General features: G+C 39.1%; 3 protein-coding genes across 3 annotated transcripts; 1 reads left to right on the top strand and 2 right to left on the bottom strand.

Annotated features, from left to right (window-relative positions):
- Positions 1-72,330: 72,330 nt before the first annotated feature.
- Positions 72,331-115,750, bottom strand: Tpi (triose phosphate isomerase). The gene is made up of 5 exons (XM_067150370.2): positions 115,500-115,750; positions 115,296-115,409; positions 103,400-103,494; positions 89,046-89,264; positions 72,331-72,966 (listed from the first exon to the last, which is right to left on the bottom strand). Exons 1-5 carry the CDS (start codon positions 115,606-115,608, stop codon positions 72,754-72,756), a joined length of 750 nt encoding a protein of 249 aa, XP_067006471.1. The 5' UTR covers positions 115,609-115,750; the 3' UTR covers positions 72,331-72,753.
- Positions 115,751-269,887: 154,137 nt separating this feature from the next.
- On the top strand, positions 269,888-271,630 carry LOC136875963 (ankyrin repeat and protein kinase domain-containing protein 1-like). Its single transcript, XM_067149577.2, has one exon. It carries the CDS (start codon positions 270,080-270,082, stop codon positions 271,532-271,534), a length of 1,455 nt encoding a protein of 484 aa, XP_067005678.2. The 5' UTR covers positions 269,888-270,079; the 3' UTR covers positions 271,535-271,630.
- Positions 271,631-312,922: 41,292 nt separating this feature from the next.
- Positions 312,923-981,795, bottom strand: pcm (pacman). The gene is made up of 34 exons (XM_067150369.2): positions 981,682-981,795; positions 981,345-981,476; positions 963,695-963,789; positions 932,592-932,805; positions 904,250-904,414; positions 876,442-876,609; positions 863,830-863,950; positions 848,981-849,144; positions 831,193-831,309; positions 829,930-830,135; positions 804,569-804,787; positions 773,680-773,827; positions 773,482-773,593; positions 768,791-768,969; positions 727,299-727,462; positions 720,752-720,886; positions 720,549-720,666; positions 693,710-693,868; positions 649,245-649,371; positions 648,998-649,155; positions 630,126-630,292; positions 602,530-602,725; positions 553,945-554,065; positions 539,688-539,888; positions 510,561-510,742; positions 498,413-498,559; positions 498,146-498,259; positions 453,525-453,641; positions 418,050-418,125; positions 403,339-403,457; positions 368,596-368,785; positions 362,976-363,094; positions 339,031-339,288; positions 312,923-318,553 (listed from the first exon to the last, which is right to left on the bottom strand). The coding sequence occupies exons 1-34, from the start codon at positions 981,754-981,756 to the stop codon at positions 318,437-318,439; spliced, it is 5,100 nt and encodes a 1,699-aa protein (XP_067006470.2). The 5' UTR covers positions 981,757-981,795; the 3' UTR covers positions 312,923-318,436.
- Positions 981,796-1,076,173: the final 94,378 nt, after the last annotated feature.

Here is a 1,076,173-nt window from a genome sequence, read left to right as displayed (position 1 = left end):
AAATGCAGTACATACACGAATTAGAACGATATGCATTTGAACGTAGTCAGTCAGAAGTAATTGAAAGCATGTTTGAAATTATTAGTTTTTTACAACGATACGGAATGATGACGTCATGGCCTCACATATCCCACTGATTAGTTGATGATTCACTGGTTATATGTCAAAATCTCCTATAGGTGCTATGTAAACAATCTGTTTTCACACTTTTTTATTTTTACAATTTGCTTTACGTCGCACCGACACAGATAGGTCTTAAGGGGACGATGGGATAGGAAAGGCCTAGGAATTGGAAGGAAGCGGCCGTGGCCTTAATTAACGTAAGCCTCAGCATTTGCCTGGTGTGAAAATGGGAAACCACGGGAAAAATCTTCAGGGCTGCCGACAGTGGGGTTCGAAACCATTATCTCCCGGATGCAAGCTCACAGCTGAGCGCCCCTAACCGCACGGCCAACTCGCCCGGTCACTATGTATTTGTTATCAGACTGTGAAAGCGCTGGCTTTCTAGCCCCAACTTGGCAGGTTCGATCCTGGCTCAGTCCAGTGGTATTTGAGGTCGCTCAAATTCGACAGCCTCGTATCGTCTGCTTTACGTCGCACCGACAGACGTGTGACGACGGAATAGGAAAGGGCTAGGAGTGGTAAGCGACCGTGGCCTTAATTAAGGAACATCCCCAGCATTTGCCTGGTGTGAAAATGGGAAACAACGGAAACCACTTTCAAGGCTTCCGTTAGTGGGGTTCGAACCCATTATCTCCCGAATGGAAGTCGACAGTACGTAACCCAAACCGTATAGCCAGTTGCTCGGTCAGTAAGTTTACTGTCAAGTTAAAGAACTCCTGAAGAATACAATTCCGGCACCTCGGCGTCTTCGAAAACCGTAAATGTGGTTTTTGGGACGTAAAACAAAATTTCTACGTATGTATTAATTGATTGAAGATTTAAAAAAAAGTATTTTCGGGTCTTTCAACTTCATCGTACCACCAGTGTGCCATTATCGAATCTGATAAGACAGGCGTGGTCATATCAGCGGAGAACAAAGCAAATCGTGCATCCCCTAGCTACGTAAGCCTACTATGCTATGTACCTCAGTAGTGTTGGCAACTCAGCGGATTTTCCGCTAAATTTGGCGGATTTTTAAATGGGGCAGCGGATAAATTCTCCATTTAGTGGACAGTGGATTTTTTGATGGATTTTTCAAACTTCTGTTAACTATTTTCAGCGCTAACCTTTCATCACCTGGAGAAAAACAAAAAACAGAAAAATGTATAAATTACTACGGTATAATAGTGTATTTAATCCCATTGTACTGAACTTATGCTGCATACTACCACTCGTTTACTACAGGGGCGTAACATTAGGGCCTGCAAGGGGCCCGCAGACTCCTTGCAATAATAATAATAATAATAATAATAATAATAATAATAATAATAATAATAATAATAATAATAATAATAATAATAATAAACCAAACCAAACTCCATGGCACTACAGCCGTTGAAGGGCCTTGGCCTACCAAGTGACCACTGCTCAGCCCGAAGGCCTGCAGATTACGAGGTGTCGTGTGGTCAGCACGACGATTCCCCTCGGCCGTTATTCTTGGCTTTCTAGACCGGGGCCGCTATCTCACCGTCATATAGCTCCTCAATGCTAATCACGTAGGCTGAGTGCACCTCGAACCAGCCCTCAGGTTCAGGTAAAAATCCTGACCTGGTCGGGAATCGAACCCGGGGCCTCCGGGTAAGAGGCAGGCACGCTAACCCTACATCACAGGGCCGGCAATAATAATAATAATAATAATAATCATAATAATAATAATAATAATAATAATAATAATATCATTCTGCTGGATTTTAATTTATCATTTGGTAAATTAGGTGAGTCAAGTAAATACTAGCACAGCGCTTCGCGTAATCGTGTGGGTGCGTGATGCCATGTATACATTTCCTAAGTAATAGCATTTGAGTGCATGACTCATTCACACGTGCGGAGAATGAGTTCATATTTTTGGAAGGGTTATCGGAGACGCACACGCGTCCTGTAAACCTGTCAGGGAATAGAGATTGGAAATTTTAATTTAATTTCCATGTGATGTTATCGATGAGTTGATGACAACATTTGGATGTTCCCACCAGGATGGCATCAACTTAAAGAACCTTTAAATATTTTCTTCGAAATCTTACAGTAATGAATAATCCATTTGCTTACATAAATTGACAATGTATTGCATTACTTCTTCCTGTTGTGATTTAATTTGCAAGTTGCTTTACGTCGCACCGACACAGATAGGTCTTACGGCGACGATGGGACAGGAAAGGGTTAGGAGTGGGAAGGAAGCGGCCGTGGCCTTAATTAAGATACAGCCCCAGCATTTGCCTGGTGTGAAATTGGGAAACCACGGAAAACCTTCTTCAGGGCTGCCGACAGTGGGGTTCGAACCCACTATCTCCCGAATACTGGATACTGGCCGCACTTAAGCGACTGCAGCTATCAAGCTCGGTGATTTAATTTACATTAGTTATTCATAGGTTTTCGGTCGCTTGGTAGGTCATGACCCTTCGGCGCTGTTGCGCAATGGAGTTTGGTTTTATTCATAGATTTTACATTTTATTTGACAGGGCCCGAGTTGTAATTTTGTCAGGCGGGCCCGTATAACACAATGAGAGCAACTCTGGCCCACAACTTTAGCCAGAATTGGTTGCAATCGTTACTGTGCTCTTGATGAGACGGGTAGTGTCGTGTTTGATATCGTGTTTCTTTTGACGTCAGGTTATGTTTGGTATGTCAATATGTCAAAAGAAAAGGTTAAATGTACAGTCAGATATTTCGTAAAAAGTGGTTAAAGAATTAAACTTTAAAAGACTAGTTGGTTAAGCTTCCCAGTAATCCCAAACACGGACGGTGCACCTATTGGTAGTGCAATATAAATGCGAAAGTGTTAGACATTATTTCTTTCCGCACTTATCAAAACCAATGAAAACAGTAATGAAAGTGAAAGTAACTTTCGAAACAGATTTGAGAATTTCCGGATGTGCTTTGCACTTTTTTTTTGCTAGGGGCTTTACGTCGCACCGACACAGATAGGTCTTATGGCGACGATGGGACAGGAAAGGCCTAGGAGTTGGAAGGAAGCGACCGTGGCCTTAATTAAGGTACAGCCCCAGCATTTGCCTGGTGTGAAAATGGGAAACCACGGAAAACCATTTTCAGGGCTGCCGATAGTGGGATTCGAACATACTATCTCCCGGATGCAAGCTCACAGCCGCGCGCCTCTACGCGCACGGCCAACTCGCCCGGTGCTTTGCACTTCGAACTGCCAGCATATATTTTGAAAAAAAAGTAGTACCATGTGGCTTCAAGTGCAACCACAGGACGTCAGACCTGCAGATCTGCTTCAGAGCGCATAATGCGGTGAGTGTTGAGTTAATCCCCTCTATTAACACAGTTGATATATGCTCTTTTATTTCAGTTCGAAATTTAGCGGAATTTAGCGGATTTTGAACTAAAAATTGGCGGAGAAAATATTTATGGGTTTTCAACAGTGTTCCTCAGCTCCATTTGTGCTTGTACCGGTTGTCACTGGACCGGTAGCGTGTCACCGCGGAGCCATGCTCCTCAGCTCCATCTGTTACTGGACCGGTTTGTCACTGGGCCGGCAGCGTGTCACCGCGCTCTGCATGCTATCCCATGCTCCTCAGCTCCATCTGTGGTTGGACCGGTTTGTCACTGGACCGGCAACGTGTCACTGCTCCAGTCGTGTCACTGGAGCAGTTGGAGCAGTGACACATTTTCTCTGGACCGTCACACCTCTGGTTCTGTTCGTGAAGTTGATTTGGGCTCGTTATTTCACCCAGATACAATACTGTATTATATTTGTACTAGTTCTACACGCGCACACAATTTCAATAAAGTGGTACACCAATGCAGTTGACAAAGACGTATCACCTAGACAACAGAGAGTGAGGAAATACGTATACAAGACTAGGAGATATAGGAAAAGCACAGGGACACAAGGTATACTAATCTTCACGCTAGAGTGGCCGTCTCAGCGACTTCTACAAAACATACACACCGGGCCAACATATAAGGGATAAGCAGGAGAGGGCAGTGGAACGACGGAGGGGTGGATATATTTGAGAGTGTAGGACTTTGGACAGATGAAAAGAAATATCTGAGCAACGTATATGGGGGATGTAGAGAGCGCAAAGTGTCAGTGAAATCGTAAAGGATGAAGAGGGGCGACAGTGTGTTGATATGAACACCAATGAAAATGTACACGCGATCGGTGGAGGGGGAGATGTGAATAAACGGTAGCTATGTGTCTTGGTTGAAGAGGAGGCGTTAGGGAGGGCGGGAGGCAAATGAGAATATGATGAAATATGTTAGTAGTGTCAATGTATTGTGGGAAAGTGGGGTTAGAGTTGTAAATTAGAGTGATCAAAGAACTGATTTAAGATACGTATGATTGTGGGAGAGGGCTTGTATACGAGACATGCAATTGACGAGGGGAGTGGATAATTGTATTGTATTAAGCTGGAGTACAGGCATCGGCGAGGAGAGTTGTACAATGGGCATTGAAAAAAGAGATGATTGATATCAGCATCTACAGATCCACAATGACATAGGGGATGTGGTTGTAAGCGAAATCGAAATTTATATAGAGGTGTAAGGGAATGATTAAAGCGAAGACGTATGATATTGATGTTATGACGACGAGTGTAGGTGGCGTGTTGATACCAGAAAGTAGTAGGTAGTATGGGTTGGAGACTATGATAGAATTTGCCCTTCGAGACTATGATAGAATTTGCCCTTCTGACATGCAGATGTTGTCCATGTGTTTTGCCATATTTGTCGTTGTTGTGATTTGAGGAGAGATATGAAATCTGTGGCTGGAATAGAAAATGTAGCTGGGGTTGTAGATAAGAGGGAAGCCTCTTTCGCTAAGCGATCGGCTCGTTCATTGCCTGGTATGTTCTTATGTGCAGGTATCCAAATGAGGGTTATTTGGACACCTAACTGGTGTAAATTGAAGAGGATGTGTTTGACATTATAAACATACCAGTTCAGCGTAAACTTGTTAGATTTTCGTGTTTGGAGCACGGAGAGAGAGTCAGTGAATATATTAGCAGATTGTATGGATGAATGTTTGATGTACAGTAATGTTTGTCGTATGGCAAGGAGTTCAGCCGAAAAAATAGAAAAGTGGGACGATAAGTGAAACAATTCAGCATACTGAGTCTGTTCGTAATAAAAAGCAGCGCCGACACCACAAGAATTTTTGGATCCATCAGTATAAAAATTGGGACAGGCATTAGTGGATAAAATGCGAACTTTTTTAGAATGTAGAGGAAAAAATGAAAGCCGGTAAGGGAGCATAGCAAAAGAAGATTCTTTAGAATGAATAATAGTAGGAGTATATTGAATCACGTCGTATGCCACAGAATAGTATGGTAGCACATGACTACGAATAATAGTAGATTTAAAAGGGGAGACAGACTCAAATGCCCAAATTAAGGCAGGGGCTCGGCAAGGATGTGTGATAGGTGTTGAGAATGATTGAGTAGTACGCGCACTTTTTCTTGAGCCCTAGTTCCCATTCGTTACTATGGAGATCCGGGCTCAAGATAAAGTGCGCGTATAGTAATTGTATTTTGGGTAGAAGGTTATTGGAGAGCACTAGAAGTCGTTTGAGGAGATACTTAGATGCTAGAAATCTGCGTCGAAGGAGAAGAGGAGGGTCACCAGTTTCAACTAATAAGGCATTAGTAGGTGTGGTAGACAACGCACCAAAACAAACTCGTAGTGCTTGATTTTGAATTGTGTTGAGGGATTGAAGGGCAGATGGTGATGCAAGATCAATTATATGTACACAGTAGTCGAAACGAGCACGGATGGTGGAGCAGTAGACTAATTTTGCGGAAACAGGATCAGCTCCCCAGGAACGACGTGTAATGGCTTTTAGGAGGTTAATATACGTGGCAGTACAGTTGCGTAGGTGTTGTATATGTTGGGAAAATTGTAATTTACGGTCAAGGATAATGCCAAGATATTTATGGTGCGAACGTATGGGAATTTCATAAGTATCGAACAGTAAAGGCTCGGAGTTGTAAACCCGCTTGGTAGTAAAGATTACTGCAGAGCATTTATCGGGTGATAAAGAGAACCCATGAGTGTGTAACCAGGACTGAACTTGAATGAGCAGTCGTGTTATGCATTTGCGAGCAACATCTACGTCTTTATGGGAAAAGTAGAGAACTATGTCGTCGGCATACATAAGAATTCGGGCAGATTGGAGGGCAAGTTGCTCGAGGCCGGATAAATATAAAGCAAACAGTATTCCACTGAAGATATCACCTTGAGGGACGCCGACAGTAGCTTGACGAGGGGATGGGGTAGTGAGAGGAGGTTTGAAGATTAGAGTGCGAGACGTTAACAGATGACGTAGAAGAGTTATGAAAGTGGTTGGGATGCCTTTCTGTGATAACACATCCCATAACATATTCAGGGGGACGGAATCAAAGGCACCTCGTATATCGAGGAAGACAGCAATAGTGTGTTCTTTTCGAGATTTAGCTAATAAGATGTCTATTATAAGCATATTGATCGCATCCTGAGCATTTCGACCTTTACAGTAAGCATACTGATACTTGGGAAGGAGGGAATAATATTCTAAGTACCAGAGAAACCTTTGGAGCATGAGTTTAAGAAATAGTTTGCGTATACAAGATGGCAAAAGTATTCCCCTAATATTGTGAGGGGAGGTCATTGGACGTCGAGGCTTTGGGACCGGGACTAGGAAAAAAGTGCTCCACTCGGGAGGAGGAGTCGTAGTATGTAACACAAAATTAAAGTACTGAACAAGCACGTGTAGGGCTTTGGTCGGCAACTGTTGTAACATAGCATAAGAGATATAATCAGGACCGGGAGTGGATGATTTGCAGGAGTTAAGAACGGACGTGAGCTCAGAGAGAGTGATGGGACGAGAAAGGACTGAACACTGACGAGTGGAAGCAGAGATAGCTGGAGTATAAGGTGGAAGTGCATGATCTGGAGTGAGGGGCCTTAGAAAGTCATTCAGAATAGTCGGCGGGATTTGAGGGCGTGGGACGTGAGTGGAAGCCCGGGTGAGAGTACGGATAGCATTCCATAAGTGAGATGCAGAAATATGGTTATGGAAAGATGATATAAAAGTTTTCCAGGCCTGTCGTCGTTTTTGATTGAATACACGTCGGATATGAGCAAGATGATGTTTGAGGCGAAAGTAGTGTGAAGGGGTTAGAGTTTTACGATAAATTTTGAAGAGTCTCTTGCGTTTAAGGATTAATTGGTGACATTCACTGTCCCACCACTTTAATTTAGAGGCACCAGTTGTCATGGAGTTTGATGGTGGTGTAAAAGGATGGTATAGGTCCAGATACTGTGTTATTATTTTGAGAAGTGAGTGATAGGATAATTCTGTTACAGGGAAGGTCTCCAATTGGGTTACCATGTAGGAGTTAAAGCACGAAGCATTGAACTGTTTCATGGAACGTAGCGGAGCGATATAATGGTCGTTAAGTGGGTTTTTAGTAATATACCCGTGGCCATAAGTAATGAGGATAGGAAAGTGATCACTTGTATGAGTGTCACTGAGGACCCGCCACGTGGTCATAGAGGCAATAGAGTTGCGGCAAAGTGATAGATCGACTGCACTAGGCAACGAACCAGGAGGAGTGAGCCTGGTAGGGGAACCATCGTTCAGAAGCAAGAGATTATGTTGAGTTACAGCATGTAAGAACTGTGTGCCTTTGGAGGTGTTGAGCGGGGCTCCCCACTGAGTATGATGAATATTGACATCTCCCAAAAACAGGTGGGTATCAGGTGGAAACTGATTAAAAAATTTGAACCATTGGGCAAAAGAGATGTAGTTATCAGGGGGATTATACAAGTTTATAACATATGTGTTCTGATATATAAGACCTAGGGAATAGGTATTTGGTATTATGTATTGTAGATGTAATGGAGTGTACGATAACGAAGTATGTATCATAAGTGCGACACCATCAAATCCTGGTCCGTCATGGCGTTCGATAGAATATCCTGGAAAATAAAAGTTAGTTGTGTGAGAAAACCAAGTTTCTTGCAAAGCGACTATATGAGGAGATGTTTCGTGCATGAGAATTTTGAATTCGTATTGTTTATTTTGTAGGCTCCTAGCATTCCATTGAAGGATGCGTAACCATTATTAAAGATAAGGTGTAAACTGTCGCGAAGTTGACTAATAACTGGTAAGATATTGGGGTGATCTCCAATTAGTTGAGTAAGCTGCACGAGAAGATTGAGAACACACTGTTGAACATGTTCTCGCTGTGGGAGTGTAGTACCTGTTTGGGGATGCTGTGCGGGTTGCAGAGGCATTGACGGGCTCGATGTTGAGGGAGTTGGTTGACTGGGTTGAATGGGGTATTGATAACTCAGAGATTGAGAGGGGCGAGAGGATGTAGTGGATTGCACTAGCTGTAGATACCCAGCTCTATCATATCCGGGAGAAGGCTTAGGTGGCAAATCATTAACAATAACTTGTGTGAATTTGCGTTTGCGAGGGGCGTCTGGTATTGGAGAAGGATGTTGAGAGGGTAGGGGAGGAAATTGGTGAATGTTATTATACTCAGAATAAGTAGGTGGAAATAGTCGAGCAGAAGCTTCTGAGAAGGAGATGTTATCAGTGCACATGAGTTTTTTGATTTCCACTTGCTTCTGATGAACAGCACAATCTGATGAACCCGTTTCGTGTTCCCGATTGCAATGTACACATAATTTGACACTAGCAAGGCAGTCTGAGGTAGGATGATTCAAACCACAGTTGCAACAGCGAAAGTTAGTGGACTGGCAATTGCGTATGGTGTGTCCATAACGCTGGCATTTGGAACAAATAATGGGGTAAAATATAAAGGGATTGACTTCTAACATTACATGATAGATTGAAACATATTTGGGCAACGTTTTGGAGCAAAAAATAATCTTTACGGAGCCGGTAGGTAGATATACTGCATGACCATCTTGGAGGGATTTACGGCGTAGGCGATGAACAGAATGAACTTTGACGTCACTCTTAAGTAAAGTAAGAATATCGGATTCAGTTAGGTCTTTCTCAACACCGCGTATAATGCCTACGCGGAAGATATTGGAGTGAGGAATAAAGGCATGCAAATTGTGTGTATCAAGGAACTTATTCTGCAAAAAGTCATTAGCATGATTAGGAGAGTGAAAGTTTACCTGAATCCTGTTACGGCCTTTATACTGGATGGATTTAACAGGAAAGTTCCTTTCATGGAGTAAACGCCCTATAGCCATAGGGTGTAGGTTGCCAATGTTATTACCTTGTTTGGATGAAACAAAAACAAGATATGGTCCTGGGTGGTTTAATGGGTATAAATTACATGCACTAGTATTAGGAGGTTGAGCAGGAAGGGGAGGGTTAGTATTGCATTGGGTCGAAGTTTGCAACGAAGGGGTAGGAGTACAACTATCATTCACGTTTGTATCCATTTTCACTTCTTCTTCCCGTTCAACATTACTATTTGACGCGGGATGAAAGTCCCGAGTACCTCCACTATCAGAACTCATGCCACCACTTCACAATCACACGCAAGCTAGCACTCGAACGCAGGAGTAAGTTCTAGAAACTTCAGACACCGAACACGATACCTCGAACACCACGAACCGTACAGTACGATGTCGCGGACGAGACTCACACACAACACGATCAAAACAAGCACGTTCTCACTGTTCTGTTCTGTACTGTTCGTGAAGTTGAGTTGGGCTCGTTATTTCACCCAGTCACAATACTGTATTATATTTGTACTAGTTCTACACGCGGACACAATTCCAATAAGGTAGAATTGCACATCCTAAGTGTCCACTGACTCATACAAATACATTTGGACACTTATATTCTACAAAGAAACTAATATGTATTGTCAAATTTCATTAAATTACACCAACGACATACGATAACAACAAACCAAAACAAACCCACACTTCCAACATTTCGAGCTACTCGATTCGCCTTCTTTGAACGATCGAGAGTAGCATTAAAATCTGAGGATTGGAGTCGGTCTTGCTTGGATGTCCCAAGACCGACGCCAATCTAGTCCTGGGAAAGGAGCGGTAGGAGCGGAGAAGTTGTTCGCGCAACATGAATCGGAATCACCGATTACCTCCGTTGCCTGCGCCTCTTCCGTTATAACCGGTATGCAAGGAAAGGAGCGGTAGGAGCGGAGTAGTTTGTTTTAGTATGACATATTTTAAGTAGAGTGTCAACGCGGCCAAGCCGTTGTACTTTTACATATGGTGCCGCTTTCAAGCAACAGATGTAGTAGTCTTTTCTTGAATGACGAAATTACCGAACAATAATTCATAATTTTTAGTATAGTAAAGAGAAGTATGTTATAAAAAGGCAACCTCATAATAAATACACCCAATTACTTCGGAGCCACAGCCATGCACCCAATAAACAAACAAATAAATAAATCATGAAAATAAACGTTTCAGTTAAGAAGAACCGAAGTTCAAGGCTACATACGTTACTTGGATAAATGTTCAGAGTTTCCATGTAAGAAAAGCAAATTGATTGCTCGTTCTGGCGATAGAGCATTTCTTATTGCTGTGATTATTTGTCCGGCAGCAGAAATCATTATCTCCGCTGGGACAGAAGTAGCTGGAATACAAAGGCAGCATCCAGCTATTCCATGAAGCGGATTAGATTGGTTCACCATTTGAGCCCACAACACGTCGCTTCTAGGCCAGCTTTGCATCCAAAAACGCTGCCTTCGTTTCTTCCTGCAGCAGGCTTTTCTTCCAAAAATGTAGAACTTTCTGCTGCTGCTTGTGGCCTGTCACGCCTCTGGATAGTAGTCCTTAGCTCGACTTCATCCTGAAAAATAGTCACATGCTTGTTTTCTTTGAACGGGATAGGCTATATAGACAGTGAACACATCGTGCTGATGTTCCATTAAAAATAGTAACACTAACCTGTTTACGTGCTTCTTTGTAGTATCTGGTATTCGAAATCCATCCTTTTTTGTACCTAGGATCAAGAAACGTTGCCGCTCTTGGCACAGAATGAGTTTTATACGCAAAAAGCCGCGTTGTTACGGCTTCCGGACTTGCTTCGAGGACCATCAGTCCCACAGTGGTAGCCGGTTTTTCTACTTCCATAGAAAGAGAGATAAATAATCTTGCACCAAAGGGATCGCGTGAGAACACGTGGTGTATAGTTCTCCGGATAACACGGTAGCCATCGTTTCGAATGGGTCTAGAATTACTACGCACTCCTTTAAGATCAACCATTCGTCAGCTGGAAATAGTCGAGGTCGTACATTATATTCAAATTTTACAAAAAGACAGGGTTTTCAATACATTACACGGTATTCGTAATTCTCACTTGTTAGTGCGTGCGGCGCATTCACAAGTTCCGACTGAGCCACTATGAGTTGGTTCTTTACCTCGAGGAGACGGCGCATCATGGCAAGCTGGCTGTTCCATCGGGTCGAACAGTACTGAATAAGCCGGAGTGGCTGCTTACCGGACTCTAACGGGTAATATTTTAATTTATGGCTTGCAACAGTACTTTGCCTAGAAGAAAAATTGAGCAACAAACGGTACTTGAAATGCGAGACAATATTTGAGCAAGTATCCAAAAGCATACGAAAAGGGAACGTGCTCTTTACCACATCACTTATGGCCAAATTAAGTTTGTGCGCTACACAGGGAACATGGCGGATATTTAACTTTCGTACCGCAGCTACCATATTTGCAGCGTTATCTGTAGTAATTGCTGGTACTTTACCAGACAGCTACTAAGAATTGATGATGTCTGACAAGCGGCTAGCGATATGCTCCGCGGTATAACTTCCTTCAAGAATTTCCGTTGCCAGACATGCGGACATCAGTGTATTTGACGCATTTAACATAAAATATGTTGTCACCGTTATGTACGAGTCTTGTCTATTGGATGTCGAACAGTCGGTTGTTAAAGCGACAAGTTTTGCTGCTGCCAGTTCAATGTTCAACTTACTGCGTACTTCGTCATGTATTTCGCCTATAATTTCCTTAGAAATAAATAAATATAACACCGGTATCGGTCACAGAAATAGCTAGCAATTATTTGTAATACATACAATAAAAGGTACAATGTGAGTTTATTTTCCACCTACCTCAGACAGAGTTCGGCGACATGGTAGTTCATATCTCGGATTTAAAACGTTAAAGAAACTTCCTGAAGACTTCATCCCGGACAACGTCAAGTGGTGGCATATATATAGAAACAAACATAGCCAAACTCGGATTCGAGCGCTCACGTTCTTTACTGCCTGGGGCGTACACCTCGCTACTTTGCTCAGTTGTTGGTTTCAAACATTGCTTTTGACTCCTCTTAAAATGATCAAATAAATTAGATGTGCCGCCACTCCCTTGAAAATCTACGAGCACATAATTTGCATTCGGCAGATTGCTTCTGATCGCCTTCTGCATCGAAAAAGTTCCAAACAACTGATCATTTTCGTGGCATTAGCTACGCAGTGAAGCTAACGGTGCCAGAAAGTTCACCCGTCACATATAGCAACTGACAGGAAGGAGTATTTTGTCCGAATGAGCAGAACACTTTCGCTCCGTTTCCTCCACCACCATACCTCCGCAATTCTCCGCAGTACTACCGGAGAATAACGGTTCAGCGCTTCACTTGCTACAACCGATTCAATCACTCGGATCGAGTGATTGACTACAGACTATGTGTTTGGTGTACCATTCGACAGTTCGCAATGCAGAATTAATCACCAATGTTTTAATTGCATGTAACATTCAATTGTAACCTTTTCCTGCCAATCCAGGTATGTACATTAACATCCCAATCCTTATTTGTGGTCCGGTCTAACTCGTTTGTAGTAAGCCGGCGTGACGGAGCACACAGACGTGAATATTTAGAAACTAGTGTCCCAGTGTTTTGTGTCCTGTCCAGATAAGATACCCCTATAATTCCCTGATTTAATCATTTCCCGCTGTAAAACAGCTCCATAAAAAAGGCATCCCTTCCATTTATTGTTCATCTATTTTATTTAGGTTGGCACCTCTAATAGACTATCAGGGAGTAAAGAATACATTACTCCCTGTAGTTTATTCATAACCCGCAAATCAGTGACTGGACGTAGCATTTTATTACGAAGTCCAACAACTAACCACGAGGAAATGAAATGGCGTATGGCTTTTAGTGCCGGAAGTGTCCGAGGACATGTTCGGCTCGCCAGGTGCTGGTCTTTTGTCTGACTTCCGTAGGCGACCTGCACGTCGTGATGTGGATGAAATAATGATGAAGATTACACATATACCCAGCCCCCGTGCCAGCGAAATTAACCGATGATGGTTAAAATTCTCGACCTTGCCAAGAATCGAACCCGGGACCCCTGCGACCAAAGGCCAGAACGCTAACCATTTAGCCATGGAGCCGGACAACCACGTGGAAGAAGAAGACTATAAACTACAGTAAGGACTAAGATTCTATACTACGCTCAACCATCGCCCTCTACTATGATTGCGCTAATAGCTTAACTCAGCGCACATTCTTCTTCCTCTTCTTCTTCTTCTTATTATTATTATTCAATCGCTCGGAGGACTGCCTCCTCTCATGACCATCTGCAATAATATCATACCTTAATACAAAAAATACAAAATGGCCGAAGCATCGGCATGTAATACATGAACATAACCTTTTGATTATCGTCTTGAATTGCTAAGCTGTCAATAATAACGAACAAAATGCTTTACTTTGGGTAATAGACAAATACCATCTAGAAGTATCCTATATTTAGATAAGCAATATGTGGATAATTCAAATATAAATATTTTTATGAACTAGGCCTAGTATCAAGATAACAATTAAGTAAAAGGTTCCACTTGATGGATACGTTTTTATTATTTAGCCTTAGGCTAAATTTATGTCATGAAAAACTTACAGAACATGTTTCGATTGCTTAGCAATCATCATCAGCTGTTTCGCATAAATTTTAGGTGAAAAAGCATAAAACATTTCATAATTAAAATTAAAATGTGTTAGTAAGGGACGTGGATATTATGTGGATAGTATGTAATAGGCCAAGTATGGTAAAGGAAATAGGTAATATAGGATCGCATTCTAAAATAACAGCCCTGAGGGAATATGTTATGCATTTCAATTCAGTCAATTAATTAATCAATCACCAATGATCCGAATTTAGGGCTGTCGTCCAAGTGGCAGATTACGTATCAATTGTCTACCTAGTCCTTTCTAAAGTGACTTCAAAGAAGTCGGAAAAATATCTAATTGGTGTTGATATAGTAAGGGGCACCCTTGGTAAATTATTACAATCCGTAATTCTTCTTCCTATAAATCAGCACTTGTTTCAGAAATACATTTCTTTGAATGACCTTTCTATTACCATACGTTTTAAAATATGACAGCCTACCTCGTTCAAGAAATTTGTTAGAAACATAACCTTGTCGCGAATTTCAATTATCTCATAACAGTGATTCTGATCATGAACCACCAAAATGCTACATCTGTTTCACTTCAGATAATCAATAGGAGAATTTATTTGAAGTTCTCTGGTAGCATATGCATTTTCGTATAAAGCACTTTGACACCCAAATCGTTGGGAACGTAAATACGTACTGTAACAGACAGTATATCAGTTGATACCTTGTCCTCTAATTTAACAAAGAAAATACGGTATAATATTCATTCACAGATAAAATAAATCTTTATCACTTTTTATAACCTCACTTTTAAAAACTTCAAAGGTGTAATTGAGAAATGTACCAGGATAGGCACTAACATAGAGTTTTGGCTTTATCCGGAAAAAATAGTTCATGAAGTACACGGAAAACATCCTCTCTACTGACATATTTAGCCTCGAATATTTTAATCCACCCTAATAAAATATTTGTAACTACGACATCATCACGATGCATTAAGTACACTTGATTTAAATGTGAGTGCATCTGCTGTAATATGGACAGTAGCGGCGAGTAACGGGAGGAGGGGGCGGTCGCACCCCCCACTTTTTAGAGAAAACATTACATTTTATTCCATATTAGCCGGCTGATACTAGGAGTAATAGGAATTATTAAAAATAATTTGTGCAAATTTTTAATTATTAACAAAATTATTATCGAAACTACGCACAAAATATCGTTCGTCGCGGCTAACCGAATTGTATAGCGCCACAGCAAGTAGTGGAGACCTAACAAATGCTATGAGGAAGGGTAACAGGTGTACATTTTTTTGCCAAGGTCGTGGAAACTGAAGTATGATTCACCTGCTTGCCGCGTGCATTCGTCAGTCTGGCAGTCTCTTTAAAATGATATTTTTAATTTTATAACAACGTCGTATTTCAATTTAATTGTAATACGTGTGTAATATTGTTTCTTTGGTGAAAGTTTTATTGTGTAGTATGAATCAAAATCTCAAAAAAACTAGTATTGCCGCACTTAAATGAGTAAACTATCAACCTTTACCTCTCAGTCGAAATTCGCACAAAGAGCATCAAAAACTTACCGTTTTGTAGATTTTTTGTTCAGTTTTGATGTGTATGACCCCTCCTCCGCCCGCTATATCCCTCAACCCAGCTACTTTCTGTTGTCTGTATATTCCCCCCCCACTTCTAATCCCCAATCGCCGCTACTGAATATGGATGACATCCAGGTACACAATACACTTTCGAAATGTATAATATATATATTTATAATTATAATACATGTTTATGATATATGTGCTTTCCTAATATATCAAAGTAGTTTTAAAACCAAATTTCAATAAATACATCACTACACTAACGTGTCCTGAACAAACCAAACCAACAGAAAGAATTAAACAGGTGCTTCGCACGTGCTCATGTTTACATTTCAACAAACCGATCTCGGCGCCATTTTAGCCAGTATCGATAGTGCATTAAGGTCTGATATATTGTAGTTGATCTTGGATATAACGTAGTTGGTCTTGCTCAAGGATCCTCTCTCAGTGCTAGTCCACACTCAGGACGAATAGAAATGCATATTGTGACGACTTCTTCTGGTTGATATATTCCTACACTACGCGGCGCATGTGTAGATAGAAGGTGATCAGCTGTCTCCAAACATGCGATTCTAAATGAGATCTGATGTGACTTAATTCGGAATTTATCGTTTGGTTTTTAATATTTGTTAATTATATAGGTTATCTTGAGTTTACTGGTAAGATATTCCTGTTTGCAGATGATATATTTATATTTTATGACAGTAGTTGTGAACAAACGATTATGGAGTATATGCAAAAAGATCTGGACATACTAACATCATGGCTAAACAACAATAACCTAGTTATAAGCACCTCAAAAACAAAATGCATGATATTTCATAAACCAACACAAATTATCAATACCTATAATGTAGTAAAAATTGGCAATGAGCCCATTGAAAGAGTAAAGCAGTTTTCATATTTAGGCCTGGCTTTAGAAAATAACTTAAGTTGGAATGAGCATATCTTAAATGTAAGGAAAAAAAATAGTGTAATTGTAGTACTAAAAAGATTGAAAGACTATGGAATAAACAACCAACACTTAAGAAACATATATACCTCCCTCATACATTCACACCTTATGTACATGAATATAATATGGGGAAATTGTACACAGGAAGCTATAAAGGGACTAGAAGTACTCCAAAAGAGAGCTTTAAAAATTATGTATGGATATGATTTTCTAAAACCATCTGTGGAAGGTTTTCAGGAAACAAACATATTACCAGTAGAATGCCAGATTAAATACTCTCAAGCTTTATTTATGTTCAGCTATAAAAGTAATATGATTTCTGTTAATACAGGACTACGATACAGCAAGGACATTCACACCCATAACACAAGATCAGCAAACCAGTTTTACAAAGATTCCACTAACACTACAAAATATGGTGTTAAAAGCATTTCTTATTCAGCAAGCACAGCCTTTAACAATCTACCTCCCAAATTAAAACAAATCAATAAGTTGTACAGATTTAAGAAAGAAGTACGCAGGTACTTCCTTGAACTGTATGTTGGAGAATAAATCGATAACCACTGTGTACCTATTTTCCACCTAAGTTTAGTTTATTTTTAATGTCTTCTTTTTTCCATGTAAAATAATGATATTATGATGTAAATCAATAATTGTAAATATTCCTTGTTATATATGTAGGCCTATGCCTTATCTGTTAAATGAAACTCAAAGCTGCCAAGCTGTGATTGTAAAGGGCAGTCCCTCCTTGAGCCACTAGCTCACTGGGACATTCTATAACAAACAAACAAACAAACAAACAAACAAACAAACAAACAAACAAACAAACAAACAAACAAACAAACAAACAAACAAACAAACAAACAAACAAACAAACAAACAAATAAACAAACAAACAAATAAATAAATAAATAAATAAATAAATGGTTTAGAACAATGTGTTAATTATTGTGATGTTTCAGGACTGTGTATCCTGTTTACATACCGATGACTGTGTTTATGTGCGATCTGTGTTTCGTTCAAATTAAGATATGATGTTCGTTGTTTTGAAAGTAATAAGTGAAAAATACGTAGGACATCATTTGCATTTAGTAATTATACAATGACATTACTTCTGAAATTGGTTCGTCGGTATCTTAACGAATATCTCAAACGTGCATGTGTCTATAGAGCTAAGTGATCTTACATTAATTGACCTCGATATCAAACGCAGTTGCAATTATCAATTATAACCTTATAAAAATCCATGTTCAACTGTTAGTGTACATGCTACGTAATATAAACATATTATAACTGCACCCACATGATTGTTACATACCGGTATGGCATACACATTTAATTCCTATATAACTACTTAAAATATATTAACATGCTTAGCTTAATGAATCTTTGATCTAAAAGATAAACGGTTTTTGTTCCTTATATTTAGCTGCTTCCTTTACTTAATTTAGATGATCAATTTCTGGGTTGTCTTCGAATTTCCTCCGTAGTCTTTTAAGTTCATTAGGTTAGTCACCAGCTTTCATCGTAGTCTTTGAATTCTCAATCGTAGCCTCTATTGTATGATTTTCTGATGACTGCTGTCATTCTTACTCGTTGGAATATTGACTTGGATGGAAACATCATTGTTCACATGAATTTCGTACTCGCCATCCAATGTATTCGCTGCGGTTGAAGAGCTTGTTTCTTCATAGATTTGTTCCGAGGAAATATTTTGTCGCTGTGTGATCTTTCGTGGAGCTATTTTTCTGGTTTGGAGGTAATGGGATAATTCGAAAACAGACTAGGCACACTCTCTGACTTCAGCATATTTTTCTTTTAGTTTTATCTCCATCTCTAAAATTCAGAATACAAACACGAGAATAATCGGATGGAATCCACTGACTACCCTTGGTTGATATAGCGTTAGGCCAATTTTCCCTAATTTCTTTAGTTGGGGGGATTTCATGAAACCTCACACCTGAAGAATTTGGATTCCTTGCTATGGTATACAGAGAGGAATACAACAATTCATCATTTTACAACCGGAGACGCACACATAAATACCCGACGCAACCGCACGGGAACATAACAACTTGGGTACGGAGATAAAGTGAGTGAGTTAGCTGGCGCCCCTAGCGGAAGCTTGTGTCACTAAGAGCTCACGCTGGACAGCATGTTAACTGCATAGCATATAGCAGGCAGTATATAGGATTCACCGCCGTCTCGATCATCCTATACTGCCTGCTCTATGCGAGCCTTTTGCGACTACGCTGCGACAAAATTTCTCCGCTAGATGGCAGGCATAGACGCACAATATTCTCAACTTAATCTAATGACGACAAAACACTACGCTGTATGGTCATATGTTCACTGAAGTTGGTAAATTACATCAGTAATATTAAATATCGGGAATATTATCTGTATGAAGTCGCAGTTGGCCTCTTCATGCACAATTGAAAGAATTTCCTCGACGACGGCATGGAGTGGTACCGTACTTTTTGTGTTCTTGCCAACGCAATATCAAATGTCGTAATAGAGGTCTTACGAACTTGGTTAGAATAAAATCACTAACAGTTTGCTGATGTTTTTTGACCTCACACTGTAACAAAACACATTCGGAAAGTTTTTTTGCAATTTGTTTTACGTCGCACCGACACAGATAGGTCTTATGGCGACGATGGGATAGGGAAGCCCTAGGAATGGGAAGGAAGTGGCCGTGGCCTTAATTAAGGTATAGCTCCAGTATTTGCCTGGTGTGAAAGTGGGAAACCATGGAAAACCATCTTTAGAGCTGCCGACAGTGGGGTTCGAACCCACTATCTCCCGTATGCAAGCTCACAGCTGCGCGCTCCTAACCGCACGGTCAACTCGCCCGGTATTCTGAAAGGGAAGACGCCGCAAGTCCTCGTATTACGCTCGTACGTTTGAAGGACTTCCACAATAGAGCACAGCAGCTTAAACGAACTCCTGCAGATGCTCCACCAGCAACAAAACAAGGTTTTGGGTATCAAACTCCTCCTCTGTCCTGAGCTTTAATCAGTTCCATTTAGCGGTGTCTAGGCAGTGAGATGCTGCTGACACAAATGTCACACTCCATCCCCTCTTCAACAACACGAACCTAGTACCCGTAAATTAGGATTTGATTTCCTGTTTCTAGTTTGATTGGAATATTATCGTCTGGATATCTGAGGTTGTCCAAAATGTCTAAACATGAAGACGTTTGTTTTGTGATTGTCCGTCACAATTCGTATCACAAGGAATCCACTATCCTCCACTGCTTTAAACACCTTCTGGAAAAATCCACAGCCTGTTTCCAGTCATTCGACCATGTTAGGATTGGAATGAATGAAGCCCCATCTAGCAGCGAGGATAGGAATTGTGCCGGCTGCCAAAGCCTGTCCCACTCCTCCGGGGCAATGATTAATGAATGGCAGATGAAATGAAAATATTTTCGACAGTGTTGCTGGAATGAAATATGACAGGAAAAACCGGAGTATTCGACGAAAAAACTGTCCCGCCTCTGCTTTGTCCAGCACAAATCTCACATGGAGTGACCGGGATTTGAACCACAGAACCCAGCGGTGTGATGCCGGCGCGCTGCGGAGACTCCATCACTTTCTGAGGTAATGTGAAAAGGAGGAGGATCCCTTTAGCCCCTTTGCTAGGAGCAGGATCCCTTTTGATAGGAGGAGAAAGCCCTTTTGCCCTTTTGCTAGGAGGAGGATCCCTTTAGCCCATTTGCTAGGAGCAGGATCCCTTTTGATAGGAGGAGAAAGCCCTTTTGCTCTTTTGCTAGGAGGTGGAAGCCCTTTTGCCTTATAATAAGACGTAAGCCCTGGGTTCCGTTCACTATCATGTGTGTAGCATGAATTTTTTTTTTTGGTTCTGAACACACAGTTTTAACTCATTGTCATTAGCACGGTAAACTTTTCGTTTTCTTAGAATCAGACATTTATCAGTTTCCCGTGTACCTTAGCAGGAATAATATACAATGTTGAGAAGCTTAGGTTGTAACTGCTTATAGTAAAGGACTATAACAAAACCATAAGTCTAGTAGATCATCCAGTGCAGTTGTTTATTGAAGAAGAATAACCACAGATATACACAACACGAATAGATTACATTACTGTAAGGTACATTGTGAAAGTCATTGATCATGAACAACAGAGGTTACACATCGTCACGAGTTTTAAAGTTAGAAGAGATAAACCATTTACCAATAGAGATTAATTTGCTATTCCTAACAAAGTAGAAGTGTTCTTGCAGATAACAATCGATGAGGGTGTTGCTGCTATCAAAAATGTACCAACTTCAGCTGAATCGTTAAATGTTCTTCCGTCGAGTCGCAAGTTTAAAAATTAGTCTGTCTGTTAGGTTATCAGCCCAGAGGCTGGTTGGATCCGCAAATTGCACCACCAAAGGTTATGCGGCTGTAAGGAAAACCCAAAAACCAATGGCAGCACCGTAATGAGGCGTACTAGGCAAGATGATGAGTGAGGTAGTTTGTCATTGCTTTCCTCACTGGGTCAGAAAGTACTATTGCAGCACGACTGACCCTATGAGCAGCACCTTTCATAACACTCAGATGCACTAGTCATGCTCTGAATGTCATTACTCAGCACTACCCATACCCCAGCAATTTCAATATTGTCACAGCCATGAATGTTGACTGGGACTTCGGTGGAAGCTACACTTTACTCTGGCCTGTGCCAAGAGATGGATGCAAAGTACTGTATCCATCAAGAAATGACAGCAGGCAGTTAAACATTAGAAGAAACGAAATTTGGATTAATAAAGGTCAGATAGGTAACCAGTTTGAAGTCAGAAGAGAACGACAATTTTTCAATAGAGTTAGATGTAAGAGTAAAATGTTATATACACATAAACAAACCCCATAACACTACAGCCCTTGAAGGGCCTTGGCCTACCAAGCGGCCGTCGCTCAGCCCGAAGGATTGCGGATTACGAGGTGTCGTATAGTCAGCACGACGAATCCTCTCGGCCGTTATTCTTAGCTTTCTAGACCGGGGCCGTTATCTCATCGTCAGATAGCCCGTCAATTCTAATCACGTACGCTAAGTAGACCTCGAACCAACCCACAAGTCCAGGTAAAAATCCTTAACCTAGCCAGGAATCGAACCCGGGGCCTCCGGGTAAGAGGCAGGCACACTACAGGTTATATATACGAGTATAGCCTATATAGTTTAAATGTTAAGCTCGAAAGAAACCAAGTGTTAACCAATGGACGTTGCGACATCATTGCGACTTTAAAGATAGAAGAGACTAACATTTTATCAGTAGAGCTTAAATGTACATTTTCTAAGAGTAATAAGAGACACACAGTTAATAACCCCTCGTAGTTCACTTAATAGTTTGTATTGTCGAGGGCTGATGTAATTTCAGGCCGGGTCATGGATTTTATTAGATACAAGGCTCCTCGGTTGTATCATTAGCATACTAACCTTAAGTTTACAAGGCGTTGGGTTCGATCCCCGGCGGGTCGTGATTTTAACTGCGTATGATTATGTTTTGTGGCTTGAGAACTAAGTGTTTCCGTCGTAATAAACTTCTCTTCATCTACATCAACAAGGGCTTAGATTTAATTTTCGGCTGGGTCATAAATTTAACTGTGCATGATTACGTTTTCTGGCTTGCGAACTATGTGTTTTCGCCGTGTTAATCCAAATATATTGAGAAAAAGGTTAAGGAGGAGAAGAAGAAAGAGAAATAACAGGTCCTGTACGCTACATTCCGTGTTTGACACAATTGTAATGCATGAGGTCTTAAGTTACAAGTTGTCAGCCTATGAGAGAGCCCTCTAGTTAAAGTCTAAACGAATAAAGTATAGCAGCTATCTTGCATAGTAGCCTTGTTCCGAATGTTAAGCTAATAAAAACTAATAGCTTATGAGTTACAAGTTGTAAACCCTGTAGTAGCTCTGCAGAGTTAGACTTATGCCAGACTCAGCTATAGACCCCTTTGTGCCAACAGATGCAGAGTTGTATTCAAAGAGTCGAAGTGTGTGCGGGTCAGATATTTCATTCATGTCAATTGTAACGGCATGCATCTCTGCGACAGCTGAGTTGCTTACATAGCGTAACCGGCTACACTGTCAGCAGATTCCTGAAGCCTCGTGGTTGTGAGTAGAAGATTGTTCTCGAGTCACTAAACCTTCGATTCCCTATTCAAAAATGTTAAACAACTATAATTAATGCCAGACTCAGCTTGAGGTCCTCTTGTCGCTTATACCACGCTCGGAAGTTAAAAGCCCTCGAGCACCCCTTTTTTAGTCGTTTCTTACAGCAGTATTCCATCACCCTCCTACATCACTCCACCGAGAGTTGCAAGTTAGGAGGGCATCCGGTTAGGAGGATAGAACCTCGAATTAGGGTAATTCCAGGCTGGATCATGGATTTTATTAGATACAAGGCAAAAAGCCCTAGCACAGCCTCCACCGGGTTAGTGCCATAAGAGCCCATGTATACGCATGCTTCTACTTACTTGTGTTAGGTCACTCACTTTTATCTATCCTATCCGACCTTCCTCGGTTAACTCTTGTTCTTTCCCGACCCTTACGCTATTAGGTTTACGAAGGCTAAGGAATCTTTAATTTTCACGCCTTTCGTAGCCTTTGTCTTTCTTTGGCTGATACCTTGCGCGGTCGCTCATCTCCCCTGGACCTAAGGTTGCTTTTCAGCCTTACGTCTCAATGAATGAAGCATGTTATGTATTAAGGCTTACACCATCGCCTAGGAGGTTAACGCGTGGTCAGCGCAACGTCAGGCCTGCAGGGGTATCGAACGTAAAGTGTAAGTAAGGATTTTATTCGGGAATTCTGATAATACGCGAAATGCTGCAGAGCTATATTCCGGCACCACATTAATTTTATGTATTACATTGGGTATTCAGTACAAGGATAGGTAAGGTCTTCCTGCGTGATTGTACCTAAGATGCAAACTTGTAGGGAAAAAATACTTTGTATTCTATGTGTTAGCAAATACATCGAAAGCTAGTCAACTTGCACGTGCAGTTATTTCTTCTATGTTATGCTAGGCTCTCCGTTTTTAGAACTTCGAAGATGCTCCCCAATATTACGCTGTCTGTAAATAAAGCATTTGTATTACACCTCACACCATATCCCTAGTCCTTCCACCAATCTCAGCATCAAAGTCCCTGGATCATGTCTTATCTCGTCTAGTTGGGTTGAGCGTAAGATCGAATCTCAAATTTGAGACTGTAACGCCCTTGTAAAGTTAAGCCTGGCGTCATATGCATGGGTTAACCTAGCACTCTTAACCATAATCAGGTAAGCAGCTAAGTCTTAAGAAGTTAACGATAGGCCATGTAAGGCGAGGTACTGGTATCCCCCGACCCAGAGTCTGTAGCTCTTGAATACTGTCATTAAGGCGGTAGAGGTGGGATCCCTCGCTGAGTCCAAGGGAAAAATCAACCCTGGCTGGTAAGCAGGTTAAGAAAGAAAGAAGAAAATTAGAGAATGCGTCTATAAGGCTCTGTATATGTCTAATTACCTCTGTGTCCTAGCACAGCTCTCTCCTGAGTTAGCCCATCCCTGTTAGTTACCCTTACGACTAGCAGTATACCATTAATAAAAATCTACCCCTCCACCCTACCTCATAAAACAATTCAGATCTAAGTAGAGTAACGTTATCTTGGTAGCAAGAGCTGTAGTTCCGTCATCGCGAACAAGCTATGACCTGTAGCTGAAGACTCCGCGTTCTCTCTCAAGTCAAGTGTCTCGCATCATAACATATTGTCAACATTTTTTAGTACTACACCAGGTAGGGGAAAATACAGCTTAGCTCGCAAAGTCATTCTTTTTCTGCTGAGATGAACATGTCTCCACATTTACTGTAGTCAGTACACATCGTACACATATTTCAATCAGGGTGAGGATATTTGAATTGCACTTAAGCTCTTTAGTTTTGAGTTTATGTCAACTCCACGTTCGAATCCTTAGGAGTAGCATTTACTCTGCTCCTCTAGGGCTGAAGTACTCCCTACAAGAGTTGGCCAAGCAGGTTGGATAGACGATAGCTTAGCACACAACATGCCTACACCCAGCTAAAAAAACCGAGTTCGCTAATGCAGGCACAACATCACAGGTTGCTCGGCTCCTACCTAAGGCAAGGGTGCCCATGGAGGAGCTTTACTCTGCTAGAACCTTACCACATCAGAATGAAGTGTCTTACAAGAGTTGGCCAAGGAGGTTAAACAGACGACACATCATAGCTAGACTCAGGTAAAAAACCTAAGTTCGCCATTGCAGACACAACAACAGCACAGGTTGCTCGGTGCCCCTGAAGGAGCTTTACTCTGATCAACCCCCGCCCCCTCGGAATAAAGTGACCTACAGGAGTTAGCCAAGGGAGGTTATACACAACAGCTTAGCATACATCATACCTAGGCTCAGCTAATGACCCCTAGTTCGCTAACACTTGCTCTTCCAAGTCAGGTATCCCTTTTAGTAGCCTCTTTCGACAGTATTCCATAAGATAACGACATCCTATTTTCTGAAGGTGTCCGAGGACGTAGCGCGTAGCTAGAGGTAGATTGCGCGTGGCGGCCATCTTGCGCGGTAGCCCTAGAGGTAGATTGCGCGTGGCGGCCATCTTGCGCGGTAGCCCTAGAGGTAGATTGCGCGCGGCGGCCATCTTGCGCATTAGCCCCTGGCCCAGAGTCCCCTTTTTATCACTGAAGGTGTCCGAGGACGTAGCGCGTAGCTAGAGGTAGATTGCGCGTGGCGGCCATCTTGCGCGGTAGCCCTAGAGGTAGATTGCGCGTGGCGGCCATCTTGCGCGGTAGCCCTAGAGGTAGATTGCGCGCGGCGGCCATCTTGCGCATTAGCCCCTGGCCCAGAGTCCCCTTTTTATCACTACTACGTGTTAGAGAAATGTTAGCATTGTCAGCTGAGTCAAATATAAGTTGAATACGCTTCGTACCTTTCAGTTTGATAGACTTTATACCTACAATTTGATTATCGTAGAAGATCCTACCAAGCGCAATAGGGTGAATATTTCCGGTGTTTTTCTCATCAGCCGATTCCACAAAGATTACATATGGTCCGCGATGTCCTGGATAGTAGTAAAGTGGTGGTGGTGGTGATTATTGTTTTACGAGGAAGTACAACTAGGCAACCATCCTCTACATAACACTAATCAGAGGGAAAAATGGAAGGGATCCGACACTTCGAAAAATGAAGATATCGGTCAAAGAAAGACAAGGGCCACGAAGGGCGTGAACATGAAAGACTCCCTAGCCCGGACAAACCGAATAGCGTCGGGGTCGGAAAAGAACAAGAGTTGACCAAGGGAGGTCGTATAGGATAGATGAAAGTGAGGAGCCTGGCAAAGTAAGTGGAAGCAATGCAGGAATCAGCTGAGGGCCCCGTGGTCGCCAACCCACGCTCCAAAGTTCAGAGCCCCTGAGGACCCTTTTAGTCGCCTCTTACGACAGGCAGGGGATACCGTGGATGTTATTCTACCGCCCCCACCCACAGGGGGAGTAGTAAAGTGGATTGGGTACAACGGTCTTGTCAGATGATATTTTGGATGAAGATTTTTAACCACCGAGAACTTATGTGTTGTCACTATTAATGGTTAACTGCACTGTTTCTTCATGGTCAATATCACTAGAAACGTCCATGTCCGGTGAACGGTTAGTACCGCTACCCCCACTATCGAAAAGAGCCATACATGAACCGTAAGGCTTGCACTATAGTCCATTGCACTTGTTGCACACGACACAATCTGGAAAGTAGAACCGCACTCTACCACTGTGCGAAGCAAACTGAAATCAACACAACATCACAATTACTCCGTACATCACAATGTTAAAATCCGCAAAGAGCAGAACAGAAACCTGACATCTAGCGGCCAAACCGTGAACTCGGTCGAGCCGTCTTTTCAGCGGCAAATTAGTAGCTATGTCCCGGCCTTGTATATCTCCTAGGCAACGTCCTGCCAAGACCCACTCCAATCAAGACCAACTACAATACTAAGACCACAATACAGAAAAAACATGGCTCCTGTACCAGGGCAAAGCTGACGTGGCGAGGAGTAACCTAATAATGGTCGTGAGAATATTGCAGTACGAAAATATTTATTGAAGGATTTTAACAAACAGCATTTGATACGTAAAAGAGAAATAGTAATTTTACGTGCTCTTTATCTATAGGATTTTTTTCTTGTTTAACGTCCACTATCACATCGAAAGGTTTCGGCGATGGATGGAAGGAAAGGGCTACGAGTGGGAAGGTAGCGGCCGCGGCCTTAATTAAGGTACACTCCTGGCATTTGCCTGATTTGAAAATGTGAAACCACTGAAAACCATCTTCAGGGCCGCGCGGTCAGGGTTGAGTAGCTGTGAGCTTGCATTTGGAAGATAGGAGGGGTTCGAATCCCATCGTCGTAGCCCTGAAGATGGTGTCCCGTGGCTTCGCATTTTCACACCAGGCGAATGCTGAGGATGTACCTTAAGACCACGACCGCTTCCTCCCACTCCTACCTCTTTCCTATCCTTCCGTCACCGAGAACTTTTGATGTGATAGTGTGACGTTGAATAACTGGCAACAGAAAAGAGCATTACAATAAACAACAAATTATCAACGCATAACAGATGTCACTTCGTTGAAAACACGAATACGGACTTAAGAAAAAATCGACACAGCACCAAACAAATAAGTAGTTTTCCGAACATTAACACTGTGATCCATTATCCTATTATGCATCATTCACCAAAATATTGAAGTTGACTAAAACTAACACTACACACATCCTATAACTCCTCTTTTGAAGTTTCTTGGCAATTTTTCATTTGAGATCGTATAATTGTTGATAAAATTACTGGCCAGAATTTTTACATAGTCCTTTATAATTTTTGACGAAGAAACATCACACTTCCACACATCACTTGAACAATTAATGTTACTTTCAAAGGTTAATACAAGGCTAAAACAAGGGCTCTATTTTTTCAGAAAGTTCCCCAAAATAAAGATTATGTCACTCATTTCAATACTACTCTCTCTGTAATTACCAAGGTGACTTATCAGAATTTCACATTTTCTCTATCTCTCAAAATTGAGGTTGCCTTGCCCGTAACATCCTAATATCAACTTTAATTTATCTGCTAGTAAAGCAATAATTTTAAAATACACTTGCACTTCTAGGTCACTCGTCACCGCAATCACGTTGAATAGATTCATTTTTGTCTTAAAAGGCTGAAAATATCTGTATCGTCTTCACACCAATGTTTAAATGCTACTTCGTCTCTCAGTGGCAGTTGCTGTTCATGCTTTTTAGGGCACCTTCTTCCTCGAGGTAAATAAATGTTATGCGAGAGACAGGTCTCAGTGGACAATTTAAGATATTTCCTAGGGAAGCGAATAGGTTCACTATTCTCAACGGGAAATATAATATCTTTGCGGACAATGAACTTAGAGTAAAATATTTGATGCACACGACAAGTTCATTTTTTACAGCAAAATTTTCCCTATCAATGCACCGAAACCATTTCTCTCGAAATGGAGAGGGCAGACATACGCGAAGAATTTCCGTAATTTGACCTGCAGAGAGGTACACAATACAGCACACTACATTCTAAGTAAACGCCAATAATTATAACACCACCTCTCAAACACAATGATAAACAAACACATAACCTGTACGGTACCACGTTGAAACACGAAATAAATAACCTACAGGTATTTTAAGCTTCCACGTAAAAGCGACTGGAGACAAAAATACTTCCGTATCAGTATTGAAAATCACGAAGTACGATCATATGCCCACTCGAAATACCTATTTCACAATTATTGCTTTAAACTCGTATCCACAATCACATTTAACCTACGCCTGGCCCGCACCCACGGCCATATTGTCATTAATCGAAACCTGCCTTGAGGTCTGAGGATTGTAGTTGGTCTTGCTCCAATCCTCAGATGTAATATAAAAACATGGCGGCCGAAGCAGCCGGATTGCTGGTATTGTTTAACACGAAAATATCACGTACATCTTATATAAAATAAGAGTTTTTTCAGTACATTGCTCAGAATTTAAAAAGGATGGTATTTCTGTAAGTGTCGTGTCACCAGTAACAAGAAATGCACTTTTTACTTTTCCTTAATTTCTGTCTGCCTGTATGTATGTATGTACACGCATCACCTGAAACGGCTGAAGAAAATTTAAAATCGGTAGGCAAGGTCTGAGAATAAATCGATACGATCTAGGCTATAAATAATTGTATTCACGCTGAGAAAAATGGTATTTTAGAGGAAGGCCTAAAATGTCATTCTCAAATATTTATGTTATTAGTGGTCCTATCTTAATGAAAATCGATATGCGATGTCGGGGAATAAGTCGCTATAATCTAGGCCATAAATAATTTTATTTGTGCTGAGTGAAATGGTAGTTTAGGGGAAGACCTAAAATTTAATTCTCGAATACCGTATTTATGTTATTAGTGGTTGTATCTATAAATACTACATAACTAAAGGTATATGGTACTAAATTTCTGATCATTTATGTCTCATACATTGTTACCGTACTGGCTATGATCACAGAGATATTCATGAATTTGGATTTTCGTTGTTAAGTCCATATAAGCGCAGAGCCACGAGAAAATTGGTAAACAGTATTTAATGAAAATCGGTATATGAAGTCTGAGAATAAAGAACTGCAGTCTACGCTATAAATAATTTTATAAGACGTCCTAATATCACAGAGCCGAAAGAAAACTAATTGTGAAGGACTACAATATAGAAAGCTCATAAAATGGATCAACAATAGCATTACGTTGACTATTGTTTGTTGTGATGTGCTTTGTGTCTTCTGTCGTCACTCATCTCCGACAGATAGGATTACTGCTGCTTTTCGTCACACCGACACAGAAAGGTCTTATGGCGACGATGGGATAGGAAAGGTCTAGGAGTGTGAAGGAAGCGGTCTTGGTTTTAATTAAGGTGAATCCCCAGCATTCGCCTGGTGTGAAAATCGGAAACCACGGAATACCATCTTCAGGGCCGCCGACAGTGGGGTTCGAATCCACTATTTCCCGGATACAAGCTCACAACTGCGCGCCCCTAACCACAAGGCCAACTCGCCCGGTCGTACCGAGTGTTGCAGCCAACCTGAATATTGGCGGGAGTTAGATGGGGAGTTAGATAACTTTAGCATGCCATTCCTCTGATTCATAAATTTTCTGATACTACTGGTACGTAACAAACTGTTTTATCATAACATTCGAGCTATTCGATTCCTACTCTGAGGCACTGATTGGAATGAGCAGTGTCCATATTTAACGGTATAATGGCAGAAGAGTGCGGTTTTCCTTTTGATCGACTATTTTATATGATAACATTGTATTTAATCGCTACATTCCTACTGACGTTTCTGTAATGACATATGTTGACTTCAGTTAGGAAAACCACAATGTCAGTCTTTCTGAGAATCCCCTATCGAAGCACGGGTATATCAGCTAGTATTATACACTGACTGACAGAGCAAATGCAACACCAAGAAGGAGTGGTTCGAAAGGGATGAAAGTTGGGGAAAAAACAGAGACGGCACGGACGAATAATTGATGTTTATTTCAAACCGATATGAAGGTTACACAATGCGCACGGCATCGACTCAGTAGGATGTAGGACCACCGCGAGCGGCGATGCACGCGGAAACACGTCGAGGTACAGAGTCAATAAGAGTGCGGATGGTGTCCTGAGGGATGGTTCTCCATTCTCTGTCAACCATTTGCCACAGTTGGTCGTCCGTACGAGGCTGGGGCAGAGTTTGCAAACGGCGTCCAATGAGATCCCACACGTGTTCGATTGGTGAGAGATCCGGAGAGTACGCTGGCCACGGAAGCATCTGTACACCTCGTAGAGCCTGTTGGGAGATGCGAGCAGTGTGTGGGCGGGCATTATCCTGCTGAAACAGAGCATTGGGCAGCCCCTGAAGGTACGGGAGTGCCACCGGCCGCAGCACATGCTGCACGTAGCGGTGGGCATTTAACGTGCCTTAAATACGCACTAGAGGTGACGTGGAATCATACGCAATAGCGCCCCAAACCATGATGCCGCGTTGTCTAGCGGTAGGGCGCTCCACAGTTACTGCCGGATTTGACCGTTCTCCACGCCGACGCCACACTCGTCTGCGGTGACTATCACTGACAGAACAGAAGCGTGACTCATCGGAGAACACGACGTTCCGCCATTCCCTCATCCAAGTCGCTCTAGCCCGGCACCATGCCAGGCGTGCACGTCTATGCTGTGGAGTCAATCGTAGTCTTCTGAGCGGACGCCGGGAGTGCAGGCCTCCTTCAACCAATCGACGGGAAATTGTTCTGGTCGATATTGGAACAGCCAGGGTGTCTTGCACATGCTGAAGAATGGCGGTTGACGTGGCGTGCGGGGCTGCCACCGCTTGGCGGCGGATGCGCCGATCCTCGCGTGCTGACGTCACTCGGGCTGCGCCTGGACCCCTCGCACGTGCCACATGTCCCTGCGCCAACCATCTTCGCCACAGGCGCTGCACCGTGGACACATCCCTATGGGTATCGGCTGCGATTTGACGAAGCGACCAACCTGCCCTTCTCAGCCCGATCACCATACCCCTCGTAAAGTCGTCTGTCTGCTGGAAATGCCTCCGTTGACGGCGGCCTGGCATTCTTAGCTATACACGTGTCCTGTGGCACACGACAACACGTTCTACAATGACTGTCGGCTGAGAAATCACGGTACGAAGTGGGCCATTCGCCAAAGCCGTGTCCCATTTATAGTTCGCTACGTGCGCAGCACAGCGGCGCATTTCACATCATGAGCATACCTCAGTGACGTCAGTCTACCCTGCAATTGGCATAAAGTTCTGACCACTCCTTCTTGGTGTTGCATTTGCTCTGTCAGTCAGTGTATAACGGCGGTAATTTAATATGATAAATGTAACATCGTAGGGAAAATTACTTTTACACGTATGAAAACGCTTCGCCAACAGGTACGCACCACGTATAATCAACTAGAATCACATACATTCTACTATAAAAGAGACCAACATGCTGATTATTTAGACATTTTGATTCGTCAAATAACGTTTTCTCTTAGATTTCACTTCGCTGGATAGATGAAAATACAAGATAAAACTGTTAAAATGATATTTCTAACATAATTTTAAATGTTTCAAAATAAATTAAGGTGCGAAATTCCTCGATTTATTCGCTCTCATGAGAACTGTGAAACACAAACATAACTTCTTGCCTTAGTTTTGAAGTGGTAGATAATTTCTTAAATTCACCACCCAATGAATGGGAAGTACACCCGAAATCATAATGTTATTCGTTTTACGTCCTACTAACTATATTTTTTACGGGTTTCGGAAACGTCGAAATGCCGAAATGTAGTCCTGCAATAGTTCCTTTACGTGCCAGTAAATCTACCGACATGAGGCTGACGTATTTGAGCACCATCAAATACCACCGGACTGAGTCAGGATCGAATCCAGCAACTTGGGATCAGAAGGCCAGCGTCTTAACCGTCAGAGTCACTCAGATCATTGCTAGTTTTTTGATAATTGCTTTACGTCGCACCGACACAGATAGGTCTTATGGCTACGATGGGATAGGAAAGGTCTAGGAGTGGGAAGGAAGCGGCTGTGGCTTTAATTAAGTTACAGCCCCAGCATTTGCCTGGTGTGAAAATGGGAAACCAAGGAAAGCCATGTTAAGGGCTGCTGACAGTGGGGTTCGAACCTACTATCTCCCGAATACTGGACACTGGCGCACTTACGCCACTGCAGCTTTCGAGCTCGGTGTCACTCAGATCAAGTACACCCGAAATGATTATGTTAACATGATGTTAATATAATGTTGACATATGGCATAACAGCACTTCACGCAATGATAGTAACCTTAGTAATGAAACGTTCAGACACTAAAGATATAGCCTAATAGGTTTTTAACCCATTAAATAACATGAGTGGAAAAACTCTATTGACTAAACATTGATATTTAACCACATGCACGAGCTTCAGTTCGGCACAGTCAGTTTAATAACTGATAGCCACAGCATGAATCGGAAGGTGTTGGCAGTGTAAAACCCAACGTTACAAACCCAGCTAATCCCTCTAAGTCACTATTTATTTTGTGTAACAGTATACAGATTGCTCCATCCGTCACACTTATAAGTTTTGTTATACTCCAAGATCCAGCCAAACATTTCCGCAGGCAAAGCACAGATTATTGTAAAATACACTTGCATCTAAATCACTAGACACTTTGAAGCACATAGACACTGACGGAATAACACAATATCAAGTACATTCTATCTAAGTTAATATTTTTCGAGGAACACGAATAGTTTGGAAGTAGAGGACTAGATTTCCTAACCTCAGACTTATTCTCAAAATGATGTATGCACGCTACGGTTTTGCCATGGACTTCAAAATAATTACGATGTATATTCCTAATCGATTTCTCTTCTAATGTTCTATTTCGTAGGAAACTTAAGAATAGTTGTATGAGAGGCATTGCCGTAGTTAGACTAAAAACTGGTCCACTTAATGCACTCATGTTTTAAGGAGTAAAAATACGATCCAAACAAGCACATTCTCACATTACTGCGTATAATTACAGATCCTATGTACCCACCGACTCATATAAATACACTCGCACACTTATATTCTACAAAGAAACTAACATTTATCGTCAAATTTAATAAAATTACACCGACTACATACGATAACAACAAACCAAAACAAACCCACATTTCCAACAATTTCGGCTACTCGATTCGCCATCTTTGAACAATCGAGAGTAGCATTAACTTAGAGCATTAATACTATAGAGTGCGCTTAGCGCCACCTCGTCCATGTTGCGACTTGAAGCCAACATCTCGATCAGCTGACTGGGGGGTAGTTCGATGCAGAGAACGAGAGGATATAAGGAAATTGTCAAACAGTGACATTCGAAAAGGCGGCGAAATCGGAATAGGATATGTACCCTGCTTAGCTGTTGTGGTTAAGCGTTAATTACAATAAAAACCGTGGACATGAATGCATAATTACGACGGAAATGTTTAAAACCAAAAGAGACCTACGATAGGATACACCCTCATTATGATCGTTTTTATTCAAGTATTACATCCCCGTGAGTAACACTAATTGTTTAATGTTAATTATTTATTATAATGTAAGAAGACAAGTAATTTTTTCCAATTACCGCATCATATTGGGATTAATAGCTGAAAGCTAACCTCTGAAAGTTGTCCGTAAGGAAGTGTAGCCTAATTTGAAATATTAATGCGACTGACATCTACAATGAACACTTCATAACTTCCAAAAACAACTTTAAAATACTGTATTTACCGTACTCGGTATACTTTTGACTGAAATAGGCTGACTTCAAACCAATGCCCAACAACACAAGATGCAAAGTGTGACACATAGCCTACAGGACCATTATGGAAAGAAAATAACACAAGTATCATACTTAAGTGAACCATACACCACCAACATATGGCAACAAAAATGAACTCTCCAGGGTAAACGATAAACAGGTACCATAACAAGAAATATTCACTTATCATAAGTTATAAAAATTCACAATACAGTAGGGTCAGCTGCATATCAATTTGGCACTGGTTGTAGTACCTATTTATGCTATGAAGCAGGGATCTGTTGTAATATGCTGCTTCAACAACAACAACAACAACAAAATAATACTAATACTAATAATAATAATAATAATAATAATAATAATAATAATAATAATAATAATAATAATAATAATAAAGGGATACATAAAATTCTACACAGGTAAAATTTCACTCCACTGCCACCTACTAAATTAAGCTTAGTTTAAAGCCCAACATAAACTAATGCACATGCCACATTTGAAGTACAGACGTGGCCAAATTATTAGAATAAAGTTCAATTTTAGTCTAATGGTGCCTAAAATGGCTGAATATGTCCATAAGTAGATAAGTGGTGGATTAATTCTGATAGGCATAACGGTACTTGATATATTTTGTACCTCTGGGATACTTTTGCTCGACAACAGTTGGCAAGAATGAAGAACAAATGAATGATGAAGTGCACATGTTGTTCAGCTGAGATTTCCCGCCTTGTGACTACTGCCGAGTGTTCATAGCTTTTGTGTTTCTGTTGTTTTGCACTGCAATTTAATCATTGTTTTTGTGTAATACAGTTCAACTAAAAGGTATTTTGAAGTATTCAAAGTGTGCTCTAACCCTGAGGAGTCAGTGGTGTTCCATTATTGTATGAGTGAAATATTTTGAGGTTATGGGGAAAAAGTGTGACCTTTCCCCAAGAAAAATTGGCATAGTAAGGACCTTACTTGATGAAAAGATTTACACACAACAAGCAATAGCCCAGAAATTAGGTATTTACAAACTTCAGTGAATAGAATTAAGAAACATGAAGATGGTGGACAAATATACGCTCAGGACCGAGCAGGCAAGTGTGGACGGAGCAAGATTTTGAGCCCCAGAAGCACGAGAAAACTTAAGAATCTTGTGATTAGTAATCGCAAACTTACAAGTACTGACCTGAGCAAGACAATGGAGCAGTGTGGGGTTAATATATACCCCAGTTCTGTACGAAGAGGGTTGTTCAACAGCGGCTTGAAAGCAAAGAGACCACGAAAGAAGGCTAAGATTACACCTTCTATGGCTTTCCGGCGACTTCAATGGGCCAAGATTCATCAAAACTTCTCGGCGGATGACTGGAAGAAGGTATGTAGTATTTCAAAGGTTTTATAATCATTTTGTGAGCTAAAACCTGCTAATATATTCGATCCACTTTTATGATTACATGGAATACAAAAGTACCTGCCATTGTTTGCTACATTTTACAACACTGTAATGGACCAGTTATTAGAGGAAGCTTTATTTCTTTCATCAGGTATGCTTCAGCGATGAAAGTATCTTTTCCATCGGAGAAGAGACCAGCCAATTTGTGAGACGAAGGGAGGGAGAGGCGTTCAAGGTCGACTGTATACAGCAAACCGTGAGACATCCTACGGCAATTATGGTGTGGAGTGTCATGTTATGGCATAGTTGCGGGGAAATGTACATTGTTGAAGGGACAATGAAACACGACCAGTACATAAAAGTGCTGAAAAACAAGCTGATACCGCAAATGGACCAATGATATGGGGGAGAAGACTGCATCTTTATGCAGGATGGTGCCCCATGCCACAGAGCAAAAAAAGTCATGGATTTTTTGAACAGAAGGGCATAGAGTTACTGGATTGGCCTGGAAATAGCCCAGATATTAACCACATTGAAAATCTATGGGCTATTGTCAAGAAAAAATTGAGAAAGACAAAAATAATAACACGGGATGAGGTCATTGCTAAGGTCCAAGAAATCTGGTTTAAGGACGCTGACATCAGAAATGCATGCCAAACACTGATTAATGGGATGCCAAGGCGAATCAAGGCCCTCATTCAGTCTGAAGGGTGGCATACAAAGTACTAAAACAACAATCTCCTTAATTTGTCAATGTAACAAAAATTTATGTCAATAAATTCTGAAAATTCAATTTTATTCTAATAATTTGGCCACGTCTGTAGGCCTATAAATAGGAGGTCACATCTGATGAAAAGAAAACATCCTGCAGCATTCAGTAATGTTGTTCCCAAAATACAGAAACAAGACATGCCAATATAAAAGTAATTTAAGAATGAATTTCTATAAAGATCAACCTGACTCATAGACAGAATGATTAGAGGGAATATGCCTAAAAGTAGAACACTAATACAAATCAGTGAAACTAGCATACCACACCGGTATCCTCTTACATTAGCAACTTGAGTCTATATTGAACCCATGACCTTTGTGCCCTAAGGACATTATGCATAAATCGACAATCATTTAAAAGTTGGATTCTTGATAGCATGGATTTGACACGTGACGAGGGGGTGATTACCTTCGGTCCCACGCTCTGGGGTACGTGACGTCAGCCACACGTGTCAACGGCGGAAGAATCTCAAGTCATTTTTGTGAACTATTTCAAAGCGCGTTTACATGGCGAGAACCAAGCCAAGTCAAAAAATATAGTGCCTATCAAAGGGGGTCAATCATCTCACAAATCGAACCCGTAAACATTTTAAATGTCCATGAACACTACCGCCAGAAATGTAGCAAGCATGTAGTCACTTTCAAAACTCTTGAAATTACAGTTTAGGTAAGTCAGAAAATTTATAGAAATTTTCTTGGCGGCAAAGGGAGATATCCGAAGAGAGGGGGTAACTGCTATAAATATGAAGGGACGCCATGACGAAGTCTCCTTCTCCGGCATTTGTGAAACAAAGCGGACGAAAAATCGTTGAGCTGCTCTGCGAAATCAAACAACGAAAGTAGACTGAGTTCAACTGCAGATTTCGGCCAGTGTGGCTAGGTCTTGTCTCCATGAGGAGATAGTTTTCTTGAGTGAAATAATTGTACCAGATAGGACGGTCAAAGAACTGAATAAATTCTTATGTGATTAAGTAATTCGTGTGCGGAAATAATTATAGTCCATCGTGTGCGCTCAGCAAACAAGTGAAGGGTATTTTCTTTTTTTTATGCTTTATTCCAGGAAACCTGAAGAAACATAATGGTTTGTAAAGCCATGAATGTAAAAATGGCAAAATAAAATGCCAGGGTCGCAGGTGAGCCCTATGACGAACACTGGCGTGAAGACATGAGGTAGGTGACTTTCCATCTTACTACCTCTTATATCTTGTCTCATGGTCTCTAAAAGTGTATTTGAATGGGGATATACGACGCAGTGGTCACCCCTACTAAGTTTTGTAAATGCGAGAGTACGACTAAAAGAGTCATTTGTTTTATTTCCCACTTGGATAAATTTTTGAAGTCTGGCGAGTGCCGTATAATGTTGCAAACGTTATTGAATAGGGTTTCGAAGTGATATCACGTCCAATGTAGATCGTCATCCGTGTGAGTGTACTGCCTATATTTTGTGATGCTAAATTAAGATGTTCATTCGACGTAAAATTTTTCTGTCTGCAATTTGACGTTAATAATAATAATCCATGGTTACTCATTTTCAATCGAGTGGAAGCGCGCTGTCGGGTGAGAACCTAGGGTGATGAATTTGGTCACGGAGAGAAACGTTTTTCTAGGCCCATTTTAAACTCTGTCTGACTGACAATAAAAAGATCTAGTAGAATGTTTCAGTCATTTTCTCGTAAAAATCAAGTTATTAAATACGATATCCTTTATGCGAAGTTATTCATGATTAATGCATTGTGCGATATTAGACGTCGAGATTTCTAGTGAGGATTTTATTCCAGTTCTTTGCCGATGATAATTGTGGAGCTGGGAAACAGAGGTTAGTTTGTTGATATGAGATTTGTGAATCAGGTTGGACCTGTCATTGAAGGCGGGACATGGAAGCCCGAGGAATGTTTTATATGAGTTGAGATGAGATGTGCGAATCAGGTTAGAGTCCTGTCATTGAAGCCGGGACACGATAGCCCGAGGTATATTTTATAATGTTGGAAATGGAAAGAAATACATAGAAATCCATAGCAGTGTTAATTCGCGACGCGTATAATTAGTGTGGGCATCTTGAAGCTTAATCTGTGCATTTTGTTGGTTAGAATATCGTATTTGTTTAATTTTGTCGGCAGAGTTTAAAGGGAGCATTTTGAGAAGTCAGTCAGGTAGAATGAACCGGGTGTTTCACATCACTGACAAGCGAACTTGGGGGTGAGAGGCCTCAGCTGATAGGGGGAAAACAGCGGGGATATAACGGGACAGGCGTGGAATTGAGATTGTACTGTATTCTCGGCCGGGGAAACGTTAAAATGCTGGATTTAGTTGAAATTCATAGCCGGTAATGATCTGAGTATTGTGAAATACTGTAAAATTTGTTTAATTGGGGACGTAATGAACATTTGAAATCACGAACTTTGAGTATAAGGAACAGAGTAACCAAATTCAGGGTTGTCCAAAATATAGAGCGATGGTCGTGATGACTGGTTTGTCTGTGAGGTGTGTGCAAAATTCATAAAAGGGTATGACGAGATATGACATCGTAATTATATGGCGAGTTGTTTGGTTGGTACGTAGATTCTTAGGATATCCAAGTGTTAATAACGGTTAGGACTAGATTAGATTTTAAAGTGTGAAATCATGAGACAAGATATATAACTGGACATGAATTATGTAACAATTATTTTCCAGCCAGATAAATATCACAAAATTGAATTCACATCACAGCTGCGTAGGAATTTGTGAAGAAACCAGAGTCCGCGGAGATAAAACTTGTTGTTCTTTAACATTTCGCTATATCATTTAAATTTATTTATTTATTAAATTCAGTGAAACCGCATTTTGAAATAACTTTAATCAAGCGAATAACTTGGAGATGCATTCTGGAAATTTTAGTTTGTTTTCTGGGGAATATTATAAATATAAAGTAACGATTAAAGGGACATATCCGAAGGAAATGGATTTTACTGCCACAAAGTTTGTGAGCATTGCTATTGTTGTAATTATTGAACTTTGATTGATTGAGCAGCGAATGTGCTGGGATAGTAAAGTGGAAACTTTGGTCATCAACCGGTGTAACTTAATTGTGTTTAGCCTTCAGCCTAGAAACTTGGATGGTCAGGGGGTCATCAACCTCAGTGACTTAGATTAGGGCCATATGCCATTGTAGCCTCATTTCCTTGCGGTCATCATCCACAATGACTTTAAAGTAACTTAGATGATTAGATGTCGGTCCATGACATAGACGCAGGTCACATCGATTCAATTAAGGGTCCATGCCGTAGAACCACTGTGTGGCACACACCGATTAGACGGCCTTAATTATACCCAGAGTCCAGAGTTCGTGTTACGAGGGCTGGACCATAACGAATCACTATGATGGTACATGTAGTCTCACATGGAAGCCGAATTTAAGGATTTCCAGACTTTCCTTTCTTAAATAATTAATAATTGTGACAATGGTTTCTAGTAAGAATGCCCATCAGGCAGTTACGTTAAAGTCTCACACCAGTGTTCTGACCATTATGTTAAAAATGATTGTGGTGTCCAGTGGACACAATTGACTTCTATGATACCGTTGACATATCAGATTGCTTCAGAATTTTCCTGAATAAATAGGAATCTTTTAAACAGACCTTTCATTCCAGTAGATAGATTAGAATTACTGAACCCTACCTTTACCTCAGCAAGTGACGAAGAACCCGATACGACCCAAGAGACAGATCTCATGAACTTTGCTGATAGGTAAGAAAGGTAGGTATCCCTCTATATGGACCTAAAGGGTTCAGTAAAAATATTCCAAGTCATAGGAAGCATAGAAATCCTCATATAGTCCTACACACTCTAACACGTTTATATAGCAAATGCAATAATTATATTATAAAGCAGCCTACCTTATACACTGGTTCCTGAATAGAACAGTCTTTGTGTGAAAGCTTCGTACCCTCACACTGTGAAGTTTTTCTGTTTCAAGCCGTGCTTTATGGTGTAACCTCACTTTAAAGTATTCCATCAAAACTGCTCGCTTCAGCTGATGAATGTGGTTGTCAAGGGGCGGAGAAGCAAATGTATGCTCCTGAAGTTCATCAAACACTTCTCTCTTAGCATGGTTCAGTACTGCCATTACAAGTATATTTAAAGGGTCCTTCATCCTTGTCATTTTGTGCTGGAATTGTCGCATCATCTTTTCACCTTCCCTGCAGAGGTATATCACATTTAATGATGGGATTGAAAGGCCACCTCTGTTTTTCCTCTTCAGGAGTGCTGAATGTGAAACTGCTGTTTGGAGAACCACCTTACAAACATCACATTTAACTGCTTTCTGTAATCTTTTCACAACAAAACCTGCTATATATTCCACTACATCCTCAACATACAGTGTCAGGTTGGCTGGGTGTGGAATGTAGTCATGATCATGACTAACAAAAAGTACACCAGTACTGTTGGCAGGCAGATGAATCGGATCACCAGTTATTTGACTGCGGTCTCTACAATTCATAATAACAGTAGGGTCAACTGCAGAGCAATAGGCACTGGTTATAGTACCTATCTGTATATGGTGCAAAAGTATTTTATATGCTGCTTCAAACTGCCTAGATGTGGGGTTGTTGTTATGACCACCATGACTCCTAATGGCACTAAAAAATACTTCGAGGTGATCCTGACTAAGTTTGTAGGTGAGCAGAAAATGCATCTTCAGCTGTGGCAGGTTCAAAATTGAGTCATACACTCCTAAGGCAGACTTTAGAAACACAATCAAACCTATGAAACCAGTTTTCCTAGAGCACTTCACTAGACAAACACCACCATCCATCTCTTGCAGTGATTGTATATATTCAATAGCCTCCTGAATGTAGGCCCTCGTACTGTGGATGTTCTCTGCGTTAAATGGTTTCTGCCATCCCTTTGAACAAAGATTACGGCTGTTCAAGATATCGAATATATTGTTCATGAGCCTAACAAATTTTACAGTCTCCTCACACCCTTGAAACTGAGGAAGATTTAAGTCTCTGTCACACTATGTCATTGCACTTGCAACACTTTCACTGAATGTTTGTGTGGCGAGCTTTACTTTCATGGGTTCCTTCTCACAGTGAATGTGCCTTTTGGAAAGTTTTGCTCCTAGATGAAGGCCCTCGATATTCTGAAGTTTCTCTAACTCTTCTAAGTACCCCCAATCTATGACATTATCACCCCTGGCAAAAGTTCTCTTAGCTCCTAAAGTATTCCTCACTAATTTTATAGCATGTCAAGCATCTAGAAGAATAAACACTTTAGAATCATTTGAGGGATTTTCAAACCAGTTCACCATATTATTTTCATCAAAAGAAGCTCCCAAACAACGGGCCATGGATAAATTAGAAGCAGCACCATCAAAAGTAAGTGACACTACAATTATATTTAGGTCATTTAAAAATTTAAGGCACTCAATCACTAGGTTTGCTCTCTCCGAGCCACTTAAACCGTTAATCAAAAAATAACCCACTGGAATTTTCCAGTGTCCATTTAGTGAGACCACCATAAACACTAAAGCCTCCTTGGCTTCTGGTAAATCCTGATCCTCGATTTCAGTTCCACAATTCACATAACCAAGTAATTGTTTTCCATCAAATTAAATGTGCTTCCGGATGCACATTTCATCCATCATCAGTGCACACACTAGGGGCTTTCCACTGATAGCCATCTCCTTCCCTTTTGAAATGAGAGCAGTTGCGGCCTCTGAACTGAATCCTGGCTTACCATCCACCGACTGATACCACTTCCGCAGTGTACCTTGGATGGGGCAAACCATGAGGAAATACATCCCTCAAGTAGCTGTATGCACGACTTGAATAGAAATTCGATGTAAGTGCAAAGCAGCGTAGTTCAGGAGGATACTCTGCTCTTGTATCACCATCCTTTGTTCGCATCAGAAGTTGGGCAGCAGCAGGAGAAAGACTTTTCTGGAACAATGGAAGTTTAAAGGTGCATTATGCTTTTTCACAAGTTAATTTATGGTATTACATTATTTTTGAAATATTTGTTTAACAGAGATTGTGATACAATAAAACAAATTACAGACTTCTAAAGGCTCCAAATTTTATGTATGTGTGTCTGTCTGTTAGGTCATCAACGTAGAGACTGTTTGGATCCTCAAATAGCACCACCAAAGGCTAGCGGATATAGGGAAACCGAAAAAAATATTTAAGCTGTTGTTTTCTTACCTCAAGCGTGCAAGCAGCATCTTCAGTTATCATCATTTTCTCCTTCAGATGGTTTACTAAGGCTTTCCCATTCTGCAACTGATTAATAGCTCGCCGATACTTCTGCCTTTCCAATTTCAGCTTCTTATGGGATTTATGAATAACTTCCCTGGCAACCTGCATGAAGGTCTGGGCTTTCCTTGGTGACTTTACCATTTCCTCAGTGTAATCACCAACATAAGATTTTCTGAACACCTTTGTTTTAGGAAGAGACTCATTCTCCTCTTCCTGAGGAACACTGAAAAAATATGAAAATTATAAGGGTCAACAACAAAAATGTATTACCTATGTGTAATATAGTAACCTAATATGCTGCAATAGATGTTGCAGTTGAAAAAAAATGTTGGTACTGCTTTTGGCTTCAGTTTAACTCCCACACCAAATGCTTCATTATCAAAACATTCCGGTGAAAAATGCTTAGAGCATAATCTTGAATGCTTTCCAGGCATGAAATTCTCTCTTCTTAATGCAACTACCCATTGCTTTTTCCTTGTCTCATCAGCAGGAAAACTGAAATCAATAAAAGTACAGTATTCAAAATTGCTGTAATCGGGAAACTGGAACTGTAACCAATACAATAAACGTACGTATTCTACAGACACCTGAGAACAACTGTAGGAAACCCTCACATCATCAACATATTTACGTAAATATTTTACTTACCCGTGAAAGGAAATGCCAGATCCTTTTTTGAAGGTCTCCTTGTATCCATACGCTACGCAATAGTGCACCATCGCTTCATTAACAGTAGCTAAAAATCACTTTTAAGTACGCTGATTACTATTCTCGCCTATAACACAATGTTCAAAACTCTCGCACTACCCACCAGTCAGCTGATTGAGATCCTTGCTTCAAGAATGTGACGTCATCAGCCATCTATTGGATATATGATCGAAGAGCATTAAGGCCTGAGGATTCACAGGAATTTGCGTGCTCAGTGATCTGTTCAGGTTCAGTCACGCAGTGACCGTTGTACGGTACACTACCTTAGTAGTGCGAGTCAGTGGTGCGCGGTAGTGGTAATCACTTGTGTTTTGCTTAAGTGTGGTGAAGGAGTGAGAAGTCATGGAGACCGATAGTGGCGGAACGTTGAAAGTGGCCGGGCATAATCTACGAGTGGAGCGTGAGATTGTCGTCCCCATGGATGAGGAATCCATAACTGATTCACATAGTAATACGACACAACAGCAAGGTTCTCAGTCATCTGAAACTACTGTACAGAGGCGTAGTACGGAAGTGGCAGACCGTTCTAATCCAGAACAACTTAACAATCAATCCGAGGTGTCCCCAGTAACTTCTCCCCCGGAATATTATAATCGCTTTCATCATGGAACCTTCTTTGTATTCGTTGAATCCATTAACGATCAAAACATAGGCAGTTTGCACTCTATGGCACTTGGTCGCCGATTCTATGAAACTAAGCTCAACGTCAAATCTATCCAACGTAAGGGACGCAATACACTACAAGTCACTTTCCATACGGCTTCTCAAGCCAATGCCTTTTTTAGTAACCCCATGCTTGAAACCCTAAAAATTAAAGCTTATATTCCATCTTCACAAGTGTTACGAGTAGGCATTATTCGTGGAGTTGAAAAAGGCCTATCGAATGATGAAATTTTACAGTATCTGGAATCTGAGGCACCGGTTAAAAGCGTGCAACGTCTTAATCGTCGTGCAATTCAAGATGGAGAAACCCAATACCTTCCTACAGGTTCTATAAAAATAGCTTTCAGGGCTCAAACGCTAGCCTTATATAAGGTGTATATGGCAGTTGAACCTTACATCTTTTCACGTATTCGCTGTCGTAAATGCCAGCGCTATGGACATAAAATTCGGCAATGTCAAGCCAAAAACGCACGTTGTGGGAAATGTTCGCAGCAACATGAAACCCAGGCTTGTACTGAGCAATTCACGCAATGCGCCTACTGTAAGAAAAATCATGTTACGGGTTCCTCAACTTGTCCTGAACACAAGTATCAAGTTAACATTAAAGGGTTAATGAGTACTGAATACCTGTCTTTTCCCGAGGTTAAAGCTCGAATTGCCCTTCCAATTTACCATTCCGAACAACAAGAACAGCAGTTCCCTCCACTACCATCGAATCCCTCATCTCCTCCGACACCAAACCCCCGTAAATGTAAGTTTACTCAAGTCATCATGCAATCTCCCCCTCCTACACCCGAGCCAGGCTTTGATCGACAAGGATACATGGCCATCCTGCGAAATGAGCCTTCGGTTCCAGTAAATTCATTCCCGTCAACGAGTGCCATGCAACAACCTCTGCACTTATCATACCCATCAAGTTCGTCACCATCTAATGGGCAGCAACCTTCCGCAGCCCCCCAAGACATAAGCTATCCTCCTACCAAGGAACGACTTCAACAAGTAATCCAGCAATTGCTGGTAATGTTAATTCAAAGTATGAGCCACGAGCCTCAGATTCACCATGTATTATATAAACTACGAGATTCTATCATGAACATTCTTGCATGATTACAATACTCCAATGGAATTGTCGAAGTTCCACCTCTAAACGGCATGAATTACAAATATTAATAAACGAAACGCAAGCTAATATTATTTGCTTACAAGAAACGTGGTTTCAACCACATTTCATTTTCAGATTAAGAGGTTATCAAGTATTCCGATACGATGGTAACCGTTTTGATGGAGTCGCCACATGTGTACAAACTTCATTACCATTTACACAATTCCCTTTGCACTATTTCATTCCACACACTAATGCAGTAGGGATAGTACACCATAATACTTGTTTTATAAATATCTATTGCCCCCCCCCACATTTACATTACTCAGAATCAATGGAAGCAATTTTTCCAACAATTTGCAACATTCCAACACCTTTTCATTCTCGGCGATTTCAATTGCCATCACACTGAATGGGGGTGTATCATAGATACAATAAAAGGCTCCAATTTACTTGCTACCTCAAATCATCAGAATCTGTTTATTTTAAGGGGACCCGGACCTTCCTATACCGCCAATGTTAAATGTAAGGAATATTTCCTTCTAAACTATTAACACCAGAATGATGAAACTTTTACAGCAGCACTTATTTAACATCATGTATCATAGGGATTTTAATTTATTTCTATTTTCTGGAAAGATACTAATTATTTTGTTACTGAAAATAATCGGCACATTTTGACATAGTTTCTTTGACATAAAATGCATAATCAATTAAGTAGAACAATAAGGCTATGATAAAAGGTGTATATTGTTATTGTTTATAATCCCTGAAAATTTGAGGTTTGTATCTCCAATAGTTTAGGAGAAAATGTTCCTTATGTGGCAAAAAAGTAAACTTGTGGGAAACGAGGTTCAAACTTTCAATTAGCTTTCTAGTGGAGTCCAGCACCATAAGAGGGGTTTTCACTGTCACTAGACATTTCATCATCTAGCCTTCTTTTAACAGCTTTCATTGTTTGTCTGGCTTGCCTCTCACACTCCTTTTATTTCCTTTCAGCATTCAGTTTCCTTTCATTGTCCATCGACATCATAGCACGGACCATGTACTTCCCGGGCGTCACTCCCAACTTCTGCAGTACATCACACTTTACAATGTTACCTTTGTTATATGTAGCAATGGCATCATATGCACCAAAATGAAGAATAAGTATTTCCACAAACACATTTTTGGAGATTCTGGTCCAAATGACATTATTCACACTTTCATTTTGATTTTGCGTACGTCCATGGAGACATTTTTCAAGAGTTCAGTTGTGGAAAGATCGCGGAAAATTGGCTTTATAGTCTTCATGACAGCTTCTGGTAGACTATGATGATGCGTGTATACACGTTCAGATCCCTGATATTTGTTGTACTTGCACCAGGAATTGGGTCTCTTTGGGCATAGTCCATGTAGTGGTTTCTCGTCAGTCGATAGGGTGTGGTAGAACAATGCCATTACAGCTTTCTTCATTGCCTCAACACAGTGGGTATTTTGCCTTATCGCCAGTCCATAGTCTCTCTTCAGTCTGTTGATTGTCTCATCTGTCAATCTTTTAGCTCCACCCAAAGGTTTTCCATCACTTAGTATCTGGCCCTTCATTGTGGTCTTCAGTCGACGCAATCTTGCTCCCATACGTTTCTGAACGTGCCCTATGCACTCCTGTTTAGTAATGGTGACATAATTTCCATAAGGTTTCAACGCAGATACAGCAGCAAATGACTTGGAATCACCATCACCCAGGAACTGTACGTATCTGACATTGTACCACTGGAGAGAGCGACTGAAAATATCTTTCACACCAGCAACTTCCATGCCTCCACTAGATCCACTGTAATTCTTTCGACACATGTCTTCATGCTCATCCTTTAGTCTTTTAGGACACCTACAGTGCTTAGATTTAATTACAACATCTATAACCTTTCCAGTATCAACACTTGTCGCCGTAATCACCCCATTTTGTGAAGCGTGACCGCGTTTCTGCCAAGTACCGTCTAGTGCGACAGTCAGGTCCCGAGGATTCTGAGCATCTGGGTTTTCTTTATTTAGTTCCACAGCCTCTTCCACTGCTTCTTTCATGGATTCTTGAGCAATATCTTCAACACAGGATCCAACAACAAAGTTATATTTTGAGAATTTCCTTGGTGGTGGTGGTAGATTCATTACACCGCAAAACATTGGACCTGCAGTTGAGCCCTTACCGATTGACCTCAGAGCATAAACACATCTAATATTTACATCATAGTACGTGCTTTTCTCACTACCAGTTTCATCTTGGCCTATTTGTACATGTTCTGAACTCCAAAATGAAACACTGTGATGACAGTCAGTACAATGGAGACAGATTTCTGCAGCAAGTCCTTTGTGACGCTTGACAGTCAGTGACATACTCATTTTGAAACATTCCTTACATAGTACTGAATTGTCTATCGCCTCTGAGAGCAATGAAATGTTTATTATTTCATTCACATTATCCTCACTGCACTGTTCCAATAAACTGGAATATTTTTCAGTTGATCCATATAACTTCTTGCTTGTGTTAGGCACCGGAGTCGATAACACTTCATGCATAACCTCACTATTTTCAGAATTATTACCTACGGTATGAGAAATTGTCAAAGTTCCACTAGTGTACCTCCCAGGAGGCTTCTTTTTATAAACTCTATTACTAAATCGAGGCATGTTTGATAAGTTCCAGTTACACAACAGAAAAGTAGCACAATACTTGCAATAACAACCAAATTACTCAATGTAAACAAGAATATCCAAGGAATAAAGCAATGCTATAAAACAATTGCCTATCAAGTCATGTAGCCAACACAAGAAACATGTCCTACATACATAATACAATCACTTTGGAAAGACAGAGGTATGAACAAGAATCTTTTCACTGAATACGTGTCCATGGAAATTATGTGTGGTGACACGCCCACTACAACACATTATTAAAAGATATTTTTTTAATACTTGGAATTGAGCTACTGGGAAGATTGATATGTAATTTTAAAGAGGAAAAGCTGTAGTATTTTTGTCCACAATAAACTGAAAATCGAAAATTTCATCATTTCTAGGGTCCGGGTCCCCTTAAACGATGGTTCCCCGACCCGTTTAACTCCGCCTGGATCTCCACCCAGTGCCGTTGATCTTACATTATGTCGTCCAACCATGGTCCCTGTCACCACCTGGTACACATTATCTGATACCTACACCAGTGACCACTTCCCCATGATCATAATATATGGTAATCGCCCAATAATTTCCCTGTTTAAGACACCTTCATGTATACGTAATGTCCGATCTTATAAACATTTCATTATTTCAAACTATCGATTATATCTCAATCATATCTTGCAGCAGGAACACGAGTCACCTATTACCTTTCCAACCTTACTCCCTTATTTAACCCAATATTTAAATATGTTTCATCCGTGTCGACCGCTTAACGTGACGACCCACCCACAGAAATACGAAATAAAATGGTGGGATAAATAATGTCACGATCTCATTCAACAGCGAAAACAATTATTTAAACAATACCGCCAATCAATGACTCAGCAGCATTATTTCCAATTGCGAAATCATATTGCAAAAACAAAGCTTGTCTTTAATGCAAAAAAACGAAAAGCTTGGCAGTCTATTATTTCTACATTAACTCCTCAATTATCAGCAGCGAAATTTTGGAACGTGATCCGCATGATAACGCGAACATTCCGATACCAAACGTATTATTCCTATCCGCGACAAGTTTTAGAAGACTTTTTATATACCCTCGCCCCAGTATCAGAAAACCCGCCATTTCTACCCACCTCACAGGACAATTCTCGTTCTTTTAATTCGTTATTAAAGCCAGTTACATATAACGAACTACAATCTGTATTATGTACCTTTAATAGCTCGTCCCCAGGACCTGATGCCATTACTTATCTCATGCTCAGGGCCCTACCCCCTCACGCCCAAATTTATTTACTACAACATTATAATAGTATTCTTGAGACATTACACGTACCAACAACATGGAACGATTTTTTCATAACTCCTATATTGAAACCAACAAAACGACCTACCGAACCTGAAAATTTTCGTGGCATAGTTTTGGGATCATGTATACGGAAAGTCGTCTGTAAAATCCTCATGAAACGAATGGCGTGGTTATTGGAATATCACACACTATTACCTAAGTATCAGTTCGCTTTTAGACGTGGTAATAGTACACAGGAACCTATCATTATTTTCCTACTCGACATCTTATTGGCAAAATGGCGGAAACAATCTACCGTGGCAGTCTTTTTGGATATTAAAGGTGCCTATGATGCTGTGTTATTGCACATTCTCTGGGAGAAATTATTTATTTCTGGATTTTCCATCAAATTCCTTTCTATTTTAAATCGCCGGTTAACAACTAAATCAACTCAACACACAATTGAAAGCCGCTATACATCAAAAGGATTACCACAGGGTTCGATACTAAGTGGAATTTTGTTTGCCCTTTATATGAAAGATCTCTTATCTATTGTGACTCCACACGCTCGAATTCTAGCTTACGCGGATGATTATGTTATTTATTGTTCTCACTCCAACATTGATCATTGTAGAACCACAATATCTCGCGTTTTAAGTTTAGTCTTTCGGTGCCTAACAACCCATGGACTTTCACTTTCAATCGCTAAATGTGCAGCGATGATCTTTACAAATAAACGAACCTTTGATAAAAGCCCTATTAACTTTGATACCTATAGCATCCCCTTTGTCCCACAACACTTATATTTTGGCATATATATCGACCAAAGACTTACATGGCAACCCCAAATACAGTATTTAATTCGGAAATCTGATCGTTATATTACTATCTTACGAACGGTAACGAAACATGCATGGGGTGCTGACCCCTTGTCAGCATTACAACTATATCGTGCAACCATTCGGTCCATACTTGATTATAGCGCCCATATTATTGATTTAACCGCTAAACACAGTTTACTAGCTTTGGATCGTCTTCAATTTTCAGCACTACGTATCAGTGTGGGTGCCCTCCGAACAACACCAACTAACGCTTTACTAGTAGAAACTACAGAAGAACCACTGTATATTCGCAGGATAAAAATTTCAAAAAATTCCTACTTAAACATATTAGCAGATCGAACTCCCTTATCGTACCTAAATTAAAATTATTATATGAATATTATCAACAGCATACTCCACCTCATCATCAGTAGCCCGCCATATATATGGCGTATGCTGAACTCCACCATCTTACTGAAACTATACTTCGCACACCACGCGTAAATTTGTATTCATATGACTATGATATTCAAACATTCCGTCCTTCAATCATCATTGCCCCTTCTGATTCATTAAAACAATCAATGTATTCACCTCATCCCAAATTATACGCTCTTAAGAAATTTAAAAGTTCAATAACCTCACCAGATTGTCACCTTTTTACTGATGGGTCAAAATCGACTACTGGAGTCGGAGCAGCATTTTATGATCCACAAACACAAACTATCTTTAAATATCCGTTGCCTAATAATTTAACTATATTTACAGCAGAATTATATGCCATATATCAAGCTCTCTTATATGTCCAACAGTTGCAATCCAAAAAAATAAATATATTCAGCGATTCTCAAAGTGTATTACAAGCTCTCCAATCAACGAGCTAGAATAACATAGAGGGGCTGTATACCTGACATCACCGCTCCCTGCTTGAAGCAAGTTGATACGGGGCAGCCATGTTAACGGTTGTCAAAACAAAGCGAATTGGCGCGAGAGCATATGTTGAGGTGACAGGGAGATCGTGCATGCCAATTTAATTCCCTAAGTTTTAAGAAGCGAAAAGTTAGATTCTCGCTTTCAAGAATGCCAGCCGTAAGCTCAGCGTATGGTTGTACTAATCGGAGTAATAAAACCAAGGATATATCGTACACTAAGTAAGTATTACTGAATTATAGCCGAGATTCCCTTTTGTAATTTCTGTTTGTAATTAAATCCATTTTATTGTTTACTTAGCGAAAGTACGGATAGCCACGGTAATTATTTGTCGAATTTTGTTTCAGATTTCGTTTAAAGAACAAGGAATTAACTGAACAATGCGTTGTGAGGGCGAAAAGAGATAAATGGTATCCCACTCAATTCAGTTGCTTATGCTCTGTACATTTCCAGCCCTATTAAATTTTCATTCACATTTACAAATAAAGGAAATGGAACGGCCACCACCAAGAAAACGTAACCACAAAAAATCACTTATTTCGTTCAAACGTACACCAAGTATGATAAATACAGCATTTTACTGCTATTTTTGAAGTGTATACAGCCTTTATTGTAGATGTCTGTTGCCTTGGGTTTTAAAACTATGCCACACTTCATAAGGACAACTTTCAAGCTAGTAATCCCAGTATGATATGGTAATGGGAGAAACATGATATCCCCCTATATAATAATAAATAATTACACTAAACGATTATTGTGGTAAAGTATTCATGGGCCGCCTCTGTGGTGCACTGGTTAGCGTGAGCAGCTGCCACCCCTGGAAGCCCGGGTTCGATTCCCAGCTCCGCCACGAAATTTCAAAAGGGGCACGAGGGCTGTAACGGGATTCTATCAGCCTGGGGAGGTCAACTGAGTAGAAGTGTGTTCGACTCCCACCTCAGCCATCCTCGAAGTGATTTTCCGTGGTTTCCCACTTCTCCTCCAGGCAAATGCCGGGATGGTACCTAACTTAAGGCGAAGGCCGCTTCCTTCTCCCCCCACAAGGCCCCTGTTCAGCATAGCAGGTGCAGCCCTCCCTCACAGTTGTATCCCCCCGACCCAATGTCTCACGCTCCAGAACACTGTCCTTGAGGTGGTAGAAGTGGGATCCGTCGCTGAGTCCGTGGGAAAACCAACCCGGGAGGGTAAACAGATTAAGAAAGGAACACAGTACTCATGAGGATGCAATAATTTTAAAAATATTAACAGAATGAGGTTGCAACCTATTATAGGTGCCTATGATTTTAAGGTTTCCTGTCATAAATATTTATGTCCATCGTATTTATTCTAATTTACGCTTAACCACAACAGCCAAGCAGGGTAACGCTCTTGTTCCGATTTCGAGGCCTATTCGTATGTCACTGTGCGATGATTTCGAACTACCCTACAATCAACTGATTGTGATGTTGGCCTCATGCCGCAATATGATGAAGTGGTGGTATTCGTTTTCATGCTTCAAGCTTTCGGCAACGGACTTTAATTCTCCCCCAGCGATTCTAAAATGCGCATTTTCTACACTTTTCGTCATTTAACGGCCATGCCCCCTTGCTTGTGTGACAACAGGAAACATGGCGGACGTTCGTTCTATTAGGTTCACCCAGGCAGCGCTTCCGCCTCTCTATGTTATTCTAGCTCGTTGTCTCCAATCCTTCGCCCATAGTCAAAATACATATGTCTGCGAAGTTAAACACCTTATTTTACAACTCGAAACATCCGGTTTTGTTATAACGTTAATATGGATTAAAGGGCATAACCGACACGCAGGCAACGATATGGCCGATATAGCAGCAAAAGAAGCCAGTGCAGATACCGCGAACTTATTACAAATCAAAATCCCGATTTCTGACTTCTTTCCATATATTAAAAATGAAGCTAAACACACATGGTGCACAAAATGGCGTTTATCAGCTAGTACGAAAGGCCATTATTACTATCAAATTCAACCGAATATTCCCACACTTCCGTGGTTTGCAAATCGTACGTATACACGACGTCACATTACTAACATCATCAGACTACGTTTTAATCATGCCTTAACCCCGGTATATTTATCTCGATTTCAAATTACGAACGATCCAATTTGTTCCTGTGGAGAACCTCAGGGCGATAGTGACCATTTGTTTTTTCATTGCCCCCAATATGCACGCCAACAGGCTATTTTAATGCAGAAATTAATTAATGTCCACGTACCTTTCCCTACACCACTTTCAGCTTTGTTGTATCAACCTTCGCCTAAGATCATTGCTATCTTAAACGAATACCTTGATAACACTCACATCAAATTGTAATTACGATCTAGATTTTCAGTTTTTTTTTTCGACATGTTGGTAAAGTGGCATTTCTATAGTATATGTTCCGGGTGAGTGGATCTTGCACCAAGAGTTTTACTACTCTCCCATCTTGTACAGTGCAACACGTTTCTATTGCTCAAGATTAATATGTTATCTGTGTATTCGACCAGTACAGATAGTTTAATACTTTTATGCCCCTACATATACACGATATCATAGTGCTTCTTTCAGTTTATCTATCTAAGTGTAATCGTGCTAAAACTGGTTATTAATGATGTAAACGTGTGCTGTTGTGATACAAGTGAAATATTTCATTGGGCTTGTGACTGGGAAAGAATATATTGGTTCCCAAATAAATATCCGCAAGACAAGACAAGGTCTGAGGATTGGAGTCGGTCTTGCTGAAGCATTCGCTATTCGGCAGGCCCTATTATATGTTAAACTTCATGCTATACCCAAAACCATCATATTTTCTGATTCACTGAGTGTTCTGAAATGCATACATTCAACTCAAAATCACAGTTCGTGGTATGTTCTCAATATTAAAAAACTATTATTTAACCTAGATCAAAACCATCAGGATATAACGTTGGTCTGGATTCCAGGACATTCTAATATTCATGGTAATCTTAAAGCTGATTTTCTTGCCAAAGACGCTGCTTTAGGAAATGGTTTCAACTGTAACATCGCTCTTCCCGCTACTGATATTCAACCTCTCATCAAACAGGCACTTTGTCGGGAATGGCAGGATGATTGGAAAGGATCTGCGATTTTCAAGGGTGGTTTTTATTTTAATGTTTACGGCCATGGTTTGCTAAAGGGAACTATACACGTCGGCATGTTACCACTATCATTCGCCTTCGTTTCAACCATGTACTAACACCAGCTTATAAATTTCAAGTACATTTAACTGACTCACCGCTATGTAATTGTGGTAACGCTATTGGGGATGTTAATCACATTATTCTTCAATGTAAAACATTTAACTCACAACAAAATATTCTCTTTCGTAGATTATTAGAACAAAAGGTTGCCTTTCCCACATGTGTCTCTTGCCTGGTATCGAATCCCACACCGGAAATTGTACTAGCCATCACGGACTACTTAAACCAATGTAATATTTGTCTTTGAATCCTCCCACACACTTGAAATTCCTCAATGTGACGTATCTAGCTCTACTTAATTTCAACATTCATTTTCTTGTTACTAATAATCAATTGTTCTAATCGTATAAATGTACTTTTCATATAATAATAAAACATAGAAACTAAGTGTTCAAGCGAGTGTACAATTGGTGACTGGGTAAATTGCGTGTGTGCAGCGCCCAACAACACAAAGAAATAAGAAGAAGAAGAAGAAGAAGGAGTCGGTCTTGGTTAAGGTCTGAGTTATTGTAGTTTTTCTTGGTCCTGCCGTTGCCTACGAGATACACAAGGCATCGGTCTCTACTGTATTTGGTCCTGCCCACCGCCGTCTCAATCCTATATACTGCCTGCTCTATGATATGCGGTTAACATGCTTCTCAGCGTGAGCTCTTAGTGTCACCAACCTCCGATAGGGGCGCCAGCTAACGCACCCAACTTATCTTCGTACCTACGTTATTGTGTTCCAGTGCGTTTGCATCGAGCATTTATGTTTGTGTCTCTGGTTGTAAAATGATTAATTGTTGTGTTCCTCTCTGTACATAAAGGCAGGAAATCCAAATTCTTCAGGTGTAAGGATTCTTGTTATCCCCACTAATAAACAACTTAGGGAAAAATGGCTTAACGCTATATCAAGGCAAAGATCAACCAAGAGTTATCAACGAATTTCATCCGATTATTCTAGTGTTTGTAGCCATAATTTTAGAGATGGAGATAAAAGATAAAACCAAAAAAAATATATTAAAGCCAGAGAGCGTGCCTAGTCGGTCTTCGAATTATCCCCATTATCTTCAAACCAGAAAAATAGTTCCACGAAAGACCAGACAGCGACAAGATATTTCTTCGGAAGAAATCTGTGATGAAACAAGCTCTTCAACCACAGGAAATACATTGGATGACGAGTACGAAATTAATTTGAACAACGATGTATCAATCCAAGTCGATATTCCAACGAGTAAGAATGACAGCAGTGATCAGAAAATCAGACATTAGATGCTCCGATCGAGAATTCTGAGACTGCTATAACAGCTGATGACTAACCATAATGAAGTTAAAAGACTACAGAGACAAGTCGAAGACAACCCAGAAATTGATCGACTGAATAAAGTAAGCAGCCATATATAAAGGATAAACGAACGTTTTTTAAAACCAAATCGATAATTTTCGCAAGACAAAATACGGGCAGTCAGAATAAATCACGCGGAAAATCCTGTGGCGTGGGGAATAGTATCCCAAACGGTTACGAATATGCTCCTGGTCTAGTGTCAGCTCCGTCACCAAGTACTCTGGACAAGTAGCCTAAATGGAAAATGTTGACAGTGTTTGTCGGGATTTCCCAATTAGTGAAGGAAAGACTTAGAGCTGAATGTAAAAACTATCAGACCAACAGAGAGGAGTGTAACAGTGATTGCAGATAAAAATGGCTTAATTAAGTACGGCTCCTCTACGACCGAACCAGTGACAAGTTCGTTTGCGTGGTCAATGATGAAGGTGTACGCGGCACAGATATTGTAAAATCTCCTGCTCTCACGAATAAACTGTTGTGTTTTCTTGTAATCCGACTTTCAAAGAAGTTCTCTAGTCCTGCTGCCTACTTCCTCGTTAAAGGCTTAGAACTCTTCGATCTATCCCTTTTATTTCAGAAATGATTACTGTAATGCCTTTCGGCAAAACAATCCAGATTTTTGCATTTCTGTTCACCAGCAGATAAAATACTTACAATGGTTGAATGATAATTTCATCGAGTACGTTAAAGTAATTCGGTTGGAATCAAAACGTGAAAAACTGAAGTGTCTGACTAATGAAACGGCAGATGCTGTCTCGTTAACTGTGAAATCTATAGTGGAATGTGTGCCTTATCTGTTACAAAATCAGTTATTTTATATTCTCACTAGATGATTTTCTGGAGACGCAATAGAAGCTCTATTTAGTTCAGTGAGATTGGGTGGTGGATTTAATGATATGACGAACGCACGCACTGCATTATGTGCTATAAAACGTATCCTGAAAACTGGTCATGAACAAAAGGTCAGCGAAATAGTGATAGAATCTTTCCGCGTCCACTGCTGGTAAATAACATTAAGAAAAGGACTGAAAAGGTACTCCGTTACTCGTGCCGAGAAAATTCTGAAATGTGTGTGTATCATGCAGCGTGGGATGATCCTGATATAACTACTGTAACTGGTAAGATTTTATAAATTTTACGTTTCTATATCTTAAGCCAAGCTCAAATGCGAAATGTTAGTTTCTGTGTGTGTGCATTATCATCTCAATTAGTAACATGTTAAGGATTAGTTTTCATTTTATATTGGTGTTACGGACCAACTCTCATTTAACCAACATGAGCTCCGGGTGCGGTAAGTGGTGCCATCTGCAATGTCGCTGTAAACGCAATTCTCGCGGCACAGAGCAGGACTAGACTTCTTTTTCTTCTTCTGCTTCTTGAAAGGTGTGGTTGGACTCACGTGTTATCGTCCAGTCACGGGCAGGACTAGACGTTAGCCCCTGACGGGACGTACTCGGGCTCCACCTGAATACCACGGCCGAACCCTTACGGAGCAGGCCGAAGATTTCCGAACGGCGCACTGGCTTTGAGTTGACAATGCAAAAGAACGAACTGTAGGAGATCTGCAGAACGAACGAACTGAACTATAGTAGTGTTTATGAGGTACTAGTGATGGGTCGAACTAGCTCTTTTGAGGGAGCTAGCTCATTCGCTCCCGCTCCTAACTGAGAGTCGTTCAAAAGAGTCGACTCTTGGGAGCGGAAAGGTAGGAGCGAGCCAGGAAGTCAGAGGGCGCTCTCCGCTCCAGGTTCGTTCGTCCATTCGTTCATCCGGTTTAGGGCAGACGGCTCTTTATGACTTCCGGTCGCTCTGTATGACTTCCGGGAACGAACGATATAGCGCAAATAGTTTATATTTTCCACAACAGATGGCAGCACAACGTCTAGTTCAGAAAGCTTCTCTTGAAATAAACAAATGCACTCCTGGCAACATTGGCAAATAATCTAACGATAAAGCTTTATATACAGTAACGAAGAAATGTTTAACAAATATTCAGTATTAATGGATAACATCTAATATTACTTTGCCCATGTTCCTTTCTTCTTAAAATGATGCATTTCAAGACTGAATGCACCGTGACGAGACGTATGTTCATGATATTGGCAATACTTACACGTTAATAAATAATTGTTTAAGAATGTAATGGGATGTAAGTTACTATAGTATACACTAAGCAACGAGCACAGAATAACATAGAGATGGCAATGCCTACCGCAATGCATTGGCTCGCTGAAGCCGAGTTTTGCGCGCATCGCCATGTTGGCATTACCAGCAGTGCTAGTTAATTCCTATCCGAGTCTGTCATTTTGAAAGATTTCTGTAACATTATTTAATTGGTTAACGTATCTAACGCAGTAGAAAAGTACCTTAGTCGTAATGATAAGCACGGGACAGTCCAGAACACTGTTTTAATCGCAGTACCGGTAGTTTAAAAGTCGGAAATATGAGCTCAAATAGCCTGTTATTATATCAGATTGTATTTAGCTCAAACGAATTGCTGATTTGCAAGGTGCAGCTCAAAATAATGGAACATTTTCATAAAGACTATTTTAGAGAAATAATAAGACAGGTTATGGACCATGAATATTTATATATATACCATATACAGTACAAATCCACTCAAAATTCCATACACAAAATGAAAATGTACACAGTATTTAGGCTTATAAATAAAATAACACACGGTCAATAATAAAGATATCTTGGAAGACCAGTAAGTATGAGGTAAATAGGCCTAATTATTGTAGAACTGTTGAGCCAAGTAAATTATATAAAAAATAGAGAAATATTTTTCATTAGTACACTTGATGAAATTAATTAATTCATCTAAAGGATTATTTTGTGATGTATACATACATACATACATACATACATACATACACTACATACATTATCATTATAGACTTATGCCTTTCAACACATCCCATTCCCTCAGCCTTACGACACACAATGAAGTACGATCAAAATCACGTTCAGTAAAGTGAGCTGAACATATGGTGCTGAAAGGTGCGGGGGACCAATTTTCCCTTCGTATAGCTCTTATCCATTTCTTCCGTCGTTCATTATCTTTAGGAAAACTGTAAATGATAAAGGGGCTTCTTAACCTATACTGCATATTCAAGGGGAAATCAATTCGGCACTGAATATTCGCAAAAACATATTGCTTACCTGTGAAAAGTTATTCCTGGTATTTTCTTTGAAGCTCTGTTTGCACATCCATGCGCTACACAAGTCGGCATTTTAAAATCATAACACAACTTCCTTTATTTACTTCACACGTGGCGCACTGTTCACTTACTTACACTATCTGGTCTCCAATGTTTTGGTACAAACAACATGGCGGCCGCTTGAGTCCGCTGACTTCAACTCGGACGACACATTGCCATCTGTATGTTATTCTGTGCTCGGTGACACTAAGCCATGAGTTTTTTATTCAGAAACGCCCAAAATAGCGTGATTTTACATCTTCTAGATTAATCATGACTCCCGTTTTTATTTGCAGGAGCGAGATGGTGCGAGATAGTTCACCTTTTACACAACAGATGGCAAAACAATGTACAGTTTGGTACGCTACTCTTGGAATAAAACAAATGTACATCGCTGCCAACATTCGCAATTAATCCATTGATAAAGTTTTATACACAGTAACGGAGAAACGTGTCACAAATATACAGTGTTGATTGATAACATCTAATATTACTTTGCCTAAGTTCCATTCTCCTTAAAATGATGTCTTTCAAGATTGAATGCACCGTACGGGACGTATGTTCGAGATATTGGCAATACTTCCGTTCGACCCCGGCAATCCAGATAAGCATAAGAAGAATTTCTATTCCTGTTCACGTAGTTTACATTTCACTCAAAAGATGTCATCAGAATATCCTCTTTCGACTGGAGCTGCAGAAAGTTTCTCACTTGACACTCCGCGTTGGGACAACAGATTCTTTCATTCATTAATGCAGCGTAGGAAACATAACTGATTAAATGCGATCTTTAACAAAAATAATGGAAACTACTATCAGCACAAATGTACATATAATCAAGTATACTACAGTACGCATAGTAGAGGTGAGTCGGTACTGGTGTACCGGTACGCGTCACCTATTCTCCGAATGGAGCAGTGACAACCTGCTCCAGGAGCCTCTTCTCTACCGGTCCACTGCTACTGTGACAGTCTTGCGCTGCGACTCGCAGTTGGCTGCTACCGGTCCACTAATACTGTGACAGTCTTGCGCTGCGACTCGCAGTTGGCTGCTACCGGTCCACTGCTACTGTGACAGTCTTGCGCTGCGACACGCAGTTTGCTGCTACCGGTCGACTGCTGTCTGCTACTGTGACCAAAGTGTGACGGTCTTGCGCTGCGACTCACAGCGTCCTGTACCGGTCCACTGCTGTGAAAGTGTTGCTACTGCTATCCGCAAACGGTCCAGCGACACAGCCGTCGTCGTCCCGTACCGTTAGGGAAGATGTGACAAGAACAGAACGGAGATATACCGGTACGGTGTTCATTATTTAATGTGAACGAAAGAAATCCACAGTAATCTACTTCAGCACTAAAACGTTTCTACAAATAATAATAATAATAATAATAATAATAATAATAATAATAATAATAATAATAATAATAATAATAATAATAATAATAATAATAATAATAATAATGTGATTACTATTAATGGCTCTTTTTCTTAACATAGTTAAAATATAGTCAAACGCCACTTCTGTATCTGTCCTCTCAGTTCATTAATAAATGCAGTGTATGTATGTTTAGTCCTCAGCCCGAAGGCTGGTTGGATCCTCAACAGCTCTGCCATCAGCTGTCATAGATGGCCTAGGCATCACTGAAGAGGCATACTAGGGAAATGAGGAGTGAGGTAGTTTCCCGTTGCTTTCCTCACCGGGCCAGAAGTTGCTCTTACATATCAGTCTGCCAAGCCCACTGAAATGCATGCACCAACTGACCCTATGAGCAATATTTTCACACCATTCAGAGCAGGGACTGGCTGCAGAAGGAATGGCATTACTAGCATCACTCATACCTCAGTCACTTTCATTTTGTCAAAGCCAAGGATAAAGCTGAGACAGATCAATGAAAGTAACAAGATTGCTCTAGCCCATACCAGAAGACATAGTGCACTGTAAACACTAGGTCCCGCCAGCAAAGGCATAATAAATGCAGTACATACACGAATTAGAACGATATGCATTTGAACGTAGTCAGTCAGAAGTAATTGAAAGCATGTTTGAAATTATTAGTTTTTTACAACGATACGGAATGATGACGTCATGGCCTCACATATCCCACTGATTAGTTGATGATTCACTGGTTATATGTCAAAATCTCCTATAGGTGCTATGTAAACAATCTGTTTTCACACTTTTTTATTTTTACAATTTGCTTTACGTCGCACCGACACAGATAGGTCTTAAGGGGACGATGGGACAGGAAAGGCCTAGGAATTGGAAGGAAGCGGCCGTGGCCTTAATTAACGTAAGCCTCAGCATTTGCCTGGTGTGAAAATGGGAAACCACGGGAAAAAATCTTCAGGGCTGCCGACAGTGGGGTTCGAAACCATTATCTCCCGGATGCAAGCTCACAGCTGAGCGCCCCTAACCGCACGGCCAACTCGCCCGGTCACTATGTATTTGTTATCAGACTGTGAAAGCGCTGGCTTTCTAGCCCCAACTTGGCAGGTTCGATCCTGGCTCAGTCCAGTGGTATTTGAGGTCGCTCAAATTCGACAGCCTCGTATCGTCTGCTTTACGTCGCACCGACAGGCTTGTGACGACGGAATAGGAAAGGGCTAGGAGTGGTAAGCGACCGTGGCCTTAATTAAGGAACATCCCCAGCATTTGCCTGGTGTGAAAATGGGAAACAACGGAAACCACTTTCAAGGCTTCCGTTAGTGGGGTTCGAACCCATTATCTCCCGAATGGAAGTCGACAGTACGTAACCCAAACCGTATAGCCAGTTGCTCGGTCAGTAAGTTTACTGTCAAGTTAAAGAACTCCTGAAGAATACAATTCCGGCACTTCGGCGTCTTCGAAAACCGTAAATGTGGTTTTTGGGACGTAAAACAAAATTTCTACGTATGTATTAATTGATTGAAGATTTAAAAAAAAGTATTTTCGGGTCTTTCAACTTCATCGTACCACCAGTGTGCCATTATCGAATCTGATAAGACAGGCGTGGTCATATCAGCGGAGAACAAAGCAAATCGTGCATCCCCTAGCTACGTAAGCCTACTATGCTATGTACCTCAGTAGTGTTGGCAACTCAGCGGATTTTCCGCTAAATTTGGCGGATTTTTAAATGGGGCAGCGGATAAATTCTCCATTTAGTGGACAGTGGATTTTTTGATGGATTTTTCAAACTTCTGTTAACTATTTTCAGCGCTAACCTTTCATCACCTGGAGAAAAACAAAAAACAGAAAAATGTATAAATTACTACGGTATAATAGTGTATTTAATCCCATTGTACTGAACTTATGCTGCATACTACCACTCGTTTACTACAGGGGCGTAACATTAGGGCCTGCAAGGGGCCCGCAGACTCCTTGCAATAATAATAATAATAATAATAATAATAATAATAATAATAATAATAATAATAAACCAAACCAAACTCCATGGCACTACAGCCGTTGAAGGGCCTTGGCCTACCAAGTGACCACTGCTCAGCCCGAAGGCCTGCAGATTACGAGGTGTCGTGTGGTCAGCACGACGATTCCCCTCGGCCGTTATTCTTGGCTTTCTAGACCGGGGCCGCTATCTCACCGTCATATAGCTCCTCAATGCTGATCACGTAGGCTGAGTGCACCTCGAACCAGCCCTCAGGTTCAGGTAAAAATCCTGACCTGGTCGGGAATCGAACCCGGGGCCTCCGGGTAAGAGGCAGGCACGCTAACCCTACATCACAGGGCCGGCAATAATAATAATAATAATAATAATAATATCATTCTGCTGGATTTTAATTTATCATTTGGTAAATTAGGTGAGTCAAGTAAATACTAGCACAGCGCTTCGCGTAATCGTGTGGGTGCGTGATGCCATGTATACATTTCCTAAGTAATAGCATTTGAGTGCATGACTCATTCACACGTGCGGAGAATGAGTTCATATTTTTGGAAGGGTTATCGGAGACGCACACGCGTCCTGTAAACCTGTCAGGGAATAGAGATTGGAAATTTTAATTTAATTTCCATGTGATGTTATCGATGAGTTGATGACAACATTTGGATGTTCCCACCAGGATGGCATCAACTTAAAGAACCTTTAAATATTTTCTTCGAAATCTTACAGTAATGAATAATCCATTTGCTTACATAAATTGACAATGTATTGCATTAATTCTTCCTGTTGTGATTTAATTTGCAAGTTGCTTTACGTCGCACCGACACAGATAGGTCTTACGGCGACGATGGGACAGGAAAGGGTTAGGAGTGGGAAGGAAGCGGCCGTGGCCTTAATTAAGATACAGCCCCAGCATTTGCCTGGTGTGAAATTGGGAAACCACGGAAAACCTTCTTCAGGGCTGCCGACAGTGGGGTTCGAACCCACTATCTCCCGAATACTGGATACTGGCCGCACTTAAGCGACTGCAGCTATCAAGCTCGGTGATTTAATTTACATTAGTTATTCATAGGTTTTCGGTCGCTTGGTAGGTATGACCCTTCGGCGCTGTTGCGCAATGGAGTTTGGTTTTATTCATAGATTTTACATTTTATTTGACAGGGCCCGAGTTGTAATTTTGTCAGGCGGGCCCGTATAACACAATGAGAGCAACTCTGGCCCACAACTTTAGCCAGAATTGGTTGCAATCGTTACTGTGCTCTTGATGAGACGGGTAGTGTCGTGTTTGATATCGTGTTTCTTTTGACGTCAGGTTATGTTTGGTATGTCAATATGTCAAAAGAAAAGGTTAAATGTACAGTCAGATATTTCGTAAAAAGTGGTTAAAGAATTAAACTTTAAAAGACTAGTTGGTTAAGCTTCCCAGTAATCCCAAACACGGACGGTGCACCTATTGGTAGTGCAATATAAATGCGAAAGTGTTAGACATTATTTCTTTCCGCACTTATCAAAACCAATGAAAACAGTAATGAAAGTGAAAGTAACTTTCGAAACAGATTTGAGAATTTCCGGATGTGCTTTGCACTTTTTTTTTTGCTAGGGGCTTTACGTCGCACCGACACAGATAGGTCTTATGGCGACGATGGGACAGGAAAGGCCTAGGAGTTGGAAGGAAGCGACCGTGGCCTTAATTAAGGTACAGCCCCAGCATTTGCCTGGTGTGAAAATGGGAAACCACGGAAAACCATTTTCAGGGCTGCCGATAGTGGGATTCGAACATACTATCTCCCGGATGCAAGCTCACAGCCGCGCGCCCCTACGCGCACGGCCAACTCGCCCGGTGCTTTGCACTTTGAACTGCCAGCATATATTTTGAAAAAAAAGTAGTACCATGTGGCTTCATGTGCAACCACAGGACGTCAGATCTGCAGATCTGCTTCAGAGCGTATAATGCGGTGAGTGTTGAGTTAATCCCCTCTATTAACACAGTTGATATATGCTCTTTTATTTCAGTTCGAAATTTAGCGGAATTTAGCGGATTTTGAACTAAAAATTGGCGGAGAAAATATTTATGGGTTTTCAACAGTGTTCCACAGCTCCATTTGTGCTTGTACCGGTTGTCACTGGACCGGTAGTGTGTCACCGCGGAGCCATGCTCCTCAGCTCCATCTGTTACTGGACCGGTTTGTCACTGGGCCGGCAGCGTGTCACCGCGCTCTGCATGCTATCCCATGCTCCTCAGCACCATCTGTGGTTGGACCGGTTTGTCACTGGACCGGCAACGTGTCACTGCTCCAGTCGTGTCACTGCAGTCGCTTAAGTGCGGCCAGTATCCAGTATTCGGGAGATAATGGGTTCGAACCCCACTAACGGAAGCCTTGAAAGTGGTTTCCGTTGTTTCCCATTTTCACACCAGGCAAATGCTGGGGATGTTCCTTAATTAAGGCCACGGTCGCTTACCACTCCTAGCCCTTTCCTATTCCGTCGTCACAAGTCTGTCGGTGCGACGTAAAGCAGACGATACGAGGCTGTCGAATTTGAGCGACCTCAAATACCACTGGACTGAGCCAGGATCGAACCTGCCAAGTTGGGGCTAGAAAGCCAGCGCTTTCACAGTCTGATAACAAATACATAGTGACCGGGCGAGTTGGCCGTGCGGTTAGGGGCGCTCAGCTGTGAGCTTGCATCCGGGAGATAATGGTTTCGAACCCCACTGTCGGCAGCCCTGAAGATTTTTTCCCGTGGTTTCCCATTTTCACACCAGGCAAATGCTGAGGCTTACGTTAATTAAGGCCACGGCCGCTTCCTTCCAATTCCTAGGCCTTTCCTGTCCCATCGTCCCCTTAAGACCTATCTGTGTCGGTGCGACGTAAAGCAAATTGTAAAAATAAAAAAGTGTGAAAACAGATTGTTTACATAGCACCTATAGGAGATTTTGACATATAACCAGTGAATCATCAACTAATCAGTGGGATATGTGAGGCCATGACGTCATCATTCCGTATCGTTGTAAAAAACTAATAATTTCAAACATGCTTTCAATTACTTCTGACTGACTACGTTCAAATGCATATCGTTCTAATTCGTGTATGTACTGCATTTATTAATGAACTGAGAGGACAGATACAGAAGTGGCGTTTGACTATATTTTAACTATGTTAAGAAAAAGAGCCATTAATAGTAATCACAATATTATTATTATTATTATTATTATTTGTAGAAACGTTTTAGTGCTGAAGTAGATTACTGTGGATTTCTTTCGTTCACATTAAATAATGAACACCGTACCGGTATATCTCCGTTCTGTTCTTGTCACATCCTCCCTAACGGTACGGGACGATGACGGCTGTGTCGCTGGACCGTTTGCGGATAGCAGTAGCAACACTGTCACAGCAGTGGACCGGTACAGGACGCTGTGAGTCGCAGCGCAAGACCGTCACAGTAGCAGACAGCAGTCGACCGGTAGCAGCAAACTGCGTGTCGCAGCGCAAGACTGTCACAGTAGCAGGGGACCGGTAGCAGCCAACTGCGAGTCGCAGCGCAAGACCGTCACAGTATTAGTGGACCGGTAGCAGCCAACTGCGAGTCGCAGCGCAAGACTGTCACAGTAGCAGTGGACCGGTAGAGAAGAGGCTCCTGGAGCAGGTTGTCACTGCTCCATTCGGAGAATAGGTGACGCGTACCGGTACACCAGTTCCGACTCACCTCTAAACAGAACAGAACAGAACATTGATCGTGTTGTGGACCAGTTTATGAGTTTATAGTTTAACTATGGCAAAGCCTCTCATACAACTATTCTTAAGTTTTCTACGGAATAAATCAATTAAAGGGAAATAGTTTAGATATATATATATATATCGTGATTATTTTGGAGTCGATGACAAAACTGTAGTGTGCATACATCATTTTCAGAATAAGTCTGAGCTTAGGGAAGACTTTTCTCTAATTCCAAGCTATTCATCTTCCTCGAAAAATATTAATTTAAATAGAATATAATTGATATTGTGACATTCCGTCAGTGTCTATGTACTTCAGAGTGTCAAGTGATTTAGATGCAAGCGTATTTTACAATAATCTGTGCTTGCCTGCGGAAAAGTTTGTCTGGATCTTTCAGTATAACAAAACTCATAATTATGACAGATGGAGCAATCTGTATACATTTTCACAGAAGAAAGTATGATTGTGAGCAACTGCAACGTGACCTCGAAAATGTTGTGAGATGGACAGCAGGCAATGGTATGTTGATAAACGGGTCTAAAAGTCAGGTTGTGAGTTTTACAAATAGGAAAAGTCCTCTCAGTTTTAATTACTGCGTTGATGGGGTGAAAGTTCCTTTTGGGGATCATTGTAAGTATCTAGGTGTTAATATAAGGAAAGATCTTCACTGGGGTAATCACATAAATGGGATTGTAAATAAAGCGTACCGATCTCTGCACATGGTTATGAGGGTGTTTAGGGGTTGTAGTAAGGATGTAAAGGAGAGTGCATATAAGTCTCTGGTAAGACCCCAACTTGAGTATGGTTCCAGTGTATGGGACCCTCACCAGGATTACCTGATTCAAGAACTGGAAAAAATCCAAAGAAAAGCAGCTCGATTTGTTCTGAGTGATTTCCGACAAAAGAGTAGCGTTACAAAAATGTTGCAATGTTTGGGTTGGGAAGAATTGAGAGAAAGAAGAGCTGCTCGACTAAGTGGTATGTTCCGAGCTGTCAGCGGAGAGATGGCGTGGAATGACATTAGTAGACGAATAAGTTTGAATGGAGTTTATAAAAGTAGGAAAGATCACAATATGAAGATAAAGTTGGAATTCAAGAGGACAAACTGGGGCAAATATTCATTTATAGGAAGGGGAGTTAGGGATTGGAATAACTTACCAAGGGAGATGTTCAATAAATTTCCAATTTCTTTTAAATCATTTCGGAAAAGGCTAGGAAAGCAACAGATAGGGAATCTGCCACCTGGGCGACTGCCCTAAATGCAGATCAGTATTGACTGATTGATTGATCTACCAGCACCTTCCGATTCATGCTTGTGGTTATCTGTACAAGCAGACTACACCGAACTGAAGCTCGTCCATTTGGTTAAATATCAATGTTAAGAGTCAATAGAGCTTTTGCACTCGTGTTCTTTAATGGGTAAAAACCTATTATATCTTTAGTGCCTGAACGTTTCATTACTAAGGTTATCATCATTGTGTGAAGTGCTCCTATGCTATATGTCAACATTATGTTAACATTACCAGGCCGTCATTGGGTTAACATAATCATTTCGGGTGTACTTGGGCCGAGTGGCTCAGACGCTGGTCTTCTGACCCCAAGTTGGCAGGTTCGATTCTGGCTCAGTCCGATGGTATTTGAAGGTGCCCAAATACGTCAGCCCCGTGTCTGTATATTTACTGGCACGTATAAGAACTCTTGCGGGACTAAATTCCAATACCTCAGCGTCTCCGGAACCATAAAAGTAGTTAGTGGGACGTAAAGCAAATAACATTATTATTATTATTATTATTATTATTATTATTATTATTATTATTATTATTATCATCATAATGCAGCCATCATTTTGAAACAAACAGAACCTGAATTCTACCGAAAAGAATATCTGCTGCCATTCCTGTCCCCAGGGACGTCGTTCCATACACCATTGCTGTCTAGCATGTTTATGCACATTAGTCAAAGGTAGGTGGAGAAGTGGACGACGCGCCGGTAACCCAGACTGTAATAAAAAGCGACGGACTGTCCCTCCTGATAGTGTACGATGTGTTACACTGTTCCAGTGTTGCGCCAGAGCCGAGGAGGACGCAGATCTGTCCTGCAATGCCATTCGATGTGGTGTCGATCTTCTCGGGGCGGAGGGGGGATCTGGGTGGTGCAAAGGACCCATCTCATCGTGTTCTACGTTCTGTGAACCATTCTGTATACACCCGTTGCACTGCCGACACACTCTGTCCCACACAAGCAGCAATTTCCTGGATGGATGCATCACGTTCTCTCATGCCAATAATGCGCCCTCTTTCAAACTCGCTCATTTGACGGTACGGTTTTCACATACGTCTGTGAGGCATCCTGCACGTCTGTACAAGACACACTGATCCATTACTTTCGATTTATAGTGACGATGAGAGCCACAGGCACATTTTACCAGTCGGTGCTGGTGCGCCAAGATACCGATGTAGACCTTGAACCTGAGGGCCAACATGGTTCCAGTGATAGTCATTTCTTCAAAACATTTTAATGCATATGTCCTGTGGATATGAACTTCCTATCTTTAGTCTTTCAAGGTGTTCTGGTTTTTATGAACATCAGTGTACGCCAGGGAGGAAGCACAATGGTGGAACTGCCATGTGGAAAAATAAGTATGAATCTACTAAACTTCTAGTGATAAAATCATTTTGTTATGTCAACGAGTCTTTTTTTATAGCCCATCAGAGGTTGAAAAAAAACCAACCCTTGTATTTCTGCTCATGGTACAGGCAAAGAAAGATGGACCCAATAATTCAGATCACAATGACTATCAGAAAATTCCTTGCTCCATATGTGCCCCTTTGATACAAAAGATCTATCAAGCTTCGAACAATTTCTATATCCAGCTCTCAGTTATCACAGAGATACAGGAAATGCTGGGGATAGAGAAGCTACAAAACAGAATAGGGACCAGTAGACTGTTGTGGTTTAGTTACATTGACATGCTCTTTGTAGCGTACTGCTACACTTCTACCTGACTGTCGTACATACTTTTTTTTCACTCTTGGCATGTCAACCTATACACTCCCAATTTACTATAAATACTGCTTGTATTCATGCTATTAGAATTGAACAGGATTTTTTTTATTATTATTTGTCCTAAAAGACACATTATTATGTTTTGTGAACAGTTTGGCCAGACTACAGTATATGACTGCCTATTGATAGAAGTGAAATTCACAAATTTCTTCTTTTCTTCCTTGTTTACGAGGAAAGTTTTAGGTTTATTTATGATCTTATTCTTGAACCTATTGACGTAATTCTTGGAGTAACCATTTATTTTGGCTATGCCGTATATGATATTAATCTCTTTATTGAATTCACTTTTCTCTGATGGTACGTTGATGGTTCTATTGATCATGCTATAGAATACTGCCTTTTTGTGCTGTCCCAGGTGGTTAGAAATGATGTTGATTATGAAATCTGTTTGTGTGGGTCTCCTCCTTTTCAATATTGTGAACTTGACGTATTTTTCTACATTATTCAATTTGTCTAACACACTATCCGGTTTAAATTCCAGTTCATTGATAATAAATGTGTCATCCACGTACCTTAACCAAAGATCTAATCCTTTTATACTATTTTAGTTGATTCTAGACAGTCCATATATATATATATAATATATGCATGCCAGGATAGCAGATGTAGGTGAGCCCATAGCCAAACCTCTTACTTGCTTATAGATATTATTGAATGTAAAAAAGTTATTTTCAAGTGTGAACGTTAATAAATTAATAAATTTGTTAATTTCCACTTTGCTTACAGGACTGTGTGTTGCTAAATTTTGTTTGACTATGTTAATTGTTTCATTGATCGGAATATTCAAATACATATCCTTGACATCGACACTATGGATACTATTGTCCTAGGATAATGTTATGTTTTTGGTTCTATTAAATAAATCTGTACCATTGCAAATACTCATGTTTGCATTAAACTCTTGTTTCTTTAAGAACGTATGTATGAATTTTGTTGTTTTGTATGTGGGGCTGTTCCTAAAATTGACTATCGGTCTAATTGTATTCCTTGTTTGTGTACCTTAGGCAATGCCCTTAATGTGGGCAATCCTGGGTTCATATTTACTAAATAATTTGCTTCTTTCAATTCCATCAAAAAGTTGGTATTTGTCAGTATTTGTTAAAAAATTTCTTTTGTATGGTATTAGTAAGATCCCTTTTTACTTGACTAAATTCATCCCGTTAAGAAGTCATTCGTTTTATTAATGTAATCATCTTTATTAACCAAAAATATGGTATTGCCCTTATCTGTAGTAGTTTTTTGTTCCATTATTTTGCAAATTTCCTTTCTGGCCTCGAACCTGGTTACTTCCTTTTCGCCTATTGGGATCTTTGCAAGTGCGATCTCAATTTCTGCTATCAATTTCCCTAATTCCCTATTATGCAAGGACTTATCATTGTGTGGCCAATTCTGTTTAGGACTTTTTTCTAGAATCTCACCGTTTCTATTACAATCAATATTAGTAAGGTTTATTACTGGCGGGTAAAATTCGTGTGTTGTATTCTGCATTTCTACTTTTGTGTTATGTTTGGCATGAATGAGATTCTGATATTTTTTATCCAAAGTTTCTTGTTTTTTCTTTAATTGTGTGAACAATGAGAATTCAATATTAAACTGCGCCTCCTCCCATTCCAAAGCCGAGATTGTTTTGGTGATTAAGTGCAGCTCAAAGTGAGCTATTCAGCTATTATTTTTTGTGGGGGGGGTGAGAACTTAATTTTGTCCCGAATCCAAAGGTAGTTAACTTTACGTTATGTTCTCGCCTCGTGTTGATGTTACAGTCTACCTCTCTTCTACACGGATTTCAAATTGTTAGGTGTGACATTCTCTTTAAGACATTTTTTTTAACAATAAGGTCTTTTGAAATACCACAGATTTTAACCTTCGTGTTCTTAAATTTATTATCAATTTTCTTGCCTAGCTGGCATAATCAATATCTATGAACTTGACCATGATGGCCACAAATGGTCCGTATTGACTTAATTATTACAGTTAATTGTCCAGGTTCTCCTTGTCAATACACTTCAGAATGTATTGTATATCTAAAGAATCATTTACTTACACACACACACACACACACACACACACACACACACACACACACACACACACACACACACACACACACACACACACACACACACACACACACACACACACACACACACACACACACACACACACACACACACACACACACACACACACACACACACACACACACACACACACACACACACACACACACACAAGTATATGTTTCGAGAAAATCAAATTCTCTTCTTCAGCTTGTGGATAAAATCATATTCATCAAAGACCTTATTTAAAATGAATGTGTGCTAAAAGTTAGCAGATAAAATGACAATACAACAATATTAAAAATTCAAACATGAAAATCTTTCATGTTCAAACATGAAAATCTTTCGTGTTATGTCCCAATTCTATAAAATGTCTGTATATGATGTACTAAAATACAGCTGGTTGACTGTTGAATCATTGTATTTAAATGTGGTATTGTTAATGGTCTCTCGTAGTCCCACCGCTTGGTGCTGAGACCGTCTGCTTATCCATTACAATATCTTAAAGGTAAGTAATTCTATTATTGGTAGATCAAGCCTGTCAGGTTAAACTGGACTTTTGAAAAAGTAAGAAGTATAATATATAATTCTCATTGTTCACATAACCTTTTAAGTGCTGAGTTACCAGTTGACTGTTTGGTACCTCAGTGCTGAGTTTTTCCTTCCTATGTAAAAAAAAAATGTGTAGAAGCCTCAATTTTTAACTTATCAGTGGGGTGATTAGCTTAAAATGTTTATAAATGTTGGTTCTATATAAATATTAATGCAAATGGAAAATCCTACCCTTATGTTCAGTATCAGTTTGAGAGAAAAAAAAAATTCACTTTCTTGCCCATGATTACATCACATTTATTCACAGTAAAGAGCCCAAAATAAAATAATTTCCTAAAAATCTGTAGGCAAATGCATGTAATGCCGTACAAGCACATAAGTTGATATTTTAAAATACTTTCTAAACCTGGAATGTGGTAAGAGTTCATGTTTTCCACCAGCTGTTTGTGATACCGATTTGTTCAACCAGCTGCACCAACTCCACTGGCACAAAAGTTTTAAAATAATCAATGATTTTGTGGTTGTCTGTCACAGTTACTTGAAAGGCTGGTGGAGAAATTCATCCGTCCACCACAAAAATAGTGATGAAATAGCTTTTGAATTCACTGTGTTTTTATTCTTTTGTTTAGGAGGGGGCTGTTTCTAGAATAATCAATGATTTTGTGATTGAACACTACTTGGCTCCCAGAGTCTGTCAGTTACTCAAAAGTCTGGTGGAGAAAAATCTGTCCGCCACGAAAATAGTGATGAAATAGCTTTTGAACTCGCTGAAAGATTTTTGGGTCCGAAATAACATTGCTGCAAGAGCAACTGTAGCTTATTGTTTCCCCACTTTTCCCACGTTTCTTTGCATCATAGATGAATTCCGCAGACGTCTACAAAAAGCTCTGTAAGTTACCTCCCGAAGCTATAAGCCGTGATCAATTAGTTCTACATAATGCCCAACAGATGGAAGAACATGCCAGAGATTGAATCTGCACTCTAGAGTGAACTGGGAAACTCAAAAAATTAAAGTTCTCGTGCTGCTTCTATAGACGGGCGTAGCACTGCAGGATTTGAACATGAATTCTCTTTGCTAAACATTGCCAAAGGGAAGAAGTACATCATAATCACAAGACTTCAAATTAAGATACTAGTCTAAATTTTAAATCCAATGTGTTGGATGCAAGATTCATAACCTAAAATGTAAAGAAATGACTACAATGATGCTCTTTCAAACAAAATCATATGTCAATGGGTTAACTAAACTGTTAATGGACGACGAATGCTTGAAAGAACATACACAGTCAATAACAGCTGGTCTTGGGAAAGAGACTATCTCAACAACACGAGTACATGTTTACTCTTACTACAAAGTTCATCCAGTAATAAAACATGCTTTATTCACAAATGGCCATTCAAATCATCATACAGGAAATAGTGACTAGCACAACAATAAAATGATCGCATAAAAATAAATGTGTGTTGTAAACATATTTGAAGGATAATTCTAATATGGTGGAGGATTTTACCATCATAAAATATAAGTAATTCAAAAATCCAATGAAGCAACAATACTGGATTAACATTAACTACTCGCCCCAGGGAAGTCGAAGGTTGTACTAACCCAGACGGGCAATACAGGCTCTTTTAGGATCGTTTCTCTTCTAGAACATGTTACCACACTTGACAACGGCTGTAGCTTTCATCACCACGAAAACCCGACTACCAGCAATTTCAGCACTGCCTCATTGATGATTAATTTTATTTCATTGAAACCACCATTTGCCTAGTTGACATTTGTTTAATTCCCAGCATTAGCATTTACAATCTGAACAAAGTCTGGTTTCAGAGAGGCACCTCCGACAAGGAATCCATCAATGTCGGCTGCCTTGGCTAGTTCTTTACAATTTTCAGCAGTCACAGATCCACCATAGATTATGCGAGTGCCTTTGGAAACAGAGGGACATACGTTGTCCCACAGCCACTGTCTCAGCTTCTTGTGAACTTCTTGAGCCTGGAATAACAGAAATACAGTTAATAACAGATGCCACAATATGGCAAGAGCATGGAAGTACAAAAGTTCATACAAACACGCTTAAGTGCACTCAAGCTTTTGCTTAACACTAGAAGGACCAACCCGTAATTTTGATGGATCACATCAGTTTATCTGCCTGTAACTTTCACAAATTAGACTATGATAATGAGGGGTGAAACATCAGAGACATTTGAAATTAAAACTGGACTACAGCAGGGAGATGGGCTCTCACCACTATTATTTAACTGTGCTCTAGAAATGGTAATGAGGGAACGGTTTAGGAAATGTCCCCCCAAAATAAAGATTGGCCAAAAAATCAAAACAAATTGCCTGGGTTTTGCTGACGATTTAGCATTACTAGCAGTGGACATAAAAGAAGCAAAAACCCAGATATCAGAACTTCAAAACATTGCAAATAAAATTCCTCAAAATATCATTTGAAGAAACAGAAATTATGCCCCAAAAACCAACACAGCTAAAAGAAGTCACCATAAATGGTAATAAAATCAAAATAGTAACTCAATTTAAATATCTTTGAGAAGTAATAACACATAACCTAAATGAAAAAATCTCAATCCAAACAAGAACAAATAGATTAGCTAAAGCACAAAAATTAACATGGGATATCTAAAAAAAAAAAAAATCTATCAATAAATGCAAAAATAAAACACTATAACACAGTTATAAAACCAGAAGCTACATATGCAGCAGAAATACTTTTTCACCTGAATAAACAATCAAAGACTGACAGACTTCAGAAAGTTGAAAGGAGGATTGGAAGAACCTGCATCAACAAAAAATACCAGAAAGATGGACAGTGGTGGTTAATACTTAACAAAGTCGTGTACAAAGAGCTAGAACCCATTACAGATACTATGCGTAAGAGGAGACTGGGATTCTTTGGACATATCACGAGGATGCAGGATTAGAGATTTCTGAAACAACTAGTACAACACAAACTTGTCTCAAAAAATACCACAACAGGATGTAAATGGATCAGAAGTAAGAGAGGATCTGAAGGAAATAGGCCTTACAAGAGAAGACACCACAAATAAAATTGAATACAAAACTCAAGAATACAAACCTCCGCTTTACCCTTACACAAAACAAACCAACACGCATATTTTCATTTGAGAAAAGGGCTCGAAGATCGGAGCATCTGAAGAAGTACTGGGAGGACCGCAAAGCCTGAACAATCCCTTCAACGAGACCTGAACGACGGACTGACTAAAGTGATCCTATGTGGTCATAAAAGAAGAAGAATGAGGTTATACGTCTTTTCACCAATATTAATATTGTGTAAACCTGAAAGTTGGAGATTTCCATACATACATATCATTAAAGACTTACGCCTTTCAGCGTTCAGTCTGCAAGCCTCTGTGAATTTACTAAACGTCGCCACAATCTATTTGCAACTAGTGCTGTGGCCTCATTTAGTTCTATACCTCTTATCTTTAAATCGTTAGAAACTGAGTCTAACCATCGTCGTTTTGGACTCTCTCTACGTCTCTTACTCTCCATAACAGTCCATTATTCTCCTAGGTAACCTATCCTCCTCCATTCGCCTCACGTGACCCCACCACCGAAGTCGGTTTATGGGTACAGCTTCATCCATCGAGTTCATTCCTAACTTAACCTTTATCTCCTCATTCCGAGTACCCTGCTGCCATTGTTCCCACCTGTTTGTACCAGCAATCATTCTCACTACTTTCATGTCTGTTACTTCTAACTTATAAGATATCCTGTGTCCACCCAGCTTTCGCTCCCATAAAGCAAAGTTGGTCCGAAAACAGACCGATGTAAAGATAGATCCATCTGGGAGTTGACTTCCTTCTTACAGAATACCGTTGATCGCAACTGCTTTACTACACCTTGATTCAATCTCATTTATAGGGGCCTTATGTTTTGGTGAAATAAAACTGTTGATTTCGGTGTTAAAACTGACACTATTTCGGTAGGTATTTTGTGAAATAAATTGTTATACTGATCAATGTCTTCTGCTAAATCTTCCTTGTAGTAGCGTATGGGGCAAATGTAACTAACATTGTGATAAGGGGTTTTAAAGTAAACTTTTGTAATGTATCATTGTTATTAAATCTTCGAAAAACCAAATATGCAAATTGTTATACAAATAAATCACTGATACTTCGAAATGAAGTTAGGTGATCTGCACTGTGATGTACATTTATACATAGCCTACATTTTTAGACAATGAATGACTTGTCTCCCAAGTACAGTAGAGTCTCGCTCATCCGACCTTCGCTTATCCGACATTCCGTGTTATCCGACACTGTTAGACTTAATTTCAACTTTTGGTGGAGACTAAATTCAGGCACACCCGCTGTGGAGGGTGCGACCATGGGGCAAGCACTGGCCTGAACGCTGGCGGCAGGACTGGGTTTTTCTCAAGGACAGGTGCAGTGAGTCTTCAGTCATTGTAGTATTGGTTCGGTGCGAATGTTATAATTTTCATATCCTCTGTGAGTATGGCGAGTAAATGGAAGAAAGTGACTGTTTCTATGGAACACAAACTTGTTACGGTGTAACGCAATTTACCCTACCCTGTGAACCTATTTTGAACTGGCAATATCGCCGTAGAAAATCTTAATCTTTCTATATGTCTAAGAGGATGGTTTCCCTCGTACTACTACGTGCTTTGGTGATACTCATCGAACTTATTTATAATTCTTATTGTGGACTGATGGCAACGTCTTTGGATTATCGCATTTCTGAATTGTACGGACTGTTTCATTTCTCTTCTAATAAGTGCTGCAATCTTCCGCCAGACACCCACAATGAGTTTCCCCTCCCCAAGCGCTCTTCTACCTATCAGAGCGCGGCTACTTCCTGATGGAGAAAACCTCGCCATTTTGACCCGAGTCAGTACGCTTTGGGAAGTCATGGCATGCGGATGTGTTAATTGGATTGTTAAGATGTTGGCGTCATGTTGGAGTATAGACCCCGGCTAAGGGTCTTGAGATGTGGGTTTTAAACCCTAATTACTTTGTTTCCTGCATCGTCCTATTATGATACTTTTCAACTAATTCTGACCGGGGAAACCAAACTCAACAGCAAGCATCTGTAAGTATGTGAGGAACTAGCTCAACATGCCTGAGCGTCAGCTTCACCCAAGTAAGTGGCTTCATCATTTGGCAAGTTATATCCTGTGAATATGAAACTGCAAGGAAATTCGTGTGATTTGTGTCTTGAAAATTAACTCTTTCAAGGTGGAATTTCGTGAAAATAATTATTTTGGAAATTACTAAGCGCACGAACGTGTGATTAATCCTAATAATATATCAAAGTTATTGGCATGTAAAGTCTACGAAAATAAGGAAATCCTTTTTAAATTAACTATCATTTTCACCCGTTATTGAACTTCATTGATCATGTAAATTCAAAATGTGTCGGGCACCGTGAGGTTCCGCAGAAGCATATAATTCTGGTTTCCTCGGTTTTAAAAAAAAAACCCTTGCTTCTATTTTCCTGGTATTTTAAACTTTTGTGTTTCCTGATTTTATTTTTGTTTCTTGCCTTTGTTGTGGCTTGTACCATGATTGGTTTGCGGGCATATGTTTTCGTTGCTATGGTAACGTTTTGGCTTTTGGGGGCAGGATGGTGATTGTTGCCTGTGGGTTTTGCGTGTTGATTGTGGATAAGTATTTTCGATTTATGTGGAAGATTTCTTTGCTCCTCACTTGATCTCTTACGGTTTTCTTCCTTTTCGCCCTGTTTACTGTGTGTGATTTCCGGTCGCTAATCTTATTTGACCCCTCGTAGTTTATTAATTGGGCTAGAGTTCTATGCTCCTGCGAAGCCTCCTCTTATTAAGAAAGTTCAATGAAACTCGTTAATTGAGTGGCTTTCCCTAGGTTTAATGCATTAGTTTTAATTTAATTTTAGTAAGTCTAACAAACGGGGCCCGTTTAAACCTTCTGTGAACAATTTAAGTTTTGATTCGAATCATTTTCTGTTATTATGGTAATGTTATCGAAGTGTACTGTTTCTGGTAATGGATTTAGTGTCTTTAATTAGTACAACCTTCTGTTTTTAAGTTAATGATTTCCATCAGTATTATTTTCTGAAAAGGACAACGTTTTTCCGTTTCATCTGTGTATTTTCTATTATTCACTAATTGTTTTTTGATCTACTTAAAATACTTTTATTCCCTCAGATAGGACGATGTTCTTTTGGTTTCATGTTAAGTTTTCATTCTTTAATTAAAAGTTTATTTCATTGAAACCAGTGTCTCCTTTATTATCTGTGTGGTTCAGCGCCGAAACAGGGAATTTTTATCCATTTCCTCTGGGAGTTTTATTTGGGCCTTCCGGGGTAAGTAACTGTTGGATGTAATTTTCCTATCCTTGTGACTGATTTCCTTGATTTGTTTAATAAACATTGTTTATTTAACACCGGTTTATAGGTAGTACCGGCCGGTGCATGTTTGCTAATCGCTAGTGTAGTGACTTACTGCGCTGGTCGCTTAGTAAAGTGGTAGCAGAAAGCTCTGGTTGTCTTTTTTTTCTTGAGGGCGCTGCTAACCATTGTCCTCCTTTCCCCTTTTTTTCCCCTGGGTAATTGTACTTGTGACGGCGTTGAATGGCTGGATTATGAGGGAGGACTATGTATGATAACTATATGCATAATTGTGAAAAGAAATGCATTCATCTTGTTTAAAGGTATTACCTTTTGTTTCATGTGATTATCTTCATGGAGTTCTGTGTTTTTCGCCTTCGTGGTGTTTTGGTGTTTCGGGTCATGTGTACAGTTGGTAGCTCTCCTCTACCAGCTGTTTGGTTCCGGTGTAGCTGCTTCCTCGTTTCCTGCTTCTCAGGTGACCTGTATCTTTTCCTCTCTTGTTTCTTCATAAATTGGTGAGTACGGCATTATTGATTTAATTTGGAATTTGGTGTATTATTGTAAACCTTGAAACTGTTGCTAGTATTTATATTTGGACACAAATCGATTGAGCTTGGGCTTTGAGCATGCTACGGTTTGCAGTGTGCTCTCCGTGATTCGTGTGACATATCTGTTTTGATATTTTAAAAACAACGTGTGTGTTCTCTATACTACTTCGGTGTGCATTAATTGTAATTTCTACTTGGTAAGCTCGTGTGATTTTATTCTCCGTGTGAAGTGCAGTTGGTTTTTGGTTTAAAGTATGATGTGATAGTTCGTGATCTGGGAACGCTTTATTATATTATTTGTCCTAGCATCGTGTTTGATTCCCAGATTTAGTGTGGTGATTATAATGTTGTTTCCTGGCCTGTGTATTTGTCAAGGTGTGTACCAACATTTTATATGAGAAACTACTGTTTCTAAGTGTGTTCTGCTGTACTAGTACTGTCGTGTGAACGGAAATTTTACTTAACCTAAATTTAGGCCTAAGCATCGTGTATTATTCATTTGTGCCACTAGTATTGTACCATCATATATCGGAAATTATCTTCTCCTAGCATCGTTATTACCTGATGCCACGTATTTTAATTGTTTCTGGAGTAGTGTGATTTCCCTGGCGGTAGTGTTTTCCGTACCCTTTGTGCATATTTATGTATAAAATCGACCTTGGGCTTGCTCGTACGGTTTTCATGCTGGCTCTGATTTTTCTAAATTAAGTGAAACCTAACCGGTGGTGAATTATTTATGCTGGTTTTGGATTTAATACGCTCTATTGTGTATCAGTAACCTTGGCCTGGCAACCTTATTTAACCATTATTGTTTTACGTTTTCATGCAGTGTCTTGTGGCCAGTTACGTCATTTACTGGTGTGATAGCTTGGCAAGCCTGTAATGCCTGTATTAACCTGTGTAGCATTTGTTTTGATTATTTATGGCCTGTTGATGTGATGGCTCTGCTTTTGTTGCGTGTTTGCTGATCTGTGCTAGCTGTGAGGTTGGGGTTTGCAAAATTGCATGAATGAAGTATTTCATTTTTACCCTGTCTCACGGTTGGTATGGATTGGCGAACTGCTGGGCAGAGGTTTGAGTCATTCATCCACCTCGTCCTTAATATTATGTGTTATTGGGAAAGCATTGGTTACGGTTGTATACGGTTAACTTGTGAACCTTTTACCTGCGATGTATGTGATAATGTGCTGTTGGAAACTACCTTTGGCCTAATTGATATCGTTCTTATGGTCGCCTTGCTTCTTTTGAAAATTTTATTGAAATTTACTGTTGAAAATTGTTTAACTAACCTTCTATTTGGTATGAGCTGCCATGTACTAGTGACTTTTGACTTATAATTATTTCTGAAAAGTTTAAAATTGGTAACCTTTCTGGGCTACTTGAGGTTAGGTCATATTTTCTTGTGGTGATATCTTGACTGAGTATTGAAAATATATCCCATGTATAATTTATTCTGGTGATCTGGGGACTGTCGTTGGTGATGTGTTCGTGTGCCTCCTGGGCGATTGCTGGCTTATGCTGATTGTGGGACTGGTGTTCGCCTATGGCGTGAATATGTACTATTCTTACCCTGTCTCGCTGTTGGTGTGGGCTGGTGAGTTGGTCGGGGGTCACTCGGGTTATTTCACCAAGGATTCTGTTTGTGTGGGATCACTGGGTAGGCATTCGTTATGGTTGAATTCTGTCTGGCAGTAATCATGTGTGGATGTCTTGAGGACCCTGTGTCTGGACCTATTCAGGTCTTTACTAGTTCATCGGTGCTGGTTATTGGTTGCAGGTAGTCTTCTATTTCTAACGGATACCGTGCTCTCCTATTAATTTAACCTGTTCCCTTGTTGTAGTGTGGTCACTTAGTGTGTGGCTTTCCTCAAGTTTCTGGCTCACACATTTTGGTCTTGCTTTAGTTAACTTATGATTTCTGAAAAAGGTTGTCCTGTTAACCCCCTTGGGGTTAGGTCTGGTTCATGAGTGGATATTCTTAGGTGACTAGTGGTATCCTGTATAGTTTGTGTGGTACTCTGTCGTGGTCATTGTCTTCATAGAATTACTATGTCGTGAAAATTTATAACCTATTTGTATTTAATTGCATTCCATTTTGAGTTGTGGATTCCATCGGCCTCCCTACCATTTCTACTGTGTTGGATTGCTGTTGAGCTAATGTGGTCTGTAGCCTGAGGATGGAAAAGCCTCTTAACCTAATAGGATTGGGTGCAGATCGATGTTGGGTGATGATTTTGGTACCAAGTATTAGTTGTTTGGGGTTTATATTTCGGGGTGGGCATGATAGTTTCGCAGCATGTCGTTGAGGGTTCTAAGTGTCCCTTTATCCCCATCGGGGTCTGGCGCATGCATGTTGGAACTAGTCATGGTTGTTTTACGGTCTCTGTGTTGTGTTGTTGGCTCATTATGACATGTCAGGTATGGACTGGTTCGTGGTCTTATTATTGTACCTTGTGTCTTCGTAGATTTGGAAATACCCTTCGGTGTGGGTCTATTGCTCTGATGGAATGATTTTAACTTGTGTTATGTAACTTGTTGGTTTTGTGTGTCCTGGTTTCTTCGCTTTTGGTCTCAGTGCATTACCTATTGATCTGACGTTATCTTGTGTTCTTTTGGTACTTCTTGTTAAAGCTCAGTTAATGTTCACCTGTCACTCTTTGACATTTTTCCTCTCTTCAGTGGATCTAATTTGTCTTTTGACAAGGTTGTTTGGTCATCTTGCCGTTCTATGGGATTATTAATCTGGTATGGGACGGATTATTAGTTCATAGGCGGTACCGAAGTCGCCCAACTGTTAGATTATGGGGTCTACGTGTTGAGTTCCTTTATTCTTCATTACCATTGAGCATTTGCTAACGTCCTGCCATCTTTTCTGCCATGTATATTTTATTTTACCTTGTTTCCTGGTTGTATGGAAGGGGTACCTGCTTAGCGGTAATGCGGCAGTATGAATCTGCGGATGTCATATATCATTAGTCCGGCTAGCTCCGAGGTCTTGTAAAAGACAACCGGTAGATTAGGTTGCGTAGGTCATTGCTCTAATTTCCTGATGGTCACTTGGTTTGAGGTGGATTTCATCGCCTTTTCTTACTTAATCAGGTGTCCTGCGTGAAAGCATGTTGTTGTGAATTCTATGAAGTTTGAGGTTTTGTGACTTCGGATTGGTTTTCCCTACTGAATTTCTTTCATCCATTTTCTATTCCGTTATTCCTATGGTGTTATCGAAGCAACCATTATGTATTTAATATTATCCATCCCAAAATTAATCTTGGCTTGGTATTGTTGTCGCTTGTTCGGTTGTTGATGACAAACATTTAGCGCACCTCACCATCTTATTGAATCAGAAGTCTCCTTCCGTACTGCCAACGTTATCTTGTCTCGAAGACTTTTCCTCTAACCCTAGGATATTTTCATTTTCCTAAACTTGCCGTAGGTGTGTGATATTCTTGAGTTGAAGTTCTGTTTCCTCTCAGTTCTCTTATTCAATCAGGTAATGTGTTGTGATTGGGAATGTTGAACCAGTAATGGGTGCAAATTTTACTTGATGTCTGTGATAATGTCTTGAGAAATTTTAAAATGCACTAATTGCTCACCGAGCGGTAGTATTGAGGTGGTTTTGTTCTAATAATTCGAAATTAAGTGTACCTTCGGAATGTCCGCTCCTGTAATGTGTTATGGTTAGGAATTTGTACCTCTGAAAATATCGGGGGTTATTTTATGTTCACTGTGATGTGGTTGGTCGTGACCTGGTTTGGTAAGTACATGCGATGTATGCCTTAAATGTGGGTGTTGCCTAGTTTAGTGTTCAGTGGTGGTACTGTTATTTAACTTGGCGTATTGAATTTTTGATATTGTGACGATGTTAACTGGTAACGGACTTCCGCCGTGTGGTGAATCGGAAATTGATTATTGCGCTGCTTATTGAAATTGGTGTCGAAATTTCTATTTTCTAAAACTTGGACGTGTGCACGTATTTTAAGTGTCGTTCATTCTGTATTGGGTGGTATTTGTCGAATTGCTCATGTTCGTGCGGTTTACTCATGTACTGCTCCGTCGGCAAACCTATGCTCTTATGTGGTATGCTCTGGCCCTGACTCAGTTGATTGTAGTTGAGATTTTAAATTTAATTGACAGTTGGATCTTAGTATCCGTCGGAACGTAGTCACCAATTTAGCCCATCTTTCCTCTGTTTTCCTTCTTTGCTCTTTTGCGGTTATGGTAAATTTTGATTATGTTAATGAAACAAGAGGCTGCATTTCTTGATAATCTAGAGAATATTTATTTCCTAACCTGTAATAAAGTACTTAATCTTAATATTCTTTAAACGGGTGAATTGTAATATGTAACAGGCTTTACTAGAAGCGCACTGCCTAAAGAGTGTAAATTCAGCTAAACCTAGCTGTTTTAAACGTTAGGTAAATGGAATCCTAGTTGAGGGAAGCGTGATCTCTTTACTAAACTCTTACCACCACAAACTTGAACTGAAGTGAGGATTGTGATATTAATATGACTCAAGGTCGGTGTGTTATTGTTATGCATACAAGAAGTCGTCATTTGTGGTCTCTATCTAATGTGGACTTGATTTGAAATTTAGCTTACTTCTTGACCACTAAACTGAACTGGAAGCTATATCAGTGAATACTCTAGGCTTCGGGGGGAGAGGGCTGTTACGGTGTAACGCAATTTACCCTACCCTGTGAACCTATTTTGAACTGGCAATATCGCCGTAGAAAATCTTAATCTTTCTATATGTCTAAGAGGATGGTTTCCCTCGTACTACTACGTGCTTTGGTGATACTCATCGAACTTATTTATAATTCTTATTGTGGACTGATGGCAACGTCTTTGGATTATCGCATTTCTGAATTGTACGGACTGTTTCATTTCTCTTCTAATAAGTGCTGCAATCTTCCGCCAGACACCCACAATGAGTTTCCCCTCCCCAAGCGCTCTTCTACCTATCAGAGCGCGGCTACTTCCTGATGGAGAAAACCTCGCCATTTTGACCCGAGTCAGTACGCTTTGGGAAGTCATGGCATGCGGATGTGTTAATTGGATTGTTAAGATGTTGGCGTCATGTTGGAGTATAGACCCCGGCTAAGGGTCTTGAGATGTGGGTTTTAAACCCTAATTACTTTGTTTCCTGCATCGTCCTATTATGATACTTTTCAACTAATTCTGACCGGGGAAACCAAACTCAACAGCAAGCATCTGTAAGTATGTGAGGAACTAGCTCAACATGCCTGAGCGTCAGCTTCACCCAAGTAAGTGGCTTCATCATTTGGCAAGTTATATCCTGTGAATATGAAACTGCAAGGAAATTCGTGCGATTTGTGTCTTGAAAATTAACTCTTTCAAGGTGGAATTTCGTGAAAATAATTATTTTGGAAATTACTAAGCGCACGAACGTGTGATTAATCCTAATAATATATCAAAGTTATTGGCATGTAAAGTCTACGAAAATAAGGAAATCCTTTTTAAATTAACTATCATTTTCACCCGTTATTGAACTTCATTGATCATGTAAATTCAAAATGTGTCGGGCACCGTGAGGTTCCGCAGAAGCATATAATTCTGGTTTCCTCGGTTTAAAAAAAAAAACCCTTGCTTCTATTTTCCTGGTATTTTAAACTTTTGTGTTTCCTGATTTTATTTTTGTTTCTTGCCTTTGTTGTGGCTTGTACCATGATTGGTTTGCGGGCGTATGTTTTCGTTGCTATGGTAACGTTTTGGCTTTTGGGGGCAGGATGGTGATTGTTGCCTGTGGGTTTTGCGTGTTGATTGTGGAGCCTGAGTTTACTTAAGTATTTTCGATTTATGTGGAAGATTTCTTTGCTCCTCACTTGATCTCTTACGGTTTTCTTCCTTTTCGCCCTGTTTACTGTGTGTGATTTCCGGTCGCTAATCTTATTTGACCCCTCGTAGTTTATTAATTGGGCTAGAGTTCTATGCTCCTGCGAAGCCTCCTCTTATTAAGAAAGTTCAATGAAACTCGTTAATTGAGTGGCTTTCCCTAGGTTTAATGCATTAGTTTTAATTTAATTTTAGTAAGTCTAACAAACGGGGCCCGTTTAAACCTTCTGTGAACAATTTAAGTTTTGATTCGAATCATTTTCTGTTATTATGGTAATGTTATCGAAGTGTACTGTTTCTGGTAATGGATTTAGTGTCTTTAATTAGTACAACCTTCTGTTTTTAAGTTAATGATTTCCATCAGTATTATTTTCTGAAAAGGACTACGTTTTTCCGTTTCATCTGTGTATTTTCTATTATTCACTAATTGTTTTTTGATCTACTTAAAATACTTTTATTCCCTCAGATAGGACGATGTTCTTTTGGTTTCATGTTAAGTTTTCATTCTTTAATTAAAAGTTTATTTCATTGAAACCAGTGTCTCCTTTATTATCTGTGTGGTTCAGCGCCGAAACAGGGAATTTTTATCCATTTCCTCTGGGAGTTTTATTTGGGCCTTCCGGGGTAAGTAACTGTTGGATGTAATTTTCCTATCCTTGTGACTGATTTCCTTGATTTGTTTAATAAACATTGTTTATTTAACACCGGTTTATAGGTAGTACCGGCCGGTGCATGTTTGCTAATCGCTAGTGTAGTGACTTACTGCGCTGGTGGCTTAAACTGAGTGCATTAAAGAGACTGGACAAAGGGGAAATTCTTCAAAATGTGGCTTCATATTATGGTGTTGGACGTGTTACAGTGGGAGACTGGAAAAAACAGAGGGAAGAAATTGAAAAGTTGTGCTCTACCAGAGCAGAGAAAAACAATGAAAAAATGTCAGTACGAAAAAGTAAGTGAAGCACTATTTCTTTGGTATCTCAACACCGGGAAAAGGGCCTGCCAATATCTGGCACCATTCTGCGGGAAAAGACTGTGTATTTCCAGAAGGATTTTAATGAAGGGGACCCTAATTTTCCTGCCAGTGCTGGGTGGCGTGATCGGTGGCAAAAACGGTACGGTATTAGGCAGCTTAATATCTGTGGAGAAAAGTTCCTTTTCGTAAGACATCTGGAAAGTTTTCGTTTAATACTGCATGTACTGTACAATTGAATTGATAATTCAATAAATAGAGCACCGTAAAATATGTCATTATTTTAGCCTTCCTGTTTGTTTTAGTTCATTTTCAAAGTTATTCCGTATTATCCGACATTTTCGGTGATCCGACGTACTCCAGGTCCCGTTTACGTCGGATAATCGAGACTCTACTGTACAAACTAAATATGGTTTCAACATTATGAGAATGCAGAGTTGTGCGACAGTCAGAAAGTGTCTTTGTGTAAGCAGAGAAGCTCCTCTCGCTGACCACATTAGACATCGGAAACCATAATGCTTGCGAACACTTGGATGCAAATTCACTGTGGTCTTTTATAAAACCTCCTAAACGTTTGGTAACACTGTCTTCTTTCACTTCCTCAATCAGATGTGCTTTCATTGCATTTTGCAAAGTCACATAGCCCTCAAGGATGTTCATGGATATGCTCTTTTCCCCTGATCGGGGATGAGTAGCTCTGATGGTTAAGGCGCTGGCTTTCTGACCCCAATTTGGCAGGTTCGATCCTGGCTCAGCCCGGTGGTATTTGATACGTCAGCCTCGTGTCACTAGTTTACTGGCACGTAAAAGAACTCCTGCGAGACAACATTCCGGTATCTCGGCGTCTTCGGAAAACGTAAAAGTGGTCAGTGGGACATAAAAACAATAACATTATTATTACTTAAACAGGCAATTTATTTACCATAGGCCTACCAAAACCGTCATATTTTACAGTCAAGACAGTATTATTTATCTTTCCTTTTATATTCATTCTCTTCCTGAACCCTGAATGTTGGCTTGAATGAATGCTTTTTTTGTGTCTATTACAAATTGCTCTCTATAATTTTTCAACACCTTTACGATCTGTAAAGTATCGCCGATTGTTATTTGCTGCTTAGAATTATGTTCATTTGCTTCATTCTGATTCTCTGCAGTGTATATCGCACGTTTCAACTTTACGAATATTACCGGTACACTACTGATGCATTAGAATCTTTCTTGCAGCATCAAATACATAGAACCCCTCACTGTTGTATTCCTCGGCCCTCGAAAAACCTGTTGCGACTTCAGTTTTTGGCATTTTTATACTTAAATGTTGGACTTTTGCCCATAAATGTTTGTAAGTAACGAACTTTCATTGCGCACTGCTGTATCTACGACCGGTATTTTGTCTTGTTACGACCACAATGCTATTTGCTGTAATTGATAACAGATATTGATTTTTATCGACTGCCTTAGAGATCGCGGAACTGAATACACATACTTTCAATACACAGTGCGTACCACTTTGTGTGCATTTGTGGAGAATATACAGCGCTATCAAGCAAATGAGAAGGAAACTACGATAGTAAAGTTCTCAGAAGCATTTAAACGTTTAGTGGAGAGCTCTTCCGGTGCCATTTCGCATTTTTTGCACCAAGTGGTGTATATTTCGTGATTATTTGCGCAATTCGCCCAATAAATCAAATTTCGCGATATTTCGCGAGTTCATTTTGTTAAAATACGGTATTTTTAGTATCTGGGAAGTCATATATAGACAAGAAAGAAGATATAAAAAAACTCGTGCGTATCGTTATTACCAAAAAATACAGCCCCTACTCATTTACAATATTACTATCCTGGGAGAACACACAACCTAAATACTTGAAATTATCGACCTGTTCTAGCTTTGTATCATCAATCTGACATTCAATTCTGTTGAATTTCTTACCTACTGGCATCAATTTAGTCTTCGAAAGGCTAATTTTCATACCATACTCATTGCACATATTTTCAAGTTCCAAGATATTAGACTGCAGACTTTCGGCACAATCTGCCATTAAGACCAAGTCGTCAGCATAGGCCAGACTGCTTAGTACATTTCCACCTAACTGAATCCCTCCCTGCCATTTTATACCTTTCAGCAGATGATCCATGTAAACTACGAACAGCAAAGGTGAAAGATTACAGCCTTGTCTAACCCCTGTAAGTACCCTGAACCAAGAACTCATTCTACCATCAATTCTCACCAAAGCCCAATTGTCAACATAAATGCCTCTGATTGATTTTAATAATCTACCTTTAATTCTATAGTCCCCCAGTATGGCAAACATCTTTTCCCTCGGTACCTAGATCTTTCTCTAGATCTATGAAACAAACACAACTGCCTATTCCTCTCGTAGCATTTTTCAATTACCTGGCACATACTGAAAATCTGATCCTTGACAGCCCCTCTGTGGTCTGAAACCACACTGGTTTTCATCCAACTTCCTCTCAACTACTGATCGCACCCTCCCTTCCAAGATGCCAGAGAATACTTTGCCTGGTACACTAATCAATGAGATACCTCAATAGTTGTTGCAATCCTTCCTGTTCCCTTGTTTATAGATAGGTGCAATTACTGCTTTTGTCCAATCTGAAAGTACCTTACCAACACTCCATGCTAATCTTACTACTCTATGAAGCCATTTCATTCCTGCCTCCCACTATACTTCACCATTTTAGGTCTAATTTCATCTATTCCTGCTTCTTTATGACAATGGAGTTTATTTACCATTCTTTCCACTTCCTCAAGCGTAACTTCACAAACATAATTTTCCTCCTCCCCAGGAGCTTGGCTGTTCGCCACACCACCAGGAAGATTTCCTTTAACGTTAAGAAGATTTTCAAAATATTCCCTCCACCTCTCCAGTGATTCCCTGAGATCTATTATGAGTTCACCTGAATTACTCAAAACACTGTTCATTTCCTTTTTCCCTCCCTTTCTAAGATTCTTTATTACTGTCCTGAAAGGTTTCCCTGCTGCTTGACCTAGCCTTTCCAGGTTATTACCAAAATCTTCCCACGTTTTCTTTTTGGATTCAACAACTATTTGTTTCGCTCTGTTTCTTTCATCTACGTACAATTCCCTGTCTGTATCAGCCCTTGTTTGGAGCCATTTCTGATAAGCCTTCTTTTTACTTTTACAAGCTGCTCTGACTTCATCATTCCACCTAGATGTTTGCTTTTTCCCATATTTACAAACAGTTGTTCCTAGGCATTCCCTTGCTGTTTCTGCTACAGCATCCCTGTATGCCACCCATTCTCTTTCTAATCCCGAACCTGCTTACTGTCTACTGTTTGAAACTTCTCACTAATAATATACTTGTACTTCTGTTTAATTTCCTCATCCTGGAGATTTTCCACCCTTATTCGTTTGCAGATAGATTTCACTTTCTCTACCCTAGGCCTAGAGATAGTTCACTACAGATGAGATAGTGGTCTGTATCATTGAAAAATCCCCAGAAAACTCGTACATTCCTAACAGATTTCCTGAATTCAAAGTCGGTTAACATATAGTCTATTATGGATCTGGTACCCCTAGCCTCCCATGTGTAGCGGTGAATAGCCTTGTGCTTGAAGAATGTATTTGTAACAGCTAAACCTATACTACCACAGAAGTCCAGCAAACGCTTCCCATTCCCCTTAGCTTCCATATCTTCCCCACATTTACCAATCACCCTTTCTTATCCTCCAGTTCTATTTACAACTCTCGCATTGAAATAGCCCATTAGCACTATTCTATCCTTGCGGGTTGACCCTGACCACGATGTCACTCAATGCTTCATAAAACTTGTCAACTTCATCCTCATCTGCACCCTCACATGGTGAATACACTGAGACAATTCTCGTTCTAATTCTTCCAACTGCCAAATCTCCCCACATCATTCACTCATTTACGTGCCTAACTGAAACTATGTTGCGCGATTTCCATGATTTCAAAAAAGGGGATTAACAAGGAATTCTTACTAATAGGACTGGAATTATTCGTCTTGATGGTACAGGTTTTATTGCGAGTTAATTATTATTCACCAATGTTTCCTAAGGAAACGTTTTGTATTTTAACACTGTTCTCATTTTTTGTTTCTGGCATGTGTAGAAAGACTCAACAATGAGCATAACATATGGCATTCTAGTCAACATACTATTGGAAATTATCTCTACAAAAATAAAATCTTCCTTGAAATATATAATCAAGGAGAGGATTCATAATGACCAGAGGGACTAAGATACAGTGGTGCATGAGAATCATATAGCTAATTATTGAAAACAACTGCCTCTGTGAGTACAGAACAGAATTATCATCATACCTGCTTAGGAGTTGCTGTTTTGCCAGTTCCAATAGCCCACACTGGTTCATATGCTATAACAACCCTGCTCCAGTCCTTGATTTTGTCAGCAAAGGCCTTAGTCTGTCGATAGACTACTTCTTCTGTTTGACCTGCTTCTCTTTCTTCCAGTTTCTCACCAATGCAGGCAATTACTGACAAACCTTCATCCAAGGCATGAGCTATTTTGTCAGCCACCAGCTGAAACATAAATGAAAAAGTTGGAGAAATCTGAAGATCAACACAGTAATTTCATACACATATTTATGTGTGGTGTAATAGGCAATATACCCACTAAAGGAGGATGCATTAAAACTACTGCGAAGTAAGAGTTGCTGAAACTAGCCTTCTGCCTGGTACTGCTCCATAATTTAACCCATTCAAGTACTATTTGCTGGAATAAATATGTGACCTAGATAACCATTTTTAAAATGCAATTCCAGCAGCTATATACAGTGAATCAAAACACTTGTATTTACAACTAAATAACAACAGGAAATGGGTACCCTGATATCAGGTTTACTTTGAGAAGTCCTTAGCTGTATGAGATACCATAAAACAGTTCACCAAATACATGGCACCTTGTATTTATGGCATTCAAAAGATGATTCCTTCTGCAACCCATGGGCAGTGCAGACTTTGCATTTACTTGATGGAACTTTTTAAAATGATGTTGGTGGTATTTTGGATGGAAAATATCCCCACTGCTTCCCCTAAATTCTTAGTGGTGTGGGCTTGGACGTCCTCTAGTTATGTAAAGGCCAGTCTCCACTGATTATCATTTAATAATAACATGTTAAATGTTAACTGGTGACACCATCAACATGTTAACTGTTAAATGCCAAATACTGTTTACCTTTTCATTGTGTCCACACTTGTAAACATGTTAAACTTGACTTTGCCAGGCTGAGTGACTCACGATTGAGGCGCTGCCCTTCTGATCCCAACTTGGCAGGTTCAACTCTGGCTCAGTCCAGTGGTATTTGAAGGTGCTCATATAAGCCTACGTCAGCCTCATGTCTGTAGATTTATTGGCACGAAAAAGAACTCTGGCGTGAAAAAATTCCAACACCTCAGCCGAAAACCGTAATAGTAGTTAGTGGGACGTAAACCAAATAACTTTATTATTAAACCTGACTTCCTTTGTTTATAGTTCATATCAGTTTGTGGTAATACACTCAGGTGGTATCTTGTATTTTCAAACAAAGACTCATATGAAGAGGATTTGGCCTTTGATGATGATGCTTATTGTTTAAAGGGGCCTAACATCTAAGGTCAGCCCGATTTGATCTTTGTTATTGCCACTGTTGCTTCTTACAAGATCTTGTGAAGGAAGGAAAGGAGCAGCTATTCCACCTCACCTGCGTCTTGGGATAACTCTGCGTTTCCGTACAGTATAAACTTCGTCCACTCCTGTCCCTGACTTTAGACTTTTCTGAACTTCTTGTCATTCTCGACTGTACTGGGAGTGGAGTGAGGCTAGATTTTTTTCAATGCACTCGCAGGAGCAATTATAGATAATTTCAAGTTCCTGGAAACTGTCTGCTTTCCTTGCTTCACTTCAGTATTCCTTCGACGAGACATCCCACAAAGAAGGCCTTTCTATTATATCATTAATTAAGTCCAGAGTGATCCCTTGCTCCACTCCATTACTGACTATAAATTTTAGTATAGTACAGAGAGAACGACACACGTGCGCATACTGTATTTGTAGCTTGTAATATAATCCTAATCCTACAATCTTCCAAGAGAAGCATGTCATTTACGCTATCTGGTGGCATGGAAACATCACGGAAGTTGCCGGAGCTGTGCCAACATCTCATGAACAACTAATTGACTTAAGTTTTCCACTTGGAGCGGAAAACACGCCAACATGTTAAAAGTGTTAACCTCAACATTCTGAGTTAACATGCAAACTCAATTGGAAGACGCAATGACAATGTACATGTCAATTCTAACATATTAAATTTAATATGTTGGTGTTAAATGTTAATCAGTGGAGACCGGCCTTAACCCAACATTGGTCGAACTTAGTAACGTCACGTCATCGGTCGAGGTGTTAGCGCGGCGCTTGCGCTAATGAAAGAGCAGTTTCTGCCTTTCTTATGTATATCAATCGGAAGTTATCTTGCGAGGAAGTTTCTATTTTTATTCTTTTGTCACATTGTGGAGCACTTTAATTTATTTTTATCACATTTGTCCTCAAAACCCAAAGTAACGTAAGTCATAATGCCTTATTATACAAATGAACGTCGAGTGCCGTAATGAAAATGAAAATTATTTTAAATTTAGAGAATCTATTTACAAATTATATCAAACGATGTAATATACAAAACAATGTACAATATGCTAATGAGAGAACAAAATTATTGCATTATGTACAGTTCATCCATATTCTGAATATTGTCTTTTGTATCTTGCAGCTTCATTCACTGCTGCCGACATCCCTGGCTTCCTTCTCACCATAGCACTGATGACACATGGTTATTGTATGCTCTCCACAAATTGAAGCCTGCCAAGAAATGCACCGAACCATGGAGAAACGATTCTTTCTTTTGGGGCAAAAGCCACATCTCACCCTCTCTTTGTTTGTAGCAGGCTGAGGAGTACACTTTGTTTCTGTGTTTCTGGATATTGGAGGTATTTCCTTATTCGAATCTTCAGTTAGTTCTGAACTCCTTTCTTTGAAAGTCTTGCCACCATATGATTTCTTGTGAGACCCAATGCCAGAGTTTTCAAAAATTTTCTTCGTTCCATTTTACTGTTAGTGTTGCAAAAGAGGATTACTTGAACATTGATGGCAACAACATCTAAAAGTGTAAAAAAAAATTCTGAGTGGCCAACGACAACATACTTTGGCAACAGTGTACTGTGATTTCATCTTATCAACATCTACACCTCCTTTACACCTCCTTTCGTGAGGTTGTACAATGTCGCCATTGTTGGCTTCTCTTTGTCGCCAGTAGTTGGATTAATTTCATCTGAGTTGTGCATACTTGAAACCAGAACAACGTTTCGGCTCTTTTTGGGAACATACGAAACAACTGTACAATCTTCTCAGAAGGCAAACAGGCTGCTATTTATAGGCCGTTGCTTCGTATTTACAAGTTCCGGTGGCAGTTCCACCTTATTCACTTTTAGAGTCCCAATTACTGTCAAGTTATATTGGTGTAGACGTTCGTATGTAAGCGGAATAGATGAAAACCAATTGTCCATTGCAACATTTCTTCCCGACCCTTTGATTGCTTCAACAAGTCTCTTGACAATGGCACTGGGTCTAGTATCCAACATGTAAGGCCCGGAAGGCTGCCCGGTCACATAAATCTCCATATTCGATGTATAAAACATCCTTGAATCTACCAGAGAAAATATATTTATGCCATATTTGGCGGACTTCCTTGGCATGAACTGTCTAAATGCGCATTTCGTCAATTGTAGCGTATTCAGAAATGCTGTAGCTGTTCACACATCTTGCTACAAAACCTTCAAACAAATTTCTGATCGGGGCTAGTCTATCAAGTGCTTTCCTTGTCAACCTTGTCCGTGCATCATCGAAACGAAGACCTCGCAACAGTAACAGAAATCTTCGGTAACTCATTGTAAGTCGAAAATATTCTGGAGCAGTCCCATCCTTATCCCATAAATCCTCCATAATCTGGTGTGACAATTTTTGCACGCCTGCTAAATACAAGAGACCTAGAACTGCCCTTATTTCATCAGGATTTGTATCTATAACATCACTTTTCCTGCTGTACTTACTTCGAATTTTATGAAGCCAATCGTTTGTGTACGCTGTAATTTCTTCAATCACTTTGTCAGGGAAAAATATTTTCCATGCATCAAGAACAGTGCTAGCGTTTTTTACAATTTCTCCTTTGACTCCCGGTGGATGAATAACTATATTTCTGCGTGGTCAGTTGGTCCTTACCGATATACTCCACTCGAGGTTCCGTTATTTCCTGCTCATCACCGGCAGATTGTTCACTTCCACTATCACGGTCACTGTTATTTGACTGTTCTGCGTCTGAATCAACTGAATCATCTAACTCTTGAGATGAGCCTATTTCAGTGTCATTATCAGATTCTTCCAACAGCCACTGGATTACCTGAGCATCTGAACGATCCATATTTCCTGATGAATCCTACATGTAACTTCACGTGCACTGAAATAGCAAACAATGAACTCAAAACATCTACTCGGAGTCTTCTAATTCAATAATCGCGACCCAACATTACTTAGAATTCAAACGAACACCATCGGTCGAGGTGTTAGCACAGCGCTCACGACTTCACAAATAAGCAGTCTAGGTCACTCTGATGACAACTTGGCAGCTGTTAACAGCACTATTGGATTGTTGACATATCACCGGTCAGTTAGATAGCAGCACAAGTCAGAATAAAAGAAAAACAAGCAGCGGCCAGATAAAATATTTTGTTAGCGCTGCGCTCACCCCTCAACCGATCTTGGGTTAAGAGAGCAACACAACACTTGCCAACAGCTGCTCAGCTACATTCATTCTGAAGGTTGTAAAACCTTCTGGCTTCCTACCAGCGTTGAGAAGGTGATGAATAACACTAGCATTCAATAGGGCCATATCCAACATATAAAAATACAGTTTCTTGTACCCTTTTACGTATTTCATCATCAACGGGAATGATGCCAGCTGCTGATCGTGAGAATCTACTTCACCCATTCCACAACTGTAAGTCAGTGACAAGATTGGGTTTTAGCTTCTTTCTGCCATCATGCCTTTTTACCTCAACAAAATCTGGCCTATCATGAAGTGTAGAAAGCATATGAACTGCCTTCTTGTCTGCCCATTTCACGGCTAAAACCCCATTACTGGACAAAAATGTAAGCTCGCCCCTTCTCAGTTTTGTGTCACCAAGTTCCGTAGGCATGAATTTCCTGTTTGGCCTTGCTGTTCTAACTGCACAAGTCTTGTTGTCCAGCACATGTCTAAACAGTGTGGGAGAAGTGTACCAGTTGTCCACATACAGAATTCTCCAATTAGCTAGATGTTCTCTGCACATTTCCATTACTACTTTCTCACTTCCAAGAAATTGGAACTTAGTTTCAGACACATCCCAGTATAAACCTTGAATCTCCAGCAGTAACCATTGTCTGATGAACAAACCTTGTAGATTTTTATGCCAAATCTGGCTCTCTTTGGTGGATTGTATTGTATGTAAGATAATCTACCTTTGAACTTCATCAAACTCTCATCAATACAAACTTTTTCACCGGGCATGTACACTCTCTGAAACCTCTCTAAAAGTTAATTCCATTACAGGTCTAACCTTCCTGAGTTTATCACCCTCTGTACTAGGAGAATCAGTGGAGAAGTGGAGGACTTTATTGATGGATTTGTATCTCTTGAATGGCATAGTTTCCACAAATATTGGGGTCTCTATTACCCTGCGTTTGGGTCAATTATCCTGTATGAAGGCTTCCTATTCTGAGATGTCAAAATACAAAAGGCAAGATGTGCCTTCATTTCATCAGCAGTAACAGGAAACCAGTGCTTCTCTTCATAAGATTTATTCAGTCCACCATCCTCGGCAGCAGATTCCAAAAATAAATTAGCATAAGCACTGGTTTCCCTGGTTACTTGCTCCCAAAACTGTTCAGTCAAGAATACATTCACTACTTCTAATTTACTATGAGCTTCTCGTGTCTCTGAATTACAGCATCAATTTCGCCAACAACACTGCAAATACTATTCCATGGAGAATTACGTGCTCCCATCGCTACTTATTTTCGTCCGAAATACAATCAGAAACAGCTGGTGATACATTGCCGGCAAGCCTGACATTCAGTGGCATTCTTGCCGGTAAAAGAGTATTTGTTCATTGTCACTGACAAAGTCATCACTGTCACACGAACTACTGTCATTTCCAACCCAATCTTCATCACTTACATTGAGTTCTATGTCACTTTCTTCTAAAAATTGGAGTATCTCTTCTTCCTTGTTTTGCTTTGAAACACATGCGTCAAAGTCACGGATGCTTAGATACGAGATGTTCAACTTGCTCGCATTATTTTAACAATGAATATTCCAAGGAAATTGTATATTTCTGTCATCTATGGAGAAGCTCTCGTACTAATACGAAGTTGATAAGCAAGACAGCGTTCATAAACGTGCAGTACCAGAACTGATCTCTCCGTCTTAGTACAAGAAGACAAAGCACAGCTCGGACGGAGAGATCTGTCTTTGTACGGGAATGGGTTAACGAGCTCCAACTACAAGGTGTATGAACGTCTTCATCTGACAAAGAAAAAGGTTTAACAAATAAATCAGGAATGTGCTTGAGCTCTGCAAAGTTGATAAACTGTGTGGAAAATTCCCCTTTTAAATGTCAAATGACTTGCCTGGGTTTTCAATTACAGTGGCATTCCACAGACTGTTCCTTTAAATTTAAAATGACAAGGCCACATAAAAGGTATTTAGTGTTTCCACTATGTAGAATGAATATGTGAATGAATGAGTCACCTCCCACTCCTGTTTGACAATATTGATAACTCTCCGTTCTCCATTTCATTTCAAGATTGGGGCCGATGACCTAGATGAAAAGCCCCTTTAAACAAAAAGCAAACAAGCATCATTTCAAGATTTGCCATAGTTGAAATACCACCATCAACCATATATGTTTCACCTTATTACAAGCGCTGAATAAATGCCTAGTAAACAAGCAGGAGATGCATAGAGTTAGACTGACCCGTGTAACTCTTGTGTGCCATCCACAGGGGGACTGGGATACGGGGGATCAGGGTCTCCATCCCATGCTCCAACCCCACCCACAGAGGGGTGATATTGAATAACTAACTTTAAAGGAAAACAGCTGAAATGAATAACGTCCATGAAAATTAACACAAATAAGTGGAATTTTGGGAAAGGAAAAAGGTATCAAACCATCAAATTAAAATTTTGCTGGTGAGCGAGCTTCTCACCTGTGAAAAATCACTTGAAATTGCTGAAGAACAAGGATTTCACAATTTAAAGCATCTGTAACTTGGCTTGAAAAGTTATGGTTAAATACACCTTACTTTGAAAAATGCAGTGAACTGGATTCAGTTCACTGTGTTGGGAGTGGAAAAAATAGCTGCCCAAAATTTGCAAGTGCTATGAAGAAAAAGACATTTTCAACTGTGATGGCACTGTGTCAATATATGTGAATTTGTAAAGCCTTGGGCTAAAGACAGTCTTCTTACTCTTCCAATATTTGTGCAAAATTCTTAGGAGATAATTTATTATTAGGTTCATCTATTCAATAGCCTTATTTTCTGTACTGAATAGGTGAACCTAATAATAAAAAGAGAGAGGTTTCTTAAAGAAATAATAAATCGTCCATCCTCCAATGACAGTAAACATTTGGATCCGGAATACAGTCAAGGTTACAATTTCAATAGAATATAAAAACATCAAAAAGTGGAAATTTATAATTTTTAATGCTTTTTTTTTTTCCACAGGGGGGGTGGGCGAGGAATGTTTAATCACGTTCTCAAGTAGAGATGAAAATGAATTTGTAGAGACTCCCTCAGAATGTGTATTACTATTCTTTTATTTTGCTGAATGGAACTTTCAAATTTTGTAATAAGGTCAACGTCTGACTCGGGAGGATGCCTCTTTCGCCGAATAGCAGGCCTCTGACAATTCACCAATCAATACGTTTTTTTGTACTTTGCTGAAAGAATTTTGCACAAATATCAATGTCAATACAGAACTGAAAATGAAGTTTATGAGTTGTAATTCTTACTCTTCCTGCAGTGAAGGACATGGCCGAGATGAGCAGCGATGTTATTCCATCTCCACATCAAACGCAGCACCCTACAGCGAGGACATTTCCCAGCCTTTTTAAGGAGATCATGGTTCTGGAGTCTCTTATTACATCTCTATTGCTTTCCTGTTCAAGAATGAAATAGTTATTTACGTAACTGCCACAGAAAGTGATCTTTTACGTTATGTTTCGAAACTAGTAACATAAACTTATCACTTTAGTGGCTGTTACGTACAATATTTTATTTCATACAATGGTGAATTTACTTATTTTAAATTAAATATTTAATTATAAAGCGTTTTGACACGTTGTCACCCAAATTATCCACGTTTGACTCATGCAGTGACTTGTTTTGTTTTGTTGTATGTAGTTAAGAAATATATAAGAGGTGTGTTCATAGAGTTCTGTGGTAATAAAACATCAAAATTAATTTTATTTTAAGCAGTGAACAGCCCACTAAGCTATCAGAGACAAACATGGTCACCTGGTCCTGGATTAATGAAGGTAATACAAAGTTTATGACATACTGTAATATATGTGATATTTATGTTGGAAATGGATTAACCTACACAGAGTCAACATGGTGATGGTGACATTACTTGAGTTGGGAATGCAGAGATGCTGTTTTTGCTCTAGATGGGTATGGAACCACAATGCTGCAATCAGGCAGAGAAACAATTCAACGAGATTAAGCTAGGTGTTCTCTGATTCATAACCTCTCGGGTTATCCTTGTTGGGAATGCAGAGATGCTGTTTTTGCTCTAGATGGGTATGGAACCACAATGCTGCAATCAGGCAGAGAAACAATTCAACGAGATTAAGCTAGGTGTTCTCTGATTCATAACCTCTCGGGTTATCCCTGTTTACATTACTGTGAAGTGGAGTTCAACCCATCAGAGACGATTTCTAATAGAACAGTACGGAAAATAATTACAGTACAGTAAAGTGTCATTTTCTGTACTCTTCTGAGTAAGGAACGAAGGCAATTATGTCATAGTTCTCCTCTTGTCCCCTTATCCAGCTTCTGTCTAGTCAGGCCATTTATGGCACTTCACCTTCCTCTCTCCTCCCACCAATCCTCTCCCATCATTTTGTCCCAGTCCAGGCTTGCTCTTCTTCTTGCACTCCTCTTTCTTGAATTGGTCTATCTTGTTCTAGGTCTCCCTCTTGCTCTCTTTCCCTTAAACTTCATCTCAGTCATTTGTTTTGGTTTTCTTTTCTTTTTCATCCTTGTTACATGCCCAAACCATCAATTCTCTCATTCAAGTTTTCTGTTCCAACTTCCATATCTAACATCTTTGTTTCTCACTCTTTCTTTCCTTGCCTTTCCTATCATACTTCTTAGGTATTTCATTTCGCTGGCTTGAATTCTACTCTCCTCCCTACTTGTCACTGTCCAGGTCTGAGCCATATATGTCAATATGGGTGCATAATACATTTTGTACATCTTCCTTGATACTTCCTTATTCCAGATAAGGTTTCTTACACTCTGGTAGAATGCATTACCTTGTTGCACCCTCCTGCTAATCTCCATGTCCAGCCTTGTATTCTGCATTAATTCACTCCTTCGACCACCAATTTTCACAATACTTTTCCCCCGCCTTTCTTCTCTTGATGCAAGAAGAAGAAACCTGGACTGGGACAAAATGATGGAAGAGGAATTACTTTGACATAGAAGTGAAAGGGGAGAGGCCAGAAGGGAGATCAAGGAATAGATGGACAGACACAGTGAAACTGGAGGTCAGCAAGAGGAATGCCACGTGGGAGGACATAGAGGAACAGAAACTATACCTAGACAGGAAGAAGTGGCGAGCGTTTGTACACCACACCCGGGAAACTGGAGCTGAAAAATGATGATGATCTATAATAATAAAAGGAAGTGTTTGTCTGTGTGCACTTGATGCCCAGCCAAATCTACGGCACGCAGAGATCTGAAATTTTGAACGCAGTAGATGGAAGGGGCTCCGAAAGCACCTCGAAGCCGGAATTTTTGTTTTTGCTTTTGTTGGTGAGTTATGAACGAAAAACCGTCAGAAAACGTGTGCTGAGATATGACAATCCAACGTGCTGTACAGGATTAAATGAATCGATTCACTGTCGCTACGCACCGCACATAAGTAGAGAACAAAAGTCAAGGAGCCATGGCGTAGGAAGCCATTTTCGGTCTCCGACACGAGGAGCCATATTCATTAAGTAATATCCGGAACTGTTTATCTGTGTGTGTGTGTGTGTGTGTGTGTGTGTGTGCGCGCGCGCGCGATGACCAGCCTAATCTACATCAAGCAGAGATCTGAAATTGTTAACAGGCACATATTCTTAGATGTATTTTTAGAGAGGTAAAGCATTATTTTAGTATATTTAATCGTTTCAATTATTTATTTCATTCATTTCATTCACTTAAAATTTTCACGCATGGCTGTGTCAAAGTGCAATTCTTGGTCCGAGAAGTGTAGTTGTAAACGCCATGAACATGCAGCTTTTATCTGTGTATGTGCGATGCCCAGCCAAATCTATGGCAGGCAGAGATCTGAAATTGTCAACAGAGGCTTATTCTAGGATGAGTCTTTATACAGGTAAAGACCTGCCTTTATTAATTATTTTATTTTTATCATTTCAATTATGGGACACGACTCTCAGTCAAGAAACTCATGCCGAATATTACTGAAGCCACCATCATGAAGTAGTATTCATTTCCGGGATTCAAATAATTCCTTCGGATATACAGTTTTAATTAAGATGTCTGCAGTTCCCTGTTCGTTAGAGTTTCGTTGCGTGCATCAACAAGGCACAAGAACAATCGCTTAAAGTTGTACGACTCGATCTTCGGAAACCGTGATTCTCCCATAGTCAACTGTATGAGGTTGTTCAAGAGTTGGAAAGGCAAACACTCCATACATTCTGGCTCCAAACGGAAGGGCACTTAATATACTTTATCCAGAAGCTGTATAAGGAAAAAGTAAGTTTGTTTTATATACAATATGGTCTTTTATATTGTAACAATATAATTAAAAATTTAAAATGCAATTCATACAATATATATATGTAAAAAGGATGTGTGTTAATAAATAATGTTTTTTATTCGGTTTTTAAAGAAATTATTCAAACACATCCAACGCTTGAATTAATAAACGCGAGGAAAGCCGTGGGTACATGCTAGTACAAAATATCATACAATGAATTATGATCCTTCACACAAACCTCTGTAATATGTCTAAACACATCCAGTAAATGACTGCACAATATGCAATGAACTGGGATAATGTCCTACATTCTGAGATTTCCATTTGTAGATGTCATAAATTACCACATTTGACAGGAAACAGGTGCCTTTAGTAAAGATTTTGGACTTTATTTTTAACACAATCTTCAATACAATTTTAAGTTTACTCTCTACATGTTTGTATATTGTCACACAAAAATAGAGTAGAAGAATGGCTAAAATTAATTTACACTGTAACTCTGGAAATCTAGAGAAAAAAAATTAAACTTCTTTCACAATACCGTGTTGTGTTTATCGTGCGTTCGGTGACGTCTTAGTGCCTTAGAGGGATACAAAGAATTAGTATTAAAAAATAAAAGTCTTAGAGAGTTACAGAGAATTAATGTTAAAAAAAATAAAGTCCAAATTTTTGCTACTGCAAAACAAATTTTATTATTCAGCAATTCACTAGGAACAGAAAACGTTACCAGCATTTTACATTTTTTTTTTTTAAACTCAGAATTAGGCAATTTACAGTTATTTGTGCCATAAGTAGGGTCACCAACATGCACGTTTTTAAAAATGACTGGAATACCATGAAAACTGGAGGTACCAAGCAGTTAGGGTCACACAGCTGCAATCTTGCATTCGGGAGATAGTGGGTTTGAATGCTACTGTTGGCGGCCCTGAAGATTGTTTTCCATGGTTTCCCACTCTCACATAAGGAAAATGCTGGGGCTGTACCTCAATGAAGACCATGGCCGCTTCCTTCCCACGCCTAGCCATTTCCTATCCCATCATTGCCGTAAGACCTATCTGTGTCGGTGCGACGTAAAGCAAATTGTAAGAAAAGGTGGTGTGTTATTGACTACTTTTGGTACAATTGTTAATACTGTTTAATGCAGTTTTGTTTGGCACTTCGTTACATTACATGTAACTTCTTTACATTTCGGAACTTTGACAGTTTAAACACGTGGTTAGGCGATATGCAAACCAGGTGGCCAACTCAGTACCAGAATTGAATTTCTTTGCATAATTCAGTCTTATAGGAAATAAAAGTAATTATTGCTACTGTTGCTAGCAAATAATTCCAGGAACCCTTTGTAACAATTACGTCCATACACATTAAGTACAACCATGGCATATTACTGGCTCATTGGCACATACTTATGGCTCCCAGCTATGCGATAGTTCGCAGGACACAACGTACCTTAGCAGCTCACAGCCATGGTGCTGAGCTTTAGTAGCTTTGAGCATGTATTTCAGATGTTTCGCCACAAGATGGCACTGACGTTATATACTACTGGAAAGAGGAAGAGTTGCTCTTTCTAGCAATGGAGATTGTGTTTGATTATCTTGACCAGTTCGCATTATAATCAACCTTGAAATCCTTCCCCATTGTGTTTGTCTCCATCGAAGGTGAATAGATGATCAGAGCAGTGAAATGAAATAGCGTATGGCCTTTAGTGCTGGGAGTGTCCGAGGACATGTTCGGCTCGCCAGGTGCAGGTCTTTTGATTTGACACCCGTAGGCGACTTGCGCGTTGTGATGGAGATGAAATGATGAAGACAACACACACACACCCAGCCCCGTGCCTGCAGGTTTCACCAATGATGGTTAAAATTCCCGACTCTGCCAGGAATCAAAACCGGGACCCCTGTGACCAAAGGCCAGCACGCTAACCATTTAGCCATAGAGCAGTAAACATGGCCCATAGAAGCCAGTTGTTAGCTAGCGGTAATGTTTTGGATATTCTGAACAGAAGTGATAATGAAAGTTCATCAGAAACTTCAAATTGTGAAGATTTATTTAGTATCAGTGGTGATAGTAACAGTCGGATCCGAGAAAAGTGACAGTGAATCAGAAAATTCTGAGTGATAGCGATGACTATAATGTTGCAGTGCTGGGTGCTAGTCATGCCAAAAAGATGAAAAATTAACAGAGGAAATGGGGGGAACAGAGCAGCAAACCACCAAAAAAACTTTTTCTGGGACTAGTGGTGTAGCTCCAATGTTACTTAGGCAACTCCCTCTGGAACCCACATCCCTTGATAATAGAAAGTATAAGTTTACGTGAGTACCCTAGGCGAGGTAGATCACAAGAGGGTGTTTCCCCAATAAGATGCAGGCTGTAAAGTGGGCCCATTTTGTTGGATTTGACCCAACCCCACAAAGAAGACCCCATCCAGACAATGCGTGGTGTGCAGAACCAACATCCACACTCGCAGTGTTGAAGCATATTGACAACTTGTTAAGAATTATTATCCAGTGCAATTAAACTTATATTATTGATTTAATATCTTTTCTAATATTGTCTGTTATTTCCCAATTTCTGAAGATTTTTAATTTTAAAATTTTTGTCACTCGTTTTACTGATGATTTTGAAACTGAACATGTTACTGTGGTTCAAATATTTAAATAGCTACATCTTGTCCTTATAACACTATCATACAAGCAACTGAACAAAAACTGTTTCACAATTCTACTGCTCTGGGATGGATCTTTTCCTCCATTCTGGAAAGTCACTCTGTACTAAACATATACTGATGAGCAACTGAACATTAGAACTGTTTAGACTGAAGTGGTATGGCAATATGAAAAGAATGGCTCCAGACAGGACTCAAAAACATACCTTGATCAGACTGTCCCAACCAAAAGACATCTAGAAAAACAAATACGGAGAAACTCTTGAGGATGACAACAGAAACTGGAACAGCCACTATGGGTGGACAGAAACAAATGGTAGAGGCTAATTTATAGCCATATGAAGATTGCAGGAGTGGATGTACAATAATGATGACTGTGCTATGCATTGTAGACAAGTAAACTATTTTCATGGCAAATTCTCAAATCTTACAGAAACCGTATGCTTCTTTCTTTCTATCTTTCTTTCTGCAGAATATAACACTATATATTCACTTGTATGTTTCACATATTTCCAGTCTTGATAACTGAACACCGTGGCAAGATAGAGTTCTAACATCAGAGAATTATTTTTTCAATAAATCTTTCAACTGACTGCCTACCGGAGTCCATTAAAATACAGGAAACAAACACATTTTGTTCATAGTAATGCATGTGACATTAGCTCACACAAGCCATACGGGGAGGAGAACCTTCAGTCAGTGATAGAATATTCTCAACACCAAATTATTATAGACAAACGTCTAAAATAGCTCTAGATCAACTCAAACAGTAAAAAGTGACCATAATTATTGTCTCCATGAGAAATCAAAGAAGTAAAGAAAATATTTTCTTATTAGAAAGCTTATACAGAGAATGTATTTTCAATGTAGTTCTTAGAAAATGACTGTTTCTTCTGAAAGTCAGTCCCTAATACATTAAAAGTAGCACTTACCTCATCATCTTCTCCAAATATATTTCTCCTTTCTGAATGACCTAAAATTACCCAGTTAAGGCCAATGTCTTTGATCATGGCTGGACTGATTTCACCTGAAATAAGAAAGCATTATGAAACATTTCTCATTTAAGACTTGCAACTACTAAGGGATGATTATCAATTTCTATTAATCCTAGAAACATTAATCCTCACTACCATCTTTACAACTATTACAAGTCTATCATGTAATGTTCTCTTCTTTACTCACCAACTACTCTACGTAAATACTTGTTCTATTCCAAGTCTGACACTACACGATATGTATGCTTAAGGAAATGTTTTAATGGTTTCTTATTTCTGAACTAAACACATACATTCAAACAGGACTCAAGATTCAGGTAGCAACAAAGCGAACTGACCAGAAACCTTTAATAAATGTGTTTCTGTGTCCAGTGTGAAGACTGCATGTTAAGTGTCATGTAGTGTGCAGTAGTGGTGGTGATGAGGGAGAGGGTGAAACCTAGTGTTGGTGCAAAGCCTACTCCTGTTGAATAACCAACACCAAGTGGTCTGCTCAAGTCATTATCAATCAATCAATCAATCAATCAATCAATCAATCAATCAATCAATCAATCAATCAATCAATCAATCAATCAATCAATCAATCAATCAATCAATCAATCAATCAATCAATCAATATTGATCTGCATTTAAGGCAGTCGCCCAGGTGGCAGATTCCCTATCTGTTGTTTCCTAGCCTTTTCCTAAATGATTTCAAAGAAATTGAAAATTTATTGAACGTCTCCCTTGGTAAGTTATTCCAATCCCTAACTCCCCTTCATATAAATGAATATTTGCCCCAGTTTGTCCTCTTGAATTCCAACTTTATCTTCATATTGTGATCTTTTCTACTTTTATAAACGCCACTCAAACTTATTCGTCTACTAATGTCATTCCACGCCATCTCTCTGCTGACCATTTAGTCGAGCAGCTTTTCTTCTTTCTCTCAATTCTTCCCAACCCAAACTTTGCAACATTTTTGTAACGTTACTCTTTTGTCGGAAATCACCCAGAATAAATCGAGCTGCTTTTCTTTGGATTTTTTCCAGTTCTTGAATCAGGTAATCCTGGTGAGGGTGTGACGTACCCACTTGGCCCACAGATGTTTGACAAAATTATAACATGGCGGGTCACTTTAATATTAAAATAAATAAATGATATGTCATTGTTTCTCCATAAACAGTATCCCAAGGACGCCAGTCTTCAAGCTTATGGCTTGAAAACGAAAGTTGATAATTAATAATAATAATAATAATACGTAATGAGACTCAAAAAACTCCCAGGGGTGAGGTGAACGGAACACAAATCATTAAGTACACTAACTTGGAATTTAAGGATCATTAATAATAATTTCATAAAATACCAATTAAAACAGCTATTTATTAAGATGAAAAACATGACGTAACGGCGTATTAACGAAATCTGAACTTACGGAAGCAAAAGAAAAATTGAATGACATTAATTCTAAAAATGAACTGTTGCGCGAAGACTTGCAGTAACTTATGCCGTAAGCTCACCATATGTAGACTCTGTTGTCTTGAAGCTGAAGATGGGTGGATCTCTCGTACAGGCTGCCTCATCTGTTGTTGGATTCCAGTCCTACTTCTACATTTCCTGTCTTTAACACTTCCTACTTTACTCTTTACATAAAGTCGTAACGAGTCCTACTTTTAAGTGCAAAACCACCATGGGTTATGTTCATGGAGAGAATACACTTGTATTCTTCCGTATTACGGAACAGTAGCGTAGCTAAATTCATAATAAAAGCTCTCCTCCCCTATACTAGTCAAAACCGGTCTCCCGTTGACTACCTCCAGTCATTGAGATAACAATTCCCAATGAGAGTAACTTTTGAGTAGTATATACTCAGATGCGAAGTGAACTAAGTTAAAATCTTCTCCGATGTGTAGACATAGAATCGTAGTAAGAGTGTCTTCCAAGAGTGAGAATCAGAATGTCCGAATACAAGTGACAATCTGCTCACGATTATGAATAAGAGTGTCCGAATCTCCCTTCCAGCTCTTGTCAGCGGGTATATATCGGTTCAAAAGTCTCCTTCCATCAACCATATCACATGGTCCAGTAAGATTCGAGGTTTTATCCCTTCTCCAATGTATTGCTGTGAATCCATCACGTTGCTTCATTACGTTCATTCACATAGGCTGAACTTTCCCGCTGAAATAACGCGTCAGGTCGCGCATTATGAAAAGTGGGCGTTTATAATGTATCAACTGTCTCTTCATGAGGTGGAGAGGGCAAGATCTCTCGTAACCTAGATGACGTACTTTTCCTGGAAATGTGCTGAATTTAGCCTGCTGACTCTGGTCACCTCACAGCGGCTATTGAAAAATTTACTGCAAGTTATAAATACGAATGATGTTGAAATACTTTACCCAATAATTTGTTCGTTCAGAATACGTTATAGCCGCGATACAAAGAAATGAAATGATGACTGAAATGGATGATAAAACCCTATATATATATATTAATTTAAACATGACCTATCAGTTATTAAATATATACCTCTTATCAATTAATTATATAGTTCAATAATTGAAAACATGCAGTGATGTCCCAAACATCACAAGGGTCCCATACACTGGAACCATACTCTAGTTGGGGTCTTACCAGAGACTTATACGCCCTCTCCTTTACATCCTTACTACAACCCCTAAACACCCTCATAACCATGTGCAGAGATCTGTACCCTTTATTTACAATCCCATTTATCTGATTACCCCAATGAAGATCTTTCCTTATATTAACACCTAGATACCTACAATGATCCCCAAAAGGAAATTTCACCCCATCAACGCAGTAATTAAAACTGAGAGGACTTTTCCTATTTGTGAAACTCACAACCTGACGCTTAACCCCGTTTATCAACATACCGTTGCCTGCTGTCCATCTAACAACATTTTCGAGGTCACGCTGCAGTTGCTCACAATCTTGTAACTTATTTATCACTCTATAGAGAATAACATCATCCGCAAAAAGCCTTACCTCCGATTCCACTCCTTTACTCATATCATTTATATATATAAGAAAACATAAAGGTCCGATAACACTGCCTTGAGGAATTCCCCTCTTAATTATTACAGGGTCAGATAAAGCTTCACCTACTCTAATTCTCCGAGATCTATTTTCTAGAAATATAGCAACCCATTCAGTCACTCTTTTGTCTAGTCCAATTGCACTCATTTTTGCCAGTAGTCTCCCATGATCCACCCTATCAAATGCTTTAGACAGGTCATTCGCGATACAGTCCATTTGACCTCCAGAATCCAAGATATCTGCTATATCTTGCTGAAATCCTACAAGTTGAGCTTCAGTGGAATAACCTTTCCTAAAACTGAATTGCCTTCTATCGAACCAGTTATTAATTTCACAAATATGTCTAATATAATCTGAAAGAATGCCTTCCCAAAGCTTACATACAATGCCTGTCAAACTTACTGGCCTGTAATATTCAGCTTTATGTCTATCACCCTTTCCTTTATACACAGGGGCTACAATAGCAACTCTCCATTCATCTGGTATAGCTCCTCCGACCAAACAATAATCAAATAAGAACTTCAGATATGGTACTATATCCCAACCCATTGTCTTTAGTATATCTCCAGAAATCTGATCAATTCCAGTCGCTTTTCTAATAACATCCCACTCTGATTAACAAATCACCATCAACAGTCATGTGGCCTCACTCTATATGAGCAGTGTGGAGAGCTTTGTAATTTAACCCAGGCTTTTGGCACGCAATCTTGTGATTAGGAATTGTATACAACTAACTCCCCAATCCTGCTGACCAACATTCTTGATGACAATTTCTTTTTTCACCAACGGAACTCAAAGCACCTAACCATAGTGTCAGGTCAAAGACTTGACACCTTTACGATCATGATCACCAGGTGGGCTATCTGACATATGGCCGAGATCAGGTTTCTGGATCTTCTGTATGTTACCATGCAAACTATTCTTGATACTACTGTATTCAATATGATGATTATGATGCTTTTGTTTAAAGGGACCTAACATCTAAGTCATCAGCCTCTGATGGCACAAGATAAAATTAAAGGATATCTTTACATTTAAAATTTACCCACTGACCAGGATTAAAATGATGATGAGGAAAATGATTATGAATTATAAATAATCAATGGATCTAAATTGCAATGCCTTATTTTTATTAAATGATTAAAACATAATTCAAATGTACCGGTAATAAAAATGAAACAAAATAAGGCATCATTCTTAAAAGTAAAATAATGTATACTAGATGAAACCCGTCAAAACATGACGGTGAATTGGGTAAATATTTAGTGAAGGATTTTCTCTGTATGATTACTTTTTGGCACTGTTGCAACTTTAAGGGCATTGAAAAATCACTCTTGATGTTGCATCATACAGGGTGGCGCACGAATAGTTGACATTTAATTTTAGAATAAAAAATTTATTTTTCATAGAACACTAATGAAATTTTAGACAAAGGCATCTTGGACCCTGGAAATACATTTCACTATATCACATGTTCAATGTGGCCTCCACTGCGGCAGACAACCTCTTCGAGACGAGTACGCGTATTTCTGATGACTACGGCACAGGTCTTCATGAATTTCACTGCAGAGCTGCACGATCCGAGCACGCATTTCCATGCGGCTTTGAGGTCTTGGAGCAAAAAGGTTTTCTTTCGAATATCCCCATTAAAAGGAATCACAAGGATTTACACATGGGCTTTATGGAGGCCAGAAGAATCCGCCATTATCGTTGTACTGTGGGTACACCAAATACTCCCCTCAAAAACTCAAGAATATCGTTAGCAGTGTGAGGTGTTGCAGCATCTTGCACCAACTACTGTATATGAAGAGGGATAGCGTGAATTTGAGGCATGAATCCATTCCACAGCATGTCCTATCGCTATGCAAAAAACTGTCTGTCTGAAGAAAACTGGTCCATTTAACCCATGTCTTGACAGACCTACACACAGACTAACTTTTCCCCCCATACGTGTTTTTTTCGTGAATAATGTCCGGTTTTTCTGTAGCCCCAAACCGGACATTTTGTTTATTAAGTAAGTGCCCCGTTGAGATGAAAATAAGCTTCATCAGAGAACCAAGTGTTAAAAGGTAATTCATCTTTGAGTCCATAAGGCGTACTGCAAACTTTCCTGTCTGAGTAGATCTGTTAGCTTGTGTAGTACAGTCATTTTGTACAGGTACCAATTGAAGGTCACCGTATAACATTCTTTGAACTGAATAGCGCGATATTCCACTTTATCTTGAAGCTCCCCGTGTTGACTTGTGTGGGCTACGCTGCATGGCGTCCCTCAGCGCAGCGATGTTTTCGGGAGACCGAACTGCTGGTGCACGTGGTCGCTTTTCTTCCTTCACACTGCCTTGTTCTTCAAAGTTTCTGTATAAGCGAAGTACGATGTTCCTTGCTGTGCCCACCTAGTCTGAAATACAGCTCGAAATTTCCTTTGAGTCGCCATAAAAGATAACTGTTTTGGCGCGCTGCTGAACGGAGAGTCGGCCGTGGGCGGCCATGGCAGAAAGCTCACTGGAATGCTGGCATTTGGAGAAAAAGCAGCAGTGTCACCTCTATAGTTATTTCCATGAAACAGGGAAGCTGTGAGCAAAATTTTAACAACATAGTACGTAAGTTGCATTTTATATTTGCTTTTCAAATGTGTCAACTATTCGTGCGCCACCCTGTATAACTTGCCATGGCTGAAACTGGCTGAGGTAAACAGAGACCTACATGTTCCAGTGTTTCCCCTTGAGCTTTATTGATCGTGATACAAAATGCCAAATGAATTAGAAAATGGCGCCTCTTGAAAGAAAATGGAAATGTTTTATCGGATGGTGTTAAATCAACTCGACGGATTATTTATTACATGTAATGGATTAGAGCTCTCCACCCAACTTTATCTCTACTTATTATTTCCAACTCAAACATTTTTGTACACATTTCTTACCATTAATCTGGTTGCGTTTAGGAGCCCTTGGGAAACATTCAGATGGCTCCAAGTTTTAGAATAAGAATATGTGGAGGCAAATTACTTAGTTGCAGGGAATTCAAAAATTCTACACAAAATTGAAGCAACAGGCTTTAATCTTCAGTCATTAATCCGCTGACACTAGCGTATGTTTTTGAACTACCAGGTATAAGCTCTATAACTTTTAAATACATTTCAGTACAGTGCTCAATTAAGAATGGCAACTTTTGAGAAATTGACAGCATCCTTCACAGCAACATCCTTCAGAGAAGCGAAACGTTTTGCCACACATTTTCCGTCACAATATAAAAAATTTGGGCAAGTAATTAACATTTGATCCCTCAACATCCACACAGGGGTAATTGCAACTATCAGTTTCTTGCAAAGAAAAAAAACCAGGTGATTCCATTTCTTGTGGTTCTGACCGCATGTTTTCATGTAAAGGGCACATTTTAAAGGAGGGCTATAGAGAATGGTATTTAATACAATTATGAATAATTGTGTGGTGAGAAGCATGTGGCATAACATCAACAGTTGACCCCTCGCAGCCCAATACTCACTACATTCAGCTGCGCACGGAAAGACTGTCCTTTGTATATTTCTCGCCGAGAACATGGGTATGTGCTCGGTCGGTCCAACAATGCTGCCAACCTCTTCATTTTGAAACAAACTAGTGCCAAGTAAAGTGACAGCAGCGCATTCTATATTGGACAGTGTGCAGAAGATGAATTAACATATATTTCAGGTCAGTAAGAAAGCAATTGGTCTGGATTGGTTAGGTCTGGCTAGAGACAAAGCGATTGGTCTGGATTGGTTAGGTCCGATTAGCGACAAAAGCATTGGACTGTGACCAAGCAAAGGGGATCTGGGGGTGTAAGCCCCCCAGGTTAGGGCCGCGAAAGAGTTATTAGGTCTCTAGCATTCTGTAAGGCGAAAGCAGCGCATACTGCATTAACGTAAGTATTATACTGTATTAAATTACTGCTGTCGTGTATTTCACATTGTTTCCTTTACATGGTGTTCTTTCTTTGTGCTTTTATTAAGCCGGGGTTGGTAACACAATATAATTATCAGCATTGATGGAAATGTCACATTCTGTTCACACTGACCAATAGGAATGCAAGTAGCTACTTCAAACATGGACAATGGCAGGTGCTGCTCTTTATTAGGTTATGAAAGTAAATGTATATTTCACATTGTTTCCTTTACATGGTGTTCTTTCTTTGTACTTTTATTCAGCCAGGGTTGGTAACGCAATATAATTATCAGCATTGATGGAAATGTCACATTCTGTTCATGCTGACCAATAGGAATGCAAGTAGCTACTTCAAACATGGACAATGGCAGGTGCTGCTCTTTATTAGGTTATGAAAGTAAATGTACTTCTGGAGGCGGGATGGTGGATTCCTGTACATCGCAATGAATACATCTCTTCTCTAAATGGAATTCCAAGTAAGATTTGCATTATTTTCACTTCCTTATAATGTTACAAACTTTGAGCTGCAGAGTGTCAACTTAAATCTTTGCTATTACCTGTTGGAGAGTAATGTGTTCATTAGGAATGTCAGGGACTCACCAACCTGCCCCTAGAAATATATTTACTTTTAACCTGTTATCATAAATCATGCAACATAAATTTCCCACGATTACAACTACTGCTGCCAATGGCTGAAATTCATGGAATATGTCATCACTCCCAGAATTCAACACAGATTAATTTCATTATCAGCTATTGAACGGTAAACTATAGATACAATGTCTTTGCTGTTAAACTAAATGGTCTGACCTGAAATAGTAGCCCCTGTGTATAAAGGAAAGAGTGATAAACATAAAGCTGAAAATTACAGGTCAGTCAGTTTGGAATGCATTGCATGCAAGCTTTTGGAAAGCATTATTTCTGATTATATTAGAAAAGTTTGCGAAATTAATAACAAGTGATAAAGACGTTGATTACCATAGGGAACCTGACAATTTATCTGAATGAGTAAATTTATAATACCAATATAGTTAGTCCATTATTGGACATTACAATATAAATTTTCCAGCTAACTCATTTCTGGTTGCCAGCGTTTCGCCTTAGTGTGCTAAGTTGGGCTCACCAATTCGTAAATAGTACACCTACCAAGAAGCATGGCTAGTGCAGAGCGTGGAGGCCACTGCGTAGGCTACTTGGAGGCACCGGCAGTGCCAATGCACTATGAAAGAATGTCTCATTTTCAAAAATTGATGCCTGCCTGGCCATCAGATGATAAAGATGTTGATTCCCATAGGGAGTCTGAAATATTTGCTCTGAATGAATAAATTTATAATACCAATATAGTTGGTCCACTATTGGACATTATAAATTTTCCAGCTAACTCATTCCTGGTTGCCTCCATTTCGCCTAAGCAGTGGCCTCCACGGATACACTAGCCATGCATCTAGGTAGGTATGCTATTTACCTGACGAACCCAACTTAGCACACTGGGGCGAAACGCTGGCAACCAGGAATGAGTTAGCTGGAAAATTTATAATGTCCAAACGGACCAACTACATTGGTATTATAAATTTACTCATTCGGAACAGATATTTTCTTTATATTCTTTATCATCTGATGGCCAGGCAGGCATCAATTTTTTAAAATGATACAAAGTCTCTCATAGTGCATTGGCACTGCTGGTGGCTCTAAGTAGCCTACACAGTGGCCTCCATGGTATGCACTAGCCATGCGTCTTGGTAGGTGTGCTATTTACCAACTGATGAGCCCAACTTAGCACACTAGGGCAAAATGCTGGCAACCAGGAATGAGTTAGCTGGAAAATTTATAATGTCCAATAATGGACCAACTATACTGGTATTATTAATAACTGGTTCGATAGAAGACAGTTCGGGTTTAGGAAAGGTTATCCCACTGAAGCTCAACTTGTAGGATTCCAGCAAGATATAGCAGATATCTAAGATTCAGGAGGTCAAATGGACTGTATCACGATTGATTTATTTAAGGAATTTGATAGGGTAGATCACAAGAGACGTGTTCAAATTATTAGACTAAAGAATATATTTTGAATAATCCTAAGTTCCATGGTATAAAAATAGGAGAGAAAAGTATAATACCTGATTATTTTTACTGGTTAATTCATTCTTGATTGATACTAAGACATTTCCCTTTCAGGCAACTCGCAGATCAATATATTTTATCACGGTTGGCAACAGTTGTCAGATTCCCTCCAAATTGTATGAGTGTAACCTTGCAGTGCATATGCTTTGACATTCCGTTTACGGTGTTATTTTGTGTTTGTCTGGTGAACTTAGGCTTGGTTTTCATTTTTCATACCTCTTGCTACCTTATCAAGACATTATAAAGCCTGTGAACTTGATTTTGTTTAATATAAGGATAACTCTTCAAGCGTGAAAAAGAAAGTGAGGTTATGGGAAGGAAAAAAGACATTTCACCTAGGAAAGCTGCAGTTGTGGCTGCACTTATCGCTGAAAACTGTTATACACAGCAGGAAATAGCTAACAAAATGAAAATATCACAGAAAACCGTCAGCAGAATTAAACTTTCAGTCCAGGAAAGTGGTAAATACGAGGCAAAGAGAGCAAACAAGTGTGGACGCAAGAGGAAAATTACTCCGAGAACAATGAGACGACTTGTGAATATGGCAACATTGAATCGTAAACTTATGTCTACTGACTTGTGCCATCAACTAGAAGGTTTTGGTGTTGAAGTGTCTCCTGTGACAGTGAGGAGGAGGTTGTTTGAAGCTGGTTTAAAAGGATGCCGACCAAGGAAAAAACAGAAAATCACACCAGCAATGAAATCCAAGAGACTGCAGTGGGCCAGACAACTTCAAGAGTGGACAAGTGAGGACTGGGCAAAGGTATGTACAATTCTACTACAGATTAATGGGGATTACATTACAAAATTAAGAGTTTGTGCTCCAAATTGTTATGCAAATTGTGATGTCATTCGAAAAATACAAATTTGAATTTTGGAATTGTTGAGGTTTTCTGTGCTAATATTATATTAGCATCATTTTTAATTTCGAATTCTGTTCATATCCTTCAGGTATGCTTCAGCGACGAATCTGTGTTCTCTGTGATGGAAGAAGGCAGCCAGTATGTTCGTAGGAGGCGAGGGGAAGCCTTCAAGTCCGAATGCGTGCAACAATTTGTGAAGCATCCCACATCAATTATGGTATGGAGTGTGATGTCTGTGAAAGGGCCTGGCAGATTGCATATTGTAGAAGGGACAATGAGGCAAGATCAATATAAACAAATCCTTGAAAAGGAACTCTTTCCCCAAATAAGTGAGTGGTTCCCAAATGAAGATAGCATTTTTATGCATGATGGGACACCTTGCCACAAAGCCAAAAGTGTCTCCAAGTTTTTGGAAGAAAAGCAGCTGAAAGTGTTACCCTGGCCAGGGAATAGCCCTGACATGAATCCTATTGAAAACTTGTGGGCTATTGTCAAGCAAAGGATACGAAAATTCACAATAACCACCAAACAAGATCTGATGAACAAACTACAGGAAATTTGGCACCACGACGAAGAAATTAAAAACTCATGTGAAAAGTTAATAATTACGATGCCAAACAGGATAAAGTTGTTAATTAAGAACAAGGGCATGCACACCAAGTATTAAATGTACAAATGTAACATGTATGTGGATGTAATATTGTAATAAATATACATATTTAACCAAAAATGTCTTTAGTCTAATAATTTGAACACGTCTGTAGACAAAAGAGTGACAATGGCTGGCTATATTTCTAGAAAATATAACTCTGAGGATTAGAGTCGTGCACTGCTTCTAGATGATTCTGAATGGCTAATATAACTTTAAAGCTTTTCATTCTTTGTTTAATAGTGTGTTTATTATAGGTATGTTATAGATGTCATACTTGGTGTTCGACACAGTGAAAAGCTTTAAAGTTACATTAACTGAGTCGACACGGGAAAATGGCTTTCTTCTTAACAAAAGATATTTTAAAAAATGAGAAACTCTGAATGGAAGTGTACCCTAAGTTTTGCAAATGCCTTTGTAATGGAGACAAGTTATTCTCCTCTATGTGCATATTTAACAACACAAATGCCATGAATGCATTTTTCATCAGTGGTTCTAGAATCGCTGGAAAAACATTTATATATCTATGCTTAATACAAAAGTGCTTCAGTTTGGGGTTTCATGTTATATCAGTAGTGCGGACAGAAATAGTTGCTGTTTTGCTGCCCAACGATTGAACAGTGCACCATGCATTTGAAATTCCTGTAAATTTAAATAAGTTTGGTGTCTGGATTAAAATTAAATTCCTAAGCAGCTAACGATATTAGATTAGCATCGCTCATTATATGGAATGAAGCCCTATGGCAAGTACCGTAGTCATTAATTAATGTGTATGAATAATCTTCTAAAAGATATCAATAAAGGAGGTTAAATTTACTCCATAAATATAGTTGTGTTTTGAATTTTAAGTCATTTACGACATTCCTTTTGTTGGGAAAATTATTGTTCCTAGGGGAGATTTCAAACAGTTTTGCCTGTTAACTCCGATATAAGTTGACACTCCGCAACCCAAAGTTTGTATCATTATAAGGAAGTGAAAATAATGCCAAAATTGATCTTTTGCTATAATAATGCCATTTATGCTGCAGGGTCCTTTATCATTTTCCTGTTCCATCTTAACAACTGTAGACTGCAGACCCCTCTTCCCCACCGTCACCATTAAAACCTCGTAAACCTCGTCCTGAACGAATATCTTGCACTTATGGGTTAGGAATTAACCTATTCAAATTTACTAGAACGGTTTGTAACCGATGCAAGAGAATTAACCCGAACTTTCCTACTCTTCATATCAAAAGTTTGGAGGTTCTTACCTGTAAATGCTCCCTTTGCAACCTTGTAACAGTTCTGGGCAGAAGCACAAACATTTTTCGGCAAACGGTCCCTGACGTACTCCAGGTATAATGCCGGCACTCCGACAACCACCTCTGTTCAACACAAAAGTTTCTGGCAATGAACTGGGCGTTAAATAGTGTTTACATAATAACCATAGGAATACGGTTCATCAAAGTCCTTACCAGTATCAGGATCCAGTGGCCCATTTTCTAGGAATTCGATAATACCATCTATGGTTGGTTTATCTCCATTCATCTTCCAGTTGCCGCCAACGAAGAATTTTCGGCTCATTTTCCAACACGAGCACGGAACCTTGACTGCAAAATATGAATAAATTTACTATTAAAGACCGGTAACAGCTGATTGATTCAACCACTTTTAAGCACTGTACTCGCGGTCAAAGAGGATGTGCTCCCGGCAGACGACCTTCACAAGGACAGATATCAAAGATAACTACACGAAAGATGTTCTTTATCACGTACACACCTGCGAATTGTGTAAATTGTTCGCTTACTCGCATCCAATCAACTACCGCTATCGCACACATTGCGCGAATTTTAATTTCAGTATGAAATGAAGAGAAAAAAGAATGGAATTTAATTCTAATGGAAACTGCATTGCGAATCCGATGCAAAGACATAGTGCTGCAAATGATATTAAGTAACACGTGCTGTGCTGCACGTTTATCTATATATTATATAAAATAACATGTCCTGACTGACTGATTCAGTAGGTATTACAAAGTAGGTGCTCACAAAGGAAGGGTATTTGGATATTCCGTGGCTAAGGGGGTAAACGGGGGTGAATTTTAAAAATGGGTGTATCTAAAGTCTTTTCAGAAAATCCTCTTACGGGGAGGAGGAAGGTGAAAAATGGGTTGAATACCTTTTATGAGGATTATTATTATTATTATTATTATTATTATTATTATTATTATTATTATTATTATTATTATTATTATTATTATTATTATTATTATTATTATACAATCTTCCTGCAACAGCTGCAGGTTGCTCAAAGACAAAGAGTACCTTCACAACAATAATGGAACAATAGATAACGTGATCGTATGGATGTTACATGTAGGCAGTCGAGTGAGGCATGCCAAAAATTTATATGAGGTCCGCAAGCATGGTTTTTGAAGATCATGATGGACTTCTTGAGTGTGGTAATGGCGATGTTATAGATAAAACCTCTATTTAGCCCAAAGGTATTGCAGAAGTTGACAAAAATGTAGGTATTGTTCCTCGAGCACCTAACATCAAACCGGTTACAGAAATGGATGAGAGCTTATATTTTCGCTTGTAGAAGTCCGCCGATTCTTCATAAATTCTTCTTTTTTTCAGCATCGACCTCTTCCGGCTGGTTTTCGTTGGTCTCAAATGTCAAAAACTGAAGATGTTACAGTCATGAAAATTGGTAGGTATTTGTAATCTCCTTTACAAATAAAGAAACATGTATATTTTGTTTTTGGAAAATATACATTTTTTTTCCTAGTAGCTTTACGTCGCACCGACACAGATAGGTCTTATGGCAACGAAGGGATAGGAATGGGCTAGGAGTTGGAAGGAAGCGGCCGTGGCCTTAATTAAGGTTCAGCCCCAGCATTCGCCTGGTGTGAAAATATATAATTTAATAGCACACAATTTGTGTATATAAAGCGATTACATGTCATTTAAACATAAGTCAATTATAGGCCTATTTCTCTTAGAGCATTCCACGACATGGTAACGAGAACAAGTCAAATTACACAGTTTACACACACAACTCTCGTCCGGTTCATGAAAGATCCTGGTTTTGCAGAGTTTGTAGTGGTATCCATGAATTGCCATTGAATTGATAAAATGTCGGAGGTCCTGGTTTGTATTGGTCCATGTTCTGTTCGTCATTGCTTCAGTCGTATAGAATTCGGGACAAATATCATTCCTTTTGGCCACTCTTTCGTCCAGGAGTTTCTTCCATTGGTCTGTATAAGGTAGAGCAAGCTTGAATCTCAAGTCTTCAATTAGGAAAGGCTCCTTTGCGAGTTCATAAACCAGTCTTGATCTAGTGAATCTAGACACACACAGGGTTGTCTTTAAGAATCGGGCTTTGACTTTTTCTAGAATGTGTAGGTCATTCTTTGTTAGCTTATCCCAAATGATTTCCAGCCCATATGTTAAAATAGGGATTATTTTTGCGTCAAACAGGGTAATGGCCGTCTTGAGAGATAGTCTGTTTAGATTCTTGATGTCAAATATCGCTTTCATAGCTGCCGCAGCACGTAGTCTAATATGAAGTCTAAAGGAGTTTGCTGTCGTCTGCATCGTCAAGCCCAGATATTTAAAACTGTTCACGTCGTTTAATGTTTCTGCTTTGTACGTCACTTTGTCACTTGAGGATGTTCGTCCACCCTTCCTGAAAATCATGTAGACAGTCTTTTCGATGTTTACCTGCAATTCATTTATATCTGCCCACTTCTCCAGTGCATCCAGTGCTTTTTGTAGCTCTTTAACATCGTGTGATCCAAGAACCATATCATCGGCATATAAATACGTGGTTACTTCGTTTGTCACCTCTTTTATCGCTTGGACCACATCATAGGTAGCTACATTAAACAATAAAGGACTAAGAGGGTCACCCTGTAGAACGCCATTTGTCTGCGTGGGAAACCATCTTCAGGGCTGCCGACAGTGGGATTCGAACCCACTATCTCCCGGATGCGAGCTCAAAGCTGCACGCCCCTAACCACACGGCCAACTCGCCCGGTGAAAAATACACTTAAGAGGGGGTAAACAGGAGAGACAAAGGGGATGACTTTTTAAAGTGAGTATATCCAAATAGCTTAGTATGATAATAGTGGAAACTCTTGCGAGAAACTGGCGACACCGCTTCTGCCTGCCATCTAGCGGTTCGAGGAGATAACTACACTTGCTACTGCTGTCAGCTGTGTATATTAGAAGTGTCTCATTTGTACTTCAAATTGTTTTGTGCTTGTTATGTATCACCGTTTTGTAAAAGGCAGGAAGAGGAGTTATTTGTGCTATGTATGGGTGTTTTAATTACAAAAGATAAAGTGATTGCAAGTCGTTTTACAGATTTCTTAATAACAAAATTATGTGAGTATAGGCCTACCTGTTAATGTTTACTTGCCTGTATTTTTTTCTATTTATGTGAACATACTTTCTTTAAAACTTTGTTATTATTAAATCCACGCATTTAATAGATTTTTAGATGTACCGGTACTCAGTCGGCTGTGAAGAGCAGAAAGGCAGATTTAGATGAAATTCTGAGGACCAAAAGAAAATGCAGACCATTATGTCATGGGCTGGGCATGTAGCAAGTTTCTTCATGCTGAGTGTAGCGATGTATTGTCATCTTATGATATTGATTACAGCATGGGAAATTTGCACATAGGTAGAAATGAAGAAATATGATAAAGATGATGTTTCCAAGTACTTGTGGGGGAAAGTTAGGTGCAATTTTTTTTTTACATCGCACCGACAATAGAATTGGAAAAGCCTAGGACTGGAAAGGAAGCGGCCGTAGCCTTCATTAATGTACAGCCCCAGCGTTTGCTTTGTGTGAAAATGGTAAACCACGTAAAACCATCTTCAGGGCTACCGACAGTGGAATTCGAACCCAACTTCTCCAGGATGCAAGCTCACAGCCGCGCGCCACTAACCGCACGGCCAACCCGCCCGGTTAAGATCTAAAATATCAGGAAAATTGAAGATAGTTTTTGTCAGCTTTTGTTAGAAAACACACACGAAATTAGAAGAAAATTAGCTGACAGGATTTTGTCAGTGAATTAATGTAGTGAAGACATATGTAACAGCTGTATAAAATTACTGACTAATAAGTTTTTCAAAGTCCTCATAAAGGCACATGTGAATAGAACCAATAATTCAACGCAGAAAATCTTGCCAGCAAAAATATCAAGTAGAAAAAAGATATTGCATGTGTGATTTGCTCTTTGAGACTGTAGGCCCTAGTCATAACATGACCACCGAATGCTTTAATCTGATAATAAATTTGTTTTATTCTTATCACTGGTTCTTTCAGATCAACGTCCACTGTTTTCCTTCCCTATATTATGTTACAAGAACGACGCAAACGTCTTAAAATCTGTATTTCGTTGGGTTAGAAGTCGAAATGTGTAGTGTTTTAATAGCACTTTTTGTTAGTGTTCTCTTCGAGCCGCTAGAATGCAGCACTAGGCGCTGTCGCCGCTGCTCTGCGTGTTAAGGGAGGAGAGTTTCCACTATTATCATATTAAGCTATTTGGTATATCTACAATATATCTCAAAAAACATATTACAGGCGTGAAAAGTGGTATTTGGGATCTCCTGTAAAAGTAAAGGAACGCGCATAATTTGTTCTGAAAATCCTCTTAAGGGAAGTGTCAAAGGGGGTGACATTTTGAAATGACAATATCTACAGTATATCTGAAAAACGCAATATATATTACAGTCATGAAAATTGGTATTTTTAATCTCTTTTAAGAATAAAGAAACACGTATCCTTTGTTTCCGGAAAAGATAAGGGAGGTAGAATGAATGAATTAGGAGTTGAATTCTTTTTATGAGGATACTTATATCTCAAAAACTGAAGATGTTACAGACATGAAAATGTGTATTTGAAATCCTCTTTAAAAATTAAGAAACAACTATTTCTTTGTTTTCGGAAAATTCACTTATGGGGGTTGTAAAAAGGGCTGAAAAAGGCATTGCATACTTTTTAAGAGGATACGTATATATCGAAAAATTAAGATCTTTCAGACATACAAATTTGTATTTGGAATCTTCTTTAGAAAAAGGAACACGTGTTCTTTTGTTTTCGGAAAATCCAATTAAGGGTAGGGGGTTAAATGAATTGAAGAAATGAGTTGAATTCTTTGTTTGAGGATATTTATATCTCGAAAACGAAGGATGTTACGGACAAAAAAAATGGTATTTGGAATCTCCTTTAAAAATAAAGACACGCGCATTTTGCGGCAGGGGTGGGCGGGGGAGGGGTGGAAAAAACATAAGGGGATCTAAAAGGAGTTGAATTCTCTTTATGAGGCACGAATAAGAAGTGGACTTCACACAATAGACCCCTAAGAGTGTTTTGACTGGGGGGGTGAAGAATGATGACAAAAGTATGCATTTATATGAAACCGCTTGAATTATGAAGTAAAAATGTCAAATGAGATCCTAGGTCTTATATAAAAGATCGTTTGAAACAAATTTTACCACTCGGAGGGTTAAATGGGGGTTAAGATCCGAAAACAAATGTATTCATTCCTTCCTTCGAAACGGTTTAATGTATGAAACAAAATTCCAAATAGCTATATATATTTTAAATCCTAGGTCTAAAATAGGAAACTTTTTTAACGTTCCATCCCTAAAGTGTTAAATGAGGTTAGCTCCGTAAACAAAATTAATCATCCCTCCAAAATCGTTTGACGTACAAAGTTGTAATTTTACGAGAAGGGTCTTCTTTTATGTCCTAGGTGTAAAATATCGTTTACTTAAAAACATGTCTCCCCTAAAAGGCTGGTTTCCATTGATTAACATTTAACAATAACATGCTAAATGTTAAAAGTGTTAAATGTTAACTGGTGACACCATCAGCATGTTAAACGTTAAATGTTGAATACTGTTTCATTTAACATTGTGTCCACACGTAATAAACGTGTTAAACCTGACTTCCTTTTTCTATATACAGGTAATTCATTATATCAATTTGTGGTAATGGGCCTACATTTAGGTGATGTCTAGTATTTTCAAACAAGGACAATGGACTCAGATGAAGAGGATTACCGGGTGAGTTGGCCGAGCAGTTACGTACATGCGGCTGTGAGCTTGCATCTGGGAGATAGTGGGTTCGAATCCCACTGTCGGCAGCCCTGAATGTTTTCTATGGTTTCCCATTTTCACACAGGCAAATGCTGGGACTGTATCTCAATTAAGGCCACGGTCGCTTCCTTCCAAATCTTAGGCCTTTCCTATCCCATCGTCGGTATAAGACCTATCTTTGTCGGTGCGACGTAAAGCCACTAGCAAAAGAAAAAAAGATGAAGAGCATTTGGCCTTTGTTATTGCCACTGATGCTTCTTGTTATGATTTAGAAATGCAGTTTTAATAGGCACAATTTCTCCCCCCATCCTGCTCATTTCTTCAAAAGCAAACCACTTTGAAGTATAAACTTCGTCCACTACCGTCCCCGACTTTTCTGAACTTCTTACAATTCTCGACTGTACCGTACTGGGTGCGGAGGGACACTAGTATTTTTTTCGATGCACTCGCGGGAACAATTTTAGATAAGTTCGAGTTCTTGGAAACTGTCGGCTTTCTTCGCTTTATTTCCGAATTCCTTTGACAAGACATCCCACAAACAAGGCCGTTCTATTATATCATTAAGTCCAGAGTAAACTCCTTGCTCCACTCCATTTCTGACTGTAAATTTTAGTACCGGTATAGTGCAGAGAGAACGACATACGTGCGCGTACTGTATTTGTAGCTTATAACAAACAGAATGAGTATTGCGGAGTGTTGTAACTATAATCCTACTTCACGAGGTACGTCGTTTGTGACGTTTAGGCTATCTGTTGGAATGGAAACAGCACGGAAGTTGCCGAAGCTGTGCCGACATCTCACGAACAGCGAATTGACTTCACATGTTTCCACCTGGAGCGGAAAACACGCCAACATGTTATAAGTGTTAACCTCAACATTCTGAGTTAACATGCAAAGTCAGTTGGAAGACACAATCCCAATATACATATCAATTGTAACATGTTAAATTTAACATGTTGGTGTTAAATGTTAATCAGTGGAGACCGGGCTTAAAGTAGACCTGCGGTACTGTATATTCCCCGTTTCACTGGGTTGTGAATAGTTATATTTATTCATGCATTCAAGTGTACCATAAACACAGTAACCTCCCCTGTGAACCGTATGACCTTGCCGCGGTGGGAGACTTGCGCGCCCCAATGAAGCAGAGAGCAGAACCGAAGGTGCAACCATATCGGAGGAGAATCTGTCGAGGGCCGTGACTAACAAATGTTTCCTCGAAAGTGGGGTAGCGGGCTTTCGGAAGTTGCATGGGCGGCACTCTGCATAATTGACTGATATGGCCTTGTAGTAATATTTAATGTGGCTTGGCTGTGTTGATATAGCTATACGGCTGAAAGCAATGGGAAACTAAAGCCGTAACTAACACCCTCGAGGACATGCAGCTCTCTCTGTATGCATGAACTAGCAAGATACCCGTGCTTCGCTACGGTTTTAAATTGAAAGTTATTTTACATTTTGGAGAGTCTACTATCGACTGGACCCGTAAAATACACCCTCAGTTCGTACTTCAAACGGGTTTGGAGAATGTTTGTTAATTTTCTATTCTAACAGATATTTTTAAACCCTATCTTCTTGAACATGGACGATGTAAAAACGATCAACCTGTGAAATTTAGATGTAGGTACGTCGAAGAGCGGGGGACGAAGGGGTAGTACGTGGTCCTGTGGGTGCACTTCTTGCTGATGGGAGTGCACTAGCAAAACACAGGAAATACCATTTATTCCTACCAAGTCCGATAGAGCAACGTCCAAGCCGTGACCTCTGGGCAACTGGTACATTCTTCAAGGTACACGGCTAAGTCATGTAAGGGCAGAAAGCGAGTTCCCGACGCTTAAATGGGGACCAATCAGCTAAGGGAGACAACCCTAACGGAAAACATCGGTCCTCCAGAATTGCTGGGGGTTGGAGCAGGCTAACAACCTCGCTCCGGAAAACAAACTGTTGCGAAGCCCCAGAATATGCCTCGGAATGGTGGATTTAATAGATGACGAGCTAAGCTAAAGGCAATGAATTACGCAATTGGCACATGGAATGTACGCACCCTTCTACGAGCCGGAGCATTGGAAGTATTGACGCAGAAACTAGAAGTCAACAAAGTTGACTTAGCAACCATCCAAAAACAAGATGGTCAGGAAGAGATGAGATCTGGGACACCAAAACCCACAGAACATTTAGTACTGGGAAGCCAAGGAATGCACAACAAGGAGGAGTAGGATTTATAGTACGAAAACAAGCCAAAGGTGATGTACTGTACTACAGTTTTTGGAAGTACATGAAAGATTAGCAACACCGCGTGTTAAAATGCGATTCTATAATTTAACAATCGTAAATGTACATGCACCAACGGAAGACAAGGAGCAGATAGTCAAGGATCAGTTTTATGCTGAACTGGAACGAGTGCTAAATTCAATCGCATCAAACGATGCTAAGATGATAATAGGATATCTAAATGCACAAATTGGGAAGGAGGAGATATATCAAGGAATAATAGGGATCCATAGTTTACACAACAATACTAATGATAATGGACAGAGATTGCTTGACCTTGGTATCAGCAGAACCATGAAAGTGATGTCAACTTGTTTCCCTCATAAAGCGGTACACAAGCAAAAATGGATATCGCCGGATGGAAACACCTGTAATCAAATAGACCACGTAGTGATGGAGAAAAGATGGGCATCCAATATCATGGGTGTCAGATAATTCAGAGGAACAAGTTGTGGCTCCGACCACTTTCTAGTTAAGGCAATCTTAAGGTGCCACATTATGAAAGCAAGGAAAGAAGGAGTAAGTAGGATAGAAAAGTACAATACTAAGGAACTGAAGAATAAGGAAGTATCAGAAAGATACGGAGAAAGAATGTCAGAAGTTCTTGTACAGAAATATAATAAGGACCAAACAGCAACGGTCGAAACCAAATGGACTGCTCTGAAGGTAAGCCTTAAGGCCGTGGCAAAGGACACACTAGACATTGTACCTAAAAGGAACACAAAGGAATGGTTAGATGAGGAATGCCAAAAAACCATAGAAGAAAGAGATAAGGCATATAAAGCATACCTAGAGAGACCATCAAGGGTGAAGTAACAAGAGGTTGAAAACCAGAATAAAGAAGAAGAGAAGAAAATTAAATGAGAAAATGGCTAGAATAGTGGAGGAATTTAAAGAAGATAATAGCTACACGGCTTACAGAGAAGTTAAGGAAGTGAAAGAAGGTTTCGAGGCATGTGTAAGGACAGAGATGGACAGCTTTGGGGAGTTAAAGAAGGGATCCAAGATAGATGGGAGGAATATTTCCAACACCTCCTGAAACCAGTGGAAATGGAAGGGAAAACACCAACTACTTCAAGGAATAACAATGAGATAAATGAATCGGAAGTCACAGCACCATCTATGCAAGAAGTGATAGAAGCCATACAGCAACTGATAAACAATAAAGCACCAGGTATCGATGGAATCCCTGCAGAGTTGTGGAAATACGGAGGAATCACACTACAAGAAGCTATGTATGATCTAATTGTGAGTATGTGGAATACAGAAGAAATGCCTGAAAACTGGAGTAAAGGCATCATATGCCCAATATACAAGAAAGGGGATAAGCTGGTATGTAGCAGTTATAGAGGGATCACACTGCTGTGTACAGTATATAAGCTGTTCACCTCCACCCTGAAGAAGAGACTAGAACCCCTGGTGGAAGAATTTCTAGGAGAATACCAGGCAGGGTTCCGGAAGGGAAGATCCACTATTGATCAGATATTTACTGTGAAACAAGTGTTGGAGAAGTGTTGGGAACGGGGCATAGATGTGGTACAGATGTTTATCGACTTTCAACAAGCATACGACTCTATTGACAGGTATAAATTAATGGAGATATTAAGAGAGTTCATGATACCAGAAAAGCTGGTGCGACTGGAGGAATTAACTTTGTGAGGAATACGATGGTGGGAGTGAAAATTCAGACTGAAGTAGGCACCTTCTTAGAAGTGAATCAGGGATTGAAGCAAGAAGAGATGATTTAGCACCAATTCTATTTACCTGGTACTAGAATCAGTGATTAGAAAGTTAAGGGTGGACACCAGTGGAACACTTCTATACAAAACAGCTCAACTAGTTGGGTATGCTGATGTCATTAATTTCATGGGAAGAACTCATAAATTTTCAATCACTACTGATCTGCATTTAGGGCAGTCGCCCAGGTGGCAGATTCCCTATCTGTTGTTTTCCTAGCCTTTCCTTAAATGATTGCAAAGAAATTGGAAATTTATTGAACATCTCCCTTGGTAAGTTATTCCAATCCCTCCCCTTCCTACAAACGAATATTTGCCCCAGGACAAAGGACAGTTAAAGAAGCATGTGAATACTTGAGTAGAGAAGGCAAAGAGATTGGACTTAAGAACACTGAACAAAAGACGAAGGTAATGGTGCAGGCTCGGAGATGGAAGTATACAAATGACCAACTTGTCCCTGAAGGATCCAAAGTGGAGGTGGTGGATGAGTTTAAATACCTTGGTGTACATCTAACCAACATGAATGAGGAAATGGTAGCAATACAGGCAAGAATTCAAACTGCCAATATAGCATACTTTGCAGTACTACCTCTTTTGAGAAGCAGAGGAGTAAACCAGAGGCTAAAAGTTATGCTATACAAAAACCTCATTCGCAGTATAGTGATGTATGGAAGTGATACGTGGACCCTCCCAAAGAAAGCCGTGGAGAAGATAGATTCCTTCGAAAGGAAAATCCTGAAGAGAATTTATGGACCCATATGCGTACAAGGGGAATGGAGAATTAGTTATAACAATGAACTATATTCCCTGTATTGGGAGGCACTCCTGTCGCATGCCATTCGAATCAAGAGACTTAAATGGGCAAGTCATCTAATTAGGATGGAAGAACACCGAATCCCAAAGAAGGTATTCTTAGGAGACTTTGGAGGAAGAAGGCCTGTGGCAAGGCCACGTAACAGATGGGAAGATGGTGTACATCAGGACGCAGCACACATCCTCAAGATCCGGAATTGGAGAGTTGCTGCGCGAGATCGACAAGTTTGGCGGAGAGCAACTGGGGAGTCTATGGCCCGAAAACGGGCCGTCGCGCCATAGGTAAGGTAAGGTAATGTAAGTCGAACAGTAATGAAGGCATAAATGTTTAAAAAATTTTACTTAATATCTAGGACATACAAGACCACCCTTCATATAAAATTTTAAGATCGTGTCTGGAACGGTTTCAGAACAAGGGATATTGTGGTTTTTGAGAGTCAACCGCCATCTAAATCCCTTAGGGGAGAAATATTTTGAAGTATATGATATTTTACATCTAGGATATAAAACGTATAACCTCCTCGTAAAATTACAAATTTGTACTTTAAACGGTTTTGGAGGGCAGGGGCGTATTCTCCTTGCATTCAAGGCATTCATTGCATGCGTTATGATAGGGCGAAAAACTGTCTGAAGTACGGTTTCAGGTTGTTTAAGCCAAGTATTGACAATTTAATCTCTCAGAAGTTCAAAATTTCCGCGCAGCTGCATTAGTTCCGTTGCTTGACTAACTACATGTGGTGTTGGTGTAATCTCACCATCTAATTCACTGTAGATGGAAAGAGAAAGAAAATGAAGAAGTTATGGACGTAACGCATTCAAACTTTAAACTGCATTCAATCAAATACAGTAAAGACAATACGCGACACTTTCGGATTTAGCCTTGTTAAAATGGGAGACAATTCACAAGTGGCGCTCCTATGGCGTAACCTGGAAATTCGCGTTAAATTCAGATATCAGTGGAAATGTATATACGGAAATGGATAAATAAATTACGTCTAGAAAGAAAGTGTTACTAAAATATTAACTTCAAAGTTGCGAAAGCAATTCTGGATAAATGAATGAAGGATTACTTAACATGTTATTATTTAAAGACTGAAATTAGACATATAATCAAGATGTAAAATGGGCTGCTGTGAAAGGGCTTGATCTTTCATTTATGCATTACCTTTTTAGCTTTATCATACCTGCCTGATCTTTCACGGCTAGATTTGTCTTTTTTCTCATTTAAAAGCATTGTATCATCACATTAGGACACTTGTCAATAAAAATATCGGCACATTCCTTACACATATGATTCAATGAATTTATGTTTAAGAGCTGGACAATTTTCCTTTTAACTTGAAGCCTACTAACAGAAAGAAAATCTATAAATTTAGCCGCAAAAACATTCAAAATTCCCCTATAAGCAATACTTGCCATTACATTACGGTAAAGCAAATTTGCATCATCATATTGTTTCAACAAAATATGTAAAAGCAAAGCAAAGTCATCTCCGTACAGGCCATGAAGGCCCTTGGAAGAGTGGAAGGTAAAGGCTTCCACCATTGTTAACCTCGACACGTGATTGGGTAGAGCGGTTAGCTCTACGCCCGGCCACCTTTGCCCCCAGGAATTAACCTGGTACTCATTTTTGGTGTAGGCTTAGTGAAGCTCAGGGCCATACGCACCTCCGGAAGTGGAAATCTCGTTTCTTAAATTTTACGACTTCCTGACGGGATTCAAACCCACGTCCTTCCGGCAGAACCGAGCACACCTTTACCGCCTCGACCAGGCAGCCCCTCAACAAAATATGTACATTTCTTAAATCATCCATATTTTGTTCAGTGCTTGACAACGCATTACTTGCAACACAAGCAGCCACACATATATGCATATGCTTTTTCCTGAATTAAATCAAAACCCACAGATCACACCTACAACAACACATTGGTATTGGAGGTTAACTGCTGCACTAATACAATAAAATAAGCTAATTATATTTTAAGCCAGTTAAAATATGGGTCACGCAGGTCAGAAGTACTATAAAAATCTTTTTGTAACTGGAACAATATATATATATATATATGCAAACATAATAACTACTTACATTTTCTCGTCACGAGGAAAATGGAAGAAAGACCGCGAATCCTTCTGCACTTCATAGTTATTGCAGCCAAACGCAGTGCATATCTTTCCACTTATATTGACAGGAGATACAAAGGAATGACACACGATACTATTTATACTTATGTCAGCTTAATGCAAACGCATAAATAACGCCAAAAACTTCACAAATACACGTGCTCTTAAGACAGAATCAGTAACTCCAGGTCACTCCAATAGACAGTGCTCTAATCACTGTCCCTCGATACCTCGCAGAGTGTCGCGTATTGTCTCTACTGTATTTGATTCGGTGGCAGAAATATTTCTGAAACCCTCCAAATGATGTCACTGCAATTGAAATTTGGTCACCATCCATGTGCTAACCTCTGCCATCTGTTAACAACTTGGAGAAAGTGTGCATGTCCAAGCTTAGAGCGAGCGGGAACCACTGAGTATCCCATAGCGAGAACCCAACGAGACGAAAGTGACCACAGTCAGTGGGGTTATTTATTTCCAGTGCTTGAGTAGTGGCTGACTGGGGGTTTCATTCAGTGTGTGTTTTGTAGATTAGTGAATTCATTGTGTGTTGTTTCTGTGCTATTCCTCGTGCTCTATGTTTTATGTATTAAGGAATGATGAGTCTAAAACGGCCTACCTCTGTGATGTAATGGTTAGTGGGATTAGCTGCCACCACCGAAGTCCCGGGTGGTTCAATTCCCGGCTCTGCCAAGAAATTTGAAAAGTGGTACGAGGATTGGAACGGGATCCACCCAGCTTCGGGCGGTCAACTGAGTTTGATTCCCATCTCAGCCATCCTTGAAGAAACTTTCCGTGTTTCCCACTTCTCCTAGAGGCAAATGCCGGGATGGAACCTAACTTACAGCCACGGCCGCTTCCTTCCCCCCACAAGGCCCCTGTTCAGCATACCAGGTGAGTCCGCCTGGACGAGGTACTACTCCTTCGCTGAGTCCGAGGGAAAAGCCAACCCTGGAGGGTAAACGGATTAAGAAAGAAATAAGGAAAGAAAGAGTCTTTGAAAAGACTTTTACAACCCGTTCGTTTGATTCAAATTTCACATTTAAATTTAAAGAAACAGAAAACAAGAATTCTATGTTCGCACGTTCAATCCAGAAACTTGCAGTAAAACTGCTTGGCTCTCAGATACGTTTATGTTGTTGAAAGATGTTCCTATAATGTGAGTTCTGATAGGACAGTGAATGCATTGGTGAGACTTGCGATTGAGTGTCTGGATAACTTTGACTGCCGCGAAAAATTGGTTGCGCGGACTTTCGTTGGAGCGGCGGTGCTTGCAGGTCAGCTGAATGGCGTGCAAGCTAAATTAATAGAAGTGGTTCCTGAGGCTGTTTCACCCACTGCTACGCTCACAAACTTAATTTAATCCTTTCTCAAGCTGTGCCATGTGCGGAAGTATGTCGTATGTTCTTCGCAATGATGAGTGGTTTTGCGACATTTTTAGTAGTTCTTCGAAGAGAACTAACCTGCTGGACAGTGTCCTCAAGAAAATATTTCCTAAGCTAGCTCCAACAAGGTGGAACTATTCCAGCCGATTAGTACCGACCATCGCGGAATATCGCGCTCCTCCCCAAGAGCTTTACGAAAGTATTTTGGAGGAACCTGAGAACTGGGATAACATTACAATCAATGAGGCAAGCGAGTTCCTTGTGAAGTTAACGGAATTTCAGTTCAATTTTCTTCTGAATATTTTTGACGAAATGTTTTCATTGACTGATGTCACATAGGCCTAACATCCTTCATTCTAAGACCCTGGACAACGCATTTTGCACCAGCGAAATGAATTCATTAGAAACGAACGCGTCAAAAATGCGAAACAGTGGATTTGCTAATATCTGGGACAGAACAGAAGAGACATTTGAACCACCAATGAAAATTCTCGCACAGTTAAAATATCGCTTCTGTTCATTATACGATTTGTCCTTCACTGAAATGCTTGAGTGTAAGAAATTTTAATTTTTTTCTGGCGATTTTCCTAAAGAGCAATTCAGTAAATTGATTGAAGTCAATGGGAAATATTTGATATAGTACGACTTAAATCCGAATTGAGGGCGATGTTCACTTCTGAACAGTTCAAAGATAAGACTGTGGCTCAAATCCAGAAATTCCTATTGACCAGGGGTCTCCACGGCGGTCTTATCGAGCTTTATAAGTCAGAGTCGTCTCTCTGCATTAGGAATGATGTCTATGAAAAAGGATCTTCTTGTTGAAATTAAATCACGTGAGCACTTCTGCAGTGATGTCACCGAGGAATTCTGCAAAGAGAATCGCAGGGTCAAGTAATTAGGGGGAGTAGAATTGGAATTTACTTACGGTACTACATTGTGCTACCGCATCGTTACTAGTTGCAGGCTTCGGTGGTGAATCCAGGATACGCCACTGTTGGAGGGATGAATAATTTTGTTTGCGGAGAAAACTCCATTAACATCTTAAGGGTGGGATGTTTCAAAACATTTCGTAATTCACACCTAGGATTTAAAATGTATACCGCTATTTGGAATTTTGACTTCGTAGTTAAACGGTTTCGGAGGAAGGAATGAATATATCTGTTTTCGGATCTTAACCACCATTTAAATATAAATTGTTTTCAAACTTTCTGTTATTTAACATGATTTGAAATGTTAACTTCGTAATTCAAACGGTTTCATAGAAATGAATACTTTCGTCATACTTCCTCATCTCTCAGTTTCCCTTAGGGGTGTATTGCTTGAAGACCACTTCTTATTTAAAATCAAAGACATAGAATTTAGTGTGTATAGAGGGCAGCACCGCTATCTGATAAAAATCGAAATGAAAGCTCCTTTATTACTTAGGTCTATATGCACAGTATTAAGCTTGTGGAAAGTGATTAGTAATTTGAGAGATGTAAATCTTTAAATATTATATACTCAACGTGTGCAAGAATTCGTAGGTACCATTAATGCAATGGCGTGCAGTGAACACTTTCGTTACCCCAGCTGCAAACATGTTTTAAAAATATAAGCAATCGTAGCCCCACTACACTCTCTAAATTCAACATTATTACCATTTTATAAGGCTGCATTTTTCGTGGAAAGGTCTACCTGACAAAGGTCTTTCAAAAATATTTTCAACCACACAATCGCACATACTTCCAAATTGATATTCACGGCAGTGATGACACCATCATAACTTAATTTAGAGCAGATTTTAAAGAATGTACTTACAGTTTCAGCCGATGACGCTTCGTGATAGTACAGTCATGGTTTTCACAAAAACTACTCTGGGACTAAATATTTGTTTGTAAATTAAAAATCCAAACCTAAACTGAATCAGCAAAATTTAACTGGTTTTTTTACCATCGCCGAAGTTCTATATTTTCACTAGTTTAATGAGTATACGTGCATCAGCGACATATTCGTCACAACGTATAAAACACGTTATATTCATGAAGAACTTCACGTATAATCAAAGAGGAACACTACAAATCTTCACTATATACCACTATACAAAAGTACTTCACTCCGAAAAACATACTCTACACGTGCCATCAATGAATTGCTCAAAAAAGCGTTATACACGCCGAAATCAAAAAATAAAATATATTCTTCTATATTGCAATTGATTTCATAAACTGGCTCTATTTTTTCTAGCAAGACGATGTGCAAGTGGCTATACTGTTAACATGTTGATATTTTTCTTGTAGTCCCTAGTGTGTGGCGCTGAACACTTCGAGTGTCAAGTATTAAAACTACCTAACATCTGTTACCTAAGTTAGCTGGCCTGTCGCCGTAAATGTTTGTCGAGGAAGGGTCTACAACCCAGCCCCACTCCCAGGACAAGGAAGTTGCAATTGCATGCGTCAACTAAGCGACATAAATTTCGCTGGGGTAGTCCTCTTTTGCGCCGGCAAGGAAATCCAGCTCGCTGGAGAAGCTGAACTGCGGTAGCGCGAGCGGATATTCGCAGTTTTTAAAACTTTGTAACGAGCGTTCCAAGGGATAATAAGAAAATGTACATACAAAGTTATTTACCCCAGCAGCGCTGGGATAGATGGGGTTCAGTGCACGCCACTGCGATTAATGGTATACAGTCTCAAAAAATGTTCCTCCAGTTGTGTGTAAGTTCAGAATTATTTCAGTTAAACCCCTGAGCTTTACAAATAAATTTCTCTGGCAATAAAGGAAAGGAGTCGGAAATTCGGTCGAGAACCTTGGCTGCTGTGGAGACTTAGTTTTAAAACTTCAACAACTTCTATATATCCCAAACGTTATACATGAAATATTACGAATTATACCATATTTGACACCTAAAACATCCAGCTGTTCCGTGTGGTGAACCGTATAATAGTATTTAAAAGGATAAACTCAAAGATTTCAAAATGATTTTATGTGTTCTTCAAAATTGTATGACACAACCAATGCTTGTTTCATAAAAAAAAATATACATTTTGATAGGAATTCATTTTAATTCTTATATACATTTAGAACTAAAATGGGTAACGCATATAGAAGTAAAAACCCATAAGACCTGTACCGCTAGTCATTTCTTAACCCTGGATGATCTTATAGTGTTTAAGACTTCGGTATTGGCCAAAGAAAGCACTAATCTTCATTTAAAAATGTGCAAACATTTTATTTAAAAATTATGTTTGGCCCGACTTGGGATTGAGTTCTATAGGTACCAGTATTAAATCGCTGGCCAGTTACGCGATTAAACAGCCTTTAAAACCATCCCTAAAATTTGTTTCAATAAGCTAGTTTTATGTTGTATATTGCTTACCCGACATCTTGGCGCATATTACTGATACTCAGGTCACAAGTAAATGCTGGTGGAAGCTGTATTTCCATAGCAACAGTCGACAGCATTGTAATTTAATGCTCAGTTTTAAAGTTAACAATAGGTTCATTTTTTAGGCGGAGGTGAAAAGTTTTTTACTTCTCGGCCGCATTTTTTTTATTCCCCCAATATCATTTGATAACAAGCTATCAGACAAGTGCTAAATGTCAGCAAGTACCGGTGTGTCCTTCCTCACCAACTTCGATGGCCGTTCACAGATCTCGTCACGCAACTTTCTTTTTACACTGTTTAAAAGAAATTCTCGATTGATCGTACGACGTTGTTGAATATGCCTTGGGGCCGATGACCTAGCTGTTAGTTCCCTTTAATCATCATCATAAACATCATCATCAATATCGAACATGCCTTGCCCGAATACCTCCGATTCTGGCCGCGTTGCGTTAACGAACATTTACGATGTCCTTGTGGCAGCCTCCGCATGGGGGTAGTTGAAATAATAATAATAATAATAATAATAATAATAATAATAATAATAATAATAATAATAATAATAATAATAATAATAATAATAATAATAATAATTCCTGTAACTCGCCTGCACCTCTTTTGAATGTACATGGATAACATGTTAATATTGCACTGATTAATTCTACGGAATCTCCAGGGATCCAGGTACAATTATGTACTCGTTGCTGCCGTAGCTGTCAGTCAACTCGGGTCACCAGTCAACTCATCGTTCAACGAACATTTCAAGGAAGGTATCCCACTTTCTTCCCAAACCCATTAGCAAGAACAAACTGGACTCTCTGGGTAAAACCAAACAGTGTATGGATTTGGTATAACCCAATCAGCTCAGCTCAGCCCATGGTACTCTGCCCCCAAAGATCATTTTGTGTGGGGTGTGGGTGGGGAGGCACAAAAGTCGGCGCCACTGATCAGTTACTGTATTAATCCTTCACTTTCTTCAGTGATTGCGGTATCAGCGTCACACTAACACATCGACGATATTCGGTGACGAAAGTATGTAAAAGAGCTAGGACTGGGAAGTTAGTGGCTGTGTAGGAAAGTAGCGATAAAAAGCAATGTCATCATATAAAATACTCGATCAAATGAAAAACCGAACATTTTCTCACGTTTAACGAACAATACTCCGCTGCAGATCTAAAAGTCCAAAGTTCCATTGCTGAAATGACCAGGCCGCAGACAGCGGCGACCACTCCTATGCCATTATTCCATTAAATGTGCGCACCGCTCATTCTAATCAATGCCTCAGAGTATGGATTGAATAGCTGGAATGCTATAATGGACCAGTGTGTTCCGTAACAGCAGACCGAGCTCGATAGCTGCAGTCGCTTAAGTGCGGCCAGTATCCAGTATTGGGGAGATAGTGGGTTCGAACCCCACTGTCGGCAGCTATGAAGATGGTTTTCCGTGGCTTCCCATTTTCACACCAGGCCACACTAAGGCCACGGACGCTTCCTTCCCATTTTTAAGCCTTTCCAGTCCTATCGTCGCCATAAGACATATCTGTGTCGGTGCGACGTAAAAAAATAGCAAAAAACCGTACCAGCAGTATCAGAAAATGTATGAACCAGAGAAATACCATGCTAAAGAAGAACGTTATCTAACTCTCCAGCTCTTTCCCGCCAATAGGCAGGCTGTTATACTCGGTACGCAGCAGTAATCCATCTATCTGAGGTACAGTAAGTGGCAGCAGAAGACACAAAACACATCACAACAAACAATGGTCAATGTATGCAGTTGATCAATTTTATGAGCTTTCTATATTGTAGGCCTTCACATTTAGCTTTCTTCCTACTCTGTGATATTAGAGCGTCTTATAAAATTATTTATAGCGTAGACTGTAGTTCCTTATTCCCCGACTTTATATACCGATTTTAATTAAAATCTGTTTACCCATTTTCTCGTGACGCGTCTCTGATGTGGACTTAGCAACAAAAATCAAAATTCATGAATATCTCTGTTATCATAGCCGGTAAGGTAAAAATGTATACATGAATGATCGGAAATTTAATTCTATAAATCCTTAGTTATGTAGTAGTTATCGATAGGACCATTAATAACATAAGTATTTGAGAATTAAATTTTAGGCCTTCCCCTAAATTACCATTTCACTCATCGTGAATAAATTTATTTATGGCCTAGGTTGTAGTGACTCTTTCCCCGACTTTACATACTGACTTTCATTCAATTATCTTTAGCCGATTTCTCGTGAGGCGCATACATACATACATACATACATACATACATACATACATACATACATACATACATACATACATACATACATACATACATACATACATACATACATACATACATGCATGCATGCATGCATACATACATACATACATACATACATACATACATACATACATACATACTGTACCCTTGAAAATTGGTTATTGGTCTGTATGGAAAGAATATTTTATTACTGGGGTGGAACAATGCATAAAATTATCATTTAGGAAGGAGAGTTCAACTCTGCACTGCTAGCCAGCCGCAGAACGGGGTTTTCCCCCGCCGTGCAAGCAAGTATGGTTTTTTGTGCCTTGTTGTTGACCTCAGCTGAGTAGCACGTGGACACGAATTTTACCAGACCAAAAGCGACCAATACTTTGAGATTTTGACGTCATGATATTTAACCAATTGGATCGCAATGTTAGCCCGATCGCTAAATCTCAGCCAATAAAATTCAACTGACAAACACACCTACGTCTTGAAGAAATAAATACCCATGTATCGGGGAAATTTGCGCTCTTTTGTCTTCGGCTTTCTACGTGAATAATTGCTTCGTACAAGTACTCGTCGTCGTGTTATAAGAGAACATGTATAATTGGAGACGACATATACGATATTAAAAATTATAAGCATTCATTTGATGAAGGATGATATTATTTCTGCTTCTGAGGAAATTTTGAGATACGGAAAATATTGGAAACGCCGCAGTTCAGATTTCCTTAATTTTACAAACCTGAGGAACTTTTCAAGTACGTAAAAACTGTGCCAACTTGGAGAATCAAGTGTGTGTTGGGAACTATTACTAAAACAAACTTTTTAGTTTCAGCTTTCACCAGAAGACGGAAGATCACTAGCAGTCCTGAGTTATTTCGGAAGAATGGAACTTCAACATTACGACGGAGTTTGTAGCTGTCCTAAGTCTTCGCCTGCTGCAGCCATGTGTAATTAAAATGTGAGGCATAATTCAGCCCAGGGGAGAATAATATCCGAGATGAAGTGCGGTTAAATATTCACTGATCATCAACCGAGTCCAGAAGCCAAGTCTACTACAGCTAAGATTTTAAATTATATTTTTCTCTATTTTCTGTTGTAATAATTATGTAGACGTAGTCCTTGCTTGAATATTTGAGATCATTTCTAATAGTCTTTGTAGTTAGGAATTTCACTCTTCTTTCACTGGTGTTGGTAGGTTTGATGTGTGTGAGAGTGTATTTGGGACCTGTATTTCATTCTATTTGAGTGAGTGCTTCGTGACATGTTCTCACTGTCCCATAATAAGTCGAGGAAAATGTTAAAAGTATTTGACCCACGCGATAACATTTATTAATTTATTAAATAATTTTGGAATAATTTTTGAATTATTTGGGACAGAATATCGACGTGTTCTGTGAATTTAGGATTTTTCCTTGATGTTTTTGTGGTTCATCATAGATTAGAGATAGGATAGAGTCATCTATGATTTCATTAAACCATAGCCTACGATGACGCGACCGCGCGCGTATAATAATAATAATAATAATAATAATAATAATAATAATAATAATAATAATAATAATAATAATAATAAACATTATTACGGTCTAATAGAATGTTTAAAGGTCATGAGTGTAAGTGTTACCGTGCTTATAAGTGATTAATGTGTGCTATATTGGAATATTGGTCGTGGCTTGAATGTTCACAAATTTTGCATTTACTGTTGTGTGGTATTTTTGAGACTTATAAATGGATCTTGAGATAGGATTTTATTTGTGTGTCCATTACATGAGTCATTTAAGGAAGAGAGTATGTCTTTGAACATAACTTCTTCTTATGCAGCACATATTGATCGATAATTTGAGAAAATAGGAGATTAAAAATAACGAAGGCGTGACTCATAGACCGTATTCGCGAATGCTTATTTATCTATAACTGTAGGCAATTCTATGGAATTTTTAATGATGATTTATCCTGGAACATCGTTGTGGAATCTATTTCGTTGAAAAAGTTATAATCCTCTTACAATCACATGCCAGATGATCGCAATGGTAGCCCTTATCTGATATCGTCATCGGGAAACTCTCATATTTCAAATAATTTTTAAAAATAAAAATCAAGAGATAGGTTTCGATAAATCTATTTAATAATACTACCGGGAACCTAAGCTTGAATGTGAGATGGATGAATGATTGATATTTTGTAAATGTGATTTTTCATGGTGATATTTCGTCATATGTGTACGCAGTGCGCGTAATGTTTTTCGATTTCTTGTTGTTTTGTGGCGAGCATATTTGGCTCAATTCTAAATCTTTAAGCGATTTTATGATAAAATAAGACAGATTAGGATCTTTGCTTCGAGAAAAAATACTTAAGCAAGGATCACGTCAATGAACTAAGCTCACGAAATGTAAAACGTTTAACCTTACACAGTGAGAATTTTAAGTCTTTATTGTGAGTTGTGCACAACACTAGGTCAAATAACTCGAGATTGAAAATATAAGGAGTTGGATATAGGACTTCAAAGTAATTTAATTAAATAATTTGAAGCATAAATAATTAATCAGAAGAATATTTAATTAATAGAAATGATTATTTATTTTTCATGAGAAGTGAACGTTTGATTCATTTAAGATTAAATAACAGAATATTGTCAATTTAAATAATGATACGAAAAATCAGTTTTTTGATATTTTGAGATAGGATTTTCTCAGATAATAATTAATTTTTAATACGATTTAATAAAACTCAGTTTCGTATCTTTCAGAATGCAATTTAATGAAGAATTGTCGGTGAATTCCAACAGGGAAGATTTAAATATTTTCTTCAAGATTTTGGAAATATTAATTGAATTTTGGAAAGTGCTAATTAATTTTAATAAATGTTAAAACCCATTTTTAGTGTTTCATTTGTCGTCAGTCCTTAGGTTGTCCCTGTCCTCAATAATTTAGCGTTGCCTGTAAGTGAACGTTCCGCCTCTGGGACTCTTGCTTACTGGCTGAGCTGCCCGGTAAAACGGGGGCAATACATATCTACATACATACATACATACATACATACATACATACATACATACATACATACATACATACATACATACATACATACATACATACATACATACATAACATAACATAACATAACATACATATATACATACATATATACATACATACTGTAACTGGAAAAGTTGTGGGGTTTGAGCATGGGAAGGATCTCAGGTAGTCTTCGGTGTTTTCTGGAGCAGCTACAGAGACGGATAGTATCGCAGGGCGAATAATAGATGGTAATTCTTTTTGTAATATTTATTAACAATATCCAAAGATATATCACCCTGTTATCGGAATGGAAAATTCAAATTTGTAGTTAATATTTGCCAAAAATTTGAAATAAAAGATTTATGTTGTGATCTTCTTGACGTCTGTCTGCTTGAGAATATCAAAATAATAATTATTCTTCCATAGAACATGAACAACCTACAGTCTTTCTAATCTAAATGTAAACACAAAATATCACTTTGCACCTGGGATCAGTTCATTATTTATGGTGCTGACCTACAGTCTTTCTAATTTTTAATAATAATACTGTTATTTGTTTTACGTCCCACCAACTACTCTTTTACGGTTTTCGGAGACGCCGAGGTGCAGGAATTTAGTCCCGCAGGAGTTCTTTTACGTACCAGTAAATCTACCGACACGAGGCTGACGTATTTGAGCACCTTCAAATACCACCTGACTGAGTCAGGATCGAACCTGCCAAGTTGGGGTCAGAAGGCCAGCGTCTTAACCGTCTGAGCCATTCAGCCCGGCTTTCTAATTTTTAAACCACAAAAATGAACACACACTTGTCATGGAAAGTTTGATAAATTAATAAATTCTTTGGTCTCTTGCTGAATGTCTCCCAGTTCGTTTGAATAAAAAATGAAATTAGTAAAGCACTTGAAAATCCTAAAGTTCATCTAGGTAATGCGAATTAAATTAATTAATAACTTTGAAAATAAATGTATAGCAAAGTATGAACTTCTTTTAAATGACGATAAAATTATGAATTGATATCCAGACAAAGCACTTGTAAGAGCACTGTACTGAATTAAGCTCTTTGGAAAAGTCAGTCAATTGTGATTACTCACTCAGAATACGAGAAGATCTGCTTACAAGTGTTGGAGTTGGTGACTTGGTGTCTGGAACATTCCGCGAAGTGCGGACGAAGGCTCGAACTCAGCACCGGCGATGTTCAATGAAGATACCACGTCCATCTCCCACGTCGACGTCCCTCGATGGGTACCATAACTGAAGAAACCACGTAAATCCCTCGTTGGAAGTGACGTTTGATGTAACAGGATCTCGTAGTACTTTTGCCAAGATTTCCGTTGTTCTTGGAGGTAATGTCGGAACACGGAAAGTTCAATTGGCACCATTGAATTCACAAATATCATGGATATTAATACTACACACCGTCGTAACGCACAGTTCTATTCTTACACTGAATTTTTATGATGTTGAATTAACATTCACAGTCCATGCTGCAGAAAACACAGTTCTTATATACACAGTTCATGGGTTTGAGATGTAACACAGTTCATAATCGTTACTAATTATGTCTGAAATACGATTGTAAAGTAGTGAACACAGTCCATAAGCACTTAAAAATGTGATTTGTAACAGTCTTTATCACAGTCTCTGAACAAATACTATTCACAAAATTAAGGTGATTTATGGTAGTATTGTATGTATGCATATGTGTGTTAATTTAGCACAATTCCATAGTTAAAAGAGATTAAATTTGGTTGAAGTGTGTTTATACGTTGTGACATTAATATAAAACTTACATAAATATGCCCCACTGTTGGGCGTCAATTGTAATAATATAACTAGTCATTGTACCACTGTTGGGTGACAATTGAAGAGTAGAGGGAAATAAAGATGAGGGCCCACTTTATATGAACAATGAGCTTGCAGTGAATTTGTATAGTTTAACCCCAACAGAATGTGTTACACTATTCCTAGAAGGGCAAAAAGATTCATGTCTGCGGATACACAGCCAACAAAAATAGGTGATGTAGGCAAGAAAGATGAGGGTGTCATTGTATGTGAGCTACAAGGATGAGGGTCCGCTTAGTTGACAGTGCTGAGTGCAGAGTGCTCTGCTTTCAATTCAATGTTGTGTTAACCGTTAAAGAGTGTCACCCCAGTGTTGGTTTATTGGTTGTTGTGCCTTGATTGGTCTATAACATGTTAATGAAATGTCGGATAATGAAGAGGATACAACCGTTGAAAATAGTTCAAAGAAAAGAAAATCCTTTGGTCACATGCAAGATGTAATGAAGAAGTTGAGGTTAAGTAGCCATGAAACAGGACCAGACTGTAAGTGCTTAAAACTAGAGTGTTTTAAAAACACAATTGCAAGTGAACGAAGTGATATTATTTCGAAGTTTAATTAGATTGAATCACATAAAAAACAGTCGATGTATCTTTGTGGATTAATACAGCGCTCTCCTGTTACTCGCCATCGGCCTACGCAACCGGAATCTGAGGTTAATTTTCACACATATTCATATTCTTATAAGGTAAGAATAGTAAGGAAGGAACAGGTTTGTGAAACCCCTGTATGTTACAAATAATTTGTATCACTTCATGGCTTTACAGCTAAAAGGCTGAAAAACTTACAAGAGAGTCTTTAAACAACAGGTTTACCACCAGTTGATATGCTTGGAAAGCACAGCTCCAGGCCTAACAAGCTTCCTGATGATGTTGTAAATTCTGTAATTGAACACATTCAGTCCTTTAAAAGCATAAATTCGCACTATGGTTTAGCTAAGTCTCAAAAACGCTATTTACCAGAGGAACTTAATGTGAGTAAAATGTATTCTCTGTACAAAAGCTTTCCCATACAATAAAATATCACTGGAAAAGTACAGAGAAATATTTAACAACAAATTAAATTTGACATTTGGCTATCCAAGGTGTGACACCTGTAGCACCTGTGACGAATTTACTGTGAAAATACAATCTGTTCATTCATAACTAAGCCTGCCTACTACTACTCTGAATGAAGCTTCAAAACTTAACTCTGAATTAAAGAACCTACTACAGCAAAAAGAATTACACTTAAAGAGAGCTTATTCATTTTAGAAATTGAAGAAAAATGCTAGGTTTACAGTACAGGAAAAAAGAAGACCAAACAAGCAATCGCCACGGACTTTCAGAAAAAGCCTGCCTCTTCCAAATATCACCACCAACGATGTTTACTATCGACGGCAACTATCATTCTACATGTTCAACATACACCAATTATCAGTTCTGAAGTTATTTTCTACACGTATCCTCAAATCTCCGGCAAAAAGTGAGGAGATTAGGTTTATTCCATGCTGTGGGATTTCATTTTTAATCATCTTGGCTCTGAAGTAAAGGAACTGTCAATTTTTTGTGACTCGTGTAGTGGTCAAAACAAGAACTAAATTTACTCTGTGTTTAGAATGCTACACTACATCGTACATAACACCAAACGACTAGATATATTAGAAATGGTTATTCCAATAAGAGGGCATTCGTATTTAGATTGCGATATAAACACGGGTTTAGTTAACCAGAAATCTGTGGTTGAACTTCCGTCTGAGTGGAACGAAGTTCTTCAAAACTCGAGAAACAAACCAAGACCATTTAAAGTCATTTCTTGTGACAGTCGAGAAATGTTCAGATCGTGGACCACCTTTCTTTCCCACTATATGTAAAACAATGTCCCTTTAAAACACGTCCATTGAGGAAACTGAAGATCGTCCGTTAACAACCTAGAATTACCTTACATCAGCAAACTTACGATGGCATGGATGATGAAGGTGTTGTCACCAAACCGAACAGGAAACTCTTTTCTCTACCACAAGGCTGCTTTCACCTTCCTGAACTAGCATATGATGGACATATACCTGTCCCAAAAGCAAAGTTTGATGACCTTCAGCACCTGAAATTTTTTTGTTCTATCAAAACCCAAAAATGCTATGCATCACTCCCTCATTTGTGAAGTGTACTGTGTATTTAAGAAGCCTATTATTAGTTTCAGGTAATGACGAATACCAATAAACAAGTGTTCCAAAAACTAGCATACGACAATATATTCATAGATTTCACTACAAAGCAAAGGACATTCATCCTTTTTGCCTAGATTTTTGTGACATGAATCAATTATGTCATTTTTATAATATCCTACTATATAAATGCAAAAAGTCTATCTACATAACAAATATGTGCCATATGTTATTCATCAGTGTAACATCAAAATAACTTTTTTTGTTTTAGATTTAGGTATTTTGTTTCAAAATTAAAACAGCTGTTTTCTCCAAACTTGGTTTTCTGGACCCCCATCATTATTCCCCTGGACTCTTCAACTGTAATATACTTAGATACCTTGCCTCACGCTTGGGCATGGATTGTAACATTAAAAAAGTATATTAAAAAAATATTAATTCTTGTACCATAACTGAATGCGATTATCATTTGGCGACTTCCAATGAAATAACATTTTTAAATACGTGGATAAATAATAATAATAATAATAATAATAATAATAATAATAATAATAATAATAATAATAATAATAATAATAATAATAATAATAATAATTTATATAGTAAGCTATTATAAAAATAACACTATACTTGATTCAAACATAAATCAGAAACCTTTGCCCTACATAGTGCAATGGTTGTAGCAGATAACGGTTTTACACTCCTCGATCTGAACACCCCGGCTTCACTTACAATGTCATTCCCCACAAATGAGGAAAATATCGTTCTGTGGAAAAAGGAACCTCTTCATGGACGGTATCCAAATGAGTTAAATCAGCCATATATCGACAAACAAGCATCACACGAGTGACTGACACATTCGGATATATATCCAGAAACAAATGGTTTCATTTTCGCCATACAAGATCAAGTCATTGCCACACGGAACTACAGAAAGCATATACTGCATGAACCCGTCTGTCTATTCAGATCTGTGCCGACGATGTAATACATCTCCAGAAACCATCCAACACATAACCTCAGGTTGTCAATTAATGGCAAACACAGGTTACAAGTACAGACATGACCAAATTGCAAAAATCATTCACCAGAAATTAGCCCGACAAAATAAACTAATCCATTATACAACAGCATATTGGTTGTACAAACCCCAATCAGTCTTGGAAAGTGAAAATTACAAAATTTACTGGGATAGAAGTATCATTACCGATAAAATTATTACCTGCAATAGACCAGATATAACTTTTGTAGATAAAAACAAGAAAATCTGCTTGATAATTGATATAGCATGCCCTAATACAACCTCCAATCAACACGTAGAGAGAAGATTTCGAAATACACAGATCTGGCCACAGAGATAAAAACCATGTGGAAACTCAAGAATGTTATCATAATTCCAGTAATGATTGGATGTAATGGTATTATACCAAATACACTACACAGGATCATTGAAGCTCTTAATCTCCACCCTCTCACTTACACAGAATTACAAAACGCAGCAATCCTGGCCACTTGTCATATAGTAAGGAAGTTTATTGGCATGAACCATCCACCATATACAGAGGACTAAGGAATATCGTCCACTAATAATTTTTGACCATTTATGTATAGTAAATATCTCATAAATATCTGTCAAGTTTATTTGTCAACAATGTAAGTATATACCGATATGTATGAAGCATATGTGCGTATGTACTAAATAGTACTTCTTCCATACACATTGTAACAAAGAAGGTCATAAACCCAATTATACAATTGCGAATTATATATAAAAGTAATAATAATAATCATAATCCGTGCCCGGTCAGCTTGCGTGGGGTCTAGCTCTGAACTGAGTAGGAATTAGGCATAACTGTATGTAAGACACTGGGGTGGGGGCCCTTATAAGGCGTAGGCAATTAAGCACCCGCGGATCAACTGAGGGAACAAGGAAAATGGTCAACGGCCTCGACGGCAGAAGAGGATTCATCCCGATTGCGCAGAGGGCGGAAGAACTGACTGGAATCCACTTCGCGTCTGACTTGCAGCAAGCGGCAAAGTGGTCAGCGTTTGTTTACCAGAGGTGCGGCTGGAAATGTATGTTCTGGAACTATCCACTCCAGTCCTATGAAACTGGACTACGGTCCAATACTTGGATAATCAAGTACCATGAGGCGTGGCAGGAAACAAATTTGTACCCCAGGTGGTAACCAATCCACTGCTGACATTAGCAACACAACCAGACTATCGGATTCTGGGGAGTCTGGCTGGACACGCAAACAGAGGGAGTCGGAGACCTCTGGCCAACTTCGCCCAAACAGCAAAACATTTTTCGGAACACTGAACATAAATTCTCTCTTGCGGTCAGGGAAGTTGTACGAACTAGAGCAAACCCTAAATGATCAAAATATAGAAACACTGGCACTCCAAGAAACGAGGCTGACTGACGAACACGCAATGGATTTCGGGAACTACAGACTCTTCAAAAGTAAAACAGACACACAGATTCTCAAAAACACACCCCATTTAGGAGTTGCTTTTGCAGTCAAGAAGAGCATACTTAACTCAGTAACAGGTGTGAAATGTGTAAACAATAGGCTAATGACAATCACCCTAAAGTGTGCAAACAAATCATACACACTGATGAATGCACATTTGCCAGTCAATGAAGACAACAAAACAGATCGCGAGAAGGTAGACATATCCTTGGAAATACTAGAAGAAACATCATCAAAAATTCCTCAAAACCACGTCAAAATTCTGTTAGGAGATTTCAACGCTAAGCTAGGCAAGGAAAGGAAATACAGGAAAACAGTTGGAAAATTCCCAGCACATAAATGGACGAACCAAAATGGACGGAGATTAGTCGAATTCTGTGGGGCATTTAACCTTAAATTCTTGTCGACTCACTTCAAGAAGAAACCTTCTAAACTAATGACATGGAGATCACCCAACTCCCTCTTGGGCGAGTTTCAAATTGACCACGTGGCAATTTCATACCCAAACCACAGAGAAATTATGAATGTCCAAGTAAGGAAGGGTGCAAACGTAGAATCAGACCACTATCTGACAAGAGTCAAACTACAGTTGATACCCCAAAGGTTCAGAAGAAGGAAGCAAATAATTCCGAAATTTGATACTAGTCGGATCCAGCCATCTCTCACCGAAGAATTAGATAAAAAGCAGTCCAACAATTGGCAGCAACTCAAGACCAAACTAATTGAAACAGCACAAACACTGATTCCTCTGCAGAAAAGAAAAAAAAACACCCTTGGTGGAACGCAGACTGTGAACAAGCCATCCAATCCCGGCAGAATGCATACAATAAGTGGAACAGCAAAAAGACCGATAAGAATCACAAAATGTTTTTGGCGGTCAGGAAAGAGGCAGCGAAATTAATCCGACAGACCAAAAGGAAATTCGAGAAAGATCAACTACTAGAAATTGAAAAGGACTTCGAAAAAAAAAACACACAAGAACTTCAAAACAAAGCTAACAGGGTATCAGCCACAAAACCTTTGCTTTAAGAAAGTAAATGGGCAATTTGCACTGAACCATCAAGAAAACTGCACCGAACTTGCAAGGTGTTTTGAAGAACTGTTTAACTGCCCAGAGCCAACACAAAGATTTCCACCGCAGGAACCTGACTTCACAAACCCAAATTCAGTACCACCGGATGAAGAAGAAATTACCAGACAGATAAAACGACTTAAAATTAATAAAGCTGCAGGTGAGGATGGGATCATAGCGGATATTCTCAAATCAGCAGGCCCAAATACTATAAAATAATTCACCGGTATCATCCAAGAGATTTGGGAAACAGAACAAATTCCAGAAGATTGGAAAAGTGCACTAATTCATCCTTTACATAAGAAAGGAGACAGAACAGACGTAAATAACTACAGAGGAATCTCATTGGTATCTGTTGCCTACAAAATTTTATCTCAGTGCCTTCTCGATAGAGCCCAACAGCAACTAGAACCAAAACTTGGAGAATATCAAGCAGGTTTCAGACCAGGCCGTTCATGTCCAGGGCAAATTTAGAACCTAAAGTTAATCCTAAGGCATCAGAGAATTTGTAGCAAAAATGTAGTTTGGACTTTTGTTGATTTCAAAAAGGCCTATGATTCAGTTGATCGTCAATCACTTTTTCAGATTTTAAAAGAACAGACCCTTTTCCGATCAAAACAGGAGTAAGACAGGGAGATGGGTTCTCTCCACTACTCTTCAACTGCGTCCTTGAAAAGGTAATACAGGAATGGCGCAAACAGAAGTCTGTCCTCAAGATTGACCAACCAATCACTCTTGGTAGGGGCAAATTAGCAGTAGACTGCCTGGCATTTGCGGACGATCTGGCAATCTTAACTCGTGACGTTTCAACAGCCATAAACCAGATCGAACTCCTGAAAGAAACAGCGGAAAAAGTCGGCCTACAAATATCGTTTGAAAAAAATGAATACATGACCTGCAGCAAAGAGCCCCTAAATTCATGGAGACAAAATATAGCAAAATAAATCGGGTCCAGCAATTCAAATATCTCGGTGAAATAATTCAGGAGAATGAAATAGAAACAAAAGCCAACGAAGTTAGATGCCAAAAAAAAAGAAACTGCATATAGACTCACCCGAAATATCTATAACAAAAAGTGTCTCTCCAAGCATGCAAAACTAAGACACTATAATACAGTAATAAAACCAGAATGCCTCAATGAATCAGAGACACTAATTTTGAACAGGAAAACTGATCTAGAAAATATTCAGAAAAAGGAACGCAAGATCATTAGAAAAATTTTAGGCCCAAAACTCGTAGATGAATAGTACCGCTTTAGAGGGAAACAGGAAATCAAACAATTTTCTAACATTTACAGCGACATCAGAAAACGCAGATTAAGATTCTTTGGACATATAAAAAGGATGAACCCAGATAGATTTACCAAGCAAATAGTCGAATTTTATGAAAACCGAAGTAAAGCCAAAACGGACACAATAAAATGGATTGGCGAAATTAAAACAGATCTCAAACTGGCAGGAATTACATCTGAAGACATCCAAAGCCGGGTTATCTTCAGAGCCAAAGTTCATAAGTGGCAAGTTGACCAAGACGAGTAACCAAGGAAGAAGACCGGAACAACATGGTCTCAAGAGAGAAAAGAAGCACACAGCAAACGAATGAAGGAAGTGTGGGCACAAAGAATGGCAAATGCCTGTCTCTAAGAACTTTGCGTAGTCCTAATGGGCTCATTCGCAAATAATAATAATAATAATAATAATAATAATAATAATAATAATAATAATAATAATAATAATAATAATAATGGTGCGCTTATACATTATTATTATTTGCCAGGAAATGCAGGTAAATGGCCGCGAGGGGTCACCACAGGATCGCTCAATTTATAATAATAATAATAATAATAATAATAATAATAATAATAATAATAATAATAATAATAATAATAATGAATGGTAGACAAAAGAGTTTACTCAGGTCGTGTTCACAGAGCTGAAAAACTGGTACTCTGCTCTGTGGTGTAGTGTATGTGTGATTACCTGCCACCCCCGGAGGCCCGGGCTCGATTCCCGGCTCTGCCACGAAATTTGAAAAGTGGTACGAGGGCTGGAACGGGGTCCACTCAGCCTCGGGAGGTTAACTGAGTAGAGGTGGGTTCGATCCCCACCTGAGCCATCCTCGAAGTGGTTTTCCGTGGTTTCCCACTTCTCCTCCAAGCAAATGCCGGGATGGTAGGCCTACCTAACTTAAGGCCACCGAATTTAGGCAACCGCAGTCTATTTTTACTTTACAACACTGGCACAACAAATACACTCGCACAATCTTCATACTGTTACGAATAAAACTCCATCTGTTTTATTACTCTAATTTCTTTCAGGATTGTCTAATAAATGCACACACACATATTTAAACACAAACAATTCTAACCAGTTATGAATCGCCACACTAACTACCAGTCTATTTACAAATCTATCTACCTTATGGCGCAGCAAGGGTCCAGCCCGTTCCTTTACGTGGGACACTATTCCTTGCTTTAACTTTCCAAAAGTCCAGTCACCTCCTACAGCCGCTGTGCGTGGCAAGCTGGATTTAAACACAGTGCCACTGGCTATAGAACACACGACGATTATTCGTTGTTCGGCTCCACGGATGTACTTCACACAGTCCCCTGCAGTGAGCAACCAAACAGCTCAACAGGATTCAACAGAAGTACAATACTCACAACAGTGAACATTAACACAGGTCCATTTACTTTCACACTCGCGACACTGGCTTCCCTCCCTGCCTCACGCAGAAATGCACGAACAGTCCACGCACTCACTCGTCTCTCCGACACCACAACAACAGCTCCTGGTTCAGACCTCGGTGGGACACTAGCGACAGCCATCATCTCTGTCGCCCTCAGCCCAGCCACAGGACTCCAACTCACTGAGTGTTACACCGACTCCACTTCGGAGCCCAACTGTCACTCCGAGTCCAACACTGACTGACTGTCCGCGGTTGGCACCTCTTTGTATAGCTCGCGAGATTTAGCCCAGAAATTTTGCGACGTCACTACGGGCAGAACATTCCCGTTGAATCTCCAACTAACTCACAGGTAAGCCGGCCGCCGAGAACAATACACGGAAAGGCCAGCTCCACCCTACAAGTCGGCTGCGAGATTCCAAGTCGTCGGAGTCACCAGCCCCTTCCGGGAAGTACAGAAAGGAGCTACCACGGGGCTGGTACGTAACAATACATATCGGACTGGCAGAACGATGCATTAACAACAGTTACAGTACAGTCCGCAAGAAAGGAGTACGGAGTGAGAGTCGCCACAAAACAAGTATTCGCCGAACAATACAGTATGAGTAACGCCACGCGTCCTCTGAACACAAATAAGCAATCCTTCCACCCTGTGAGTCCGAATAAGCAATCCACTCCGGACTAACACTTCCTACGTATTTATGTCCTCGCTATCCACCTTTCCTACTTCACTCAAAATAAAAACGTTTCCGTTCCATCACACCACGTTATCATCATCAGGTACTTGGATACACACAGGCTGCCAAGTTTTCCGTTCTGTAGGCATGATATCCACCTGACTATGTGTTCCTGGATATTCACGTCCATGGTTTATGTTCTGGGGTATCTGTGGAACGCAGAGGTGAAAGAAGGTGCCGGGGTGAATGGGTCTAACTACAAAATCAAAGTTAATTTAAAACTGTAATAAAGGTTTCTTTTTTTCCCTTTTAAACAAAACCAACAAGTAACAATGTCACAGGTACCAGTAGCAAAACAAGTCTAGTAAAGATAAGATTGGGGGTATAAACAGAACTTGGGCTTCAAGCCTTCACTTAACAATTCCTGAGCTACACACTTAGCTTTACAAAGATCACCATTTTATTTAAAGGCAGAACACCCCTCAATACATGGAGCACTTGCTTCCAATGTTCAACATCAAGTCTCCCAGAGGCACTTTTACAACACTAGAAAAGAGCTGACACGCTCTCAGTTTTTCAAGCCTATTCAAGGCAATATCAGACTTTACGATTACTTGCCCTCAAGGCACAACTTACAAAAATGAAACGGGGGTATCTTGTACCCAACCTACTGGGCCTTAGCAGAAAGAGAACAGGTTGAGTAAATGGCCCGAAACACCATATTGAACGGAGGCGTGTACTTGCACTCCTAAATACGCATTCTAAAACCTAAAAGCACTAGGCCAATGAAACAGGGGCTATTCCCAGACTATGGAGGTGACTCGCATAAGAATAATTTAAGATACTACGGAGGGGAAGAAAACCAGTTACAAAACGTAGTCACCTCAAATCAATATAAAGGGGAGCTCGAGAGGGTAAATCACTCTCTATCCCCGAATTACAGTTACAGATTTTATGAAATTTTTACATTAGCCGGCAGAACTTATATTTTAGAGAAGTAGGTTACATATTAAAGTTTGGGACCTATCCCTCGGGTTAAACTGCGGAGCGAGCAAGAAATAAAGATGTTAAACGGCCATTACCTTGCTGAAGGACTGCTGCCTGATGAAAGAGGCACCTCCCGCCTCCTGCTTCACATGCACACACTTAGTTAGATGTTGATCAAGTGGCCGACAGCCGTGAAAATCCGCAGTTTATAAACCCTCGGGGAAATTTGAGACCTTTCATGAATAATCAAGCCACACCCTCTTACTTTTATTGGCTAGCGTAAAGTTATACCGCAAATCGAAGACGAAGCCTGCGATAGGCCGAAAATTAATGGCAGAAATTAGGGATTGGCTGAATTCAAAACTGGCGGAAAGAAAAGATCAATATTGCCAACCCAAAAATGAATGAACATAATTTAGTAAAGAACAAACTTATGAATACAAAATTTCTTCAAATAAAGTTCCTTCACTTCGCAGCTGGGTGCATGATCATAGTTTTTGTAGTGACATCTGTTGCAGAAAATCCAAACTTCTTGATAAATGGTAAAGAAAACACGTAGAATTTCATACAGTACTGGAAACTTCAAAATCACAATTTATTTATTTATTTATTTATTTATTTATTTATTTATTTATTTATTTATTTATTTATTTATTTATTTATTTATTTTGCTATTTGCTTTACGTCGCACCGACAGATATGTCTTACGGCGACGATGGGATGGGAAAGGCCTAGGAATTGGAAGGAAGCGGCCGTGGCCTTAATTAAGGTACAGCCCCGGCATTTGCCTGGTATGAAAATGGGAAACCACGGAAAACCATCTTCAGGGATGCCGACAGTGGGGCTCGAACCCACTATCTCCCGATTACTGGATACTAGCCGCACTTAAGCGACTGCAGCTATCGAGCTCGGTAATCACAAAATTAAGGTGGTGACATCTTCTGAGTAAAAGTTTAAGTAGGTCTAGTTCCAAGTTCTGTGTTTCTCCTGAAGAGGAGTTCTATTTGGCACAAGATTTAAATGTGCTGCGTAGAGGTGTACCGCCCAGCACCGTTTTAACCAAGGCCTCCATGGCCAAATGGTTAGCATGCGGACCTTTAGTTCAAGGGATCCCGGGTTCGATTCCCGGTCGGGTTGGGGACTTTAACTTTCATTAATTACTTCCTGTAGCTCGGAGGCTTGGTATTTGTGGCGCTTTCAGCATTATATTTCATCTTAGATAGGGTCCCATCCTCACAGCCGCGCAGTTCGCTTTTACAGCGACAAATTGAAAGATCTGCACCAGGCCACACGCTATTATTATTATTATTATTATTATTATTATTATTATTATTATTATTATTATTATTATTATTTACGACAGGAAGCATGCTCAACAAATGGCAAATTAGTTAATATGGGAAGGACAGCTGATTCAGAAAGTGATGGAATCAACTAGAGGGGAAAATATCCTGGATGTGGTACTGGCAAAACCAGATGAGCTCTACAGAGAAAACGAAGTAATAGATGGTATTAGTGATCATGAAGCTGCTTTTGTCGTAGATAAAAATAAATGTGATAGAAAGTAAACTCTTAAAAATAGGACTATTAGGCAGTACCACATGGCTGATAAAGCAGGCATGAGGCAGTTTTTAAAAGTAACTATAATCGGTGGAAAACGGTAAATTAAAATGTTAACAGACTATGGGATGGTTTTAAAGCAATTGTTGAGGAATGCGAAAACAGGTTTGTACCTTTAAAGGTGGTAAGGAATGGTAACAACCCACCTTATATATTAGAGAAATAAAGAGACTAAGGCGAGGTGCAGATTGGAATGAAATAGAGTTAGAAATGCCTGTGGAAGTAAGGAGAAATTCAAGGAACTAACTAGGAAATTGAATCTAGCAAAGAAGGCGGCTAAGGATAACATGATTGCAAGCATAATTGGCAGTAATAAAAATTTTAGTGAAAAATGGAAGGATATATATATATATAGGTATTTTAAGGCAGAAACAGGTTCCATGAAGGACATTCCAGGAATAATTAATGAACAAGGGGAGTGTGTATGTGAGGATCTTCGAAAGTATTCAGTCAGCAGTATGTAAAGAGACTGTTGCTTACAAGGATAATGTCCAAATAGACATGTTTGCGGAATTAATAACTGGTTCGACAGAAGGCAGTTCGGTTTTAGGAAAGGTTATTACACTGAAGCTCAACTTGTAGGATTCCAGCAAGATATGGTAGATATCTTGGCTTCAGGAGGTCTACTGGACTGTATCGCGATTGACCTGTCTAAAGCATTTGATAGGGTAGATCATGAGAGACTACTGGAAAAAATGAGTGCAATTGGACTAGACAAAAGAGTGACTGAATTGGTTGCTATATTTCTAGAAAATAGATCTCAGAGAATTAGAGTAGGCGAAGCTTTACCTGACCCTGTAATAATTAAGAGGGGAATTCCTCAAGGCAGGATTATTGGACCTTTATGTTATCTTATATATATAAATGATATGAGGAAAGAGGTAAGGCTTTTTTTTGCAGATGATGTTATTCTGTATAGAGTAATAAATAAGTTACAAGATTGTGAGCAACTGCAACATGATCTCGATAATGTTGTGAGATGGACAGCAGGCAATGGTATGTTGATAAACGGGGTTAAAAGTCAGGTTGTAAGTTTCAAAATAGGGAAAGTCCTCTCAGTTTTAATTACTGTGTTGATGGGGTGAAAGTTCCTTTTGGGGATCATTGTAAGTACGTAGGTGTTAATATAAGAAAAGACCTTCATTCGGGTAATCACATAAATATGATTGTTAATAAAGGGTACAGATCTCTGTACATGGTTATGAGGGTGTTCAGGGGTTGTTGTAAGGATGTAAAGGAGAAGGCATATTAGTCTCTGGTAAGACCCCAACCAGAGTAAGGTTCCAGTGTATGGGACCCTCGCGAGGATTACCTGAATCAAGAACTGGAAAAAATACAAAGAAAATCAGCTCGAATTGTTCTGAGTGATTTCCGACAAAAGAGTAGCGTTATAAAAATGTTGAAAAGTTTGGTTGGGAAGAATTGGGAGAAAGAAGACGAGTTGCTCAACTAAGTGGTATGTACTGTCAGCGGACAGATGGCGTGGAACGACATTAGTAGACGAATAAGTTTGAATGGCATCTGTAAAAGTAGGAAAGATCACAATATGAAGATAAAGTTGGAATTCAAGAGGACAAATTTGGGGCAAATATTAATTTATAGGAAGGGAAGTGAGGGATTGCAATAACTCTCCAAGGGAGATGTTCAATAAATTTCCAGTTTCTTTGAAATTATTTAAGAAAGACTAGGAAAACAACAGATAGGGAATCTGTCACCTGGGGGACTACCACAATGCAGATCAGGATTGATTGATTGATTGATTGATTGATTGATTGATTGATTGATTGATTGATTGATTGATTGATTGATTGATTGATTGATTGATTGATTGATTGATTGATTGATTGATTGATTGATTGATTGATTGATTGAAGTTGTTTCGACGTTACACAAGTAAGGACAACTAGTTACATTGCCAAACCCAAGAACATGACACACGCTATGGTAAGTTTACGTTTATTTCCTTACACTGCCGCAGACAGAAACTAGACACATACCCATAACTAATCAGACGCACGAATCAGACTCTTAACCTAGAAAACGTAGCATATAATTAAATTGTAACTTGAAGCTAGACGGATATATTCCCAATATGTCTTTACTGGTAGAGTTTTCTCCTACCCCCGGTGTTAATGTATAGATATTTCAATTATGCTCCAGTGCAAGAAACAACCTGATATGAGAGGAAAGCTGAGGTAATTAATTTTATTAAAGTACATAGAGGATACACTTTAGTTAACTTACTAAATGGAATGTTTGAGAGGACTTACCAACTTGTAACGGCGTGGTGCCATTAAGCTTCGAGGACATATTTCCCCACATGGATGAAGCCAAAACTGTACCTATTGTGGACACTTTAAGGAGACCAAAACGCTGCGCCATATTAATAGATACCTATTTCCGTCGTAACGGCCGGTATCATCGAATTAGAAGCAAAATAGTGATAGTTTTTTTAAATGGAAAGGAACAACTTTAATTGCCTGGTTGCAATGAACGATCTCGAAGAGTTGATATCATTGCCATAGGAACCAGGGAACACGATCAGTGTCTTTGGTAGAGCTGAGGGCCAATGTAAACAACTACACGTGGCTAAGACGTATTCTGATTGGCTATAGGTTCTGTAAACAGTATTTCCTCTTTCGCATAACTTTGACGTACGGTACTTAAACCACAGCCGACTGGATCCCTCGCTGCGCTCCTCGTACCGGCCTTGACAATCACTTGTGAAAGCTTGTGAAGCCCATTATAGAGCTGTAATTGGAAAGTTTCTTCATAATGCCGCTAGAGTGCTGGCCACCTATGACACTGACAGGAAACTGTGTACCGGTACCGTATTGTTCGTATTCCCAGTTTCATTTGTATTGTTTTACTGTCGTAAGTGTTGGTAGCGAATTCGTAATGAGATGTTCGTTCGTTTGTTTGTTTGTTTGTTGGTTTGTTGGTTTGTTGGTTTGTTGGTTTGTTGGTTTGTTGGTTTGTTTATTATTTAGAGTTGATATTTGCACGCTAATTAGTTTTGTTGTTGTTGTTGTTGTTGTTGTGTAGTGCAGTGATTAGGTTTTTAAAATGTGATTACAAATCTTGGAATATTTGATATTGTGCGTCTTTTTGTACTTCGAATAGAAATTTCCTGCAAAAAGGAGTAGGCTAGATGTAATGCGTGGCTCAAAGCGATTTCTCGCCGTTACTTCGACCTATGCGCCAATTAGCTTTCTTAAATTGTGTAGTGTAGTTATTTGTTTTTATTTAACTGTGTTTGCAAATATTCGAAAATATCGTATGCTGTGTGCCTTTTTGTACTTCAAACAGAAAAAGAGCGAAGGGACACTACCATTTCACAAATTCCCTGTAGACCAGGACAAAATTAAGGAGTGGCTCAAAGCAATTTCTCGCGATAACTTTGTCCCTTAGAATAATGCTGCTCCTTCTGTTGTCTGTAGCCTTCATTTCAAAGAATACGATTATTCATTTGTAGGCAAGAGTAGGGGAGTACAAAAGACCGTTTCTACACATTCAGTGCTCCCTCACAATCCTACTTATAAGGTGATTAGTACCAAGAGCCCCAGAAGAAAAATTACTTTTTTTAAATCTACAACTGCACCCTCCTCGCCAAAGAAGCGAAAATGAGTTGAAGCTATTCATAATTTTCAAAATCCTGATGCAAACTGTTCAACAGTCAATACCTAACCTAGGAACAGGCAATTTTCAATCTAAAATTCATATAGGGTAAGCCAATTAAATTGAAATAACAAATAACGTAGTTCAACCTATTCAATGCAAGTAAATAAAAAATATAGTGTTACATTCCTATTTAATTATAAGCGGGAACGATACCGGTTTCGACCGCAACCTGGGTCATCATCAGCCGAATAAAATGCAAAAAACAATGCATATCTAAATAAGAAATTAAAGAATGAGTCTTTAACAAAAACAGTTGAAGAAGCAATATAAGATAATGGGGACAGGCACTGCGCGATTTTAAATCGTAAAATCTAGAAGAAGTAGAAGGTCAGTCACTTAAGGAGCAATTTTTTGAATAGTAGCACAATACAAGTTCGGCACTGTCTCAAAATGTTTACGAGAAGCGGAGAACAGTTAAGTGTGTAGTAGTTCCTAACTCTTTTACTTACTTGAAAACATATTAACCTGAATTTAAATTGAAAATTTTGAAAATTACTATTCATTAAATAAAATACACAATCGTTGGACCTTGTACTCACACTTGGTTCTTACCTGATTACTTACACATACATTATTTGATGGATGCCAGCTACAACTCAGTGCAGCAATAATAGAATGAGAATCTTGACTATCTCTAGGGCGTGGGGTAATAAGCTTACTTTTGACAACATACCAGATAAATTCTGGGAAAAGGAGATTGGCGTTGGGTTTCCCCATTAAATTAGAGGTTAAGTAATTCTGTCATTGAAATAATACGATAAATTCATTTGATAGAAGAAAATGTAGTCTTAAAATTGTATCGAAAAAATAGTAAGTCTTGCTGCGATAAAACAGATGAGAATATGAAATTATGACACTGCAACTGAAAGAAAATAGCCATAAATTTGAATTCTTCTTGACCGGACATTAAACAATTATACACGAAATTTATCCCTCACTGGTTCACTTGACAGTACCTTCAACACTTTGAGTGTAATTACGACGTATTCCTTTGATCTAGTGTTTACTGTAGATGTATCAAGCCTAATTTGGTGATGTATCCTTTTTTCACTGACGACTAAGTATCCATGTGATGACTTCTTGGAAAGTCTATCCTTCTATGACTTCGTGGTAAGCCTTCCCGTCCGTATCTTCAACTAAGTGACCGACCAACTAAGGCCTCACTCTCTCAATGACCTATGACTAATGACTCACTGAGTCCTCTCCTTCCCGTAGACTTCCGTTGACTTAATGACCGACTGAGGCCTCTCCATCTGGTTCACTCTCCGACCAACTGTGGCCTCTGCTTCCAATTGAATAATGACTGACGCTACAATATGCAGCCACCTTTTATAGACGTTGGTTGACACACCTACGCAATCTCCAGAAATAACTACGATCTACTCCCACCTCGCGACAAATGTTTCACACTATGGCGAAATCGCCCGCGGCACCCAGTAGGTATCTCAAAGAAAGTGAGCTCATCGCTAAATAAGCAAGATGACGTAGCGATGACTTGGCAGTAACACCAGCAGTATTGCACAATGTAGCAATGTCATATCCACATCTGATATACAGCAATTCTTACTGTACATGTTTTTAGTGTTAATCTACACATACGTATATATGCATACATTTAACTACAATCACGCAAGCGACAAGCATTGCAGAACTGAATTGAATAATAATTATAATACAATAATAGTAATCTCACAGATAAAATAATAATAGTGTTACCTGCGTAACAAATTACCCTCTAGGGAAATATTTTCGAATCTGGCCTCATGGCTGTGGAAAAACTGTGTCTTTAGAAGTGGTTCGCCGCTTCTTTATTTCTTCTTTTCAAACCTTATAACTGACTGTATGCACGTTCTTCGGTGCCTGACTGTATTCTCCTGCACTCTAGTGGCGTAGGTATGTACTACCTCGCGAGCTACGTTACCGCTCAGGCGCTTTGCCTCTGCGCACATGTGATCGTTGGTGCCGGGACTGCTGAATCTTGGGAAATCGCCATTGCTGTTTGGTGACATGGAAGAGATGGACGTGTGTGGTTTCTCTCTCCCTAAGGAGATAATTTCACCGAAAATGTTCGAGCCTGGCTAAGTTAAATATACGGGGCTTTGGGCCTGTAGATTTCTGCAAGTTTCTGGTTAATTTTTTTTCCTCGTCTGGAATTTACATGTTATGTTTTTTGAAGTAAGTAAGTAGTGTACGCTACTGAAGCCGTCCTCACAACTTTCATCTGGAAGAAACTGTAAGTGTTGTTACAATTAAACCTTTACTGATTTTTGGTGAAAGACCTGAAAATTTTCCTATGTGAAGAAAGTGCGCGCGGAACCATGTAACTGGCGTCATCTAAAAAACTAAGTCTTGCCTTGTGGAATTTTAGATTTTCGGCTTGTTAATTGGAAATTATGCCATGTGTGATTATGTCTGTTAAATTGGGACTTGCGTACCGTGTGAAAGTAATTTTTGGATTCTTCAAAAATGTAATTGGGTAACCTAGGGTTTATCGATGACCTTTTCTAGGCCTAAAAGTTTTGTGCTAAAAAGGTATTATTTAACCTGAATAATTTAACAAGCGAGTCGCTTCAGGGGTGTGGGTGTTACGTGTACATTGTGTCCCGGTTCCTTTCTTTCTTGTTTCTCGGGTTGATTTTATTTTAATTTAACTTAATTTTATTTAATTTACTGGTTTCTGGGTTATTTTCTGCGTCTGTTTTCTTGGTCCTTGTTGGTTTACGCCTATTGTTGTTTGCGGCCTGCGATTGGCCCGTTCCTTCCCTTGAACCATTGTTGGTCGTTGCCATGGGAATGCTAATGTTGTTGATGTTGGTTGTGATGATTGATGATTTGTATTTGATGTGCCGGTGATGTATTTTACCTTCTGGTCATTTTCTCTCCCGGTGTTTCGGTGCTTATTATTATTATTATTTTGATTTCTTGAAAAGTGCACGTAATACCTACCCATCCTTGCAGGGGGTCGTTTGGCACATCCTAAAAGGTGGTTTTCTGTTTAAAGGAGGTTAAAATGATGTTAAAAAAGAAAAACTTTGGTACTGTACTAAGAAAACCTTTGGTCGTAACAAAACTTGAGAGTTTGAGGAGTGGTTTCACAAATCTGCATTATCTTAAAAGGTCCTTTAAGAACTAAATTATCATTACCTTAATAAACGGTCGACCGTAGGGTTTTGCTTTGAGTTTAAGTATTTTCCAATTTTTAATTTTATTATTTTCCAGCGAGGATATTACTTTCTTGTTTACCTCTTTATTATTTTGATTAAATATCTTTGTTCCCCAAGGTGTTGGTGTTTTCCTTTTAAAAGGGGGTTTAATTTGGGATGACCAGGTGTATTTTATCCGCTCCTTTGGGGGCCCTGTTTAATTCTCTAATGGTAAGTGCCTTTGTTTTTCCTTCATTGGTCTTTGTCTAGCACGTTTCCACCTATCTGAACCGTGCCTTTCGTACACGGTCAGACACTTGGTGCTGTCACTTGGGGTAGATATGCTATTAATTGCTCTAAGTGTTACAGTTCGTGGTAGCAGCTCTGTGGTTAATTTGTTTGGGTGTTGTGGGATTAATGTAGGCTTGTTGTATCCTCACTTTTGTAATCTGGTCTGTTCCCCCCAACTGACCTACAGTTCGTTGCAGCAGAGCTTTAGTTAATTGATTTGTGTGCCTCTTACTTGGATCTACCTGTAGGTCTGTTGCATCCTCATTAAATTTATTTTGGCACTGGGTACTATATGCTTTATCTCCCTTTCATTAAGCTTTTCTATTTTGTTGGTGCCTACCACCTGAGTTTTTTTTGCATTGTCCCTTTAAAAAACCTGGTCATTGGGGAACTTTAATTTATTTGAGGTTTCAAAGAGTGTAAAAAACTGAAACTTGTAAAGTATCTTACTGTGAAAGGAACGCTTTTATTTGGATTAATTATTTTTGATTTATTGTTTCATGTACATCAACTATGGCGAGGGCTGTGCTGTTCCCTTTCCAACTCAGGAAGTCAGAGCTAGTTTATGAGCTTACTATCAGGGGTATCAATCCTGCTAACACTGTTGCCGAGTGCGCTGCTTTGCTGACATCGCATGTCCAGGTTCCTATTAATCTTGACTCTGTAAAGATGTGCTGCAACTTTGGTGAGTCCTTAAATTTAATTACTGACTCCCTTACTGAAATTGAGGTTGTCAGACAAGAATTTATTGAAACTTCCCCCACTAAGGGGCAGATTAACAGACTTAAGGCTAGGGTGTGGCATTATTTAGGCCGCATCCAAGATTTGATTACTATGTGTCCCCAACCTAGTCTTGTTTCTGAAAGCACTAAGCTGTTAACAATTGCTTCTAGCATTTCTGCTGAACTAGATATTATGCTAGCAAGTAAGGATATGGAGAATTTATCAGTTGTTGAGAGGGAAACCTCATTGCCTTCTAGTCATGCTGATGCCTCACTTAATAATCAACCTTCATGTTGTGCTGCCTCCCCAGTTCTTGAAAATTTGTTAGCCCGTTTAAATTGTGCTCCCTCTCACTCTTCACTGAAGGATCTTTTCAACGGAGTTAAAAATTTCTCCGTCAATTCTATTGAAGAAAGTACCAGGTTTCTGAGGTTCCTGGTAGAAATGACAGAGTCAGGTAGCGTGTATTCTGTCGATGACTTGGGAATTTTCCGAGCCCTATTCTCTCATTGTGAGGGAATTTTGAAACGTGAAATTTCTGAAGCAATTTCGAATAATTTAACCATTATGGAATTTCATGAACTGGTATTGTCAAAATTTATTCCTTCATTGGCATTGCAGAGTTTGATTCCTCAGTATTGCTTTCGGACTCAATTGCTCCATGAAAACCTTTTGAACTATGTACTAGACTTGCAGTTTTATTGCAAGGTATTTAGAATTTCGGTGCCAGAAGAGGAAATGGTGGCCCGTATTCTGAAGGGTATTTCCCCCGCCTATCGTTCATACCTCTCCCTCACAAAGAGTCCGACTAATTTTCTTGAATTGGAAGCTGCGTGTACATTTGCTGAAGATGTAAAGCACGGGGATGCTGCAAGACCTATCTGCCACCCTCCTCCTACTGTCACCCCTGTTTCGCCTCAAACTAGGGATAGTGGGTCTTCTAAAAAATGTTATAATTGCGGGTCACGTGATCACCTTAGGAACGCTTGCCCCTCAGTCAAGCGTGGCTCTGGTCCTTGTTGTTATTTGTGTGGCTCGAGGCAGCACCTTAAAAATAATTGCCCTACTTCGTTCCGAAAACGCAGTCAATGACTAAGGCCTAAAGGTAACTCTGGTGAATCGCTTGCGCTAGAATTTTTCGTGGATTCTGAAAAGGTTATTTGCCCGCGGGCATGCAATAAGATTTCTGCTTTGGTTGAGTCTAAAAGTACCTTCGCGAAGGTGGAACTGAATAATGAACCCATTGTTGCTCTTATGGACTCGGGTAGCGTCGTCACCTTAATTGATGCTAATTGGTATGATGAAAAGAGGTCCCCTTGTAAACTGCCTGAGTTGAAGAAGGTCAATGTTGCATGTGTCACGGCTAATAAGCATAATATGAAAATTTTGGGGTCCGTTGATGTGAAATTGCGTATTGGTAATTTTACTTGGAAGGTTCTTTGCTTGGTGACTCCGAAGCTAGCGTGTAGCATGATTTTAGGTACGGACTTCTTGTCAAGAACTGGTTTAATTTTGGACCTCCAGGCTAGGAAATTTCACTTTAAATTTTCTCCAAATTGTAAATTCGATATTATTGATGCTCCTTTGGGTACCTTCAGGGTTTCTTGTGTAGGTAGGGCGCTACCTAGGGAGAACAACGAAATAGATCAGTTGGATCTTAGTCATTTGGATTATCAGCAGGCTAATAGTGTGCGTGACTTGTGCCACCAATTTCCCGATGTCTTCACTAGCAAGTTAGGAGTTACTGATGTTCTTGAGTATCAGATTGAGCTATCTGATAACACACCTGTTAGATCTCCTCCTTACCGTCTTTCACCACCTAATATGTTAGAACTCAAAAAGATTATTGATCAGATGCTTGCCGATGGGGTCATCAGACCGTCCACTTCTCCCTATGCATCTCCTGTTTTCCTAGTACCTAAACCCTCTGGGGGCTATCGTGCTGTAATTGACTACAGGGCTTTGAACCGCAAGATCATCTTGCAATCTATCCCTTTACCGGATCTGCACACTTGTTTTGGGTGGTTCTCAGGAGCCAAGTTTTTCACTGTGTTAGATCTCAATCAGGCGTATTACCAAGTCCCGTTGTCTAAGTCGTCTATTCCACTGACTGCTTTCATTACTGATTGGAACCTTTACGAGTTTCTCAGACTTCCGTTCGGGATCTCTTGTGGGGCGGCCGTTCTTACAAGGCTGTTAGATTCGATACTTTCGGGGATTAAATTCAAGTTCGTTTTTCATTACCTGGACGACCTCGTAATTTTCTCAAATTCCTTTGATGAACATGTCGAACACGTTAGAGAAGTCCTGCATCGCTTGAGAAAAGCTGGACTAACTGTTAAGTTGTCTAAAGTAGCGTTTGCTAAGCCGAGTATGTCTTTCCTTGGACACGTGGTTTCCTCTGATGGTGTCTCCATCGACCATTCTAGGACCCAGGCTATTAGGGACTTTCAACCCCCTAAAGATGTCAAAGGCATCGCACGTTTCGTGGGCATGGTGAACTTCTTCAGGAAGTTCATTCCAAATTTTGCAGAGATAGCAGCTCCTCTAAATCATCTCAGACGTAAGGATGTCAAGTTCATCTGGGGCCCCTCCCAGCAAGAAGCCTTTGAGACCCTGAAGCTTGCCTTGTCAAATGCTCCTGTGTTGGCTATACCCGACTTTAGTAAACGCTTTATTGTACAAACCGATGCCTCTGGAAAAGCAGTTGCTGGTGTACTCTTACAGGAATATGAGGATGGTCGTAGACCGGTTGCCTATGTGTCTAGGATCCTCAATGATCTGGAGAGTAAGTACTCCATCTATGAATTAGAATGTTTGGCCGTGCTGTTTGCTCTTGAAAAATTCAGACCTTTCATTGAACATGTAAATTTTGATCTGGAAACAGATAATCAGGCTCTGTCGTGGGTCTTGAACCGTCCCAAAAGAACGGGCAGAATCACTAGATGGGCGCTTAGAATCTCAGCCTTCAGTTTTCAAGTAAAGCATATTAGGGGGTCGGAAAATGTCATCGCTGACAGCCTTAGTAGAATGTTTGACGGGAGTTTTGGTCTTGATGAAAAATCTAAGGCTGAAGAATATGATGAAACTAATGTTGCTAGTGTGGGTGCCATTCTTTCGGACCTACCTCTGTTGTACCATGAGTATGCAGATCATCAAAAGGCTGATCCTGATTTGAGAGAAATCATCAACAAAATTAGTGATGGTATTGTGGTTAAGCCTTATTCTCTGGTGAAGGGTGTTTTATGCTGCAAAGGTCGAAGGGACACTAATTTCAAAATTGTTGTGCCCAAGGTTTTAGTGCCAATCATCTTCAAGTACTATCACTCTTGTCCCATTGGTGGCCATTTAGGCACCTTTAAAACTAGGCAGAAAATTAGACAGTTTTTCGTTTGGAAAAGAATGGATGGTGATATCCGAAACATGATTAGGTCCTGTAAAATTTGTTCTATCAGCAAGCCTAGTTTGAACAACCGTGTAGGTCTATTATCTTCTTCACAAGCTTCTCGCCCTATGGAACGGTTATTCATCGATTTCGTTGGTCCGCTCCCTCGCTCTACCTTGGGAAACACTCATATCTTCGTTGCTATTGATGCGTTTTCTAGATTCTCTTGGATTTTCCCCACTAGATCTACTACTGCTCGTACCACTATAAGTTGCCTTAATTCTATTTTCGCATCCTTTGGCCCTCCCAAGTTTCTGGTTTCTGATAATGCCAGTGCTTTCACTGGTCACTTGTTTAAGAAGTACCTTTTTGAGCTAAGCATTTCTCATGTCACCACTACCCCATACTATCCTAACCCTTCTTACGCCGAGAGGATGAACAGGAACCTCAAATCCGCTTTAATTGCATATCATCACAATAACCAATCCAAGTGGGACTCTTGCCTGCACTGGTTGGCTCATGCCTTCAATTCTGCCACACATGAAACTCATGGTAAAACCCCCATGTCACTTATGTTCTGCTACACCCCGTACTCCCCTATATCCAATGTTCTGGGTATTGATGATCTTCTTCCAGACTTGTCTAAACCAAATGACGTTCTGAAAATCTGGGATGAAGCAAAGAAGAAGTTGTCTGTATCCTATGAGAAAGGTAGGGTTAAGTATAATAAGGGTAGAAAGTCACCTAGGTTGAAGGTTGGAGATCAAGTTTTTGTGAAGACCTATCCTATTAGCAAGGCTATTAACAAGTTTTCCGCCAAACTTGCTCCTCGGTATCATGGTCCCTGTACTATTTTACAGTTTTTATCTCCGGTGTCGGTACTGGTGAGTGACCCCATCGCCAAGAGGATTAGACGGGTTCATTTGTCCCAGTTAAAAACAGGTTAACGCATGTTTGGACTTGTGGATGAGAGCTACCTTTCAGTGAGCAAATTTATTGGTCTCCGTGGGTTATTATCTAATTATTCTGGTCTAGTGTGAAGTTAATCATGTAATATTTTTCTCCCTTTTCTCATGTACTGTATTTGTTTTGTGGAGTTTTGGTATTGCTTGTCGTACTTAACTTCTTTTCCTGTCAACCATGGTTGCTTAGTTGGGTGAGAATTTTTACCACGTGTTTAAGCTTTGGTGCCTTATCTGCTGCGTTCGCGCCTCCGGTGATTCTTGGCATGACCATGTAGTACTTTCTTGGGTGTACTTGTCTAAACATTGTATTTTGGAAAGGTAATTGTGGTTTGCGAGAAATGTCTGTACTTTCTCTTGGTCTATTGGCACCCAATTTTTTAATTGTTAATATCTAACTACTCTTTGGGTCTGGCTGCAGGTCTCTCCGTCTTATCATAATTCGATTATATCCTGATCATTTACGTTTGCAAAATTTTGATAATAAATTTATTTATTGGCTCTTGTACTGCTGTTGCCTTGTTTTGGAACTCATTTGGAAAATTCTGGGCAATTTCTGCTCTGTGCGTTGTTGTTAATCCGGTAGGAAAATTGTTAGTCTCCTAAACCCCTATTTATCTTGCCCTGTCTTTGTCTTTGGTCCTAGTTTTTGTTATCTGTTTCCTTGCGGGTAATATTTCGGTTATCTTTTCCTATTGTGGTTTGTTAGGTGTGCTTTGTTGAAACGAATTAGCTTTTGGTTTCCTTGTTGGTGTAAGTTGACTAGGATCTGGATATACCCGGTGTTATGGTCCTGTTGGTTATGTTTTGGATTGGATGTGGGTAATGGCAATGGCGGAACTCTGTCAATTGGAAATGGTGGTGGTTGGTTGTTTGTCTCTACGGCATGGACTTCACAGTCTTCACTGCCTTCTATCTCCAATTTCTGGTGACTCGATTCCCTAGGTTGCGAGTGCTCTGATGTCCTTCTCTGGGGCATTTCTGTTATCTGTTGTGAATTCCCGGTTTACTAAGTTATCCTTTCCTAATCATTTTGTACCGATGGTTTTCTGGTGAGAAAAAAAAAATGCCCCGGCTAACCTATTTTGGTAAATTTTTCTTTGGGTTTTCCTTCCTGGTTGTGGCAGTTAACTAGGTGGTTTCTTAAAGTATTTCTGCTTGCAAGTGGTATTAATTCTAACCTCTTCTGAAGTCTTTACTTCCCTGGTTTTAGTCTCTAAAGTGGTGTATTATTCTTGTAGTGTGTTATTTAAACGAGTTGTAGCTCCATGTCGTCCTGCCCAGTCCTTTTGTTATTGTGGTGTTTTGCATGTGTTGCACTAATGGATCCTGAACCTGAGGAGTGCGGTCTCCTTTCGTGCCTTGTAGGTTTTGGTTTCGGTCCTGTCTTTGTAATGTTGTAAACGGTACCGTGGTTTGGTTTTAGGTTTACCTTGGTGAGGTAGAATGACGGCTTCACGACATGTTGTTGAGGGTAGTTGTTTTTTTTTTTCCTCCCTTTTAGCTAACGCATGTCCGTTGTGGTCCATTTTTGTTGTATTGTTGTCGTGTAGTATTGGTTAATTATTTTGGCGCTTCGGTATGGGCGGTGTTGCCTTTAATTTACCCTGTGTCCCGGTAGATTGGGAAATAAACCCTGGCATGGAATTACTTCTCTCTGTAGGTGTGTCTTATCTGCTTGAATATAATGTGTGATTTCTGTACGACCTGGTCTATTTTTAATTTTAATTTTCTGCATACCCTAGTAATCTGACGTCATCATGCAATTATCCTATACTGTAAGGTTCTTCTCGAAATAACCTGCCAGCCTATTGGTCCTTTTTTCTTCTGGAGTGTTTGAAAACCTTGATTATCGTTTATCATCTTGTCGTCCTACGGTGCTACAGTTGAGTATGGGATCAGCTGGTGCTTCATAGGCGGCACTGAAATCTTCCCACTATCTGGTGATGTGTTGGTTTGGTGGTGTTTCTTATTTCTCTGTTATTTGAAGTGTTTTCTAGTTACCTGGTTCGTGACCTTCCTTTCATACCTTATTTCCCTTGTACTATTGTTGGCGAGGTACCTGTGACTCTGTGGCCACAGTGTGAGTCTCAGTTATCACTTTGTTTTAGTCTGGATTTGTCCGAGATTTCTTGTGGATTGCCGGTAGGGAATCTGGTCAGATCTGTGTTCCCATATTCAAAGGCGTTGGCTTGATTGAGGTGCTTTATTGAACCTTTTAATTGATTGGGTCGCCCATTGTTAAGGTATATGTTTGTATGTGTAGTAATATTGTGGGAAATATGATTTTAGATTGGGTAACACTCCTATTTCCTTTCGGCCAATTTCTGTCCCGTTTCATCATGGTGTTAAAGATTGTGTTTCATAACCTCTGCTACCCTCCTATTACTCTTTGCTTGGTGTTGTTTTGGCTCGTTGCTGATGACCAACTATACGCGTACCCTCCATCTGAATGATCTTGAAGTCTCCAACCGCAGCCTGTACATTCATCTTGTCTTGAGTAATTATTTACTGTGACCCATGAAATTTTGATTCTTACCTTGTATCCTGTTTCTGGAAGTTTCTTTTAGTGGTAATATTAAAAAGGGGTAAACTATTTCCAATCCTGTTTCTTGTTTATTTGGGGTTTTGCATGGAATGTATACGTGGTATTAAAATTGATTTATTGCTAAATATTTATTTCTTGTCCTTGGGCATGTGCTTAAAGGGGTTAACTCTGGTTAATTGACTCACTGATTGGTGGTTCTATTCCGTTTTAAATTTAACTTAAGGGAGGTTGTAAGCTTAATTAATTTGTAGTTCTGTGTTACGTTTTTCAACATCCTTTTCTTGGTCTGGGTCTTGGTTTCGTAATATTATGTATGGAAGGGAGTTTCTCTTAGCTTTTCCGTTATTGCAATTTCTCAGCACCCTTGAGTTGGTGCTTGTCTGTAAGTTTTTCTATGTAAAGTTGCCTCCTGGTTTCTGTTTGTCAATGGTGACGTTATTGTGTAACCATCCTGGTAGGATTGGTTGTATGCTTTGAAAGGTGTTTTGTGGAGATAACTATCTTGGTTTCACAGGTTATTGTTTTCCTTGTGTATTGAAAATTGTATCCTTGGCCATATATTTTAGTTGGCATGATACCTTAAATGTAATGTAATTTGGTTTTTGGGTATGGTTTGTTTAAAAGATTATCGTATTCTGTTGCTGTGCCATACCGTAATCTTAAGTCATGTTAATCTAGGTTAAGGTTAGGTTAAGTATTTTCCGGTTGTACCTTGTGATTGTGTTTTACACTCACCAATGTTGTTTTCTCTCTTCCCTTCCCTTTCTGGGCGTTTTTCCTTTTTGGGGTTGTCGTTACCATCCAAACCAAAGGGTGGAAAACAAATGAAGGCGTTTCTTATCTAACGCAAGTCCTATAATATTACAAATTTAACAAACATGTAGTAATTTAAGTCTAGGTATGTAATCTGGTGCAGTTAAGACCTAGAAGGTCTAATGTTCTGAAAGCAAATAGTTATGAACTTTACCTAAAGGTGTGTATGTACCACAAGGTAGCGTAACCTCCGATCAGATGACGCAAACGAACTTGCGGAAGATCATTGTTCGCATTAAAGTTTAGCAAGAAATCTAGAGAAGAAGTGTTCCCTGTGATCTGGACCATTAATAATTTTCCTGCGACTTGGGTGTTGCACAGTTTGGTGCATGGAACTTCATTATTATTGAAAGTGGATAGACATTTGGTGTCGTCTAAGTGAACTGTACTGTTCCTTTAATTTAAATCACATGTGTTTGGGTCCTTAGTGACTGTTGGACTCGTTCTGCTGGTGGTGCATAAACTGAAGCTGGCGATTGGTGGTCATTTTCACATTCGGACTATTCTACCAAAAACTTTGTTTGCTTCAAGACCACCGCCTTATGATGGTAAACTTGTGCTGGACATGTCAAGTTTCGGGGAGGGAGACTGTTACCTGCGTAACAAATTACCCTCTAGGGAAATATTTTCGAATCTGGCCTCATGGCTGTGGAAAAACTGTGTCTTTAGAAGTGGTTCGCCGCTTCTTTATTTCTTCTTTTCAAACCTTATAACTGACTGTATGCACGTTCTTCGGTGCCTGACTGTATTCTCCTGCACTCTAGTGGCGTAGGTATGTACTACCTCGCGAGCTACGTTACCGCTCAGGCGCTTTGCCTCTGCGCACATGTGATCGTTGGTGCCGGGACTGCTGAATCTTGGGAAATCGCCATTGCTGTTTGGTGACATGGAAGAGATGGACGTGTGTGGTTTCTCTCTCCCTAAGGAGATAATTTCACCGAAAATGTTCGAGCCTGGCTAAGTTAAATATACGGGGCTTTGGGCCTGTAGATTTCTGCAAGTTTCTGGTTAATTTTTTTTCCTCGTCTGGAATTTACATGTTATGTTTTTTGAAGTAAGTAAGTAGTGTACGCTACTGAAGCCGTCCTCACAACTTTCATCTGGAAGAAACTGTAAGTGTTGTTACAATTAAACCTTTACTGATTTTTGGTGAAAGACCTGAAAATTTTCCTATGTGAAGAAAGTGCGCGCGGAACCATGTAACTGGCGTCATCTAAAAAACTAAGTCTTGCCTTGTGGAATTTTAGATTTTCGGCTTGTTAATTGGAAATTATGCCATGTGTGATTATGTCTGTTAAATTGGGACTTGCGTACCGTGTGAAAGTAATTTTTGGATTCTTCAAAAATGTAATTGGGTAACCTAGGGTTTATCGATGACCTTTTCTAGGCCTAAAAGTTTTGTGCTAAAAAGGTATTATTTAACCTGAATAATTTAACAAGCGAGTCGCTTCAGGGGTGTGGGTGTTACGTGTACATTGTGTCCCGGTTCCTTTCTTTCTTGTTTCTCGGGTTGATTTTATTTTAATTTAACTTAATTTTATTTAATTTACTGGTTTCTGGGTTATTTTCTGCGTCTGTTTTCTTGGTCCTTGTTGGTTTACGCCTATTGTTGTTTGCGGCCTGCGATTGGCCCGTTCCTTCCCTTGAACCATTGTTGGTCGTTGCCATGGGAATGCTAATGTTGTTGATGTTGGTTGTGATGATTGATGATTTGTATTTGATGTGCCGGTGATGTATTTTACCTTCTGGTCATTTTCTCTCCCGGTGTTTCGGTGCTTATTATTATTATTATTTTGATTTCTTGAAAAGTGCACGTAATACCTACCCATCCTTGCAGGGGGTCGTTTGGCACATCCTAAAAGGTGGTTTTCTGTTTAAAGGAGGTTAAAATGATGTTAAAAAAGAAAAACTTTGGTACTGTACTAAGAAAACCTTTGGTCGTAACAAAACTTGAGAGTTTGAGGAGTGGTTTCACAAATCTGCATTATCTTAAAAGGTCCTTTAAGAACTAAATTATCATTACCTTAATAAACGGTCGACCGTAGGGTTTTGCTTTGAGTTTAAGTATTTTCCAATTTTTAATTTTATTATTTTCCAGCGAGGATATTACTTTCTTGTTTACCTCTTTATTATTTTGATTAAATATCTTTGTTCCCCAAGGTGTTGGTGTTTTCCTTTTAAAAGGGGGTTTAATTTGGGATGACCAGGTGTATTTTATCCGCTCCTTTGGGGGCCCTGTTTAATTCTCTAATGGTAAGTGCCTTTGTTTTTCCTTCATTGGTCTTTGTCTAGCACGTTTCCACCTATCTGAACCGTGCCTTTCGTACACGGTCAGACACTTGGTGCTGTCACTTGGGGTAGATATGCTATTAATTGCTCTAAGTGTTACAATAGTACGGGCATAATAATAATAATAACAACAATAACAACAACAACAATAATAATAATAATAATAATAATAATAATAATAATAATAAAGCTATCATCCTGTAACGGAAGTCTCAGAATTGTGTAGAAGTCGACTTCATATATACTAAATTATACTGTGACTTCGCGCCTGATAGTATATGCAGGCTGGCTCACTTAACTGTTCTCCGCTTCTCGTAAACATTTTGAGACAGTGCCGAACTTTCTAGATTTTACGATTTAAAATTGCGCAGTTCCTATCCCCATTATCGTATATTGCTTCTTCAACTGTTTTTGTTAAAGACTCATTCTTTAATTTCTTATTTACCTATGCATTGTTTTTGCATTTTGCAGACTGGGGTCGAAACCGGTACCGCTCCCGCTTATAATTAAATAGGAATGTAACACCACATTTCTTATTTACTTGTATTGAATAGGTTGAACTACGTTATTTGTTATTTCAATTTAATTGTGATACACTTCAATACGAAACATCATGAAATGTTTATCTTTAAATAGGGTAAGCCATACATCCACCCAGACTGATGCCTTAAATATTTAGGTAATGAGAAAAACTATAAACCGGTTGCGTGTAGAGGTAACTCGACTGAAGAACGCTTTACAAGAGAAGCAGGAAGAACTGACAAGGGTAAAAATAAAACTTAATGACATAAAAAACGATACGTTCTACAGGGCATTACTTGAAAATAAAGATGCTGAGGGCAATATTCATATCAAGTTCATTTTAGAACAGGGCCGATAACCTCAGATGTTAGGTCCCTTTAAACAACAACCATCATCATCATCATTTTAGAACAGCGTTTTGTATTCCATAAACGCAGGCCAAGTTGGAATAGTGATATCATTAGGGAATGTACATGTACCCTACGGGTTGTTCACATGTACGCACCAGAGGACTCTTAAAACTACCATCCAAGAGAACTCTTTGTAGGTATTCCGACGACAGTGATTGTGCCACAGGCGTCACTGAAGTGATTAAGGATAGACTGACCTTAAAGGCAAAAAATATGCATGAAGTTGAACGCTTTTCTTCCTTGGTTGTAGATGAGGCTGCAGTCAATTCTAACATAATTTATGATAGAAAACTTGACTGTGTTTTTTTAGGTACAAAGAAACAAACCATGAAAAGTAGAATGAAGACAGTAAACCCAGAGACCATACCTTCGCCAATCAAATGCTGTGTTTTGTGTTAAGAGACCTTTCTACATATGATCAAATACCATGTCCTTTCTTCTTCATTATAGCTCCCTATTACCACCCTTAAATGAGCACTTTCATCTTAGTTTTCCATTTGTATTTTCGGGTATTTATTACATCTAAACTTTCTTTTATTGAATAATCCTTTCGGAGGAGTCATATTTGCCGCATAACAACAACACAACACATTTTTATCCAAGATAACCTGAACTTCAACATTTAAACACATTTAAGTAGGAACCATTACTGTTATGACAGTGAAGGCCAACGTATGAACCGAAGTGTTACCTGTGTAATGAAGCGTTTACCAAGTATTTACTCAACGTTATTTTTTATGTAAAATTCTAGTGTTAAGTATGAATGAAATGTAGCCTAAAACTATATATTGAAATTAAAATTTAAACATATTTGACTCAAAATATTTCTGTTATCCATACATCGAATAAGTAAGTAGAAAAAAATTAGAATTTTAAATTTCGACAACGCCCCCATCCTGACAGCAGCACTTGAAGAATTTTAAAACTCTAATTGAACAATGACGTTAATCTCAATATTAACATCAGAGGACAAAAATATTGAACAATATTCTTGTGGTAATTTCTACTGTACCGGTATATCTAAACACTATGGATAATAAAAATGATTGATTACTATTATTCCTCACAGTTAAGAAATGTCAGCTGGACTACTCCATCTCTCCGCAGTTTCATTTCACGACATTATTTTAGCAAATATCAACGAACGTAGCCTTAGGATTAATCAATTTAACAGTATTAAGCTATGTAACATACTCCTCCATGCCTCTAAATTAAGATAAAACAGCAATAAAAGTCAATATCAGAACTTCAGCTGGACTTATCCATCTCTCCGCAGTTTCATTTCACGACATTATATTGGCAAATATGAATTAAAGTAGCCTTTAGGTTTAATCATTTTAATGGTATTAATAGTATGGCCCATGGTGTGGGTTACTGTAGCCACGTCCTAGTTCGTGAACCATGGGCAATGACTGAGTGGCCTAGTAAGTGGTCCTGAGAGTCGGGATACCAGTTGCTACGGAATGGGAGTGGCATCTCGGACATATTCTGAGTCATGGCTCTCCTTGTGCTCAGGCGGCTAGGACTATATAATTCATGGATGGTCCCTAACCTGTTAGAGGAGAAATCCTCACTTGGACTAAGTGTAAGTAGGGTAACATCCTGCTTCACGAATTTACAGAGCTCACAACATGTTAAGCAAGCCTCGGACCTATGGCAGTAACGAAGTCCCACTCCCATTTGACAGGCGAGGGACTCCTTGGAAACAACTTGGTGAACGAAATGGAATTCGACTGGGAGCTATCAATATTCATGGGGCTTATGGGAGAAATGAAGTTTTTTTTTTTTTTTTTTGCTATTTGCTTTACGTCGCACCGACACAGATATGTCTTACGGCGACGATGGGATAGGAAGGCCTAGGATTTTTAAGGAAGCGGCCGTGGCCTTAATTAAGGTACAGCCCCGGCATTTGCCTGGTGTGAAAATGGGAAACCACGGAAAACCATCTTCAGGGCTGCCGACAGTGGGGCTCGAAACCACTATTTCCCGATTGAGAAAGTAGAATTGGCTGAGTCAGCAAAGACGATGCATATGGATGTGCTAGAAATAAGTGATATTCGGGTAAGGGGAGATAAGGAGGAAGGGATGTTAAAAAGAGGTGTTAAAAAGGGAAGGGCACAGTATGGGATAGGGCTATTCATCAGGAATACTATTGCACCTAAAATAGTTTCTGTCAGGCACGTAAATGAGGTAATGATGTGGGTAGATTTGGCAGTTGGAAGAATTAGGATGAGAAATGTCTCAGTGTATTCACCATGTGAGGGTGAAGATGAGAATGAAGATGACAAGTGTTATGAAGCATTGAGTGACATCGTAGGGTGGGTGAAGAGAAAGGATAGGATAGGGCTAATGGGCGATTCCAATACGAGAGTTGTAAATAGAACTGGAGGATACGAAAGGGTGATTGGTAAATGTGGGGAAGGTATGGAAGCTAATGGGAATGGAAAGAGTTTGTTGGACTTCTGTGCTAGTATGGGTATAGCAGTTACGAATATATTCTTCAAGCATAAGGCGATTAACCGCTACACATGGGAGGGTAGGGGTAGTGGGTCCATAATAGTCTATATCTCAACCGACTTCGAATTCAGGAAATCTGTTAGGAATGTACAGGTTTTGGGGGATTTTTCGATGATACAGATCACTATATAATCTGTAGTGAACTAAGTATCTCTATCTGTCTGCAAACGAATAAGGGTAAAGATCTCCAGGACGAGGAAATTAGACAGAAGTACATGGATATGATTAGTGAGAAGTTCCGAGCAGTGGACAGAAAGCAGATTCAGGATATAGAAAGAGAATGGATGGCATACAGGGATGCTGTAGTGTAAACAGCAAAGGAATGGCTAGGAACAACTGTGTGTTAAGATGAGGAAAAGCGAACATCTTGGTAGAACGATGAAGAGAGAGCAGCTTGTAAAAGTAAAAAGAAGGCTTATCAGAAATGGCTCCAAACAAGGGCTGATACAGGCAAGGAATTGTACGTAGATGAAAGAAACAGAACGAAACAAATAGGTGTTGAAACCAAAAAGAAGTCGTGGGAAGATAAACCTTTATGGACAGTAATCTTAGGAAAGGAGGGGGAAAAAGGAAATGAACAGTGTTTTGAGTAATTCAGGTGAACTCAAAATAGATCCCAGGGAATCACTGGACAGGTTGATGGAACATTTTGAAAATCGTCTCAACATAAAAAGGAAAACTTCATGATGGTGTCGTGATCAACGGAGCTCATGGGGAGGAGGAAACATGATGTTGGTGATATTACGCTAGAAGAAATGGAAAGGATGGTAAATAAACTCCATTGTCATAAAGTTGTTGTTTTCTTGCTTTCATTCCCCTCCCTGAAGGGGAGGGGCGGGACACCCTGAAGGTTACGCCTTCACTCTGGCCATTCAGCCTACCAACCCTACCACCCATGCAACCGAACCCGGGACCTTCGACTCCTACCACACCCCACCCATTCCAGACGTAACCACACTCCTCCAGCTCCTACTACTCAACCTAATGTCAACCCAAAACAGGCCACTACCAACACCCACCCTGCAACGCCAAGACACTCCCAAGTAACCGCCCCCACCAAGCTACCGCCCCCACCAAGTCCAGAGCAAGAACAACGAAAAGTCCTCACTTCCTTACAAAACAGTCATCGCACATCCTCAACCAATCACCTACCAATATCATCCCAATACAGCCTATAACTGCAGAACGAAGTACAAACCAAATGAAGCACTGGAAACAACCGGAAGCCGAGGCGGATATTCACTAAAAGCTGCAATATCAAATGCTGTTTTTTTCTCAACTTCAAAGTATTAACAACATCTGATACGCGGGAATATAAATATATTCCAGTAAACAATTCAGTGACAGGGCCGATGTAACAAAGCAACATCGGGCGTGGTCTGAGTCTGGATGGGTGACCGCCCAGGCTCGACCCCTGCCACTGACATGTAAAAAATTTAGAAAGTTGGAGAAGGAGTAATGGTGTAAGGAGGAGGGTAATTTGAATTGAGGAATGAGGAGGTGTGTGCGGACAGTATTTAGGTATACGGGGTGCTTGCAAGGATTGAGAATTCAGAGGAGAGTACGAGGGTGTGCAGGAAAAAGGTGAAATGCAAAGATGTCTTTATTGAGAAGAGATACAATACCGTAATGCTACAATACAATATGTAAGAAATGGAGCTTTACACAAAGGTGTTAGGGTGAAGATGGAGGGCTAGGATGTAGTAAAATGAAGAGAAGTTGACGAGGGAAGTGAGAAGAAGGCGAAGAAGGTCGGGGAAAGGTAATGGGGGCATAAAGTAGTTGGGAGAGGGTGGGGCTGAAGTAAAGCTAAGATGTGGACGAGGGGATTGTGAAGGTGAAACAGGCCGGGGACGTCTGCGTGGTGAGGGAGGACGGTGCGACTGTTGTGGAGAAGAATGAGAAGGTTCAACCCCATGATAGCGGCCGTAAAGGTGAATTCCTTGGTAGATGTGTTGTCGGCGTGTGTCGGCAGTTGAAGTTTCACCAGAAATGTAGGACCGTCGGTATTATAGATGCGAGATACTCTCCTCACAGGGATTCCTGCCTGGCGAAGGTCACGTGTAATGACGTCAGGCGCTATGCTGGGCGCAGAGAACACAGCTGTAAGTAGACGGACGATCGGATGGCGGTGGTGACGGAGGTGGACGTCCCGCATTCTCAGGAGAATCAGCATAAGGTCCCTCGACAGATGGTAGTTGAGACGTTTGCTGGTGACTTGTCTGATCGGAGATGAGAGGGAGAGGAAGAGAGATCAGGAGGGGAGAAGGATGGGACGTAGTGGTAGTAGTAATAGGAGTGATGGGAGGGAGATGTGCATAAGTAGTTGTGGTAGTGGTAGTTGTAGTAGTAGGAACAGGTACGGTAAGCGAAATGGTGGGGGCAGAGATGGCGGTGGTGGTGATGGTATTAGTTGTTAAACAGGAAGACGAAGGAAGGGGAGGTGAGAAATATGGAGGAGGCGTTCTGACGGCAGGCGCAGCAGGTCCTTGAACTCTGATGTATGACCAGGACGAGCTGACTGCCGTAGTGAAAGGACATACGTGCCTCTCGCTGCGCTCTCTCTCTCCTTGCCAGGCGCTCTGTACTTTTCAAGTATCAGCCAGGCACTTGTACTTATTAGTACATTTTCGAAGGAGCATTGTCTGAGCTGTAGCACTTCTCAGTGCTCGCTCTTTCTTCTGTTTCAGGTTATCTTACAGGAGGACCAAGATGGAGAAGCCGACCCTACCAGTGAGACTGGTCGACTACGACTACCAGGGAGCCGTTGAGAAGCTGCTGGACGCGCTCGACACGGCGGATGTCCCCAGCTATGAACGCCCGGGACTGGTGGTGTTCAACCGGCCGGGGGAAAGCGACTACCAGGGGACGCTGCGCGTCTTCGACCACCTGAATGCGACTGCGGAGTTCATCGGAGAGCCACTCCTGCCGATCATCGGCATTATGGTTGCTTCCTGGGCGATCATCATCCGCCCTAACGACGCAGCCAGCTTCAGGGTCTACGAGGAGCGCTCGTCCCAGCAGTTCCAGGTTGCCCGGCTACCAGGACTCAGGGAGCACCTGGACGTCTCGGGGTACCAGGAGGCAGCCTCGCAGACGGAGCCAACGACCGAGGACGGCGGCGGCGCTCCCGAGCGCCGCGACGGCGAGACTCCAGTTGGAAAGCTGTACTTTACGAAGTACACGCAGACCAACAAGGCGACAACCAGGGCGAAGTGGTCGCAGACGCAGGCCTACCAGGAAGGGCCTGTTACCCGGGCGCAAACCAGGAACGCGCCCGTGTTGGTGGAGAGCAGCACAGCGGTGGAGAAGGACGCCCCCTGGCGTACTGATACCGCTGCCCAGGTCCAGCCTGCCTGCACGTCTGTCGAGTTGCAGACCTCGATGTGCGCCCCCCCAGGACAGGGAACGCAGTCGAGTGTTAGCACCGACCGACGCCACCGCCGCCGCCAGCCAGGAGAAAGAAGAAGATGGCGACGCAGAGGAGACGGCAACTACCCCGGGGTCACCAGGCCGGGAGGAGGGCCACCAGGGCGAGGCCTCTTCCCCCGCCGAGAAGCAAACCTCAGGAACGACCGACGCCGCCGCCAGCCAGGGGAATGAAGAAGATGGCGACGCAGCGGAGCCACCAACTACCCCGGAGTCACCAGGCCGGGAAGAGGGCCACCAGGACGAGGCCTCTTCCCCCGCCGAGAAGCAACCCCCGGGAAGAAGAAGAAGACGACGCCGCACCAGGAAGCAGAAGGCGACGCTGGCTCACCAGGAGAGGACCGCCAAGCCGCAACCCAGGACTGCTCCCAGGACAGCAGTCAACCGAGGAGCCAATCAGGAGAGGACCTCAGCAGGTAGCGGCAGTCAGGTGAGAGTGAAACGTCCCCCTCAGCAGCTCTTGCAGTGTTTCCGCTGTCTGAGGTGGGGCCACCGTCAGGTCAGCTGTGGGCTCGAGGTGAGGTGCAACCGCTGTGGTGGTGATCACTACTACACGGCCTGCGCAACACTTAGAGACGCGCCGGTGTGCGCCAACTGCTCGGGGGGCCACCCGGCCTCCCATCGCAGTTGCCCCGTCTACCGGGCCATGGCGCGGGCAGAGAGGAAGGAGGCCCGGCGCCATGACCCACCCCTTTCCAGGAGGCCCCCGCCTCGGCGGGCTTGGCCTCATTCTCCGGGATCGGAGACTGGGTACGAGGTACTCCAAGGAGGTGGAGTCGTGCGACAGGCCCTAGTGGTACTTGACGCATGGCTCCGCAGCCGGCAAGGACCGCGCTAGTCACAGCAGTGCCCAGAAGGACTGATCCCCTGAATAACTGGAACGGCGAGGAATTGGTTTATGTTTTGTGCATGTTACCTCTTCCTAACTAACATAACCTCTGGTCTTTTTCCAGCCCACATCCTTGCATGTGCTATCAAAAGATGTCAGGTTTTACATGTAGGCTCTTTCTTCTTTCTACCTATGTGGTTTTTCCCTGACCCTTCAATACCATACTTCAACACCATATACCTAATACAATCTCGCCTGGTAACGTGTCTGACATGGAAACAGGCAGATACTCCTTGTATCACTTCCCACTCTTCCCTGCTATCTCTTTCTTCTTCTTAGAAATAATAGCATGTCGGAGGCCATGTAGATTGAGTCGTTGGTCACGCGGGGGGAGCGGGCTTCGGGGGCCCCCCCGAAAAACAAAAAAAAAAAACAAAAAAACTCTGATGTATGATGGGGTAGATGACACTTGATGAAGTCTGCGATGAGTAACTACTCCGGTAGCTTGGACAGAAGTGCAGGAACTGGCAGAGTGAAAATGAAGAAGTACCTCTGATGCTGGAGCAGAGCCGTAATAAAGACGGGTAACACTAAAGACACCGAGCAGGCGAAGTTTATTAGAGATGTCCTCGACCGAGAGAGCTGGGTCAACATCACTGACTAGACAAGAATACATGGCTGGGGAAGGCCGGCCTCCAACTTGGCGCCAGCCGATATGTTTTATTGGGCTCGGCGAGGGACGGAAGTATAGGTGTGGCGTCACCCCGGCCGATCAAAAATAAAGGATAATGCCCACTTGTAGAGAGATGTGTTGTGTCATAAAGCAGCAGGAAAATGCTGCCTCTGTGGATCAGTGGTAGAGTGTCAGCCTCCGAATCCCAAGATAGCGGGTTCAAACCCGGCAGAGGTAGTCGGATTTTTGAAGGGCGGAAAAAAGTCCATTCGACACTCCATGTCGTTCGATGTCGGCATGTAAAAGATCTCTGGTGACATATTTGGTGTTTAGCCGACAAAAATTAATTGAATCTCAGCCATAGACGCCCAAGAGAGTTTCGGTTTACTCGGTCTGCCATCTAGTGGGCCTAGAGTAAAACGGAACGTCAAAATTGACGAGCAGACAGCCAGATGGCGTCAACTTGAAATGTCTACACATGGTAGCTGAGGCCATATTATTATTATTATTATTATTATTATTATTATTATTATTATTATTATTATTATTATTATTATTATAGCAAGAAAATATGAAATTAGACCTGAAATGGTGAAGTATGGTGGGAAGGCAGCGATGAAATGGCTTCATAGAGTAGTAAGATTAGCACTGAGTTTCGGTAAGGTACCTTCAGATTGGACAAAAGCAGTAATTGCACCTATCTATAAACAAGGGAACAGGAAGGATTGCAACAACTATCGAGGTATATCATTGATTGGTATACCAGGCAAAGTATTCACTGGCATCTTGGAAGAAAGGGTGCGATCAGTGGTTGAAAGGAAGTTGGATGAAAACCAGTGTGGTTTCAAACCACAGAGGGGCTGTCAGGGTCATAATTTCAGTATGCGGCAGGTAATTGAAAACTGCTACGAGAGGAATAGACAGTTGTGTTTATTTTTCGAAGATCTAGGGAAAGCATATGACAGGGTACCGAGAGAAAAGATCTTCGCCATACTGGAAGACTAAGGAATTAAGGGTAGATAATTTAAATCAATCAAAGGCATTCATTTTGACAATTGGGCTGCAGTGAGAATTGATGGTAGAATTATTTCTTGGGTTCAGAATACTTCCAGGGGCTAGAAAAGGCTGTAATCTTTCACCTTTGTTGTTCGTAGTTTACATGGATCATCTGCTGAAAGCTATAAAGTGGCAGGGAGGGATTCAGTTAGGTGGAAATGTAGTATGCAGTCTGGCCTATGCTGACGACTTGGTCTTAATGTAATTTGTGCCGAAAGCCTGCAGTATAATATCTTGGAACCTGAAAGTAGGCGCAATGAGTATGGTATGAAAAATAGCCTTTCGAAGACTAAATTGATGTCGGTAGGAAAGAAATTCTACAGAATCGAATGCCAGTTTGGTGATACAAAGCTGGAATTGGTAGATAATTTCAAGTATTTCAGATGTGTGTTCTCCCAGGATGGTAATATAGTAGTGAGATTGAATCAAGGTGCAGTAACGCTAATGCAGTGACCTCCAGTTGCGATCAACAGTATTCTGTAAGAAGGAAGTCAGCTCCTGGACGAAACTAACTTTACATCGGTCTGTTTCCAGACCAACTTTGCTTTACGGAAGCGAATGCTGGATTGACTCAGGATGTATTATTCATAAGTTAGAAGTACCGGTAACAGATATGAAAGTAGCGAGAATGATTGCTGATACAAACAATAGGGAGCAATGGCAGGAGGGTACGCGGAATAAGGGGATAAAGGCTAAGTTAGGAATGAACTCGATGGATGAAGCTGTACGCATAAACCGGCTTCGGTGGTGGGTCATGTGAGGCGAATGGGGGAAGATAGGGTTACCTAGGAGAATAATGGACTCTCTTATGGAGGGTAAAAGCAGTAGAAAGAGACCAAGACGACGATGGTTAGACTCATTTTCTTTTTTTCTCTTTTCTTTTTGCTGGTTGCTTTACGTTGCACCGACACAGATAGGTCTTATGGCGACGGTAGACTATTTTTTTTTTACAATTGGTTTTACGTCGCACTGACACACATAGGTCTTATGGCGACGATGGGACAGGGAAGGGCTAGGAGTGGGAAGGAAGCGTCCGTGGCCTTAATTAAGGCACAGTCCCAGCATTTGCCTGGTGTGAAAATGGGAAATCATCTTCAGGACTGCCGACAGTGGGGTTCGAACCCACTATCTCCCGAATACTGGATACTGGCCGCACTTAAGCGACTACAGCTATCGAGCTCGGTGACTAATTTTCTAACGATTTAAAGATATGAGGCATAAAACTAAACGAGGCCACAGCGCTAGTTGCAAATGGAGGATTGCGGGTATGTTTAGTAAATTTACAGAGGCTTGCCGACTGAACGCCGAAAGGCATAACGGTCTATGATGATGATGTATGTTTGTATGTAGTATTAACCTATATAACATTCCCCATCCATCAATTTTAAGACAAATCAGCAATACAAGTCAATATCTTTTCCATAATGGAGTATGCATTTTTTTCTACCGCTAAAGCTTATGCCACCAACTCCCTCTGTGGGTGGAGGCGGTAGAATAACACCCACGGTAACCCCTGCCTGTCGTAAGAGGTGACTAAATGGGGTCCCAGGGGCTCTCAACTTGGGAGCGCGGGTTGGCGGCCACGGGACCCTTAGCTGAGTCCTGGCACTGCTTCCACTTACTTGTGGCAGGCTTCTCACTTTCATCTATTCTATCCTACCTTCCTTGGTTAACTCGTGTTTTTTCCGACCCCGACGGTATTAAAGCACTCTAGTCCCAGGGTGACTTTCATTTTTACGACCTTCGTGGCCCTTGTTTTTCTTTGGCCGATACCTTCATTTTTCGAAGTGTCAGATCCCTTACATTTTTCTCTCTGGTTAGTGTATACAGAGGATGGTAGCCTAGTTGTGCTTCCTCTTAAAACAATAATCACCACCACCACCCCCACTACCGCCGCCAGCGCCACGAGTCGAGCTATGAAACTACTCAGATTACACCGCATGGACCATGGATCCGATTGTCAAGGTCGGTAATGATCAAGGTTGGGGGCTCTACTGTAGCTAGAGCCACGGTTACTAGACTAGACGGTAGGGGTCACGCGCAGGCTCGCTTTGGCTGGTGACGTCATCTGATCCCCACTGCCGGGCTTGCAGTGAGCACGACCCGTTGTAATTGTGGTTTCTATTAATGATTTGCTTGTTTTTATTTAACCACTTGCTAAATATTTTTCAGTTTTGTCAAATATAATTGCCAGTTGTTATGTGTAGGTAATTATATTGTAATTTATTTGAGTATTTCTCAGAACATTACAAGTAATATAATAACACTGTGCTTAACACGAACTATTCCAGTAGCTTTCTCACTAATAAATTATCTTTCGCCTCGCAATTAAAGTATTTACGGTTCTATCCATCCAGTGATTTTAGAACGATTTTATACGTAGTTTTATTTCTAAAACTAGTTACAAAAATTAAAGAAACACGACTAATCGCGCGAGATGCTTTTTACCGTTGTTTTGGTGGATCGTTGGTGTTAAGTAGTATTAAAACATCTAATATTATATTTATGTATAAGTTATTATTTATAAATGTGTATTGGTCGGTGGAATGTTGGTAAAAATTCCCTGAAGAAACGTCAATCTCTTCCACCATATTAGGGGTCACAATTTTTTTTAGGGGAAAGAAGTTTCCACAGGCTTAGGCCATATAGAAATGTGGTGCGGAGAAAATCCTCAGTCAGAAAATGCGATCAAATGTTCTATATTTAAAAACACCTAATGAACACTCCTAATTATTATTATGGTAGTGAAACTGTATATATATTTACATTATATAGGTTCCACACAAAATATTTACATCAGATTTTTACTTGGTTGTTTTACATTACTTCAAAATCAGTCTATCAAACAACTCTTAATTTTCTCACACTTCTTTTTTCATTAGGAGTTCGTTTACACCTCTTGCAAGAATTCGTGTGCCTATGCTTGTTTATCCTTATGAACGTTCTGGTTCTAACGAAACATAAAACAACGAAATCTTCAAGATCAGGATTTTTTTTTCCTTTAAAAACCTAAAATCTCCTGAACATTTCTTAATGTAGTTTTCATGGAAGGCACTAAATTCATTTTTCATTTTCTTCTTCTTAATCTGTTTACCCTCCAGGGTTCGTTTTTCCCTCGGACTCAGCGAGGGATCCCACCTCTACCGCCTAAAGGGCAGTGTCCTGGAACGTGAGACATTGGATCTGGGGATACAACTGGGGAGAATGACCAGTACCTCGCCCAGGCGGCCTCACCTGCTATGCTGAACAGGGGCCTTGTTGGGGGGGGGGGTGGGAAGATTGAAAGGGATAGACAAGGAAGAGGGAAGGAATTGGCCGTGGCCTTAAGTTAGGTACCATCCCGGCATTTGCCTGGAGGAGAAGCGGGAAACCACGGAAAACCACTTCCAGGATGACTCAGGTGGGAATAGAACACATATCTAGTCATTTGACGTACGGAGGCTGAGTGGACCCCGTTCCATCCCTCGTATCACTTTTCAAATTTCGTGGCAGAGTCGGGAATCGAACTCGGGCCTCCGGGGGTGGCAGCTAATCACACTAACCACTACACCACAGAGGCGGACTGATGTTTACTTTTGTTATCTAATTCCTTCCTCAAGATTGCATTATTAACATTTTCTGCTTCAATTGGCGCCTGCGATTGTAAAATTTGCCATATCTCCTTACGATGATTTCACTTTTGTGCCCTTATTTCACGATCTTTACAGAACTGACTCTCTAAATCGTTACTACTCAGTGACAAATTTAAATGTCAGGCCGTAAATCACGTCAAATTTTAAAGTTTCACTGTTCTTTGGAAAACGATGCAATTTAATGTCTAAGTCCTTCTGATGTCTATCGTGGTTGGAGCAACCAGCGGCAGCACAACACACCATGGCACAGCACAGCACAGAAAAATTAAACTCTTACACTGTTGAGAAGGTAAACACCATCACTAGACTAATGGTGTTCTGCTTCGTTTAGCGAACATGGGGAACGCGTGACGTCAGGAGGCGTGGCTTGCTACTGCGCACCCAACTGATGACCCCTACCGTCTAGTCTAGTAACCGTGGCTAGAGCGACGCATGAAGTTGGCCGTGCTTCGACTTGTGTAAAATATTCCAGAAAATTATTCTTAAGAATTATCAATTTCCAGTCCAAAACGTCAAGATTAACAACCGAGAGGCTGCGCGCGCAGATCAGACCTTCGGGCTGAGTAACGGTAGGCCAACGTCCACAGGGCTATAACGCCATGGAGTTTGTTTTATGAAACTTTTTTTTACTTTACGTCACACCGACGCGTGGCGACGATGAGACAGGAAAGGGCTAGGAGTGGGAAGGAAGATAATAATGTTATTTGCTTTACGTCCCACTATCTATCTTTTTACGGTTTTAGGAGATGCCGAGGTGCCGGAATGTAGTCGCACAGGAGTTCTTTTACGTGCCAGTAAATCTACCGACAGACACGAGACTGACTTATTTGAGCACCTTCAAATACCACCGGACTAAGCCAGGACTGTACCTGCCAAGTTGGGGACAGAAGGCCAGAGCCTCAACCGTCTGAGCCACTCAGCCCGGCTGTGAAGGAAGTGAACGTGGCTTTAATTAAGGTATAGCCCCAGCATTTTTCCGGTAAGAAGACGGGAAGCCACGGAAAACCATCTTCTGGGCCGTCGACATTGGGATTCGAATCCACTATCTCACGAATGCAAGCTGGCAGCTACGTGACCCAAACCGTATATCCACTTGCTCAGTAATCATTAATCGATAACTGTAAGTGCTGTGACGAAATATACGGTAGTTTAGTACAAGGATCATATAAGAGAAATAGATCCGTCACTCCTGTATAATAAAGTTGACTGAGAAAACAGGTCATGGAAGCTACAGTGGCCACTTTCTCTCTGCCAACATAAGGAAATAAATCCCACGATAGTACCTCGTAGTAAACACGATGATGATAGTTGTTACTTTGTTAAAATTTTAATTGTGATAATGATTGTATTTCGGTAGGAAAGTTGTATCTAAAGCTTCTCTCGTGTCTTTTACTTGAAAAGTAAATTGCAATTACCGTATTTGTATGTTGGCAATACTGTTATAACGCTAGCTTGTATCGTTGTTTCTCCGTTCGCATTTTAATGTAAATTTACATCTATTAAGTGATAAATGCAACATTGATTACTGAAAATGTTAATGCAATTCATATAAAACCCCAAAACGCCCATACTTGCCTAAATCACGATCTAACATAACCTCATTCTTTCGTTCGTTCGTTGAACCCTTCCCACGACTTTTATGTATGGGAATGGAAAACACGAGAAGGAAAGGATGAAAGTAAAACACAGCATAATGCACACAGTTTATATTTTGAATTTATTTATTCCAAACAGCAGGTAAGAAGCACAATTACACAGACGTTTACTCGCAACAGCTAGGTAGTTCAATGTGAAGTACGTTCATGATCATAATACTATTTCTTCACATTAAGAACGCGCATAATTATAATTTCACACCATACTCTCAAAAAAACTGGATCAAAAATCTCGTTCAATGCGAAAGAATCTCAACAAATTTTCGTCTAACAAGCACTATTACATACCGTACGACCAAGGTCCCTTCGCGCGCAACGATAACGGTGTTGTGTTTTGAATTTGCTGTACCACGCAACTGAATGTGTAATGCCAACCTCTGCCTTCTAAATTAACCCTCTAAAAGAGAATTTTAGTTTTCATTAGTTGGCGGAGATCGATTGGCCCATCTCAGAACTGCTTCGGACGCTCCCTATGAAGTGTCACCCCCCTGGTTTAGTAGACCAACAGCATAGAACATAACACGTTTTTAAATGGTCCGTCTTTCTCAAGCCATTCGATGGAAAGATAGGACGCGAGTGAATGGCAATAGCGCACGAGTAAGATGAAATAGCATGCAATGTGTACCGAATTTTAAATAAAAGATCATTAATAAAGCATGAGAACACGATATTTTGAAAGAGATACATTGTAGCCTAGACACTCCATGTAATAATATCACGAGCAGAGGCGGCCGATCCAAATGGGACTGGATCAGTGGCGAAGCTTGGGGGGAATCTAAGAGTCTCAGATTCCCCAGACGAAATACGAATAATAAATTATTGATATAAGGCACGAAAATTATGTCTAATAAACTTAATAGACTTCACGACTCTCCGATCTGCCGCGTACTCGCAGAGCACTGAGCCTAGCCGTTGAGTCTGGCTGAAGCCAGACTCTTACCTTTCTGCTAGCGGGCGGGGCTTGTACTGGTTGCTATGACAACGTATGACGTCATGCAGCGGTAAGTGCTCGCTTTGAAACTTAGCTGGGAGTCTAGTCTCCAAGTCTCGAGTTACGAGTTAATGTTTACGTTCTGATCTGTTGATCTGTGAAGTTTACAACTTATTATTAGTGGTCTGTGTTTTGTGAAGAGTTGCCAGTATTTTTTAAATCCGTGTATAATGGATGAAAGTAATGATCTTATTACATACTTGCTTCGAACTCCATTTTCTTCTTTGTCTTTCGAAGAAAAATGTGCCCTGAAAGACAAGCGGCCACAGCCATTATTGAAAATTGTACAAAAGGATGGAAACCAAATAAGAACTTTCCAGTCCCAATGGTATAAGGATTATACATGGCTTACAGCAAGTGTGACAGATTGTAAGTTTTATTGTTACATTTGCATATTATTTGGAGGTGATCGTGAATGGAATGAGGGTGGCATCAGTACCCTAAAAAATTTTCATAGAAGAGCACGTAAACACCAGATTTCAAAAAGACATATTCAGAACAGTGAGCGTTTTCTTCTTCTCGGCAGGAGTAGAATAGATCATGCGATATCAGAAGCGGCTCGTCTTGCAGCTCTAAAGCATAATGAGTTTGTAAATCATAATAGACCGGTTCTTGGCAGGTTAGTTCAAGTGGTGTGTTTTCTCGGAAAACAAGAACTTCCATTCCGTGGGCATGACGAGAGTAGTGACTCCGTAAATAAAGGTAACTACATCGAGACCTTGGAATTGCTAGCACAAGAAGAACAATTAATGAGAGAGCATCTGGGAGCAACTTCAGGATTTAAAGGAACTTCGAGTGACATTCAGAATGAAATTGACTGTGTAACTCAAGTGATGAATGAAGAGATTCAGAAAGAAATTTCTATTTGTGAATTTGTATCAGTTCAGGCGGATGAAACATTAGATATATCTTGTCAAAATCAGATGAACATTATATTTCGGTATTGTGTTGGTTATAACGCTCACGAGAGGTTTGTGGGGTTCTACGATGTCTCAAAAAGATAAAAGTGCCACTGGACTGTCAGCCGTAATATTGGATGTCTTACGAAAATGGGGCGTAGAAAAGAAGTTAATATGTCAGACTTACGACGGGGCATCCGTAATGGTGGGTTCTACAGGGGGTGTTCAAACTTTCGTAAAGCAAGTTTGCCCACATGCAATGTTTATACATTGCTATGCACATAAGCTTAATTTGGTACTCTTGTATGGAGCAAAAGCTATAAAGAAAGTGCGTCTCTTTACTTATGATTTGACTGCCTTCCATACATATTTCAGCAAGTCATCAAAGAGAACTTAAGTCCTAAGAGATAAAGGCTTTAAACTTCCCCCGGCATGTACGACACGTTGGAACTTCCACTCCAGAGCAACACTAACAATAGCATCCCATTTCAAGGACTTGAAAGAAGCTCTTACACACATTGTTGATAAAGATGAAGAATGGGATGGCGAATCTGTTAATGGTGCTATGGGACTGGTTAAGAGATTAGATGACCCTAATTTCCTCTTCCTGTTGTGCGTCTTCAACAAGATATTTTGCTACACGGATCATTTATTCAAGGTGCTGCAAGCAAAATGCACATCTAATGTAAATATCTGCAACCATGAGATAAAGCAAACCATAAATAACTTAAAAAATCTGAGAAATGAAGAAACAGTGAATGAATGCATAGACACCAGCAAAGCTCTCAATACCGCAATGGCAACAGAATCATTTGTAGCGCCAACCCTCACAGCATTAGCATATGAAATATTTGATACCACCGTGGTACAGATGGAAATACGGTTCTGTGACTTTGAAAACTTCCATTTTGCAGAATTATTGGATGAGAATCAATTTAAGGCTTACAACACAAGTTTTCCCTCAATGAAAATGAAACAACTCCTGAAGATGTACCTTTTTTTCAAAAGTGAACAACTGACAAATGAACTTGTGAATGTGTACTCTGATGAAGCTAAACATCTACCTCCACAAATACTGCTAAAATATATGTTGGATAATGGTCTGGACAAGGTTTACGAACAAACAAAACGTTTGGTTCGTTTAGTTCTCACATTTCCAGTGACAACATGTTCGAGTGAAAGAAGTATGATTGCGCTAAAACGCATAAAAACCTTCCTGAGGAATTCAATGACAAACAGTAGACTATGTAATTTAAGTACACTTGCGATAGAGAAATCTCTATTGCACGAACTGTCAAATAATCAGAGCTTCAGGGAACGTGTCATTGATGCATTTGCAGAGAGAAAGGAGCGCCGCATACACTTGCTGTATAAAAGAAGTTAAGGTAAGCTTGAACAATATTCTTAGACTCCCCAAGTAATATAGCTAGCTTCGCCACTGGACTGGATAGACTGGACTCGGATGCTTACGATACTCCACTTACCGACAAGAGAAGTGTCACACCCTTCATGCCCAAGCCTACCTTGAAACTTCGGCTAATGGTTGGGAATACGTCGAAGGCAGAGTTCGGGCGACCCCAGAGGGGCCACCGGAGCCATTACCCCAGCTGTCTAAAATACAGGGAGGGCTCTACGTAGGTTTGTTTAAAAGTAGGTCGTTGACCCTTGCTGTGCGGATTGCCTATCTCACAGGCGTTACATCTTGTTTTCAATTCAACCGTTGAACAACTTCCCTTACTCATATCGTATTTCTTCTGAACCATTTCCTTGACATTGTCGCTTTTCAGAAGTCCTTAATTTTCTCATCCGACATATTTCAGATATTTGCTTCTAAGTTTCTGAAGCCATCCATGTCGCCGCCATGACGCCTTCTACTCAGCTGTTTCTATTGGGTGCTCTGCACCTTTCACTTCATTGGTAAAGCTGCCTCTGTGGATCAGTGGTAGAGTGTCGGCCTCCAGGTCACAAGATAGCGGGTTCAAACCCGGCAGAGGTAGTCGGATTTTTGAAGGGCGAAAAGAAATCCATTCGACACACCATGTCGTACGATGTCGGCATATAAAAGATCTCTGGTGACACATTTGGTGTTTACCCGACAAAATTAATTAAATCTCAGCCATAGAGCCCAAGAAAGTGTCGGTTTACTCGGTCTGCCATCTAGTAGGCCTAGAGCAGGGCCTCTCAGGGTGTATGTGCCTGGTGCATGAACTGTGCACGGTGCAAAAGACGACTTCGCTTGGTTGACCAAAGTGCAGACCCCCCCTCCTCGATTTGGTGCAATAGCGCTGTCTCTCTCTTTCCCCACGCCTGTCTCGCTCGCTCCGCCTGTCTCTCTCTTCCTCACTTGCTCCGTAGCGCTCCAAATCCGAGCCGAGTTGAGCCGAGCTTAGCCGAGTAGCCCAGAGACGAAGCGTTTGTCCGAGCCGAGCCGAGCCGAACGGGACCGATGCACAGTGCACGGAGCTCTTGCGCCTCGATTTGCACGCGTGAGATTTTGGGCGTTTGAGACGCTGCTCTGGCCTAGAGTAAAACGGAACGTCGAAATTGACAAGCAGACAACCAGACGGCATCAAATTGAAATGTCTGCACACGGTAGCTGAGGCCATACGATTCAATCAATCAATACTGATCTGCATTTAGGGCAGTCGCCCAGGTGGCAGATTCCCTATCTGTTGCTTTCCTACCCTTTTCTGAAATGATTTCAAAGAAATTGGAAATTTATTGAACATCTCCCTTGGTAAGTTATTCCAATCCCTAACTCCCCTTCCTATAAATGAATATTTGCCCCAGTTTGTCCTCTTGAGTTCCAACGTTATCTTCATATTGTGATCTTTCCTACTTTTATAAATGCCATTCAAACTTATTCGTCTACTAATGTCATTCCAAGCCATCTCTCCGCTGACAGCTCGGAACATACCACTTAGTCGAGCAGCTCTTCTTCTTTCTCTCAATTCTTCCCAACCCAAACATTGCAACATTTTTGTAATGCTACTCTTTTGTTGGAAATCACTCAGAACAAATCGAGCTGCTTTTCTTTGGATTTTTTCCAGTTCTTGAATCAGGTAATCCTGGTGAGGGTCCCATACACTGGAACCATTCTCTAGTTGGGGTCTTACCAAAGACTTATATGCGCTCTCATTTACATCCTTACTACAACCCCTAAACACCCTCATAACCATGTGCAGAGATCGGTACCCTTTATTTACAATCCCATTTATGTGATTACCCCAATGAAGATCTTTCCTTATATTAACACCTAGATACTTACAATGATCCCCAAAAGGAACTTTCACCCCATCAACGCAGTAATTAAAACTGAGAGGACTTTTCCTATTTGTGAAACTCACAACCTGACTTTTAACCCCGTTTATCAACATACCTGCTGTCCATCTCACAACATTTTCAAGGTCACGTTGCAGTTGCTCACAATCTTGTAACTTATTTATCACTATATAGAGAATAACATCATCCGCAAAAAGCCTTTCCTCCGATTCCACTCCTTTACTCATATCCTTTATATATATAAGAAAACATAAAGGTTCGATAACACTGCCCTGAGGAACTCCCCTCTCAACTATTACAGGGTCAGACAAAACTTCACCTACTCTAACTCTCTGAGATCTATTTTCTAGAAATATAGCAACCCATTCAATCACTCTTTTGTCTAGTCCAATTGCACTCATTTTTGCCAGTAGTCTCCCATGATCCACCCTATCAAATGCTTTAGACATGTCAATCGCGATACAGTCCATTTGACCTCCAGAATCCAAGATATCTGCTATACCTTGCTGGAATCCTACAAGTTGAGCTTCAGTGGAATAATCTTTCCTAAAACCGAATTGCCTTCTATCGAACCAGTTATTAATTTCACAAACATGTCTAATATAATCAGAAAGAATGCCTTCCCAAAGCTTACATACAATGCATGTCAAACTTACTGGCCTGTAATTTTCAGCTTTATATCTATCACCCTTTCCTTTATACACAGGGGCTACTATAGCAACTCTCCATTCATCTGGTATAGCTCCTTCGACCAAACAATAATCAAATAAGTACTTCAGATATGGTACTATATCCCAACCCATTGTCTTTAGTATATCCCCAGAAATCTGATCAATTCCAGCCGCTTTTCTAGTTTTCAACTTTTGTACCTTATTGTAAATGTCATTGTTATCATATGTAAATTTTATTACTTCTTTGGCCTTAGTCTCCTCCTCTATCTCGACATTATCCTTGAAACCAACAATCTTTACATACTGCTGACTGAATACTTCTGCCTTTTGAAGATCTTCACATACACACTCCCTTTGTTCATTAATTATTCCTGGAATGTCCTTCTTGGAACCTGTTTCTGCCTTAAAATACCTATACATACCCTTCCATTTTTCACTAAAATTTGTATGACTGCCAATTATGCTTGCCGTCATGTTATCCTTAGCTGCCTTCTTTGCTAGATTCAATTTTCTAGTAAGTTCCTTCAATTTCTCCTTACTTCCACAGCCATTTCTAATTCTATTTCTTTCCAGTCTGCACCTCCTTCTTAGTCTCTTTATTTCTCTATTATAATAAGGTGGGTCTTTACCATTCCTTACCACCCTTAAAGGTACAAACCTGTTTTCGCATTCCTCAACAATTTCTTTAAACCCATCCCAGAGTCTGTTTACATTTTTATTTACCGTTTTCCACCGATCATAGTTACTTTTTAGAAACTGCCTCATGCCTGCTTTATCAGCCATATGATACTGCCTAACAGTCCTACTTTTAAGACCTTCCTTTCTATCACATTTATTTTTAACTACCACAAAAACAGCTTCATGATCACTAATACCATCTATTACTTCAGTTTCCCTATAGAGCTCATCTGGTTTTATCAGCACCACATCCAGGATATTTTTCCCTCTGGTTGGTTCCATCACTTTCTGAATTATGAATTCCTTGGTACTCTTATCACTGAAAGTTATATTTAATTACTATTTAAAATATCTCGCCCTTCTGGGATTCACACTGCAGTGCAGAGCATTCATACTCCAGTGCGTTACCATACATCACTGTCGGACGTTGTCATTGAGATCTTCTTCTTAATCGGTTTACCCTCCAGGATTGGTTTCTTCCCTCGGACTCAGCGCCTCTACCGCCTCAAGGGCAGTGCCCTGGAGCGTGAGACATTGGGTTGGGGGATACAACTGGCGAGAATGACCAGTACTTCGCCCAGGCGGCCTCACCTGCTATGCTGAACAGGGGCCCTTGTTGGGGGATGGGAAGATTGGAAGAGATAGACAAGGAAGAGGGAAGGAAGCGGCCATGGTCTTAAGTTAGGTACTATCCCAGCATTTGTCTTGAGGAGAATTGGGAAACCACGGAAAACCACTTCCAGGATGGCTGAGGTGGGAATGGAACACACCTCTACTCAGTTGACCTCCCGAGGCTGAGTGGACCCCGTTCCAGCCCTCGTACCACTTTTCAAATTTCGTGGCAGAGCCGGGAATCGAACCAGGCCCTCCGGGGGTGGCAGCTAATCACACTAACCACTACACCACAGAGGCGGCCTGTCATTAAAATACTGAGTATTAAAGTTCTAAAGAGAACCATGAATTTGATTTAGTAGGTGCAATGTAGTACAAATATATATACATAATTATTGTACTGGCTTAAATAAAAATGAGTTATTTACTATTCAGAAAAAAATCCGTCGTACTGCGATTCGGCCTTCTGCGTTCAGCATTCATAACGTAGTGCGTTACCCCGAGACCACACACCACTCTCGAACAGTACAACTGAGATACTGGGTAATGAATGTGAAAGAGAAAGGAGCTAAAAACTCCATTCGCGCTGGTAAGTGGAAGTAAAAGGGCGGGTTAGTTGTTGGGAACACGTCATAATAATAATGTTATTTGCTTTACGTCCCACTACTTTTACGGTTTTCGGAGACGCCGAGGTGCCGAAATTTTGTCCCGCAGGAGTCCTTTTTACGTGCCAGTAAATCTACCGACACGAGGCTGACGTATTTGAGCACCTTCAAATACCACCGGACTGAGCCAGGATTGAACCTGCCAAATTGGGGTCAGGAGGCCAGCGCCTCAACCGTCTGAGCCACTCAGCCCGGCACGAACACGTCAAAAGCAACTGTCGTCCGACCCCAGCTGTCTAATAAAGACCGTAATTTAAACGACGTTTCGGATACCAAGAATCTCACTTACGAAACTTCACCTAAATTACTGCAGTTATTAAATATAAATGGTTGCACGGCCAAGAATAATACAGGGAAGACTACGTCGGTTTATCAAAAACTAGCTTCGCTACGGAATTCTACATTGTCTACAGAATTATATGTTAGGTAGTGTACACGTTGTGAGTAGATTGTATTAAATTGCATAGCTCTTAACGTTACCCTAGAAACGCGGCGGGGAAATCACCAAACGTATTTTCTTATGTGAAGACTGGATTAGGGAATTTTCATTGAAGTGGTAGTCCGACTCGTTGGTTGAATGGTCAGCGTACTGGCCTTTGGTTCAGAGGGTCCCGGGTTCGATTCCCGGCCTGGTCGGGGATTTTAATCCTCATTGGTTAATTCCAATGGCTCGGGGGCTGGGTGTTTGTGCTGTCCCCAACATCCCTGCAACTCACACACCATACATAACACTATCCTCCACCACAATAACACGCAGTTACCTACACATGGCAGATTCCGCCCACCCTCATCGGAGGGTCTGCCTTACAAGGGCTACACTCGGCTAGAAATAGCCACACGAAATTAATTAAATTGAAATGGTAGGCCCTCTTGCCTTTTTACATCCCCAGAAAGACTGTCTTAGTGGTATGTCCAACTGAAATCAACATAGGTCATTACAATGACGCCAGTAGGAATGTCGCGATTAAAAGCAATGCTACCATATGAAATAATCAAATACAGAACGACACATTTTCTCACTTTTAACGAACAGTACAACGCTGCCGATCCATTCTCTTCTGTTTAATAGGAGTACCCGATGAGTCGGAAAAATCACAATTCACTACACTGGCTTGGAAGCAAATTTGTTCTCCAAGTCAAAGGAGAAACCCACTTTGAAATGTTATACGAGGGCTGGAACGGGATCCACTCAGCCTTGAGAGGTCAACTAAGTAGAGGGGGGTTCGATTTCCTCCTCTTGCATCCGGGAGATAGTAGGTTCGAATCCCACTATCGGCAGCCCTGAAGATGGTTTTCCGTGGTTTCGCATTTTCACACCAGGCAAATGCTGGGGCTGTACCTTAATTAAGGTCACGGCCGCTTCCTTCCAACTCCTAGGCCTTTCCCATCCCATCGTCGCCATAAGACCTATCTGTGTCGGTGCGACGTAAAGCCCCTAGAAAAAAAAAAAGATTTCCTCCTCAACCATCCTCGAAGTGGTTTTCCGTGGTTTCTCACTTCTCCTCCAGGCAAATGCCGGGATGATACCTAACTTAAGGTCACGGCCCTCTTCCATGTCTCTCCTTTCCAATCTTCCCATCCTCAAACAAGGCCCCTGTTCCGCATAGCAACTGAGGCCACCTGCAAGTTACTGGTCCTCCTGCCCAGTTGTATCCCCCGACCCAAAGTCTCACGCTCCAGGGCACTGCACTTGAGGCGGTAGAGGTGGGATCTTTCGCTGAGTTCGAGGAAAAAAACAACACTGGAGGGTAAACGGATTAAGAAAGAAAGACAGACTATTATTATTATACAGGGTTATTCACCTAACATGTTAGACAGAAATAACTTCTAAACCATTAAACATATCGGCATTCTGTTTTCATATTCGTAAATGGTACTCAGGGCCTTGTAAAATAACGTGCTACTTAGTCTACTGGGGGTGATTAATAACCGAGATATTGATACTAACTTTATACTCGTATTTGTATATGGAATGGCACAAATTCATACAACGGGCCTAAAAGATCAACTGCGTACAAGTTCAAATATTTTTTTTTCAATATCGGACAATTACTTTTGAGAAATAAATAAGAACAGCATGCGCGGTTTTGCTGCCGCATCAGACGGCGGGAAGTCGGGTAAGGACATATTGAGGCGCAAGCTGCTTCCTGGCCTTAATTCCAGCCGCAGAACGGATACCAGGCATGTACTGTAAACATAATGTGATGTACCGTAACATACCCTTGGTGTGCAACGTTACTGTATTACTGGCGAACATACAACGGGGAAGGGAGATTAAAGTTGTATTGTTTTGTTTTGACATATAATAGGTTGCGCTCAGTATAGCGTTTCTTTCTCACGGATGGGAATGGGAAGGATTTGGAAAGGAAGTCGAACGTGGCCTATCACAAAGGTACCTATCCGGTATTTGCCTGGTGTTGAACATGGGACACCATGGAAATCACTTTCAGGTTGGGCAGGGCAGGACTCGAACCTACGCTCTCCCGAATGCACGCTACTACAGTCGCGCTGGAGCTCTGTGGAGATTAATGCGTGTAAAATAAAACATAAGTCCACCCCCGTAGCGTAACGGTTAGTGTTATTAGCTGCCGTCCTCGGGGGCCCGGGTTCGATTCCCGGTACTGACAGAAATTTAAGAATGGCAGGAGGGCTGGTATGTGGTTGAAATGATACATAACTCACCTCCATTGGGGGTGTGCCTGAAAAGAGTTGCAACACCTCGGGATGAGCACACGAATTTACTTGGTCCGCCTCTGTGGTGTAGTGGTTAGTGAGGATGGTTGCCTAGTTGTACTTCCTCTTAAAACAATAATCACCACCATCACCACAACCTGTGGTGGTTAGCGTGATTAGCTGCCACCCCCGAGGTCCGGGTTCGATTCCCGGCTCTACCACGAAATTTGAAAAGTGGTACGAGGGCTGGAACCGGGTCCACTCAGCCTCGGGAGGTCGACTGAGTAGAGGTGGGTTCGATTCCCACCTCAGCCATCCTGGAAGTGGTTTTCCCACTTCTCCTCCAGGCAAATGCCGGGATGGTACCCAACTTAAGGCCACGGCCGCTTCCTTCCCTCTTCCTTGCCTGTCCCATCTAATCTCCCCATCCCTCCACAAGGCCCCTGTTCAGCATAGCAGGTGAGGCCGCCTGGGCGAGGTACTGGTCATTCTCCCCAGTTGTATCCCCGACCCAAAGTCTGAATCTCCAGGACACTGCCCTTGAGGCGGTAGAAGTGGGATCCCTCGCTGAGTCCGAGGGAAAAACCGACCCTGGAGGATAAACAGATTACGAACGAAATAAAACATAAATAATAATACAGTACTTATTTTATTCCTTTTAAACACATCAACCCTTTCTGTCCTGTCATGTGTTCGTCTGTCATACACACTTTGCAAACCCATCACATATGTACGAGGTGCTTACATGCCTGATATCCATTGTGGCTGAACTCACTCCCAGGAAACTGCTTGCGCCTCAATATGTCCTTGCCCGACTTCACGCCGTCATGCAAAACCGCGCATGCTGTTCTTATTTATATCTCAAAAAGTAATTGTCTGATTTTGAAAATACTTACATATTTGAACTTGTACGCAGATTAACTTTTAAATCAGCTGTATGAATTTGTGCCATTCCATTTAAAATTATGGAGTTAGTATCAATATCTCGATTGTTAATCACCCCATGAGACTAAGTAGCACGTTATTTTACAAGACCATGCGTACCATTTACGAATATGAAAACAGAATGGTGATATCTTTAATGGTTTAGAAGTTATTTCCGTGTAACATGTTAGGTGAATAACCCTGTATAATCACTTTCAACATTCGTAAGACTCGGGGGCGTAGCCAAGGGGGGCGGTACTGGGGGTTAGAACCCCCCGGCCCACCCATGGAATTTTTACAAAAGAAAATAAACGGAAACTGACAATAAGTGGAATTCGACGGAAAGTGTTGGTTCTTTTGAACATTCGCAGAGATATTGTAAAACCAACAGATCTCTTGAATCTATTTTCTAAGAAGCCGCAAAAGTTGGATTTCAGATTGTAATCTGAACATACCATTCACTATAAAACTGTTGACCTTTGAAAATATTGTTATCGTTCTGTATTTTAAAGTAAGATTGCATGCTGACTGCAATCTGAATATAAACATAATTCACTTGTATCAGTGCCCTTAAAAGACACTCACTCACAAACACCTTCATTATCTTCTATCATAATCTTGTAGTCCGGCCCCGCGGTGTGGGGGGCAATGCGTCCGCTTGTCACCCGGCGGCCCCGGGTTCGATTCTAGGCCGGGTCAGGGTTTTTTAATTGTAATGATTAATATCTCTGGCCTGGGTGTTTGTGGCGTCCTTAATCTTCCTTTCCTCACACACAACATTCCACACTACTGCCATTCCAAATACACGCAGGTTCATACAATATGGTGCCAGTAAGGGCAAAAGATCCACATGGGTCGACGCCTCCAACAAATAGCATTTCAAAAAATAAACAAATAAAATAAAAACATCATAATTTTGTAAATATAAACCTCTCCCATCGGTCGATCCTTGTGTGCCAGTAAATATAATGACAGGATCTCTCCTGTATGAATGGCTTTAAATGTCACTCGACTATGCTAGGACTGGTTCTTACATCTTTGAAAACAAAAAGTGAGGTCCGAACTAACTACGAATCTCATTTTGGCTTCATCAATTCGGTCAGAGACGGAAGTTCCACAATCAGAGGAAGTGGATCAGGAAAAGAACGAACCTACTGACGACATTTTTAAAACAATGAGGCTATTAGATAACACTATCGGAATAGCGATTCTACTTAGCAACTGGAGAAATGTTCCTATATTTTAACGAAGTTTGAGGAATTTCTTGGTAGTGGCAAAAGTTATTTATATTCCAAATCAGGAAAATAACCATCTCCTCTAATGATGTCCCTGTTAATAATAATAATAATAATAATAATAATAATAATACCGGGCGAGTTGGCCGTGCGCGTAGAGGCGCGCGGCTGTGAGCTTGCATCCGGGAGATAGTAGGTTCGAATCCCACTATCGGCAGCCCTGAAAATGGTTTTCCGTGGTTTCCCATTTTCACACCAGGCAAATGCTGGGGCTGTACCTTAATTAAGGCCACGGCCGCTTCCTTCCAACTCCTAGTCATTTCCTATCCCATCGTCGCCATAAGACCTGTCTGTGTCGGTGCGACGTAAAGCCCCTAGCAAATAATAATAATAATACTAATAATAATATGGCCTCAGCTATCGTGTTCAAGTATTTTAATTTGACCGAGTTGGCCGTGCAGTTAGGGTCTTACAGGTGTGAGCTTGCATTCGGGAGATGGTGGGTTCGAATCTCATCGTCGGCAGTCCTGAAAATGGTTTTCTGTGGTTTCCTATTTTCACACCATGCACGGCCTTTCTCATCCTTCCGTCGACAAAAACCTTCGATGTGCCAATGCGACGTTAAATCACTAACAAAAAATACAATCGTTCGTTCCGTTTTACTCTGTCAGATGGGAGAGTAACCCGGATCTCTTATGGGTGATCACCAAATGTGTCATCAGAGATCTTACATATGCCGACGTCGTACGACAGGGTGCGTCGACTGATGGCATTTTTTCCCACTCTTCAAAAATCCGGCTACCTCTGCCGAGTTTGAACCCGCAATCTTGGGACTTGGAGGCCAGCATTCTACCACTGTTCCTCATCTGTTATGTTAATTGAAAGAGAAGGTTTCGAGTAAGAAAAGACGAGGTCATCAAAGTAAGTCAAAAGAAGAGGCTCCCCATCCCGCAAGCTTTTATCGCCGAGTGTGGATGCGAACAAGAGTTGAATCGTAGGGATGGGCTGCGAACGGAGTCGCGAAGAGTCGAGACTGCTGCCTCTGGAACCGACACTCTCGACTCCAGTGTCGACTCCATTGATACACTAACGCCATCTAACAACTGTTTTCGGAACTGCTTAGAACTATAGTTCCACGATCCTCCCTTGGTATTTATTCACGGAGAGGACTATAACTTGTGATACGATGAATACAAGATGATTATTAGCCAGCAAACATTAAATATTGTTATGGGTTATTATCATCGTTATTGTTAATGTTGTAGGTCTATTTTGGCGACGATGATGATGATGGTGACGATAATAGCAGTGGTAATAATAATCTGAGAGTATACTTTTAAATAAATGCCAATGTTAACTTCAATGACGTAAAAGAGAAAAAAGGCGAGTGATTTCACAACAAATATATAACCAATTATTGTGCATCAGTCCGCCTCTGTGGTGTAGTGGTTAGTGTGATTAGCTGTCACCCCCGGGGGCCCGGGTTCGATTCCCGACTCTGCCACGAAATTTGAAAAGTTGTACGAGGGCTGGAACGGGGTCCACTCAGCCTCGGGAGGTCAACTGAGTAGAGGTTGGTTCGATTCCCACCTCAGCCATCCTGGAAGTGGTTTTCGGTGGTTTCCCACTCCTCCAGGTAAATGCCGGGATGGTCCCTGACGTAAGGCCACGGCCGCTTCCTTCCCTCTTCCTTCTCTATCCCTTCCAATCTTACCATCCCCCGCAAGGCCCCTGTTCAGCATAGCAAGTGAGGCCGCCCGGGCGAGGTTCTGGTCATCCTCCCCAGTTGAATCCTCCGACCCAGAGTCTGAAGCTCCAGGACACTGCCCTTGAGGCGGTAGAGGTGGGGTCCCTCGCTGAGTCCGAGGGGAAAACCGACCCTGGCGAGTGAACAGATAAAGAAGAAGAATTGTAACATAATATGAAAGAATATGACCAGTGTTGAAAAACAAAACGACAAGCGGGACTCGATCCTGCTCACCAGCGATTGCGGAGTTTGAACACTAACCACTCGACCACCACCGTTTCGTGCTCATGATCGCAACGCACCGGTACATATTCGACGCGAAAACTTCTCTGCGATTTTCTCGAGAACGCCTTAGTAGTACCAGTACACCTTACTACTTGCACATTATCTTGTCCTAATGGACTACTAAATGTGTACAAAGTTTGAAGATACTCCGTGATCTGAACGTCGTGGCCTCCCCTTGTAATAGTGTTGTACCCGTATTCAGTCTGTGCTTCTTAATTTGCGTGTATATTTCCCCCGCTTGTTGTGTTTTGTAGATAATGAAAAGTATATTAGATAATAATTATGGTATTAGTTTGATATTTAATCCCATTTTTACATGATATTCATGTTTTAGAATATTTAAGTAATTGAATCATTTTTTTACAGAAATTTATACCACAAATGCTACGAAAACCGCCTGTTGCATGGCAGTTCTTTGAAATTACTGATGATAAAAATCAGCCGCTTTTACGCGACGGGTGGTGGCGTATCAAATTTATAGGATCATATCAAGAGGCATCACAAGGATGAAATGAGCAGGTCGGCTTCTCCAGCAGAAAACAACATTGCTGTATTCAGCAAAACAGTTCTGTTGTGAGAAAAGGGCATTGAATTTACGTTGCCATACCAATAACGTACACTGACTGACAGAGCAAATGCAACACCAAGAAGGAGTGGTTCGAAAGGGATGAAAGTTAGGGAAAAAACAGAGACGGCACGGACGAATAATTGATGTTTATTTCAAACCGATATGCAGGTTACACAATGCGCACGGCATCGACTCAGTAGGATGTAGGACCACCGCGAGCGGCGATGCACGCAGAAACACGTCGAGGTACAGAGTCAATAAGAGTGCGGATGGTGTCCTGAGGGATGGTTCTCCATTCTCTGTCAACCATTTGCCACAGTTGGTCGTCCGTACGAGGCTGGGGCAGAGTTTGCAAACGGCGTCCAATGAGATCCCACACGTGTTCGATTGGTGAGAGATCCGGAGAGTACGCTGGCCACGGAAGCATCTGTACACCCCGTAGAGCCTGTTGGGAGATGCGAGCAGTGTGTGGGCGGGCATTATCCTGCTGAAACAGAGCATTGGGCAGCCCATGAAGGTACGGGAGTGCCACCGGCCGCAGCACATGCTGCACGTAGCGGTGGGCATTTAACTTGCCTTGAATACGCACTAGAGGTGACGTGGAATCATACGCAATAGCGCCCCAAACCATGATGCCGCGTTGTCTAGCGGTAGGGCGCTCCACAATTACTGCCGGATTTGACCTTTCTCCACGCCGACGCCACACTCGTCTGCGGTGACTATCACTGACAGAACAGAAGCGTGACTCATCGGAGAACACGACGTTCTGCCATTCCCTCATCCAAGTCGCTCTAGCCCGGCACCATGCCAGGCGTGCACGTCTATGCTGTGGAGTCAATGGTAGTCTTCTGAGCGGACGCCGGGAGTGCAGGCCTCCTTCAACCAATCGACGGGAAATTGTTCTGGTCGATATTGGAACAGCCAGGGTGTCTTGCACATGTTGAAGAATGGCGGTTGACGTGGCGTGCGGGGCTGCCACCGCTTGGCGGCGGATGCGCCGATCCTCGCGTGCTGACGTCACTCGGGCTGCGCCTGGACCCCTCGCACGTGCCACATGTCCCTGCGCCAACCATCTTCGCCACAGGCGCTGCACCGTGGACACATCCCTATGGGTATCGGCTGCGATTTGACGAAGCGACCAACCTGCCCTTCTCAGCCCGATCACCATACCCCTCGTAAAGTCGTCTGTCTGCTGGAAATGCCTCCGTTGACGGCGGCCTGGCATTCTTAGCTATACACATGTTCTGTGGCACACGACAACACGTTCTACAATGACTGTCGGCTGAGAAATCACGGTACGAAGTGGGCCATTCGCCAACGCCGTGTCCCATTTATCGTTCGCTACGTGCGCAGCACAGCGGCGCATTTCACATCATGAGCATACCTCAGTGACGTCAGTCTACCCTGCAATTGGCATAAAGTTCTGACCACTCCTTCTTGGTGTTGCATTTGCTCTGTCAGTCAGTGTATTTAAACGTACCGCCACAGTACATTCACTCGGTACAGCCGGGTGATGACGTCACAACTGCTCCGCTCCGTCCCCACCACTAGTCTGGTACTCTTTTTTTTTTTTTTTTTTTTTACGGGGGGGCCCCCGTAGTCCGCTCCCCCGCCGTGACCATCGACTCAATCTACATGGCCTCCGACATGCTATTGTTTCTAAGAAGAAAGAGGTAGCAGGGAAGAGTGGAAAGTGATACAAGGAGTATCTACCGGTTTCCAAGTAAACTCGCTACCACGGCATGCCTGTTTCCATGTTAGACACGTTACCAGGCGAGGTTGTGTTGGTTGGATAGTGTAAGCACAGTCTAATTACGCTCGAAAGACCACTGAAATGAATCAACAAAATTGGGGACCTGTTGTTAACAAGATAAAAGTCTATGCAAAAGAACTCTACTGCCGAGACCTCTCTCTAATACAAAGGATTTGGAATGTTCACACATACCTTCTGTCACAATGCTGGTATCTTGCTCAAGTACTACCACTGCCTGCAACTTTTGCTAGACAGATAATATGCGCTATTTCATGGTACATTTGGCATGGAAATATCTTCCGAGTCCCGATAACTACCCTGTATCTTCCGTCCACTGCTGGTGGACTTGGGTTGGTAAACATCTCTTCTTGAGTCGTGGAAGGAAAATAGAAATGAACCAAAGGAGCTTCTCATATGCTTGGTTGCAACACTGGTCAACTGTGACGGACTTGCGCAATCCACCTGATCTTCGGATTGTCCCACCAACCCTGAAGTATCACCGCATGTATTTGCAAGAAAGGTGCTATTTGACGGAAGCCAAGTTCGTACCAGAAGTACAATCAACACGTCGGATTTATGCTGATTTCTGTCGTCAAACACCTCCACCACTAATGCGTTTGTTTCAACACGTCCCTTCAAACACTGACTTTAAACAACTTTGGAAAAATATTAGTGCTCCTCATTTACCTGCTAAAGGGCAATCTACATGGTATGTGGTAGTCCATGACATTGTACCAACAAAGGAACGGCTACATCGCATACGCATGACTGACTCGGATTCCTGCTCATATTGTTCTCAAGGTGACTCAATACTACATAGACTGAGGACTTGTCTAAGGGTCCAACCGGTGTATATGCAAGCAACAGCTTTTCTGCAACAGATGAACTTCACAATCAATGGACCAGACCAGTTCATAAGACCTGATTACCTCATTACCCCCAGGACAAAACATAATTCTACACTCTGGATCATTGGACACATTATCCATTTTATAATGACTACTGTTGGACAGCTGGACAAGGAGCTTTACAGTGCTTACCTGAAGAGAAGAAGATGTAAGTTTGTTGCTCCCAGAGTTAACGAAGTATGTGGACAGTATCTCAGTGCTTTGTGAGAAGAAGTCTTTTGTTGTTGGTGTTTTTGTTTGTTTTTGTTACAGGAGTTGTGAAAGTACAATAGAAAATTTGCCAACATTACAGACCCTAAAGTATCAACTGGGTTAAACTAAAACACAGTGCAGTAAAACCCTTATCTAGTATACTCTGTGAAACTAGATTGTATCCTTTCGTCGGTGATTTTACCATTTGAATGTAATTGATAACAAGTATAGTAATTAACTGCCTTTGCTGGCAGGACCTAGTGTTTACAGTGCACTATGTCTTCTGGTATAGGATAGAGCAATTTTGTTACTTTCATTGATCTGTCTCTGTCTTATCCTTGGCTTTGACAATATGGAAGTGACTGAGATATGAAGGATGCTAGTAATGCCAATCCTTATGCAGCCAGTCCCTGCTATGAATGGTGTGAAAATATCGCTCAAAGGGTCGGTTGGTGTATGCATTTCGGTAGGCTTGGCAAACCGATATGTAATAGCAACTCTGGCTCGGTGAGGAAAGCAACGGGAAACTACCTCACTCCTCATTTCCCTAGTATGCCTCTTCAGTGATGCCTAGGCCATCTATGACAGCTGATGGCAGAGCTGTTGAGGATCCCACCCGAGTTGGCCGTGCGCGTAGAGGCGCGCGGCTGTGAGCTTGCATCCGGGAGATAGGGGGTTCGAATCCCACTGTTGGCAGCCCTGAAGATGGTTTTCCGTGGTTTCCCATTTTCACATCAGGCAAATGCTGTGGCTGTACCTTAATTAAGGCCACGGCCGCTTCCTTCCAACTCCTAGGCCATTCCTATCCCATCGTCGCCATAAGACCTATCTGTGTCGGTGCGACGTAAAGCCCCTAGCAAAAAAAAAAAAAAAGGATCCCACCAGCGGAATCGCTGACGGATTGAACATACATACATACATACATACATACAGTAATTAACATAGCTAAGATACTCCAGTCCGCAGTGAACTTACATTTAATTTGTAACAGCAAAAACAAGTGTAATTGGTCATATTTGATAAATAAATATGTTTTTATATTTTAAAAAATAAGGCTTCGGCCGTGAAGCCGTAGTACGCCCCGTCAGGGGCTAACAACGCGCTAGAAGGGGGCTAACGTCGAGTCTAATCATAGGCAAGGCAGACCCATGGTGTCACGCATATAGTGGTACTAATCACAGGTACTGTAAAACACAGCCGGAAGCACACACTGTCGCTACTAATCACAAACCTATTGTGTACCTAACATAGTGGTACTACGCGCAAGTAAAAGCGACCCATGGTGTTCCCTGCGTGATGGTACTAAGTAGTCTCATAGTTCTAATTCGATCATCCCTTGGTCGCCCCTTTCAGTCGCCTCTTACGACAGGTTTACCTACACATGGCAGATACCGCTCACCCTCATCGGAGGGTCTGCCTTAAAAGGGCCGCACTCGTCTAGAAATAGCCACATGAAATTGTATATCAAGTGATTTTTTTTGTAGATTTCATATTTTACGAACTAATTTTTTCAGCTTTACAGTAAATGAAATGGCGTATGACTTTTAGTGCCGGGAGTGTCCGAGGACAAGTTCGGCTCGCCAGATGAAGGTCTTTTGATTTGACTTCAGTCGGCGACCTGCGCGTCGTGATGAGGATGAAATAGTGATAAAGACGACACATATACCTAGCCCCCGTGCCAGCGAAATTAACCAATTATGGTTAAAATTCCCGATCCTGCCGGGAATCGAACTCGGGACCCCTGTGACCAAAGGCCAGCACGCTTACCATTTAGCCATGGAGCCGGACAACTTCACAGTAATTGTTATGTGAGTTAAATTTAGTTTTAGTTTCTTCCGTTTCGCGTGGAATTTTGTCCTTGTTACAGCCCACACTGTCTGGGAAGTAGTTGATTCTTTCAAATAAATAAATTAAATAAGTGACAGCTTGTGTATTTACGCTTCCAACGGTCATTGGGACTGTCACCAATCAGCCTAGCGAAACCGAAAACTGTGGATTCAACTCTAATCTCGGTCATTTAGGATATCTCTCCCCCTCCCCAATAGCGATAGTGGCTGAACTTGGTCTTAAATGTTATTCGGAGTGTCACTATTCATCTCAGCGACAACGAAAATTATGGATTCAACCTTAATATAGGCCATTTTCGATTATTTTTACATGTCACTCCCTCTCCACTTCACCCCTAGGAGTGCTAGGAGCGCTAGTGAGTTTTACTCCCATAGTACCTCTCTCCAGATAGTATTAAGACATATGTGTACCAATAATAATAATAATAATAATAATAATAATAATAATAATAATAATAATAATAATAATAATAATAATTGTTACGGAGTTATCCGTGGTAGTTAGAGGTGAAAGAAGGTGCGGGCGGGAATAGGTCTCAACTACAAAATTAAAGTTAATTTAAAACTTTAACAAAGGTTATATTTTCAAAACTTAACAATGATGACATAGAATTTGTAAACTTAACAAGTCAACAACAAGCCAAAATTAGATACAAAGAAATCACAAGGTTTAGGGGGTTATTACAAGATCTGGGCTTCGAGCTCCAAAAATAATTTCTGAGCTCTCAGATCACAATAACAAGGTACCAAAGGGCAGAACACCCTTAATTACATGGAGCATTAGCTCCCAATTTTACATCTCAAGCCTCTCTAAGGCACTTTTACCACAACACTATAAAGAGCTGTCCCGCTCTCGATTTTACAAGCCTATCAAAGGCTACAACAAAATTCATTTCTATCTGCCCTTAAGGCACACAAGGAAGCAGGGGTAATTAATACCCAACCTACGGGGCCTTCGCATGAAGAAAACAAACAGGTTAAGAAAAATGGCCCAAAATATACAAAATGAATGGAGGCGATAACTTGCACTCCTACACCAAGTTTTTGTCTAAAAACCTATGTGGCGCTAGGCCGATGATACAGGGGCGAATCCCAATCTATGGAGGTGACTAGTCGGCAAATAAGTTTAAGACTTTAAGAAGGAAGAGAAAAACGGTTACGAAAACATAGTCACCTCAAATTCAAAATGAAGGGGAGTTCGAGAGGGTGAAGCACTCTCTATCCCCGCTTTACAGATTTGTAATTTGTAGATAGACGGAATAGAATTTACATTTTAAAAGGGTAGGTTACATACTAAAGGTTTCGAACCCTCCCCGAGAGTTAAACTGCTGAGCTAGCAAGAAATGAAGATGTTAACAGGCCATTACCTTGTAGATGAACTGCTGCTTGGAGAAAGAGGCGCTTCCCGCCCCCTGCTACATATCCACACACTAAGAGAGATGTTACTGAAGTGGCCCGGAGACAAGAAAATCAGCAGTTTTTATACCCTCGTGGAGAATTCGAAACCTTTCAAGAATGAGTAGACACACCCCCTCAATTTTATTGGGTCGCTAAAAGTTACACGTCAACATCGAGAAGGAAAGATCAGAAATTAATTACAAAAATTAGTTATTGGTTAAATTCAAAACACGCGAAAAGAAGGATAACTGTTGCCAACCCCCAAACCACAGAACAAAATTTAGTAAAAACAAAACGTATGAATGCTAAATTTCTTCAAGAAAGTTCATTCCTTTACACCAGAGTGCGTTATCAAAGTTTTGATAGAGACATGTGTTAAAGAATGTCCAAACTTCTTGATACGGAGCAAATAAACACAAATCAAAATAGACACAGTTCAGAACACTTCAAAATTACCAAATTTACAGTAGTGACATCTTCCGAAAAACCGTTGAGTTAATTCAGTTTGTTAAAATTCAGGCTTTCTCCTGTAGAGGAGTTTCCACTGGCGCAATATTTGAATTAGCGGTGTTGAGGTGTACCACCCGGTACAGACCTCCCCCCCCCCCAAAAAAAAAACGTCCTTCCAAGGGGTGACACAGAAGAAAACAAAAAATTTGTTTTAAAAAAAAAGAGTCCAAGTTTTGACTGAGGAGTTGAAGAATTTAGAAGAGAAAAATTTAACTTTTCAATAGTCGAAGGTCTCAGAAGTTAGTTTGATATAAGTGGGATTAAATAAAATCCAGTTTTGGAATTTCTTTGTAGTAGTTCTTGATGAAAGGTCTCTATGGTTGTAGTAGTTGAATTCCAAAGGAAAACTTTAATACTTGGAAGAGGAAGAAAAAAATTTCTAAGTCCACCAGATGTTGATGTTGAATCCAAAAACGCCGTAATTGTGGATATGGACTGTCCATGTAGCTGAATAAGTACATTAGTTGTTGATTAAGTTTGACGGCCAGACCAGCCGCCGCTGCTAATGTCCAGAGGAGGCCGCTCGGACCCCTCAAGTACCCTGAATACACCTCTCCCGCTACTATGAGAGGGGTAGTGGTGGTGAAGCACGCCGCACACGCGACGATTGCTTACAGTCCGCAGGCAGGTAGCAGGTGGTGCGCCGCACATCAGCCTTGGCCGGATGGAAGACTCCGACTCGCCGTACACTGGTTGACCTCACTGGAGTAGAGCGGGCCCGTACTCCACCACAGTGGCGGTACGGCGCCGCAAGGCTGCGGGGGCACTGAAACATTAAGATCTCGGCGGCAGAATTTTGTTGGACCATAATGATTTTAGGGTACAGTCTTTGTGGTGAGGCTGAGGGGCGGGCGGCGTGGAAGTTTTATTTCATTTTAATTAGCCACTGGTGTGGTTTAACAGGGGACGGGAGCGTGGTAATGGCCGCATGCAAAGGACAGCAGAGTAACCTCAAGGAAGGTTTCACAATATTTATACAAGGCAGATTCAACCACATGTAAAAATATAAGAGGCAGAATATAACCTCCAGGATTCTTACAAAATTAAAAAGACCAAGTTAGCACGGAAATTACACAGGTTTCACCTGCGACAGGTGAACCCTAAATATCCTCTCGGTGGCTGGATTTTTTAGTAACAACGTCACCGGGATGAGGAAATCTAAAATGACGCACGGCCCATGAAATCTGGGGACAAGCTTGCCCGCGGGAACAAAATTATTGACCATAACCTAGTCGCCTACCTTCAAATGGCTGGGTCTCCGTCCACGATCATATCTTTCCCTAACCTTTTCATGAGACACTTTAAGGTTGGCCTTAGCCTTCTTCCAAAGATCTTTAATGATATCAGGATCTATTGTCTCGGGTAGAATATCACTCAAAGACCAAAGGTTAGAGAGCGGCGTGTTGGGAACAAACTTGAACATCAAAGAGGCTGGAGTAAACTTATGAGATTCATGAACCGCCGAATTCAAAGCAAAAGCTAACAAACGCAGGGACGTGTCCCACCTAGAGTGATCTTCATGATGATATGCAATCAGCGCCGACCTCAGATTACGATTGACCCGTTCAGCCAGAAATGGTTGAGGATAGTAAGCAGAAGTTGTTACATGAGAGATAGATAGATCAAAACAAAATTTACGGAAAAGATTCGAAGTGAAAGCTTTAGCGTTGTCGGACACGATATATTGACAAGGACCAAAAGAAGCAAAGATAGAATTTAAACAGGAAATGGTGGACTGAGCGGTAGCCAGCTTAGTCGGAAATAACCATGAGAATCTAGTGAAGCCATCTACACACACAAGGATGAACTTGTTGGCATTCCCCTTTGACTGGGGGAAGGGTCCGACGTAGTCGATATACAGACGCTCCATAGGGCGCAATACTTGATGAGAAGACAATAGGCCTACCTTGGTGGACATGGTGGGTTTACTAAGCAAGCAAGGTTTACAAACTGTAACTAGTTCACGAATTTCACCGTCCATAGCTTTCCAAATAAACATCTCCCGGATTTTTTCACGGGTTTTGAAGATACCTAAATGCCCCCCTAATGGGGTCTCATGATAGTACTTGAAGATCATGGGCACAAGAACAGCTGGAACCACCACCTTCATCTTATTATCATGCCTCGACGGGCAACATAAAACACCATTCCTCAGCACATAAGGGACAACATGTTCTCCAGAAGAAAGGGTTTCCATGATAGGGGCCAGCGTCGGATCTTCACGTTGATATTTCTCAAGATCCCTAAACAACATGGGAGCATCAGTTAAAATGGCATTAACCTCAGGTCGTATGGACTCGGGAGGTGAAGAACTATCAACCTGTTCGGAGGTCTCTACATCATTAGAAAACATACGGCTTAGTCCGTCAGCAACCACGTTTTCAGTTCCTCTAATATGCCTAACGTCAAACTGGAAGGCAGAAATTCGGATGGCCCACCGGGCTATACGACCAGTACGACGCGGCCTAGCTAGGACCCAGCTTAAGGCTTGGTTATCCGTTTCCAAGTCGAACTTGACATGTTCCAGATACAGGCGGAACTTTTCTAGAGCAAACAAGACAGCCAAACTCTCAAGTTCATAGATGGAATACTTGGCTTCTTGAGCCGATAGAATCCTAGATGCATAGGCAATGGGTCGCCTCCCTACTTCAGTCTCTTGAAGAAGGACTGCGGCCACAGCCGACGACGACGCATCGGTTTGTACGATGAATTTCTTCGAGAAATCAGGCATGGCGAGAACAGGGGCATTACACAGAGCTAATATGAGATCTTCAAAAGCGGCTTGTTGAGAAGGTCCCCACTCAAATTTGATGCCTTTCCTACGAAGTAAGTTCAAGGGCGCCGCTCTGTTAGCGAAGTTAGGAATAAATTTCCTGAAGAAATTCACCATGCCATTAAATCTGGCAATACCTTTGACGTCCTTAGGAGGTTTGAACTCACGGATGGCCTGTGTTCTAGAATGATCCACGGCGACGCCATCGGGCGATACAATATGCCCTAGAAATGACATGGAAGGCTTAGCGAAGGCGACCTTGGACAACTTTACAGTTAACCCAGCCTTACGAAGGCGATTGAGAACTCCTTTCAGATGATCTAGGTGTTCTTCGAAGGTCTCCGAAAATACGACGACATCATCAAGGTAATGATACAAGTACTCAAATTTGATGTCGGAGAAGACCCTGTCTAGCAGTCTCGTAAGCACAGCTGCTCCCGTGGGGAGCCCGAAAGGCACGCGGTTGTATTCATACAAATTCCAATCCGTGGCAAAAGCTGTCAGATGTTTGGATTCCTCTGCTAGCGGTATCTGATTATAAGCCTGATTAAGGTCTAAGATGGTGAAGAACTTAGCTTTACGAAACCATGGAAAACAAGAATGAAGGTCTGGAAGGGGAACAGATTGTAACACCACCTTCCGATTGAGAGCCCTATAATCAATCACAGGCCTGGAGCCCCCTTGGGGTTTCGGAACTAGAAAAATCGGCGAAGAGTATGCCGACTTAAAGGGCCGAATAATACCATCTTTGAACATCTGATCTATGATTTCTTTCAATGCCTTCATTTTAGATGGAGATAGCCTATAAGGTGGAAATCTCACAGGGATCGAATCTGTAACCTCAATCTTATATTCGATAAGCTCAGTAACGCCAAGAGTATCAGAGAAAACATCTGGAAACGACTGACACAGCTTACGAATACTATCAGCCTGTTCCTCAGGTAGATGTCTAAGATCTAACAACATCTCATCCTGGGTAGGCGAAATAGATGAACATGACACAGAACTACATTTTAGCAAAGGGATTTTGGAATTACTGTCAAATTTGAAAGTGCACGACTTGCTCTGAAGATCGAGCACTAGACCAGTATAGGACATGAAGTCTGCTCCCAATATAATGGGGCAAGACAAGTGCTTTGCCACCAATAGTTTAACCTTCCAAGTAAATTTAGAAATACGAATTGTGGCATTTAAGGAACCTAAAATTTCTAATGGAGAAGAATTAGCCGAAACATATTGAACCGAAGATGAGCAAAAATCAGGAAGTTTACAAATAGATTTTAATTTGGAATACCACTCAGCCGAAATAATTGAACAAACACTGCCTGAATCTAAAAGAGCAGTTATGGGCTCATTATTCAATTCAATTTTGAGAAAAGGAACAGGTGCGGGGGTATCCGCCGCAATCCTAAGACATTCTTTGGGACCTTCAAAAGATAAATTTGAAGACTGAGTTTTCCCTGAAATTTCGACATGTTTACTTGGGGCTGAGCCTCGGGAAGATGGGTTAGCCGCCTCAGCCGAAGCCACTAGTCACTTATTATTATTGGCATTGGTGGAAGTTGCACCAGAAGTTGAACAGGAGGGGGTGCTATTCGAATTTGGGCAATTCTTGGAGATATGGGAAAACGCGCCGCGTTTAAAACAGCCTTGAGATGACCCTGCTCCATTCCTTGTCCCACTAGACTTGATCAATGGACATTTATTGCGAAGATGGTCAGGCGACCCGCAAGCGTAACATTTACGGGGTGTGACGGGTCGGCGAGGTGGAGGCCGAAAACTACTAGAGGATGGAGGGGGTTCTTTAGCGACGCGCAAGGTATCGCCGTATCTAACTCCTTCGGCTGAGACAGCCATAGCCTCTAACTCGGCAAAAGTTTGCGGACGCGACGCGAAACATAAGTATGATCTGTAAGGTGGTGAAATTCCTTCCACAATAGCCTGTATAATTTGATCTTCAGGGAAATGTAGAGCAAATACCCTAGTGTAGAACTTAATGTCTTGGATGAAGTCTGCCAGGTTTTCATCAAGTCGCTGCACTCTATAATAGTACTTCTGAATTAGAGATGACCTAGCTCGGGCTGAAATAAAATTAGCTAACAGATGGGTGAGGAAGACTTCTATGGATGACTGTTCAGCAATTGCCCTAACTATCTTGTCTGAGAGAACACCAATTGCATAGGGATAAATGATCTGCAAAATTTGACACGGAGAAAGAGAAAAAACAAGGGCATGATCCTGAAACTCAACTAAAAACCTTAAGAATGAAATTGCGTCACTGGTAGAGTTAACAGAAAACTTAGAAATACCCCTGAGCAACATTGCTAATGGGTGAGGCAAACTGCTGAACCCTGGTGACATAGTAGGTAGAGGCCTAAGAGTCGAAGAAGCTAATTCAGAACGTGCATTATTCAAAGAGGTACGTCGTTCAGATTCGTTGTCTAATGGGGCAGAGGTTTGTTGAGCTCCTACAGATTTAGTACTTTCTTCCCCGGTGGGAGAACGCTCCTCGCTGACAACGTTTACCAGAGTGGGATTATCGGTTTTGGGAGGTACTGCCCTAGTTAACAGTAGGCCAACCTTACTGGATAAATCGGAAAGGTTTTCGAGGACGGCACTAGCCTCCTTCCCTTGAGTATCATTCAATTTAAGAGACAACAGATCACTCACCCTATTGGAAAAATGGTACAATCTAGCTTGTACACGTTTAAGTTGATTAGGTGATGGATCACCCCCTTCAAAAAAACTAACTCTTTTTCTATCTCTTTTTCTACCAAAGTCGGGATGGTAATAGGCAAATCAAGGGAATCTTTTAACTTATTGGTGTCTAACGCAACCGTGCCTCCAGATTGAACATTCCTAATCGTTAATTCATAGATCAATTCCTCCTTGCGCAAATAGCCTGGATGGAGGACGTCGCGAGAGCCGGACATGATGACAGAAAAATTTTAGAAAAATAAAAAAAATTCCAGCTACTGAGAAAATTGTTAAAGTTCGAAACGAAAACAATGTTTAGCCATCAAAAGGGGCTAAATTGAGACCCTTTCAACCACGCTCTGCTACCACTTGTTACGGAGTTATCCGTGGTAGTTAGAGGTGAAAGAAGGTGCGGGCGGGAATAGGTCTCAACTTACAAAATTAAAGTTAATTTAAAACTTTAACAAAGGTTATATTTTCTTTTCAAAATCAACAGATAACAACAACAGAGTAACAGGTACCAAGTAGCAGGAAAACAAGTTAAGAAATTACAATTGTTACAAGATTTGGGCTTCGAGCCCCAAGATTAATTTCTGAGCTCTCAGCTCACCACCACAATAGCTGAAGGGCAGAAAGCACTTGCTCCTAATTACAATGTTAAGACGAAAAGAGCAGACCCGCTCTCAATTTTACGAGCCTATCAAAGGCTACAACAAACTTCATTCCTAACTGCCCTTAAGGCACACATACAGTGAAACAGGGGTATCTTGTACCCAACCTACAGGGCCTTCACATGAAAAAAACAAACTCTGGGTTAATTAAATGGCCCAAAAAACCAAATTGACTGGAGGCGTAGCTTGCACTCCTACATAAAACTTCTTAAAACCTAGGTGGCACTCGGCCAGTGATACAGGGGCTAATCCCTATCTATGGAGGTGACTAGTTGGTAAATAAGTTTAAGACTTTAAGAAGGAAGAGAAAAACGGTTACGAAAACATAGTCACCTCAAATTCAAAATGAAGGGGAGTTCGAGAGGGTGAAGCACTCTCTATCCCCGCTTTACAGATTTGTAATTTACAGATAGACGGAAAAGAATTTACATTTTAAAAGGGTAGTTTACATACTAAAGGTTTCGAACCCTCCCCGAGAGTTAAACTGCTGAGCTAGCAAGAAATGAAGATGTTAACAGGCCATTACCTTGTAGATGAACTGCTGCTTGGAGAAAGAGGCGCTTCCCGCCCCCTACTACATAATCACACACTAAGAGAGATGTTACTGAAGTGGCCCGGAGACAAGAAAATCAGCAGTTTTTATACCCTCGTGGAAAATTCGAGACCTTTCAAGAATGAATAGGCACACTCCTTCAACTTTATTGGTAGACTAGGAATTACACATGGAAACCTGAGGAAGAAAGCTATGATTGGAGGAAAATTAATTATAGAAATTACTGATTGGTTAAATTCAAAACTGGCGGAAAGAGAAGGGTTATACTGCCAACCCAAAAAAATGAATGAAAGAAATTTAACAAAGAACAAACTTATGAATACCAAATTTCTTCAAAAAACAGTTCGTTCACTTCGCACTAGGGTGCATAATTATAGTTCTTAACTAGTGCCATCTAGAAGAGAATGTCCACACTTCTTGCTACAGAGCAAACAAATACAAATTGAACTAGACATAGTTCAGAACACTTCAAAGTTTACAGTAGAGACATCTTCCGAGAAACTTTTGATTTAATACAAATTTTAAAGTTCAGAGTTTCTCCTGTAGAGAGGTTTCAACTGGCGCAATATTTGAATTCGCGGCGTGGAGGTGTACCGCCCGGTAATAATAATAATAATAATAATAATAATAATAATAATAATAATAATAATAATAAAAAGTGCCGAAGCCAGAATACGAACGACTGCTTTCGTAATTGATAACTAACGAGCTTTCACCTACACTGACACGTTGCGAATGACTACCCATCAGGTTTCACTTGCCAGGCTTCATTTCGCATACTTATTTAACCATTATGATATTTTCTCGTTAGTTTCATGGTATTGTTTTATGTTATTCTGATATGCGGACAGTGGCGTTGTATACTGACAGTCGTATTTCATCAGGAACGTGTCGTTTGACAATAAGCGAATTGTATCACTTTCTGTGCGGTGCAAAATGTTAAAGTTTCTCATACGTCAGTCCTCTGCGGTGTAGTGATTAGTGTAATTAGCTGTCACCCCCGCAGACCGGGTTCGATTCCTGGCTTTGCCTTGAAATTTGAAAACTGGTACGAGGACTGGGACGGCGACTCGGGGTCAACTGAGTAAAGGGGGTTCGATTCCCACCTCAGGCATTCTTGGTTTCCCACTTCTCCTTCAGGTAAATGCCGGGATGGTACCTAACTCAAGGTTACGGCTGCTTCCGTCCCTCATCCCTGCATATCCCTTCCAATCTTCCCATCCCTCACAAGGCCCCTGTTCAACATAGCAGGTGAGGCCGCCTGAGCGAGGTACTGGTCCTCCTGCCGAGCGAATGTCTCACGCTCCAGGGCACTACTCTGAGGCGGTAGACGTAGGATCCCTCACTGAGTTCGGGGAAGAAACCAAACCTGGACGGTGAAATTACTAAATGAAAAATAAAAATCATGCGTCAATTTTTCATTGTTCAACAGTATGTACGTACTGGTATGTATATTTATAAAGTAAATCCTTGTGCTAACGTTACCGATTCTGATCGTGTGTATGTAATGACAATAAGAGATAGCAAAAGGGAAGTATAATGATAAAAGAAAGCCGACATCCTCTAGTTCCCCTTACTCATTTCCTCTTGTTGGGATCGTCGCCCATTCGTCACAAGGGAAATGAGAAGGAAACTGAGCTCTTGTTTCGTACTCTTAACATTGTGCGAACCAGCAATACTATTGGTAAGTCCATCTTAGATTTATGGCTAACAAGGGGAGGCCTAGAAGTGTCTCAGGGTTTGTACCATTGACCCGTATTTAACGAGAAAATGATCCTTTCAATTTAACAACCTCTAACAACCTGTTGGCAATTTACATTTGAGCATCCGTACCATCTCTGGTCATGTGGTCCACGCTGGTGTCTCGGGGACGCGATGCGCCAGCACCGCATTTTTATTTTATCATCTTTCTTTCTTTCTTAATCCGTTTACCCTCCAGGGTTGGTTTCTCCCTCGGATTCAGCGAGGGATCCTTCCTCTACCGTCTCAAGGGTAGTGTCCTAGAGCGTGAGACATTCGCTCGGCAGGAGGATCAGTACCTCGCCCAGGCGGCCTCACCTGCTATGTTGAACAGGGGCCTTGTGAGGGATGGGAAGATTGGCAGGGATATGCAGGGATGAGGAAAGGAAGCAACCGTAACCTTGAGTTAGGTACCATCCCGGCATTTGCCTGAAGGAGAAGTGGGACACCACGGAAAACCACTTCGAGGATGGCTGAGGTGGGAATCGAATTCCCCTCTACTCAGTTTACCTCCCGAGGCCGAGTGGACCCCATTCCAGCCCTCGTACCACTTTTGTAATTTCGTGGCAGAGCCAGGAATCGAACCCGGGTCTCCGCGAGTGGCAGCTAATCATGTTAACCACTGCTGACTATTTTATCATTTGTTCTGTTTTTTCTTATTTGTACAATCGGACTAGGAAGTGCACAGATTAAGCCGTATCAAACTCCTATATCTGTCACACAATCTTGGCTAGACAAATCTTAGCTTTGTCTGTTATTTTTATAATCACTCTTACAGTAATGATAAGATCTGTGTTAACTGTTTACACGTTAAGTCAACGATTCGCAAACTGAAAGAAACAGATGAGTGAAAGGCAGATAATGTGATTTTATTGACGACGTTTTCGTTTCTGCATTATTGTCCCAAAAGGATACGGGACGAAAATGATAAATTAATTAACAACCTACGACGATAGTGAACGTGCTTGTTGTGATACAGTTTCGAACATTTTCTAGTTCACTCTGACACATTAAAAAGAAAGAAAAAGGGGCAATTTTTCATCAGTGTTTTTAACCCTAGCAAGACCAAGGTATTTTTGTCCCTACTTTACCAACCACGGGGGTGGGGGCTGAGGAGCCCACTAAGAAACTTTTATTTAATGTATTCTCAATCACAAGTGAGTTATATGGATACTTTATGTTATTAATCAGATCTGATTAATCCAAAACTTCTTAAAGGGTAACTGATTCTAGAGTTAGTTAAAACTGTTAATATCGCGTTAACTATACCTGTTTTTACATGTATCGGTACATCAGAACTTTCTTTTTCCGCCTTGAGAAGATTTAAAGCTTACCTGTGCAGTACCATCACGCAAGGAAGATAGAACGACGATGCAATCAAGCATGCCCATAATCAAAAAATAAACTGAATCTCGAAACTGTGGAGAACATTTTCATCAAACGATTCACTGTTCGGAGGAACACACTGTTTATGAATAAGAATGAGGAATTCCGCGAATAATTTAAATTTTATACTTAAGGCTTTCATTTTCGCTTTTATTATTATACCAATAATAAATGCCAAATTTGAGGCAATTTCCTGTTTTTAAATTAAGATTTTAGTGACACAATTTATATTTATTTAGCTTCCATCCTTTCAATTCACATATATTGACAATGTAAAACACTTTTTCATGATTAGAACACACCTTTACTATTTATGTCGATTGTATGTGGATTATTGTAGACTTTTGTCTGTACTCATTCATTATTGTTGAAAAAGTGGCATATAAAGCAATAGTTTATGTTATACATCAAGTATTGCGCACTGAAAAACCCCCTACAACTTTATTTTCATGGGGGTTAAATTTCGACATTTTCCGCGGCCTTCCCCTTTCTTGGACTGTGAATTTTTACATTTTGTTTAACGTCGCACCGACGCAGATAGGCCTTAGGCGACGATGGGACAGAAGAAAGGACTAAAAGTAGGAATGAAGCGACCGTGGCTCACTTGAGGTACAGATCTAGCATTTGCCTGGTATGAAAACGGGAAACGACGGAAAACGACGAAAAACCACCTTCAGGGCTGTGGACAGTGGGGTTCGAACCCAGTATCTCCCGAATGCAGGCTGATAGCTACGTGACCCAAACCGCACAGCCACTTGCTCGGTTGGACTGTGAGTTAGAGCACCCCTCACTAATTTTCAAAACCCGGCGCCCCTGGCTACGAATAGCCCTAGTCGTGTAGCTACATAGCAACAGGTATGATGACTATTTAATTTAAAGGGTTATGTTCCTCTTAAGTAAGAGCTAATGACTTAAACTCTTGGATTCGTATCCATGGGCGCCCATATGTCAGTTTGTTGTGGGGGGCGGGGGCATACCGGGAGGTACGTAGTATTTTTAATATTTTGGAAGTCGTCGCCATAAGACATGTTTGTGTCGGTGCGACGTAAAGCAAATAGCAATATATATATTGGAAGATAAATGGCTATTTGTATTCTGCGGTAGAATAACCCACGGTATCCCCTGCCTATTGGTGGGGGACGGTACTACTGCTTTTACGTAATACTGACTTTTAAATCATTTTCTTGAAAGGAAAACACCTGACTTCACTACATTTTTGCCTTTCCCCGTAAGTCGTAGGAGGCGACTAAAAGGGGCCCCAGGGGATCTGAACTTTGGAGCGTGGGTTGGCGACCACGGGGCCCTCAGCTGAGTCCTGGCATTGCTTCCACTTACTTGTGCCAGGCTCCTCACTTTCATCTATCCTAACCGACCTCTCTTGGTCAACTCTTGTTCTTTCCAGACCCCGACGGTATTACGTATGGAGTCTTTCATTTTCATGCCCTTCGTGGCCCTTGTCTTCCTTTGACCGATACTTTCATTTTTCGAAATGGCGGATTCCTTACATTTTTCCCTTCTGATTAGTGTTATATAGAGGATGGTTGCCCAGTTGTACTTCCTCTTAAAACAATAATTACCACCACCGCCACTTCCCCTGAGAGCTAGGGGGGGGGGGGGAGCGGCCCCACCTTGCCCTGGGTAATTTATTTTTGCCGTAGATTAACCTCCCCAAATCAGTGAACCCATAGCCATGGTTTCCCCTTTCAAAGGTGAACTGCCGTAGATTAACCTCCCCAAATCAGTGAACCCATAGCCATGGTTTCCCCTTTCAAAGGTGAACTGCAAAGAAGAAAAGGAAGAACAGCTGCCGGTTAAGCATTCGAACTTCAAAATAATTTAAATTATTTATAAACAGTGACATTATTATTATTATTATTATTATTATTATTATTATTATTATTATTATTATTATTATTATTATTATTATTATTATCGAACAAGAAGCCTGAGATAGGTTGAAAATTAATTACAGAAATTTTTCATTGGCCAGATTCAAAACTAGCGGAAAGGAAAAGGAAATATTGCCAACCCAAAAATAAATGAACATCAATCAGTTACAAAAACATAGAAATACAAAACTTCTTTAAATTATAAGTTCTTTCACTTTGCACCAGGGTGCATGATCATAGTTTTTTGGTAGTGTCATCTGTGGAGAAATGTCCGAACTTCTTGATGTATAGCAAACAAAACTAGGAGAAATTCAGTCAGTTTAGGAAACTTCACAATATCAAAATTTCTCAATATTTTAGTGGTGACATCTTCTGATTAAAGTTCCAAGTTGGTGTAGTTTCAGTTTCACTGTTTGACCAATAGAGGAATTCATTTAGGCGCTGATTTTGAATGCGCGGCATTGAGGTGTACCTCCCGGTACAGACCTACTCCCCCCAAATGTTCTTCCTTGTGGCGACCCAGAAGAAATTTTGAGAAAACATATCCAGTTGAAAAATGTATAAGTTTCTTTTGAAAGTAGATTTGCAGGAAAAATACTTAAATCCAGTTTTAGAGTGTCTTTGTGGTCGTTGAAAGTTAAATACATGTTGATAGGTTTGACGGCAAGACCTGCCGCCGCTGCCGATACCCAGTTGAGGTCGCCCGGACCCCTCAAGTACCCTCAGATACACCTCTCCCGCTACTATGAGAGGGGTAGTCGTGGTGATGGTCGCCGCAGATTAGAAGCATATATGCAGTCCCCAGGAGTGTTGGTGGTAGGGTTACCGCACTTCAGCCTTTGCTGGGAAGATGGACCATGGCGCGCCGTTCACAAGGAGTCTTCACTGGAGCGAAGTGGGCCCATACCCCTTTCTAGTTTATCTCGCCGGATGTTGCTGCACGGCGGCTGATGGCTGAGGGGACACTGAAACAGTAAGATCTAGGCGACAGAGAAGTGTTGTTGGTCGAAATAGGAGAGTACGATCTTTATTGGTGATGCAGAGGGGCGGGCGGCGTTGAAGGTACTTGTGTGCCAATAGTGCGTGAATGCAGGAGACGGGGGCTTGGTAATGGCCACCAAGGAATTTGACAGCAGGAAAACCAGAGGGGAAGATCGTACATAACAGGCAATACACATAAATAAATAAAGCCATGGAGCAGAAGCCCTTAAAAAATATATATATATATAAAACCTTCAAAACTCCTGCTAAATTTATGGGCATAATAAGTACGGCAACTATACATTTCTCACCTGGGAGAGGTGCACTCTAAAAATCCTCTCTGTGGCTGGATTGCTTACCAATAATGTAACTGCGTTAAAAAATCTAATATAATGCACGGCCCATGAAATTTGGGGGCAAGCTTGCCCACGGGAATAAAGTTTCTAACCATGACTTGATCTCTGACTTTTAAATTCGTGGGCCTCCGTCCACGATCATATCTTTCCCTGACCATTTCATGATAAACCTTCAGGTTGTGCTTAGCCTTCTTCCATAGATCCCTAATATTATCGGGATCTATTGTCTCTGGTTAAATATCATAAAGTGACCAAAGGTTAGAGAGCGAAGTGTAAGGAACAAATGTAACATCATATAAGCAGGTGTGAACTTATGGGACTCATGAACCACCGAATTTAAAGCAAAGGCCAACCAATGCAGGGACGTATCCCACCTGGAATGATCTTCATGATGAAATGCGATGAGAGCCGATCTAAGATTACGAATGATCCGCTCTGCCAGAGATGGTTGAGGATAATACGCCGAAGTAGTTACATGTGATATAGTCAGATCAAAACAGAATTTACGGAAGAGGTTGGATGTAAAGGCTTTAGCACTGTCAGAAACTATATATTGACAGGGACCAAAAGAAGCAAATATGGCATTTAAACAAGAAATGGTGGACTGCGCGGTTGCCAGCTTAGTTGAAAATAACCAGGAACATCCACTGAAACCATCTACACACACCAGAAAGAAATGTATTGGCGGTCCCCTTTGATTGGGGGAAGGGCCTGACGTAGTCTATATATAGGCGTTGCATGGGGCGCGACGCTTGATGAGAAGATAATAGACGTAGCTTAGTGGACAAGGTGGGCTTACTAAGCAAGCAAGATTTACAAGCTTTTACCAATTCACAAATTTTGACGTCCAAACCTTTCCAAATGAACACCTCTCGGATCTTTTCCCGAGTTTTGAAGATGCCTAAATGCCCCCGTAATGGGGTCTCATGATAGTACTTGAAGATCATAGGTACAAGCACGGCTGGAACCACTACTTTCATCTTTTGATCATGCCTCGACGGGCAACACAAAACCCCATTCCGCAATACATAAGGGACGACATGTTCCCCAGAAGAAAGGGTTTCAATAATTAGGGCCAGCACAGGATCTTCACGTTGATATTTTCAGTATCCCTAAACAACATAGGAGCATCAGTTAGAAGGGCATTAACGCCCGAAGGTATGGGCGTGGGCAGAGACGAATTATCTTCCTGTTCAGTGGTCTCCACATCCTGAGAAAACATGCGGCTTAGTCCATCCGCAACAGCATTTTCAGATCCTCTGATATGTCTTACATCAAACTGGAATGCAGAAATCACGTTGGCCCAGCGGGCTATACGACCAGCGCGATGCGGCCTACCTAAGACCCAACTTAAAGCTTGATTATCTGTATCCAGGTCGAACTTAACATGTTCCAGATAGAGTCGCAATTTCTCTAGTGCAAATAGGACTGCCAAACCCTCAAGTTCGTAGATGGAATATTTGGCCTCTTGAGCCGAAAATGTCCTAGACGCGTAGGCGATGGGTCGCCTTCCGAGTTCAGTTTCCTGAAGAAGCACAGCAGCCACCGCCGATGACGAGGCGCTAGTTTGAACGATGAATTTCTTCGAAAAAATCAGACATAGCAAGGACAGGGGCGTTGCAGAGAGCTAATTTCAGGTCTTGAAAAGCGGCTTGTTGAGAAGGTCCCCACTCAAATTTGACGCCTTTCCTACGGAGTAAGTTCAAGGGCGCCGCTCTGTGAGAGAAGTTAGGAATAAATTTTCTTAAGAAATTCACCATGCCGATGAACCTGGCAAAACCTTTGATGTCCTTAGGGGGGTTTGAAATCACGGATGGCCTGTGTTCTAGAATTATCAATAGAAACCCCATCGGGCGACACAATATACCCTAGGAATGACATGGAAGGTTTAGCGAAAGCTACCTTAGATAACTTCACAGTCAACCCGGCCTTACGAACGTGATTGAGTACTTCCTTTGGATGATCAAGATGTTCCTCAAAGGTCTTAGAAAATACGACGACATCATCAAGATAGTGATACAAGTATTCAAACTTGATGTCGGAAAAGACCCTATCTAACAGTCTATTGAGAACAGCTGCCACCGTGGGGAGCCCGAAAGGCACGCGGTTGTACTCATACAAGTTCCAATTCGTGGCAAAACCTGTTAGATGTTTCGATTCTTCAGCTAGAGGGAACTGATTGTATGCCTGATTGAGATCAAGGATGGTAAAGAACATAGCTTTCCGAAACCAAGAAAAACAAGAGTGAAGGTCGGGAAAAGGCACAGATTGTAACACCACCTTCCGATTTAACGCCCTATAATCAATGGCAGGCCTGAAGCCACCTTCGGGTTTCGGCACCAGAAAAAATGGGTGATAAATAAGCCGACTTGGAGGGTCGAATAATACCGTCCTTTAACATCTGATCAATGATCTCTTTAAGAGCCTTTATTTTACGTGGGGACAGCCTATAAGGTGGAAACCTAACTGGGATCGAATCCGTAACCTCAATCTTGTATTCAATAATGTCAGTAACACCAAGAGTATCAGAAAATACATCAGGAAACGACTGACATAACTTACGAATACTTTCAGCCTGCTCCTCAGGAAGATGTCTAAGGTCTAACAACATCGCATCCTGGGTACGCGAAACAGATGAACATGACACAGAATTACACTTAAGCAAAGGAATTTTACAATCATTGGCAAATTTCAAAGTGCACGACTTGCTCTGAATGTCGAGCACCAGACCAGTAGAAGACATGAAATTCGCTCCTAGTATTACGGGGCAAGACAAGTGCTTAGCCACAAACAATTTTATTTTCCAAGTGAATTTAGAAATACGAATTTTGGCAAAGATGTAACCTAAAATTTCAAATGGAGAGGAATTAGCCGAAACGCATTGGACTGAAGATGAACAATAATCCGATAACTTACAAACCGTCTTTAATTTAGAATATAAATCAGCCGAAATTATCGAACACACGCTCCCAGAGTCTAATAGAGCAGTGACCGATTCATTGTTCAACTCAATTTTAAGAAAAGGTACAAGTGCGGGGGTCTCTGCCGCAATCCTAAGGCATTCTTTAGGGCATTCAAATGATGGATTAGAAGACACTTTATCCTTACCAGAGTTTTCACTGGGTTTAACAGGGGCTGAGTCTTGGGAAGATGAGCATGCCGATGACACTAGTCACTTTCCATTATTGGAGTTCGCGGTGGTTGCACCAGAAGTTGAGCAGGAGGAGGTGCAATTGGCATTAGGGCAACTTTTGGCGAGGTGGATAAACAAACCACATTTGAAACACCCTTGAGATGACCCTGCCCCATTCTTTGTCCCACTAGGTTTGATCAAAGGACACTTTTTACGGAGATGTTCCATAGACCCACAAGCATATCACTTACGGGTGGTGAAATTTCGGCGAGGAGAAGGCCGAAAATTATTAGAAGATGGAGGGAGTTCCTTCGCAACTCTTAAGGAGTCGGTATACCGCACTCCTTCGGCTGAGACAGCCATAGCCTCTAATTCTGCCAAGGTTTCGGGACGAGACTCAAAACATAAGTGAGATCTATAAGGTGGTGAGATACCTTCAACAATAGTTTGCACAATCTGGTCTTCGGAAAAATGCAGGGCGAACACTCGGGTATAAAATTTGATATTTTGGATGTAATCCACAAGATTTTCGTCCCGACGTTGTTCCCTAAAATATAACTTCTGTATTGAAGATGGCATTGCCCTAGCCGGAGTGAAATTTGCCAAAGGTGATCATGGAAGTCTTCTATGGATGATCTATCCGCTATAGCCTCAACTATCTTGTCCGATAGGACGCTTACGGAATATAGGTACATAATTTGAAGAATTTGAGAAAGAGAAAGAGAAAACACTAGAGAATGATCCTGAAATTCAACTAAAAATCTTAGAAATGAAATTACCTCATTGGTGGAGTTTACGGAAAATTTTGAAATTCCCCTAAACATAGCCAGTGGATGAGGAAGACTACTAAAACAGGGTGACATAATTGGTGATGGCCTAGGGGGTTGGAAAGCTTCAGACACAGCATTATTTAGAAAGAAAGGTGGAATTTGTTTTGAATGACCCGGCTCAGTTTCCAATGGGGCTGATGTTTGTTGAGTTGCTATAGATTTTCTACTTTCTATAATTTTCGAAGAATCTTCCTCACTCACAATGTTTATCACAGGAGCTTGGTCGGTTTTGGGAGCAGCTGCCCCAGTCAACAATTGATTAACTCTATTAGATATTTTCGAAAGGTGTTCAACTGTTCAACAAGATTACTAGCCTCCTTAGTATGACCTTTTAACTTTAGAGACAATAAATTGCAAACCCTGTTATAAAAATGGAACAGTCTAGCCTGTACTCTCTTAAGCTGATTAGGAGATGGATCGCTTACTTCAAAAAAACTTACTACCGATGCTAGTTCAGTGGTATTGTCAGTGATAGTGGATAGAGCCTCATCAATTTCTCCCCCCCCCCCCAAATTTGGGATACAAATAGGTAATTCTAATGACTCTTTAAGTTTGGTGGTATCTGCCACAACCGTGCCTCCAGATGGAACATTCCTAATAAGTAATTCATAAATTAATTCCTCCTTGCGCAAGTACCCGGGATGGAGGGCTTCACAAGAAAATTTACAAATTCAGAAGAAAAAATTCCAGTGACTGAGAAAATTCTAAGAGTTCGGATGGAATCCTATGTTCGGCCGTCAAAAGGGGCTTAATTGAGACCCATTCAACCACGTTCTGCTACCACTTGTTACGGGGATACCCACGGAGCAGGAAGAGGTTAAAAAAGGTGCGGATCGAATAATATGTTCAGCCGTCAAAAGGGGCTTAATTGAGACCCATTCAACCCCGCTCTGCTACCACTTGTTACGGGGATACCCGTGGAGCAGGAAGAGGTAAAAGAAGGTGCGGGCTTGAATGGGTCTAACTACGATATCAGGATTGTTTTAAAACTTTAACAAAGGTTATATTTCTTTTAGAACTTCAAACTTAACCATTTTTCATAACAATGAAACATCAGATACAATGACAATCTTGAAACAAGTCTTAAAAAACCCAAGATTAGTGAACTTTACAGATCCTGGGCTTCAAGTCCCTCGCTTTACAAATTCTGAGCTCTCAGCTCAAATTTACAAAAGAGCACAAATTTATTCAAGGGCAGAAATCCCCTAAATCATTGAGCACTTGCTCCCGAAATACAATTTCCACCTTCTATAGAGGCACTCGTTAACCTTACAAAAACTTTGAAAAAGAGCTAACAGGCTCTCAGTTTTCCAAGCCTACTCAAGGCAATCACTGGCCTCTCAAGGCACAACTTACAGTTTGAAAAATGATTTTATACAGGGGTATTTAATACACAACCTACGGGGCCTTCACGGACAAGAACAGGTTAAATAACTGGCCCAAACACAAAAGGAATGGAGCCATACACTGCGCTCCAAGACAATGAAAACTTAAAAACCTAAACGGCTCTAAGCCAATGAAACAGGGGAAATTCCCGAACTACTGAGGTGACTCATATAGAAATTACTTTACCACATTACAGAATGAAAAAGAGTTATAAAACATAGTCACCTCAAACCGAGATGAAGGGGAGCTCGAGAGGGTAATTCACTCTCTATCCCCGATTTACAATTAAAGGATTTAGGAATTTTTTACATTAGCCGAAAGATTGTTTACATTTTAGAAAAGTACGTTACACAGTTAAAGATTCGGACCTTTCCCTCGGATTAAACTGCGGAGGTAGCAAGAAAGAATAAAGTTATGTGGTCATTACCTTGTAGATGTTCTAGCTGCCGACGAAAGAGGCCGCCCGCCTCCTGCTTAAGACACACACTCAGGAAGATGACGATCAATTGGCCAAGAAACATGAAAAGCCGTAGTTTATAAACCCTCAGGGAAGGTTCAAGATCATTTAAGACTAAACTAGCCACACCCTCTCAATTTTATTGGTTGAGTTCAAAAGTAACACTCAAAATCGAACAAGAAGCCTGAGAGAGGTTGAAAATTAATTACAGAAATTTTTCATTGGCCAGATTCAAAACTAGTGGAAAGGAAAAGGAAATATTGTCAACCCAAAAATAAATGAACATCAATCAGTTACAAAAACATAGAAATACAAAACTTCTTTAAATTATAAGTTCTTTTACTTTGCACCAGGGTGCATGATCATAGTTTTTTGGAAGTGTCATCTGTGGAGAAATGTCTGAACTTCTTGATGTATAACAAACAAAACTAGGAGAAATTCAGTCAGTTTAGGAAACTTCACAATAACAAAATTACTAACATGTTAGTGGTGACATCTTCTGATTAAAGTTCCAAGTTGGTGTAGTTTCAGTTTCACTGTTTGACCAATAGAGGAATTCATTTAGGCGCTGATTTTGGATGCACAGTGTTGAGGTGTACCTCCCGGCACAATTATTATTATTATTATTATTATTATTATTATTATTATTATTATTATTATTATTATTATTATTATTATTGTTGCTGTTGTTCCAGGGTATCTGTGGAACGCAGAGGTGAAATAAGGTGCGGGCTTGAATGGGTATTACTACAATATCAAGAATTGAATTAAAACTTTAACAAAGGTTATTTTTCTTCCAATATTAAAAAACAAACTTATCAAATTTCCACTCGGTAGAATAACAATGAAATGTCAGGTACAATGCCAATCTTGAAATGAGACTTGGAAGAGTCCAAGATTCAGAAATTTGACATTTTTGGGCTTCAAGCCTTCGATTTATGATTTCTGAGTTACAAGCTTAAGTTTACAAAATTTACAAAATGAGGAATAATTTAGTCAAGGGCAGAAATCCCCTAATTCAAGAGCACTTGCTCCCAAAATTACAATATCTAGCCTTCCAGAGGCACTCTCCACTATTACAAAACTTAGAAAAGAGCTTACATGCTCTCGATTTCTTACAGCCCACTCAAGGCAACATTACATCAAAATATTACACTCTCTGGCCTCACAAGGCACGAATTACAAATGGAAATAGTTTTACACAGGGGTATCTAGTACCCAACCTACGGGGCCTTTGCGGAAAAAGAACATGTTAAATAAATGGCCCAAACACAACCAGAATGGAGGCATACACTGCGCTCCCAGATAATGAAATATTAAAAACGTACAGGGCTCTCGGCCGATGAAACAGTGGCTAGTCCCAAGCTACTGAGGTGGCTCGCATGGAAATCACTTTAACATATTACAGGAATGAAAGGTTGCAAAAACATTGACACCTCAAACCAAAATGAAGGTGAGCATGAGAGGGTAACTCACTCTCTACCCCGATTTACCGTTAAAGACTTTACGAAATTTTACATGAAAAGGAAGAACTTTACATTAACACGGTAGGAATTCGGACCTTCCCCTCAGATAAGTATGCGGAAACAGCAAGAAAGATTGAATTTATGTGGCCATTACCTGGTAGATGTTCTGCCGGTTGAAGAAAGAGGTTCCCCGCCTCCCGCCTTAACACAGATGACGATCAATAGACAAGGAAGCGAAGGACATATTTTCTACACCAGTAATAACAGCTCTGGAATATCTCCAAAAACATTCTGGACATCCAAAAGCCCACTTGTTCCAAGACTGCACAGCGACTCTATACTTCATGAAAATGATTCAGAAATGGTTCAATATCCATGATGTTAGCAGTCACAACAACGCTAAGTTTTGCCCTGACAAGGTCCCTTTTTTCAACACAGATGATGACGGGCTTCACTGGCTGGAGAGTGAGTTTCTGGTATATCTTGAGGATGTGAAGGAAGTATACCATGAGCAAGGAGCGAGTTTTCTCAGCAATGAAACTTACGAGGCTATTCGGCTAACTACGTGTTCTACAGTTCTCTGTATCCGATACTTATTGTCGTCTGACTTTCATTTTGTGCTAACTGGAGTATTTAACAGTGATTCCCTAGAAATGTTCTTTAGCATTTTGAGGAGAACTTCAGGCAACAATGACATGCTGGATTCAAGGGCTGTAGTACTTGCCCTCAACAAAATTTTGAAGATAGGAATTCGTTTGGAACGGTGAAATCAACATACTCGTGAGATGAATATTATTAGCTGTGTCAAGTTATCTCAATCAGTCCCATCGGAAGTGATCCCTAACATTCCAGGAACAGTGACAGAAATCCTGCAAAATCTTCACAAGCCGCATTGTGCATATACTCACTTTTACAAAATTTATTTACTGTTGGTTATTAGATAACAGTATTCTAAATAATAACTATACTGTTATTATGCAGTAAACTTAATACCCTTATTCCTTTTACAGGTCTGGAGGTAGTGTCTATTAAACTTGCATCGCTTGCCTTCCTCAGTGGTTTCGTTGTGAAGGAAATAAGAAAAGAAGTAGCTTGTGAATCATGCTGTAGCCTAATTCAACAAGAAAAATGCAGTTCTCCACTAATGGACATAATTTTTAAGCAAGATCGGTGTAATGTCTTCTTCTATCCATCAGAATGGTTGGTGTGGATTATAAACATTGTTAATGATTTCGTGTGTGAAGCTGCACAATTTGTTAATACAGGAGCTTGTATGACTTTAACTACCGTAGTTCTGCCTGTTTTGAAGAGCTTGGAGGTTTTAAAGTGTGACTCAAATGACAGTTCTAATCATGCTGAGAAATTAGGTCAGGTAATTTGTAAAACTCTTATCCCAAGTATCTTAAAAAACATTGGAGATGAAGTGACTGAATGTTTTGAGAGGGTGAAATTCTTAAACAGTAAGCCGATCAACAGGAAAATCATCAGAATGTAGGCCTAACAGCTGTGGGGAACTGCGTGCCGCTCATTCTGACTGGCCACGCTTACAGCGCTCCTGTGGAGAAAGTGAGTACTTCTTGATGTTCGCATGTATTCTTAAAGTGGGGAGGCTGATGTATACTAGAGGGCGATGGTCATGATGAGGATGAAATGATGATGAAGACGACACATACATCCAGTTCCCATGCCAGAGAAATTAACTAATGACGGTTAAAATCCCCGACCATGCCGGGAATCGAACCCGGGATCTCTGTGACCAAAGGCCAGCACGCTAACCATTCAGCCATGGAGCCGGACACTTTATGGTAGGTCAGAATATGAAAATAAGAATTAAGTGGAAGGTATTCTGAGAAACTGATAACCAAATGCAGAAAGTGATCCAGAAATAGCTGTCATATGGATTCAAAACTATCAGTGGTTGATAAAGCCCAGAGCAAATTGCCCATTCTTTGGACAGAGTGGTTTCCTATTTTGCTAGCATTGTCATGGAGAATCTCATTAACTCTTTGATGTTAAAATCTGGCCTATGTATTTTTCCATGCAAAATTTGAGTCATTAAATAATAAGAATTTAATTTCCAAATTCATGGAGATTTATACACAATGAAAAATCTTATTTCTGAACATAAAATATGCCATGAAGTAGTCATAATGATTGAGCAGTATGGGCCTGTAAGAACTAGAAATGAAGACAAAATGTCAGTGATGAACACCGGAATGGCAGACCAGTTTGCATTGTAATTGTGAAAGTGGAACAACAAATTGACTGGTGAAATCGTGACTACAGGTGAAACATCATTGATGAAATGGCCATGGAATCTGCATACAATATAAGTGTCCTTTTGCTATAGGAAAGTGTGTACATGTACGTCAGATAATTTGTCGGGAGTCCTATGGCCATTATGCTCGTGAAGGAGGTGAGTCCTGGGTGCACCATTATGAACCAGGGAGTATGAGACAAATGATGGAATAGAAGCACCCATCATCTCCAGTCAGGAAAAAAAATTAATTAAAAATGCAGGCTTCTGCTGGGAAAGTCATCCTGACAATATTTTGGGCTGTCAGTAGCCCTATATGGAGGCAATTCGAGGAGAAAGCTCAAATTGTAACTAATGCTCTATTCAGTGATATGATGGAAAGCAAGATGAAGCCTGCCATACGATCAAAGCACCAGGGACTTCCGGTTTGTGATAATGCCTGCCCTCATATGGCTACACATCAGATACAATACGTGATCTTAAATATGCGGTGTTGAAGACATCCATCATACAGTCTGGGCTTGGTGCCATCTCACTTCCATTTGTTTGGACCTGTGAAAGAACATTTGTGGTATCAGAAATTTCCATTTAATGATGAGGTAATGGAGGCAGTGCAAAGTTGATTTCAAGTCACACCAAAAGGTTTTTTTGTTTGAGGGCATCCACAGGCTTATAAACAGGTGGCCCAGATGTGTTCCAAAGCAGGGTGAATATGTTGAAAAATAAGGGAAAATCCTATTCTGCATGTACCCTTGTAAAATAACTTTTAATAAAATTCCTGTTATTTAATGACTTAACATTGTATCAATGCATTAATAATGAAGAGTAATGTAAAATCAAAGCTTTGAATTATCTCCCAATTATCAGTCTAAATTTGGCTTCCTTTATTTCAACTTTAAATCAAGTTAGTTTAAAACATGATTTTGTTTAAAGAAACAAGAAAGTTTTTTTAAAATACACTATGGTCAGACCTTCTGATGCATGTCATGTCAGTCAGTACTTACAAGAACCTTAAAAGAGTAAATTATATTTTTTCTTAAAGCTTGCAACTGCTGTTCCTGAACAAGTGAAGATGTTAAGATGGAACATCAAGATGACAACCTGCTTCAGCAGCACGAGTCTGCTCTGTGCGAGATGGACCAGCTGCTTACGGACTTGTTCAATATGTTGCAGAACCCAACAACAGTAAGATGCCTTTCTTCTTTATATTCATACACTAGCAATTACTCGCGGCTTCGCTCGCGTGGATTTCGTATTTTGATCAAAGTAATCGTTCCTCGGTGTTGTTCTAAGAATTTATCTGAAAATTCCTAAAGTATAAAAACTCACAGAAAAATTGAGTTTCATTTACGCCAGAAAGCCTTCGTAAACCATGTTTGTGGTATTATCTCTTGGGGCTAAGACGACTGTGCGACATAGAACTGTACATGTGAGAAACGTTCTTTTCTCAAGTTGAAAAAATAAATACATGTTTTTTTTATTTTTAAAGGAGATTCCAAATACCTATTCCCACATCTGTAACATCTTCAGTTTTTGAGATATACATAAGTATCCCCATAAAAAGAATTTCAAACCCTTGACCAGTCCTTCCCCCAAAACCCACCCCCATCTAAGTACATTTTCCAAAAACAATAATATGTGTTTATTTTTAAAGGAGATTCCAAATACCAATTTTCACATCTATAACATCTTCAGTTTTTAAGATATAAGTATCCTCATAAAAAATAATTCAACTATTTTTCACTTCCTTTCATCCCCCCGGTAAGTGCCTTTTCCGAAAACAAAAAAGTACATGTTCCTGTATTTTTTAAAGGACTTTCCAAATACCAAGTTTCATGTCTGTAACATGTTAAGTTTTTGACCTATAAGGGAGATATACGGTACTCATTTTTAAAATTCCCCTGCTTTTCCAATTCTTTTCAGCCCCTTAACTGGATTTTCCGAAAACAAAAAAAATATGTGTTTCACTGTTTTGAAAGGGGATTCCAAATACCAGTTTTCATGTCCGTACATCTGTAACACCTTCACTTTTTGAGATGAATGTATACTCATAAGAATAATTCAGCTTCTTCTTGACTTTTTTACACCCCTCTCCCCCTTAAGTGGACTTACCAAAAACAAAGAATACGTGCATCTTTATTTTGATAGGAAATTCAAAATACCAACTTTCATGTCTCCAACAACTTCATTTTTTAAGATAAAGTATTGTCATAAACATATTTCAACTCCTTATTTACTTATTTTTACCCCCACACCCCTTACGTCGATTTTCTGAAAAAAACAAAACAAATGTGTGTTCCTTTATTTTTAAAGGAGATTCCAAATACTAATTTTCACGTCTGTAACATCTTTAGCTTCTGAGATATAAGTATCCTCATAAAAGTAATTCAACTCCTTTTCACTCCCCCCCACCTTTCCTGCCAGTTAAGTTCATTTTCCCTCCCCAAAAGTGCGTGTTTCTTTATTTTTAAAGGAGATTCGAAACACCAATTTTCAAGTCTTTAATACAACTAATTTTTCAATTCATTGACCCCCTTAAGTGAATTTTCCGAAGACAAAAGGACACGTGTTTCTTTACTTTGAAACCAAATGCAAATGTTCACGCTTCTAAAATCTTCATCTTTTGAGATATAAGTATCCTCATAAAAAGAATTCAACTCCCTTTTCACCCCAGCCCGTAAAAATGTATCCCCCCCCCTCCAAAAATGCGTGTTTCTTTATTTCTAAAGGAGATACCAAATACAAATTTTCACGCGTGTAATTGTAAGTTTTTGAGATCTAAGTTTCTTCATAAAAAGAATTTTCCTAAAACCAAAAATGCGTGTTTCTCTATTTATAAAGGAGCTTCCAAATGCCAAATATCACGTCTGTAACATCTTCAGTTTTGAGGTATACTTATCATGACAAAAAGGAATAAAACTCCTTTTTCACCGCCCCCGCCCCCAAGTTGATCCCCCCCCCCCAATGTGTGTTCCTTTATTTTTTAAGGAGATTCCAAATACTAATTTTCACTTCTATAACATCTTTAGTTTTTGAGATATAAGTATCCTCATACAAAGAATTCAACTAATTTTTCAATTAATTCCCCCCCTCCCCCTTAAGTGGATTTTCCAAGGACAAAAGATTACGTGTTTCTTTACTTTGAAAGTAAGTTCCAAACACAAATGTCCATGTCTGTAACATATTCAGTTTTTGAGATATAAGTATCCTCATGAAAAGATTTCAACTCCTTTTTCATTCCACCCCTGCCCATTAAGTTGCTCTCCCCCACCCAAAAAATGCATGTTTCTTTATTTTCAAAGGAGATTGCAAACATCAATTTCCACGTCTGTAACCTTCAGTTTTCAGAAATAAGTTCCTCCAGAAAAAGAATTCAATTTTTTTTACATCCTTTCACACTCCCCACTCAAGTGAATTTTCCAAAAAACAAACAGTACTGGTTTCTTTAAAAGAGCTTTCAAATACCAGTTATAACGACTGTAACATCTTCAGTTTTTGAGATATATTTATCCTCGTAAAAGGAATTCATCTCCGTTTTGATCCCCCCGCCCCACTACCAAGTTGATTCCCCCACCAAATGCATGTTTCTTTATTTTTAAAAGAGATTCCATATACCAGTTTTCACGTTTGTAACATCTTTAAATTTTTTGGTATACACATACATTCCCATACAAATAATTCAACCAATTTTTCAATTTTTTCAACCCCCACCCCCCGTTAAGGGTTTATCCTGAAAACCAAAGAATACCTGTTTCCTTACTTTTAAAGGAGATTCCAAATACCAATTTCCACGTCTGCAACATGTTAAGTTTTTGAGATATACTGTAGATACTCTAATTTTTAAAATTCACCCCCTTTTCCAGTTCCCCTTAAGTGGATTTTCCGAAAGAAATATTTATGTTTCTTTACTTTTAAAGGAAATCCCAAATACCAGTTTTCAAATCTGTAATATGTTACGTGTCTGAGATATATTGCAGATATAGTCTTTTTAAAAATTCACCCCATTTGTCACTCCTGTTCACCCCCTATTCATAGGATTATCCAAAAATACAGATACGTGTTTCTTTTTTTTTCAAAGTTGATTCCAAATTTCAATTTTCATGTCTGTAATACCTTCAGTTTTTGAGATATAAGTCTCCTCATAAAAGGTGTTCAACCCCTTTTGCCCCTTTTATTTACCCTCCTTAATGGGAATTTCTGAAAACAAAAAAATACGTATTTCCTTATTTTTAAAGGAGATTCCAAATACCAAATTTTACGTCTGTAAACTTTAAAGTTTTTGAGATATCCGCATTTTAAAAATTCACCCCCCTTTTCATCCCCTTAGTGATGGAATATCCGAAAATCCTCCCTTAGGGAGCAGCTACATGTTAATATGAATGTATTCCCAAAATTTCATTTCCTTATCTCCAGTAGTTTTGGCTCGGTGATGATGAATCAGTCAGGACAAGTTATTTTATATATATATACATAGAGTTGATGAAACATATTTTTATTCTTTCTTGTTCCCATGAGACTCAGTGGCTATGCAGTCTGGGTCACATAGCTGTGGATTTGAACCCCACTATCGGCAGCCTGAAGGTGGTTTTCCATGGTTCCCAATTTCACATCAGACAAATATTTGAGCTGTACCTTAATGAAGGCCTGTCCTATCCAATTGCCACCATAAGACCTATCTGTGTCAGTGTGACATGAAAATGTACCCAAAAATTTTTAAAAACTTGGTGGTAGGCTGTCACTATTGTTTTGAGGGTTTTGAGGGTTTCATAGACTGACTTATTAGAAATAATCTAACAAAGTCATAAAAAAAAATCAATCACTACTGATCTGCATTTAGGGCAGTCGCCCAAGTGGCATATTCCCTATCTGTTGTTTTCCTAGGCTTTTCTTATTTCAAAGAAATTGGAAATTTATTGAACATCTCCCTTGGTAAGTTATTCTAATCTCTAACTCCCCTTCCTATAAACAAATATTTGCCCCAATTTGTCCCCTTGAATTCCAAATTTATCTTCATATTGTGATCTTTCCTACTTTTAAAGTCACCACTCAAACTTATTCATCTACTGATGTCATTCCACGCCATCTTTCCATTAACAGGTCAGAACATACCACTTAGTCGAGCAGCTCATCTCCTTTCTCCCAAGTTTTCCCAGCCCAAACTTTGCAACATTTTTGTAACGCTACTCTTTTGTTGGAAATCACCCAGAACAAATCAAGCTGCTTTTCTTTGGATTCTTCCCAGTTCTTGAATCAAGTAATCCTGGTGAGGGGCCCATACACTGTAACCATACTCTATTTGGGGTCTTACCAGAGACTTATATCCACTAAATGCAGATCACTAGTGATTGACTGATTATTGTAAATTGTTTTTGGTGTTTCAATTTCTCATAGTAATGCCTATAATGCTCTTTTTGTTTCATTTCTTTTATTCCTTTATCATTCATTTTCATCATTTCAATTCTTTCTTTTGCACATTTTTGCCGAATCCTAATCAAATCTTTCTTTCGTATTATTACATTTGTTATTCTATAATAATAATAATGTTATTTGCTTTACGTCCCACTAACTACTCTTTTACGGTTTTTGGAGACGCCGATGTGCTGAAATTTAGTCCTGCAGGAGTTCTTTTGCGAGCCAGTAAATCTACCGACACGAGGCTGACGTATTTGAGCACCTTCAAATACCACCGGACTGAGCCAGGATCGAACCTGCCAAGTTGGGGTCAGAAGGCCAGGGCCTCAACCGTCTGAGCCACTCAGCCCGGCTGTTATTCTATATAAATGACCACGATGTATTCACAATGAATTTTTTTTTTTTTTTGCTAGTTGCTTTACGTCGCACCGACACAGATAGGTCTTATGGCGACGATGGGACAGGGGAGAGCTAGGAGTGGGAAGGAAGCGGCCATGGCCTTAATTAAGGTACAGCCCCAGCATTTGCCTGGTGTGAAAATGGGAAACCACGGAAAACCATTTTCAGGGCTGCCGACAGTGGGGTTCGAACCTACTATCTCCCGAATACTGGATACTGGCCGCACTTAAGCGACTGCAGCTATCGAGCTCGGTTATTCACAATGAAAGCCAACCTCCAACTGAGCGTGCAAGTCAACACATATTTATTTTGCTTTGAAGCGCGATTTCATGAAAACTGTGTTTCAGATTTTTTTTTTGTTTTTGGCAATAGGTAGCCTCCTCTTTTATCTGTCAAATAAGACATTTAACATGCTCTTGGCGATATGTGTGTTCTACCCAAAGACTAAAATCGTCTTAAAATGTTTCTTTCCATGTACCTGTTGTCAAGGAACATTAAGTCTACGTTAAAATGTTCCCAGGAGATGACTTGAAGTAAACAATAAGGTGACTTTACACTCATGTATTATCAGTACAGTGCATATTGGATAGGTGGTGACAGCAGCACATGCAGTGGCTACTTGATGATTGATCAACTATAAAACTACTTCCTCCCTGAGAACACAGTGATATTAACCTATTCACATTGGTTGACAGGTCAGGCCCATCGTATTTTCCATGACCAACAATTAATTCAGATTATGAGTCTTGTCCACTGAGCTGAGGCTGTTACATTTCTGGTTGTAATTTGGTTAGCCTTGCAAGTACTTTGATGTTTAAGTTTTTATGAATATTGTACCTATAGAATGTGGCTGTCCTACCCTCATGTTTGTTACTAGCAGTGATAGGATAAATACAATACAAGTAATTAGGCTGAATTACAGTTACTGAAATATGTTTTACTTAATTACAATTTCAGCTTTTTTTATTGTTTGCTTTACGTCGCACCGACACAGATAGGTCTTATGGCAACGATGGGATAGGAAAGGCCTAGGAGTGGGAAGGAAGTGGCCATGGCCTATGTTCAGGTACAGCCACAGCATTTGCCTGGTGTGAAAATGGGAAATCATGAAAAACCATCTTCAGGGCTGCCGACAGTGGCATTCAAAACCACTAACTCCTGGATGCAACCTCACAGCTGCGCGTCCCTAACTGCATGGCCAAATTGTCTGGTCAATTACTAATTACTTTTTAAACTAGTAATCAATAAAATTACAATTACTTCACAAAATGCTAGTTTTAAGGAAATCACTGACATTTCTTTGTTGCATGAAGCTGGAATGTAACCAAAGTTTGCAAATAAAATTTAATGATTGATAAGGCCTAAAGAACTTAAATGTTTTTAAATATATATATTATTTCATTTTGTGTTTTTCAGCATTGAGAACGTAAGCAGCTATCATCACTAAATGCCAGTGGCTTTACGTCGCACCGACACAGATAGGTCTTATGGCGACGATGGGATAGGAAAGGCCTAGGAGTTGGAAGGAAGCGACTGGGGTCTTAATTAAGGTACAGCCCCAGCATTTGCCTGGTGCGAAAATGGAAACCCATGGAAAACCATCTTCAGGGCTGCCGACAGTGAGGTTCGAACCCACTATCTCCCAGATGCAAGCTCACAGCTGCGCATCCCTAACCGCATGGCCAACTCGCCCAGTCGTCACTAAATGGGACTAAACATTACACCTTGGAAGTTTCAAAATTACTTTTTTCTATAATTTTTTTAGTTAGAGACTTTTAGCATTTCAAATAATTTCTCATTTACTTTACAGAAATAATTGTTTTTTAAAAATCTCATTGTTAAGCCTCAACTTCTTGTGGGTAAAGTACATTTTAGATTTGCCAAAAAGACACTGTACAGGGGCACTTAAAGGAATGTCTATGCTCAATGTTGAGAACATACCCACCGAGCTCGATACCTGCAGTCGCTTAAGTGCGGCCAGTATCCAGTAGATTCACAATGAAGTATTTATTTATTTTCCACCTAGTCGATACAATGTACTTTGTCAATTTTATATTTTTCATCTAAACTGTGTTATGTGGCTGAAGATGTTGATAATATACGAAACATGTACCACTTTTGACCAATAAAAATTGCCTTAGGCAATCATTGTATCGACTAGGTGGAAAATAAATAAATACTTCATTGTGAATCTATTGAAGTGCGATACGGACCATGAAGCTGATTTTACAGTATCCAGTATTCGGGAAACAGTAGGTTCAAACCCCACTGTTGGCAGCCCTGAAGATGGTTTTCTGTGGTTTCCCATTTTCACACCAGGCAAATGCTGGAGCTGTACCTTAATTAAGGCCACGGCCGCTTCCTTCCCATTCCTAGGCCTTTCCTGTCCCATCATCGCCATAAGACCTATCTGTGTCGGCGCAACGTAAAGCAACTAGCTAGAGAACATACCCAACAGTGGTCAATACTGTAGGATAAATTTGATGTTTTTGGAAGTACTGGAGAGATAAGAAAGTATCTTATCCAGCAATGATGGATGATGCTACTGGTTCTGCTTTAGTAGAACTGAAAAAGTGATCGTAATTAATTTTTCCTGTTTTTGTTTCCATGCGATATATATCGATTATTGCAATGCAACAATTATAATTTATTTCAAGAATTGAATTAAGACTAAATATTACATTTTGTAAACAGTAACAAATACTAGTAAAGATTACTAAAAAAGTATTTGTTACAAGTAATTTGGTTACTTTTACTCAGTTTCTTCCCAACTCTGGTTAATGGTTATAATGTTATCTTTTGTTTACTTTTTTAGAGTTCGCAGCAATATTCTCTTAGTTCAGAATTTCTTAACATTTATCAGACCACAACCCAGCAATTTCATTTTGAAAGATTCTGTGGACTAGAGCCAGTAAAAATATGTCTTAAAAGTGAAGTGCTACAAAAGTTATAACTTTACAGCTATAAATAAATAACATTCTTCTTCTTGCGTTCTGGCCTTCTAAGGACCACGTTACAATTTCAATTCTTCCTCCTTAGTTCTTTCCTTTTCTTCCAGTATTCTTTCATTGTTTCACTGTGCTTCTTTTTCCTGTCTTCAGTCCACTTTGTGCCTGTTTTCTTTTCCTTCCTCCCTTGGAATCCTTCCATTTGTAAGACTTTCTTCCTAAAAATCTTTCTTTCCAATAATTATTCTTTTCATATGTTGTTCCTTTCCAGGTCTTTCTTGACTTCTTGAATCCAGGTGGTAGTTGATTTCTTTTCCCAAAGGTACTTGAAGATTCGTTTAGTTAGTCTATTGTCACACATTCTGTAAATGTGTCCAAGAAATAGCAATCTCCTTTTTCTTACTGTTTCTGATATGTTTTCTATGTTCTGGAAAATTTCATTGTTACTTCTTAATTTCCAAAACGCTGCAATTCTTAGAGGACCTAATATTTTCCTTATAATTCTTCTTTCTAATATTTCTAATTTATCGAGCTTGTAGTTCATTCGCTGGCATAACGGCATTCTGGTTTCACTACTATGTTGTAGTGCTTTATTTTAAGTTTTCTTGATAAGCACTTTTTGCTATAAGTATTCTTAGTTATACTGTAAGCTCTTTCCATCTTTTGTATCCTCTCCTCTATAGCAGATTTTCCTAAACCATTTTCTTGAATTGTCTCACCCAAATATTTGAATTTCTTTACCTTTTCTACTTGACCAATATCCGTTAATAAAAACTTTGGGGCACTTTTTATATTCGTCAAAAATTTTGTTTTCTCGGCAGAGATTCTCAAGCCTGTCATGTTGGCTGTCTTTCCAAGGAGATTGACTTGCATTGCTGCATCTGTAAGGCTTTCTGAAAGTATGGCAAAGTCATCTGCAAATGCTAGGCAATTTATTGCAACACCTTTGTTCTTCTTCCCCAGCATGAGTGGCAATATTTTGGATTCTTTCAGTTTTTCAATCCAAATTCTTACAATTTTCTCCATGACACAATTGAAAAGGAGTGGAGATAGACCTGACACCTGCATTTATTTTGAAAGGTCGAGATATTTCACCCATAAATTTTACTTTTGAGATAGTGTCTGTAAGTATTTCATGAATTAGGTTTGCCAATTTAGTTTTAACTCCAAATTCCCAGATTACTTTATCTAGGGTTTCCCTATCAACAGGGTCAAAAGCTTTTCTTTTTTTTTTTTTTTTTTTTACCAATCAATCAGTAAAGTCTTTTCTCAGAATAGAGGTACTTTTTTGGATGTTCATTTTTAATATTTAACCATTGTCTTGGAGTATACAGTAATTATTTACTGGAAAACATAGTACCAGATGGTTAGGTTTATATATTTTTTATTTACAAGACTCCCACAAGTATTGGGACTCTCCTGATGGACAGAGTATACCGAACCATCCTAGATACATGAAAACTGACAAGGTAAGAGCAACTAAAAGAATAAAATATCTCTGAGATGGATAGTCACTTACCATTTCCATCTGCTGGGCTGGTGTAGAAACTCAACTGTAGTGTTAACATTCACACCAAGTAATAATTAAAAGTTTAAATGTCCATACAATATAATTAACCTTGCCTCAAATTTACAAAGAGTTTCACCTTTACACAATCACATTACTCAATAAACCACTGCACAAAACACTAAATATCTTATGAACATTCAATAGTTTCTTGTATAGTAAGAAAAAATTAGAAATGACATTTTAGTGAAATTTTTGCTGTTATCTCCTTTCCATCAGTTCACTCATTCTTGGGTGGAGTGAAGTGACAGCCTAACATAGTCAGCTCTGAAGTTCCAAATGATTCCTTTGTTTTTGTTTTTAACACAGCCATTGCTGAAAAGGTAGATTTACATAGATACTCGGAGAAACAAAGAAGATATTTCTCTGCCTTATCACGCAGTTTTGGATATTTTGTTCCACCTTTTATCCAAAATTTGCACTGATTGGTTGACCTAAAAGTGTACTCCAGCTCCTTGTCTGATGATAATACAGCAAGCTGCATGGCCTCTTGACAGGCAAGTGATAATGAAATGCCATGTGGCCTCCGGAGAGGCCTGGTGTAGGTCTTTTGATTCAACGCCCGTAGGCGACCTGCACGTCATGATGAGGATGAAATGATGATGAAGACGACACATACACCCAGTCCCTGTCCCAGCGAAATTAAACTAATTATGGTTAAAATTCCTGACCCTGCCGGGAATCGAACCTGGGGCCCCTGTGACCAAAGGCCAGCATGTTAACCATTTAGCCATGGAGTCAAACATAGACAAGGGATGATCCTTCGTGTTCAACAAATGGGTTAACAATCAGCGTATTGTGTTTCCCTGGGTCAAAATGCCATGGATAATACTTTTTAAAAGATAAATACATTCCATTCAAATGAGCTATGGTAATGCCTGAAAGTGGCTTCTGTGATGAATCGTTAACTCTCCCAATATAAGCTGAATATGACTTTTTTTTTTTTACAATTAGCTTTACATCACACCGACAGAGATAGGTCTTATGGTAGAGGAAGGGGCTAGGAGTGGGAAGGAAGTGGCCATGACCTTAATTAAGGTACAGCCCCAGCATTTGCCTGGTGTGAAAATGGGAAACTACAGAAAACCATTTTCAGGGCTGCCAACATTGGGGTTCAAACCCACTATGTCCCGAACGCAAGCTCACAGCTGTGCACGCCTAACCGCACGGCCAACTTGCTTGGTGAATATGACTCAACCATTTCATACCTTACTTCTAAAATCATATCTATCCAGAGTTTGAATTTCTTTTTAAGTGCTTCCACCATGTTTCATGTTCTGAACACTGTTATGTGTGGACCTTGAAGTTCTAAATTAAACACATTTACACAAGGAAATATGTCGCTGAATTGAGTGAGTTTGACTACCTACTCTGTGTCCCGGAAATGTAGTGACAGCCCTCTATCCTTACTAATCAAAAGTAGTTCAACTTCCTGTCATAATTCATACATACTCTTGAGAATTTTCCCTGAAGACAGTCAGTGAATTTTCACATGGAAGAGAAGTTGCTGATAGCCAGAAACCATTTCATTATGCAAGGCTTTTAACAGTCAGGAAGCACACACTTTTTTCTTTTCAGTGGTGGGTCGAGTTTGAAAATGTTGCTTAAATTCAACATGCATGGAGACGTTTGTTTAAAGCACTAGTTTTTATGTAACTGACAGTTTTAACGGACTGAGTAAGGATGTCATTCAACTCTGCCATTTTTCCAGAGATCAGATTTTTTTTTTTGCTAGTGGCTTTACGTCACACCGACACAGATAGGTCTTATGGCAATAATGGGATAGGAAAGGCCTAGGAGTTGGAAGGAAGCAGCCGTGGCCTTAATTAAGGTATAGCTCCGGCATTTGCCTGGTGTGAAAATGGGAAACCATGGAAAACCATTATCAGGGCTGCCGACAGTGGGATTCGAACCCACTATCTCCCGGATGCAAGCTCACAGATCAGATTTTGCCTATGCATAAAACAATGCATCACCATATGAGATCATCTCCCACACTGTCTTAATTTTGGTAGTCACATCTGAATGTCTGCCACTACGACAGGCTGCACCATCAGTACATATTCCTATGCAGATACCCATTTTCAATGCAGTCATTTAAAACTTTGAAGATTTCAGAGCTAATAGTGCCTGTGCGTAATTCAGACATGTCAAATACATCTTCTTTCATGTCATCATCATCATCATCATAGTCAACATAACACACATAAATGAATAAAATGCTATTGTTCTGAATATTTGACTCATCCAACTGCAATGCAAACTATTTAGATTTCTTAATCTTTTCTATAAGTTGGTTAAATTAAAGTATAAGATTTCCATCTATTCAATACTACTACTACTTATAGATTATTTAATTAGCATTATATTTAAAAGTGTATATGTTTTGGCTCAATTGAGCCATCGTCAGCACTGGAAAGACATGAAAACGGATATTATTTATTGAATGAAATATCTTATGACAATATGATTTGGTATACTTAAAATATACGGTATGCCCATTAGGTCTCTTGTGAGGTAACTGAATGTAAACGATGTATTATAGACAGTTCCGATAATATATGGTGAAATGACATTAAACTTTTATAAACATTGTTGGCTCCATCTACCAAAATCTTTTTGTTTAAAAAGTAGAATTTTGATGTAGTATTGATATTATCTTGTATGTAGTCAATATGGGATTGAAATGATATCTAAAAGTTATTCTTCATAGTATTAGGAGATGTCAGGGACTAGACCTCATCATATTTATGTAAATAGGCCTCATGGGCCAATAGAGCTCCACACATGTTCTATCATACTCCTGCATCAAGGAAGACATGCGTCTTGCAGGCATCACTGAAGCTGACGCTCTTGACCACAGGAAGTGGAGGTGGCATGTTTAAAAGCGTACCCTGCACAAATGCAGAACTAAACGCTAATAAAGAAGAAGAAAATTAGGTACAATAATGAACTGATCCACCACTGGTCTAACTGCTAAAATTGACAGTCAGCAGAGTTCCATCAACTTCTTCTTCGATCGTTCCAATGGAGCTCCATGAAACCACTCAATCCTGGGCATGGGTCATCCAAAAGTGTCCCAGCATTATGGAGCCTCCAAAAATTGGGTTACCTGTTGGTTCTTGTTCTTCTATTCATCAACTAACAATCTAACAGCATTCAGAGGTTAGTGAGATCTCTTGGGAAAATACAATATTGGTACATTGGAGAGACTTTTCAACTTCAAATGAGGTTTCATAGTGACTAAAACCATCTCCGTATTATTATTATTCTTCTTCTTTCAGGAGGTACAGTATTGAAAGTATTTCAACCAGCCCTACTTATCTGTAGGATATTCCATATCCATCACCACGGGATGCACCTTAAACAGGCTAAAGTGTAACATTATACTACTAGCAAAAATTTGAAGGAAGGAATATTGAACATTTGTACATAATTTATGTGCATATGGCCCTGAGGTTCACTCAGCCTACACCAAAAATGAGTACCAGGTTAAATTCTGGGGGCAAAGGCGGCCGGCGTAGAGCTAACCACTCTACCCCATCACGTACCGCGGTTAACAATGGTGGAAGCCTTTACCTTCCACTCCTCCAAGGGCCTTCATGGCCTGTACGGAGATGACTTTGCTTTGCTTTGCTTTGCTTTGCTTTGTACATAATTTATACTAACATACCTTCATTTTCTTGTCCTTCTATTCATCAACTACCAATCTATTCAGTACTAATGGCAGAGATTATTGAAATATCTTGGGAAAATACAATATTGGTACATCCAAGAGACTTTTCAACTTCAATTGAGGTTCCATACTAAATAAAACCATCTCTGTATTCTTATTCTTTCAGGAAGCTGAAACAGTAGTACCTCCAAACTCCATCACAAACAGCAACAGATGGAGAAGACACTCGTAAGTATTATTTTATTTATGGTTCACTGAATTATCCAAAATGATTTGATTAACATTTTGGAATGGATGAGAAGCCATTCAATAACTTTTATAAAGATCAGTATAAACATGGAAAACTAATTGTGGATTTTAAGTATAGTTGGCCTCCTTAAACTTTTAAGGGTAAGGCCACACAGAAAGCGTTTTAAAGCAGCAGCATTAACAAGTGGTCCTGAGCAGTTGAGCCTGTAGAATCAAGCCAGCGGTTGAACATGGGCATGGCCAGACAGAGAACAGAAATGGCTCTGCTGCTCACATGCTTACTGCCCAACGCCGCTTCAAGTTAGATCAGTTTGTTTCTTGCTGCTCAGCTGTAAGCATGTTGTCTCAAGCTCACCATATCTTTTGGAACAGAGGAATAATTCCATCAGTTTTTAAATGGCCGGTATTGTATCTCACAGATATTTTAAAAACAGGAACGTTACCTGATATTCATAACAATGGACAATAACAATGTATTTTCTACCTTTATAAGAAACTATGCTTTTTTTTCATATAATAAAAAATGCAATAATTTTTGTAGTGACATAATGTTATTTGCTTATGGACTTAGTTTCCTCTATTAATGATTTAATGTTTGATTTCCTTACTTCCATATCCATTTACTAACTTTATACAAAACTATGCTTCTTTAATGATGTTAAAAATCTAATATCTGTATTTTATTATTTTATATGAAACTGTGCTTCTTTCAGTTAATCAATAAAATACAACAGAACTAGTGTTGATATTTTACTAACTTACCTGAAGATAACAACAAACCTCCCCTATACCATGATGCTTTTTCTGTAATTTAGTTCCATTCTCTGCAACCTGGGTTTCAGTTTATGTAATAATTTATCAAAATGTCTCTACAGATATTCGCAAGTATTCAAAAAATTGTTCACTGCAGTTGTGTAATTCATTATACAAGTTATTAAACTCACCGAGTTCTTTCTGTCATAAATTATTTTCACGTGTCCGCTGACAATCAGATCAATCTACACTGGAGAAACCTTGTTTAGCAATAATATCTTGTAAATTGTGATACCAATTGCAGCATGTAGTCCATACAATACTGTTTCAATACTGCTTTCTGTCTGGCCAACATACCAGTACAGCTCAGTGCTGCTTTCCTGCTTGCTCTCGCTTGTTACTGCCCCAAGCTTAAACGTGCTTTCTGTGTGGCCTTAGCCTTCAGCTGAAAATGACCAGTTTTTTCGAACAGTTCAAATCAAAGAGTCATCATTCTAAAGGAAACTTTCTTCAGCTCATCCTAGTTATTGCTGGCACCTCCTAGGCTAATTTTTGTTTATGGCCAGATGTCCTTCCTGATGTCACATAATTTTTGAGGTAAAAATCTCAACCCTCAGAACAACTAGGATTCGAATCTCAGTCTTCCAAGTGAAAAGCCACCAGCTAAGCCACTGAGCTTATGAATGAGGTATTGTAGACGTGATCATAAGCTTCTGGGCTTTTGCCATGTCAGAAAACAAGGTGAAATACTTTACATTTTGCAGAGAATTTTGCTCTGCACCTTCAAAAGAAAATCTCATCTCTTCACAATCAAGACTTCTCTAATAATGAAGATTCAAATTTAAGAATGCTTTACATTGGTCTACAAGGACTGTTTGAAAAGTTCTCGAAATCACCGCTAGATGTCAGTGCTAGAGCAACGAGGTTCCCGCGCAATAATCACACATCCTTTGTGAGTGAACACGTGGTGCGTCAGTGCTCTATCTGCAGGAGTGTGGTAGTGACGACTCTTTGTTGTTGTTCCCGCGTAGTGATTTGTGACAATGGAAAAAACTGAGATTTGAGCAGTGATTAAATACTTTGTAAAGAAAGGTATGAAAGGACAGGAAATTCATGCCGACTTTCAGAACACACTGGGGGACTCTGCTCCTTCATTTTCAACTGTTGCCAAGTGGACCAGCGAGTTTAAATTTGGTCGGGAGAGCTTGGATGATGATCCGCATAGTGGATGGCCAAAAAGTGTTACGACCCCAGAATTTATCGCAAAAGTGCATAAAATGGTCATGGAGGATCGTCGACTGAAAGTGCGGGAGATTGCTGAAGCTGTAGGGATGTCTTTTGAATGGGTATATTATATTTTAACCGAAGAATTGAGTATGAAAAAATTATCCGCAAGATGGGTGCCGCGGCTCTTGACAGATTGACCAGATTGGAAATGTCTGAACAAAGTCTGGCCCGTTTTCAGTGCAACCAACAAGATTTTTTGTGCCTGTTTGTGACTACAGATGAAACTTGGGTCCACTACTAAACCCCAGAGACAAAACAGCAGTCAAAGCAGTGGAAACATGCTGATTCACCACCACCAAAGAAAGCAAAGGCAGTGCGTTCGGCCGGAAAGGTCATGGCCTCAGTTTTCTGGGATGCAAAAGGCATTCTGCTGATAGATTATCTTCCTACTGGCCAAACAATTATGGGGCAATAATATGCAAACCTGTTAGACCAACTACAGGAAAAGATACACGGAACAAGGCCTGATTTGGCAAGGAAAAAGGTCATCTTTCATCAGGACAACGCTCCGCTGCACCCAAGTGTTATTGCCATGGCAAAACTTCATGAACTGGGGTACGAATTATTGCCACATCTACCTTATTCACCTGAGTTTGCACCATCAGACTTTCATCTATTCCCCAAGCTGAACATTTTCCTCGGTGGACAGAGATTTTTTACAAGGGAAGAACTGACAGCCAAATTGGAGAGGTATTTTGCAGGCCTGGAGGAATCTCATTTTCGAGATGGGATCAAGGCATTGGAACATCGCTGGATCAAATTCATTAGTCTACAGGGAGACTACGTTGAAAAATAAAAGCAGTTCCACCAAGGTAAGATACTTAATTCTAGTACATTCTGGGAACTTTTCAAACCACCTACATATAGTAAGTAGTACTCTCATTCTTCATTAGATGGCTCAGCATTTGCTAGCCTTCTGAGTGGGAGGTGATAGGTCCAATTAAGATGGTCCTTGTTCCATAGTACGTGCGTGCAAAGTAAACAGAAGGTCATCAGTCAAATCAGGGATGAATGTGGTAGAAGAAATAATAAAAATAAAATAAAGTGCAAGGAAAGACTGACAGGATAGAATCATAGAATAGAACTGAAGATGGATGGAAAAGTGTGTAGCAGGAAAAAAAATGAGAAAAAATTAGTGTGCGTCAGGCGGGGCATGGGGGGAAGAGGGAGGGTGGAGAGGGGGAAGAAGGAAGTACTCCAACAAGATTGAAGACATAGTAGTAAAAAGAAGTAAGAATAATACAGTAACAGGTGAGAAGGTACTAGAATAAGGCCTTTGGGAAAGGAAGTAGTCAGAGCGGAAACAAAAGTGTTTAACAACCAGTTTATCATCTGTAATTCATATTTACACAACTCAGCAACAAAATTTACACACTTTACAAACTTTTCAAGAAGTAAAAATAGGTCTGAAGACAAGTAAGTAAAAGTTCAATAAAGTTGCCAAAAGAAAATTCCTCAACCAGAGCATACTTTGACTGATTACAAATAACAAAGTTAATTCTGAAAATACTGTTCAAACATAGTTGATGTTCTATCAAACATATTTTCACCTCTCTTATATAAATCATACAGAAAATAAAGAATGTAAAGTACATACAGTTCCAAGCAAGAACAAAGTTAAAATAATAATGACATACTGGCGATCAGAGCAAGGGTGCAAACTGAGTGAGCATGGCACACATACACAGAGATCACAAACACTTACCCATTTACATCCCATTCACTGCCACAATCATCAACCTTTCACTCAACATAAACTCAAGACTCACTCTCCAATGCTCGCAGCCCAGCAGCCTTGGGTTCGAAAAGAACCTTAAACGAGACAAGTAAGTTGTCCGAGATATAAAGGGAAAGTGAGGTAGAGACACTGGATGCAGCCAGCCACCAAGACTACATTTGAGAAGGGAAGGGGAAGGAACAGGAGGTGTACAACCAATACCGAAACAGAAAAAATAGCAACCAATAATATTACACAATACATTTTCAAATAATTATTCTGATGCACTTCAGGTGACTGTTTAGCGTCTTTGAGATACAGTAAATAGTCAAAAGGTTATGTCTTGCGATGTGATGTTTTGAAATATTAACAGTCACGGACACAGGTGTATACAGGTAATGAAAGTATGGCCCATAGCACATAGCCTAGTGATGAGGTGAGTACGAATTTGGAAAACACCGAAACAATAGTCAAATCAGGGAAGAGAACTACCTACATAAATCATTAATGGCTAGCAAACACATACTGCTTAATTGATAGCCAGTGTCCCTGTTGAAATTGTTAGGATTTTAAGTATTTCCACATTTTCCTGTATAATCCTAGATCTATAGTGTTTAGTGTGGGTGAGAGCTCGAACATCTTGGAAACACAACATCATGATGGAGCATGCTCAGCTATTGCTGACTTGTCTGGCTGGTTGAAAGTAGTTAATTATCAATATGGACCAATAAAATGAAATTAATTTCATATAATACCAACAGACTGGCATGTTTAGGAAATGTATACTTGGCCGCAAGTACAGGGAATTTTGTATACCTCAGGATGTAACAGTCCTTGCTCTTACCTAAACTGTGTGCAGTTTTAATGACAGTGCCAAACACGGATTTTATACTGCGCTTTTGGAGGACCTTGGCAATTCGATCTGTGGTATTGTGGATGAAAGGAAGGTAGGCAGTTCCCTTCACTTCTTCATTCTATGAGTTTTGCTTCGTCATCCCTCTGGGATATAGGTCTCTTTTAAACAGAGGCGAGAGAAGAGCTCTGAGAGATGATTCCAAACAGATCATTCACTCAGCTGATAAGGATAATGCGACGGTGGTAATGGACACTCACAAGTATAAGAACAAGATCTTGGCTATGTTTTCAGAGTCTGTTAACAGACTGAGCTCACGAAAACTCAAGTTTACAAGCATTATGGCACAACAGAAACAAATTATTAATTCTTGATATTGTTGTCATGAATGCTTTCACGGTCCGTACTTAAAGACATGATACTGTATAGGCTGATGATGATGATGATGATGATGATGATGATGATGATGATGATGATGATGATTATTATTATTATTATTATTATTATTATTATTATTATTATTATTATTATTATTATTATTATTATTATTATTATTATTATTATTATATATAATTTGCTGGGGCCATCAAGAACCATGTTAAGTCTTGTTGCATTTGACACTGAACTTGGCCTTCTTTAGAGCCCAAATTTCCCTCATTCTTTGTGAGTGGGCCTGCTTACGCTCCTCTGTCCAAGGGGCACCTGTCTTCTCTTCTGTTGCTCGTCTCGGTTTAGCCCGTTCGTCAATATTTTCTTGCGGAAGAGATCTCTGTTAAGGGCATCTTCAGCTGAGATATGTAGCATTTGCAGGTCTTCTTTGGTATTTCTAAACCAAGGAATTGTGGTTTTGGGGTTGAATCAAAAAAGTGAAAGATTTCTTTAGTTAACTTTCTTCCATCCATTCTTTTCAGATGACTATAAAATCGTGCCCATCTTTTTCTGATTGTGTCGGTAATTTTCTCTATTTTGCTGTAGACTTCCTCGTTGGATCTCTTTTGATGGATTCCATTTCTGTATTTTGATCCCAAGATTCCTCTCACAATTTTGCATTCTTTTTTTCTCCAGTTCTTCGAGGAGTCCTTTGTTGGCATTTAGAGACAGGGTTTCGGCTGCATACTGAATTACTGGCTTCAGAACTGTTTCATAGTGACGTATCTTGGTGTTTTGGGACAGGCATTTTTTGTTGTAGATTGTGCAGGATGTTTGGTAGGCTATTTCCAGTTTGCGTACTCGCTCCTGAAGTGCTTCTTTGTCCAATCCATTTTTCATGATGATCTCACCCAGGTATTTGAATTTATCTACTTGGGTGATGTCCCCGTATTTTGTATGGAGTTTTGGTGGAGCCTCTTTGATGTTAGTCATTACTTCTGTTTTCTCAAACAATATCTGCAGACCAGTTTGTTCGGCAATTTCCTTTAAATTTTCAACTTGAGCTCTAGCGGTTTCTATGTTGTTTGAGAGAACAGCAATATCATCGGCAAATGCTAAGCAGTCTGTTGTGATCCCCTTGGATTTGGTTCCTATTCTTAATGGACTGTAGTTGGTTTCCTGTAATCTCACCCGCCAGGTTCTGATGATCTTTTCAAGAACACAGTTGAAGAGTATCGCGGATAGCCCATCACCTTGTCGGACTCCTGTTTTGATGTCAAAGGAATGCGAGACACATCCATGGAACTTCACCTTGGATTCTGTATCAGTTAGGGTGGCTCTAATTAATGCTAGCAGTTTCAAATCAACTCCAAATTCATTTAAGATGTTTAGCAGGACTTCCCGGTCAATGGAGTTGTACACTTTCTTGAAGTCCACAAAGACGGATACATACTGCTTGGACCTTAGTGTACAATATCTGATGATCGTTTTGAGATTTGGTTCTGTTTGGCTGTTGAGCGACCTTTTCTGAACCCTCCTTGGTATTCACCTATTTGATGTTCGACTTGTGCTTCCAAACGCTCCAGGATGGCAAGTGATAGAATTTTGTAAGTCACGGGTAGCAAAGATATTCCTCTGTAGTTGTTGATGTTCTTCATGCTGCCTTTTTTGTGTAACGGATGAATCAAAGCTATCTTCCAATCTCTGGGTAGGGTCTCCTTGTTCCAAATTTCTTCTATTTGCTTTTGCAAGATATCAAGCGATTCCTCTGGGGCATATTTCCATAGTTCTGCTACTACTGAGTCTTCCCCTTGTGCTTTGTTATTTTTGAGACGGGCAGTGTGGCACTTGATTTCATCTCTGTCGGGTGGTCTGGAATTTGGGTACCTGAGTAAGGGTTCCTTGGTCTCAATGGGGCTTTGTGGTTTAGAGCAATTAAGTAAATTCTTGAAGTAGTTTGCCAGAATGCTGCAATTTTCTTCATTTGACGTCGCCAGTGTGCCGTCCTTTCTCTCAAAGCATAGAGATGGTGGTATATAGCCAGGGAGTTTGCGTTTGAAGGCTCTGTAGTACTCTCTGCTTTCATTCTTCCTAAAGTTTTGTTCTATCTTTTCAATGAGAGATTTTTCGTATTTACGTTTCTCAGTTCTGAACACCCTAGCTGCTTGGGCACGTTGGGTTTTGTAGGTTTCCCAATCATTTTCTGATTTCGTAGAGTAGTACTGTTTCCACACATTGAGTCTTTCTTTGAGGACTGATTCGCAGGTACCATTCCACCAGACATGCTTTTTGCTTCTCTTGATTTCTGCAACGTCTTTGGCGGCCTCAACAAGGAGACTTTTGGTGTTGTTAAAGTCACAGTCATTTGGTCTAGCCTTGTCCTGGAACTCCTTGACCCTTTGCCAAAGTTTATCATTGTCGAAGCGTGTGATCTGTTTGGTTATCTTCCTTGTGTTTGCGGGAATTGGTTTCAATTTGATAAGAGACATATAGTGATCTGAGGCCATACTGATGCCTTTCTTTACCTTGACATTCATAATCTCAGGGCTGTTTCTCCTGGAGATTGCAACATGATCTATTTGAAACACTCCGAGAGTTTGGATGGAAGAACGCCAAGTCATTTGCTCCGACTCGTCTCTTGCATGATGTCGAGTCTCCCCCAGAATCCGAACGAGACTTGTGCGCTGTGGCGTTCACGACGAGGGATTTATCCAAAGATTTACCCCCTGGGGTATGTTTCTTGAAACGTGCCATCATGCTTCTTGACTTTACTTTGCTTTGGACGGGTACCCATCCTTTTACAACTAGGATTGTTAGCCCAAGATATTTTCATGCTTCTGGTCATTTACCAGTCTTTGCCGTAACCCTGGCAAGGGACCAGTTTTTTCTTTCACGGTGGTATTTTTTTTCCCTACTACCCTCTGACTATGCTGGTGGCAGAGCCAGCGAGCTTCCCCAATTCCAATGGGACACGCCCGATGGAGGTAACGGGTAAATCTCCACACGGGATTATTATTATTATTATTATTATTATTATTATTATTATTATTATTATTATTATTATTATTATTATTATTTATGCAATGATGATTTATTATATATTTGGAAATATAGAAATTGGAATGGATGGTATTATTAGCTTTTGTACACGACTCCACTTGCATGGAAATAATGATTCTGTCTCACCATTATTTTAAAACAAAGATTTGCCAACTTATTTGGCTCACATAGGCAAAGACTTACACAGATGTTGAGGTCTTCTTTATACAACTGTTGTCTTACATTTCTGTAGAATTTTTTATGCCAGATAAACCTTACACACACACAGTTTAAGGATATCTTTGAATGGTTTAAGCATTGTACTTGGAATAGACATTCAACTTATTAGGTCATGTTGAGTACTTATAGTACAAGCTGAGGAGATGTTAAGTACAGAACAAAAGTGACCAACCAGATTCTGATTTCAACCAAACCCAGAACCTTTGGATTTTTCATCTGATGCTCTTCCAATTGATCTATGATGGCCCTGGTCATTCTTGTTTGTTTGTTTGTTTGTTTGTTTACACAAGAAGAGGCGAGACATTGAATAACAAATACTAACAATGCTCTTTATAGCCTGAACAACCTATTCAATGTATATAACTTAATAAACTTCATGTTAAATTCCATATAGGCATTGATCAGTTTATAACCGTGATTTGTATTGAAAAGGTAGTTTTAATACATCTCTTAAAAAGTGAACAACCTATTCAAGTTGGATCTGATATCACAAAGAAATACGATCCACTTATACATGATATTAGCACAGATGGTACTTATGTATGGTTGTGAAACATGGGTGAATCCACCAACAACTGAGGAGAGAATTTGTGTCTTTGAGAGGAAGGTACTTAGGAAGATCTATGGATGCATTCACAACATTGTTGAAGGAAGATCGGAACAAAGACCAAAAGAGGACCTACCTGTACTAACAATTTGGAAAGGCAGATATCAGTAGGACAAGGGCCGCTTCACACTAGGCGACAGGAATCGGCGACCAGAATCGGCTACAGAGTAGCTCAGGTGAATTCCATGTCGCCATGCGGTAGCCGGCCACGCTACTTAGCCGCCTTCCCCGGCCTAGTGACAGTTTTATAATGAGTTCTCAGGCAGAGGAGTGTCTCTTTCTGTTCTTATTATTGTTGAAAAGAAAGTATGAAAGCTTCATAGGTTTCATTCACAATCTATAATGAAAGATCATTTGGAAAAAGGACTTTTCTATAAACTATCCCATGATTTATGTGATGATGGTACCAAGTTTTTTTTATAGTTACCGGTACTTCACTTTTCTCTGTAGACTTCTGAGAAGAAGGTAATATAGTTGTTCGTACAGCCTCATTTTGAAAATTGTTGACTGATTCCCTTCATTTTAAAAGTAAAATCAAGAACGCTCGCAACAAGGTGCCTTAAATACTGTTCTCTCCACAACTTAATTAATAATAAAAAATTTCCTGCCTGCCCTGGTATTGGCCAAATCTTCTCCATTATCTTTCAATTCTGCCTGACTTTTTCCCATTCAGTTGAGGTCGGCATCTGACCCAATTTTACGGAGCGATGTATTTACTATTGCGTGTGGTGTGTATAGACGAACAAAAGTACCCAGTCCCCGAGGCAGTGGCATTAACCATACGAGATTAAAATCCCCGACCGAGCAAACGGCCGCGCGGTTTGATCCACAGAGCTATCATATTACGTTCGGAAGATAGCGAGTTCAAACTCCACTATAGGCTGTCCTGAAGAAGATTATCCGTGGTTTCACATTTTCATACCAGGCAAGTGCTAGGGCTGTACTTTAATTCAGGGTACAGTTGCTTCCTTCCCACTCGTATCCCTTTCCTGTACCCTCGTCGCCATTTGACATATTTGTCAGTGCTACCTAAAGCAAGTAGTAAAAAAAAAATCCCTGACTCACTCGAGAATAGAACCCAGGACCCTCTGGACCGAAGAACGCTGTGCTGAGCATACAGCCAAACAAGTCGGACAGCAAAATCTCAATTATATTGAACATTTTATAAAAGTGTTGTCGCTTATATTAGTAATATTTTAATTACAAAGCTTGTTCCTTTCCTGGGATGTTCTTTCTTTAAAGTCACTGAAAAACTGTGGCATTACTTCATACCATGTATTTCTCTTCTCAACTTCATTACTATAGCCTATTCTTCACAGTTTAAGTTCCAGATGGACGCTGCTCAGTTTATATAATTAAATCATTCACACTGAACGTAATATATTTATTTAGTGCAGTTTGTAATATTCTGAAACGGAATACACAACGGGAAGGAACTTGAAATGCACAATGACACTGAAGGGTGTTTTGAATGGAACACAGAGGATGAGTAGCTGAGCTACACAGTCGCTTAGTGTGAAGACTCCAATACAAAACAATGGTTCACCAGCTGTCGCCAGCCGGGGTTGTGCAATCTGCCTCGGCGACCGGTAGCGGGACTGAGCTACTGCAAGGTCAGTCGCCGGGCTTCTTTCTGTTGCTCGGCTACTGAGTCGCCCAGTGTGAAGAGCTCCATTTAAAACAATGTTTCACAAGCACGGGCGGCTGGTCGCCGATTCCTGTCGCTGATTCCAGTCGCCTAGTGTGAAGCGGCCCTAATAGGAAGGATGAGACTGCAGTGGCTCGAACATGTCATCTGTATAGAACGATCTCTCCCATATTGAGCACTTTACTCTCAGCCAAGAGGTCGCTCAAGAATGCAGTGGAAAGATTGCGTGATGGCAGCTTTGCAACAAATGGAACCGACAGCTATGGAGGAAAATGAGAGAAGCAGACATCGACGGGCCAAAATCTGCACTTTATAGCTGTGACGTTGTTACCTCTCATGTGATTGACAATATTTTTGTAACATGGTTTATAAACGTGTGTTTTTTTGTTTGGTCTTCTGTTGTGGATCTTAATGGCCCATAAAGCAATAAATTATCATTTATTTATTTACAACAGGGTAGCACACTACAGAAACAGTTAACATACAATGATGTATTACAGGATAGAAGCCATCTTAGTTACGACCGCCCGCCCGACCGACCGACCGTGATCTGCATTTAGGGCTGTTGAAATCTCCTGTTACAATCATATTCCTTTCCATGTCGATACACACATAGCTGATTATCTTATCAAATAATTCTGAATCGGCGTCAGCACTACCCTTTCCCAGTCTGTACACTCCAAAGACATCAAGTTGCCTATTATCTTTAGAAAAGAGCCTTATGACTAGAATTTCATGTTTGTCATCTTTAACATTTTTGTGGCTTACAAATTCTTCTTTCACCAGAATGAATACTTCCCCTCCTACCATTTCTATCCTATCTCAATGATAAACACTCCAGTTCCGTAAGATTATTTCTGCATCCATTATATCCTTTCTCAGCGATGATTCAACTCCTACTACAATATCTGGTAAGTATACATCTACCTAGGTATTAAATTCCTTAATTATATTCCTTCCTTTACAATACTTCTACAGTTCAACAATAACATTTTGATGTCATCCCTACTTGACTTCCAGATTTCCCTGTTCCTCATCTTCCTTCTGTTGCTCTACCTGCAGTGACTCGTACCGATTTCTCACAGACAGCCCTTAGCCTGCATTCTCCTTTCCCTTAGAACATTCGACCACCTGTCTTCTACAATTCCCCCTTTCCTTCCTATCCCTCTTTTATACCTATTGTATCGTGTACATTGTTTGAGGGAAGCCTACTTTCCTTGGTGTCTTCTGAGAGAATCCTAATTATCTCCCTCAAACTCTCCAACTCCTCCCTTCAAACCCCATAATGCCTAGCCATACCCACAGTTCCTACACTTTCACTCCTTAGCCACTCCTTAGCCATTCTTTACGGAAAAAATTAAAAGAAAAGGAAAAATACTTATTTTGTGCAAAAAAAAAAAAATGAAAGGAAAGAAATGTTGTCTAGGATAGTACACAAAGATCACATGACAATAAGGTAATTAATATACTACTACACTACAATACTAATTAGTTGTACTATATTTTTATCCTACAACACCCTAACAGGATAAAAACTGCCATTAATTACTGAATACCGGTACTGAAAAGAATACACAAGAATTACACAATTCTAAACTGTAATTAAACCTATCTTAATTACAACAACAGAATTCTAGTTAGACAGTTTCTACAGATACTTCTACTCATCATCATCATCATTTCCCTTCAACCAGCTGTAGCCGGGTAGGGGAAAATATGGTTCCTCTCCACTTTCTTCGGTTTTTCCACCACTCCTCCTCCAACACTGTGTGCCAGTCCAGGTTTCTTTCTATAATACTGTGTTGGATTGTGACCTTCCATCTCAATCGTGGTTGTCCACGGCCTCTCCTTCCTTGGATTTGCATTTCCATCGCCTTTTTTGGCATTCTTTCGTCGCTCATTCGCTTTATGTGCCCAAACCATCTTAGTCGGCTCTTCTCTATTCTATCATTCATTTTTTCCACTCCAATTTCTTCCCGGATTTTCTCATTCCTTATTTTGTCTCTTCTACTCTTCTGTATCATACTCCTCAAGAACTTCATTTCAGCTGCCTGTATTCGACTCTCATCCTTCTTTGTCATTGTCCAAGTTTCTGCTCCGTAAGTTGTTATGGGTATGTAATACATCTTGTACATAGTATCCCTTGTTTCCGTTGGCACATCTTTGTCCCATTACATGTTTCTTACACTATGATAGAAACAACTTCCAGCTTGAATACTCTTAATAATCTCAGCATCCAGTCGAGCATTCTCCATTAATTCATTCCCCAGGCATTTGAACATTTTCCACTACGCCAAGGGGCTTGTCTGCAAGTCTAATCCGACTTTTCCCTTCTTTCTCCCCTCTAGTCATAACAAGAGTTTTACTCTTTTCTACACTTATTTTAAATCCACATTTTGTGATCTTCCCATTCACCACATCCAACTGTTCTTGAACCTTCCTGTGATCTTCTCCCCAAATCACAATAGCATCTGCAAATAACAACATGTTCATTTCTCTTCATCCATATGCTGCTTTTGCTGTTCTCATGATGTCATTCATTACTACTGTAAACAGGATTGGTGATAGAACACTTCCCTGTCTCAGCCCACTAGTTATTTTGAATCAGCTTGTCCTGCCAACTTGTGTTTGCACGCAACTACAACATTCTTTGTACATTGCCATGATCATTTTTATTAATTTCTGTCCAATTCCTTTTTGCACCAGACTGTCCCAAACTTTAGTCCTGGGGACACTGTCATATGCCATTTAATATTTAACGTTTTTATGTTAATATGATGTATTTTTTACACAAGGTTTTACACTGCATATTATGAATCCTAGTTCCTGGTATATCTGTTTTTTACCCTGTTGACATGTGCAGTGAAAACAAGAGTCAAACAGCAAAACAGCACTCCCAAGGTTATTAACTTCCTGCAGGGTTCCCCAGTTTGAATGGAAAAGTAATTCTATTCTTCTTCCTATTGAATGACATTGATACACATTTCAATATATAAAATTTTAGTTTATTACTCTGGATCCAAAATGAAATACAGTATAATCTGGATCCTGTCGGAGCAGATAGTGATCATCTTTTGAAGAAATGGCTCACCATCCGTCCGTCCATCCATCCATCCATCCATCCATCCACCCACCCACCCACCGACCCACCCAAAAATTTCCCAAAATTTTGCATCCATTTTTCTTTTTTTTTTCTTTGCCGCCTACGGCCATAAATGACTGCCGCCCGCGAAGGGATAAATTTACACACAACTGGAGAAACTTTTTTTTTGAGACACTATACCATTAATGGTACCTACAAATTTTTGCACGAGTTGAGTGTATAATATTTAAAATTTCAAATCTTTCAAATTACTAATCACTTTCCACAAGCTTAATACTGCACATATAATAATTCTTAATAATAAAGGAGGTTTCATTTTTATTTTTATCAGATATTGGTGCTGCCCTCTATACACACTAAATTTTATGTCTTAGATTTTAAATAAGAAGTGGTCTTCAAATAATGCACCCCTAAGGGGTTTTGACTGGGGGATGAGGAATGATGACAAAAATATTCACTTTCTATGAAACAGTTTGAATTATGAAGTTAAAATTTCAAACCATGTTAAGTAACAGAAAGATTGAGATCAATTTAAATTTAAATGGTGGTTAAGATCTGAAAACAGATATATTCATTCTTCCTCCAAAACCATTTAACTACAAAGACAAAATTCCAAACAGCAGTATTTATTTTAAATCCTAGATGTGAATTAGGAAATATTTTGAAACATCCTACCCTTAAGGTGTTAAATGGAGTTTTCTCCGCAAACAAAATTATTCACCCCTCCAAAACTGTTTAACGTACAAATTTGGAATTTTACGAGGAGGTTCTTCATTTATGTCCTAGATTTAAAATATATACTTCAAAATATTTCTCTCCTAAGGGATTTAGATGGCGGTTGACTCTCAAAAACAACAATATCCCTTCTTCTGAAACCGTTTCAGGCACGATATTGAAATTTTATATGAAGAGTAGTCTTCTATGTCCTAGATGATAAGTAAAATTATTTAAACATACACTGTCTAAAAAACATTCATTTCTCTATTACTGTTCGATGTTCAACATCTAAATTTCACAGGCTGATCGCTTTTACACCTTGGATGTTAAAGAAGATAGGGTTTTAAAACATTCCATTTCTTCTGTTAGATAATAACATTTGTTCCGAGGTATCTGTGGAACAGCAGAGGTGAAAGAAAGTGCGGGGGTGAACAGGTCTCAGGCTACGAAATTAAAATTAATTTAAAATTTAACAAGGTTATATTTTCTTTTCAAAATCAAGAAATAACAAGCATGGCAGGTACAGAGTAGCAAGGCAACAAAAGTACAATTACAGTATTTACAGGATTTGGGCTTCGAGCCCCAAACTCACAATTCTTGGGCAATTAGCCCAACTTTACTCCAAAATAAGTTTTAACAGAGGGGCAGAAAACCCCATTCATGCCCAGGAGCACTTGCTCCAAATTACACAGTAAAGCCTCCTCGGGGCATACAACAACTCAATTTTCAAGAAAGAGCAACTCGCTCTCAAAATTTAAGCCTATCAAAGGCCACACCAAACTCCACATTCAAGTTGTCCTCCAAGGACATGAAAACAGGGGTAAAAATACCCAACCTACTGAGGCCTATCAAGTAGAGAAACAGAAATATTACATGGCCTCGACAATACCAATTTGAAAGGAGGCGAAGCAGCACTCCTAATACATTTTGTTTAAAACCTACTTGGCACTAGGCCGTTAATGCAAGGGCTAATCCCATACTAAAGAGGTGACTTATATGAGAAGACAATTTACATTACGCTAGACTGGAAGAAACGGTTGAGAAAATAAGTTCACCTCAAAGCAATATGAGTGGGAGCTCGAGAGGGTTAAGCACTCTCTATCCCAATATGTAGCTTTAAAAGAGAATAGATGCTAAGAGTCTTTACATTTTAGGGAAAAGTTACATGGTGGAAACGCTTCGGACCCGCCCCGAGAGTTAAACTGCTGAGCTAGCAAGAAAAGAAGTTATTAAATGGCCATTACCTTGTTGCTGAACTGCTGCCCGAAGAAAGAGGCGCTTCCCGCCCCCTGCTATGTACTTTACACTTTGAAAGCTGGTACTGAAGTGGCGCAGAGACCCGAAAATCAGCAGTTTATATACTCTCGTGGAAAGTTCGAGGCGTTTCAGGAATGAAAACACCCGCCCACAATCATTTTATTGGATAACCAAGAAAACCCCTACACAATATGAAGAAGAAACACATAATTGGTGGAAAATTAACTCAAGAAATTCGGGATTGGCTAAATTCAAAACAAGGGTAAAGAAAGGGTTAATATTGCCAACTTAAACAATGACTGAAAGAAATTTAACAAAGAACAAACTTATGAATTCAAAATTTCTCCAAAAACATAGTTCTTTCACTTCGCACTAGGGTGCACCATTGTAGTTCTTCAGTAGTGTCCTCTAGAAGAGAATGTTCACACTTCTTACTACAGGAAAAACAAAAATACGTCGAAAAACGACCCAGTTCAGAAACTTCAAAATTTCCAAGTAGTGACATCTTCTGAGAAACTTGAAAATTAATACCGTAGATAAAGTTCAGACTTCCTCCAGCAGAGGAGTTTCAACTGGCGCAAAGTTTGAATTAGCGGCGCTCAGGTGTACCGCCCGGTACAGACCTCCCCCCCCCAAAAGTCCCTCCAGGGGTGACACATGAAATTGTTTGAAAACAAGGTCCAAGTTATGATGTTGCTATGGAGATAAATTGCAGAAGCATTTATAAAAATTTTCTGAAGTTGGGTTTGATCCAGTTTCAAAATTCTTTATAGTTATTGCTGATGTAATGTCTGTATGTTTGTAGAAGTTGAATTCAGGAGGAAAAACTTTAAATTCTTGAAGGAGAAGAAAATTTTCTAAGTCCACAGGATATTGCATTAAAATCCAAAAGGGTAATAATTGTTGAACAGGAATGTCCATATACCTGGATATGTACTTTAAACGTTGATCAGTTTGACGGCCAGACCAGCCGCCGCTGCTTGAGTTCAGAGAAGGCCGCTCGGACCCCTTGAGTACCCTGAGATACCACTCGCCCGCACTATGAGAGGAGTAGTGGAGTTGAAACACGCCGCGCCCGCGGCGAACATGCAGGTCGCGGGCCAGTTACAGGTTGTGCGCCGCACATCAGCCTTGGCCGGGAGGAGGACTCCGGCTCGCCGTACACAGGTTGGTCTCACTGGAGAAGGGCGGGCCCGTACCCTGCCTCAGGAGCGGTACGGCGCCACGCTGCTGCGGGGGCACTGAAACATTAAAGCTCGGCGGCAGAATTTTGTTGGACCATCGTCATTTTTGAGGGCACAGGCTTGTGGAGAGGTTGAGGGGCCAGCGGCGTGAAGATATTCATGGCAAGTATAAGCCACTGAGTGTTATGATAGCAGGAGACGGGAGCGTGGTAATGGCCGTGGCAAGGACAGGATGGCAGTTTAACTGTGCGGGGAAGGTTTACAATAAATAATTACACACAAAGGAAACAGCTTCCAAGAGCAGAAGGCCTTAAAAGTGAAACCCCTCAAAAAAATATAACCTTCATATTTCCTTCAAAATTATATGAAGCAAATTAACACAGAAATTACACCGGTTTCACCTGTGACAGGTGAACCCTAAATATCCTCTCGGTGGCTGGATTGCTTAACAATAAGGTAACGGGAGTAAGGAAATCGAGAATGATACACGGCCCATGAAATCTGGGGGCAAGCTTGCCCACGGGAACAAAATTCTTGACCATCACCTGGTCACCTACCTTCAAATGGGTGGGTCTCCGTCCACGATCATATCTTTCCCTAACCTTTTCATGAGACACCTTAAGATTGGCTTTAGCCTTCTTCCAAAGATCTTTAATGTTATCCGGATCTATTGTCTCAGGTAGAATGTCACTCAGAGACCAGAGGTTAGAGAGCGGCGTGTTGGGAACGAACTTGAACATCAGCAAAGCTGGAGTAAACTTGTGAGATTCATGAACCGCCGAATTCAAAGCAAAAGCTAACCAATGCAGGGACGTGTCCCACCTAGAATGATCTTCATGATGATAGGCAATAAGCGCGGACCTGAGATTACGATTAACCCGTTCAGCCAGAGATGGTTGAGGGTAATAAGCAGAAGTTGTCACATGAGAGATGGACAGGTCGAAGCAGAATTTACGAAATAAATTAGATGTGAAAGCCTTAGCATTATCAGATACAATATATTGACACGGACCAAAAGAAGCAAAGATAGAATTTAGACAAGTAATGGTGGACTGAGCGGTAGCCAGGTTAGTCAGAAATAACCAGGAAAATCTTGTAAAACCATCTACACATACAAAGATGAACTTGTTGGCATTTCCCTTTGACTGGGGGAAGGGTCCCACATAATCAATATACAGGCGTTCCATGGGGCGCGACGCTTGATGAGAAGACAACAGGCCTACCTTAGTGGACATGGTTGGTTTACTAAGCAAACAGGATTTACAAGCCTTAACTAGTTCACGGATTTCACCATCCATACCCTTCCAGATGAACCTTTCACGAATCTTTTCGCGAGTTTTAAAGATTCCAAGATGCCCCCCTAATGGGGTCTCATGATAGTACTTGAAGATCATAGGTACAAGAACAGCTGGAACGACAACTTTCATCATCTTGTCATGCCTCGATGGGCAACATAAAACACCATTCCTCAGTACATAAGGGACGACATGTTCCCCAGAAGAAAGGGTTTCCATTATCGGAGCCAGCGTCGGATCTTCACGTTGGTATTTCTCGATATCCCTAAAGAGCATGGGAGCATCTGTTAAGATGGCATTAACATCAAATAGTATGGACTCGAGAGGTGATGAACTGTCGACCGGTTCATGGGTCTCAACGTCGTTGGAAAACATACGGCTGAGTCCATCAGCAATAACATTTTCGGTACCTCTGATATGCCTGACATCGAATTGGAAGGCAGAAATACGGATGGCCCAACGGGCTATACGACCAGTACGACGCGGCCTACCTAAGACCCAGCTTAAGGCTTGATTATCTGTCTCCAGGTCGAATTTGACATGTTCCAGATAGAGACGGAACTTTTCTAGGGCAAATAAGACTGCCAAACCTTCGAGCTCATATATGGAATACTTGGCTTCTTGAGCCGATAGAGTCCTAGATGCATAGGCGATGGGTCGCCTCCCTAGTTCAGTCTTTTGAAGAAGGACTGCAGCTACCGCTGACGACGACGTGTCGGTTTGGACGATGAATTTCTTTGAGAAATCAGGCATAGCAAGGACAGGGGCATTACAGAGAGCTAATTTAAGATCTTCAAAAGCGGCTTGTTGAGAAGGTCCCCACTCGAATTTGATGCCTTTCCTACGAAGAAGGTTCAAGGGCGCCGCTCTATTAGCGAAGTTAGGAATAAACTTCCTGAAGAAATTCACCATTCCAATGAACCTGGTGATACCTTTGATGTCCTTAGGAGGTTTAAAATCACGGATGGCCTGTGTTCTAGAATGATCGACTGCAACACCATCAGGTGAGACAATATGCCCTAGGAATGACATAGAGGGCTTAGCAAAGGCAACCTTGGACAACTTAACAGTTAACCCAGCCTTACGAAGGCGATTGAGAACTTCTCGCAGATGATCTAGATGTTCTTCAAAGGTCTCCGAAAATACGACGACATCATCCAGGTAGTGATACAAGTACTCAAATTTGATGTCGGAGAAGACCCTATCTAGCAGTCTAGTGAGTACAGCTGCTCCCGTGGCGAGCCCGAAAGGCACGCGGTTGTATTCGTACAAATTCCAATCCGTGGCAAACGCTGTAAGGTGTTTAGACTCTTCCGCTAGGGGAATTTGATTATAGGCCTGATTCAGGTCCAAGATAGTAAAAAACTTGGCCTTACGAAACCATGAAAAACAAGAATGAAGGTCAGGAAGGGGCACAGATTGCAACACCACCTTCCGATTGAGAGCCCTATAATCAATGACAGGCCTGAAGCCACCTTGGGGTTTCGGGACTAGAAAAATAGGCGAAGAATACGCCGACTTAGAGGGCCTAATAATTCCATCCTTCAACATCTGATCGATGATTTCTTTCAGAGCCTTCATTTTAGGTGGAGATAGCCTATATGGTGGAAAACGGACAGGAATCGAATCCGTGACCTCAATTTTGTATTCAATAAGGTCAGTAACACCAAGAGTATCAGAGAACACCTCTGGAAACAACTGACACAGCTTACGAATACTATCAGCCTGCTCCTCAGGTAGATGTCTAAGGTCTAACAACATCTCATCCTGGGTAGGCGAAATAGATGAACATGATGCAGAATTACATTTCAATAATGGAATTTTACAATTAGACGCAAATTTGAAAGTGCACGACCTACTCCGAAGATCGAGTACAAGACCAGTGTGAGAAATGAAGTCAGCTCCCAATATAATGGGGCAAGACAAGTGCTTGGCCACAAACAATTTAATTTTCCATGTAAATTTAAAAATGCGGATTTTGACATTTACAGAACCTAGAATTTCTAATGGAGATGAATTAGCCGAAACATATTGAACAGGAGATGAGCCATAGTCAGATAGTTTACAAACAGATTTCAATTTTGAATACCATTCAGCCGAAATAATAGAACAAACGCTGCCTGAATCTAATAGAGCAGTTATAGGCTCATTATTTAACTCAATTTTGAGAAAAGGCACCGGTGCTGGGGTATCCGCCGCAATCCTCAGACATTCTTTGGGGCATTCAACAGATGAATCTGAGGACTGAATTTTCCCTGAATTTACGACCTGTTTACCAGGGGCTGAGCCTCGGGAAGAGGGACTAATCGACTCAGCCGAAGCCACCAGTCATTTTTTATTATTGGCATTGGTGGAATTTGCACCAGAAGTTGAGCAGGAGGGGGTGCTATTCGAATTTGGGCAATTCTTGGCGATATGTGAGAAAGCCCCACATTTAAAACAGCCTGGTGATGAGCCAGCTCCATTATTTGCCCTACTACATTTGATCAATGGACACTTATTGCGGAGATGGTCAGGTGACCCGCAAGCAAAGCATTTACGAGGTGTGACAGGTCGGCGAGGTGGAGGCCGAGGATTACCAAAAGAAGGAGGAGGTTCTTTCGCGACACGCAAGGAATCGGCGTACCTAACTCCTTCCGCTGAGACAGCCAATGCTTCAAGTTCAGAGAAAGTTTGCGGGCACGCCGCGAAACACAAATATGACCTATAGGATGGTGAGATACCTTCCACAATAACTTGTACGATTTGATCCTCCGGGAAGTGAAGAGCAAACACTCTAGTATAGAACTTAATATCTTGGATGAAATCTGCCAAGTTTTCATCCAACCGTTGTACACGATAATAGTACTTCTGAATAAGGGAGGACCTTGCCCTAGCCGGGATGAAGGTAGCTAACAAGTGGGCGTGGAAGTCCTCAATAGATGATTGCTCGGTAATGGCTCTTACTATTTTGTCTGAGAGAATACCAATTGCATAGGGATAGATGATTTGCAAAATCTGACATGGAGAAAGAGAAAAAACAAGAGCATGGTCCTGGAACTCAACTAAAAACCTTAAAAATGAAATTACTTCACTAGTGGTATTAACAGAAACAGATACCTCTGAGCAGCATTGCTAATGGATGAGGCAAGCTGCTGAACCCAGGTGACATAGTAGGTAAAGGTTTAAGTGGCAAAGAAGTTAATTCAGAACGTACATTATTCAACGAGGTTCGGTGCTCAGACTCGTTGTCCAATGGGGCAGAGGTTGTTTGAGCTGCAACGGTTTTCCTATTGACGTCTCCCTTAGGAGGCTCTTCCTCGCTACCTACATTCACCGTGACGGGTTGATCAGTTTTGGGAGGAACTTCCCCAGTTAACAATTGGGTAACTTTACTGGACAATTCAGAAAGATTTTCGAGAACCATACTAGCTTCCTTCCTCTGAACATCATTCAACTTCAGAGACAACAGATCGTTAACTCTATTTGAAAAATGAAATAGCCTGGCTTGCACACGCTTAATTTGATTAGGAGAAGGATCATTTTCTTCAAAAAAACTAACTACAGATGCTAGCTCAGTAATATTGTCAGTGATCGTGGAAAGAGAGTCGTCAATTTCTTTCTCTCCCAACGTGGGGATGGAAATGGGCAAATCAAGGGACTCTCTAAGCTTATTTGTGTCTACCGCAACCGTGTCTCCAGACTGCACATTTCTAATAGTTAATTCATAGATCAACTCCTCCTTGCGCAAATAGTTAAGATGGAGAACATCGCGAGGGCCGGGCATGATGACAGAACAATTTTGAAAAAGAAAAAAGTAAAAATTCCAGCAAGTGAGAAAATAGTTAGAGTTGTAATCAAAGCAATGTTTAGCCGTCAAAAGGGGCTAAATTGAGACCCATTCAACCACGCTCTGCTACCACTTGTTCCGAGGTATCTGTGGAACAGCAGAGGTGAAAGAAGGTGCGGGGGTGAACAGGTCTCAGGCTACGAAATTAAAATTAATTTAAAATTTAACAAGGTTATATTTTCTTTTCAAAATCAAGAAATAACATGCATGGCAGGTACAGAGTAGCAAGGCAACAAAAGTACAATTACAGTATTTACAGGATTTGGGCTTCGAGCCCCAAACTCACAATTCTTGGGCAATTAGCCCAACTTTACTCCAAAATAAGTTTTAACAGAGGGGCAGAAAACCCCATTCATGCCCAGGAGCACTTGCTCCAAATTACACAGTAAAGCCTCCTCGAGGCATACAACAACTCAATTTTCAAGAAAGAGCAACTCGCTCTCAAAATTTAAGCCTATCAAAGGCCACACCAAACTCCACATTCAAGTTGTCCTCCAAGGACATGAAAACTGGGGTAAAAATACCCAACCTACTGAGGCCTATCAAGTAGAGAAACAGAAATATTACATGGCCTCGACAATACCAATTTGAAAGGAGGCGAAGCAGCACTCCTAATACATTTTGTTTAAAACCTACTTGGCACTAGGCCGTTAATGCAAGGGCTAATCCCATACTAAAGAGGTGACTTATATGAGAAGACAATTTACATTACGCTAGACTGGAAGAAACGGTTGAGAAAATAAGTTCACCTCAAAGCAATATGAGTGGGAGCTCGAGAGGGTTAAGCACTCTCTATCTCAATATGTAGCTTTAAAAGAGAATAGATGCTAAGAGTCTTTACATTTTAGGGAAAAGTTACATGGTGGAAACGCTTCGGACCCGCCCCGAGAGTTAAACTGCTGAGCTAGCAAGAAAAGAAGTTATTAAACGGCCATTACCTTGTTGTTGAACTGCTGCCCGAAGAAAGAGGCGCTTCCCGCCCCCTGCTATGTACTTTACACTTTGAAAGCTGGTACTGAAGTGGCGCAGAGACCCGAAAATCAGCAGTTTATATACTCTCGTGGAAAGTTCGAGGCGTTTCAGGAATGAAAACACCCGCCCACAATCATTTTATTGGATAACCAAGAAAACCCCTACACAATATGAAGAAGAAACACATAATTGGTGGAAAATTAACTCAAGAAATTTGGGATTGGCTAAATTCAAAACAAGGGGAAAGAAAGGGTTAATATTGCCAACTTAAACAATGACTGAAAGAAATTTAACAAAGAACAAACTTATGAATTCAAAATTTCTCCAAAAACATAGTTCTTTCACTTCGCACTAGGGTGCACCATTGTAGTTCTTCAGTAGTGTCCTCTAGAAGAGAATGTTCACACTTCTTACTACAGGAAAAACAAAAATACGTCGAAAAACGACCCAGTTCAGAAACTTCAAAATTTCCAAGTAGTGACATCTTCTGAGAAACTTGAAAATTAATACCGTAGATAAAGTTCAGACTTCCTCCAGCAGAGGAGTTTCAACTGGCGCAAAGTTTGAATTAGCGGCGCTCAGGTGTACTGCCCGGTACAACATTAATAATCGTTCCTCCAAAACGTTTGACGTACAAACTAAAGGTGTATTTTACAGGTTCAGTCAACAGTACTCTCTCCAAAATGTAAAATTTTGAAGAATAACTTTCAATTTTAAACAGTAGCGAAACACGGGTATCTTGCTAGTTTCTTTATATAAGTAAAGGCTGGAACCAGTAGGTATGCATGCCAAATATTGGCAGTGATCTGAACTGCAGCTCTGGCACTATGGCCAGCACAACTGTTCAGTGTGCACTAGTTGTCCACTGCAGGCCATTCAGAATCAATAATTAGCTTTCAATGCTTGCTTGAAATGCAATCTTCCTCTTGTAGTGTCTTCTCCATTACTGAAGGTTCAATGACTGCGAAGTGTGCAAGATGTTCATCTGTCCTCTTCAGTCTACTTGAATCTAGTTCTGTCCAATCCCGTAAGCTCCTCAGCCAAGAGTATTTCCTTCGACTGCAACCTCTGCGTCCATCAGTTTTACCCTACATGATCAATTTTAGTAGGTTGTACGTCTCATTCCTCATAATATGCCCAAGGTAGGCATATATTTCATTGTGGCTCCGCAGTAGAATCAGACTTTTATAGTTGTGGCTTGTCAGGGTAGATGCCTTCTAGAAGGCAGATATTTCTGCACTTACTGTTGGAAGATACCTTACCTCAAGATCAAGGGCACATTTATCAATCTTAGTCTTACAACCATATGTTCTGTTAATGCATAAGGTGGGAATTTTCAACCTAAAGAACTACAATGTATATATTTTAATGTTGTCATCTCTGCTTAATAACTACGTGTACACATAATTATTTGGTTTGTTTCAGATCTTTCAGTTCAAATTCTGATGGCGAACACCACTACACAAAACGTATAGGTGCATGTGGAATTCAAGGACAATTTTATGAAATTAAGATGTCCTTTCTGGTGTTCTTACGATGTGTGAACTCTGGATTCTTCTACTTGGCGTCCAACCTCAAAGACACTGGGGCCTTCGATGACATTGTACTCAAGTACAGGGATGAGCTGACAGGTGAAACGAGAACATACTTCATCCAACTGAAACACAAGACAGGCAACAAGAAAAGCATATCCCGCAATGAGTTTCTGTGTCTCACCGGTGATTTCAGTCTCATCAAATACTTTCTGTCCTATCGTGATGAGATATGTGTCCAATATAGCATCAAAGAGAATCCCACCATCTTCAGTGGTAACCTTCAGGAGAGCGAGTTCATCTTGTATACCAATGCAATCATAGTTCAACACAAACAATCAAGGGGTCAGCTTAGCGAGAATGTGATCGATGGTAAACAGACTGAAGGGTTCCTCAGCACCAGTACTGATGGCATCAGTCATATCTTCACAGAGGAAAAAGATCCAGATGTTTTTCAGCTACCACAAACAGTAAAAATATGTACCTCACTTTTACAAGAACTTGACACTCTCCTTGAGCAAGTACCTGACAGAGATGCACCTGACATTATCAAAGACAAGCTGGATTCCTTTGAAATGCATCCCAAACTGCTGAGTAAGCTGAGACAAAACCCAACAAGAAATGAGGTAAAGAAACTGTTAAAAGATATTTCTGAGATTGGGGATATGTCAACATTTCCTGACTTCCTCAAGAAACTAAAACTTTATCATCATCAGTCTAGTCAAAGCGGACTAGATAGTATAATTAAAGCTGAAATTGAGAAATATTTTCAAACATCAGTCGAAGGCACCCATATGATATATGAGAAATTACTGCGTGACTTTGAAGAATGGTGGAACAATGGAAATTTCTATTTAACTGAGAAAACAAAATTCTGGACAGATGTTATAATATCACATAAAGAGGAGCCATATAATCTAAGTAAAGCAAAAATCATTGCAATCAAACAGTTGAAAATTAAGTTCCGAGATGACATAATTGTAGATATGAAGTCTTTCATAACAAACACTCCTGTGGTGCACATTGTGACAAAAGGCGAGTCTACCATACTCACGTGTTGTAAAGTGTATCATTCTCTGTGCAGTGAGCCCAGAGACAGTTTCATTTTCATGAACTGGGGCTCGGCACTTGCACAGAGAGATGTTGTGCTCTGCACTTGGCATACCCGTTGGGCTAACGTGCTCATTCTCGAAGATGTATGTGACAATGAGGATGCTGAAAGTTTCTTTCAGGAGATTGCAAAGATCCTTGTTGATCATCCTCACAAAAAGCTTATTGTCATCACAAGAGAGGATCTTCTACAAACAAATGCTTTCCAACACATTCATATTGATATCTTCAATGACAAAATAAATCTACTAGATTTGAATGTTAAATCTCAAGAACAAATTCTGAAGAAAAGTATAAGGTTTCAAGGATATAATGTGCCATTAGGAGAACTGGTAGGCTCATATCAGGAACTGAAAGAAATGGTTACTGAAGATATCTTGATCAAACTTGCCCAAGGGGAAAGGATCATCATTGGCGAGGATCTGCCCATGCCAATAATTAACTACATACCTCGTATGCTGGAGCGGAAAGACCATATCTCTTCAGACATTCAGACTGTGAAGGAGTTATCAGCTAGGTTTGCTGTGAGTGGAGTAACAGTGGAGGAATTACAACAGGCTATCTCACCAAAACAGAGAGTGTGCACCTACAACAGCATTTCTGATGAATGTCGCTTTGTTGTTCTAGATAAAAATGGAGGTGACAAGGACTTTCATGAACTAAGTAAAGAGTCATCAACATGTCATTGGTTACATAAAGAGGGAAATATATTCAAAGTGAAACAGGTGAATGGCAATACTGAGATTCTACATCAGTACATAGATGATACTAAAACAAGCTTGTTCAAGCCCAAAACAGTATGGGATCTCCCAGGTCGTACAGCTGTGGTCACTGCTGAACCCGGTATGGGTAAATCAACTCTTGTTAAGTACATAGCCAAACAAACCAAAATGGCAAGTCCCTCAACATGGGTCATACATATTAATTTCAATAGCTACACTGAACTCATGGAGAATCTTGACAGCTCAACTCTTAGCCAAGATGAGGTAGTGCAGTTTTTGCTCACAAGTGCTCGGATACATCGTGGTGTTTTGGAAGAAAAGCTATTTCAGTTAAGTATCTTCACAACAGGGAAAATGGTTGTGTTCTTTGATGGTTTTGATGAAATATGTCCATATTATGAAAACGTGTGTTTGAAGATAATAGAATTATTATTACTGACAAAGATTGACAAGATCTGGATAACATCTCGAACAACATGTATAAACAAACTGGAGATGATAACATCATCACTAGCCTTTGGACTCACACCCTTTTCAGAGGAAGAACAGAAACAATTCCTCAGGAAAGTGTGGATGAAACGTGGCTGTGATTCTGATCTGATGAGCGATGTCATTAGTGAATTGTTAGAGAGGATAGCCATCACTCTTAATGACAGTGAAAAAAGATTTTCTGCCATTCCACTTCAAACAATGATCATTTCTGAAGTATATGAACAGCATTTGAAAGAAAGTCTGATGGCAGGGTGCGTTAAACTTCCAGAGCAATTAGACATACTTCAACTGTATGATGGTTTCTTTAGGAAGAAATTTGAAATATACTTCCGAGAGAAGAAAGGTGATGACCTAACAAAACCAGCGGTAAGAAGAGATAATGAACTGTGTTGGCTAAAGACAGATGAAAACCATAAGGCTGTAGCTTTGGTGGAGTTATTGTCACAACAAGACCTAGGTGCCTTGCATGACAAAGACATCCTCCTAAGGGCAAAAACTTGTCTTGAAGGGTTCCAGTCTGGCACAGAGATGACTGGTATCATAGATTCAGTAACTAATGGCAAACCGCACTTCATACACAGAACATTCCTTGAGTACTTCTCTGCTAAATGGTTTGCTGAAAACTACAGTCAAAATCAAGATCTAATAAGGAAAAAATTTTTTACCTCTGATTACAGTGTGATTCGAGCCATGTTTGATCAGATTCTAGCAAGAAACTGTTCCTTACATGAAGCAGTGTTAAACAGAGATGTCAAGGCAGTAGAGAGACTGATAAATACTGTGAATGTCAACTCACTTGATGCTGGTGGAAGAACCCCTATCCATTTGGTTGCAATCATGCATGACAGTGCCCCTGAGGTGATTGAGAAATGTAAACAAATTTCTATGCTGCTGCTTTCTCATGGGGCTAATATTACTATTGCAGATGCTGTGTTCCACTGGACACCACTGAGATATGCAGATGCAACACAAGCTTGGAACATTGTAGGGCTCATCCTAGAGCATGGAGGATGTACAAAAGATCTTATCTTCACTAAAATGCAGTTAAAGAATATGACATACATTATTCCTGCACTCTGTGATGCTACGAAGGGAGGTTATCACAAATTTCTCAACTTTCTGGTCAGATCTGGAATAAAGGTCAACATCGTCCTAGATTGCAACAAACGTCAGATGATCCACTTGGCAGCAGAATATGGACAAGTGGTAATAGTGGAATATCTTCTAAAAGCTGGGGTAAAACTCCATATTCGAGATGGTAAAGGATGGATGCCCGTCCATTATGCTGCACGGACAAATCACGTGGACATGGTCAGATACCTCCTCAGTGGGCAGTATCCAGTCACTTGGATGAAAAATGGGCACAACCCAGAGAACCTCATAGAGAATAAATGTAAGACTGCTGTGAATCTTGTTCTTCAGAAATCTCAGTCTTTGGCTATACAGAGAGCCAGTGATGTTAATGTTCAAGACAGCTACAAGTGGACTCCACTTCATCATGCTGCAAGTACAGGACAGTTAGAAGTAGTGCGCTATCTGTGCAAGGAACAGGCTGCACAGGTGGATGCTGTGGATCAAGATGGGTGGACTCCATTGCACTATGCATGTAGCAATGATCACCTTGATGTAGTCAAGTACCTTGTGGAGACTGCAGGTGCCTACCCAGACCAGAGAGACCGCTGTCAGCAGACCCCACTACACTCCTGCGTCATTCGAGGCCGGCTGAGGATTGTGAGATACCTGGCAGAGGAAGGAGGGGCGAATATTAACGTGCAGGACCAAGGGGGGTGGACTCTGCTACACTGTGCTGCAATGAGTAGCAGATTAGACATTGTGAAGTATCTGACAGAGACTTTGGGAGCAAATCTACTGAGCAGAGATAAGCTTGGTCAAACTCCATTGGATATGGCCTGTGGTCAGGACATTAGGCTGTACCTTACACACTACTTGGCTCAGGGAGATGTAACCACTTGGAAGTATTAAATGTTCCTGATGCTTATAGAAATCACAACGAGTATTGAAGCCTCCCGTAGAGCCTCCGTGGCTCAGGCGGCAGCACGCCGGCCTCTCGCCGCTGGGTTCCATGATCCAAATCCCTGTTACTCCATGTGAGATTTGTGCTGGACAAAGCAGAGGCAGGACAGGTTTTTCTATGGGTACTCCGGTTTTCTTTGTCATATTTAATTCTAGCAACACTCTCCAGTATCATTTCATTTCATCTGTCATTCATTAATCATTGACCCAGAGGAGTGCAACAGGCTTCGGCAGCCGGCACAATTCCTATCCTTGCCGCTAGATGGGGGCTTCATTCCTTCCATTCCTGACCTGCTCGAATGACTGGAAACAGGCTGAGGATTTTCATTTTCATTGAAGCCTCCCCTCCTAATGAAGCTGGGAAGCAGAAATGAGTTTGCCAGGGGCTCAGAAGAATGGACGTAGAAGAAATGGGTTGAGGAGAGTGCCTATCTATGTCAGTATTTGGAGACTGTCCTTGTCCTTCTGTGACTTCATGTTTCTCCTTGTCCCATTTTCTATTGCTATACTGACCTGCCATTGTGTTTGTCCAATTACACCGAGCTCGATAGCTGCAGTCACTTAAGTGCAGCCAATATCTACTGTAGTATTCGGGAGATAGTGGATTCGAACACCACTGTCGCCAGCCCTGAAGATGGTTTTCCATCATTTCCCATTTTCACACCAGACAAATGCTAGGGCTGTACCTTAATTAAGGCCACGGCCGCTTCCTTCCCACTCCTAGCTCTTTCCTCTCCCATCATCGCCATAAGACCTATCTGCATTGGTGCGATGTAAAGTAACTTGTAAAAAAATAAACTCCTGCTCTTTGTTCCTGTTCTAATACCAATATAAATGGTCCATTATTGGACATTATAAATTTTCCTGCTAACTCATTCCTGGTTGCCAGCATTTCACCCCCGTGTGCTAAGTTGGGCTCGTCAGTTGTACCTAGCACACCTACCAAGACGCATGGCTAGTGCATACCATGGAGGCCACTGGATAGGCCACTTGGAGCCACCGGCAGTGCCAATGCACTATGAGAAACTTTGTCTCTTTACCAAAAATTAATGCCTGCTTGGCCATCAGATGATATAGATATTGATTCTCATAGGGAATTCCCATAGCTAGGTGTGCTAGGTACCAACTGATGAGCCCAATCTAGCACACGAGAGCGAAACGCTGGCAACCAGGAATGAGTTAGCTGGAAAATTTATAATGTCCAATAACGGACCATTTATATTGGTATTATAAATTTACTCATTCGGGACAAATATTTCAGATTCTCTATGGGAATCAACATCTATATCATTACTGTTCTATGTATAACTTGAGAAATTGCTTTTCAGTAACCTATGAAAATGAAATGAATCAGACAAGATAAATGATATATTATACAAATTATAATCTGTAAGCAATGATCTAATTACTCAGAATAGTAACTGTTATTACTAGCATTTACTCGTGGCTTCGCACATACGGAATTCTTTTCAGTTTGATATAAATTTCAACCAATAGTAGCTTGTGCCTGAATTTTCATGAGAAAATGACAGTGCTTCAGCGATACATTGAAACAGTATGTGAAGCTTGTTACTATGAGTGAAGCTGGTGGAAACAAGTTGTATGACAGTCCTTTAATCAAACTCAAAGAAATTTGAGGAAGTCCATTTGCAGTAGCAGGGTACCCTTCCTTACTCTACGCCTTTGCCACTAAACAAGTCTCGCCTTGCCTCTTTACCTGCATGCTAGCACAAGTCGAATCTGCCATATAAGAGGCAGTGGGATTTCTTAAATAATTATAGATTGAAAATGCATATTGTAATATATCATTATTAAATTCAATTCCTTACTGTGTAGTTCATTTTCAGAATATTATGGAGGTTTTTACAACATTGGTTTTTGCATTTTACCTACAGTTTTTCCAACTCTGCACTGGACATGTGAGTGCCCTCACTGCATGCTCAAAATGCTTCTTTAATGCATAAAAAGAGTGGAATTTTCTGGAAAGCGTTAAGCGTTATGAAAAAAATACATTAATAACATTTGTATAGGAAATTTAATTCTAAATTCTGCCTGTATTGTATGTTCCTTTTGTTCAAAAACTATCAGTTTGCCATAATCATGCACCAAAACACAGAAATGCACCATTTCCAGGAAAACTGTCAGAGTTGGGAAGAAAATGCACATAAACCTTTTCTGCAAAACTGTTGCATTCTATGTACATTTGATACGTTCCATTTTTTTAAAGAGTACTAACTATTTAGGCAGCATATTCACATTTAAGGGTCCCAGGCAAATACATTCCTCTGACTTGCTTATGCACTAGCAGAAAAAAATATCCAAACACCAAGAAGAGGTTGTGCTAGAATAACAAATTTTTGTAGGCGTGTTTATACATCTGAAAGATGGTGTCGATTCAAATTTCCCACAAATCAAATTAGCATGGCACTAGTACAAAGACTATATATGTACAGTGTGGCCAAGTCCATTCCAGCCGCCATGTTTTATCCACGTACTTAGCTGATAGATGAAAGAGAGTGATATGATTATTGTTTTAATAAAGAATAGACTAGTTCAATGTTTTAAGGTGTGTGTGTGTGTGTGTGTGTGTGTGTGTGTGTGTGTGCGTGTGCGTGTGTGTGTGTGTGTGTGTGTGTGTGTGTCTCTCTCTCTCTCTCTCTCTCTCTCTCTCTACAAAACTTCTTCAGCCTTTGTGAATGTCAGTGTGCCAACCACGGATTTTCCCATTCAAAGAGGTGTAAAACAAGGCGACCCCATATCTCCCAAGCTGTTCTCAACAGTATTAGAAATGGCCATGTCAAAAATTAACTGGCAAGGTACAGGAATCAAAATCAATAGGAAAAGGCTGAACAATTTAAGGTTTGCAGATGACATTATACTTTTTTTTTTGCTAATGGCTTTACGTCGCACCAACACAGATAGGTCTTATGGCTACTCACCCGGTACCATTATTATTAAACATTTTAAGACATTTCTGACTTCACCCAGATTATAGAGTTATAGGCCAAAGGGTCTTAAAACATTGCCTCCAATTTGGTACAGGATTTAGAGTAAATTTGAAAATAATAGAATCCGTAATTGATTTTAAAGCCATCTCACCGAGAATTGCTATTCCAACTTTACAAACCAAACAAACTTTACACCATCATAAATGCTCATGCCCCTAACAATGAAAAAAATTTCCTAACAAAAACTCTGCAAGAAGTCGATAATTTCTGGGATTTCCTTGATCAGACAATGAATAAAATAAATATGAATAACATCAAGATCCTTATAGAGGACTTTAATGCTCAACTGGGTAAGGACAAGAAGTATCGAGATGTAGTAGGAAAGTGGGCTCCTCATAAATATACTAACAGAAATGGCCAAAGACTCATAGAAATTAGCAGAACCCATGGACTAATCTCCAAATCTACCTATTTTAAAAGAAAACCACACAAACTTAAAACTTGGAAACATCCTGATTGGACAAAAGGGAAATGGCAGCTCGACCACATATGTATGGACAAATTCTTTCACAAGGAAATCCACAATGTCAAAGTTCTAAGAGGAACAGATACTGGTTCAGATCATTACTTAATTAAAAACAAGATTAAATTTGCTCCATTAAGATGAAAAAGACAAAAAAGAGTTGGAGAGAAAAGGAAACACGACCCTCATCAATTTATCCAGAATGCCCAGTATCGCAAAGAACTGGAACTACAAGACTAACAGACAATTTAGATGACCTAATACCAATTCTTAAACAGAATGCAAAAGATCTAGCTCCATTAAATCCAAGGAAAAGACATACCTGGTGGACCTCTGATTGTGATAGAATGCACGAAGAAAGACATCAAGCTTGGTTGAAATCCACAAAACAGAAAGAAACGCCACTAACCTCAAAAATGTCAGAAAAGAATTCACCCAAACTATTAGAAGAATTAAGAGAAAATATCAAAAAGATTTAATAAACTCTACCGAGGAAAATTATTACAAAACTAATTCTAGAGATTATTTCAAAACCTTTGGTAAACAAGTGCAAAAAATTGTCTTGAGTAATGTATGTGATGAATGGAAAGTTAGCCTACATTTAAACAAAGACCTTTTAAAATTACCATATTCCTGGTTACAAGGTTTTACATATCAGAATGTACAATGAAATATCATGAAACTGTACATAGGAATGTACTTTTTATGTGTGACTTTATCGGTATGTATATAATCTTAACACATGCAGGGGATATTATGAATAGTTAACCGATGGATAGACAAAATTATATTACCTAGCTCCATATTTAAATTTAGGTCAACATAATGATACTAATGTAACTAATGTAACTAATAACAAAAATCTGCTACTCTTTTGTAGTGAAAACAAGCAACTGCCATGGTCCTGGGATATTTATGTATAGTGCTCTGTTATGACAGCTATGGTTTGATCCCCACAATGAACAATTAAAATATTGGTATCACTATACAGTAGGCCGATAACTTAGGAAAAATTCGACTTGTTGCTTGGTGAAAGCAAGCACTTATCCTGGTCCCGGAGTACTTTTATTCAGGACTCGGTTACCGAATACCCGCGGTTAGATCCCTATGATGTGCGACTAATTCTATGCCTCGGTTAGGTTAGTATTGTTAGATATCTGTCGTATTTTAAACATTATATTTGCTACTATTGGTCTGCTAATATATTGTATTATTATTATTACTGCTATTATTGTTATCATTATCTTCCGCTTCATCTTATATCTCTCTTCCCACAACTGTAGGGTTGTGGGTGCGAACTGCATGGCACATGGGGCTTTGGCCCTGTTTTACGGGTGAATGCCTTTCCTGACGCCAACCCTATATGGAGGGATGTAATCAATATTGCGTGTTTCTTTGGTGGTTTGTAGTGAGGTGAGTTGTCTGAATATAAAAGGAGGGTATTGGGACAAAAAATCAAACCCTCAGTCCCTGAACCAGAAGAATTAATCAGAAGCTATTAAAATTCCCGACCCGGTTGGGAATCGAACCTGGAACCCTCTGAAATGAAGGGCAGTATGCTGACCATTCAGCCAAGGAGTATGAGAAAACAACTTGAAGCTAGGCAGCACTTATAACCTCGTCCTTTAAAAAGGTGAAGGTGAATTTGAGATAGCCCATATGGTGAAATGAATGAGGCACAAATGATTGGAAGTGACGTTTCATGTAAATTTTGTTATGTACAGGTTTTAGATAAAACAGATATTCTCGGCGATATTTGCAAGTTTGTGAAATACACTCATGTTCATAAAAACCAGAAAACCTTGAAAGACTAGAGATAGGAAGTTTATATTCACAGGACATGTGCATTATTATGTTCTGAAGAACTGATTAGCATCTGAACCACGTCAGCCCTCAGATTCAAAGTCCACACTGATATCTCGGCACACCACCACCGACTGGTAAAATGTGCCTGTGGCTCTTGTTGTCGCTATAAACCGAAGGTAATGGATCAGTGTGACATCAGCAGACGTGCAGAATGCCTCGCAGGTGTATGTGGGAACTGTACCGTCAAATGAGAGAGTTTGAAAGAGAGCGCATTATTGGCATGAGAGAACATGATGCATCCATCCGGGAAATTGCGGCTTGTGTGGGACGAAGTGTGTTGGCAGTACAACGGGTGTAAACAGAATGGTTCACAGAAGGCCGTAGAACATGATGAAATGAGTCTGGTCGCACCACCCAGACCACCCCTCCCGAGAAGATCGACACCTCATCCGAATGGCATTCCAGGACAGATCTGCATCCTCCTCAGTTCTGGCTCAATAGTGTAACACATCGTACACTATCAGGAATGACAGTCCGTTGTTGTTTATTACAGTCTGGGTTACTGGCACGTCGTCCACTTCTCCGCCTACCTTTGACTAATGTGTATAAACATGCTAGACTGCAGTGGTGTATGAAATGACGTCACTGGGGACAGGAATGGCAGCAGGGAGTGTTTTTGGACGAATCCAGATTCTATTTGTTTGAAAATGATGGCCGCATTTTGGTTCGCTGAAGACAGGAGGAGATGCATAACAGTGACTGCATTCACACAAGACATACAGCAGCAACTTAAGGCCTTATGGTGTGGGGTGCTATCAGGTAAAACCACAAATCACAGTTGGTGCATGTCCAGGATATTGTGACCAGTTTGACCTATGTGAAAGACAACTGCGACCCATAGCCATACCCTTTCTGCACAACACCCCAAACGTCATATATCAGTAGGACAATGCACAACCACATGTTACTGTACGAACATGTGCCTTCTTGTTGTCACAGGATGTCAGATTGTTGCCCTGGCCCGCCCGATTACCAGACTTGTCACCAATCGAAAATGTGTGGGATATGGTGAAACGACGGGTGCGGTGCTTTGACCCAATGCCAACCTCCAAAGATGAACTGTGGAACCAGGTGAATGCAGCATGGACGGTTATACCCCAGGAAGACATTCGCGCCTTATATGTGTCAATGCCATCACGCACGAAAGAAGTTATCAGTGCCCATGGAGGATCCAGTGCCTACTAGGCAACAGGACACATGCCAAACCTACGTAACTGAAATGCTAATCGTTTCTGCAGAACGTACTAATGAATATGTCCTGTGAATATGAACTTCCTGTCTCTAGTCTTTCAAGGTGTTGTGTTTTTTATGAACATAAGTGTATAAGATAATTGTGAAAATCTCTGCTAATTTTCCTTGCATGGTAAAATCACACAAAATGTAAAAGATCAGAAATTATATTCTAAAGAACTTAAGTTATGTACAGATTTTCGATACGGCGAATATTAACGGAGAAATCTGACACTTACTGCCTTGGCTACCTTAAAATAACTAGACCTAATCCATTTTTTAATTATTGTTACCATTATAATGCATGAGACAACTCTACATTTGCTAGGAGCATCTTATAAGTGCTACTTTCAGATCTGAAAACAAGCAATTGTCCAAATTTCATTTTAAAACCCTTTCCAGATCTGTGATGTTGCACATCAGGTTTGCTTTAAACAAGAACTGTACTGTGCGAAAGTGTTAGTTACCTGTGAGATTGGATGGAGTGACTGTGAGTGGGTCAAGAATGCCTTTACTACGACAAAGAGGCCAGTATCAACAGCTTACTTCGGTTGAACGAGGCCGTATGATAGTGTTACATGAAGGTGGATTTTCCTTCCGTGCTATTGCAGAACAACTTGGCAGGAATGTCTCCACTGTGCATGCTTGCTGGCAGCAGTGGTCATAAGAAGGTATGCTCGCAAGAAGACGTCCGGCTCTGGACGTCACCGTGGCACCACCGAGAGGGAGGATCGTCGTATTCGGTGCATGGCTGTTGCGCAGCAGCAATTCGAGCAACAGTTGGCACCACAGTGATGCAACGAACTGTTCGAAATTGGTTACTTGAAGGACAGATTCAAGCCAGATGCCCTGCGGCGTGCATTCCACTTAGCCCAAACCACCACCACCTGTGACTTCAGTAATGTCAAGCGAAAGCTCATTGAAGAATGGAGTGGAGGTCCGTTTCTTTTTCCAATGAAAGCCGGTTCTGCATTGGTGCCAGTGATGGACGTGTGTTGGTTAGAAGGAAGCCAGGTTCCACCTGTTTGCGGCGTCGACACACTGAATCTACAGCGGGAGTTCTGTTCTGGGGAGTAATTTCCCATGACAGCAGGAGCACTCTCGTGGTTATCCCACGCACCCTGACTGCAGATGTGTACGTCTGTCGGGTGATTTGACCTGTTGTGCTGCCATTCATGAACAGCATTCCTGGGGATGTTTTCCAACAGGATAATGCACACCTCCATGCTGCTGTTGTAACCCAACGTGCTCTACAGAGTATCGACATGTTGCCTTGGCCTGCTCGATCCCCCAATCTGTCCCCAAAAGAGAACGTATGGGACATCATTGAACAACAACTCCAGGATCATCCACAACCGGCATTAATCATCCCTGTATTGACCTACCAAGTGCAACAGGCAAGGAACTCCATCCCACCAGCTGACATCCAGCAACTGTACGACACAATGCATGCACGTTTGCATGCCTGCATTCAACAGTCAGGCAATTACACCGGTTATTAATGGACCAGCATGGCACATTTGCAATGGCTTTCCTTGCGTGGATATTAACCTGTAGTCTTGTACCTTTCATCAATTAAATATGTTACCTCAAAAAATATATTGCCAAAATTTCTATATTTTGTGTATGTTGGGTATTCAGCCTGAAGGCTGGTTTGATCCTCCACAGCTCTGCCAACAGCTGTTATAAACAGCCTAGGCATCACTGAAGAGGCATATTAGGGAAATGAGGAGTGAGGTAGTTTCCTGTTCCTTTCCTCACCAAGCCAGAAGTTGCTATTACATATCAGTCTGCCAAGCCCACTGAAATGCATGCACCAACTGACCCTATGAGTGATATTTTTACACCATTCATAACAGGGACTGGCTGCATAAGGAACAGTATTACTAGTATCGCTCATACCTCAGTCACTTTCATATTGTCAAAGCCAAGGATGAGACTGAGACAGGGCAATGAAAGTAACAAATTTATTCTAGCCCATACCAGAAGACATAGTGCACTGTAAATACTACATCTCGCCAGCAAAGGCATTTCACATTCCTTAATTCATGGTGTCTGGATATTTTTTTCCGCCAGTGTATCAGGTCATGTACTGAGTGTCTTGCCTAGAGTTGTCAGGTTTTCAGAAGATATGTTCAATTTCATTTTTGTAACATGTAGGAAGTCAGCCCAAACAAAAACTGCTCATCCTGTACATCATGCGATGTCCAGTGTAAACTGAAAACATCATTTACTTCTCACTGCAAACTAAACGTTGTTTAAAGTGTTATTTTATGTGTCCAATCGATATACTAGTCTCAGATTAGTCTAATAAGATATTTTGTTCAAGAATATTTATGTTCAAAAAATGGAGAAGTCATTTCTCCTTTAGCAGGTTAGCAAACTTGATTTGCTAACTCGGCGGGGCCACACAGTTTGGTCTGCCACTGCTAAGCAGAGTCCTGGAGGGGCGTGCCATTCCAGCTGATGAGTCCAAATGGCACGTCTGGACGAAACTCTGCATAATGCACACGGCCTAACCACCCAAAAGCTGGTTCTATTCCTGTGATTTTTAGATCTGCGGCTGTGAAAGCCTTTTTTGAATTTGTATCTCCAATGGGGGAGCATTTTTTAAACGGAGAAGTCATTTCTCCTTTAGCAGGTTAGCAAACTTGATTTGCTAACTCGGCGGGGCCACACAGTTTGGTCTGCCACTGCTAAGCAGAGTCCTGGAGGGGCGTGCCATTCCAGCTGATGAGTCCAAATGGCACGTCTGGACGAAACTCTGCATAATGCACACAGCCTAACCACCCAAAAGCTGGTTCTATTCCTGTGATTTTTAATATTTATGTTCTTTCAAGAACAAAACATGTCATTCTATTTTTATTAAGTAGTTTTTTTAGGTATAATTCTGTTACCATATGTTTTCTTTTTTAGGTAGTTTATAAATTAATCTATTCAAAATTAGTTTTGGCAGACTGAAGAACCTAACAGTTATATTTAGGAAAAAACCTCTACGTACACATTACAAAAATGAAATTGAAAATATCTTCCAAAAACCAGACTAAAGGCACCTGATGACTCTTTGGTGAGACACCCGGTATAGAGAGAGGAACAGACAAGTAACATATAACGGGACGAACATAAAGGCAGGTCAGTGTGGGAGGAGGGAGCAACAGAAAGAGGAGACAAGGTCAAACATGAAAACGAAAGGACAAGGACAATCTCTACACTGCCGTCTGTAAATAGATAGTCTGTCTCCCCATCTATCCCAGTTTTTCTATATCCATCTCTTCTCACCCCCCCACCCTTCCCACCTTCATCAGCAGGACGATCATCAACACTCACTGAGGGGCCATCTTGACAGATCTTCAGTCTTCATGAGGTATAAGTGTAGGATAAGAAGAAAGATGGATAAGTACAGAAAAAGGGAAGAAACAATAAAGATAAATGCAGGTGAAGAACATAGGACAAACACAATCGGAGAAAAGTACTAGGTGAATCAAATATAAATAGGAATTATTTTTTACAATTTTACTGAATCCACCAACAAATACACAACAAGCACCCCATTTTCCTACACAGTCTCCTGAATTTAACACACATTTTTGCCACTGAGTTGGCAACTTTTTGATTCTATTCGAAAAAAGAAGAACGTGTGTGCAGCCACTTGCATGCATACTCCTCTACTGCTGCATCGTCATGAAATCGTTTCCCTCCCTGATCTTCTTTCAGTGGTCCAAACCAGTGATATTCACAAGGTGACATTTGGACTGTAAGGAGGGTCTTCCAGAAGTATCTAATGCATTTCCTCCAGTTTTTCTGTGTTAAACAGCAGAGTCTGACCTTGCACTGTCGTGCAGAGGTAGAACATCTTGGATCGATTGCCGGCAACATTTGTCTCAACCAAAAGATAGCAGCAATAGGCTGCATTCGCTGTTCTTCATTAATGTAAGAAATCCACAAGCAAAATACCCGCATAGTCCAAAAAAACCTTTCCAGCAGAAAGGCGTGTTTTGGCCTTAACTGGACAAGCTGCACCTCGTTCCCGCCACTCCATGCTTGTTTGTTTTAACTCCGAGGTGTAATGATGAACACAAGTTTCATCTGAAGTCACAATGTGACGCAAAACATCATATCCTTCCTCCTCCTGGTAGCGATTCAGATGCCTCCAACAAACATCCTGGCAGAATTTTTTTAGTTCTTGTGTGAGAAGACGAGTAACCCACAAGGCAGACAATTTCCAAAGGTCAAGTTCTTCATTGATGATGGCTGGAACACTTCCAAAGTTTATTCCTACGAATGAAGCAATTTCAGAAATTTTTATGCGCCGATCTTCTTCAATAAGGTAAAGTACTGGTATATCACGAATGTTGTCTGCAGTGATGCTTGTCCACGGTTGTCTTTGGCAGGGCTCGTTTTCCAATTCTTCCCATCCTGCCAGAAATTCTTTGTGGCATTCATACAACTGGGTCTTTGAACGGGTTGTGTTCCTGAACTGTGCATGGAGCCTTCTCAAAATTTCCGAAGCTTTGGTGCCTTCTTTCGCCAATAAGATACAAAAGTTGAAAACTAGAAAAGAGGCTGGAATTGATCAGATTTCTGGGGATATACTAAAGACAATGGGTTGGGATATAGTACCATATCTGAAGTACTTATTTGATTATTGTTTGGTCGGAGGAGCTATACCAGATGAATGGAGAGTTGCTATAGTAGCCCCTGTGTATAAAGGAAAGGGTGATAGACATAAAGCTGAAAATTACAGGCCAGTAAGTTTGACATGCATTGTATGTAAGCTTTGGGAAGGCATTCTTTCTGATTATATTAGACATGTTTGTGAAATTAATAACTGGTTCGATAGAAGGCAATTCGGTTTTAGGAAAGATTATTCCACTGAAGCTCAACTTGTAGGATTCCAGCAAGATATAGCAGATATCTTGGATTCTGGAGGTCAAATGGACTAGACAAAAGAGTGACTGAATGGGTTGCTATATTTCTAGAAAATAGATCTCAGAGAGTTAGAGTAGGTGAAGTTTTGTCTGACCCTGTGATAGTTGAGAGGGGAGTTCCTCAGGGCAGTGTTATCGGACCTTTATGTTTTCTTATATATATAAATGATATGAGTAAAGGAGTGGAATCGTAGGTAAGGCTTTTTGCGGATGATGTTATTCTCTATAGAGTGATAAATAAGTTACAAGATTGTGAGCAACTACAACGTGACCTCGAAAATATTGTGAGATGGACAGCAGGCAATGGTATGTTGATAAACGGGATTAAAAGTCAGGTTGTGAGTTTCACAAATAGGAAAAGTCCTCTCAGTTTTAATTACTGCGTTGATGGGGTGAAAGTTCCTTTTGGGGATCATTGTAAGTATCTAGGTGTTAATATAAGGAAAGATCTTCATTGGGGTAATCACATAAATGGGATTGTAAATAAAGGGTACCGATCTCTGCACATGGTTATGAGGGTGTTTAGGGGTTGTAGTAAGGATGTAAAGGAGAGGGCATATAAGTCTCTGGTAAGACCCCAACTAGAGTATGGTTCCAGTGTATGGGACCCTCACCAGGATTACCTGATTCAAGAACTGGAAAAAATCCAAAGAAAAGCAGCTCGATTTGTTCTGAGTGATTTCCGACAAAAGAGTAGCGTTACAAAAATGTTGCAATGTTTGGGTTGGGAAGAATTGAGAGAAAGAAGAAGAGCTGCTCGACTAAGTGGTATGTTCCGAGCTGTCAGCGGAGAGATGGCGTGGAATGACATTAGTAGACGAATAAGTTTGAATGGCATTTATAAAAGTAGGAAAGATCACAATATGAAGATAAAGCTGGAATTCAAGAGGACAAACTGGGGCAAATATTCATTTATAGGAAGGGGAGTTAGGGATTGGAATAACTTACCAAGGGAGATGTTCAATAAATTTCCAATTTCTTTGAAATCATTTCGGAAAAGGCTAGGAAAGCAACAGATAGGGAATCTGCCACCTGGGCGACTGCCCTAAATGCAGATCAGTATTGATTGATTGATTGATTGATTGATTGATTGATTGATTGATTGATTAATAGCATTCTGACTGCAAACTAACTTCCTATCACATTTACAAGTCTTTTACAGAGGTGCCAACCTTTGAAGTGCGTAATCAGTAATCCCATTTTTAACCCCCCCCGCCGCCAAAAACTTTTACGAGTTAAATCCAAAGCACCCCGTTTGCCCTACAGCAATCTATTCTAAAGTATATCATATAACACAATAAAATTTGCTCATTACCTGTTAGTTCTGCGATAAAAAATTCTTTGTAGCTTTTTTCGCACCCAGCAGCTGCTTTTCGGTGTAGGTTTTCTTGTAACATACTTCCCCCTGAGATGACATTTTCGTCTTCAGAACCATAAGCGATTCCAGTGTAGATGTACTTAGTGTAGGCCTGAATTCTGTCTGATTTTTCCTAACAACACTGAAAACTCTTTCTGTGGGAGAGTTACTATGAGGTACACTTAGTACTGCAAATACAACATTACTTAAGGTTTTATACTTAATCTGTCCACTTTCATTTTTAAGCTCTGCAATCTTGCCCCAATTCACATCAATGTTAGGTCCATGTACAATATATTCCGGGAAAGTATCACACTGGTAAACTGCAAATTCCTCTTCAAGTTTGTCATGTTCACTTTCTTTGACCAAAGTTGGGAATCGTCGAACAAAGTATTCAAGAGATGAATAGGAAACCTTCGTTCTGAGAGAGATGTCTACAACTTCGGCATGATGAAGAAATTCATCATCAAGGGGAAATTTCCTGGTAATGTAACTGCAAGCTGCCATATAAAACTCTCTTACAGAATTATAAAACATCTCTTCATCACAGTCATTATCTTTCAAGTATGCCCTAGCTTTTGCTCCAATTACCAAGTCCTCATTGGCTTTCTGGTATTTCCTCCTCTTGAATTCAACACTCAAAAGGGAGGTAGATCCTGAATGAAGAGAACATGGCTGAACAAATCTGACCAATAGGTCAGTTAAAAGACCAGTAAGTTTCCTCCTAAGAAGATGTATGGCTGGAGCATCTTGTTGCAGAAATATATTCACAGAGTTAAAAACAGGAAGTGTACTCTGAAGAAAGTAGCAAAACAGTTTTGTGTGTGGGTCTTGTATGAAAGATTTCACAGTTTCAAATTGCTTGGTGGTCTCACTACAAAACATGAGTGTCAAAGCTTCCCACTGCTCAAGAACTCTATCAATAGACTGAAGAAGCGAGAGCCAACGGGTACTAACATATTTCAAAATGTTGTGACCCTCTGTGCCACAAACAGCCTGATAAACTTTCAACGTGTTTTGTCTTTTAGAACTCTTGTCAAGATAGTAATATAACTGAACCAAAAAGTTCTCTACATTGACTGGCAATTGGGCTGATGCTTTTTGCGCACAGATGTGTATGAGATGACATGAACAACCCGGGACATAAACAGAAGAATGCCTGTCCTTCACAAATTTGGCAACACCTTTATTTGCCCCTATCATTGTGTATGCATTGTCAGATGAAAAAGAAATGCAATTTTCCCATGGAATGGCTAAAGAAGACAATTCACTATTAATTACAGAGAAAATTCCCTCACCAGTATTGTCACTACTCTCTAACAATGACAATAGAAGAGTTGATATTTGACCTCTCTGAGCATTAAAGAAAGAGACAACTATAGGATAAAGTTTAACTGCATTTGAATCCGTACTACCATCAGTAGCCAAGGAAAAAGGCGTTATTTGCAAAAGTTCACTTAATTCCTGTTTTGCCTCAGATGCCGTGTATTGAACTAAAGCAGAGGTTTTAGTTCTTGCACAACCATATTTCTGAGATATTTTTGAGTCGGGGAACATTGATCTAAACAAATTTCCAGCGTGGTCTGAAACTGATAGCGGAATATTATGCTCCAAAAGAAATGATGTGAACAATAATTCGGCATTTGTCACCGCAGTTTCATTACTTTTTACGAAGAACGATGAAACAGACTGGTTTCGTAATTTTGATTCACCGTATGTGTGATGTTTCTTGGATTCTATGTGTCTTCTGCAATCATCTCGTCCACCGTGAGCCACAAAGAAATCACACGAACAAACACTACAGAACACGTGGTTTTCACTAACACGTGAGGCAAGCAAGCATGGCCATTCCTTTGTGTAACCGTCTCGATATTTCTGTAACACTGCTGTCTTCTTAGAAGAAGATGCAATTTGACAATTGCTCCGCTTCATTTCACAAAACCAATCACTACTTTTCGAATCAACGTCTAGGATAATTAGAATTGACATGCGCTAAATATACGAGTATACCATTCTTTCTACGAACACAACAGAGAGCCGAATGTGCGCACTGGAGAACAGCAAAGCAAGGAGTAGCGAGTTGGCAAGGAGTAGGGCCTACCTCACGGCCGACTTGATACGTCACGTCTTTCTCGCGTCATTCTAGCTAAGAGAGCAGCGTATATCTATGTAGCTGGCCGTGATTTCACAACGCTCGCGGGAAACAAAAGGATGTGACGACCAAATAACTGCCAAATATGTTTGGTAGCCAACGTACAAGCATTGAAACGAGGCGGGTTGACCAGTAATGCTCTAAGAGATTGAACATTTTTTACTTCTTTCCTTTTTTTCGCAGAAATTAATTTTTATTGTGACAAGGTTGCTTTTCCGTAATAATTTCCCCTTCGACCGTAATGCCGTAATCGCGAAGTGAAATCCGTAATCATTACGGACAATCCGTAATAGTTGGCACCTCTGCTTTTATTTGTTTTTCTCCTGAGTTCCATTCAGTAATTTTGACACCAAGCTATTTGAAATCTGAAACCTTATCACAATTAATCTGCTTTACGCTGCACTGACACAGATAGGTCTTATGGCGACGATGGGATAGAAGAGGCCTAGGAGATGGAAGGAAGTGTTCGTGGCCTTAATTAAGGTTTAGCCCCAGCATTGGTATGAAAATGGGAAACCACAGAAAACCATCTTCAGGGCTGTCGACAGTGGGGTTCAAAACCACTATCTCCCAGATGCAAGCTCACAGCTGTGCGCCCCTAACCGCATGGCCAACTCGCCCAGTATGAAACCTTATCAAATGAGAGATTTTGTACCTCGAGTGCCTACGATGGTGTTCTGCTTTTCTTGTGATCTTCATAAACTTGGTTTCCTTCTCATTAACTTTGAGTCTTGAGCATGTTTCATCAAACAATTTTTCTTTCGGATTTATGAGATTTTCTTCACCATCGCCTAATAATACTACGTCATCAGCAAAAGCGAAGATGTTGAATTTTGCTCATAATTTTACAAAAAGGTCACAACTTTGAACTTTCTTTATCACATTTTCATGCTTTTAGATAGACCATCCTCCTGTCCAACTCCAGTACTAACAAAGAAAGTATGGTATCACTGAAGTCATTACCAGTTTTAACCACACATTTACTATTTTCTGTGCATTGTCTGCATTTTATCTGAGATGTTGAAGTGTTTCATGGTTTTACATATTTCTTTCCTTAGAATACCCTTGTAAGCCTTGGCAAAGTAAACAAATAGAATATAAACATCTTTTTGGAACTCCCAACATTTTTTATATTTGTTTCATGATGAAAGCCTGATCAATTTGCAGTATCTGGGTATAAAGCCTGCTTGGTGATCCCCAGTGATCTTCTGTTCAGTAATAATTTAGAAACCTGTAAGCTGAATCAAGGAGAGCTATTTCTCTATAGCTGTTGCACTCAAATATAACCTTCAGCATTTCCCTTCTTGAGCACAAAACTAATGATGCCATCAGATGGCAGACTGGAGCTGCAACCACTGCCTACTTACTACCTTGACATACAAGGAAGGAGACTTTGTGGGTGTCAAAACTACAATGGCAAAATACCATCAACAGAGAAATGAGAAAAGTATAACCATGACCCCAAGATATAACAAAAAAAAAAGTAGTGTTCGAAGTTCCTACACCTGCAGGCCATCACAAAGAAGAAGACAAGAAGAAGTTGTCGATTGTCGACTAAGTACAATATTCCTAATTAATACTGAAAAAAACAATAACTGACCTGAATAAAATTCAGGATACTCAATCGTCAAAAATTACCAGTGTTTCGCACCAGTGCGGCATGGACTCATCAGTTAGATACCACATCTTCCCAAGACACTGGTTGGCTAGCACACCAGTAGCGACACCACTGCAAGCTATACATGTGATAAGCATAATGCAGTGCCGACGTACTAGGGGAAAAATGCATCTCCACTTGTTATATATGAGGAGGTCCGTTCCAAAACTCATCTTATCCACCATAAGTGATTTTTCAGGAAAAGCAAAAAACCTGTAATTTTTGTAATATAAGTCTCACTTGTTTAAATGTATTATGACGCATTCAAGTCCAATGTCATAGGGTTGTCTTACTGAAGAATTATAAATATAATTAGTAGAACGTCAATAAATTACATTTGTATTTTGGATAAGACGAGTTTTGGAGCATCCAAAAAAATCAAAATATATTTCATCACACAACTTATTTTAAAGCAAGAAAAATGAAAGAATTGAGAATATAATGTTGTAATAAAACTCACCAGTACACTAATACACCTTTTTGCTATCAGTATAATGATATTCACAAATAAATTAAACACAGCAGTGTGATTTATCATATTTACATCCTATCCATAGTATTTGGAGAGAATTCTTCCTTTATAGGCTACACTGCACTCACAATAGAAGTAACTTGAACAATAAAACATCACTTAGTTGTTAATCAAACTCTCAAATCTGTTCCCTGCCCTTGAGATCCATCACAAAGAACTTCTGTTTCTTCAACAAGATTGTTTTCATCTACAGAAATTGAGGTGAACAGATTCTTATAAAAAGAAAACAACTCATTCATTTCCTAATCCATTCCAAAATGTTTTTCAAGCAAACTTTTTACGTCCTTTACTTTGGTGGGATTCAAGTTTACTCCTGGCAATAATTCAGGTGGCATTAGCATATCTCGCAGGCGTTTTTCCTTTTTCGATTTTCCTAAACCAATGTCTGAGTTGTAATGAGGTTCTCTCCTAACGGTGACATTTCCCAGTGAGTCTTTGCTAATAACAAATCATTTCACTGAAGAAAATTTAAAGTGCCAAGATGAAGGTTTTTTCATCATATTTTCAGCAACCATTTTCCAACTGTTCACCGAGCGGTCTCTGCCAAACTTGAAGACTTCAGCATGTTTGCTAAAGATGTCTTCATATTCTGCTGGATTACAGATTATAGGGCATTTCCGTATCTCTCTCTCGACTTGAGCAAATACCCTGTCACAGGGCAGAAATGAGTGGCCTGTCATAGGAAAGACCAATTTAACACTTTCTATATTAGGCGGAGCTGTGTGTGTCAAGAAATATGAACACATTGCAATCATTGTAGAATTGCGGTTCTGTCCTCCGCAGCCATCCGCACAAAGTCGTATAGTTGTGAAGTTTGACAAATCAGTTTGTGATAACCGATGGTAAACTGCAGATGACGTTTCATTAGACCCCTTCTTGAATTCATGCTCCATCCATATTGCACCCGCTCACTTCCTGAGTCCCAGACTAGCATTTATCTCAGGGGTGATCAGTTCGAAAACGATAAAAAAATTTATATAAAGAAAATCAAAAAAAATATATCGGCGCATCAAATGAACACAGGGATGAACGGGGCATGCAAATTAAGGTTACAGGGGACGACTCATTCATGGATACAAATTTTTGACTCCACAATAGAACTGGGAAGTGACAACTTAAATTCCATGGGCATACTGGACTAACTACAATAAAAAGATATGGAAATTGTTTCCTATTGAAATCGCAATGAGGAGCAATTTATTCACTTATTTTGCATACTACACCTGATAACAATTATTACATTGGGACACTTCCATCCTGAAAAATAAATGACATACTACTTGGATTTACCTCACTACTCTGGTAGTGTAAACATCTGGTGAATTCGCCCCAATTGGTTACTGGGGATCGAATTCACATCCGTATGAGTGGACGTTTCACCGCTGGAGATCTTCTTTCGGAGACGAAGGCACGACAGTAACTTTTTACTGTCGTATCCTCGTTCCGTTTGGACATGAGACACTTCCGGTATGTACATTCTGGTGAGCCGGACACCCACCGTGGAAAATGTTATCGCCTCGAAAAAAACGGGAATTTATAGTACGGACAAACTCTAGCCTATTATTTCCAGATTCACAAACACACCAGGTAGAGTTCATTAACTCAAAGGCTACTTTAATATTTACACTTGTCAATACGACAAGACGTACGGAAAGGTTCATTACTATGCTCTGACAATGAAGACATGTGCTGTCCGTGGGTTATTTACGTATCTACCGCTAACAATCTCCCCGTGAAAACCCAACATCTGGTTCTGAGCAGTTCGACACAGGACGACTGTCCCTATCATATCCTCCTACGATTATTAAATAATATCATTACCATTCTTTATCTGATCATTATCATATTCTGTGACTACCATCAATTAACTTATTATTATCATTAATTTCAATTATAATCCTATTTTTGATTATTATCATTTGTCATCCGGGATGATTATATGCCAACCCTTGCCGACGTTTCAAACGAAGGGTCGTTCTTCCTCCTAATTTATCCGCACAATATAATGATCAGCTTCCTCATAATTATTATTATTATTATTATATTCGTAACAATGAATCATCACCCATTAAATATCTTAATTTCCTTTCATCATAATTATTATTCTCAAATTACTATTGCAAGTTCTTTATCTTCTGCTTCTTCAACTTTTCATTATTATTATTATTATTATTAACATTATTATTAATAGTGGAAATCGTGATTATTGTAACCCGTAATCATCCTCGCTATAATACTTCAACTTCTCGCTCTTATTATTTTCATCAAAAAAATAAAAATAAAAAAAGTAGCTTCATTGGTTATTCTTCTTCTCCTTCTTCAAATATTTTATTTATTATTATTATTATTATTAGTTAAAAATCTCAAATTTTTCATTTCAACTCCCAACATCATTATTATGTCCAAAATATAAAAAAGTAAATTCTTCTAAAAAAATAGTTTTTTTATATTTATTATTATTATTAATTTTAAAAAAATTAATTTCGCCTGTTACACGGTAGTCCACTCTTAATATGTTTAACGCATAACCCCTTTTACAATTCCGATTTATCTTGGCACTAAGCACTTGATTTAAGACAAGATTCACTTGGGAGTATGATTATTGTTATTATTATCATTAAAAATGGAAAGATGATATTTTAATTTCCACTCTTTAGAATTTAGTCACATATGTTAAATCCCATTATGAACCATTAAGATCTGCTTTATATTGGTCGGGACAACACGGTATTCGGGACCGTACCTTCAATTTCGTACTGCCGTTAATTTTATATGGGGACACATGTCCTCCCAAGACACATCTCACAACCTATGGCACATCGCGGCTGGGCAAATACCTCCAATGCCGGCGATTGCTAAACTATTCCTTCCAATTTGAAGTCCATTTCCTTTCATCGGAACTCTTCAAACATTTAATTCATAAATTAATCCTCGGTGCATGGATTCTACCACTAATAACACCGGCATATGCATTTTATATCATCTTAGGCCTTGAGATTCATCTATTTCATCATTACAAACAATACGGCTCAATTTATTTCACGCCGGATATTCGTCCCTCATGACTTCCAACTCTAAATATGGGCTCAAACCATTCTGGGCTTTCAACATATCGTGACCATTCTAATTCACGTGCCTCTATCGCTTTTAAACAAATTTTTAATGGTTAAAATAAAGTCCAAAAACGTAAAACCAAAATTTTACGTAAAATCAAACTGATTACGCGAATGAAAGTCTTTAACGCTACATGTCATCTCCACATTGATTATTATATTTGCACTGGCTAACTCACGAAGCACTGTCATTATTATTATTATATTTTAACTTGCAAACGCACAAATATTATTATTATTATTATTATTATTATTATTAATTTACTTTCCTTTGTCAACTCACAAACATGATTATTATTAGTATTTTAATGACCTTCCGTACGCAACACAAATCTTACATACTCTGGCTCTTTCATAATCTGGCTGTCTAATAGAAATTATTCCTAATTAAAATACAAATGATCACCGCAGTGAATGAAATTCAAATAAATGGGTTAGCACAAAAAAGAATTTAACACTTGAAATGAACTTAAGTCAAAGTATTACGAACAGCATGCATTAATTGAAAGAAATATATCCCATATTTACATTATATACAACAAACAAATACTCAAATTAATTAATCTAACCCATTATTACGTTAATATAAATTAGTTCGTCCATCTAACAAAAAAATAAAATCATGGACTCGGGAGGCGGACCATGTTAAGTAACCATAATTAATTTACACTGAACCCCGTTTAGTCGCGATAACATCCCCCAAATATCAAAATTGTGTACTCATTCCTATGTAGAATTCCATTGTCTCGTAGCGGATGAGATAGGCCTTACGGCCCCATGGTGATCTACTCGTCCATCATGTCGCACAATACAAATTTAACACAATAAAACACTTCTGGGTGACTACCCATGATTAATACCTTATTACACTATTTTACACAAGAATACTAATAAAAAAAAAAAAAAAACACTTATAGGTGCTCCTAGACCCCTGACACTCGCACAATATACTCTTCATATACGCCTGAAACACACGTCGTGACACATTACGATGAAATGTCGTTCATTTGAACCGGCGCGTATCGCGTCTTCAACCGGCACTTCCTGGTTTATTTCTAAGCCGTCTTGATAATCGCCTAGCTCCTATAATTCCCTGCTCGGATAGTTATTCACCGTCTATCTTGAGGTGTTTACTTCAGGCTCCGCACACTGCCTTCCATAGGTACTATCGGCGTTCCGTTAATTATTTATTATTCAATCACATGACATTTATTAAATTCAACATACAGTTGTACTGATTATTTACACTCGGTACTATGGATAATTTCACTGTTCGTATTCATTCTCCTAATAATTCACGCACTTTCAGCTTTAACTGACTTCGAACGAGTCCCGAGGTACTGACTTACAGAGTCAACGTGTCAGAGTCTCAACTACTTCATACGACTGACACGACTGGTGACCGATAACGACTGGTGACTGGTAAGAACTGAGTGAGTGAGGTCCGACTGGTCACAACTGGTGACTTCAAACGACTGGGTGATGTGAGGTTCCACTACTGGACTTTTATGGACGATATGGTTTCCTGCCGGGGTCATCCGCGGTCATCTCCTGGAGAGGGGGGTTGGTTATCCTAAATCGGCATATGCAGGTGGATTTGGATCTCTTGCTTTATCCTACTTAATACACTGGCGATACACATTCATGTGTCGTATTCTGAACTCCTATCGTTCGGTGATCATAGAAATATCACTTTATTTCTGTCCTCCACCTTTCGCGCGCTAACTCGGCGTCCCTGATGGCGTGCTCATCTCGACCAATGGCGAGATAGCGTGGGTCATTTCCATGAATTCATTACTTTAATTTATTACGATTACAATTAATCAACACGGGAATGATATCACAAAAATCCCCTCTATTCAATTATGTGGTTGGAATAATTTAATTATTGTTATCGGAGAAGCTAACTGGAGTTCACTCTGAGTTTTTCTTATGTTGGCTTATCTGCGGGCCTATGATAAATTTTCCTATTGGTCAACACCGCTTCGGTTAGTTTGAAATCTCTTCCTTGTAACGTGACAACACCAAATGCCTCGGGGCGTGGAAAAACTGGTACGTCACATTCTCGGTATTGGTGATACACCTGCTCGCCCTTGGTCCGAATATATATACTCTTTCACTTCCTCGTAGTCATTACTTCTGTTGTTGTGAGCTCTAGATTTAATCCTCTTATCTTTTGACCAGGAAACCTTCTCCCCATAATGACAAGCTTAACTATGGCGACGGACAGTCGCGATATGTCTAGCTTATGTTGAAATCCTACTATCCACACAAAACTGACACTGTATTTCATTTCATATTCCTATATATCTGTATTTATCTTCAAAAAAACAAAATCATGAAACTAGGGCCTATCTCATCAGGGTACAATATGTATGTGAAAACATTCTCCTTTGTCAACTTGGCATGGTAAAATTATAGGTGTACAATTGGCGACTGTAATAGGCAATTTGATCTGGAACTTTTGGATTCACAAGATTCTTTTGGCAGTCAAATGAAAATATTGCCATGCTGTCCCTTTCCTCTTGGAGCTTTTTGAAGAAAGCTGCAGCCCTTAGTTTGTGTACTTAAGTTCCAAGATTAAATCATTCTTCAGTGATACGTTCGAACTTTCAAGTTTAATTTTCTCCTTGAGCTCTATGCACTTTGAGAAAGCATCAATAACTGGTGTTCCGAATGCTATGTTGTAACAACGCGTAAAAATTTCACGGAAGAACTACCGCTTCACTCCGAGTTCTTCAGGCGATTTGTTGTTATACATTTTGTAAAGTTTAGCGATGCTTAAATTTCCGGGTAGATACTGTCTGACCGGTGACTTTCTGCGGCAATAGTGACTTTCACAACACTGCAAACTTTCAATGAAATGTTTCACGGAGTGCCTCTTTTCAGTGTACTCTGGTTTGATCCTAGCTCCTCCCCTCTTTTCTGTTGGAAGTTTTCCTGTCGTGAAGTGATTTCTGGCAATCCTCTGAACCCGATCTTTGCTGACATGCAATACATTCAAGAATGTCTTTTGGCAGACCTGAATGTGAAACTGTTCTGTATTAGCAAGTTTTATTTAGTACTGAACACTGATACCTTTTCTTGAACTTCCTTCCTTGACAATTCTTTCCCTCTTGGGCTTCTCTATACTCAGATACTTTAAAATGAGTGTATCTTGTTGAATCTTATTGTTACATTCATAAAAGTTTCCATGAAAATGTCAATCATCCGCAATTTAAGACATTTGAAGGTTGGACCATTGTGACTACATTGTGAATAGTCTGGGGGACAAGTAGGCCCATGTCTGCAATGAAAATGAATGATTTCTCATCAAGTTACTGTATACCGCAAAATTGCTGATGTTTAAGATTTCATAATACAACAATATGCTACTTCTCATTACAGTGAAACCTCGTTCCTTCCTCATACGTTTTATTGCTTAACATGATAACATTTTACGCGGCCCTGAAAGCATTCTTTGTCCATCCCTTGTGAAACGTGAACCTCCCATGATCTCTTGTCTAGGCCACAGGACAGACGAAGTTTGCGAGATAACAAGCAGGTAGCTTGACCTTGAAGCTCGTCGAGTTTGTGAATACTATAACACCTTGTTCTTATGGGTTTGTGTATTCAGTGTTCTGACAAGAAAGTTGAGATGTAGAAGAGAAATTGTTAAATCGTTAACTAATGAAGACAATACTTATAGTAGATAAGATTGTCCCCTGTGGAAACATGTTATGAGGTTTCACTGTATTTTAAAACTAAATTATACCGAGCTCGATAGCTGCAGTCGCTTAAGTGCGGCCAGTATCCAGTAATCGGGAGATAGCGGGTTCGAGCCCCACTGTCGGCAGCTCTGAAGATGGTTTTCCGTGGTTTCCCATTTTCACACCAGGCAAATGCCGGGACTGTACCTTAGTTAAGGCCATGGCCGCTTCCTTCCACTTCCTAGGCCTCTCCTATCCCATCGTCGCCATAAGACCTGTCTGTGTCGGTGCAACGTATTAAAAAAAAAAAAAAAAAAACCCTAAATTATTAGGATGTAACATTCATAGCATACCTATCTATTTTTTTTTCCTTAGTTTTTCTCCATGAATCAGAATCACTCTTCCTTCTTCTCCCTTTACCTTCCGCAACAAGAGCAATATTTTCCGTCATCTTAATACACTCTGTTCACAGCACAAAACTGCATGAAAGACTAACACGGTTCAAGAACAACTCAAAGAGTGGAAAGACTGGCATAAAACGTGGGTTAATTGTAGCGCGAGTCACATGCTGAAATTATTCCTTCCTATTGGTTGATTGTATAAGGCGAGTTTTGGAACGAATAGCGCCGTGGATAAGGCGAGTTATGGAACAATAGCCTAAGTTCGGTGACAGATTTCTATGGGAAAAGGCGAATTTTGGTGCTTAATTTTGTGATAGAACTATCACAAACATCACCAAAAAGGCAATGCTACCTCTAACTCATTTTTTTTTTTTTGAATGGATAAGACGAATTTTGGAACGGACCGCCTCACATATGCCCTCCCGGGCTAGCATGACCAATAATATGGCTTCCGATTGAGATAGAATAAAATTCAGGAAACTCAATTATGAGCCTATGTCATAATGAGGAGAAACGCTGGTAATTTTTGACGATTGAGTTTCCTGAATTTTATTTAGCTATCTCAATCGGAAGCCATATTTTTGGTCAATAACTGACCTGGTTCATTCAAAATCGAGCATCTAACCAACTTGGTAATGATTTTTTTAAAACAGCAGTATATTTAAATGTGACAGCCTAGCTGCCAATAGTTTCAATACTATGTAAAATAGCTTATGTCCACGAAGACCATTAGCAGGTGTTCAAGTTATTACTCTTTATTCATCAAGATGGCTTGAAAGTTGGATCATGTAACCTGGCCTGAAGAGCTACAAAAGCAACATGTTTTAAAATAATTTCTACCTGTCTGGAAGTTCTTTGCTTGAGGACTAGTTCTTTCTGTTAGTGGCAAGAATATCTTCACCTTGTCAAACAAGGGAATTCATATCTTTAAGGGTTGGGAAAATGACCATACATACATTACACCCACCCATCTTCATTTTAGACTATTACATCCTTCTGTGTTCCATCTGGAAGTCTCTGTGAATTTACTAAATGCCTTTGCAATCCTCTATTTGTAATTTGCCTCGATCATCTTACCCTCCATAACAGTGTCCATAATTCTCATATGTAGTCGATTCTCCTCCATTTGATTCACCTGACCCCACCAACAAAGCTGGTTTATGCGTACCACCTCATCAATCAAGTTCATTTCTAACTTAGCCTTTATTCATTCATTCATTCATTCATTCATTCATTCATTCATTCATTCATTCAAAGTACCCTCCTGTCATTGTTACCTCCTTTTTGTAGCGGCAATCATTCTCGCTACTTTCATGTCAGTTTCTTCTAGCTTATAAGATAACTTGAATCCACCTAGCTTTCACTCCCATTCAGCAAAGTTGGTCTGAAAATAGACTGATGTAAAGATAGGTTCTTCCAGGATCTGAGTTCTTTCTTACAGAATCCTATAATTGCAACTGTAAGCTCCAGCATTAGCTTTACTGCACCTTGATTCAATCTCGCTTACTATACTATGATTCTGGGATAATACAAATTCTAAATACTTGAATTGATCTAACATTCCAGTCTTGTTATTCCCAACCTGGCATTCAGTTCTCTTTATTTCTTTCCCTACTGACATCACTTTGGTCTTGAAAAGGGTAATTTTCAATACAAGAATCTCATGTTTGATTTTGTTCCTTATTAACTCTAGAGTAAAAGAAAAATTATTATATATGATAATTGGTCCACCTTTCATTGCACTTATTTTCAAGCTCCAAGTTTGAAGGCTTTCAGCCATTAAGACCAAATCGACGGCATAGGCCAAACTGTTTACGAAATTTCCACCTAACTGAATCCCTCCCTGCCATTTTATACCTTTCACCAGATGATCCATGTAAATAAGGAACAACAAAGATGAAAGATTACATCCTTGTCTAACCCCTGTAAGGACCTTGAACCAAGAACTCATTCTACCATCAATTCCTACTGCAGTCCAATGGTCAAAATAAATGCCTTTGACTAATAAGCTACCATTAATCTCATAATCCACTCAGAATGGCAAACATTTTTTCTTTGGTACTCTGTCATATGCCTTCTTTAGATCTATGAAACAAACACAACTGTCTATTTGTCTCATAGCATTTTTCAATTACCTGGTGTATACTGAAAATCTGATCCTGATAGCCACTTTGTGGTCTGAAACTACACTGGTTTTCACCTGACTTACTCTCAACCACGGATCACACTCTCCCTTCCAAACTGCCGCGAAGGTTGTTTAAGTATATTGATCAATGAAATACCTTGAAAGTTGTTGTAATCCTTTCTGTTCCCTTGATTTAGTCTAATCAGAAGGTTTCTTACTAGCATTTTATGTTTATTTCATTACTTTATGAAATCACTTCATCCCTGACTTACCAACTATATTTCAGCATTTCAGGTCTAATTTCACCCATTCCTGCTGCTTTACAACAAAGGAGTTTATTTACCATCCTTTTCATTTCCTCAAGCATCAGAAGCATCACTATCTTCTTCCCCATGAGCTTGGTTAATCGTGATGTCAACCTAAAGATTTGCAAATATTCCTTCCACGAATTCAGTGATTCCCTGGGATCTACTATAAGTTCATTTGATTTACCCAAAACATGATTCACTTCCTTTTTTTTTTTTCCATCCTTCTAAGATTTTTTATTGCTGTCCAGGAAAGTTTCCCTGCTGCTTGACCAAGTCTTTTCAGATTATTACCAAAATATTCCCATGATTACTTCTTCGATTCAACAAGGATTTGTTTTGCTCTGTTTCTTTCACATACGTACAATTCCCTGTCTGCATCAGTCCTTGTTTGGAGCCATTTCTAATATGCATTTTATTTACGTTTACAAGCTGCCTTCAATTTATCATTCCACCAAGATGTTTGCTCTTTCCCATCTTTACACATAGTAGTTCAAAGGCATTGCCCTGCTGTTTCTACTACAGCATCCCTGTATGTCACCCATTCTTTTTCCACATCTTGAACCTGCTTACTGTCTATCGTTAACTTATCGCTAACCATTTCCATGTACTTCTGACTAATTTCCTTGTCCTGGAGACTTTCTGTCCTTATTTGTCTGCAGACATATTTCACTTTTTGGAGCCTCCATGGCTCAGGCGGCAGCACCCCAGCCTCTCACCGCTGGGTTCCGTGGTTCAAATCCCGGTCACTCCATGTGAGATTTCTGCTGGACAAAGCGGAGGCGGGACAGGTTTTCCTCCGGGTATCTGGTTTTCCCTGTCATATTTCATTCCAGCAACACTCTCCAACATAATTTCATTTTGTCTGTCATTCATTAATCATTGCCACAGAGAAGTGCGACAGGTTTCGCCAGCCGGTACAATTCCTATTCTCGCTGCTAGATTGGGACTTTATTCATCCTATTCCTGACCCAGTGAAATGAGTGGAAACAGGCTGTGGATTTTCATTTCATTTCACATATTTCACAGATACTTAGTTCACTACAGATCAGAATCAGGTCTGTATCATCACAAAAATTCTCTAGAATGCCTGCATATTCCTAACAGGTTTCCTGAATTCAGAGTCAGATATCATATAGTCTATTATAAATCTGGTGCCTCTTTCCTTCCATGTGTAGTAGTGCATAGCCTTATACTCTAAGAATGTATTCATAATATTCATAACTGCTAATTCTGTACTAGCGCAGAAGTCTAGTAAACACTTCCCCTTCCTCATTAGCTTCCATATCCCCCACATTTACCCATCACCTTCTCATACCTTCAATCCTATTTCCAACTCCTGCACAGAAATCCTGCATTAGCAGTATCCCATCCTTGCTGTTAACCCTGAATATGATGAAACTCAATGCTTCGTAAACCTCGTCAACTTCATCCTCATCTGCACCCTCACAAGGTGAATACACAGACAATTCTTATACCAATTCCTCCAAGTGCCAAATCTACCCACATCGATCGCTCACTTATGTGCCTAACAGAAACTTTGTGTGCGATAGTATTCCTGATGAACAGTCCTATCCCGTACTCTGCCTTTCCCTTAGTAACACTTGTTAGTAACGCATCCAGATACATCTTCTTTGCTAACTCAGACAGTTCTACTTTCTTTCTTCCATAAGCCCCATTTATATTGGTAGTTTCATTTCGTTTGCCAGGTTCTCGCCTGTCAAGTGGATGTAGGACTCTGTTACAACCATAGGCCTGAGACTTGTTTAAAATATTCTGAGTGTGCTTGTAAAAATATAAAACCCTAAACCTTCCTTAGGATGGGTGAAGAAACAGCACCTATGCCACTCGGACAATAAGAATTACATTTTCTGGCATTTTCAAACCAGCATGAGCCAAACTACTGATGTAATCCTCAAGTAGTATGAGTTAATAATACAGTATCCATTTAAGTTCTACAACACACAATAGAAAGAGCGGAAGATTTCTTACTGACAAACAAATAACTACAATGATGAATACCATGGGCATGTTAAGAGAATGGGAGAAGAGAGGATACCAATAAAGATGTTAGAAAAGGAAGTAAATGGAAGGAGGCCTAGAGGAAGACCGAGGTACAGGTGGCTGAAAGGTGTAAAGAAGAGCATCTAAGCAAGAGGAACGTTGAGGAGGCTTATGTTCCAAGCAGATCCAGCCTTTGGTTGGAAACAGCTCCAGATCATGATGATGATGAATACCATTAAATAAACATATTCTAATTAACAGCTGAAGAAGGTCAAATAGAGTGAAACATACTCTAATATATGTATTTACTAGCTGATGTACCCGTGCTTTGCTACGGAATTCTATTGTATACAGAATTGTAGGTAAGGTAGTGTACATATGAGCAAGACCGTATTAAGTTGCATAGCTCTTAACGTTACCCTAGAAACGCGACGGAGAAATCGCCAAACATCTTTTCTCATATGAAGACTGCGTTAGGGAATTTTCATTGTAATGGTAGGCCTGCTTGCCTACCATCAGTCACAATCAGGTTGGGGAATTTCATTATAATGGCAGACACTCTCCACCTGCCTTTTACATCCTCGGAAAGAATTTTCTTAGCGGTTTCCCCAACTGAAATGAACATAGGTCATTACAATGACATCAGTAGGAATGGCGGGAGTAAAAGCAATGATTTCACAAGACATACTCGATCAAATGAAAAACTACACATTTTCTCACTTTTAACGAACAGTACTACGCTGCAGTTCTAAGAGTCCAAACTTCCATAGATGGAATGACCAGGCCGCAGACAGCCATTATCCGTGAACACTCTTTGTCTTTTTCCGGGGGGAGGGGGAGTTGAATAGTGGCGAGTCCCAGGGCAAAACCTATGCCTAGGAGTGCCCGATGAGTTGGAAAAATCTCAGTTCACTACACTGGCGGCAGAAAAATCCACCTGACTTGGAGGCCTCCAAGCCAGAGGAGAAACCCCCTCTTCACTGCTAATTTTGAATAAAATGAATGTAGAATTTAATATAAGTGAAGAGGAAGAAGCTCTTTTTAAGAAACAGCTCTTTTCAGGGTTGAATTTTGAATTATTTAGTGAATTGTGGTGCTATAATTTGGAATGTGTCTAAATTGTAATTCTAGACCAGGTCATATCACTACTACTACTACTACTAAGTGAGCTTCTGCCTTAAGTGTGCACACTCTCATGCTAAACAGCGCATCAGGGTGGGGATTAAATAGCTGGAATACTGTGATGAACCAGTGTGTTATGTACCAGCAGTACGGTATCAGAAAATGTATGAACCAGAGGAATGCCATGCTAAAGAAGAAAGTTTTCTAACTCCCTAGCTATTTCCTGCCAATATTTAGTCAGGCTGTTATATTCGGTACGCAGCAGTAATCCCATCTATCGGAGTTGAGCGACAGCATAAAAGACAAAGAACATCACAACAAACAATGACTAACGTAATGTTATTGTTGATCAATGTTATGCGCTTTCAATATTGTTGGCCTTCACATTTAGTTTTCTTCCGACTCTGAAATACCACTCTCACCATAGTCGGTGCGGCAAAACTACATAAATGGTCGGAAATTGTAGTTCTATTCTCTATAACTTTTGTTATGTAGTACTTTTCGTAGAACGAATAACATAGGTATTTAAAAATTCAATTTCAGGTGCCTTCCCCTAAACTACAATTTCATCCATGGTGAATAAAATTGTTTATAACTTAGACTGTAGTTTCTTATTCCCCGACTCTATATACCGACTTTCATTAAATTCTGCTAACCCATTTCCCCGTGACTTGGCGTTGAGATGGACTTGGCAACAAAAATACAATTCATGAATATCTGTGTTATCAAAGCCGGTATGGTAACAATGTATGACATAAATGATCGGAAATTTAATTCTATATAACCTAAGTTACGTAGTATTTATCGATAGGACCACTAATAATATAAATATTCAAGAATTAAATGTTAGGCCTTCCCCTAAACTACCATTTCACTCAGCGTGAGTAAAATGATTTATGGCCTAGATTGTAGCGGCTCATCACCCGACTTAACATACCGATTTTCATTAAATTCTCTTCAGCCATTTTCTCGTGATGTGTGTCCATACATACATACATACATACATTCATACATACATAAATTACGGAAAAGTAAAAAAATCATTTCCTTGTTAAGATGGATATGACCGATACAGAAATACGATTCTTTTCAAATTCTGAGCAATGTACAGACAAAACTCTTATTTTATATATATAGATATCTTTTTAAGTATTGAATGGTGGAAAATACATAATATTCTATTTAAAGGAATAATTATTTTATTAAAGAAATACCTGTCGCATTGGATCTAAAAACAGATCTATGTGAAGTCCTTTAATAAAGTTTTCAACAAGTTTACACTTATTTTTCACACATTTTATACGTCTCAATTTTTGGGCTCACAGGTCTTGGAATTTCACTTGGGATGATGCAATACAACACTTATGAAATTGAGTTTAGCAATATTTATAAAGAAACACTCACATGACACCACAGAACAGTACAAGTAAAACAGCATCCTGGTATAGAATGCACATGGTTCCAAACAAAATTACATTGTATAAAGTAATGATGAGAACTGCAAGCAGTATACATAAGGAAAATAATACAATGCTCAACAAAGTCAACACCAGTTCATACCTACACTCATGTTCATTACAAACCATAAAACCTTGAAAGACTAGAGATAGGAAGTTCATATTCACAGGACATGCACATTAGTATGTTCTGACAAAATCATTAGCATTTGAACCATGTCGGCCCTCAGGTTCAAGAACCACATCGATATCTTGGCGCACCACGACCGTCTGGTAAAATGTGCCTGCGGCTCTCATTGTCATTATAAACTGAAGGTAATGGATCTGTGTGACTTGAACAGACATGCAGGATTCCTCGCAGACGTATGCAAGAACCGTACCGTCAAATGAGTGAGTTTGAAAGAGGGCGAATTATTGGCATGAGAGAACGTGATGGACAAAGTGTGTCGACAGTGCAATGGGTGTGTACAGATTGGTTAACAGAAGGCCATAGAACATGAAGAGATGGGTCTGGTCACGCCCCCCTGAGGCGACACCTCATCCGAATGGCATTGCAGGACAGATCTGCGTCCTATTTGGCTCTGGCGCAACAGTGGAACAGTGTTGTACACTATCAGCAGTGACAGTCCGTCGCCGTATATTACAGTCTGGGTTATCGGCGCATCGTCCACTTTTCTGCCTAAACATGCTAGACTGTAATGGTGTATGGAATGACGTCAATGGGGACAGGAATGGCAGTAGGTAGTGTTTTCGGATGAATCCAGGTTCTGCTTGTTTGAAAATGATGGCCGCATTTTGGTTCGCTGCAGACAGGAGGAAAGGCATCACACTAAATGCATTCGCACAAGACATACAGCGCTAACTCCAGGTCTTATGGTGTGGGGTGCTATTGGGTACAACAACAAATCACAGTTGGTGCGTGTCCAGGGCACTTTGACCAGTTTGACCTACGTGAATAACATCACTGCGACCCGTAGTCATAACCTTCCTGGAAAACACCCCAGACATCATATTTCAGCAGGACAATACGCAACCACATGTTGCTGCATGAACACGTGCCTTCTTGTTGTCACAGGTATAGCAGACTATTGCCCTGGCCTGCCCGATCACCGGACTTGTCGCCAATCGCAAATGTGTGGGATATGGTGAAACGATGGGTTCGGTCCTGTGACCCAATGCCAAATACCAAAGATGAACTGTGGAACCAGGAGAATGTAGCATGGATGGCTATACCCAGGACCGTCATTCATGCCTTATACACATCGATGCCATCACGCATGGAACAAGTTATCAGTGCCTATGGAGGACCCAGTACCTACTAGGCAACAGGACACATTCTGAACCTAGGTGACAGAAATGCTAATTGTTTCTGCAGAACATACTAATGAACATGTCCTGTGAATATGAACTTCCTATCTCTAGTCTTTCAAGGTGTTCTGTTTTTTATGAACATGAGTGTATTTGTAGGACACTAACACAGTACATTATGAAATATTACAAGTTGAAAGTTAATAAAATTACTGATTCTCAGCTCAAGAGAATTTGTCATAAACAAAGAAGCTACAGTATGCTCAGACATTGCAGTCTTTTTGAGTACAACTGACAAAAAAAAAGTTGTTCCAGAAAGTTGACGTTACAAATGCTAAAGTAGTTTTAAAAAATGTGGAGACACTGAGGTTTAGGGTGGGAAAAGACGGAGTTAAACTACTTTGTTTGAATATTTGAACTGAAACAAAAATATTCTTAAATAAAATCACCTGAATATTTCAAAAGCAACTGCTGTTTATGATAACAAAGTAAACAAGAACAAGGATTGTTAAATACTACTTGAAAAAGGAAAATAGAATATGTGTTTTAAACTCTTTTAAAAAAAATACACTACATTGCCGTTAATGAGTGGACACCCACTGACAGGAAAGCAAAGTGATCTCATACATTATTTAGTATCTGGAAGTAATGCCAATATTCATACCATTTGTCGGGAGATTTAAACAGTTGGATTCCATGGGCGAGCAGTGCCACATAAACCAAGGATCATTAAATTTAATGCTTGCTGCCAAATACAGTGACGCAAAACATGTCACTTGAGGACTCTAAAACAATGAAAGAGCACCATGTAATGTGACGAATCAAGCAACACGTTTGGCAGTCCAAAAGACATGTATAGATCTGGTGAATGCCAAGTGAGGGTTACATCCTGGAGTGCAGCTTAGTGGATTCTAGAAGACAGAGGCTGTGATAGCAGCGAAGGATGGAAATCTTATACCTCTGAAGCAAACTTAGTAGGAAAGAAAATTAAAGCAAAACAAATCATCATCATGATCATCATCCAAGTATTTGTTCAGCAGATGCATTGTGCAGTACGTGGATCAAGGAATGCCTTCTGTTACCGTTGAATGCTTCATTCTGTTGCAGGTGTAAAGAGCAAAGCAAATACTGTAGAGAATTAGATGGAAAGTATGGGCATGGTCATTTTCATGCGTTAAAATTTATAATTTTCAAATGTGACCATATTTCTAGTACATACATACCTATTTTTGCATACAACAATGAGTAATTAATACACATCCACAAAGAATAGCATTTTGCTCTTTTCAACTTACGTTGCTAGGCTGTTGCTTGAACTTGCTGATAAACACAAGTGGTTTGACAATTTTTTTTTGTTTTGTTTTAAAATTTGTTATACAGTCTTTTTAACCTTCAGTCAGGTGCAACTGATCTCGCTTCCTATAGGGCAGCACTACTAATACTATGGAGTAAATGCAACTTGTTTAGTGTTGTTTGTAAGCGTAACAGTCCCGGAGCATTCTCCAGAGCATGTTGGGACCAAAGTGATCTCCCACACACATTGCGCCTCATTCGCAATATCATGTAAGGTACGTTTATCCAAAATTTATTCATAAAAATGGGTTATCCTACTCATTTTATAACTAAGCAATGTAAGAATATATCAATAATATTATAACACCGCGTATGTTTCATAACTTGGTCAATCAGACACACTGCACCCTATAATGAAATTACAGCTGCTTTTCATTTTTTTAAATAATAATAACGTTACCGTATAATCTTGAATACCACCCGCCAATGAATAAGATCCGCACCCTTATTTTGGAAGAAAAAAATTAAAAAAAAAGTGAAGTCAAAATTATTTACAGTCTTTACTAACACACATCAAATGATTAGAAAATACAAATAAAAATCAACAAATATTACCAGAACGATATCCAACGAGTTTATTCATCATCATCATCATCATCATCATCATCAACAGTACCAACTTCGGAATTTTCATCACCATCAACTTCCCACAAAATGTCGCCATCGCTGCCATCCATAGCATTAGAAATGCTACATTTCCTGAAGCTCTTCCGTATGAGGTCTCCAGGGATACGATTCCATGCCATCAAAATCCACGTATCAGCAGCTGAACTTCTGGGCGCTGAATATGACCAGTTGGCGTCAGTGTGCGATTATCAGCCACCATCCATTCTGTATAGAGCTGTTTCACGGCTGCTTTAACACGTTCCCTGCGGCAGTGAGTTTCGATGACTTAATGTTACGTCGTATCGGCCCACCGGTGACCCGATGCTGCCTTTAGTTATTAGCGGTTCGGGTCACCGGTGACCTGACGAATTTGACTTTGTTTACTCCCTAGTATGAAATCCTAAACAATGCAAGTGCACTTGTTGTGTGCGTTATTGTTGAGGAGACATTCCAGCGTATTTACCTGTGCGACAGTGTTCCGATTCAACAATTGCGTGAAACAGAAATGACCCCGGAAATAATTTGGTCACCGGTGGGCCGATCAAAACTAGCAGTATGCCTCGATCCTTCACTTCAATTGGAACACTATGTTGCCATTAGTTAACAGAAATTCGTAACTAGGACGTAGTTACTTACTTCGCAATTCTGGGAAATTCGCACCGACGGATAAGAGTAACATGTTTCGGGGCACATGGTGACCCGAACCGCACGGAACATGATATAGGCCCACCCCAGTGCTGTCCTAATCCTCTTTCTTTTCCGTGCCACCGGTGTGTCAGAATGTGAAAGCTCCATACCTAAAAAAGGACTTGAAATTGCTTGTAAATATTATATACGGAAGATAGTAAATATGTCAATAACTATTCCAATAACTCCAATAACTTCTATTGGCTTTCCTAAGAGCAATGTAGAAAGCAGATATCAGAAGGGTGGTACTCCTTAAACAACAAATTTACTATCTGCGGGCAGCAACACTCTAGGCTTCATTCACCGTAACCGCGCTAAGCGATTCCTGCGTAAAAATATAGGTCAGACAACAATCGGGACTCAGGGTGACCCGAAGCGATATGAATGGAAGATGAAAAAAACTTCCTTCGGGTCACCGGTGGGCCGATCAAAACTAGCAGTATGCCTCGATCCTTTGCTTCAATTGGAACACTATGTTGCCATTAGTTAACGGAAATTCGTAACTAGGACATAGTTACTTACTTCGCAATTCTGGGAAGTTCGCACCAACGGATAAGAGTAACATGTTTCGGGGCACATGGTGACCCAAACCGCACGGAACGTGTTAAATGGACAGTTCACGCAGACATCCAGCGGCTGTAGTATAGATGTCATCCCTCCCGGAATGACTGCTAGGTCAGTTTTCCCATCCTTGGTATGTTTCCACACAGCGTCTGTTGTGTGGCCGCGGTAACTGTCGAGAATAAGCAAGCTCTTTTGTCCCAATAATGCACCAGGGTGACATTGCCAGATACACTTTACCCAGTCTTCCACAAGTAAACTGTCCATCCAGCCGGAGTTCTGAGATCTGATGATAAAACCAGCAGGTAGATTTATAGGAAGCGTCTTTCGCTTGAGAACAATGTACGGCGGCAATTTAGTTCCGTCGGCGAGTATACACAACATTACCGTACACAGTTGTTTTTCATTACCACCTGTTCTAATGGTAACACTTTTTGCACCCGTAACATTCACAGTCCTGTCCACTGGCATTTCAAAGTAGACTGGCGCCTGATCTGCATTGCCAATTTGGGTAAGCAAATATGCATTTTCCTTCCGCAACCCAATTATGTGACGCTGAAACGACAATAACTTCTCATCGTAGGCACTAGGAAGACGCTGTGAAATTGAGGTACGCCTTCGTACGTTCAACCCATTTCTTTTATAAAAATTACAAACCCATCCTTGGCTTTAGCTGACACATTTCGGTTGACACACCATATCCCAATTCCCGCCTTTCTGTCACATATTTATAAAGTTTTTATTTTTTAAATTTCTGGAAACTGTACACTCAGTCCACAAAAAGCACTACGATCACCATTACATGTTAATAGTACATTTTTCTTCTTTCTCCAATCGCAAATACACGACTCGTCAATATCGTATTTCCTACTGGCGGCACAATGTCCAATAATTTCGACTTCCCTTACTACTTTCAGTTTCTCACTCGCAGTAAAAGATCGCAAATGCTTTGTGGAATTCATGTTGATACTCCGAGAATGCGTGAGACTGACGCCAAGCGCGGAAGTAGCGTATACTGAGAGCGGAGAGAGCATTGTTGCCAAGCCGTGCCGGCGGTGATGCCCGATTTACGTGCATTCGGAAAGATAAATTTCCCAAAATTTTAAATAAGACCCACACCCAATTTTGGAAGTGATGTTTTCGAAAAAACAGTGCAGGTGGTATTCGAGATTATACGGTACTTGCATTACGTCCCACTAACTACTTTTACGATTTTTGGAGACACCAACGTGCTGGAATTTAGTTCTGCAGGAGTTCTTTTACGTGCCAGTAAATCTACTGACACGAGGCTGACGTATTTGAACACCTTCAAATACCACCGGACTGAGCCAGGATCGAACCTGCCAAGTTGGGGTCAGAAGGACAGCGCCTCAACCGTCTGAGCCAATCAGCCCGGCATTTAATTTTTTTTACAAGATTTTTGGAAAAATGTCTAAGAAAGTATACAATCTGAACAATCCTGTAGATCTTTCCAAAATGAGTTATTTAGAAAATGATGACGGCAAAGACTTTTTAAATGAGGAAATAGGAGAAGTGACACTGCTTCAGAGGATGAAGTAGATGAGTGCAATGGTGGTTCTGAAACGGAGGAGGAGACCAATGGTAAGATTCACATTCAGTTATCAATTATGTTTTAGTAAAGGATTGAATTAACAAGTGGACTGATAGTACACCACTGAGAAGTGTACGAAGGGGACCTCAAAATATTCTTCCCACCTCCCAGGGGTATAGGAAATTCGGTCAGTGAAAGCTTTTGTAGATTGCTGGAAAATTTTTTATTTCTAGTGAAATCTTAGAAAATATAGTTAGATACACAAAGCAGTACACGGAAAGCATCAAAGATCATTTTTCCAGAGAAAGGGACATAAAAAACATGGATGCTATAGAAATAAGGCCTTCATCACATTACTGCATCAAGCCCCTACAGCGGAAACAATGTCTCGAAGAACTTTGAGGGAGTAATGGTGGTGGAAACTAAAAACTTGGCCTTGTGATGAGTATTAAAAGGTTTAAGACACTGATATGATGCCTATGTTTTGATGATTGTGATATGAGAGTAGCAATGAAAACAGAAGGTCAACTTGCTTCAGTTCATGATATTTTCACCACTTTCGTGTGCAAGTGTCAGATAAGTTATTGTCTTGCGGAAAACAAAACTGACGAAATGTTTCCCAGTTTTGTGGTAGAGCCTTTTTTTTAACAGCACATATCATCAAAATCACACATATATGGAATAAAAGTTTGATTCAAGAATGTTTTATTCCTAAATTTTGAAATTTACTATGTGAAGCAACCACAGAGGCCTTTTATTATTAGTAACTAGCCAGGTAAAGTAGTTAAACAATTGACCCTTACTTGGTTCTGGTGGTAACAACTGTGGATAATTGATTAGTCTGTCGAGGAACTAAAACAGAAAAACCTGTCCTTTGATGGTACTATGGTGTTAAAAGACAGCTGCCACCACAGTTTGTTGCTACCAAGATAGATTGCATAGGAATGTTATTCTTGTATCCACACTTCCAATCGATACTGATTCTGGAGAGAAACACAAACCGAACATAATTACCTTCTATAATTCAACAAAGGGAGGGGATGATACTGTAGACAAAATGTCTGCCAAATTTGATGTAGCTCAAAACATCAACATTTTTTACAATGCTGAATATAACCAGAATCAACACCCAGGTTATCTACTTTGGTCATGGATTAGAACTATTAGAACCAATGCAGAGAAGACTGTTCTTGAAAGAACTGTCCTATGAACTGAGATGCCCACAGACCTCTAGCAGAGACCAAAAAAATTTCGTCCTTACACAGAAGGAAAAGATTTGAATCTCCCAGCACCATCCAAAAAAAAAAAAAAATGCAGATGCATAACATGCACCACTGCAAGTGGAATCAGACGACTGCCAAAATACGAATGCAAGAATGCAATTTGTATATTACACTACATGAAAAATGTTATGGGTACCTCAAATGAACCCATGAAAGGAGCACAGATATGAAGAACACGTATCTTACAACAGGAGGTGCACATACAGACCAGGAGCAGGTACTGTATAGGCTGGAAACCAATATAATTGGTCTGTTATTGGACATTATAAATTTTCCAGCTAATGCGTCTTGGTAGGTGTGCTATTTACCAACTGATGAGCCCAACTTAGCACACTGGGGCGAAACGCTGGCAACCAGGAATGAGTTAGCTGGAAAATTTGTGATGTCCAATAACAGACCAATTATATTGGTATTATAAATTTACTAATTCAGGACATATCATGTCATGTCATATCATATCATCTGATTGCCAAGCAGGCATCAATTTTTGATAATGAGACAAAGTCTCTCATAGTGCATTGGCACTGCTGGTAGCTACAAGTAGCTTACGCAATGGCCTCCATGGTATGCACCAGCCATGCATCTTAGTAGGTGTGCTATTTACCAACTGACGAGCCCAACTTGGCACACTGGGGCGAAACGCTGGTAACCAGGAATGAGTTAGCTGGAAAATTTATAATGTCCAATAACGGACCAATTATATTGGTATTATAAATTTATTCATTCGGGACAAATATTTCAGGTTCGCTATGGGAACCCACCTCTATATCATAGGCTGGAAACAGCGCATTGCATGTCAAGCCTCGCACTAGCTCCCTTGGCAGGGGCGCTGTAGTTGTTGTGATAGTAGATGGTGCTCGAATCTTCGAATCACACGCAAGTTTTTATTTTTACTTTTTGCCAATCGCCTGGGATGTGGTAAAGTTGTATACTTGATAGCTTCACAGACTGATTTGTTTATTTGGCCCTGTATTGGGCCGTATGTATCATGGCATAGGCTATGGAGCTGGGTTGGACAAGGATGAGGTGATGGTCTACAGCTAGGACACAAGCAACCAATTAGCTACGTCGTACACATTCCAAGTTTCGTAGACCATAAGTAAGGCAAAGTGTACCCTATTGTAATGACAACAACTTGCGATGACAGGTAGGTATGTAGCTGCATGAACTCCCCTCCATCAAGGCAAATCACAACACAACACAAAGCTTATTCACTGCCTCGTGATGTATTCCAGCAAAGAGTATGTGGATATGTTACTCATCTATGGAGGAAATAGACAGAATGCATACCAGACACAACGTCTGTATCACAAACTCTATCCGTCTTATTTACGGACGAAGCGTGGTTCCACAACAATTGTACTGTTAATCAACATAATATGCATTAATGGAGTTTGTATAATCCCCATTGGGTACGACCAGCAGCTTATCTGGTACAGTGGGGTGTGAACGTATGGTGTAGCATTGTACGTGATCACCTCAATGGTCTCCCAATTCTTTGAAGGACCTCCAAAGGGAGAACGCTATCTGCGGTTTCAGCAAGATGACCTACCACTGTTCTTGGAACACGTGCCATTCTTTGACTGCTGCAGGATGTGGAATGAACATCACGGAGCTCCGTTGCACACCATGGTCGTAGTTCAGAACTGGCTCCATGTGACGTATCCTGACAAATGAATAGGAAGGGGCTAATCAGATTGCCTGACCTTACGACCCTGGATTTCTTTCTGTGGGACCGTGTAAAACAACAGATGTATACACAGAAGCCAAGCAATCCTGGTCACCTTAGACAACTCATCACCGAGGCATGCTGATCTGTTACACCGGAGATGTTGCAACGTGCCAGATGGTCCTTACAACATCGCACTCAGCTCTGTATCGACAATGGAGGTCATCAGTTCAAGCAGGTGCTGCGTTAAAAGACGCAGGCAACTGAAATCCTGTTACATGTTTCCTAGCCTCTTCCCACCCAGCTCCATACCAAATGCCACCATACCAACGGCCCTTTTCAGGGCCAAATAAATCAGTCTGTGGAAACTATTAAGTATGCAACCATGTCACATCCCAGTCAACTGGTTTAAAAAAAAACTTGCATGGGATTTGAGTGAGCTATTGCGAGGCTAGACATGCAGTGCACAGTTTCCAGCCTATACAATACCTGTTCCTGGTCTGTGTTTGCACCTCCTGTTGTAAGGTACATATTCATTATATATGTACTCATTCTGCAGGTTCTTTTAGGGTACTCACAATGACTTAATAGTGGTGTTCACGATTTCTGCTAGTTTTTAGTCCACAACCACACATCTCATTACATTACCACAGTTTAGGTAAAGGGACCAAAGTATTTCAGAACTGTAATAAACATGGCGGTACACATAAAACTCGCAAGGGGCTGGTAAACCACCCGTTATTAACGCTTGAGCACATGACTCAGAACCTTCAACTTATTAAAAAAAATTCCGCTCATGGAACATCAGTAACTGACTTGCAAACTACACTATGACATTTCCACATTTACTAGCTCAGAGTATACTTTCTTAGGCAGCTAAGGGAAACAAGGTAAAAACAAAAGTCAAAGTTGTGGAGCATTCACTAAGTTTATTTGAATATGAATGAAAATCTTCACTTTGGTACAAAGTAGTTTGTAGTTCATTTTATTTCTCATGGAGCCAGCGAGAACAATGACTTTCACATGGCTTTTGTATAGTTCCTACTTACAAAAACATCCATTTCCAAGAAACATAGAGCATCGAGGTAACTATGCTCAGTTTGAAGAATGAGACGATCATGTTTCCATACAAATTTTACACTTACACTCCGTTTATTCCATTTTCAACAGTAAGTAATGTCATTTTGTCACATATTCTTTTAAGGACAAAGCAAAGACGTATGGCATTTTTGTGTGGTAGAATGGTTACTGGCTGCCCAAAGTAGTGAATAATTAACAGAAATCAAATAATGGTAGGCAATGGAAAGGAACAAACAAGTATCCATTCAAGTCACGTATATACAGACAGATAAATAGGTCAGTGTGCGACATCACATTGCGACCTGCCTTCATGTTCATCCTATAATTATTCTTTTTCTTATTTTTTAAATCTCTCTCTACACATATATATATATAGTGACTTCAAAACAAATAATAATTTTCAATTCATACATTACAGCCTATCATCACTTGAGCGCATTGTACTGAATACCTGATTACATTACTATGTACGGCAGGAACGGTAAATTCAAATACCTTGGCATTACGATATCTAATACAGGTTCAATAGTTGAGAAAATAACAAATTAAATTCAAGCTGGAGGGCACTTCTACTAAGCAATATGAGACATAATATGGAACCAGAAAATGACACTGCCATGCATGAGAGCCATCTACCAAACCTGTACAAACTGACTGATGTGAATCTTGGACAATGAGGACAAAAGAAGTTAGCAGGATCCAGACAGCTGAGATAAGATTTGTTCAGAAGAGGAAACAGATATGATAGAATAGAACAAGAAATAAAGATATTAGAAATGTGGGTCATGTTGGTAGATTACAGGACAGGCTCTGTGGACACAAAGGATGGATGCAAACTGATTACTAAGGATTACTAAGGATTACTTGAGGGTTACAGAGACAGGGTGAGGTCTGATGTTGAGATGAGAGGTGGGGACTGGAACACCATCGAAACTGAAGAGAGATACAATAACAGAAACTGGTGAGGAGGCTTTGTACACTGACCCATCAAACAGATAGAATGATGAGGGAAAGCTGATGTTGATACACTTCTATTTAGTGTACAATGTGATTCACAAAAAGTTCTGAGCATAATTCATGAGAAAATATGGTGAGCAGACTAAGTTCTTAAGTTGAGATAGTGGGGAGAAAAACTAAACTGCTTATTTTGACACAAAGATAATGGGCAGGCTATGAAATACATCCTACTCCTGTCATTTATATAATGATTATTCTGATTTGTAAATGATCTTATAATCTGTCAAAATGAGGTTCAATGTTTTTAGGAAGGTTTACTATTAACCTATTTGAGATAAGCCTTCATAAGACATTATGGAATTACCACCCTAATCTAGGAGAGGACTGTTCAAATACAGATCTTCCTCCTTGAAAATAAAGTTCTTGGGATGTTCCTCAGTAAGAAATTCACAGCCAGAACATAAGTACTTCCCCGTTTCATTTCATGGTCAGCTCAAAGACTTCTTTCACTGGTTTATGGTATTTGTGCTCCTGTCTCTGTGTTCATAATGTGCTTAATAGTTCTTAACCCATGAGAAGTCGCAAACGGAGTTTTCGCCTGGGCTCTAAGTAATTACGAATGTGTAATGGCATAGGATTGTGCTTATAGGCTGTCCCTTTCAATACCTTTTCTTCAAACTGTCGGCTAGTGGCGGGGGAAGTTTTAGTCCAGCAACAATCATGTTGTCAGCATGAGCGCACTTTTTGTGAACGCGTGGAGTATTCCTCTGTGTGCGATCCTGCGCGTTTCTCAGCGAGGCGTGATTTTCAACCGGATGCGACCTCTTAGGTTATGGAAATTACGCAAACATTTATGCTGTGTGTAAATATTTCAGTCGTGGAGTGCTTTCTGACATTCTGCGCTGACATGGAAGAAGAAAACTAAAGAATTCGGAGACTGTCTGACACTGTAGAACGTGAGGAGAACTTCTAAATGCAAATAGGCAAGGTCCACTTAAGGCAGTTCTTCGCTAAAGAGGCGAAAAGACGCCAACTGATGATGATGCCGATGTGTTGGAAGACGACTCCCATTCCGAAATTTATGTTCCTGAATTACAGGAACTAGGTAAACTAGAGGGTAACACAATAAACCAACCTGTGTGGTACTAGATGAGGTGGGACGACACACTGGAACATTCACACACCGCTTAAAAATGTTAGGATTTTTGCTTTACCTGAAGTGTGGAGACAAGCTGCTGAAGCATGCTCTCTACTAGATGCGTGGAAATTTTCTCACTGACGATATGATGAGTGACACAACCAAATTTACAAACATATGGAAAGAGAAAAATGAAAGTAATTACTCGTGGGAAAGAGACGCTGTGAAAGCAATGACTACAGAAATTCAAGCCGTCTCTGGTCTTTTGTATATGTCAGGAATTCTGAAAGCTTCCCACTCTAATAATTTGGAATATATTTGGGCATCAGTTGGCACTGGTGTGGAATTCTTTTGAAACTGTATGGCTCTGAAGCATTTCAAGTTCTTACTACGAGCCCTTAGATTTGATGATATAAGCAGCAGAGAGGAACAAAAGTCCCTTGCGCCAATCCGAGAAGTGTTCAAAAAAATTGTGGAGAACTGCCAGTGTAATTATGTAACTAGTTATGTCATGCATTGGTAAAGTAGGCAATAATTGTGTTTTTTGTTTTAATTACATCTTGCTATTTCCGTTACCGTCAGAATACATTTTAAAAATTCTAGATTTTATTTTTGAACAAAAGGTGTGAAAAAATTAGTTTAACACAGATGTATGACGCTTATGAGTATTTATTTATGTTTCCGTAATACTTCACCTATAAACGGATATTAATGTGACAAAAATATATCATAAGTGAAGCTCTATTTGTCTTTATAACGGAGGAAAATTCCGTGAGCGACCTCTGACGTTCGAACATTCTACGCGCCCTCTCATGGGTTAAACACATCATTTTGCAGATGGAAATGGTGAATAAATGGCAAAGTGGGTCTTCCTTGGACAGAGCAAGGTATGAGAAGCTCTAATAATGTGTTTTTTGAAGTAGCCATTTGCCCAAAAGATACTATGAGATTCTTTCAGTTCTTACACCATCCTCAGGAAAAATCCATATTCATTTTAGAATAAATCAACCAAGTTCTTGTGTGCCATAGTACTATCCTTATCACCAGTCAATGCACATACTAAAAGAACTAACGATCCCTCTGGATACTAGGTTTATTGCATTCCCTGTTCCTGTCAGCTGGCAAGGATAACTACAGAACTATAATAGAGTCCACATCAGAATAACGAAAGAGAAGTGCCCCTCTGCAATCTAAACCAGACAGACAAATCTGCTGCAGTCAACAGCCACTTTAACATCTGTATTAAGAGACTTCTGTTCCAGCTACCATATCCTAGTTGAATTTTGTTTAGTCAAGGAGTGACAAAAAGAGAGAAAATATATTGCTTAGAACTAAAAAGTCTGGGAGCATCAAGATCAGTCCTACAAAAAATTGGAAGCACAGAAAAACACAATGCCTTTCAATATTGTAATTATTCTAAATAGACCACAAGTCCTTTTTTCTTTGCAACAATGGCCTAATGGCATGAAAATAATTATTTGCTTTTACATGCTGGCCATAGTCTACAGTAAAACATTATTCCACTTCCTGAACAGAAGTCTGTTGACAAATATATCTTTCAGAAGATGCAGAACATCCAGTTAATTTTATCAAGGTACATGTGAGTTTGAGATGATACATGTTGTACTTGCATGATCTATGTAAGCATCTTTAAATATCTAAGTCCTGATCTCGTCTCTTGCCTGACAACTACAAAATATAACTTTCATTTTATCTCATCTCTTTCATCTCTTGACAAAAATATACATAGCTGAAAATGAACACAGGTTATTGCAACCATGTTTTAAATAGTGAGATATAATCCTATAGCCAATTCAATACTGCTTAGTTGTGAGTTACATCGACTTCACAACTTCTTTTGACATTAAATGAATTACTAGACTGAAAGCATTCAATGAAGTAGTTCACTTACTATTAAAAAGCTGTAGTGACATCAGCATATGTTTTAACAATTATTATCAGCATTATGTCATCAAGTTAATATTTATGACATCAATTTCACTGACATTAAACTAATAATATGGTTCAATTTCAGTCTACTGGGTTTTTAGCCCATTCAAACCCCTTGCTTTCTTTGTATACAACATGTATTATTTTCACAAGGATATGAAAGAATATACTTGTTTCTGTTTCAGATATTACAGTCAACAAATATATGAGAAAAGCTCCATCCATATTTTAAAAAGTTGTACTGTAATTTTTAAAAAAACTTATAAAACCCATTGTCACTCAAGTTTTAGCTGGAAAATTTTGCAACCAAGTAGAGTGAACTGTAAAAATATGAATATAGCTCTCTAAAGCCTTTTTTTAAATGAGTAAAATAGACTGCAGAGCTCCTGGAGAAAATATGAGTTCATGTTCCAATTTAAGAACAAGACAAGTAAGACAATGTTGAACAAGCTTACAGCAATGTTTGTGGTTTATTGCAAGTTGTAGAAACTGTGAAGAAGTGAATGGATATTTGCACCATTTTAGTATGGTCTGGACTGATTATTTTACTGCCTGTTCCTACTCAACTACAATTCTTTATACAATACTTACAAATAGTTTGACAAAGTTGTTTCTGAGAAGAAAAACCAGAGATAGGAGCTGTACAAACCAAATACCTATCTTGGGGCAAAGAAAGGATGTAAGACTTCTTTATACATTTCTTTCCCCCAACAAAGAATATGAACAGAGAATTGGAAATAGGTTTCTGGGTTGGCATAGAATGATTCCCTATAAACACAACAACTGATGAGTATTTGCTTTCAAGTTCTTTTGAAATGAAAATCTGTAACCACAAGCTGTATTAAATTCACATTCATCTTGTTATTTGTGTTAAAATATGTAGTTCACTAATTGCTCCAAGCCTGCAACTGTAAAGGTTCACGCTTCTAAAAGTATGTGAGAGCAGAACAACCTGACAATCCAGTTACTAAGTACAGTATTTCTGGTCTTCAGAGTATTCACATCACTTCACTTGTTCATTCCACATGCCAATGAAATGCAGATGCAAACATCTATGTAATTACATGATTTTATAAAAACAGAGTAAAACTGTATCTACAAAAAAATTAAAAAAAAGACGTGCATCAATAGTGAGAGGCACCATGATAAACTTTGGACATAAAGGAAGGAAAGTTGCTTTCCATTCTCTGATGCTGCTCTGCCGTCATGAATGATGAACACACACTCACGCACATACACACAATATCACAGACACAGGTCCATCCCCAGATATGATACACTTCCTTTCTTTCAGTCTATTATTGGCTCTTGGGAGGATTGAAGTTGCCAAAGTTAGCAGCTATCCTGCACTTCCTCTGACGGGTCACTATCGGCTTTGTGTTTGCACTCTCACTAGGCGCAGTGGCTGGCTGGTCCTGTACAACAATACACACATTAATCTAGATATTATTTAATACTACTCTGCTTCAATTTTTATGTCACTTCTGAAGCAAGCTTAAAAAAATACAACATGCAAGCTTGCAAAATACTCAGTGAATAAGTTGACTATAAAACCAATTCAAGTATTCATAACCTTGATTTATTAATGTTTTATTACATATTTAATTGACAAGATTTCAATGGTACTCTGATGTATACCATACTGTGCAGAAACGTTGAATGAATGTTGTCATTCACGAGTTTCCCATCAAACAGATCTAAAAGTAAGAAAGAAAGCAAAGGCTTAAAACATATTTAACGGCAGAAGTTAGTTCTAATTTAAATCCTAGATTAGTGGCCTGTTGCAGCTATAGCTGTGAACAAAGACTAAAACTGAAACTAATGATAAAGGAAGCGTGAGAAAAGTAATGTAAAATATACTGAACTCCAAAAGACCATTTATGTGCTTTTAAACTTACACTTCCGTTGTGACTATACATATGGAATTCTTGAACCTTGCCAATTGGCCCTATCATAATTTTCTTGTGCATGCTTGTAACAGTCATGTTTTTATCATGTTAATAAATTAGGCTACAGTTCACTGCATACGACTGACCTATTCACTGACTGATTTTAGTATTTCATTGTAAACTATGTTGTGAAATACCCTTCAATTTCAGGGAACTAACCCTGATATGGTGTAGTTATAATTTTGACATCCCTCGCAGCTTTAACTTTACTAAATGCCACGTATAAATGGCCATGGCTGAAAATGCAGCAAGATAAGTAAATACCTATTTTGACAAAACTTTGACCCTATGCTGTTAATGGTCATTGCGAAAGCAAGACATAATGGGAACTGCCTCCTTTTAAAATTGAAAGGCAGATTACTGTCGGCAGACACCAAATCAATCCTAGGTAGATAAATTACCTGATTCTTGGAAGCACCAGTAATGACTTCTAATTTTACCATACGCACTCCATTTATAAAACCAAAGGCCATGTACATATTTCTTATAAGCATTGCAATTACATCAAATTTCAATTTTAATACATGTGGAGGCCTTCCAGATAGCATAGTGGAGTTTTAAGTATTCTACTTATGAAATATGTGCCAGCATCATCATCTGACAACAGAGTATCGACACAATTGTAGTCCTTACAAGATTCCTGGGATTAGGTGAAGAACGTCTTCATTTATGCCATTACAGTCATCACTGTTATGGCTCTGTTATAGTAAGCTGAAGAACCGAAGTTTATATAATTGCCAAAAACATGACTTACCAATGAATTGTTACTTATGAAGTCATTGCGAACCCTTATTATTTCATTTCCTATTTCACTTTTAATTTAATTATTTCCTAATTGTAGTAACCATGCTGCAAATTCCTTTACAGAAGTCTTTGCACGCATATTTGTTGTCAAGTGCAATTAATTTTTGGCCATATTTGAGCATCTCAACACATGCCTCAATCAACTGAGCTTTTCCACCTTTGGATACCACAAAAAAGAACTTGGCAAAAATCTCTCCCAAATATGACTATCTTACCACCCATTTCCTTTTCACATCTCATAATGTTCTTTAGTAGGCAATTAACACAATTTACTGCTAATGCAAGAATCAACAAAGCTTCACCACCACCACCACCACCACCACCACAACAACAGTTGATTTTTGCAAAAAAAAGTCTGCTTCTAAGCTGTTCTATTTAATATATGAGACTAAACTTTCTGTTACTCGAACCATAAGTTTTGTGAATTGTCTTACCATAGAAAGATCTGCATAAAGCACTCAATCAAGGTGGCATAGAAAGATAAGTGGAGACTACTTTCATAGAGCCATCTACCGGTGAATACCGTTAACTGCAATGACTTAAGCATCGTATTATTCTAATAAATAACTATTTTATGCAAATAAAGGAGCCTGAGAGGGTGTATAAAACATAGGTGTTGGTATTGTGGTTTTCTCACAATATTATGTTACACGTTGAAATTTTGTATATATATATATATATATATATATCTCAAAGATATATCTAGCTGGTAGGTATGGTATTTCCCAATGAGCATGCAACAGAATGTCAATAAATAAACAGCTATTGGTAATTACCATATTGGCCCGAATATAAGACGGGCCTACATTCTTAGAAGGTACTTACAAGAAAAATTAAATAAGTAATGAATGTAATTACAACACAATTACGCTCTCCTGTAACCAGGATAATTTAATCCTTAACGTAAATCTACAAAAAAGGTTTTTATTTTAATATAAAGTATCGTGGACTTTGGTCAGTTTTAATATGTAATGCTAATGCATGTATGTACTGTATGTATGTATGTATGCCTAAGGCTGGTTAGATCCTCAACAGCTCCACCATCAGCTGTCACAGACGGCCTAGGTATCAGTGAAGAGACGTACTAGGAAAATGAGGAGTGAGGTAGTTTCCCGTTGATTTCCTCACTGAGCCAGAAATTGCTATTATATATCAGTCTGCCAAGTCCACTGAAATGCATGCACCAACTGACCCTATGAGCAACATTTTCACACCATTCATAACAGGAACTGGCTGCAGAAGGAATGGTATTACTAGTATCGCTCATACATCAGTCACTTTCATATTGTCAAAGCCAAGGATAAGACAGAGACAGATCAATGAAAGTAACAAAATTGCTCTAGCCTATCCAAAAGACATAGTGCACTGTAAACACTAGGTCCTGCCAGCAACCAGATTTATTAGCATAACTGCTAGTAGGCACTGCACAATAGTAGTGCAATGTTGTAAATTCAGTCCTGAACAACAACAACAACAACAACAACAACAACAACAACAACAACAACAACAACAACAACAACAACAACAACAACAACAACAACAACAACAACAACAACAACAACAACAACAACAACAACAACAACAACAACAACAACAACAACAACAACAACAACAACAACAACAACAACAACAACAACAACAACAACAACAACAACAACAACAACAACAACAACTACCCAGGGTTTTCTTAAATTCAGTTACTGGAACTATTAACTCATATGCCACCTCCAATGCCTTCATTCTAACACTACAGTTAGTTGAGTGCTTTTGTCATAACAATTTTTACTGAAATGAATGTAACGTTTTATTCTGTTCACCCTGGCTATAACCACATGTTAAGTAAGGCACTTATCTCTGTGTTAAATTATGTAGGTGTAGGAATGCGCCACAACATGAAGGGTTTTTAAGGTAGTTGCCTTGGTTGTAATGTCTTGGTGAAGACCACTGTGCATAACATCAAAAGCATCAGTTTTGTAAATTGGTTGTTAAAACGATGGAAACAGAAAAGACTTAAAAAGTGGTGGATACATCCAATATTTGTTGATCAACCCAGTTGCTAGTACATTACGTTACTAAATACACACGTGTACCTGTTAAAAGTTTCATCCTTTACCGGAAGATCATGGGCCACAATAAATTTCTTAGTACTGAGACAGTGAGAATGGCTTTGTACTTCAATATTGCACAATAACTTCCATAGTGTCTAGCCATGCCATAATTCACACTTTTATGAGCATATTTTTCAAGTTATTTAATGGGCAAATGTTATGTTTAAAACCAATCACCTACCCGTAGTCTAAAAACTTTGCGAATAATTGGACTACCCCAGTTTCATTTTTCTTATATGTATACAGTAACAAGTCTACAACTTTTGTTAAATTTTCCTGTCTTAGATCCTCAGAATGACTTTCTTGTTGTGCTGACATTCTTAAACTTTTTTCATCTTTACACCAACACCAACAATGTTGAAGTTTCAGCATTTAACATATGGTGTTGGTGAAAAGATGAAAAAAGTTTAAGAATGCCAGCACACCAGCAGTAAAGTTGGGGAATGATACAAATCTCTCTCTCTATCGTTCCCTCATTCCTGAGGATCGCGACTCTGAGGATATTTCTTTGGGTCTGTCACCATCCTTCGCGGTCTTCTATCAGAAGAGTTGCTTGTCGTGCATCTCCATGGTATGTAAAGCATTCCTCTCCAGAACCACAAGTAGACCTTCACAAAAATGAGTCTTTAAATGTAAGGTTGCGAATATAAGACAACTGCAATTTTTGTTAGGATATTTAAATGTAGAAAAGTATAACCGTGGTTATGCTATCACCCCTCCATTAACATTTTTGGACATGGCATCCTGCCTTGGAAATTTGTATTACCTGGGAATTCATTTCCCATTATTCTTCTTCTATTATCTTCTTTTTTCTAGCATTGGCTTTACGTCTCACCGACACAGATAGGTTTTATGGCATCGATGGGATAGGAAGGGCCTAGGAATGGGAAGGAAGTAGCTGTGGCCTTAATTAAGGTACAGCTACAGCATTTGCCTGGTGTGAAAATGGGAAACCACAGAAAACCATCTTCAGGGCTGCCAACAGTGGGGCTCGAACCCACTAAGCAAGCTCCCAGCTGCGCACCCCTAGCTGCACAGCCAACTTGCCCGGTCTATTATCATACCTGTGACTTGCTGTCACATTTTAAATTTTAATACTCACTTCGTCTCTGAGCGCTGAGCTCCTGTTTCACTCATATTTCATTCGCAAATCTCTTCGCCTCTGCGCATGGAGCACTAGTTCCGTCTGGTGCTGCCCCCAGTTGGCACCAAGTTTAACTTTGCTTGTTCTGACCAATGAGCGCACGGCTACTTGATTCAGCTAAGCAGTCACAGTGAGAGTGAGATTGTCCGCCATTCCGTGTGCTGGTGTGATGGAAAGCTAGTGGTGTAAAACAGCGCCGTGTGCTGGCTTTGGCTAGGATTAAAGAGCCTGGCTGAGTACCCTGTTTGAGGGCGTTATCACCCTAAAACCTTTTGTTTAGTCGTTCTTGAATTTTCTTCAGGATTTGTGTGAATAGTTCATCCACTAATCTGAATCACATAGACCGTGTGCAGTCATTTTTCTGTGCCAATGTTAGAGCCAGAGTATCTGATTGTCGAAACTTCAGCAGTAATCAGATACTAGATAAGTTAAACCTTCGCCTGTTATCTAGTTGCAGGAAAGTAGCCAATCTTAGATTCCTATATAACACTGTTAACGGTTTATTTCATACTCCCGAACCTGCATCCTTCTTTTCCTTACATGTTCCAACTCGCAAAACCAGGACTAATCCGCCCCTTCATATTCCGTATTCCCACCTCTCTCTCGTTCAAAGAAGTTTATTACCAACCCTCCTTAACTCTTTATCTTCTGACAGGAACTTGGGACGTTTTTTCTTCGTATGCCTCCTTTAATCGATTCTTCCTTAACCTAGTTCATTTTCTTCATATTCCATTTGTTTCTCTTCTCGTTGCTGTCTTCTCTTTTGTACATAATGTAATATTTATTTATTTATTTATTTATTTATTTACTTTTTACTGTACTATACCATTACTTATGTGTTATATCTGTATTTATATTACTGTGCCTAGCTATAAATTCTTATCTTCGTTTTATGTTCCATCTTCAATTTTCCTCGTTGTTTCTTTTGCCTTTATATTTTGTTCTTAATTGTTGTGTCTCTATTGTTATTTTGTTAGTTTTTAATTTTTTCCTCTATTTTTATCATTAGATAGACATGATATTGTATAGGCTTTTGGGCTTGTGCCGTGTTAAGAAAAAGCACAAAAACAAGGCATCCTCACGACACTCGCCAAGAGGGTGAGACGAATTTGTGAGCCATAACATATCCAGATGGAGATGGACACGCTCGAAGTCGTGTTTAAGGGTATTGGTTACAGCGATTTGCAGATTCATAGAGCCCTGCATCCCAGAGAAATGACCAAGCAAATCTCACAGAAGGAAGAAGTGAAGAGAACTGCCTACTTGCCTTACATTCACAACACCACAGATCAAATTGCCAAGGTCCTCCGCAAACACCATATAAAAACCGTGTTTGGCACCGCCACTAAAATTGCTCACAGTCTGAGTAAAACCAATGACAAATTGTCCCCTCTTTTACATCCTGGGGTATACGAAATTCCCTGTACGTGCAGTAAAGTATACATCGGCCAAACATGCCGGTCCATTGGTACCCGTATCAAAGACCATGAACGTAATATTCGTCTCAACCAACCTGACAAATCGGCAATAGCTGAGCATGCTCTATCGTCGGGTGATGATGTCATGTTCCAAGATGCTCGAGCTCTGACCCACACTAGACACTACAGGTCCAGGATTATACGGGAAGCTGTGGAAATACGGAGAAATCCTAACAATTTCAACAGGGACACCGGCTATCAATTATGTAATACCTGGTTGCCACCCATAAAGAATTTACGTAGGTAGTTCCCTTCTCTGTCCCTTAACTATTGTTATTTCGTCTCAGTGTTTTTCAAATTCGTACATTCCTTGTTGCCAGATGTTTCATTCCAGGCTTATGTCTATGTCTTAAACTTGTCATATGTTATGCAAACACGTTATGTGAACCGCTTAGTCTGATTGTGATGGTTCGGTCAGCTTCCGCTTCGAACACTAGCATTGTGCCATGTCCTGGGGTCCATCTGGTGGTGAATGAACGTACCATTTCCACTTCTACTTCTATTATAACATTCCAAATTCAAAAGTGTCATTGTTTAAGAAGCCTTTCTCGTGGACAGTCGAGAATTCATGTGAGGACGCAGAACACAGTTTTCTGCGAAATGTTAAGAATTTCACCTTATTTTCTTGACACGGCACAAGCCCAAAAGCCTACACAATATCATGTCTGTAAGTACGGGCCGTGAAAGCATTAATGGAAACTTTATCATTACATGTTTTTTCTTCATTGTTCTTCCACTTATCTTTTTGTTTGCCTTGTGCCACTCCACTGTAAATATATTTTTCCTTTGCGGAACTGTGTAATTCGGCTTCTTGCTGTTTTGGTTTCCCAACCGACCGACCGACCGACCAACTAATCAATCTTTTAATCTACGCCTGTGGTGGGTATCTCAAGAACATGTGTTAACATATTTCTACGCCTATGTTCTGAACAGTAGTTGACTTCATATTTTCCTAACTTGGATTATTCATCGTGGACAGCGAATGATATTCTTGGGCAGACATCCGCTTCTCATGGTCTTCCGTGTGTTTTGTGTACCTTATAACAATTACGTCCCTGTTTCAAACATTTAAATGGTCTTCTTCTTAAAATTATACATTTCATAGGGCTTCTCCATGTGTTTTGAATTTAAGCTTTCTAAAAGTGCTGTGTATTATTTATAGAAAACAACATCTCATCACATTAACATTAAGCATTTTCCTGTTTAACCTCAACACTAGTCACTATATGTACACTTTGCTGTTTTTTGTATAATAATGCCTGTTAGTAAGTATACTTTGTGTTAGTGGCTGGCCGGCGAAGGGAGTTAAGGCTCTCGAAACATGCACGTATAAATTATTCAAATACTAATAATATATTGACAGGGCAGACCGAACAATCACCCATTGTACATTATTATTTCCAGAGAATATGTAAGGATGGGAATGAAATGTGACTTGTACAGGGTCATGTCTGCTCTTTGTGGGACCTTCTCACTCCACAGTAGGTGTCTAACGATACTGTAAAAGTTAGAGCCTTTGATTACTCTGTTATTTCTATCTCAGCCCTATTATTACTAGCCATTACGCTTCCTAAATATCTGAATTGATGTATTACTTTAACTTGGTGGTCCTGTATTTTTATGCTGCATTCTGTATTATGTCTGCTGATTTTCAATGCTACTGTTTTTGATGGGTTCAATTTCATTCCATAATCATCAAACTTCCCACACCATGCATTCAGATTATTTCCTCTGTTTCATCCCATATTGCCACATCGTCTGCAAACACCAGAGGCTGAAGATCTTTATTATGTTTTCCTTTTAGTTCCTTTAAAATGGTGTCCAGAACTGCTATGAATAGAAGAGTTGATAAGGCACTTCCCTGTTGTACTCCTTTGGTTGTATTGAACCATTCAGAGTGTGACCATCTCCAATATTGACACAGCTTTTGCAATTAGTATATAGCATTTGGTTCTTCCTAATAAGGTACTCTGGTGCACCAAGTTTTCTAAGACTTTTCAAAATCGCTGATCTAGGAACATTATCGTATGCCTTTTCAAGGTCCATAAACACAATAATTAGGTCTTTTCCTCTTTCCCAGTGTTTTTCTGCCAACATCCTCAAAGCAAATATGAGATCTGTTGTGCTTCTTCCAGCCCTAAAGCCATGTTGTTCTTCTTCTAAGATAGGTTCTATTATATCCGTTACTCTGGCTTCAATGATCTTCTCCATAATTTTAAGACCGTGTGATAAGAGGGTAATGCCTCTGTAATTTTCACTTTTCCTTCTACTCCCTTTCTTAGAGATAGGAACTATCACCTCTTTTGTCCAATCTTCAGCTATTTTGTTATCCTTCCATATTGTTCTGAGAACTCTATACAGCCACTGTATTCCTGGAGGACCAGCAGCTTTAATCATCTCAGCTGTAACTTCATCAGCTCCTCATCCTATGGAGAGCTTGCTCTACTTCTGTCCATGTAATTGGGATATCTTCCTCTATTGTGTTCTGTCCTAAATCAGCAACAGAGATCTCATTAGGGCCATTTAGGAGCTTGTCAAAATACTGTCCCATTGCATCTGTTATATCTTTCATATTGTGAACTATATTCCCATCTGCTGTCTCCAGAGCTGTAATTGTTTCTTTATCTGATCTTTTACTTTTTACTGTTCCATATATCATTTTCATATTCCCTTTACTGTCTTCTTCTAGTTTAGTTGTAAATTCTTTCCAACCTTTCTCTTTTCTTCCCATACAATTCTCTTGACTTCCAACTTCCTGTATCTATATTCTTTTGCCATCTCTTCCAATTTATTGTTGTCTATTCGGTCACTGTTGATTCTTCTGTCAGACTTAGCCACATCAAGAATTTTTTTAGCTTTATTCCTTTTCATTACGGCCAGAACATCATTACCTTAGCTATTACCTTCATCGTGCATTTTATAGCATTCATTTTCACTGCTGTTGCCAGCACTATCACTTTTTTCTGCACTGCTTTCAACTCGGCGGAAGTCATGGCCAAAAATCGACTTCCCAGGAAAAAAATTTCATTTGTGAGGGCAGGAAGTAGCAGGTTGTGTTGGAGGGTAACAAACTTTCTTGAGCATTTCCTTTATCATTTAGCACTGGTTGTTCTCCCATTATTTTTGGATGTACTTTCTGCACTTTATTTTATAGGGTGGACCAAAGTATACCATACAAATCAAATGCTTTCCTATAAGACAACTTGCCATTTACATATCACGTACGGCTTTTACTAATAGTTTTGGTTCGTAATTACACTTTGAAGTAGCTTCTTTCTGCCTCTGATAATTTCTAGGCATTGTCTGAAATCACCCAGAATGCTTTCGGTTTCCAATACAATGTATGTAAAACACTACTTTTTACTAAATCACACCAAAATTCGACAGCAATAATTTATAAAAACTTCAGTCAGTTGATCTCACTATGAATCATAGTCATAATGCATTCCTTCCAGTCGCGACAATCGAAAGTATCCACTAAATGATGCATGAACTTTCAAACAATGCCAGTGCACACTGGAAATTTTCCAAAGTACGAAGTCGACTCGTAATAAAAAACCATGGAATGTGGGAAACATAACCTCAATGTCAAAATAAAATGACTTGTTGCTATATATATAAAAAAGCAAATCTACCATACCATCCGAAACCACCTCTGTGATTAAAACTACCTTGCCGCAATCTGTATCCTTGATATGTTGATCATCTTTTATTGATTTAAAATATTATTGGTCGTTTTTCATGAACTTGCTTAAGTACATCCACATTGGTCATTGCATTTTAGGCTGTAGCTTATTATGTTTCACAACACACTTCTCAACACTCACAATACACACTTAGAAATACAATGAGGCATCCCAATTGCTCCACCTCGACCTTTGTTCAAATTGCAGACACAGTCTGCACGTAAGCAGGGTGAAAGTTTCCACTAAATGATAGTGCACACTGGAAATTTTCCAAAGTACAGTATGAAGTCAACTCGTAATAATAAACCACGGAACGCGGGAAACATAACCTCAATGTCAAAATAAAATGACTTCTTGCTGTGCAAAAAAAAAAAAAAGAGAGGAGATCGTAGGTTCGAATCCCACTATCGGCAGCCCTGAAGATGGTTTTCCGTGGTTTCCCATTTTCACACCAGGCAAATGCTGGGGCTGTACCTTAATTAAGGCCACGGCCGCTTCCTTCCAACTCCTAGGCCTTTCCTATCCCATCGTCGCCATAAGACCTATCTGTGTCGGTGCGACGTAAAGCCCTTAGCAAAAAACAAAAAAAAAACTACCTTCCCGCAATGTCTATCCCTGACATGTTGAGTTAACTTCATTTATCTGCCATCTGTAAGTTAGAAGCATTAACTATGACAAAATATGCAATTGGAGTTTGGTTTAAATTTTGTTAGTCTCCACGGAAGCTCATCCATTGTACGTCGGACACAGGAGTGAACACATTAAAGCAGGAATTGAACCTTCTGGGATATTCTTGAATTACATAAAGCCTTCCATCATTATAATCATCATCGTGCATTCAGTCGTACGACTGGTTTGTCCCTACAATGGGTCTTCTCCAAATGAATTTATCTTGGGTTGTTCTTTTAGCTTCTTCATAACTTTTTAGACCAGTACAACTGAAGACGTCTTCATAAATGTATTTCTTGGCCTCCCACGAGGGCATTCTCCAGGTATTTTGCCCTCAAGTACTTCAATGATTAACTCTTTCGCTGCGCTATTTTTAAACAGAACACTTACAGAGAAATGTAATTTTTTTCGTATTTTCCAAATGAACTGAAATTTAATTTTTGTTAAAGATTAGTGACATTCAGCACCATTGCACCATTTTTAACTCAAGTTTGGCAAACTAGCAGTGACATTAGACCTTGAAATACACATTACTGTGATACATCTCCGAACATGGAACTGGACACATTGCAGGCTGCCCTGGGTAATTCTTACAAAAAAATACTGTCTGTTTTCTCTTGCACAGTCCCTTTCCTTTCTCTGAACATTTTGCTGGTAATATGGAACAAACAACACAATTAGGTTTGTGACTCTTGTCCTGCTGCTCCCCAAGAAAGTGCATCTCCGTCAGGCGCGCTTGAGGTATGTAATCAGAAGGTCTTCCTCGTTTCGCCGGCGGATTGCGCTGTATAGTAATTATTCAATGGGAGCAACCAGTTAGTTCGGGAAGAGGAACTTTTGCCATTTTACTTTATCGAATGCTTTCTCATAATCAACAACGCATTCATAGACATTTCTGCCTACACTTATATTCTTTCTCCCAAGCAGCATAATGAACCAACTCCATCTCAAGTTGACGTTTTCTCGAAAAAGCCGAACTGTCATCTAGATACTAATCAATAGAGAACTTGTTCGTTTTTTTTTTTTTTTTCAATATGTATAGCAGAATTTTAGATGCATGAGGAGTAAGTCCAGTGGCATGTTTTGTTTGGTAAGAGTCTCCAGTGCAGTCCACTCTTAATAGCGTTATAAATCTGATCTGCTACTAGACCTAATATGTCTACCTTTTCTTAGAACTCTTCCATAAATGATTTCATGCAGCATGATTTACAAAAAACTTTTCACATCGTTAAAAAATGCAGGACAAATTTTTTTAAATTTGTCCAGGCATCCGTCATTAGCATGAAATTCATCCTTGCCTGTATATTATTTATAGAAAAACTTGGCCTTTTTTTTTTTAAGGAAATCATCTTTAATGGGAGCATTCCACTCCAAAATACTTTTGATGAAGAAATAAGCATCTATTAGTCTGTACACATGGGATGTGCCTCATATCACAAAATAAAGCAAGTATCCTAGACCTTCAGGTCAGAATATATTCTGCTACCGAATGCGACAGTAGACGGTACTACCTGCAACTGTCTGGCCGAGGGTCTGGTGGCCGATACCAAACTAGGCAAACTAAGGGAAAACCAATAGCTGCGAGCAAAGGAGTTTTACCTTAGAAGGTAGGATAAGATGAGACCTTGGTGTGGGAAATAACACAAATTCATCGGCTGCTGCCTTGCAGTGAGGCAGGGGACTGCCAAAGGCTAGGGGAGACCACCCTGAAAGAAAATTCTCTAGTATGTTAGGCCTAGCCAGTCAGTACAGGAGTACAACGCAGTTAACTTTCAAAACGAAAATGAGTCTCGGAAAGAAACATATTCTGAATATCGACAATACTTCAGGTACTCTTGGAACTAATGACGACATCATGTCCGATGTTCATTCAAGATGCACGAGAAGAACCATCATAGAAACAAGCTTCGGATTGGAACCCTGAACATTATGACTCTAACAGGAAAATGCAACGAAGTCACGGATTTAATTAAGCATAGACATATTCACATCCTAGGGCTAAGTGAAACCAAATGGAAAGGTTGCAACCCAAGAATGTTAGAGGACGGATATAAATATACTGGAGTGGTAATCCTGCAGTGAATGGCGAGGAATGGGTTGGTTTTATACTCTATAAAAATAATGATAGTATAACAGATGTCTCATTCATCAATGAGAAATTAAATCAAAGCTAAAATATAAATGGAGAAACTCAAACTGTGATCCAAGTTTATGCTTCCCAGCAGGGTTGTAGCAATGACCAAAAAGCAAGCTTCCTAGAAAAACTACAGGACATCATTGATGAAGAGAACATAATGTTAATTGGAGATTTTAATGCCCAGGTAGGAACTGATAGGTCAGGTTGTGAAGGAATTATTGGTCCATACAGATTTGGTAATAGAAATGAGGAGGGTGAACTTCTGCTTGATCTATGTACACGAAACCAACTTCTGGTGAAGAACTCGTAGTTTCAGAAATGGGATAGCCATAAGATAACGAGATACAGTTGGGACGGTCAGTATAGATCAGTGATAGACCTTACCATCACAAATAGGTCAAGTGGAGAAAAGGTGCATGATGTAAAAGTGATACCTAGTGAGAGCCTTGATAGTGACCCTAAACTCCTCATTGCAGACCTAACAGTCACCAAACCTATTATTAAAGTAAACAAGAAGAAAAAAAATGAATTAAAGACTGGAAATTGAAAGATCTGGAAGTCAAACAGCAGTTTCAAGAGGAAATCACAGCTAAAATACCAATAACAGACACAAAGAAAGGTAATGAAGAATGGAATGATTTTAAGGCAAGTCTGGTTGTTAGTGCAGATAAAATATGTGGAAGAACAAGCAGAAGAGTTAGAGAGAGAAGAACATCTAAGAAATTACATGCATTAGTTGCCTACAGATTTTAGGAAATAATATTATTTTGGGTTCTTAACTTCGTATAAAGATAATGCATGCATGGGCACATAAGTGTAATTTTGTTTTCTCTCAAAATAATATTGAACATAAGGGTAAGATTTTCCATTTGCATTTAGATTGATAAAGAACCAACATTTATAAACATTTTAAGCTAATCACCCCACTGATAAGCTAAAAATTGGGGTTTCTACAATTCTTTTTACATATGAATGAAGAAACTCAGCACTGAGGTACCAAACAGTCCACTGGTAACTCAGCACTTAAAAGGTTAAAAATGTTGGTGATTTTATAGATGACTTTATTAAATGTAAAAGTGAAAATTAAGGGGATGTTGGGTTTTTCTTTCTTTAAAGTGGTTGAAGGACGATGTCTGTATTTCTGATTCTTTCAATGAAAAAATTATTGAAATCATTGGATTTTGTGATGTATCGAATGGTGTTCAATTAGTTTTTTAGATCTTTTTTAGACATAGGTACAGTTAAAGGCTCTGTGAACTAAGCTGTTGTAAGTGAGCCTGTGCATGTATTGAGTCTTGCCAGATTGTAGAGGCAGTTTGAGTGGGTTTTCTGAAGATCTTGAAACTTAAAAAGGTTGGGTGTCTGATGATAGTAAGATCTAAACATTTTTTATTTTTTTATTTTTTTTTGGATTCTAGTGTGAATTTAATATGTGAACCAATGTTATTAAGACTGAGAAGAGTGGTAGTTATGTTGATTGTTTTATCATCTATAATAGCCAAGATATCGTCTACATACCTGACCCAAAAGAGAATATTGTTAAAGTTTTTGTTGTTGTCAATCTTATTATGTTTTAGAAAATCGAAGTATATTTCAGCTAGGATACCAGAGGCAGGTGAGCCCATTGTCAAACCTTCCTGTTGATAGACGACTTTATCAAAAGTGAAGAAATTGTTTACAAATAATTTTAGAATAGACATGAACTCATGGATTTCTAATTTACTCAAATGACTGTATTTATTTAAATTGTTTTCAATAATAGGGTAATGTTTTGATACTTGTATGCTGGGATACATATTAACCCATATACTGAGGAGCTCTAAGAAGTAACCAGCAAGGTGGGGAGAACGACTTCAGTCGTACGCTGCTGTTTTATTTTTTTGTCGACTCTGAGCTTAGCCAGAGTTATGAAATTCAGTCCTCGTTATCTGCATGCCCCTGTCATCAAGTGGCATTTTTAGCAAGTACTTCCGCTCGACAGAAACAGTGCCTCTTATAAGGGCTTCTGATAAGTTCACCTGCATATACCCCAGCGTCAGTGGGTAGGGTCTGACCTAAGATAAAACGCTGGTTAACAGAGCAAACGCCTGAAAAGCCTTACATCTGATATGTTTTTGACATTTTTGACATGTTCTATGGGTGAAAAATATCTAATTCCCTCTATGGGAATTTAGAATTTTCCATTCGAAACATTGAGACAGAGCTGTATGTCATTCAACATAATTTGCTTCCATGCAAAAGCGTGCTATGTGTTCGCCTTGTGCGGGAACTAGGCGAATCAGCTGCGTTCTTGCTATGTGCTTACTCGAATGCTTTAGTGTTTTATGAGACTGGGAACTGTAAAGAATATTAGTGTGAAAAGGAGTAATTATGGGGAGAAGTGAATTTGAACTTATAGATGTGTTGTACTTCTGTTGTTTCATGAGAGTACTTTTCAGTCGTAATTATGTTTTCTAAATGACATTGAGTTGAAGAATTACGTGATGACAGTTTGCGTTCACTTGTACATGAAATGTTGGAGTTTAGCGACGAGGATGATGACTTCAGTGACTTCCATTCAGACAGTGAAGATAATTCGTCCTCTGGAGGAGGAGGCACAAGTGGTACAGGACAGCATTCTGGTGCTATCACAGTGAATGGTCGCGGGTTCGAAAGTGACGCCTCAGGTGACGACAGTGCCGATGGAGAGATACAGGCAGATTCAAACTGCAGTAATATGTCAGGGCCTATTACATGGGTAGAAGATGGACAGAAAAGGAGTAGATTTCCAGCAAAATTCATTCCTGGAGTAAAAGGACAGTTCTTGGATGTAAAGACTCCAGAGGATACTTACGAACTGTTTGTGGACGATACTATCTGTCAGCAAACTAATATTTATGCTCAACAGAAAATTTGTGGGAAAACACTGGTGAACAAAATGAAACTGAGGAGTAGGGAAAAAGACTGGATTCCTACAAATAAGGATGAAATAAAACTTTTATTCGGACTTTTGCTTCTTCAAGGGATTATTCACAAACCTACGATGGGACATTATTTTTCTCGTAACAAATTACCGGCCACGCCCAAATTTTACGAGATCATGACAGAAAAGAGGTTTTTCCTTCTCTTGAAATTTCTCCATTTTTCTGACAATGAAGCATACGATGGGCAGATGTCTCCTAAACTATACAAGGTAAAGCCAGTCTTCGATCACTTTGTGAAAATGTTTCAACAGGCTTACATCCCGGATGACCAGCTATCCATAGAAGAAAGCCTTCTTCTATGGAAAGGTCGCCTTGGTTAGAAGGTATACATTCCAAAGAAAAGGTCCCGGTTTGGAATGGAATCTTACAAAATCTGCAAAGTGAAAATGGGTTACGTGTGGAATATGTTGTAGTACACTGGAAAATCAACAGAACATAACAATGAAGTCCATGGCATTGATCTATCATAGCCTTCCAAGCCGACGAGAATTGTGTGTACTCTGGCAGATAATCTACTGAAACAAGGATACCTGATAGGAATGGACAACTACTATAGCAGCCCTTAACGATACGACCTGCTAAATGACCTCGATACTGATGCAGTGGGTACAGCAAGAACCAACCGGAAAAATCTCCCTAAGGAACTTATGAGTAAAAAGCTGAAGAAAGGAGAGGTAACAGCTGCTTATCGAAAAAAACTCATGGTTCTAAAATGGAAGGACAAGAGAGATGTTTGCATGCTCAGTAGTATCCACAATGCTGAAATGCGAATTGTCCCTATCAGAGGAAAGGACGAAACCAAAGAGAAACCTGTAGTTTGCATTGACTACAATGATTCTATGGGGGGGGGAGTTGATCTTTCTGATCAGTGCGTCATTACGTACTCCACAGCAAGGAAGCGGATGAAGAAATATTACCAGAAAATTTTCCGGCATCTTTTGGATCTTGTGGTATTCAATTCACTCATAATTTTTGGACAACATGGAGGAAAATTCAATCACCTGCAGTTTAGAATTCACTTCATCAATAAAATCCTCGAAAAGTACAGAGGTTCAAACCCCGCTGAAGCAATGCCAGGCCTTTCAGTTAGACCACTTCCCGCTGCTTCCACAGAAAGATTCAGCAGTAGGCATTTTCCTGATGTGAATCCACCATCAGGAAAAAGGCAGCATGGTGGGAAGAGGTGCGTGGTGTGTCTGGCGAAAAGAGAGAGACATGAAACAATCTACAGGTGCAGTGATTGCGATGTCACTTTCTATGCAGCTCTGTGTTTCCGTGCTTATCACATGCAAGATGTGTAAAAACAGTGTGTGAGATGCAAACTGTGTGAATAGTGTAAATAACATAATTAGTGAAATCAGTCCTGATGTGTAAATTCATTGCGATAAAGAAGTAATTATTGTGAAAAGATGATTAGAACCAGGCTACCAGAGATGGTATGCGAATGTACCCATCAATAAAACCATTGAAATAGTAAAAAATAACCTTTCCAAATTCAGTAAATTGACTGTAGGTGAGATAGATGAGTTTGTTCAGATCCTCAAGTTTACATTAAATAATAGTTTCTTCACTTTTAATAACATCATGTACCAACAGAAGGGTTTTCCTATGGGGTCACCTTCCTTGGGAATCCTCGCTGATAATTACGTAGATTTCCTTGAATACACTCATATTATAGGCAAAATGTCCGACTCGTTGGCTGAATGGTCAGCGTACTGGCCTTCGGTTCAGAGGGCCCCGGGTTCGATTCCCAGCCGGGTCGGGGATTTTAACCATCATCGGTTAATTCCAATGGCTCGGGGGCTGGGTGTTTGTGCTGTCCACAACATTCCTGCAACTCACACACCACACATAACACTATCCTCCACCACAATAACACGCAGTTACCTACACATGGCAGATGCCGCCCACCCTCATTGGAGGGTCTGCCTTACAAGGGCTGCACCTGGCTAGAAATAGCCACATGAAATAAAAAAAATAGGCAAAATTAATGGTACCAAACATTGGACTCGCTACGTTGATGACACTTTTATTATCCTAGATTCTCATACTACTGATAGCAACACAGTTATTGAATTACTTACGAACCTGGATCTGCACATAAAGTTTACAATAGAATCTGAGAACAACAATTCCCTTAATTATCTTGATTTAACTATTACTTGTAATCAGAATAAAACCCTTTCTTTTAATATTTACAGGAAGCCTACTCACACAATAAATACAATCCACCAGACTTCTCTACATCCAGGGACGCAGAAGAAGACAGCTTATAATAGTATGATTTTCAGAGCCCTTAATGTTCCTTTATCCCGTAAGAATTTTAGAAAGGAAATCAACACCATTTATACAATAGCCGAAGGTAATAGTTTCAGTAAAGCTTTCGTGAACAAAATTCTTCATAAATTTAAAAGTAAACCTAAGACCACCTTAGAAAAAGAATCTTCCCCTAAAGAGAAATTCACCACATTTACCTTCAATAATAACATATATTCTATTTCAAACATTTCTAAAAAACACAAGTTAAAAGTAGCTTCCACACCAATGCAAAACCATTTTTTAATTCTCATACTATCATAGCAACAAAAAAAATTTAAAACTCTGGGATTTACAAATTTAAATGCCAATCGTGTCTTTCAACGTATGTTGGACAAACAGGCCGTAGCTTCAATATAAGATACTCCGAACACCTCAATGCCCTAAAGTACAACTGCTACTCAGCCATGAGCAAACATTGTAGAGAGAAAAATCACAAATATACAACAACTGACCAAGATTTAAAGATCTTACACTATGAACGGAAAGGTCCCTTACTTAATATACTAGAGAATATTTATACAGATATCGACCAATATAACAATCTCGTGCACAACTTAAATGAAATCAATGAAAAGAAAAATATATTATTGGAAACCTTTGTCCCGCTTATCTGTGAACAATTTATTAATAAAAATTAGTTTCACTACCGACATTATAGAACAAGACCCGCCCTTCCTTCAACACCCTCCTCCCGTGACTCACCCACACAAGCTTAGTTGTCAATGTGACTTGAGACTGACAAGGTCATTTCCATTCGAGATGACAACATTTATTTACAAGTAAGTTAAATGAGTTTTCTTTTCTTACATTATATTTAACTTGTTTTTCATCCTTTCACAATTCCTTTTCTCATTACAGATGTTACACACGTTTTAATCCATGGTATTGACAGTCTCACTACACTGCTTAGCACAGTGTTTTCATTTTTAACAGTCAGCAAGTTTTATTTGACAATCAAGAACGACCCATCAGACGAGAGGAGTTTGTACCTCAACATGTTTTTAATTCATTAAATCATGATCACTGTCATTTCACTTCATTAAGATTTTTAATTTGTTCGTGTTATGTAATAATTGTTCTGCTACTGAAATTGGCCTTGAGAATAGGCTGAAACATGTATAGACTTTGTTCCATCTAATAGATGAGTTGATTTGTATTGATAAGGAGGATTTTATAAATACTTTTATTTGTAAAGTTGCTCTGCAATGTTCATTATATATATATATATTTTTTTGCAAGTTGCTTTACGTCGCACCGACACAGATAGGTCTTATGGCGACGATGGGACAGGGAAGGGCTAGGAGTGGGAAGGAAGCGGTCGTGGCCTTAATTAAGGTACAGCCCCAGCATTTGCCTGGTGTGAAAATGGGAAACCACGGCAAACCATTTTCAGGGCTGTCGATAGTGGGGTTCGAACCTACTATCTCCCGAATACTGGATACTGGCCGCAATTAAGTCGTTCGTTATAAATAGGTCAGATAACTCGTCTTGATATGCCTGTCGTAGCCATATTGTTTTGCCTGCCCTTTGCAATAGTTTATGAACATTTAATACCGGTACGTAATAAATGATTCATTCGTAATGTCGTTTATAACATTTCTCTCCATACAGTACTCAGTGAGCTTTGACCATTCGAGCGTATCTGGATCTTAATATTTTCAAACGATCTTGCCCAAGATAGTGCAACATACAATTGACCATGACTGAATACTGATTTGGGTAAGTAGACTGAATACTGATTTGGGTAAGTAAACATCCAATTTGCCATCTGTTGAGTATATTTAGAAGCAGGAGAAGGTTCTAGAATCTAAGAGCACAGAATAATATTCTTCTATGATCAGAGGAGGTGTATACTCCCTGGCTTGACATATAGTCAAATATGGCTTCATGCAATGACATTACTAAGGATGAAAATCACATATATCAGAATATTAATGAAAGTGTTAGTCGCTTAGCAACCTGCTAACTACAGAACTACAGGTTAGGTAACCCTTCGCCTGCAATTACTGGAGTGATCATTTAATGATTTGATTTTATGATTACTCAAAGTTGGCTGAACTTAAAGAGACTTATCAATATCTCATGATTCACCAGCAGGTAATTTTGGAGAGAATAAAACAAAAATGAAGAAAATCGGTCCAGTAGAAGGGATGGGCGGATTTGCCAAAACTGTTTTTTAGCAAACTCATTTAATAATAATAATAATAATAATAATAATAATAATAATAATAATAATAATAATAATAATAATAATAATAATAATAATAATAATAATCTTATATTGATCTGATCTTTGCCAATTTGAGATCAGCTGCTTACATACAGTATAACTGAACCTAAATGATTTTATGTGCTGCAACACACCCATGTACAATTATTTAACTTTTTTGTTTGTTTTGAAATGAGCACTTGGTATTGTATAAGCTCCTCACAGGCTCACTTTTCTCAGAAACAACTGAATGTGTAGACAATAATGTCTGTAACAAGTATACACAGGGTTTGTATATGGAAGGTAAGTTATATTCTTATAATTATTAAGTCTGATAAAATATTAAATAAGAGAAACATACAATACCATGTGCTCATGTTTTTTCCAGCAACTATACATGAAGAATATTCACAATGAACAACATACCTTGGAACTGTCAGTGGACTGAGATAGTTCGGTGACACTTCTGTTTGTAACACCACTGACTTCCTGCTGGGGCTGTTGGGGTGGTGGTGGCGGTGGTGGAGGAGGTTGCTGAGGCTCATTCTGTCTGCTAGCTGTTCTGCTCCGATGCTGCTGTTTCACAGCCTGAAGAGGAACAAACGATTGCTGAGCAACAACGGCTCTTCCTTCTTGGCGCCAGTTGCTCTGCTGCTGCGTGTGCTGTGGAGACCAGTTCTGTTGCTGTAAAAATAATGCCAGTTACAGACAATGACTGAAGAGAGTGTAAGGGAGAAAAGGAAACTGACCATCCCTAGCATACTGGATGATGAAGTTTGTATGTGTGAAAAAAAAAAAGACTAAGTAACCCATACATTAGAACCTTTAAATGGAATTTCGATGTGTGCATAACAGGATGGGTGAGTGCTTATAATGATAAATCCCATCTAGTTTCTACAACAAAATCATACTGAGGTATGGTCATTCTGGTGGAAAATATGCTGTCAATATATTCTTTGCTGGATTCTGACAATTCTATCTACAACTGGGGCAGTATTTGTAACGAATAGGGACCATTCAGGTGGTAATGAATATAATCAAATTTAGAAAGATAGGAACAAATTTGCACCACAATAAGCACAATGTGGAAAAAGGTAGGGTAGCATAGAAAAAGGAATTCACAGGACAAGAACAAACTTTACAGATAGGGGCTCTCTCAATTGCAGTTATTCTACATCCATTTCTTCCTAGCCCCCAACAAGCTTGTTCCTGCTTCCCAGCTACATCAAGGGGGAGCAGGCAATTATACTCACTGAAGAAGCCTTCAGCCTAGATATTTGAACTGTAGGATAATGAGAACTGTATGTAGCCTTTGTTGACTTAACCAAAGCTTTTGATACAGTCAAATCTTCATGTCTTATGAGTGCTTTATCCAAGCAAGGAGTGCCAAAAACCCATATAAAAATCCTTCAACATATCTATCATCAAAGTAAAGCAAGAGTCAAGCTTGAGTCAGCCAGAAAGATCTTTTAAAATTGGGAGGAGTCTACCAAGGTGCTCCCATATCTCCTATGCTATTCACCCGTCAACTGGAAGATAAGTTTCGGGACTTGGACTGGGATAAGAAATATGGTATTAACATCAATGGTAGAAAACTTTCCAGCTTCTTATTGCCATATTTTCAGAGAATCACTCAGAGCTGAAGTTTATGTTGTGCAGCTTGTATGAGCATAATAAGCAAGTGGGGTTACTAATGAATGAAACTAAGACCATGTTAATGACAAACAGCCTTGAGGAACCAATAACAATGAAAGGAGACACAATAGAATACATTCAAAGCAGGCTGGAAAAAGACATGAGGAGAAGACCAGCTATTGCCCGGGAGAAATACTGGTCACAGCATCATTCTCGAGAATGCTTAACATCAAAGTAATGGACAACAATTGTGTTGAGGCATGGTTCCCAACTATTGGCCTTTCTCTGACAGACTGCCTCTGTAACACTATCATAGGGTTTACTACTGCACAAAAGGATGTATGAAAGACAGTGCGGTCCAAGAAGTGGAAGTGGGCTGGAAATGTAGCAAGATCTAGTCCTCAGAAATGGACAAAGCAGTAACAGACTGGAATCTGAGAGATGGTCTATGGATATGAGGATGTCAGTTGTCTAGCCAGTCAGGGATAGTGAGGTCCAAGATATAAGAACCTGGAAGGAGATGAGGAAGGCCTTTGTTAAAAAAGGGGATTGATCAGACTATGATGATGATGATGAGGTAAAAGTCAGATAAACATAGCAAAAGGGAAGCCATTGTATTTATCCAGTTCCTAAACTCATTGGTAAATCTTCTGTATTAGACTATTCATCACTTGATTGTTCCTTTTCCACTATTTATATTACCCTTATCCTGATGGGTTCCTTTTGTCCTGATTTCTTAGATTTCTGCTACTGTGAAACTTCCCAATGGCAGACACTTATTTTGAGTATTTACAAAATGTCTTGTTATTAAAAAGTCCACACTTTTTGGAAAATCTAAAACACATTTTGGAGACATTTTCCATATGAACAGGCACAGCTGTAGTAAAAAACACCCAATGTTCCATTAATAATAAAATAATAAATAAATAAAGTTCAGTATTTCACTAACTGATATTCTGAACACATCAAAGCTACTCACTTCCGTTTCTCTTTCTTATTCACCTTTCATCACTTCAGTTTTGTCTGTTAATGGAAATATCTTTTACTTTTGAGGCAATACAGAAAGCAATTTATTTTAAGAACTTTAATACAGAAGTCATATGACCAATGTCATTTATGTCAAACATGTGAAAAATTAACACTGATCTGAGGGACTGAAAAAAGAGGCACTAGAAGTAAACAAAAGAACCACTAACTCTCACCTCAATTGAGGGAATCAGATAGTTTGCAACTAGCAATAAACAAACCACTGTATCTGCAAAACTCACATCCTTCAATTGAAAGCTAACACGTCAGTTAAAAATTCCCTGGAATTCTGCAATAGAATAAAAAATCTCACGTTACCGAAACATTACACCCTTCACTCTTTTGACATAGAAAATATGTACGCGAATGTACCCGTCAATAAAACCATCGAAATAGTAAAAAACAATCTTTCCAAATTCAGTAAATTGACTATAGGGGAGATAGAAGAGTTTATTCAGATTCTCAAGTTTACATTAAATAATGGCTTCTTTACTTTTAACAACATCATATACCAACAGAAGGGGCTTCCTATGGGGTCACCGGCCTCGGGAATCCTCGCTGATATTTACGTAGATTTCCTCGAATACACTCACATTATAGGTAAAATTAATGGGATCAAACATTGGACTCGGTATGTGGATGATACTTTTATTATCCTGGATTCTCACATTACTGACAGCAACACCGTTCTTGAATTACTTAATAACCTGGATCCACACATAAAGTTTACGATAGAATCTGAGAACAACAATTCCCTTAATTATCTCGATTTAACTATTATTCGCAATCAGAATAAAACGATTTCTTTTAATATTTACAGGAAGCCCACTCACACAGTAAACACAATCCATCAAACTTCTCTACACCCAGGGACACAGAAGAAGACAGCTTACAATAGTATGATTTTCAGAGCTCTCAAGGTTCCTTTATCCCGTAAGAATTTTAGAAAGGAAATCAACACCATTTATGCAATAGCCGAAGGTAATGGTTTCAGTAAAGCTTTCGTGAATAAAATTCTCAATAAATTTAGAAATAGACCCAAGACCACCTTAGAAAAACAATCTTCCCATAAAGAGAAGTTCACCACATTTACCTTTAATAATAATAATATATATCCTATTTCAAACATCTTTAAAAAGCACAAGTTAAAAGTAGCTTTCAAGACCGTTCACACCAATATAAAAATGTTTTTTAATTCTCATACTGTCAACAGCAAAAAATTTTCTAACTCTGGAATATACAAATTAAAATGCCAATCATGTCTTTCAACGTATATTGGGCAAACAGACGGCAGTTTCAATGTAAGATACTCCGAACATCTTAATGCCCTAAAGTATAATCGCTACTCAGCCATGAGCGAACATTGTAGAGAGAAAAATCATAAATACACAACAATTGATCAAGATTTAAAGATCCTGCATTACGAACAGAAAGGTCCCTTACTTAATATACTAGAGAATATATATATAGATATCGACCAATATAACAATCCCGTCTATAACTTAAATTAAATCAACGAAAAGAAAAATATTTTATTGGAAACCTTTGTCCCGCTCATCTGCGAACAGTTCATTAATAAAAAAGAGTTTCACTACCGACATTCTAGAACAAGACCCGCCCTTCCATCAACACCCTCCTTCCGCGAATCACAACGTCCCTCCCAGTAAGCCACACACAGGCTTAGTTGTCAATGTGACTTGAGACCGACAAGGTCATCTCCATTCGAGACGACAACTTTTAGTTACAAGTAAGTAATATGAGTTTTCTTTTCGTACATCATTTTTAACTTGTTCTTCATCCACTCATATATTCCTTTTTTCTCATTACAGATGTTACACGTTTTATTCGTAGTATTGACGGTCTCACTACACTCCTCAGCATAGTTTTTTATTTAACAGTCAGCAAGATCTATTAGACGAGAGGACTTTGTACCTCAATGTGTTTTTAACTCACTAATCATGATCACTGTCACTTCACATCATTACGTTTTTTAATTTGTTTGTATATTATGTAATCATTGTTTTACTACTGAAGATGGCCTTGAGATTAGGCTGAAACATGTATAGACTTTGCTTCATCTAACAGATGACTTGAATTGTATTGATAGGAGGATTTTATAAATATTTTCTTTTGTAAAGTGATAACCGTCAATACGGAATGAGATTCATAACTTGCAATTGAAAGTCTATCAAACACTTCCAGAGTGCACATTGGTGATCAATTCAATTTTGCAAAATTACTCTAACTAGTCTCCATTACACAGAAAATTATTGAATACTTATTTTGTTGTGTCCACATTCGTTATTGAATATGTTCTCAACTGAGAAGCAATTTCTTAATTATGCCCATGTATTTCTGGGGAAGGATTAAAATATTTTATCAACATCCTCCTCCTTTTCCCTCATCCAGCTCCTGCTGGGTTGGGCCACTCTCTACCTTCATCTCTCCTTCCACTATTCCTCTTCCATCATTTTGTCCCAGTCCAGGTTTCTTCTTCTTGCACTCCTCTTTACTGAATCGATCCACCTTGTCCTAGGTTTCTCCTCTCGCTCTCTTTCCTTAGAACTTTATCATCTGTTTTAGTATTCTTTCCTCCTCCATTCTCTTTACATATCCAAAGCATCTTAGTTTATTCCTATCACTTATCTCATTTATACTTCCTATATGGACTTCCTTTCTAACATCTTCATTTCTTACTCTGTCTTTCCTATTTTACTTAGATATTTCACTTTGCTGGCTTTAATTCTACCTCTTACCTACTTGTCATTTTCCAGATCTCACCCGCGTAAGTCAATATGGGTACATAATACATTTTGTACCTCATCTCTTCACACTTACTTGGTACTTCCTCATTCCAGACAAGGTTTCTTACGCTCTGGCAAAATGCATTGCCCTGTTGCACCCTCCTGCTAATCTCCATGTCCAGCCTTATATTCTGCATTATTTCACTCCCCAGGTATTTGAAACTGTCAACAATTTCAAGGCTTTGATCACCAATTTTCAAAATGCCTTTCCCTTGTCTTTCTCTTGATATCATCATGGTCTTGCTTTTCTCTGTGCAGATTTTCATACCATACTTGTTGTTCTTGTACTTCTTTGCTGTTGGTTGCCCAGACCACAATATCATCTACATATAGTAATGACTTCATCTCCCTATTATGCTTCCTTTGTCTCCTTTACAATTAAATTCAGAACTATTAGAAACAAAAAAAGGTAACAGCACACTCCCCTATCTTAGTCCAGTTTCATTTCTAAAGCATTCTGTGTTTCCAACTGGAGTCGGTATGCTGCTGATAGTATGTACGGACACGAATTGTAGGAAAATGCATATTTCTTCCCTGTTGTCAAAACATCTGCTCACTTACTATGCGAGTTAATTACTAAATTTCCAACCATTTAAACAAGATTTTATGTTGCATGTTGAAAGTTCAGGTCATTCAATTTAGTTGTGCGGTGCTTGTGTATGGTGAAGGCCTTATGTTTGTAAATCATGCCAAAAGCAAAAGTGAGCGACATTGCTAGGTTACATGGGTATCAATGCGAGTCTGAAGCAGATTTGTTAACTACAAACAGTACAATTTTGTATTGCAGTGTGTGTGAAAAACAGTCAGTTGGGAAGAGTTTTCTCAACATTTGAAACACAAAGATAATATTGAATGTTAAGCCTCGAAAAGTGTCCTTGAACAAAAATTGTTAGGTAAATTTTCAAACAGTAACCTTTCACAGTTCTCCTTAAATTTGTGCGAAGCACTTTTTGTGGCAGACATTCCATTGTGGGAACTCACCAACACCACCCTCTGAAATTTCACTGAGCAGTATATGAAGTGTAAACTCAGTAAAATTTGTACAATCTCATAACTGAAAATATTATAGAACAGATTGCAAATAATTTTGTGTGGGTGTCAATCGACAGAACACAAGACAGGGAAGGATGATTTATTGTGAATTTTATCATTGGATTACTCCATAAAAATGAACTAACCACCCCATTTTTTCTTGTGACAGAATGACTTGAAGTTACAAATAGCTATTCTGTTTCCAAACTTTAGTTGACTCCATGAAGTTGCTATGGCTAGAGCCCTGCACAGATGCGGATATCCGCAAAGTTAGTGTCTCGGCGGATACAAACTGAATGCCAGTGTGGATAATTTTGTTGATAACTTCTAAATAATGATGTTTATTGATTTTCACTCAGGTATACTCTTACTTTTGCTTCCAGTTAGGCGACCCTTGACATTGGTATGGGAGAATAGTGATATATAGAGAGACTTGAGGTCATAAAGCCGTAAATCTGACCTAAGCCTAATTGGTTTCTGCCCACATTTAGTGAAAGGAAGGAACAAAGGGCAATACGTTGGTAGATGTTGCAAGGGAAAATCCCTCATAAACCTGTGACTGTAGAGGTTGTGGGGACTGGTGTCACGCCTTTTTATTAATGTTAACAGATTTACCTGTTTCAATATCTTGGGTGTAATATACTGTAGGTAAATATTTATAATATCTGCGGATAATCATGTTCATTACTCTTTGTGACTACTGATATGGGTTATATGATCAAATCTGGCAATGCTCTTAAAGTTATATTTCCAAATATGACACATTTGACTTGTTTTGCCCATGGGTTACATCGGGTTGCAGAAACAATTTGTGCAAATTTCCTGCTTGGGGATAAGCTGATATCTTCTGCAAAGAAACAATATGATAAGGTGCCCTATAGAAAACAAGCATTTAAAGCAGCAGCACCGAACAATCGGAAACAGTTAGGAAGGTAGTGAATACATTTGATCCAAATTCTTCTTCTTCAGTTAAAAGTGCTTAAGATATATTGAAGAATACAGAAGTAGAAACTAACCTTTCTTACATATCGGCACATTTCTGTCACCTTCCTTCCACTATTAATCCTTTGGAAACCAGATGTTAATCAGCCACTGTCTATAAATTAAATTAGGCACATGGATGTGTTTCAATGTAGTGACAGAAAAAGTGCATAGTATTCTTTCAAACATCAGAGGATATAATCAAATGTGTGAGAATGAAGAAATTTTAGCAGAGGAACATTCCGAGCCATCTAGTGAAAACCACTAAAAGCAAATTGTATACGCACCCCTAAGTTTCTGTGAGGTGGAGAGAAGTTTATCGTGCTATAAGGATATTTTAAAAAGCAATGGGAGATGGCTAACTATGGAAAACTTAAAAAAAAAGAAGAAAAAAAAATTGGGATTTGTAAACTGCAACAGAAAATAAGTTGAGAATGTTGAGAACTAAAAATGTGAGTACCATTGTTTATTGAGATTTTTCTTCATTTTCAAGGAAAACATTTCTTAACGCTTCAATATTAAAGCAATTTTGACAAGTTAAAATAATTGATATGGTTTCCACAATATGTTTATTCACAAAGAGTTTATATAAAATTGTCTTAAATTTTTATTTTATTATGTCAATATGTCTTAGTATTTTTTTATACGGTAGAACCTCGATGCATTGATCCCGGAACTACCATTTTCCTGTATTCATCGTCAATTTATTCAGTCCCAAAAGTGTTTCAATGTTAATTTCCCCACATCTAACGTTCCTTGAACTATCGTTTTATTTCACTGATCATCAGAATATATATTTGTCCTCAGCCACAATTTTCCTGCATTGAAACAATAATGGCAAAAGTTTGTTTTAATTTAAACCAACAGTTCAATATCCTAGCACAGAATAGCGGTAAACTGTTATGCAAGAATGTACAAGCGATTCTGATTTGCTGGTCTTGAGCAAGGATCTTGTAGGCTGGAGTGCAGTGCGCAGGTTTTTCATGCGCAACCACCCGTATATAAACACGCCTACGATCCTCCTAGTGCCATATCTGCTTCTTGACCCATTAACCGGCCCCTAGAAGTATTCTTATTTAGAGGAATTAAATCAGAGGCACTGTGAAACTCAGATATGGCACAATTTTCTTTGTTGCTAGGGCTGCCACCTTCACTGAAAGAAAAAGGAAAAAAAGAAAAGGAAAATAATGCAGTCTAAAATCGACATGGCGTACACAAGAGTACTTTTTAATTAGTCACAGGGTGATTAAACGTGATGTACCTTGTGGAGTGTGTGGGATGCTCAAGGCCTGTTGACCGCTTTCTTGCCCCTTGCCTAATTGTCTTGTCACAAGCCGGATCTAACCAACACGGACCAATATTCTTTAGTGCCTAAGTTGGCAGCCTTGCGTAATCCACTGTGACATCATCTGAAATGCACAGTGTTGAATTTCTAACCTCTGTGACATTGTCAAGAGAAATTAATTTCATTTTATGGGTCCTTATTGAACTTTGATTAAACCAAATTAAAAATAATAAGTGAGTTAATTCCACCTTTTCAATACAAATTAGTGTTTATTAAATAAACATTAAATGAGACTAGTTTCGACCTATTTAAAGGTCATCTTCAGCCATATCACATGTAGAACAAAGTATTTGAAACACAGTGGTATTAAAGATGGTCTTAAAACATAGAAGTCTGACACTACTATATAAAATTTCTTTTCTGCTCCAATAATACACTTGTTTCAACTCACATTTTAGCTAAGGCAATACTTAACATATATGCTCAATTGTACGTCTCATCAAGAACATACGTTCAAAGATGACGGCGTGCATGCCGGTGGTTACAAGTGTTCTCCGTGCATTAATTATAGTATTGTTGGTAAAAAGTGCCGTGACCTACGCGAAAAGAGTCACAGTGCATTCGGATAAGTCTTGTGGTGATTTGAAGAAGATTCATGTACTGGAAAAACTGTTGGTAAGTGAGAAATGTTCTCTTAAGTGTCTCACTTGGTGTGGCAGTGGAAGTCTTGGGCTGCTGGCAGTAGGGCAGCCACGTCGTGATGGGGAAGGCAGAGTTGTCAGACTTCCGATCGCTGGGCGGCCACTGTGGTGCCTAACTCTCGCATTAATTGGAGACATTGAATTGAACCCCGGACCCCAGCATTGTACAGTATGTGAAAGCAGTGGGCGTCGTAACCAACTATTTGTGAACTGTAACAGTTGTCCGTCAAGTAGTCACAGGACATGTGCACAAATTTCTACATCAGAATACATGAAATTAAAGAAGGGGGAAGAACATGGACTTGCTGGCAATGCAAAATGCCGCCACTAACAAACTCTTTCTTTTCCAATAGCAGTGACGTTACCAGTGACTCTATAAATAGCTACAACTGTAAATATGTAAATAATAATCTAACTCTCTTTGCGTTCAATGCACGCAGCATTTTACGTCCAGGTAGAAAAGAATATATTCTCGCTTTGCTCTCAAGCCTAGATCCCTCTATTGTGTGTATCAGTGAAACATGGCTTTCAGACACAATTAATGACTCAGAAGTACTACCAGATGCTTTTGTCTTGTTTCGTAAGGACCGGATCCTAACCACAGGAGGCGGAGTACTTATTGCTGCAAAACCTGAGTGTAATCCAACTAGACGTCCCGAGTTGGAGACAACAGCTGAAGCCGTGTGGGTGGAAATTAGGTGCGGTAATAATAAATTCCTAATCGGATCAGTGTATCGTACACCGAAATCCTCGCAAACAATGAACGATGCATTGCTCTCCTCTCTGGAGCGTGTTCAACAAGTGCAGAATAATTACGACGCAATTTATATTGCAGGTTATAAATTTCATTTTCTTTGTCCGTATTGAAGATCTACTTGTGATACAAATTCTTATAATTTTGTTAATCACCACCTATTCAATACAATAAAAATGTAATATAAACTTACATATTTATTAAGATGTTGATATGGTACATGTTTTGCTCCTTTTTCGTGAGCATCATCAGCCAATTATCATTTACTTAAGGTTATATAAGATCATGAAACAATTCTTTTGGACTAAGATTTTGCCTATAACATATTTGTCTAAAATCTAACATTTTATTGATGAAACTCATCTGGTGAACATCCTTTAAAATTATTAAAATAAAAAATAAAAATCTTTTGAGATCTGGCTAGACTTAGACAGATTTTAGACAAATATGTTTTAACTTAAAGACAATTTTATTGTTATATGACTTGTAAATTATTATAAGATTTGTCAATCAGGTTTATAGGCAAAATCTTAATCCAAAAGAATTGTTTCATGATCTTACATAACCTTAAGTAAATGATAATTGGCTGATGATGCTCACGAAAAAGGAGCGAAACATGTACCATATCAACATCTTAATAAATATGTACCGGGCGAGTTGGCCGCGCGCGAAGAGGCACACGGCTGTGAGCTTGCATCCGGGAGATAGTAGGTTCGAATCCCACTATCGGCAGCCCTGAAGATGGTTTTCCGTGGTTTCCCATTTTCACACCAGGCAAATGCTGGGGCTGTACCTTAATTAAGGCCACGGCCGCTTCCTTCCAATTCCTAGCCCTTTCCTATCCCATCGTCGCCATAAGACCTATCTCTGTCGGTGCGACGTAAAGCCCCTAGCAAAAAAAAAAAAAAAAAAAAAAAAAGTAAGTTTATATTATGTTTTTATTGTACTAAATAGGTGGTGATTAACAAAATTATAAGAATTTGTATCGCAATTTATATTGCTGGTGACTTCAATCTGGAAATTACTTGGTCTAGAAATGCTGCCCCAGTACCAAACAATCCTCTTGCAAATAGTTTTCTCTCCACCTTCTGCAACATTTTTTCTCCATCACTTAGTGTTCCAAGCGACTCATATTACTCAAAATTCCTGTTCCACTCTAGACCTGTTCCTTACTAACTCTCCATCATCAGTCCAGTCCCTGGACGTAATACCAGGATTTTGTGATCACCAAGCTACAATTACAACTTTGACTTACAGAAAACCCTCCCCAAAATTCCACTCCAGAACAATACATAATTTTTCCCGCACTAACTGGAACGATCTTTCCTTTCTTCTATCAAAAAATCTTCCTATTTCCCTCACGACCTTCATCAGCGATATAAACATCAACGAGATCTGGGAAAACTGGAAAAAAGTATTTTTGAATGTGTCGATCAAGCTGTGCCGAAAGTTTCCATCTCTAATAAGCGGAAAACTCCATGGATCACTAAAGAGATAACATCGGGTATTCGAAAGAGAAATTGTTTATACAGGAAATGGAAGGAAAACCCAACTGACAGTAGGTGGGAGAAGTACAGACTGGCTAGGAACAAACTCAAATCATTAATCCGTGATGCCTACAGTTCATATATCCACAGCCTTAGTTCCAATAGTAAAGAGCTATGGGCTTTCATCAGAAACAAAAGCGGCAACAGTGCTCCATCCATTTTCAAGTACAACGGACTATCAGTTTCCTCTCCCCAAGAAATAGCAGACACGTTTAACAGTAAATTTAAAAATAACTTCACCACGGCTGACAAGGATGAAGACATGTTCACTACAAGGACAACCCCTCCGTTTCCACCCCTAACTAGCTTGTACTTCACTGCTAACGAGGTTGCAACAAGTCTTCGGAGAGCTAGACCTCATGCTGCGAGCGGCCCAGATAACGTGCCGGCCAGAATTCTCCATTGCTGTGCAAAAGCATTAGCACCTTCTCTTTGTGCAATATTTAAATTTTCAGTGAATAGTGGTCAGAAGAATGGAAGAAAGCAAATGTCGTTCCAGTATTCAAAGACGGTGACAGGGAAAATGTAGACAACTATCGCCCAGTCTCAATTAGATCTGGTTTATGTAAATGCATGGAACCCCTAATTGTTAAACATGTGCTGGATTTTCTGAATGAGAGAAACCTGTTGAATAACAACCAACATGGATTCCTCCCTGGGAAATCCTGTACTACACTTTTAACAGTAATTGAAGGGTCAGGAAAAAAACAGGTGTCACTTTTTCATCGAAATTGAGATATTGTTACAGTCCGCTTCAGAGTGATCATGCTCATCTACTGAGAGGTCGGAAATGAAAAAAAAGCAGGCGAGTCAGGAGAAATTAGCACTCAAAGTTTCGCTGTTAGGGGAAAGAACTAGGGAAGTCAAGCACAAAAATTGCTTTTTCTCAAGTTGTACAAATACTGACTCTCCTGCTTTTTTCCCCTGACCCTTCAATTGATGAGTGGCAACATTCTCTGAACCAGTCTAATATATCCCAAGTGGATTGCGTAACTCTCGACTGGAGTAAGGCCTTTGATCAGGTACCTCATCAACGACTGTTGTTAAAATTTAACAAGTATGGCATTCAAGGCAAACTGCTGGCATGGTTTCGATCATTCCTGGTAGGTCGGATGCAGAGCGTTGTGTTCAGTGGGGCCAGGTCAGAACAAACCTTAGTCACCTCGGGCGTGATTCAAGGTAGTGTGATAGGACCGCTTCTGTACACAATATTTACGCTGGATCTGCCAGGTTGTGTAACATCTTCTATGGCACAGTATGCTGATGACACTATCATTTACAGAGCCATACGCAATGATAACGACGTAAATAAGCTACAGTCAGATCTGGATAATGTGGCTCTGTGGTGCCAAATAAATAGAATGACTATAAATGTACAGAAATGTAAATATATACGCTTAACGAAAGCAAGATCACAGTTACAACACCAAATTTCACTATGTGGTAAAAACTTGATGCCCTGCACCTCAATAAAATTGCTTGGCATTCACATTTGCAGCAATTTAAAATGGAACAAGCGTGGAGAGGAAATATGGCGCAAAGCATACAGAGTCCTGGGATTCATCTGCAGATCTCTACTGGGAGCCAGGAAGAAAGCAGTTCAGACAGCCTATTTGTCATTAGTACAGCCAATACTGTTGTATGGGCTTCCTTCCTGGCACACTACTACAGTGGAGAACATGACGAAACTAGAGAGAGTTCAACGTCGAGCAGAACGACTAATTACTCAACACAGTCATTTAAATACAGCCAGGTCACTGCTCTCCATAACATCCCTCTGTAAACAAATAGATATTGTTTTCCTGAGAAAATCCTTCGCAGGTAACATTCATACAAACCCTTTCAACCGCTTACAGCTGAACTATCGTTCCGCTCAAAGAGGTCAAGGTGTGTCCCTTTTCCCTCCATTTGCAAGAACAGTATCATATCAAAGTGGCTTCTTTAATCGTTCTGCTCGGCTGTGGAATGAACTCCCACCACAGATGAAAGAACTACCTCCAGAGAAATTTTGTAAAGAGGTAAAAAGGAGGTACATATAATGAAACCTTCTGTACATAATATAATTTTTCTACTGTGTGAATTTTCAGTATGAGTGAGAGGACGGATGAAAGTTTATGTGATCCCGAGTGAGTGAGACTGTACTGTATGTGGGTATGAGTGAGCCGGCCTAGCTAAAGTATATGTGGGGATTCGAGAGAGAGAGAGAGAGTGTGTGCGCGCGCGCACGCGCGCGTGTCGAATTACTTGAATCTTGACCATGTATTGTGAGTAGTATGTAAATATGCCTGTAAATATGGTAACTGTATATAAACACACTATGTAGAATGTAATTGTATATTTGAATATTGTAATTTTAAGTGGTGATGGGGGCACTTTCGTGTATGTGGGGCTATGCCCTTTCTCCATTCACCATCCATAAATTGTACCCACAATTGGTGGAAAATTAATAATAATAATAATAATAATAATAATAATAATAATAATAATAATAATAATAATAATAACAATAAAGTGTACCTAAGCTTCGCAGTGATATGAATAATATCAAATGATGACTTCTCCTGTGTTACAACAACATTATGAATATATGCCTAATTCCACATCTCATCAAGACTGTGAATTTCAATTTATATTTACGCTCTTGAATACTACAAAGAATATAAAAGACTTCTTCTTCTTCTCATATATTCCTACAGCTAAGTGAACTAATTTCTTACAACAAAAGTGTTTTCATGAAATTCTAAAAACAACTTTTCAGTGTCAAACTTTTAAGTTTTAAAACCATCTCTGTGACATTGTCCAAGCCACGCTGTGCTGGATCTCTAACCTATCTTCCGCAAAATGCAGGTTATCGCTGTAATATTCACCTATAGCATTAATCTGCAATAAGAGAACTGGCCTTAAAGGTTTTCAATTACAGTATTACGAGACGAAAAGAAACGGCGTAAAAATCACATTTTTTATTTTCATTGCATATATCACGGTTGCAATATTTTGTTGCTATTTTGTATAGTATGAGCATGTCCAGCTCCATTGCTAAATAGTTAGCGTGCTGGTATTTGGTCCAAGGGGTCCTGATCGGGTTGGGGAATTCAGTTTTCTTTGGTTAATTCTGACAGTTCGGGGACTGGTTGTGTGCGCCGTCATGAGCATTAAAATTCATTATAGGTAGAGGCTCATTTTCCTAAATGCACAGGTCATCTATCAGGCGTCAACTCGAAGGACTTGCGACACGCCTCTCCGGACACCACACGGCATTATTATTATTATTATTATTATTATTATTATTATTATTATTATTATTATTATTATTATGAGATTTGCATTAAGAAAAGTGTCCAAATACAGTATCCATATTTCATTATTTTGCTTACCCCTTATTTTTAAGTTTCCACAATTATTTTCTCACATCAATAGTCATTTTCTGCCTCCCTCTCCCTTGAAAAACGATGCATCGAGGTTTTACTGTATACGTATACTTGTGCATTATAGAAGATTTCAATGCATAATTGCATACATATTAAAGGGATCATTAGAGCATAAAATTCCTGTCCCCAATCACATGTGTACCAAGTTTGGTTGAAATTGAAGGTTTACCTTTAGTTGCAGTCATTTTTAATTGTTTAGCTTCAATGATATCTTTACATAAAGATATCACTCCTTAACCGCATGCAACCCGCAAAGTACAGAATGTATTGTGGGCTAGGGTAAGTCTTCGTCTGCAATTATTGGAGTGATCATTTAATGATTTGATTTTTATGATTACTCAAAGTTGACTGAACTTAGAGACCTATCCATGCTTGATGATTCACCGGCAAGTAATTCCAGAGAGAATAAAACAAAAATGAAGTAAATCGGTCCAGTAGAATGGATGGATGGACTGGACAAAGCTGCTTTTAGGAAAGATTTTTAATATATAGATTATGACCTTCACATTCTGTTGGGCAGGCAACTCACTCAATCATAACTGTCACACAGTTTGCTTACCTTCCCCTGATATTTGTAATCTACTAGTTTCACCTTTGTGTAGTCATAATGATTGTGCTGCCTGGTATTAGCTGTATAGATATGTGTTGTGCAAAATGTCTGGCAATTACTATTTGTTTTTATTGCCAGTTGTGAGTATAACTTTCTTGGACATAATACTTTCTTCCTGCTGCACGGATTCCAATGTTCTTGACGTCTTCAATAATCCTAAGCTTTTCTTTAGCCTTGATCGAACAATTACGAGAATTCGTAGCCATACTTAGTATGTGGTTCACACTTCACTTCTAATGTGCTACTAGTGCCAACAAACCGAGGCCAGACAATGCTACAGCATAACGGAATCCATTGTTTGAGCCAAAGCAGTACCAATCTTATTTCAAATGATGCACACTTTACTCTGCTAAATAAAAAAAATAAAAAAATTACAACACATGGAGTATTCACGTATATATGGTATGTCGTTGTCTAGAAGAATTTGCAATTCAGAAGTGTCTGTTAGGAGAACTTTCGCTGTACTTGTATAAACTTTTATTTATCTTGCATTTCTTCACAATCATTCTTCCGAGAAACCAATGGAATAAGAATCAACAGACTTCTCAATTTATGGACTATTCTTGAGAAATTTGCTGATCTTGCTTTGTTACTGATTTATTTCATTTGTGAATTGAATCATCTTCTCACCAATCAATTTCTTACAAAATTAACTGCTTCCAATGAAAACTATTTTTAATTTTTCTCCTCATCTCTCATATTTGTACAGGACACTGAGAAAGGCCCCCCGTGGCATATCCTAGGCAATGTTCGTTAGCAGATCAACTAACTTTCTCGATACCGAGCATCTTCCAAGTTTCTTCAATACCCTTGAAATGAGTAGCTTTTCTAAAAATCTGCCATTTTCAGGGCAACATAAATCAACTGAATGTCACTGAATGTTGAAGGTTTCTCATCAAGCAAAGCAGTAGTACTGTCTGATATGTGTTCAAAAACCAATTGCGACATCATCTGTATCCAGGAGACCCACCGTCCTGCTGATCAGCGGCCACCAGACATTCCAGGAATGCGACTGATTTATTCATGGTCCAAGGTGTGTATGGTAGGGCTAGCTTTTGCCGACCTAGACGGAAAATCTTGTCCACAGACATCAGTGAGAAGGAAGATACTGAAATTCTAACCGTAGAAATCAAAGGTGTCACCATGACATCATTCTACAAACTACCTTTACAGAATGATCATACTTCAGAAACGAATGTAGAAAAATTGTTTGTTGTAGGCGACTTCAACAGTCGCAGTATGAGCTGGAGATATAGTAATGCCTATTGCTCACGGTAAAATGTTTCGTAAAATTTGTTGTACAATTAATTTTATAAAAATTTGGTGAAAACAAGTTGTGTTGCTCACGGTAAAATGATTTTATAAAATCCGTGGAAGCATCAGGATGGCCATCTATGAACTCACTTCTGAACTAAGATGTGTATGTGTTGCCATCTATCGATAAACTTTTAAACCAAGAATAAGCAATTCAACTTACAGTGTGTTTGAGAGTATGGCTCCAACAAACAAAGCAAAACTTGCTGCTTTAGCCGCAATTATATGCTGTACAGTGGTAAAAAGGAAGAAAAGAAATGCCAGGAAATGCTGGACTCGGGATTGAATCAAAAGAAGAGAAGAAGGTAGAGGATTGCTGTCCTTGGTTGAAAATTAGTTGAGGTTAGAAGACCAGCATTCATATAGGAATTAGGTGATTGTGTTTTCTGCCTCTCTTCTTGCATTTTTGTTGTGGTAAGGTGGCGTTTTAACTTCGTACAAACAAGAATATTTCTGGTATTCGTCAGTAAAACACTTTAACAGCTTCCTTAGTCCACCCGGATCCTGCCATTTTAGAAAGAAGTGTTTGTTTACAATCGAGCTTCACAATCTTCTCACGACATAGCGCCAGCATCATCGTGATGTCAGCTTCGCTGATTGGTTCATTTCGTAAAATTAATTTTACGGAATAGAACATGTCCTATTTTATGAAAAGTTTTATCAAAGGTTTTATAAAACTTGAATTTGACCATGAGCAACAGAAATTTTATAAAATTTCAATACTGTACAATAAATTTGACAGAAAATTGTACCATGAGCAGTAGGCATAAGACTAATGGAAATGGGGAAGCTGCTGAGTGATGGGCAGAAGCAAATGATCTGAGTGTCATATACAACTTCAAATAACCCAAATCATTCACAAGCAGGCATTGGTCTAGACACACTAACCCAGACAACATCTTTATAAGTACCAGTGTGGTCCAGCTCCATGGCTAAATGGTTAGTGTACTGGCCTTTGGTCACAAGGGTCCCGAGTTTGATTCCCGGCAGGGTTGGGAATTTTAACCATAATTGGTTAATTCCCCTGGCACGGGGTCTGGGTGGATGCGTCGTCTTCATCATCATTTCATCCTTATCATGACGCGCAGGTTGCCTACGAGCGTCAAATCAACAGACCTGCACCAGGCCGCTCTGGAGGCCACACGCCATTATTATAGTACCAGTATAAGAACTCAATGTATTTAAACTATGGGCGACTGTTTCCCACACAGCCAACGTCAACCCATAATGTGCAAAATTACATCTGGCATTCATCCCCTGTACTCATCAAGTCAACCCACTTCAATTTCAATAAGGCTGATTTGGAGAAGTTCAAACTACAACTGGATTCTTCTTTTGAAAGTATTCCCACCAACTGTAAAGGATACAAAGACTTCACTACATCTTTAGAAGAGATCTCAAAAAAGATAATTCCTAGGGGCACATGAAGAATGTATATTCCAGGACTGAGGAGGAAGAATTGCTACTAAAAGAACTCTATGCTGCCTACTGTATAAATCCTTTCTCTGAAGAGGTTACCAACATATACAAGGTCAGTGAACTCATAGGTGAAAGAGAGAAAAATGACAGATTATCATCTCCAAGATCAATATGTCAAAGAGTAGCCAGAAAGCATGGACAACATTTCACCAACTACCGTATTTGGTATTAAAAAACACCACGTAGGCCACCATAGTGTTACTCAAGATCAAGTGGCCCATCAGCAAATCATGAATGGAAAGCCTGATAAACCCATGCAGAAAAGACTCCCACGTCTCACCCAGCTAGTAGTTGGTCAACCTTTTTGTCTGGATATACCACTCGCCCATGAGGAAGTTAGAAACACCATTCAACAGCTCAAAGAAGGAAAGTGTGCAGGTCTAGATTGTATAAAGAATGAACAGATCATGAATTCTGGTGCAATGACCTTGGAATGGTTAACTAATTTCTTCAATTTTTGTATCCGTTCTGATATGATCTCCCAGAACAGGCTTAGGGCAAAAGTGGTGGCACTCTTGAAACCAGGTAAGACACCAAACAACCCAAACAACTTCCTGTTTGTCCCGGGTCACTTTCTTTAACTGTTTGAACGCTTTATACTCAATAGAATGACTTCTCTTGTAGACAGTAAGCAGATTAATTAACAGGCAGGATTTAGACCAGGACGACCTTGCACAGACAAAGTGCTGAACCTTACTCATTACACTGAGGATGGATTTCAGAAGGGCCTTGTAACTGGCACTGTTTTTGTTGACCTGACTGATGCTTACAATAAGATAAACCACCAACTTCTCATATGCAAGTTGTTTAGAATGACTTACACGAATCATTCAACACCTGTTACTGAACAGATGATTCAAAGTGACACTTCAAGGTAAAGAAAGTCACAGAAGGAATTGTGTTGGAACTCAGTCCAGATCATTTCGGGAAGTAAAATCCAGGCTGCAAAACTGCTTCAATGAATTGTTCTGTATCACAAGGACAACTACCTTAATCCGAATCATAGGAAAACCAGGTTGCACTCTTCCGTCTACGTAATTGTACCGCTAATCACAAACTTAACATCAGTTGGGAAGGAAGGCAGCTTGAGTTAACTCCTGTTGTCAAATACCTTGGAGTTCAGCTTGATTGGTCTCTTACTTTTAGAGCACATTTTCATTTTATCAGTATGAAGGTCAGAGCCAGAAATAATCTACTACGCATGCTAACGGGGTCAAGCACTGGAGTACATCCAGCAACTGTACGAACTCCGGCCCTGGCACTTTCTTTCTCTACAGCTCAGTATGCTTGTCCTGTCTGGGTCAACTCTGTCCATTCCAAGAAAGTGGATATTACTTTGAGTGACATGTGCAGTGCAGTTTCTGGCTGCCTCAAACCAACAAACGTTTGAGAAGTTATATACCACACTTGTGGCATACCTCCACCTTCAATCCGACAGCAAGTAGAAGCTGAAACTGATAAACTCAAACAAGAGGTTGGACAACAGTCATCCTTTCTATGATCAAGAAGTAGAAAAACCGTATCTCAGATCACGGAGAAATTTCATTAATAACACCAGGCAGCATCAGTCGCACCAAGTGTTCTTAGGAATCAATACTGGCAGTAACAGTCCACACTATCTGACTGAAATCGGACAACAGAGTAAACTCCAGCATATACTTCACAATCTCGGCCTGTGTGGAAGAACCTGAAAAGGATAACTGGAATGCCTAGAATCAGAACTACATTCAAAAGATGCAATTCAAGATTTACAGCATCTCTTTCACTGTCCAAACTGCCCTGTGGAAACCTAACTTGAATACTTCATTAGAGTCAGTGATAAAGCTACTGTGGCTGCTTCATACTGGAGGGCTTTCAACATTTGAATCATCAGGACACACTAGAAGGATTGGAGGATGTGTTAAAAAAAAAAAAAAAAAAAAAAAAACCACTACTACTATACAGTATTTGGGCAACTAAAGAATAGAGTTCTTTGGAAATTCTAAGTTCCCATGAAGGGAATTAGATTCTTTTCCACCAATAGAGCATATCAAAAATCAGATCAAAAATTAGATGGATGGCTTTTCCGGCGTTTGCTCTATTAACCAGCGCTTCGTCTTAGGTCTGACACTAGACTCTTCAGAGTGGGATGTGTCAGACCCCACCCACTGACGCTGGGGCGCATGCAGGTGAACTTATCAGAAGCTTATTTATGAAGCACATTCCACTCTGAAGAGTCTAGTGTCAGACCTAAGACGAAGCGCTGGTTAATAGAGCAAACGCCGGAAAAGCCATCCATCTAATTTTTGATCTGATTTTTGATATGCTCTATTGGTGGAAAAGAATCTAATTCCCTTCATGGGAACTTAGAATTTCCATTTGGAATTGCTAGGCGGGCATTAATTCCATTGTGGAGTTTTATCTCCCGTATGCAGTTATCAGACTGTGCTTCATAAATAAGCTTCTGATAAGTTCACCTGCATGCGCCCCAGCGTCAGTGGGTGGGGTCTGACACATCCCACTCTGAAGAGTCTAGTGTCAGACCTAAGACGAAGCGCTGGTTAATAGAGCAAACGCCGGAAAAGCCAGCCATCTAATTTTTGATCTGATAGAGTTCTTTGCCATAAGAGCTGAAGATCTATATGAGGAGAAAGCCATGCAGATGGCTGATATACCATGGACGGTTCATGCTAATCCCACTGTGTCCCTTTTCTTCTTTTATGTTTGTTCTATCTTCTACGCTCTTCGTCTTCTGCCATCATATCACATTTTTTCTTATGCTTCTCCCTTTTCTTATATTTATCTGTCTTTCTCCTAATCCTACACTTCCTACATCAATAAAGAAGAATTCTCAGCTTGCTGTCTTGAGGGTGGATGCCTCTCCTCCCACTGAAGCCCAGAAACACATTGTATTTATAAAGATATCAGCATGTGAAGATGTGGAGTTGGTCCTTGTCCTTTTATGTTTCCACCTCTGCCCTTGTCTCACCTTTCTATTGCTTCTTTCGTCCCCGCAAGCATATCAATATGCTTACCCTTCAGTGTTCCTATCTTTCTTTTATTTTTCTATCATGGATGATAAGTATTACATAACATTAGTGAAAACCACAGGTTTCTACATCGACTGATTTTAGAAATGCAGAGATCTTAACACAAACATATTGAAAGCGGAGTAACTTAACTATGCATGCAAAAATGAGTAAATATTCAAAGTGATTCTAGAACAAGATTCTTTAAATGTATCTATAAAATTATTTTTAGGAATGAAAATCTATTAAAATAAATAAATAAATAAATAAATAAATAAATAAATAAATAAATAAATAAATAAATAAATAAATAAATAAATAAATAAATAATAGTACCGGGAGGTACACCTCTACTCCGCTCATTCAAAATAACCACCCTAATAAACTCTTCTACTGATCAAAAGGTGACTGATACTACACGAACTTGGAAGATGTCACCACTAAGATATTAAGTAATTGTGTTGTTGTGAAGTTTCCTAAACTGATTGAATTTCTCCTGGTTTTGTTTGCTATACATCAAGAAGTTTGGACATTTTTCCACAGATGTCACTACCAAAAAACTTTGATCATGCACTCTGGTGCAAGGTGGAAGAACAAAGAAATTTCATATTCCTAGGTTTTGCTAACTGAATCTATGTTCATTTATTTTTGGGTTGGCAACACTTCCTTTTCTTTCCGCCAGTTTTGAATCTGGCCAATGAAAAATTTCTATAATTAATTTTCAACCTATCACAGGCTTCTTGTTCAATTTTGAGTGTAACTTTTGAACTTAACCAATAAAATTGAGAGGGTGTGTAAGGATTAGCCCAGAATCCTCTCTAACCTTCCCTGAGGGTATATAAACTGTGGCTTTTCATGTTTCCTTTTCAACTGATCATCGTCTTTCTGTGTGTGCGTTAAGGCAGGAGGTGGGGCCGCCACTTTCTTCGGTCAGCAGAACATCTATAAGGTAATGGCCACGTAAAATCTATCTTTCTTGCTACCTCCGCAGCTTTATTCGAATGGGAGGTCCAAATCTTTAATTATTTAACAATACTTTTCTAAAATGTAACTTTTCTTTCGGCTAATGTAAATAAAATCTTTAACTGTAAATCGGGGGTAGAGAGTGTTACCCTCTCGAGCTCCCCTTCATCTGGGTTTGAGGTGACTACGTTTTTGTAACTGTGTTCTCCTGTAATGTGTTAAAGGAATTTCCATGCGAGCCACCTCAGTAGTTTGGGAATAGCCCCTGTTTCATCGGCCGAGAGCCCTGTAGGTTTTGATATTTCATTATCTGGAGCGCAGTGTTCGCCTCCATTCAGTTTGTGTTTGGGCCATTTATTTATCCTGTTCTTTTTTCGCAAACGCCCTGTAGGTTGGGTACGAGATACCTGTGTAATTATATTTCAATTTGTAAATAGTGCCTTGAGAGGCCAGAGATTGTCAGATTCTCATGTAATGTTGCCTTGAGTAGGCTGGGAAAACTGAGAGCCTGTCAGCTCTTTTTCAAAGTTTTGTAACAGTAAAGTGTGCCTTTGGGAGGCTAGATATTGTGATTTAGGGAGCAAGTGCTCTTGAATTAAGGGATTTCTGCCCTTAACTAAATAATACCACTTCCAATTGTAAATTTGTAAACTAGGGGCTTGTAGCCCAGAATTGTCAAGGTCTGAATATTGAATTTTCCAAATTATGAAATTGTCACTGTATCTGATGTTTCATTGTTATGAAAAAATGTTAAGTTTGAAGTTCTAAAAGAAATATAACCTTCAGTTCAAGTTTTAAATTAATTTTGGTATTGTAGATAGACATATTCACCCCGGCACCTTCTTTAACCTCTTTCTGCTCCACGGGTATCCCCGTAATAATAATAATAATAATAATAATAATAATAATAATAATAATAATAATAATAATAATAATAATAATAGTTTAACACTGCAATCATCATCTGAGGATACTTCCAGTAGACTAGGTAGGACATGTGTGAACAATATACTTCAATCTGTTTCTGTCTTTACGAAGCACTTCTCTAATTATATCTTCTAACGTGTCTCCCCTTTTTTGTTAATCATCTTTAATTTAGTCCAACTACCCCTTCCTAAGACTGGACTACTTCTGACTGGTCTATTTCCATCCAGGCCCATCCTCTCCAAGTACCACCTGGATATCCACATCTCCTGCATTTGTTTTATATGGTCAAACCATTTCAGCCATACAGCAGGCTTAATACCTAGCTGTCAGAAGCCGGTGAAGTAATTTTGTATGTTTAACACGTACTACATTTCTGGCTGCCTGGTTTGTGATTCAATCTAACAGAGCAATCCATGGCTGAGAAATGAAACACATCTCAATACATTCCATTTTCTTGAGAAGTACTTGTTTGATTTTCAAAATAATTACAGTACTGAATTTGAAATGTCTGTATGCTTCAGGCTAGGTGTAGAAAACAGTGCAATTCCATTAAAGAACAATCAAAGGGTTATCTCAGCAGATACTGACACCCATAAAAAGTACTGCAAGTTCAATGAGCCCCTTGGCAATACTATTGAAAGTGACAAAAGAATGTTGATATCTGCAACGGTTCACGAGTTATTTGAGGTGGACACCTTAGCCGAATAACCCTGCATATAGCAACCTGCTAAAAGTTAATTTGTTGGTACCAGTATACAAAAATCTAACTTTTCACACACTAGAATCAGTTTTGTATGTCTTGTTTGCAATTGATCACCTTAAGGTGGTAATTTATCACTAACATTATCAGAGAAGTGCAAGATAGAACATTACTTACATGTTGACCACCAAATGGAGGAATATACGGCTGCTGTTGAGGTCGAACACCAATGTGCTGATTGTAAGATCGTCCTGAGTTGTCGCTGCTGTGCCGCCAGCTGGTCAACAATTCTGGATCTGAATACAACAAGATGACGTGCTGCAAGTCATAATATGACAAAACAGAAATTCATCTGCATAAATAACTAATTTCACGTAAACTCTTCAGAATCACCTGACTGCATACAGTCATGCTTCCCAGCATTGACTTTAAAACACCAAGAACATAAATATTTACTTTTCTGTCAATCAAACATGATAAAATAAAAAGATAAAAGTTTAGACATAAAAGATGAAACAAAAAGGTTATTAATACATTCACTACCAAACATGTTGATTGACATTCACATTTTTAACTGTTGCCAGAGCCAAGCAAATCTATACATGTTTTAGAACACTGGTTCATACACAGTAATTGCTTACATTTCTGATTTATGGCATCTAAATTCAAGGAAACTGCTACATCAATCAAAGATGTTTTGATTTATCAATTGTTGTGTTTAGTTTTGAATGTTTGAAATAATGATATTGTTTTCAATATAAATCGAACAAGAATGAACTTACAGATTTTGTTTTCAAGCTGTGAACATTTTTGCGTATTATTGGTAGTATAAAAGCCTTAATAATTTTCCAGGAAATTGAGAATGCTTTTGGACGGAATACTTTTTTTTTTCAATCGCCTTAACATCCCACCAACACAGATACCATAGGTCTTATGGCGACGATGAGATAGGAAGAGCCTAGGAGTGGGATGGAAGCGGCCGTGGCCTTAATTAAGGAACAGCCCCAGCATTTACCTGGTGTGAGAATGGGAAACCACGGAAAAACATCTTCAGGGCTGATGACAGTGGGGTTCGAACCCACTATCTCCCGGATGCAAGCTCACAGCTGCGCGCTCCTAACCACATGGCCAACTCGCCTGGTGACAGAATAGTTGCAGATGACAATGCAAACGGCAGAAATATGACTGATTGATGCTGTGGCAGGGGAGGAGATGACATTTTCAGGCCTATGGTTGCTTTAGGGTATTTAAACAAGCCTACTTCAGAAAAGTAGAGGTCTACCTCCCACATTTTTGGTAAACCAATCTTCAATGAAACTGTGTTTAGAAACAGTTCAACCAAATCCCAAATTTCATGAATATTTCACTTGATTCTGTAAAAAACCTTGTAAAACAGTATGAAACATTTCTATTATTATTATTATTCCAATTTGCTTTATGTTGCACCGATACAGATAGGTCTTATGGCGACGATGGGATAAGCCTAGGAGTGGGAAAGTAGGGGCCGTGGCCTTAATTAAGGTACAGCCCCAGTTTTTGCCGGGTGTAAAAATGAGAAACCATGGAAAACCATCTTCAGGGCTGGATTCGAATGCACTATCTCTTGGATGCGAGCTTACAGCCGTGCACCCCTAACTGCACAGCCAACTCGCCCAGCGAGGAACTTTTCTTTGTTACTTGCTACTAACACATCGAATGTTTTCGGCGACAGAAGGATGAGAAAGGGCTAGGATTGGGAAGATAGTGGCCGTGGCCCTAAGATACAGCCCCAGCATTTGCCTGGTGTGAAAATGGGATTTGAACCCACTACCTCTCGAATGCAAGCTCACAGCTGCGCAAATCTAACTGTACGTCTGACTCATTCAATAAGTCTAGAACTGATGAAAATGACAGGTTCAGACAGATATCACAACCACCACTATATATGGCAGTGAATAATTTAAGACAGTATGACACGTTTGGCCAATTTTGGTGAGATCATCAGATTCACAACTAGGTATTTTTTTATTTTCCACCTTGTCGATACATTAGTTGCTTAAGGCAACTTATTGGTTAAAAGTGGTACATGTTTCGTATATTATTAACATCTTCAGCCACATAACACTGTTTAGATGAAAAATTCATAATTGACAAAGCATTGATACTTTGTCAATACAGTGCACTCCAAATAATTCACGGTAATTAATGCACGTACTTCCGCGAATTATCGAAAACCGCGAATTATCCGCAGTAATTTTTAAGCCTGGTAAAAACAAAACCATAGGTTAAAATAATGTGTTTTATGAACAAGCAGAAAATAATGATAACACTTCAGATTGTATTGTAAGAAACACTAGAGAAAAATTACAAAATACCATGTGGATTATGCCAACATTCGTATCTAATGAAAAAAATGTCATCACTTTTTATTTTTTAGACAATTGTTCATTTTTTCTAATTTTGGAAAGTATCTTTCTCAAGAAAACAATATCTGAAAATAAAAATTCATCTCTATTTTCTATGTAAGAGATAAGTGTGTCTATAGACACACTAGCTTGGCTGCGGGAAACTTATGGAGTTTCGTTGCATCGCTCCCACACTCGATATCATCTGAATCTCCGTCTTCCTCACCTAGCGTCAAATTCCGTACAATGTCCACATCACTTTCATGTCTGAAACCATAATCGTCCTTATCGATGTCTAACCACTCAATAATATCACTTTCTTCTGCATCTTGGCAGATATCCAGGTTTTTCAGTAATGATATTATCGTAGCAAGAATATGTTGCCCATTCGAAATATCATCGTCACTGAAGCCAGCAAAGGCTTGCTCTTCACCTAGAACAAATTTCCGTGATCGTGCTAGCGTAGCAGCGGTAATTTTGTCCCATGACTTATTGACTGCATGAAGTGTATCCAACAAACTGAAGTCCTTCCAAAATGTTGGAATATCGATGCCTTCCTCAACCAATTGCTGTAACAGAGATGACCTGTAGCTCTTCTTTAAAGCAGCAATAACACCTTGGTCCATAGGCTGTAGAATAGACGATACATTAGGGGTAAGGTATTTCACGTAAATTTCACCTTTTGTTTAATTAGGAAAGGTCGTCACTTGTTTCACAAAATGATTGTGAAACCAGTCCTTAAATATCTGTGTGTCCATCCACGCTGCCTTTTGATGGTAGCAAATACAGTAGTGACAATACGCGATACTCTGTGAGATATCGAGCTCTATCTAGCGGAGTGACCTGGAGTTACCGATTCTGTCATAAGAGCACATGCATATGTTTGTAAAGTTTTTGGCGTTATTTATGCGTTTGTATTAAGTTTACATAAGTAAATAGTAGCGTGTGTCATTCCTTTATATCTCCTGTCAATATGAGTGGAAAGATATGTGTTGCGCTTGGCTGCAATAACTATGAAGTGTAGAAGGATTTGTGGTCTTTCTTCCATTTCCCTCGTGACAAGAAAATGCAAGTAAATACTCTGTTTGGATATATATTCTTCCTGTTACAAAGATATTTTTATAGTACTTCCTAAACTTCTGACCTGCATGACCCATATTTTAACTGGCTTAAAATATAATAAGCTTATTTTATTGTATTAGTGCAGCAGTTAACCTTCAGTACCGATGTGTTGTTGTAGGTGTGATCTGTGGGTTTTGATTTAATTCAGGGAAATGCATATGCAAGTGTATGTGGATGGTTGTGTTTCAAGTTACCCCATTTGGAATGCCGTAATGCGCTGTCAAGCACTGAAGAAAATGCAGCCCCAGCATTTGCCTAGTGTGAAAATGGGAAACCATGGAAAACCATCTTCAGGGCTGCAGAGAGTGGGATTTGAACCTACTACCTCTCAAATGCTAGCTCACAGCTGCGCAACTCTAACTGTTGAATCAATATGATGATGTAAATTTGCTTTACCCTAATGTAATGGCAAGTATTGATTATAGGAAAATTCTGAATGTTTTCGCGGCTAAATTTATAGTTCTGTCTGTTAGTATGCTTAAAGTTAAAATTGTCCAGCTCTTAAATGTAAATTCATTGAATCATGTGTGTAAGGAATGTGCCGATATTTTTATTGACAAGTGTCCTAATGTGATGATACAATGCTTTTAAATGAGAAAAAAGACAAATCTAGCTGTGAAAGTTCAGGCAGGAATGCTAAAGCTAAAAAAAAGTAATGCATAAATAAAAGATCAAGCCCTTTCACAGCAGTCCATTTCACATCTTGATTACATGTCTAATTTGTCTTTAAATAATAATCTGTTAAATAATTTTTCATTCATTTATCCAGAATCGGTTTAGCAACTTTGAAGTCAATATTTTAGTAACACGTTCTTTCTAGACGTAATTTATTTATCCATTTCCGTATATACATTTCCATTGATATTTGAATTTAGAGTGAATTTCCAGGTCACGCCACTAGGAGCGCCACTTGCAAATTGAATCTCCCATTTTAACAAAGCTAAATCTGGAAGTGTTGCGTCTTGTCTCTTACTGTATGTGACAGTAGTACTGCAAAGGTAAATTCTCTCGTTTTAAACAATGGGGTTTTCAGGATTTCCCTATCGCTAATAATTTTAATTTATGATCACCACTTGCGTTACCACACGCCATAATAGTTATTCTTTCCTTGGATGTTTTGCGGCCTGGGGCTTGCTGTTCTTGTTGCATCACTAATGTTCGGGACGGTAAACATTTCCAATACAATCCTGTTTCGTCTGCATTGTAAAGTTGTATAAGGTCAAGCTGTTTTTTTCAATGAATGATTGAAATACCTGTGCGAACTTTTCAGCTGTACCCGTGTCTGCGCTGAGACGCTCTCCACGAATAGCAATTCCTCGGACTCTGTAGCGTTTCTTAAACCGCGTAAGCCAGCCAGAAGATGCTTTAAAATCGCCTTCTAAGCCAAGAGCATCGTGAAAATGTTTTGCTTGCTCAGCACACACTGGGCCGGAGACAGGAATACCTTCTGATTAACCCTTAGCCCTCATTTTTTCTGAACACTCCTGCCTCTCCAGCTCCATTTAACAAACTGCTTGCAGGGGATTAAAAGACAGAACAAATATATGGACAGCATATATATAAAAATCAAATAAAGCAAACACAAAAGAAATATAATATAATATTCAGGAGCAACTTTTAGAATTTTTAAGCCTGAAATTATCTCAGACAGTCACTTTTTATCTGAAATTGTGCATTGTGCGGAAGTTCTCAAAGCACTCTCCAGGATGTAACCCAGGCTTTTTTGTACAAGAAGTGCAGAAAAACACAGTCTCACGTCGTCCCCCCTTCACTTTCGGTCACTGCAAACTGCACAGTCTTTAGTTCTCCTCTGTGGATGAGAATAAATTAAGTGGGGACGACCATTTAGACGTTCTTTTTGACCAGAAGTGGATGGCCGACCGCCCTTGCGTGAGTCCTTGTTCCGTACATCTCCAACCACCTGCTTTATCAGTTCCCTTCTGTACTGTCTGTGTTTCACTTGACTGTTTTTGCTTTTGTACAGAAGATAAAGGAGTTATATCGGTCAGTGCCCGACATAGGACCTATGTAGGAAATTCTTGTTGTCAGGCATGGCCCGCCGCGTGAGTGCTAAGGGTTAAACCACCGTATCATGGCTTCGTCTAGATTTGCATAGTCCGATGTTCTCATTGATTTCTGGGATGATGAATGATCACAATTAGCAGAACATTTGATGAGGGTTTCCTTTTGCTTCTTCATGTGACTCACTGTTGTTTCACCCAAACCAAACTTGCAGGCTAAGCCCATATCTCTTACAAGTCAGTCTCATAGAAAAAAGAAATCATACTTACTTTGCTGAGGCTGGCGGAACTGCTGATGAGGCTGATTACGGTTTGACCAGTTCCGTTGGTACCACTGCTGTGGTGGAGTAGGGAGACTGTTGGTTATTGGCTTCATTCCCTCATTACTACTCCTAGGTGTTGGAGAATGGACTGGAACACCAAGCTGGGCTAGAGCGAGCTTGGCTACATTTTCTGCAGCCTGTACATGAACCATATTTATAAATCACTTGAATGCTGTACATATTGAATTCTGCTTGGAATGTAGAATTTGCATTAACATCACAATACAGCTTGAATGATGTTGGAAGTTATAATTTCTATTTTATATAAAAACAGGAATAAGGATGATGGGAGTATTTGGAAAGGATAAATGCAAGAAGTCAGGGTGAGCAAATGAGGTAACAGAAAAAAACAGACAAGTGCAAACACAAGTACACACAAAGAGTATTTTTTTAAGAGAGGGTTTGCATTAAATTAAAAACAAATGTTCTGAACACTTTTGGATAATTTATGTTCCATCCAATTCTACTCAAATTCAGCTACTTTTCACAGTCTCCATTATCATTCAAACATTTGTCATAACTCAGAAGTTTTTGTAAACCATTAACATAGAAGTCTGCTGCCTGCAATGACAGCCATGTCTGAACTGTTGTTTTTACTTCCTTACTGGTGTAAAAGTGCTTGCCGGAGAGAAACCTTTTCAGACAGAGGAAGAGATGGTAGTCACTAGAAGTAAGGTCAGGGCTATAGAAGGGAGGGGGTAAAAGAATTGCTGCCAGCCAAACAATTCAATGTGAGCATGCACTTGAGCTGCAGAGTGATATGTTGAATTATCACGAAGCAACATCACTCTGGCACACAGGAGCCCACAACATTTATTCTGGATAGCATGGCGAAGTTTCGTTAAGGTATCACAATAAGCAGTTGCACTGACTCTTGTCCCTCACGGCATGAAGTCAACTAGCAGAACACCACGTCTGTCCCAAAACATGGTTGTCATAATTTCGTGAGTTGAAAAAGACTGCTTGAATTTCACTTTTATCTGAGATAATGTGTGTCACCATTCCACTACTCTACTGATTGCTGTTTAGATTCAGTGGTCATGTGAGACACCCATGTCTCATCCCCCCCATGGCAATGTGGTCCACTAATGCATCACTTTCCTCAGGGTACTGCATCAAAAATGTCAAAGCATTGGCACATCTCTTCATTTTATGTTCCTTGATCAGCAGTTTCAGAACCCACCAATAGCACAACTCTCTGACACATTTTTGTAAGAAGAAGGAGGAGAAGAAGAAGAAGAAGAAGAAGAAGAATAAGAATCCACCCAATAACAAGAACAACAGCAATTAATAAGACAGAAGGACACAGAAAATATGAACCCTGCAAATCCAAAATTTTGGATAATCCAAACAGATTCTGTAATAGAAGAAAAATTTAAAATCCTACATCTAACGCAAACAAAGGATTCAATTACAGTATTGTATTTTAGAATGATCATTTAAAATAGCATTTAGCAGAATAGGATCCATATACAAAACAGTACACTACTAGCTAAATCTATTACAGTATAGCTCTAATAGAAGTCAAGCTATAAACCAGAAATGACAAATACTGAAAGCAATTTCATCCTGTGTACTGCGCTTGTAAAATACATACATTGCATAAAAACATTATTACAGTATTTTGCAATGCAGTTTAACAATTCTGTATTTCCTCTTATATGAAAACATAGTCACTTTCACTTGATTAGAAAAACTGGTAATCCTTTTGGCATAAGGAGCCAAACCTGCTAAATGATGCAACATTATGCCAGGGTTGCACTGACATGAGGGTAGGGTTGCCATACGTCCTGATAAAGCGGGACTGTCCTGAATTTGAAAGTGTGTCCCAACACCCTGACTGAATTTTTAAAAATTGCTAAATGTCCTGAATTTTAAAAATCAGAGCGAATTATTTAAAATTTGCTCAAATGCTTTTGAAAGGAAATGGAGTTTTCTGGTTGGCCATCCTGAAGCAGAGTCTAACGTCATTACCGAACACTGTCATAGTAGCAGGCTTTACCTAACGCTAACGCCATCTACCTCTGCCCGGGAGCAGCGTCTTTCCACTTTGATTACTATTGCTAAGCAGACATGTAACACGGTGCTCGACGTAGTTTCGCCATATTATCTGTCTTCAACATTAGCCTATTTTAGTTTATTTGCATGTTTCTGTAATATACCACTCACAGAAATAGTTTTAAAGGTATTATTCACCTTTTGGACAAGTTGTATTATGTCAAAAAAGAGACTTTCAAAATTCAACAAAACATGGGCAAAAGATTTTCCATCAGTTAAGCGTGGAAAAAATGAACATGAAGCTTACTGTGATTTCTGCAAGGAACTAAAAAAAAATATTCTGTGGTAATAGAATAGGTTAGATTAGACACTTATAAGATGTGTTTAAATTTACGAGGACGTGAAGTTAGTTGCGACGAATAACATTCACTGTCGTTAATCTGAACAGTATTCTCAATTTGGCCTAATTTTTGTGGCCTACTTTTATTGTTGTTAGATTTTATGGTTTAACTTTGAATCATGGTCTTTCAGGTTAAGTTAAAAGATTAAATTAGGTTAGCTTACATCAGATTACATTAATTTTTTTTTTTGCAAGTTGCTTTACATCGCACCGACACAGATAGGTCTTATTGCGATGGTGGGACAAGAAAAGGCTAGGAGTGGGAAGGAAGCATCCGTGGCCTTAATTAAGGTACAGCCCCAGCAGTTGCCTGGTGTGAAAATGGGAAACCACGGAAAACCATCTTCAGGGCTACCGATAGTGGGGTTCGAACCAACTATCTCCAGAATACTGGATACTGATTACATTAATTTATAAAGGATTAGAGGCACTTGCATTTTTGCGTGTATGTTATTATATAATATATAACATCAATAACAATTACATAATGCTGCTAAGGTTACCCGTACCACCTAAAGATTACAAGTGCCGGATTAGATTAGGTTATGTTAAATCTTTACTCAGCCTAGACAGTAGCAGGCCATGATTCTTTACCAAAATTATTTCGGCAGTTGATTATTAAAAGTGACTTGAATGCAAAAGAAGTACAATTGCATTTCTTAACAATTGAAGTTGTATTTTCAGTACATACATCAACGTGTCTCCACGCATTCATTAACAGGGAAGCATAAGAAAACTCTGTCTACTGTTTCAAGAACACCAGTACTTCAGGGATACTTCATTGAATAAACCAACGAAGCCAAAAATGTCACAGCAGCTAAAGGTGCTTTTGCATATTACTCCATTAAGCACCATATGTCATACAATTTAGCCACTTGTAGCTCTAAGATGTATACCAAGGTATTCAAAGACTCAAATATTGCATGTAAATTTTCGAGTGCAAAAACAAAAACTGAAGAAATTGTAAATAATGTTCTTGATTCCCAAAATTTGAACGATTTCCAGAATAATATAAAACATGTGGGTTTTCTAAGCATAAGCAGAGATGCTAGCAACAAAAGGTATCATAAAAGGTTTCCAGTGGTTTTTCAGTATTTTGATTAGAATGTAGATACACAGACTAAGGTTATTGGATTTGATGAACTAGAAAATTAAACTTCTGTTACTATTTCCAATTACTTGTTGAAGACTGTAAACACATTTGATATTTCAGAAAGGTAGTTGTATTCGGGGGCTACAACAGTAATACTAACTTTGGTGGGCTAAGAAAAAGAGAAGGAAATAACGTATTCAGTCACTTGAAGAATGATTTTGAATGTGGTGACAATCAATTAGGTGTGGGATACCCTGATATTTTGAATATTGATTTAGAGATATCTGTAATGAAGTTGTTCAATCATTTTTCTATCTACACAGGATAAATACCCTTAAAGAGTTCTGTGATTCTGTTAGTGTTTCTTATCAAGATCTACTGCACTCTCAAAGATAAGGAGGTTAAGCATTTTCCTTACCATGGAAAGAGTTCTGTCACTATTTGAACCTCTACAATCCTTTTTCCTGTCAATTGAGAATATTGTCAAAGACTACCTTCATTTTCTTCAATCCTTTTCTCTTACATTCCCAATATCCATTCTAAAGATAGAGCAGGAATCTGTATCAGTTATTGAAGTTGTTCAAATATTAGAATCATTTGCAGAAAATCTCAAGCAAAGACATGAACAACATTTTGTTTCATTAAGCATTCAAGAAATTTAAACAATTTGGATGATCACACAAAAACAGAGAATTTTCAGAAAAAAGCTGATGAATGTGTACCATGATGCTGTAGTTTATGTGGAAATATAAAGAAAATCGGGACAGACAAAATGGCCGACGTCAACTTCAAGCAGAATAAATGAGCTCAAAGTGTCACCGAGATTCAGATGGACTGCATAATAGAAGACATGGAATCACGAGGGTCGTGTATAAGAACCTCGGAACGGAAGCTGGATTGTTTTTTAAAATAACTGAATTCTGAATCATTCTTTACTGAGAACAAAAGGATAGCAAAAAACTGAAGAAGATAATATCATACCAAATCGTCGCTGTACATCAAGAAAAATGGTTAAAAGGAAGATTAGAGATGAATTTTATGCCAAGCAGTATTTGTGCAGAGAGAAATATGGCAAGAAAATCCATAATTTCAAAAAGGAAATGATAATAGAAAGAGAAATCTGGACCATTACATTGGGAAGCAACGATAGGGCTAATTGTACCTCTAGGCAAGCCACTACAAGAAAAGAAAGAGCAGAATTAATTACTTAAGATTCATTATTAGCCGAGAGAAATTAAATTAAATTAAATTAAATCACATCAAATCAAATCAAATCAAATCAAATCATCTTTATTTGCAAATGAGGTGTCTACCTCGGTGGCAAATGGTACACTAAAATACATTATTGTCAAGCACTAAATATTAAATTAACAAGAGAAGAAAATTTTCCTATAATACCATATTATACAATTTACACTAACATTTTTTCCTATTATAATTAATAAGCAGAAGTTATATCCATATATTTATATATATGTTCACGTCACAAGTAACACGAGAAGTAATAATAATAATAAGTGGCTATATGAACAGTATAATTATGTATTCTGTCATCCGAATGTTCTTGTATGTTTTCATGAACAAGTTTGACACCATGGAGTCTTCCTAAACATGGGAGTGGACTGCTCAGAATTACATAATGAGGCGCAAGATGACCATTCATTGTGACCAGAGATGATGTGCAGAGGACCACTGACCGGCCACAAGGATCGCATGTAGCAGCTGAGAAGAAGAAATCAACTCAGAAGGGTGACAGATGCAAGATAAGTTTCTTGGTTTCAATTTTTTTTGTATTATTTGGTAGATAGTATTCATTATATTTCAACTGCCATTCAAAATTAATTCAGGTGCCAAACATGACCTACAGAAACTAATTTATGTCATGTAAACTGACAAATGATATTTGTGCTAATCCATATGTATATTGGTAGGAAGTGACATTCGTTTCAAGTAAACTCTAACCTCAGCCACAGTTGTGTTAATGCCATAAGAGTGTGCATTGTGTATAAATGTAAGATCCCAAGTCATACGGATGGGTGATTCTGTAGTAATTCAGCAAGTATTGGGAAGGATACATCCTGTGTGAGATGCAGATTGTTTTTAGGAGGCATGTATATTGACAGACATGACTACGGCTATGTAATGCAAAGAAGAAGTAGATCCTATGTGAATTATTCACAAATGCAGAAGCAATATCGTCGAGGGAAGGTTAATACTGTATTGAATGAGAGGTTTTTAAGAAGATATGAGGTGAGAAGATTCGAATCGAGTATTTATGAAAATGTAGAGATACGAACGTATATGCATCAGGAATTACGAAGAAAGAAGAAGGTATTGCAAAATTAAATGGCACATGAAAATAGGATCGTAGTTGAGTAATCATTGTATGGCAAGGTTTGTGTCCAGAGGGGGAATATACGAGTATGCTCACAGCGGAGTCCCATATTAAATAAAAACTCGTAGTAATGAACAGTAGTCAGCTGATATCTTCCATATTTGTTAATAGATGTTGATATAAGGATTTGTAGTTGGAATGATCAACACGTTTAGAGTTTCTCCTTCCCAAATAAAGTTAAGACTGATGTCACGATCCAGTTCAGTAAATGGCACTACTGAATAACTATTGAGGTTAGTGTATAATTTACCAAGGATGAAAGCACAATATATATTGGCACAATTTTAGATTCTAATGCTAATTATGGTTAATAAAGGTTAGGCCTAGCATATTAATGTTTGCTAATGTGATATATGATTTTAAAAAGAAGGATTTGTGTGAATATATTTCATTTGGCAATGATAGCTTTACGACAGTGAATAATTGCTGTGTATGAGGATTAACACAAGATATATTGTAGGACCTAAGTTCCTCAGTTCGATGCGGATATATGAAGTCTATAGAAAAAAGGAAAATTAGGAAAATTAGTTAGAAATAATTATGTTTTAAATCCTGCATATGTTGCCCTACTGCCGAAAACCTATTGTATTTTATCGTGTTAACGTGTTCTGAGTATCTAATTTTGAAGCTGCATCCGGTTTGTCCTGTAAGAAGAATTGCAGTTATTGCATTTAAACCAGTATACGCCTGACCTTGAAAAGATGTTAGTTCAGTTTAATGAATTGGAGTTATGTACCACTTCCATGTTTCTATTTTTAGTTCGAAAGGAAATGGAATTATTATTATTATTATTATTATTATTATTATTATTATTATTATTATTATTATTATTTTGAAGAGATTTGCAATGCTGTAGATGTCTTTACTGAAGGTAAAGGTGAAGTAAGCTGCTGGTTTAGGACTGTCATTTAATAGAGTTGTATTTGGTCGGTGTTTAAATTTATTGATTATTCGTTCAATAAAAAATCTGCTGTAACCATTTAATTTAGCGATGGAGCGAATGATATTTTCCTTGTTTAAGTTACCTTTGGACAACAGTATTTTGAAAGTGCAGTCAACCATACTGTTGCAAGAGGCACACTTATGTGTTTGTGGGTGTGAAGAATCTTGTCTTATGATAGTAGCTGCTTGGGTGGGTTTCTTGTAAATAATATAAGATAATGAATAAGGCAGTCTGCTTATTGCTATATCTAGAAAGTTGATTGATCTGTTGGATTCAGTTTCAAGGGTGAATTTAATATGGGGGTCAATCTTGTTGAGATTATGCAGTATGGAGGACACACTAACAATTCTACCATCTAGAATTAAGAAGGTATCATCTACGTGTCTTGCCCAAAATAGTATATTCTTAAAATTGTCGTGATAGATTATAGTGTGCTTCAAAAAATCTAAGTATATCTCTGCTAAGATCCCTGATGCTGGTGATTCCATTGCCAAGCTATCTTTTTGATATATTTACACTACTGAATGTGAAGAAAATTGTTATTGACTACTAATTTTATGACAGCCATAAAATCAAGAATCTCAAGTTTACTTAGGTGGCTCTATGTGTTTAAGTTTCTTTCAATAATGGGATATAATTTTTTGGTATTAATGCTAGAAAACATATTGACAATATCGAAAGAGTGTAAAGAAAGGTGTGGTTTAATTTCTAAGTTATTAAATTTCTTATTGCTAGGTTTTGTGAATGGTTAGGTGAACCCACTGAACTATTATGAATTGGCTAATGTACTCTGAAGTTTATTATTATTATTATGTTAATGTAGTGTAGACTCCTCTTTGCAATATGGAACGCCTAGTGACCATCATACTATTATTTAAATTGTGTTGGAGAGCTACACGTTAACTAAGACCTGATTTAAAGATATATTTTTAAACAGTGGAAATCATAAGGATGTTTCTTTTAATGTTTTCAAAATGAAACTTGTTGAATCTGTGACAAGTGTGGGTGTGTGCTGTAGAGTTAATGAATGTTGTGCCCAAGATCTGTCATATTTTGGGATTTTTTTTTTAACGGTTATTCATAAATAATTAACATCATGTGCTCAAACAAGCATAAAACAATGACATTACTTTGAGAGAAAGCAATTCGCCTAGTGACCATCATCGTACAATTCACGTCAGTAGCCTTCAGTCAAACATTTTACAATATGTTTGAAACTGTCTTGGGTGCATATATTTGTGTATTCGTATACAATTTCTTTTGATAGTGTTTCTTTGATGTTATGTGTTTATAGTCCTACTATTGCATTTCCTTTGTCACATTATGATAAAAATGTATTGTATCAGTAATACAGGAATTATGCGCAACGGCAGAAACCACGCACTATGTACACGACATCAAAACTATTGGTAGCAGGTATCTATATATCAAGATGGCTGTGGCTCGTCTCCTTTCTCCCAAGTCTTCCCAGCCCAAACTTTGCAACATTTTCATAACACTACTCTTTTGCCAGAAATCACCCAGAACAAATCCAGCTGCTTTTCTTTGGATTTTTCCAGTTCTTGAATCTAATAAAACTGGTAAATGTCCCATGCTCTGGAAGCATATTCTGTGGTCTTCAGAGACTTGTATGCCCTCTCCTTTACAGCCTTTCTTCTTCTTCTTCATTTCCTGTTTCCAGTCATCTGGGTCGGGTTGTGAATCAAGGACCTTCACAGTTTTCTGTCTCTCCACCACTCCCTTCCTTTCTACCTCCAATACTTCTTCCACTTTTACTCCTCTCTTCTCTATACCCTCCTTCACCATATCCATTCACCTCTTTCTGGGCCTTCCCCGTTCTCTTTTTCTAATTATTTTCTCCATTAATACTTGCTCTGGAACACTATCCTCTTTCATTCTCATAATGTGTCCATGCCATTTCAGATTACTGGTCACTAACTTGTCTTGCAGTTTTTTTTGCTAGGGGCTTTACGTCGCACCGACACAGATAGGTCTTATGGCGACGATGGGATAGGAAAGGCCTAGGAGTTGGAAGGAAGCGGCCGTGGCCTTAATTAAGGTACAGCCCCAGCATTTGCCTGGTGTGAAAATGGGAAACCACGGAAAACCATTTTCAGGGCTGCCGATAGTGGGATTCGAACCTACTATCTCCCGGATGCAAGCTCACAGCCGCACGCCTCTACGCGCACGGCCAACTCGCCCGGTGTCTTGCAGTTTAGGGAATCCAATTCTCTCTCTGATTTCCATGTTTCTCATTTTATCCAATTGTGTCTTCCCACTTATTCCTCTAAGAAATTTCATCTTAGCTGCTTGGATTCTGCTTTCATCATGTTTTGCTATTGCATATGTGCCCGCTGCATAACCAACAGTGTTGTGTAATACAATGAGTACAAATTTTATCCCTCTCACATTGGTAAAATCCACTGGCTTGTTGGATTCTCTTTCCAATTACAGTAAAACCTCGTTAAGACGTTTCTGCAGGGGACAACAAAAATGAACGTGTTAAACGAGAAAATGTACTACTGAATATACAAATAAAAACTATCCAATAGGGATATGGAAACACTAGATACGATTTTTTCCGCGGGTCCAGTGAAAACTATATCAAAGATGAGAGGAAAGTATTAAAAGGTGTGAAAATCATGAGAGAACAAATATGAAAACCTTTCCTGCTGGGGCTTATGAAATAACACGTGCAATGAAAGGTGTGAAAAACACCAAACAACAAATATGAAAACATATGAATGGGGGTCAATAAAAATATCCAAGTATTATTGCAGATCAATCTCTTTCTAAAAGAAATGTTAGTAGAAGGCTTTTATTTCGGAGCAGTGGGTTATTAAACATTATTTTCTGGTCACACTTAGACAATGAAATGGAGGTTACACTCAATGATATGCGACCGGGAGGAATTGGGAGGAATCATGAGGAATGACTTTGACCGCCATTTTGAAACATTTCGACCAAGTCGAATGATGGAGTCGAAACTCTAAGGTGTGAGTTCAACATTCGCACCTCTGCGCTGTGGATGCCAGTCCACTTCCTGAAAGATTTTAATTTTGTCTTCATTAGTAAGGAATTTTATGACTTTTTCCGTATACATAACTAGGCTATCACAAGACAAATATGCATCACACTAGTCAATTTCACACGATTATATTCCTAATCCAGATATAGGTTACCATATCACATGACAAAACTTCACTGTACCACTGAACACTTTTGAATGGAATGCGAAATACAAGCACAAATACACTAACTTTTTCAGTAATCACCCACTGTGGCGACGCCTCTTACCTGAGTTGTAAATCACGTTTCTTTTGCAAGGGATGACATATAATTTTCAGGGCTAGGAAAAATGGGATCGTACTAAGTGGCAATAGCAAAAATTCGTGACGCGATAAGCAAGGTATTTTTATATATTTAATACACGGAGAATCGAGACGTCGAATTTGCAACGTGCTAAGCGGAAAAACGTGTTAATCAGGAACACACTAACGAAGCTTTTCACAATTTCTACTTGTCTTCCATTTACTTCAATATTCCCTCTACCTTCTCTATTACCTCTCGTCATCAGTCATCACTACTGTCTTACTCTTCTCTACACTTATTTTCATTCCATATTCCTCCATTTTTTTCTACTTTCATCCTCAATCTTCCCTCTAATATCCTTCAAAGATCTTTGCTACACGTGAAATAAGGATGATTCCTTTATAGTTGCTACATTCTTTCTTACCACCCTCTTGAAAACCGGGATTATCAGACCCTTCCTCCAATCACCTGATATTTCTTTCTTCTTCCATATCACTCAAAATAATTTATATATCCAATGTAAACCTACTGCTCCGGATGCCTTTATCATCTCTGCAGCCACCTCATCCATACCTGATGCTTCTTCATGTTCCTCCTCTTCCTCCAGTTCTTTGAATTTGATATTAATTTAGTAAAATACTCCTTCCATCACTGGAGAATATCCTCTCTTTGTGTCAAAATTTGACCTGTATTTGTCCTTACAAATTTTCGTTTGCTTTTAACCAATCCACACAACACTTTCCTACTTCCTTTAATCTCCTCTCGCAAGGTTTCTGTGAAGTTTTCTCAGCAATTCTGTTTCTCTTCCTGTACACTCTTCTGACATGCTTTCTTTGTTTCATAATACTTTTAACTACTATTCGTATTTCTGCCTCCTATCAAGCTACTCCAAGCTTTTCATTATTCTTTCACTGCATCCCTTACTTTGTAATTCCACCATGGTGTCTCCTTTTCCCTCTTTTTCCTCCTCATACTCTACCACATGTGTCTTCTGCACATTTCACCGTTCTTGTTTGAACTTGGCCCATTCCTCTTCAACACTGACAACCTCCCATTTAGGCATCCTTTTAAAGTTTTTCTTGGATCCTTAGTGGTCCCTTTTCCTTTAATTTACATTTATATTTCTTTCTCTTTATTTATATATTTATTTCTCTTGTCTTTTTTTACCAAGTCTTAATTTAGCTACTACAATCATCAATGGAGTGACCGTCAATGTAGTGACATTAACAGGAAAGTGGAAGAAATTGTAGACTTGATGGTTGACAAAGATATAGCATTGCTGGGAATCAGTGAGACCAAATGGAAAGAAAAAGGTGAGAGCAAACTAAAACCTTATACTACAGTGGAGTAAGAGAAGCCAAAAATGGTGTAGGTCTCATAATTAGAAAAGACCTAAAGGAATTCCTAGAATTGGTGGAAAACATAAATGACAGGTTGATTAAAGTCATATTGAGACTTGAAACTGGTGTTACAGATATAATTCAAGGGTATGCTCCACAAACAGGAAATAGAGATACGGATCTAGAAGAATACCTTGAATATCTATCTGGATGGCCATGTACAGGACAAACAAGTTGTGATCATACGAGACATGAATGCCCAAGTAGGTCAGGAATGAAAAGGAGATGAACAGATTATAGGACCATTTGGATATGGGAAGAGAAACACGGCTGGAGATATTTTGGTATACCTTTGTAGAAGAAATGAGCTGATCGTTCGTAACACATGGTTATATTAAAAAAAAAAAAAAACAGTCAGAAGGTAACAAGATATACTGTAGTTGGGATAACAAAATCAAAACTCTGATAGATTACATTTTGTTCAAGAAAGGTAACAGGAAAATATTGGTATATGTAACAGCCCTCCCAACTGAATCTTTTGAAGATCACAGAGTTGTGACAGCCAAGTTAAAGATGGGAAAGATACAAAAGATGACTGAGATTAGGCAGAGAAAGCTAAGGGTGTGGAAATAAAATGAAGAGTTCCAGACACATATTAAAACAAGTATACCCAACAAAGATATCGGAAGGGTCAAAGAATGGGCGTACTTTAAAACAGTCATGGTGGAGTCTGCAGAAAAGACCTGTGGAAGAGTATCAGGAAGGAAGAAGGATCAAGAAATGCCCTGGTGGAATGACAGGTTAAAAGATATAAACGGAAGAAACAAGCTTGGAAAAAATGGCTGAGAAACAGAACAACAGAATGCAAAGCAGAATACAGGCACTACAAGAAGGAGTGTTCCAAGGTGGTTCAGGAAGAGAAAAAGAAATGCTGACAAAAATACATTGAATCTCTGCAAGAAGATACAACCGGAAGCAAAAAAGACCTTACTCCATTGGATAAAATTGAAGGAAAACCCAGATGAAGGTGCTAACTTCATTAAAAATGAATAGGAGGAAGTGATGACACAAAAGCAGGATATATTGCAGAGGTGGGGAAAATACTTTGAACAGCTTTACAACGTGCAAAATACCTCGGTACAAGGAGAAATCGAAGAACCAGATTTACTGCAGATGGAAGATAATGAAAATGAGGTGTCCATGGCAGAGATTGAGTGGGCCACTAAAAGGATGAAATGAGGCAAGGCAGCTGCAATTGACAAGGTCACCATAGAAATAATAGCAGCAGGAGCAGTTGGTCTACAGTGGTTGTATAGACTCTTCAGAGTGATATGGAGAGAAGAGACTGTTCCAAAAGAATGGACGAAAGGGGTCATTATACCAATTTTCAAGAAAGGAGACAGGAAGCAACATGAAAATTACAACGGAGTGACAGTGATACCTCATACAGCTAAGATCCTTGAAAGAATCTTGGATAAACGAATAAGCGAGAGTAGAGGGAAAATTGGCAGAACACCAGTATGGATTCAGAAGAGGCAGGCCCACATTTGACCCACTATTTACACTGCATCAAATGATGGAAAGGTATTGGGAATATGGAAAGGACATGGTAGTAACGTTTCTAGATACTGAAAAGGCATATGACAATGTCTCAAGGAATTTGGTATGAAAAACATTGCCAGAGGCACAGATTGGGAATGAAACAATGCAGACGGTAATAGCACTGTGTCAAAATTGCGATAGCTGTGTTAGAACCAAAGTTGATCAACCTGAATGGTTCAGAGTTGAGACAGATTTAAGACAGGGACATGTATTATCTCCCTTACTCTTCATTATCATCATGGATAGAATTCTACATAACGTCGAGGAGTCGATGTTGGGCAAGCAAGTAAAGTCTATGCTCTTTGCTGATGATACCGTAGTTTGGGGAGATAATAAAGAGGAAGTACAAACACAAGTTGATTTATGGAATAAGGAGATAGAAATTTTGGAATGAATGGAAAACAAGACTTTGATCATGGCGAGAGGTAACAGAAAATCCAGGGGAGTGATAAAAATAGGAAATGAACCTCTCAAAAGTTGCAAATTTTTTTAAGGGCAGCGTGATGTCACAAGATGGAAATTTGGATGGAGAAATCGATTTAAGAATACAGCAGTCTGCAAGTTTCTATCAGTGTGTGAGAGACATTGTATGGAACAAAGATGTGCCAATGAAGTGCAAGAAGGTTTTATACTCATCCTAGTATAAACCTATACTGACCTATACTTCAGCAGCCTGGACGTTGACTAAGCGGAACCGAAGTAAAATACAAGCAGCTGAAGTGAGGTTCTCGAGGAGCACACAGGGAAAGACAAGACGAGATAGAATATGAAATGAGGAAATAAGGAGAAGCGTGGGAGTGTGCAAACTTAAAGAAGAGATTGATATAGCAAAGCTGAAATGCTTTGGATACTTGATGAGAGTGCTAGGAGATAGAACACCAAAGAGAATATTTAGGGATACAGAAACTGCAAAGAGGCGTAGGGGCGGCCTAGAATGAGATGGAGCAGCTCTGTTGTGGACTGTATTGCAAATAGAGGAGTCAATAGCAATAAAGTACTAGAAGAGGATTAGTGGAAAGATCGAGTAAGGTGGAGGGCTTTGGTACACTACCTTACCCAGAGAGAATCTGGAAAATGGAATGGAAGAAGAAGAAGATGACGATGATGATGATGATGAAGAAGAAGAAGAAGGTTATGGTCTCCTTTGAAATTTTATCTTGGCATAGCTGCACATCTTCCAACTGTCTGCATTTCTCTCTCTCAACTAAAATCAGATCAATTATTGTTTTTGTTCTCCTTTGTCCCCATCCACATCTAATTATTTTCTGGCTGTTGTTCTTTCTAGACCATGTACTGACAACTAGTGATGGGTCGTTCATGAACGAACTGACTCTTTTGAACGACTCATTGGAGAGAGCTAGCTCTCTCATTGAGAGTCGACTCTTGTAAGAGCTAGCTCCCTCCTCGCTCCTTGAGAGCTAGTCGTTCAATTACGAGTCGACTCTTGTATGAGCTAGCTCCCTCCTTGCTCCTTGAGAGCTAGCACGAGCCGACTCTTTTATCAACTGCAACTCCACGAAAGAGCTAGCTCGTCACATCGACTCTCGTTCATTTCTAGCCAATACCATGCTTCAGATAATCACGTGACATACAGATGCCGCTTTCTTTCTTATAGACTACCCTGACTAGCCTCTTCCTGCACTCAGTGCGCCAGTGGTTGTGGTCTGTAGGCCATGTATGTTATTTGTGCCATAGTTCTGGCAGCCTGCTACCTAACGAAACAAGAAAATGAAGTAAACATATCATTGAGCAATACTTACCAGTCACTCATAATCTATTAAGGATGTACTGTAGATCCAAACGGTTAAGAGCAAATGAACGACACCAAGTTCGAGTTGACTATCTTAAACTAAGCACGAACAACAGTCACTATCCAGAATACTGAATATACCATCCGGCAAGTAGAAAGGGCGTAGTTTTATTCTGTCTAAATAATTTAGAAATACTCTTGCAAATCCTCACCTATTTCTTAAATGCGGTCATATCTATGAATCAACATATTGCGAACATCATTTGGTTTTACGGTGCAGTGGATAAAATGATATATCGTAGTTTTAAATCGAATTAAGGAAAATATAAAATAACGCTAGTTTTGACTTTAAAATATAGGCTAAATAACTCATACCAAAGTATATACCGCAGTATATTTTGAATTAATTATTTATTAACGTGTAGTCCTGTAAGGAATCCAACTCCTTAGCTGGATGGTCAGCGTTGAGGCCTTCAGTGCAGAGGGTCCCGGATTCGATTCCCGGCAAAGTCGGAGATTTTAATCTCTTCTGATTATCCTTCTGGCTCGGGAACTGGGTGTTTGCGTTTTTCCCAACACTCTCTTCTTCATATTCAGACAACACACCACACTGTCAATCACCACAGAAACACGCAATAGTGATTACATCCCTCCACATAGGGTCAGCGTCAGGAAGGACATCCGGCCGTAAAATAGGGCCAACTCCACATGTGCGAAGCAGTTCACACCCATGACCCCACAGGTGTGGGAAAAACGGTAGAAGAAGTAGTTTAATCGTGTAAGGAGTGTCAATACTGTGTGTCAAACATATACGTCTCCTACGGTGTACTCGTTCTTGAAAAAATATTGGAAGAGTGTGTAACATACTGTACGCGGAAAAAAAAAAAAAAAAAAAATACAGAACGTAGTAATAGATGCTATACGTTGTTATATGTAGGCTACTTTTGTACTAATAGTATTTTCCATTATTTTCGTTAAAGATCGCATTTAATCAGTATGTTTTCTACACTGCACTATTGAATGAAAGAATCTGTTGTTCCAACGTGCAGAGTGGAACGAAAAACTTTCTGTATCACCAGTAGAAACCAAGAATATTCTGACGACATCTGTTGAGTGAAATGTGACCTACGTGAACAGGAAATTCCAGTAGATTAATGCGACCGAACGGCAGTAGTGCCACTACTCGAACATACGTCTCGCACGGTGCATGTAATCTTGAAAGTCGTCATTTTAATAAGAATGGAACTTAGGTAAAGTAATATTATATGTTATCCATTAATACTGTATATTTGTGATACGTTTCTTCGTTATTGTATATAAAGCTTTTGGATTATTTGCCAATGTTGCCAATAATGTTTACATTAATTATTCATTTGTTTTATTCCAAGAGTAGTGTGCCAAACTGGATATTGTGTTGCCATCTGTTGTGAGAAACGTGAACTATCTTGCGCTACTTCGTTCCTTCAAATAAAAACTGGAGTCATGAGTAGTCTATAAAATGTAAAATAACACTATTTTGGACTCTAATTAATAAATAACTCATGCCTTAATATCTATCACAGTAACTTACATGGCATTACATTTAAATAATAATTTATTAACGTGTAAGTAGTGCCAATAATCTCGAATAAGTTATACGTCTTGCACGGCGCATTCAGCCTTGAAAGATATCATTTAAGAAGAATGGAACTTAGGCAAAGTAATATTAGATGTCATCAAACACGGATGTCATCCATTAATACTGTATACTTGTGATACATTTCTTCGTTACTATATACATATAAAGCTTTATCTTTGGATTAATTGTCAATGTTGCCAGCAATGCATAATTTACTTTCATTTGTTTTATTCCAAAAGTAGCGTGTCAAATTGGATATTGTGTTGCTATCTGTTGTGGGAAATGTAAACTATTTGCGCTATCTCGTTCATTCCCGGAAGTCATAAAGAGCGGGGCGGAAGTCATGAAGAGCGAACGGAAGTCATACAGAGCCGTCTGCCCTAAACCGGAAGAACAAATGAACGAACGAACCTGGTGGTGGAGAGCGCCGACTTCCTCGGCTCGCTCCAACATTTCCGCTCCCAAGAGTCGACTCCTTTGAACGACTCTCAGCTGGGAGCGGGAGCGAATGAGCTAGCTCCCTCGAAAGAGCTAGTTCGACCCATCACTACTGACAACTATTAATCCATTCCTCTTACAAAAATCTAGTAGAAGCTCTCCTGAATTTTTATTTCTTTAACTGAAAGGACCAGAGGAAAGGGGTTACGATGTGCCTGGTGCACAATACAGAGATACTCCCACGTGGTGGTGAGACGTGGTCGATGGGAACCTGCACGACGAGTATGGCTTCCCCCACGTTCCCATGCAGTGCATATCGGGCCACTGTCACATTCGAATGCCCCACAAAACTGGATATTGAAGGATTTCACCAACTGGCCAAATGGAGACCCATAACAAGGCTCCTTTCAAAATATGTCCCGTGCTGATAATGCTGTTTCACACGAGTACGCGACATCTCCGTGTCTTCAATTAATTGAAGGAACAAGAATCCACCTGATCGATACTTTCACTTTTATTTAGCCTTAGGCTATTTCAATAGACATTAGATTAAAAGTTCAGAACATGTTTCGAATGCGTTGCACTCATCATCAGCTGCTTGCATTTGGCAAAAGTAAAAATTAGCTAAAAACAGTCTCACAATTTTCTTAAAACCTTAAAAACAAGTGTTAGTAGTGCGTGTGTGAATGGATGGGGGGGGGGGATGCATTGAAGGCGTTTGTTAGTTAAACTAAGACTTATTATTAAAAATCTTAATGTTAAAAACACTGATGGACTAAAATACAATTCACTATGAGTCTTGTGAATTTTCCATGAGTTCGTTGATTACTGAAGAACTTGTATGCACTGTGAAGTATTTCTGTTGAGCTATTAGTAAAAAGTTTCCTTGAGAAGGCATCCGGTGTTTTCACGTCTCTTATCTCCTGTTGAGTGGAGAGGTGTGGCTTGTTTCGAATATGAAGTTTGCTAATTTGTAGTTTGTATGAAAACAGTTGGATCGTCTGTATCACGATCTGTAACTGGCAGGAAAAATGCGGCTGTTAGTTGGAGTTTGAAAGACGTAACGGATAATAAGTCTTTAAATGTAGGAAAGTATAAAAGTATGAACTTACCCTTGTCTTGCGTGTTAGTTTAACTTCCCGTGCTGCGGGAGTGGGTTTAATCCGGCTGCCTTCAGCCTTGTATTGTAACTGTGTGCTGTAGTTCGTGAGTTAGCCTGGTTAGGAGGGAGGGGAAATGCGGACGCGTCGTCATTTGCTATATCGGGCGGGGAGGAGGTTACTGCTTGTGACGTATCGGCCTTGTGATTGCTTGAAGTATGCGCTGGGCGTGTTTGCTTCCTTCGTAATAACTCAATGTATCTCAGTATGCATTCAAATAAGGGGTTCCTCTGTTCGTTTACTTCATTCAAATTCTTGTCCTTATTAAATGACTTGTCTAGAAGGATATGAATATTTTCCAGACTGTTCATTAACCTTCCCTTGTTTAGCGTATTGAGAATTACTAGGTCTTGTTTAATGTCTGTGAATCTATGGCCTGTTTCACTCATGTGTATTCCCATTGCTGAGAATCTTTTATGTTTCTCCGCGTTGACGTGTTCTAAGTACCTTATTGTGAAGTTACGTCCGGATTGCCCTATGTATGTGGCCTTGCACTGATTGCATGTCAGTTTATAAACACCTGAATCCTGGAACCGCTCCTCGCTATTTTGATTGACCATATTGTGGTTGAAAAATTTTTGTCTTGTATTGTTAGTCGTCGAGAACGCTATTTTTATGTCATGCTTCTTGAATAAATTGGTAATTGCATAAATGTTGGGATTGTTAAAGGTGAACCTTACGTACTTTTTTGTTTGCTCTGATTGTTTGGTTAAGTTTGTTTGTAGTTTATGCTTGCGTTTGGCAATTAATCCGTTAATGGTTTTTAAGTTAAAACCATTAATAAGGGCCTGCTGTCGAATGAAGGCTAATTCTTTATTTCTCTCTTTGTTGTTTAACGGGATTTCAAAAGCTCTGTTGATAAAACTGTGATACGCTGATTTTTTGTGTGAATCGGGGTGTAGGGAGTTACTATGAATGGTTGTTGGGGTGAATGTAGGTTTTCTATAAATACTAAAGTGAAATTCGTTGTCTTTTTTAGTTGTGGTCACGTCTAAAAAATTAATCGAACCATTTTCTTCTTCTTCGACCGTAAACTGTATATTGGGGTCTAAGGTGTTCAACATGTGTAAAATGCTAGAACTGTCATTATGATCCTTGTCAATTATGGCGTACGTATCATCAACGTAGCGTACCCATAAATCAAGTCCTTGGATATGGTCTATAATGTAGGAATGTTCCAAGTAATCCAAGTAAATGTTTGCTAGTATGCCCGAGGCTGGAGCGCCCATGGGGAGGCCATCCTGCCGATAAATCTTACCGTTAAACATAAAATAGTTCTGACTAAGGACGAATTCAAGGATAACCATAAATTCTTCTATTTCGGGTATGCTTACCTTTTTGTGTTCTAATAGGTTGGTTTTTATGATTTTAATAGCCTTCTCTATGGGGATATTGGTGTACATATCTTTTATATCGAAGGAACATACTGTGTGAGAGGATTTGAGTTTGAAGTCCTTAATTCTCTTGCAGAAATCGCTAGAATTTTTTACGGCTGTGTTGGCGTAGTAGACGTAATTTTGTGTTAAAAATCTATGAATGTATTGCGATGTTTTGTATGTAGGGCTCTTACGAAAGTTGATTATCGGTCTAATAGGTATGTCTTTTTTATGCAATTTGGGCAAAGCTCTTGCAGTAGGGAGTCCTGGGTTCATATTAATCAGCTTTTGTGATTCCTGCTCACTAAGAAGAAAGGTACTTTGTTTGAGTATACTTTTCAAGTTTCTCTGAATCTTTAGGGTGGGATCTTTACTCACTATTTTGAACTTGTTGTTATTAAAAAAGGTTTCGGTTTTCTCAATGTAATCGGATTTGTTCAGAATAACTATTGATTCTCCCTTATCTGCCTTGGTTACGACTACGTCGCTTTGCTTGATTTTCCGTTGTAATTCGTTATTTGCTCGAGTGTTATGGATGTTATTCTTAAAACCGTTTATGAGGGACGGAATTTTTCTCTTAGCCTCATATCTCAAATCGTTCTGTATTTCAAATGGAAGGGTTTGAATGGCTGCTTCGGTTTCTGCTAAGGTAAGGGTTAACTCCTTACTTCTATTAGTAGCCTGCCAATTATATTTCGGGTCTTTACTCAAAATTTGCAATTCCTGTTCTGTAAAAACAGTTTTTGATAAATTTTCGACAGCAGGTGGGTGTGTGATTTGTCTAGTTGCTGATTTAAACTTTAACTCGTTCCCCTTCTTCGAACGATCTTCTTTTAGATTATCTAACTTATTATTTAAAGTAACCTGTTTCTTATCCATTAACTTTTCTATTTTATTTCTGCTAAATATGAGGAAAGAATTCCATTCCATTCCATTGCATTCCATTCCAAGTCCATATCCAAGGACTTGATTTATGGGTACGCTACGTTGATGATACGTACGCCATAATTGACAAGGATCATAATGACAGTTCTAGCATTTTACACATATTGAACACCTTAGACCCCAATATACAGTTTACGGTCGAAGAAGAAGAAAATGGTTCTATTAATTTTTTAGACGTGACCACAACTAAAAAAGACAACGAATTTCACTTTAGTATTTATAGAAAACCTACATTCACCCCAACAACCATTCATAGTAACTCCCTACACCCCGATTCACACAAAAAATCAGCGTATCACAGTTTTATCAACAGAGCTTTTGAAATCCCGTTAAACAACAAAGAGAGAAATAAAGAATTAGCCTTCATTCGACAGCAGGCCCTTATTAATGGTTTTAACTTAAAAACCATTAACGGATTAATTGCCAAACGCAAGCATAAACTACAAACAAACTTAACAAAACAATCAGAGCAAACAAAAAAGTACGTAAGGTTCACCTTTAACAATCCCAACATTTATGCAATTACCAATTTATTCAAGAAGCATGACATAAAAATAGCGTTCTCGACGACTAACAATACAAGACAAAAATTTTTCAACCACAATATGGTCAATCAAAATAGCGAGGAGCGGTTCCAGGATTCAGGTGTTTATAAACTGACATGCAATCAGTGCAAGGCCACATACATAGGGCAATCCGGACGTAACTTCATAATAAGGTACTTAGAACACGTCAACGCGGAGAAACATAAAAGATTCTCAGCAATGGGAGTACACATGAGTGAAACAGGCCATAGATTCACAGACATTAAACAAGACCTAGTAATTTTTTTTTTTTTTTTTTTTTTGCTATGGGCTTTACGTCGCACCGACACAGATAGGTCTTATGGCGACGAGACCTAGTAATTCTCAATACGCTAAACAAGGGAAGGTTAATGAACAGTCTGGAAAATATTCATATCCTTCTAGACAAGTCATTTAATAAGGACAAGAATTTGAATGAAGTAAACGAACAGAGGAACCCCTTATTTGAATGCATACTGAGATACATTGAGTTATTACGAAGGAAGCAAACACGCCCAGCGCATACTTCAAGCAATCACAAGGCCGATACGTCACAAGCAGTAACCTCCTCCCCGCCCGATATAGCAAATGACGACGCGTCCGCATTTCCCCTCCCTCCTAACCAGGCTAACTCACGAACTACAGCACACAGTTACAATACAAGGCTGAAGGCAGCCGGATTAAACCCACTCCCGCAGCACGGGAAGTTAAACTAACACGCAAGACAAGGGTAAGTTCATACTTTTATACTTTCCTACATTTAAAGACTTATTATCCGTTACGTCTTTCAAACTCCAACTAACAGCCGCATTTTTCCTGCCAGTTACAGATCGTGATACAGACGATCCAACTGTTTTCATACAAACTACAAATTAGCAAACTTCATATTCGAAACAAGCCACACCTCTCCACTCAACAGGAGATAAGAGACGTGAAAACACCGGATGCCTTCTCAAGGAAACTTTTTACTAATAGCTCAACAGAAATACTTCACAGTGCATACAAGTTCTTCAGTAATCAACGAACTCATGGAAAATTCACAAGACTCATAGTGAATTGTATTTTAGTCCATCAGTGTTTTTAACATTAAGATTTTTAATAATAAGTCTTAGTTTAACTAACAAACGCCTTCAATGCATCCCCCCCCCCCCCCATCCATTCACACACGCACTACTAACACTTGTTTTTAAGGTTTTAAGAAAATTGTGAGACTGTTTTTAGCTAATTTTTACTTTTGCCAAATGCAAGCAGCTGATGATGAGTGCAACGCATTCGAAACATGTTCTGAACTTTTAATCTAATGTCTATTGAAATAGCCTAAGGCTAAATAAAAGTGAAAGTATCGATCAGGTGGATTCTTGTTCCTTCAATTAATTGGATCTTATAGTCGATACGGATATGAAGTGGATAGTATGTAACATCTCCGTGTCTTGACGCAGTCCATGTCTCTTATATACCATACAAGGCCTGGAAACAATACTAGTGCACTCTGGTGGCTGTTGTACCTGTCACAGAAAATTGCAACTCTAATAATTTACATACCCGCCGATGGTGTGCATGTGTGCGAAGTTACATTGACATCTGACCGTTTCTTCTGGCTGCTCATTTTTTTTTTTCTGTTTTTCAGGCAGTGTATTAAAAATGCCTATCAAAGTGTAAAATGTTTTTTCAAGAACTTCCCCTACCGAGTATGAACTTTACATCTATCTCTCATTACAGTCTGCTTTAGAAAAGCAAGATAATCTTTCTGTAGTACTACTACTACCAGTGCTGGCTTGCTCTAAAGGGCACAGGGGCACTGTTATTGCATGGTTTTACAAGTACTGACAATTTGAATGATGATACATTCAGTTTTGATTTTAGGTGTCACATGCAGCTGGTGCAAAAAACACACCACGTTAATGTTTTTATCAGATGCATAATTTGTTTCTTTCAAATTCGTGTTGTAAGTTTGTCATCTGTGGTCTGACAAGTGTGCTGTACTGACTAATGAAACTGGCCAGTATTGTATTTCATAATATTTAGTGTGGTGTCATTAAATCTATCTAAATAAATATATCGTGAGCAGTCTGCGGATATATAGAATCCCTAATGTGCCATTTCACTGTGTACAAAGGTTTATCCGGAACGAAAATGGCGGCTATGTCGTACGAACGCCAGACATAGAACGTCAACGTGTGCCTGAATGATAAGAGAATGATACTCCCGTCAGGTAAAGGAAGGGAAGAAATTACAGAAGGCGGTGAGAAAAGATGACATCGATATATTGTTAAAATATGCTCATTGAAAGAAAAAAATTCGTTAAGGAATACACAGGACTTTTGGAGTAAACTGACTGAGAAGAGTAAAATAGATGAGTCAGAGAAGTAATAACAAACATCTTCACAAGCAATAGAAGTCATCGGCGGGATAGAGTTTGTAACATTTCTTAGTATAAAGCTACACAATTTAATTGGCAGAGTACCGTAGTACTACGTCACGGGAGACCAGCAAGAACTTGTGTATAATGAAAGGAATTCAATATTAAGAAGTCGCAGAAGAATAATAATTGTTCGGAAGAAATAGAAAGAATTATATTGCGGTTTAATTGAAGTTTTAACAGACGTAGAGAAAGATTCTAAAATATCATAAGCCACATAAGAAGCAACAATCAGACTAATAAGTAGCTCAAAGTAGGCTTTTTCCCAGCAGATGATGAAATTGACCATGTTGATCTGTTTTTCCATGTTCACCACGCAAGAAACCGGCTACGTCATGTGCTAGACGTACAGAGGCAGTGGCTGCCTAGATGAAGGTATCATGATCGACAAGTCCAGCCCCATGAGAGTCGGAGATGAGCGAAGACCATCCCAAACGTTCCCGACAGGCCAATGTGATGCCGTGAACCCGGAGACCACATGTCCTAATCAATTGGACATGTGACAACAGCATCGAGAGCGGGAGGAAAAGATAAGCCTTGTCATTCTTTTCGTAAGTAGTTTAGATATTTGTTATTTGGAAAGTGCCAGGTATATTTGCATTCGTTACTCGAAAGTACTATTTTTAAGTGTCCTATAAGAGTGATGTTACATGAATGGTTATTTGAATTCACAGTATCAGAGGCTAGTAGGTAATCTAAAATGCAAGGCAAATCCATTCGTATAGGAAGTGATTATCCAGTGATAACTTATTTTCTTTTTGCATTCGTAATGTTGCCCTTGGTGAAGTAATGGAGGTTAGTTCATGTAAATGTGATATTAAGCCGTATTGTGTTTGACATTAGGTCCATGATAATGCACGTACAATCAAGCTGAGGTAAGATATGATCATGGAGAGGTTGTTACAACATCGTTACAAGACATAACGAGATAATTTATGGAATTCGAAGAAAGTTTGAGAATAAAGTAGGATATTTGATGGATGAATAATGACGAAGATGTAATGTGCGTCAAGTAAAGGTGAACTGTGATGATGTTACAGCATTAAGATGAGACATGAGGCGCGTCATATGAAATAAATAAATTGTATAGGAAGAATAGTAATATGGTAGGAGTAATGATGATGATGATAATGATGATGATTATTATTATTACATTGCAAATGAACAGAGAGATAGTCTCTAGAAATGAAATGAGGTCAATTGATGCTATTCGAGATAAATAATAATATAACTGGTTCCCAAACATGTTAATCTTTCGGGAAGCTTTATACAATGTCAATTACAATCCAAATATCGTAACTAACTTAGCAACTACTTATATGATCAACGAAAATGATTCCACACATAGATGATATTAGGAAGGCAACTTATGTCTGTAGAATTTCCTAGCCATAGGTATTTTTACGCTGGTAAACTAAGCTCAGAAGTTTATTTTCTTACATTATATGGTATCACTGGTGACATTCATAATTAACGGTTGATGATAACAGTTAGAATCTTCTCACGTACAGGATTGCCTAGTATTTAATTGAATTAGTTTAGATGATTTTTAGATGTGAGTGACAGCTTGAATATCAGGACACATATAACCTCTGAACTGGCACTTAAGGGTACATATATATATTTTTTATTTTGAAATTAGTATTTCTTTAACGAGTAACTTGATTAATAATTATAATAATATTTTGATTATTTGTGTTAAATAGAAGAATGACCACGAGTTATCTTTTCCTCAATGCCTATGAGATACTGTATCGAAAACTCAGGAAAGTTAGACAGGTGAAATGCTTGGGACACTTGGAAAGAATGTTTTCCCTGATAATTGATATCCCTAATAACTGAATGTGATAATTACTAGCAAAATGAGTTTATCATACCGCGAATTAAGTTGGGAAATAATTAATTAAATCAAGTGGAAGTTTGTAGGAACAGATTATGTAATAGTGGAAGAATATTGTAGACGTGATCCTGATTTTTAAAAAATGTAAATATCTTGCGTCAGACATTTTCAAACTACTCCCAATCAAAGATGTAATGTTTGATTTTCCTTCCTTGTTAATTACTTGGAGGCCTCCAAATTTAATATACTTTGAAAGCATTTGATGAGATGCGACATTGATAAATTATTGTTCATTACTTTAATGGTATTTCAACGCACTTAAAGTTTTTTTTTAAAGATTTCATTCATTCTTGTTTAATAAACAGTATTGTGTAAAACTGCTAATTCTTTTAATGACTTCCTAGATTATGGACTTAGTTTGTAGGTAGACATAGATTAAGAATTGTGCTACTTTATTTGGATACGAACCGATTTCACGATTTGGAGACGTACGTTTGCGTAGGTTTGTTCATCCGATGGTTTACCACAACGGTGTTTTCTCTAGTTTCGGAACTCATAGCCCAGAATTTTTTTGTTATAATTTTGGAAATTGACATCATCTTCAAGCTAGTCTGGATTTCACGCGACCCTACCTGGATGCGGGACGGCGCACTATGAAGAGTTTCATAATGTATACCACATATGTCCTTGTAGGTATGATTAACCTGTAGGTTGCATACAATGAATTCTGTGAGTAATATTCTAAGTAAACCTTTTTCATAGTTGTCCCTAACTGAAAAGATGTAAATAAAGAAACTCGGTTGACCAACTCCTCACTTACAACTAGAACAAGTCAGACTATATAAACGGCACGAATATCGACGTAGATGCCAGCCAGGGGTGTATACAGAATAAGAGTGGTTGTGTGACTGTGATTCAAGGAATGCATTTTACTGTTTTCTGTGCATGTTATTCGGACAGGAGATGCCTTGGACAAAAACCAGAGTAACGGATCTCAAACACTTGAAATAAAAAATAAAAAAACACAAAGTTCTTCCCAACATATCAATTCATACATGGAATTAGTTGTGCTAGGGAGAGTTAATCTAGTGACTCAACTGGATTCCGCTTATCGCCAATCCATTAATAATCATAACAATCAGATTAGGAAAAATAGGCACATATTACACAGAATTATTCAGTGCATAAAATTCGGTGGTGTATTTGAAGTGGCACTGCATGGCCATGAAGAGATAGAAAATTTCCTAAATCCTGGAATTTTCAAAGGTCTCATTAATTTTAAAATTTGAAACAGACATTACTATGAAAGGGCACCTGGCCAAATCTTCTGTATTTGAAATTACGTCAAAGACCATTCAGAATGAGCTTCTCGACTGCATGTTGAATGTGTGTAGGAAACAAATTTCTTTAGAAATTGGGGAATCCCATTTCGTTGCAATAGAAGCAGATGAAACAACGGATGTTTCAAACGAATGCCACTTGGTACTTGTTTTTTGATATGAAGTAGAGGGTCACATCCATGAAAGGTTATAGAGGTTCATGAATCCAACCGACAGGGTGGTGGATAGATTGAGTCACTGGCTGTTAGAGCAAATTAAGCCCACATTAAATGATACACCACAAACTTATTTGTCAGAATTATGACGGAGCCGGTGTTATGACCAGAAGGACAGGGGGTGTGCATCATAGTTTATTAGCTTCATTAGCCCATATTGATAGCTCCAAAAATCACAATTATGAACCTGGATTTCCCACCTAATCAATACTAGATTTATTTCTGATGTATTTACAGAAACCAGGTGCATGATAGGTTTGCATTTACTGGGTATACTGAAGCTGCAACACTACTGTACTTCAATTCATTTGAAAAATTCTCAACTAACTTTCCAGAAAATGTATTAAAATCTTACTGTGTTACATTATCCAATGTTGCAGAAAGAAAGGCTAGAGACTGAATTTGAAGTGATTTATAAACGGACAGATTTTAGACAAGTCAAAGGAGTTCTACCACTCCTCGTTTTTTATTTTAGAAAATAATCCCAAATCAATGTTCCAAGAAATTCTAAAGCTTCTCAGGATAATTGTGACAACACCAATGTCCACAGCCGAAGAAGAGCGCTGTTTATCGACACTGACTAGTATTAAGATATTTCTATGCAATACAATGACTGAAGAATGACTCTCTGCCCTGGTAATGATTTCTATTGCAAAAGACCTCATTTACGACATGCCTGACTTTTTACAAGTGATGAAAATCATTTTTCGTCCGTATTGAAAGTTTCATAAACTGTATATAGGATAATATTTTTTGTTTATTTCCACCTATTCAATACATTACAAGATGTTGGCATTTACTTTAAAACATTATTCAGATGAGACATGTTTCGCCTCCTACTGTGAGGCATCCTCAGTCATTATCAAAAATCTTATTATTTTACCAGGCATCTGGTTAAAGATATTCAAAAATGTGTTTGATGATTATAAGAGAGGTAAGATTTACGTTTGTTATAAACATGTTCATGAAGTAACTAAAAATCTAATATATTGATAAAAACATATGTAGTTCTTTGTTGAATAGGACTTGTTTGATTGTACTATAGTAAAAGAAGGTGGCTTGAAGCCGTAGTCATTAATAGATGTCTAATACATAGTGGAAGGCATAAAATATCAGTTCTATGAGAATATACATTACAATTCAATTGATACTAAAAACTAGTGGATTCATAGGTAGTACATGTAAAATGTTCAATGAAATAACTAAAGATCTAATAAAATGATAAACACATATGTAGTTCTTTGTTGATTAGGATGTCGTATGATTGTACGGCTTAAAGCCGTAGTTATTAATAGATGTCTAATATATAGTGGAAGGCATATGAAATCAGTTCAATGAGAATATATAATACAATCAATTGATACATAAAAACTGGTAGATTCATAAGCAGTACATTTAAAAATGAAGGCGTCATGTGACTATAAATGACAGTTGATGGCTTAAAGCCGTAGTCAAAGTTTAAAGTATAGGTCAATAACTGCTAATATATGGTAAAAAGATATAAGTCAAAATATAAAGCTTAGTATAAAAAATATGAAGGAAAAACATTCCAATTGTTTGACAAAAGTTACTTGACGTTGGCATGCATTTGTCCGTGATATTTATTGGTCAACAGTTCGTAGGTTATTTTAGATTTATTCGGCAAGATTGCGTTGACAAGAAGTTCACCAGATGTTTATAGTTGGCCTAATTTGTATTAAGTCATCAAGAAAGTTGCAGAGATGATGATGGGTGGAAATTCTCAACGTTGATTTGGTTTTTTGACGTGAAGGTTGGAGAGCTGTTGTGTTCTTCTTCGATGACAATATATTTTATAAAACGTTGATTTTAATAATTTATACTATTGAAGAGTATTATGGAAGTTTGATGAGGCTGTTGAATTATTGTTGTTATAGATTGGTTCTGAAATGAAGAAAAAACTGTAGTTAATTTTGACGAGAATGAAAGAAAACATGGGAAGGTTTTGTTTACGTGTTGGTAGTGAGAAAATGTTGGTGCTTACCTATGGCGTTGTAGGCCCGTTTGACAAGTTGTGTGAGGCCCTATTAGGATAATAATGGTCACTAACGGTTTTTACTCCTTGTGTTGTACGTATGTCGTCTGGCCAGAGGGGGATGGGTAGGAGGGGGAGGAGTTGTAAGCTTGTGATTCGTGAACGGGAGGGAGTTGTGAATAGTAGGGGAAGCGGAGGGGCGTGTATCATTTATTGGTTTATGAATGGCGCGTGGAGGGGAATTACGTAAGATGGGAGGGGGAGGGGGGTATGATGTATTTGTTGACGTAGGGGTGTTTGTTGATACTGTTTTGAAAATATTAAAAAACTTTTTGTCCTGAAGGTTTGCATTATTGAATAATGTTACTATTTGGTCATATAAAGGGCTTCTATTGTCTATTGGATCATTTAAATTCTTATTAGCATTGAATTTTTGGTCCAAAAATATGTATAAATTTTCGAATTCAGTCATAAGTCTACCTTTTTTTATTGTTTTTAAAATTTGAAGGTCCTGTTCAATTGTGGTAAAGTTGTGCCCCGTTTCTTTCATGTGATTGCTCATTGCTGAGTGTTTATTATGTTTCTGAGCATTGAAATGTTCTGTGTACCTAGTTATGAAGCTTCTTCCTGTTTGTCCTATGTATGAGCTGAGGCACTCATTACATTTTAATCTATAGATACCGGAACCTGAGTATTTATTATTTTCTGAATTTATTGTATTATGGTTGAAGAACATTTTTTGGTTTGAATTTTGAGTTTTGAAAGCTATTTTGATCTCTTGATTTTTTAAGGTGTTGGTTACTTGGTGTATGATTGGGTTGGTGTATGTAAAGGTTGCGAACTTTGATTTTTCATTTTTTATTGGGGAGAGGTTTGTGGATAGTTTCAATTTAACTTTATTAATTAGTTTGTCTATGATAGAGGGATTATATCCATTAAAAGTGGCTATTTCTTTTATTGTATTTATTTCTTTTTTAAAATTGGTTGCTGAAAGGGGAATTTTTAGAGCTCTGTACACCATACTATAAAATGAGGACTGTTTGTGTGATTGTGGATGAAGGGAACTTTGTTTAATAGTTAAAGGTGTGAATGAGGGTTTTCTGTAAATTTGGAAATCAAACTTATTGGAAGTTCTTGTTATTGTGATGTCAAGAAAATTAATTGATTTGTGGTTCTCGTCCTCTTTAGTGAATTTAATATTGTTATCCAGATTATTTAAATAAGTTAATATGTTTTCACTATTGTTGAGATTTTTGTCAATTATTACTAGCGTGTCTTCAACATAACGTAGTCAGAGATTTAATCCATTGATGTTATTTATTATTTTGCTGTTTTCGAGGTTTTCCATATAAATTTCAGCAAGTATTCCGGATAAAGGGTCTCCCATGGCTAGGCCTTCCTGTTTGTATATTTTATTGTTGAAAGTGAAAAAGTTGTTTTGTAAGACAAAGTTTAGTACTTTTAAGAATTCTTCTATTTCTATTGTGCTTAAATTGCTATGTTTGGAAAGATTGTTTTTTTATTATTTCTATAGTTCTATATATATGAAGAAAAAACATTCCAATTGTTTGACAAAAGTAAAACCTCACAATTCCTCCAGAAATTTCTCAAAAAACATTTCAAATTCCATAACAAACACCCCAAAAATTCAATAGAACTATGTGAAACTCTCAAAAAATTTAACTTAAAACCTAATCACACACTGTGCTCTTTCGACGTCATTAACATGTATTCAAACATTCCAGCTAAAAAAATATAGAAATAATAAAAAACAATCTTTCCAAACATAGCAATTTAAGCAAAATAGAAATAGAAGAATTCTTAAAAGTACTAAACTTCGTCTTACAAAACAACTTTTTCACTTTCAACAATAAAATATACAAACAGGAAGGCCTAGCCATGGGAGACCCTTTATCCGGAATACTTGCTGAAATTCATATGGAAAACCTCGAAAACAGCAAAATAATAAATAACATCAATGGATTAAATCTCTGGCTACGTTATGTTGATGACACGCTAGTAATAATTGACAAAAATCTCAACAATAGTGAAAACATATTAACTTATTTAAATAATCTGGATAACAATATTAAATTCACTAAAGAGGACGAGAACCACAAATCAATTAATTTTCTTGACATCACAATAACAAGAACTTCCAATAAGATTGATTTCCAAATTTACAGAAAACCCTCATTCACACCTTTAACTATTAAACAAAGTTCCCTTCATCCACAATCACACAAACAGTCCTCATTTTATAGTATGGTGTACAGAGCTCTAAAAATTCCCCTTTCAGCAACCAATTTTAAAAAAGAAATAAATACAATAAAAGAAATAGCCACTTTTAATGGATATAATCCCTCTATCATAGACAAACTAATTAATAAAGTTAAATTGAAACTATCCACAAACCTCTCCCCAATAAAAAATGAAAAATCAAAGTTTGCAACCTTTACATACACCAAGTAACCAACACCTTAAAAAATCAAGAGATCAAAATAGCTTTCAAAACTCAAAATTCAAACCAAAAAATGTTCTTCAACCATAATACAATAAATTCAGAATATAATAAATACTCAGGCTCCGGTATCTATAGATTAAAATGTAATGAGTGCCTCAGCTCATACATCGGACAAACAGGAAGAAGCTTCATAACTAGGTACACAGAACATTTCAATGCTCAGAAACATAATAAACACTCAGCAATGAGCAATCACATGAAAGAAACGGGGCACAACTTTACCACAATTGAACAGGACCTTCAAATTTTAAAAACAATAAAAAAAGGTAGACTTATGACCGAATTCGAAAATTTATACATATTTTTGGACCAAAAATTCAATGCTAATAAGAATTTAAATGATCCAATAGACAATAGAAGCCCTTTATATGACCAAATAGTAACATTATTCAATAATGTAAACCTTCAGGACAAAAAGTTTTTTAATATTTTCAAAACAGTATCAACAAACACCCCTACGTCAACAAATACATCATACCCCCTCCCCCTCTCATCTTACGTAATTCCCCTCCACGCGCCATTCATAAACCAATAAATGATACACGCCCCTCCGCTTCCCCTACTATTCACAACTCCCTCCCGTTCACGAATCACAAGCCTACAACTCCTCCCCCTCCTACCCATCCCCCTCTGGCCAGACGACATACGTACAACACAAGGAGTAAAAACCGTTAGTGACCATTATTATCCTAATAGCGCCTCACACAACTTGTCAAACGGGCCTACAACGCCATAGGTAAGCACCAACATTTTCTCACTACCAACACGTAAACAAAACCTTCCCATGTTTTCTTTCATTCTCGTCAAAATTAACTACAGTTTTTTCTTCATTTCAGAACCAATCTATAACAACAATAATTCAACAGCCTCATCAAACTTCCATAATACTCTTCAATAGTATAAATTATTAAAATCAACGTTTTATAAAATATATTGTCATCGAAGAAGAACACAACAGCTCTCCAACCTTCACGTCAAAAAACCAAATCAACGTTGAGAATTTCCACCCATCATCATCTCTGCAACTTTCTTGATGACTTAATACAAATTAGGCCAACTATAAACATCTGGTGAACTTCTTGTCAACGCAATCTTGCCGAATAAATCTAAAATAACCTACGAACTGTTGACCAATAAATATCACGGACAAATGCATGCCAACGTCAAGTAACTTTTGTCAAACAATTGGAATGTTTTTCCTTCATATTTTTTATACTAAGCTTTATATTTTGACTTATATCTTTTTACCATATATTAGCAGTTATTGACCTATACTTTAAACTTTGACTACGGCTTTAAGCCATCAACTGTCATTTATAGTCACATGACGCCTTCATTTTTAAATGTACTGCTTATGAATCTACCAGTTTTTATGTATCAATTGATTGTATTATATATTCTCATTGAACTGATTTCATATGCCTTCCACTATATATTAGACATCTATTAATAACTACGGCTTTAAGCCGTACAATCATACGACGTCCTAATCAACAAAGAACTACATATGTGTTTATCATTTTATTAGATCTTTAGTTATTTCATTGAACATTTTACATGTACTACCTATGAATCCACTAGTTTTTAGTATCAATTGAATTGTAATGTATATTCTCATAGAACTGATATTTTATGCCTTCCACTATGTATTAGACATCTATTAATGACTACGGCTTCAAGCCACCTTCTTTTACTATAGTACAATCAAACAAGTCCTATTCAACAAAGAACTACATATGTTTTTATCAATATATTAGATTTTTAGTTACTTCATGAACGTGTTTATAACAAACGTAAATCTTACCTCTCTTATAATCATCAAACACATTTTTGAATATCTTTAACCAGATGCCTGGTAAAATAATAAGATTTTTGATAATGACTGAGGATGCCTCACAGTAGGAGGCGAAACATGTCTCATCTGAATAATGTTTTAAAGTAAATGCCAACATCTTGTAATGTATTGAATAGGTGGAAATAAACAAAAAATATTATCCTATATACAGTTTATGCCTGACTTTGACGATAAAGTCATTTCTAAGTTTGTGGATTTACGGTATAGAAGAATGGAATTCGTGTTTAAGTTAAGGAATAACACTGCCATCGTTAAACAATGCACAGGCCCTACCGTATTCTTTATTTGTATGGCTGCGGGGAGTAGACCGTACTTCATTTGTCCTGGTACAGGCACAGACTCAATAGTAGGCCTATCAGTATGTACAGTAATTTTTTGGAGTTACGGATTATCTCGCCATCCAACGGTAGTTCGTTAGCTAATGTATACAGTGCTGTGAACGTATTTCAGATAGACTTCAGTGACGGTAGGTACATTTAAACGGTTCCAGATATTTGAGTAAGAATCTGGATTGTCGCCTTCTTCAGACAGACTCCAATATTTCATTCCACATTTTCTCTTAAAATGAAGACGACAGTGAAGTAGGTGAGTAATGAACAAGTATTTAACATTGTAATGTTTATCTGGGTATGCATTTGTTTACTTGTGTGTTTTTAGTAGGAACATAAATTTGTGTAAAAGTAGTGCCCCTCAGCCAGGCCCCCTCAGCAGACGCTGCTGAGTACTACAACAAGTATTAACAACCATCAATAAGAGATATCCTCCAAAGGAATACTTGAGGATTTACACTGATGGATCACTTATGGACTTCAGCAGAGAAGTAGGAATCCACAGAGAACTATTTTCTCATTACATTTCACTTGTAAACAGCAGCACTTGAACAACTTCTCCTCCTCACATCACTGGCTTTTAAGAAGGCTGTCTTCCTAGTGGATTGAAAACCTGCAATTCAAGCTATTGCACCAAACAAACAACCTGTAACTCAGAGAAAAAAGAAGCATAGGATATAACAAATCTTCTTACAACAGTGTTCCAGTGGGGGTATACTCTCATGCTGACCTGCTGGCAAAGAAAGCAGCTGCACTTCAGATCACACAAACACCATCAAACTATAAGGCCATCAAGAGACTTGTAAAGTTTAAAACATGAGAAACAACAAAAGTAAATCAAGGAAAGAAGTGATAGCAAATATTTGTCTTAATAATGGTTAAGACTGTCTTGTAACTGATTTTCAGGGATCTAAATTTTGAATAGCAGTTCCTTCACAATTCGTACATAGTGAATTCTACAATGGACAAGGATCATCTTCTAATATGCCCAAAATTTGACTGCACCAGTGGATCAATGAAATAAATTCAAAATCTACCCTTAGATAATGAACAAACTTTAAAATCAATGCTCATTATGAAAGTGGATTACTGTTCACCTATAATTTTCAGTGTTCTGGATTTATTATGGAAGTGTAATTAGCAGAACACCAACGTTAGGGACACAAAGATGAGAAATACGCAATTACAGAGTATAACAAATGACCATCTTTCTCTCTGGTACTATTAGTCATGCTGACTCACCTGGCCTTTATCTGCAGCACTGCTTCCTCTTAACATCTGTTGATCCTGACATAACAACTGGGCCACCCACATGTTATCATCAGGATTCTGGATATATGTGTACCTTGGAATTCCAAGACCTGTTACAAGCAATGCACACAGTCATTACTCTGATAAAATACATTCTTAATTCAATAACATATAATAACATATTTAGAATCCATCATTTAACACACCGAACACAGTGCTCGAGTCATACTTGGACTACTAATTAGCTTCACTTTAATTTTTATTTATTTAGAAATACTTAAACTGGTATTTCATTACACATTTAACAATCTGCTAATGCTGCAAAGCACAAAAAATGTTAACACTCAAATATCCAGTGTCTTATTAGTTCTTTGAACTTTTTATAAAATCCACTCTTCTAGATTTAGAAACTGAAGACATTGCATTTTAGATTCTATGTGTTAACTTCATGTGTAAGAGTAATTTTAGAGCCAGAAGAACCAGGAAAACTAAATAGTGTCACATTATTAAAGGACATGTTTATAGTTTTGAAGCTGGGCTGAGTAGCTCAGGTGGTACAGCACTGGTCTTTTGAGCCCAACTTGCCAGGTTTCATCCTGACTCAGTCCAGTGGCATTTGAAGATGCTCAAATACGCCAGCTTTGTGTTGGTAGATTTACTGGACATAAAAACTCCTGCAGAACAAAATTTTGGCACCTCACCATTTCCAAAAACCATAAAAAAATTTAGTTAATAGGACATAAAATCAATAACATCATCATCATCATCATCATCATCATCATCGTTTTGCCTTCACTTCTAGCTTTACAAAACTAGCAGAAATTAATAAAGTATCAGCCATAAGAAAAGTCCATGCCCTTTTTGTGTTAAATAAGACAATTTAACTAGCGAGCAAAGAGGATACAAAGGTATTGTGAGTTCATTTTAGAAACTAGGAAAAAAATGGTCATCAGCCCTTCATAAATTAACACAGAATTTCACTGATAAACCAGCTTTCACCTTGAGTGAGGGAAGAAAAATCTAAAGAAAAAACACATTCAATACAGGTGCTGGAAGTTATTATGGTCCAGTAAAGAATTCTTCAAATTTGGCCCCTTAGTCCTTGCATGGAGCATGTCAGCACATTAGGTTATAAACGCACAGTAAGTCGTGAGAATCAGGGGAAGAGATCACGTTACAGATGATACTAACTGTTAACATTCAGTGCATTTTGCAAATCACCTCATATGATGCTTGTTATTCTAATAAATCTGAGCTAAGAAATCCCAACTCAATTGCAATAAGGGCATTTTCTGATCAGATCAAGATGTGAAAATGCACTTTAGCTGTCTATTAGCTTTGCAACAGCACCAGTCAAATGATCACTGAATCATTTATTTGGTATTATAGTCTAGTAAAATTGTCCTGAATATACGGGTTTGCTGAGCAAAAGGTCGGGTAGTTTTGATTTGTTTTTGGTATATTGTTAGTTGTAAAATACAAGTTTTTCGAACTTGGGGCGCCACCGTGTGCCCCTTGGCATTAAAAAAAGAGAGGAACACAATTCTGACCTTTTGTGCTTTTTCTCAAAATATCTCCTAAACAACTGGTCCAACAAAAAGCAGTACTCATTCATATTTGAAGTAGAGAAAATTTGCTGAAGTTTGAGCCCAAATTCAGCCATGTAGCATATGCAGTGTTTGAGATAGAAGCTTCCAAACAACTACGTTTTTATATACATATTAAAAAAAGTTGCCAAAGTTGTGATTTTTAGTCGAATTTTGTTAAATATCTCCTAAACTAAGGTGTTTAGAGCAAACATCACATTGGCCAGTTTTAAGGGTTGCTGTGCATAGAGCACAGTAGGGCGTTTCTACGGCTAATATCTGAAGACCAGTAGTTGTTCAAAGTTGACGTGTAATAAGCATTTTATGAATCAGGAGACAAACACCAAACAGGTAGGTGGTGTGTTCCACTTGGGACAATAATGATGGGGGTAGAACACTCACATGTGCACACAGATTCATTTACATTTCTATCACAATACAAAATAAGTGACTAGTGAATAACATGTGGACATGTACCCTTCTCGTATTGCTCAAGACAATTAAGGTATTGAAAATTTTGTGCAATCATTTTCTCAACACACACCATTCCCTGCAAATGATGTGTTGATATCAATAAGTAGGAATAGCAGATATTAACCTTTTCATTGCTGAGATAAATTCTCTTTTGTATAACCCCTGTAATGAATGAAAGAATAAGGGAGCAAGCTGGTGTGTACCCATCCCTGAATGAAAAAGTGACAAGGGCCCGTTTGAAATGGTTTGGCCATGTCAAACGAATGGACGATGGAAGGACAGCAAAACAATGGCTACACACAGTCTTGGCCGGAAAACGACCGGTAGGAAGACCTAGGAAGAGGTGGCTGGACCAAGTGAAAGAGGACATAGGAACAAGAGGAATCAGCTGGGATGTCGTCTTGAGAGAAGAGTGGTACATGGACAGACAGAAGCGGAGAGTGCTCGTAAACCACACCCGGGCAACTGGAGTGGAAAACTGATGATGATGAATTAACTTCAATACATAAAAGTCGGAAATAAGATGGCAAAAACCAGAGGGTTCTTGCCTGCTTGTCGTATATATTTATACTAAATGCGGAAGGTCCTAAACTGATTTTTCTAACACAAAATTAGCTATATGTTGCGCAGGAAATTCAAGGTTGTCCAACATAAAAGGCCAACAAATGAACAAAAATTGAACTAATAATTAAAAATAACAGTAAAAAGCTCAACTTACATGTTTTAGTGGCTACAGGTGGTCCTATCTGTCCACTTCCAAGCACCGATATATAACTAAAATGAAGATAATAACTTCAGGGGTGTCTAAAATGAGTAAAAATGTATCTAAATTTTACGGTAAAATATTATTCAAGATAAAACACTGAGAATGCATTAAAAATTCCTATACATCTTGGTTTGATATCAAAATAAAAAATGGTCCAGACCAGTTAATCAAGAGTTGTACAAAACTGGTAATTTTCATTATAATCGGTGTCATCACTATCATCATTATTCTTGAAATCACTAAAATCGAAATATTCATCTTCCGATTCTAACGTGGATAGCACTCTTACAACCTCGGATTCGGCAAGATCGCGCGCTTTACTGGCGGTCGACATACTGTAGCTTACTCATACCTGACGCGGGCCTCACTGCTAACTTGCACGCCGGGCATACCGCAGAGCAGCTCGTAAAGCAGAGTGTTGTATTTATCTCAATAACTCATGAATAAATCAACAGATTGTCATTTCGTAAGCTCCTATCTACTGCAGAGAGATGCGTCTATCCGCCCACAGAGTTTGAATGACTTCTTATGTCAACATTGGGAGTATTGCGTTGATAAAGTCAGAAGCATGTCACGCTCGCAATATTATGGGCGCTGCAGAGCAGCAGTCACTCTCCGCGCTCGCAATTGCGAGCGCAGCAAAGTAAAGGTTAACTGGCACTTGTCTTGCAAACAAGGTTTGGAAGGAATCTCCAGAATTGTTGGTAGTAACTTCAGAAATGTTCAATTCAAATGTAAAGATGAAGTAATCACACTTGCTTTAGTTACCAGCAGTGCTAATATTGGGAAAGAAATAAATTACTGTGGACCCACTAACACTCTTCCACAAAATTTACAATTTTTTTTTTGTTTGCTAGTTGCTTTACGTCGCACCGACACAGATAGGTCTTATGGCGACGATGGGACAGGAAAGGGCTAGGAGTGAGAAGGAAGCGGCCGTGGCCTTAATTTGCCTCGTGTGAAAATGGGAAATCACGGAATACCAAACAATCAGATGAAGACCTGAAAAGGATTTTCACATTTGAACTGTCACTTTTTCCTTCGCCATTGTTTAGGGAAGAAGGCATGCAAAAGGGAGCTAAATAGTCTTTATTTTCAGCATTCACACCAACTACAGATGCTGTCGAAGGAAAAAAGTAATTTTGTAGTGGCGGATGAAGTGGTTTGGCAGCAGAATTTTAATTTCGGGGGCATTGCTAAGAGTTATATAATATACATACAAAGTACACTACAGTTCAAACATTGCTGTAGTATTTGATGGACATCCTTCTGATGTGACGGGGAGGGGTACGAAAGGTGCTGAACGCATTCGACTGAAAACTCTTATTTATAGCATGAGATCCTATCCAATGAAGTCAGTCACATGTCCAGAAATTTCTCAAGAATATTTTTTTCAAATGAATGCAATAAAGTACATTTCGATGACATCCTGAAAAAGGTTCTGCAAGAAAAAAAATTAACAGTAAAACAGGCAATGCTAGTAGTTGAAACTGCTGTTTTTGCTGGATCTCAGTATGACAACATATTTGTCATTGGTGAAGACGTTCTTCTAATAGCAATAGCTCCGATGAAAGACAACTTGTTGTTCTTCAGAAATTGGGGAAAAGGGAGGATACCTGATGTGCTGTATACTCCACAAATTTATTTAAATACAAGTGTATCAGTTTTGTTCACTAACGCCTGTAGTGAGTGTGATATGACAAGTGCACTCTTCAGTCACAGGAAGACTACCGTTTGTACTCTTATAGAGAAAAAAAAACCAATGCCTGGAACAAAAAATGCAAGTATTCTTCAGTCGTGAAGCAACCACTGAAAACAAGTGGCTACAGCAGGTGAGGCTTTTCCAGTTCATTTATACGGAGGTAAACTCAGAACCTCTGTATCCGATCTCATTGAACTGCATTACCATCTGTTGACATAGACAGTAACAGGTTCATGTGCACCTGTTCCCTGGGAGAAGTTTGCAAAAATGTGCCTGACGTCTCTCTATTTGCGACAGCAATGAAGATGAAGACTACCCTCCAAAGTCCATAAATGAATGTTCAAACAATGATATGGAAATTTTTTATAATGAGCTGGATGATAAGGACAAGGAGCAGCAGACAGAGCTTGAAGAGGTTGAATCTGGCCCTCAAAATGGCAAACAATGTTTATATGTTCTGATCTATGTCTCACTACTGATGCCCTAGTTTTAACTTGTGGTATACAAACTTTGTACACATATTAAAAACTATTTTAATGTACTCTTATTGCTTCATGATATCCAAACATACAGTTCTAATGACAATAAATGTTGATTGAAAAATAAATTACACGTATAGAAATTGTATTTGTGTGGGTAATTTTTCATAGCCTTTAATCAAACAACTGCATATCTTGAAATATTGGTCACAGAAACGTCATGTGCTATGATAATGATAATCCACAGCCTGTTTCCAGTCATTCAAAATGGCCAGGAATGGAATGAGTTAACCCCCCCCATCTAGTGGCGAGGATAGGAATTGTGCCAGCTGCCGAAGCCTGTCGCACTCCTCTGGGGCAATGATTAATGACTGACAGATGAAATGAAATAATACCGGAGTGTTCCTGGAATGAAAGACAGGGAAAACCAGGGTACCCGTAGAAAAAACTGTTCTGCCTCCGCTTTGTCCAGCACAAATCTCACATCGAGTGACTGGGATTTGCACCACGGAACCCAGCGATCAAAAGCCGGTGCACTACCGCCCATACCATGAAGGCTCTTTTTGTGCTCTATGTACAGCAAATTTTCTCACCTTTAAAACTGGTCCACATGACATTTGCTAAAATCACCTTAGTTTAGGAGATATTTAAGAAAATTTGGCAAAAAATCACAACTTTAGCAACTTTTTGATAAAAACACAATTACTTGGAAGCATGTATCTCAATCATTACACAAGTTAAAGAGGTGAATTTGGGCTTAAACTTTAGCAAATTCTTTTCGCTTGGGTGTCGACAACAGATCAACAGCCACTGTTCAGCACTAACTCTCATGTGTTGAGCTCTGGTCGACACACGGTTTTGCATTGCATAACTACTCTGTGGAGTGCATTACGACTTCTATTTATTATTCAATGAGTGCTGCTATCTTCTGGGCACTGTGAGAACGGTTTCAGACAACTTCTTTTAGAATGCGAAGGTAATATTACTCTGTTTCCTTGGTTATGTATATGCTCAATGGAACGTGATCGCAGCCTGGCTTGATGGAGGATGAAATAATGGTGACAATTTCGACTGAATTTACGGATAATGACCATGGAAGTGATGAACTTTTCGAGGCTAGTGATGAAAGGGATGTTTCAGAAAGTGATCCGAGTTGTTATAATAATAATAATAATAATAATAATAATAATAATAATAATAATAATAATAATAATAATAATAATAATAATAATAATACCCGTGTGGGGATTTACCGGTTACCTCCATCGGGCTCGTTCCATTGGAATTGGGGAAGCTCGCTGGCTCTGCCGCCAGCAGAGTCAGAGGGTAGTAGGGAAATAAAATACCACTGTGAAAAAAAAACTGGTCCCTTGCCAGGATTACGGCGAAGACTGGTAAATGACCAGAAGCCAGAAAACATCTTGAGGCAACCTCTAGGGCTAACAACCCTAGTTGTAAAAGGATGGGTACCCGTCCAAAGCAAAGTCAAGTCAAAAAGCATGATGGCACAACATTTCAAGAAACATACCCCAGGGCGTAAGTCTTCGGATAAATCCCTCGTCGTGAACGCCACGGCGCACGAGTCTCGTTCGGATTCTGGGGGAGACTCGACATCATGCAAGAGACGAGTCGGAGCGTCTCAGTGTACCCCGAAGAGTCAAAAACTCAGGCCAAAATCCAAAACCTTTCTAGCAACTATCAACATAAATTCACTTACACAAACTGGCAAGCTGAAAACCCTCACCAAAGCTCTTCACGAAAATCAGATATCCATAATGGCCCTACAGGAAACAAGGTACCCAGATGAAGAGATTTTTGAATCCGCAGGCTACCGAATTTTCAAGAGCAAAGCGCAAAGAGGAATCCTCAATGGAGCTGTGATGCTTGGAACCGCGTTTGCTGTTAGAACCAAGATCCTTAAATCGGTTGCAAATTTCGAACCTGTGAATGACAGATTGTCTATACTCACAATTAAATGCGCGAACAATACGCCCTAGGTAACGCACATGCTCCTACAAACGATAAGAACAAGTCTGATCCAGACGAACTTGATAATTTCTGGGACCTACTGGATGAAAAATTAAACAAAATCCCCAAACACCAGGTCAAGCTTCTTTTGGGTGACTTCAATGTCCAACTAGGTCGTGAACAGAAGTACAAGAAAGTTATAGGAAATTACCCTGATCACAAAAGAACCAATCTCAGCGGCAAAAGACTGGTGTCCATTTGCGAAACTCACAACCTGCAGGTCATGTCGACCCACTTTCGCCATCTACCCAGAAAGCAAATGACTTGGCATTCTCCTGTCCAAGCTCTCGGAGAGTTCCAAATTGATCATGTTGCAATCTCCAGGAGAAACAGCACAGAGATTATGAATGTCAAGGTAAAGAAAGGCATCAATGTGGCCTCAGATCATTATATGTCTCTTATCAAATTGAAACCAATTCCCGCAAACACAAGGAAGACAACCAAACAGATCACATGCTTCGACAATGATAAACTTCAGCAAAGGGTCGAGGAGTTCCAGGAGAAGGCTACACCAAATGACTGTGACTTCAACAACGCTAAAAGTCTTCTTGTTGAGGCCGCCAAAGACGTTGCAGAAATCAAGAGAAGCAAAAAGCATGCCTGCTGGAATAGTACATGTGAATCAGTCCTCCAAGAAAGACTCAATGCGTGGAAACAGTACTACTCTACGAAATCAGAAAATGATTGGGAAACCTACAAAACCCAACGTGCCCAAGCAGCTAGGGTGTTCAGAACTGAGAAACGTAAATACGAAAAATCTCTCATTGAAAAGATAGAACAAAACTTTGGGAAGAATGAAAGCAGAGAGTACTATAGAGCCTTCATCGTCGCCATAAGACCTATCTGTGTCGGTGTGACATAAAGCAAGTAGCAAAAAAAAAAACAAGCCTTCAAACGCAAACTCACTGGCTATAAACCACCATCTCTATGCTTTGAGCGAAAGGACGGCACACTGGCGACATCAAATGAAGAAAATTGCAGCATTCTGGCAGATTCACTTCAAGAATTTACTTAATTGCTCTAAACCGCAAAGCGCCATTGAGACTAAAGAACCCTTACCCAGGTACCCAGATCAGTATTGATTGATTGATTGATTCAGTATTGATTGATTGAACATGGCAATTTACTGTTAATTAAGCGGTACTATGTCTTACTTCTTGCTTACCATTGAAAATACACCACCACCACATACAAATTCACCCATAAATGTTTCAAATACAAATTCACATAAATATTTACAATGCGATTTACAGTATTTGAAATGTATCTACCCCGTAATACTGAACTTGATGAGACTCATGAAATTCTAGGTGTAAGGCTCATTTCTAAAGATAATAGGCAACTTGATATATTTGGAGTGTACAGATCGGGAAAGGGTAGCACTGATACGGATTCGGAATTATTTGATAGGATAGTCAGCTATGTGGGAAACGACATGGAAAGAAATGTGATTGTAGCGGGAGATCTGAATTTGCCAGATGTAAATTGGGAAGGAAATGCGAACGACAGGAAGCATGACCAACAAATGGCAAATAAGTTAATATGGGAAGGACAGCTGATTCAGAAAGTGATGGAACCAACCAGAGGGAAAAATATCCTGGATGTGGTGCTGATAAAACCAGATGAGCTCTATAGGGAAGATGAAGTAATAGATGGTATTAGTGACCATGAAGCTGTTTTTGTGGTAGTTAAAAATAAATGCGGTAGAAAGGAACGTCTTAAAAGTAGGACTGTTAGGCAGTACCATATGGCTGATAAAGCAGGTATGAGGCAGTTTCTAAAAAGTAACTATGATCGGTGGAAAACGGTAAATAAAAATGTAAACAGACTCTGGGATGGGTTTAAAGAAATTGTTGAGGAATGCGAAAACAGGTTTGTACCTTTAAGGGTGGTAAGGAATGGTAAAGACCCACCTTATTATAATAGAGAAATAAAGAGACTAAGAAGGAGGTGCAGACTGGAAAGAAATAGAGTTAGAAATGGCTGTGGAAGTAAGGAGAAATTGAAGGAACTTACTAGAAAATTGAATCTAGCAAAGAAGGCAGCTAAGGATAACATGATGGCAAGCATAATTGGCAGTCATACAAATTTTAGTGAAAAATGGAAGGGTATGTATAGGTATTTTAAGGCAGAAACAGGTTCCAAGAAGGACATTCCAGGAATAATTAATGAACAAGGGGAGTGTGTATGTGAGGATCTTCAAAAGGCAGAGGTATTCAGTCAGCAGTATGTAAAGATTGTTGGTTACAAGGATAATGTCGAGATAGAGGAAGAGACTAAGGCCAAAGAAGTAATAAAATTTACATATGATAACAATGACATTTACAATAAGACACAAAAGTTGAAAACTAGAAAAGCGGCTGGAATTGATCAGATTTCTGGGGATATACTAAAGACAATGGGTTGGAATGTAGTACCATATCTGAAGTACTTATTTGATTATTGTTTGGTCGAAGGAGCTATACCAGATGAATGGAGAGTTGCTATAGTAGCCCCTGTGTATAAAGGAAAGGGTGATAGACATAAAGCTGAAAATTACAGGCCAGTAAGTTTGACATGCATTGTATGTAAGCTTTGGGAAGGCATTCTTTCTGATTATATTAGACATGTTTGTGAAATTAATAACTGGTTCGATAGAAGGCAATTCGGTTTTAGGAAAGGTTATTCCACTGAAGCTCAACTTGTAGGATTCCAGCAAGATATAGCAGATATCTTGGATTCTGGAGGTCAAATGGACTGTATCGCGATTGACATGTCTAAAGCATTTGATAGGGTGGATCATGGGAGACTACTGGCAAAAATGAATGCAATTGGACTAGACAAAAGAGTGACTGAATGGGTTGCTATATTTCTAGAAAATAGATCTCAGAGAGTTAGAGTAGGTGAAGCTTTGTCTGACCCTGTAATAGTTGAGAGGGGAGTTCCTCAGGGCAGTGTTATCGGACCTTTATGTTTTCTTATATATATAAATGATATGAGTAAAGGAGTGGAATCGGAGGTAAGGCTTTTTGCGGATGATGTTATTCTCTATAGAGTGATAAATAAGTTACAAGATTGTGAGCAACTGCAACGTGACCTCGAAAATGTTGTGAGATGGACAGCAGGCAATGGTATGTTGATAAACGGGGCTAAAAGTCAGGTTGTGAGTTTCACAAATAGGAAAAGTCCTCTCAGTTTTAATTACTGCGTTGATAGGGTGAAAGTTCCTTTTGGGGATCATTGTAAGTATCTAGGTGTTAATATAAGGAAAGATCTTCACTGGGGTAATCACATAAATGGGATTGTAAATAAAGGGTACCGATCTCTACACATGGTTATGAGGGTGTTTAGGGGTTGTAGTAAATACGTAAAGGAGAGTGCATATAAGTCTCTGGTAAGACCCCAACTAGAGTATGGTTCCAGTGTATGGGACCCTCACCAGGATTACCTGATTCAAGAACTGGAAAAAATCCAAAGAAAAGCAGCTCGATTTGTTCTGGGTGATTTCCGACAAAAGAGTAGCGTTACAAAAATGTTGCAATGTTTGGGTTGGGAAGAATTGAGAGAAAGAAGAAGAGCTGCTCGACTAAGTGGTATGTTACATGTTATAAACCTCATTTTAGGTCCGTATTGAAAATTTAACAGTTCAACAATGATAAAGGTGTTTTAATTTATTCCACCTATTCAATACTTATATTATCACGTATAGTTGTTACATAATTAAATTCTTAGTTACATGGGACATGTTTCGCCCTCAATTAAGGGCATCTTCAGCCTAAATACAATAATCAAAAATACAACTAAATTAAAAGTGGACGTTAAATACAATCATCAAAAATACAACTAAAATAAAAAGTGGAAGTTAAAAGTTTAGTCTGTTCTTAAAATTCAGAACAATAAAATTGTGAAAATTATAAAATAAAAAGATGCTAATGGAAAACTGTCTTATGATTAAACTATAATCTTGTCAGAGACTAAAACTTCTATTAAAATTCGAATTAAAACAGTTCATATAAAATATTGGAAAATCAAAGTGGTAGTAATAAAAAGCCAACGACATGAGGGCGTGTACACAAGCATAAACTTGATTGTCATGAATACAATCTTTTCAAGGCCGTTGATGAAATTCGTTGACATTTTCTGGCAAGGATTCAGCCATTTTATTACCTACCGGTGCTAACGGCCTCTTACAATTTTTCAATAGATGCTTCTGCCTTACTTACTACGAATTTCATCAACGGCCTTGAAAAGATTGTATTCATGACAATCAAGTTTATGCTTGTGTACACGCCCTCATGTCGTTGGCTTTTTATTACTACCACTTTGATTTACCAATATTTTATATGAACTGTTTTAATTCGAATTTTAATAGAAGTTTTAGTCTCTGACAAGATTATAGTTTAATCATAAGACAGTTTTCCATTAGCATCTTTTTATTTTATAATTTTCACAATTTTATTGTTCTGAATTTTAAGAACAGACTAAACTTTTAACTTCCACTTTTTATTTTAGTTGTATTTTTGATGATTGTATTTAACGTCCACTTTTAATTTAGTTGTATTTTTGATTATTGTATTTAGGCTGAAGATGCCCTTAATTGAGGGCGAAACATGTCCCATGTAACTAAGAATTTAATTATGTAACAACTATACGTGATAATATAAGTATTGAATAGGTGGAATAAATTAAAACACCTTTATCATTGTTGAACTAAGTGGTATGTTCCGAGCTGTCAGCGGAGAGATGGCGTGGAATGACATTAGTAGACGAATAGGTTTGAATGGCATTTATAAAAGTAGGAAAGATCACGATATGAAGATAAAGTTGGAATTCAAGAGGACAAACTGGGGCAAATATTCATTTATAGGAAGGGGAGTTAGGGATTGGAATAACTTACCAAGGGAGATGTTCAATAAATTTCCAATTTCTTTGAAATCATTTCGGAAAAGGCTAGGAAAGCAACAGATAGGGAATCTGCCACCTGGGCGACTGCCCTAAATGCAGATCAGTATTTATTGATTGATTGATTGATTGATTGATTCCAGACCACCCGACAGAGATGAAATCAAGCGCCACATTGCCCGTCTCAAAAATAACAAAGCGCCGGGGGAAGATTCAGTAGTAGCAGAACTATGGAAATATGCCCCAGAGGAATCACTCGATATCTTGCAAAAGCAAATAGAAGAAATTTGGAACAAGGAGACCCTACCCGAAGATTGGAAAATAGCTTTGATTCATCCATTACACAAAAAAGGCAGCATGAAGAACATCAACAACTACAGAGGAATATCTCTGCTACCCGTGACTTACAAATTTCTATCACTTGCCATCCTGGAGCGTTTGGAAGCACAAGTCGAACATCAAATAGGTGAATACCAACGAGGGTTCAGAAAAGGTCGCTCAACAGCTGAACAGATCCAAAATCTCAAAACGATCATCAGATATTGTACACTAAAGTCCAAGCAGTATGTGTCTGTCTTGGTGGACTTTAAGAAAGCATACGACTCCATTGACCGGGAAGTCCTGCTAAACATCTTAAATGAATTTGGAGTTGATTTGAAACTGCTGGCATTAATTAGAGCCACCCTGACCGATACAAAATCCAAAGTAAAGTTCCATGGATGTCTCTCGCATTCCTTTGACATCAAAACAGGAGTCCGACTAGGTGATGGGCTATCCCCAATACTCTTCAACTGTGTTCTTGAAAAGATCATCAGAACCTGGCGGGTGAGATTACAGGAAACCAACTACAGTCCATTGAGAATAGGAACCAAATCCAAGGGGATCGCAACAGACTGCTTAGCATTTGCCGATGATATTGCTGTTCTCTCAAACGACATAGAAACCGCTAGAGCTCAAGTTGAAATTTTAAAGGAAATTGCCGAACAAACTGGTTTGCAGATATCACTTGAGAAAACAGACGTAATGACTAACATCAAAGAGGCTCCACCAAAACTCCATACAAAATATGGGGACATCACCCGAGTAGACAAATTCAAATACCTGGGTGAGATCATCATGAAAAATGGACTGGACAAAGAAGCACTTCAGGAGCAAGTACACAAACTGGAAATAGCCTACCAAACATCCCGCACAATCTACAACAAAAAATGCCTTCCCAAAACACCAAGATACGTCACTATGAAACAGTTCTGAAGCCAGTAGTTCTATATGCAGCCTGTCTCTAAATGGCAACAAAGGACTCCTTGAAGAACTGGAGAAAAGATAACGCAAAATTGTGAGAGGAATCTTGGGATCAAAGTACAGAAATGGAATCCATCAAAAGAGATCCAACAAGGAAGTCTACAGCAAAGTAGAGAAAATTACCGACACAATCAGAAAAAGACGGGCACGATTTTATGGTCATCTGAAAAGAATGGACGGAAGAAAATTAACTAAAGAAATCTTTCACTTTTTTGATTCAAACCCCAAAACCACAATTCCCTGGTTTATAAATACCAAAGAAGACCTGCAAATGCTACATACCTCAGCTGAAGACGCCCTTAACAGAGATCTCTTCCGCGAGAAAATATTGACGAACGGGCTAAACCGAGACGAGCAACCGAAGAGAAGACACGGTGCCCCTTAAGGCCAAGTTCAGTGTCAAATGCAACAAGACTTAACGTGGTCCTTAATGGCCCCAGCGAATTATATATAATAATTATAATAATAATAATAATAATAATAATAATAATAATAATAATAATAATAATGGCAGCAATGCGTGTAATGTTGGGGGAGGTGATAACGTATTGTCGCGACCCAGACCACAACAGCAGGTACAAAATTCTAATACTGCTTGGAGATGGTGGACTACAGGTGATGTAGGCCAGGCTAAATTCCCTTTTAGGTCAGTAAGTGGATTTGTAAGCCATGGCAATAGACCTCTTACAGAATTACAGTACTGGCAATTATTTTTTACGGACCAGCTACTAACCTCCATTACAAATGAGACTAACAAATACGCGAAACTAAACATTCGGAGAAACACTCCACTTCAGAAGAGGTTTATGCAGTGTTCAAGGATGGAAGTCACAGGGGGAGGCGAGAAACGGTTCACTTCTGCAAAAACCTGTGAGAAGCAACCAAGACTTCACCCAGGACTGTGCTTCGAAAAGTACCACACCCTCCAGAAATTCTGATGAAAATGTGGGATAAAACCTAATCTGTGTCTTTCTTACGTCTTTGTGTACAATATTTTTGCATTTTCAACCTGTACAAATTTGTTGTAAATATGCAAATAAGGGTTTAATAATACATCTGCCAGTATGACAAAAACTGACTGAAATAATTACAAGTTGGGAGACATTATGGCTAGGAAAATATTCAAGGGCTAAGGGTTAAATTTGGAATGTATGAATTTGTTTTGTTAGACTCTCCGTTTATGAGATAGTTTGAAAAAAACAGAGAAAAGTTAAAAAATGTTGATGTTTTCTGAATGCCAAGTAGTGAGAGGTGGCGCTCTAAGGTTGAAATCTTAGATTTTACATCACAGGCCCAACACTAACAACATATCAAAAAATCAAAACCACCAGACCTTTTGCATACCAAAATGTATAATTTTACTAGACTATCAAGCATCAAATGCAATAGCTTCCACCTATGTACACTGTATATATTTTTAATTGATGTCAACAAAATGAAATGATAAACCACACAACAAGTAGAAGCAGGAAAATGATCCATACCTTTACTTTGGAATGTATGCAAAAGAAGACGAGCATAACCATCTTGTGGTGCATTTTTTTCTGCAGCTCTTGCTTGCTGAAAACAATAGAACAGTTACAAAATACACATTCTCAACAATTCAAAAGACATTAAGTATTTCCAACATGGACAGCAAAATTTCACAATATTCACTTCAATTATGAATGAAAATGATATTAGAAGCAAGCAGTGATAGGAAGAGTACAGGTAAAAAGTAACTGGGCTCGATTACAGTTACATGATAAATATTTTACGCAATGAAAAATATCACTTTTTCAACAAGTAATCAGTAAAATTACAATTGCAATACAGAATGCTAGTCTTAAGGAAATCAGTGATTTTTTCTATGGGCAGAAATAATACAATAGTTTGCATTTTTCTTCTTAGCATGGACACATTAAAGGGCTATCATTAGGTGAGAGTAAACATGATACAGTAGAACATACTCAATGTGGAACTTAAAGTGGAAACTTGTCCACTACGCGATTGTTATTCTTGGTCCCAGCGAAGCTTACGGCATTATAATGTTCTAATGTTGTTACTTTTGCATAATGCAGAATTTCCTCAACACAGAAACAAATAATGAAAGAATACTTTAAAATGTACTTGTACAATGCAGAAAATATTAGGAACTGATGCAGTCCTATTTACAATATTTCTGCATTTCTGGCGCTGGTATGATGATCAATGTCACTGTTTGGGCAAAGTGACACATGTCTTAGGACATCTCTGCCATCAGTGCACCTGCTGTTCTATTTCTTCACTGGCACACTTCAGGAATTTCCATGAGGGAAAGGCTAGTAATCCGTCTTCTAAGACAAACAGGTACAGTAGCTGAACAGAGAAGCTGACCGAGATTTTAATGAGATTTTCAGAAAACATCATTAGTGAAGACAAGGAAGCAGGCATACCGCCAAATAGTTAGCTACTGTGTTCATAAAAGTGAAGACAAACTGAACATCATGGATAAATCTTACGTGACATTGGCGCTAAATGAAAAAGTAAAAAATAAGGGAATCTAAGGAAAAAAGACAAACTCTCGGTATGGCAAATAATGTTCCGGTTCAGGTGTGTAAAGACATAAAATTACGACATGCTTATTTGTAGTCATATGGCAAAAGCTGACATGTCCATTTTTTATGAAAATGGTGTTTATCATGATATGACTTGACAATCTCATGTTCTTTCAGCTGGCAAAGAACGATATTAACGGTTAGAAACTTCATTTTGATTGGCCCGTATTGAACTGAGATTACATATGTATTTATTAGAGTAAAATTTACGACTCCACCTATTCAATACAATATACTTTTGCAATGCAGTTTTTTACATTACAGTTTAAAATTTATTTGGTACCAGTTTCGACCCTGTTCGGGGTCATCATCAGCCATACACATTCAATTATACAATTCAGTCAATACATTTTTAACATGATATTTTAGTTAAAACAAACAAATATGACACTATCAAGCTTAAAAGTTAGATGATAATGAGGCACAGAGATGATAAAAGCACACGTATTTTAGTATTATGGCAAATTGAATGCCGTTATAAATATGATAAAAGTTCGTAAAATAAGTGCTTCAGAACATGCTGTTGGAGAAGTGTTGATGTATTTCTAGGTACTAATTGGTCTAAAAAGCATATCTTTTACGTAAGTTCTGGTGAATGTATGACCTTACTTAACGCTGTTAAATTATACACATGACTTAAACATTGTTTTTAAATGCGTGTCTTTCACATAAGTTCTAACAGCACTGCCTTCAGTATCTCAGACCTCTACTTAAGTTCATCCAATGATATGTTTTTAATTTGCTTACATAATGTGTATGACTTGCCTGCTGCCATTTCTTGATGGATACAGTACTTTTGTATCCATCTCTTGGCACAGGCCAGAGTAAAGTGTAGCTTCCACCGAAGTCCCAGTCTCATACATGGCTGTGACAATATGGAAGCTGCTGGGGTATGGGTGGTGCCGAGTAATGGCATTCAGAGCACGACTAGTGCATCTGAGTGTTATGAAAGGCGTTGCTCATGGGGTCAGTCATGCTGCAATAGCACTTTCTGACCCAGTGAGGAAAGCAATGGCAAACTACCTCACTCTTCGTCTTGCCTGGTACGCCTCATTTTGGTGCTGCCATTGGTTTTTGCGGTTTCCTTATAACCGCATAACCTTTGGTGGTGCTATTTGAGGATCCAACCAGCCTCTGGGCTGATGACCTAACAGACAGACAGACATGTTTATGACTGCATTGCAAAAGTATATTGTAGTGAATAGGTGGAGATGTACATTTTACTTTAATAAATACATATGTAAAGAATGATATGTCTCTCTATAACAGGTTATTAGATAAAGCCACTATCAGATGACATGTCCAAATGACATTTTTTTTATATGCCAAATCTGACATGTTTTTCAATCTGAGTACGTGTCATATTTTGGCAAGCTATTTTAAAATGCTTTTGTATGTCCAAAGTTGACATGTTCTTTCTGGTAACAATGTACAATTGGCATTCTCTGGAGCTGACAACAATGGCTAGTATGTACTTCAGTGTTGGTTGGTTATTGAGGATGAGGAAGGTCCAGTTTTTTGGTACTTGCACTACAATACATACACAATGGCTTGGCCAGGTAGGAGTAGACACAACTGGATATGAAGGGATTATGGGACATTTTGGATATGGGACAAGGAACACTGAAGAGGAACTTCTACTTGATTTGTGATTAAGGAATAACTTGCTGATAAAGAACACATGGTTCAGAAGAAAGGAAGTCATAAAATAACACAGTACAGCTGTGATGGCAGCTGTAATTCGGAAAGCAGTGTAAGTGATGTAACTGTGACACACTTGGAATTGCTAGTATTCACACTCAGACGATATTTTTCACCACTGGTTGAGAAAATCTCGTGGATCAGGAATCCCTTCTTTGAATTGAAGAACTGCCTTGAGGACAATCAAGTATCTTTGCAGGGAGAAAGCAAAAAATAAATGGAAGATGATATGGGGGAAGAATGAGATGGAGTGGCATATTTATTAGCTCCAGGAATGTCCAATGAATGTATTACAACTAGACGTCTTTGATCAACTTTTCGGTACATGACATCCCCTATACCCTACAATTTCTAGAAAGGAAATACTAAGTTTAATGCGTTTCATGACAACATACCTGTGTGAATGTACCTTTTCTGCTCTGACACAAATGAAAATGAAGTACAGAAACAGAGCTAATGTAGAGAATGATCTTCCGTTAGAGTGACTATGCTTCTAAAATGATTGGCCTTTGGAAAACAGCACCACCCCTTCCAATGATCCAACAACCTCACCAAGTGAATTTTCTCAAGTACAGTACGTTTCCAGACTAGATTGTTGTAATTATTAACCAAATGTCACATTATTTTATAATTTCTGTGCACTTATAAATTATCTTTATGTAAATAAACTTAAATTAAACTTTTAAAGAAAGTAAATCATCATCATCATCATCATCATCATCATCATCATCATCATCATCATCATCATCATTTCCCTTTATCCAGCTGTAGCCGGGTAGGGGCAAATATGGTTCCTCTCCACTTTCTTCGGTCTTTCCACCACTCCTCCTCCAACACTGTGTCCCAGTCCAGGTTTCTTTCTATAATACTGCGTTGGATTGTGTCCTTCCATCTCAATCGTGGTCGTCCACGGCCTCTCCTTCCTTGGATTTGCATTTCCATCACCTTTTTTGGCATTCTTTCGCCACGCATTCGCTTTATGTGCCCAAACCATCTTAGTCGGCTCTTCTCTATTCTATCATTCATTTTTTCCACTCCAATTTCTTCCCGGATTTTCTCATTCCTTATTTTGTCTCTTCTACTCTTCAGTATCATACTCCTCAAGAACTTCATTTCGGCTGCCTGTATTCCACTCTCATCCTTCTTCGTCATTGTCCAAGTTTCTGCTTCGTAAGTTGTTATGGGTACGTAATACATCTTGTACATAGTATCCTTTCCTTCCATTGGCACATCTTTGTCCCATAACATGTTTCTTACACTATGATAGAAACAACTTCCAGCCTGAATCCTCTTATTAATCTCAGCATCCAGTCTAGCATTCTCCAATAATTCACTCCCCAAGTATTTGAACGTTTCCACTACTTCCAGGGGCTTGTCTGCAAGTCTAATTTGACCTTTCCCTTCTTTCTCCCCTCTAGTCATAACAAGAGTTTTACTCTTTTCTACACTTATTTTCAATCCACATTCTTCAATCTTCCCATTCACCACATTCAACTGTTCTTGAACCTTCCTGTCGTCTTCTCTCCAAATCACAATATCATCTGCAAATAACATCATGTTCATTTCTCTTCCCCCATATGCTGCTTTTGCTGTTCTCATGATGTCATCCATTACTATTGTGAACAGGATTGGTGATAGAACACTTCCCTGTCTCAGCCCACTAGATGTTTTGAACCAACTTGTCCTGCCAACTTGTGTTTGCACACAACTACAAAATTCCTTATACTATGCCATGATAATTTTTATTAATCCCTGTCCAATTCCTTTTCGCACCAGACTGTCCCAAACTTTAGTCCTGGGACACTGTCATATGTCTTTTCAATGTCAATGAATGTCATCACCATATCATTCCCGTACTCCCATTGCTTTTCCATTAGTTGTCTCATAATGAAAATGGGCTCTATTATTGACCTTCCACTTCAGAAACCTAACTGATTTTCCTGTATCTGATTCTCAACTCCCAACCTTATTCTACTTTCCAGTATCCTTTCCATTATGTTAGCAATATGGGATATTAGAGTAATTCCCCTGTAGTTCATCAAAACTTTCTTACCACCTTTCTTGAAAACTGGGATGATTATTCCTTTTTGCCAATCCTCAGGGACCTCCTTATTCTCCCAGACATTCCTGAGAACCCGATATGTCAACTGCAGGCCTACAGCTCCAGCTTTTTATCATCTCCACTGAAATTTCATCTATTCCAGCAGTTTTTCCATTCTTCATCTTTCTTACTGCTATTTCAATTTCATTCATTGTAATTTCTTTATCCATTTCTTCATCAACTAATTGCCTTTCCTGGTCGTCCACTGAATGACCATCATCCGTTCTTATGTTCAGCAGCTTCTGAAAATACTCTCTCCATCGATTTCTTATTTCTTCTGGCTTTGTTAGAATTATGCCACCTTCATCCTTCACAAATCTGGTGTTTACTTGATCTCAAGAACTTCATTTTGGCTGCCTGTATTCGACCATATTTGCCCTACCCGGCTACAGCTGGATAAAGGGAAATGATGATGATGATGATGATGATGATGATTTACTTTCTTTGAAAGTTTAATTTACAGTAATTTCTTGCTGCTCTGCGTATCATCTCTCAATTTTTGTGTGAATAAGGCCCAGCTTTTCCTCTTTTCTTTCTCCACTACTTTCTTGGCCAAATTCTTTGCCTCCACATATTTTCTTCTACTTTCTTCAGTCTTAGATGTTTTCCATGCTTTCCATGCTATTTTCTTTTCCTTCACTTTAATCTTTACCTATCATTCCACCAGTGTGTTTCTTTGTCTTTCACATTTCCTGATGTTCTACCACACACCTTTTCTGCACATCCAACCAGTGCTTCCGTAAATCTTTTCCATTCCTCTTCAACATTCCCCACCTCCGTCCTGGGTACCAAGGGTATTATTTCCCTTTGAAATTCTTCTTGTATGCTTCTCTCCTTCGACTTCCATACCTTAATTCTTCTCTCTCTTCTTACTTGGGGTTTTTCAATCTTTCCAACTTTCAATTTTCCTATCACAACTCTATGATCTCCACCAAAGACTTCTTCAAGCATGGCTGTTACATCTACAAGGTTCTTCCGGTGTTCTTTCTCTATGACTATATAATCAATCATTTGATTCCTCATGCAAAAATCCACCAACAACTCGCCTTCTGGATTTACATTTCTATATCCAAAGGGCCCTACATCATCTTCCTTCCCTTGTCTTTCTATTCCAACTCGTGCATTTAGATCTCCCATCAATAGTACTTCCATATCTTCTATCTGTCTCTCCACTTCCTCTAAGAAGTCCTCTAGATGTTCATCTATGCAACCAGTTTGTGGGGCATACAACTGAAATAGGTCTTTCACGCCATTTTCAAACTGGAGTCTCATCATCATCATCCTATCGCTGATGTACTTTGTATATTCCACATATTCTTGGATTTCTCTTCTAAGTATGATGGCCACTCCATTTTTTCCTTCAGGTCCTCCGCTGTAATACAGCCTGTATCCTTCTCTCAGAGGGATCTCCCCTGTACCCCTCTTCTTGGTCTCGCACAGTCCAAGTATGGCTATATCTTTTTCTATCATGAAGTCAACCAGTTATTCTGTCTTTCCTGTCAGTGTCAGTACATTTACTGTTGCAATTTTAATGTAGTTTGGTGCTGGTTGCCCATTTTTCACAGTTCCACCAGCACCTGAAGAGCTGCGCGTTGCTTTTAGCAGGGGACGCCCTAACCTTTTCCGAGGCACCATATCTGCTTTGTCCATATAGGCTATTGTTACGATGGGCTCGCCACACCCAAAAGGCATTTTATACCTACTGCCAGGTTCAAAATTAGGCCGCCCCTAACATGGAGACAGACGCCTTTCGTAGCCGCTCCTCTGGAGTAGGCCTACAGACGCTATGGGTATGCCCCTTCCGCCATCTCTGCCGTACCGAAGTCCACCTTCTCCGCCGTAGATGCTGTTGAGGTCTTCACTCGTAACCCTAAGCTGGGACCCATACCAGATGTTACACACTGGGTCAGTGTGCTCTGGGACTCGCATAGGCAGGGGCGCCACTCCCTGGGTAGGGCTGCCTCCGAAGAGGGTCCCTACCTGCTACCTCAAAGAAAGTAAATGTTAGTCCTAAATTATACGAATAAAATCCATGGCTAAGGGGTCCTTGGACATGCTTGTGATATGCTCAAGGGGCCTCAGAGATAAAAAGTTTGGGAAACCCTGGATTACATGATAAGTGATCTAAGATAGCACCAACATAGCACTTTCCGCAACAAAACGTCTCCGCAACAAAACATCTTATCTCCACCTGCCTAAAAGAACATATCCGTCACACCAAGAATCAAAACACAAATATTTCAGCGGTAGCCAAGCATTCTTACGAAACAAGACACTCAATATCATTTGATATGACCAAAATCCTAGCAGCTATCCTTTGGAATCTGGAAAGGAAAATTGCGAGGCTATCGAAATCAAGAAATATCCGGACAATATGAATTTAGAAGAAGGATATAAAATCAGTAATTCTTGGATGCCTATCATACATAAATTTTTCTTTTTTTGCTATTTGCTTTATGTCGCACTGGCACAGATAGGTCTTTTGGCGACAATGGGATTGGAAAGGCCTAGGAATTGGAAGGAAGCGGCCGTGGCCTTAATTAAGGTACAGCCCCGGCATTTGCCTGGTGTGAAAATGGGAAACCAGAAAACCATCTTCAGGGCTGCCGACAGTGGGGCTCGAACTCACTATCTCCCGATCACTGGATACTGGCCGCACTTAAGCGGCTGCAGCTATCGAGCTCGGTCGTACATAGATTAAGACATACAGACCACAACATAAACACGCAGGTCGAACCTCCTATTACATAACGGAGCGGGCAAGCCCCACTACCCGGCTGTGACACATACCATCCAGAATTCTCACGAGACAGCCAGGGGGCTTACATCAGCCAAAAAGGCTAGGATATATAGACCAAGGTCAGGAACCACTCTTGTAGTGCGATTGCTGCCTGGGAGACTGATTACCTCGGATCGAGTAGGGGTATTTCAGTCGCCTTGACGAAGAAAACTGCAATGTATTTGAAACGTCGGCAAACTCTACATAACGTACAGAAAACAACAACATGGTTCAACCCGGAAAATAAACTAAATAATACATGGTAATTTACTTTCGAGGTCGGCATATAATGTCTTTGCCTTTTCGCAGATTCAATTCTTGGTCACAGTATCGCCTGCTAGTCGCTTATCATTTATTCAAACGAGAAGCAGCTTTTCTACATTTTCCATAACACGTGGCCTTGCTTTGATACTCTTGTGACTCCTTTTGCTGCATCTACCCCTTTTATTTCTTTTTTCTGTAATACTGTGCAAATCGTTTAAGTATACTTGTTATAAAATCTCGCTTTATAAGCCACTCACATACTTCGTTCCTGCTTTTCGAGCATATCCTTCTTAACCTCCATCGTAACTGTCTCCTTCTTAACCTCCATCGTAATAATTTCCTTCTTCCGACTGAATTCCTTTTTAGCCTTCTTTTCATTCGCTGGGCCCATTGTTGCAGAAAAGTTATAACACTAATGAAAGAAACAAAACACGTACACTCGTATGATGTTGACTATGCGAGCGAGGCATGCCAATTGAAGTCCAGTGCGGGAGATGATTACACATACTCATCCAGGAGAGAGAGAGGCAGGAGGGAAGGGAAAATGTAGGCACATGTAGGCAGAATCTCACTCGCTTACAAGTTACAATTTATTTAAAATGTTTGCTCGTCTTGCAAAACACTCATAGACCAAGTTACTCGCATTCCGAGGTTTCACGGTATACTTCTTGTTGCTGCCACAGACCTCTCCCTTATATGGTTTCTAAATGAGGTGGCTGAAGGTTGAAGTGTTATTCTGAGGTATTTGAACGATTTTACGATTTCTGACTTTCCCACCACACTGTATTGTCATTGTATAAGATTCTTTCTCCCTTTCAGAAAACCATCTGCACTGTCTTGCTAGTGTTGATTACTAGGCTGTTGTTTGCAACGTAATCTTCAAGTCTATCCATTACATCTTGGAGTTAGTCTCTGTTACTTGAACCCATAAATATGTCATCTGCATACATATATAGTGCAACTGAAGTGTTGTGAGTGATGTTTATGATATCAGCAATGGCTATACTGAATAGCAGGGGCTGAGTGGATCACTTGCAGCACTCCATTTGTTTGCATTATGGGGACCGAAGATGTCTTGCCGTCTTGAACTGTGACTATGTTGTGTGCCAGGATGTTATTTATTGTTTTGGTCAGCGGATTATCTGATCGAATTATGCTTTCCAGTTTACTAAGGAGCAATTCTCTGTTTAGAAGATCAAAGCTTTCCTAAAGTCAATAAAGACAGCATAAAATTTCCCTTTTGGATGTCTCGTTGCATTCTATATACTGTTGGTGAGATTTTGAATTGCACTGAGAGTTCCCCTACATTTCATGAAGCTGAACTGCTGTTTCTAAAATGAGTCTGTTCTCTAGAATCTTGGTATATATCTTGAAGATGATGTTTTTAAGAGCAATGCCTGTAGGCATCAGAGTGCTCTCTGTTTCCCTTGCTTTTGTAGAGCATCCTTACATCAGCCTGTCTCCATATTTCTGGTATTTCTCCTGTTGTCATGCATGTGTTGAACAGCGTGGTCCATATGTGTATCAATAGGTCACGAGTCTTTCAAATTTTCATTGAATATACCATCTGGTCCTGGTGCTTTTTTGTTTTTTGAGGCTTTAATTGCCATTTTGATTTCTTCCGGATCTATGAGATAAGTCGCATTATTTATATTCCTTTGGAGCGAGAGAGCCATCTCAAGGGTTTTCTTGTTCAGGGTCTCAGAGAAGTATTTTTCCCAAGATGTTATTGGAAGTTCAGGAATACTGTCACTCATTTCTTGAGTGCTATAAAAGGGTCTTTTAAGGCTTCTTCTGCTTTCATTAGTGCTTGGACTTCTAAATATGGGGCTTTCTTTAGTTGAATAAGTTTTTTGTATGTTTTTCTCTTCTCTGCATACTCTGTAAATATGAAATTCTTAGTTGTTTGTTGTGCTCTGCGGATGAGTTCCAAAGTTTTTTGTCTGTGTTTGTAACATTTGTTTTCAAACCACGGTTTGGCTGTTCTTGGTGTCGACCAGATTTGTGCTTCCTTGAGGGTGCTTAGAACAATGTCTAGTGCCGAGACCAGTAGACCTTCTTTAATCATTTGTGGGATTCCATCCAAGTCACTCATTTTCCTCTCAAGTATTTCTGGGCAAATTTTTCTTGTGATGCACTGCTGTAGTCTCTGCTTGTGTATGAGGTTTTGTCCCCCTATCTCAATTTGAATGGCAACAGGTATATGTTTCCTCAGGATGGCGACTGGGTTTCTGTACATTACCACATGGCTACTGATTGAGAGGCAATCTCCTTTGATGAAAACTAATCTATAGTACTTCTGCCGTTAGGAGCTACTATATATAGATTGCTTCATCCCCCTAATTTATTAATTTGTAGCCTTCATGCTGGAGTATATCGAGAATGAGTTCTGTTCTATAGTCCTGTTTATCTATTTGACAGTTGAAGTCACCTCCAAGAATCACTGCCGAGTCATTTTTTGCTCTTGTTATTGCATTCACTACATGTTCAACTGCATCATCCACAATCCTAGTTGGGCTTATGTAGAGATCTATGATATTTAATCTGTCTGTCCTAATAAGTATCAGATTTTCTTCTGTACGAACTTGTTTTGGTGTACCTATGTTGTCTCCATGGAAGATACTAACTCCTCCTTCCGGTCTGCCTTTTCCTTTGGGAGTGGCTAGGGCGTGCTTACTATAGAGATACACTAAACATGGGTTCCATTAAGAAGTCTCAGAGGCGATGATTATGTTGAATTTACTCCAGGTGTCGGATGTTGATGATATAATGCTAACTGATATTAATATATACCACATTTACTCTTTTTGTGTAATTATTATGCAGAGTAACCAATCACAGTAAGCATGACCAAGACCTGTCTTACTCAACTAAATATCTGGACCCCAGAGCTCCCTTTATTGCAATACTGCAAACCCCAGGAAAAAAATAACTGATGACCCCTGGTTAAGACAGTTTAAACATGTACTGTATATTTTTGAAATGTCAAGATTTGTGAAAATCTAGATCGAGCTTCATGGCTCAAAAAAGGACTAAAGTTAACATTTGACATGTCGCTTTTGAACTCTTCTATTCTTTTCTGTTATTAAATGGGGAATCATTTTTAATAGGAGGCAGAAAACATGTAAGGCAAATGTATTGTTGTGGGTTGTCAGGGTGTTTCAAATAAAAATGATTACACAGAATGAAAGCCTGTTTTACTGTTGATTACATTTATTAATACTTTCCCTGCTATTGCTGTACTGTGGGTTTTATGTGAGTTTGTTTTGAGTCACATGTGACATGTGTTAAGGAAATAGTTCTCTAGGTTGCCTTTGGATAGTGAAAGTATATTATTTCAAAATAATGAGACTGGCAGCTGCAAGACATATTAAGTTCTCACAATCCTCAGCTGGGTGATCCTCTAGCATAGCACTGAACTGTGCATAACTTCCCTGTCTACAGAACATGTTGGTAAAGGGAGATTTACAAGTGTATAAATGTATATTTAAGACAAAACAATTGATGTACATATTTATTTACTGTATAATTTGAGGTGGTATAGGTAATATTGTAAAATAAGTAACAATACTCAATACTTTCAAAGTACTAACTAGAGTGCAAATAATTATATTGTGTTAAAGTGTCGTTCTAATCGTGACTTCAAGATTGTGAAATTGTGATTATTTGAAGTTTTATTCTCTAGATACTTTTAGGGGCATCATGAGTCCCATAGTAAGTGCATTTGTACGTGCATTGATTTAATGATGATATGTATATTTACGATTGCCTGTTCACATATTTGGCCGAAGATGATGCCTATCAGTGTCAAAACTAGTTCCAAGTAAATGTTATTTCACAAAATTGAATGACCTGCATAAGCAGAAACTTATCAGGAAGAAGAAGGAGGAGAATAGAAAGAAGAAGAAGAAGTAGAAGAAAAGAAAAAGAAGATGAAGAATAAAGAAGAAATAGGGTGGTGGACTCAGCCTGTTACAATATTTGCACTAATATATATTTATTGTCCTTTGGTTCTCTTTTTGGGCTAATTTTGTCATTTTGAGGTAGGGAATTATTATCATTGGAATGAGAGGACTGTAGAATTGAGCCAAGAAAATATAGGGGTATGGATGAGTGGAACAGTAGACTGGTATTCTTATACTTCTATGGTATGTTTGTGTACATGACCTTCAGCATAATTCCTAAAAATCAACGCAGTTCTTTCACATTTATATCAGTCTATTTCTGTATACTCAGGCTGAGAGAGGAGTTTGCAGATAATTATTTTCCGCAAACTGTGCATGATACAAATTCTGCTCCTCTTTGCAGAGGGTGGTTATGTAAATCATCTTAGTTGCTATCACTTATTTCTTCACACCCGATTATGATATTTTCTTTTTTTTTTGCTAGGGGCTTTACGTCGCACCGACACAGATAGGTCTTATGGCGACGATGGGATAGGAAAGGCCTAGGAATTGGAAGGAAGCGGCCGTGGCCTTAATTATGATATTTTCAAGAAGGAAGTTGTCATAAACTTCTTCACTTGTATGGAAAATAAATTAGAATCCTCACATCATTCAATATTTTGAATGCTTTTTCACCACCTAGTACTACTTCAGCACAACTGTGAGCGACCATGTTCGTCAGCTAGCAATTGATTCCAAAAAAACTGTACATAATCACATAAAAAAACTAGGTTTACAGCACTTCCTACGAGGATTCGAATAAGCACAAGCTTTAGTATTGTAGCCAATAGATGGCAGATAGCTTATGTTTTACAATAATTGCTAAAAAATAAAAAAATAAATAAATAGAGAAGCAAAGATATAACACCCAGAAGTTCAACATGCAATATATTACATTGTAACTGCTGTGGCACTTCCTGTGAGACTCAATATATTGTACCATGACCCACTTTGGGTTAAGAAAGGAAAGGGATGAGTGTGGGGTAGGAATGTTGACCAGAAACACTACCGCATGCAATACAGTTTCTGTTAGGCACATAAAACAGTGAATGAAGTGGATACATTTCACAGTTGGACAAATTAGGATGAGAAATGTCTTATATATTCACCATATAAGGGTTCAGATAAGGATGAAGCTGACAAGTTTTATGAACAATTGAATGACAGAGGAGGAAAAGGAAGGGAAGAAGTTGTAGAAGACCAGAGGGCTAAAGTTTTAAGAGGAAGGAGAATGCATCCTGGGGGTTATCAGGAAGTGAGTTCAGGAGAGGTATCAGTGAGGAATCGGTATGAGTCATTGCAAGCAGAACAGTCGAGGGATGGGAAATGGGAAAATGTTACAGAGAAGAGTTCAAGCAAGAGGGAAAGGAAATGTAGAGTAGAGGATAGGAAGGAGGAGGTGGAACAGGGTTATGAGAGAGAGAGGGGGAGAAGGGAGGGGAAGTAGGTTTCACGTCTGTCAGGGAAGTTAACAGAGACCAGGGGGAGGGCAGGATCTAATGAGTTGGGGAGGGCTGAGGCTTTGTTATACAATACAATACAATACAATAGCTTTATTTTGTCTGGCAAGATTAAGGCCATTAGGCCCTCTCTTCCATCTAACCAGAAAATACAGTTTTTACATGTGCAAAATTGAAATAAACACACTTACAATTGAAACATCTTGCAACTACTAAACAATACAATATTATGATAAAAAATAAAAATAGGAGAATGATGATGATGATGATGATGATGATGAAGATGATTATTTACACAATTATGACATGATTAGCTAATTTCTATTATCCTTGGTAATAACAGTGGGATTATATAAAGTCTATAGTCTGAGGAAGGGTAAATCTATAATATTTCCATAGCATTACTTAGTAGGTAGCGGTGACAAAGTTGCCTAAAACTAGCAGGTGAGGCTCCTCTGACAGAGACGGGTAGTGCATTCCATTGTCGTGCCGAAGAAATAACAAATGAGTTTGTGTATCGTATGGTGCGGTGAGGTGGAATAGATAAGAGTGTATCAGATTTTGACCGTGTTCCAAAACTGTGATTGGATGAGAGGTGGTGAAATTGACAGTACAAGTAGGGAGGTGAGCAAGAGGAGAGTATTCGATGAAGAAGGCACAAAGCATGAAGATAACGGCGCTGTTTGAGTTTTAGCCAACCGAGTTCATCGTAGGCAGGTGTAACATGGTCAAAGTAACGTAGGTCACATATATAGCGAACACAGGCGTTTTGCGTGCATTGTAGTTTGTCGTTAAGAGTAGTAGTCAGGTCGTTGTACATGGCGTCACAGTAGTCGAAATGAGGTAATACCAGAGTGCAAATGAGGCGTTCTTTTAATACTCGAGAAAATATGTTGCGGATTCTTCTAAGTGAGTTAAGTGTTGCAAATACTTTCCTGGAGATGCTGGTAACCTGCTGCTTCCAAGAAAGATTTTCGTCTATCATAACGCCGAGATCTTTGACAGATACACTGAAATCAATGGATGAACTTTGTAGGTAGAGTTTTGGTAAAGTGAATTTGCTTATAGTTTTTGAACAAAGCCGAGGATGTGAAATTATTATAGCTTGAGATTTTACGTTATTTAATCTAAGTCCATGCATGTCAGTCCAGTTACAGATTTCTTGTAAGTCTCTATTGAAATTTTTAATTTCATCAGTTAGTCTTTCCGGTTCACAGTGCAAGTATAATTGTATATCGTCAGTGTACATGTGGTGTCTGCAGCTGTTTACTGATGACGTAATATCATTGATATACACAGAAACTAGAAGTGGTCCTAGGACAGACTCCTGTGGAACACCAACCTCTACAGATCGCCAGGATGAATATTCATTATTGTTATTTCTTACACACTGCAGACGACCGCGGAGGTATGAATTCATCCACTGAAGACTGTTTATCGAGAACTGGAGTTTAAATAGTTTGGAAAGTAGTATGTCTATGTCAACAGAGTCAAAAGCTTTAGAGAAGTCAAGAAGAGCTAGTATGGTAACTTTTCTTTTGTTCATCGCATTGCGAATGTCGTCTGTAACCTTAAGTAGTGCAGTACTAGTGCTGTGGTTACGTCGAAAACCAGACTGGCGTTCATCAAGAATATCGTGTATTTGCAAGTACAGTAGTTGGAGACTTCAAAATCAAATCAAAATCTCTTTATTTGCAAATGAGGTGTCTACCTCGGTGGCAAATGGTACACTAAAATACATTATTGTCAAGCACTAAATATTAAATTAACAAGAGAAGAAAATTTTCCTATAATATAATATAATACAATTTACGCTAACAATGTTTTCTATTAAACACACAGCTCATCCTTAATAAATTTATATTGTTTACAAAATTCTACTTATAATATCTCCTGTACTACTTACAAATATAGTCAACTGATATACAGTATGTGAAATTACTTCAAATGATACTATACAACTGGTATAAGATTAATATTTACATTGCATTTATTTACTTATTTACTTTTTTTTTTTACCCGTTCTGGAACCTAAGTAGCATAACGACCTGCTGCGTCTTAACCAGAGCCCCTTTTGCCACCACTTTTCAGAGTTCCTGAAGGGCCTTCACAGCTACTGTAGCGGTCCCAGGGCCCTCGAAGTCCCCACTGTACTTCACCCCTACAGGCAGTCCCCTACTTTGGCTGTCCAAACTCCTTAGACCAGGGGATGGAATTAATTTATTCACACACATTTTTTTATTTGCAATAACCTGCACTAGTCAAATGCCCTCTAACACTTCATTTATTTTCTCTGTTACTGTTTATTCTCTTCTTGAATATCTGTACATATTTTGGAAAAGGATCAAACACTACCCCTGGTAAACTGTTCCACTCCTTCACACCCTTCCCAATGAATGAAAATTTACCCCAATCGCTTCTGCTAAAATTCCTTCAAATTTTATATTTGTGGCCAGTCCTGCCGATATAATTATTTTCCAACGGAAGCCTCTCACGGATATCTCCCCATGCTTCTTCTCTTGTATAGGCTCTATATAATCCTATAAGTCTAGTTTTCTCCCTTCTCTTACTTAAAGTTTCCCACCCAAGTTCCTTTATCATTTCTGATACACTACTCTTTCTCCTGAAATCCCCTGTTACAAATCTTCCTGCTTTCCTCTGCACACTATCTATTTCTTTTATTAGGTATTCTTGGTGAGGATCCCAAACACTGTTTGCATATTCCAATAATGGATGAACCATACTTAAGTAACTTTTTTCTTTTAATTCTTTGTTGCATCCTTTAAGTAGTCTCATTATGGCATGTAACGATCTGTATGCTTTCCCAACAATGTCATCAACATGACCCTTCCAGTGCAAATTACTTTCAAATCTCACACTTAAGTATTTGCACTTGCCATCTTTTGGGATAACTACCTCATCCAAAGTATATTCAAATTCAGTTTTAAAGCTCCTGTTTGTAAAAGTTGTAACAGTTGATTTGCCTCCATTAAACTTCATATTATTTTCTTCAACCCATTGTTGGATACTTTCAAGGTCCTTTGTAATTCTGAACAATCTTCAATGTTGTTTATTTCCCTATAAACAATTATGTCATCTGCATACAATTTTATTTTTGATGTTATATTGTTCCCTAAATCATTTGCGTATATTAAGAAAAGTAACGGACTGATTATACTACCCTGTGCAATTCCCTTCCAAACTTTCTCTTCCTGAGATACATTATTTCCTACTTTGACTCCCTGAACCCTTGAATTTAGAAACGTTTTTATCCAATGTGTAACCCTTACGTCCAATCCTATTCCCTCCAATTTCTTTAATAATATTCCATGTTCCACTCTATCAAAGGCTTTGGAATGATCTATGGCTATGCAATCTAACCGACCTCCTGAATCCAATTGATCTGATATGTCCTGCTGAAATCCCACAATTGTGCCTCACGATAAAATTTCTTTCTAAATCCATACTGGCTCCTCATGAACCAATTTTTATCATCACATATCCCTCTGATGTACTTCGATATTAAACTCTCCAGTATTTTACAAACTATACTGGTCAGGCTGATTGGTCTGTAGTTCACTGGTTTCCTTTTATCACCCTTTCCTTTATAAATTGGTATTATTATAGATTCCTTCCATTCCTTTGGTATTACACTATTATTTATGACATAGTCAAAGAGAAATTTTAAATAAGGCACTATGTACCACCCCATTGTCTTTAATACCTCCCCAGTAATTTGATCACTTCCTGCTGCTTTTCCTTGCTGAAGCAGTTGGATTTTTCTGAAAATATCTTTATTTGTGAATGAGAAGCTTCTTGTTTCCCCTCTGTGTCTCTCCCTTTCTATCTTCTGTTTCGGTTTCCAAGTCTTGACTATCATCTACTGAATCTCTGAATTCCCTACTAAATAGGTTTGCTTTCTCAGTATCTGTTAAATAGTGTTCACCCCCTTCTCCCACCATTGTAGGAATTTTGATTCCTTTTCCTTTTTGATTCCTGATATATGAATACAGCTTTTTCCATTTCCCTACGAGTCCTACATTCATTATCACAGCCTTATGGTCTCCTATTCCTTCAATTACCTCAGTTTTATAAACAATTTCCCATGGTTTAACCAAGAATACATCTAGTAAGTTATTGAGACGAGTCGGTTCTTGTACTACTTGGGTAAATCCTCCCTCCCAAATTAACTTATTTGCCAGTTTCTGTTCATGGGCTTCACTTGTAGCTCCATTCCATTCAACTTCAGGCAAATTTACATCTCCCCCAATTATTACCATATCATTATTATTGTTTTTATGAGTATAATCTATTATTTTCTCAAAGATTTCCACGTCTCTTTCCTCTCTTCCAGGCCTGTATGTTCCTATAATTCCCACCTCCTTCATATTATCACAAACTAATTTTATCCCTAATATTTCATCCCTTTCATCGGTAAACCATTCATGTGAACATTAAGTTTCCTTCACCAGAATAAACACACCCCCTCCCTTTTTATCTCCTTGGTCTTTACGATAGACTGTGTACCCTTCTGGAAATACTTCTCTATTACCCACCCCTTCTTTCAACCACGATTCCACTCCTATCACCACATCAGTCTCATAAGATTCCATCAATGTACCGAATTTTAATTGTTTATTTACTACACTCTGACGGTTTACCAAGAGCAATCTCAGACCCCCTTCCTCCCTAAAACTTGACTGTTGCAATTGGGTTACTTGAAATTCCTTACTATCCTGAGTTTCTTTTTCTAGTTGACTGAACCAGCCTGAAGTACAGCTGGCTCTTTCTACTAGTTTTCCTGATCAGTATTATAACTCAAGGTAGTTGCCTGTTTTACAGTACATATCTTAAGATTAATAAAATCTAGAACAATATTTGCTATCTTTCGTTTACCTGAATTGTTTAGATGGAGGCTGCATTCAATAACCTGAGTATTCCGAAAATGTTTACAAATTTTAACAATATCTGTATTTACCTTGTCCACTTCAATGTTCACAAATGAGTCTCTACTCAAATCATACCTGTGGGGCACGTTCACTACAAAGACGTTAGTGTGGGTCAGCTTCCCTAGTGTATGTTGGCGTCGTCGTGAGCTACGTCGTTCGTCCCACTGATGATAAGCACTGCATCGCCGCTCCCGAAGTTCCTAGTTGCTGCTTCCACGTTTTCCAGAACACTGCTGATAGAAGCTCCTGGATATATTTCTCCGGTTGCTGCTATATTCTCGTCGTTAATCACTCCCGCAATTCCCCTTCCTTGGCTATCACCAAACACAGATAACTTCGCTGATTTAGGTCTAACTGGGTCTTGAATCTGAATTCTAGGCCTAAATTTTAAACTCGGCACGGCAACGGCAGCGGATCGCGATGAGTTGGTTTCACGCGCGCGATCACTTTCTTCCAGAATTAAATTATTTAGGACAGAAAATTTATTTCTGTTTATTTCCGGAAATTCAGTTGTAGATTTCTTCTTAGCCGGCCATCCACGAACTACTTGACACCACGTGCTCGAGTTTGTTACTGGTACCGGTATATCACTCGAAGAATGGGCAGTCCCAAATTCTAGCGATCGCAGTCTTTCTTTTAATTCCTGATTTTCAACTTTAAGAGTCTCACTGTCCTTTTTTAGAATGTTTATAATTTCTAATGCACTTTTATATTCCTCATCGATTGTTTTCGGTGCTTCGTCAACGCAGTTGCCAACAACAACATTCCGAACACACTGCTCACAAATCCAGTCAACATTTTCATTAGTTTTTACGTCTCTAGGGCAATTTCCGCACTTATAATGCCACCATTGATCACAAGAATCACACAACATTCCATTTTTTCACTAATCTTCGACATTTTCCGCACTTTTCGTCACATTTTACGGTTAATTAACACGGAGATAAAACACTACATCGTCATTACCGGGCGCCATTTTGAAAAAACTTGTTGGTGTACAATGAATTCTAGGGCTTTTGAAAGGACCGATAATATGCTCACAGGTCTATAGTCAGTTGTGTCTTCAGGCGGTGATTTTTTAGCGAGCGGGACGACAATGGCAGCTTTCCATAAGGAGGGATACGTGCCAGTCATTAGTGAGTGGTTAAATATGCGAGTTATAGTAGGTAAAATTATGTCAATTAATGTCTTAAATTCTATTTCTATGTTGTCTATCCCTTTGGACTTCGATTTTATTCTAAATATGGCTTGTTTAACTTGCGTGGGTGTCGCATGTGAAAAGTAGAATTTTTCTCTGTCAGGTGCAGGGGAGTTGTAATTGCTGTATAGTGTTCTATGTTTTCTTTCTCTGTCAATGGTATGTCCGGGAGTGGTAAAATATGTATTGATAGAGTCCAGGGATATGTCAATAGGATTATCGTCTCTTTGTTTACCTATTCCCATGTATCTTAGTTCTTTCCAAGCCATAGCATGTCTAGTATTTTGTTTTAGCAGGGTAGGTGCATGTCTAATTCTAGCGTTGCGTACTGCCTGCGATGTTTTATTTCGTAGCCGTTTAAATGCGTCAAAATTGTCTTGTGTCCGTTGTCGCTTAAACTTTCTATGTGCGGCATCTCGTCTTGCCATTAACTCCATTAGGTCTACGTTTAGCCACGGTGCTGGGGCTCGCGTTACCCGTACTGTTTTCGGTGGGGCGTGTCGATCATAGAGCGTTGTCAGATATTCGTTAAATATGTTTACTTTAATGTCAATGTCGTCAACTGTCAGTAAGTTATATGGTGCCATGGAACAGCTAGTACATCTTCAGTGAACATACTGTAGTCAATTTTAGAGAGATCTCTGAATGTAATAGTCCTTGGCTTTGTCTTTCGGGTCTTTAGGGAGTAGGATATCTATATTAGGTCATGAGCTGAAATTCCTGGTACAGATGTCTGTCCGTGTTGTAGTACTTTGTCTGTATTCTTGACAATCATTAAGTCGATTGTTATGTGTGACGTAGCGGTGTGGTGAGTAGGGAGTGTTTGCAAAATGCTCATATCGCAAGACGTAGTCATGCTTAAAAGCTGCCGACATTCGGCATTGTTGTTTCCGGTGTCTGTGTTAAAGTCGCCCATGACAATTACATGTTCATATTGCGGGAGTACGCGTAACAATGCATTCTCTACGTCCTCCAAATGTCCAATCGCAGGTGGCTTGTACACCACACAGACAGCACATTTCTGATGGGCTACGATTATTTCCAAGAGCAAGAACTCCGGTCGTCTATTGTATTCGCTATCTGAACATGCAATTATCCTAGACTTTAAACTGGTTTTGACTATCGCTGCTACACCTCCTCCCCTCTTTCCAGCTCTGTCGTTCCGAAGTAAACAGTAGCCAGGTATGTTGAAAGTCTTCGAAGGGATCAGATCATGAAGCCAGGTTTCAGTGAGAAGGTAAATATTAAATACGTCCGGGACAAGTTCTTTAAGTTCGTGGAAATGGGCAGGCAATGAATGTACATTTAAGTTAGATGAGCTATATGGAGACCTTTAGAGAAAGAGGAAACTTTAGCTAGGAGCAGGTCTCTAGTTGAGTGAGAAGGAAGTGGGGTAATTCCAGAAGGGGTCAGTGGACAGTAGAGATGGGCGAAGTTGTTCTTTTTCCGGAACAGTTCCGGTTGTTCCGGTTCCGAAAAAATACTATGTTCCGAATAATAGTTCCAAAATAACAGTAAAAGGTTTAGGCAGTGGGGAATTAGAAAACATTAACGAACCTCATAAATGCTCATTCTAAAATTGGTTCCTCACTGTTAGTTTCATGCTTTACTCTTAATGTCTGTAAAGAACGCTGAAGGTAGTTTTTATCACAAAAAGTGGGTATTAATGAAACATGAGAAACACCTTAATTAAAATGAATTTAATTTTCAGGTGTGATCTGTTGTTAAATGTTTCATTTTTCAGGTATTTTACAGCCTAATAAATAAATTAGTTTCGAAAGACAGAATAACAGTTATAGATTAACTAAGAAGACAGGTACCAGTAAAATATGAAATATTTAGGCCTTGTTCAATAACATTTCGTGTATTGATATCGCCATGTTTTATATATCGGTATGTATAATAGTCTAACACTTCTTATGAACAAATTAGAGTGGATAGCACAACACAGACAGCCGTAAATCGCGCTAAAAGAATACTTTGACGATGCACGTGGTTTCACGCAGCAAGAATTCATACGAATAAAGATTAAAAATCAGTGCCATGCACACTTTCGCTGTCTGTCAAAATGCTGACGAGATGCGCGCCTCTACGTCTTACGGTTTCATATTTTGTGGATTCCTTCCCCTTCCATTGATGCTCCAGTGCAGTCAAGTTTCAAAGAACTTCGAAGTCAGTGCAGAGAAATAGCACTCACGTTCGCCCAGAGTCGGAACAATAAGCCAACCAGGATACGGAATACTGTTCTTTCGGAACAGGGTGTTGCTAGACCAGTCCCGCCGAGTGCAGGCGATACGGAACACTGTTCTTTCGGAACAGGGTGTTGCTAGACCAATCCAGCTGCGTGCTGGCGATACGGAACACTGTTCTTTCGGTACAAGGTGTTGCTAGACCAATCCAGCTGCGTGCAGGCAATACGGAACACTGTTCTTTCGGAACAGGGTGTTGCTAGACCAATCCAGCTGCGTGCAGGCGATACGGAACACTGTTCTTTCGAAACAGGGTCTTGCTAGACCAATCCCGCCGGGTGTACAGTAGAGCCCCCTTTCATAAAACATTTTTCACTAATATTATTAGTAAGAAATCAATAATATTAACTAATATTAAGAGTATTACGTTTCATAGAGTTATTAGGTAATAATATTAGTTATTATGAGTAAAAATTATTAGTAGATATTCCTAATAATATTTGTCAACAGTTTCAAGGACAATATGACTAATAAAAGTTACTCATATAATGGGGATTATTTCCATGAGTGTATTTCGACCCATAACCTATATTATTAGTGAAACCAAAGCGAGTGGACCGAGCTCGATAGCTGCAGCCGCTTAGGTGCGGCCAGTATCCAGTATTCGGGAGATAGTGGATTCGAACCCCAATGTCGGCAGCCCTGAAGATGGTTTTCCGTGGTTTCCCATTTTCATACCAGACAAATGCTGGGGCTGTACCTTAATTAAGGCCACGGCCGCTTCCTTCCCACTCCTAGCCCTTTCCTGTCCCATCGTCGCCATAAGACCTATCTGTGTCGGTGCGACGTAAAGCCAATAGCAAAAAAAAAAAAAAAAAAAAAAAAAAAAAAAAAAAAAAAAAAAAAAAAAAAAAGCAAAGTGAGTGGCATTTTAATATTTTGGCATAAAATTGTGAAGATCATTGAACGGGTTGACTCTGATTCAAATAGTGATGAGGAGCGAATGCACTGGTGGGGAACAAACATATGAATACAATGAGAGATTTACGTCGGATTGCAGAACATCTGAATATTTGCTTGACAAGAGAATGCAAGGAATGAAGCACTAACCTCAAAACAGCAGCTTCAGATTGCACTGAACTGGTTAGGTAGTAGTATACAGTAGCATTCTGTTTCTGATATACATGGTATTTCATAAACGACAGTCTGCAGAGTTATGTCAGCGCCAGATGACACCCTTCCTCATGATGTCGCATGTTGGTTAGCTGACTATGGCGAAGTGCTGCATTTGTCATATTCACTGAAGTTGGCGGTATTCCTTTAGTTTGTGGAGTACTTGGTGGAACGCCAGAAATTGATGCACCAAGTGCGTATGAACCAGCATTTGCTGATTGGTATGGGAAACATTCCTTGAATGTAACGCTCATATGTGGGCCAAATTTAGAATTATACAGTTGATAGCGTGGTTTGGCGACCACAAGGCTCATAGCTGAGTCCTGGCATTGCTCCCACTTACTTGTGCCACTTCCATCTATCCTATCCGACCTCCCTTGGTCAACTCTTGTTCTTTTCTAACCCCGATGGTATTAGGTTGCGAGGCCTAGGGAGTATTTCTTTTTCACGCCCTTCGTGGCCCTTGTTTTCCGTTTGGACGAAACCTTCATTTTTCGAAGAATCGGATCCCTTCCATTTTTTATCTCTGATTAGTATCATATAGAGGATGGTTTCCTAGTTGTACTTCCTCTTAAAACAATAATCATCACCACCACCACCACCACTTAGAATTCTATTATGTTGTGAGAATTGGCCTGGTAGTGTCAACGATGCTAGGGCTCTAAGGCTAAGTGACTTGAACAATAAGATGACTGATGGTTGGAGACCTTTCTCTGGTGCAGTTCTGTTCTGAGACTCAGTCTACCCTTTTATGCTCCGCTTATATCACCGGTAAACCAAGATGTTGCTAGTCCATCTCAACAGAGATTTTTAAGAGCACATAAAAAAGAAAAAGAAAGGAGGGTTATGGAGTGTGCAATAGGCTGCAACCCAAAAACTTTCCTCAAAGGACATTTCTTCTCTCACATTACTTTAAATCTTTTTACCGGTACCCATTCTCCTATGTACCGAAAGTCAGAACAACGAAAATATCAAGTGACCCTATTGAACATATGGATTAATATTCAGTTGTAGTCAAGCAATAGCCTACTGCTGGGAACAAACTCAAACCAAGAACATATGCAACAAACCGATTCTAACCTCCAATTGGATCAGCTGACTAATTAACTAATATTATGAGTGAGGACATTTTATTAGTCATGTATACACCTTTATGAAACACAATTTGGTAAACCAATAAATATTTTTATGAGTTCTAATAATATCAGTTAGTTTTATGAAACAGGGCGATACAGAACACTGTTCCTTCCGAACAGGGTTTTGGTAGACCAGTCCCGCAGAGTGCAGGCGATACGGAGCACTGTTCTTTCGGAACAGGATGCTGCTAGACCAATCTCGCTGGAGTGCAGGTGACACGGAACACTGTTCTTTCGGAACAGGATGTTCCGGCGTACTGTTCACTTAGAGACCAGTTACGAGTTCGGAACAGTTCCAAAATAACTGTTGTGTTCTTTTTTGCCCATCTCTAGTGGACAGTTGTCACAAGGTCGTGTTCTGTTTGTGGAGAGAGGAGGGGTGAGTGAGGCCTTGAAAGGGATTGTGGCTGGGAAGGAATGTCCAGTACTGTCAGAGGAGAGTAACCCATTAGTTCTCATTGCCACCTTATGAAAAATTAATAATTATATGAATGAGATAATCTAATTACAATGAGCTAATCTAATTAAATTACACTACGGTGGTATTTAAATAAAATGAAATATAATAAATAGAGATCAGAACAGTCAAGTGAATTGTCCGTTTAGTTGCTATCTCTATCCTCCGGTAAGTCACACAGCCGGTTAATGCGCACTTTGCCCCCACCAGGTTTCTTGATGATGATATCACCCTCTGCAGTCCAACAGTTGGCTACATGCAAACGGTGAATGGCGACCTTCAGTATGGAGAGTCTAGCGAACATGAGATCTTCGCGGATAGTAACATGAGTGCCCTTTAGTCTCCTTTTGTTACGTAATACTTCTTGTCGTGTACGATAGGAAGTGAACTTGAAAATGATAGGCCGAGTTTTCCCTAATGATTTAGGTCCAACACGGTGACTTTTATCAATATCATTGATGTTTATATTCACGCCTATATCTCTGAAGACATTTATAGCAAGTTCGTCTGTATTTTCTTGTGAGCTCTCCTGCACTCCAAAGATTCTAAGGTTATTTCTCCTACTATATTGTTCGAGAGAGTCGCTTGTTCATGGGTGAATCTATTGTTCGGCACATGCTGAAAGTATGTGGAGAAAAGGGAAGTACATACCTACAAATCCCACGTCGTTCCATCTTAAGCGATGGGTCGGCGAACGAGGCTTCTCCCCCAGTTGTGGTCTCTGAACTTCTGGTGTCAAGCTGGTCGTACAGATCCTGGTAACGACGATATTTTGCAGCAGCTGCTGCTCTTTTCCCTGCTGATTTCAGCACTTATATCTCTGAAGGTCAGTATCCAGGCATGTCTTCCACCAAGTCTTAAAGGCTACCTTTTTCTCCTTGACAGCTAGTTAGACTTCATCATCTCCCCACCAGATCTGTTTATCAATGTATTTTCACTCGGGTTTTGTTTTTCCCAGAGTTACTGTTGCTGCCTGATGTATCTGTTTTGCAGCATCTTCCCACATGTCCTCAACTGACTGGTCAGGCTTCACTAAGAAGTTGGTTAAAGCTGTCTTCACTTCGTTCTTGTGGACATTCATATTTTCACCACCTGATGCACTGAGGTCCAGTTTTAGGTGTCTTAGGATGTTTGACAGTTTTTCGAATATCCAGAACAAGCTACCGGTGTCGGGGGCAATACTGTTATATGGGATCACTTTGGTATCCATTACCATCTTCAGATCTTGTTATCGAACCATCCAGTAATCGATCTAAGATACAGTTTTACACTAATAAGATTTATACAGGTAATCCGCAGCATACTGAATTTTAATCATCCTCTTGCTTGAAGTGATTAAGTGCAGCACTCAGAAGAACAATTTTTGTAAGTTTCAATGGTGTGAAACACCCTGAAACACTCCGGGAAATGCAAAGCCACCAAGTACTTTCAGAGTCGTATCTCATTAAAATTTTCTTGCTTGTGTTGCTTTCAACATAGTCACAGCATGGTTTAGGGTTATAAGCCTTGAGAAATGTTCCCAGTGAACTCATATAGGATGCCTATTTTTTCCCCTGTGAATAACTGATCGGCAAATCTGTTTCTTTCAATAGCTCTCTCATCCCATAAAGAGTTGTGAATCACGTGTTGAGAAATGTGTAGATTGGAGGATTTGGAAGGAGGGTCCTGTTTATGATGGGTTTTATTCCAGAATTTCATATAAATTCATATTTGGATGGTTTATCACCTGTTTTATTCCATTTCCAGCCATCTTCCTTTGTCTTTTTGTAGGCAGGATGGACTTCATTATCATTGCCACTTTCAAAGGCGTCATCACTCTCATGTGAATTTTTTTATTATGATGCTATAATTTTCACTGCTAGTCAATAAAACTGTTTAATTTTCTAAGACTACATCACTGCCCACTTCATTCTGACTATCCCATAATATACGTTCGATTTCATTCCTTGTAATACAATGTTTACTACGGCCGGCAATTTCTGCTGATTATCAAGGGGGTAATCACCCTAATTGATAAGCGATTGCCTGCTACGTGACGCTATCTATGATGTTCGTTCCAACTTCAGGAGAGAGAGCAGTTTCTCAGCTTTCAGATGGTATACTGCATGTCATGCCATCTATGGACAGAAGGCTTGAACTAGTTGCAGAAAGCTTACCTCTCAGTAGACCGCCTCACATGAGGCGTCTGTGTATGAATGGTCGCTGCACCCGCGGCCGCCTGGCAGGCAGCGAAAAATGCCAATAGTGATACTCAGTTCAATGTATGTCATATATACACAATGTATATCATTAAAATAAATTTTTAAAAAAACCCCTACAGTTTCCTAACATACATCCTGAATTCAAAGATGGTTATTAAATAATTTGGTGGCCCTACCTTCCTATATGTAGCAGTGAATAGCCTTATGCTTTATGAATGTATTGCTAATCCCATACTCGCACAGAAGTCCAGTAAATGCTTCGCATTTCTATTGAGTTTCATGTCTTCCTCACATTTACCCATCACCACCTCAGAGCCTTCAGTTCTATTTTCGATTCTTGCAAAGAAATCACCCATTAGCACTGTCCTATCCTTACTGGTGACCTTAAACATGATCTTACTTAAGGGCTTCATAAAACTTGTCAATTTCATCCTCATCTGCATCCCCACATGGTGAAGACACTGCAATTTTCATCCTAATTCCTCCAACTGTTATATCTATCCACAACATTTACTCATTTACGTGCTTAATAGAAACTGTTACATGCAATAGTAATTCCTGATGTACAGTCCTATTCCACACTCTGCTCTTTCCTTTTTAACACCTGTTAAGAACACTTTATGCCTTTGCTGGTGAGACAGTGTGTTTACAACCTACTATAGCTCCTGGTACAATTTTCAAAAAAATTGTTACTTTAATTTAACTTTCTCATTCACATGCTTGACTTTAACAATTTCAACGTGAGTGAGGTATGATCGATGCTAGTAATGCAATCACTTATTCAGCCAGTCCCTGTTATGAATGGTGTGAAAATGTTGCTCATCGGGTTGGTTGGTGAGCACATTTCAGTGGGCTTGGCAGACTGATACATAACAGCAATACCTGGACCAGTAAGGAAAGCAACAGGGAAACAACATCTGTCCTCATTTCCCTTGCATGCTTCTTCAGCGATTCAACCAGCCTTTGAACCGAGTACTCAACATACAAGAACCCTTTATAATCTGCTCATCTCTTCCTCCTTACCTTCCCTTAACTAAATATCATTAACTCCAAACACGTCCATTCAGTCAGTTCCATAAGCCCATTAATATTGAAACAAAAATGAAGCAAGAAAGGCTCGAGATAAAGAAATTCAGAAAGGAGATGAAAAAGATGAATTAAAAATGAGTGAATTACAACAGACATATAGAGATTGCAGACTGCGAGTGAAACTAATGGTAGCAGAAGAAAAAGCAATGTCTTGGATTGATTTTACAAATGAATTGGAAGAAGATAGTAAAGCAAATTCCAAATTGCTGTACAGTGTTATTAGAAATACCAGGAGTAATTATAAGCAAATAACGGCTTTACAGAAACCAGAGAGGAGCATCACTGGGGAAGACAAAGAAATAAGAGAAATTATGAAATTGTACTTTGAGAATGTATACAATGGTATAAAGAAGGATTCCAATCCTAATGCACAGATTCAGTCAGCTGCAGTGATACTATATCTGAAGAAACCACACCAACTTGGAGTGAAGTAGAATCAGCCCTTAAAACTATGCACAATGAACGAGCTACTACTACTGGCTTTGATGAACTAAGTGCAAGGATGGGGTCACTGTAGTCTACTATGTTGCAATGCAGGCAGAAGCAGAAACTTCCTCCCCTCATCATAGGAAAGTTCGAAAAGTCACGATGTTTTAAGGGCATCAGGCACTTTCCGTGCAAGTACAAGGCATCTAAAAATGCAAACAGTACAGTAATCCAAAAAATTAGGTGCTTGCACAGAGGAGCAAGCATAACCTGTCCCTGTCTTTGAATCGTGTTTTTTTCTTTTGTTGCGTGAGATTATGTTTGCCAGTGAGTTATGCAAGTACACTATTTGAGTAATGTAAATGCACCTCTTTGATTACAATTTGGAAATAGTTTTTTCCATGGCATTTGAAAGGTTTAAACTTTTAATCTAGGTGATTGCATGCATTAATGGGTCTTTGAATACTATGTGATGTGGCAAGGGTTGGTGGCATTTCTGAATTACTAGAGAATTGCCATGGGGGGAAATAGTACAAAGATAGAGTCTCAGCCCTACATTGAAATGCAGACGGAAGCGAGACACTTCCTTCCATCGTCATAGGAAAGTAAGATAAACCACGATATTTTAAGGGCATTGGGTACTTTCCGTGCAAGTACAAGGAATCTAAAATGCATACAGTACAGTAATCCAATGAATAAAGCACTTCTACAAGGGAGCCAGCATAGAGTTCTCCTTGTCTTTAAATCATGTTCTTTTTTTTCCTTCTTTTCTTCGTTATGTGAGGTTATGTTTGCCAGTGAGTTATCCAAGTATATTACTTGAATACTGTAAATGCACCTTGTTGGATACATTTTGGAAATAGATTTTTCAATGGCATTTGAAATGTTTAAACTGTGATATTCAAGGTTAATTGCACGCAGGAACTGGTCTTAGAATATTTTGTGATGGGGCAAAGGTTGGCATTCCTGAATTACGAGTTAGCGGTTAATTCAAAATCATGTAATTCGAAGTCTGATTTTTGCGTCCTAACGACTTTGAATTAACGAGGTTTCACTGTATTTGTATAACCTTTTAAGATTGTAGAGCAGTTGTTCGTTATGCCTCTCCTGGCTCAGAGCAGAATATAGTGGTGTGAATGTTGCATGGTTCAGTGTTTGCTCCCATGCGTGCTCTGTTCATATTTTTGTTTCTCACTACAACAGGGGTCTGTTTGATTCAAGTAGCTATGTATAATGAAGACAAGGATTCTTCATTGCTTACATTTGCAAGTAGCTTCTTTTGAGTTTTCGCAAAAAGGCAACACGTGATGGTTTGGGAGATGAGAGGTGGATTGGATTTTTATGCTTCATCAACAGTATTATGAAAAATATGTTGATGACTCCAGGAGGAGGCACAATTTTGATTGCTACAGTAAAACCTCGATGCATCGTTTTTCAAGGAGGAGAAGGAAAATAGGGATGGATGCGGGAAAACGATGAATATGGATAACATAAAAAATAGGGGGGAAAGCAAAATAATAATAAACAGCCACTTTATCTGGACATTTTTCATCAGGAAAATCTCATATTATAACAGCGACGATGGGGTGTGGCTTCCGGACAGGCCTGGTGCAAGTCTTTCGAACTGTCGTGTGATACGCGATTTACGGGCCTATGAAAATGCGGCCTTATTTATGATGAATTCTAATGCTGAAGTCGGCACAAACATGCAGCCCCTGAACCATCGAAATTAACTAAGGAAAGTTAAAATTTCGACCCGATCGGGACCCCTTGGGCCAAAGGCCAACACGTGCTAACCATTTAGCCATGGAGCCGGACATGCTCATCCTATCGGCATTGAAATATTGCAACTATGATATACGTGATGAAAATAAAAAGCTTGAACTTTACATTGTTTCGTTTCACTTTCCTTTACATCTAGTAATAATTGAAAACCTTTAAGGTTAGTTTTCTTATTGCAAGTTAATGATATACGTGGATATTATAGTGATAACCTAAGTTTGGGAAAGATTCTGTAGACCCTTTGCGGACGATAGGTTAGAGATCCAACACGGCGCGGTTTGAATGTCGTCACAGGGGTCAGAAATTCAACACGGCGCGTCTCGGATGATGTCACAGCGAAAAGATTATTGGTCTGGCTTGGTTAGGTCCGGTTTGTAACAAGACGATTGGGCGGGGGGCAACAAAGCGGTCAACAGGTCTCTAGCATCCCACACAGTCCACAGGGCACGATGAGATTAATCACCCTTTGATGAATTAAGAAGTACCCAGCGCATGCTGTAACGATTTTAAACTGTGTGATTGAGCTATTTTCAACAAAGGTGGCAGCCCTAGTCGGCCAAACACAGAAAATGGTGGCAAATCTGAGTTTTTACAATGCCTTCATATTAATTCCTTTAAATAAGAATACTTCTATGGGTCTGTTAGTGGGTCGCGGCAAAGCATTGGCGCCAGGAGACTCTTAATGAGGTTGCGCATGAATAACCTGCGCACAGCACTACAGCCTACAAGATCCTTGCTCAAGGGTAGCAACTCTGAATCGCTCCCACATTCCCGAATACCAGGTTGTCACTATTATATGATAAGAGTATTGCACTGTTGCTTTAAATTACAAAACTTTTGCATATATTTTTCTTACGTACGATTGATCATTAGGGAAAATTATGGCCGGGAACAAATATTTTTTGACGATCAATGTGATAAATCCATAGTTTGAGGAACGATAAATGTGGGGAAATTTAAGATTGTTTTATATGGAATATTTATAGGACCGAATAAATTAAACAATGAATACGGGAAAACTACAGTTCTGGGAACGATGCATTGAAGTTCTACTGTATTTGCTTTGCTGCATTAACCTGTCCTCGATTATATGTGAGGAATATATATTATTTTTTTTTTGCTAGGGGCTTTACGTCGCACCGACTCAGATAGGTCTTATGGCGACGATGGGATAGGAAAGGCCTAGGAGTTGGAAGGAAGCGGCCGTGGCCTTAATTAAGGTACAGCCCCAGCATTTGCCTGGTGTGAAAATGGGAAACCACGGAAAACCATCTTCAGGGTTGCCGATAGTGGGATTCGAACCTACTATCTCCCGGATGCAAGCTCACAGCCGCGCGCCTCTACGCGCACGGCCAACTCGCCCGGTATGTGAGGAATAAGAGTTTGATCAGTTGTATGGGGGCATTTCATCTTTTTTTTATTTATTTATTTATTCAGGATCAGCAACAGCATAACGCCGAATTACAACGATCTGAGCTATGTACAACAGATATGACAGATATATCTTGCCATAATGCTTGGCTGGAGGCTTCGGCCGAGTGTGTGGGGGTTATTTTGCTCTACGCCAGGATCCCTTTCTCCTTTGTTTTCTCATTGTGATACAGTATTTATTTTAATATTGCTTTTGCCAGACACCATATAAGAGGGAAGGCGTTTTAATTCCATGTGCGTCCATCTTGTTTTTTTCTGTATGTCTTTGAGGCCCCTTTCCCTTTTATTCATGACATTATCTTTGATACATCTATTTCTTTCTCTTACGGCAAGGGATCGTTTCTTTTCTCTTTGGATTTCAAACTGTTGAGTGGCTGGAAGGTTTTGTGTGCGAGAGTAAAAGGGACTCCTTACCTTTTGGTAGAAGATAGTTGTTACACGTTCTTGGTAAAAGAAATGGGTAGTATATGAATGAGCTACTGCAACGCATAGTTTTACCTTTTTGTTTTATTTGAATCTATCAAAGGAACCAATGTATTGCTTATCTGCGAGTTTAAAAATACAAGAAGTAAATGTTTCAGTGATTTATGATACTGACGTTTTTATTATCAGATCCAGTGTATGTCTCCCTTATCTTGCAAGAATGTCTGTGAGTAGCTGTTGTTGATATTCATTTAGTTCATTGATATTGTACTTCTGTATCGTATTAATTTTCTTCCCTCCTGGTTGCTATCTTTTGCCCTTCTTGACTTTCTTATATGTTAACACATTGCTGCCAGATGCTTGAGCTTGTCACATACCCTGTGGACCAGACATTTTTCTACTAAGCATACTAGGGTGCACTTGGTTACAAAAATGTACATAAATATTAAACCAGTCAAGATTTTATCTTTAAAGTTGGTGGATCTGCCTTTACAAAATCATCTTCAGCGTCAATTCCTAACACATCATTAATGTTTACATTGTTGTCATCATCAGAGTCACTTGAATAATTAAGCACACTAGGTAAATTACGGCGTGTAGAGGCATGAATATCACTTCCACTATCACTCTCACATTCGGTTTCCACTAATTCATTATCACTATATCCATTTGAACGATCATCGGGATATAATTCTTCTAAAATATCGTCGTCAGCTAACACCGTATTCCGCAGGCGCTCCATCTTGTCATTGACTGAACCGGCAGAAAGAAAGTTGACATTTCGAAACTAAATCAAAGAATAAAAGAGGCCGTATATAAAAGAAAAGTGGCAGATATATATCTACGATTTATTCTACTCAATGTGCAAGTACAAAATAGTTCAATATATGGTCAAGAGATGTCACAGAAAGACCGAAACAATGTCGTGAATAAAACCGAGATTTCTCGGGGCCCGTCACCCATGTGTTAATAAATCTTGGAGTTTTACCTTATACTACTTTTCATTTGTAAGATTGTCCTAATAGATGTTTCGCAGTAAGGTTCGACGAATTTGAATTTGGGCTATTCTGCGCCTGTCTTAAGTCGAATGTTTCTAAGGTTTCTTCTACCATTTATGTTTTTTTGTTTTTCTTTGACCTTTTATGCCGTATTTAATCTTGGTGTGAGTCCGGGCAGGTTCAACATTGAATTCCATTTTGTTCACCAAGCTGTTTCCAAAGAGTACCTTGCCTGTCAAAAGGAAGTAGTCCCAGTAAGAATCTTTCTTCATAACATGTTTTTCACATGCATTCAAGCTGATTCTGAGGAAAATCTCATAAAACATGGTGGACTGTTAAGTTCTACCTGCCTGAGCACAAGGAGGGTCACAACTTGGAATATATCCAAGATGCCCACTCCTATTCCATACAGACTGGTACCCTGACTCGCAGGACCACTTACTGGACCACTTAGCCATTCTCCATGGTTCACGAACTAGGACATGACTACAGTAACCCACACCATGAACTAAATTTCTTCACCTCCCACTATTTTTGCTAGTGGCTTTACGTCGCACCGACACAGATAGGTCTTAGGTCTTATGGCGATGATGGGATAGGAAAGGGCTAGAAGTTGGAAGGAAGTGGCCGTGGCCTTAATTAAGGTACAGCCCCAGCATTTGCCTGGTGTGAAAATTTGAAACCATGGAAAACCATCTTCAGGGCTGCCGATAGTGAGATTTGAACCCACTATCTCCCGGATGCAAGCTCAAAGCTGCGGGCTCCTAACCGCATGGCCAACTCACCCGGTCCACCTCCCACTATATGAAAATGCTAAACCTAAGTACTAGCATAAGAGGAGAGTAACAAAAATCTCTACTTTCCCAGTAAGATGTTATTCTCTGTCTTACCTACAAGCATGCACACAGGATCTGATGGGGGGATCTGTAATTTGGATGCATGCAAAAGTTTTGAAATGATAAGTCAGATCCTTGTCATTTGCATTCAAAAGGTATTAATCTGGTGGTGTTTAAAAACTAGCTTCTGTTGACTGAGGATTAACAAAGCATACTTTATATTTTTTTCTGTGAATCCATGAGGTCAACACACAAAATAAGTTCCCTATGCAGTAAACATTTTTCAACAGAAATCCAGTAATCGTAACATAAATGTATACTGTCAAACCAAAATAATGGAAAAAAATTATTAACAAGTTATTGCATGTGAAGTGGAAGAATCAGAGAAAGAATATTTTCAAATCATCAGAAATGATCACAAGTGTTTTCCACATGTATTCAAGGCGATTCTGAGGAGAATCTCATAAAACAAATAGCTCAAAATTATATAAGCAGGAATATATGTATTTGTAGTAATCAGCCCAAAGGCTGATTTGATCTTCAAAAGCGTCGCCATCAATTGTTAGTGATGGCCTACGCATCACTAAAAAGGCATACGAGGGAAATTAGGAGCGAGGTAGTTGCAAGAATGTATGCAAGAATAAAACAACTGAATTCCACAAGCCTGAGATGTCTGAGAATATGCGCATAATCTAGCAGCAAACTATGAGGGTAGCCCAGAAACTAATGCACCACAACATTTTTCTTCAACAATTATTTACTGAACACAATGAAACTTATACACAAGAAAGAATTTTGTTTGTTCTACACTCCCTATTTTTCCATGTAATCTCCTTCCAGTTATATGGCCTTCCTCCAGCACAACACAAAGGCATGTATACCCTGTCGGTACCACACCTTGTTCTGTTCATGAAGCCATTTCTTCACTGTGCGGATCACCTCTTCATCATCATGACCTTCCCAGCAGAAGTAGTTGCTTTGAATTTTTTCTTCTGTGGAGAGTCAGGATGGTGCCATTTCATTGATTGCAGTTTTGTTTTGGGCTCAAAATGGTGAACTCAGGTTTCATCACCCTTCACAATCTGTTGCAACTCCGAAGAAATGTTTTTCTGATAGTTTTATGTTCCTCCGTAAGATGGCGCAGAACCCATCATGAACAATTTTTTGCGTAATCAAGAGCACTGATGATTACATCTAAACTTCCTTTGCCAATTGACAGCTCCTGCGCCAAATGCCGAGTCGTTTTGCGTCGGTCCTTGTGAATGAACACATCAGCATACTGTATCTTGTCAGGTGTGACAAGCGTGGGTGGCCTCCCCAACCGCTGCAAGTCTTGGAGCTCTGCCGAACCACTTTTATATGGTCTCAACTTTTGTGCCCAGCGACTAACTGTACTTCTGTCTACTACTGATGCTCCATAAACTGCACAAAAACATTTGTGGTTGTTTTCAACCGTTTCTTTCTCCACAGTGAGAAACTGAATGACGATATGCTGCTTGTAAAATACATCGCTTACAGACGCCAAGTTGAACCACTGCTGCAAGTAAGCTATCTGTCGGAAGAAGACGAAACTTTGCAAGCGCACTCCAAAAACTTAAAAAAAAATCATATCTAAAGTTTTGCATTCGTACCATTGTTGGGGGCTGGGAAAAAAATTGTGGTGCATTATTTTCAGGGCCACCCTCGTATTGAATTGTAACAAGATAATCTATAGTAGTAAACTTAAACTGAACCTTGAGGAACAATGATAGAAAACATATAACTGGCACCTTGTCCTAACAGTGCAACTAAGCAAGGCAACGTCACAGCAGTGCAGGAACATATAAATAAGCATGCAAGTTCTCACCTCAAAAATGTCTTGAACTGACATCTGACACATGTTTCGTACTTGTGGTGAAGGTTGTGATGGTTCATCAGGAATTCTCAACATTTTCTTGAGCAGTTCTGTACTTGTGTCACTCACCTGGCAGAACATACAGTCAATCACTCGAGGTAGAGGGAAGAGGAACAAGGAAGGTATAAATATAGAGTCGTCATCATGAAAAACCATCAAATACCAAAGCCATATTGAAACACGATCAATTGATGAGCAAATGCTTACCAGGTCAAAAACACCTCTTTAAAATATAACAAAGTTATAATGAAATTTTAAATTGAAATTAACACCCAGAACAATCACCTACAAGAAGCCTAGGCCTAAATCTAAATTACTTCTTTTACACAAATTCAGAGTTAATTACAAAGGTGCAGAAAAGACATTACTTAATAGTTCAGGAACATCCTAATAAACTGTGCTCCTTTTAGATAACACTTTTGTTTCAAATTTCTATAGGGCTACTTTCGAAAGTAGGAACATGACACATTTGATGGGAACTTGGGAGAGATGAGCCACATAGCTGTGTGTAATATCAGCTGATTTGAACTATGAGCTATACTATGTAAATACTGCAGACCACAACTCAAGACGTGCAAGCTGCACAGTGTTAATATGCATGCATCAATAAATCTCTAAATGCATCAAATCTTTATATGAATAAATACTATGCAAACTACATTGTTCTCATTACTGACAACATACTTAAAAATATTTAAAAGCAGAAAACGATCTACAAGTATCCTAATTGAAGGATGTATAGACACTCTCCAGACATTATATAATGCTGAATATCCATTATTTAGCTCAATGCATAGCTGCGTGTGTTACACCCATACTTATACTTCTTGAAGTGTCATATTCTCAATGGATGTTGGTGATTAATCTGGTCAGGGCTTCCCACCTAACAGCTGCTCTAAATAGGTCAGCTGATAATGAATTGGACCAATGACACAGGTTTCACAACCAAGAAATGTGTAGTTGTCCCGCACCTCTTCTTCCTTTTACTTTACCTTGCGGTATGAGGAATTAATGGTATTCCTCATTATGAACAATGTGGCCAAAGTCTGCTATCTTCCTTTCTTTGATTATATGCATTGCAACTGTTTTCTCATGCCCTACAAAGGCAATTACTGTTTAGTTATTATGGCCAAGAGTGTTCATCCCTTCACACTGTAAGACAAAGTGGAGAAGACATAACACTTCTGGATTCCGTTTCCAAGATCGTTTAAGTTCAGTTTACATACTTTCTTCATCTGATAGAATGCGAGTGCCTTTTCAATTTGGATGTTTATTTCTAGATACGGGTCCCATCTCTCATTTAGTGAACATCGAAAATAATCTATTCTCTGTACTCATTGCAGTTGTTTTCCATCGACAGAGATCAGATTATAATTGTCACAGGTCTTATTTATGATAATCATTTTTGTTTTCAGTGCGTTAAGATGTATTCTATTTCTTTCACTGACACTATCTGAAAAAGCACAGTAGAAGTCCGATTTTTCGTAACAGTTGGGAAAAAATCCATACACATTAAAATTGGTATGAAACAGTAATATATCCACAAGGACGCACATAAAAAGCTGTCAGTTGCGTACACTATTTATTTACGACTTATCTGCACATTATACGCACATAACCTAATAAGCTGCCTTCATAACAAAACACTATTACGAAATAATAAGAAGAATAAGTCTGCCACCTTGAAACATTTGATTGCTACAGAAACATGTCGGCAGAATCACAATACGAACTCACAAATACAACTCTCACTCACAAGACTGTCTCTTTATATATGTTGCCTGGCCAGGTTAGAAAAATATGACGCAACGTATCTTCTCGTGAATTCTAGTGTCCAATAGCATAGTTACAATGTAAGGAAGGTTCTACATAGTTCTCGTCGTACATTCTGGATATTACAGTGTGTTGCACAATATTATAATGGATTATACATCATTTATACAGGTAATAATAAATTATATACCATTAATTACGGATTCTTACATTAACTAAACTCATATTAATATATATACATGTTTCATGATATAACCTCACAAATACAGTAATATGATTGTACCTAACTACATAAATAATAATAATAATAATAATAATAATAATAATAATAATAATAATAATAATAATAATAATAATAAATGGATGTAAACACTTCATCTGCCTGCTGTCATTTCTTGATGGATACAGTAATTTTGCATCCATCTCTTGGCACAGACCAGAGTAAAGTGTAGCTTCCACCGAAGTCCCAGTCAACACCCATGGCTGTGACAATATGGAAGCTGCTGAGGTATGGGTAGTGCTGAGTACTGACATTCAGAGCATGACGAGTGCATCTGAGTGTTTTGAAAGGTGTTGCTCATAGGGTCAGTCGTGCTGCAATAGTACTTTCTGACCCAGCGGGGAAAGCAATGACAAACTACCTCACTCCTCATCTTGCCTAGAACACCTCATTTTGGTGCTACCATTGGTTTTTGGGGTTTCCTTACAACCGCATAACCCTTGATGGTGCCATTTGAAGATCCAACCATCCTCTGGGCTGATGACCTAACAGACACATAAACACTTCATAGCCATACCTCACAATTACACTAGAGTCCCGTTAATCCGAACCCCGTTAATCTGAAAGTCCGGTTAAAACTGAAATATCCGTTTAAAAAAAATATCCTTATTGAAATGAAAGAACATAAGAATGAGGATTTACTTGCATTTTATTAGTCATATTTCACTAGAATAACTTAATGGAAACATAATTACTCATCATAAACCATCAATCACTGGTCGTTTATCTTGACAAAGTGGTTAGTTTTTTTTGTCATAGTGATTGGAACCTACTCGAAGATGTAGTGTTAAACCAGCGTCTCATAAACATCACATCAGTAACCGCTAAAGAATGGACATTTTAAATTACAGTATCTACTGTACTGTATTTTATAAACTATTTTCCTCAGACGGTTGAGGCGCTGACCTTCTGACCATAACTTGGCAGGTTCGATCCTTGCTCAGTCCGTTGGTATTTGAAGGTGCTCAAATACGTCAGCCTCGTGTAAGTAGATTTAATGGCACGTAAAAGAACTCCTGCGGGAGGAAATCCCGGCACCTAGGCATCTCCGGAAACCGTAAAAGTAGTTAGCGGGATGTAGAAACAATAAGATTATTATTAGAAAATGTTTTCCGGTTAATCCAAAAATTTCGTAATCTGAACAGACTCCAGTCCCAATTAGTTCGGATTAATGAGACTCTACTGTAATAATAATAATAATAATAATAATAATAATAATAATAATAATAATCATCATCATCCTTCGAGCTTGATATTGGCATTATTTACCCATGGGTTAGAGAATATTGTTTTCAAGTTATATCAATCTATCACACTTGTGTCAATATCCTCCCTATAACTTGAAACAATTTCAACAGTCTATCACACTCGTCGACTTTGCCTTGGTCGTAAATTGTATCTTCTCTCTTCCTCAATGTCGCTGGATGTGCACTCCTTCTCTTGATTGGATTGTATATAATTTGTCTGTCTGTTAGGTCATCAGCCCAGAGGCTGGTTGGATCCTCAAATAGGATCCCTAAAGGTTATGCGGTTATAAGGAAACCGCAAAAACCAATGGCAGCACCAAAATGAGGCATAATAGGCAAGACGAGGAGTGAGGTAGTTTGCCATTGCTTTCCTCACTGGGTCAGAAAGTGCTATTGCAGCACGACTGACCCTATGAGCAACACCTTTCATAACACTCAGATGCACTAGTCGTGCTCTGAATGTCATTACTCAACACCACCCATACCCCAGCAGCTTCCATATTGTCACAGCCATGGCTGAGACTGGGACTTCGGTGTAAGGTACATTTTACTCTGGCCTGTGCCAAGAGATGGGTACAAAAGTACTGTATCCATCAAGAAATGGCAGCAGGCAAGTATATAATTTAATTTCACACAAATTGTTTATTCCACCTATTCAATACTTTATATTATTTGCAATGCATATATTTACATTAAACTGAGTCACTAGGGACTAGTTTCGACCCTACTTGGGGTCATCATCAGCCTTAATTAAGTACACAATTTTTGGAGCATGTTCTAATACAATACCTTCTCATAAAGTAATAAAACTAGTAATATGAGCTATATGTACAGTGTAATAACATTCGTTATGATATGTTGTTAGATACACGAATTGTTACATGAATATTACAATATTTTGTGACACAGATTCATTACATTAAAAGTATACATTTTCATTAAAATGTTCAAATGTACAAATGTTGTCAGTGAATTCTGAGAATTGGAGTTCAATTGTACTTTGCATCAATTTTATGATGGCGCTTGAAATATTACATGAACATTAAAATATTGCATTAACACTCCGAGTACAATATCCAGTTATTTTTATGAAGTTATATAGCTTGATTGTACTTTGCATCAACTGAGTGAAATTTTTCTTTTCTGACACTGGCGCAGAGGGTAATAGATAACTTGTTCGAAGTCCAAATGGTAATGTAGCTTGCAAGGGTTCAGTAATACATATATGCAGACTGGATATAAACAAATCCTTGAAAGTCTTATAGAATTGCAAGAAAGCTCTGCATACGGTGGATTGAGTGGATGGAATTCTCAGTCCATAGCGGAAACAAATGGAACCTGATGACGAGAAAAAAAAAAGAAAGTCAGAGTTAACGCAAAGTTTGCGAAGAAAAAGAAGAGGATAGTAAAATGAAGTGTGGAAACACTCACCTTGCACAGCAGTGTGTGCAGCTTGGCTGCAACTAGTATGAGTGTGTGTGTTGAACAGGGAAAGAGGAGGAAGGAAGGGGAGGTGGGGGGAGCTAACGGGTTGAGCAGAGTGGCGGGGGGAGGGAAGTGAAGAGGGGGAAGGGGAGTAACTTAAGGCAGAGCCAAAGGATGAGGGAGTGATGGAAATTGCTTCGGCGAAGTATCTTTAATTAAACTTAGGAATGAATTTTGGTCAGCCAAATTATTATTTCTGAGAAAAGTAATGAATAAATCAAATAGAATGTTGGATTTCTCCGAGATTTTGTTGAGGTTGTAAGTGGCATTAAATTATTGATATAGGTTTATGTAGTAGTTTTCCATTATATTGAGTAAAGGACCCTGTTTGCTAATTCAAGAATGTCCATATCCTCTTCGATATTGGTAAATTTATGGTTATAATCAAACGTGTTGGCAGATAGTTGAAATTTTATTATATTTTATTACGTTGATATGCCTTTGCTGGCAGGACCTAGTGTTTACAGTGCACTATGTCTTCTGGTATGGGCTAGAACAATTTTGTTACTTTCATTGATCTGTCTCTGTCTTATCCTTGACTTTGACAATGTGAAAGTGACTGAGGTATGAGTGATGCTAGTAATGCCATTCCTTATGCTGCCAGTCCCTGCTATGAATGGTGTGAAAATATTGCTCATAGGGTTGGTTGGTGCATGCATTTCAGTGGGCTTGGCAGACTGATTGTAATAGCAACTTCTGGCTCGGTGAGGAAAGCAACGGGAAACTACCTCACTCCTCATTTCCCTAGTACGCCTCTTCAGTGACGCCTAGGCCATCTATGACAGCTGATGGCAGAGCTGTTGAGGATCCAACCAGCCTTAGGGCTGAAGACTGAACATACATACATACATACATGCTCGTTGTGTCTTATATTAAAATTTCTTCCGGTCTGACCTACGTACGAAATATTATTAGAGGTATTACATTTGAGCCTGTAAACACCCGATTTTGAGAAACTGCTAATCTTATTGATATGTGACGTATTATGTAAAATGTTAATATTTTTATTATTGGTTCTGAAAGCTATTTTAACAACTTGCTTCTTAAAAATATTAGTAATCTCGTGAATTTCTTTGTTAGAAGTGAAGGTGGAGAATGATACAGATTTAGGTACGTCTTTCCTGAGTGTTGTTTTAGGGCGATGTTTATGTTTGTTAATTATACTTTCTATGAAATGACTGTTGAAGCCGTTAAAATTTCCTACACTGTGGATTATGTTCAGTTCGTTTGATAGATCCTTTTTGGTCATAGGTATGTTGAAAGCTCAATTAACTAGGCTGTTATATGTCACTTGTTAATGGGACTGGAGTTGCGTTGAGACTTGACAAATAGTAGAATAGTAGAACCTACTCTATCCGCTTCTACTATTCATCAAGACTCAATGGACCCCCAGTCCCATAAATGAGCCACACATAACAGCCTAGTTCACAGAGTTTTCAACATACCTATGACCAAGAAGGCTCTATCAAATGAACTGAACATAATCTGCAGTATAGGAAAATTTAACGGCTTCAGCAGTCATTTCATAGAAAGTATACTTAACAAACAAACATTTTTTGCCCTAAAACAACACTCAGGAAAGAAGTACCTAAATCTGTATCATTTCCCACCTTCAATTTTAAGAACAGAATTCACAGGATTATTAATATTTTTAAGAAGCAAGGTGTTAAAATAGCTTACAAAACCAATAATAAAAATATTAACATTTTACATAACACGTCACATATCAATAAGATTAGCAGTTTCTCAAAATCAGGTGTTTACAGGCTCAAATGTAATACCTGTAATAATATTTCGTATGTAGAGAACACCGGGAGAAATTTTAATATAAGATACCACGAGCATATCAACGCAATAAGTTATAATAAATTTTCAGCTATCGGCCAACACGTTTGATTATAACCATAAATTTACCAATATCGAACAGGATATGGACATTCTTGAAATAGCAAACAAGGGTCCTCTATTACAAGTAACAACTCTCATTATTGTTCCGTATTGAAGATGACGTTAGGCATAGATATCAAGGATAGTTAAATAAAAAACCACCTATTCAATACTTTCCACGTTTGATGTGGTTATTATCTACATGATTATCATTAGATAATTAGATTATTATAATTAGATTATTATTATCTACATGATTATCATGTAGATAATAACCACATCAAACGTGGAAAGTATTGAATAGGTGGTTTTTTATTTAACTATCCTTGATATCTATGCCTAAGGGTCCTCTATTCGAATATAATGGAAAACTACTACATACACCTATATCAATAATTTAATGCCAATTACAACCTCAACGAAATCTCGAAGAAATCCAACATTCTATTTGATTTATTCATTACTTTTCTCAGAAATAATAATTTGGCTGAGCAAAACTTGTTCCTAAGTTTAATTAAAGGTACTTCGCCGAAGCAATTGTCATCACTCCCTCATCCTCGGCTCCGCCTTAAGTTACTCCCCTTCCCCCACTTCACTTCCCGCCCCGCGCCACTCTGCTCAACCCGTTTGCTCCCCCCCTCCCCCTTCCTTCCTCCTCTTTCTCGGTTCAACACACATTCATACTATTTGCATACTACCAGCCAAGCTGCACACACTGCCGTGCAAGGTGAGTGTTTCTTCACTTCGTTTTTCTTTAGTTTTTTTCAGATCAAAAATTAGATGTATGGCTTTTCAGGCGTTTGCTCTATTAACCAGCATTTCGTCTTAGGTCTGACACTAGACTCTTCAGAGTGGGATGTATCAGACCCTACCCACTGATGCTGGGGTGTATGCAGGTGAACTTACAACTTAAAATTCCATTTGGAATTGCTAGGCGGGCATTAATTCCATTGTGGAGTTTTATCTCCCGTATGCAGTTATCAGACTGTGCCTCATAGGAGGCTTCTGGTAAGTTCACCTGCATACACCCCAGCATCAGTGGGTAGGGTCTGATACATCCCACTCCGAAGAGTCTAGTGTCAGACCTAAGACGAAATGCTGGTTAATAGAGCAAACGCCTGAAAAGCCATACATCTAATTTTTGATCTGATTTTTGATATGCTCTATTGGTGGAAAAATATCTAATTCCCTCCATGGGAACTTAGAATTTCCATTTAGTTTTTTTCCCCGCAAACTTTGCGGTAACTCTGACTTTCTTTTTCTCATCATCAGGTTCCATTTGTTTCCGCTATGTACTGAGAATTCCATCCACTCAATCCACCGTATCCAGAGCTTTCTTGCAATTCTATAAGACTTTCAAGGATTTGTTTATATCCAGTCTGCATATATCTATTACTGAACCCTTGCAAGCTACATTACCACTTGGATTTTAAACAAGTTATCTATTACCCTCTGTGCCAGTGTCGGAAAAAAAAAAAAAAAAAAAAAAAAAAATTTCACTCAATTGATGCAAAGTACAATCAAGCTATGGAACTTACTAGAAACATCTGGATATTGTACTCAGAGTGTTAATGAAATTCTATACTTTTATTATAATACAATATTTTAACCTTTTGAACTCCATTACCCTTAGCATATGCTTCCTGCTCCGCTCCTAATTAATTTGTGCACTATGAACAGCTGTAGGATGTGAACAATGCAAAAGAATCTAACACAAAATATAAGTATGTTACATGAATATATTTACAATTAGGCACACAAAATACATTAATCCTTGTATGTTTTCACGGTGTGGTACTTTTCAAAACAGTTTTCTGGGTGGAGACCGGGTTTCCTCACTTTCTGAATTTTGACTTTAGCATATCTGTTGGTCTCATCAGCAATTTGCTCGAATAACTTGCCACTAAAAATACGATGAAATAATCCGTAAGGTGTTGAGGGATTGTTCCTACCTGGTGCTTTGTATCCACAAATTGTTTCACTGAATGAGAATGGAGGTAAATCAGGATCGCCAGCTTTCCACTCGCGCCAAGGTTATGGAGGAGCATCACCACCTCCGGTTTCATTATCACTATAACTTTGTTCACTTTCACTTACATTATTCACTAATAAATCATTCAAGTCAGTTGTTGGTTCATCATCGTCACTATCACTGTCCACTAACTGTTCTGAAATATCCAGTTCCATGAATGAAGACGAAGCAGAAGCCATGTTTACATTCAAACAACAACATCTGTGAGCTTGCGTAAACATTTGAGAATAACAGAGCTTAAAAGAGTTACCACAATTCCCGCGAACTATTGTAAATAGGAAAACGTGTTCTCTCAGAGACCGTTAGATAGCTCTACAATACCAGAACACGGCACAGTCGTCGTACGAACGCTGAAAGGACGAGAAATTGTCATGTCGAGTGGAGCTCGACATTGGAGTGCAAAAGGTTAATGTTCATGTAATATTTCAAGCACCGCCGTAAAACTGATGCGAAATACAATTGAACTACAATTCACAGAACTCACCAACAACATTTGTACATTTGAACTCAGACATTTTAATGAAAATGTATACTTTTAATGTAATGAATCTGTGTCACAAAATATTTTAATATTCATGTAACATTTCATGTATCTAACCACATATCATAACGAATTTTATTGCACTATACATATAGCTCATATTACTAGTTTTATTACTTTATAGGAAGGTATTGTTTTAGAACATTCGACAAAAAAAGTGTACTTAATTAAGGCTGATGATGACCCCAAGCAGGGTCAAAAATAGTCCCTAGTGTCTCATTGTAATGTAAATACATGCATTACAAATAATATAAAGTATTGAATAGGTGGAATAAACAATTTTTGTGAAATTAAATTATATGTAATCTCAGTTCAATACGGAACCAATTATGAAATTTATAACCCTTGATGATTGGATTGTGCCGTGTTAGGGGTCGGTGTTGTCTCGCTGCCAGCCTCTTCCTCGAAGATAGTCTATGTATTCTCCTTGTGACCAGATTGTGCTGTGTCATTAGTAGCCCCTCCTCCAGAAGGACCCGTGGTAGTACCAAGCTTGACAGGAGGGTTGGTCTTTAGTAAGTTAGACCCCATGACCCAGCTGCTTATCCACCTTGACGGGACCAACCCACTTAGATGGGAGAGCCGCGTTAAACTCTCCAATCTTATTACTGATTGGGTGGTTACGTCGCAGTACTTGTTGGCCTGGTACGAAGATCTGGGTCTCTCTGACATCTTGAGCCTTGGCCTGGGTAAGGGATCTCTTCTAGGCCAAAGCATGCATTTCCTTGATGCCTGCTGCTGCTTATGCTGCCACTCTGCTAGGAAGACAGCTGCATCTTCTTGACCATAAGTGGGTGGTGGACGAATCTCCCAATCCCCGGTGCCGTATAGCTATCGACTAAGAAACAACTCCACTGGAGAATAGCCAGTGACATGGTTGATGCGTCGTCGCATGGCAAAGAGTCACTGTGGTATCTGATGGTCCCACAGTCAATGTTCTTTGTCTATTAGGCAGACCTGTAGCATCCTTTTTAGCTCCTGGTTCCGTCATTTGCTGCCACTTCCATGAAATGCACTGACTCCCGTGGTCTGACAGAATGCACCATGGATAACCGTCGTGGCTGAATACCTCATCTTGTAGAAGACTGGTGATGCGCCCCGTCGTGGCTTCTGGTATCGGAAAGGCCTCACTCCATTTTGTGAAGAGGTCGGTGATTGCTAGGAGTTCTATTTTACCCCGTGGTGTTCTAGAGTAAGGACCCATTAGTCCAGGGCTATGACCTTCCTCGCTGACTGGAATCCGCCTTCCTGTTGCTCGCCTTAGTGCAGGCGCAGACATAGCACCCCTTCACATAGTCCACGATGTCTTTCTGCATGTTGACCAAGAAGAATCTTCGTCGCATAGACTGATATGTCTCTTCACCTCCTGGATGTCCGGCTTAAGTGCTGTCGAAGTTCTCGAGGATGTCCGTCATGTGCTGTCTAGGGATCACCACTACTGCAGGCGAGTCAGAGAGGTGCGACCTGTACATTAAAAGTCTTCTGTCAACCCGGAAGTTATTGTAGTACATTTTGAATTCCCTCGGGACAAGTCGGCTATCAGTGTTCCGTCTCCTAATTCACTGCGTCAGAGTCCTACAGGGCTTGTCTTGATCTTGCCATTGTTTAATTATTTCTAGATAAAGTTCCTTCTTTATGGTCATAAGGACAGGTTCCTTGGGCTCACTCTGGTGTTTTTGTGGGAACTCCCTCACGACAGTGGTGCTCCTAGCTTCAGGTTCCATCACCGGGTGCCTAGGTAAACTGTCTGTTCCTATGTTTGTGGATCCTGGCACGTGACACACATCAAAATCAAATTCTGCGATTAACAGAGCCCATCGCATCAATTTAGATTTTGAAACAGAGACGAGTTCAACCATTTGAGAGAGGCGTTATCGGTTTGGGGCTGGAACTTCCTTCCCTCCAAGTAGCCTCTGAATTTGCCCATGGCCCACACCAGGGCTAAGGCTTCCTTCTTGGCAGTGCAGTAACGTTGTTCGGTGGGAGATAGCTTTCTGCTGGCATACACGATGATGTCCCTTCCGCCGTCAATCCTTCCCTGGAATAACATTGACCTTAGGCCAGAGTCACTGGCATCCGTCTGCAGGCACATATTCCGTTGAGGGTCGGGATGAGCTAGACCGGGAGCATTGCATATTGCAGCCTTCATGCCTTGGAATGCTGCCTCTTTCTTGCTGGTCCATCGGAACGGGCGGTTGTTATGGAGCAGATCGGTGAGTGGTATTGCCTTCTCTTCGAAGTGTGGCATGAAGCTGCTATACCATCCACACAAGCCAAGGAACTGACCTACTTGTCGCTTGGTCCCCGGGTGTTCAGCTTCCTCGATAGCACGATTCTTCTCCGGTTGCCTTTCTAGACCTTCAGATGTTAGGACATGGACAAGATATTCTACACGGGACTGGGCGAAGTGGCACTTCTCCAGGTGGCAAGTCAGACCATGAATCTTCAGTCGTTCCAGTACTTTCCTCAGATGTACAAGGTGTTCTTGGAAAGCAGTGTCATGAAGGCAGTCAGCAGTCTAGAACTTTTCTTGACGTCCACTTGCCAGTATTTGGAGTTGAGATCCAGCGTGCTGAAAATCCTAGACCCACTTACTTGTCTCAGCGAGTCTTTTAGGTCAGGCATGGGGTAGACATCACTAACGGTCTTCTCGTTCAACTTGCAGAAGTCCATACAAAGTCGATACTACCCATTCTTCTTTTTTGGTAGGATGATAGGTGAAGCCCAACAGGATGTAGAGGGTTCGATGAGACCTTACCCTTCCATCTCTTGAATCTTCTGAATGACGAAGTTGCACTTATCTGGGTTGATTGGATATGGACGTTGCTTGATGGGTGAAGAAGTGCTGCATTCGATGGTGTGCATTACCGTGGTAGTCCGTCCTATTTTATTGGCGATGACTTTCGGAAAGTCCTTAAAGACAGGTCTCAGCTCCTCTTCTTCACTTGGTTGAAGATGCGTTAACTGGATAATTCCCAGGTCTACGTCGACTTCCGCATTATTCCGGGTCCGGATATTTCCATCATGCCAGGCGACCCTCAGACGTCTGTCTTTTCCTAAAAAGACTTCATGAGCTGCATAGTCTATGATCACCTTGTATTCCACCAGAAAGTCATGACCTAATATGATATCAGGTATTAGGTACTGAATCACGACAACGTCAATTACAATAGAAGGTGCATGCATTTAGTGGTTAGGTAAGTCTGTCCTTGAACAGAATAGGTTACCCCGTCTGTTGCTCCCACTACCCTTCTGAGATGGTGAGACTTCACAGGCGGTAGTAATCTGGCAACAGTCCCGTTGGCAAACGAATGGCTTGCTTAGCTGTCAAGTATGGCTGAAAAATTCTCGTTGTCTTTCCTCAAGATGATAGCTGGGAGAGGATGGCCTCTTCTGCTCTCAATTCAACAAATCCCTCTCCTACTTGCCCAGGGTTGCTTGTATGTCATGTCTTGAGGCGCATTCCTGTTCACGGTCCCATCCCCCCCTCAATCCAGAATGGGCCGGACCTAGTTTTCCAATATCAAGGTTGGGCACTTGTTCTTCAGGTGTCCCGTTCTTCCACGTTGGTAGCACTTCCAAATGGAGCTGATTTCTTTCGTAGCTTTGCTCTTGTGTTCCTCCTCTAACTGGGTGATGATTCTACATAGATCATCAAAGGATCTCAGTTGTGATACTTTCACTAGGGGTTGAATCTTATCATGGAGTAGCTCTGTGATGTCTGGTAAGATCTCGTTCTCGTATCCTTCTGGGTGCAGACGCTTGAAGAGCTGGTACTTCTGTAGGATGAATGCGTTAGCTCTCATGCCAGTGGGTTGTGCCTCAGTCAGTAGCTTCCTTTTCAAAGAGCTCTTCACCCCTTCGGAATTAAACCTAGCGAGGAATTCCCTCTTGAAGTTCATCCAGTTTAAATTTAAGCCCTTCAAGTTATTCCACCAAGTAGCACCTTGCCCCTTTAACTGTGGTGTGATGAGTTGAACGAAGATGTCCTCCGGTAGATTAGTCCTTCCTAGTAAACTGACCGATCCCTCGATGAAGCTAGTCGGGTTCTCTTCCAGTCGTCTGTGGAATTCCGGTAGGCTCTCTACGATCACCTTCGGGTCTAGGTGTCCTGTGTAGCCGGTTAGGTCTGAGGGGTTTGAAGGTGTGGCGCTAGGGCCTGTTCGAGTTAATCTACTGTATCTTCTACCACATGAAGGATGCTTTCTCTTATATTCTGCACATCTCCCTTGTTGGCCGAAATCCAGTTTTCTAATCTTCCTTCAACAGCAGAAATACGGCTCCCAAAATTTCCCTCAACGGCAGCAACACGGCTTTCAAAATTTCCCTTGACGGTAGAAATTCTCCCCTTAACCAGTTGTTTTATGCCACAAACCCCGATTTCCACTTCCTCCTCGAGGTTCGAGATGTCTCCTTCCAGCTAGCTTACCCTACTATCAATCTGCTCAACGTGTCCCTGTTTTGACCTGATGTCCGATATCTGCTGTGTTAAATGATTGGTGGCGTCACTGATTTGGGATGAAATTTTAACATCTACGATTGAAATTTTCGATTCCTGGCATTGTTCTACTTTGCAAACCTGCGCCGCCAGGTGATGTATCCACAAAGATGCGCATAAAATGCTGTCAGTTGTGTACATTTGTGATTTTGTCCAGTTAAAAATGTATTAGCTTGAGAAATTTCGTCGTTTACTTTCGAAATTTGGTCTGAAAGTTAGTCATTTACTTTTGAAATTTGATCCGTTAAGTTGGAATTAACTCGTGAATCAATGTCTGAGATTTTGTCATCGAGTGCCTGCATCATGGTCATTAACGCTTTCCCGCCCTTAGCGCCCGACTGTTCACTTTGTTTTCTGGTCCTTAGCGCTCGAAAGGGCTCGGCTGCATTATTTGCACACATCTGCGATCTATGCGATAGTTTCTTAATTTGTTCGGCAACAAAGTGTTTATAAGGCATTTTGGAACCTGCAGTACGATTTACAGGGTTTGGGAAATGAAAGAAGAGCGATAATCTGTCTTGATGTCGCTTAGGCAACGGTCTTGAACTTCCATGAGTGCGGGTCAGATGTTTCGTTCGTAGACATGGCAGGATTCAATTATGTGTATATTGAAACCGAGCTAAATATAGGCAAAGAAAGTGACACAGAATCGTTGAGTAGGGGTGGAGGTGGATTTTTAGTGAGTGAATAACATATCAACGAAGATAATTTTAGTGATAACAGTGATATAAGTGAAAACGGATATAAAGAATTTGGACTTGATGGTGATGCCGCGGCATTTCAGGTAACACAAATATTTAGTTTCATTACTCCGAATGATTATATGGATGATGCTGAATCTGTCCATAATTTCAAGAGTATTACAAGAAATATATTTTTTTTTACATATGTTAGGAGGAGACGAACTATTCAGTGAGACAGCCTCTTGCATATATATCAATGCAGATTCCGGTAACATAGATGCGGAATGGGAGGACACTTGCTCAGGGGAAATTGAAGCTGATATACAGTAAATAGGCATCATTCCACTTCCAGAATCATGTGGTTATTGGTTTAGAGGGACTCGGACTACGTGAGAATGTGACAAATTAAGCCTACCTCTGTGTCGAGTATCAACATTAGGGGGTTGTATGTTTGAACCAAAAATCGTACGACTCAATGAACAGAGAATTGGTTGCGACGGTATGTTTTATAACGTTATTGACAATTTGAATACACTGTATTTAACAGTTTTTATTATATTAAACTTTTTCTGAAACGATGTGCTCTGTTTCAATTTTCCCTAAATAATAGGTTGAAACCTGGGGATAAGCGGAATGAAAATGAGGGCAGGAAAGGGTTAAGTTAGAGCACATTTTGGTAATATTTACCTCCTCTTCCCTGGCAGTGTCTGATGTTTCGTCCACCTCGATAAGTAACTTTTCAGGATCTTATCCTTTTTCGATAAGATCTTCTTGTAACCGTGTCTTCAGTGATTGCTTCTTGCCGTTCGTCAGAAGATTTCTCTTTGCAAGTTCGTCTTTGAGTTGCTGTACGGACATATTTTCTAGTATCACTTGCATTTTGTTCTATTTCGCACTTGCACTCATGTTCACTCAAAAATTATTTTTATGCCCTGTCACAGTCACCAGTTGATGTATCTACAAAGACGCACACAAAATGGTTTCAGTTGTGTACACAATTTATATACAACTTATTTGCACATTATACGTACATAACCTAATAAGCTGCCATCTTAACAAACTACTACTATGAAAGAATAAGAATAAGACTGCCATCTTGAAACATTTGACTGCTACAGTAACATGTCAACAGAATCACAACATGAGCTCACAAAAACAACTCTCTCTCACAACACTGTCTCTTTATATATGTTGCCTGGCCAGGCTTCTAGGAAGATATGACATAACGTATCTGCTCGTGAATTCTTGAGTGTCCAATAGCATAGTTACAATGTAAGGAAGATTCTACATAGTTCTCGTCATACATTCTGGATATTATGGTGTGTTGCACAATATTGTAGTGGATGCACAGGTAATAATAAATTATATACAATTAAGTATAGATTTTTTTATTAACTAAACTCATATTAACCCCTTTTAGGACCGGGTATATTCAAGGAGGGCGCGCCTAAGAGGACCATCTGTTTAGCATGTGGCATGGCGAAAAAGACCAAGGTGTTCAAGGCATATTTTTCACATCTCCTTTCAGAAACGTGTAACTTAGTCTGTAATAAAGTTTTCTTCACGACTCATTTTTCAAAATCTTGAGAAGGCAACCCTTTTTTTTTATGAGATGTAAACAGAGGAAGTTTGAACAAAATCAGTAATTTAAAATAAACAATAAGCAAAAAGTATTATTACGTTATTATGTACCATACTTCATTTTCCGTACCATCGCAAATTTTATTGGAGTTCGGATTGAAATTAATTAACAAAATATTGTTATTGTCAACTTGATCTGAAGTCTAGAAAAACAGCAGAGCAGTAAGCACAGATTGTTTGCCTACACACTGCAGATACAAATCCAGTACCTCCGAATAACACCAATACACACCTACAATATAACAATGAAATGGACCCAATAATGTTCTAAAATGTTTCCAGTTGTTTTCCACACATACACAAAATTATTTACAATTATGTTTTGCAATGCACACACTATGGCATCATTCTTGGCATTTGGTACACAGTTCTTTAGATGGTCCTATAATGGTTAAAGATTTTTATTATTATTGTTATTATTATTATTATTATTATTATTATTATTATTATTATTATTATTATTATTATTTAATATTAATTAATTAATTAATTAATTAATTATTAATTATTAATATTAATTAATTAATTATTAATTAATAATAATAATAATAATAATAATAATAATAATAATAATAATAATAATAATCTTATGAACTCCGCCATTGCCGGTCCCAAGCCCGGGGCCTCATCTTGCAAGTGATGAGGAAGGAGGAGGGGGAGGAGTAACAACCTCGTAAAAAAAAACCTGGGTCCATCTGGCTCCGGATGGTAGCACCCTGTAAGGGCCCTTGCCTAGGGTTACAGGTGAAACCTGGTCAACGGTCTCGAAGGCGGATGAGGAATTTAATGTCCCAACGGCGGAGAGAGCGGAAGAACCTAGTGGAGTAAAGCACGAATAAAAAATCATTTCGGACTAACAATCCGATCTTATCTTGGAATTAATTTCCTACCTTGTACAATGTACAATTTCAATTGCAGAATGGAAAGTCCGCTGAATGAAAGCACTACCCCAGGTGGTAGCTCGGAAGAGAAATTCACCACTGCGTTATGCAATGCATCGGGACCTAGGGTTCTGGGGAGTCCCAACATCTGCAATAAGGGTGAGTCGGAGCATCCTTGGAATCCTTTCAGACTTAAATTTAGGAGGAAATTCTTTGCAGGCACTCTTAATGTAAATTCCTTGCTAAAAACCGGCAAACAGAAAGAACTGGAAATTTTCTTAGATAGACATGAAATCCAGATTTTAGCAGCTCAAGAGACACGGTTTATGGATGAGAATGTAACAGAAACCAAAAATTATACAATCTTTAAAGGTAAACCAGCAATCAAAATTATGAACGGAATGCCACTACTTGGTACCGCCTTTTATGTCCATAAAGCAATAGTTGATAATGTTATGGAATTCAAATCTAGTTCAGAAAGGTTATCTCTTCTCACACTTAAATGCAAGAACAAAAAGTATACATTTGTTAACTGTCATGCACCAATAAATGAAGATAATAGCAAGAACCCAAGTAAAACTGAAGAATTCTGGAGTCTTCTAGATGATGAAATGTCAAAAATTCCAAAATCAAATATTATTCTACTAGGTGATTTTAATGCACAGATAGGCAAAGAAAAAGTTTTCAGCAAAACAGTAGGGGCATATCCGGCACACAAAAGAACAAACAAAAATGGCATGAGACTAATTAATCTCTGTAAATCCTTTCACCTAAAATGAATGTCGACCTTCTTTCAGAAACTTCCAAGAAAGGTTAAAACATGGGTGTCCCCAAATCTGATGTTAGGTGAGTTTCAGTTGGACCATGTAGCTATTTCTCAAAAAAGTATTAAGGAAATTATGAATGTTAAAGTAATAAGAAGTGGGGAGTTTGACTCCGATCATTACCTCTCTAAAATTAAGCTAAAGCTTCTACCTCGCAGGAATCAAAGAAGGCCGAGAAAGTTAATGAAATACAACATAGATAGGCTCAACATTACACAAGCAACTATTTAAAATAACTCGGCATGGCAAATGGCCAGAATTATCTAAACAGATTAATAGTGCAGCGAAGAAAGTATTTGGATCAGTTAAAACTAAAAAGAAAGTATGGTTGAATAACGTATGTGAGGAAGCACTTATGAAAAGAACGAAAAAGTGGAAAAAATGGAAATGTTCCGGAAAGAATGAACACTATGAGCTAAAAACAACAAAGAAAGAAAACAACAAGAATAATAAGGCAGGTTAAAAGATCTTTTAAAAAATCGCAGCTAGTAGAAATTGAGAATAAATTTGTAAGAAATAACTCCCGAAATTTCTATCAGACCTTTAAGAATAACCTGAAAGGTTATCAATCCCGGAGTATTTGCTTCAGAGATGCAAATGGTAATATTGGCCTTAACAATGCCAAGAATTGTGAGATTCTGGCAAAACACTTCGAACACCTGCTGAACTGCCCTGAGCCAAATCATAAATTAGAATTTTCAGAAATTCAGGAAAATCTAGAAGCTGATTCACCTCCAACAGCGGAAGAAATAAAGGAAACATTAAAAAATCTTAAAAATAACAAAGCTAGTGGGGAAGTCTCCATAACAGCTGAACTTTTAAAATGGGCTGAACCAAAAATTATAGAAGATCTACAAATAATCTTTGAAGAAATTTGGGAAACAGAAAAGATCCCAGAGGATTGGAAAGTGGCTCTTAATACACCCATTACACAAGAAGGGTAACAAGCAAGATGTCAACATCTACAGAGGTATATCTCTCTTGCCAGTCGCTTACAAGATATTCTCAACAATACTACTAAATAGAGTAAAATCGACACTGGACAGTCAATTGGGTGAATATCAAGGTGGATTTAGAGAAGGAAGATCTTGCTCTGAACAGATTTTCAACCTGAAATCTTTAATTCAACACAGATTAATAAATTCCAAAGACATAGTTGTAACATTTATTGACTTTAAAAAAGCTTTTGACTCTGTTGATAGGGAAACCCTAGATAAAGTAATCCATGAATTTGGAGTTAAAACTAAATTGGCAAACCTAATTCGTGAAACACTTACAGACACTATCTCAAAAGTAAAATTTATGGGTGAAGTATCTCGACCTTTCAAAATAAATACAGGTGTCAGATGGTCTATCTCCACTCCTTTTCAATTGTGTCATGGAGAAAATTGTAAGAATTTGGAATGAAAAACTGAAAGAATCTAAAATATTGCCACTCATGCTGGGGAAGAAGAACAAAAGTGTTGCAATAAATTGCCTAGCATTTGCAGATGACTTTGCCATACTTTCAGAAAGCCTTGCAGATGCAGCAATGCAAGTCAATCTCCTTGAAAAGACAGCCAACATGACAGGCTTGAGAATCTCTGCCGAGAAAACAAAATTTTTGACGAATATAAAAAGTGCCCCAAAGTTTTTAGTAACGGATATTGGTCAAATAGAAAAGGTAAAGAAATTCAAATATTTGGGTGAGACAATTCAAGACAATGGTTTAGAAAAATCTGCTATAGAGGAGAGGATACAAAAGATGGAAAGAGTATAACTAAGAATACTTACAACAAAAAGTGCTTATCAAGAAAACTTAAAATAAAGCACTACAACACAGTAGTGAAACCAGAATGCCTTTATGCCAGTGAATGTCTAGCACTGAACTTCAAGCTTGATAAATTAGAAATATTAGAAAGAAGAATTATAAGGAAAATATTAGGTCCTCTAAGAATTGCAGAGTTTTGGAAATGAAGAAGTAACAATGAAATTTACCAGAATGTAGAAAACATATCAGAAACAATAAGCAAAAGGAGATTGCTATTTCTTGGACACATTTACAGAATGGATGACAATAGACTAACTAAACGAATCTTCAAGTACCTTGGGGAAAGAAATCAACTACCACCTGGATTCAAGAAGTCAAGAAAGACCTGGAAAGGAACAACATATGAGAAGAAGAATTATTGGAAAGGAAGATTTTTAGGAAGAAAGTCTTACAAATGGAAGGATTCCAAGGGAGGAAGGAAAAACAGGCACAAAGTGGACTGAAGACAGGAAAAAGAAACACAGTGAAACAATGAAAGAATACTGGAAGAAAAGGAAAGAACAACTAAGGAGGAACAATTGAAATTGTAACGTGGTCCTTAGAAGGCCGGAATGCAAGAAGAAGAAGAAGAAGAAGAAGAAGAAGAAGAAGAAGAATCTTATGACGTTAGGCAGCAAGTAACCTAGTGCACTCTTCTCAGTTTTTTTGTTTCTTTGTTTGTTTGCTTATTTACGGTATCTCCTTTCCAAGTGGATAATTATTTTGAGTATTGTTTTCCGTTTCGTGTGATACGGCCATCGGCTTTGTAAATAATGAGTGTTTATCGTAAACATATGACACATTGCGAATTGTAGGCAGAACTAGACAAGAACTTTGATGATGACTTGTTAGATTTATCAGATATCTGAAAAGATGGTCGTCAGTTGGTCTTTCTCGCAAGGATTGTCACTGACGCTATATCATCAGCTGGTCCCATAAGGGTTAATACATATACAGCACCCGTTTCAAGACATAACCTCATAAATAATATGATCGTCTGTACCTAACTACGTAAATAATAATACTAATAAATGGATGTAAACACTTCACAGCCATACCTCACAAGTAGTAGTAATAATAATAAGTCATAGGGGAACCTGACCTCTTCAGAGCGCATCTCCAGCTGGCAGATAGGGGGTTCCTAGCACTTCTGCTGGATGGTCATAGGACCCGCAGACCAACAGATAGCCCAATTTGATATTTTAAAGGAATTTGGACTTGATAATAAAACAATTGAAATAATTAAAGCAACATTAACAAACACAACATCCAAAGTAAAATTTTTGGGAGAACTTGCAAAGCCATTTGAAATAAGATCAGGTGTACGACAGGGAGATGATTTGTCACCGCTACTCTTCTATTGTGCAGTATAGAAAGTACTTCGAGAATGGAGGAAAGCCATCAACATTAAAGGTGTTCAACTAGGAAGAAATCCAAATAAAATCATTATGGAGTGTTTACCTTTCGCAGATGACATGGTGCAAATTACAGACACATTAGTTAATGCTCAAGAACAAATATGAGAATTACAGAAATAAGCGGCCAAAATAGGATTGCAAATATTATTTGAAAAAAAAAAACAAAACAAGTTCACGACAAACAATTAATGCACCTCAAAATATCACAATTAATAATAACATAATATCTCAGACAGATTGCTTTCAATACCTGGGAGAACAGATAACAAACGACACAAAAGAAAAGGTAGGTATTGATATAAGAGTAAACAAAATGGAAAGGATGTTTCATGTGAAAAAAAAAAAAAAAAAAAAACAACAACAACAACATTAAGAAATCTCTATCCTGGAACTTCGAATTAAGACATTATCAAACAGTGGCCCGGACAGAAATTTTATATGCAGCAGAAAAATTCTGGGATCTATAAGAAACAACAATGCTGAATTTAGACTGTGATCAAACAGAGAGCTATATTTAAAAGTTGAAAAATTGACAAATGTAATGAGGAAAAGAAGACTCCAGTTTTTTGGGCACATTTATAGAATGGATAACAATAGACTAACTAAACAAATCTTCAACTTATTGAACAGTTACAAATCCAAGCCAATGTGGTTCCCTGAACTTGAAATTAAAATAGATACAAAAAACAGAACACGTTTCAGAGAAGTAACATGAAAGGCAGGGTTTCAGGAGAGAGAGATATTAACAACTGGAAGAAAATGGACTCAAATCAAATCAAAATCAAAATCTCTTTATTTGCAAATGAGGTGTCTACCTCGGTGGCAAATGGTACACTAAAATACATTATTGTGAAGCACTAAATTTTAAATTAAAAACAGAAGAAGACAATTTTCCTAGAATACAATATTATTTATTATTTGCAGATTTTACGCCCACATTGGAGCACATTTGAGTTAATTTCTTCTTTTTCTTCTCCCAGAACTTTCTCATCCTCTCTGACCTGGAAGCCCTCTGTGTGTCCAATATAGTATATTGTTTCCGTTCAACTGTTTTTAGTTTGAGACTTATACTTTTGTTCTTCAAAATCCTCTTCTCTTTTCTGTCTTTGATTTGTTGCCAAGTTATACCCAATTCTTCCAAATCATCCTGAACTTCTTTGAACCAATTATTATTGATTTTATTTTTCAAAAAATAATCAAATAGTTGTTTCAATATCCTGGTGTCTGGTAATCTTGATATGTGACAGAAAAAGGAAATTCTTCTTTTACGCATTGTAAATATTATTCATTCACATTCACGATAGACAATGTTGTTAGACAACAAATCTCCACTGTCCATCAACTTGGTGTTTTTTATTAATAATTGTTCTAAGAATTCTTCTATCAGTTTTCTGTGATTTGTCTGTTGTAGATTTTACATTTAATTTGAATAAAGTTTCACTAGCGTACGTTGCCTCTGGTTTAACTATGGAATTATAGTGTTTCAGCTTAGCGTTTATCGAAAGAGATTTTTTTTTATAGGTTGGCCAGGTAAGTCTTTGTGCTTGTTTAAATTTAGTTGTTATGTGTTCTATTGCTTCTTTTTCATTTGTGTTCCATGTTATTATTTCCCCAAGATATTTGAATTTCTGAACAATTTAAATCTCTTTATTACTGTTCATGTTTGTGGGTTACTGTAGTCACGTCCTAGTTCGTGAACCATGGGCAACGGCTGAGTGGCCTAGTAAGTGGTCCTGAGAGTCGGGATACCAGTTGCTATGGAATGGGAGTGGGCATCTCGGACATATTCTGAGTCGTGGTCCTCCTTGTGCTCAGGCGGCTAGGACTATACAATTCACCGGTGGTCCATAACCCGTTAGAGGAGAGATCCTCACTTGGACTATGTGCAAGTAGGGCAGCATCCTGCTTCATGAATTTACCGAGCTCAGAACACTTTAAGCAAGCCTTGGACCTATGGGAGTAATGGAGTCCCACTCCAATTTGACAGGCGAGGGACTCCTTGGAAACAACTTGGCGAACGAAATGGAATTCGATGGGGAGCTATCAATATTAATGGGGCTTATAGAAGAAAGAAGGTAGAGCTGGCTGAGTCAGCAAAGAGGATGCATCTGGATGTGCTAGGAGTAAGTGATATTCGGGTAAGGGAGATGAGGAAGAGATAGGAGATTATAAAGTGTACTTGACAGGTGTTAGAAAGGGAAGGGCAGAGTCTGGGGTAGGGCTCTTTATCAGGAATACCACTGCACGCAACATAGTTTCTGTTAGGCACGTAAATGAGCAAATGATGTGGGTAGATTTGTCAGTGGGAGGAATAAGGACAAGAATTGTGTCCGTGTATTCACCATGTGAGGGTGCAGATGAGGATGAAGTTGACAAGTTTTATGAAGCATTGAGTGACATCGTGGTCAGGGTCAACAGCAAGGATAGAATAGTGCTAATGGGCGATTTCAATGCGAGAGTTGGGAATAGAACTGAAGGATACGAAAGGGTGATTGGTAAATGTGGGGAAGATATGGAAGCTAATGGGAATGGGAAGCGTTTGCTGGACTTCTGTGCTAGTATGGGTTTAGCTGTTACGAATACATTCTTCAAGCATAAGGCTATTCACCGCTACACATGGGAGGCTAGGGGTACCAGATCCATAATTGACTATATCTTAACCGACTTTGAATTCAGGAAATCTGTTAGGAATGTACGAGTTTTTCGCGGATTTTTCAATGATACAGACCACTATCTGATCTGTAGTGAACTAAGTATCTCTAGGCCTAGGGTAGAGAAAGTGAAATCTGTCTGCAAACGAATAAGGGTAGAAAATCTCCAGGACGAGGAAATAAGACAGAAGTACAGGAATATGATTAGTGAGAAGTTTAGAACAGTAGACAGTAAGCAGGTTCGGGGTATAGAAAGTGAATGGGTGGCATACAGGGATGCTGTAGTAGAAACAGCAAGGGAATGCCTAGGAACAACTGTGTGTAAAGATGGGAAAAGGCGAACATCTTGGTGGAATGATGAAGTGAAAGCAGCCTGTAAACGTAAAAAGAAGGCTTATCAGAAATGGCTCCAAACAAGGGCCGAGGCAGACAGGGATTTGTACGTAGATGAAAAAAACAGAGCGAAACAAATAGTTGTTGAATCCAAAAAGAAGTCATGGGAAGATTTTGGTAATAACCTGGAAAGGCTAGGTCAAGCAGCAGGAAAACCTTTCTGGACAGTAATAAAGAATCTTAGGAAGGGAGGGAAAAAGGAAATGAACAGTGTTTTGAGTAATTCAGGTGAACTCATAATAGATCCCAGGGAATCACCGGAGAGGTGGAGGGAATATTTTGAACATCTTCTCAATGTAAAAGGAAATCATCATGGTGGTGTTGCAAACAGCCAAGCTCATGGGGAGGAGGAAAATGATGTTGGTGAAATTATGCTTGAGGAAGTGGAAAGGATGCTAAATAAACTCCATTGTCATAAGGCAGCAGGAATAGATGAAATTAGACCTGAAATGGTGAAGTATAGTGGGAAGGCAGGGATGAAATGGTTTCATAGAGTAGTAAAATTAGCGTGGAGTGTTGGTAAGGTACCTTCAGATTGAACAAAAGCAGTAACTGCACCTATCTATAAGCAAGGGAACAGGAAGGATTGCAACAACTATCGAGGTATCTCATTGATTAGTATACCAGGCAAAGTATTCACTGGCATCTTGGAAGAGAGGGTGCGATCAGTCGTTGAGAGGAAGTTGGATGAAAACCAGTGTGGTTTCAGACCACAGAGAGGCTGTCAGGATCAGATTTTCAGTATGTGCCAGGTAATTGAAAAATGCTACGAAAGGAATAGGCAGTTGTGTTTATGTTTCGTAGATCTAGAGAAAGCATATGACAGGGTACCGAGGGGAAAGTTGTTTGCCATACTGGGGGACTATGGAATTAAAGGTAGATTATTAAAATCAATCAAAGGCATTTATGTTGACAATTGGGCTTCAGTGAGAATTGATGGTAGAATGAGTTCTTGGTTCAGGGTACTTACAGGGGTTAGACAAGGCTACAATCTTTCACCTTTGCTGTTCGTAGTTTACATGGATCATCTGCTGAAAGGTATAAAATGGCAGGGAGGGATTCAGTTAGGTGGAAATGTAGTAAGCAGTTTGGCCTATGCTGACGACTTGGTCTTAACGGCAGACTGTGCCGAAAGCCTGCAGTCTAATATCTTGGAACTTGAAAATAAGTGCAATGAGTATGGTATGAAAATTAGCCTCTCGAAGACTAAATTGATGTCAGTAGGTAAGAAATTCAACAGAATTGAATGTCAGATTGGTGATACAAAGCTAGAACAGGTCGATAATTTCAAGTATTTAGATTGTGTGTTCTCCCAGGATGGTAATATAGTAAGTGAGATTGAATCAAGGTGTAGTAAAGCGAATGCAGTGAGCTCGCAGTTGCGATCAGCAGTATTCTGTAAGAAGGAAGTCAGCTCCCAGACGAAACTATCTTTACATCGGTATGTTTTCAGACCAACTTTGCTTTACGGGAGCGAAAGCTGGGTGGACTCAGGATATCTTATTCATAAGTTAGAAGTAACAGACATGAAAGTAGCAAGAATGATTGCTGGTATAAACAGGTGGGAACAATGGCAGGATGGTACTCGGAATGAGGAGATAAAGGCTAATTTAGGAATGAACTCGATGGATGAAGCTGTACGCATAAACCGGCTTCGGTGGTGGGGTCATGTGAGGCGAATGGAGGAGGATAGGTTACCTAGGAGAATAATGGACTCTGTTATAGAAGGTAAGATAAGTAGAGGGAGACCAAGACGACGATGGTTAGACTCGGTTTCTAATGATTTAAAGATAAGAGGTATAGAACTAAATGAGGCCACAACACTAGTTGCAAATCAAGGATTGTGGCGACGTTTAGTAAATTCTCAGAGGCTTGCAGACTGAACGCTGAAAGGCATAACAGTCTATAATGATAATGTATGTACGTATGTATGTATGTATGTATGTATGTATGTATGTATGTATTACTGTTCAGTTGAATAACTGGTAAATCAACTTTAAAAGTTGGCATCATTTCTGTTTTTTTCAAATGAAATTTGTAATCCCATTTTTTTTGGCTATAATTTCTAGTTGTTCAATTTGAAATTTAGCCTCTTCTATTGTATTTGCAAGTAATGCTAAATCGTCCGCAAAAGCAAGGCAGTTGAGTTTAATATTTCTACCGATCTTGATAGTTGGTTGGCATTTCTTGTTCCATTTACACATAACCTTCTCCAATGCACAATTAAACAGCAATGGTGAAAGTCCGTTTCCTTGTCGAAGTCCAGTTCTTATAGTGAATGATTCTGATAATTCGCCTCTAAATTTAACTTTTGCCTTCATATTTTAAAAAGTCATACTAATGAGGTTAACAAGTTTTTGGTGTAAGCCAAATTCTTTAAGGCTTTTTAATAATGATTCACGATGAATACTGTCATATGCTTTTTTAAAAATCTACAAACATGATGACTAGACCCTTACTTCGAACTCTAACAATTTTTTCTATTAAACACACAGCTCATCCTTAATAAATTTATATTGTTTATAAAATTCTACTTATAATATCTCCTGTACTTACATAGTCAACTCATATACAGTATGTGGAATAACTTCAAATAATACTATACAACTGGTATAAGATTAAAATTTACATAGCATTTATTACTTATTTATTTTTTACCCATTTGGAACCTAAGTAGCATAACGACCTGCTGCGTCTTAACCATTTTGCCACCACTTTTCAGAGTTCCTGAAGAGCCTTCACAGCTACCGTAGCGGTCCCGGGGCCCTCGAAGTCCCCAGTGTACTTCACCCCTACAGGCAATCCCCTACTTCGGCTGTCCAAACTCCATAGACCAGAGGATGGAATTAATTTATTCACACACATTTTTTATTTACAATAACCTGCACGGTCGAATGCCCTCTAAAAATTCATTTATTTTCTCTGTTGCTGTTTATTCTCTTCTTGAATATCTGCACAGATCTTGGAAAAGGATCAAACACTACCCCTGGTAAACTGTTCCACTCCTTCACGCCCCTCCCAATGAATGAAAATATACCCCAATCGCTTCTGCTAAAATTCCTTCTAATTTTATACTTATGGTCAGTTCTGCCGGTATAATTATTTTCCAACTGAAGCCTCTCACGTATTTCTCCCCATGCTTCTTCTCCTGTATAGGCTCTATATAATCCTGTAAGTCTAGTTTTCTCCCTTCTCTTACTTAAAGTTTCCCACCCAAGTTCCTCTAACATTACTGAAACACTACTTTTTCTCCTGAAGTCCCCTGTTACAATCTTGCTGCTTTCCTCTATCTATTTCTTTGATTAGGTATTCTTGGTGAGGATCCCAAACACTGTTTGCATATTCCAATAATGGACAAACCATACTTAAGTAACTTTTTTTCTTTTAATTCTAAATTCTTAGAAAATGAAGGAAGTTTAGAAACGAAGAAAGTTAAATGCAAAGAAAAGTAACCAAAGTTGATTTATCGAACCCTAAAGAGGGTTATTCAAATAATAATAATAATAATTATAATTATAATAATAATAATAATAACAACAACAACAATTCAAGCTCGATATTGATATTATTTACCCATGGGTTAGAGAATACTGTTTTCAAGTTATATCAATCTATTACACTTGCATCAACGAAACTTGAGTTTTCGCACATGATATCTACACTACTGTTTACTCGTTTGTTATTTTTCGAAATCCGATACTACTTGAAAGTGTATGTTTAATTTCATTCTGAAAAAATGACAGTATCACTCTAGATGCCTCAGTGGCAAACGTTCCTGTTTCCTTCTTCAAACAGCAACACCTAACCTAACCGTATATGTATCAAGAAAACATATTTTAAGCACGCATAGAGAAATGATAACCTCCTCGCTACAAATTTACATGAGAACAGCCTTTCCGAAATTTAACTAGACGCAAACAAAAAAAAAAAAAAAAAAAATAACTATCCCCTGAAATCAGTGGAGTACTCTGCCATATCTTGAGGTGTATCACATTATTACTTTATTTCAGTATATAACATAAAATTAAGCAATCTTTTACTTCAGTCTTTATTTCTGATGAGTTAACAACCGATATCAACCACGTTATTTACTTATTTATTACGAAAACGTGCTATCCTCTTTCATTTTGAATTTTCTTTTAGAGAACAGCAGTCTTTATGGAACAGCAGTTGATGGGTATTAATAATCGACTCCGACATCGCCTTCAAATGTCGACGAGAGAGCTTGCAAGTGCACACAGTGAGAAAACCAATACCGAAGGTCGCATTTTGTGGCAAAGGTTTCAGTTTTCTTATTCAAACAGCGTCACCTAACTCAACCGCGTATGCACCATGAAAACATACATCAAGCACCAGTAGAGAAGTGATAACCTTCTCGCTATAAATTTAGATGGTAATAATCTTACCAAAATTTAACCTGATGTGAGAAAATAAAATCTAACCTTAGAAATCAGTGATGCGCTCTGCCAAATCTTGAGATGTATTGCATTCTTATTTAATGTCAGTGTACAGTATTAAAATTAAGCGTTTGTTTACTTAGCCTTTATTTTTAATGAGTTAACAACTGATATCAACCACGTTATTTATGTATTTATTACGAGAACATGTTCTCTTTCCTTCCTAATTTTCTTTACGGAACAGCAGTTGACGGGTATTACTATAAGTTTGTTTGCAGAACGTATCCGTGATAGTTTGATTTATCGTCCGTATGCGCATGTGCTGTTGGTAACCAGTTTGAAACTGACGAGCTAATTTCCAGTACGAATGAAAGTGGGTGGAGACGTCAGCTGTTTAGAACCAACATGTCTTGTATTCTGTGAGCTTCAGAAATTAATTAGGGTTTTATTCGTAACTTCAAGTTTAAAAATAGATGAACACGGCACAATAACGACTTGAATGACTAAATAGTATTAGTTGAAAGTCTGAAATGTGTGTACTTAGACATAAATACAGAAGTGGGGTTATATTTGGTAAAATTTACTTAGGTTACTTGAACAACTGATCACGGCCGTGAAGTAATTCTCGGGTCAATTATAAAACAAACACAGATGGAACTGGGTATGTGCGCACAAATTCTGACTCGCTGACTGAAAGAGTTTTCGTCCAGGATCAGGAACTGTTCCAATGGTTTGCTGATGGCTTCCAACAGTTTGAAAACCTTGTACGAACAGCACGATAGTAGTCAGCAAGTCTGATGATCGCTACTATGAACGCGAATTTGGATGTGCGCATGCGTCTGATAGTTGGTAACAGTTTCTGACTGTACAACGAACAAAGCATAATCGATTCCTTCCGGCATCGCAAGTACACATAGCGAGAAAACGGTACCATATCGAAGATTATCGATTGCATTTTGTGGCGAATGCTTCGGTTTTCTTATTCAGTGTCACCTAACCTAGTTTAACCGTACATATTTCAAGCGCCAACAGAGAAATGATAACCTTCTCGTTATAAATTTACATTATAATAGCCTTTCTGAAATTTAACCAGACGTGAGAAAATATAAAACTAACCACTGAAATCAATGATGAAGTCTGCGATATCTTGAGGTGTATCGCATTCTTATTTAATTGCAGTATTTAGCATTAAAATTAAGCAATCGTTTAGTTCAGCCTTTATTTTTAATGAGTTAACTGCTATCAGACATGTTATTTATGCATTTGTTACGAAAACGTGTTCTTTCATTTCCATTTTTCTTTACAGAACAGCAATCGACAGGTATTACTAATTAACTCCAACATCGCCTTCAAATGTCAACGAGAGCTCGTTACTGGACATAAGAGGAAGCGATACCAAATATGATTGATCGCATGTATGTAATCGCTAGGTGCATAAATACTGGTAACAGAAAAAAATCGTGCATGCTTAATGGCTCGTAACAACGCAGAGATGCCAACTTTCAAGAAAGGCAATTCGTAATTCAGCCGTTCGGGCACGGGGAGGGGTGTGGCTGTAGAAATTTTTTTCCGAGATCTTACTAACTTACATATCATTTAAAAAACAATGAACAACATACAATTCAACCATATATTCAAAGACTGGCATATTATGTGCATCCTCTGCACTAAGAGAGCACTTAACAGTTCGGAGTTCATATTAGCACGGAATTCAGTCTTGTTCTTCCTCATCATGCGCAACTGAAAAATCGCAGCTACACACAGTACAAAACACGTGTGAATGAGATTTTGAGGTACGCAGTATACAGGGCCATTCTTTCGAGTATTCTTCCCTAAATTTTTGAACTATTTTTGGTTTATTACTAGCGTCACTAATCAAGGTAAAGTCACCACACGTATTTTCCTGCACAAGAAATCGCTTCATGTCAAACCTTTCGCATATTGTAACACATGATTAGTATATATCCTAGAAGAGCAATATATGTAAATTTGACAACCAAAATCACAATAAATACTTCTTCAACAGTCACGCAGACAGTATTCACAATTAAACGGAGTTTGTCACCACTTTGCCGCCAAAACAAAGACAAAAAAACTTGCATACTTGCATGGAAGTCTGGCCATGTGACGAACAAAGACAACAACTCCGCAAGATATACCACTTCACAGGTGCCTATTTTTCTGGTACTGGAAGCACACACTGCGTTTCGGCGCGTGAAAACTCGAAATATTCTTAAACAAGGGACAGGAAATGGGTATAAATGATTACTGAGAAATCTGAAAATAATATGTTGAGAATTCAAGCTGTAATGGGATTCCTTGTGAATCCTTTTGAACACTTCATACACTTAGATTTAAAAATCAACAAAAAATCGTAATTTGTGGTGTGCGATTCGTAAAGGCATAATTGTGATAGGTAATTCGTAATTATTACGATTGAATCGTAATAGTTAGCATCTTTGATAACGGATGGGTCAGTGATAGGACTCTCGCTGTAACTGAAGGATAATACCCAGTTTAATATAAGAATTTTTAAGGGACAGAAAACAAGTGTCGTTATAACAGAGTTTAAACCTAGGAATTTCATTTTTGTCCGTATTGAACTGAGAAAGGATGATAGGAAAACTTAAAACGGTCCACCTTTTCAATTCATTGTATTGAAAAGGTGGACCGTTTTAAGTTTTCATAACAGAGTTTTCGTTACAAGCCGTACTCATTATAGAGGACTTCTACTGTATTCCTTGCGGTCCTGCATTATCAGCCAGTAATACTATGTCATTAGCAAATCTGAAGTTGTCTGCCATATCTATCAGTCAAATACAATATTCCTCTTGGTCAATGGGTTGTCAGAGGCCTCCTCTTTGGATCCAGAGGCACCCTGCCAAAGAACACAGCTGCTATCCTTCAGAATTTAAAAATTCCTTTTTACAACATAGAGCAAATCTTATCACAGATCATAAGAGATTCTCTGCAAATTATATAGTTGCAATTTTACCTGAAATTGTAATCCCCTTATGATGAATTTTCCAGGAAAATAATTATTTCATTATTATAATTACATACAGTAAGTTATGTATTCCGGACCTTTATGGTCACCCTCACTGGAGGACGGATGATTTATTTTTTAATAGATCTTACTACTAATTACCCCATTTATAGAAATGTCATCCTCTATACCTTCCAGAGCTTCTCTGAGCAACTCCTCGGAGTAGATATTAAATAATAATGGAGGCAATATAAATTTTTGTTGAACTCCTTTACAAATGTGAATTTCTTCTGATGTTAAGTTCTTTATTAGCACTTAAGCTCTTTGATACCAGCACAGATTAGCAATAATTCTGTAGAATTTCTAGCAGGTTCCAATGACGGACCTTGTAAAAAGCTCTTTCAAAGCCTGCAAAATAACTAACACATTCAGGTTTATGCCAAGGCATCTTTCTACCAATGCATAAATACTAAATAAAGCCTCTCTGGTGCTAAAGCCATTTCTGAAACTAAAATGGATATCTCCAATTCCTTTTTCTAATTTCCTGTATGTATGTTCATGGACCACTCCTGGGAAGATCTTTAACCCTTTGCAGTCCAATATTCTGTCACATTTTCCAACAGTCTGGTCCAAATTAATTTTGCACATTTTTACCTAGTCAGATTTAACTCAGAACTTAGTCTACGAGGCTAATTATCATGAAATGTTACATTCCGGTAAAGACTATTGTCGTTTTCATTCCCATTTTTATGTGCAGGAAGTATTTTCAGCATCAATGTTACTTAAATTATCAACACTGACCTGAGAAGCATATCCCCTCCTCCATCCCGGACCATTATCTTCGCGCAGCTTCTTGCTTTTGTAGCAGTCACTGGAAATTCCTCTTCTGAATCTTCAGAAACAGCATACGATGGTCCGGGATCATTCTGTTCTTTGTTTTACGCAGAGGTCCAGTCGATGAAGTTTTACTTGCAATGCTTGTGTTCACTACACCTTCATCTTCATTTGACAGTTCTCTAAACTCTTCGTCTAATTGAAATAAATAAACATCGTAATTGCTATCTAAATTTCTTCTTCATTCATATTTGCCGCTTTTATATCATAAATTCAAGTGAGACAATTTGCATTCACAGATAAACACGCCTAGTACAACATGTGTGCAGCACTACTCAATGTAAACACAGCTGACAGGCAGCGGCATGACGATACACGGCTACATATATCTCGTATTATTTCCATGGAGATAACAGAACGGCTTCCTATGTGCACAAAAATTTGCTCTAGAAACTCCAGGGATATTGATCAACCTCAATGAGGTCAAAGAATTTCAATAAATAACCTCTCAAGTAGAACGAAACATAATGTCGAGGTGACCTTGACGTTAGACCAGTTACAATAAACCATGATGTCGAGCTCATCCCAACGTTGGACTGGAAAAGGTTAAATGATGGGTCATATTAAGCAAATGGTTTGGTGTTTCTCACATTTCCTAGAGTATTTTTTTTCGGTATTGGTATAAACGATTATATCAACAAATCATCTGGCATATTACCTAAATCATATATAACATTAAATAGGTTCTCTAAAACAACCAAGGGGTCCTCACTGAGTATACACTCATACAAAGTAACTTTATTATTACAAATTACTTTCGCATGCATCACTTAGCAAAGTCACAGTAGTTCTACAGGATCCTTGTTAACAAACTTAATGTTAGTTATGGCAACCTAAGTTACCTATTTTGAAACGACTAGCTTTCTGATTACTTTAAAGATACACAAATTGTTGCTCTCTGCTTGCGCTTTGTTGAGCTGAACAAAATTCGGAAATTCCTTAATAGTGTGACACAAAACAATACATTTCAAAACAAGTGCATAATTCTTGAAGGTTAATTATTCACCAGAAAAATAACTAAAAACCCAATAACTTGACAAAGGTTTGTATCTAAATCATCTTCTTCTTTTCCTACCGCTTTTTCCCACACCTGTGGGGTCGTGGGTGCAAAATGCATTGCACATGTGGATTTGGCCCTGTTTTACGGCCGGATGCCCTTCCTGATACCAACCCTATATGGAGGGATGTAAGCACTATTAGTGTGTTTCTGTGGTGGTTGGTAGTGTGGTCTGTTGTCTGAATATGATTAGGACAGTGTTGAGACGGACATATACACCCAGTCCCCGAGCCAGAAGAATGAATCAGAAGCGATTAAAATCCCCGACCCGGCCGGGAATCAAACCCGGGACCCTCTGAACCGAAGGCCAGTATGCTGACCATTCAGTCAACGAGCTGGACATCTAAATCATCATCATCATCATCATCATCATCATCATCATCATCATCATCATCAAACTAATAATAAATGCTCATGTGAAAAGATATGTTACGAGATATAACAGAACATTTAACATGACCTAGGTAGAAATTGGTTATAGAGGGTTTCATCAGAGTTAAACTCAAGGATGACTGCTGTGTGACATGTGCAGAAGGGAATGGAAGGCAGTAGAGTGAGAGGGAATATTAGACATTGCGCTGGATGGAATACTAATTAATGTTGGCAATACATTCATTTCAAGTTTGATGAATGACAAGACAAAACACATCCTGAAAATGTGGAGTGCCAGGTGTCAAATATTATCAACAGGAACGCGCCTGTGGCCATATTTGGCTGCTCCCACCGAATGTCACATTCTCTAATTATTATTATAAGCGTATGGCAACAAAATTATGTACATAATATACATAATAACAAAAACATTGATTCACTTCAGGCGTTAGTGTTATATCTGAATGTCCAACTTTTCAATCCACTGTAGTGCTTCCGCTGTTGGAGATAGGAAGTCTTCCAAACTACCTGGATAAGCCCGCAGTTGACATTCGCTTACGATGTGAGGAATAGTCTGGCGAGGGGCTCCACAGTCACATTCTGGAGATGGTACAAAGTTCCACTTGTAGAGAGAATCCCTGCACTTTCCATGACCTGTCCTGATCCTGTTCAGTCTGGACCAAGTTGCACGTGGTAGTTGGGATCCATTTGCAATATTTTCCCCTCTGAAGATGTTATGCAGGGGCATGTTGGGAGAGTTATTCCAGCGGCCTTTCCACTCCTCCAAAGCATTGAAGTTGGTGGACGTCTTCAGAGCAGCATCACAAAGGGGTGGATGTCGTGATTTCAGTCGTTTGAGACTAAGAGCTGGTATGTCATTTAAAACAGGTAGCAGAGGATTCTTGCAGATATTGTTGTACTCTCGAACAAGAGCTCTGGATCTTCGTAAGTCAGGTGGCATTATTCCTGACAACAGAGGGAGCCAGTGAACTGGAGTTGATCTGATGGTGCCAGATATAAGACGCGTGCTGGTATTCAATTGTGGGTCAATATGCTTTCTATATGGACTATTAAGCCACACTGGAGCACAGTAGTCAGCAGCAGAGAAAACCAGTGCTAAGGCTGAAGAGCATAGGATGTTTGCAGTAGATCCCCAAGTGGTACCAGTTAGCTTCTGAATAATATTGTTTCGGGTTTTCAATTTCTTCGACAAGTTCAAAAGATGTTGTTTGAATGATAATGTCCGGTCCAAGGTAACACCGAGGTATTTTGGATACCTATTGTGATTAAGTACTCAATTGGAGAAGGTAATATTTAGTTTTAAGTTAGCAAGCCGGTTATTCAAATGGAAGCAAGAAACCTCCGTTTTGGCTGTACTGGGTCTGAGTCTCCATTTCCTGAAATATTCTGCCAATGTGAATATGTCCTGAATCAAAATGTCTTCAGTTTCCTCAAAGATCTTGTGTTGTGTGGCCAGGGTAAAGTCATCAGCATAGCAGAACTTCCTGGATACTGTTTCTGGAAGATCAGAGATGTACAGATTAAACAGTAGTGGCAATAAAACTGATCCTTGGGGCAAACCATTATGCAGTTTTCTCACTGAGCTATTCTTTTCACCTATCCAGACCTGGAATTTCCTGTCGCTAATCATGTTGTTGATAAGCTGTGCAATCGTTCTGCACGGTATAGCTCTGAGTAATTTATAAATCAATCCTTCCTTCCAAACGGTATCAAAGGCAGCAGTGAGATCCACAAAGACAGCAGATGTTTTAAGCTTTTGCTGGTATCTGGCCTCAATATAAGATGTTAATGAAAGTACTTGATCACATCAGTTTCGGTTAGGTCTGAAGCCTGCCTGATCCACAGGAATGAGTTCTAAAATGGTTGAGCTCCAAGCTAAAATTTTCCGGCTCCACTATTCAGAGGCTCAGATGGTTGCCAATATAGTTGAAGGTCTCGCCCCGAACTATAGATCATATCTGGCTCTTTCACCCCGACCTGCAACATTCGCCCTGTTGGAAGCAATTACAGTATCCGCTGAAGGCATTCGATATGCTGACTAGCTACGCCTGGCATTAGCCCCACCTCCTATAACCATACCCCCTACTCAGGATTCTAAAACCACCCCGTCATCTGCTTCCAACGTGCGCAATCCCCGTTCATGTTTCAATTGTGGCTCCACGGCTCATCTCAGGCGGGATTGTCCCAAGGCCGGGACATTAGGCAATAGGAAACCTGCGATGGGTGGAGGCTCTTCTACCAATACTTCTTGCCGTAACTGTGGATCAACTAGGCATTTCTCTAGGCAGTGCCCATGTAACACTTCTGGCTCTGGACCCCCAGGCCGTAGTAGTGCTAGATGACTAACCGCCTGTTCTGATGACAAATCCCAAAGCATGGCTTCTTGTCTTGTCGATCATGACTGTACCTTGGCTGATTTACTTTATTCTGAGGCTAATGATTGCTCCCAGTCTGACTCTGGTCTTCATTTCTTACAATCTTGTAGGATTTCTGCCATACCTTCTTGTAAACTACCATATTTATGCATAGAGGTAAATAATGAACCTGTCTGTGCGTTGCTAGACTCTGGGAGTAGTGTCACCTTGATGAGCGAGACCTGGTATGATTCTATGAAAACTGTTTGCAAGCTACCTACATTACAACCCGTGTCCTTAACCTGCCATACTGCTAATTCCAATTCATTGAATATTGTAGGGTCCCTAGAGGTCAAGATTAGAGTCCGTGATTTCACCTGGAAAATGCCAGTGCTAGTGGCAAAAGATTTGTCCTGCCAATTCATATTGGGTGCAAATTTTATTGCAAAAACAGGCATGATTTTGGACCTCCAGTTCAACAGATTCCATTTCAAATTTTGCGCAAGAACATTTGAGCTGTGTGATCGCTCCCCTATTCTGCCTTGCCATGTTAACGCTGTTCCCGAAGATTCTGATGAACCCAAGGCTTTTGATTTTAATCACTTACCCGAAGAGCAGGCCAACCAACTTAGGAAACTCTGCGATAAGTTCCCTGATGTCCTCACCGACAGGTTAGGCGTCACCAATGTATTAGAATACAAAATTGAGGTTACAGATAACATACCTGTTCGCTCTCCTCCGTACCGGTTGTCACCTCCCAAAATGAAAGCCCTGAAGGCTATTATTGATCAAATGCTCGCTGACGGAGTGATACGCCCGTCCAAGTCAGCCTATTCTTCTCCCATGTTTCTGGTCCCTAAACCACAAGGTGGTTATCGGCCTGTAGTGGACTATCGGATGTTGAACCGTAAGGTAGTCCTCCAATCTGTCCCACTTCCTGATTTGCACTCTTGTTTTTCTTGGTTTGCCAATGCAAAAATTTTCACCACTTTCAATTTAAATCAGGCTTATTACCAGATACCCCTTGCCGAAGAATCCAAGCATCTCACTGCATTTGCAACCGATTGGAACCTATATGAATTCGAACGCGTCCCTTTTGGCCTAGCAACTGGAGCGGCTGTCCTTACACGGTTACTAGATTATGTCTTATCAGACATTAAGTTCAAGTTTGTTTATAATTACCTTGACGATCTCGTAATTTTTAGCGAAATCTTCGAGGAACACCTACTCCATCTCAAGGAAGTGCTTGAAAGACTGCGTAAAGCAGGTCTAACCCTCAAGGCATCCAAGGTTTCCTTCGCACAACCCCAGATGTCCTTCTTAGGACATATCGTGTTGGGGAGGGGTGTCTCAATCGATCAGTCTCGTACTGCCGCCATCCAGAATTTCCCCCCTCCAAAGGACGTCAAGGTTGTAGCCAGATTCATTGGCATGGTGAATTTCTTTCGCAAGTTTATTCCTAATTTTGCTGAACGTGCAGCTCCATTGAACGATTTGAGAAGAAAGGATGCCAAATTTGTGTGGGGTGATGCCCAACGTGAAGCCTTCATGGACTTGAAATCTGCCTTATGTAATGCCCCTGTACTGGCTATGCCAGACTTTTCTAAATGCTTCATCCTTCAGACTGACGCCTCTTCCTCAGGCATATCCGGAGTTCTTCTACAGGAATTTCAAGAAGGGCGTCGTCCTATTTCTTATGCTTCCCGTGCCCTGAATCCTGCTGAGCGCAATTATTCCATTTATGAGCTGGAAGCCCTGGCTGTTGTCTTCTCCTTAGAACGCTTCAGAATGTACCTGGAACATCTCCCTTTCGATCTGGAAACTGACAATCAGGCGTTGAGTTGGGTGCTGGCCAAGCCGCGAAAGACCGGTCGTTTAGCACGAGGGGCAGTGCGCATCTCAGCCTTCCAATTTCAAGCCCGCCACATTCGTGGCACGGAAAACGTTGTGGCTGATGGCCTCAGCAGGATGTTCCATCCAGACAGCTCTGACCCTCAATCCGAGCCAGTTGACTCATCTCCCGAACAAGTATCAGCTTTTGTCAATGTAGTTCTCACTGACTCTCCCTTCCTTTTCAAGGATATTGCCAAACATCAAGAGGATGATCCTGAGTTAAAAGCCATTGTCGACAGGATTAAATCCGGTGAGCATGTTAAGCCCTATATTCTTAAGAATGGTGTCTTGTGTTGTCCTGCTCGTGGTCGGAGAGACCCCAAAATTGTAGTCCCAACTAACCTGGTCCCGGCTCTCTTCAAATACTTTCATGAATCCCCAGTGGGCGGTCATCTGGGCATTTTCAAAACAAGAGAAAAAATCCGTAACCACTTTATTTGGAAATCCATGGATAGTGAGATCCGTACCCTTGTCAAGTCCTGTAAGATTTGCAACATCAGTAAACCTGCCCCGAATACTCGTCTAGGTCTCTTGTCTTCTGAGCAAGCTTCTCGCCCCATGGAAAGACTGTTCATAGACTATATTGGGCCTTTCCCGAGATCTCGGAATGGTCATCGTTTCATACTCGTGTGTGTTGACGCCTTTTCGCGTTTCACGTGGCTGTTCCCCACTCGGATGGCTAACGCCAACACTACCATCTCGTGCTTGAAACAGATATTCGCCTCGTTTGGACCCTGTCAATTCTTGGTAAGTGATAACGCAAGAGCCTTTACTTCGGCCCAGTTCCGGAATTTCTGTTTTGATCTATCCATTGCTCATGTAACCACTACCCCGTTTTACCCGAAGCCCAATTATGCTGAGAGAGTGAATCGTAACCTGCGATCTGCCCTAATCGCTTATCACTCCTCAGATCACTCCAAGTGGGATTCTTCATTGAATTGGTTGTCATTTGCATTTAACACTGCTGTCCATGAAAGCTACAAGCAAACCCCTGCTTCGTTGATGTTGGCTTTTACTCCAAATTCTCCTCTATCTAACCTATGGTCAATTAATGATCTTCTGCCCGACGATGCCAGCCCAGAAAAGATCCGAGCTAATTGGCACCGTGCACGAAAGAACTTGAAGGTTTACTACGCTAAGGTCCAGCGTAATTACAACCACGGGCGAAGACCGCACAATCTCTCGGTGGGTGACCAGGTGTTTATTAAAACACATCCCGTCAGTAGTGCTGCGGACCATGTTATCAGTAACTTGGCCCCCAGATTTCGAGGTCCCTGCACCATCTTAAAGTTCCTCACCCCGCTGACATTATTGGTGAGCGATCCCGAAAGGAAAAGGATCAGCAGAGTACATCTCTCCCAGATCAAGGTACCTTAAATCTGGTAGGGAAGGGCAAATACCATTGTTGGTGACCTTGTAGATTTAGTTGTAAGTTATTTGTAAGAATTTACTTATAACATAATTTTATGGTGAGGTTATTTATAAGGTTTTAGTTGTAAGATAATAAGTTTCATTGTAAGTTAGTTGTAAGTAATTGTGTAAGTGAATACTTTAGGTATCCTCTAGTGTAATCGATTTAGTATTATAAGTTAGATAGTTTTAGTTTAGGGTTACTACTTGGAATTTTCTTCCTTTTACGGTCAGGTTTAGGGCACCCTACTGTAGTTTCTTTTCACCCCCACCATAATCTTGTCATGTGAATTGTAGACAGCAGTGCTTGCGCAAGGAAGAATCCCTCCTGCATATTCATTAAGCACCCATGGGGTGACCACGAGATATTGAGCCTAGCAGCATACTTTTACCGCAAGTATTCCCCTGTCTGCTGCGGTTTGTGTGTGTTACAGCGGCTGCAGTGACCAGATTCTTCAGGAAGCAACCTGAAGTGCCAAATTGGGACTTGGGCGTCACCATCCGGCACCACTATCCTGCGGGGAACGTCCTATTGGTGGCAGGCGGTCTGGACGGTGTCTCACCCCGGTTTATTTGGTGCAAGAGACCACTGAACTGCATCTCGTCTAGGTGTCGGGTTTGGACTGACATTGAATGAAGGCTTGCAGCAAACGACCGTGTCGGCAGCCGCATCATCAGCAAGAACCTGTGGCCTAGCTGTGCTGTGACCATTGTAGGAAAGTAGTGCAAAAGTGTTAGCAACAAGTGAGGAGTTTTGGTATTTCTAGAATTTGGAAGAAAGTATGGTGTACATGATTTGGTGGACAGACTACAAATTGTCTAATCATCTGCGAAAGAAGGCATTTTGAAGTGCAATGTGACAATCCATGTGGATTTTGTGATATTTATTCAAGAGGTGGAAGCGTGCTGGGCCCATAACCCAGAGGTCCGTGGATCGAAACCACGCTCTGCTACCAAATGTTACCTCTACTACTGATAGTTACGTACTTGTTCTGTTGGAGATCCGCGTAAAGGCTAGTTACTGTTTTTCGAAGTGTGTAGTGTTTTCTTATATTGTGTATTGTACTCTTACCTTCCCCTTTTAACTGTGTTTGTGCCTCGTTTGGTGTTACCACTGTAGTAGAGGTAACACTTTTCACCTAACCAGACCTGGAATTTCCTGTCGCTGATCATGTTGTTGATAAGCTGTGCAATCGTTCTGCACGGTATAGCTCTGAGTAATTTATAAATCAATCCTTCCTTCCAAACGGTATCAAAGGCAGCAGTGAGATCCACAAAGACAGCAGATGTTTTAAGCTTTTGCTGGTATCTGGCCTCAATATAAGATGTTAATGAAAGTACTTGATCACAGCAGTTTCGGTTAGGTCTGAAGCCTGCCCGATCCACAGGAATGAGTTCTAAAATGGTTGATCCAATTCTGTTGTAAATAAGCCTTTCAAAGAGTTTGTAGCAACAGCTAGGGAGGGCTATTGGTCTGTAACTTTCAGGCCTGTTTTCAGGTTTTCCAGGCTTCAATATGGAAATAATTTTAGCTTTCTTGAAGTCAGGTGGGATTTGTCCAGTCTGAAGAATGTCCGTGTAGAACTGTGCCAACCATCTCTTTGCATTGTCTCCCATATGTATGAGGAATTCTGGATGAATTCCATCGAATCCAGGTGCCTTACCAGGTTTTAGTTCTTTGAGAGCCTCTTGAACATCAAGGGCTGTAAAGGGACGTGAATAGGTAGAAATGCGAGGTACTGATGATTTCAGAGCACGAAGCTGGCATCTAACATACCGTATTTCACGGCATAATCGTCGCATTTTTTATACCAAAATTTTCGAAAAAAATTGTAGAGTGCGACCATTATACGATGAATATTTAATACCAGTATTTGTATTACTCAAAAAATGTATTTATAACTAGGGGTATTTGATACAAATTTAAGATGCACGTAATACTCGCGTTTATACATCAAAATAATTAAAATAGTCTAAAACAAAATTCATAATTTTTCGCAACAATTCGGCGAACGTTTTTCCAACCTGAAAATTAAAATGAACGTATTAAGTTAATTTGTCATTAATTTGAGTATTAAAGTTAAAATATTACACTTGCAAAAAATTATCGCTTTGTTGTGAAATGCGGACTTACTGGTACGCAATTTATTCCAAATCTTCGGTGTCGCTATCGCAGGTTTCGCTATCTGATGCGCCGTCCTCGCCTCTGTTAATACCAGTAACAGATTCTTCGTCTCCCTGCCACACTGCGTCATCTTCGGAACCGTCTAGTGCATTCGAAATCCCAGTCCTTTTGAAGCTCTTGGAGACTAGTTCAGGTGGTATAAGATCCCAACTCTTCTTCACCCACGAGCATAACAAGTCCAAGGGTGGACGCCTGATATTTCCGGCGGGCGTCAATTGCTGATCGCCGCTCATCATCCACTCGTTGTAAAATCGACGTAAGTGGTCTTTAAAGGGTTTATTAACACATACGTCTAGTGGCTGCAAAGCAGATGTTAGGCCACCAGGAATGACTATCTGTCGTGTCTTATTTGTAGTGAGAATTTGCTTCACTTCGTTCACGAGGTGACCTCGGAAACTATCTAAAACAAGCAGAGCTGGTTGTTTAACCCAGTCCAGCATGAGTTCTACGTCCATCCAACCCTTTGGTTGCACTCGTACATGAATTCCACGGGGAAACTGTATATTCTTAGGCATTGTTTTCCTCTTGAAAATGATGTAAGGCGGCAACTTTCTCCCGTCAGCTGTAATGGCTAGCATTGCCGTGCATCGCAACTTCTCACTACCGCTGGTTTTCATTAATACACTCCGTGATCCTTTTAGCGCAATAGTGCTGTTGCGAGGCATATCAAAAAAGATTGGAGTCTGATCGGCATTACCGATTTGAGAAAGCAAGTACGAAGTTTCCTTGCGCAAACGTATGACAAATCGGTGAAACTTTACAATCTTGTCCGTGTAATCAGCAGGCAACTTTTGGCTTAGTGTTGTTCTCCTTCGCACTGACAGATTGTGTCGTCGCATGAACCCCTTAATCCACCCACGAGTCGCCTTAAACTGAGTTACCGGTATGTTGTGTTTGCGCGCTACCTCCTGTGCCTTAATTTGTAACATTTCATATGATACACTGCAGCCATTGTTACGTATTTCAGTGACGTACCTAAACACTTCTTCGTCAATTATAGGAAACTTCCCTCTTTTAGGACCTCTAAACGCGCGTCTAGAAGGGTTTGTGCTTTTTAGCTTGTTTTTTACTTTCCGCCAGTCACGCACCAACTTTTCACTCACAGAAAATTTTCTTTCTGCAGCTCTGTTCCCGTGCTGTTCAGCGAAGGCAATTACGCTTAGCTTGAAGCCCGCAGAATAGTTTCTATATTTACCCATAATCGCTTATAAATGCTTCACACGTTAATGTTTTGCGATATAAATGACTTTCCGTAATTGTTCACTATTAAAACAATCACCCAAAACACAAATTAAAAACTTAAATTCTCACGCACACATGTCTACAGTAATCACGTAAATCTGAAACAAATAAATGCATCTGTGATCTGTCCATTCCAGAGCAGCCAATACTGTCAGGCAGCAAGGAAGCATGCAACAATTTATCAGTTTAGCTCGTTGGTTGTGACACACTACTGCGCTTGTGCAAAGCTCGCAAACCGGAGCTCTAGCTAGCGCGGTGTAGATCTACTGTATAGTTGACTGTATTCCGAGACGTCAGTAACAAACATTCATTTTTTTCAATTTCTTTTAAACATACGGTAATTAGGTTAATATTTCTTCCCAGTTATTGATGATTTTACATTACATTACTGACGAGTTTATAAAATAAAACTTTAATAGCATTGGATAATAATTATCTTGACTGCTTGGATAAAAGTTTTCATCCCATGCCCGGACACTTATGACGTAGTAGTAAGATAAGAGTCTAGCGATGACAACTCAGACATCGTAAATAATTCGGCTGAATAATTCCATAGAAATCTGCGTTATCGTCTTGGATTTCACTTCATGCGCAATAACACAGGAGCCGGCCCCATGGTGTAGGGGTAGCGTGCTTGCCTCTTACACGGAGGCCTCGGGTTCAATTCACGGCCGGGTCAGGGAATTTTACCTGTATCTGAGGGCTGGTTCGAGGTCCATTCAACCTACCTAGCCGGTATTTCCTGGCGACGTTGCCGATAAGCGATAACTTACAGCCTTACGTATTTCAAATGGGAACTCATAATATGTAGGTGGTGACTAAATAGTACACTGTCTCGTGACCACGTTGTCAAACTGCCGATAGCCTACCGGTAAGCATAATATGTAGGTGGTGAATAAATAGTACACTGTCTCACGACCACGTTGTCAAACTGCCGATAGTCTACCGGTAAGCATAATATGTAGGTGGTGAATAAATAGTACACTGTCTCGCGACAACATTGTCAAACTGCCGATAGCCTACCGGTAAGCATAATATGTAGGTGGTGAATAAATAGTACACTGTCTCGCGACCACGTTGTCAAACTGCCGATAGTCTACCGGTAAGCCATGCGTCGTACATATACCGGTATTATTTATGTATACGTTGTGCAACATGTCGCAAACGTGACTGTGTTGCCAAATTGCCCATAAACCATATACGTATTTAAATTGCGCATTCATGTGCAACTTACGTTGCAGTTCCATTTACCTTTTAACCAGATTAGTGAACAAAATTTGGACGTGCGACGATTATGTAATTAAAGGTTTAAAGTCCGATTTTTGTAGTGAAAATAAAGGATGCGACGATTACGCGGTGGCGACGATTATGCCGTGAAATACGGTATTTCTTACGTTATCGCAGCATCAAGACAGGGTTTGCCTGGCACTGTTCCCTTTTTGTTTTGACAACCTGAGAGCTACTTTGTAAGTTTGTTCAATATGCCAGTAACCTGCACAATCTGTCTTCAACAAAAAGTTAACAATGAACAAGTACACAGAGTCCTGAAAAATGTACATTTGGATCAGCTAGCTTTAAAACCTTTGTTTGTTATAAGAAAATGCAAACAATGGAACAGCTATATTCAGAGAATTTTAAAATCACTTTATAATTTTGTACTACAGAGACCTAACAGTAGTCAGAGGGTGTGAAGTTCTATAGAAACTGTACAAAGATGTATTTTCTTTTGGGATACTTACTTCTTGCCGAGGTACGACAGGTGCCTGAGCAGGAGGCTGAAGTGGACTAGAAACTACTTTGGTTGTTTTCCGAAATACAGGAGAACTATTTGATGGGTCAACATTTGCAGCTTTCTGAGAACAAAGATTACTTAAATTAGCTAGAACGTATAGGATGTAAGAGATAAGAGTCTACTATTATTAAACTAAAACTAAAGGAAATTCACGTATTTTTATACACGGTCCAAACTTCAACACTATTTAAATGAATAAATACTAAGAATCTACCTGTAGTTCCTTCCAGAGAGCCTGGAACTCTGTGGGAGATGACTGCTTCGGAGGCTGAGGTGGGGTAGGTTGATGGGAATTGATGAACATCACTGGGAAGGGCTGCTGCTGTTGCTGCTGCTGCTGACGGTGATTTATATTACCAGGCTAAAAAGAAATGAGCAGTTAAACTTGGTGGGATTTGCATAGATGTGCAACCTTCCACTTTCTTAAAAGAGAGAAAAATTGTGTGGAGTAAAATTGTTACTATAAAAGAATACAACAGGTTTTCATCTCAACTTTACCTACAGTAACATCTATTTTTCTTGGGCAAATTTGAGTTTACCATTTCTAATTTACAGATATAAATACTTAAGCATCAAAAATGAGGTACAGGAAAGAAATAATACAAGACCAATCAACTGCTAATGATAGGAAATTTTTACATTATACTATACTGTACTTGACAAGCGGTCGCATATGTGGGGGATAGCTGCATTTTTCAATATGCACCAACAGGAGAGGAAAAAAAAAAAGCTTTTAAAATAGTTTGTTCACTATTGAACTTGTATTTTTCCTGTGTGAATTCTGTAGAATAAGTTCTGAAATACACTGTATATATGCAAATAAAACCTGCATATTTTTCCAAAATCTGACAGTGAAAAATGTTGTGAGATGGACAGCAGGCAATAGTATGTTGATAAACGGGTTAAAAGTCTGGTTGTGAGTTTCACAAATAGGAAAAGTCCTCTCAGTTTTAATTACTGCGTTGATGGGGTGAATGCATATATGCCTATTTCCATATCTCATCAAGACTGTGAATTTCAAATTGTATGTACGTTCTTGAATACTACGAAGAATATTTTAAGACTACTTCTTCTTCTTGTTGTATATTCCTACAGCCAAGTGAGCTAATTTCTTACAACAAATGTGTTTTCAGGCAATTCTATAAACAATTTCTCATAGTGTCAAACGTATATGTTTTAAGACCATCTTACAAACAACTGTGTTTCAAATACTTTGTTCTACACGCGATATGGCTGAAGATGAGCTTTAAATAGGTCAAAATTAGTCTCATTAAATGTTTATTTAATAAACACTAATTTGTATTGAAAATGTGGAATAACTCACTTAATATTTTATTTGGTTTAATCTAAGTTCAATGCGGACCCATAAAATGAAATTCATTTCTCTAGAATTGAATTCAGTTTAGCTGATTCGGTGTACCCATATAATCATTTTCTTTATTGTTGGATCTATTTGGTTTTGGACTGTGAAGACTGTGACTTGAGTTCCTTGCAGACTTTTCAATTCATTCAAGTGACTGAATATATCTGCTAAATATCAAAGTCCCGCAAGCCATGAGAAATCATTTGAAGAAGTCTTTGAAATTTCATAGCCCATTGAGAAGATAGCTTAACTTCACTCAATTCAAACAAGCGGGTCAAAATTTTCCATCTTGATCACCACCTAATCTCTGTGATAAATAGCAAATATTCATGGCCACTCTCCATACCCTCGCAAAGCTCTAAAAACAACCTAGAATATAAGAGGCCTGGCTTTGATTAAATTAACAACTTTTACAGCTTCTTTCAGCACATCACCCAGTTCTGTGGGCATGTTGCAAGTTGTTAGCGCTTCACAGTGATTGTAACAATGTGTCTAACACAAGGGGTGACAGTCCTCATGTGTACAATTATGCCCTTATATTTTCCAGATAAAGACCTAGTGCTGTCAGTAGTTAATCGAACCCACTGCTCCCAGTTATGTCTAAGTCCAGTTTCAGTCACGAATGCGTTGAGAACTGCAAAGTTTTGTTCGGCTTTCACGTGCATGGGTAAGGTTGAACAAAACAGCAACCCTCGTGGATCATATTTTCAAATTCCTATTGAATTGAAGTTGATTGTTTTGCATTTTTATAAATATTAGTGCTTTCATCCAGCTGCAATGCACAGGATTCACCAGTTTTTACTTGTTCCAACAGCATATCTTGCACATTTGCTGCTATTTCTTCTATTCTTTGCTTGACGGTGTTATCAGATAACAATATAGTCAGCACCCAATTGTTTTAAGTACTTTTCACCAACAACAGTATTTACCATTACTTTTGCTGCGGGTAGCACTAGCTTCTTTCCAATGGTATGTGGTTAGCCATGTTTTGCAATTAATAGGGAAGCTTGGTATGATGCCAAAACTGTATTTTCCTTGCCTGCCTTAACATTGTACATGAGTACTTTCTTCATTTCAAGAACTTCAGGACTTTATTGCGAAGGTGGTCAATTGACGAGTTGCATAGGTGAGTTAAGTAAATAAATTTCATTATTCGTCCGTATTGAACCAAGATTACAATTTATTAAAAATTCGTATCCACCTTATTCAATACATTAAAATGTTGTTATGATGAAATTACAACATGTATATTTATTTTATCAGAACTAGTTTCGACGCTTTATATTGCGTCATCATCAGCTGATATGCATTGGAAATATTGGCAAACATATGTAAGTTTATCTCGTCACACAAATATACATTCAGTATTTTAATCCAAATTTTAATTTAAACGAAATTTCCGAAAAACCAAATATTCTCTTTGATTTTCTTATTGAGTTTTTTAAAAATGTACATATACCGGACAATAGGACAGTATTTCATATTATGCGCAGTAGCTTTACATACAGCCTTCCACGATCACGCCCTCCGGAGCTCCAACAGGTTGCCGCCCCTCAGTTGCTCCTCCTTCCTTCCCCTAGTTCCTCTAGTTCCCCTCTTTGACTCAAACCAACCTTGGACACTGGATTGCTAACACTACAAGGTTCGCTTAGCTACTCGGTGCTTTGCAAGGACAGCGATCTCACGAGGAGTCACATAAATGTTTATGTTATAAGATGTAAAAAATTGCACTTCACCAGTTAAATGCGATGGTTTACTAGTTTCATATAATTTCAGGTCCACATTGAACTGGGAATGAGATAATTGTTAACTTCCTTAAGCACCGGCTTCTCAATCTGCCTCTTAACGATCGCTACATTACAACAATTTGAAGATTTTATGGAATAGTTTCAATATGGTTTTACAAACATTTTTTAAAAGTGTCAAACAGAGACAATGTTTTTAAGAAGATTGTGCCTTCAGTGTTTGTTGTTTAACCTTATTCCGATTCTTTATGATCACTGCATTACAACAGCCTGAAGACTTTATTGAATGGTTTTAATACGGATCTACATAAACACTTTTTAAATGTGTCAAACAGAGCTTATGTTTTTATGTAGATTGTGTTTTCAGTTTATTTTGTTTAACTTATGATTATTTAAACCAAATTACATCTGATTTTATCAATTCAAAGTTTAATACTTGCAAGTCTCGGACAATATGGACTTGGAAATAGTATTATTATAACATGGTTTTAAATCTTCATTATGATTTTTATAATTTGTGTGACGTAGATAAACTTACATATGTTTACCAATATTTCCTATGCATATCAGCTGATGATGACTCAATATAAAGCGTTGAAACTAGTTCTGATAAAATAAATATGTTGTAATTTCATCATAACAACATTTTAATGTATTGAATAAGGTGGATACGAATTTTTAATAAATTACATAGGTGAATTTAGAGGACCTTTTAGAGGAAGTGGAGAGACAGAAGATGAGGAAGTGCTATTGATGGGAGATCTAAATGCACAAGTTGGAATGGAAAGACAAGGAAAGGAAGATGATGTAGGGCCCTTTGGATATGGAAATGTAAATCCAGAAGGCGAGTTCTTGGTGGATTTTTGCATGAGGAACCAAATGATTGATGGAAACACTTGGTTTAGGAAGAAGAACTGTCAGAAGATTACAAGGTATGGTTAGGGAGACAGACGAACAAAGACCATGATTGATTATATAATCAGAGAAAGAACACCGGAGGAAACTTTTAGATGTTACAGCCATGCCTGAAGAAGCCTTTGGTGGAGATCATAGAGTTGTGATAGGAAGGAAAAAAAAAATCACCCATTAAGAAGGGAGAAAAGAATTAAAAGTATGGAAGTTGAAGGAGAAAAGCATACAAGAAGAATTTCAAAGGGAAATAATACTCTTGGTACCCAGGACGGAGATGGGGAATGTTGAAGATGAATGGAAGATTTAAGGAAGCACTGGTCGGATGTGCAGAAAAGATATGTGGTAGAACATCAAAAAATGTGAAAGACAAAGAGACACACTGGTGGAATGATAGGATAATGATGGCATGGAAAGCATGGAAAACATCTAAGACTGAAGAAAGTAGAAGAAAATATGTAGCGGCAAAGAATTTGGCTAAGAAAGTAGTGGACGAAGAAAGGCTGGACCTTATTCACACAGAAATTGAGAGATGATATGCAAGGCATCAAGAAATTATTGTATGGTATCTTAGGAAACAAAAAGAGAGATCAAGTAAACACCAGATTTGTAAAGGATGAAGGCGGCATAATAATAACAAAGTCAGAAGAAATAAGAAATAGATGGTGAGAGAATTTTAAGAAGTTGCTGAACATGAGAACTAATGATAGTCATTCAACAGACCATAAGGAAAGGCAATTAGTTGATGAAGAAATGGATAAAGGAATTACAATGAATGAAATTGAAATGGCAGTAAGAAAGATGAAGAATGGAAAAACTGCTGGAATAGATGAAATTTCAGTGGAGATGATAAATGCAGCTGGAGCTGTAGACCTGCGGTGGACATATCGAGTTCTCAGGATTGTTTGGGAGAATAAGGAGGTCCCTGAGGATTGGCAAAAAGGAATTATCATCCCAATTTTCAAGAAAGGCGATAAGAAAGTATTGGAGAACTACAAGGGAATTACTCTGATATCCCATGTTGCTAAGAGAATGGAGAGGATACTGGAAAGTAGGATAAGGTTGAGGGTGGAAAATCACATACAGGAAAATCAGTTTGGTTTCAGAAGTGGAAGGTCAACAATAGAGCCCATTTTCATTATGAGACAACTACTGGAAAAGCAACGGGAGTATGGGAATGATATGGTGATGACATTCACTGACACTGAAAAGGCATATGACAGTGTCCCCAGGAATAAAGTTTGGGACAGTCTGGTGTAAAAAGGAATTGGATAGGGATTAATAAAAATGATCATGGCAATGTACAAGGAATGTTGTAGTTGCATGCAAACACAAGTTGGCAGGACAAGTTAGTTCAAAATCACTAGTGGGCTGAGACAGGGAAGTGTTCCATCACCAATCCTGTTCACAATAGTAATGGATGACATCGTGAAAACAGCAAAAGCAGCATATATAGAAAGACAATTGAGCATGTTGTTATTTGCAGATGATATTGTGCTTTGTGAGAAGAGGACATGAATATTCAAGAACAGTTGGATATGGTGAATAGGAAGATCAAAGAATAAGGATTGAAAATAAGTGTAGAAAAGAGTAAAACTCTTGTTATGACTGTAGCGGGCGGTACACCTCCACGCCACTAATTCAACTATTGCGCCAATTGAAACTTCTCTAATGGAGAAATTGGAACTTTAACTACTGAACTAATTCCACGGTTATTCAGAAGATGTCACTGAGTGTTTTTTATTTGCCTTTTGTTTTTCAACGATTAAGAAGTGTGGACCCAAAACTATGGTAACACACTCTGGTGCAATGGAATGAACTTTCTTGAAGAAATATTGCATTCCTAAGTTTTGATTTTACTAAATTTTGTTCTGTGGTTTGTGGGTTGGCAATATAAATCCTTTCTTTCCGCCCGTTTTGAATGTAACCAATCAGGAATTTATGTAATTAATTTTCCACCAATAAGGTGTTTCTTTCTCGTCTTGTGTATTAGTTTTTGCTGTTATCCAATAAAAACGAAAGGGTGTGTCTAATCATTCCTGAAAGGTCTCGAATGTTCCACGAGGGTATATAAACTGCTGATTTTCTTGTCTCGGTGCCACTTCAGTAACATCTGTCTTAGTGTGTGAATATGTAGCAGGGGGCGGGAAGTGCCTCTTTCTTCAAGCAGCTGTTCTTCTACAAGGTAATGGCCGGTTAACATCTTCATTTCTTGCTAGCTCAGCAGTTTAACTCTCGGGGAGGGTCGAAACCTTTAGTATGTAACCTACCTTTTTAAAATGTAAATTCTTTTCTGCCTATGTAAAATCTATAAATTATAAATCTATAAATTACTGTAAAGCGGGGATAGAGAGTGCTTCACCCTCTCAAACTCCCTTTCATTTTTGAAAAGGAGGTGACTACGTTTTCATAAACATTCTTCTCTTCTTTAATGTAGTAAAGTTTTCTCATACGTGTCACCTCCCTAGCTTGGGATTAGCCCCTGTATGATCGGCCTAGCGCCACATAGGTTTTAGACAAAACTTGGTGTAGGAGTGCAAGCTTTCGCCTCCATTCAATTTTGTATTTTGGGCCATTTATTTAACCCGTTTTGTTTTCCTTCCTGCGAAGGCCCAGTAGATTGGGTATTAGATACCCCTGTTTCACTGTATATGTGCCTTGAGGGCAGTTAGTGTAAAGTCAGTTTATGGCCTCTTAAATAGGCTTGAAGACTTTGAGAGCACATCTGCTCTGTCTTGTGTGGGAAACGTGCCTCTAGGAGGCTTAACATGGTAATTGGGAGCAAGTGCTCCTTGGCATGATTGGGGTTTTCTGCCCCTTTGTGTGAACTGGGTACATTGGTAACGTTGGGCTCATAGGTCAAGGATTGTTATTGTGGGGCTAGAAGCCCAGATCTTGTATTATCCCCTAACACTTATAATTTCTTTGTACCTGATTGTGGCTTGTTGTTGACTTGTTAAGTTTTCAAATTCTATGTCACCACTGTTAAGTTTTGAAAATATAACCTTTGTTAAAGTTTTAAATTAACTTTAATTTTGTAGTTGAGACCTTTTCCCGCCCGCACCTTCTTTCACCTCTAACTACCAAGGATACCTCCGTAACAATGACTAGAGGGGAGAAAGAAGGGAAAGGTCAGATTAGATGTGCAGACAAGCCCCTGGAAGTAGTGGAGACGTTCAAATACCTGGGGAGTGAATTCATGGAGAATGCTCGACTGGATGCTGTCATTAGTAAGAGGATTCAAGCTGGAAGCTATTTCTATCATAGTGTAAGAAACACGTTATGGGACAAAGATGTGCCAATTGTGACAGTATTAACAGTGTTGTGCCTCCCCAATAACCTTTTTGGACTGGTGTTATCACAATTGAAATTAGTATCAATCGGCTTTACGCCAATGTACCCTAATGAGTTTACGCAATGCGGTGTTCGCTACTGTACTGAGTTTGGTGGCTGTCTCCGCTTTACTGCGTATGCGCGGGCTGCTACTTGGCATGACTGGTCTTGTGCTGGCCGGTCAATGAGTGAGTTAGTTCGCTACGAGGAGCCATGATGGGTGGTAGTGTGAACTTGTGCTACGCAATGGTGTGGTGGTTTACTCTCAAACCACCGTGAATTTCTCCTTAACGGGGATGGATCCCCGTTGGACTCGCAGTTGACCTTCTACCATATTACTTCGATAATATCTTTTTGGTGAAAGCTTCTCCTGGTTTCTTCATGGCGAGATTTAGTTCAGTGGCCTCGTGGTAATCTACAACAACAATGACCAGGTTTGGATTTTCTAATGCTTAACGTCTGATTAAGGTACGTACCTGTGCTATTATTTATTTCATTCCCCGTGAAGAATGTTTAATGAACTTTATCCGGACAATAATAATAATAATAATAATAATAATAATAATAATAATAATAATAATAATAATTGCGATACCGAATTCAGACTTGGCGTCGTGTGTGTTAGTGCTTTCTGGAAGATGGGTACTTCTAACTAATTATTCTTCGAAGTGTGGAATATGCACGGTGGACTGGATTAGGAAATAATTTAATTCCAAAATTAATCATGTTCATTCCTGGACGTATTGTAAAGTTTTTGATGTGAACCTAGGTGGCGTTTCCAAGGCATTGAGGTTATCTTCTTTCCTTTGGGGTTTCCTGTTTGTTTTTCTGAGTAACTTTCCGCTCTGTTTCGTATGCATTCTTTCTGCTGGGGTTTTCGGGTTATTTTTCTTGCTTCTGTTTGTTCTCCTCCTGGCTCTGGAGGGAGGCCTTGCGTTTTGTTTTACCTGTTACCGTGGCAACGTGATGATGTGTGCATTGTTGTTGAAAGATTGAATTAAGTAAACCGATACGCGGCTCGTGCGTGGTTCTCTGATAATATTTTTGGGTTGAGTGTATCTTGTTGACTACCTTTCATTTTGGTTTATTCATTTTGCCTTCCTTTCAATGTATATGTTGTCTTTTCGTTTGGTCGGGGCGGTGTGTAAACTTCTACATTAAATTTTTTCTAATCTTGGAAACAGCCCCTTGGTGGAAGTTAAATAAAGTACTCGAGATAACGAAGAGAAGCGTCCGGCTTAGTATTTAACTGAACTATTACCTTGTTTACTGAAAATAGTAATTTACTTGGTTAATTTTTCACGTGATCGATCACATTTTATATTACCTATTAGTTATTACTGGTACAAAGGTATGGAGGTCAATTTTTCTTTTTCCCTATTTCATTGTTTTTCAACTAGTTATTTATTATTTGTTAAAAGAATACCAACATTTTTCTTATTTAATGATTCCTAATCTTTGTTACCATTACCAAATATTTTCTGATTAATTTAGTTATTGTTAATTTTGGTCATTTACATTTAACCTTTTCCAAACATAACATTGAATTTATTTTCTGATAATAGCTTTTCCCTTTCCAAAAATAAACCTAGGTTTTCCCAAATTAATGTCATTTAAGTTGTTACATCTCATTTAGTTTCAATTAAAGATATTTTATGCCACTAAGGTGTTGTTTTTCATTCACCACTTTCAGTGGAGCACTGTCACTGTTTCTTTTGGTAATTGTAACCACGGCCTTAAGCCGCTTCACTTCTCTGCTTCCAGTGTGTTTATTTCTCCCTTTTGGTAATATTTTAAGTACCATGTTGTTGGTTTGTGTTTTTTTACCTTTGGTTTGTTGTTGTATTGTGCGTTGTTGTTTTCCGCGTCCTTCTTGCCCTGCTATGCGTTCGCTTTAACTTCCTTTTCGGGGCGAACACGCTAACAACCTTCTCACCAGGGTTCTCTCTCTCTGTTTCTCTGTCTCTCTCCTCTCTCTCTCCCTGGTGGGTAAGGTTATGAACCCATCATCCATAGGTTGTCCGGGGGCCTAGAGGATGGTGTTGGTTTGACAATGGAAGCAAAGGAAACTATGTACAAGATATATTACGTACCCATTAAAACTTACGGAGCAAAAACTTGGACAATGACAAAGAAGGATGAGAGTCAAATACAGGCAGCCGAAATGAAGTTCTTGAGGAGTATGATACAGAAGTGTAGAAGAGACAACACAGAGAATGAGAAAATCCGGGAAGAAATTGGAGTGGAAAAAATGAATAGTTTGAGCACATAAAGCTAATGAGTGATGAAAGAATGCCAAAAAAGGTGATGGAAATAAAAATGCAAGGAACGAGCGGCCGCGGATGACCACGATTGAGATGGAAGGACACAATCTAATGCAGTATTAGAGAAGAAACCTGGACTGGAACACAGTGTTGGAGGAGGAGTGGTGGAAAGACTGAAGAAAGTGGAGAGGAACCACATTTGCCCTTACCCAGCTACAGCTGGATAATGGAGGATGATGATGAATAAATCTGTTTGTGTTTAATTATTATCATTATTGTTATTATTATTCTTCTTATTATTATTACTACAGTGTAGAAGAGATCTCAGTAGTTTTATTTCAAAATGCCATTAGCCTACGTTGGAATATGTTATTAGCGTACTGGGAATTCGTATAGTGAGTGATCCGATTAGTAGTGTGAAATGAACATTTTCCGTTGTGTACGGCGCACGCAATATTGCGGGGAAGTAGTCAAAGTTAGTATACTGAGCCCGCTCAGGGCGATGGACTGCGGTGGGCTGTATGAGATCAGTGGTATGGGCCAGTAAGCGGCCGCGTCATAAGAGGACGACACTGCACAGGCTGGGCTGCCGTAGCCCGTGGGTTTCAAGAGCTGCACAGTGGCCTCTCTGCAGGGCTCTGAGATGAGTAGCGTGGTGCACAGAAGGCAATTATTAGCTAGCGGTGATAATGGATATTCTGTACAGAAGTGATAATGATAGCGATTCAGAAATTTCAGATTTCTTTGCCTTCTTTAAAGTCACACATGCTGTTAAGAAATTTAAAATCTAATCACAAAAGACGCCGCTTTTCAATGCAAACCACTGTGCGTTTTGTGTGTGGTTATTGATTATTTAGTGTCAGTGATGATAGTAGTAGTGGTGGATCCGAGAAAAGTGACAGTGAATCAGAAAATTCTGATGGTGATAGTGATGTTTCTAATGTTGAAGTGCCGGGTGCTAGAAGCACTAAAGAGATTAAAAATGAAATACAGGTTTCACTTCCAATACCATGCTCTACACAGGGGTCTTTAAACACGTCTTTGTAATATACTTGTCCATGTTTAACTAGTAAAATGCCAAAATATCCAAGATATATGGTTTTTTCATATCATAAATTGAAAGTTTGCGTGCCTCCGTGGCTCAAGCGGCAGGGCACAGGCCTTTCACCGCTCGGTTCTGTGGTTTAAATCCCAGCCACTCCATGTGAGATAGGCGCTGGACAAAGCGAAGGTGGGACTGGTTTTCCTCTGGGTACTTCAGTTTTCCCTGTCCCCTTTCATTCTAGCAACATTCTCAAGTATCATTTCTTCTATTGGCCATTAATCATTGCCCCAGAGGAGTGCGACAGGCTCTGGCGGCTGGCACAATTCCTATCCTTATTCCATTCCTGTTCCTGTCGAATGACTGGAAACAGGATGTGGATTTTCATTTTGCCAAATTAGAATTTGCATAAGAAAACTATAATAACTAATAAATTAAAGTTCTCACGAACTGTGATTTACGTAAATGAAATACTAATCGTAGGCATGCGGAACGCTAGAAAATCAATAAGCCAATGGGTTAAAGGTAAATAGTTTTGAGCCAAATCTGTATAATTTCGCAAACATTCTGTGATTTCATGCTTTGTGAAAAACAGGTGCCTCTAGTCATGGGCAACGCTACTGTAAGACATGTACGGAAAGTATGTGAAGGAAAGAGAAATACATCAAAGAAAGGACAATAAGTTCCACCTTTTCAATACTATATATTGTGTGAAAGTTTTACGTTACAGCTAAAACATCACAACTTTTGTACATTCGGTACCAGTTTCGACAGGAAAGAGAACCAGAATAGAGTGTTATCCAGGAAACAGGTTATGGCAGATATTGAGGAAAGTAGAAGAGGAGGAGGATAAGGAGTTGGTGGAAATTTTCCACATTTGTGTCAACAATGTAAAGCAAGAAGGAATGACATAGGTCAGGATGTATGGAATCTGATTATGACAGTGCAAGAGAAGCTAAAGGGAGTAGAACTTTAGCATAGGATAAGCCAAATACATCTTAGACTTCCCACGTCAAGACAAGATCTCTCAAGATGACCTCTCAGCGAGTGTTGATGCCTGCCCTAATGAAGAAGATGGGAAGAAGATACAAGTTCATCAGGGGCCAAGAAGAGATGGGTGTAGAAGAACAGTGACTGATACGGAGAGAGCTAATCTATTCGCAGATGGCAGTGTATGAGAATGTCTTCATCCTTTTGCGTTTTCATGTTTGTCCTTGTCTTCTCTTTCTATAGCTCACTCTTCCTACACTGACCTGTCATTGTTCTCATTCTAATGCGTGTTGCATTCATGTTCCTATCTATACAGAACTTACTCTGGATAAGAGATACCTCTTGCTGATGCAATGTTGTATGAAGGAAGGTTGAGACTAAGAATATTGCTGCATGACTGAAGTGGTGGGTAGCATGCCATGTGACAATGAGTAGTAGATATTTCTGGTGTGTACTGTAACACGTTTGGCAATATTAAAATGAAACCTTACAATTTAACTTAACTTTCATAGTCCTCTCACACACATTATTTAATGTTTCCTTTCTTTGCGATATATGCTGTGTGCTAAAAAGTACTAAACAAATACAGTAACTATACAGGAAGTTGTGCATTATCTGCTGTTTTTGAAATGTTAAGACCCTCCAAACGGGCTTGTTAACCCTCTAGTATTAACACCCAACTACACAGCTCATATAAAATCACAAAATTTACTCACAAATGGTGGCAGTTGAGAATTGGGTAGGTTAAAGAAGGGAGCAGAATACAGTCCACCTCTGTTGTTCCAAGAGGCAAATGCAGAGTTATGGTCGGCCTGAGAATGAGGTGGTTGTGGTTTCTGCTCCATCTTGTAGCCTGGATGAGATCTGTAAGGTGAAGTGTCTTGCTGCAACGGTTTTCCTGTAAAATCATTACAACATTCTTCAATTAAAACAATATACAATGAATAAATTTTCAGCAACAAAGACTGAAATACACATTTTAAAATTCATAAAGAAACATGGTATCTACTTTCAGGGCTGTATGATGGTTCTTCCTTGGACACGTATTCTTGATGATACACTTTAATGTTTATGTTCGAAAACTTTTTTAATAAGGAGTTCTAACTGCTCCACTTCTGTAAACTCTTATTGAGGGAACATATGTAAAATGGATATCCCTATATATGCTGCCAGTATGACTTTGTAAATAGTTGATTAAATTGACCTATTTGATACTGCTTTCTCTGTTTAAAAGGGCTATTATGTAACCATTTTTTTAATAACTTTAGAATCATTGTTGATTTTAACTGTCATGTTGTCGAACCCATGTCGCCTCTGTAAATTCAGATTTATGCAAGTAAAATAAGTACATAAATTTTTTTCTTGTCACGTTGTTTATAGATGTTTTGCTGTTAGAGTAGCGAGCCGCTTGTTGTTGGAGAGAGTCGAAAAGGAGACTACTCAATATGTTCATATAAATGATGAATTCAAGAACTTCAATATGGAGAACGGAGTTGAATTGAGTGTCCCTTTCTCTCTCTTGCAGCTTGCTTGTCTAGGTGACACTACCAGAACGACTGGCTGTACTTGAGCATGCTCGCTTCATGTTGTATCTGTGTACTGTCTGCAGAAGATGGGAGGTAGGGGAAGCGGAGGGGCAGGTGGACGGTGTATTGACTGGTCTTGGAGGAGTATTCATTGTGGGTGGGACTTTTATATGAGAAGACTTACTGATGTTTATAAAAGTACTCTCGTTCATTTTCATTATCTTCAGTAATTGTGGAATTAAATCGTATAGAGGGGTTTTCGGATTGTGTCATTCAAATTAAGGTTTTTATTGAAGTATTGGTAAATAAAAATGTAGATATTTTCGTATTCATTCATCAGTTTTCCTTTTCTTAAGTTTTTTGTATTGTTAAATCCTGTTCTATTGTTGTATAAGTGTCCTGTTTCTTTCATGTGCACACTCATAGCTGAATATTTATTATGTTTATTAGCATTGAAATGTTCCAAATATCTTGTTGAAAAAGTATGTCCAGTCTGTCCGATGTACAAGGCAAAACAATTAGAGCACATTAGCTTTACATATTCCTGAACCTGAATATTGATCTTTATTCAAATTAACACTGTTACGGTTTAGAAACAAACTTTGATTGGTGTTCTGTGTTTAAAATGTGATTTTTATATCTTGTTTATTAAATTGGTTTGATACCTGATATGTATTAGAGTTATTGTACGGTATGTAAATGTGGCATATGTAGACTTTTTGTTTGTTTATCTGGGATAAGATTTGACATTAGTTTATTTTTTACTTTACTGATTATATGATTAACCTTGTCCAAATTAAATCCATTAGTAAGAGAGATTTATTAAAGAAATAAATCATCCGTCCTCCAATGAGGGTGACCATTTGGATCCGGAATACAGTTTCAATTTCAATGGCGTTTAAAAATATCAAGAAATGGAAATTTAATCGTTGAAGCTGTTATCTTCTATTTTCCCAGGGTTAGTGGGGGAGAAATGTCAATCACGTTCTCAGATACAGGTGGAAGTGAATGATTTGCAGAGAGTCCCTCAGTATCTGTATTACTATTTTTTCTAACTCGCAGAATGGAACTTTCAAGTTTTGTAGGAAGTTCGATGTCTGACTAGGGAGGGCACTTCTTGCTCCGAATAGCAGGCCTCTGACAATCCACCGATCGACAGGTATTTTATACTTAGATGAAAGGTACGGCAAGCATGGAACATAAATAGCTTGCTTTTCTAGGTCCACATCCTGAGCCAGATCCAGGTCCCTTTCAAAGCGAATGGTGGGATCTAAGACCATCGCTTTAATGTCCTCTCTGTTGATGGCTACGATGTCCGCCCTCTGATTAGAGTCATCGGTAGAGACGCAGTGAACCTCCTCGTGCACCTCCCATCCACGCTGTCTCAAGCCTTGAGCAATCGACGATCTTACACGGTGGTGGCGGTGGTTGCACATTAGTTCAGTGCTCCGGCAGAACCCCAGCACATGTCCAAGGGTTTCTGTCTCATTGCAGCCATTTTGGCAGCAACGGGTTGTGTTGAATGACCTACCGCAAACCGACCTAACTGCGGTGAAGTTGCATCTCATCTTCTCTGCATTTACGTAGTCAGAGGAGGACAGAGGTGATTTATGAGTCATCCAGGAGTTTGCTTTTGACCAGTCTGAATAGAACACTACTACTTTTCCTTTGTGGTAGCTGACACCACGAATGAAAGGATCGATTTTGCATAATTTCGCATAGTTTTCTTCCGTCAATCTTTGGGGGGAGACTTTCCTTTTTATGTCAAGTCTGTGGAGTGCCATATCTTGTTCTTCAGGTAAATTCCTTACGTATGGTACGTGAACGTCCTGAACATGGAGTAAGCGATTACAAATATTGTAATGCTGTATATTAGCTTCCCATTCTACACAAATTATTCCCATCCCTCTGACCTTTCTGGCACTATACAACATCGAATTTGAGTATCATCAGGCAGCATCATTACTTCTTTTACAGAACTTCTTATAATTTTGTCCAGATCTTTAAGAAAAGTGTTTGATAGTTGTGTCAGAGGGGCACATTGTAGAGGATAGATCAAACCCGGCCAAACAAACTCGTTAATAATCTTGAAGTTTTGCTCTGGTTTTAGAAGTTTTGTTTTAACCAGATTATTTAAGTCAGAAATTATTGTGCTTATTAGAGCTATGCTCTTGATATATTGTATTTCTTTATTACGTCAGGATCAGATTTTCAGTATGCGCCAGAAAATTGAAAAATGCTACGAGAGGAATAGGCAGTTGTGTTTATGTTTCGTAGATCTAGCGAAAGCATATGACAGGGTACCGATGGAAAAGATGTTCACTATACTGGGGGACTATGGAATTAAAGGTAGATTATTAAAATCAATCAAAGGCATTTATGTTGACAATTGGGCTTCAGTGAGAATTGATGGTAGAATGAGTTCTTGGTTCAGGGTACCTAGGAGAATAATGGACTCTGCTATGGAGGGTAAGAGAAGTAGAGGGAGACCAAAACGACGATGGTTAGACTCTGTTTCTAACGATTTAAAGATAAGAGGTATAGAACTAAATAAGGCCACAACACTAGTTGCAAATCGAGGATTGTGGCGACGTTTAGTAAATTCACAGAGGCTTGCAGACTGAGCGCTGAAAGGCATAACAGTCTATAATGATAATGTATGTATGTATGTATGTATGTATGTATGTATGTATGTATGTATGTATGTATGTATGGGAAAAGGGAAAAGTCGAATGCCGAAGACCTAGAGGACGTGCGCCGTTACGATGGATGGACCAGATCAAGAACTTAACCAGGATGAGCTTACAGCAAGCAAGTCACCATGCCCAAAGCAGAGACTCCTGGAGGAAGATCACCAAAAGGATTGTCGCGTGATGCCACTACACCCTCACGAAGGGTTGGACTAAGAGAGAGATGTATGTATGTATGTACGTATGTATGTATGTATGTATGTATGTATGTATGTATTATGTTCTTTGGGTGTGAGGGGTATTTTAAATACTCTATAAATTAAGCTATATCTGCTAAAATACCTGAAGTCAGATCCCCCATGGATAATCACTTTTGTTGATAAAATTTCCCATTAAATGTGTAAAAATTATTGTCTAGCACAAAATTTAATATTTTAATAAAGTCATGATAATGAAAATGAAGGAGAGTACTTTTATAAACGTCAATAAGTCTTCTGATAAAAAAAGTCCCACCCACAATGAATACTCCTCCAAGACCAGCCACTACACCGTCTGCCTGCCTCTCCGCTTCCCCCACCTCCCCTCTTCTGCAGACAGTACACAGATACAACACGAGGCGAGCAGACTCAAGTACAGCCAGTCGTTCTGGTAGTGTCACCTAGACAAGCAAGCTGCAAGAGAGAGAAACAGACACTCAATTCAACTCTGTTCTGCGTATTGAAGTTCCTGAATTAATTATCTATATGAACACGTTGAGTAGTTCCCTGTTCGACTCTCTCCAACAAGCGGTTCACTACTTTAACAGCAAAACCTCTATAAACGAGACAAAATTTTTTTTTATGTACTTATTTTACTAGCATAAATCTGAATTTACAGAGGTGACACGGGATCGACAACATAACAGTTAAAATCAACAATGATTCTAAAGTTATTTAAAAAACGGTTACAAAATAGCCCTTTTAAACAGAGAATGCAGTATCAAATAGGTCAATTTAATCAACTATTTACAAATACAAACTGACAGCATGTATAGGGATATCTGTTTTACATATGTTCTCTCAGAAAGAGTTAACAGAAGCGGAGCAGTTGGAACACCCTAATAAAAAAGCTTTTAAACATAAACATAAAAGTGTATCATCAAGAATACGTGTCCAAGGAAGAACCATCATACTTTTTTTTTTGCTTTACGACGCACCGACACAGATAGGTCTTATGGCGACGATGGGATAGGGAAGGGCTAGGAGTGGGAAGGAAGCAGCCGTGGCCTTAATTAAGGTACAGCCCCAGCATTTGCCTGGTGTGAAAATGGGAAACCACGGAAAACCATTTTCAGGGCTGCCGACAGTGGGGTTCGAACCGAACCATCATACTAATAGACAATAAGATTGTTTAAATAACTACCAAAGTGACTCAACAGTGTTAAAATTCATAGTCAGTTTGTGTATCCCAGAACTTTTATTTAAGAATTAACATTGTCTCAATGCATTCTTCTTCACACAAGTAGTTATTCTAGTCAAAGGGGTACTTTTATGTATTGTTAAACAAGAAATTTTAAAATAACATGAACTAAATAGTTTAAATTTTTTTAAATATTATAATCAGAATTTTGGTTGTAATTTGAAGATTTTGAGTCGAGAAACTGGCTGATGATGCCCTAAATGAGGGCGAAATATGTCTTAGCAACTGAATCGACGTTAATGTAAAGATTCTATTTGTAAAGAAAAATGAATTGTATTAAAAAGGTGAACACCTTCAAAGATTGTTTTGAATAAATATTATATGACAGCTCAATACGGACCACGAAAATGAGATTTATAACATGTAAACAGAATGTTACGAGCTGTCCATGGGGAGATGGCATAGTTTGACGTTAGTAAATGAATAAGCTTGAGTGAAGCTTTCACAGGTGGTAGCAAAGATCATAGTATGAAGATAAAATTAGAATTTAAGAGGACAAATTGGAACAAGTATTATTGTATAGGAATAGGGAATAGAATAATTTATCATGAAAAATGTTTGATAAATTTCCCAAGTTCTGTGAAATCATTTAAGAAAAGACTAGTTAAAAATCTGATAGAGAATCTGCCACCTGGGTGGCAGCCCTAACTGCAAATCAAGGGGACTCATCAATTAAAGCTGTGTGTTTATTCTACCACATGACAGAGGACGTGGAAGTTGTCGCGTGACCTAGTGCAATCTTAATTAATGTTGTCAGGCACACCAAACGTCTTGTTAGAGATCTTTTATATTCCGATGTATGACACAGAACGGTGAATGAATTTTATTTAGCCCTTCAAAAATATGATTGCCTCTGACTGCGTCTGATTACACAAATTGGGAGTCCAGAGCCTGAAACTCTTCTGCCAATCCACAGAGGTAACTGGAATTTTGAACAGCAGAATCAAGTCTGTTCAGCAATCAATGTCATACAATGATGGCATGCAAAACATTCCTGGCGATATATTCAGTATTGACCTGGCAAAATTAATTTAAACTTATTAATGGGTCATCCAATAGAACTCTTGCTTCTCTGGTTTTTCTTGTTACTAGAGTAGTATGGTTGATTAAAACTGGTATGCATCTAGCCTAAATGGTGTCAAATCAGAATGCCTGCAAATGGTAGGCAAAGCCAAATAATGATTTATTATTATTATTATTATTATTATTATTATTATTATTATTATTATTATTATTATTATTACCATCCCCTATGAACCATGGGACATTGCCGTGTGGTGAGGCTTACACGTCATAATGAAGCAGATACCTGACCCGTAGGTGCAACCATATCAGATGGGTAACAGTCAAGAGACCACACTAACAAAGGGTTCATCAAAAGAGACGTAGCAGCCTTTCGGAAGTTGCAAGGGCAGCTGTCTGGATGATTGACTGATAGGGCCTTGTAATAATATTTATTTAGCTGCCATTTCGAATTGGAAGGTGTCGGAAATCTTGATTCAAAATCTATGTGACAATGCACCTACTGGACAACCCTTGCATCTTACTAGCACAGCAGAGAGGAGTTGCAGTTGTGCTGGAGAGAGAGAGAATGAACTGGCGGGTTACAGCTTACCATGGTCACTTTAATATTAGGGAACAAATGTGAAACCTAGATGAGGTGTTTTAATCGCATGTTAAAAACACATATTTTTGACACCATGCACAACAAACATGCACTTTAAGGCCACATTCTCCTTCACAGTCCTTACATGTTTGGAGGCAATATTTTGCAGGCACTTCAACTCTGTTAGTTTCTCCGTTGTCTGATTGCGAACCATTAATTTTTTAATCATGTCCTTGAATCGTGGAGAAGAAAACTGTAAATGAATAAAGGACTGCATTTTCAATATGCTGTTTCTCTAATAAACATCAAAGCGGAAGCTTCACAAGCTGGCATAATGTCTGTTAAAGGGGGGAATACTTATCCAAGGGCTGTATTTCCCCTATAGTGCCGGGAGGAATCTAGAGGATTTCTATACTTCTGCCAGGATGAATGTCTTCAAGGCAGCATTTATCACTATAGGTAGTCCAGGAATCTAACAGCAGCAAACACTTGTCTCCCGCAAATGGAAAGAAAGGTTCTTTAAACCAATACTTTAATTACACTGGCCTGCGAAGATTTGTGATACAAATTCTTATAATTTTATTAAATACCACCTATTCAATACATAATAAGCTAATGAGGACTTGCATCTTTATTAAATTGTTAATATGGTACATATTTTACTCCTTTTTGTGAGCATCGTTAGCCAATTATCATTTACTCAAGGTTTGATAAGATCGTGAACATATTCTATTGAGCTAAAATATGCTTTGTAAGCATGAGTGAAAAATCTTATAATATTTTACACATCTTATACAATAAAAATTATGTCTTGAAGTTAAAACACATGTTTCTAAAATCTTAGTGTTAACATTGTCCTTTAAATTTATTGATGAAACTCATCTGTGTAACATCCTATTAAAAATCATTTTTTTAAACATCTTTTGAGATCTGGCTAATTGTATTGATTCAGTACACTTGTGTAATTGCTATTGAACCTTTGTTAACTATATTAACGATTTTGTGCAGTTGATAATTGCCTATATTATGAACATTTATCTTGTTCTTGATGTTACTGGAGTAACACTTGTACAAAATGTATTGGCATTAATCCTATATTGTCAGTATGTCAGTATTGTTTCTGAACGAACTTGTTGGTGAAATGAAAACATTCTAATGTGGAGAAGAATTTGAATGAACACCGTATGTTTCCAAATTGAGCTTGTTGATATATCTGTAATAAAAATAAACAATATGTTTAAGGCTTCGATTATAATTCTGTATAAGCTTATTATTAAAGAATTGTCACATACCCTTCCTGTTGCTGCGTAATTGTCTAGTGTTACTCACAGCCTCTTGAGAACTACTTGTTGTTCCATTTGTGCTCCTTTTATTATATGAGCGAGTTTGCGTTTTGGCGGGGAGTGGGAAGCGGAAGTGAAGGTAGGCGTGCATTGATAGCTGCAGTAGATTGTGCAGGGGACTGCCTAGGAGAAGTAAGGAGAGGAATTGAGTTTGTTTGTGTCAATAAGCTACTAACTTTTGTCGGATTAAACTGATTATTGATATTATTTATATCAGATTTAAGCATTTGTATTAATTTTGGTAATTGTACTAAGAGGGGGTTCTTTATTTCAATTTCATCATTTAGGTTTTTATTCTTGTATTGCTGATCTAAATGAATGTATATATTTTCAAATTCCATAATTTCTTTTCCCTTTTTTACTCTTCTTAAAATTCTTAAATCCCTTTCAATAGTTGTAAAAGAGTGTCCAGAATGTTTCTTATGTTTCGCTGCATTTACATGTTCAAGATATATTATCATACAGCTCCAGCCAGTTTGGCCAACATACAAATAACTGCACTCTGGACACGCAAGCCTATAGATTCCAGATCCATGATATTTATTGTTATTTATGTTAACTTTATTGTGACTGAAAAAATATTTCGGTTCGTGTTTTGGGTTTTGAAGGCAATGTTAATATCTTGTTTTCTGATGGTATTAGTGATTTGGTATATAGCTGAATTAGTAAATGTAAAAGTTGCAAACTTGGATTTATTTTTATCTGGTATGGCCAATTTTATTTTCACCTTGTTAATGATCTTGTTAACCAACTCTATTTTATAACCATTACTGAATGCCAGGTCCTTTATTAAATTAAGTTCTTTCTTTAAACTCTTACTTGCTAGTGGAATTTTTAGGGCTCTATAAACCAAACTTAAAAATGCCACCTGTTTGTGAGAATTGGGGTGGAGTGACTCATTCTTAATTGCTATTGGAGCAAACGTCGGCTTTCTATAAATTTGGAAGTTGAATTTATTTCCTACTCTATGGTGTTCATTCAAATTCTACTCCACATTAGAATGTTTTCATTTTACCAACAAGTTCATTTAGAAACAATACTGACATATTGACAATATAGGATTAATGCCAATACATTTTGTACAAGTGTTACTCCAGTAACATCAAGAACAAGATAAGTGTTCATAATATAGGCAATTATCAACTGCACAAAATCGTTAATATAGTTAACGAAGGTTCAATAACAATTACACAAGTAATACTAAGTCAATACAATTAGCCAGATCTCAAAAGATTTTTTTAAAAATAATTTTTATTAGTATGTTACACAGATGAGTTTCATCAATAAATTTAAAGGACAATGTTAACACTAAGATTTTAGACACATGTGTTTTTAACTTCAAGACATAATTTTTATTGTATAAGATGTGTAAAAATTATAAGATTTTTCACTCATGCTTACAAAGCATATTTTAGCTCAACAGAATATATTCACGATCTTATCAAACCTTGAGTAAATGGTAACTGGCTGATGATGCTCACAAAAAGGAGCAAAATATGTACTGTACCATATTAACAATAAAGATGTAAGTCCTCATTAGCTTACTATGTATTGAATAGGTGGTATTTAAAATTATAAGAATCTGTTATCACAAGTAGATCTTCAATACGGACAAAAAATGAAATTTATAACCTGCACTGTGAAGATTTTCTGGTAAAAGTAATTGTATGTGATATACGTTACATTTAGTGTCCTTATGTAAAAAATAATACCAGTTGTTTTGTATCACGTACAGATTTGTCACAAGTCTGTCCCATGTGTATGCTAATGGAGCTTTGTTGTTGTACATGAGGTTTGGATTGGTTGTATGGAATACAGGTATGGACATGTCTGATAGAAAATATTGTATGTGCTCTGTTTTGGAGGGAGTAGGTATTCATATAGGAACACCGGAACAACAATTACAACAGTTGCAATTCGCACATGCGCAATGTCAAATAAGATCAAAATGCCAAGATCGCGTTTCTCCGTAGTCTGAGAGGAGAATCTGAGAACATGTGTCATGCCTTTGTCTACAAGTTACAACGTGCACTTGAAGTCGATTGAGTGAATAAGTGAGTTACTTTGTGTTAAAATGGCAAGTGGCAGTGATATTCGGAGGCGAAAATGTGTGAACAATCCAAACTCTTTTTGTTATATACGTGGCCAGTATACAATTAAAGGCCAGAAGCGAAATATTACATCATTTAAAAAACGCCTGTACTTGGCATATTTTAACATGAAGTTAGGTGATCAGGACAAGAATTTTGCACCCCATATTGTGTGTAGAAAACCTGCTAAATGGTACGATGGGTTGTTGCCATCAATGCCGTTTGGAATCCCAATGAATTGCGGGAACAAAGAAATCATTTTGACTAATGTTATTTTTGTGTACAGTATGTAAAGTGTCCGGGTTCAATACGAAAAACAAAAAGCACATTGTGTATCACTGTCTTCCATCTGCCATTAACCCCCGTACCACATAGACCCGATATTCCTGTCCCAAAACCACCAATACAGTTACCAGAGTGTGTCTTCGTCATCTTCAAGTGCGGAGGATGGTAATGATTAGGGTTCGGAAGTTTAAGACCTAAAGAAGTACAAAATATGCAAGCAAATATGTCCTAAAAACTAGCTAAATATGACCTAAAAACTATAAAATATGACCTAAAAAACTATAAAATGTGACATGAATTTTTGGGATAGGAAGAGTATCATTAACATACAGTAAACGTCTTAAGTGCCATAACGTGATCAGCAATAATACATTAGACACATTTAATCATACAAACTAACAAAGAGCTACAGTACATTAAAATTTTCAACATTCATTCAGTACCATAGCCTTAAGGTGCAGTTCTTGCTCGGTTTTCCTAAAAGAAAACAAAAAACACCCGAAGTATTAGCATGCTTTATGATATCTGTTGGCATAAGTTAGAAGACACTGCCTAACAGGAAGTTTATTGAGTTCATAATCGTACATACCTCTTTAATTTTCTTCTTTGCCAGCATTGCACGTCACGACCATGTGCATTCTCAGGCTGTCAAAAAGAAATCTCCTTCGAAGGTCGCTCAGTATATTTTTGTACTGGGAGAAGCTCCTTTCTACGTCACATGATGTCACAGTAGCGTATTTAAACATAGTTCACTGCTGCTTAGCTGCGGGTCATTTTCGCTTAACCCAGATCCATTACCCTCTAAAATGGCACCCAATTCTGCACATTGTTGCGTATCCTTCATTTGCACTCAGCACCTTACTAAGTTTGTTCTTCACCGCAACTGAGACTGCAACTCTTGCTTGCTCTACTTTGAATACCATGTTCTTTACTATTCCCAAACTCTCATATAATTCTAAACCAGCAGTTTCGAGGTGAGAGATAGTTTTTGATAGATCTCTATAATTTGAAGAAATATATACTAACTGTTCCGACAAATCATTGGAAAACAGTTCCTGTGCAATTTTTATTGATAATGTCTCACTACTGTCAAAAGTAGAAACAATTTCTTGCACAGTTTCGTAGTGTTCACAGTAGTACTCTACTGTGTTCAGTCATGTTCTCCATCGGGTGAACACTGGCTGAGGAGGAAGAGGAAGCGAAGGCGCATGATCTTTGAATTTTGCCACCCTCAGTGAAGCCTTCACAAATATTTTCTTGACATTTGAATTAACCGGTCAACATCAAGAAAATTCTGCCGTATTTCTTCAGCAACTCTGTACAATCCGTGAGCAAGACACATTAAATGAACCATTTTTGGGTACATTACATTAAGTTCCCCTGCCGCTTTCACCATGTATGATGCAGCATCGGTTAGTAACCAGCAAGATTCATTCTCGCTTAACTTCACCATTCCACAAAAGCTTCATGGCATTGTCAAAAATTATTGCAATTGTGGAAAGGTTAGTTGCATCTACAACCTTCGAATGAAGTAAATATACATCGCCTGGACAATCCACGAGAAGCGTGCCAATTATAACATTCGTAACATACCTACCACAAACATCTGTAGTTTCATCAACGGATACCCAGACGCTATTGTTGCCTACACTAAATCTAATTTTTCGAAGTGCGTCTTCAAAACAGGAGGGCAAATAACTTTCTCACAATGTTGCCTCGTCTGGGATCGACTGTGTTGTGTATTTAGTTAAGAATTTTCGGAAGTGTTCGTTGTTCACTTTGTTAAGCAGAATATTGATAGATACTAACATTTCGCACAGGTCTTTTGAGAAATCGGAAAATTTGATTGACGAAGATTTCGCTGTATCAAACAAAAGAGCCTGCTTGCTCTGTTCAGAAGACTTTCGATTTGCGCAGCTTTTATGCTTAGCCGCAGAGCAGTGCTGTGCACATTAAATCGCTTTATCGCCGCTACCTTAACTTCACACGCTTTACAAAAAAGAATTGTTCTGTCAGTACTGAAAGTCTCTTCACCGAACTCTTTCACATACTCTCTTCACTTTACAGCTTCACTACACTTCACTTCACTTTCGGCATGATGGGGTTCACTGCAGTACTACAAGTGTGACCAATCTCTTGAAATCTGTTGGTAGTGAAAGAGCAAGGTAGCTTTAACTCAACCCTGCAAGGAAGAACTGGGCGAGATATAACATGTCATTTCCTTGTTTGCTAATTGCTTCTGAGCTAAATATATCTACTGGAGTGACATCCTATTGAAAGGCGGAAATACACTATCATCATGTTCCGTGACCTCATGCATACAGTGTCACAATCTAACTTGTCCACAAAAGATGTGCTAAAAGACGTCCGTAGAGGAGTGCCTTCTTGGAATCAGGTCTTCTAAACCTGCTATCTGCCTGTTCCGGGAAAAGAGAGAAAAATATATCTACTACACTATTCGGAAATTCTGTGTTTGAAACTCAGCGCAGATAACACATACTCTGTTAACGACGCCTCAATTTAAACATAAATGCTGAAATTATAACCAAATATGACCTTATATCACTAAAATGAGCAAAATATGTCTAAAACAATAAAAATTGCCACAATATGCATTTATAGGCAACATCAAATTGCTTTAAACGTGGTCAAAGACGCATCATTCAAACTTATTTTTCAGATTCCGGGTACAATGAGCTCAGGAAAAAAAAAAATGACTTTCCCTTAACATCCGAGCCTTAGTGATGATGATACCTTTGTACCGGTAAAGACAAGAGTGAACTTTTAGGACCAAGATTAAAAGAGAAATTTTTTACTTCCTGGGACAAATTCATATTGTTACAGAAATCGGGAGGAAGAATTCTGGCAGTTTTTTGTTCTCGAAGACGAACTTGTATTTTGCTGTGATATCCCTAGCTTTATCGTAATCTATAATCTATTATTCGTCATCTTGAAACTATTCACCAAGCAAAGGACTGGAGTCTATTTCTTGATATGAGTAAAAGAAGTCTCAAAGGTACTCTTCTGCACAATAAAATAAACTTGCTTTAGTGCCAGTTGCCTATTCAACACCTCTTCGTGAAAACGATCGTAATTTATCCAAGGTGTTGCAGAAATTGAACTACAATGAACACAGATGGTTACTGTACTGTGATTTAAAAGTGTGCAGTATCATATTAGGGCAGCAAGGAGGATATACAAAGTTCCCGTGTTTTCTGTGCGAGTGGGACTCTCGGGACAGGGATCGTCACTGGTTAGTGTCCGAGTGGCGCAAGAGTAAACAGTTTGTGTCTGGAGAAAAAAAAAAAGTAAATCGTCCAATAATTGATCCTCAAAGTGTGTTATTGCCCCCTTTTGGGAATTATGAAGCAGTATGTGAAGAGTTTGGATAGTAGCAATCCCTCTATCGGTACCTCTCTCAGAAATTTCCAGGACTGTCGGATGCCAAAATTAAGGAAGGTGTTTTTGATGGCCCTGAAATTTGGAAGCTTATGAAGGATCTGACATTCAGTACGACGCTGAACGAAACACAGCTTCAGGCATGGGAATCATTCAAGGATGTTTGTTGCAAATTTCAGGGTAATGTTAAAGATGTCAACTACCAACAGACTGTGGAAACCATGCTGTACAACTTCCAGAAATTGGGTTGTTGCATGAGCTTAAAATTACATTTCCTGCACAGTCATCTGGATTATTTTCCTAAAAAATTTAGGAGCATTCAACGAGGAACATAGTGAGCGGTTCCATCAGGATCTAAAAGAAATGGAACGAAGGTACCAGGGGTGATGGGATGTCTCCATGATGTCAGATTACTGTTGGTGTCTAGTGCGAGATAACACTACTGAGGAACACAAATGCAAATCAACACAGCGTTCATTCACATCAAAGTGCAGCAAACAATAGTGTTCTTGTAGTTTCATACATTCTAGCAATAAACATGTTACTTTTTTGTATATTCGTTGCAATTTGATCAGGTCCCATTAAAATTACAATATTCTTTATTATGGTGTTTTCTATCAAATTTATAGCAATATGTGAAATTTGGATTTCAAACAAAAACTGTACGTGATGGGTAAAAACAGTTTACATATTTGAAATCAGCACACCTAAATTAGGGTAAATCACCTCTTCAACCTTTTGCCGGAGATTTATTTTTTTTTCCCGCAGACCGGTCTTTTTTATGGGGGGCATAAAATGAATTTCATTATAAAACCCGTATTGTGCTACGTGTACTTAAAAGGTATGGTCAAATGGTCCAATTTTTTAAAATTTAATTATATAAATAACATTTAAATGTTAAATGTTTAAATGTTATTTAAATAATTAAATAAAAACATTAGAACTGTAAAAGTGGAACATTTGACCATACCTTCTAAGTTGTTTTTCCCCCCCATTTTCACTGATTTTGTGGCTGTTACAATTATGTTATTTCTTTGAGAGCTCTTGGATCAAAAATTCCAGTTGCCTTTTGTGCTACAATGAATAATTTCAGGCCACATTACCAGCAGGCATAATTGTGTATGAATGGGTGAATGCACCAAAAAGTATGTTTTTCACCAACAAATGGTAGGGTCCTTTTCGCTTTCAGTTCGTGCATGAAACCAATCTGATCTGCATTGTATATTGAAGAAAGGGTGTAATCTAAAAATCGCTCAGTAGCTGCTTCCACAAATTTATTTGTGACATATTTTTTCCCCCTCTTCTTCTTGCAGATATGCACAGGATAGAAATTTCCTGATTTTTCTACTTACAAGGCGTGTTTTTTAAGTAAGGTCCATTTGAAAATAAGTAAACAACGAAAGGTTATTTCAAAAAAGTAAATTTATTCTCAGAAAGTACATACTTCACTCTATTTTTCGACATAGTTGCACAGTTTGTTCAAACACTTATCATACCTCGTAATCAATTTTAAAATACCCTCTTCATAGAAACTTGCCACCTGCTCCGATAACCAAGAGTTCACTGACGTTTTCACGTCGTCGTCATCATTGTAATGGTGGAGGAACAGATGGTAATCTTTCAGCGCAAGATCAGGACTGTAGGGTGGGTGGTCTAAAACTTCCCAGCCAAAACTGTCCAATAAATCGCGGGTCTGACCTGCAGTGTGAGGTCTTGTATTGTCATGGAGAAGGACAATTCCCTTTGTCAGCATGCCACGTCTTTTGTCTTGAATCGCTCTGTGTAGCTTTCTCAGGGTTTGGCAGTATGCTTCTGCATTGATAGTGGCTCCTCGTTGCATGAAGTCGACCAACAAAACACCATGCCTATCCCAAAACACCGACGCCATGATTTTGCGCTGGGACAGCGTCTGTTTGGCCTTCACCTTTACAGGCGAGTGTGTGTATCTCCATTCCATGCTCTGTTGCTTCGATTCAGACGTGATTTGCAAAACCCATGTTTAGTCTCCAGTTACGATCTGACTTAAGAAGCCGTCACCTTCTTCGTTATAACGAGTCAAGAACTTCATCAGGGTGGCGCACGAATAGTTGACACATTTAAATTTAGAATAACAACCTCATTTTTCACAGAACACTAATGAAATTTTAGACACAGGCATCATGGACGCTGGAAATACATTTCACTATATCATATGTTCAATGTGGTCTCCACTGCGCCGCACAACCTCTTCGAGACGAGGAAGCGTGTTTCTGATGACTTCGCGGGACAGGTCTTCGTGAATTTCACTGCAGAGTTGCACGGTCCAAGCACGCTTTTCAATGCGGCCTTGAGGTTTTGAAGCGATGAGGTTTTCTTTCAAATAGCCCCATTAAAAGAAATCACAAGGATTTAAATAAGGGCTTTAAGGAGGCCAAAAGAATACGCCATTATCGTTGTACTGAGGGTAACGATGAGACATTACATGATCACCAAATACTCCCCTCAAAAAATTAAGAACATCGTTAGCTGTGTGAGGTGTTGCACCATCTTGCACCAACCACTGCATATGAATAGGGATAGCAAGAATTTGAGGCATGAACTCATTCCCCAGCATGTCCTTCTCTCGCTGTGCAATAACTGTCTAACTGAAGAAAAAATGGTCCAATTAACCCATGTCTTGACAGACCTACACACAGACTCACTTTTTCCCCATACGTCATTTTTTCGTGAATAATGTCTAGTTTTTCTGTAGCCCAAAACCGCACATTTTGTTTATTAATTGCCCCGTTGAGATGAAAATATGCTTCACCAGAGAACCAACTGTTGAACGGGTACTTCATCTTTATCTTGAGTCCATAACGCGTACTGCAAACTCTTCTGCCTGAGAAGATCTGTTAGCTTGTGTAGTACAGTCATTTTGTACAGGTACAATTGAAGGACACCGTGTAACATTCTTGAATGGTGCGATATTCCACTTTCTCTTGAAGCTCCCCGTGTTGACTTGTGTGGGCTGCACTGCATAGCAATCCTCAGCGCTGCGATGTTTTCAGGAGACCGAACTGCTGATGCACGTTGTCGCTTTTCTTCCATTACACTGCCTTGTTCTTCAATGTTACTGTATAAGCAAAGGACGGTGTTCCTTGCTCGTGCCCCCCTAGTCTGAAATACAGCTCAAAATTTCCTTTTTGTCGCTGTAACAATTTTTGATTCGCAATAAACGATAACTGTTTTGGCGCGCTGCTGAATGGAGAGTCGCAGTGGTCGGCCATGGCGAAAAGCTCACTGGTATGCAGGCATCTGGAGACAAAGCAGCAGTGTCACCTCTAGAGTTATTTCCATAAAACAGGGAAGGTGTGCGCGAAATTTTAACAACATAGTACGTAAGCTGCATTGTATATTTGCTTTCCAAATGTGTCAACTATTCGTGCGCCACCCTGAACGAGTCAAGAACTTCATCGCACACTCAAATCTTTGGTTTTTGTGGTCCTCTGTTAGGAGTTCTGGGACCCAACGGGAGCACCGTTTCCTAAACTTTAGGTGTTCAGAAACAATGTTGTAAAGCACTGATCTCGACATGTCAGGAAATTCGTTTGAGGGACCTGTCATTCTGAAACGCCTGTTCTCACGAATCTTCGCTTCAACTGAAGCCACCAAATCGTCTGTAATCAAAGAAGGGTGACCGGAGCGGTCCTCATCATGGACGTTGTCATGGCCATCTTTGAATTGTTGTACCCACTTACGCACTTTGCTTTCACTCATAACAGTATCACTGTACACTTCACAAATCTGTTGATGAATTTCTGCAGCAGACAGGTTCCTTGCTGATAAAAACCGTATCAGTGACCAAACCTCACATGCGGCGGGCGAGTTTATTGTCTTAAACATTTTGAAAGCACAGAAAAGAACCGTACAGGTTAGCTACAAAGCTGAAACTGAGCACAGTTGTTCCCGAGGCATGCTGGTACACGACTCATACACTCGTTGAGATATGCGCGTGAACTACTAGTGTCTACAACAACATGGACCTTACTTAAAAATCACGCTTCGTATATTTGGTACTTTTTCTTTGAGTAAATCAACCAATTAGTAGATGTGCTGAAATTACTTTCTTCCATTGAAATCTCTCTTGAAATATCCAAGGCCCACAGTCGCAGGTCGTCATCACAAACATTCTGCTTCAACCTTCTTGTTTCTGCAAAGTGAGAAAATAATTTTGTATACATCAATTTCATGTGTTCAAAGGGACTTACTGACATAGATTATCACTGGTTCTTCCATACGTACAGTTGTCATAGCGATGTCACCATACAATTTTTGCGAACAGTGGTTAATGAAAGCCACTTCTTACCCCTCTTATTTAACCATAAATATATAGCTTTCCTCTTGTACGCAAGATCTACAGTGCGTGCGATTCATTTTCTTATGTGGACTGGAAGCATAGCTTAACTGGTGGGTGTGTAAGGCAACTGCGGTGTCGCTTCACTGGATTGACAGGAATTAGACACAGGGCTCAAACTTGGATCTTTAACAACCCTCGTACCTGGCAATGGTGTGCTGTCTTCTCTTTCAGATGATGCAGATGAGGTGTTTCTGCTTTGACTGTCACTTTCGCTATCATTATTTCCCTCCAGACACAACTCCAAGACAATCCTGGCACCCATGGGATGATTTTCAATTAGTTTGATTACATGTCGACCCATCTCCCTTTCTTCGAAAGTTATTTCACAGGAAGAAACCTTTTTCGCGCAATAACATAATGCATACTCTAGAAAATTAGCCATAATCCTGGCTGCTCTCTCAAATGAACATGTGTTAGCTGCCTGGCACAGAAAGCTCAAGGTAAAGCTTTTGCCTCAGCTGGTCACCAGGGCTCTCCACGTCCAGCTATATGCTAACACATGCAATCATCCTCCTGAGGCCTGGCGTCCTTTTAAATGGACGCAGTTTCAAAATAGATTTTTATATTTATTTATATTTTAAGATTAAAATAAATAAAAATTGAGCAAATATTTGTGTTCCAATTTTAGGGAAATTCTTTGACCTTGTTGTGGTATGGTTCTCACTTTACTGTCTTGCACCAAGACTGTTAGAGAAGAACACACTTTTATGAGATATGACCAGAAGAGAAATGGTCTGGGTTTCAGGAGGATACAAGACATTTCCGTGTCGATTTCAGGATCTTAGAGCTCAAAATATCAGCTTAATTCTTGTACATTGCTTTCTTACGGTCCCCTCACCTCTCAGCGAAATTTCGTTGTCGGTTTCAATATCACCGTATCAACAGTTCCCTCGTTCGATGTGTCGATACTGCTACATGACTAAGAGAAATGGGAAACTACATCTATAACTCTGAACGATTTAATAATGTACTGAAGATGCTTCCTCCCGGGTAAAATATTCCAGAGGTAAAAATAGTTCCCCACTTGGATCTCTGGGTGGGGACTACATCAGGAAGATGGATACCGACATTCAGCGAGTCGGAGCATGGAATGTTAGGAGTTTGAATCATGGTAGGTTAGAGAATCTGAAAGGGGAAATGGACAGACTAAAGTTAGATGTAGTTGGTGTAAGTGAAGTACGTTGGCAGGAAGAACAGGATTTCTGCTCAGGCGACTTCAGAGTTATCAACATAAAATCAAACAAGGGAAATACAGGAGTTGATTTAATAATAAGGAAATAGGGCAGTGGGTAAGCTACTACGAATAGCATAGTGAACAAATTATTGTCAAGATAGACACCAAGCCAATGCTAGTGCAGGTCTATATGCCTACTAGTACAGCAGATGAGGAAGAAATCAAAATAATATATGAAGAGACAGAAGATTTAATACATATGTAAAAGAAGATGAGAATCTAATTGTGATGGGAGACTGGAATGCAGTGGTAGGCCAAGGAAGAGAAGGTAATGCCAAAGGTAAATTCGGACTGAGACAAAGGAACGAAAGAGGAAGTTAGCTGGTTGAATTCTGCACCGATCATAATTTAGGATGTATATGTGGACAAGACCTGGAAAGACAGGAAGGTATCAAATAGACTTCATTATTATTACACAGATATTCAGAAACCAGATGGTGGATTGCAAGGACTTCCCAGGAGCAGACGTGGACTCTGACTATAACTTATTGCAGTAAAAACTGAAATAATAAATAAAGAGGTTTAACCTATTCAATACAAAAGAATAAGAAATGCAGTGATTACATTCTTATTTAATAATAAGTGGAAGTGGTACCAGTTTCGACCCTAGTCCAGGTCATCATCAGCCGATTAAAACATGAAAAACAATGCATAGGAAAAAGAAAATAAAAGATCAAGTTCACTCCGGATCAGTACAAGAGGCAATATAAAAACGACGGGGGTAGACACTGTAAAATTCAGAAGAAGTAAAATGTAAGTCACTTAAAAGAAACAGTGCGTAATTTTCTGAATGGCAGTATGGCACATGCAGTGTTAGGCAAAGTCTTATAATGTTTATGAAAAGTGGAGAACGGTTAAATGAGCTAGCTTGTATACACTGTCAGGCACAAAGTCATAACACAATCGAACACATATGAATATCCATAATCGTGCTGAAGCTGAAGATGAGTAGATCAATTGAAGTAACTTGCCAGCTCCCGGTGATCAGCGTGATATATTCAACATCAGGCACTGTGGTTTCAAACGCCAAAGTAAAATGAAGAATAGCTTAACGATCCAGTATTTGCTTCGGTTGCGGGAATGTAAGTATATATAGATACATATAATTCAATACAATTGAATAAGTAATTGTGATCCTGCAGATTTTTTGGAACAGTTGACGTGAAAAAAAAAAAAAAAATTGTGAAGAGAAAAAAATATAGTAAAAAGTGCAATACCGGAAACAAATGAAAACATATATGCACAGTGCGCTATTTTCTAAATTTTTTAAAAAGTAAGAAATTCAGGTCGTGATTGAAGTAGTCGAAGTCAGCGCAAGGCAAGAGTTAAATTTGAATGAGAAGAACCAAAATGAAGGTGGCGCTTTTTTGAAAACAAAAGATAGGATAAATTAATAGAGGAATAGTGGAATAAGAGAAGAATAAAAGAGATTGAAGTTAAACGGTGTTGAGGAAGGATAAGATAGGGAGATGAAGGAGGGGTAGTTTAGAGTGGGTTAGGAGAGTGGGTTATTGGAGGTAGAAAATGTGGGTAGGAACTTTGTAAGGCATGGAAAATAGAATTGGGGTTTTGAAATTTAGAATTTTTGAGTAGAAGAATTAGGAAGTCGAAAAGGATGTTGGGTTTTTCAGAAATGTCGTTTAAATTGAAATTAAGGTTGAAGTATTGGTCAAGGTGAATAAAGCAATTTTCAGCAGTGTTTAAGAGGGGGCCTTTGTTAATGATTTTAAGTATTTTCATGTCTTTTTCAATATTGGACAACACATACAAGACTCCAAGGATAACTTCATCAATATTGAAAAAAGGTCAGGATAAAAGGCATACTTATCTACAGTTACAATGCGAACTGACCATTAAATTTAAAATCTTAAACTAAGAAAACATAAAAATGGTTACAAGAAAATGTACCTAATCACTCTCATTTATGACATTTACATACGAATAATATTTGTCACACTGGCACATGCAACAAAATGCATAATACCGTATTTTCTCGCGTAATTAACGCACTTTTTTGACGAAAAATACAGGCAAAAACTTAGGATGCGATTCAAGGAATTCCGATATTTACAAATTATTTACAATTCATTTACATTTAAAAGATACATCAAATATAATCCAAACACAATTGGTTCAACTCATTTGGCGTAAAATTCCGGCGTGAGATTTTTCCTGAAAAGTCAAATAGGGTACATCAGATAAGTTAGACATGTGGGTTTGAAGTACCGACACTGGAAAATATTCTTCCCATTACGAGCTGACAATACGACCTGAATGACATACCGGCAAAAAAAAAAGTCTAACACGAGAAGGGCCGGGCATCGAAGGAGGGACCCTGTTACATTACTCCAAACTGTTTGTATCCAATCTTGTACGAGTGATGTGTCCATCCACCCTTTTTCTTAAATACGAACGTGGATCACTCACGGAAATTTTGCTTTAGGCATTGTTTTTTGTTTTAGAAAAATGTAAGGTGCAAGCTTTCTGCCATCAGCTGTTACAGCAAGCATTGCAGTACATCATTGTTTTTTTTGCTTCCGGTAGCGCATGTGATAACACTGTATGTTCCTTTCTTATCGACTGCTCGACTTTATGGTATATGGAAACTAATTGGCATTTGACCTGCGATTCCTATAAGGGAGATAAAATATTCCTTCACTTTACACTTCTCAATCACAAAGCGCTGAAAATGGTTGAAATCATTCGTCACTTTTTGGCATAATGTTGTTCTTCGTTGAAGAGAAAGTCCATTTCTCTTCATAAAATTAATTCAGCCTCGGCTAACCTTCAAATACGAGACAATGATTCCACGTGCTGCGGCTATTTCTCATTCTTTAAAATGCAGCATTTTGTGAGAAACGGCTTATCCAACATTGCGTAACAAAATCATATAGTTGGGCAGATAATCCTCTACTTGCGGAAACTTACGGCTTTTTGGTCCGCGAAATGCTTTGCGAGACTTGTTGGCCGCATGAAGTGCACTTCTGTTACCGCGGTAGCACGTTTCATTTGGACACTGAAAACTTGCTGCCCGCTGCTCTATTCCCGTATGTTTCGGCATAACTGATCACCGCAAGTTCGTATGATGCAGTATTAATCGAGTACTGTGGACTGACAAACAATTTTGAGATCACATAATGTCCCATATGCGAAACACTCTTAAAACTAGTGCAGTGGGATTTCCTGCCGGCTAATACAGCACGTTGCCCTGTATTTGGAATGCCCACTTTCGCAATAGGAAGCCTGCTACCTGAGTAGTTGGCATCTTTATTTTGAAACGCATCCAGAGCTGAGTGATGGATCTTCGAAGTTGTAGGTGCGTCAAATTCCACTTTGGACCCAAAAATATTGGGATGTGTAAATTATGCAAGGGCGTCGATTACGGTATGAGAGAAAATACGAGGCTTTGCGGTCTTTTCGACCGCACATTCATTTATTCACTTGTAATCTGCAATGAACTTACATCTCGTCTTGCTCTTGCTTCTCTTATCCTCCGCTGGAGAGTTGACAATGCTAGTGCAGTAACAGTTATTCTAAATTTGCTTTCCATTGTTATCGGGAGGAAGAAACTCTGACCTCGACAGAAGTTGCGGTCTTTTCCACCGCACGCGAGGCCTTGCGGTTGGCATTGTTCTTTTGTTTGTGTTCCGTACTGCAAGTCTTAATAGTTCTTTCTGCGTGTAGTATTATGTTTCGTGTTAGAAAACATGGATCCGAAGGAAATAGAGAGGATTGATCAACTTCTGTGAAGCGTAGAAAAAGAAAATCAGCGAACCGAGCTCTTCAACGATAACAGCGCACTGTAAGGCGCTATTTGTTTGAAGATGATGATAGTGATTGTGAACCGTTTGATGACACTACAGCATCTGATGACGAAAATCATTAAGTGAATGAAAGTGAACATGATACGGAAAGTGAGGAGTCTGGCGAATCCGAAGATGATGTAGACAATCCTTGCGTGGAGCCTGATCAAGTACCACATCTGCTTGGTAAGGATAATAAAACAAAGTGGGATGCTCATGTAATGTGTAAACGGAATATAGTGAGACCTTCTCATTTACCAGGTGCAATAAGGGAGGCAAGACATGTCCAATCTTCATTAGAAGCCTGGAAGTTGTATTTCCCTGACGGTGTACTGGAGGAAATTGTAGCATATACTAATGCATGGATCGACAAAAATCGGACTAATTATAGCCGGCCACGTGATCCTGCCAATACAAATATTGTAGAACTAAAGGCTGTGATTGGCCTTCTTTATTTGGTAGGTGTAGTCAAATCAAGACATTTGAACTTGAAGGACTTATGGGCTACAGATGGGACGGGTGTTGAAGCTTTTCGCCTAACAATGTCCAGAACACGATTCCAGTTTATCTTACGTGCACTCAGGTTTGATGATATAAATGATCAAGGTAACAGGGTGATAGCTGATAAATTAACTCACATCAGGAAGATCTTTGAGGACTTTGTGACCATATGCATGAAATATTATTCACTTAGTGAATATCTCACAATTGATATGATGTTACAGGGGTTTCGTGGTCGTTGCCCAACACGCAATAAAATCCAAATAAGCCGGATAAATACGGCATCAAAGTATTTTCCATGGTAGATGCCAGAACATTTTATACGTATAAAATGGAAGTTTACGTAAGAAAACAACCGGAAGGGCCTTATCAAGTTGACAACAGTGGCAAGTGTAGTCCAGCGGCTAGTTCAACCAATTTCCGGGTCTGGGCGCAATATTACCATGGACAATTGGTACACCTCAGTACCATTAGCCGAATCATTGCTCAACGATCACAACCTTACAATCGTGGGAACAATGAAGAAAAATAAACCACAAATTCCTCCAGTTTTTGTTCAAACCAAGCCTCGTAAAGTGAATATTAGCCTGTTTGCATAGAGACGACAGCAAACACTTCTCTCATATGTACCAAGAAAAACTTAAATGTACTTCTTTCTACGATGCATGAAGGATATAACATAGACCCAGATTCAGAAGAAGCGAACAAAGCCGAGATGCTTACTTTTTATAACCTCATGAAAGGGGGCGTTAATGTCGTAGACAGGATGAAGTCTCTAGAATCAGCAATCGCTGGCCCCTAACATTATTCTGCATGCTTTTGAACATTGCTGCCATCAACAGTTTTATTATTTTTAGAGACAGGCCTAACGGAAGTGGCATAAATCGCCGGAAATATTTGAAGGAGCTCTCAATGATGCTGCGAAATGGTTACATGATTCATCGTGCATCGAATGACTGCATTGCTCCTGATGTAAAGACGCGTTTGCGTAGCATTATGGGTATTGAAAAAGAGGACCAACGTCACCAAACTGTAAATCAGACAGACAATGGTCGCTGTGCTTATTGTGACAGAAAGAAGAATCGGAAAACCAAAACTAAATGCGTTTCATGTTCACGTTTCATATGTAAAGAGCACACACGGCCATCATGTGTCCAGTGTGCGGAGAAAAGTGTTAAATCGTACAGAAGGAGGGGGATGATGACTAAATTCTTCAGCATTTGAGAGATCTGGCAAGTTCTGAACGGTTTTCCTGTATTGCACTCAGTGTTAAGTTCCGAGATTTGTTTTGAAGCAGCCATAGGTGATGAAAATTACTAATGTCTGGTGCTTTGGGACTTGAGTGGGTTTTCATTCTTTAATGTTTATTATTGTTTGCATTTTACATTTCCAGAGTTCAATTTTTAAACATCGGTAGCCATAAGTTCTGATGGACAGATGTTCAAAGTAGTCAACTGAAATGAATATATCTTTATAGTGTGTCTTGTAGAATATTTTCTCAGCTGATTAGACATACATTTGTGTAACAAAGCTATGGTATGACATTTTGGTGTATTGTGTTCGAAAAAATAATTTGTGCATTAAATAATGGCCCATGGATTCTGTGCGGTCGAAAAGACCGCGCACGAGTTCTGGCAAAAAAATATCAGTGCGAGTTCTCCTGGGTTAATAGCCGGTAGGCATCTCTGAACACTTGGAGATAAGGTTTGTCATATTTTTTGGCCATAACGAGAAAAGAAAATACCAGAAACTGTCATAGAAATGCAAGGAAAAACACGTGGCCTACAACTCCGACGAAACTACGCACAGAAACGATGTTAACAGCGCGCAAACAACACAATAACAAACTCATTCTTTCGTCCCGATTAACTGAGTCGTTAGTGCGCGCTAGCCTCTTGCTTGCAGGACGATTGCCGCCCTGAATCCCCAGCTGTATAAAGCGCACACGCTGCTGTGGTGAGCGGGAAACACGATACACGAAGGCGACGGACGAAACACTCACGAAATAAAGCATCAAATACGCTTCAAAATTAGGTTTCGTAAATTACACAAGCACATAAGAATTTATTCTTTATTCTAGGGGAAGAGTATTGGCCGTACTAGAGGTTATATTAGTCAAAAATCAGAAGAAGTAAAAATAAATCAGAAAATCGGAAGACAAGTTAAAAACCGGAAAGTTTTCGGGTAAATCGGAAGGGTTGACAGGTTTGATATTGGCTTCAGAAGAAATGTAGGAAGACGTTAAGCTATCTGATCTTTGAGGATTGAATTAAGAAAACCAAGCCCACGTATTTGGCATTTGTAGATCTAGAAAAGGCATTCAAATGTTGACTGGACCAAGCTATTTGAGATTCTGAAGGTAATCGGGATCAGATACCAAGAAGAGTGAATTATCTACAATCTGTGCAAAATTCAGTCTGCAAAGATAAGAATCGAAGGCTATGTAAAGGAAGTACCAATCCAGAAAGGAGTGAGGCAAAGCTGCAGTTTGTCCCTCCCCCCCTCCTCCTTTTCAATGTTTATACAAAACAGTTGAAAAGGAAATCAAAGACTAATCTGGATAAGAAATCACAATCCAAGGAGAGGAAATCAAAACTCTGAGAGCTGCCAATGGTATTGTTATTTTATCTGAGTCTGCAGATCTGGAGAAATTGTTGAATGTTATGGACACTCTTGGCAAAGGCATACAAGATGAAAAAAAGTAAAAAACAGCAGTCAAACAAAGTCAGGGGATGCAGGAAATATTATATCAAGAAATTAAGTCTTAAAGGAAGTAGATGAATATTTTTACTTTGGTAATGATGACAGAAGTAAGGACGATATAAAATGTATACTAGCACAAGCAAGGAAGGCCTTTCTTAAGAAAATGAATTTGCTCACTTCAAAGAGTGATAGAGGAATTAGAAAGATGTTTTTGAAGACTTTTGTCAGTAGCATGGCATTGTATGTAAGTGAAACATGGCCAATAACTAGGTCAGAAAGTAAGAGAATGGAAGCTCTTGAAATGTGGTGTTACAAAAGGATGCTGAAGGTGGGATGGGTAGTTCGAATTATAAATGAAGAGGTACTGAATCAAATTGGTGAAAGAACAATCTGGTGAAATTTAACCAGAAGAAGAGATATAATGGTAGGACACATCTTAAGACACCCAGGACTTATTCAGTTAGTTTTTGAGAGAAGCATAGGTGGTAAAAACAGCAGTGGTAGACCAAGGTATTAATATGATAAACAGATTAGAACAGATGTAGGATGTAGTAGTTACGTAGAAATGAAATGGTAAGAACAGGGCAGGGAGGGATGGAGAACTCCATCAATCCAGTCTATGGACTCATGATCCAAACAGCATAATCTTCTTCTTCTTCTTTTTCTTTTATTATTATTATTATTATTATTATTATTATTATTATTATTATTATTATTATTATTATTATTATTATTCAGTTCTATGTGATTTACAATCCTGGGACCATCAGCCACTTTTACTTGTAATCTGAACCACACGAAATCCAAAATCTTGAATACATTGCCCAGAATTTAAAGTGTTTAATAGGTTGTCACAGTGCTATCACAATTCCTCACGAGAAAGACTACACGAGGTTAAGGAACAATACATATATTCAATCAAATTTTTGGTTCTTTAAAATGAATTTTAAGATAATTTTCCTAGGAAATAACACCTTTCCTAGCAAGTTGAGGGATTCCAATAATTTTGAATGAATATTCCATCATCACTGCCTTGGCTTCTATCATCCTTAAGAACTGTCTTTCAAAAACACTTCTTGACTATCATACACTTTCTAAGGCTATTAGAAAGAAATGGTCCTTGTCATTCAGTTTCTATAAACCTACAGACAATACTTACTATTGACTGTGACATACTGCCAGGCAGTTTCAACTGGTGCAAAAGGTACAGATACAGCTAACACTAGAGATTCATTTCAGATAGTCAAGATGTACCTTTTTCCCTAAGCAAGTTCTTCATGGGATCTGTTGACAACAGGTTCTGAACTCTCAATCCATTTAGTTCCTTAACAAAATATTTTATAATCAGTAGTTTTACTTTAAACTAGTTTTATTCCTACTGTCTTAATTTGTCCAAGATTTTCAGTAATAGGTGTAAAAAAAGCTCTTCAACTGTTTCCCATCAGGTTATTCCCACAGTGGTAATAAATTGTTTCAAGTAAGACTACAGAAAGCAGTTTGTGTAAAGGGGAGCAGGTACTACAGATAAAGATAGGGAGTAGAAATGAAACTTAATCTGCAGCACCTCAGCATGGTACCATGTTTTACCAAATGACAATCCAGAAACTAGAAATGCAGTTGCAGTTGTTGACATGTAGATGCTGTCATGAGTTAAACGGAGGGGAAAGTACGCAATATAAGAGAATGGAAAAAAGGAGCAGTTATCTATTTTATTTTTTGCTGGTTGTTTAAAGTTGTACTAACACATCAAAGGTTTTTGGTGACAGAAGGATGGAAAAGTGATAGGACTGGATGGTAGCGACCATGACCTTAATTAAGGTACTGCATTTGCTTGGTGTGAAAATGGGAAACCACGAAAAACACTCTTCAGGGTTGCTGGCGGTGGGATTCGAACCCACCATCTCCTCAATGCAAGTCCACAGCTACATGCCACAAACTGCACAGCTACCTCACTTGGTATTTGATGTTAAGGCGGCTGCTTCCACTGACGAGTAGCCACTGATGTCCAACTTTGGATAGGCTGAAGTATTGATAATTCGGCCAAAGTAGAAAGCTGGGAAGAATCTGAATTGAAGGTGGTGATGGTGGTTTAAGAGAAAAATACACCTGAGCAATCATCCATATATGCATTGAAGCTAGCAGATGATGCTAGATGAAGAGGTGGTGGTGGTGGTGGTGGTGCTGATGAAAATCTTCAAACATCTGAATAGCTGAAGCCCTTAAACATTTAGCCCCCATCTTTCCACCTTCTTGCTCTTGTTCTCCGAAGTTGGACATCAAATGGTGTTAAGGTTTTAGGACAGCACCTGGCTTAACATTATATTACCACTCCCTTTTACCGTTTTTTTTGTCTCGCCTACTCCCCTCTCCCCTTATAACGCAGCAGTGTCTACTTGTTAATGTTCATCATTCTTATGCAATCCCCCACTGATAAAGGGTGGAGCCGAATATTTTGGACGTATGTTTTCTTTTCTTCCTGATGGTTCGATGCATGCTACATATATATTTCACTCCAGTTGGTTTTCTTACCTGATCATGTGTGTGTGTTTATACAGATCACAGTAGACCTATCAAGTTTTCAACATAATCCTGCACCAATCACTCTTGCTGTGTGCATCCACAAAAAACAATGAATCAAGGCCTCATTACACAACTTTCTCTTTAATAAAGAAAACCCACATTCACTTGTAGCCATATATTCAGTTATACATTCACCCGGTCTTCACTGCCTATTCCCACTTCAGCAACATTTTTATAAGAAAGGTTAAAAATCACTTTATAAATAATCAAACCCATAGAAAAACACCTACAAAGGGGTTAATATTACCTGGAGGTTGTACGATGGTATTTGGCTTATTAACAGTCTTGATCATTTCTATCCGTTGGCCATGTGAGAGGTTCACAAAGGCAGACCGTGCTACACGGTACCCTCTACTGTTGGAACAATTAAGGGCCAAACCTCCAGCGAATGGCTTGTCAAACACAATGTCATATAAGTAGTCTTCTTGCTTTTGAGCTTTATGGATTCCTGAAACAAAAACTCTTTCATAACAGGCAGGAACTATGATCAGCTTAACCACTAAATGACATTTCAAATACCAAATTCAAGTCCTTGAGTAGATTAAGAAAACTATACATAATTTAAGATGTTACATTTATAGTTATTAAAACATGGATGAGCAAGCCTGATTTTCTGCAACAGTTCCAAGTAACTTTATTTATGTGTATAACAGCCATACGACTGATTTTAGAAAGATAACAAAGCAGATAATAAGTAAAGCAAACAAGTCTAGTTATTCAAGCCAGCATCATTAAATCATTGTTTGATTAATTTTAGGGACAAAAAATACTATTTTAGCTATATATATTAACTTGATCTCTCCCTATGCAAGCAATACAACTGAGGATGTCGTCATGCTATCTGTGTGGCACGTCATTTCTGCAGGCCATCTGGCTACATAACAGTCATCTTGGCCAAGACTTGTAATGGACCATTATGAGCCACAGATTATGTCTTCATTGTTTACACTATTAATGTGCTCACAGTGCATGAATCCACCGAGTGTTCATTTTACTTAGCTTCTTGCAGAGATGTGCTTTAGACACATAGGATAAATGTGTCATGTATCACACACCTTATGTTGCTTATTTCCTTGAACAAAAAGGATAATGTGAAAGGGCAGAGGTATCCCATGCATTAAAGGAGACAACCCCATACGTGTTTCATGGGAAATGTAATCAGAAGGTTAACTATGCTTGATTCTTTATTGACCTGAACCAAAGAACTTGAATTACACAGCACAGTATTCGGAAGTACCACTGGTGTAAAATAATCATGCTTTTCAGTTTGTTTGGTATTTTTTTATCTTTAGATTTCAGTGTGTCAGCCTTTGGATCCCAAGATCGCGGGTTCAAACCTGGAAAAAGTAGCTGGATTTTTGAAGGGCAGAAAAATGTCCAATCAACACACTATGTCGTAGGCCTATGATGTCAATATGTGAAAGATCTCTGATGACAGATTTGGTGTTTACTCAAAAAACTTACTTAAAATTCGGTCACAGATGCCCAAGAGAGACGGAGCTGGCTTATTCTGCCATCTAGTGGGTCTAGAGTAAAACAGAACATCAAAACTGACGAGCAGGCAGGCAGATGGTGTTAACAATACATCACTAACCATTCGTCTCCTGGATGACGTGCAGAGAGACAAAGGTTCTTCCCCTACCCTCTGGGTAACATTTTCTTTCTCAAAACCTTTCCCTGTATGCACCCTAACCTGAGGAAGGTTGGAAGTTCTTTTGTGCCTAATTTAATTTTAGCATTATGGTGCTGCTGTCATCTGAGGAACGAATGGTTAGTAATAACATGACAGTATGGAATGCACAAGAAAGACTCAACATTACCTTCAATGTGTTTCTTTCTACATAATCAACATGCTCCTTGTCAAAAGTTACACAATATTCTGAGGAGGGGAGAAAATCAATCTCGCGAATGACCTATGCACAGCAGCTCAGTGATGATCTGATTACACCTCACCTTCAGCGCCAGCTTACACAGCCAACTTTGTTGAGGCTGCTGAGAGCAATGTTAGGTGAAATACTCAAAGTAAATGCAGAAGTACGCAAACCTGAACAAGAGCAACCCTACAAGAAGACAATGACATTAATAGCATAGCGACCGGGCGAGTTGGCCGTGCGGTTGGGGACCCGCAGCAGTGAGCTTGCATCCAGGAGATAGGAGATAGTGGGTTCTAATCCCACTGTCAGCAGCCCTGAAGATGGTTTTCCGTGGTTTCCCATTTTCACACCAGGCAAATGCTGGGGCTGTACCTTAATTAAGGCCATGGCCGCTTCCTTCCCACTCCTATTCCATCGTCGCCCTAAGACTTATCTGTGTCGGTGCAACGTAAACCCACTAGCAAAAATAACATAGTGCGTAGAAGAGAAAGTGTGTGAGCTCTTAAGTTGTTTAGTATTGGCTAGTATAGGAACTGCGGTGACTTGTCCACTAGAGGTAGCACCGTTTTATTTGAGGGTTGGTATCTGTAGTTGTAATATGTTCATGTACAGTAGTGATTTCATGTGAAGGCATAAGAGTTGTGTATTATTGTTAAATTAAACCAAAGAGCAGGTGATTTGGTGAGTACAAATTACTCATTTAGTCAGTGTAAACATAGCACTGAGCTTATATTTAACATAAGCCCCGATATGAAGAAAGTAGAACGCTTCCATCAACAGAAGCTCAGATATATTATGAACATCAAATAAGATGACTACACTCCTGACACAACAGCTCTAGAGATGGCAAAGATGAACAATATAGAGGCCATCATTATTGGTCACCAACTCAGATGGATTGGACATGTCCAGCAAATGAAAGATGACAGACTTCCTTGAAAAATTCTGTACTGTATAATGAAATCAGTACAGGCAGGAGACCTCATGATGCCCCTCAGAAGTGCTATAAAGATCAGTTAAAGAAGACCTTCAGAAGCACTGGCATTGATCCAAATACTTGGTATATCATTGCAGAAGATCGCACTCGCTGGTGCACAGCTACTGCAGCTGCCATTGCATAATTTCAGCATGAATATTGTAGACGGGAAACTGAAAAACATCAGAGGCGTAAACAACACCAGGCTCAACCATGACCTCACCTTCTACAGGGTGCAACCAGTGTGGTCGTATGTTTCATGTTAGGATTGGTCTCCTTAGCCATCAACAGCATCTGCATCCCTGAATTCAAGTACTGTATGGGAAGAATCACAGGAGAAATCTGAATACTCGGATACAAGTATCAGACAACAATGATGAGTGCTGAGCTTATAAAACTTACAAATCAAATGTGATACAAACTGAGGAGGGGGAAAAAATGCTTACTTGCTTTGTTCCAGGCTTTAAGTCCGGTTACAAAACTTCTAAAAACTTCTCCAAGATGAAGTAAAATTTTCAAAATGGGAAAAGGCGATTCCCAGAAAAAATAAAAATCTTTCCATTAACTGTTTTATGTGCAATTCGCATTTATCTGATAAATATGTAGTTAAATCAGAATAATTTGTAGACAAGGTTACCAGTAGAAGTTCCTAGAGATCGATGGAAACTGAAAACTAGCGCTGTCGCCTTCTATATTTACCAATTTACCACATCATCACACAAAACAATTAAAAAAACAATAATCACTCTGCAAAAGACAACCTCTGAAGATGGAGAGAAGTATAAGCAGCAAATCACACAGGCTTCACCGTAAATTAAATTTCAATGGTTATTTTGGTAGAGTGCTAAAAGAAATGGAGTAGGTTCAGACCAACAAGCTAGAAAGAAAACTAGAGAGTGGCTAATACATTTGCTACAGTGCTTTGGGTGGTGCCAAAGTTAAACAGCAACACCATACTTTAAGCATGATCCATAAAGTTTCATCCGCTTATAATGCACTTACTTTTAATAGTTCTGATCCAAATAAATTAACTGCATAAATTATGCAGTCTCTGTGTGTGGTATACAATTGCACTATCCATACGGGAAAAAAAAAAAGGATGCATCATATTTCAAATACGGGTTTTCAGTACACAGTTTATGATGATTAGCAGAATTATGTTTCCTGTGCTTGTAATACACCAGCCCTGTGGTGTAGGGGCAGTGTGCCTGCCTCTTACCCGGAGGCCTCGGGATCGATTCCCGGACAGATCAGGGATTTTTACCTGGACCTAAGGGCTGGTTCGAGGTCCACTCAGCCTATGAGATTAGAATTGAGGAGCTATCTGACAGTGAGATGGCGGCCCCAGTTTAGAAAGACAAGAAGAACGGCCAAGAGGATTCATCATGCTGATCCACACGACACGACTGCAGGCCTTCAGGCTGAGCAGCGGTTGCTTGGTAGGCCAAGGCCCTTCAAGGGCTGTACTGCCATGGAGTTTTGTTTGTTTGTGCATGTAATACAATCCCCCACGAGTGCAGTAGGGGGCTACTTTTCTTGCAGGAACTGACAAAACAGTGAAACGTGATAATCAGTATCCTGCCTGGCTGAGTGGCTCAGAGTGGTAGCTTTCTGAGATTGGTAGGTTTGATCCTGACTCAGTCCAGTGGTATTGAAGATGTTCAAATACATCAGCCTTGTGCTGGTAGATTTACCCGTCTGTAAATGAACTCCAGCAGGATAAAATTCCAGCATTTCAGTGTCTCTGAAAACCGTAAAAAGTAATTGCTAGGATGAAAAACTAATATTATTTACTATTATATGGTATCGTATAGAGCACATTTTCCTGGCATTTTGAAAATAAAAACGATGATTGGCTAAGTTATTTGAAGCATATATAGTGAGTTTGAATCTCACTGTCAACAGCCCTCATAGATGGTTTTCCGTGATTCCTATTTTCACATCGCGCAAATGCTGGGGCTGCTGTACCTGAATTTAGGTCAATGCCACTTCCTTTGCAGGCACAGCCAGGTACTATCCCATCATAATCATAAGACGTGTCTACATAAGTGGGTGCAAGATAAGGCAAATAAAAAGAATCAGCATTGCCAGAATCATCATCCAAAAACCTTCTTGTAGGAACTGACGAAACAGTGAAATGCATTAAACAGTTTTAATATCATTAACACAAGAAGGAATTTCCTCTCTTTAAATAATTAATTTAAACAATTCATCCTTCAACTTTGTTCTGATTATGATGATGATGATGATGATGATTATTATTATTATTATTATTATTATTATTATTATTATTATTATTATTATTATTATTATAACTATGGGATATTACACCATTGTTCACTTCAAACATTCCCCCTCCCTTCCCCTCCAAGAGCTCCAGAATACTTATTGTTTGTAAATTACAGTATTATCATCATTAATATTGCTTAATGTTTAAAAATCTGTGTGCTGGTCCTCGGTTCAGAGAGCTCTGGATTTGACAAGTTCAGGATTTTAACTGCATAGCGTATAGTTAATTTCTCTGGATTGAGGACCAGGTGTTTGTGTCTATCATCCTGTAGGTAGGGCCCTATCCTCACAGATGCTCAGATCGTCCAAGGACGTCAACTGACTTGCACTAGGCCTTTCTAGAAGCAGCTGGTATTATTATTGTACCGGGCGGTACACCTCCACGCCGCTAATTCAAACTTTGCGCCAGTTGAAACTCCTCTGCTGGAGGAAGTCTGAACTTTATCTACTGTGTTAATTTTCAAGTTTCTCAGAAGATGTCACTACTTGGAAATTTTGAAGTTTCTGAACTGGGTCGTTTTCGACGTAGTTTTGTTTTGCCTGTAGTAAGAAGTGTGAACATTCTCTTCTAGAGGACACTACTGAAGAACTACAATTGTGCACCCTGGTGCAAAGTGAAAGAACTATGTTTCTGGAGAAAATTTGAATTCATAAGTTTTGTTCTTTGTTAAATTTCTTGCAGTCATGGTTTAAGTTGGCAATATTAACCCTTTCTTTCCCCTTGTTTTGAATTTAGCCAATCCCAAATTTCTCGAATTAATTTTCCACCAATAATGTGTTTCTTCTTCATCTTGTGTAGGGGTTTTCTTGGTTAACCAATAAAATTCTTGTGGGAGGGTGTTCTCATTCCTGAAACGCCTCGAACTTTCCGCGAGAGTATATAAACTGCTGATTTTAGGGTCTCTGCGCCACTTCAGTAACATCTTTCAGTGTGTAAAGTACGTAGCAGGGGGCGGGAAGCGCCTCTTTCTTCGGGCAGCAGTTCATCCACAAGGTAATGGCCGTTTAATAACTTCTTTTCTTGCTAGCTCAGCAGTTTAACTCTCGGGGCAGGTCCGAAGCCTTTTACCATGTAACTTCCCTTAAAATGTAAAAACACTTGGTATCTATTCTATCTTTTTAAATTACAGATCGGGATAGAGAGTGCTTAACCCTCTCGAGCTCCCACTCATATTGCATTGAGGTGAACTTATTTTCACAACTTTTTCTTCCTTAACGTTATGTAAATTGTTCCTTCTATAAGTCACCTCTTTAGTATGGGATTAGCCCTTGCGTTAGCGGCCTAGAGCCAGAATAGGTTTTAAACAAAATGTATTAGGAGAGCAAGTACGCCTCCTCTCAAGTTGGTATTTTTGAGGCCATGTAATTTTCATGTTTCTTTACTTAATAGGCCTCAGTAGGTTGGGTATTTTACCCCTGTGTTTATGTCCTTAAAGGACAACTTGAAGGTGGAGTTTGGTGTGGCCTTTGATGGGCTTAAATTTTAAGAGCGAGTTGCTCTTTCTTGAAAAAGTGCGTTGTTGTATGCCTCGAGGAGGCTTTACCGTGTAAAGAGGAGCAAGTGCTCCTAGGCATGATTGGGGTCTTCTGCCCCTTTGTTGACTTCTGTATATCGTAAGGTTGGGCTTTGTCTGGCTCTTGGAGCCCAAATCCTGTAATCTCTGTAATTGTACCTTTTCGAATTGTGTTTCGGCTACTGTGTACCTGTTCAATTTGTTATTTCTTATTCTTGATTTTGGAAAGAAAATATAACCTTGTTAAATTTTACCTTAACTTTAATTTCGTAGTTTCAGACCCGTTCACCCCCACACCTTCTTTCACCTCTGCTGTTCCACAGATACCTCGGAACAATTATTATTATTATTATTATTATTATTATTATTATTAAAGGGATATAAACAATTTTCACCATAGTATTGTATTGTTTTATTACAACAATTTCAAGTGATATGAATAATTTCTTCATAATGTCATATTATTTTGTTCAAGGTTCTCTGTTCTATATTTTCATTCCCTGAAAGTAGGGCTAAATGTATTTAATGGCAATATTTTGTGATTTTTTAATTTATAAATACTGGAAATGTATTCATTTTCCTTCTTTATGTAGTATGTATGTGAACATCCACAGCCTGTTTCCAGTCATTCGACCGGGTCAGGAATGGAATGAATGAAGCCCCCATGAAGCGGCAAGGATGGGAACTCTGCCAGTTGCTGAAGCCTGTTGCACTCCTTCAGGGCGATGATTAATGACTGACAGATGAAATGATATTGGAGAGTGTTTCTGGAATGAAAGATGACAGGTAAAACCGAAGTAACAAGAGAAAAACCTGTTCCATCTCTGCTGTGTCCAGCACAAATCTCGCATGGAGTGACCGGGATTTGAAACACGGAAACCAGCGGTGAGAGGCCGGCGCGCTGCCACCTGAGCCACGAAGGCACTTTATGCAATATATGTACATCTTGTATTTTAAGCATCCTTTTAAAAATACATTATGCTCCTTTGACTGCTTTCCCAATTAAGAAAACTGTGCAATGATCTTTATTCCTGCAGCCTGTCCACTTGCTTCATCACCACGCCCAATTGTTTTGATCGCTTAAAATATGGCAGATGCAGTTCAAGTGGCTTGAAATATGGCTGTGCAACAGCCACTCTATAGTCTTCTTTCTAGCTAAATTCAGACACAACTAAAAAGTCAAATTCATTTACAAAAAAAAAGTAAGGAATACAATTTCATGGTTATCCACAATAAACTGAAAATAGCTTAAGCTAAGATTTTGTTAAAAAAAAAAATCTTAGTCAATACAGTCAAAATTTTAAAGTGAACCAACATTAAGCAGAAGGCAGAAGGTGATTACTGACACCATGCTGAAAATATTTTGGCTAAGAAATAAGAAAGGATGAGATGCAAGAACAAATTTCTCTTATTTGAAATTAAATCGCTTCTTAAGTGTTATAGGGCCTGTATAAGGCATGGATGCCTTTTCCTTTCTTCAGAGGCTCATCTGTGAAAATTAGTTAATAAGATCTTAAGTGCCCTAATGGGGTAAACACCCGTGTCATTAGAGCTATTGAGAATTATTTCTGTGATGAACAGTGTCACAAGTTAATTTTCACCTTTGAAAAGGTAAAACTAAGAAAAGTAGTTGACTTTAATACCAACTCATTAAAAGTTGATGGATTTATGAATTTAAGAGAACACACTCAAGAACATGGGAAAAATAAACTCTCAAATCCTGCATTGGTATTTGTACTTGTGTCCATAATTGGTTTCTATCAGCGGTTGTTTGTGTAAGTTGAAATTCCACACCTGGTGATATTTTGTCTCAAACTATAATCCACTGGAGGAAATTGGTGCTAGAATGATTGGTTTTACCTCAAACAAAAGTCAGTCTAAAAAAAATGTGGAAATGTTTAGGAATAAATGGGAAATAAGAAAAGGTCCTACACTCTATTCCTAACCCTTCTGATAAAAGTAGGACATATTAGGCCTTTTCAGTTGCTGTAAGTACATGAGCTCCCCATACCACTGGCTGAACAATAGCTTATGACTGGGGGAAAGAGATGTCCATGCACATACCGCCATATTGAGAACACTTTTCAGCTACCCGAGGAGACCATAGTACAGAATTTGTGTATTAACTTACGTACATTATACTTGCATGTATACATCTGTCGACAGGTTATTTTTATTCCTTCAGAGGCTCATCTGAGAAAATGAGTTAAGGTCTTAAGTGCCTTAATAGGATGAGCACCTATGCCATTAGATCTACTGAGAATTATTTCTGTGATGAAAAGAGTCACAAGTCACTTTCACAATGTCAAACCCATGGATGAGATAGAAAGGTCAATGAAAGTAACAAATTTGATCTAACAAATACCAGAAGACATAGTGGCCTATAAACACAAGGTCTTCACCAGCAAGGATACATATATATTTTTTTTGCAAGTTGCTTTATGTCGCACCGACACAGGCAGGTCTTATGGCGATGATGAGGCAGGAAGGAGCTAGGAGTGGGAAGGAAGCGGCCGTGGCGTTAATTAAGGTACAGCCCCAGCATTTGCCTGGTGTGAAAATGGGAAAAAACGAAAAACCATCTTTAGGGCTACCGACAGTTGGGTTTGAACCCACTATCTCCCGAACAATGGATACCGGCCGCAATTAAGTGACTGCAGCTATTGAGCTCGGTCAAAAAAATAAATTTAAATGGTGTCATAACAGGAAGCCCAAGTTCTACATGGACATTCTTGACAGTTTGCAAGCCAAAACTACTGGGTTACTAATTTTAAATCAAATTCACAGGGAAGTTATAAACTAAACCCCATGGGATAACAGCCCCAAAGGGCCATGGTCTAACAAGCAACCATTGTTAAGCCCGAAGGTCTGCAGATTACGAGGTTACAACTGATAAATATCATATTGGTCCGACATTGACTTTGAAGAATTATTTTATTAGAATACAAGGTGTCGTGTGGTCGGCACAGCAAATACTCTCAGCTACTCAATTGTAATCACGTGGGCTGAGTGGATCTTGAACCAGCCCTCAGATCCAGATAATAATAATAATGTATGTTCAATCTTCAGCCCTAAGGCTGGTTGGATTTTCAAAAGCTCCGCCATCACCTGTCATAAGATGGCCTAGGCATTACTGAAGAGGCATAGTAGAGAAATGAGGAGCGAGGTAGTTTCCTGCTGCTTTCATCACCAAGCCAGAAGTTGCTATTACATATCAGTCTGCCAAGCCCACTGAAATGCATGCACCAACCGACCCTATGAGCAACATTTTCACACCATTCTTAGCAGGGACTGGCTGCAGAAGGAATGGCATTACAAGCATCGCTCGTATATCAGTCATTTTCATATTGTCAAAGCCAAGGATACGACAGAGACAGATCAATGGAAGTAACAAAATTGCTCTAGCCCATACCAGAAGACATAATGCACTGTAAACACTAGGTCCTGCCAGCAAAGGAATAATAATAATAATAATAATAATAATAATAATAATAATAATAAAAAATTTATTTTATTTTACATTTTATGGCCTACATTGGACCACTCTAGTCAATTATACAAAGGATTTCTTGATTTCCTATCAGCCCTATATTTTTTTTCATTCCGAGAGATGGTGTTTTCCTTTGTTCTGTTGAAAATACCCTCCCATTAGACATTTTATTGATAACAATAACAATAATAATAATCATATGGCCTCAGATACCATGTGCAGACATTTTAATCTGACAACACTTGGCTGTCTGTTCATCAATTTTAATGTTCTGTTTTACTCCAGGCCTACAAGATGACAAAGTAAACTGAATCTCTCTTGGGCATCTATGACTAAGTTTTAATGAATTTTGTCAGGTACATACTAAATGTGTCACCAGAGCTCTTTAACATGCTGACATTGTATGACAAGGGCGCTCATGCCCGGGGGCAAGAGGGGGATGCCCCCCTGCCTCCCCAGCTCTCAGGAAAAGGAATAAATCTAAGGTAGTCAGGAGTTTCTCTTTCACGAAAATGATTTTAAAGCTAGTATTACAAACAAATCCCCTGGACTGGATGGTATTTCTGGAGATATGCTTAAAGAAATGGGTGAAGAATGTTTGCACGTGATGCACTCATTGTGTAATAGGATATGGGCGACGGGAGAATGGCCAAAAGATTGGACAAGCTCTATCTTAATCCCCTTGTACAAGAAAGGGTCAGTCAGGAAGTGTTCCAACTTTCGTACAATTGCTCTGATATCTCATGCAAGTGAGATTTTATTGTACATCATAAACCAGCGCCTCAAGTCTTACATAATGCCTCACATATCCATTGAGCAAGCAGGATTTGTTGCAGGAAAAGGAACACGGGAACAGATTTTTAATATGAGGCAAATAATTGAAAAATCTTGTGAATTCTGTGTTCCTGTGCTAATATACTTCCTTGACTACAAGAAAGCTTTTGATTGTGTTGTCTAGAATAAACTATGGCAGGTTCTTGGTGAATTTGGCATTCCACAACGTCTAATATCATTACTCAAAAGTCTGTATGGAAACAACATTGCAACTATAACGGTACACGGCGACATTTCAGAATTTTTCAGTATTTCGCAGGGTGTCCGACAAGGCTGCATATTATCACCTATTCTATATAACATCTATGCTGAATATGTGATGAAGAAAGCCCTTGATGACTGGACTGGAGGCATATCAATTGGTGGACAAAAAATCAGTAACCTGCGCTTTGCTGATGACACCACTCTCCTTGCCAGCAGTGAAGATGAACTTGCAGAATTACTAGCAAGGGTAAAAGATGCAAGTTTAGAATATGGGCTAGAGATCAACCTGAGCAAGTCCAAACTAATGATAATTGACAGAGCAGCACAGATCCAGCTGACAGGTCGATTAAGGGAAATGGAAATGGTAAATGACTTTATATACCTTGGGTCGACCATCTGTGATAGTGGAAGTTCTGACAAAGAGATTAGGAGACGTATCACCTTAGAGCGCGTTGCCATGAGCAAACTCACAAAAATATAGCAGAGAAGAGCAATTACAAACAGTACAAAGATTAGATTAGTTGATTCTCTTGTGTTCTCTGTCTTCCTTTATGGTTCCGAGACCTGGACCCTCAAGGCAAGAGATAAGTACCGTATCGACGCCTTTCAGATGTGGTGTTGGAGAAGGATGCTCAGTGTACCTTGGATGGAAAGAAGAACTAATGCATCTATTATTCAAGAACTGAATATCTCCGAACGTCTCTCCTCATGCATCATAAAGAGAATCGTCCAAGTCTTCAGACATATTGTAAGACGTGATAGTGAAAATCTGGAGGAATGTATCATGGAAGGCAAAGTTTTCGGCAGAAGACCACGAGGAAGGACATCGAGTAGGTGGATTGATCAAGTTCTGCGTACCACCGGTCTGACTCTTCAGCAGGCTTTAAGAGAAGCTGAACATCGTCAAAGTTGGCGTCGCTTAATCCAAAATATTGTGTGAAGTCAAATGAGTTACACGACTTATGATGATTACGTAGAAGTGGTAGGAGATACTGTGGGTGGTATTCTACCGTGGAATACAAGTCTCCATTCATCTTCCAAAATATAAAAAATACTACATACCCCCAGGTCTAGACCCCCCCTACAAACTATCCTATGGGCGCCCTTGTTGTACAACATGGAGTGTTGGATGGACTTGTGGGCATTCTATGCTTAACTTATTAGTTACAGTAATTACACCATTAAATAGGATACGTTTATTTTGCACGACACGTTGCACAGGCACAGGCCAGCATTACTACTTTACTGCTTAGAGTACATACGGGATCATACAATTTAATTACCCTTCTGAATCTGGTGCACCCTGCTGTCTTCGGATGGAGGAATGTTTCACCAAAGCCTTTTTTCCGCCCTTCGAAAAACCAACTACATCAATGAAAACCACAGGCTCATTAAATTCCATCTATTGTAAACCATTACAAACAAAATTTCACACAAGCAGGATACAGCAGTAGATGAAAGTGTAGTAAAATGTAGGTCTGTAGGGTAATCTAAGAAGAAAGAAAAAAGAAGGAAAAAAAAGGGGGGGGGGGCTGATTTGGTATAAAATCCTTTAAATTTGTGAATCTGACAGTGGATACTGTCTGGGGAAAAAACCAGCCCAAGCAGAAGCATCTGAAATATTGTCAAGTGAGGGTATAGTCATGGAACTTATGGAACCGTATCATGAGAAGGGGTACACAGTTTATGTTAATAACTGGTGCACCTCACCCTCCATGTTCCTAAATTTGTCTTCCAAGAAAAGAAATACGGTAGGAACAGTGCATGTCAAAAGAAAAAATATGTCACAAGAGTTGAGGTTAGGGCAAACAGAGAAGGGGAAGACTGTGGTAGTGTAGGACACTAAAATGGATGGACAGGAAAGCTGTTACTGTAGAAGTGGGAAGGAAGTTATTTTTTATTTAGAAGTTTTATGTTGCACCGACACAGATAGGTCCTATGGTGATGATGGGACACGAAATGGCTAGGTGTGGAAAGGAAACAGCCGTGGCCTTAATTAAGGTACAGCCCCAGCATTTGCCTGGCGAGAAAATGGGAAACCACGGAAAACCATCTTCAGAGCTGTCAACAGTGGGGTTACTGATTATCTGAGAGGGCAGACCACAAAAGGACATTTCACCTGATAGGTTCCAGGCAGCTCAGTGGGCACACTTTGCAAGGTTTATACCCCCAAACGGAAAAAAAAGGGGGGGAGGGGCTGACAAGAAAAAAGTGTGAGATATGAGCATAAAAAGTGTTTGGTGGCTTAGCATTTCCTGTAGTGTTTTAGGGTGTATCACACCACTAAAATATTTTAAAGTGTTCTTCAGGTTGCAGTTCATCATCACATCAAAAACAGGTATGATAAAAATTGCAGTATACATGTATAAAACTTAACAGTGTAAAACTATATCTTACGCACAACTAAATGGTCCACACACGCATGCTCAGCATATTAAATTGGTATGCTAGTGGGTTAATGGAATATACAGTATAGAAGAAAATTATACTTAAATAATTTAGGAACATTTTCTTAGCTGGATTATCTTCAATATTGTGTATTATAAAAAACTAACTGCATGTATTAATTATTATAATTGCAACAAATGAATACCGTCTCCCCGGTTGGTGCTTATCCATGACTGGTAGAGAAGAGTATTCTATTTATTCATTCAGTCGCTGTAATCGAATTCATCACTGACAAGAAAATTTCCCACGATTATGAACTGCTGTGGAGACATTTGCTGGACTACAGGAGGAAATATTAAAACTGCTATCCAAGTATCCATTTGATTATAATGCAAAATGAAGTATTTATAGGTCTTTTGTAAGTAAGAGTAAGTAATGAATGAATACTTTTTAAGAAGCTGTCTACAGCAACTACTTTAGATTTTGGAGACATAACAAGCAAAGATAAGAGACAAAATATAGGATACAACAGTGGAATTGGAAGAGAAGCAACAGGAGACCTATGAGACAATAATTTATTTTCAAAATGTCAGTATTGCTAAGCAACAAACAAATGTGTTAATAATGTTATTGGTTTTTATGTCCCATTAGCATTGGGGTCAGAAGGCCAGCTTCAACAGCCTGAGCCACTCAGGCCTGTTTTTTGAATGAAAGAGAGAGAGTGCACACAGGCGTCACTTAATTTCAGAACATATGAAACTAAGCTATAGTGACCGGGATTTGTGCTTATAGGTCTTGCTTTGTGCAAAACATCTGATGAAATTAAATTAAATTGATTTAAAAAGAATGGTTAAATTTGACTAAGTCCGTATTCTTCCCTTCATTTCTGAATCACAACTGAGTACCAACAATGAATCATATAAAGTGAAACTTACCAATTATGGTGCCCTTTAGACCCAGAGGCACTGTATAGCTCTGCCGGACGTTCACCACACGATCAAAAAGACGATTTGTTGTAGTTGGATCAGGAGATAGACTGCCCACTTGGAGGGAGGACTGTAAAATAAAATACACAGAATAAACTAACAAGAAGAATATACTGTGAAACATTTCCCTTGAAGAATTCAATGCTAGCAAATGTTTTTAATTCACATTTTTCAGAACTAGTACACATCACATACTTATTAAATACATGAACCACAATCTACCAGTGAGAAATAGAGCATGATAACAAGCAAGGAAATACATTAGAAATCACAATAATGGTTCATTCAAAAAATGAAAAGTTTCAGACCCTGATAAAGATAAATAAACTTTACTGGTTTCATGTCCCATGAACTATCGTATATATGTGAATACTCAGCAGCATCAAATAATATGTGCACTCAAATTTTAGGAGAGAACATTTTTAAAAGAACATTGCCTTTAATTTATTTACAAGAAATTAATTCTGCATAATGATGTACAGGAAAACTGTATAAAATATACATTTGTTCTAAGAAATACATCATAATCTTTACATGCTGCTGTGACTATCTACAACAGAAAAAATTTCAAATTATAATTTTTATCAATTTAATGTTAATCTTCTTCTTCATCATTTCCCGTTTTCAATCTTCTGGGTTGGGTTGTGAATTAAGGACCTCAACAGTTGTCTATCTCACCACCATATCCTTCCTTTCTTAATATTTCTTCTACTTTTTCCTCCTATCTTCCCTATACTCTCCTTCACCATATCAACTGACCTCTTTCTGGGCCTTCCCAGACGTCTTCTTCCTATTACATTCTCTGTAAATACTTTTGGAACTCAATCATTTTCCAATCTCATCTAAATGTTAATATGTACAATAAAACATTGAAGTCAAAAACTCTATGCTACCTTACCTCTATCAATCATCATCATCATCATCATCATCATCATCATTAGCAAATTAATCATATTTGTCGTCTCCATCTTCCCACAAAATGTGGAAAACAAAATCAACAAAATTTCTAAACATCATGTCAAAGTGTTACCTGGAGACTTCAATGCACAAGTTGGGAGAGAAAGGATTTATAAGAAGACTGGCGGAGAATTCCCAGCGCACAAAAGAACAAACAGAAATGAAATTAGGTTTGTTGAACTACGCAAGACTTTTAATCTCAAGCTGATGTCTATCTACTTTAAAAAGCTCAGTAAAAAACAAAAACAAAAAAACCTGGTGGTCCCCAAACCCACACCTCGGGGGAATTCCAAACTGACCATGTTGCTATCTCTGCTAAGAGCAACAAGGAGTCCAAAATGTCAAGGTAAAAAAAAGGAGCCAACTTGGAGAGTGATCACTGCCTCATGACCATAAAAGTGACTTTCATAACTCAAAACAAATAACAAGAGAACAAACCCAGAACACACAAATATCCCCCCTGGCTGAGTGCCGAAACTAAACTGCTACTAAAGAACAAAACTCGCGCGTGGTCACTCCGGAACTCTATCCCCAATTCACACACGTATAGTACTTTTAAACAACTCAGGAAAATTTCAAAATCGCATCTTAAGAAGGACTACAATCAGCACATCACTTCTATAATTGGAAACCTTAAAAACAACCCTAAAAAAATGTTGGACCCTCATTTCATCACAAAGAAAGTCACCCCAGATACCACTGAATCTTAAACTACATAGTGATGATGTCCCAACTGAATTAAGGTCTTAAAAATTCAACGAGTACCTTTACCCCTCCCGCACCTATCACAGAACTACCACAGACCAATAGTGTTTGCAGTTGCTCACTGTCACAAATATCAACGACCCGTAACGAAGTTCAAAATATTCTCAATAGTCTCTCAATAAACCGCTCCACCGGACTCAATGACATTAGCTCTATATTCCTAAAAAATACTTATGCATCTTTCTGTGCACCGTTATCTACAAATTTAAACCTGTGTATGGCTACTAGTACATTCCCCAACAGTTGGAAACAAGCTGATATCACACCTTTTTTCAAATTTGGCAACATACATGATATGTCATCAAACTGCCCAATAACTACCGTCCCAATACTATCCTCTGTACTTGAAAGAATAATCTACTGCCGACTCCTCTTTCTCTATCTAAAGAACAACACGGATTCACTCTCGGAAAATTATGCCTCACTAACCTCATAGTTCTCAATCACCACATCATTTCAGCAATAGAAAATAAATCTCAGGTGTAATCTATATAGATCTGGCCAAGGCATTCGACTCAGTGGATCACGCACTTCTTCATAAGCTCACTACCAGATTTAAGATCCATGGCCCCGTCTTGTCATTGATAACAAGTTTCCTCTCTGGCAGAAAACAAAGAGTGGTACTCCCTGAATCTGCCTCATCATGGTTATCTGTGTTATCAGGTGTATCTCACAGCAGTATGCTGGGACCCGAACTCTTTGTTCTCTATATCGATAACAGAATTCTCTGCACCCAAAATAGTCAGTGTTCCCTCCTCTTGTCCGCCAATGACCTGAAAATCCTAAGGAAAGTGTCTACGACTGATGATTGTGATGAATTACAGACTGTTCTCAATTCGTGTGGTGTCCGATTTAATAAATGGAATCTTTCTTTCAATGTTAACACGTTCAGTACCTGCTTCTGAGCGGGACACTTGAATGCCTGGACCGGCCATTTTCATGCCCGGCCCTCTAGACGTGCATTACTTAATACAATTTACATTTACTCCTAAACTATAAATGTTAGAAAAATGATACTTTGTGCTTACCTGTAGTAAATATTTAAGGTGTGATATATGGTGTGACAGGTTTCAAAATACGTCTAATTTTATACAGCCTATCTATATTTTCAGCATAACGATTACCGTCACCGAAGTGAAGAAATGAATATGAAGGAAGTGTATTCGGAACATTGTTTTAGAAAATATCGTAGTATGAATAACAGGGTCTTCGGTCCAGTACATTTTTATATCAGGATTTTCGACTAATAGGTTTCCACGATTGCATGATCGAATTCTTTGTGAAAGGCCGGGGCGCCGCACTTATCACTTGACTCGCGTATAGATTGGTCTGCTCACACATACTGATAAAATTCGTCATTCATGAAAATACTCACGTAACTCAAAATATCCTGCTTATTTTCTATTTGAAGGTTTATACCTGAATTCTCTGTAAATGGTGGAACAGGTGGACAATAACTAGAATGATATGTATCAGGCACTTCACTTTTCTCTATAGGCCTATCGGATTCGGGAATCGCAATTTCCTCACCACTCTCACTTTCACTATCTGAGTCTATTTCAGGAATAAGTTCATCACCAGAATAATCATTGTGAACAATATCTATTTAATCTTCCATAAGAAACTTTGTATTATAAGCCATTATACTACACTCGGTAAGGACGACACGCACTGCATTGGAATCTCAAGTACCGAATTGACGTGCGAGGAAGTTATGAGATTTTCCAGCTAAAACTGCTGAGATAAACATGAGCCCACTCAACGCGAGGGTTATCTCAAGAAGGTCAACCAACTTCCTGCTACAACCAGTAACGCTGACTAAGGTGTAAGAATGCATAGATGACGAATATAAACAGCATTGCTTCGCGCGAAACATTAAACGTCTTACGCCGTCCACGGCCCGCAGCATAGGAGCAAGCTTGAACGTCTTACGCCGCCCACGGTCCGCAATGAGTTAAGAAGTCCAAATACAATCTCCTTTTCATTGCTAAAGCAAGGAATGAACACTGCTTATACCATCCAGGGAAATACAATGCAATCGGCTTCTCAGGTAAGAGACCTAGGTGTTATAATAGACTGTAAACTAACCTTCTCTGCTCATATTCAGTCTATAAAATCCCGTGCTATGTGTACCCTAAGCATTCTTTACAGGTTCACTGAAATTAATTATATTAACGCCTTATAAGTATACTTTGTCTTGAATGTTCTCCCCATTATTGACTTTTGTTCCCCTATTTGGTCCTCATCTGCTATCACAAACATATCTCAACTAAATAGTATTTTTAACTTTTTCACTTTCATTGTTAAGACTCGCAATCCTGTTTTTAAGAACAAAACTAAATCTGACATTTTGAACTATCTGAGAATACTTGACCCGAGAAGCCATTTACAGTTCTCCAATCTATGACACCTTTATAAAATAATCAATGGCTACACCAAATGTACTCTTCCGGCGTACTTCCCTATACACGTTCCTCCTCGCCCAACACGCAACCGGCGCACACATCATGTGCCCCATCCGCGCCTAACCTTACAACAACGCTCTGTCTTCCACCGTCTCCCTACTCTTGGTAACTCACTACCCGATATCGACATATTCACACCGTTCGCATCCTTTACGCAAAAAATTAAAAGATTCCTTTGAAGTCCACTCCAGATTTCCAATTCCTTCCGTCCATCCAACCCTCGACCTTTCTTCTTCCTAATTTTGTAACCGACGCTTGCCAGTTATCGTTGCCATTGTTGTAACATTGTTCTTGTTAATAATTTTTAATTTATTGTTGATACTTAATATTGTTGTTTATACCTTTGTTATCTTTGATCACTTTTCATATCTTGGAAGCATCTTGTCTAAACGGTGTACCTGCGAACAAGACGTTGATAAAAGAATTGGGGCTGCTCATGCAGCATTCAGACGGTTAATGCACAGAGTCTTCATGAATAACGACCCAAAACTCCATACCAAACTCATGGTGTACAAAGCTGTTGTCATTTCTACGCTGCTGTATGGCTGTGAAACTTGGACACTATCGCCGTGATATCAAAAAACTTGAGCGCTTCCACAATCAGAAAATGAGATTCATCTTGAATATTAAGTGGGAGGACTATGTGCCCAACACGGCAGTTCTCGACAAAGCGCACCTAAATAGCACTGAGGCAACAATCATCGCTCATCAACTGAGATGGTTAGGCCATGTTCACCGCATGGGTGATACCAGGCTTCCCCGCCAAATTCTTTACGGTGAACTTTCCACCGGCAGTAGACCTCATGGAGCCCCTCTTAAGTGTTTAAGGACCAGCTAAAACACATCATGAAGACAACTGGTATAGATATACACACAAAGGAAGAATGTGCTGTGGACCGTTCACTTTGGTGGAACACTACATCCACCACTGTCAACTTGTTTGAAAGAGAATGCCGCAGACATCAAGAGGCCAAGAGACAAGCAAGAAAACTCCGTTAATTACAACCCTGCCCTCCTCCAGCCATTCAGTGTGATTTGTGTGGGCGTATGTTTTATGTCAGGATTGGTCTGTTTAGTCATCGCAAACACATCCATAAAATGAGTTGAACTCGTCAATGCATACAAAGAAGTTATACAGGGTGGCGCACGAATAGTTGACACATTTGAAAAGCAAATATATAATTCAACTTATGTACTATGCTGTTAAAATTTTGTTTACACCTTCCCTGTTTCATGGAAATATCTGTACAGGTGACACTGATGATTTGTCTCCAAATGCCTGCATTCCAGTTACCTTTCTGCCACGGCCGACCACGGCCCACTCTCCGTTCAGCAGCGCGCCAAAATAGTTACTTTTTATTGCGAATCAAAAATGTTACGGCGACACAAAGGAAATTTCGAGCTGTATTTCAAATTAGGTGGGCACCAGCAAGGAACACCATCCTTCGCTTATACAGAAACATTCAAAAACAAGGCAGTGTGAAGGAAGAAAAGCGACCTCGTGCACCAGCAGTTCGGTCTCCTGTGGGTCGCCATGCACCGTAGCCCATACAAGTCAACACGGGGAGCTTCAAGAGGAAGTGAAATATCGCGCCATTCAGTTCAAAGAATGTTACACGGTGAACTTCAGTTGTACCCGTGCAAAATGACTGTACTACACAAGCTCACAGATCTTTACAGGCAGAAGAGATTGCAGAGTGCGCCTTATGGAGTCAAGATAAAGATGAAGTGCTGTTTAACACTTAGTTCTCTGATGAAGCCTATTTTCATCTGAACGGCGCAGTTAATAAACAAAATGTGCGGTTTTGGGCTACAGAAAAACCAGACATTATTCATAAAAAAAAAAAAGGAAAAACACGCATGGAGAACGAGTCTGTGGGTAGCTCTGTTAAGTTATGGGTTAATTGGGCCATTTTTCTTCAGTCAGACAGTTAATGCACAGCGATACACGGACATGCTGCGGAATTAATTCATGCCTCAAATTCTTGCTACCCCTATTCATACGCAGTGGTTTATGCAAGATGTTGCAACACCTCACACAGCTAACAATGTTCTTGAGTTTTTGAGGGGAGTATTTGGTGATCGTGTAATGTCTCTTCGTTACCCACAGTACAACAATAATCGCGGATTCTCATGGCCTCCTTAAAGCCCTGATTTAAATCCTTGTGATTTATTTTTATGGGGCTATTTGAAAGAAAAACTCTTCGCTTCAAGACCTCAAAGTCCCATGGAAATGCGTGCTCGGATTGTGCAGCTCTGCAATGAAGTTCATGAAGACCTGTGCCGCAAAGTCATCAGAAACATGCGTACTCGTCTCGAAGAGGTTATCTGCCACAATGGAGCCCACGCTGAACCTGTGATATAGTGAAATGTATTTCCAGGGTCCAAGCTGCCTGTGTCTAAAATTTCATTACTGTTCTATGAAAAATAAAGTTGTTATTCTAAAATTAAATGTGTCAACTATTCGTGCGCCACCCTGTATATACTCAGATCGAGTTACAGCCAATGACGATCTTTTATACTTATTCAAACTTATTATCATTATTATTTTTAGTGTAAATGGCCCTCCATAGGCTGTATCTAATAATTAAATAAATAAGTTGATAGATAAATAAATCAGTAAATAAATAAATAAATAAATAAATAAATAAATAAATAAAGGAGAACTAAATTTGATGTCAAAATGTTAACAAACAACTCAGAAGTAAACAAAAATCAAAGAGAAGTTAGAAAAGGACAGTGCGAAGAACTGGGAGAATCTGAGAACAAAAAAAAAAAACTAAAGCTGCACAGGAACTATGCCCTCTAAAGAGGAAAAAGAAGCATAGATGGTGGAATGAAGAATCTGAAGCGGCCATGAATGAGATCAAATCAAATCAAATAAAATCAAATTAAATCAAATCAAAACCTCTTTATTTGCAAATGAGGTGTCTACCTCGGTGGAAAATGGTACACTAAAATACATTATTGTCAAGCACTAAATATTAAATTAACAAGAGAAGAAAATTTTCCTATAATACAATATTATACAATTTACGCTAACAATGTTTTCTATTAAACACACAGCTCATCCTTAATAAATTTATATTGTTTACAAAATTCTACTTATAATATCTCCTGTACTACTTACAAATATAGTCAACTGATATACAGTATGTGGAATTACTTCAAATGATACTATACAACTGGTATAAGATTAATATTTACATTGCATTTATTATTTACTATATTTTTTTTTTTGTTTTACCCGTTTTGGATCCTAAGTAGCATAACGACCTGGTGCGTCTTAACCAGAGCCCCTTTTGCCACCACTTTTCAGAGTTCCTGAAGGACCTTCACAGCTACCGTAGCGGTCCCAGGGCCCTCAAAGTCCCCACTGTACTTCACCCCTACAGGCAGTCCCTTACTTTGGCTGTCCAAACTACTTAGACCAGGGGATGGAATTAATTTATTCACACACATTTTTTTATTTACAATAACCTGCACTGGTCGAATGTCCTCTAACACTTCATTTATTTTCTCTGTTGCTGTTTATTCTCTTCTTGATTATCTGTACAGATTTTGGAAAAGGATCAAACACTACCCATGGTAAACTGTTCCACTCCTTCACACCCTTCCCAATGAATGAAAATTTACCCCAATATTTGTGGTCAGTCCTGCCGATATAATTATTTTCCAACTGAAGCCTCTCACGGATATCTCCCCATGCTTTTTCTCCTGTATAGACTCTATATAATCCTGTAAGTCTAGTTTTCTCCCTTCTCTTACTTAAAGTTTCCCACCCAAGTTCCTTTAACATTTCTGATACACTACTCTTTCTTCTGAAATCCCCTGTTACAAATCTTGCTGCTTTCCTCTGCACACTATCTATTTCTTTTATTAGGTATTCTTGGTGAGAATCCCAAACACTGTTTGCATATTCCAATAATGGACGAACCATACTCAAGTAACTTTTTTCTTTTAATTCTTTGTTGCATCCTTTAAGTAGCCTCATTATGGCATGTAACGATCTGTATGCTTTCCCAACAATGTCATCAATATGACCCTTCCAGTGCAAATTACTTTCATATCTCACACCTAAGTATTTGCACTTGCCATCTTTGGGATAACTACCTCATCGAAAGTATATTCAAATTCAGTTTTAAAGCTCCTGTTTGTAAAAGTTGTAACAGTTGATTTGCCTCCTTTAACCTTCATATTATTTTCTTCAACCCATTGTTGGATATTTTCAAGGTCCCTTTGTAATTCTGAACAATCCTCAATGTTGTTTATTTCCCTATAAACAATTATGTCATCTGCATACAATCTTATTTTTGATGTTATATCGTTCCCTAAATCATTTGTGTATATTAAGAAAAGTAACGGACCGATTATACTTCCCTGTGCAATTCCCTTCCAAACTTTCTCTTCCTGAGATACATTATTTCCTACTTGGACTTTCTGAACCCTTGAATTTAGAAATGTTTTTATCCAACGTGTAACCCTTACGTCCAATCCTATTCCCTCCAATTACTTTAATAATATTCCATGTTCCACTCTATCAAAGGCTTTTGGAAAGATCTATGGCTATGCAATCTAACTCTCCTCCTGAATCCAACTGATCTGATATGTCCTGCTGAAATCCCACAAGTTGTGCCTCGCAAGAAAATTTCTTTCTAAATCCATACTGGCTCCTCATGAACCAATTTTTATCATCACATATCCCTCTGATGTACTTCGATATTAAACTCTCCAGTATTTTACAAACTATACTGGTCAGGCTGATTGGTCTGTAGTTCTCTGGCTTCCCTTTATCACCCTTTCCTTTATAAATTGGTATTATTATAGATTCCTTCCATTCCTATTATTTATGACATAGTCAAAGAGAAATTTTAAATATGGCACTATGTACCACCCCATTGTCTTTAATACTGAACCGTTCTGTTCATGGACCAATAGTATAGATTTTGGTATTGATATTGGGATTACAATAGTATATTTCATAAAAGAGTCCAGAAGAAGCGTTCTCGTGTGAAGAGAGCTAGAGCGTCATTATGAAAATCTCCAGAACCTCATTAAAGGGACTTATGTCCCAAGCCAAGCCTCTTAATGAAGATTGGGGACGCTTCCCGGATCCCGGCAAAACTTACCTTCGGAGGGAAGAAAGAATTAATATCTTTGATTACGGAAGAGTTGCATTGGATATGATACAAGAATTGCAACCTGCATAATTTCTGCTTAATTTTGATATGCATTAGGGCTGCAATCATAAATGCACATGATGGACAGTTTCTATGGCCCGTATACGTGGCTGGTGCAGTGCGGACGTCTGGTCCCAGAGCCTAAGCATTTCCTCAGCGGCTACCGCCGTCGTAACATTCGCAGCGATTAGAGGTCTTTGTACCTCTACAGGCAACTGCCTAATAATGGTCGTTACGATCTCCATTTCTTCGGGCGGATGATCTTGCTCTTGCAAACGTAAGTATTGGGAAATGAAGAACTCGCTTAGTCTTGTGGGAGTGCTATTTGCATACCTACGAGCGTAGAGCTCCATCCTAAGCGCCAGCTGATGCCCCTGATTCCAGAACTTATTCAGGAATGCGCGTTTGAACTCATCATAATTTTTAAATGCTTGCCCAAATGCCTTGAACCAGGCTCCAGCAATCCCTCCAAGATACCTTTCTGCTGTGTGTAATCTGCACTCTGGTGGTATCTGACACTCGTCCATGTATGTTTCTAACTCTTTAAGGAATGAACGGGGCGTGACCTCCCCATTCCCCTCGAATTTCTTAGGTTTCTCCTCGGGTGCCCTAATCCAATTATAACCCGGGAAAACACTATCCTGACTGAATAGGGTAGTATTTCCTATTCTTGGCTTAGCCCTAAATGATTCTCCTAGCAGTTCATGTCCCTCATCCTGACTTGCATTCAGGCTGTCACCTCCATACTGGCGTTCGATCGGGCTGTGAGTCCTACTCAGCTTCCGCTTGTTTACTCCGTTTTCCTCCTCGAGTTTCAATTGGTCCAACTTATCACGCATATTCTCCATTTCATGCTCTAACCCCTGTATTCGCTTCTCAGTTGTCCGTTGTTCCCGCTCTCGGCAATTCTTCAAACCCTGGACCTCAGCGCTGACTTCCTTCCTAGTCTGTTGTAAACTAAGTTCTATTCCAGCAATCTTAGCCTTATTCTTTTCGGTCGTCTTCTCATATCTGTCAACTACTTCTTGAGTCCTAGCCTCTAGTTTTTCTTCTAATCTCATTAGCTCTTCTTGGGTATGGTCCATACGGACTACTACTGCCACCAGGTTTTCTTTAAATGTTCCTAGTTCCGACTGAGTCTCCTTGTCTTTTTCTTGTCTTTTTCTTCCATACGCTGCGTCTTAACCAGAGCCCCTTTTGCCACCACTTTTCAGAGTTCCTGAAGGGCCTTCACAGCTACCGTAGCGGTCCCAGGGCCCTCGAAGTCCCCACTGTACTTCACCCCTACAGGCAGTCCCCTACTTTGGCTGTCCAAACTCCTTAGACCAGGGGATGGAATTAATTTATTCACACACATTTTTTTATTTGCAATAACCTGCACTAGTCAAATGCCGCGTTGATACGGGCACTGGAATCGAACCTCAGTCCCGAGGTAAAAGAGTTTACGATTAGGTACATCGACGATATTTTAATTTGCACTAAAACACTAGAGGAACACCTGGAAAAATTGAATTTACTCTTTCAGGACCTCGAGCGATGCAATTTCAAGGTCAATTTTGAGAATCGCACTTCTGTCAGCGCAGGGTACTGTTCCTGGGACATGTTGTTGACGGTCAGGGCATTCGGCCTAACCCAGCTAAAATTGCAGCAATACAGAATTTTCCTAGGCCAATCAAGGTTAAACATGTTAGGCAGTTCTTGGGCCTAACGAACTTTTTCTCCAATCATTGTCCCGGTTACACGGAAACCGTGGCGCCACTTCAAGACATGTTAAAGACTAATAACAGATGGAAATGGGGAGAAGAGCAAGAAAAAGCTTTCGTAAACACTAAAGTGCTTTTAGAGAATTCCGTAAAATTGGGGTACCCTAGCTTCGATAGAAAATTCATAATACAGACGGACGCTTCTGCAGTAGGAGTCGGAGCAGTGCTTTACCAGGAAACACCCGAGAGGGAGCATAAAATATCCTATTTGGCTTTCATGTGTAGAAAATTACGAGGACACGAGTTGAAATACACTACCACTGAGTTGGAGATGTTAGCCATAGTTACTGCCTTGGCACACTGGAGAAAATGTGTGTACGGGTTCCCAGTAGTGATTAGAACAGATCACAAAGTCCTTACTTTTATTCTCAAGATGGACATGGCTAATGCACGGGTCAGTAGATGGGCACTTTACGTCCAGCAGTTCGACCTCACAGTAGAACATTGCCCAGGGAAATTGAACGTACTTGCTGACGCGTTAAGCAGAAATCCAAATCCGGAGGAGCTCACAATACACTTAACTATGTTAGACCAAGAGGATCAGAATGTACTGGAGAGACTTCGGAATATTCATGAGGAACAGGCAAATTACCCGGAGACCGGACGGCTGATCCAGTACTTTCGGAAAGAACTCCAACCCGGGACTCCACAGTACGCTGAAGCAGAGCGCAAAGCGGCAAATTATCATTACTTCCATAATATTTTACATAAATTTGTGGATGAGAATCACACGAAATTTAGAATTGTTGTACCTCCTCGATTACAGATTGACTTGGTGTGGATAGCCCATCACTCTACAGGACATTCGGGAATTGATAAAGTGGTAGCAATACTGCAGGAAACTTTCGTTTGGCCTAAAATGAGGACAATGGTACAGAAAATCCTGCGTACCTGTGACATCTGTCAGAGGGTGAAACCAAATCCTAACCTTCTGAAGCAACCACCCTGACCACTGATACCCACGGGACCACGTAAATTATATGCAATAGACTTCTTCGGTCCCTTGCCCTCTGCTACTAGGGGCTTAAAGTACATCCCTGTCTGTATGGACGAGTTCAGTAAATTTGTAACGTTATGCCCTATTCAGAAGGCAAATACTCGCTTGGCACTATCGCAGATCAAGAAGAAGATAATACCCATTATGGGTAACCCAGAGAGCATCTTAAGTGATCATGGGAGCCAATTCACTGCTGCAGGGCTTAAGCGTGAATTAGAAAGACTAGGAATTAAGCATGTCTTATCCAGTATCAGACATCTGCAAGCTAACCCGAGTGAACGTGTCATGAGGGAAATATCCAAGTATTGTAGGATATACTGCCCGAGAGAACATTATAAGTGGAACACTGTAGTGCCCATTATTACTGAGTGTATTAACTCAACCAGGCACGAATCCACTGGTATGATTCCGGCAGGGCTTCACAACAATGTGCTGCCCAAACGTCCTTGGGAGAATGTAATTCCTTGTCCTAGGGATCCTCAACTAGCTCAAGAGATGTGTATTAGAAACGTTGCGGATCACTTGAAAGCACAGGCTGAAAAACGGCTGCGAAGAACAAGGAACAAGAGGTTTCATAGACCCCTACAAGTGGGCGAGTTGGTTTTAGTTAAGACACCCACTGTCTCCAACCCTACAGAGAGATACTACCGCAAGTTTGCTGAGCTATATACTGGACCGTATAGAATAATTCATAGTTATGAAAATAACTCATACAAGGTACAAAGCTTGGACGCTACGGTGACTAAGGTCTTTAAGTCGGCAAATCTTAAGCCATTTTTCAGACCCGGCCAATACCAATTAAACAATCAGGAAGAAGAAGAAGAAGGAGACGAAGAAGAAGAAGAAGAAGAAGAACTTGGGGAGGAAGACACCGAAGATGTTGCAGGAGAGGAGGTTGTCATACCGGAAGAAGATGAACATGACGGCGGAGAAGAACAACCAGAGGTACCCAGTGGTGAAGGACAAGAAGAGGAAGAAGAAGTAAATATGATTTCTTCAGGAAACCGTCAGAAACAGCTAGCTGAGCAGCGAGAAGAAACGGAATGTCAAGGCTGCGAAAGTAACCACCGGAGATTTCTAGCCCTGCTAGATGCCTATTACCAAGTTAGGAAGGATAGGGAGGCTATTATGTCTGTAGCCGAAGATAGTCCCGTGCCATGAAGTTTTGAAAATTTACAGCATAAATGATTGCGATGAGAAGATGATCTCGACATTGAGGAAAATAAAATTTTTGACAAAATTTTATTTTGTCGTTCACGGAGGGCTATGAACCGTTCTGTTCATGGACCAATAGTATAGATTTTGGTATTGATATTGGGATTACATGAGACCACCCACGAAGTCATTGTCTTATAGTATATTTCATAAAAGAGTCCAGAAGAAGCGTTCTCGTGTGAAGAGAGCTAGAGCGTCATTATGAAAATCTCCAGAACCTCATTAAAGGGACTTATGTCCCAAGCCAAGCCTCTTAATGAAGATTGGGGACGCTTCCCGGATCCCGGCAAAACTTACCTTCGGAGGGAAGAAAGAATTAAATTAATATCTTTGATTACGGAAGAGTTGCATTGGATATGATACAAGAATTGCAACGTGCATAATTTCTGCTTAATTTTGATATGCATTAGGGCTGCAATCATAAATGCATTCGTTAAATAGGGTACTTGACGTGCTTTGTGCGGGAAAACTTCGAGTCGCGGGCGCGCGTATCCTGCACGCGATCAAGCGGCGTGGTTACGCTAACCTGGTTATAAAAGCGAGGCCGCCTGGCACATCACATCATTCTTTGACCGTAAGGCTGCTTGAACGAAGTCGTCATGCTACCAGTCGGCACTGCGAACAACATTTTGTCTTCGAGCTGCACATACAACTAGTACTACTGTATCTGCGAGGAATTACCCCTGCATCAAGCCAGAACGAGCTTTTACATCATCATTGCGAGGGAGCCACAACCGGAGCTGAAGCCGACACGACAACGGGAGTCGATCCAGGAACGTTGGCGTACCTGATCAGCGCGACGTCGAAGGGGACATCTTCCAACCACCTAAGGAGCTGTACGAAGGAGTCACATAAGAAAGAATGTCTCCAAGTGTTCACCAGTATCTGCTGCAAGCGTCGCAGTTTGTCATGATGCGGTAAATTCAGTGGTCCACAGGGAGGGCTGCTCCGTCATGTCATCAATCACATAAGGTCAGAGCTTTCCAATTCTGTTTCAAGCATGTCATTTAAATTTAGATAGGAATAGGGGGGCCGTCAGCCAACAGGTTAGTTATGGTAGGAAAATTCTTGGTAATAAAGAGCTAGGCCTCAAGCTCGAACCCCGTACATTAGGGTAGATGATAGTTTGTAGATTCCTTGTTGGTGTGTTTATCTTTTATTTCGATAGTATTATATTAACGTACGTGTTATCTTCATGGGTCAGGTCGAACTCCCTTGGTCATAGTAGGTTAGTCTAACAGGCAGGCACTATTTACTGTGTCGCGTTCAGGCATTTGTCTCTGCAGACGTAGGCTGTATAGTTGAGACCAGGATTCAACCCGTAATTCACCCAGCTTTACTGACAGGGCGAGCGAGTCCGAATGTTTGAGAGATGTGAGCATTATGCATGTAGCTGACTGTATGTATTGATATGAGAAAGCCCAGCACAGTTTGAGAGTGTATTGGATGCATTGGAGGTGCCTTATTATGGCCATGTGACTATCGCTTACTGATTTATGTCTTTGTGTTATCAAGGTTGAGCCCATGGGAGGCGGAAATAAGATTTGTTATATTGCTGGTGATATTGAGATGAGGGCGGATAGCCCAGGTGTATTTAAAAGAGTGCTTTTAGCAGCCAGCTGAGCTCGTAAATTATGTGGACTGCCGCGTGTCAAGTGTTGGAAAGATGAGGGTTGTTGTGTCTGACGTCACAGTCTTGAAACTCGGTTATATTGCTGTCTGCAGCGTGTCGAGTGTGTATGGGGGAGTAGACGACCTTGATGTTTTGAACGCGGGGAGAGATTTTTTTGTTCTGTGTGTTCTACTTTAATTTTAACACTGGCCCGTTTGATATTGACCCCTTGGATATGTTGGTTGTGTTCTTTTTATATTGTTTGTATATGAATATTATACGCCTTACTCTTCATGGGACTAGGGTTCGTGACCGAGTCAGGACACTGTACATTATGTGTTTATATTTGTTTCCACCGGGGTTCGATGGTACGAGGCATAGTAAATTTTATGGGAATTACTGTTAGATGTGTATTTCAGCAGATATCCATTTTTCTAGATTTCATTACTTACACAATTGTAACATGCTTGTTACAGCACAGCTGTTTCGTGAAGGCAGTGAACTGGTTGTCATCGGCTCAACGTTATCTTTACCCATGTTAAAAATTAAATAATTGAAAAGGAGGTTCAACCTATTCAATACTTAAAAGAAGGAAATGCAGTAATCACATTCCTATTTAAATGGGACCGGTTTCGACCTTAGTCCAGGTCATCATCAGACGTAAAAAGATGTACAATGTTTATGAATATTGGAGGTCAGTTTCACACTTTGATAGGCACAAAGACACGACACCACATTCTGTATGCACAAAGTCACAACACTATCAACTAATATACGAAGATCAAAAATAACTAGAAGTCGCAGACGAATAGATTTGTAGTAGAAAGCCGCTAGCTCCTGGTGATCAGCGCGGCACATTCAAGGTCATGCGCTGCGGTCGAACGCCAAAGTAGAGTGAAAGCTCTTATATTTGTAAATAGTTTTGTTTATGTAATAAATCCCTGATTGTTAAACTTTGAATGCAGCGATGTTTTCTGTTAGATATTTTTTTATTTTAATTTAGCTAATTCTTACCTGATTAGTCACATATCCTAGTGTTTCATCTTAATGTTGCCCATTGTTCACCCATGTTATCCCTGAGAAGTGCGCTATCATCCGGCCAAGCAAGGATGTGTGTTCAGGTAAGACTATGTGCACAAGCTCACGTTTGTGAGAGTTCTTTCACTACTGTACTCTGGGCTCGAGACCGGCTTTCGCCTGGCCGGAACCATAGAGTCCTGTAGGGCACAATACCTCCCTACTAATTTGATCACTTCCTGCTGCTTTTCCTTGCTGAAGCAGTTGGATTTCTCTGAAAATATCTTCGTTCGTGAACGAGAAGCTTCTTGTTTCCCTCTGTCTCTCTCCCTCTCTATCTTCTGTTTCGGTTTCCAACTCTTGACAATCATCTACTGAATCTCTAAATTCCCTACTAAATAGATTTGCTTTCTCAGTATCTGTTAACTGACAGCATGGGCAAGGTGGCATTCCACTAAAACTGATGGGAATTTTCTGACTTTCAAAAGAATGCAGAAACAAACTTATAAACTTATAAATTTTTACAAAACATTCAAAGAAAGCACAAGAAAGTATCAACCACCCAGTCTCGATTTTAAAAACGAAAATGGAAAAAATCGGACTAAACAACAAAGACAATTGTGAAATTTTGACAAGTTATTTTGAAAAACTACTGAATTGCGAAGAACCTGAAGAAAGATTAGAATTCAGTCGTCCACAAAGACAAAACCGCCGGACCCACCAGACGAGAAAGAAATATATGACATAATCCGAAGAGGAGGAGGAGGAGGTCCTCAGTTCCATCAAATGAATTAGCATTTTCTGAAGGCTTTCTCTACCAGTGGTAGTGCAATGGAGTCCCATGCACATTTTACCACGTCACAAATTCAAGTCGCATACAGCCACTTGATTTTTGCACTGTGTGTGAACTTGTGTTTTTCATCAGCCATGCGTTACATACCGGTATATCACTGTTTCAGTGCTCTTTTGAATGGTCAGTTTATACACACATATAGTGGTTGGAAGACGGATGTTAGGCCTCCAGGAAAAATCACTAAATCGGTTTTCCCTTGTTGCAACTTCTGTCACACTTTTTGAGTTGTGTGTGTCTACAGAAACTCTCCAGGACCAAGTTCTTTCCTAATGGAAATTCTAAGTTCCCTGAAAAGCCATACATCTAATTTTTTGATCAGATTTTTGATATGCTCTATTGGTGGAAAAATATCTAATTCCCTCCATGTGAACTTAGAATTTCCATTCGGAATTGCTAGGCGGGCATTAATTCCATTGTGGAGTATTATCTTCCGTATGCAGTTATCAGACTGTGCCTCTTAAATAGGCTTCTGATAAGTTCACCTGCATACACCCCAGCGTCAGTGTGTAGGGTCTGACACATCCCACTCTGACGAGTCTATCCTCCACTTTCTGTGGTCAAAGGTGTCAGCATCAGTGAGGCCTAAGACACATATCTTCCTTGATGCAGTTGAACCATCGCTTCTTGGGATGACCTCAGGATTGGGTACCTCCAGGATCAAATTGGAAGGCTGTATGTATCAATAAGTCGGGAGGGTTTTGGCCAATATGAGCACATCAACTATTTAAAGATAAAAATTTCATTGTTCCGTATTGAAAGTATTAATGTTAAAAATGAAATAATTGAAAAAGAGGTTCAACCTATTCAATACATAAGAGAAAGAAATGTAGTGATTACATTCTTATTTAATAGTAACTATAAATGGGACCGGTTTCGACCTTAGTCCAGGTCATCGTCAGCCGTTCAAAACATAAAAACATGTTACTATTAAATAAGAATGTAATCACTACATTCCTTTCTCTTATGTATTGAATAGGTTGAACCTCTTTTTCAATTATTTAATTTTTAACATATCAACTATGTCGTGCTCTGGAATACGTGCCACTCCCAATTGCCTTTGGACATCATTTCTGACATGATCAAATCTTGTAAGACTCAGGGACACATGTCATCACCCAGTCAATCACAAGGTTTTGTTTTTGCTTACACCAGTATGCCTTTCACTTATACTTTCGAAATAGTTTTTCTTTCAAATATCCCATAGGGTAGTAGCTTTCGTCCATCGCCATGATTGTACACCTTTGTTTTTCATTCCCACCAGTTCTTATCATTATGCTAGATTCCTCCTTCCTGTTGAAAGTGTTGACGAGTGGCATTACAAAACAGACAGGCATTTGATCCAAGTTACCAATTTGTGATAGTATATATGAATGTTCTCAGAGCAAATTTCTTATGTAGCGATGAAAATTAACCAACTTTTATTCATAATCACCTGCAAGCCATTGAGTGATGCTAGTTCTTATCCATAAACCTAATCCATTGCGACAAGTCCTCTTTGCCAGCTCTGGCTAGCTTTGAAGCCCATGATGCCTAGTTCCTTGTTCTGTAGCTGAAGCTTTCAGATGGCATATTTCACTTGTAACTGCATATCCATATTGTCTCCTACACTCTACACAAATCACATAGCCTCCCCACCCCCCCCCCCACCCCCCCCCCCCTTTTTTTCTTCTTCCCCGAGGTGAAGATGCTTCACTTTTTGCCATAACGATAAATCTATTAAAGATGAACTGTGCGTTATTAGACAAATTGTAAGTGTAAATTGTGTAAATTTTATGAATTAAAAAAAAAAAATTTAATGCTTGTTAATAATGCACTTTTGTGTATCATTTGCCACTGAGATAGACACCTCATTTACAAATAAAGTTATTTTGATTTGTTTTGTAAAATGCCCTTTGATTAACATTTGCTTTTTGAAGTTATGTTTTGTTTTATCGCCAGTCCCGAATACAACTTCCTCTAGCATCACACACTCTTTCTGCAGCATACGTTCTCTGCATCTTCAATAACCCTAAACTTTTCCTTCAGCCATGAACAAATGATAACTAGAACTTGTATGTGGTTCACATTTCACCTCTAACGTGCCACTGATGTCGCAAAGTTCAAAGCTGAACAATGCTATTTTTCATCATCATCATCATCATCATCATCATCATTTTCCCTTTTCCAGCTGATACCGGGTGGGGGCAAATATTGTTCCTCTACACTTCATCCTGTCTCTTCACCATCCCTCATCCAACGTTGTATTCCAGTCCAGGTTCCTTTGTTCTATGCTGTTCTTCACAGAGTCCATCCATGGTAATCTTTATCTCCCTCTCTTTCCTGCCATCTGTCTTTCCAGTGTTTTGTCCTGGCAGTCTTTCTTCATTCATCTACTTGACATGTCCAAACCACCTCAAACTGTTTTGTTCCAGTTTGTCACTTAGTATTTGCACATTTAGCATTTTTTTTTGTATTCCTTCATTTCTCACTCTGTCCCTCCATGTCTTCTGTACCATACTCGCCAGGTATTTCATTTCAGCTGCCTGTGCTCTAATCTCACCTCTCTTAGGGTTGGGCAGACCAGAACATTCAGTTGTTCCGCAACATTAGGAGCTTGAGCCAGAGTGTTTTGGTACAGAGTGCCGGCACAGGGGACACAGGACTGTAACTGCATAGTAGAGAGAACTTCGAGAGGCAACATGACATGCTCCGCGTCAGCTGGAATGTGCCTGTACCGAACGTGCTGTGTCAAGGCCGCACTACATAGACTAGTTGGCCTTGAACGTGTGCAGAGGGCGCATGGGACACGGGACTGTAACTGCGCAGTAGAGAGAACTTCGAGAGGCAACATTACATGCTCCACACCAGCAGGAATGTGCCTGTACCGAACGTGCTGAGTGGTTTGTGCCTGCATGTAGTTATGGCCATGTCCAGCATAAAGCTGCACAGAACGTGAATGAACAGTCGGAACACTGAAATTCACGCCCAATAATCACGTTTAAAGGCTGCTCTTAGGTTAAGATTTTTCCGGTCAATATGAAATACACATAACACTGTTACAATGGCAGTACAGGTGTTTAAAAGTAACTAATTCAAGAATATTTTCACCAGTTGAATGTATCAGCCTGTATTGTGAGTAATTAGGGCCAGGATAAAACTTCACGGCACGTGAGAAAGCAGTTGGGACTCTGAATGAAATACACACCCAAAAAATCATGTCTAAATTTTCTTTTTAGGATAAGAATGTTTTCATTCAGTCTGAAATACACCTGTACAATCACACTGGTAGTACATGTGTTTACAAATGTCACAATGTTATTTTCACCAACTCGCACAGTTGAAGAAACATTCGTCGGTACTCTATTCACATAAACAATATACAAGCGGAACACGAAAATAATAATTAACCCATATAAGCGAAACACGAAGATAAAAATTAAACATTATATACAAAGATAAAAAATAAAACTATACAAGCAGAACATGAAAATAAACACAATATACACGCAGAACATGAAAATAAGAACTGTGGGATGTTTAAGTTTGAAATGTCTTGCCATTGTACCAGTTGAAGATTCCTTTGCAGACAAAATAGAAGAACATAAATTGCATTTCACTCTGTCCGGTTTTCTTCTAGTAAAAAAGTCCTGAACAGGACTCCGATGTGACATTATGCAAACTTTACCGTCTTTCGTGCGGTTTAATTACTTTCATGCTGTTATGCTCTTTGCACTTCAAATTCCTTCCCTCTCAACTTCCATTTACCTTCTTTAGGGCCGGTTCTACCACCTACTGGTAAAGTAGCGCGTAATTTGCCCTCCGCGTAAAAGGATGTTTCCGTCCGACCACTCCCAGGTAGCGCTATCGGCAGCATAAATCGTCATTACCCGGCGCGTAATTTCTCGGCCACTTCGAGGGCCCGATAAGACTTTACCCGCCGGGCAAGTTCTGAGAGCTGAACATTATTAGCTGTATTTCTGGTGATATGCAACTCAAATTAACTTAGTATACTGAAAAAAGCAGTATACTGTAACAGTGATCGATATTGTATTGCAGGATTTTGAACATTAATGCTTCCCTTTAGTTGCAACGGTCACACCAGCCTCTCGCATCGGTAGCGCAGGGAACACATTTTATACGTCAAGCTTTCGTAAAGAAACTCTAAAAGGATGTAAAATCAAAATCTATTTGGAAATCATTTCAAATGGGCTTTAATTTTCTACTTTTTCAGTTTTCGGACACGAGATATATATTACTGTATGTATCCTACCTAACCTAAGTGTTTTCGTAGCGTAGTGGTTAACACGTACGCTTCGTAATACGAAGTGTAGAGGTTCGAGTCTTTATTATGACGAATCTTTTTTATTTCCATTATTAGCATTGTGTTAATCTGTATGTCTCTTTTCATACGTTCTTATCACAATATTATGTCTACTAGGAAAATTGCTTTATATGTATGCTACCTATAGCAAGTGATGTTATGATTAATAGCATATAGGACTGTCGCCCAGGTAGCAGATTCCCTATTAGTTGTTTACATAGGCTTGTAAATTATTTCGAAGAAATTGGAAACTATTCCATTTCCGAATTTCTCTTCCTATGAATGGATATTTACCCCGATTAGTTATTTAACAGTACCTTCCAACTTTATCTTCATAAAGTTAAAAATTAAAATGAAATGCTTTATCAATAAATGGAAGCATCTGGAACTACACGAGGTCACAGAACTAGTTGCAAATAGAGCATCGCAGAGATACTTAATCAATTCACAGAAGCCTGCAGATAGAATGCTCAAAGGCAATAAGTCCGTAAAGAAGATGTGTGTATATACGTATATGGAAGCGCGTAAAAGAAAGTTAAGAACAACGGCAGGGAACGAAAATACACTTTAAAATGTAAATTAGAAATACGATGAAAACCTGCGTACCTTCTATTACGGAGCGAGCGACTTGACCAGTCTACTACGAGAATACCTTTCAAAAACGCTGCCTTGCATGGCAGGTTATAACTGGCGTAAGAAAATGCAATCTCGAGATTTTAATCCCAATTAGGTATTGATATTGAAGATCATAGATTAAAATCACGAAAGCTTGACATGAATCGTTGTCCATAACTCTTAAGACTCCCCTTATTAGGCTTTTTGGTGATAATCAGCAGACGCAAGCACAGGGAAATAAGACAATCGAAATGGGTTTCATGCATCTGACGATAGATAGCACCACACTCGAAAGCGAGAAATCGCTGAAAATCAGTCTAGCCAACTTCGTATATCGGTGTCTAGCTCCGGGTAGCTACCTAGCGCTTGCGCGGAGGTGGTTGGACGCAAGCCAAAGTACCAGCCGATTTACACCTCCAGGTAGTTTACCTCCCGGGCAGCTGCCAGCCACTTTACCAGCAGATGGTAGAACCGGCCCTTAATGTCTCAAAAATTTCCCTCAACACTTTCTCGGGGTTTGATATTAAAAATTAATTTGGACTTTAAGGAAACTTTTAAGCCCACGACAAATATAGGTCATTGCTTTGGAATTAAAGATATAACTGGATGAAAAAATGTTTACACTCCAGTACAGGGCGGCACACAGCTGGTATCGACAGTCAGTTAATAGGCGAAGGGCAGTGCATAGTGGCGCTTCTGACGGGACAGCGTGTCAGTGTCTCCGTCTCGCTTGAGAATGTTTCGGAACAATTGACACTCGATGCTCCGGAACAGAGAAACATAACTGTGCACTGGCACAGTGTGCCAAAACAGGGACATAGTGCCCAACCCTAACCTCTCTGAGTCATTGTCCAGGTTTTTGCAGCATATGTCATTATAAGTAACTAATATTCCTTGTACATTACTTCTTTAGCCTTCATCAGTACATCTTTATTCCATATTAATCTCCATACCTGGTGGTAAAAGGCACTCCCCATTTGTATCCTTCAACTAATTTCCATATCCACTCTTCCATTTTCTGTCAGTTCACTTCCCAATAATTTGAAGTATTCTACTATTTCCAGTTTATCACCAATTTTGATAGCTCGTTTTCCTTCTTTACTCCCTCTGCTTATCACCATTGTCTTGCTCCTCTCCACGCTGATCCTCAATCCCCATTATTCAATCCTATTTAGTATGCTGAGCTACTGTTGTAAGTCGTCCTCATCTTCTCCACAGATCACATGATCCCCAAACATCATTACATTCATTCTTTTCCTTCTATAATCTTACCTTGCTGCCTTTATGATTTCATCCGTCATCCTTCTGAACAGTAAAGGTGACAACACACTCACTTGTTTTAGCCCACTATCAATTACAAACTATTCTGTTCTGCTCACTGTTGTCTTCAAACAGCTGCAACAGCTATCATATGCAGTGGGTATGATAATTATACTGACAAAAAAAATCAGAGATGCTCTTCGTGTCATGTTAAGAACAAGGGTGCATTCCAAGTGGAGGAGAAAAGGTTTCTTTTAGAGAAAATGAGGTTACTTTTTTACTTCCAGGCATACGATTCAAACCGATGAACTCGTCGATTTGCTATTCCAGAGCACAAGTCACTGCCATGTATCAGGGAAGAGAAGGAAAGGGGGGGGAGAGAGAGAGAGAGAGAGAGAGGGGAAATGGGATGTATGATGGAGAGGGAGATAATGCTCCGCACGTATGCACAAGTTTCATCGTTGGACTCGCACAGGATTGTCAATTCTTGTCTCTTACAGGCAATATCCACAGTTTGTTTATGAAACAGCTGTAACGCACGCGCAGTACAAGAACACACTGTAATTACGACACACTTGTCATTCAAGCACCAAATTGTTTCTCCTCTTGTCTGTTGGACACAGCAACGTTCTTTACTATTTAAAGGCGGGATTCCACTGAGGCAACATTTGGACGACATGGAGCATGCGGCTGGCAACAAATGTTGCTCTTTGTAGCATGCGGCTTGTTGTCAGTTGGGCACAAAAGATGTGGTATGCTACATGTGTTGCCGGGTCTAGCATGCGTCACTTGTGGAGACTTGTCGCCAACTACAAACGTTATTCCATCAAGGCAACAAAGACAACAGCTCCTCACTCGACTTTGACCGGCTGGTGACAGCTATACTTCCTTGTTTCGAATTTCTTAACATATCATCTCACGAATCATCCCGGAAATGTGCATGGCGCGGAGTGATCCAAGCTGATAAGGCATGGAGCCCTTGGCAAACAAACCACGTCAGAATTTTCAAGAGGCGAAAGCCATTAGTGATGATTTTATGGAGTACTTTGTCAGATGAAGGTCGTGTGCTATGACAGAATCTGTATGTTTAAAGGTACGGGAAGATTCAGAAACTTCTTGTTCACTGGAATTTAATGATATTTAAAAAATTAAAATGTATTAGTTTTAAGCGGAATATCCTAACCCTATTCTGATTATTTTACCCCCTTATACTGTAGTTCACATTTCTAATACAGTTATACTAGGAGAATGAAAGATAACTCGTCGCAACTATGACAATAAGTAGACAAAAATCCATGGCACTACAGCCCTTGAAGGGCCTTGGCCTACCAAGTGACCGCTGCTCAGCCCGAAGGCCTGCAGATTACGAGCACGACGAATCCTCTTGGTCGTTATTCTTGGCTTTATAGACCGGGGCCGCTATCTCACCATCAGATAGCTCCTAAATTCTAATCATGTAGGCTGAGTGGACCTCGAACCAGCCCTCAGGTCCAGGTAAAAATCCCTGACCTGGCCGGGAATCGAGCCCGGCGCCTTCGGGTCAGAGGCAGGCACGCTACCCCTACACCACGGGGCCGGCAATAAGTAGACATATTGAGGAAGAAAAAGACTAGGATGAACCAGTGTTGGAAGACTGCGTAAGTAGAGTAGCGGCGAAGGATATCCGAATAAAAAGTAGATTAATTGTTGTGTGTTAACAGTGTAGAAAAGAGAACCATTTGTTGTTATGCTATTAAACGGCGTATTTACGAGAAATCCATAGGCATGGAAATGTCATAATATACTGATATGTAGAATGTATTATTATTATTATTATTATTATTATTATTATTATTATTGTACAGTAATGTTATTGGCTTCGCGTCCCACTAACTACTTTTACGGTTTTCTGAGTCGCCGAGGTGGCGGAATTTAGTGCAGCAGGCGTTATTTTACGTGCCAGTAAATCTACCGACACGAGACTGACGTAGGTCTACTAGAACACCTTCAAATACCACCGGACTGAGTTAGAATCAAACTTGCCAAGTTTATTATTGTTGTTGTTGTAGTTAGTACTATGATGTCATTAAATTCTATTTTAATACTTATCTCTAATTGATTTACTTCTAGTGCAAACTACTGCCAGTATGCATTGAATAATAATAATAATAATAATAATAATAATAATAATAATAATAATAATAATAATAATAATAATAATAATGACTTTATGTTCCACTATCTACTTTCACGGTTTTCGAAGACGCCGAGGTGCGCAATTTAGGCCCACAGGAATTCCTTTAAGTGCCACCGACACGAAGCTGACGTATTTGAGCACCTTCAAACACCACTGGACTGAGCCAGGATCGAACCTGCCAAGTTGGGGTCAGAAGACCAGCGCTTCAACCGTCTGAGCCACTCAGCCCGGTGGGCATTGAATAAATCACAATCTTATTTACAAAAGTTCATAAGCAGTTAACTTATTTCATTTATTAGAGGAAAACAGTAGCATAAAATCATTTCACCTCACGTTCCTCATTGTCACCTGACGTTAGGAGCATCGATGTCAAGAAGAAAGGTAAGTAGATTATACGCGAACCACAGATTTCCTCTCAATGGAGAAGCAACACCAGTTTTCATTTTCTGAATTCTTTTATGCTCTCGGTAGAAAGCTGAACGCATTTTTTAAATTTTCTTCAGTTCGTGGACACTGCAGTCATATTTTTCTGGGGGGGCCGTTTTAACGTATGCTTTCTTTGCTACTGGTTTTATAATCACTCAATGTTACATTCCGCAATTCCGGAGCATTGTGATAATCCCCAATTAAATTCGGAGTGTTTTCAATAGCCCACTTCATCTTGTCGCACGGAAATTGTAGCACCGATCCACACACTGTTGGATCCCAGGCGACACTGTTCGACAAGCATATTTTTGAAGCATGCGGAACCAGACAGCGTTCGACAGATGGCAACATGTCTCATGCCACACAGCCGCACGCTACATGTCGTGCCGTGTTTCTTCAATTGAAAGTCGACTGCAGCATGCTTTACTGTCGCATGCTCCATGTCGCCCAAATGTTGCCTCAGTGGAATCCCGCCTTAACATGCTCCAAAATGCAACGCTGCCGCCTCACAATTGTATATTACTTGACTCACAACATTGTAAATGGAATGAAATACTGAACGAAGGAAAAAAATATGCCCAATGGGTTTATTACAGTAGATGTTCAATATGCCCCCTCCTACTTCAATGCACAGTTCTAAACCGTGTAGTAGTGACCTTTGGACTCAGTTCAGTATGTGTGGTGTGTTGCGCATTACCTCTGTCTCCCACTTCCCACCCTTCCATTCCCTCCTCTGATGCACAGCAACAGGCAGCAGCTGCCTCTCTGCCATAGCAAATACGGCAAGTTTGTCAATATGAATCACGCGCCCGGAAGTAGCGAAGTAATATTTTCTCCACTAATCCGACTGCACCATCCTTCTTAACATAACACGACAAGCGTCCATGATTTTCTTCTTTTTGTTGTTGATATAGTTATGATACCTCCTGTACTGCTTTTATAATAGTTATTTTAGTTCCTTGCCAATGCCCCTGTGTGTCAGGCTTTCCCAAACTTTTAAGCTGAGGATGCTGTCGCATGCCTCTTCTAAGTCTATAAAAGTAATTACTATATCCTTCCCATATGCCCAGCTCTTCTCCATGATCTGTCTCAGAACGAAAATGGGTTCTAATGGTGACCTTCCACTTCTGAATCAAAACTGTTCCTCTTGTAACTGACTTTCCCACCTTTTCTCTAATTCTTCTTTCCAATATCTTTGCAACATGGGAGAGGATGGTGATTCCTCAGCATTTACTGCACATCTTATTTCCTTTCTTGAATATTGATGTTATAACCCCCTTTCCCAATCCTCGAGCACTTTTTCTCTCTCCATACACACTTGAGTATTCTATAAATCCACTGGAGTCCTGCTGCTCATGCAGCCTTGATCATTTCTACAGCTACTTAATCTATTCCCACAGCTTTTACCATATTTATCCTTTAAACTGCCCATTCCTCCTCTGTCATTGTAATGTCTGTTTCTTTCTCTGTTACTACTTCTATGCTGCTGCCTGGATACCTTCTCCACATGTCTGGTTTCTTCTCACGTTCAGCAGTTCACAGAAATATTCCTTCCATCTGTTCATTATCTCTTCTCGTTTTGTCAGTATTACTCCTTTATTCTTCACAAATCCTGTGTTTGTTTCATTCGTACAGTTTCTTATAATTGTATTTTTCCATAGTTCAAATCTTTCTTTACTTCCTGGGTGAATGTTTCCTTAACTTTTCTTTGGCTACTACTTCTTTGCCAACTCCTTTTGCTTCTAGGTATCTGGCTCTACTCTCTTCAGTCTATTCCACTCATTCCAATTTTTCTTCTTTTCCTTTACTTTATCTTTCACTCTATCATTCCACGTTGTCTCTTTCTCTCTTGCCTTTCCTGATGTTCCACGACATGTTTTCTCTGCATACATCACAAATGCACTCTTAAAATTATTCCATTCCTGTTCAATATGACTAATATCCATCCTTGGTATCAGTTTTGTCATTCTTTCCTGAACTCTTTCTGAATCTCTTTTTCCTTCAATCTCCAGGTCTTAATCTTTCTCTCTCTTTTTTTTTTCCCCCCCTTGTAGTTTTGTGACCTTGCCTGCTTTCAACTTTGTTATCACTGCTCTATGGTCACCCAAAAAGGCTTCCTCCACCACATCTGTAACATCCATAAGGTCTTTCCAACGTCCTTTTCACCAGACGTGCCAACCTTTGAAGTGGGTTATCAGTAATCCCATTTTTAACCCCCCTCCCGCCGCCAAAAACTTTTACGAGTTAAATCCAAAGCACCCCGTTTGCCCTACAGCAATCTATTCTAAAGTATATCATATAACACAATAAAATTTGCTCATTACCTGTTAGTTCTGCGATAAAAAATTCTTTGTAGCTTTTTTCGCACTCAGCAGCTGCTTTTCGGTGTAGGTTTTCTTGTAACATACTTCCCCCTGAGATGACATTTTCGTCTTCAGAACCATAAGCGATTCCAGTGTAGATGTACTTAGTGTAGGCCTGAATTCTGTCTGATTTTTCCTAACAACACTGAAAACTCTTTCTGTGGGAGTGTTACTATGAGGTACACTTAGTACTGCAAATACAACATTACTTAAGGTTTTATACTTAATCTGTCTACTTTCATTTTTAAGCTCTGCAATCTTGCCCCAATTCACATCAATGTTAGGTCCATGTACAATATATTCCGGGAAAGTATCACACTGGTAAACTGCAAATTCCTCTTCAAGTTTGTCATGTTCACTTTCTTTGACCAAAGTTGGGAATCGTCGAACAAAGTATTCAAGAGATGAATAGGAAACCTTCGTTCTGAGAGAGATGTCTACAACTTCGGCATGATGAAGAAATTCATCATCAAGGGGAAATTTCCTGGTAATGTAACTGCAAGCTGCCATATAAAACTCTCTTACGGAATTATAAAACATCTCTTCATCACAGTCATTATCTTTCAAGTATGACCTAGCTTTTGCTCCAATTACCAAGTCCTCATTGGCTTTCTGGTATTTCCTCCTCTTGAATTCAACACTCAAAAGGGAGGTAGATTCTGACTGAAGAGAACATGGCTGAACAAATCTGACCAATAGGTCGGTTAAAAGACCAGTAAGTTTCCTCCTAAGAAGATGTATTGCTGGAGCATCTTGTTCCAGAAATATATTCACAGAGTTAAAAACAGGAAGTGTACTCTGAAGAAAGTAGCAAAACAGTTTTGTGTGTGGGTCTTGTATGAAAGATTTCACAGTTTCAAATTGCTTGGTGGTCTCACTTTTATGGTGGGTCTCACTACAAAACATGAGTGTCAAAGCTTCCCACTGCTCAAGAACTCTATCGATAGACTGAAGAAGCGAGAGCCAACGGGTACTAACATATTTCAAAATTTTGTGACCCTCTGTGCCACAAACGGCCTGATAAACTTTCAACATGTTTTGTCTTTTAGAACTCTTGTCAAGATAATAATATAACTGAACCAAAAAGTTCTCTACATTGACTGGCAATTGGGCTGATGCTTTTTGCGCACAGATGTGTATGAGATGACATGAACAACTCGGGACATAAACAGAAGAATGCCTGTCCTTCACAAATTTGGCAACACCTTTATTTGCCCCTATCATTGTGTATGCATTGTCAGATGAAAATGAAATGCAATTTTCCCATGGAATGGCTAAAGAAGACAATTCACTATTAATTACAGAGAAAATTCCCTCACCAGTATTGTCACTACTCTCTAACAATGACAACAGAAGAGTTGATATTTGACCGCTCTGAGCATTAAAGAAAGAGACAACTATAGGATAAAGTTTAACTGCATTTGAATCCGTACTACCATCAGTAGCCAAGGAAAAAGGCGTTATTTGCAAAAGTTCTCTTAATTCCTGTTTTGCCTCAGATGCCGTGTATTGAACTAAAGCAGAGGTTTTAGTTCTTGCACAACCATATTTCTGAGATATTTTTGAGTCGGGGAACATTGATCTAAACAAATTTCCAGCGTGGTCTGAAACTGATAGCGGAATATTATGCTCCAAAAGAAATGATGTGAACAATAATTCGGCATTTGTCACCGCAGTTTTTACGAAGAACGATGAAACAGACTGGTTTCGTAATTTTGATTCACCGCATGTGTGATGTTTCTTGGATTCTATGTGTCTTCTGCAATCATCTCGTCCACCGTGAGCCACAGAGAAATCACACGAACACACACTACAGAACACATGGTTTTCACTAACACGTGAGGCAAGCAAGCATGGCCATTCCTTTGTGTAACCGTCTCGATATTTCTGTAACACTGCTGTCTTCTTAGAAGAAGATGCAATTTGACAATTGCTCCGCTTCATTTCACAAAACCAATCACTGCTTTTCGAATCAACGTCTAGGATAATTAGAATTGAAATGCGCTAAATATACGAGTATACCATTCTTTCTACGAACACAACAGAGAGCCGAATGTGCGCACTGGAGAACAGCAAGGCAAGGAGTAGCGAGTTGGCAAGGAGTAGGGCCTACCTCACGGCCGACTTGATACGTTACGTCTTTCCCGCGTCATTCTAGCTAAGAGAGCAGCGTATATCTATGTAGCTGGCCGTGATTTCGCAACGCTCGTGGGAAACAAAAGGAAGTGACGACCAAATAACTGCCAAATATGTTTGGTAGCCAACGTACAAGCATTGAAACGAGGCGGGCTGACCAGTAATGCTCTAAGAGATTGAACATTTTTTACTTCTTTCCTTTTTTTTCGCAGAAATTAATTTTTATCGTGACAAGGTTGCTTTTCCGTAATAATTTCCCTTTCGACCGTAATGCCGTAATCGCGAAGTGAAATCCGTAATCATTACGGACAATCCGTAATAGTTGGCACCTCTGTTTTCAATAATATGTAATCAATCAACATTTTTGTTCTTCTGTCTCCCAATCCGTACCTAAAAATCTTCTGGCTATCTTCGTGAACCATATGTTTCCTATGATTAGTTGGTTCCTCTGGCAGAAATCCATTAATATATCCCCTCTTTTGATTCTTGTTGCCACATCCATATAGCTCCAGAATCTCTTCTCTCCCCACTCTCTTTCTTCCCACGTGTGTGTTCAGATCTCTCATTATAAATACCTCCTTGTCATGTATGTACTTCTTCACTTCATCAAGGAATTGTTTTGTATTCTCTTCTTATTTCCAGCTTGTGGAGCATGCACTTGGAACAGATCTCATGTATACTTGCTATGATCATTTGGTCATTGATCTTCTTCACCCCTTCTATATATTCCAGGACTATACTGCTATAATGTACGTGATCCACTATTTGAGTTGAAGTGGTACCAACCTTATTTCAAATATGCATGCACCCATGTTTTTCTTCGATGAATTCAGGAAAAAAATATGTGTGGAGTATTCGCATATACATGCTATTTGTAAAGTTTTCAGAGACAACAAGGTGTTGGAATTTATTCTCACAGGAGTTCTTTTACATGTTGGTAAATCGACTGACACAAGGCTGGTATATTTGATCACTTTCAAATATCACCCTACTGTGCCCCTTGGGCTTAAAAAGTAAGCACTCTATGATCTGAGCCTCTCAAGCCAGCCCTAATAAAAATTATACTACACTGAAAATACTGAAGTTATGATATACTATGTAGCCAAAGGTCTCCGGATACCCAAATGAACGTGCTGTGTGACATCCAGCCATGCATCCAAGAGTATGTAAGTGCAGACACAACACTTCAACATCAAGACTTGTTTACTATCACGAGTCGATGTGGAGAACCGAGTGAGTTTGAGCTGGGCATGATTCCAGGGGCCGACAATTAGCGGCATTCCATCGAGAGATTTCACGGGAATTATTATATGTACCCAGGTCTACTGTTAGCATTGTTACTGTGAAATGGAAACATCAGAAAAGCACTGAACCCAATCACTGTTCTGGTAGGCCAATAGAAATTAACTGGTAGGGACTACCGAACTCTAAAGTGCACTGTATGAACCAATCATCAGCCATCCTTGTGAACTATTGTAGAGAGCTTCTATTGCAGGTCAGGGACAGAACGATCTGCCGACAGACAATGAGGCTCCGTTTTAAGTGTCATGCTGCTGCCTGGAAGCCACAGATCACACGAATGAATGCGTGTAGCTCAGAATGGTAAAAACAATGCCGTCGCTGGCCTGTGGAACAGTGGAAGAAGGTTTTATGTACTGATGAGTCAATGTATATGCTGTTGTGCTCAGATGGGCATATGTGGACCTGGCCATTGCCAGGCAAACAGTATTTACCTGAGTTTACTGTGGCAACAGTGAAATTTGGTGGAGATAGTGTGATGGTCTGGGGCTTGCATCATTAGTTCTGGGTGATGGCATAATTAACGCAGATGGTTATGTTACAGGATTTCCGTGGTTTACAGAGGTGTAAGAAGGTGCTGAGGTGAATGGGTGGACAGAGAAGTGAAGAGTTTAAGTTAAAGCATTAAATTTTATTTCTTTCCTTTTCTCTCTCTCTTTTTTTTTTTTTTAAGTTTAAAATTTGATAGATAATCTGAATACGCTGTAACTATTTATTTATTTCAACGTATTAGGTCGTGTTACGTACATGTAGTACGTGTTGAAGAGATGTTAAGTACAGAACAAAAATAGCCAGCCGGACACCAGTGGGATCCGAACCCACAACCATTTTTGTTCTGTACTTAACATCTCTTCAACACGTACTACATGTACGTAACATGACCTAATACGTGTAAAGTCTGTTTCGGTTACAATGCAGTCGTGAAAATTCAATATTCATTCATTTATTTATTCATTTATTTATTTATTTATTTATTTATCGTATGGCATATACATGAACAATGCAATAAATTACAGGTCAATGAGTGACCATTCTAAATGGCCTTAATGTACAAAATGAAAGGTTTAAGATGATCAGCCAAGAAAACAAGGCTAAATTACCCTACACGTGCTCCCTGGGTGGTGCTAAGCGAGCAACAGCGATCAGGCTGCCAGACTATCCTAGTGATCTCCTGGCTATTTTACATGAAAATTAAATATCATTCAAACGGTTCTTTTCAGAACCAACAGGCAAAGACTTTCGGGCCTACACTTAAAGTCCTTCATCTAAATATAAGCTGTAACAAATAACAGTTAAAGAGTCCAACAGCTCGCACAATAACAATGACTTAAAATAAAAAAATCAGGTGCAACAGAGAAGATTATCACACAACAGTTTACAAGGAATGAGCACAGTAGCTCTATAGGCACACTATTTCACAAGAGCATATTTGCTCCACTCGCGTACATTTTAGGAGAATGGGCTCCAAAACTGATTACAGTCCAGCCTCTCAGACGCACAAGCTTCTTATAAAATTACGCTAGATAAACTTCAAAAACTGTGTTCACTATGATTTCTGCTCGACAGTCTGTTACACACTCGTCTATAAATAATGGCAATTTAAAAAGGGTCAATGAGTGACCATTCTAAATGGCCGTAATGTACAAAATGATCAGCCATGAAAACAAGGCTAGGAGGTGAAACACTTGCACTCCTTTTGAAAGAAGACACTTAAAATCCTAAATGGGCTTATGGACCGAAGTTGCAGAGGCTAAGTCTATACTACAGAGGGGTGATTAGATGAGAAATATTAAGTACCAAAGAAGTGTGCAGAATTTAGAGGTTTAGAAAATCTTAGTCACCCCATACCAAGTTGAATGGGAAATAATACAGAGGGTGAACACTCTTCGTTCACTAAATTTACATATTTCCCAGCAGGATTTGAGCAGAGTCTTTAGACTTGCCGAAAATTTATATTTAAACGGAGACTTTAGAATTTTACATTAATAAAAGAAGTCTGAAACCTTCCTCTCAAGTTATCCGCCTGGAGCTATCACATGTTAAGAAGTTTCTGCCATTACCTTGAGTTGTTGGGCCTTCCGAATGCAGGCTTACAGCCCCTGCCTCCTATTACGCCGTACACACACTAGACCAAATGCCTATACCCATCACCAATTTTAATTGGCTACAAAAATTCCTGATTGATTAGTACCTTAAGGAAGAAGGAAGCCATAGGGGTGCTGACAACATATTTAAAAAAAAAAAAAAATCTACTAAACTTAAGGTTTACAAACAAAGAAAATTTAAAAATTCCCTTAAAGGGTAATTGTCCATAATACCGCCAGAGGGGGCACATAAGCCGACAGTAGAGACATCTAATGGTTAAAGGTCCAAGTATCTTGTGATACATAGTTTAGGATTCATAGCAAAGATGGCCTTCTAGAATGTGCACAGTTCAACGGGACGGAGTTGTACCCCCAGTACAGTTACGGAAACACTTTAGACAATAGCATGCTTCCCGCACTGTGGCAAAAGTTTGTAATCAAATCTTTTCCGTATCAAGAAGATAACACTGTTCCTATCGGTAAAGCATGGACCACTGTATTGTGGTTCAAAGAAAATCAGGTGGACATGCTGGTCTGCTCAAAGCCCCAACCTGAATCTCACTGAACATCTTTGTGATGGACCATAACATGACAAGTTGAAGTAAAACACTCAAAGCCAAGGATATAAGCACTTGTTCTGCCAGCTGGTGTGACGGTGAGAACAGGGGAGTATGATACGAGTAGACAATAAACGTGCTGTTGCTCTCCCTTTACAATGAACAACTTTGTTTTTTAGCACTTGCCATTACTTATCACTCTGAGATAATGTACTTGTGACAGGATAAAATCATATTCCAACAAAGGTGGCGCGAGAATCTCACACTCAATATAGTGTAACACACTGCGTACGAGAGCCAGTAACACTTGCTATTCAAGCCAGCATCTAACCAAGCTGTGCACAGTGACAAAGCACAGAGCTAGAGCACTTCAATGCTGGCTAAAAGGAAACGCCACGTGAGGGCTAAGTGAGGCTGACTTGGGATCACTTTCCGGCAACAGTGGGCAATCTTCACTTTGATTGGCTTGTGACATGACACACTCCTGTACAGATCAGAAAGCTCTTTGTCTTGCATAGCCACGACAGAAGGGCAGGAGGGGGTTATTCGTAGTTCATATTTCTTACAGGATTTTACTTGGCGTTGCCGAGCTCTAGAGCATCAGTTGCAAGCCAGATTAATTCAACCCGACAACAATTACTCAACATGCTTGCAGAAGAATGGAAACAATTTCCAGGGTATAAGAACATTTATTATTATTTATTATTTATTATTAGTACCTCCTACATGCTATTAGTTACATGCCTGGCATATCTGGAATAACAAGAAGGGATAAGAACTTTGGGGAAAGCCTTCAGCAAAGATTTACCACTGTATTAGTACCTCCTACATGCTATTAGTTACATGCTTTGCATCTCTGGAATGACACGAAGGGGTGTCTGGAGACTTTTGGCCACATAGTGTATGACACATTTGATTTATTGTGCTACATGAAACAGAACCCATTTAAATAGGAAAGAAACAGATGCCCTAGAGCTGACCAAGAATGGTAATTGAGTACTATTGTTCTGGAACTCCAGTTGGTAAGAATTTGCCATTCCCTAAGTTCCTGATAAACATACACAACAGGAAATTAAACAATACACATCTTACAAGGAGATGAAAACAGGGAAAGTTATACATATTAAAAATAACCTTAACCACACATCTTGTAGTGCGAAAATATTCGTCTTGAATGATTCATGAATACAAAACACACGCGCATACATTTCTGAAGAGCCAGCAGGCAGGAAAAAGTAATGTGAAACCTTAAGACTTCATTAGTTAGTCAGATCATAGAAAGAATGATGATCCCTTCTCAGAAGAACTCTTAAGGTTTCACCTTACTTTTTCCTGCCTGCTGGCTCTTTAGAAGTGTGTGCGCGCACGTTTTGTATTCAGGAATCATTCAAGGCAAATATTTTCGCACTGCAAGTTATGTGGTTAAGCTTATTTTTAATATGTATAACTTGCCTTCTCAACGATGCATGTGTTTCTACATTCGTCCCTGTTTTTATCTCCTCGTAAGATGTGTATTATTTAATGCAACACCTTGTATTAAAAAACTGGGTTATATGAAGGAGTTATATCATGTTCAAAATCATGCTTTCACGTCTCTGCACAATATTTAAAATAAAAATTTTACCGTTGGTCTTTAGAGCTATTGTTGAGAGTGAAGGAGATTTTCCTGTTGTGTATGTTTATCAGGAACTCAAGGGAGACTTCATTAGTTAGTCGGAACATAGAAAAAATGAGGAACTCTTCTCAGAAGAACTCTTAAGGTTTCACTTTACTTTGTCCTGCCTGCTGGCTCTCCAGATATGTGTGCGCGTGTGTTTTTTTATATTCAGGAATCATTCAAGAAGAACACTTTCGCACTGCAAGATATGTGGTTAAGGTTATTTTTAATATGTATAACTTTCGTTTTCTCAACGATTCATTTGTTTCTACATTCGTCCCTGTTTTTATCTCCTTATAAGATGTGTACTGTTTAATGTAACGCCTTGTGTAATATAAATGCCTACATCTTGCCTATTTCCCACATTTTGGCTGATGATGACGCAAACACAGCGTCGAAACTAGTTCCAAGTGCAAATACATGTTATAAATAAATATAACATTTTTGTATTGAAAAGGTGGACCGTTTTAAGTTTTTCCTAACATCCTTTCTCAGTTCAATACGGACAAAATGAAATTCCTATGTTTAAATGATCGCTCCTAGGGCGGAAAGCTCCTTTACCCTAGGGCCATTGTTTAGGAACATAATTTCATTTTGCCCGAGGGCATTACATAAGGGGACAAAATACCATAGTTATGCATAAAATAATCAGCAAACGTTAAAATAGACATAATAAATAGGAAAATTGAGAGGGGAAATCAAATTCATGGCACAGATACCAAGTACACTAATGTTTGTTCAAAAGTGGACACAGCATGCAATATGTGGTGAGCATTAGCACGCCATGAGCAGGAAGGAGACCACTTCCTTTCACGAATCATTACTATCAATGAATTTTGGGCCAGGGCATGTGGGTAAGATCTCAAACGCCAATCAGAACAGTGCACAGTGGGTCAAAATCGAAATCTAGGAGGACAAAATTATTTTTTTCATAATTAAAGAATCAAAATTGATTACTTCCACAGCATTCTCATATAATTGCCACGCACTGTTCTGGGATATAAACGCATCTTAGTATAAATCTGTCACCACTGTTCGAGCTGGAATCTTATTTTACCTCCTGCGCTGTGCGTGCGTATCTCGCAATCTGAATTGGAGAGTGAATGTAAGTGGCTGTGGTTTAGTTGTCTTTGAGGGAAGTGTGATGCTTTAAGTTGGAACATGCAGCTGAAGGTATGATCTTTATATTTGTAACGGGTTTTGGTTATTAATGGGCATAATCGTTACGTAGTTTTAGCTATATTTGCATCATGTATTATTTAATTATTCTTTTTAAAATTATATTTTCACTCAGAGTTTTAGTATGTCGCGTCACTCTGCGTCACTGTGTACTTAATGTTAAAATGTAGATAAAGTCTTGTAGTTTACGCCTGTTATAAGAATTTTTGCATCTTTTTGCAACTTACTTAGTTATTTTACGTTTTAGATGATGCCGCGCAACCAGTTCTCACATGTTTACAACTGTTTGAAGCACTGTGTTCGAAGATTGTGTCAAAAGTGGAACTTTGTAACTTTGTCAAAAGTAAATTAGGGATAGACAATTGTTCTGAAGAGATAACTGAATGCCTACAAGGTGATTTAAAGGATTTTGTTGATAATTTTATGAGGCGTTGGAAGCAGGTTCATAGAAGTGAAGCAAAATTCATTTCAAAATATTCTGATGGGTTAAAAGAGAAGATAACATTTTCGAAAATTGTGTATGATTCTAAATTAATAGAAAATTTAAATCCTCCTACTCCATCCGCATCGAAAGTCGAAAGGCCTAGAAAGTAGTGAAAAATCAAAGAGACGAAAAATTTAACCGCTACTCTCTGCACATTCAGAACAAGAACTTATTCATGCCACACAAGTATTATTGCACATGTCTGGAAAATGAGATGCTGCAAAAATGGTTAAAGAAACTCTTAAGTCTCCACATAGAGCTACTAAAATTAAAAAATAATATATATCACCAGATGTAAAACGTAAAACCTGTACCACTTACCAGTGAAGAGGCTCTATCATTCCTTGTAGGTAACAATTACAGCAAAAGCCAATATATGAATATGCGACTTGAATGCAAAAATAGGAACTGTAATATTTTTCCACCTTACCACATCATTAGAGAAACAAAACAGAAATGCTATCCACCAAGTGAATCAATAACAACAACAGAAACATCAGCCACAAGAACATTGCAATGACTGGTCGACCGTACAATTGAGCGCCTTGCAGTAGTTGAAGAAGATGTTTTGAAACAGTCTATTTCTAGCAATGATACAGTTCATATTATATTAAAATGGGGGTGTGATGGTTCAAGCAGACACAGTCAGTATAAGCAGAAATTTACAGATGAAGACGGCAGTGACACTGATATTTTTGTAGTTTCAGTTGTTCCATTACAAATGTATTCTTTAAATGTAGAAAGCAACAATGAAAAGAAAATGTTATGACAGAACCCACGACCTTCTTCGACATGATTTTTAAGACCCCTTCAATAATTGCTTGAAAAGGAGACTGTCCAATTGACTAGGCGAGAGGTTCAATTACTGAAACTTAAATAACGTCCCTCCAACCAAGTAAAATAGAAATTTATGATCAATACATATATATTAATCGAACTCTATTGCTGACCATGGTGGATGGAAAAGTCTGCAATTCTATTACAGGTTCATCAGCACTGAGATGTTATGTGTGTGGTGCTGGTCCCAGAGAAATGAATAACACACTCACAAAAACAGTTTGTCCTGAAGAGAGCTATAAATTTGGATTATCTACCCTCCATTGTTGGATCCGGGTTTTTTTTTTTGAATGCCTGCTACATATATCTTACAAAATAGAAATTAAGAAATGGCAAGTAAGAGGGGATGAAGATCAGACAAAAATAGAAAACAGAAAGAAGGTAATACAAAATAAATTTCGATCAGAAATGGGGCTGCATGTTGACAAACCCAGATCTGGAGACATCGGAAATTCGAATGATGGCAACACTGCTCGCCTTTTTTTTTTGGAGGATCCAGTCTTGTCATCCAAAATTAGGGTATAAATGAAGAGCTAATCAGACGTTTTTCTACAATTTTGTGTGCTCTTTCTTGTCAGTTCCCTATAAATACACCGCTTTCAAGACCTACACCCAGGATACAGCAAAATCTATATATATATAAAATAAGAGTTTTGTCTGTACATTGCTCAGAATTTGAAAAGAATGGTATTTCTGTATCGGCCATGTCCATAGTAACACGGAAATGCAATTTTTACTTTTCCGTAATTTCTGTCTGTCTGTATGTATGTATGTATGTACACGCATCACTAGAAAACGGCTAAAGAGAATTTAATGAAAATCGGTGTGTGATGTCGGGGGATGAGCCGCTACAATCTAGGCTATAAATCATTTTACTCACGCTGAGTGAAATGGTAGTTTAGGGGAAGGCCTAAAATTTAGTTCTCAAATATTTTTATTATTAGTGGTCCTATCGATAAATACTACATTACGAAAATTATATAGAATTAAATTTCCGATCACTTATGTCATACATTGTTACCGTACCGGCTTTGATAACACAGATATTCATGAATTTGTATTTTCGTTGCCAAGTCCATATCAACGCCGAGCCACGAGAAAGTGAGTTAGCAGTACTGCATGAAAGTCGGTATATACAGTCGGGGAATAAGAAACCACAGTCTAAGTTACAAACAATTTTATTCGCCCTGGATGAAATTGTAGTTCAGGGGAAGGCGCCTAAAATTTAATTTTTAAATACCAATGTCTTGGTGCTATCGAAAAGTACAACATAACAAAAGTTACAGAGAATACAATTTCCGACCATTTATATTTTATTCAGTTTTACCGTACCTACTATGACAAGAGTGGTATTTCAGAGATAGACGAAAGGCCTACAATATTGAAAGCGCGTAACATTGATCAACAATAACATTACAATGACCATTGTTTGTTGTGATGTTCTTTGTCTCTTATGCTGCCGCTCAACTCCGATGGATGAGATTACTGCTACGTACCGAGTATGTCAGCCTGACTGAATACTGGCGGGAAATAGCTGGGGAGTATGAGAACTTTCTTCTTTAGCTGGGGAGTTTGAGAACTTTCTTCTTTAGCATGCCATTCCTCTGGTTCATACATTTTCTGATACTGCCGGTACGTAACAGATTGGTTCATCATAGTTTTTTTTTTTTTTTTTTTTGCTAGGGGCTTTACGTCGCACCGACACAGATAGGTCTTATGGCGACTATGGGATAGGAAAGGCCTAGGAGTTGGAGGCGGCCGTGGCCTTAATTAAGGTACAGCCCCAGCATTTGCCTGGTGTGAAAATGGGAAACCACGGAAAACCATCTTCAGGGCTGCCGACAGTGGGATTCGAACCCAGTATCTTCCAGATGCAAGCTCACAGCTGCGCGCTCCTAACCGCACGGCCAACTCGCCCGGAGCCAATTCCAAATCAGAGCACCACAATTCACGAAATAACTCAAAATTCAACCCTGAAAAGAGGCGTTTCTTAAGAAAAGCTTCTTCCCCTTCACTTTTATTTAATTCCACTTTTTATTCCAAATTAGCAGTGAAGACGGGGTTTCTCCTCTGGCTTGAAGGAACAATTTGCCTCCAAGTCAGATAGATTTTTCCCCTGCCTATGTAGTGAACTGAGATTTTCCGACTCATCGGGTACTCCTAGGAAACAGATTAGTAAAAGGCCATAGTTTTTGGCCTGGGAGTCTCCACTATTCGACACCCCCACCCGGCCGAAATAAGACGAAGTGTGTTCACGGATCACGGCTGTCTGCGGCTTGGTCATTCCAGCTCTGGAACTTTGGACTGTCAGATCGGCAGCGTAGTACTCTTCGTTAAAGGTAGAGAAATGCGTGGTTTTTCATTTGACTGAGTATTTCATATAGAAAGCATTGCTTTTAATTGCACTATTCCTAATGATGTCATTGTAATGAGTAATGACCTGTGTTCATTTCAGTTGGGAAAACTACTAAGATAGTCTTTTTGAGGATATAAAAAGGCAGGTGGAGAGTGAAAGTCTGCCATTATAATGAAAACTACCCAACCTGATTGTGACAGATGTAGGCAAGGGAGCCTACCATTACAATGAAAATTCCCTAACCCAGTCTTCATATGAGAAAAGACTATTGGTGACTACCCCGTCGCGTACTATGCAATTTAATACAATTTTGCTCACAATGTGTACAATACCTAATCTAGAATTCTGTAAACAATGTAAAATTCCGTAGCGAAGCACGGGTACATCAGTTAGTTGTATCTAAATCTGTATCCATGGTATTATATGCCAGTCACTGTGCATAAAGTATTAATTCATGGTGCATATATAATTGATTTTTGTATTATACCTATCGGGCAATTGTCAGAAGAAGCCCAAGAAACACGTAACAAAGATGAGAAAATACAGATTTGGACATTTTAGGAAATCCTCACGAAAACATACAAATGAGGACATATTGCATATGCTGCTGATATCTTTGGACTCAGTAATATCTCATAAAACCAAAATTGAACATAAAACGAGAAGAGCATTATCCAGTGAAGTATTACTACTCCTGAAAGAACCAGATGTACCGGCTCATCATGAACAGCATGAGGCAGTGAATGACGATGAAGCTTCAGATGACACATGTGATGAGTCATCAAGGTCAGGTTCATCGAGTGATTAGTGATAGTGACTGAAGTGCTGTCTGCAATTATCCACAATTGCAGTCTTCCAAATTAAAAGCAAACTAGCTGAGTACAAGTATTGTAGTTTATTGTAGTTTAGGCTCTATCCAACTCCTAGTCATATACAATTTCTTGCATGTGTAGATGTAGCTTAAGAAAGGTCTTAACTTATGTTTATTATGAAGTAAACAAATTATATACATTGCATTCACTCTAAATCCATAATTAAAACGTAAAAATAATTTTGTCCCCCTAGATTTCGATTTTGACCCACTGTGCAGTGGTGACATTCATGATCGCTACGAAGACAGAAGTTTAGACCAATTACTTCTACAGTGAAGCTCATGGTTGCGTATGACATGAAGGGGGTAACTGCAGGTCACTTCATTCTACATGGCACAACAATGATAGCAACTTACTAGAGGAACTTTGTTCTAAAACACGTATGTTGTGCCATTATGGAGAAACATCCTGATCCTCTGGACAATGGAATCATTCTCCACAACAATGCAAGACCACATGCTGTACAGCAGAGTGTGTGCAGTGCCTCCTGGAGCACAGGGGATGGGAAGTACTGGAGTGCCCACCACACTCTCCAGACCTTTCTCTGTGCAATTTCAACCTGATACCAAAAGTGAAGGAACCAATACATGGTACACAGTTTGGGACACAAACACTGCAAATGCTGTGCTGGAATAGATGACCAGATTCGCACATGATGAAGCAAATGGTATTCAGCACCTCCCATATTGTTGGCAGCATGTTGTGAACTACTCTGAAGGTCTTCAAGATGGGTGCGTGCAATGCTATCAAATACCACTTTCACACTAAATCCATGATGTTATGCCGTCGAGGATAATGAACATGAGTAGCACAACGTCATTGATGGGTTTTTATGGATAACTCCTATCATAAACTCTGCACTAACCATATCCTTTCCTCTGTATATTTCTATATTTCATATTTTCCACCCACGCTGGCATTCTCAAAAAAGAGGGGAAAAAATTGCCATGGCTTATATCCCAGCCCTTTCATTTAGAGCCCTTAGTATAGATTTTAAGTTACAAAAAGTAATAAATAATTTGAACAAAACATGCAAAAACACAGAGCATACAAGAAGCAACCTTATCATGCATAAAAACATACAGTATTTACTTGCCTGTAACATCCCCTATTTCCCCCATAATTTTCAATAGGGGAGGTTATCATTATTTAAAAACCAGAAAGAGGAACATTTAGCATCTTTAAATCAACACACAAAATATTTATATCAATATTTACACAAAAAGTATTAGCATATTTACACAGTTTTGTATCACCCTCCTCCTGCATTATCACAGATGACTGGTCACATGACTAAACAATGTGCCCACACCACAGTGCCGTGCGAAGTTCAAGGCTATACAGTGTTGTAACATCCAAAGTCTTGTGACAAAGTGTTGAAATTTGATCACTTTCTCGGTACAAGCTGATGGAAGCCTCCGGTATAGGGATGTCCTCCTCTACAAACTTAGTCAATTTTGATGCATAAAGAGTTCTGACCAACTTCTACTTGCTTTAAAGTCCTTCACCATTATACCAAGACTGTGCAATTTAATGCACATTAAACTGCATCATTTCATTATTTACAGTGTAGCTGTTGTCTCTTGTTTCACCAACCCACTCCAGAATTCTTACATCTACATTTTCATATTTTCCTTTCTTCACACCGCGGAAGGAATTACAAGTCCCCCCCCTCTTTCCTCCCAATTTCTCTCTCTAGTTATGCCATTAACGACTCGTACACGGCTGCACTTCGCATTTACGACTTGCCGTTCTCACTCCAATTCCCACAGCATATTCTAACACATTCAACTTGATAGATGCTGTACAATTTGTTTTCTTGCTCATTCTCACTCCTGCAAGTGTACTGGAGGCTTGTTAATTACATACTGCAGGCGGTGGAGCTTGGAAGCTGAAAGAGCATGAAAATGCAGGGTAGGTGGAGAGAGTAGCCAAAACCACGATTAATGCCAAGGTGTTGCAGAATCCTGGGTTTTACATTTAACTGAAATGTTCCATTTGCTGCCAGGTCACTTGAAAGATCTTTTGCAACTCTCCGGATTTTTTTTTTTTTCAATAGGAAAGCAAAAAGCTAAAAATGGTTCCACCTATTCAATACTTTTATTAAGGACTACATGTTTCATAGCTTCATTTTTTTGACAAGAATGCTTCTGAAAAATACTGGGATAAAAATACAATGGTTATAGTGGTATTTTTGGATACTGAGAAGGCATATGATAATGTACCACGTAAGCAAATATGGGAATGTCTGAGACATAAAGAAGTGCCAGATGAGATTATAGCTCGAGTAAAACAACTATATCGAGACACAAAGAGCTGTGTGCAAATTCAACGAGGCAGGTCAAACTGTTTTGAGGCCAAGAGCGGAGTCCAACAACGAAATTGTCTATCGCCACTTCTCTTCATTACTATAATGCAGGGCCTCTCAGGGTGCATGCGCCTGTGCACTGCACGGTGCAAGGTGCAGGAGAAGACTTCACTAGGTTGATCAGAGTGCAAACCCCCACTCCACTTCCCCTACATCTGTCTCACCCGTTCAGCCTGTCTTCACCTTCTTCACCTTCCCCACTGATTCTCCCCTTACTGTGAAATGTTTATGTGCGGTGAGCGGTGACGTTGTATAGGACAATGTTACTGGTGTTAAAACACTCTTCTTCCAATTTGGTTTGAGCAGACAACTTTTCTTCTCTAGCTCTTCTTTTCCTTTATTTTTTCAATGATACCAGTTATGCCTGGAACAAGGGACCGGCTGACAGCAATTCTGAGAGCCTTCTTTAAATTACAATCAGAAATAGGCCTACTCGCACGCAATCTAGTTTTCGTACAAATCAAAACAGGAAAAACCTTTCACATATGCATGTGGAACCAAACGTAGAAATCATCTTCGCTGCTTCTCGATCCAGCTTAGGAAAATCTTCCTTCGACAAATTCTCGTAGAATTTGAGCAAAGCCTTTGTATTGGAAAATAGATCTTTTTGATTAATTTGTTACATAATTATTGTCACACGGATTAAGCATTTCGCTTTATCGTCACGACTGACAAAAAAATACGCAAATTCCCAGTTCGATTGAAATGGACTTTTGGAGGACTTTGCTTTCTTTGAAACAGGTTGCTTGATTATTATGTCGTTGTCTTGCGCTTAACTATTTCAGTGATAAACAAGCCGTCTACCACCGAACACTTCATCACTGTCAGCGCACTACACCATCCGAGTCAAGCCGAGTTGAGCCGAGTCGAACCAATGCACAGTGCACGGAGTCTCTGCGCCTCCATTTGCATGTGTAAGATTTTGGGCGTTTGAGAGGCCCTGCTATAATGGATGGGGTTATAAAAGCCGTGGAAATGAAGGATCGGACAACAAATGCACTTGTATTAGCTGATGATGTTATGCTATAGGGTGAGACAGAAGCAGAAGTTCAAGCTAAACTAGATCTTTGGCAAGAAGAATTTGAAAGAATGGGAATAATCGTCAGCAAAAACTAAAACCATCAGTTTAGTGATGAGTCGAAATCCTGAAGCAGTCAACCTGCTAGTGCGAAATGAAGAAATAGACATTATCAATAACTTCAAATACTTAGGGAGCTTTGTTTCTTCTGACAATACCATAAACCAAGAAATAGGCAATAGAATACAAGCTGCATCAAAATTCTACCACTCCGTTCGTGGGATGACTCATTTCCCCAAGCTTGCAAACTCACGCGGTCCAAAACATATCTTTTACCAATTCTAACATACGGACTGGAAGCAGCAACATTGACTAGATCTGCACAAAGTTGCCTACAGGCCACTGAAATCAAGTTCCATCGGTCATATTGCTAAAAGACAATGAGAGACAAAACAGGGAATGAAAGTATTCGGCAACCACTTGGATTGGACAGGAGCCTGTTGGAAACCTTCGAATTAAGCAGTTTATGATGGTATGGACATATGAGAAGGATGGCTCCAATTAGGACCCCAAGAGCATACTATGAAACGAAAGCTGTTAGTAAGAGGCCCAGAGGGAGGCCTCGTGATAGTTGGGAAAAGCAAATTTTCAAAGACCTTGCCAAATGTGATGTAAATTGGCAGCAAAAGGTAGATCATCAACTGTGGATGGACAGGACGAACTGGAAGAGGCTCCTAACACCCACATCCGGCTTGCTGGAGCGGAAAACTGATGATGCTATTTCAGCAGGACTGTTATGCAATTTTAATCCAACAATGTATACCAACTAAGACTGTTCATTTTAATTTCCTGTACAACCTATTTTTAACATTCGTTGTTTCTATGTTATGACTTGTCAAGCGTACATAATAATTTTTGGCTGAAGATGATCTCATGGCAGGATCCAAACTAGTCCCAACTTAATGTAGTCCTTATATTAATAAAAGTATTGAATAGGTGGAACCATTTTTAGTTCCCCGCCCCTATTTGTAATCTATATTTCAATACGATCAATATGAAACTCATTGCTAATGTTCTTTCTTTTTTTCTTTTTTCGTTTCAGATATTTCTTTCCTGATTATTTTAAATTTTTTTAATACTTTCAGTTACCATTGACTAAATTGTAAAAATTCGGGATCCTTGTGATCATTCATGGTTTGAGAACTGATGTCTTTTGAAAAATATACAGGCGAGGGAGAGTTATAGGCGAGTACAAACATGAGTACATACATACTGTCCCCGTTTCTACCATCAAGGTAATTTGCCCCAGACTAGTCAACCGCTCCCAGGGGTACTCAGTTTGAACTATGATTTTTAAAAAAAAATTACATACACCTTGGATTTGATGGGGAACATATAACTAACATGGACATGGCGAGGTCAACTAAAGCAAGGCGAAACATGACGTCAGATTTTGGAGGAAAATCTGTTTATTAAAATAAACAAAAAAACATTTTTTTAAAATAGCAAAAAGTATCAAATGATCCAAATTTTTACATGACTCAGAATTTTTCTTTCAGCTTGATAAAGTCCATCTTGAGAATCAAAATATAAATCATACAAACATACGATTGTATGCCGACACACTTACTTAACAAATCAAATCAATCTTGAATTTTCATTAATTTTAACACATTGGTTTGCGAGTCTAAAACATCCCCTCATTCACGATGTAGAAATTAGGTCAAGATTAACCTGCCGGTTACTAGAGTGCTACGGCTGGGGTAATTTCCAGTGACCACTGACCACAGTTCTCTCCCTCTGGAAATCAAAAGTTAAATGCCATTCTCCCAGTATCTGAAAACTAAATGCAGACTAAGAGTCTTCCAACAAAATTACAAGTCCCCACACGATCACTCACGTAAATGAAAACTTCTCATGATGTTACCTGCATGAATCTCGCTGAATAATAAGGTAGCTAGCCCACGCGCTCATCGCTTTTATTAATTCGTCCTCTAACATGCCGTTGTATGCTCGATTGGGGCCATCCCTTACATAGACCAATGCTTAGCCAAATTGACGGTGACGCTATCATGTCATTGGTCCAGCACATCGCACTCATGATGCTTACTTCAAATGTATATTTCCAGCTCCTGTAGCCTCTCGCCGGTTCTCCGAAATGTTGTCCGTTGGAGTTCTATTGTTTCCTTGTTCTGCCTTGTGTACGTCATGTTGAAATTCCTCCTTCTAAACTCAGCTGGCGAGCAAATAAACCAGAGCACCAAGCTGCCTGCAGAAATTACGACATGGGCTGCTGAATGGAAATGTTCACAGCTAGTTACTAGTACTTAATAAAATATTCTTTATACGTTCAAATAGATGACTAATTAAATGAGCACTTCAATATGGGCTCAATACATACATACATCTTCATTAAAGACTGTTATGCTTTTCAGCATTCAGTCTGTAAGCCTCACTAAATTTACTAAACGCCTCCACAACCCTCTATTTGTAACTAGCTCTGTGGGTTCATTTATTTCCATACCTTTTATCTTTAAATTACTACTGTATTGGTCTCCCTCTATTTCTCCGTGACATGAGTCCCCTATTCTTTTAGGTAATCTACCCTCTTCCATTCACCATCACTGAAGCTGGTTTATGCACACCACTTCAACCGTTGAGTTCATTCCTAACTTAGCCTTTATTTCCTCATTCAGAGTACCCTCCTGCCATTGTTCTCAAATGTTTATTCCGGTGTTCATTCTTGCTACACTCATGTCTGTTATTTCTAATTTATGAATAAGATATCCCAAGTCCACCCAGCTTTCACTTCCAGACAGCAAGCTTGGTTTGAAAACAGACTGGTGTAAAGATAATTTCATCCAGGAGCTGAATTCTTTCGTACAGGATACTGTTGATTGCAACTGCAAGCTCAGTGCATTAGCTTTGCTGCACCTCAATTCAATTTCACTTACTACACTACCATCCTGGGAGAATACTGATCCTAAATATTTAAAAAATGATTTACTTGTTCCAGGTTGGTATTACAAAACAGACATTCAAATTTCCTTAGATTTCTCCCCTACTGACATTGTTTTAGTCTTGGAAATGCTAATTTTCATTTCATATTCACTGCACCTATTTTCAAGTTCCAAGATATTAGATTCCAGACTTTCAGCAAAGTCTTCCAAGCTTTACATGAAGAAAAATTTATTTATTATTATTTTTTTACTTGTTTTATTTCTGCTATTTGCTTTACGTCGCACCAACACAGATAGGTGTTATGGCGACGATGGGATAGGGAAGGCCTGGGAGTGGGAAGGAAGCGGCCGTGGCCTTAATTAAGGTACAGCCCCAGCATTTGCCTGGTGTGAAAATGGGAAACTACGGAAAACCATTTTCAGGGCTGCTGACAGTGGGATTCGAACCCACTATCTCCCAGATGCGAGCTCACAGCTGCACGCTCCTAACCACATGGCCAACTTGCCCAGTAGAAAAAATTTAAGTGAACACAAATACCAATGAGGTAATGGAAAAACATGACATTACAATAGCAGATACAACTTACATTAAACAGGGATCATATTTTGTTTGCTCTGTTTGGATCTAACACCAGGACAATGCACTCACTTAGCAAACTCATGTGACGCAAAAAAATCAATGTGTACAACAAAACTGAAATTATATCACATCTACCTCATTCACTAAACCTTTCAATTGTAATAGTAAGAGTTATATACACACCTTGTAGAGCAGGTATGGTTTCACTTGCATGGTAACTGTCTTAACGCGACAGTTTGTCTTGTAGAAGTTGTCTACAATGTTCTCTATCTCCTGGACCACTTCGGGCTCCAAGATCTCTGCGCCACATGCGTTACGTTCAACACTGTAATATGGCTGCTCCTTCATCCAACTGGTAATTGCTGCAATGTTGTCCTCCCTGCAATACAAACAATTATCATCTTCAAATACAAAGTATTATCCCCTCATAAGGGCAATTCTGGATGATTGCAGTGGTGGTGTTAAAGTGGGTGGATGACAAATCAGCAAAATGAGATTGTGGATAACATTAAACTCTATGTGCAATCTGAAAAAGAAATGAGAGAACTTAAAAAAAATAATTAATTAATTAATTAATTAAAAGTGAAAGTTATAAATGTAATCGGAGGGTCAACAAAGATCGCGCCCACAAAAACTAATACCAATATAAATATTCCGCTATTAGACATTATAAATTTTCCAGCTAACTCATTCCTGGTTGCCCACAAACACTGTCTGAATTAGAGAATGATAATTTTAATTACTTGGGCTCTGTTGCAGAAAAGGATTGTAGCTCAACAGATTAAATATAGCAGAGAACTGCAATACCACGAGATACCGTAGCAAAACTGACTCATCAGGAAGGATTGTGCAATTAGCACACCCACCAAACCAAGGCTGCTGACGGTCTCTGTTTTCCAATGTTCCTTTCCAGCACAAAAGCTTGGACATGCAGATCAGAGAAGAATAGCTGCTTTTGAGATCTGGTCATATAGGAGGATTCTACTGATATCGTGGCAGGAGAAAAGAAATAATGAATCAATTACGAGTGAACTCAATGTGAAGGAAAAGCTATCCTTGTAGAAGCTGTCTACAATTCTACAATATTTTGGTCATGTATGTTGGCATGAGATCAACATGAAGGAAACTGCTGTTCAAAAAATTGTTGTTTTCTAAGATGATGACCAATGTGACAAGGTGAAAAAGAGAACCAACAGAATGCTAGGTCAATCAAGCCACAGAGCATAAGATCAAGTATATTAGAAGAAACTATTCTAACATATTACATGATCCAAACCAAACCCCATGGCACAACAGCCCAGAAGTGCCACGGCCTACCAAGCGATGCTACTCAGCCCAATGGTCTGCAGATTACGAGGTATCGTATGGCCAGCACGACGAATCCTCTCGGCCGTTATTCTTGGCTTCCTAGACTGGGGCCGCCACCTCACCGTCGCATAGCTCCTCAATTGTAATCACGTAGGCCGAGTGGACCTCGAACAAGTCCTCTGATCCAGGTAAAAATTCCAGACCTGGTCGGGAATCGATCCCAGGGCCTCCGGGTAAGAGGCAGGCACGCTACCCCTACATTGCAGGGCCGGCCACACATTACAGGATAGATCAGCAAAATTTAATAAACTAAAAGACAAAGTCGTCAAGAAGTCGTCAATTAAAATCTCCACTCATAACACATGCAATTTCAAGTGCAAACTAACACTGCATTCAAGGCTCAAGCACAAAATTTGGTTGATCTTCTGGCATCTGGCAGTCTTCTCCACATGACACAGAAAACTGTTTCAGATTCCCAGGTGAGGATGGAGAAGAGGAAGAGGGAGGTCAGGAAGAACTCTCCTCTCAAAAGTAATACCTGCTGGTGGAGTAACTGATGAGTGTAATTCACCATGACTATAACCTCACACTCCAGAACTCAAACCAGATGATGATGATGATGATGATGATGATGATTAGAAATTGAAATAAGAAGAGCAATGACTCTGTTTGAAGGAAATGTGGGGCAGTTGCAGTTGTAAAAACTTAGGAGCAAAATTCCAGATAAAGCATTCAACAAGACAAAGAACTAAAAATAATCCTAGGGTGAGAAAGGATATTAGTTAAGGACACTGATACCTTCACAGAGACATAGTGAGAGTGGAAGCCTTTGTCAATGGTGCAGAAACAAAGCAGCTCAGAGGACTAGTTGCAAAATGTCATCAAGCAACATCAAAACCACTTTCAGTGGGAAGAAATAAATGGAACACTTGGACAATGTTTGACACTTTGATGCAGAAATTATCAGTAGCCTCAACCAGACTTCCCAGATACTGGATGAGCAGAGACCAGAGAAGAGAGAATACTATATTTTGTAGATCAGAGAGAATTTATACAGAACCCTACTAGAAAACAGTGCAAAAGTAGACAGTTCTTATCCAGCTAGGGAGCAGTTAACTTAAATTTGGGGTGAATATTTTCGTACAGCTGTTGGATATAACATTAGTACCGAGTGGATCAAATCTTCCGAGCATGAAGTTTCACACTCTTGATGTCAGTTAAGTGAACTGAAAATCTTCCCAGACCAAAGAAACAGCAGAACTTCTGGTTAGAGAAATTAACATGTTTACATCAAAGATTAATGATAATAAAACTTACTAATGAGGTCGTCTAACACCCGGAAAAAGGCTCCTTATTTAACCAAGGCATTTCACATTTGTTGCCAAAAGATCCATGCAACCAACAAGACCCAGCTAAGTTTATTCATTTGTGTCAGTAGCACAATATAGATTACAGATGCAAATTAAATAAAATACACAAAATTACAATATTGAGCCCTTATTGAAGTGCTCATTTAATTAATCAGTCATTTATTTGGGTGTACAAAGAATATTTCATTTTTATTAAGTCTTGGTAACTGGCAGAGAACATCCACATTCATCAGTACATGTTGCAATTTCTACAGGAAGCTTGGAGCCCAGGTCTATTTGCTCGCCAGCTATGTTTAGAATGGGATTTCGACATAAAGTACACAAAGCAGAATAAGGAAACAATGGAACTCCAACAGCCAGAACCAATTGAAAACATTTCAGAAGCCCGGCAAGAGACTAGAGAAGCTGGCAAGATACATTTGAAGTAAGCATCAGGTTCGCGATGTAATGAACCAATGATATGATAGCGTCACAAGTCATTTTGGCTAGGCATTGGCCTATGTAAGTGATGGCCCCAATCGAGCATACAACGGCGCCCGAGAGGACGAATTAATAAAAGCGACGAGCGGGTGGGCTAGCTACCCTTTTATTTGGAAGATTCTGCGCAGGTAACGTAATGAGAAGTATCATTTATGCGAGTGTGGGCCAGGACTTGTGTATCTTGATCGTGTGGGGACTTATAACTTAGGTTGAAGATGCTCAGACAGCATTTAAGTATTCAAGATTTTAAACTTTGGGAGAATGGCATTCATCTTTCGATTTGCCACAAGAGAGAACAGTTTCAAATAATCATTTCAATGCATAGTAACCTGCCTGTCTAGATAGATTTTCCAAGGACATAAACTTCACTATTTCCAGTCCAGCATTTAAATGGGAAATATTTACCTAGTTACGGGTTAAAATAAGATGAGTTGTCCCGTGGCTGAATGGGAACTGGTTTTTCATGGTCAGTGGTAATTACCCTGGTTGTAGTATTCTAGTAACTGGCAGGTTAATCTCGACCCAGTTTTCTACACCGTGAATGAGGGATGTTTCAGACAACCTCCAGAATATCTCAGTTGTTGTCCAATGTAATTTAGATATGCCAAATCATCCATGACAGTATATAATGATATTGTGTTGATCAACATATACAAGGTGACATCAATACATCAATATTTCGAGCCTAAACAATCTGGAAACAACGATTATAATTACAAGCGATCATGTGGTATATCAAATAGTATAACGTCAAGCATAAAATTAATCATGGTATAAAACTCGATGGTATGACTTAACTAATCAAATTCACAATATGGTAAGCCGATCACCCAATAGGATTCCTGAAGCTATTTGATTTTATCGTCACTTTTAGATGTCAACTGATACGATGATACATATAACAGCATTTAACTGGCATTCAGACACCCTAGCTAGCTGAGGCATACAATTATCCCAATAAATTCTTGTAGTAAGAAGAACCTTTGCAAGACCCTGAGAGCAGAACTCCATGAAACCGACTGTACGGGTGCACTGTTTTTTAAAATTTATATTTGCTGCATTATTTTGGGAGACTGAATCTCCGCTTTCAGTCATTCCGCCATATGTTGGCGAGGGTGATATATGTGTTTACCAAGGAGAGTTGTATTTTAGCGGCCTTATACTTCGTGATGATTTTATTGGCTTTTGTCCATGTCACTACGGTTGTTGCGGTAGACGAGATTCTTATATCATGACGTTTGCTTGAATTTTCTTTTATGATATAACAATGCTGAGGAATATTTGTGTCATATAATCTTTTTCAGGGACCAACATTGAATTATGTGCTGAAAATTAAAGCCTATTCTGGTATTTTTATGAATTTGTGTCACGTAAATTATTTCAGGAATCCACATTGATTTGTGCATGTTGTTATAAAGTCCACAAGTGGATTGATTTTGTGTCATATTATTTATTTCAGGAACCTACGTTGAATAGGAAGTGTTGCTTAAAGTGTAAATTTATTTCGTTATATTTTCCATCGGACTTTGATTGAATGAGAGTTGCGTAAATGCAGCATGCTTTTCTTGGTGAGCCCTGGAAATTATGACATGTTTTTGTTTCTTGGTGTATATTTGCCATTTATGTGATTTTTGTGTGTGGTTCCGATCCAAAGTGTTTGTTGTGCTCATGAGGTGTATGTATTTGTGCATAGGATGTTTTACCACTCAGCGTGTTATATATACTGTATATTGTACAGTTAGATTAATTTTTGTCTCCCCTTTGCGCATTAAATCACGTCTTTTCTTAAGGTTAGGTACCCCTACTGCAATGTCAAGTGTGCAGGAAAGGGGAATGTACCCATCTACAGTTGAAAGTGTTAACAAAAAGAAAGCCAGGGGCATGGTGCGAGCACGCTAACCAAAGTGTAAAATAAATAAAATTCTTGAATTTTTGATTTGTTATGTTAAGTATGTGTGTCGGTATATTTGTACGATATTTCGATTCACAAGATGGACTTTATCAAGCTGAGAGGATAATTCTGAGTCTTGTAAAATTTTTGCCGTATTTTTTTTTCTTATTTAGTTTGAATGAAGACATAATTTTTCCTAAACTGACATCATGCCTTGCCTTGCTTTATTTATACCGGTAGCTTTTAGTCGATCTCACCATGTCCATATTAGTTATATGTTCCCCATCAAAACCCAGGGTGTATATATTTTTAAGGCATTATTTTATCATAGTTCGAACTGAGCACGCCTGCGACAAGACAGGACAGTGCTAAGTTAAAGCACAGTAATAGATTCTACTGCGGCCAGGAACGCTGAATTCAGTTTTTACAATTTTTTTTCTTCTTCAAAGCTGTCCTGTTGACATACATGGCTTATGGCTGGGAGTCATCTGAAATTATGTGTCATGGAAGTTACCGCCACAAAATGTGTAATGGAAGTGTAACTCTAGCAACCATGCAGCCGTTGGTGGACGGTCATGACCGAGAGACATATCTATGAACATTTGATTTTTCAAAGAAAAAAGTGGTTTATATTTTGTTCTAGAATGGTCTTTGTTGTCAGTGGGATTGATGAATAACCCAGTGCACTTTATTGTGCTTGTAGCCTATTTCGCATTCCAATCAGAAGTTAGAATTTTATTTATTCAAAATCATCTTTCCAACTTTGGAAACTTTCCTTCGCGCACTCGTTCTCTTTTACCGTTTCTATTTTGTTTATACGCATTTTCAATACTGTCTCGGTTGCCCACAATAGTGTTCAAAGTAGTAGGTGCTAGTTTTAACGTTCGCACCAACTCTACGTGCTTAAGAAGTGGATTCCTATCTACTTCTTGAAGGATTTTATTTTTTTCTTCATTACTGAGTGGTTTTACAACCCTTTTCTTATCCACAGCTAGGCTATCACAAGACAGATACTGCATGTACCGCGCTACTGAAATTCTCACGATTATCCTGTAAGTCCGTAAGTAGGCAGTCACGCGACAATCACTTCACTTCTTTTTACCACTCAAGGTAATGCCAATAACTGTTCTTGTGATAAGATGATTAAAATCAGTGTGGTATGACTGAAGTAAAATTAAGCCTGTAGTGCAACAATAGAGGATCTTCGACAGGTCATTTGTGGGAGCCGTTAAATAATAAGGCTTCCATATACTGTAGGCCTATCCCATTCAAAAAATTATGTAAAGATGCAGGTAATGGTAAAGTGGTGTACCATTAATACAAAAATACAAACTGCTGGTTTGACAGTTGGCACTATTTTATTATTCACCGGCGAGTCTGTCCGAACCAATTCTGAGTACTGTTGAAGTTCCGTGTTCAAGATGACAGTCGAAGACGCTTAATCGCGTATGGCGACTATAACCTCGCGAGAAATTCATGCTCGAACAAAGTGACCAGAAAACAGTGTTTAATTACGAACTGGTCAGAAACCTAAGGCTTCAACTAACAATTCATCATGCAATTGTTTTAGGAAAAAAGTAATCTGCTATAATATGTACATACTTGTAGCTACTGGTATGAGCCCAAAGGCAAAAAAAGTCATATCTGTTTTCACATCTTTTAATAGTCTCTTGTTACTTTAACAGGCTCCAGTAGAGAATTATTGATATTTGTTCTCTCGACTTTTTCACACTTTTTAGTCTCTCCTGTATCTCCATGGTATGTTTTCCCGTTTGATACAATTTTTTTCGTTGTCCTCTACAGAAACGTACTAATGAGGTTTCACTGTATAGCTTCAGAATTGGATCTGGGGGAGAAAAGCTTTATATTTTGAATCACCTCGTGTTTATGGGCGACAAAGGTTTACGCATCGAATCAACACCAACTTGCCTAATAAGAGTGATTGACAAATTCACAGAGATAAGTTATTTATAAAGTTCAACCTTTTCAATATAAATTACGTGTTGTGTAGATGTTATTTACAACATTTATTTAACATGGGACCTGTTTCGACATTTTAAATGTCATCATTAGCCATAAACAAAAGAGCAAGGACATAATAATTAAAACTGGCATAGTGACACATTGAAATATGTACATAGTCTTTTAGCATTAAAAGATTAAAAGAAGGTTTTGATATGTTATCCAAGTACAAAAGTCTTACCTCTGTGATCTCAGTTGAACACAGAAACAATAATGAAGCTTATGTCTTTCGTTGACAAATTCTCAAGAGCCATCAAGATGGACTTGGGGGTTCATAAATGCAAGACCCCTCAACATAATCAGGGGAAAATTAAAGAAGCCTGTGCCATCCTACTTCGTGTGCTATATTGCGGTATTGATGGCAGTGACTTGGAAAGACAAGCTTAACTTTGGATACTGATATTTTATATAATTTTTAGAGAAATTGGGCTTGGTTGACTTCCCTCCTTGTTTTAGTTGGGTTCTTAAAGTGTTTTGACAGCGTATTGTGTAGCTTATCACTGTTTTACAGACTTACAGGAAGGATTTTTATATTTTGTGAGTACCTAATGCATGTTTACGTTTAATTATTGCTGCCATGGCCATGCATAAAATTTGTTTTGATGCGTTTTGATCCGCAATTGATTTCGACTTTTTAAATTTACTTCTCAATATTTATTTGATAAGTACTGGCATGTTCAATTAAGGGCCTATTTAACATCCTCAGTCATACCATCAAGACATAACGATGAATGAAAATCTGACCACTCAAGTGTCCATTTCCATTAACCAAGTCCAGCGAGGTCCCATGTCCGTATTACCTATCATATGGTCAGCGCTTTAACACCGTGCTATGTCTGTTAGATTTCATTTTCTACAGTGATTTGTGCAAAATTACCTTGTTGGTAATTAGCGATCATAACACCCTAAATTAATATACTATATACATACATACATACATACACACACACACACACACACACACACACACACACACACACACACACACACGCACATTATCATTATAGACTGTTATGCCTTACAGCATTCAGTCTGCAAGGCTCTGTGAATTTACTAAACGTCGCCACAATCCTCGATTTGCAACTAGTGTCGTGGGCCTCATTTAGTTCTATAACTCTTATCTTTAAATCGTTAGAAACCAAGTCTAACCATCATCGTCTTGGTCTACCTCTACTTCTCTTACCCTCCATAACAGAGTCCATTATTCTCCTACGTAACCTATTCTCCTCCATTCGCCTCGCATGACCCCACCACCAAAGCAGGTTTATGCGTACAGCTTCATCCATCGAGTTCATTCCTAAATTAGCGTTTATCTCCTCATTCCGAGTACACTCCTGCCATTGTTCCCACCTGTTTGTACCAGCAATCATTCTTGCTACTTTCATGTCTGTTACTTCTATGAATAAGATATCCCGAGTCCACCCAGCTTTCGCTCCCGTACAGCAAAGTTGGTCTGAAAACAGACCGTTGTAAAGATAGTCTTGTCTGGGAGCTGACTTCCTTCTTACAGAATAGTGTTGATCGCAACTGCGAGCTCACTGCATTAGCTTTACGACACCTTGATTCAATCTCACTTACTTTATTACCATCCTGGGAGAACACACAACCTAAACACTTGAAATTATCGACCTGTTCTAGCTCTGTATCACCTACCTGACATTCAATCATCTTGAACACAAAACTTCAGCAGTACTCAGAATTGGTTCAGACAGACTCGCCGGTGAATAATAAAATCGTGCCAACTGTCAGTCTGTTGAATTTCTTACCTACTGACATCAATTTAGTCTTCGAGAGGCTAATTTTCATACCATACTCATTGCACTTATTAAGTTCCAAGATATTAGACCGCAGACTTTCGGCACAATTTGCCATTAAGACCAAGTCGTCAGCATAAGCCAGACTGCTTACTATATTTCCATCTAACTGAATCCCTCTCTGCCATTTTATACCTTTCAGCAGATGATCCATATAAACTACGAACAGCAAAGGTGAAATATTACAGCCTTGTCTAACCCCTGTAAGTACCGTGAACCAAGAACTCATTCTACCATCAATTCTCACTGAAGCCCAATTGTAAACATAAATGCCTTTGATTGATTTTAATAATCTACTTTTAATTCCATAGTCCCCCAGTATAGCAAACATCTTTTCCCTCGGCACCCTGTCATATGCTTTATCTAGATCTACGAAACATAAACACAACTGCCTATTCCTCTCGTAGCATTTTTCAATTACCTGGCGCTTACTGAAAATCAGGTCCTGACAGCTTCTCTGTGGTCTGAAACCACATTGGTTTTCATCCAACTTCCTCTCAACCACTGATTGCACCCTCCCTTCCAAGATGCCAGTGAATACTTTGCCAGGTATACTAATCAATGAGATACCTCGATAGTAGTTGTAATCCTTCCTGTTCCCTTGCTTATAGATAGGTGCAATTACTGCTTTTGTCTAATCTGAAGGTACCTTACCAACACTCCATGCTAATCTGACTACTCTATGAAGCCATTTCATCCCTGCTTTCCCACTATACTTCACCATTTCAGGTCTAATTTCATCTATTCCTGCTGCTTTATGACAATCGAGTTTATTTACCATCCTTTCCACTTCCTCAAGCGTAATTTCACCAACATCATTTTCCTCCTCCCCATGAGCTTGGCTGTTCGCAACACCACCAGGACGATTTCCTTTTACATTGAGAAGATGTTCAAAATATTCCCTCCACCTCTCCAGTGATTCCCTGGGATCTATTATGAGTTCATCTGAATTACTCAAAACACTGTTCATTTCCTTTTTCCTTCTTTATTACTGTCCAGAAAGGTTTCCCTGCTGCTTGACCAAACCTCTACATGTTATTACCAAAATCTTCCCAACCACTTCTTTTGGATTCAACAACTATTAGCTTCGCTCTGTTTCTTTCATCTACGTACAAATCCCTGTCTGCCTCTGCCCTTGTCTGGAGCCATTTCTGATAAGCCTTCTTTTTACGTTTACAAGCTGCTCTCACTTCAATCATTCCACCAAGATGTTGGCTTTTTTCCATCTTTACACACAGTTGTTCCTAGGCATTCCCCTGATGTTTCTATTACAGCATCCTTGCATGCCACCCATTCACTTTCTATATCCTGAACCTGCTTACTGTCTACTGTTCGAAACTTCTCACTAATCATATCCATGTACTTCTGTCTAATTTCCTCGTCCTGGAGATTTTCTACCCTTATTCATTTGCAGACAGATTTCACTTTCTCTACCCTAGGCCTAGAGATACTTAGTTCACTACAGATCAGATAGTGATCTGTATCATCGAAAAGTCCCCGGAAAACTCGTACATTCCTAACCGATTTCCTGAATTCAAAGTCTGTTAAGATATAGTCTATTATGGATCTGGTGCCCCTAGCCTCCCATCTGTAGCAGTGAATAGCCTTATGCTTGAAGAATGTATTCGTAACAGCTAAACCCATACTAGCACAGAACTCCCAGCAAACGCTTCCCATTCCCATTAGCTTCCACATCTTCCCCACATTTACCAATCACCCTTTCGTATCCTTCAGTTCTATTCCCAATTCTCGCATTGAAATCACCCACTAGCACTATTCTATCCTTGCTGTTGACCCTGACCACGATGTCACTCAATGCTTCATAAAACTTGTCAACCTCATCCTCATCTGCACTCTCATATGGTGAATACACGGAAACAATTTTAGTCCTAATTCCTGCAACTGACAAATCTACCCACATCATTCGCTCATTTACGTGCCTAACAGAAACTATGTTGCGTGCAATGGTATTCCAGATAAAGAGCCCTACCCCAGACTCTGCCCTTCCCTTTCTAACACCCGTCAAGTACACTTTATAATCTCCTATCTCCCCTTACCCGAATATCACTTACCCCTAGCACATCCAGATGCATCCTCTTTGCTGACTCAGCCAGTTCTACTTTCTTTCTTCCATAAGCCCCATTAATATTGATAGCTCCCCATTGAATTCCATTTCGTTCGCCAAGTTGTTTCCAAGGAGTCCCTCGCCTGTCATATGGGAGTGGGACTCCATTACTCCCATAGGTCCGAGGCTTGCTTAAAATGTTCTGAGCTCGGTAAATTCATGAAGCAGGATGCTACCCTACTTGCACATAATCCAAGTGAGGATCTCTCCTCTAACGGGTTATGGACCACCGGTGAATTGTATAGTCCAAGCCGCCTGAGCACAAGGAGGGCCACGACTCAGAATATGTCCGAGATGCCCACTCTCATTCCATAGCAACTGGTATCCCGACTCTCAGGACCACTTACTAGGGCACTCAGCCGTTGCCCATGGTTCATGAACTAGGACGTGACTACAGTAACCCACACCATGAACCATACTACCATATACTATATACGGCTATATTAAATGCTGTGCCATTATTAATTCTGTTCTTGCGAATAAGGGTGCTATAACAACCTGAAATGGAACCTTTGGACGAATCGCCTAAAACGATGACTCAGATTATCACCGATGAAGTTGTTAACACCACAGCTGTCCACATTGTGGTAAACTGTATAAAGGGAAGCTAAGAGTGAGCATCCACATAAGCCGATCTCATCCACAAGAACACAGAACTGCACTGTTAGCAACCTTTTCAATACAAATTACGATTTGTGTAGACGTTATTTACAACATTTATTTAACATGGGACCGGTTTCTACATTTTAAATATCATCAGCCATACACACATTAATCACAAACAAAAGAGCAAACACTTGAAGAAGCCCTCTCCTCCGTCGCCCTACCATCAAAACTGTCTGATCTAATAATGGTACTACAATCTAATTTTATCTTCAAATAAATCCCATCACAAGAAGATCAAACCAACTGTTCTCAATAAAGGTATAATACAAGGTCCTCCCTTATCACGGTGCTTTACTACATTGCAACTAACCACATTTTAGAAGAACTTTCATCAACAGAGTTCCAGGAAAAACACAGATATTGTATAATGCCGGGCCTTCCTAACGTAACCATTCTAGGCTTTGCTGATAATACATTGATTGTAGCAAAAAACGAGACTTCAGCTAAAATGATCACCGAAATGGCCATCAAGAGATTAGAAGAAATTGGCTTAACAATCAATGTCAACAAATCTAAATCCATTTCCATAGTAAAAGGAAGTCCTACCTACAAATCTCTAACATTAGATGGTTACAATGAGATTAAATCTATAACTACTGCAGAGACAATCTGCTACCTCGGAGTAACCTATCAGAATGCTATTGTATTTGATGCTAAATTAGTGATGGAAAAACTTAAGAATAAACAAGACGCATTAGCATCAACTCCACTACTGCAACCACACCAGAAATTTAATGTGCTATCAACCTACATTTGCCCATCTTTGATCTAAAACTTCCACAGTACACCTTTACATCAAATACCTGCAAGTTTCCTAACTGATACTGACAAACTTATCAAAAGCACCTTGAAAGAAGTTCTTCAGCTTCCAACAGATACACCAGACAGCATGTTATACTCCGATAAAGTAGTATAAAGGATCCAGTCTTTTCAAGTGTGGTTGGGAGGCTTATCTACAGCACAAAAATGCAAGCCAAGATCTCCAATGATCCAACAAAATAAACATTAACCATACCAGAGACCTCCATACAGAAACAGAGAAGTGCTTCAAAAAACTTGGCCTACTCCTGAACACGAAGAGCTCGAGCATCTCGGAACATGACACCATGACACGACGATAGAGCGTGCCTGCTGACTTGTCTGGCTGGTTGAGACGAATATTGCGTTCATGTTCCTTGATACGGGTACCAATGGACCGGCATGTTTGGCCGATGTATACTTTACCGCAAGCTCTTACCCACACTAGACATTACAGGCCCAGGGTTATAAGGGAAGCTGTGGAAATACGTAGAAATCCTAACAATTTCAACAGGGACACTGACTATCAATTAAGTAATACCTGGTTACCAGCCATTAAGGATTTACGTAGGTAGTTACCTTCCCTGTCCCTTCACTATTGTTATTTCGTCTCGGTGTTTTCCATATTCGTACATTCCTCATCGCCAGATGTTTCATTCCAGGCTTGTGTCAATGTCATACACCTGTCCATGTCATATGTTACGTACACATGTTATGTGACCCTCTTAGACTGATTCTGATGGTTCCGCCAGCTTCCATTTCGAACGCTAGTGCTGTACCGCGCCCGAAGAGCCATCTGGTGACGAATGAACATACCATTTCCACTTCTATTATAACGTCTAAATTCAAAAGCTCACTGTTTACGAAGCCTTTCTTGTGGACAGTCTAGATTTTCTTCTGATGACACAGAGCACAGTTCTCTGCGAAACGTAAAGAATTTCACCTATTTTTTTGACAGGGCATAAGCCCAAAAGCTTATATAATGTCTACAAGTACGGGGCGTGAAAGCATCAATGGCAACAATGCCAGTACTTTCACATCTAAACTATTTTATGATGCTTATTTCTCTTTAGGCATTAAAAAAGTAACTACCACCCCCTACCATCCTCAAGCAAATATGGTTGAACGTTATCACCGTAACTTAAAGATAGCCCTCTCCATTTTTCATCATGATAATCATAAACAATGGGATACTTTATTACCATCTTTAACACAAGCAATTAATTCTTCCCTTAATGAATCTACACGTTATTCTCCTGCTCTATTATTTTTAGGTCGGGAGTTGAATTCTCCATTATCTTTGAATTGGAACCTTTCCTCCCTTCTGTCTGATCAACCTTCCCATTCCTCCAAGTTTTTATGGCAGACTGCCCTTCAGAATTTGTAGGTCGCGCAGAAAATTCACCAGACTCGTTATAATCGTCGTCGCGTTCAGTCAAAATTTAAAGTCGGTGATTTGGTCTTGCTGCAAGCCCACCCTCAGAGCTCTGCTCCAGACAATATTTCCGCTAAGCTTTCTCTTTCTTGGACTAGGCCATACCGTGTGATCGCTCTCTAAACTCCGGTCAATGATATTTTACAATTGGTGTCCTCTCCTTTTGATGTAAAGAGAGCTCACTTCTCTCAACTTAAATGATATGTATCTTAACATGTTTATGTCTCTATATCTCAAGCCACATCTCTCACTGTGCTCACTTTTTCCCTATCTTCCCCATTCTACCTCACTCTTTCATTCACACATGCCTTTTTTTTTATATTAAAGTTATCCTTGGGATCATATTAATATCACAATGTTGTAAATATTTGCCATGTACACTTCTTTGTTATTCTCCCCCATTTTTTTTGGAGCGTTCCATTATCCCTACCCCTCCCTTTCTTTTCTTTTACCCTTTCCTCCTGGAACACACCTGCGATTCTGTAGTATGGCTTTTCTGCTTCATTTAATTTCTTCTTCCAGCGTGTGTGCATCTTATTTTTCTACCTTTTGACGGACTTCCACGTGCTGCTGTTTCCTGGTTGGCGCCACCACTAATCCAGCACCACACTTTGCAATTGGAGCATCTCTTCGTCTACTCTTCAAGATTCTACCTACATTATCTGCCTACGCTGGACTTGCACCACTGAAGACTTCGGATCACTTCATCGCTGCTAAAAAAAAGTTCTTCTGAACTTTTTTCGCATGTGTGAGGGATATTGTGCCATCCTAGTTTGTGTGCTATATATACTGACTTAACAGTTTTAGTGAACTTGCCTCTTCATTTCTACTCTGCACATGTTAGCACGTTTAATCCTCCACTCCCTCCCGCTGATATTCGTTTGGTCACCATATTTAATGCTCATCTGTTTCCTGCGCTGACGTCATATGTCATCAGTTCAGCTGCTTGTCACAATACACTTTCTTGAATAATCTCTCTGTCCATATATTCTCACCACCCTGCCTAATTCGGCAGGTGGAATCGAGACTGGAATAAGCACAACACCTCGTTGAGGTGTGAGATTTTTCTCTGCCCCTCACTTCACTGCTCCTACCTTGAGGTGAGAGATCTGGAGACATTTTTATTTCAATTTTAAGTCTATTATTCTTTACCTCGGGCATCTTGGCAGGAGTTGGGTGAGTGCTCTACACTTTGTGGACAATCAAGATACTTATGCTGAGAACTTACCTTTATTCATGTCAACTTGCAATTATGCAACTGGATGGCCGTCTACTATAACCTACGTCTGACGTACACTTAGCGTTGTGTTCTTTTGGTATCCTATTTCTCTCATCCCGACCCTTTATACCATAAGTTGTACTAGCTTTGTACCTTGTGTAAGATTTCCCGTCATATTTCACATTTTTATGCGTACTTGTATTATTATGGAATGTGTTATGATCACTACAAATCCTTAGCATGTACAATGATCCATTGGAACTAGTTTTCTATTAATGTTTCACATTGTAAAGGACCCTCATGTTATTGTGGAACTTGTTACAATCATTATAAATTCTAAGTATATGCTATGATCCCTTGGATCGAGTTGCCTAGTTGTACTTCCTCTTAAAACAATAATCACCACCACACCTTGGATCAAGTGTTTTTCTTCATGTCTCACATCTTTATGTTAACAAATTTTCTTATAACCTATTTCTTCTAAATATGTACAGTAGAACCTCGATAATTCGAAATCAGTTAATTCAAAATCCCGCCTAATTCGAAGAAGCTCTCGTTCCCGGAAACATGAGATATAGTTTTGCATGTTATTTCAATTGCTTAATTCGAAATACGGATAATTCGTAATTCAAAGTACAATGTTGGCGCCATTACCGAAATTCAGACTTTAAATTCGAAACTGCCTTTACGTTTTAAAACAATAGTACGTTATAGAGTAATTTCAACTTGAAGTTTATCCGCTCCGCGTCATAATAGAACGCGTGTTCCGGAACATGGAGGGGTAGCTCTCGGCATTTACACTCACTTCGGTGGGTCTACAGTGCGCTTCATGATTGCTAAGTTGAGTGAAATCGGAATTCTTTTGTATTCAACCTTTTAAGGAACGCCATAATATCACGCAACAGGCAGTGTGCGGGAAAACAGAATCCGCGAATACTGGTGATGCCGACAGTTGACGAAATAAACGTGGCTCATATCATAAATTGCCGGCCCCGTGGTGTAGGTGTAGCGTGCCTGCCTCTTACCCGGAGGCCCCGGGTTCGATTCCTGGCCAGGTCAGGGATTTTTACCTGGACCTGAGGGCTGGTTCGAGGTCCACTCAGCCTACGTGATTAGAATTGAGGAGCTATGTGATGGTGAGATGGCGGCCCCGGTCTAGAAAGCCAAGAATAACGGCCGAGATGATACGTCGTGCTGACCACACGACACCTCGTAAGCTGCAGGCCTTCGGGCTGAGCAGCGGTCACTTGGTAGGCCAAGGCCCTTCATGGGCTGTAGTGCCATGGGGTTTGGTTTGGTTTGGTATATAATAAATTCGTAGGCACCGAACAATATTTTCATTGTGTATGTCTCGAGTATTATTACAATATTATAAGTCCACCTGTTCAATACAATACAATATGATCCACTATTTCATATGGTCAAATATTTTTTATACATAATACATAAAAGTCAAAGGTACATGTTTCACCCTCCTTACGGGCATCATCAGCCTATATCAATCTTAAAAATAATACATATACTTATAAATTATAGGTTAAAATGTTGAAAAATGATTTCGTAAAACATTATACAATGACATCTAAAACAACGATAATGCACCAAAGTATGTTAAAAGAGAGTGAATTAACAGTTTTGAAGATTAAAACGTGATTAAACATGAAATTTTGAGAGTTTAAAACTAAAATGGATCCATATTTTTATAATATCATTAAGACTGTGATGGCCTTGAGTGTAAACACAATCATCAAAGGGGGATGTTTCTTTAATTCCCAAGTTGAATCCAAGGTGGTAAAATCACTGTCAGTTGTTTAAAACGGAAATGTGAATGTAATAAACAAGTTAAAATGTATATGTTTGGGATATCTGAAAGTCGAGAAGAAAATGGAACTTCTGGAGAGGCGTTGCTTATGATAAAACGTATGTCAAAGCTAGCGGAGTTCGGAAATTATGTGGTAGTCGAATGGATCTAGAAGATAGTCAAGTTGATGTTATAATTCCGTTGAAACATTTGTTGGAAGAAATGTTCAGGGTTTTTCGTACGGAGCGTATTAAGTACGTCAGGTTGTTACAGCACGCGTATTAAGTACGTCAGGTTGTTTCAGCATTTCTTCCAACAAATGTTTCAACGGAATTATAACATCAACTTGACTATCTTCTAGATCCATTCAACTACCACATAATTTCCGAACTCCGCTAGCTTTGACATACGTTTTATCATAAGCAACGCCTCTCCAGAAGTTCCATTTTCTTCTCGACTTTCAGATATCCCAAACATATACATTTTAACTTGTTTATTACATTCACATTTCCGTTTTAAACAACTGACAGTGATTTTACCACCTTGGATTCAACTTGGGAATTGAAGAAACATCCCCCTTTGATGATTGTGTTTACACTCAAGGCCATCACAGTCTTAATGATATTATACAAATATGGATCCATTTTAGTTTTAAACTCTCAAAATTTCATGTTTAATCACGTTTTAATCTTCAAAACTGTTAATTCACTCTCTTTTAACATACTTTGGTGCATTATCGTTGTTTTAGATGTTATTGTATAATGTTTTACGAAAACATTTTTCAACATTTTAACCTATAATTTATAAGTATATGTATTATTTTTAAGATTGATATAGGCTGATGATGCCCGTAAGGAGGGTGAAACATGTACCTTTGACTTTTATGTATTATGTATAAAAAATATTTGTCCATATGAAATAGTGGATCATATTGTATTGTATTGAACAGGTGGACTTATAATATTGTAATAATACTTGAGACATACGTCAACTTCAATACGGAACCAAAATGAGAATAGTTACTTGTAACAATATTTTCATTGCCGGTGAAACTGCATTGCTTTATTTTAATGCGAGGCCAAACGGTCTTATGGTTTCAAAGGAGAAATTGCAAGCCGGAAAATCGTACAAGGGTGAGGGATGGGGGTCATAGTAGTGCATTGCAATGCACATGGACGCGAGATACTTTATCCCCTCGTCATAGGAAAGTTCGATAAGCTACAATGTTTTAAGGGCGAAGGGCACTTTCCATGCCAGTACAAAGCATCTAAAAATGCAAACAGTACAGAAATCCAAAAAATAATGCATTTGCACAGGGGAACCGGCATAATTTATCCTCATCTTTGAATTGTGCGATTTTTTCTTTCGTTGCGTGAGGTTATGTTTGTTAGTGATTTATCCAAGTGCATTATTTGAACATTGTAAATGCACCTTGTTGGATACATTTCGGAAACAGTTTTTTTCCATGGCATTTGAAAGGTTTAAACTGTGAATCGAGGTGACTGCATGTATTAATGGGTCTTTGAATACTTTGTGACGCGGCAAGTGTTTACATTTCTGAAGTGCGAGAGACGTGCCATGGCGGGAAATCGCACAAGGATAGTCATAGGAAAGTTCGATTTTAAGGGCATCGGTTACTCTCTGTGTAAATACAAGGCATCTAAAATGCATACAGTATAGTAATCCAATTAATAAAGCACTTGCATATGGGAGGGGAGCCAGCATAGATTTCTCCTCGTCTTTGAATTTTTTTTTTCTTTTGTTGCGAGGTTATGTTTACCAGTGAGATATCCGAGTGCATTATTTGAATACTGTAAATGCACCTTCTTGGATACATTTTGGAATTTTTTTTTTTTTCATGGCTTTTGAAAGGTATAAACTGTGAATCAAGGTTAACTGCATGCAGTAACGGGCCTTAGGATATTATTAACGCGGCAAGGGTTGGTACTTCTGAATTGCGAATTGGCGGTTAATTTGAAATCACGTAATTCGAAGTCCGATTTTTGAGTCCCAACAACTTCGAATTAAGGAATTTTTACTGTACTTGGAATTGCTTGCAATGATTTTCATGTGTATCGCATATTTATCCATCAGGGTATTTATTTACCACATGTTTACCCTTAGCATCGCTGTTATGTTTAATTACTAAAGTTGGAAAATCTACTATTCATGTACAAGCTTTAAATATACAGTATTAACTTTCTTCAAGTTGGTACTCCTGTTAGTTATCAGCCATGTTTTGAGAATACATGTGTATCCTAAATTTACTGATATCTATTTGTATATTCCATTCTCACTGTACAGCAGTCTAGTCTTCTTTAATTGTTATACTATAAATTTATTGGTATCTATTTGTACACTCCCTTTTTTACCATCTGCACTCAAATATCTTACCAAGTATCAATTCAAATCTATTTGTATATTCCATTCTCACTGTGCAGTTTTTCAATTTGTAGTCAATTCTTCTTTAATTGTCATGATCTAAATTAATTTATATTTATTTGTACGTTCAATTTTCTTAATCTTACCAAATATTAATTGATGTCTATTTCTACGCTCCATTTTTATACTGTATAGTCTTTCTATTTATAAAAAAAATCCTGCCAAATTGTTCTTGCTATGTTATCTATCCGCTGGTTCAAAAAAGAAAAAAATATACATGTTATTTATAATCCTGTTGTCTTGATTTTGCACTTATAATCATCGGTCCTGACGGTCCTCTTCCTATGAGCACCTCTTATTATCATTCCACTGCGCACTGATATACATCTACTGGGATTTAATTGATAATTAGTGTTCGTTTACTTTAGCGTTACCTTTTTGGTGATGTTACAAATTGGTAGCACAATGTCGTTCACACACACGTAAAAGTTCACAAGTCCCACGTAAATTTAGAGATGGAAGAGAAATCAAAGCTTTGGCTGATAAACGCACCTGGGAATGAGGCAAGCTATCCGTACTGAACAAGCTCAAATGAAACTGGAATTGACACAGGAATTTCCCAAATGATTTTGCACGATCCTAAAGACAGACACGAATGGAAAAGATATGGCCAAAGCAACACTGGACATGGTGGCTTTGCAATGAAAATGTAGAGTTCTGATAACCAAAGTACGCAGACATTATCCAAAGTCGCAATAGTAAGAACACTCCCCAGAAGCCTTCGTAGAAAAGGCACAGCTGACAACAACCACTAACGCAAGCAAAAAGTCAATGGACTTAAAGCATTTTGCAATCAGAAAAGCACAATGTTACACCACGCAATACACAAGGCAGACAACTCAACACGTGTGCATTAGCGAAGCCCCAAGCCCAAAAACATCCCTACCAATGTAGAAAAACAGAACAAATGGATGAGTAAACTACTTCATGGAAAACATTCTGCTTTACATGTTATAATTCTCATATTTTGGTCCGTAGTGAAATGTACAATGAAGTTAAATAAATATTAAAGTTTATTTATTCCACCTATTCAATACATATATACATACATACATTATCATTATAGACTGCTATGCCTTTCAGCGTTCAGTCTGCAAGCCTCTGAGAATTTATTAAACGTTGCCACAATCCTCGATTTGCAACTAGTGTTGTGGCCTCATTTAGTTCCATACCTCTTATCTTTAAATCGTTAGAAACCGAGTCTAACCATCGTCATCTTGGTCTACCTCTACTTCTCTTACCCTCCATAACACAGTCCATTATTCTCCTAGGTAACCTATCCTCCTCCATACGCCTCACATGATCCCACCACCGAAGCCGGTTTATGCGTACAGCTACATCCATAGAGTTCATTCCTAAATTAGCGTTTATCTCCTCATTCCGAGTACACTCCCGCCATTGTTCCCACCTGTTTGTACCAGCAATCATTCTTGCTACTTTCATGTCTGTTACTTCTAACTTATGAATAAGATATCCTGAGTCCACCCAGCTTTCACTCCCATAAAGCAATGTTGGTCTGAAAACAGACCGATGTAAAGATAGTTTCCTCTGGGAGCTGACTTCCTTCTTACAGAATACTGCTGATCGCAACTGTGAGCTCACTGCATTAGCTTTACTACACCTTGATTCAATCTCACTTACTATATTACCAACCTGGGAAAACACACAACCTAAATACTTGAAATTATCGACCTGTTCTAGCTTTGTATCACCAATCTGACATTCAATTCTGTTGAATTTCTTACCTACCGACATCAATTTAGTCTTCGAGAGGCTAATTTTCATACCATACTCATTGCACCTATTTTCAAGTTCCAAGATATTAGACTGCAGGCTTTCGACACAGTCTGCCATTAAGACCAAGTCGTCAGCATAGGCCAAACGGCTTACTACATTTCCATCTAACTGAATCCCTCCCTGCCATTTTATACCTTTCAGCAGATGATCCATGTAAACTATGAACAGCAAAGGTGAAAGATTACAGCCTTGTCTAACCCCTGTAAGTACCCTGAACCGAGAACTCATTCTACCATCAATTCACACTGAAGCCCAATTGTAAACATAAATGCCTTTGCTTGTTTTTAATAATCTACCTTTAATTCCATAGTCCCCCAGTATGGGGATCATCTTTTCCCTCGGTACCCTGTCGTATGCTTTATCTAGATCTACGAAACATAAACACAACTGCCTATTCCTCTCGTAGCATTTTTCAATTACGTGGTGCATACTGAAAATCTGATACTGACAGCCTGTCTGTGGTCTGAAACCACACTGGTTTTCATCCAACTTTCTCTCAACGATTTATCGCACCCTCGCTTCCAATATGCCAGTGAATACTTTGCCTGGTATACCAATCAATGAGATACCTCGATAACTGTTGTAATCCTTCCTGTTCTTTTGCTTATAGATTGGTGCAATTACCGCTTTTGTCTAATCTGAAGGTACCTTACCAACACTCCATGCTAATTTTACTACTCTATGAAGCCATTTCATCCCTGCCTTCCCACTATACTTCACCATTTCAGGTCTAATTTCATCTATTCCTGTTGCCTTATGACAATGGAGTTTTCTTACCATCCTTTCCACTTCCTCAAGCATAATTTCACCATCATTTTCCTCCTCCCCATGAGCCTGGCTGTTTGCAACACCACCAGGATGATTTCCTTTTACATTGAGATGATCAAAATATTCCCTTCACCTCTCCAGTGATTCCCTGGGATCTCTATTACGAGTTCACCTGAATTACTCAAAACACTGTTCATTTCCTTTTCCCTCCCTTCCTTTATTACAGTCCAGAAAGATTTCCTTACTGCTTGACCTAGCCTTTCCAGGTTATTACCAAAATCTTCCCATGACTTCTTTTTGGAATCAACAACTATTTGTTTCGCTCTGATTCTTTCATCTACGTACAAATCCCTGTCTGCCTCGGCCCTTGTTTGGAGCCATTTCTGATAAGCCTTCTTTTTACGTTTACAGGCTGCTCTCACTTCATCATTCCACCAAGATGTTCACCTTTTCCCATCTTTACAACACACAGTTGTTCCTAGGCATTCCCTTGCTGTTTCTACTACAGCATCCCTGTATGCCACCCATTGACTTTCTATATCCTGAATCTGCTTACTGTCTACTGTTCGAAACTTCTCACTAATCATATCCATGTACTTCTGTCTAATTTCCTCATCCTGGAGATTTTCTACCCTTATTCGTTTGCAGACAGATTTCACTTTCTCTACCCTAGGCCTAGAGATACTTAGTTCACTACAGATCAGATAGTGGTCTGTATCATCAAAAAATCCGTTAAAAACTCGTACATTCCTAACAGATTTCCTGAATTCAAAGTCTGTTAAGATATAGTCTATTATGGATCTGGTACCCCTAGCCTCGCATGTGTAGCGGTGAATAGCCTTATACTTGAAGAATGTATTCGTGACAGCTAAAGTCATACTAGCACAGAAGTCCAGCAGATGCTTCCCATTCCCGTTAGCTTCCATATCTTCTCCACATTTACCAATCACCCTTTCGTATCCTTCAGTTCTATTCCCAATTCATGCATTGAAATCGCCCGTTAGCACTACTCTATCCTTGCTGTTGACCCTGACCATGATGTCACTCAATGCTTCATAAAACTTGTCAACTTCGTCCTCATCTGCACCCTCACATGGTGAATACACGGAAACAATTTTAGTCCTAATTCCTGCAACTGTCAAATCTACCCACATCATTCACTCATTTACGTGCCTAACAGAAACTATGTTGCGTGCAATGGTGTTCCTGATAAAGAGCCCTACCCCAGACTCTGCCCTTCCCTTTCTAACACCCGTCAAGTACACTTTATAATCTCCTATCTTCCCTTACCCGAATATCACTTACCCCTAGCACATCCAGATGCATCCTCTTTGCTGACTCAGCCAGTTCTACTTTCTTTCTTCCATAAGCCCCATTAATATTGATAGCTCCCCATCGAATTCCATTTTGTTCGCCAAGTTGTTTCCAAGGAGTCCCTCGCCTGTCATATGGGAGTGGGACTCCATTACTCCCATAGGTCCGAGGCTTGCTTAAAATGTTCTGAGCTCGGTAAATTCATGAAGCAGGATGCTACCCTACTTGCACATAATCCAAGTGAGGATCTCTCCTCTAACGGGTTATGGACCACCGGTGAATTGTATAGTCCAAGCCGCCTGAGCACAAGGAGGGCCACGACTCAGAATATGTCCGAGATGCCCACTCTCATTCCATAGCAACTGGTATCCCGACTCTCAGGACCACTTACTAGGGCACTCAGCCGTTGCCCATGGTTCACGAACTAGGACGTGACTACAGTAACCCACAAACACGAACATAAATAGAGATTTTAATTAAGAATTAAATCTTGAATAAAATTACAGTAGAAGTCCGCAATAGCGAGTACGGTATATAACGAGAACTCCGTTATAGCGACAATATATTTATGTCCCTTCAAAATTCCTATATTAAACTATGTGTCGTCCTTCGGTTACAGCGAGAGACCTATCACTGATGCATCCGTTATTACGAGCGATTAAGCGTGTGCGATTTTTCCGTTCCCGATATTTATGCAACCCAGCGATTATATTGCATGCGATCAATTACCTTCGGTATAGTTTCCTCCCTATGTCCACTAGCGAGTTTTCTCGTCGACATTCGCAGGCGATGTCGGAGTCGATTAGTAGTACCCGTCGACTGCTGTTCCGTAAAGAAAATTCGAAATGAAAGAGGACAATTTCGCAATAAATGCGTAAATAACGTGTCCGATAACGGTTGTTAACTCGTGAAAAGTAAGTGCCGACTAAATGGTCGCTTAATTTTAAGGCTAAATACTGCAATTTAGTAAGAATGGGATACACCTCGGGATATGGTAGAGTGTATAACTGATTTCAGAGGTTAGTTTCTATTTTCTCGCGTCTGGATAAATTACGGAAAAGCTATTATGGACATTTATAGCAAGAAGGTTATCATTTCTCTACTGGCGCTTGAAGTGTGTTTTCATCATACGTATAATACGGATAAGTTAGGCTAGGTGACGCTGTTTGAACAAGAAAAACTGAAACATTGGCTACAAAATGCGATTGGTCATCTTCGGCACGGTATAGTTTTCTCACTATGTGCATTTACGAGCTCTCTCGTTGACATTCAAAGGCGATGTTGGAGTCGATTAGTATTTCCCGTCGACTGCTATTCTCTAAAAAAAATTCGAAATTAAAGAGGATAACACATTTTCATAATAAATGCATAAATAACGTGGCCGATAGCAATTGTTAAGGATGTTAGGAAAAATACGGACAAAATGAAATTCCTTGTTTAAATGAAGCAATTGTTAACTCGTTAAAAATAAAGGCTGTGGTAAACGATCTTTTAATTTTAATGTTACATACGGAAATTAAGTAAGAATGTGATACACCTCAAGATATGACAGGGTACATCACTGATTTCAAAGGATAGTTAATATCTTCTCGCGTCTAGTTAAATTTCGGAAAGGCTATTTACATGTAAATTTTTAGCGAGGAGGTTATCATTTTTCTAAATGTGTTTCAAATATGTTTTCATGATACATATACGGTCAGGTTAGGTGACGCCGTTTGAAGAAGAAAGCTGAAGTGTTTGCCACAGAAACCTCTAAAGTGATACCGTATTTCTCCGAATCCAAGACTTTTTTTTCTTCTCAGAATCAGTAAGTTAATGGATACCACTGGCAACTACCGCGGTAACTACGCTGCTTCTTTTCACCACCGCACGCGCACGCACACACAAAACTCGTTGACAATAAACGACCACCTCTTTATAATGCATCGCTAGCCGCGACAACCGGTTGTACAGTGCCTGTGTGTAACGTCACTGGATCTCGGGAAATAGTGAAGAAAGAATGACGTTCTATTAGCCTCTACAAAAACGTTTCTCAAATCTGCAGAATGGCATCAAAACATGGGAGCCTTCGAATTCTTAGACAGGCCGGCTACTCAGTGGCAGACTTATAACGCGTCTATTGTACTTGACGCTTAGTAAAATCAAGGTTTATAGACAGCAGAAATATTTTCGTGATGGATAGTTGTATTGTAAAGATTCGTGGAAAAGGTATTGCCGGCAAATTTTCAAACGGTTCTCGCCGATGTTATGATACCAATTTTAAGTTAATGGTTATTAAACACTCGGAAATGTAAAGTAATTGTGCAGCCGCAAGAAAATACGGCATAGGCCTAACTAAAGCCAATATTTGGCGTCAGCGTGAAGACAAAGAGCTAAGAAATGGGTACTGTACAAAAAATGCATTCAGTGGTGCGCAGCAAGGACGCTTTAAAGAAGTCGAAGATGAAATTGTTAGGTATGTGCACGAAAATCACAAGGGCGGAATGGCCATACCATGGCGCATTAAACTCGTTCGTTGACTTTCAACGTCCGCGATTAGGCTTATACAGTACATCGCTAGGCGGCAAGCGAGACGTGCGTGCAGCGGTAGCTGGTTATATCTGACCCTGAGTAAAAGTAACAGTTTTATACACAGCAAGAATAATTTCCTGATGGATCGTCGTATTGTAGAGCCGCATGGTATAGGTATTGCCGACAAATTTTCAACGGGTTCTCTTTGGTATTATTATGCCAATTATAAGTTAGTGGTCGTTAAACCCGCGGAAATAAAGAATAATTTGTGCAAACGCAAAAAAATACGGCATGACGAAAGACAATGTTCGGCGTCTAAAAATAGTCTGAAATGCGTAGGCCTACTGTACAACAAAGGCATTCATATGATTTTACAAAATACTTTTTGAGCCTGATTTTAATTTTTTGAAGGAAAAAGTGGGGTTCGTGTTATTCGTAGAAATACGATACTATATATTTTTCAGAATGAAACTAAACATACACTTTCACGTAGTATTGGATTTCGAAAAATAACAAGTAAGCCGTAGTGTGTATCATCTGCGAAAATGCAAGTTTTGAACAAACCGATTGCCGTTTACATACCGGTACCAAATTTTCATGTGTATGAATTTTTTCAGACTTTTATACAAAATCGGATATAACGACAATCCGTTATAGCGAGTAAATTTCTCGCCGTTGTGAATTCCCGCTATAACAGACTTCTACTGTATATTATTATAAACCCCTCTTAATGTGAACAGCAGAAACGTCTCTTTAATAAATTTTTTTAAAAAATGTGTTTAAACTCCACTCTGAGTTATTAACTACATTCTTCATCATTTTCCTGACATTTGAACTGTTTAAGACCCGATAATTTTATCTAACACCCTCAACCATCACAAGGCCCCGCTTTACTTGTTTCAACGTAACAATTTATTGTAAACCTCACTTGAAGTGAGCAACGGTAACGTCTCTTTACTAGCTTTAATATGTGTAATCAACTACATTTTTTATCATTATTCTGACGTTCGATCTGTTTAGGATCCAAAAGTTTTCTCTAACGCCCTCAACCTCCACAGGGCGCCACTTTACAAGATTTAACGTAACATTTTGCATTCTTATAAAACTACTAGTATACAATTTGTTACCAATTTTTAAACAAGGACATTCAAGAAAGTGTATACATTTACGACTATTTGTATTTACGACTTTCTTAAGGCTTCATTTTAAAAATATCATAACTATTGTCAACCACTCACCATTTGAAGCATATTTCCAACATCATTCTCACTTTCACATGTAATTTAAATACAATCAAGTACCTGATTAATTACCTTTCAGATTGAGATTAAGGCTGAGGATGCCCTTAATTAAAGGGCGAAACATGTCCCTATAATTTTATTCAAGATTTAATTCTTAATTAAAATCTCTATGTATTGAATAGGTGGAATAAATAAACTTTAATATTTATTAAACATTCTGCTGGCAATTGTTTCCCGAGACAGAAGGCTTCACGATGGCAATGCAAGACCAAGTAATACCCATAAGGAACTACTTGAAAGTAAATCGCCAAGTTTCAGATTACCAATGTCGGCATGGTTGTACAGTTCAGACTGACTTAAATGCAAGTAGGAAAGATTATAATATGAAGATAAAGTTGGAATTCAAGAGGACAAATTGGGGCTATTCTTCATTTATAGGATAAGGAGTAAGGGATTAGAATACATTAACAAAATCAAAGATCTTTGAAAATATTTAAGAAAAAGCTAAGTAAACAATTTATAGGGAAACTGCCACCTAGGTGACAGCCCTAAGTGCAGATCATTTATTGATAATGATTAACCAGAAAATATGAAAAATAATCAAGCAAAATGACAAGTTTCCAATTCAACATTGTTTTAAATTACACTGATCTGGATGGAATATCGAAGTGTAACTGATACAAAATTACAATAAATGTCAAGATAAAACAAGGAAAAATGAACATGAATTCTCAAATTCTATCCATAAAAATAAAATGTGAAGAAGTTTCAACTTACTCTGGCTTGTCTGGAAATATATCTGACTCATAGAAGACATCATTACCAGTGTGGTAATTGAGGTAGTCAAACAATTCTGGAAACTTCTTGATGTAATCCTGAACAAGGTCCACAGCCTTGGAGGAGTAATACCACACACCACCTTCTTTGCGAGTATATCCAGGAATCTGCCAACAATTACAATCTTATGATTACACCTACTTTACAAAATGAAGATCAATTTGAGATACATTGCCCATTATAATTTTAAAAAAAAAATGATAAATCAGACAGAAATTCCGGGATTAAACGAGTACACATTTACCATAATTACTTCGGTGATGCCTGTTACGAGCTCTCTAATCATATTCACTACGTTGATGTTTGATCTTACCTTCTCCCTACTTCACTGGCTTGTTGCTGTCTACATTGCAACTCAACTCATCTTGCACCATCTGCTCACACGGCCCACCTGCGACTGTTTGCTGCCTCTACTTCCTGGCTTCCATTCTAATACGTCACGATGTTCTTGCATGTTCTCGGCTCCGCTTCTCTTGCACTATATAAGTTGACGCTGCCCTGTTACCGGCAGTCAGGCATTCTGTGTTAACTCGAGCGGAGGGAGCAGGAACTGTTATGCACGGCTGGTCCGTTGCGATTTTAAAATTTTTTCCATCTTCAACATGACTTGGTGTTACCTTCACTATGCTGGGTGAGCAGAACTTTATTATGTTACTCTAGATACTCTGGATTAATCTTCTCCAACTTTCCCCCTCAGGCCTTATTTGTATTTCAAACTCAGCCCTTTGTAGGGCAGTTCTCGCTACGTATTTCATGAACTGTTATCGTCAATGCTTAATTATTAAATTTTGCACTATTCTGCCACAAGGACTCATAGCATGGGCGAATGTTTTAATACTGAACTAAGTGAAAGACTGACTAATACGGAACTTTTATATACGACCTGGGTGCGTGTGATAGAATAACTTTCAATTATTGCAGCCTGATCTTTACCATCTCCCATCCTCGCCACTCCTATTTTTTTCTCTCTTTTTGTCACTGTTAATATTGCTTATTATTTCCTCTCCTTTCCTTTTCTGTCCCCCTAATCTTTTTTCCTTTCCATAATTTCCATGATTCTAAATTTGTAAAAGTGGCCTTCGTGTTTCATGTACTATGAATATCGGTGTTTAGCTATTGTACATATTTTCCTAAGGTGTAAAAATAATTATTTTGATCTCTTCTTAATGTCGATAAAATTGTTCTATTATCAAAGTACTCTATACTGAGCGTCAACACAAGACCTTAGCAGTTCCTCTGATGTTAGACTTCTGGTCGGTGAAAAGGCTTCCGCAGCGCTAAATAGTTCCCTAGGTTTGTTACTTGTTCTTGAAGTCAGGAGATTCCTTCAGTTTGATTAGTTATTCGGGTGAACTGACTTGACGAATTAAAAATTTTTGCCCTGTTTAAATATGGGAAATATATCACAGGTTGTATGTTATTCGGATTCGTTACCAACTCTTATATTTCATACGTAGATGGCTATGAATAGCTATTGTTCCCAGTGGTGCATGTAGCAAAATAATAATTATTTAATATGAGATCGATATCTTATTGCACTGTGTACTTAGTAAGCTTTGTTCGAGTTCATTCCATTGCTGATAAGTTCGCATAATATTTGCGATGTTGAAGACAAGACAACTGTTGGCAATACTGGTTGCAACAGCAGTTCAATATTCATAATCGCTGCCAGCTGTGAGCAAGACGTGTGTGATGCTGTGACACTTGAGTCCCCTCTGAAATACTTTAAAACTAACAAAAGTGGAGAAAAATTATGTAGGAAATCTAAACCAAATTGTTTTAAACGTTTACAGTAGCCTACGAGATTAGAATCTGCTGTGGACTGTGGAAGACATGGTGAAAAAGACCGTGCAGCTGACCGGCGTTTCTGTGTACCGGTACAGTGTTTACGCCGCTCGCGTGGAATTTTTAACTCCACGGAAAATCCAAGTCTCCAGCGAACGGTCGAAAGGGAATTCTTATGTTTTCTTGTGGTACTATATCATATGCTCTCCTGTGGCTGTTTATGTATGTCGTGAGTCTTTCTGATGACACGTTTCTGTAAAGTCGCTGAAAATTTAGTTTTAAGAAAGTGTCTCAATATGTAAACAAGCAATCAAGGTGATAAGGAAAATGTCACTCAACTAAGCTGCATGCCACAATTATGTGATTGATAGAAAACGTTTGCTCGTTTGGCTGTTCGTCAGTAGGCCTATGTGTCAGCTCAGTTCGAATTATGCACTCACCATAAATAAAACAGGAAGGGCCTTAACACGACATGGGAATAGGATCCTGGGCGTATTCGATAATAATAATAATAATAATAATAATAATAATAATTGTACCGGACGGTACACCTCCACGCCGCTAATTCAAACTTTGCGCCAGCTGAAACTCCTCTACTGGAGGAAGTCTGAACTTTATCTACTGTGTTAATTTTCAAGTTTCTCAGAAGATGTCACTACTTGTAAATTTTGAAGGGTCGTTTTCGATGTATTTTGTTTTGCCTGTAGTAAGAAGTGTGGACATTCTCTTCCAGATGGCACTACTGAAGAACTACAATTATGCACCCTAGTGCGAAGTGAAAGAACTATGTTTTGGGAGAAATTTTGTGTTCGTAAGTTTGTTTAAGTTGGCAATATGAACCCTTTCTTTCCGCCAGTTTTGAATTTAACCAATAAGGAATTTCTGTAATTAATTTTCCACCAATAATGTGTTTCTTCTTCATCTTGTGTAGGGGTTTTCGTGGTTAGCCAATAAAATTCTTGTGGGAGGGTGTTCTCATTCCTGAAACGCCTCGAACTTTCCACGAGGGTATATAAACTGCTGATTTTCGGGTCTCCGCGCCACTTCAGTAACATCTATCAGTGTGTAAAGTACGTAGCAGGGGGCGGGAAGCGCCTCTTTCTTCGGCAGCAGTTCAGCCACCAGGTAATGGCCGTTTAATAACTTCTTTTCTTGCTAGCTCAGCAGTTTAACTCTCGGGGCAGATCCGAAGCCTTTCTACCATGTAACTTTTCCCCTAAAATGTAAAGACACTTAGTATCAATTCTATCTTTTAAACTACATATTGGGATAGAGAGTGCTTAACCCTCTCGAGCTCCCACTCATATTGCGTTGAGGTGAACTTATTTTCTCAACCGTTTCTTCCTTAATGTAATGTAAATTGTCTCCTTCTATAAGTCACCTCTCTAGTATGGGATTAGCCCTTGCAGTAACGGCCTAGTGCCAAGTAGGTTTTATATAAAGTGTATTAGGAGTGCAAGAACGCCTCCTCTCAAGTTGGTATTTTAGAGGCCATGTAAATGACCTGTTTCTTTACTTAATAGGCCTCAGTAGGTTGGGTATTTTTACCCCTGTTTTCATGTCCTTGGAGGACAACTTGAAAGTGGAGTTTGGTGTGGCCTTTGATAGGCTCGAACTTAAGAGCAGGTTGCTCTTTCTAAAATTTTTGTTTTCTGCGCGCCTCGAGGAGGCTTTACTGTGTAATTGGGAGCAAGTGCTCCTGGGCATGATAGGGGTCTTCTGCCCCTTTGTTGAATTCTATATATCGTAAAGTTGGGCTTATAGCTCAAGAAGTGTGTGTCTGGCTCTCGGAGCCCAAATCCTGTTATCACTGTAATTGTACATTATCGATTTGTGTTTCGGCTACTGGGTACCTGTTCTATTTGTTATTTCTTAATTTTGAAAAGAAAATATAACCTTGTTAAATTTTATCTTAACTTTAATTTCGTATTCTGAGACCTGTTCACCCCCGCACCTTCTTTCACCTCTGCTAAACCACCAAACCATGGTAACAACAACAATAATAATAATAATAATAATAATAATAATAATAATAATAATAATAATAATAATTTGTACTTCTTTATATTCGTAACCGCCCTCTACCTGCAGAAATGTTGTCATGAGTTCGTTTTTACCTTCTGAATGACGAGACTACAATATTAACAACATTCCTGGAAACATTGTATTTTGAAATCCCACTCACAGGGGGATTTTTCAGCTTGTTGAACTGTGAGAAACTGCCACTAACAGTCGTTGCACGAGAGCGGAATTGTATACTTACGTTGGAAGTCCCCGTGTGCCTAACACAAAATTGCTTTAGAAACAAAAATAAACCTTGCTTCTCTTGCCTCGGTATTCGTCAGTAATCTGTAGGTTTTACATGGTCAATAAAGGAATAAATAGGCATGGTACGTAATCAAAGTACAGCTATGTGAAAGGAAGTTATTTCTTTTGATGCTTCACTATTTGAGAATGAAGTACTTGTCAAATAGATACACAACGTTAATTATAAGCTGGTTTTGGCAGAGATGGAGAACGGAGATGGGAAGGGGGAATAGGGGGCGTGCTCGCACGCGGAAGGATACTTTTCCTAAGCTCTCGACTTGACTTCAGCATAGTCACGATCTCAGAAGCATTACCTTTCATGGTCATGCTATTTGTATCTACGTAATTATACCTAGGTCTAGTCATGGTCGAATGATCAGTTATTTTTATAGTCTTCTTTGTATTGCCAAACCAACATTGTAAAATTCTAGTCACGATCTTAAAGAACGTCTTCCTTAATGAGCACCATAACGTACTTTAAATTCTTCATTTATGATTAGAAGTAATGATATCACAATTTAATGTTGGAATTTGTGGAAATCCCTGATTGTAAAACTCTTTCTTCTTTGGGTGTTATCAATACATTTTTGTGATTTTGAACTTTGTTCTTTGAGCTACCCTAGCAGTCCTAACTTCCCCTCTTTTTTTTTTTTCCTGCTTACTATGCACTTACCACGTCATACTTACTTACTTACTTATCCGGCGCTACAGCCCTGTGTGAGCCTTGGCCTCTTCTATGATAGTCCGCCATCTACTTCGATCCTGAGCGGCTGGTCTCCATGGGCGGATGTTCATTGCCCTCAAGTCAGCTTCAACTTCATCACTCCATCTATAACGGGGCCTTCCTTGTCGCCGTCTTTTGTCTAATCGGGATTTAACTACTTTTCTTGGCATTCGATCTTCCCCCATTCTTTCCACGTGGCCAAGCCATTGCAGTCTCTGTGCCTTAATAAATCTAACTATATCCTCCTGGTCTAATATGTTTTGTATTTCAGCATTCGTCCTTATCCTCCCAACCATTCTGGTCTTGAATTGGGCCATATTTTCGTCTAATAATCTTTCTTTCAAATATCTTTAATTTATTTGCATCATCAACTAAAAGGTTCCAGGCTTCTGAGCCATATGTCACTACAGGTCTAATAAGGGTCTTATATATTTTGAATTTTCTTACCACGTCATACCTATTGGAATAATGGGCCAGTGAACTCTGCACTAATTCTGCTGATATGTTGAGGTTTTGATTTGTGATTATGCTTCGCACTGTTTTTGCTGCTAATATTTTGTGTCTGCCACGTAACTATTTTGCCTTGTGGTCTCTGTTGTACACGTCCTTTGGCCCAGGGTTTCATTTTTGCTTCAGCGCACAGGCAGATTACTACTTAATTTAGCCTTCGTACACCATTACCCATATTATTAGTCATCATAGACTATTCACCGAGTTTGTACTGTTTAACACACCTAATCTGGACACACTAAATGTATCCTTTGTCCCACCACAAACCATACGTAACATGCCTAGGCCATCTATGACAGATGATGGCGGGGCTGTTGAGGATCCAACAGCCTTAGGGCTGAGGACTGAACATACATACTCTAAATGGCATTGACTGAATGGTCAGTATTGTGCCCTTAAGTTCAGAGGGCTCTGAGTTTGATTCCCTGCCAGGAGAGGTATTTTAACTGCACATGGTTAATTCCTCTGGCTCGGCAGCTGGCAATTTATGTTTGTCTCAATACAAATATCTTCATTACACAAAACACATCACACTATCAACCACCACAGAATGACTGAATAGTGCAGACTTCTCTCCACATGGGGTTGGTGTCAGAAGGGTCATCCAGCCACAAAATTGGGCCAAATTCACAGGGAATACTGACCCCAAGAAATACAGGTAAAGGCGAAGAAGAAGAAGAAGAAGAAGAAGAAGAAGAAGAAGAAGAAGAAGAAGAAGAAGACTCAAACGAGACTGAATGGGTATTGTACACAAAGTTGGAGAGATGAGTATAATTTAAGTTTTCTAGTTCCTGTTGGCAGCCCTTTTGCACAGAGTTTCACTGGGATAAATCCCACTGTTCATAGCCCTCTCACATGCCCTTCTTCTAGGCACAATGCCATCCAGTGGATTCTTGTCTTCCTCTATCAGCTAAACCAGCTAACTTGCATCGTTTGCCATTCTGGATTTAATCTGTCCATTCCTGTTATCCCATCATATTGTAATATGACTGAACTGTATAACCTAGGTGTTCTGACACTATTAAATGGTGAAGTCAAAATCACATCTTCCTTCTTCAATTTGTCATTAGAATTGAGAAGCTAGATGCAGTAACAGCGTAAGTCTACTTACGCTGTTATTGCATGAATACCGTTTTCGAATTTCCCGGTCCTTTCACTACAACCCTATCCAGGTCTTAGTTCGCTAGGGTGCCGCTAGAGGTCAGGAGCTCACTAAAACTGGTACCATGCGCTACGCTGTTATTGCATGATGAGGCGTGCTTCACGAGCGGCATGATCTGTTGCCGCCAGTTCTTTGGCTGGAGAAGATGTCAGCGAGTGGAAGAGAAGGTTTTGTGGCTGGTGCCGATATTTCTGTTGACGTCACTTCTGATACATCAGTAGGAAGTGATTCAGAAGTATTTGATGATACTGCCTGTTTAGACGACAGGTGCAGGGGAAGAAAAAGGATGAAAGATCCTGATACTTGGAAAAGAAATATTGTAAAGCGTGCAAGAAACAGTGGCAGAAGTTACATTTCTCTCACAAGTGGAAAGGAAATCGGAAAGAAGAAATTTAGGAAAGTGGATAAATGTTGCAAGAAAAGGTAGGTTCTTCTTTACAAGTTCGGTTGGTTTTAGTCTACCTAGCGTTAATAAATGTAATGAATCAGAACGTTGTTTCATTTTATTAATGTAGTGGTGTTGTGAAGGAGGGTTGTTCTTACATTTTACATCTTTTTCAGGTGTTTTGAAACGTAACGTATGAAGATCAGAAGAATAGCTTTAGATCATATTGGGAGACTGGTGACAAGTTACTTCAGGATGCAGTTTTGCTGGGTTATATGAAAAAAAGGAAAAAATCTTTCAAAAGCATAACCGATCTAAAAATAGAGATAATATATGGAGTTACTGTATAAAAGTGAAGTATGATGAGATGCCTGTTTGTAGACAATTTCTGCTTTCTCTATTCCAAATATCAGAAATGCGACTGAGGACCGTGCAACAATCCTTAAGAACAGGTAAGTGTAATATGGTATGTAAAGTTATTATGGATGTATGGATGTGCTTGTTATAGTTACTGTTTGAATAAGGCCTGACTACTGTTCAATTTTATAGGTGCTGTTGTGGAAGATCGTAGAGGAAAACACAACAACCGTCCGAATAAAATTGCAGATAATGTCTGGCAGCTTGTGGAAGAACACTGGGGACTGATTCCTCATCGGGAAGCTCACTACAGCAGGGCAAAAACAGGAAGTACTTTGAGAACCCTGAATTAAACGTTGTAAAATTATATACAGCTTTCAACCAGTATTATTATAAGGTGAGTAAACCTCTGAGAGTAGGGTATAGTGCATATCACAAGTACTTCAGGGAAAATTCTGAATATTCATTCCGACAACCAAAGACCTGTGATTACTGTGCAGAATGTGAGGTATATCTCAAAGCAAACCCTGATCATCATTGCAAAAACCATTACGTTTACCATAAAAAGCGAGTTGAGGCATACAGTGGGTTAAAGAAAGAGCTACTGAATAGACTAAAAAATGAGGACAGCGATATTCTCGTGGTTGAATTTGACTGCTCAAAACCTGCCTTTACCTCGGCTTAACGTGACAGCTCAATTTTATAAGCGTTTGTTGTGGCTTTACAACTTTAATGTGCATTGTCACAACGATGGTAGTAGTGCTTTCTATTGCTTTCTGGAGAGTGACTCTAAAAAGAACCCCAATTCAGTGTGCTCTTTCTTACACTACTTTTTAACAAGAAAACTACAGGAAATGCCCATCAAAAAGAAAGTTGTGCTCTTGTCTGACTCATGCGGTGGTCAAAATAAGAATAATGCTATGGTAATGTTCAGTGCTTGGTTGTCGAAAGATCTGAAAGTTGAGATTGAACATATTTTTCCTGTTAGAGGGCATTCTTTTAGCCAGTGTGATAGAAACTTCGGGAAATATGGCATTCTTCTAAAACAGGTTGAATGCATAGAAACTTGTGAAGAATATCTGAACATCATGAAGGACAGTAGGAAGCATCCAGAACCCTTCAGTGCAGAAATGGCATCACATTTAATAAAAGACTGGGTATCAGCACTTCGACCTATGTTTCTAAGAATGCCCTCTGCTAAAAGCAACAGATTCATGGTACAGAAGTTTGTGCGACTTTATTACCATAATGGTGTTGTATCAGGGTCACAGTCCTACACTCCTAACTATGTGCCATTTACCTTCTTAAAGAGGAATGCTAGCTTTCTCAGTTTTAATGATTTGAGGCTACTTGATGTAAGAAAGTGTGGTGTAAAAGCAGACAAAAGGGATGATGTTCTTTCACTATTGAAATACTTAAAACCTGAAAATGTTGAATGGTATGTGAAGGTCATGTCTGTGTGTAATGATCCCCTAGAGTCTGCTAATGCAGCATGTGAAGATGAATTATCCTGATTTTGGTCAATGATGCGGTATTTGAGTATTTAAAACAAGTAAGGTTTAGGTTGAGAGAATAATTTTGTAAATGAAAATAGGAATAAAAGTTGTTCAGAAAGGAATGTTTCTAATTTTATAACATTTCAAATATCTGATGGGGGGGGAATTACCGTAGCCTAATACCATAGTTGGGGAGAGCACTGTAGCAAACTTCTCTCGGCCCTCTACGCAATAAAGGAAAAAAAGTGAATATTAAATAAAGAATAAACGTAATTTTTTTACTTTTCTTAGTTGGATTTTTCTTTTCGGAATTTGTTCCTAATTTTAGTAAGTTTAGACATTTTGGAGAACTGAGGTGGGATAAACAGCCACTTTTGTTCCTCTATAGTGGGCGATCATACTTTCCTAACTCCCTGATCAATACTAGTAGGTGGCAAAATATAATATTCCTGCTCTTCATGCAATAACAGCGTATAAAAGGAAATTTTAAATAACTCTGTCTTTCTTATTAGCTAACAGATCAATAAAATTCTTCGGGAAATACATTTCCTGCCTTTTTTAAATGTCTTTAAATGAAATTCAGGTTGATTCCTAATATAACATTTAACTCAGAACATTTATAAACTTCAAGCTTCTGTTTCTCAAAATAACGTAAGTCTACTTACGCTGTTATTGCATCCAACTCCTCAATTATGAACATCAGAAATTTCATTTCCAAAGCATGCACCCATTATAAAGTCATTCTTGGTGAGGAAGCTGGATTCAATACCACAATTTCTGAAGAAGCTCTTGAGTATTGTTAACTTCACTTCTCTTGGCTTCTTAGAATTGTCAAAGAAGTCTGGCTGGATGTTCTGAGAAACTACCCTAATGAGGTAGATGAAATCTTCCATGCTTTCTTTCCAATGGGACGTCTGCAAATGTGATGCTTGTAGTTTGACGCTCGCAGTTCACTGCCATCACTACTATCAGTAGCGTGCTATTACTTACTGATTCAAGTCAGAAGAACCTTCTTCATTTTTCTTTCTTTTCTTCCACACCCTCTATCGAACTCCCTGTCCAGTACGGTAATGGGGTTCGTTCACCATATATATATATTTAAAAAATTGATGAGAACTAAAGTCAGTCAGTACGGCCATTCTATCTGGTCGATTTCCTTCAATTTTTTTTTTTTTTAACTGAAAGGTATTCATGCACAGATTTGTCATCAGGTACTATAAATCACTTCCACCTTCCTCAAATTATTTGATTTTTCAATTTTTTGTCTCTTTGAAGCAATCCTATTTTTGGTTCTAATTGAGGTACGGAGTTAATTTTGGCCTAAGAACATTCAGTGGATCAAGATCTTTCATTTCAGCTCTTAGCTATTCAAATTAGTTGGTTCTGAGGAAAGTTATGAGTGCACATACAATGTGACGTCTCATTTCTTCAACATTTTTCTCATTGAAGCAATCATATCTTTCGTTCTAATTGAGGTACGGAGTTCGTTTTGGTCTAAAAACACTCAGTGGATCAAGCACTTTCTTTTGAGGTAATAACTACTTAATTTGGTAGATTCTGAGATAAGTTACGAGTACATTAGTCTCCATGACGAAGATCTTTGAAGGACTTTTTAACAGTTCAGCGCGTAGTATTTATTTTCATCGCCCATTCTTCAGTTACTTCACTCCAAGCATCTAACTGAATTTGTAATGTTTGTTCAATACCATCCCACATCACAATATCATCAGCAAACAACCAAGGTCTAGTATTCCCCGGCTCCATCATCCTTATGACTTCCTTCTGTACTTCATCCATTAAATGACAAACTACTGAGGGGACAACACAGTTCCTTGTCACAGTCCTGATTTACTTCAAACTGATCTGTCTTTCCAATCCTCATCTTCACTTTGCTTCACTTTCACAATGCCTGGATCATGTGTGCCATCTCTGCACCTCCTATATTTCTCAATGCTCTCCATAGTCTTCCTCTGGCTACACATATCATATGCCTTCTGGATACCAATAAAGGTCATCATCACTATATCCTTATCAGGCTCCCAACATTTCCTCACCAATATCTCATCTGAATATCAAATCTACCATCAATCTGCCCCTCCAAAGACCATGCTACTCTTCTTCCAGTTGTTCTTATCCTCAAAGTATCTACTAAAACTCACTCACATATTTTGGTTACATGGGGAATTACGGTGACTCCTCGATAGCTGGTACGTACCTTACTGTCACCTTTCTTAAACAGTGGTACGATCTCTACTCTTCCCCATTCCTCAGGTACTTCTTTTATCTTTCAAGCTGTTCTGATCACTCTTCCTGTCCAATACAGTCCAACACTGCCAGCAGTTGTTATAATGTCAATGGGTGACTATCATATTTTCTTGACTGATTGTTCAACTTCTCTCAAGGACATATCCCTTACCTCATAGTCCGTCAAATCATCTTGTCATCACCATTGTTTTACTCTCGCCCTTACTTATTTTTATGCCTCATTCAACACAACATCAGAATAGGGATAAAATAAATCTTAAATAACACTTTCCTCCCTGTCATCACATCCTCAGCCTCTTCCTCCCAAACTTCCACCTGACGTTCAAGAGCATTTTGAAATACTCTTTCCACCTCTCTTTTTGTGTCTTCTCCCTCAACCAGCAGTTCATTTTTCAACGACCTGTTATGATTTCTCACTTTTCCAACTTCACTGACCTGTTATGATTTCATTGCTGCCATCCCGTATTTCTTTTTCTAAGATGACTTTTACATCCTCTATCAGGATCAGCCATCAATTTTCTCACACCATACCACACCACATCACATCGCATTTCTTAAAGACTGATATTACTTTCTTTACTTTTTTTATGCATATGCACTAATGCACACGTTACATTGTTAGTAGAATTGTTCCTTTAAATAATATTTCCATATTTATTAATGCATTTTCCTGCAGCCATCATCATCATCATTTCCCCTTATCTAGTTCCAAGCCAGGTTGGGGCACTGACAAAACTTTCCCACCTTCCTCTCTTCTTCTTCTGTAATTCTATTCCATACTTTTCATCTTATACTGATCTTGATCCAGTCTATCTATCTTGCCCTGCCCCTTATCTTGCTCTCTTTCTCTTAAAGTTAACCTACATCATCTTGTTTTGGTATTCTTTCCTCCTTCATTCTCTTAACACATTCATGCCCATCATCTGAGCGGGCTATTTAAAGGGCTGACCCAGCTATTCCAGCTGTTAGTGGCAGAACAAGCAACAACGAATTCTTTTCACAATAAGTTCTAAACTAAACAAGATATGGAAACAAAATTTTCCACATACCTTAATGAAGTCTTCTAGTATCTCTGTAGGGTCTGTTAGGTAATGTCACACTGTCCTGGGTGAATGGAACACCACACTTTTCACAAAAATAGCGTGTTCCACTAATCATTTTGTTTTTGAAGCACGCTTGGCACCTTCTTGAGGGGAACTTGACTTTATATGATGGTGGAAACTTATTTTCTCTTCCCATCGAACGTAAATGGTGATCCTTGGCTGATGCCCTTTTTGGCAGCAAAATCGCATGATGTTGACTTGGAGCTGAAGAAGTAGATGAAGCTGAAATGTCGGAGAGAGGTGACTGTACTTGTATGTCCGGTTCACTTTTCCCTTCATTTGAGAATTCCCTGATGTTCCTTTAGATCTTTTGGTACACCCCTATTTGACCGTATTGTTCCACATACGGCAGTGTTCTGTTCCCGTAATTGTTTCATGAGTCCAACACTATTGTAATAATTGTCCATACAGACTGTATACCCCTGGCCAAGATAATTTTCAAGCAGCTGAAAAACTGTGCTTTGTAAATTCGCACCACTTGCATCATTTATATTGTCCCTACACGCCATGGTTACACTTCAGAACGTGATTATACACACGCTTGTGCAGTCACAAACCAACTACGCAACTAGTTGGGCCAGCGCAAGGCTACCTTCAGAAACAAAACAAAAAAAGTGCATTGGGAGAGAAAATCGCTGTGGCCATGTGGTTTCTGGTGAGTAGAAGCATTCGTAAGGGTATTACCTTCATCTCTCTCGCACATATTTGTGACCAAAATAGATCCCAGGTGCATAGGAACAGCTCCAGTTCAAGGTTGTGCTTATCCGGGCTAACTCGGATACGGACCACAGCATGGTCACGCACTATAAGCAATAACTTGGATACGGGCGTGAATGTGTTAACATGTCCGAACTATCTTAGGCTATTCCTCCCAATTTATTCCTCTCTCATTCAACTCCTCTACTCCAATTTCCTTCCTGACATCTTGATGTCGCATACTGTCTTTCCTAGTCTTTCCCATCACACTTCTTAGGAATTTTACTTGTCTCTCTTCTTATCATTGCCCAGGTCTCTGCTGCATACATCAATATGCACACCACTTTCTTACACTCCCTTCTTCCAGTCTAGATTTTGTACATTGTGACAGAAATAGAATGCATTTTCCTGCTGCACTCCTTTGCTGATCTCTATATCAGGCTTGCATTTTGCATTACTTTGCTTCCTAGGTCTCTGAAGCTGTCCACTTCAAGGTTCTGAATCCAATATTTATGATTCCTTTCCTTACTCTATCACCTCTTGTGATTATCACTGTCTTTTTTTTCTCCACAGTGAATTCAAACAGACTTCCACAATTTTCGCATTCAGTGTCACTGACAAAGTCTGGCTCCATGGCTAAATGGTTAGCGTGCTGGCCTTTCGTCACAAGGGTCCTGTGTTCGATTCCCAGCAGGGTCAGGAATTTTAACCATAATTGATTCCCCTGGCACGGGGACTGGGTGTATGTGTCTCTTCATCATTTCATCCTCATCACAAAGTTCAGGTCGCCTGCGTGCGTCAAATCAAAAGATCTGCACCTGGCACACCGAAGACCTCAGACACATCCCAACACTAAACGCTATACACCATTTCACTGACTGGAAAATCAGAAGTAATTGATTTTATGGAGAAGGGGAATATAGCTATGATAGGATTGAGTGAGGCGAAGTGGAAAGAAAAATGAAAGAAGAATTTGAGAGAATACACTCTCTACTGGAGTAGAGAGACATAAGGCAAAGAATGGAGTGGGGATAATAACCAACTAGATCTTAGCTGAGTATGTAGATAAAATGGACTACATAAGTGGTAGATACTAAAGATACAGTTAAGGACAGAGGAGGAGTACAGGATTTCATCCAAGTGTATCCCAGATTGGATGCAAAAAAGATATGGACAAATTCCTGGAGACATTGAAGAAATAAACAAAGGATGTGAAAGTGACTATCAAGAGAGACTTTAATGCAACGGTGGGATGTGAAAGAAAAGGAATGAAAGAAGTAACTGGACCTTTTGGATATGGAAACAGGAATGAAGAGGGACAGAATTTGAATTTTTGTGCAAGAAATGGGTTAGGTGTGGGTAATACATGGTTAAGGAAGAATGGTAGAAAGATTATGCAATATAGATGGGGAAACAGAAAGACAAAGGCAGAAACTGATTCCTTCTTGATGAAAAGTGCAAATCATAGACAGTTGTTAGTTGGGATGTTCTTATGTTCTGCATGTTCTTAACGCACTGCCCAGCAATGGATTTGCAAGCAAAAAAATTGAGCCAGGGTTGTAGACATCTTTTGCTGTTGAAGGATACAGGTTGTCTGCAGTTGTGCACAAGGCAGAGGTCACTGGATTTGTCTCACTTGATTACAGCTCCACCATTTTCATCATGATGGAGTTAAACCCCACAGGTTGCTACAACTACTGAAATCTCCAATTACAAAACAGATGTGTTTGTCCATATTTCTAGTCTTCATAAACTTGAACAGAGTATTGGGTGGTTTATATACTGAAGATATTGTGCATGTGGATAGTAGTTGAACTGTTTGTACCTCTATCTTACCATTTTCAATACACAGTAGATACGACTGCAATGTCTGGTCTAATAAATATTAATATTGTTCGTGGGTTCTTTTGGCAATAAGTATAATTCCTGGGATTGCTGGTACTCTTTGCCATTTGCTTCTGCGAGTTTCTCGGACAGAGAGGATATTACAGTTAAATTCAGTGCAGAGAATGGATAACAGACCAGTCTTGCTACGAGAGATTTCCTCGACGTTAATTGAGACAATCAGTTTGCATATTGCTAATAGTAATACTCGTCATCACCATCACCAGTGGTTCATTCCACTCTATGTGTTAGTGTCTATGCACACCCCCCACTCTAACATCATCTCACATCATTAACCTCTCGTTTTCTCCCCTCAAACTTTCTTTCCATTTTTCAGCTCTGTTCTATTCTATCCTGGTGTCTTTCCTTGCATTTATTAGGTTCTATTTTTCTCTACCACATTCGTCCCTGATTCGTCCTATGTCCTCTCTGATACTTCTCAAGCACACACGGTGTTGTTGTCAGCTCCCACTTGGAATGAGCCACTACAGTTCTCCAATGGTACAGCATTCTTAAATTCATCATCATCATCATCATCATCATCATCATCATCATTTAACCGTTTCCAGCTTCCCAGGTGCAGTGTATGAGCGCTCACCACTTCAGTCGATTCAGGTGCCATTCACCTTCCTGTACTTGGTTCCAATCCACTCCTCTATGTTCTGGATCTTGTTTGACTTGTTCGACCCATCTTCTTCGAGGTCTGCCTCTAGGTCTTTTGCCGTCTAAGGTTTTCTCCAACCATTCCTTAGCTACTGACCAAAAATCCATTCTAATTACATGGCCATTCATTAAAAAGCTGCTGCCTTGTAGATGTAGCAGGGGACTGCTAAAGGCTAAGAGAGATTGCCCTGACAAAAAATCCTCTTTTGTGTTAGGCCCAGCAAGTCAACAGTAGAGTAATTGGCGTCACCTTTCAAAACTAAAAAGAGCCTCAGATGCAATGGAATTCATTCTTAAATTCAAACCCTCGTTATTGTAGAAGACTTCCTTGTAAACAGTAGAGGTTCTCTTCTGAAAATGCAGAGCAAAGTTCTCATCGAAATGTAGAGAGTTTCACCTTATTTTCTTAACACGGCATAAACCTAAAAGCGCATATCATGTCTATCTTGTATACTCAAGAAAGCACCTCAACTTCCTACAAAGAAGTGAGTATCAATCAACAAACTGTTAGCTTCCTCTGTGGATCAATTATAGTGTTCAACTTCAGATGGATCCCAAGATCGTAGGTTCAAATCCGACAGGGCAGTCGGATTTCTGAAGGGCACTGTATTTCATATGATGTCGGTATGTAGAAGATTTCTAGTGACATTTGGTGTTTATCCACCAAAATTATTAAGAACTCACCCATAAGAAGCCCAAAAGAATTGTGGTTTCTCTGCACTCCGGTACATTAGACCACAACATAGAAATCACAAATATTCCTTCACTTTACGCTTCTCAATCACAAAGCGGTGAAAATGGTTTAAATCATTCGTCATTTTTTGGCATGATGATGATCTCCGTTGAAGAGGAAGTCCATTTCTCTTTATAAAATTAATCAAGCCTCGGCTAACCTTCAAATCCGAGATACTGATTCCATGTGCAGCGGTTATTTCACATTCTTTAAAATACTGCATTTCGTGAGAAATGGCTTATCCTAACAAAATCATATACCGGTATTTAAGCAGATCCTCCTCTACTTGTGGAAACTTGCTGCTTTCTGGTCCGCCAAATGCTTTGCGAGACTTGTTGGCCGCTTGAAGTGCACTACTGTTACCGCGGTAGCGCAAGTTTCATTTGGGCATTGAACACTTGCTGCCAGCTGCCCTGTTCCCATATGTTTCGGCGTAACTGATCACCGCGAGTTAGTATGATGCAGTATTACTCGAATATTGTGGACTGACAAACAATTTTGATATCACAGAATGTCCTGTACCCGAAAAACTCGTAAAACTTGTGCAGTGGGATTACCTGCCAGCTAATAACAGCACGTTGCCCTGTATTTGGAATGCCCGCTTTCGCAATAGGAAGCCTGCTACTTGAGTGGTTGACATCTTTATTTCGTAACGCATCCGGAGCTGCATGATGGATTTTTGAAGTTGTGGGTGCGTCAAATACATGAACATTTCTTTTTCTCGACTTCAGACCCAAAAATATTGGGATGCGTAAATTATGCAAGGGCATTAATTACGCGAGAGAATACGGTAGTTTTTTTATCAGACGGTAAAACGAACGGAAATTTATAGGTATCTCTGAACACCTGGAGATAACGTTTGTTATACTTTTTGGCCACAACGAGGAAATAAAGTAATTGAAAACTGTCACCAACATAAGCCCCTTAAAAACATTCAACTCATTAAAATTATGCACTTAAATACGCGAAACTACCACATACAAAACAATTCAATATGTTCCATACATTATTAACATACGACTTCGGCAGTGGGGGAAAGCATAGAAATGCAACAAACAACAAGTGGTCTACAACTCTGATGAAACTACGTATAGAAACAATGTTAACAGCGCGCGATCAACAATAACGAAATAAAGCATCAAATAAATTCACTTGAAAATGAGGTTTCGTAAATTACACAAGCACATAAGAATTTATCCTAGGGGAAGAGTATTGGCCGTACTAGAAGTTATATTGGTCAAAAGTAGGAAGAAATAAAAATTAATCGGAAAATCGGAAGACGAGTTAAAAACCGGAAAGTTTCCGGGTAAATCGAAAAGGTTGGCAGGTATGTCAACATAAGGAAGCCTAATCATGTCAAATAAAAAAATGCCTATGCACAGTAACAGAGGCCATACAATTAAAAATAACACACTGTCTAGGAAAATGGAACATCACTCATTGCATGCACTTTCCAAAAAGATAAATAAATAAATAAATAAATAAATAAATAAATAAATAAATAAATAAATAAACAAACAAATTAGGTGAAACCTTGTTAGTGTGTTCCTCATTAACATTGTTTTCCTGGTTAGCATGTCGTAAATTCGAAGTCCCAATCCTCATCGTATTAAATCTATATAAAAATACCTCGCTTATCACATCAAGAATTTTTGTTATTACCGCTTAGTACAATAACATTTTTCCTAGCCCTGAAAATGTTATTTGTCACCCCTTGTGAAAGGAATGCGATTTTCAACACGGGAGAAAAAGAGCCCTTGGTACACCTGTGTGCTAACGGGAAAAGGCCTCGAATTCCTGAACATCACAGGACAAGCTGAACCTTCGGAAAGCAAGCTGTTAGCCTCAGGAATGTTTAGTTTGGCTTGCCAGTTAGTAGCGAGATTGCTGAATACCACAGTGAGCTTGTTTGTGTTTGCATTTCACATTCCACTCAGAAGTTACTAATTGATTTTGTGTTGAGTGGTACGGTAAAGGGTAGGTATATTTGTCATCTTATAGTCTACATCTGGAATAGGAACATAATCGTCTGAAGTTGACTAGCATGGTGTACATATGTCTTGTGACAGCCAAGTTACGGATTCGGAAAAAGTCTTGAAATTCCTTACTAATGAAGACAAAATTAAAGCGTACAGAGGTAGAGCGAAACTCACACCTTCAAGTTTCGACTCTATCATTCGAGTTGGTTGAATCGAAGTTTCAAAATGGCGGCCAAAGTTGTAGTCGCACATGGTCGAGTGTAACCTCAAATTCATTGTCGAAGAGTGTGACCAGAAAATAATGTTTAATAACTCACTGGTCCGAAATAAAAGGCTTCTAATACCATTTGTTTAAGAAAGAGTGAGATCTGCAATAATACTGGATATTTTCATGTCCCCCCCCACCTCTCCCAGTGCAAATATTTTCATATTTTTGTTGTCTGATGTTTTTCATACCTTTCAGTGTACTGTTATTTTATAATCCCCAACAGAAAAAGTTTTTCATATTTGTTCTCTTGTGTTTTTCACACCTTTTAATATTATCCTCTCATATTTAGAAATGGAGGATACAGTTTTCACTGTACCTGCAGGTACACAACATAAAATGCAGTCATGTCGAAAAAAAATCGTTTCTAGTGTTTCCATATCCCTGTTAGATAGTTTTTATTCATGCATTCAGTAGTACGTTTTCTCGCTTGTCCCCTGCAGAAACGTCTTAATGAGGTTTTACTGTAAATGGTAAGATTTATATAATGCATGTTACCTCCTCATTTTTCTTATTAAACTTGAGATTGAGGCCAACATTAGTTTTGCTTGAGTTTTCTGTTGCATCCTCCTTTCTCCCATGGATGATGTAGATGGTCCCAGTGACTCGAGACAGTAGATGTGGGGAGATACCAAGTCGCTGGGCTGCCACAGAACCTTCAACACATTAAAATGAAGATACTATACCCTAGAGAGCTCTCTCAGATAAAAAGCAGTACAGATACATAAAATACATACAAATTTACCTGGCATGTATTTGACTTGCATCTCCTTGTACTTTTCTTGAATTTCCTCCACTGGTGGTTCCATTGTGACCGTCATGTTTACTTTGACTCTGCCTGAACGAGCATATCCCTTGTTGCTCTCCATCACCTGATAAATTTGCAAAATGTATGTAATGAGTAAGATTTAACATTGCAATTTCTTTCACTTCTTTTTCCAAAATAATACACTTCTAAGAAAAAAATGTACTTTTATGCAGCATGGCGGGGAGTAATTAGAACTTATAGTTTTATAAAATAAAAAAAATTTTAAAAGTAGAACTTCAAAGCCAGGTGAAAGGTGGAGGTGACATAAAAGGAGAGTAATGATCAGAAGTGTATGTTGGAACTCTGCAAGAGAGGCAAACTAGAATGACACAGCATGTTACTATATTTGTTCCTGCTAGTCGTTTAATGCTGCACGTACACATCAGATTTTCAATGATGCAAGGATGGAACAGGGCAAGGATTCACAAGGTAGCAGCTATAGCTTTAATTAATGTACAGTTCCAGCATTTGTCTGCTGTAGAAAAATGGGGAAAACATGGAAAAACATCTTCATGGTTGCCAATGGTGGGATTCAAGCCCACCACCTAGTGTAAGTTCACAGCAATGCAATCCAAACTGCATTGCCAAAATTCTCAGTAATAGGAAATTGGTTAGGAATATAGCTTTGAAAGGAAACTCAGTACACAGTATTAAGGAGATGGCAGGTTTGAATAACCCTGAGGCTGATTTTCAGTCGTTTCCCTTTTCCACACCAAAGAAATGACAGAGCTGTAACTTAAACGCTATAAATCACCGAATCAGTGTAGGTTGACTGAAGTAGCAACAGAGCTTGCTAATGTTCTACTACAAGAGGGTGCCAATGAAGCTTAAAGACAAGCTCTACATGACAGTGTTGAGAGATGTACAGACCTATGCTTCAAAATGCTGGACATCAACAGAAATTTTGGAAAAACAAATCAGAAATGAGCACATCAAAAGCCCACTTCATGAATAGAAGACAATCGTAGAGAAGTATGGTCATAATAATGTTATTGTCCTATTTTCACCTTAATGGTTTTAGGGGACACCATAGAGGGTAAAGCACAAGAGAAGGTCGAGAAGCTGAATGAAAAGGAAAGAAGCCATGAAGTCAAAAGAGCCCTTGAACTTATACTAATTGGAAGAAGACAAAGAAAAGGAATGGATGAATCAAATTTAATTTCAAGGATATTATAAAGTTTAGATTCAGCAATACAATATAAAGTTAAAATATCAAACAATTATTAAGGGTCACTGACCTCAATATCTGCCCCCTTAAAACAGCAATCAGAACATATCACAGTTCATAATAGAAAATTAGGAAACAAAATTACAATTAATAATCATATACCGCATTTTAAAAAAAGATACGAATGAATCAGGAATTCACTATTAGTAAAAAAATTAAATGAAATGGCGTATGGCTTTCAGTGCCGGGATGTGTCCGAGGACTACAGCTCGTCAGGTGCAGGTCTTTTGATTTGACGCCAGTAGGTGACCTGCGTGTTGTGATGAGGATGAAATGAGTTCTCGCATTTTCCATAGCACTGTTCTCTGTTGAATGTGAGTTATGTGTATATTAACCCAGTGGGTTATTATCTGGGAAAAGGAAGTACAAAGGAAGTGTAAGGAGGTGATACGTACATTTAACCCTCTCTTGGCCATATATATGGTCGTCTGACGAGAAAGGTAATGGGTGCGAGGCCTGACAATAAACATCTGTTTCGTCCGCGGTTACTTTTGTGAAATGAGGTGCTGTTCTGAAGCTTCAAAGTGGTAATGGAATATTGTATTTTAGTTACACATTTAGCCTACTACAATTATAAGTACTAAACATTGATCTGTTTCAGAGAGTTCGCACTGTCTGTCACGATGAATGTTTGTAGCTTAGAGTGTAGTAACTTTATATCGTGCCATACTTTATATCAGCAATACAATATAAAGTTCTTCTCGTGAGATGCAGAGAGTATATGCATGTTATTCCTGGAAATTAAAGTATTTTTTCTTAGGCTGCCAGTTAAAAGTGCAGGCATTTAAAGAAAATCATACCGTACAATTATTATTATTATTATTAGCGTATGGTAACGTACACAAAACAATACAAAGATTAAATATACAGCACAAAATATTATATACATAATTACAAGATATACACATAACATTGAAAACAATCATGCAAGCAAAAGGGTTCAAAGAGTTAGATCTAAGTTCTCTAGCCATTGTATGGCCTCAGAAGAAGCCACCACAAAGTCCTGGCTGGATCCAGCGAATGCCCTTCCAATGCATTCGGTGACAATATGATTGATAGTTTGCTTAACTGCAGCACAGTCGCAGGCTGGAGATGATCTCATTCCCCATGTAAACAACACTGATCCACATCTCCCGTGGTTAGTACGTACTCTGTTGAGGGTTACCCATGTCTTGCGGGGCAAATCAAAGCCAGCTGGAAGATTCTTATAATTGAACAGTGTCTGCCATTGAATCAGAGCTACACTGTTCCACTCTTGTTGCCAATCAGTTTTTGGATTGAAATCCCTCCTAATAAGTTCCTGTGCTGTTCGAATAGGAGGAGATCTTGATTTTAGGTGGCTGAATCTGACGTTAACATCTTCATGGATAGGGAGATCAGGATTGGTTAATATCTTGTTGTATTCTCTAACCAAGTTATTCAATCTTCTAATTCTAGAAGGTTCTATGTGGCTGAGCACTGGCAACCAGAAAAGAGGAGTAGATTTTACTGTGCCACTTATGACACGCATTGTTTCATTCAGGACCATGTCCACCTTTTTAGCATGAGAGCTGTTGATCCAAACTGAAGAACAGTACTCAGCTGTGGAAAGCACCAGCGCCATAGCTGAAGTACGCAAAGTAGATGCAGAAGCTCCCCATGTGGAGCCAGGTGGATGATGATGTTGCGTGACCTTAATTTGGCTGCTAGGTTTCCTGTATGATAGCGTTCGGTCGAGAGCAACTCCAAGATATTTGGAGTTGGCATTGTGAGGGAAAAGACTTCCATTAAGTGACACTTTCAAGGTGATATTCGCTTGCCGGTTATTTAAATGGAAGAAGCAGGTTTCCGTTTAATTAGGGTTTGGTTTCAAGCACCACGTTTTGAAGTATGAGCACAGAACATCTAGGTCTGCATTTAAAGTTCTCTCTATCACATTAGCATCCACATGCTGACTGCTTATGCCGACGATCTGGCAATAATTAAACTGACGAGAGCTCGTGACAGGTATGTCTGCAATATACAGGTTAAATAGTAATGGAGAAAGAACAGATCCTTAACCCCTCAGCGCCGACCTCTATACGTCGTATAGACCCTCTTTTCTTCCGTAGCCGCCGACTTCTATACGTGGTATAGACCCATGAATGGCTTCGCATTTACGGCTATAGCGCGAAGAGTTTTGGAGTTATGGATTTGCAAATTGTTTTGTTTCCAAGAAGAAATGTTGGGGTTTATCAGTGTTGTAAAATAAGAATGAGGATCGTTAAAATGTAGTTGTTTTTGTAAGGGTAAATATTTGTCAAATAAGTCTGAGCAGTAGTAATCTCTGCTTTTTTTAAAACCTGTTTGCTTCATTCTTTCCCACGTAATAAAATAAAGAAATGATGATATGAGAAGTTTATCTTTTCGCGTGATGTTCTTTGCTCTATTTGTACATTGAGAGTGCAAAATATTTATCATATTGTCTTTATTTCTCGGCTTGTAATATTTTCGTAACTCTCCACGAGGGCTCTGTGTAGGCATCAGTTAGTGCTGCTTTCTGTCATACGATACGAGAACCAGTTGTTCATGGTATATATCTCACTTGAAAGACGATGTCTTGACCTTTTATCTGAAATATGTATCGAGTTGGTTTGTTTCGTCATGAATGTTATTCCCCTCATTCAGTTTCGTCCTGATGCAGCTTCATTGGTCCGTGTGACGCGCCGCGCTCAGCCGTGGGTTGACTGACAGTAATGTGCTTGAAATATTATATAATTTAGATGAAAGTTTAGTCGGAAGTAGTAGTGACAGTATTATCAGCAGTGATAATTAAATAGATGATGCGGCTGTGGCAGATGCAGTGGTAAATGATGAGAGTGACGATGAGGAGGAACCAGTATTTGGAAATTTCGTGTAGGAGACTATTGATAATTATACAGGTCAAAGGGAAGTTTTCAACAGTGAATTCGATTCCTAAATTCTCTAATAATATCCAGACAAGTCACAGGGACAAACACTGAGCAGTTAGGCCTATCTTATCGGGTTCAGCTGGAGGAAGGTTTTATTTACATAATCAGTTCGCTCGGCCGGGAAACGAAATATTCAAGGCCGCCGCGCATCAGATAATACAGTTCCAAGGTTGCAGGAAAGACATTTTATCATGAAATTATCACACAAGGGTGAGAAATACAAACCTCAGAGACGTTGTATCGTGTGTTCAAAACACGGAGAAAAGACGACGTCGATGTACTGCTGCCAGGAGTGTGACGTGGGTCTCTGTCTCGAAGAGTGCTTCGAACTCTATCACATGAGACTAAATTACTAAGGTAATGTGAAATAATTATGTCATTATCTGCTTGTAGATAGTTCTATCATAAGGAATTCAAAATTTCGTGAATATCGGGCTACTCTTATAATTGTAGTAACGCTTTAAGTGAATCAATGTATTTCAGTTGCGCGTAGTTGAAGTCTCATCCGGCTGCGGGGTAGGAAGCTCCTAAATTGGTTGCGACGCTGAGGGGTTAAGGTAGTCCGTTGTTAAGTACCTTTATTTTGCTGTGATTTGTATGCATGACCACCTGGATAATTCTATTTGAGAGCATATTGTTTATCAGATGTGACATTTGACTACACTTTGTCAGTTTAAAGAACTTATACACAATACCTTTTCTCCACACAGTATCATATGCAGCTGTTAGATCAATAAACACTGCTCCACTCTTTAATTGCTTTTCAAAACCTGTCTCAATATGTGTTGTCAGAGCAAGCACCTGATCTTCACAACTACGTTGAGGTCTAAAACTAGCTTGTTCGATTGGAATGATTCTAAAAATTAGAGGACTTATTCTATTGTAGATAAGCCATTCCAAGAGCTTAAAGCAGACACTCATTAAGGCAATTGGTCTATAGCTTTCAAGAGAATCCATACGTTTACCAGGTTTTAAGACAGCTAGTATCTTAGTTCGTTTAAACTCTGAAGGGAGTTGACTTGTTCGGAGTATGTTTGAGAAAAACTGCACTAGCCAGTTCCTTACATTTTTTCCACAGTGCTTCAAAAATTCTGGGTGTATACCATCAAAACCTGGGATTTTCCATTTTTCAATTCATTTAGGGCAAGTAAAAGCTCTTGCTCAGTAAAAGGAGTAATGTTTCCTCTTGAACAAAGCTGAGATTGATCAGACGCATGAGTTTCCTGAATGCATATTACAACATTATTTTCCAATGCCAGTTTGGAAAGGTAGTCACTTTGAGATCTACTGATTCCTTTGATGTTGATTTGAAGGACTCTCAGAACAGTTCCCAAGGGCTTTGCAGATTGGCTCTGGAAAGAGTTTGTTACGTGTACCATTAGCCAGGAGATCACAAGTGATAATCTGGCAACCAACAGATATAGAAAGATAACCGTTTCATCAAAGGAAAGCCATCAATATCTAGTTAATACATTAGAGTTCATTGCTAAGTTATGTTAGAGATTTAGACTCTTCTTCGTTGGTAAAACAATTTATTTTACACAAACTCAGGTCACATTGTTTACACTCGTATGCTTACTGCATGCTTCTGCTGGATGGTGTCCTTCGTTTATCATAAGCACACAAGACACAACTCCTCACTCTACCAGAAACCTTTATTGTTTGTAATTGTTTGGGAGATGTTGTGGTAGTAGGGAGACCCTTTTTCTTTCCTACTAGTTTGTGGCAAGTAAAACTGGCTATCAGGTGGGTAACAAGCTGTTTTCTGAAGTCTGTTTTGTTCCATGTCTATTGCCAGTAAGCTCGTTACTTTGATCGAACACAATTGAATTTACTATAGCAGAATTCATTATATAATAAAAAATGTAGTTCACCCAATTTAATGCTGATTTGCCAACACCATAGTATGAGTGAGACTGATCGCTTCGATCAACTCAACCCATATGTTACATATAGTTTATTACAGCTACAGAGGTTGGTATGTTGATCCTTTCATACCATGTCCTGTTTTCTTACTGAGCATTACAAAATTTTCAGGAGTGCTGCTAGTACTAAGAAGGATTATCACGCCATACTGTCGCAATGACTTCTCCAGCTTACAAGGTTTCGGAATCACTTCATTTTAGTTTCAATTTATTTTTTTTACGGCTCCAGGCCAGTCCTTTATGTTTGTTCTTGACGTTCCACAACCATATGTCTTGTGTTCAAGCAGTCCTGGTGTGGTGAAGAAATTATCTGAGCATATGTGGTGATTTTTTCCCCAGTAGGTCCTATTCAAATACAGAACAACTTATTCACACAAGAATCTAGCTCCTAAGGAAGCAATAGTTTAGTGTTTCGCAGCATAGCACTGTAAAAAAATAATCGGAGCACTTCGGAAAACTTTGGTGAGGAAGCTTTAGTTTCAAGTTGTGGCACGTAATGTTGCGAGCGCGATGGTGAACCGAGAGCAGCTGAGAGACATGCTTGTGCAACGTAAACAGCCGACACTGTCTTCGTTACTACACATAATACTATAAAATAACTACGTATACGCATCTACCGAATGAAACTACAGTGAAGTCGCCAAGTAAAAACTTTTGTCAACAAAACAAGAATGAAATTGTAATAAAAATATATTACTCACCATTGACGACTAGCGTATGGAAAAATGACAACTTCTCACTTTGTCATTTGTCGAAGCACATTACAAACGCACACACACTATAGGCATACAAACACTTGTCAACTTCCCGAAGATCAGATAACTATGAAATGTACACTACTAAGGTTACTAGATGCCCTAATGTTATTGTACTACAAAATATTAGTTCAGTGTGGTACCTTAAGGCAGTTTCTCAATTTATAAAATATTTTTACTGAGGTGTATGTCTCAGTCAGTCTTAACTTATATGTATGATAGTTAATAATGCACTTGAATGAATTAATCTAAACATGAGCATTCAGAAATCGTAGGCGTTACTCATACGGCATTTATTGGTTCCATGCAGTATGTCCCACATTGTCAACAGAACTGATTAAATCCAAGGTTGTTTGTTGCTCTGCTGGAGATGGTTTGATCACTATACTACTTTTTGTCGATCTTTTCTTTTTGGTTGAGGTGAGCCCCTTTGAGGTTCAATTTTTCTTTTCTCAGGTGCGTTTGTTTGATTATATGGCATTTTAAAACTTTGAACTGCTGCTAATGTAGGCTTAATTGGTAACAATAACTTCTTTAAAGCATCTCCTTCGTCAATAGTTGTTAAATTTTGCACCAATTCATTGATTTCATTTAACTAAGATAATAAGTTCTGTTTCTTGATATCTAACTGCCTGTGTTGATTATTGGGTTCTGAAGTACTGGTACTTTGAAAGGAATTGGTAGAGATTTGTTTCAATAATGCTGCTTTTTGAACAACTTCTAACTCTTTTTCAGAACATATTTGAAAGCGTTCTTAGCATTCTTTAGGCTGGACTTCCGCCTCTGAAATAATCTGACATACAAGATGAATGTGTTTGCACGTGTTGAACTGTATGGCAGAATCGATGCACGTGCAAAGTGTAGCTGTGAATACATGACTTGAAGTCAATATATACTAACTTGCAGTCACAGTTTTGTTTCAGGGGGCCAACTTGTTATATATCAGAACTGGATGTTGATGGAATAGTCCATACGTTGCCTTCCTGTATAACTAAATCTTTTTTTAATGTCAGACTAGTCTTGTGTCTTTGCCTAAGGTCCCTCAGCTTACTTGTCACTTTACCTTTATGCACAATGATGACCCAGTTAAACATCTTATCTTTGAGAAATCTCATTATCGCACAAATGGATTAGTCCAGGTGCTTTATTTTCCTTCCTTGCAAGTATGTATGTTGTATGCACTTATGCTGGTTCTCAATGTGCATATTTGTGTTCAAATCACAGTGCATTCAATAGCTATATGCCCACTGTCTGGCTGTGGGAACATACTTTTCTAAAAAAATATTTACCAAAATCGTGGGTGTTAGGGTCATCAATTCATTTCTGAACAGCTGGTTCAAAGATAATACTGAATGTATTCACATCTCGCTCTTGCATAAGTGATCTTATAATTTTATACATTTCTGCTTGTTTGTCTCTAGATTTGATTTTGCCAAGGTTCTTATGCCATGCCCGGTCATTGTGCCAGGAGCAATACAGCCTATGATTTGGTTCCCCCATAACTTCAATCCAATCATTAAAAAATTAACCTGCCGTATCTGACATAAAAATCTTTGGAGACAAATTACCAAGCTGGTCTTTGATTTTTGAAAATAGAATCTTTAAGACTTCTTTATCAGTTCTGTTTGTAAATAAAAATGAACATGGGAACCCCTGACGCATGTCATCAATAATTCTAAGAGTTATCAACTCAAAATCATACACATTTGAGTCCATGGGTACCATCAATGCATACAGCATCCCCTCCACATTTCTCCAGCATTGAAGCTTGTGCATCATTCATTACTACCAACATAAAGTCATTTATAGCCAAGAAAGGATACTCTTCCGAAACCTTCCCCTGCGGCTTATAAAATAACACACTGACCCCACTTCCCGCCCCCACCTCATTCACCCAGGCATCACACTCACTGCATCATTAGAATGCTTCACAGCTTCTGAGCTCAAATTATAAGACTTCTCAATGTTAAACAAATCTTTTCTTGTAAGGAGATGAATTCTTTGCAGTTCTCCAGCAGTTTTCAGACTGCTTTGAATATCATCTAATATAACATCAAAAGGAATTTTTAATGCTATTTTAGCTGCCAAAGAACTCTTTTCATTCCGAGTTAAAAATAAATGCTCTAAATCATTTTGATGCCCTACATGAGTACGGGAAAACACAGCCTCACACCCACCTTCTTCCACTGAAGAAACCTTTATTGTTGAAGGGCAGAAACCATCAGTCTTTTTGGTGCCTTGGCTTTTTCAATGATGGACACCTGACCGCTTTTATTTAAAGTGTCCTGAAAGATGAAAACTTTAATACTGTATACTGTCCCACTTTTTGCAATGTCCTCAGAACCAAACATTAACACATTGAAGACGGCCATATTTGAATGTGCTACCCTCCAGAAATCGCAGGATTTTTAATGGTTTTTGAAAATTTTTCAGTGCTAGGGTAATCCATGATTATAATAATAATAATAATAATAATAATAATAATAATAATAATAATAATAATAATGTTATTTGCTTTACGTCCCATTAACTACTTTTACTGTCTTCAGAGACGCCGAGGTGCCGGAATTTAGTCCTGCAGGAGTTCTTTTACGTGCCAGTAAATCTACCAACACGAGGCTGTCGTATTTGAGCACCTTCAAATACCACCGGACTGAGCCAGGATCGAACCTGCCAAGTTGGGGTTAGAAGGCCAGCGCCTTAACCGTCTGAGCCACTCAGCCCGGCAATCCATGATTATAACTACTTTTGGAATGTATAGAAAGATCACACTTTCTTGTGCAGAAAAATGAGTTTTAATTATCACAAAAGTGCAGCAATTTTTAAATATAAATTTATGAACATAATAATAAGTTCTACAAACGAAAAAATATCTGATGCAGCTATGGATGCCAGTTCGGTTAATATTTCGAAATTTGATTTTGTGGGCACATCTACTAAAACACACTAATAAAGATTCTAACCTAATTGGTAAATTGGCACCGGTATCCTTGTTTACAACCAGGAATTTACTTTCCCACTGTTCTTTTTTTGACGACGGGGTAGCATCGAGTTGCTGCAGGTCCACGGGAAACACCCACATTTTTAGGAAGCGGTGTTAAAACAGTATTACATAACCCACTTCAAGGAAGCGATATAAAACTACGTTACACTTCACATCAATTTGAAGTTAGCTCATTTTCTACATTTACTAGCCTGAAGCGCCAGAATCATCATGTTTACTTAGTGTGTAATTGTTGTCCTCATCCTCATTTTCAGAAGTTGTCTTCCATAAGAACATCCATTATGGATTCGTTGTCGAAATTTCGTACACTTGAATTAGACATGCTATATATTCATAAGAATTACACAAACAAGCCTGCCTCTCAAACACACATTCTTCCTGTCCACATGTACCGTACGTACTTTCCCGCCCATTTCACAGCTGAGAATCAATGATGACGCAGCCTTAGGTTATGTAGGAACGTGGCTGTGCTATCAATGCCTTGAAGGAAGAGCTCTTGACTTATGCCTATAACTAGTATATTTTATGCATATAGAAGCATTCAAAAGTATCCTAGTGAAGTCACAGCTCGCTGAAACAGCAGCTACAATTTTTTAGCTACAGTGAAATCGTGCCCGTAGATTCTCTGAGCTCCGTCAGCAGCAATGAATTAGCGCGCCCGTAGTTTCTACGAGCGGCGTCTCCAATGTGTTAAAACATGTTTTACAAGGTTTTGTGCTTCATAATTTCTTTTCCATTCCTTAAACTCTTCAAAAGAATTAAATGACTTGCTTTCACTTATCACAACGTCATGAATATTGTGAAAATGTAACAATATATCTGACTTTTTAGAATACATATGTGAACATACACTGCATGTAAAATTACTGGCACTAGTAACATTAGGGCCACCTGAGTTAATTTCTTTATGTGTACTATTAATGTGTCTATTTTAACTTTATCTATGCCTGTACAATAAACCACAGTCCCTGCACTTGAACGTTATAAAAATACACTTGAAACTACCCAGATAAATGTATACACTTATAAAATAGTTACACCCATCTATTTACATGTTACCGCGCTGGCTAATCACCACAACATTCGTTCAAATATGAGCGCAGACAAACAGATAAACTATCGCGCGATGTAAAATAACTTTAAATTAAGACACATTACACACACATTTACATGTTACTACGCTAGCTAATCCCTTGTTGAAACATGAACACGGACTAATGGAGAACGAAAACAGAATGAAAATAATATTTAATGTCACCCGAATTACTTTTATTTTCCTACGGTGCTACGCGGCGGCAAACTCACCAAAGTTTTCCGAAGGGCTCCAATAACTATTTTCCTCTGGTGTTATGCGGCAAAAAACGAAACTATTTGTTATCCCAAAGAATTACATTTATTTTTCTACAGAACTACACGGTGGCAAATTCGCAGAATTTTTTTCCTGTCTGAGATATTCAATCATCAACGGAACAAATTTATTCCGAAATTAAAGAATTTGGGGTTTTCAACTGTCCTTGAATGTCTCTTGCCTGTTATATAATTCTACAGTTCAACTGGCAAAGTCAATGCTTCATTTCCTTCAGGAAAACAAACTAACAGTATAAGAGGTTCAGTGGCTGGACGGAGGCTATGCCGTATGTGCGGATTCCAGTAACAACCAAGAAGAAAAAGTAATTCGTTGTGGGAACAATGTTGTTAGGGGCGCGCAATTGTGAGGTTGCATTCAGGAGTTCAAATCACTGTCGGCAACCCTGAAGATGGATTTGCGTGGTTTCCCATTTACACACCAGGCAAATGCTGTGGGGCTTTCACAATAACACCCACGGTATCCCCTGCCTGCCGTAAGAGGTGACTAACAAGGGTCCCAGGGGCTCATAACTTCAGATGTGTTAGGCTTAGTAGGCCAGCAGAAGAGTAATAGATGTAATTACTTTCAATGAAAGAATGAGCCTCGGATTGAAAATACCTAAAATACTTAAGTAGACAACACATCTTGTACTCCTGGAACAAATGACTGATCTTTACAGCCTGAAGATAATCCAAGGAATGCAAGAGGAAATTTCGATAAAGGACAAAAAATTAGAACCCAACGAAAAGTCGAGAGAGGGAACATCAAATGTAATAACCTTGATAGGAAAGGGTGAAGAGATTGTAGACATGATGGAAAGGAGGAAGATCCATATCCTTGGAATGAGTGAGACCAAACAGAGGAGAAAGAACTCAAAATTGCTGAGAGATGGATACAATTTACAGTGGAACCTTGATAATTCAAAAAAATCGGTTCATTCAAAGTCCCGCCCAATTCGAGGAAACTCCCATTCCCGGAAACATAAGATATGGTTTTGCATGTTATTTAAATTGTTTAATTTGAAATACGGATAATTCATAATTCGAAGAACAATAACACCAATACAGTTGGTCCGTTATGGACATTATAAATTTTCCAGCTAACTCATTCCTGGTTGCAAGAGTTTCGCCCCAGAGTGCTGAGTTGGGCTCATCACTTGGTAAACAGCACGCCTATCAAGATGCATGGCTAATGCGTATGATGGAGGCCACTGCGTAGGCTACTTGGAGCCAATGGCAGTGCCAATGCACTATGAGAGACTTTGTCTGCCTGGCCATCAGATATAGATATTCTTCAGCATTCAGAATTTTAAGGAACACCACAATATCTCGTAATAGGTAGTGTGCGGAGAATCAGAATCCATGAGCACTGGCGATACCGACAGTCGGCGAAAAAGCGTGGCTCATATATAATCAATTTGAATGCACTGAACAATATTCTCAATGCCAATGAAACTGCATTTTTTTTTTTAATGCCGAGCCCAAATGGACTTATGCTTTTAAAGGAGAGAAATGCCAGCCGGGAAATTGTGCAATGGTGGAGGTCATTGTACTGTGTTTCAATGCACACTGAAACAACACACTTTCTCCCCTCGTCATAGGAAAGTTTCGTAAGCCATGATATTGTAAGGATGTCTGGCTTTTTCTGTGCAAGTACAAGACATCTAAAAAATGCAAACAGTACAGTAATCCAAGAAATAAAACATTTGCAGAGAGGAGCTAGCATAATTTGTCCTCGTCTTTGAATCGTATATTTTTTCTTTCGTTGCATGAGGTTATGTTTGCCAGTGGTTTATCCAAGGGCATTATTTGAATAATGTAAATGCACCTTGTTGGATACATTTCGGAAATAGTTTTTTCTATTGCAATTGAAAGATTTAAACTGTGAATCAAGATTAATTGCATGCATGTACACACCTCAGCAAGGGTGCAGTGAGGATGAAAAATTGAAATTCCTTGCAGAACTGGAGGACCAAGTTAGAGAAGATAATGTAATGATAACGGGGGATTTCAATGCTCAGAATAATCTCATTGCGGGTCTTAGAATATTTTGTGATGTGGCAAGGAACGGCATTTCTGAATTACGAGTTGGCGGTTAATTCGAAATCACATAATTTGATGTCCGATTTTTGCATTCCAACGACTTCGAATTAACAAGGTTTTGCTGTATACTGGCATAGTCTCAATAAAGAGGCAAAGAATGGTGTGGGCTTTGTGTTTCACAAAGTCATTTACAATATTACAGTGGAACCTCAATTCTCTGTTTTTCAAGGGACCATGAAAATAAAACGTACAACACGGGAAAACGGAAAATCCGGGAATGAAGGAAAACCATCAACAATTTGGCTAAACATAACAAAATGAAATATGTATGATTATAATCTTACAAGAACTCCTAAACCAAACCAAACTACAGCCCCAATGGGTCTTTGCCTGCCAAGCAACCGCTGCTCAGCCCGAAGGCCTGCGGATTACGAGGTGACGCATGGTCAGTGTGACGAATTCTCTCGGACGATATTCCTGGCTCTCAAGGTTGGGGTCGCCATCTCACCATTAGATAGCTCCTCAATTAAATAAAATCACACAGGCTGAGTGGACGTGGAACCAGCCCTTATATCAAGGTACAATATCCTGACCTGGCCAGGAATCGAACCCGGGCCCTCCGGATGAGAGGCAGGCATGTCAGACCGTGAAACCGCATTAATTACCGGTACACGAGTTCAAAATCTCTATACTTTATATTCAATTTTACAGGGAATCTTCGTCAGTTTCCCATGAAAACTTCTTTCAGTTCAGCAACTTTGATTAGCCAAACTCTTCGAAAAATCAAATACGGTACCGCCAAGCCAAATGAAAATCAACCACAATTAGTTTTTAATTCTCTCATCTAATGAAATAAAGCACATTAGATACAAAAGCGCCGAACATGATGGTGAAATCCCTTCTTTTCTTAATCTTCCATTGTAATTTGGTCTCCGGTATACTGTTCATAGTCAGTTTCTGGAGATCTTGTATCGCGTAAATTAGGCCTACGTCGACTTTTAAAGGTTATGTTGAACTCGAAAACATGATTTTGAATGCAAGTATTGATTCTCAAAAGTTCTCTAATGCACTATATTCAATTCTGCCCGTCACTAATCTGATCAAACTGGAAAAAAGAAAAAAAATATCAAAACAGAAATTACGGTTATTCATGACCTTGAGCTCATCTGGAAAGCGCGCTCGCTGCACATGTCAGTACAAGTTGGAAATGATACAAACCATTTAAATGTAACGTGCGCAAATAAAAAACGACTGCGGTTTTTTGCATTTTTACACAAAAACATAAAATTCCCAGTCTTACATTAGGACCAAAAGGTGATAGGCAATCCCAAGACCTCCCACGATTCTTTTAAAAAATGTAAGGTGCACATCCGTTCGGTCTCGATAACATAATCGTGGTCATTCATTTATTGGTGTACGATAATATTAACATACCAGATTTGTGTTAAGGAGCAGTTTCGATTCCTGCCTGAAAGCCCAGTTATTCTACAGTGCCCTGAGGAAAATGCCGGAAATCTGTTCGACAGTACAATAAAAAAAAGTAAAAATATAAACATTTAACCCTGGACATAATGTGGACGTTTTATAAGTGCGAACATTTGACGAAACTCGTTCTGTCTCCAAGTAGAGCTGTTGAAATGCGCTGCGACTCCTTACAATTGTTGTGGCCACTCTCTGCTTTATGATTTCCGAGATTCTCAGAACAATACCATCCGAATGTGATGCAAAGATGGTCCCTTACGCAAGTTAACCGCCGATCGCTTTTTCAGTACAGTACTTGCACTAATTATCACAATGATGGGGCGTTAATGCCAAGATCCCTAAGTAAGCCATAGCCGCCCTTTCGTGAGATACAGTTTATTAAAAAACGATTGATCAAGGATTTAGCATTGATGGGACTGAAATTTCTGGACGGTTGATCCGGGAAATCGCTCCTTCGAGGAACGGATAATGCGGGATTTTTACAAAGTGATTTAATTTCGATGCTCGTGGGACCACGTAATTTGAACACATAGTCCGGGAAAACTTAGTTTCTGAGAACGGATAATCGAGGTTCCACTGTGTAGAAAAGTGAAAGGATAAGTAAAGCCAGAGTGAACATAGGAAAGAATAGTTTCACTATACTCCAAGTGTACGCGAAGTGAGGATGAAAAAGTGAAATTCCTTAAGGAACTGTAGGACCAAGTAGGAGAAGATAACATAATGATGATTGGGGATTTGAATGATCAGAATGGTATTGATAGAAATGGATACTAGGAAGTGATGGGACCTTTTGGATATGGGAAAAGAAATTCAGAGGGAGAAGAAATTCTAAATCTGTGTAGAAGGAATAATCTTTTGGTTAAGAATTATTTTTTTCAAAAATTGAGATTACGAGATATGGCTGGGATGGCAAATCCAAAACAGTTATTGACTATGTCGTAACAGACAAATTAATTGGAGAAAAAGTGATTGACAGAAAAAGTTATACCAAGTGAGTGTCTGGATGGTGACCACAGGTTACTAGCAGCAGATCTAAATTATAATCTTAAAGGTGTGACTGCTGTACAAAGAATGCCAAAAATTAAGGAATGGAAGTTGAAAGTAGAAGAAAATAAGGAAAGTTTCCAAAATCAAATAGCACAAAAGTTGCCAAGAACTGAGACTGGTAGTGTGGATGAAGAATGGAACCTGTTTAGAACATCAATAGTCAGTAGTGCTGTGCAAATATGCAGCAAAACAATAGGTAAAGTGAAAGAGAAAGAAACCAGTCGGTGGAACGACAGAGTAAAAGATACAATTAAAGAACGTAATGTAAAGCAAAGAAGAACATGGACGTTGAGAAGAGAAACTACATACAAAGAGATTAGTGACAGAAGAAAAGGAGAAGAGCTGGGAAATATTCACCCAGAAAATAGAGGAAGATAGCAAAGGGAATCAAAAAACCATTATATGGGTTGTTGAAAAGTAAGAGGTCTGATAGAGAAGATATAAAACCAATTGAAACAGAAAATGGGGATATTATCAAGGGCATGGAAGGCAGCAGGGAAGAGATGAAAAATTAATTTGAAAGCTTACTGAATGGGGAAAATGAACAAGAAAGAGTCACTGAAGTAGAGGAAGAACAGTATCCAATTTCTTGGGCAGAAACTGAAAATGCCCTAAAACAGATGAAAGGTGGGAAGGCAGCAGCAGTAGATGAGGTGACAGTGGATATGGTTAAGGCAGCTGGAATCCATGGATTACAATGGTTACATCGAATAATGGGTGTGATATGGAAAGAGAATAAAGTACTGATGAATGGAAAAAGGGAATTATAATACCGTTGTTCAAGAAAGGAAGTAAAAAGAAGTGCACTAACTACCGAGGAATCACTCTACTATCACCTTACCTTCAGATAATGGAAAAGATCATAGAAAATCCTAGAACCCCAATTTGAGGAACAACAGTATGGATTCATAAGTAATAAAGGAACAATAGACCTCATTTTTTCCCCTCTGTCAGTTACTGGAGAAACATTTGAAGACAGGAAAGGCTTTGATAGTAGTGTTCCTGGATTTGGAAAAGGCACATGACAGTGTTCAATGGGATCACATATGGGAATGCTTGAGGAAACATAATGTTCCCGATTCATTAATAAAAAAAGTTCAGATACTGTATGAAGGTTGTGAGAGCAGTGTACAAGTGGGTGGACAATCAAAATGGTTTAAAGACAAAGAGCAGTGTTCAGCTTTTTTTCTTTTTTTTGCTTCACGTCGCACCGACATAGATACGTCTTATGGCGACGATGGGACAGGAAAGGGCTAGGAGTGGGAAGGAAGCGGCCGTGGCCTTAATTAAGGTACAGCCCCAGCATTTGCCTGGTGTGAAAATGGGAAACCACGGAAAACCATTTTCAGGGCTGCCGACAGTGTCAGCAGTGTTCAGCAAGGCAGTTCTCTTTTCCTGTTACTCTTCATTACACTTATGGGCACAATTATGAAAGAAATCAAGGAAGTAGAAAAAGAAGATCTCAATGCTTTTAATTTTGCTGATGACATCGCCATTTGGGGAGAGACTGAAATGGAAGTTCAGAGGGAGACTGGATTACTGAAATACAAAATTTAAAGAATTCAAGTTGACTGTAAGAGCAAGTCAGTGGCAATGCAGATGAGCAGGACACCCACACCTTGTAACATCATACTGGAGGGAGAGAAGGCTGAAAGTGTGAAAAGTTTCAATTATTTGGGTAGTGCCATATCATGTGATGGAAGTGCCAAACTATAAGTATTAAACAGAGTAGCAAAAGGATCCAGTTTCTTCCATCAAGTACGAAACCTAATCTGGGACAAGGGAGTCCCTCTAAGAGCTAAACAGACAATATATAAAACCTACCTCCTGCCAAGCATGACGTATAGTCCAGAGACCTGTGTCATAAATAAAAGAGAAGTGAGTCAAGTGTAAGCATGTGAACTGAAGTTTCTTAGGTCAGCTCTACAAAAAAACCAGGAGAGACAGAGTCAAAAATGAATATGTAAGGAGAGACCTGCAGGTGAACTTGACCATGGAGGAAAGGATAGGTGCTGCGAGATTGAAGTGGTTAGATCATGTGAAACGAATGCACCCAACTCGAATTCCACACCAGTATCTGGAGATGGAGGTGCCCGGAAGAAGACCTACTGGATGACCTAGAAAGAGATTGACAGATCAGGGTATTGAAAATCTCAAGAGGATAGGAGTAACATGGAACGCAGTGGAGAGGGAAAAACTATACCAGGACAGAATTCAGTGGAGGCATATCGTTCACAAAGTTCCTACCCGGTTTGCTGGAAGGAAATCATGATGATGATGATGATGATGATTCTCCTCTGACACCAAATGTAGGTATTTCATTAGTGCTTCAAAATGATTGCATGGCATTGCCTGGATTAAAAAATACATTTCGAAGTCAGGAAGTTGGACGATGCCCATATATATTAAAGTTCCAAAATACGCATGTATTTTTTCACTGTTAGTATCAAACTGTGCTGTATAATCTTATCTTTGTTATGTTGCAAGAAAACAGCATGCCAATTGGTATGAGAGGCAAGATGTTTGAAAATACTATTATCAAATATAAGAGAGAAGGAGTCTAATGCAGTACTACCCACAGGAAGGTCTCACCTCTTCATTGAAGTCTTCAGGCTCTGTGTAGATAGTTTATATGTCCATTGAAAATTAGGCCACTGACCGCAGTTAATATAAAGGACTTGTTCTGGAATGACACTGTTAATTGCTTTACAAAGCCAAATTTTTATAAATGTATCCTCCTATTCAATACATAACATAATTCCATCACTAGATGGAGTAATAAAATTCAAACATGCTTTGACTTGTTTGAGCCATCTTCAATGAAATAGGACGGGGGAGTGTTAAAGTTATTTACTTAATACAGGCTAAAAATGTGCTAAAAACATAATGAACAAAGGAAAAACAAAAGAGACAAGACGAAATAAGGAAAATACAGTAACATTTCCATCATTAGATGTATTAAACCTAAGAAGAAAAGAAATGAAAACAATGATAGAGACGGAAACAAACAATTAAGTGCTTACAGTAAGGTTGCGGGCCTCTCTGTCTTTATAGAGTCACCACCTCCACAAATGGCTAGGAGGGGAGCGAAAAAGCTTGAGAATCCAAGTTTGAGAGTAAACGTCCATTAACAGATAAAGATCTTAAGATCTTTCATTATGAGCAAGAAGGCACCTTTCTAAATGTTCTCAAGAACATCCACATTGATTTAGATCAATTTATGAACCCCTCTCACAATCTAAATGAAACAAACGAAAAAAAGAACATTCTACTTGAAACATTAATTCCACATATTTGTCAGAACTTCTATAATAAAAACAAACCCCGCCTCTATCTCTCCACCTCATCACCACTCCCTCCTGCCCACCCTCTCCCCACCAGCCCTGCATCACCCCCTTCCAGCTCCACTCCTCCCATCCTCACAAACACAGCTGAGCCAACAATAGACACGATCGTAAGAACGGGACCGTTAACTTTGAGAAGGCCAGGCCACTTCGAGAGGACAACCACCTATGAGTACCGTAAGATTAGTTTCTCCACACTCATTTTACACTTTTTACTTATTAGCCCACGTTTCTCACGCAACCTCATTTTTTCACTACAGATTGGAACTTCATTGACGGTTTCCACTATGGTCACAGAAAGTTTACCATTCACCTGTTAGAGAAGTCTAACACAGCTTCTTAATTTTGTCGCTGCCCTCCCGACCATTTAAAATAAAGCAAACACACCTACCTAACATTGGAAACAATCATCGAGAACGGGACCGCTAAATTGAGAAGAAATTGAGAATGCTGCTAGTCTAAAATTTGAATTCATCGGTGTTTTTCCATCACGTTGTCACATACATTTCACCTGGCATGTTGTTTCCTCTCAAACTTGAATTCTCAAGCTTTTTTGCTCCCCTCCGAGCCACTCGTGGTGATGGTGATTCTACAAAGACAGACTGTCAGTTCTGAATTTTCAACTCAGTGATTTTGTCCTGTTTTTTTGAATTGTATCAAACTGCAAAATTATTAGACTAAGAGGTCCACAACTTTACTATAAGCACTTATTGTCTGTTTCCGTATGTATCATTTGTTTTCATTTCTCTTCTTCTTCTTCTTCTTCTTCTTCTTCAGTTTAACCGTTGCCAGGAAGTGGACCGATAGAAATGCGGGTCGCAAGTAGTTTTGTGAATGTCAGCTAGAGGTCTCGACATTGTGCTATGCTGTTCGCGCGAAATACATTCAATTAATAGTACACGTTGGTTTTTATAGACGTAAAAAACTACAAATAATGAAGTTAGGACCACCTAAATGTGATTTAGAGTGACTGGATGTAAAGTAGAGCACTTTTAAGTGATATTTGGAATTATTTTAGGCAAAGTCAAGTGCAATAAATAATAAAAGCAATACATTAACATGACTTACCATGATCAATGCTCATATCACTCACATTTTTAAGATATTCCAACTTAAATGCTTTGTCCTGAAGTTCTTTTCCAAGTCAAGAGCATCTGTAATTTTATGAGCTTCATTGTCAAGTATCGGTTTTAAAAGTTTTGTAATGAGAGTTACAGTCAGTGCTCTCTGATCACACTCGTCACATTTGAATGCCTCAATGAACTTTGGAACAACAACAACAAAAACATTAAGGTTTTAAAACTAAATTCGTATTGCCGAGATAACTAAGTTTTATAATATTTCTTCTTCTTCTTCTTCTTCTTCTTTTATGACCACATAGGATCACTTTAGTCAGTCCGTCGTTCAGGTCTCTTTGAAGGGATTGTTCGGGCTTTGCGGTCCTCCCAGTACTTCTTCAGACGCTCCGATCTTCGTGCCCTTTCCTCAGTTGAAAATGTGCGTGTTGTTGGTTTGTTTTGTGTAAGGGTAAAGCGGAGGTTTGTATTCTTGAGTTTTGTATTCAATTTTATCTTATTTTTGGTGTCTTCTGTTGTAAGGCCTATTTCCTTCAGATCCTCTCTTACTTCTCTGATCCATTTACATCCTGTTGTGGTATTTTTTGAGACGAGATTGTGTTGTACTAGTTGTTTCAGAAGTCTCGAGTCCTGCATCCTCATGATATGTCCAAAGAATCCCAGTCTCCTCTTACGCATAGTATCTGTAATGGGTTCTAGCTCTTTGTACACGACTTTGTTAGGTATTAACCGCCACTGTCCATCTTTCTGATATTTTTTGTTGATACAGGTTCTTCCAATCCTCCTTTCAATTTTCTGAAGTCTGTCAGTCTTTGATTGTTTATTCAGGTAAAAGAGTGTTTCTACTGCATATGTAGCTTCCGGTTTTATAACTGTGTTGTAGTGTTTTATTTTTGTATTTATTGATAGACATTTCTTTTTGTAGATATCCCATGTTAATTTTTGTGCTTTAGCTAATCTATTTGTTCTTACTTGGATTGAGATTTTTTCATTTAAGTTATGTGTTATTACTTCTCCAAGATATTTAAACTGAGTTACTATTTTGATTTTATTACCATTTATGGTGACTTCTTTTAGCTGTGTTGGTTTTTGGGGCATAATTTCTGTTTTTTCAAATGATATTTTGAGGCCAATTTTATTTGCAATGTTTTGAAGTTCTGATATCTGGGTTTTTGCTTCTTTTATGTCCACTGCTAGTAATGCTAAATCGTCAGCAAAACCCAGGCAATTTGTTTTGATTTTTCGGCCAATCTTTATTTTGGGGGGACATTTTCTAAACCATTCCCTCATTACCATTTCTAGAGCACAGTTAAATAATAGTGGTGAGAGCCCATCTCCCTGCCGTAGTCCAGTTTTAATTTCAAATGTCTCTGATGTTTCACCCCTAAACTTCACTTTTGACTTGGTATTGGTGAGAGTCAATTTTATCATGTTTATTAATTTGGGGTGTAGTCCAAGGTGTCTTAAAATTTTAAACAGAGATTCTCTATGGATGCAATCATAAGCTTTCTTGAAATCTACAAATGTTATCACCATATCTCTGTTTCTTCTCCTGTTATAGTCCATTATCAACTTAAGACTCATGATCTGATCAGGACAGCTCCTCCAGGGTCTGAAACCTCCTTGATATTCTCCTAGTTCTTTCTCAAGTTGTAAACTTATCCTATTAAGGATGATTATTGAAAATATTTTGTATGTTATATCTAGGAGAGAGATTCCCCTGTAGTTATTAGGGTCGGTTTTGTCCCCTTTTTTGTGCAGAGGATGAATGAGGGCTGTTGTCCAGTGTTCTGGTAGTTCTTCTTTAATCCAGATAGAGACAAGTTGTTGATGGAGGGCAACTTTTGCTGAGTTTCCTGCATATTTCCAGATTTCCGCAAAGGTCTGATCTTCTCCTGGCGCTTTGTAGTTTTTTAATTTATTCAGAGCCTGGTAGACTTCCTTTATTGTGGGGGGATTGATGTTTTCTGGTGATGTTTTTATCGGGGTGTTGGTGTCCAAATGAAGGAGTTCTGTAGGTTCCTCACAATTTAAAAGCTTGTTGAAATGTTTAGCCAGAATTTCTGCATTGTCTTTATTGTTATGGGCCAGCTTACCATCTTCATCCTTCATCAGTAGGGTCGGGGGTTCATATTTTTGGAGCTGCTTTCTGAAGGTTTTGTAGTAGTCCCTTGATTTAGTTTTACTGAACTGTTCTTCAATTAACTGCAGGGTGTCCTTATGATGTTGTCTTTTTATTCTTCTTAAGACTTGGGTAGTTTCTTTTCTCTGTTTTACTAGCTTTTGATAGGATATTTCTGTCTTTTGGGACTGATGTAATAGCCATGCCTGATGTCTTTTCTCCACTGTTTCATCACATTCACTGTTCCACCATTGGTGTTTTTTACGTGGTTTAATTGGAGCTAGGCCTTCTGCAATTTGTTTAAGGTTGTGTACTAAGTCTTCAAGTTTGTCTGTGATTTTTATTTTTTCAGTTGCTTTCTGGTAATTTTTGTTGTTGATTAGCTGGGTAGGATCTATTTTTCTTTTAGTTTTAAGGGCTTGCTTTTGTTGTCTCCTCTGGGGAGTGAGTTTAATTTTAATTTTAACTACGTAGTGATCTGAACCTGTGTCTATTCCTCGGAGGACTTTGACGTTATAGATCTCTTTGTGGTGGTATTTGTCCATGCAGACGTGGTCCAGTTGCCATTCTCCTTTAGTGTAGTCAGGGTGTTTCCATGTTTTGAGTTTTTGAGGTTTCCTCTTAAAACATGTAGATTTTGAGATTAAATTATGGTTTCTACACAGGTCAACTAGTCTCTCTCCATTTTTATTTGTTTTCTTGTGTGCTGGCCATTTTCCGATGATGTCACGGTATTTTCTTTCTCTGCCTAGTTGAGCGTTGAAGTCGCCTATTAATAATTTTATATGGTGTTTGGGGATGTTATCTATGGTCTGGTCCAATAGGTCCCAAAATTCTCCTGTTTCCTCCTGGTCTTTTGAGGAGTTGTTTTTATCATTAGTGGGAGCATGGGCATTTATTATAGTATAGATTTTATTAGATGCCTTTAAGGTGAGCGTTGAGAGTCGTGGAGACTGTGATCTGAATTCTTGAACTGAGTTTATTATTTTAAGGCTGACCAAAAATCCTGTTCCAAATTGTGGGACATTCTTCATCACTCTCTTCCCGGGTATACCTTTATAAAGTCTGTACCCTTGAGATTCCAAGGCATCCTGGTCAGTGTTTCTAATTTCCTGTAATCCCATGATAAGAATTTTGTGTTGGTCCATTATGTCGGTGATCACTTTTAGTTTACCGGTTTGCATGAGTGAGTTTATGTTGTGTGTAGAGAAGTATGTTATCTGCTTTGGTTTGATTCTTGATTTTGTCTCATTCGTGTATGTAGTACTGGGGTATTTCCGTGCCTCCGACTTCACGGTATCTTTCAGGTGGCAGCCCACCGTATCCGAATGCTGCCTTCTCTGAACTCTTGGTTCAGCCGGTGGAGTATTCCTTAAAAGACCTTCCATGGTTGACTGTCAAGGTGTCACCTGTGTGGGACTAGGTCCCGAATTACAACTCTGGATGTGATCCAGTGAGGTGATAATGAGGCCGCTCCTCTGGAGTACAGACTCCTTGTGCAGCCGCCCCTAACCTGGAGAACAGACGCTGCATAATGGATTCCAGTGGCATTTCCTCCACTGTGGGGACCATCACCCCACCCAAAGGGGCTCATTCGCCCGAAGCCGTTGGCCCCCTTAGGGAGTCAGGTTATTTCCCGCCGCCCAACACTCGGCGTTTTATAATATTTAAAATATTTATTTAAAAAAAAAAGTATCAAAACGGTGGAAGTATTTTAAATATTGTAAAACTTAGTGATTAAATTTTGATACGGACAATGAAGTTGATTACTTGCAATTGCCGAGATAACGTAAGAAGTGACGTATAAAATTCAACATATTTTGCAGAAAGTAAACAAATTTTCTTGAGGGGTAGCGTAATGCTCCACGATCTTGCATCCCAATGAGGCACATCAGCAGACTGTCTGTAGTGGCCGAGGATATGTCACAAGCATGATTCACAATTGGAATTTTCTTCTGTAACTCCAACAAGATAACCACCTATCATGGCCAAGGAAGATAACTCCAAAGTGACAGGTTTCTCTGAAAAGGCATTGTGTCATTCTTAATATCACTAGCGTCTAAGATAATATAAAACTTGCAGATACTTTAGGCCTATTAAAAATAGTAAGGGAAGGGGAGTTAGGGATTGGAATAACTTACCAAGGGAGATGTTCAATAAATTTCCATTTTCTTTGCCATCATTGAAGAAAAGGCTAGGAAAATAACAGTAGGGAATCTGCCACCTGGGCGACTGCCCTAAATGCAGATCAGAAGCGACTGATTTTAGTACGTCTGAAAGAAAATACAATAATCACGAATTCATCAGTTAGCTTACCCTCGAGCGTCTCATCAAGTAATTCCAAAACTGTTGTTGGTGAAGATTATGGTTATAGTGTACCCTTAGGCTTCATAGCCATTTCATCTATGATAAGGGAGACTAACGTTTCCTCCACGCGTGTCAAATTCATGGCTTCATAATGGAGCCTTTCTTTAATAAGGGATGTTATTCCAGTTTCTCCATTCGAAAAGCCAACATAATTATTAAGCGTCTTTTGATGCGGAAGTCAGAGCCAGTGAAGTGATCTAAGGAATCTGTAGCCCTTAAACTGAAGTCTCAATATTTAAAATGTAAATTACAGACTCTGGATGATGTCCCAGGCGACCAAAGGGAACCTAATTTGCCCCCCTGCCTGGATATAGCAATTCTCCACTTCTGCTTTAAAACTGGGTCGGCAGGAAACGATTGAAAACTCCAATGTTCTCCTTTCTTCGACGAACTGGACTTACAGTACGATATACCATATTTTATAGTGTATACGAAATCTACTTGGACTTCATTTGAAGACTAACAATAAATGAAATCTATACGTAAATGTATTAAAAACACTTTTCTCTATACGTTAATACACTACAGCAAATGCAAACTATAGCGCGATGTCGAGACATCTGGCGGCGGTACTGCAAACCTGGTTGGGGACGGTTTTTATGCTCAGAAGTAGCGCACATTTCCCGGCCTTGTATATCTAATAGATTCAATTATATATAATATTAACCTTTCTTTTTTTGTTGAATTTATCTCAAGTTATTTATTGCTCCATCTAATGATGGAAATGTGGTATACTGTATTGTTTTTTACTTCCGTCATGTCTCTTTTGTTTTTCATTTGTGCATTATGTTTTTAGCACATTTTTAGCTTGTATTAAGTAAATAACTTTATCCCCCCACCCGCTCATTTCACTGAAGATTGCTCAAACAAGCTGAAACATTTGAATTTTATTACTCCATCTGATTGATGGAAATACATACTGAATAGAAAGATACACTAAATTTTTCCTTTGTAAACTGAAAACCGTAATACTGTACTGTAATATCTTGTAACTGTTAATTGCTGTCAAATAATCATTACCACTCTCATTCATTATATCAGAAAAAAAAAAAAAAAATTCACTTAATCCACTACTAACACTTTCACTATCAGAATCTTCATTAACAATAAGTTCTATTTCATTTTCACACAAACCTTTTTTGCACACACTAGACGGCAACATATTTGTTTACTTTGGACACAACACTGTCACTGCCTTCTGTATTTCGTTCGATAATTATACCTGCGCAGTGTTGGTAAGACCAAACCTTGTGCCAGTAGCCTTTAGGAAGAACAAATATTATTTGAGTTTGTTTCCCATAAATAGCTTATGGATGCGATGTTAAAAGTTACTACGCTTTAGTATGCTATGGCCAGGAGGCACATTCTTATTGCAGTATGGTTTACTACACTATGGTCGGGAGAGGGTTATACACTAAGTACATCCATACGTCTTCATTATAGAATGTTATGCCTTTTAGTGTCCAGACTGCAAGCTTCGTTTAATTCCTCAACTCTTTTCATTAAATTTTTGCTATTTGCTTTACGTCGCACCGACACAGATAGGTCTTATGGTGACGATGGGATAGGACAGGCCTAGGAATGGTAAGGAAGCGGCCGTGACCTTAATTAAGGTACAACCCCAGAATTTGCCTGGTGTGAAAACGGAAAACCATCTTCAGGGCTGCCGACAGTGGGGTTCGAACCCACTCTCCCGATTACTGGGTACTGGCCGCACTTAAGCGAACTGCAGCTATCGAGCTCGGTTTTCATTAAACCATTAAACACCAAGTCTAACGCATCATTGCCTTGGTTTCCTCTACTTCTCTTATCCTATACGCCAGAGTAATTCTCCTCCATTCGCCACACATAACCCCACAACTGAGTACAGTTTGTGTGTACTACTTCATCCACCGATTCCATTCATAACGTAGCCTTTATCTCCTAATCCTGAGCATTCTCCTGCCATTATTTCCACCTGTTTGTACCAGCAATCATTGTCACTGCTTTTACGGTATGTTCCTTGGACAGCTCATCGCACGAACACATCAATCCTGAACCAACTTCAGATAAAAGTTCGTCTATCGTGTAAGGTCTCTCAAAGAATTGTACGCTACTTTGGACATATAATGCGCCAAGATGGTAGTCTAGAAAAGCTGATTGTTGAGGGCAAAGTCCAGGGAACCAGACAACGAGGACGAATACCAACGCGATGGATTGACATGGTGAACGGCCCCCTACAGTGTTCTCTCAGAGTAACCACATTGAAAGCTTTAGATAGGGAAGAATGGCGGAGTATGGTTCATCGGCTAGAGGGCTGAATATTATGATAGTCACGACTCCTCAGTCATGAGGCAAAACGAAGAAGAATCACCTCTAACTTATGAATATGATATCCTGAGCCTAACCAGCTTCACTTGCGTACAGCAAAGAAGGTCTGAAAACAGACCGATATAAAGATTATAGATATAAATTTGATTCCACATTGACATTCAGACTTTCACAAAGTAAAAATTTACTAAATCCTGCTCTTCAATGCAATATATTTCATATATTAACACAATCGTTTCAGGTTTAATGGTCCTGCGCGCTTGCTTAGAAATCAGATTAAAATCATCCTCAACACGAATAAACCACCCGGTCAGAACTGCCATGCACTGCTGTGAAATAAATGCTATAAGTGGAACAGCAACCAGAAATTTCACTCTCAGTTTTCAGTGAGGCATTCAAAATAATTGTACTCAACAACAACGATAGAACGAAGATTTTGTTTAGTAAATCTCGAAACATTTGGGTACATGTAGAGGCACTTCACACTACTCACTGTCATTCGAAAAACTGGTGTCTCAATACATTTGTCTTTGTTCCAAGAACCTGAGATATCAGAATGCAGAGGGTAGGCCTTAATTTCATCCTTATTAGTGTCAAAATACTTTTCACTGTCTTTTTCAATGTGGGTCCGATAATTGTTCCATAGTGTTCATATTTGTTTCCCGAGAAATGTGGGAAATGATGGCTCCATAACCGCCAAGAATACAGACCAACTCCAATACAGAATTATCTAAATATTTGTCCCTCTGTTCTCCTGAAACCCCTGGAGAGCCTGTAAAATGATGAATAATTGACTGGTTATCTCTATTACTAACCCACACTCAGTTGCTGTCTAGGTTTCGCATGCGGGGCTTTAGGTACGATTTCACTGTCACTCGTATTTGATGAAATATCACTTTCACTTCAAATTTTTTTCTTCAATGGTATCTCCGAATCCAAAATGCTTTCAATTAACTCAACAATAACACTGCTGTCACTTGCTTATACTACATCTGGAGCCAAGGCCAGGAGAATGCCTGACACCTGATGAAATGTTTGTGCTTCAGAGGCTACAATTAGGCAATAAATAACAGTGCAATTTCTTAGGAAAGCTGTAAACAAGCCAAAATATTGTTATATTCATAGAAGTTCGCAAAAGGGAAACCCCTGCAAGGGTGATAAAAATATAAGCTAGTACATACGACTCGACTCGGCGTGTGAATGTCTCACAATTTTAGTTTTGAGTCGATGAGATTTCTAAATTACCCATACATGTTTTGACTCACGTGAGAGTCATTTTCAGCGGATATTTAAATCAAAATGTATGTTACAGTTAAAAACAGAGTCTGATAAAATAACATATAAATTTCCTAAAATTACCCTTATTGTAAGTTCCTTGTGACATATTGGTGTTACTAACAAACACTCTTATAAAATATAGACATATGTCATTCTAAAAAATGACATATTTTGTATTACTACATATACATACATAATCATTAAAAACTTATGCCTTTCGGCGTTCAGTCTGCAAGCCTCTGTGAATTTACTAAACGGTGCTACAATCCTCTATTTGCATATGTAATGTCTTCAAATATCTTCTACCGGGCGAGTTGGCCGTGCGCGTAGAGGCGCGCGGCTGTGAGCTTGCATCCGGGAGATAGTAGGTTCGAATCCCACTATCGGCAGCCCTGAAGATGGTTTTCCGTGGTTTCCCATTTTCACACCAGGCAAATGCTGGGGCTATACCTTAATTAAGGCCACGGCCGCTTCCTTCCAACTCCTAGGCCTTTCCTATCCCATCGTCGCCATAAGACCTATCTGTGTCGGTGCGACGTAAAGCCCCTAGAAAAAAAAAAAAAAATAAATAAATTAGTTGCTATTTTGTACTCTTGATATTAGCGAGTGCCGTCAAATGGAAGGATATAATATACAGTATATCTGCTATCTGTCCCGGATCTGTTGGTTGAGGAGTCTTTTCTCATTGAGATAAACTTAGCTGCACCTTGATTCAATTCCACTTACCACTGTATACTACCATACTGGGAGAACACACTTCCTCAATTTGAAATGGTCTACCTGTTCCAGTTTTGTATTCCCTACTTGACATTCACCCTCTCCAGTTTCATCTCTACTGACATTACTTCAGCCTTAGAAACACTAATTTTCATATCATATTCACTGCACCTCCATCCAAGTTACAAAATATAAGATTTCAGGCTTTCAGCACAGTCTGACAATAAGAACAAGTCATCGGCATAGACCAGACTGCTTACTATGGTTCTAACCAACCGAATTCTTCCATGGAACTTTATACCTTTCAGCACCAGTAAATGATCTGTGTAAATAATGAGCAACATAGGAGAATGATTACAGCCTTTTCTAACTCCTAAAACTACCCTACACCAAGAACTCATTCTACCATCAGTTCTCAAAACAGTCCAACAATCAATATAAATGCCTTGGATTGCCTGTAACTACCTCCCATTAACCCCACAATATCCCAGTATGGCTAAGATCCTTTCCTTCGGTACTATGTCACGTTCCTTCTTTGGATCTATGAAATATAAGCACAGCTGCCTACCCCCTCATAGCATTTTTCAATTACTTGGTATGTACAGAAAATCTGGTCCTAATAGCCCCTCTACAGTCTGAAACCATACAGGTTTTCATACAATTTACTTTCCACTATTGACAACACCCTCCTTTCCAAAATGGCAGTGAATATCATGTCTGGTATACTCCCCCTCCTGATCACTGGCAGTTCTCAGCTCCAGCAAGTTGGGTGCGGGTATTTACAAGCCTCCTCCAGTTCGTCCTGTCCATCCACAACCGATGTTCTAATTTTAGCTGCCAATTTACATCACGTTTGGCAAGGTCATTGAAAATTTGTTTTTCCCAACCTGTGTCTGTTACCAACAACATTGATTTCTTTCATAGTAAGCTCTTGGGGTACTATTTGGAGCCATCCTTATCATATGTCCATACCATTATTACGAAGGCCATCCAGAAAGTGGTACCCATTTGCGCAATAAAGACACAGGAGTAAATATTAGCAAATATACACATTTTTATTGGAAAGAGCATACTTTACACTACTTCTCCACATAATCTCCAAGCAAATTTAGGCATTTGTCATAATGTGGGACGATTTTTTGTATTCCAGCGTCATAGTCCTCCGCCGCCAGCGTATTGAGATACATAGTCACGGCTTGTTTAAGTTCTTCATCGCTGTCAAATCTTTTTCCTGCCAGAAAGTCTTTAAGCTTCGTAAAGAGATGTAAATCTAAAGGGGCCAAGTCCAGGCTATACGAGGGATGGTCGAAGGTATCTCACTTGAATTGCTGCAAAAGTTGTTGTGTTATTGCAACTGCATGAGGCCTGGCATTGTCGTGAAGGAGAATGACGCCTGTAGACAATAGACCTCTACGTCGATTTTGTATTGCCCGCCGTAATTTCTTTAATGTTTCACAATACGCATTAGCATTAATTGTGTCTCCGCGGGCCATAAAATCAATGAGCAGTACACCTCCGCGATCCCAGAAAACGGTTGCCGTGAGTTTCCTGGTGGACAGAACTGTCTTGAATTTTTTGGGTTTGGTTGGCGAATGAGCATAATGCCACTCCATTGACTGTCGTTTACTCTCAAGTGATGCATAACAAGCCCATGTTTCGTCCCCAGTAATGATGCGAGTCAGGAAAGAGTCTCCTTCATCAGAATAACGTCCCAGAAACGTCAGTGCTGCAGCCATACGCTTGGTTTTGTGCTGCTCTGTAAGCATGTGAGGGACCCACCTTGCACAGATTTTTGAATAACGCAGATGGTCTTTGACAATTTCATGAACAATTGTTCGAGACACATTACAAAAAAGTTCACAGAGTTCATCAATTGTGACGCGCCGATTGTTCCTCACGCATTCGTCTACTGTGCTCAGCAGTTGGTCTGTAATGACAGATGGTCTCCCTGAACGCTCCTCGTCATGTGTATTCCCCCTCCCCAGGTTGAAGTTGTGACACCAGCGCAGAACAGACGACTCATCCATCACACTGTCTCCATACACCTCCGTTAATTGGCGATAAATATCACAAGGTCGAACGTTTCATGCAATAAGAAATTTAATCACGGCCCTCACTTTACAACTGGCAGGGTTCTCAATTTGTTTAAACATTTTAAACGATCACAGATACAACACAGGCAATGCTAGCATCAAGCAACCTTGCATAGAGCAGGCAGACAAGCCACTGACGCGGTCTGACCTTGCCCAGCGGCTACCCGAGTCATCAACGCTTCATGCGGCGCCAACGGGTACTACTTTCTGGATGGCCCTCGTATCTGCTTAATTATAAGGTTTCCAACAGACTCGTGTCCAACTCAAGTTGTTGCCGGATATTCTCATTCCTTATATTGTATCTTTTGTCTGGCTAAACACAGGCTGTTTAAAACCAACACCCAAACAGAAGTTGTATTCACTTGCAGGTATAGCCCCACCTGATATCAGACGTGAGGTGGCCACTAATTTCGAGAAACAAAAGGTTTGCAGCATCTCAGCCCATTACCTTAATGAACATCAGCCACCAACAGCTCGACTGAAGTCCAGGAAGAGTTTTGTACAGTCTTCTGCTCCACTTGATTCTGACCCAAAAAAGGACAGGGTTAAGCTATGGAAACAAAGGTGCCCAGATCATCTGCAACGAAACTGAAGAAAATTTGCCACCTGGCCACGAAGAGGGATGGTGTATATGGCAGTCATTAAACAGAATGCGGACTGGCGTTGCAAGATCTAAGGACGATCTTATGAAATGGGGCATTATGCATGGTGGGGACTCATTGTGCGAATGTGGAGAGGAACAGACTTCTAGCCATCTCTTGCACTGGCGTCTATGCCCAGATTCATGTACAAGTTTGGAATGGGCACTGGTTGGAAACAATGCCATCAATGTAGCCAAATATTCATCACAACTTATGTAAATAATTTTATATAGTGTAGATAGTTTCATGTAATACATGCTTTCTCCTTTTTGACTTTTATGTATGTTCTTCCATTTGTTATACTTCATATGCAAATTTTTCAAGTGCTTCATTCATAACTATATACGATTAATATGTTCATGTACACTGACTTAGCAAATGTCGTGGGATAGTCACTTAATAGCGTGTGGGGCCTCCTCTTGCCGTGCGAACTGCAGTGAGACGCTGTGCAAGTGAGTCGACAAGTCCCTGGTAGTCCTTTGGATGCAGCTGACACCAAATCGTTTGCAGAGCGGCCGCCAATGCTGGTCTGTTCATGGGTGAAGGATCAATGGCACGGAGCCTGCGTTCCAGGACATCCCAGATATGCTCGATAGGGTTCATATCGGGGCTCCTGGGTGGCCATGGCAGTCGTCGGACCTCTGCTGCATGTTCCTGGAACCGTTCCCGGGCGACTTGGGAGCGATGTGGCGGCGCATTATCATCTTGAAACACCACAGAACCGTCTGGGCGCTGGAAGCCCAAAAATGGGAAGAGATGGTCTCCGAGCAGCTCAACATACCGCGTACCATTCAAAGTCTCTTCCAGAACAACTCGGTGGCGCATTCCATACCAGGAAAATGCACCCCAGACCATAACAGACACACCAGCGCCCTGGACCACAACTTCGAGGCAGGCGGGATCCATCGCTTCATGTGGTCTGCGGCATACACGGTGCCTCCCATTGGCATAGTGCAGTTGAAATTGTGATTCGTCCGACCATATTACGTTACGCCATTGTTCCAGTGTCCATTCCTGGTGACTGGTGACAAATGCAAGTCGTCGTGCCCGATGACGTTGGGTTAACAGTGGCACCCATGTGTAGCGCCAGCTCCCATACCCCATAGAATCCATGTTCCTACAGATTGTCCACTGGGAGACATGTCTAGCATGACCTGTGTTGAAATGAGCCATGATTTGTTGCACGGTTGCCCGTCTGTCACCACTGACAATCCGTCTCAGATGTCGCCGGTCACGATAATCGAGGGTGGCTGGACGGCCGGTCGTTCGTCTGTTGTGGACGGTGACACCCGCATTCAACCATTCACGATACACCCTGGACACGGTTGATCGTGTGAAGCCGAATTCCCACACCACTTCTGAAATCGCACTTCCCATCCGTTGGGTACCGACCCCCATACCCCGTTCGAATGGTGTCAGTTCACGACGACATTCCATGTTACACCTGTCACATGCACAGCCACTGCTTACAAGGTCTCCTATACAACTGCCGCAGACACAGGGGGCGTATAGTGAGCAAACAACACACCTGTGCATCAGTGCTCCGCTATCCCATGACATTTGCTCAGTCAGTGTACATTTTTCATATTCAGTACATATATTCAGTATCTCTTTCTTGTATATACTGGTACCTGTGACACGAATAAATAAATAAATAACTAACTAAATAACTAACTAACTAACTAACTAACTAACTAACTAACTAACTAACTAACTAACTAACTAACTAACTAACTAACTAACTAACTAACTAACTAACTAACTAACTAACTAACTAACTAACTAACTAACTAACTAACTAACTAACTAACTAACTAACTAACTAAATAAATAAATAAATAAATAAATAAATAAATAAATAAATAAATAAATAAATAAATAAATAAATAAATAAATAAATAAATAAATAAATAAATCAATCAATCTTCCTTCTTTTTAAGACAAATGTAAGAATTTCCTTTCAGTGACCTGTGGTCAACCTTTAGCGAGCCCAGTCCAAGTTCCTGCTTACAGTCTGTATGTTAAAATTGGTACAAGATACATTTTGTACAGTGTAATCTTTGAAGCTTGGGAGAAAAGTGTCATCCCGAGGTAGTTGATGAACGGAGTGGCAGAATTTTGATGCAGCCTGTATTCTAATGCCTATTTCTGGTTTATGATGTAGTGTCAGAAGAAACAAGTTCCCTAATTATTTGAAGTTATTAATAACATCTATTATTTCATTTTGCACTCGCAGGTGGATTGCTTCAGGATTTTGATTCATCATAAAACCAACTGTTTTATTTTGGCTTACGCCTCCCATTCTTTCAAATTTTTCCTGCCAAAGATCTAGTTTAGCTTGTAATTCTGCTTGTCTCATAACATAACATAACATAACATAACATAACATAACATAACATAAACATAACATCAGCAGCAAATAAAAGTGTAATTCTTCGTTTTCACAGCTTTATAACCTCATCCAGTAAAACAATGAAGAGAAAATTGTGATAGACAACTTCCTTGAAGGACTTGGCTCTCTTTCAAAATGACTCGACCAGCCTTCTTGAAAATGCAGATAGCTCTTTCCTTCGCAATATAGTTATTGAACTCTAGCTATACTGCATGCCAAAAGCCTGGATTCAATTCCGAACTTTTACACGTGTTCATATGGGAACGAAAATGGCGTATGGCTTTTAGTGTTGGGAGTGTACGAGGACAAGTTTGGCTCGGCAGATGCAGATCTTTTGTTTTGAAGCCTGTAGGTGACCTGTGCGTTGTGATGAGGATGAAATGATGATGAAGACGACACATACACCCAGCCCCCGTGCCACCAGGATAAACCATTTATGGTTAAAATTCCCGACCCTGCCATGAATCGAACCCGGGACCCCTGTGGCCAAAGGCCAGCATGCTAACCATTTAGCCATGGAGCTTGACTGTTCATATGGAGGGAAGGGCATATGATGCTGTTGACGGTGATTCGTCCGTCAGATGGGGATCTTAACCTCTATGTTACAACAGTCCACATATCCGGACCTCACTTGTGAGCATATTTTCTAATGGGTATAATGCAGAATTTGTTGTGTAGTGACTGCAGTCCTCGTCTGTGGACCTCTTAGTTCACCTTGTTACTACAGAAACATGGTAGTGCCCATAACTCACGTTACCTTTAAATGAAATCAGCAGTGCGCAATGTTGAAGGAAAGAAAATATTTCCCAGCAAATAACTGACGGCTTTGATAAACTATAATAATAATATCTTTTAGTGTTTTGTAGCACTTGTACAGTTTATTCAGTTAATCGATATAGTCTAGAGCAGAGGTTCCCAACCTTTTGTAGCTCATCTCCCCTTTCTAAAGGTTGACTAACACCTATCGCCCCCTTTCCATTCTCATTGTATACCTAATTTTAATTTGAAGTAAAGTGTAAATAATAAAGCAGTTTTATAATTTTAAAAAATTTAATACCATATATAAAAACAACGGAAGCAGTTTTATCCGGTCACTCTTAAATAAAATAGAAAAAATTAAAATGTACATTTTTTACAGATTTTAAGAACAAAGAAGTGAAATAAGTAACTAAGATCATTGACGTACATTTAGAAAACAGGTGTACGTGTTTTCATTTTTAAATTGGAATCTGGAAAAATTGAGAGAGTTGACAGTTAAATTTGAAAAAGTAAATCAAAGTTCGAACACATTGTTATTGTTTTATTTTAACTTTTCAATGGCTACCTTGTGCTTGGTGGATTTCAGTTAAACCTTGAATATCCAGCTTTATGTTCGTCAAGTTCAGGCGCAAGTCACCTTTGAGGCAAATACCCGAATTATTTCTTTGTTTTGTGAGGAACTGGACAACGGAACTAAATCCTTATCCAACTAAGAATGCTGACGGGAACGAGATGAGAAGTGGTTCAGTTTTCCCCCCACAGTTGTGGATAAGTGTACATAAGCTTCACCCAGGCTAACTCGTAACCGCTCTGCTTGAAAATGATTTTCGCCTCACAGTCATACTTCAGATCTAGAAACTCCGTCTGAAAAGAGTTATCAAGCTTATCTAAAGCTTCAAACGAGAATGGATCTAGAATCCAATCCGGAATTTGTAACTTGGTCAAATCTTCAAACCTTGATTCCATGTCAGTTTTAAACTGGTCAAGGTGATCAGTAAAAATTAGGATTTTGTCTTCTGGGAGTTCAGGAGTCTCGTTATCTGACACTGAACACCTTCTAAGGTTCGGAAACTCAATCAGCTCTTTATGGCCAATATTTACCTTTGTGAATATCAAACTTGGCGATGAATGATGAAATAATTCCTTTGGCCTTGATAAGGTTCATCTTGTTTCCTAGAAGCCTTATATTGACTTTGTTCATTTTTCAAAAATATATGTAAAGTACACAAGTTCCAACTTGCGTTGCTTCAAATTCTCGCTTAAAACAGGATCAGACGTGTCGAGAAACTCAGTAACAGTGTCAAATAATTCGAAGAAATGGCGCAAACAGTTTCCTTTGGAAAGCCACCTCACGACCACATGTAGAAGCAAGCGTTCGAATTCCTCGTCATTTTCACGGCAAAGTTATCGGAACAGACTGTCACTGAGAGAATTAGCTTTGATGTTGTAGGATTTCATGCAGGACATCACTCCATTTTTCGCAGATTAGTGTTGACGATGAATCACACAGTGAATAGCGATGACATCTGACATTTCTTTCTTAAGGTGGGCTAGAAACCACGCATGGCGACCTGACATGGCAGGAGCACCGTCTGTTGCGCAAGCGCTCACGTTTGTTAGGGGTATCTCTTTTATCTCAAAATAATCTTGCACCACTTCAAAAACCGACGATCCCTTCGTATCAGTGATCAAGGTTCTAGCAAGCAACATTTCCTCGGTAATTTCCTTTTGTTTACTGATAAACCTCACGTAAGATAATTAAATACAATTGCTTTATTATCAATCACAGTTGATTCATCAATCTGCAATGCAAATTTACTTTTGTTCAACAAATTGGCGAGTTTGGATTCAACGCCCGTGGTCATTTCGTCAATTCGCCTGGAACCAGTATTGTTGCTCAAAGGAACCGAATGACTTATTACAAGGGCACTCGCCTAGCATGATTTCAACCTTTTTTTTTTTTTTTTTTTTTTTTTGGTAGCCGGTAAAACAAGAGTTTCGCCAATTGTGTGAGGTTTACCACATTTAACGATCAATAAAGACACCTCGTAAGAAGCACGAAGACCTTTGTCTAGGTAGGTTGCTCGTTTTTTACATAATTCACTCACAATGGACTGTTTATCAGCTTTAGCTTTAACGTGTTGAAAATAACTAAGTTCTGTACTCACTTTATCCTTCCTTTTCACAGCTCCTCTCGAGAGGAGTGGACCACGGCATAACAGCCCGGAAGATTTTTATTATATTGACACCGGCCGTAAAAGCCTTCATACTTTAAATGATCTTTCATTCGAGAAGACTTCATGGCTTCATTACTAGTAAATGTTTTATAGCACAAAAGACAATGTGGAAAGTGCACATTTTGCGGTGACGCGATAAAACCGAATTTTAAGTACGCAGCTGAGTATTGATGACACTTCTTTTTTGAATCCATTGTGCATGAACTTCTACACTTCAAAACAAACGCACAAAAACTGATGGTGAGGCACACAAAGGCTAGTTAAGACTGAAGACGAATGTAGATCAATGGCATGTGTGTTGTGATGGCAGGAGGGGGAGGGGTTTAAGTCACCAGTCTGCTTGCGCTGAGCAACAACAGGTGGGGACTGTGGAGAGGGGTGAGTGCAGTGAACTTGCCGGCTGAGAACAGCCAGCGACTCGTGCTACCTGGCAACTTCCACAGTACAGTACTATTTTAATTTTCCCCCTTTGAATACCCATCACCCCCAAATAGCCCCCCAGTCATTTATTGTCCCCCTGATAACCCAAATCGCCCACTTGGAGCGATCGCCCCCAGGTTAGGAACCACTGGTCTAGAGGTACTGATATTTATTGCATAAAGTGATTGTCCTTGTATGTGGACCTCAGTTCAATACTATATTATTTGTTTCTATAGCTTTTGTATGGCAGTGATTAATAACATTACAATTATCAAAGTATATTACAGGAAATACATTCTTTTATGGTAAATGAATTTACTTTATTTGTATTCTTAGTTACTGATGTTACCGACTCTGGCCTCTGGCTCATCTTCTGTGTACAATACAATAACTCATTTCACAGTTGAGTGAACAATGACACAGCCTCAGGTTAAGCAGGAACACGACTGGGTTATCAATGCCTTGAAGGAAGTGCTTTAGACTTATGCTCATAACTAGTACATGGCAAATAAGTTAATTTGGGAGGGAGGATTTACACAAGTAGTACAAGAACCGACTCGTCTCAATAACTTACTAGATGTATTCTTGGTTAAACCATGGGAAATTGTTGATAAAATTGAGGTAATTGAAGAAATAGGAGACCATAAGGCTGTAATAACGGATGTAGGACTCATACCAAAGAAGCTTATAAGAGGGTTACACAAGACAAGAAATTGTACAGAAAAACTAAAGTTGATGAATTTGGGACTTACCTTAAATCACAATTCAGTTGTTGGATAAGTGAAGGGAGTAATGTGGATACACTTTGGGCTAAATTTAAAAGAATCATTTGGGAAGGAGAGAAGAGATTTGCACCTGTTAAGAAGGGTAAAATTACCTCAGACCCTGTTTACTATACAAGGGAAATAAGAAAATTAAAAAGAAAATGTAGAATAGTTAACAGGAAAATCAAAGAGGGTAGGGAGAGTAGAGAAACTAGAAAACAGCTAATGAGGAAACTGAATAGAGTGAAAAAGGAAGAAAAGAGAATTACAGTGAAACTCGGTTAAGAAGTTCCCACATAAGAAGTTTTCCCGCCTAAGAAGTGTGATATTCTTGGTCCATTGATCAGTTGCATTAAGATATATGTATATTTTTCCCGTTTAAAGTGTTCTGTTCTAAATATATTTCCCGGTTAAACAGTTCAGATTTTAGAGCCCCTTGAGATAGAAAACGTCCGCTCAAAGCAGCCCATGGTTAGAACCCTCCAGTCTCCGCGCAAGTTGCACCTTGTGTTAGACCGTTCGCGCGCTCGCGGTGTGTGTCTGGTGTCACGGAACATGTGTGGGCCTGCCAAGGCCATATGACGTCACGCTATGACAACACAGACACCAGATGCTCACTCTCACCTTGTGGAATCGAATCGAACCCACCAGTCGAAATTTCCACTCCACCATTCCATCTAGCGGAATAGAATAGAATGGGATTCTACGTGGGAAACATAAAGCACACAATGCATGGTTTGATAAAACTTTAATGCAGTAATTTGCGGGCCGTGACAGGGTGAAGTCATTAATCGAGGTGCCCTAAATATTAATTAAAAACCGTAAAGTGTATTTGTCCACAACATTACTGTTAATCTACCACAAAATTGAATATTCTAACCTGTTTGATTTTCATTCCCTTGCTTATTTCCTTCCTGGCATTCTCTCTTACGTTGTTGTTGCAATAATACTTATGGGTCTTGCCGTAGAGGAAATTACGTTTTTGAACTAAACTGATAAGATTTTCCCGTGTCCATTATTAGTGAGGTGAATAAAAACAACTTTCCGACTCTATGTAGGAAACAGCCGACTTGCCAGCAGCCAGCTGATACACATGCCGCCAAACAAGCCGGCCAAAAGATCCCGACCGTTTACGAAGTTGAACGAATGTAGATAGACAACTGGGTATTGATGGGAGGCACACAGAGGCATTGCATTACCACGTGTTGGCATAAAATTGAAAGTTATTTTTAATTTTACCTTTATACGAGCTAAACATTGTATTATCGTGTCACTCGTAATTATTACATCGCATTATTAGAACGTAGCACAAGGATGGAGACATGAAATAAAATTCTCGCGGGGAAAGAAACTGTTAACGTTTAGATGTGCTAGCGTTGCTACTGCGCCTTTATCGCCCCAGATACTTTTCCACGTACTCATTTCTGCAACTTTGAACCTGTGTTTCTTTTCTTCATTACCTTTGGCATGAAGAGGATTGAAGCGGGAATATAAACTCAATACTGGCTTGGCCATGCGGTACTTGTGAAACAGCCAGAAACTGTTAATAAACTTAACCATGATAGGTTTACGAAACAAAAGATTGTGTAATAATGTTTTGTTCTTTGATCTGACCACTGAGGACGGGAATGGTTGAGATATCCCGAAACATGTTTGGTTTAATAAATAGTTTTTCTTTCATTTAATGAGTGTATTGATCAAGGCGGATTCAAATAAACTATTTTAAATAGTTACATTATACAGCCAGAAACTACGCCCGTTGCCGTGACAACCAGTAGAAATGCAGGGGCGATTTTGGCCTAGGTTCTAAGAATCTCTAAGAATAAGTTGCCAGATTTCCCATTTGCTGCCGTTATCCTTGAAGCAGGTGTCGGGGGTCTGAGGAAGATAGAAAGCACATGCTAACAAACTGTAGTACACGGCTTGTCTTTGCGTCTTGTAAGCCTAAGCTATGGATTGCTAAGCATAGTGTAGCATCGTAATTAGTATGAATAGGAGTCGGGGAAGTTAGTTGTACTTGTAATATCAACGTGCAAACTTTTTAAGTGAAAATGAGCGGAACTCAGAGGAAAGAGATCATGTGAAAGGCACTAACATTAAAAGACAAAGTGGAGATTATAAGGAAAGTGGAGTCATCTACACTTTCCCGTGTTGCTTTGGCAAAGGAGCTGGGGATGCCGCCGTCTACTTTGAACGGTATTATAGCAAAGAAAGGAGAGATCTCTGCTTCCGCAGAGAATACTTCAGCAAATTGTAAGGAAATTAAATCTGAAAAGTACGATGAAAGAGAACAAGCTCTGCTAATATGGTTTATACAGCAGCGAAGTTTAAACATACCTTTCAGTGGGACTATTGTGCAGGAGAAAGCCGCATGCAAATTAAGGGTACCTTTTACCGCGTCGAATGGGTGGCTGGACCGCTTTAAAAATAGAGCCAGCATCGTTTACAAAACAATGTGTGGCAAAGCAGAGTGTAAGTGCGGAGGAAAGGGAAGCGTGGAAGGAAATGGTTCTGTCTGCTAAAATAAGCAAACCTTGCAACGTTTTTATATAATATGTTCCCTTCTCTTATCAAATATATTTATAATACGGTATGTTTAATTATTTTACTTTATCTCTAAAAATATTGTCATGATAATCGAATTTTTATATTGTGGCTTTCTGTTAGCAGCTCTTATATATCGGCCTATTTCGGTATTGTTCACAAACAAGGAAATCTGTTGGCTGTGTGTTTCACATGTATTTCAAAGTACAGAATAAGTTTTTGGGCATTACCCCATTTAAGAAGTTTCCTGCTTAAGAAGTTTTTTTTTTTTTTTTTTTTTTTTCCAGTCCCTTGAAAAACTTCTTAACAGAGTTTCACTGTATATGAATGGCATACTTCAAGAGGGTAATGACCACAAAGGGAAATGGAAAAAGCTGTATTCATAGATCAGGATTCAGTAAGGAAAAGGAATCCAAATTCCTACAATGGTGGGAGAAGGGAGTGAACACTATTTAACAGATACTGAAAAAGCAAACCTATTTAGTAGGGAATTCAGAGATTCAGTAGATGACTGTCAGGAGTTGGAAACTGAAACAGAAGATAGAGAGGGAGAGACACAGAGGGAAACAAGAAGCTTCTCGTTCACAAATGAAGATATTTTCAGAAAAATCCAACTGCTTCAGCAAGGAAAAGCAGCAGGAAGTGATCAAATTACTGGGGAGGTATTAAAGACAATGGGGTGGTACATAGGGCCTTATTTAAAAGTTCTCTTTGACTATGTCAGAAATAATAGTGTTATACCAAAGGAATGGAAGGAATCTATAATAATACCAATTTATAAAGGAAAGGGTGATAAAAGGAAACCAGAGAACTACAGACCAATCAGCCTGAGCAGTATAGTTTGTAAAATACTGCAGATTTTAATATCAAAGTACATCAGAGGGATATGTGATGATAAAAATTGCTTCATGAGGAGCCAGTATGGATTTAGAAAGAAATTTTCTTGTGAGGCACAACTGGTGGGATTTCAGCAGGACATATCAGAACAATTGGATTCAGGAGGTCAGTTAGATTGCATAGCCATAGATCTTTCCAAAGCCTTTGATAGAGTGGAACATGGAATATTATGAAAGAAATTGGAGGGAATAGGATTGGACGTAAGTGTTACACGTTGGATAAAAACATTTCTAAATTCAAGGGTTCAGAAAGTCAAAGTAGGAAATAATGTATCGCAGGAAGAGAAAGTTTGGAAGGGAATTGCACAGGGTAGTATAATCGGTGCGTTACTTTTCTTAATATACGCAAAAGATTTAGGGAACAATATAACATCAAAAATAAGATTGTTTGCAGATGACATAATTGTTTATAGGGAAATAAATAACATTGAGGATTGTTCAGAATTACAAAGGGACCTTGAAAGTATCCAACAATGGGTTGAAGAAAATAATATGAAGGTTAATAGAGGCAAATCAACTGTTACAACGTTTACAAACAGGAGCTTTAGAACTGAATTTGAATATACATTGGATGAGGTAGTTATCCCAAAAGACGGCAAGTGCAAATACTTAGGTGTGAGATTTGAAAGTAATTTACACTGGAAGGATCATGTTTATGACATTGTTGGGAAAGCATAGAGATTGTTACATGTCATAATGAGGCTACTTAAAGGATGCAATAAAGAATTAAAAGAAAAAAGTTACTTAACTATGGTTCGTCCATTATTGGAATATGCAAACAGTGTTTGGGATCCTCACCAAGAATACCTAATAAAAGAAATAGATAATGTGCAGAGGAAAGCAGGAAGATTTGTAACAGGGGATTTCAGGAGAAAGAGTAGTGTATCAGAAATGTTAAAGGAACTTGGGTGGGAAACTTTAAGTAAGAGAAGGGAGAAAACTAGACTTACAGGATTATATAGAGCCTATACAGGAGAAGAGACATGGGGAGATATCCATGAGAGGCTTCAGTTGGAAAATAATTATATCGGCAGGACAGAACACAAATATAAAATTAAAAGGAATTTTAGCAGAAGCGATTCGGGTAAATTTTCATTCATTGGGAAGGGTGTGAAGGAGTGGAACAGTTTACCAGGGGTAGTGTTTGATCCTTTTCCAAAATATGTACAGATATTCAAGAAGAGAATAAACAGCAACAGAGAAAATAAATGAAGTGTTAGAGGGCATTCGACCAGTGCAGGTTATTGTAAATAAAAAAAATGTGTGTGAATAAATTAATTCTATCCCCTGGTCTAAGGAGTTTGGACAGCCAAAGTAGGGGACTGCCTGTAGGGGTGAAGTACAGTGGGGACTTCAAGGGCCCTGGGACTGCTATGGTAGCTGTGAAGGCCCTTCAGGAACTCTGAAAAGTGGTGACAAAAGGGGCTCTGGTTAAGAAGCAGCAGGTCGTTATGCTACTTAGGTTCCAGAATGGGTTAAAAAAAAAAAAAAAAAAAAAAAAATGCAATGTAAAGTTTAATCTTATACCAGTTGTATAGTATCTTTTGAAGTAATTTCACATACTGTATATCAGTTGACTATATTTGTAAGTAGTACAGGAGATATTATAAGTAGAATTTTGTAAACAATATACATTTCTTAAGAATGAGCTGTGTGTTTAATAGAAAAAATTGTTAGCATAAAGTGTATAATATTGTATTATAGGAAAATTTTCTTCTCTAGTTAATTTAATATTTAGTGCTTGGCAATAATGTATTTTAGTGTACCATTTGCCACCCAGGTAGACACCTCATTTGCAAATAAAAGAGATTTTGATTTTGATTTGATTTGATTTTATGCTTATAGAAGTATTCAATAGTATTTTGGTGAAGTCACAGCTCACTGAAACAGCTGCTACTATTTTTAGCTACAGTGAAAACATGCAATCGTAAATTCTCCAAGCTCCATTAGCAGCAATGAAATAACATGCTATGGACAGCGTCTCCAATGTGGTAAAGGGAAGACAGCTGTGTTGAATGAAGTAAGGTGGAGATACCACAGGCTAGTGAAGTCTGCTCTGTTCAATACTGTCCGTAAGTGCTTGGAAACAAAACTAAACTGTATTAAAATTTTACACAGAACAAAAATTACTGAAAATTAAATTTAAAACTGTTTTCTTTCCATAAGATTGCTTTGTAAATCATATACTAAGGGAAATATTTAAAAAAAATTATATCATGTTATCATGTTTCCTTATTATAACCAAGAGTGAATGGCAGCAGCCTAAACAACACATTTCTTAAAAATATTTTTGGTCTCTTTGGAATGGTGGAATAGATGGATAGGCATGAATCAATCTTTGCTTTCATCTGCCCTAGGTATGTTTGAAACAAATATTTTTTTTTAAACTTCATTTGGTGGAAATCAAATGAACAGACAGTTGTTACTGATTTATCAGTATACAATATTTTTTGTTTAGTTATTACTCTGATAAATAAAGAACAAGACATAGGATACAACTTTTCAGTCAACTTAGCAACAAACACCAGCATCATAATCATTTAGGAGGAAGAAATTATAATACAATATTATACTTATAAACACAATATTTAAATCTTACAAAAAATTATATCTAGCACAGTACTTCCTTCCTGATGTATGTGGCTGATGTGACTGGAATATTAAAAAATAATGAAGCATACCTCTCCCATGGATCCATAGTGTGGATGCGCCAACAGGAAACAGATGGACTTTGGTGGGAACACATCACTCAACATCTTGAACTGGACAAAGCTTGAATCATGTGTGGTGATGTCCTTTACTGTAGCTTGCAATACATATGTGTTAGTCTGGGAGTTCCACTAATAAAGAAAATGACATCATTATCAATAAGAAGTAGTCATTTTCAATTATCACATAGTGACCTATATAGTTAATTAACACTAGCTAGTTTCTTTGACACAGAACATAATATACAAGAGAGCATGTATACAAGACATGAATCAAACTGTGCTTAGGAGCTAATTCAACCAAAACTGCACCAGCTAATCTAAAATAACTCGAAAGAACTGATCCATCTAAATTGCTCAGGTCAGTATTATTTCTAAATATAAGAATATAAGGCACTACTAGGTTCCAATGCAACATAATCAAATATGTGAGAGAGAGAGAGAGAGAGAGAGAGTGTGTGTGCGTGTGTGTGTTGTTTTTTTCTTTTTTTTTTTGTTTAAGAAAGGCAAGTGCCAAGAAATCGAGGGGTTTGGAGCAAGGAACTTCCCTGAGAAGCCTGCCCAAGGAACTGTGCATGAGTATTTTGAGAAAGAAAAGAGGAGAAAGGAGCTAGATTAAGGGTTACAATGCTGCAAAAAACACCATCATAATTCCTGAAAAGAAGAGGAAAAACCTATTAGCCCAAGTTGTACAGAATGTTAAGTGCAGTTGACTAGAGGAAAGCTGTGCACCATACACAAATGGTGAATCATGAGTCATGGGAAAATTAAGGTGCAGAACTGCATCAAAAATTTCCATCACAATCACTACTGATCTGCATTTAGGGCAGTTGCCCAGGTGGCAGATTCCATATTTGTTGCTTTCCTAGCCTTTTCTTAAATGATTGCAAAGAAACTGGAAATTTATTGAATATCTCCCTTGGTAAATTATTCCAATCCCTAACTCTCCTTCCTATAAACAAATATTTGGCCCAATTTGTCCTCTTGAATTCCAGGTTTATCTTCACATTGTGATCTTTTCTACTTTCAAAGACACCACTCCAACTTATTAGTCTACTGATGTCATTCCACGCCATCCCTCCACTGACAGCTCGGAAAATACCACTTACTGCAAGTTATAAAATTCATTGCTTTTTAATCCGTATTGAAAGTAACTCCTTTTAAAATGCGTGGAATTTATAGTGTGTTATTTTCCACCCATTCAATACAATCAATCATAAGATTTAGGTTCTTTCCTCATTAAACTATGAACATGGGATATGTTTCACCCCCCCCCCGTGTGTGCGCGTGCACCGCGCACCAAACCTATTCCATGCAAGCAACTCCCCCACATGTGTAACCCGCAAGCCAATAGCCCCACCTTCGCAAGACCACTCCCCTCCACCAAGACGACACACATACAATATGTGAAGCAGAACATCGGTGACCACCAGTGCTCACACATCAAGGTAACATTCAAGTGGGCAAAAGGTAAGCGTTAACACAGCAACACTTACAGTTTTTAGGTCACCCTCTCCCCATCTTGTTTCTTACATTTTAAATCTGGTTAATTCTAACTTGTTATATACACCCGACAACGTGACAACACAACTGTCCCACAGCCCGTTCTCTTTTTGATCAACAAGCTAACATTAGAATGCCACATCATCAATGCAACACGCCAATAATAATCTTAACGACGTCATTGACAACAAAAATCCTTTATATGAGGCAACTCCGAGGTTAATCCAGGCCGTAAATCAGAATAAAGTCCCCAGTTTATTTAAATTACAGCACGCATGCGCTCCAATTGCCACGCCTAATGCTGGGATCGCCCGATCCAATTTGAGTAACACCTCTCCAGCAACAACATACGCGCACAAATTGAAACTCACTCTCGCTTCCCCTCTACGCTCCACCCCTCCGTTACGACACCAATACTTCACTACGAGTAGTAAGGTTAGTCCTTCAGACGCAACCGGAACAGATGTTTCCAGCTAACTTTGACAAGATAAGTAATTTCGTCCACTTTTATGCGATAAACACTTTCACTTTACAATTATGATTATATTGGGCTCTACAGTCACATTCTAAATTCCTTTTTTCTCTTATTCAGTTACAGACATCTCATAATTCCTCCCAAGGTTGAACAATGCACCAATGGGAATGTTAATCAACAAGAATGGCACAATATTAAAAAAAAATTATCAGATGAGCACCAATGAACAATACCAACAATGTTTCCAACATACATGCTTTAAGCTATTAAACATTACCGTCCAACCATGCTTCTTTCTAAAGGAACAATGAAATCCAACACGATCGACTTTAACCACAGTGGAAAATTCTAAATTCCCATGGAGGGAATTAAATATTTTTCACCAACAGAGCATGTAAAAAAAAAGTCAAAAACATATCAGATGTAAGGCTTTTCAGGCGTTTGCTCTATTAACCAGCGTTTCGTCTTAGGTCTGACATATGCAGTTATCAGACTGTGCCTCTTATAAGGGCTTCTGATAAGTTCACCTGCATACACCCCAGCGTCAGTGGGTAGGGTCTGACACATCCCACTCTGATGAGTCTAGTGTCAGACCTAAGATGAAACGCTGGTTAATAGAGCAAACGCCTGGAAAGCCTTACATCTGATATGTTTATGACATTTTTTTTTTTAAACCACGGTTCCAGTTTTGCAACAATATACTTATGATAATGACCACGACCACCTTTGAATGAACAAGCTGTAAAACCTTCAACCTAATGTTCATCCATAAGTTGGAGAAGCCCCAATTCACGTTGTGATCAATCTCTAGTCAAACAGTTGGAGACACTACAATTCATGCTGTGATCAACCTCTAGCCAATACGTACACATTTGCATAACTTTCATCCAGACGTCTCAGACGTACTCTAGTCATTGTAAAATAAAATATTTTATTGCTCCCTTGTTCACAAATTCTGGCATTTACGTACATATTTGCATAACTTTCATCCAGACGTCTCAGACGTATTCTAGTCATTGTAAAATAAAATATTTTATTGCTCCCTTGTTCACAAATTCTGGCATTTAGTTAATGTACATATTGTAAACTATGTAAATATGTAATAAGCATAAAACCATTGCATGTAGTATTTGATATTCATTTAAGTTTAGTATTACTGTAGGTTCCAATGTTAATAGAGTTAAGATTTTACCTTAAGATTAGTATTAGGCTGAAGATGCCCAAAACTAGGGCGAAACATGTCCGTAACTAGTGTTTATATTTCATGGAGTTTGTAATCACTACAAAATATAATTGTATTGAATAGGTGGACACAGTAATTTTATTCAAGAAATAATTTTACTTCAATACAGAACAAAATGAGATTAGTTACTTGTAAGTTTAAAAACCCTTCCTAAAAATTCAACCCTTTCATTTAATGAACAAGAATATCAGAAACTCATCAATATGAATCCCAAATTACCTCTGCCAAACATACATAAAAAAGATGTCCCTATTCGTCCTATTATCAACAGCAGAAATAGTCCGACTTATAAAACATCACAATTTCTTCATAAATTTATTAAAAAACACTATAAAGTCCACAATGATTACCTAATCAAAAACTCAATTGATCTCCGTGAAACCTTATAAAAATTGAATCTGCAACCTCATCACAAAATGGTTTCCTTCGACATTACTAATATGTATTCAAACCGGTCAAAACGTTTTGAAATTATAAAAAATAATCTGTCTAGCCATAGTACATTAAGTTCAGTAGAAATTGAGGAATTCATAAATTTACTAAGTTTTGTTTTGTGCAACAACTATTTTACATTTAATAACAATATTTACAAACAGGAAGGTGTAGCTATGGGTGACCCTATAACAGGGATACTCGCCAACATATACATGGATAACCTTGAGCATAACTAATAATATTAACGGCCTGTGTCTTTGGCTTCGCTATGTTGATGGTACATTGGCAATAATTGATAGCGACTGCAACAATAGCGATAACATCCTAACATACTTAAACAATTTAGATAGTTGCATCAAATTTACTAAGGAAGATCAAAACAACAATTCAATTAACTTTCTAGATATCACAATCACAAGAGTATCAGACAAACTTGATTTTCAAATTTTCAAAAAAACCTTCCTTTACCCCTACAACCATAAAACATAGTTTGTTGCATCCACAATCACATAAAAGCAGGCATCATTTTACACCTTGGTTTATAGAGCATTGAAATTCTCCTTTCGATAGGTAATCTACAGAAGGAATTTAACATCGTAAAGGAAATTGCACGCTTCAATGGATACAATCCAATAATGATTAACAAAATAATCAATAAAGTGAAATTGAAGTCAGTCACTAATCTTTCTCCCATAAAAACTGTAACTACTGCAAACTATTGAAATACTGAACAGATAAACGTTGACTCAAATAAGTGTAAATAACAAGGATAATGGGCGCCACCTGCAAAACACTTGCAGGAATATTTAATTATGTAGAGCAACGAGCCACTCCCTCTCCCAAGGCGACGGTCATCAGGCTGACGAGGCTCCAGACTTGCTTTGTAACCTTACCTGTTGCTATATAACCCCTGAAATTAAATTTGGGTAACATGCCAGGTTCAGTCTCACTCCACTGACAAAAGACTCACTTAAAGTTTGATTCTATGACTTTACTCCCAGAATAAGAACTAATATGTGACAAACACCAACAAAAATAAACACTTATGCAACCCACTTAGTGCTTGCTGTTTACATAGAGCTAATATACACAATACTACCCAACAAAATCATCTCTTCACGAGATTTATTCGTTTGCCGTCTACAAAGGCAAATTACAAATCATTAAAATCATCACTAAAAATCGAACATCATTATACTTTTAACATACCTCCAGGTAAGAGCCTCTTCGCACTCCACTGTTACCGTGAATCCTAATCTGGTAGAGAAAAGTACGACGACTATTTCTCTACATATGGATGCAACCTTCTTTACTAACAGCATCCCTAACCTTATTTACACTTCTTCGTCGTCTTGAATTTCTTTACAATTGCTGGCTGGACAGACAGTGTTACATGTCCGGAGGCAAGCAAACAGCAAAATTCTCCACCAACTGAAGCTGCATACTCGGGTGACAAGTTCCAAACAAACACTTTCTTTTACAGAAAGTCCACTGCAAAGCCGGTAAGTCGTTGAGATTATACCATGTTCACTCCGTAACAGATACTCCAAACAATAGCAGATCGTATAGCAAACTGCGCAAATACGTCGCTCCCGCAGACCAGTACAAATGAGAAACACACAGTATCAGCATCAGAGTCAGAAACACAATGAGAATCAGAATCAGAATCAGAATGACTCGCCGCACACGCGTACACACTTATATATGCTTGCTACACGTGGTTATCGCGTCCTGAAAAGTTTACTGGTAGCAACGCTCACACCGGCACTTCTTCCCGCGTCACTCTGTCAACCCATACCTCGCTCAAAACAAAGCCCTTGCATTGGCTATCGAGTATATGATGTGACATAGATCGTCCACTCATGTATGTCCACATTGATTCACTCCAATTCTTCAACCGATACAACCTGCCGTACCCCGTGTTTTCAAGCCACCTGTTGCAACACATCCAACTGACTTCAACCGTCCTTCCCGATATAGTCGCAGTTTTCCCAGTTGCACAATCCTTACGGCTAGGCCATATTTACAGACTCTTACCCAAACGGAAATTTATACAAAATATAATGATGAACATATGCAATATTCCCTAACTATACATTCTTCTTATAATATTACGTTTTTACATGGTAAATAAACAAAATTACATGATTTTAACCTAACAAACTATATACGAAAATTTCCTAACCTAAAAACTCGGGGATCGTACATACGTACGGTTACAAAACTAACAATTTAAATACGCAACCTTCGCTTATGCTGACCGTACCATATATCAAGTCACCAATCCCATAAAAAAAACGAAAATCAAATTGCTTTCAAGACTTGGAACTCAAACCGAAATTTGATTTTCAATCATAACTCAATTCTATCAACAATAAATATTCTGGTTTGGGCATTTATAGACTTAAATGTACTTAGTGCAATTATTCTTATGTTAGGCAAACTGGGAGAAGCTTTTTTAACTAGATACACTCAAAAAGATAACAAATTTCCGGCTATGAGTAATCATATGAGAGACTACAATTGAACGCGATAACCAGATTTTTAAAAAAAATTTATAAAGGCAGGCTCATGACCGAATTCTAAACAATTTATATTTTAAAAAATCAGAAATACAATGTAAATCAAAACTTAAACAATCCCATAGACATTAAAAAGTCTCCTTTATGAACAATTACCAATTCTATTCCATCAGTTAAATCTACAAGATAATATTTTGCCTAAGGTTTCAAAAACAAAAACAATAAACACTCCCATCAGGCCGATAAACACATCACGTCTCTCTTCTCCACCAGACACAAGCAACTCCCCATCACGCGCAACCCGCAAGCCAATAGCCCCGCCTTTGCAAGACCACTTCCCTCCACCAAGACGGCACACATACAATATGCAAAGCAGAACATCGGCGACCACCAGTACTCACACATCCAGGTAACTTTTTTTAAATTTTTTAGTTGCTTTGCTTGCAAGCTGTTCACCTCATGACCGTATCGATGAGTACAATCAACAAATTAATTTCTTTATTTTTTGCAAAGTGGTCGAAACATGTCCTGTATGTGCTAATGTATTATTAATTTTGCTCAACGCAAAAAATAAAGTATCGATTAGGTGGTTTTAAAAATTAATTTGTTGATAGTTGCTTTACGTCGCACCGACACACAACACACATAGATAGGTCATATGGCGATGATGGGACTGCAAAGGCCTAGGAATGGGAAGGAAGCAGCCGTGGCCTTAATTAAGGTACAGCTCCAGCATTTGCCTGGTGTGAAAATGGGAAACCACGGAAAACCATCTTCAGGGCTGCCGACATCTCCTGGATGCGAGCTCACAGCTGCACGCTCCTAACCGCATGGCCAACTAGCCCAGTAACACTCAAGTTACAGTTTTATTCATTTAGACCAATTTTTCAATCCCAATCTAAACCTCAATGAAATATCAGAAAAACCTAACATCCTTTTCGACTTCTTAATCGAAGTCTTTAGAAGCATTAAATCCACGAATAAGAAATCGATCTTTTATGCTCTGCACAACACTCTCCTATGCTGCACACCACCACCACCCCATCCCCCGACCCACCTTAAACCTCGCCTTCCCACCACTTCCCCTCCCCTTCCCCCCTTGAACCCACATCCCCAACCTTCTCCTGCGTCTCCCAGCTCCCCTCTACCACACACCCAACTCACTCACGTCCATCCATGCTCAGTCCACACTTCTTCTCACAACACACAACAAGTACAATGAATAAGGCAAGTCCCATATTCTGTCATATGCGGCCACGAATTTGCTTCACACCTATTTCAAGCAAACCGCTTTACTAAGTTTTTCTTTCTTTTTAGGCTTTACTATCTATACTGAGCTGAGAAACTTTAATTTAAATTTCAACCTCATTCAACCACCCAACTTCAGGTATACTACTGGCTAAAAACAAATATCAGATGGCCTTGCCAACTATACATTATACTGGACCTTAACTTATATCTTCACTGATATTAATAGAAGTGTGGACATTAATTTTATTTAATCATCATATACATCAAGATTTTTTACTCTCACTCACCAACTTTTATTATACAACACCAATGTACCATACTAGACTATACCGCCTGGAATGCATTACATCACTCCATAATATTTTATCCATTGTTTATTTAGTCCTAAATGTAAAACTGTAACCATTTGTACTTTGCATTGCATGTATATTGTACTCAGTAGAGATCGGGCCAGCTAGGAAGACATCTGGGAGCGCATGCTCACTTTGGACTATCTCGCGTAGCGTATCCCCTCCTAACAGAGCTCCTGCTACAAGGACAGATCAGTGCATAAGTTTACACTCAGCTGCCGCGCTCTGCTTTCTAATTTCCCGTTGAATAGTAACTGTAGTTAGTGGTGGTGTACATTAGGCCTGTCTGCGACAGTATGGAAGGCGTTATAAGTAGCCTGCATCATAAGGTGCTAAAAAGTCAGACTCGTGCAGCAATCTTGAACGTTATAGACTTGATGGAAAGGGAGGCAATGGAAGAGAAGTTCGTGATAGATTGTAAAAAGTGCAGGAAAGAGTAGCAGCAGCTGTTGGAGTGTCAGAAAGTTCTTTGGTACGGATTAAGAGCGAAAAACGAAATAATTAGGAAAACCTATGGATAGTCTGTTTGAAACACCAAACAAAAACAGAATGCGCACAAAGAATATTACTGGATTGGACGACTTTGACGAAGGTGGCGTATGTCGTATTGTTAGCAATTTTTATTTAGATGAAAAATGTTTACCGACAGTTTCAAAAATTCGTGCAAAGTTAGGTCAAGACTTAAAGTTCAAAGGATCCAATACTAGTGTCAAGCGAATTCTTCAATCATTAGGATATCATCAGAAAGAAACTAACACTAACAAGCACATCCTAATGGAAAAACATGACATAAAATACAAAAGGTTTGTTCATTAAAAAAATGCCCAGTATCGGGCGGAGGATAGTTGTACATGCTGGCGGTGAAATGGGTTTCATCGAGAACTGTCTGCTAATCTGGAAGTCTGGCAGCAAGAGTGGCGACTACCACGATGACATGAATAGTGACTTTTTTTTTTTTTAAGAGAATGAAAGATATGAAAGATAACTTCCACCTCGCAGTGTTCTCGTGATTGACTACGCGTCATATCACAACAAGGAAGTAGATCGTGCTCCAACCTCCAGCTCACGTAAAGTGTCGATGATCTCTGGCTAGTGAAAAGGAACATTCCACACCGTGAGACGATGTACAAACACGAGCTTTATGAGCTTATCAAACTGCACAAGCCGGCACACAAAACCTACGTCCTAGATGAACTCATGGAACAGTACGGACACTCGGTCTCTAACTTCTGTGACATTGTTCGAGCCACACCAAGTGGGATCTCTAACCTATCGTTCGCGAAGGGTCTAAGGCATCTTCACCAAAATACACATTATCACCATAATATCCGTGTATATCATTAATTTCCAATAAGAGAATTGACCATGAAGGTGTTTCAATTACTACGAGATGTAACGAAAAGTGAAACGAAACGGCATAAAAGTCGCGGTTTTTATTTTCATCGGGTATATCATGATTGCAATATTCTGATACCATGATGTATAGTTTGAGCATGTCCGGCTCTATGGCTAAATGGTTAGCACGTGTTGGCGTTCAGTTCAAGGAGTCACAATCGGATTTTAACTTTAGTTGGTTAATTCCAGCCGTGTGCGTGAGCCAACTCACGCATCAGGACTGATCTTAGGTAGAGCACTGCCTTCGTGATAAACAGGCCATACTATAACTCTGATGATGTCACGCTTTGGGTGGAACTTGGAGGCGATACGTATCCACTCCACTTGAATAACACACTCGTTTAAATTACTTAAAAAACAGTTAACACCTTATAAAACCAAAAATTATTCATAAATATTAGTTAGATCTGACGTACAATGCATATCCTTCCTCGTAATGTTCTCTTCCTCGCGTATATCCGTTCATTTCTGTGAATACAGGCTAACACTTTTGAGACATATTCTTGCGATTTCTATCCATTTTCTAGTCCATAGCTGCCAACTTTTAGAAATCAAATATAGGAAGATTTTTTAATTCTCAGATTTCATCACATATATTGCGGCACGGTCTAAGTGAAAAAAGGACAAGATAAAAGGCATGCATACCTACAGTTACAATGTGATTTGATCATTAAATTCAAAATCTTAAACTAAAAAAACAAAACTAAAAAAAAAACATTAAAATGGTTACAAGAAAATGTACCTAATCACTCTCATTTACGACATATACAAACGAATAATAATACAGTTGAACCTCGATCCCTCGAACCTCCATTACTCAATTTTCAGTATCTCTAACTAACTTAGATTTTCCGGCCGTTTGTCCTATTCTTCACGTGTATTTCCTTCTCTATTCTCGAAATTCGGTTATACAAATTTCTCGATTTTTCGAAGCAAAGATTTCCTCCCTTGAAGCAAAAAATACTCTGTAACTCAAATTTTGTGCAACATTAACTGTGCAATACGGCATTTGCGGTTTGTTAGGAACAGTTAACAAGTAAAGAAAGGGTTCCACCAAAGCTGGAAACTAATATGACGGGAACCAAAAAACTCGAACTTCTATTGATCGGAAAGTCGGCAAAGACTCGCCATTTCTCGGGTGTCAATTAATTACCTGTCACGTACGAAAGGAAGTCCGGAAGTTGCGGATGACAAGCTCGATTTACGAAACTTCGCTGCGTCGTATTGACGAAAAGTTTCAACAGCAAGGGAGGAAAGGTTAACCACAACAAACAGAAGAGACTAACGGATTTTTTCCAAACGTGTTAATGGAGCTATGTTTCGTATTTCACTACTGTATGTACTGTATCCTGTCTTCTAAAAAGTTATTATAATAAGTGTTATAATTAAAGTGATGCCATAAAATAGAATTTCTTTGTACATTTTTAAGTACCAGTACCGTTAAACATAATGTATTCAGTAAAAGCCCGTATATACATATGAATCAATTATGTGCTATACATGCTCAAAATCGGTATTCTCTATATCTCAAAATTTCGATAACTCAAAATAAAAATTATCTCCCGAGGTGATTCGCATAATAGTTTCCTTTATTAGACTGTAAAATGAACGGAAATTTAATTTTATAGGTATCTTTGAACACTTGGAGATAACGTTTGTTATTTTTTTTGGCCATAACGTGAAGAGAAAATACCAGAAAGTATCACCGACACAACTCCCTCAAATACATTCAACTCATTAAAATTACGAAGAATAAACAAAAATGCAGTGAAATACACGAAACTAGCACATACAAAACAGATCAGTATGTCTCATACATTATTAACATACGACTTTGACACGGGGAAAAGCACAGAACCGCTAGAAAAAACACGTAGCATACAATTCCAACAAAATTACGCACAGAAACGATGTTAATAGTGCGCAAACCACAGAATAATAAACTCATTCTTTCGTCCTGATTAACTGAGCCGCTAGCGCTCACTAAGCCTCTCTTGCTTGTAGGATAATTGCCATACCGAATCCCCAGCCGTAAAGCACACATGCTGCTGTAGCGAGCAGGAAACACGATACACGAAGGCGACAGACAATACACTCGCAAAATAAAGCATCAAATAAAAAGCTTGAAAACGAGGTTGGGTAAATTACACAAACACATAGGAATTTATACTTTATCCTAGGAGAAGAGTATTGACTGTACTGGAGGTTATATTGGTCAAAAATAGGAAGAATTAAAAATAATTTGGAAAATTGGAAGACTAGTTAAAAAACGGAAAGTTTCCGGGCAAATCAGAAGAGTTGGCAGGTATGCTAGTCAATTGGAACATTCACATCATACACACAGACAGAAAACAACCAACCAATTACCAATACAATATACTACAAATGTAAATTATTTCTGTACCACCAATTCAGTACCTACAAGAAAGATAACGAGTAAGCTAACATCCTACAATAACAAAACATTTACTGTCACGTTCATGAAACTCAGTTCAAAAAATGTAGATTTTTAAACAGCAAATAATGCCCATACAATTATTTTCATATTCAGTTTTCATGGAATAACCCTGTTCCATTGCCTATGGTATGAAATTCGATGTGAAAAATCTCAGCTGTGTTATTTCACAATATATTTCTACCTAAAATGGTAAAATGCATAAATTGGATTTGAATTTTAAAATACACCGAATTCAAATAAGCCGTAAGTCTGACTATATAAAAATATATCTAATGTTACCCATGTTTTTGACATACATACATAGATACATACACTTACATTATCATTATAGCCTGTTATGCCTTTCAGCGTTCAGTCTGCAAGCCTCTGTGAATTTACTAACCGTCGCCACAATCCTCGATTTGCAACTAGTGTTGTACCTCATTTAGATCTATACCTCTTATCTTTAAATCGTTAGAAACCGAGTCTAACCATCATCGTATTGGTCTACCTCTACTTCTCTTACCCTCCATAACAGAGCCCATTATTCCTCTAGGTAACCTACCCTCCTCCATTTGCCTCACATGACCCCACCACCGAAGCCGGTTTATGCGTACAGCTTCATCCATCGAGTTCATTCCTAAATTAGCCTTTATCTCCTCATTCCGAGTGCCCTCCTGCCATTGTTCCCACCTGTTTGTACTAGCAAACATTCTTGCTACCTTCATGTCTGTTACTTCTAACTTATGAATAAGATTTCGCTCCCGTAAAGCAAAGTTGGTCTGAAAACAGACCGATGTAAAGATAGTTTCATCTGGGAGCTGACTTCCTTCTTACAGAATACTGTTGATGGCAACTGCGAGCTCACTGCATTAGCTTTATTACACCTTGATTCAATCTCACTTACTATATTACCATTCTGGGAGAACACACAACCTAAATACTTGAAATTATCCACCGGTTCTAGCTTCGTATCACCAATCTGACATTCAATTCTGTTAAATTTCTTACCTACTGACATCAAATTAGTCTTCGAGAGGCTAATTTTCATACCATACCGATTGTACCTATTCTCAAGTTCCAAGTTTCAGCACAACCTGCCATTAGGACCAAGTCGTCAGCATAGGCCAGACTGCTTACTACATTTCCACCTAACTGAATCCCTCCCTGCCATTTTATACCTTTCAGCAGATGATCCATGTAAATTACGAACAACAATGGTGAAAGTTACAGCCTTGTCTAACCCCTGTAAGGACTCTGAACCAAGAACTCATTCTACCATCAATTCTCACTGAAGCCCAATTGTCAATATAAATGCCTTTGATTGATTTTAATAATCTACCTTTAATTCCATAGTCCCCCAGTATAGCGAACATCTTTTCCCTCGCTACCCTGTCATATGCTTTCTCTAGATCTACGAAACATAACTGCCTATTCCTCTCATAGCATTTTTCAATTACCTGGCGCATACTGAAAATCTGATCCTGACAGCCTCTCTGTGATCTGAAACCACAATGGTTTCCATCAAACTTCCTCTTAACGACTGATTGCACCCTCCCTTCCAAGATGCCAATGAATACTTTGCCTGGTATACTAATCAACGAGATACCTCGATAGTTGTTGCAATCCTTCCTGTTCCCTAGCTTATAGATGGGTGCAATTACTGCTTTTGTCCAATCTGAAGGTACTTTACCAACACTCCATGCTAATCCTACTACTCTATGAAGCCATTTCATCCCTGCCTTCCCACTATACTTCACCATTTCAGGTCTAATTTCATCTATTCCTGCTGCTTTATGACAATGGAGTTTATTTACCATCCTTTCCACTTCCTCAAGCATAATTTCACCAACATCATTTTCCTCCTCCCCATGAGCTTGGCTGTTCGCAGCACCACCAGGATGATTTCCTTTTACATTGAGAAGATGTTCAAAATATTCCTTCCACCTCTCCAGTGATTCCCTGGGATCTATTATGAGTTCACCTGAATTACTCAAAACACTGTTCATTTCCTTTTTCCCTCCCTTCCTAAGTTTCTTTATTACTGTCCAGAAAGGTTTCCTTGCTGCTTGACCTTTCCAGGTTATTACCAAAATCTTCCCACAACTTCTTTTTGGATTCAACAACTATTTGTTTCGCTCTGTTACTTTCATCTACGCACAAATCCCTGCCTACTTCGGCCCTTGTTTGGAGCCACTTCTGATAAGCCTTCTTTATACGCTTACAAGCTGCTCTCACTTCATCTTTCCACCAAGATGTTCGCCTTTTTCCATCTTTACACACAGTTGTTCCTAGGCATTCCCTTGCTGTTTCTACTATAGCATCCCTGTATGCCACCCATTCACTTTCTATATCCTGAACCTGCTTACTGTCTACTGTTCGAAACTTCTCACTGATCATATCCATGTACTTCTAATTTCCTCGTCCTGGAGATTTTCTACCCTTATCCGTTTGCAGACAGATTTCACTTTCTCTATCCTAGGCCTAGAGATACTTAGTTCACTACAGATCAGATAGTGGTCTGTATCATCGGAAAATATCCGGAAAACTCGTACATTCCTAACAGATTTCCTGAATTCAAAGTCGGTTAAGATATACAGTAAAACCTCGTTAATTCGAAGTCACTGAGACTCAAAAATCGGACTTCGAATTACATGATTTCGAATTAACCGCCAATTCGCAATTCAGAAGTACCAACCCTTATCGCGTTACAAAATATTCTATGGCCCGTTACTGCATGCAGTTAACATTGATTTACAGTTTATACCCTTCAAATGCCATGAAAAAAGAACTATTTCCAAAATGTATCCAAGAAGGTGCATTTACAGTATTCAAGTAATGCACTCGGATATCTCACTAGCAAACATAACCTCACGCAACGAAAGAAAGAAGGAAAAAAAAGCACGATTCAAAGACGAGGAGAAATCTATGCTGGCTCTCATGTGCAAGTGCTTTATTAATTGGATTACTATACTTTACGCATTTTAGATGCCTTGTATTTACAAAGGAAGTACCTGATACCCTTAAAAACGAACTTTTCTATGACTCTATCCTTGTACGATTTCCCGGCATGGCACTTCTCTCGTACTTCAGAAATGTAGTCATTTGCGGCGTCACAAAGTATTCTAAGACCCATTAAAACATGCAATCACCTCGATTCACAGTTTAAACCTTTCTAATGCAATGGAAAAAATATTTCCGAAATGTATCCAACAAGGTGCATTTACAACGTTCAAATAATGCACTTGGATAAATCACTGACAAACATAACCTCACGCAACGAAAGGAAAAATCACACAATTCAAAGACGAGGATAAATTTCAAAGACGAGGATAAATTATACTGGTCCCCCTGTGCAAATGCATTATTTTTTGGATTTCTGTACTGTTTCCATTTGTAGATGCTTTGTATTAGCATGGAAAGTAAGCGACGTCCTTAAAACATTGTGGTTTATCGAACTTTCCTATGACAAGGGGATAAAGTTTCTCGCTTCCATCAAATGTGCATTGCAACGTACTACTATGACCCATTTAAAACCATAAGACCGTTTGGGCTTGCATTAAAATAAAGCAATGCAGTTTCACCGGCAATGACAATATTGTTCGGTGACTACGAATTTATTATCTGAGCTACGCTTTTTCGTCAACTGTCGGCATCGCCAGTGTTCGCGGATTCTGTTTTTCCGCACACTGCCTGTTGCGTGATATTACGGCGTTCCTTAAAAGGTTAAATACAAAAGAATTCCGATTTCATTCAACTTAGCAATCGTGAAGCGCACTGTAGACCCACCGAAGTGCGTCTAAGTGCGGAAAGCTATCCTTCCACGTTTCGGAACGCGCGTTCTATTGTGACGCGGAGCGGATACATTTCGAGTTGAAATTACTCTAACATACCGTATTTCACGGCATAATCGTCGCACTTTTTATACCAAAATTTTCGAAAAAAATTGTAGGGTGCGACCATTATACGATGAATATTTAATACCAGTATTTGTATTACTCAAAAAATGTATTTATAACTAAATTGTATTTGATACAAATTTAAGATGCACGTAATACTCGCGTTTATACATCAAAATAATTAAAATAGTCTAAAACAAAATTCATAATTTTTCGCAACAAATCGGCGAACGTTTTTCCAACCTGAAAATAAAAATGAACGTATTAAGTTAATTTGTCATTAATTTGAGTATTAAAGATAAAATATTACACTTGCAAAAAATTATCGCTTTGTTGTGAAATGCGGACTTACCGGTACGCAATTTATTCCAAATCTTCAGTGTCGCTATCGCAGGTTTCGCTATCTGATGCGCCATCCGCGCCTCTGTTAATACCAGTATCAGATTCTTCGTCTCCCTGCCACACTGCGTCATCTTCGGAACCGTCTAGTGCATTCGAAATCCCAGTCCTTTTGAAGCTCTTGGAGACTAGTTCAGGTGGTATAAGATCCCAACTCTTCTTCACCCACGAGCATAACAAGTCCAAGGGTGGACGCCTGATATTTCCGGCGGGCGTCAATTGCTGATCGCCGCTCATCATCCACTCGTTGTAAAATCGACGTAAGTGGTCTTAAAGGGTTTATTAACACATACGTCTAGTGGCTGCAAAGCAGATGTTAGGCCACCAGGAATGACTATCAGTCGTGTCTTATTTGTAGTGAGATTTGCTTCGCTTCGTTCACGAGGTGACCTCGGAAACTATCTAAAACAAGCAGAGCTGGTTGTTTTAGTAGTGCACCAGGTCTTCTATTCCACACAGTTTTAACCCAGTCCAGCATGAGTTCTACATCCATCCAACCCTTTGGTTGCACTCGTACATGAATTCCACGGGGAAACTGTATATTCTTAGGCATCGTTTTCCTCCTGAAAATGATGTAAGGCGGCAACTTTCTCCCGTCAGCTGTAATGGCTAGCATTGCCGTGCATCGCAACTTCTCACTACCGCTGGTTTTCATTAATACACTCCGTGATCCTTTTAGCGCAATAGTGCTGTTGCGAGGCATATCAAAAAAAGATTGGAGTCTGATCGGCATTACCGATTTGAGAAAGCAAGTACGAAGTTTCCTTCCGCAAACGTATGACAAATCGGTGAAAATTTACAATCTTGTCTGTGTAATCAGCAGGCAACTTTTGGCTTAGTGTTGTTCTCCTTAGCACTGACAGATTGTGTCGTCGCATGAACCCCTCAATCCACCCACGAGTCGCCTTAAACCGAGTTACCGGTATGTTGTGTTTGCGTGCTACCTCCTGTCCCTTAATTTGTAACATTTCATATGATACACTGCAGCCATTGTTACGTATTTCACTGACGTACCTAAACACTTCTTCGTCAATTATAGGAAACTTCCCTGTTTTAGGACCTCTAAACGCGCGTCTAGAAGGGTTTGTGCTTTTTAGCTTGTTTTTTACTTTCCGCCAGTCACGCACCAACTTTTCACTCACAGAAAATTTTCTTTCTGCAGCTCTGTTCCCGTGCTGTTCAGCGAAGGCAATTACGCTTAGCTTGAAGCCCGCAGATTAGTTTCTATATTTACCCATAATCGCTTATAAATGCTTCACACGTTAATGTTTTGCGATATAAATGACTTTCCGTAATTGTTCACTATTAAAACAAATTATTTCTGCAAACACCCAAAACACAAATTAAAAACTTAAATTCTCACGCACACATGTCTACAGTAATCATGTAAATCTGAAACAAATAAATGCATCTGTGATCTGTCCATTCCAGGGCAGCCAATACTGTTAGGCAGCAAGGAAGCATGCAACAATTTATCAGTTTAGCTCGTTGGTTGCGACACACTACTGCGCTTGCGCAAAGCTCGCAAACCGGAGCTCTAGCTAGCGCGGTGTAGATCTACTGTATAGTTGACTGTATTCCGAGACGTCAGTAACAAACATTCATTTTTTTCAATTTCTTTTAAACATACGGTAATTAGGTTAATATTTCTTCCCAGTTATTGATGATTTTACATTACATTACTGACGAGTTTATAAAATAAAACTTTAATAGCATTGGATAATAATTATCTTGACTGCTTGGATAAAAGTTTTCATCCCATGCCCGGACACTTATGACGTAGTAGTAAGATAAGAGTCTAGCGATGACAACTCAGACATCGTAAATAATTCGGCTGAATAATTCCGTGGAAATCTGCGTTATCGTCTTGGATTTCACTTCGTGCGCAATAACACAGGAGCCGGCCCCATGGTGTAGGGGTAGCGTGCTTGCCTCTTACACGGAGGCCTCGGGTTCAATTCACGGCCGGGTCAGGGAATTTTACCTGTATCTGAGGACTGGTTCGAGGTCCATTCAACCTACCTAGCCAATATTTCCTGGCGACGTTGCTGATAAGCGATAACTTACAGCCTTACGTATTTCAAATGGGAACTCATAATATGTAGGTGGTGAATAAATAGTACACTGTCTCGCGACCACTTTGTCAAACTGCCGATAGTCTACCGGTAAGCCATGCGTCGTACATATACCGGTATTATTTATTTATGCGTTGTGCAACATGTCGCAAACGTGACTGTGTTGCCAAATTGCCCATAAACCATACACGTATTTAAATTGCGCACTCATGTGCAACTTACGTTGCAGCTCCATTTACCTTTTAACCAGATTAGTGAACAAAATTTGGACGTGCGACGATTATGTAATTAAAGGTTTAAAGTCCGATTTTTGTATTGAAAATAAAGGATGCGACGATTACGCGGTGGCGACGATTATGCCGTGAAATACAGTACTATTATTTTAAAATGTAAACGCAGTTTCGAATTAAAAGTCTGAATTTCGGTAATGGGGCCGACATTGTACTTCGAATTACGAATTATCCGTATTTCGAATTAAACAATTTAAATAACATGGAAAACTGTATCTCATGTTTCCGGGAACAAGAGCTTCTTCGAATTAGACGGGATTTTGAATTAACCAATTTCGAATTATCGAGGTTCTACGGTAGTCTATTATGGATCTGGTACCCCTAGCCTCCTATGTGTAGCAGTGAATAGCCTTATGCTTGAAGAATGTATTTGTAACTGCTAAACCCATACTAGCACAGACCTCCAGCAAACGCTTCCCATTCCCATTACCCTCCGTATCTTCCCCTCATTTACCAATCACCCTTTCGTATCCTTCAGTTCTATTCCCAACTCTCGCATTGAAATCGCCCATTAGCACTATTCTGTCCTTGCTGTTGACCCTGACCACGATGTCACTCAATGCTTCATAAAACTTGCCAACTTCATTCTAATCTGCACCCTCACATGGTGAATACACGGAGATAATTCTAGTCCTAATTCCTCCAACTGACAAATCTACCCACATCATTCTCTCGTTTATGTGCCTAACAGAAACTATGTTGCGTGCAATGGTATTCCTGATAAAGAGCCCTACCCCAGACTCTGCCCTTCCCTTTCTAACACCCGTCAAATACACTTTATAATCTCCTATCTCTTCCTCGTTATCTCCCCTTACCCGAATATCACTTACTCCTAACACATCCAGACGCATCCTCTTTGCTGACTCAGGCAGTTCTACTTCCTTTCTTCCATAAGCCCCATTAATATTGATAGCTCCCCATCGGATTGCATTTCATTCGCCAAGTTGTTTCCAAGGAGTCTCTCGCCTGTCAAATGGGAGTGGGACTCCGTTACTCCCATAGGTCCGAGGCTTGCTTAAAATGTTCTGAGCTCAGTAAATTCATGAAGCAGGATGCTACCCTACTTGCACATAGTCCAAGTGAGGATCCCTCCTCTAACGGTTTATGGACCACCGGTGAATTGTGTAGTCCTACCCGCCTGAGCACAAGGAGGGCCAGGACTCAGAATATGTCCGAGATGCCCACTCCCATTCCATAGCAACTGGTATCCCGACTCTCAGCACCACTTACTAGGCCACTCAGCCGTTGCCCATGGTTCACGAACTAGGACGTGACTACAGTAACCCACACCATGAACCAAAATAAACTATAAAATTAAAACACTGCAGAGCGATATTCTTAACCTATAGCCTCACATAAATATAAATATAAATATAAAGATTAGCAGGGGCGGGGACGGAGGGAGTTACCTTTAAGGGGAAGCCAACAGTGCGTAAGCTCAACACTCCGCCCACCTCCTTCTCTCCACTACACCCCTCTCCCTCAATTCCACATCTTCAACAGCCAATAGTGCGCAAGCTCAATGCTCCGCTCATTTCCTTTCCTCCATCACATCCCCCTCCCTCAGTTCCACACAGATACAACACACAACATTCAAATCTTATTCGTTTCGAGACCATACAGACAACCAGTTCATACCACAAAAATCGAGAACGTAAGTAATTGAATACATATCATTTCGCCTAATTTAACCGTTTTTTTCCCCTCTAAACTTCATATCTTTTTATTCTCTTTTCATTACAGTTTCTTCACCATATATCCTTCAATAGTAAATCTGGTGGAATGATAGGGTAAAGATTCAAGTGAAGGAAAAGAAAATGGCATAGAAAGCATGGAAAACATCTAAGACTGAAGAAAGTAGAAGAAAATATGTGGAGGCAAAGAATTTGGCCAAGAAAGTATTGGAGGAAGAAAAGAGGAAAAGCTGGGCCTTATTTACACAGACATTGAGAGATGATATGCAGGGCAGCAATAAATTACTGTATGGTATCTTAAGAAACAAAAAGAGAGATCAAGTAAACACCAGATTTGTGAAGGATGAAGGCGGCATAATTTTAACAAAGCCAGAAGAAATAAGAAATAGATGGAGAGAATATTTTCAGAAGCTGCTGAACGGATGACAGTCATTCAATGGACGACCAGGAAAGGCAATTAGTTGACGAAGAAATGGATAAAGAAATGACAATGAATGAAATTGAAATGGCAGTAAGAAAGATGAAGAATGGAAAAACTGCTGGAATAGATGAAATTTCAGTGGAGATGATAAAGGCAGCTGGAGCTGTAGGCCTGCAGTGGACATATCGGGTTCTCAGGAATGTCTGGGAGAATAAGGAGGTCCCTGAGGATTGGCAAAAAGGAATGATCATCCCAATTTTCAAGAAAGGTGATAAGAAAGTTTTGAAGAACTACAGGGGAATTACTCTAATATCCCATGTTGCTAAGATAATGGAAAGGATACTGGAAAGTAGAATAATTGATGGTTATGAATTTCATGTTTTTGGTCCGTATTGAACAATATATAAGTAATAATAATAATAACTTAAATGTTTCCACCTTTTCAATACAATATATTCACAAGATTACAAAATTATACGGTACTAGTTTCGACCCATCTAGGGGTCATCATCAGCCGTATTGGAGCAAAGATCATTTGTGGCGAAATCCTAAGACACAAATGATCTTTGCTCCAATACGGCTGATGATGACCCCTAGATGGGTCGAAACTAGTACCGTATAATTTTGTAATCTTGTGAATATATTGTATTGAAAAGGTGGAAACATTTAAGTTATTATTATTATTACTTAAAGTAGAATAAGGTTGAGGGTTGAGAAGCAAGATACAGGAAAATCAGTTTGGTTTCAGAAGTGGAAGGTCAACAATAGAACCCATTTTCATTATGAGACAACTAATGGAAAAGCATTGGGAGTACGGGAATGATATGGTGATGACATTCATTGATATTGAAAAGGCATATGACAGTGTCCCTAGGACGAAAGTTTGGGACAGTCTGGTGCAAAAAGGAATTGGACAGGGATTAATAAAAATGATCATGGTATTGTATAAGGAATGTTGTAGTTGCGTGCAAACACAAGTTGGCAGGACAAGTTGGTTCAAAATAACTAGTGGGCTGAGACAGGGAAGTGTTCTATCACCAATCCTGTTTACAATAGTCATGGATGACATCATGAGAACAGCAAAACCAGCATATGGAGGAAGAGAAATGAACATGATGTTATTTGCAGATGAAATTGTGATTTGGGGAGAAGACGACAGGAAGGTTCAAGAACAGTTGAATGTGGTGAATGGGAAGATTGAAGAATGTGGATTGAAAATAAGTGTAGAAAAGAGTAAAACTCTTGTTATGACTAGAGGGGAGAAAGAAGGGAAAGGTCAGATTAGACTTGCAGACAAGCACCTGGAAGTAGTGGAAATGTTTAAATACCTGGGGAGTGAATTAATGGAGAATGCTCGACTGGATGCTGAGATTAGTAAAAGGATTCAAGCTGGAAGTTGTTTCTATCATAGTGTAAGAAATATGTTATGGGACAAAGATGTGCTAATGGAAGCAAAGGATACTATGTACAAGATGTATGATGTACCCATAACAACTTACGGAGCAGAAACTTGGACAATGACAAAGAAGGATGAGAGTCGAATACAGGCGGCCGAAATGAAATTTTTGAGGAGTATGATACAGAAGAGTAGAAGAGACAAAATAAGGAATGAGAAAATCCGGGAAGAAATTGGAGTGGAAAAAATGAATGATAGAATAGAGAAGAGCCGACTAAGATGGTTTGGGCACATAAAGCGAATGAGCGACGAAAGAATGCCAAAAAAGGTGATGGAAATGCAAATCCAAGGAAGGAAAGGCCGCGGACGACCACGATTCAGATGGAAGGATACCATTCAACGCAGCATTATACAAAGAAACCTGGACTGGGACACAGTGTTGGAGGAGGAGTGGTGGAAAGACCGAAGAAAGTGGAGAGGAACCATATTTGCCCCTACCCGGCTACAGCTCGATAAGGGGAAATGATGATGATGATGATGATGATGATTAAATCTATATTCAAAGCTACAGCCAACAACAAGTAAGAATGTTCCCATTTAACTATCAGTATACGAGTTAGCAAAGATCTATACGGCAACATTCAATTATTAACTCTTTATCACTCCTTCAACAAAATTACAGAAACCGCGAACCCACTTCGTAAATAACGAGATTAATGGATTGGTGGATCCAACTTTATAATCTACATTGCACCATACTACAGTTTAATATTACAAGTTTTCAACAAGAAAGTTTTCAGCGTCATCTTACGTGGCAACTAAGGTCCATTAACCTTCTCTTCAACATGTAAATCAAGTTGCTTCCAGCCGAATTTCACTCGAACTTTGATACGGCAACTTTAGCCGTAGACGATCTTGTTGTTATATGGTTAAGGCCTAGTTTGTCCATTTTATAAAATTTTAAAATTACTAGTGTAATATCATACCAACTTCAACCTTTTCTTCGCAAACATTTTAAATGAAGTTTCAATTGTAAATTATTATTTAAGAACTCATAACAATTTCTCACATTGTATAATACTCATTCCAATCTTATATTCTCATTTTTATTTTTTTTACCATGACAATCAGAATCCTGATTTTTTATCTTTGAGTATGAGTGTAAAAAGGCTGATGATGCCCTTTTAAAGGGCGAAACATGTCCCTTCAAATTTTAGTTTAATAGGATGTAAGTCCTAACTGTGGAAATTCAATTGTATTGAATAGGTTGATCCTAATAAATTTTGGTAATATCTTAAACTAAGTGGTACGTTCCGAGCTGTCAGCGGAGAGATGGTGTGGAATGACATTAGTAGACGAATAAGTTTGAGTGGCGTTTATTAAAGTAGGAAAGATCACAATATGAAGATAAAGTTGGAATTCAAGAGGACAAACTGGGGCAAATATTCATTTATAGGAAGGGGAGTTAGGGATTGGAATAACTTACCAAGGGAGATGTTCAATAAATTTCCAATTTCTTTGAAATCATTTAGGAAAAGGCTAGGAAAACAACAGATAGGGAATCTGCCACCTGGGCAACTGCCCTAAATGCAGATCAGTATTGATTGATTGATTGATTGATTGATTGATATTGAATATAATCGTAAGTTAAAAGTTTTCAGTCTGTCGAACACACAAGTTAAATAAAAATATTACACCATAACATACCTGTAAACAAACACATTATTAAACAAGGAATAAAAATGCACACTATTGAACTCGTTAAGATGTTTCTGCAGGAGACAAGGAAAAAGAACATGTTAAGAGAGAAAATGTACTACTGAATACACAAATTAAAACTATCCAAGAGGGATATGGAAACACTAGATAAGATTTTTTCCGATATGATGTCATTCCGATATGTCATTTTACGTTGTGTATCTGCGAGTACAGTGAAAACTATATCTACTGTTTCTAAAGATGAGCAGAGATTATTAAAAGATGTGAAAAACATGAGAACAAATATGTAAACCTTTTCCGCAGGGGATTATAAAACAACAGTGCACTGAAAGGTGTAAAAAACCACCAGACAATGAAAACAGTTGCATCAGGGCCCATAAAAATATCAAAGTATTATTGCAGAGCACAATCTTTCTAAAACAAATGGTAGTAGAAGACTTTTATTTCGGATCAGAGAGTTATTAAACATTATTTTCTAGTCACACTCTTAGACAATGAATTGGAAGTTACACTCACTCTCGACCATGTGCGACTGAAAATTTGGCCGCCATTTTGAATAGAAAAAAAAAATTTCAATTCGACCATCTTGAATGATCGAATCGAAACTCGAAGGTGCGAGTTTCAACATTCACACTACCTCTGCATGCTTAAAGACGCAAGTGCCAGTCCACTTTCTGACAGATTTTAATTTAGTCTTCACTAGTAAGAAATTTCATGACTTTTTCTGAATCCTTAACTAGGCTGATGCAAGACAAATATGTGCCACACTAGTCAACTTCACACGATTATGTTCCTAATCCAGATGTAGGCTATCAGGCGACAAATATTCGCTCCCCTTGACTGTACCATACAACAAAAAATCAATTTTTAATTTCTGAATGGAATGCAAAATACAAGCATAAACAGGCTCACTGTGTTATTCAGCAATCTCGCTGCTAACTGGCAAGCAAAACTGAACATTCCTGAGGCTAATGCCTTGCTCCCCGAAGTTGCAACTTATCCTGTGAAGTTCAGAATTTCCAGGTTTTTTCCCATTATCATGCAACTGTGGCGAGGGCTCTTTCTTACCCAAATTGGAAATCGTGTTCCTTTCACAAGGGATGACAAATAACATTTCCAGGGCTAGGAAAAATGTGATTGTACTAAACAGTCATAGCGAAAATTCGTGACGCAATAAGTAATGTATTTTTCTATAGATTTAATATGATGAGAATCGGGACTTCAAATTGACAACATGCTAAGAGGGATGAGGAACGCACTAATGAGGTTCTACTGTGTTTTATTTTATTCCTTGTTTAATAATATGTTTCTTCACTGCTATGTTATAGTGTAATATTTATATTTAACTTGTGTGTTTGACAGACTGAAAAGCTTTAAAGTTACATTTCAATGAGTTGACACGGGAAAGTATAACTTCCTTCTTAACAAAATCTAATATAATTAGAAAGAATGCTTTCCCAGAGTTTACATGCAACACATGTCAACATCACCCATTTCTTTGTATACTGGGACTAATCTAGAAACTTTTTTTTTTTTTTTAATGGAAGCCATTCTTTTTCAGTGCTTAGTTAATGTAATTAATAAGTTCTTCTAGTCTACGAAAACATGAAATTTAACAATTAGAACACTGTAACATACCTGTTACTAATATTTTTTACAGGTATGTTATGTTCTGAGTGTTATACTTTGTTTTAAAGGACTGAAAAAAAAAAAAAAAAAAAAAAAGTTATAATATAGCAACTCTCCATTCATTTGGTATAGCTCCTTCATGCAAACAGTAATCATATAAGAACTTCATATACTACATCACAACTCACAGCTTTCATTTTAGTATATCTCCAGAAATCATCAATTCCAGCAGCTTTTCTAGTTATCAACTATTGTATCTTTTTGTAAATTTCAGTATTTTGCTAGTATTGGTCACTTCCTCTACCTAGACAGTATCCTTATATCCTTATATCTGCTGACTAAATACTTCTTATTCCTGGAATGTCCACCCAGGAACCTGTTTCTGCCTTAAAGAACCTATACATACCCTTCTATATTTTTGGATTGAAAACTGAATGCATGAATAGCTAGAATAGCAGCTCCTCGTGTACTTACTCCTAAAGTCACGAATATCCTTGTAAACCTCACAGCCTTCAGATCGGGAGGTTTCGGCAATATGGCTGTGTATAATGGCGCACATTTCCAAGTAATGAGCCAAATGATCAGTGACCAAGGACATGTGCCTATATTCAATCCCCTGCAGAGGTTATCCTCTTAACTCGTGCCAACCAAGCTTCATACTGGAGCTATGCCTGCCATCATTTTTATGCTTTCAAACCAGACAGATGATGGTGGCCACATTTCTCAATGAACTATTTATTACCTTTTCAATACTTCAAGAAGACTATAGAACATATGCCCTTCCCAGGCAGAGCACACCGCTTCTTATTATTTCCCAGTTTTTCTCTGACAACTGCTGCTGGTAGATGCAGTTTCTAATGTAATAGTCATTGAAACACTACCTCTTTCCTTCACAGTATCTCTACATACAAGACATAATGCACTGTTTAATATCTCCAATATATTAACTACTCTGAGATACTGAATAAACATTTCCCACTGAGTCTTAAATAATACCACAACTTTGAATTTAGTAGGTGATTGAGTAGATGAATAATCATTGTATAATGAATGTCAGTAGGCAGTGAAAGGATTTCTTTGAGGGTGATTTTTAGCAGCTGATCTACATCCTTACGAAACACTTTTGGTAACTTGTTGAAAGGAGCATTCTGCAAAGAGAATGCAAGTGTTGACATACACGATTATTATTTAAAATTTCTCATCTGTTTTCAGCAGTGGTTTAACATCCGAATAACTGCTTTAACGGTTATTAAAAATGCTGAGTTGCCCGAAATTCTGTCACTCAAAAGTTCCTTCCTGAGCCATTAAATCTATCAACACTAGGCTGCCGTAATTCTTAAAACTAGTCCAAGAAGTAGGGTATAACTATACTTTAAAATGCAATACAAAATACGTTGTTTATACAAGGTCATTTGATTTTTTTATCTCATCTGCCCTTAATTTATAAGGATGTATATTTATTCAGTTTTAGCAAACACCCATCAAATGTTGGCTTCTGTGCCCATTGATATTTAAAAGGAGATGTTACGTGTTATTTTGTCGATGTTGATTCAGAATGAGGGGCATTAATATCAAGATCATCAGTCTCAAAATTGCTTTGATATTGTTATAAGTTTTCTATTACTAATGCAAGCAGAGTAAATTTTGACACAGTTTAAAAAGTTTTAAAAAATCTGTACCTGTTTCTCCAAAGTAATTTTTCCATTTTTTCCAAACACATACTTCCGCCCCACTAGTGTTGCAGCAGTGATTAATAAATGTGTAGAGCCTATGTCCACACCGAGACGGTTCATGTAACTGTAAAAGTAAGAGAGAATTTTATTTTTCCAACATTATCTTCTTTCGTTAAGAAGTAAGTAATAAGCTTACAGTATCATCTCACCGTTCTCGAATGCTGTTTCTGAATGTATCAAACAACCCAGCACTGTTCCCTTTCAGTTCTTCTACAACAAAGTTAGGAGTTGAGTCACTCTCCACCGACGTGTAACGAAGCTCCTTGCTGGAAACAGCTAGCACCCTGCAAATAATAATAATAATAATAATAATAATAATAATAATAATGATAATAATAATAATAATAATAATAATAATAATAATAATAATAATAATAATATCAACAACAATTTATTTAGCGTATGGCATTTAGTGTCGGGAGTGCTCGCGGACATGTTCAGCTCGCATGGTGTAGGTCTTTCTATTTTCCCATGGGCAACCTGCACGTTTGGATGCGAGATGATGATAATGAGGTAGAGAAAGGTTAAAATCCACATTGTTCACAAGACCCACCTTAAACCTACTAATCCTCTAACAAGATCTTCCCCCCCCATCTTCCTCCCCTCCAGACCTACCACATATAACATTTTATATCTCCTTCTCACACGACTAACGTCTTTTACCACTGACTGATTTCATATTCATCAGTGTTAAAATTTTATCAGTTATAAATTATATACCAAGTGATTCAAATAAGTTCTTGACGCTCTGGTTGAAGCATAGCACGTGCGAGTGTTTTAAATGACTCTTTACTCTGGAAGCCTATCAGAGCCTTCTATTGAACGGATGCACGAAGACTACATATTGAAGAACCTCCTTTTATTCTTTGAATAGTGGGAGACTATATGCTTACTTCAATGTGTCACTGCGACAGATTTAATTATTATGCCGTTGCTCTTCTGTTATGGCGATTTATCTTAACACATGGTGTGAATGGACAGTTATAGATTTTTAATGAACATATTTCAATGTGTATCCACAATACTTTTGATTATTATGTCTTTGCTTATATATTTGTGATTCATTTTATGGCTGATGATGACATTATATATGTCGAAACCAGTCCCCGAGTTGAATAAAATGTATTTGTAACATCAACACGTAATTAATATTGAAAAGGTTGAACCTAACAGATATCTTAACGTTGATCTTAGTTCAATACAGAACCATTAATGAAGTTCATATCTTTGAATAATACACTCATGTTCATAAAAAGCAGAACACCTTGAAAGACTGGAGACAGGAAGTTCATATTCACAGGATATGTTCATTAGTATGTTCTGCAGAAATGATTAGCATTTCAGTCACCTAGGTCAGCATGTGTCCTGCTGCCTAGTAGGCATTGGGTCCTCCATGGACACTGATAACTCATCCCATGCATGATGGCATTGACGCATATAAGACGCGAATGCCATCCTGAGGTAGCGCCATCCATGCTACATTCATCTGGTTCCACCGTTCATCTTTGGTGGTTGGCATTAAATCACAGCGCCGCACCCGGCGTTTCACCATATCCCACACATTTTGAATTGGCGACAAGTCCGGTGATCAGGCGGGGCCAGGGCAAGTCTGAAATCCTGTGATAACAAGTAGTCACGTGTTCGTGCAGCAACATGTGGTAGCGCATTGTCCTGCTGAAATATGGCGTCTGGGGTATAAGCAGAAAGGGTATGGCTACGTGTCGCAGGATGCCATTCACGTAGGTCAAACTGGTCACAGTGCACTGGACACGCACTAACAGTGATTTATGGTTGTACCCCATAGCACCCCACACCAGAAGACATTGAGTTGGCACTGTATGTTTTGTGCGAATGCAGTCAATGTGATGCCTCTCCCCTGCCTGCGGCGAACCAAAATGCACCCATCATTTTCAAACAAACAGAACCTGGATTCATGCGAAAACACTATCTTCTGCCATCCTGTCCCCAGTGACGTCAATCCATACACCACTGCAGTCTGGCCTGTTTAGGCGGAGAAGTGGATAACACGCCGGTAATCCAGACTGTAATAAACGGCGATGGACTGTCACCCCTGATAGTGTACGATGTGTTACACTGTTGCGCCAGAGCCGAAGGGGACGCAGATCTGTCCTGTAATGCCATTCGGATGAGGTGTCTATCTTTTCAGGGAGGTGGCCTGGGTGGTGCAACCAGACCCATCTCGTCGTGTTCTACGGCCTTCTGTGAACCATTCTGTACACATCCGTTGCACTCCCGACACACTTTGTCCCACACGAGCAGTAATTTCCCGGATGGATGCATCACGTTGTTTCATGCCAATAATGCGCTTTGTTTCAAACTCACTCATTTGACGGTATAGTTCTCGCATATATATGTGAGGCATCCTGTATGTACACTCAAGTCACACTGATCCATTACCTACAGTTTATAGGGACAACAAGAGCCAAAGGCACATTTTATCAGTCAGTGATGGTGCGCCGAGATATCGATGTGGACCTTGAACCTGAGAGCTGACATGGTTCAAATGCTAATCATTTCTTCAGAACATACTAATACATATGTCCTGTGAATATGAGCTTCCTATCTCTAGTCTTTCAAGGTGTTCTGGTTTTTATGAACATCAGTGTACTCCTGTAAGATCAAGACTAGAATATGCCTCCAATATTTGGAACCTGTACACAGTGAAATGTGTTTATCTAACCAAGAAAATACAAAGAAAATTTCTCAGATAATTATGTTTATTACAAGAGGATTATTATCCCTATTATGAATCGTATACCCTAATACACAAAGCTACTGATGTTAGGGAACTATCTCACAGAAGAAATTGTCAGGGTCTCTATTTCCTTCATAAAGTAATAAATAACAAAATTGATGATGGTAAAATCAGAGAAGGAATTGATATATATGTTCCAAATGAAACTCCCAGTAGATTCTGGAATATATTCTTCATACCAAAAACTAACAGAGACTGTCACAAGAACTCCCCTTCATACAGAATTATGACTAAATATAATCTAGTACACCTTCTTGATCTAGACATATTTAGCACATCGGAAAACTAGTTTGTTACATCCTGTAATAATAATAATCGTATGGCCTCAGCTACCGTGTGCAGAGATTTCAATTTGACACCATGTGGCTGTCTGCTCGTCAATTTCGACGTTCCGTTTTACTCTAGGCCTCCACTAGATGGCAGACCGAGTAAACCAAAACTCTCTTGGGCGTCTATGGCTGAGATTTAATGAATTTTGTTAGGTAAACACCAAATGGGTCACCAGAGATCTTTTACATGCCGACATCGTATGACATGGAGTGTCGAATGGACTTTTTTCCGCCCTTCAAAAATCCGACTACCTCTGCCGGGTTTGAACCCGCTATCTTGGGATACGGAGGCCGACACTCTACCGCTGATCCACAGAGGCAGCTGTTACATCCTGTGATAAAGTGCTACGGTCTTTGTAAGATACATGGCGCCTTGAAGTAACTGAATGTATCCAATATTATTTCCTCTTCCTCTATCTCTTTCTTTTGTAATTAAGTTCCGTTATTAGTTCAAACCATTGATTTGCTCTATTACTTGCTGATAATATCAAAAAAGTAATGAACAGTGTAATTGGGGAAACCTGTACTGACCACAACAATGCTTTAGTAAGTAATAGGGGTGTACTGTTATAAGACCACTTACTTAAAATACAACACATACAGGAGCGACCATCACGTGAAGTTTCAACTTTGTGGAACAGTTTCAGGGAAATGAATATTTTTATCATTGGGCTTCACTTGTAGTCAAAATACTTTAGGGGTGCAAATAGGACCACTTCTCATTGACATTGAGGAGTAACCGTCATGTGAAATTTCAACATTGTATATCACGCAGTTTCAGAGAAATTTTTGTCATCAGGTCTCACCTTCCCCCCGTCAAAATTCCTTAGAGGTGAAATGTTTTAAGACCACTTCTTATTTAAAGTATAAGACATATAGGAGCAACCACTATATGAAATTTCAACTTCATATGTCAAATGGTTTCAGAGATATGAATATTTTTATTTTCAGGCCAGCTCCTGGTCAAAACTATCACTCAGGGTTGTATTATTTTACGACAACTTTTCATTTAAAATCTGACGTATAACAGCAACCATCATGTTAAATTTCAACCTCATACGTCAAACAGTTTCAAAGGTATGAAATATTTACGTTTTCAGGTCTCCCCTCCCCAGTCAAAACCCCCTTTGTATTGTATAAAAGAATTTCCTACTAAAAATCTAAAACATAGAGGAGCAACTACCATGCGAAATTTCAACCTCGTATATCCATCAGAGAAATTTATATTTATATATTTGGGTATTAACCCCTATTTGACCCTCATAGAATTTTTTGAAACCCTTCCTTGGTGGGTGCCTATTTTGTAATAGAAAAGTATCACCAAAATTTCATTTCTTTATGTCCAGTAGTTTTGCTTGGGCATTGATTGACAATCAGTCAGGACATTGCCTTTTATACATATAGATACAGTAAAACCTCATTAAGACGTTTCTGCAGGGGACAACAAAAATTAACGTGTTAAGTGAGAAAACGTACTACTGAATATACCAATAAAAACTATCCGACAGGGATATGGAAACGCTAGACACGATTTTTTCCGACATGAAGGCATTTTACGTCATGTATCCGCGGGTACAGTGAAAACTATATCTACCACTTCTCAAGGCGAAATGAAATGGCTTATGGCTTTTAGTACTGGGAGTGTCCGAGGACAAGTTCAGCTCGCCTGGTGCAGGTCTTTTGAGTTGACACCCGTAGACAACCTGCGCATCGTGATGAGGATGAAATGATGATTAGGACAACACATACACCCACGCCCGTGTCAGCGAAATTAACCAATTATAGTTAAAATTCTCGACCCTACTGGGAATAGAACCCGGGACCCCTGTGACCAAAGGCCAGCATGCTAACCATTTAGCTATGGAGCCGGACATTTCTCAAGATGAGAGGAAAGTGTTAAAAGGTGTGAAAAAACAAGAGAACAAACATGAAAACCTTTTCTGTTGGGGCTTATAAAATAATGCACTGAGCGGTATGAAAAAAAACCAAACAAGAAATACAAAACATATGCAGAGGGGCCAATAAAAATATCCAAGTATTATTATTCCACATCACACTCTTTTTAAAACAAATGTTAGTAGAAGCCTTTCCTTTTCTAGTCACATTCTTAGACAGTGAATTGGAGGTTATACTCGGCCATGTGCGATTGCGACAGAATGACTTTGGCCGCCATTTGGAAAAACTTTGACCAAGTCGAATTGATCGAGTTGAAACTGGAAGGTGGGAGTTCAACATTTGCGACCTCTGCGCGCTTGCAGATGTCAGTCCACTTTCTGAAAGATATTATTGTTTTCTTCATTAGAAAGGAATTTCACTTTTTCTGTATCCATACCTAGGCTATCACAAGACAATTATGCACCACTCTAGTAAATTTCACACAATTATGTTCCTGCTGATGATTGTTGTTTAAAGGCGCCTAGCAGCTAATACAGATATAGGCTACCATATAACACACAAAAAACTTCACTGTACCACTCAACACAAAATCAATTTCTAACTTCTGAATGGAATGCAAAATACAAGCACAAACAGACCCAGCAATCTTGCTGCTAACCAGCAAGCAAAATTGAACATTTCTGAGGCTAACAGCTTGCTCCCCGAACGTGCAACTTATTCTGTGAAGTTCAGGAATTTAAGTCCTTTCTCCGTAATCACATAACTGTGGCAACGGATCTTATCCAAGTTGGAAATCACGTTTGTTTGACAAGGGATGGCAAATACTGTAACATTTTCAGAGCTAGGAAAAATGTGATCGTACTAAGTGGTAATGGCGAAAATTTGTGACGCAATAAGTCAGGCATTTTTATATAGATTAAATATGATGAGAATCATGACTTCGAATTTACGACGTGCTAAGCGGGAAAACTTGTTAATGAGGAACATACTAACAAGGTTTCTCTGTAATTGTTGATGCCTCAAAATCACCAATTCGCATCCACTGATAATTTGCCAATTCTATGCAGAGCAAAAAGAGAATATGTAACTTACTTAAAATTTACAAAAACACCTTTATACATTTAGATTAGAGAAACAACCCCTAATTTCAATTTCAATCAAATTTCTGGGCAGACCAACATCCTTTTCAAGGCACCGGTTGGCAAAGATCATTCACACCCTATAAACTCACTTTGACAATAGCAATAGTTAGCCTCCAGAAAACACTGAAAGACTACTTTCTGCTGTGAATGACACATGTAAATACGTGAGTGAATAAAATTATACAATTGTATGTACATAATCGCATGCATGTTTGAACTGTTTTTAAAGCATAAAGATCCAGACCCTATGCGTAAGTTATATTTCCTAACCAAGCCAATCATTTTATAATGCTATGACTAACAACTCTGCTCTAAACGGTGTTAAGGTGTCTTTCTAATAGCTTTTTCATTACTACTTGAATATTTTGAAAATTTAATTTTAGAGGAAAGTATGATGAAGAAAATTAAAAGCCACCATATAAAAAAATATTAAAAATATTTTCATAGTTCACAGCCCACAACTGATTTGTGACCCAAAATAGTATTACATTTCACGAAGCTTAATTACACTAGTGTTTCACTAAAATATCTAGTTAAGCAAAGACTTGCATACTTAGCTTCTAGAAGATGTGGCCAGTCCACAAAAATGGTCTTGCCAAGTAGCTGCTGGGCAATTTCCTTCAAATCTGGTTTGTCCTGGTTTACGATACGAAGGATCATGTTATCCCCTCGACTTGGCTCTTCAAACACTTTCACCTTCTTCTTCTCAAGTGAAGCCTGTAACAAAAAGTAGTCGAGTCTCAATCACTTTGTGTGGGGGGTGGGGGAGAAAAATAGATAGACTTCCAGGGGCAGGGATAATAACAGAAATAGTAATAATAATGGCACGTGGCTTCTGAAAGGCCTGATGCAGTTCCGTTGAGCTGACGCCTAATCAATGACCTGTGCGTTTGTGAGGATCGGGCCCTATCTATGAATTCTAATGCCGAAGACAGAACATACTGCCAGCCCCGAGCCATCGGAATTAATCAATGAAGGTTAAAATCTCCAGCCTGACCTAGGACCACTTGAACTGAAGGCCAGTACGCTAACCATTTAGCCATGGAGCCGGAAATTGTATAGCAGTATAACTGAGATACTTCAAATCAGATTCTTCCCACACTTGATGGTGAAGATTGTCCTCCCTACACAAAAAGTATAGCTCAATCATATCTTTGCCTCAAGAATTTCTTCCTTGATATTTCAATTTTCCTTACACACCTTTGTAAGATTATTTTTCAACACTTTATTAAATGTCATAAGCACAACTGTCTATATTCGAGAATCATTTTGTCCATTCGCAATTGCATATGATCTTCAATCCAAGGTAGAATTCATCCAAACAAGCATAGAAGTACATGCAAGAGATTAAATCCCTTTATCTAAGAAACCAATTCCCACAATGCGTGTTCTAACAAATGTTCACCGATACAGCCATGAATAGATCACATGTCTCAGTCTCATTTCCTGCACTGACAAGGGAACTGTTAGGGTTGGACCAGACCAATTGCAACGAAACTTGCTAGAATGGTTAATTTAGGCATCATAATCAAAATACACTGCAAAAAACTTTCTCAAGGACTTTACAAAGGAAAGGATTTATTGTATCCTCCTATTCAATACATATATATCCATCTTTAGATGGAATAATTCTAATCAAACATGTTTCAGCTCATTTTTTTGCCTTCAGTGAAAATGTTAAAAACTACATGATTAATATTAGAAGTATGTTATTTAAAAACATGATGAAAAAGAATGTATAAAATCATGTGGAACATGATGAAGTTAATAAAATGTGAGGTAGTAGCAAGGTTGACAACCTCTTAGTCTGAAAGTACAATATGTCACACTAAAAACCAAGGACAAAAGCACAAAAATAAAAGTTGAGAAACAGTATCTTCATTGAGTCACATGCTCGAAAAGTCTAGAGGGCAACAGAAGTGCGAGAATAAATTTTGAGAGGAAACAATGTCAAGTGTTGCGTGTGTGACTCAGTAGTGGAAATCATCAATAAAATCCAAATCTGTAATGGAAAAAATAATGATTGAGTATATGTGACAAGCTTGGACTAATAAATGACAGATACTCTAAACGAAAACTTTAGACTTACTTAGTAAATAATTGCCCTCTCGAATGGAGTGACCTTCTCAGATTAGAGGTACCGAAACCACTGGTCGAGCTTGTAGTTGGTTCAGCTGTGTTTGCGAGGATAGGGGAAGAAGTGAAAGGAGTGAGGGAGGGAGGCACTAAGCCGGTGAGGAGAGAGGGATGGAGGGGTAGTGTTGTGTTGTGTTGTGTTGGAGAGCTAGAAGCGGGGTTCATTTTTATTATGGAATTGTTGACAAGCAAATGGAATGAACGTTTCAAGTAAAATGTTATTTTCATTGACTAAGAGGGGTTTCTAAATTGATTAATATTGATGTTGATGTTCTAAAGAATGTTGAGCAAAGTGTCCTATTGGTCGCAATGGAGGATCTTAAGATCTTGATGAATTGCTGTGCATTCATGACCAGATTCTTTACGATGCTCACTCATAGCTGAAAAACTATTATATTTAAGAGTACTGCGATGTTCAGCGTACCTTATTACAAAGTTGCAGCCTGTTTGACCGATATAAATGGAGTTACTGGATTGACATTCTAATTTATAAACTCAGGAGTTAAAATATCTATTATTATTATTGTTGATAGTGTACGAATTGAAAATTAGTCTGGAGTTAGTATGGGAGGTTCTAAAAGCTATTTTGATCTTATTTTTTGAAAATATTATTTAGGAGCAGATTCTTTTGCTAGATTAGTCTTAGGTCTGCTCTTGTATCTACTGATGATTCTGTTGATAAAGGTTCTACTGAAGCCGTTGTATTCTACAATGTTGTGAATGGTGTTTATTCCTTTCTTTGTAGTTTTTGCAAGGTAAAGGAACAGTCAATGCTCTAAGAACCATACTATTGTAAACTGCTTTCTTATGTATGTCTGGGTGCAGAGAAGTTTCCTGAATGGTGTTGATAGTTTGGATGGGTTTTCTGTATATGTTAAAGGACAAAGTGTTGTTATAGTTGCACATAATGGTTAAATCCAGGTAATTAAGGGCATTATTCTTTTTTTGACTCTATGGTGAATTTTATATGTGGATCAATGGGGTTGAGAAGTTGAAGTACTGTGTTGCTGTTAGTAATATGAGAGTCCAAATGGCAAATATGTCATATACGTAGTGTGTCCAATGTTAAATGCCGTTAACCTTACCAATAATGGGAGAATGTTCCAAAGCAGAGGTTTCCAATTTGTAAGGGCTCGAGGGCCATATTGCAAACCTTAAGTCATGTTCGCGGGCCGCATTTGAATAATAGGCCAATTTTCGCAAAATTCTGCATATAGGGGGCCTACAGAAGTACCATTATGAAAGAATAATATGCATAATTCAATTGAAATAAAGGTTTGATAATTTTAATTACTTAGGTAAAACATTATTTTACAATTGCATAAATGAGTGAAATTTGGAGCCGGGCTGAGTGGCTCAGATGATTGAGGCGACCGCCTTCTGAAGCCAGCTTGGCAGGTTCGATGTTAGATCATTCTGAAGGTGCTCAAATACATCAGCCTCGTGTCGAGTGATTTACTGGCACATAAAAGAACTCCTGTGCGACAAAATTCCGGCACCTCGGCGTCTCCACAAAACATGAAAAGTAGTTAGTGTGACGTAAAAACCAATCATATCTGAAATTTGGATTTTAATTTTTTTTAATGAAAAATAATCTATTCAGATCAAGTGATTTTAAAAAATGAATGAACTAGTTCAAACTTGGGTCTATAACGAATATAAAAATTAATACATTTTTGAACGACTTATAAAATATTATTTTGTAACTATTCTTCACATTATTTATTAAAATGCTCTTGCGGGCCGCAATATATGGCTTCGCAGGCCACATGCGGCCCATGGGCCGCCATTTGGAAACCCCTGTTCTAAATGATCAATATAAATATCCACTAAGATCCCTGAAGCTGGTGCCACCATAGGAAGACTCATTTGTTTGTAAATGACGTTACTGAAAGGAAAGAAATTGTTATTCAATGTGAATTTCAGAATCTGAATAAATTCTTCTATTTCACCTATGCTTAATTTGCTGAACCTTGAAAGATTGTTTTCATTCCATCTGAAGATGGATATATATGTACTGAATAGGACGCAATAAATCCTTTCCGTTGTAGAGTGAAAACTGTCAATAGGGAATGATTTTAATATCTTCGTAAGGACTGTGTTCAGTTGCACCAGGGTATAATAAGTGCATACTGAGGAGTAGTTGTGTTAAGAGATTCATTTGTCACGGACATCTGCGATCAGATGGCGCTCAGAAGGCCTGTCCGTGCGCACTCTGTTTTGACTCTGTGGGCAGCAACTGTGCTGAGGTTAGAGGTGAACAGTGTTTGCAACATTCATTCTGGGATACAACCATGCCCCGCCGATGAGTAAGTGCTCCTGTTTAACAACTGCAGCCATTTGAACGGGGTCGCATTGTGGGCCTCCATGAAGCTGAACAGATGTATCGATGGATAGCTGCACATGTTGGCCACAACGTATTGGTGGTGTGTCACTGCTTTCAGCAGTGGTCTGTGGAACATTGACACACCCGTAGACTCGGCTCCAGACGTCTGCGTAGTAGATGCACGTCAAGATCGACGCATTGCGTGAGCAGCAGTAGTCGATCAAACCACCAAGGAACGAAATCCGGTCACATGTTGCACATGTGTCATGAAGGACCATTGGGAACCATCTACTTGCAGCAGGATTATGTTCACGTGTGCCCCTGGCCAGGCTACCACTGACACCACGACAATGCCAAGCATGGTTACTCTGGTGTCATGAAATAGTCGACTGGAGAGGGGAATGGCACTCTGCTGTCTTCAGTGATGAGAGTAGGTTCTGTCTGTATGTAAGTGATGGACATACATGTTTACGACGTAGACCTAGTGAGCGGCCTATTACAGACTGCATTCACCCATGACACCCAGGTTCCACCCCAGGCTCGCGTTCACACTTGGTAATTCTGCAGGGTAACGTAACCAGTGCCCACTACATTGCACAGGTTGTCCCCATGCTACTGCCATTTCTTGAACAGAAAAGTAATATGCTTTTTCAGCAGGACAATGCACATTCATATACAGCTGCCACAATGCAATATGCACTACATGGTGTACAACATCTGGCCGGGCCAGCAAGATCACTGGATCTCTCGCCAATTGAACACGAATGGGACATGACGAAACAGGAACTTATGATTTCTCCAGAGTGTACAAAAACCATTGCTGAATTACATCAAAAGTGGCAAAATCCTTGGAAAAATCTATCGCAAGATGACATTTGACACCTTTATGATCGTTTGCATGCTCGAATACATGCCTGCATTGCTGCCAGAGAGAGGTACACTGCATATTGATATGACTAATTGGGCACCCTTCACTGTGACGTGTGTTTCATTTGGTCAAAATTTGTGATCATATACTCCTTCAATGATGAACTACCTATCACATCGCTCGTGAATAAAATAACCTTGTCCTTGAGGATATTGCATGTTTGTTTTTTCTAGCAGTGCAGACACTTCCCTTATAAAATAATATTTACAGTAGAACCTAGATTATATGTTCCCGGAAACTACGTTTTCCTGTATTATTCAAATTACATGATCCCGCGAGCATCCTTATTAAATCATGTTGTAAAAATCCTACATTATCCATTCCCCAAAGAAACGATTTCCCGGATCAACCGTCCAGAAATTTCAGTCCCATCAACACTAAATCCTCGATTACACGTTTTTCAAGAAACTCTATCTTACAAAAAGACGGCTACGGCATACTTACGGATCTTGGTGTTGACGTCCCGTCATTGCGATAATTTGAGGAAGCACTGCACTGGAAAAGCAGTCGGCGGTGAACTTGCATAAGGGATCATCTTAGCATCGCATTCGGGTAGTATTGTTTAGAGAATCCTCGGAAATCATAAAGCAGAGACAGCCCAAAACAATCGGAAGGAGACAGAGCACATTTCGACAGCTCTATTTGAAGACAGAACAAGTTTCGGCAAATGTTTGTACTTGCAAAACGTCTGCGTTATGTCCAGGGTTAGATGATTTTTTTTAAAAAAATTCTAGTGTATCGCCGAACAGGTTTTCGGCATTTCCCTTGGGCACTGTATAGTCACTGGGCTTTCAGTCAGGAATCAAAACTGCTCCTTCTTAAGTACCGGTAACACAAATTTAGTATTTCAGTATTATCATATACGATTATGTTATCGAGACCAAAACAGATGTTGCACCTTACATACGTACAGCCATGGAAGGTTTTGGGATTGCCTATTACTATTTTCGTCCTAATATAAGACTGGGAATTTCATGTTTTTGTGTTTAAATGTTATACAAACTGCAGCCGTTTTATTTGCGCACATTACATTTAAAAACTTTGTATCATTTCGCACTCGTGCCGACTTGTACAGCGAGCGCGCTTTCGAGCTTTCGGAATGTTAATGATATTTTTTCTCTTTCTAATTTGATTGTGATTAGTGACGGGCAGAATTGAATATAATGCATTTGAGAATTTGAGGACTGATACATTCGAAACCATATTCTCGAGTTCAACATAACCTTTAAAAGTCGATGTAGGCCTAATTTGTGTGGTACAAGATTTAAATAAACTGACTAGGAACAGTATACCGGTGACCAAATTACAATGGAAGTTGAAAAAAAAAATGAACAAAAATGATTTCGCTATCATGTTGGACGCTTTTGTATCTAATGTGCTTTTATTTTATTACATTAGAGAATTAAAAATTACTTGTGGTCAGTTGTTGTTTGGCTTGGCGTTATGGGTATTACATTTTTCGAGGAGAGTTTGGCTGATCAAAGTTGCTGAACTGAAAGAAATTTTCAAAGGAATTTGACATCGTTTTCAGAGGAAACTGACAAAGTTTCTCCGGTAAAACTGAATGTAAAGTTTCGAGATTTTAAAGTCGCGTACCAGTAATTAACGTTTGAAGCCAGCCCCGCGCTCTAACTTGCCTGCCTCTCAACCGGAGGGCCCGGGTTCAATTACTGGACAGGTCAAGCATTTTTACCTGGTAATGAGGAATGGTTCCAGGTTCAGTCATTCTATGATTACCTTTAATTGAGGAGCTATTTAATGGTGGTATGGCAACCCTGGACTAGAGAGCCAAGAATAACTGCCGAGAGGATTCATCACACTGACCATGCGTCACCACAAAATCTGCAGGCCTTCAGACCAAGGCCGGTCGCTTGGTAGGCGGAAGGCCTATTGGGACTGTAGTCTGGTTTGGTTTCAGGGTGTTTTTAAGATTATAAGTATACATATTTCATTTTTGTGATGTTTAGCCAAATTGTTGATGGTTCATTCATACCCAGATTTTCCATTTTCCCGTGTTGTACGTTTTTTATTCATGGTCCCTCCAAAAATGGAGAATCGAGGTTCCACTGTAACTATTTAGTAAACAGTTATTTGTTTCTGCAGTTTAAAATTGAATGTGGTCAATTAAAGATAATTACAATGAAACTTGGTAGGATGATCAACTAAGTCATCAGAACTTTGCTGTAAATCTGCCACTGTTACCAAGGCTGTCCATAGCATTACAAAATGAGTTATTCTTAACAGGAGGTATTAAAACCCTAAAATTTTAATATATTCACATGCTGTACATGTTAGTATAAAAGTTTGTAGAAAGTGAAATTCTACAAATATTCCATTTTCACAACCGTACTGCACTCTGACTTTTAACACATTAGGTTGTGTTCAGTGCAAATAGTACAAATCGAGAAATTGTAAGTACAAAACAAAAGTGGCCAACCGAACATCAGTGGAAACCAAACCAACAAGCAAGCATCCAACACAAAATCGGAAGGTTGTGGATTTGGATTCCATTGATGTCCGGTTGGCCATTTTTGTTCTGTACTCAATATATCTTTTCAATATGTAATATTTGTACTGAAGACAACCTAAAAGGTTGAAATTTTATTCAAAGTGAAATTCTGTTTGTGATATCAAAATTTCATTTTCGGTATAGTTATATATAACTTTAGAAAATACCTGTAGGTATATTTCTACAGTGCATATACAGGGTCATTCTACATCATCATCAGCACACAAAATGCTGTCAGTTGCATACATTAATTTATTTACAGCTTAACTTCACATTAAACGAACACATCAACAAACTACCATGTTTTACAACTGCCTATCACGAAGAATAAGAAGACTGCAACCACTGCATGTCAACTACCAACTCTACAAAACCAATTCATTCACATATTTCAAACAAGACTTCTACACATGTCTCCTCAAAACAACTCCCGTTAAGCAGTAACTCAACTCCACCATCAAGACTGCCTCTTGTATATGTGTTGCCTGGCCAGGCTTCTAGAAGGATGTTACACAACACCTTTTCTCGTAAATTCTTGACTGCCTATACTATAGTTACAATTTAAAGAACATTCTACAACCATCTAGTGTCAAAGATACGTTATTCTGGATGTTACAGTGTGTTGCACAATGTTACTGTTGATTATACACCATATATGAAGGTAATAATGAATTCTATACTATTAATAATTACAGGTTCTTACAGTAACTAAACTCACATATATATGTAAGACCGGAAATCTTCCGGCATATCAAACTAGGATGACAAGCCTACGGAAGAAATTTTTCAAACTTCAAATTCAAAGAAGATAGTCTTTGACCAGAGTGGTCTCCCTGTACTGACTTAAGGTTGTGAAACCTGGACATTGAGCGAGTTTGTTAAGCAAAAACTCAGAACAGCCCAAAGAGCTATGGAACGGTTTATGCTAGGCTTCATGAAGAAAGACAGGAAGAGAGCAGATTACATCAGGTCAGTCACAAAGGTCAGTGACATTTCAGAAAGGGTGTTTACCCTAAAATGGCAATGGGCAGGCCATGTTGCTTGGAGAACTGATGGTAGGTGGACAAAGCTTGTGCTTGAGTGGAGTCCAAAAGATCATCTGAGACCTAACGGAAGACCACCGGACAGATGGGATTAAGACATTGGGAAGATTACTGGGATCAATTGGCAGAACATCGCTCAAGACCGTCCCAGATGGAGAGACCTCACGAATACCTACCTTGCTTCGGACTTAAAAGAGGCCACATCACAATAACAATTGAATATGGCTGATAGTGATAGATATTGTAACCCATAGGTCAGTGCAACCTTTCCCGATGCCTCAATCTATGTTGCTGCGCCACGATAGGCGACCGATTAATGCAACCAACGGGTTAAACATTCTTTGCCCGATACCTCCATTCTCTAACTCGACGCTTGGCAGCCTAGTTTGGCGAAATGGAATCGCTCAGCGGATACCTCAGGGTTTAATTATGGCTAGTAGGACCTGTAATCCTACTGTAGAATTCGCTTAACGTGGATCCATGAGAAATCCGACCCACGGATGTCACCCATCGTTATTTACGACATTATAATAATCACCGCCAACTACCTTATTAGAGTTTTGACCTCGAGAAACTTGCCATGGTAAAATGAATACTTAATTATACGATTCCTTACTTCACTATAAATTAACTTACAATCTAGACATTAATTAAAGAACTCATGACACCAGCAATTGTAGAAAAACAACAAAATATTTATTAATAAAATACTAAATTACTAATTTCCATATTATGTAACGCAGTATTCAAATTGACTGCTAATATGTATTAAAAAAAAAATTTGAGTCAGCGCTGGCTCGTATGATAAATAAAAAATAATATTCAGTATTTAAATTAATGAAATGATCAGTTCCTTTGTGCAGTTGAAATTCAAAAATTACACATTTACAACAGATCACTGGACCTTATCCGAGTTCCACTTCGCATTTTAAATATAAGTAAAACATCGACACAATAAACTCGTTCCGAAAGTTCACTTTCTTTAGTCTTATTTAAGCACTCTCACCTGGATACAATATCCAGCCGCAATGAATCTCTAATACACTGATAAGTCAAGTGTAAATAAATTGGAATTCGTTTAAGTAGCTCTAATGGAATTATAAGAAATCGAAAATAAATCTGAATATTTTAAATTAAATTTTAATAAAATCCGAAGTCATGATTTTGTTGCACTGCTCTCGTTGTGCATTGAAACTACATATGAACTAAGGCATTCCTTCCTAGTGCCTGTTAAATTCGGCTCCTACTCTTGCCTTTCCCTAGTTGAAGTTCGTAAATAAAAATGTACGTTCAAACGGAGAATATTAACTGATCTAGCTATCTATCTAACTTCAGCATAATCTTTGGCTGTCCCACACATGCCCTTGTCGGTTCTATGTCCCATTAAATAGTTATATTTTAATAACATTCAACCACAATGCAAGCTACACTACTCTCTTGCAAATAACATGGAAGCGCTTAACTGCGAGGTTTGGCAAATATCATCTTATATATATATATCGGTGTCGTAATGCTTTTGGTTATCTACAGCTATTCAAAGTCGAAGTATTCTAATATTCATTATAAAACATCTACACTGAAATGCAATTACGTCACGAGCATACATCTATAGTAATACATGCAGTTCGTACCTTGGCTTAAGTAGCTCCTGCGGTGTGGGCACTCTTACGCAAATAAAACATATACTTCACTAGTAGTGTGGCACAACTTAACTTGCAGGTACACGATGGTCCTGCATCGCGTAACAAACATCTCAAATCACTATCCATAACTCGTAACTTTCCTCAATTATCATATTCATACTCTCATTATAACATCAATCTAATATCAGCACCGTAGCCTCCATAATAATATATCGCGTTCCAAACTTGACGACTACGTAAAACTACCACACTGTTTCTTAATAAAATTCACAAGTCGCAGATCCTCATAACCTATCGACGAGTTCAATGCCCCTTTCTATGAACCAACAAATGCGTAATTCCATGTTTCTTTCTACACCGCGCACATCCATTCGTGACGTCAACTTAATTCATTACATCAATGAAATCTCTATAATCTCTCATTATGTCAATTCAATCAGCTGTTTCATATTTCTCTTCAAAACTCACGCTTCCTACAAGTAATCTAGTCGATATAGCATAACTTCTGCTATGTTATTAACTCGTAATTATGACTTAATTATCTCACACTTAGATGATAATCATCACTTGCATTGCCTTCTTATCGGCCTACAATTAGCCATCAGCACATACCTAAGGTACATGTGTAAGCAAACCAAAAATTATGCAATAAAATGTTATGAATGACTTAGCTCGCTCATAGTTGTTCCTGGTCCAGCTGTTCCATTCCCATTGGATGTAGATGGGTCTTCGGCTCGGTCACGGGTAAGACATCTGGAACGTCATCCGCTCCTCCGCTCTGGTAGTATTATCTGGTTACCCGTCGCCTTCTTTCCGTCATGGCTCGGTCGGATGGTTACCCGTCGCCTTCCTCGTCATTTCCTGGTCGTATGGTAAGATGAATTGTTCCCAGGTCGGTCCATCATGTGAATTCAGTGCATCATCTTGATCATCTTCTTGACAATCTCAAAATCGAAGCTAGTAATATTACGATATGTTGCCATTTTACTATTGACGTCGTTTATCCTTAAATTTTAATTTATTTCGTAGCTCCTCGTCGTCTTCGCAATTTCTTACGTATCGACTTCAGTACTTTTATTTTCGTCTTAACCGTTTGAATTTTGGTGAAGACTGATACTTTATTCTTATTTAATCGTCGTATTCTTTCCTTTCTTTTATATGCGCAGTCCTTTGCTTCTCCAAATCAAATATTACGATTACGGTGATTGCGTCCGCTCTCGATGCCGTGCAAATTTTAAGATGAAGATTTTCAATAATAAACTTTTTCTATTTTTTTGAAAACAATACTGTGCACCGTCCACTGTCCATCTTACTCGAAAACATTACCATTCCGTGAAATATATGGCCCTCTGAGACATCATAGCAGGCGACTATTCCATGCTTGCTTTAGATTACTAGGCCCATACCTTAGGTCGGCGCCATTTTGTAATCTGTCGTGGACGTGCGAACGAGCACAATATATATATATATATATATATATATATATATATATACAGCACTTTTCATGACAAAACCTCACAAATAATTTGATCGTCTGACTACTTTAATAATAATAATAATAATAATAATAATAATAATAATAATAATAATAATAATAATAATAATAATAATAATAATAATAATAATAATAAGTAGATGTAAACACTTCATAGCCATACCTCACAAGTCAATATAATCATAAAAATAATATCGAAATAATAATAATTCGAGCTCGATACTTGCATTATTTACCCATGGGTTAAATAATATTATTTTCAAGTTATATCAGTCTATTACACCTGCGTCAAGCTAACTGCTCTGAATCACGAAGCTATGATTCAGCAATGAATCAAAATACTAGTATTGATTTTATGGAAAAATTATTATTACCATAAAATTTAGCCACCTTTGTCAAGAACAATATAGTAAACTGTGAAGAAATGGAACACGTTACACACGAAGCATTCTTCTCCTCATCTATAAAGGTAGATAATGTCATTATTACTAACGTATATAAGCCACCTAGCGTCAGCTGGCCAGAGCACAGAATGTTGGTACCTCCAGAAAACAGCATCATTCTTGTCGACTTCAACAGCCACCACACGCTGCGGGGATACGATGAGTACGATGAAAATGGAGACAGGCTATTTGAATGGATGGATGCAAGCAATGTTAAGCTAGTGTACGATGCCATAGACAAAGGAACTTTCCACTCTGGTCGTTGGACAAAAGACTATTTGCCAGATCTCTGTTCTGCCTCCCATAACCTTATGACAACTACCTCAATACACAGACAGGTACTGAACAATTTCCCTCGGAGCCAACACAGACCCATAATCTATAGAGTTGGTCTTCAGATCCCTGTTATTAGGTCTGTACCCATACCTACATGGAACTTCCAGAAAGCTGACTGGAAGTCGTATGTTTTGCACACAGATGCCAACATTAGGTGGATAGCTCCAACGCCAGAAAATGACTGGAGGTTTGTTGGGCTAATAAAATCAGCTGCAAAAAGAACCATTCCTTGTGGCTATCGGAAGGATTACATACCTGGTTGGAACGAGGAAACAAGTCGCTTGTTTGCTGAATACTTAGAAGAAAACAGTCACGAGAAAGCAACTGAACTTCTGAAATCTCTAGATAATGCTAGAAGAGAGAAGTGAATAACAGCAGTACAAGATCTCAACTTCACACATTCTAGTAGAAAAGCATGGTCACTCATCCATAAACTAGATCCAACTTCCACACCACTGAGGATGCAGACCTCCATTAATGTGGAAACCACAGCAAACCACCTGGTCTCTGTATCACGGACTCAGAGGAATAAGAAATCTACAAAGCAAGTTAAGTCGGAACTAAGGCAGAGAAAACAAGAAATCCAACCAAATGACCAATATTCAAGTCCGTTTTCCTCAGAAGAGATACAAAATGGTCTCGACTCCCTTCGTAGTGGTAAAGCTGCTGGACTTGATGGCATATTCCCAGAACTTTTAAAGAACTGTGGTCCTGCAACCAAGCGCTGGCTGGCTTGCCTCTTTCTTTAGTAATGTTACGCAGTCTGGCCGACTGCCTCCGCTGTTTAAGAAAACTAAAATTATCATTATCTTGAAACCAGGCAAGGATCCCATATTACCCCAAAGCTACAGACCAATAGCCCTACTAAGCATAACTTACAAGCTTCTGGAAAGATTGATTCTTAACAGGATAGCTCCTATGATTGAATGCCTCATTCCGATTGAACAAGCTGGTTTTTGTCATGGCCGTGACTGCAGCGATCAGTTGCTTGCTCTGACTTCCTTTATAGAAAATTAATTTGAGAGGAAGAAGAAAAGTGTCTCTGTGTTCCTCGATCTTACTGCCGCCTATGACACAGTCTGGAAAGAAGGCCTTCTTCTGAAACTTAGCAGAGCAATACCATGTCTCAAGATCTTCACTCTAATAAAAAATATGCTGGAAAATAGATTTCTCCAGGTTCATACAGAACATGTCCGCAGACATTTCCACAAACTCAACAATGGTTTGCCACAGGGTTCAGTGCTGTCTCCAATTCTTTTCAACTTATACATACACGACCTTCCAGAAACCACACCTCGCAAGTTCATCTATGCAGAGGACATCAACCTCACCATACAAAGAGCAGACTTCCGTGAAGCTGAAGAAATCCTATCCCAGGACCTTGAAAAGATGGACAGTTATTTCACAAAGTGGCGATTGACACCTAGCCCTCTAAAGACAGAAGTAGCTACGTTTCACCTCAGTAAGAGGAATGCAAACTACCAACCGACAATCAGGTTCAGAAATCACACACTGCGGTGTAATGCTACCCCCAAAAGCCTCGGTGTAACTTTAGATAGATCCCTAACCTACCACCATCACCTTCAGAAACTGGCAGCTGAACTGAAAAGTCATAACAACCTTCTGGGTAGACTAGCTGGAGCATCATGGTGTGCAGATGCGAATTCACTGCGAACAACTGCTTTAGCACTAGTATATTCTTCAGCTGAATACTGTTCTGCTGTATGGCTGAATAGTTCCCATACTTGTCTGGTCGATGTCCAGCTGCGCCATACAATGAGAATCATATCTGACACCCTGCATTCCACTCCTGTACAGTGGTTACCCGTACTGAGCCACATTCAACCTCCTCACATCAGACGACAAAATGCTCTTGTCAAATTATGGACTAAGGTGATGATGAACAGCTCACTTCCCATCCACCGGGAAGCAGAAGAAAACACCGTTGCAAGACTGAAATCCCGGAAACCTGCCTGGAAGACGGCCAGGGAACTGACATTCCTTTTAGACCTGACGAAGCATGGAAGCAAGAATGGGCCAGATTACACCCACATGGTCTAATCAACATTGATGATCCAACAGCAAAACCTCCTGGGTTCAACCTCCCATGCACCATCTGAACTAGATTAAACAGGAAACAGTGTTGGAAAAACTGCTTCTGCACTACACCAATGGGGGTGGTTGGAGCCTCCTTCCTGCAACTGTGGTGCTGAAGTGCAAACCATCAGCCACATCGTCAAAGAATGTCCTCTCCGAGCATTCACTGGGCCTATGGAGGAGCTACATTAAGTAACCCCTATGGCACTCACTCGGCTGGAAGGACTTGACATCAGCTTGTGATGAACCAACGGTTGTTCAGTTTTCAGTTTTGAAAGAATTGTACAAGTTATAGTCCAGCAAGTTATTGAAGTGTGCCTCTAGACTTTATTACAAGTCAGTGTTTCCATTAATCATAGAGAGGCAGAACGTGGCTCTTGCTTGTAATATTTTTTGTAACGAGACAATTACAGCAGTGTCTACAAGGGACTATTATGAAGTAGAACATTTTCTTAACTTGATTAATAGATGGTGGATAGTTATGACCATTAAGTGCAAGTCAATTGGAAGCAGAAAGAGAGAAGTGGATGCTTCTCCATTCACATCAAGAGATGATATCAAATGACAGTTTCTTGAAGAATTTGTGAATTGGTTGAAGACATGGTTTAATATGACCTTGCAATACGGTCACCTTTCAGTAGACACTTTCAGGGGTGTCATACAACCAAGTGCCATGATTGAGTTCATAAACTTTTGTTTAGATCTACATCAAATTGGGTATGTGCTGCCAGGAAAGTTTCAAACCAATAAACTTGACCAACGACAGGATCAAATTTGGGTTAAAAGAAGGTTTTAGCTTCATCACACAGATTTAACCAATTATTTCTGGCAGATTTAAGGAGATGAACAGTATCAAATAAAAAGTAAATAAAAGAATCACACTTTGGGTTGGGCATGGCATCTTATAATTTAAACTTCCACCTAGAACAGAAAACATGTTGCGATTTATCCGATTATTATCAGAAATAATGCTAAGCACAGTAAAACTGCAATTTTGGACCGTACTTATAGCTTTTTTTGTCAAGTTAGCTAAGCCATCACCTGTTAAATTGTTTACTGGCACCAGTGCAACTATAGCAGAAACACTCCCAAATACAGAACTTATCATACAGGCCTGAATGGTTCCAGCTAACTTTCCTGTTCAATTCTAAGCTTGGCCATGCACAACACCTGACTTATACTGGCAATATGAGTTCACATACATTTCATCCAAAAGGAGATTTACATATCACTGTCTTGCAGAAAAACCACTGCTATACTCTTAAGAAAACTGTCATTATCTTGATCAGGTGACATGTAATGCATTTGCTATGCATTTGAGATAACTAGAATGAGGAAGGAACATAATGTTTCGACTGCAAATAGCAGCATAGGAAGAAAGCCTGTAGTAAATTAGAAATGAAAACTGAAAAAGAAGGCAGGAATATAACTTCTTGGACACACACAGGATTTGAAACGGATGGCTTAAAAACACTGCTTGTTTGGAGATTGGAAATTTTTCATCTGAGTGAGATTCAATGTAAGTCTCAAGATCTGACAGCTGGCTGTTGATATGGTTAACCATTTTCTTGTAATGCACCTAAGGTTCCAGCTCATTATTTGCATGGCATACACAATAATTGTTCACAATGTCCCTGAATTGTGACCACTTCTGTAACTTTAATAAGGGATCATCCTTACCTACACTTTTTCCTTTCACAAACACTGACAGCTCCAACAACACTGACACTTTTATCACTACCTCAACTTTTGGTACCTCACTGATTGACAGAGTGTAAAATACAAATTAATTTTCACTACTTTCTGTCAACCGTCTGTTTCCTTAAGTCAGCAAGGAGGGTTTTACAATTTTTTAAGGCTACAAAATCTACAATTTTGTCCTATTCAACAAGTTTTTGAAATTCCTATTCCTCTCTTTTCTGAATTAGGTTACGCCTGTCATCTGGTGTTTTTCTTGTGGATGGACTTGGGTTTGATTAAATACAAGGGAAGGTTTGGGAAAATCCTAGGGAGATCACCAGATTTTAATGCCCGCCTCCATGGCTAAATGCTTAGCGTGCTGGCCTTTGGTCACAGGGGTCCCGGGTTCGATTCCCGGCAGAGTCGAGAATTTTAACATCACTGGTTAATTTCCCTGGCACGGGGGCTGGGAGTATGTGTTGTCTTCATCATCATTTCATCCTCATCACAACATGCACGTCGCCTACGGGCGTCAAATCAAAAGACCTGCACATGGCGAGCCGAACCCGTTCTGGGATCTCCCGGCACTAAAAGCCATACGCCATTTCATATCACCAGATTTTAATGTAGGCCTATCTTTTTTTCCTTGTTTTCCTTTCACCACTGTGATCAATGTAGGTCTCAAATATTTTCAGGAGCAAAGTGTTTCACACAGACTACACAAGATGAAGTAGGGTTCCAGTTGTCTCTGGGGATACATTTCAACCACGAAGCTTTCATTGCATCATCCTTAGGAAATTTGAACACTGAAATGTATCCTTCTTGATTAGAATCATAGTTGCTGGAGCACGAAGCAACAGCAATGCCTTGGCATCTGAAATTAAGCCTAGCTTTAGTTGTGGTTGTCATACTTATGCAACGTAAAATAAAATAACACAATCATGCTGCTCTCTTAAACTACTCAATTTTAAAAATACAAACACAGAATGGTTTTAAAAATAATGTGGTTTGTCACTATTATACATCTCGAGAAGAACTAATTAATGCCAGAAGACAAACAGCTAAAGAAATTAGGACAATTAAAAGAAATTATGAAAAGGAAATGCTTAACACTATAGAGGAAACATTCAATCAGCATAAAACAAGAGACTATTACAAAACATTCAAGCAATATCAATCTAAGTTTACCCCTCCCACACTTGTGTTTAGAAATAAAAATGGAAAAATGGCACACAATAATCAAGATAATGCTATCATCCTTGCAGAATACTTTAAAGAGTTACTTAATAGTGAGGATCCTGTGGAATATTTAGGGCCGATTGCAGAGACGGTATTTAGACGATAGTAATAGTAATATGTTTTATTTATCCTGGCAAAGTTAGGAATGTACTCCCTTTCTTACACTTAACCAGTCTTAACCTAGAACACTTAATAATAACTACTGATGCCAATAATATGATATGAACAATAGTAACAGTAATAGCATTAACAAAATTAACCACACTTAAAAAAAAAAGATCATATCATCTATATAATATAAATCGTACGTAGAGTGCAGAATATAATTATGAATAATGAGTACTATAACAACTTCTTAAGAAAAAGTTTAGAAAATATATACATTTCTACAGTACACCGAAATATCGCCTTCAATTGAGAGGTGAAGAGAAGGATTAGTAAGAAGTAGAAGAAGAGGAAGAAGAAGAAGAATATCTGTGAAAGAAAGAGGGAAATGATGATGAAGAGGCGGTAGGAGTAGGTGTTTTCAGGTCATAATTTGATAATTCATGCACGTTTACCTAGTATTTCGACACAGGCATGTTTAAAAGCTAAGCTGCTGGACATGCTTCTGAACATGCTTCTGACGATGTCTGCGGTTAAACAATGCTTAAGTATGCCTGCTGCATTGCAGAGACGTTAATTATCACTCAGACACTATCTAAAATCGACGTTCAACCGGTCATGTTTAAACACTGCCGAGAGCACTGTTTAACCTCAAATGAGAGGAGTGAATCACAATCTGGGGTTATGTACCATGAATTATGTAGTTTGTATTATCATGTTGAAACAATTCCGGGAAAAAAAGTTAGTCCGACGAACTCTCGGTGGGTCGCCCGCTGCTAAATTGCAGCAATTCGTTTGGCATGCACGGGGAGATAGATCTTAAAATAAGGTTTCGCTTTTCGAGAGACTTGTTTCTTGAGACTGACAAATTGACAGTCCGGTAACTGTCAACTTTAATACAATTCTTGGCAACCAATATATTTTATTATATATATATATATATATATGTATATATATATGGGCAATTTCCATGGAATTATAGGTCACTTCGACTACATACATATCAGAATTACGTGTCCTGATCGTCAGAAGGCTGTCACATACATCAACCGGGAGGAATTCTAATATTTACTGCCAAGTAAACACACATTATAGTGAAAACTAAAAAGTAGGTTGCATGGGATTTTTATGTATATAATCATATTAGTTTTCGGCAACTAACAGATAGGAAAAGGCAAGTGGTGGTGAACACTGTTTAAACAGGACTGGGGAAGAAGAGCCGTGGCCATAATAACAGCCCTGGTATTTGCCTGGTGTAAATATAGGGAAACTACAGAAAACAATCTTCACGGCTGCCGATGATGCGTTTCGAACCTACGATCTCCAGAATGCAAGCTACATCTATATGGCCCGTACAACACACTTTGTTACACACTGCTATTGCTTCATCTTCCCTTCGCCGAAGCTACCGTATTTATGAGTAGATTACACTCACTGTAACAACACTACAATGAAAGCTACACTTCCCCGTACGGTGGCGTGTCAATAATATTATGAGATTTAATTTCCACTGGAAGCGATTCTCTGATCTAGTTTTCATTTCCAAACCAAAATTGAAACATTAAGCGATGTCTAGTTAAACATCGACTGAACATTGTTTATGCAATGGAAGATCGTGCTCGACCTAGACGTTGTTCAGGTGGACGATGACTAAGGCTTAAAACTAGTTATCGTTTCTGCAATTGGCCCTTAGAATGTGACCCTAAACCAAAAAATAAAACTCCATTACAAAAGATTATACCACCAGTTTACTATGAAGTGAAAACAGTAATTAATGCACTTAAAAACTACAATGCAGCAGGACAGAATCAAATAGTAGCAGAAATATGGAAGAATGCTAATGATCAGACTATTTAAAACCTACATAAATACAGTATATTATTGATATTTGGAACATGGAAAAGCTTCCCAAGGAATGGAATACAGTGATAATCTACCCGCGGCATAAGAAAGGTGATCGCTCTGATCAAAATAATTATCGGGGATATCCTTGCTTGATATTACATACAAGATTTTATCCAAGATTATATACACAAGAATCCAAGAACAACTCGAAGAAGAACTTGGAGAATATCAGGGATGATTTCGAACAGGTAGAAGCTGTCCAGATGAAATCATTAGTTTAAAATGGAGAATGAAGCACCAAAGAGTTCGAAGTAAGGGTCTAGTCATCATGTTTGTAGATTTTTTAAAAACATACAACAGTATTCATCGTGAATCATTATTAAAAGGCCTTAAAGAATTTGGCTTACACTAATAACTTGTTAACCTCATTAGTATGACTTTTAAAAATACGAAGGCAAAAGTTAAATTTAGAGGTGAATTATCAGTGTCATTCACTATAAGAACTGGACTTCGACAAGGAGATGGACTTTCACCATTGTTATTTAATTGTGCATTGGAGAAGGTTATGCGTGAATGGAACAAGAAATGCCAACCAACTATCAAGATCGGTAAAAATATTAAACTCAACTGCCTTGCTTTTGCAGACGATTTAGCATTACTTGCAAATACAATAGAAGAGGCTAAATTTCAAATTGAACAACTAGAAATTATAGCAAAAAAAGTGGGATTACAAATTTCATTTGAAAAAACAGAAATGATGCCAACTTTTAAAGTTGATTTACCAGTTATTCAACTGAACAGTAATAAAGAGATTAAAATTGTTCAGAAATTCAAATATCTTGGGGAAATAATAACATGGAACACAAATGAAAAAGAAGCAATAGAACGCAGAACAACTAAATTTAAACAAGCATGAAAACTTACCTGGCCAACCTATTAAAAAAAATCTCTTTCGATAAACGCTAAGCTGAAACACTATAATTCCATAGTTAAACCACAAGCAACGTATGCTAGTGAAACTTTATTCAAATTAAATGTAAAATCTACAAGAGACAAATTACAGAAAACTGGTAGAAGAATTCTTAGAACAATTATTAATAGAAAACACCAAGTTGATGGACAGTGGAGATTGTTGTCTAACAACATTGTCTATCTGAATGTGAATCAATGATAACTACAATGCGTAAAAGAAGAATTTCCTTTTTCTGTCACATATCAAGATCACCAGACACCAGGATATTGAAAAAACTATTTGATTACTTTTTGAAAAATAAAATCAATAATAATTGGTTCAAAGAAGTTCAGGATGATTTGGAAGAATAACTCGGCAACAAACCAAAGACAGAAAAGAGAAGAGGATTTTGAAAAACAAAAGCATAAGTCACAAACTAAAAACAGTTGAACGGAAACAATATACTATATCAGACACACAAAGGGCTTCCAGGTCAGAGAGGATGAGTAAGTTCTGGGAGAAGAAAAAGAAGAAATTAACTCAAATGTACTGATTTAAGTGCTCCAATGTGGGAGTAAAATATGTAAATAATAATAATAATAATAATATATAAATAACATACTGCAACATGTGAAAGCTCACGTTTGCTATAAATTAATGTTGTTTCAGGAAATCAAATAGAGCGTAGGTTAATTGTTTAAACTATAACACATAAAATATCTTCCGTATAATCTGAATTTAAAACAATGCCATCGAGTTATTCACGCACAACAGAAAATATAATGATATACCACGTTAATTTGTTAAAAATGAAGCCATGTTTTCCAGTGTTGACTTAGTTAAATGTAGCAAAGGCTTTTCAGTCTGTCAAACACATAGCAAATACAATGTAAATTAAAACACTAAAAGCATATCTGTAAAACACACACTAACATACAAAGAATGACATGTTTCGTTCTACAAGAACATCCTCAGATTCTATCAAATCACTTAAAATAAGCTTATATATGTACAGTATTGTTTACGTAGCGTAAACTTGTCAATGATAGAGAGATGAGTGATAACATGAAACAGTAATGACAAAAAATAAATTATATACAATTATAATATAGTGAAAAACTTACGTATTTATCTAGACTGCCGATGTTAAGTCTGTTGTCACCAAACACTATTTCAGGACTGTGGTCATGGAAAGTTTGTGGTGAGCCACGCTGTGCGTGGGGAGGGGAGGGCAGGACAGGACAGGGAGGGGCCTAGTAGATCGATGTGGATCTCTCCTATTGGATGATAAAATCGGGTAGACTATAGAGTGGAGAGGGGGGGGGGGAGATGCAGGGCGGAGCGGCTGGAGCGCTGTGGAACTTTCCATCAACATTGGAGGGGGGGAGAGATGTTATTGACCTATTTCATGTTAATTGTACCTGTATGTAATATGGATGAATGTAATTATTATAATTTTTATTATTTATAATAGGTGAATGAAGTACGGAACGGTATTATTATTATTATTATTATTATTATTATTATGAAAAAAGCAATTCACCTTCCGTCAACATTGGAGAGGGGAGAGAGGTTATTGACCTTTTCCATGCGAATGTACCTTTATGTAATATGGATGAATGCAAATTAAAAATTTTAGTTGAATAAAGTAAGGGACGTTATTATTATTATTATTATTATTATTATTACTATTATTATTTACGATAGAAGCAATTTAAGGAGTAGGTGTTGTCAGATATTATGCGAGTAGAGCAAATAGGGGGGAAATTATTTAAATGTGTATTATTATTATTATTATTATTATTATTATTATTATTATTATTATTATTAATATTATTATTATTATTTACGATAGAAGCAAATTAAGGAGTAGGTGTTGTTAGATATTATGTGAGTAGAGCGAATAGGGGGGAATTATTTAAATGTGTATGCTCATTCAGGTTATTGGCATTAGTATTTTTTGCAACGTAAATTTCTATTGCTTCTTTTATATTCAAAGATTTACTTTTATTTTCGAAGTGTAAAATTTTTAGATCAGTGTTGATGTCTGTGAAATGGTGTGAACAGTCGTAGATGTGCTCCCCGAAGGCTGAATGCCGATTATATCTGATCGCGTTTTTGTGTTCTTTGTATCTTGTATGGAAATTACGTTTTGTTTGACCTATGTATGTGGCGTTGCAGTTAGGTTCTTGGCATTTGAGTTCATACACTCCTGACTTTGAGAAAGGGTCCTTTTTGTTTAAGTTGCACCTGCTGAAGTGTCTCTGTAGTGTGTTATTCGTTCGAAAAGCTACTTTTAAACCTTGTTTCTTGAAAATGTTAGCTACTTTGTATGTGTTATTGTTAACATAGTTGAGAACCACGTAGTTTTCTTTGTCGTGTGTGGTGCTTTCCCGGCGACTTTTCTTATGTTTATTTAAAAGTTTATCCACTGTGCCTGGAGGATGGTTGTTTTCTTTCGCGATTTGTTTAATTATTTGCATTTCTTCATTGAAATCTGTTGTGCTCATTGGTATGGAAATAGCTCTATGTATCATTGTATTCAGTCCTGCTATTTTGTGTGTGTATGGGTGGTTCGAGTTGTTGTCAATAGTGTGTGACGTCTGAGTGGGCTTTCTGTATACCTTGTAAGATAGGTTGTCATTATTCCTGTTGATTGTGATGTCCAAATAGTTTATTTTCTTGTTATTTTCTGGTTCCATTGTGAAGCTGATGGATTTGTGTAAAGAATTTAGAGTGTTTAATAACTGGTCTGCATTAGTGACGTCATTATCATATATGCATATGACGTCATCCACAAATCTGCTCCAATGTAAGATTCCTTTTGAAAGCTGGCCCATTAAGAACATGTTTTCGAAGTTATTGAGAAAAATGTTTGCTATTATACCTGATAACGGTGAGCCCATGGCTAACCCTTCTGTTTGGCAATAGATTTTGTCGTTAAATGCAAAGCAATTTTGGTGTAGTGTTGTTCTAAGAAGGTTAATAATTTCTTTGGTTTCTTGATTACATTAAAAAGGAAGCAATCCGGAAACAGAAGGTTATTGACAATAAAATACGTAACCTAATGATTAAACAGAAAAGTCCAGATAACGCTAAGCACAACAAACTCGCGAATTTTCACCCTAGATTAATTAACAGATCAGACACTACCTTTTCAAAGAATGAAATAGATCTGCTAGAGAAAGGTCTCAAATTCAACTGCCAGGAACGTCATAACGAAAACAACATAAAACAGCTCATCACTGACGTAGAAATTGCCTGCGACAAAATACCCTCTCCACAAAGAGAAATAATAAAAAACGTAGCCACCAACGAAGCCCTAAAAATAATCGCACATGAAAATTCCACTAAACAACCGAATTACGCCACTCAATACTCGGCAATGAAAACAGTTAAGAACAAAATTAAAAACGACAACCTTATCATCACGAAAGCGGATAAAGGTAACACAACAGTCATAATGAAGAAAGACGAATACATAGAAAAAACAATAGAATTTATCAACAACAACGGTATTCAAGAATTGCAACGCGACCCTACAAATAAATTTCAAAACCAAATAAAGCAAGCTATCAAGGAAACAGACTTAATTTTCACGAAACAAGAAAAAGAAAGCCTCATAATCAAAAATCCTAAACTCCCCACACTAAGAGCCCTGCCCAAAATACACAAAGAGCTTTGTCCCATTAGACCAATAGTAAATTTTAAAGGTGCGCCAAGTTACAATGTAAGCAAACAACTGAACATCATTCTAAAAGAGAAAATTTCACTTAAAGGAGACAGATCAATTAAAAACAGCCTAGAACTAATTAAAGAATTAAATAAACTTAAAATAACAGAGAGCACACGTATGATATCCTTTGACATCACTAACATGTACACCAACATACCAATAGAGAAATCCATTAAGATTATCGAAAACCTTCTTAAGGAAAACACCTCTCTACAAGAAACCAAAGAAATTATTAACCTTCTTAGAACAACACTACACCAAAATTGCTTTGCATTTAACGACAAAATCTATTGCCAAACAGAAGGGTTAGCCATGGGCTCACCGTTATCAGGTATAATAGCAAACATTTTTCTCAATAACTTCGAAAACATGTTCTTAATGGGCCAGCTTTCAAAAGGAATCTTACATTGGAGCAGATTTGTGGATGACGTCATATGCATATATGATAATGACGTCACTAATGCAGACCAGTTATTAAACACTCTAAATTCTTTACACAAATCCATCAGCTTCACAATGGAACCAGAAAATAACAAGAAAATAAACTATTTGGACATCACAATCAACAGGAATAATGACAACCTATCTTACAAGGTATACAGAAAGCCCACTCAGACGTCACACACTATTGACAACAACTCGAACCACCCATACACACACAAAATAGCAGGACTGAATACAATGATACATAGAGCTATTTCCATACCAATGAGCACAACAGATTTCAATGAAGAAATGCAAATAATTAAACAAATCGCGAAAGAAAACAACCATCCTCCAGGCACAGTGGATAAACTTTTAAATAAACATAAGAAAAGTCGCCGGGAAAGCACCACACACAACAAAGAAAACTACGTGGTTCTCAACTATGTTAACAATAACACATACAAAGTAGCTAACATTTTCAAGAAACAAGGTTTAAAAGTAGCTTTTCGAACGAATAACACACTACAGAGACACTTCAGCAGGTGCAACTTAAACAAAAAGGACCCTTTCTCAAAGTCAGGAGTGTATGAACTCAAATGCCAAGAACCTAACTGCAACGCCACATACATAGGTCAAACAAAACGTAATTTCCATACAAGATACAAAGAACACAAAAACGCGATCAGATATAATCGGCATTCAGCCTTCGGGGAGCACATCTACGACTGTTCACACCATTTCACAGACATCAACACTGATCTAAAAATTTTACACTTCGAAAATAAAAGTAAATCTTTGAATATAAAAGAAGCAATAGAAATTTACGTCGCAAAAAATACTAATGCCAATAACCTGAATGAGCATACACATTTAAATAATTCCCCCCTATTCGCTCTACTCACATAATATCTAACAACACCTACTCCTTAATTTGCTTCTATCGTAAATAATAATAATAATAATAATAATAATAATAATAATAATAATAATAATAATAATAATACACATTTAAATAATTTCCCCCCTATTTGCTCTACTCGCATAATATCTGACAACACCTACTCCTTAAATTGCTTCTATCGTAAATAATAATAGTAATAATAATAATAATAATAATAATAATAATAATAATAATAACGTCCCTTACTTTATTCAACTAAAATTTTTAATTTGCATTCATCCATATTACATAAAGGTACATTCGCATGGAAAAGGTCAATAACCTCTCTCCCCTCTCCAATGTTGACGGAAGGTGAATTGCTTTTTTCATAATAATAATAATAATAATAATAATACCGTTCCGTACTTCATTCACCTATTATAAATAATAAAAATTATAATAATTACATTCATCCATATTACATACAGGTACAATTAACATGAAATAGGTCAATAACATCTCTCCCCCCCTCCAATGTTGATGGAAAGTTCCACAGCGCTCCAGCCGCTCCGCCCTGCATCTCTCCCCCCCCCCTCTCCACTCTATAGTCTACCCGATTTTATCATCCAATAGGAGAGATCCACATCGATCTACTAGGCCCCTCCCTGTCCTGTCCTGCCCTCCCCTCCCCACGCACAGCGTGGCTCACCACAAACTTTCCATGACCACAGTCCTGAAATAGTGTTTGGTGACAACAGACTTAACATCGGCAGTCTAGATAAATATGTAAGTTTTTCACTATATTATAATTGTATATAATTTATTTTTTGTCATTACTGTTTCATGTTATCACTCATCTCTCTATCATTGACAAGTTTACGCTACGTAAACAATACTGTACATATATAAGCTTATTTTAAGTGATTTGATAGAATCTGAGGATGTTCTTGTAGAACGAAACATGTCATTCTTTGTATGTTAGTGTGTGTTTTACAGATATGCTTTTAGTGTTTTAATTTACATTGTATTTGCTATGTGTTTGACAGACTGAAAAGCCTTTGCTACATACCACGTTAAGACTTGATTACAAATCATGTACACAGAAGTCACAGGCTTGACTCCAAGCAACTTTGTCGGATCTCCAATGTCACGGCCTTAGTGTAGTCCGGCCATGCATTAGCTGACTGCCATGGACGTGCGATCCTGAACCTTATTCACTTTGTCGTTATAACCTGAGTTGTGGTGGATCTAATACTTGTTAATCTCCTTATGATTTCTAATCTCATTATTTCACTATATAATTTTTGGGAATGAACTGAGATTTGATTTCTTAATATCATTTCTCGACTTACCACTTCAAGCAGTCTTATAATTTTGGTGTTCTGGAATTAAGTTAATTTCAATCCTCTTTAACAATTTAAATTACAATTATTTCTTTTCAAGAAATTTTACTAGTTGTATTAAAATCAGGTTAAATTGAGGTACCTCATCCTAATTTTTATCATCCTTTAATCAATGTTAACTATTATTATTATTATTATTATTATTATTATTATTATTATTATTATTATTATTATTACAAAGTATATTTATTAAATCTTGTTTAACTTAAATAATGTCCCTCATTTCATGGAACATTGGTGAAAGAGCTAATTTTTTATTTTTTTATTTAGGTCCTGGCCTTTAGAGTCTAGCCATAGAGTGAATATGTTGTCACCGATTCTACACGTGATTGTCACTGGTAAGTAGGGTTGCCAGATTTCTGGATGGCAAATAAGGAACACTGACCCGATTCCAGATAGCAAATAAGGAACACTTCCATTTCCTTGCCATATAGCGCTAAATTAAGGCATCATAGCCATGATTTTAAGAGACGAGACCGGGGTTATATTAACACACAAATATCAGTATTAATATAACAGCTTCAGTGTGAAATACGTACGTACTTAATTTATTACAAACTAATAATGTGTTAGTCACTTACATTATAATGAACATTTCACAAGTACTTGCCATTTGAAGATGCAATTAGTAACAGTTTCTTATTCAATAAAACTTTCTTGAGAAGTTCCTTACAATTCTCATCATAAGTACATAAGAAGTTATTTTTTATTACATCTATTGAGCATCTGTTCCTGTCATCTCTCCATTATATTGCCATCACTGAAAATACTCTTTCAGTATATGCATTTGATGGAAATATACTGAAGACAAACTTAAGTACCATCAAAATGTTCTTCAGATTTTATGGGGGCAATTAAACTGGTTATACAGTAAAACCTCGTTAATTCTAAGTCGTTGGGACTAAAAAATTGGACTTCGAATGACGTGATTTTGAATTAACCGCCAATTCGCAATTCCGAAGTACCAACCCTTGCCGCGTCACAAAATATTCCAAGGCCCGTTACTGCATGCAGTTAACCTTGATTCACAGTTTATACCTTTCAAATGCCATGAAAAAAGAACTATTTCCAAAATGTATCCAAGAAGGCGCATTTACAGTATTCAAATAATGCACTTGGATATCTCACTGGCAAACATAACCTCACGCAAAGAAAGAAGGAAAGAAAGAAAAAAGCACAATTCAAAGACGATGAGAAATCTATGCTGGATCCCATATGGAAGTGCTTTATTCATTGGATTACTATACTGTATGCATTTTAGATGCCTTGTATTTACACAGAAAGTACCCGATGCCCTTAAAATCGAACTTTCCTATGACTATCCTTGTACGATTTCCTGCCATGGCACTCCTCTCGTACTTAAGAAATGTAAACACTTTCCGCGTCACAAAGTATTCTAAGACCCATTAATACATGCAATCACCTCAATTCACAGTTTAAACCTTTCAAATGCCATGGAAAAAACTATTTCCGAAATTTATCCATTTACAATCACATTTACATTTACAATGTTCAAACAATGCACTTGGATAAATCACTGAAAAACATAACCTCACACAAGGAAAGAAAAAACAACAATTCAAAGACGAGGATAAATTATGCTGGTTCCCCTGTGCAAATGCTTTATTTTTTGGATTTCTGTATTGTATGCATTTTTAGATGCTTTGTAATGGCATGGAAAGTGCCCAACGTCCTTAAAACATTGTGGCTTATCGAACTTTCCTATGACGAGGGGATAACGTTTCTCACTTCCACGTGCATTGCAACGCACTACAATGACCCCCATCCCCCACCCTTGTACAGTTCCCCAGCTGGCATTTTCTCCTTAAAAACCATAAGACTGTTTGGGCTCGCATTCAAATAAAGCAATGCAGTTTCTTCGGCAATGACAATATTGTTCGGTGCCTACGAATTTTATTATATGAGTCACATTTTTTCGTCAACTGTCCACATCGCCAGTGTTCGAGGATTCTGTTTTCTGCACACTGCCTGTTGCGTGATATTACGGCGTTCCTTAAAAGGTTGAATACAAAAGAATTCCGATTTCATTGAACTAAGCAATCATGAAGCGCGCTGTAGACCCATCGAAGTGAGTGTATTGTACGCACACTTTTTAGTGATAGATTTTTGTAACGGGTTGAGGAGTAAGGAAGCAGCACTGCCGGTTCCAGTAATACTGCCAACTGAATGGAAATGAAATCTGAATTGAATCGATAACATGATCGATCGATATGAATTTTCTAAACCTTTATTATCTTATGCCAACAGCTGTGTCACAAACACAATATATTATAATATTATATAACATTTCTCGATGAGAAACTTGTTCCAAGCATGAATTCTATAGTTTGGCTTTGCTGTGTAAACAAAAGTACGAGTACGTAAAGTGTACGCCAGATATCGCACAGCAGTCATAAGCGATTCTTAGTTTGTGTTTCAAAGGTTGCCAATACGAATCTCGAAGATAACCGAGGTCGACCGATTCAGCTCTACCACTAAAAAGTGCGCATACAATAAGTGCGGAAAGCTCCACGTTCTGGAACACGCATTCTATTATGACGCGGATAAATTTCGAGTTGAAATTACTCTGTAACATAATATTGTTTTAAAATGTAAAGGCAGTTTCTAATTAAAAGTCTGAATTTCAGTAATGGGGCCAACATTGTACTTCGAATCATGAATTATCCGTATTTCGAATTAAACAATTTAAATAACATGCAAAACTGTATCTCATGTTTCCGGGAACGAGAGCTTCTTCGAATTAGGCGGGATTTTGAATTAACCAATTTCGAATTATTGAGATTCTACTGTATATACCCACCAATCTAGTATTGTTTACTTAGGAGAGTTAGATTTAGCTTTTCACCAGCACCATCCTCACCAGAAAACAAAGTGAAAAGCTCTAAAACTTCTGAACACATGTTGTTGTTGAGTCATCAGTCCATAGACTGGTTTTATGCAGCTTTCCATGCCACCCTACCCTGTGCTAAACTTTTCATTTCGACGTAACTATTGCATCCTACATCTGCATTAATCTGCTTTTCATATTCATACCTTGGTCTACCCCTACCGTTCTTACCGCCTACACTTCCTTCAAAAACCAACTAAACAAGTCCTGGGTGTCTTAAGATGTGTCCTATCATTCTATCTCTTCTCGTCAAACTTAGCCAATTACATAAAATCAGCTTCATGGTCCGTATCGCACTTACCCAGATTCACAACCAAGTATTTTCTTATTTTCCATCTTGTCGATTTCTTATTTTCCATCTTGTCGATACACTAAACTGCTTAAGGCAACTTATTGGTTAAAAGTGGTACATGTTTCGTATATTATAAACATCTTCAGCCACATGACAATGTTTGGATGAAAAATTCATATAATGACAAAGTATCAGTGCTTTAGAGGAAGTGTCCTTGAAATTATCTCTTCATTCATGATTCGATCTATTCATCTCACCTACAGCATTCTTCTGTAACACCACATTTCAAAAACTTTTATTCTCTTTCTTTCTGAGCTAGTTATCATCCACGTTTCACTTCCATACAATGCCACGTTCCAGATGAATGTCTTCAGAAATATCTTTCTAATTCCTATATCAACGTTTGAAGTGAGCAAATTTTTTAAGAAAGCTCTTCCTTGCGTGTGCTAGTCTACATTTTATGTCCTCCTTACTTCTGCCATCATTAGTTATTTTACTACCCAAGTAACAATATTCATCTACTTCCTTTAAGACTTCATTTCCTAATCTAATATTTCCTGCATCACCTGCCTTCGTTCGACTGCACTCCTTTACTTTTGTTTTGGACTTATTTATTTTCATCTTGTACTCCTTATCCAAGACTTTGTCCATACCATTCAGCAGCTTCTCGAGATCCTCTGCAGTCTCAGATAAAATAACAATATCATCGGAAAATCTCAAGGTCTCGATTTCCTCTCCTTGGATTGTGATTCCCTTTCCAAATTCTTCTTTGTTTTCCCTTACTGCCTGTTCTATGTAAACATTGAAAAAGGGAGGGACAAACTGCAGCCTTGCCTCACTCCTTTCTGGATTGCTGCTTCTTTTTCAAAGCCCTCGATTCTTATGACTGCAGACTGATTTTTATACAGACTGTAGATAATTCTTCGTTCTCGGTATCCTAATCACCTTCAGAATCTTAAACAGCTTGGTCCAATCAATATTATCGAATGCCTTTTCTAGATCTACGAACGCCATGTACGTGGGCTTGTCCTTAATTCGATCCTCTAGGATCACATGTAAAGTCAGGATTGCTTCATGTGTTCCTACATTTCTTCTGAATACAAACTGATCTGCTCCCAACTCAGCTCCACCTTGTTTTTCCTTTCTTCTGTAAATAATACGTGTTAAAATTTTGCAGGCATGAGATACCAAACTAATGGTGCAGAAGTTTTCACACTTGTCAGCACCGGCTTTCTTGGGAATAGGTATAACAACATTCTGCCGAAAATCGGATGGGACTTCTCCTGTCTCATTTATTTCACCCACTAAATGGAATAACCTTGCCATGCTGGTTTCTCCTAAGGCAGTCAGTAATTCAGAGGGAATGTCATCAATCCCAGGTGCCTTGTTCCTATTTAGGTCTCTCACAGCTCAGTCAAACTCTGACCTCAAAATTGGGTCTCCCATTTCATCAACATCAACACCCTCTTCTTGTTCCAGAACCAAATCATTACATCTTTACCTTGATACAACTGTTGGATATGTTTCTGCCATCTTTCTGCTTTGTCTTCTTTCCCTAGAAGTGGCTTTTCATCTGACCTCTTAATATTCATACACCTAGAATTCCTTTCTCCAAAGGTTTCCTTGATTTTCCTGTATGCAGTATATACCTTTCCTAGGACCATACAACTTTTGACATCCTTGCACTTCTCCTTCAGCCATTCTTCCTTAGCTACCTTGCCCTTCCTATCCACTCCATTCTTTAATCGCCTGTTTTCTTTCTGGCCGCTTCATTTCTAGCATTCTTGTATATCATCAATATTAGATTTTCCTGTAAACCTAGTGTCTCCACTAACTTCTAAATCTTGCTGAACTGAGGTGAGTTTTCTAGAGTTATACAATTCATCAGTGAAAAAACATTAGAATCATCACTAAAATCAAACCATTTGCATAGATAATTACCTAACACAAACCACATAGACATGTATAAAATCATTTTCACAGGCCTTAACTTCCCCAGTAAACAAATCATTCCATTTATTTAATGTGCAAGTCACTTGTAACCAAAAAATGATTCCCCCATTCTCTGTTCCAGTTGAGTTTTCAAATTTTTCATAACAGTATGTACCTCACAGACTGTCAGATTATTCTTTTCAAGACTAAGAAATGCCTGATGGAAAACATCTGCTGAATGTAATGAAAAATGTAGATACAATTCTACTTGAAGAGTTTGCTTACCACCAGGCAAGTTGGTGGTGTGGTTAGGGGCCACAGCTGTGAGCTTGCATCTGGGAGATAGTGTGTTCGAATCCCACGGCTGCTTCCTTCCCATTCCTACTGTCGGATTTTTTGTTATGGACACTCGAGTTTAGGCTTTAATTACAAACGAACCAATAGGCCTATTGAAATTCGAGTTATGCCAATATTTTTCTTGTTTAATTCTACATTAGCGTATATAAGACGCATTGTTTTCGACGTTCGTTAAATATTTTTTATTTGTGGTTGTAATAAATACTGCCCGGGTTTTTGGCGTCTTCTCTAGGAAGCGCTCACTTAGGAATATATACAAGGAAAACGACTTGTCTGATGGTAATGCAATTTTTATAAATCATAACCACATGTATTTGTAGTTTAATACTCAAGTTACAATTTTTTTCAACCACCCCGAAAAACGTTCTTATCATTTTTCTAAAGCAACTCTTTCTCAGCCCAGGATAAACGTACACCAGCAAACTTGGGCTTGTTTTGAAGCACTCAGTCATGGTTATCAGAAACTACAACAACTGTAACCGTACAGTGTGGTACCGAATTTATGAAGAGTAATATTGAAGGGAGGTTTTGTGTACGCCGGACCGTGCGATTAACAGCAGGCCAGGTGGTGAAATCGGGCGCAGTGTTGCCGCGTTCAGTAGTAATCACGTGCGCAACGAACACAGTACACTCGCCCCGGGCAGTTGTGAAACGGAATGCCCGTGACCTTGGTTTGCCCGGAAGCTATTTTCAGTTTTCCTATGTTCTGCATGTTGAACACGTCACTTCAAGATGCCTCTGAGACCGCCGTTATCAGAGGGTGAACTTGCAATGATTTTTTGTTTTTTTTTGTTTTACGTCGCACCGACATAGATAGGTCTTATGGCGACGATGGGAGAGGAAACGCCGAGGAATGGGAAGGAAGCAGCCGTGGCCTCAATTAAGGTACAGCCCCAGCATTTGCCTGGTGTGAAAATGGGAAACCACGGAAAACCATCTTCAGGGCTGCCCTCAATGCGGTTCGAACCCACTATCTCCCGGATGCGAGCTCACAGCTGCGCGTTCGTAACCGCATGGCCAACTCGCCCGGTTTGCAATGATTTTGAGTGCTATTTTTTCTTTCAATGTGAGGGGGAAAAAGTAGGGGACAAGAGGTTCCCTGTGTACCAGAAGGTGGCAAATTGTCTTGGATTATCGCTGTCGTCAGTGAAGAGAGTAGGAGCCGCTTCAAAGGAGAATGATGGAAATACGTCATCCAGGTCATAATTTTACACATCGGAAGTGAAGAACGATTTCTTGACGGTGCAGAACTTTGTTTTAATGGCAAGAAAAGTAGTGGTGATTACCAGAATGAGATGAACTCGACTCATTATGAAGAATGGTTCATGAAAGTCCTGAGTTTATTGCCTCAAAGTTCGGCTGTCGTTATAGATCAAGCTCCATATCATACGAGGGTTGATCCTTCATCTAAAAAGCCGAACATGTCATGGCTGAAACATGAAATTATACATTGGATAACGTCAAAGAATATTTCACTACCACTTGGAGTTGACGATTATAACAAATTAACTAAATCAGAGCTGATTGTCCTTGCCAGGCCTTAGTTTCAAACGCCGGTAAAGAAGCTGGAACAACTGACTAAACGACTTCGACCAGATGTACAGATTATTTGGTTACCAGTGGCCCATTGCGAGCTTAATCCAATCGAGCTCATTTGGGCTTACGTAAAAGGGAAAATAGCAAAAACAAATATGGCTAACACATTAGAAAATGGTAGAAGTATGGAAGCAATTTACGCTTTATGCCGAGAAGCCTTACGTACCGTAACCCCTGAACTCTGGAAACAATGTATTAAACACGCGGAGAAAATTGAAGACCACTACTGGGAAAAAGATGGACTGTCTGCAAATATCCCTTATTTCGAGTCAGTCATAATCAACATGAATGACAGCAGCACTGACTCTTCGGAACACAGTGATTTTTCAGACGAAGAAAATTTATAGAATTAAATACTGTAAATATATGTAAATAATACAAATAACTCTTGCAAAATTGTACAGTGTGATATTTCTAAATTAGGAAGTTAACCATTTTTAAACCTGTCGTTGAAGGTCCAAAGCCCTTGTGAGAAAAGGTGATGGGAAGTGGAATTTATAAGAGGAAATAAAATTAAAGGTTGAAAGTAAACGAATGAAAGTAAACGAAAAGCTGTGTTCGTTGCGCGCGTGATTACTACTGAACGCGGCAACACTGCGCCCGATTTCACCACCCGGCCTGCTGTTAATCGCACGGTCCGGCGTACTCAAAACCTCCCTTCAATATTACTCTTCATAAATTCGGTACCACACTGTACGGTTACAGTTGCTGTAGTTTCTGATAACCATGACTGAGTGCTTCAAAACAAGCCCAAGTTTGCTGGTGTATGTTTATCCTGGGCTGAGAAAGAGTTGCTTTAGAAAAATGATAAGAACGTTTTTCGGGGTGGTTGAAAGAAATTGTAACTTGAGTATTAAACTACAAATACATGTGGTTATGATTTATAAAAATTGCATTACCATCAGACAAGTCGTTTTCCTTGTATATATTCCTAAGGGAGCGCTTCCTAGAGAAGAAGCTAAAAACCCGGGCAATATTTATTACAACCACAAATAAAAAATATTTAATGAACGTCGAAAACAATGCGTCTTATATACGCCAATGTCGAATTAAACAAGGAAAATATTGGTATAACTCGAATTTCAATAGGCCTATTGGTTCGTTTGTAATTAAAGCCTAAACTCGAGTGTCCATAATAAAAAATCCGACAGTAGGCCTTTCCTGTCCCATTGTTGCCATAAGACCTATCTGTGTCAGTGCGACGTAAAGCAAATTAGCACAAAAGTTTGCTAACCAGAATCTGATTCTGAGGAACCTAACAATTATTTCTTAATGATTACTGGACAGTCATCAACACGAAAATACATACACTGCTGTGCAAAACTTAGACAAAAGTAACTTTCGCATGTTGTGTCACTGCCAAGTAAAATAGCTCGATGAAACTTAAACCATGCCTAGTAAGAACTGCTACAGTATAGTACGGTATGCAACTGAAAGGAATATGTGATGAGATGAACACAAATGACACTTTTATACAGAGACAATAAATTACACATAAGTCACTGTGACTCATGATGATGGTTCTTAAAAGGGTGTGTGATCACAGACAGCGATGAATGCTCTGCAACATGTTCCCATGCTAGCCACAAGATTGGTAAGGAGTTCTTGTGGAAGGGCATTCCATTCCTCCACCAGCGCGGTTGACAACTGCTGGATGGTCATTGGTTCATGTGGACGTGCTGCAATACGTCTGCCCAATGTGTCCTACACTTGCTTGATGAGATTTAAGTTGGGGAAACGGGCAAGCAAGTCCATTCTCCGATTATCCTCTCATTTCAAGAGCTCCTCCAACTGCGCTGTTTGATGCGATCGTGCATTGTCATCCATAAGAATGAAGTCAGGGCAGAATGCACCCCTGAAAAGAGGTAAGCGGGGATGGAGTACACTGTTACAATAACACTGACCGGTAAGTGTACCCTGTTCAAAGATTTGGAGGTCGGTACACCCATGCAATATTATGCCTTTCCACACCATATCACTTGGTCCACCAAAATGATCATGTTCGACAATGTTCCTGGGTGCATTACGTGTTCCCACCTCTCGCCAGATGAGGGTAGTCTAAAATCACCACTCAGACGGAATCTGCTCTCATCTGGGAAGAGCAAGCGACCGCACTCCTCGTCAGTCCAGACCTGATGCTCTTGGCACCGCCGATGTGCAGGTGTCAACAGAACACAATGAAATGGTCGCCGAGCAAACAGGCCACCCCTATGCAGTCATCGTTATGACTGAAGTATCTATACAAGGTCAATAAACTTAAGGACGACGAATTTCAGGAGTCAGGCATTTATAGGTTGATATGCAATCAGTGTAAAAATACATATGTGGGACAATCAGGAAAAAGCTTTACAATTAGATATCAGGAGCATGTTAATGCACAGAAGTACAGGAGATTCTCTGCTATGGGAGCTCATATGAAAGGGGCAAGCCATGAATTCACTAACATAAAACAAGATCTTCAAATCATTAATAGGATTAATAAAGGAAGACTTATGAACAACCTAGAAAATATCCACATTATTCTCGACAAATTAAAAAACAAAGAAAGGAATTTAAATTAAATGAATGACCAAAATAACCTCCTGTATGACCATAAAAGTAAATACATAGAATGGGTAAACAGAAGACAAATACAACGAACAAGTAAAATAAACAAACTCAACGTCGCGGAAGCACAGCTAATACTCTCTCCCCCTTCGCAAGACGTATTAGATGACGACACGACCTCGCTTCCCCTCTCTCCAGCGAATTGTACAAACTAGCAAACTGTGACATCGCTACAACAATAAGTCATGTACACGAAAATGGTCCCAAGGCGGCGGAGTATAAACACCATTCCAGAAAGGTGAGTTAAAGTAACATACCCTTATCACCACCTTCTTTCCGAGGTCAAATCTAAATTAGTACAATTTTGTTCAATGACACATTTTAACATTTTACAATCTTTCTGCTGGTTGCAGATCGTGAGGCATACTGCCCAAATCTGAGGACCGCAATTTCACGTAATAGAGAAGGCAACATAGGACCATTGTAAATTAAGAGTTCAACACAGCCTGTTACTAAAAATTAAAAGCAACTTTCAAGAAGGATAATCAACACAACACAATAGACAATCGATAAGAAACTTGAAGACTGTTTTACACATCAATTTTAACATAAGCAAGATCAAGCCACCTAGTGCTTTTACGTTTTATAAAAGGTGCCTAATTACTTAGAGATGTTTTAAGATTTTTAAATATGTGCAGTTAGAAAGTAAGTTTTTTAAATATTACCGAAGAGACACAAATTGTAATTTAAATATCTTTCTACACACCACATCACTACAATCCCCCCTTGCTCCCCCCAAAACGTCAAGCACTTTACGAAATAGTCAGAGGTGCCAGCCTTTGAAGTGGATTTTCAGTAATCGCCCTCCGCCGCCGAGAAGAATTTCGAGTCAAGTCCAAAGCATGCTCCTTCCTTGTCGATAATGACACCCCCTTTGCCCTTCCCTCTAGCAATCTATTCGAAAGTATACCATATTACACAATAACATGTGCACACAACCTGTCAGTTCTGTGATAGCTTGTTTCTCACGCAGCAGCTGCTTTTCAGCGTAGTTTTTCTTGAAGCATCCTTCCCACTATGATGGTATTTTTGTCCTCTGAACCATAAGCGATTCCAGTGCTGATGTGCTTAATGTAGGACTTACTTCTTTCCAGGTACACTTAACACAGCAAATACGACATTACTGAAGGATTTATAGTGGAGAAGGGCAGCGCCTGAGCTCCTTCATTCACAATGAATTTTACAGCGCTTGTGGGTAGCAAAGGAAGTCACGATCGAATAAGTATTGTTGCCAACTCACAAGCATTGAAACGAGGACGATTTAGGAGAAAGGCTCAAAAGGATTGAAAATTTTTCCTTCATTTATTTTTACCGTTCAAAATTATTTTCTCGTGTGTGGCGTTATTAAAATAGAAACTCTTATTGAGTCATATACCTTGGACAATCTACGGTTATTGGACATTTATTTAAATTGTGTCTATTTTTGACACTTGTAATTCTTATTCTCTGCTAATGACCTTGGGTTCCCAGCCTAGTAACTGTGTTGAACTATTATATTACCACGTTCATATGAGGCTGGAGTTCGACTATATTTGAAGTATAAATTAAGAAAGACTTCGTATTTCGTGAACTTGGATTATATCTGCCCTAGCACCTTGGACGCTTGGCTACTAAGTACCTGCTCTGCCTATACGAGAAGAAATTAACTTTCCGTTGTACGGTTACTCTATGTGTGTAGTTTCTAAACGTGTAATTGCACTGTAGGCCAGCTACGGGGACTGCTACGCTATCTATCAGATTGAATGTAGTACTAATGAGTGTGATGTGACAGTTGCTCGCCAGGGCGCTTATCTAGTCTTCCGGGTGTCGCGCCTAGCGGCGAACTTGGTAGCGCTGTATTCTGCGCAGGAAGTCTTGGCAACAAGACGTTGGAACTATGGCGTGCCGGACTGTTGCTCAAACTATGTGTCCACAGACTGGGATAGGGTGATAACCCTGAAAAAACACCACATCTAGGATTTTGACTTTCTTTATCCTTTTAGTTTTGTAAACATGTAATTATGTAGGTAGTTTTATTTGTACTTGTGGAGTGATAAATGTTAGGTCAAACTACGAGGTGAGTTTATCTTGGCATAAGGCTTGCTTGTAAGTATTTTAATGTATCATTGCTATTAATATTATTTTACTGTGTGTGTGTAATATTTGAATTGGTGTGGAATATGAACATTGTGGACACCTAAGTTTTAGTGATGCCGTGTTTTGCTCCTAGTGTACGTGCTGTACATAACGGTGGGCCATCCTTGTGCTAAGATAACATTTTGAAAATTTTTATCGTGTCCTTGTTTTAAATTTGTCATTCTCTTCGCTCGGGCTTTACCTTTCCGTGTTTTTGCTTGTGATTTTCCTTGTAATGCCCGTATGCGTGTGCCGCCTTTCTTTAAACCGTGGCATTTTATCGTTTTCTTACGTGTTGTATTGTTGGCGTATATTAGTGTTTCTGCTTGTCTTCTTGTGCGAATTGTGTTGCTTGTCGCATGTTTTGGCTATCCTGTGCCCGTATTTTGACCTAACACTGCACCTACATTTCCCTCTATAATTTTCTTTAATCTTTTTTTTTTTTACATTATTATTATTATTATTATTATTATTATTATTAGTCACCTTTGGTAAGTTGAATTATGTTTAATTTTCTTGGTGAATACTTGAGTTGAGTCTGGTTTAGTTATATTCTTTCCCTTTGAGGGCTTTAAATTAAATACCACTCCATTGTTGGTGTAATATCGCATAAATGTTATCAGTTTCAACAATACAAGTAACGTTTAGTAGGTCGAGGGCTGGACACCCCTGGAGATAGGATGGTTCCTTATCTTATCTTTTCGTGTGGGTATTGTTGTTATTATCTCTTCGTGCCTGACAGTTATGTAACATTATTATTGTGAAGTGAATGTGCATTGTGTCTGCCGCGATGACTGTATCGTGTATTCTACTCCATAAATAATACGTCGTATTGATTTTTCTTCTGAATCTGTTGGTTCTATATTGTGTTCTGGGTTATGCTAAGTGATCTGTTCGTGCTATTTCCTGATGTTACTGTGGCTCATGTTTACGTTGTTTACCACGGTTTGGTGATTGAAAATTAATTGTAACTTGGTATATATATTTTTTTAAACCGCGCCGTGTGGGCCATTTACTTCTACCGGGTGCTGTCACAGTCCTCGATTTGCTAACCCCTTTCTCCCCTTTCGGGCTTATATGTTAAAGTTTCGTTTAATTTTAAAATACCTCCAACATGTACGTACCATGGTACTTATGTAGTTTTCCTGATGCATCAGTATATAGGTATATAAATATGGTTTTTTTTAAAGAAACAAATGATTTTATTTATTAAAAATGAATTTTCTTTCTACTTATATTATTCGTTGGTTTTCTGAATATTTATTTTACCCTAAATGTTGGGTGCTAATTGTAAGTTCAATACTTTTCTCAGTTTATTTAAATTTTATCCAAAGGTTTAAATTGTAGTGTAAAAAGATTTATTTATTATATTTTATTTTAAATTTTTGAATATTTCTGGTGTCATTTCTTGATGTGTTTGCTGAGCAATTTCCTGATCCCGTCCTCTCTCATTAAATGGGTAGGCTCCTGGTCCCTACATGCTTCCTCTTGTCCGTTTCCTTTGGTATGTTTCACTGTCTTATCTTATTTTTTGCTCTGCTGAAAATTTATTTGTAAGCGCTCATCCCTATGACCATCGTCATTTACTCATACTTATTAGGGGCGTTGCAGTACGTGATGATGCCTGCTTTTCCGTAATAATTTCCCCTTTGACCGTAATTCCGTAATCGTGAGGTGAAATCCGTAATTATTACGGACAATCCGTAATAGTTGGCACCTCTGAATAGTTATAAGTTCCCATGGGAAAGTAATATAAGATTTTATTGTACTTACTAATCAAATTGTTTCATCTAAGCTATTTAAAGACAGCTGAAGATGACCACTAAGTGGTCGAAACGTGTCCTGTATATGATGTTTATATAATTCTGCCAAAAGGCAAGAAATAAAGTATCGATTAGGTGGGGTTTTAAATTAATTTGTTGAATAATTTGTTGAAAGTCTCTGATAGCAAATGCGCACTTTTTAGCCCCAAAATAGACCATCCAGTATACTATATGTAGAACACTGTTCATCTCCTGAAGAACAATAGAAACAATTGGATAAACCAGAAGGTTCCAAAACTTTCACGTTCCCTGCTTTGAACCTGAAATAGGAGACAACAGTGGAGATACATTTAAGAGAGCCAAAATTAGTAGCCTGAGAAACGTGTATAACAATGAAAGAAACAATATTTTGAAGAAAGGATAAAAACTTAATAACTTTGAATCCTAGCAATCTAGAAAGGCAACAAGTGTCACTCGCCTTAAATTTTTTGACTAGGGCACCAAAGCCTCTTTGATTACACATGGCTATGCAGACAGTGCAGAATTTACACACAATAAGGAATTATTGTGTTTGTTTGTTTTTTTTCTTTTTGTTTTTTTCTTTTTTTCAGAAATAGTCTCATTTAAAAAAATAATAAATAATATTCTCCCTCATAATTTTTGGAAGTGTTGACGAGCATCACAGCTCCATTTATTGCAAAATAAACTTGTATAGTCAGCAAAATGCAATGCCTCATCTTGCCATAGCCAGCCAACTGACGTCAGCAGGAGTAGTGTGGAGTGGGAAAAAGACTCCCACCTCTAACAGACCACGCTGTACCTCACTCCATATGCGAGGTTTGGAACTGAATCCAGGCTTTTGGCACACAATCTAGTAATTAAAAATTATATACCACCACCCCTGCCACCTCACATTCAGATGGTGAAAAATTGCCCTACCAATGGAATACAAACCAGCTTACCAACGGTGTCAGAACATAGACTTGACACCGTAACAATCATGGCCACCAGGCAGGCAACTGAAATTATGATACTGCAGTACTAGAGCACCATAATACCAGATTTGTATCATCCTTTGTGTAGCTCGATGCATACAAATTCTTGAACAACTGCATGCACTTATCTGTTACTACATACTATGCTCTAAGTTTTTTTTCCATCATATCTTCTATCTACCTTGGTATTAAACAGTGATTTCTGGAATAGTATACCAGTAAATAAAAGTTAACAGTCAGAGGTAAACTGAAACTCACTGTATGAGGAATGTGCTTCAAAGTGGGGAATCCTGGGAAGTAGACATCCAGCTTGACTCCCGGACACAAACCCCGGACAAGTTTGCTGGGCTCTACGTAGATCTCCTCTCTTGTCACAGCCTTTGCAACAGCATGGTGACTCTGCAGGGACGGGAAGTACTCCGGACACTTATAGGGACCTGTTAAGATACAAAGCTTTAATATCACATACGGTAGGTCAAACGATCACTTGAACATTTAGTCTGCCAGGTGAATGTAATATTAGATAAATACAGTATAATGCCGTTATTCCGGCTCTGACCCCCCTCATGTGTGCTTCTACAATTGTAGAGGGCTAACCTTGGTTACCCTCTTCAATTGAAGATCCTCTGCATGGTGAGGGGGACTAGTAGCTCCTTTCTTGAGATGCCGAATGGAGCCCTGTTGGGTAACCATTCGGTATACAAGGAGGAGGAAGCTAAAGCACCACCCAACCCTAAGGAGTAACGCGACCTGTGCCAATGGGGTGCATGGCACATGGGAGATGTATCTGTACCCGTGCTTCGCTACGGAATTGTACATTGTATACAGTATTCTAAGTTAGGTAGTGTACACGTTGTGAGCAAGATTGTACTAAATTGCGAAGCACTTAACGTTACCCTTGAAACACCACGGGGAAGTCACCAAACGTCTTTTCTCATATGAAGACTAGGTTAGGGAATTTTCATTGTAAGGGTAGGCACCGTTGCCTACCATCAGTCACAATCAGGTTGGGGAGTTTTCATTTTAATGACAGACACTCACTCTTCACCTGCCTTTTACACAGCCTCAGAAAAACTGTCTTAGTAGTTTCCCCAACTAAAATGAACATATGTCATTACAATGACGTCAGTATGAATGGCGCGATTAAAAGCAATGCTTTTATATGAAATACTCGATCAAATGAAAACCACACATTTTCTCACTTTTAACGTACAGTACTAACGCTGCCGATCTAACAGCCCAAAGTTCCAGCGCTGGAATCACCAAGCCGCAGAGAGCCGTGATCCGTGATCACACTTCGTATTATCTTCGGCCGGGTTGGTGTGTCGAATAGTGGAGACTCCCAGAGCAAAAACTATGCCCTCTTACTAATCTGTTTAATAGGAGTACCTGATGAGTCGGAAAATCTCAGTTCACTATGCAAGCGGCGGAAAAATCTATCTGACTTGGAGACAATTTTTTCCTCCAAGCCAGAGGAAAAACCCCCATCTCACTACTAATTTGGAATAAAATGCATGTAGAATTTAATAAAAGTGAAGAGGAATAAGCTTTTCTTAAGAAACGGCACTTTTCAGGGTTGAATTTTGAGTTATTTTGTGAATTGTGGTGCTATAATTTGGATTAGCTCTAAATTGTAATCCTAGACCAGGTCATACTACTACTACTACTAAGATAGTGTTTGTCTTAAGTGTGCACACTGCTCATTCAAAACAGTGCGTCAGAGTAGGGATCGAATAGCTGGAAAACTATGAAGAACCAGTCTGTAACGTACCGGCAGTATCAGAAAATACATGAACCAGAGGAATGGCATGCTAGAGAAGAAAGTTTTCTAACTCCCTAGCTATTTTCCGCCAATATTCAGTCAGGCTGTTATACCCGTTACGCAGCACTAATCCCATCTATTTAAGTTGATCAGCAGCATAAGAGACAAAGAACTTCACAACAAACAATGGCCAGTGTAATGTTATTGTTGATCATTGTTAAGCACTTTCAATATTGTAGGCCTCCACATTTAGTTTTCTTCCGACTCTGAAATACCACTCTTATCATAGTCGGTACGGTAAAACTGAATAAAACATAAATGATCGGAAATTGTATTCTCTATAACTTTTGTTATTTAAAAATTAAATTTTAAGTGCCTTCCCCTAAACTACAATTTCATCCAGGGTGAATAAAATTGTTTATAACTTAGACTGTAGTTTCTTATTCCCCGACTCTATATACCGATTTTCATTAAATTCTGTTAACCCATTTTCTCGTGGCTCAGCGTTGATGTGGACTTGGCAAAAAAATACAAATTCATGAATATCTGTGTTATCAAAGCCGGTACGGTAAAAATGTATGACATAAATGATCGGAAATTTAATTATATATAACTTTCGTTATGTAGTATTTATCGATAGGACCACTAATAAAATAAATATTTGAGAATTAAATTTTAGGCCTTCCCCTAAACTACCATTTCACTCAGCGTGAATAAAATGACTTACAGCCTAGATTGTAGCGGCTCATCCCCCGACTTTACATACCAATTTTCACTAAATTCACTTCAGCCGTTTTCAAGTGATGCGTGCACATACATACATACATACATACATACAGACAGACAGGCAGACAGACAGACAGACAGACAGACAGACAGACAGACAGACAGACAGACAGACAGAAATTACAGAAAAGAAAAAAGTGCATTTCCTTGTTACTATGGATATGACCGATACAGAAATACCATTCTTTTCTAATTCTGAGCAATGAACAGACAAAACTCTTATTCTATATATATAGATGAAGCCATTTCATCTCTGCCTTCCCACTATACTTCAACATTTCAGGTCTAATTTCATCTATTCCTGCTGCTTTATGACAATGGAGTTTATTTACCATCCTTTCCACTTCCTCAAGCATAATTTCACCCACATCATTTTCCTCCTCCCCATGAGTTTGGCTGTTTGCAACACCACAAGGAAGATTTCCTTTTACTTTGAGAAGATGTTCAAAATATTCCCTCCACTTCTCCAGTGATTCCCTGGGATCTATTATGAGTTCACCTGAATTACTCAAAACACTGTTCATTTCCTGTTTTCCTCACTTTCTAAGATTCCTTATTACCATCCAGAAAGGTTTCCCTGCTGCTTGACCTAGCCTTTCCAGGTTATTACCAAAATCTTCCCACGACTTCTTTTTGGATTCAACAACTATTTGTTTCGCTCTGTTTTTTTCATCTACGTACAATCCCTGTCTGCCTCGGCCCTTGTTTGGAGCCACTTCTGATAAGCCTTCTTTTTACGTTTACAAGCTGCTCTCACTCCATCGTTCCACCAAGATGTTTGCCTTTTCCCATCTTTACACACAGTTGTTCCTACGCATTCCCTTGCTGTTTCTACTACAGCATCCCTGTATGCCACCCATTCACTTTCTATATCCTGAACCTGCTTACTGTCTATTGTTCGAAACTTCTCACTAATCATATTCATGTATTTCTGTCTAATTTCCTCATCCTGGAGATTTTCTACCCTTATTCATTTGCAGACAGAGTTCACTTTCTCTATCCTAGGCCTAGAGATACTTAGTTCAATACAGATCAGATAGTGGTCTGTATCATCGGAAAATCCCCGGAAAACCCGAATATTCCTAACAGATTTCCTGAATTCGAAGTCGGTTAAGATATAGTCTATTATGGATCTGGTACCCCTAGACTCCTATGTGTAGAGGGGAATAGCTTTATGCTTGAAAAACGTATTCGTAACTGCTAAGCCCATACTAGCACAGAAGTCCAGCAAACACTTCCCATTCCCATTAGCTTCCATATCTTCCCCACATTTACCAATCACCCTTTCGTATCCTTCAGTTCTATTTCCAACTCTCGCATTGAAATCGTCCTTGCTGTTGACCCTGACCACGGTGTCACTCAATGCTTCATAAAACTTGTCAGCTTCATCCTAATCTGCACTCTCACATGGTGAATACACTGAGATTATTCTCGTCCTAATTCCTCCACCTGCCAAATCTACCCACATTATTCATTCATTTACGTGCCTAACAGAAACTATGTTGGGTGCAATGGTATTCCAGATAAACAGCCCTACCCCGTACTCTGCCCTTCCCTTTCTTACACCCGTCGGGTACACTTTATAATCTCCTATCTCCTCCTCGTTATCTCCCCTTACCCGAATATCACTTACTCCTAGCACATCCAGATGCATCCTCTTTGCTGACTCAGCCAGTTCTACTTCCTTTCTTCCATAAGCCCCATTAAAATTGATACCTCCCCATCAAATTCCATTTCGTTCGCCAAGTTGTTTCCAAGGAGTCCTTTGCCTGTCAAATGGGAGTGGGACTCCATTATTCCCATAGGTCTGAGGCTTGCTTAAAATGTTCTGAGCTAGGTAAATTCATGAAGCAGGATGCTACCCTACTTACACATAGTCCAAATGAGGATCTCTCCTCTAACCGGTTACCAACCACCGGTGGATTGTATAGTCCTAGCCGCCTGAGCACAAGGATGGCCATTACTCAGAATATGTCGGAGATGCCCAGTCCCATTCCATAACAACTGGTATCCCAACTCTCAGGACCACTTACTAGGCCGCTCAGCCGTTGCCCATGGCACACGAACTAGGATGTGACTACAGTAACCCACACCATAAGCCATAGAGCTTTTTAAATTATCTTATCTTCCAAAAATTCAGGGTTGCCATATATGCAAGATCATCTTATATTCAGCCAGTATGGTACAACGAACCAAGAGTTCATTCTATCAGGTATAGAGAAGGCAAATAAAAGCAGAAAAGAGTAAGTAAGTAAGTAATAGCAGATAAGCTGTGTTAGACACAGAAAGAGGGCACTATTAAAAAAAATATTTCTCTTCTCTGTATATATGTATCACAGAATTTGCTTTCTGCCTTAGCTCTGTATACAAGTGGTTAAGTCGTATTGAAACAGTTACCCACCCAAGTCCTCTTCTGTGTATGAGAAGATCAACATTGGCCCGTGTTTGTTTCTTTCACGTTCGTCTTCAGAGAGCGTCTCATCTCCGTGACGCATAGCTTCTAATAGGAGTTTCTGTAAACATACCGTTCCAGTTCAAGAAACATCCTGCATATTTCTTTCTATAACACCATCATAATCAAGAACAAACAAGCACCCACCTCATCTATGAACGGGATGAGAACAACGGCTTCCCATTCCTGTTTCTTGCCATTGAGGTCAGTCCTGAACGTGGACGGATAGTATTTGATGATGGGTGAATCCTCATCTACCATGAGTGTCTGGTAAGGCTCTGGAAGTAACTTTTTGCTGTATTAACAAGAAAGATATGAATAAGAAAACTGACACTTAACACTTGTTTGAAAGTAATTTCCTTGGAAAAGGTTTATAACATGCACCCTGGATTATCCAAACTGGCTTTGGTGGATGCTAACCCTTCATTCAGACTAAAAGACAAAATTCTCTCACAACATTAAGTCCTGGAAAACTCTTATGCATAATTACATAAAGAACACAAAACTGCAGGAGTTCAGTTTGCAATACAACCTTGGATGGCCCATTCTTAACATCATAATTTTAGGACCTCAATAAAAATAAATTTGTTCCTCCATATATCATGCTTGCTGAATGAATGAATGAAAAATGAATGAATGAATGAATGAATAAATAAATAAATAAATAAATAAATAAATAAACAAATAAACAAACAAACAAACATAAACTATGCAATAACCAGCCAGCAGATTTCCATGGTTGATGCCTTCAATGAAAACTGGGAATTTATAAATCAGTTCAATATTTTTTTTTTTTTTTTAATCAAGTACTGGGTTGTATAGACTGAGTTAAACCCTCTTAATTTCCAATTCTACTTCAGGGTGGAGACTGAGACAATCAAGGGAGAGGGAGAATCACATGATAGCCTCACGGAGAATGCCAGGATGGAAATGCAAGTTCTTAGAGGGGTTGGAAGAGGTAATATTGTTTCCATGGCAAGAATAAAGTTGATACCACACTTAGTCATGTCATTCTGTATCTCAAAGTTATAGTTCCCTTCAAGACTAGCATTTACAAGATCAGACATTTCAAAATTTCAAATCTGCCCATCTAAACCAATTTTACTCGTGGACAGCTGTATGGGGCCTTCAAGTCTCCAAGATTTTTAACAGATCAATGAAACAAGTAAGCAAGGCCAAGTTCTATGTGCATAAAATTATAAGCTAAACTGACTGGGTGTAGATGGATCTAATTTCTGATATCATCAAAGAATTACTTCACATACTGTATTATATATTAATCATATTCCATCTATTGCTCTTTTGGATTTTAGAGCTACTGTCTCACTACTGAGTTTATCGTTTTTCCAGTCACTTCAACAAATTTTCCCTACTCTTCAACTTCCTCAATCTAACTTGTAATGCATTTCTGCATATAATACGTCTATTAATGTTCCTGTTCAAAGTACTTTGACCATTAAGATTCAACATTCTTCTTGGCCTTTTAAGTTTCAAGTGGTTGACAACTTATCCTGTCCTGTTATTCTTGGCTGTGATTTTTTTTCTTTTTTCTTATACTGGTCTCATTCTCGGTTCTCTTAATTCCCAGTTCATTTCCACTTTTCTCAGGTATCCATTCCTTTAACTACTGTATCATGATTATCCATCTCAACATTTTGTGCAATTCTCTCCAAATTCTGTTTATTCTAAGTGTGACCAATAACAACTTAATTCTCTGATGTCTCAACCACGCCTTACAATTCATTATACTATTTCCCTTCTTTGACATGTATCACTCCTTGCAATCTATTGTATTATTGAACAACTTATCTCTATATAGACAGATGGCAACTCTCGCTCTCGGATTAGTCATTCTTTATTTCTGCCTAGTCTTCTCCTTTTTATCTGCCCTCTTCTTTGTTCTTGTTGAGTTTTGAAGAAGGAAATGGCGACAAGTTTCTGACATGGCTTTTCTATCCTATAAAAGATACTTTAACCGTTTTAAATATGGTATTGTGAAACTCTCGGTTCTTGCGAGAGACTTCTTGTTCTTATTATCCATCAGGTAATTATTTTCCTTTACTTACTATTTTGCTATTTTTGGTTGTCTCAAGACTTGCCATGGTTGGCTTTTAGGTGCTTTCTGGGGTTACGTATTTGTTCTAATTTTATTTTATTGCAGAGTTGTTTCTCATTGATCTTATATTCTCGTATGTCTGCCAATTTTTATGTTTTGTTCGAAAACCAAGGACAGTGTAGATCCTGTTATGTTTTGTGCTCAGTTTGATTGGTTCGTGTATATGTATACAGTATGTGTGTGGAGACTTATTTTGTGTATGCATGGGCATTCTATATTTTGATGTTTTCCAGCTCGTCCACTCTGTACTATTCATGTCCACTCTTGGTGTATGGTATGTATGTGTACTGACATACCTGCCAACTTTTAGAAATCAATAATAGGAAGATTTTTTTTAATTCTTGGATTTCATCACATTTATTGCGCCACGGTTCAGATGAAACAAGGACAGGATAGAAGGCATACATATCTACAGTCACAGTGCAAATTGACCATTAAATTTAAATTTTGAAATATTACACTAAGAAAACATAAAAATGCTAACAAGAAAATGTAGGGCCTACCTAACAATTCTCATTTATGACACATACATACGAATAATAATAATAATAATAATAATAATAATAATAATAATAATAATATTTATATCACACCAACACACGCAACAAAATGTACAATAGTTTCCTTTATTAGACTGTAAATTGAATGGAAATTTAATTTTAAAGGTATCTCTGAACACTTGGAGATAACACTTGTTATGTGTTTTGACCATAACGTGAAGAGAAAATACCAGAAACTGTCACCGACACAACTCCCTGAAATACATGCAACTGATTAAAATTACGAAGTAAAAATGAACATCAATGCACAGAAATATGCAAAACTACCACATGCAAAACAGATTAATGTGTCTCGTACATTATTAACATACGACTTTGACAGGGGGAAAAGCACAGAACCGCAAGGAAAAACACGTGGCCTACAACTCCAACAAAAGTACGTGCAGAAACTATGCTAACAGTGCACGAACTACGCAATAACAAACTCATTATTTCATCTCGATTAACTGAGTCGTTAGCACGCACTAGCCTCTCTTGCCTGTAGGACAATTTTTGTCGCGAATTCCCAACTGTAAAGCACACATGATACACGAAGGAAATGGACGATACACTCGCGAAATAAAGTATCAAATAAATACCCTTAAAATGGGGTTGCATAAATTACACAAGCATATGAGAATTTATCCTTTATACTAGGGGAAGGTTATTGACCATACTAGAGGCTATATTGGTAAAAAATAGAAGTAAGAATCGATCGGCAAATAGGAAGACGAGTTAAAAAACGGAAAGTTTCCAGGTAAATCGGAAGTGTTGGCAGGTATGTACTGATAACGAGGGTTTTGACAGCGTGATATGTGTTGCTGGTGTGGTGCAAGTTTTCCCTATTGGCCTGGTTCTGTGTTTGTTTTACCAGATCAGATTCACAAGCAAATTGGTTGTTTTGCTTATACTTGTTGTGAACTATTACAGCATGCTTTACTGGCTTATCCCTCCACTCTATGTTTCTGTGTGTTGGTCTCCATGTGTGTTCATGTGAATGAGTTTGATATATGGATCACATTGCTTTTTGGGTGTCCAATTTCTGGTACCTTTTGTTATTTCATTCTTGTTTCTGGCTTCCCCAGCCATTCTCTCGTTTTATTTTTTGGCGTTGCAATCTTTTAACTTCATTTGTGTAATTTGAAGGTAACCATTGAAATTTCATATTTGTTGTTTTCTCCATGTATGTATTCTATGCATACTCCCTTGCCTCGCCCACCTACCCTCACCTTCTTATTTGATATGTTTTCCTTGTGCCTGAAGGATAATAGATTTTCTCTTTGGGAATTGTTGTCGCCATACAAAATAAAAGAGAGAGATAATGTTGTAAAAAGGTGGAAGACACTTTGATTCGAGGTCACTTCATTGACCCAATATAAAAGGGGAATACCCTAATACTCTGCTGTAATAACCTTTTTCTGCATGAGAGGCAACTTCCTAATTGGGTGGCATTTGTTTGTCATTCTAATAACATTGTAAAAAAAAAAAAAGGTGGTAAGAGAGAGAGCCTGACGTGGCTCAACCATATATATTCTGATGTACCTGTGTGTTATACGTAAGTATTGTACCCCTTTGTATTCTTTTCTTCTTTATTTTGAGGGTAAGGCAATTTTTATTATGTGCTTCCTTTTCATTTGAATAAACTCCCTTTTAATTATGATTATCCCTGTCTTAATATATGTGCATTGATTTTAGTGTTGCTTCCTATACTTGGTCTATTGGTATTGGAAGCCAAGTTCAGCTACTGACTGTTTCTTGTCAGTTTCAATCATGATCTACTTTTATCATCCCTCTGGGTCACTTTGCTACCTCCATTCATGTGGGGGGGGGGATTGAGTTCACGTAATCACTCCTACTCTTGGTATGAATAATAACAATAAGTTAATTTATTTATTTCACCACCTAATCAATACAATAAGTCTTAGTCTTAGTTGATTTACTTTGGCATGTTAACTAAAATGGTACATGTTTCGCCTTGTATTTAAGCATCATCAGCCATTATCTTAACCTTAAAATAGAATCAGGCACCTGATTTATATATACATGAAATAAAACAAATTTTTAAAAAACCTTGGAGAGACTTGAACTAAAATTGACATATGGTGGTAAAAGACTTGTAATGAAGTTGGTTTTAAAGATATTACAATGAGTGAGGAAATATACAATTGGTGAAAATAGTAGTGATATTGACATTAGAAAGCTTCTATTATAATTAAAATGAACAAAGCAACAGTCTGTTATGAACAAGTGATAAGATTGCTAAAAAATTATGTTGGCCGACCAGCGGTTACAACGAAAATGACGATAAAAATCGTATTTAATAAAAAATAATGTAGAATAAAATAATTATGAAAGATGGTCAAGTGACCAGCAATTATTTGTTTACAAGAGATAAGAGTCGAAAATCAATGGCATATGGTGATGTGGTTCACTTTGATCAAAAAATACGAAGTTGTAGTTGAAGGTTGAAGAACGATGTTTAAATTGGACCTTTATAGACCATCTCAATTTGATGCAATGCTACAATGTTGTTAAGAATGTGGATTGATTAACATTCTAGTCGAAACGAAGTGTGACAGTTGAATCTGTGAAAGGAAACCAGAAACGTGGTGTTAATTGAATGAAAAAATCGTAATGAAATGTTTAAGTGGAAATTGTGTACACTTACCATTAGACGATGGTGAGGGTAATTTGTTACGTTATTAACTGAACGTTATTGTCGACTGTCGGCTTCTTACTACGAGTGTTATAGCTGTAGGTTTGAGTTGGAGGTGGAACTGTTTGCGAAGGCGTGACTATGGGCTTCTTTGTAGTACTTGGAGGGGAGCTACTATTGGTGGGAGAGAAAGAGGGAAGTGTATTGCTGCGCGTATTGTAACGGTGAGATGCCATTGGAGGGAGCGATATTACAGTGGGTGTGGCTAAGGGTCTATTGGTTGCATTTGAATTAGAGGTACTGGCGGTGAGGGGAAGGGAGGGGGACTGTATTAGTTGTAGATGAGGTAGGAGGGCTTATTGATTTGAGGTTGAAAACTTTTAAGAATATATTGGTGAGGGGAATTGATTCTTGTAATAGACATAAAACCTGTTCGTACAAGGGGCTTTTTTTTAAATCAATAATGTTGTTTAAGTTCTTATCTTTGTCTACTGTCTAAATTAATTTTGAGGACATTTTTCATTGTTGCAATGAGAGATTCATAAGGAGTAGTGCAAATGGAATATCTGTCTGAAATTGTTTTAGGAATGGTTCCAAATCTCCAACAAGTAATAAAAATGACAGCTTGGCCTTAAGAATTATTTAATTTAATTTCCGGGTTGATCCGTGTTGTAGTTGTCTGCACATCACGTACAGTTTGCCGATGTTTCGAATAAATTGCAGTATTGTTTGTCAAGGCGACTGAAATACCCCTACTCGATCCGAGGTAATCAGTCTCCCAGGCAGAAATTTACACTACTACACTACTAGCGGTAGCCAAGCATTCCTACGAAACTAGGTACGGAATATCATTTGACAAGACCAATATCCTAGCAGCTATCCCTTGGAATCTGGAAAGGAAAATCCGCGAGGCTATCGAAATCAAAAAACATCCGAACAACATAAATTTAGAAGAAGGATATAAAATCAGTAATTCTTGGATGCCTATCAATCATAGTTTAAGACAAACAGACCACAACATAAACACACGGGCCGAAACCCCATTACATAACAGCGCGGGCAAGCCCCCACTACCTGGCTGTGACACATACCTTCCAGAATACTCGTGAGACAGACAGGGCTTATGTCAGCCAGAAAGGCTAGGATATAAAAGGCCAAGGTCAGGGCCACTCTAGTAGTGTAAATTTCACCGAGCTCGATAGCTGTAGTCGTTTAAGTGCGGCCAGTATCAAGTATTCGGGAGATAGTAGGTTCGAACCCCACTGCCGACAGCCCTGAAAATGGTTTTCCGTGGTTTCCCATTTTCACACCAGGCTGTACCTTAATTAAGGCCACGGCCGCTTCCTTCCCACTCCTAGTTCTTCCCTCTCCCATCGTCGCCATAAGACCTATCTGTGTCGGTGCGACGTAAAGCAACTAACAAAAAAAATTAGTGTCAATTTCTGCCTGGGAGACTGATTACCTCGGATCGTGTAGGGAGTCGCCTTAACAAAGAATACTGTAATGTATTTGAAACGTCGGCAAACTGTACGTGATGTGCAGACAACTACAACACGGAAATTAAATTAAATAATTGGCTTTAACTCTTTCCGGTCTAACTGCGAGCACAGCTCGCAGCGGCCGAAATTACGTTCAGGACACGCTGCGGGCATAGCCCGTAGTAAGGTTTGACAATTCGCTAAAAATCGAGAACGTACTATGCACGCATTCTGGTGGTTACATCGTGTTTCTTCATGTATTAGTTATGAGAGTATTTAAGCAGATGGCAGTATTATATGTCCAAGTCAGAGAATTTACAATATTTTTGAACTGCATGCATCAGTAGATGTTGTCACTCAGTGAGCTCTAAGACATGGTTTCTCGCGGCGAACATGTGCTTGACGAAAGTGATATTTCCGATATTTTATGATATATTATGAGTTTATGCGCAAATGAACATATTATTGACATATGAATTCGAAACAACTTCTTGCATTTCATTATGACTGATCGTTTTACGGCCTAGCGCATGTTCCCGCGTATTTCATATTTGCGTGAATACGTAAGATTGTCTACATATTCGTAAAGTTGTCCGTTTAGAAGACTTATTTTCTCTTTCTCAGAAGTATTTTGTGGTAAATGGAACAATAATTTTACATTTGAGTAAGTTTTAACAAAATTTATCAATTAAAATAAAATTTCGTAAGAGCTCCCATTTTCGTTATTGTAATTATTACAATTATTATTGAAAAATTATTGTTTATATATCGTACTCATTATTGTTGTTGTTTTGTAATTGCAATGCACATTTTATATTAGCGAAATAGGGTAAATATAACTGTATTTCAGAAAACTGTACTTGCTTAGTTATGCGTCAGACTTTTCTTCCATTCGCAAAACATGGTATAATATATAAACAATTTTAAAATCTCAAGTGATAGTTGACATGATACAAAAAGCGCATTTGAAAATTAGATTCTCAAACAATCACAAAGAAAAAGAATCATGCCAATATCTACTACAGGTACAGAGATATAATGTTTTAAAGATCCTTAAAAATGTCCAGTCCTGAACGTTTGTTAGGGATATTAAGGTCCAGACTGGAATGGGTTAAGAAGCTTATTTGAAGTGAAGTTGATACTATTTTGAAGCTGCTACAGTTTGGGATTTTCTCCTGTCTGTTCCTTCCAACTATTTGTCAACATTAGGTAGGATATCTATAGCACATTCAATGACTTTCGAATTTTCAAGCCATCTTATAGCAAAATATTTCGAAGGAAATACGCTTGAACCTGAATAACGTGTATAATCAGCACGTCTTGCAGGACCGTAGAAAAACAAGAAGTGAAGAGCTAGAAGAAACTCGGTAATATTCCACTGGGTTTCTTTTACTGCCATTTTATATGAATTGTGCACAGTATGCAAACCACAAGATCCAATGTTCAGCAAAATAGAAGCATCTGGATCATCATTTAATAAATTACAGATATCCTGAAGGAACTTTTTATTAACATTTGGACCATCCATTGAAATTTGTGAGAGTTTTTAAGATTGAATCCTTGCAGTGCTCGCAAAAAACCATTTAACAAATCTGAGGAGGTATAGTGACCAAGAAAGATGGAATCCAAGAAGTGCATATCTCATTAGTATCAGAATTGAAACAACAAACTTCAAAATCCATTTGGACCCTCTGAGAAACTTTATTCAGTGACTCGTCAAAACCAACGGTGAAATGTGTGCACTTACTACACATCTCAAGAACTTGTTTATGAAAATAGGGAGCCAAACCATGGGTGATTATATATGTAACTTTCGTTCTGTGCAGTTAAACTTTCAAAGCTATTTCAGAGTCTGGAAACATTACTGGGAACAAACATACACTAGTTTCACTGTCACATAAAGAATGGTATTGCATGACAGTATGCATGCACCGTATAATCTCAGCTATGGTTGCTTGCTCTCTTGAAGGATAATTCTGTAGACATCTTGTCTCTAGTGAACTTTCTTTAATGGTGGAAGAAGCAGCAGCAGCAGCAGCAGCAGCAGCAGCAGCACCACCACCAGTGGAGCCATATGTGATAGAGTACCGTGTGGTAGCATTGCCTTACCTATGCTGCCAGCACTCTACTGCTTCTATAACAGCTGATGCAATATAACTGCGACACACAGCCCTTGTAAAATGTAATACCGTACTAAGAAAACCACATGTGAATCACGAGTGAAAACAAATTCACAAAACCTTCAAAGTTAGTGTAAGCACTTCCTAACAATATCCGACACTAAAACAAGAACAGGTATATTATTATTAAGAATAAAAGAAATAAATTATTCGCAGCTAATGACTGGCATAGGAAGAAGGTTACGGCTGATCACGACCACAGTGCCAATTTTTGCCGAGTCACATTCTTGCCACTTGTTTTTCACAAACTATACCGGGGTATGGTACACACACGAACTACATACTAACCAACACACAGATGTAAATAAAAATACATCTATACTGAACATTAATAAACCCATACCACACATGCCGAGAGAGGTAACTTAAACACGCGGTGATGTAGACAACACAGTTGACAGCCAGGTTTCGAGATTGCGCTCAACTGATATAATCTAGAGAAATGAATTTAATTTTATGGGTCCGTATTGAACTTTGATTAAACCAAATAAAAATAATAAGTGAGTTATTCCACTTTTTCAATACAAATTGAATAGTGTTTATTAATTAAACATTTAATGGGACTAGTTTTGAAGTTATTTAAAGGTCATCTTCAACCATATCACGTGTAGAACAAAGTATTTGAAACAGTTGTTTTAAAGATGGTTTTAAAACCTATAAGTTTGACACTATGAAAAATTGTTTATAGAATTTCCTGAAAACACATTTGTTGTAAGAAATTAGTCCTATTAGCTGTAGGAATATATGATATGAATGGCAGCCTGGGATTGGCTGGATCAAGACCAAATACATACAAACATACTTCATAAACTCAAAATCTCCAAACCAACGTATAACTTTCATCTTACAATGTGATGTTACTTTATTTTAAATCTTGTTCTGTATTCACAAAATTACACGTGTTATTACAAGCTACTAGTCGTGCCTAAACACTTCCAAACCCCTCGCACGAAAGATAGGTTAGAAACTCAACATGGCATGGCCTGAACGGTGTCATGATGCATTACACATTTACACAAGGCTTACCTATGACAGCGAATTTAATAATAATAATAATAATAATAATAATAATAATAATAATAATAATAATAATAATAATAATAATAATAATAATAATGATATACTACTTCTTCTCGTATATTCCTACAAATAAGTGAACTAACTTCTTACAACAAACGTGTTTTCAGGAAATTCTATAAACCATTTTTCATAGTGTCAAACTTATAGGTTTTAAGACCATCTTTAAAACAACTGTGTATCAAATACTTTTTTCTACACGCGATATGGCTGAAAATGACCTTTAAATAGGTCGAAACTAGTACCATTAAATGTTTAATTAATAAACAATATTTAATTTGTATTGAAAAGGCGGAATAACTCACTTATTATTTTATCTGGTTCAACTGATATCAATCGATATGAATGGCAGCCTGGGATTGGCTGGATCAAGACCGAATACATACAAACATACTTCATAAACTCAAAATCACCAAACCAACAAACAACTTTCATCTTAAAATGTGATGTTACTTGATTTTAAATCTTGCTCTGTATTCACAAAATTACATGTGATATTACAAACTACTAGTCGTGACTCAAAACTTCCAAACCCCTCGCACGAAAGATAGGTTAGAAACTCAACATGGCGCGGCCCAAATGGTGTCACGATGCATTACACATTCACACAAGGCTTACCCATGTCAGGGCATTTAATAATAATAATAATAATAATAATAATAATAATACCAAGCTCAATAGCTGCAGTCCCTTAATTGCGGCCAGTGTCCAGTAATACCAATATAAATGGTCCATTATTGGACATTATAAATTTTCCAGGTAACTCATTCCTGGTTGCCAGTGTTTTGCCCCCGTGTGCTAAGTTTTTTTTTTTTTTTTTTTTTTTTTTTACGTCGCACCGACACAGATAAGTCTTATGGCGACAATGGGATAGGAAACACCTAGGAAGGGGAATGAAGCGGCCGTGGCCTTAATTGAGGTACAGCCCCAGCCTTTGCCTGGTGTGAAAATGGGAAACCACGGAAAACCATCTTCAGGGCTGCCGACAGTGGGATTCGAACCCACTATCTCCTGGATGCAAGCTCACAGCTGCGCGCTCCTAACCGCACGGCCAACTCGCCTGGTATGTGTGCTAAGTTGGGCTCATCAGTTGGTACATAGCACACCCACCAAAACGCATGGCTAGTGCAACGCTGGCAACCAGGAATGAGATATTGGTATGATAAATTTACTCATTCGGGATAAATATTTCAGGTTTCCTATGGGAATCAACATCTATATCAATATCCAGGCTTTGATATCTCCATGTTCTTTCCTTTTTTTTTAAATGTAAGTTTTCCTTACAATTTATTCCTGCATAAAAATGTGAAGTACCCCATAGCATCAATCGCTATATGGATAGCCTATAGCAAGCAGTTGCAACTATGATTGATCGATTGATCTGCTTACTTTTGAGTATTCTGTTGTTGGGGAATGGTGAGCTTGATGAATTAGGCCTGTATTGCATTCTCAGTTTTTCTAATCGCTTAAATACATGGCTTCCACAACAAAATATGCATATAGACAAAATTCCACAACCCAACGGATGACTATGTTTACTATGTAATGGCATGTGTGATAGTTACTACCTCGTAAAATGTAAAAACAGATCAAAAACACTGACTGAATGCAGGAAAGTGTGTGAAATTCACTTAAACTTAATACTCATTCAAGTGCTCATTATTATTATTGTTTTTATTATTATGTTATTGTTATGATTTTTTTCAAGTTGCTTTATGTCGTACCGACACTGACGGGACAACAGGAAAGAGGGAGGAGTGGGAAGGAAACAGCCGTGGCCTTAATTAAGCTACAGCCCTAGCATTTGCCAATCCATGGAGACATGAATGATGCTCTTATTAACAGGCTAAAATCTAGACACCCACCTGTTAGAACAGCCAGAAACCTAGCAGACGCTAGGCCTGGAAGCAAGTATGGATATCCAGTGCTCCATCAGAATATCACTATCTACCATGGCTGAAAAACAAACCAGAGGGTTTTGATCTTCCACGAAAAACCTGGACAACTATCAACAGGATTCGGACTGGCCATGGCAGGTGTGCCGACTCCCTCCATAAATGGTGAGTACTTAATTCGGCAGCGTGCAGTTGTGGTGCCATGAAGCAAACACTTCAGCACATTGTGGAACAGTGTCCTCTCACTGCCTACCAGGGAAACCCAAGAGACTTTTTTCTGCTTTCACCCTTGTGTGTTGATTATGTAAATACTTCAAACTGTAAATATTATGTATTACTATTGTATTTATATGTAATATGATGTGTTAGCCATATGTTAAATAATAATAATAATAATAATAATAATAATAATAAAGCCTTCACATTTGCAGATGATGATATGATCTGGAGTGACTCAGAAGAGGAAATGGGAGAGAGAGAGAATGCAAAGCTGGAATGAGGAGTTTAAGAAATATGGTTTAAACATCAGTAAGACCAAGGCGGTGGTGATGAAAGTGCATGGGGAAGGAGCAGAACCAATAGTCATGTTAAATGAAGCCCAACTGGACAGCGTTACAGTTTTCAAATACTTGGGTAGCGTTCTGTTAAATGACAACCTAGCAAAACATGAGGTGAACAATCTAATCAATAAGGCAACACAATTTTACCACCAGGTAAGATACCTGCTGCGGGATGAGCAAATACCTATGAAAACAAAAATGGCATTGTACAAGTCCTATTATACACCAATTCTTACATACAGTCTCGAAATCACAACACTGACCAATAGAGGTACATCTCTACGCCACGCATTCAAAATGAGCGCCTAAAAGAACTCCAAATGTGAAACCAATAATACAACAAGTTAGAACTTTACTCTGAAGATGTCGCCACTAAAATCTGATATAATTTTGTTATTGTGAAGTTTCCTGAACTGTATGAATTTCTACTTGTTTTGTTTTCCATTCAACAAGAAGTTTGGACATTATCTCATAGATGACATTACCAAAGAACGATGATCATGCACCCTTGTGTGAAGTGAAAGAACCTTTGATTTAAAGAAGTTCTGTATTCATAAGTTTTTTTTTTCTAATTGATGCTCATTTATTTTTGGGTTGGCAATATTTCCTTTTTTATTTCTGCCAGTTTTGAATCTAGCCAATCCCTAATTTCTGTAATTAATTTTCTACCAATCACAGTCTTCTTCTTCTTCTTCTTCTTCTTCTTCTTCTTCTTCTTCTTCTTCTTCTTCTTCTTCTTCTTCTTCTTCTTCTTCTTCTTCTATTTTCAGTGTAACTTTTAAATTCACCAATAAAAGTGAGAGGGTGTGGCTAGTTTAATCTTGAATGATCTCGAACTTTCCCCGAGAGTTTATAAACTGCTGATTTTCACGTCTCTTGGCCAATTGATCGTATTCTGACCTAGTGTGTGTGTCAAAGCAGGAGGCGGGTGGCGCCTCTTTCATCAGGCAGCAGTACACCGACAAAGTAATGGCCTTCATTACTTCTTTATTTCTTGCTAAATCCGCAGTGTAACCTGAGGGAAAGGTCCGGATCATTAACTACGTAGCCTAGTTTTCCTAAAAATGTAACTTTCTGCCGGCTAATGTAAAAACTTCATAAAATCTTTAACTGTAAATCGGGGATAGAGAGTGATGTTCCCTCTCGAGCTCCCCTTCATCTTGGTTTGAGGTGACTACGTTTGTAACTGTTCTTCTTCCTTTACGTGATACGAGTCACCTCAGTAGTTTGGGAATAGCACCTGTTTCACCGGCCTAGTGCCCTTTAGGTTTTAAGTGCTCATATCTAGGAGCACAAACATTCGCCTCCATTCATTTGGTATTTGGGCCATTTATTTAACCCTATTTCCTTTTATATGAAGGCACAGTAGCTTGGGTATTAAATACCCCCATATAATCATTTTCCTATTGTAAGTTGTGCCTTCAGAGGCTAGAATTTGTAAGTTGATGTTGCCTTGAGTAGGCATGGAAAACTGAGAGCCTGTTAGCTCTTTTTCGAAGATTAATGAATGCCTCTTTAAGGCTAGATGTTGTATTTTGGGAGCAAGTGCTCCATGAATTAGGGGGATTTCTGCCCTTGAATGAATTTTTGCTCTTTGTAAATTTGAGCTGAGAGCTCAGGAAATGTAAAGCGAGGGGCTTGAAGCCCAGGACTTGTGGAATTCACTATATTGTACTTTCCTTGACTTATTTCTAAATTGCTAATTATACCTGTTACATTGTTATTTGTTGATTTTTGAAATTCTAAAGAAATATAACCTTTGCTAAAGTTTTAACTTTAATATTGTAGTTAGACCCATTCCCCCCAGCACCTTCTTTAACCTCTTTCTGCTCCACGGGTAACTCCGTAACAGAGATAATTCCAAACTCCAGGCAGCTGAAATGAAATTCCTACGCACTATGATCCAGAAAACCAGGAAAGACAAGATTAGGAATGAGAAAATTAGAGAAGAAATAGGAATCGATTATTCTCTCCTCAATAAGATTCAGATATCAAGACTGAAGTGGTTTGGCCACATGAAGAGGATGCCAGTTAACAGGACTGCAAGGAAGGAATTTGACAGAAAAGAAGGAAGACGACCTGTGGGAAGGCCACGGAAGGAAATGGATAGATTTAGTTAAGAACGATGTACTGCTGAGAGGTCATGATTGGGACAAGTTCATGGAGGAAGAATGGTACGAGGACAGGATGAGATGGAGGAGGCTCATATACCACACCCGGGAAACTGGAGATGGTTTAGAATGATGACGATGATGATAAAAGACGTACCCTAATTTAATGTTTTAGAAACTGGAAAATGTTTCTCTATAACACAGATAAATAAGGTATGTCAATTTTAACTGGCAGAAGAACAAATTTCCAGATTTTTTCTGAATTCCCTGACATTTCCTGGTTTTCCCGTTAAATATAAAATTCCCTGATATTTCCCAGTTTCCCCAGTTTTCCACAGAGGTGAACACCCTGTATGGTCAACAGAATTTCTTTCTTCCCTTCTCCAATTTCCCCTGTCATTTCAGTCTTGTCAACAACATTATCATCATCATCATCATCATCATCATCATCATCATCATCATCGCTTTGCCCTTCCAGAGAGCTGGGGAGGGTGTTTGAAAACGAGCATCTTTCAAAGATGCCTAATCAAAAAGATTTTGTTGTCCACGACAGACTTCCAATTCCATCCTCTTCTCTCCACGTCTTCCCTCAGTTGGTCCATCCATCTTCTTCTTGGTCTTTCAGCTGGTCTTCTACCTGTTATTCACTTTTCCAAATAAGCCCATGGTAACCTTGTGCTATTCATTTGTTTAACATGCCCAAATCATTTAAGTCTAGATGCCCTAAGTCTTTCCTCCATCGATTCATTTAGACCTACGTTAGATCGGATCTCATCATTTTTCACGTGATCAAGTCATATCTTCTGGAGGGCAGTTCTAAGAAATTTCATTTTACAGGCTTGAATCCTACTACAATCCTTTGATGTTAGTGTGCAGGTTTCCAGAGAATATGTAAGGATGGGAATGAAATATGACTTGTACAGGGCCATTTTTGTTCTTTATGGGACCTACTCATCCCATAGTAGGTGTCTAACGATACTGTATAAGTTAGAGCCTTTGGTTACTCTGTTTGTTATTTCTATCTGAGCTCTATTATTACTAGCAATTATGCTTCCTAAATATCTGAATCAGTGTACTATGTCAACTTGGTGGTCCTGTATTTTTATGTTGCATTCTGTATTACGTCTGCTGATTTTCAATGCTACTGTTTTTGATGGGTTCAATGGGATCCATATTGTACAGAATTACAGACTCATCTTGCTTCTCCTGATTATTCTGGTCCATTTTGTGTTCTCAATCATCATCTTGTATATAAGCCTACTCAAAACTCATCTCCTAGGATTGTTCTTCCTTCTATTTTACAACTCATGGTCTTTCAATATCTTCACGGTTCTCCCACTGGTGGCCATTTTCGTATGGCTAAAACTTATTCCCGTACTGCTTTGCAGTTATTTTGGTCTAAAATGCATAAAGATATCTATTTCTGGGTCAGATCCTGTGAATTACACTGACTGACAGAGCAAATGCAACACCAAGAAGGAGTGGTTCGAAAGGGATGAAAGTTGGGGAAAAAACAGAGACGGCACGGACGAATAATTGATGTTTATTTCAAACCGATATGCAGGTTACACAATGCGCACGGCATCGACTCAGTAGGATGTAGGACCACCGCGAGCGGCGATGCATGCAGAAACATGTCGAGGTACAGAGTCAATAAGAGTGCGGATGGTGTCCTGAGGGATGGTTCTCCATTCTCTGTCAACCATTTGCCACAGTTGGTCGTCCGTACGAGGCTGGGGCAGAGTTTGCAAACGGCGTCCAATGAGATCCCACACGTGTTCGATTGGTGAGAGATCCGGAGAGTACGCTGGCCACGGAAGCATCTGTACACCTCGTAGAGCCTGTTGGGAGATGCGAGCAGTGTGTGGGCGGGCATTATCCTGCTGAAACAGAGCATTGGGCAGCCCCTGAAGGTACGGGAGTGCCACCGGCCGCAGCACATGTTGCACGTAGCGGTGGGCATTTAACGTGCCTTGAATATGCACTAGAGGTGACGTGGAATCATACGCAATAGCGCCCCAAACCATGATGCCGCGTTGTCTAGCGGTAGGGCGCTGCACAGTTACTGCCGGATTTGACCTTTCTCCACGCCGACGTCACACTCGTCTGCGGTGACTATCACTGACAGAACAGAAGCGTGACTCATCGGAGAACACGACGTTCCGCCATTCCCTCATCCAAGTCGCTCTAGCCCGGCACCATGCCAGGCGTGCACGTCTATGCTGTGGAGTCAATGGCAGTCTTCCGAGTGGACGCCGGGAGTGCAGGCCTCCTTCAACCAATCGACGGGAAATTGTTCTGGTCGATATTGGAACAGCCAGGGTGTCTTGCACATGCTGAAGAATGGCGGTTGATGTGGCGTGCGGGGCTGCCACCGCTTGGCGGCGGATGCGCCGATCCTCGCGTGTTGACGTCACTCGGGCTGCGCCTGGACCCCTCGCACGTCCCACATGTCCCTGCGCCAACCATCTTCGCCACAGGTGCTGCACCGTGGACACATCCCTATGCATATCGGCTGCGATTTGACAAAGCGACCAACCTGCCCTTCTCAGCCCGATCACCATACCCCTCGTAAAGTCGTCTGTCTGCTGGAAATGCCTCCGTTGACGGCGGCCTGGCATTCTTAGCTATACACGTGTCCTGTGGCACTCGACAACACGTTCTACAATGACTGTCGGCTGAGAAATCACGGTACGAAGTGGGCCATTCGCCAACGCCGTGACCCATTTATCGTTCGCTACGTGCGCAGCACAGCGGCGCATTTCACATCATGAGCATACCTCAGTGACGTCAGTCTACCCTGCAATTGGCATAAAGTTCTGACCACTCCTTCTTGGTGTTGCATTTGCTCTGTCAGTCAGTGTATGTCAGAAATATAAGCCTTCTAATACACTACTCTTTGGTTCTTATGCTGCTTCTTCATCTACTTATCCCACACAAAAAATTTATTTTGGAATTGTTGGACCTCTTGTCAAATATTCTAGATCTAATTCTTAAACGTTGACATTATTAGATGGCTCTTCTAAATTTCTTGTCCTTCGACCATTACGTAAGATTTTTTCTCAGATTATCATTAATCTGTTAAATCATCAAACTTTTACTCTTACTGGTCTACCCAGATGTTTGGTTTCTGATTATGCTACCCGTCTTTACTTCTAAATCCTTTTATAATTTTTGCTTTTCTGATGGCATAAAGAAAATGTTTACATCACCTTATTATCCCCAAGCCAATCTTGTTGAATGGTACCACAGAAATTTGAAAGTACTTCTTTCAATTTTTCATTCTCAAAACCAACAATCATGGGATCTCAAACTCCCTACTTTTTTTTCATTGAATGCTACTATTAATAACTGTACCTCTTTTTCTCTTGCTAAATTATTTTTTGGGAGGGATCTCCATACTCCCTTGTCTCTTAATTCACTTCTAATGAACTTACCAATTCTGATCTATAACCGGCTTTATTCAATCTGCATCAGGCTAGGGAGACCTATAGGTGGGTTTGTGATGCACGGCATCACCCAGCAAAGTTTAAAAACATGGATCTGGTTCTGTTAAAAAACCATCCTCAAAGTTACACGGGGAACCGGATTTCCACTAAACTTTGCCCTCGTCTTGATCCTTATCAGATTCTTTCCTTTCTAACACCAGCAACCACTCTGCTTGAATTAGTTTCTGACTCTACTCAAACGAAGAAAGCGTACCTCACTCAGTAAAAAAATTTCACTTTAGTACATTTTGTTTGGTCTTTACTCATTCATCTGTTGCCCTCCACCCAAACCACCTCAAGTTGGACTCACCCATGTGATGACAGGCGTTAATTATTCTAAATTTAATACAGGACCTTTAAACTTTTCAGTTTGGGCAATACACATATTTCTTTTAATATTCATAATTATGTAAAACTAGTTTAAAAAAATCGTTGTAATGTATATTTATTATAATAACTTTGAACCCTCTTCCCCACTTTTTTCCTTGGACTGGTACAATCCTTTCCACCTTTACACTCCCCCTCTCCATTTATAACTACCATTTTCTTTGGAACATTTCCTCTTGCTGGTTTGTTTTCTTTTCCAGTTTTTTTTTTTTTTTCTTGTATCTTCTGCATGGACAATCATCACTCCTCCAAGAAGGCGCCTCTCTCAGGACACTGATTACATCATCATCCTTATTCATTGTCTGTTTGGTACTTCTACCCATGGACATATGCTGAGCAAAGACTATTTTATTATTTGTTGGGACGTAGTTTCCTAGAACCTTTCTCGCCTCTATTCATTTTCTTGCCGACTTTCTCGAATATTTTGGTATGTCTCCAGAACCTTCCACATGCCCTATATATGCCGAGACTTTCTGTCGCTCCCTCCCTCAATCCAGTCTTGACAGTGGTGTGTGTGGTGGGTAACATTGTGCGAGGGGTTTGGAATTTTTGAGGCATGACTAGTACAGTAGCTTGTAATATCACGAGGAATTTTGTAAATACAGAACATGATTTAAAATAAAGTTACATCACACTGTAAGATGAAAGTTGTTTGATGATGCTTGTTGTTTAAAGGGACCGAACATCTAGGTCATCGACCGCTGATGGTACAAAATGAGACAAAATGTAATGACAATTTAAAAGTCCAAGATCATCCACTGACCAGAATTGACGAAGAACGAATGGATGGATATGAATTAAAACAATCAGTGGATCTGACCCGCAATGCCCCACATTCCCAGAAACTAGCGTTAAATAATAGTAGTAGTGATCAAGGGACTGTTTCTAAAGCACAATACTGAATCCAGATCATCGGCCCTCATAATGGTACTTATCGCTAGGAAAGTAGATCTATGGTATTTGTCATGCTGGGGTACTAATCAAAAGTAGTGTAGAGTTGCAGTATTCCACAGGTTACGGTACTACTCACAGGTAATGTAATGCGCACAGGTAACACAGACCTATGGCGTTTCTTACATTGTGGAGCCATTTAAAGGCAACGCAAACCTATGGTGTTTCGCACATAGGTGTACTAATCACAGGGACTCGTACTATTCCATGGTGCTCCTCACATAGTGGGTACTACAGTAATCACAGGCAAGGCAGATCTATGGTGTCTCTCACCCAGGGTGTCCGCTCATATAGTGGTACTGAACACAGGTACTGTAAAAACCCACCCCGATTCACACACAGTCACTACTAATCACAAACCTATTGCGTACCTAACATAGTGGTACTATGCACAAGTAAAGACAACCCATGGTATTCCCCGCATGGTGGTACTAACTACAAGTAGTCTCACGGTTCTAATTCAATCATCCCTTGGTCGCCCCTTTCAGTTGCCTCCTTACGACAACCGGGGATACCGTGGGTGTATTCTTCGCCTGTGGCCCCCACTCACAGGGGGATGTGTGTTTGGTCCACGAGAGCTATTTTATTTCACTCTAGTCCGCCAGCAAGCCGGTTAGGACCCGCCCCCCCCATCCGCCACCTGAGACACGCACGTAGGAGTAACACTTCTCCACTTGCTACACCAGCGTAGTAGGTTCGTGGTGGAAACATATAAAATTTCCCCAAAAGCGTACATGCTACTTCATTTACCTATGTCATCGACTTCCGCATCGCCCCCATACTACCAGCACTCCGTACCGCTGTCATATTACTGAACGTTGCAAGCCTTTATCTCTTCGTTCACTGCGGCATCGTCACTCACGAACACATCATTTTTCTGCTGACTTTCTCGAATATTTTTGTATGTCTCCAGAACCTTCCACATGCCCTATACAGTATATGCTGGACTTTCTGTCCTTCCCTCAGTCCAGTCTTGACAGTGGTGTGTGTGGCGGGTTCAATTCTCGCCGTGTTGCATGCTGATCAGACTTTATCATCCTGCAACCTGAATTTTTATTTGGATACACTTGGTGAGCAAAGACTATTTTATTATTTGTTGTGACTTAGTTTCCTAGAAACTTTCTGGATCTGGCGCTTCTCACTTCTATTCAAGCCATCATACACTATATTCTCATAACTTTGTGCATTTGGTGTGAGTGCTATGCTTAATTAGTTCATATAAGTAGTTTTGGAATTGAAGCATCATGATGTCTGACTATCGGAACATTAAGCACGATATTCTCTGTCAATGCATTACAGACTCTTTATGTGCTGATACTTTTCTAATTACAGTATTCAGTCTTTTTACTTTCTTCGGCGAGGTCCTGTTTTCCATCCCTGTGATCCCTCTTTCTTTCCCCAGTATAGGGTTCTTCTTTTTAGGTGCTTTATTATATTATTATTATTATTATTATTATTGCTTGCTTCCTCACTATTCTAAAATATGGTACTAAGTTAATAATATATCTGAATTATGCCTATTTGAATCTTATGTTATGTCACAAACCACTACCTGAGCTAACTCCCAATACCAGAAGTTGCACAAACTGAACAAAGGAAGCAATGCAAGAAGATGAAATCTAGAAAAGTTGAAAGAAAAGTGTGTGAGGAATTATTTCGAGGAAAAGGTTGCACAAGGACTAAATGTAAAGGCTGAAGGAAATACAATAGATGAAAAGTGGACAGTCGTGAGGAATGAGATCAGTAGGGCTGCTGAAGAAAAGGTAGGAAGAAAGGTAAGAACAAGTAAGAATCAGTGGATAACTCAGGAGATATTAGACCTGATTGATGAATGGCAAAAATACAAGAATGCAAAAGTGAGGAGGGCAGAAGAAAATACAGGCAATTAAAGAATGAAGTAGATAGAAAGTGCAGGACAGCTTACGAAGAATGGCTGAAAAGGAAGTGTATGGAGGTTGAAAGTTGTATAGCTGTAGGAAAGGTAGATGCTGCATGCAGAAAAATCTAGGAAACCTTGGAGAAAGGAAAACTAGGTGTATAAATATTAAGACCTCAGATGAAAAAAACCCTTCTAAGAAAAGAAGAATAGACAGAAAGATGGCTGGAACATATTAAACAATTGTATCAAGGGAAAGATATAGATGATAATGTTCTGGAACGAGAAGGAACTGTTAATGCTGATGAAATGGGAGACCTAATTTCGAGGTCAGAATTCGACAGAGCCTTGAGACACCTAAATAGGAACAAAGCACCTGAAATTGATGACGTTCCCTTAAATATACTGACTGCCTTATGATGATGATGATGATGATGATGATGATGGTGGTGGTGGTGGTGGTGGTGGTGGTGGTGATGATGCTTGTTTAAACAGGCCTAACATCTAGTCATCAGCCCACTGCCTTACAAGAAACCAGCATGGAGAGGTTATTCCAGTTAAGAGTGTAAGATACATGATAAAGGAGAAGTGCCATCCAATTTTAGACAGAAATCAGATGCTGACAAGTGTGAAAACCACTTCACCATTAGTTTAGTATCTCACGCTTGAAAAATTTTAACACATATTTACAGAAGAATGAAAAGACAAGTCGAAGATGAGTTGGGATAAGATCAATTTAGTTTAAGAAGGAATGTAGGAACACGTGAAGAAATCCTGATTTTATGTCTGATCTTAGAGGATCAAATTAAGATGGGCAAGCCCATGTACATGGCATTCGTAGATCTAGAACAGGCATTTGATAATGTTGATTGTACCGAGAAAGAAGAATTGTCTACAACCTATATAAAAATCAGTCTGCAGTGATAAGAACTGAGGGCTTTGAAAAAGCTGCAGCAATCCAGAAAGGAATGTGGCAAGGCTGCCCTTTGTCCCCCCTCCTTTTCACTGTTTATATAGAACAGACGGTAAAGGAAATCAAAAAGGGATTTGGAAAGGGAATCCCAATCTGAGAGGAAATCAAAATCTTGAGATTCGCTAATGATATTGTTATTTTATCTGAGTCTGCAGAAGATCTGGAGAAACTGCTGAATGGTATGGACAGAATCTTGGAGAAGGAGTATAAAATGAAAATAAACAACTCCAGAACAACAGTAATGGAGTGCAGTCGAACCAAGTCAGGTGATGCACAAAATATTAGGTTAGGAAATGAAGTCTTGAAAGAAATAGATGAATATTGTTACTTGGGTAGTAAAGTAACGATGGTAGGACATAAAATGCAGACTTGCACAAGCAAGGAAAGCCTTTTTTAAGAAAATAAATTTGCTCACTTCGAACACTGATACAGGAATTGGAAAGATGTTTCTGAAGACTTTCGTCTGGAGCACAGCATTGTATGGAAGTGAAACATGGACGATAACTAGCTCAGAAAGAAAGGGAATAGAAGCTTTTGAAATGTGGGGTTTCAGAACAATGCTGAGGTGAGACTGGCAGATCAAGTCGCAAATTAAGAGATACTGAATCGCATTGATGAGAGGAGAACTATTTGGCAAACTTTGACCAGCAGACGAGACAAAATGATAGGGCGCACCTTAAGACACCCAAGTCTTGTTCAGTTAATTTTTGAGGGAAGGATAGGCAGTAAAAATGGCAGGGATAAACTAAGGTATGAATATGACGGACAGATTAGAGTACATGTAGGATGTAGTACTTACGAAGAAATGAAATGGTTAGTGCAGGATAGGTTTGGTATGGAGAGCTGCAACAAAGCAATCTATGGACTGATGACCTAAACAACAACACATACTTTATTTATGCAAAAATTATATTAGTGCCTTCAAACAATTTTGTATCAACCCCTCTTTCATTATTACAGCTGACTGGTCAAATGACTAAACACCACACCTGTGCCATGCAAAGTTCAAGACTGCACAGTGTAGCAATGTCCTAATGGCCAGTTTCTGGAATTACAGTTATCTGTAGATGCGTAGTTATCAGTGACTTAACATGGTGATACGTTTAAAATGATTTTTTAAAACAACAGTTATCGGCTTCTTCACAGTTATCTGCGCAACGACTGGTAACTGCAGCCAGTGCTGTAGTTACCTCTATGTTAGAACTGATTCCAGCGAATACCAATATGAGGCGCCACTCCATACCGCTTCATACAAGATCTTACCTTAGTTTCGTACACATTAGTAACTGATAACGAACTGGTTATAATATGTTTACAGTCATTCATTGTAGTTTTAACGTGCTTGTGTGTGCTGGAGTCGACAATATTTTGGTTAGTACGTTAACTTCCACGTTATCACTGGCTTTACTCACTAATTCCACTTGTATGGAATAATCTATCCCAGCTGTTTAGATTACAATCTCCTCGGAGCATGATGCCTCTACTGTGGCTGTATCTTCTAATGCGGGAAATGAATCGTCAAATAAAACAGAACTCGAATCAAACGGATTTTCATTAGGCTCAAATTTGATTTTTCAGTGTAGCTATAACGTTAAGATCTCTTTCGTCAGGTTTTGATTCGTGAGTCCCACCAACAGTTAGTGAACACCCAATCACAAATTATGGAGTATTTACCATTAACATTTACATTTGTACTAAATAATATATTATCTTATAGACATGATATAGGCTTTTGGGCTTATGCCGTGTCAAGAAAATAAGGTGAAATTCTTTACGTTTCGCAGAGAACTGTGCTCTGTGTCTTCAGAAGAAAATCTTGACTGTCCAAGAGTTCTCGAGCAATGACAATATATATCTTAGGTACAACTACTAATGAAATGAAATGGCATACAGCTTTTAGTGCCAAGAGTGTCCGAGGATATGTTCGACTCGCCAGGTGCAGGTCTTTTGATTTGACGCCCGTAGGCGACCTGCACGTCATGATGAGGATGAAATGATGACAAAAACAACACATATGCATATACCCCGACCCCGTGCCCATGAAATCATGTGATTACTTTCGTTTACTCTTGTTGTGTTCTGAATCAGTGAAAAGTGACCTGTTTGGTAATTGCTGTGTATTTTTATCATTTTACCGACGACAACGATCAAGGTGAAATTTAAGACGATGTCTGCGTACTGTGAATAAGAAAGAAGGGGAAATATATCTCATTTTTGCATTATTAGATCGTATGTATATTCATATTATGAGAGATTACGACATGCTGAATCAGACTGAGATGACAGTGTACATATTTGCCAACCATTTTCATTGTGGAAAACTTCTGCTAGTAAAATTAACTAGATATTACCAAAATAACCCTAAAATAATTTATGTAGAGACATCTATTGGAGGACAAGAGATACTAAATATGACGATAACTGTACTGTTTATTACCAGGGCTTACAAATCTGGATTTTAAGTTTCCGGAAACTCAAAACAGCAGAGTTAAAGCTACAAGCACATTTAGGCAACTCATAGGTAACTGTGGTGTACCCAAGTCTTACAAGTGAAAATTTTCATATTCAGTCCCATATTGACCTAACAATTCATAACTATAATTTTTTAAAGGAATTTATTGTTATAAAATGTCCGGAGTATGTGACAAAGCGATGAAATTCGATCACTTTGTCGGCATAATTTAATGGACGCCGCTGACAGAGATGCCCTTCTCAGCAAACTTAGTCCATTCTGGTGCATAAAGTGTTATAACTAGAGCCCGGATTTCCATGAACTATTAACACTCAAAATATGCATGCATTCATGCACTATCATATGGCAAAACATGAATGATAAACTGGAAAATATGCACTATCAAAATTCAGTTCCTTTTAAAACATTGTACAACAATTAATTTCTCCAAATTGTCTTGATTTAAGCTCATCCGTTTATCTGTCAGCACATTATCATTAGATTACAATCTCCTCGGAGCATGATGCCTCTACTGTAGCTGGTATCTTCTAATGCAGGAAATGAATCGTCAAATAAAATAGAAAATTATCTTTCTACTTCACAAGAAGTGACAAGTGCATACTTAAATGAAGACATCTGGGACAAAGTATGGTCAAATTGTACATCTTCCGCATATTCATAACACATCTTATATAAGCTTGACAAATTCAAAATCAGGATATGAATGGATCACTTTGTTCAACTTACATCTAGCTACCGCAGCTACTTCTCCCTGCGATGATAGACACATTTGATTGTCCTCAATAACTGGTAACGACTGCCTGCTGCGATAATAAAGTGACGAGTGAGAGTTCCGGGTAGGAAAATCCAGGATAACAACGGAAGAGGGTTTAGTGCAAAACCATGGTTTGTAAGCTGATAACTCAGTAATGTGGCATCACAGAAGTGCAATACAAGTTTTGTTCATCTAACATAGATGAAAAAATGAGCCATCAAAGAGTAATGCACAATATATGATTTGATTCATAACAATTTATAACTGAGACAGCTTATTCCTAACAATTACAGAGATCAACGTGAGGCCTTCCAGCTTACGTCATTGTTTACTCATTTAAAGTTAATTTTTCCCCCATGATTGTTCCGTACTGAATAGAGAAATATACAATATTAAATAGAGGGAAGGATCCACCTTTTCAATATTCTGTTATTACGTTGAACCAAACAGAAGTTACAACCTGTTCATTTGGGACCAGTTTCAACACATTTGAAGTGTCATCATCAGCCAATTAGCAAGGCAGAACAAAAATTAAATTATAAAATTCTAAACACACATAACACAATGACCACAGTCAAAAAGAGAACGTAGAAACAATTAACACTATTTCATGTCAAAGCAATTCCAGTTGATTTTTATAAAACAATGATCACAGTCAAAAGAAACACTATTTTGTGCCGAAACAATTTCAGTTGAAGTTCATAAGCAGGTCTTGTACAATCTTGTGCTGCATTCACATATGAAGACGTATGAAGATGTTGTATTAAAGGTCACTAACGAGTTAAACTTTATGAAATTGAACTTGTGATATGCAGTTATGTATAGTTGTTGCTTTACGTCGTCTTCATATGTGAACGCAGCGCAAGATTGTACAAGACTTGCTTAAGAACTTAAACTGAAATTGTTTTGGCACGAAATAGTGTTGTTTCTTTTGACTGTGATCATTGTGTTATGAACATCAACTGGAATTGCTTCAACACGAAGTAGTGTTAATTATTTCTATGTACTCTTTTGACTGTGATCATTATATTATGTGTTTTTAGAACTTAATGATTTAATTTTTGCTCTGCCTTGCTAATTGGCTGATGACACTACAAATGTGTTGAAAGTGGTCCTAAATAAACAGGTTGTAACTTCTATTTGGTTCAACTTAATAACAGAGTATTGAAGAGGTGGATCCTTCCTTCTATTTAATATGGTGTTTACTCAAGCAACAGATAAGAAAGTGTTTGATTGATTGGATTATAGGACCTCTACCTTATGTATTAAATTTCGTTGTCATATAGGATGCCAGGAATACATTCTCCCTGTCTCTAAGTAACAGACATACTGTATAACATGGGAAAAGGCTCCCAAATTCTGCAAACCAACTTTCATAAAAGGTACTATCATGCAAGTTAACATTATATATTCACCAAAACCACAAGAAAAGTCATATTAAACAATATTAAACATCCAAATATTTGCTATTAAATCCAAAATCTTCAAAATATGCATTATGTACGAATTTTCTCCTAAAAAGGCCTTAACATGCAAACATGCAAAGAAAAAGAATGGTTATTTGGAATCATTAAGCCATAAAATGAATATTTGCAGAGTTTGAGAATTGTAAACAGCTTATTTCAAAACATGCATGTGCATGGATATACAGGCTCTAGTTATGACCAACCTGTACTTACTTTAAGCCTTTTTGCACAATACCAAGACTCTGAGCAATTTCATGTGTTCTAAACTGCAGTGTTTCGTGATTTACTGCATTGCCGTTGTCTCTTGCTTCCCTAAACCACTCCAGAACTACTATGACCACATTTTCGTATCTTCCGTCTTTAAACACCGTGGACAGAATTAGGTGGATTTTTCTCAGAAGAATTTGTCTCTCTGGTTACGCCAATAACAATATCAATGAGGATTTCTTTATTTTCTTAGATAGTAAATTAAATATGGATTTAAATTTGAATGAACCCACAGAAAAGCATAATGTACTGTTCAACTTAATTAAACCATTTATACTTAGAGAGTACTGCAGTAGAGTTGACAAACACATCAGTTGACATGCACACCTCCTCCCTCCCTCCCTTCTCCTCATCCTAATCAAACAAATTCTAACACGAATCTGCCTCTTGACTCTAGCCAATCAACCTATGTTAGAATCAAGCCTCACACAACAGAAAACAGTCACTCATCTTGTAACACACCAGCAAGAAGGTCAAAACAAGAAAGTATCAAATTTAGTACAGGATATATATAGGATATACAGATTTCTTTACACAACATACAATAGTTCCGTGTTTATTTCATTGCAGGTTTTTTTTCACAAAATTCATTTTTGGGAAACCCAGTGATAAAACATGATCTGTTTTCCCATTCTCATGCTGGTGCATTTGAATGGATGAAAACCATAACGGTATAAGTGACATTTAAAAAAAAATTGTTACGTGCAGGATGTAACTCCGGGAGGATGTATCCTTTCACCAGCAAAGGGATGCAAGTGATAGCGATAATATTCTACGCTCTAGTGATGAGTGGTATAACTACAAATAGCATTCTTTCTATGAGTGTTGAAGATGTTTAAATGCCTTTTTCTCTGAATGACCAATATGTTACTTATACCATTATGGTTTTTGTAATGGATTTAGTATTATTCCTCGCTATGGTACGATCAGTTCAGCATTTTATTCATGCGTCTCTTACTGTCTGCCTCACGGTGAATTCAAATCTCAAGATTCCTTGAACTTTCTCTGATTTGGTAATGATGAGCCATCTGGCGTTCGAGTTTGAACCAGTCGTACGAGGTGACCAAGCGGTGCTGCTATCTAGCCGGGAAGTAGTTAACCCTGCTAGGCCGGTGATCGTGGCTTGTCAATAATGAAATCGATTGCAGTTTTTTTTTTTTTTAATTCTTGTGTGGAATTGGAAGAAGACGCCTTGAAAACTACGCTTCTGGTCCTGGTTTGAGGATAAATTATCCGTGAAGAGAAGGAAAATGATTGTGGGATTTGATCCCGGATAACCATTTCTCCATCATGGCGTAAAGGCCTGAAGAACTGGTTTGTTATCTTTAAAGAGATTTCATTTCTTCTTGCGTCTGACCTTGTAAGTAGCTTCAAGCATATCTATAATGGTTAACCCACCCCATCGAAGGCTGCTAATTATAGTGTTAAGAGACACGGACACTACTAAACACTACGATATGTGAGATTTTCTACAGCTGATCTTTTGGACTTTCGAGCTTAAAATTTTTAAGAGTTAAAAAAAAAAACTTCATCATATCTATGTAATACTCATACCTTTGGTATTTGAATTCGAGTGTATGAAAGATATTAATGTTTGCTTTAATGCTGTTTTTTGAAGTTTCCATGTTAGTAAAAGTATATTTACGTTGCGGAGCTCCCAACTAACTACTATATATGAAGTGTTTGCTTAAGCTTATGGTGGTTAACTTCATTTCCTCCTTTAAATCGTAATAATTATGTTATTATTTAAATATATTTAAGCTCTTCGGAGCAAGTAAGAGGAAAAGAATAAGTTTTAGGATGAAAGCTTTTCTGATGAATTACTCGGTACTTGAGTTGGGATTTGATCATGGTGGTTGTCACTCTGTTACACCAACCGTGTAACAGAATGCAGACGAAAGGGGGCGTTGCTCCTTTGTGTCTGACACATGAGTGTCGGGTAATTATTATGTCTTGACTGTCATCTGACTTTTGGGAGGGATTGTTTGACCGTGTTGCTTACCTTTCTTCAGTCTTGTGTGACTGATTTTATTGAAGTTACTGTTCCTTGTGGGGTATCTAATTATGGTGCTACTTGTGGATTTATTGCATGTCATTGCATTATCTCTGACTCATTTCAGAAGTAATGTGTGTTGTGGGTTATGACTGTTTCTCATACCATTTGTGGTAACCGAGATAATCCATTGGAGAAGTTTTCAGCCTGCATATTGAAATATTTGATTCAAGTTTTCTTATTTGAGTTGGCCTCCCATTACTTAGGGATCAGTATTTGAATTACAGATTGGAAGGTGGTACTTTCCTTAAATGATTTGGGTTGACTTAGCATTTTAATTTTGAACTGAACTACATTGATTTATTGTTCTGGAAGATTTTCAGCGCTCATTCTTTAAACTTGATTTTAATATTATAATTCTGTATTGATTATCTTTCATTAATTGCTCGGAAATTTTAATTTTTTTTAAGGAGGTCAGATGTTCTTTATGATTTTGGCTTATTAAAGTTTTTCTTTAAATTGATCAAGGAATTATTATTTCAGCCAATTAGTTAAGCTTATTTTAAGTTGATTCGCTTGGCCTCTTGTGTCCAGTGCTTCCTCAATCAGCGACGGCCTTTTGTTGGGATAATTTGTAAGTATTTCCTTTAATTTTGCTTATTTATCCCTGGTCGTGCTAACACTCTTGACTTTAACCTTATGCTGTGAGAGTTTTCATCCATTCATTTGACTCTTGAAACAACAAGAAATTTCTCACGAACTTCTACCATTGACAACACTCAATTACTACGATTCAAAACTAATGTACCCAAATCAAAACGAGGATGTAGGAGAGACTGTTTTTTCACATTCACACTTATCCATCGGCAATATTATAGTGTAAACAAGAAGTTACTTTCATTTGAAAATACAAATGAGTAGCACAAAACTTGAATAGACACTACTAAAATTGGTGTAAAACATCGAGTGAAGATGAAGGTTTTAGTGTTTTCACAAATTTGCAGGACAACAACAAAGATTCTATAATGTTACAAAATGGACATTTAATATGTGTTTCTAATTCTTGAAGACATCACCAAGGAAAGGAATGTAAACTTTATAATATAGAATTTTTATTATTGTTTATAGTTTGTAATGTATACTTCTTAAGTTTAGCACTGTAGCTGAAGATGGTCTAAACAATAGACAAACTATTTCAACTGTAAATGAGCTAGAATAAAATTGTATAACACAAATTGTAAGTGTTTATTAGGCAGAAGTGTCTAAAACACAGTTAAAGCTACTGAAATAACACATCATACACAGCTGCAATTCATATTTATGACTTGTAGCTCTCAGTCCACCTTTTGCAGCATATTCTAACACATTCAACTTGAAGGATGCCATAAAACTTGTTCCCTTCTTCAGTTTCACTCCAGCTTGTATACTGGATGTTTCGTAATTACACACTACATGCTGCGCAAGGAACATGGAGCTCCAAAGCTGGAAGGCCAATGAGAAATTCCAAGTAGGAGGAGAGAGTGGCCAAGGCACAGGTAGTGCAGAAGCATGGGTTTCATAGTTAACTAAAATGCTGTACTTGCTGCCTAGTCATTGAAAGATTTTTTTTTCCCCCGACTATTATATTTCCTGGTAACAGTCAAAAACTGGGGAGGGTGTTACAGGCAAGTAAGTATGGTACATAACATCTACTGGGATATGAGAACATGAAACTAAAAGTATTTGTAAAAATTAAACAGCTATCAATATATAGTTCATCATACAAAATGGATGCAACAGTGAAAAACAACAAATACCTTAAGGCAGGCAGAACAGCGAGTAACTGCTGGAATGGTAAAAATGGTTCTCCCAGATCAAATTCCAGCTTGAGGTCAGAGAATTTTCTCACGTCCGAGATGTAGGGTGCATAGTGATGAGGGTAGAACCAAGACCATGAACAAACACCACTATAGTAGTAATTCAAGTTCCACTGGATTGCACGAACATAGCACTCGGCCTGTGATCTCAGAACTTCCCTGGAAACACAACAAGGATCAATCAATCAATCTACATTTTTTGCTGTAACCCAGGTGGCATATTCCCTATCAATTGTCTACCAAGTGAACATCCCTTCAATGGTTTTAAAGAACTTGGAAATTTATCCACCATTTCCCTAGATAATTTTTTTTTTGCTAGGGGCTTTACGTCGCACCAACACAGATAGGTCTTATGGCGACGATGGGATAGGAAAGGCCTAGGAGTTGGAAGGAAGCGGCCGTGGCCTTAATTAAGGTACAGCCCCAGCATTTGCCTGGTGTGAAAATGGGAAACCACGGAAAACCATTTTCAGGGCTGCCGATAGTGGGATTCGAACCTACTATCTCCCGGATGAAAGCTCACAGCCGCACGCCTCTCTGCGTACGGCCAACTCGCCCGGTCCTAAATAAATTATTCCAATCCTTAACTCCTCTTTAAATAAAACAATATTTGCTGAAATTTGTTCTCTTGAATTCCAATTGCATCTTCATATTATGATCTTTAAAATGTTTAAAAGCCCTACTCAAGCTCATTTATCTACTCATTTCATTCCACGCCACCTCCCCACTGACAGCTATGAACATATAGCTTGCAAGTTATAAATTTCATTTTGGTCCATGGTGGATATATAGCATGTATAATTGCAGTTTAGCAAACAAAAAATTCACCTTTCCACCTCATTAATAATCTTATGATTATTCTACATTAAGTTATACATTAATACGGGACATGTTTCATACTGTTTTAGGATTTCCCCAGCCGTGTTTTCTTGTTATAGATTAAAACTGACAGAGAACAACAATCCATAAAATACTACATAATCAATGGCACCTAAAATGTCTTGTCTGTGACAAGGAGAGTAGTAAAAATTCCAAAAGGTCTTGTGAATATTATATTCTAATAATGTATGACATATATTGTTTGCTAGAATCTGTTATTTATACAATATCATGCTTGTGCTCTTGTTTTAAAAATCTTCAACAGTCTAGTATATTAAAAATCTTCATTTGACCAGAACTGTAACATAAATAAGCACTATTAAAACACGAAAAACATCTGTAGCCTACTTGTTATGAGGTGGAAAGAGAATTTCTTATTGTTAGACAAAAACTGACCATTTTTTACTTGAAGGTGAAACAAATCCATAAAATCTGTTATGTCCAAATCTGGAAAGAGGAGAAATAAAAACTGACTAGTATGATCATGTGAAAGGGACCAACTAATGTGTATGTTAGACCTTAGTTAAAAAACATTACAGGGAGTAGGATGAACTCATGAAATTAAGAGAAAGAAATTGTGTGTGTAGTACCGGTAATTAATTTGTATTTGTGTGTGTGTGTGTAAGTGTGTGCTTGTGAAAGTCAGTGGATCTACTAACCAGGTTGCTGGGGTAAGCATATTTTACATCTTACATAATTTTTGCTTTTCATACGGCTTAGTTTCATAGCTTATAAATCTCATATTTTATCCCGTATTGGCTCAACACAACTAAGGTTAAGTTATAAGTAGGTTCCCACCTTCCAATACTTATCAATTTCTATATAATAGTTTTATTAATTACATAATATAAACCAGCTTAATCTTTAGGACATGTTTCGTTCCGATTATGGAACATCTTCAGCTAAAATTTTGACAAAATGGCAAGACAAATAAGACACATTGATATTTATGATGATACAATAGCTAAAAGATTCGACAAAATGGCACGAAAATTAAAACACATATGATAGTTATGATAAAATAAAATGTTCATTCATGTTGGTTAAAAATTCAACAAGTCAGTGTCCAAGTGACGAAGTAAAAACGGCGATAATGTTCTTTATATTGGAGACATGTACATTTGTTAATCTTGAAGATAAATTAGAGATACAAGATTTTCTTAATGTATAGTTATCGGGGGAACTCTTGATAAAACAACCGTAGTTGAAGTTGAGTTGCGGTTGGATTATTAAAATGAGTCTGAAACGAGAAAAGAATGAGTAAAAAGGAGGATATTTTAAGGAGAAAACCTTGTAAAAATGTATGTTCGCGAGAATAAAGGATAATGGAGTTGATTACCTTATAGTCAATCGTGTCGTATTTGACGTCCTCCCTTACGCCGTGTTGTTAACTGACTGAGATCTGTGTACGTGTGTGAGGCACTTGCGGTGGGCGGGAAATATCGGAAGGAGAGGTAAGTGAAGTGAGGAAAGCGGGAGGAATGTTGTGTATGGTGGAGCTAACTGAAGAGTGGTGCTGTGATAGGCTAGGGGAAACGGAAGGAAAAGTAGGGGGAGTATTGTGTAGGGTGGAGCTAATCGGAAGGAGGTGTGTTGGTTGTTTTTTGGGATCCTTTTTGATGGTTTTTCTAGACGAGTCTAATTTGGTAGCCTCTTATAATAATATATTGATATTTTCCGTGATTTCGTTAATATTCTGGCTGGGATTTCGTTTCTGATCAATCTCAATATAGATATTTTCGAGAATATTCATTAATTTGCCTTTGTTTAACATTCGTAGAATGGTTAAGTCCCTTTCTATCGATGTAAAACTGTGTTTATAATCGGTCATATGAAGACTCGTTGCCGAGTGCTTCCTATGTTTTTCAGCATTAATATGTTCTTGATATCTTACTAAGAAATTACGGCCTGTTTGTCCGATATAAGAATTGGCACATTCTGAGCATTTAAGCCTATATATCCCGGAATTTAAATATTTATTATTACTTGCAATGCTTTGATGATTGAAAATTAAACTTTGATTGTTGTTATTGGTGCGAAAAGCAATTTTAAAGTTGAGTTTCTTAAAAATATTAGTAATCTGGTAAATATTCCCATTATTGTAAGTAAAAGGGGCGAAGTTTTTCTTTTTATGTTCTTTTACCAGCTGCGTTTGAGGTTTATTCTTCATTTTATTTATTAATCTATCTATGTAGTGTTTTGTGTATCCATTGCTTATCGCTATTTTGTAAATGAGATTAATTTCTTTTTGGAGATCGTTTTTGGACAAGGGGATGTTAAAGGCTCTATTTAACATGCTTAAAAAGGAACTCCTTTTATGTGCCTCAGGATGGTACGAATCTTGTATCCCTAATTTATCTTCAAGATTAACAAATGTACACGTCTCCAATATAAAGAAGAACATTATCACCATTTTTACTTCGTCACTTGGATACTGACTTGTTGAATTTTTTACTAACATGAATGAACATTTTATTTTATCATCATAAATATCATATGTGTTTTAATTTTCGTGCCATTTTGTCAAATCTTTTAGCTATTGTATCATCATAAATATCAATGTGTCTTATTTGCCTTGCCATTTTGTCAAAATTTTAGCTGAAGATGTTCCATAATTGGAACGAAACATGTCCTAAAGATTAAGCTGGTTTATATTATGTAATTAATAAAACTATTATATAGAAATTGATAAGTATTGGAAGGTGGAAACCTACTTGTAACTTAACCTTAATTAGTTTCATATGATTGTTGACCAGTACAACAGTAACACTATTGACCTGCAATTCCTCTCCACAGCCTTCACCCTCCCCTTCTCTTTCGTCCCTACCACCTTCAACAAGTTTTGTGTTGCAAGAGCAGCTCAGTAGCCACTCGCGATCGTTACATTGTTGCCACCTAAATGGCCAGTCGTTATTAGCTCATATGGAAGAGGTTCAGGCTATTTTTAAAGTGAACAATGTAACATATTATTGGAATCAGTGAAAGCTGGATGCGTACAGATATGCCGTCATTGACAGCTAACCTTGACAGATACTCAATATTACGCCATGACCACATTGACAAAATAGGCGGTGGACTTCTACTTTATTACAGAAATGACCTAAAATGTAAGATAATTTCTACTTCTGACCCACGACTTACACTGCGACCGGAATTTATGTTTGTAGAATTAGACTGCCATTAAAAGATATTAATAGGGAATATATACAAGCCGCCTAAAATAAGACAGACTGATGATTTTGAAGAGGCATTAGCAAATGTTATCTCGGCATATGATGACAATCATGGGCGACGTTAACACTGACCTTTTGAAGCAGACTAGTGACGCAAACAATCTACTGAATTTATTTCTCACTACAAACATGGCAAATTTACCCCTCAACGCTACTAATCACGTTCATTACTCTGACCGTACAAGTCATACCTTAATTGATCTTCTCGTGACAAATCAACCTCAAAAAGTAATTAAGCACGGACAGATCCCTGCTCCTGGCATCACTTCACATGGTCTATTGTACGTGTGTTATTCTACACGAATACCTAAGTAAAAAACACGCTACACTAGAATACGGCACTTATGACATATGGACCGGAATAAACTACGCTACGATGCATATAACTTGCCTTGGGATACTATACGTAATTTTCAGAACATTAACTATAAAGTAAACAAATTCAATTCACTGGTACTGGAAATATTTGACAAGCACGCACCAAAGAAACAGGTAAGAATCACCCGCCATCTTCGCGTGGCTAACGGCCGAGATAAGATCTGCTATGGCCAGTCGTGACAAACTGTACAGACAATACAGACAGATGCATGACATAGATGATTTCGACCGATACAAGATTCTGAGAAACAGAACCAAGCAGTTAATTAGGAATGCTAAATATAAATACTTTCCGGAACTGATGAACAATAACAGCCCGAGACAAAAATTGAGTAAATTACGCACGTTAGGTATAGGTAAAGCCGTAGAGCAACATGTACCAAGCTAATGATGACATTCCTATCTTGCTTATTAAGGAAATCTTAGGAGCTGTTCTGCCAATACTATCTCATATATTTAACTACTGCCTGACAAACTGAGTATTCCCAGATGTTTGGAAAGATGCACTAATTAGACCCATCCCGAAGAGCTCCAAGTTAGATTCCCCTTCAGATTATCATCCAGTATCCATTCTACTACCCTTATACAAGGTGCTTGAACGTCTAGTTCAAACACAAGTTACTGAATACCTTACCAAGCATTCCCTCCTTAATCCCTTTCTATCCGACTTCAGGAAAGGACATAGCACTGCGACAGCTTTACTACGAGTGACAGATGATATCAGACGTGCAATGGACCAACAGAACATGACTGTACTGACATTATTAGATCTCAGTTGTGCCCTCCACACTGTCAATCCTCAGTTACTACTGCAGAAACTTCGAGAGCTAAATTTTAATAGTGTATCACTTCGTTTCTTTTCATCTTACCTTGAAAATTACCGGCAACGTGTAACAGTTGGAAATTTGAGTTCAGGATGGCAAAGTAAGACCCTCGGTGTCCCTCAGGGGTCGGTTCTCGGACCACTGCTATTTATCATCCAAATTAATGATATATCAACAGCTCTTAAATTCTGCAAATTGCAAGTGTACGTAGATGATGTACAGATTTACTATCATTCAAAACCGAGTGATATTGATACTGCAATTACTAAAATAAATTCCGACCTTCAACATCTTGGTCACTATGCAAATAAAAACAGTTTATTAATGAACCCAAATAAGACTCAAGTTGTTATTATCGGTACCAGTAAAAACCTTCATTCCCTCAAGCAACAGAACACCTCCCCAATAATTTTAAACAATAAAATCATACCCTACTCTACTTCAGTGACCAACTTAGGAATTATCATGACTGAGACTCTAAACTGGAATCAACAGGTGATAAGCACATGTAATAAAGTACATAAATGCTTATATCCGCTGAAACGGTTCGCTAAGTATTCTCTGTTCGACTTAAAGTACAAATAATTTGCTCTCTTATACTACCTATATTTGACTACTGTGACACTGTTTTGACTGAAATAACCTGCAACAGTAACAAGAAACTGGACCGGAGCCTGAACAGCTACATAAGATACATCTTTAATCTGCGATATGATGCTCATATATCACTTTATTATCAGGAGCTGTTGTGGCTTCGAGTGCACCAGCGCGGTGAACTTCACATGCTATCACTTCTGCACGAAGTACTGTACTTTCTACAAATACTATCGACTATCTGTCTCCATCTTTTTCTTACCTCTTGTCCTATCATGAACACAATACAAGATCTGGCTCCTCTCTTGCAATACCTATAAACCGCACTGCTGTGTACAACCGCTCCTTCATAATCTCTGTGTCTAGGTCATGGAATACGCTACCTGCGAACATTAGACACAATCCTTCTCATTGCAAGTTTAAAGTGGCTTGCTCGGTGCATCTGCTGGGTAGATCCCGCTGACTTGCTGGATAATTGTTGAGTGAATGAAGGAATGAATGAGATGAACGAATGGATTACTGCAGTTACATCATTTAAATGTATGTTATTTTGTGTATTTTAAAATTAAGGATTCTTTCATTATTATTATTATTATTATTATTGTTACCAAGGTTTCGTGGATTAGCAGAGGTGAAAGAGTTGCCAGGGTGAATGGGTCTAACTACAAAATTAAAGTTAATTTAAAACTGTAACACGGTTATATTTTTCTCTCTTTTAAAAGAAACCACAAGTAACAACAAAACTTAACAACTTCTAACTAGTTGAGATAACAATGGTACCTCGCTTAGAAAAATCCAAGATTTTAACTTTTAACACACTTTGGGAAAAAGTCCCTAGGTTTTACAACTTTTGAACATCCCACCTTACAGAGGAGCATAATTTTACAAAGGGCAGAAATCCCCTAATAACCTGGAGCACTTGCTCCCACCTTGCAATGTCAAGCCTCCTAGAGGCACATTTCCAATACTTAAAAGAGCTGACCCGCTCTCAGTTTTCCAAGCCTATTAAAGGCAATACCAGTCTTTACACTTAATTGCCATCACGGTACAACTTACACAAAATGAAACGGGGGTATCTTGTACCCAACCTACTGGGCCTTAGTAGAAAAGGAACAGGTTAAGTAAATGGCCCAAAATGCAAAAATGAATGGAGGCATGTACTTGCGCTCCTACACATACATTCTTAAAACCTAAGAGGCACTAGGCCGACGAAACAGGGGCTATTCCCAGACTATGGAGGTGACTCCTATAATGAATAAATTTAACACAATAAGGAAGAGTAGAAAATCAGTTACCAAAACGTAGTCACCTCAAATCAAAATGAAGGAGAGCTCGAGAGAGTAAAGCACTCTCTATCCCCGATTTACAGTTAAAGATATTTACATAAGCCGGCAAAAATGACATTACAGAAAAGTAGGTTACATGGTAAAAGTTTCAGACCTTTCCCGTAGGTTAAACTGCTGAGCTAGCAAGAAATAAAGATGTTAAGTGGCCATTACCTTGCTGAAGAGCTGCTGCCTGATGAACGAGGCACCTCCCCCCTCCTGCTACACGTCAATACACTAGGTTAGATGTTGATCAACTGGCCGAGAGACAAGAAAATCAGCAGGTTTTATATCCTCGGGGAAGGTTCGAGACCTTTCATGAATGATCAAGACACACCCACAGAGTTTTATTGGTTAACATCAAAAGGTACACACAAAATCGAAGAAGAAATACAGGATTGGCTGAAAATTAATTACAGAAATTATTGATTGGTTAACTTCGAAACTATTCCGAAGACCGTTAACGTAGTTAGTGGGACGTAAAACAAATAGTATTATTATTATTATTATTATTATTATTATTATTATTATTATTATTATTATTATTATTATTATTATTATTTATTAACTTCAAAACTGGCGGAAGGAAAAGATAAATATTGCCAACCCAAGAATTAATGAACAAAATTTAGTATAGATAAAAAAATTATGAATACAAAATTTCTTCAAATAAAGTTCTTTCACTTCGCACCAGGGTGCATGTTCATAGTTTTTTTTTAAGAGGCATCTATGAGAGAATGTCCACACTTCTTGATAAATAGTAAACAAAAACAAGTCGAAATTCACACAGTGACATCTTCAGAAGAAAAATTTAAGTGGTGTAATTCCAAGTTCAGTGTTTCTCCAGTAGAGGAGTTCTAATTGGCACAAGATTTAAACGTGCGGCGTAGAGGTGTACCACCCGGTACAATTATTATTATTATTATTATTATTATTATTATTATTATTATTATTATTATTATTATTATTATTATTATTGCAATTGCTATTAATATTATTTGTTTTATTTGTATTCAAAATTATAAGTTATGTATATATATATATATATATATATATATATATATATATATACTCATCTAGTGGTTAAGTGTAAGAGAGGGCCTTGAGACCTAACTTCGCCACCAATAAAGGCATTATCTATCTATCTATCTATCTATCTATCTAAATGTACTTGCCCTACAACTTCCTACAGCCGACTCACCAACAGCCACCTACTGTACTGTGCTAACAGCTGCTCTCCGTCTAGTTTTGTAACTGTGTTTGATTGCAGGACCTGCACATGCAGCAGTGGGAGGAGCGAAAGCAGAGGGGCTCGAAGAGGGTGGAGAAGAAGCTGCCCCATCTGCCAAGAAAGGCAGGTTTCTTTTTCCTACAAAGATTTCTTTTTTTGTTGCCATTGATTCTTTCATGGCCCATATTTATAGACATGACATAGCCTTTTGTGCATCAACGCAGAGCAAAGTTCTCTGCAAAACCTAAAGAGTTTACCCTTATTTTCTTGACACAGCATAAGCCCAAAAGCCTATATCATGTCTATTTTCTTTATTGTAGACTAATATCATTAACAAGGAAGGGGTTTCTTCATAAAGAGGATTCCTATTTTCTAAATTTTAATCGAGATTGTATTTCTTATGTTTTCTGTCACGTTCATGAGGCTCCCTTTATTAATTCTTCTGTTAACCCTCAAATCTTGCTCTATGGTTGTAAAATTGTGTGCTGCTTCCTCCAAGAGAGTGCTCATTGCAGAAAATTTGTGATGCCTAGCGACATTAACGTGTTCCATGTATCTAGCTGCTAAGCTTCGTCCCGTCTGACTAACGTATGAAGCCCTGCAATCAGCACAATTAAGTTTAAAGACGCCTGAGTCTGTGTAATGGCCAATCTTGGAATTAACGGTACCATTGTTGAAGAATAATTTAGAGTTTGTGTTCAGAGTGGAAAATGCACCTTAAAATAGTGCTTTTCTTGAACAAAATTGATATATGAGTAATTGCTGGACTACTATAAATGAAGACTACAAATTGTGATTTTTTTATCTATTTAAATATATGAACTTCATTAATGTTTCTGTATTGAACTGAGATCAACGACAAGATATCTATTAGGTTCAACCTTTTCAATACTAATTAGGTACATGTTTATGTTACAAATACCTTTTATTCAATTTGGGGACCGGTTTCGGCACATATAATGTCATCATCAGCCATAAAATGAATCACAAATATATAAGCAAAGACATAATAATCAAAACTATTGTGGATACATATGGAACTATGTTCATTAAAAATCTATAACTGTCCATTCACACCATGTGTTAAGATAAATCGCCATAACAGAAGAGTAACGGCTTAATAATTAAATTTGGCACAGTGACACATTGAAGTAAGCATAAAGTCTCTCACTATTCAAAGAATAAAAGAAGGTTCTTCAATGTGTAGTCTTTGTGCATCCATTCAATAGAAGGCTCCGATAGGCTTCCAAAGTAAAGAGTCATTTAAAACACACGTGCTATGCGTCAATCAGAGCGTCAAGACCTTATTTGAGTCACTTGTAATTTACACCTGATAAAAATTTTAACACTGATGAGTATGAAATCAGTCAGTGGTAAAAGATGTTAGTCTTGTGAGAAGGAGATATAAACTGTGGTAGGTCTGGAGGGGAGGAAGATTGGGGGGAAGAAAAAGATCTTGTTAGGGGATTAGTAGGTTTAAAGTGGGTCTTGTGAACAATGTGGTGGGGGTTTGTAACATGATAGGGTACTGTGTATCGCAGTAAATATTGACCTCCTATTCGGAAGATTAAAATACTGAAATACTTTAATTAAAAAATCAAACAGAATGTTAGTTTTTTCTGAGATTTCGTTCAGATTCGAATTGGAGTTGAAGAACTGGTTGGTCTAAGTGAATGAAGCAATTTTCTGCGATGTCAAGAATAGGGCCTTTGTCCATATTCATGAGAACCTCTATATCTTGTTGTATGTTACTGAAGTTATACTTTGAATCTTAAATGTGCTGGCCAACTGCCGAGTATGTATTATATTTTGTAGCATTAACATGTTCCATGTATCTGATTTTCAAGTGCCTCCCTGTTTGACCAATGTACGAGGATTGACAGTTTTGACATTGGAATCTGTAGACACCCAATTTTTGATAAATGTCAGTCTTGTTAATAGAGCTGGTATGATATAAGATATCCATATTTCTATTGTTAGTTCGATATGCGATTTTGGTGTTTTGTTTCTTCAGAATATTTGTAAGTACGTAAATATCTTCATTGAATGTGAAGGTTGAATAATAATCAGGTTTAATTTTCTCTCTAGTTAGAGTTGAATTTAGGCAAAATTTTCGTTTGTTGATAATGCGCTCTATAAATGCATTGTCGTAACCGTTATATTTGGCTACGAAGCGGATTGTACTCAATTCTTTATTTAGATTTACTGTGTTAAGTGGTTACTGAATGCCCTGTCTACCATACTGTTGTAGGTAGCATACTTGTGTGCTTTGGGATGAAAATAATTTTTCTTGATAGTAGAGGCTGTCTGTGTTGGTTTTCTGTAAATTTTGTATTCTACTGATGAAGGAAGTCTGTTTAACGTGAGATCCAGAAAATTTATGCTTCTGTTTGTCTCAGATTCCAGAGTGAACTTTATCTGCGGATCAATATTGTTTAAATTGCTAAGAGTGGTGGCTGCATCAGTAATTCCTTCGTCAAGGATAACGAGTGTATTGTTTCTCTTTTACATAACTTTCAATATGAAAAAATGAGGATACTCTCTTGCAATGTAATGGCCAACCAGGCTAAGGTATACATTAAGTACAAATTTACAAATCTCAAGGTTAAAATAGGAAAGATCTCGAAAGATACTGTAATTAGAAAGTGTAAGAATCCAAGATGTTTCAAGAACACTCGTACACTCCTGTGTAAATATGATTTTAACAAAAATGCATGGATGACATCAGCAGGAAGGATAATAGCGATAGATGTCCAGCTCATCCTTCAGATACATCTTTCCTGCAGAATATCAAAGTAAATTTTTTTCCTCCTAACTGCATCAGTCATCCGCAGCCTTTGGATCTTGGCATTATTCACTCTGTGAAAGTGACATACAGGAAGGCCCTGGATCAAAGAGGTATTTCTTTCCTTGAAAGAAATGAGGAAATGAAATTGAATATATTCCAGGCCATGGCAACTAGACACAACGGGCACTATTCAAAGCTACCTTGGCCATGCAGGTTTTGGTGCCATTTCAGAAGTTTTTATTTTAATAAAGAAGACGCTATTGATAACATTGGGGAAGATAGAGGGGTTGTTTCAGAGAACTGGAGTGCCACAACATTCAAAGAATTTGTTACTTGTGATGATGATATCCTAACCTCAGCACCACAGGTGGATGTAGAAAGCCTTTGTAACGATGCAAAAAGACAATCGTGAAGAGGGAGAAGAAGAGGATCCAGCGAAAACCAACTTTTGGGGCAGCAGTGGAGGGCCTGAGTAATGTCCACTGGTACTTCTTCTCCTTCAATGTTGATTGGGCAAGAGGAAGCAAACTACTGTACTGGACTATTTCAGGAAGTGAAGGTTAATATGCTTATTCTTATGGTTCTCATGGACTATTTTTCATAAATCGCTTTAAGATCATGTTAGACCTCTGTTCCTTCAAGTTAAAATTGCAAGTCGGTAATGTCCAATAACGGACCATTTATATTGGTATTATAATACCTATTTTGCCGGCCCCATGGTGTAGGGGTAGCGTGCCTGCCTATTACCCGGAGGCCCCGGGTTCGATTCCCAGCCAGGTCAGGGATTTCTACCTGGATCTGCGGGCTGCTTCAACGTCCACTCAGCCTGTGTGATTGCAATTGAGGAACAATCTGATGGTGAGATAGCGGCCCTGGTCTCGGGAGCCAAGATTAAAGACCAAGAGGATTCATCGTGCTGACCACATGCACCTCGTAATCTGCAGGCCTTCGGGCTGTGCAGCGATCGCTTGGTAGGCCACGGCTCTTCAATGGCTGTTGCGCCATGGGGTTTGGTTTAATACCTATTTCTCTTTTCCTTACTGCAGGTTGTGCTCCCAATGATCCACCAAGGAATTTGTTACATCTGCTGTTTTGTAAATATTTTCTGTTATTTTTGTATTAATTTGACTTTTTTGTATTTCTTGTTCATTTATTATTTATTGGCATTACATCAGTTAAAAGACAAATGTATTATTTCTTATGATATAGCCTATTTTCTTTGAACCCCTTTTTAAGGAAGAAATACCAAACTCCCCTGAGATTCTTTAAAAAAGGGTTCTGCTGTATAATGAAAATCAGAAAGGAAAAGAATAAGAAGAACAACAAGGAGAAGTCTATGGCAATGGGTTGAGAGAAGAATGTATGTTGATGATGATGCTTGTTGTTTAAAGGGGCCTAACATCTTGGTCATCGGCCCCTAATGGTACGAAATGAGACGAAATGTAATGACAATTTAAAAGTCCAAAATTGTCCACTGACCAGAATTCAAAATGCAATGACAAAGGATGAATGGACGAATATGAATTTAAAACCACCAGAGGATCCGACTCGCAATGCCCCACATTGTAGGATGCTAACAGTAGAACCTCGATAATTCGAAATCGGTTAATTCAAAATCCCGCCTAATTCGAAGAAGGTCTCGTTCCCGGAAACATGAGATACAGTTTTGCATGTTATTTAATTCGAAATACGGATAATTCGAAATTCGAAGTACGTCGGCCCCATTACCGAAATTTAGACTTTTAATTCGAAACTGCCTTTACATTTAAAAACAGTAGTATGTTACCGAGTAATTTCAACTCGAAATTTATCCGCGTCATAATAGAACGTGTGTACTGGAACGTGCAGAGGTACTGTAGCTTTCCACATTTACACTCACTTCGGTGGATCTACAGTGCGCTTCATGATTACTAAGTTGAATGAAATCTGAATTCTTTTGTATTCAAACTTTTAAGGAACGCCGTAATATCACGCAACGGGCAGTGTGCGGGAAAACAGAATCCGTGAACACTGGCGACACTGACAGTTGACGAAAAAAAAAGTGGCTCTCATAATAAATTCGTAGACACCGAACAATACTGTCATTGCCGATGAAACTGCATTGCTTTTTTTAATGCGAGCCCAAACGATCATATGGTTTTAAAGGAGAAAGTGCCAGCCGGTGAATCGTACAAGTGTGAAGGATGGGGGTCATTGTAGTCTGTAGTGCGTTGTGCGTTGCAATGCACATGCACATTGAAGCGAGAAACTTTATCCCCTCGTCATAGGAAAAATCGATAAGCCACAATATTATGGGCGTAGGGCACTTTCCGTGCCAGAACAAAGCATCTAAAAATGCAAACAGTACAGAAATCCAAAAAATAATGCATTTGCACAGGGGAACCAGCATAATTTATCCTCGTCTTTGAATTGTGTGATATTTTTCTTTCGTTGCGTGAGGTTATGTTTGTAAGTGATTTATTCAAGTGCATTATTTGAACATTGTAAATGCACCTTGTTGGATACATGTTCGAAATAAGTTTTTTCCCATGGCATTTGAAAGGTTTAAACCGTGAATCGAGGTGATTGCATGTATTAATGAGTCTTAGAATACTTTGTGACGCGGCAAGTGTTTACATTTCTGAAGTACAAGAGAAGTGCCATGGCAGGAAATCGTACAATCATAGTCATAGGCACCGCCGTCTCGATCTTCTTATACTGCCTGCTCTATGCCGCTAGTTTAACACAGGAAGGCGCGACTACCAACATTTCTCCAAGTCGCCATAAGAGTGCAGCAGTAGACACACAATCTTCACTGTCAGTGTGGGTGTAGCACTGTGTTATTGGAGCATGAATGTGTGTGAAAACCGGAGTTATTTTGTACAATGAATAAACGTGTCTGGTCACTTCCGTTCGTACAAGAGATATTTTGTATAGAACTGTGAAATGAGTTAATCATGTTATGCTTATAGATATTTCGAAAGTGATTTTAAGGTGTTAGTACTTGTTTCTTTCCGTTCGTGCAAGGTATATTTTTTCAGATTCTTTCCTTTCCCAAAATATTCAACTGTTGTGTACCATTTTGCCAATCTCGGCAAGGTGGTTCGCAGCCAGAAAAGATACGACTCCATGAAATACCGTCTAGTAAAGCGGCTGTCGGCTTTATCTAGGCAAGGACCTAATAAAGGAAGTACCGGTAATTGGATGTCCTCAGATTACTCTCGCATCTGTGCCTTTATACCTTATTTCAGAAGGTGATGGAGCCTCCACGGCTCAGGCGGCAGCGCGCCGGCCTCTCACCACTGGGTTCTGTGGTTCAAATCCTGGTCACTCCATGTGAGATTTGTGCTGGACAAAGCGGAGGCGGGACAGGTTTTTCTTCGGATACTCCGATTTTCCCTGTCATATTTCATTCCAGCAACACTCTTGAATATCATTTCATTTCATCTGTCATTCATTAATCACTGCCCCGGAGGAGTGCGACAGCCTTCGGTGGCTGGCACAATTCCTATCCTCGCTGCTAGATGGGGGCTTCATTCGTTCGATTCCTGACCCGGTCGAATGACTGGAAACAGGCTGCGGATATTTTTTCAGAAGGTGATTAAAGTCTTGGAGGATAGTGGATTCCTTGTGATAAGAATAGTGACGGACAATCACAAAACAAACGTCTTCATGTTTAGACATTATGGACAACCTCAGATATCCAGACGATAACATTCCAATCAAAATAGAAACGGGAAATCAAATCCTAATTTGCGGGTACTAGGTTCGTGTTGTTGAAGAGAGGATGGAGTGTGACATTTGTGTCAATAACATCTCACTGCCTAGAGCTTCGACACCGCTATATGAAACTGATTATGCATCAGGACAGAGGAGGAGTTCGATACCCAAAACCTTGTTTTGTTGCTCTGGTGAAGCATCTGCAGGAGTTCGTTTAAGCTGCTGTGCCCTATTGTCGAAGTCCTCAAGCGTACGCGCGTAATACGAGGACGTGCGACATCTTCCCTCTCACTTATAGTTATGAATTTCATTGGTTCCGTATTGAAGTGGGATTACAACAAAATTAAATTCTTTTCAAGGTCCACCTATTCAATACAATGACGTTTTATTGTGATTCAATCACATGTCAAATAGTCAAATGGTACCAGTTTCGGCATCTATGTGCCATCATCAGCCTTGGGTACAAATTAAAACAAGATATACATTCCTAAAACATCTAAAACACATTTTAACACATTATAAAATAACATACAATTAATGTGGTGATACATGAAATACGATAAAATTATGATACAATTGGTATGATATAAAATTCTTAAAATTCCGGCTGTTCGTTACATAATTCAGTCTGTGTGCATCCGGGTGAATTTTTACAGTTGTATGCTGTCTATGTGAATGACATTTGTTCCTTTAGATATTAGGTGGTTCCAGGGAAGTTTACTTTGATCATGTAAGATCGCGATGTATTTAGAGATGACTTCCCACTTCAATTTGAACCTTGAGCAGCATGTGAACGTGTTGTTACACAGACGGAGCCTTGCTGCTCAAGGTTCAAATTGAAGTGGGAAGTCATCTCTAAATACATCGCGATCTTACATGATCAAAGTAAACTTCCCTGGAACCACCTAATATCTAAAGGAACAAATGTCATTCACATAGACAGCATACAACTGTAAAAATTCACCCGGATGCACACAGACTGAATTATGTAACGAACAGCCGGAATTTTAAGAATTTTATATCATACCAATTGTATCATAATTTTATCGTATTTCATGTATCACCACATTAATTGTATGTTATTTTATAATGTGTTAAAATGTGTTTTAGATGTTTTAGGAATGTATATCTTGTTTTAATTTGTACCCAAGGCTGATGATGGCACATAGATGCCGAAACTGGTACCATTTGACTATTTGACATGTGATTGAATCACAATAAAACGTCATTGTATTGAATAGGTGGACCTTGAAAAGAATTTAATTTTGTTGTAATCTTCCCTTTCAGAATACCGGGCGAGTTGGCCGTGCGGTTAGGAGCGCGCAGCTGTGAGCTTGCATCCGGGAGATAGTGGGTTTGAACCCCACTGTTGGCAGCCCTGAAGATGGTTTTCCGTGGTTTCCCATTTTCACACCAGGCTGTACCTTAATTAAGGCCACGGCCACTTCCTTCCCATTCCTATCCCATTGTTGCCATAAGACCTATCTGTGTCGGTGCGACGTAAACAAATAGAAAAAAAACTTTCAGAATGTGTTTTGTTACAGTTTGAGGTCAAAGAACATCAGCAAACTGTTAGTGATATTATCCTAACCAAGTTCGTAAAACCTCTATTATTTGATATTGCGTTGGCAAGAACACGAAAAGTACGGTACCACTCCAAGCCTTCCTCCAGGAAAATCTTTAAATTGTGCATTAAGAGGCCAACTGCGACTTCATACAGGTAATATTGCCGACATTTAATATTACTGATGTAATTTCCGAGCTTCAGTGATCATACGACCATACTGCATAGTGTTTTGTAGTAGTGTTGGCTACTGAATGCATGATTCGAAGCAGTGTATAGATTCATTGAAGTATCCGAGTGAATCGATTCACAGGAACGGCGAGCTCACGGCACACAATTCAGCTTACTCCCAGCGGACAGTGCTGAGTGGCGCACTCACTGGACGTTGACGGGGAGCCGAGCTTCCGCTGCAGCGAGACAGTGAATCATGGCACATCGAAAGAATCGTGAACGAACGCGGCTCAGTGAGACACATGATACACATGGCTCCTTATCGGCTCACTGGACACGCGGAGAGCCGAGCTTCCGCTGCAGCGACACATACAGTGAGCCATAGCTACCGAAAGAATCATGAACGAGCCGGCTCAGTGAGACACAAGATACGCACGGCTCCTTATCGGCTCACTGCAGCGAGACATACAGTGAGCCATGCTACACTGAAAGAATCGAATGCTATAATGGACTCTCGAGCTCAGCTCATTTGAAAATAACACCTATTTGCATTCACTGTCCTCTTCTTACAGGGAGGTTTAAATAATAGATGGATTTATTTGCAGTGTTAAAAGGGTAGTCGCAACATAATTCTGAAGTAGCTAGTAAATAGGTAGGCTATTAGGTTATACTATTTATTAGTTTAATGAATCTTAGTATTATAACTTAGTTGACTTTTGACAATTAAACTCGACTCTAGCCTGCCCTATGACTATGAGTCATGCTCATGACCACTAAAAGTACCCGTTTTATATTGGGAAGAACGGCTCAGTATTCTCTCAGTTCATATGTCACATCGTTGCACAAGACTTCAATCATATGTGGACAGACGCAATAACAGTATGTTGAATCAGAAAACCAGCGGGCTACTGAACATCTCGGGTAGCCTATACAAAATATGACGATTTTAAAAAATCCTCAGCCGATAGAAAAATACATATTTTCAAAAATGACTAAGTGAGTTGTCGTGCGGTTAATATCGCGTGACTATGCGCTTGCATTCGGGGGATGGTGGGTTCGAATCCCACCGTCGGCAGCCGTTAAGATGGTTTTCCGTAGTTTCCCCATTTTCACACCAGGAAATGCTGGGACTGTACCTTAATTCAGGCCATGGCTACTCCCTTCCCAATTCTAACCTTTGCCACCCTGCGTCACCGGAAACCTTCGATGTATTAGAGTAACTAGCATTTTTTCGAAGAAAGGAGTTCATAGTATGAAGACCAGATGGCAGCTGCGAGCACTGAATGCTGTTGCTGCTGTCTTACCAGCACATATTACACAGATGCAGTAGGAGCGGTGACCAATGAGCCATGAATCAGATCACTGTCTCAATTCAGTAACATGAATGGAATCAAATGAATCGATTCAGTAAAATGAATCGAATGTCCCATCACTATTTTGTAGTCTGTCGTCATTAGAATAAGTTTAGAACATTGTGCGTCTATGTCTGCCATCTAGCGGAGAAATTTTGTCGCAGCGTAGGCGCAAAAAGGCTCGCATAGAGCAGGCAGTATAGGAGGATCGAGACGGCGGTGGTCACAGGGAAGTTCGATTTTAAGGACATCGGGCACTTTCTGTGTAAATACAAGGCATCTAAAATGCTTACAGTATAGTATTTCAATGAATAAAGTACTTGCACATGGGAGCCAGCATAGATTTCTCGTCTTTGAATCGTGCTTTTTTTTTTTTCTTTCTTTCTTTCTTTCGTTGCGTGAGGTTATGTTTGTCAGTGAGATATCGAAGTGCATTATTTCAATACTGTAAATGCACCTTCTTGGATACATTTTGGAAATAGTTCTTTTTTCGAGGCATTTGGAACGGTATAAACTGTTAATCAAGGTTAACTGCATGCAGTAACGGGCCTTTGAATATTTTGTAACGCAGCGAGGGTTGGTACTTCTCAATTGCGAATTGGCGGTTAATTCGAAATCACGTAATTCGAAGTCCGATTTTTGAGTCCCAATGACTTCGAATTAACGAGGTTTTACTGTAGTTTATAATATCACCTATTCAATACATTAAAATTTTCAACAATCAAGAGTTTATCCTTATTCCGCACAAACACATGCGCGGGATACTAGCTGAGCTTCCTCCGACTCAGTCATAGTGTATTTTCACATTTGATCCCTCCACTGCGGATTACGCCAAATATAAACTCCATTCTATTTCACGAGGCCAGCATCACAAACAAAAACTTTGTCCTGATGTTCTAAATGTTTTCACTTACAACAATACCTCCGTTTAAAGTCTCATCAACCATTCTCACGCTGGTATATTTTACATAGCATTCAAAAAGTTATCAAGAAGTTAACAAAACTCAATTTAAGCGAGTGATTCTATCCCCGCAACATGTTCCCTGAAACAACTATTATCAACAAATAACAGCCGTCATTGTTGCCATTCACAATGCACCATGTACTTAACGACCTTTCTTTTCAACTACACCGAAATTAAGCCTAAACATTATGACACCCAATCAAATTTCCTTCCACACCAGTCAAATTCGCCGTTGCTTATTGGAGCATATTCACGAACCCGGGACTTAACCAGACAGCTTTCAGTAATGACTACACTCCTAAGGGAGTCTCATTTAGCAATCTCAAAAAATACTGGAATATTTTTCCTAGCATTCCAAATAATATGAATGGAGGTCAAACCACTGCTGCATAACTGTGTAGTCCTTGTCAATATTGTGATCATCAACCAACAGCAGAAATTATAGTTATGCACATTGCTGCCAGACAATTTGTATCCTTTCTCCCCAAACTACTCCCATGTAAATATGTTAATATAATCCTTTTTAACTCTATATTATTAATGAACATTGTTTTCTCATTGAAATTTAGTAATTATTTTCCTAACATTTCTGACAGTGTAACGTCAATATTTCATGTCGGACCACTGCTGCTGGACACTCTTAAATACACTGTAGTCTTATGTATTGGTGCCAGTCACTTGTATCTTTTCCTTAGACTGCCCCCTTGTAAAAATGTTAATATAACCTTTGTAAGACATACCCTAACATTTTGACACTGTTATCCTTCACAACTGGTAATTAACAGCCAACGGCTGATATGCTGGTATCCTTATTATCAATGAACATTGTTTTTCTCATTGACTATCCCTACTATAATATGTCAACATTATTTTTTAGTAATTATAATTTAAATACAAATCAGGTACCTGATTTATGCCTTGAGATAGTACTATGACTGATGATGCCTTCAATGAAAGGCGAAACATGTCTCGTATGGAAATAAAGATAAATTCCTAATTGTTAAAAATGTTAATGTATTGAATAGGTGATATAAACTAATTAGCATCCTACATATAGTATCTTCAATACGAATCCATAATGATATTTATCACTTGCAATGCCCCACATTCCCTGAAACTAGTGTAAAACAATAGTATTACTGAACAAGGGACTGCTTCTAATGCATAATCCTGAATCGATTATGCTTGTTGTCTAAAGGGGTCCAAAATCCAGGTCATCAGCCCCTCATAATGGTACTTATCGCTAGTAAAATAGAACCATGGTATTTGTCCTGTTGCAGCACTAATCAAAAGTAGCATAGACTCACAGTATTCCACACATTATGGTACTACTCACAGGTAATGTAATACGCACACCTAACACAGACCTGAGATCTACTGTATAGTGTTTCTCACATTGCGGCGAAATTTGCAGGCAACGCAAACCTATGGTATTCTTCACGTAGGTGTACTAATAACAAGGACTCGTACTATCCCGTGGTGTTCCCACTGCCTGCTCAATCTGCATCTGATGGCTGCTTTTACTGCCTGCTCATTCCACATTCAAATGTGTAACACGACTTGCAAACAATCTGCCGCTAGATGGCAGCACCAGACGTACCCAGTTATCGCGTGAATACAACTAGATAAGCATACAAGCAAAATTTAAAATCTGAAAGTAACAGAAAAATTAAAGAATTTTACGTATAAAGTGGCGTTCTAGAGAGTTATAGCTTCAGGACTTTCCGAGAAAGAGGTTTCGACGAACAATAAAACCTGGAAACTTTGTCTGTGTGATACTTCCCTACATTACTAAGTAGCGGTTTCACGAATTTGGCCACCACAGTTTGACACAAGTACCTGGTGCTTATTGTTATTAAAACACTTTAAAACATTACACTGGCACAAAGAAGGTAGAACATAGTTTTTTACAGTCTGGAGCAGATTGCAGATTTCTTGCAGTACGATAGAGCCGCCTCAATAAATTTCTGTAGCCCCATAATTAGGCCAATAAATCGTTGCTGGGGACAGCGCAGGCTTCCTCTATCCGACTGTCTGATTAAGTTCATCAATGGGGATGCATTTACTGCGGTGGAAACTTTATTCAAGCACGTGCTGAATTCTGTTTTTCTTCGATTACACGTACTAAATAACCACACACAAATGCCTGGGAAGCAGTTTCCAAAGTGACACACACTGACTCAGGGGGCTCATGAACATCTTCCAGTAAATCAAGTACATACTCAGGGAGCAACACTGGTTCTGTTTCGTGAAGTCCAGGAGAGGATAATGAGGCAGAAAATTTTGAATTTTGCTTGTGGATAACGTTAGCACTATCGGTGGACATTAAAGTACTGGATTTCAGAACTCTCTTTATGGAATTCTGAACAGCCCGGGAGTCAGTCATTTCATTGCACCCTCCTCCCATTCTTATAGCAATAAACATGGCTTCATCTGGATCTCCTGAAAAGACCTGTGTCAGCACATAAAAAAATCCATTCTGTAGAAGATGAACAATGCTTGAAGAAGTAGATAAAGCAGTAAAAATAATAGCTTGATGTGTTTCTTTGATAGGTCCCTTTTTATTGAGAGCTTTGGAAGCTTCTTGTATCTCTTCAAGATATTGACAGAAATCATCTTTCAGCCACTGGAGACGCTCGTCTGCTGGAGAAAAGAATTTTTTTTTTTGCAGCTTGCTTTACGTCGCATCGACACAGATAGGTCTTATGGCGACGATGGGACAGGAAAGGGCTAGGAGTGGGAAGGAAGTGGCCGTGGCCTTAATTAAGGTACAGCCCCAGCATTTGCCTGGTGTGAAAATGGGAAACCACGGAAAACCATCTTCAGGGCTGCCAATAGTGGGGTTCGAACCTACTATCTCCCGAATACTGGATACTGGCCGCTCTTAAGCGACTGCAGCTATCGAGCTCGGTGAACATCATTTTGTCCAGATTATTTTGCCTCAAGTGCTGTGTTTAATCGCTGGTGTCATGGACACTGAAGAATTTTTACACCGATTTCATAAATTGTATGGTAGGACCAGCCTCCGAAAAAATTGACTCTTGCCGTCAGGCGCGATGAGTTTTCCATCAGGGACTGCAAAGCTGCTGTGACTGGTGATGAGAACACTTGCACAGCATAGAGTACATTCATCTTTTCAAAAGAACTTGGTTCAACGTGCTTCCTTGTTAAAATTCCAGACCGGTTTCACCCTGAGATTCTTCTGGAGACGATACAGCTCCTTTCAGAAAGATGAAGTGATAATGTCGCCTTTATCTGCCATACTATGCTCAAGAAACTGAGATCTGATGTTTTTAATAATATGACAATAATCAAAAGACAAATATAGTTGTCGCATGGCGTTGCATGGATGAACTACACACAAATTTAATTCTCCATCACCAAATTTCTTAAACATTGAAGTATTTGTTCTAGGATTGTCCTTCACAAGACGAATAACACAGAAACCACATTCTCTGATAGCTTTCAAAACCTGCTGAACCAGGAGGAAAAGCTCATGTCCTGGTAATGCCCTTACCATGAAGTAGGCAGCCGGAATTATAAATTTCTTCGTCAACCCATGAATCACAAAACACAACAACCTGTTGGCGAGTTGAGGGTTTATTCCAATCTCTTCGTTATAGACTCCCTCTGCTTCAACCAATCCATAGAATCTGTCCCCTCCTTTATTATATAGCAGCCGCTCTTTAATTGCCATTTCGTCGCAAATAAGGGAGCAAACTTCCTCCAGATCATTCAAATTAGTTGCTTCTGCTTGCAGTCTTTCCTTTATTAATGGTAAAATACCAGCTCCACACTTCACTGTCCCTAGATACCTGTCTAATGTACTACGTGAAGGTGACAGTATTAATTCTGATCTCCGCCCATACTCGTAACATTTCGGAGAAGCAATCCGCCAACAAATACAATGGCGTATAGTTTCTTCAGATCATACTGGGCGCAGTTCTGAAAGTTATTTACTTGATCTTGAAGATAAATGGCCTTTCCAACACCCTCACCTGCAGCTTTCTTTGTAATGTTCAGTGGTTTGAGCTGCGTATTACAATCTTCAAGCTGTTTACTTGATCGGTGTAATTTTTCTTCCAGATCTATTATTTTCTTCTTCATTCTGAATAGCGCAACACAAAGCCTTTTATTTGTTCTCTTTAGACTTTCCATGCTGCTGTCATCCAACATATCAACTTGACAACCAACGTTACACGGTTCGTTGTTACTAGTATTTAGGCCTAACTCTGTATCTGCAAACAGAAAGTCAACTGGAAAGAGAAAGAGAGAGAACTTGACATTAGTTTAGCTAAAACTGTAAAACCGAAACAACTAAATAGGCGCTACTTGCGTAATAAATAATAATAATAATAATAATAATAATAATAATAATAATAATAATAATAATAATAATAATAATAATAATAATAATAATAATAATAATAACAGTATACTGACACGATTTTATACTACTAACAAATGACTCGTAATGGAATCTATGACAGCATATTATTCTGTTTTGTACCTTCACACTAACAGTACCATTGCCCCCAGAAATTATATTACTTAGTATGTAATACTTCAAACCTTATATAACGCTTACCATTTTCTGAAATGATGTTTGAAGAGCTCTTGTTAGACGTCTCTGTGCTTGAATCCCTTCTCTTCCTCTTCGCAGAAAATAGCGGTTGTTTATAAGCTGGATAATCAGGGAAAAGGCTGGGTACAGATCCTGTTTTTAATTTTCTTGTTTTGCTGGTCATTCATTCATTCAAATGCTTTCATTCCCCACCATGAAGGAGTGGGGCGGGCCACCTAGAGGGCAACACCCTCTCTCTGGCCAGGACTTGCCGGTCACTTTGAAATCATCATTTACGAAATGTAGACTGCAAACCACGCAATGGTCAGAAGGAATCCATTTACTTCCCTTGCTGTTTCCTTCCCTGGATATAATACTTAACCACTTTTGACGCCATTCTGTACTTGAAGGACGGCATTCTGGTTTCACTTTCTTTGATTTGCAGAAAGGCACGCAACACTGAAAACAAGTACAGTACTACCCTATTTCCCGCTATTTCATTCCAACAGGTCTGTAGGAAGCTGGTTAGTGCTGCCACCTGCTGTGAATATTTGTAAACTGAGTGTTTCATTTAGTGCCATGTTAAAACGTTGTAATGAGCAGGCAATGCAAGCAGCCTTCGGATGCAGATCGAGCAGGCAGTGGATGTTCCTCACATAGTGAATACTAATCACAGGCAATGCAGACCCATGGTGTCACTCATATAGTGCTACTAATCACAGGTACTGTAATAAAATCCACCCTGTTTCACACACTGTCATTACTAATCACAAACCTATTGTGTACGTAACATAGTGGTACTACTCGCAAGTAAAGGCGACCCAACCGGGCGAGTTGGCAGTGCGGTTAGGAGGTTAGGGGCGCGCAGCTGTGAGCTCGCAACCAGGAGTTCAAATCCCACCGTCGGCAGCCCTTGAAGATGGTTTTCCATGGTTTCCCATTTTCACACCAGGCAAATGCCGGGGCTGTACCTACCTTAATTAAGGTCATGGCCGCTTCCTTCCCATTCCTAGCCCTTTCCTGTCCCATCGTCGCCATAAGACCTTTCTGTGTCGGTGCGGCGTAAAACAAATAGCAAAAAGGAGACCCATGGTCATACCTGCCAACTTTTGAAAAGGCCAGTTAGCTACTGTCCACGTTTGATGATTTCTACACCACTGAATATGCGCAGCTTTATGTGCCTATGTGAGCAATAGCGTCTTGCGAGGTGAAGGACTCCAAATGTTCATTGCACACAGTTCCCATTACTCCATTACTTTAAAACATTCAAATTAGGCCTTTCTTTTTTGTTTTGTTTATTAATGTTTCTCCTTTTTCCTCTGCCTCTTTTCCCCACAAGTTGAAGGGAGTGTCTTGCGATCCATGTCACTTGTGCCAATTTATCTTACTTTTATGGGCAGATATTCTCCCTGACGTCAATTATGTAAGCAATTTCTTTTCATTCGTATTAGCGCTAACTCAGATGGGTTTTTGGAGACGATGGATTAGGAAAGAGCTTGGACCGGGAAGTCCGCGCTCAAGGCCTTAATTAAAATTAAAACGGTTTCAAAATCGCAAACCACGGAGAATCATCTTTAAGACTGCTGATGGTGGGGTTCGAACCTGCCATCTCCCTAACGCAAGCTAACAGCTAAGCGGCCCACCTTTAACAAAACAATTTGAGAGTCCCGTTTGATTTCGCACCCAGAGTGTAAGCTACAAGCACAATGTGAAATACAAAGAAAATATTACTCACGGGGTGACCTTGCTGTACTCCAGCTTACTCTTGTAGTAGTGTCTCTTGTGATGACTGAACTCTGTGAGAAACATAGCATTCGCCTCATCTGACTCATCAGGATCACGATCAATATCATCAAAATCAAAGCAGTCTTCTTCTCCCAGATCTACTACATCATCATCATCTTCGTAGTCATCATCACCACTAGATGGCACATCCAGGAACTGGAAACACCACAGTAAGGAAATAAATATGCTGTATTAGAGACAACGAATTTCTAATTATGCCAATGCTTATCAGCACTGCCACATTACAGTTCTAATTTAAAGGGAAATCCATCAATAAAACGTTCGTCACACACTTGCAGCTCAATGTAAGTCATCCCAATGAGCTTGAACAATCCAATGAAGATAGAAGTGCCAAAACAAGTGGCTGAGCTCATGGAATCTAATCAGCAAAACCAATACAGAATCAGGTAGCGTGCACCAAAAATTATCAGAAATATATATGATGGACGAACTTTATATCACAAAAGCACATAAAATGCTATCTATGGCTAGAGATTATAGAACACATCACAGCTGGCTGCTTCAGCCCAACTCAGGTTATACATGCTCCCAGCTCCTTGCGTATGGAGCTTATACGTTCCCCCAGCAGTGATCACTAATTATGCGAGATGTAATTCCTGCACAAACCAGGGGACCAATGTCGATTAAAAACTACCAGCACTGCTGAAACTTTGCTACTGTCCATTATCAAATATCATTGTCAAGACTTATTGTCATCCAGCGTTCAAAACCTTGAAACTCCATCCTAAAGCCAAAACCCTGTAGTTCCATTAATCAATATGAAATGCTATTCCAAACCTGGGTTAAAGTTAAAGCCCTATATAAGGTCACAACCTGTATTTCAATCATCAAATCCAAAACAATCATATTTCCTTCAGAATTCAAATTTTTAGAAAGATTTTTTCCTCTCTCCTCTAAAGTTTTCCATTTTGGAGCTATGAGGTTTTGATTACCGGCTGACATTATGCACATAATTTTCACAAAAATGTATAGTTTTCATGAGTACTAGCAACTTGGATAATAACCAACATCAGGCATCTAGCTAGGGCTAGGGGTGCTGCACTATACTGGCCTTGACGGTGTTGTATTAAAAAAATCATCCAGAATAATTTGTCATTTTTGTGTTACATGGAAGCAATTGTAAATGCTGCAATCATGGAAATAGAGCTGCATGTTTCAAGTTTAAATATTTGCACTATCATCTACTACTCACAATATCATTGGTTGCTTTAATGAGAGCTGCTAGTTCTGGATTATTGACTGCAGGATCTTCTCCATCCATTGGCTCTTCCACCTCACCGTTAGTCTCTGTAGAGTCCTTGTTTTTAAACTGTAATTAACAAGATAACAGACATGTTGGTTCTGATTCAACTCAGCACATACACAGGGTATATACCGGGTGGTCCACCAGCCCCTTGCAATCCAGTTTTGCACCCCTTCACATTTACTACAATTCTGAAAGACATCGGTCCCTCTCCATACACCGGGGCAATACAGCAAGATGTCTGTTTACGGGCCAGAAGACATAAGGAATCGTGAGTGGCACTATTAATTCACTAGAGGTACCTTGAATGAACCCAAAAATGAGTACAGATACACAGAACACGAACTTTAAAACAGGAAGTGGATGCACAGACCGGAAGCACATAGTAGTTCACATGGCTAGCGCGCAGTATGATGTGTGATAGTTGACAGTGCTTGAGGGTTAGAAGGTTCAAGCTGTTGTGGAATCGTGCTTTGTCCATAAATAAGAGAGTCGCTAAAAAAGCAGGATCAGTGTCCACAAGCCGTAGGATCCATTGATACTTAATGCCAGTATTTTTCACAGACTGATTTGTTTATTTGGCCCTGAAAAGGGCCATTGGTATGGAGCTGGGTTGATAGAGGCTAGGAAACATGTGACAGGATTTCAGTTATCCACGATGTTTAACGCAGCACCTGCTTGAACTGACAACCTCCATGGCCGATACAGAGCTGCGTGCGATATTGTAAGGTGAAAATGACTGGCTGGTTCCTGTGCATACAGTTCACTAGTTGTTTTACATGGCCCCACAGAAAAAAATCCAGGGGCGTAAGATCGGGTGATCTGGCAGGCCAGGGTACAGGTCCTCCTCTTCCTATCCATTTATCAGGATACGTCGCATGGAGATGGTTCCGGATGACCACCGCCACGTACAGTGGAACTCTGTCATGTTAAAACCACATCTTGCAGCGGTCAAGGAGTGGCACATGTCCCAAAAACAGTGGTAGTTCATCTTGGAGAAACTGCAGATAGCATTGGCTGGTCAGAATGTCCTCAAAGAAATGGGGACCAATGAGGTGATCACCCATGACTCCACACCATACATTCACACTCCACTGCACCTGAATAGCTGTCTATCGCACCCAATGGGGATTATCCACACTCCAGTAATGCATATTATGGCAATTAACGGATCCATTGTTGTGGAATCGTGCTTTGTCCATAAATAAGAGAGTCGCTAGAAAAGCAGGATCAGTGTCCACAATCTGTAGGATCCATTGACAGAATGCCACCCAGGCATCAAAATCATGATCAAGGAGATCCTGGTGTGAGTGCAGATGGTATGGGTGAAACCAGTGGATGTGCAGTATCCACATAACAGTCACTCATCTGATGTTCGTCTCCTGTGCAATGGCCCGTGTGCTAGTATGAGGGTTACGCGGATAGCGTCAAACACGACCTCTTCATTGTCACTAATAAGTTAAAGTATAAAATGGTTCAACCTTTCAATACTATTAAAATAAGAAATGTAAGTTTACGTTCCTATTTAATTAAAATTTGTACCAGTTTCGACCAGTATTTTTGGTCATCAGCCCATCACAAATAGGTGTAAAACAATGCACAGATAAATAAATTGCGAAGTATAAAGTATTCTGTAGGTTGCTGATAGTGAAGCACCAAAAACTTTAGGAAGCACTGTTGCATGTCAATCATGAACGTTAGTAAGACATAAGCGTTAGAGAGCACTGTATGGGAAGAAGTCCATAATCAAATACGTATCCAAATATAGTATTGAGCAAATTCTTGAAGAGTTCACTTGCAGATTATGAGACACTATAATTTTAGGGAATAGCACTGCCCGTCGATAGATCCAAAAATTATGAAGAAGTCGCCGATCAAATACGCAAATGTTCTACGGAGCAAGTTTCTGAAGAGTAGATCAGCACTTCTAAAAGTCTCTGAAGTTAGATGTGTTAGAGAGCACTGTGTGTGAAGAAGTCCAGAATCAAATACGTATCTAAATGTAGCACGGAGTAAATGTTTGAAGAGTTCAGCTGCTGTCCATGAACCACTGTATAATGTTAGGAATTAGCACTAGCAGTCAAGAATTTACTCCGTGCTACATTTAGATACGTATTTGATTCTGGACTTCTTCACACACAGTGCTCTCTAATACTTTTAGAAGCACAGTACTGATCTACTCTTCGGAAACTTGCTCCATAGAATATTTATGTATTTGATCGGCGACTTCTTCATAATTTTTGGATCTATTGACGGGCATTGCTATTCCCTAAAATTATACAGTGTCTCATAATCTGCAATTGAACTCTTCAAGAATTTGCTCAGTACTATATTTCGATACGTATTTGATTATGGACTTTTACCCGTACAGTGCTCTCTAACGCTTATGTCTTACTAACGTTCATGACTGACACGCAATATCCTTAAAATTATACAGTGCCTTATAAACTGCAGCTGATAAATACGTGTGTTATAGTGCTTCATAAACTGCATCTAACAGTATTATCTAAACTTCATATTTTTACCTGTGCATCTTTCAAAGCACAGTGCTCCCTAAAGTTTTTGGTGCTTCATTATCAGCAACCTACAGAATTCTTTATACTTCGCAATTTATTTATCTGTGCATTGTTTTACACCTATTTGTGATCGGCTGATGATGACCAAAAATACTGGTCGTAACTGGTACCAATTTTAATTAAATAAGAATGTGAACTTACATTTCTTAGTTTAATAGTACTGAAAGGTTGAACCATTTTATACTTTCTTTCAACTTATTAGTGAACTTACTTCAATATGGAACAATATGAAATTCTTATCTCTTCATTGTCAGCAGATGTCATGGGATGATCTCAAACAGGCCATGTCCTTCCCAGGGATGCAGTATCCCGCAGGCACCTTTCCACACTCTTAAATGTCATGCCTGTCAGTTGTGGTCTATCCAGATAGCATTCTTGGTACAGAAGTTGTGCCTGGTATGCATTCTGTCTAGTTTCTCCGTAGGTAAGTAACATATCCACATACTCTATGCTGGAATACATTTTGAGGTAGTGAATAAACCTGCCATTGCATGTTGTTATCGTTCCAATGGGGCATACTTTGCCCTACCTGTGGTCTACAAAGCTTAGAATATGCAAGACGTAGCTAAGTGACCACAGACCATCATTTCCTCATCCTCGTCCAACCCAGCACCATACCCAATGCAACGATACATACGGTCTTTTACAGGGTCAAATAAACAAATCAGTCCTTGGAAGCTATCAAGCACACAACCTTACCACATCCCAGGCAACTGGCTGTTAAAAAAAATACTCGTGCGTGATTCGAACCTCCTACCTTGAGCACTGTCCACTATCACATATCTCCCTGCCTGCTTGCCATGTGAGCTACTGCGATACTTGACCTACAGCGCCCACTTCCCAGCCTATACAGTACAGTGACCCCAGTCTGTGCGTCAACCTCTTGTTTTAAAGTACGTGTTCTACGTATCTATACTCGTTTTATGGGTTCATTCAAGGTACCCATAATGAGTTAATAGTGGCGCTCACAATTCCTGCTGTCTTCTAGCCCATAAACACACATCTTGTTATATTACCCCGGTTTAGGGAGAGGGACCGAAGTCTTTCAGAACTGTAGTAAATGTGAAGGGACGCAAAAAACTAGATCACAAGGGTTGGTGGACCATCCGGTATATACTTTCAATACCCTATGGACATTGTGTGGTTGCCAATTTTTACAAACTAATGTTTGTACCCTATAGGTCAGTCATGATGACAATGCGCTATGACAAACTGTGTGAAGAACAGGAGTGTGATGTGCCAGTGTTTGCACAGCGAGAGAGAGAGAGAAGTCAAAAGTAAGTTGAGGGAAAATGCAAACACAAGAGAACTCTAAATAGTGGTTGAATAAATTAAGTAGATAGCACAAAACACTACATCTCTGTGTAGTAATTATAGTCCTAAGGACCCTGATAACCTACCACAACTGGTGTCAGAAAATAGTTTTAATCAGCAGCGTGTTAGTAAGATAAAATTTCTAAGATAATTGATGAAAAGGAGTCAGGCTTCCAGGCCCATTTAGATAAGCTCGTAAGTCACATCTTCAATCCAGTCAGCATAATGGGTGAATGCCGGAGGAGAGATCAGTACACCTCATCGCTCGGCTGCACGGTTGAATGAAGGAGAAACTATACAGCCTCCAGCCAGGTGCTGTGTACAAGGAGATCATGAGGACGCTCAAGGAATGCTATGGTGACCATCAGCTGGCAGCCACCTAAAGGACCCTGATAACCTACCACAACTGGTGTCAGAAAATAGACAACTGGTGTCAGAAAATAGTTTTAATCAGCAGCGTGTTAGTAAGATAAAATTTCTAAGATAATTGATGAAAAGGAGTCAGGCTTCCAGGCCCATTTAGATAAGCTCGTAAGTCACATCTTCAATCCAGTCAGCATAATGGGTGAAAAGATGTCACAGCGTGCAGGCAAATCGCTGCAAGAATTCACTGCACAAAAAGAACAGCTAGGACTCAAGATATTAGGGGGTTTACTGTACCATTAGAGCACATATAGTGAGAGGCTGCCTACACCTCCATCAAAGGGCTTCAAAACACTGAGATCTGCCTAACCTGATGCTCAGTGGGAAGCATTGCCTTACAAATGTCCTCGCTATTGCCCTGAGGATGGAAGCTGTGAAGATGACAGGCTCTTCGATGTCAACGTCAGGTTGTCTTTACCATCAGCGGTAAAGACAACCCAGATATCCACTCGTCACCACTGCAGAAACCCTCCCGCAACCAAGACACCGAGGCTCCAGAGGAATCATCTACTGGCAATCCAGCAAGACCCTTTGATGAAGGACTGCCGGCAGGAGGCAATCTCCATCCAGGGAAACTAGCAGCAGCCAACACGAGTAGGGGTTACACATTGAACATAGTCACTGAGAGAAGTGAAAACAGCCTGACTGCAAATGGGTGGCTCAGAGACAGACTATGCTGCATCACAAAAGACATGAGTGTGGCAGTCAGTCACTAATCCGGACATTGCTAAGGAGAAGGCTGAAAGCAAGCCAAACTGCCTTTATGGTGCTAAACCTGCTAATGCCTTATAATGGAGCTACTCAGGATGAGGGATGCAGCTCCAGGATGGAGCATTAAGACAATGACGGCTGAGTGCAGGAAAATCAGCAATAATATCTGAGAGATGATAATTGTGGCACAGTTCTGACAATGTGCACAGGGCCAGCAGCAGACAAAAAACAATAGCACTCCCAAATTATTTAGGCCCATACCTAGAAGTTTGAAGCCGATTAGCAATAGACCAGGAGGCCAGAATGATCTGAACTTGTAAACTACTAGAATCTTCTGTGGGTTCAATACAATCAATCAATCAATACTGATCTGCATTTAGGGCAGTCGCCCAGGTGGCAGATTCCCTATCTGTTGTTTCCCTAGCCTTTTCCTAAATGATTTCAAAGAAATTGGAAATTTATTGAACATCTCCCTTGGTAAGTTATTCCAATCCCTAACTCCCCTTCCTATAAATGAATATTTGCCCCAGTTTGTCCTCTTGAATTCCAACTTTATCTTCATATTGTGATCTTTCCTACTTTTATAAATGCCACTCAAACTTATTCGTCTACTAATGTCATTCCACGCCATCTCTCCGCTGACAGCTCTGGTTTGAGCTACGATGTAACATGAAAATAATAGCTGACCCTTCTCTCTCTCTCTCTCTCTCTCTCTCTTCCCCTCCCTTTGTTTCTCTCACTGGCACACTGTCTTCTTGTTTTTTCCACGTTTTCTTGGATTTTGCACAGCTCTTTGTTCTATCACCACATTATTTGTTGAATTACTGGTAGACAGAAGTTGAATTTTGTTTCTGTTTTAAATTAGAAATGTAGGTTAATGGTGTATGCAAAACAATCACATAGGCAATGACAGAACTTACATATGTCGATTTTCCTTGTAGAGCTTCACTTAATCCAGTCACTACGTTGTACTTTGAATTATTAGTACATATAGAAGATGGAAGTTTTCTGCTTAGTTCCATTTTTATAAGAAATCCTTTGTCTTCTAAGCTTGCGAAGGAGTGATTTTGTTCTTGTCAGTGTTGGAATTTTTAAACTGCATTGTATTCAGTTAGGAAAAAAATGAAGTGTTGGTTATGCAGAGAAGTGGTCAATCTGAAGGTTACATTGAAATAGAGGGTAAACAACTCAAGATGTCCAACAAATTCTCAAATATCTAGGAAGCATGATATCAGCAACAGGCTCCGTTGAAGAGAAACTTACTTGCAGGATTCAAGCTGGAGAACATTCTACAGAGTTGTCCAAGACCTAATATGGAACCCTAAGTACCATCGAAATGCGAGCAATTTATCGAACTTATTACATGCCCATTTTGACATATGGGGATGAGACCTGGACCATGAGGAAAAAAGATGAAGCGCAAGGATTCAGGCAGCTGAAATGAGATTTGTCCGAGCAATGGTTGGCAAAACAAGACGAGATAAAATTTGTAATGAGAACATCAGGGACATGGCTCAGGTTGGCAGGATAACATAACCCTGCCTAGACTCAAATGGGATGGTCACATGCGAAGGATGGATCCTGATCGCACACCCAGAAAAATGTATGATCTGCAGTTAAAATATTCACGACCAAGAATGAGATATACAGACATGGTGAAAACTGACATTCAGCAACGAGGAGGGGACTGGAACAAAATTGAAGGAGAAAAGTGCAAAGACAGAAGTTGGTGGAAAGGCTTCATTCGCCGACCCATCGTATAGATGGAACGACGTGGGATGTGTATGTATTTAGGAGAATCTAATTCGTATGGTGCAAGTATGCTCACCTGATTGCTCGTGCTTGCGTATTTCAGTGGTGTGACAAAAGTTTACACGGTATGTTGCTACGACGTATTTTATTGTGTATTTAATAATGGATAAGATGAAAGTATGACAGATAACAAACAATGACAAGTTGAAATATATTCAAGACATGGATTGTAATCCTCACATGAAGCATGTTATATAGCGTGAAAGTGGAACATTCCTCTGTCTACACTGAACACGATTCTCAGTAAAGGAAGAAATAGATTGAGCATTTGAACAAGGGGTGAACGGCAAAAGGGAACACGTCCCAGAGGGACAGTTTCATGTGTGCAAGAGGGAGAGTTTCCTGAACTGGAAAGCATGTTATGTGGTTGAAGTAAGCCCATGCTTCGATAATACCAATCGACGGAACCGTGGTTTGAGCACAAGACTGTAATTTAGCAGCACAAATGGACACCCATGATTCTAAATCTTCGAATGGTTGGATCGCACAAGTTTCCAGAATCGGCACCAGCCGGTGTACAGATGAGTGCGAGGTGAGGCTGCTATCATGATTACTGACACATTAGAAGCAGTGAAAAGTACACCACTTCCTTAGCTTCTCGAAAAGTACCATTCTCAACCAGTGGCAAAACTACTTGGAGTCATTTGAGGCAATGCCTACCCTAAGAAATACCATTAAACATAAATATCCTAAGAACTGTATCTTCTGTTGTTACTGTGTTAAATCAACAATAATCTCTATCTGATATATGCTTCATGATGACAGCAGATGATGCACTTCGTTGATCGCCCAGCTAGATGGCGACAGCAGACTGCTTGTTCCGACAGGGAGGCAGTCTGTAACTTGTCCCACCCAGGACTTTTTGTTTTGTTTCCCCTCCGTCAGCTTGTTGATTGGAGCAGGGAGGTGGAGGAAAGATAGGTTACCGCCCATGCTCCTTTCTCCCCAAGGCTAGACCCCAGAGAGGCATGCCTCCTCTGCCATTTAAGAGTGTAGAAACTCCCCGCGCAAAGGTGACAATGAAGTACCATATTGATAATTGTGTGTTATACTATTGAATTAGTAGGCAATCAGTACATTATTGGCTTTATTTGTGACAGTTCAGACATGGACTGTTAGATGTTTCAAACAAGACTGACATCATCCAGTTGAAACTCGTGTTGAAATAATGAGTGAAGAAGGCCCCTTAGAGAACATAAGTCTTTTGAACTGTTGAAAACGTAAACTGTTCTCATCTTGAACTTAGGAAGAGAAATGTGTAGCCAAAAATGCCTAATTTGGATGTTGAGTATTTTGACGGTAGAGTAGCGAGAAATTAAAATTTTCTTGGTATACACGATATTTGTGGTTAACAGCCTGTTCCGAAAGCAAGAGGCTCTTTTGTTATATGTGTGTTTCGTTTGGTGGTGAAAAGTAATGGACTTTAATATGGGGTAATTGTTACCAAAAAAAAAAATCAGAAAAGCAGAGAAGCATCAAAATACAAATAAACATGAATGAAGAGAGATTCCATTTACTGGGGCACGGGAGGATAGAACATTCCTTACCTGAAGGCGCAAGAATTCAAGCCGTTAAACATAACGAAGTCGTGAAACAAAATTGGCTTGTTGTTGAGACACTTGACATTGTGTGTTTTCTTGGGAAACAGGAGCTTGGATGTCGTGGCCATTTTGAAGGGGAAGACTCGATCAACAGGGGCAATTACCTACGAGTTGTTAGATCTTCTTCCAAAACAGGAACACTACATTGGAAATCATCTCCAGTCCACATCGGGCTTTAAAGGCACCGCAAGCAAAATACAGAATAAATTAAATGAGTCTGTAACTGCCATAATTCAGGAGACAATCAAAACAGAGTTAGATTCTTGTGATCTCATTGGTATTCGGACAGAAGACCTTAGATGTATCAAACAGCTCTCAAGTTAAGTGTAATATTCTGGTTCTGCTCAAAACAAGGTCTCTCAGAAAGATTCATAGGCTTTTATGATATTTCAGTTGATAAGACTGCATCAGGCTTATCAGAATTAATTTTCGATATTCTGCAAAAGTGGGGAGCGATTGATAAAGTTGTATGTCAAACATATGAGGGTGCTCCACAATGATAGGAAAGCATGGGGGTGTTCAGTGTTACGTTAAACAAGTTTGCCCAAGGGCAATATTTCTACACTGTTATACCCACAAGTTAAACCTCGTTCTTCTCCATTGCTCCAAAACAATAAAATCATTCAGACTCTTCATTCATAATCTGACAGCATTTCATTCATTTTTTGGTAGATCCCCAAAAAGAGCTCATCATCTGGAATACAAAGGATGCAGACTTCCACAAGCATGCACTACTCGTTGGAGCTTTCATTCCAGAGCAGTCCACACAATATTTTCACACTATGATGATCTAAGACAGGTTTTTGAAGACATTGCCGAGAACGATGAGGGTTGGAACAGTGAGTCATACAGTTCAGCTATTGGGTTGCTTACCATACTCAACAAGGCCCAATTCATTTCTTTGCTCTGTCTCTATAGAGAAATTTTTATTTATACAGACCATCTCCTTGCTCTACTGCAACATAAAAGCACATCTTATGTAATTCTGTGCAATACTGAAATTAGAAAAACCAATGGTATCCTCAAGAACATACGATAAGAAAAAACAGTATTGTCTTGTGTTCAGAAGAAGCCTTTCTCATGGTCAGTCAAGATTTCTTCTGAGGACGCAGAGCAGAGTTTACTGCGAAACGTTAAGAATTTCACCTTATTTTCTTGACACGGCATAAGCCCAAAAGCCTATACAGTATCATGTCTATTATTATTATTATTATTATTATTATTATTATTATTATTATTATTATTATGACTTGTGAGGTGTGGCTTTGAAGTTGTTTACATATATTAGTATCAGTATTATTATTTACACAGTTATGACCGAACTTTATTTGGTATAATTATGATCGTATTATTTGTGAGGTTTTGTCACGAAACATCTTCTGTACATATATTAATATGAGTTTATTTAATGTAAGAACACATAATATTATATAATTTACTATTACCTGTATATATGATGTATAAATCCAATTCAATGTTGTGCAACACACAGTAATAGTCCAGAACACTCATCTTGTCACTAGAATTGTACAGGAAATTCTTTTCATTGTAAATAGGTTCTTGGAGACTCTCGAAATTATGAGAAAACATGCTGTGTCAGGCAACGTATATAAAGAGGCAGTCCTGGGAGTAGAGTTGAGTTGTTTTAACTCTTTGCCGCCCCTAACGCTCCAGAGCGCTCGAATATTAGCATCCGCCTGCTGTGTTACACGCTCCAAAGTGCTCGTCACACTCACTTTCATTAGAAGTGTGTTGAGTGATATATTGAAGGGTCTTGTGAAACCACACTGTATTCCCATGACTCAGCCTGTGCATATTTCCCAAGAAATGTCCTCGCTTACAGGTTATTCTTGTTGAAGTTCACGCCATTGCATAGTTGAGACGAAAGGTATGAAAGAATGCGAAATTGAAGATATGTCAGAAGTTAGTGGAGATATTGAGCTTTCTAGTTGTGGTTCAGAATTGTATACTAATTTATGTAGTAGTGATAATGATTCCGAGAATCATGAGTGGTGTGTGAAGATCGAGGGACAGGGCTACAAAGAAATGTTACTAAGTGGTATCTGGAGTCACAATATCTGTTTTGATGAACTGAAAATATGGGAAAACAATGCCGGTCCAAATCACTATTTACCTTCCAGGAGTTCAGAAAAAGATTTATTTGAATTATTTGTGGGATTGGAATTTTATGAGCTAGTAGCAGAGCAGACAAATATTCATGGTGAATATTTACACAGAAAAATTGGCACTACCTGGCAAGACACGAATGCTGATGAAATAAGGGCATATGCAGGAGATCTAATTTATATGGGATTGGTTGTTTTACCTGAAACAGACGATTACTTCCTAAGGGACTTTTGCATATGGCCGTTAGTAAGGCAGGCAATGACACAAAATGTTTAGGAAACTTGGGCAATATTTACATCTAAGTAGTCATGCAAACAGGCCAACACCACAAGATGAACACTACATATTCTGTACAAAGCAAGACCAGCTCTGCAAATTACCAAAAAATTCGGAATTTTGTATGCACCTGGCCGGTAGATGAAGGAAGCTATGATAGGTTACAAGGGAAGATTTATCTTGAAACAGTACCTCCCAGGGAAACCCACCAAATGGGATATCAAAGCATGGAGTATTGTTGACAGTGGAAAGGGTACTTCCTGAAATGTGAGATTTACAAGAGGAAGAAAGAAACAAAAGACCAGAATTCATTAGGAGGGCAGGTGGTTTTACACCTGACAGAGGCATACTGTGGAAAGTGACATCACGTTTACTTTGAAAACATTTTTTGGTTCTGCAAAACAGATGAAATTATTGCTAACCCACAACACTGATAGTTGTGCGACGAGGGTAAATAGAAAAGGTTGGCCTGATCAGTTTAGGAAGCCTGCACAGTTGAAACTCAAGCGGAGAGAATGTAGGAAAATGCAGAATGAGGGTGTAACAGCAACAGTCTGACAAGATAAATGTACTGTTCTTATGCTGTCAAAAATTTCAGATTCTGTGAATGAATGATGGTACAGTGAAACAAAAAACTGGTAAAGGCAATGAAGAAGCAGAAATACTGTGTCTATGTGCTGTCATAAATTACACAAAACATATGGAAGGTGTGGACATCAGTGATCAGAAAAGAGAATACTACGGGGTTGTGTGTGTTGTGAACAGTTTCATTCTTTATGATATGAGTAACCGACCAGCTCTCACAGCTCATGGAAAGAGACAGCTGAACTGCCGGTGCAACTTGGTTCAACAGCTGATCGGGAACTTTATGTCCTGCAAACATACGAGAAGGGAAAGAAGTTTACCCATCGGCTGTCCATCCCCTAAATTATTTCATTCCCTTGTGAAGATACCTGGCCGTGCCATCCGATCTACCATTGTGAAGGACGGGGTGCTTTTTGGAATACCATCAGGAGCAAAATGTGGATATTCAAAATTAGGGTGAGTACACATTTATATGCAATAATTATTTAGGAACGAAATGCAAAAGAAATTACTCGTTTGACTTCCAGCTATTTTTTAAAGGGTGGTATTTATGCTGCTGTGTCCATTGGGATTTAAAGGACTCTATCAAAAAACACTGTAATTACAGCCGGGCAACCGCCTTTAAATGGGGAACGGTAAAGGGTTAATGAGACTTGTGTGGAAGTCGTGATCCTGTGTTGTGATTCTGTTGACATGCTACTGTAGCAGTCAAATGTTTGTCAAGATGGAAGTTCATTAGAGAGTGTGTGTGTACAACATGTGTAAATAACTTGCAAACAGAACAGTGTATACAACTGACAGTATTTCATGTGTGTTTTTCTGGATACATCAGTTCCTGCCACCTTAATTATGAAAATGGAAATACGGTTTGGCGATTTTGAAAGCATCCAGTTTGTTGAGCTGTTGCATCCAACTGACTTCACACAAAAAGAGCTTCACTGCTATTAAACTGAACAGTCTTATGAACATGCCCCTTTTTCAATAAAGATTGGAAAATGAATTGATTAACATTTATTCCTATACAGAAAAACATTTGTCCCCTCAAAAACTTTTACATTATATTGTCCTCAATGACCTAAAAGCAGTGGATGTGGAAGTGTTAAAAATGATTCATTTAACATTAATATTTCCTGTAACCACAGCTTTCTCTGAAGGAGTATGAACACTCTGAAGAGGATAAAAACATACTTGCATAATACAATGATTAATCACAGACTCAGCAGTCTTAGTACCATTTCTATCTAGAAAATGCTTGTCAAGGAACTGATGAGTGATCAAGTATTGAAGGACCATGTGGTTAACCATTCTGCAACCAAGAAAACTCGACGTTTGGAACTACTCTACAAGAAACTTTAAGGTAAGATTTCCTGCCTACACATTCCTTAAATAATAGCTTCACCACTGCTCAAGACATTTGCAATGCAGATAAAACAGACCTGTTTTTTTCACTTCTTACCCGACAAATTTAAAGGAGAAAAATGCCTCAGAGAAACGTTGAGTAAAGAGAACCAGTCCTGTTGAGCTGCAATGAAAGTGAAGCGGAAAAGTTGGTTCTAAGAAAAGCAATGAGTCCACGCTGCTTTAAAAATGTGCAGACATTTCCTTGCAAGTACACATCCAATGCAAACGCCTGGCTAACAGCTGCAATATTTGAGCAATATTTACTGTATTTACTCATGTATTAGACCCCCTCATGTATTAGAAGAATGGAAAAACAAGTTGAAGCCGAGCTGGGAGAAGATCAATTTGGCTCCAGAAGAAATGTAGGAACACGTGAAGCAATCCTGACTTTACGTCTGATCTTAGAGGATCGAATCAAGAAGGACAAGCCCACGTACACAGCATTTGTAGATCTAGAAAAGGCATTCGATAATGTTGATTGGACCAAGCTATTTATGATTCTGAAGATGATAGGGATCAGATACCGAGAACGAAGAATTATCTACAATCTGTATAAAAATCAGTCTGCAGTGATAAGAATCGAGGGCTTTGAAAAAGAAGCAGCAATCCAGAAAGGAGTGAGGCAAGGCTGCAGTTTGTCCCCTCTCCTTTTCAATGTTTACATAGAACAGGCAGTAAAGGAAATCAAAGAGAAATTTGGAAAGGGAATCACAGTCCAAGGAGAGGAAATCAAAACCTTAAGATTTGCCGATGATATTGTTATTTTATCTGAGACTGCAGAAGATCGAGAAGTTGCTGAATGGTATGGATGAAGTCTTGGGTAAGGAGTACAAGATGAAAATAAATAAGTCCAAAACAAAAGTAATGGAGTGCAGTCGAACGAAGGCAGGTGATGCAGGAAATATTAGATTAGGAAATGAAGTCTTAAAGGAAGTAGATGAATATTGTTACTTGGGTAGTAAAATAACTAATGATGGCAGAAGGAGGACATAAAATGCAGACTAGCACAAGCAAGGAAGAGCTTTCTTAAGAAAAGAAATTTGCTTACTTCAAACATTGATATCGGAATTAGAAAGATGTTTTTGAAGACTTTCGTGTGGAGCATGGCATTGTATGGAAGTGAAACATGGACGATAACTAGCTCAGAAAGAAAGAGAATAGAAGCTTTTGAAATGTGGTGTTACAGAAGAATGCTGAAGGTGAGATGGATAGATATGGCTAAATTTGACGAGAAGAAGAGATAGAATCATAGGACACATCTTAAGACACCCAGGACTTGTTCAGTTGGTTTTTGAAGGAAGTGTAGGTGGTAAGAACGGTAGGGGTAGAGCAAGGTATGAATATGACAAGCAGATTAGAGCAGATGTAGGATGCAATAGTTACGTAGAAATGAAAAGGTTAGCACACGATAAGGTGGCATGGAGTGCTGCATCAAACCAGTCTATGGACTGGTGACTCAAACAACAACATAGACCCCCCTCATGTATTAGACCCCGCCCCCCTCGCTTTTTGAGAAGAAGAAAATGAAAATAAAATAATAAATACCCATCAGTGTAATTCGTCAGAGAACAACAATTCCGCATCGAAGTGGGTACAAGCCTTACTGTGAATAGTTTCATCCGCACGTCCCACACAATGAAAATATGCGTTGAAGTCATGCGGTACACCTGTGTTTCGTAGTTAAGAAATGTCCGCCTCCGTAGCGTAGGCCTACTGCAGCTCTAATGACGTCGCACAAATAGGTAAATAGTTTTGTGTCCGACCCGGGCATTGCCCAGCACACATCAGTCATGTCTGTGTTCTGTAGTTAAGAATGTCCGAGAGCAAGATAGTTAGCACAATTAGCTGTCGTTCTCGGGAGCCTGAGTTCGATTCTCGGTACTGTACTGCCAGAGATTTACAAATGGCAGGAAGGTTGATATGCGGTAAAAATGGTACATGCAACTCCCTTCCACTGGAGGCCTGTCTAAAAAAAATCTGCATCACCTCGGGATGAGGAAACGAGATTACTTCAGTTAAGAAATATTCACGGTTGATGCTATCAAATATAGCAGGGGAGATCATTAACAAAGTGATCTCTCATAACTCGGGCCAATATAAGTTCTTTTGGAGAGAAGAAGATTTAAAACGTGATAAAAATAATCCAATCATAACGACTGTTTTACTCGCCAACGTACCTCACAAATAATAATAATAATAATAATAATAATAATAATAATAATAATAATAATAATTTCACGTCGCTACTTGATTTTCAGCAACACCAAACAAAACATTCTATGTGTTAATTAAAAAATGGGGACAACGATCATATGAAATTAAACATTATGATAATAAAACGCATTACCGCCACACCTATAGATATACATACATGTGCGAAACTTCCCTGTTACTTGTTTTTAATATTCCCGTCATGGAACTTCTGGCACTTCATAGCATTACTAACCTAAAAAGTGTGATCTCTCTTATCTCACAACTGTTTAGGTAAACCCTGATGTGATAAATGTGGAGAACAAGCATGAAATGTACTATACTTAAAAATAAGTGTTTGGCTTTCAACAGCCGCAGTTATCCAGAAAACTCTTCGAGTCAATATGTATTACATTTGGATGTACAACTCGTAACATACGCTAGTTATCCACTGGTGGTTTGGCATGCTTTCTATAGCACGGCTTTATTCGGAAGTAATGGCTTCTGCTACACATACACCAAATTTTTGGGTTAGGAATGCTATCAAGTACCAGAAGTTCCACGATGGGAAGATTAAAACAAAGTAACAGGGAAGTTTGCCACAATTATGGATATCTATAGGTGTGGCGGTAATGCGTTTTATTATCATAATGTTTAATTTCATACGACCACTCCAGAAACAATGTGGTAATAGATTCTCACTGTTTGTACTCTACAGTCGAGAATAAAACTATTTTTAAAAGTTTCAAAAAAGACGGCACCTCGAATGCTCTCGATGCGTGGCTGACGAGATGGCGTCATATAATTTGGAATGACGACATGCCAGTAGCAGGGAAGTCAATTCAAATGAAAGCAGTGATTAGGATACCCAGGTTTAATGTGTGGTAGACCTACAGCTCAACTGACAAGAGACAAATGATAATACACCCCTTATACCTTTTCTCTACAGGATCGAGTACGAAGTGAGACGTATCTTCGTAGCGAGTTTTTACGACCGTATGCATTTCCTGACGTCAACCTAATCAGAGAAATTAAAGAGATGAAATGAGTGATGTATTATGAGCAACTAAAACTGATTATATTTACTTTATATATAGGCCTAAAGTAGTGTTCACCATTTATTGTCTTTTTACATTTAGAAGTACTGCCTTCAACAAAAATAGCCAAGTTTATTAAAGAATAGTGTAGAATGCTTACATGTAAAAATTATAGCTCTTTATAGCCTAGAAACCATGTGTTCAGTGCACAAAATTTGAGGTTATCGCATATTGGAACTCCCTTACACTTTTGGCTGTAAAACTGGGGAGAAAAGGGGGTTTAATACACGAGTAAATATAGTACATGCACTGGATGCGAAAATAGCTGCTCAAAACAGGAAAATCTTGCCGTTCGTTGACCAATGTGCAGCACTTTTCACTGAGACGGCGTGAATTTTTTTTTTTCCCGGCTAGTCGCCTGCAGTCAATTCATCAGGGCACCATCAAATACCCGAAACAAAAATATATAAGGTATCTCATTCAGAAGTGGTTGGCATCTCTTCAAACCACTACGAGAACAACAGTACTGGAAGCAACGCATTTTGTAAAATTTGCATGGAATTCAGTTGAACCAAATACCACCAAGAAGTGTTTTTTTCTTTGCTTTACACCGCACCAACACAGATAGGTCTTACGGCGACTATGGGATAGGAAAGGCCTAGGAATGGGAAGGAAGCAGCCGCGGTCTTACTTAAGATACACCCCCAGCATTTTGCCTGGCGTAAAAATGGAAAACCCATCTTCACAGCTGCCGACAGTGGGGTTTGAACCCACTATTTCCCGGATGCAAGCTCACAGTTGCGCGCTCCTAACCGCACGGCCAACTCGCCTGATAAGAAGTGTTTTAACACGGCCAGTTTCTGTCTTATTGTTGCAGATGACTTCACGCCTGTAGACGGAAACCTTGCAACAACTGATGAATGGAAATAGATAGCAAGAGAAGATGACAATGTGAGCTTTGATGCTTATGCAGTCTGTGTATATACTTATATCGTGTGGCCTTCGGAGAGGCCTGGTGCAGGTCTTTCGATTACACGCCGGATAGGCAACCTGCATGTCTGATACAGTCTGCGATAACATTCTATGACCAACGAAAGTCTCGATCAGCGGATGGTAGGGAAGCGACAAGAAGAAAGTGAAGCAAACACACCAGAACCCACACCAGAGCGGGATTAATACAAGCCAAGAAATTTGAGGAAATGATCTTCTGCATGATAATAGGTCCAAAAATCGTTGACGGCTAGTATAGGTTATGAGGAAGGGGAGAACTATATCAAGGAAGCGAAAGATTGAGTCAATGAGGAAAAGAAGGCTCAAATTTTATGGACATCTGTTTAGAATGGATGAGAAGAGTCTGACAAAACAGATTTTTAAAACAACTGACAGTAGATATAAAGTTTCCAACAAATGGTTCAGCGAGGTAAGAAAGAATCTTCTTGAGCAATCTAAACCGAACAAAGTATAGATCAGTGATCAACAGCTTCAATGAACAGAGGAAAGAAGACCGGCTGCCAGAGAAAGAATGCAAAAATTTTGGGCAGCAGAAAAGGCTTCCGCTAAGGTGTTTTTGTTGCTTAACATGGACTCAAACGGCTATAAACGAAAATAATAAAATAAATAAGATACAATAAAATAAATAAGATACTCACAGTAACGAAAATAATAAAATAAATAAGATACTCACAGTAGGTCTCTCTTTAGACTTGAACCTGCGCCCTCCCCTCTTTCCTTCCAAATATTTCAGATCAGCATACACATCTCGAAACTGAGCAATGTCAAATGCTGCCAGTTTTTCCATGTATTTCTGAAACCTTGGGAGATTCAAGGTTCCACCTTCATTAATATAACCTGAAAAAAGTGCATACAAACAAAATATCAATTTATGGATAACAAAGATTCTGAATTAACAATTGTAATAATGACAAATCAGAACCAATATACATTAGAAGTCTGCTATAGCGAGTACGGCATATAACGAGAACACCGTTATAATAACAGTTTTTGTCTGTCCCTTCACAATTCCTATATTAAATTGTGTATTACTCTTCGGTTACAGCGAGAGCCCTATCACTGACGCATACGTTATTACGAGCGATTAAGCATGCGTGACTTTCTCCATTACCGATATTTATGCACCCCAGCAATTATGTTACATGCAATCGATCGACTTTGGAATCGTTTCCTCGCTATGTCCACTAGCGAGCTCTCTCGCCGACATTCAAAAGTGAAGTCACAGTCGAATAGTGATACCCGTCAACTGCTGTTCCGTAAAGCAAAGTCGAAATGAATAAGGAGAACATGTTTTCGTAATAAGTGCATAAATAATGTGGTCGATAGCAGATATTAAATCGATAGAAATAAAGGCTAAAGTGAACGATCACATAATTTTAATACTGAAATTAGGTAAGAACGATACACCTCAAGACATGATTTATTTCAGAGGTTCACTTATATTTTCTCGTGTCTGGTTAAATTTCAGTAAGGCTATTCCCACGTAATTCATAGCAAGAAGGTTATTACTTTTCTACTGGAGCTTCATATAAATAGGTTTTCATGGTACATATACAGTTAACTTAGGTTAGGTGATGCTGTTTGAATAAGGAAACACCGGGCGAGTTGGCCGTGCGAGCAGCTGTGAGCTTGCATCCGGGAGATAGTGGATTCGAACCCCACTGTCAGCAGCCCTGAAGATTGTTTTCCGTGGTTTCCCATTTTCACACTAGGCAAATGCTGGGGCTGTACCTTAATTAAGGCCACAGCCGTTTCCTTCCCATTTCTGGGCCTTTCCTGTCCCATTTAATAAAAGGCTAGGAAAACAACAGATAGGGAATCTGCCACCTGGGCAACTGCCCTAAATGCAGATCAGTATTGATTGATTGATCGTCGCCATAAGACCTATCTGTGTCAATGCAACGTAGAGCAAATAGCAAAAAAAAAGAAAAAGAAAACTGAAGCGTTTGACACAAAATGCGACCTTCGGTATAGTTTTCTCGCTATGTGCACCTGCGAACTCTCTCTTCAACATTCGAAAGTTATGCCGGAGACGATTAGTAACACCCATGAACTGCTGCTCCGTAAAGAACAGTGGAAATGAAAGAGGAGAACATGTTTTCATAACAAATACGTAAATAACATGGTCAATAGCAGTTGTCAACTTATTAGAAATAAAGGCTAAGTAAATGATCACTTAATTTTAATACTCTATCCTGAATTATAATGCCCAATAACGGACCATTTATATTGGTATTAAGTAAGAATGCAATACATCTCCAGATATGGCTGAGCACATCACTGATTTCAGAAGTTAGTTTGTATTTTCTCGTGTCTGGTTAAATTTCGGAAAGGCTATTCCCGTGTAAATTTATATCATAAAGGTTATAATTTCTCTTCTGGCGCTTGAAATATGTTTTCATCATAATATAGTACGGTTAATTTAGGTTAGGTGACGTTTGATTAGGAAACCTGAATTTTTGCCACAAAATGCAATTAAACATCTTCAGTACGGTATAGTTTTCTCACTATGTTCATTTGCAAGCTCCCTCGTCAACATTCAAAGGTTATACTGGAGTCTATTAGTAACACCGCTGACTGCTGTTCCATAAAGCAAAATCGAAATGAAAGAGAATATGTTTTCGTAATAAATGCGCAAATAATGGGTCGACAGCAGTTGTTAACAACTTTTATTATAATTTGGATCCACCTTATTCAATACATAGAAACTGTTGTTTAGATGAAATTACAACATATATTTCAATCAGAACTAGTTTTACCAAGCTCGATAGCTGCAGTCGCTTAAGTGCGGCCAGTATCCAGTATTCGGGAGATAGTAGGTTCGAACCCCACTGTCGGCAGCCCTGAAAATGGTTTTCCGTGGTTTCCCATTTTCACACTAGGCAAATGCTGGGGCTGTACCTTAATTAAGGCCATGGCCGCTTCCTTCCCACTCCTAGCCCTTTCCTGTCCCATCGTCGCCGCAAGACCTATCTGTGTCGGTGCGACGTAAAACAACTAGCAAAAAAAAAGAACTAGTTTCGACGCCCGTTTGCGTCATCACCAGCTGATATAGGTTCTTGCAAAAATTGGCAATCACATAAGTTTATCTACGTCAAATTGAACACAATTTAAAACCATATTAACAAGCTAAAACTGTGTTATGATTATACTGTCTCAAAGTCCATATTTTCTACAAGTCTGAGACTTGCGTGTCATAAATCTTAAATAAAAACATATGCAAACCGGTTTGCTCACTAATAAAATAACGTGGATTTAAAAGAACAACAACTTAAAAATAAAATAGTCTTGAAGAAACATTAGCTTAATTTATCACACTTCTTAAAACATGACGTAAGTTGTAATCTTGGTTCAATACGGACAAACAATGAAATTTATTAATTTAACAGCAGTTGTTAAATCGTTAGAAATAAATGCTTAAATAAACAATCGCATAATTTTAATACTGAAATTAAGTACTGCGATACAATTCAAGATATGGCAGAGAGCATCACTGATTTCAGAGGTTTGATTATATTTTCTCACATCCGGTTAAATTTTGGTAAGGGCCAATGACCTTAGATGTTAAGCCCCTTTAAACAACAAGCATCATCATCACCATCAAATTTCAGTAAGGCTAATCCTATGCAAGTTTAGAGCGAGAACATTATAATTTCTTTATATGCGCTTGAAATATGTTTCCATGATACATATACGGCTAGGTTGCGTGATAGTTCTTAAAATTACAAATTATTTATTATATCATCCATCTATTCAATAATATAAAATCCTTGTGATTAAGATTCAAACTTTGTTACATTTGTTTCTAGTGGGACATGTTTCGCCTGTATTTCAGGCATCATCAGCCACCATATCACTAAGTCAGATCAGGATCCTGATATTGTTCTTACTGTATATGAGATTATCACATCGTTTAAAATCTTAAAAACTACTTACAAATATATATAATAAAATTACAAACAGTTGCAGCAATTTTAAAGATATAGCAATCAATAGCTAGGCTGTGACTGTGGTCTGACTAGAAAAAGCACACTGAATAATTCTAATGTATTGTAAGGTATTATGAAATGTTAAAACCTAATAAATTACTATGTCTAAACCTCTCTAGGAAACTCATTCCATCTTGCTAGGTTAGGTGATGCCATTTGAATAAGAAAACTGAAGCGTTTGCCACAAAATGTGACTTTCGGTATTGTTTTCCCTCTATGTACACTTGCGAGCTCTCTTATAGACATTCAAAGGCGATGATACAGATGTTGATTCCTATAGGCAACCTGAAATATTTGTCCGAATTTATAATACCAACATAAATGGTCGGTTATTGGAGATTCATAGCACACAGGGGTGAAACGCTGGATACCAGGAATGAGTTGGCTGGAAAATTTATAATGTCCAATAACGGATCATTGATGTTGGTATTATTCAAAGGCGATGTCGGAGTCAGTAATAGCCGTAGACTGCTGTTCTCTAAAGAAAATTCGAAATGAAAGACGATAACACATTTTTGTAATAAATAGGTAAATAAAGTTTCAGATATACCTTATCTCAAATACCCTGGGAGATAAGGTAAATACCAAAAACATGTGGTAAAAGAGATGGTACTGTCTATCTTTTAGTAAAGAGTTAAAAATACTTTACGTGTGTTAAGTAATGTTATTTCTGCGTAAAAGTTATGTACACTTTCTAAAAAGCTGTTCAGTTTCAATTTATAGTTTATACTCCTGCATAAAGTGCCTTTTGAGAGGGGTGATATGTCAACAGCAGAAGAGCCATTCCAGTATTCAGTAGCAGCTCATTTAGCTTACATACAAAACATGTGCTTTCTGTTTACTGCCGTGTTCCAGGTGTTATTGGCGCACTAGTGACTTTGCATATAATTACGAGATTCTTTCGTGCTAATATTTAGTAATATATCATTATTAATTAAGTTGGTAGTCAGTCTTTGTTTTGGTGCTTAGGTTTTAGTTAAAGGTTTTAATTTACACTTACATAACCTCTGTTAAAGTTCCGTGTGGAATGAAGATGGATGAGCCCGTAAAGCAAAAAAAAGGGAAAAACATTGAGAAGTGGAGAAAACCAGTGTGTTCTCAACATTTTTAAGAAGCTTAGTGACATAAATCCTGGCAATACTCTTGAAAATGCGACGAGGTTAGCAGCCACTACTATCGGCATTTTTAGCAGTAGCTTTTATCATGCTAGAAAGGAACTTAAAGCCATTAAAAAAAAAACAGTCATTACACCAGAAAAAAAGTCAGAATAAAACAAAGTTAGTGGACAAGTACGAATGTTTCACTAAGGACACAATTCGGCGAAAAGTTCACAAGTTTTTCTTTAGAAGTGAAATTCCAACAATCAACAAGATTATAATAGTCTGTGAAGAGTGATGAAACCTTGCCTTTGTTTTAGCGTGCAATGCTTCATAGGCTTTTAAAAACTTTAAAGTTCAAGTTTATGTTGCGTAGTCACCAACCACTGCTTACTGAAAGGGAGGAAATAGATTTGTGGCGAAGACGTTATTTGCGTCAGATAAAGTTTTAGGCGGAGGGAAGACCAATTTACTACTTGGATGAGATGTGGGTGAATTCAGGACATACCTATGGGAAGGTATGGAGTAATAAAAATATTAAATCCATTAACGATGCATTCTTGAAGGGATTATCAAGCAGCTTAAAGAATCCTTCGGGGAAGGGGAAACGCTTGATAATTATGCATATCGGCAACGAGAAAGGTTGGAGAGTTACAGTGTTTTGAAACCAACTCCACAAAAGACTATCACGAGGAAATGGAGATGTATTCGAAGAACGATTTGTGAATGTTCTTACTCGTCTTGAAACCAATGCGGTAATTGCTATGGACAATGTGTTTTACTATTCGGTTCGAATTGAGAAACTGACCAATCAATCGTAAAGAAAGGGAGATATAAGTTTCTGGACGGGAAAGGAATCCCTTACGAACCAAACAGTGTCAAGTTGGAACTTCTTAATGTCATCCCACAGGACTCTGGCATGTGTATCGAGTGGATAATATTGCATTGCAATCGGGAAGGCAAGTTTTAAGGTCATCTCCGTACCACTGTTCATTAAATCCAATTGAAAGTGTGTGGATCCAGGTTACGGGCCATGTGGCTAGGAAAAACAAAACTTTTGCCCTTGCGCAAGTAAGAAAACTGCTGCTAGAAGGGATTGAACCAGTGACCCCCTCAACTATGCGACATGCGTGTTTAAACAAGTCATCGAGACGGAAGAAAAAAGAATGTGGGATATAGACCAGTTAATAGATGACGGCACTAAACGGATAGCGATAAATGTGAACGACTCCGAAAGTGATAACGACGTCGATATGGAGGGGAGCGAGTAACCTATCTTTCTTCCAAATGCGACATTGGTGAGTATATTAACCTCAATTTTAAAGTTATACATTGAAACTTAAGTATGAATGTGATACACCTCAGATTTGGCAGAGTACAGCACTGATTTTAGAGGATAGTTTATATTTTCTCATGTTTAGTTAAATTTTGCAAAGACTATCCCTATGTAAATTTTTAGCAAGGAGGTTATCATTTCTCTATATGAGCTTGAAATATGTTTTCATGACACATACACAGGTTAAGGGACGCCACTTGAACGAGAAAACTGGAACGGTTGCCGCAGAGGTCTCTGGAGTGATACTGTAATTTTTTCAGAATGTAATTAAACATACACTTTCACGTAGAATTGTATTTTGAAAAATAACAAACAAGAAAACTGTAGTGTGGATATCAGTTTTTCCTTAGAAGTGAAATTCCAACAATCAACAATCTTAAGAGTCTGTGAAGTGTGATGGTACCCTGCCTCTGTTTTAGCGTGCAAAGCTTCATAGCCTTTTAAAAACTACAAATTTCAAGTTAATATCGCATAGTCACTACAGGTCGAATGTAGATACTCTAAATTTGAAAAGCTCTCACTTTCTATGAGCCAGTGCTGTCTCGACTGTCTCTTGAATGCCTAACACCATAATACCATTCAAAATTCTTGATACTGAGGGAGTTGGCCGTGCGGTTAGGGGCACGCAGCTGTAAGATTGCATTTGGGATATAGTGGATATCATCCGTGAAAACACAGGTTTTAACCAACTGATTGCCGTTTCATACCGATTTTAATGTGCATGGTTTTTTTCCAGACTTTAACGAGAAATCAGATTCAATGACAATCCACTGCAGCAAGTAAATTCTTCACCGTTATGAATTCTCGCTGTAACGGCCTTCTACTGTATGTCCTTATCACGTAATTTCTATAAATCTAGATAACCTTATCTACATATATTTATTTATTTATTTATTTATTTATTTATTTATTTATTTATTTATTTATTTATTTATTTATTTATTAAGTAAATATTTTGATTTAACTTTTGATTTTGTTTCTTATTTGATAGTCTTAGTTGCTTTGACCTGGCAACCCCTCGAATGTTCATTTACGATCCTGGCCTTTAATTTCCTTATTTTGGGTCCTCTTCCACGTTTTATGTATGATGCTACTGCTCCAAGGTAGGTAATTTTGTGTTTTATGTTGATTTTGTCATTTTTGTGTATTCATTGTTGTATGTGTCCTTGGGTGTTGCACTTCTGTAGGACGAAGGCGCTAGCTCTCATGCCAGTGGGTTATGCCTCAGTCAGTAGCTTCCATTTCACGGAGCTCTTCACCCCTTCAGAATTAAACCCAACGAGGAATTCCCTCTTGAATTCCGTCATGTTTAAATTTAGACTCTTCAAGTTATTCCACCAAGTAGTGACTTTCCCCTTTAATCGCAGTGTGATGAGTTGTATGAAGATGTCCTCCGGTAGGTTAGTCCTTCCTAACAGACCGACCGATCCCTCGATGAAGCTAGTCGGGTTCTCTTCCAGTCGCCCGTGCAATTCTGGAAGTCTCTTAATCACCTTCGGGTCTAGGTGTCCTGTATTGCCGGTTAGGTTTGAGGGGGTCAGAGGTGTAGTGGTACTCCTGTTTGAGTCAATCTATTTTCTACTGCATGAAGGATGCTTTCCTTTATATTCTGCACATCTCCCTTAATGGTCGAAATCTGGTTTTCTATCCTTCCTTCAACAACAGAAATTCGCCTCCCAAGATTTCCCTCGACGACACAGATACGGCTTTCAATATTTCCCTCGATGTTAGAAATCCTCCCCTCAACCTGTTTTATGCCGTTAACCTGGATTTCCACCGCCTCCTTGAGGTCCAAGATATTCCCTTCCAGCTAGCTTCCTCTACTATCAATCTGGTCACGCTGCCCCAGTTCCGACCTGACGTCCGATATCTGCTGCGTTAATCGATCAGTGACGTCGCTAATTTACGATGAAATTTTGTCATTTACGGTTGAAATTTTCAATTCTAGGCCCTGTTCTACATTATAAATCTGTGTGTACACTTGTGCTATCTCTCCAGTTAAAACTGAGTTAGCTTCAGAAATTTCGCATGAAAATTTGTCATTTACGTTTGAAATTTTGTTATTTAGTGCCTGCACGATGGTCATAGGTTAGAATACATTTTGAGAATATTTACCTAATCCTCCAATGTTTCGTCGGCATCTTCATTGACAATAATACCAATATAAATGGTCCGTTATTGGACATTATAAATTTTCCAGCTAACTCATTCCTGGTTGCCAGCGCTTCGCCCTCATGTGCTGGGTTGGGCTCATCAGTTAGTACCTAGCACACCTACCAAGACGCTGGCTAGTGCATACCGTGGGCGCCACTGCGTAGGCTACTTGGAGCCACTGGCAGTGCCAATGCACTATGAGAGACTTTGTCTCTTTACCAAAAATTGATGTCTGCTTGGCTATCAGATGATACAGATGTTGATTCCCAAAGGGAATCTGAAATATTTGTCCCGAATGAGTAAATTTATAATACCAATATAAATGGTCCGTTACTGACATTATAAAATTTCCAGCTAACTCATTCCTGGCTGCCAGCGTTTTGCCCTCATATGTTAGGTTGGGCTCATCAGTTGGTACCTAGCACACCTACAAGACGCTGGCTAGTGCATACCCTGCGTAGGCCCTCCACATCTATGTCATCTTCATTGACTTCCATGAAAAACTTTTCATGAGTTTCTCTTTTTTCCATGAGATCTTCCCGTAGCCACGCCTGTGGCGTTTTCCTCTTCCCGTCTGTCGGGAGATTCCTCGTGGTAAATTCGTCTTTGAGCTGTTTCAGCAACATACTCTCTTGCATTCTGATCTACCACACTCGTATTCGCTCGTAAATTTTAAATTTCAAATCATTCATTCATTATTCATTTATGATTTAATTACTATACTTGTTTCGAGTCTACAGAGAACCACGTTCATTATGGTAGCTAAACGTAAGAATCTGACTCTTCAACAAGATCGACATCATTAGTGATATTGACAGAGATAGCCAAGTATCTTCGTTACAGATGGCAAAAAAATACAACTTGACACCCTCTATGCTGTTTGGCATCATGAAACAGAAGGAAGCTATTCTGGCCGCGGAAGTGTAGTGTGTTTCTGGGGCAAAAGGAAGAATATTTTTTCTTCGCCTTACGAAGAACTTCAAAACATTTTAAAGAAATGGTTTGAGGAAAAAAAAAATAGGAGTGAGTTAGCTCCAAATGACAGGAACATACTTAAACACAAAGATCGAGAAGTCTCCATTAAGCAGGGTTTGGTCGATTTCCATGCTTCTAACAGCTGATTTTACTGTTTTAAAAACTGCAGAATCTTTCATTCCAAAATATGTGTGGCGAGAATGCGGAAGTTAATGACGATGTAGTTGTGTACTGGAAAAAGAATATGTTGCCCTGACTTCTTGAAGGATATGATGCTAAGGATATTTTTAACGCCGATGAAATGGCAGTGTTTTACAATTTGCTCTCATCCGAAACATATGCTGTTCGCGGAGAAAAACGCCACGGAGGCATCAAATAAAAAGTGTAAAAAAGGAAAGAAAGACCGACGCGTTATGTGTTAACAGCGACGGGAGAAAAAAATTACCCCTATTAATAATTGGAAAATTTAAGAATCCAAGTTGTTTCACTCCCGTGCAAATACGATTTTAACAAAAATGCATGGATGACATCGGAGGTATTTCTAAAAGTTTTACAAAGCTTGGATGCTAAGATGGGATCAGCAGGAAGGAAAATAGTGTTGGTGGTAGATGTCCAGCTCGTCCTTCAGATACATCTTTCCGGCTGAATATCAAAGTGGTTTTCTTTCCTCCTACCTGCACCAGTTACCTGCAGCATTTGGAACTCGGCATTATTCAATCTGAGAAGGTGAAGTACAGGAAAACTCTGGTTCAAAGAGCTATTTCTTTCCTTGGAAGAAATAGAAATGAGGAAATGAAATTCAATATACTCCAAGGCCTGCATATGTTTGTAACAGCATGGCAACTAGTCACAACGGACACTATTCAAAACTGTTTTGGCCATGCAGGTTTTGTTGCCATTTCAAAAGATTTTAATGAAGAGGATACTACTGATGACACTGGGGAAGGGGTGTGTGTGTGTGGGGGGGGGGAAATCAAAGGACTTGAGTGCCACAACATTCAAAGAACGTTACTTGTGATGATGATATCCTAACGCCAGCAGCATAGATGGATGTTGGAAGGTACTGAAGAGGAAGAATAAGAGCATCCAGCAGAACCAACTTATGGGGCAGCAGTGGAGGGACTAGATATTGTCCGCCAGTACGTCTCGTCAACCGTTGATGAAGACCTCGTCAACAGTGTGACGTTACTACGGAACTTAATTATATTTGGAACTATTTGGAAATTTGTGTTATTGGTGTCCTTACACCTTAATTTTTCATTTCCTTAAGTTACGAGGTAATGCAGCTGGTGTGCATTTGAACATCATCTGTTGGCGTGACTGTTAACTAAACTATCATCTAGTTCGTTGCGCATCAAGTGGCCACTATACATAATTGCAACAATGCAGCAAATAATTGGATACAAATAAAAGATGAGCGACTTTTGTAGTTGTGAAGAATATGGCTTCCAAGTCAGGCGGATTTTTCCATTCATCACAAAAGATGAGGAAGTACAGAGGTTTGGAGTATGATCCTGGCTAAGGATTATACTTAAGACATTAACATCGGTGCGAGGCATCGAGATGTTTCATTTCACCTTTATTTAATCTTGGGCAATTCTTTGTAGAGGCCCTTGTAGTAGTTTGAATTTTTACCATGTAACCTTGTCTTAATTAAGTAAATATTGATTCCGGATTCAATGACCAAATATTATTATCGGTCAATTTTAAATCAAAATTTTATGTATATCCATTTCTAATGTTCGTTATATCGGCATGAAAACTATACTTGTAATTTTGGCTACACACATCATAACTAACCCCCTGGGAATGTTTCATAAGCGTTATGACCAAATTTTTCTTCTGTTAACATTATTCCTCAGTAAAATTTTGAAGGTTTATGATTCCAATTTTTGCTTTAAGTTGCTTCAAATTCTTACAAAGTGAGAATGTAGTCTACAGTACACTTCTCCAAACAAGTTCGAGAGAGAGAGTTTTTGATAGTTTACACGCCACTGAGGTTGGAAAGCCCCTCTATGCAGCACCTATGTAAGATTAAATACAGAACTATGAATATACTAAGTAAATTAATGTAATATTAGCCTAATAGTATATCTTCGGATTAATTTCTACAGTATTTATGTGATATTTACACTGAGGTAAACGAAACCTAAAATTATTAGCTGTTTAAATGATAGTTAACCGTACGTAGTATGATGCCTTGTGTATTGTTCACGTTTGTTGCCTCCTCTTCTTCTCTTCTTCCTCATATGTTTCTGCTTATCCACGTCATTCAAAGAGCCTCTTCCAATCTTCTCCTTTTCCCCACATTCTATCATTCATCACTGTCTGCCACCGTAGTCCTCTCCGATTTACATCATCCTCCACCTATCCCTCCATCTTATTCATGGTCTTCCAATTGGTCTTTGTCAGAGGAGCTCTTCTTGGTAATCTTTCTTGTCCCATTCTTTTGACGTGGCCAAACCATTTCGGCTTATTTCTCTCCATAATTTCTTTTAACGGGTTGATCTGTAGCATGTCTCATATGGTTTCATTTCTTATCTTGACCATCCTTGTTTTACCCAGTTGTTTTTTATGCCCTTGTAGTAGTTTGAATTTTTATCATGTAACCTTATCTTAATTAAATATTAATTCCGGAACCTTAAATTCAATGACCAAATATTATTATTGGTCAATTCTAAATCAAAATTTTATGTATATCCATTTCTAATGTCAGTTATATTGGCATGTTGCCTGATACTGTCACTTATTTTTATGATGAACTGGTTTTCCTTTCGCTTGTTTTTAAAAAAAAGATGTTATTGGTTATGAATGATCATTAGCCTACGACTATGGACGTATGATCTTGAACCTTGTCAACTTCGTGGTTGTATCCTGAGTCGTGAATGAATTCATTCTTGTTCATCTATTAATTATTTGTCATCTCAGTAGATAATTTTTAAGAATAGTTGAGATTTTATTTCTCCAGATCTTGTTCGACTAATCAAGCAGTTATAATTATGGGGTTCCAGAATTTAAAAAATGTGGAAATTATTGCTTAATTGTTTTGATTTCACATGCCAGTAAATTTATGCTTCATATCCTGCATAAGAGACTCCGGGCATTCCTAGATCAAATTCCTGAAGTCCAGACTGGATTCATTAAAGGAAAAGGCACTCAAGAACAAAGCTTAAGCCTAAGACAAATCACAGAAAAGGCTAGAGAATTCAGTGTTTCAGTATACCTGTACTTTACTGACTACCAAAAGGCCTTTGATACCGTCAAATGGAACCATCTTTGGAAAATTTTAGATGATATAGGTTTGCCACTCCATTTGATTGATCTTCTCAAGTCTTTGTATAAGGAAAATACAGCCACTGTGAAGATTCAAAACAAACAGTCACAACAGTTTCTTACGAGGGATGGAGTCCATCAGGGATATATCCTGTCACCGTTACTTTTCAATCTCTATGGTGAATATGCATTAGATGACTGGGACAAAGGATTTTCCATTGGGGGATGCAAGATCAACAACTTGAGATTTGCTGATGACACACCTTGATAGCATCATCTGAAGAGGAGTTGTCAGAGCTGATCAAGAGAGTGGAGGAAGCAAGCCTAGAAATTGGATTACGCCTAAATCGACAGAAAACCAAAGTCATGACTGTTGATTGTAAGAACAACAACAGTCCACATATTAAACAGATTGGAGGTTGTGAAGTTGTACATCAGTATGTATATCTAGGCTCCTTATTATCCAATTCTGGTGGTTCCAAAGATGAAATAAAGAGAAGAATTGAAATGGCACAAAGGTAGCAATGATCCGTCAGCGGAAGATCTTGAAAGATAATATCATCATCAATAATACAAAAAAGAAGCCGTTGAATCTCTAGTCTTCTCAGTCTTCTTGTATGGCGCAGAGACATGGACCATCCTCAAACGTCATCGTGAATGGATAAAAAGCTTTGAAATGTGGTGCTGGGGGAAAATGTTGAGAATTTCTTGGACAGCTCATCACACGAACACATCAATCCTGAACCAACTCCAGATAAAAGTTTGTCTATCGTGTAAGGTCTCCCAGCGGATCGTACGCTACTTTGGACATATAATGCACCGAGATGATAGTCTCCAAAAGTTGACTGTTGAGGGCAAAGTTCAGGGAACCAGACAAGGACGAGTACCAACACGATGGACTGACATGGTGAACGGCACCCTACAGAGTTCTCTCAGACCAACCACATTGAAAGCTTTCGATAGGGAAGAATGGCGGAGTATGGTTCATCGGCTACATGGCTGAATATTATGATAGTCACGACGCCTCAGTGCAAAACAAAGAAGAAGAAGAAATCCATTTAACAGTTAAAACTATTTTCCTTTCAAGAAATCTTAACTAATTAACTATTTATTTTCAGAAATTAAGTGTGTTTAAGTAAATTGAGGTACCTCATTCTAATTTTCTTACTCTAATTTTACCAGCCTAATTATCTCATCTTAATTTATCAATGTTACTTGTTATTTCATAGTATATTTATTAAATTTTCTTTGTTTTAAATCGTGTTTCTCATTTCGTGAAGTATTGGTAAGACAGCTAATGTATCCACAAAGACACACACAAAATGCTGTCGATTGTGTATGCTATTTTATTTACAAGTTATTTACACATTCTTACACACACGCACTAATGAGCCGCCTCCTTGATAAAAATCTGACAGCATGTCAAACAACTACCAACGTAACAGCACTCAGCTAACACGACTTCCACATAAGTCTCATTATAACAACTCAACTCTCAAGACTGCCTCTTTATATAAATGTTGCCTGGTCAGGCTTCTAGAAGAATATGACACAAAATGCTTTCTCGTAAATTCAAAAGTCCCCAATAGCCTAGTTTACAATGTAAGAAACTTTCTACACAAATCTAGTCGCACATTGCGTTGTTCTGGACTTATTACAGTGTGTTGCACAATATTGCAGTGAATTATACATCATACTGTATATAAAGGTAATAATAAATTATATACTAATATACGTGTTCTTACATTAAATAAACTCATATTAATATATATACAGGAGATGTTTCAAGACATAACCTCACAAATAATAGGATCATGATTATACCAAATAAAGTTCGTACACAACTACGTAAATAATAATACTAATCAATGTAAACACTTCATAGCCATACCTCACAAGTCATGATAATGATGATGATGATGATGATAGTTATATTAGTCTATTACACTTGTGTCAGAGCTGAAGTGTAATTTTAAAAATTAGGTCCTGGCCTTTTGATTTTACCCGCAAAATGAGAGGTTTAATCTACTTCTACATGTGATTATTGTCAATGGTAATTCATGTGACAGTAATTATGGCAGCAGAAGGTTGCAAGAGGAAGCAAACTACTGGACTGGACTATTTCAGCAAGTGAAGGTTAATATGCTTATTCTCATGGTTCTTATGGTCTATTTTTCACAAATCTCTTTAAAATCATGTTATGCCTCTGTTCCTTCAAGTTAAAATTGCAAGTCAGTAATACCTATCTCTCTTTTTCTTTCTGCAGGTTGTGCTCCCAATGGTCCACAATGGAATTTGTTACGTCTGCTGTTTGTAAATATTTTCTGTTATTCTGGTGTTAATTTGACTTTTTAGTATTTTTAACAGGTTCATTTATTATTTCTTGACATTACATTAGTTAAAGACATAAATGTATTATTATTTCTTGTGTTATATAGCCTATTTTCTTTGAACCCCCTTTTAAGGAAAACCCCTTTTTAAGGAAAAAATATCAAACCCCCCTCATTCGTTAAAAAGGGGTTCTACTGTACTTAGGTTTGTGTCAGAAAAGGCACACGGCTTTAAAAAAGGACCACAGGTCACACCCATGATCCCACCAGGATATGGGAAAAATGGCAGAGAAAGAGGTTGTAGAAGTTTTTCACATAAAATACCCTGGTTGTTACTTTACTCATGCCAGATACATGCATTTTCTTACCTCCAAGTGTAGGTAACACCTCCATATATGCCTGGTATAAGATGGGCAAAGCTCCATTAATGATGTGCATGTCAGGAAGAGGAGGGATGAAGTCATTGCCTACAAGAAAGCCCATTAATACCTGGAAGAAGAAAGAAAACACATCATACCTGATACTACAATAAATTCATGGGAAGCCATTATATTGCATTAATCAAGAAGTTCACAGAAATTTCCAATAAATATTTGCAACAGTTTATATGTATAAGGCAGGAGAAACACATTCAACCCACCGGCCTCCTTGATTTACTGCCCAATACAGTAAACTCCCAGTTTCATATGGGTTAGTGAAGAGAACATGTACAAATCATTGCAAAACATGGATAGTCAAATTCAATTAAAAAATTAATGGCGACATGGTAGGATATCACAGCAATTATAATAAGAAGTATTTCTTATCCACCTATTCAATGCAAATCACGTTTACTGGTGTTTACATTTTCATACACATTTTCACAGTGTTTTGAATGGACATTGTGATTATTTTAAATGTTCATGTTATCACATTTTTTAAGTGTTTTATTTAAAGTTATTTTTTAGATGTGATGTAATTAGATTTTTAGACTACTGTAATTTTAATTTTGACTATTGTCTTTTTAATATGTTTACAACTGTTCACGAACATCATTTTAAGATTAAAATTAATGGCTGAAGATGCTCTTTATAAGAGCGAATCATGTCCCTTAGAAGAATTAATTGTATGAAAATGTAAACACCAATAAAGGTGATTTGTATTGAATAGGTGGATAAGAAATACTTATTATAACTGCTGTGATTAACATCATTCAATACAGAACAAACATGAGGATAATGACCTGTAATGGTAGGGTATTTCAAAACATAGTGAGAAGAATTGAAGGGGCCGGGGCAAAAAGAGTGCCAAGCAACATTTTCTTAATTTTAAAGGAGAGCAGTTAGAAAGTTTGTTCAAATCATGAAATTGTACTATTCATGGGAATGATGTATTAAGAGGCGGCCGGAGCTGGAGCAGCCGGCCACCAGCTCAGTAGTTGTTGTAACATGGGTCAAAAGTTTGTAAGAGTTTTTATAAGGAAAAGGAACGAGTTAAAATTATTTTGTTTTCATAGCGCACGGTAGTCTGTGATACACTTTTCATTAGTGTAAAAGCATTTCAAAAAGAAATGCAAATATAGTTATAAAATGGTAGTTAAAATAACGAATCTCCATTATAAAATTGAGCTCTGAACTGCGGTTTTCCTAAACTTTGTTTTAGGTCAAGATGGTGTTCAAATTAGAAGCAAACTATACTGTAGGGAAGTTAATATCTTACTCTAAGGGGCTACTTTAACATACTTTAAAATTATTTATTCTTTATATATTTAATCGTGATTTTAATAAAGTTCTGCTTATTGACTTACGAGTGTCGGCCAAATTCTAGTGCTGGTAGTTCAGCCAGTTTCCGTCAGATGCCGCAGCGTCACAAAGTCTTGTCCTTGAAGAGGGATGATGACAGATTAGCTCTTACCCATGCAGGGCTGTGGTGAGTGAGATCTTCAGCTATCAGTCGCTTCCTCACCCTTGCTTCATAACAAGCGGCAGTGGACATGCTGACAATACTTTGTTACTCGCTAGTTGTGGTATGACCTTTCAGTAGCATGTTATATATTGTCGTGTTTTATTATACCGTGGTACTATGATTAGTTGAATTCTTAATCCACTATCGGCAGCCCTGAAGATGGTTTTCCGGGCTTTCCCATTTTCACACCAGGCAAATGCTGGGGCTGTACCTTAATTAAGGCCGCGGCCGCTTCAAACTCCTAGACCAGGGGTGGCGAACCTTTTCCAACTAGTGTGCCATTTTAAGTCTGGTTTATTACTATAATCTGTTGACTGTGCCACTTGTTATTTTTCATTAGGGGATGTCTACAACCCCCCCACCCACACCCCGGGACTTCCTTTATACATTCCCAATTATGTTTCATAATATGTCATTTATTTATTCATTTACAGATTCATTTATTTATTCATTTACAGTTTCATTTATTTATTCATTTACAGATTCATCTATTTATTCATTTACAGATTCATTTATTTATTTACTATACATATATCTGGTGAAAACATGTTTGCGATGTCCGTATACAAAACCACCAGAAAACGACACTATCTCACTTGACTTTCGGACCTATCAGTGTAGCAGTGTTGCCATATTGCACGTCCGAATGGAACTAGTATTTAGATTTTCGATATTTATTTCTTACACGTGAAACTTTATATGTATTGTCTGCAGTGCAAGACGTATATACACTGACTGACAGAGCAAATGCAACACCAAGAAGGAGTGGTCAGAACTTTATGCCAATTGCAGGGTAGACTGACGTCACTGAGGTATGCTCATGATGTGAAATGCGCCGCTGTGCTGCGCACGTAGCGAACGATAAATGGGACACGGCGTTGGCGAATGGCCCACTTCGTACCGTGATTTCTCAGCCGACAGTCATTGTAGAACGTGTTGTCGTGTGCCACAGGACACGTGTATAGCTAAGAATGCCAGGCCGCGGTCAACGGAGGCATTTCCAGCAGACAGACGACTTTACGAGGGGTATGGTGATCGGGCTGAGAAGGGCAGGTTGGTCGCTTTGTCAAATCGCAGCCGATACGCATAGGGATGTGTCCACGGTGCAGCGCCTGTGGCGAGGATGGTTGGCGCAGGGACATGTGGGACGTGCGAGGGGTCCAGGCGCAGCCCGAGTGACGTCAGCACGCGAGGATCAGCGCATCCACCGCCAAGCGGTGGCAGCCCTGCACGCCACGTCAACCGCTATTCTTCAGCATGTGCAAGACACCCTGGCTGTTCCAATATCGACCAGAACAATTTCCCGTCGATTGGTTGAAGGAGGCCTGCACTCCCGGCGTCCCCTCAGAAGACTACCATTGACTCCACAGCATAGACGTGCACGCCTGGCATGGTGCCGGGCTAGAGCGACTTGGATGAGGGAATGGCGGAACGTCGTGTTCTCCGATGAGTCACGCTTCTGTTCTGTCAGTGATAGTCACCGCAGACGAGTGTGGCGTCGGCGTGGAGAAAGGTCAAATCCGGCAGTAACTGTGGAGCGCCCTACCGCTAGACAACGCGGCATCATGGTTTGGGGCGCTATTGCGTATGATTCCACGTCACCTCTAGTGCGTATTCAAGGCACGTTAAATGCCCACCGGTACGTGCAGCATGTGCAGCATGTGCTGCGGCCGGTGGCACTCCCGTACCTTCAGGGGCTGCCCAATGCTCTGTTTCAGCAGGATAATGCCCGCCCACACACTGCTCGCATCTCCCAACAGGCTCTACGAGGTGTACAGATGCTTCCGTGGCCAGCGTACTCTCCGGATCTCTCACCAATCGAACACGTGTGGGATCTCATTGGACGCCGTTTGCAAACTCTGCCCCAGCCTCGTACGGACGACCAACTGTGGCAAATGGTTCACAGAGAATGGAGAACCATCCCTCAGGACACCATCCGCACTCTTATTGACTCTGTACCTCGACGTGTTTCTGCGTGCATCGCCGCTCGCGGCGGTCCTACATCCTACTGAGTCGATGCCATGCGCATTGTGTAACCTGCATATCGGTTTGAAATAAACATCAATTATTCGTCCGTGCCGTCTCCGTTTTTTCCCCAACTTTCATCCCTTTCGAACCACTCCTTCTTGGTGTTGCATTTGCTCTGTCAGTCAGTGTATAAAATATTATTATGTTCATGTGGTGTGCCACCAAAATCGTGTTACGCGTGGCATACGTTCGCCATCCCTGTCTAGGCCTTTCCTATCCCATCGTCACCATAAGACCTATCTATGTCGGTGCGACGTAAAACCACCATTCGCCTCACATGACCCCACCACCGAAGCCGGTTTATGCGTACAGCTTCATCCATCGAGTTCATTCCTAAATTAGCCTTTATCTCCTCATTGAGTATCCTCCTGCCATTGTTCCCACCTGTTTGTACCAGCAATCATTCTTGCTACTTTCATGTCTGTTACTTCTAACTTGTGAATAAGATATCCTGAGTCCACCCAGCTTTCACTCCCGTAAAGCAAAGTTGGTCTGAAAACATACCGATTTAAAGATAGTTTCGTCTGGAAGCTGACTTCCTTCTTACAGAATACTGTTGATCGCAACTGTGAGCTCACTGCATTAGCTTTACGACACCTTGATTCAATCTCACTTACTATATTACCATCCTGGGAGAACACACAACCTAAATACTTGAAATTATCGACCTGTTCTAGCTTTGTATCATCAATCTGACATTCAATTCTGTTGAGTTTCGTAACTACTGACATCAATTTAGTCTTCGAGAGGCTAATTTTCATACCATACTCATTGCACCTATTTTCAAGTTCCAAGATATTACACTGCAGGCTTTCGGCACAATCTGCCATTAAGACCAAGTCGTCAGCATAGGCCAGACTGCTTACTACATTTCTACCAAACTGAATCCCTCCCTGCCATTTTATACCTTTCAGCAGATGATCCATGTAAACTACGAACAGCAAAGGTGAAAGATTACAGCCTTGTCTAACCCCTGTAAGTACCCTGAACCAAGAACTCATTCTACCATCAATTCTCACTGAAGCCCAATTGTCAACATAAATGCCTTTGATTGATTTTAATAATCTACCTTTACTTCCATAGTCCCCCAGTATGGCGAACATCTTTTCCCTCGGTACCCTGTCATATGCTTTCTCTAGATCTACAAAACATAAACACAACTGCTTATTCCTCTCGTAGCATTTTTCAATTACCTGGCGCATACTGAAAATCTGATCCTGACAGCCTCTCTGTGGTCTGAAACCACACTGGTTTTCATCCAACTTCCTCTCAATGACTGATCGCACCCTCCCTACCAAGATGCCAGTGAATACTTTGCCTGGTATACTAATCAATGAGATACCTCGATAGTTGTTGCAATCCTTCCTGTTCCCTTGCTCATAGATAGGTGCAATTACTACTTTTGCCCAATCTGAAGGTACCTTACCAACACTCCACGCTATTTTACTACTCTATGAAACCATTTCATCCCTGCCTTCCCACTGTACTTCACCATTTCAGGTCTAATTTCATTTATTCCTGCTGCCTTATGACAATGGAGTTTATTTACCATCCTTTCCACTTCCTCAAGCATAATTTCACCAACATCATTTTCCTCCTCCCCATGAGCTTGGCTGTTCACAACACCACCAGGATGATTTCCTTTTACATTGAGAAGATGTTCAAAATATTCCCTCCACCTCTCCAGTGCTTCCCTGAGATCTATTGTGAGTTCACCTGAATTACTCAAAACACTGTTAATTTCCTTTTCCCCTCCCTTCCTACGATTCTTTATTACTGTCCAGAAAGGTTTCCCTGCTGCTTGACCTAGCCTTTCCAGGTTGTTACCAAAATCTTGAAGAACTCTTGCGGGACAACTTTCCGGCACCTCTGTGTCTCCGAAAACACATTATTTGATCGAATCCAAATTTTAACACAATATGCAATGGGATGTTTTATACATTGTTATATATTTAAAAACTGTTTGTTTTGAAGAAAAAAAACTTATAAATTTGTAAGGCTTTTTTTTACTCAGGGTTGTTGGAAAATTCCATTCTTGGTCGCGTTACAATTTTTATCGTATGTACAAAGTATCACTTTGTGACTAAAAATGCGTCAATTAATTCACTTCTTTTATATCAGTTTGTATTTTCATTGGATAGAATTATATTATGTATCAATGACTGTCCGGTACAGGGAAAGACGTGAGGCGGGGACGGGGTTGATGCACTACTTCATTTCAACATCGGAAAAAGTGTCCGGCATGCTGGCCTTTGGTCACAGAGGTCCCTGGTTCGATTCCCGGCAGGGTCAGAAATTTTAACCATAATTGGTTAATTTCTCTGGCATGCTGGATGGATGTATGTGTCGTCTCCATCATCATTTCATCCTCAGTACGACGCGCAGGTCGCCTACGGGAGTCAACTCAAAAGTCCTGCATCTGGCGAGCCAAACTTGTCTTCGGACACTCTCGGCACTAAAAGCCATACACCATTTCATTTGTTTTTGAGATAAAACTGGTGATGGACAGGTGGGATATAGTCCAGGAGTTTCAACACGTCTTGTAGTTTGTTTTCCTTTACTTTTTGCACAGTAGTGTACTTTTGTTTCAAGCTCAATGTTGTGGTGTTACCTCTTTTTCACATGTTACAGTCTTCAAAATCCATATTCACTCTTGTTTTTAGTTTGATAAACCATGGGTTACTTGCTTCAAATCTGAAACGAATTATGTCTGTGAATTTAAATCTCATGCCACATACACATATTTTTTACTGGTGTATAGGAGTCCAACTTTTAGTGGCGTCAGGTCATAAAAGTCGTCTGTTACACTGAACTACTTCTTTCTCCCACATTCTTGAATGATACATTTCCAGTCGGCAGGGTCGTACACATGCGGTTGATTTCGTTCTCATTAAATCGTTTAGTATGAATTAAATAAGACCAGGGTGCCATTATATTCCAGTTTTTATTCTGGCCCCCGCAGTCATCAGAAAAAATCACAAGCTTTTTAGCATCAACGCCATTTGTTCTCAGATACTTCAGAATTGCACTACCTATTTCATCACTGCCTCTTCCTGCAATATTCTCATCCCACGAAAACATGTACCCTAAGTCTTTACCACAGTCATGAATCCCCACATTGTATGTCCACAATTTCCGTAGATAAAATGCTAGTGAACAGGTGATTTTAGGTGTTGGTAAGGTCTACTGTAAATCGACAGATATTACATGAACTGAAGAATTTTCTTTTGCTAACTCACAGTATTCTGCCATCTTTGTTCTCAGTGTATCTGCAGACCGCAGATGGAATTCTTTCTCAGTTTTGGAAGATTTTTTCTCTTCTTCGGTACCATGATCTATTTTCACTTGTAGGGAGTCGCACGTCTTACAGGTATTTGAGGGAGGGAATTTGAAGCCAATATTGTACTCTCACTGAAAATTTGTCTGTATTTATCCTCTGACACAGCTGGGGCGTTTTTTTCAGCAGCAAATTTCAAGTATAAGTCATGCATTTGTTTAATGTTCATATTACTTCCTAAGTACATTCTACTGGGGTTTTGCATTCAACTGTAATATGATTGATACTTCGGAAACCTCTTAATGTGCTGGTGAACTAGTGCTACAGCTTCATCTGAAGCATGATTAGGCCTGTTATGTTTTCCTCTTTTATCTGCTGGAGGTGTGCTTGCCTTAGACTTTATTCTTTTTATTATATTGTTTAATCTTCCTCGGTGGTTTTGCAGACCATGAATACTTATTAATGACTTCTTGCAGATTCGCCGGGTTATACCATCGGTTTTCACTCGATAAACAAAAGTATTTTGTTTGTAGCTTGGCTCTCCTTCAGGTGCCCTGTATCTCCGTTTTACAGGAATAGCGTCAATGCATCCAAATAAATAAGTATTTTGCTTATTAAAATCAGCGAGATCCCAAAACCCATTAAATACTGACAATATCTGTTGTTCTTTAAGTTCAGAACATCTCAGGGGACAGCGACACAGCTCTCCAACTTTTACACCTGGAACAACTTTTCCGGTCTTACATGCTACATATTCTCTTCCTTCGTTTCGCCCCTTCTTATTCATCTCAGAGGTGCCAACCTTTGAAGTGGGTTATCAGTAATCCCATTTTTAACTCGTGCAACCCCCCGCACAAAACGTTTATGAGTTAAATACAAAGCACCCAGTTTGCCCTTTCCTACAGCAATCTATTCTAAAGTATATCATATTACACAATGAAATTTGCTCATTACCTGTTAGTTCTGCGATAAAAAATTCTTTGTAGCTTGTTTCGCACCCAGCAGCTGCTTTTCGGTGTAGATTTTCTTGAAACATACTTCCCCCTGAGATGACATTTTCGTCTTCAGAACCACAAGCGATTCCAGTGTAGATGTACTTAACGTAGGCCTGAATTCTATCTGAATTTTCCTAACAACACTGAAAACTCTTTCTGTGGGAGAGTTACTATGAGGTATACTTAGTACTGCAAATACAACATTACTTAAGGTTTTATACTTAATTTGTCCACTTTCATTTTTAAGCTCTGCAATGTTGCCCCAATTCACATCAAAGTAAGGTCCATGTACAATGTATTCCAGGAAAGTATCACACTGGTAAACTGCAAATTCCTCTTCAAGTTTGTCATGTTCACTTTCCTTGACCAAAGTTGGGAATCTTCGAACAAAATATTCAAGAGATGAATAGGAAACCTTCATTCTGAGAGAGATGTCTACAACTTCGGCATGATGAAGAAATTCATCATCAAGGGGAAATTTCCTGGTAATGTAACTGCAAGCTGCCATATAAAACTCTTGACAGAATTATAAAACATCTCTTCATCACAGTAGTGTTGGCTACTGAATGTATGATTCGAAGCAGTGTATCGATTCATTCAAGTGTCCGAGTGAATCGATTCACAGGAACGGCGAGCTCACGGCACATGATTCAGCTTACTCCCAGCGGACAGTGCTGAGTGGCGCACTCACTGGACGTTGACGGAGAGCCGAGCTTCCGCTGCAGCGAGACAGTGAATCAGTGAATCATGGCACATCGAAAGAATCGCGAACGAGCGCGGCTCAGTGAGACACATGATACACACGGCTCCTTATCGGCTCACTGGACACGCGGAGAGCCGAGCTTCCGCTGCAGCGACACATACAGTGAGCCATGGCACATCGAAAGAATCGTGAACGAGTGCGGCTCAGTGAGACACAAGATACACACGGCTCCTTATCGGCTCACTGCAGCGAGGCATACAGTGAGCCATGCTACACTGAAAGAATCGTATGCTATAATGGACTCTCGAGCTCAGCTCATTTGAAAATAATACCCATTTACATTCACTGTCTTCTTCTTACAGGGAGGTTTAAATAATAGATGGATTTATTTGCAGTGTTAAAAAGGTAGTCGCAACATAATTCTGAAGTAGCTAGTAAATAGGTAGGCTATTAGGTTATACTATTTATTAGTTTAATGAATCTTAGTATTATAACTTAGTTGACATTTGACAATTAAACTCGACTCTAGCCTGCCCTATGACTATGAGTCATGCTCATGACCACTCAAAAGTACCTGTTTTATATTGGGAAGAACGGCTCAGTATTCTCTCAGTTCATATGTCACATCGTTGCACAAGACTTCAATCATATGTGGACAGACGCAATAACAGTATGTTGAATCAGAAAACCAGCGGGCTACTGTACATCTCGGGTAGCCTATACAAAATATGACTATTTAAAAAAATCCTCAGCTGATAGAAAAATACTTTTTTTTTTTAAAATGACTGAGCGAGTTGTCGTGCGGTTAATATAGCGTGGCTATGCGCTTGCATTCGGGGGATGGTGGGTTCGAATCCCACCGTCGGCAGCCGTTAAGATGGTTTTTCCGTAGTTTCCCCATTTTCACACCAGGAAATGCTGGGACTGTACCTTAATTCAGGTCATGGCTGCTACCTTCCTAATCCTAACCTTTCCCACCCTGCGTCGCCGGAAACCTTCGATGTATTAGAGTGACTAGCATTTTTTTTCTAAGAAAGTAGTTCATAGTACGAAGACCAGATGGCAGCTGCGAGCACTGAATGCTGTTGCTGCTGTCTTACCAGCACATACTACACAGATGAGTAGGAGCGGTGACCAGTGAGCCGTGAATCGGATCACTGTATCGATTCAGTAACGTGAACGGAATCAAATGAATCGATTCAGTAAAATGAATCGAATGTCCCATCACTACATCACAGTCATTATCTTTCAAGTATGCCCTAGCTTTTGCTCCAATTACCAAGTCCTCATTGGCTTTCTGGTATTTCCTCCTCTTGAATTCAACACGCAAAAGGGTGGTAGATTCTGGCTGAAGAGAACATGGCTGAACAAATCTGACCAATAGGTCGGTTAAAAGACCAGTAAGTTTCCTCCTAAGAAGATGTATTGCTGGAGCATCTTGTTGCAGAAATATATTCACAGAGTTAAAAACAGGAAGTGAACTCTCAAGAAAGTAGCAAAACAGTTTTGCGTGGTTCTTGTATGAAAGATTTCACATTTTCAAACTGCTTGGTGGTCTCATTTTTATGGTGGGTCTCACTACAAAACATGAGTGTCAAAGCTTCCCACTCCTCAAGAACTCTATCAATAGACTGAAGAAGCGAGACAAATATGTTTAGTTGCCACTTACAAACATTGAAACGAGGAGGGTTGACCAGTAATGTTCTAAGGGATTGAACATTTTTTACTTCTTTCCTTTTTTCGCAGAAATTAATTTTTATCGTGACAATGTTGCTTTTCTGTAATAAATTCCCCTTCGACCGTAATGCCATAATCGCAAAGTGAAATCCATAATAATTACAGACAATCCACAATAATTGGAACCTCTGTCATCTGTATCTTCTTAATACGTCTCTTTCTCTTCCTAGAATTCGGACCTTTCCCAGGTGAATGTAACGGTGACCTTGATGATCCAGGATATCCTAAACAGTGCAATACAACACGACTTAGTACGAAAAATACCCATGTTGTAACCTCTGTCATGTAACTAATTACGATTACTTTAACAAGAGTGCTGCAAAATTATGCACTAGTTTTTCTGTTAATGTTTATAAACCTCTGGTCACAAGTGGCAGTGTAACCTTTCTTGAGAAAAATGATGACTGACAGCAACAGATTTAAAATTGGAGCAATATAGTGCCAAGCCACACAATGCATATTTGCGAATGTTGGTCAACAAAGGCCTTAAACTAACCAGAGTAAACTTTGAACTGAAAAAGCCACTTGCTATAGATCCAAGAGTGTGTTATAACGGTTCCTAAAACATAACCTAATGACTTAATAAGTTACATAACCCCAGCAACAATGGCGGAAACTTTTGTTATGGTCAAAATAATGCCAAGCAACACTTACCTCGCTTCCACTTTCAGAGGAAATTTCACATGCTATGTGAGGAAGATAGTCAGGGTCTACATCAGTATCACTGGGATATTCTTCAGAATCGCTTGATAACACAAGCTTCCTCCTACAATCCATGGTAATCCAGGTCTCCTGGTTGCTTGACACTGTTTTGCTCCGAGTATTTCTAAGAACTGTTGGGGGCAACAAGATGAAAGTTACATGCAGTGCCACCTGAATGTATTTCTATGCAAGTTTTGCAGTATTTACTGATAGCTTATCATAATCATCAACAGATGGCACTGACAGCTCAGTTTTGCCAAAAATGTTGCTTGGCAATCTTTGGCGCAGACCCCTTCAATTAACATCCTATATCAACCATTTCTAAAGACGAGAGGAGAATATTAAAAGGTATGAAAAACACGAGAACAAATATGAAAATCTTTTTCACTGGAAAATACTTTGCAATGTAATCAGGAAGATAATGAAAATGACCATCGGAATGAAGAAGAAGAAGAATCATGAAACGGTAAAACAAAAGACTCCCTTGACCTTGAATGCTCCACAGCATACATACATGCAATGTGAGCAATTTAACAAAATGACTAGCTAGTGTTCCTTTATTAACGTAATATAAAAGAAAATTCTGTTGGAATTTGGACAAATTCACATACCTAAAATAAACAGTACACTTGCATTGCACGTTAAAAACAAAAGCATTATTGTCACAATATGATGTTTGGCAATCTGTTTCATCTCTCAGGTTCTTGCCATCTGGTTTGTAGTAGTTACAGCGAGTGGGAAGCAAGAACCCAGATATTATTCTGTTAGCCCGTTTCCATATTTATCTTCCATAAACTTCATGCCTGAAAATGTGGATTCACAGATGTAAGAAGAGCAATACAACATTTTCAGAGCTACATTGTTCAATGCGGGTATTATTTGTCCCTGGGCACAACAGACCAAAAACTATCTTAATTTTCTTGTCCAATGGCACTCTTCAAACACAAGTTGTAGACTTAATTACTTTTGAGTTCATCTGTAGTCCCTCTTCATTAAAATGACTTTCAATAGTGAGACAATTCTTGAGGTGTAAGAGACATTATTATATTAATACGAAATGAACTGAGTCAGTGACTTAGCTGCAATTGTTCATCATGGGTTGACTTCCTGAGCTGATATTAACAACTCAACGGTTATTACTTGGAGTACCCAAAAGTCTGGTTACTAAAATTTCTGCACAAGTTATCCAAAATACCCTGGCAAATGATGCATTGCCGATCGCTCTTCTACAGTACATCACCTAGCAGATGGCCTAGTGTTGAAAAAATACGTCAAAGAAACCGAGTACTCTATGCCCGATATATGGGTGCCTCCTCCCCCCCCCCCCCCCCGTTTTTAATATGCATACCAGTATCCTATTTTACATAGTAAGTCTGATTTAGTTGTGTTCCATAACTGCACCTGATGACTTATGTACCATATTGTGCAGACTTAGTAGATATGGACTGTTTTTATTTCCAAGTTGAGGCAATTAAGTGTTGTATAGTAAACCGAGATAAAATGTTGCTGGTACGTCAATAAAAGGGCACAAAGTAAGTAGATACAATTTACGTTAAACATCATAAAATAGAGATAAAAAATAATCATCACTCACCCAATCATCAATTATCTTTTCCAGATCAAATGGGAAGGGCAGTTTCGACTTCACAGCACTGAACTCAAGCTCCAAGTATTCTCTCATTAATGACAAGTGAAGCAGGAAAAAGGTTGTCTCCTCAGGGGCCGAGGCTCTCTGTTGCTTCCGTTTACGCCCAAACTTGACCTGTAATATGGAAAAAAGATAGTCAAAATACCACTGAAAATAATCATACAAGTCACTTATTTAATATAATGAAATGCTAGCATACAAAGTTGTAAATGTCATCAGAATTAATCATTTTATGACATTTCTGATCAGAATAACACATGAAAAATATCAGGGGCATAATATTTTTTGTTCTCTGCAAGTTGTATCAACTTCAAGAGATTACACATAATCAGAGCAGGCGATAAATATGAACTCCAAGAATAGAAAAACGCCCCAAAATATGCATAAGGATCTCCACTGCAGTAACCTCACACACACACACACACATTCTAGCAATAGTTGGTGGCAGTACATTTTTGAAACTCAGAAATAATAATATACAAGTTAAATACATTTTACAGTGAACCAGTATTTAAACTCACTTCAAAGCAATATTAATAATTATTACCAGATTGGGAATGCAGAATACATATCAGGTGCTGTGATACTGCTGATATGAATACAGCAAAACCTCGTCAAGACATTTCTGCAGGGAACAAGGAAAAAGGATGTGGTAAGTGAGAAAACTTACTACTGCATACACGAATAAAATCTATCCAACAGGGATATGGAAACACTAGATACAGTTTTTCCTGACATGACGGCATTTTTTGTTATGTATCCGCGGGTACAGTAAAAACTATATCTACTATTTCTAAAGATGAGAGAAGAATATTAAAAGGTGTGAAAAACATGAAAGAACAAATATGAAAACCTTTTCCGCTGGGGATTATAAAATAACGACAGTGCATTGAAAGGTGTGAAGTGGTGGTGGTGGTGGTGGTGGTGGTGGTGGCGGCGGCGGCGGCGGTGGTTGTTAATGTTTTAACACATTGAACACGATGCCCTGCTCGGCCTCTGCCATTTACTGCCATATACGGTGCCCGAGCGGCGGTCGGGCTTGGTTTCTTAACTAATAAATAATCGCTTGTTGGAAATACGTCCATGTCTCTTCCCGTAAACAAGGACGACAACATTACAGTACCGCATACTGCTGCTAAATGGGAGCACTGACCTTTGCTGGATAGAATACGAATGCTTGTTTTGAAGAGTAGCGAGAATGTATTCCGCACGCTTTGCTTTCCCGCTCATTGCTACAATGGCGTCACATTGTGTTGACTCGCGCAGCAATAGTACTACAGAAACCCTAATAAACTGTAATTCACGATCCGAACTGGATGACAGTGATGATGATGAAGGATCCGTCAGTTATTCAGATACATACACAATTATAACGACAATATCAAAATATAAACAGAAATCCGCTAGTGGCATATATTCTGTTCATCAGCTAGCTTGTAACTGAATTCCGACTTACAGTTTCGATATATTTTGGTATACAGTACTTACTATTTTTCAGGTAATGAAGATAATGATTATGAGGTTTGGGATTTCGCTGAGCAGTTCATCAGGCCATTTCGCCCTCTGAGGCGACAGTCTGCACCTGCTTACAAGTGGACAGAGGAAGATAGCAAACAATCTATTCCCGATTTTCAAGGACGTAGTGGTGTGAACGCTTATATAAATAGTGAGAGTTCTGTGTTCGATTGCTTTTCCGTGTTTTTCGGTGCAGACGTAATACAATCTATAAAAACTGAAACTAACAGATATGCTGCTGTGTGTATTGCAGAAATGTGGCGAGCTGGAACACTGAAGCCGAGTTCTACCTGGAATAAGTGGACCACAGTGAAATTATTTGAACTGTATTATTTTTTTGGCATAGTGCTTCATATGTGTATTGTGAAATTGCCAAAACTAAGTGATTACTGGAGTAATCATCCCGTAATTCAAACCTCTTTCTTTAGGAAGTTACTGAGCAGGGATCAATTATTTCAAATTCTAAATATGCTGCACGTAAACAATAATGACACTTTTACACCCAGAAATAAGCCTGGTCATGCATGATCCATTGCATAAAATACGCCCATTTTACGATAATTTAGTTGCAAAATGCCGAACTTCATTCTACCCAGGACGTAACTTGACAATTGATGAAGGCCTGTGTCCATTTTGAGGCAGAATTTCGTTTCACGTGTATATGAAAAACAAACCGCATAAATATGGGATCAAATTTTACATGGTTGCTGATGCCAAATCCGGTTATACAGTAAACATAAAAATGTACTCGAGAAGGGCCGGAAACGAGGACAATTCCATCACAACATTGGTTCGTGAACTTTGCGGCAATCTATTAGGGCAAGGTCATGTCATTTATATGGAGAGATTTTACACAAGCCAGGCGTTATTTTATGAGCTACCGTAGGGAAGGAAAAAACCTTTGCGCTGGGTACCATAATGAAAAATAGAAGGGGGCTTCCAAAAAATCTCATTAATTTCCCACTGAAGAAAGGAGAATTTTCATTCCGTAGAAGTGACCACTTGTTTTGTTTGAAGTGGAGGGAAACGCGTGATGTGTACATGTTCTCAACAGCACAGTGTTTCAGGCTCGACAGTCAAGGTAAAATCTGGATTTGGTACAACAGAAAAAGTGAAGCCAGGCGTTATCTTAGATTCCAATGAAAACAAACCTGGTGTGGACCACAACGACCAGCTACTAGCTTACTATCCGTTTGGTAGAAAAACTTTGAAGTGGTGGAAGAAAGTATTTTTTCATCTTTTCACCGTGGCAGTGGTCAATTCCTTCATTCTGTACAAGAAATAACAAGATTTGTCATCTGAATGACTACATGAAGGCTCTTTCAGCTGCATTTGCGGAGAAAGGAGGAGAGGAATTTCAGGAAGATGTGCCATCGCCACCATCTTTTATCAACCGTCTCGCAGCTCGCCATTTTCCAACGAAAATACCATCAACAGAACATAAGGCAAGACCTACAAGAGTGTGTAAAGTGTGCTCAGAAACATCACTAAAAAAGACTGGAAAACGATCTAGGAAAGAGATGCGATGGTATTGTGAAAGCTGCAATACGCCTCTCTGTTTACCTAAATGTTTTGAACTTTATCACACGAAGTCAAAATTTTGTTAATTGGGACTGTAAGGGAAGATTATATTGACAAATAACATTCTTTTTTTTCTCTCATATAAGCATAGTAATAATGTACTAATGTAAAAATATTAAATGTAAATATGAAAAAATTACAAACATGAACTGAAATTTAAAAAGAAAACAATTTTTAAAACGTCATAAATATTTTGGCCCCCTTTCATAGATAGATAGATAGATAGATAGATAGATATGATTTATTTTAACTGGCTAAGTTAGGGACACGTGTCCCTGTCTTACACTTAACCAGTGAAATACATAATTAACATAAAAATATATGACATACTGAATAAAAGAAAAAAAAACCAGACTGAAACAAATTACTACGGTACTATGCTATCCTGCTGTACATACAAATAACTATTATAATACACAATATAAGTTAACATTTTGCTTCCTACGAAGAAATTAACATACAACAAAGAACGAATTACAATTTCAATAATAATAATAATAATAATAATAATAATAATAATAATAATAATAATAATAATAATAATAATAATAATATGGATAAACCTAGTAATATTTACAATTAATTTGTCCAATTCCAGAAATATAACACATTGACGAATGTTACAGTTTTCATGTGTTTACTGTGGGTGAAAAACATTGCAAAATGGGGATAGGGATAAGGATAACTATGCAGGAAACAACAGCTGAGCACTTTCTAGTGCAAAAATTAAAAAATTAAATGAGATCAATGCTCAGAGAGATAATTATAGTTTCAAATACAACAAGAATAATTAATTTATCTCAAGAAGTGTTGAAATTATAAAGACTCAAAGTATGGCTAAAATGCTCAGTATACAGCAGTGAACAGGTTACAAATATGCCAGTGTTCAATGTGTTAAGAGGAATACAACTAGGCAACCATCAAACACCAGACAACAAATATGAAAACATTTGCACGGGGCCCAAGAAAATATGGAGTATTATTGCAGATCACACTCTTTCTAAAACAAATGGTAGTAGAAACCTTCTATTTTGGACCAGTGGGTTATTAAACAATTTCTGGTCACTAGACAATGAATTGGAGGTTACACTGAACCATGTGAGACTGTGACTTTGGCCGCCATTTTGAATGCAACAAACTTTGATTCGACCAACTCGAATTATTGAGTCAAAACTCAAAGGTGTGAGTTTCAACATAAGCGCCACTTCTGTGCGCTTAAAGATGTGGGTGCCAGTTCACTTTCTGATAGATTTTAATTTTGTCTTCATTAGTAAAGAATTTCACGACATCATACGGTTATATTCCTAATCTAAATGTAGGCTATCAGGTGACAAATCTTCGCTACCCTTCATTGTACTACTCAACACAAAATAAATTTCTAATTTCTGAATGGAATTCAAGATAAAAACACAAACAGGCTCATTGCATTATTCAGCAATCTTGCTGCTAACCGGCAAGCAATAATAAACATTCCTGACGCTAAGGCTTGCTCCCCGAAGGTGCAACTTATCCTGTGAAGTTCAGGAATTCAAGGCCTCTTTCCATTAACACGCAACTGTGGCGAAGGCTCTTTCTTACCTGAGTTGGAAATCATTGTTCCTTTCACAAGGGATGACAAATAACATTTTCAGGGTTAGGAAAAACATGATCGTACTAAGCAGTAATGGCGAAAATTTGTGACGCGACAAGCAAGGTATTTTTTAATATAGATTTAACCCTTTCACTCCGGCGTAGCGAGTACGGTGGCATGACCCTCTGGACGCAAGTGGCTCACCGAGCCCGCTGTACGGGATACTTCTCTCGCTCGTCTCTCAGGTCCGCATATGGCTCACGACTGGAGGAGAGAACCAGAAGAGGTTAAATGTATTTTAAATGCAGAATTAGCTGCTTCGAAATTATGTTTCTTCAGATTCAGGTTCTTCTTTTTCCAATTTAGTATTCTGTTCGGTGGTTCAGGTACCTGGTCTTCGTCTTCATTATCTTCATCTTCAGTTGAATCATCGTAGTAGGCTGACATTTTAGACGGCAAAGCGGTAACTGAAGTAGAAAACATGCCAGAAGTAGGTGTGAATGAGGTCATTCCATCACCAGAATCAGATGACAAATCACTATCATCGTCATCCTCTTCAAAGTCGCTACCCAATGTGAGGACAAGAGGTTCCTCCTCAGTCATCAGGCCTTTCGCAATTTAAAAGCGATTGAAAGCTAAATCAAGAAGCACAAGCACGTTAGCACGGAGGAACAACTAGGCACGAAGTGAGTAGCACACCGGATACACAGCTTTTGTATTCGAACTGGTTACTCCTGTCATAGCCGTAACTATAGACTCCCAGGTCAGCCATAAGAGACCTCCAAGGCTGAACTTTCCCAGTAGTCTATCGTAGCAAAACGGAAAACAGCCGAAAGACACGCGACTTCTACAGCATTCGACCAGCTATAAGGCACAGCTCCAGCACGACTGCTACAGCAGTCCACCAGGTGCACAGCACAGCTTCCTCCTGGCTGCTAGAGCAGTCGACCGGAGTGAAAGGGTAAATATGATGAGAATCGGGACTTCGTGCTAAGCGGGAAAATGTGTTAATGAGGAATACACTAACGAGGTTCCACTGTATTATAATCTATTTATTACACTATAGTAATCCATTAACATGCAGCAACTTAAGCAGAACATCCAGTGTCAAAATCTGCCATCATGCAAATTACACTATAGTAATCCATTAACATGCAGCAACTTAAGCAGAACATCCAGTGTCGAAATCTGCCGTATCACTTGACCATCAGCCGTGTATGTTGAACTACCATCAGTCACTGACTGCCACACCCAAAATGTTATATTCATCACTTCCATCACTACTTTCCAAACCAACATCACAATCCTTTTGAGTTTTCGTTCCATGAATACAACATGCACCCCTATATTTTCCACGTAAGCACACACTTTCATCCCGTTTCACTTATAAAGATCTGGCTCAGTTCATTCAATGTTGAGAGTTAACATGGTTAACATGGCTTATATTGCTTGCAGCAGCTTTTGTTCCACTAAATTCCATATCCAATTAACAATATTCAGATCGCAATGACAATAAGACAATCATAGAACAGAAAACGTGTTTCTTTTAAAATGCTATCCACTGTGTATACAGGCTGAGGTCTGTTTTCTTTGAGATTACTAACTTAAAGATATAATTGGAAGATTTAAAAAATGATATAGAGGAAGAATATATAAAAACTACATTTTAAACAGTCATCAGCAGAGCTGGTTTTCTTAAATACTATTTATTCACAAGACATTATTACAGAAGTACCATGGTAGCACACAAAAGCATAGACCACAGTATCTCGATTCCCAATTGCACCCCAGTAGTTGCTCACAAGGGACCATCAATCAATGTTAAGAAAACTTGAAACCAATTTATACACCATCCGAAAGAGAACACTAAAAGATGTCAGTGTCCAATCAGAGTGAAGTTATTTTAAATTGCTGACGTGATGTAAGGAGAAGCGGGCAAGCGAGAGAGGGAGAAAGACAACACTTGAGTGCAGTGAGGCATCGTGAGTTGTTTATGGATCGTTCCGAAGTAAGCTTCTACAAATAAAAACGAACCCTTTTATTTAATGTAGTGAATGCATTATATAATCACTTTAAAGAAAATAAATTCCAGCTCTCTGTTTTAACCAAAGAAGATGAGACAATATTCCCGTATTTAGTAGATATATTAGAGCAGGGCCACTCCTCGATTTGGAGCAATAGCGCTGTCTCTCTCTTTCCCCACGCCTGTCTCGCTCACACCCCCTGTCACCTCTTCCTCACTTGCTCCGTAGCGCTCCAAATCCAAGCTGAGTTGAGCCGAGCTTAGCCGAGTAGCCCAGAGATGAAGCGTTTATCCAAGCCGAGACGAGTGGGACCGCTGCACTGTGCACAGGAACTCTGCGCCACAGTTTGCACGCGAGATTTTGGGCATTTTGAGAGGCCCTGCATAAGAGTCTGATACAGAAATAATATATAAGCAGACTTTAGATATTGGAAATCAAAGAGGTAGTATGTAGTCCTGTGGGTTCACTTCTTGCTGGTGGAAGTGTACTAATAAAACACATGAAATGCCATTTATTCCTATCAAGTCCGATACATACACGTCCACACTGTGGCCCCTGGGCAACGGATACACTGCGTGTACACAGCTAAGTCATGTAAGGGCGAAAAAGCGAGTTCCCAACGCTTCAAAATGGGGATCCACCAGCTAAGGGAGACAACCCCGAAAGAAAACATCGGCCCTCCAGGATTGCTGAGGGTTGGCGTTAGGCTGACAACCCAAACTGTAAAAAACTCTTGTTACAAAATCTCAAGAAGAAATAGCCGTCCTGACCTTTTTACGACGACCTCGCAAACATGCAAAGGACTTGAGAATTGGTTCGTGGAATGTTTTAACTCTTTACCAAGCTGGAAACCTAAGAAAGTTGCTCGATCAGCTGGATGAATATCGACTATATATTACTGTATTGCTATTCAAGAAGTGAGATGGATTGGCGAAGGAGTGACACAGAGAAAGAATCACATAGTATTCTATAGTTGCCACATGAAGGATCACATGCTTGGTATTGTTTTTATTGTCAATAAGCAGATAAAACATTTTATTATGAATTTTCGGGCAAAATCACATAAATTGTGTAGACTTAGAATTAGAGGGAAGTTCTTCAATTACAGTCTTATCTGTGCACATGCTCCAACTGAAGAGAAGAGCGACGAAGATAAAGATTCATTTTACGATGAATTAGATGAAATTTATAATGAGTGCCCAAGAGAAGACTGTAAAATTATCTTTGGGGATTGGAATTCGAAGATAGGAGAGGAAAACAAATACAGACCTTGCATTGGAAAATACAGCTTGCATGATATTTCTAATAATGGAATCAGGCTTATACATTTTGCATCCTCGAGAAATATGGTAGTGGGAAGTACAACTTTTAATCATAAGAACATACATAAAATGGCATGGAAGTCTCCAGATATAAACACTTTTAACCAAATTGACCACCTCCTAACAGATGCAAGACACTTCTCTAACGATGGATGTTAGAAGTTATAGGGGGGCTAATATTGACTCTGACCACTACCTCGTGGTAGCAACTATTAGAAGCTGAATATTTAATGCAAGAAAGGTACATGGATCCAATGCAAGAAAGTTCAACAGTGTTCGGCTGAAGGAGCCTGAAACTGCTTTGAGTTATGCTAGCTTGCTTAATGAGGCCCTGACCAATTTACCTAATAGTGACAGTACTGATGAAATCTGGAAGACTCTTAAAGATGTACTATTAAAAACTGCAAGTGAAGTTTTAGGAAGGGATGAAAAAGTCTGGCATAACAATTGGTTTGATGAAGAGTGAGCACAAGCAACAACCTTAAAAAATGAAGCATACAAGAGAATGCAACAGACGAACCACACCTGAAAAGCAGTGGAAGAGTATAGAACTTCCAGAAGAGAAGAAAAGAGATAGCACAAGAAGAAAAAGAGACAGAATGAAAGGAAAGAATTGGAAGAAATGGAATGGTTGAAATGGATGGATGATGTGAGAGCTTTCTATCAGAAGTTAAATAAAAGTCGTAGGGATTTCCAGCCTAGAACAAGCTTGTGTAGAGATAAAGATGGCATAATATTGGGCAGTGAGGAAACAATACTAAAAAGATGGGCCCAATATTTTGATGAACTGCTGAATGAAAGTCAAGCTGATGACCAAGAAACCTTACCTCCTGTAAATACAAGAAAAGATACGGAAGTACAGATACCTACTACTGAGGAAGTTGAGAATGCCATTAAGAAGTTAAAGAATAACAAAGCCCCAGGAACGGATTTAATACAAGCAGACCTTGTGAAAAATGCTGGAAAAGAATTTATTAAACACTTTCCCAAACTAGTGGCCAAGATATGGGTAGCTGAAACAATCCCTGATAAATGGAATGTAGGCATCATCTGAGAAAATATTCTCTTTAGCAGATTGGTGCCTTACATGTAAAATGTGGTTGATGACTACCAATGCAGACTTCGCCGAGGAAGATCTACTATAGATCAGATCTTCACAATCCGCCAGATACTTGAAAAATGTAAAGAATTTGGAATTGATACACACAATATCTTCATTGACTTCAGATCAGCCTATGACAGCATTGACAGAAGTAATCCCTATGTAGCAATGGGAGAGTTTGAGATCACTAAGAAACTGATCGCCCTTGTGAAAGCTACTATGGAAAATACCTGGAATCAAATTAAGATTCAGAATATGTTATCAAGTGCTGTAATGACCAAGAATGGAGTTAGGCAAGGAGATTCATTATCATGCCTTTTGCTCAATACAGCTTTGGAGAAAGTTGTTAGAGATGCAAGTATCAACACATTGGGAACCATCTATATATATAAAATAAGAGTTTTGTCTGTACATTGCTCAGAATTTGAAAAGAATGTTATTTCTGTATCGGTCATGTCCATAGTAACACTGAAATGCAATTTTTACTTTTCCATAATTTTGGTCTGTCCGTCTGTCTGTCTGTCTGTCTGTCTGTCTGTATATATGTACACGCATCACAAGAAAACGGATGAAGAGAATTTAATAAAAATCGGTGTGTGATGTCGGGGGATGAGCCGCTACAATCTAGGCTATAAATCATTTTGCTCACGCTGAGTGAAATGGTAGTTTAGGGGAAGGCCTAAAATTTAATTCTCAAATATTTTTATTATTAGTGGTCCTATCGAAAGTTACATAGAATTAAATTTCCGATAATTTATGTCATACATTGTTACCGTACCGGCTTTGATAACACACATACTCATGAATTGGTATTTTTGTTGCCAAGTCCATATCAACGCCGAGCCACGAGAAAGTGACTTAACAGAACTGCATGAAAGTCGGTATATACAGTCGGGGAATAAGAAAACACAGTCTAATTTATAAACAATTTTATTTGCCCTAGATAAAATTGTGATTTAGGGGAAGGCACCTAAAATTTAATTTTTAAATACCAATGTCTTGGTGCTATCGAAAAGTACTACATAACAAAAGTTATAGAGAATAAAATTTCTGATCATTTATATTTTATTCAGTTTTACCGTACCTACTACAGGGTGGCACACGAATAGTTGACACATTTACTTTTAGAATAACAACTTTATTTTTCATAGAACACCAACGAAATTTTAGACACAGGTAGCTTGGACCCTGGAAATACATTTCACTATATCACATGTTCAGTGTGGCCTCCATTGCTGCCGACAACCTCTTCGAGACGAGTACGCATGTTTCTGACGACTTTGGGGGCACAGGTCTTCATGAATTTCACTGCAGAGCTGCACAATCTGAGCACGCATTTCCATGCGACTTTGAGGTCTTGTCTGGTTTTTCTGTAGCCCAAAATCACACATTTTGTTTATTAACTGCCCTGTTGAGATGAAAATAGGCTTCATCAGAGAGCCAAGTGTTAAACAGTACTTGATCTTTATCTTGAGTCCATAATGCGTACTGCAGTCTCTTCTGCCTGTGAAGATCTGTTAGCTTGTGTAGTACAGTCATTTTGTATGGGTACAATTGAAGGTCACCGTGTAACATTCTTTGAACTGAACAGCGCGATATTCCACTTTCTCTTGAAGTTCGCCCTGTTGCAGCGATGTTTTCAGGAAACCGAACTGCTGGTGCACGTGGTCGCTTTTCTTCCTTCACACTGCCTTGTTCTTCAAAGTTTCTGTATAAGCGAAGGATAGTGTTCCTTGCTGGTGTCCACCTAGTCTGAAATACAGCTCGAAATTTTATTTGTGACGCCGTAACACTTTTTGATTCGCAATAAAAGATTACTGTTTTGGCGCGCTGCTGAACAGATAGTCGGCCGTGGTTGGCCGTGGCAGAAGGCTCACTGGAATTCAGGCATTCGGAGACAAAGCAGCAGTGTCACCTCCACAGTTATTTCCATGAAACAGGGAAGGTGTGCATGAAATTTGAACAACATAGTATATAAGTTGCATTTTATATTTGCTTTTCAAATGTGTCAACTATTCGTGCGCCACCCTGTATGATAAGAGTGGTATTTCAGATATAGAAGAAAGGCCTACAATATTGAAAGCGCATAACATTGATCAACAATAACATTACAATGACCATTGTTTGTTGTGATGTTCTTTGTCTCTTATGCTACCGCTCAACTCCGATGGATGAGATTACCGCTACGTACCGAGTATATCAGCCTGACTGAATACTGGCGGGAAATATCTGGGGAGTTTGAGAACTTTCTTCTTTAACATGCCATTCCTCTGGTTCATGCATTTTCTGATAATGCTAGTAAGTAACAGATTGGTTCATCATAGTATTCCGGCTATTCGATCCCTACTCTGACGCGCTGTTTTGAATGAGCAGTGTGCAAACATAAGGCAGAGGGTCACTTAGTGGTAGTAGTAATAGTAGTAGTATAGTGGTATGACCTGGTCTACAATGACAATTTAGGCCTATTCCAATTTTTTAAAATATTTGCTCCATGTCGCACTGACACAGGATAGGTCTTATGGCGACGATGGGACAGGAAAGGCCTAGGAGTAGGAAGGAAGCGGCCGTGGCCTTAATTAAGGTACAGCCCCAGCATTTGACTGGTGTGAAAATGGGAAACCACGGAAAACCATCTTCAGGGCTGCCGACAGTGGGATTCGAACCCAGTATATTCCGGATGCGAGCTCACAGCTGCGCGCTCCTAACCGCACGGCCAACTCGCCCAGTGCCTATTCCAAATTAGAGCACCACAATTCACGAAATAACTCAAAATTCAACCCTGAAAAGAGGCGTTTCTTAAGAAAAGCTTCTTCCGCTTCACTTTTATTATTTAATTCCACTTTCTTTTTATTCCAAATTAGCAGTGAAGACGGGGTTTCTCCTCTGGCTTGGAGGAACAGTTTGCCTCCAAGTCAGATAGATTTTTCTGCTGCCTATGTAGTGAACTGAGATTTTCTGACTCACCGGGTACTCCTAGGAAACATTAGTAAAAGGGCATAGTTTTTGGCCTGGGAGTCTCCACTATTCTACACCCCCACCTGGCCGAAATAAGATGAAGTATGTTCACAGATCACGGCTGTCTGCAGCTTGGTCATTCCAGCTCTGGAACTTTGGACTGTCGGATCGGCACCATAGTACTCTTTATTAAAAGTAAGAAAATGTGTGGTTTTTCATTTGATTGAGTATTTCATATGAAAGCATTGCTTTTAATTGCACCATTCCTACTGACGTCATTGTAATGAGTAATGACCTGTGTTCCCTTTCAGTTGAGAAAACTACTAAGACAGTCTTTCTGAGGATGTAAAAAGGCAGGTGGAGAGTGAAAGTCTGCCATTATAATGAAAACTCCCCAACCTGATTGTGACTGATGTAGGCAAGGGGGCCTACCATTACAATGAAAATTCCCTAACCCAGTCTTCATATGAGAAAAGACTATTGGTGACTATCCTGTCGCGTACTATGCAATTTAATACAATTTTGCTCACAATGTGTACAATACGTAATCTAGAATTCTGTAAACAAAGTAAATTTCCGTAGCGAAGCATGGGTGCATCAGCTAGTCCTATATAAAACAGTTCAAATGTCAGCATATGCAGATATTGATTTAATCGCAAGAACACCAAGAGCATTGAAAGAAGCTTTCACAAGCCTCGAAAAAGCAGCAAGAAAGATGAATATGCAGATTAATGAAGAAAAAACTAAGTACATGCCCGTAACCAAGAAAGACTACCCTAGTGGATCTACATTCATAGAAATTGGCTCGTATAAGTTTGATGTGGTGTGTAGCTTTATCTACCTTGGATCAGAAGTTAATTCCAAGAACAATGTTAGTTCTGAAATCCAAAAACGTATACTGTCTGCTAACAAGTGCTATGGTCTCAGAAAACATCTAAAGTCTCAGCTTAAGCTGCTGTTCAGGAAAACTAAAGTCCTGATGTATAAAGTTTTTTTTTGTTTTGTTTTTCTATTTGCTTTACGTCGCACCGACACAGATAGGTCTTATGGCGACGATGGGATAGGAAAGGCCTAGGAATTGGAAGGAAGCGGCCGTGGCCTTAAGGTACAGCCTCGGCATTTGCCTGGTGTGAAAATGGGAAACCATGGAAAACCATCTTCAGGGCTGCCGACAGTGGGGCTCGAACCCACTATCTCCCGATTACTGGATACTGGCTACTGGCCACACTTAAGAGACTGCAGCTATCGAGCTCGGTGTATAAAGTTTTAGTAAAGCCTGTATTAACATATGGTGCTGAGACCTGGACACACTCAAAATCTGATGAAAGACAGCGCAGTATAATTGAAAGAAGGATTTTGAGGCAAATTTTTGGGCCAGTGGAAGAAAATGGTGTCTGGAGAAGAAATAATCATGAATTGTATAATTTATATTACGAACCAAACATTGTTAACTGCATAAAGAATCAGAAGGTTGGAGTGGGCAGGACATGTACTGCGTGCTAATGACAGAATGATAAGATATATAATGCAGTGCCAGAAGGAATCAGGAAAGGTGGCAGACCAAAGTTAAGGTAGAAGGGGTGAGAGAGGATGTAAAGACAATTGGAATCAAGAATTGGAGGAGCTATGCACCTAACAGGAAAAAATGGAGAAAACTACTTCAGAAGGTCAAGGCCCACAAAGGGCTGTCGCGCCAGTGATGAAAAAAAAGACTTTAGATATTAATGTATATGAACCAGTATCTGAAACAGTGTCATTACCTGATGAATACATATCTCCATCAGAAGAATCTACTTCACCTTTATCAAATCAGGTATCAACATCAGAAGGGCCACAGTGCCCGGAAAAACACAATGGTCATTAGAAGAAAAACAAAAGATTATAAATACATGGTACATTTCCTTGCTTATCATGGAACTCTATGAAAGCACGAGGCGCAGTTGTACTGTTAACCCCTTAACTGAAACCCAATACTCGTGCAACGGCTGTTGACGCCTTTAGGCATTCTTGTACTTCTGAATGTGTTTTTATGTAGGGTTAGCTTCCTATAGACGTCTGACTATTCTTAATCATTTCTGCCATCTACTATCATAATTTATAACAAATTCCATTCATATTAGACGTGATTATTGCTGTCCTATTCATTTTTATCCGGTCTCACGCCAGTCGGGTAGTTCGCGCCTAGGCGGCAGTCCAACAGCTGTCTCATGTTGCCTCGTACGGTCCGCGCCAAATTCTTCATAAAGGATTTATTTGTGTATATGTACATTGAAATAACTAAATTTGCGAGTTGTTGTCGTTGTTACTACGATATAGTTGTTCTGCGAACTCCATTGTCAATGTTCTGATAACTTTTTGTAAATTGGTCTGTATATGAAGGTAAACTGTTCCGTGTGACGTGATAATGGCTTGGTTTGGAAAGACATTGAATTATCTGAGAATCTGCCGACCGGATGTAGGAATCACTCAAGAAAAAGTTGTGTTGTGTGCCTGTCAAACCAGAGGCAACGGGAAACTGTCTACTACTGTGAGGAATTTGACGTGGCACTTTGTGCTTGCCCTTGCTTCCGTATTTACCACAGTGTGCGCAATTTCTGAATGACCTATGAACCAGAAAGTATGTAGAACCTATTGATGCATATCTGAAAACTTGAACAATGCCATCATAATAATGAAAGGAACACTTTTTAAATTCACTTTTGTATGAACACACTGTGTATATATGGATATATTTATGGGTTTACTAGAAAAACGGTGTGCCATTTCACTGTTACCTAAAGATGCGGTCGGAACAAAAATGGAGTCTGAACCTCCAAGAACAACGAATATTTAAACGTCAGACAATACCATGAACTAAGATGGCAATATTTTCGTCAAACTTGTAAAAGGATCGAGACATAGAAGGCAGTGAAAAGGAACGAAGTGAGAAGATTGTTACGAGTGATTATTGAAAAAAAAAAAAAAATTGAGCCGGGCTGAGTGGCTCAGACGGTTAAGGCGCTGGCCTTCTAACCCCAACTTGGCAGGTTCGATCCTGGCTCAGTCCGGTGGTATTTGAAGGTGCTCAAATACGACAGCCCCGTGTCGGTAGATTTACTGGCACGTAAAAGAACTCCTGCGGGACTAAATTCCGGCACCTCGGCGTCTCCGAAGACCTTAAAAAGTAGTTAGTGGGACGTAAAACAAATAACATTATTATTATGAAAAAAAATTGGAAGAAAACTACATTCACTTAGTTTGCATACGAGAAGCAACATAGTCGATCGCCCAAAAGAAGATATCAGAGTATTAGAATTCCATACTAGATACAAGAAGAAAACTTCGTTGACGACTACATTCCAGATTATTGGCAAAAGAAATTATTTCGCTCCGCAAAATTTAAAGACTCCAAAACGAAATATTGAAGTTGTAACAAGGATACGTCACAACAGTCCTTTGACGACGTATTACCCGATACTGTCAGTTTTAAGCAACTAGAGGAGTAGAATCTCGACCACAATATTTAGAAGGCATATATAAAACACAATTTGCTTACTTCGAGTATAACAATCAATTTCATTTGTCCCATACTGCTAGTTGTCTATAACATCAACTCTTCCAAGAAAGACGATCATTCTACATAAGCAGGCAATAACAGAACATAGCCCTAAGATGATGATGCTAACTAAAACCACATATTATTCTGTTCCAATTGCTCAAGCCATGCTCAAGATGTTCTAAGAAGACGGGAGGCGAAACTGCCCACATGAGCACCGCAGGATGACGTTGCCAGCCATAAGATGACCAAAGCTCAGATGAGACGTGCCCAAGCACTCCCAAATACCTAGGGAAATGAGAGGAGGCGTGTCTGCATATCCAGTCACCCAGACATGAGCCAACTACAGGAGCTGCTGAATGAGATAAGTCCGTTTCTAACTTAATGTTCAAATAAGAAATATTTATTTTTCCTTTTTATTAAAGTGCGGAGTTATTCTATAGGAAAGTAATGATGAAATACAAATAGTGGATTACGAGTTAGGTTAAAGGTGGTTAGGAAATCTTCACACCCGTAACGTCAGATCCATATGTAGGAAGTCAGTCAATGATAGAAAGCTTACGTTCGAAATACTGTCAGTATAGTGTGAGAAAAGGTTAGTTTCTTTAATGTATTGGTGAATTATACACGACGTCAGAATGGAAGTTAGGTATGTGTGTGATGGTATATGACTGAAAAATGGTAAGATAGAGATTGTTCATATGAAGTGCTTGTCATATAAATGAATGTGGTAATGTTATTTTTGGAATTATGAAGGAATCAAAGCTGTTATGGAATAAGTAAATTCACAAGCCATGATAAAGGTAAGAGATACGTCGAGTGAGAATAGGATGAGATATATATAAGGCAACTGAAATGTGATATTCATTTAAAATGTGAAACAATAGTTATTTAATGAAAGTGATGATGTGAGATTGGTAATTAATGATGGTATTAGTTGTTGTTGTTGTTGTTGTTGTTGTTGTTGTTGTTGTTGTTGTTGTTCTTCGTGAGTATAATCATGGTCATGTTGATGTGGACATAATATTCCAAGTTGAGCTTTATGAAGTGTTTAGTGAATTTATTATGTTTTCCTTCAATTATTTACCTATGAGTAAGCACAGACTAGGTTAGAATGCGATCAAAATGACATCCGTCTATTGACAATTATGTTATAGATGTTGATTCCCATAGGGAATCTGAAATATTTGTCACACGAGGGCGAAACGCTGGCAAGCAAGAATGAGTTAGCTGGAAAATTTATAATGTCCAATATCGGACCATTTATATTGGTATTGACAATTATGCGTGAAATCACCAATTGATTCCTAACTAAGAGAATAAGTCTGAACATACTCACACCATATATATTTCCTAATTATGAGATTCTTCTCATGTGAAATGAACTTTAGGGTTGTTTCTAAGGCGATATCTAGTATCACTGATGACTGACTGCAGATATATGAGTTACTATTTTGAGGTAGAGTCTTCATATAAGGTAGACCATGTAAGCCAAGTATATTTTGATGAAATTATGATAATATCCACTCGGTAATATAATATAATCATATGAATACGCACTTGAAGTCATGAGTAAGCTCAAGTTAAGAGTAGTATACTTAGTATTATGAATGTAAGTCGAACCATTTGTTTGACAGCATACATTAATTTAAAGGGGACTTATCGATATTCATGCAGAGGAATGTCAAGAAGCATAAACATTACGTACAATGCAACACCTATCACATGTTATAAAACTACGATGACATTTTTACAAGTTAATCTGGTTGTGTATTTTGACACAATGAACAAGAAGGAAGGAAAATTATTTCATTTCTGGAGATTAATATAAGTATTATCAGGGAAACAGAATAGTCGATTTAAATGTTTTGAAATGTCATATAGGAAAGTTGTGATTCCAGTTCATAAGGGTTTAATCCCAGATACATAAATGCGTCCTGCATATTTTCAAAACCACCCTCAATCTACAACTTTGTATATATTAAGCTATACTGTAAATATTTTTCTTTCTCGTTAGATGCATCTAATAATCCCAATCTAGAAATTTTTTTTTTTACTTACTCTAATAATTCTTTACTCAATTTAATATTTTACCTAGTTAATTTTTCAATCACTGAATGTTTTAATCATCCAAAGTTCTACCTAATCAATATTCTCATTAGCGAGTATTTTAATTATGTCATATTTTATTTGAGCAACAATCTTACCATTGAATATTTTCCAATATCAGACATGTTAATCACTTAATCACTTATGATTACCACTACCCAACATTTTTTGTCCGATACCGACATTTATTAAATTTCTTTCCTACCAAAAGAAAAGACATTACAGACAAGTTACTTGTGATCGAGAGTTTTTAAGATGGTAAATAGGTAATTTGCCAAGTATTCTGACAGAACGCTTGGTATTTCGAGAACTTAAGCCTAATTCCGTCAAGAATGAACCTCATACATAAGTATAGCCCACCAATTTTTATTATCATCCCCAAAGAGGAAGACACGATATCTATTATATGGAATAAGCTGAGTTCATAATAAAGTGTTGTATGTTAAAGCATCAATCTTTCTTTTAATGCCTTTTTTTTTTTTTTTTTTTTTTTTTTTTTTTTTTTTTTTTTTTTTTTTTTTTTAGAATAGTGACTTAGTCTTAAGCATTTGTTTTCATAACAATTTGGTAAACCATAGGGAATTCTAGCCAGTAAGCGTGTAGGAGACGTCCTTCGACGTGAGTTAGCGGTTTCCTAAAACATGATTCGGTGTTTCTTTCTTTCAATCGGAACCCATAGCCCATATATATGTATAGCGACTCGTATGATCACAGTTTAAGCTAGCCTGGATCTTGTGCGTCCTCTCCTGGGCGCAGGGACGGGGCAACGGTAATAACATAATGCTATTGAAATTCTACTATATCACTCATCTATTATTATATAATAAAAGTCATTGTATGTATGTGGGTGGGTGGGTTTGTACCACATCTCCTCCCAAACCATTGGAGCGATTTCAACCAAATTTGATACACTTATGTCTTGGTATCAGGAGACAAATCACGTGGGGGTAAGACATCCCAAACACCCCTGGGGGCGGGGGGACGAGGGGGATCATATATAAAAATAAATGAAAATAGTGTCGAATCCATACTTTTCGGGGTCGCGGAGATGAATAGCGACACTCCAATTTTTTAAAGTCCAAGTTCAGCCCCCTTTGGGGTGGGAGCGAGGGGGGAGTGATATATACAAATAATCGAAAATAGTGTCAAATACATAGTTTTCGGGGTCGCCAAAGTGAATAGCGACACTCCGGATTTTTTGTATCAGGAGACAAACCACGTGGAGGTAAGACACCACAGGAACCCTTAGGGGCGGGGGGCGAGGGAGGTCATATATAAAAATAAACTAAAATAGTGTCGAATCCATACTTTTCGGGGTCGCTGAGATGAATAGTGACACTCCAATTTTTTTTAAATCCAAGTTCAGACCCCTTTGGGGTGGGGGGGAGGGGGGAGTGATATACATAAATAATCGAAAATAATGTCGAATACATAGTTTTCAGGGTCGCCAAAGTGAATAGCGACACTCCGGATTTTTGGTATCAGGAGACAAACCACGTGGGGGTACGACACCCCAGGAACCCTTAGGGGCGGGGGGCGAGGGGGGTCATAAATAAAAATAAACGAAAATAGTGTCGAATCCACACTTTTCGGGGTCACTGAGATGAATAGTGACACTCCGATTTTTTCAAAAGTCCAAGTTCAGCCCCCTTTGGGGTGGGGCAAGGGGGGAGTGATAAATACAAATAATCAAAAATAGTGTCAAATACATACTTTTGGGGTCACCAAAGTGAATAGCGACACTCCGGATTTTTGGTATCAGGAGACAAACCACGTGGGGGTAAGACACCCCAGGAACCTTTAGGGGCGGGGGGCGAGGGGGGTCATATATAAAAATAAACTAAAATAGTGTCGAATCCATACTTTTCAGGGTCGCTGAGATGAATAGTGACACTCCAATTTTTTTTAAATCCAAGTTCAGACCCCTTTGGGGTGGGGGGGAGTGATATACATAAATAATCGAAAATAATGTCGAATACATAGTTTTCAGGGTCGTCAAAGTGAATAGCGACACTCCGGATTTTTGGTATCAGGAGACAAACCACGTGGGGGTAAGACACCCCAGGAACCCTTAGGGGCAGGGGGCGAGGGGGGTCATAAATAAAAATAAACGAAAATAGTGTCGAATCCACACTTTTCGGGGTCACTGAGATGAATAGTGACACTCCGATTCTTTTAAAAGTCCAAGTTCAGCCCTGTTTGGGGTGGGGCAAGGGGGGAGTGATATATACAAATAATCGAAAATAGTGTCAAATACATAGTTTTGGGGTCGCCAAAGTGAATAGAGACACTCCGGATTTTTGGTATCAGGAGACAAACCACGTGGGGGTAAGACACCCCAGGAACCCTTAGGGGCGGGGGCGAGGGGGGGTCATAAATAAAAATAAACTAAAATAGTGTCGAATCCACACTTTTCGGGGTCACTGAGATGAATAGTGACACTCCAATTTTTTTTGAAGTCCAAGTTCAGCCCCCTTTGGGGTGGGGGGCAAGGGGGAGTGATATATAAAAATAATCTTAATCAGTGTCGAATCCACGGTTTTTGGGGTCGCTGAGATGAATAGCGGCAGTCCGGAATTTTAGTACCATGAGACAAACCACGTGAGGGTAAGACACCCCAGGTGCCCTTACGAGTGGGAGGGGGGCCGAGGGGGCTAAAAAACAAAGTCATCGAATGTACTGTCCAATCCATACTTTTCGGGGCCACTGAAATGAACAGTGTAACTCCGGAATCTTTTAAACCAAGTTCAGCCCCCATCAGGGAAGGGGGCGAGGTATATAAAATTATCGAAAATAGTGTTGAATCCATAGTTTTCGGGGTCGCTGAGATGAATAGTGGCACTCTGGACTTTTTAAAGTCCAAATTAAGGCCTCTTTTTTGGTGGGTGGTTAGGAAGGGAGTTAGATATAAAATAATCAAAAATAATGTCACATCCATGGTTTTAGGGGTCACTTAAATGAGGAGTGACACTCCGGTTGTCGTTTAAGTCCAAGTTGATCCCCAATTGCCAGGCGGGTGAGAAGGAGTCAAGAACAGAAAATATCCAAATGACCGAGATTAAGGATGTTTTTTTGTACGTTCCAGTATAACTGTCAGCAGAACTTAATACAAATATTACCTACTACCTGAAAAAAATACTAAGGGGGAAAGACACCCCTAGAAGCCTTAGATAAGGGGACAAAATGTAATTAAGACTGAAAATGACTGATATTAGTGTTGAATCCATACGTTTCGGGACTACGGGAACAATTTCAAACTAACTTGGTCACTTATGACTTATTATCAGGAGACAAAGTACGTGGAGCTATGACAACCCTAGCACACCTACGATGGGATGAGATGTAGAAATAATCGAAGTGTCGAATCCATTCTTTTCGGGGTCGCTGAGATGAATAGTAACGCTCCATTTTTTTTAGAAGTCCAATTTCTGCCTCTTTTCGCATAGCGGTGAGAAAAAGTGAAAAACAAAATTTCGAAAATGACCCAGAAAATGGACGCATGTGTGCATACTGGACCTTCTGTCTGAAAAAATATACCTTAGGGGTAAGAGACTCCTAGCCTCTAAAGTAGGGGCGAAATGTAAAAATTAACCGAAAACAACCTAAATTTGTGTCTAATCCATAGTTTTCGGGGTCGCTGAGATGAACTGTAACACTCTGGATGCCGTTTAAGATAAAGCTCAGTCCTACTCGGCAGGCGGATGAAAACTGGCAAAAAATTGAAAAACGTCCAAAGGGACAGAGTTTAAGGATGTATGTGTGTATGTTCTAGCATATCTCTCAATCAAACTTGGTATACACATGACTTACTATATAGAAAACATTACTGTGGGGGTCAGATACACCTAGCCCCCGCTGGTGTTGGGGAATGAGAGGGGCTGACGTGCAAAAATAAGGAAAATAACCAATATTAATGTCGAAATCCATGGTTTATGTGTCGCTGATACGAACTGTGATGCTGTGGATAGCGTTTACGTCCACATTCAGCCTCCATCAAGGCAGGAGCTTAGAAGGGCTTAAAAGTAAATAGTATAAAATGACCGAGATTAGTGTTTACTCGATAATTAAATAATCTAAAACTTGAAGCCAGATACATCTAAATAACTCTAAAACTACATAAGTCGTAAAATCAACATCTCAAAAAGAATTCTATAAGCATTCACTTCACACTTAACTAACTGGTAATACAAATATTGAAGGTAAACATTCAAAAACTATCCGGGCAACGCCGGGTACTACGGCTAGTAATTTAAATAAATCAAGTAAAATATATTTTTCTGTTGAGTATTTACATCTACGCCGGCCCGTGGTGTAGAGGTAGCATGCATGCCTCTTACCCGGAGGCCCAGGGTTTGATTCTCGGCCAGGTCAGCGATTTTTACGTGGACTCGAGGGCTGGTTCGAGGTCCACTCAGCCTACGTGATTAGAATTGAGGAGGTATCTGACGGTGAGATAGCGGCCCCGGTCTCGAAAGCCAAGAATAACGGCCGAGAGGATTCGTCGTGCTGACCACACGACACCTCGTAATCTGCAGACCTTCGGGCTGAGCAGCGTTCGCTTGATACGCCAAGGCCCTTCAAGGACTGTAGTGCCATGCGTTTTGTTTTTGTTTTTACTTTTGTATTTACATCTGCCGCGTGCTACTGTACCCATTCCAAAAGTGCGCGTTGCGCGGAATAATTACCCACTGGCTGGTTGATGTTATGAAACTATTCCCCAGTTAAGGGGTTAAGGGAGATATTACAAAAGCAGATTCTATTGGCAAGTAATACTCGCAGATAAATATAAGCTGTTGTACGAGTTGGTGTTTACGAAATTTATGGAAGCTCGTGCAAACAACTTGATAGTGCATGATATGAACTTATGAAAGTGGGCCCGTGAAGAAGCCAAACCACTTGCTTTACCTTTGTCAGCAAATGCAGCATGGGTATGGAATTTCAAGCAGCATTTCCACATAGCATCATGAAAAATTATGCACTTCGTCACAAGAAAAGATGATGTTGAAGAAACTACTAACAATATACTCTGCATTCGTGGAGAGAAGAGACAATGTCGCTTATAGAGTAGTATGGTGCTGACAATGTGTATAATGCGGATCTTTCTTTTTTTTTACGTTGCTTTACGTCGCACTGACACAGATAGGTCTTATGGCGATGATGGGATAGGAAGAGGCTAGGAGTGGGAAGGGAGTGTCTGTGGCCTTAATTAAGGTACAGACCCAGCATTTGCCAGGTGTGAAAATGGAAAACCATCTTCAGGGCTGCCAACAGTAGGGTTCAAACCCACTATCTCTCGATTACTGGATACTGGCCGCACTTAAGCAACTGCAGCTATCGAGCTTGGTATAATGCAGATCAATCTGGCATTAATAAAGAATCGCATTCCGGGAGAACACTTGATCGCTACGGTAGGAAGACATTGTGTGGTGTTACACAAACAATCACAAAATATGTGCACAAATTAATTCACAATTACGCCAATTGTATCATGCATGGGATCTCTCTTTCCCTGTTTTAATCATACTGCAGAAATCAAAGCCACCAAGTCAAGCTGTCCAGCAGGGTATGTTTAAAGCCCTTAATTTAATTGTGCAGTGGTCAAAATCTGAAAAAATGACACAAAATCTTTTACGTATATTTCTGGAGTTGACATTTTTACCTCACACTGGTCCATCAAACTGTTTACTCACAAATAATTTAATACATGAAGAACTTTCATTAAATAACTATGAACCTGAAAAGTTAAAAGTGCAAATCATTCCAGCAAAAACAACTTCTGAATTACAACCGTTAGGCAGGCATTTTTTCCGAATGTTCAAAACAATGGACCGACATATCTGTGATTTCGTTGTGTTAAATAATATCAATGTGAACTTGTATCAGCGTAATATTATTACAAAATGCATGTCATTGATCTGCAATCAAGAATGTTCATCGCGCTTCCGTTTGTCACATAGTAATGGGCGGAAATTAGCGGGCCTAATTAGCACAAATGAAACTCTTGAAAATAGCACAGACTATTATATTAGCGAAAATCATTGGCTCCTGAAAACATCGTAAAACTGTTGAAAACCTACTTCCATATATCATTTTCCAAGCAGTGAAATATATTTATCAATTTAACACGGAGTTAAAATTAAATAATGCATTTCATAAGTGTATCCATTTTATTTTTAGTGCATATTTTCAACACTTTTAGTGCATATGCGCATGCATATTTTTGGAGTTTTTAGTGCATATGAATCCGGGCCCTAGTTATAAGTAATGTACTACTACAGTAAAACCTCGTTAATTCGAAGTCGTTGGGACTCAAAAATCGGACTTCGAATTACGTGATTTCGAATTAACCGCCAATCCGCAATTCAGAAGTACCAACGTTTGCCGCGTTATAAAATATTCTAAGGCCCGTTACTGCATGCATTTAACCTTGATTCACAGTTTATACCTTTCAAATGCCATGAAAGAAGAACTATTTCCAAAATGTATCCAAAAAGGTGCATTTACAGTATTCAAATAATACACTCGGATATCTCACTGGTAAACCTCACGCAACGAAAGAAAGAAAAAAAGTACGATTCGAAGACGAGGAGAAATCTATGCACGCTTCCATGTGCAAGTGCTTTATTGATTGGATTACTATACTGTATGCATTTTAGATGCCTTGTATTTACACAGAAAGTACCCGATGCCCTTAAAATCGAACTTTCCTATGACTCTATCCTTGTACGATTTCCCGCCGTGGCACTTCTCTCGTACTTCAGAAATGTAAACACTTGCCGCGTCACGAAGTATTCTAAGACCCATTAATACATGCAATCACTTCGATTCACAGTTCAAACCTATCTAATGCCATGGAAAAAACTATTTCCGAAATCTATCCAACAAGGTGCATTTACAATGTTCAAATAATGCACTTGGATAAATCACTGACAAACATAACCTCACGCAACGAAAGAAAAAAAAATCGCACAATCCAAAGACGAGGATAAATTATGCCGGTTCCCCTGTGCAAATGCATTATTTTTTGGTTTTCTTTACTGTTTGCATTTTTATTATACATGCTTTGTACTGGCATGGAAAGTGCCCGACGCTCTTAAAACATTGTGGCTTATTGAAGTTTCCTATGACGAGGGGATAAAGTATCTCGCTTCCATGTGCATTGCAACGCACTACTATGACCCCCATCCCTCACACTACGATTTCCCGGCTTGCAATTTCTCCTTTAAAACCATAAGACCGTTTGGGCTCGCATTAAAATAAAACAATGCAGTTTCACCGGCAATGTCAATTTTGTTCGGTGCCTTCGAATTTATTATATTCGCCACGTTTTTTCGTCAACTGTCGGCATCGCCAGTGTTCGCGGATTCTGTTTTCCCGCACACTGTATGTTGCGTGATATTACGGCGTTCCTTAAAAGATTGAACACAAAATAATTCCGATTTCATTCAACTTAGCAATCATGAAGCGCACTGTAGACCCACCGAAGTGAGTGTAAGTGCGGAAAGCTACCCCTCCACGTTCCGGAACGCGCGTTCTATTATGACGCGGAGCGGATACATTTCGAGTTGAAATTACTCTGTAACATACTATTGTTTTAAAATGTAAAGGCAGTTTCGAATTAAAAGTCTGAATTTCGGTAATGGGGCCGACATTGTACTTCGAATTACGAATTATCCGTATTTCGAATTAAACAATTGAAATAACATGCAAAACAGTATCTCATGTTTCCGGGAACGAGAGCTTCTTCGAATTAGGCGGGATTTTGAATTAACCGATTTCGAATTATCGAGGTTCTACTGTATTATTTTTATTCTTATATTATATTGAAATTTATTGTTTCAATATAATTTTTTGTAATATTTGATTTTCATGCAATTGTTTGTTGTATTTTTGTTGTTGGTACCGTAAAACGGGGTAACTTCGGCCACTTTCTTGTATATTTTTAAATCAAAATGTGAATTATTCCCTCTATTTTCTTAAAAATATAAGTTCTGCCATGTTTGTTTCTCATTTTTAAATATAAACACAATTCTAATTGTTATTCAGTAATGAATTATAATTATCAAAAGAGTGGCCGGAGTTACCCTATGCTTTGAAGGTAACTTAGGCCGCCATAAAAATAACTCAAGAAATGAAGTTTTCTTCGATGTAGTGTTACTTCGTCCACTGTGAATGTTTTTAAAAACCTGCAGAATGCCCAGTATCAACAATCAAAAAAAAAAATTAAAATGATTTGTAGTGAAACAGAAGTATAATGGTCAAATTCACATTTTCCCCAAAAGGAAACTATTTCATTCAATTTTGTATAATATTAAAAATTACATGTTGCATTGCATAAATATTTGTAACGGTACAAAAGATAATAAATAAAGAGTACGAAAATCATAAAACACAACTGTATGGAGAGAAAAGGAGTTGGAAAAGAAGCAATCTTGTAGACTGTCCTCATAATACACTGTCTTCTTAGAAAATATCTGGGCCGTCAATCAAGTTCTTAAATGTGTATCGTCCATGACAACTGATATCAGTCTATTTATCACTGAAAATGGGAACCGTTTTTCCCGTCCCTTTCAGGATAAACTTCCCCGTTTATTGTTATTGTGCCTTTATTAATCTCTTCTGAAGCATCCTTGAAGTAAACAGGATTGTAATTACAATATCCGCGGCTGCGAAATTTTTTCCTGTATGTTCTTGGCATGGCCGAAGTTGCTTTGGAAGAGTACAACTTTTATCACAAAACTATTCCCTGAAAAACCTACTTGAATAAAATGTAACAAATTATGTTGATCAGTTACCAGACGTACTTAGATTTTGACCTCATAAACCACTGGAATGGAGAATCGAATGCTGGGGGTAGAGAACAGTTTTTTTCTGTTGTTACCAGACAAGACAATAGTCAGGGCTGCGAAAAAGACTGTTTCACTCAACAATGAGCTTGCCAATGTTCTTTGAACTACCGAGTGTTGATAGAGCATTCTACTGTATGTGCATTTTAGTTGTTACAAGTGGTTCATCCTTTTCAAGTGTAGGAGGCAGGAGAAAATAAGAGTTGCTATTTGTCAGTAGCCGAAGTTACCTTGTATGGCCAAAAGTTACCCCACTTTACGGTATGTAATTAATGTTTTAATTCTACTTCCTTGTTATACTATTGTAAGCAAGCACTGCTATCGGGATATCTCCAAAATGCAATGTATTTGGTAACAATAATTAAAATCTGCTTTTTCAAACTGCCTAGCAATGTTACACACTGCCTTCCTGCTTCTCCCTACAGCCATAGCAGTCCTTTCCACAGGTTTCTGTCACTGAATGCTGAGTACTTTCCACTTTTCTTCCTTACAGAAATATAAAAGATTTTTAAAGATAAGATGTGTAGAAATAAAAGAGGCCACTGAGCTAGTTAAACCAGAAGATTGTGGCAAAGTTTATTAAAATCACTGAGGCTTGCAGACTGAATGCTGAAAAGTTTAACAGCCTATAATGAAGATGTATTTGTCTTTCTACTCTGAGAACAGATCATTTCATGTGATTTTTTTTGCAGGCGTTTTTATTCTATAATATGATTCCAATTCACGACCACAATACTATAGCTAAAACAATCCACTGCTGTTCTGTGAAGATGTGATTGTACCTCTCCTAGCGCTGAGGTCTTGTGTCACTCCATTTACGGTCAGAAGTTCTGATTGCTGCCACCGGTAATCATTTATTAGATATCTACTAACTATTAATATAATTAGTAACCACATTGATCATGAGTGTCAAGTTGGTAGAGTTTAGCCTGACAGCCAGAGATCTAGCCCTGAGAAACGGAGAAGCATTACCTCTCTATCGCACACTCATTTGTGCACTTCTCTGGCAAATGTATCACAAAATCAGTTAGTGTAATCTAATATAGAGCGTGTGTAATATATAAGACATGGAACTCAGGAAGTTTCAACCACTAGCAAAGGACTAGAAACCTAGTGATAATTCTCCTCTCAGACACATTGAGACTTTATAAATGTAGGCACTTTGTAAACAGATATAGTTCCTTTAAATACTCACCTCCTCTCTTAGTAACGAAAAATGTGGCTCATGCGTACACAATCCTAACATGATTAGATCAGCATCTAGACCATATAGGCAATGTCTTGTGTTAGGGTCATAGTCAGGTTGAGACTTCATGTAACGGATGTAGTCCATTATCTTGTGTTCTCCTTCTCCAGGGGTCTGCAAACAAAGAGAACACACAATAACAAATGTCAGAAAAAAGTCTAAAATAAAGAACAAGATAAAATAACAATGACATTAGGAGAACTCCATATCTACTAAAATATCAGAGTACTGGAAATGAAGCATGTTTTTCTGAGTAATATAGTCTACAACAAAAATCTTAAATAATGTGAAAATGTGAAGACAAAATTAGGCATATGGAACAACATGGGTGCTGGAACCATGTGATGTGAATATGGGAGGAGGTTACTTAAGTGACTAAAAGGCTGACAAGGATACAAGAAAACTAGGAAATAATTATTAGATCTTCATCAGCCCCAAAGATGGTTTTTTGTGGTTTCCTATTTTCACACAAGGCAAATGCTGATGCTGACTAAACCTTAATCAAGGCCATGGCCACTTCCTTCACTTACCCACACATCACCAAAAGCATTCTATGTGTTAGTGCGAAGTTAAACAACAGGGGTGGAAGAAGAAAAGAAGCCTCAACATTTGATGATATTAAGGGAAACTGCAAATAACTAGAAGAGGAAAAAATACCATATGAAAATACAACATTTACAGAGGCTTCATCAAAGAAAAAGTTATAGCCATACTTGGACTGTGTGAGACCAATAAGTGTGATTCAGGAGAGATTCCTCTGAAAGGAGGATACCGGCTGTATTACAGCAGAGGACCTCAAACAAAAAATTGAGTGGCCATCATACGTAGAAAAGAAATCCAAGAATATGTGGAATCTACAAAATGTGTCAGCGATAGGATGATGGTGATGAGACTCCAGTTTGAAAATGGCATGAAAGATCTATTTCAGCTGTATGCCCCACAAACAGGTTGCATAGATGAACATCTAGAGGAATTTTTAGAGGAAGTGGAGAGACAGAAGATAAGGAAGTGCTACTGATGGGAGATCTAAATGCATTAGTTGGAAAGGAAAGACAAGGAAAGGAAGATGTTGTAAGGCCCTTTGGATATGGAAATGTAACTCCAGAAAGTGAGTTGTTAGTGGATTTTTGCATGTGGAACCAAATGATTGTTGGAAACACCTGGTTTAGGAAGAAGAACAATCAGATAATTACAAGGTATGGTTGGGGAAACAGACGAACAGACCATGACTGATTATATAATCAGAGAGAAAGAACACCGGAAGAAACTTTTAGATGTTACAGCCATATAATTTACAGCCATGCCTGAAGAAGCTTTTGGTGGAGATCATAAAGTTGTGATAGGACAACTGAAAATGGGAAAGATTGAAAAAAAAAACATTAAGAAGAGAGAAAAGAATTTAAGTATGGAAGTTGAAGGAGAAAAGCATACAGGAAGAATTTCAAAGGGAAATAACACCCTTGGTACCCAGGACAGAAATGGGGAATGTTGAAGATGAATGGAACATCAGGAAATGTGAAAGGCAGAGAGACACATTGGTGGAATGATAGGGTAAGTTTAAAGTGAAGGAAAAGAAAATGGCATGAAAAGCACAGAAAATATCTAAGATTGGAAAAAGTAAAAGAAAATATGTGGAGGCAAAGAATTTGGCCAAGTAGTGAAGGGAGAAAAGAGGAAAAGCTGGGCCTTTTTCACACAGATATTGCGAGATGATATGCAGGGAAGCAAGAAATTATTGTATGGCATCTTAAGAAACAACAAGAGAGATCAATTAAACACCAGATTTGTTAAGGATGAAGGTAGCATAATGTCAGTCATTCAACGGGCCACCAGGAAAGACAATTAGTTGATGAAGAAATGGATAAAGAAATGACAATGAATGAAATTGAAATGGCAGTAAGAAAGATGAAGAATGGAAAAACTGCTGGTATAGATGAAATTTAAGTGGAGATGATACAAGGCAGCTGGAGCTGTAGGCCTGCAGTGGACATACTGAGTTCTCAGGATTGTCTGGGAGAATAAGGAGGTCCCTGAGGATTGGAAAAAAATGAATCATCCCAATTTTCAAGAAAGGCAATAAGAAAGTATTAAAGAACTACAGAGGAATTACTCTGATACCCCACATTGCTAAGATAATGGAGAGGATACTGGAAAGTAGGATAAGGTTCAGGGTTGAAAATCAGATACAGGAAAATCAATTTGGTTTCAGATGTGGAAGGTCAACAACAAAGCCCATTTTCATTATGAGACAACTAATGGAAAAGCAGTGGGAGTATGGGAATGATATGGTGATGACATTCATTGACACTGAAAAGGCATATGACAGTGTCCCCAGGACTAAAGTTTGGAACTCACACCAGGCAAATGCTGGGGCTGTACCTTAATTAAGGCCACGGCCGCTTCCTTCCAACTCCTAGGCCTTTCCTATCCCATCGTCGCCATAAGACCTATCTGTGTCAGTGCGACGTAAAGCCCCTAGCAAAAAAAAAAAAAGTTTGGAACAGTCTGGTGAAAAGAGGAATTGGACAAGGATTAATAAAAATGATCATGGCAATGTACAAGGAATGTTGTTGTTGCGTGCAAACGCAAGTTGGCAGGACAAGTCGGTTCAAAATCACTAGTGGGCTGAGGCAATCCTGTTTACAATAGTAATGAATGACATCATGAGAACAGCAAAAGCAGTATATGGAGGAAGAGAAATGTACATGCTGTTATTTGCAGATGATATTGTGATTTGGGGAGAAGAGGACATGAATGTTCAAGAACAGTTGGATGTGGCAAATGGGAAGATCAAATAATGTGGATTGAAAACAAGTGTAGAAAAGAGTAAAACTCTTGTTATGACTAGAGAGGTGAAAGAAGGGAAAGGTCAGATTAGACTCGCAGACAAGCCCCTGGAAGTAGTGGAGATGTTCAAATACCTGGGGAGTGAATTAATGGAGAATGTTCAACTGGATGCTCAAAAATGAGTAGGAGGATTTTATTTTATTTATTTTTTTTTTTTTTGGCGTCGCACCGCCACCGATAGGTCTTATGGTGACGATGGGATAGGAAAGGACAAGGAGTTGGTAGTAAGCGGCCATAGCCTTAAGTTAAAGGCCCAGCATTTGCCTGGTGTGAAAATGGGAAAACATGGAAAACCATCTTCAGGGCTGCCAACAGGCCACGGCTGCTCCCAACTCCTAGGCCTTTCCTATCCCATTGTCGCCATAAGACCTATCTGTGTCAGTGCGACGTAAAGCCAAAAAAAAAAAAAAAAAAAAAAAAAAAATCCTTTTACTAATTAGTAAGAGAATTTAAGCTGGAAGCTATTTCTATCATAGTATAAGAAACGTGTTATGGGACAAAGATGTACCAATGGAAGCAAAGGAAACCATGCACAAGATGTATTACGTACACACAACAACTTACGGAGCAGAAACTTGGAAAATTACAAAGAAGAATTAGAGTCGAATACAGGCAGCCGAAATGAAGTTCTTGAGGAGTATTATGCAGAAGAGTAGAAGAGAGAAAATAAGGAACAAGAAAATCTGGGAAGAAATTGGAGTGGAAAAAATTAATGATAGCATAGAGAATAACCAACTTAAAAAGTTTGGGCATATAAAGCGAATGAGTGATGAAAGAATGCCAAAGAAAAAAGTGATGAAAATGCAAATGCAAGGAAGGAGAGGCCGCGGATGACCACGATTGAGATGAAAGGAAACAATCCTATGCAGTATTAAAACCTGGACTGGGACACAGTGTTGGAGGAGGAGTGGTGGATCAGTAAAAAGTTTTCATTATCGAAAAATTGTTTAGTCTTATGAATGTAATCATTTTTATGCATAATAATCATCACATTCCCCTTATCTGCTTTGGTCATAATGAGTTCCTCATCTTTAACCTTCTTTTTAAGTTCTATAATACACTTTTTATCAATACTGGTGTCCCTATAACTGTAAGCGGCATTATCTTTATTACTAGTAACTAGACTATTGTGCAACTTTCTTTTTAAATCTAATCTAAATCTAATCTAAAAGACCCAACACAAACTTTACAACGCCAATTAAAGGAAACATTAAAGAATACTTCATTCCTCTTTACCGAACTGGAGAAGCAAAAACTAGTAAATATGAACCCGGGCCTTCCAACAGCGAGAGCACTCCCCAAGATTCACAAGACCGGGGTTCCCATTCGACCCATAATAAACTACAGACCTAGTCCTCTATATAAATTAGCTAAGTTCATTCAGAAACTCCTTAAACAACACTATAAATTTACGGCAAACAAATCCATTAAGAACTCTATAGAACTGGTTAATAAATTAAGCAATTTCAAATTACAAGATCACCATACCTTACGTTCATTTGATATTGACAACATGTTTCCGAGTATTAGTACTAATAAGTTGCTTCCTATTGTTTTTAAGAATCTAAGATCCTACAGTCAGCTAAGTGAACTTGAAATACAAGGTTTCATGAAATTGGTTAAGTTACTTGTAAACAATAACTATTTCGTCTTTGACAAGGTCATCTATAAACAGGATGGATTGGCAATGGGATCTCCGGCCTCGGGAATCTTGCAGGTTATAAACTTCATTTTCCTTGTCCGTATTGAAGATCTACTTGCGATACAATTCCTTTAGTTTTGCCAATTGCCACCTTTTCAATACAATAAAAATATAGTACAAACTTACATATTTATTATGATGTTTATATGGTACATATTTCGCTCCTTTTCGTGAGCATCATCAGCCAAACTATCATTAATCTAAGATTGTATAAGATCATAAAAATTCTTTTGGTTCAAAATTGCTCCTATAAAACTAATTGATAATCTTATAACATTTTAAAAGTCACACAACAATAAAACCATGTCTTAAACTAACACTTTTTGTCTAAAATCTTCTCCAGTCTAACATTTCACTGCCGAAACTCATCTGGTGAACATCTTTTAAAATTGTTTAAAAACAAGAATAAAATTTAAAAAACCTTGAGATCTGGCTAGTTGTGTCGATTCCTGCCGCTTAACTTGTATAACTGTCATTAAAACTTCATAACGGTATTGAATATTTTCTGCAGTTGATAATTGTCATTATGTGATGTAGATGTTGATTCCCATAGGGAACCTGAAATATTTGTCCTGAATGAGTAAATTTATAAAACCAATATAATGGTCCGTTATTGGACATTATAAATTTTCCAGCTAACTCATTCTTGGTTGCCTGCGTTTCGCCCTCGTGTGCTAAGTTAGGCTCGTCAGTTGGGACTTAGCACACCACCCAAGACGCAAGGCTAGTGCATACCGTGGAGGCCACTGCATAGGCTATTTGAAGACACCAGCAGTGCCAATGCACTATGAGAGCTATGTCTCATTTCCAAAAATAGATGCCTGCCTGGCCATCAAATGATGTAGATGTTGATTCCCATAGGGAACCTGAAATATTTGTCCTGAATGAGTAAAATTTATAAAACCAATATAATGGTCCGTTATTGGACATTATAAATTTTCCAGCTAACTCATTCTTGGTTGCCTGCGTTTCGCCCTCGTGTGCTAAGTTAGGCTCGTCAGTTGGGTGGTGTGCTAAGTCCCAACTGACGAGCCTAACTTAGCATTAATGGTTATGAATTTCATGTTTTTGGTCTGTATTGAACCGAGAATAATATATAAGTAATAATAATAACAACGTAAACGTTTCCACCTTTTCAATACTAAAATATATTCACAAAATTATAAATTACACGGTACTAGTTTCGACCCATCTAGGGGTCATCATCAGCCGTATTGGAGCAAAGATCACTTTTGGCGAAATCCTAAGAAAATGTTATTTTAAAGAATAACAAGTGAAATGAGATGTTATTATGGTAATAGTTAATAATACAAGGAATATACATACTAAGAGGTTTTTAACAAAGAATAAAGTATAAATGGGGTGTTGTAAAAATTATAATCATGGAAATCAGTAAGTTCTTGTATTGAAATGACATATATAAAATTATATATGGCTTAGGAAGAGGGCTTAAGGTGGGGCTGAAGGGTGCGGGAGAAAGTGTAATTGTCTTGGAAAAGTACCTTTGATTAAATTTGGGATTGAGTTTAGGTTGGCTGCATTATTGTTTCTGAGGAAAGTGATAAATAGATCGAAGAGTATGTTGGGTTTCTTTGAGATTTCATTGAGATTGTGACTGGCATTAAAGTATTGGTCTAGGTGTATGTAGTAATTTTCCATTATGTTGAGTAAAGGGCCCTTGTTTGCTAATACGAGGATGTCCATGTCTTGTTCAATATTGGTGAAATTATGGTTATAATCTTGCATGTGTTGGCCGATGGCTGAAAACCTGTTGTATTTTATTGCGTTAGTGTGCTCGTGGTATCTGATAATGAAGTTTCTCCCGGTTTGCCCGATGTAGGTTTTTTTACAGGTGGTACATTTGATCCTATAAACTCCTGATTTTAAAAAACTGCTGGTCTTGTTGATGTGTGAAGTATTGTATAAAACGTTCATGTTCTTATTGTTGGTTTTGAAGGCTATTTTAACGCCTTGTTTCTTAAAGATGTTGGTTAACTTGTAGATATCATTGTTGAACGTGAAGGTGGAAAATGTTACAGAGGTTTGGTTATTTCTTTTTTGAGGGTAGTTTTTGGGCGATGTTTGTGTTTATTGATTATCCTTTCTATAAAATGATTGCTGAAGCCGTTGGACATAGGTATGCTGAAGGCTCGGTGAACTAGGCTGTTGTATGTGGCTCGTTTGTGGGACTGGGGGTGCACTGAATCTTGGCGAATGGTGGAGGCTGTTTGAGTGGGTTTTCTGAAAATTTTATAACTGAAAGAATCTGAGTTTCTAGTGATGGTTAAATCTAGAAAGTTGATTTTTTGATTTGATTCGGATTCTAGTGTGAATTTGATATGAGGATCAATATTGTTGAGTCTTAAGAGGGTGGTGGGTGCGTTAATTGATTTCTCATTCACGATTACAAAGACATCGTCGACATATCTGGCCCAAAAGAGAATGTTTTCGAATTCGTTGTCAATTTTGGTGTATTCGAGGAAGTCCAGGTATATTTCTGCTAAGATACCTGAGGCTGGTGACCCCATTGCCAAACCATTTTGTTGATATATGACATTGTCAAAAGTGAAGAAGTTATTGTCGATGATAAGTTTTAATATTGTGATAAAGTCTTGTATCTCTAGTTTGCTGTTGTAAATCTATCTAACTCGCCCTTAAGTGAAAGTGAACACTTAACTTTATCCAAAGGACCGAAACACAACTGGCCAAACTTGAACAGCCTCAACATAGCCGCTACTATGATAACAGAATCAGAGCTAGCCATCAGCAAAATGCCGGAAGACACGCAAAATGAGGTTAGAACCGATGTTAAAAGGAAACTGACTGATATCCTCCCCAATTTAACCAACCCCGCAAATAACCTCAATAGAGAAAAAATTGCTGAACAAAAGCACATATACGCCCTCAAGAAGAAAATTAAAGACAACGAACTCATCGTAACCAAAGCTGACAAAGGCAATGCAACAGTTATCATGGATAAAAAAGTATATATTGAAAAAACAAAAAACTTTTTCACAGACAGCTCATTTTCCATAATCAAAAAAGACCCCACCCAAAAAATTCAAAAACTACTTAAACAAACTCTTAAAAACACTTCATTTTTATTTACCGAACAGGAAAAATCCAAACTCATACATATGAACCCAGGACTCACCACTGCTAAAGCTCTTCCCAAAATTCACAAAACCGGAATTCCCATCCGGCCAATTATCAACTATAGACCGAGCCCCTTATACAAAATATCACAATTCATCCAATGTTTCTTAAGAAAAAATTATCAATTCTTATCCAAAAAGTCTATTAAAAACACATCTGAGCTAGTAGAAAAACTAAACAAGTTCAATTTGCAACCGGATCACAACATCCACTCCTTCGATATTGTAAACATGTACCCAAGCATATAAGTATCAAAATTAATTCCGATAATTATAAACAATTTAAACAAAAACAGCCACTTAAGCAAACTAGAGATACAAGACTATCACAATATTAAAACTTATCGACAATAACTTCTTCACTTTTGACAATGTCATATATCAACAAAATGGTTTGGCAATGGGGTCACCGGCCTCAGGTATCTTAGCAGAAATATAACTGGACTTCCTCGAATACACCAAAATTGACAACGAATTCGAAAACATTCTCTTTTGGGCCAGATATGTCGACGATGTCTTTGTAATCGTGAATGAGAAATCAATTAACGCACCCACCACCCTCTTAAGACTCAACAATATTGATCCTCATATCAAATTCACACTAGAATCCGAATCAAATCAAAAAATCAACTTTCTAGATTTAACCATCACTAGAAACTCAGATTCTTTCAGTTATAAAATTTTCAGAAAACCCACTCAAACAGCCTCCACCATTCGCCAAGATTCAGTGCACCCCCAGTCCCACAAACGAGCCACATACAACAGCCTAGTTCACCGAGCCTTCAGCATACCTATGTCCAACGGCTTCAGCAATCATTTTATAGAAAGGATAATCAATAAACACAAACATCGCCCAAAAACTACCCTCAAAAAAGAAATAACCAAACCTCTGTAACATTTTCCACCTTCACGTTCAACAATGATATCTACAAGTTAACCAACATCCTTAAGAAACAAGGCGTTAAAATAGCCTTCAAAACCAATAATAAGAACATGAACGTTTTATACAATACTTCACACATCAACAAGACCAGCAGTTTTTTAAAATTAAGAGTTTATAGGATCAAATGTACCACCTGTAAAAAAACCTACATCGGGCAAACCGGGAGAAACTTCATTATCAGATACCACGAGCACACTAACGCAATAAAATACAACAGGTTTTCAGCTATCGGCCAACACATGCAAGATTATAACCATAATTTCACCAATATTGAACAAGACATGGACATCCTCATATTAGCAAACAAGGGCCCTTTACTTCAACATAATGGAAAATTACTACATACACCTAGACCAATACTTTAATGCCAGTCACAATCTCAATGAAATCTCAAAGAAACCCAACATACTCTTCGATCTATTTATCACTTTCCTCAGAAACAATAATGCAGCCAACCTAAACTCAATCCCAAATTTAATCAAAGGTACTTTTCCAAGACAATTACACTTTCTCCCGCACCCTTCAGCCCCACCTTAAGCCCTCTTCCTAAGCCATATATAATTTTATATATGTCATTTCAATACAAGAACTTACTGATTTCCATGATTATAATTTTTACAACACCCCATTTATACTTTATTCTTTGTTAAAAGCCTCTTAGTATGTATATTCCTTGTATTATTAACTATTACCATAATAACATCTCATTTCACTTGTTATTCTTTAAAATAACATTTTCTTAGGATTTCGCCAAAAGTGATCTTTGCTCCAATACGGCTGATGATGACCCCTAGATGGGTCGAAACTAGTACCGTGTAATTTATAATTTTGTGAATATATTTTAGTATTGAAAAGGTGGAAACGTTTATGTTGTTGTTATTATTATTACTTAACTTAGCACACGAGGGCGAAACGCATGCAACAAAGAATGAGTTAGCTGGAAAATTTATAATGTCCAAAAACGGACCATTATATTGGTTTTATAAATTTTACTCATTCAGGACAAATATTTCAGGTTCCCTATGGGAATCAACATCTACATCATTTGATGGGCAGGCAGGCATCTATTTTTGGAAATGAGACATAGCTCTCATAGTGCATTGGCACTGCTGGTGGCTTCAAATAGCCTATGCAGTGGCCTCCGCGGTATGCACTAGCCTTGCGTCTTGGGTGGTGTGCTAAGTCCCAACTGATGAGCCTAACTTAGCACACGAGGGCGAAACGCAGGCAAAGAAGAATGAGTTAGCTGGAAAATTTATAATGTCCAATAACAGACCATTATATTGGTTTTATAAATTTACTCATTCAGGACAAATATTTCAGGTTCCCTATGGGAATCAACATCTACATCATTTGATGGCCAGGCAGGCATCTATTTTTGGAAATGAGACATAGCTCTCATAGTGCATTGGCACTGCTGGTGACTTCAAATAGCCTATGCAGTGGCCTCCGCGGTATGCACTAGCCTTGCGTCTTGCACACGAGGGCGAAACGCAGGCAACCAAGAATGAGTTAGCTGGAAAATTTATAATGTCCAATAACGGACCATTATACTGGTTTTATTAATTGTCATTATGGTCAATAGACGTTCTCGTTGCTGGAGTAACATTTATAAAATGTATTGGTATTAATTTATATTATCAATGGGGTAAAATTTTTCGTGAACAAACTTGTTGATGAAACACTTTCTGATGTGATATTGGATTTATAATGTTCTCGAATGTTCCATAATGGCTCGTTGGTATATTTTTCTTTTCTGCTGCGTAATTGTTTGGTGTTACTCCTAGCCTCTTGAGAACTACTTGTTGTCCTGTTTGCAATTCTTGTGTTGTAGGAAGACAACTGTACAACAGGTGGCAGGCTGAAGTGGTTTCGGCGCCATACCCGAAATCGTCCTCCCCGAATGCCACCCACTCTGATCAGGGGTCTCTGTAGCCGAACCAAGCAGCCAAGGCAATACCCACCTGGTCATAGCCGGTATTGCCCGGGGTCCGATCTTGGACGATGCTTAACACGGGAGGACTGAGGCAATGAGCACGAGGACTCCCTTCCTCCAGTCACCCGCAATAGCATGTACCCCATAGCGTGTACAGAGCACTAAATATAGGGAAAAATAAATAAAAATAATTATAATAATATAATAAAATAATTGATCATGAAGCTGTTTTTGTCGTAGTTAAAAATAAATGTGATCGAAAGGAAGGTCTTAAAAGTAGGACTATTAGGCAGTACCATATGGCTGACAAAGCAGGCATGAGGCAGTTTCTAATAAGTAATTATGATCGGTGGAAAACGGTAAATAAAAATGTAAACCAACTCTGGGATGGGTTTAAAGAAATTGTTGAGGAATGCAAAAACAGGTCTGTACCTTTAAGAGTGGTAAGGAATGGTAAGGACCCACCTTATTATAATAGAGAGGTAAAGAGGCTAAGAAGGAGGTGCAGACTGGAAAGAAATAGAGTTAGAAATGGCTGTGGAAGTAAGGAGAAATTGAAGGAACTTACTAGAAAATTGAATCTAGCAAAGAAGGCAGCTAAGGATAACATGATGGCAAGCATAATTGGCAGTCATACAAATTTTAGCAAAAAATGGAAGGGTATGTATAGGTATTTTAAGGCAGAAACAGGTTCAAATAAGGACATTCCAGGAATAATTAATAAACCTCGAAAATGTTGTAAGATGGACAGCAGGCAATGGTATGATGATAAACGGGGTTAAAAGTCAGGTTGTGAGTTTCACAAATAGGAAAAGTCCTCTCAGTTTTAATTACTGCGTTGATGGGGTGAAAGTTCCTTTTGGGGATCATTGTAAGTATCTAGGTGTTAACATAAGGAAAGATCTTCATTGGGGTAATCACATACATGGGATTGTAAATAAAGGGTACAGATCTCTGCACATGGTTATGAGGGTGTTTAGGGGTTGTAGTAAGGATGTAAAGGAGAGGGCATATAAGTCTCTGGTAAGACCCCAACTAGAGTATGGTTCCAGTGTATGGGACCCTCACCAGGATTACCTGATTCAAGAACTGGAAAAAATCCAAAGAAAAGCAGCTCGATTTGTTCTGGGTGATTTCCGACAAAAGAGTAACGTTACAAAAATGTTGCAATGTTTCGGTTGGGAAGAATTGAGAGAAAGAAGAAGAGCTGCTCGACTAGGTGGTATGTATGTCTCAAGTATTATTACAATATTATAAGTCCACCTGTTCAATACAATACAATATGATCCACTATTTCATATGGTCAAATATTTTTATACATAATACATAAAAGTCAAAGGTACATGTTTCACCCTCCTTACGGGCATCATCAGCCTATATCAATCTTAAAATAATACATATACTTATAAATTATAGGTTAAAATATTGAAAAATGGTTTTGTAAAACATTATACAATAACATCTAAAACAACGATAATGCACCAAAGTATGTTAAAAGAGTGTGAAATTTGATGATTGTATTTATACTCAAGGCCTTCACAGTCTTAATGATATTATAAAAATATGGATCCATTTTAGTTTTAGACTCTCAAAGTTTCATGTTTAATCACGTTTTAATCTTCAAAACTGTTAATTTCACACTCTTTTAACATACTTTGGTGCATTATCGTTGTTTTAGATGTTATTGTATAATGTTTTACGAAACCATTTTTCAATATTTTAACCTATAATTTATAAGTATATGTATTATTTTAAGATTGATATAGGCTGATGATGCCCGTAAGGAGGGTGAAACATGTACCTTTGACTTTTATGTATTATGTATAAAAATATTTGACCATATGAAATAGTGGATCATATTGTATTGTATTGAACAGGTGGACTTATAATATTGTAATAATACTTGAGACATACGTCAACTTCAATACGGAACCAAAATGAGAATAGTTACTTGTAGGTGGTATGTTCCGAGCTGTCAGCGGAGAGTTGGTGTGGAATGACATTAGTAGACGAATAAGTTTGAATGGCGTTTATAAAAGTAGGAAAGATCACAATATGAAGATAAAGTTGGAATTCAAGAGGACAAACTGGGGCAAATATTCATTTATAGGAAGGGGAGTTAGGGATTGGAATAACTTACCAAGGGAGACGTTCAATAAATTTCCAATTTCTTTGAAATCATTTAGGAAAAGGCTAGGAAAGCAACATATAGGGAATCAGCCACCTGGGCGACTGCCCTAAATGCAGATCAGTATTGATTGATTGATTGATTGATTGATTGATTGATTGAACAAGGAGAGTGTGTATGTGAGGCTCTTCAAAAGGCAGACGTATTCAGTCAGCAGTATATAAAGATTGTTGGTTACAAGGATAATGTCCAGATAGAGGAGGACACTAAGGCCAAAGAAGTATTAAAATTTACATATGATAAGAATGACATTTACAATAAGATACAAAAGTTGAAAACTAGAAAAGCGGCTGGAATTGATCAGATTTCTGGGGATATACTAAAGACAATGGGTTGGGATATAGTACCATATCTGAAGAACTTATTTGATTATTGTTTGGTCAGAGGAGCTATACCAGATGAATGGAGAATTGCTATAGTAAGCCCTGTGTATAAAGAAAAGGGTGATAGACAAAGCTGAAAATTACAGGCCAGTAAGTTTGACGTGCATTGTATGTAAGCTTTGGGAAGGCATTCTTTCTGATTATATTAGACGAGTTTGTGAAATTAATAACCGGTTCGATAGAAGACAGTTCGGTTTTAGGAAAGGTTATTCCACTGAAGCTCAACTTGTAGGATTCCAGCAAGATATAGCAGATATCTTGGATTCTGGAGGTCCAATGGACTGTATCGCGACTGATCTGTCTGAAGCATTTGATAGGGTGGATCATGGGAGACTACTGGCAAAAATGAGTGCAATTGGACTAGACAAAAGAGTGACTGAATGGGTTGCTATATTTCTAGAAAACAGATCTCAGAGATTTAGAGTAGGTGAAGCTTTATCTGACCCTGTAATAATTAAGAGGGGAATTCCTCAAGGCAGTATTATCGGACCTTTATATTTTCTTATATATATTAATGATATGAGTAAAGGAGTGGAATCGGAGGTAAGGCTTTTTGTGGATGATGTTATTCTCTATAGAGTAATAAATAAGTTACAAGATTGTGAGCAACTGCAGCGTGACCTCGATAATATTGTGATATGGACAGCAGGCAATGGTGTGTTGATAAACGGGGTTATGAGTTTCACAAATAGGAAAAGTTCTCTCAGTTTTAATTACTGCGTTGATGGGGTGAAAGTTTCTTTTGGGGATCATTGTAAGTATCTAGGTGTTAATATAAGGAAAGATCTTCATTGGGGTAATCACATACATGGGATTGTAAATAAAGGGTACAGATCTCTGCACATGGTTATGAGGGTGTTTAGGGGTTGTAGTAAGGTTGTAAAGGAGAGGGCATCTAAGTCTCTGGTAAGACCCCAACTAGAGTATGGTTCCCGTGTATGGGACCCTCACCAGGTTTACCTGATTCAAGAACTGGAAAAAATCCAAAGAAAAGCAGCTCGATTTGTTTTGAATGATTTCCGACAAAAGAGTAGCGCTACAAAAATGTTGCAAAGTTTGGGTTGGGAGGAATTGATAGAAAGAAGAAGAGCAGCTCGACTAAGTGGTACGTTCCAAGCTGTCAGAGGAGAGATGGCGTGGAATGACATTAGTAGACGAATAAGTTTGAGTGGCGTTTATAAAAGTAGGAAAGATCACAATATGAAGATAAAGTTGGAATTCAAGAGGACAAATTGGGGCAAATATTCATTTATAGGAAGGGGAGTTAGGGATTGGAATAACTTACCAAGGGAGAAGTTCAATAAATTTCCAATTTCTTTGAAATCATTTAGGAAAAGGCTAAGAAAACAACAGATAGGGAACCTGCCACCTGGGCGACTGCCCTAAATGCAGATCAGTATTTATTGATTGATTGATTGATTGATTGATTGATATCGATTGATTGATTGGTCCTTCTAGCATCCGGCTGTGCGGGGACCTGTGTTGTCAGGCGGATCCTACTACCCGGGTACATGACACTCCCACCCACCGCTTCCTGGGTGGTTACTGACACGGACTTTCGAGCGTAGTCGCACACGTAGGAGCTCCATCGCCGAGCAGCAAGCACATCAAAAATTTTGAAATGGTCTACAACTGGCCCTCGGAAAAAAATAAAGAGTGGACCACGGCCACATGACCCTTTTAGTCGCCTTCTACGACAGGCAGGGATTACCTGTGGATGTATTCAACCTCTCCCATCCACAGGAGGTCCAACACATTATACCAAACCGCAATTCATGACCGCGCCTAGGTCACCCCTTTTTGTCGCTTCTTACAACAGGCAGGGGATACCGCAGGTGTATTCTACATGTGCGTCCCCCACCCGCAGGGGGTGGAAATCTAAATTAAAGCAACACTCTTCCTAACATAAGAAGTGCATTAGTGCTTGTGACACACAAGTAATTTTAATGTGAGGAAATCCACCTTTTCAATACATACAAACAAAACTGTTGCACACAAGTTATACTACAACATTTTCATTATTATTATGAAGGTACCGGATTTGACATGATTTCAATATCATCAGCCTTTCGTAAAACCTAACAAGAGAATAAATTCATGTATAGCAACAAAATACACAAACTAGGTAAAAAGTTTGTATAACAACACACATTTAAAATAGTTTATATAAAATACATGACAATTGTTACACGTTGGCGGCCTGATATCTTGTGTTGTCATAAGGCACTTTCTGTAAAGTTGGGCTTTGGTATGATAAAACTTGATGAACACGTTAAAATCTTGATAAATGTCTTATTCACAGTGAAATGCGGCACTGAGGAATAATCTGAGTGATGTTATGGCATAGTCTTTCTTATCTTGAGATTGTGCTATGCACGTCGAAAGGTGGTTTTCAGTGTACATGTGGGTCCTAGGATGATATGTAGGACCGAGGTTCCTCAGTTCAAGCAGAACGTGAAACCTAGAGAAAAGGGGAGTTGATTTTAATATGGTGTTCTATAAAGGGCAAGTCATATGAAGCAAAGGTATAGAAAGTTATAGTGTGAGACTCACCTTGCTGCAGTGTGCCAAGAAGCTTACTCTATGGAGAGGAGTTGATAACTGGAGCTGGTTATAGAAAAAGAGAGGGGAGTAAGGGAAGGGAGAGGCTTGGAGGGGAACCGCCTACGAGGGAGGTGTTGGGGCAGGTCTGGAGCGCAATGTGGTGAGGACGTATGGCAAGGGAGGGTGTTATGTAATGCATGGAAGATCGAACGCTTTCTCAAAAACTTAATACCTTTAAGAACCGTAATAAGAAAGTCGTAAAGAACCTCGGGTTTCTCAGAAATTTCGTTTAGGTTTAAATTGGGGTTAAAAAACTGATCGAGGTGTATATGAAGCAATTTCTGGTGACATCTAGGAGAGGGCCTTTCCCTAAAATCGTGAGAATTTCTAAGTCTTGGTCTATAGTGGTAAAATTATGTTTCACGTCATGCATATGTTGGCCCACTGCCAAAAACCTATTGTGTTCCATGTAACTAATTTTGAAGTTTCTTCCGGTCTACCCTATGTACGAGGAATTGCAGTTATTGCAACTAAACCGGCATACCCTGGACCTCACGAAAGCGTTATTTTTGTTTATTGTGTTGGAGTTATGTATTATTTCCACGTTCCTATTATTGGTACGAAAGAATATCTTGATATTATGTTTCTTAAAAATGTTGGTGTTACTGTAAACGTTGAAAGTGAAGGTGGAATATGTAATAGGGTTGGGTTTTTCTTTTTGTAACATTGTATTTAATCGATACTTGAATTTATTAATTATTCCTTCTATGAAATCATTATATCCATTAAATTTGGCAATGGAATGGAGTGTCTAATTCTTTCTTTAAATTTGTCTTTGACATTGGTATTTTGAATGCGCGGTTGACCATGCTATTGTAAGTAGCACATTTATGTGTGTAAGGATGTATAGAATCCTGTCTTATGGTTGTAGCCGTTTGTGTGGGTTTTCTGTATATACTGTATGTTAGGGAGGATGGGAGCCTAATTATCGTGATGTCTAGAAAGTTAATTTGTTTGTTTGATTCCGACTCGAGGGTGAATTTAATATCCAGATCTATATTGTTGAGGCTGTCAAGAGTAGAGGTAGCGCTAGTAGTCCTATCGTCTAGTATTACCAAAGTATCATCGACGTATCTAGACCAAAATAGAATATTGGCAAAAGTGTCATCGTTGTTAATTATTGTATGTTCTTAAAAATCTAGATATATTTCCCCTAAGATCCCCAAAGCCGGTGACCTCATTCCCAGTCCATCTTGTTCACATCCCTTTCAGACCATGTACGCACAATTGTGCGGGTTCGTATTTTATTTATCCCTGACCGTATTTGATGTTTTTTCGGCACTAGACTGGACTGCAGTGATCATGCGGGACACGTGGCTTGTATTTCAATTGTTTTTAGTATGCGTTTGACCACCAGGGCGAAGGAAGAAGAGTTTGAAAAGCACAGTTGATCGGTGAGATGACAGGAAGCAGTAGTGCCAAAAGTAAGTATTTATTTATTGCGTTTTTATTAATCTAGAAGCTTTACTGAATACTGGAATATATTCAATGAAGTGTGTACATTGGTTAGTGAACATAAATTTTGAAGATACATCGTATGTGATACGAGGTTTTGAATTTTGATACGCACAATTGTGTAGGTCCTTTTTATCGGATGTTAGTTTTTATTTTGTAAAATAAACTGTCAATATGTGTATTGAGGAGCATTTTAGTCGGTTTTTGACGTACAAACAAAAATTCACACCTCCAGTTTTCTTTCAGGTCTGAAAGGGATATACTATCCGGCTCCATGGCTAAATGGTTAGTGTGCTGGCCTTTGGCCACCGGGGTCCCGGGTTCGATTCCCGGCAGGGTCGGGAAAGTTTAACCATAATTGGTTAATTTCGCTGACACGGGGGCTGGGTGTATGTGTCTTTTCATCATCATTTCATCCTCATCACAATGTGCAGGTCGCCCAAGGACGTCAAATCGAAAGACCTGCATCTGGCGAGCCGAACTTGTCCTCGGACACTCCCGGCACTAAAAGCCATACGCCATTTCATATACGATGCTGTCAAAGATAAAGAAATTATTACTGACTACCAATTTCACAACCTTCATGAGGTCTTGGATTTCGAGTTTGCTTAGGGAACTGTGTATTTAGATTTCTTTCAACAATGGAAATTAACTTTTAATATTAATACTTGGATACATATTAGTAATGTTGAACGAATGGATAGATAATCGGGTTGCATTTCAAAGTTATCTAATTTCTTGATCAGCTCTATAGTATTTTTTACAGATTTATTTGATTTGATAAAAACCTGTAGTTGTTCTTTAAGAATTTCTGAATAAACTAAGAAAGTTTATAAAGCGGGCTAGGCCTGTAATTAATAATTGGCCGGATGGGGGCACCGGCTTTGTGGATCTGAGGGAATGCTTTAGCGGTGGGTAGACCCGGATTCATGTTGTAAAGTTTTGCTTTCTCCTGATCAGTGAAGAGAAATGAGAAGTTTTTTAGTGTTTGTTTCAAACAGCATTGGATTTGCATGGTAGGATCTTTCTTCACTATAGAAAAAGAACTATTGTTAAAATAGTTTTTTTGTTTTATTCATATAATAGTCTTTGTCCATAATGATGGTCGTATTCCCTTTGTCCGCTTTAGTGATGATGAGGATATTATCCTTCATTTTCTTTTTAAGCTTAAGGACCTGTTCCTGTTTAATGAATGAATTTCTATTATTATTATTATTATTATTATTATTATTATTATTATTATACAGCTGCCTCTGTGGATCAGTGGTAGAGTGTCGGCCTCCGGATCCCAAGATAGCGGGTTCAAACCCGGCAGACGTCGTCGGATTTTTGAAGGGCGGAAAAAAAGTCCATTCGACACTCCATGTCGTACGATGTCGGCATGTAAAAGATCTCTGGTGGCATATTTGGTGTTTACCCGACAAAATTCATTAAATCTCAGCCACACTCGCCCAAGGGAGTTTCGGTTTACTCGGTCTGCCATCTAGTGGGCCTAGAGTAAAACGGAACGTCGAAATTGACGAGCAGACAGCCAGATGGCGTCAAATTGAAATGTCTGCACACAGTAGCTGAGGTTGGTGGTGGTGGTGATTTTTGTTTTAAGAGGAAGTACAACGAGGTAATCATTCTCTCTGAACAAATAAGTGGAAGAGAATTTTAAAATATAAAGACGAAATTATTTATTCAACAAAGTAATTTGGAAACGCAGTACAAAATAAAACAAAAAACAATTATAGAATTAGGCCGAAAGGATTACTAACGTATCAAAAGGGAACGTACGTTCCCTGAGTAACAGTACACTTGAAATTTATATACCCTTGATAAGTCCACTGTCGCACATAAAGCGGATGACGAGATCAGCAGTAGTCGCGTCATCGGCTAGTATGCGTTCGAGTGTTTCCTGCAGGCCGAGGCTCCGTCTTAGGCCAGAGAGATCGGCGCACTCTGTGAGGATGTGGGCCACGGTGAAGTCGGCACCACAAGAACACACTGGGGGGTCTTCCCTCTTTAGGAGATAAAAGTGCGTGGATCGTAAATGACCTATCCTCAACCTGCATAGTACTATGGCCTCTCTCCGTGAAGGTCGGAAAGAGGACCGCCACACGGTAGATATCTTCTTAATTGCTCTCAGCTTGTTGGGAGTTCGGATATCTAGCCAATCCGATTCCCAGGACGCCAAGATGGTTCGACGTAGCTGAGAACAAATATCCTTAGCAGGTACATTGACTGGTCTTGGGAGGTAAAAGTACAGCTTCCTTTGCAGCTTCATCCGCAACTTCGTTTCCTGCAATCCCAACGTGGCTTGGAAGCCACGCGAAAGTGATTCTGGTGCCAGCATCCCATAACCTGGCTAGAAAGTCATGTATCTGCCGCACCAGTGGGTGTTGCGAGAAACAGGTTTCAATAGACTGCAGAGAGCTTAACGAATCGGTACACAACAGAAAGTGGCTTCTTTCGTCACGCAGTGCAAACTGCAGAGCCTTTAAGATGGCGTAAAGCTCTGCAGCATACACGCTACATACTTTACGGAGCGAGATCTTCGTGCTGATATCATCAATGACGAAAAAGCAACCAACATTATCTCCGATTTTTGAACCATCCGTGAAGATAAGTCTCACAGTTGGATATTGGTGAACAAAGTCCTGGAAATACCTCCGATAAACGGAGGAATACGTGTTCACCTTGGATCCACGCAGCAGATCTAGACGTATATCCGGTCGCGGAACCAACCACGGAGGTACCTCGCTGAGAGTTCTTTCAAGACAACCACCAATATCAATATTCAAATCATGACACAAGCTATCAATCCGAAACCCAACCGGCCGTGTGGCATTCGGCCGGTCTTGGTACCGCTGGTGGTATTGAGTACAATAGATGCATTGATAGCTTGGATGTAGCGGCATTTCACGAATTTTGGCAGCGTACCTGAGGAGTAACTGCTGCCTCCTTATCCGTAAAGGTGGAACTTCCGCTTCAGCGAGTAGGCTGGGAATGGGGCTAGTACGGAAAGCACCCGTTGCCAGCCTTACTCCACTATGGTGAATACTGTCTAAAAGGCTCAGCGTAGATTTTGATGCTGAGCCATAAGCCGCACTTCCATAGTCAATCCGGGTGAGGACCGTAGCCGTGTAAAATCGCAGCAGTACCGCATGGTCAGCCCCCCACGAAGTGTCGCTGAGAAACTTAAGCATGTTAAGTCTCTTCATGCAGGCAACCTTCAACTGACGGATGTGGGGCTGCCACGTAAGTCTCTTCTCAAAATGGAGACCCAGGAATCTGCAGGTGTCAACCACTGGTAAGACACTGTTTCGCTGGTTCGGGATGCACAGGCCGACGTTGACAGAAGTGTACAACAGAGGTTTTCGCTGCTGAAAATCGAAAACCGTGTTGCAGGGCCCATCTGTCGACTCGGTTAATAGCTTGCTGTAGCTGTCTCTCAGCAAACACCACCCTTCCGGAGCTGTAATGTAGAGCTAAGTCGTCTACATACAGCGAAGGAACGACTGCGGGCCCAGCAGCGACAACTATGCCGTTGATGGCGATTGCGAACAACGTGACACTCAGTACCGATCCCTGAGGTACTCCATTTTCCTGAACGTAATATTGAGAAAATGCATTCCCTACTCGGACTCGAAAGAGACGGAGGGATATGAAGTTCTGAATAAACGTTGGTAAATTTCGCCGAAAACCCCACTGGTGTAGTGTGGAGAGAATCCCATATCGCCAGGTAGTGTCGTAAGCTTTTTCCAGGTCAAAAAACACGGCGACTAGGTGTTCCTTCCGGAGAAAGGCCTCCTGAATGGCGCTCTCCAGTCTGACCAGATGATCAGTGGCAGACCGATGAGAGCGAAAACCACACTGGTAGTTAGACAAGAGACCCTCCTTTTCCATGGCCCACACAAGATGCCGGTTAACCATCCTTTCAAATAGCTTACAGAGGCCATTTAAGGCATATTGGCCTATAACTATCCAGAAGTTTTGGATCTTTACCTGGCTTGGGAATAGGTATCACAATTCCCTCACGCCATTGAGATGGAAACACTCCCTCACTCCATATTCTGTTGAATAGTGTGAGGATATCCTCGAGACATGTGCCACTCAAATGCTTAAGCATTTGATTATGGATTTTGTCCGGACCAGGAGCCGTATCTCTGCATAGCGCGAGTGCACTCCACAACTCCCACTCCGTGAAGGGCACGCTGTAGGGATGCGAAGGACTAGAGGCAAAAGAGAGATGGTGGGCCTCTGCTTCGCGCTTAATTGGAAGAAATGCAGGGTCGTATCTCCTAGAGCTGGACGTATCTGCGAAATGTGACGTGATGTGGTCGGCAATGACTGAAGGAATTGTAACTATATCTCCATTAATGGAGATTCCTGGTACTGAGGGCACATTCTGTACTCCGACAATACGGTGGAGTTTTGTCCACACTTGTGATGACGGAGTATGTGCCGTGATGGATGACACATACTTTTCCCATGTAGATTTCTTACTTTCTCGAATCAAAAAACGGGCCTTCGCACGCAGACGCTTAATTGTGATTTGATTGGCCATCGTAGGATTCCGACGATAATGCTTAAAAGCCCGTCGGAGATCACGTATGGCCGCTGCAATTTCGTCCGTCCACCATGGGACCTGTTTCCGGCGACGAATACCGGATGAGGAAGGAATTGTTTCCTTTGCAGCAGCCAAAATTCCAGTAGTAATGGAAGAAACGTGGTCGTCAACAGACTCCAGCATATCATCAGCCATCACTGCGCGTTTTGTAAATTCTGGCCAATTTGCCCGCCGAAGTAACCAGCACTTGGGTACTTCGGACTGTCTTTGATTCAAGAGAGACAGAATTATAGGGAAGTGGTCACTATCACGGAGGTCGTCGTGTACTTGCCACCGTAGCAGGGGAACTAGCGCACGGCTGCACGAAGTGACATCCAGGTGTGAGAATGTGCCATGTGCGCTGCTGAAATGTGTCGGTTCCCCTGTATTAAGCACGCAAAGATCAAACAGGTTGATCATTCGCTCGAGCATCCTCCCCCTAGCACAGGAAGACGGAGAACCCCATAGTATGTTACGGGCGTTCACATCTCCCAGCATGAGGAAAGGGGGAGGCAACTGAGTGATCAAATCTTGTAGTGCACGATTTTCAAGGTCGTAATCCAGTGGAATGTACACGTTGCAAACCGTTGTCATTACTGGCAATGGAATGCGAACTGCAACTGCATTTAGCTGAGTACGGAGCGGTACTTCTTCGCTGAAGATGTCGGAGCGAACTAGGGTACAAACGCCCCCAGTTGCCGCGCCATCTACAGCTAATCTGTCTTTAGAATAAAGACAATATCCTCTCATAGTCGTGTCGTGTCTAGGTCTCAAACGAGATTCCTGTAGACAGACTATGGGGGCCGCGTAGACGGATATCAATTCACGTAACTCAGCTAGGCGACAGTGGTAACTAATGCAGTTCCACTGCAATAGTGCCATTGTGTGGATTAGTAGTGTTGCGAAATTAGGACAATTGCTTGCCCTTCTTTTTGTCAACTACCTGCCATTTTCCGCCGTTCTTGTCAGTATTGTCGTCATCATCCACGATAATGAGTGCTTCAGTCTCCATCGTCTCCTCAGAAGGAGGAGGCGCGGTGACCGGACACTCCGTGGACGGTGATCTCACTGATCGGGGACAGTGGGCCTTCTTCCTGGGTGAACTAGGTTCTCTAGAAAGAGATCGAACAAGAGGATGTCGGGGCCTCTCGCTCTTACCCACCGTTTTCGAACACTTCGGAGGAGGACTGGCAGATGACTTGCCAGGCTTTTTTGGAGATCCTGGGATCCCCAGTCTCGTTGGAGAAGGTTTCTTCTCCAAACGTGTAGGGGAGCATTTAGGCTTCCCTTTCTCCTCCTTTTTCGGGCCAGTTGAAGGATGGCTGGAAGGTGATTTTCCAGCCTTTCTTGGGGAAGTCTTTTCCCCCGCCCTTGTGGGGGAGGACTTCCCAGCCGAATATGTCTGGGAGGAATTTTTCCCGGACGTCTTCGGCAATGACGTACTTGCTGTCTGTTTAACCTGTGATTTGACGTTTACTTGCTGATTACTGGATGTTTGCAGAGTTGATGGTGGGACAGAGGGTACAAAACTTACGGGATTTATGCGTACACTAGAAGCCTTCTCTGCAAAGGAGACGGAGAATTCCGGAGGAGCCACTGATTTATACTTCTTCCGTGCCTCTGGATAAGAAAGTTTATCCAGAGTCTTAATCTCCTGGATCTTTTTCTCCTGTTTAAATGTAGGGCATTCCTTGGATCGAGGGGCATGCTCGCCAGTGCAATTAACACACACTGGTGGTGGTGTGCAGTCCGCACCGGCATGTGCCGCTTTTCCACATGGCCCGCATATTGCTGATCCCTGGCAGCGTGGTGAGGTGTGGCCAAAACGCTGGCAGTTGTAGCACCTCATAGGAGAAGGAAAATATGGTCGAACAGTGAGTGTATACCTTAATACGTTCGGGCAGTTTCTCGAGATCGAATGTTAAGATGAAAGCCCCCGTGTCGTAGAGGTTATCACCGACACGCCCCTTAAGACGTTTAACGCCGGATACACCTCTACGAGCAAGGCTCCGGATAAGATCATCATCGGAGGCCTTAATCAAGTCCCTATGAAAGATAACTCCTTTGCAGGAGTTAAGGGACTTGTGGCTCTCAATCTTAACTGGCACTGATCCAAACATTGTGGCTTCCAATAACTTTTTACTCTGTATGAGCGCACTGGTCTTAATGAGTACGCTACCATCCCGCAATTTCCTCATTTCATCTACTTCACCAACAAGACCTTCCACAGCACTGCTTATCAGGAACGGGTTCTCTTGAAGAAAGCTCTGTCCATCGACTCTGGTCGCAACCAGAAATCGTGGCAGACGCTCTTCAGAATCTTCCTTATTACACAGGTCAACACGATTGAAACGTTTACGTTTCCTAACTGAACAATTAAAGGACGCAGTTTTAAGGCCTGCAGCCTTCGAAGAAGAATCAAAACCAAACTCAAAAACCATCCAGTCCCACGAGTACCCGGGATATAAAAGGTCGACCTTCGGCAGAGCCCTGACGTACCGAAGGCAAGGCTATATACTCCAGTGGGCGCCCGGTATCTGGAGGTGGGTCGCTAGGAACTACTCTCCCAGTAGCCATGCATCACCTCGCCACGACCCGAAACTTGTGATTGGGGTGGGCCGCTAAGAACTACTCTCCCAGTAGCCATGCATCACCTCGCCACGACCCGAAACTTGCGATTGGGGGAGGATAAAACCTCCATACTAACCTATTTTACCTATTCTAATTTTTCTTATTGTTTATTCTACCCGAGGCAGAGAGGCTGGCTAGACAGGAAGAGGAATGAAATTTAAGAAGGTGAGGACAGAAGGGTAGAAATAGTTATGAAATTTAAAGAGCACAGACACCTCTCAAGCAACTCGGGGGACACCTTGTTAGTCTGGCCCTACACCGAGGCCAATACAGCATGGGTAACCCTAGGCTGGCACAGCCCTCGGGATCAACAAGCACACAAGCCCCCACACCGACGTCAAGGTCATGGTGTCCCTAGAGGGGGTGGTAGCTGAGGCCATCCGATTATTATTATTATTAATATTATTATTATTATTATTATTATTATTATTATTATTATTAGGGGTTGTCGTTTTATTTTCGGAGGTATATATTTTAACCAATTTCCTTTTTACATCTAGTCTTACTTCCTCTTGTAAATCTAAAGACATTTTATTAATGGTAACTTCTGATTCTATGACTAAATTGGAAGCTGTGTTCACTTTATTAAAATTGGGCCAGTTGTGTTTAGGGCCTTTTGCAAGGATTGCGTTCCTCATCATTTAACTGTGTTTTTGATAGGTTAACTACCGGGGAATGAAATTGATCAATGAGGTTGTACGGAATAGAGGAGTTTTTTTCGTTACTCTTGCAATGTTGTCATTAAATACTGAATTATTTTTGAGTGTATTAAGCTTCCTCTCAAGAGTAAGCTGTTTTCTAGATAAGACCTCAAATAATCTATTATTAACTTGGGTCTGAAACAAGTTCCACTGAGCGCCGGTAAGCAAGCAAGCTGCTTCAAGGTGAGTCTCGTAAAGTTGATTGTTTAAAAAAGATTTCTTCTTATACAAGAGCTTAATTTCATTTTTCAGCCAAATTTTGTTGACTATGATTTGAGTCTTCCAATGTTGGGGACTATTCCGATGCTTTTTTACGTTAGTTTTGAGGAAATTAATTCTTAAGTTGTGTATTATACATTGCTTAAGAAAATCTATATCTCTGCCCAGTTTTGCAACCTTGATTTTAAGTCCCATGTAACAGTGGGCCTTTTGATTTTGCCTGGTAAGCTGTGTCATTGGTTTTACGAAAGGCCGACGATGACACTGTAAACATGTCAAAACCGGTACCTTCATAATAATAATAAAAATGTTGTAGTATAACTTATATGCAACAGTTTTGTATGTATTGAAAAGGTGGATTTTTTCACATTAAAATTACTTATGTGATTCTCAGTTCAATACGGAACAACAATGAAGTTTTTAACTTTAGATTAGTGCATGTGATGAAACAAACAAAATATAAGATTTTTGAGAAAATGTGACGTGAAGGGGGAAAATTAACATCGGATCCTGATTCAGGATGCAGAAGTCATCCTAAAAAGGAATACAGGATGGTGGCAATGAAACCATCGCAGGACAGTGTAATTACAGAGGCATCTCACTACCGAACATCGGGTACAAGTTATTCTCAAGACTGTTGCTGAACAGGGTGAAAGAACAGCTTAAGCTGAGCATAGGAGAATACCAGGATGAAATTGATTCCCATGCTATCACTATTCATACAGTAGAAACACTTCTTTTCAGTCTTCAACTATGCATGTGATGATGGAGGTGTGGTGATTATTGTTTTAAGAAGAAGTACAACTAGGCAACCATGAGACGTGCAACCTCAAGACTATGACAAAGCTCGCATTGACACCTTTGAGATGTCGTGTTGGCGCAGAATGCTACGTGTGCCATGGACAGAAAGAAGAACAAATCTGTCCATCATTGCAGAGCTAAGCATCTCCAGGCGCCTTTTTTCTCATGTCAACCACACGATCCTTCAGTTTTTTGGCCATGTTGTTAGAGGAGATGGTGAGAAGCTTGAAAAAAATGGTGATGCAAGGAAAAGTCGTGGGTAAAGGCCATGTAGACGGACAGCCAGCAGATGGTTTGATCAAATAAAAAAAGATCGCCGGTTTGCCTTTCCAGCAGCTTCTCAGAGAAGTAGAAAATCATCAAGGGTGGCAGAAAATAACAAAACATGCAACGTGATGGGGTCACAACACTCAGAAATGAGCAAAATGACACAATGATTCCTACAATATTGTGTGAATTAATCGGAACAAAGTTTCCTTTTTCAAAATTTCCCAATGGTTGACAACAATGTGCTTATTCTTAGATCCTGCACCTCTATGCATTCTTTGTACTGCTATTCATTGGCATTAATCTATCTGTGTGACAACTGCTTTACATTAAAAGTGTATTTATTTTGATGTGTGAGGTTTCCTTGTGCAATTAGTAATACCTCAATCTTCAACAAATACGATTCCCAAGAAGTGTAGTACAACTGTAGCATTATCTTAGAATACTTTTATGATACACACAGTGAAAGAGAATTAGCTGCTAAATTTGGTGTCGGTATAGCACTATCTGCAGCCAACATTAGAAACATGCAGATCCACTCCCCTTTCCTCCAATTTGCAATCCACATCCACAGCAGTGAGCTTGGGTGTTTCATCTGCTTCTTCTGAGGAGAAAATGTTCTCATCAGTTGCTGTAAATTTTATTTTTTCTGACATAGTTCCCTTCTTCAGTGAAACTGAGCCAGACTATTTGTACCACTGAATAATTCTATTTATAGCACCAACAAATCAAACCCCATGGTGTAACAGTCCCCAAGGACCATGGCTTACCAAGCGACTACTGTTCTGCCCAAAAGGCCAGCAGATTACTAGCTGTGGTATGGACAACACAACAAATCTCCTCGGCCATTATTCTTGGCTTTTTAGATCGAGGCCAGCAAAATTAATGGATCACTTGAATTATCAAAGGGAAAAGGCATGTTAAATTGTGAAACATTTGCTTCTTTACACTGATTATTTTAATGAAAAAATTGTCTAAATAACTAAGGGTAGCAATAACAGATAGGTAACAATATTTACATATTTTATTCATGAAAATAATCAATGTAAATAATAAAACAAATATTCCAAAATTTAACATGCTTTCTCCTTTGAAAATTCAAGTGATCCATTAATTTTTTCTGGTCAATGTATATTTCAATATTTGACATCAAATAATGTTCAAATAGTTCCTCAGTTGTAATCACACAGGTTGAATGGATTTTGAACCAGATCTCAAATCCAGATAAAAATCCCTGACCTGGCTGGGAAATGCACCAAAGACCTCTGGGCAAAAGACAGGCACGCCACCCCTATATCGTCATCGGCATAGAGGAGTATCCATGGATGAAGTAACTCGAGGTCACCTTGTGTCCATGCAGAGAACAAACAGTAAGGACAAAAGCGCAGATGCTTGATGTACTTAGAATATACACTGACCAGCAAAATTAATGGATCACTTGAATTATCAAAGGGAAAAGGCATGTTAAATTGTGAAACATTTGCTTCTTTACACTGATTATTTTAATGAAAAAATTGTCTAAATAACTAAGGGTAGCAATAACAGATAGGTAACAATATTTACATATTTTATTCATGAAAATAATCAATGTAAATAATAAAACAAATATTCCAAAATTTAACATGCTTTCTCCTTTGAAAATTCAAGTGATCCATTAATTTTTTCTGGTCAATGTATATTTCAATATTTGACATCAAATAATGTTCAGAATATTGTGTTAAAATGTATTGAATCATTTCAATGCATAATTCTCACGCAACGTTTTGTTCAGAACAGTTTTCCTTATTGCAAGTAGTATTTAATCCAAAATATACAGCAATAAAAATTCAGAATTGCTTTCATATTTAAAAAATGTAGATCCTTACATTATGTCCAGAGAGGATGATTTTCACTCCCTGCCACAAAGTATCAGTAGATATTTTGTAAGTGACAAAGTATTTGAGTTGTTCATGCAGCCTTGCCATGAATACCGTTCCAGGAGTAATGCAGTTTGAGTCGAAGCGCTCCTCTGTTGGGAGTTTCTCACCCTTTTCACGTGCCCTCTTCTCCAGATCCTCTGCATCCTTGGCAGATCGGAACCTATACAAGAAAACAGGCTATAAGAAACCTAAGAGAAAGCAGCTTATTTGACCAGGTTTAAGAACAAGGGAAAGCAAGACAGCACTGTATAACCTGAAATTCTGGGAAAATCTCCAATCAAACTTTAAAACTGAATTATTATTTTTCCAATCAGTATAAAAAAGGAAATATGTGAACCAACTGCATACAATTGACAGAGTAACACAGTCATTGGACTGCTAGTAGGTTGCAGCGGTACCATTCCAAAATTATCTCAACCATTTTGTTCTTATTTTCACCTTGGAAATAATCTATAAAAAGATACAGTATATTGGTCTTAAGAGACTGTCTTCAAATTCTAAGGAATCATCTTTACAACTATGAATAATGTCTTTTTCAAAATTTCTTAAACTTTACAAAATTATAGATTTACAGAATTAGTATATACCGTAATAAGACACTTCACATCGTATACTTCTTTGTCTTTTGGCAACTCATAAATTGGGGAAGTATAAATATATAAAAATTATTACACAATGTAATATACTCATTTTGAGAATCTAGTTAAAATGATTGAAAGTGTATAGGGAACACATTTTTTTTTTTTTTTTTTTAAGTGATTACATTCAAGTTTAGATATTAATTTAGAACTATGTTTTGCTAAAGCAAAACTAAAGCTAAAGCAAACAAGTTCAATTTCCCATGAGAGATTAGGATTTTGAATTCCTAGGACAGGCAAAATTTCAACCTTTCTACTTTATGAAAATATTTCATGTATACACGGCTTTGAGGCAGCCCTGAGGTGTAAGCACAGCATGCCTATCTCTCACCTAAAGTCCCCAACATACTAAATTTCCCAAGAAACATTGGATTTTGAGTCTTAAGGACAGTCAGACTTTTCAATATTTCTTGTATATGTAAAAACGTTTATGCATACAATATTTATACAAGGATTGAAGCAATACCGTCAGTCCCGTGATGTGTGTGAAGTATGTCTACCTCTTACCCGGGGATCCCTGACTTGGTTCCTAGTCTGTCCAGGGAAACTGCTGCAAAAATGATTGATGGCAAAATTCTGAATCAATGTCACTATGAAATGTATGTAACAATAGACAATAGCACAAGCAGACGACAATACTGTAGGTGAATAAGGAACACAGTAACCAAAAAGAAATGTCGGAAATGCCTATCCCAACAGTGGGGAATAATTCAGAAGGCATCAGAGCTGTGAACATATTCTATGAAGCTACTACAATAATATTGAGCCCAAACTCCATCAACAAAATTTTGAAGGTTATTCAAGGAAACCTTACAAGTATATTGGTATATTGGCACCCATGATCTCCAGTGGTGTGTAACACAGTGATAATGTAATTATGATTTATTCAGTTTGTTACCCCAATCATCCTTGTTACTGTGAAAATCCCTTCACAACAGTGAAAAAGTCTGAAACATGCATTAACGAAAACATACACAAAAAAAACCACACAGAGTAATGCAACAATCCTCAGGCAAAGCATGTACACTTCTATCACAGTGTGTTCAATCTGTTCTGACAGTGTATTGTACAGAACATAATGCAGAACTATTCCCTTACAGTTATAGTTCAGTGCAATACAGATACAAAGCTAACTAGGGCAACAAACCAAACAAAATCACTGCAGATATTTCCATTGTTAACAGCCCACTGATATCAATACTCCAGCCAAGCACTTTTTATTCAACTGGAGAATTGGTTTTATTCAAATCACCAACAATAACCACAGAAAGATTTTAAAACTGCCAAATATTTCAAACTTTCTTCCTCAAAAAATTAAGCTATTACAGTACACGTAAAATTATTTCTCATTAGTTTCATTCATATGAATAATAGTGATATTGACTTTACATCCCATTAACTGCTTTTACGGTTTTCAGAGAAATTGAGGTGCTGGAATTTAATCTTGCACATGTTCTTTTGCGTGGCAGTAAATCTACCGACACAAGGCTGATGTATTTGAGCACCGTCAAATACCACTGGACTGAGCCAGGATCGAACCTGCCAAGTTGGAGTCAGAAGGCCAGTACCTCAACCGTTTGAGCTACTCAGCCTGGCTATTCATATGAATGTAATGTTTCTCTGTGCATGTCTTATCATTTGTATTAAAAGCTGAAGATTACCTTAGCAAAGGTCAAAACATGTCCTTTAAACGTAATGATTGTACAGACCATTTAATTTAAGTGGTGTATATTTTTGTATTGATTAGGTGGACAATCTACAGACCAACCCCCTAAAAGAAACCATGGAGGGAAACAGGCTGAAATGGTTCGGCCACATCAAAAGAATGGGACAAGAAAGATTACCAAGAAAAGCTCTGGAATGGACAGAACCTGAAAGAAGACCAACTGGAACACCATGAACAAGATGGAGGGATCAGGTGGATGATAACGAAGATCAGTGACAAGAGTGATGAACGACAAACAGTGGGAAAAGAGAGAAAGATTGGAAGAGGCTCTGTGAATGACCTGCATAAGCAGAATTGTATCAGGAGGCAGAAGAACAAGACGAAGGTGAAAAATATATGTAAATTCTTGCTAAGAATTTTTAACTATATGAAGTCAATAGAGAACCAAAGAAGAAATTTATCACATGTAACTCCAGTAAGGTGGTGGTGGTGGTGATTTTTGTTTTAAGAGGAAGTACAAACAGGTAATCATCCTCTCTGAACAAATTAGTGAAAAAGAAATTTAAAATAAAAATATATATTCATGAAAGAATTTGGAAGCGAAGTACAAAATAAAACAAATTACTGAATTAAGCCAAAAAATTACTAATGAATGAAAAGGGAATGTATGTTCCCTGAGTAACAGTGCACTTGTAATTTACATTCCCTTGAATAATCCACCGCCGCACATAAAGAGGATGACTAGATCAGCAGTAGTCGTGTCATTAGCTAGTCTGTGTTCGAGTGTTTCCTGCAGGCCGAGGCTCCGTCTTAGGCCAGAGAGATTGGCAAACTCCATGAGGATGTGGGCCACGGTAAAGTCAGCACCACAAGAACACACTGGGGAGTCTTCCCACTTTAGGAGATATGAGCGTGTAAATCATCCATGAGCTATCCTCAGCCTACACAATACTATGGCCTCTCTCCCTGAAGACCGCAAAGAGGACCAGTCTACACAACACTATGGCCTCTCTCCCTGAAGATCGGAAAGAGGACCGCCACATGGTAGTTGTCTTCTTAATTGCTCTCAGCTTGTTGGGAGTTCGGATAGCTAGCCCCTCGGATTCCCAGGAAGCCAAGATGGTTTGACGTGGCTGAGAATATCTTTAGCAGGTACACTGACAGGTCTTGGAGGTAAAAGTACCACTTCCTTTGCAGCTTCATCCGCAAGCTCATTTCCCGCAATCCCAACGTGGCTTAGAAGCCACGCAAAAGTGATTCTGGTGCCAGCATCACTTAAACCGGCTAGAAGGTCATGATCTGCTATACCAGTGGGTGTTGCGAGAAACAGGTTTCAATAGACTGCAGAGCACTTGACGAATCAGTACACATAAGAAAGTGCCATCTTTCGTCACCCATTGCAAACTGCGGAGCTTCTAAGATGGTGTAAAGCTCTGCAGTATACACGCTACATATACTAAGAAGCGAGATCTTCATGCTCATATCATCGGTGACAAAAGAGCAACCAACATTATTTCCGTTTTTTTTTTTTTTTTTTTTTGCTAGGGGCTTTACGTCGCACCGACACAGATAGGTCTTATGGCGACGATCTCCGATTTTAGAACCATCCATGAAGATATGTCTCACGGCCGGATATTGGTGAACGAAGTTCTGGAAATACCTCCGATAGGCAAATTTCCCCAAAATCCCCACTGGTGTAGTGTGGAGAGAATTCCATATCGCCAGGTAGTATCGTACGCTTTCTCCAAGTCAAAAAAACACTTCAACTAAGTGTTCGTTCCGGAGAAAGGCCTCCTGAATGGCGCTCTCCAGTCTGACCAGATGATCAGTGGCAGACCGATGAGAGCGAAAACCACACTGGTAGTGAGACAAGAGACCTTCCTTTTCCATGGCCAACACAAGACGCCGGTTAACCATCCTTTCAAACAGCTTACAAAGGCCACTTGTAAGGCATATTGTCCTATAACTATTCAGAAGTTTCAGATTTTTACCTGGCTTGAGAATTGGTATCACAATTCCCTCACGCCATTGAGATGGAAACACACCCTCACTCCATGTTCTGTTGAATAGGGTGAGGATATCCTTCAGACATCTGTGGATTTTGTCCAGTCCAGGAGCCGTGTCTCTGCACAGCACGAGTGCACTCCACAATTCCCACTCCGTAGGGATGCAAAGCACTAGAGGCAAAAGAGAGATGGTTTGCCTCTGCTTTGCGCTTAATTGGAAGAAATGCCGAAAGGTACCTCCCAGAACAGGATGTATCTCCGAAATGTGATGCAATGTGGTCTGCAATGACCGAAGGAATCGTAACTATATCTCCATTAATGGAGATTCCGGGGCCTGTGGGCACATTCTGTACTCCAACAATATTACATAAAATCAGCTTCATGGTCCGTATCGCACTTCAATAGATTCACAATTAAGTATTTATTTATTTTCCACCCTAGTCGATACAATGATTGCTTAAGGCAATTTTTAATGGTCAAAAGTGGTACGTTTCGTATATTATCAACATCTTCAGCCACATAACACTGTTTAGATGAAAAATATATAAAATTGACAAAGCAATGCTTTAGAGGAAGTGTCCTTAAAATTAACATAAGATTGACAAGATTAAAACAAACAAATAACTCAAGATAAAATATATAAATTATTTCTACAATAGAAAGCAGTCGTCAAGGAAACACTTGTACAATATTCCATAGAGAAATTGTCCTAATAAATATTCTTTTCTTAATAATTCATGAAGAAAGATCAATTTATAAATTAAAAATTATACAATTTATAAGTAATTATCGAAATGAAGAAATCCTGATATCACAGTGCGGCTCTTATTATTAATGTAGATGAAAATGTAACTAATTCCTAGTTGTCAAATCTTATTAAGCCTGCTTTCCTTTGGAACAGTAACTGTCATTCTTTCACAGGAGTTACCAGCACTTGGGAACTTCGGATTGTCTTTGATTCAAGAGAGATAGAATTATCGGGAAATGGTCACTATCAGAGAGGTCGTCATGTACTTGCCACCGTACCAGGGGAACTAGCGTACAGCTGCACAAAGTGACATCCAGGGATGAGAATATGCCATGTGGGCTGCTGAAATGTGTCGGTTCCCCTGTATTAACACATTGGAGAACGAGCCCGAGTGTGTATCGGGGTCGGGTAACAGCTCAGACTGACCGCGCCCGAGGATAACTCGGGCCTGCGTATTTGTTATATTGTCAACACAGCCTGGACGAGATCAGCTCGGAAAGTATACATACCACTTTAAAGTACTTTTATAACAGCTATACCGTGCGTTTGTGTCCTCTGTCGTTTTCTCGAACTTATAGCAGCTTATTTTTGCTCGAGTTTGCTTCTACACTCCATGCTTCCAGCTGTTCAAGGCGCGCGCTTTCAGAGTTTTGTTTACATCGTGCGAAGTGTTTAGACTGCATTTTGTTTCTGCTATAATTATTGGATCATTGAATGAAGGTGGAATTGTAGAGATTTTAGAAGAGATTTTTTATGACAGTGGTTCAGAAGAAGAGGTAGATGATTCAGATATAGACCCTGATATCAAACTTCATGTTAGTGATGAAGGTATTTATAACCTATTCTATCATATTCTACCCAGGTGTGATTTTGCACTTTGTAGTTTATTTAGCTAATGTTTCACGATCTTTATACGACTGGATTTTCATTTAGAACGAAGTGACGCAAGCGATGATAATTCACAGGCAGGGAGTGATTCACATTCGCCGGGTACTTTTGGTGATTTGGATGCACTTGCAACGCCCGTGCAGATAAAGGAAAAGCGGAAAATTGGAAAGTAACGAGGAAAGAAACATAATGGTGGTATCAAATGTGTTCTTTAGCACTTTGTGTCCCTGAATGCTTCAAACTATTCCGCATTCAAGCTCATCATTCATAAGACTTTATTGTCAGACTTTTTGTTGTTGTTGCAAAAGGCATACCGTTGGAAAATGTGTAATGTGAAAAGTACTCAGTAGATCTTAATGCAACTTTTTAATCTGCAGAATAGACACTTTTAATTTTTTCATGATATATACGCGTTACAATTGCAACCTACCTACCATTTTCTACAATTTTTTAAAAACCTTCAAAATATGGCGGTCTGCCTGCCTACATGCCACCTTAAGACACGGTCTCCAATGTGTAAAGCACGCAAAGATCAAACAGGTTTATCGATCGCTCAAACATCCTCCCCCTAGCACAAGACAGAGAACCCCAAAGTATGTTACGGGCGTTCACGTCCCCCAGCATGAGGAAAGGAGGAGGTAACTGAGCAATCAAATCTTGTAGTGCACGCATTTCAATATCGTAGTCTGGTGGAATGTACATGTTGCACACCGTTGTCATTAATGGCCATAGAATGTGAACTGCAACTGAATCTAGCTGAGTACGGAGCGGAACTTTGTCGCTGAATGTCGGAGCGAACTAGGGTATAAACGCCCCCCGCGCCATCGACAGCTACTCTGTCTTTACAATAAAGACGATATCCTCTCCTAGTCGTGTTGTGTCCAGGTCTCTAATGAGATTCCTGTAGACGGACTATGAAGGCCGCATAGACAGATATCAATTGACGTAACTCAGCTGGGCAATGGTGATAACTATTTGTGAAACAATTCCTTTAGTTTTGCCAATTGCCACCTTTTCAATACAATAAAAATATAGTACAAACTTACATATTTATTATGATGTTTATATGGTACATGTTTCGCTCCTTTTCGTGAGCATCATCAGCCAAACTATCATTAATCTAAGATTGTATAAGATCATAAAACAATTCTTTTGGTTCAAAATTGCTCCTATAAAACTAATTGATAATCTTATAACATTTTAAAAGTCACACAACAATAAAACCATGTCTTAAGCTAACACTTTTTGTCTAAAATCTTCTCCAGTCCAACATTTCACTGCCGAAACTCATCTGGTGAACATCTTTTAAAATTGTTTAAAAATAAGAATAAAATAAAAAACCCTTGAGATCTGGCTAGTTGTGTCGATTCCTACCGCTTAACTTGTATAACTGTCATTAAAACTTCATAACAGTATTGAATATTTTCTTGTTCTCGTTGCTGGAGTAACATTTATAAAATGTATTGGTATTAATTTATATTATCAATGGGGTAAAATTGTTCGTGAACAAACTTGTTGATGAAACACTTTCTGATGTGATATTGGATTTTAAATGTTCTCGAATGTTCCATAATGGCTCGTTGATATATCTGTAATGAAAGATAAAAATTATATGTTTATGGTTTTGATTGTATTTCTGTAGAACATCTTATTGGAAGAATTGTCACTTATTTTCTTTTCTGCTGTATAATTGTTTGGTGTTACTCCTAGCCTCTTGAGAACTACTTGTTGTCCTGTTTGCACTTCTTGTGTTGTATGAGTGAGTGTGGATGAGTTTATGTTTTGGCGGGGAGGGGGAAGGGGAAGTTAAGGTAGGCGGCGTATTGATAGCTGCAGTAGACTGTGGAGGGGATAGTCTAGGAGAAGTGAGGGGAGGAATTGAGTTTGTTTGTGTCAATAAGCCATTAACTTTTATCGGATTAAAATGTTTATAGAATTTATTTATATCTGATTTGAGTATTTGTATTAGTTCCGGTAATTGTAATAAGATGGGGTTCTTTATTTCTATTTCGTCATTTCGGTTTTTATTTTTATTGTATTGTCGATCTAAATGAATGTATATGTTTTCCAATTCCGTCATTTCTTTTCCTTTTTCTACTCTTCTTAAGATTTTTAAATCCTTTTCAATTTTACCCCATTGATAATATAAATTTTTTTTTTTTGCTAGGGGCTTTACGTCGCACCGACACAGACAGGTCTTATGGCGACGATGGGATAGGAAAGGCCTAGGAGTTGGAAGGACATGGTTTTATTGTTGTGTGACTTAAAATGTTATAAGATTATCAATTAGTTTTATAGGAGCAATTTTGAACCAAAAGAATTGTTTTATGATCTTATACAATCTTAGATTAATGATAGTTTGGCTGATGATGCTCACGAAAAGGAGCGAAACATGTACCATATAAACATCATAATAAATATGTAAGTTTGTACTATATTTTTATTGTACTGAAAAGGTGGCAATTGGCAAAACTAAAGGAATTGTATCACAAGTAGATCTTCAATACGGACAAGGAAAATGAAGTTTATAACCTGCAGAGTGATAACTACTGCCGTTCCACGGCAATAGTGCCATTGTGTGAATTGGTAGTGGTACGAAATTAGGACAATTGCTTGCCCTTCTTTCAGTCGGCTACCTGTCAGTTTCCGCCGTTCTTGTCGCTATTGTAGTCATCATCCACAATAATGAGTGGTTCAGTTTCCATCATCTCCCTGGAAGAGGGAGACGCGATGGCTGGGCACTCCGCAGATGGTGATCTCATTGATCGCGAGCAGTAGACCTTCTTCCTGTCAGAACTTTGTTCCCCAGAAAGTGATCACGTAGAGGGCCATCGTGTTCCCTCACTCTTGCCCACCGTTTTCAAACAGTTTGGAGGAGGGCTGGCAGATGACTTGCCGGGCTTTTTTTGGGGACGCTGGGACCTCTGGTCTTGTCGGAGAAGGTTTCTTCTCCAAACGTGTAGGGGAGCATTTAGGCTTCCCTTTCTCCTCCCTTTTTAGGCCAGTTGAAGGATGGCTGGAAGGCGAATCTCCAGTCTGTGTTGAGTAAGTCTTTTCCCCCGCCCTTGTGAGGGAGGACTTCCCAAACTAATGTGTCTGGGAAGAGTTCTTCCCAGACATCTTCAGCAATGACATGCTTGCTGACTCTTGAACCTGTGGTTTGACGATTACTTGTTGGGTACTTGATGTTTGCGGAATTGATTGTGGGACAGAGGGTACAAAACTTACGGGAGATATGCGTACACTAGCGGCCTTCTCTGCAAAGGAGACTGAGAATTCCAGAGGAGCCATTGATTTATACTTCTTCCGTGCCTCTGGATAAGAAAGTTTATCTATTTCTCCTGTTTATATGTAGGGCATTCCTTGGACCGGGGGGGGTGCTCCCCAGTGCAGTTAACGCACAGTGGTGGTGGTGGTGTGCACTCCGCTTTTCCACATGCCACACATACTGTTGATCCCTGGCAACGTGGTGAGGTGTGGCCAAACCGCTGGCAGTTGTAGCACCTCATAGGAGAAGTAAAATATAGCCGAACAGTAAGTGTGTACATGGATACCTTAATACTGAAACGGGAATGCCCTGCGAGCATTCGTGTTCATGTATTTCTTGAGAGGAACGAGCTAACACCCGACTGTGTAGGTTCAAAACGAGCGCCGAGTGTGCAGGCATCATGGGAAACAGCATGCAAGCAAGCGCTGCTACACAGTGCCAGCCAAGGGCAAGTGACGTCACACCGAAAGTTCTGTTGGATTCTATGGCATTTCATCACGAACGGAAGGTTAAATCATAATTTTGAGAACGTCACCTTGCAGGCCTGAACAACAAATCCAAAATTTCATTAAAATCAACGGAAGGATGGCCGAGATATGAATTTTTTTGAAGCTCATATTTCCAGTCTCGCCGTCCGACCTTGAGTAATATAAGGGGGTCGCCAGCCTCAAAGAGATCAGAGCGTGTCAGTGTGTCACAGTGAGTGTCACAGTACTTCGTCATGAACTAGTCATCTCGCTGATGTGATACAGTTCGTTACTCTGTCCGGCTAAGGACCGGGCTTTGAAAGTACATAATACGAGTGTTGAAAGCCTTCTCTGTGGACTCTAACTTCGCGTGTAAGCGAAAGCTTATACACTGATAATATCTGTCTTGTCGAGCCGAGTAACATTATTTCGTTTCATGAATTGTGTAATTGAAGAGACTGTACAGTAATCACTTGATATTTTGAAACTGTGCTTAAAGGACTTAGGGCATAAAGACTGTGCTTTAGCTGTTTCCTCTACAAGAGACTGTGTTAGGCTATTTCGTAAAATTGTGCCCTAGTTAAAGTACAATTCTTTTTATTGACAGTGTCAATTTGTTTCATAAAGGACAGTGCCTACTTTTCTTTCAAAGACTGTGTCAATTACTCCGTGAGAAAAACAGTGTCGACATTTTCTTTTCATAAGTCTGTGCCAACCTTCATTTTCAAAAGACTGTGTTAATTCACTTCGCATAACCGTGTTAACATAAGACTGTGCCGATATTTCCTTTCAAAGACTGTGCTGATTCGTGAAATACGGTGTTATTTCCTTTCAAGGGACTATGTTAAACCCCGTCATAAAGACTGTGTCTACATTTACGTGTAATATTGTGCCTCAGTGGAAAATTTACCTCTGAGAAATTACGTGATTTTTGTTAAGACTGAGTCGTAACAGAACTTGGTTCTCTTTCACAAGACTGTGTCAAACTATTTCTTTCTGTCTTCGCAGAAACTTTCATGTATTTCTATGTGTGTGTGTGTGCCAGAACATTGCATGTACTCATTACAAACAGTGAAGACTGTGTCTGAAGGACTTCATTTATTTTCTTTTGCACTGAGATTAAGTGAAGTGGTAAACCATCGTATCTCAGAAAGTTCCAGATTATTTTCATTGTCTATCACTTCAAGTTTGACAGTGACTATTGCACGAACAATATTAATCATTCTCCCAGAACTGCGATTCTGAATTCATTTCTTTTTTCAAATGTGCGTCCAACACCATTTATAGTGGAACTTATTCGGCCAGTAAACAGTGTCCCGCCATAATTTGCAGTGCAGTGCGGTAGAGAAGTGTCGTACCAGATTCCATTGACATTCTGTGCGAAAGTTTTACATTTCTCTGCTCCTTTCATAGGACTTAGTGGAATACAAACTCAACAGCTATTCCACGCTGCACTATCGTCAGACGACCGCCCCAGGTTCGAGTCTCCTTCAACATCAAGTGCTAACAACCCCCGTGGGACGACACCGACACCGCAGAACGATGCCTTCTCCACATCTTCGAGGACATTCAAACAATTCGTCTGTAAAAGGTGATATAATTTCTATGCAATTTTTTAATGAACGGCAAGTTCCACTTTAAATATGAACTCATTTCACTACCCTTCTCTCGTACTCTCTAAAGCATGAACCGTACAAGCCTTGGCGTTATCCATGTTCTCCACAAAACTGAAGAACAGGCGTTCCTGTTTCAATACGTTCGGCAGTTTCTCAAGATCAAAAGTTAACGTGAAAGCCCCCGTGTCATATAGGTTGTCACCAATACAACTCTTAAGACGTTTAACATCGGACACACATCTATGAGCAAGGCTCCGGATAAGGTCATCATCGGAGGCCTTAATGAAGTCCCTATGAAAGATAACTCCTTTGTAGGTGTTACGGGACTTGTGGCTCTCAATCTTAACTGGCACTGGCCCGAACATTGTGACTTCCAATAACTTTTTACTCTGCACGAGCATACTCTACCAGTAACCATGCATCACCTCACCATGACCCGAAACTTGTGATTGGGGGAGGGTTAAACCTCCGTAGAACTTTACTGCCCGAGAGTTTGGCTAGACAGGAAGAGAAATGAGATTTAAGAAGGTGAGAACAGAAAGGTAGAAATAGTAATGAAGAATAAAGAACAAAGACACCTCTCAGGCAACTCGGGGGACACCTTGTTAGTCTGACCCTACACCACGGCCAATCCAGCATGGGTAACCCTGATCTGGCACAGCCCTCAGGATCAACAAGCACCCACACCAACGCCAAGGTCATGGTGTCCCCCTTACACAGTATTCCACTGATAATTTTCGCTCCCTTATACACATATCAGAGAATTTTTGCATCACTATCGTGGGTAATTTAACTGTGTTCCTATCTTGGCTTGTCCTATGCAAAATGGAAAGACGACCTTAGGATGTTTGTAAATAACCGCATCTACCTCAACCCACATGACAGAATATACCAACCTCAAATGAGGGGCTGTATTTCAGCTGAAGTTGTAGCGCTAGTGTGGGTGCATTAGAGGTGTATTCTAAGCAGTGTAGTGAGCATCTAGGATGGTACAACGTGCAATGTCGATATGTGAACTTATACCCATAATCACTTTATATCAAGAAGGATGGTCAACAAGGGCAGTTGCTCTATGTATGGACCCTAATCATGAAGTGGTTCAAACATGGAAGCAATACAGGGAGACAGGAATTGTTAATGAGTTGCCTTGCACAGGTTGTGCTCGGGCTATGACTGCAGTTGATAACCGTTACCATTGAATTTCAGCTCAGAGGAACCCTGAACACAATGCCACCCCTGTTTCAGACATCAACAGGTCACTGTGTTTCAACTCAGGCCCAGCTCTCATCATAGCCATAATGGAATGCAGTATAGATTGGACCAACATTACTGGAAGGTCTTATCAGAATTGGCATAATGTCCTTTTCACCAGTGAGTGTCACACAGCTTTGTTCCTGATGATCATCGGCAACATGTCTGCAGGCAATCTGATCAGGTTTCACATTTCACAAATACTGTCCATTACGTGCAGCAAGGTGGTAGTTCCCTGATGGTTTGGGGTGACATTATGTGGGGTCACCATACGCCACTCTTAATCGTGCAGGCCAATGTTTCGGCTGTATGATACATGGACAACTTCCTCTGACCCATAGTAACATGACGCCGCCAGCATCTTGGAGGAGGATTTGTCTTAATGGACAATCCATGGCCTTAACTGAGGTACAGCCTGGTGTGAATATGGGAAACCACGGAAAACCATCTTAAAGGGCTGCCGGATTATTGTTTTAAGAGGAAATACAACTAGGCAACCATTCACTACTACGAGACAATAATGCACACGTGCATGTATCATATAGTTCTCATTAATTACTTCCTTCATGATCACGACATCACTCGATTTGAGTGGCCACCATCCTTCCCGGACATGAACCCTATCGAATATGCCTGGGATAAATGAAAGAAGGCCGTTTATGGAATCACAACTCACTACAGACACTGCAAGATCTACATCGAATCACCATTGAGAAGTAGGACAATTTGGACCAACATTACCTTGAACTATTGGACAACAGAACAAGTCAATTTCACGCACACATCAATGCAAGGGTACTGGTGTGTGCCGTATTCAGTAACTCAAATTGAGAAAGCAAACTTGTATTGTTGTTGAGGCTTTCATATGGTGTTCTGTTGGACAATAAATAATGCTGATCAATGTCTCTGTTTTCTTTCTTAAGTAAGGAAGTCTTCTGTCCAAGGTGATGCAAAACTTCATTTTGATGCATGTACTTTCCACATGCTGCATTAACCAGATTCCAACATATCCTCAACTATGTTGGTACGTAGTCCTGCTTACCTTACATGGTTAATACCAACATGAAAAACTACCATTTTACCCTCTTCCTTCCCTTCTACTAACCTCAACATCTGTCTTAACCTATTCCTGGATAACCTGTTCCCCTACCTCCACACACTTTCTCCACATGACCAGAGCATCAAGCCCTCCCTCCTCATTAGATCCCCTGCCTTCCTGGTCTCCCTTATATTCTCTGATGGATGCCAAACCTACTTCCCCCTTCCGTTTCTTCCTTTCATAACCCTATTCCACCTCCCTATCCTCTACTCAACATTTCCCCACCTACCTTCCCCTTTCCTTTGTATCACTTCCTCTTCTGTTCTACCAGCAGCGACCCATACAGATCCTTCACTGATACCTATCCTGAAATCCTTCTCTCATTAGATTTCATAGCCCTCAAATCCCTTCCCCTTTAAAAAAAAAAATTGGTCCACCTGCCTTTAACTTCTACCCTTCCTGCCCCCTCCCTCTTGTCTACCTAACATACCCTGTAGATTGTCTGAACAAGTCCTGTCCTCTGTTATAAGCTTAATCCTTCAAAATCTCTTACCTATTTCCACATACTCTTTAATGCCTGCCCACATCTGTACACCCAACAACTGAATTCTTCAGCCATTCTTTAATCTTCATCACAGAAATACTGAAGGACAGAATCACTCTATACTACACAAGGATTACACTGCCATAGAGCAAGCAAGATTCTATCTGAAATAACTACACTACAATTCAAAGCTGCATTTTAGAGTATCCTAATTACAACAGGTTAACAGAAACAACATAATGCAATTAAAACTACATACTGAAACCATGACCTTTGTGCCCTAAAGATTTTAAATATTAAAGTTACTACAAGAGGCCCATGTCAATTGTGATGAGGAGCTCAAACATATTCTTTATATCACAGAGGTGACACGTGGCAAGGAGGTGGCTACCTTTCTTCCCACGCTATGAGATGTGACGTCATCCGCACGTGTCGAAAGTGGATGGATACAGAAGAAAGTTTAAGTTGAATAAGTATTTTGAAATGAAAGAATTAGCAGTGAACGCAGCATAATGAGGGTCCTGTATTTATCTACAAGACAACGGGTCTTTAGTAAGACAGATTTGAGACTGCTAAGCCATTTCTGTGGATATGTCAATGAGAGACGCGTGTGTTTATTTTACCCACGCCAAGTTGTCAGAAAATAGTGCCTATCAAATGAGGTTATTTAACGAGTTAATTGCTGCCTCTGTGGACCAGCGGTAGAGTGTCGGCCTCCGGATCCCAAGATAGCGGGTTCAAACCCGGCAGAGGTAGTCGGATTTTTGAAGGTCGGAAAAAAGTCCATTCGACACTCCATGTCGTACGATGTCGGCATGTAAAAGATCTCTGGTGACACATTTGGTGTTTACCCGACAAAATTCATTAAATCTCAGCCATAGACGCCCAAGAGAGTTTCGGTTTACTCGGTCTGCCACCTAGTGGGGGCCTAGAGAAAAACGGAACGTCGAAATTGACGAGCAGACAGCCAGATGGCGTCAAATTGAAATGTCTGCACACGGTAGCTGAGGCCATACGATTATTATTATTATTATTATTATTATTACCAGTTAATTTGGTAAGAATACATTTTAAATGTTCGTGAACACTGCTACTAGCAAGTTAGCAAGTACGTGGTTACAGAAAAAACTCTTTTTGATACAGTCCACTAAGTCGGAAAAATTACGCAAATTTTCTTGGCGGCAAAGGAAAAATGCCTGGAGAGAGCGGGGATAGCGTCTATAAAATAAGAAGGGACGCCATACTGAAAGCCCTGGATTTGTATCATTGAGGCTTGAGAGAGAGGGTTGAACTGTTCAATAAATCAATCGTTAAGACGTAGACTATGTCCAACAAATAGATTTTTGGCCGATGTGGCCGGGGTCTTGAATCCAGGGGAGATAGTAGTTCATTGCAGAAGTAATCTGATAAAAGATGGTCAAGATACCGAAGTAGTATTTATGAAGCTGTAAATAATTGCGTTGTACAGAAAGTCATTTGTGTGCGGTTAACAAATACAATCAGTCGAGTGCGATCAACGAAGGCGCCGAGTGAAGGGCATTTCTTTTTTTTTTTTATGCTTTATTTTCAGGAACATGAATACAAACCAATGAAAAGCCAGAAATGTAAAAATGGCTAAATAAAATGACATAGGGTCATAGGTGAGCCTAAAATGGAAGCTGACGTGCAGATAAGGTAGGTGAAATGCCATCTTACCGCTTATTATATCTTGTTTCATTATGTCAAACTATATGTATTTGTAATGGGGATTTACAACGCATTTGGTCACCCACATATTTTCATGTACGTCAGAAATATGACGAAAGGTCATTTGATTTATTTTCTGCTTGGATAAAATTTAAAAGTATTATGAGCGCCGTGTAACATGTTGTAAAAAGTTATTAGTGAGGGTTACGAAGTGGTATCACGTCCAAAGTATATCGTAATTTCCGTTAATTTATTGCCTATATTTTTGTGATGTTGAGATGTTTTATTTGACGTAAAAAATTTCCGTTTGAATTTTGATGGAATTGGCGCATGGTATCCGTGGTTACCCGTTTTCAATCGGGTGTAGGCGCGCTGTCGTGTTGAGTAATGCAGATCGGTGAATATCTGTCAAGAAGGGTAATGTCATTCTATGTCCGTTTAAACTGTGTTTGATGGACAAATAAATAACAGTAAAGTTTGTCGGACATTTTTGTGAAAATTCAGTTTTTTAAAAAATACGAGATAATTTATGCGAAGTTGTTCATTATTAAAGTATTGTGCGTAATTATGCATCGTGGATTCTAAGGATTATTATTCCAGTTCTTTTTATCACTTCTCTAGTTGGTAAATCAGTCCATGAATTTTCAGTCATTCCAGAACTTTCTTCAGATGTACAAGGTGTTCTTGAAAATTCTTGCTGTGAATTAAAATGTCATCAAGATACACTTGGCAGAAATCTCCAACATAGCCTGACAGTGCCTTATCCATCAGTCGCATGAAGGTTGCAAAAGCATTCTTTAGTCCAAAAGGCATTACTGTAAACTGGTACAATCCTCTCGGGGTAATGAAGGCGCACAGTGATCTAGAACATTCCTCGACCTCCACTTGCTAGTATCCAGAGTTGAGATCTAGTGTGCTGAAAATCCTAGACCCACTTACCTGTTTCAGCAAGTCTTTCATGTCAGGCATGTACACGTCACGAACTGTCTTCTTGTTCAACTTGCAGAAGTCCACACACAATCAATACTCCCCATTCTTCTGTTTCGACAGGATGACAGGCGAAGCCCAACAGGATGTAGAAGGTTCAATAAGACCTTGCCCTTCCATCCCTTGAATCTTCTAAATGACGAAGTTGCGCTTATCCGGATTGATTGGAAATGGACATTGCTTGATGGTTGAGGAAGTGATGCATTCAATGGTGTGCGTAACAGTGCTGGTCCATCCTATTTTATTGGTGATGACTTCCAGAAAGTCCATTATAGCATGTCTCAGCTTCTTCACTTGGTTGAAGGTGCGTTAACTAGATATCTCCCAGGTCTACGTCGACTTCCGCATCCTTGTGAGTCCGGAGATTTCCATCGTGCCAGGCGACCCTCAGACGTCTGTCTTTTCCTAAAAAGACTTCATGAGCTGCATAGTCTAGGATCACCTTGTATTCTACCAGAAAGTCATTAACTAATATGATGTCAGGTACTAGGTTCTGAATCACTGCAACATTAATTACTACAGGCACGTCCATGCATTTAGCGGTTAGGTTAGTTTGTCCTTGGATGGAATAGGTTACTCCGTCTGCTTATCCCACTACCCTTCCGAGATGATGAGACTTCATGGGCGGTAGTAATCTGGCAACAGTCCCATTTACAAATGAATGGCTTCCTTAGCTGTCGAGTATGACTGAAAAATTCTCACTGCCTATCCTCAAGATGACAGCTGGGCAAGGTTGGCATGTTCTGCTCAAAATATGACCAATCCCTTTCCTACTTGACCAGGGTTGCTTGTCTGTCGGGTCTTGAGGTGCATTCCTGTTCCCGGTCCCATCCCCCCCTCGATCCAGAATGGGCCAGACCTAGTTTTCCGACGTCAAGGTTGGGTATTTGTTCTTCAAGTGTCCCATTCTTACATACTAGAAGCATTTCCTAAATGAGCCTGTCTCTTCTGTGGCTTCGTTCTTGTGATCTTCTTCCAACTGAACGATGATTCCACGCAGATCATCGAAGGATCTCGGTTGTGATACCTTCACTAGGGGTCTAATCTTATCATGGAGTAGCTCTACGATGTCTGGTAAGATCTCTTTCTCACTTCCTCCGGGTGCAGCCTCTTGAAGAGCTGGAACGTCTGGAGGACAAACGCGCTAGCTCTCATGCCGGTTGGTTGTGCATCAGTCAGTAGCTTCCTTTTCAGAGAGCTCTTCACACCTTCAGAATTAAACCTAGCAAGGAATTCCCTTTTGAAATCAGTCCAGTTTAAATTTGATCCCTTCAAGTTATTTCACCAAGTAGTGGTTTGGCCTTTTAACTGCAGTGTGATGAGTTGAACAAAGAAATCCTCCAGTAGATCAGTCGTTCCTAGTAGACTGACTAATCCCTCAATGAAGCTACTCGGGTTCTCTTCCAGTCGCCCGTGGAATTCCCGAAGGCTCTCTATAATCACCTTCAGGTCTCGGTGTATTGTGTTGCTGGTTAGGTTTGAGGGGGTTGAAGGTGTGGTGATAGGTCCTGTTCGAGTTAATCTATCTTCTACTGCGTGAAGGATGCTCCTTCTCATATTCTGCACGTCTCCCTTGATGATCAAAAGCCGGTTTTCTAACCTTCCTTCAACGGCAGAAATACAGCTCCCAAAATTTCCCTCGACGGTAGAAATTCTCCCCTCAACCTGTTGTTTTATGCCGGGAACCTGGATTTCCACCTCTTCCTTGAGGTTCGAGATGACCCTTTCCAGCTGGCTTACCCTACTATCGATCTGAACAACCTGTTCCAGTTTTGACCTGATGTCTAATATATGTTGTGTTAACTGATTGGTGACGTCGCTAATTTGGAATGAAATTTTATCATCTACGGTTGAACTTTTCGATTCAAGGCACTGTTCTTCTTTGTAAACCCACGTGTACACTTGTGTTATTTGTCTAATTAAAACTGTATTAGCTTCAGAAATCTTGTCATCTAGCTTTGAAATTTGTCCTGAAATCTGTTCTGGTTTTTTTTTTTTTTTTTTTTTTTTTTTTTTTTTTGCTAGGGGCTTTACGTCGCACCGACACAGATAGGTCTTATGACGATGATGGGATAGGAAAGGCCTAGGAGTTGGAAGGAAGCGGCCGTGGCCTTAATTAAGGTACAGCCCCAGCAAATCTGTTCTGTTAGGCAGCAATTTACATCTGAAATTTTGTCTGAAAGTTAGTCATTTACTTTCAGAATTTGGTCTGTTAATTTGGAATTGACTCGTGAATTAACGTCTGAGATTTTGTCATTGAGGCCATCATCCTCATTAAGTTTGTCTTTAAGTTGTTGTACGGGCATATTTTTCAGTATAACTTGCATTTTGTTCTGATACACTTACATTATATTCCAAAATTTATTCTTCAGTCCATTGTCACAGTCGCCATTGTGCAGCCCCAAAGACGCACACAAAATGCTGTCAATTGTGTACACTGTTTTATTTATAAGTTATTTACACATATTCTACACACATGCACTAATAAACTGCCATCTTTAACACTTGACTACTATGCTCTTCAAGAAAACACTGTTGTGAAGCAGCAGCATGCAGCATGCAGAAGAAGAAGAATGAAACGAGAGCATGTCAACATACTACCAATCACAACATGAATTCACATACTCGACTAACGACTTGTACCCACAACTCTTGTTAAACAAAGACTCTACTCAACCCTCAAGAGTGCCTCTTTACATACATTGCCTGACCAGGCTTCTTTTCTTAGGTTAACACAGTTTTTAGTTTCAATTATTATTTTTGTATTAACACCTGTTTTCACTGATTTTTGTCGCAGTGAGTTATTTTTTGCTCCACGTAATGATGTAAATATTGTATATTTGTGCTAATTTTGTTTCCGTCTATGCTCTCTTTTGTTTGTTTTTCATTTGTTCCTTCATTATGTTTTTTGGCATTTTTTAACTTGTATTATGTAAATTATTTCAACCCCCCGCATTTTTCACTGAAGATGGCTCAAACGAGCCGAAACATGTTTGAATTTGTTTACTCCGTCAAATGATGGAATATATGATGTATTGAATTAGGAGGATATTCTCATTTTTTCACCTTTGTAAAGTGGTTTGGAGTTAAGCGACACTGAAGACAAAGATGACACCTGAACCATTTGCCGTTCCATTGGATTGAAGAGTTCAAGAATTAACAGTAACAACAATGTAAGATTATTCTAAAACCAAACCAAACCCCATGGCGCAACAGCTCCGAAGGGCCATGGCCTACCAAGCGACCGCTGCTCAGCCCGAAGGCCTGCAGATTACGAAGTGTCGTGTGGTCAGCACGACGGATCCTCTCGGCCGTTATTCTTGGCTTTCTAAACCGGAGCTGCTATCTCACCGACGGATAGCTCCTCGATTGTAATCACGAAGGCTGAGTGGATCTCGAACCAGCCCTAAGATGCAGGTAAAAATTCCTGACCAGGCTGGGAATCGAACCCAGGGCCTCCGGGTAAGAGGCAGGCATGCCACCTGTACACCGTGGGGCCAGCTGTAAGATTATTCTACATAACAAAGAAAAAAACTGTTTATTTCTTGGTATTTTAATGTATAAAAGCAAGGTGCTGAACATGAATATGCTGACAATTTTCAATATTTAAACAAATTTTGAATAATTTTAAATTTACTGCTTTTTCTGGCAATCGTAGTAGTTCAAAGTGATTACCAGTAGATGGCTGTAATGTGACGTTTCAATTTTATTAGTATATAAAGCTCACAGGCTTCAATGAGTCACAAAATGACTTCCTGTCGTTTGTGAATTTCGTTGCTGTTCTGCAGTTGTAAGTGAAGTTGATTGTTGGCTTTTAATGTAAAATGTCAGCATCCAGAAACTGTAAATTATTAACAGACATGTGTTAAGTTTGCAGACCTTACATTGAGCTAAATATGTGACACATATAACTGAGATCGGCACAAAGTGGTCTAGTCGTTCGAAGGAGTGGGTAGATACTACAAAGGAGGAAATGAAAGTTTCTATAGGTTTGAGATTGTGGATAGGTCATGTAAGAATGCCTTCATTATCAAATTACTGGAGCCAGTTTTCTGTGTATCGAAATAGTGTAGCTGGTAAGGCAATGCCAATAAATCGTATTCAGTTACTACTTCAATTCTGGCACTTTGGTCCCAACGATGTTTTAGCTGGAAATTTGCACAAGATTCAGCCACTGTTAGATATAATGCATATGAACTTCATGAGTGTCAAAACTCCAGGTGATAACCTCGTAGTTGATGTATCAATGATTCCGTGGAGGGGTCGTTTATCATTCTGGCAATTTACGCCTGGTAAGGCACACAGGTACGGTGTTAAACAATTTAAGCTGTGCGACGAGACGGGCTACACCTACAGAACTAAAGTATACGCTGGTAAATGTACCTTGAATGCTCAGAATACACTGAGCATGGCTACTCCAGTTGTAATGCAACTTATGGACCCGTATCTGGACAGTGGTCGCTTTCTCTGCACCGACAATTATTACTCGTCAACTGAGTTAGCTGAGGTGCTACTGGATCGTAAGACACATTTCATTGGCACACTTAGGAAAAATCGGAAAGGATTACCAAAGGATGTTTTAAATGCAAAGCTTAAGAAGGGAAAACTCACTGCAATGGAGAATGGAAATGGACTGACAGTGATGAAGTGGAGAGATCAGAGGGACATGCTGATTATCAACCAAATGTTCTAATGATTTAAATGCTACGGGCAAAAACGAACAGGAAACACGAAGATGTGGTTAAACCGAAAATGGTAATAACGTACAATAAAAATGTAAGGAGGAATAGATATTGCAGACACACTTTCTTCGTATCACACTGCAATGAGGAAAACCATCCGATGGTACCACAAAGTTGCAGATGAAATTCTTTTTGGTACTGCCGTTGTAAATGCACTGCTTCTGTACAATAAGACGCGGGTTACTGGACATCGGAAAATGTCTGTTGCGGAGTTTCGAAGGAACATGGTCAGCACTCTACTTTGTCTAACTAACGACCCTGTTAGACGTACTCCTAAGAGAGAGAACCACTACCTTGGGGAAGCCAACAAGACGGAAGGACAGAAAAGTACCAGGTAAGTGTTTATCAAGTTCAACATTACTGCACTTCTGAATGATGTCAATTATTTTTTATTTCTTTCTTTCAAAATTGCAGGAAAGCTCGAGGTCGGCGTCGAAGCTGCTATCAGCAACTATGCAAGGTCATGGGCAGAAAGGCTGCTGCTTCTACCGCAAAAAGGGTGTCAACTGTCTGCACAACCTGTCCTGACACACCTTCCCTTTGTCTGAAGTGCTTTGAATCATTTCACAACAAAGAGTGACTGAAGGTTAATTGTTGCTGAGAGTCTAATGCTTATGTTGCAATGCGAGTGTCACTGCCTGCCAATCGTGCCGAGACTCACATTTTCACTGTTTCGAGTTATCAGAAAACTGTTCACAACAGTAGGTAATGTAATATAAGTACTTGTTTTGCATTTTACTAGGTTTTCATAAATATTGTGTTAATTTGAATTAGCAAATAAATCTTCCGCATTTGAAAATCGTATTGCATATTCCATGTCAAAAAAATTGTGACACCATATGGCGTCACGCTATATTTTATATTTCGTAAAAATTGATGTGACAAATGACCTTGGTATGGCGAGATAAAATTTACTTAAATTTACTTAGTACATCATATGAATACATCCCAAGATTATATAAACAGCCTACAACACGTACAATTGCTTTAGCACCAGCGGAATACTATTCAAATACATGCCTGGCACCAGTGGAATAGTGTGCTACAATCGGCTCGGCACTCAACGTGTCAATTCAGTGTAATTACATCTTCAAGACCAAATTGTTGTACGGGTTCCCTGTGCGACTTGTAGCAGCTGCCAGTCTATGTGGAACAAGAAAGTGTATGCCATTTGCAATTCCCCATATATGGCGAGACCCTACAAATGATGACATCAACTGTTACTTTTGTATAGTGAATATTAATTATAAGCTAAAAAATTCATTTTTGGATATTAGACATTATTAACCCTAGAACTAGCAACTGCTGAATATTCGACATGTTCGTATTTCTTCTCGTAATTTCCTCACTTCAACAGATGTCATGACAGTCCACTTCTTGTCGATCTCAATGTCGACAGCAGCCGTTTGTTAAGATTCACTCACATTTACAACCTCTTTGGGCACAATTTCACAGAAATAAATGAGTGCAGTTTTCTGCCGATCTGCTTGAGTGCCATTTTTGTAGTGTTTGTAAACATACATGGGCTCTGCTTTGCTATTCAATTTTATTTTATTTTGTAGTTTTCTGTTTGGTGCGAGTTAAATTCTGCATATATATTATTTTATTTATTATATACTTTTTTAGTACAGCATGTCTAAATATGGCATCTTCACTTCATTACGGAAGATTAGTAATGAAGTAGTGCGAAATTTGTTTGAAGATGACAGTGACGCATCTGACTTCGAGGTTACTGAGAATGAACCGACAGATTCAGCGTCAGATTTAGAATGTTTATCAGCTACTTCTTCGCATCAAATATCAGAAAGTGAACGTGATAACGAACCTCCTATAAAGTAACCTATCATAACAATGTGGTCTAAGGGTGTGCCTCCACGTGATTGCCTGCCAATACATTTTCCTAATATTTTCAAGAATATACCTCTCAGATTGATGAAACTTTTGCTAGTGCATTACAGATACATAATTGATAATCTGTATATCTCAGTTTGTTTGTGACATGTTCTAGTTATGTATATATGATCGAAAGTTTTACTATTACTATTATTATTATTATTATTATTATTCATACACTTCTCCACAGGAAATATGGGTAGTAATGGGGCACGGGATGCACCAAGTGCCTTACATAATTAAAGTATTTACACATTATAATACAAACGTTGATTTACAGGTATATACAAAACTGTAGATCATGGGATCTTCATTCTTGCGAGAGGAACGATTGCACAATGTTGCATGTTGACAGGAGGACAGAATGTTGCATAATTTTGTAGATGTTCGGTGGAAGACCCAGTTCTCGCAGACTCTTGTGAAGTGTATGTGGAATGAGGCCGTTGACTGACAGAATCACAGGAACTATCGTACCAGTTTCATCTTCCAGATCCTCTTTATCTCTTCTGCAAGTTCTTTGTACTTGGAGATTTTTTCACTGTACTTCCTGTCAATGTTGGTGTCATTGGGGATAGCAATGTCAATAATGAAAGTCGTCCCAGTTTTCTTGTTTATTATTATTATTATTATTATTATTATTATTTTGAATTTAGGAATTACACTTTTTGAACCGTCTCTACATTTTTCTAAGTCAAAACATTTATATAATTTCGTGTCACCACGACAATCTTCAGTGTATTAGCTTTACGAAGGCACGTAAAACTTCATAGATTTATTTCATATCTCACGGATATTTTATTTAAACCAGTAAAAGTTGCCAAATATCGCTGCCACCAAAGAATTAACATTGACAGTTCCAGGGTTTTTCTTTTTTTAATGCTATTTGTTCAGAGCATGGACCTAGAAATATCTTTTGCCCCTACTTGCACCATGTGAGGAACCTGCGTGTATTTTGTAAATGGCAGAAGTGTAAAGTGTTGAATGTGAGGAAAGGAACGTTAACGATGACACAAACACCCAGTCCCAGGGCCAGGGATATTAATCAGTTACAATTAAAAACCTCTGACCCAGCCGGGAATCAACCCGGGACCGCTGGGTGCCAAGCGGACACGTTGCCCCCTACACCATGGGGCCGGAAAGTTCCAGGGTTACATTTTCAAGAACAGAAAAATAAATTCATATCCTAGCATACAGTCATCTATTGTTTCAGTACAACATAGTGAAGAACTGCCAATATCATCACTGCCAAAACAGACTATTATTGAAGAGGAAGTAAAGACAAATTCAAGTACAAACAGCAATTTTAGTATTAGTCATGAGAGCATTCCTAAGGAACCACAGTTCTGTACTCTACAGAAATTGGATGACCTAGTAAGGGAGTTGCAACTAAATGAAAGGCTGTTCTCCTTGCTCGAAAAATCCTGCAAAATAACAAAATATAGGATAAGGCATAAAGACTGTGTGTGCTCCTACCATGTGTTCAAAAATCTTTGATTTTGTTATTATGTTCCTGGTCTTTTCAAATGTATTAAGATTCCTCATGAACCAGGCCAATGGAGTCTTTTTATAGACATCTCAAGCAGAAGTGTCAAAGCGGTCTTACTGCACAATGAGAATAGGTTTATTTCCATTCCAGTAGGTAGCTCATTCTGTAAAATTTAAAGAGACATGAAAATATCAAGCTGCTCTTAGAAAAACTCAACTATGGATGTTACAATAGAGGATTGTGGCGACTTTTAGTAAATTCACAGAGGCTTGCAGACTGAACGCTGAAAGACATAACGGTCTATAATGATTATGAATGTATGGATGTTACAAATCAGTCAAAACAATTTCAGATAAAACTAGAGGACCCGTGCTACTCCGCAGCATTCGTTATAAATAGGTCGGATAACTCGTCTTGATATGCCTGTTGTAGTCATATTGTTTTGCCTGTCCTTTTCAATGGTTTATGAACATTTAATAAGGAGCGCGTTATGGTATGCTGCAGTTCGTAGTCAGAATTCATCCATTCTGACGTCGTCATGCCGTCTGTTTGGTAAAAATCTATCCATATATTCGCTCTTTTTATCCTACCCTTCACTTGATGTAAAGCTTGGTATTGTGTTGTAGAAAGCAACGGTATGTTTAATCGCAGTTCTTCTGTATAGAACAGTTGTGTGTGAGCACATAGGTTAGTCTCGAAGGAGCGTTTTTGCCAGACAGAGAACTTTAAGATATATTGCCTTCACTCTTTATAGTATAGCTAGGTTATCCTTTAATAGGTGTTCCCAGATTAAGTCTATGTCATGATGGGGTCTGTTTGTACGAATACTTTTTTCTCTTAGCAGGATGAAAGTTAATAGGAACACTCTACCATCTGTTGAATATATTTGGAAGCAGGAAATGATAATTTTATTTCAATTTGTTTTACATCACACCAACACAGATGGGTCGTATGGTGACGATGGGATGGGAAAGACCTAGGAGTGTGAAAGAAGCGACCAGCATTTGTCTGGTGTGAAAATGGGAAACCTCGGAGAAACATCTTCAGGGCTGCCGACAGTGGGGTTCGAACCCACCATCTCTCAGCTGCAAGCTCACAGTGGTCCTAACCACATGGCCAACTCGCCCGGTAATTAGAAAATCAAAGAATATCTAGCAGGGAATAGTATTCTTCTGTGATCAGAGGAAGTGTATACTCTCTGACTTGACAGGAAGAAATCAAACATAGCTGTATGCAATAACATTACTAAGGATGAAAATCACATATATCAGAATATTAATAATAATAATGTTATTTGCTTTACGTCTCACTAACTACTTTTACGGTCTTCGGAGACGCCAAGGTGCCAGAATTTAGTCCCGCAGGAGTTCTTTTACGTGCCGGTAAATGTACCCACATGAGGCTGACGTATTTGAGCACCTTCAAATACTACCGGACTGAGCCAGGATCGAACCTGTCAAGCTGGGGTCAGACGGCCAGCGCCTCAACCGTCTGAGCCACTCAGCCTGGCTATCAGAATATTAATGAAAGTGTTAGTCACTTAGCAACCTGCTAAGTACATAATATATTACAGGTTAGGATAAGCCTTCACCTGCAATCATTTAATGATTTGATTTTATGATTTCTCAATGTTGGCTGAACTTAAGAGACCTATCCTTGTCTCATGATTCACCGGAAGGTAATTCCGGAGACAATGAAACTAAAATGAAGCAAATCGGTCCAGTAACTGCCAAAAACTGTTCACAGTAAACTGTTTTAATATATAGATTATGATGTTTATTATTATTATTATTATTATTATTATTATTATTATTATTATTATTATTATTATTATTATTATTATTATTATTATTATTATTATTATTTTATTATGGACTATCATTACAATTCAGCGAAGGCCGATGACGTCACCAGAACATAACAGAAAGTTATGATAAACAAGCAAGTTACTGCAATGCCAGGGACAGCATATTGTGCAACATCGCACTCCTAGGTGGACCAGTGAGATGAGCACAACCACATGAGGAGTACTTCATTAATACAGTATAGATATGTTCCGCACGGCTTTACTTCTAAATTGACAGTTTGCAAAACATATGAGCATCGCCTTACCCACATGGTCAGCGCTCTACTGCTGTGAGAACAGCTGATGTAATACAACCAAAGCACACATTCCCCATAAAATGTAATACCGTACTCGGAACAGATAAAGAATCATGAGTGAAATGAAATTCAGAAAGAAAAACTTCAAAAATGCTGTATGCACTAACTAACAACATCCAACACTAAAACGAGAATACATTATTAATAATAAAAGAAATGAATTACTATCGGCTAATGGCTGACACTGCAAGGAGGGTATAGCCTACAAAGGGAACACTACGCTGATCTAAAAGTCACATTCTTGCCGCTTGCCTTTCCTGAACTACACTGAAACATGGTATACACAGACGAACTATACACTAATCAACGCATGTATGTAAATAAAACTACAGCTACACTGAACTAATAAACCTATGAAAAAGTATAGGCTAGTTTACTAATTTATGCTATGCTGAGCTGTAAACTATGTCATAATGTTCAATTCACAGAGATAAAACTAGTTCTAACAGTATGAAAAACACAAATTACTGAAGAAAAGGCAAAGATCGCGAACCTTACCGAAAACCATACAATCCGTGAGGTAGCTTAACCATGTTGTGGATGTACACAATACAGGTGGCAACTAGGTTTTGAGATTGCGTTCAACCGATATAAATCGCAGCTTGAGATTGACTGGATGTCTGTGTTCCCACACAGAACCACCAGATAGAGCCAGGGTTGTCTTGAGCATTACTTTGTGAATTTCACATAAAAAAGAAGTAATTTACTCCAAGCTGTGCCATATCTCTCTGTGTTTGTTGCAGTACACTATTAGCGGCTACTATTTTGATAAGGTACATAGTACAGCAATAATGCTCATAAAGCAACAATAAGAATTTTACTGCACAGCATTTTTGTGAGAAATGTTCAGAAACTTATTTATCTGCTGTATAAAATTGAATATCGAGAATCGAACAAAACATTCTTTCCCTCATTCTACTTCATTACCTATCATGACGCAAACAGCAGTGCGTCATGCTCCTATGTGCAGAAATATTAATGTAACAATTCAAATAATAATCTAAAATGCATAAGGATATAAAAACCATTTTTAAAGAAGTATTGCGATACTGCGGTAGGTAATGGTTACCGATATACAAGTGGATGCAAACATGTTAAAATAATAACCACCACCACCTCTCCATAGAATACAACCGAGTTTTCAACGTCCATGGTACACTACAGTTATCCCAAAATATTTCTTGCATTGCCACAACATGCAGTTTATATTTCTCACAACAGTAACAGCTGTACCAGGCTGATAGATGCCAAGGAAAGCCTTTCCATGACCCAAATCATAAACCTCTGAAATCTTCTAGGCCCTAATGATCGCAATCCTGTAGGAGGTTTATTTATAACAATTTTGTATTTTTGTATTTTTCCATGATGGTGAGTTAACACCTGCTTGGGAGAAATGTCAGTTTTCTTTCAGGATTTGCTCCCTCAGCCCCTGAAGACCTGCTTCTCTGGAAGGTACCCATTTGTCTCCTACTCCACAAGAGTAGATGTTGATGTCAAGAATCCTTATAATGTAACAAAATTTTGTTTGATCAGGTCGAGTGATCAATTTCACAAGTTGGGACACAAAAATTAATACAGAATTTTATCTGCATTACAAGTAAGCAAAGGTATTACTTGCCTAGAGCCTCATATGAACAATACAAAATAAGGGCATATAAACATGTGATGCCATTAAAATAATACTGAGCTTAGACTTTATATCATAACTAGCTGATGTACCCGTGCTTCGCTACGGGATTCTCAGAAAGACTGACTTTGTGGTTTTACTAACATGAAATCAACATAGGTCATTACAAAAACGTAAGTATGAATGTAGCGATTAAAAGCAATGCTATCATATAAAATACTCGATCAAATGGAAAGCCACACGTTTTATCACTTTTAACGAACAGTGCTGCGGTTAGATTACGGTGCCAATCTAATAGTCCAAAGTTCCAGAGCTGGGATGACCAGGCCGCAGATTGTCATGAACACTCATCTGCCGTTATTCCGCTAAATATGCACACTGTTCATTCCAATCAGTGTCTCAGAGTAGGGATTGAATGGCCCGAATGCTATGATCCAGTGTGTTACGTACCAGTAGTATCAGAAAATTTATAAACCAGGGGAATGGCATGCTAAAGAAGAAAGTTATCTAACTCCCCAGCTACTTGCCATCAATATTCAGACAGGCTGTTACACTCTGTACGACTGGGCGAGTTGACCGTGTGGTTAGCGGTGCGCAGCTGTGAGCTTACATCCGAGAGATAGTGGATTCGAAACCCATTGTCGGCAGCGCTGAAGATGGTATTCCGTGGTTTCCCACTTTCACACCAGTCAAATGCTGGGCCTGTACCTTAATTAAGACCTAAGGCCCTCCTAGCCCTTTCCTATCCCATCGTCGCCATAAAACCTATCTATGTCGGTGCAACGTAAATCAAATAAAAAATACTCTGTACGCAGCAGTAAATCTATCTACCGGAGATGAGGGGCAACAGAAGACACAAAGCACATCACGACAAACAATGGTCAATGTAATGTTATTGTTGATCAATGTTATGAGCTTTCTATATTGTAGGCCTTCACATTTAGTTTTCTTTCGACTCTGTGATTTGTAAAATATTTTATACCATAAACTGTAGTTACTTATTCTCCAACTTTACACACCGATTTTCATTAAATACTGTTTACCCATTTTCTCGTTACTCGGCGCTGATATGGACTTAGTAACAAAAATCCAAATTCATGAATATCTTTGTGATCATAGCCAGTACGGTAACAATGTATAAGACATGAATAATAGGAAATTTACTACTATATAACTTTAGTTATGTAGCATTCATTGATTACACCTCTAATAAGAAATATTTGAGAATTACATTTTAGGCCTTCCCCTAAACTACCATTTCACTCAGCGTGAATAAAATAATTTACAGCCTAGACTATAGCGACTTATTTCCTGACTTTGTATACCGATTTTCATCAAGATAGGACTACTAATAACAACAATATTTGAGAATTAAATTTTAGGCCTTCCCCTAAACTACCATTTTACTCAGCGTGAATACAATTATTGATAGCCTAGATTGTAGCAACTTATTCCCCAACTTTGCATACCCATTTTCTTTAAAATACGACCACTAATAACATAAATAGTTGAGAATTCAATTTTAGGCCTTCCCCTAAACTACCATTTCACTCAGCGTGAGCAAAATGATTTATAGCCTAGATTGTAGAGGCTCATGCCCCGACTTCACATACCGATTTTCATTAAATTCTCTTCAACCGTTTTCTCGTGATGCGTGTACATACATACAGACAGACAGACAGAAATTACAGAAAAGGAAAAAGTGCATTTTCTTGTTACTATGGACATGACCGATACAGAAATACCATTATTTTCAAATTCTGAGCAATGTACAGACAAAACTCTTATTTTATATATATAGATGTGACATTTTACAACCCTAACTGTAAAATCTCCTATCTACATTTTCTTTTGAAATTGAGATTCATCTTGGGCGATGAAGTTTGAGTCCGCTGGCACTTGTCGGTAAAGTGGAAAAACCAAACAGCTCCTCTAACACCTTCTAAAAGACATCTTAAATCCTACCAAGTTACATGGGGTTAAAGTATTTCAGTTTCAAAACCTCGTTAAGTGCAATGTTTTTATATGACAATTTGAAGTATCTACCTATATAAACATCTGTAGTCAGAGGTTCTGCTTAGGTTATGTAACTCTTAGACTAAAATTAGAGATAATGTTACTTCCAATAAAGCAAAACATTTCCCCTCTCATGTAAACTTCACTGGAATGCAGACAGAAAGTTTCAACATAGGGGTTGCAATTTATATCATTCTATCTTTTTTTCAATTTTTATCATGAACTGTTTTTGGATATCCGATCAGTTTTCACTAGATAAAAATCTTCAACTGCAAACATTCTTGCTTAGCAACAATAAATGATATTTCAAGTCAATACCTGCGTCCTCGCTGCTGGTTCATCTTGGCTCGTGGAGCAACTCCATCTACCGCCATAAAGAATAACTTCCGTGGCTGAATTATACGAAATAAAATCTGGAAAGAAAATACTATAAATCATCATATGCTGGCACTGACAGGTTAGAGAAAAACAAAAAGAGCTATTTGCAGACTATCTAGATCCTTTAAGAACAGAGTACTGATCATCCTGGAATGCTACAACATAGAAAAGGCACATACACTTGCATTAGTACAATGTGTCATGTGCAGTACTGTATTATGGCATGTGCAATTCGTATCAATATAGCTTGTATAATCACTTCCCTAACAGACTGCCTTGAACCATACACTGTATAATGCTACAGACAATGAGATCTCCCAGAAGTAGAAAGGGAAGAGAAAGATACATTAACAGGTAGTAAAGATAGCCTTGTGCTAATTGGTAAAGTGATTGTCTGGTTGTTTAAAGTTAAGAACTTCATATTTAGGTTCCGTATTGAAGCAGAATTCACATCAAAGAAAAGTACAATAAGTTCCACCTTTTCAATACATTATATTATGTGACAGTTTTACGTTACAGTTAAACCTTCACATTTTTATACACTCTGGACCGGTTTCGACAGTGTACCTGTCATCATCAGCCAAGAACAATTAATCGAGGACAATAAACCTTACAATACTTCAGGTATGATATAACAGTGAATATAAAATTATACATTATCTATCTACAAAAAGGTGTGAACATGTCCAGGTAAAAAATCACGATTTAAGAAAAATCATAGTCCTGTAGGGTGTACACTTATAAAATTTCTAATTAAAATAACGTGTTAAAAACCTGCTGTTATATTATAGCTATAGCAGAGATGTTTATAGGTGTAAATCTATGGAGTTTTGGCACTCAAGACATATAGCTATGTTTGACAAGTTAAAGTGTTCAAACATTTAGTTAAATGGTGTTCCACTTAGAATATGTGATACAGTTCAGCTGAGGTTATAGTAATATGTTTGTAGGCTTAGTTTGGTATTTTTAACACTCGGGACATATAGCCATGTGTGACAAGTTAAAAGTTGATAAAACATTTAGTTAATGGTGTTCCACTTAAAATATATGGTAAAGTTCAACTGAAGCTACAACTTGGACTTGAGGAGCAGATAATTATGTAAAATATCAATATAAGTAGAAATGAACAATTTGAATGGGTCACTGCTTGTTGATGTAGATGATCAGCGAGTCCTATTAAACAATTATACATGTCGACATGTGGTTGTATATCATCTTGCTGAGAAGTGACAAAGGTCCTGGCTAAAATGGTGCTTGTAGATCTTATGTTGTAGGTTGTGATTACATAAATTGACTAGAAGGGATCCTGATCCAAGTCGGAACCTATAAGAAATAAAACGCGATATAAAGTTACCGTATTTAAGAAACAAAAGGGAGTTAAATTTCGCGAAGTATTGGTGAATGAGAAACTCACCTCAGGTGCCAAGTTGATGGTAGACGGAACGTAGTGGAACTGACAGGCTGAGGAGAGACGAGGCCTAGAAGGGAGCAGGGAGGGGCGGAGTTACTGAGTTAGGGGAAGGAGGCAACGCGGTAGAGGCGGGACTGTGATCAGGAGGGCGCGTGCGATGGTAGGGGAAATATGTAAGCGTGTTGTGTATTGTTTTGAAGATGGATCGGTTTTTTGGTATTTTAAGAGTGTTCATTATTTTGATAAAAGTGTCAAAAAGTATTGTAGGTTTTTCGGAGAGATCGTTAAGGTTAAAATTTGGGTTATGGTATTGATCGAGTGAGATGTAGAATTGTTCTGTGAAATCGAGTATGGGGCCTTTGTTTATTATTTCAATGATGTCTATGTCGTTATTCATACCATAAAATTTATGTTTATAATCATGTATATGTTGGCCTATTGCGGAAAATTTTCTGTATTTTATCGCATTTACGTGTTCAGTATATCTAATTTTGAACGATCTACCGGTCTGTCCAAGGTAGGTGCTGAGACAGTCGTTACAGTGAAATCTGTAGACGCCTGATTTGTCAGAAGGGTTAGAGGTATTGATTGAGTTAGAATTGTATAGGATATCTAGATTTCTGTTATTAGTTTTGAAGGAGATGTTAATTTTCTGTTTCTTAAATATATTTGTAATTTTGTGAATATTACGGTTGTAGGTAAAGGTTGAAAAAGATTTCGATTTAGTAGCTTCTTTAATTAGGTTCGATTTTGGGCGATGTCTGAATTTACTGATTATATTTTCTATAAAATTCTTGTTGTATCCATTATGAGCTGCGATATTGCGTATGGTATTTAATTCTTTGTTGAGGTCTGATTTCGACATTGGGACATTAAATGCTCGATGTACTAAGCTATTATAAGTGGCCTTGATCTCACTATCACCAGACTTCTATCTTCCTTCAAATATAATGTCTACAGAAAACCTACACATACTGCCACTACAATACAAGAAGACTCTATTCACCCCCTAAGCCATAAACGGGCCACTTATAATAGCTTAGTACATCGAGCATTTAATGTCCCAATGTCGAAATCAGACCTCAACAAAGAATTAAATACCATACGCAATATCGCAGCTCATAATGGATACAACAAGAATTTTATAGAAAATATAATCAGTAAATTCAGACATCGCCCAAAATCGAACCTAATTAAAGAAGCTACTAAATCGAAATCTTTTTCAACCTTTACCTACAACCGTAATATTCACAAAATTACAAATATATTTAAGAAACAGAAAATTAACATCTCCTTCAAAACTAATAACAGAAATCTAGATATCCTATACAATTCTAACTCAATCAATACCTCTAACCCTTCTGACAAATCAGGCGTCTACAGATTTCACTGTAACGACTGTCTCAGCACCTACCTTGGACAGACCGGTAGATCGTTCAAAATTAGATATACTGAACACGTAAATGCGATAAAATACAGAAAATTTTCCGCAATAGGCCAACATATACATGATTATAAACATAAATTTTATGGTATGAATAACGACATAGACATCATTGAAATAATAAACAAAGGCCCCATACTCGATTTCACAGAACAATTCTACATCTCACTCGATCAATACCATAACCCAAATTTTAACCTTAACGATCTCTCCGAAAAACCTACAATACTTTTTGACACTTTTATCAAAATAATGAACACTCTTAAAATACCAAAAAACCGATCCATCTTCAAAACAATACACAACACGCTTACATATTTCCCCTACCATCGCACGCGCCCACCTGATCACAGTCCCGCCTCTACCGCGTTGCCTCCTTCCCCTAACTCAGTAACTCCGCCCCTCCCTGCTCCCTTCTAGGCCTCGTCTCTCCTCAGCCTGTCAGTTCCACTACGTTCCGTCTACCATCAACTTGGCACCTGAGGTGAGTTTCTCATTCACCAATACTTCGCGAAATTTAACTCCCTTTTGTTTCTTAAATACGGTAACTTTATATCGCGTTTTATTTCTTATAGGTTCCGACTTGGATCAGGATCCCTTCTAGTCAATTTATGTAATCACAACCTACAACATAAGATCTACAAGCACCATTTTAGCCAGGACCTTTGTCACTTCTCAGCAAGATGATATACAACCACATGTCGACATGTATAATTGTTTAATAGGACTCGCTGATCATCTACATCAACAAGCAGTGACCCATTCAAATTGTTCATTTCTACTTATATTGATATTTTACATAATTATCTGCTCCTCAAGTCCAAGTTGTAGCTTCAGTTGAACTTTACCATATATTTTAAGTGGAACACCATTAACTAAATGTTTTATCAACTTTTAACTTGTCACACATGGCTATATGTCCCGAGTGTTAAAAATACCAAACTAAGCCTACAAACATATTACTATAACCTCAGCTGAACTGTATCACATATTCTAAGTGGAACACCATTTAACTAAATGTTTGAACACTTTAACTTGTCAAACATAGCTATATGTCTTGAGTGCCAAAACTCCATAGATTTACACCTATAAACATCTCTGCTATAGCTATAATATAACAGCAGGTTTTTAACACGTTATTTTAATTAGAAATTTTATAAGTGTACACCCTACAGGACTATGATTTTTCTTAAATCGTGATTTTTTACCTGGACATGTTCACACCTTTTTGTAGATAGATAATGTATAATTTTATATTCACTGTTATATCATACCTGAAGTATTGTAAGGTTTATTGTCCTCGATTAATTGTTCTTGGCTGATGATGACAGGTACACTGTCGAAACCGGTCCCGAGTGTATAAAAATGTGAAGGTTTAACTGTAACGTAAAACTGTCACATAATATAATGTATTGAAAAGGTGGAACTTATTGTACTTTTCTTTGATGTGATTGTCTGGTTGGTTTACCTTAGTACCCTAAACATTTCCTGTATTAGAGATATTTCTTTTTATATATATATGATGCTGTCTACCATTTTAAAGCAAGGCCCTGGGGGGAGCAAGTAAGCCTGGCTCCCACCGGTGGGCAACATCACACCCCCACCCTCTCGTCACTGCAGGCGAGTCGGAGGCTAGTAAAGTGTGCATTGGTCAGCCCTTTGTCACCACTCTGGTGATGGTACATTATCTCAGTGCAGGCGTGCCTGATAACACAAGGGGAACCCAGATATTTCTGATTCCAGTGATTTTCAGGGAGTTTCTACTCTCGTAAAATACCTGGAAGGTCTGGTCTACCTACATTAGGCAAGCCAAATGAGCTTGAGTTCAGTGTGAGTTCAGTCCGAGAGTGATCGAGAACAAAGCGTGCTACAGTATTCCACTATACATGTACCAACTTCAAGCAACATCCACTGCAGACTGACCCACTTCCACTAATGTGTGGACAGCTGCAAGGGAAAAAGAGTGGGACTGGGTATGCTGAGAGGTATGTACTGGTTGCCATAGCTACTGACCACCATTCCTACGATGCTGCTGTCAATGTATTTTTTTTTGCTATTTGCTTCACGTCGCACCAACACAGACAGGTCTTGTGGCGACGATAGGATGGGAAAGGCCTAGGAATGGGAAGAAAGCGGGCATGGCCTTAATTAAGGTACAGCCCCAATATTTGACTGGTGTGAAAATAGTAAACCACAGAAAACCATCTTCAGGGCTGCCAACAGTGGGGTTCGAACCCACTATCTCCCGGATGCGAGCTCAGAGCGGCGCGCCCCTAACCGCATGGCCATCTCGCCTGGTGTCAGTGTATTAATGGTGCTATGATAATCACAGTCTAGCATCCCAAACCTTTCTGATCCTGACTCATCTTATTAATAAGAATGTGGCTGTCTGTTGATCTGTGTCTTCTTTTGTTGTGATTAACAGAGAACTGATATAGTATACACAACGAGGAGATAATATCCATCATTTCTGAAAGTTTTGTCTGCCCTCTTTAAACTGAATAAACAATAAACTGCCAATCAATTTTTCAATAAACATGGCAGTACTATAGCAGAGAGATCAATAATTTACATACACTTGGTTTTATCACAATCCGTGAAGTAGGGGTTGAGAAATAATACGTTTAACCTCAAAAATGCCACCTCTCAGTCCGACAGAACAAACAAGTTCAGCGATTTCCCTCATGGCTCACTGATACCACGCCCAGGTCCTCCCTTGGTTTCCCACTAACAATAGCAATTATACCAAAAATGGCTTTCACGGCCGCAGATCTTAAAATCTCGGGAACTGAACCAGCTTTTCGGTGGTTATACCATGTGCATTTGCAGAGTTTCACCCAGACATGCCATTTGGGTTCATCAGTTGGATTGACATACCCCTCCAAGATTGCTTAACAGTGGCAGAGCAACTGCATGGTCCCATCATGTTAGCAAATAGGGATTGCTAACCTGCTAAAGAAGAAGTGAATTCTCCATTCTCAAAAATATGTACTCCCCATGGAGATACAATATCAAAAATGGCTTTTGCGGCCACAAATCTGACCACATTAGACGTTGGAAACCATAAAGCTTGCGAACACTTGGATGCAAATTCACTGTGATCTTTTATAAAACCTCCTAAAACTTTGCTAACACTGTCTTCTTTCACTTCCTCAACCAGACCTGCTTTCATTGCATTTTTCACAAAGTCATATAGCTCTGGAAGATGTTCATGGATATGCTCTTTTTCCCTGATCAGGGCTGAGTAGCTCAGATGATTAAAGCGCTGGCTTTCTGACCCCAATTTGGCAGGTTCGATTCTGGCTCAGTCCGGTGGTATTTGAAGGAGTTTAAATACGTCAGCCTCGTGTCACTAGTTTACTGGCACGTAAAAGAACTCCTGCGGGACAACATTCCGGTATCTCGGCGTCTCCGGAAAACATAAAAGTGGTTAGTGGGACATAAAAACAATAACATTATTACTACTCAAACAGGCAATTTATTTACAATAGGCCTACCAATACCATCATATTTTACAGTGAAGACAGTATTATTTATCTTTTCTTTAATATTCATTCTCTTCCTCACGCCAGGATTATCCTATTTTTCTAGAGGTAGGTTGTCTTGCATGAATGCTATTTTTGTATCTATTACAAATTGCTCTCCATAATTTTTCAACACCTTTACGATCTGTAAAGTATCGCCGATTGTTATTTGCCACTTGGAATTATGTACATTTGATTCATTCTGATTCTGTGCACTGTATATCGCACGTTTCAACTTTACAAATATTACCGGTACACTATTGATACATTAGAATCTTTCTTGCAGCGTCAAATACATAGAACCCCTCACTGTTGTATTCTTCGGCCCTCGAAAAACCTGTTGTGACTTCAGTTTTCGGCATTTTTATACTTAAATGTTGGACATTTGCCGATAAATGTTTGTAAGTAACGAACTCTCATTGCGCACTGCTGTATCTACGACCAGTCTTGTATCTTATTACGACCACAACACTATTTGCTGTAATCGATAACAGATATTGATTTTTATCGACTGCCATAGAGATCACGGAACTGAATACACATACTTTTGATACACAGTACGTACCGCTTTGTGTACATTTGTGTGGGGAATATACAGTACTATCAAGCAAATGAGAAGGAAACTACGATAGTCAAGTTCTCAGAAGCATTTAAACATTTATTGGCGAGCTCTTCCGGTGCCATTTCGCATTTTTCGCACCAAATGGTGTATATTTCGGGATTATTTGCGCGATTCGTGCAATAAATCAAATTTCGCGATATTTTGCGAGTTCATTTTGCTAAAATACGGTATTTTTTGTACCTGGGAAGTCATATATAGACAAGAAAGAAGATATCAAAAAAACTTGTGCACATCGTTATTACAAAAAAATACGGCCCCTATGTATAAAATGTTTCAAGGTCACCACTCCCCACTTGTACACTGCTTTTACTCTCATGATACAACATTTTTATCTTGTTAATTAATGATTTTGGTACATTCCTTTTCCATAGGCATTCCCATACATGTTTTCTCTTAACACTATTACAAGATTTTTCCAAATCCAAAAATATGAAGACGATTTCCTTGTCTCTTTCCAGGTGTTTTTCCATTATCGTTCGCACTGTAAATATCAAGTCTATTGTTGAGCTATTCGGTCAAAAGCCATACTGTTCTTCCTCTGTGTTTCTATTACATAACTCAGTCTTTTGTCCATGACCTTCTCCATTATTTTTAGCCCATCTGATACAATTTTCACATTTCTTCCTATTTCCTTTTTTGAACAATGGTACAATGCTTCCTTGTTGCCAATCTTCAGGTATCCTTTCATCCTTCCATATGGTAATGAGGGCTCGGTATAGCCACTGTAATCCACTGCTTCCTGCCGCCTTAATCATATCAGCATTGAATTCGTCTTTTCCACTTGCTTTACTTTTGGTCATTGCTTTCACTGCCCTTTCAAGTTCCAACCATGATATCGGGTTCTCTTCTTTTTCTCCATCAATCATTTCCATTTACTTATTTCCTTCTTCCTCCGAGCAGTCATCCCCATTATAAACAATATGGAATGAAATTTAATGCGAAAAAGAGCGAGATAGTGATCACAACTAGGAAGAATGAGAGACCTATGAGAGGGATAATGCTTGGAAGAGAACAGCTTAGCAAGGTGGAGAGTTTCAAGTATCCGGAAAGTATCATACAGGAAAACGGAAGAAATGATAAGGAAATAATTGAGCGATGAAGACAAGCAGGAGTGATCCTGAAAAGTGTCAGAAGCTTGGTTTGAAGCAAGAATCTCCCTCAGATAAGCAAAAGAATTATATATACACACAGGACGTACTACCTATTCTGAAAATTTGGGTAATGAGGCTATTCCGATGTATGCAGCAGAAACTTGGGTAATGAGGCTATTCCGATGTGTAAGTATGTTCAGTCTTCAGCCCGAAGGCTGGTTGGATCCTCAACAGCTCCGCCATCAGCTGTTATAGATGGCCTAGGCATCACTGAAGAGGCGTACTAGGGAAATGAGGAGTGAGGTAGTTTCCCGTTGCTTTCCTACCAAGCCAGAAGTTGCTATTACATATCAGTCTGCCAAGCCCACTGAAATGCATGCATCAATTGACCCTATGAGCAACATTTTCACACCATTCATAGCAGGGACTGGCTGCATAAGGAATGGCATTACTAACATCGCTCATACCTCAGTCACTTTCATATTGTCAGAGCCAAGGATAAGACTATGACAGGTCAATGAAAGTAACAAAATTGCTCTAGCCTATACCAGAAGACAAAGTGCACTGTAAACACTAGGTCCTGCCAGTAAATGCAGCAGAAACTTGTGTAATGAGGCTATTCCGATGTATGCAGCAGAAACTTGGGTAATGAGGCAGAGTCCAGTGACTAGGATACAGGCAAACAAAATGCAATTCTGAGAAGCAGGATAGGAGTGACAACAATGGACAAGATGAGAAATGAGAAGATGAGAAATATAGTAAAAGAAGAGCCATTACAGAACAGGTTAGAGGCATCTAGACTTAGATGTTGTGGGTACATGAAGAGAATGACAGGAGGATGCATGAAATGGAGATAATAGGAAAACGACTAAGACCAAAAGACACGTGGATAAAAGGAGTAGAAGAGTGTGTACAGAGATGACGAGAGGACTGGGCAAGAGTAACGAGGGAGAAGTGTTGGGAAGACAAGAGGAGATTGAAAGATTTATGTTCCAAGCAGACCTGGCCAACAGCTGGAAACTGCATATTATGATGATTTTCAACATCAACATGGGGCCGATGACCTTCGATGTTAGGCCCCTTAAAGCAACAAGCATCATCATCATTTTCAACATCAATACTTTCATGCTTAAGTTCACTGGCAAAGCGCTTAGACACTACCGTTACTTCTGAATTTCTCACTAGAACCAACTGCAGTGGTATAGTCCCTCTTTGGCTTCTTTTTTCATGAACCTCGTCACTTTATAAATTATCTCCCTCGTTTGTGCATACAGCTCCTTGTACTTTTTTAGTTTTGAGTTCACAGGTGGCACCATCTTAAATATAACTGATATCACAGTCACTAAATCTATTTATCGAGCCTACACTAAATGGCTATTTTTGCAAGTTGCTCTACGTCTGAGCATGCGTGGAATAGCCAAGCGCCTCTGCTACAATCTATCCTACTTCGGTATGTCTTTGAATGATCACTCTGCTATCATCTGTCATCGTTCTCATCTCACAGGGGAACTCTATCCCAGAATGAGCCACTGCTTGAAGACAAGCAAACAACTTCACCATACCTGGTAACTGTAGCTTCGTTGAAGAGCCTTGTTTTCCAAGGAGATGAGGAAGTGAATTTAGTTTATCCTGCTTTCCTGATAATATTAATAAATGATTCACTTTTTCACATAGGTTATTAGTTTCATAAACTCAATACAGGTTTTCATCAGGCCACGCATGACATGGAGTACAAATGCTTTTCGCAGCTGCACCTAACCTGGTAACAAGCAGAGGCAAGATCTATGCTATCTTTTGCCCACATTTATGTCCAACAGCTCAATCTGCAAATGTAATAGAATAAAATAAATCAAACTATTAGGCCTACTTCATTTCATAACTGTTTGTTAATAATTTTGATATCAGTCATAAACAACAATTAGTTTCTTAATAATTTGCTTGCATATAACTTGCACTTTTTTGACAAAAAATAAGTGTGAACATTTTCTGTGCATGATATGTAAGGGGATCTGAGTGCAAAAGAAAGTATTCCCAAAAAAAATGTAAAATTTGCATTAGGCTATTGAAACAAGACAACAGGCATACTTTCATTGTCACTGCCTTCAGTCTCAAAGCTATTCTCGCGTGCATCATTCTGGTCACCATCACATACTGCATCATCCTGACTTCCGTCCAAAGCATTTGCGATGCCCCTCTTCAAGAAATTCTTCACAATAACATCTGTCAACACCATAACCCATGCCTGCATAACCCAATCACACACAAGTTCAACTGATGGCCTCTACTTTGCCTGCTGGCATCAGCTCATGCTCCCCTCCTGCCATCCATTCGGCGTACAATTTACGTATGTTGTCCTTGAAAGGCTTGTTGATGGAAACATCTAAGGGCTGTAGACAATGTGTGAATCCACCAGGAATTACGAGATCAGTTTTCATGTCCTGAAGACATTTCTTCGTGTCTTCCAGCAAGATTCCGCAGAAACTGTCCCACACTAACACTGCTGAGGGTCGAAGCAGTGCCCCTGGCCATGCTCCCCACACCGTACGGACCCAGTTCTGGACAAGAGCTGTATCCATCCATCCTTTCTCTTGAACCCGTACATGAATGCCTTTAGGAAACTTCGCTTTAGGCACCTGTTTTCTTTTGAATATAATATAATGTACGTTGCCAATTTTCTTCCATCTGCAGTTATTAGTAGCATGACAGTGCAACGCCTTCACACCCAATTGTATGTACAAGCACGCTAGATTCTCCCTTCTTGTTGATGGTGGTGTTACATGGCAAGTCGAAGTTTATTACAAGTGATGAAAATCATTTTTCGTCAGTATTGAAAGTTTCATAAACTGTATATAGGATAATATCTTTTGTTTATTTCCACCTATTCAATACATTACAAGAAGTTGGCATTTACTTTAAAACATTATTCAGATGAGACATGTTTCGCCTCTCACTGTGAGGCATCTTCAGTCATTATCAAAAACCTTATTATTTTACCAGGCATCTGGTTAAAGATATTCAAAAATGTGTTTGATGATTATAAGAGAGGTAAGATTTACGTTAGTTATAAACATGTTCATGAAGTAACTAAAAATCAAATAAATTGATAAAAACATATGTAGTTCTTTGTTGAATAGGACTTGTTTGATTCTACTATAGTAAGAGAAGGTGGCTTGAAGCCGTAGTCGTTAATAGATGTCTAATAGATAGTGGAAGGCATAAAACGATCGTTAATAGATGTCTAATAGATAGTGGAAGGCATAAAACGACTACGGCTTCAAGCCACCTTCTCTTACTATAGTAGAATCAAACAAGTCCTATTCAACAAAGAACTACATATGTTTTTATCAATATATTTGATTTTTAGTTACTTCATGAACATGTTTATAACTAACGTAAATCTTACCTCTCTTATAATCATCAAACACATTTTTGAATATCTTTAACCAGATGCCTGGTAAAATAATAAGGTTTTTGATAATGACTGAAGGTGCCTCACAGTGAGAGGCGAAACATGTCTCATCTGAATAATGTTTTAAAGTAAATGCCAACTTCTTGTAATGTATTGAATAGGTGGAAATAAACAAAAGATATTATCCTATATACAGTTTAAGTCGAAGTTTATCGGGATTTGATCCACATTGTCAATTTGAGATAAGAGGTAATTGTTTTTCTTCTGCATTGCTATCACATGGCGATGAAAATCTATGATTTTGTCACTGAAATCACTTGGCATTCTCTGGCAGAGAGATGTTCACCTTCGCAGACAATCCCTTTCGTGTCATGAATGTACGGATCCAACCACAGCTCATTTCAGATCTGAACAGTTGATTCCTCCTTTAAACGCTAGTTCGCGTGCTTTCAAATGTAGCATCTTGTGCGAGATACTAAAGCCATCATTTTGTAACTCTGTAACGTAATGAAGCAACTCGTCCTTCAGCTCAGGAAACTTACCAGTTTTCGGCCCTCTGAATACCTTATAGTTTGGTTTGTGGTTTCTAGCACAGCTTTCTGTTTACGCCAGTTGCGAACATTAAACTCGGTCACATTGAATTCTCGACCGGCAGCTATGTTACTATGTTCTTCAGCATATTTTACCACGTTGAGTTTAATCCCAGCCATATAACTCCCACATTTCTCCATAACTTAAAGATCGACCTACACAAAAGAACTTAACTGAGAAACAACAATCAAATGGCCTATGTGCTCCGGAGAGGCCTGGTGAGGGTCTTTTTCTCGTAGACGGCCTATTAAGTGACCTGCATGTCTGTGAAGATGAGGAACCTACCTAGAATGATTTCTAATGCTGAATACGTCACACTCACCCAGTCCCCGAGCCACTGGAATTAACCAATTAAGGTTAAAATCCCCGACCCGGCCGGGAATCGAACCTGGGACCCTCTGGACCACAGGCCAGCATGCTAACCATTTAGCCATGGAGCCGGACAGAAACAACAATAAAACTTGAAGACAGAATACTGGTACTTGTCGACAGATGGACGATACCTAATACCGTGATCACTTGACTGCTTGGACAGGGAAACACTCCCAGTTTACATGATCAGCTCTGCTGGACAGGTAGTGATAAGCACATTGACAAAGAATGAAGAATGAGAGGGATGGCCGAGTGTGACTGACTGGCTAGGAATGCGGCCATGGGGCGGGGATTTGCGAGTTACGTATTTTTGTTACAACAGCTAGCCTCAAGCATTCTGCAGGTAGAAAGAAATGCAGCTTCTTCTTGTACTGCCACGTACAAAAGTACTGTAACAGCAATTGGTACAGCCCTAATATTTAATGTAGGCATGTCCACAGAATACCCAAACATTATTTCGTGTATGTGCCGTATAACTTTATGATGGCAAAAATTAATGAGAGTTATGTGCGGGGATTTTTTCCCTGCAATTCCAAATGTTAAAAATGGGGTGCGAGATATACACGGTGGCGAGTCATATGCGATCAAATACGGTACTTATAAGAAGTTGAAAGTTGACAACACAGAGGGCCTGACACTTGCCACATGCTTCTGTTAAATGCCGAGGTGGAGTTGCCAGCAAAGCTCCCCTTCAACAACTGATACAGACTGACATTTAAATGAGTGACAAAAAACAAATATTTAAAGACAGCCTAACAAGACAACCTGAAAGTTGAGGTTAATTTAGTAAAGAATTTGTGTGTCACACTGGGTCGTTATTCCCTTTTTGAGAATATCGCAGTAAAGAAAAATGTTCAAAATTTGCATTCCCAGCTGAATAATTCCGGACAAGCGTAACAGTCTATACTGAAGATGCATGTAACAGGGAGATAAATACCAAGCATTAGTTTACTGTAAACAGAAAACATCATCTAATTTAAATCTTAATATTGTTTTCTTAACGTTCTTAACTATACTAGCCTATGTCATCATTTCATCCTCTATTCAAACAGCCTCACTGTTCATACGATGAATACTGAAGTGTTGTTCAATGAACTCAACAACACACTCATCAACAAAACAACATTTCCAAATATTATTACTTTTCAACTACACTAGGAAATAACTCTGTAAACTTCAGTATTGTCCTCCACATTGAATATACAATTTAGAAAACTGAATCTTATAAATCGAATTGCATGTAGAAGAGAGATGTGTTCAGTGCCAGTGATAAGGAAAAACCCATGCCCTAATAAGTACATTCACGTTTGTATATCACAAGATGAGTGATATTTTCTTAAGTATCTAGCTAAACAAACACTGTCACTGACCGACATTAGTTCAAAGTAGCATCACTCCCAGAATTCAATACAGGTACTTACAGTGACCCCCAAGAGTTACTGTCATGCCATCAACATAGCAATTAAAACATAGAGGACTTCTCCTATTTGTGAAATTTACAACCTGGCTTTTCATCCCATTTTCCATCACCAAATCTGGCTGATTGACAATGTTCTAATGGTGCCTGTAACATTATCCTCAAAAACAAAATCTGAATTCAGAAGAAAACAACCAAGCTCTATATGAGAAAGATATACAGTCGAACCTCTCTTCCACGGGACACTGTCAGTTCCGTAGAAAAATGTCCGTTACAAGAGGCGTCTGCTAAAACAAGGTCATCAAAATTAACTGAACACTTTAACAGCAAAGACATTCACTTCAAATATAAAGCATACATCTTTATTCTGATTCTATATAACTTCTAACTAAATATCTGCTGGGAGATATTACAAGTGATCTTACAGCTCTTATATTCATTACAGCTTCGGGAAGGAATTATTCAGCTGGGAATGCAAATTTCGAACATTTTTCTTTACTGCGATATTCTCAAAATGGGTATAATGACCCAGTGTGACACGCAAATCCTTTACTGAATTAACCTCAACTTTCAAGTTATTTGCTATTTCTCATGCTTTTTCTTGTAATATTGGCCCACTCGCTCAGTTTCCTTGCTTGAACAAATTTGACCCACTCATATAACGCTATGTTCACTTCTGCAACAACTGACTCCCACTTTATCTTCATTCCTCGATTCCTATTTTCCTCCCACTCACTTAAATGGTAATCTTTATTCTTCACAATTGTGTTTTCCTGCAGTTTAATTTTCTGGAAGCTTTTCTTACTTCTAGTCCTTTTGCACTGCATTTTTTCTTGATCGAGATCTAAACACGCTCGTACATACTACTCATGTTTAGTGGGTGACTGAAATGCTATGGTAATTCTGCCTCCAATAATCAGTACAGTGTTCTCCATAGGATCTTTCTAATGGGCCACTTTCACTAACCGCCGTTAGTCTAGAGTAGGGTTTTGCTAAGGTGCTGCTCCCAGGCTTTATTTAAGTGCACCTGCTGGCAAGCATTTCAGAAATAAGTAGAAGAGAAAGAGTTTGTAGGTGTGGGTGGAACTTGTGAATGCTATACGAATTTGTTACGAATGAAGAAATCACATTGGAAGAAACAGTTGAGGAACTAGCAAGCTATTTCACAGTAGAATCTATAACCTAGATACGTGCTAGTTACATAATATTTCAAGTTGCTTTACGTCCCACCAACACAGATAGGTCTTATGGCGATGAAGGGATAGGAAAGGCTAGGAGTAGAAAGGAAGTGGCCGTGGCCTTAATTAAGGTACAGCTCCAACATTTACCTGGCGTGAAAATTGGAAACCACGGAAAACCATCTTCAGGGCTGTAGACAGTGGGGTTCGAATCCACTATCTCCCGAACGCAAGCTCACAGCAGCGTGCTCCTGACCGCATGGCCGACTTGCTCAGTTTACATAACATATTTGAGTCAATGTAGGCCTATGTTCCAAATTAAAACACAAATACTGTAAAACTGTTTATTTAAATAAAAAATCTTCATTATTGCCCACATAAATGCACGAGTTACATCGGAGTTTAAATATTAAGCTTATCACCTTGTGTCGTGCATGAGCAGTGTCTGGATTAGCATGGAATCGCATGCGAGCATTTCATTCCAAGGGATGTAACAAACACGTCTGGTTCTCCACAGCAACCAACTGATTATGAAATGCTAGTTGCTTTACGTCGCACCGACACAGATAGGTCTTATGGCGACGATGGGACAGGAAAGGGCTAGGAGTGGGAAGGAAGCGGCCGCGGCCTTAATTAATGTACAGCCCCAGTATTCGTCTGGTGTGAAAATGGGAAACCACGGAAAACCATCTTCAGGGCTGCCGATAGTGGGGTTCGAACCTACTAACTCCTACTGGCCGCACTTAAGCGACTGCAGCTATCGAGCTCGGTGATTATGAAATGAGCAGTAGAACATTAGAAGTTCAAAACACTCTGTTATGTATTCTTTGTGATAACACTAAAATCATTTTTGCAGTTAATGTTTACATGTCTTAATATTACTGTTAATGGCCTAAGGGGAATAAGTTGAAATGTTATCATTTATGATTCTTACATAGTATTCCCCATCCGGCTACTCATTCCCGCCACCCAGCTGACGAAAATTTTTGGGGAGAACACTGCAGTACATGAAAGTCTCTTCCTTGTCAAGTTTAACTGAACTATCTGATCTCGACCTTATCAGCAACAATGTGAGTTATGAATGGAATGATGCAAGATATGCTGGAAAATCCCTTGGTAACATGGGAGTAAACAATCAGTGGCAGCATTCCCGGGCAACTAGAATTCTCAGAATGTACACTTATTAGAACACGAGACGACCCTAAAGAAAGGTTTAGAAAGATCCCTTTACAGAACAATTAAATTTCATGACTACTTCAGCATTCCTATCTATGTATGTTTCTGTTTTCCTTGGACACGGAACAGTACAAACCTTCAAAAGAAATTCCTGTAGGTCTGCAGAATGATTTTAATAGAAAGAATGGCAAAGCGATGTGTAAAGAAAGTGTCTTGGAACGTGTAAAGTGATTTAGGTGATACAGATGTTGATTCCCATAGGGAACCTGAAATATTTGTCCTGAATGAATAAATTTATAATATATAAATTTATAATATAATAATAAACGGTCCGTTACTGGACATTATAAATTTGAGTTAGCTGGAAAATTTACTCATTTGGGAAAAATATTTCAGGTTCCCTATGGGAATCAACATCTATATCATCTGATCGCCAGGCAGGCATCAATTTTTAGTAATGAGACAAAGTCTCTCAGTGAATTGGCACTGCCACTGGCTCCAAGTAGCCTACGCAGTGGCCTCCACAGTACGCATCAGCCATGAGTTTTGGTAGGTGTGCTATTTACCAACTGATGAGCCCAACTTAGCACACTGGGGCAAAATGCTGGCAACCGGGAAAGAGTCTAATAACAGACCATTTATACTGGTAGGGCCTATTACGTGTAAAGTATCCGCTTAAAACAAGATGAGACTAAAGGCAATGTCTGCTATCCAGAATTCGAGGTGTCCGCTTAAATAAAGCTTATTTAACAAGTGTCTTACGTAACATAAAATTGGTTCCATGGAAAAATGCCCCAATAGAGGTGTCTGCTGAATAAAGGTGTCCGTTACGGCAGGTTTGATTGTACAATCATGAAGAGCTTAGCTCAAACACTAAGTATTTCAAGACTATATGCCTTTCTTTACAGTAAACTCTTTGGATGGCTGGCCTATACATTCATGTGATAAAATAAATGGTTATCTCCAAGAAAATCTGATACTTAGTAAACCTCATGTTGAATTATTGGAGAAATATAAGAATGTGGTATGAAATATATCAGGAATATCCTACAATGAATTTGTTCGTTAACAAGTGGTATTAACTAATTGAGTATTAACCAAATTCAACCAAGACTTCATCTTACATAAACTCAGAAAAGAAGTATAGGCCTAGTACTCATATGCAACATAACCAAACATTTACAGAACATTCTTATAAAATGTCATAATGATTGCCATAAGAACTTAATTTAAGGCATTAAATACACAGAAATGTTTAATAAAATACTCCCGAAAGCAAAAATCACAACACTGAAAACCCATGACGTTTATAAACATATTAAGCCTCCACACAAACCAATACACACTGTACTTACTTCAATATAATGGAAAATATCCTTGAATATCTTTTCTTCTGATATTCGAAAATGAGGATCAAAATCATTGGGGTGAGAGCAGGTGTGTATAATTCCATTCATATCCAAATAAAGGTTATCAAACTCTGGGATCTGCAAAAGTGAAACAACCAAATTATGACACTTTGCGGCAAAATCAGCTTCTCTCCATATGAGTTAATAAACGCAAGGCAATGGCATATAACGTAAAATGTATAAACATTACAAGCTGATTTCAAGATAATGTATTAATGTAATGCCAAAGTAAACTATCATAACTAACGAGGTTCGGTACTTAAATCTTAAAATGTCATCTTACCTGATATTCCCTCACAACTTCACTAAGACAGGGATATCTTTCACTAATCCATCTGAAAAACTTCGGAACTCCCATCGTAAAAACAAATTATAATTACGATAAAAACGGTCGTAGTATAAATACGAAAAAATAGGAGTCGAATGAATTAACCACTAGAGACCAAAATATAGCTGTATACCAACATGATCACACAACTTTTCCCTAAAAATGTGTCTTGATCATATTTTAAACGAAAAATTTGAAAAATTAAGCCAAAAACAAAACGACATAGCGTTTTTCAGACGTTTTCTGACAACAAAGAGTACAATTTTACAATTATTAAGAATCATCCTTAACCTCAGGAAACAAGTAGGGTAAAATTTGTGAAATTGTTCTTGCAGAATATCAACATGCGGAAAATATAACATGACAGGACTCCCAAAGAGAATGTGAATTAGCAGTTGGAACAGTATTCAAGATTGCACAACATGACTTAACTTAAAGTGCTGAGAATTTCGAAAGTCGACTGCCATGGACAAAGATTACTTGTTATCGCTCTTCTTCTTCTTGAGTGATGGGGTTGGACTCTATTAATTATCGTCCAGTCACCAGAACAAAAATAAATACACTCATTCATCTTACAACGATGAAGATTGGAGTAAAAGGCACTGGAGAATAGTGGATAATAATAATAAAAAGCAAATAAGACTGAGTATGGAAGTAGCACCCGTAACACACGTTTTATATATATATAATTCACCAATTATGTGGGGAAGATTACACTCAACAGAACACAGAATTACGAAACACCTTTCACAATGAAAGTACTTGGCCACAATTAGGCTATATATATTATTATAACACTATGTGAGCGTCATCAAGAAACTTGCTTTCTATAGGGAAACTGAAGTAATAGATGGTATTAGTGATCATGAAGCTGTTTTTGTCGTAGTTAAAAATAAATGTGATAGAAAGGAAGGTCATAAAAGTAGGACTGTTAGGCAGTACCATGTGGCTGATAAAGCAGGCATGAGGCAGTTTCTAAAAAGTAACTATGATCGGTGGAAAACGGTAAATAAAAATGTAAACAGACTCTGGGAAGGGTTTAAAGAAATTGTTGAGGAATGCGAAAACAGGTTTGTACCATTAAGGGTGATAAGGAATGGTAAAGACCCACCTTATTATAATAGAGAAATAAAGAATCTAAGAAGGAGGTGCAGACTGGAAAGAAATAGAGTTAGAAATGGCTGTGGAAGTAAGGAGAAATTGAAGGAACTTACTAGAAAATTGAATCTAGCAAAGAAGGCGGCTAAGGATAACATGATGGCAAGCATAATTGGCAGTCATACGAATTTTAGTGAAAAATGGAAGGGTATGTATAGGTATTTTAAGGCAGAAACAGGTTCCAAGAAGGACATTCCAGCAATAATTAATGAACAAGGGGAGTGTGTATGTGAGGATCTTCAAAAGGCAGAAGTATTCAGTCAGCAGTATGTACCGGTAAAGATTGTTGGTTACAAGGATAATGTCGAGATAGAGGAGGAGACTAAGGCCAAAGAAGTAATAAAATTTACATATGATAACAATGACAATTACAATAAGATACAAAGTTTGAAAACTAGAAAAGCGGCTAGAAATGATCAGATTTTTGGGGATATACTAAAGACAATGGGTTGGGATATAGTACCATATCTGAAGTACTTATTTGATTATTGTTTGGTCGGAGAAGCTATACCAGATGAATGGAGAGTTGCTATAGTAGCCCCTGTGTATAAAGGAAAGGGTGATAGACATAAAGCTGAAAATTACAGGCCAGTAAGTTTGACATGCATTGTATGTAAGCTTTGGGAAGGCATTCTTTCTGATTATATTAGACATGTTTGTGAAATTAATAACTGGTTCGATAGAAGGCAATTCGGTTTTAGGAAAGGTTATTCCACTGAAGCTCAACTTGTAGGATTCCAGCAAGATATAGCAGATATCTTGGATTCTGGAGGTCAAATGGACTGTATCGCGATTGACCTGTCTAAAGCATTTGATAGGGTGGATCATGGGAGACTACTGGCAAAAATGGGTGCAATTGAACTAGACAAAAGAGTGACTGAATGGGTTGCTATATTTCTAGAAAATAGATCTCAGAGAATTAGAGTAGGCAAAGCTTTATCTGACCCTGTAATAATTAAGAGGGGAATTCCTCAAGGCAGTATTATCGGACCTTTATGTTTTCTTATATATATAAATGATATGAGTAAAGGAGTGGAATCGGAGGTAAGGCTTTTTGCGGATGATGTTATTCTCTATAGAGTGATAAATAAGTTACAAGATTGTGAGCAACTTCAACGTGACCTCGAAAATGTGGTGAGATGGACAGCAGGCAATGGTATGTTGATAAACGGGGTTAAAAGTCAGGTTGTGAGTTTCACAAATAGGAAAACCCCTCTCAGTTTTAATTACTGCGTTGATGGGGTGAAAGTTCCTTTTGGGGATCATTGTAAGTATCTAGGTGTTAATATAAGGAAAGATCTTCATTGGGGTAATCACATAAATGGGATTGTAAATAAAGGGTACAGATCTCTGCACATGGTTATGAGGGTGTTTAGGGGTTGTAGTAAGGATGTAAAGGAGAGGGCATATAAGTCTCTGGTAAGACCCCAACTAGAGTATGGTTCCAGTGTATGGGACCCTCACCAGGATTACCTGATTCAAGAACTGGAAAAAATCCAAAGAAAAGCAGCTCGATTTGTTCTGGGTGATTTCCGACAAAAGAGTAGCGTTACAAAAATGTTGCACTGTTTGAGTTGGGAAGAATTGAGAGAAAGAAGAAGAGCTGCTCGACTAAGTGGTATGTTCCGCGCTGTCAGCGGAGAGATGGCGTGGAATGACATTAGTAGACGAATAAGTTTGAATGGCGTTTATAAAAGTAGGAAAGATCACAATATGAAGATAAAGTTGGAATTCAAGAGGACAAACTGGGACAAATATTAATTTATAGGAAGGGGAGTTAGGGATTGGAATAACTTACCAAGGGAGATGTTCAATAAATTTCCAATTTCTTTGAAATCATTTAGGAAAAGGCTAGGAAAGCAACAGATAGGGAATCTGCCACCTGGGCGACTGCCCTAAATGCAGATCAGGATTGATTGATTGATTGATTGATTGATTGATTGATTGATTGATTGATTGATTGATTGATTGATTGATTGATTGATTGATTGATTGATTGATTGATTGATTGATTGATTGATTGATTGATTGATTGATTGATTGATTGATTGATTGATTGATTGATTGATTGATTGATTGATTGATTGATTGATTGATTGATTGATTGATTAAACCGTCAATGAGAGTAGGAGAAAGTGTTGATAATAGGCAAGATTAGGCAGGAGTATAGCCATCTTCACTAAACGAGATAAGAAAGTGCGTCTAGGTACCGGTACGTCGAAAGCCAGATATTGAAAGATGGTGCGATTGCTATCACCATTATTCAAACCACACACACACAGGGAGCTTGTGGAACAAGATGAAAACGGGTTTTATATTGAGGGGTTAACGCATGGTTGAAAAGTAAGCGGATGATATTGGTGATGTGCCGTCGTGTATAAGCTCCGTAAAAGTACGGTACCAAGGTTTAAGAGGGATAATGGGTTGGAGCTGATAATAAAAATGGCATTTTTTACGACCAGGAATAATCCAATCATGCGCCAATTTCTGATAGGCTTTAAAATGAGTCTCAGAGAGAAGGTCTAAGGGGGTAACGCAATTGAGATGGGTAAAGAAGATGGATTACATGTGTCACGACGAACAGAAATGCATAGTGTGACGACTTCTGCCGTTGCCTACGAGATATACAATGCATTCCGCCCGAGCAACATGGCGGTAAACAGTGATTTAGATTTTTCTCCGAGTGGTGATATGTCTGGTAATAATATGTGTATGAAGTGCAATGGATCTATTCTCGGAAGTAATGCTAGTCTTAATAGTCTTAATGTTTCTTATGAGTGCGTATTTAAGAATACGCTTGGTAACGAAGTGTCGAATCCGGTAGACGATCTCGTTTCCGATAACCTCACTTTGGACTCCTCGCATTTGAGGTTTAGAATAAGAGATCTGGAACTTGAACTCTCATCCACAGATGAAATAATTAAAATGTTATCAACGGATCTAGAAAATGCTCTGCTGGAATTGAAGAACTTTAAACAAAATAATGTTGAAATGCCGAGACAATACGACAATGATTTTAAAGAGGTTAAGTCGAAGAATGTTAGGCCTAAGCGGAAACATGTTGCATTTAAAGATTCTGTAAATAGTAATATAGTGACACAAAACAGTTTTCAAGCGTTAGAATGTAATGATCATGAGGCAATCATAGAACACGACTCAGCTGCAGTGTCTAAAAGACAAAAAAAAATCCCGTCGGCGACCGGTACGAAAACAAGCTCGTACAGTAGTAGAGGGGGACTCGATGATAAGAAATGTTGGACCCGAAGTGGAAGAGGGAATTGCGTACTGCTATCCAGGCATACGAGTGAGTCAACTTGCTGAACATGTAAACAGTGACAGTATTAAGGAAAATCATGAAGGCCTGATAGTTCATATTGGCACAAATGACCTTCATAATTTCTCAACACCTAGTGACATAATGGCCGAAACTGATAGGCTTATTACTGCGATAAAAAGGATGTTTCCAGCGGCAAAGATTTGTCTCAGTGGCGTTTTATATCGGCATGATGTTGATTATCGCTATATAGATGCTGTAAACTCTACTCTTCACTGGTTACGCCGAAATGGAGATGTCCCTTTTGTCGATGGTAATAGTTGGCTTAGAGGTAGTGATTTTAGAAAAGATGGGATACACCTTAACAGAAAAGGAACCTCTAAAGTTGGTAAACTTCTCAATAGAATATCTAGTAGAATGCTCTCGGGAAACTAATTAAGAAAATGAGGGGGGGTGCTAACCCTAATGGCAAAAAAGTGATACAGAAAATGATTTAGAAAGTATAACTTATATCAGGAATACAATACAAAATGTAGATAGGGAATCATTTCACAGAGATCAGATACACTATACTAAGAAAGCACCAAGGTTAGTTGAACACATTAGAGGATACTATCAAAATGTAAATGGACTTCGAAGCAAACGAACTGAACATAAAATTTCTTCATGTTTAGATGACTATGGCTTCATGGTATTAACCGAAACAAATATAAATGATGAAATTAATGATGTGGAACTCGGATTCGAAACGTATTCAATTTTCAAACGTGATAGGTCTTCTTCAACGAGTACGAAGGCATCCTACGGGGGGCAATGATCTGTATTAACAAGAGGTTTAAACGTACTCTGATACCGTGCATTAACACAGTTGAACAGTTGTTTGTGTCCCTGACATTTAACACCACAAAATTAATCCTTGGTGCTGTATACATTCCACCCAAGTCTCCTGTCCAAAAGTATTTCGAACACTGCAGTGCTGTAGAAAAAAAAATATGTCAAATCTTGTCAACCATTTATTGCTCATTGTTGGTGACTACAATCTACCACATCTTAATTGGATAGTAAATGAAGGAACACCTTCTGGCCTTATGTCAGTAGGTAACCACACTATGCAGTCCAGTTTAGATATAGACACTTTTTCTTATCTCTGTTGAAATCAGTTTAATGCTATCCGAAATTTTCTGAATCACTTTCTTGATTTGGTTTTCAGTAACTCCAGTTCCATTGAAGTAAAATCTAGTAATGAAAGCATTGTCCCCCTCAATAGACACCACCCAGCATTAGAGATTTCTTTACCAATAAATGAGCTATAGAATTCCTTGCCTGCTGATGGTTTTTATTTTGACTTTTTAAATGGTGACTATAATGGACTAAATTATTATCTGTCATAGTTCAGCTGGAAGGAGATGTTTCAAAATGTATCAATTGATAAAGCAGTAGAAATCTTCTATTCAGTACTACATTATGGCATGGAAATTTACATCCCTATACGGAATTTTAAGACTCCCAAATTCCCAAAGTGGTTTAATCATAAAGTGAAGTCCCTGAATATTGAAAAGAAGAAAGCACACAAGCGATACAAAATATCAGGTCTCAATAGTGATTATCAGCATTTCTCGAAATTAAGAAATGAATGCAAGTCTGAATCTAAATCTAGCTATACAATGTATGTCTTCAACTGTGAACGAAATATTACTTCCAATCCACAGAAATTCTGGCAATATCTTCTAAAAAGTCATGTAATAATATTCCTTCAACAATGCATCTTAATGAAGTTACAGCAGATACTGGAGAAAATATTGTCAGTCATTTTGCTAACCACTTTTCATCCGTTTATTCTTCTTATCAGAATAGCAAAAGTATGTCATATGATTATACTTTCTCTGTCAATCTATTAGATATAAACATTAGTATGGCAGAAATTTACAACAAACTGATATCTCTGGAATTAAAGAAAACTGTCGGACATGATGGTGTTTCAAAGTACCTGCTCAAGTACTGCTCATTTATTTTATGTGAAGCACTCTTTTATCTGTTCAACTTATCATTAAACCAAGGCGTTTTTCCAGTGGAATGGAAGAAAGGATTTGTTAGTCCAGTTTTCAAAAATGGTGATAAAACTGACATAAAACAATATAGAACAGTTATAATTCCTTCCCATATTTCCAAAATTTTTTACTCAATAATTCTTGACAAAATCACACCTCTCTTTAGAAACATCATCATTGATGAGCAATATGGATTCTTTTCAGGACGGTCAACCTATAGCGAACTTCTTTTATTCTATCAGTTCCTCTTGGATGCAATAGAGAACCACTCCCAAGTACACTGCATTTATACAGACTTCTCAAAAGCTTTTGACACTGTCGACCACGATATCTTGCTGCAAAAACTAACAGGCTACGGAATTAATGGGCCTCTCCTCTCATGGTTTGAATCGTATCTTAAAAAATCGCCTGCAGTTTGTTAAAATAAGGAATCATTTTTCTGCACCTATTACTGTTTCCAGTGGAGTTCCTCAAGGGTCTCACCTTGTGCCCTTACTTTTTGCTCTCTACATAAATGACATTAAAAATATACTTAAGAATACTGAATTGCTTATGTTTGCTGACGATGCAAAACTTTTTATGCAAATTAATTGTCCACTTGATCGTTTAAAACTTCAAGAAGATTTACATCATGTGGAAAAGTACTGTATTTAAAATGGGTTGAAACTTAATCATGAGAAATGTAAAATAATATCGTTTTTAAAAAACAAGAAGAAAATATCATTTCAGTACAAATGTAGTAATAACAACATTCTAACTCCTGTTTCACAAGTTAATGACCTTGGTGTTTTATTCAGTTATAACGTATCGTTTAATGAACATATTGAAAATATTTGTAAGAAAGCATTTCAAAGATTGGGTTGCATTACTAGAAATTCTAGAGAATTTTCAAACTTAGCTACCTATCGATTGCTGTATGTGTCTATGGTACCAAATACAGTAGAGACAATACACGACACTGAGCGAGATATCGAGGGACAACTATTGGAGCACACTCTAGCGGATAGACCTGAACGGTACTGATTCTGTCATAAGAGCACGTGTATTTTTGTGTGAAGTTTTTGGTGTTATTTACGCGTTTTCAGTGAGTTGACATAATTAAATAGTAGCGTGTGCCATTCCTTGATATCTCCTCTCAACATGAGGGGAAAGGTATGTGCTGTGTTTGGCTGCAGTAATTACGAAGTAGAGAAAAATGCGCGCTCGTTCTTCAGGTTCCCTCGTGACAAGAACATGTAAGTAATATTGTGTTTGCATATGTATTCTTCCAGTGACAGAGATTTTCTTAGTACTTCATAACCTTCTGACCTGCTCGACCCATGTTTTAACGGGCTTAAAATATAATACACATATTTTATTGTATAGTGCAGCAGTTAACCTACAATACCGATGTGTTGTTGTAGGTGTGATCTGTGGGTTTTGAAATGTCACAGAAGCGATTTGGATAAAGTGTACAAGAAAGAAGGGACGTTACGCTTGTATAAGAATTATAAGATCTGTTCAGATCTCATTTCCATGCCAGCGACTTTAAAAATCCTCGACTGTACAGCCAAGGGTATGTTACATTTTTACTCTAATTGTACGTAAATATTCCTCAAAGCATCACTATCGACAACATTTTCAAACTTTTCTTTCTTTTATCCCTCTTCTCAGATTAAAGCCGGGATTTTATAGATTTTCTTTCTGTTAGTAGGCTCCATGTTAAGAGGAAAATTGTCCTGCTATTAAATGTTAATTCATTGCATCATATGTGTAAGGAATGTGCCGATATTTTTATTGACAAATGTCTTAATATGATGATACATTATTGTTAAATGAGGAAAAAAGACAAATCCAACCGTAAGATTTCAGGCAGGTATGCTAAAGCTAAAAAAGTAATGAATAAATGAAAGATCAAGCCATTTCACAGCAGTCCATTTCACACCTTGTTTATATGTCTAATTTCAGTCTTTGAATAATAACCTTTTAAATAATTCTTCATTCATTTATCCAGAATTGCTTTAGCAACTTCGAAGTTAATATCTCAATACCACTTTCTTTCTAGACGTAATTTATTTATCCATTTCCGTATATACATTTCTATTGATATTTGAATTTAGCGCGATTTGTTCAGGTCAAGTCACTAGGAGCGCCACCGTCGAATTGTCTCCTATTTTAGCAAGGCGAAATCCGTAAGTGTCGTGTATTGTCTCTACTGTATTTGATGGTACGCCCTATACTAGAATACTGTACACCTGTTTGGAACCCTTCTCATCAGACCTTTATCCATAGATTAGATTCAGTGCAAAATAAATTTCTTCGTTTATATTCATTTAGAGCAGGATTCTCATATGAAAAAGTTGATTATACATCCGTACAACAGTCCTTAAATATGCATAGAATGTCACAACGCCGTGAATTATTGGATACACTCTTCATTTTTAAATTGCTTCATTCCGTGGTGAATTGTCCACAACTCCTTGCAAAGTTAACGTACATGTACCAGAGAGACGCACAAGGTTCAAGAATATATTGTCCACAAATTGGCATAGAACTAACTACGCATTCAATGGGCCAATTGAACGAATGTCAAGATCTATATATTGGAATTAATAATTTTATCTTCTGTATTGAGTGTCATTTAAAATTTGACATGATGAGAAAAATAGTTCGTAGTGTGTGTAGTATTTTTCATATCGGGTAGTGTTTTTGATTATTCAATTGTTTTATTCGGAGATTGTGTTGCCAACCTTCTCACATCGAAACCGTGCTAAATTTATATTTACTCTGTGACTAAAACTCTGCTTTTTTTGTTTTTTGCTTGTGCTGAGTAATGGCGCGATGTGTTGTTGAGTGTAGAATTGAGTTGAGACAGAATGTTTTAATAATTTTTTTCTAATCAATTATATTATTGAGAGTTGTGCCCGAATTTATTTCTGATAGGTTATGGGCCCAGTGCGTCAGTAAGTCGCGAGTAAAAATGGCATCAGTTGCGGATACGCCGAAGATTGAGAGACTAGGGCCTAAAAACTATGTGGTGTGGTGCAAGCGAGTGAAGGCTTTCCTAATAAGAAAGAAATGCTGGACTGCCATCGATCCTGGTTATGATGATGATGGAGATTTAACTGCAGACGAAGAGGACCTAAATGCCACTGCTCTTAGTTACTTGACGGAGTTAGTAGAGGACTGTTACTTGAATGATGTAACCAGACATGAACGAGCAAAGCATGCCTGGAACAGACTTAAAGCAATCCATTTCAAGATTTCTCCTTTTCAATTTGTGAGTACCATGGACGAACTGGCAAGCTGCATCAAGAAACATGATGAACCTGTTTTGGAATATCTGAATCGAGTTGAGCAATTAGTGGAAAAACTGAGAAATCATGGATCCAACATCAATGATCAAGACTTGGCGGCCTACATGCTGAGAGGTTTGAAGCAGGAAATTTACAAACACATTGCCCATGTGATGGAGTTAAATGAAGAAAAACTATCGTCAGAAAATGTGAAGAGTAAATTGCTGCTGGAAGAAGATAGACTAGAGAGAGAGAAGGATGAACGTGAGAAGAAAAATCAAGAATTGAGAAGCTATGTTATGAAGAACAAAGGAAAATTCCATGGTTTTGAGAAGAAACACAATTTTTCTGGTGAAAAAGTCAGCTCATCTGATAGATCCTGTCACTGTTGTGGTCAACTTGGGCATTTTGCAAGAGAGTGTCCAAAAGTAAGAGAAGCCAAGTCAAGAGGAAATGTGATTTGTTACTCTTGCGGCAAGGAGGGACATCCTTCGTTTAAGTGCAGAAACTCTGAAGCCAGTACAAGTGACAATAGGGGCGCAGACGGGAATGCCCATGACAACAATAAGCCACAGAGAGAATTCAAGAATAAAGTTGCCACTTATGAAGAGAAGAAAGAACCAGAGACAGAAGAAAAGAAGATTGGAAATAGCACTGTGAAAGTGAAATATGCTGTGCATTTGATGAGAGGACCTGAGGACAAAGAATGTAAACAGGACGAAAAGTCAAGTGATGCAAACACTTGGATTGTGGACAATGGTTGCAACCATCACATTACACCTCACCGTGAGTTGTTGAACAACTTTACAAGAAACGTGTCAGGTTCAGTGCAGGTGGGAAAGAAAAGTGTCGTATGTGATGTGAAAGGCAGTGGGTCCATAGTACTGAAAATAAGTGATCAGTGTGGTGGATGGACTTTGAAACTAACCAAAGTGCTGTGGGTTCCAGATGCATCTGATAATATTTTGTCAGTGAGGCAACTTGAAGAAACTAATGTGCGTTTTGAGATAGACAATGGAAAGCTGACTGCTTATGACAAAGTGAACGGAGATGAAGAATTGTTCAGTGCCTATGCAAGAGAAGAAGATGACATGTATATCATCAAATGTGATTGGTATGAACTAGAGAAATCTGACTGTCAAGATAGTGATGGTGAACAGGAATCTGGGTGTGCAGTTGCTTGCAAGATGGTAACAAGAGAAATATGGCATGGCCGTTTTGGGCATGCTGAAGATTTGCCTGACAGTGATTTGATTAGCAAACAGAAAGGTAGTGAGAAGTGTGAAGTGTGCATGAAAGGCAAAGCTAAAAGGGCTCCTTTCCCAGATAGACTAGAAAAATCACCAGCTCCCTTAGATCTTGTTTACTCTGATGTTTGTTATGTAAAGCCTGAAACCTTGGGAGGGGGGAAATATTTCCTAACCTTGACAGATGACTATTCCAGATACAGTGAAGTGAGTGTGTTAAAGCACAAAAGTGAGGCTTCTGAAAAAATAATTACATTCAAGAAAAGAGCTGAGAATATTCAAGATAAAAAACTGAAAAGTGTTCAAACAGATGGGGGAGGAGAATATTGTAATAATGACTTGAAACAGTTCTTTGTTGACAATGGTATTGTTCACAGGCTGTCTTTACCAGGCGAACACCAGCAAATGGGAGTGGCAGAGAGGCTGAATCAACAGCTTCTGACTTTAGTTCGGTGCATGTTATTAAATGCAGGCATGCCTTTGTATTTTTGGGGTGAGGCGATATATACTGCCTGTTGCATTAAGAATAGGTTTAAAGCATCTGCTATTGAAAACAGTGTGCCCTATGAGTTGTGGTTTAACAAAAATTGTCTGATGAGGAAATTTGTAGAATGAGAGTATTTGGATGTCGTGCCTGGGCATATGAGAATCATAACAAAGCTGAGAAATTAGACTCCAGAGCAAAGGAATGTGTCTTTTTGGGCTATCCTGACAATAGAAGAGGTTATAGGCTGTGGGACTTGGAAAACAAGTGTGTTGTTTTGTCCAGAAATGTAGTATTTGAGGAAAGAGTGTTTCCCATGAAAACTAAGGAAGGACCTGCTATTGTGTTACCTGTTAAGTCATGTGAGAAACCATTGGTTGTAGATTTAAGTTTGTTTGACTCTGATAATGAATCTGACTTGGTACGCAGAACTGATGAGCAAGTAATAGATGAGCCAGAGATAGGTCCTGAAGTCAGTGTGAATAACATCAATACTGAAGTGCAGGGAGAACCCATAATTCCTGAACTACGTAGGTCACAGAGAATCAGAAACAGACAAGAGTGTGTGGATTGCATGGGATGTAATTTGCATGTTGTGTCTGCTGTAACTGACAGTTTACCAAAGAGTGCCAAGGAAGCTTTGACTGGTCCTGAATGTGAAAAATGGAAATCAGCAATGGAGAAGGAACTAAGTAATTTTGAGAAAAATAAGTGTTGGGAATTGGTAGAGAGACCAAAGGGAAAGAATATTATTGGGACAAAATGGGTGTTCAGAATCAAAGAAGGACTTGATTGTAATGAGAACATTTACAGGGCTAGGCTTGTAGCTTTAGGTTATAAGCAGGTAGAAGGTGTTGATTATAATGATACTTACAGTCCTGTTTTGAGGCGTCAGACTGTCAGAATCTTGATTGCTCTTGCGGTTGTCAAAAGTTGGAATATTGAACATTATGATGTAGATGCGGCATTTCTAAAGAGTAACATTAAGGAGGAAGTGTTTGTGGAGCAACCAAGTGGTTTTGAAAGAAAACCCAACTGTGTCTACAAGTTAAAGAAAAGCATGTATGGTTTACACCAAAGTTCAAATGACTGGAACATTTGTTTTGATGGTGTATTGAAGTCAGTCGGTCTTAAAAGATCTGTTTGTGAACCATGTGTGTATTTCGGTAAAAATATACTAGTTGGAGTGTATGTTGATGATATGATAGCTATTGGTATTGTTGAAGTTTTGGAGTGGTTTAAGTCAGAGTTGTGTCGCTATCTAGACTTCAAGGATCTGGGGCAAATTAAGAGTTTTTTATCAATGTCTATGACTGTAACCAAAGATGCGGTGTATGTTGATCAGTGCAAATACATTGATAATCTGATACACGAGTATAACCTAGAAAATGCCAAAGGATGTGTTGCTCCGTTGGATGTAGGAGACAAGAGGATTTCAGGGGAGGCTGATAGTTGTAATCAGACTTTGTATCAAAAGGCTGTAGGCAATCTACTTTATATAGCCAACAATACAAGACCGGACATATCGTTTGCAGTCTGCAAGTTGAGCCAGTACTCTCAAAACCCTAGCGTAAAAGATTGGCAAAGAATAAAGAAGGTGTTTAGATATCTGAAGAAAACAAGAGGTGTGAAATTATGCTACAGAGCTAGTGATGATTCAATGAGTGTTTATTGTGATGCTGATTATGCTAACTCTGAGGACAGGAAATCTATTTCTAGATATGTGTGCAAATTTGCTGGTTGTCCAGTTATATGGTCTAGTAAGAAACAACAGATTGTTGCTACTTCAACTGTGGAGGCTGAGTTTGTATCGATGGTGATGTGCACAAAGGAAATGTTGTGGTTGCATAATTTTTTCAATGAATTTGATGATTGTAATTACGTTAAAGTGCCAATTCTAATTCTTTGTGATAATCAAGGTGCTATACATGTGAGCTCAACTCATGTTGTGTCTGAAAAAACTAAACATATGGATGTTCGCTATTTATTTGTAAAGGACATTGTGGCCAAGGGATTGGTTAAGTTTGTGTATGTACCATGAAAACGTGGCAGACATTTTTACAAAGGCATTGTCAGGGGAGGGAACTTCTAAATTTAGGAAGTTGTTAGGACTTGTTGATTAGTGTCCACATGTTTATCTATGTATGTTGCTTATTTTTTCCTATTTGTGTTTGTGGACAAATTTTTATGACAAGGGGAGGTATTGGAATTAATAATTTTATCTTCTGTATTGAGTGTCATTTAAAATTTGACATGATGAGAAAAATAGTTCGTAGTGTGTGTAGTATTTTTCATATCTGGTAGTGTTTTTGATTATTCAATTGTTTTATTCGGAGATTGTGTTGCCAACCTTCTCACATCGAAACCGTGCTAAGTGTATATTTACTCTGTGACTAAAACTGTCCTTTTTTTTGTTTTTTGCTTGTGCTGAGTAATGGCGCGATGTGTTGTTGAGTGTGGAGTTGAGTTGAGACAGAATGTTTTAATAAATTTTTTCTAATCAATTATATTATTGAGAGTTGTGCCCGAATTTACTTCTGATACTATAAACAAAGTGGATATTGATATATTTAACTGCTCATTGTCAAAATTGAGAAATCACTTACATAATCTCCAGAATTGATTATTACTTTCCTATTTACTTTCCTGTGATAACGTGTATATAACCTGTGTATATATCTGTACATATTTTTCTACTTATACTCCATTGAACTTTCTTTTTAGTGCGTTTTGTTTATTCTTCTCTACTGCTATGTAAAATGGTATTACCGTTAATAAAGTATTAATTAATTAAATAAATGCCGGGACATAGCTACTAATTTGTCGCTGAAAAGACGGCCCGAACGTGTTCACGGTTTGGCCGCCAGATGTCAGGTTTCCGTTCTGTTCTTGGCTGACTTTAACTTTGTGATATGCGGCGTAATTGTGATACTGTGTTGATTTTGTGCAATTTATTGTGAATATTATTTCTGTCGGTGAGTATCTGTGAGGTTGAGAAGAGGATGCACTGTTGTGTACCTTTCTGTATTTCGGATGGCACTAAAAAAATCATGAAAATTGACGTTCCATAGTTTCCTTTCCGAGTGTGGCTTAAGGGAGAAATGGAAGCAAACAATTTCTAGGCAAGCTGATATAGCAGAATATCTCCAGGTACTTAGCAATTCTTCTCATAAAACAGATTTCAGTGTAAGCATATCAATCAAATTCGTTCTGTTTTCATTGTGTATCCTGTTCACAAACAGGAAAATGTCAAACGCAGGTAGCGTCCAGCTCCCAAAAATGATGTATTGCCATCAAAATTTAGTAAAAGTTCCGATTCAGATAACGATGAACATACCATATCCTCATACGTCAGCTACAAACGAAAAAGGAGTGCAAGTCTCGTTTCTGTATCAAGGAAAGTCTACGAATATCTCTGTTAAATCTCAAAAGTATATGGATGAGAAAATTAAATACAAGATTACAGAAAACAATCTGTAAATTGAGAAGTAGGATACGGGTAATGAACATACATACATATATACATACATACATACATACATACATACATACATACATACATACATACATACATACATACATACATACATACATACATACATACATACATACATACATACATACATACATACACTATCATTATAGACTGTTATGCCTTTCAGCGTTCAGTCTGCAAGCTTCTGTGAATTTACAAAACGTCGCTACAATCCTCGATTTGCAACTAGTGTTGTGGATTCATTTAGTTTTATACCTCTTATCTTTAAATCGTTAGAAACCGAATCTAACCATCGTCGTCTTGGTCTCCCTGTACTTCTCTTGACCCCCATAGCAGTCCATTATTCTCCTAGGTAACCTATCCTCCTCCATTCGCCTCACATGACCCCGCCACCGAAGCCGGTTTATGCGTACAGCTTCATCCATCGAGTTCATTCCTAAAATAGCCCTTATCTTCTCATTCCGATTACCCTCCTGCCATTGATCCCACCTGTTTGTACCAGAAATCATTCTTGATACTTTCATGTTGTTACTTCTAACTTATGAATAAGTTATCCTGAGTCCACTGAGCTTTCGCTCCCGTAAAGCAAAGTTGGTCTGAAAACAGACCGATGTAAAAATAATTTCGTCTGGGAGCCAACTTCCTTCTTACAGAATACTGTTGATCGCAACTGCGAGCTCATTGCATTACCTTGACTACACCTTGATTCAATCTCGTTTACTATATTACCATCCTGGGAGAACACACAACCTAAATACTTGAAATTATCGACCTGTTCTAGCTTTGTATCACCAATGTGACATTCAAATCTATTTGATTTCTAACCTACTGACATCAATTTAGTCTTCGAGAGGCTAATCTTCATACCATACTCATTGCACCTATTTTCAAGGTCCAAGATATTAGACTGCAGGCTTTCGACACAGTCTGCCATAAAGACCAAGTCGTTAGCATAGGTCAGACTGCTTACTACATTTCCACCTAACTGAATCACTCCCTGCCATTTTATACCTTTCAGCAGATGATCCATGTAAACTACGAACAGCAAGGGTGAAAGATTACAGTATTGTCTAACCCCTGTAAGTACCCTGAACCAAGAACTCATTCTACCATCAATTCTCACTGAAGCATAAATGCCTTTGATTGATTTTAATAATCTACCTTTAATTCCATAGTCCCCCAGTATAGTGAACATCTTTTCCCTCGGTAGCCTGCCATATGCTATCTCTAGATCTACGAAACATAAACACAACTGCCCATTCCTCTCCTAGCATTTTTCAAATACCTGGCGCATACTGAAAATCTGATCCTGACAGCCTCTTTGTGGTCTGAAACCACACTGGTTTTCATTCAACTTCCTCTCAACGACTGATCGCACCCTATCTTCCAAGATGCCAGTGAATACCTTGCCTGGTATACTAATCAATGGGATACCTCGATAGTTGTTGCAGTCCTTCCTGTTCCCTTGCTTATAGATAGGTGCAATTACTGCTTTTGTCAAATCTGAAGGTACCTTACCAACACTCCACGCTAATTTTACTACTCTATGAAGCCATTTCATCCCTGCCTTCCCACTATACTTCACCATTTCAGGTCTAATTTCATCTATTCCTGCTGCCTTATGACAATGGAGTTTATTTAGCATCCTTTCCACTTCCTCAAGCATAATTTCACCAACATTTTCCTCCTCCCCATGAGTTGACTGCTTGCAACATCACCAGGATGATTTCCTTTTACATTGAGAAGATGTTGAAAATATTCCCTCCACCTCTCCAGTGATTCCCTGGGATCTATTATGAGTTCACCTGAATTACTCAAAACACTGTTCATTTCCTTTTCCCTCCCTTCCTAAGATTCTTTATTACTGTCCAGAAAGGTTTCCTTGCTGCTTGTCCTAGCTTTTCCAGGTTATTACCAAAATCTTCCCAGAACTTCTTTTTGGATTCAACAACAATTTGTTTCGCTCTGTTTCCTTCATCTACGTACAAAACCCTATCTGCCTCGGATCTTGTTTGGAGCCATTTCGGATAAGCCTTTTTTTACCTTTACAGGCTGCTCTCACTTCATCATTCCACCAAGATGTTCGCCTTTTCCCATCTTTACGCATAGTTGTTCCTAGACAATCCCTTGCTATTTCTACTGCAGAATCCCTGTATGCCACACATTCTCTTTCTATATCCTGAACCTGCTTACTGTCTACTGTTCGAAACTTCTCACTAATCATATCCACGTACTTCTGTCTAATTTCCTCGTCCTGGAGATTTTCTATACTTATTCGTTTGCAGACAGATTTCACTTTCTCTACCCTATGCCTAGAGATACCTAGTTCACTACAGATCAGATAGTGGTCTGTATCATCGAAAAATCCGCGGAAAACTCGTACATTCCTAACAGATTTCCTGAATTCAAAGTCTGTTAAGATATAGTCTATTATGCATCTGGTACCCCTAGCCTCCCATGTATAGCGGTGAATAGCCTTATGCTTGAAGAATGTATTCGTAACAGCTAAACCCATACTAGCACAGAAGTCCAGCAAACGCTTCCCATTCCCATTAGCTTCCATATCTTCCCCACATTTACCAATCACCATTTCGTATCCTTCAGTTCTATTCCCAACTCTCGCATTGAAATCGCCCATTAGCACCATTCTATCCTTGCTGTTGACCCTGACCACGATGTCACTCAATGCTTCATAAAACTTGTCAACTTCATCCTCATCTGCACCCTCACATGGTGAATACACGGACACAATTCTTGTCCTAATTCCTCCAACTGACAAATCTACCCACATCATTCGCTCATTTACGTGCCTAACAGAAACAATGTTGCGTGCAATGGTATTCTTGATAAAGAGCCCTACCCGAGACTCTTTCTAACACCCGTCAAGTACACTTTATAATCTCCTATCTCTTCCTCGTTATCTCCCCTTACCCGAATATCACTTACTCCTAGCACATCCAGATGCATCCTCTTTGCTGACTCAGCCAGTTCTACCGTCTTTCTTCCATAAGCCCCATTAATATTAATAGCTACCCATCGAATTCCAATTCGTTCACCAAGTTGTTTCCAAGGAGTCCCTCACCTGTCAAACCGGAGTGGGACTCCATTACTCCCATAGGTCCGAGGCTTGCTTAGAATGGGTAATGAAATCACAAAAAGTTTTACGGTATCAGAACTTGACCAAAAAGCAAACCAAATTGAAAAGCTTGCTAAAATTTGTCATTTGGGAGCTTTGTTCCTGTTTGAACATTTACACTCCAGGGTCGGTTTTTCCCTCGGACACAGCAAGGGATCCCACCTCTACCACCTCAAGGGTAGTGTCTTGGAGCACCAGACATTGGGTCAGGGAATACAGCCGGGGAGGATGACCAGTACCTCGCCCAGGCAGCCTCACCTGCTATGCTGAACAGTGGCCTTGTGGAGGAATGGGAAGATTGGAAAGGAGAGGCAGGGAAGAGGTAAGGAAGCGGCCGTGCCCTTAAGTTGGGTACTATCCCGGCATTTGCCTGGAGGAGAAGTGGGAAACCACGGAAATCCACTTCGAGATTGGCTGACGTGGGAATCGAAACTACCTCTACAAAGTTCACCTCCCAAGGCTGAGTGACCCCGTTCCAGCCCTCGTACCACTTTTCAAATTTCGAGGCAAGGATCAATCAATCAATCAATCAATCAATCAATCAATCAATCAATCAATCAATCAATCAATCAATCAATCAATCAATCAATCAATCAATCACTACTGATTTGCATTTAGGGCAGTCGCCCAGGTGGCAGATTCCCTATCTGTTGTTTTCCTAGCCTTTTCTTAAATGATCGAAAAGAAATTGAAAAATTATTGAACATTGGTAAGTTATGCCAATCCCTAACTCCCCTTCATATAAACGAATATTTGCCCCTTTTTGTCCTCTTGAATTCCAACTTTTCCTACATATTGTGATCTTTCCTACTTTTAAAGACACCACTCAAAGTTATTCGTCTACTGATGTACTCCCACGCCATCTCTCCACTGACAGCTCGGAACATACCACTTAATCGAGCAGCTCGTCTTCTTTCTCCCAAATTTTCCCAACCCAAACTTTGCAACATTTTTGTAACCCTACTCTTTTGTCGAAAATCACCCAGAACAAATCGAACTGCTTTTATTTGGATTTTTTCCAGTTCTTGAATCAAGTAATCCTGTTGAGGGTCCCGTACACTGGAACCATACTCTAGATGGGGTCTTACCAGAGACTTATATGCCCTCTCCTTTACATGCTTACTACAACCCCTAAATACCCTCATAACCATGTGCAGAGATCTGTACTCTTTATTAACAATCATATTTATGTGATTACCCCTATGAAGGTCTTTTCTTATATTAACACCTAGGTACTTACAATGATCCCCAAAGGGAACTTTCACCCCATCAACGCAGTAATTAAAAATGATGGGAAGAGAATCGAACCCGGACTTCCGGAGGTGACAGCTAATCACACTAACCATTGCTCCACAGAGGCGAACACAAATTTAATTTTACGGGAATAAAAAGACAAATACGGCGAAACGACGCTAAATATTTGCGTAACGGGCATAACATCGCTCACGAAACAGCGACTTCAATACGAATGTCAAAATATCACATGTGCGGAGGAAAAGATTGGATCGCTGATAATTGGTGAAAGCAAGGTACGTAGAATACAAGGTAGAGATCACGAGAGAGGTGCGCAGTAGCAAAGCAAAGCTGTGACGTCACGCAGGACCCTCGCGTCAAATCTGCTCTGAATGAGGTAGGGGTAGTTCGAATAAGAATCAATATGCACGAAGAAGCTAGGTGCTAATAATGCACGATAGTAACATATCTGTGATGTATAAGAAACCGTGTGTATTTATTTTATGTGATAAAACGTAAAATGCGGTAATAGTATACACTTTTCAGTAGGGTTTGCATGCCATTGCAGGCTCCGCAAATCATAGCAGGCACGCGAAGGAACGAAACATACACTTCATGTATTCCCTAAAGCCACTGACCTAAATAAATGGTGACAGAAGTAATCAAGACATTATCGAAAGCTATCTTTCTCAGCTTCGAGGGTTCGGAAGGCTTTATGACCATCCTCTTCCGACCGCTGTGACGCGAAAGGTGAAATCTCAATGCTTCCGAAGCGATAAGAAATTGCAACTGTTCTCCGGAAGATTATGAAACATTACGCCCAAATATGTTACATGCTACGATGAACTCGATCAAAACTCGGATATGGTGTGCCAGTCCAAGGCCAGCATTGAGCCCACAACATCCTATTCTTTACCGGAGGATGAGCAAGGGTTCTTTAAAGCCCTTGAAGAGCTAGTAAAACAGCTCGAGGACAGACGCGAGACCGAGGATCGTGATGAGCTGCTTGAAGACTTCGTTGGCTATATAGCTTTTAGGCTAAAGAAGAAGAACCTCGATATAGAAAGCAATTACGGAGAGAAAACAGATCAAACTACAAGGTGTGGAAATTAGATTTCACAAAGAGTTCTTTTTTTTTCTTTGCAAGTTGCTTTACGTCGCACCGACACAGATATGTCTTATGGCGGCGATGGGACAGGAAAGGGCTGAGAAGGAGCGTCCGTGGCCTTAATTGAGGTACAGCCCCAACATTTGCTTGATGTGAAAATGGGGAAACCACGGAATACCATCTTCAGGGCTGCCGACAGTGGGGTTCGAACTCACTATCTCCCGAATACTGGATACTGGCCGCACTTACGCGACTGCAGCTATCGAGCTCGGTAGTTCCAATTTTACCACGGAAAAGAACTGAAAGAGGGTTCTAACATCATCACAAACTTTACGGATATCCTGAAGAAGAAATTCCCCGAAATTTATGAGCTTGCAATTTGCTTCGTGAGAAGCCGTTCTTTTATTCGAATGGGCGTTTTATACGAAAGTAAGACATTCAAGAGGCCGTGTTTCAGTTAATACAATACCGATAAAGAAAGAAGAAAAGCAAATACATTCCACTGATGCTATGGGTAAGTGTGTTTGATATATATTTTTAATATCAGCATTATTCTTTGTATATAACATACCTGTTACTTTTTATGAAAGGCAATTTATTATGTTGTATATGAAACCAGTGCTAAGAATGTTAATATACAGGCGCATTAATTTATATGGCCTATCTAATGTTAACGTGGTATTTGTCAGTTCCTGGCACTTGGAGGAGAACATTTACTGTACTGTTTGTGTTGTGGACAGCTTCCTAACGTTTGCTGTGTGTGTTGTTGACAGTGTACAGTATATAGTTTCCCAACATTGCTTGTAACAACGGACATATTTCTTGCAGTCATCAATCTTTAATATTCGAGTCTGTAACAATTACAGCCCCTTGTTATTGTTATCATAGGTGTTGAGAACATGGACTTATGGAATGGCCATTCCACTGCGGTCACAGTCATAGCATTGTTACAACCGTTTATACAGATCGAAATACTTCAGAAACGCTGCTGGATTCACACTGTATTTGATCTATTATTACTCTGCTGTAATAGTGAAGTGGAGTGCCTTTTCTGAGGTAATGTTAAAATATCAATGTTCTCTTATCTCTAACTTGTGGATGAAACAGAACAGCTCACAGCTGTGTATTAGCCTACCTCATACAGAAGACAAGGCGCTGAGGGTTCGCGTTGACGTCATGGACGGCCAAGCGTAGTGGGGAGCCCTGCGCGTGATCCCTACCTCTTACTCTAACTACCTTGGGTGAAAGGGCGATTAAACCCGAAGTTATTTATGACCGCAATATACCCCTGACCATAGAGGAAATTAGAACCGCTATAGACAGCACCAAAAACAAGAAAGCCGCAGGTCCGGACGGGATCTATAATGAATATGTAAAAGACACTGCATACCTGCTAGCCCCTATATGAACAAAATTATATAACAAATGTATAGGATCTGCTTCCATTCCCGACCAGTGGAGAAAGTCAATTGTAAAAGTTCTATATAAAGGCAAAGGAGACCCAAGAGATCCCAATAAGTACAGAGGCATAGCACTGGAAAACTGCCCCTTCAAAATATTCACCAAAATTATAACAGGAAAAATAAATGAGGAAATAAATGAGCATCTGCCAGAGAACCAATTTGGTTTTAGGAAGGGACGATCTACCCTAAACGCTATTGAACTCCTGCTAAACTAAATCTGGGATGCCTTAGAAGACAACGGAAAATATTACACCATCTTCATAGATTTTACTAAAGCTTTTGACCTGATAAACAGGAAGCTAGTGATAGAGAAGCTTAAGGATATGCTAGGCACGAACAACATATGGACCTATCTCATCACATCAATACTACAATTGAACGATGTATGAGTTTCGGATAACCTCACTCTATCAGATCCAATAGCTCAATCAAACGGGGTCCTACAGGGTGACCCACTGAGTCCTTTGCTGTTTATAGTTGCAACCGCAGATATCCTAAGAATTACGCAAAAGGAGGGAGTAATTTCTTGTGCGTATGCCGATGATATTGTAATTGGCTCAAGAGACATGACAAAATTACAGGAAACTGTAAATGACGTCCAAAACTGGTGCTCCGAAAACAAGCTGTTCATAAACATCTCAAAAACAGACACCATGGTGTTCAGGAAAGGAGGGAGAGTACCCGCCTCAGCAGAGACCTTCATTCGGGATAAAAAATTAAAGATAGTATCAGATTTCTTCTTCTTCTTCTTCTTCTTCTTCTTCTTCTTGTTGAAAGGTGTGGTTGGACTCATGTGTTATCGTCCAGTCACGAAAACATTAATTACTTTAACACTGACACATGTATCACTCGTATTGTACTTTAAAATGTAATTGATAGAAAAAACATACCATAGGAGTCACACAAGAAACGATGATAACATACAGACAGAGGGTAAAGAGATTTATATCCTACCAAAATTATGATAAACATTTTGCAATGGAAGAGTGAGCATAAACAGACTGTCAGAGGATTATAATATAATATGTGCATCATCAAGAAACTGATTTATGCTGTTCACAAGAGTAGGAGTTAGAGAGGATAATAAACACGAAATACTTGTGGGGAAGGGGATGCCCATGTTAAGCAAAGAGGATAGGAAGCGCTGGCGGGGAACATCAAAAGCAGGACATTGTAACAGAAGGTGATTACTGTCAGTATCAGACAAGCCACAAGCACAGGAAGTTGAGGGAGGAAGATGAAAACGATTTTTATATTGGGGAGTAAGGGCATGATTAAAACGTAGACGTATAATAGATGCGATATGGCGCCGAGAGTACGTACCATAATAAAACCACGGTTTAAGAGGAATAACAGGTTGTAATTGATGATAAAAACATCCCTTTTCTCGTGACGTTTCATTCCAATCGGACTGCCAATGTCGATATGCTATATCCCGCACTTCATGAATGAGATCAGAAGGGGGGATCACAAGAAAAAGAGGGGGAGGATTGTTGTGATGCTCGTTTAGCTGCCTGATCAGCAGTCTCATTCCCCATGATACCAGTGTGACTGGGAACCCAAACTAGAGTTATATAAACACCAGAACGAGTAAGGATATATAAGAGATACTTAACGCTATATAAGTACCAACTCGCTTTCGCTCGTTGGGGGCTGCGCCCCCAAACCCCCCATTCCTGTACATTACAAGTGGTCACATGGAAAATTACAGACACGAACCGGTACTTCGTTACGAAAAACGGATTGTGCCACCAGACGTCCCATATATTCGCTTACATGTATGGTCCTCTAATATTTTCTCGTACCGTACATTCACGATTTATAGAAAAGATAGCGTTAAACGTTTCGACGTGGTGAAAATTACATACGATTCTCACAAGATAAGAAAAATATTTTCCTAACGTAACCGGGAGCTGCAGTCTTGAAAGTTGGTAGGTTTATCGTATTTGAAACGCTCTATATTTCTGTTATTTGATATTTAGTCGTATCTGCATCGTATTCGCCGCAGATTGGTTTAGAACCTTGGCTTAGGAATACAGTGTTTCCGTTTTACTTTCGTTTTTCCAATTTTACAGGGTGCTAGAATTATGCATTTTGCTCACGTGTCACCCTCGAAAGTTCCAGTGAGCCTGCTAAATTTCATGAACCTATCGGTCTTATAAGTGTGTAACACAGTAAAATTAATTACGGAAAATGTAAAAATTGACGTTAAATCTGAAAAATGCAGCTCTATCTAAGGCATAAGGGATCAAGATACGACAAAAATTCCCGGGTCAGAAGTTGTAGATCTCTTCATGGTCGGATCCGAACGTCTTGTCCATTTGGTGGTAGAACTTACAGTTTAGCCACCAAAATCCTCGATACGCTAGTTAGCACCATAATGAAAATTACTTCCAGATTTCGATATTTTCGGGAGATAGAATTTTACTTATTTAATGTTTTGCCGTATCTCCAAGGGATTCACCATAAATTGCTTAGGAACCTTAAATTAGCCTGAAATTTTATTGGTGTTTCCATATATTCCTTCCATTTTCCTATACATTCAAGGCAGCTAGAATAATGAATGTCGGTCTGCATATGCCCAATAACCGTGCCAAGGACCGTGCTGAATTTAGTGCATCTATCTGTCTCATGAGTGTGTGAATCAATAAATTAATTTTTGAAAATTTAACAAAATTTTCCAAAACCGGGAAAATGAAGCTCAATCTGAGGTAGAAGGGGTCGAGATACGACAGAAAGTCATAGGACCAAAGTTGTATGTCTACTCATTTTAGGACATGAAAGTGCAGTCCATTTATCGATAACTATTACGGTTTACCCACAAGAGATCTCGAAACAAAAGGATGCACCGTTTTTAAATTTGGCTTAATATTTCGAATTTTTAGTGGATTGAATATTAATTATATTAACTTATTGCAGTTTCTACGCCGGATATGGTTTAGGAGCTAGAAATTTGCCAAATTTTAATTTTGTAAGGCGGTGCATCACGGTGTAGCCATTTTGTTTGGGGGAGGGGGTAAATTAAAAAAATTATACTTTTAGGAATTTTTCCTCAGGATACACGCTAATAGCTATCACATTGCCAAATTCAAAGTTCCTAGCCCATCTGGAAGGGTCTAACCCGAAATTTGAATCCGGTAATTTGATTGAGCCGTGGGGGGTCTAAATATGAAAAATTTGAACTTTCCGAAATTCTTCCTTGGGTTACAACCTAATAGGTATCGGAAAGGGTCTACGAAATTTGAGTCCGATAACTTGATTGGGCGGAAGGGTGTAGCACGAAATTTGAGTCCGGTATTTTAATCCGGTGCGGGGGGCTAAATGTGATAAATTTGAACATTTTGAAATATTTCCACGGGTTATAGAATAACAGCTATCAGATTGCCGAATTCCAAGCTTCAAGTTCATCTGGAACGGAAGGGTCTAACCCGAAATTTGAGTCCGACATTTTGATTCGACGGGAGGCTAAATACGAAAACTTGAACATTTTGGAATCTTGCCTTGGGTTGCAGCCTAATAGCTATCAGATATCCGAATTTCAAGTTCCTAGCTCATCTGGAAGGGACTAACACGAAATTTTAGTCCGATATTTTGATGGAGCGGAAGGGGAGCTAAATATGAAAATTTTCAACGTTTTTGAATTTCTCCTTGGGTTGCAGCCTAATAGCTATCAGACTGCCGAATTCCAATTTTCCACCTTATCTGGAACGGAAGTGTCTAACCCGAAATTTGAGTCCGACATTTTGATTCGCAGGGGGGCTAAATACGAAAAATTATAACTGTTTGGAATTTTGCCTCGGCTTACAGCTTAATAGCTATCAGATTTCCGAATTTAGAGTTCCTAGCTCCTCTGGAAAGGTCTAACACGAAATTTTAGTCCGATAATTTCATTGGGCGGAAGGGGAGCTAATTATGAAAAATGTCAACTTTTTGGAATTTTTCCTTGGGTTGCAGCCTAATAGCTATCAGACTGCTGAATTCCAAATTTCCATCTTATCAGGAACGGAAGGGTCTAACCCGAATTTTGAGTCTGAAATTTTGATTCGGTGGGGGGCTAAATACGCAATATTATAACTCTTTGGAATTTTGCCTTGGGTTGCAGCGTAATAGCTATAACAATTCCGAATTTCAAGTTCCTAGCTCATCTGGAAGAGTCTAACACGAAATTTTAGTCCGATATTTTGATGGGGCGAAAGGGGGGCTGTATATAAAAAATTTAAATTTTTGGAATTTTTCCTTCGGTTGCAGCCTCATAGTTATCAGACTGCCGAATTTCAAGTTCCTAGCTCACTTGGAAGTGGGCAAACATTAATGTCAGTCAGTCAGTCAGTGAGTCAGTTAGCCTTGCGGGTTTATATATATAAGATAAGATATATAAGATATAGAGCCAGGCAATGTGCACGCTAAATAGTGCAGACTTTGGTTAGGAAATTTATTGCGGAAAAACGGTACGTCGTATCAAAGTATGGATTGCGCCATCAGACGACCCCTTTAGTCCTCTACATTACTGTCTTTGGCCTTTTCTAGTATCTTGCGTATTTATACCAAGGAAGGAGGTGAACATATCGATCCATGTCAAATTTCGACCGCTTTAAACAAGTTGAAAAAAGATTTTGCCAACTTAGCAGACACCTACACTCTTGAAACTTGGCACGCTGGACGACAATATAACGACCTACAATTTTGGTTGTTTGAGGTTTTGCCGTATCTCCATGGTCTTCACCATAAATTGATTACGGTACATACATTATGCTGAAATTAAGGTAGTGTTTCTTGGTTATTCCTTGAGTTTCCCATACATTCATAGCAGTAGAATAATCAAAGTCGGTCTACATATGGCCAATGGTCGTGTCAGGGAGAGTGCTGAATTTAGTGTCTATCTGTCTTATGAGTGTGTTAATCAGTAAAAAATGTATGGAAATTTAACAAAATTGATAAAAACCGGGGAAATTAAGGTCAGTCTAAGGTAGAAGGGGTCGAGATACGACAAAAAGTCATACGACCAAAATTGTAGACATCTTAATTTTAGGAAGCGAAAGTGCAATCAGTTCATTGATAGCAATTACCGGTCAGCCACAAAATAGCTCTAAACGAAAGTCTGCATCGTCATTAAATTTGGCTTCATATTTCGATTTTTCAGTGGGTTAATTATTCAAAATTTGAACTTGTTGCGATTTCTTCGTCGGTTACAGGCTTGGATCTAGAGCACTGCCAAATATTAATTTTGTAGGGCACTGCATCATGGCGTCCGCCATTTTGTTTGGGGGGAGGGGTGCAGAGGATTTTGATTGGGTGGTGGAGGGGTAAATATGAGAAAATGGAATGTTTTGGAATTTTTTCTTGGCTTACAGCCCAATTTCTATCATATTGATTAATTTCAATTCCTGGATCATCTGGATGGATCTAACACGAAATTTGAGTCTGATAATTTGATTGGGCGGGGAGAGGGCTAAATATGAAAAATCTGAACTAAATTTGAATTTTTCCTTGGGTTGCAACCTAATAGCCATCACATCGCCGAATCTCAAGATCGTAGATCATCTGGAAGGCTCTAACACGAAATTTGAGCCCGATATATTTATTGGGCGGGGGGATTAAATATGAAAAATTTTAACTTTTTGGCATTTTCCTTGGGTTGCACCCTAATAGCTATTTGTTTGCCGAATTTCAAGTTCCTAGCTAATCTGCAAGTGTGTAACACCGAAATTTGAGTGCTCACATGGAAAACTACTGTGACGAAAAGGTACCTCGCTACGAAGAACGAATTCGCCACCAGACGGCGCATATATTCGCGTACATATTTGGTCCTGTAATATTTTCTCGTACCGTATATTCACGATTTATAGACGAGGTAGCGTTAAACGTTCCGACGTGGTGAAAATTACGTACGATTCTCACAAGATAAGAAATTATTTTCCTAACGTAACGGGGAGCTATAATCTTGAAACTTGGAAGGTTTATTGTGGTTGAAACGCTCTATATTTCCGTTATTTGATGTTTTGTCGTATCTGTTCGAGTTGACCGTAGATTGGTTTAGAACCTTGGATTAGGAGGACAGGGTTTACGTATTACTTTCGTTTTTCCATGTTTACAGGGTGCTAGAATCATGCATTTGGTCACTTGTGGCCTACAAACGTTCCAATGAGCCTGCCAAATTTCATGATTCTATCGGTCTTATAAGTGTGTAAAACAGTAAATTAATTACGAAAACTGTAAAAAATTGACGTTAATCTGAAAAATGGAGTTCTATCCAAGGCATAAGGGATCATGATACGACTAAAATTCCCGGGACCGAAGTTGTAGAACCCTTCATGATGGGATCCGAACGTCTTGTCCATTTGGCGGTACGACTTACAGTTTAGCCACCAAAATTATCGAAACGTTACTTAGCACCATAATGAAAATAGCTTCCAGATTTCGATAACTTCTGGAGATGAAAACGTTAAACAATTCAACTCCTTAGAATTTCTCCGTCGGTTGCAGGCCAAAGATGTAACTGCGACAAATTTTAATTCTTTGGCGCACTGCAACATATCGTCCAAAATTTAGTTTAAGGCAAGGGAAGTAAAAATAACACAAAATCAACATATGGAACTTTTCCACAATACAGCCTATTTGCTATCATATTGTTAAATTTTAAGTTTCTAGCTCATGCCGAAGTGGGTAAACATTTATGCCAGCCAGTGAGCCAAACAGTTTTATATATATAATATAGAGCCAGGCAATGTGCACGCTAAATAGTGGAGACTTTGGTTAGGAAATTTATTGCGGAAAAACGGTACGTCGTATCAAAGTATGGATTGCGCCATCAGACGACCCCTTTAGTCTTCTACATTACTGTCTTAGGCCTTTTCTAGTATCTTGCGTATTTATACCAAGGAAGGAGGTGAACATATCGATCCATGTCAAATTTCGACCGCTTTAAACAAGTTGAAAAGAGATTTTGCCAACTTAGCAGACACCTACACTCTTGAAACTTGACACGCTGGACGACAATATAACGACCTACAATTTTGGTTGTTTGAGGTTTTGCCGTATCTCCATGGTCTTCACCATAAATTGATTACGGTACATACATTATGCTGAAATTAAGGTAGCGTTTCTAGGTAAGTTATTCCTTCAGTTTCCCATACATTCATAGCAGTAGAATAATCAAAGTCGGTCTACATACGGCCAATGGTCGTGTCAGGGAGCGTGCTGAATTTAGTGTCTATCTGTCTTATGAGTGTGTTAATCAGTAAAAAATGTATGGAAATTTAACAAAATTGATAAAAACTGGGGAAATTAAGGTCAGTCTAAGGTAGAAGGGGTCGAGATACGACAAAAAGTCATACGACCAAAATTGTAGACATCTTAATTTTAGGAAGCGAAAGTGCAATCAGTTCATTGATAGCAATTACCGTTCAGCCACAAAATAGCTCTAAACGAAAGTCTGCATCGTCATTAAATTTGGCTTCATATTTCGATTTTTCAGTGGGTTAATTATTCAAAATTTGAACTTGTTGCGATTTCTTCGTCGGTTACAGGCTTGGATCTAGAGCACTGCCAAATATTAATTTTGTAGGGCACTGCATCATGGCGTCCGCCATTTTGTTTGGGGGGAGGGGTGCAGAGGATTTTGATTGGGTGGTGGAGGGGTAAATATGAGAAAATGGAATGTTTTGGAATTTTTTCTTGGCTTACAGCCCAATTTCTATCATATTGATTAATTTCAATTCCTGGATCATCTGGATGGGCCAAACACGAAATTTGAGTCTGATAATTTGATTGGGCGGGGAGAGGGCTAAATATGAAAAATTTGAACTAAATTTGAATTTTTCCTTGGGTTGCAACCTAATAGCCATCACATCGCCGAATCTCAAGATCGTAGATCATCTGGAAGGCTCTAACAAAAAAATTGAGCTCGATATATTGATTGGGCGGGGGGATTAAATATGAAAAATTTTAACTTTTTGGCATTTTCCTTGGGTTTCAGCCTAATAGCTATCAGATTGCCGAATTCCAATATTCTAGCGCATCTGGAACGGAAGGTTCTAAACCGAAATTTGAGTCCCATATTTTGATTCGGTGGGGGGATAAATATGAAAAATTTGAACTTTTTGGAATTTTTCCTTGGGCTGCAGCCTAAGTTATATCAGATTGCCAAATTTCAAGTTCGTAGCTCATCTGGAAGGGTCTAACGCGAAATTTCAGTCCGATAATTTGATTGGACGGAAAAGCGGCTAAATATGAAACATTTCAACTTTTTAGAATTTTTCCCAAGGTTGAAGCTTAATAACTATCAGATTACCGAATTCGAAGTTTCTAGCTCATCCGGAACTGAAGGGTCTTACCCGAAATTTGAGTCCGATATTTCGATTCGGTGGAGGCTAAATATGAAAATTTTGATCTTTTTGGAATTCTTAATTGGGTTACAGCCAAATAGCTATCAGGCAGCCGAATTTCAAGTTCCTAGCTCATATGGAAGGGTCTAACACGAAATTTCAGTCCGATATTTTGATTGGGCGGAAGGGGGCTAAATATGAAAAATTTCAACTTTTCGGAATTTTTCCTTGGTTTGCAGCCTAATAACTGTCAGATTGCCGAATTTCAAGTTCCTAGCTAATCTGCAAGGGTGTAACACCGAAATTTGAGTGATTCGGTGGGGGGGCTAAATACAAAAAATTTGAACTTTTTATAATTATCCCTTGGGACACACGCTAATAGCCATCAGATTGCCACATTTCAAGTTCCTAGCTCATCTGGAAGGGCCCAACACGAAATTTCACTCCGATATTTTGATTGGGCGGAAGGGGGGCTAAATATGAAATATTTCAACTTTTTGGAATTTTTCCTTGGGTTGCAGCCTAATAGCTATTTGATTGCCGAATTTCAAATTCCTAGCTAATCTGCAAGGGTGTAACACCGAAATTTGAGTGATTCGGCGAAGGGGGGGCTAAATACAAAAAATTTGAACTTTTTGGAATTTTCCCTTGGGACACACCCTAATAGCTATCAGATTGCCACATTTCAAGTTCCTAGCTCATCTGGAAGGGCCTAACACGAAATTTCACTCCGATATTTTGATTGGGCGGAAGGGGGGCTAAATATGAAAAATTTCAACTTTTCGGAATTTTTCCTTGGGTTGCACCCTAATAGCTATTTGATTGCCGAATTTCAAGTTCCTAGCTAATCTGCAAGTGTGTAACACCGAAATTTGAGTGATTCGGCGAAGGGGGGGCTAAATACAAAAAATTTGAACTTTTTGGAATTCTCCCTTGGGACACACCCTAATAGCTATCAGATTGCCACATTTCAAGTTCCTAGCTCATCTGGAAGGGCCTAACACGAAATGTCACTCCGATATTTTGATTGGGCGGAAGGGGGGCTAAATATAAAAAATTTCAACTTTTCGGAATTTTTCCTTGGGTTGCAGCCTAATAGCTATTTGATTGCCGAATTTCAAGTTCCTAGCTAATCTGCAAGGGTGTAACACCGAAATTTGAGTGATTCGGCGAAGGGGGGGCTAAATAAAAAAATTGAACTTTTTGGAATTTTCCCTTGGGACACACCCTAATAGCTATCAGATTGTCACATTTCAAGTTCCTAGCTCATCTGGAAGGGCCTAACACGAAATTTCACTCCGATATTTTGATTGGGCGGAAGGGGGGCTAAATATGAAAAATTTCAACTTTTTGGAATTTTTCCTTGGGTGCAGCCCAACAGCTATTTGATTGCCGAATTTCAAGTTCCTAGCTCATCTGCAAGGGTGTAACACTAAATTTCAGTGTTTCGGCGCAGGGGGGGCTAAATACAAAAAATTTGAACTTTTTGGAATTTCCCCATGGGACACACCCTAATAGCTATCAGATTGCCACATTTCAAGTTCCTAGCTCATCTGGAAGGGCCTAACACGAAATTTCACTCCGATATATTGATTGGGCGGAAGGGGGGCTAAATATGAAAAATTTTCAACTTTTTGGAATTTTTCCTTGGGTTGCAGCCCAACAGCTATTTGATTGCCGAATTTCAAGTTCCTAGCTCATCTGCAAGGGTGTAACACGAAATTTCAGTGTTTCGGCGCAGGGGGGGCTAAATACAAAAAATTTGAACTTTTTGGAATTTCCCCATGGGACACACCCTAATAGCTATCAGATTGCCACATTTCAAGTTCCTAGCTCATCTGGAAGGGCCTAACACGAAATTTCACTCCGATATTTTGATTGGGCGGAAGGGGGGCTAAATATGAAAAATTTTCAACTTTTCGGAATTTTTCCTTGGGTTGCAGCCTAATAGCTATTTGATTGCCGAATTTCAAGTTCCTAGCTAATTTGCAAGTGTGTAACACCGAAATTTGAGTGATTCGGCGAAGGGGGGGCTAAATAAAAAAAATTGAACTTTTAGCAATTTTTCCTTGGGTTGCAGCATAAAGGCTATCAGACTGCCGAATTTCAAGTTCCTAGCTCACCTGGAAGTGGGCAAACATTAATGTCAGTCAGTGAGTCAGTTAGCCTTGCGGCTTTATTATATATACTCGCTTTCGCTCGTTGGGGGCTGCGCCCCCAAACCCCCAATTCCTCTATATTTCAAGTGCTCACATGGAAAACTACTGTGACGAAAAGGTACTTCGTTACGAAGAACGGATTCGCCACCAGACGGCGCATATATTCGCGTACATATTTGGTCCTCTAATATTTCCTCGTACCGTATATTCACGATTTATAGACGAGGTAGCGTTAAACGTTCCGACGTGGTGAAAATTACGTACGATTCTCGCAAGATAAGAAATTATTTTCCTAACGTAACGGGGAGCTATAATCTTGAAACTTGGAAGGTTTATTGTGGTTGAAACGCTCTATATTTCCGTTATTTGATGTTTTGTCGTATCCGTTCGAGTTGACCCTAGATTGGTTTAGAACCTTGGATTAGGATTACAGGGTTTACGTATTACTTTCGTTTTTCCATGTTTACAGGGTGCTAGAATCATGCATTTGGTCACTTGTGGCCCACAAACGTTCCAATGAGCCTGGCAAATTTCATGATTCTATCGGTCCTATAAGTGTGTAAAACAGTAAATTAATTACAGAAAATGTAAAAATTTGACGTTAAATCTGAAAAATGGAGTTCTATCCAAGGCATAAGGGTTCATGATACGACTAAAATTCCCGGGACCGAAGTTGTAGAATCCTTCATGAAGGGATCCGAACGTCTTGTCCATTTGGCGGTACGACTTACAGTTTAGCCACCAAAATTTTCGAAACGTTACTTAGCACCATAATGAAATTTGCTTCCAGATTTTGATAACTTCTGGAGATGAAAACGTTAAACAATTCAACTCCTTCGAATTTCTCCGTCGGTTGCAGGCCAAAGATGTAACTGCGGCAAATTTTAATTCTTTGGCGCACTGCAACATATCGTCCAAAATTTAATTTAAGGCAAGGAAAGTAAAAATAACACAAAATCAACATATGGAACTTTTCCACAATACAGCCTATTTGGTATCATATTGTCAAATTTTAAGTTTCTAGCTCATGCCGAAGTGGGTAAACATTTATGCCAGCCAGTGAGCCAAACAGTTTTATATATATAATATAGAGCCAGACAATGTGAACGCTAAATAGTGCAGACTTTGGTTAGGAAATTTCTTGCGGAAAAACGGTACGTCGTATCAAAGTATGGATTGCGCCATCAGACGACCCCTTTAGTCTTCTACATTACTGTCTTAGGCCTTTTCTAGTATCTTGCGTATTTATACCAAGGAAGGAGGTGAACATATCGATCCATGTCAAATTTCGACCGCTTTAAACAAGTTGAAAAAAGATTTTGCCAACTTAGCAGACACCTACATTGTTGAAACTTGGCACGCTGGACGACAATATAACGACCTACAATTTTGGTTGTTTGAGGTTTTGCCGTATCTCCATGGTCTTCACCATAAATTGATTACGGTACATACATTATGCTGAAATTAAGGTAGTGTTTCTTGGTAAGTTATTCCTTCAGTTTCCCATACATTCATAGCAGTAGAATAATCAAAGTCGGTCTACATATGGCCAATGGTCGTGTCAGGGAGCGTGCTGAATTTAGTGTCTATCTGTCTTATGAGTGTGTTAATCAGTAAAAAATGTATGGAAATTTAACAAAATGATAAAAACCGGGGAAATGAAGGTCAGTCTAAGGTAGAAAGGGCCGAGATACGACAAAAAGTCATACGACCAAAATTGTAGACATCTTAATTTTAGGACGCGAAAGTGCAATCAGTTCATTGATAGCAATTACCGTTCAGCCACAAAATAGCTCTAAACGAAAGTCTGCATCGTCATTAAATTTGGCTTCATATTTCGATTTTTCAGTGGGTTAATTATTCAAAATTTGAACTTGTTGCTATTTCTTCGTCGGTTACAGGCTTGGATCTAGAGCATTGCCAAATATTAATTTTGTAGGGCACTGCATCATTGCGTCCACCATTTTGTTTGGGGGGGAGGGGTGCAGAGGATTTTGATTGGGTGGTGGAGGGGTAAATATGAGAAAATGGAATGTTTTGGAATTTTTTCTTGGCTTACAGCCCAATTTCTATCATATTGATTAATTTCAAATCCTGGATCATCTGGATGGGCCTAACACGAAATTTGAGTCTGATAATTTGATTGGGCGGGGAGGGGGCTAAATATGAAAAATTTGAACTAAATTTGAATTTTTCCTTGGGTTGCAACCTAATAGCCATCACATCGCCGAATCTCAAGATCGTAGATCATCTGGAAGGCTCTAACACGAAATTTGAGCCCGATATATTGATTGGGCGGGGGATGAAATATGAAAAATTTTAACTTTTTGGCATTTTCCTTGGGTTTCAGCCTAATAGCTATCAGACTGCCGAATTCCAATATTCTAGCGCATCTGGAACGGAAGGTTCTAAACCGAAATTTGAATCCCATATTTTGATTCGGTGGGGGGATATGAAAAATTTGAACTTTTTGGAATTTTCCCTTGAGTTGCAGCCTAATTTATATCACATTGCCAAATTTCAAGTTCCTAGCTCATCTGGAAGGGTCTAACGCGAAATTTCAGTCCGATATTTTGATTGGGCGGAAGGGGGCTAAATATGAAAAATTTCAACTTTTCGGAATTTTTTCTTGGTTTGCAGCCTAATAACTGTCAGACTGCCGAATTTCAAGTTCCTAGCTAATCTGCAAGGGTGTAACACCGAAATTTGAGAGATTCTGCGCGGGGGGGGGGCTAAATACAAAAAATTTGAACTTTTTGGAATTATCCCTTGGGACACACCCTAATAGCTATCAGAGTGCCACATTTCAATTTCCTATCTCATCTGGAAGGGCCCAACACGAAATTTCACTCCGATACTTTGATTGGGCGGAAGGGGGGCTAAATATGACAAATTTCAACTTTTTGGAATTTTTCCTTGGGTTGCAGCCTAATAGCTATTTGATTGCCGAATTTCAAGTTCCTAGCTAATCTGCAAGGCTGTAACACCGAAATTTGAGTGATTCGGCGAAGGGGGGCTAAATACAAAAAATTTGAACTTTTGGAATTTTCCCTTGGGACACACCCTAATAGCTATCAGATTGTCACATTTCAAGTTCCTAGCTCATCTGGAAGGGCCTAACACGAAATTTCACTCCGATATTTTGATTGGGCGGAAGGGGGGCTAAATATGAAAAATTTCAACTTTTTGGAATTTTTCCTTGGGTTGCAGCCTAATAGCTATTCGACTGCCGAATTTCAAGTTCCTAGCTCATCTGCAAGGGTGTAACACGAAATTTCAGTATTTCGGCGAAGGGGGGGGCTAAATACAAAAAAAATGTACTTTTTGGAATTTTTCCTTGGGACACACCCTAACAGCTATCAGATTGCCACATTTCAAGTTCCTAGCTCATGTGGAAGGGCCCAACACGAAATTTCACTCCGATATTTTGATTGGGCGGAAGGGGGGCTAAATATGAAAAAATTCAACATTTTGGAATTTTTCCTTGGGTTGCAGCCTAATAGCTATTTGATTGCCGAATTTCAAGTTCCTAGCTAATCTGCAAGGGTGTACCACCGAAATTTGAGTGATTCGGCGAAAGGGGGGCTAAAAACAAAACATTTGAACTTTTTGGAATTTTCCCTTGGGACACACCCTAATAGCTATCAGATTGCCACATTTCAAGTTCCTAGCTCATTTGGAAGGGCCTAACACGAAATTTCACTCCGATATTTTGACTGGGCGGAAGGGGGGGTATATATGAAAAATTTCAACTTTTTGGAATTTTTTCCTGGGTTGCAGCCTAATAGCTATTTGATTGCCGAATTTCAAGTTCCTAGCTAATCTGCAAGGCTGTAACACAGAAATTTGAGTGATTCGGCGAAGGGGGGCTAAATACAAAAAATTTGAACTTTTTGGAATTTTCCCTTGGGACACACCGTAATAGCTATCAGATTGTCACATTTCAAGTTCCTAGCTCATCTGGAAGGGCCTAACACGAAATTTCACTCCGATACTTTGATTTGGTAGAAGGGGGGCTAAATATGAAAAATTTCAACTTTTTGGAATTTTTTCTTGGGTTACAGCCTAATATCTATCAGGTTGCCGAATTTCAAGTTCCTAGCTCATCTGGAAGGGTCTTACACGAAATTTCTTTGATTGGGCGAAAGGGGGGCTAAATATGAAAAAATTGAACGTTTTGCAATTTTTCCTTGGGTTGCAGCCTAAAAGCTGTCAGACTGCCGAATTTCAAGTTCCTAGCTCATCTGGAGGGGTATAACACTAAATTTTAGTCCGATAATTTGATTGGGCGGAAGGGGGGCTATATATAAAAAAATTGAACTTTTTTGAATTTTTCCTTCGGTTGCAGCCCAATAGCTATCAGACTGCCGAATTTCAAGTTACTAGCTCACTTGGAAGTGGGCAAACGAAATATCATTGATTGGGCGGAAGGGGGGCTAAATATGAAAAATTTTAACTTTTTTGAATTTTTCCTTCGGTTGCAGCCTAAGAGCTATCAGACTGCCGAATTTCAAGTTCCTAGCTCACCTGGAAGTGGGCAAACATTAATGTCAGTCAGTGAGTCAGTTAGCCTTGCGGCTTTATATATATATAATATAAGACTCGCTTTCGCTCGTTGGGGGCTGCGCCCCCAAACCCCCCATTCCTGTACATTACAAGTGGTCACATGGAAAATTACAGTGACGAACCGGTACTTCGTTACGAAAAACGGATTGCGCCACCAGACGGCCCATATATTCGCTTACATGCATGGTACTCTAATATTTTCTCGTACCGTACATTCACGATTAAAGAAAAGATAGCGTTAAACGTTTCGACGTGGTGAAAATTACATACGTTTCTCACAAGATAAGAAATTATTTTCCTAACGTAACGGGGAGCTACAGTCTTGAAATTTGGTAGGTTTATCGTATTTGAAACGTTCTATATTTCCGTTATTTGATGTTTAGTCGTATCTGCATCGTTTTCACCGTAGATTGGTTTAGAACCTTGGATTAGGAGTACAGTGTTTCCGTTTTACTTTCGTTTTTCCATTTTTACAGAGTGCTAGAATCATGCACTTTGCTCACGTGTGACCCTCAAACGTTCCAGTGAGCCTGCTAAATTTCATGAACCTATCGGTCTTATAAGTGTGTAACACAGTAAAATTAATTACGGAAAATGTAAAAATTGACTTTAAATCTGAAAAATGCAGCTCTATCTAAGGCGTAAGGGATCAAGATACGACTAAAATTCCCGGGTCAGAAGTTGTAGATCTCTTCATGATCGGATCCGAACGTCTTGTCCATTTGGTGGTACGACTTACAGTTTAGCCACCAAAATCCTCGAAACGTTAGTTATCACCATAATGAAAATTACTTCCAGATTTCGATATTCTGGAGATAGAATTTTACTTATTTAATGTTTAGCCGTATCTCCAAGGGATTCACCACAAATTGCTTAGAAACCTTAAATTAGGCTGAAATTTTATTGGTGTTTCCATATATTCCTCCAATTTCCTATACATTCAAGGCAGCTAGAATAATGAATGTCGGTCTGCATATGCCCAATAACCGTGCCAAGGACCGTGCTGAATTTAGTGCATCTATCTGTCTCATGAGCGTGTGAATCAGTAAATTAATTTACGAAAATTTAACAAAATTTTCCAAAACCGGGAAAATGAAGCTCAATCTGAGGTAGAAGGGGTCGAGATACGACAGAAAGTCATAGGACCAAAGTTGTATATCTACTCATTTTAGGAAAAGAAAGTGCAGTCCATTTATTGATAACTATTACGATTTACCCACCAGAGATCTCGAAACAAAAGCCTGCATCGTTTTTTTAATTTGGTTTAATATTTCGAATTTTTAGTGGATTGAATATTAATTATATTAACTTATTGCAGTTTCTGCGCCGGATATGGTTTAGGAGCTAGAAATTTGCCAAATTTTAATTTTGTAAGGCGCTGCATCACTGTGTAGCCATTTTGTTTGGGGGAGGGGTAAATTTAAAAATTTATACTTTTAGGAATTTTTCCGCAGGTTACACGCTAATAGCTATCACATTGCCAAATTCAAAGTTCCAAGCCCATCTGGAAGGGTCTAACCCGAAATTTGAGTCCGGTAATTTGATTGAGCCGTGGGGGGTCTAAATATGAAAAATTTGAATTTTCCGAAATTTTTCCTTGGGTAACAGCCTAATAGGTATCAGAAACGGTCTACGAAATTTGAGTCCGAAAATTTGATTGGGCGGAAGGGTGTAGCACGAAATTTGAGTCCGGTATTTTAATCCGGTGTGGGGTGCTAAATGTGATAAATTTAAACTTTTTGAAATATTTCCACGGGTTATAGAATAACAGCTATCAGATTGCCGAATTCCAAGCTTCAAGCTCATCAGGAACGGAAGGGTCTAACCCGAAATTTGAGTCCGACATTCTGATTCGACGGGAGGCTAAATACGAAAATTTGAACATTTTGGAATTTTGCCTTGGGTTGCAGCTTAATAGCTATCAGATTTCCGAATTTCAAGTTCCTAGCGCATCTGGAAGGGTCTAACAGGAAATTTTAGTCCGATATTTTGATGGGGCGGAAGGAGGGCTAAATATGAAAAATTTCAACGTTTTTTAATTTTTCCTTGGGTTGCAGCCTAATAGCTATCAGACTGCCGAATTTCAAGTTCCTAGCTCACCGGGAAGTGGGCAAACATTAATGTCAGTGAGTCAGTCAGTCAGTTAGCCTAGCGGCGTTATATATATATAAGATAGAGCTGGGCAATGTGCACGCTAAATAGTGCAGACTTCCATTTGGAAATTCATTGCGTCCGAACGGTAAGTCGTATCGAGGTAAGGATTTCACCATCGGACGTCCCATTTAGTCGCCTACAGTACTGTGTGGGGAATTCTCTCGTATCTCGCCTATTTATACCATATAAAGGGGTGAACGTTTCGATCCATATCAAATTTCGTCCGCTTAGCAACAGTTGAAATTAATTTTGCCAACATAGCAGACAGCTACAGTCTTGAAACTCAGCAGGCAGGTTGACGATGAAACGACCTATAATTTTGATTATTTGAGGTTTTGCCGTATCTCAACGGGTTTCGCCATAAATTGCTTAAGAATCATAAATTAGGCCGAAATATCAATAGTGTTTCCACATATACCCTCCGTTTTCCCATACTTGCAAGGCAGCTAGAATAACGAAAGTCGGTCTACATATGGCCAATGACGTTGCCAAGGAGCGTCCTGAATTTCGTTCATCTATCCATCTTATGAGTGTGTGAATCAGTAAAATCATTATGGAAATTTAACAAAAATGACCAAAACCGGGAAAATGAAGCTCAATCTAAGGTAGAAGGAGTCGAGATACGACAAAAGGTCATAGGACCAAAGTTGTATATCTCTTCATTTTAGGGGCCGAAAGTGCAGTCAGTTTACTGATAACAATTACCGTTTAGCCACAAGAGAGCTCGAAACGAAAGCCTGCACCATCATTTAATTTGGCTTAATATTTCGAATTCTTTAGTGGATGAAATATTAAATATTTTAACTTTTTGCAATTTGTACGTTGGTTACAGGCTAGGAGCTAGAACGTTGGCAAATATGAATTTTGTAGGGCACTGCATCACGGTATCCGCCATTTTGTTTGGGGGAGGGGGGCAAAAATTTAAAATTTAAAATTTTTGGAATTTTTCCGTAGGTTACACGCTAATAGCTATCACCTTGCCAAATTTCAAGTCTCTAGCTCATGTCGAAGTGGGTAAACATTTATGTCAGTGAGTGAGCCTTGCGGCTTAAGATTCGGTGGAGGGGCTAAATATAAAAAATTTGAACTTGTGAGAGGGTAAATATTCAAAAATTGACCTTTTTGGAATTACATTTTGGGTTACAGCCTAATAGGTATCAGATTGCCGCACGAAATATGAGTCCGGTAATTCGATTGAGCGGGGGGGGGGCTAAAAATAAAAAAATGGGACTTTCCGGGATCTTTCCTTTCGTTACAGTCTAATGGGTATCAGATTACCGCCTATAACACGAAATTTGAGTCCAATAATTTGATTGGGCGGAGGGGTGTAACACGAAATAAGTTTCTAGCTCATCTGGAACGGAAGGGCCTAACCCGAAATTTGAGTCCGATATTTTGATTCGGTGGAGGGGCTAAATATAAAAAATTTGAACTTGTGAGAGGGTAAATATTCAAAATTTGACCTTTTTGGAATTACATTTTGGTTTACAGCCTAATAGGTATCAGATTGCCGCACGAAATACGAGTCCGGTAATTCGATTGAGCGGGGAGGGGGGGCTAAAAATAAAAAATTGGGACTTTCCGGGATTTTTCCTTTGGTTACAGTCTAATGGGTATCAGATTACCGGCTATAACACGAAATTTCAGTCCAATAATTTGATTGGGCGGAGGGGTGTAACACGAAATTTGAGTCCGATATTTTGATTTGTTGTGGGGGCTAAATAATAAAAAAGTGAAGTTTTTGGAATTTTATCTTGGGTTACAGCCTAATAGCTATCAGATCGTCGAATTTCAAGTTCCTAGCTCATCTACAAGGGTCTAACACGAAATTTTAGCCCGATATTTTGATTGGGCGCAAGAGGGGCTAAATATGAAAAACTTCAACTTTATGGAATTTTCCCTTGGGTTGCAGCCTAATAGCTATCAGACTGCCGAATTTTAAGTTCCTAGCTCATCTGGAAGGGTCCAACACGAAATTTCAGTCCGAAAATTTGATTGGGTGGAAGGAGGGTAATATGGAGAATTTCTACTTTTTGGAATTTTTCCTTGGGTTGCAGCCTAATAGCTATCACATTGCCGAATTTCAAGTTCCTAGCTCCTCTGGAAAGGTCTAACACGAAATTTCAGTCCGATAATTTGATTGGGCGGGAGAGGGGCTAATTATGAAAAATGTCAACTTTGAAAAACTTCAACTTTATGGAATTTTCCCTTGGGTTGCAGCCTAATAGCTATTTGACTGCCGAATTTCAAGTTCTTAGCTCATCTGCAAGGGTGTAACACGAAATTTCAGTGTTTCGGCGAAGGGGGGGGAGGGCTAAATACAAAAAATTTTAACTTTTTGGAATTTTCCCTTGGGACACACCCTAATAGCTATCAGATTGCCACATTCCAAGTTCCTAGCTCATCTGGCAGGCTCTAACACGAAATTTCAGCCCGATATTTTGATTGGGCGGAAGGGGGGCTAAATATGAAAAAATTCAACTTTTTTGAATTTTTCCTTGGGTTGCAGCCTAATAGTTATCAGATTGCCGAATTTCAAGTTCCTAGCTCACTTGGAAGTGGGCAAACATTAATGTCAGTCAGTGAGTCAGTCAATTAGCCTTGTGGCTTTATATATATAAGACTCGCTTTCGCTCGTTGGGGGCTGCGCCCCCAAACCCCCAATTCCTCTATATTTCAAGTGCTCACATGGAAAACTACTGTGACGAAAAGGTACCTCGTTACGAAGAACGAATTCGCCACCAGACGGCGCATATATTCGCGTACATATTTGGTCCTGTAATATTTTCTCGTACCGTATATTCACGATTTATAGACGAGGTAGCGTTAAACGTTCCGACGTGGTGAAAATTACGTACGATTCTCACAAGATAAGAAATTATTTTCCTAACGTAACGGGGAGCTATAATCTTGAAACTTGGAAGGTTTATTGTGGTTGAAACGCTCTATATTTCCGTTATTTGATGTTTTGTCGTATCTGTTCGAGTTGACCGTAGATTGGTTTAGAACCTTGGATTAGGAGGACAGGGTTTACGTATTACTTTCGTTTTTCCATGTTTACAGGGTGCTAGAATCATGCATTTGGTCACTTGTGGCCCACAAACGTTCCAATGAGCCTGCCAAATTTCATGATTCTATCGGTCTTATAAGTGTGTAAAACAGTAAATTAATTACGAAAACTGTAAAAAATTGACGTTAATCTGAAAAATGGAGTTCTATCCAAGGCATAAGGGATCATGATACGACTAAAATTCCCGGGACCGAAGTTGTAGAACCCTTCATGATGGGATCCGAACGTCTTGTCCATTTGGCGGTACGACTTACAGTTTAGCCACCAAAATTATCGAAACGTTACTTAGCACCATAATGAAAATAGCTTCCAGATTTCGATAACTTCTAGAGATGAAAACGTTAAACAATTCAACTCCTTAGAATTTCTCCGTCGGTTGCAGGCCAAAGATGTAACTGCGACAAATTTTAATTCTTTGGCGCACTGCAACATATCGTCCAAAATTTAGTTTAAGGCAAGGGAAGTAAAAATAACACAAAATCAACATATGGAACTTTTCCACAATACAGCCTATTTGCTATCATATTGTTAAATTTTAAGTTTCTAGCTCATGCCGAAGTGGGTAAACATTTATGCCAGCCAGTGAGCCAAACAGTTTTATATATATAATATAGAGCCAGGCAATGTGCACGCTAAATAGTGGAGACTTTGGTTAGGAAATTTATTGCGGAAAAACGGTACGTCGTATCAAAGTATGGATTGCGCCATCAGACGACCCCTTTAGTCTTCTACATTACTGTCTTAGGCCTTTTCTAGTATCTTGCGTATTTATACCAAGGAAGGAGGTGAACATATCGATCCATGTCAAATTTCGACCACTTTAAACAAGTTGAAAAGAGATTTTGCCAACTTAGCAGACACCTACACTCTTGAAACTTGGCACGCTGGACGACAATATAACGACCTACAATTTTGGTTGTTTGAGGTTTTGCCGTATCTCCATGGTCTTCACCATAAATTGATTACGGTACATACATTATGCTGAAATTAAGGTAGCGTTTCTAGGTAAGTTATTCCTTCAGTTTCCCATACATTCATAGCAGTAGAATAATCAAAGTCGGTCTACATACGGCCAATGGTCGTGTCAGGGAGCGTGCTGAATTTAGTGTCTATCTGTCTTATGAGTGTGTTAATCAGTAAAAAATGTATGGAAATTTAACAAAATTGATAAAAACCGGGGAAATGAAGGTCAGTCTAAGGTAGAAGGGGCCGAGATACGACAAAAAGTCATACGACCAAAATTGTAGACATCTTAATTTTAGGAAGCGAAAGTGCAATCAGTTCATTGATAGCAATTACCGTTCAGCCACAAAATAGCTCTAAACGAAAGTCTGCATCGTCATTAAATTTGGCTTCATATTTCGATTTTTCAGTGGGTTAATTATTCAAAATTTGAACTTGTTGCGATTTCTTCGTCGGTTACAGGCTTGGATCTAGAGCACTGCCAAATATTAATTTTGTAGGGCACTGCATCATGGCGTCCGCCATTTTGTTTGGGGGGAGGGGTGCAGAGGATTTTGATTGGGTGGTGGAGGGGTAAATATGAGAAAATGGAATGTTTTGGAATTTTTTCTTGGCTTACAGCCCAATTTCTATCATATTGATTAATTTCAATTCCTGGATCATCTGGATGGGCCTAACACGAAATTTGAGTCTGATAATTTGATTGGGCGGGGAGAGGGCTAAATATGAAAAATCTGAACTAACTTTGAATTTTTCCTTGGGTTGCAACCTAATAGCCATCACATCGCCGAATCTCAAGATCGTAGATCATCTGGAAGGCTCTAACAAAAAAATTGAGCTCGATATATTGATTGGGCGGGGGGATTAAATATGAAAAATTTTAACTTTTTGGCATTTTCCTTGGGTTTCAGCCTAATAGCTATCAGATTGCCGAATTCCAATATTCTAGCGCATCTGGAACGGAAGGTTCTAAACCGAAATTTGAGTCCCATATTTTGATTCGGTGGGGGGATAAATATGAAAAATTTGAACTTTTTGGAATTTTCCCTTGGGTTGCAGCCTAAGTTATATCAGATTGCCAAATTTCAAGTTCGTAGCTCATCTGGAAGGGTCTAACGCGAAATTTCAGTCCGATAATTTGATTGGACGGAAAAGCGGCTAAATATGAAACATTTCAACTTTTTAGAATTTTTCCCAAGGTTGAAGCTTAATAGCTATCAGATTACCGAATTCGAAGTTTCTAGCTCATCCGGAACTGAAGGGTCTTACCCGAAATTTGAGTCCGATATTTCGATTCGGTGGAGGCTAAATATGAAAATTTTGAACTTTTTGGAATTCTGAATTGGGTTACAGCCAAATAGCTATCAGGCAGCCGAATTTCAAGTTCCTAGCTCATATGAAAGGGTCTAACACGAAATTTCAGTCCGATACTTTGATTGGGCGGAAGGGGGCTAAATATGAAAAATTTCAACTTTTCGGAATTTTTCCTTGGTTTGCAGCCTATTAACTGTCAGATTGCCGAATTTCAAGTTCCTAGCTAATCTGCAAGGGTGTAACACCGAAATTTGAGTGATTCGGTGGGGGGGCTAAATACAAAAAATTTGAACTTTTTATAATTACCCCTTGGGACACACGCTAATAGCCATCAGATTGCCACATTTCAAGTTCCTAGCTCATCTGGAAGGGCCCAACACGAAATTTCACTCCGATATTTTGATTGGGCGGAAGGGGGGCTAAATATGAAATATTTCAACTTTTTGGAATTTTTCCTTGGGTTGCAGCCTAATAGCTATTTGATTGCCGAATTTCAAATTCCTAGCTAATCTGCAAGGGTGTAACACCGAAATTTGAGTGATTCGGCGAAGGGGGGGCTAAATACAAAAAATTTGAACTTTTTGGAATTTTCCCTTGGGACACACCCTAATAGCTATCAGATTGTCACATTTCAAGTTCCTAGCTCATCTGGAAGGGCCTAACACGAAATTTCACTCCGATATTTTGATTGGGCGGAAGGGGGGCTAAATATGAAAAATTTCAACTTTTCGGAATTTTTCCTTGGGTTGCACCCTAATAGCTATTTGATTGCCGAATTTCAAGTTCCTAGCTATTCTGCAAGTGTGTAACACCGAAATTTGAGTGATTCGGCGAAGGGGGGGCTAAATACAAAAAATTTGAACTTTTTGGAATTCTCCCTTGGAACACACCCTAATAGCTATCAGATTGCCACATTTCAAGTTCCTAGCTCATCTGGAAGGGCCTAACGCGAAATGTCACTCCGATATTTTGATTGGGCGGAAGGGGGGCTAAATATAAAAAATTTCAACTTTTTGGAATTTTTCCTTGGGTTGCAGCCTAATAGCTATTTGATTGCCGAATTTCAAGTTCCTAGCTAATCTGCAAGGGTGTAACAACGAAATTTGAGTGATTCGGCGAAGGGGGGGCTAAATAAAAAAATTGAACTTTTTGGAATTTTCCCTTGGGACACACCCTAATAGCTATCAGATTGTCACATTTCAAGTTCCTAGCTCATCTGGAAGGGCCTAACACGAAATTTCACTCCGATATTTTGATTGGGCGGAAGGGGGGCTAAATATGAAAAATTTCAACTTTTTGGAATTTTTCCTTGGGTGCAGCCCAACAGCTATTTGATTGCCGAATTTCAAGTTCCTAGCTCATCTGCAAGGGTGTAACACGAAATTTCAGTGTTTCGGCGCAGGGGGGGCTAAATACAAAAAATTTGAACTTTTTGGAATTTCCCCATGGGACACACCCTAATAGCTATCAGATTACCACATTTTAAGTTCCTAGCTCATCTGGAAGGGCCTAACACGAAATTTCACTCCGATATTTTGATTGGGCGGAAGGGGGGCTAAATATGAAAAATTTTCAACTTTTTGGAATTTTTCCTTGGGTTGCAGCCCAACAGCTATTTGATTGCCGAATTTCAAGTTCCTAGCTCATCTGCAAGGGTGTAACACGAAATTTCAGTGTTTCGGCGCAGGGGGGGCTAAATACAAAAAATTTGAACTTTTTGGAATTTTCCCATGGGACACACCCTAATAGCTATCAGATTGCCACATTTCAAGTTCCTAGCTCATCTGGAAGGGCCTAACACGAAATGTCACTCCGATATTTTGATTGGGCGGAAGGGGGGCTAAATATAAAAAATTTCAACTTTTCGGAATTTTTCCTTGGGTTGCAGCCTAATAGCTATTTGATTGCCGAATTTCAAGTTCCTAGCTAATCTGCAAGGGTGTAACACCGAAATTTGAGTGATTCGGCGAAGGGGGGCTAAATAAAAAAAATTGAACTTTTTGGAATTTTCCCTTGGGACACACCCTAATAGCTATCAGATTGTCACATTTCAAGTTCCTAGCTCATCTGGAAGGGCCTAACACGAAATTTCACACCGATATTTTGATTGGGCGGAAGGGGGGCTAAATATGAAAAATTTCAACTTTTTGGAATTTTTCCTTGGGTGCAGCCCAACAGCTATTTGATTGCCGAATTTCAAGTTCCTAGCTCATCTGCAAGGGTGTAACACGAAATTTCAGTGTTTCGGCGCAGGGGGGGCTAAATAAAAAAATTGAACTTTTTGGAATTTTCCCTTGGGACACACCCTAATAGCTATCAGATTGTCACATTTCAAGTTCCTAGCTCATCTGGAAGGGCCTAACACGAAATTTCACACCGATATTTTGATTGGGCGGAAGGGGGGCTAAATATGAAAAATTTCAACTTTTTGGAATTTTTCCTTGGGTGCAGCCCAACAGCTATTTGATTGCCGAATTTCAAGTTCCTAGCTCATCTGCAAGGGTGTAACACGAAATTTCAGTGTTTCGGCGCAGGGGGGGCTAAATACAAAAAATTTGAACTTTTTGGAATTTCCCCATGGGACACACCCTAATAGCTATCAGATTACCACATTTTAAGTTCCTAGCTCATCTGGAAGGGCCTAACACGAAATTTCACTCCGATATTTTGATTGGGCGGAAGGGGGGCTAAATATGAAAAATTTTCAACTTTTTGGAATTTTTCCTTGGGTTGCAGCCCAACAGCTATTTGATTGCCGAATTTCAAGTTCCTAGCTCATCTGCAAGGGTGTAACACGAAATTTCAGTGTTTCGGCGCAGGGAGGCTAAATACAAAAAATTTGAACTTTTTGGAATTTTCCCATGGGACACACCCTAATAGCTATCAGATTGCCACATTTCAAGTTCCTAGCTCATCTGGAAGGGCCTAACACGAAATGTCACTCCGATATTTTGATTGGGCGGAAGGGGGGCTAAATATAAAAAATTTCAACTTTTCGGAATTTTTCCTTGGGTTGCAGCCTAATAGCTATTTGATTGCCGAATTTCAAGTTCCTAGCTAATCTGCAAGGGTGTAACACCGAAATTTGAGTGATTCGGCGAAGGGGGGCTAAATAAAAAAATTGAACTTTTTGGAATTTTCCCTTGGGACACACCCTAATAGCTATCAGATTGTCACATTTCAAGTTCCTAGCTCATCTGGAAGGGCCTAACACGAAATTTCACTCCGATATTTTGATTGGGCGGAAGGGGGGCTAAATATGAAAAATTTCAACTTTTTGGAATTTTTCCTTGGGTGCAGCCCAACAGCTATTTGATTGCCGAATTTCAAGTTCCTAGCTCATCTGCAAGGGTGTAACACGAAATTTCAGTGTTTCGGCGCAGGGGGGGCTAAATACAAAAAATTTGAACTTTTTGGAATTTCCCCATGGGACACACCCTAATAGCTATCAGATTGCCACATTTCAAGTTCCTAGCTCATCTGGAAGGGCCTAACACGAAATTTCACTCCGATATTTTGATTGGGCGGAAGGGGGGCTAAATATGAAAAATTTTCAACTTTTTGGAATTTTTCCTTGGGTTGCAGCCCAACAGCTATTTGATTGCCGAATTTCAAGTTCCTAGCTCATCTGCAAGGGTGTAACACGAAATTTAAGTGTTTCGGCGCAGGGGGGGCTAAATACAAAAAATTTGAACTTTTTGGAATTTTCCCATGGGACACACCCTAATAGCTATCAGATTGCCACATTTCAAGTTCCTAGCTCATCTGGAAGGGCCTAACACGAAATTTCACTCCGATATTTTGATTGGGCGGAAGGGGGGCTAAATATGAAAAATTTCAACTTTTCGGAATTTTTCCTTGGGTTGCACCCTAATAGCTATTTGATTGCCGAATTTCAAGTTCCTAGCTAACCTGCAAGGGTGTAACACCGAAATTTGAGTGATTCGGCGAAGGGGGGGGGGGCTAAATAAAAAAATTGAACTTTTTGGAATTTTCCCTTGGGACACACCCTAATAGCTATCAGATTGCCACATTTCAAGTTCCTAGCTCATCTGGAAGGGCCTAACACGAAATTTCACTCCGATATTTTGATTGGGCGGAAGGGGGGCTAAAAATGAAATTTTTTTAACTTTTCGGAATTTTTCCTTGGGTTGCAGCCTAATAGCTATTTGATTGCCGAATTTCAAGTTCCTAGCTAATTTGCATGGGTGTAACACCGAAATTTGAGTGATTCGGCGAAGGGGGGGCTAAATAAAAAAAATTGAACTTTTTGCAATTTTTCCTTGGATTGCAGCCTAAAAGTTATCTGACTGCCGAATTTCAAGTTCCTAGCTCACCTGGAAGTGGTCAAACATTAATGTCAGTCAGTGAGTCAGTTAGCCTTGCGGCTTTATATATATAAGACTCGCTTTCGCTCGTTGGGTGCTGCGCCCCCAAACCCCCAATTCCTCTATATTTCAAGTGCTCACATGGAAAACTACTGTGACGAAAAGGTACTTCGTTACGAAGAACGGATTCGCCACCAGACGGCGCATATATTCGCGTACATATTTGGTCCTCTAATATTTCCTCGTACCGTATATTCACGATTTATAGACGAAGTAGCGTTAAACGTTCCGACGTGGTGAAAATTACGTACGATTCTCGCAAGATAAGAAATTATTTTCCTAACGTAACGGGGAGCTATAATCTTGAAACTTGGCAGGTTTATTGTGGTTGAAACGCTCTATATTTCCGTTATTTGATGTTTTGTCGTATCTGTTCGAGTTGACCCTAGATTGGTTTAGAACCTTGGATTAGGAGGACAGGGTTTACGTATTACTTTCGTTTTTCCATGTTTACAGGGTGCTAGAATCATGCATTTGGTCACTTGTGGCCCACAAACGTTCCAATGAGCCTGGCAAATTTCATGATTCTATCGGTCCTATAAGTGTGTAAAACAGTAAATTAATTACGGAAAATGTAAAAAATTGACGTTAAATCTGAAAAATGGAGTTCTATCCAAGGCATAAGGGTTCATGATACGACTAAAATTTCCGGGACCGAAGTTGTAGAACCCTTCATGAAGGGATCCGAACGTCTTGTCCATTTGGCGGTAAGACTTACAGTTTAGCCACCAAAATTCTCGAAACGTTACTTAGCAACATAATGAAATTTGCTTCCAGATTTTGATAACTTCTGGAGATGAAGACGTTAAACAATTCAACTCCTTCGAATTTCTCCGTCGGTTGCAGGCCAAAGATGTAACTGCGACAAATTTTAATTCTTTGGCGCACTGCAACATATCGTCCAAAATTTAGTTTAAGGCAAGGAAAGTAAAAATAACACAAAATCAACATATGGAACTTTTCCACAATACAGCCTATTTGCTATCATATTGTCAAATTTTAAGTTTCTAGCTCATGCCGAAGTGGGTAAACATTTATGCCAGCCAGTGAGCCAAACAGTTTTATATATATAATATAGAGCCAGACAATGTGCACGCTAAATAGTGCAGACTTTGGTTAGGAAATTTATTGCGGAAAAACGGTACGTCGTATCAAAGTATGGATTGCGCCATCAGACGACCCCTTTAGTCTTCTACATTACTGTCTTAGGCCTTTTCTAGTATCTTGCGTATTTATACCAAGGAAGGAGGTGAACATATCGATCCATGTCAAATTTCGACCGCTTTAAACAAGTTGAAAAAAGATTTTGCCAACTTAGCAGACACCTACATTGTTGAAACTTGGCACGCTGGACGACAATATAACGACCTACAATTTTGGTTGTTTGAGGTTTTGCCGTATCTCCATGGTCTTCACCATAAATTGATTACGGTACATACATTATGCTGAAATTAAGGTAGTGTTTCTTGGTAAGTTATTCCTTCAGTTTCCCATACATTCATAGCAGTAGAATAATCAAAGTCGGTCTACATATGGCCAATGGTCGTGTCAGGGAGCGTGCTGAATTTAGTGTCTATCTGTCTTATGAGTGTGTTAATCAGTAAAAAATGTATGGAAATTTAACAAAATTGATAAAAACCGAGGAAATGAAGGTCAGTCTAAGGTAGAAGGGGCCGAGATACGACAAAAAGTCATACGACCAAAATTGTAGACATCTTAATTTTAGGACGCGAACGTGCAATCAGTTCATTGATAGCAATTACCGTTCAGCCACAAAATAGCTCTAAACGAAAGTCTGCATCGTCATTAAATTTGGCTTCATATTTCGATTTTTCAGTGGGTTAATTATTCAAAATTTGAACTTGTTGCGATTTCTTCGTCGGTTACAGGCTTGGATCTAGAGCATTGCCAAATATTAATTTTGTAGGTCACTGCATCATTGCGTCCACGATTTTGTTTGTGGGGGAGGGGTGCAGAGGATTTTGATTGGGTGGTGGAGGGGTAAATATGAGAAAATGGAATGTTTTGGAATTTTTTCTTGGCTTACAGCCCAATTTCTATCAAATTGATTAATTTCAATTCCTGGATCATCTGGATGGGCCTAACACGAAATTTGAGTCTGATAATTTGATTGGGCGGGGAGGGGGCTAAATATGAAAAATTTGAACTAAATTTGAATTTTTCCTTGGGTTGCAACCTAATAGCCATCACATCGCCGAATCTCAAGATCGTAGATCATCTGGAAGGCTCTAACACGAAATTTGAGCCCGATATATTGATTGGGCGGGGGGATGAAATATGAAAAATTTTAATTTTTTGGCATTTTCCTTGGGTTTCAGCCTAATAGCTATCAGACTGCCGAATTCCAATATTCTAGCGCATCTGGAACGGAAGGTTCTAAACCGAAATTTGAGTCCCATATTTTGATTCGGTGGGGGGCTAAATATGAAAAAATTGAACGTTTTGCAATTTTTCCTTGGGTTGCAGCCTAAAAGCTGTCAGACTGCCGAATTTCAAGTTCCTAGCTCATCTGGAAGGGTCTAACACTAAATTTTAGTCCGATAATTTGATTGGGCGGAAGGGGGGCTATATATAAAAAATTGAACTTTTTTGAATTTTTCCTTCGGTTGCAGCCCAATAGCTATCAGACTGTAGAATTTCAAGTTCCTAGCTCACTTGGAAGTGGGCAAACGAAATATCTTTGATTGGGCGGAAGGGGGGGCTAAATATGAAAAATTTGAACTTTTTGCAATTTTTCCTTGGGTTGCAGCCTAAAAGCTATCAGACTGCCGAATTTCAAGTTCCTAGCTCACCTGGAAGTGGGCAAACATTAATGTCAGTCAGTGAGTCAGTTAGCCTTGCGGCTTTATATATATAAGATTATATATATAAGATTAGGGTAAGAGAGAGGCGAGCATAAGGCATGCAGAACATTTTGTGCATCCGTGAAAATCGTAACCTTATCATAAGCATGTGACCTGATGGTAATGAGGGCTTGTCGAATAGCAAACAATTCGGCGGTAAAAACAGAAAAGGCAGAAGGGAGGGAAAACTCAGAGAGAGTATACGGTTGGGGGATATAAAAGGCTGATCCAACGCCGTGTGCTGATTTTGATCCGTCAGTAAAAATACTTACTTCCCTTATGTAGAGGGAAAGTCGAATACGTTTAGTTGCAAGAGGGGAAAGAGGAGAAGAATGTGTTAGACAAGAAAATGATTCACAAGGAGATATAATTACTTGAGGACAAAAGGATTGACTGTCATAAGGGATAGAGTATAAAGGCAATGTGGGTAAATGGAGGAGCTCAAATTCTCTTGGTATAAGAGAACGAAATGCGGTATATAAAGCAGGGACACGGTTTCCACGGGGAGATTTGGAAGAATAATAAGAATGTAAAAGTCGTAGCTTGGGGATAAGCTGAGACCGTGTGACAGTAAAATGTTTGAGGACATACTTAGCGGCTATGGTCTGTCGCCGAATCTTTAAAGGCTGTTCACCGGTTTCTATTAATAAGGCATTGGTTGGTGTAATTTTAAGTGCTCCTAAACAGACACGTAGTGCGCGGTATTGTATTGTATTTAAACGTGCAAGGGTAGTAGCAGAAGCGGTGTCGATAAAAAGAGCACAATAATCTAGTAAGGATCGAATAGTTGCTCTGTAAAGGAGAATAGCTGTAACGGGGTCAGCGCCCCAACTTCGACGGGTGATCGTACGAAATATAGAAATAAAACGATCAGTTTTACGTTGAAGAGAGACCACATAAGGAGTCCATGATAATTTGCGGTCCAATATGACTCCAAGGTAGGGATGCTGATTAACAAAGGGGATGGTAAGACAATCAAGAAGGAGAGGAGAACGGTTAGGTGCGCGAGTATGGGTAAAAAGGATTGCAGCACATTTGGAAGGCGAGAGTGAAAAGCCATGTTCATGTAACCAGAGAGCAACCTCATGAAGGACACACTCTATTTTTCTCCTACACACATCAACACTATCATGTGATACGTATAAAACATAGTCGTCTGCGTAAGCTAAAACTCGTGCGTTCTTTGTAATTATACGTTCTAAATCTCGCATATAAAGCGCAAAGAGGATACCGCTTAGTATATCACCTTGTGGGACTCCATGCGAAACGTGTCTTCCTGGAAACGGGGGTTAGGGGGATTTGAGAATGAGAGTACGAGAAGTATATAGGCGTTCTAATAGAGAAATAAAAGCAGAATGAAAACCAAGCGAATCAAGGCAAGACCATAATAGGTGTAAAGGAACGGAATCATAAGCTCCTTGAATATCAAGAAAAACAGTAATAGTGCTATGTTTACGATGTCTAGCTAGTAGTAGATCAGTCAATAAAATATTGAGTGGATATTGTGTGCTACGTCCTTTAAAAAAGGCATACTGATATTTAGGTAGGATTTGATGTTTCTCCATAACCCAGAGAAGACGCCGTAATAGAATTTTTTGAAAAAGTTTCCTAACACAGGAACTTAAAACAATGCCATGATAACTTAAAGGAGAAGAGGGATCTTTCCCAGGTTTAAGAACTGGGACTAAATGAAAGTTGTTCCACTGTGTTGGTACCTGTAAGGTGAGAAGGATATTATTAAAAAGAGAAAGTAAAACAAGAAGACCGGTATGGGGTAAAAGTCGGAGCATAGTGTAAGTGATACTATCAGGACCAGGAGATGAACTACGAACTGCTTGTAAAACGGACTGTAATTCGGACAGTTGGATGGGTTGAAGTAAAACAGTAAATTGGGGGATATGGGACGGAAGGAAGAAAAGGGAGGCGGAATTGTGAAGTCAGGTGTTATAGTATATAGAAAAGAAAGAAGGACATTAGGCAGAATAATCGAATCCGCAGTGTGTACAGAAGTAACACGGGTGAGCGGGCGAATGGCGTTCCAAAGGGATGTTGCAGATACGCGATGATTAAAAGAGGAGATGAAGGCCTTCCAAGACTCGCGTCTCTTTGCATTAAATATGCGTTTGATACATGCATTACGACGTTTCAATGTTAAATAATTAGCTAGCGTCATATTCTTACGATACAATTTAAATAAAGCTGTTCGCCGCAGTATTAACTTGTGACATTCGTCGTCCCACCAATGTATTTTCTGATAAGGACGGGGACAGAGGGAGGGGATAAATTTGAATGGATGGAAAGTCTCAACATATGAGGAGAGAATGCGTAGGGTAGGATAGTCTAAGGTATTGGGCGTGTATTGAAGGAAATGGGTGTGAAGGAAACTACAGTACGATTGTTTATCAAAATTTCGGGAAGACCGAATATTACTGAGCTGAGAGGGTGGGGATGAGGAAAAGGGTGGTTTACAAACACCAAATGAAATAAGAATAGGGAAATGATCACTCAGATGAGTGTCACGGAGTATATGCCACACGGTATTAGGAGTCATGTGGTCATGGCAGAGCGAAAGATCAACAGAACTAGGGGGTGAACCAGGAGGGGTGAGTCGAGTTGGGGACCCGTCATTTAAAAGGGTAAAGTGATGGGATTGAGTTGCCGTAAGAAAATTTGTCCCTTTAGATGTATCTTTAGAACTACCCCAGGCAGTATGGGAACAATTAAAATCACCAAAGAGAAAAACATTGTCAATGGAATCAAATTGGGTAAGGAAGTGGGACCAGTGACAGGTAGAGATATAAACATCAGGAGGACAATACACATTGATGAAATATATATTTCGCACGATAATACCTAAAGCAAGAGTATTTGGAATGCAATGCGTCAGAGGAAAGGGGGCATATGGAATAGACTTATGAATAAAAATGGCAAGGCCTTCACTTCCATTAGTATCAAGGCGTTCGACACGAAACTCAGGAAGATGAAAAAGGGTGTCTGCATAAAACCACGTTTCTTGTATTATAATGATGTTAGCACATGTTTCCTGAATTAATAGTTGAAGTTCATGTTTTTTTTATGAAAACGACTTCTAGCGTTCTACTGCAAAACGCGTATCATATAGGGTAAGGATATGAGCGATGCGATCTCGTAGTTGATAAATTAGCAGTGAAATGGGAGACACTCCTCCCACATTCTGAAGAAGCAAGAATAAGATTTGTTGGATTTCTTGATGTACTTGGTTTCTTTGCATTAACAGTTGCGAGTCGTGGGATCGGGGCGGGTAACTAGGACCCGAAGTAGAGGGAGGTGATGCTGTGGGAAGAGAAGATGATGTTGTAGCAGGCGGAGGAGAAGATAATGGAACCCGGCCCGTAGAACCAGGGTCAGAGCGTACCAAGGCAAGATAACCAGTTCTATCATAACCCGGAGTCAAAGGTGGAGGGGCAGATTTCTGGATTACTTGTGTAAATTTACGTTTTCTAGAAAAATCTTGAACAGGGGAAGAAGAGACTTGTTCTGGTGCCAGGGGGTAAGATCCTGGGGGTGTTGAGACGGATGATAATGAGGGAGGGAAGTCTTGTTCTTAGCATCTTGAAATGAGATATGTTCCGTGCTCATGACCTTCTTTATCTCTTGTTGATATTTGTGTTCCGGACAAGTTATTGCTCCCGTTGGATGTGGGCCTTTGCAATACACACATTTTGCAATCTGAGATGTACAATGATCGGCGGCGTGCTCCATTGAGCACTTCCCGCAGCGTGCTACCTGTGCACGACATTGGGCCTGTGTATGACCATATCGGAGGCATTTTCTGCATAGAACAGGGGAAAAAATGAAAGGCTCAACATGCAAGTAGACTTGGAGTAAAGACACTTGTGCAGACAACTTTTGGGCTCGAAAAGTAATTTTAATTGACCCAGTGGGGACATAACAAACACCATCATTGGAAACAATGCGACGATTGAGACGTTGTACTGCTTTAACCGGTACGGTTGAAGTAAGATAAAGTCGAATGTCGTCTTCACAAAGGTTCTTATCCACATCTCGAATAATCCCCACACGAAAAATATTAGAAGACGGGATGTATGCCTTAAGATGTAGAGATGTGAGCAGAGGGTGGCACAGAAAATCGTTGGCTTGCCCCGCATTATTAAAAATTATTTGTAGGCGATTACGACCTTTACGGGAGATAGACTGGATGGAAATATTACGTTCATAAAAATGTCTCCCAAGGGCCATAGGATGGAGATGCCCTAAATTTTTGTTTTCCAGGGATTCAACGTATACAATACAAGGTCCAAGGTGTGAATGGGAATACTGTTCACGTTCCATAGGCGGCAGTACATTGTCACCATTAGAATTAGAATTTTGTGATAATTGTGAGTCTGTCAAAATTGATTGAGCTGCCAGGTTTCCAGAAGATTCGTCTTTCATCCGAACTTCTTCCTCCTGCGCGACAACTAACTTATCTCCTTACAAAAGGCTATCACCTCCACTCGAGGCAGCCATAATACCACACGGCACTAGCACTAAAACAAGAAAAAAGAATCCTCACAACCAAATACTGAAAACACGGAGCACACGACTAAGTTTATCGTAATGTGTAAGTACTAGGTAGCGACTGGAGGCACAAAGTTCTTCAAAATATACCAGTAAATAAACTTCAAACTATTTGCTGAAGTTCAAACAACACCTCTCTACGGTTGCCAAGGAAAACAATGATAGCATCAGACTTCAAATACACTGACTGACAGAGCAAATGCAACACCAAGAAGGAGTGGTTCGAAAGGGATGAAAGTTGGGGAAAAACAGAGACGGCACGGACGAATAATTGATGTTTATTTCAAACCGATATGCAGGTTACACAATGCGCACGGCATCGACTCAGTAGGATGTAGGACCACCGCGAGCGGCGATGCACGCAGAAACACGTCGAGGTACAGAGTCAATAAGAGTGCGGATGGTGTCCTGAGGGATGGTTCTCCATTCTCTGTCAACCATTTGCCACAGTTGGTCGTCCGTACGAGGCTGGGCCAGAGTTTGCAAACGGCGTCCAATGAGATCCCACACGTGTTCGATTGGTGAGAGATCCGGAGAGTACGCTGGCCACGGAAGCATCTGTACAACTCGTAGAGCCTGTTGGGAGATGCGAGCAGTGTGTGGGCGGGCATTATCCTGCTGAAACAGAGCATTGGGCAGCCCCTGAAGGTACGGGAGTGCCACCGGCCGCAGCACATGCTGCACGTAGCGGTGGGCATTTAACGTGCCTTGAATACGCACTAGAGGTGACGTGGAATCATACGCAATAGCGCCCCAAACCATGATGCCGCGTTGTCTAGCGGTAGGGCGCTCCACAGTTACTGCCGGATTTGACCTTTCTCCACGCTGACGCCACACTCGTCTGCGGTGACTATCACTGACAGAACAGAAGCGTGACTCGTCGGAGAACACGACGTTCCGCCATTCTCTCATCCAAGTCGCTCTAGCCCGGCACCATGCCAGGCGTGCACGTCTATGCTGTGGAGTCAATGGTAGTCTTCTGAGCGGACGCCGGGAGTGCAGGCCTCCTTCAACCAATCGACGGGAAATTGTTCTGGTCGATATTGGAACAGCCAGGGTGTCTTGCACATGCTGAAGAATGGCGGTTGACGTGGCGTGCGGGGCTGCCACCGCTTGGCGGCGGATGCGCCGATCCTCGCGTGCTGACATCACTCGGGCTGCGCCTGGACCCCTCGCACGTGCCACATGTCCCTGCGCCAACCATCTTCGCCACAGGCGCTGCACCGTGGACACATCCCTATGGCTATCGGCTGCGATTTGACGAAGCGACCAACCTGCCCTTCTCAGCCCGATCACCATACCCCTCGTAAAGTCGTCTGTCTGCTGGAAATGCCTCCGTTGACGGCGACCTGGCATTCTTAGCTATACACGTGTCCTGTGGCACACGACAACACGTTTTACAATGACTGTCGGCTGAGAAATCACGGTACGAAGTGGGCCATTCGCCAACGCCGTGTCCCATTTATCGTTCGCTACGTGCGCAGCACAGCGGCGCATTTCACATCATGAGCGTACCTCAGTGACGTCAGTCTACCCTGCAATTGGCATAAAGTTCTGACCACTCCTTCTTGGTGTTGCATTTGCTCTGTCAGTCAGTGTATTTAGGCATCGCCCTGCAATCGAGCGCATATTGTTTCACAAAACATGTCACAGAAAAGGCAACTCAAGCAATGATGGCAATGCATGAAATAAAAGACACTAGATCACTTAGTCTGGAGACAGCAATGTTGCTATTCAGAGTAAAAATTCTTCCAATAATGACTTATGGCATTGAAATTATCTGGACACATTTAACAACGAGGAACTTATCAACCTCGGAAAAGGTGGAAGCGAACTATATACAGAAGGTGATAGGTGTATCAAAAACGACACGATCTAGACTTGTATATCTCCTCGCAAGGGAATAATTTCTCATAGAAGATCCCAGGACAAGTATGCCACTACCGAATACCGGGGCATCAAATAAACTGCTAGCAAATCTGGCGGAGAAGAGAGAAGTCCAATCAGACTTCTATGGCACAGGGGCAATGATAGATCGCTCGTGGACAAAAGCTAATTCTGAATTAAGACATGTCATTACAAGATTAGCAGTTCACGGTTTTCATCACCTACTCTGCATATCAAAACACTTCCATGACCCAAGTACAGACTGTGAGTGCAAACTATGTGTAAAAACGTGTGAACAGTACCACATTGAATTCTGTACAAGAAGAACAATGTCTATAAGTGATTATGCAAATATGTAACCCTTCAATGTAACCTATATTCTCTCTTATGGCTATTTGGGTGCATTAAATATATTAATTTATGACCGCAATCTAGATCCGCTTATCGGATACTCTGAGGCACAATCAAAGGAATTGGTAAGAAGTGACAAACTCGCTATGAGATTTCTCTGCTTCTTTCGAGAATTGCTTATTTCGTTTAATCATATTGTAAGAAATACGTTGTAGAAAATAAGTCAAACAATTGCCCTTGGTTTATCTTTGATCTCATATCTGTTTCCTGCCTTCTGAAGTTACTAGTTTTCATGAATTTTTATAGTTTTTCATATTCGAACGTGTTGCAATGAGTGGGCGAGACAGATCAATAAAGAGAAATCTAGCGGCACTTGCCGGAAGTATCTCGACGACGAGTCTAGTGTGCTGTATTTCCCGGCCTTGTGTATCTCGTTGGCAACGCTTCTGATGGTTGATATGTTCTACACTACGCGACGCTGGTGTAGATAGAAGGTGATCAGCTGTCTCCGAACATGTGATTCTAAATGAGACCTGATGTGACTTAATTCGGAATTTGTCTTTTAAATAAATGATTTAAGACCGTGTATTAATTATTGTGATGTTTCAGGACTGTGTATTCTGTTTACTGACCGATGACTGTGTTTATATGCCATCTGGGTTTCCTTCAAATTAAGAAATAGTGTTCCTTATTTTCAAAGTAATACGTGAAAAATACGTAGTAAATATTTTTCACTTAGTAAAGATTTAATAACATTACTTCTGAAATTGGTTCGTCAGTATCTTAACGAATATCTTAAACGTATATGTGTCTACAGAGCTAAGTGATCTTTCATAAATTGACCCCGACATCAAACTCAGTTGCAATTATCTATTATAAATCGTTTAAAGTAGGTATACAATACGAGTTTCTAGGGCGTGTAAACACACCTGACAACTGGCCAAAAAACATTACAGTGAGACGCTATCTTTTTCAGATGTCACGAAATTACGGTGCACGACCTCCAAACGGAAATCAGAATAATATTTTTACAACCGCCTGAAGATGATAAGGAGGAAAAAATAGTAGTTAACAAGCCAGCCACTAACGATACAAAAAATCGCTAACATGGTATATAGAAGGTCTGTCAAGTGTCTCTAATATGTTACCATATGATATATTTGAAAACTTCGACATAGCAATCCTAACAGAAACTTTTCTCACCAAGGACTGGTGTAGGCATGGCTTTTACGCGGTGCACGGCTTTGCTTTAAGTCAGCCAAAAGGAAGACCTATCGGAGGGGTGTCGTGTGTTTAAATCGACATTTTCTCCTTTCACAGTTGAAATGAAATCGTCAAACATTGTTTCTTTAAGAATCAAATTGTGTACTATTTTAGGCATTTATATTCAACCTGAATACAAAGAATGCGATATATTAGATCTCATTAATGAAAGTCTAAGTAAGACTAACCGGGATGAATTGGTAATTGTTGCAGGAGATCTTAACTGTCGTATAGGTGTTATGTCCCACAAATCGGAAATGATGCTTGACTACTTACAAGCAGAAGGTTTGACCTTAATAAAAAACGACAAGAGGAAACATATGTGTCACAACGGAAACAGCACAATAGGCCTGGTGTTGTCTAACCTACACTCTGTTCAGTCTGTCAACCAGACGATCCTCAACAGAATTGAGAGGAAACTTTTACCAGTAACAACGACCTTTGTACTTAATCAGAAACATATTAAACCTCGTAAGATAACCTCCAAATCCAGGATGTTAGATACGGACCTCATGAATTCAGATAAAGAACGCGTCATTTCAATTAACAGTCTATTACGAGACGGTCACATTAATATAGCGACAAAAGAAATGGAGACTATTGTTCACAAAGCAACGACGATAGTTAAAACTGACAGGAAGGCAAAGCCATAGTTCGATACTACCTGCTAGAGAACTCGACAGGAGGTCTTACACTATCTTCATGATGTTAGGTATTCCCCAACATATGTTAGTCTTCATGATCATGCTCCGAGACGAAAGGAATATAAGAATCTCATTAAACTCAAAAAGGCACAGTACTATGAAAAAATAGGTAAGGAACAAATTGAGAAGGCTAAAAGTCAACCATACAGTGTACTCAGTCCAAGAATACCGAAATTCCCTCGTGACATTCCGATGGAATTCTGGGATGAACACTTCTCCAAGGTCCTCCGACCTAACGATATAAGACATGCTAAGAGAAATGACAAGATATTGGAATTTGATAACTCTCTCCTATTCACACAAGACGAAGTAAAAGATATAATCGACAAGCTGAATATGAAGAAAGCTTGCGGACCAGATAACATTTACAATGAACACATAAAGAGTGCGGCTCCTGTTCTTCTGGAATCGTGGACGCTCCTGTTCAATGAATGCCTACGACATGGTTGTATTCCGGATCATTGAAGAACCTCTACACTAAAGCTCTTGTACAAAGGGAAAGGGGATCCTTGTGATCCTGATGCTTACAGGGGTATCGCCTTGGAATGTACTCTTTTTAACCTATTAAACAAACTTATAGCAGGAAGGCTAAAAACTCTAGTAGAATTTTTTTTTTTCCTGGGGAGTAATTTGGATTCAAAGGTCGATCGAGTATTCATGCATTTCAGTGTTTACAAAATGATATCCACGAGGCTCTCCGGTTTAAAAGAGGGAAGTTGATTACGGTGTTTGTGGACTACACTAAGGCTTTCGACTCAATTAACCGAGTAAAACTTGTGGATAAATTAGCCAATTTATTGGGTGAGAACAACCCTTTAGTTCGTATAATTAACAACATTTTGGCAGAAGACAGACTTCGTATTAACGGCTCTGTATCCATATCTACAGGAATTGATCAGACAATTGGGGTATTACAAGGGGATACCCTGAGTCCTATATTATTCAACATTGCGACCCATGATGTGATGCAAGCAATTAAGACGAGTGGAGTACAAACCTACATCTATGCTGATGATATGGTACTCGCTTCAGCTTCTAGAGATGCACTTCAGGAAGCCCTTGACAAGTTACTAATTTGGGCTCGAATCAACAAACTGAATATAAACAAAAATAAAACAGTAATGATGACATTATGATGGGAGACGCAGTGAGTCCGAGACCATTACGTACGAGGGTGAAGAGCTGGAAACAGTAAACAAATTTAAATATCTAGGCATAACGTTTCAAACTCACGGAACAACTTTCACTATCCATGTTAAGGAGAGGTTGCCGGCGGCGATTCTTGCTATTCATGACATTCAGCACCTGCAAAAATTATATCTCAGAACTGTACTAGCATTATTTCAGATGAAAATAAAACCAATAATCACATATGGGCTTCATTTAATATGGGAACTTCTCACTAAATCAAATTTGAAAAATATCGAGAAAAAGCCTTTTCTGAAAAGGGTACTTTGTGTTTCTAAGTGGACACCATCCAGACTGGTCCATGAATTATGTCGAGAACCAATGTTTTTGGAAGACCTGACATTCAGCCTGACACTACCTTCAACGACGCCTTATCATGAACTACTACAAGAGCATTATAGGAAAAATGCAGAGATTTGGAGTGACTTTTACTCTACTGACGCTATGATCAGCAGTGAATGGTCAGTTTCCAACTACGAGTTACGTCGTCTTGCTACTAGATTTAGGGTACATGATTTTCACCGTAAAGTTTGCCGCACATCCAAGTTTCATACACCTGTGTATGCTCTCGCTGCGATGATCGTTACCATCTCGATAAGTGCCCGAAGAGGAAGTCTTTGAAAGAATTTTGCGACTAGTTATTTATTCCTTATTTATTGTAACATATGGCCATTGGCTACAATAAATTCTATATAATTATCAATTATAACTTTAAAGACCCATGTTCAACTGCTCGTGTACACGCTACGTAAACTTATTATAACTCTGCAGGCACCCACATGATTGTTACGCACCGGTATGGCATAAACATTTGACTCCTATATAACTACTTAAAAAGATATTGACATGCTTAGATTAATGAATCTTGCCAGCACGTCACCCCATCAGTCAGTTAACTCGACACCTTTGACATCTTCCAGGCATGTTTTGCAGTCGTACGAGCTTGCACATTTTTTCCGTCCTTTATTCGGAAATAAAATCGGCATCGTATTGTAATGCAAAATTAATTTTTGTACCAAGTCCTGAGCAATGTTCAGTACAGCACCCAAGTCCATGAGAAACAGTAATTGGAGATAAACTATCCAGACATTCTTGATATATTTCTTCCCATAATGCTTCTTGTACACTAACATTTTTCACAACTTCCTCTACATGAGAAAACATAAATAATTCATTCGATGGTTAAATGGGATATTTGGGTGAGTTACTATATTCTGGTAGACTTGTTAATACTGAAAACGGACTGCCTGTTGCCTCCCTAGTATTAAATAAAATGGCGTATGGCTTTTAGTGCCGAGAGTGACCGAGGACAAGTTGGCTCGTCAGATCCATGTAATTTGATTTGACGCCCGTAAGCATCCAGTGCGTCATGATGAGGATGAAAAGACGACGCATACACCCAGCCCCCTGCCAACGAAATTAACCAATTCTGGTTAATTTCCTGCCGGGAATCGAACCGGGACCACTGTGACCGAAGGCCAGCACGCTAAGCATTTAGCCATGGAACAGGACTCCTCTGTATTGTTTTGCAGAAAACGAATACATGCTCTAAAATCTGCCACTTCGCTTGTATGTTTAACAATATCCCCACAGAAGTGATCAATAACATTCATATTTGAACTGGTGAAAGGAACTATTTGTTCATCTTCCAAACTTGATAATAGTGGCAGATCAAAGGTAGTTTGCTGTAATTTTTCCTGAGTTGTACTTTTGATTTTGGCATTCTCTTTGACAGCAGCTTTTTCTATGGCTCTAATCTGATTGAAAAATGATGTTAAGGGTACCGGTACTGTCACTTAAAGATAGATCTTGACGTGGGATAACCTTTGATCACTTAGAGAATAGAGTGGGTTATTTTGTGTGTGATAAAAATGCCGTTTTTCATTCGAATGCTTATCGTAACCCGACTTGCAACCTGGGACATGGCAAGTTGTAGGCAAATTCACTTGCGTTAGTAAATTCATGCATATGCCAAAGTATACGTCCTACTTCTCAAATGCTTAATCTTTATCACTTTTCAGTTCACGAAAAGTTAACACCAGATATTTTGCACGTATAAAACTGAAGAACGTATAAAACTACCGAAAACAGACCACAAAATATTTATACACTTGCACATAAAGCCGACAAAAAGCGCGCGTACTTGGACATTTATCGACGGCAGCGCTTCAGGTGGCGGGGAACATGTACATCGTGTCTGTTAGCAGGTGATTCATAGGCAGTCGTCACACTATTCATTTCTATTCGTCCTGGCATGCGTGTTTAGCGGCAAAACTGCCTTCTCGTTGCCAGGAATGCCTGCGTGACCAAGTATCCATACTAATGTGATATACGCACCAACCTGTTCAAGGGAATATAGAAAATATTTTACGTTATATAAATACAAATTCAATGAAGGCAATTTAGTGCGTAAGGCGTGTAGGACATTTTGAGCATCCGTATAGATAGTAGCCTTTTTATAAGAATTAGTCTTAATTAGAAGTAGAGCTTGACGTATTGCAAATAATTCGACGGTAAATATAGAACAAGGCGGTGAAAGGCGAAACTCGAGACGTTTATATAGATGGGGTATAAAGTGTGCCGCTTCAGTGCCGTGAACAGATTTAGCACCATCGGTATAGATATTAACTTCAAAGTCGTAGAAGGAGAGTCGAACACGCTTAAGTTGAGCAGAGGGATGAGAATAATTTTGTGTCTTACTTGAAAAGGAATCAGGCGAAGAAATGATGATGGATGGTATAAAACACAGATTTTCATAAGGTATGGAGTACATAGGAAGTTAAGGCATACGTAGAAATTCGATCCCCCGTGAGTTAATTGACTTATAGGCGTTGTATATGACTTACAGGCTCAACTTAAGGATGTGTGGAGACTGAGCGAGGGTAAAATGCTTGAGGAGCTACTTGGTCGGTAGAGTCTGTCGACAAATCCTTAAAGGATATTCGACCGTTTCAATCAATAATGCGTTAGTAGTGGTCGTTTTGAAAGCTCTTATATATACGCGTAACGCTTGGAATTGAATAGCAGTTAAATGTGCTCGTGTGGAGGCAGATGCTATATCGATAAAAAAGGCACAATAATCCATTATAAATCGGATAGTGGCACGGTATAAGAGACTAGCGGTTTTGGGATCAGCTTCAACCGTGCGCAAGATTGTAATGAAACGATCATTTTTTAGTTTAATCATCGATACATAACTTGTGACATTGTAACATTGCGAAATTCTGCTGGAGTTATTGTCGAGTCATCGCTACGTCATCGTGTGCATTTAGCGATGAGCTTACGTTCTTAGAGATACCTACTGGGTGCCGCCGGCGGTTTCACCATAGGGTGTAACATATGTCGCGAGGTGCGATTAGATCATAGATATTTCTGGAGATTGCGTAGGTGTGTCAACCAACATCTATATAAGGTGGCTGCATATTGTAGGCGTCAGTCATTCAGTCAACGAGAGTCCACGAGAGTGAACGAGATGGAGAGGACTCAATGAGTCATTAATCAAACGAAAGGTGAAGAGAGAAGGAGTAAAGTGAAAGGTGAACAGTGATGAAGTCAAGTGGAAGGTGAGAGCTCAGTCGGTCAGTTCAGTTGGATGGATACTCTTGCCATGAAGGCATACAGGACAGACTTACAAAGAAGTCATCTCAATGGAGAAGAAGCAGTCACATGGATACTTCCTTGTCAGTGAAGCAAAAAGTTAGGCTTGATACATCTACAGTAAACACCATATCAAAGGAATACGTCGTAATTACACTCAAAGTGTTGAAGGTACAGTCAACTGAACCAGTGAGGGATAAATAACGTGTATAATTGTTAAGTGTCCCGTCAAGAAGAATTCAAATTCATGCGTAGTTTCTTTCAGTTGCAATGTCATAATTTCATATTATCATCTGTTTTAATCGCAGCAGTTCTCACTATATTTTCTATACAATTTAAAGAATATATTTTTATTCTATCAAATGAATTCATCGTTTTATTTGAATAGTAACATTTCTTAACCTCAAATTTAATGGGGGAAACCGAACGCCAATCTCCTATTCCAAGAACTTATATGGCATGTTGTCAAAAGTAAGCTTATTACCCAACACCATAGAGATATTCTAGATTCTCATTCTATTATTGCTGCACTGAGTTGTAGCTGGCACCCTTCAATTAACGTATGTGTAAGTTAGCAGGTAAGAACTAAGTGTGAGTACAAGGTCCAACGATTGGGTATTTTATTTAATGAATATTAATTTTCATATGTTTCAAGTTAAATGCAGTTTTATTTGTTTCAAAAACTAGTAAACGAGTTAGAAACATTCTCACCACGAATAGCTCTCCACGCAGACTTTACAACATCTTTCCACCCAACAGTTTTAGTTTTCTTCTTCATATCGTTTGGATATCTTTGTTTCGCCATTCTGTACACAACTTTACTCGTCAAGAGCAAAATATGAACTGTCACTTATCTGTTGTTTCGTTTGATATATATTACTATTGCTACTATTACTATATTACTATTGCCTACCATGACGATTATAAAGCAGCAGACACACTACCTGTTAGTGACATTGTGCTACATCTCTTACCTAGTTCTAGTACAACTACAAAAAGGCATCATGGAACGCTGTTTCCTTTTACTATTCGATGTATTATATCTGGCCCATCGAGATGTCGGTAGACAAATCCTTTACTCACAATCATTACCTCATTAAATGGCATACGCTGCAAGAATATTTACGTTTTTGCAATCACTCTATGGACCGCTATATACTATTCTACAAATTGTAATGCAGGATCTGGTTAAAGATGAAACAAAATATTTTGAATTTAATTCACATGAGCAAGTACCATCACCAGATGATGTACTTCCCAATACTCTTACGATCTTTGACGATGTCGCAACAGAACAGCAAAACCTTATTCGTGCATACTTTAGTAAGGGACGACATAAATATGTAGATTGTATCTATTCATGTCAAACCTATCCTCGTGTGCCTAAGCAGTTGATACGCGACAACACAAATATTATTGTGCTTTTTCGGCAAGATGAGCGCAACATGCGGCATGTGTATCATGATCATGTTAACACTGATATGACATTCAATGATTTTAAACGTATGTGTGCCACATGTTGGTCATCACATCATTACGACTTTTTAGTTATTGATAAAGAAAGTGATGTTCAGTATGGCTGATATCGCATGGGTTTTGATCATTTTATATGCATTACCACAGAGTTACATTCACTGCTTGTTAAAAAAAACACCATCATGTTAACATCCAGCAATGATATTACAAAATATATAATCCGTGCTAAAATAATATTCGACGGAAATTTAAAGAGCTTAAACGTATTCAAGCAGACACTGATTTAATTTTGAAAACGCAACTAGGTACACCACTGAAAGAGATTCTTAATTCTACTTCATTGCCGCAGTCTACTACAAGTTTTGTTTCTATGCAAACATCATATGATAAAGAGAAACATGAGCAAGGAAAGTATGAAGAAGAAGAAAAGAAGTATAAACAAGAAAAGCATAAAGAAGAAAAGCAGTATGAGGAAGAGGAGAAGCAGGAACGGGATCAAAAAGGGAATGAGGAAGAAGAACTTAATGATACTTCACCATCTAAGAGTATTAAGCTTTTAACTACAGATGTTATTGCTGAAACATCTACTTCATCAACACAAGATCACCCTACTTTGTCAGAGTTTATGATAACGCCAGAGTATCGTCAACAGTTTAGGACATTTGTTCGAAATACCTATGGACTTCTCTTTGCTCTTTATATAGAAATACTCTTTACAGATAAAATTGACACAACCTACGGTATTCGCTATGAAGACGACTGTTTCTGGGTAGGTAATGCAAATGTAAAGATTAATAGCAACATACTTATCGTAAAATGTGTTGCCTATAAACCTACCAAAGGACTCTTAGAACTTCTTTTTGCACGAATACCGGACAAGGATATAATTTTAAAAGATGATCTTAAAAATATAAAGCAATACCTTTTGCTACTGAAGCAACACGACAAAGTTACAAGAGGACAGAAGCTGTAAATGCAAATAAGAGCCACAACTATCGTGAGTATATTCCAAAGCTGTTTCCGTCACATCAACCAACTGCTCGCGGTCTTAATGTTATCTACAAGCCTTTGTTGCCGTTTGTAGACGTAAGACAACGGAATTGCCCTAAGTTGCTCGTTGAACGATTACAACTTCTAAGAGAATCGCAAAATGCTGGCCACTCAGGTCACGAATCAGACATTCTAGAAGTAGAGAGAGAATTACGACATGCAGGTATTATTCAGTAATTGCTATTAAAGATAAGACCTTGCCTGAAAATATAAGCATCGCGCACGAGTTACATAAACCAGCACGTCGCACCTAATGTAACAGACGCGTCATTACACGCGGAAGAGATTACTTCTTGCTAGCAGACTTAGTAGAAATGATTCCAGATGCCTCTAGGAATAAGGGGTATAAGTATCTACTTACTGTCATCAATTTGTACTCTAAGTTTGCTTTTGCACAACCTGTGTATTCTAAGACAGCAGCTCATTTCAAATACTCATTTAAACATATTGTTGTACAATCGAAATACTGCACAAAGCTTCTTAAAACCGATCAACGTAAAGAGTTTTACAACAAGGAGTTTTTTCCTTACCTCAAGTTACTTGGCATTCATCACTACTCTGTGTTCATTAATCTCAAGGCAAGTGTTGTATAACGCTTTAATCATACATTAAAAGCAATGATGTGGCGAGAATTTGCAGCACAAGGTTCATATCGTTGGATTGATCTGCTACCTAGACTCGTGTCTACCTACAACGACACACAACACCGCACTATCGGGACAAAGCCACGTCTTGTTACAAGGAATACACTACGCCTAGATGCTATTCATCATACAATCAAAATGGCTGATCCGCGACTCCATCGCTTGAAAGAAGGTGATTACGTTCGCATCAGCAAACACAGGTCTATCTTTACCTAAGGATACACCCCTGACTGAAGCACTGAAATATTTCAAATTAGGAATGACAAGCTTACTGATCCAGTTACATATTTAATTTGCGATCTCAGAGGACAGCCTATTGAACGAGGATACAACATCGAAGAACTGCAGAAAACAAAATATCCTGATCACTATTTAATCGAACGTGTTATTCGACGTTGTGGAAATAAAGTGTATGTCAAATGGCTTGGTTTTAATAACAACTTCCATTCATTGGTTAATGAAAAGGATGTACTTTACACCTTGTTTTTTATTCACAAGCCTCTACTTTCTCCTACCTCATAAGACAAGATTAAACTTGTAAGTCAACATTATTACTTCTAGATCATTTAGGACATGCTGTAGGGTAGAATTAATAATAAAAAATATACAACACCTGCAATATGTTTCTCAATTTGTATTTATTTCAGAATATATACATTTTCTTTCTTCATAAAAATCTGTTTTGTACTTTCTTTTATAGATTATTTTACTGTCTTCGATGTTTAATGCCACAACCTAGTAATAGTTTTACTTTCATTGCACCGGCAACGGCAAGTGCTGCTATCTTCTCAGCAAATGAAGCGTTAGGTGACAACACACGCTGCATAGCTTTACGAAGCTGATTTTCATCAGCGACACGTCCTTGTTCTAAAATGTTTTGACGATAAGCAATGCCATGCTCTTTGCAGGCAGCATCTAACACATTAATACAAGGATCACCACGTGCCTAGCGAACGTCAAATCTCGTTCCAGGACCGCAGTACTGGTAACTAGGAAGATGAAGCTCAAACGGAAGAAGATCAATCACTTTATTGATGAGTCCATGCCCTGCATGCTTCCTCAGCTTTCTTCCAGCACGTTTCTTCACCTTTTTGTGTGACAACTTGTTTACTCTTTTCGCAGCCATGATAAGTGCTTATAAGCGAAGACAACTCGTTGGTTTTAGGTCTTTGATACAGTTTAATGAGTTGACATGTACGACACTGTCTCCCTGAAGGTCTCCCAGATAAACTCACTTGCACATGATGTAAACTACATGTTAGAAGCTCTTCTTTACAGCATTCGCAGCTACATTTACCAAAGATGCATTTGATAATGCTCTCAACTCTTCTTCAGTAAAAGTGTTTAGTTTCTTTCTTTTTGCAAGCATAAATATTTGATTGCATTTTCAACTTCGTTACCCTTAGTATCAGATAGAAATGACATGATGCCTTTACTCTACAAATGTTTATTTCGCACTGACGTCATTTCGACACTACCATTTACATATGTTGTTCACATACCGGCACGCAATGCAACACAACCTGAATGGAGCCCTTAGCCCGCAATCTCCTTCCCCTTAAAACATTAGACCACCTGTTTTCTACAAAGAAATATGAAGGTAAACTTGGAATTCAAAAGGACAAATTGGGGTAAATATTCGTTTGTAGGAAGGGGAGTTAGGGATTGGAACAACTTACCAAGGGAGATGTTCAATAAATTTCCAATTTCTTTGCAATCATTTAAGAAAAGGCTAGGAAGACGACAGATAGGAATTCTGCCAGCTGGACGACTTCCCTGTGCAGATCAGTGGTTGGTTGGTTGGTTGGTTGGTTGGTTGGTTGGTTGGTTGGTTGGTTGGTTGGTTGGTTGGTTGGTTGGTTGGTTGGTTGGTTGGTTGGTTGGTTGGTTGGTTGGTTGGTTGGTTGGTTGGTTGGTTGGTTGGTTGGTTGGTTGGTTGGTTGGTTGGTTGGTTGGTTGGTTGGTTGGTTGGTTGGTTGGTTGGTCGGTCGGTCGGTCGGTCGGTCGGTCGGTCGGTCGGTCGGTCGGTCGGTCGGTCGGTCGGTCGGTCGGTCGGTCGGTCGATCGATCGATCGATTGATTGATTGATTGATTGATTGATTGATTGATTGATTGATTGATTGATTGATTGAAGTCAGTTGTAAGGCTTGTGATCATGAGTACTTTGAAATTTTGAACGAGTCTGCAGATTGTGTCGCAGTATCGCCTGATGCGTGGCGTGTTTAAAGTAGACCAGTCGCAAGTTAGAAGGCGTGGTTTACGGCGGCGGTGATCCCGAGAACAAATGTTTTCGGACTACCAAATTCGTCCATCGAAGTGCCGAAACTGTTATCATCTTATGGGAGAAATCTGTTATTAAACCTGTGCTCCAAAGTTTTGACATGTCCACTCAGTTGTGGTTCGCATCAGCAAACACAGGTCTATCTTTACCTAAGGATACACCCCTGACTGAAGCACTGAAATATTTCAAATTAGGAATGACAAGCTTACTGATCCAGTTACATATTTAATTTGCGATCTCAGAGGACAGCCTATTGAACGAGGATACAACATCGAAGAACTGCAGAAAACAAAATATCCTGATCACTATTTAATCGAACGTGTTATTCGACGTTGTGGAAATAAAGTGTATGTCAAATGGCTTGGTTTTAATAACAACTTCCATTCATTGGTTAATGAAAAGGATGTACTTTACACCTTGTTTTTTATTCACAAGCCTCTACTTTCTCCTACCTCATAAGACAAGATTAAACTTGTAAGTCAACATTATTACTTCTAGATCATTTAGGACATGCTGTAGGGTAGAATTAATAATAAAAAATATACAACACCTGCAATATGTTTCTCAATTTGTATTTATTTCAGAATATATACATTTTCTTTCTTCATAAAAATCTGTTTTGTACTTTCTTTTATAGATTATTTTACTGTCTTCGATGTTTAATGCCACAACCTAGTAATAGTTTTACTTTCATTGCACCGGCAACGGCAAGTGCTGCTATCTTCTCAGCAAATGAAGCGTTAGGTGACAACACACGCTGCATAGCTTTACGAAGCTGATTTTCATCAGCGACACGTCCTTGTTCTAAAATGTTTTGACGATAAGCAATGCCATGCTCTTTGCAGGCAGCATCTAACACATTAATACAAGGATCACCACGTGCCTAGCGAACGTCAAATCTCGTTCCAGGACCGCAGTACTGGTAACTAGGAAGATGAAGCTCAAACGGAAGAAGATCAATCACTTTATTGATGAGTCCATGCCCTGCATGCTTCCTCAGCTTTCTTCCAGCACGTTTCTTCACCTTTTTGTGTGACAACTTGTTTACTCTTTTCGCAGCCATGATAAGTGCTTATAAGCGAAGACAACTCGTTGGTTTTAGGTCTTTGATACAGTTTAATGAGTTGACATGTACGACACTGTCTCCCTGAAGGTCTCCCAGATAAACTCACTTGCACATGATGTAAACTACATGTTAGAAGCTCTTCTTTACAGCATTCGCAGCTACATTTACCAAAGATGCATTTGATAATGCTCTCAACTCTTCTTCAGTAAAAGTGTTTAGTTTCTTTCTTTTTGCAAGCATAAATATTTGATTGCATTTTCAACTTCGTTACCCTTAGTATCAGATAGAAATGACATGATGCCTTTACTCTACAAATGTTTATTTCGCACTGACGTCATTTCGACACTACCATTTACATATGTTGTTCACATACCGGCACGCAATGCAACACAACCTGAATGGAGCCCTTAGCCCGCAATCTCCTTCCCCTTAAAACATTAGACCACCTGTTTTCTACAAAGAAATATGAAGGTAAACTTGGAATTCAAAAGGACAAATTGGGGTAAATATTCGTTTGTAGGAAGGGGAGTTAGGGATTGGAACAACTTACCAAGGGAGATGTTCAATAAATTTCCAATTTCTTTGCAATCATTTAAGAAAAGGCTAGGAAGACGACAGATAGGAATTCTGCCAGCTGGACGACTTCCCTGTGCAGATCAGTGGTTGGTTGGTTGGTTGGTTGGTTGGTTGGTTGGTTGGTTGGTTGGTTGGTTGGTTGGTTGGTTGGTTGGTTGGTTGGTTGGTTGGTTGGTTGGTTGGTTGGTTGGTTGGTTGGTTGGTTGGTTGGTTGGTTGGTTGGTTGGTTGGTTGGTTGGTTGGTTGGTTGGTTGGTTGGTTGGTTGGTTGGTTGGTTGGTTGGTTGGTTGGTTGGTCGGTCGGTCGGTCGGTCGGTCGGTCGGTCGGTCGGTCGGTCGGTCGGTCGGTCGGTCGGTCGGTCGGTCGGTCGGTCGGTCGGTCGGTCGATCGATCGATCGATCGATCGATTGATTGATTGATTGATTGATTGATTGATTGATTGATTGATTGATTGATTGATTGATTGATTGATTGATTGATTGATTGATTGATTGATTGATTGATTGATTGAAGTCAGTTGTAAGGCTTGTGATCATGAGTACTTTGAAATTTTGAACGAGTCTGCAGATTGTGTCGCAGTATCGCCTGATGCGTGGCGTGTTTAAAGTAGACCAGTCGCAAGTTAGAAGGCGTGGTTTACGGCGGCGGTGATCCCGAGAACAAATGTTTTCGGACTACCAAATTCGTCCATCGAAGTGCCGAAACTGTTATCATCTTATGGGAGAAATCTGTTATTAAACCTGTGCTCCAAAGTTTTGACATGTCCACTCAGTTGTGGTTCGCATCAGCAAACACAGGTCTATCTTTACCTAAGGATACACCCCTGACTGAAGCACTGAAATATTTCAAATTAGGAATGACAAGCTTACTGATCCAGTTACATATTTAATTTGCGATCTCAGAGGACAGCCTATTGAACGAGGATACAACATCGAAGAACTGCAGAAAACAAAATATCCTGATCACTATTTAATCGAACGTGTTATTCGACGTTGTGGAAATAAAGTGTATGTCAAATGGCTTGGTTTTAATAACAACTTCCATTCATTGGTTAATGAAAAGGATGTACTTTACACCTTGTTTTTTATTCACAAGCCTCTACTTTCTCCTACCTCATAAGACAAGATTAAACTTGTAAGTCAACATTATTACTTCTAGATCATTTAGGACATGCTGTAGGGTAGAATTAATAATAAAAAATATACAACACCTGCAATATGTTTCTCAATTTGTATTTATTTCAGAATATATACATTTTCTTTCTTCATAAAAATCTGTTTTGTACTTTCTTTTATAGATTATTTTACTGTCTTCGATGTTTAATGCCACAACCTAGTAATAGTTTTACTTTCATTGCACCGGCAACGGCAAGTGCTGCTATCTTCTCAGCAAATGAAGCGTTAGGTGACAACACACGCTGCATAGCTTTACGAAGCTGATTTTCATCAGCGACACGTCCTTGTTCTAAAATGTTTTGACGATAAGCAATGCCATGCTCTTTGCAGGCAGCATCTAACACATTAATACAAGGATCACCACGTGCCTAGCGAACGTCAAATCTCGTTCCAGGACCGCAGTACTGGTAACTAGGAAGATGAAGCTCAAACGGAAGAAGATCAATCACTTTATTGATGAGTCCATGCCCTGCATGCTTCCTCAGCTTTCTTCCAGCACGTTTCTTCACCTTTTTGTGTGACAACTTGTTTACTCTTTTCGCAGCCATGATAAGTGCTTATAAGCGAAGACAACTCGTTGGTTTTAGGTCTTTGATACAGTTTAATGAGTTGACATGTACGACACTGTCTCCCTGAAGGTCTCCCAGATAAACTCACTTGCACATGATGTAAACTACATGTTAGAAGCTCTTCTTTACAGCATTCGCAGCTACATTTACCAAAGATGCATTTGATAATGCTCTCAACTCTTCTTCAGTAAAAGTGTTTAGTTTCTTTCTTTTTGCAAGCATAAATATTTGATTGCATTTTCAACTTCGTTACCCTTAGTATCAGATAGAAATGACATGATGCCTTTACTCTACAAATGTTTATTTCGCACTGACGTCATTTCGACACTACCATTTACATATGTTGTTCACATACCGGCACGCAATGCAACACAACCTGAATGGAGCCCTTAGCCCGCAATCTCCTTCCCCTTAAAACATTAGACCACCTGTTTTCTACAAAGAAATATGAAGGTAAACTTGGAATTCAAAAGGACAAATTGGGGTAAATATTCGTTTGTAGGAAGGGGAGTTAGGGATTGGAACAACTTACCAAGGGAGATGTTCAATAAATTTCCAATTTCTTTGCAATCATTTAAGAAAAGGCTAGGAAGACGACAGATAGGAATTCTGCCAGCTGGACGACTTCCCTGTGCAGATCAGTGGTTGGTTGGTTGGTTGGTTGGTTGGTTGGTTGGTTGGTTGGTTGGTTGGTTGGTTGGTTGGTTGGTTGGTTGGTTGGTTGGTTGGTTGGTTGGTTGGTTGGTTGGTTGGTTGGTTGGTTGGTTGGTTGGTTGGTTGGTTGGTTGGTTGGTTGGTTGGTTGGTTGGTTGGTTGGTTGGTTGGTTGGTTGGTTGGTTGGTTGGTTGGTTGGTTGGTTGGTTGGTTGGTTGGTTGGTTGGTTGGTTGGTTGGTTGGTTGGTTGGTTGGTTGGTTGGTTGGTTGGTTGGTTGGTTGGTTGGTTGGTTGGTTGGTTGGTTGGTTGGTTGGTTGGTTGGTTGGTTGGTTGGTTGGTTGGTTGGTTGGTTGGTTGGTTGGTTGGTTGGTGGGTTGGTTGGTTGGTTGGTTGGTTGGTTGGTGGGTTGGTTGGTCGGTCGGTCGGTCGGTCGGTCGGTCGGTCGGTCGGTCGGTCGGTCGGTCGGTCGATCGATCGATTGATTGATTGATTGATTGATTGATTGATTGAAGTGAGTACTTTGAAATTTTGAACGAGTCTGCAGATTGTGTCGCAGTATCGCCTGATGCGTGGCGTGTTTAAAGTAGACCAGTCGCAAGTTAGAAGGCGTGGTTTACGGCGGCGGTGATCCCGAGAACAAATGTTTTCGGACTACCAAATTCGTCCATCGAAGTGCCGAAACTGTTATCATCTTATGGGAGAAATCTGTTATTAAACCTGTGCTCCAAAGTTTTGACATGTCCACTCAGTTGTGGTTGAATTTACAGATACATGTATGTGTTAATATTTCGGCAACTTTCAATCGATACACTTAATTGCTATTTTCCAACGGTTACCTGTTTTGTCCTCAATTTAGCGGTCGAGCCCTCAAGCTATGGTCTCATGAGGAACTCCCTCTTTTGAATAAGGCAAGTGAACCTATAAAGCAGTGAGCATCAGGGGAGCACTCTCATTCGTTTCTCAGTCGTTCTGCAGTGTTCACGCCAGTTGTGACAGCCGTGTTCTTTATTTGCAGTATATTTAAACAATGACGCTATAACTACTTTAACTATGAAAACTGGATGTAATGAATAGTGAGTTTTATTTTGAGAGCAGTGTTAATGGGCACTAGCTTGGCGCGAATTAATTCAGATGAATTCGGGAGTGAACATTCCGTTATTGTAGCAGTTAACTCTACTCGTGGGACGATGTACAGTACTGCCAAGTGCGGGAGGCACAGTATATATTGAAAATTCGGGAGACGATATATGACGGTAAATGCATATAATAGTATAACTCTGCAAGACTGATTTAACATTTATTATATGCATAGACATTAATCGGATCGAGTATCGTGATCGCAGAAGTAACGTATACGTTCGGTACGATTACTGCTCTTACATATGAAATGGTACGGGTTTCTTTCCGTCAAACAGTAACTTTGAACGAAGCTCAATTTCCTATTGGCTTAATTATCATAATAGGAAAGTATTTGCATATGTAAAGTACGCGTGTAGAGAGAGCAAGTGAAGAGTTATTAACTATACATTCATTCTAGGTGTGTTACCTTACAGGAACCATGATGGCATCGTCAAGTATCAACCCAGTATATTGTGACAACATCCAGTGTGTTGTAATGGCAGAGTAAATCTACAGACGCAGCAGTCATGCGACTGGTGTGGAAGCAGAGATCGGCAAAGATAAGTAATATGCCAACTTTATAAGCATGTTTTTAGACAGAAGATTTCAGCTCTGTTTAATCCTATGTAAATTTTATATTAATGTTAAAAGTCAGCTCGTTAGAGTTGAGCTATGCTTGTTTTCATGGAACGTAAATGGAAATGCAGGGCTGTTAAATGCTAGTGCCCTTTATTTTGTGTTTATATTAGTGATGGGAAAGAGGAATATAATGAAATGTAGATAGGGTGTGTTTATTTGCCTTTTTTCAGATTATTCCGTTATGTGTATTCTTGATGTAAAGTCAGGAGGTAGCTTCCTTACTGAGGCTTAATTTTGTGAGGGAAAAGAATATTCGAAGCAGTGTAGGTTTCTTTATTTACTATGCAAGCAGCGCGTTTTCGGAACTATTTTTGGCCGCCGACGGAGTGGGAGGCTACGTTGTGAAGTAAGAATCATTTATTTGAGCAGAGAAGACAGGCGATTCGGGTAGGAGAGGAATAAAGTTGAAAACGAAAGGCAGATATCACCTAGAATAATAAGGGTATTGAAACAGGAATAGAGGCCTGTGAAAATTCCAGTGAAGGAAAAGTATGTGTGATAGCTGCTTATTAGGAGACGGGCTTGAATACGCCTGTATATTCGGTGACACGCTTAAGATTCGAACTCTCATGCCGCGAGTAAAGAAGGCCTGAGTGACGAATTATTTAATAGAGAATTGGGCAGTTATTGAGTTAAAGCAGAGCATTTTTGTGAATGGGAGAATGGTTAATTTTGTGCAGCGTGGCAGCTATAGAAACGAAGAGAATGGCATTTGAAGTGCCCCTTGCAATGTGAAAGGACATTATACAAGTATCTGCTGTGAGTGAGGGGAATGCCCTTGAAACCCCTCGTAAGAATAGTCCTCCAATCCTGCCCGCTCTGTTACCTCTCTGCTAAGTAGACGTTCTTGCGATGTTTACAGCTGACAGACAAGAAATGAAAGTGGAAATCCGCCTGTTGTGCCAGGAAGGCGTAGCCTACTTAGCCCAGGTGTTAACTGGGTCATACATCATTAGGACCTCATTGATGAAGAAGTGTATTTTTTAAGTATTTTATTTCAGATGTCCAGTAAGTTTTGCCTTTAATTTCAGGATTTTAATTGATTGTTTATTCAATGTTCATGTATGATAGTGCTTATATTTCGTTGTCCAGGTCTTCTTGTCAACGTTGTTTTATTTATTTGCATTTTACTTAGCGCGGAGCTAATTTCTAAGGGAAGTCAGCTTCAGTGCTGGTCCATTTGTGACAGAGCGGTCTGTCGATAGAAGCGGTGTAGTTTGTAAGTGTAGTGAAACCTGGATTTGCCTTGTTGTGTTTTATTACTTTGATTATGTAAATATGTAAATAATGGATTGAAACAGCGTGATTTTCTTTTGCCGAGGAACATCTTATCGGACGATTGCAAGATCGCACCCCATTGGGGATGCCGGCATACTTGCTTATCGGCGTCGATTCAATGCAAGATGTAGATACTTACCAAGATGTATTATGTTTTTTGTTTGTTTCCATTTGTTGGGCATTTGGCCCGTCTATCGTTTCATGTGTTTTATTGTAATTAATTTCAGGTGTGCTCGGCACATGGTTGTATTTATTTGACCGTTTGAGTCTAGTTAATTTTCTTTCTAAATTTTTTCAAGTTTAGTATGAATAATTTTTCATGTGTCTTAGTTTCATAAATCTATTTTACCCCCGAATTTGCTTCCTATTCACAAAATAATGACAGTTTCCCATTCATATACCATTGGTATATACTTCTTAGGAAGTTAGTTTGTCTTAACGCCCAAATTTTTAACGAACGTACCACGAAGCTCTCCGACTTAGCCTGGCATATTTGTATTTGGATTGGAACCGTTCAAGGGTGTCCAGATATGATTCTCTGTATCTGATTACTAATGATGCTTAGGTGATTTTTTCTTTGCGAAACGTATTATCTGAAATGTTTGTGGTTGTTGCCATTGACTAATTAAAGCACGGAGTGTTGTTTCATAGTGGTAGTGGGTCATAACCGTAGAGATAGATGATGCAGTAAGTGCAATCACCATAAATTTTGGGTGAGGATTATTCTAGAGTTTAAATTTCTTCGACGTGGATGTGGGTGTTGTAGATAAGTCCAAGGATTACCGGAATAGTCGCACATAGTTGCTATGGATTAATGTATTAGTGTTCTGGTGTAGGATTGCATTCGAGTGAATAGCCTCATAGGAATGTAGGGTAGGGGTTACCAATTACAATACTTAGATTATAATGAATTTTCTTATTGCTTTAGGTTTAATTATGGGAAGCACTTACATAGCAAATGTAGTGTTCGGTAGTCATGCACATTAGCGTTTCTTTAAAGGAGCGTCGTTACACCCATGCCTGCTGCGTGCAATCAATTAATAATACAACAAAAATGTTCAGGAAGATGTCCATAAACGTTCAAAAAACTTCAGAGAGTAATGTAAAGGATCATTTCGGGTTAATTTAGAAGATATTTGACTGATTTCTGGGGAAACCATTTCTCCGATGTTAGATAGTTATTGTCTAATTGATAGATGATAATTTCAAATAGCGTAATATTTTAAATAAATTAAATAAATCGCGTTTTGAATAACAAAGTACATTCAAGTAAGTTAATTATCTAGAAATGAATTCTGGAAATTACAGATTTTCTCTGGGGAAGTAACATATTAGTGTAACGTTAAGGGGAACTGTTCGATTTAAAGGAACATTGTTGCCAAATACGATGATGTGCATTTGTTATTTATATTTTGATGTTTTGAATTTGAGCACCAGAAGTGCTGCAGATTTATTAAATGAAAAGTTTGGCCATCAGCCACATGAACTAAGATTCCTTTTGGGATTTCAGCCTCAGTGACTTTATATACAGGGTGTATCAGAACCATTGCAACAAAAATCAGGGATGCTCTTCGTGTTGTGTTAAGAACGACGGTGCAATCTGACTGGAGGAGAATTTTTTTACAATTGGCTTTACGTCCCACAGGCACAGACAGGTCTTACGTCGACGATGAGATAGGAAAGGGCTAGGAGTTGGAAGGAAGCGGCCGTTGCCTTAATTGAGTTACATACCCAGCTTTTTCCTGGTGTGAAAATGGGAAACCACGGAAAAACATCTTCAGGGCTGTCGACAGTGGGGTTTGAACCAACTATCTTCCAGTTGTAAGCTCACAGCTTCGCGCCCCTAACCGCATGGCCTGCTCGCTCGGTGAATGTTTTTCTTTTCGGAGAAATTGTTTCTTTTGTTTCTTCCGGGCGCGCGATTCAAATTTACGAACTCACCATATTTGCTATGCCAGAGCACAAGACGCTCTTGTGCTCCTGGGAAGAGAAGGGGAGGGAGGGGAATTGGTGCGTATGATGGAGATAGTAGATAAAGTTTCGCCCGTATGCACAAGTTTCCTCGTTCGACTCGCACAGAAGTGCCCTTGTTTACAGGAAATATCCTGAACACACAGTACAAAAACACACTGTAATTAAGGCACACTTGTCAGTTAAGGAATGCACCAGATCGTTTCCCCTCTCGTCTGTTGATCGCAGTAACGTTTATTATTATTTAACATGCTCGAAGGTGCAACGCTGTCGCCCCACAATTCACTCACAACAATGTAAATGGGATAAAATGCTGAACGAAGAGAACAATTCTCCCAATGTTTTGATTAAAATAGATGCTCCATATGCCCCTCCCTACTTCGATGCACAGTTCATAGCGGTGTATTAGTGACCTTTGGCCTCTGTTCGGGATGTGTGATATGTCGCGAACGACCTGGCAAGTTGCCTGTATTATTGGTACAAGTTCGTCTTCTCTTTCTACGGGTCTCGCATAGTTTGTGCAGAACAAACTCTACACTGCCTACTGGGACTGGGAATCGACTATGCGAAATGAACGGGAAAAGTGTGCGTTCGCAAGTTAGTCAATTTGAATCGCGCGCCCGGAAATAACAAAGTAACCTCATTTCCTCGAAAAGAATAATTTTCTCCGGCAATCCGACTGCATCGTCGTTGTTAACGTAACACGAAGAGCATCCCTTTTTTTGTCGGTATTAGTTCTGATACACCCTGTATCTGGGCCATCAGCCACGTAACTTGTTTTACTTTGGCCATCAGCCACATTGACTTGAATTATTAACGTAATATTGATAGATATCGATCGATGACATAGTTGCAAGCCACGTCGACTCAATTAAGGGTCCGTGCCGTGTAACCAATATCCTGTGTGGCATAGGCCGATTTGCCTGCCTTTATTACACCAAGAATCCCTAGCTCATGTCACGAGAGCTGGACTTCCATGAGTCAAAATGGTGTTGACTTTATATATTTGGACCATCAGCCACAGTAGTTAGTACCACATATTCCAACCAGGCTATCGCTGCCTTTAATTCAAAGTCGTTAGGAAATCGTGAACACGTTATAGTATATATCAGCAAGTGAAAAGCCCGTGAGCCACACTGACTTGAATTATTAATGTAATATTGATAGACATCGATCCATGAAATAGTCGCAGGCCACGACGACTCAATTAAGGGTCCGTGCTGTGTACCCATAATATGCGTGGCATACGCCAATTGGACGGCCATAATTATACCAAGAGTCGCGAACTCGTGTCACGAGAGCCGGACTACCATGATACAAAATGGTGTTACACGCGGTCTCACATGGAAACCAAATTCAGGATATTCCAGGAATTTCATTTCTTAATCATCCTAAAATTACAGGAATGGTTTTCCATTAAAGTTACCCCTCAGGTAGTTAAGGGAATACCTATTGAAACAAGCTAGCGTGTTCATACTTTCCAATGTGTTGTAATACTTCATCTCATTCTCTTAAACTTCAATAGTCATCCATGTTTATTTAGTTGTTAATGTCTCGCCAGGCAGAACGCAGCCTGGTGCCGCGGACAGGCCGTCGCGTACAGCCGCTCATCACAACGGCTTGGGGATGTCAGACAGAAGGCGGCCTAACAACGGCTAGTCAACGTACTTTTTCTGTAATTGCTCGCAGTTTCATGTTGGTGCTGTCAATTTAGGTTGTCTGATTCTGATGAAGAAGAGCTGCTGCTGTTATATGCAATAATTCAAAAATCCCGAAGGAGGAAATGGGTTCACGAAATTAACAATAAACGTGAAAATTTGGGGGAATACCAAAGACTATGTCGTAAACTTCAGTCCCATGAAGATAGATTTTTCATTTATTTTCGCATGTCTAGACAGTGCTTCGAAGAGCTGTTTCATTTACTTGAACAAAGAATTACGAAAATTACGACTAACTGGAGGAGGCCTATATCCGCAAGAGAAAGGCTAGCAATTTATCTAAAGTAAGTCAATAATTTAGTATTTCTGTCAAAAACTTTTAGATTTATTGCAATCAAATTTGCAATGCAAAGTACAATAAAGATTAAAATTAAATAAAATTATAATTTAAACTGAAAAATAATATTCAAACTGAATGAGTTTGACCACATTAAAAACACAAAATTACACATTACTACAAATAGAAACTCAGATATCATTTAACGTATTGTTCGTAATTCCGTAAACTGATTTCAAAGTTTCGAAATTTGTATTCGTACGTCGGCTGAGAGTAATGTCATTGGGTTGCACAGAGTAGACGACTTCTTCAGTTGCAAAAACTGCTTGAGGACTGTATGGAGTTAAATGTTCCGGTAATATTGATCTGTTACTGGACATGTCACTGTGTTGAGTGTATGCTGAAACTTAATGTAAAGGGGGACATAGATTTTTCACCGATATTTGTGAGATCAGCATCTGCAAATAATTGTGCCAGTTTCACATTTAATGTAGCCTTAATCCCTGGGTGAAATACTTTTAAATGTTTCTGCATAACTTAAGATAATATGTTCATCGGCGTCGTATTTGTGTTGGATTTCATTCTTATTTCCCAAATTGTTAATTACTTTTGTCACGTCGTCAGTCGGCTCGTTATTTTGTTTCGTCTGCCTTTTTCGCTATGGCGACAACTCTTCTGAAGATGTGCACGGAATTTCGATGCCATCTATTGGTCCACTGGGCCTTTGGTCGATGCAGTCTACTCAAATTCATTGGAGGCAGGCTTGTCAACATTCGCCGTTCTCGGACGTTCTTCCAGAGCAGGGCCTCTCAAACGCCCAAAATCTCACGCGTGCAGAGCGAGGCGCAAGAGCTCCGTGCACTGTGCATCGGTGCCGCTCGGTATGGCTCGGATCAACGCCTCGTCTCTGGGCTACTCGGCTATGCTCGGCTCTACTCGGCTATACTCGGCTCAACTCAGCCCGGATTTGGAGCGCTACGGCGCAAGTGGGGGAGAGGGAGACAGGCGGAGCGAGCGAGAGAGGCGTGAGGAAAGAGAGAGTAAGCGCTATTGCTCCAAATCGAGGAGTGGGGGTCTGCACTCCGGTCAACCAAGCCAAGTCGTCTTTTGCACCGTGCACAGTGCATGCACCACGCGCATGCACCCTGAGAGGCCCTGTTCCAGAGTATGGTCCAAGAATTTCATAAAGTCGACCCATGGCCAATTCTTATATCTCGTCGTCCCTTGACCGTAGAGTCTTTATTTAATTATTTAATTATTTGTATTTAACATGCACACCTCTTAAGTTCTTCCATTTGGTTTTCACAGCTGCAGCTGAAACAAATAAAAAATACTTGTAGGAAAGTAGTTGTTTGTGTATTGTATTTCATATTATTTATATTTTTTGTTTTTTCCGTTGTTTTATTTGTACTGCATTATTAAGATATTATACTTCGTTTTCTTCAGATACTTAGCTACGGGTGACTCATTCCACACTATATCATTTTCATTTCGGTCGGTCGTCAACAGTCTCCGGAATTGTAGAGCAGGTATGCAAAGAAATTTGGAATGTTTTGCAGCCTTTGTACGTGCCTATGCCAACAGAAGAATTGTGGAAACGAGTTGAGATTGGATACAGGGAAACTTGGAATTTTCCTAACTGTGTAGGCAGTATTGACGGCAAACATATACAAATTAAGTGCCCTGCTAATAGTGGCTCAAAGTATTTCTGTTACAAACACAATTCCATAGTTTTGGTCGCAGTCGTCGATCCCTTTGATAAATTTCTTGTAGTTGTTACGGACTACAAAGTGATAGTGGTGTTTTTGAGCATTCCACTTTTTATTCTGCGTTTATTGGTGGAAAAACAATTATACCTCCAAAACCATTACCTGGTGGGAACATTCCTGCTCTTCATGTACTAATTAATTGATGATGAAGGTTTCGGTTTGCACACATACTTAATGCAACCTTTCTCAAAAATTGCAATCACTGACGATGTTGGAAAGAAAGAATTTAATAAACGTCTTAATAGAACTCGACGAGTCGTCGAAAACGCGTTTGGAATATAACGCAGAAATGGCGAATTTTTAGGCCTATAGAAGCTAAGGTGGATACTGCTGTACACATTGTAAAAACAGCCTGTTGTTTACACAATTATGTTTTGCACCATCAGTCCGATTTCAGCACCACTTGAGCGTTCGGTAGACGAACCAACCCGCACATTAGTGTCCAGTAGACCTACAAATCGTAGAGGAAATAATGCTGCATTTGAAGACCGAGATCATTTTTTAATTACTTTAACAGCGAGGCGAGTAGATGAGAGAAGACAAGAGTAGTTGGAGTCTTCTCTACGAGCGTGTATTGTCATGTCACTTAACACATCATTACGCTATCAATGTTTAATAAGAAATTTACTTTGTGTGTACATTGTTGTAGACTATGCTAATATATACAAATATTTGAGTTACTTACTGTCTTGTTTTAATTCAACACCAATATCTCTCCATGCCTCCATCTCCTTCACCACATTTTTATAGTCTGGATGACCCATATCAAGAAGAAAAACATACTTCTTAACTTCCTCTATCAGTTTCTCGGTATCCATTTTGCTGTGAATATCGCTGGCCGTCGCGTTCGAACTGTGTTCCAATACAAACTGAGGCCGACGCGCCAAGCCGCTCTTTGTTTGGCGTGGATGATGCAATACTGCTAAACGCATTTGCTAAGTCAGACCGCGGCCTGCGCTCTGTCTGGCGAGATGTTTATCAGTGGCGAAGCTAGGGGGGAATCTAAGAGTCTCAGATTCCCCAGACGAAATACGAATAATAAATTATTGACATAAGGCACGAAAATTATGTCTAATAAACTTAATAGACTTCACGGCTCTCCGATCTGCCGCGCTACTCGCAGAGCACTGAGCCTAGCCGTTGAGTCTGACTTCAGCCAGACTCTTACCTTTGTGCTAGCGGGCGGGGCTTGTACTGGTTGCTATGACAACGTATGACGTCATGCAGCGGTAAGTGCTCGCTTTGAAACCTAGCTGGGAGTCTAGTTTCCAAGTCGCGAGTTACGAGTTAATGTTTACGTTCTGATCTGTTGATCTGTGAAGTTTACAACTTATTATTAGTGGTCTGTGTTTTGTGAAGAGTTACCAGTATTTTTTAAATCCGTGTATAATGAATGAAAGTAATGATCTTATTACATACTTGCTTCGAACTCCATTTTCTTCTTTGTCTTTCGAAGAAAAATGTGCCCTGAAAGACAAGCGGCCACAGCCATTATTGAAAATTGTGCAAAAGGATGGAAACCAAATAAGAACTTTCCAGTCCCAATGGTATAAGGATTATACATGGCTTACAGCAAGTGTGACAGATTGTAAGTTTTATTGTTACATTTGCATATTATTTGGAGGTGATAGTGAATGGAATGAGGGTGGCATCAGTACCCTAAAAAATTTTCATAGAAGAGCACGTAAACACCAGATTTCAAAAATACATATTCAGAACAGTGAGCGTTTTCTTCTTCTCGGCAGGAGTAGAATAGATCATGCGATATCAGAAGCGGCTCGTCTTGCAGCTCTAAAGCATAATGAGTTAGTAAATCATAATAGACGGGTTCTTGGCAGGTAACTACCTCGAGACCTTGGAATTGCTAGCACAAGAAGAACAATTCATGAGAGAGCATCTGGGAGCAACTTCAGGATTTAAAGGAACTTCGAGAGACATTCAGAATGAACTTATTGACTGTGTAACTCAAGTGGTGAATGAAGAGATTCAGAAAGAACTTTCTATTTGTGAATTTGTATCAGTTCAGGCGGATGAAACATTAGATATATCTTGTCAGAATCAGATGAACATTATATTTCGGTATTGTGTTGGTTATAACGTTCACGAGAGGTTTGTGGGGTTCTACGACGTCTCAAAAGATAAAAGTGCCACTGGACTGTCAGCCGTAATATTGGATGTCTTACGAAACTGGGGGGTAGAAAAGAAGTTAATATGTCAGACTTACGACGGGGCTTCCGTAATGGCAGGTTCTACAGGGGGTGTTCAAACTATCGTAAAGTAAGTTTGCCCACATGCAATGTTTATACATTACTATGCACATAAGCTTAATTTGGTACTCTTGTATGGAGCAAAAGCTATAAAGAAAGTGCGTCTCTTTACTTATGCTTTGACTGCCTTCCATACATATTTCAGCAAGTCATCAAAGATAACTCAAGTCCTAAGAGATAAAGGCTTTAAACTTCCCCCGGCATGTACGACACGTTGGAACTTCCACTCCAGAGCAACACTAACAATAGCATCCCATTTCAAGGACTTGAAAGAAGCTCTTACACACATTGTTGATAAAGATGAAGAATGGGATGGCGAATCTGTTAATGGTGCTATGGGACTGGTTAAGAGATTAGATGACCCTAATTTCCTCTTCCTGTTGTGCGTCTTCAACAAGATATTTTGCTACACGGATCATTTATTCAAGGTGCTGCAAGCAAAATGCACATCTAATGTAAATATCTGCAACCATGAGATAAAGCAAACCATAAATAACTTTTAAAATCTGAGAAATGAAGAAACAGTGAATGAATGCATAGACACCAGCAAAGCTCTCAATACCGAAATGGCAACAGAATCATTTGTAGTGCATTAGCATATGAAATAATTGATACCACCGTGGTACAGATGGAAATACGGTTCTGTGACTTTGAAAACTTCCATTTTGCAGAATTATTGGATGAGAATCAATTTAAGGCTTACAACACAAGTTTTCCCTCAATGAAAATGAAACAACTCCTGAAGATGTACCCTTTTTTCGAAAGTGAACAACTGACAAATGAACTTGTGAACGTGTACTCTGATGAAGTTAAATATCTACCAAATACTGCTAAAATATGTGTTGGATAATGGTCTGGACAAGGTTTACGAACAAACAACACGTTTGGTTCGTTTAGTTCTCACATTTCCAGTGACAACATGTTCGAGTGAAAGAAGTATGAGTGCGCTAAAACGCATAAAAACCTTCCTGAGGAATTCAATGACAAACAGTAGACTATGTAATTTAAGTACACTTGCGATAGAGAAATCTCTATTCCACGAACTGTCAAATAATCAGAGCTTCAGGGACCGTGTCACTGATGCATTTGCAGAGCGAAAGGAGCGCCGCATACACTTGCTGTATAAAAGAATTTAAGGTAAGCTTGAACAATATTCTTAGACTCCCCAAGTAATATAGCTAGCTTCGCCACTGATGTTTATTATATGTCAGCAAGTTAATTTAGTTTATTTTCTGATTAGATAATAAACATTTCATCTAGTCTCTTCCAGCCTTTAATTTAAAGTCGTTAGGAAATCCTGAACATAACAGCAAGTGATGAACAGCCCGTGAGCTATCCTTCATAAGAAATAACATTATCATAATATCGTCATATGAAAGGTAAAGTATAGTTCATCGCTGATTATCCGGGGAAAAGGGTTCAATATTATATATTGCAACAATGGACGTATAGTCGTTGTGAAGCCCGAAGTAGGGTTGTTAGTTTATTAAATGTAAATTATTATGTATTACGTCATAGCTACATATTCTATAGTTTGTTTTGGGTTTGCCTTGAATATTGCTTACCTTATCTTGCTATTGAGATGATGCTTGGCTAGGAACGATGTGTGTAATTCTTCTGCATCAAATGTACTTATTGTTTTACGGCATCTGCAGATAATTCCTCACGTTATTGAACATGAAGGTGGATTTAACGCGAATGTTGTCGCGTACATTTTTCTGATGTATGGGATTTTACATTTCTGGTCATTTACTTCTCCAGGCAATTTCCTTGAGAGATTGTTTTAGTGCATTAGATTTCGCATAACAATTCTAGTTTCTCAGCATCAAATGTTAATTCCGTGTTCTCCACGATTAATTTTATTTTAATTCATGTTATACTTGGGTGTTGTAATTATTAATTTTCAAGTTAACAAAGGATCCCTTAAATCTTTATAAAAGAACTATATTTTGAGGCAAGTGTAATTAAGAAGGTAATTACCTTGGGTTATATTGTAAAATAAAATAGGGTTCTTTAATTTACAGGACAGTGAAACTGTTCATTCGTGAAGTTTTTAACGGATTTATATTGGACAAGTACATAAGTCTGTCTTCGGCTGTCGAAATTACTATTTACAAAATAATTGGAAATCCTAAATGGTTTATTAACATATCTTAAGAATAAAAGTTACACTTTCCAGGTTTTATACGGCATTCGAATGGAATCAAAACAGGTATTCTAGTATTTCCTTACAAATCATATTGGGCACAGTTGTAGCTCGGAGTTGTACTTTGATCTATGGATTTGCGTACTCTAGAAAAAGCTACATACAACTGTCCAAAACGAATCACCATCAACAGCGTCATATGCCCTTACTCCACATGAGCACACGGAGAGGTTTGGAATTGAATCCAGACTTTTGTCACACGTTATAGTGATTAGAAATCCTATAGCACCGCCTCTCCTACCCTGCCGATCAACATTCTGACGGTAAGGAAATTTTCAACGAACGGACCTCGTACCGTCTAACCTCGGTGTCAGACAACATAAACTTAACGCTTTAACGACCATGGCCATCACGTGGACAGCTCTACATCATGCTTACCGATAGACATAAAGCCTGGAATGGAAACAAATATTCATTCATTTCATTAAAAGATAGCATTTTTCACTGAACAGTGGAAGTGTGATGGTCATCATTGCATTGTTCTTGTATTCCATAACTGGCACCAGTTTAACTCTCGCAAATATATCTGAAGGCAACAGAAGATAGGATGTATGCAGTTCGACACCATGTCGAAGGATATAGCTGTGCACCTACATCATAACGGAAAATATGCAACAACGACTTCATTAATAGAAACGTATTTTCCTTTCAAAAAAGTACAAAAATTGTCGTGGTCGTCAGAGGTTCATTGTATTTTTCTTGTAAAGAAGACGTAACAAGATCAATCAATCAATCAATCAATCAATCAATCAATCAATCAATCAATCAATCAATCAATCAATCAATCAATCAATCAATCAATCACTGCTGATCTGCATTTAGGGCAGCCGCCCAGGTGGCAGAACCCCTATCGGACGTTTTCTTAGCCTTTCCTTAAATGACTGCAAGGAAATTGGAAATTTATTGAACATCTCCCTTGGTAAGTTATTCCAATCCCTAACTCCCCTTCCTATAATTATTATTTCCCCAATTCGTCCTCTTGAATTCCAATTTATCTTCATATTGTGATCTTTCCTACTTTTAAAGACGCCACTCAAACTTATTCGCCTAAAATGTCATTCCACGCCATCTCTCCGCTGACACATCGGAACATAGCACTTAGTCGAGCAGCTCGTCTTCTTTCTCCCAATTCTTCTTTATCCAAACTTTGCAACATTTTTGTAATGCTACTCTTTTGTCGGAAATAACCCAGAACAAATCGAGCTCCGTTTCTTTGGATGTTTTCCAGTTCTTGAATAAGGTAATACTAGTGAGAGTCCCATACAGTGGAACCATACTCTAGTTGGGGTCTTACCAAAGACTTACATGCCCTCTCCTTTACATCCTTACTACGACCTCTAACACCCTCATAACAATGTGCAGAGATATGTACCCTTTATTTACAATCATATTTATGTGATTACCCCAACGAAGATCTTTCCTTATATTAATAGATACTTACAATGATCCCCAAAAGGAACTTTCACCCCATCAACGCAGTAATTAAAACTGAGAGGTCTTTTCCTATTTGTGAAACTCACAACCTGACTTTTAACCATGTTAATCAACATACCATTGCCTGCTGTCCATCTCACAACATTGTCGAAGTCACGTTGCATTTGCTCACAATCTTGTAACTTGTTTATTACTCTATACAGAATAACATCATCCGCAAAAAGCCTTACCTCTGATTCAACTCCTTTACTCGTATCATTTATATAAAGAAAATATAAAGGTCCAATAATACTGCCTTGAGGAATTCCCCTCTTAATTATTACGGGGTCAGATAAAGCTTCGCTTACTCTAATTCTCTGAGATCTATTTTCTAGAAATATAGCAACCCATTCAGTCACTCTTTTGTCTAGTCCAATTGCACTCATTTTTGCCAGTAGTCTCCCATGATCCACCCTATCAAATGGTTTAGACAGGTCAGTTGCGATACAGTCCATTTGACCTCCTGAATCCAAGATATCTGCTATATCTTGCTGAAATCCTACAAGTTGGGTATCAGTGGAATAACCTTTCCGAAAACCGAACTGCCATCTATCGAACCAGTTATTAGTTTCACAAACATGTTTAATATAATCAGAAAGAATGCCTACATACAATGCATGTCAAACTTACTGGCCTGTAATTTTCAGCTTTATGTCTATCACCCTTTCCTTTATACAAAGGGGCTACTATAGCAACTCGCCATTCATTTGGTATAGCTCCTTCAAGCAAACCATAATCAAATGAGTACTTCAGATATGGTACTATATCCCAACCCATTGCCTTTAGTATATCCCCAGAAATCGTATCAATTCCAGCCGTTTTTCTAGATTTCAACTTTTGTATCTTATTGTAAATGTCATTGTTATCATATGTAAATTTTAATACTTCTTTAGCATTAATCTCCCCCTCTATCTGAACATTATCCTTGTAACCAACAATCATTACATACTGCTGACTGAATACTTTCGCCTTTTGATGATCCTCACTTACACACTCCCCTTGTTCATTAATTAGTCCTGGAATATCCTTCTTGGAACCTGTTTCTGGGTTAAAATTCCTATACATACCCTTCCATGTATCACTAAAATTTGTTTGACTGCCAATTATGCTTGCCATCACATTATCCTTAGCTACCTTCTTTGCCAGATTCAATTTTCTAGCAAGTTCCTTCAATTTCTCCTTACTTCCACAGCTATTTCTAACTATTTCTTTCCAGTCTGCACCTCCTTCTTAGTCTCTTTATTTCTCTTTTATAATAAGGTGGGTCTTTACCATTCCTTACCTCCCTTAAAGGTACAAACCTGTTTTCGCATTCCTCAACAATTTCTTTAAACCCATCGCAGAGTCTGTTTACATTCTTATTTACCATTTTCCACCGATCATAGTTACTTATTAGAAACTGCCTCATGCCTGCTTTATCAGCCATATGGTACTGCCTAATAGTCCTACTTCTAGGATCTTCCTTTCTATCACATTTATTTTTAACTACGACGAAAAAAGCTTCACTATCACTAATACCATCTATTACTTCAGTTTCTCTATAGAGCTCATCTGGTTTTATCAGCACCACATCCAGGATATTTTTCCCTCTGGTTGGTTCTATTACTTTCTGAATCAGCTGTCCTTCCCATATTAACTTATTTGCCATTTGTTGGTCACGCTTTTGTCATTCGCATTACCTTCCCAATTGACATCAGGTAAATTCAGATTTCCCGCTACAATCACATTTCTTTCCTTGTCGTTTCCTACATAGCTGATTATCTTATTAAATAATTCTGAATCCGTGTCAGTGCAGCCCTTACCCGGTCTGTACACTCCAAATATATCAAGTTGCCTATTATCTTTAAAAATGAGCCTTACACCTAGAATTTCATGTGTCTCATCTTTAACTTTTTCGTAGCTTACAAATTCTTCTTTCACCAGAATGAATACTCCCCATTCCACCATTCCTATCCTATCTCTACAATACACACTCCAGTTCCGTGAGAAAATTTCTGCATCCGTTATATCATTTCTCAGCCATGATTCAACTCCTATTACAATATCTGGTAAATATATATCTATTAAATTACTCAATTCTATTCCTTTCTTTACAATACTTCTACAGTTCAACACTAACAATTTTATGTCATCCCTACTTGATTTCCAGTTCCCTGTTCTCTTATCACCGCTTCCTAGGCCACCCCGTTTCCCTGAATGTACCTCCCTATTACCCTTCCAACCGTGGTTTAAGTGAAGGTCATCTGAGCGCAGATCCCTATCTCCTATCCACGCATTAGGATCTAGAAATTTCACTCCCAGTTTCCCACATACCCACTCCATAGTCTCATTTAAATCCCCAATCACCCTCCAATCAGTATCCCTCCTACACAGTATTCCACTAATTGCAATCTCCGCTTTCTTAAACTTCACCCGTGCTGCATTTACCAGATCCCACACATCTCCAACTATGTTGGTACTTATATCAGCTTGCCTTACGTTGTTGGTACCAACGTGAAACACTACCACCTTCTCCTTCCCCTCCTCCCTCTCTTCTACTTTCCTCAACATCTGCCTCAACCTAATTCCTGGTTAACATTCTACCCTGGTTCCCTTTCCTCCACACACTTTCCTCAAGTGTCTAACGATGGAATACCCCATGACCAGAGCCTCAACCCTACCCACCTCATTTGATCCCCTCCCCTCCTGGTCAGCCTTATCTTTCCTGATAGCTGCAGAAGCTACTTCCTCCTCCCTTTTCTCCTTCCCATGACCCTGTTCAACCTGTCTTTTCCTATCCTCTACTCTATATTTCGCTTTCCTTTTTCCCTTCCTCCTACTTCCACACATTTCAGCAACAGTTCCCTGTCCCTCATCTTCCCTCTGTTGTTCTACCTGGAGTGACTCGTACTGACTTCGCACAGACACCTGTCCTGAATTCTGATCCTGAATAGAGCCCTTAGCCTGCAGTCTCCTTCCCCTTAGAACATTAGGCCACCTGTCTTCTACAACTTCCTCCTTTCCTTCCCTTCCATCTTGTACACCTACTGTAACCTGTACATTGTTTGAGGGAGTCCTATCTTCCTTCCTGTCTTCTGTGAGAATCCTAATTATCTCCATCAAACTCTCCAACTCCTCCCTCATACCCCTCAATGCCTCGCCACACCCACAGTTCGTACACTTGCGCTCCTTAGCTATTCTTTACGGAAAAAATGAAAATAAAAATAAAATAACTTATTTGCAAAAAATAAGTGAACGTAGGGATATACTGTCTGGGATAGTACTCAAAGATCACACAACAATAAGGTAATTTATATACGACTACACTACAATACTACTTAGTCATACTCTATTTTTTATCCTACAACCCCTAACAGGATAAAAACTGCTGTTAATTACTGAATATCAAAAGGAATACAAAAGAACTACACAATTCCAAACTGCAATTAAGCCTATCCTAATTACAACAACAGAATTTTAGTAAGGGTTTCTACGGATACCTCCACTACACCAGTACTACACAAATATTTTGCAATAATAAAATAAGCACACTAAATTCTGATAGGATATTACTCGTATACTACTGTACAGTACACTACAGTAATTTTTAAACTACTTTCAGACTATCCTAATTACAATACCGGTACCGTATGTCACTACTAAGCACAAACAGAAATGAAATTTGCAAGAACTACTGTACTCAAAGATTACCAACAAAGCTAAATGCTTAGACAAATTAATATTAGAACTACACTCTAATAGATACACACGAAAGATAACACACATAGCAGACAAAATACGGCACTATCTAAATATACTGTATCTACACTACAATTTTCAGCTGAAGTGTGGTTATATGAACTTTTACCGCTGGTGGATTAGTATTATTTTCCCTACTACTTTCCCTATAAATTTAGTCTCAAAAACCTTCAATCTTTCCCTAAAAGCAATACTTGTCATAATGCCATTATATTCGGGTAAAGCAAATTTGCATCATATTGGTTCAACAAAATATGTAATTTCTTAAATCACCCATATTTTCTTCAGTGCCTGACAATGCATTACGGCATTCCAAATGGGGTAACTTGGAACACAACCAGCCACACTCATATGCATATGTATTTTTCTGAAATAAATCAAACCCACAGATCACACCTACCACAACACATTGGTATTGAAAGTTAACTGCTCCACTATACAATAAAATAGGACTATATTTTAAACCAGTTAAAATATGGATCGCGCAGGTCAGAAATGTTGGAAGTACTATACAGATCTCTTTGTAACTAGAAGAATATCTATGCAAACACAATATTTACTTACATTTTCCTGTCACGAGGGAAACGGAAGAAAGACCGCAAATCCTTCTGCACTTCATAGTCATTGCAGCCAAACAGCATATATCTTTCCACTCATATTGGGAGGAGATATAAAGGAATGACACACGCTACTATTTACTTATGTCAACTTCATGCAAACACATAAATAATGCCAAAAACTTCACAAACAAATACACCTGCTCTTATGACAGAATCAGTAACTCTCAAGTCACTCTGCTAGACAGAGCTCTAATCGCTGTCCCTCGATATCTCGCAGAGTGTTGCGTATTGTCTCTACTGTATTTGATAGCATGTGAGCACTCGATTTCGCATGATGTCACAAACCAATATGGCATTCCACAGCAACCGAGTGGTAAGCCCCGGTATTACATGATTATGAACGAGCAGTAGAACACTATAAGTTCAAAATATGTGTTATATCTTGTTGTTGATAGTAACACTAAAATAGCTCAATTATGCAGTTACTGTTTACTGTATGATATTACTGTTAGTACCCTGAGGGGAATAAATTGAAATTTTATCATATTCATTTTTTTGCGGTAGTATTCTCCATCTGACTACCCATTCCTGACAACTGGCTGATGAACATTTCTGGGGAGAACACTGAATGAAATTTCTTGATGCTCTCAGCTCTTTTAAATGATT

Source organism: Anabrus simplex, chromosome 6, assembly GCF_040414725.1.
Source record: "Anabrus simplex isolate iqAnaSimp1 chromosome 6, ASM4041472v1, whole genome shotgun sequence".
Taxonomy (NCBI): domain Eukaryota; kingdom Metazoa; phylum Arthropoda; class Insecta; order Orthoptera; family Tettigoniidae; genus Anabrus; species Anabrus simplex.
This window is presented reverse-complemented; position numbering and strand designations above follow the sequence as displayed.

Coding starts and splice junctions, on each gene's coding strand:
- Tpi (XM_067150370.2), bottom strand. CDS start 115,608: ATGAGCCGAAAATTCTTCGTTGGCGGCAACTGGAAGATGAATGGAGAT. Junction 115,410..115,499: donor GCCACTGGATCCTGATACTG/GTAAGGACTTTG, acceptor TGTGTTGAACAG/AGGTGGTTGTCGGAGTGCCG. Junction 89,265..103,399: donor TATTTGGAGAAGATGATGAG/GTAAGTGCTACT, acceptor TTTATGTTTCAG/CTGGTGGCTGACAAAATAGC.
- LOC136875963 (XM_067149577.2), top strand. CDS start 270,080: ATGACTGGTATCATAGATTCAGTAACTAATGGCAAACCGCACTTCATA.
- pcm (XM_067150369.2), bottom strand. CDS start 981,756: ATGGGAGTTCCGAAGTTTTTCAGATGGATTAGTGAAAGATATCCCTGT. Junction 981,477..981,681: donor AAGTTGTGAGGGAATATCAG/GTAAGATGACAT, acceptor TCACTTTTGCAG/ATCCCAGAGTTTGATAACCT. Junction 602,726..630,125: donor ATATTTCCAGACAAGCCAGA/GTAAGTTGAAAC, acceptor TTTGTATTGCAG/GGAGGACAACATTGCAGCAA.